At 36.3% G+C, this 1,153,433-nt stretch overlaps 2 protein-coding genes and 4 pseudogenes across 5 annotated transcripts; 5 read left to right on the forward strand and 1 right to left on the reverse strand.

Moving 5' to 3' along the window:
• Nucleotides 1-79,567: 79,567 nt before the first annotated feature.
• LOC119540655 lies at nt 79,568-80,610 on the forward strand (annotated as a pseudogene).
• A 79,971-nt stretch (nt 80,611-160,581) lies between these two features.
• Nucleotides 160,582-161,148, forward strand: LOC119540088 (low molecular weight phosphotyrosine protein phosphatase-like). Its single transcript, XM_037844106.1, has one exon. It carries the CDS (start codon nt 160,608-160,610, stop codon nt 161,082-161,084), a length of 477 nt encoding a protein of 158 aa, XP_037700034.1. The 5' UTR covers nt 160,582-160,607; the 3' UTR covers nt 161,085-161,148.
• Nucleotides 161,149-204,410: 43,262 nt separating this feature from the next.
• Nucleotides 204,411-901,374, forward strand: KHDRBS2 (KH RNA binding domain containing, signal transduction associated 2). 4 transcript variants are annotated; one of them, XR_005218033.1, is made up of 15 exons: nt 204,411-204,735; nt 344,926-345,053; nt 459,592-459,708; nt 562,837-562,983; nt 649,169-649,296; nt 660,609-660,807; nt 810,717-810,799; nt 834,289-834,347; nt 853,913-854,086; nt 855,994-856,050; nt 857,772-857,887; nt 874,507-874,589; nt 876,708-876,741; nt 877,331-877,488; nt 889,027-889,083. XR_005218033.1 is itself a non-coding variant. In XM_037844104.1 (9 exons), the coding sequence occupies exons 1-9, from the start codon at nt 204,645-204,647 to the stop codon at nt 854,008-854,010; spliced, it is 1,050 nt and encodes a 349-aa protein (XP_037700032.1). In that variant the 5' UTR covers nt 204,411-204,644; the 3' UTR covers nt 854,011-854,900. The 4 variants fall into 4 exon arrangements, 2 of the variants coding, with proteins under 2 accessions (XP_037700032.1, XP_037700033.1); XR_005218034.1 differs by lacking the exons at nt 855,994-856,050; nt 857,772-857,887; nt 874,507-874,589; ... (1 more) ...; nt 877,331-877,488; nt 889,027-889,083 and adding an exon at nt 855,312-855,436; XM_037844104.1 differs by lacking the exons at nt 855,994-856,050; nt 857,772-857,887; nt 874,507-874,589; ... (1 more) ...; nt 877,331-877,488; nt 889,027-889,083 and having other exon boundaries at nt 853,913-854,900.
• A 130,810-nt stretch (nt 901,375-1,032,184) lies between these two features.
• Nucleotides 1,032,185-1,053,939, reverse strand: LOC119540656 (annotated as a pseudogene).
• A 6,993-nt stretch (nt 1,053,940-1,060,932) lies between these two features.
• On the forward strand, nt 1,060,933-1,061,410 carry LOC119540657 (annotated as a pseudogene).
• Nucleotides 1,061,411-1,079,398: 17,988 nt separating this feature from the next.
• Nucleotides 1,079,399-1,080,153, forward strand: LOC119540388 (annotated as a pseudogene).
• The last annotated feature ends 73,280 nt before the right edge of the window (nt 1,080,154-1,153,433 follow it).

Genomic DNA, 1,153,433 nt, shown 5'->3' on the forward strand with positions numbered 1-1,153,433 from the left:
AAGGGTGACTAGGTCCAGTATTCTCAGCCAACTGTACATGTGCTTCTACCCTAAAAATAGGAGCTGAATCAATTTAAAAAAATTCCTCTTGGTCATGCCTTCCAGAAAGAGTTCTGCAACAGGGGGCTAGGTGAGAGGAACAATGCCAGTTACCTGATCTTGCTGTTTTAAAATCATAGCTCTAGCCTGGGAGCGGAGGGGATTTTAGCCTCCATCTTCTTGGCCATATTTGCCCAGAGTAGAGAAACCAGAGGAGAGTTTCCATAAGTTGGAACTGGGAGGAGGTTAGGGATGGAGTGGATCATGTCTCAAATGCCACAGACTCTCCGTGTTCTTACTGAGATTTAGTAATTTAGTTTGAATGAATGCTTCTCCATTTGATGTATGCCCTATAACAAAAAAATACAGAGATTTTAAATGCTTGAATTATTTTGTTTTTTATTTTCTCCATTTAAATTACTGTTTTGTTAGGATGGAATCTGCTGTACCCATCACTTTGCCATTCTGGAAGTCAGTCCCTGCCCAATCACTTTGGGTGCATCTGGGCTCTTCTTTAAACCATGCAGACTTCCAAGTCTCACTCAAGCTCTGACAGGAAGTGTATAGCACAAGCACACTCTAGGGGATTAACTGAGGAGGTTTAATGGGGAGAGGTTAAGCAACCAGTTACAGTGAATCACCCAGATACTGGGAATATTAGGAAGCCATTACTACCTGAAACCTCAGGCAACAAGAGAAAAATATTGTTTTAATGGAGCCTGAAAGTATCAAAAGACTTAGAAGTGGAGCCACTCGAAAGAGGCTGTATCTGTAGATTCTCTTCTATTAATTAGTTCCTCTCTCTCTTGAATCTTCAACCTCTCAACTTCAAACAGGTGAGAATTGGAAAATTCACCAATACATGGAATTTAAACAACACATTTTAAAACAATCAATGGGTCAAAGAAGAAATTTCAAGGGAAATCAGCAAATATGTTGAGATGAATGAAAACAAGAACACAACATATCAAAATATATGGGATACAGTGAAGGCAATCCTAAGAGGGAAATTTATAGTTCTAAATAACTACCTTAAAAATAAGAAAAAGCTAAAATCTAAGGCCTAACTGAATACCTGGACGAACTAGAAAAATAACAGCAAACTAATTCCAAAGAAGGCAGAAGGAAAGAAATAAAGATTAAGACAGATATAAATGAAATTGAGAATAAAAAACAATAGAGAGAGCATTAGCAAAACTAAAACTTGGTTCTTTGGAAAGATCAATAAAACTGACAAATGCTTAGCTGACTAACAAGGAAAAAAAGAGAGAAGATATAGATAAATAAAATCAGAAATGAGATGGGGTCCTCACTACTGACCCCACAGAAATAGAAAGGATCGTAAGAGGGTATTATGAACAACTGCATACCACCACATTAGACATCTTAGATGAAATGGACACATTGCTAGAAACACACAAACAACCTGTCTGTCTCTAGAAGAAATAGAAGACCCAGAGAACAATTACAAGTAAAGAAACTGAGTCAGTCATCAAAAACCTCCAAAAGAAAAAGCCAAAGCCAGATGGCTTCAAGATGAATTCTACCAGTCATTCCAAATAGAATTAATACCAGTCCTGGTCAAACTCTCCCCCAAAATTAAAGAGTTGGGAACACTTACCTAATTCATTCTGTGAAGCCAGCATCACCCAAATTCCAAAGTCAGACAATGATACTACAAGGAAAGAAAATAACAGACCAATTGCTCAAGTGAACATGGATGCAAAATTCATCAAAAAATACTTGCAAATTGAATCCAACAGTACGTTATAGGAATTACACACTATGATCAAGTGGATGTTATCCTAGTTATGCAAGGGTATTTCAACACAAGAAAATCAATTAACATAATGTTCCATATTAACAAACAAAGGGGGAAAATACATGATCATCTTGATTGACACAGAAAAGGTATTTGACAAAATGCAGCATCCTTTCTTGATAAAAAACTCTTCAAAAAAATAGCAATAGAAGGAACTTCTTCGACATGATAAAGGACATAAATAATAAAACACCCACCACTATGTTGAAAGACTGAAAGCTCTACCTCTAAGATCTGGAAATAGACAACAATGCCCACTGTAGCCACTGCTACTCAGTACTGTGCTAGAAGTTCTAGTTAGAGCAATTAGACTACAAAAAGAAATAAAAGGCATCCAATGTGGAGAGGAAGGAATAAAACTTACACTATTTGTTTATGACAGGATCCTATATTTAAAGCCCCCCATAATCCACAACAAAGCTACTAGGGCTAATAAATGAATTCAGCAAAGTGGTGGGGTATAAGATTGACATGCAAAAGTCAGTAGTATTTCTACACACTAGTAATGAGTGATCTGAGGAGGAAATCAAGACAATAATTCCATTTACAATAGCAACAAAAATAATCAAATATCTAGGAATAAATTTAACCAAGGATGGAAAGGACCTGTATTCAAAAAACTAGAAAACATCGCTAAAAGAAATCAAAGAAGGCCTAAATAAATGGGAGAACATTCTTTGTTCATGGATTAGAAGATGGAATATTGTTAAAATGCCAATTCCACCCAAAACAATGTACAAATGCAATGCAATCTCAATCAAAATTTCATGTTCCTTTTTTGCAGAAATGAAAAATCCAATTATCAGACTCATTTGGAAGGGTAAGGAACCCCAAATAGGGAAAAGCATCTTGAAAAAGAAGAACCAAGTTTGAGGACTCACACTTCCTGACTTTAAAACATATTACAAAGCTACAGTGGTCAAAACAGCATGGCATTGGCATAAGGATAGGTATCATGACTGATGGAATCAAATTGAGTGTTCAGAAATAGTCCCCGACATCTATGGCCAATTAATATTTGACAAGGCTACCAAGTCCACTCAACTAGGAAAGAATAATCTCTTCACAAATGGTGCCAGGAGAACTGATTATCCATATGCAAAAAAATGAAAGGGAACCGCTGTCTCACAGCTTTTACAAAAATTAACTCAAAATGAATAAGACCTAAAGATAAGAACCAGGACTATTAAACTCCTAGAAGGAAAGGTAGGGAAGCATATTCAAGATCTTGTGGTAGTCAGTGGTTTCTTAGACTTTATACCCAAAGCACTGTACAAGCAGCAACAACAACAACAAAAAAATAGGTAAATGGACCTCATCAAAATTAAAAACTTTTGTGCATCAAAGAACTTTGTCAAGAGAGTGAAATGACAACCTACTCAAAGGGAGAAAATATTTGGAACACTAATTTTAAAAGTTTTAAAGCCCTAAATAGGTGATCTCTTGCAATCAGAGTTGTTTAAACATTATTCTGAGGGATGTATTCCAATCTGTGAAAGTACTTCTCCTAATTCACTCCAGATGGCCTTCTCTTGTAAGGTGCTTTAATTATAACCAGTTAGGCCTTTAGAAAAGTAAATTTTGTATCAACTATATAGAATATTAAATTGAAATCTTGTTTTTCAAAATAATATCAATTTTGGTATCAATATTGGTAGGGATGAATTTTCAAACTAATAGATCCTACTCGTTTCTCATGTGAAAGTAATTTGGAAAACCTGAAGGTGATATATACTAATCTTTGAGTTAATATAGAGGAAACATCTGTGGACCAAACTATATGTTCTTTTTCTTAATTAGAGAAGTTGCGAGTTTACAAAATAGTCATGCATAAAATATAGGATTCCTGTACACCACTCCACCACCAATACTTTGCATTGGCATGGAACATTTGTTACAATTGATGAAAGCCTTTTTTTATATAATTGTATTAGTTTTTTAACAGTAGTTAACTTTGTTACAATTTATGAAGATTATTAAAATAACTTAGCATCACTATTCAGGCCTTTCATGACTGTGGTTCATCATTCAGCTACCCTCCAGCCATGCAGAGTTCCTTGCATTTCTGAAATGCCTAGGCCTATGTCCTACATTGTCTCATGTTTCTTTGCCTTTGTACATGTTGGTCCCTCTGCCCAGAATGATTTCTCCCAGTTTCTTCTGGGAAAATTCATATATATTATTCAGATTTTGCATGTTCTGGAATATTTGCACAGTCAACCCCTCTCCCAACCCAACTGTCTTGCAATTTGGGTCTCACACCCTTCTTTGTGCTTTATAGCACTGTGCTTACATTCCTCCTGTTTCTTTTGTCTCTGTAGTGAGGGTGTAGATAGCTCCATTTACCCAGGATCACATTAAAATTATATACTTAGATTTTCCCCCAAAATTAGTTAATCAACAACTGCGAAATGACCCCATCTATTTTCTTGTTTTGTTTTTTTTTTAACATCTTCTCATAGAAAATAATGTTTAAGTTGTCATACTCTATTGACATATTCTATCTACATCTTTAACACTTTGGGCAAAGTGAACAGCAGCATTTATATGGTGCATGCTATAATGTCACATGTATTTTGCACTATTGGTATATTTTATTGAGTAGTAGTCACTATAGGAGCACTTAGTGCTGTCAACCTAACTCTGGTCATAAAGGGCTGGATTAGAGTTTGTATGACCTGTTGGGGTGTGGTTGGGAATGGGAGCCTTACAAAAGGATGGGTTGAATGGTATGTTTAGATATTTGGATATAGGCAGAAACAACCCTCATCATTCATCTTATTGATGTTCATTTATTTATTCATTCATTTATTCATTCAATTACTCATTCTTTCATGATGTAATTTTGAGCATCCAGTAGGTGCTAGGCACTGAGTTAGTTGATGATTATATACTAGTTAAATAAAATAGTTATTGTTCTGATTTCATGACTCTTATACTCTTTTACCATTCCTATTAGAAATACAAAGTGACAACAATATCATATACCAGAAAAAGAAAACTTGAAATTAAATATTTCCAATCTACTATAACCTTTTACAGGATGATGACAGACAAAACATACTAATTCATCTCTGCTGGAGGTAGAAGTAAAATTTCCCTTAGACTTCTCCATAGGCTGCTATTTAATCTCTAAATAGATGGTCTTTATTAGAATATATATATAAACACTTTATTGCAGTAGGAAATTTTCAGTTATTAGGAGTCTACTGGGTCAGAATAAGTGTAGCCATTTCTTGTTTAGAGATGAAGAAAGTAAACATTTTCTCATACTAGTCACATGTCAGTTTGCCAGCCATTCTCATGTGCTGTCCCATACATCTAGTGAACTTGCTGTTTATATTTCCTATACTCATTTTATAGATAAAATTTAAATATCCAGATAAGGCATTATTTTTTCCAAGGGTACCCACAGAATTAAGTATCAGAGTCAGAATTTTAATTCAATACAGTACTCTTTCTTTTATCCGGCTGCTATATGATTAATGGTGCCTTTATCTGACCTAAGATACAGCACAATCAGATAATTCCTTGCAGGAGAATTATCTGCAGGGTCATAAACCAACTTATCAAGGAATTAGGGCAAGGATGCTTATTAGCTTTGAAGAAAACCATATTATGTAGTTAAGGGAAAAATAAATTAAAATGTGAGCAAGAATCAGCCAGAATATCTTAGCCTGCAGCAAATAGGACAACTGAGGAGGAATTACACTTTTGAACAGAATGAATAATATCACTTAATGGAGATGTCAATGGGAAAAATACAGTAGTTGAGAAAATATGCCCATCTGATAGATTCTCATGACAAGTTTTCAGGGGCGATTTTTTTGGGAATGTAATACTACACAAGGTGAATTAGAGTCAACATCTAGTTCTCATACTTTTAGAATTATTTTGTAGTAATTTAAGCCCTCAAGCCTGTCCATGAAGGTCCCCTTTTCTGCCTTAGAGCAGGGATAAACTAGCATAAGATCAATTTACATCATTTTCTTTGTTCCTAAGATGTTCTGTGAGAGTCTTAGATTGAAACTGATCAGAAAGTGATACAGATATTTCTTTTTGGGGGCTCTAGGTTTGCTTTCTTGGATTCCAGATTTATATATAAACACTTCTTAAAATAATTTCAATCTTAAACAACTTGTTCTTAGTTCTCCTAGGAGAAAGAAATTAGAAAAGTCTGTACACAGAAACGCTCTGTAGTACTGCCTTGGTTTACTCATAGGATAATATTTGAATGATTATTTTGTTCCCAGCTCTGAGTATGTGCTGGGAATGCCAAAACAAACATGGTCCCTGCCTTCATGAAGCAGCAATCTAATGGTTAAATACACTTCAAAATCTAATGTTAAAAACAGCAACCAGAGCAATGACCTTACAAATGTTTGTCATCTTGATATAACAGCCCAAAATAATCCTTCCAAAATACGTGCTGATGAAATAAATCTTACTAGAAGATGCATCAGTATACTGTTAGTTATTCTAAGGAGGGAGGCCAACATTAATTTAGTAACTTCTTTGCAGATGTTCTGGTGTCACTGTTGTCAAGAACTTGTCAGAAGTATAAAACCGTTTGTTTATTCTCGGTACTGAGCATCTCTAAGGTTTGCTTTCCTGGTGTCCATCCCTACCATGTTTTGTGTTTTCTGCACCTGGAATTCTGGATTTCATACATCTGGATTTTCTGTGGAGTATAGCTAGTCTTCCTTTGTACACAGCCTCAGTGGCTGTCTATTCAGGTGTCCTGCCTTCTTTTTTGCCAAGATATACAAGGGATCCAGGGCAGAAAAATTTGATTCTCTTTTCTGGGCATTTTATTCTTGATTTGAGGGATGTAACAACACAGATTAGTTAGAGCTGATTGCCAACTGTGCAGGGCTTTGAAGAGCCAGCCCATGAACCCTGCAGCCCACGTTCCCATGATAGCTCTAGCTTCCATATTTCCTTCAGCCAGGCTGTGTCTTAGGTTCTGGGGATACAAGAATGAACATCAGAGATGTGGTTAAAGTATAGTGAGTAAGACAGATATTTGTCAAATAATCACAAAAATGAATTTATAATTTATAATTGCAAACTGAGATAAGTAGGGCCAGGGGAAGATTGGGTTTCAGCATGGTAGTTAGACACTTGTTTTGTTAAAATCATGGAGAGCCCTAAGCCTTTCCCCATCTCTCTTGCCAAGAGGGATTTTTAAGAAGTGATGGAATTATAGTTTAATTAGATTTAGATAGGTAGATAGACATGAGCTCACATAGAAAGCTCCAGGAAAGCAGAGAGAGCCTGCAGCCTATATCAGTCCTGTTTGTTCTTCCTGAAGAACCTGTTGCATAAACAAAACAAAACAAACAAACAAACAAAATTTTAAATTCCAGACAACACTAATGTCATCCAAACTAAAATTATATGAATCAGAAAATGAAGCAATTATAACACTATTAAACTTGTATGAAATGAATATAAGGCACTCAGGGCTTCACTATTACATATTTAGAGCATAGGTCTTGCTAAAAGATAATTGAAGATTATATGAGGGTAAAACATCTGCCTTTATGATTGTGGTAGATATTGCTTCACAGTTGTAGCTTTTCTATTTAATTTAAGTGTTATGCTTCCTTTGTAAGAAAGGCAGTTATGTTAGTGTTTCTCTGCAGAAATCATTTTCCATGGCTCAAAACACAAAAATAAAACAAATGAATAAACTGGAGAGTCATCAAAAAAGACACTTGCTGGAAGACTGAAAATATAATTTAAAATATAAATGTAAATGGAGAAAGGTTAAATTTGAGGTTGAATATTTACTCATTTTAGATTAACCCTTCCCCTTATATAATATGCATGTAACATCATTCTGTAACCATTACACCTAATGCATAATCCTATAAATTCTAAAACTCCTTATTTGGTTAAAAAATATTTAAACATGATCTAATTACTTAATTCATAGCTTTAAAATATTGTCATTAAAATGGAATTCTGGTATAGTATTCTAAATAGTAACAATATTATCAATTACTCATATAGAGTAGTTAACCCAAATATAAGGATGGGATAGAAATGATGTTTTGCAATTTTAAAACTAAAGTTATTTATATGTTTGTTTTCTGTTTTTCATCAACTTTCCCTCTGCCATCTATCAGAAGGAAACTTAATATGCTTTTCCAGGCTTATTCATGAAAATACACATGTGAAATCTGCCCCTTACTGAGACATGAGGTGCCTTAAATAGCTTCCTCATTATATTTTAAAAATAAATTAATGGGGATCCTTTTATGAATAGATTTCCAAATTATTTTGCTTTATTTTTGTAGACACAACTCTCTGGTGCTTTTATAATATAGTTGTAGTTGATAGATGTGGCATTTTAGCTCCCAAGTTTTCCCAAGTATAAATTTGGTCTAATTCATTTTAAACCCCAAACATATTTCAGTCACATCAAAATGGCTAAAACAATTTATTTCTGAAGAATGTTTATTTACTTTTCTTATTTTAAAAAGTTATTATGTTCATTTTTTAATATTTTTAAATAATTATACAGCATGTAGTTTATTGTAACCTCCCTTTGTCATTAACCAAAGGTGAATATGTTGAAATTTAATTAAATATTTTGGTAAAATATGGTTTTTAGTGGAGATAATCCTTTCATTTTTAAGCCTATTCTACAATTTATTTAACCTATCATATATAAGTGAACCTTTCATTTATTTTACATTTTTTATTTATGATAAATTTGAAATACATATTTTTGTATATGATTATTTTCTAAATATTAGTAATTAAAATTAAACATATTTGTTTATAATTGAGATTTTAGAATTGATTTCTTTCTTTTTCTTATTTTCCTTTTTTTATTGTTAATTATCCAATATGTATCCATGTTTTTTTTCCAGCAATTATTTAGATAACAGTTACATTACACCTCTTTTTAGACCACAGATTTGCAGTCTGAAGTTTTGTTTGTTTTTATTTCTTTTACTCTTTTTACTAATGGAAGCTATACATCCTAAGCCCTTGCATATCCAAGATATCTCTCCTTTGACTTCAAAAGGGATTGGGGAGATGAATTGGATAGTTTCCCCACTGGCCTTTCCATTATCTTCTGTTTAATAAAGGAGAAAGGAAACCTGAAGTCAGGTAACATTTTCCTTCAATGAAAGAAGTCCTTCCTAAATTCCTACACAGTATACTTTCTAATACATTCACAAGTATTTGCCTGGGCATTTCTCTTCTTTTTCTGAATTTTGTAATTTTTGAAGGATATCTTTAGATGTATATAATTAAGTCACTCTTTAGCAGAGAAAAAGTTATGTTTCTATTTAAACCATGATTTTTATTTCTATTTCATTTTTTTCTCATTATTTTTATCAATAATACCTATTAATGCTATATTTTATCTTTTTTTTTTTTCCTCCCTAATTCATAGCTATCACCTTTAATTGCTTTCATCTATTTGTCATTATATCTTGGGCCCAGGTCTGTTCCCATATACATTACTTGGTTTTCTATGATGTCAAGTCTACCTATTTTTAGCTCAAATGAAGTTTTATATTGTGCTATTAGGATTCCTTATCATTTTTCTTACCTCATTGAGTTTTCTTTTTGCTGTTGCTGTTCTGTTTTGTTTTAATAATTGCTCCTTCTTAATTCTTTTTTTGTTAGAGAAGTTGTAGGTTTACAGAAATATCATGCATAAAATACATAAAATACAGAGTACCTATATACCACCCTATTATTACCACCTTGCATTAGTGTGGTACATTTCTTATAATTCATGAAAGAACATTTTTTAATTTTACTATTAACTGTAATCCATTGTTTACAATACAGTTGACTGTGTTATACAGTCATGTTGTGGTTGTTTTTAATTTTTACTCTATTAACAAATATATGCCCTAATTTTCCCCTTTTAACCACATTCACATATATAATTCAGTATTGTTAATTACATTCACAATGCTGTGCTACCATCACCACCATCCATTACCAAAACTTTACAATAAACACAAATAGACACTCTGTAATTTAAGCATTAATTCACCATTCCCTATGCCCACCCCAACATTTGGGAACCTATATTCTAGATTCTGACTATGAATTTGTTTCTGCAAATTATTGCATATCAGTAAGAGCATACAATATTTGTCCTTTTGGGTCTGGCTTATTTCACTCAGTATGATGTCTTCATTCATCTATCTGGTTGCATGAATCAGAACTTCATTCCTTTATAATGGTGAATAATAGTCCATTGTAGGTAAATACCACATTTTTTCATCCATTCGTTGGTTGATGGACACTTAGCTTGCTTCCATCTTTTGGCAATTTTGAATAATGTCACTATGGACATCAGTGTGCAAATGTCTGTTCAAGTCCCGCTTTCCCTTCTTTTGGATATATACCTAGAAGAGGGATTGCCAGGTCATGTGGTAATTCCATACTTAGCTTTCTGAGGAACGGCCAAGCTGTTTTCCACAGCAGAACACCATTTTGCATTTTCACCAGCAATGAATGAGTGTTCTTAATTCTCCACATCCTCTCCAACACTTGTAATAATTCTGTTTTTTTTTTAATTGTAGCTTTCTAATGGGTATGAAATGGTATCTTACTGTTGTTTTGATTTCCATTTCCCTAATAGCTAAAGATGTTGAACAACTTTTCATATGCTTTTTAGCCATTTGTGTATCATCTTTGGAGAAATATCTATTCAAGTCTTTTGCTCATTTTTAATTCTGTTGTTTGTCTTTTTATTGTTGAGTTGTAAGATGTCTTTATATATTCTGGATATTAAAACCTTATCGGGACTTCTGGGAAGATGGTGGATTAGGAGAGGCAGAGAAAACTTCTCCATGAAAAAAAAAACAAGATAAAGGGCAGAAAGTGCCTCAGAACAGCAGTTCCAGGGTGCAACCAGCTGGTCAGGGACTTTTACAACACATAGTGGGGGCTTTGATGAAGAGGCTGAGAGACAGCACATGAAAGGGCAGAGTGAGTGTGTTCATCCAAGACCACTGCCAGGGACTGGTGGCTGGAGCTGGCTGCCAAGCATGCAGGGGAGCAGCTTTCCATGCCCTGTGCACCCATCTCAGCAGTTGGCTGGGGAGGTAACCCTTCACAGCCCCATGGCCAGGAGCTCCCATGAGGGAACTCGGGGGTCAATGGACACCTTGTGACCACATTTGCTCTTCCTCCATGGAAGCCTGCAGTGTTGATCTGGTTTGTTAATGCTGCCGTTATGCCAAATACCAGAAAGGGATTGGCTTTTATAAAGGGGATTTATTTGATTACAAATTTACAGTCTGAAGGCCAGGAAAATATCCAAATTAAGGCATCAACACAAGTATACCTTCACTGAAGGAAGGCCAATGGCATCTGAAAAACCTCTGTTAGCTGGGAAGGCACGTGGCTGGCATCTGCTGATCCCAGGTTGTGTCCCAGCTCTTCTCTCAGTAGCTGTGCGTTTTTCAAAGTGTTGCTTTTGGGGCAGTTTGTCCTCTCTTAGCTTCTCTGGAGCAAGCTCTGGGCTAGCATAAATCTGCTTTCAATAGTCATCTCCAAAATGTCTTTCTCAGTTGCTCTCAAAAATGTCACTCACAGCTGCTCTGAGGCCCTTCTGTTTGTGAGCTTCTTATGTAAGACTACAATGATTAAGTCAAGACCCATACTGAATGGGTGGGGCCACACCTCCATGGAAATAATGTAATCAAAGATATTACCCACAGTTGGGTGGGTCACATCTCCAGGGAAACAACCTAATCCAAAGATTCAACCTAATCAAGACTAAATACTTCTACCCCCACAAGATCGCATCAAAGAACATGGCATTTTGTAGGCCATTATACATCCAAACCAGCACAAGTGTGTACAGCCAAGAGGTGAAGAGAGGCAGAGGCACCATATGGAAGCACCAGGAAGGCCCCCCCAAACCAGATGGGGACTGTAGTGCATTTGAACTGGAGTGTGTGACATGAAACCCCACAGCCACAGAGTGGTCCATTTAGGCCCCAGGAACTGCCAGACCCACTGTGCACTGGAACAGACTCCCTACTGAACTGCACAGAGCCCTTACCCTACCCACAGGTCTGGCAGTCCCCAGGGCATATGAAGATTGGATTTCCATGCTGTTTGAACCCCACCCAGTACACAGGTGAAGTTTGGGGAGAGCTGGCTTGATGGTGAGAGGTGGCTCAAGAGTGCCATCTGCTGGGAAGAGAGGGAAAGTGTACTCCAGCAAGCTGTGGCCCTGCAAAAAATATATATATATATTTCAAATAATCTTGCATTTCCCAAAATAACCTAATCAAGATAAGCAAATGCCCCCAGACCAACAGAAAATTATAAAACACATGAAGAAACAATAAGATATGGACAAGCCAAATGACCAAATTAAAAAGCTGGAGACACAGAACTTGGAGTAATTAATCAAAGATGTACACACAAATCTCCAAAATAACTTCAGTGAGTTAGATAAGGACGTAAAGGATATTAAGAAGACTCTAGAAGTACATAAAGAAGAATTTGAAAGAGTAAATTAAAAATAGCAGATATTATGGAAATAAAATATATTATTGCTCAAATTAAAAATGTACTAGAGACAACAGCAGATTTGAAGAGGCGGAAGAAAGAATAAGTGAACTAGAGGACATGTCAATTGAATGCAAATGCACAAAAGAGCAATTGGTAGAAAAATAAGAAAAAAAAATTGAAATGGATCTCAGGGAAATGATGGACAACATGAGGCATGCAAATATAAGAACCACTGGTGTCCCAGAAGGAGAAAAGTAAAGTTCTAGGAAGAATATTCGAAGGCATAGTTGGAGAAAACTTCCCAATGACATAAATATGCAAATCAAAGATGCCTAACAAACTCCAAATAGAGTAAGTCCAAATAAACCCACTTCAAGTCATTTACTAATCAGATTGTTAAATGCTGAAGAGAAGGAGAAAGTCCTGAAAGCAGCAAGAGAAAAGCAATTTTCCACATATAAGGGAAACCACATAAGACTAAGTACTGACTACTCAGTGGGCACCATGGAGGTGAGAAGGCAGTGGTATGACATATTCAAGATTCTGAAAGAGAAAAATTGCCAGCCAAGAATTCTTTATTCATTGTGCATGGATAAAGGAGCTTGGTAAAGGAGCTTAGTGCTGCAGCTGAGAGAGACTTCTGGAGATACACTTGGGAATTGGTGCTTAGAGAACTTTCTGATGCTTTGGAGTTTCTAGCCCAGAGCTTGCTCTAGAGAAGCTAAGAGAAACAAGCCCAGACACATTTTAGAGAAAGCCATTTTGAAACCAGAATCCTGGAGCAGATGCCAGCCACATGTCTTCCCAGCTAACAGAGGCTTTCCAGATGCCATCAGTATTCTTCAGTGAAGTTTCCCTATTGTTGATGCCTTAGTTTGGACACTTTTATGGCCTTTGGACTGTAATATTGTAACCAAATAAACCCCTTTATTAAAGCCAATCCATTTCTAGTGTTTTGCATAATGGCAGCATTAGCAAACCAGAACATCCAGCAAATCTCTCTTTCAAAATTCAGGGAGAGTTTAAAATTTTCATAGATAAATGCTGAGATAATTTAACAAGAGACCTGCCCTGCAAGAAATATTAAAGGTATTTCTACCAGCCAAGAAAAAAAGAAATGAGAGAGAAGTCTGGAGAAGAGCACAGAACTGAAGACTATTAGTAAGGGTAACTTAAAGGGGGAAAAAAGAGAGAGGGGCAAACAGATCTGAAAACTAAAAACCAAAGGATAAGATGGTTGATTCAAGAACTGCCTTCACAGTAATAACATTGAATGTGAATGGATTAAACTCCCCAATTAAAGAATATAGATTGGCAGAATGGATTAAAAAGTGTGGTCTGATTCAGCAGAAAAGGGGAATAATCTTGAAATGTTTGAAACTCTGGAGGAGGGTATAATGGTAGAAGGACCCTATATATACCAAACTGAAGAAGAAGAAGGATATCAGTTAGAAGAACTCTGTTCCAGGCTGGCTGGTCCTCTATCCTACCCCTCACTCAGTCTCACAAAGCATGGAAGGAACACAGAACCAGCAGTTGGGATTCCTCTCACATCATACTGGGAACACAGACTATAAAATAGCTCACAGCAGTGAGACAGATCCCCACTGTGTGGAGATCAGGGGAATAGGGGAGGACATTTCAAGGCCCAGATTAGTGAGAGACAAAGAGTCTGAGTAAATGTGGGCAGAGACTGTTTCCACCTCTGAGTCTGAAAGTCCTTCCCCCACCCTTGGGGAAAACACTAGCTGGTGGCCTGATAATTTCCTGGGGAATGACTAACAAGTGTAGCAGTTAGGGGAGTCCTCTTCCAACAGGGAGAGTGGGGGACACAGCCCCACATTGAATTAAACTTTTCATGGCAAAATGAGGCCAAAGGAACCCCACAGCTTCATCCTCTCCCAGACAGATGGGGGTACCAGGAGGCAATTCAGCCCCACCCAGCCAAACTCAGCTGGGATCTAAGAGGTAGTCCAGTCCTGCCCAGCCAGACTCAGCTGAGTTCTAAGAGGTAATTTAGCCCTGCCCAGTCAGATTTAGCAGGGCTCCAAGAGGTAATTCAGCCCCACCCAGCCATACTCAGCCAGGCTCCAAGAGGTAATTCAGCCTCACCTGGTCAGACACAGCCTCAGATCCAGAAGGTAAGCACCTTCCAAGACAATTAGGTCACTGAATAGCACCATTTGCTGGGCAGACCTGAAAGTACAAGGGAATTTTAGGACTTCTAAGAACCTCTCCAGACCCACTGGAGCTGGTCTACACCCTGTGTGGGAAATGGCCCTGTTTATGTTGAGAAATATGAACAACCCAACAGTTAAAGCAGTGCTCAAAACAAACTCAGGGCTTGCTGGCCAGCCAAAAACAGAACACCACTGGGAGCTAGCAGACTTGTTTTACCCACACACAGAGAACCTGCTGTGGTGACCAGTGCCTACCTTCCTAGTAGCAGGCTGCTGTGGGTACCTGGTTTTAGGGGGAGACTGGGGAGCAGAGATAATCTGACAACTGGCCAGTGAAAGAAACATATAGGCAGGGTAAGAACCAGAATAACAAGAGCTAAAAAAATTAAGTTCAGTTAAACAGAAGCTATGTTAGAGGTCTGGAAAAAGTTGATCTGTACACCAAATAAGAAGTAGAAAACACAGCCTACCAACAAGAAAACCCAAAGTAAAAGGGTGAAAACAACCTCAAGAATAAACTATTCAAGGAAACCAGATGCCTAGACACTGAAAAAAAATTACAAGTCACGCTAGGAAAAACAAAGATGTGGCCCAGTCAAAGGAATAAAGTAACATTTCAAACAAAATACAGGAATTGAAACAACTAATTAAGATGTTCAAACATGCTAAATCAATACAAAAATCATATCAATAAGTTGAGGGAAGATATGGAAAAAGAGAAGAAGGGTGTGAACAACATATTGGGCAAACATAAGGAAGAACTTGAAAGTTTGAAAAAAACAAATGGCAGAACTTATGGAAATGAAGGGCATGCTGGAAGAGATGTTAAACACAATGGAGACTTACAACAGCATATTTGAAGAGGCAGAAGAAAGGATTAGTGAAATAGAGGACAAATCATCTGAAATCCTGCAAACAGAGGAACAGATGGGGAAAAGAATGGAAAAATATGAGCAGAGTCTGAGGGAATTGAATGACAACATGAAGTACATGAATATATATGTCATGTTGTCCCAGAAGAAGAGAAGGGAAAAGGGGCAGAAAGAATAATAGAGGAAATAATCTCTGAAAATTTCACATCTTTTGAAAGACATAAAATTACATATCCAAGAAGTATAGCCTACCCCAAAGAGAATAGACCCAAATATACCTACTACAAGACAGTTACTAATCAGATTGTCAAATGCCAAAGACAAAGAGAGAATTCTGAAAGCAGCAAGAGAAAAGTGATCCATCACATAAAAGGGAAGCTTGATAAGACTGTGTGTGGATTTCTCAGCAGAAACCATGGAGGCAAGAAGGCAGTGGTATGGCATATTTAAGATACTGAAAGAGAAAAACTTCCAACCAAGAATTCTGGCAAAACTGTCCTTCAAAAATGAGGGAGAGTTTTAAATACTTTCAGAGAAACAGACACTGAGAGAGTTTGTGAGTAAGAGACCTACTATACAAGAAATACTAAAGAGAGTGCTACAGGCTGATAGAAAAAGACAAGAGAGAGAGGTTTGGAGAAAAAGTGTAGAAATGAAGACTATCAAGAAGAGTAAAATGAAATGAAAGAGAGAAAAAATAAGATATGACATATAAAATCCAGAAGACAAAATGGTAGAAGAAAGTACTGCCCCTACAGTAATAACACTAAATATTAATGAAGTAAACTCCCCAATTAAAAAAAAAACATAGACTAGCAGAATGAATTAAAAACAGGACCCGTCTATATGTTGTCTACAAGAGATTCACTTTGGATGCAAGGACAAAATAGGTTGAAAGTAAAGGTTGGAGAAAGATATTTCATGCAAACAACCGGAAAAGAGCAGAGATAGCTGTAATAATATCACACAAATAAGACTTCAAATGTAGAACAATTAAAAGAGACAAAGAAAGATACTATATATTAATAAAAGGGACACTTCATCAAGAAGATATGACAATCATAAATATTTATGCATCAAGCCAGATTGCCCCCAAAATACATGAGGAACACACTGACAACACTGAAGAGAGAAGTAGAAACCTCTACAATAATAGTTGAAAACTTCAATACACTATTCTCATCAATGGATAGTATATCTAGACAGAGGAACAATAAGGAAACAGAGATGCTGAATATTATGATAAATGGACTAGACTTAATAGACATTTATAGAACACTACACACCACAGCAGAAAGATACACATTTTTTTAAGTGTGCATGGGCCATTCTCCAGGATAGACCACATGTTGGGTCACAAAGCAAGTCTTAATAAATTTAAAAATATTGATATTATACAAAATGTTCTCAGATCATAAAGGAAATCAATAACAGGTGGAAGGCTGGAAAAGTTACAAATGCAAGGAGGCTAAGCAACACTCTTAAGCAACCAGTGGATCAAGGAAGACATTACAAGAGAAATTAGTAAATATCTTGAGGCAAATGAAAATGAAAACGCAACATATCAGAAGTTATGGGATGCAGCAAAGGCCATGCTCTGGGGGGAATTTATTGCCCTATTATGCCTATATTTATAAAGAACAAAGAGCAAATATTGAGGAATTAACTGTTCACCTGGAGGAACTAGAGAAAGAACAGCAAAGGAAATAATGAGAGGAAACTATGAGCATCTATATGCTAATAGACTAGACAACTTAGATGAAATTGACAACTTCCTAAAAAAGCATGTACAACCAACACTGAGCTGAGAAGAAGTAGACAACTTCAACAAACCAGTCACAAGTAAAGAGACTGAATCAGTCATTAAAAAGCTCCCAATAGAGAAAAGTCCAGTACCACATGACTTCACATGTGACTTCTATCAAGCATTCAAGAACGAATTAGTACCAATCCTGCTCAAACTCCTCAAAAAATTGAAGAGGAGGGAAAGTTACCTAACTTCACCAATGTCACCCTAATACCAAAGCCAGACAAAGATACTACAAGAAAAGAAAATTACAGACCAATCTCCTTAATGACTATAGATGCAAAAATCCTCAATGAAATATTCACAAATCAAATCCAGCAGCACTTTAAAACAATTATACACCATGACCAATTGGAATATATTCCAGGTATGCAAGGCTGGTTCACCACAAGAAAATCAATTAATGTGGTATACCACATCAATAAATCAAAACAGAAAACCACATGATCATCTCAATTTTAAAAAAAATGTTCCATCAGTATGCTGTTTACAAGAGACTCATGTTAGATTCAGTGACAAAGAGATTGAAAGTGAAAGGATGGAAAAAAATATCCCACACAAGCTGCCATCAAAAGTAAGTAGGGGTAGCAAGACTAATATCAGATAAGTAGACTTTAAATGTAAAGATGTCATAAGAGACAAAGAAGAATACTGTAGTAGTAAAAGGGACAATCCACCAAGAAGAAATAAATCATAAATGTTTATGCACCCAATCAAAGTGCCCCAAAGTGCATGAGAAAAACATTGGCAAGGCTGAAGAAAACGATAGATGTTTCTACAATAATAGTGGGAGACTTCAGTACACCACTCTCCTCTATAGATAGAACAACCAGACAGAGGACCAATAAGGAAATTGAGAACCTAAACAATGTGATAAATTAGACTTAATAGACTCATATAGAGCATTACATCCCAAATTACCATGATACATGTTCTTTTCCAGGACTCATGGAACATTCTCCAGGAGAGATCATATGCTGGGCCACAAAAGAGGCCTCAGTAAATTTAAAAAGATGTAAATTATTCAAAGCACATTCTCTGACCATAATGGAATGCAACTAGTAGTCAATAGCTACCAAAGAACCAGAACATTCACAAATATGTGGAGGTTAAGCAACACACTTCTAAACAATCAGTGGGTCAAAGAACAAATTGCAAGGTAAATTGGTAAATATATAGAGACAAATGAAAATGAGAACATAACATATCAAAACCTATGGGATTCAGTGAAGGTGGTGCTGAGGGGGAAATTTATAGCTCTAAATGCATATATTAAAAGGGAAGAAAAGCTAAATCAAAGACCTAACTGAGCAACTAAAGAATCTACAGAATGATCAGCAAACTAACCATAAAACAGGTAGAAGAAAAGAAATAACAAGTATTAAAGCAGAAATAAATGATATGGACAACAAAATAAAAATAGAATAAATAACACCAAAAGTTGGTTCTTTCAGAAGATCAACCAGATTTACAAACCCTTAGGTAGACTGATAAAGAAAAAAAGAGAGATGACCCAAATGAACAAAATCAGAAATGAGAGAAGGAACATCACTGTGGATCCCAAAGAAATTAAAAAAAAAAATCATAAGAGGATACTACAAATAACTGTACATCAACAAAATAGACAATTTAGAGGAAATGGATAATTTCCTGGAAACACATGGACAGCCTACACTGATCCTAGAAGAAACAGAAGACCTCAACAAACCAATCAGAAGTAAAGACATCCAATTAGTCATCAAAAAGCTTCCTACAAATAAAAGCCCAGGGCCAGGTGGCTTCACAAGGGAAATTTACCAAACTTTCCATAAAGAACTGACACCATTCCTGCTCAAACTCTTTCAAAAAATTGAAGAAAAAGGAACTCTACCTAACTCATTTTATGAAGCTAACATTACTCTAATATCAAAACCAGATAAGGGCACTACAAGAAAGGAAAACTATAGGCCAATCTCGCAAATGAATATAGATGCAAAAATGCTCAAGAAAACAGTTGAAAATTGAATCCAAAGACACATTAAAGAATCATACACCACAACCAAGTGGGGTTCATTCCAGGCATGCAAGGGTGGTTCAACATAAGAAAACTGATGTAATATAACACCTCGACAAATCGAAAGGGAAAAATCAAATGATCATCTTGATAAATGCTGAAAAAGCATTCAACAAAATTCAGCATCCTTTTTTGTTAAAATCACTTCAAAAGGTCAGAGTTGAAGGAAACTTCTCAATATGATAAAGGGCAAATATGAAAAACCCACAGCCTGCATAGTACTCAACAGTGAGAGAATGAAAGCCTTCCCCCTAAGATCGGGAATGAGACAAGCATGACCACTGTCACTGCTATTCGTAAACATTGTGCTAGAAGATCTAGGAAGAGCAATCTGGCAAGACAAAAGATAAAAGGCATCCAAATTGGAAAGGAAGAATTAAAATGTCATTATTTGCAGATGATAATGATCGTGTTTTTGGAAAATCCTAAGAAATTGATGACACAGCTACTTGAGCTAATAAACAAATTCAGCAAAGTGACTGGATAGAAGATTAATGCACAAAAGTCAGTAATGTTCTTATACATTAGAAATGACCTAACTGAAGACACACTCAAGAAAAAAATTCCATTCATGATAGCAACTAAAAAATTCAAGTACCTAGGAATATACTTAACCAAGGATGTAAAAGACCCCTTCACAGAAATTTACAAAACTTTATCAAAAGAAATAAAGGAGGACCCAAATATGTGGAAAGATTTCCATGTTCATGGATAGGAATGCTAAATGTCATTAAGATGTAAGTTCTACCCAAATTGATCTGCAGATTCAACACAATTCCAATCAAAATTCCAACAATCTAATTTACAGACTTGGAAAAGCTAGTTATCAAATTTATTTGGGAGGAAAAGACACCTTGAATTGCCAAAATCATTCTAAAAATGTACAAAGTGGGAAGACTTACACTTCCTGACTTTAAAGCCTACTATAAAGCCACAGTAGTCAAAACAGCATGGCACTGGCACAAAGATAAACATATTGATCAATGGAATTGAATTGAGAGTTTGGAAACAGACCCCCAGATCCTATGGTTGAATGAATTTTGATAAGGCCCCCAAGGCCACTGAAATGGTACAGAAGAGTCTCTCCAGCAAATGGGGCTGGGAGAATGGGTTATCCATATCCAAAAGATTGAAAGAGGACCCATACCTCACACCTTATACAAAAATTAACTCAAAGTGGACCTCAATATAAGAGGCAGTACCATAAAACTTCTAGAAGATAATATAGGGAAACATCTTCAAGACCTAGTATTAGGAGGTATCTTCTTAGATCCTACACCCAAAGCACAAGCAATGAAAGAAAAAATAGATAAATGGGAACTCCTCAAAATTAAAAGCTTCTGTACCTCAAAGCATTTTGTCAAAGAGTGAGGAGGCAGCCATCTCAATGAGAGAAATTTTTGTAAAACATATATCTGATAAGAGACTGATATCCAGCATATATGAAGAAATCCTATAGCTCAACAACAGTAGTACAAACAGCCCAGTTATAAAATGGGCAAAAGATTTGAAAAAACATTTTTCTGAAGAGGAAACACAAATAGCTAAAAAAAAACGCATGAAAAAAAAGTTCATCGTTAGCTATTAGGGAAATGCAAATCAAGACCACAATGAGATATTATCTCACACCAATAAGAATGGCTGCCATGAAACAAACAGGAAACTACAAATGCTGGAGAGGGTGTGGAGAAATTGGAACTTTTGTTCATTGCTGGTGGACATGTATAATGGTACAGCTGCTGTGGAAGACAATTTGGTGGTTCCTTAGAAAACTAGATATCAAGTTACTCTACCATCTGGCAATTCCACTTCTCAGGATACAGCCAGAATATTTGAGAGCAGTAACATGAACAGACATTTGAACAATGATGTTCATAGTGATATTGTTCACAATTGCCAAGAGATGGAAACAATCCAAGTGTCCTTCAACAGAGGAGTGGATAAACAAAATGTGTTATATACGTACAGTAGAATACTATGCAGCAGTAATAAGGAATGAGGTCCTAAAACATATGACAACATGGATGAACCTTGAAGACATAATGCTGAATGAAATAAGTCAGGCACAAGAGGAGAGTTATTGCATGTAACATACACCACTATGAACTCCCTGAACAATTTATTTGTATAATATAGAATATAGGGGACCTAGAGATAGACAGAAGCTAGTATAATAACCTAACATGTACAGACATGTTAACGATGGTGAAATTAAAGGTATGGGAATGAATGGGGGTGATAATTGTTCGTTTATGGGATTATAAGTATCAGTGACACATTGAAGGCAAATATGTTTGAAAGTGATTGTTTACAGGCATATATTACCACTACAAATATAAGTAAGTGTTTGCATGATATACTTCTAACGTATGGCACTGGTACAAAGAGTTAATAATAGAGTGGTTTAGGGGGGAAAACTACCCATGGCATATTATAAACTAGATTTAATAATAATACCTTACCAGTACTACGCTTTAATACTTAGGATGAATAGTTAGGGGCTGATAAGAGCTTTGGGGTGTTTTGTGTTATGCTAATTGTTTAAAATTGAGTATGATGATGATTGTACCACTAAGTGAAGATAATGTGAGACACTATTTGTTTATCTTGGATGCTGTTTTTTCTATAGTCAGTGTATGTTGTTCTTGTGTTTCTAGGAATTTGTCCATTTCATCTAGATGTCTAATTTGTTGGCATACAGTTGTTCAAAGTATCCTCTTATTATCCTTTTTTATTTCTGTGGGGTCAGTGGTTATGTCCCCCTGTCATTTCTGCTTTAATTTATTTGTGTCTTCTTTTTCTTTGTTAGCCTAGCTAAAGGTTTGTCAATTTTATTGATCTTTTCAACGAGCCCAACTTTTGGTTTTGTTAATGCTCTTTATTGTTTTTTTTATTCCCAATTTCATTTATTTCTGCTGTAATCTTTGTTATTTCTTTTCTTCTGTTTGTTTTGGGTTTTGTCTGCTGTTCTTTCTCTGGTTCTTCTAGGTTGCAGTTAGGTCTTGGATTTTTGGTCTTTCTTATTTTTTTCATGTAAGTGTTTAGGACTATAAATTTCCCCCTCAGCACTGACTGTGCTACATCCAATAAGTTTTGATACATTGTTTTCTTGTTTCCATTCATCTCAAGATATTTACTGATTCCTTTGCAATTTCTTCCTTGAACCATTGATTGCTTAAGAGTGTGTTATTCAACTTATGTATATTTGTGGATTTTCCAGTTCTCTGCCTGTTACTGATTTCCAGATTCATTCCACTGTGGTCAGAGAAGATGCTTTGTATAATTTCAATCTTTTTAAATTTATTGAGACTTGTGGGTTTTGACCCAACATGTGTTCTCTTTGGGAGAACAATCCATGTGCACTTGAAAGAATGTATATCCTGCTGTTTGGGGATCAATGTTCTATATTGTCTGTTAGGTATAGTTCATTTATCTTATTCAAGTTCTCCATTGCCTTATTGGTTTTCTGCCTAGATGATCTATCTATTGATGAGGGGTGTATTGAAGTATCCAACTATTATTATATAGGTGTCTATTTCTCCCTTCAGTTTTGCTAGTTTGTGCCTCATATATTTTGGGGCACCATTGTTAAATGTATAAATTTTTATGATTGTTATTTCTTCTTGGATGATGACCTTTTTTTAATATATAGTGTGCTTCTTTGTCTCTTGTAACAGCTTTGACTTAAAGTTTATTTTTTCCAATACTAATATAGTTTCTCCAGCTCTCTCGTGGTTGACATTTGCATGGACTATCTTTTCTATCCTTTCACTTTCATGCTATTTGTGTCTTTGGGTCTAAAACGAGTCTCTGTGAGGAACATATAGTTGGATTCTGGCAATCTGTGTCTTTTGATTGGGGACTTTAATCCATTAACATTCAGCGTTATTACTATACAGGCAGTACTTACTTCAGCCATTTTGTCCCTTGGTTTTTATATGTCATTTTTTTTTTCCTTTTCCTTTATTGAAGCCTCCTTTCCTGTTTAGTTGATCTCTTGTGATATATCTGACTGATCCCTTTCTTATTTGTTTCTGTGTATTTTAAAAATATTTTGTTTGTGCTTTCCCCGGGGTTTGTATTACACAGCCTATGTCTATAACCCCCTTATTTGAAAAGATACCAACTTAGCTTCAATAGTCTACACATTCTCTGCTCACATATATCTCCTTTTCCCCTCTTTATCTTGTTTTTGTCCCATACTAGCTTCTTATTTTGCATATCCATTTTCAAAAAATATGACTTTTTCTTGTTAAATTGTATTCTGCAGCATTTGGGGAGTAATTCTCCAGTCTGTCATACTCAGAGGTACAAAATATGTTTGATTAGTTGTTTCTTAGGGGATAATTTCCTGGGGGATGTCTTACAGTGCCATGTTGATGACATCACTCCTGAGCTTCCTTTTTGAATGATCTTTTATCTCAGTAATATATTTTATTATCCTACCTTAATTACTTTCTGTGTAAAATCCATGTTTTTTTGAATTTGGCTGAGGTCTCAAAGCAAATAATATTTGAAATGCACTTCTTATTGTGTTAAGTCTTATCCAAAGTATGTTTGCCTTCTATTTTAAAGGCTCTGTTGTTTGGTTAGATATTTTTTCCCAATGATACCTCTTTTCTGTTGCCCATACCTTGAATGATGAAATATCTCTTTATCCTGATTCCTCCAGCCACAACCCCAGCCATAATATTTTAGAGTCCTTGGATTCCATGATTATTTCTTTGTACGCTGTTGGGATCTTATCCTCTACCTTATCCATCCAAATTGCTTAAGATATAAATGACATCATTAGTTCAGGAATTTAGCATTTTTAGATAAGTAGCATCTGAAGCCAGCAGTTTTCTTAATTTTCTTCCCAATGCTTAGCCAAATTATTGCTCCGAAGACCAGTTGTTCTTTACTTTGTGTTAGAATACGATATTTGTACTCTAGATGTAGAAGGTACAGAGTAGGTGCAATATAACTTTATGAATTAAAAAAATAATCATGAAACACCTTTTAGGTCCTGGACCCTATGCCAGGGACTAAAGATCACAACAGTGAACACAACAGACATGATGTCTGCTCTTATGTAGATCACAGTTTAGTGGCAGAAGGTGATATTAAAGAAATCATTATATAAATAACCATATAACCACAACTCTGATAAATGAGAAAAACGAAAATTACGTGATGATTTGTGATTGTACAGCTGAAGGAAATGGCCTCATCTGGGTGATCAGAAAGCTTTGCTGAATGATTAACCTTTAATGCTGAGGAATGAGTTAGGAGTAACTGGGTGAAGGCAGACACAAAGAGACATCCAGAAGAGGAAAGTGTACATGTGAAGAATCTGAAGTGAGCTTTTCACAAGACTAGTGAGGTCAAAGTGGAGCATAATGAAAAGTACAGACTGGAAAGAGATGAAGCTTAAAAGGCAGACAGGGAACATCTGAAGATCCAAGGGCACATGGAAACCTGGCTAGACATGCAAAGGGGTTGGGATGTAACCCTATAGGCAAAATTTGGGAGTCTATAGGCTGTTGGCTTTTGTGAACCATTGATTTTATTTAATAGCACAATGCAGAAACACCTTTGGGTTTTATAACTGTGACATTGTTAATCATGCTATCCTTTTAAAAACTACAATGTGCAATAATTAGTAAGTTTCTCATCATTTCTCCAAAAAAAATAATAAATAAATAACCATTGTCATTCTACAAGTAATGGAAATGAAGCAGTGTAAGTTTAAGTAAGTTAAGTGACTTACCTACATTTCCATTGAAATTAGCTGACATGGTATATAGAATGTGTCTTACAATTCCTAAATCAGTTGTTTTTCTATTAGATTACATTGAATACAGTTATGTAAAAAATCTGTAAGATTTCATTAATAAAGTGTGTATAGGTTCCTTATGGTCTACCCCTTGTTTTTAATTCTTTTTTGGCATGCAATTTTCCTCTTCCTCATAATTTTTCCCTTTATCAATTCAGAAAAGTCATTGAACCATCCTGTTTCTGTTTTCTTTATAAAATAAAGTGGGCATAAAACTCAGCTTTCAAGAGTGATGCCAACACTAATTAGGTAATGTTTATTAAAAGCTCTGATGTTGAAAACATTACATAAGGACTGAATTAGTCTTATTTGATATGGAATATTGGGTGAAATTAATTAATGATCACAAATTGCTTAGAAATTCAAAGCACTGTGCAATGCTAATCAGATGTATCATAACTAAAGAAAGATAAATTGTAAATAAAGAATATAGTAGATGCAAGACCTTTAAAAACAATCAATGCCCAAGTATGTTACGTATTTCATTGGCTTTAAGAAAGTAAATATGGAAAAGGCAAGGACAGTTATGTTCTCATGCTTTGGGTACTCAACAAGTATAAATGAATGTTAGCAATTAAATCAACTTCAAAATGATTTTTGTGAGCAATTGCCTTTGGCAACTCCTTTATCCACTGTTACATTCCCACTTCCTCTCTTGAAAATGAAGGCAATCTAATAATCTAAATCATGAGATTTTTTTCCTTTGTTTTGATTAGCATAGTTTTAATTTACTCTGGAATTTAACATAAGGTAAATAACTGATATAGATGACCAAAAGGAATCATGTGTGACTTGTGTCTATATATTTAATATGAATTCATAAATTTGTAGCAGGTAATATATGAATGAGCCACTTAATCTAATCAATTTCTTCTATTTAGGAGTCCTGAAACCAGACTGAGCACCTGGTTTTTCAAAACATATCCTGATTAATTTTACACGTGTCTGGTTATGCATAGAGAGGGCTTACATGCATGTTGTCAAATATAGTTAATATTATTACTGAGATTTAATAAAATCACATTCATTTCAACCTTTTACCCCCTTTGATGGTTAGTCTTTGTGTCAACTTGGCTAGGCTGTAGTAGCCAGTTACTAATCAAATGCTAATCTAGGCATTTGTGTTAATTTATTTTGTAGATGTAGTTAATGTCTATAATAGTTGATTTACGTAAAGGAGATTACTCATGAAAATGTGGGTGGGTGGGCCTCATCAAATCAGCAGAAGGTCTTAAGAGCAAAAACTGAGGTTTCCCAGAGAATAAGAAATTCTGCCTCAAGATTGCACCGTAAAACCTGTCTTAGTTTCTAGTGTGCTGGCATCCCCTACAGAGTTTGGACTTGCCAGTCCCTACAATCAAATGATCCAATTATTTAAAATAAATCATGTGTATGTATGTATGTGTGTATGTATGTATGCATATATGTGTGTATATGTATATATATATATATATTTCTGTTTTTCTGAAGAACCCTGAGTGATACACCCCTTTAAGCATTTATATGCATATTATAACTATATGCAAAGAACTTCACATTATAAATTTTTCTTTTATTGTATAAAAAGACACCTCAGAAACTGTTTAGGTATGGGATCATTTCATTGCTTATATTGTTTATCTCATCAGAACTGTGTTTGCATGTGTATTTGCATATGTCACATGAGGAACCTTTGATTCAATTGTTTAAATGTTTCTGGTATTAGAATTATAGTTCTAATGTGTGAAGTGTGTGTGTGGGTGTGTGTAGACACTTATAATGAAGGAAATACTTAAGGTTAAACAGACTTTGGATTTATGGGTTCCAAACACAACTGCTTTTAATTAAATGCTGTTTCTTTAATGGATTATTTAAAATATCTTTCTGGAATTATAAAGTTAGTTATTGGTTAAGTAAAAGGAACCAATTACAAGTTAATCAAAAATATTTTAAGTGATAAATATATATGATTTGATAGATATATTATAATTTTTATTAGCAGTTTATTTTGTAGCTGGACTCTCATTCATGTGTCCCTATCTCTGAATTCATTCCTTTTAATAGCGTACTTCATTTTCATGTTTAATATACCTTTTCTCTGATTTCTGATTTCTTACTGCAATTCATATTACCCCAGAAAGCCCCATTATCCCATCCCCATTCTTATAATGATTTCACATGTCTCATCAAATAAAACTTTATTTAATAGTTTGGAGGGTTCTATAGATGGCAATCCAGTCAATTGACTTTTTGTTCCCTCTATATTATAGGCCTCTGCTTCAGCCAAACAAAATTACTTGTTAAAGGCACATGATCATACTCTAGGAAGATGATGTTACTAATCCACCTTCCTTTATAACTCAACTCAATATTACCACCCCCCAGAAAAGTCATTCTAGACTAGCCCCTCTATGGTTTTTAACTTGAATCAGCTCCTCAGTCTTTATATGTTCTCACCTCCTTAATCATTTGGTGCTTCCATACACCCCAAGTGTTATCCCCCAAAATATGCATCTGTGAGAAGAAAATAAACATACATAAATACACTAATTTCAAGTTTAATTACATACATTTTAATAGCTAAGTTAAACTCGAAGTCAGTATATGAGCCTAGAATGTATTTTCAAGGAAATCTTGCGTCATATGCTGTGATTTATTTCATAAGACATCTTTGCATTTACCAAGAATGGCCACTAGAGTGCTGCAAGTATCCATTCAAATTTGAGTCCCTGTTCTGTGTGGTAGAAACAATAAGGTTGATACATATTTGGAACTTCTGGGCCATGACCAGTAAAGAAATTCCAAGAATTATTTAAATCATACGTAGTTTTATCTGCTTGTACATTTATGCTTATAAATTTCTCCATTTTGTTAGACTCAGGAGGCATAGAAATAATTGAAATAGTCAATCTCTCAGTTAAAGTTAGTTTTCATTTTATCATCTCACCATCAGCACTTGTACAACTTACAACTTTCTTTTAACATGTAGACTTACTTGAATATTTATATGTAATTTTATGCAGCATTTCTTAATTTTTATTCATTAAATATATAGGTCACCGTGGAGATGGACTTTTGATTCCATTCCTCTTTTAAGGTAAACCATTTCATTTATATGTCAATTCAATATGTGAAGGAATTTTTTTTTCAAAATCCTTTTTGGCATATTTTGCTAATTTGAATTTTAAAGTGCAACCTACCACCTGAAATGCATTTTCTGCACTTTCATTGAGTTCTTTTTTGAGGATCAGGCAATATTGTATTCATAGCTGTAATGTCTAATACATATCTCAGCAAACAAATATGAATCTTGATACTTTAAAATAGAAGGATGAATATAATTTATTTCTTAGCATATATCAAGAAAAGCACATTCTCTAGCATCTATTTATTTTGTTGTCTGTATAATTTATTGATACTTATTTGAATAATACTTTATATACAACACCTTATTATACCATTTGTTAGGATTGAGGAGCAAGGAAATAAAGGAAATAAGGCACAGAGTTTATTTAATATTAAATGACTGATAGGTACTGTATTGGAATTCCAATGTCCTGACTGAGAACAGACATGTTTTAATGGTTGTATTCCTTGTGGTTGCCAAAATCTTTATGTTCAGTCAATTCACTTCTCAACAGAATGTGCTATACTTGAATTCAAACATGCCACTACACACCAACTAAATAGAATCAGTTTAATTGATTCTGTTAATTAATTAAAGTAAGAATTTTTCAAATAAGTCAGGAATTGATGTCTTCACCAAAGTCAAGTGAATAAACAAGAGATAAAAGCCATTGAAATTCTAGTTCTTTGATTTGTCTATTTGTCCACTGTTGCCAGATAGAGTGAGTCGGTGAGAGAGGCATCCATCTAATCAAAACAGTTCCCGTAGCTTCAAGGTATCTAGTTGCTTTTATGTGACACTTGTGGCAAACCTGTAATTTCAGCCTCATTTCCCACCATAATCCTTCAGACACGCTACTCCCTGAATATATGCCTGCCTGCCTCTGTACTCATATTGCCTTCTTATTCTGAAATATTCCTTTTCCAAGACAGTTCGAATTTCAGCTCATTTGTAATGTCTTACACTATAAATCCCAAATTTGAAATAATTGCTTTCTAATTCGGAATCCCAAGGGATTTTGTTTACAGATCCAACTATAATATTATTGTATACATTTCTCTCTATTTTACAATCAGTCTGTCTTTTCCAAGTGTATTTCTCCTTGGCTTAATTGATTAATTGAATCATTCATTCATTCATTCATTCTACAAATATTAAATAAATACTTACTATGAATTCAGCACTGTTCCAGGCCCTAAGAATAAAATAGTGAATGAGAAAAAAATCCCTGACTTCATGGAGTTTCATTCTGATGAAGGCAGGTAATAAATCAATGCAAACACATTAATATATAATATAACTGCAGGAAATAGATGCTATGGAAAAATTAAAATAAGTTTAAAGAATAAACAGTGGTGATCAACTATGTAAATAGCCTCTCTCTGGAAGATGGCAGAGGTGAGCAAAGATCTAAATGCCAAGAGGGAAGAAATGCCATTTTCTAAGAGAGGAGTTGTCCAAACAGGGGAAACAGCAAGTGCAAAGCTCAGAGGCAGAACTTAACTTGGCATAGTGAAGAACAGCAAGGGGTCAGCAAAGGGGGTGAAAGGAGACAAGTTCAGATAGGGAAAATTATTTTTGTTACCATGCCTTCACTTCCCCCTTGGTTTCTTGTATTTCATACAGGTTGTTGTTTTTGTTTTTTTGTTTGTTTTTTCCACAAAGTATTCAGTAGTAATGCAGTATAGCAATTTTAGAGTAAACAAAATCTGGGTTTGAATCAAAGTTCATCTCCTTATTTGTTGAATGGCCTTGAGTAGGTTGCATAACTAGAGGCTTGGTGGCTTTGATCAATGTTTTTACTTTCCAGTTGAACCCTTTATGTTAAGACCATGTATTAAGAAAGAGAGAGATAAGTTAAAAAGGTGAATTGTATCTGCTGAGCAGAACATTTCTTCCCCTGAATTAAACATTCTAAAGCATATTTACACCCTAAAATCAAGATCAGAAAAGGATGTTGACTTTTTATAATTGGTAAAATCCCTGAGACAGCTGAACATCTTATACTGAAAATCAGCTCTGATAAAACCCTTCTGTGCTCTTGCCTTCCATCAAGAAGGAAGTGGGCTTGCTTACCTGGACTTCAATTTTCTCCTTTCAGCATGTTCTGCATTAAATTTTGAGGTTGACTTTTTTTTTTTTTTTAACTTTCTTTCCTACTTAAGACAACTGATAAAGATTAATTCGAATTATGTAAACTACAAGTTGAAGAACATCACATTTTTCTGTTCGGTTTATGTCTATGATTTTGAAAACTGAGATTAAAAAAAAAGTTATACGCTTCTATTTTCAATGTGTTATTAGGGGGAATGACTTTCCCAAAGCAGGAAAGGCAATATAGTTTCTATCAATCCAGGAAGAATTTGGCCTATTGTTCTTTTTCAGATAGATGAAATTTCTGATATTATCCTCTGTCTTGCACTTACATGATTTCCCTCCTGTCTTCTTACATATGTGGGTAGAAATATTGGTCATTTTAAATGTGAATTGAAGCAGTGTCTTCATTTACTTCTCTGATGAAATCTCCAGAGCTAGCAGCATACTTTAATGTGTTTGAGAGGTTTGGGATGCCTTTACTAGAAAATAATAAAATGAATAGAATAATTTTGCCTTTTAATACATTCACTTTCAGCATATGCCCTGAAAAAGTAATATTGCCTAATTAATTGGGAGCTTAGAGATGAATATATAATATCATCTCCCACTAGCATCCTCTTCTCCCTTCTTTTGTGTCTCTATACCTTAAGAAACATATCTTGTTCCTTTATGTCTTAGTGAGTTTGCACATTCTGCTTTCTCCTTTTGTACCCTATTCTGCTTTTACCTCTCCTATTTTTATTAAGATAGAAATACCCTATTTTTATTAATTCCTGAAAAAAGCATTATATCCTATGTCTTCCTTCAACTCTCCACTCCTCCATTAGAATTAATTAGGTATTTATCTTTAATCTCCCTTTATCATGTTGTAGACATTATATTCTACTACTCGTTATGCTACGATATAATTATTGGCTTACACCTTACAATTCTCCACTATAGTGCAAACCACTCAAAGACAGGAGTCACATGTTATTCATTTTCATAGCCCTAGAACTGAGCACAGTGAAAAGAACATAGTAAACACAAAATTCTTATTGCATTAGTTTCATCCTAAAGAGAATAGTATTACTTTTGGAACTAGAGATTTGTTTCCTCATAACTTTTGGAGCTGGCTATGTAATTTTCTAGTTCCACTCTTTTCTATTCTTGAGGAAAAGTCCCCAATCTGCAAAATATTGGCTGATATTTCTGCCTTTCTTCCTTCTACTTTCTTCACCTAAAATTCACCTCATCTCTTTACCCCTTTCCCATCTGCCTGTAAAAATATTGTCATCGTTGAGTCTTTTTTAATACAATTTTATTGAGAGGTATTCACATACCATACAATCATCCAAAATGTATAATCAGTTGTTCACAGTATCAACATAGAGTTGTGCATTCATCACCATGATCAGTTTTTGAACTTTTTCATTACTCCAAAAAATAAAAATAAAAATAAAAGTTAAGAACACCCAGAACATCCCCTACCCCCCAATTCCCCCTACTGCCCCTATTATTCATTTACTTTTTGTCCCCATTTTTCTACTCATCTCTCCATACACTGGATAAAGGGAGTGTGAGCCACAAGGTTTCACAGTCACACATTTATACCTTATAAGCTATTGAGTTATACAATCATCTTCAAGAATCCAGGCTACTGGATTGCAGTTCAGTCTGTTGAGTCTTAGCTTAAAAGCACTCTGCTTCATGAAAACATTTCCCAAGATGTCAGCAATCATCTCCTGTTTGGATCTCCAATAGTAGTCATGTACCTCTTGACTTTGGCAGTCATCCCATGTGGTCAGGAATTATAATTATTTGTGTAGAGTAGATCACTCATAACTTCTAATAGAGTGATTGCAGGCCTCTTGAGATTAGAAATGGTGCCCTACTCTCTTTGTATCATTCACTGCATTCAGTATAGGCTTTGCATGTTCAAGATAAGCAATAAATACATCCTGAATGAGTGACTGAGTAGATAGGAATCTATTATACATAGATATCTATTTATACTTACATTATAAAGTATCTATACAATTTTATTTACTTTTTCCTATACAAGATAGGGAATTAGTATTAGCAGGGTGCAGCAAACTATGCCCTGGGAATCAAATCTAGCCCATTGCCTGTTTTTGTATTGCCTATGATCAAAGAATGGATTTTTACATACAACAATAAAGAATATTATTTCATGACGTGAAAATTATGAGTTTAAAATTTCAGTGTCTGCAAATAAGGTTATATTGGAACATCGCCATACTTATTAGTGATTGTGACTGCTTTCAAACTGAAAGATTAAGGTTGAGTAGTTGTGACAGAGACTGTGTAGCCTATCTCTCTCTCTGTACACACACACACACACACACAAACACACGCACAATATATGATTGCAACCCTGGTATAAAGGAACAATAGGAAAACAAACACTTGCTTAACAGAATTGGATAATATAATAACATTTTTCATGTTTCATTTAGAGCAAACTTTCCCTGTAATTTCTGGGATATTTTAATAATGCAACCCCATAATTAACAGGACTGGATATTTTGAATCCTATGTTTGGCAGGATGTGCAGACTTTATCTACAAGAGGCTAAAATGTACAGTTGTATATGGGTCCTCCAGGGAAACAGAACCGATAGGGTGTGTGTGTGTGTGTTTGCGTGTGTTTGTGTGTGTAGTGTAAATATGATAAGATTTATTATAGGAATTGGCTCACATGACTCCAGGAGAAGTGGGCCAGTTGAAGTAGAGATGAAAATTCTTCCTTCTGACTTAAATCATCATTTCACCCTTTAAGGCCTTCAGCTGATTAGATGAGACTTCTCTTATTGCTGAAGGCAATCTCCTTAGTTGATTATGGATGTAATCAGCCATAGATGCAGTCAACTTATGAGTGATTTAAATCCATGAAATATACTCACAGTAACAATCAGGACAGTGCTTTGCTTGACTAAACAACTGAACCCCATAACCAATCCAAGTTGAAATGTGAATTTAACCATTACAACACATATATTAAAATATGTTAAAACACACATAAGTATAAAATCAAAACAGAAGAATCATGGAGCAATTGTATGCTAAGAATTACTGAGTTAGAATGGTTGTGGACCTAACACAGATATGATTATGTTGATTACCTGATACAGTTAACAGTTAATATTTAAAAGGCTAAGTCTTATGATTTTAATTAAAAAGTGCTAAGCGCTAATTTGCACATGCCCTTCTTGAATATTGCTTAAGAAGGTGACAAATTTTGAGTGAGAACATATCTAACTGAAGTTATATTTGATAGTTTTTATTTAAAAACTTACAAAGAATTTCCTATGCTTCAAAAAATATAAAATCCCCTGTTTATCTAAAATACGTAATTTTTATTTTTCTTATTTCTTTGAAGACAGAGTCAGGCAAAGACATTTCTATTGGCATTTAACAGAAATGTTATAATAAATTAAACTGAATTTCTCCATTTAAAACAATATGAGGTTAGATAAAGTCACTCAATTTAGTTACTACTTTTCTTCTCCACCCCAGAGGCATCTCCCAATAATTTCTTTGCTCGGTAGTCTAGCAGACTCTAAGCAGCTAAATTTATGAAACAAATGAAAAAACTTTCACAGAGTTGAGTGGATAATCTTTCTCTCCTAGCAACTGCCTTGCTAAAAGGAGTCTGTATTCCAGTAATTAATTGTATAACTTTTGCTAACTTAAATATTGTATATGTCCTGGTTTGTACAGCTTATATATGCTAATGAGGGTCTACCGTGATTCTACTTTTGTGTGTGTGTACTGAATGACATGGTTTACCTACCTATTGACCCAAACTGAAAATTGCTGTTGCATTAACAACAGACATTGATTCATGGTGATTATTTCAAAACCAGTGCACAAGATAATTACAAAAATACCACTAACTATTTGGCAATACTTGGTCCAGAGCATAATTTGAATACAAGCAAAGTTTTCTATTGTGGACCTTCCTTTTTGTACTTATGTATAATTCCTAGGTGTTCTCACAGTATGTCTGTGGACTTCATGCAAACTTCTAGCAGTCAAAGATCTCTTGGTTGTACATTGCCCCAGTCTGCCTTGCAGCAAAAGTCCCAACCACAATTCCTTCTACCTTTTATTCTGTGAAAACCATATATCTATTTATTAAAATTTACATCTTATCATATGACTTTTTAGAGGAATTAGAATGATTTATAAACATTACCTACAATGGGTTAAAATACACATGTGTATTAAAATATAACCTGAACAATCAGAATTAAGTGTAATTGGTAGAGAAGGTAATGAGGACATATGAAGAGGAATTCCCTGGAATTTTTGAAAGTTCCAAGGTGCTACTATTAGAACTATCTCCTCATGATTGGCCTACACTTTCTGAAAGTAGTGCCCCCATCATTTATAAAGTTAGTATATTTTTTGAGACATTTTAATTTAGAGAAAAGAGAAATGATGCCCTAACAGTCTTGTTACCAGTTCAGTCACCTGGAGAAACCCCACTCTCACTCTGGTCTGACACCTTCATCTATTAACTAAGGTTAGATAATACAATATTTAAAGTCTTTTCCTGTTATTATTAAATAATAATCTCCACATTCACAATGATTGGGTTTCATATATTTTAATGTTAAAACAAATAGCTGTAAGTCCATATTAAAATCCAAATGCCTTTTTAAAGCTCTATTTTCTCCATGTTATACTGATTAAATAGTACTATCAAAGATATAGCTGGGATATAACAGGAACCCATTCAAATTTTATTTTCTCAAATTCACTTTAAGTGTGACACACTGAACAAGCATATTTTTGTTCCAAATAAATTAGTAAATTCATGAAAACTAAAGTTAACCAAGCAAAATGAACAATACAGAACAAACCAAACTATCTACAAAGAGAAAGATGAAGAAAGAGGAGGAGGAAATAATGCTAATGGTCTGATAGACTGGTAGACACTGCTTCTCTTATTCTTTCAAGATTTTGTCTGTGAACTCTCTTGAAGAGATTGTTCAAAATAAGAAAATACATATAGAATATCTATCTATATCTATATCTACATCTACATACATACATATATCTATGTATCTATATATCTATGTCATTGGTCCATCTACAGCCATACTCATTTTATTTTCCTTCATTTTACCATGCATCATAAATATTTGCATATTTTACAAAGTGAAATTTTGTGGCAACCCTGCCTCAAGCAAGTCTGTTGACACCATTTGTCCAACAGCACATGCTCAGTTTGTATCTCTTGCCACATTTTGGTAATTCTTACAGTATTTCAAAGTTTTTCATTATTTTATCTTTTATGTTGATCTGTGATCAGTGAACTCTGATGTTACTGTTGTAATTGTTTGGAGATGCCACAAATCACACCCATATATGATGGGAAACTTAATCAATAAATGTCATGTGTGTTCTGACTGCTCCACCGACCAGCCATTCCCCACCTCTCTCCCTCTCCTTGGGCCTCCCTATTCCCTGAGAAACTACAATATTGAAATTAGGTCAATTGATAATGCTACAGTGGCTTCTGAATATTCAAGTGAAAGGGAGAGTCACATATCTCTCACTTTAGATCAAAAGTTATGAATGACTAAGCTCTGTGAGGAAGGCCCAAAACTAGGCCTCTTGCACCAGTTAGCTAAATTGTGAATGCAAAGGAAAAGTTTTTGAAGGAAATGAAAAGTGAACACTCAAATGATAAAAAAAGCTAAGCAGCCCTATTGCTAATATGGAGAAACTTTTAGAGGTCTGGATAGCAGATCAAACAAGCCACAACATTCCCTTAAACTAAAGCCTAATCCAGGGCAAGGCCCTAACTCTCTTCAACTCTGTGAAGGCTGAGAAAAATGAGGAAGTTGCAGAAGAAAAGTTTGAAGCTAGCAGAGGTTGGCTCACAAGGTTTAAGGAAAAAAACCATCTCCTTAACATAAAAGTGCAAAGTGAAGGAGTAAGTGCTGATGTAGAATCTTCAGCAAATTATCCAGATCTAGCTAAGATAATTGATAAAGATGGCTATACTAAAAAACAGATTTAATTTTTAGACAAAAAAGCCGTCTACTGCAAGAAGATGCCATCTAGGACTTCCATAGCTTGAGAGAAGTCAGTGCATGGCTTCACATCTTCAAAGGACAGGCTGACTCTCTTATTAATACAACTGGTGACTTTAAGTTGAAGCCAGTGCTCTTTGACCATCCTAAAAATCTTAGGTCCTTAAGAATTATGCTAAATCTACTCTGTCTGGAACAAGGCCTGGATGACAGCACATCTGTTTGCAACATGGTTTTATGAATATTTTAAGCCCACTCTTGAGAACTGCTCAGGGAAAAAAAAATTCTTTTCAAAATATTTCTGCTCATTGAAAATGAACCTGTCACCCAGGAACTCTAATGGAGATGTACAATGAGATGAATGTTGTTTTCATGCATACTAACACAACATCCATTCAGCAGCCCATGGATCAAGGAGTAATTCTGACTTTAAAGTCTTCATATTTAAGAAATCCATTTCATAAGACTGTATTGACATAGTTAATGATTCTTCTAATGGAAGAGGGCAAAGAAAATTAAAAACTTTCTGGCAAGGAGTCCCATTTTGGATGCCATTTCATGATTCATGGGAGGAGGTCAAACTATCAACATTAATAGGAGTTTGGAAAATGTTGATTCCAACCTTCATGGATGACTTGGGGGTGTTCAAGAATTCAGAGAATAAAGTAACTGCAGACGTGGTGCAAATAGCAGGAGAATTAGAATTCTAAGTAGAGCCTAAAGATGTGACTGAATTGCTGCAATCTCATGACAAAACTTGAACAGATGAGAAATTGCTCCTTGAGGATGAGCAAAGAAATTGCTTTCCTGAAAAGGAATCTATTCCTGGTGAAGATGCTGTGACCACTGTTGAAATAACAACAAAGGACTTAGAATATTACTTAAACTTAGTTGATAAAGCAGTGGCAAGGTTTGAGAGGATTGGCTCCAATTTAAAAGAAGTTCTACTGTGGGTAAAATGCTATCAAACAGCATCACAAGCTTTGGAGAAATCTTTTGTGAAAGAAAAGTCAATTGATGTGGCAAACTTCATTGTCATCTTATTTTAAGAAATTGCCACAGCTATCCCAACCTTCAGCCACCTCTACCCTGATCTGTCAGCAGCCATCAACATCAAAGCAAGACCCTTCACCAGCAAAAAGATTATGACTCCCTGAAAGCTCAGATGATGGTTAGCAATTTTTAGCAATGAAATATTTTTCGTTAAGGTTTGTACATTATTTTTTTAGACATAATGCTATTGCACACTTAAAAGTCTACAGTATAGTGTAAGTGTAACTTTTATAAACACTTGGAAACCAAAAATTCATGACTTGCTTTATTGCAATATTTGCTTTGTTCCAGTGGTCTGGAACCGAACCCATAATATCTGTGAGGCTCTGAGGTATGCCTGTATCCATCAATATATAATGCAAAAAAATTAAGAAGTCTAGTAAGACTCTGAATTTCTATGATTTGCAAAAGTTTACTTTTTATAACTAATCAAACTCTAGTTAAAATAATGGTATAGATTTGTATTTTCAAAATGGGCTTTTATTTGCAGTGTGATCTTTATTTGTGAGCACTAAAGTTCTATTATGTTGACTTTCTATGGAACAAGTACCATTATTATTATTATTAACCCAACAAGTAATTAATAAATATGGTTTACCTGTGTGGTAGATTATTGCAATTATTGTCCAAAAGTTATTCATGTTTCCCCTCCTACACTGACACTGAGCTTGGCTATTTAACGGAGTTTGTTCCAGAGAGAAGATAATGGATGTGACCCAAGCAGAGACTTGAAAAGTTCTTGCATTTGGTGCTTCACTTCTCTTGTTCCATTTGCAGCCTTTCTGCTACCAAGTGAACAAGCCCAGGAAAGCCTGTTAGATGATGAAGTCATATGCCCCAGTGGCCCTGTCATCTCCTGTTGCACCAGCTAAAAACTAGCAGCCATCTAATGACTGGAACAGAGCTGCATAACTGACTGGCAGTTGACAAAGAAGCATGAATAAGCCTAGCTGAGATAAGCAGAAGAACTGTTAGGTGTCTTTAAAATCCTGTCTCACCTAACTCTTTCATGCTTTGAAAAAATGGAAACCTTTTTCAGGCCCCAACCTGTTATCTTATTAGACTTTTTCCCCACAATTTCATGAATTTACTGAAATATCACATTCTTTCAATTAACATAGTATGCAAAATATTATTAGACATAATAATTGTTCTCTCTTCTAAATAACCAGCTGCTCTGATACCATTTGTTTTCTCTATATGTTTTTTGTGTACTGATAAAATGCTAATTTTATCAAATAGTGAATTCCAAAATTGATTTGAATTTGCTTTTGTACCCATTTGGTTCAATTGACATATCCTTTCCTATTTGTAACACATCTCTTTTCTCTATTTTTATAACTTATTTCAACTTCTTCTAAGGCTTATTTGTCCTACTTCATTATTCTTCTTTTCCAGTGTCTAAAGGGCTCTTTTTGTTAGTTAATGGTCATTTCTATTTTCAAAAATAATCCTCTTTGTGCTTTGATTTGGATTGTTTTAAATTTATAGATTAAGTGGAGGGGGGCAAATCATATGACTGTTTTCATGAATACCAGAAAAGTCATTTAAAAATATTCAACCCCCTTTTATATTAAATTATGAAAAAATAGGAATACAAGGATACTACCTTAGCATAATAAAATAAATAAAATGTGCATAACTCAACGTAATTGCCAGCATGTTGCTTAGTGGAAAAAGAAGAAAGATTTACCTGCTAAAAGATTAGTGGGAAAAGAAGAGAGATTTACCTGCTAAAAGATAGAGATGACTCTGTCTATTTAACATTGTGTTAGTCTTGCTGATGATCACACAGTAGGTGAGAAAGCCAGAACTAGAAAATAGATCTTCAAATTCTTTGAATTCCTAGTCCAAAGTGCTTTCTCCTGTGTTGCCTCTAGTTCCAAAAGGCATATTTCTTTCTTTGTAAAAAATGTCAGTTTAAAAGGGAAAAAAAGGGAGAATATTTTCTGACTCAAGTCCAAAGAGATAAACTTTCCTTGAAGTAATAATTGAATAGCTATTGAGATACATGGCAAGGGTCAGTTTCCAGCTCAGAGATTACAGTCCCTATTCTTTTCACACTAGATGGCTAATTGTGTTCGTAAGGCCCATGGATAGATGGCAATAGGAAAAATTTGAAAGATGTGATTGAAACTGAAGGTTTTTTAGAAACAAAGTGCAAAGATTTTTTTGTGTGAGGATTTGTTGGGGATAATAAATGAAAGGACATTTATGGTAAGAGCGACAAGCATTTTAGCCATATTGTCAATTCTTATGCAGGGATATATAATCAACAAGCACAAAAGACAATTAGAAAGAAACATTTAACAATTAGGAAAAAAAAAGGGGGGGGGGGAACAAACAGTAGTTTGCATTCAACGAATGTCATCAATACCTTCAGGTATTCTTAAGTAGGATACACAACCAAATCACCTGGGAAGCTTTTCAAAGCACATATGCCTGGCCACAACTCCAAACCCTCTGCTTCAAAGTGTCTGTGTGGTGAAGTCCAAGAATGCTTAATTTGAAAATATTCCCCAGGTGATCCTGATGCACAGCTCTTGTTGGCATTCACTCCCTAAATACAATGTTGATGATCAGTTCAGTTGAGCTACTGAATAGAGAAGAGATTTGAGGCACCATTCATTCATTATCAAGCACTTGACAACTGCTGGTGCCTGTGTAGTCACCTCTCCAGGTGGTGGGTGATACAGGGCACATTTCTATTTTCAAGGTCAGAGGATATTTCTGTTAAATAAAATTTTATCCTTATCTGTGTATTCCACATTTCAGAATTTGGATACTCATCTGTGTTCCTAGTTATGGTAAGTTGACCACCCCAAGGAAGTTAAATTAGAATTGTTTTGGTTAGAGGTGCTCAGGAAAAAAAAAAAATACTGGCATAGTGAAAAAATGAAGTAAATTTAACATAAATATGATCAGGAAAAATAAAAGAAAGCTTATATAGAAAACAACTGTAAAACAACTAATGACTTAATTGCATACTGTTTCCTTTTCCTTCATTGCCCATCAAAATCCTGATTACTATATATATATAGTGGTAGAATGATGCAAATTATAGTGCAATTAAATTTTGTTTCCATTTGGATCTTCCTAATCTAAATAGAAAAGCTATGAAGAATGAAGGATTTTTTTAAACTTTTTATTATGTAAAATTACAAACATACAAAAAATAAAAAGCAATACCTACCCCCACTTCCATTATTCAGTTTCAAAAATTATCAAGAGATTCTTGTATCATCTTAGTTCCACCTATACCCCACTCAAATGGATTATTATTATATTCTTTACACTATATTTTAAGGTGAAATTTTGATACATTATAACACAAAAACCTTCAGCTATTCAGTTTTGAAAAACAGAGACCTGTGTAACTCAAACTCATCACAATAAAGAAAATTTCCGTCTCTCTGGGAAATTCCCTTGGGTTCCTTCTCTTTTACCATATTCCCACATTGGCTTCTGGTGTTCTGATTTTTTTTTTCATATTGTATTAGTTTTGCCTGTATCGAGTAGTAGCAGCCACCAAGCAGAGGCTATGATTTGGGTAGTAGGTCTGACTTACTCGCTAGACTGAAAACTCAGCGAGAACAGAACGATGCTTTAACCAATATATCTAAAACAGTTCGAACGAAGGATTGCATGTAACGGCCACTCAACAATTTTTTCAGTGACTAAATGATTGATATTATGCCTTGAAGACACTTGAAAATGCCTGTAAAAGAAAGCAGGAGTAGAATTATTTGGGAAAAGGACATTGTTGTATTACATTTAGGGTAACATTATAAAGGGGAAAAGTAATGAGAAAATAGAAGACAGAGACATTACAAAAATGCCAATATTTATGACGTATGTGGAGGTAAAAGAAAGAAGAAAGGAAGTAAAAAGAACAGGTAATGATAGAAACATCTCAAGAGGGGAAAACAAAGATAATATACACTGAGTGCCAATACTGTACCAGAAAATGAAAGTTAGTATTTCTTGTGTTATTCATGTTTCTAGCACATAAGCAACATTAAATTGAGTTTTAACCTTATCTTATTGAATCTCCACAAAACCTAATGAGGAAGCAATAAAACACATAGGTGCCAAGCAGTTTGTCAGTTGGTTGTATGTTTCTAAATCAATTTGATCTTCATGGTAACCCTATTAAGTAGTTCCTACTAACAGATGGGGGAACCCAGGAATAGAGTAGTATAGTAAGTAGTCCAGGTCCAAGTTGAAAAGTTGGCACACTGTGAAATCAGAAAAAAAAAAAAACTTCAGTACCTCTGATTATCAAGACTTTGATCTTGGAGATATCACGGTCTCTCCAAGTGTAGTCTATTAAATGGTTCCAAATTTCTTATTGATGATAAGGGAAGAGAAGAACACTAACATTTGTTAAATGTTTATTATATTCCAGGCACATAGTTCATGCACACACACCACACATACATACACACACACACACACACACACACACACACACACACTTATTTGATGCTTATAATGTATAAAGTAGGTAAAAATGCAATCATTTTATTGATGACTAAAGGCCCAAAAATGTTAGGTAATAGGAGCAAGATCAGTTGGGAATATGAAAATTATTCTCAGGTTTATCTGACTCAAAAGCTTACCTTTTTTACATGCTACCTTGCTGCTTTCAAGGGAAGGAACAAAGTGGATGGAACAAGATGAGACCTAGAGCACAGGTTTAAGCTCCATCTTAGATTATAGGGCAGAGACTGTTTGTTCTTCTTAAAGAAAGGAGTGCATCAAGAGAAAGCAAGGGAAGCCACAAATGTTTTTTCAAGTATAGGGAAATTTTGTGAGAAACTTGTGTTGGGTTGCCTTAAAGGGCTCATAAGTGAAACAATGAGATTCACAACAGAAAGTAAAGAAGAGTAGTATGAAGTTGGAGGCTTAAGAAAGGTCCAACAAAATGTCAACCATACATTATGAGTAATGTGAAGTAATGTCTGAGAAAATTTGACACCCCTCCCCCAGTTGAGGGCACCTTTTAATAGCATTTGAGAAGGAAATGAGCCAGTACAGAAAAGGTTTAAATGCCTCTGCATCTTCCAGAGTAGTTTTGAATCTAGACCTAAACCGAGATCCATGTTTCGGGAAGGAGTGACCAGTGAAATGAGTATGCTCCACTGCATTTTCCTGAGCTTTGAAACTGTTCTTTTGAATCTTATAAAGCACTTCTGAAACCTAAAGCAGCTTCACCCATTGTGGAATGAAGAATATTTTCTGTAAACAAATGCTGAATCATAGAAACCGGGTAAGACTGAATAGAGATGTTTTCATACTTCTGCATCTCTGCGTGTGAGATCAACATTATTGATTACCTCTGGGGACCTACATTAAAAAAATCAGTTGCACAGTGACCCCAAAGACAGTGATACATAGATGAATGGATGAAACAAGTTTCTTTTATTTCAGAGAAGTGAATTTACCATTTCTCTGCTTGAGGCAACATTCCCCTTGGGAAGACTGTGGTATAATTCCTAATGCTGACATTCTTTGTAACCTCTTGTAATGTATTTAACATTTTTGTGCCTGTTTCCTTATCTCTTCAAAAACTAGAGAAATCATAGCACTAAACTATCTTGTAATTTAATTGGGAAGAATAATGAACTGATCTATACAAAACACTTCAGTGGTAAAATGAAGCATATTAATGTTAAGTACTGTGATTAATATTTCCGGTAGTTATGAAAGGGTGTATGAGAGAGCTAACAGTGACTTACAGATCTCTAGAAAAATCCTATAGACAAAACTCCCTGATGACCCATCTTATTTTGACAGAGAAGAAATATTGTCATTTATAAACATTATCTTTAGTGTACAAGATTTCAATTTCTAAAATAGTTAAAATAAGAGAATTCTCCACTTTCTTTATCCTAGGATTCCAGATTCAAGTGTAGGTAGGATGATTTTTGGACTATTACATGGAGTAATTCAACAATACCATGTCGTTTAGTTAAAATTGCCTTGTTTTAATTTAAAATTATCTTCTTGTAACCCCTCCCCCAACTCTTCCCCATTCATACAGAGGCACATACACACAGACAAGTATGTACAAACAATGTAATATTTGACTGTAATGAATTTATAAAGGTATCATTATTAACACAATGCTTTTAGTTCCATTCATTGTTTTACATAGTAAAACCACTTTGATTAGTGCATACTAAATAATTTTTCATGAGAGAGTTTCAAAGGAGAATTAAATAAGCTATTCAAAATGACAAAAATTTCAATTCAAGTTTAAAGACTGAGAATATGTGCTACTTCTCCATCATGGTATTTCTTTCATCAAGAGATTTCAGTGTAATAACAGGACGAGATAATTTTTAAAGGTATAAACTGATAACAGAGAAGTAAATCAGAGGGAACACTATTATTGGATGAGATGTCTGTCAGATTTCAGGAAGGTGAAAAGTTGACAGAAGAGTGTTGACTGATGAAGCAGAAGGAAAGAAGTCTTACCTAGAACAGTATGAGGAAGGGGGTACTTTGAAAGAAGGGACTATTTTGTATCAAGTGGTGCAGATTTCCCCCCAAATCTCTATGCCTTTCTTCTTTTCAGGAATTAAAGCACAATCACATCCAATCCTTAATTTTTAGCAATGGATACGGCTCAGCTAGCAAATATGTATCTTAACTTCCATTGCTGCTAAATATGACCATGTGCCTATGTTCAGACAAATGAGTTGTGAGCAGAATTTGATGTGTAAAACTTCTGGGTCACAACCTTAAAAAGAAATACAGTTGTGTTCTATGTCCTCCTTCCCATTTCCACTGGCAAGGAAATGGGAACAACCAAAGTAATTGCCTTAGTCCCAGAGATAGAATTTATATACAAAGCATAGTAAGGTCACCACTAGCTTGGGTCTATGGGGGATTTCATGGAGTGGAGTCACCTGTCTGCCATGGACCACTCACAAATCACTGGTCTTTTATGTTAGAAAGGAATTATCTTCTGTTTATTTACATAACTACATTTTTGGTATCTTTGTTAAAGAAGCTTAGCTTTTATCCTAACCAATATACCATTTTACCTGACAAAATTCCCAGAGAGTCTCCAGACCGTGAAAAGTTTATAAAGACTGAGGATGAGAACTGGAGCTAAAAGCAGAATATTGTTTTGGAATTTGAAATAGAAAAATTGTTGCCACTCTGTGCACCCCTTTAATACCCCTTCTGCCAACATGCTCATGGACAGTCTACTACCTTGAAGGGAAAAGAAGTGCTATTCTCTTAGAATATTGAACCAATTCAGGGAGGAGGTAGGAGAGTTTACTTTAGATTAACCCAGGACAGGAATTAGACTATGATGAGTGAGGCAACTAGAGGTTTAGATCCTGTGTTTATTCAAAAATTTGATATTTTTCCCAACACAAACTTTTTGCATTAATTTGAATTTATAAAAATAGTTAATTGAAATTATTTATCTTGATTAGTAAGTTTTTTGCAGTACTCTGCATTTTGTAGCAAAGGCAAGTGACATACTCTCCTCATTCGAGTTCCAATCCTGGTTTTACCAACATTCTTCCCTATTGAGCATTTAAGTATAAAAAATGGCTTATTGCCATATCACCTTAATGAAATTCAGTTGACAAGCTCAGTACAAATGCACAAAGCACAAATTTCCTCATTCTTTTGTTTTTAATTATTTTTCATGTTTGTCAGATTTGCAGAGATAAACACTTTCGAAATCAAATACTGCAAAAACATTCATGTGTCTAAATAATTTGGATACCAATATATCTTGATTTTTCAATTTTAGCTAGAATATATTGATTTCTTTATTAAACATTTATTGAAAATTTAGTTGTTCTACATCACTCCTCTCTGCTGTATACTCCTGATGTAGTTATATTTTTCTTTAAATAAATATCTTATACCATTAAGGTGAATTGCTTTTCTTTTCCTTTTTAACTATTTTTTTTTTCTGTTTCTTTGCTTATCGTTTATATATTTTTCTCTGACCCTATTATATTTTTATCTAAATTCTCTAACAGAATCCCCAACCATAATTTTTCCAGGGCTAAAACATTCATTCCAATTTTCCCAATATTTTTTTCCAAAAGCTTTCTTTTGAGAAAGTGATCCCAGCTTCCACTGGGGATTTACTTCACCATTTTTCTGTCTTTTCCCCACCATTTCTTAGATCCTTATGTCTTCTCTGATCCTGACTTAATCCTTCTTGTTATTAAGACACATCCTACAAGTATTCTAAGAAATGGTAGATGGGAGACGTTTTTTGAGATCTTGAATCCTAACTATATCTTCATTCTACATGCTTATTCTAATGGTGGTCAGAGACACTTTAGATTTCTAGACCAGAAATAATTCTCCTTAATTTTGAAGGCATTTGTGCCGGTTTGAATGTATTATGTCCCCCAGAAAAAGCCATATTCTTTGGTGCAATCTTGTGGGGCAGACAGAATAGTGGGGATTAAGTTGGAATGTTTGGATTAGGTTGTTTGCATGAAGATGTGCCCCACCCAGCTGTGGGAGGTGACTTTGGTGGGATACTCCCATGGAAGTGTGACCCCACCCATTCAGGGTGGGCCTTGATCAGTGGAGCGATATAAAACATGCTGACTCAAAGAGACTGGAGAGAGTGCAGCTGGGAGTGATGTTTTGAAGAGAAGCAAGCTTGCTAGAAAGGAACGTCCTGAGAGAAAGCCGTTTTGAGGTCGGAGCTTTGGAGCAGACGCCAGCTGCCTTCATAGCTAGCAGAGGTTTTCCGGACGCCATTGGCCATCCTCTGGTGAAGGTACCCAATTGCTGAGGTGTTACCTTGGACGCTTTGTGGCCTTTAGACTGTAATTGTGTAGTGAAATAAACCCCCGTTTTATAAAAGCCTATCCATCTCTGGTATTTTGCATTCTGCAGCATTAGCAAACTAGAACAGCATTTATCTCCCACCTTTTCTTCTGTAGTATCTGTTGAGAATGTAGATGCCATTCTTATTCCTATTTCTTTTCATGTGACTCAAGAGTTTTTCTTGTTGTAAGATTTTAGACTTTCCCTATTCCAAGTGGTTTAAAATTAGATGATGTGGGTTGTCTTTTTCAATGTTATTTCATAGACACTTTCAGTTATAGAAAAGGTTATTGTATGATTTCTTAATTTTCAATATATTCCTCACCACCATTTTCTCATTTTTTGCCCTACCTTTCTCTTCTCTCACCTTGTTTTATAATTGATTGATTGTTTTTTAATGCTTAAATTTTTTTTCCTTAACTACTGGTATATTGGGTATACTTCTCTGAATTTTTCAGTGGTTGATCTAGGATTCACAATATGTATCTTTAATGAAATATATTTTCAAGTATTATACCACTTTATGCATAGTGTAAGAGCATTAAATGGCATACTTACATTTCCTTTCTTTCATTCTTTTTGTTTTTGTTGTCAACCATTGCATGTCTTCATATGTTATAGCACCATAATAAATTACTATTTGCATTTTAAAGAGTTTACAGATATAAAAATTTGAATTTTTAAAATACTTCCCACATTTTTACCATATCCGGTGGTCATTTATTACTGTAGATTAAATTTTACATTTGCTTTTATATTTATTTTGTCTGAGAAATTCAGTTAACTTTTGTTTTAGTGCAGGTCTTTTGCAATAACTTTTTATGGTTTTTGTTTGTCTGAAAAAGTATTTATTTCACTTTTATTTTGACAAATAATTTTTTCTGGTTATACAGTTCTGGGTTGACAAATCCCCTCCTCCATCACTTTAAAGATTGTTGCTCTATTGTCTATCACCATTCATAGTTTCTGATGAGAAATCTGCTGTATTATTAATATTTGTTCTTTCATGAAAAGTGTTTCCTCTTCTCCCCATCTGGCTGTCTTTAAATTTTTCTCTTTATCTTTAATTTTCACCAGATTAACAATGATCTTTTTTGGCATAAGAATATAAATATAAATTAAATATAAATAGTATAAATGTAAATATAAGTATTAATATAAATATATATAAATCTGCTTAAGGATCTCCAAATTTTTTGGAAGTTTGGTTGACTATTTTTCAATAATTTGGGAAATTCTTTGCTCTTGCCTTTGGAAATAGTTCTTCTGCCCCTTCTCACCCTCTTTTCGTTTTGATACTACAAATTCCTTATGTATTAGAATACTTGAGACTGTTCCACAATTTTTATTGCTCTGTTACGTTTTAACTCCCACTTATTTTCCTTTTTGTGCTTCAGATTATATAATTTATAAAATAACTAGAAATGTAAAACATGATATTCAAGGTGAAGAATTACCTAACATTTCAATTTGAATTTTTCTGGTTTCACATATATTAATTCATGCTGTCCACCTTTCCACTTGATTCATAAACATGTTCATCATACAAAATACTGATGTCATGGGATGTGTGAACAAATAATCTGGAAGTTATTCCAAATGGTATTAAAAAGGATTAAATATATCAAAAAAAATTTAATAAATTAGCAAATAATAATTGATTTGATCATGATATTCTGAGTAAAAGAAAGATAGATGAAAATCAGTAAAATAGCTTTTATTTTGCAAAGTTAATAATGAAAAAATATATAAAATATCAAAATCTAAGCACAGAAAAAAGGAATTCAAATCAGTAAGTAAAATATAAATTCCTGAAATGCACAAATGCACATGCAGATAGATATATATGGGTGTATCAAGTCATGTATGTTTATGGATGTGAATTTTCTGCCCTTTAAGACCTAAAGTAAGTAATTTTACTTTAATGTGCAAAATATGGTTCAGTGTGGGAGGTACATGCTTTTGGATTTGGACAAACAGTTGGAATGCTAGCTCTGTCTCATGAAATTTGTAAACATGATAAAGATATTTAAATTATCTAAGGTACACTTTCCTAATTTATAAAATGAAGTCAATGTGGCTTTAGATTTGTGTTGTAAGTCAAGAAGGTAACAGATGCAAAGAACCTGACACATAGAAAGTGCTCAATAAATTGTAGCTGGTTTTGTTTGGGCTGTTACAATTTATAGGGACATTGAAAATAATGAAATTTGGACTCACACTTTGACTTTATTTTAGCCATTAATTAAGTTTGTAAACTTGAGATACTAATTTCACTTCAAGGAGGCTGTTTTTGTAAAATGGTAAAAATAATGCTTTATTATTGTGAACTACAGAAAAAAATATGTAAAATGCCTGACATTCTTGTCTGTAGGGGCTAAAAAATAATGATTTTGTTCTTAGTGTTAAGTAGTACTCTTAATATTATTATGTTTAATGTCTTATGAAAATCACAAATTTATATTTAATTTACCTCTCCTAAGCATGATACCAAGTTTTACACCTTTTTTAATTCATAAAACTTCAACTCTTTTTTCAGATACACTGTTTTAATATACTCTTTTTTTTTTTTGCTCTTTGCGATGAAATTTCAACAATTTATGTTCCAAGTGGTACATTTTACTCCTAGCTATTGTTCTTTAATGCCGTCATTAATCTCAGGTCCCAAGCTTTCAGAATATCCTTACCTTCATCTATTCCAGATCATCAAATTTAGAACTATTCCAGGTCATCAGATATAGTTCATCTAAATTGGCTTTTATCTTAGAAATGTGTCACTACTGTTGGATTGTCTCAGATGTATATGGATATGAATCAATGACTATGCCTTCCATTTCTCCTATTCCTCTGCCTTTACCTCCTAAGGAGACAAGAATTTGCATGTACCACTTACCCTGGAGACTTTGCTAGTTTTAGCTGAATGAGAATGCCAGCATTGTCAGCTCTCAAGTCCTATTACACATGCTATTAATTTCATAAATATTCAGTTGTTACATTCTTTGAGGTTTTATGCACTTCTATTTTAAAAACATTATTTGGGAAAACTTTCTCCTGTGTTAAAAAATGTGAAAATTTGCCGTTTTAAAGGAAGTAACTCAAATAGCAACATTTTATATTTTAGACAAAATGCTGATAACTGTAATTGTCACATTTTGAAAAGAATCTTAGTCAATAATGAATTAGTCTAAACAATGTAATTCATGTAAAGTAGTACATAATTGGTCTGTTGAACAAAGTATAGACTGATGCCTATTGAGAGGAGAGTGCCTAACTCTGCAGAGAGGAGCTACAGTAGTTTCTAGAGCAGGAAATAACTGAACTTGTTTTGAAAAGTAGCAGGCATTTTTCAGGGTAGAAAAAAAGAAGATTGCCAAAAGCAAAGTGTGGACAAAAGAAAACAATATTAAAGAGTGTGGTATTTTTATCAAATAGTGAACTTTCTAGTGAGGTAGGACGTTATGTGTCCAGTTGGTATATTTGAAAAATTGAGTAAATAAATGGTGAAAGAGAAAAAGGAAGAAGGTAGACCAGAAAGAAGGGATGGGAGATGGATGGATGGAAGGAAGGAAGGAAGGAAGGGAGGGAGGGAGGAAGTGAGGTAGGAAGGGAGGGAGGGAGGGAATATAAGTGGACTTTGAAAGAGAAGAAAGATGTTTTGTCATCTTGAAGGGAGGGAAAGAGGTATTCACAGATACCACCATAGGTAAGTTACAAATCACAGGAAGGAATTGGATGGAGGTTGAGATAGAAGGCATTAATTTATCTGTGATAAAGTTGATGGTTAAACAATAAAGTTTTAGGAAGTTTATTTCAAGTTTGCAATAAGAATATCATAAAGATTGTAAGTTTGAAGTCTGAATGTAGCCTTAGTCTATTGAATCTTAAATCAGAAAATTCTCCTCCCATAATACTAGATTCATTAAGTTTGCCTGATACATGTGGAATTTAGTACCATGTTTCAATTTAATGGGACAAATGAAAATATGAGCTTAGATTATAAGCATCTTGATTATTAGCTTTTTCATTCTTTGAACTCTACCATTTAACTTTGTGCATCTAGCCCTGGAGCCCCTGTCTTTTCCCTTTCTAGGAAAGACATCAGATGTTTCTGTCTCTTTCTGAGTTGGACTTGTCACAGTTCTGATGAGGATAAATATGAACAAAGAGTGATACATCATTGATACATTCATTTGATAATAGAATTTTGGAACAAAACGTCTTCCACATTTTTATTCATTGAAGACCAGAAATTATAACCAAGTTGTCAATTCACACAGGCAATTAGTAGCAGCATCTAGTCCATAATCTAGGACTTTAAATACTCATTTCAAGTCTCCCTTTATAATACTAATGAAAAAGATACAATTCACTTTTGAAGAGAAAGGCAGTGTTTATTTGGGTGAAGTTTGTGACAGAAAGGTGGGAGAGAATTGTTCAGACAGAAAGATGTTAAAACATATATGAGGAAGAAAGCCATCTGCAATCAAGTAGAATGTGTGGGGGGGGGTGGGGGGGGTTGTCATTGTGTCGGCATAAATTATATTCCCAGCAAAAGAAGTTTGAGCCATTGAATCAAGGCCCAGGGTGGTCAAACAGTGTACATCCTGTGCATTGGTGATGCCTTTTGGACTGATCGTTAGGCTCACAGGACAGTGACATAAGCACTCATAAAGCAAAAAGGCTTATGAAAGTTGTCCCAAATTCTGAAATATAGGGATTTCAGACAGGGAATTTACCTTAAGTAAGATTGAACCAAAATACATAAACCTTAATATGGAACAATAGTTTCTCATAAGGATGAAGGAATAAATCTTAATGCAGCAAGAGTAATGAACTTGGTTTACTACACAATCTGGCATCTAGGAAAGCCCGACTTCCATATGTGAACCATCAAAACAGGTGCAATTACTAAGGAGAAAATACTCCTATACATTTGGAGTGTGAGTGGCAGAGGCAGTAAGGAAGGTGGGAGAAAGGAATACAGTGGACCTGCCCCGGAGGCAGGAGAAGTAATGAGAAGTAATGTCACTGCCCTGTATTGCAAAAGGGATGGAAGAGGAAGATTCCCATTGTGTGGTCCAAGTCTTTAATCAGGGTCAGATGCAGCTGGACTACAAGTGAAAATACCATGGGTGGTCTTCATATTAATAGGGTGTTTGCTCTTACATTTAAAGATGAGGGTAATACAATCATACGTAAGGAACATCTATGCCAAATGTTTCACATTACCAGTGTGTTTTAGTTTGCCAAAGCTGATAGAATGCAGTATACCAGAAATGGATTGGCTTTTACAGTAGGGATTTATTAGCTTACAATTTACAGTTCTTAGGTAGTGAAAATGTCCCAACTCAAGGCATCAACAGTCCAATACCTGCACTCTGAAGACAGGCTGCCAGCATCTGGGACACCTCTGACACATGGGAAGGCACATGGCTGGCATCTGCTCATCCTTCTGTCGAGTTTCTTTGCTTCTAGCTTCTGGCTGCGTGTTTCCCTCTTTTAGCTTCTGTCTCTCTTAGCTTCTCCGGGTGTGTCCTTGTCTCTCAGCTTCTCTGGGGCTTTCTTTGAACTCTCTGGGCTTTTCTGTGTGTCCTTTATCCTCCTATAAAAGACTCCAGTAAGGGGATTAAGGTGGGTCACATCTCAATTGAAATAACCTAATCAGAATTTCCCATTTACAATAGGTCTTCACCTACAGGAACATATTAAAAGAACTTGGCCTTTTCTGGGGTACTCAGCAGCTTCAAACTACCACACAGCCTTTTTGGTGTGTGTTTCATTTTAAGTATATGCACATGAAAAATTTTGAAGATGAATCAATATCTTGAATGTTAAGGGATTTCCCACCATTTCTTTGTTTTTCTTCTTCTTTTTTTTTTTTTTTTAACTAATAATAGGACATTCAAGTGATTTAGTAATTTATTTAATATTGACTCATTTTTGAATGCAAAACTGAGGCTGTGCATTTTTGACATGAATTCTGTTGGTAATCCTGACAACAAATATTTCACATTCCTTCTTATTAATTTTAAATATAAATTTAGCTTAAATCTTGTTTTGTAGGAAGATTTTTGACAGTTATAAAAACATGAGTAATAACAGATTTTATGGTTAGACAGGGAAAATGAGCACAAATCTCACCATATCACTGTAACTTCAATGGCTTGTTAAATGAGAAAAGAAAAACAATATGCCTAAATTATTGCAATTTTATTTCTCCTTACAGGATCATATTTTTACTACCCAAATGAATGCATATTCAGTAGGAAATAATGGCCTTGGGGAAAATACATACAATTGTCTTAGGTCTACTTCTAGAAGGAGAAGTTTTAAATCTTCTAAAGGATATATTGTTCATAATTCTCTGGTTATTTTTCTCCATGTAAATATTTTTTAAGTTGAACTTCAATGATTTTTAAATATTTCAGGAGGTGTTTTACAAACAACTAAACAAGATAAATGAAATGAGCATGTAGACCACTGCAATTTATTTAACCTGCTTCTTCCTTTATCCTTTTAGTGGTGGAAGTCTAAATTTTTCTTTTGATAAATATGATCTTTTATTGAAAAATCACTTACCCCAAATACCCTTTAATTTGCTCATATAAGATACTATTCTGTTTAGTAATAAATTGAAATTGCATATTTTGATATGTTATGATTAAAAGTGAGACCTGAATGTTTTATAATGAGAAAGAACAAAGTAAAACTTGAATTGACTAAAAACCCTTATTGAAGTATCTACATTTTGATTGTGTTCAAGGAAATCAGTTGAGCTTTTCTAAAATGTCTAATTATCTACTTAGTTATGCCTTTGAATATAAGGTGAGTCTTTTATAAACAACATACAGTTGGGTAATGCTTTTTTATCCATTTTGCCAATCTCTGCCTTGTGACTGGAGGATTTAATCATTTACATTTAAAGTAACTACTGATAATTCAGGACTTTCTTCTGCCATTTTGCAATTTGGTCCTTTTAATTCTTATACCTCTTTTGTACCTTACTTGTTCTGTGCCAGTTTGAATGTATTATGTCCCCCAAACACCATTATCTTTGATGCAATCTTGTGGGGCAGACATTTTAGTGCTGGTTAGATTGGAATTCTTTGAGTGTTTCCATGGAATGTGCCCCACCCAACTGTAGGTGATAACTCTGATTAGATATTTCCATGGAGGCATGGCCCCACCCATTCAGGGTGGGCCTTGATCTGTGGAGCTATATAAATGAGCTGACAGGCAGAGGGAACTCAGTGCATCTGTGAGTGATGTTTTGAAGAGGAGCTACAGCCAAGAGGGACACTGAAGAAAGCACAGGAGCTGCAGATGAGAGACAGTTTGAAGAGGGCCATTGAAAGCTGACTCTTGCTCCGGAGAAGCTAAGAGAGGACAAATACCCCAAGTGCAACTAAGAGTGACATTTTTGAGGAACATCCTGGGAGAAAGCCATTTTGAAACCAGAACTTTGGAGCAGACACCAGCCACGTGCTTTCCCAGCTAACAGAGGTTTTCTGGACATCATTGGCCATCCTTCAGTGAAGGTACCCAATTGTTGATGCATTACCTTGGATACTTTATGGCCTTAAGACTGTAACTGTATAGCCAAATAAACCCCCATTTATAAAAGCCAATCCTTCTCTGGTGTTTTGCATCTCAGCAGCATTAGCAAACTAGAACATGTTCCAATAATGCCTACTTTCATATTTATTTGTGTTAGGGTTATTGTATCATTTTGAGTCTCTTCTCATTTATTTCTGTATATATTTATCATATATTTTCTTTGTGGATACCAGTGGACCTAAACTTAACATCATAAATCTATTAACACTCACATTTGATTTGATACCAACTTAACTTCAATAGCATACAAATACACTGTTCCTATACCCCTTTGTTCCCCCACCTTTTTGTTGCACTTGTCACAAATTATATCTTTATACATTGTATGTCCAAAGCCATAGATTTATCATTAGTTTTTATGTATTTGCATTTTAGGACCCGTAAGAAGTAAAAAGTAGAGTTACATACCAAAAAATACATGAAATAATATGGCATTTATAATTCCTCTTATGACCAGGGGTCTTTACTTCTTAATTCCACTTTGATGCACTGTCAAGTATCCTTTCCTTCAGTGTGAAGATCTTCCCTTAGCATTTATTGTAGGGAAGGTCAAGTACTATGGACAGTCTCAACTTTTGTTAATCTGGGAATGTCTTAATCTCTCATCCCTTTTGAAAGACAGTGTTGCTGGATATAGAATTCTTGATTGGCAATTGTTTTCCTTCAGTACTTTAATCTTTTGGCCCACTACCTTCTTGCCTCCATGGTTAATGATTAGAAATGATTATTGGGACTCCTATGTATATAGCACATTGCTTTTCTCTTGCAGCTTTCAGACTTCTCTCCTTTTGTCTGTGGCATTTGACAGTTTGACTACTATGTGTCTGGTGAGGTTCTCTTAGAGTTTATTCTGTTTGAGTTTCAGGGGGCTTCTTTGCATATTCATGTATTTCATTAAATTGGGGATTTTTTTTGCCAGTTTTTCTTCAAATATTCCTCCTGCCCCCCTCTCTCTTTCTTTTCCTTCTGGGCTCCCATAATGCATATGTTGGTACAATAAATGGTGTCCCGTGATCTCTTAGTCTCTGTTCACTTTTTTTTCCCCCAGTTGTTTTTATTAGAGAAGTTGTAGGTTTACAGAAAAATCATGCAGAAAGTACAGAGTTCCCATATACCACCTTATGATTAACAACTTGCATTACTGTGCACTTAATTTTTGTTCAATTTTTAGAAACTTTTCATTACTCCAGACAAGAAATAAAGTGAAAGAAGAAAAAAGAAAAAAAGAAAAGGAAACTCTAATCCTCCCCATCCCTAACCAACCCCCCTCAATTGTTGACTCGTAGTGTTGATATAGTATATTTGTTACTGTTTATGAAAAACTGTTGAAATACTACTAACTGTAGTACATAGTTTGCAATAGGTATATATTTCTTCCCTATATGCCCCTCTATTATTAACTTCTAATTGTATTGCATACATTTGTTCTGGTTCGTGGAAGCGATTTCTAGTATTTGTACAGTTGATCATGGACATTGCCCACCATAGGATTCAGTTTTATACATTCCCATCTTTCCTTCTGGTGACATATATGACTCTGATCCCCTTTCCACCTCATTCACACACCATTCAGTGCTGTTAGTTATTCTCATATCTTGCTACTGACACCCCTGTTCATTTCCAAACATTTAAGTTCATCCTAATTGAACATTCTGCTCATGCTAAGCAACCACTCCCCATTCTTAAGCCTTGTCCTATATCTTGGTACCTTATGTTTCATGTCTATGAGTTCACATATTATAATTAGTTCCTATCAGTGAGACCCTGCAATAATTGTCCTTATGTGTCTGGCTTATTCCACTCAGTATATTGCCCTTGAGGTTTTGTCATCAACCCATTTTTTTTTTTTTTAATATGGTTTTGTACACTCACCATACATTCCATCCCAAGTAAATAATCGATGGTTCTCTGCATGGTCATACATTTGTGTGTTCACCACCTTCACCACTATCTATATAAGGGTATCTACATTTCTTCCACAAGGCAGGAGGGAGAGTCAAAGAAGGCAGAGAGGCAAAAGAAAGAGGAAAACAAAAATGACAGCTAGGATGCAGCAAAAGGAAAAATGACCTTAAATCAAAGTAGAATAAAGAATCAGACAATATCACCAATGTCAAATGTCTAACATGCCTCGCCTATCCCCCCCCCCCATCTGCATTTACCTTGGTATATCACCTTTGTTACATTACAGGAAGCATAATACAATGATTCTATTAGTTACAGTCTCTAGTTTATGCTGATTGCATGCCTCCCCCAATGCCTCCCCATTTTTAACACCTTGCAAGGTTGACATTTGCTTGTTCTCCCTCGTAAAAGAACATATTTGTACATTTTATCACGATTGTTGAATACTCTAGATTTCACCAAGTTACACAGTCCCAGTCTTTATCTTTCCTCCTTTCTTGTGGTGTCTCACATGCTCCCCACCTTCCTCTCTTGACCATATTCATAGTTATCTTTGTTCAGTGTACTTACATTGCTGTGCTGCCATCTCCCAAAATTGTGTTCCAAACCACGCACTCCTGTCTTCTATCACTCTGCAGTGCTCCCTTTAGTATTTCCTGTAGGGTGGGTGTCTTGTTCACAAAGTCTCTCATTGTCTGTTTGTCAGAAAATATTTTGAGCGCTCCCTCATATTTGAAGGACAGCATTGCTGGATATAGGATTCTTGGTTGGCAGTTTTTCTCTTTCAGTATCTTAAATATATCACACCACTTCCTGCTTGCCTCCATGGTTTTTGCTGAGAGATCCGCAATTAGTCTTATTAAGCTTCCTTTGTATGTAATGGATCGCTTTTCTCTTGCTGCTTTCAGGATTCTCTCTTTGTCTTTGACATTTGATAATCTGATTATTAAGTGTCTTGGCGTAGGCCTATTCACATCTCTTCTGTTTGGAGTGTGCTGCGCTTCTTGGAACTGTAATTTTATGTCTTTCATAAGACATGGGAAATTTTCATTAATTATTTCCTCTATTATTGCTTCTGCCCCTTTTCCGTTCTCTTCTCCTTCTGGGACACCAATGATATGTACATTATTGTACTTTGTTTCATCCTTGAGTTCCCAGAGACGTTGCTCATATATTTTCATTCTTTTCTCCATCTGCTCCTTTGCATGTAGGCTTTCAGGTGCTTTGTTCTCCAGTTCCTGAGTGTTTTCTTCTGCCTCTTGAGATCTGCTGTTGTATGTTTCCATTGTGTCTTTCATCTGTTGTGTTGTGCCTTTCATTTCCATAGATTCTACTAGTTGTTTTTTTGAACTTTTGATTTCTGCCATATATATGCCCAGTGATTCCTTTACAGCCTCTACCTCTTTTGCAATATCTTCTCTAAACTTTTTGATTTGACTTAGCATTAGTTGTTTAAATTCCTGTATCTCAGTTGAAGTGTACGTTTGTTCCTTTGACTGGGCCATAACTTTGTTTTTCTTAGTGTAGGTTGTAATTTTCTGTTGTCTAGGCATGGTTTCCTTGGTTATCCAAATCAGGTTTTCCCAGACCAGAACAGGCTCAGGTCCCAGAGGGAAGAAATATTCAGTATCTGGTTTCCCTGAGGGTGTGTCTTAGAAAATTGCTCCACCCTTTGATGCCTCAGGTCACTGTGCTTTTCTGCCCAGCAGGTGACGCCTGTTAGCCTATAATTCTTAACTGGTGTGAGGAGGTGTGCCCGTGTTCCCCCAGGCTCTGGGGTCTGGTAATGAATGGAAAGGGCCCCACCCCTTTCCTCCTAGAGAAGACAGACCCCCCAGGTGGAGGTCATTAGCATTTCAATGGTCTCTCTCTCTCTGCTTGTGCTGTCTCCACCCTTCCCTGAGTCAAAGCCCTGGAAACTGAAAATGACTGGGGCTTTCTCCACTGAGCCAAAAAAGAAACAGATAGTCCCCTTCAGACCCAGTCCAAGGCGACCCTCCGGCTCTCCCAGGTCAGTCGTCACCCAAAGCCTCTGTCTGTTTTTTTGGAGATTCGTACCTGTAGTGAGCAGTTCACACTCGCTGCTTAAAACCCCAGTTGGAGCTCAGCTGAGCTATATTCGCTTGCTGGGAGAAAGCTTCTCTCTGGCACCACGAGGCTTTGCACCTCGGGCTATGGGGGAGGGGGTCTCGCGACTTGGATCCGCAGGTTTTACTTGCAGAATTTATGCTGTGTTCTCGGGCATTCCTCCCAATTCAGGTTGATGTATGATGAGTGGATGGTTTCATTTGTCCCCCTGCAGTTATTCTGGTTTATTTACTAGTTGTTTCTGGTTTTTTGTAGTTGTTCTTGGGGGACTACTTAACTTCCACGCCTCTCTATGCCACCATCTTGCCCTTCCTCTCTCTGTTCACTTTTTAAAAATTCTTTTTTCTTTATGCTCTTCAGCCTGAATCATTTCAACTATCTTATCTTAAACTTTACTGATTCTTTTGCCATCTCAATGTGCTGTTGAAACCCTCTAGGGTTACTGTGGTCTTGAACACTAACATTCTTTTTTGATTCCTTTTTATGTTTTCTCTTTATTGATATTCTCGTACTGTTCATTTAATGTTTTCCTGATACCCTTTTGTTCTTTCTCCATGTTTTCCTTTATATCCTTTAACAGATTAAGGATATTTTTTAAATTCTTGGTCCAGTATGTCCAAAGTTTGGTCTTCTTTGATAGTTTCTGGATTTGTATCTTGTTCCTTTTTATGGGCCATCTTTCATATTTTTCTGTTTTTCTTTTAATCTTTTGTTATACCCTGTGTATTTTAATGTTTTAAACTGTGAACTCTGGTATTTAGTTTTTGAGTTGTCTCTTCCTTAAGTTTGTTTCCAGCTAATGATATGACAGAGATTTCCTTGAGTGCCAGAACTAACCAAAGAAAAGAAAAAAAACAAACTCAAGAAGCACCTTTCACACCCTTTGTAAATTGGCTCTTCACTGTCTGCAACTCTCCAGAGTTTGTCTTATCAAGATGATCAGCCTGAGGTGAAATTGAAATTGAAGCGCAGTTTCCTCTCTATCCTTTCTGAGATTGGTCTTCTCCTAGGCTTCTGCTTACACTTGGAATTAACCCATTTATGGGAATTAGAATGCCCCCTCTGTTCCCTATGAAATAGACTTTCTCCTCCTCCAGGGGGTTCTATTATATTTCTTAAAGCAGGTAATTGCTTTGATTTAATTGTTTCTTACTCTGATTTAGCTGTCCTCGAGTTGCCTCTGTTGGCAGCACAAGTTCTAGGAGAGTGAGCTAGAGATGAGTTTCCTGGTTTAGGTTTTCAGGCTGTCACCCAATGATTGACACTGACATACAGACACTCCAGTATGCACATAGGGGATACTGTGCTCCTCCAGAACAGGGCCGGGTACTCACAATAGGAATGCAAGCAGGCTCCACACTGCACGAGGGTGGGTATAGGAGAGGGACCAGCAAGGAACCACAAGCTTCTCCAAATTTTTATTAAAATTGCATCTTCTTCATTTGGCACTTGCCTAGTTACTGCAACTCTTTAACTAATTTCCGAAGTTCAGAGGAAGATGGCTTTGCCCATTTTTGCTAGTTGCTCAAAGATTTCATGGGGAACAGCAATCTGAAACAACTTATGCCACCATCTTCATTGGCCAGACACTCTGAAATAGTTTGAACTTACAAATTTTCCAGGAAGGTATCATCAGTCTCTATAGGATGGTGATACCAGCCGTTAGAGTTATTGAAAAGCCTCAGTATTGTTTCATACGTTATCTTGACTTCAGAACCCTGAAAACCTACTAAAATGAGTAATAATAAAACTCATCCCCCAAAAAGAAAGAAAGATGAACTTTTCTATGTGGCTGTTGGCTATATGTCAGTTAAATTTTGAAGGATATCTATTAGAAAGACATCTTTCATTTTGGAATATTTGATACAAATTATTATGTATAAAATATTAGATAACTGTAAAAATAGCTTATTAGGCATCTTCTAGTTTGTGATATCAAGATCCTTTCCAGAACTTAGAAAAACGAATTCAGAAAATTGAACTCAGTTTCAAAAGAAGGAAGAACATCAAACTATCTGATCTATCGCTCTTGACTCTTACTCACCTGACTGTATATTGGTATTAATGTAGAGTTTACATAAGACCATCCCAATCTGAAATCTATATTGAGCTCCTGCATAATGACCCATAACAACACTTTTCTGAATACCAAACCCTCAAAAGAAGCCAGTCTTCTCACAATTGTTGTCCCTCTTCAACTAATAAAGTAGAGTGAGATTAAGACCATTTGTTCTTCATGTACAATATTTGATTGGAGAGCCAAGATTATTAACTTATTAATTTAATTTATTAAAGGTATAGAATAGATGACTAAACAATCCTTTGAAATTTAAATAAAAAATGAGTTTTTCTATATATTTGGATCAGTTAGTTGAGATCATATATTGGAGTTAATTTCAGAGGAGTTTTCAAGATTCAGACTTAATTCTTATAAGAATTTTTGCAGGGTTTTAGGGTACCAAGGGTCTTGACCAGATGCTTTATTTGATTTATTTCAAATGAGTAAATGAGAAATTATTCCTGGATGTAAGCCAACAAGGGAATAATTTAAGAAATATGGATTTTTAATATTCTTATCTCTGGACTGAGTACTTGAGAACTCATATGCAAAATATTGCTTGTTCTATTTCATTACCTACATTTTAGCCTACTTTTAAAGTTTGGTTTGTTTTTTGTTTTTCTCAATATAGTATGTATTAAAACCTAGGTTTTTTTATGTTTTTTTCCTTTCCCTAACCTTTGTCCAACCCCATTCTTCGACTCTCCACACCAATATTCACTTTCATGGTAGATATTTAGGAAACTAGTTTTTAATACAGATGTGGGATGATTATTTAGCATATGGATGTCTTCTTGGAAATATTTTCTAACATAACTTCCTTTCCCTAACACACATCCAGTCTGAGGAAAGTTACCCTCCTCCAGACTCACTGTGCATTTCTCTGCTTCTAGCACCTTTTACATTTTGTTACAATAATTTACTTTCTTATTGGGTTTCCCTACTAGTTAAAATGAGTTCATTGAAAGAAGCTATTATTACTTATCTACTTCCAAATAGCCAGCATCTAGTATTTTGTCTGGTATTGTACTAAGAACTCAATTCAAATTTGAAATAATGAAAAAATGAGTAAGTGACATGGGTATATATAGAAACAATTATAGAAAGCCACGCTTATTACAATGAGTGCTTAGGAAGAGAATTTTTAAGCATTTCTTGTGCCTACACTCTTTACAGAGACAGAAATGGGTGAATTAATGGTTCATTCTTACCTCTTAAGATTTTTTATGCCTTCAAAACATGTCTTGAAACATGCCACATATTATGGCTGAATGTAACAGAAGGGTTTTAGTCATTGTATTGGTTGGGAAAATGGAGAATAAGTAGATTTCCCCACCAAAGGTACTTGCTAAGATAAATGCACTGCTATTTTTGTTGTTATTGTTTAAGTCTTTTCAAGTTTTTTTCTCATCATCATATACAACAGAAGACCTATTTAATCGATACCATGTTTTTAAGGTTCAAGTCAATGGACAAGCATAAGGAAATCAATTTGCTAAATTTATAATTCATGACTCAAGCTAGAACATTATTCTTGTTTACAGCTATTTCTTTATGATGCTAACTAATTGGTACTATCAGAGGGCATGTAACAATTATTTTTGGTTTCTGTCCGTTGATTCCGATAAAATAGAAGTTGAACACAGCAAAGTTTTGCTATTTGGCTGTCAAAACACAGCATAATGTTATTAAAGAAGCTAAGGTTAATTATGCATTATTTTAAATCAAGCACTTAGAGTGAGTGGCTAGAGTTTAGTGCACAAACACATTCATGAATATTGTTTGATATTAAAGCACTAAATCACCAGGTAAATTTCTAAAGCTCTGTTTGCTTGGATGCTTTTAGGGGAATAGAGGGATAGAAAAGAACATTTGGGAGATAAAAATACAAGCAATTTTTGAACTCATCACATGTGGAAATTTGCTTATTTATTCAGTAATGGAGAAATCATATTAGAAAACCATGAATCAATGTCAAAATTAGCCCTGTTTAATAGTTTATTTAAATCTTTGTGGGAATAACCTATTCCGTAGTTAGTCATACTCTTCTCACATTTTTTGTAATAAATAACACTCTGGACAGGTTATATTTAGCTTAGCATTTTTATATACTTTCAAGAATTTTTTTTATAAATCAAAATCAGTGATCATATATTTTCTCAGTTTCAGGATTAATTGGGTTGAAAGGATTGCTGAAAGTAGCATAAATACAGGGTGACCAGTTAAATTTGAATTTCGGATATGTATGTTTGTGATATATAGGACATATTTATCCTAAAGAAAACTATTGGTTGTTTACCTGAAATTCAAATTTAACTGGAAATTCTGTATTTTTATTTGCTAAATCTGGCAACCCTATTTATAAGAGTTCTCTCTGAGTGGATTATAATAAATGAGATATTTACTAAGCATTTTCTACCCTTTGAAGTTCCCTACTACTTTCTTAAAAGTGCTGGAGAAAACATGGAGAAAGGGATGTACCTATTTACTGTTGATGAGGAGACAGAATGGTGTAGCCTTTCTGGAGGTCACTGTGGTGGTTCCACAAGAATCTAAGTATGTGGAGGCCATAAGGTCTGGCAACCTCATTATGGGGTATGTGCTTGGAAGGTCTGAGAGCAGAGACATGAATGGACATTTTCACATTGGTGTTTATGGAGGCAGTATTCATGATTTGCAGTGGGTAGAGGTGGCCTAAGGGTAGATTGACTGAGGAACAGAATGGTGAACTGTGGTGTGTGCATAAAATGGAATATTGAGCAGCTACAAGAAGGAATGAAGTCGTGAGACACACAAGGAGGTGAATGGATCCTGTAGACAGCATTTGAGTGAAGTATGCCAGAAACAAAGGCAAACTCTATAATGCCTCACCAATATGAACTAACTACAATGTGTAAACTCAGAATTGAATCTTAGAGCACAGCCTAACAGGGAAATGATTATTGTAATGGACCCTAGATTGTAAGCTCTTACATCAGTCAAATTTATTCCTGAATTGTAATGGCTATCTCCAAACTCTGAGACGTTGATCCCTTTGTGAATAACCTGATCAGTCTCTGGAACACTGGGTATTTGTGTGACACCTGAAACTCAAAGCTAGAGCTCAGCAGATATGAATGTCAGTATTAATGCATACAGCAACCGGAAAAAAAAAAAAAAAAAAAAAAAAAAGGCTGAAGAAGAGCCCAGACTTCAATTAGAGATGTGAATGAAGCAGATCCGGTTAAGACAAGGGCAAATCAGGCCAAAGGGTAAAGGTTGAAATTGACTGTGTGTTAAAACTTCAACCTCCATGTGAGACCAAGGGAAGAAATGTTTATTTGGTGTGGAATCTATATTTTCTAAACAATATAACTTCTACCGTCAGTTTGTTCAAACACCACGATTACATGGAACTTTGAATACGAAGTGAGATATGGCAGGTCTGTATAGGTTAGAGTGAAATAGCAACACATCCCAAAGTAACTTGGGTGGAGAATAAAAATATATATTCGGGGCCCCCCTGAGGAGCTGGGGGAGGATGCAGAAGTGTTGGATTTCCTCACCTAGATTGTTGCTGATATTCTCACAAACACCAGGGACTGATGGCTTGACATGCTGAGCCCTCTGTCTTGGGGTTTGCCCCTATGAAGCCTGTTACTGCGAAGGAGAGGCTAAACCCACTTACAATTGTGCCTAAGAGTCTCCCCCTGAGTGCCTCTTTGTTGCTCAGATGTGGCCCTCTCTCTCTACTAACCCACCTTGGCAGGCGATCTCACCACCCTCCCCCCTACTTGGGACCTGACTCCCAGGGGTGTAAATCTCCCTGGCAACGCAGGATGTGACTCCCGGGATGAATCAGGACCCGGAATTGTGGGATTGAGAACATCTTGACCAAAAGGGGGATATGAAATGAAATGAAATAAAGCTTCAGTGGCTGAGGAAAAAAAACGAAATCCAAAAAACTGTGAACATCAACTACACAATACTATACAGTGTAGCCTGTGGTTTAATGAAATGTATTAGAAAATTCTACTAAAATCCCTAAGTTAGAACATCCCTCAATTCTGTATTACCTGTAAAGGAGTGTCCATTAGATTAGTAATTGATGTCTCAAAAACAATATAAACACAAGAAGATAATGTACTGATTTTGTTTTAGTTATCTACTGCTAAATAAGCCAGCCTAAAATTTGGTGGTTTAAAAAATACATTTTTCTTATTTCTCACAGTTTTATTGTTTGACTGGTCTCTGCTAGGAGTCTTACCATGGGGCTAGTCTGGGCTTCTTCATAGCATGGTAGATTCAGGATCGTCAGACTCCACATATAAGGCTGCCATCTCCCTGAGCAAGTATTCCACGAGATCTAGGCTGAAGCTACAAAGCTTGTGACATATTCTTACGAGTCACATAGCATCATTTTCACTACATAATATTGGTGAAAGTTAGCCATATTACCAGTCCTACTTTAAGGAGAGTAGATTGTAAAGGTGTTTAAATATCAGAAAACATGATTCACTGAGTGGCCATTTTTGATACCCGAACAAAATAGTCAATGTTATAACAGGACAATGATTGTCCACCTGTAATTAACAGAACACCAAAATTATGTTTGTAAATGAAGTTAAACTAAAGATATGTTCACAAAAACAAAAACCAAGAGAATAGTTGCATATTCCAAGATAAAATCTTGGAAAATCTATTCAGACAATTTATCACTTCAATAGATTCAAAGAGAAAAACCAAATAAACCTCTCAAATGATAGTATAGATTATATAGAATATATATAAATATTTATTCAGAGTAAAAGACTCTTAAAATTAGTAATGGAAGGCTCTTTCCTTAGCATGATGAATATTTTCTGTCATATACTAAAAGCCAAAATTATATTTTATGGTAAAACACTAGTGGTATTTCCACTACCAGTATATTTTTTATTTTTGTTTTGATTTTTTGTTTTGTTTCATTTTAGAGTGCTGTAGAATGCAAATGACATAAAATTGAGTTGTTTAATTCTTGGAATGAAAGTGATATGGGATTATTATTATATTCAATTATATAATTAACATCTATGGCAACTTCCATACCTGAGGCAGGCATTGGCACTGGGGATGGGTAAATTGTGCATTCCTACCATAGAGAATCATAGCAGGGACAAACAGAAATCAGCTGAGCCCCAAATGAAGTGGAAGCAAGCACATTGGATAAAAATTAATTAGAACCCAAATGCAAAAGCAATTCTTCCCTACATACACATAGATTTTGCCAAGAAAGTGTTGTGGAAGAGGGGCAAAAAGCAGAGAGAAATTGCATAGTCCTGTATATTCTCATGGTGCTTGATTCCAGAGCTCTGCCAGAGTCTTAAAATCTATGGTCCACAAAAACCTGTCTCAAACTGCTGCCCATACCCTCCAACTAAAATACTTGTAAGACCAATACCAATTTCTAGCAAGGTGTGGGAATTTGGGGACTGAGCTAATCCCAGTGAACTCAGTATAATAAAAGGTGCACCCCAGTGTTAGCTCAATTTGACTTGAGGAAGAATCAGAATAATCAGCCTTTATGCCTAACTGTTAAAGGAAAGAGCTGTATTATTTGGAAAATAAAATAAAATAAACAAAAAAGAATAAATTTTGTTCTAAAATGTTACTGCATTGCAAACCACCCCTAAACTTCATGGCTTAAAACATCAACAAATTTATTGTATCTTACAATTTAGTAATGTGAGTTTTTACATAAAGTGGGCTCAAAAGTCTTTTGTGGGCACTACATGTAAAAGCGGTTTCAAAGGAATTTGAAGAACTCTTCAGGTTCATGCACAAAGACACAATCATGGTTTTGCTTTTGCAAAATCTTTAGAAATTCCTAATTAGTATATTAAAATCTATTACCGGTTTGACTTGGGATTCTCAACCCATTGATGAAACAGATGTTTTATTTCTCTAAGAACTGCTACTGCTGAGCTTTCTCTAATTTCCCCTTTCCTGCTGATTGACACTTCCCTTAATGGTCTTAGCCAGAGTCCATAAAATTTTAGTTCTTTTAGTTCTTAAAAGAGTTTCATGTAAGTAATTAAAACAACTGTCTTTTTCATTTAAATACTTCAATTTCATATTTGATTCAAGAAACTCCTTTGTCCCCATTCCCGGAGCCATTAGGCTGATAGCTCTTGCTTTGGGGTTGGAGAGGGCAGTGGTCTGCTCTCTTACATCACCCTCTCCCCAGTACTATTACCCTCATCTGTGGAGAGGGTGCAAAGACATTTCTTTGTGATAACTTGTTGGACAGGACAGTGTGAATAGACCCTAACCCCACATATCAAGGATGGTGAAGGTGCTGTTAGTTATCAGGTTCCTCTGCCTGATACTGACTGACTCTGTTTCTCCTGTATTTCAAGTGCCCCGATGCTCTCTCTGTCCTAGCAGTTCATCTGCTGTTTCTTCGAAGGACTGGATCCTTATGCTGCATACTCTCTTGGCATGAGAAAGAGACTTGTACAATCTCTTTCTTTTCTCCCCCACTCCCAGCCTTGCTATAGCCCTCCTCCTCACAGCCTTGTACAGTTGGAGTCCTCTTCCAATAAGTGACCCTCTTGGAGGTGCTGGTAAGAATGTGTAAGACCCTATAATCGTCCAGAGCATCTACTGCATCAATGAGAAAGGAGGCAATTACCTTTGTTGTGTCATTTGAGGGGATGTAAAACCTACTCTCAACTCTCCCTCCTCTTTACTGCCCCTCCTGTGTGCTAGAAAAGATTGAACTGTTTTAGTGATTCAGCAATTTCCTAGTAAGAGGATGTCACTTATTGGAGCATAGGAAATGCATGCTTCAGGCACTTTCTATTGAAGAGGTTGGAAGGAAAAGAGTTGGGATGGTGGTGGCTGCAATACCTGTATTCTTATAAAAACCACGTTTTCTCATTTCTGGTCTACCTATTATATCTCTTAATAGTAAGCTTCACCCAAAAAAAATGTTGATCCTTCCTTCTCATTCCTGGGAGCATAAGAATCTTATATGAAGAATCAGGTATTCTGATTCTGGAGCATTTAGAAACTTTGCTGTATCTTCTTCACTTTAATCCTTGCCTTATTTGAGCTAGCCATCATCTCATCCCTCAAAATTCTAGGTCTCAATTAGTAGGAACTGCAACTAACTGTACTATAACTGTAACCAGAGTTACAGTTATATTTGTAACCCTGAGTTGGGGATTTATGAAAGTAGATGTAAGTTATTGATTGGACTTTCACACCTGCAATCATCTATAAACCCAAAATGTATGCAAACCTGTAACTTAGACTATTTCGTATTGTCAGGGATGATATGGGGACATTCTTCCAAAAGAAATGAATGGGTAATGTTCCCTTTTGAGCCATTTTCAGTTGCATAGTTGATATTTCAGCATAAACAAAATATTCAAAGTAGCATGAAAGGTGCAGATTAGGATCAGTAATAGTCTAGCATCAGATCTATTAATATCATTTTCTTAAGTTATTATTCCATACAAAAGCCTCTCAAGAAAGACAAAGAGCTATATAATTACACAAAATCTTAGCATCTTACAACTACTTCCTGTGAAAGCTCTTAAAATGATTGCTTTCCATGTGAATATTTTAGTTGTTGTAACTAGCTAATTAGAAACACTTAGATGTAGTAAATTAAAAAGTTTATTCCATCTACTGCAACTCTGGAATAAGTCACACCAGCAGTTAAGCAAAGGAAAAGTATTCAGAAGTTTAAATTAAAGTGAAGGAAAACATACCATTTTCAATTTTGTAGTATTTTCTGAACTTCTCAGATTGACAGATTATCATCACCATACCAATAACTCTAAGGAACATGGTAGGTTTTCTCTTTGCTACAGAGCAGAAAAGTGGTTTTCTGGTAGCAACACTAACATTTCTGCCACCTCTTAACACCAAATTTGACACAAATGGAACGCAACATCCTATAATTTTCCAAAAAGTGGTGCCAGAGATATGACACCATCTTAAATTACTGTCAGCTCTATTCCCTGTACTGATGGCTTACTGCTGAGAGAGGCAAAGCTGGAGATGAAAATCTCCCATGATGACTGCATGGGATCTTTGTCAACATTTAGAATTCTGGAAGTTTTCAATGACACTGTGATTATTACAGTCTACAAAAAATTAAAAGCAAAACAAGACAAAATGGAGACATTTGAATACTAAAGATTTCAGTTTCTTTTCTTAGAAAGGAAAATCTACAATAATTCAAATACTGTGCTGTATATTTTTGTCAATCACATTCCTAAGATTGTAAAAAATAAGTAGCTAATGTTCCATTGCAATTAGTTTATTTCCATGTTGAATTCTATCATAGCAGCCCTTATCTTTCTATAAAATGCAAGTAATTACAAAGCACGTTGTCTGCATCATTCCTTCTTCATTCCATCCCAAAAATAATCTTGTGAGATAAATGGTTCTCTTGTTTTACAAGTAAGGAATGGGAAGTCACAAAATTATTCATTTTTATTCCAGACCACACAGCTAGTGACCACTTGAAACTAGGTTCGCTTCAAGTTTAGTGCCATTTCCAATGTACCACTGTTGTCTCCACAGGGCTGAAGGGGCAAAGGGTGAAGTGGTTGGAAACATAACTCTCAAGGATTCAACAAAAGCTCAAATACAGAGCACAGATTTTGAAATCATATTGACTTTTGAATGAATGTTTTGAGAACATTGTGTGTGTTGATTTTATTATAAGCACTCATTATGTGAACTACTTACCATTGAAAGCAAAGGAGCCAGGTGGACGCTAGATACACTTTTTCATTGATTGTGTAGAACAGGCACTAAGACTGAAACATTTAGTCAGGTTTCAGATGTGTAGTTGTCTGTCTTAGGTCTCTTTTTTTCTGTCCTGCCGTTGTTCCTTATGAACTATAGTATCTGATTACAAAGTCTCAGAAGGAAATCAAGAGGAAATGCATGCTGCTTGTAGAGTCCTAAGGTTTTTTCTTTAATTAGTAATTCAAGTTATATATAGAACTCAAAAACCCAGATTCTTAGAAGCAGCAGTCTAAGCTGGCAAATCAGAAAGGGTTATTATCATTTGATTTATCTTTGGTACTCTCAGCACTGCACTGATTAGTGAGGAGGCAAAAACAGGAATCAAGAAACTCAGGACTGAGAAAGATGATTCTAGTGCTGTTACTTAATATCAGAAACAAGGGAAAGTGGCTTTGGCATTTAATTGGGCATCCATATCTTCTGTATGACCAAAAGAGATGACTGCTATCATTGTGACTTCAAGTCACAAACCCCTTTATTTACCTCTCTCACTTATTATATTGTATGACTAGAATAGAAAATAGATTTAAACAATCAATAAAATATAAACAATGGTTTCAGAGAGAAATTGGCAGCTACTTAGCTATTTCTTTTCAGTCTTGAAATATTTTTAAAGGCCTTCCAATTATGGTTAAAACTCTTGCTTTAACAATAAAGCCACACAGTCCTTCTGAAAATAATTTACTAGTGACTTTGGGTACTACAATCAGTACCAACTGCTATGGAAATCCTTCAATGATCTCCTGGGAGATGGTCAATATTCTGACACTAAACAAATGCTCACATCCATTGGCTTTGCTTCACTGGAGCCAATCATGAGCCCAGCAGGTAGAGGCAAGAGCAAATGACAAAGAAGTATATTTTGAACAAATTATAACAAGGAAATAACAGTAAGGAGCCAGGATCACTGTGGAGCAACTGGAAATGGGAAAGCTCAATTTAAGCCAAATTATCTGGCCATCCATAAGGCAGATTATGAGTCACTCTGAAGGTCTAACTATTGGATGATCATGTTAGGCATTTCCAACTTAGGCAGCACCAGTGTGCACTGGTACATTTTTTTGAGTAGCCTGGAAAGAGTGAAGGGCTCGTGGAAGAGTTAGTAATAGTTATGATTGTTGGATCATTCAATGCATATTCCAGTCAGTAAACAGCTTTTTGGATATGGTCCTGTACCTATGAATGATTGGCAATTACCATATTTTAATTCAGGACCATTTTTGAAGTCCAGGCCTGGTATGAACTCCAGATCATAGGGTACATAAATAAATAAAAACACTCTGTCTTAGTAGAGTGTCTAGGACTAAGACCCATGTTATAAATTGTAATTATAATATATTATTACTGAATGCACCTTTTGTGTGTATGAAGCATTGCCTGACCTGTGTCATAGCCATATTCATTTGATAATAGCCCATATTTTATTGATGCTATGTCTTGTTTGGATAATTACAGTTTTAGTCCTTATAATCATAATTTGTGAGAAAATGGCCCTATTAAAGTATTCCAAACACTCTGATAATAGGTGGCATGCAAATGAACAAGCAAGCAAATAATTAGCCTAGTAACAGATGGACTCATTTTCTGCTAGGTGTTCTAGAAACACTCAATAACTTAAATTAGCCAAAAATGCTCTCATTTTAGTTAACTTGAAGAGGCAAATAATAATAATGCATTTGGAGTGTAGACATTTAGTGAAGAATAACATTTCCGTATCTGTTTGGGATATGGAGGATTCAAGGTGGAGGTGGGTGCCTCATTACCACCTGTGTAATATGGGAGGAAAGCTGTTTTCCCCTACCATGTAGATTTGCAGACAACCCATATCACTCTGTGGATTATAGTAAAATGTTATTGCATTTATTTTAGTTTTGTAACATTTTCTGACTCTTAATTTAGCCAACTATTTCAACAGAACCAAACTTGAAGCTAGAAGACCTCATGTATATAATGTAAATGATAGTAATACTATATATCTCCCTATAGAGTAAACATTAAATAAAATAATTTACCTTAAAATATTTTGAACTCTAAATATTAGTTATTGTTCTAGTTTCCTAATGCTGCCAGAATGCAAAACACCAGAAATGGATTGGCTTTTATAAAAGGGGGTTCATTTGGTTTCACAATTATAGCCTTAGGGCCATACAGTGTCCATCAACAAAGGGTACCTTCACTGGAGAAAGGCCATTGGTGTCCGGAAAACCTCTGTTAGCTGGGAAGGTATGTGGCGGGCATCTGCTTGATCCCAGGTTGCATTTCAAAATGGTATTCTCCAAAATATCTGCATCAGCTTCCAATGGCCATCTTCAGAATGTCTGTCTCAGCTTCAGCTAGCTATGAGCTCCTTCTGTCTGAGCTTATATAGTGCTCTAGTAAACTAAACAAGGCCCGTGCTGAATGGGCGGGGCCATGCCTCCATGAAAATTATCCAGAGTTATCACCTGCAGTTGGGTGGATTACATCTCCATGGACACTGAACCAATAGATTCCAACCCAATCCACAATAATATATCTGCCACCACAAGAATGCATTAAAGAATATGGCTTTTTCTGGGGGACTTAAATATACAAACCGGCACACTTGCAGAAGTAAAATTCCCTATTGCCCTCTCAATATTTCTAAGGTCATTAAGCATCCAATTTAACTTTTTTTTAACCTGGTTATAACTTAAATATATTGAAGTATAATTTACAAAAAGTAAAATACATAGTTTTCTAAGTATATAGTACTATGAGTTTTGAAAATGTATACCATTTAAGCTTCACCAAAATCAATATAGAGGAAATTATCATAATATCATAAAGTTCCTGAGTCTATTTTCAGATAATCACTGCCCACCTCCCCCTCTCCGAAGTCATCAATTTATACTCTGATTTATATTACCAGCATTTAGTTGTCCCATTCTAGAATTTCATATAAATGCAGTCATACAGAATATACTCTTTTATGCCTGGCTTCTTTTGCTCAAAATAATTTCTCATTATTACCACCACAATGTGGGAGGAAAGCCAACATCGTCATTTTTGATATCCCATAGAGTTGCAAACCATCCAGGTGATTCGGTGGGTTATGGTAGAATATGAATGCAATTGCTTTTAATTTTTTAACATGTCCTGACCTATGGTGTAGGCAACACTATAAAACAGAAGCAATCTTGAAATCAGAAAACCTGTTTTGGATGATGTTGAATAATAAGTTAAATTAACTATATGTTTCCTTGTGTATAACATGGAAATGATAATAATATCACCATGCTTTAGCAAAGCTTAAATAACAATCTATATTAAAATGCTTTGCAAACTCTACTGGTTTCTACTTAGCATATCAACAGATAATATACAAAATCATAATTTTCCTTCAACCCGTCAAAGAGCTGAGGTCCCAGAGAAACCAACCAGTCTGTAATCTAAAGAAAGACAGACAAATTCAAATAGACATAGGATGGATGGGATCACAGACTCACCTAGGGTAGAACACAGGAGGAAGATGAAAATTCTATATGGGTGGGAAAAATAAATTCAGCTAAAACATTTAGTGAACACTAAAGGCTTTGTATGGGCTAGTCTAAGACTTTAGAACCCCTGGTAGCTGCATATATAAGGGAAGTTTGTACTCCCTCTCCATCTCTTCCACACACAACTTCCCTGGGTGTTCATGAAAAAAAATGGGAACATTCAGTTGACCCAAGAAACCTGCTCAAATATGCAGACCCAGAGGAGAAAAGTCCTTACCACTGAAGGAAAATCAGGAAACCCCACTTGGATCCATCTGTCCTACAGGAAAAAAAGCTTTAGCTACTTTGAAAAGGACATCAAACACTGATGTCCCCTGAACACATGTAAAGACCTATTGTGGTTAAAGAAGGGCAATAGGAAAAATTCCTCTACCCTTGGTGGAGGGAGAAAGTAGTCTTGTGCCAAGACTATTAGACACTTTCTAAAGCTGGAGGAGGGACAGTATTATTTTGAAAGCTCTGTCACCAAGACACAATATCATGAAGTCTGCGTAAGACTGAGTCTGGAACTGAGCAAAGTTGCCTGTCAGCAAGATAGTAGTACACTGAGGATAACTGTAGCAACAACAAAATCCAACCTCTCTCAGTTCCTGAATAGATTGAATGCACCCCTCACAATAAATGCCAAGCAAAAAATAAAAGAGGTATGCCTATTTTCAGATGGGGAAGAGTATAGCTCTGTCCCTATTATTATAAACATGATATCTAGTATTCAGTAAAAATTATGAGACAAAAATCACAAATAAATATCCATTCTAAAAAAGAAAATTTAATGAACAAAATCAGATCCAGAGTATACTCAGATGTTGGAACCATCAGATAAATTTAAAATAACTATGATTAATGTATTAAGGACTCTAGTAGAAAAGTTGTACAACATGCAAAAACAAATGGTCAGGCACTCGGGAAGCTAAATGAGGAGATATATGAGTCCAGCTTCTATCATGGTTTGAAGGTTTGGAGGCTTTATGGATCCCAGAAAATTATGTTCTTAAAGGTAATCCATCCTTGTGGGTGTGGATCTATTGTAAGTAGCATCTTTGGTGAGTGAGATCTTAAGATGTGACCCGCCTCATTCAGGGTGAGTCTTGATCCTCTTACAGTAGTCCTTTATAAAAGAATGAAGTTCAGCAGAAGCTGTGAGAGAAAGCCACACAAACAGAGAAAACCACTGAAGCCAGAAGCTGGAAGCAACAAAACTCAAAAGAGAAGGGAGAGCCCAGAAGATGCTGCTATGTGCCTTGCCGTGTGACAGAGGAGGCCAGGATTGTCAGCAGCCTGTCTTCAGGAAGAAGGCACAGGAAGGACTGTGGACTTTCCTACTGTGTTTCCAGTGGGGAGGTGACAGTGACTCCTCTGAGAGAGGCAAAGGGCAACATGCAAGAGTGCACAGGGTGAAGCAGATGTGGGAGGCCAGGTCGCATGAACAAGTTCTCTGTGAAATCATAAGATCCTAAAACTTCTTTGAATGAAACTTATCACCTACCCCTGCTAAGGTGCAGAGCCTGCTACTATAAAACTTCCAACATGGAAGAGAAGACCTGTGGGCACCTAGCTCCCAAAATAAGGGAGGGAAGAAGGGACAGAGCTACACTTTCCTGACTCTCTCCATGAAGCTTCAGCCAGGTCCCTCCTTTAAGCATTCCTAATGGAGCAAGGTGTTTCAGAATAATTTTTTGCATCTTTATCATATAACCTGGTTACCAAGGTTATTAAATTCATACTTACAACTTTTTTTCTGAGTTCTAGCTTTAGAAAAAAATTCTAGCGAGCCAACATATTTAAGGCATAAGAAGTAGGAAATTAAACAAATATAGAGATATAAAAAAAGATTAATGTGAACAAAGAGACAGAAGCTATGAGAAAACATCCATCTGATGTTTTTTCCATCCTTGAAAAAAAATATATAATGCAAATGAATATCCTCTGTGGTAGTTTGAAGCATTATGCACCCCAGAAAAACATGTTCTTAAATTTAATCCATTCTTGTGGGTGTGAAACCACTGTAAATAAGACCTTTTGATGAGGTTACTTCAGTTAAGATGTAACACAGCCCAATGAGGAAGAGTCTTAATCTTATAACTGGAGTCCTTTATAAAGGAATGAAATTCAGAAAGAGATAATGGCACAGGAAGAAAGAGGCTGGATATTGACAGAACCCAGAAGAGAAGGGAGAGATCAGGAGATGCTGCCTTGTGCCTTGCCGTGTAACAGAGGAGCTAAGGATCACCAGCAGCAAGTCCCAGAATGCCAGTCTTTGGGAAGAAAGTGTCATCTTGAGGATGCTTTGATTTGTACTTTTTACCAGCCCCAAACCATGAGTGAATAGATTTCCATTGTTCAACCCAACCCATTTCATGGTGTTTGTTTGACCAGCCTAGGAAACTAAAACAGATTTGGTACTAAGAGAATGGGCTGCTGTTATTGTAAATACCAAAAATGTGGAAATGGCTTTGGAATTTGGTAATGGGAAGCTGGAAGAATTGTGAGTGCTTAATAGGAAAGTCCTAGATTGTGTCAAAGAGACTACTGGAAACTGGAAGACAGATGATCATTACTTTAAAGTGGCAGAGAACTTGGAAAAATTGAAGTCTGATGACAGATGGAAGGCAGAACTGAGAGTGATGGACTTGAGCTAATTGTGGAAAGTAGAGTCTGTTTTCTCCTTGCAGCTTATAGTAAAATGTGAGAGGAAAGGGATAAGCTGAGAACTGAACTCCTGGGCATAAAGAAACCAGAAATTGATGGGTTGGAAAATTCTTTGCTCCCAGAAGGCAAGTGCCCAGAGAATAGTGCTCCATGTGAGAGTTTAACTGAACATGAATTTAGTGAGCCATTTCAGTGAAAGGCAAGATTGGAGGTGCAGTTATCCAGGAAAGATCTGTGGAAAGTCCTACTGTCTGATGGTGTGGACCCCTGTGTACTAAATGGAAAAGCGACAAGTTTCTTGCACAGTTTGAATGAGTGGAACCTCTGCCAGCCCAGAATAAAAGGGACAGAGAAGGGGAAAATTGAAGGAAGACTCACTTCAAGAGTAGAATCATGAAAACTGATATCTAGACCCAAGACATCATCTCTGGTCAAGAGAGCAGGCCCACCCATGTATGTGGAAACGGCAAGTCTGCCCAGGTGCTTGGAGAAGGCAGACTTTCCACCCCATTGTTCAGAAAGAGTGCCACCACTGCAGTGCTCAGACAGGGTTGAGCCTGTGAACTGGGGGTTGCAGAGAGTCTGGCCACTACCCCAGTTCTCAGAGGGGTGGAACATATGCCCCAGGCATTGTGGAGAATCTGGCCACCACCCCGGTGCTCTGAGGGGATAAAGCCTGTGCTCTGGCATTTACAGAGAGATTGCTCATCATCCTGATGCTTGGAGAAGATGGAGCCCCAGTGTTCAAGGAGAGCATGGCCTTGGAAGAGGTGGGGCTGCCACTTCATCAGGCCAGGAGGACAAATCATCATACCATAGATGACCATCAGACATTGAAATCTAGTGGAGTATGCCTTGCTGGGGTTCGTAATTATTTGGGACGTGTGACCCTTGTTTTTATTCAAATTTCTCCCTGTGGGAATGGGAATATTTCTCCAATGCTGTTTCAGAAGCAGATAACTTGTTCTCTAGGTTTCACAGGTCTGCCAACAGGGGAATTATGACTCAGGACAGACCACATCCATAATCCATTGTGATTAAATTTTGTGGAAGCATGTTTATGAACTGACTTAAGGTTTTGGGGATATTGTGATGGAATGAATGAGTTTTGCATATAGAAAGAACACATCTTTTGGGGGTCCAGAAGGTAGAATGTGGTTTGAAACTGTATATACCCCAGAAAGCCATGTTCTTAAGTTTAATCCATTCCTGTAGGTGTGAACCTGTTGTAAGTAGGACCTTTTGAAGAGGTTACTTCAGTTAAGGTGTGACCTGCCTCAATCAGGATTGGTCTTAATCCTATTATTGAAATCCTTTATAAGAGAATGAAATTCAGACAGAGAGAATGTCACAGAACAAAAGAAGCTGGACATCAGTGGAACCAAGAAAAGAAGGTGCGAACAGTAGATGCCACCATGTGCCTTGCCATATGTCAGAGGAGTGAAGGATCACTGGCAGCCAGTCCGTGAACACTGGACTTTGGGAAGAAAGCATGGCCTTGATGATGCCTTAATTTGGACTTTTCCCCAGCCTCGAATTGTGAGAGAATAAATTCCCATTGTTTAATACAACCCATTTCATTGTATTTGTTTGAGCAGCCTAGGAAACTACAACCACCTCACTGTGGCTCATCAGTAGATTTGACAGAGACTTGGAAAGACAGTGAAAACTTAAACAAAAAGGAGAGAGACATAGAAGAAAGATTATACAAAAGCTATAGAACAGTATCAAATGGTCTAAAGTATATTTAGAATCCCAGAAGGAGAAGAGAGGAATAACAGTATTTGAAGTGATAATAGACAAGAATTGAATTGGTAATGCCCAAGAATTATCCAAAAATATTGAAAGATACCATACCATAGATTTCACTTCAGAGGACCAAAACAGGATGAATAAAGCATACACACACACACACATACACATACACCTAAACACATTTTATTCAAAAAGCTAAAAATTTTTTTAAAAAAATCTTGATGGCACCCAGAGAAAAAAGACATGTTTCAGAGAAACAGAGACAAAATAAAGCTAACAATGTGTAACAATGCTACAGAAGCAAGAAGACAATCGAGTGACATCTTTGAAGTGTAAAAAGAAAAACAATGTACAATCCAGAATTCTATACCCACTGACAAGAAACATTTGGCAGAAAATAAAAAATAATGAGAATTCAATAGAAGCAGACCTTCATTCCAAGAAATGTTAAAGGAAGTTCTACAGGCAGAAGAAATATGCCAGACAGAAATTTGCATGCACACAAATGAAGGCTTAGGGAGATGGCTAAAATGAAGGTAAATGAAAAACACATTATATTATGTTATGTTATATTATATTATATTATATTATATTATATTATCTCTAAAACAATAAAACTCTAAAGAAAAATAGTGCAATGCACTCATGATTTATAGAATATGTTGAGGTAAAATGTATGACAATAATAGCACAAAAGATGGTGAGGGAATTGGGAGTATATTTTGAGGTTCTTACAATATGTGTAAAGTGGTATAATGTTATTGAAGGTGGATTGTGAATAATTCAATTTTCATATTTTAATTCTAATTCAGTAACTAAAATATAGAATCATAAATAATAAACCAATAGATAAAGTAAAATGAAATTATGAAATGCACTCAATTTAAAGTGGACAGAAAATAAAGAGGACAAAGACCTGATGAAACAAATAAATAACAATTAGCAATGTAGAGTTTTTATTTAAGTAATATCTGTAATAATTTATATTTAAATGACCATAACACATCAATTAAAACTCAGAGACTGTTAGATTAGATAAAAATGCAATACACCTCTTTGTTATTTGCAAGGAACAGACTTTAAATATAAAGGCATAGATCAGTTAAAAATTAAAGGATGGAATAAGACATAAAATTCAACTGGTTGTTTTATTTGATATACTTTTTGAAAAGAATTTTAATTTCTCATTTAATTAAGAACAAGTTAATTAAATTGCTTTATGGGTGTGACTTTACTGATTCCTCACACTCATCTCAATAAGTAAAGTTTCCTATACCACCCTCCCCTACTCCCAGGAGACAAACTAAAAGTAGGGAATGACATTGTTTTCATTCCTAAGTTACATAACGAATTTCAGTATGGAATATGATTTAAACAGGCAAGAAGAAATACTGCCTTTTATGAAATAAATTTAAAAGTGGAGACAATGGATTTAACAATTCAACTTTCAAAGACAAAAAAAGTCTGTAAAATTTTTAATACAATCTTACTGAGATATGTTCACACACCATACAATTGTAGAAATTTTTAAATGTAATTTTTTAAGTGTAATGTTCATATTTAACTGAACTAACTTCAGTTTCAGTGTAATTTCAAATAAATCTTTGATAATCCAAAGAGGGAAAAAAAATCCAAACAGTTATTATAAGAAATGAAGGATGGTAATATTAATATCAGAAAAAGTAGACATTAGAACAATACATATTTTCATGGATAGCAACAGACATCACACAACTGACAGAGAAGACATAGATATTTTTAAAGTTCATTTACCTGTTAAAATATTAGGCATGATATTATTTGGGGGAGTTTACTTCAGCAGTTTACTCTTCATGAATTGGGCAGCATCTACACATGTGGCAATCAACTCCACAGAGGGGAGAAAAGAGGAAGATTATATAGGGCAAATAAGGAAACAAGCAAGGAAATGTTCTGATTGGTTGATGTTAACTTTCTATTTTACATAGGGGGGTCTTACAAAATGGGGGCAGATATACATTAATTAGTATGGTATCGTTGTCCACTCCAATAAACTATGCCTATTGGTCTGAAATTGGTTTATCACTGGGTATTGCTTATCTGGAATTCTATAGGATGCACTCCATTGTTACATTTTTCTAAGAGAGCCTGCCCCGGCAGGTCAATTGTTGTTCTCTTATGGAAAATCATTTCTCAGAAAGGGATCCTTCCTGGCAATGCCCAGTGCAGGTGGCCATTTTACTTTACTTCACATACCTAACAAGAGTATTTTAGAATACATGAAACAAAAAACTGATAGAATTGAAAAGAGAAAGACAAATGCATAATCATATTGAATATGTCAACTTCCTCTCTTGCTAAGAGTTATACCAAGTAAAGAAAATGTGTAAGGATATCAAAGATCTGATTTACACTGTTAACTTACTTTAGCTATTTGTATGATCTTCCATCCAAGAACAGTAGAACATTAAATATTCACCAAGATGGATGATTTTTTTTTATTAAATTCAGTTTTATTGAAATACATTCACACACCATACAATCATCCATGATATACAATCCACTGTCCACAGTATGATAACATAGTTATGCGTTCATCACCACAATCTATCTCTGAACATTTTCCTTACATCAGAAAGAACCAGAACAAGAATAAAAAATAAAAGTGAAAAAATAACACCCAAATCATCCCCCCATCCCACCCCATTTGTCCTTTAGTTTTTATCCCCATTTTTCCACCCAAGGATGGATGATTTTGTGAGCAATAATAATATTGTAGGTAATCACAACTTTAGAAGCACTGAAATCATGCAAGTATGTTCTCTGATTATAATGGAATCAAAATAAAAATTAATTAAAAAATCTGGAAAATTCCCCCAAATTTATAAATACATAACAGACTTCTAAGTAACTGTGAGTCAAATAATATGACAAGAAAAATTATACAACGCTTTGCATTCAATGAAAATGAAAACAATATATCTAAATTTGTGGGAGGCAACCAATGCAGTACTTAGAGGGAATTGTATACTATTATGTGCTTTTTTAAAAGAAGAAAGCTCTCAAATCAATAATCTAAGCTTTGATCTTAAGAAAAAAGTAAGTTCTCTGAGCTTCTTCCTGGTGAGCATCTCTCTTGGCTTCTGGTTACTGGACTTTCCTGACAGCATGCCCCCCAAAGCCAGTCTTCATTCCTGCCTCAAATGAAGAAAGTAAGGCTGCTTCCTGCCCCCAAGCCAGAGGAAACATCAGTTTCTCTGGACTTGCTGAAAGGAGAAAAAGAACAGCAAGAAACAATTTAACATATTGATGAAGTGCAAAATGAAATAGACAGACTCAATGAACAAGCCAATGAGGAGATTTTAAAAGTAGAACAGAAGTATAATAAACTCCACCAGCCATTCTTTCAGAAGATGTCAGAATTGATTGCCAAAAACCCAAATTTTTGCATAGCAACATTTGTCAACCATTCACAAGTGTCTGCACTTCTTGGGCAGGAGGGTGAAGAGGCACTGCATTATTTGAACAGAGTTGAAGTGACAGAATTTGAAGATATTAAGTCAGGTTACAGAATAAATTTTTATTTTGATGAAAATATTTACTTCAAAAATAAAGTTCTCTCCAAAGAATTTCATCTGAATGAGAGTGGTGATCCATCCTCAAAGTCGGCTGAAATCAAATGGAAATCTTGAAAGGACTTGACGAAACATTCAAGTCAAACACAGAATAAAGCCAGCAGGAAGAGGCAGCATGAAGAACCAGAGAGCTTCTTTACCTGGTTTACTGACCATTCTGATGCAGGTGCAGCTGAGTTAGGAGAGGTCATCAAAGATGATATTTGGCCAAATTCATTACAGTACTGTTTGGTTCCTGATATGGATGATGACGAAGGGGAAGGAGAAGAAGATGATGATGAAGAGGGATTGGAAGATATTGATGAAGAAGGGGAAGAAGATGAAGATGATGATGAGGGAGAGGAAGGAGAGGAGGATAAAGGAGAAGATGACTAATAGAACACTGATGGATTCCAGCCTTCCCTTTTTAATTTTCTCCAGTCCCTGGGAGCAAGTTGCAGTCTTTTTTCTCTTTTTTTTTTTTTTTTTTCCATCTTGTGCTCAGTTGCCCTGTTTTTGAGATCTCTTTTCTCTCCTTTAAATCACAGTTCTCAACTTATTTGGGGGGAAATACCTTGTGCAGAATGCAGTGGGAAAAGAATCTCTACCCATTTCTGTTCCAAATTCATTTTTATCCCTTCCTGTCTCAACAACAACAACAAAAAAAAACTTTATGGAATCAACACACCACTGTGCTCTGTGGGAAAAAGGAAAAACCTTCTGCTTCCTTCACTCTGCTGGAAGCTGGAGGGTGCCAGGCCCCTGTGTAGTAGTGCATAGAATTCTAGCTTTTTTCCTCCTTTCTCTATATATTGGGCTCAGAGATTACACTGTGTCTCTATGTGAATATGGACAGTTAGCATTTATCAACATTGTCCTAGTTTGCTAATGCTGCAGAATGCAAAACACCAGAGATGGATAGGCTTTTATAAAACGGGGATTTATTTCGCTACACAGTTACAGTCTTAAAGCCACAAGCGTCCAAGGTAACACACCAGCAATCCGGTACCTTCACTGGAGGATGGCCAATGGCCTCTGGAAAAACCTCTGCTAGCTAGGAAGGCAGCTGGCATCCTCTCCAAAGCTCTGGACTCAAAACAGCTTTCTCCCAGGATGCTCCTCTCTAGCAAGCTTGCTCCTCTTCAAAACATCATTCCCAGCTGCACTCTCTTCCCTCTCTCTGAGTCAGCTCATTTATATGGCTCCACTGATCAAGGCCCACCCCAAATGGGTGGGGCCACACCTCCATGGGAACATCTCATCAGAATCATTACCCACAGCTGGGTGGGGCACATTCCAAGCAAATCCAACCAGCACCAAAACTTCTGCCCCACACAAGACCACAAAGATAATGGCATTTGGGGGACACAATACATTCAAACTGGCACAAACATGTATCTCTCTACTTTCTCTTGTTTAAAAAAAGAAAAAAAAAAAAAACTTTAAAAAATGGGGTTATAGAAGGTCAGCAAAGGATGGTTTTGAGATGTCTGGGTGGGTTAAGTGGGAATTTGACAACATGGCTTCTCCTTTGGCATGTTTAATTGTGATGTTTAATGGACATCCTTGCAGTTTAAGATGACACTTTTAAAATAAAATTATCTCCTAATGATGATTTGCCCTGCCACTCGATGGGAGAATCAGCAGAACCTGTAGGATCTTATTTGGAATTGACATTTCTCTATTGTAATTTTTTTCCAGTTTATTTTTTAATTTTCTTTTTGTTTCATTGGAAAGGAAAGATGACGCTCAGTTTTAAACATTGAAAATATACAAGTTGCTTTGTTATAATAAAACTAAATGTGTACACAAAAAAAAAAGAAAGAAAGAAAAGAAAAAAGTAAGAGAAAAGTAGATTAAATCCAAAGCAAGCAGTAGGGAATAATAAAGGTAAGAGCTCTGTTTTAGTTTACCACACCTGTTATCACAAGTACCACACAATGGATTGGCTTAAACAACAGGAATTTAGGTTCTCACTGACCTCCTGCTTCTCCCTGTGGCTTTCTTTTATAAGTCCTCCAGTAATTTGGATTAAGACCCACCCTAGTTCAGTTCATTGCCCCTTAACTAAAAATAACACATCTTCAAAAAGTCTTATTTAATGGACTTAGATCTCACAGGGACATAGATTAAGAGTAAAGAGGTCTAAATTCAGATATGTAATTCAACCTACCACAAGCAGAAATCAATGAGGTTCAAAAAAAACAAAAAACAAAAACAAAACAAACAAAAATGTAGGAGAAACTACCAGCTGTTTTTTTTAAGCAATCAATAAAACTCTAGCCAAATTGACTTAGAAGAAAAAGAGAGAAAAATGTCCCAAATTACCTCAATCAAAAATGAAAGTGGGGACATCACTAGAGATCCTACAGGCATTAAAAAGATAATAAGGAAATACTATGATCAAATATTTGCCCATGAATTTGAAATGAAGATAAAATGAATAAATTCTTTCAAGGACAAAAGTATCAGTACATATTCAGGAAGAGATATATAAGCAGAATCATCCTATATATTTCCAAGGACTTGAATCTGTAGTTATAAACCTTTCATAACAACAACAAACAACAAAAATGAAGAAAAAAAACCCCTACTTTATCAGTAGTTACTTTCAACGTAAATGGATTAAACTCTCCAGTCAAAAGGCAGAAATTGACCTTTTGAATAAAAAGTATGATCCAACTGTATGCTTTTAGAAGATATCTTAAATTGGAAGACATGAGTAGGTTGAAAGTGAAAGGGTTGAAAAAATATACCACACAAATAGCAACCCAAAGAGAGCTGGCATAGATATACTAATTCATATAAAATAGATTTTAAGTCAAAACCTGCTACCCAGTACAGAAAATGTCACTGTATACTTTAAAAAGTATCAATTCAACAAGAAGACCTAACAATTATAAATATATTCAAACCTAATGGCAAAGCCCCAAAATATATGAAAGAGACTTTGACAGACTTGAAGGGAGGGAAAAAAACAATTATATATTAATAGTAGGAGACTTCAATAGAATACTTTTAATAATGTATATAATATCTAGACAGAAAACCAATAAGAAAATAATAGACATGAATGATACTATAAACCAACTAGTCCTAACAGACATATATGGAACATTGTACCTAACAGCAGCAGAATACACATTTTTCTCTAGTGCACATGGACCTTTTTTTCATGATAACTATATTCTACATCACACAATTCTCAGTGAATTAAAAAATATTGAAATGATACAATGTATCTTCTCTGAACACAATGGAATGAAGCTAGAAATCAAAAGAGAGAGAACTGGAAAATTCAGAGATGTGGGAACTAAACAACACACTCTTAAATAACCAATGTGTCAAAGAAGGAATCACAGGAAAAATTAGAAAATATTTTGAGGCATATGAAAATGAAAACACAACATACCAAAACTATGAGAGGTAGCAAAGACAGTGCTAAGAGGGATATGTACAGCTCTAAAAATATACATCAAAAAGAAGAAAGATCTCAGATCATACCTAGCCTCGCAACGGGGGTAATCTAGAAGAAAAGCAAACTAATCACAAAGTGAACAGAAGGAAGGAAATACCAAAAGTGAGAGTGGAGATCAATGAATTAAAGAATTAAAAAATAAACAATAGAGAGAATAAAACCAAAAGTTTGTTTTTTGAAAAGATCAATAAAACTGACAAACCTTTAACTAAACTAAACCAAGAAAAAAGAAGAGATACAAATAACTAAAATCAGAAATGAAATGGGGGCATTACAACCAACCTCACAGAAATTAAAATGATTATATGAAATGGCCATATTCTTAGGTACACTCAACCTATGTACACTCACACCCTGACTCAAGAAGAAATAGAGTATCTCAACCCCAAATAAAAAGTAAAGATATTGAATAAGTGATCAAAAACTTCCCAACAAAGAAAAGCTGGGAAACAGATGGTTTCACTGGTGAATTTTCCAATTATTCCAAGAAGAATTAACATCAGTCCTTCCCAAGCTTCTCCAAAAAATTGAAGAGGAGGGAGCACTTCTTAACTGTTTCTAAGGGGCCATATCACCCTAAAGGCAGATAAAGACACCATGAAAAATACGGACCAATATCTCTTATAAATATAGATGCAAAAATCCTCAATACAATATTAGCAAACTGAACATGACAGAAAATTAAAAGAATTATACATCATGATTAAGCAGGATTTATCCCAGGTATGCAATGGTGGCTCAACTTAAGAAAATCAGGTAATGTAATACACCACTTTAATAAATGAAGGAAAAACAAACCAAAACTAAACATGATAGTCTTGATTGACATAGAAAAGGCATTTGACAAAATCCAGAACACTTTCTTGATAAAAACACTAAGAAAACTAGGAAAAGAAGGAGCTTCCTCATAATTATAAAATGCATATATGAGAAACCCACAGCTAATATCATAATTAATTAAGAAAGACTGAAAACTTTCCCTCTAAGATCAGCAACAAGACAAGGATACCAACTGCCACCGTTTTTCAACATTGTAGTGGAAATTCTAATGAGAGCAATTAGTCTAGAAAAAAGAAACAAAAGGCATCCAGATTGCAAAGAAAAAAGTAAAACTTTACCTTATTTTCAGATGAGATGATCCTATATATAGAAAATCCTGGAAAATCCACAAGAAAGCTCCTAGAGTTAACAGCATGGTCCAAGATAAACCCACAATAATCAGTAGTGTTTCTGTACACTAGTAATGAACAATCAGAAGAGGAAATCATTTTAAAAGTTCTGTTTACAGTAGCAATCAAAACAGTCTGTTAGGTACAGAAAAATTCAGAGAAATAACAGTAAGATTTACAGTAGACTTCTCATCAGAAACAATGCCAACAATGTTTTAGTATCTGTGCTAGTTTGAATGTATTGTGTCCCCCAAAATGCCATTATCTTTGATGCGGTCTTTTGTGGGCAGATGTATTAGTGTTGATTAGATTGTAATTCCTTGAGTGTTTCCATGGAGATGCGACCTACCCAACTGTAGGTGATAAATCTGATTGGATGATTTCCATGGAGGTGTGGCCCCGCCCATTCAGCATGGGCCTTGTTTAGTTAACTAGAACACAGACAGGAGGTGCGCGAGCTTGCTACAGCCAAGAGGGACACTTGAAAAATTCAAAGGAGCTGAGAGAGGAGCTTCAGCTTACAGACATTTTGGAGATGGCCTTTGAAAGCAGAATTTTGCTCCAGAGAAGCAAATATTTATTTTTTATTTTTATTTCCCAAAAAGATAACTGTCTAAAGCAAATATTGTATACTAAACTATGTTTATAACATGTTAAAGTAAAATGTATGACAATAATAGCATAAAGGATGATCAGGATAAGTTAGGAATGTACTGTTGTTATGTCTTTACAATTATATGTGGAACAATATAATAATAACTGAAGGTATATTCTGATTAAAATTAAATGGAGTTATAAATAGTGGAGACAAAATGGGATCTTAGATAAAGGCTCGGTTAATAAAAGAGGAAGCAAAAAAAAGGAAATAATAAAGAACAGATGCAGCAAATAGAAAAAAGCTAGCAGTATATTCTAATACAAATGTACTAAAAATCATAGGGTTTATAAGATTGAATAAAAGCAAGATTCAGCTATATGCCATCTACAAGAAACCCATTTTATATAAATTCATGGCCTAAAACTAATAGGATGAAAAATGTTATAAAATGAAAACACTAATCCAAAGAAAGATGGAGTAGGTATGTTAATATCAGACAAAGCAGACTTCAGAATGAAGAATATTATCAGTATAAAGAAGGAAATTACATAATGATAAAGGGGATGATTCCTCAAGAAGATGATTCTAAACATATTTGCAATGAACATCAGAGTTTCTGTGAAGCAAAAACATAGAAAACTGAACAAAAAATAGATAAAACCATGATTATATTTGGAAATTTTGCTGTGCTTTAACATACTCTCTGCATAATTGATTGATACATGTAGACAGAAATTCAGTAAAGTTACAGAAAACCAGAATAAACACTATCTCCCACTGTTCCAGTTTGCTAATGCTGCCAGAATGCAAAACTCCAGAAATTGATTGGCTTTTATAAAAGGAGGTTTATTTGGATACACAGTTACAGTCTTAAGGTCATAAAGTGTCCAAAGGCATCAACAATCAGGTACCTTCACTGGAGGATGGCCAATGGCATCTGGAAAACCTCTGTTAGCTGGAAAGGAATGTGGCTGGCATCTGCTCCCAATTTCTGGTTTCAAAATGGCTTTCTCCCAGGATGTTCCTCTCTAGGCTGCAGCAGTGAGCTTCTTCTGTCTGAGCTCTTATACAGCTAATCAAGGCCCATGCTGAATGGGTGGGGCTGCACCTCCGTGGAAATTATCTAATCAGAATTATTACCTCCAGTTGAGTGGGTCACATCTCCATGGAAACAACCTAATCCAAAGGTTCCAACTTAATCAACACCAATACGTCTGTCCCCACAAGACTGCATCAAAGAACATGGCTTTTTCTGGGGGAAACGATGTATACAAACCAGTACACTCACCATAACCTAATTGACATTTAAGAACACTCAACCCAACCATAGCAGAATATACATTCTTTTCAAATGCGCAAGGATTGTTCTGAAAGATAGATTATATACTAAGCCAGGGATTGGCAATCTTTTTCTGTAAAAGATCACAAAGTAAACATTTTGGGGTTGTGGGCTATATGTCTCTTTTACAACTAATCAACCCTGCTATTTTAGGGAGAAAGTATCAATAGGGTAGGTAAGTAAATAGGTGGGCTTGTGGCAATATTTTCTTTACAACAGGCAGTAAAGGAGATTTGGCTCATGAATCATTTGCCAGCCTCTATCCTAGACCACAAAATAAGTTTCAATAAATATAAAATAATTGAAATCATACTCAGTTCTCTGGAAATAAAGGGATTATATTAGAATTCAGCAACAGAAATATATCCCTAAATTTCCCAAATACTTGGAAATTAAACAACATGGGTCAAACAGGAAGTATCTAAGGACCAAAATTATATTTTGAACTGAATGAAAATAAAATTACAGTATGTTAAAATGTGTGGGTTTAAGTTAAATCCGTGCTTAGAGGGAAATTATAGAATTAAATTAGATTTTTAAAAAAGGAGGGCCTAAATCAGAAATCTCTGCTTCCACCTACAGTAACTAGAAAATGAAAATCAATCTAAATTCAAAGTATGCAGAATGAAGGAAATAATATAGATTAGAGAATAAGTAAATTAGAATTAAAAAAAAAAACAAAAAACAGAAACACAGTGGAGAAAATCAATGAAACCAAAAGTTAGTTCTTTGAAAAAATCATCTAAATTGACAAACCTTTTAGCTAGACTTCTGAGAAAAAATGAGAAAGACACAATTACTAAAATTGGGATTGAAAGAGGGGGAATCACAGTCAACCTATAGAAACTTAGAGCTCATTATAAAAGAATCCTGTATACAACTTAATAAGCAAATTAGCAACTTGGATAAAATAGAAATATTTCTTAGAACACAAAAATGTACAAACCATGAAAGAGATAATTAACAAATTGAACTTTATCAAAATTTAAAACTATTGCTTATCATAACACACCATGAAGAGAATGAAAAAGCAAGACATGGACTGAAATAAAACATTTACACAAACAAATGATAAAATACTTGAGAACAGAATATATAAAGACCTTTTACAGCTCAATTATGAGACCAGAATCCTGATTTAAAAAATGGGCAAAACATTTGAACAGATATTCAAATGTATGGGTGACCAGCATATTAAAATTGCTCAAGATTCATTTGCCATTAGGGTAATGTAATTTAATTAAAGCCAGAATGGTATACCACTATATTCTCATTAAAATGGCTAAAACTAACAAAGAGTGGTGATGCCAAGTATTGGCAAGTAGTTAGAGCAGCTGGAACTTTATATATATAGCTGATGGGAACATTTTTTGTCATGATTTTTATTGTAGAATATAACATATATACATGAAATTGATAACTTTTCAAGTCCAATTTAGCAAGTAGTCAGCAAATTTCAAAGAATGTTATGGGTTACAGTTGCACAGTCTCAGTTATTTCCTTATTGTGGAATATAACATAATATGCAAAAAGGTAGTATCTTTCAAAGTATGCTTTAACAAGCAGTTATATAGGAAATTTCCAAAAATTTTATGAGTTACAGTGCCATAGTTTCACTAATTTCCTTATTGTAAAGTATATATATATGTGTGTGTGTGATTACTTGTGAAGTATATATATATGTGTGTGTGTGATTACTTTCAAATTACAATTTGAGTAGCTGTAGAACAAATTTCAAAGGATGCTTTGTGTTACCATTCCACCATTTCAGTTCTTTCCTTCTATCTATTCTAATACCCTAGCAACCAAGAATAAGAAAATTATATAGAGATTCAGTCTTCTTAATCAATTGCTAAATTCCATCTTGTCTGTTGTTACCCCTTCCTCTAGTTTAATCACTTTCCCAATCAAAGCACATTCTCTGATCATAATGGAATGCAACTAGAAATCAATAACCACCAAAGAACCAGATGGGAACATTTTCTACTTTGAAAAAAGTTGTCCAATTTCTTATAAAGTTGAATTATACATTCTATATAATCCCAAATTATACCCTAGGAAAATGAAAATATATGTTCATACAAAATGTGTATATGAATAATCACACCACATGTATTCATTATAGCCAAAAATTAGAAACAACTCAAATGTCCACCAACAGTTGAATGGTTAAACAAGTTCTGGTATATTTATATAATTGAATGTTATTCAAAAAGTAAAGAATGAATAATGATCAACACAATAAACTTAATGAATCTCGAAAGTGTGTGGAATGAAAGAAGCAAGCCACAGATGAGTTCATACTGTATGTACCCATGTATATGAAACTATAGGATAGGGAAATCTAATCTACAGTGAAAGAAAGCTGGTTGGTAGTTGCCTGGTGCTGGGGGTGGAGATGGTAATTGTGTGGAAAAAAGTACAAAATAAGTTCATACAGTGATACAAATGTTCTGTACCTTGATTGAGATACTCTTTACATGGGTGCATAATTTGTCAAAACTTATCAAAGTATACACTTCACATAAGGACATTGCATTACATCTAAATTACACATCTTAAAAGTTATTTTAGGAAAAGAATGATCATTTGGGAAGAATTCAATTTAAGGGAGAATGTGGACCTGATAGAGGAGAGTCTAGAAACTGTGAATCTCATGGAAATCTGAGTTTAGGTAAGGCTATTATAGTATTAGCTCCATTTTACAGCTAGGAAATGTCCATAAATTCTTTAAACCTTAATTTCTCTAAGATCACACAGCAGGTGGGGCAGGAGTTATTAATACAGATCTTACAGATTGCTAGGAACAATTACAAAAGCAATGTTGTAGTTGAGAGAGAAGTCGGAGGCTATTTATACAATTTTTTTATAGAATTATCTTGGAATATCTGACTCAATTAAATTATTGCTCATTTTAAAGTTCTATCAATCACCTACATTTAAGAAAAAAATTCCAATAGCTAATGAATCTTGAAATAAACAAGTATTCAATGAATAAAAATTCTCAGTATCTAATATTTTTATTGATATTTTGCTATAGTGCTGAGGTCAGCAAACTATAGGCCACAGGCCAATCCAGCCTACCATTTGTTTTTATAAATGAAGTTTATTGAAACACAGAAACATACATTCATATATATTTATGTTTATTTTTTATGACTACTTTTTAGTTACAACAGGAGAGTTCAGTATTCACTACAAACATCATGTGGTCCACAAAGCCTAAAATATTTACTCTTTGGCTCTTGACCAGAAAGGTTTATCAACCCTTACTATGGAGGAATAATTCTTTATGTGAGTTCTTCAGTATAGAAAATAATTCATGGCCTTTAATGGCATATGTAATGCCGATTTAAGAGATCATGTTGCATGGTGGTTAACAATGTAACCTCTCTAACCGTTCAACTTAATTTTGCCTTCGGGCTCTGCCCATATTAGCTAAGTGAACATGGACAGATTTAACCTCTCTTTCAGTTTCTCTGTCTTTAAAATCAGATGTAATAGCACCCACCTGTTAGAAATGCTGTGATGATGTACAAGCCAAGTACTTACAGCAGTGTCTGGCACATAATGTCTACTAAGTGTTAGCTAGTATCATCCTCATCAACGTTATCACCATCATTATCACCAAAATCACCATCATCATGATTATGAGTATGTTATTTTCATACAACAGGTCAAATAAAATTCCAAAAATAAAAGGTGTTTAATAGTGAAGATGAAGAGAAAAAGGGCCTGAAGATTATTTTTTTCATTTTGGAAAATAATTATCAATTTAACAAATGTGCTGTATTGCATTACCCTTAATTGAGTGCATGTCTTTTATTTCCTACTAGGTTATATACTCCTTGAGTATTATAAAGTTATTTTTTTAACTCTCAAAGTTTTGAGCAGTTCTAAGTATGTAGTGTTTTTCAATATTTATTGGCTGATCAAGAAAAGAATGAATTAGCACAGAACATTGAAAATGAAGCATCATTCATGTTAACAGAAAGTTAATTGGAATAATCAGTTGCTTTTGATTAAGCACCTTTCTGAAGTCCTTTAGAAGCATTGCACTTGGTTGTGATGTAAAGTGATTACTGTGGGGACATGAGTTAAAATACATTTATTTGTGTTTAATTAGAGGAGGATCTTTACCAATAGTAATATCACTGAATTTAAATAACAGCCCTATTAGAAAGAGAATATTTAATTGCTTTGTTACAAAGCAATTAAACAATGATCAGCTCTAAGATGAAAAGTATTTTGTTATCAGTACAGTTTCTTATTTTGCTATCAGTTTAAGAAGTCTAATATAGTAAATTCAATAAATTTCTAAAAAGGGTTTAAAAATATTTAGTTAAAAACTTCCCTGAATGATTAAAAAAAAAGATTCAGTTTCTTCTTTTTCTAGTAAAGGAGAATGGATGTCTTTCTGTTTTCCATTTTGGTAATTTATGCTCAAAGTTCATGAAATGGATGTTTCCATAAAGTATCCTGCATTAGTGAAAGATAGTAACTAGTAGATTCATATACTAATTCAAAGAAGGCTGCTCATCAGATGAAATTAATCTTCCACAGTGAAGATTCATCTTAGAATTGTTACTCACATGGGAGCTTAATGTACCTTGAATCTATATTACTGCTTGGATAGTAAGAGTATATTCATACTGATTTGCAGCCATAAAACCCTGGTAACATGAGTGTTCACTCTTTTGTAAGAAACAGTTACATTTAGAAATAATTTTTTGAGAAAACTGGAAGGCATTGAGATATCTTTGAGTGCAATGTTCTGTGTTAATGAAAAAATGTTAAGTGACTGATGCTTATAGTCTGAAAGATATTGTGTAGTAAAATTAGGACATCTTCAATATTCTGATTTTTTGCTTACTGATGGCCAAAAGTGGCATATATTTCTTAAACAGACCTTGAGAGTGTATGGAAATGACTGCTGTAAAGATCAAAAAGTGAGTAGGTTGAGATAGATGAGAATTCATTACTTGAAAGTAACAAGCGAATGTGTGTATATATGTGAGAGAGCACAAACTGAGAAATTTAAAACTTAAAAAAAGAAGTCCCCAAAACATATGAACAAAATGAGCAAAAAATTAACAAGCTCATTCAGAAATAAGTGTCAATTAGAGCTGATTAATCATGGGCATTGAGATAGATTCTTTGATTTTTTTTATTTCATAAGAGAATATGAAAAATACTTTAGAGTAAGTTGCTTTTAAAGCACATGGTAGCTGTAAGTCACTGTCATGTTTTATTAATTAGAGTAGAGGAGCCAAGGAGCAATCAGTGTAATTGATGAGAGAATAATATTCTATATCTTCTTATTGTTGATTATCTTTCCAAACTTGTAGCTTCCTAGTTATTTAAGATAATATATATCTTCATGTATATAGCATAATTTGTATACATGTATGTGTGTGTTACTTTGAAAAGTGTGAGGTTCTATAAACTATAACTTGTTATTCCATATAATATTTTTATTGATTTTGCAATGTTCACTCTTTCCACTTTGGTCATCTTAGGTCTAGCTACACTTACATCTATGGATGTTAGAATTGTTCTACTTCCATTGTCTCCAAATCTGAAATTCTCTGAAAACAATCTCCATAGCTCAACTCTTATTGTCTGTTCTTTCACCAGCTACGAGCAGCTCTTACTTTTCCTTGTTCTCACTCCTAACCCTCTTTTTGATCTTCCTAACTTTTTGGAAAGAACCTATATTTCCCCCACCCCTATATTTTTTCTCCTATGATCTTGACCTCCCAAACACTCTTAAGATCACCATGAAATAGTCTTCTCTGATGAGAATTTATATTCTTAACAAATCTTTACAATTTTTATATTGATCTCTACTTGACTTCCTATTACATTGTTCACAATGTGTTTACAATCTTCTAATTATTATTACTATTATTCATATGGATTACTGCTCCATAGTTTGCACAATGTGCCAGGCATGTTTCTAAGCAACTTTACATATATTAAATAATGATTAAATGCTTAGAGGAAAGGTAAAGATATTTGGGCAGGAAGATTTTAAGGAAAAGGTCTAGGTTACAAATGAAGGAAGAGAAGGAATTTGGGGCTTTTAATGTGACTTCATGACCCACTTCTTTCAGGAAATTCCTCTTATAAAGTCAATTGTCTTCTCCATTAACCAAATTCAATGGAATGTTTCAATTACATCATTCCTGAACACCCTGTAAATTTTAAAAGTTGACCAGATTTCCTTCTGATCATCTTTCCTTTCTTGACTTCTCTTATATTGCCTTGATTTTGTCCTTATCTTCATACTGTTTAAGCTCTTCTCATTTTTTGTTATTAATAGCCTTCTCTTGCAGCCTAAATGTGGGCATTCTTTTGAAGTTTTAGCCTAAATCCATGGGACTGTAGCAGATGTCTCCCAAAAATGCATCTCATGCCTTCCGCCCACTGTGACTTCAGCATGCACTCTGGGGAGCATGAGCTCAAACTCACCTTGGCTGCCCCACTTCAAGTTCATAATATCTTTCAGAATTATGCACCAGGATATTCTCTGACCTGGGTAGTTCACTTAATAAGCAGCCCAAAAAACTCAGGGAGAATTTACTTCTGGGAGCAATCCTCTACCAATGGGGTCTGGGAATGTTGGTTAAATTCTCTGACCTCTTAGTTTTAGGTGGGCAGTTCTAGAAGATAATTTGTATGCTTCTTAGAAGTCCTGGTGGAATTGAACCCCATTGTTTACATCAGTGACCTTGACAATGTATCCTTATATTGGCTTTCTCTTGCTCCCTCTCTCCTGCTGTCACATCCCCAAAAAATAAGGCTATTATTAGTTTCATTATTCTTTGTCTCAGGCTCTGCTTTCAAAGGAAAGCAAGCTAAGATAAATGCTTGGTAGTCCAGCACTTATATAATTTGGGGGCCCCTCTTTAAAGAAAAGAATAGAAAATAATCTTAGTTTGGCCAAGGTTACAAAAATATATGACCAGGTGAACACATTCTTGGGGAACTTCCTGAAACCTTGGAAAGAGCTCACATAAGTAGGGGCTTGGATGCCTAAGTTTCATTAACTTCTCAGCATTACGTGGTACCCTCAGTAAGCTTTCTCTCCACAGTCTTCTTTAGCAGTGTTAGCTATTATTTCTGTGTGTATTTTGCCTGATTTTGAGTCACAGATCCACATTACCAATTGTAAGTTGGACACCCCACTCTGGGTGTCCTCTTGGGAAGTCAAATACAATGTGCCCAAACTAAGCACATTTTCTTCCTCAGGTTCATTATTTCCAAATGTTTTATATTATAATATTTTTTAATATTAATAAATATTTGTTATTTTTACAATATCCTTTGAATGACTCATCCCATTAACCAACCGAATCCTTACTAATTTAGAACATGTTCTCAATATCTTAACTGGATTTTTAAATATCCCTAAAATAGAATATAATCTGATACCACCAGGGACAATATCCATCCCTGCAAAGTAGCCAGTGCACTGTATGAGTTTCTTCCATGGGGGTCTAAGCACATTATTCACTTGCTTATATATTTTTATGTCTTATTAATGCCTAAGTTTACACATAAATCTTCAACTATTTATCTGTTCATTAATGCAAAGCTGAAATGGCAGAAAAATTAAGGAAATATTAAGAGGACAGAAAAACTGGAAAAGCCCTTAGGTCATAATTAGCTATTTGGAGGTTATATTTAAATGAATCATACAGACTGTAGGGTACTGAAGCAAAGAGGCAAACATTATGAAAGAAATAATCAATAGTTTTCACTACAATATATCTAGATATGTATTTCTTTTTATTTTTGTGTATTGATATTTGTTGGGCTTCCTGAATCTGAGTAGTAGCTTTCATTAGTTCTAGTTACAAGCTTTATATGTGTTTGGTGAAGTTAATAGGCCAAGAGGACTGTCTACCTGAAAGTATCAAAGTATGGTAGATTGACTTACAGACCCCAATTTAGAAACGTTCCTCATTTGGATCCACATTCCTGTGGGTATGAGCCCATTGGTATTAAGATCTCTTGAAGATGTTATTTTAGTTAAGCTGTGGGCCAACTGAATGAGGCTGTGACTTAATGTGGATTACTAGAGTCCTTTATAAGCAGAAGAAATTAAGAAATGGTCAATTAAAGCCATGGGGAGGAGCCAGAAGGTGGAAGTCAGTGGGGATCCAGAAGAGAATGGAGAGGACATTGCCATGTGACAGGAAAGCCAAGAAACCCAAGGATTTCTTGCCAGGTAGATTGCTAAGGACCTTGGGAGGAAGCAAGCCTTCTAGCCAAAGCCTTGATTTGAGCTTCTGGCCTCTGAAACTGTGAGCCAATAAATTCCCATTGTTTAAGCCAAATTATTGTGTGGTATCTGTAATAGCAGCCTGAAAAACTGAGACACCAAGAGAGAAAAAGTTTATCTTTAAACAGATGCCAGACTCAAAGAGTACAATTCTATCTTAGAAATTTATCACTCAAAGTAAGAAAATTCCCTCCCATGTAACTCCCTCTCCCTCTTTAGATCTGGTTTAAAATATGAGTATCAGATTTAGAGAGGAAGAGAGAGGTAGGCTCACATCCTTTTCTCAAGTAGCTAGTCAGGAGGAAGACCAGAGGAATAGATTCATCATTAAATCACATTCAGCCTTTCAGATATCAGTGCACATTTTCAATTACTGCTTTGAGAATATGTTGGGTCTTAAATAACTATAGGTTTTTAAATCATCGTTTCCAAATAAAGGGATACTGAGAAACAAAGTTCAATTTATGAATAAATGCATGAGTTCTTGTTCAGCATTCCAATTATATATACACACAACTGGGGCCTAATTTCATCTATTTAACCTGGATATTAAAATAGACTTATTTATTTAACTACCTAATTAATATATATATTTCCTCATTCATATGCTGTATGAAAGAAGCCTCTTGTGTCAGCTGGAAATAGTTCTTTTCCTTTAGTAAGATTGGACCAAATTTTGTCATGTGTCTACCTCTGAATATCATATCATATCAATATCATTGACCAGGAAAATACCAAGTACCAATTTGCCTAAAATGAGAATCCTGTACCTGACGAGGAGGATGGTATTAACACAACTTAATTAAGATAAATTATCAAAAGGTGAAAATGGAGTCAGTTTTCTCGTGAGTCATGTGAGCTGTTTGGGGAAGAGGTAAATACCTAAATTAAAGCAGAATTATAACAAGGACTGGTGAATTGGATGCAATGAGCCACAACTGGACTCACTTTATTCTGTTTCCATCCACTTTGGATCCATTAGAAGTTCTGCCTTTTCTCATATATATCCCAATACTTCTTACACTATCTACCTTTAATACACTAAACCAAACCACCATCAGTCCTTGCCTTCCTAAACTGCAAATACTTGCCTTTCATCTCAAGCTGCTATCCCATGTTTTCGTTGTTAAGTTTCCTTATTCTTGATGTGGTTGTTTTTGCTGCAAAAGTTCCTCACGGAGGAGATGTGTTTTATGACATAAAAACTAAAACATTTTAATCTAAATTATTCTTTCCCTTTAGATTTACTATATTCTTCAGCCTAACTTTATCGATTTCCCATTCTCTATCCCTTGAATTTTGGCCCCATCCATGCATAAATATCATGGTTTGTTCCTTATTATTACCCATCTTTGACTCAAGCTGGCTAGTTGATCAGAGTATGGAAGGAGAACAGTTGGTGACAACCACAGATTTAATTCAGGATGTAGTCTGTAGCACAACGTCTCTTATGTACATTAGCCTTTAGGACATGACCTCCTAAAGTTGTTTGCATTAAGTAAATTGATATATTCATAATAAAGCCCCTTAATTAATGGGATTTTTATGTTATAATAACTGTTTTGTCCTCCCTCATTCATTGCATTTCATTTTGGCAATCTCCTTTGCTAAATCCTGGTCTTAAGTTGTAAAACTGATAGTTAGCATAATCTTCTTACTTCTCTAACTTCTCCTGCATTTGTAATTTACCAAACTCATGTAACACCCATTATTTCTTCTATGACCACCCATCTCTATATTTTAGTCAGAAAATGATAGAACATGCCTTTTAGGACCCTAATACATACTTTAAGGGGCACCGTAACCCCAACAGTATCTAAGGAGGCACATAGAAGCTTTTGATCTCGTCTTTGGTTCAGATTTCAGAATGCTTGACAACTTTTCCATACAGTTTGTACAGTAGGGATTGTGATCCTTTATCTGCTTCATTACAGTGGAATTTCTTTGTCTATTTTTTGTTCATTTTGTTATATTTGATAGGATTCAATGAAAGTAAAGAAAGTTAAAATAGTCTCACCTTTTGAAGTTTAGACTTTGTGGTTGATTGAATTATATGCTGAATTTATACAAGTTCTTGGTCTTGATCCACATTCCTGTGGGTGTGCACCCATTGTCAATGGTGTCTCCTGAAGATGTTATTGTAATTAAGGTGTGGCTCAACTGAATGAGGTTCAGCTTTAATCTGGATTACTAGAGTCCTTTAAAAGCAGAAGAAATTTAGATCTAGTGGGAGAAAAAGCCATGGGGAGGAGCCAGAAGCCAAAAGTCAGAGGGAACCTAGAAGAGAAAGGAAAGACATCACCATGTTCATAACCATAAGATGGGAAAGCCAAAGAACCCAAGGATTTCTGGCTATCCAGAATACTATGAACCACTTATGGCCTCTGAAACCATAAGCCAAGAAATTCCTATTACTCATGCAATATTTGTTTTAGCAGGCTGGAAACTATGACAGACCTCCATTTACAGTTATTATTATCAGTTCTTAAGAATCATTTGTTATAGTACTGATTTTCTTAAACTAACCTTATTATATCCATATACATTATTTATGCTCTTACAAAGTATCTTTTATCACACTGAAACCAATTATGGAGCTAATTGCTTTCTATCTCAATTCATAAAAATGTTTATTTTCAATGCTATGTTCTGCTTCACTGATATCACAACAAAGGGTCTCAAATAACATGCTATCAAGAGAGTTGTACTTAAAATTTGGCTTCAAAGTTCCATTTTTTTCCTTCTTTTTAAAGGTCTTTCCTTGAAGATGTATTTTCTTGGCTAAAATATGACTGGAGATTTACAGCTAATTCATGCAGGAAATGTGTAGTACAGCTTTATAAATATTCAAGACAGTAGTAATGGGAAGAAATATAGAGAATACCTTACATCTCATTAGTGGTCAGTGGTTCTTTTTACATTATGCTATATATTAAATTCCTTGTAGTAGATATGGAAAAGAAGAAAGTGTTTTCCTGTGCAGAAATATAAAATGAATCCTAGTTTTTCCATGTTCTACTTATTTATATGTTCCTTTTGTTCTCAGATTTATATTAAGTAGATGTTTTATTCCATTTTTTATAAACAGGGCTTATTTAAATATTTTGAATCTTCATGTTCCAGACATCTGGCAAAGCCATCATTGCCAGCATTTTTGTACATCATCAACTTCTAAATTTAGGTGCCAAATAAAATGCTTTGCCATTTAACTAAGATGATATGTATTAGAGCCTTGATCTAATATGTTTTATTATTATCATTTTTTATATAATGCAATATTTTTTCTCAAATCTCATCTAAGGAGAATAAACTAATGAATTACTAAAGTTACTTCATTATATGCATTGATTCTAAAGGCATAGGACGCTCTGGTGTAATTCTTGTTTAGTGTTGGTAATATTTTTACCGACATCTAGAATTTTATAACTAATAAGGCTGCATTCCTTTCTATAAGAGAGAAAAGATGTTTGTTTTATATTTACAGGCTTGAGCCTGCTTACAGCTCAGCTTCCTCCCTTTACAGAAACCATTTCCATCCCAGATTGCTAACATGCTAGCTTGGTCTGCTTGTTGCTATGGTTTCCCAGCAGTCATCGACTATGCCCTGTTGCTTGAAATTATGTCTAGGCATGTCTTCATAGAATTTCATCTTTCTGCCGTGATTTTGGTTGTTCTCAATTTTGCATAGAGTAGTTATTCAGCAACTCTTTGTAATCCAGTTTTACACCACGTTTATTTTACTGCAGCAGAATTGAATGTGTCTTAGAGAGTTGGTTGGCCCCAGATTTATGGGAGCCTGTCTTATTGATGGCAGACCCTAGATATGTAATATCCCTACTGCTCATGGAGTTGAAGAAGGCATGATCCCTGAATCTGTTATACTGCCCTCATAAATCTGTGATATACTATTTACCTAAGATGAGTTTCAATGGTGACACAAGCTTTTGGTTGCATTTAGGGGCTTACCTTTTGTTCATTGTAACAGGGTGGAAATATTAATGTTTAGAATGGGATCTGTGATCATCTAGACCCCACAGTTATACTATAAATTGTACACTATCACCATTCTGTGGGCTGTCAGCATGGGGGGGGAGCATTTTGCTCTGTTGGGGATCACATTTTTCCAGCTAGTCCTTCTGGAAACATGTTGGCTCTCTTTATTTTGTTCCTTACTTCCTGGATGGCATACTGTTTAATGATTTTCTGCCAAAATAGTAAAATTCAATAATCAATTTTTATTTTCTATATCCGATAATTATCTTTGGCTCTTATGCTGTGATGCGGTCTCCTTCCTTGGTTGACTTCAGACTCATTAACATTGTCAACATCACTGAATAGCAGTTACTAAATGTCCATTAAAGTAAGGACCTTTTTAAACAGAATTTCAGAACTAAAAGGAATGAGGGAATCTTGGTTTTGGTTTTTGAACCAGATAATTTAATTTTTGATTCTTAACTTTTTCTTCCCAAAGTTAATTTTTGCATATTATTGTCAAATATAGAGAATGAAGAGAGAAAAAACAAAACAAAAGACACAAGGGAAAGGAATTCAGGATGACCAATGACATGATTAATCTGTGTCAAATAATTAAATATTATTTGAAGTAATGTACACACATACTTGATACATATACCTTCATATTACAGACTAACAAAATATGATTTTAGTTTCCCCTTCTGTCAAATGCTTCCATCTCTAATTCAGGCTCAGACACTTCCCAGGATGATGTGGAGAGACAAAAATTACAGCCCTATATTTAATTTAGTTGGGACTAGAGAGTTTAACTTTGTGATTGATTAATAAAAATATTGGAAGAATGGTAGACATTTGACATAAATAATTTGAGAGGACAAGCCACAGTCCTGCGAATTCATTCTGTTGAATAAGTTAAGAAAGGAGTTAACAAATATTTACCTATTACCTTAAAGTTTAAGTTAAATATAAATGCATTCTGTGTCTTAGCATTACAAAGTTGAGGTTCTGTATAGGTCCATTTGTTAAGTAGGGCAAAAAATTTTCCTGGAATGTTGAAAAAGATTCATATTAATATTGTCAAAGATTATTGATTTATAACCTCTAGAATGTAACTTCAAGAGGATGTTCATTATAAGAAAGCACACATTAGGATATTTGTTTTGTAAAACCATATTTATTCACTTAATGTTTTACAGTTGCTATATGGAGTAAATTTTTTACCATGACCTTGGTGATAAGTTAATTCAATTTACCTCTAAGAAACACAATCTGCATAAAAAGACAGTTGTATTAGTTAGAGTTCTCTTGGGAAACGGAATCAATGAGAGATGTCTCTGATTATCAAATTGTAAAAGTGACTCACGCAATTGTGGGTATGCACGAGTCCAAATTCTGCAGAGCTGTCAACAAACTGTCAACTCCAAGGAAGATGTCCGATGAACTCCTCGGGAAACGAACCGACAACTTCGACGAACTCCTCAGGAAATGAACTGGGATCTTCGACTAACGTGCTCGATGAACCCCTTAGGAAACGAACCGGCAACTTCGACGAGCTCCCCAGGAAATGCTTCACTGGGCAGCCAAAGAAGAAGTGAAGGGTCTCTAACCGTCCCGCTTATAAGCCTTCAACTGATCACCCAGACCAAATCCAGCCAATTGCATTCTCTCATTGTGGAAGGCACGCCCCTTGATGAGTCATCAGTCAGCTGCAGTCAATTGACTGATGATCCAACAAACCAGCCCGTTGGTTTATTAACCAGCCTCAAATATCCTCACAGCAATCGTCAGGCCAGTGCCCGCTTGACCAGACAGCTGGGTCACCTAGCCAAGTTGAAGCATGAACCCAACCGTCACAACAGTGCAGAATTTCTTTCAAATAGGAACATAACCAACATCCTATTTCTCCTCCTAGAATTTAATTGTTAGTAAAATAAAGAGATAAATGAAATAAAGATGACTTTGAAGATGATACTAATTTTGAATATCTTCAAGGGGCAAGGACACTAGCAGGAATTTCTCTTAGACTCAAAATCTCTGCATTGATGCTAGTATGTTAATATGTTCTTGTCGGGTTGTAGAAGACCGATACAAAGAAAATTACATAACTTTACTAAAAGAAATAGAAGGGGACCTAAAAAGATGAAAAAATATTCCATGTTCATGGGTAGGAATGCTAAATGTCATTAAGATGTCAATTCTACCCAAACTCATCTACAGATGCAATGCAATTCCAATCAAAATTCCAACAACTTACTTTGCAGACTTGGAAAGCTAGTTATCAAATTTATTTGGAAGGGAAAGATGCCTTGAATTGCTAAAAACATTCTTAAAAAAAGGTGGGGGGAGGACTTATACTTCTTGACCTTGTAGCTTACTATAAAGCCACAGTAGTCAAAAGAGCATGGTACTGGCAAAAAGATAGACATAGATAGACATATTGATCAATGAAATCGAGTGATAATTTGGAGATCTACAGATCTACAGTCGACTGATCTTTGATAAGGCCCCCAAAACCACAGAACTAGGACATAACAGTCTGTTCAACAAATTGGGCTGGGAGAGCTGGATATCCATATCCAAAAGAATGAAAGAGGACCCCTACTTCACACCCTGGATAAGAATTAACTCAAAGTGGATTAAAGACCTCAATATAAGGGACAGCACCATAAAACCCCTAGAAGATAATGTAGGGAGTCATCTTTAAGACCTTGTATTAGGAAGTAACTTCTTAGATCTTACACCCAAAGCACAAGCAATGAAAGAAAAAAAACAGATGGGTACTCTTCAAAATTAAAAGCTTTTGTGCCTCAAAGGAATTTGTCAAAAAAGTGAAGAGGCAGCCAACTCAATGGAAAAAATATTTGGAAACCATATATCTGACTAAAGACTGATATCTTGCATATATTAAGAAATCCTACAACTCAACAACAGTAGTACAAACAGCCCAATTATAAAAGGGGCAAAAGATAAGACATTTCACTGAAGAGGAACTACAAATGGCCAAGAAACACATGAAAAGATGTTCAGCTTCACTAGCTATTAGAGAGATGCAAATTAAGACCACAATGAGATACCATCTCACACCAATTAGAATGGCTGCCATTAAACAAACAGGAAACTACAAATGCTGGAGAGAATGTGGAGAAATTGGAACTCTTATTCATTGTTGGTGGGACTATAATGGTACAGCCACTCTGGAAGACAGTCTGGCAGTTCCTTAGAAAACTAGGTATCAAGTAACCCTTCAATCCAGCAACTTCACTTCTCAGTATATAACCAGAAGATCTGAAAGCAGTGACATGAACAGATATTTGCACACCAATGTTCATAGTGGCATTATTCACAATTGCCAAGAAATGGAAACAACCCAAATGACCTTCAACAGATGAGTAGATAAGGAAAATGTGGCATATACACATGATGGAATACTACACAGCAGTAAGAAGGAATGAGGAATGAGGTCATGAAATATATGACAACACTGATAAACCTTGAAGACATAATGCTGAGTGAAATAAGCCAGACACAAAAAGAGAGAGATTGTATGTTACCACTAATATGAAATCTGTGAAAAATGTAAAATGAATATTTATATTATAGAATGAAGGGGACCAAGAGATAGCAACTAGTGAAGGGGGAACAATACTCTAATAGGAACAGATAAGCTATTGAGGGTAATCTCGGTGTTACTTGAAAGTTCAGGAATGATTATGGTTTGCAAACCTCCTTGGGTACGGTAGGATCATGTTGGAAGCAATGTAGTTATTTTAGGTTATTTGTTTTTCTTGTCCCTTTGTTTTGTTCTGTTTGAATTGTTTTTTTTTTAATTTTTTGATAGGGTAAAAAAAGCTATTGCATTAAAAATTAGCTTCAATGTAGCTATTTTAGGTTATTTGGTTTTTCTTATGCCTTTGCTTGATTATGGGTTGTTGATTTTCTTGGGGTATGGTAGGGACATGATGGAAGCAATGTAGTTATTTTAGATTATTTGTTTTTTTTATTCCTTTGTTTGGATATGGTTCATTAATTTTCTTGGGGTATAGTAGGAACACATTGGAAGCAAAGCAGTTATTTTATGTTATTTGTTTTTCTTAATCCTTTGTTTTGTTTGAAATGTGTGTTTTTTGTTTTTAATTTTTCAATAAATAAAGTTAAATTTTTTTAAAAAATGTATATAATCAGTGGCACACAGTATCATCATATAGTTGTGCATTCATTGCCACAATTTTAGAACATTTTCATTACTCCAAAATAAAGAAAAATATATAAAAAATATAAAGCAATTAAAAAATAAAAAAAGAAATAGAAAAGAACATCCAGACCATGCCTTACCACTAACCCCCTATTATTTATATATATTTTTGTCATTATTTTATTACTCATCTGACCATACACTGGTTAAAGGGAGTGTCAGTTACCAGGTTTTCACTATCACATGGTCGCATGATAAAAGCTATATGATTATATAATTTCATCAAGAATCAGTTCTACTGGATTACTGTTCAACAGATTCAGGTATTTCCTTCTAGCTATTCAAATACACTAGAAAGTAAAAAAAAAAAAAGCTATATAATGCATAAGAATAAGCTCAAGATTGACCTCTCCACTCTATTTGAGATCTCTCAGTCACTGAAACTTTATTTTTTTCATTTCTTTCCCCCTTTTTGGTCAAGAAGTCTTTCTCAATCCCATGATGCTAGGGTCAAGCTCATTCCCAGGAGTCATGTCGCACATTGCTGGGGAGATTTGCACCCCTGGGAGTCATGACCTACATAGGGGGGAGTGTAGTTAGTTTATTTGGATAGTTGGCTGAGAGAAAGAGGCCACATCTGAGCAACAAAAGAGGTTCTCTGGGGGGTGACCCTTGGGCATAATTATAAGTAGGCTTAGCTTCTCCTTTCCTGCCCATCTTTTGATACTATAAAACTATCAGAGTTGCTGCAGTTTGGGGCAACAGATTTGTAGGATGATCTCCTGCTTCATGCCTAGCAATAAACTCTTTATCTCTTTGAAAAAAAAAAAAAAAGTGTTCTTGTCAATAATATTGCTTTTAAGATGTACAGCATTTTGAGTCTCTCTGCCTTGCAATTCTGAGTCTTTTTAGTGCATAATACAAAATTTGGAGTAAAAAATATTGGATTGTAGTTTTACTCTAGCACTTAGCTACTTCTGTGGACTTTTAGATATATCATTTCAATTCTCTGGTTTACTGCTCCTTCATCTGTAAGAAGAGGCATTTTCCAAGAATAAATTGGGGAAAATAAAAATGATTTGGCAAAAATTTTAAACTGTGACGTGCTAATGTAAATGCTAATTGTTAATGTAATAGTTGAGCTTTATCAATAATTTGATATTAATATATATGCTAAAGTTCAAACCATTTTCTGCAGGAAGACACAACCAAATTTATTTTACTCTAGATATCAGAAATATTCTTAGTCACTACAAAAAATGTTTGAAATTGAAATTAGACAAAATAACCATTTTTAGAGATAAAAGCTTTTTTTTCCCCCTTCAAAATGTTCCTCTTCCCATTTGCAAGCCATGTTTCTGCTTGCAGATCCAGATTCTTAATACTTTTGGAATTTTGTTTGTTTTAGCTTGAAATATTACTGTTCATCAGTGTAATGCATAGGCATTATCATAACATGAAATACAAATGAATATAAAGAAGCTGAAAATTAATTGATTGTACTAGAAAGAGTGTAGGCTAGAGTCCAACAGATTGGGCTAAATTCCAATCTTGCTTTCTTACTCTGAACATTTGGAAATATTATTAAATATTTTATGCCTCAATTTACTAATCACATGAAAGTGATAGGGATAATAATATCCTTTTCTTCAATATACTCTGTGCATGTGACATAAGATAATGCATTAAACTATCTTCCATAGTGCATAGCACATAGGTGCTCAATAATCAACAGCTTTATCATTACAAGAATCCCATTCCCATGGCAACACTTGTTAATATTCTTATTTATTTGCTTAACATTAAAGTAACTTTTAGCTATAATAAAATTTAAAAATTAACTTTTGAAAGAAAAACTTAAAAGTTATAAATCCAAACCATCCTTTCATATCTTATGCCTACTTATTTTGTTTCATATGCCTTGGGCTTGTAGAACAGTTGCCAGACATTTTACCTTTTAGATAAGATTTTATTTTCTTAATTTCATTTTCAAAGTGTAGAACCTAAATTTAGATATACTATATCAACAGTGATTGAACTTATGAATATTGGAATGGGGCTAATCTCTCTTTTTGTCTGGACAATAAATTTCTATTACTAGAATCTCTTTTTTAACTTCTACTTTCTTCCTTGCAACCACAGGAGGGTGACTTCTGGATAAGCTTGAAATCCATGGGGGAACCCTGACTGTCCCCATCAAAGAGTTGCCAAATAGGTTTCATTCACTTAATATTTATGTCTTTAAATTCTAAAACTGATTACATTAATTCTTAACAAACTTTATCTTCTTAGTTTTAGCTCATTATTCTAGCCTGTTTTCATATACTTTTATTCTGACCCTGTCCTGTTTTTTTAACAATATTTTCTGCTATGCAACATTAACTGCTTGCTTTATATATCTTCATGAATATTGTCAATTAAAACATTTAAATCAAAATGGGCCAAAATATAATCCTCTGACATATTCCTAGAGCAATTTCTTCAGGTTGACAATATTCCATTAATCAGTGCTCAATTTTTTAGATATTTGCTCAATAGCCATGAATCCAATACCCATAATATATCTAGTTTATATTTCTTTACCTCATCCATAATGCTATTAAAATATTTTGCTGAATGAAGACTGAAATAAAACTATCATATTTAAACAGCAGTCACTTTATCCATTAGACTAGAGAATTAATCAAGATACAGCAAGTCAGATCGTTTTGACATGATATATTTTTGTCAAGGATGGTACTCATCTATATTGCTTTTGTAAACCTTAACAAGACACTTATTTAATAATCCATTGTAGAATTTTTATGTTGTTATCGAACATATTGGTTTGATATGATAGTTTACAGAATCTGCTCTTTTTCTATTAGAAAAAGAGCCATTTGATTTACATTATTGCCATTTGATTGATTTTTACCCTTACCCAAACACCATATTATTATGGTTTTTATTTTTTAAAATAATAAATACGTATGGAGCACCTACTATGTGTTAAACCCAGCAATAGTGAAATGTTCAACTAGATGGACCAGTTCCCTTTCCTCCTGAATTTTATATTACAGGGTGCTAGATAGACAAATATGTCACATAAAACACAAATAAAGGGAATGTAGAAGGAAGTAGAATTAGAGAGGAAAAGATCAGAATGCTATGATAGAAAATAATAGAAGCAGTTTTACATAGATAAATGGCTCAACAAGGATTATTTAAGGGGATAATATTTAAGATAAAAAAGAACCAGCTAAGTGGACAACCAGGAAAAGAACATTTCGGGCACAGAGAACAATGCAAAGGCCCTAGACAAAAAAAAAAAAAAAAGTTACCTCTTCTGAAGTGGGACAGAGAGCCAGGTGACTAAAGAGGATAAATAGGGCGAGAGATTGGCATGTAGTGGTGAGATCACTGAGGGGCTTGAAGGCTTCTGGTAAGGAGTTTAGATTTTACTACATAAATGAGGATTCCCTTAATAGACTCTCAACAGGCAGTGCTATCATCATAGCATTAAAACAGAAATATTCTGGCTGTTGTGTAGAGAGAGGATTGGCAAGAGTATGCAAAAGTAAAAGTGGAAGAAGGAAGACTAGTTAGGAGAAATCGCAATATTCCCAAGAAGACACAATGAACAAATGGTTTTCGTTCAATCTGCCCAGGAGAAAACATGTGTCAATTACAAAATGACTGAATCTTTAAAAATAATTCATAAATAGGCAGAATGATCAATATGCTGAACAATTTACAAAATTTGCCAGTTTACTGGGAATCTTTATTCTTAAAGTTTATAGATAGTTGGATCAAAATGAATAGTTTTAATAAACTGAAGATTTCTGAAATATTTTAGATCAGCTGTTTGTTTTACTTTGTCAATTTTTATTTTTGGTTTATTTTAAATTTATCATCAACCTTTTCACTCTGGCAGGGCAAAGTTTATTGTATTTTTTTTAATATACCCTGGTTTGGGAAAGAGGATGTCTTCTGTATTTCCAATGACAAGCCTTGGCATATATTTGGTTTTGAGGACTTTAAAATCAAAGAGTGAGTTTCTACCTTCAAAAAATGTTCAGTCATAAATTCATCAATAAGCTCAATCAAGTTAATATTTGAGGATTTCTTAAGGTCTGAAATGTGAATCACACTTAAAGTTTACATTTAAATGAGCTTGACAGAAAAATTCACTGTAAAACCTCTGGAGTAAGTAAGAAAATTAAGTATGGAAAATTAAAAATGCCTCAGAATCTTTTGGAAACATCCATCCATTTGTGTTTTGCTGGGAAATATATAAATGTTTAATACAAATGTGTTTTGGTGAATTTGCATTTTGGTAAATTTTTATGAATTAGCTTTAGACTACTGATTTTAAGCTACTGTGTTTACTTAAAAAAAGTTTTTGGTGAATTGATAATTTGACAGATTCAATAAACTGCCATTAGTGAATTGATTACTAGATGAATTTATTTTGGTAAATAGCTATTTAATTTAAAAATAAAACATATTAATTAAATTGAATTTTAGCATGCTGGCCATAAGCAAATTTATTTTTATGAATTGACGTGATGGATTGGCTACTTAGGGCTTTCGAACTATGGTAGTGGCAATGTACATTGTAGAAAGTGAGTGAATGTGATACTTTGGAGAAATGACATGTTTGATGCTGGGTTTGATCTGAAGGATAGGAGAAAAGGAGAGATTGATGATTACTGTTACCATTTGGGTTTTGAAGACATTCCTTGAGAAAGGGGAATATTGGGGAAAACCATGTTTCAAGGCGGGGGAGAGAAGTATTTCTTAGATGGTATTCCTGATAATTTGGGATGCTTATGAAGTGATCATGTGAAGATATCAAGTAGAATATAGGACATACCAGCCTGGATCTAACAGGAAACTAGGATGTAGTATGGAGATAAAAATTTGGGAGTCATAAGAATATAGGTGGCAAGGTTAGGGAGGTGAAGAAAGAGGCATTTGGATTGACCTTTGAGGTCCTGCAACATTTAGATTGTATGGGGAGGTTCATAGAGCTAGGAAAGGAGTCTAAAAGGAGTAGTGAGATATGGTGCTGTTGAAAATGAAAAAAGAAAGTGTTCAAGCAAGACAGAGTAATCATATATGCCCAAAGTAGCAGAGTTTTATCCAGGTCATCCCATTTGACTCCCTTCTTCCTTTTTCTTAAGATTTCCAGCTCACTTTATGGTTCATGCATTCTTTGCCTCATTTTACATGCACAAATATTATATACTAAATATATAAACATTATCATATATATACATATATGTAGATATGTAGTAGAACACAGTATGTAGAACACAATCACATGTACTATATATATGTATAACCTCTAGAAGATGTCCATTATAAGAAAACATAGAGATATACACAGACAATGTAATGTGTATATTCTACAATTCTATATACAGACCATATATATATACATATATCTCTCTTCTAGAGGATGTTCATGATAAGAAAGCACATATGTATTTAAATAAAATATGTATAGTGTGTGTGTCTGTGTTTTTGTGATGTCTTTATTTTACATCTGTTTTACCATTAACTCTTTAGGGGCAAATACTCTCTTTCATCTTTACATTTCAGGTGCTCAGCACAGTACTTGGGAAATGCAAAGTATTCAGGATTATTTATTGAATTACATCATATTGTTTCTAATAAGAACTTCATCTCAGTTGCCATCAAGATGCAAATATAAATTTATTGATGAAACATGTGGGTCTTGATGAAACATGTAAATGAGTGAAAAAAATAAGATTGTATTTCCATTCCTACTGGACATTGCAATTTTGCACCTTAAACCCAAGTATAACTTTTTCAGATGATCACTTGTTGTTTTACCTCTAAAGTTTCCCCTTTGACTTTTTATTAACATCATTTGAAACGCATAGTTAAATCACAAATGCTGATGTCTGAGGAGAAAATTTGCAAAAAGCCAAGAGTACTTGCTACATTAGCTACTGATCTGAAACTATGACCTGCACCTGTTGAGCTAAAATTGATTTTACTCATCTTTGCATATGTCATCAAGATCAGCATGCATTTTGAACCATTACTTAAGATTTGTTATGAAATGTTAGAAGTTACAGTCTGTGAGAATGATTGGATTCTGCAAAGCCTCTCTGCTCATTTGCACATAGACAAAGGCCATATGTAAACTGCTTGACAAAGCTATAAACTTGCCATTACGCCATTATACAAGCAAAAATCCTAGAGATTTGTTTATTCCTGAGATTGAAATACTCACAGACATAATGTAAATGGGAATAGTTCCATTCTTTGAGCTAGCATAATAAAATAATACAAGAATGCAGCCCAATATATGCAAGTAAAATTTTAAAGCAAAATGGAATGAGAATGAATCTTCAAAATCGGTAAGCATGAGTCAAAGGATCTGTGGTTAAACTGGATTTAAACATAAATCTACATGCAATAGATTTGTTAGCATTTCAGTCTTGTTCTGGAATATTTGATCATGTAAACACAGAATCTAAGCATTAAGATGAATCTCAGAGTTATTAATCTAAACATCCACAATGTTCAAGAATGTCTTCCACAAGCTCCCCAGTTAATGGTCATTTGGAATTTGTGCAGAGATTTCAGAGATAGGAAATTCATCTTACCCATGGCAACCCATTGGACAGATCATTGAGATCTTCTCCATTTACTTTAGCCCTCTGGAGCCACATGAAATAAATCTCTTTTCTTGTACACAGTGACCTTTAAATTCATTAAAAGTTCCATGTCATTTCTCCTTGGTGTGCATTATATAAAATATTCAGAACTACCCAAACACTATCCAAAGTCTGTTTTTTTCCTCAACCTTAACTCTACTGCATGGACCAATGGTAGACATTAGCCACATGAGGCTATTGAATTGTGACTAGTATGGGGGAAGACCTAATTTTTTAATTTAATATAATTTAAAAACCAATTCTTAATCCAATTAAGATATGTTTGGATATCTTTAGATATGTTTGGAATAATCTGCATATGTGAATTAACTTTTCAACTGTACATTAATGAAATATAAATACATATCAAGTGTTTTTAATAAAAATTTTGCATCAGATTGAAATGAGATAATAAGTATAAAATGCTCACAGGAATGCATAATATCTCATTAATGCCTTTTATTTTGATCAAATGTTGAAATAAATTTTGGACACATTTGTTTAAATAAAATATATAGTTAAAATTAATTTCTCCTGTTTCATTTTACTTTTTTAATGTGGCTACTGGAAAATTAAAACTTGTGTATATGGCTCCAATTGTGTTTCTATTGGACATTGCTGGTCAGGAGTATTTTATTGTGCTTTCTCTGTGTGGTGATATCTACACACTTCATTGCCCCCATCCAGTTGTTTCTTTGCTAAACAAGTTCTTTAACCACCACGTTTCTCTCACAGAGTTTCAATTTTTCCATTCTCTACACTCTCAGGGCACTTCAGGGTACTTTGAAAAAGGCATCAAAGGTCAACAATGTATTTATCATTTTCTCTTGCTGGAGTCTGATCTCTTTAAGAACAAAAATTGTGTTTCATTCATGTTTTAACTGTATTGCTTAGACAGTCTCTAGCATATTAGACACATTCATAAATCTGTTTTGTTGTTGCTGTTCTTTCATTTGCTTTGTTTCATTTTGTTTTAATAATGACATGGATAGTTGATGTGGAAGCATCACCATTTCTGTACACACTTCTTTTGGAAAGGTTCCAAATCCCCCCAATGCTTAAACTTTATGTATACTATGGAATTACCATATTATGCTTTGTGTAGTATGTATGTAAGCAGATAGAATCCTCAGTTCACAGAGAAGCACAACTTTCTTCATTTTTCTGTAACACAACTCAATATTAATTTAGGATTCCCCACTCTGCCTTATAGGGAAACTTAATTTGGGTCAATTTGTACTTGTCCTCCCTTTACCCTGGAGTTTCATGTATTACAACAAGGTTTTGGGGGTAAGACTTGGAGTGGAGTCATATGACTCATTTTCAGATTTCATCATTTATACTTTTTTACTTATTTTGAGACACTTTCTGCTCTATTTGGACTTTGCTTTTACATCAGTCCAAACTATTGCTAAGCCATCTCTCTTTCATGAATGTAAGGTTTCTCTGACCTACTAGTTGGTCTCCCTTCAGGGATTCAAGGAACTTTCCAAAACTGAGTCTTCTTGAGCCAGGGAGTGCCCCGTTATTATCTCCTTAGACATATGCAGCTGCAGGTATATAATGTAGGCCAAGGGATGTGAGGAATCATTGAGGATAGAGTGGAAAATCTGCCATCATATTTAAACTTACATAGTTTCTCTGCCAAACTATATACTTTTCAAAGAAGAAATGAATGCTTTTATCCTAAACAATCTAGTTCAGTACCTTGAAGGTCATCAATAAATAATAGTAGTATAGTTGCTAGATGATAATCTGCTTTCAATTATACTCAAAATTCAGATAACATATACAAACAGTGAACCCTAAGTTAAACCATGGACTTTAATTAATAGTACAATTATAAAAATATGCTCTCATCAGTCATAACAATGAAAGGTGTTGGTGGTAGGGTGGCATATGGGAATCCTGTATTTTATGCACAATTGTTCTGTAAACACACAACTTCTCTAATAAAAGCAAAAAATAAAAAATATCAGGTAACAAAGAAACCTTCTGTTTTTTTGACTTTGCTATGTATTATAGAGCAAATAATAGCTGCATATCAACCTAATATTAACATTGGTTTGCAGTGCCTAAAAGTACACCAGGAAAAATGAGAGAGGAGTGCCAGGAGCATATTGTTGAGAATTCAAAAATTAACATTTTGAAACTGATCAACCATAGAGAGCACCATTTTGCATATAGTTATTTTTTAAATATTTGAACTACTGATGTTTATTCCTCCTTTTTTCCTGTGAATTTTGTAAAACAAAAGAATAGATTCAAAGTGAACAAAAAAGAAACCAACTTTTAGTTTATTATCTTTAAAGTATGAGTCACCTATAATAACTCCAATTAGCACTAATGGAAATTTGCACGTAATAAATCCTTTCGGTGTCTTGAGAATATACCACAGCTCTTTTAAAACGTCTGGTGCTTTTACCCCTGGGTCTTTCAGAAGTGATGAACCATCAGATAGTGTTCCTGGAAAGGAATAGGGAGATAATTAGAGTATCTCCAGTTTTCTGTCTTTGCATATCACAATCATTTTTATTCCAGAATTACATGCATGCATGTCTTAATACTCCCACACAATTACATTTCAGAGAAGCCGAGGAAAAAAGTAAACTTATCACATGATAAGAGCCCTGGTTATTACTTATGAGAATCTTATGAGAATTTTCTTCAAGTATAATTATAAATATTTTATAAAAGGAGTTTGAGAAGATGATTTATACCTTTAAGTACATAATATCTGTTGAGCTTTAAATTTGGCATTTTTGCTTAAGTTAATATTGAAAATAAAAACTACCAAGATAAAAGTTTTCCTTTAGTGCATCCATATTTTATTTCATAGGAAAATTAAATATAAACTAGTTTTTACTGACAACTTAGATCTTGGTCTATCTACAAAAACTGCGATGATTGATTTGTTAAGGGAATAACAGCAAATTGACTCAAGTAATGGATTTGGTATGGCAAGAAATGTACTGTGACTTACAATTTCCAATTCCTTAGTTTAGGACATACTAAATTTTTAATCTCCTTTCCTCCCCTGACTTCCAGAGAACTCCACCTGGCATACATGTTGACTTGAGGTCTATGTTTTATTTCTTAACTCACTTGTTTCTTCATTGTTTTTATTGAGTACTCTATCATTACAGAGCCTGATCTAGTCCATATTTAATCAGCTTTTCCCAATGTTTAGAGGCCTTACTCTGTGATATGTTAAGTAAAATGGCAATCTTATAAATAGAATAATGTCATATTATCTGTTTTTATGGATCGTTTTTCCCCCTAATGTACAGACAACACATTTATTCATAAACTTAATGAATCTAAATTTGAACTTCTGATCTTTTCTAACAAGCCTGACCTTCCTATACTCTTCTTCAATGTAGAAGCTCAGTTCCTCTGGTGGTGATCTATTGAGGAACATGAATATAGAATACCATAGCAGCCATGAATCAGAGCTCTGAAATCGGAGTGATTTGTTTACAATCTTTATTTTGCAGCTTAAAAATCCAAAAATTGAAGATATGGAGAAAATGTGCTTATATTTTAAGTAACAATAACCATGAATAATTGACTGTGAAAGGATTTGGAATAAAAAAATTGTGGATCTGGATGAGATCCAGCTGACATATAACTTTTTTCTCACAGAACAGAAGTTTTCAAATATTAGGGAGCTCCCTTCTTTATGACTTGCTGAGTAAAAATCTGTAAAAAAGAAAGGCTATGCTACCAATTAATATACATTTTAAAATTTAGACTTTTTGCTTAGACAGACTGTCACCATGCCCTAATTCATTTTGTTTAGTCAAAGCATACAAAAGTATTGATCTGTATTCGAGACACAAACACCAATTAGCTACCAACAATGGTAGGTTGAATATGTTTGAATAGTAGGTATGTGTTAAGTAAGAATATTAAACATGCTAGCTAGCTTTGGAGTATTTAATTCTCTAGCTAAATAAGCAGTAATACAAGAAAAGTCCATAATGTGGAGTTGTACTTTTCTTATGCAAATAGGTCATGCTCCCATAACGGGGATTAGTGATCATTGTACCCCTTTTAAAAGCGTCATGCAAGGGGAAATTTATTCTGTATTATTAAGTCAGTTCAAATTCATCTGTAATTGTTAATAAATATTTCAATATGTATTGTTTAATAGAGCTATTTATTTCCCAATAAACCATATACTTATAGGGCTTAAACATAAACATGCTAGAAAATATTTATTTAAACTGCATTCCATTTATAGCTACACTCCTTTTAAATAAGATTTAAATGCATTAGTAAAGATTGGTAACTTTTTTTTGTAGAATAGTTTTTAAAGTGAATATTCTATAGAATATCTGTTTTTGTAATTCCAGTGGAAAGGGAAGTTTCCCAGCAACAGAGAATATTTTTAAAATGATATTTGATGGTATAAACAGAAGCATACAATATCATAAAGGAAATCAACAAAATTATCCATAACCCACCACCTAGATAATCCATATTGATCTGTTAAAATGAAATTGATAAGTACATTGTGGTAATTTGAAGCTGTTATGTATCCCAGAAAAAGAAAACATGTTCTTTTAATCCATCCCTTTGGGTGCAGACCTGTTGTAAGTAGGACTTTTTGATTAGGTTATTTCAATTGAGATGTGATCCACCTCATTCAGGGTGGGTCTTGATCCTCTTGCTAGGGTCCTTTATAAAAGGATAAAACACATCTAAGAGATGAATTCAGAGAAGCTCATGGCAAAGATACCAGAGAAATTGAGAGAGAGAACCACTGAAGCCAGAAGCTGAAAGCAACAAAACCCGGGAGAGAAGGACCAGCAGATGCTGGCATCTGCCTTCCCATGTGACAGAGGTGTCCCGGATGCCAGCAACCTTTCTTCAGAGAAGGTATCATCCTGTTGATGCCTTAATTGGGCATCTTTACAGCCTTAGAATATAAATTTTTAAGCTAATAAATCCCCATTGTAAAAGCCAATCCATTTCTGGTATATTGCATTCCAGCAGCTTAAGCAAACCAAAATATACATATAATTAGAAAATCTATCAGATGAAAACCAAAATCCTCCCTCTCCCAAACTCATACCTATATTCTCTTTCAAGCATAACAAATGTAAGACTTTCTTAGGTAAACTTATAGTTATTATACATAAGAAATTGTGTGAAATTAATTTAAACCATATGAAATTGCTAATATTTACCCAGCAATTTTGTATTACTCAAACTGATACTTCTGATTTGGTATCTTCTTAAAAAATTATATATATATATATCTGTATCTTGAATATCTTTCTATAGCAACAAGTACAATACTTAGATTTAAAATGGTTATATGGTTGTAATAGATTTTATTTGATTCTCTATTGATAAAAATTTATGTTGCTTTTTGCTATTGCAATCTTTATAGATGCATACATATAAATCCACAGAAAATATATTAATCCTTTCACTAATAGTGAAAGTATTGTATCACAAATGAAACCCATATTAAATGTTTATAGACACACTGAAATTGTCCATTAAAACAGTTGTACTAGTTCACACTGCCACACATCCACAAAAATATCTTCTCCATCCACATCTTTACCAGCACTGGCTATTGCTTATGATGGATAATAAATGAGTATTGTGTTTATAAGTGAGATTGAACATTTTTTGTATATTAATCATTTGTGTTTCTATTTCTTTCAGTGTATTGCCTGTTCATATATTTTACTTTTCATTACTTTATTATTGATTTGTATAACATTGAATTGTATAGTTCCTTGTATATAAAGGCAATTGGTGTTTTATCCCTCACATATTTTATAATTTTTCTGAATGTGTTTACTTTCAAATTTCTTCAGGGTATTTTTACTATGCAAACCTGTTTAATGCTATTAGATAAACTTTCTTTTTATTACTGTGTCCTTCTTAGAAAGCTTCACTATTCTAAAGTAAAAAATATTGTCCATGTTGACTTTTAGAAATCCTGGATTCATTTTCACATTCAACTCTTTGATCCACATGGAATTTAGTTTGATAAAGAAGTTGATGTCTAGCTTTATGTTTCTTTCTAAAAAGTTAGCCAGTTGTCACTGTAGTAAATAATGCATCACTGTTTCTTATAAGCCACTTCATCAGATTCTCTCATTGATTTATGTAGATTTATTTTTTTACTTGATAATCCTGGATTTTCCAAATTTCAAGTGTATCATTTGCAAATAATGGTGATTTGGACAGTCTAGGGAAAAAATGTTGGAGTAAAATTTTGAGTTAATTAAATGATAATCCTTGAACTCTCTAGGGAAAAAATTTATGTTTGCTTAAAGACTAACCTATGGAGACTACCAAGTAACAGTGTATATCTAATATTAAAGGAGAAGTTGCTCTCATTTGGATAGGAGGAGAACCATGAAAGTATATGTCACATAAGTCAGGGAACTTGAAAAATTAACGCCTGAGACAAGATCGCTAAAACTGGAAAGAAAAGCAATTTGGATTCAGTTACATGCACAAAATCAATGTGTGGGGGGGAGTAGATCAAGGACGGGATGATGTGAGTAAATGATGTCTGAGTTTGTAGATTGTTCTCTCTAGAAGTTTGAGATCAACAGAAAAGAGAAAAACATTGCAAACTGTATTGAAGCCAAGCAAAGATGTCTTCAAACTATGTCAAGATGACTACAATTTAAAAGCAAAGGAGAAGCTAGTAGAGAGGAAGAAAAGAGGCCATGAGTGACTGAGAGAGTTTGGGAGAAGGAAATCATGATGTAACAGTCCTTAGAGTAAAAAAGGATTAAAAGCTGTAGGATTCTGGGGAAAAAGAGATGCAAGCTAAAGTCAGAATGCCAACCTAAAATATGTTCTCTATTCCTCAAGGTAAGGAGAGGAATGTGTGGGCCTCTGAAACAACTAATCTGAAAATTAGCTGAATGGCATCTAAATTGATCCTAGTATGGATGTAAGTAAATTTCTAATAAAGACTGGAAAAAAAAAGCTCAATAATTCTTAGTAACTACCCACAGCTTTGTTGGTTTAATAGTTTCCTGGCTGCTAAAGCAAATACCATACAATGAGTTGGCTTCTCAACAGTAATGTATTGGCTTATGGTTTCAGAGGCCACAGGGATTCCTTCCTCCTGGTGCCAGTATCTCCTGGCTGGCTGGCAGTCTTTGGGGTCCTTGGCTTTTCTGTCACTTGGCAATGCACATGGTGATGTCTTCTCCTTTCTCTTTCCAGTTCCATTGACTTCCAGCTTCTGGTTGCTTCCCATGGCTTCTCCTTCTGTGTCCAATTTGCTTTGCTCTTATGGATAAGGCTTATTGGATTAAGGCCTGCCCTCATTCAGTCTGGACACACCTTAATTAGTAACATCTTCAAGGTCCTATTTACAGATGTGTTTACTGTCACAGGACCCAGGATAGGGACCTGAACCTGCCTTTTGTAGGGGACATCCCACAAAAAAATCCCCAACACATGGGAAGAGCAAAACAGAGATTAAGAGAAAACATTTGAAGAATACAAATGGGAATTTAAGGAAAAATTAAGGGCAAAATTTAAACATTTGGAGGCTGCAGTAACACAGGAGGGATTGCCAATTAATGTAACCTAGGTATATAAAATTCTTCCCCCAAAATCACATTTTAAAAATCTCAAATTTAAAAGATTAAGGGCATTATGCTTATTTTAAGTTGTGGATCTAACATAGGCTGATAAATCATAGATTGTGATAAAATTCCTTTTATTAGTAAATGTATTCAGGTACCTAGACTTGTTAGGACATTTTCAGTGTTCTTTGTGGATGCTAGTGGGCTTTTCTTCATAAACATGTACACACACACACACACACACACACACACACACACACACACACAAACATATGTATCAAACAGCAAATAAAAATCCATCACACACATATCTCAAAAAGGCTTTTTGGAGAATATATTTTCCCAAAAATACAGCATTCAGCTTTTACACAGAGCAAACTTAGATACTAATGGTAGCTTTCAACTAATAATAGCAAAGCAATTCTAAATACAGGATCTTTTTCGGCAGTGGTTGGACAAATAATTTAAATCTTCCTTTTCCTATGTTGTGTATTAGATGATCTTTGTTTTACTTCGATTGCTTTGAAAATTGATTTTATTGCTCTATTTCCTGAATGTTTCAAAGTAATTTCCAGAACAAACATATCTTATTAGTCTTTCCCTGAGCTGTAATAACTTTAATAATCTGATTTATACTTACATACAAAAGAAAATTCAATAAAAAATAGAAATGTAACAAGATAAAGGGCAACTATATTTTAAGAATTAATTTTTCCAGAAATCTCACTGGCATTTAATCAGATAAAGAAGAAAACCAGACAATGAGGAACTTGATGACATTACCGCTTACATCTGGCAATACTGGTACAATTAAAGATGTTTCCTGGATTTAAATTGCTGTAGATTTTAATTCTCTGTAGATCAATATAAATTCTTCATTTTGAGGGACTACTAGATCTTGTTATAGTTTATGAAACCCCTCAAAAAAGAAAATGAGGAACACAAAACACTGAGATATCTAGTTTATGAGCCCTTCATCCTTTTATAATTTTACATTTGAAAAGAAAATCAACTACAGTAAATATATATATTCTGAGATTATCTTGATATGAAGTTCCTGAATACAGAATAACTCTGTATTTTATTACTTTCAAGATCGTGGACCTTTACAATTAGATAGGATACCCATCCCCTTTATCTCTGTTGTGGCCACAGGTTTCATGAGGACATAGCAGATGTGGCAAAAGACCTACTAGAGTGAGCCTTGATTTCAAGAATTCCCATGAACCTTTCAATTGAAAAAGTATAATTCCCCATATGGTACAGCAATCAAAATGAACCTGGATGACAGTGGTGGCTTCCAGCTAATGATGGCAAAGAAATTTAGCCTTATTTCTTATAGGAATAGTTCAGCCGAGGAGAGTCCCATTTATATTTTTTAAGAAATGTAGAAAATGTATTGCTCTGATTAAGAGTTTCCATGGTCCCTTTAGGAACTTAATATGTGAGTTAAAGTTTTCATTGACAAGGGATTTCCAACTTTTATTTTTAAATGTAATAAATTATTTCCATGTATATGATTTTAATATTACAGCACTTTATGTTCCCTACTGAAGAGAGAGTTCACTGTTACGCATTTTGATATTTGCCTCTGATCTTTATCTTAAAGGGCTCCTTGTTGTGGAAGCTTAATAATTTAGAACCCCAACCTTGACAGAAATCAGGAAGCAGAATAAAATTACAAGAGAAGATGAAACGGTGAATATAAATGAAAGGTAGAGTTATATACTTTCCTTAAATACTAAGCTCTCAGGAATTCTTGGTTCAAGAAATTATGCTGGGGGTAGTAGCAGAATTGTAGATGATACTGCTGCAGCTACAAATTTCAAAGGAAGCTAAACCAACCTACTTCAGAAATGGGCCACAGATGCCACTGGGTGGTTGTGGGAAGTACAGATAATGAGGTCGAGGAAGAGAAGAACACGATACATTTCAGGCATGCTGAACTGTTCAAATTATTTCTGATAGCTCCTATTCACCAACATCCAAACTAAAATTGCAGGTTCTCTTATCTACAATGGACAAGAGGAAAGTGTTTGCAGTAAGGAGACAAATAAAGGAAATCATCCAAATCATTGGGCTATATTTAAATGACTGCTGCAAGGTAGTTTTTGGAATTCCAGAAAAATAATCTTTCAACTCAAACATTTAAGGGGAGGATTGACAGCTTGAAAATGGAGCTCAAAATAGACTCATATTTTAAAGGCTGCAAAATTACTTATTTAAATGGATATCTTATTGATAAATAGAAAAGGAAATAGAGTTGTATTATGTACCCAGAAGAAATTTCCTTCCAGTCAATTATTCAGTACTATGATTCTTATATTTATTATATTTAGCAACAAATGAAGGTGATAATTTCATTTCTTGATACATTTTAAATACCATTGCCAGTATTCTCTTGGACAGTTCATCTTTCTAAAAATATAGGATGTGGATTAAATTACTTCTTTATGATACTTTAAGCTCTTTGAGTCTACAATATAAACTTTATATAAGATTCATGCTGGCAACCCACATTCTTTCAATTTTGTACTCATATTAATATAATGTTTTCTAGTAATCTATCCTTATTCCTGAAAAATATGAAGAGATTAAAATTGAAATCATAGAATCATGAGTAGTGCTATCATATACTGAAAAATGAATAAAGAACAGGGGCAGGAGGAAAATTTTTTAAATTGTGTCCTTCTATCCATCAAAAAATAGTCTTTAGCACCAATTTTATGCAAGGTGGCTGGTTGGGTAGTATGAAGTATACAGAGGCAAATAAAAGGACGCTCCTACTATTAAAGAGCATTGCCCCTAACCTAGTTCTGACTCCATCTTTTCATACTTGACAATAATTATCTTACAATAATTATCTAACCATTCTTCCTATATCCAGCTCCTTTTCCCTTTGATGCACCTGAGTTGTGTCACAACCTGCTCATAATTTTTCTGTGGTTCACCATAGCCCTAAACTGCTTAGCATGCTGTCCAAGATTTTCCAATATCTGATTCTAGTCTAACTCTCCAGCTGCACCTTTATCAATCTCCCATCTCCCATGTATACTGCAAACCTACAATACCACCATACTCATTCTATAATAACTTTGTGACTTTGTAGATATTCCCTTTACCTAATATGCCTGTATTCATTAATACAAGTCTGCTTATCTATTGAATTCAAATTAAATTTTCTCCTTTTCCAAGAAATCTTCCCTCATACCTTCCTACCTTGTAGTACATATTTCCTCCTCTGTATTCCCAAACCACCTAAGATAATATGATAGTATTTCATATTACCTTGCATCATGGTTACTTGTTTGCTTGACTCCCCTTTGCCTTCCAATTATTTCAATTGTTATGTATTATTTCTGTTTTTTGTATAGTTGTCTTCGATTGAAGACCACTCCAAATCCTTTTTATTCAGGGATATGAATAATATATGAGAGTAAATATCTTCTCTTTTAGAATAGATATTACATAAAGATAGGGACCACATCTTAGCTGCCTTTGCTCTAATCAATAATATATACTGATTAGATCAAAAGGTAATATAAAGTACGTTGTTTTGAACATAATTAAATGGGAAATGCTTCAGAAGTAACTTTTATTATGAAAAAAGGAAACCTCAGCTTTGCTATCCAAATTAGTACTAAAAATAAAAGTCCTTTGAGTAATAAGTCACTTTATAAGTTCATGTTTTGTTAGAAACAATTTATTCTTCAAATTACATAAGGATTGAAAGTTAGAAGCATAAGAATAAGATACAAAACATAAACATTATAAAAACAAATGCTTGTTCTATAAATTAATCAAGAGAGTACTTAAGCTTAAGTACTTTTGCTTTAATATTACTGGTTCTGGCTAATGAATGAGAAATTAGCAGACAGGAAAGGAAGGGGCAGAAGTGTAGACCAGAAAATAAGAAATAGCCTAATGAATGAGATTCAAGGTTTATCTCATTAAATATTCCAAACTCATTTGATGGCAGGGCATTTGCCAGGAGGATATGGCTGTTCTACATGAAAATAATATTTAACTATCTCTATGTTACTTTCTTCATTGTTCTGAGTCCTTCATTTATATATTTTTCAAATCTTTTTTATATTTTTGTTAGAGAAGTTGTAGGTTTACAGAAATATCATGCATAACATCATACATAAAATACAGAACTCAAATATATTGCATGTGATGCTTAAGTTCATGTGTCAACTTGGCCAGATTATAGTGTCCAATTGTTTGGTCAAGCAAGCACTGGCCTCATTGTTACTGAGAGTTGCTTGCATCTATGGCTGGTTATATCTACAATCAACTGAGGAGCTCGCGTTCAACAATGAGAGAGGTGTCATCCAATCAGTTGAAGGCTTTAAAAGGAGAAGTGATGATTTCAGCAGTCAGAAGAAAGAATTTCCATCTCTACTTGAGCCAGCCAGCCTCTGCTGGAGAATTCATCAAAAACTGTCACCTGAGTTCCCATTTTACAGCCTGCTCTATGGAATTTGGACTTGCCTCTTCCCACAGTCACATGAGATAATTCTTATAAAGATCTCATAATATTTACAAATATCTCCTGTCAGTTCTGTTTCACTAGAGAACCCTGACTAATACAGCCTTGGTACCAAGAATGGGGTAATGCTTTTGCAAATACCAAAAATGTGGAAACAACTTTGGAATTGGGTAATGGATAGAGGCTAGAAGAATGCTGGGGTGCTTGAATTTTGAGAAAAGGCCTAGATTTCTTTGAAAAGATTATTGGTAGAAATATGGATGCTAAAGCTATTTCCAATGAGGCCTAGAAAAAAATTATGAATTTGTTATTGGAAACTGGAAGAAAGGCAATTCTTTATTTAAATTCTAGAGAACTTGATGAAATTGAATTCTAATGTCTGATGGAATGCAGAATTTGAGAGTGATGAAATTTGGTATTTAGCTGAGGAGATTTCCAAGCTAAATGTTGAAAATGTAGTCTGGTTTCTCCTTGTAGCTTACAGAAAATCCAATAGGAAAGGAGTAAGTTGAGAGCTGAACTCCTGGGTACAAATAAACAAGAAATTGATGGTTAGCTGACCTTCTAGAAAGTGAATCCCCAGAGAACAGTGCTCCATGTGAAGGTTTAACAGAACAGTGTTATAGTCAGCTATTTCAGTGAAAATCAGGATTCACAATGCAGTTATCTAGGTAGGATCTGTGGAAGGTTCTTTTGTTCAGTGGTTTGGATGCCTGTTTACTACAGGTAAAACAGACAACTTTTTTGCCAGCTCTGTATGAATGGAACCACCATCAGCCCAGACTAATAAGGGCAGAAAAGGGACAGAGTGAAGGAAAAATCACTTCAAGGACAGAACCATGGAAGCTGATAGCTGGACTGAAGACATCTCAGGCCAAGGGTGTGGGCCCACCCATATGTGTGGAAAGGGTGAGTCTGCCCTGGTACTTGGAGAGGGTAGGCTTTCCACCCCATTATTCAGAAAGATAGCTGACCCCATACTCGGTCTTCAGAAAGGGCAGAGCATATTCCTTAGTGATTTTGGAGAGTCTGACAATCACCTCAGTATTCTGAGAGGTTCAACCTGTCACTTAAAGATTGCAGAAAGTCTGGCCATTACTGCAAGGTTTGGAGAGGGTAGAGCCTTTACGAAAGTATAACTGCTATGCAAGCACTTTGAAGGGGTGGGGCTGCCCTGAGGATAAAATATCTGTCATTGATGATTCTCAGGCCTTGAAATGGAATGTAGTATGCCCTGCAGGGTTTCACAATTGTTTGGGAACCATGACTCCTGTTTTCCTTCCAATCTCTCCCTGTGGGAATGGAAATCTTTATCCTATACCTATTCCTTCTTGGTATATTGGAAGCTTGGTACACTTGTTCTCTAGGTTTCCCATGTCAACAGATAGAGAGGTATTATGCCCGAATATAGACCACACTAAAAACCAATTATGATGAGACTTTGTACTAAACATTGTACCTAAAATGACTTAAGGCTTTTGAGATATTGTGATGGAATGAATATATTTTGCATATAGAAAAAAAAATGGCTTTTAGTGATTCAGAGAGTGGAGAGTGATGGTTTGAAGCTATGTGTACAACAGAAAAACATCATGTACTTAAATCTAAAACATGCCTGTGGATATATGCCCATTGTAAGTAGGACCTTTTTAGGAGGCTACTTCAGCTAAGGTGTGACCCCACTCATTCATGGTGAATCTTAATCCTAATTACTGGACACCTTTATAAAGAGAATGAATACATACATATATATATATATATATATATATATATATATAGAGAGAGAGAGAGAGAGAGAGAGAGCACATGCCATGGAGCAAGAAGCTGAAATATATAAGACCTTGGAGAGAAGAGAGCAACCAGCAGACACCACCACATGTCTTGGCAGAGGAGCCAAGATCGCTGGCATCTGGTTTCCAGGAATAAAGCATCTCCTTGATGATGACTTGATTTGGATATTTTCTTGGCCTCCAAACTCTAAGCTAATAAATTGCCATTGTTTTAGCTAACCCATGTCTTGGTATTTGCAGGAACAGCCTAGGAAACTAAAACACACTATGATTAACATCTTAGATTAGTGTGGCAAATTTTAATAATTCATGAAAGAACATTTTTATAATTGTACTATTAACTATGGTCCATTGTATACAATAGGGTTCAATGTGTTGTACAGTCTTGTTTTTTTAAATATTTATTTTAGTAAAATATATATGACCTAAAATTTTCCCTTTTAACCACTTTTACATACATAATTCAGTGCTGTTAATTACATTCTCAATGTTATGCTACCATCACCACAATCCACTCCAAAACTTTACAACCAACTCAGATAGAAACTCAATTTAAGCATTAAATCCCCATTCCCTACCACCTCTGCATTCCCTGGTAAACTTTATTCTAAATTCTGACTTCATGAATTTGCTCATTCTAAATAGTTAATATCAGTGAGAGCATACAATATTTGTCCTTTTGTGTCTGACTTATTTCACTCAAAATGTGGTCTTCAAGGTTCATCTGTGTTGTGTGAATCAGAGCTTCATGCTTTTTAATGAATATTCCATTATATATATATATATGTGTGTGTATATATATACATATATATATATATACATATATATACACACACCACATTTTGTTTGCCCCTTCATCAGTTGATGGACCCTTGGGTATCTTCCATCTTCTGGCAATCATGAATAATGCCACTGTGAACATCTGTTTGCAAATATCTGTTTGAGTCCCTGCTTTCAGTTCTTTTGGGTATATACCTAGTAGAAGGATTGCCAGGTCATATGGTAATTCTATACTTGGTTTTTTGAGGAATTGCCAAAGTGTCTTCCACAGCAGCTATACCATTTTACATTCTCACCTGCAATAAATATTACCTGTTTCTCCACATCCTCTTCAACACTTATAATTTTCTGTTTTTTTTTAAATTGTAGTCTCTCTAGTGGGTATGAAATGGTAATTTTCTGTTTTTTTTTTAAATTGTAGTCTCTCTAGTGGGTATGAAATGGTATCTCATTGTGGTATTCATTTGAATTTCCATAATAGCTTATGGTATTGAGCATCTTTTCATATGCTTTTTTGCCATTTGTATACTCTCTTTCAAGAAATGACTATACAAGTCTTTTGCCCATTTTTAAATGGAGTTCTTTGTCTTTTTATTGTTGAGTTGTAGGATTTCATTTTATATTTTGGATATTAAACACTTATAGATATGGGTAGCAAATATTTTTCTCCCATTGAACAGGCTGTATTTTCACATTTATTGTAAAGTTCTTTGATGCACTAAAGTTTTTATTATGATGAGATCTCATTATTCTATTGTTTTTCTTTTGTTGCTTGTGCTTTGGGTATAAAGTCTAAGAACCCATGGCCTAATACAAGATTTTGAAGATGCTCCCGTATATTTTCTTCTAGGAGTTTTATACTCCTGGTTCTTTATTTAGGTCTTTGACTATTTGAGTTAATTTTTCTGTATGTTGTGGGATAGGAGTTCTCCTTTATTCATTTGCATATGGATATCCAATTCTCCCAGCACCATTTGTTGAAGACACTTCTTTCCCAATTGAGTGGCCCTGGCAGGCTTTTCAACAATCAATTGACTATAGATGTGAGGGTCTATTTCTGAACTCTCAATTTGATTCCATTGGTTTATATCTATCCTTATGCCAATACCATGGTATTTTGACCACTGTAGTTTTGTAATAAGTTTTAAAGTCAGGAAGTGTGAGTCCTCCAACTTTGTGCCTCTTTACCAAGATGGTTTTGACTTTTCAGGGTCCCTTACACTTCCATCTAAATTTGATGGTTGGCTTTTCCACTTCTGTAAAGTAGGCTCTTGGAATTTTGATTGGGATTGCATTAAATCTGTAAATTTTAGGGGGTAGAATTCACATGATAATGATATTTATTTTTTCATTCATGAGCATGGAATGTTCTTTTAATTATTTAGATCTTCTTTAATTTCTTTTAGCAGAGTTTTGTCATTTCTGTGTATAAGTCCTTTACATCTTTAAATTCATTCCTAGATACATGATTCTTTTAGGTGCAACTGTAAATGGAATTTTTTTTCTTGATTTCCTCCTCAGATTGCTCATTGCTAGTGTGTAGAAACACTACTGATTTTCTCATGTTGCTCTTGTACACCACCACTTTGCTGAATTAATTTATTAGCTCTAGTAGCTTTGTTGGAGATATTTTTGGGACTTTCTATATATAGGATCATGCCATCCGCAAATAGTGACAGTTTTACTTCTTCCTTCCATTTTGGATGACTTTATTTCTGCTTCTTGCCATATTTCTCTGGCAAGAACTTCCAGTACAATGTTGAATAGCAGTGTTGATGGTGGGTATCTTTCTCTTGTTCCAGATCTTAGAGGGAAAGATTTAATGGTGACTTTCACCACTGAGTATGAGGTTAGCAATAGGTTTTTCATATATGCTCTTTATCATATTGAAGAAGTTTCTTTCTATTTCTATTTTTCTAAGTGTTTTTATCAATAAAAGATGCTGGTTTTGTCAAATGCCTTTTCTGTGTCGGTTGAGATGATCATGTGTTTTCTTCCTTTGTTTTGTTAATGTGGTGTATTACATTGATTAATTTTATTATGCTGAACCACCCTTGCATACCTGAGATAAAACTCACTTAATCATGATATATAATTCCTTTAATGTGCTATTGGATTCAGTTATTTCATTGATGCTTTTGCATCTATATTCATAAGAGAATTTGGTCTGTAATCTTCTTTTCTTATACTTATCTTTATCTGGCTTTGGCATTAGGGTGATGTCCTTATAGAATGAGTTAGATGGTGTTCCCTCCTCTTTAAGTTTTTGGAAGAGTTTGAATAGGTTTGGTATTAATTCTTCTTAGAATTATTGGTAGTCATCTGGTCCTGGGCTTTTTTTGAGAGGAAGTTTTTGATAACTGATTCAATCTCTTTACTTGTAATTGGTCTGTTGAGATCTTATATTTCCTCTAGAATCAGTGTAGTTGTAGAGGTGTCTATTTTTCCCTTGAGTTTTGCCAGTGTTTACCTCTTGTATTTTGGGACGCTATGGTAAGGTGCATAAATATTTATGATTTTTATTTCTTCTTAGTGGATTGCCTCTTTTATTAATATATAATGTCCATTTTTGTCTGTTGTCACAGCTTTTGTCTTAATGTGTATTTTGTCTGATATTATTATAGCTACTCCAGCTCTCTTTTTGTTTCTATTTAAATGGATTATCTTTTTCCATCCTTTCACTTTCAACCTATTTGTGTCTTTGGATCCAAGGTGAGTCTCTTGAAAATAATACATAGTTAGATTATCCTTTTTTAAAAATCTGTTTTGCCAATCTGTGTCTTTTGCTTGGGGAGTTTAATCCAATAACATTCATTGTTATTACTGTAAAGGCAGTACTTCAGCTATTTTGTCCTTTGGTTTTTATATGTCACATATTTTCGCCTCTCTCTTCCTTTATTGTAGCCTCCTCGTATAGTTGATTTTTTTTTCATATATTTGACTGATCCCTTTCTCATGTTTGTTTCTGTATATATTTTAAATACTTTGTTGTTCCCCTGGGGTTTGTATTACATAACCTAGATCTATAACCTACTAAATTGAAAAGATATCAATTTAGTTTCAACAGCATACATGTTCTCTGTCCCCACATCCATCCTTTTCCCTTCTTATTTTGTTTTTGTCCCCCATTATGTCTTTATACTTTGTGACTCCATTATCAGGGAATGTGACTTTTTCTTGTTCAATTGTGTTCTGACTCTTATAGGAATTAAATAGTAGAGTAATATATTGAGGATATGGTACTATTGGGTTTTTCATTTGCCCATTTAGTTACCTTTACTGAAAATCTTCACCTCTTCACACTGCTCCAAGCCCCTGTCTTTTCCTTTCAATCTGAAGAACTCCCTTTGGTAATTCTTGTAGGGCTGATCTCTTGTTGACAAACTCTCTTAGTTTCTGTTTATCTGTGAATATTTTAAACTCTCTCTTGTTTTTGAAGGACAGTTTTTCCATATAAATAATTTGGGGCTGGCAGTTTTTCTCTTTCAGTACTTGTTTCAGGCTGCCTTCCAGCCTCCATAGTTTTTGATGAGAAATCACCATTTAGACTTATTGAGGATTGCTTGTATGTGATGAGTTGCTTTTTTCTTGCAGCTTTCGGAATTCTCTCTTTAGAATATCTAATTTGATATTCTTATTAGTATGTTTCTCAGAGTAGGTCTATTAGGATTTATTCTGTTTGGAGTATATTGCACTTCTTGGACCTGTATATTTATGTCTTTCTTAAGAATTGGGAAATTTCTGACCATTGTTTCCTCAGTACTCTATTTGCCCCTTTGCACTTCTCTTTCCTTCTGGGACACCCTTGATATGTATATTTATAGGCTATATGCTGTCACTTATGTCCTTGAGACACTGCTCGTTTTTTTTCTATTATTTTCTCCCTCTGTTCTTCTGACTGTATGATTTCTATTGTCCTGTCTTCTAATTCATTGATTGTTTTTTCTGCCTGTTAAAATCTGCTGCTGTATGACATTAGGGTATTTTTAATCTCCATTGTTAATGGCCTTTCATTGCCAAAATTTATGTTATATTCCTTTTGCATTTTTGAATTCTTCTTTCTGCTCACACATTGTCTTCTTAATATCCATTAACACTGTGCCGGTTTGAATATATTGTGTTCCCCAAATGCCATTATCTTTGTAGTCTTGTGGGGCAGAAATTTTGGTGCTGGTTAGATTTGCTTGGAATGTGCCCCACCCAGCTGTGGGTAATGATTTTGATGAGATGTTCCCATGGAGACGTGGCCCCGCCCATTCAGGGTGGGCCTTGATCAGTGGAGCTATATAAATGAGCTGACTCAAATTGAGAAACTGAGTGCAGCTGGGAGTGATGTTTTGAAGAGGAGCAAGCTTGCTAGAGAGGAACGTCCTGGGAGAAAGCCATTTTGAGGCCAGAGCTTTGGAGCAGATGCCAGCTGCCTTCCTAGCTAGCAGAGGTTTTCCGGACGTCACTGGCCATCCTTCAGTGAAGGTACGCGATTGCTGAGGACACTTTGTGGCCTTAAGACTGTAACTGTGTAGCGAAATAAACCCCCGTTTTATAAAAGCCTATCCATCTCTGGTGTTTTGCATTCTGCAGCATTAGCAAACTAGAACAAATACTGTATCCACAATTAGTTTATTTTATCCATATTGTCTTTAATATCCTTTAATTGGTTTAGATTTGTCTAAACTTTATTTGTTTCAAATTCTTAGCCTGCTATGAAGTTTTAATTTATTCCCTTAACTGAGCCATAGCTACTTGTTTCTTAGTATCACTTGCAATTTTTTGCTGATATCTAGGTGTGTGATTATCTTGATGAGTTTACTCTGAACATTAGTTTCTCTCTCTTGTCTAGGATTTTATGGTTGATCAGTTTTATGTTACAATTTTTCATTGTTGCTTGGTTCACATTATTCCGACCTTTACAGTAGCCTGTGTTTAACTGTTCAGATTTTCTTAACTCTTCTACAGCTGACTCTTGCCCTAGATATATGGTACAATTTTTAAGATTGGACTTTTGTGTGCAGTTGTTTCACTACCAGGAGAAAGCTTCCTTTTCTGTTTCTTCTCCAAGTATCTTGTTCTGTTTGATTTTGTGCAGAGTTTTCTCCCCAGCTCCTATGATTTGTTTAAATTTTCTCCCTTACTCTGTGCCTCCTTTTCCTTACACTTTTCAGCTCCAGGACCCATCCTGTCTTACAGCACTTCAGCATCCCCCACCCCTCCTTGTTTTCTGTGAGATTTTTCTGCCTCTGATTTCTTCCCTGTTAGGGTATCCCACCCAGTAAAGCCACATGGAGTCAATCTAGAATGATCTGTTTTGTGTTTAGCTGGTCTAGCAATCAGAGTCTGGGTTGAGTGTGTGCACCTCTTGCCGCCAATTCTGCTGTGCTCTCATTTTATCTTGGGGGCACTCCTCAGCCACTTGTGTTCTACTCTGGATCTCTGCAAACTTGGGTCCTGTGCCTGGATATGCACGTGGTTCTAACTCACTGCTGTGAGTGGCTCTATGGTCTGTATTGATGGCAAAAGGGACCCAGGCTTTGCTGTCCCTGTGTGATGCTTAAGCTGCCTGGGACAAAGTGAGTGGGAGGGGTCCAGACTGGTGGGTTTGAGGTGTAAATCTCCTACCTGCTTTTGGTGTTTTGTTTTTATTTTCCTTTTTCTTCAATTCAACATTTGTGGAGTCCTTCTCCAATCTCTATCATGATCCAGAGATTTAAGCAAGTGTGATTTGTCATTTATTAGTTGATTCTGAGGAGAGAGTCTTCCAGGTGATCTCTTATGTCACCATGTCGATGACATCACTCAAATCCTCCTTGAATCTATTAATATTTTCAGCTTTAATCACGACTCTACAGAGGTCACATACTAATTCAAACCAATTCAGTCCAAGTAATATATACTGAATGCCTGTGATAAACAAGATTCTATGCTGAGAAACAATATACAAATATCTAACAATAGTGTCTGTCTTTAAAAAAGATGACTAATATAAACAGACTATTATAAAAGGGCTTGCTAAAATAGTGATAATTTTATATGTGCAGTATTAAAGGAGCTCTGAGGATGAGCACTTAACCTGTGCTAGTGGGGTAGATACAATTTTCAGGTGAAAATAAAGCCTGTGAGAAAATTGGAGGTGAAGTAAGGCAGTCACAAGGGGGGTGGAATTTGGGGCAGGGAAGATGAATAAGAAATTGGAATTTTAAGCTGAGTAGAGTGTGATTAAAAGCATAGAGGGCATGAATCAGTGGTACTGGAAACTACAGACATTTCAGGGTTGCTGACAAACCACTATGAAGATGTCATCAAGGAATGGTCAGTATTTCTAATGTCTTAGAAATTGGTGAATAAAGTTATGTTTGGTTGCTTTTTCTTTTGATTTAAACATCTTTATAAAAATGGTCTGCACTTTTTAAAACAGCCATAATAATTATAACAATAATAACTAACATTTTTTGAAGGCTTACATGCTAGACAATATGCTAAGTACTTTGCATCTGGCATCCAACTTTGTCCTCACAAAATCATTTGAAATAGATAATATTACCAGTCCCATTTTTCAGAGTGAGGAAATAAAAATAAAGAAATAAACTTACTAATCTTATTGTTACCAAATCTTGGCATACAGATAATTTCAGGTGCCTTCTCTGAACACTTTATTTCTCTGTATCATTTTGAGGTAATAATTAACCTTTCACTAACTGCATGTTCAATTAAAGAACTTTTCAAATAAGTTTTCAGTTCTAAGGAATTGCTTGTCATTTGTTCTGTCCCCTAGAATTATGTGGGATTTTCTATGGAAAAAGTAGAAACCCCACCTGTCACTGATTTTCTTTTAGAAATGATTAATTTTATCACTAAACTTTTAAGCTCCTTATCTCACCTTTTATATCACTTTCTAAGTTGCCATTATCCATTCATTCATTTAGGATTAGATCATGGCTATTATACTCTTTAAAAATCCTTTCACACTTCCTTCTTTCATTTGGCAAGTTTCTTTCCAAAAGTGGAAGCCATTTTTCTGCTTTATGAAGCAGATAATGTATCTAATATTAAAACACCATCAATATCAACATCACGACTTCTTAACCTTAATTAACTTTCTATTCTGAAACTACTCATTATCATATCTATCCCTTGAGCTCAGACAAAAATTAGTATATTTTTGTGTTGTCCTTAACTTCTTTTTCTCTATTGGGATTCTTTGAAATATATTAAGGGACAGCTACATCAACAAAATAAGCAACTTCCCTTTGATACCTTATAATTAAAGTGCCACACAGTCACTCCCAAAATTCCTCCCTCCTTTTCCCAGTCACTCATTAATTTTCTCAAAAATATTAATTATGTTCCAGGAAGTTAGCTTGTCCTACAGGTTTGTATTGTTTCATAAGGTATTTTGGTTTTGAATTTTGAAAATAATTTATTTCCATTTCTTTAAATGTTTGCCACACATCATAGCATAATGCTATAAAAATGAAATCCTAGTTGAGCTTAAAAATATCCAACTCTCCATCTGTCTCTAACCCAAATTCTCCATAAACTGAATCATTAACATGAATCAGATATCTATTTTGACCAGAGGTTCAAATGTTAGTGTGGAAAATAATCACTGGGAGAACTCATTAAAGTGAAAATTGTCTGGCCCTACACAAGGATGTCTGAGGTGGGACACAAGAATCTTTATTTATAATAAATTTCATATAATTCTGATGCAAAGGATCATCAAGCCACCATGAAGAACTAAATGTGGCCATGTAATTAAGTCCTGGCCAATGGGCTGTAACCAGTTATGCTCTTTGGAATTTCTGGGAAGGCTGCTTAGAGGGAGTTTACTAATCTTAGAGGGTCAGCTATTTGCCATTAGACCTTTTATGTTTCTTTTAATCCTCAATGATGATATCATATCTAGGGTCCCAGTATCCATCTTGGATTATCAATTAACCTAGAAGATAGAAGTCCTATGCTTGGGTAGAACAAAAGATAGAAGCTAGGTCCCTTGTGACACCAGGAAGCCACAATAACATCCTTGGACTGCTTGGAAGCATCAATATCTTCAGGTTTTGTTAACATAAGAGATTTCCAGGCAGTTTAAGTCACTTTGGAGGAGTAGATTTTTTGCTCTATGTAGCCATACTTCATATTGTCTTAAATAACCAGTATGGGAAAATGTAACTTAAGGGGACACTGAGAATGGAACATTCTTTTATAAGGTCTCCTTAATAATATATATAGCATTTTAAGAGAAAGTTATTAATATAAAAAGCGGTTTTATCAGAAGACATGCAGCTCTTATGATTGAATTAAATTGTATGATTATAAGTAGCCATCCAAACATAAGAACAGTATGAAAAAGCAACTAAATAAAAAATGGATAATGATAACATTACAGAATGGAGAGATAAAACACAGTCAAATGTACTAATAAATAAACACTGTTAAGATGTGAGTGGTAATTTTGGAAGATTTCTCAGTGTGACAGGAAATCATCCTTAACCCAGAAACAGCATTAAGTGATGGTGCTGTTGTCTGTGGCAGTGAGTGGGTGGGGATTGTTACTTTATGTTTCTCAAGTTATCGAAACCAATGAAATGATGCTACAAGACTTCAGATGATCCAGGGATTTAATATCCAAATTGGCTATTATTTCAAACTAAGAATGAGCAAACCTAACTAGAATCAGTTTGTGGCACAGAAAATAGAATATCAAATGAAGGAATTTGCTCGTAATAGAAATTGAACAACGTCTTAAATAAATATTGCTTTATATCCATCAGTTATAAGAAATCTTGAAGTAGGGGTGTCCAAAGCTGGTTAATTTACTCTAGTAAGTAAGAAAGGATTCTGGCTTCTTGAAATTTCCTGTTCCACAAAGTTCACAGACTTCATGTTTTTTTCCCAGAGACTACAAGATGATGGCTCAACCTTTGAAACTCAGGTCTATATCCTAGGCAGAGAAAAGGGCAGAAGGCATAGATGCATGCTAGCTGAGGCTTTTCCCTTTATTAAAGAAAGTCTGTATTCTTAGAAACTCCTTCTCAGAGATGTCTGCTTATATCTTGCTGCATGTTACATGGTGTCATAATTGCCCCTACCCGCAAAGGAAGTTAGAGATGTAAGCATTTTCATTAGGCACATTGTCCCAAATAAAATCAGTAGATCAAGGGATATTGGTTAGAAAACGGGTAAATCTGTCACAAGAATGAGGGGGTAGGGTGTTGAATCTGTTTTGCTGGTGTATTTAGAAAAGAGCCAAATAATAGAAATGATTTTTCATGACATCATTCATTTTTATATTATTTCTTCACATTTTAGTAATAATATGAATGAAGGGCTAAATGAACTGAACTACATAAACATTATTTAACCAAAAATTTTGCAATTTCTCTGTCTTGTAAAGAAAATTTTTTAAAAATGTTTCCAATAATGCTTTTAGTAAAAATTTTGCAATTTCTCTGTCTTGTAAAGAAAATTTTTTAAAAATGTTTCCAATAATGCTTTTAGTTATCTTATAGAATCTAATTTTTTGCTGATGCATGTTGAAATATCAATATGCAAACTTAGAAAATATTGTTTTGTTAATTTTATGGAATTTTTGTCCTTTAATTCAAATAGGCTGTTTTTGAAATTCAAGATGAATTTATTCCCAATATTTTTTAGCCAAAATTTAGCATAAACATGTCAATCATTTTTTATGATTAACAGTAATATGGCAGGATTTATATTAATCACTATAAATTCCAATCTAAAACTTATTCTCCAGAGTGAATTGAGAGGAAATTACAAGGAAAAGGTGGTGATACATATTATATCCTATTCCTCCCACTGATTTTTATGTCTTTAGAATATTTTTTGCAAGAGTTGAAAAATTATAACACAGTTAATGTCAAATTTTATTTTTATGTTATTTTCAATCTCTATGCTTAATATAACTTCCATGGATATTAAGTTACTAGTGTTTCTCTTATTAGCTAAAAATATTTTAACTACTGAATTTTTTCAAAGCATTTAATTCAGAAATGCATGTGAAAAATTTTAAATATCGCTCTGACTTAGTAAACAGCAAATGCAAGTAAATATTAACGAATATTTTTACTTTTGAACAATTTTAGATTTAAAGCAAAGTTACAAAGATATTAAAAATAGCCCCCCTTTGCCCAATGTTCTAGTTTGCTAATGCTGCCAGAATGCAAAACACCAGAGATGGACTGGCTTTTATAAAAGGGGGTTTATTTGGTTACACAGTTACAGTCTTAAGGCCATAAAGTGTCCAAGGTAACACATCAACAATTGGGTACCTTCACTGGAGGATGGCCAATGGTGTCTGGAAAACCTCTGTTAGCTGGGAAGGCATGTGGCTGGTATCTGCTCCAAAGTTCTTGTTTCAAAATGGCTTTCTCCCAGGACATTCCTTTCTAAGCTTCAGTTCCTCAAAAACGTCACTCTTAGTTGCACTTGGGGTATTTGTCCTCTCTTTTAGCTTCTCTGGAGCAAGAGTCTGCTTTCAACGGCCATCTTCAAACTCTCTCTCATCTGTAGTTCCTGCGCTTTCTTCAAAGTGTCCCTCTTGGCTGTAGCTCCTCTTCAAAAGTTCTCTCAGCTGCACTGAGTTCCTTCTGTTATGTCAGCTCATTTATATGGCTCCACTGATCAATTTAGACCCACCCGAATGGGCAGAGCAACACCTCCATGGAAATTATCCAATCAGAGTCATCATCCACAGCTGGATGGGGTGCATTCCAAAGAAACACTCAAAGAATTACAGTCTAATCAACACTGATAATGTCTGCCCACACAAGATTACATCAAAGATAATGGCGTTTGGGGGACACAATAGATTCAAACCGGCACACCCAACATCCAGTATCTCCTGTTGTTAACATCCTAGCTTACCTTGGTACATTTGTCAAAACTAAGAAAATGATATTGGAACATTACTGCTAATTAAACTTGGACTTTATTTGAATTTCACGAGTTTTCCCATTAATGTCCCTTTTCTTTTGTGGACTCCATTCCAGGGTACCATAACATTAATTGTTATGTCTTCCTAGTTTCCTTTGGTCTGTGACATTTTCTCAGTCATTCCTTGTTTTTCATAGTTTCGGCAGTTGTGAGGAGTACTGGACAGGTGTTCTGTAGAATGCCCCCCGGTCTGGGTTTGTCTGATGTTTTTCTGACATATAGCCTAAGGTTTTGGGCTTTTGGAAATAATAACACAGAGATGTGGTACCCTTTTTATCACATGCCTTTGGGGATCTGTGCTATCCACATGATACAACCAGTGAAATTAACCCTTATCATTTGGTTAAGGTAGTCTTGCCAGGTTTCCCCTCTGTAAAGTTAAGCTTCTCCCTTTCCCTGTTCTACACTTTGAAAATGAGTCACTAGTTCTAGTCTGTCTTCCTGGAGGAAGTTATATGTACACACCTAGTTTGGAATTTTTCAGTAAGGTTTGTATTTTCTCACCCATTTATTTATTTATTCAATGCAAATATTTTCTTGATGGCTTAAAATTTTCATGTTTTGTATCATAAAATGCGATAACTTGAGGTTATTACATGAACTGTGAATTAAATTTCTGTTGACATGAAGGAAGACAGCAGAGCTAGAGGCATTTTTTTTTCCATTCAAAGAAAAATTAAATTTATTTTCTGTCAGTCTTTCAATATAAACAAACAGATAAACCAATTAAATAAAATATAGAGAGCTGTATGACTACCTGAGTGAACTATCTGATTATTTTCAATAAAGGAAAAAAGAATAAAAAAGAAATACTGTTATATCAAAGGCAGAAACGACTGTTCTGTCTTAGCCTATGTTTTACCCAAAGCAAAAACTGAAACAGGGGCTTGTTGTGCAGATATGTAGGTATTTTATTTGGGAATATAATCAAAGAATGCAAGAGTGAGAGACTAAAGAGTAACACAGAAGGAAGAAATAATGCAAGCATGAGTCCACTGAGGTGGCCTATGGTATGGGCAATGGCTACTCAATACCACAGGACCTTCTGAAAAATCTTATGAAATGTGCCCCAGAATTCCCTTTCATTCCTTATCAGTCTATATCCCTAACTACTGCATGGATGCCAGATGGGTTTCCAGAAGCCTGGAGCAGGAAGTGAGAGGAACTGTGCAGGCTCAGGTGAGGTGCTGTTAGGTTGCATCTGCAAGAAATTAGTCAAGACTGAGGGGAACTGCCAGCTGGGACAGTGTCTGGGGTAAGAGGCCGGCAGAGCAGATATGAAGAGGTGCAGAGGAGGTGTCACAACATGCTCCTTGGTTATATGATCATGGTCAATAGAATCATCCTCACTGTCTTCTATAGTGTTAACAGAAAACCTAGTATTATTCAAAATACTTTTTACTTTCTCATAACCAAGTACATCAATTTCCTTATTAGCTTTGGGATAGAAATGGGCACTGAATGAATGAAAAGATGCATTTTTCAAATGCTAAAAAAAAGAGAAGTAATTTTCTCCTGGACATTTGAAGATTCATTATTTTGGTCTAGAGTCTGGTTTCCTGATAGAGGCTCTCAACTTCAGGACCTAATCCATCTGATACCTACTATAGTCTGCTATCAGAAAAATCTTTTTACTCCTTTCCTGTTGAATGAATCTATGCATTGTATTGTAATGTTTTTTTGTTGTTGTTTGTTTTTGTTGTCGTTGTTTGGGGTAACATTTCAGCATTTGGATAATTCCCAGAACCTATTTGTCAACTTGTAGTGTTTGTCTCTCCAAGACAGAAAGTATTACTATTATTTTCCTGATTTTTTTTTTTTTTTGGTAATTCCCATGGTTTGTTGAATCATGGTACCTCAATTCAATATGATAAAATTTCAAAATAATTTACTTTAAAATATAACCCCTCTTTCTTGAGTTAAAACTTGACCCCTCTTGCCATCTGGCACTTGAGCCATCGGTCACAAATTTGTCCTGCATACTTGCATACGTTTTTTAAAATTCATGAAGTTTAGAAATTTCACCAATGAAAATTTTCTCTGACAAACAATACTATAAGTGGGAGGAGCCTACACAGATCTCATTGTGAAATGGTAGTCAGGATGAACAAACTTGTGCCTATTTTAAACATTAATGCCAAGGGATCAACTGAACCAACTCTTTCTTCTTTGTCCATCTTTTGTCAAGTAGGACAGTTTTTCCTTGATTTATTTTTAATTATGTTTATGTATTCCTCTGGGCCTCGTCACAATAACTGTGCAAGATTTCAGAGAATTGTCAGCATTTTCAGATAATTGTCTAGGAATAACAGCAGCATTCATTGTGTACCTGCAATGTGCCAAACCTTGTGCTAAGCACTTCACACACATTCCTTCTCTCACTTCTCTCAAAGACTCATTCAGCAAATGAAGCACTAAAGCTTGCATGATGACCCAGCTTGTTGAAGGCCACGTAGTCAATTATTAGAATAAAATACAGGTTTGTCTGTATCCATAATCAGTGTGGCAAGCCTAATTTTGGAGACTCTTCAGAAGCTGGAATCACCCCTCCTGTCCTGTTTTCCAGTTCTGCCTGATACACCTTATTTCTCCACTCAAATCCTTAGCATTGTGCACTTCTCATGTCAGATCTTCTTCAAAGCTTTGACAAGAGTTTCTACAGTATTTATCTTCATATCATCATCTCTCTTAATTTAAAACCAAAGTCTTCTTTCTTTTTTACCTAAGTGGAAAAAATATTTTTCCTATAATCAGTACTAAATACTAACACTACCCACCACCACTATCCCATCATTTCTTATTGCTTTTGGCTTCTCAGATATATTTTTGTGTTGAATCCTTCACTTTCTCTCCTATTAGCTTAATTGTTCTCCCTCCTCTAGTTCCTTCTGAAAACATACTTAAATGTCTCCTATTCTTTAAAAACAGTGCCATTTTAAAAGAGACGATATTCCCTTAAAATCTTTTTTTTAAGGACCTCTTTATTTACATTTTCACAGTATTTTGTTTGAAGTTTATAAAATACGACATGGAGAATTTCATCCAAACACGAAGCATGCACTGCAGGTATCTGTAGACTTCTCAACCCCACAGCCTATAAGTTACTTCAGGGGCAGAAATGGATGCAGTGTCTAGAAACACATTCCAGGAATTGTCTCTGAGCTACGGCTCCCACCACAGCTCACATGCAGCAGCCTGAATCTGCCTCACTTTAATTAGAAAAGATAGGTGGAATGGAGCCCACTTAGTTCATAGCTGCCCGTCCCCCTTGTCTCCCTCCCACAGACATGCACGCAGGAAACCTGGCAGCTCCCATCTACTTACAATCTTTTTAATGAATGAGATATAGGAATATGTAGGTAGTTTTTTGTTTTTTGTTGTTTTTTTTTTTTAGGGCTTTTTTTTTTTTTTAATTTATTGACACTGTTTACATTTCATACAATTATCCAAAGATCCAAAATGTACAATCAGTTGCCCATGGTACCATCATACAGCTGTGCATCCATCCCCACAATTTATTTTTGTTTTTTTTTAAGGGCTTTTTTTTTTTTTTTGACACTCTTCACATTGCATACAATTTTATCCAAAGATCCAAAGCATACAGTCAGTTGCCCACGGTACCATCATACAGCTGTGCATCCATCCCCACAATTAAATTTTTTTGAATTTTTAGAACATTTTCATTACTCTAGAAAAGAAGTAAAGACAAAAGAAAAAGAAAAAAAGGAAATTTAAATCCTCCCATACTGCTAACCACCCCCCTCCATTATTGACTCATAGTATTGGTATAGTACATTTGTTACTATTGATGAAAGAATATTAAAATACTACTAACTGTAGTATATAGTTTGCAATAGGTATACCTTTCTCCCTAAATGCCCTTCTATTATTAACTTCTAGTTATAGTATCATACATTAATTCTAGTTCATGAAAGAATTTCTAATATTTGTACAGTTAATCAGAGACATTGCCCACCACAGGATTCACTGTTTTTTACATTCCCGTCTTTTAACCTCTAACTTTCTATCTGGTGACATACATGACTCTGAGCTTCCTCTTTCCACCACATTCACACACCATTCAGCACTGTTAGTTATTCTCACAAAGTGTTACTGTCACCTCTGTCCATTTTGAAACACTTAAGTTCAACCTAGTTGAACATTTTGCTCATGATAAGCAACCGCTCCTCATTCTTTAGCCTCATTCTATATCCTGATAACTTATATTTCATGTCATACTATACATTACTATAATTATACATACTATAATTAGTTCATATCAGTGAGACCATGAAATATTTGTCCTTATGTGTCTGACTTATTTCACTCAATATAGTGTCCTCAAGATTTCATCAACCCATTTTTTTGAAGATGGTTTTGTTCACACCCTATACATTCCATCCTAAGTAAACAATCAATGGTTCCCTGTATAGTCACATATTTATGTATTCACCACCCTCACCACTATCTATATAAAGACATCTCTATTTCTTCCACAAAGAAGGAGGAAGAGTCAAAGAAGGTAGAGAGACAAAAGAAGAAGAAAAAAGAAAGAGAAAAACAAAACAAAACAAAACATGACAGCTAGGAAGAAACAAAAGGAAAGATGGCATTAAACTAAAATAGAATAAAGAGTCACACAACATCACCAATGCGAAGAGTCCCATACCTCTCCGCTATGTCCCCCTCTTATATTCATTTAGCTTTGGTATATTGCCTTGTTACATTAAAGGAAGCATAATACAATGTTTCTGTTAACTATAGTCTCTAGTTTGCATTGATTATATTTTTTACCCAATACCACCCTATTTTTAACACCTTGCAAGGTTGATATTCATTTGTTCTCCCTCGTGTAAAAACATATTTGTACATTTTATCACAATTGTTGAGCAGTCTAGGTTTCACTGAGTTATACAGTCCCAGTCGTTATCTTTCCTCTTTCCTTCTGGTGCCCCACATGCTCCTAACCTTCCTCTTTCAACCATACTCACAGTCATCTTTGTTCAGTGTACTTATATTGCTGTACTACTATCACCCAAGATTGTGTTCCAAACCTCTCACTCCTGTGTTTTCCTATCTATCTGTAGTGCTCCCTTTAGTATTTCCTGTAGTGCAGGTATCTTGTTCACAAACTCTGTCATTATCTGTTTGTCAGAGAATATTTTAAACTCTCTTCCATAATTGAAGGACAGTTTTGCTGGATATAGGATTCTTGGTTGGCGGTTTTTCTCTTTCAGTATCTTAAATATATCACACCACTTCCTTCTTGCCTCCATGGTTTCTGCTGAGAGATCCACACATAGTCTTATTAAGCTTCCTTTGCATGTAATGGATCGCTTTTCTCTTGCTGCTTTCAGGATTCTCTCTTTGTCTTTGATGTTTGATAATCTGATTATTAAGTGTTTTGGTGTAGGTCTATTCAGCTCTATTCCATTTGGGGTACTCTGTGCTTCTTGGATCTGTAATTTTATATCTTTCATAAGAGATGGGAAATTTTCATTGATCATTTCCTCTATTATTGCTTCTGCCCCTTTTCCCTTCTCTCCTTCTTCTGAGACATCCATGACATGTACCTTCATGCATTTCATGTTGTCATTCAATTCCCTGAGACGTTGCTCATATTTTTCCATTCTTTTCCCTATCTGTTCTTTTGTGTGTAGGATTTCAGATGTCTTGTTCTTCAGTCCTGAGTGTTTTCTTCTGCCTCTTGAAATCTTCTGTTGTGTGTCTCCATTGTGTCTTTCATCTCTTGTGCTGTGCCTTTCATTTCCATAGATTCTGCCAGTTGTTTTTTCAAACTTTCGATTTCTACCTTGTATTCGCCCAGTGTTTTCATTATATACTTCATCTCTTTTGCTGTTTCTTCCCTAAAGTTATTGAATTGATTTAGCATTAGTTGCTTCTATTCCTCTATCTCAGTTGAAGTGTAAGTTTGTTTCTTTGACTGGGCCATAACTTCATTTTTTTTAGTGTAGGTTGTAGTTTTCTGTTGTCTAGTCATCTGGTTTCCTTAGTTACCCCAATCAGGTATTCCCAGACCAGAACAGGCTCAGATTTCAGAAGGGGGCAATATTCAGTATCAGGTCTCCCTGAAGGTGTGTCTCAGAAGAGTGACACAGCCTGTGAAGCCTCAAGCCACTGTGCTTCTCCTATCCTACCTAGCACGTGGTGCCTGTCAGCCTGTCACTCTTGTCTGGTATAATAAGGTGTGGCCTCCTTAGTCCTTCGTTCCTGTTTTGGCTGTTTTCCCCCAGGCTCTGGGGTCTGGTTCTGAATTGGAGGCTGGTAGCAGGGCTGGATACCACCCCCTTCCTCTTAGGGAAGATATAGCCCCTAGGGAGTTTTCATCTGCATTTAAATAGGCTCTTTGTCTCTCTGACTCTGCTATCTCCGCCCTTTTCTGGGTCAGAATGCTGCAAACTGAAAATGGCTGAGGCTTTCTCCACTGAGCCACTCAGGTTGAGAGAGAAATAAAGGGTCAGAAAGCCCCCTTTCAGGGCCAGTCCATGTTCCCCCCAGCTTCACCCACCAGCCAGAGATAGCACCTGGTCCTCTGGGCTCCCCCTCCCAGCACAGAGAAGTTCGCTAGCTCTTTTAGATCAGTCGACCCTAAAAGCCTCTGTCTGCTTGTTGGGGATTTGTAGCTTGTATTGAGCAGCTCACTTTTGTTAATCAAAAACCCCAGTTGGAGTTGGATTGAGGTATATTCGCTTGTTCAGAGAGTGCTGCTCCCTATCACAGCAATGTTTTGCAGTTCCAGCTGCAGTGTGGGAGGGGCTCTCAGCACGGGTCTGCAGTCATTACTTACAGATTTTATGCTGCAAACTCAGGCATTCCTTCTAATCCAGGTTGGTGTATGATTGTGGACAGTTACATTTGTCCCCCAGCATTTATTCCAGATTATTTACTAGTTGCTCCTGGTTGTTCCAGGGAGACTAACTAACTTCCACTCCTCTGTATGTATCTTCTTTAGTCCTTAAAATATTTTGACTCTGTTTAAGATTGGATTCATGGTGGGAAGGGCACTGAGTCTTTAAATTAAGATATGGGTGGCCCCAGCTGTGCATAGCTGTTAAGGAATGAAGTTGAGGAAATAAGGCCTAAACTTACAAAAGCTCTAAAAGCAAAATAGAATTCAGATTAATAGAGGGGAGGAGGAGGATATTTTAGATTGCAGGACATAATCAGGAATGGTCCTGGTAAATAAGAAGGATTGCACAAACATTAACACGAAACTGTACTTAGTTCATGAAGTGCTTCAAATTCTAGCAAGTGGCAGGCAAGGAAGGGATTTAAATTCAAATGCCTGGAAGAGCTAGGTCCTTACAGAGGGGTAAAGAAATGAAATGGTGTTCTTGAAAAATATTTTAAGTAAAAGTGAAAAGAAAAAACTGCAGTGGAGATAATTTAGAGTCATAAATACTGACTGAAATTTGTTAGTAATCTAATCTGGAAAAATTGTTATCATCATAGCCTAACCTGGTAGTTGTTGAAATAAAGCTTAAAATGATTCTGAAAACTATTGTGTTAGAAATATCAGAAAGATATAATACCTAAATTGATACTCAATGGAGGGATGTGCACATAGGATGTAATAAAATAAATCCAAATTTTCCAAGACAATGGACTTAGAGATGGTGGCATCCTTGATAGTCCATATAAGACAGTATGATTTTGTGGGTGCAGATCATAAAAAAATTACTTATAGTCACATTCCTGAAAACTAGAAAAACTTTCAACTTCTCAGAAGGGAAAAAAATGGTGTAATATTCAAATACTGGGTTTGCATAATCCTTTATTTTTTTAATTAAAATTCCAGGGACATGTTCATTAAAATGCAGAAATTATTTCAGGTTGTAATGCCTTTAAATGCATTTAATTTGTGCAAGTCACTTGTGCATTCAAGTAGCTGACCTTTTGACTAAATCAATAGTTTCAAGGTGATCTTTAAATATCAGCCTTCATTTTCTGGAATATCAACTTTTAGCTTTCCAATCAACTTAAAACTTTCTTCCTTAACTCTTAGAAAATTAATCCAAGAAAATGAAGACCTATTGTATCTCAATCTCTAATACTTACATATTTCTTTGTTCCTGAACTTATGTTTGGATACTGATCTAATGTCTCACCTTGACCTCTGAATACAGGTAGAATTGAACTTTTAAATATTTGATTACTATAAGAATACATCAACACAAGCCATGGTCTCACCTATCCACTACTAGGCCCACTAGGAATTTCCTCATACCTGTGATCTGGAATCCCACAGGAATTTTCCTTTCATCTCTCACCATTCATTAATGTATTATTTATTGAGTACCTAAGAAATGCTAGCACTAGGAGCCCAAGAGTAAGCCAGCACACTTGTGGATTATAACCTAGTGTGTAGAAACAGACCATAAATGAGTAAATAAGTGAATGGTATAATTTCTGATTGTGAAAGTTGGTACGCAGGAAATAAATAATGTGATAGAGAAAACTGTGCAAAGTCAAAATTAGAGTGGTCAGCAAACACTGTTCTGAAAACATGACATTTGAGACACGACATGAAGAATAAAGGAGCTAACCACACTAAGATCTAGATGAGGAACATTCCAGGCAAGGAAATAACAATTAAAAAATCTCTGGAAAGTAACAGAAGAAAAACCCTCATGACTGAATTCCAGTGGTGTAAATTGAAGTTGGAGGAGAAAGCAGGGCCTGATTGCACAGGCTCTCTGGATATTACTCTTTGCGAGTCACCTTCCTACCCACTGAAACTCACCTTTTACTACCTGACAGCTTGGATTATAGGCAGGTCCTTTCTAGTTTATGGAATTTATCTTCATAGCCATCTGATCTTTCTCTATTGGAAAAACCAAACCTTAGCTTGCCTAGAAATCTGAATGGTAAAGGCAAGAGCCCCGCACCACAGGTTAAATGTAACTGTTTCCTTCCAACATTAAAGGCCTTTGTATGTACATCTTGGGACCTGGTTTTCATCATCCCTGCTCCCTTTTGTATCTCCTCTCTCTACTCCTGCTACTGTTCAGAGGAAAATAGCTTAACGTCTCCAGGATTAGGAAAAAGATATAGATTCCCATGTTGATCTTCATTTGAAGTTTTTAATTAGTGTTAAAAGGCTATCTGTACTTGGACAAATAGCATTTTCATTGTAGCTCACTTATCCTCAAAAGGGCAGGTTCATCATTGTGGGCTAAAACCCACTCATCTTCCATATTTCCGTTTCTTCGATTGGAACATGAAATAATAATGAACGAGAAGTATAAATTACAGAACCACACTTTTATAGGGATTGTGAATGCATTATTTATTAAAAAGGAGAAATTGCCATCAGGGTGGAATGAATTATATACCCCAATTTAGATTTTAATCCACATTCCTCTGGGTGTGAACCCAAATGTTATTTTAAGTTAATGTGAGGCTCAACCACATGAGGTTGGGTCTTAATCTAGATTACTGGAGGCCTTATAAAGAGAAAGAAATCAGAAGCCAGAATGGGAGAAAGCTACAGGAAGGAGCCAGAAGCTGGACGTCAGTGGGAACCCAGAAGAGAAAGACGAGGACATCACTATGTGATAGGAAAGCCAAGGAACCCAAGGGTTGCCAGCCAGCTAGAACACTTCGGACCCTGGGAGGAAGCAAGCCTTCTAGCCTCCAAAGCCATATGGCAAATTCCTGTGTTTACGCCAAACCATTTTTTGGTATTTTTTTATAGCAGCTTGGCAAAACTAAGATAACCATTTATTGAGAGCCTACTATGTACAAGACACAATACTTTATAAAGACTTTATATAATTTAAGCCTCTGAACAATTCTATCCTATGAGTATTATTGGTCCAATATTATGCATGAAGAAACTGAGACTCAAATGTATTGTTACCTACCAAAATATATTCAGTTGATATATAAGAGTTATAAAACTCTTTAATTCTTTTTACTAGGCACAGGACTGGCTGTATAATTTGCAGGATGCACTGGAAAATGAAAATATCTGGCCTCTTATTCAAAAAGCAGGAAAAAATGGCCATTGAAGATACTAAAACATAAACTTTTTTTTCTTCTGTTGTCTCTTTTTCAATGTGACATGGTGTTTTTTTATTTGCTGTTTAATGTCATTCTAAGTAAAGGGAACATAAAAATTGTAATTATTAGCATGAATTTTATAAATTATCTTCATATTATGCAGTGTCAGTTCCAAATGCAAATATAAGAGCATTTAAATCATATGTGATAAGTGCAATTACCAAAATTACAAGATTATCATAACTCACGTGTATTTTGTTCTTGTCAGAAGAGTGGAAATACTGCACCAAACTAACTCAACTGCCTCTATTTTACTTTTTCATATGTACACATACCATCAACACTCTCTACCTTCAAATTACTGATAAGTAAAGAAGGGCTAAAAGGAGAAATAACTATGTGTTGCCCCATCTTTCCCTTTCCTTCTCTGTCATCATTTTCAGTGTAAGTGGTTTGCTAATGCAAGGATGTAACAGGAGTAAGCAAGGATGTGGAAAGCTTCCTTGGTCCTTCTGTTTCTTAGAACACCATCACCTTGTCTCTGCATTTAAAGCATGTTTTGGTTCCAATGGAAAGTATGACCCCTCAGGACTGTCAGTGCCCAACTCAACAGTAGATGCAACATAGGGAGGACAAACATTGTGCATACATATCTCTTCTGCTCACTTGTTTGCCCCATTGTCTCATAGGACTTCACTTATGAAACACAAGTTCAAAGATAAAATTATTAAGAATTTCAAGATGGGGACAGCAGAGCATTACAGCAAGCATGAGGCCATTCAGAATATGGGCCCTTTATAATTGCACAGGTGACACACTCATGAAGCTGACTCTGACTTGGCACCCTCATTGCTTTCTCTGGGAAGGAATACCTTAGTGATCCCTAAACACTCATTTAATAAATATTTCTTTATTCCTTGCTGTGTGTAAGCCACTTTAATAGGTGTTGCATGAGAGATAAAGGTGAATTAAGTAAAGGATCCTGAAACTGTTTGTTTGTTAAATACTTTCTTCCTCCACTTAAAATTTATACCTATGAACTTTTCATTTTTCATTCAATGTAAGCTTATTCCAAATTTGATAAAATCTTAAACTCAATTTGATGAATTTTTCCACTTCTAAAAATGGGCTTTTTTCCCTAAAGATTCATTTTATGTTTCAAATACATAACAGAAAGAACTTCAGTTTGTGAAGGCCTTGAGTTATGGATTGGGATTGGTGAAGATATGAAATGTGTGCTTTCTCAGAATAAAATTCAAAATTCAAATCCAATCCCCAGTGAAGTTTGATGCATATATGGTGAACTGTATATATAAGCAGAAATTCTGCTTCAAATAATTCAATAATATTTTGTCATCTGGTTATTTTTAGCATAACTCGGAATAAAATTTATGGAAAACCACAACCACTAAAATACTTGGCAACATTATAAAGTAAAAAAGATTTAGCCAAGAAAAACAAAGTCTAAGGATCAAACACATGGTATGTGGTCCCAGGAAAAGAATTCAACAAGAAAGTACCTGACCCTTGAAGTTCTTAAATAAATGTTTTGATTTGAAACAATGGCAGAATTCTAAAGTATAAAACAAGACATCACTTATTTTATCTAGCACTCTAGGCATAAAGATACTTTCTGAAAAGATGTATCAGAAAATATTAAGAATAACAAAATTCTGGTGACTGAAAAATTATCTGGAAGGTCTAGCAAAAGGCCAGTTTAATGTTGCAAGCCCAGCACATTTAGAGTGTACGATGTGTTGTGTAGCTATTGCAGAACCATTTTTTTCTCCAAATTATGTTGATTATCCTGGCCTCATATAAAATCAGATAAAAGTTGATTACATGCAGAGATTTCTTTGCAATAAAGAAACCTGTTTTTGTTTTATTCTTTCTTTTTATTCAACTACAGGTAAGAAAATATCTCCATATTGTTTTTTGGAACATTAAGAACATAAAAACAGCCAAACAATTCAAGTAGAAAAACTATTTTTAGCTACAGTGAGTATTTTCCATTTTCATTGTAAATCTATTGCTTCCTGAATTCTGATAAATTAACCATTTTTCTTGAATTTCTGCTCCAACATGTTCGCTTGAGTCTGTGACAAACTGCACTACTATACTTCTTGCATGATTTTTTTCCTCAAATTTTATCCATAATACACACAGAAGGATGACTTTGTCTCTTCATTCTGCCAGTGCTCCATTCCTCCTACAAATTTATAATTCTATATTTTATTTCCTTTTGCTATTGAATTGTACAAGTACCTGTGTATAGTCAGATAGTCAATACACACACTACATAGGCCTACTCACTAGCAATCTTTATTTTTGTAGCATCTACACATGTAGTAGTAGGGCAATGCAAAGATGCCAAAATCAGAGCAACTGTATTGATAAAACCAAAACTAAACAGCCAACAGAACTATGGATATTGATTCTGGAGAACCATGTGTGTTGGAGTATACACTCGTATAGTGCATTCCACCCTTGGACAAGCGTGGCCTTGCCCTTGGCATTCTCCTAACCCCCAAACTCCCAGGCTTCAAGAAGTTTGAATTTGAACTGAACTTCCTGCTACAACCCTCCCCAGAGGCAAGGAGTCTGAAAAACCAAGCCAAGAGCTAATCCATTCTGGTAGTCCACACACACACACACACACACACCTGTCTAATTCTAGTCCAATCATACAACACTTTGAAATTGTGCCTCCCTCTGGCTTGTGGAAGGAAGAGAAGGAACACTGTTCTGCTTAATAGAAGGTACAGAATCCACTGTGAAAAGGTAGTCTTACCATTACGGATTAGTTAGGAAGAGACTTCTTTCTTTTAATGCCTTTAGACCTAGGGTCACAAAGCAGCAATTCACAGGGCACATTCAGCTTGCTGAAACGTTGCTTCCTGTGTGCTGTGCTTTATATGACATTTGAATTTATGCATTTAGATGAGTCTCCTTTCTCCAATTCTTCTTACTTGTACATGTTATCTGTATTTATACCATATTTATATTACCTAGAGCGCTAGTGGTAGCATATGAGTTTGTACCCTACCCATAGAATGTGTTGTCCCTGAAAATTAATGTTTGTTCTTGGGAGGTATGTATGTATTTGTGTGTGTGTGTGTGTGTGTGTGTGTGTGTGTGTGTGTGTTGGCATGTGGTGTGGGGAGAGAGGAAGAGAGACGGAGAGATAGACAGGCAGACACAGAGGGAAATACAGAGTGAGATAGTGTCACAGGGCGGAACTGAGCAGAACAAGTCAGAGGAATCTGTCTGGACCTTAGCTGTAGCACACACCGACATGAAGACCTCAGGGTGGGCCTGATGTAGAATGCCCGCCTTCTCCCTGGCAGCTCTAGGAGAGTGGGAGCCATCTTAACACCAAATAAGGTACCTTAGGAGAAACAAAGAGGGGTGGATTCCACTGTGAGTTAACTCCTTGGATAAGAGATAAAGTTTCTTCCCTGGGTGATCAAAAAAGGGAAGTGCTAGAGGCATATTGCATATTGGGGAAAAGGTAGCAAAAACAGGGAATGGGGATGTCTCTAAAGAGTTAACCTTTGGAGGTGCTTTTCTCTTGTTGCTGGGGAAATCATATTTAGAGCAGTGCTAGAAATTTCTTCATCCTTTACAATGAAATTCTCCATAGTTATCCCAACTGTATTAGTTTTCCAGGGCTGCTGTAACAAATTACCACAAATAAGGTGTCTTAAAACAACAGAAATTTATTCCTCTACTATTCTGGACGCTGGAAGTCCAAAGTCGAGGTGTCAGCAGGGCCAGCTTCCTGGGAAAGTTCTAGAGAGGAACACTTCCTTGCCTCATCCTAGCATCTGGTGCTTTGCAGCAATCCTTGGGGATCCCTGGCTGGTGGATGCATGCCTCCAGCCTCTGCCCCCAGGGCCACATGGTGTTCTCCCTGTGGGTGTGTATACACATTTCTTATAAGGACACCAGTCAATGGGTTACGGCCCAACCTAAGCCAGTGTGATCTACATCTACAAAGACCCTATAACCAAATAAGGTCACATTTGCAGGTACTGAGGATAGGATTTGAACATATCTTTTGGGGTAACACAATTCAACCCACAACTTCATCTCTTAGGTAAAATCTGGTGGACCCCTTTGCTGTTGTTTGGTGATAGAAGAAAAAGATGAAGATGAAGCTGTCCCACAAACTTTTTCTTCCTGTAAAACTTTTATAATCTTTATTGCAAAAATGTATTTTAAACTCAATAATACAGATGCAAAGCTCTTGTAAAACTTCAAAATCAATTTACTGTGCCTTATTTATGACCATTATACTACTACAGCCTTAATAGCAATGCAAACTTGTCAGTAAGCATGCCATTGCTTAAAACTGTGCATCCTGGGCCAAAGAATTGCCTGAATCCAGTATAAGGATGCAGTAAATGCCTGTTGATTGACTGTTGAATCAGTTAAACAGGTGTCAGCCCTCCCCCCCCATTAGGCTTTCATTCTGGTACTTTATGTCCTACAAGCTTTTTAGAGGGATAAGAAAACTATTTAGAGGGAGAGGGAGAGGAAAAGGGAAATGAAGGGGGTGGGGGGGGAGAAGGAGAAGGAGAAGAAGGAGAAGGAGAAGGAGAAAGGGAGGAAGGGAGGGAGGGAGGGAAGATGATGATGAGGAGGAGGAACATTGAAATGAGTGGCAGTTCCTGGCTAAACTTGGAGTGGTGGGGAGGAGAAGTTGCTGAAGAGCAGCTGTTGGGTGGACAAAAGGAAAAAGGAATTTGAGATAGCCTTCCTCTTTCCAAAATTCCTAAGAATCTGGGGAGACTGAAATTTGGGTTACTTAAGTATTATTATATGAGCTTACTAACTGAGACAAAGTATCTTCCACTCTTAACTCCTTGGCTCTTAATTCCAAAAAGGTGATATATAGGCATACCGGGAGGGAATTTGTTCCTGCCATGTATTTGTGGACAGATAAGTGGTCAAACCAAGGGAATAGAAAGGATTCAAAGGCAAATCATCCTTATCCTAATACACAGCTACTTTTACAGTGATTAGTCTTTGGGAAGGGGGGTGGTGACGGAAACAGGAGTGGGGCTTTTGAAAGTTCACTTTCTACTTCCTCACCCCAAGCATGGATGTCCTGGCATTCACCTTAGGTACAAAGAATGGCTCAGCATAGTGATTGACAGATTTCATCGTTAGTTGCCTATTCTCAATAGATTATATATATATATTACATATAATGTAATATATAGATAATATATATATAGCTTTATACATAGTTTTTAACATATATATGGATATTTATATATACACTTATTCATATATAAGTGTAATATAAAATTTTATTGATGAAAGATCAGCATTAAATTTCTGTGGGGCACGTATGAGAATATAGATGATGTAATACTGAATTAACATCAGCTAAAAGGCTATGACGGAGTTCCCATGAGAAAAGAAATAGTAATAGCAATGCCTTGCCTTTGTATAACACTTAATAGAGTACCACATCATTACATAGTTGAACTCCTTTAATTTTTACAGTAGCCCTGTAGTCTAGGCAAAATGTATTTTACCCTATTTTTATGTCTGGCAGGTCAGAATAAGTCATGGGTCAAAGTTTACTAAGTAAGTAAGAACTTACTGAGTACAAATTCAATGCTCTATCACACCATAGCTGCTTCCTGTAGTGGGTAGACAAGGAATGAAGCAAAAAACATGTTCCAGATTCATCACTGGGCTGGCAACAGCCCCACAGGCTTCATTACAAGGGGCATTTTCTGGTTCATATGTAAGGATTTTCTTAAGGTAATAACCTAGGGAAAACTACTATGGTGCAACATTCAGAGCTGCCAAATATATAACCAGAATCTTGCCAAGGCAGCGGAATTCCTTAATTCCTTGTTTACTTTATAAAAGTCTAAAGATAAGGTCGTGTTTAAAGCAATAGAACAGAATCCTAATGCCAAAATTCAGTATTGATATCAGGCTTTCTATAACTTAAAGTGGCTTTCTACAATTATGGAACTGTCAAAGATACACTGAAGTTTAAAAGTAGCTTCATAAATATTCTTCAACTAATTACCTAATTGGTGCATGTGTGTGTTTTAACCTTTGTTGCTCTTTCATGAAAGAATATAATTGAAATTTTCAGCAAGGATATGTAAGCTTCACTAATAATTAGCCTAGAATCAATGACTAGATGAAAATCTATAGGTGCTGTAGTAATTCCCTAAATATGTTATTGGAATACATAAAATAAATTCATTAAATTTCTTTAATTTACTACTATAGGTCTTTCTTCTTTGCCCATAAATCTAATTGTAGCATACCAAATATGAATTTACTATTTAAACTGGGTTAGTAGATATGTAAATTAAAATATTATTTTAGCATTGTTTCAGGATTGACCAAATAATTTAGTTTTGAAATTAAGAATTTTTAGAGACATTTGGAAGATCATAAGCCTATTAGAGTGTTAGTTCTTTAAAAGCAGAATTCATGTTTTAAGTATATATCTGTAGTCTCAGTGGAACACAATGCCTGGCACATGTAAGCATTGAATATATGTTTAGTAAACTGAATTGAAGGCAGTGAATTACTACATTTCAGAGGCTTGAGGTATGATTTTAGATGATAAGAATTATAGCACTCCAGCTAAGGATAAATCCAAAAACAAGATCACAGAATAAGTATTCAACATGGTTAGGAATATCTACCTATATATCTGTCCAAACCCTTCCCTTCCCCTAAAGTCTTAATTTGAAAAGTACCTTGTAAGTAATAAAATGCTATTGAAAAGGTAGATTTCATTGATTTTCATTTTGTATTGTTTTCCCTGGTGGACAGTGAGTTTCTTAATACTAACAACTGTGATTGATTTGTGGGTGCCTATTTAGCTTCTGTAGGCTATGCGCCTATAGCAAAATTTACTTTCCTCTATAGATCACGTTACAGAAAAAATGCATCTATGAATTGCACATTAGACTACAACTCCAAGAAGACAGGGATTGATATCTACTCTATCCCTATTGTACACCCAGTTCTCTGTATATGTCTGGCACATATTAGGAACTCATAAATATTTGTAGATTATCAAAATTCTTACAATATTAATGGTTACAGACATTTTTGCAGTTTATGTAATATCATAATGGTATTATCAGAGGTAAACCAGTACTTTACAACATTTATTGAGTCATCTCTCTGTGTAGAAAATTGAATAATACACTTGGAGACAAAACAAAAGAAATAATTTTAAATGAAGTTGAAATAAAGCATATGGAATTACTTAAATGACTCATTTGGCCAGATGTTTTGGCATTTGCTAAACATAATGTAAACAGATTCTTTTTCTCTTACTCACTGTCAAAAGAACTGACTGGGGCGGAGGGAGACCCAAATCAATTATTGCTCAAATTCCAGGGCTGCATTTTTGTTTATACCCAGACACATACTGTGATTCACTCAGTTACTCCAGGGGAATTCTTTAGTCAGAATCTAGAAACACATCTTCTGGTTCTTTTTATTCCTTTTTCCAACCACCTAAAATCTCAAGATAGCCAAACTGCATGCACAAGAAAAAGCTTATATAAGGGCACAGACATTTTTGGAAATGAACTAAACAAAATACTGGCAATGGGTAAATTGTGTCTTCCCTTCTGTGTTTCCATCCTGTGGCTGAAGCTTGACGGGAGCTGCTGTCTCTTTGCAAGTCCATGAGAAGGAGTCATTATAGTGAGATGACCCTATCTCAGGTATATCAAGAATGTCCAGTGCAAGAGTTGATCCATGCTACCCATTTCCCAAATACTTCACTTTGGGGCTGGGAAGAAGATGAATCAAATTGATATTTAGAGATAGAAAAAGAAAGTGATGTTTGTCAATACACTAAAATCCCTGTATCACACAAATGCTCACTGTGATTGTACAGAACTTAAGTAACAAATTTATTAAATGTAAGGAAAATTCTTAAACATGTTGTTTGATATCTCAAGCAGATGCCAACAGAACTTGTAGACTCAGATTTTGGGTAAATTTAAATTAATAAACAGATAAGTAAATCTCTTAGAAAATAAGGTTTGAAAATATTCCCACTTGTTTCCTTGCTCCCCTCCTCTCCCCTCTCTCCCTCCCTCCCTCCTTCCCTTCCTTCCTTCCCTCCTTCCCCCTTTCCCCTTCCTCTCCCTCTTCTTTCTTGCCTTCTTTCCTTCTTTCCTTCTCTTTCTTTTAGGGTTTCCGGTCTAGTTTTGCTATATTTGTGTCTCAGCCAAGTTACTAAGATAGTTTCCCAGTTGATCTCTGTGTTGTTAGTTTCTCAATTGCAAAGTATCCCAAATAGAGCTTATAGAATATTTTCTTCATTAACCAATTTATGAAACTACATTTGTTCCGGGGGCTGCCTGAAGGGTGCTGAGAGGAAACTAGATGCACTACAGGACAACCTGAAGACCCAAGAAGACACCTGTAAGGACAGAAAAAGAACAATGCCCAAGAACTGGGCAGCTATAATGTATAAATTCATCCTTTTTCAGAGACAGAGTGTAACCTAACTGGGATCTCATCCATAAAAAGAAGATTAAGCAGAAGGAAACTCACACACACAAAAACTGGTCAAATCCCACTGGGCCCAAGGGATTTATTTGAACTGATGGATTAAGAACCAGAATATAGATTAAGAATCTCCTGAGAAAACATTCATCATAAGAAAAGAGGTCCTAAATGTACCACAGACTGTCATGCAGATTATTTTCCAGTCTAGCTCCTTAGGATTTAGTCCGAATTCCAATGTGAGTGTGCTGCAATTGAAAAGTATGCAAACTCCGAAAGAGCTGTTTCATCCATACAGCACTGTGTGGTATGAAAGAATAGGGTGTCCTTGGTCCCTGCAATTCCTCTGTGCAAATGTAGTCACACAGAAGCAGGTAGGTAGGTAGCTATTTGGGCATATTAAAAGAAAAATAAGTAATGAGTGAATAAACTGAAGTAGTTAGTACAGAAACTGGTGGTGCCATTACAGGGAAACCAAGGATTACCTTAGGAAGCACATGTGAGAAGTGCAATTCCCAAAGAATTAGAGGTGTTTGAGGTGTGGTGATGCCTTCATTCCTGGAACTGTTATTTATTCTTTTAGGAGTTTTGTTCTCTCTCAAGAATTTATCTGTTCAGTCTATCCATGTAATTCTAGGATTTACATTTCTATCCCTGATTTGTAAAATGCATTTTCAACTATATTATAACTTCCCTACCTAGATGACCTACAGGGACCATGACATCGGTATGAGCAAACCCAAATTTATTACTTCAGTTCCAAGATTAGCAACTCTTGATGACTTGCTTGCTTTGATTAATGGCACTTGCACTCTGTGACTTATCCAGAATGAAACCTCTGAGACACCTTTGACTGTATCCTACATCCCTCTGATAAGTTATAAAATCTTCAGCTTCCTCCAAAAAAATCCTCCTGCAGCCATATTCTGCTTTCCATTCTCACTTCCACTACCATCGTTCAGATAATACTAATGAAGACGATAGTTATGAATACTTGGTGACTGCTATGTGCCAACAGTGTGCCTTAATTGTGTGATCTTCACAACAAATTGCAAAATACATACTACTGTTGTAATGATTTTATAGATGGGGAAATTATCCACAAAGAAATTTAATTACTTGGCTCAAGGTCACCAAACTAATAAACAATGGAGCTCAGAATTGAGCAGCTACAGCTAGCTCCAGAGCCCACAGTCTTACATGCCCATTCTGCCTTCCACGGAGAGGTGTTTTACTTTCTATAAGATCAGTTTATATAGACTCCTTCCTGAATCCCACCTTCCAACACGCAATCACTCTCAATTCTAATTACCCTAAGCACTGCTGTCAGAAAAAGTTTGTGATAATGTGAAACTCGAATTATGTCAGGCTTACATAAAACCTTCCAATGGCTGCTCCTTATCTTCAAAATTAGATAAAATTCTTCTCTCTGCAATTCCAGGCATTTCCTGTTTTAGTCACAATCTACAGTTTTCACTTTCTCTCTGTTTTCCCTGTATAATAATTCATAAACAGCATCTCTAATTTTTCTGAAGCATTGCTCATCTCTGGTAGCTCCTTCCACCTTGATTGCCACCCTATTGATTTCCTTGTCAGTCTTTAAAGATCATTTTAAATACAGTATTAGCAGTTAATGTATTCCTGAACAAATCTTTGTAGAGGCACACTTCATCTCTTGGGCTTGGTCTGTACATCATTAAGACCTTAACTTACTCCCATGACACTTTTATGGGTGCTATTCACTTTATCAGAGTAAATTCCCCTAATACTGGAACTTGGTCCCACTCATCATTCCCATTTTGTATTTTACACATTAATTAATTGGCTAATTAATTGCATAATGAATTGAAGTAAACTGGGGACAGGAGGGTAAAGGGAACTGTTCAATGTGGTAAATGACTAAATGGAAGTGAAGCAACAGGGCCAAGGGTTCAATGTGATAAATGACTAAATGGAGGTGAAGCAGCAAAGCCAAGGAAATATTAAAGTTTAAAGAAAAAGGGTGTCATAAATGGCAATAGGCTCCAAAGCGAGGGAGGAGTAGATCAGGGGTACAGCCCTATTCTGGGAGGGCCATGGGCAATGTCAACTGTAGGCTGTGGAGAAAGCAGAAATAAGGAGTGAAGCTACCAGGACATTTTTTGGCAGTTCAGAGAGTGTTAGGACAGAGATATCTTGAGGGAAAGAACAAAAATATGTGGGAATCACAATAGATGTCTCAATTTTACAAATAAAATGACAACAAAGCTATCTTGTGTAATTAAAGAGGAAAGAGCAAGTTGACTAAAAGAGAAGTGAAAACTTCTACAATATCTCCTTTAGGGAAGGAGATAAGGATCCAACAAAAATGGATGTAAATATTGCTCTGCCGAAATGAGACCCCAGCTGAAGGGATGTAGCATGAATTCTACTGAACCCAGTAAGCAAGATTTTCTTACTCTTATCCACAATGTTAAATCTCCAAGTTATTAAGAAACATTAAGTTCAAATATCACATGATAAAAATATTGTATATAAACAATATTGAATATAGATATTTAAAAATGATGTGTTTATATATTTACACACACAATTTTGGCACTGTATAGTTCTTATTCCTAAGAAATAGTATATTTTATAAAGTTAAAGTATATATATATATACACATATTACCTATTAATTATATAACATAATTACACTCTATTATATATTTTAATTAAATATATGCATATGCATCTATTAATTAAGTGCTAATTTTACAGTTAGGAGGAGAAAATGACTAAAGAAATGATAATTTTTTCTTTAAAAGATGTTATGTAAATAGTCAAATGCAGCAGCTTTTAATGTAAAGAAATATATTTGATTAGGTAGATTAAAGAAATATTGATATTTGATTTAACTAATTAAATAGCTTAAATGTTTTACTTTTCTGGAGGAAAAGCTATCTTCTCATTTAATGATGATTTCCACCTGATTATGGATCTTCGCTCATTTTCTTTCTTCTAAAGTCTTTTCCTTTTTATTTAACATATGGTATTTCTTTGTACTTTACTTTTCTTAAACCATTTTTCTATGTTGTATCTTTATACATCTTTTCCTAAATAATTTCAACACATGCATATAGCAAATACTGATCATTAGGTGCTATTACAGAACTTCCTTCCCTTCACCATCAAATAAACAAGTCATTATACTATAACATATGTAAATCATCATCTGTATTTGAAATGACCTTCTAGGCTCTCAACTCTTGCCCTCTAACTAACATAGCTCTAATCTGGTCTATCATTGCCCTGCTCCTACCATGTCTTTAAGTAGTTAGATTAAGAAGTCTTCTAGTTCAGTAGATCAGTGATGATTCAGCCTTAAATCAACCTTATTAACCTTACCCCAACATTGTCTATTAAAAAACCTACCTAGCCATTTTCTATTGTTATTCATATTTTTATTAATAAACTGTAAGACTTCTTTGTTTCATGGATAAAAGTTTCTTATCAGATATATGATTTGAAAATATTTATTTCCATTCTATAGATTGTATCTTCATTTTCCTGATGTCCTTTGAATCAAAAACTTTTTTTTTAATTTGATGAAATTGAATACACCTATATTTTCTTCCTTTGCGTGTGCTTTTGGTGTCATATCTAAGAAACCATTGCCTACTCAAGGTCACTAATATTTTTATTATGTTTTATTCTATGAGTTTTGTAGTTTTTACTCTTAATTTACATCAATGATCTATTTTGAATTAATTTTTGTTGAAAGGATTATTCTTTCCCCCTTTGATTTATCTTGACACTGTGTCAAAAATCAATTGGTCATTATTGAGAGTGACATCAGCAAAAATGGCTGAGTAGGCAGCTCCAAGAACCCATCCCTCCACAGAAACATTGAAAAATAAAGCAGAAACTGCCAGAATCAACTCTGTCAAAACTCTGTAAAACAGTAAAAGGGTTATAGCAACCAAGCAAATGCAAATTCAAAATCAAGAAAAGACAACTTAAAACTAGTAGGAAAGCTTTATGGCATTTGTATTAGACTTTGCTCCCCTCCCTTTTCTAGCTCAGCAGTGGTCTACAAGATGACTACTAATGTTCCAGTATGAGACCATGGGGAAGGCAAAGCTGATATTATTTGCAGTGAATTGTGTTTCTCTTCTAACTTGTCTGATCTTATTTGCAAAGAGTTATGTTTATCTATTCTAAACTGTCTGGAGCCTACCTTAAAGGCTGACTCAAGCTTCCTGTCTTTGTTTTGTCAAATTCAGCACTCAGTCAGGGACAGTCTGGGACAAGGCAGACAGTCTGGGACAAGGCCTGCCAGCTTCAAACACCCAGGAGAGGGAGGTCTGTCTTCTGGGAAACAGAGGAGAAAACCAAACTCCTGTAAACAGGAGAACTCCAAAACAACTAACAAGTAAAAGCTTAGAACAAGACAGGGGCCCAGAAAGACAGGGAAAACTTTGCACACTGCATTCACTTTAAGCAGGGAAGAAAAGCAGTGGCCATTCCTCAAAAAACACTGTAAGGCAAACCAAAACTCTGCAGGAACCTATAACAAAAGATAAATGGTTTAAACAAAGACAGACAGAATTGAAAAGAGAGATAGAAAATTCTTCAGTATTAGTTGGTGTCATCAATAACCCATTTCAATAATGGATATACCATCAGGGCAGAATACCAATAAGGAGATAGAGAACACAAATAAAACTACAAACCAGCTACACCTAGCAGATGAAGAACACTCCAGCAACACTGAATGTATATTCTTCTTGAGAACAAATGGAATATTCTTCTAAATAGACTATATGCTAGGACACAAAAGAAAGAATTAATAACTTTTAAAATACTGAAACCTACGAAGTATCTCCTGCAACCACAATGGAATGAAACCATAAATAAATAACAATAAAGGAAAACTAGAAAAGTCATCAATATGTTAAATATTAAACAACAAACAATGGGACAAAGAAGAATTCACAGAGAAATTAGAATATAGAGAAAAATAAAAATCAAAACAATATACCAAAACTGATGGAATGCAGCAAAAGCAGTATTCAGAGGGAAATGTATAGCAGTTAACAGCTATATTAAAACAAAGATCTCAAACGAATAATCAAGCTTTACACACTAAGGAACTATAAAAGGAAGAGTAAACTAAACCCAAAGCTAGAAGAAGGAAGGAAAAATAATATTACAGTGGAGACAGACAAAATAGAAAATAGAAAAATAATAGAATCAACAAAACCAAAAGTTGGTTCTTTTAAAAGATCAACAGATTTGACAAACCTTCACTAGACTAACAAAGAGCAAAAAGAGAAGACACAAATAACTAAAATCAAGACTGAAATTGGGAATAATACTGCAGACACAAATAGGATTATTAAAGAATACTATGGTACTTCCCAGGAAAATGGTGGGGTAGGGAGCACCATGACTCATTCCATCCACCAAAACAATGATTAAACAGACAGGAACTGTCTGAAACAACTATTTTGAAACTTCAGAGGCCGGAAAACATCCAGGGAAAAGTGCGATGAAGAGGTGAATAAACAATGGTAAAGGACAGTAAATTGATCTCTCCATGCAGCAGCTACTGAGGAACCAATCCACTACTCACAAGGCAGGCCACCTTGGGGCCCAGTCTGTGGCTAGCTTACTGGTGAAGGGACATAAAAATCCTCTCCCCAAATACCAGGGGTGGGCACTGCTGATCACTAATGAAGGCTTTGATTAGCAAATTTCATTCACTGAGTCCCGACTCTAAGAGCAGCTAATGTTTCAACCTGACACAGATAAAGCCAGCAGCTGCCATTGTGTCAACCCTCCCTAGACATGGGCAGAGATGGTAGAGATTCAAAGATGCAGTGCTTCCTCAGGGCTGCAGGGATAGTTAGCTGAAGGGTTGCATTTGCTGGGCAAGCCAGGAAGCACAGCTTTGGGGAGCCATCAGAGAAGTTCTTAGTGCCATTGCTGACACTCTTGCCAGGGCACTTTGGAGTCAATCTGCACCTGCTTTGTGGGTCCCAGGCCCTGTTTTGCCTGGAAAGACTTGGGGTGGCCCTCCTCCCATAATTTGCCCTCCAGGCAGAAGAATCTTGAGACAATGAAAAGAGTATTAAGAAACTATACAGCATAGCTGTATGATGGTACCATGGGCAATTGATTGTTCACTTTGGATCTTTGGATGATTGTATGGTATGTGAACAATCTCAATAAAATTAAATTAAAAAAAAAAATTATACAGGCAGACAGTCTGGGACAAGGCCTGCCAGCTTCGAACACCCAGGAGAGGGAGGTCTGTCTTCTGGGAAACAGAGGAGAAAACCAAACTCCTGTAAACAGGGGAACTCCAAAACAACTAACAAGTAAAAGCTCAGAACAAGACAGGGGCCCAGAAAGACAGGGAAAACTTTGCACACTGCATTCACTTTAAGCAGAAGCTTAAGATAGATAGGAGGACTGAAGCTCAGAAAATCTCTGTCTTATCACCAGCTGGGTACAAAACTAAGAAACAGCTCACTCTCTGCGGCTCTTTGCTTTAGAGAAGATGGCAGCCCAGCCGCCCAAGTCGGTGCTGTTTGTATGTTTGGGTAACATTTGTCGATCACCCATTGCAGAAGCAGTTTTCAGAAAACTTGTAACTGATCAAAATATTTCAGATAATTGGATCATTGACAGTGGTGCCGTTTCTGACTGGAATGTGGGCCGGTCACCAGATCCAAGAGCTGTAAGCTGCCTAAGAAATCATGACAGTAATACAGCCCATAAAGCAAGACAGGTTACCAAAGAAGACTTTGCCACATTTGATTATATACTGTGTATGGATGAAAGCAATCTGAGAGATCTGAATAGAAAAGGTAGTGCAGTTAAAAACCGCAAAGCGAAAATTGAACTACTTGGGAGCTATGATCCACAAAAACAACTTATTATTGAGGATCCCTATTATGGGAATGACTCCGACTTTGAGACTGTTTATCAGCAGTGTGTTAGGTGCTGCAAAGCATTTTTGGAGAAGTCACAGTAAAGCTGTATCCATTCATTGCTGAAGGCCAACAATGATTCACATCTTAAACAGTGATGTTCTAGGTTTTTCAATCAGTGTGTTAAAAGTGTAGTGCTTCATAGTTCATGGCCACAACTTTTTTTTTCAGTTGACTTACTGTTTTTTATCTTAAAAAATAATTGTAGATGGAAATCAATGTTGTGTTTGGCAGAAGAATTAATAAAAATCTTTGATTCAGACAGTTTATGGGGTACATTAGATGTTCTTAAACAAGTTGGACCACTTATCTTGCCCCAGTTACAAAAACAGTGGAACAAGCAAAACAGTAGAACCACAAAATACTATGTTGTGTGTGTGTTTTATAACAATCATTTCTTTCCAGTGTTTAACCTTAAGGTACTAATCCAGTGATGGCTATCATTCTAATATGCTTAATAAGTAATCAAAACATCATTTTCAGGCCCAAGTCAATATCTGAGCCCTATGAGACTTTTAAATAATCTACCTCTTTATTAAGTAGATATGTATAACTTGATGGACAGATGTCCTCTATTCACCTATACTACCTCTCTTTTTTACCCCAGGGCGTCTTACTGAATTAGAAATCCCTAATCATAGGTCTTCATAATCTTGATTGGAAGTATTTTGACTCACACATGCCCAGAGTGCACACTTGAATGTTAGAAGGATAGGAAAGAAAAATGATTTATGGTATGGAATAAATCTTTAGCATTATTCTTAATTTTTGTTTATCTAGTTTATTTCATGAGGAAGTCTTTTTCACTCCCATTTGGACCACCTTGCCTCTGAAAATTTATATCCAGAAAGGACACTGTATGCTGTTTCATCTTATGCTTACTTGACAAATGTGTCTGTTTTATATGCACATATAACCCAAATGTCAAATATTACATATTGGGTTAGATGGGAAAAATAGTTTAAAAAGCTGGAAAAAGGGATTTCTGTTATGTTGAAGCCCTTAAATAATGTGTTAAGTGTTCTTTTATCACTGTTTCATTTATAGGAGAATATAGGTAATTTCTATGTACTTTGAGATAACTGTAATTTCAAATTCATTTGGATATATATATCAGAAGGTAATTTTCAAAATAAACTGGGGAGTATAAAAATATAGTTATAAAAAAAAAAAAAAAAAAAAAAAACTAAGAAACAGACATCCCAGGGAATAAATCCCAGAGTTAACACTTGAAAATGTGCAGTTTGCAACAAAAGAGTATGAAACAAAGAAACAGGAAATAATGGCTCATCCAAAGGAAGAGGATAAAAATCTAGAAAGTACCAATGAAGAAGATGAGAAGGTAGGCATACTGAACAAAGCCTTTAAAAGAATGATCTTAAAAATGCTCAAGGAGATGGAGGAAAGTCCAGAGAAAGAACTAAAGGATATCAGGAAAACAATGAATAATAAAGTGACAGTCTTTGTAAGGAGATAGAAATTTTGAAAAGGAACCAAACAGAACTACTGAAGTTGGAGACAACAATAACTGAAATGAAATATTTCCAGGAGGTTTTAACAGCATATTGGAGTTGGGAGAAGACAGAACCAGTGAACTCAAAGAAAGAAAATTGATATTAGTCAGGCTGAGGAACAGAAAGTAAGAGAATTATAAAAGTGAAAATAGTCTAAGACATCTCTGAGACACCACCAAGCATAGCAATATATGCATTATAGGGTTCCTAGAAAGAGAAGAGAGAGAGAAAGGGGCAGGAGAAATATTCAAAGAAATAATGCCAGAGAACTTCCCAAACCTAGCAAAAGATGTGAAAATGCACATCATGAAGCCTAGTGTAAACATGCAGAAAAACATACCAGGTCATACATTGATCATACTGTCAAATGCAAAGGACAAGGAGAGAGTTCTGAAAGCTTCAAGAGAAAGCCATTGTGTTATGTACAAAGGAGTCCCAATTAGATTGAGTGCCAATTTCCCATCAGAAACCATAAATGTAAGAAGGCAGGAAATTGAAATACTTAAAGTGCTGAAAGGAAACAACTGCCAGACAAGAATGTATATCTGGTGACACTTTCTTTCAAAAATGAGGGAGAGATAATCAGAAGCAATGATAAAGGGAGTTCTTCAAACTGAAAGGAAAGGACACTGGACAGTGGTTCAAAGCAGCATAAAAAATAAAGACCTACAGTAAAGGTAACCATTTGGATAATTTATATATGCCAGTAATATTGTATTGTATTGTTTGGTGTTTAACTTCACTTCTTACTTTATACAGGTGCTAAAATTCAATTGCATAAAATGTAATGATAAATATAGGTTTGGGAACATACAGTCTACAAAGATGTAAGTAGTAATAAATACAAAAATGTGGGGACAGGTATAGGAAAACTATATGTACTTGCCACTAAAGTTAAGTTGGTATCAACCCCAAGATGATTGTTATGTATTTAGGATGTTCAAATTTAACCCCACAAGGAAAATAGATGAAAAATATATCCAGATAGAAATGAGAAGGCACTCAATATGGTACAACTCAAAAAAGCAAATAAATATAAAGGTAAGCATTAATGGAAGTAAGAGACAAAAAAGGAATAAGACTTACAAAGGTTAAAAAGCAAAATGGCAGAAGAAAGTCCTGTATTATCAGTAGTGGCTTTAAACGTAAATGCATTAGATGCCCCAGTCAGAAAGCAGAAGTTGGCAAAATGGATAAAAAAGCATGACCCAACTATATGCTGTGTGCAGGCAACTCACCACAAAGCCAAAGATACAAGTAGGTTGAGGGTGAAAGGATGGAAAAAATACATACCATGCATTTATTAACCAAAAGAGAGCTGGGGTGGCTATACTAATATCAGATAAAATAGTTTTTATCTCCAAAACTGTTAAGAGGGACAAAGACAGTTATTATATGCTGATAAGGGGGATAATTAAACAGGAAGATGTAGCTGTATATGCACCTAATAGCAGAGCCCTAAAATATTTGAAGCAAATACTGACAGATTTGAAGGGATAAATTGACAGTTCTACATTAATAATAGGAGACTTTAACACATCACTCCCAATAATGGATAGAACCTCTAGTCAGAATATCATTAAGAAAGTACAAGACTTGAATGATACACTAAACCAAGAAGACCTAACAGACATATATAAAGCACTGTACCCAATAAAAAGAGAATACACATTCTTCTCAAGGGCATATGAATCATGTTCCAGGATAGACCATATGCTGGGTCACAAAACAAGAGTTAGTAAATTTAAAATTATTGAAATTGTACAATGTATATTTTCTGATTATAATGGAATGAAGCTAGAAATCAATAACAGAGAGATATACAACATTCAAAAGTATGTGGAAATTAAACAATATGCTCTTAAACAACCATTGGGTTAAAGAGAAAATAACAAGGGAAATTAGGAAATATTTTGTGGTGAATAATAATGAAAGTACAACATACCAAATTAGGATGCAACAAAGGCAGAAAAGACATTTGACAAAATACATCACACTTTCTTGATATAAACACTTAGAACAGTAGGAATAGAAGGAAACTCCCTCAACATGATAAAGGGCATATATGAAAAGCCCACAGCTAACATCCTACTTAATGGAGAAATACTGAAAGCTTTCCCTCTAAGATCAGGAACAAGACAAAGATGCCCACTGTCACCACTGTTACTCAACATTTAGCTGGAAGTTCTTGCCAGAGCAACTAGGCAAAAAAAACAAATAAAAGGCATCCATGTTGGAAAGGAAGAAGTATAACTTCCTTATTTGCAGGTGTTGTGATCCAATCATATCAAAATTCCAACAACCTTCTTTGCAGAAATGGAAAAGCCAGTTGTTCTGGTTTGCTAAAGATATATTATATCTTTATATATATATAAGATATATATATATATAAGATATATTACCAATGCAGTATATCAGAAATGGATTGGCTTTTACAGTGGGGGTTTATTAGTTCACAAATTTACAGTTCTAAGCCATGAAAATGTCCAAATTAAGAGGTAGATATCTTCTTTGAGGAAAAGCTGATGGCATCTGGAACACCTCTGTCAGCTGGGAAGACATGTGGCTGGTGTCTGCTGATCCTTTGCTCCCAGGTTGCATTGCTTTCAGTTTTTGATCCCAGTGGCTTTCTCCTTAAGTGTCTGTGGGTTCTCACTTACCTTCTCTGGGGCAAACTCTGTGCTTCATCTCTTAGCATCTCCAAACATCTGGATCTGTGTCAGCTCTCTTAAGGATTCCAGTGAACTAATTAATACCCACCTTGAATGGGCAGGGTCACATCTCCATGAAAATAATCTAATCAAAAGGTCCCCCCCATAATTGAGTGGGTCATATCTCCATGGAAACAACTTAATCAAAAGATCCCTCCCACAGTATGTCTGCACCCACAAGATTAGATTAAAAGAACATGGCCTTTTCTGGGGTGCATAACAGTTTCAAATTGGCATATCATCATTTTTTTCCTTTTTTTTATCATGTTTTTATTGTAGAATATAACATATATAAATAAAAGTGAAAACTTTCCAAGTGCAATTTAAAAATAGTTAGCAAATTTTAAAGAATATTATAGGTTGCAATTCCACAGTTTCAGTTATTTCCTTAATATGAAACATAGCATATATACAAAAAGGTACTATCTTCCAAAGCATGATTTAACTGGTAGATATATAGGAAATTTCCAAAGTTATTATGAGTTATAGTACCATAGTTTCAGTTATTTCCTTATTGTGAAATATGACATATATACAAAAAGGTACAGCTTTCAAATTACAATTTAACAAGTAACTATATAACAAATTTCAAAGGATGTTATGGGTTACAGTTCCACCATTTCATTTTTTTCCTTCTAACTATTCTAATACCTTAGCAACTAAGAAAAAGAAAATTATATAAAGATTCATTATTCATAATCATTTGTTAAATTCCTTCTTGTCTGTTGCTACCCCTTCCTCTAGTTTAGTCACTTTCCTGATCATCAGGGATGTCTAGGCAGTGACCGTCCTAAACTGTTCATGTTGAAAAGGGGTGTCAACTTTATAAGTTGAAGTTTAACTTACCCTGAACAGCTAAAGCCATCTTGAAAAAGAAGAATAAAGTTGGAAGACTCAGATTTCCCAATCTTAAAACATATTCCAAAGCCACAGGAATCAAAACAGCATGGTACTGGCATAAGGACAGACATATAGACCAATGGGATGAAATTGAGAATTCAAAAATCAACCTCACATTTATAGCCAACTTCTTTTTTCATAAGGTGGCAAAGACCACTCAATTGGGAAAGAACAGTCTCTTCAGCAAATAGTGCTGGAAAAACTGGATCTCCATAGGAAAAAAAAAAAAAGGATCCCCTACCTCACATCATATACAAAACTCAACTCAATATGGGTCAAAGACCCTAAATATAAGAACCAGGACAACCAAACTCCTAGAAGAAAACATAGAAAAGTCTCTTCAGGACCTTATGTTAGGCAATGGTTTCTTAGACTTTACACCCAAAGCACAAGCAACAAAACAACAACAACAAGAAGTAGGTAACTGGGATCTCATCAAAATTAAAAACTTTTGTACATCAAATAACTTGATCACAAAGTAAAATGCCAACTTACACAATGGGAGAAAATATTTGGAAACCACATGTCCGATAAAGGATTAATATCCAGAGTATATAAAGAAATCTTTCAACTTAACAACAAAATGACGAACAACCCAATTAAAAAATGGGCAAAAAAGTTTAACAGACATCTATCCAAACAAGACACACCAATGGCCGGAAAAGATGCTCAACATCATTAGCCATCAGGAAAATGCAAATCAATGCCACAATGAAATACCATTTCACACCTATTAGAATGGCTGCTATTAAAAAAAGAAAACAGAACATAAGAAGCCTTGGAGAAACTTGAGGGGTGGAATCGCTGCCCTCCCCCCTGCGTGGGATCGGACGCCCGGGGGAGTGAGTCTCCCTGGCAACGTGGAGTATGACTCCCGGGGAGGAGTGTAGACCCGGCATCGTGGGACGGAGAACGTCTTCTTGACCAAAAGGGGGATGTGAAGGGAAATGAAATAAGCTTCAGTGGCAGAGAGATTCCAAAAGGAGCCGAGAGGTCACTCTGGTGGGCACTCTTACGCACACTTTAGACAACCCTTTTTAGGTTCCAAAGAATTGGGGTAGCTGGTGGTGGATACCTGAAACTATCAAACTACAACCCAGAACCCATGAATCTCGAAGACGGTTGTATAAAAATGTAGCTTATGAGGGGTGACAATGGGATTGGGAAAGCCATAAGGACCACACTCCACTTTGTCTAGTTTATGGATGGATGAGTAGAAAAATAGGGGAAGGAAACAAACAGACAAAGGTACCCAGTGTTCTTTTTTACTTCAATTGTTCTTTTTCACTCTAATTATTATTCTTGTTATTTTTGTGTGTGTGCTAATGAGAGTGTCAGGGATTGATTTGGGTGATGAATGTACAACTATGTGGTGGTGCTGTAAACAGTCGAGAGTGCGATTTGTTTTGTATGACTGCGTGGTGTGTGAATATATCTCAATAAAATGAAGATGAAAAAAAAAAAAAGAAGCCTTGGAGAAAATGCAGAGAAATAGGAACATTCATTCATTGCTGGTGGCAATGTGAAATGGTGCAGTTGCTATGAAAGACAGTTTGGGTCTTCCTCAGGTTCTAAACACAGAACTACCATAAGACCAAGAAATCCTACTATTAGGTCTATATACACCCAGAAAAATTAAAGCAAGAATTTTCAGATAGTTGTACACCAATGTTCATGACAGCATTACTTATAGTTGCCGAAAGACGGAAGCAATCCAAGTGTCATCAACCGATGGAGTAATCAAATGTGGTGTATACATACCATGGAGTACTATTCAGCCTTAAAAAACAATGAAGCCCGATGCATGTGCCAACATGGAGGAATCTTGAAGGCAGCACTTTGACTGAAATAAGCCAGTCACAAAAGGACAACTGTAGAATGATCTCACTGTTTTGAAACAATTAGAATAAGCAAACTCATAGAGTCAGAATCTAGAATATAAGTTATAGGGGATGTGGTAGGGATAAGAAATGGGAAGTTTAAGGCTTAGAATGTACATAGGTTCCTATTTGGAATGATGGAAATGTTTAGGTAATGGGTGGGGTGATGGCAGCACAACATTGTGAACTCATTAACAGCACTAAAATATACATCTCAATATGATTACAAGGAGAAACATTAGATTGTATATACATGGTAAAAGAATTAAATTAAAAAGAAAATCCATGTAACTATACCACACAATCAGGGAACCTTAAGTTAAACCATGAAATTCAATAATAGTACACTTTTAAGAATGTGTTATCATCAATCATAACAAATATTCAATACCAATGAAAGGTGTTAGTGGTGGGGTGGTGTCTGGGAATCCTGTATTTTATATATGATTGTCTTGTAAACCCACAACTTCTCTTATAAAAATAAATGAATAAATAAAAATAAAAACTAAATTCCTGTTCATAGAGCTGTAAGAAGAAATAGAAAATTTCACTATTTCAGACTCATCTATCAACTATTGATAGAATATATAGAAAATCAGCACATAGAATGTCAACCAGCTTAGATATATTTCTATCTCTATATTTTAATTTATTTCTATATCTATATATATACCTAAAACTATATCTATATATCATCTGTCTATAAAAAGATAGATGATATATAGAGATAGATTGACAGTTAAAATATTCTCCATTCCATACAACAACAGTCCATGGAACATTCACAGAGATAGACTTTATATTGAGACATAAAATATGTTTCAATAAATTTAAAATGATTTATATCAGGGTATTTTCTCTGATCGCAACTAAATTTAATTAGAAATCAATACCAGAAAAATATCTAGATAATCTTCAAGTATTTGGAATTAAAATAGCACACTTAATTCATGAGTATGAACATAACTTTGAAGGAAATTACAAATAATTGGAACTAAATAAAATGACTAACCAACATTTTGAAACTTGCAGTCATGATATACAGTAGAATTCAGTTAAAACAGTATGTAGTGATATTGATGGCTTTCAATGTATGTCATCTGGGTTGGTGAATAACTGTAAAAGGTTATGAGAGAACATTTTGTGGGGTTGGAAATATTCTATATATTGATTGGAGTGGCATGGGTGTATAAGTTTGCCAAAAGTCATAAAAATGTACATTTAAAATGTGTGAATTTTATTGTATGTAAATTATACCTCAATAAAGTTGATTAAAAAAACAATAAAAATGAGATATATTTTAAGTGTCGAAAAAAGAAACTGAAAAAAGAAAGATTTTAATTGAAAAGAAAAAATATGACAAATTGCCCCTCTTGAAATTAAGAGAGTAAGAGTTTCTTCTCATCTAAAGTCACCATTAAAAGTGAACATGTGATTGACATTAAGACGATATTTGCAGTAAATACATCCACTCAAGGACTCATATCCAGAATTTAAAGACTTTGTACAAATTAATAAGTAAAGGAAAACCAAGCAGAAAAATGGGTGAAATTGTAACTAGAAAAGTTTTAAAAATGAGAATATCTAAAGAGCCAATAGACATCTAAAGAGATGTTCAACATCATTAAAGATCTAGGAACTGTGACTTATTAGAGTGATTTACCGCAACATACTTACCAAATAACTAAAATGAAAATTCAGGCAAAATCAATTTTTGGCAAAAATTAGTATAATTGGAACTATCATGCAGAATAAGTCATAATATAAATTTGTGCAACATCTTTGGAGAGATATTTGGCAGTATCTAATAAAGTAGAAAATATGCATAACTTATGATCTAGCAATTCCATAATTAGAAATATATCCAACAGAAATATGAATGTATTCACTAAAGATAAGTACAAGAATGGTCAGAGCACCACTATTGTAAGAGTCTGAGGTGTAAACTCCTCAAATGTCTATCAAAAGTAGAATGGATAAATAAATTTGGTATATTCACATAACGGGATAATTCAGAAATAAGAATTATTGATCACTTGCTATGGAGGAATAATACAAACACATTGCAAACATAAGATACAAGACCCCAAAATTACATCTTGCATGAAAAATTAAAAACTTGGCCAACTAATCTACGATATTAGAAAACAGAATAATTATTATCCTCAGAAAGTGGGTAGAAAATGGAAGGTCAAAAATAAAGGAGTTCTGAGATTCTGCTACAGTTCTGTTTCTTCACCTGGATGGTAGTGTCACACCTGTGTTTAGTTTGTGAAAATTTGTTTAGCTGTGCCCTAAGATTTGTGAATTTTTCTATATGTAGGTTGTATGTCAATAAAACATTAAAATAACAAATGATCATTAACAAATGGGAAATATTTGCAACTCCTAATATAATGGATATGTCCCTAATATATAAAGTGTTCTTATAAATAAATAAGAAAAACATCAACATCATTTTACCATCAGCAATTGACATCAACAGAATTCACAGAAAAGGAAACAAAAATTTCTCTTATGACTACTAGAAGATGCATAATCTCTTTTAAAATAAGAGAAAAATAAGAGGTTAAAAATAAAGTCTTGGTTCACTTATATTAATTTCTTAAAATGGTTTCTACACTTCTCACTCTGAAACAAATCGTATAGAATATGAAGAAGACTGTTTTCAAAAAGTTGGATTGAACCATCCATACAAAACCTTGAAACTAAAGCTTTTAGAGGTAATTCTTTCAATCATTTTCATTCTCTTCTCTGATTATTGTCTATTCAGATTATGAATTTCTCTTATGTCAAATTTGGTCAAATATATTTCCCAGAGAATTATTCTGTACCTATATTCTCACAAGTAGAAAAAGTAGAAGATTCTGTGTGCTAATATTCCAGAAATTTTCTCTGAGACATGATCATTTTTTATGTCAACTGTAATTGGATCTTTGCTTATTTGAGTGGGCATCCAGCATTAGACTGGAATGTTCGGCTTTAAGAAAGCTTTCACTGTGCCTTCATCCAGTAAAAATGATTAGTTTTTATATATTTAAACTTCCCATAACAGTTGCTTTTTGCTTCTATATTATTCTACAGAAAATTTAGACAGTTTCTTTTTAAAACATCTATCAAACTTAAATAGCCTCTATACATAAAATGCCTTATCATATACATAGATTTCACTTTTGCATGTGTCTATCAAAGTTTATTTCTCTTCCCACTGAGAAGATAGCAGTGAACTTTCATTTTGTTTACTTAAGAATTTTTAAAAATTTATCCTTTGATCAAAAAGTAAGTTCCAGTTAGATGTACTTCATGGTAAGAAAAGAGCTAAGTTAACAGAAAGAATGGAAACATGGAGAAAAGTTCTGCATCTTAAGAGGAGATATTATAAGGAGCACACATTTTTAAATATGAAAGTATCACCAAATAGTAACTTAAGTAACTTCAAATATTAAAAAAAATAATACATGCATATGGAAGCTTGGGGTAGATGTTGGACAAGACTGGGTTAAATCTGGGATGGGGCAAGAGATGCCAACTTTTGTTCAAGCAGGAAACATAGTAATTCCTGGGTGTCAAGCCATTGGCCAGATTTATTCCCTCAACACCAGAGGCAGCCCGGCCGGGAACTTGTCTTTGAAATGATGTGAGCACAGAAAGGAAGGCTGCAGATGAAAATGGTATCTGCACAATTCTGTACGTGAATAGTTTCCTGACTCATAAAAAGAGGATAGTGTAAGAATGGGGCAGCCCTCTGGAAGCCAAAAATAATTCAGGAAACATCACCGAGAAGGAAAAATACAGAATTGGGAGTTTGAAGATCTAAATGACTGCTGTTGCTGTAACTGTTCAGAAGTCTACTGAAAAAAGTCTTAATTTGGAGCTAAAAAAATACTTGTGTCATCAATATATAATGTTCAAACAGGCCAAGTGAGTGTAAATTGAAGAACATCTAAAAAGGCACATAATGTGTATATTTATTTTTGCATTTAGTTACTGTGTACTCGTCTGGCATAACCATTAGCCGTGAACTATACACTAAGTAAGTTCATCAACAGTGAGATTTGCTTTGTTGATTTTAGAAATACAGCATAAAGGCAATAGCTTTTACATGAATACAGTTATTGCTTATATGACTGTTACTTTCCCTGGAATGTGAATTCCTTGAGGTTAGAAATTATTAATTTCTCTCTTGTATCCACTCATCACCTGGTACAGATTCTTTCATATGATAGCTTTCCAGTGGCTGTTAGTCTGTACGGTTTGTGTTTTATGTAATCTCTTTACATTGGAATATTATAATAAGAGGAACAATTCTCATGATGGTTTACTCTGCATAGATGGGGAAATAACTGAACTCCTGGACAGCAAGCAATGGTATATTAAAGAAAATCAGGAAATTTTTAAAAGAATGAATCTATGGAAAAAACAACTCTCTATACATGTAAATTATTTAGTCTGTAAAAATGTATTCTAGCCTTCTCCCCAGTGGATGCACTGTAATTTCTCCTGGCAGGAATTGGCAGTGCCCTTTTATTTACTCCCTTACCTCTCATTTAAATATTCTGCTCTAGACCAACATTTTTGATTTTACTACCTTTTACTGCCTATGAGCTTTTTTCCCAACTCATTTAAAAGGCATTATGCTTTGATAATGGACTGTCTGAAGATGGAACTGAATTATAATGCTTTTTTTTAAAAACTTCAATTTAATCAATGCCAGAGGCTACCAGAAATAGAAGGGGTTTCACAAAAAGTTCTACTCTGGTTGAACACTTGACATATTGTTCTTGGAAAAAGTTTCAAAGTTTATTGTGGGGAGCCGCTTTCCGGGTTAGGGCCTAGTGGACACGCCGCGACCTGCTCCAGAGTAGCCCCCGCCCATCGTTTGAGCCAAGATGGCGCCCGTATCCTGCTTCCGCATATGACGCATGAGGCAGCGGTTGCTGCTAGCCTATTGTACACGCTTGCGTACTGCCAGCACATTGGTTGTAACTATTGTATATAAGAAATTACCCGGGCTAGCCTCGGGGAGACAGCCCACAGGGAGCCGTGCTTGACGGCCGCATAGAGGTTGTTCTCCCACGGGGTATAGGGCCTCGTGTGGAATATGTAACAGAGAAAATTTTCTTCCTGGCTCCAGTAAAAGGCTTGCATTCACTGCCATTGCGTACCTCAAGTGTCAGTTTGTCTGCGTCTCTCCCTCTTTCCCTCTGTTCTCCTTGCCGGCCGAGGACAGGACGCGCGGGACCGAGCGAGAAGGCGCCGGACAAGTGGTGGCCCGTACGGGGACCGAACCCGCGACCTTGGCGTTATCAGCACCAAGCTCTAACCAACTGAGCTAACCGTACGGGGCACATACCTTTCGCTTCGCTCCTTTTTCACTGCAGCGGACTTCCCGCGCCTGATCAGCGCGAGAAGGTGAGTGTTTCTTTTACGTGAGAGTCAGGGCCCGTGGGTTCTCAGGCGGTCCCGGGGACTCGGAAGAGCTCTCCGAGTGGTTAAAGTACAGCGCCGACTGCAAGCATGGGGCAGTCTGGAAGTTCGCCTTTATTGGCTCCTTTAAAAACCCTCCTGAAGCAGAGGGGTATCTCAGTTAAGAAAAGCTCCCTACAGAGGTTTCTCGATGATGTTGAAACTTTTGCCCCTTGGTTTCCCTCCACCGGCAGCCTCAGTCTGCCCTCTTGGCTGAAGCTTGGTCACGATATAGACCGGGCGCGTCAGACGGGCGTTTGTCTGGATCCAATTCTAGTCCCTATATGGGAGACCGTCCGCGCGGTCCTTGAACTGGAGTCGACTACAGGCCTAAGTCCGTCCTCCGCCTTGCAAGAGGTACGGCACGCTCTCCAAGAAACCCAGTCGGTGTCATCTGCGGCCGGCTCTCATAAAGGCAAGCAGCCAGAGTTGAGTGGTGGTAGCTCGGACACCTCTGCCTCAGAATCGGGTAGTGATGACGGTGAGGGAGCGGAAGCGCCTCCATTAATTGCTTGGGAGGAGCCTCCCGCCCCACCCACGCGGCCTTCCGCCCCGCCGGCTCCTGTCGCCGCGTCACAAAAAACGCCGCGGCTTCCGGTGGGCTGGTTGAGCGGCTCCGCCAAAGGCCCTTGCCGAGAGCTCCCACTAGTGCCCGAATCCGATAATCACGATGGTCCGCCTTTGCGGGACCCGGAGCCCCTTGCAGGCGGGCCGGGGGAGGGGCATCCACAGCCGTATCCCCCACCTGAATACTCAGGCCCCCTAGACCCCATACCATCAGAATGTGGAGGGAGGCATTTCTGGAAATGGGTCCCCTCTTTCACCTTTAGGCCTTTCGGTATACTAGGTGGGTACCAACCACTTAAGCCAGAACCATCCCCAGAAATGTACCCGGTTATTATTAACCACCAAGGCAACAACCAATATGAAGCATATGATTACAAACTTTTGAAGGAGCTAAGGCAGGCCGTCCATCAGTACGGCCCCAATGCCCCTTATACCCTGAACATGGTTGAAAACCTCTCCGCCCTAAATCATACGCCCGCAGATATCGTTCAGTTAGCCCGTGCTTGTTTGCCACCAGGCCGATTTATAGATTGGAAAGCGTGGTTTGAAGAGTTAGCTGAGGAACAAGCGGCTAGGAACGCAGCGGGAAGACATGGCGCGTGGAATACAGACATGCTGTTGGGGAGGGGAGCCCATGCCCAAAATCAAACGCGGTTCCCTCAAGAGGTCTATGCCCAAATCTTCCGTTGTTTCGTGGGAGCTTGGAAAAAGCTGACAGGTGAGGGAGAGGCTCAAGCCTCGCTCAGTAATATTCATCAGGGCCCCACAGAACCTTTTGTGGACTTTGTAGCCAAAATGCAAACTGCAGCCGAGAGAATTTTCTCAGATCCAGGGGTGGCAGAGACTGTAGTTAAACAAATGATATTTGAACAGTGTAATAAAGAATGTAAAGTTATTTTAGCACAAAACAGAGGAAAACAGCTGACGGACTGGGTTCGGCTTTGCAGAGATGCTGGCAGCCCGTTAACTAATGCAGGTCTAGCTGCCATGCTAGCCAACTCCTTGCAAGTGTCTGCAAAGAAATCTAAAGAACTAGAAATGAAGCCCAGAGGATGTTATCATTGTGGCCAGCTGGGACATATTAAGAGGAACTGTCCCAATAAAGGTCAACCACCTGCCACTCCACAGTTTGGTAGACCATATGCAGCAACCAGACTATGTGGCCGTTGCCACAAGGGACCTCATCGCGCAGAAGACTGTAGGTCAGCCTTCGATGCGCAAGGTGTGCGCCTTTCTGGCCGTCCTGAACAGGACCCAAAAAACGGGCAGGGGGGGTCCACCCTTTCGGTGGGCCCCCCTGCATGCCATCCGGCTACACGAAGCCCGCCCAAATTCGCGCATCCCCTGGGTCAGCGGGACTGGACCTCTGTGCCACCTCCAGACTCGTACTGACCCCCTCCATGGGTGTCCAGTTGGTAGGGACCTCCTTTAAAGGGCCCTTGCCAGCAAAGACTGTTGGGCTCATAATAGGGAGAGCATCCACAGCCCTAAAGGGACTAAGTGTCATACCAGGTGTTGTGGATTCAGATTTCACAGGTCACGTCCAGATTATGGTACAATCTCAGCAAGGTACGCTGGTCATTGCAAAAGGTGACAAGCTGGCACAGCTCTTGCTCTTACCCAGCTTACATACACTCTTTCAGAGTAGACCCAGACAGAGAGGAGATAAGGGATTTGGGTCTTCAGGAGAAGTTTTTGAGGGCTTCCATATGTCTCTGGAGTCTCGACCCACGCTGACTATCAAGGTACAAGGCAGATCTTTCCTAGGCCTGCTAGATACCGGGGCCGATCGGTCAATTATAAGACAACAGGACTGGCCCTCTACCTGGCCGACGTGCAAGGCGGAAGATATCATCAGAGGAATAGGCCAGGTTTCGGCACCCATGCTGAGTGCCGCTGCCCTTCATTGGGCAGACGAAGAAGGACACCAAGGTAGTTTTCAGCCATATGTATTAGCCCTGCCTGTTTCCCTGTGGGGAAGAGACATTCTTACCCAGATGGACGTTACCTTGACCAGTGGTTGCTCCCCAACCTCTAAGCGATTGTTAAAAGGAATGGGATATGTCCCTGGCAAAGGCTTAGGAGCCTCGTTACAGGGACGTGTAGAGCCCATACAAGCTACCTCCAACATTGTCAAGCAAGGCCTGGGTTTTTCCTGGGGGCCACTGAGGGAATGTTCCCACCCACACCCATAAAGCTAAAATGGAAGACCAAATCTCCGGTTTGGGTGCCTCGGTGGCCCTTATCACGGGAAAAGCTCTCCGCATTACACACTCTGGTGTCAGATCAGCTAAGAGAGGGCCACCTCATTCCCTCCACATCACCTTGGAACACCCCTATTTTTGTTATAAAGAAAAAATCAGGCAAGTGGAGGTTGCTGCACGATTTAAGAGCCATCAATAATTGCATGGAGCCTTTAGGGCCCGTTCAGATGGGGTTGCCCCTCCTTTCGGCCCTGCCAGAGCGTTGGCCTGTTATCATCTTAGATATCAAAGACTGTTTCTTTTCTATCCCACTTCACACAGAGGATACCCAAAAATTTGCTTTTACTGTGCCCTCTCTAAACCAAGAGGAGCCCTGTCACCGCTTTGAGTGGACGGTCCTGCCCCAGGGCATGACCAACAGCCCTACCATGTGTCAGTTGTATGTCGCTGCACAGTTGGCCGATACCCGGCAGCAATTCCCCAAAGTAAGGATCCTTCATTACATGGATGATATCTTGCTGACTCATGAAAGCCCAGATCTCCTTAACGCTGCACTATCACATTTGGTTCTTGCACTTAGAGAGGTCAATCTTGAAATAGCCCCAGAGAAGATCCAGATGACCGAGATTGTCACCTTCCTGGGAGCAAAACTTACGTCTACTCAAGTCTCCCCCCAAAAGGTGTCTCTCAGGTTAGATAAACTGAACACCCTCAATGACTTACAAAAACTCATGGGAGATATAAATTGGGTTCGCCCATATCTGAAGTTACCCAATGCCGAATTAAGACCCTTGTTTGACTTGCTTAAAGGGGATCCGGACTTAGCTTCGCCCCGGTCCTTCACCCCTGAAGCGAGACAAGCACTATGCCAAGTAGAACAGGCACTCAGTAGTGCCACGTTAAAAAGAATAAACCCTGATAAGCCTTTCGAAGCTTGCCTGCTGCCGACGGTGTCACAGCCCACGGCGGTGCTGTGGCAACAGGGGCCATTACTCTGGATCCACCCCGGAGTTTCTCCAAAAAAGATCTTAGAGCATTACCCTACCGCAGTTGCAGATCTGGCCCTGGAGGCCATCAAGAAGGCCATCCAACACCTTGGCCAACCACCAAAAAACCTTAGAGTACCCTACTCTCTCCCACAAATTGAGGTGCTTACCGGATGCATAGATCAATGGGCTGTTCTCCGATGCACCTTTTCGGGATGTATTAATAACCAATATCCCAAAGACCCCCTCTTACAGTTTGTCACCCAACATCCGGTAATCTTTCCCAAAGTGACTTCGTCTAGGCCACTAGTGAACGCCCTCACCGTGTACACGGATGGCTCCAGCTCCGGTACAGGGGCGTATTGTGTGGAAGGGGACACTCCCAAAACAGTGTTTTTTCAACCACAAAAACCGCAGTGGGTTGAATTGCAGGTTACTATTACAGTCCTGAGAGAGTTTCCTGGCCCCCTGAATATTGTCTCTGATTCCCTTTATGTCGTAAATTCTCTACAAATCCTAGAAACTGTGGGCATTATAAAATGCTCCTCCACTGTAAGCACATTCTTTCTCGAGCTGCAAAAGACGATTCATACTAGGCAACATCCCTTTTACACAACTCACATTAGGGCCCATTCAGGCCTACCTGGTCCCGTGGCCCAAGGAAATCACATAGTAGATGTGGCCACTCGACAGCCACACGTCTTCCCCGTGCTGACACCATATCAGCAAGCCCGAGAGTTCCACGCCAAATTTCATATCAATGCAGGTACCCTGGCTAAGCGGTTTAGTATACCGCGAGCGGCCGCTAGAGACATAGTCCGAGCTTGTGGAAATTGTGTTACTCAGCAGCATATCCCATCTGTGGGAGTTAACCCTAGAGGTCTCGTCCCAGGAGACATTTGGCAAATGGATGTCACTCATCATTCAGAGTACGGAAAAATCAAATACCTGCATGTGTCAGTAGACACATGTTCTCAAATATTATTTGCCTCTGCTGAGACAGGAGAAAAAGTCCACCAAGTCATTGCACACTGCCTTGCCGCTTGGGCAGCGTGGGGCAAGCCAAAAATGTTAAAGACAGATAACGGACCTGCTTATACCAGTAAAACTTTCCAAAAATTTTGTGATAATATGGGAGTACAATTGAAGCATGGAATCCCTTACAACCCTCAAGGACAAGGTATCATTGAAAGAGCACACAGGTCTCTGAAAGACTTGCTCAAAAAACAGAAAGAGGGGATAGGTCACGGCCTATCCCCAAAGGCTCAACTGTCTGTAGCCTTATTCACGTATAATTTCTTAAATGAAAATTCACAGGGCATGACACCTGCCCTTCAGCACACCACCCCGAGTCCTCCACATAGAGGTCTAGTCCGATGGAAGGATGTCCTGTCAGGACAGTGGCAAGGCCCTGACCCCGTGCTCAGCTGGGCCAGAGGCTCTGTTTGTGTCTTCCCACAGGAACCAGGACGTCAACCGGTGTGGGTTCCGGAGAGATTGGTGAGAGCCGTATCAACGCCCGAGAGCGCTGAGAAGCTGCAGCCTGACCAATTGGGGAACCCCCAACATGACACAAGAGACCCAACCTTCAACGCTGGTGACGACCAGCAAGAGGACCAGCAAGATGATGAGAATGATCCTGACCGCCTCCCCGTCGTCCAGGGGGAGGACCGGTGATCCCAACCCCTATTCCCCTATAAATACCCTCCTGATTTGTTTTCTCTTTCTCAGCAGTGTTGCAGTGGTTCAGGGAGAAGATCAGTTCCTCTGGGGCCTCTGGCACCATCCCCCGACGCTAGCTCCCTTTTCTGCGGGGTCCCCCGCCTCTCCTCAGTTCTTCACTCCTAATTTAACTCTTAGCCTCCATCATCTACCTTTGCCTGCCAATGTTTCCTCCATAACCTTCAACGAGACCTTTCCTCTAACCGATGATACGCTGATCCTTTCATTTGCTAATCGCTCTATAGCTAATTGTTCCTGCGCAAACAGCACAAGTACTGCCTGTGATACCCATTGCACTCAGGTGACTTTTGGAGTCTTGCTAGAATTTCTTAATACCTCGGCTGGCTATCAACAGGACTGTGAGGGGTTGCTTAACAAAAATGAGACGAAAAGATGCCTCAAGCTTTCTGGGTTTAGACCAACAGTCCTTAACTGCTCTCGAGATCCTGATGTCCCGCAGCCTCCTTTCCCCCCTTGCGCGCATGATCTACACAGGAAAGTCACTCTGGAGGACTTCTCTTGGCACAGTTGTATGCCCGTGAGGCACCCGTTCCTCTTAAGTGAGGACTGGTGGCTCTGGTCCGTGCGCCCTCACATACGTAATTTCACAGCAATAAGCAAGATCCGAAAATATACTGAGGCATCGGCGTGGGGTACCGTAAACCAATGTCGAGAACCATTAATCGACCCCAAAGCCTCCCGTATCCAAACCTTCGCTCAGCATTTGGCCTGCAACCCCCTGGGGGCATGTCTGGACCTGCGCTATTTCATGCTATTGAATGGTACCCTTACCAACACGTCAACCGGCGCGACGGGTAACTCTCCCAATTGTTCTTTTTCGGGTGCAGAGGGAACATATGCTGATAAGAATTGTTCCTTCCCTTTGCACAGGCAGGTTTGTGTGCTCCCTCCCTTCGCCTTTCTACTCTCTACAGAGCCTACCTTCAACTGTTCCAGCGTCCCCTGTACCCTGTCTGAATGCTGGAACGGATTCCCTCCCTACGCCATCCTAACCTACCGTCCCAGCTATGTTTGGGTCCCGGTCAATACCACTGATTGGGTAGGCCCTATTACCCAGGTTGTATCAACGGAAAACTTTCCGTTTTCTGGGCCTTTTAATCCCTCCCTTAACAGGAAACCAAGAAGTGTCAAAGGCTGGCTGTGGAACCTCGGCGGCATCGTCGCTTCATTGTTCGTCCCAGCAGTGGGGAATGCGGTGCTTCAAGCCTGGACAACGGAGCAGATCGCCCTGACGATGGAAACAGTCAACACTTTAGCCAATGCCACCCGGGACGCGTTGCACGCCCACAATCTAATGTTAGAGTTGAATTCGCAAGCAATCCAGAAAATGCAAAGTGAAATACAGGAACTTGGACAGGAGATAGATGGGCTCTGGAAAACAGTCGAGCAACTGTGTGACACCCGAAGGATCCTTTTCAGACTTTGCGTCACTCCGGTCAGGGCCAATGTAACTGCTAACACCCACAAAGTCTCTGACTGGCTTAAAAATACTTATCTGCCAACTTTTACCAATCTTACCCAGCAGGTGGACGTCAGCCTGGACAAGATTGGGGCCGTTAAGTTGACCCCCGTTAAGTTCAACCTTGTCAGTTTGGTAACTGACCTGTGGAACCGAGTTACTTCCTAGTTTTCGTGGCCCAATCTGACCACTTGGGTTCTCCTCGCTATAGGGTTGTTGGTGGGTTTAGTAATCGTCAAATGCCTGTTAGAACGCTTGTTTCGAGCACAGCAGCAACTGCGCGTTACCACTATGATGGCTATGTCTTCAACCTGTAGTACTTCTGACAGTAGCTTCTATACTGATCGATCCCCGTCCCGGCCACTCGGGGTGGGGCGCTCTGGGGCCAGGTTCGCGGCAAAGTCCATGGCCGTATCCCGGATATAACATATAACTCCAGCAGTCTTAATTTTTGTCTCAGGCGAGTCTCTTAGGCGGAGTCCCAGTTGTGGCCAGACTGGACTCTGGCCATTGCACAGAGACGCCTAGTGACGCCTTTGACGCTGGTTGCCACTCTCCTGCCCCAACCGTCTTTCCCCAGTTACGAGGCAAAGTACTGTAGGGAGAGTCACGTTGTTTCCAGCTCACGGGCTCTCCGGTCTCTATATGAGGTAAGCATTCTGGTCGGTGCCAGAGGTTCCGCCGTAAAATGGCAGGGGCCTAGTCCAGACTCCCCAAAGCACCAAAACATGTAGTGGGTCACTCAGGCCCACGGGAGTACACTCATCAATGGAGACACTGGGTTGAAATATATAAAAAAGGGGGAGATGTGGGGAGCCGCTTTCCGGGTTAGGGCCTAGTGGACACGCCGCGACCTGCTCCAGAGTAGCCCCCGCCCATCGTTTGAGCCAAGATGGCGCCCGTATCCTGCTTCCGCATATGACGCATGAGGCAGCGGTTGCTGCTAGCCTATTGTACACGCTTGCGTACTGCCAGCACATTGGTTGTAACTATTGTATATAAGAAATTACCCGGGCTAGCCTCGGGGAGACAGCCCACAGGGAGCCGTGCCTGACGGCCGCATAGAGGTTGTTCTCCCACGGGGTATAGGGCCTCGTGTGGAATATGTAACAGAGAAAATTTTCTTCCTGGCTCCAGTAAAAGGCTTGCATTCACTGCCATTGCGTACCTCAAGTGTCAGTTTGTCTGCGTCTCTCCCTCTTTCCCTCTGTTCTCCTTGCCGGCCGAGGACAGGACGCGCGGGACCGAGCGAGAAGGCGCCGGACAGTTTATATTATGAATACATGTGGATAAATATATAAATATATTTGCAGAAGTAACTTTTATCATTATAACTATTTAGCATTAAGATAGTATCTTTGAATTTGTTGGTTTTATTTTTAGGGTGAACATATAAGGAAGAAGCAAATTTTAGTTGTGTAAATACAGGCCTTGGGACCCAGTACATCCAGCTTTGAATTCTTGTTCTGCCTTTTTCTAGCCGTGTACTCTTGGTGAAGTTACTTGACTTCTGAGGTACACATCTGGAAAATGATGTTGACAAGCCCTACCACTAGGACTGAATTAAATAATATTGTAAATCAGTAGCATGGTGGAGAGCCTCCAAAAACATTACTATTCCCCTTAGAGATAAATGAGGGAAACTGTTGATCTAACTATAGGTTCTGGGATTCCTCACCCCCCACCCCTGTAGAATCCATAACAACCTACATTAATTGGCATGTTTGCACAGCAGATACAACACCCTAATCTACTTATGAGTAACTTAAAGGAAAAAACTCAGGTTCCCTGTGACTTCCTAAACTGGCTGTAGGTTTTATGGTAAAATTACAATTCATTATGAGTGTTACAATGAATTCATCACATGTGCTTATTTCTGAAGATATGCACATTGCTTGCTTAATTAAGTTAGCACATATTTAAAACAAATCTGAAGGAAGAACTTGTATCTCTGAAACATATCCAAAAATGAAATCTTTATTTTCCCTCAAGTCTGTTTCTTCAAGTTGTCCCCATTCAGTAATGATGACATTATCTACCAAATGGTTGTTCAAACCACATATCCTGAACTGATTCTTGACATTTTCTTTTCTTCCCAAATCCAATCTATTGTTAAGTGCTTTGGGATCTTCCTCCAACATATACCATGAATAGGTCCTCTTCTCTCCTTATCTACTGCTATTGTCAAAGAGGTCACTGTTAGCTCTCATTTAGAAGCACTCCAAATAACCATTGCTAAAAAAGTTAGCTGTTTCCTCTCTAAGATTAAAAGAAATTAATATTTAGGTAGTCCAAAACTGGCATGATGGTTCCACTAAGCTGTCGGAGAACCAAACTCTTTCCGGTTCACCACCTAGTTACAAGGAGGCCTGGAAAATACTTTTAAGTCAATATGGCAAGTTAAGAATTCGGGTTCTGTTTTTGTCTGGTTCTTGTCTCCCTCTCTAATGCTGTTTATAATGTCCCCCCTGTAGCTCATTATGCTCCAGCTAAGTATATAGCAGGCTGTCTCCCACTTCATGGTCTTAGCATTTTATTTCTGTGCCAGAGGTTCTAATCCTTTTCTCCTCTGAATAAAACCTTTTTATCTTTCAGGTTTTACTGTAATATTACTTCTTCAGATAAATCGTCCCTGAATATCCAATCAAAGGTTGCCACCTCCCAGCAAGCCCCTAATTCTCTCTCTGAGGACCCACCCTTTTCTTTCATAATACTAATTACCAATAACATTTATTTGTTTTCTTTTTTCTTTTTCTTTTCTTTTTCTTTTTTTTTTTTTTTGATTTGATTTTTATCTTTCTACCTTATCCACTGATCTAAAAGGTCTATGAGACTGGAGACTATGTTTCTTTTTTCTCGGTGTGCAATGCTTGCTACATAGATGATGCTTAATGAGTATTAGAGAGAACAAATAAATAAAAGGAGCAGAAGAAAGGGAGAGAAGGAGAAAGGAAGGGAGGTAGGGAGGAAGAGAGAAAATTTAAATTCTTTTGAAATTTCAGGGATGTTTTTGTCTTTTTTGGAATGATTGATCATTTGGCTTTTGTCTTCCTATTGAAAATTTTTCATTTCGTTTGCCTCACAGTTATAGATCTGAAAAATTACATTGAATTCAACAAATATTTATTGAGCACAAAATTTGCTCTTAAACGTAAAAACAATCAGCATTGATTTTAAAGTATTCTATTTTGAATTACTGTTTTGAAATCAACTCTTTCAGGTGAAAATGAAATAGGGTGAAAATCCAAAACCTTTAAATTATTGCTGAAGTGCTTCCTAAGAAAATACACTGTGTATCTTTTGGGATAAAGTTTATGGACAAAAGCTAGCAGGCCCCTCTGCGAGTCCATGCGCAAACATATATGAATTAAATTCATAAATGCCTTATAAAGTGCCCTGTCTGCTGTTTTATTTGTTTATTGGAGGTAAAAATACATTAAAAGGCCCTTTGCCTGTATAGTAATGAGTACAAAAGTGTTCTACTGCATACAAAATCACTTATTTCACCTAGGAATAAATCCAGTTGGATTAAGCGTCCCTGAATACCTTACGAAAGTTTGTCAGTTCTAAACATCTCTCTTAAACTTGCTTTGTGTTCAATTGTCAGTAGTAATATCTTGTTTTGCCTTTCCTAAACGACACTTTTACCTTCAATAATTAAGATAAAAAAAGCTAATTGAAACCAATATTCATCTTAGATTTTTCCCAGTGTTCTTAGCCATTCTAGTCTGCACTTTGATTTATTTTATTTAAAGATTTTTTGGCTCATATGTGTTGGTACACCATTTGGATTTTCCTTTTTTTTTTCTATCATTGATCTGGTTTAACTTGTTCTTTTGGTTTGCCTTACAGAAAAGTTAAATATACCTTTATTTTACTTTCTACCAGCCATTTATGAGGCATCTGTACTTTATTTTTTTCAACTTATGACAAAAAAAAGTTCATAAACATTGGTGAAATAGTGCACTGCCTATACTATTAGCTGAGCTAGACTTTACTTTTAGTGAAAGGGTGTATTAGTATTCATGTAAGACTATTATACATTTTGAGCTCAGTTTCATTTTTGTTTGGTTACTTTGTGGAAATGATTATTCTTTATAAGTAGAATTTACTGGAGAATTTTTAAAAAGGAAAAAGGTTTTGAGAAGCCATTATTCTGCCACCATCAAGTGAATTCATTTCTGATGCAATGGTCATGCTCATATGTGAAAGTTATTTTCACCTCAACAGAAGATAATCCTGCACTGCCTAATACAATTAAGTACATACTTAATATTTCATTTGCCTAAAAAACATAGATACTATGTGTTCCAGTTTGCTAATGCTGCCCTTTTGCAAAATACCAGAAATGGATTGGCTTTTATAAAGGGGGTTTTATTTGGTTACAAAGTTACAGTCTTAAGGCCATAGAGTGTCCAAGGTAAGGCATAAAAAAAGGGTATCTTCACTGAAAAAAGGCCATTGGCATCCGGAAAACCTCTGTTAGCTGGGAAGGCACGTGGCTGGCATCTGCTTGCTCCCAGGTTGCATTTCAAAATGATGTTCTCCAAAGTGTTGCTCTTGGGGCATTTTTTCCTCTCTGAGCTGCAGCTGCTCTTGAAAATGCCACTCTAAGTTGCTCTTGGGGCATTTGTCCTCTCTTAGCTTCTCCGGAGCAAAAAAGTTTGCTTTCAACGGCCGTCTTCAAAATGTCTCTCATCTGCGGCAAGCATCTGGGCCTATGTGGCTCTTTTTAAAGTACTCCAGTGATCTAATTAAGACCCACCCTAAATGGGTGGAGCAACACCTCCATGGAAATAAGCCAATGAAAGGTCTTGCTTACAGATGATTGAGTCACATCTCCATAGAAACAGTGAAACAATAGGTCCTAATCAACACCAATACATCTACCCCCACAAGATTGCATCAAAGAACATGGAGTTTTGAGGGACATAATACATCTAAACTGGCACACTATGGTAGAGAGACTAATACCTCTCACCCCCCCCCACCCCAAGATTTCAGCATTCTAATCCCCAGAATCTGAGACTATATTGTGGTTGCATTGTGTTAGTTTCCTGTTGCTGCTGTAAAAAAATTATCACAAAAACTTGGTAGCTTGAAACAACACAAATTTATTATTTTATATTTCTGTATGTCAGAAGTTCTGGAGGCTCTAGGGGTGAATATGTTTCTGCACCTTTTCTAGCATCAAGAGGCCACCTGTATTCTTGATTAGTTGCCCTTCCTCCATCTTCAAAGCCAGCAGACTATCATCTTCAAATCATTGTCTCTCTGTCTCTCTCTTTTCCCTCCCTCTCTTACTCCCTCCTTCCCTCTCCCCCTCTCTCCTGTGACCCTTCTGCTACCCTTTTATAAAGACCCTTGTGATGATATTGGACCTGCCTGGGTAATCCAGGAGATAATATCCCCTTCTTAATATTCTTGATTTACTCAAATCTGCAAACTCCCCTTTGCCATATAAAGTAACAGAATACCATATTCACAAGCTCTGGGGATTAGAACCTGGACATCTTTGAGAGGTGGGGCGTGGGGTGGGTATTATTTAGCCTACCACAGTTTTATGGAATTAGAGTCGCTAATCAACTGATGTTAAAATAGAGACAGTGTTCTGGCTTATCCAAGAGGGCCCAGTGATATCATGATATCATAAGAGTTCTTGAAAGTAAAAGAGGGATGCAAAAGAGTTAGTCAGAGTGATCTGAGAGGGACCCCACCTAATGTTCCTGGTTTTGTAAATGGAGAAAGAGGTCCATGAGCCAAGGAATGCAGGTGGCCTCTAGAAGCTGCAACAGACGAGGAAAGGGATTCTCTCCTAGCATTCCCATAAAAGAATGCTGAACCTTGATTTTAGCCTAGCAAGGCCCATATCACACTACTGATCTACAGGATTGTCATATAATACCATTTTATTGTTTTAAACCATTACATTTGTGGTAATTTGTTACAACAGCAATAGAAAACTAATAACGGTGCCTACTATTTAAAATAGAAAGCTGGTGCATGATCTCATAGCCTTTTAAGTAATGAACCAAATCATGGTAGTTGTGTAGTTTTGTCGGAGCAGAGAGACTGTTGCATCATTTATTTTGTAGACCACTTAATTAGCTCTGGCATCTGAAAAGAGACTTCCTAAGATGATGGGTTTGTGTCCATAATTATTGTTTTGCGTTAATTGACATTCAGGGAGAATATAGTAACTGCCATGAGATTCAATACATTTATTATTTTTCAGGCTTATTTAACTAGAATTTCATAAACTTTGAATTGGTATAAAAAATCTCAGGGAAGCAGAAAAAAAATGTTGCTTCTTTAATTCAGTGTTAGCCTGAAATAGTTAAATTTAGCCACAGCAGTAGCCTATAAATCACAAAAGTATATATCTTGCTTTTATATGCTACATTTTATATTATTCTTATATAGCTTATATGATGTTTGCCTAATATTTGTGCTTAACATGTCCAGTGAAGATGGGTTACATGTTTTATCTTGAAGTTGGTTATCCACAAAGAATAGCCTTTAAAGAAACATTGGCTACAGGTAATATAAGAACTGTTTGAATTTCCAAGCCACATTTAGTTATGTGATTTGTTAACAACATGTGGTTCTTAGGTGCATAGACTCTGGGGCCCAACTACCTATGTTTGGATACCAATTCTACTATGTATTAGTCTCATGCCTCAATTTTTCTCATTGTAATGTAGGGAGGAAGATAATAGTACCTACTTCAAAGAGAATTAAGTCAACTGTTGTAATCAGTCTCCAATTAAATGGCCTCCTATGATCCCTGTCTCCTAGTACTGATGCTTATATAGTACCCTCCTGTATTGTTTCCAAGGGTGCTAGAAGTGATCAAAAGAATACAGCAGAATTGTGGGTATGCCACTTCTGAATTAGGTTATAAAAGACACAGTGGCTTCTATCTCAGTTGTGCTCTATCTCTTGGATCATTCACTTTGGGCAAACTCAGCTGCCATGTTGTGAGCAGCTCTGTGGGGAGGCCCATCTGGTGAGGAACGGAGGTCTCTGGCCAACAGCTTTGTTGGATGGATCCTCCAACCAAGTAAAGCCTTCATATTACTATAGCCCTGGCCAAAAGCTTGACTGCAACTTCATGAGACATGCTGAGCCATAGCCACTCAGCTAAGTTGATCAAATTCCTGATCCCCAGAAACTGTATAAGTGTTTATCTCTTAAGCTGTTAAATTCTGTGGTAATTTGTTACACAACTAATACATAAGTTGATATAAGGCTGGCACTTAGTATTCATTATGTAAGTGACTGCTATTGGTTTTCTTCTACTGAGGGAAAATAAATATATGTATGTTTTACCTCATCTACCCATTCCAAAGGGAATTCTAATGACCAGGAAAGAAGAGATGAATAGTCAAATATAGTCACTGTGTAGGGTGAGCCCTGCTGCCCACAAAGGCTCATTAGCATCTCTGATATTTCCCTTAGGAATCTGCCCATGTCTGCTTCTTAGAAGTATCAGGATCACACTTCTAGTCACAGACCTCTGCCTGCAGAGTTAGATTATGATTATTTAGGATTAATTTGTCAGAAAGTATACAGGTAAGGCCAAAAGGAAGCTGCATGGGGCAACTCACCATCAATAAGTGAGAAGGAAAAGGGTGTGTGTATGTGTGTGCTTGTGCATGTGTGAGGTATGTATGTGGGTATATATGGCTTGTGAGAGAGAGAAGGTAGAAGAAATAAAAAGGGAGGGAAGGAGAATGAATGAGAGAGAAAAAGCAAGCAAGCTCATGTAAGGTCAGTAGTGAAATTCCTTTGTGGGATATCCCAGGTAAAGAGGCCCAAGGATGACAGAAACAGGTCATGGGGACAACAGGTTATGAAATCTTGAGAATAAAGGTAGTGGGAAGAAGAGGGAGACTGCCAGGGATTTCAAACCAGAATTACCATGTGGTGTTGTGAGTTAAGAACCTCACATTTCTAGGGAAGTACAATTCACCCAACTACAACCCGCATATTGTTTGCAACCTGAGTCAATCCATATTCACCTGGCAAATTCGATCCTATGAACCACATAATTACCACTCCTGCCCAAGTTAACTAGTTTAAAAAAAAAAAAAGCTCATTATGGGAAATTCCAGACACTATTGAGTATCCTTATTATATTTTTGATACATTTTAAATGAAGGAAATTCCAGAGTGACTTCATTTAGGATTCAACATTTTGTAAAGAATTGTTTTACTTAATTGGTACTCAGGGCAAAAGAATTTGAGAACTTATAAAGGAGGAAAAAAGCTTAGGAACAAATGAAACTTACGGAGCATCTAGTTGTGGTGAAAACCGCTTGAAAAATTCCTTAGTTGGTGATTTGCTGAGTTAAGTAATTTGTGATGGGCTAGGTTCCCAGAGACTTAGGTATAATAAGTATCACAGGACTAAAGAATTTTACTGTTCTCAAGAAAGAACAAATCAGGGTTAAATTTGGAAGTACTAATTATCTTATTAATTTTAGTTGTGTTTATTTTTTTTTAATAAGATAGCTCCTAAGAGTTATAAGTTAGCTAATACAGGATAAATGTGAGTATATCCTCATTACCTAAAAACTCCCAATTCCCTTGTTCGACCAGCTTATGCTGCCATCCTGTTTGTTTTTATATTATATTATTTAAGAAATATTTGAAACTTTTCAAGTCCTCTCACGGAATTAGCAAGCATAGCTTGGTATCACAAGTGGGTAACGTTAAGCTTCTTATTCCCCATATATGTGCGTGTGCAAGCAGAAAACTCTTTCAACTAAGCCAAACTCCAAATCTGCTGTATCATTAGTTAGTGACTTTGAGAAACAAATCTGAATGAAAGATAAGGAACAGAAACTTAATCGGAAAAAAAAGAACTAAACTAAATATTGGGAATTCATTAGTTATCAAATCTCTGAAAAAAATGCAATAAGCAAAGATGAGTACTGAGTTTATTCCCAAGCATGAGGTCCTCCGGCAGCATTTTCTGCTCCTAAACCATTGCCACAGTAGTAAACTATTGCCACAATAACACAACAATAACTTTTGTTCTTGTGACCCATTACATCCATCTCTGCCCTTGGGTTCTAAACCAGCCAACTGAATGCATTCAGGAGCATGCATGTAGAAGATACAGGATAAAACTGGAAAAATGGGTATCTTGACACACTAAAACCCAAGATTATACAAGCAGCATGTAAACTCTAAAGATTTATTCTCATTTTCACATCTATTGTTAAAATAAGACTTATTTCTTGAATCTATTTTTAAAAGTATATTTATACCCATAGTTCATCTAAAGTAATTCTTTAAAAATGGTTAATTGTTTAGTAAACTAATGTGACTATGAGTTTCTAAAAGAAAAATTGAGCCAACATAATTATGTGTATTATTCTTTATTTGGAAAGAAGAGATAAGTAAGCAATTCACACTTATGTGCTTGGCATTTTTTAGTGATATAGTATAGTTATTTTAAAAACAGTTGGTACTTTTTGTGGCTAAATTGTGAATTCAGTGCATGCCACGACAAAGGCTACATGATCAAAGCATGGGCTTGTATTTTCTATGGCTACCTAGTATAACGTAATACTTAAATTGGGGTGTAAGGATAACACTTGAAATCATTTTTAGTAATAGCAAGATAATTTTAAAGCTTTTTATATGGAAATAATTTCAGATGTATGAAACAATTGCAAAACTGACAGAGGAAATGCCAATATACCCTTCATGCAAGTTCTTCAACTGTTAACATTTTATCATATTTGCTGTATCACTTTATCATCCTTTCTCTTGTATGCATATGTATATACATATTTTTAATTAAATATCTCAGTGTAAGTTGCAGACATGATGCTCCTTTACCCCTAAATTTTTTATTGAGTATTTCTAACACTATGGACATTCCTTTAAATAATCACAGTAGTATTAGCAAAATCAGTAAATTTATGCTATAGACCTTATGCACATTTTGCTAATTATCCCCCTAATGTCCTTTATGGCACTATTTTTCTTTACATAAAGAAATAAAAATAAAAACAAAATCTGGTCAAGATCTAATTTATAATTACACATTGAATTTAATTGTCAAATACTGAGATGATTTTCATGATGCTTATTAGCTGTCTGTTGGTTGGATGATTATGATCGTCTATTGCCCTTACATAATCTATGTCTTTCATTTTTAGTTTCTCTCTCTCTTCCCTGTTGAACTGATAAAATTTTGACTCTGGGACTGTATTTTCTAATTTCATTATCATTCTCTTCAAATGCCAATACTTGCTGTGTAAGGACTCTTTATAGTAGGATTTTGTAACAAATTTTTCTTATCTTGCAATAATATGAGAGACTAGAATGACAAATGTTATGCTAAGCAAGCATTTGTAGTATTTTAAAACTTGAATGGGATGGTATTCTCCTAAAATCCTATTTCTATTTTAAATAATTACAAGAATGTTTAAAAAAAAAATAACCTCTCCAGCTGAATTTTAATCCAATCTTTCCTTCCTTATTTTAGTTAGGATATAAAACAATTGCTATACATCTGCCTGTGTGGCAAAAGTTTTATTGTACTTGCAGGTTGTTTTTATTAAATCATCTCTTAGCCGACATCTCTTTATTTTACACTGGATACAACAAATGTCAGATCTTCATTTGTTATTTATAAAAAATGATATATTTTACTGTTGTGTTTTTTAACTCAATATATTATCTCCAAAAATAATCAATACTTTAGGTCCAAATAAACAATTCAAGGATTTAATTTTAAGATGACAGCTAATAACTTTCACCTTAGAATGATAGTTTCATTCTCCTTTTTGATTATTTTATGACTGCTCCTCATCTGCTAGCAATGCCAACCAAAACATGTCATGGCAGCAATTATCCATAGAATTACAACAAGGTAAGTTTCCAAAGCAGAGATAATTTCAACATCAGAAATGGCTAATTTGGATTACTAAGCCACATTAGCATTAAGACCAGCTTCTTCCTTGGTCTTCCTTCCTTAGACATGTGAGATTCAGAATAGCAGTATTCCAAACACAAGCGTAGGGTGCCAAAAATGTCAGTTCCCTTCTCCCTGTCGTTCTTCTGCTCTTCTTTAACTATACATTTGTATCAGCTGAAATCCAATATGCTAATTTTAAAGCTTTCATATATACACACACACAAATATGTGGGTATGTATTTATGTACATGTATATATGCAAGCTTTGAGTGGTGATTATTCATCTGTGGCATATAGCCCAAATTTTAGCTATGAAAACATTACAGATGAGAGATTTCTCATTGTACATGCTAGTGCTATTGGTGTCATTAGAGGCAAGTCCCCTTCTCCCCCTCCCCTCCTGCAACCATAAATTACATCACGGAAGTTACAGAAGAAACTGGAACTGATTTCCCTTCTTTTGTTAGTGAAATTAAAAGAAACCAAAATATTTAAGTAGCACCTTCTATGTAACATGCTCTGTCAGGCACTTCAGTGGGTAAAAGTGAATCGGTCAATATTTTGTTTTTTATTATACTCTATACTATGCACTGGGGCTTTAGAAGGCAAAATAAATGTTAACCCTTAGTTCTCCATTATAATTAAATAAATTATTGAGCTGCTATAATTTTATTAAACCATGGTGTTTGCTGTGAGTGGGTTCTATTGAAACCCTACAGTAGACAGAATCAGGCTACTAAGGTATACCCAAAGTTGGTAAGAACTTGGAATGAAATAGAAATTGTGTGTTTTATTAAATATATATATATGTATATATATATTTACTTTTTATTCTGAAATACCTTCAAACTTACAGGTCAGTAACAAACACTCCAAAATATTCTACTCCCCAGATACCCAGACCTACGAATATTAACTTTTTGCCACATTTACCATATCATTCTCTCATCTATCTGTTTGTCCATCCATCCATCCAGCCAGCCAGACAGCCATTTATCCAATTTCTGAACAATTGAGTGTAGGTTGTATGCATCATGCTCCTTGAACACTTAATATTGCCATTTTCTCAGAAAAAGGATATTCACTTATGTAATGACCTTAAGTGAAGATACCAAGTTCAAGCAATTTAACATTGATATAAAGCTTACAGTCTATAATACAATTTTTCATATGTTCAAATAATGTCCCTTTGAGCCTTTTCTTCTTTTCTAGATCCCATCCAGGATGATGCATTGCATTTGAATATCATTGTCTTTTTAATTGTTCTTATTTTTTAATTGAGGGAGCATGTATAAAATATAAACTCTATCTCAACCACTTCCAAGCATAACAGTCAATGGGATTAATTACATTCACAATATTGTGGTACCTTCACCACCTATAATTTTTTAATTTCTTTACTAAGGTCTTCAGTTCTGTTTCCATCTCTCTTATTGAGAGTCTCTTTGTGTTCATCTATGGTTTTCCTGATTTGCTTTAGCTCTTTGTCATGTTTTCTTTTAGCTCTTTCAGCATACTTAGGACCATTTTTTTTTTTAATCTTCATTTTATTGAGACATATTCACATACCACGCAGTCATACAAAACAAATCGTACTTTCGATTGTTCACAGTACCATTACATAGTTGTACATTCATCACCTAAATCAATCCCTGACACCTTCATTAGCACACACACAAAAATAACAAGAATAATAATTAGAGTGAAAAAGAGCAATTGAAGTAAAAAAGAACACTGCGTACCTTTGTCTGTTTGTTTCCTTCCCCTATTTTTCTACTCATCCATCCATAAACTAGACAAAGTGGAATGTGGTCCTTATGGCTTTCCCAATCCCATTGTCACCCCTCATAAGCTACATTTTTATACAACTGTCTTCGAGATTCATGGGTTCTGGGTTGTAGTTTGATAGTTTCAGGTATCCACCACCAGCTACCCCAATTCTTTAGAACCTAAAAAGGGTTGTCTAAAGTGTGCGTAAGAGTGCCCACCAGAGTGACCTCTCGGCTCGTTTTGGAATCTCTCTGCTACTGAAGCTTATTTCATTTCCTTTCACATCCCCCTTTTGGTCAAGAAGATGTTCTCCGTCCCACGATGGCAGGTCTACATTCCTCCCCGGGAGTCATATTCCACGTTGCCAGGGAGATTCACTCCCCTGGGTGTCTGATCCCATGTAGGGGGGGGGCAGTGATTTCACCTTTCAAGTTGGCTTAGCCAGAGAGAGAGAGCCACATCTGAGCAACAAAGAGGCATTCGGGAGGAGGCTCTTAGGCACAACCACAGGGAGGCCTAGCCTCTCCTTTGCAGCAACCGTCTTCCCAAGGGTAAAACCTATGGTAGAGGGCTCAACCCATCAAACCACCAGTCCCCTATGTCTGTGATCATGTTAGCAACCATCGAGGTGGGGTAGGCGAATACCCCTGCATTCTCCACAGGCTCCTCAAGGGGGCACTACATCTTTTTTTCCTTGTTTTTCTTTTTTTTTTTTTTTAACTTTCCCTTCTTTTTTAAATCAACTGTATGAAAAAAAAGTTAAAAAGAAAACAAACTTACAATAAAAGAACATTTCAAAGAGACCATAACAAGGGAGTAAGAAAAAGACATCTAACCTAAGATAACTGCTTAACTTCCAACATGTTCCTACTTTACCTCAAGAAAGTTACATAATATAGCAACATTTCTGTGAACTTGTTCCTACTATATCCATCAGAAATTAACAGACCATAGTCATTCCTGGGCATCCCCACAACGTTAAATAGCTTATCTGTTCTTCTTGGGTTATTGTTCCCCCTTCCTTAATTGCTCTCTACTGCTAGTTCCCCTACATTCTACATTATAAACCATTTGTTTTACATTTTTCAAAGTTCACATTAGTGGTAGCATATAATATTTCTCTTTCTGTGCCTGGCTTATTTCGCTCAGCATTATGTCTTCAAGGTTCATCCATGTTGTCATGTGTTTCACGAGATCGTTCCTTCTTACTGCCACGTAGTATTCCATCGTGTGTATATACCACATTTTATTTATCCACTCATCTGTTGAAGGACATTTGGGTTGTTTCCATCTCTTGGCAATTGTGAATAATGCTGCTATGAACATTGGCGTGCAGATATCTGTTCGTGTCACTGCTTTCCGATCTTCTGGGTATATACCGAGAAGTGCAATCGCTGGATCGAATGGTAACTCTATATCTAGTTTTCTAAGGAACTGCCAGACTGATTTCCAGAGTGGCTGAACCATTATACAGTCCCACCAACAATGAATAAGAGTTCCAATTTCTCCACATCCCCTCCAGCATTTGTAGTTTCCTGTTTGTTTAATGGCAGCCATTCTAATCGGTGTTAGATGGTATCTCATTGTGGTCTTAATTTGCATCTCTCTAATAGCTAGTGAAGCTGAACATTTTTTCAAGTGTTTCTGGGCCATTTGTATTTCTTCTTCAGAGAAGTGTCTTTTCATATCTTTTGCCCATTTTATAATTGGGCTGTCTGTACTATTGTCATTGAGTTGTAGGATTTCTTTATATATGCAAAATATCAGTCTTTTGTCAGATACATGGTTTCCAAAAATTTTTTCCCATTGAGTTGGCTGCCTCTTTACCTTTGTGACAAATTCCTTTGAGGTGCAGAAACTTCTAAGCTTGAGGAGTTCCCATTTATCTATTTTTTCTTTTGTTGCTTGTGCTTTGGGTGTAAAGTCTAGGAAGTGGCCGCCTAATACAAGGTCTTGAAGATGTTTTCCTACATTATCTTCTAGGAGTTTTATGGTACTTTCTTTTATATTGAGATCTTTGGTCCATTTTGAGTTAATTTTTGTGTAGGGGGTGAGGTAGGGGTCCTCTTTCATTCTTTTGGATATGGATATCCAACTCTCCCAGCCCCACTTGTTGAAAAGACCATTATGACTCAGTTCAGTGACTTTGGGGGCCTTATCAAAGATCAGTCGGCCATAGATCTGAGGGTCTATCTCTGAATTCTCAAGTCGATTCCATTGATCTATATGTCTATCTTTGTGCCAGTACCATGCTGTTTTGACAACTGTGGCTTTATAATAAGCTTCAAAGTCAGGGAGTGTAAGTCCTCCCACTTCGTTTTTCTTTTTAGAGTGTCTTTAGCAATTCGAGGCATCTTCCCTTTCCAAATAAATTTGATAACTAGCTTTTCCAAGTCTGCAAAGTAGGTTGTTGGAATTTTGATTGGGATTGCATTGAATCTGTAGATGAGTTTGGGTAGAATTGACATCTTAATGACATTTAGCCTTCCTATCCATGAACATGGAATATTTTTCCATCTTTTAAGGTCCCCTTCTATTTCTTTTAGTAGAGTTATGTAGTTTTCTTTGTATAGGTCTTTTACATCTTTGGTTAAGTTTATTGCTAGGTACTTGATTTTTTTAGTTGCTATTGAAAATGGTATCTTTTTCTTGAGTGTCTCTTCAGTTTGTTCATTTCTAGCATACAGAAACATTACTGACTTATGTGCATTAATCTTGTATCCTGCTACTTTGCTAAATTTGTTTATTAGCTCTAGTAGCTGTATCGTCGATTTCTCAGGGTTTTCCAGATATAAGATCATATCATCTGCAAACAATGACACTTTTACTTCTTCTTTTCCAATTTGGATGCCTTTTATTTCTTTGTCTTGCCGGATTGCCCTGGCTAGCACTTCCAGCACAATGTTGAATAACAGTGGTGATAGCGGGCATCCTTGTCTTGTTCCTGATCTTAGAGGGAAGGCTTTCAATCTCTCACCATTGAGTACTATGCTGGCTGTGGGTTTTTCATATATGCTCTTTATCATGTTGAGGAAGTTTCCTTCAATTCCTACCTTTTGAAGTGTTTTTATCAAAAAGGGATGTTGGATTTTGTCAAATGCTTTTTCAGCATCTATTGAGATGATCAATTGATTTTTCCCTTTTGAGTTTTTAATGTGTTGTAATACATTGATTGATTTTCTTATGTTGAACCATCCTTGCATGCCTGGAATGAACCCCAGTTGGTCATGGTGTATGATTTTTTTAATGTGTCTTTGGATTCGATTTGCAAGTATTTTGTTGAGGATTTTTGCATCTATATTCATTAGGGAGATTGGCCGGTAGTTTTCCTTTTTTGTAGCATCTTTGCCTGGTTTGGGTATTAGATTGATGTTAGCTTCATAAAATGAGTTAGGTAGTGTTCCATTTTCTTCAATGTTTTGAAAGAGTTTGAATAAGATTGGTGTCAGTTCTTTCTGGAAAGTTTGGTAGAATTCCCCTGTGAAGCCATCTGGCCCTGGGCATTTATTTGTGGGAAGATTTTTGATGACTGATTGGATCTCTTTGCTTGTGATGGGTTGGTTGAGGTCTTCTATTTCTTCTCTGGTCAGTCTAGGTTGTTCATATGTTTCCAGGAAATTGTCCATTTCCTCTACATTATCCAGTTTGTTGCCATACAGTTGTTCATAGTATCCTCTTATAATTTTTTTAATTTCTTCAGGATCTGCAGTTATGTCACCTTTTTCATTCATTATTTTGTTTATATGGGTCTTCTCTCTTTTTGATTTTGTCAGTCTAGCTAGGGGCTTGTCAATCTTGTTGATCTTCTCAAAGAACCAACTTTTGGTGATATTTATCCTCTCTATTGTTTTTTTGTTCTCTATGTCATTTATTTCTGCTTTAATCCTTGTTATTTCTTTTCTTGTACTTGGTTTAGGATTGGTTTGCTGTTCATTTTCTAGCTTCTTCAGTTGATCCATTAGTTCTTTGATTTTGGCTCTTTCTTCCTTTTTAATATATGCGTTTAGTGCTATAAATTTCCCCCTTAGCACTGCTTTTGCTGCATCCCATAGGTTTTGGTATGTTGTGTTCTCATTTTCATTCATCTCTATATATTTAGCAATTTCTCTTGCTATTTCTTCGTTAACCCACTGATTATTTAGGAGTGTGTTGTTTAACCTCCAGGTATTTGTGAATTTTCTAAGTCTCTGATGGTTATTGACTTCTAATTGTATTCCATTGTGGTCAGAGAATGTGCTTTGAATAATTTCAATCTTTTTAAATTTATTGAGGCTTGTTTTATGTCCCAGCATATGATCTATTCCAGAGAAAGTTCCATGAGCACTAGAAAAGTATGTGTATCCTGGTGATTTGGGATGTAATGTTCTGTATATGTCTGTTAAATCTAATTCATTTATCAGATTGTTTAGGTTTTCAATTTCCTTATTGGTCTTCTGTCTGGTTGATCTATCTATAGGAGAGAGTGATGTGTTGAAGTCTCCCACAATTATTGTGGATGCATCAATTGCTTCCTTTAGTTTTGCCACTGTTTCTCTCATGTATTTTGTGGCACCTTGATTGGGTGCATAAACATTTATGATTGTTATTTCTTCTTGTTGAATTGCCCCTTTTATTAGTATGTAGTGGCCTTCTTTGTCTCTCAAAACATCCCTGAATTTAAAGTCTATTTTATCTGAGATTAATATTGCTACACCTGCTTTCTTTTGGCTGTAGCTTGCATGAAATATTTTTTTCCATCCTTTCACTTTCAGTTTCTTTGTGTCCCTGTGTCGAAGATGAGTCTCTTGTATGCAACATATTGATGGTTCATTTTTTTTGATCCATTCTGCGAATCTATATCTTTTAATTGGGGAGTTTAATCCATTTACATTCAACGTTATAACCGTGAAGGCATTTCTTGAATCAGCCATCTTATCCTTTGGTTTATGTTTGTCATATTTTTCCCCTCTCTATTAATATCCTTTATTGTACCCATACCAAATCTCTTTAGTACTGAACCTTTCTCCAAGTCTCTCTGTCCTTTCTTTGTTTCTCTGCCTGTAGGGCCCCCTTTAGTATCTCCAGTAGGGCAGGTCTCTTGTTAGCAAATTCTCTCAGCATTTGTTTGTCTGTGAAAAATTTAAGCTCTCCCTCAAATTTGAAGGAGAGCTTTGCTGGATAAAGTATTCTTGGCTGGAAATTTTTCTCACTCAGAATTTTAAATATATCGTGCCACTGCCTTCTTGCCTCCATGGTGGCTGCTGAGTAGTCACTACTTAGTCTTATGCTGTTTCCTTTGTATGTGGTGAATTGCTTTTCTCTTGCTGCTTTCAGAACTTGCTCCTTCTCTTCCGTGTTTGATAGTGTGATCAGAATATGTCTTGGAGTGGGTTTATTTGGATTTATTCTATTTGGAGTTCGCTGAGCATTTATGATTTGTGTATTTATGTTGTTTAGAAGATTTGGGAAGTTTTCCCCAACAATTTCTTTGAATACTCTTCCTAGACCTTTACCCTTTTCTTCCCGTTCTGGAACACCAATGAGTCTTATATTCGGACATTTCATATTATCTATCATATCCCTGAGGTCTGTTTCAATTTTTTCAATTTTTTTCCCCATTCTTTCTTTTATGCTTTCATTTTCCATTCTGTCATCTTCCAGGTCACTGATTCATTGCTCAACTTCCTCTAGTCTTGTACTATGAGTGTCCAGAATCTTTTTAATTTGGTCAACAGTTTCTTTAATTTCCATAAGATCATCCATTTTTTTATTTAGTCTTGCAATGTCTTCTTTATGCTCTTCTAGGGTCTTCTTGATATCCTTTGTATCCCTTACTATGGTCTCATTGTTCATCTTTAGTTCTTTGAGTAGCTGCTCTAGGTGCTGTGTCTCTTCTGAACTTTTGATTTGGGTGCTTGGGCTTGGGTTATCCATATCGTCTGTTTTTTTCATATGCTTTATAATTTTCTGTTGTTTTTGGCGTCTTGGCATTTGCTGAACTTGAAAGGGTTCTTTTAGGATTTGTAGACCAATTGAAGTCCTTATCTCTAATTTATCAGATCTACAGCTTCGTGGAGTACACTTTCTCTAACTAACCAGCAGGTGGCGTCCACGAGCCACCTGTTCTCCACAAGCCAGTTCTCCCCTGCTTAGCCTTTTTGGTGAGTGGGGGAGTGAGTCTTGTCAGGTCCAACTGGTGTACCAAGCTTGCGTGTGTAGTTGGTGTTGCCTGCCCTGTATATGGGGCGTGTTTCTGGGCAGTCAGGGAGGGGGGGTGGCTCTAACAATCAAATCTCCCTGGTGATCCTAGAGTTTTAAAGCTGCTGCAATAGTCTAATCCTTCAGTTCAGTCCTGCCACAGTTTTCTCTGCCACTGACCCACAAGTCCTTGGTATTGGCGTATGGCTCCTGAGACTTGCAAGTGGGCCCCTCTTCCAGGCTATGCACCCCCGGTCCTCTGCTGAGGGATGACTGTGCTATGTCACAGGTGAGTGCCATCCCCCCAGGGCAGTTCTGGGCTGCTGGGCTGTGTAGGGAGGCTCCCAGTCTGCTGAAATGATGGCTGAATGGGGCTTTGTTAATTCACACTGCTCCACCTTCCCAACTCTGGGACAATCAGCTGAGGTTGCAGGGAAGGCTATTGTCACGCCCAGTTTTGTGGTGTGTGCCTGTTATTGAAGCGCTTCCGTCACACTGGGTTGTCTGGGGCAGCTCTGGGCTATGGGGCTGGCGATGGGCAGGAGTGTTTCCTGTCCACCAGGATGATGGCTGTGAGCGGACACCCCCCTTTTCTTGGGAAGTTGTGGTGTTTAGTGAATTTTCTCAGCCACTGGATTATTGCCTTTTGTCTCAGAGCTCTCTTAGTTCTGCTCTTGTCTTGACCTGCCCAAATTGCAAGTCTTTGAAGCTTTCTGTATTGTGCTTCTTAGAGTAATTGTTTTAGAAAAAGAAAACAGGATTAAAAAAAAAAAAAAAAAAAGGGCCCTGCTCAGAGATCTAATGGGTTATTGAAATGCTAAGAGACAAAGCAATTAGGGCCATTAAGGAAAGGTCCACAGGGCAGAGATCAGCTTTTATTCGGGATTTGCATATGAGCCTCAGGGCCTGAGCTCTGCCCTTCTGTTTCTATGTTCACTAGAGCTCCAAAAATCCTCCGCTTTTATTTTGGAGTTTTTCGTGTTGTTATTTTCTATGCATGTCTCCTCTCTGCTGGGCTGGCTGCTCTCAGATTCTCTGGTGTCTGGTCTCAGTCTATCTATGGTTGGAGTTTGGATCAGTAGAATGAGTTTCTGATAAGGGCTGCCACTGCAGTTCTCCCTTCTCCTTCCCGGAGCTGACAGCCCCTCCTCCCACGGGACTGAGCCTGGCAGGGAGGGGTGCGGGTCCCCTGGCCACAAAAACTTACAGATTTCGCTGATCTCAGCAGTTCCACGTTTTCATGAGTGTTGTATGAAGTATGCCCAAAGTCAGATTGCTCTGTGGTGTCCAGTCCACGCAGTTCCTGGCTTTCTACCTACTTTCCTGGAGGAGTAACTAAAACATACAGCTCACCAGTCTGCCCAGGACCATTTTTAAAAGTCTTTTTCTGTTGTGTCTTGTCCTCCTTATTGATGAGTCTAGTGCTGTAACCTTCTCCTTTGACTTGGCCATTGTTTCCTGATCCTTTGTATGTTTTGTAAGCCTTTGTTGAAACCTGCACATTTTGATATTTTAATGGGTTATCACTGAAATTTAGACTCTATATCATCTGTTCCTTAAGCTTGTATCCAGCTAGTATTATCACCAAGTGTTCCTAACAAACAAACAAACAAACAAACAAAAAAAGGAAGAAGGAAACAAACAAAACACCTTTCCCAGTCTTTGCAAATTGACCTGTGAGAGTGCCCTCCCTCAGGGCTTATCCATATAATGGGTTGAATGAGATGGACTGCAGGCCAAAGCTTAGGGCCTTTTTGTGCCTTTGCCATGGTCATGCCTGTGTGGCCCCAGGATTCCCATATTTACCGAGTTATGAGTGTCCCCTCCTACCTAAGAAACAGTTTCCTCCCTGCGCTGTATGTCCTACAGCCAGCAATCTCTTGTCTCAGGCAGCACAACTTGACTGCTCTCCACTGCGTTGTGTAGGAGTGCTCTCTGAGCAGCCTTCTACATATAGGGCAAGTTCTGGGACAGCAAGTCCCTCAGGCCATCACCAGACAGAATAGGCCAGACATGCATGCTCCCAGCATGTGCACAAAGGCCACTCTGCTCCCTCTGGAACAGGGTCTAGGGATCCACGCTGGAAGGAGGCTGGCTCCCAGCTGAGCTGGTGCAGAGTGGGGAGGGGCCAGCCAGGGTGTCACAAGATACTACCGCTTTTAAGTAGCTATTTTTCTTGATTTTGCTGCTTGCCCTGTACTGCAATCCTTTAACTGTTTTCAGGAGTATTGACAAAGATGTTTCTGCTAGTTCTTGCTGACTGTTGAAAGCTTCTGTGGGGGGATGGAATCCTGAAGCATCTCATTCCACTATCTTGATTGAGTGGGGCACTGTATATTTTATTATAAAGATCAGGAACTTTTTATTAGTATGCAAAAATAAGCCTGATTGAATTCCATTCAGCCTAGCCTTTCTTCCAAGATTTGTATAAAAGTATTGAATGCAGTTTGTGCGTTAACCACAGAACATACTGAACAGTGGATGCCTTATTTATGTTTTAAACTAAATTTGGTTAGTTTGAAAACTTTCATAATCCCTTATTTGAAATGATGGTGAAGTAAGAAGACTACCATTGAAAAAAGAAAGAAAGAAAGAAAGAAAGAAAGAAAGAAAGAAACAAACAAACAAACAAACAAACCTGCCAAACAAAAAACCCTTTAAGGACAAGAACAAATGTTTGGAATGACATAAATCTTTAGCTAAGCTTAAATCAATTCAGTGGCGATTCGGATTAAGTACTTTGTACCATTAGAAGAAGTGGACTACCAGAGGTTGTAATTTATTCATATGTGTAGGTACATAATACTGTCTATTCAACAGTCAACTATTGAGGGCTCTCAATATATTCACCTTTATGTTTATTAAAAGTTTGCATTTGTAAGGCTGCTTTGAGAATATTCACTAAATAATTGTGATAACTATAAAATATTTATCTGTGAAATCATTGGAGAAAAAGCAGTGACATAGAGCCATCTATTGAAAACAGATGGAGCCGGTGCTGAATGAGTGTATGTTTAGGGCACTTGGGAGTTTGCCTTTGTTCAGTCATTTTCTGTTTAGAAATAGGACAAGTCTTATCTTGTGAGTCAGTTCTGAAGCATATTGATTCTCAAGAGCACCAAGTCCCTTCATGTAAAGTCTAAGTGACGAGTTATATTAAAGGCATTTAGTATCTCTATGATGCAATAATTAAGAATTCAAGTAATGTAGCTTATATATTTTGTTTTATAATGTCCATCATATGGTAAGTGCACAAATTGTATTCTCTTCCATAACTCCTTGATTGGTTCCCTCTTGGCCCTTTTTGCAGTCAGCAATTACCAGTTCTGTTCTGTGCTTCATTTTATTTGTCTTCCTAACTTAGAAAATCATCTCTATGATGGCAGGGAAGGAATGTATATATCTCATTCACCAACAGTTTTCCAATTTATAGTATAGTCCCTAGGCTCCTTTCAATATTCAGCAAATCTTTATTGAATGCATACATGCAAAAATAAATTGAATAATTAAAACACAAAAAGACTGTCTAAAGCATTATAATCGGGAGCTAGATGCTACTAAATAGACTTGAATTATAACTTCAATTTTATCATTAACCAACTATGAGTTTTGGGTCACTAAAATTCTCTGTCTCTGCCTCAGTTTCTGTATCTATAAAACAGAGAAAGTAATATTTGCCCAATGGATGTGAAGGCACTTTAATTATTTTAAACGCTATACAAATTCAGGATAATCCCCTGGCTTTATCTAAACACACACACACTAAACACACACACACACACACACACACACACACACACACACACACACACAGAAAAGATCTGGTTGAAGTAAGCGAACCTCACAAAGTTTCAACATGCTTTGTTTGCAGGGAAGTTGGCCCCCTTCCTCCCACACTAGAATTGATGGGGGAGGGGAAATTGGCGAATGTTTATGAAAAGAGTTTCCAAGACCATGGGAAAGATTGTATTGTAGCATTTGAAGCCCACAAACTACATTTTAAGGCACCTTTGGTAAGAGACCCCTGGGGTGTGCATCCACTGTTGGTAACACAGAAAGGATTAAACTTTCTCTTTAAATAGAGGTGGGATAGATATAAAGTAGTTCAACAACAGTACCTGGTGAGAGCGACTGTCACGTCTAAATTAAGGAGAAAGGGGAAAAGTAGAGCATCCATATTTTCTAGAAATTAGAAAACTAGAGTTACCTATTTTCTAGTCTCTTCCTGCCTCCACAGATCGTCCCAATTCCGTCACACATATAGCCAATTGATTATGTTGATTTTTAGTTTCTAAATTCAGCATCCCCCGCCCAACCCTTTCTTAGGGATAAGAATTAGAGGAAGGCATGGATGGGGGGGTGGGGGCGGCAAGAACTAATTCAGTACCTCACAGTACCTCAGTCATAGTACACTGAAGCGTGCTGCTGGGTACCAATATCGCCCCAGAGGCGCTTTATTTGTTTATCAATGAACATCCTACTGCGTCCCTGCGATGTAGGTCAGGCTCATCGTAAATACCAGCCGCCGATTACACGATGTCTTCATTATATTTCCAGACCCGGTGCGCTGTTTTTTCCTGCACAACACGAGTGCATCTGAGCTGCGTGAAAGAGAGGAGACACCTGTGCCTTAGGGACGCAGGTGATGTCCCATCTACCTTCTTAAGACTTTTCCTGGCGCTTTCCCACCCCCTGTTCTTTTCTCTCCTCATCCCCATCTTTTCTGTCACTTTGGCCTCGAGCTTCTGTTTAACGGCTGCTTTTCCTGCTCTCTTCCCTCTCCTTACCTCGGATGAAGACACAGAGGGTTCCATAGAATTGGGCATGCCAATAACCAGGGAAGGCTTGGGCCGCAAGAAGAAAGAGTTTGCGCCTTCTGCGTTCCCCTCCCCTTTGCAGCTGCCTCCTGCCAGTCAGGCGGTTCGACGTGTACTGCAGACCAATGAGGATCCCAGGCTTTCGTGGGGATCCCGCCTCTCCAGACACTGCCACCAATGAGTGGTTGGCGGAGGTGGGATGCGCCCTGTTCCCGCCTCCCCAGTTAAGGCCACTGGTGTGAGCGGCGTCTGGCGCGAGCTGGGGACTAGGGGAGAGGCTGGCAGGTGTCGGGCCGCGGAGCCCGACGGCGGGAGTCGCAGGGGCTGGGTGCACGGGCCAGTGAGGACGCGCGGGGACCCTCTCGCGGAGGCGGAGGCGGAGCAGCGTGGGACCTAGTGGCTGCCCGGGGACCCTGCGTCCGAGCAAGTGGAACCTTGCGCTTCGCCCGGGGACGGTCCGAAGTCCGCGCTATGGAAGAGGAGAAATATTTGCCTGAGCTGATGGCAGAGAAAGATAGTCTGGATCCATCTTTTGTGCACGCATCGCGCCTTTTGGCAGAAGGTAGGATTTGCCTGTAGGATGGGCTCGGACCTCCCGGCCGCCTTTCTCTCCCGCGTCTGGGTTAGGGGAGTGAAGTTGGGGAGGGACGCCTGTCTTCACCTTCGTAAAAACTGTCCCCCTGAAGATGCTCGCTTTAGAGCTCGGGCAGACGAAGCCCGTGTTTTGGGGCAGGCAGTTCTGCTCCTTCTCCAGGTTTTAATTTGGGGAGGACCCAAGCTGCGAGATCTAATGGCAGTGGTGATGATGTGACTTGTTCGGAACATCGATAGTCAAAGAAACCATAAAGTGTAACGTCTGCAGGGACGTTTTCACTTTGCAGAGGGAAGAGAAATCAGTTTGGAAGTAAAGGATGATCAGCGTGGTGTTCTAAGAGCTTCGTGGCTGCAGATGAGCATTTTTCCCCCTGCATTTTGCAAATGATTTTGATATCCTTTAACCTAATTACAGTCTTCCTATGGGAAGTATTAGAATTAACCTAGATGGAACTATGCATGTTCATATATGTGTGTGAATGTTTTAAGCAGAGACTGTTTATAAATTTATGTGAAGTGCGATGATCGGGTACGTTTCGAGGTATTGGTCCCCAGGAACACTCCACAGTTGATCAACTGTTTTACTAAGTGTGCATTTTCTTTGTGTACCTGTAATTTTAAAGGAACTTCCATTCCCAGAGGAATATATGTTGTTGTTTTTTGCTTTGAATAGTCGCCTAAAAAAGACACACATAGACATAACTTTTGAATGGCAGAAATATTAACTGCATAACTTGAAATAATGTCCTCCAGCAACTAAAGACACTCATAGTATCTTTAGTAATCTACACACGCTTTTCTTTTTTAACAACTACAGATTTTTTTCCATGAATGCTTCATTAATAATGAACTCCTTCATCATAAAATTGGCTACAATGCAGTTTTGTAGCTTGGGTTGTTATGGTCTTGCTACAGTAAAACTAAAAGTGAAAACTTCCTTTTCCCCAGTCCCCTCAGCATTAAAAGAAATGTTTTCTTTTTTGAGACAGTTTACATGGAAGGAAAAATTTTGCTACTCCGTATATGAATGAAATGGTCATTAAGTTTGTTTTAATATTTTATCAGTGGATTGTTATTTAGAATAACAAGCATATTTTCTGTCTTTTTGAACTAAGCAATTAAAAGGACTTACAGTCAGAATATGAAATGTGATTGAAACAACTAAGCTCCTTTTCAAGAAAGAAGCTTTTTCAGAGTATTTGGAAAGGATAAAATTCAAGTAAGCTTACTACTTTTGGTTAGAGAATGGAAAAAAAATAGAAACTAAAGTTGAAAAGAAAAGCCAATTAAAAACTTAAAATGTCCCTCATAGTTACTAAAAAAATTAAGGCAATTATAAAAACTAATAAGGGTATTGGAAAACAAGGTATAAATTCTTGATTGTTCAAAATGGATTAAAATGGTTTTAAACTTCTTCAAATAGTTACTTCAATATATTTTCCAGAGGTGTCTTCACATAGGTGATGATGTCTGTAAAATGAAAAGAAGTTAGGCATTGATCTTCTTCTTTGACCTGCTAATTGGTGTTCTCTTTGGGACAACAGGCACAATGATTATTTCATGAATCATTAATGATAGTTATTGCACTTTTGAAAATTGCCAAACTAGAGCAATAAACATGAGAAACTCCTAACAGAGTACATAGGTACTTCAGTGGCTGGTAAAACAGTCAGAGAAGGCTGCACCTGGTTCTTTAACAATTTATCTTTCTCAGGAATTTGATTTCTGGATATTTAAGAACATGTTCTGATATACTGTGTAATTTGAGTTGTTCCCAGTAGGTGGAAGCATGTCCTGCTTTTATAAAGAATTAAGAGAAAAAGCACCTAAATGGAAGGGGGAAGACATCTAAGTAAGAAACAAAGAGAGGTTCTCAAATTCTACAGAAATCATACAGAGGAAAGGAGGGTGGTGGAGGTGATGATGATAATATCTTGGGGTCTACAAACAGTTATGCAAAGACAGTATTTAAATTACTTCTCTAATTGTACCTTGGACTCTCTCTTTTTACTTATTAAAGTGTATATGATGAATGTCATTTAGAATTGCTAATACATCTTAGTGTACATTTATTATCCTCAATATTTCATTATTTTTCCAAAGCCATTTGCCAAGCTTTCCAGGTTTTGTGTCAAATTCTTTAGAAGAACAGTGTTGAGATGATTTTCTTTCTTATACCTGGAAATGCGCTGATTGAAGGCAGTGCCTATAAATAAACCTGACATAGATAGTCATTTGGAAGGAAGATGTGCACTGAAGTACATTTCAGTCAGTACTGTGCAGACAGTCTCAAGACGGAGTGAGTAATAAAAATGATCCAGATGATTCAGTTCTTGGGAATGATTTTCCAGAAGCCAGTATATATAAAGGCAGTGATGTAAACCAATAAGCTTTCACAATGATTTATTTTGATTTTTGATTGGTGGTAGATGCAAATCAGTACTCCGTTGTGTCTGCTTCGTTTGGAATGAAGGCTGTGGAGTTAAAACTACTAGTTTGTTGTGGGGTTTTTTTTTTGTTATTTTTATTGTAGTTTGTTTTACTTCGCTTGTTTCTGCTGTATATTTTTGGTAGGAATGATCCTGAGAAAGCCTAACATTTTATGTATTTGTTGCTTGAAGAGGTCTTAAATAATATGGTTTCAGGAATGTTTATAATACGTTTGATTAATTAAAATAATTTTTCTCCTGTGATTATATCATTTAATTATCTATTTGTTATGCAAGGTGCTTTTGAATATGATAAAACAGCAAACTCAGCATGATCCTTAAAGTTCCAGTCGGCCTCTGAATTTGCTTGCCTGATGAAATTAGATGAGGTTATTTATATCTGTGCCACTTCTGGGACATGCACTAATCTGCAAATCCAGATACCTGGATTTTAAGTCCACTTTTGTCTAAACTGAATCTTGGAAAATTTCCCTCCCTGGGCCCGGTTTCCTTGTCTGAAATTATGGAGTTAGACTAGAGGATCTACATGTTTTCTTGCAATGCTAAGTGAGTCTTGGATTACTGCTGATGCAAAGGAATGGTGCTTCTGTATTTAGAATAATAACAAAAAAAAAATCGAAGGTTGCACTTTTTGAAACTTTTTTCATTCCTTCCTGGTTTAGTCATTGATGATACAATTATTGCAATATAATGTAATTTGGGGTTTATACTTTATTCTGGGCACTGAGGACAGATTTATTTTCTTTTGTCTATTGAACTGTTACCAAGGCTTAGAGCTCACAATGCATATACATAGAAATATTCTTGTTTGCACTCAGGCATGCCTGTCTACTGACAGACATAGATCTTTTCAAATTTATAGATGCCATTATGGTGATTGCATATTTTAGGAGTATTTTAAGATGGTTAATACATTCTTGTCTAAGTGAGAGTGTTTGGGTTTTCTGATCAGACTTCCTAATCTGAATTCCTCACAAGCATTAGTAAATTTGTCTTTTTTTTTTTCTTTTTTGACGCATTATAGGATGGAATCAAATATTGCAAAATATTCCAGCAGTTCAAATGTTTCTTTCTAAAATACCTAGATGTTATTATCAAATTTGTTGAAAAGTTTGGCCTGCCGTCCAGGACTGGACTTTGTGTTTGCAAATATAGGGTAACTCTTATAATCATGAGGAAAACAACATTAATATTTATCACAAATGCTGACTTGTAGAGAATATAACTAAAAGTTCTATTTCATTTAGATTCTCATTAGGATCATTTTTGAATTTAGGTTGTGTTCCTTAAAATATTTTCCATAAAACATGATGAGTTCTTAATTGAAGGAAAGCTTACTGTAATAATGTCTAAAACCAGGTTCTGATATAAAGTAGTATTTATGTGACTCTTAAAGTGACTTTTCCTTGTATTAATGTAATCTCTTTTTTCTCCTATTAGATCCAGGATATTCTTATTTGTTTATTAAATGCAAATTAACTTTGAGCTGCAATTTAAACAGTTTCTTATTATCGTGGACGAAATACTAGTATAGCAATTAAAACACTTGGGTTTGAGTGTCAGCACCTCTTTCTACTGTGAAATATTGGATATGTCAATTTTTGTCCCTTTTTGACACTCAATTTCTTCATATTTAAAACAGTAAAAATAATACCTACCTTGCAGAATTCTTCTAACCTTAAAAAATACTGCTTGTAAAAATGCTCTACAAATATAAGATGATGCCTTTAAGATTGTCCTTAAAATTTTAATGCCATTGTGGACTTGATTTCAGTTTTGAAACTAGCTTTTGCAAGAAAATAAGTACAGCCTTACTGTTTGAATCCCTGCTGGGTGAAATACGAACCTAAAAACCAATTTATGCAATATACCTACCTTATAGAAAAGGATCCCAATGAGGCTTTTTTTTTTTTTTTTTTTTAAATATCATGTTCCCCTAGTCTGTAGCCATTTGTCAGTCTTTTACTTGAGCTCAGTTACCCCTGGCTCTTATTTCTTTCGTGGGTAATTCCAAACCTTCTCAAGCCTCCCCTTCACCCACATGTCCTTCACTCTCAGCAGCTGATTTCACTGTCTCTTTCACTGAAGGGAATGCATGTATCTCTTAGGACCTGCCTCAACCTCACACCCTCTGAATACATTCGTACCCAACCTCACTGTCTTTCAATCCCAGAAGATCAGATGTCTCCTTTCTTTCCAGGTTGACTTGTCCACCAATGTCCTTGAGCCTAAGGCTTTCAGTCTTCTCTGGACTCCTTCCATAGTTATATCATTTCTTCAAAATCCCCAACTTCTTCCCTCCCTCTCTCCTCTTCCTCGTAGAATACTGTAAACATGATCCATTCTGTCCATTTTAAAAATATAAACAAAGAATACTTGTTTCACATGCCAAAACTAATAGAAATAACTTCCCTTGACATGTATCCTCCCTCATTTCCTTCAGTCTTCTTATAATATCAACTGTATTAGCTGCTTCATTTTCTCAACTTACCTCTTCAAAGGTCTTTCAGTCTGGCTTCTGTTCTCAGCACTGTCCTGAAACTGGTGACCCTAGTGGCTGAATCATCTCCTGATTGCCAACTTTAATAAATTTATCCTGACCTCTCATCAGGTCTCTAGGCTACACTTTTCATTTATAATGTTTTCCCAACTTCTTGGCTTCCAAGCACCACACACTACTGGTTTTACTCTTCTTCTCTGACTACTCCTTACACTTGCCATCTTCTGTCCCTTCCCTCTCACCCCGGCACACACATTGCTGTCAGAGTGATTCATTCAAAATCAATTCTGACCATGTCTCACTTTTTAATTCCGTTGCTTGCAGCATGCAGTGTGCAGTCCATCCCTTTTTACATCCTTACAACATGCCTTCCTCTCCAGACTCATTTGTTGATCTTTTCTGCTTAACTTCTATCTCAGATACACCAAACTGCTTACAGTTGAACTCTCCACACGGCCTCTCGTCTCCCTGCACACTCAAAGCTGGATATGTTTTCTTCTTTCCTGTTCCCATAATGAACACCTCTAGGTCTCTGTACATGTTACTTTCATTTTTAATTTCAGGTTATGTCTGTCTCTCACTGGACTGGGACCCTTTTGAGGCGCAGAGCTGAGTCCTATTCATGTTTGTATCAGTAATGTTTAGCGCAGTGCCTGGCATATTATGGTGTTCAGTGGATGCCTGAAAGGCTTTTGTCACTCGGGCTTCTTGTCCTGGCTCCTGTCGGCCTCTCTGCTACCTCTTCTGCCAATAACTCAATAACTCACAGTCTCCTCTCTGCCCTCTCCCATTTCTAAGGTATGGCACTTGCTCGGAACTCGCTCCAGTAACCCTTCCGTAGTTTCTTTCTCTGGTTATAATTCCTACTCATTCAACAAAACTGAGTTTGACTGTCTCTTCTACGAAGCTTTTCATAATGGTTTCCTTGTGCCACTTGTATGGATTAAGTGCATTTCTCAGTTTTGCCACTACTAAAACATTGTGATGAGTAATTCTATTTTAACTTGTCTGTCTCCCCCCTCTAGACTTGAGGTCTGGAACGATGACCTTTGTCTCTGAAACCTTAATATATGCCTTTACTCTCATAGTTAGAAAGCTCAAATAAATAATCAATAAGTGAATGATGCTGACCTCATCTCTTTGCCTTATCCTACTATTTTTTCAGGAGATGTCTCCAAAAATAAAGTACTGTGAATTCTGTCATTGTTCAATTCAGTCATATTCTATTGTTGCTTACTTCAAAACTCTAGGGATCAAATTGAAGGAAGTTGCAAAGAGAGTACAAAGAGACCCCGTGTACCCTTTCACTCAAGTTTCACCCAGTGGTTGCATCTTGTGTAACTATAGTGCAGTATAAAGCCCAGGAAAATGGCAGTGGTATGGTTGGTTTGATCACATGTATGGATTCATGTATTCACCACCACCACCAAGATACAGAATTATTCTGTCACCACAAAGACCTCCCTCCTTTAAAATCACACCTATCCCCTCTCTACAAATGATCCTATACCTCTGACTATAACTAATATATTCTCCATCTGTATAATTTTGTCATTTGAAGAATGATACATAAATGGAATCATACGATATGTGACTTTTTAAGTTTGGCATTTTCCACTCAGTACGATGCCCTTGAGTCAATCCAGTTGGTTGTATGTATCAACAGTTTTTGTTTTGCTTAGTTTTGTTTCTTGCTGACTAGCATTCCATGATATAGATGTAGAATAGTTTGTTTAACTATTCAGCTTTTGAAGGACATTTTTACTTGTTTATAATATTTGGAAACCTATGTGTTTTTTTTTTTGGTAGACAGCTATAGTTAAGTCATGGTTTTCTGTTTGTTTGTTTTAGTACACTCTGCCAATCTCTTTTAATTGATGTGTTTAGACAACTTAAATTTAACATAATTATTAATATCTTAAGGCCTGAATCTGCCATTTTATTTTTTCATTTTCTGTTTGTTCCCTTTGTTTTTCTGTTTCTCTGTTTTCTTTTTCTTGCCTTTCTGTCAGTTATTTGAACATTATTTAGAATTCCACTTGAATATAGCCTTAGTGGTTTTGGTGTATCTCCTTATGTAGATTTATTTTAGTTGTTGCTCTAGGTAGTACTTTATATGTACAGAACATATCACTGTCTTTCTCTTATGTACATTTTACCAGTTAAAATGAAGTTTAGAAAACTTACTTCCACTTAGGTCTCTTTAAAATATAATTGTCTTAAATCTTTCACAAACAGACATTAAGAACTAATCAGACAATGTTATATTTTATGCTTCAACTAGAAAAGAAAATATAATTTAGAGAACTCAGGAGAAGGAAAGTCCATTGTATTTACACATGTATTTGATCTTTACATTGCTCTTCCTTCCTGATGTTCCAAGATTCCTTCTTTTATCATGTCCTTTCAGTTTCAAGAACCCTAATCATTCTTTTAGGGTAAGTCTGCTGGCAGTAAGTTCTCTCAGTATTCCTTTATATGAGAATTTCTTTATTTCCCTTACTTTCCCAAAGGATAATTCCCCCCAGATATTGAATTTGGGGTTGACATTTCTTTAAGCTCTTGAAAAATACTGTGCCCCTTCCTTCTATTCTCCATGACTTCTAATGAGAAATCTTCTGTCATTTGAATTGTTTTTCACTAAGAGAGAAGATGACGTTTCTTTTGCATTGCTTGGAATGTTTTCTTAAAATTGTTTTCTCAAGTTTGACTATGCGGTATCTTGGAATTTATTTCTTTGGGTTTATTCTATCTGGGGTTTTCTCAGCTTCCTTGAATGTGTAGGTTTATGTATTTTATCAAATTTGGGAAATGCTCAACTATTTCAAATACTTTTTCAGCACAATCCACCTTTTCTTTTTCTTCTGGGACTCTGATGACAAGAAGGACAGATCTTTTTATATACTACTGCAGGTCCTTGAGACTAGGTCCCTTTGTTTCTTTGTTGTTCAGATTGGATAATTTCTATTGTTGTATTTTCAAGTTCGGTGAGTCTTTCCTCTACCCTCCACATTCTGCTGCTGAGTTCATCATTTGAAATTTTTTTTATTTCAGTTGTTGCCTTTTTGGTTCTAAAGTTTCCATTTTGTTTTTCTTTATATCTTCTGTTTCTTTGCTCAGACTTTCCATTTTTCCGTTTGTTTCAAACATGTTCCTATTTATCCATGAAAGCATTTTAATGATGACTGCTTTAAAATACTTTGTAGTAATGGTACTGACATCTGTTGATTGTCTTTTTTCGTTCAAATTGAGATTTTCCTGGTTCTTGGTATTACATGTGATTTTTAGTTGCATCCTGGACATTTTGAGTTTTGTGATCACACTGAATGTTGTGTTAAGTCGTCTTTTTGAGCAGGTCTTGTCTGACACCATGCCAACTGGGAGAGAGGTGGCAACCACCTTTTTACTTCCAGGTGGAAGTGGAAGTTCAGGCTCCCCACCAGGTATCACGGGTACTACCCTGGTTGGGAGGGGGTTGGGTACCTTGTTACTGACCCCCATGTATCCTCCACTGATATCACACGGGGTGGAGAGGCCTTGTTCCTGCTGGATGGTTGTGTAAGATCTGGTGGTAATGAGGGCTTCCCTGACACTGGAAGGGGAGGGCCGCCTTACTTCTGGATGGGAATGAAATCGCAATTCCCCATTCATTCTTCTCTGATACCACCCTGCTGGGGAAGAGGATACCTTGTTACAGCTGGGCAAGGTTGAAAGTCAAGGCGTTCTATTTAACCTTTCTTGACAGGGATAACAATAGGCCAAAATTTTATATGCATTTGGCTGGAGAAGAGTGGTTGTTGTTGGAAGTTTTCTGTCTTACTAGGTTGACCCTTTCCTAGTCCTTTGGCTAGAGAGAGCATGATTCTCCTGGGGCTTTTTGTTGATTTCTCTTGCTGCTTCTGGATTGCCAGCTTTTGTGGCACCCAGTCCGCCATATATGAGGTACAGAGAAAATCTAGAGAACTCACTTTCATGTTATTTCTGGGTCCTGTGGTGCCCAGCCAGTCTTCTTTCTTATCTTCACCTTTGAGATGAAGGTGTTTTATTTATACTGTCCAGTAACCATTCACTTGTGTTTTTGAAATTAGTTTACTTATGAAATTTACTTGTGAGTATATTTTAGGCTTTGTGTATTCACAGTTCATTAACTAGTTATATAAGCATGAGAATGGCCAGGATAAATCCATCTGGATGACAGGCAAGTCTTTCCTCCATTTCATGATTCTTTGTGACTCAGCACTTGAGAATGAGAACAAGGTGAGGTCTGATCATTATTCTGAGTTTCTCTTTAAGTACATGGTTTAGATTGAAGGTCTGATTCTGACTAGGTTGAAGGTCTGATTCCCACAGAAGCTGTCAAAAGAAGTAAGTGACTTGCAGAAGTAGTTTTTAGAAACTCTTGGAATTAACTCTGTAATGTTACCAGCAATCTTTATACACTTAATTATTTCAACACCTGACTTAATCTCTTTTTTTTTGTTGTCTGTGACTATAGTATAAGAAGGTGCATTTTAATTGGGATTACATTTTCTACATGTTGACTTTATAAAGTCATTAAAATATCTAAGGATAGCACTCTAGCCTTTTCTGAGACCAGTTTGTTTTTTAAAGCTATAAATAGTATAAGAGTGTTATATGCTGAGATATGGTCCTTTCCCTCACAAATATGGTGAATCCCAGTAAAATAAGCATGAGTTTTTTTAATGATAAAGTATTGGCTAGTAGCTGATTTTCCAAATTCATGTCAGCAAATGCCCATGTTATATGACTTCTTCATTTTCTCAGGTGGAGAGTTCTATAATGATTTCATGTTTCATTTGCCAAATAATATTAAAATATATATATTTTCAATATATTCAATAAGTAATGTCCAAGCATCCTTTTGCTCAATAATTATCACTATGTTTTTTTTTGGAAACGAGTCATTTGTAGCATTATTCTCTATTGCTTACGTTTGCCTCAATAATACTACTTCCCAAAATATTTTGCAGTAAGAAAGAGAATAACCATCCGAGAACTCCTGAATGAAAGAGTTTTAGGCCATTTACTATAGTTAAGCTAGAGTTTAGGGGATAAATCTTGTTAGGTTAGTACTTGACTATGTTGGACTGCACAGTCACACATACCCTTAAATGTCTGTTGGTGACATCCTTGTATAATATACAGTGTTGCTATATGAAGAGGCATCAGATATTTGAATTGGGTGGTATATAATATGTGTGGGATTCAACAGTGTTTGGAACATGTAAATAACAATGTTTGGGAAGGTTTGCTAGTTACTCTATGAATTATACAGATAATGATATGAGAGTTCAAAGAAGGAAGAGCTCTTGATGGTCATGGTAATCAGATGTACATCATCGTCATCGTCATCATGGCTGTCAGTATTTATTGACTCTCTTGGCTAGGCACTCTCCTAAGTGCTTTGCATGCATTCTGCAATTCATCCACCATTCTATTCTATGAGATAGTTTTGAACCTTATCCTCATTTACAAATTAGAAAAATTAAGGTTTGGAGAAGTAAATTTACCTCAGGTCACACAGCTAATAAGTTGTAGAACTGACACTCATGCTTTTTCACATAGAGGCCATGAGTATTACTGTATACTGCCTCCTAATGGATGAGACCAAACTATAGCAAGGATTTGAAGGAAGGTCAGATTTTAATATCCAAAGTAAATTCTGAAATATGTTACTGAATGTAAGTATTGCATGCATATTATAAAGTAAGGATAATATATATAGGCAAGTAAAAATGTAAATGGGGAAATTTACATGAGTACAGAACGAGGGAGGTTAAGGATCAGTGAGACAGTCTAAGTTTTCTGAATGTCTTATATTAACTCTTGTTTATGGGATATTTTGGTGACATGATATCAGGGAGTAGGGAAATATTCCAGGCCTTTCTTTTATTTTGGTTTTATTTTGTTTTGTTTTTGGATCCACAAGGTGATCAGATAATGTTGTGTGATTTGCTGAGACATTATTCTTTCCATGTTTTTTGAAAACTGCTTACATTTGATGATTTTTTTCTAGGAAAGAAGAACAGCTATAGGTCTTATATTGTGTCTTGAGGCAATGTGGGTTTTGTTTAAAATTTGGCAGCAGTTTTCACATTTGGTCAGAAATGGATAACTTGGCAACATGGCTTGATTTAAATGCTATCCATGGGTTCTGAAGTTTTAGGTTTTGAAGCAGATTGGTCAGTATTATTGCACTATTATCAGAAATGGCACAATCAATGCCCACATTAAATATTAGATTTACTCTTCTAGTAGAAAAGTGAAATGATTGTATTCTCTCTAGAGTGTAGATATTTTTAACAGATTCATGGAAGTGTATGTTTAGATAATTAACAGTCATGACTACAACTGAAACAAGGTGGAAATCCTGAAGAAAAAATACATTAATTTTGAGAAGAAGCCATGACTAAAGTAACAGCTACCATTTGTTGATCATGCACTGTGCTCAGGTCCCTACATTCTGAAAAGCAGGTGATATTTCCTTATTTATTGAAAAAGATAAAGAAGGCAGGTTAGAGGGCAACATACTAAATTTGGACTTCTTAAGCAGTAAATTAGAGATTAGATAAATATTCATTTAAAGTGTAAAAGTGTCAAAAGCAACCATTAAATATTGAAACATTAAATAGTATTGATGAACATTACTTGTTTAAGAGAATGACAAGATTTTGCTGTGAAAATCTTTTAGAAGATTTAAATAACTATGTTACTATAGAATTTATTGTTTCCTTTAAAATAATTTTTCCAGGAAATTTTAAGGAATTTTATTTTTTAATAATTTGATTTACATTTACAATGATATACCCATTGAATTAAATAAAACTTTAAAATGCAAATCGTAGATGAATTACTAAATAATAGAATACATTCATTTTGATATGGTTAGGCATGCAAATATTATAAATGGGGAAATAAAAGTAAGTGCAGTATTGTGTTAAGGATCATCCGTGTCTCCAGACAGTCCAATTTTCTCTTTCCAGAAGGCAAAAACTAGAAGCTGAATTTTTATCAATCCAAGACCTGGTGGAAGAGGGGCCCTTTAAGGAATTGTGTGAAGATGAAAGAACATTTGGTATGCTGAGGTAGATGGCATTTTATTATATGATATTGCTTTGGCATGGATTATAGATGGCTCTGCATTAAGCCAGTAATGTGAAATTAGTGAAAGAGCAGAAATTATGTAGTTGCCATACAAGGAAACTCTGGGAGAATAAAGCATTATGATAATTAAAAGCAATTTAACGAGTTGGTTGAAGTGATAAGTATTTGATATGAGTTGTAATAAACCAAATGTTTTCCCTTTGACTAGAATTTATATACATGTGTGTATATATATATATATATATATATATATATATATATATAATCTATATATTTATGGATATACTAGATATACTAGACGTAAGGAATCAGTCAGACTTTGTCTGAATGGTTCTTACTGGCTGTGTCCTGAATTACTAACTGGAGCTTACGTTTAGCTTGAGGAGCGGGCAGGAGGTACAGACAGTTAAGTTATTTCTATAGAATCTGCTAAGTTCAATGATAAGGAAAGTAGATGATGCTTTAGGAATCCTGGGTAGGGCACCTAAAGAAGTCTGGAGAGATCGTGGAAAGCTTTGAAAGGGGCTCATAGTTGAGATCTAACAAATAAGTTGGCTGTGGCCAGGATTTGGTGTGGAAGGGGCTACAATCCCGATAGAATTACACATGAATATAGTGAACCACATTTCCAAGGCTTGAGAAGAAAGAGAACATTCATTTGAATAGTTAGAATTTAGATATGTCTGGACTATCTAATACTAGGGGGAGAATAGAGAAAAGTTAGACTAAAGAGAAAGGTATAGATCTATTGCACACACCTTGTAAACAGTGTTAAGGAATTTGGACTTTATGCCAAGAGCAAAGATACATCATTGAATGGTTTTAAAAGAGGGCAGAGGTGATGCCAGATTTTCAATAAAAACATAAATGGCTGCATTCTTGGAGAAGGGATTGGACTGATGTGAGATATGATTGGGCCATCAGAAAGCTAGAACAGCAATCCAAGAATGAAGATGTGGTGACATAAATTCAAGTGAGTGCAGGTGGGGATTGGAGGACAGATCTAATAGAAATTTAGCAAATAAAATGGAGATGATTGGATTGGATAGAGGGGATGAGAAAAAAGTGTGGTCAATTTTGTTGTGTAGATTGCTTCTTGGTAATTGGTTTCATGGTGTGTCAGTTACTGAGCTAGGAGTTAGAAGGAGGTTAATGCTGAGTTCCATTTGATTCACGGTGAAGAGCCCGAGGGCTGTCTGAGTGAAAATATGGGTCCAGCATTCAGGAGAAATATCTTAGCTGCAGTTAACAGTTTGGGTTTTATCAGCTTTGAGGTGATAATTGACTTTGGGCGGAGCAAAGATCACCCAGGGGAGAGCATACAGAGTGAAACAGAGAACTGTTTTGGTTTGAATTGAGTCCTCTAAAAAGATATGTTGAAGTCCTAATCCCTGGTATCTCAGAATGTGACTTTATTTGGAAATAGGGCTATTACAGATGGAAACAGGTAAGTTAAAATAAGGTTGCATTGGAGTAGTGTGGACTCTTAATCCAGTATGACTGGTGTCCCTATAAGAAAAGGAGAGAAGACTCAGGCAGACACAGAGAAAACACATGGAGGTGTGAGAATAGAGGCAAATTTATCTACATGCCAGGATCCCCTGCAGCCACCAGAAGCCTGGAGAGAGGCTGGGAACAGATTCTTCCCAGAGACTTCAGAGGGAACGCGTTCTTTCCAACACTTTGATTTTGGACTTCTAGCCTCCAGAATTGTAAGACAAAAATTTTCAGTTGTTTTACGTCCTACAGCTTGTAGTACTTTGTTACAGCAGCCCTAGGAAACAAAGCCAGGGACTTGGGATAAAACCCTGAGAAACATGAGCATTTAAGGGAAAGGCAGAAGAAAAGGAATCTGCAAGTTGACTGATAGGAGTACCTTAGAAGGTAGGAAAGATCAGGCACATTCATTGTCAAGTCAATAGAATATGTGAAGAAGGAAAGGTTTGGTTAATGTTTTCAGTGCTACGGATAGATCAAATAAGACAAGGGTTAAACATCTCTAATGGATTTGGCAACGGAGAATGGACTGAGGGAGTGGTGGGAGCAAATCCCAATTTCTGTGGGCTGAGTGAATAGCAAGTGAGTCCCTGAAGAGAATGAGGTTAGTGAACTCTTTCAGAATCTTTGGCTTCACAGTGGAAGAGAAATATAAGTAACTAATATGTTGAATCATATTTAATCATTTTGACATAGAAAAATAGCAATTTTATATGGTTTAACCTATAAAAGGGGACAAGAGAATGAAAGAGGCATTTAGATCTAGTCAGTAAAAACAGACACCAGTGCCAGGCCCCCTAGGTTCCATTTTGTTCCTGTCACTAAAGATCTGTATTATTTTGGGTAAGTTGTTTTAACCTCTCCCTGTCTCTTTTTCCTCATCTGTCAAATGGGGACACTATTAGTTATAAATTAACAGTAAATTGCCCAAGGTAACTACAGCCCAATATTATTGTTTCTTTTGCTCACTTTAAAGTGCAGCAGTACTTCTAGACTCTGCTCCATCACCCTTGCTCCCCTTCCCACTGCTTCTACCTCGCCAGTTTTCTCAGTGTAATTTGTAACATCCTTATCTGAAACTACAGTTCAGAAAATAAAATTATGAAATTAATCCCTAGTGCTTTTCTAGGACTGTCCTTGAAATTTTGGTAGCCTTTCCCTATCCAAAATCCTTAGTAAGTACCTACCTGTAAGCACTCACCTAGTCCTTTGCTAGTTTCTGTTGACTTGTTGACACATGTGACTTTGCTGACCACTGCCCCCTTCTTGATACATTTCCCCTTGGATTTGTGATACCATACTAATTTAGAAATTTACTGCCTCCATTAGGATCCGTAGAGCTATGCTTCACAGTGAGCATGACTTGGAATGCCTGAATCTGTTGTACCCTCTGCACTTGCAGATCCTTGAGCTTCTTGTGGTATGAGCATTTCTTCTCACTGCCTCAGATTATGGTGTGAAAAGATGTATGAGTCATCTTTGAACATGGCCCCTCACATAGGTCTGTTTTAGTACTGGAAAGAATGATGACTGTGCTAGACCTGAGAGATGCATATGTATAAACTATATATATTTGATGAAACATTTATTACAGTTTGTGTGTGTGTGTCCATGCATGTGTGTTTTCCATGTCATGATGTAAAACCTATTTCTTATTCTGGAATAAGGTAAAAAAGTTTGAAAGCCACTATGATAGTAGAAAGAACGTGGTCGGTGAGGTCGACATGGCTAGGTTTTGTGCCTGCTTTGGGCCTGTGGGCAAGTTTCTAAATACCTTGAGTCTTTGTTTCCTCAACTATAAAATGAGACTCTTGTTACCGATCTCATAGATCAAGCAGCAATCGTCTCATGGATCCTATGCGATTATATGTGCAGTATCTTATCAGACACCGTAAATCAATAAAAATCTTTTATGTTTCCCCTTTGTCTGGTTTTCTTAAAACTTGAGGTAAACTTTATAAAGAGTGAAATGCAGTTTTTGGATGTACAGTTTAATGAGTTCTGATAATTGTATAATCTAATCTAGGCAAAATAGGAACACATGCATCAGCAGAGACTTCCCTCACACCCCCTTCCTATTGATCCCCATTCCCCTTTGGCAAGTACTATTCTGATTCCTTTCATTATAGGTCACATTGACTGTGGTTTACTTTTATATAAAGGCAAAAATAAAGTATTCTTCCTTCTGACTTTTTAAGGTCAATATGATATTTTAATAATTCATCCATGTTGCATGCATCAGTGGTTTATTTCTTTTGTTGCTGAGGTGTAGTCTACTGTGTGAATATAATGCAATTTGTTTATTTATTATGAGAATATACTGTTAGGCCGTCTAAAATTTGAATCTATTAAGAGTAAGTTACTATCATGTACAAGATTTTTGTGAATGTATATTGACATTTCTTTACTAGGAGATGCAGAATCTAATGACATATATTGTGGTTAACTTTATAAAAGATTGCCAAACAGTTTTCTAAGGTTGTACTATTTCACCGTTACACCAGTGATGTATGAAAATTCTGGTTGTTCACTTACTTGCCAATATTTGAAGTTCTCAGTCTTTTTAATAACAGCTATCCCAGTGGTTTGAAGTAGTAACTTCTATGATTTTAATTTGCATTTCTTTGATGATTAATGATGTGGAACATATTTTTATGTGCATTTTGGCCATTTGTATATATTCTTATTTGAAATGATTGCTTAGACTTTTGACATATTTTTCATTGGATTGTTGATCTTTTTATTGTCTAGGATTCTTTATGTTTTCTGAATTTACATCCTTTATTATTTATTTGCATTGCAAATGTTTCCTCCCAACAGGTAACTTAGCTTTTAATTTTCTTAATTGTCTTTTGAAAAGCAGAAGTGTTAATTTTAATGAAGTCCAATTTATTATTTATTTTTTCTTTATACTTAGTTCTTTGTGTGTCCTCTAGGAAATCTTTACCTCCTCACGGTCACAAAGGTTTTCTCAAGTTTTTATTTTCCTAGAGGCTTTATGTTTTTAGCTTTTAAATTTTAAATTTAGGTTTATTCCCCATCTAAAAGTAAGTTTTGTGAATGGTGTTAATAGATCAAAGTTGTATTTATTTATTTATTTATTTTTGGATTTTAATATCCAGATGTTCCTTTGCCAATTGCTGTGTTTAAAATATTCAAAAATATTGTGTAAAGTCTTTAGAAATATTGTGTAAACATGATGAATGTCTACTGTTTAAATATATAAATTGTAGCATAACGTAAGATTATAGTATTTAAGTATATGTTCAATACCTTTCAATATTGACTCTCCACATAAGTGTGTTCCAATACTAAAGGAAACATTAACTGCCTTAGAATTCTTAAGCATGACAAATGTTTATTCTGTATTTTAAAATCATATATAACTAAATACAATTTTTACCTTTTTCTCTGAACTTAAAGTGTAACTCTTGCAGGAAATATGAATGCACTGTTCTTATAACTGAGTAGAAGCCTAGCATTCAGCAGGCCTTGATGCTTGCTGAATCTGACAAGTATAACATTCTACCATGAAAGAAATGAGGTATTTGCTGCAAATGTGTAGTAGTGATCTAGTGAAACCTGAGCAATTGCACTGTAGAGAGTAGAAAAATAGGTTCTAATCTCACAAAATAACAGGAAATAGTATACACATTAAATATTCCCAGAAACAAACATGCAATTTTATATAGTAGGTTATATGCTTTTGCTATTTTTTTAAGAAAAAATATTGTGTTGTACAGAAACAGAACTGACATTCCCTACCCTGGGTAGAATAGATAAATGTGTAGACAAACAACTGAGACGTACATCTGCATTTCCAGCAGTAGCCCATCTTTATCTCTTAATCTTCAATGGCATATTAACAGCCAGCATTACTGTCACCCTGAAATGCGACATAAAGTTTTTGAAATTACCCAAGGGCATACATGACTGGTGACTTGGGGCTTATCCGTAAAGCACAGGCACAAACTGCTATCATTTAGTAGACATATATGTACTAATCATGTCAACATTAATAAATAAAAAGAAGATTTAACAATGATCCGGACCGACAGAATACATCAGTGCTGGCATCTGACAAGGAAATCCTTGGGGGAGTTTGTATGGACAGGAAGGCTAACCCTGAAGGAAAATGAAGGTGCCTTACGGGGTTTAGAAGTAGGACTGCAGTGGACTATTTCTGTTTGCATTTGGGACAGGGCAGAAAAAAAGGATTTAGATACCAGCAAGTGATACAGAATTGTGAAGTACTGACATGTGTTCCCATGGGGGTATTTGAAACCTCCTATAGAAAATTATGGGGACTTTTGTTTCCCTCAAAAGCTTTGTATATTGCTACTTCCTTGCAAATGGAAATTTTGATTAGATATCCTATGAATATCCATATTATCTTATGTTTTTGCAATTTCATACTATTTGACAATAATTCTTCGTTACCATTAAAGGAAACTACCTTTGAAATTTATGTAAACACAAAGTTAGTATGTGTGATTTATCTTAAACAGTAGTACTTAGAAAGATTTAAGCCACTGAAAGACAGTGTATTTTACATATGTACCACACTTTTACAGTAGTAGCTAAAGATCCACTTTGGGTGAAGAGGAGAGAAAGTTGCCAGTGCATCTAATGTCTACCATTAGTAGCCCATTTTGGCCACTCCATATTAGATATGAAAGCTAAGTACAGTTTTCTTAGATGCAATTCATAGTCTAGTCTCTAACAACTGACATCAATAGGAAGTTGATGCTTTAGGGGATTCTCTAAATTTGTTTCACCTCTGTTCTCTCAGAGCCCCAGCCCCCTTCGTAGGGCACTTATATTGCTGACCCTGGTCTGCTGGCTGCAACTAAATGGATCAGGGTAGCCACCAGACCTTTTCTGGTGAGAATTTGACATTAGAACTGGGGGAAAGTCAACCATTCGGGGCTGGTTCTTAATACAAAGAAGAGGTAAACTCTAGAGTTGTAGGACTAATCTTCAGACAAGAGCAAAACAGATGCACGAGTGAGGGAGAGATGGCAGAAAATGTCCTGTGGCCTTCCTGTGGCCATCAAGGGGTCCAGCTGACTATGACACCCCAGACATTTTCCAAGATGTATCCTTTTCTGATTGTTACTTAAGGTAGTTCCATTTCTTTTTTATATTATTTGCAACCAAAGAATTTTAACTAAGGGAAAACAGAGGTCTTAGGTTGATGGCAGTCTCTTGGAATGTTTCAATTTGGGTTTCCCTGAAAGCAGATTCTGAAATAGGGATCTGAGTGTAAAAACTTAACTGTGCTACTGCTAATTACCCGCACTGAAACTAACTAAAATTCCAAAGTAGCTCTATCTTTAAGAAGTAAGCAGTTTTATTTTTTCTTGGAATGTTTGTGAGTCTAATTATAATTTCATGGAAATTAAAATCCCTATTTATCACGTACACCTTTATTTAAAACTTTTTTTTCAAACTCTGTTAATTCTAGGAGATGGAAGTAAAAGGGCAAGAAATACAGTGATTACGTAGTACTATTCTCTGCATACATCTTTAGTGTTGGGTGTATGTTAGGTTAAATATGTGTCTCTAGTTTACCCTCCATTCATTTTCACTACAGTTAGGTCCAGAGTTATTTAGCAAGGGATACACAGTGTCTTCTTTTTTTCACTCCAGAAGTAAACCCCAAGACAAAGATTTAAATTCAGTAAATTTGTTTTGGTGGTGATCCAGGAAAATGGGGATGTTAGGTTTGAAAGAAAGGTGGCTAACAAAGAGTTTGTTTTCAAGTAAGTTACTACTTAGGACATGAGGAGTAATCACATTGGGAAACCTGGGGAGTATCTTATTTTCTTAGTGTTACTGTAGTTGTGCTGAAAACAGAATGAACAGACTGAAAATCAAAGCACATAAGTTTATTGAGCTAAAGTAGCATGAATGCAGGGTAGCATCAAAAGGAGGTCTCTGCTCAAAAGGCTGGCTTTGGGGAGGAAGCTTATATGGCTATTTGGGACAAAGGGAGGTTGTGGAGGAAAGAGGGGTGAGGGAGTGAGCTATGTGAGCTGTGCGGGAACCTGAGTTGTCTGGAGCAGGTTGTCTTTGGGTCACAGTCCATTAATCAGCAGCCTGTATGAGCAAGATGTTTGAGTAAGGCTGTGACTATCTGATGGAGATTAGCAGATTTGCTGGCATCAGTTTGACTTGTTTTTTACAGTTTTACTTTCCTAGCAAGGGCAGGCATCTCTATCAGCCCCGCAAGGGATCTTTGGCATGTCAGCCTGCTGCAGCTGACCTCTGTTTCTTCTTTGCAGTTTCCTGGGTAAAGTGGGAGTTCAAGCAAATCAAGATGATTACTAAAGCTATTTACCATTCCAATTTCACATTAATAAAGTGTGACAAACTGGGTGGTATAAAACAACACATTTATTGTCTCAGTTCTGGAAGCTAGAAATATGAATCAGGGTGTCAGCAGGGCAGTGCTTCCTCTGGGGGCTGTAGGGTTCTGGAGGTGGTTTGTGAGCAATCCATGTTGTTCTTGGTTTGTGGCATATCTCAGTCTGTGCCCCCCTCACATGGCTGTCTTTTCTTTCTGTCTGCCTTCGTGTGTCCAAATTACCTCTCCTTATAAGGACCCCAGTCATATTGGATGAGGGCCCATCCAAATCTAGTTTGGCCTCATTTTAATTAATAATCATTTTCAAAGATCCTGTTTCCCAAATAGGATCTTATTCATGAGAACAGGGGTTAGGAACTGCAGATACTTGTTTGGGGGATACAGTCCAATCCAGAACAGTGAGCCAGTGTAAAATACCCAAGCTGAGGAAGAGGGAACTAGGGTAGCTACATCAAATACCATCAAATTGGGTTGGAAGTGGCTCCTAGGGAGTTTTAATTCCCTGGTACTTCATGCTTGTCACTTGGGGGCTAAAAAGAAGGTTCTTACAGCCAGAGACAGCCCTCAGTTAACAGGTGTATGGACCCTCGCTATTGGTAGTTGGGAAGGTGGGCACTGAATTCAGAAGATTGAGGAGAGGTATGAAGACGCAGACACTGCTATGCATAGTATGCTACAATGCAAGATACTTTTTTAATCCCTTCTTTTTGGCTGTGTAGGATAGACAAAGCATGTAAGAGCCCCTTGTGAATTAGAAAAGAGTCAACTAAATAGGGAAGAAGATGGTTTGACTACCCAACTTCTTCCTGCCCCCTCAAACAACAAATGGATAAACCTTAACAGAGTACCTCTCCTGAAATGTTTCTGTATGAATGAACTTTAGAATAATGCTGCTTTTTATTGAGCAGAGGCAAAATATTGTAGCTGCTTGATAACAGCCTGCCACATTACAAATCACCACTTGCAAGGTTACACAAGGTGCCTTTAGAAAACACTAAATGAATTACCTCAAATAGCAGTTTGTATTGAAAAGGAAACTAGCTGGTAGCTTGGGAGTGACAGTTCTTTTTTTTGGTTTAAAAAGGCCTATTGCCATGTTCTGTTCTGCCTTTCCCTTTGCTGCTAGGGGCTGAAAGCATGCAGCTAACAGGTGAATAGAAGGTAGTCCTAATTTGGAAAGAAAACAAGAAAAGGATTTTTGCAAAACGGTTCCACAGTCCTGCATTGTATTAGTGTAATATTTATAGACTTAAGGGTTAAACTAAATGTAATTGAAAATATAATATTTAGGTGATTCATTTTATTAATCCTTCTTCAGTTAACTTCCTTCTTTAAAAACATGTCTCATCCTTTTATGTGTTAAATATGGAGGATTCCATTTAATCTAATGACTAATGATATATCTCAAAAATATGTATATAACTCTTATGGTAATCCTTTCATTTCTGCCAATCAAGGTGGCAGCTAATTAGCACAATCTGTTTGTAGCTGAGAGGAGATAGATGCCTTTTCATCAAGGGGTGGCATGTAAAAGTCTTTTTAGTGATATTTTATACCTATTATTTAAGAATTTATATAGACTGGATCAAATAAGTTCATTTTCTGTCTAAATAATGTTTTGGCATATATTAAAGAAAAATACTTTCAGAGGCACCTATTATCTCTCTTAATTCACTTTTAAAAAGTTTTAAAAAATGTTTTAATCAAACTTCAGCTTACTAGTTCTCTGAAATTGTGAACCCAAGTTCATTGTAAACAGTGTCCTTCTCGTTACAGACATTAACCAATGTGCAAATTTCCTTTATTACCGCTCTGGATATGTTTGTGTTTTAGAATTTATTTTCGTATTACATGGTTGGAATTGTTAATCTGGTGAACATGAATATTTCTCTACGTTGTTGGCAATAGGAGTAGGGGCTTGAAATGAAGCACTAGTTGTATAACTGTTAATCATGTAAAGTTATATTTGTCGATTCCTGGGAAGATAGTACAACCTTGAATGCCACTTAATCATTGAGTGCCTTTCCAACTTTTAGATCCAATGATTTTAATAAAGAATAGGAAAAAGATAGTTCAGTAAATTGGATGACAAAGGAAATAATGAATCAAAAAGGTAAATTTCAAAAAGAGGAAAAGGTAAGGTAACTTTTCAGTGAAGTCAGAATTATGTGGTTAAATCCCTATCTCAGCAATTGTAAAGCCAGTCTGCTGTCACATTTCACAATCCAAATAGGATAGTTTGAAACTATGGGCAGTTTTGTGTGAGTTCCTGCAAAAAGAGAGGCATGTAGGGAGTAGGAAAGGATGAAAGCTCTTTTGAGCCACTGTAAGTGTAGCTTCAAAAACCTAGTTGAATTTGAAAGTCGCTGTGAGAACAAATGAACTGGCTATCTATAAATGGGAATAAAACTACTATATTAAAGTATATAGAAACAAAAAGGGTTATGTATATATTTTGGGGTCGTAGAGTTTTTGATGCGGGGAACGAGTAATAACCATTTTCAGTATAGCCTGTCCCTTGAAAGAGAGCTCTTTGGCAGATCTCGGAATTAAAACTAGCACTAAAATGTGGAACATGAAGGGAGCATAATAAAGTGGTCAGCTAGTATTTTTTCATGAAATGATGTGACCCAGTCATGTCTTACATTCACTGATTTCTACCACTCAACTTTAGGTGATTGTAAAGAATATATATTGTTTGGCTGGACGCTCAACTTAATTGTCATACTGAGGGAGGTTTGCTTTATGTCAGAAATATTATCTTGGTGTTTCGTGACTGATTCTGCACATAATTACATATGTGACTATATTTTTTGAGAAGAAAAACTTCCCTTGGTGCCTTTATTTGGTAAGAATAAGGACAGTGATGTCCTGTGGTTTTCATCCTGAAGGTTTAGATTACATCTCTGAATTTAAAGCAGTCTCTGACTTGCACAAAATATGAGCAATTCATCTTAATGCATAAATTAATTGTAAATGTTATTCTGTTTACAAGGATGTAAAACGAATGAGTAAAGGTCATTTCACTTCAAGACTTGGTGCACTTTTCTTGTAAACTATTGAATATGAAGTAGTTATGAGAGAATTTAGTACATAGACAACCCTGTGTCATGATAAAAGAAACAGTTATGTTTATTTGTAAAGAGATTCTCAAAATCCTTTGTTCTAGAGTATACACACACACAAATATATACACACACACATATATATACATGTACATACATGAGAGGTGCAGTTTTTTTATGAGGGAGAGGGTAGATAAAGTATGTAATGATTATATTAATTATTCTGTTTGGAATTAAGATCTTATCACTGCTAAACAAAAATAAAGTGTTGTGTTCATTGCAATGGACCTTAATCCTGTGCCAGCAATATTTGGTTGAGATAATACGCAGTAATTTTTACTCTTTAAAATATTTTCAGAAAATATAGTTGATAATTTAAGTGACATAAAAAATGAGTTGGTATTATAATATCATCCTAGACCATAAAAATGATAAAATAGATACCAGGTTTTTGAGCATGAAAATCATTCCACATTCTTTGCTGAATTATACAATATAAGAAATAATTTATAAAATTACTCAAAAAGTAAATGGGATTCTTTATATGGAAATTCCATAGCAACAAAGATGGTTTTTATTAGGTTGAACAAGAGTAACCTTACTGCAAGTGATGTTGAAAATACAAATATAAAATTATAAGCTTGACTATTGAGCTCTTTCTTTGAATTTTCTTGGTAAGCATAATGTATGGCAGTGCATTAATATCGCATTTGTTTCATGTAATTTTTATGTTTATACTCTTAACTAAACTTTGATCTCTTCCTTTTGGCTTGCTTGCCTGTGAGTTTTAAATGTAGAAATGATTGAATGTAGTGTGATGCAGGAAAAGCTGACAAGGCCACCAGTCTTATGCATGTTTGTATTTAGAGAGAACATACAGGTTATAATATCAACATATTTATTAACTTACTTTTCTGCAATGATTGGTCTGTTTTATTCTTCTTATCAGTGATATTCATGTACTTAAAGATAATTTTAAATATTAAACATATTCTAATTATTCATTTTAGAAGATATATATAGAATAGAACTGTTTCAAGCACTGGGCTAGATGCTGAAAAGCAAAGATGATAAAGCAGTACTTACTAAAAATAAGGCCTCTCCCCTAAGAAATATATCAGAATTTCAGATAGTGTTAGGTCAGATTCTAGTTGAAGTTTCACGAATTTCAATAAATGTTCTTTAAAACTTGTGTTTCAATTTCTTCAGATACCGTTTTAGTTTTTAACTTTATTTCTGCTTTTATAATAAAAATATGTAGATTAATATAAAATGCTTGATTTTGCTGACAGTAATAGATATGATTAATACTGTGACATAGCTTCAAATGGTATGACTAGCAAATGTGTTTTGACATAACTTTACCTGAAAATAATTTCATCTGTTTATATACAAAGCTGTAATCTTTTTATCATGTGATAGATGAATTTTCGTGCTGGAAATGCACATTGTACCCCTGAGTTCTCATTTCTGAGGTCTTGTACCAAAGAATGCTGTATTTCTAGAGCTATTCTTCCTTAACAGACATTTGAATCTTTTTTTTTAATTATTCATTTTATTGAGATATATTCACATACCATGCAGTCATACAAAACAAATCGTACATTTGATTGTTCACAGTACCATTATGTAGTTGTACATTCATTACCAAAATCAATCCCCGACACCCTCATTAACACACACACAAAAATAACCAGAATAATAATTAAAGTGAAAAGGAGCAACTAACGTAAAAAATAACACTGGGCGCCCTTGTCTGTCTGTTTGTTTGTTTGTTTCCTTCCCCCACCTTTCCACAAACTAGACAAATGGGAGTGTGATCCCTATGACCCCCCCCCAATCCCACTGTCCCCCCTCATAAGCCACATTTTTATACAATTGTCTTCAAGATTCATGGGTTCTGGGTTGTAGTTTGATAGTTTCAGGTATCCACCACCAGCTACCCCAATTTATTAGAACCTAAAAAGGGTTGTCTATATTGTGCATAAGAGTGCCCACCAGAGTGACCTCTCAGCTCCTTTTGGAATCTCTCTGCCACTGAAGCTTATTTCACTTCCTTTCACATCCCCCTTTTGGTCAAGAAGATGTTCTCCGTCCCACGATGCCAGGTCTACATTCCTCCCCGGGAGTCATATTCCATGTTGCCAGGGAGATTCACTCCACTGGGTGTCTGATCCCACGTAGGGGGGAGGGCAGTGATTTCACCTTTCAAGTTGGCTTAGCTAGAGAGAGAGGGCCACATCTGAGCAACAAAGAGGCATTCAGGAGGAGGCTCTTAGGCGCAACCATAGGGAGGCCTAGCCTCTCCTTTGCAGCAACTGTCTTCCCAAGGGTAAAACCTGTGGTAGAGGGCTCAACCCATCAAACCACCAGTCCCCTATGTCTGTGGGCATGTTAGCAACCATGGAGGTGGGGTAGGCGAATACCCCTGCATTCTCCACAGGCTCCTCAAGGGGGCTCTGCATATTTTTTCCTTGTTTTTTTTTTTTTAAACTTTTTTTTTTCCTAAATCAACTGTATGAAAAATAAAAAAAATTAAAAAAACAAACAAAAAAAACATACAATAAAAGAACATTTCAAAGAGACCATAATAAGGGAGTAAGAAAAAGACAACTAACCTAAGATAACTACTTTAGTTCCAACATTTTCTTACTCTACCCCAAGAAAGTAACCTAATATAGCAACATTTTTGTGAACTTATTCCTACTACATCCATCAGAAATTAACAACCATAATCATTCCTGGGCATTCCCAGAACATTTAATTTACCCATGATAGCTTATCTGTTCTTCTTGGATTATTGTTCCCCCTTCCTTAATTGCTCTCTATCACTAGTTCCCCTACATTCTACATTATAAACCATTTGTTTTACATTTTTCTAAGTTCACATTAGTGGTAGCATATAATATTTGTCTTTTTGTGCCTGGCTTATTTCGCTCAGCATTATGTCTTCAAGGTTCATCCATGCTGTCATATGTTTCACAACATTGTTCCTTCTTACTGCCATGTAGTATTCCATTGTGTGTATATACCACATTTTATTTATCCACTCATCTGTTGAAGGACATTTGGGTTGTTTCCATCTCTTGGCAATTGTGAATAATGCTGCTGTGAACATTGGCATGCAGATACCTGTTCATGTCACTGCTCTTCGATCTTCGGGTACATACCGAGAAGTGCAATCGCTGGATTGAAGGATATCTCTATATCTAGTTTTCTAAGGAACTGCCAGACTGATTTCCAGAGTGGCTGAACCATTATACAGTCCCGCCAACAATGAATAAGAGTTTCAATTTCTCCACATCCCCTCCAGAATTTGTAGTTTCCTGTTTGTTTAATGGCCGCCATTCTAATTGGTGTGAGATGGTATCTCATTGTGGTCTTAATTTGCATCTCTCTAATAGCTAGTGAAGCTGAACATTTTTTCATGTGTTTCTTGGCCATTTGTATTTCCTCTTCAGAGAACTATCTTTTCATATCTTTTGCCCATTTTATAATTGGCCTGTCTGTACTATCGTCATTGAGTTGTAGGATTTCTTTATATTTGCAAGATTTCAGTCTTTTGTCAGATACATGGTTTCCAAAAATTTTTTCCCATTGAGTTGGCTGCCTCTTTACCTTTTTGAGAAATTCCTTTGAGGTGCAGAAACTTCTAAGCTTGAGGAGTTCCCATTTATCTACTTTTTCTTTTGTTGCTTGTGCTTTGGGTGTAAAGTCTAGGAAGTGGCCGCCTAATACAAGGTCTTGAAGATGTTTTCCTACATTATCTTCTAGGAGTTTTATGGTGCTTTCTTTTATATTCAGATCTTTGGTCCATTTTGAGTTAATTTTTGTGTAGGGGGTGAGGTAGGGGTCCTCTTTCATTCTTTTGGATATGGATATCCAACTCTCCCAGCCCCATTTGTTGAAAAGACCATTATGACTCAGTTCAGTGACTTTGGGGGCCTTATCAAAGATCAGTCGGCCATAGATCTGTGGGTCTATCTCCGAATTCTCAATTTGATTCCATTGATCTATATGTCTATCTTTGTGCCAGTACCATGCTGTTTTGACAACTGTGGCTTTGTAATAAGCTTCAAAGTCAGGGAGTGTAAGTCCTCCCACTTCGTTTTTGTTTTGTAGAGTGTCTTTAGCAATTCGAGGCATCTTCCCTTTCCAAATAAATTTGATAACTAGCTTTTCCAAGTCTGCAAAGTAGGTTGATGGAATTTTGATTGGGATTGCATTGAATCTGTAGATGAGTTTCGGTAGAACTGACATCTTAATGACATTTAGCCTTCCTATCCATGAACATGGAATATTTTTCCATCTTTTAAGGTCCCCTTCTATGTCTTTTAATAGAGTTATGTAGTTTTCTTTGTATAGGTGTTTTACATCTTTGGTTAAGTTTATTCCTAGGTACTTGATTTTTTTGGTTGCTATTGAAAATGGTATCTTTTTCTTGAGTGTCTCTTCAGTTTGTTCATTTCTAGCATATAGAAACATTACTGACTTGTGTGCATTAATCTTGTATCCTGCTACTTTGCTAAATTTGTTTATTAGCTCTAGTAGCTGTATCATCGATTTCTTGGGGTTTTCCAGATATAAGATCATATCATCTGCAAACAATGACAGTTTTACTTCTTCTTTTCCAATTTGGATGCCTTTTATTTCTTTGTCTTGCCGGATTGCCCTGGCTAGCACTTCTAGCACAGTGTTGAATAACAGTGGTGATAGCGGGCATCCTTGTCTTGTTCCTGATCTTAGGGGGAAGGCTTTCACTCTCTCACCACTGAGTACTATGCTGGCTGTGGGTTTTTCATATATGCTCTTTATCATATTGAGGAAGTTTCCTTCAATTCCTACCTTTTGAAGTGTTTTTATCAAAAAGGGATGTTGGATTTTGTCGAATGCTTTTTCAGCATCTATTGAGATGATCATTTGATTTTTCCCTTTTGATTTGTTAATGTGTTGTAATACATTGATTGATTTTCTTATGTTGAACCATCCTTGCATGCCTGGAATGAACCCCACTTGGTCATGGTGTATGATTTTTTTAATGTGTCTTTGGATTCGATTTGCAAGTATTTTGTTGAGGATTTTTGCATCTATATTCATTAGGGAGATTGGCCGGTAGTTTTCCTTTTTTGTAGCATCTTTGCCTGGTTTTGGTATTAGATTGATGTTAGCTTCATAAAATGAGTTAGGTAGTGTTCCATTTTCTTCAATGTTTTGAAAGAGTTCAAGTAAGATTGGTGTCAGTTCTTTCTGGAAAGTTTGGTAGAATTCTCCTGTGAAGCCATCTGGCCCTGGGCATTTATTTCTCGGAAGCTTTTTGATGACTGATTGTATCTCTTTGCTTGTGATGGGTTGGTTGAGGTCTTCTGTTTCTTCTCTGGTCAGTCTAGGTTGTTCATATATTTCCAGGAAATTGTCCATTTCCTCTACATTATCCAGTTTGTTGCCATACGGTTGTTCATAGTACCCTCTTATAATTTTTTTAATTTCCTCGGGATCTGCAATAATGTCACCTTTCTCATTAATTATTTTGTTTATATGGGTCTTCTCTCATTTTGATTTTGTCAGTCTAGCTAGGGGCTTGTCAATCTTGTTGATCTTCTGAAAGACCCAACTTTTGGTGTTATTTATCCTCTCTATTGTTTTTTTGTTCTCTATGTCATTTATTTCGGCTTTAATCTTTGTTATTTATTTTCTTCTACTTGGTTTAGGATTGGTTTGCTGTTCATTTTCTAGCTTTTTCAGTTGATCCATTAGTTCTTTGATTTTGGCTCTTTCTTCCTTTTTAATATATGTGTTTAGTGCTATAAATTTCCCCCTCAGTACTGCTTTTGCTGCATCCCATAGGTTTTGGTATGTTGTGTTCTCATTTTCATTCGTCTATATATATTTAGCAATTTCTCTTGCTATTTCTTCTTTAACCCACTGATTGTTTGGGAGTGTGTTGTTTAACCTCCAGGTATTTGTGAATTTTCTAAGTCTCTTAGGGTTATTGACTTCTAATTGTATTCCATTGTGGTCAGAGAATGTGCTTTGAATAATTTCAATCTTTTTAAATTTATTGAGCCTTGTTTTATGTCCCAGCATATGATCTGTTCTGGAGAAAGTCCCATGAGCACTAGAGAAGTATGTGTATCCTGGTGATTTGGGATGTAATGTTCTATATATGTCTGTTAAATCCAGTTCATTTATCAGATTGTTTAGGTTTTCAGTTTCCTTATTGGTCTTCTGTCTCGTTGATCTATCTATAGGAGAGAGTGATGTGTTGAAGTCTCCCAGAATTATTGTGGAAACATCAATTGCTTCCTTTAGTTTTGCCAGTGTATATCTTGTGTATTTTGTGGCACCTTGATTGGGTGCATAAACATTTATGATTGTTATTTCTTCTTGTTGAATTGCCCCTTTTATTAGTATGTAGTGACCTTCTTTGTCTCTCAAAACATCCCTGCATTTAAAGTCTATTTTATCTGAGGTTAATATTGCTACACCTGCTTTCTTTTGCCTGTAGCTGGCATGAAATATTTTTTCCATCCTTTCACTTTCAATTTCTTTGTGTCCCTGTGTCTAAGATGAGTCTCTTGTATGCAGCATATTGATGGTTCATTTTTTTTGATCCATTCTGCAAATCTATACCTTTTAATTGGTGAGTTTAATCCATTTACATTCAATGTTATAACCCTGAAGACATTTCTTGAATCAGCCATCTTATCCTTTGGTTTATGTTTGTTGTATATACTTTTCCCTCTCTCTATTAATATCCTTTAATGTACCCATACCGATTCTCTTTAGTACTGAACCTTTCTCCATGTCTCTCTCTTCTTTCTTTGTTTCTCTGTCTGTAGGGCTCCCTTTAGTATCTCCAGTAGGGCAGGTCTCTTGTTAGCAAATTCTCTCAGCATTTGTTTTTCTGTGAAAAATATAAGCTCTCCCTCAAATTTGAAGGAGAGCTTTGCTGGATAAAGTATTCTTGGTTGGAAATTTTTCTCACTCCAAATTTTAAATATGTCATGTCACTGCCTTCTCGCCTCCATGGTGGCTGCTGAGTAGTCACTACTTAGTCTTATGCTGTTTCCTTTGTATGTGGTGAATTGCTTTTCTCTTGCTGCTTTCAGAACTTGGTCCTTCTCTTTTGTGTTTGACAGTGTGATCAGTATATGTCTCGGAGTGGGTTTATTTGGATGTATTCTATTTGGAGTTCGCTGAGCATTTATGATTTGTGTATTTATGTTGTTTAGAAGATTTGGGACGTTTTCCCCACCAATTTCTTTGAATACTCTTCCTAGACCTTTACCCTTGTCTTCTTCTGGAACACCAATGAGTCTTATATTTGGACGTTTTATATTATCTATCAAATCCCTGAGGTCCGTTTCGATTTTTTCAATTTTTTTCCCCATTCTTTCTTTTGTGCTTTCATTTTCCATTCTGTCATCTTCCCAGTCACTGATTTGTTGTTCAACTTCCTCTAGTCTTGTACTATAAGTATCCAGAATCTTTTTAATTTGGTCAACAGTTCCTTTAATTTCCATAAGATCATCTATTTTTTTATTTAGTCTTGCAATGTCTTCTTTATGCTCTTCCAGGGTCTTCTTGATGTCCTTTATATCCCGTGCCATGGTCTCATCGTTCATCTTTAGTTCTTTAATTAGTTGCTCCAAGTACTGTATTTCTTCTGATCTTTTGATTTGGGTGCTTGGGCTTGGGTTATCCATATCTTCTGTTTTTTTCATATGCTTTAAAATTTTCTGTTGTTTTTGGCCTCTTGGCATTTGCTTAACTTGGTAGGGTTCTTTTAGGATTTGTAGACCAATTGAAATCCTTATCTCTAATTTGTCAGGTCTACAGCTTCATGGAGTACACTTTCTGTGACTAACCAGCAGGTGGCGTCCGCGAGCCACCTGTTCCCATCAAGCCAGTTCTCTCCTGCTTTGCCTCTTTGGTGAGTGGGGGAGTAAGTCTTGTGGGGTCCAGTTGGTGTACCAAGCTTGCGTGGGTAGTTGGTGTTGCCCGCCCTGTATAAGGGGCGTGTATCTGGGCGGTCAGGGAGGGGGGCGGCTCTAACAGCCAAATCTCCCTCGTGTTCCTGGAGTTTTAAAGTTGCTGCAGTTAGACTGTGGCAGTTCAGTCCTGCCAGTTTGTCTCTGCCACTGACCCACAAGTCCTTGGTATTGGCGTGTGGCCCCTGAGACTTTTTGAATGGGTCCCTCTTTCATGCCTTGCACCCCCTGGTCCTCTGTTGAGGGATGACTGTGCTATGTCACAGGTGAGCGCCGTCCCCCCAGGATGGTTCTGGGCTGCCGTTCTGTGTAGGGAGGCTCCTAGTATGCTGAAATGATCTCTGAATGGAGCTTGCTAATTCCCACTGCTCCACCTTCCCAAATCTGGGACAACCAGCTGAGGGTGCAGGGAAGGCTAATTTCCATGCCCAATTTTGTGGTGTATGTGTGTTATTTGAAGCACTTCTGTCACACTGGGTTGTCTGGGGCAGCTCTGGGCTATGGGACCAGTGATGGGCAGGAGTGTTTCCTGTCCACCAGGATGATGGCTGTGAGAGGATGCCCCCCTTTTCTTGGGAAGTTGTGTTTGGTGAATTTTCTCAGCCACTGGATTATTGCCTTTTGTCTCAGAGCTCTCAGTTCTGCTCTTGTCTTGACCTGCTCAAATTGCAAGTCTTTGAGGCTTTCTGTATTGGGCTTCTTAGAGTAATTGTTTTAGAAAATGAAAAAAAGATAAAAAAAAGAAAAAAAAAAAAAGGGCCCTCCAGGCAGATCTAATGCATTATTGAAATGCTAAGAGACAAAGAAGTTAGGGCTATTAAGGAAAGATCCAGGGGGCAGAGAGATCGGTTTTTCTTTGGGTTTTGCAAATGAGCCTGCGGGGCCTGAGCTCTGCCCTTCCCCTTTCTATGTTCACCAGAACTCCAAAAAGCATCCGCTTTTATTTTTGAGTTTGTCTTGCTGTTTTTTTGCTATGCCTGTCTCCTCTGTGCTGGGCTGGCTGCTCTCAGATTCTCTGGTGTCTGGTCTCAGTGTATCTATGGTTGGAGTTTGGATCAGTAGAATGAGTTTCCGATAAGAGCTGACACTGCAGTTCTCCCTTTTCCTTCCCGGCGCTGACATCCCCTCCTCACATGGGACTGAGCCTGGCAGGGAGGGGTGCAGGTTCCCTGGCCGCAAAAACTTACAGATTTCGCCGATCTCAGCAGTTCCACGTTTTCATGAGTGTTGTATGAAGTATGCCCAAAGTCAGATTTCTCTGCAGTGTCCAGTCCACGCAGTTCCTGGCTTTCTACGTACTTCCCTGGAGGAGTAACTAAAACATACACCTCACCAATCCACCATCTTGCCCCGCCTCCTGGAATCAACATTTGAATCTTAATGCTGGGATATGCTTCCTACCATTTCTTGATAGAATAAACAAAATGAATCTAGAGAGATTAAATATAAGAGGTAAAATAAATGTACTGGGAGGAGTTACCTAGGTGGAAATTTTATTACATTGAACCTAATTTCAGGATAGATTATTGTAATGCAGTTCTGATACTCTTTTCCTTCTGCGTAAAACTATATTTGAGAAATATATCAATGGCAATTAGTTCTGTTGTCTTTATTCTCTTACAGTTTTGTGAGTAGTTTTGAACTTTAGCCTAGTTGGTTTAATATATATATGTTTTATATATAATATATATTTTATATCCATGTTATATATGTGTGTGTGTATATATATATGAAATATATATATATACACACACACACACATATATACATACATGAAAGCCACAAAAGAAAAAGACCGTTATTTGACCATACCTTTCAACAGCTGATATTTGTGGGCACTTCAATCTGAGAAAAAAAAAAAACACAAAAACTCATTGTTACATAAGCATTTTCCGAACGATCAATTTATGGACTATTTATTACCCCCAATACAAGTTAGTAATCATGATTTATAGAATTAATATTTATTGGATTAAAATTGATAATTTCCAAAAATGTCATGTATTATCAGCTGAATGCCTGTGGCACAATGTGTATTTTAAGAAGTTATTTTCTTCCTTACAATCTAATTTGTTTTACCTAAAATGAAACTCTATTGCTGCTTTGACTTGGTGCCTCTAATAGGCACAATTCTTTGTCTGTTGAAGCATACCCTTTTTCCTTTCCTTACATCAGAGCACAAGACTGGTTTCTGTTGCTGTTGTACCTTGGTAACTGGGACCTTGGGAAACGATCAGTTTCCCCGTCCTCATTTTCTCCTCTGTGAAATGAAGGCATGTACTGGTTGACCTGAGGTCCAGTCCTGCACAACCACTGTTCACTCTCCTGAGTACTGTCATATCTAAAAGGTCACCCTGATGGGGACTTAGGCAGAGCTGGAGCTGCCTGCCAAGGGGTATGAGTAGAAACACTATCCCTTTCCATGGGTTGCTAAGTAGTTAAACCTGCTTCAGGCTAGAGACTGTTGTCAGGTCATCCTGGTGCGCACAGAGTGAAGTTTTTCCTGTAATTGGGCATAAGAATAGAAGATGGATGTGAGTTTATACTTTAGGGAAAACGAATGTGCTACGTGGCATTTGTGATCACAAAGAAAAATGTATTGGGAAGCAGGTTCAGTGAGAAGTTTCAAACTCTTGAAAGTAGGCCAGGAAAAGAGGAAAATGTGCAGCTGAAGGTAGCCTTGCAACTCCTATGCAAGCAAAATGGGATCTTCTCTTAGAGGAGGAAATAAGCATAGAGTTGAAGAAGACAAGCTGTCTGAAGGTTTTCTGGTGCTTATTTAGTATTCGCTGTGGGTTTCCAAATAAATATGAATTATTAAATGACAAATAAGATTAGTAATAAATGATTCAAATGTTTATTGTAGGCAGTTTAATTGCCTTATGTTGAGTTAAAGAATACTGTGCTTTGATATTTATTTAAAATGTGCTTTAAATTTGATGGTTTTTGTAAAGCCTCACAGATTAATACTACAGAACTGGTAGAAGAAGAAAGGAATTAATATATATGCTTATTAATGTTCTAGTGCTTTACATGTCCTTAAATCCTTATAAAACCCAGTAATTTTAGTCAATGAGAATGCTAAACTTGGTGGTTAAATTTGGAACAGAGGATCCAGACTGCCAGTCTTTGAAGTGCTGTTACTAACACTGTATGTTACCTTGGAAAAAATTATTAACATTCTGCACACCTCAGTTTCCACTTCTGTAAAATATTGGTGACCTAATGCTTAGGGATGGTTTTGTGGATTGATCCATATGCAGCACTGATAATGCACTTGACATGTAGGACAGGTTTAATGAAATAGCTGCTGCTGCCTGTACTTCCCCACCATGCACAGCAATTTTGTGATGCAGATACTACCATTGGCTCTGTAAGGGGAGACTAAGGATTTAAAAATATAGGTAATGCGCGAAGTCGCATAGTTATGAATCCAAGAGAAGCTGCCCCCACATTGCATATTGCTTCTCCTCTCATATATCCTCTGTGCACAGAAATGACCCCACCCCCTGTTCTAGTTTGCTAATGCTGCAGAATGCAAAACACCAGAGATGGATTGGCTTTTATAAAAAGGGGTTTTATTTGGCTACACAGTTACAGTCTTAAGGCCATAAAGTGTCCAAGGTAACACATCAGTAATCGGGTACCTTCACTGGAGGATGACTGATGGCGTCCGGAAAACCTCTGTTAGCTAGGAAGGCACGTGGCTGGCGTCTGCTCCAAAGTTCTGGTTTCAAAATGGCTTTCTCCCAGGACGTTCCTCTCTAGCAAGCTTGCTCGTCTTCAAAATGTCACTCACAGCTGCACTCCCTCCAGTCTCTTTGAGTCAGCATGTTTTATATGGCTCCACTGATCAAGGCCCACCCTGAATGGGCGGGGCCACGCCTCCATGGGAACATCTCATCAGAATCATCTACAGCTGGGTGGGGCACATTCCAAGCAAATCTAACCAGCACCAAAACGTCTGCCCCACACAAGACCACAAAAATAATGGCATTTGGGGGACACACTACATTCAAACCTGCACACCCCCTGACTACTGAATTACCATTGCTGCGCCTCTGGCAGTTTTTGAGGAAAATAATTTGTTTTTCAAAAGTAAATGCAAATAAGAAACTGGGTAAACCAGTAATAGGCTACAAAGTTACCCAGGATTACTTGGCCTGGAGTTAGATGTCTGGGCAGAGATAGCCCTGCAGCTGCTACCAATAATCTAAAATTTCCCTTAGCTCTGCGATGAAGGTGTGCATTTTTTGTTTTTGTGCATTGTGTCAATGTTGGATCTTTAGTTAAAGATTCAGTTTACTAACTTAACATGTCCTGTAAAAGTGTGTAGGAAGGTTTTACCATGGTAGGAGGGAAGGACGGAGCTGCCCTGCTGAGATGGAGCACCAGGACATGAGAGTAAAGTTCTGAAAAAGGGCTTGACAAGGATTCAGATTCAGAGTTCAACAATGACTATTTCTGCATTTACTGTTAGTTTATTTTGCAGCATGAGGAGTAAGAGTAGAGGCAGTGTTGCTTGATTGTAAGAGGGTTTAAGAGAATGGATGCTGGGTTTGAACTGCCTGGGTTTGACTCCCTGCTCTGCTACTACTAGCTGTATGGACAAATTGTGTTTCATATGTAAAATGGAGATAACAGAATTTGCATCCTGATGTTGAAACAAGGTTAACCAGTGTTTAGAATGATTTTGGCACTCATTTAGCATTCAATAAATGGTAGCATTTGTTTCTTTTCCTCTTATATACTATGTGGGCCTCTGACTCCAAAACCTAAAGTGTAGGCTGGTATTATTAACACAGTGTAGATTAAATAGGTCTCTCTGGACTACTCTGAGAAAATAACTGGCATTGATTCATTTCTATGAGAAGGTGTACTCTGGATTTCCAGTCATGGATGTGTGAGAGGACTGTTGCAAGATTGATCCATTTGTAAATCTGCAACCGCCTGTTCATTTTCCTAATTTTGTAAAGTGCATCATCTGCAGTGATTATATTTGCATGACCTTGTGTGGAATTTACCTCAGCTTGAGTTGCATGATAAGAACTCATGAAATAACAATAACTTTTTTTAAAATCTCTAACCAATATGTCATGTACTCTCTTAAAACTTAACATGCATTATCACATTTAATTTAGTAACTACTTTATGTTGTTGGAATATTATTATCATTTTATAACACCTCCATAATCCATTACCTCTATTGCTTTCAGTGGTTTCAGAAGTTAAAGCATATTGCCCGTTGTAATTAGAATGAAACACAAACTTGATAACAAGGCTTACTCTCCTTCCACACATCTGGACCCTACCTACCTTTCTGACCTGAACACTTGCGTTCTGCTCATTCTGCTGCAGCAGCACTGGTTTCTTCTCTCTTCCTTGACCAGCTCCCAACTCTTTCCTATGTTACAGCCTTTGTACTAGCTGTTTACATGGCTGGGAATGCATCACCCCAGACCTTTGCATACTGATTCCATCCCATGGGTTTTGTCTCAGCTCAGAGTACCCTGACATGGCTACTTTAAAGTAAGTCAACACTTTTTCCTTCACTGCTGCATTATCACTTTTTATTCTAAACATTGCCACTCTATTAGTTTCCTGTAACTGTCATAACCTACCATGAGTTTGGTGGCTTAAAACAACAGAAATGTATATAGTTCTGGAGGTCTTAAGACTAAAATCAAGGTGTCAGCAGGGCTATACTGTTTCTGGGTCTTGAGGGGAGAATTCCTTGCTTTGTCCAGATTTCAGTGGTTCTTTTTTTTTTTTTCTTTTAATTTAATTTTATTGATACTGTTCACATACCATACAATTATCCAAAGATCCAAAGTGCACAATAAATTGCCCATGGTACCATCATACAGTTGTGCATCCATCACCACAGTTATTTTTTTCCAATTTTTAGAACATTTTCATGACTCCAGAAAAGAAATAAAGACAAAAAAGAAAACTCAATTCCTCCCCTTACTCTAACCACCCTCCCTCCATTATTGACTCATAGTATTGGTATAGTACATGTATTACTGTTGATGAAAGAATGTTAAAATCCTGTTAAATGTAGTACATAGTTTGCAATAGGTATATTTGTTCCCTACATACCCCTCTATTATTAGCTTCTAGTTAGAGTGTCATACGTTTGTTCTAGTTCATGAAAGAGATTTCTGATATTTGTACAGTTAATCACGGACATTGCCTACCATAAGATTCACTGTTTTATACATTTCCATCTTTTAACCTCCACCTTTCCTTCTGGTGACATACGTGACTCTAAGCTTCCCCTTTCCACCACATGCACACACCATTCAGCACTGTTAGTTATTCTCACAATAACGTGCTACCATCACCTCTGTCCACTTGCAAACATTTAGGTTCAACCTAGCTGAACATTCTGCTCATAATAAGCAACTGCTCCCCATTCTTTAGCCTTGTTCTATATCCTGGTAACTTTTATTTCATGTCTACAAGTTTATATTTATAATTAGTTCATATCAGTGAGACCATGCAATATTTGTCCTTACGTGTCTGACTTATTTCACTCAATGTGGTACCCTCAAGGTTTCTTCCTCAATCCGTTTTTTTTTTTTTCCGAAGATGATTTTGTTCACCCACCATACTTTCCATCCTAACTAAACAATCGATGGTTCCCTGTAAAGTCATATATTTAGGTATTCACCACCATCACCACTATCTATATAAGAGCACCTCCATTTCTTCCACAAAGAAGGAGTAGGAGTCAGAGATGGTAGAGAGACAAAAGAAGAAAGAAAGAAAAAAAGAACAAAATAAAACAAAACAAAACATGACAGCTAGGAAACAACAAAAGGAAAGATAGCATTAAACTAAAGTAGAATAAAGAGTCAGACAACATCACTAATGCCAAGAGTCCCATACCCCTCCTTTGTGTCCTCCTCTTAAGGGCATTTAGCTTTGGTGTATTGCTTTTGTTACATTGAAAGAAGCATAATACAGTGTTTCTGTTAACTATAGCCTCTAGTTTGCATTGATTGTATTTTTTCCCCAGTACCACCCTATTTTTAACATCTTGCAAGGTTGACATTCATTTGTTCTCCCTCATGGAGAAACATATTTGTATATTTTATTACTGTTGTTGAGCACTCTAGGTTTCACTGAGTTATACAGTCCTGGTCTTTATCATTCCTGTTTCCTTCTGTTGTCCCACATGCTCCTAACCTTCCTCTTTCAACCATACTCACAGTCATCTTTGTTCAGTGTACTTACATTGCTGTACTACCATCACCCAAAATTGTTTTCCAGACCTCTCACTCCTGTCTTTTCCTGTCTGTCTGTAGTGCTCCCTTTAGTATTTCCTGTAGAGCAGGTATCTTATTCACAAATTCTGCCATTGTCTGTTTGTCAGAAAATATTTTAAACTCTCCCTCATATTTGAAGGAGAGTTTTGCCAGATATAGGATTCTTGGTTGGTGGTTTCTCTCTTTCAGTATCTTAAATATATCACACCACTTCCTCTTGCCTCCATGGTTTCTACTGAGAAATCCGCACATATTCTTATCAAGCTTACTTTCTATTTGATGAATTGCTTTTCTCTTGCTGCTTTCAGAATTCTCTCTTTGTCTTTGATGTTTGATAATCTGATTATTAATCTCTGTTCTGTTTGGGGTACTATGCACTTCTTTGATCTGTAATTTTCTGTCTTTCATAAGAGATGGGAAGTTTTCATTGATTATTTCCTCTATTATTGCTTCTGTCCCTTTTCCCTTCTCTTCTCCTTCTGGGACCCCCCATGACATGTACATTCATGTGCTTCATTTTGTCATTCAGTTCCCTGAGACATTACTCATATTTTTCCATTCTTTCCCCATCTGTTCTTTTGTGTGTAGGATTTCAGGTTTCTTGTTCTCCAGTTCCTGAGTGTTTTCTTCTGCCTCTTGAGATCTGCTGTTGTATGTCTCTATTGTGTTTTTCATCTCTTGTGTTGTGCCTTTCATTTCCATAGATTCTGCCAGTTGTTTTTCAAACTTTTGATTTCTGCCTTATGTTTGCCCAATGTTTTCTTTATAGCCTTCGTCTTTTTTGTTATATCTTCCCTGAACTCGTTGAGTTGTTTTTTTATTTGATTTAACATATTTCTTTGAAAATCTTTAATAGATTGTTTCATTAAAGTGAAGCAGTATCTCAACTGTATCTTGATTGAGGTATAAGTTTGTTCCTTTGACTGGGCCATATCTCCATTTTTCCTAGTATAGATTGTAGTTTTCTATTGTCTAGGCATCTGGTTTCCTTGGTTACCTCAGTCATATTTTCCCAGACCAGAACAGGTTCAGGTCTCAGAATGGGGTTATATTCAGGATGTATTTTAGAGGAATGACAGACTTTCCTGTGAGGATTCCAGTTGCTGTACTTTTCCAAACCTGCCCACCAGGTGCTGTCTGTCAGCCTGTTGCTCCCGACTGGTGTAAGGAGGTGTTGCTTCCTTAGTTTCTGTTTTGGCTGTTTTTCCCCAGCTTCTGGGATCTGGTTCTGAAGGGAAAGCTGGGCCCCACCTCCTTACTCTTAGGGAAGTTACACCCCCTAGGGAGTTATGATCTGCATTTGAATAGTCCCTCTGTTATCTCCACCCCTGTCTGGGTCAGAGCTCTGTGAACTGAAAATGGCTGTGGCTCTCTCTTCTGAGCTCCTCAGTTTGAGAGACATAAAAAGAGACAGAAATCACCCTTTTGGAGCCAGTACACAGCCCCCCAGTTTCACTCATTGGCCAGAGTTAACACCTGGTCTTCTGGGCTCCCCTCCCAGGACAGATAAGTCTTCTGGATCTTTAAGGTCAGTCGCCACTGAAAGCCTCTGTCTGCTTGTTGGGGGTTTGTAGCTTGTGTTCAGCAGTCCATATTTGTTAATTAAAACCCCAGTTGGAGCTCAGCTGAGCTATATTCACTCTCTTAGAGAGGGCTGCTAGTTTGTAGCACAGCGAGGTTTTACAGCTCAGCCTGCTGTGGATGGAGGGAGCTCTTGGCATGGTTCCACAGCTTTTACTTACAGATTTTATGCTGCAGTCTTGGGCATTCCTCCCAATCCAGGTTGGTGTATGATGTGTGGACAGTCAACGGTTGTCCCCCAGCAGTTATTACAAATTATTTGCTAGTTGTTCCTTGTTTATTAGTTGTTCCAGGGGAGGGACTAAATTCCACTCCTCTCTATGCTGCCATCTTGCCCCTCCTCTCTTCAGTGATTCTTGACTTCCTTGGCTTGTGGCCACATCACTCCAGTCTCTGCCTCTGACTTCACATTGTCTTCTGCTCTGTTTTTCTGCCTCTTCTGGGTATTGCTGTCTTTTGGAGGACACTTTTCAATGGATTTAGGGCCATGTGGGTAATTATACCCATTATAGTCACTAATTTATATTTGTTAACTTGTGCATATCCTTAGCATCTGTCTTCTTTTATTATGATGTATAAATTCCAAGATAGTTGGATCCTTTTTCCTCTAGTTTTACTGTACCTAGAAAAGAACTTGACATTTATTAAGCATTCAAATATTTGTTAAGTGAATGGATGAATGTTGTTTAAAAAGGCTACAAAATGTGTTCATCATCTGAATGCTAGGAAAGTAGTAGAACTCAATATGCTCTAAAAACTACTTCTCTCTACAGTAGCAGGCATATAAAATGATAAAATGTGTGAGCAACAACCAAAACAAATTTATAAAACAAGGTTAGGAAGTGATAGTCTTTTTTTGTTTGTATATGCTTTTCATTTAAATGAAATTTTATTAAGGTATATTTACACACCATATAATGCATATAAAGTATACAATCACTGGCTAACAGTGTCATTATATAGTTGTGTATTGATCACCAGAATCAATTTTAGAACATTTTCATTACTCCAAAATAAAAAATAAAAATAAAAAAGAATACCTGAAACATCCCATACCTGCCATATTCCCCCCCACCCCATTATTTATGTATTTTTTGTCTTTATTTTATTACTCATCTGCCCATACACTGGAAAAAGGGAATGTCAGACAGAAGTTCACAATCCCACAGTCACATGATAAAAGCTATATAGTTATACAGTCATCATCAAGAATCAAGACTACTGGATTACCATTCAGCAGGTTTAGATGCTTCCTTCTAACTGTTCTAATACATTAGAAAATAAAAAGAAATATCTATATAATGCATAAGAATAACTTCTGGAATGACCTCTCAATTCTGTTTGAAACCTCTTAGCTACTGAATCTTTATTTTGTTTCATTTCTTTTCCCCATTTTGGTCAAGGAGGCATTCTCAATCCCATGATTCCAGGATCAGGCTCATCCTTGGGTGTCATGTCCCATATAGTGGGAGAGTAGTGATTTTATTGGCAGTGTTGGCTGAGAGAGAGAGGCCACATCTGAGCAACAAAAGAGGTTTTCTGGAGTGACTCTTAGGCATAATTGTAAGTAGGCTTAGCTTCTCCTTTGTGAGACTAAGTTTCATAAGGGTAAGCCCCAAGATCAAGGGCATGACTTATTACATTGGGATTCTCTAATACTTGCAGGATATCAGGAATTCCTCAGGTGAGGAAGTTTAGTATTTCCACATTTACCCCATGTTCCTCAAGGGGACCTTTCAAATACTTTTTTTTTTTTAATTTTCTGCCCAGAATACTCTGGAGTACATTGGGGTAGCACATTAAATCATACAGAATAACAAGGTCTCATTCCTTTTTCTAGGTTCTGTGTAATTATGCTGTTTACATGAACTGGATGTACAGGTTAAATTAGATTGTATGCTACAGAGAATCTAAATATTGTACCAAAGAAACATCTCTTAAATAACAGTTAAAACTCAGGAGTAGATGTGACTGCTGTAGGTGCTTACAACCTAGGAACCTTTACAATAAGCCTTATTGAACATTCTCTATTCCTTCATCGTCGATTGCCCAATCTCTGCCCACATTCTATCTCCTGATAACCTATGCCCTCAAATTCAATTCTCCTCATTTGCTCATTATAGTTAGTTTATATTAATGAGGCTTTACAATATTTGTCCCTTCGTTTCACTCAACATAATGTCCTCGAGATTCAATAAGTTGTTTGCATCACAACTGCATTCCTTTTTGCAGCTGCTCAGTATTTCGTTGTATGTATACACCACAGTTCACCATTCCATTCACCAGTCGATGTACCCTTAGACCTCCTCCATCCATTGCAAATCAGGAATACTGCCACCATAGACACCAGTATGCAAATGCCTATTCATGTCCCTGCTTTCAGTTTTTCCATGTATATACCAAATAAAGTGGTTGCAGGATCTCATGGCAACCCTATACTTAGCCTCCTGTGGAACTACCACACTGCCCTCCAGAGAGGCTGCACTGTTCTACTTTCCTATCAACAGTAGAATAGGTAGATCTCTCTCTCTGCACATCTTCTACAGCAGTTGTATCTTTCTGTTTATTTTTTAAAAAGTTTTATTCAGACACCATACAATCCATCCTAAGTGAACAATCAGTGGCTCATGGTATAGTCACATAGTTATGCATTCAGTACCACAATTTATATGAGAACATTTCCATTTCTTCCACAAAAAAAGAAAAGAAATAAAAGATCAAGGAATTACTAAAATAAAAAAGGAGAAATAATAACAGCAACAAGAATCTCATACCCCTCACTTATATCCCTGTATTGATATTTGGCTTTGGTATATTGCCTTTGTTACAATTTATGGAAGATTATTACAATGCCACTGTTAAGTATAGACCCTAGTTTGCATTGATTATATTTTTTTCCATAAACCATCCCATTTTCAACACCTTACAAAGCTGACATTCATTTGTTCTCCTTCATGTAAAAACATTCTTATATTTCTACATTTAATCACCATCATTGTCTACTCTAGGTTTTGCTATGTTATGCAGTCCTAGTTTTTATCTTTTATCTTTCCTTCTGCTGTCATACATGCCCCTAGCCTTTCTCTTTCAACCATACTCACACTGAGATTTGTTCACTATACTTACAAGATTATGCTACCATCATCCAGTATGGTGATAATCATTTCTGGATCTTTACAATCAATCCTGCTGAGCATTCTGTACTCCTTCAGCATCAAATGCCCAACCTCTACCCTCTTTTTATCTCCTGATAACTTATGTTCTCAACTTTAACTCTCAGAGTTTACTCTTTATAGTTAGTTCATATCAGTTAGGCCATACAGTATTTGTTGTGTTTCTGGATAATTTTGCTTAACATACTGTCCTTCAGGTTCATGCAGGCTGTTTCATGTGTCATGACTTTCTTCTGTCTTATAGCTGCGTAATATTACAGGCATATGTATATACCACAGTTTATTTATCCACTCATCCATTGATGGGCATTTGGGCTATTTCCATCTCTTGGCAGTTGTGAATAATGCTGCTATAAACATCTGTGTGCAAATGTCCTTTTGTGTCCCTGCCTTCAGTTCTCTAGTAATGGGATTGCTGGATATTGTGGCAATTCTATTCTTATCTTCCTGAGAAACTGCCAAACGGACTTCCAGAGCAGTTGCACCATTCTACATTCCCACCAACCATGAGTAATTGTGCCTCTTTCTTCACGTTCTCTCCAGCACTCGTAGGTGTATTTTTTTTGTTTTTGTTTTTTTTTTATGTTGATCCCATTTTAGTAGGTCTTAGATGATATCTCATTATGGTTTTGATTTGCATTTCTCTAATAGCCTGTGAAATTGAACATCTTTTCATATGTTTTTGAGCAATTTGTAGTTCCTGTTTGGAATAGTATCTGTCCATGTCTTTTAACCCATTTTTAAATAGTTTTTTTTTTTTTGTCTTTTTATTGTTTAGTTGTAGGATCTCTTTATATATTCTGCATACTAAACCTGTATCTGATATGTGATTTCCGAATATTGTCTTCCATTGTGTATCTGCCATTTACTTTCCTGACAAAAGTCCTTTGATGTGCATAATTATCTAATTTTGAGGAGATCCCATTTATCTATGGCTTCTTTCATTGCTCACGCTTTTGTGTAAGGTCTAGGAAACCGTCTCCTATCACAAGATCTTTAAGGTATTTTCTTCTAAAAGTTTTATTTTCTGAGCTCTAATGTTTATGTCTTTGATCCATTTTAAGTTAATTTTTATATAATGTGTAAGATAGGGGTCTCCCTTCATTTTTCTGGATATGGATATCCAGTTATCCAAGCACGATTTGTTGAAGATGCTGCTATGTTCTAGTTGGGTCGACCTGACCACCTTATCAAAAATCAATTGTCCGTAGATGAGATGGTCTATTTCTGAACACTCAGTTTGTTTCAGTTATTCAGCATATCTACCTTTATACCGGTACAATGCTATTTTCACTACTGTAGCTTTGGAATATGCTTTAAAGTCTGGTAGTGTGAGACCTCTCACTTCATTTTTCGTTCTCAGGATATTTTTACTATTAGGGGGCACCATGCAGTTCCAAATACATTTGATTGTTGGTTTTTTTATTTCTGTAAAGTAAATTGTTGGAATTTTAATTAGTACTGTGTTCAATCTATATATCAATTTGGATAGAATTGACACCTTAGTGATATTTAGTTGTCCAATTTTTGAACACGGTATGTCCTTCCATTTATTTAGGTCTTCCTTGATTTCTTTTAGCAATTTTCTGTAGTTTTCTGTGCATAGATTTTTTTACGACTTTGGTTAAATTTATTTCTTAATATGTTATTCTTTTCGTTGCTATTGGAAATGGAAAGTTTTTCTTGATTTCCTCCTTAGATTGTACCTTTCTAGTGTACAGAAACACTACTGATTTTTGCATATTGATCTTGTATCCTGCCATATTTCTGTACTCATTTATTAACTGAAGTAGCTTTACTGTGGATTTTTCAGGATTTTTTACATATATTATCATGTCTTCTGCAAACAGTGAAAGTTTTACTTTTTCCTTTCCAATTTGGATGCCTTTTTTTGTTTTTCTTACCCAATTCCTCTAGCGTGAACTTTCAGCCCAATATTGTATAACAGTGATGACAGTAGGCATCCTTGAATTATTCCTGATCTTAGAGGAAAGCTTTCAGTTTCTCTTGATTGAGTATGATGTTAGCTGTGGGTTTTTCATATATTCCCTTTATCAGGTTGAAGAAGTTTCCTTCTTTTTCTATCATTTGATGTGTTTTCATCAAGAATGGATATTGAATTTTGTCAAATGTGTTTTCTGTGTCATTTGAGAATGCTTTATAGATGTGGTATATTAATTAATTGATTTTCTTGGGTTGAACCACCCTTGCATATCTGGAATAAATACCACATGGTCATGGGGTATAATTATTTTAATGTGCTTCTGGATTCTATTTGTGAATATTTTGTTGAGGATTTTTGCATCTATAGTCATTGAAGAGATTGGTCTGTAATTTTCTTTTCTTGTGATATCTTTCTCTGGCTTTGGTATTAGGGTGATGTTGGCTTCATAGAATAAGGTAGGTAGCTCTCCTTCCTCTCCAGATTTTTTGAAGAGCTTAAGCAGGATTGATACTAATTCTTTCTTGAATGCTTGATACAATTCACATGTGCAGCCATCTGGTCCTGGACTTTTCTGGTAGTTGTTTGATGACTTGATTCAGTCTCTTTACTTATGATTGTTTTGTTGAGGTCTTCTATTTCTTCCTGAGTCAATTTTGGTTGTTCATGCTTTTCTAGGAAGTTGTCTGTTTCATCTAAGTTGTCTAGTTGGTAGTATATAGTTGCTCATAGTATCCTCTCATTATCTTCTTTATCTCTTTGGGGTCAGTAGTTACGTCTTCTCTCCTATTTCTGATTTTGTCTGTTTTCATCCTCTCTCTTTTTTCCTTTGTCATCTTAGCTAAGGGTCCATCTATTTTATTGATTTTTTCAAAGAACCAACTTCTGGTTTTGTTGATTCTATTGTTTACATGTTCTCAATTTCATTTATTTTTGCCCTAATCTTTATTTCTTTCCTTCTGTTTGCTTTGTGGTTAGTTTGCTGTTCTTTGTCTGTTTCTTCCAGGTGAGCAGTTCCTCTCTTTTTACCCCTACTGATAATCTTCATTCCTCCATTCTTCTCTAAACCTCTCTCTCCTGTCTTTTCTTGTCTGCCTGTAACACTTCCTTTAGAATTTCTTGTGGATCTGGACTCTTCTTGGATCTGTAATTTCCTATCTTTCATAAGAGTTGGGAAATTTTTAGTTGTTATTCCCTCCATTAATCTTTCTGCCCTTTTCCCTCCTTTTCTCCTTCTGGGACATCCATAACATGTGTATTCGTGTACTTTTTGTTGTTATTCAATTCCCTGAGACCCTGTTCATATCGTTCCTTTATTTTTTTTCTTTCCCCAATCTGCTCTTTTGTGTGTAGAATTTCAGGTACTATGTCTTCCAGGTCACTAATCTTTCTTCTGCCTGTGAAGATCTGCTGTTGGGTCTCCATTGCGTTTTTCATGTCTTCTGTTGTTCCTTTCATTCCCATTAAGTGCAGCCATTTCTGTTTTCAAGCTTTTGAGTTCTTCTGTATGGTCACTCAGTGTCTTCTTTATAGTTGTGCTGGTTTGAATGTATTATGCCCCCAAAACAGCTTTATCTGTCATGTAATCTTGTGTGGACAGGCGTATCAGTGTTGATTAGATTGTAATTCTTTGAGTGTTTCCGTAGAGATGTGCCCCACCCAACTCTGCGCAATGACTCTGATTGGATATTTTCTTTGGAGGTGTGGCCCTGCCCAGTCAGCATGGGCCTTGATGAGTTTACTAGAGCACTATCTAAGCTCAAACAGAAGGAGCAATCTTGATACAGCCAAGAGGAACACTTTGAAGAATGCACAGAAGCTGAGAGAGTAGCTGCAGATGAGAGACAGTTTGAAGACTGCCATTGAAAGCAGACTTTGCTCTGGAGAAGCTAAGAGAGGACAAACGCCCCAAAAGCAACTGAGAGTGACATTTTTGAGGAACTGCAGCCTGCAGAGGAATGTCCTGGGAGAAGGCCATTTTAAACCCAGAACTTTGGAGCAGACACCAGCCACGTGCCTTCCTAGCTAACAGAGGTTTTCCGGACACCATTGGCTATCCTCCAGTGAAGGTACCCAATTATTGATGTGTTACCTTGGACACTTTATGGCCTTAAGACTGTAACTGTGTAACCAAATAAACCCCCTTTTATAAAAGCCATTCCATCTCTGGTGTTTTGCATTCCAGCAGCATTAGCAAACTAGAGCAATAGTCTTCATTTCTTTTGCCACATTTTCATTCAACTTGTTGATTTGATTTAGAAGATTTTTTTTGGCCATCTTTAATTAGATTTTCAACTTCTGCATCTCATTTAGAGTGTTAGTTTGTTCCTTTTACTGAGCCATAGCTTTGTGCTTCTTGGTATGACTCATGATTTTTTTACTGGTGCTAGGTATCTGATTTCCTTGATTTGTTTACTCTGGAGTCATTTTTTCTCTTTTATCTAGGATTATCTTGTTGTATGGCTTTGTTCTCTGATGTGTTCTTTGACATTCAGTTCTAGTCTAAATTTCTAGCATAGCTTCTATTTAACTGATCAGAATTTTTCAGCTCTTATTTTTCTGGTTCTTGCTCTGCCTATATGGAAGTTCTTTTATGAGGAAGGTCTCCCTTGATACTGTTGACCCCAGTCTGATTTTCTGAGACAAGACAGGCCCGGTACTCAGTAAGAGAGTGTAATCAGTTCCTTGGGGATGAGACCCAGCAGGTTGCCCGTCTTTCCTGTGTAGCCTCTTGAGTCTGTGCTTTTTCTATCCTGCCCAACAGGTGGCACTTGTCAGCCCACAGCTCCCCACTAGCATATAGTTGTATGGTTTATGGTGATTTTAATTCTCAGCCGACCCTGCTCCTACCAGTGGCATGGTTGAGACAGAGGCTGAGGCAGTGGGAAGGCTAAAATTGTTTTTGTTTTCCAGCCCCTGGGGTCTGAATTCTCTGAATGAGAACCACCACTTGTGCTGGGCCCTGCCCCCCCCCTTGGTGAAGATGTACCCTTCAGGGAATTATATCCTTCACCTGACTAGTTACACTGTGTCTCACATATTCCTTATCTCTGCCCTTGCCTGGTTCAGTCTTGACAACTAAAAAAGCCTCCTGCTTTCTTTATGCTAAAAAGTAAAAAAGAAAAAACAAAATGTCCTTTTCAGAGTTGGTCCCCAGCCCTCCGCTGCCCCTGGTTTGCCCATCAATAGCTGGAGATGGTACCTGACTCCATGTGCCCCTTTTCTTGGGACACAGCCCTTTTCTTGTGTTCTGTATTCAACCAATTCCAAATGCCTCTATTTCTTTTCCTTTTTTCCCATCAGCCCCACCTCCTCTCTGCCGGAAGATACCTCCGGGTGTCTTACATACTTTCTCTGGCTTTATCTGTGCTCTGCTCGGAGCTTGTATTTAGCAGTCCAACTTTGTTAATTAAATCTGTAATTGGAGGCTGGTTGAACTACTTCCGTTGCTCCTAGTTGAGACTGCTGCTTTTTCCCATATGACAGTGACTCCAAAATTAGTCTACTTTGCAAGTAGGGGAGGGGTGCCAGCCTCCACAGATTTGGAGACTTTACTTACAGTTCTGTGTGGTGATCTTGGCCCTTCCACCCATTCCAGACTGGTGTGTGATGTGTTCTGGTCACAGAAGTTCCAATACAGTTGTTCTAGACAGTTCCTGGCTATTTACTAGCTCCCTAGAGGACAAAGGAAATTCCTCACCTCCCTATGCCACTATCCTGCCCTGCCTCCTGTAATAGCTCTTTCATATTTGTTTTATTTTGCTAGTCTTTCTGCAAGGTAAAAAAAATGTCATGTTTGATTTCCTTCTGTGCCTTTACATCCAATTCAGATTAGGTTCTGTCAACAGTAATATTCTGGGGGTCATTTCAAGCTTTGTGAAAAGTTAGAATTCCTGCTTGTGCTATTCTGCATGTCTGCTCACTGATGAGAGAATCACCCAAATAAAAGAACTATGGTATCTGGTTCCCTGAGCTGTGCCAGTGGAGGGGAATAAAATATTCCCCACAGTTAAATCAGAAAGAGCAAAGTCTTAGTAATTCAGAATTATAATGCTAATTACAGTAAGTTAGGAGTCCAACTTTCAAGTCATTTAAGGTCACATAAAGAAAGTGAGAAGGCGTTTAGGTCTCAGGAACAAGTGAAAATCTGGACTCAAGGACCACAGGCAGTTGCTATGATCATAGGCTTTCTTTTCTCCCTTTCCTTCCTCCTCTTCCTTCTTCTTTCTGTGTATCAACTTTATTTGCTGATATTATATATTTATTATAAATACTTTTTTAGAGGAAAGATAACCAGGATGTCAAATAGCTTGCGAGTTGTACAGCTTGCACTGTTAGCTGAGAGGGAGGGAGGGAGGGGGAATGGGAGGGAGAGAGAGAAAGAGAGAGAGGAGAGGAAGACAGAGGGAGGTGCAGGAGAGGGGATGGGAGGGAAGGAAGGAGTGGGGGAGGCAGGAGGGGGAGGGGAGGGAGAGTGGGAGAGAGGAAGACAGAATGAGAGTGAGAGTGTGAGAGATAGAGAGGGAGGGGGTAGGTAGAGATAGAGAAAGGGACAGATTAGCTTGATGCTTTCTCTGAGCCCAAATACAACAAATCCCAGAGGGGGGTCTTGTTGATCCACTTTGGCTCATCCAACTCTTCCCAGGGGAGGGACAGGTAGAGAAGAGCAAGATAAAGAATCCCATGGGTCTCCATAATTTGTGTGAATGTATATAAATTGTATGGCTGTATTTGAGGACATCTTGATTCTTGTGAGCTGTATTTTTAACCAAACACAGTCCTAGAAATGGGGTTGGAAGAAAAAAAGTAGAAGATATTAGTTGGTTTCCAAAAATCTTATAAAGAAATTTCAAATACATAGAACAAACAAAATTGATAAAAGCCAGTTCTGTTTTTATTTTAAAAATATTTTTTGGGAAAAGATGGATAAGAATTTAGAGGAGAAAATCCATTCAATGTTCCACTCTGTTGTAGTTTGCTAATGCTGCAGGAATGCAAAACACCAGAGAGGGATTGGCTTTTATAAAAGGGGGTTTATTTGGTCACACAGTTACAATCTTAAGGCTGTAAAGTGTCGAAGGTAACACATCAATAATTGGGTACCTTCACTGGAGGATGGCCAGTGGTGTCCAGAAAACCTCTGTTAGCTGGGAAGGCACGTGGCTGGCGTCTGCTCCAAGTTCTGGTTTAAAAATGGCTTTCTCTCAGGACATTCATCTCTAGGCTGCAGTTCCTCAAAAATGTCACTCTTAGTTGCACTTGGGATATTTGTCCTCTCTCAGCTTCTCTGGAGCAAGAATCTGCTTTCAATGGCCATCTTTAGACTGTCTCTCTTCTGCAGCTCCTGTGCTTTCTTCAAAGTGTCCCTCTTGGCTGTAGCTCCTCTTCAAAATGTCACTCACAGCTTCACTGAGTTCCTTCTGTTTGTCAGCTCATTAATATGGCTCCAGTGATTTAATTCAGACCCACCCTGAATGGGCAGGCCAACACCTCCATGGAAATTATCCAATTAGAGTCATCACCCACAGCTGGGTGGGGCGCATCTCCCATGGAAACACTCAAAGAATTACAATATAATTAACACTGATAGGTCTGCCCACATAAGATTACATCAAAGATAATGGCTTTTGGGGGACATAATACATTCAAACTGGCACATTCCACCCCCTGGACCCCAAAATAACATTATCTTTCCATATACAAAATGCATTCATCCCACAACAGTATCACAGAAATTTCAGTAACAATAATTAAGTACAAGATCCCATCAAAATCAGTTATAGGTGTGGTGAGGCCTAAGGCATAATTTTCCTTTAGCTGTGGATCTGTGAACTTAGAACAAGTTGTGTGCTTCCAATATACAAAAGAGGGATATTCATAGTATAAACATTCCCATTGCCATAAGGAGAAACAGTAAGGATAACAGGGTTTGACAGGACCAAAACAGTTCCTAAAACCTGCAGGACAAACTCCATTAGATTTCAAAGTCTGAGAGTCATTAACAGAACGACATTGAATCCTTGGGGCTTGAGAGAGTGGGAGTCTAACCCTTCCTAAGGGCCTTTGTGATAGCCCTTTCCTCTTCAAACACTTGGGTGAGTGCTCCAACATATCCACACATTGGGGAGACTACCTTCTCGGCCCCACCCTCCTCAAACATCGGGGCAGCACCTGGATTCCCTTCCATCTCTGGGGCACATGCTCAACCCCTTCAGAACAGTGTGGTGGCAGCCAGGCTCTCCCCAATTCCCTGGAAATGTGCTCCACCCTCTTTGGGGCTTGGGGTGGCAGAACATTTCCTGAGCATCGAGGCGGAAGTCCCGCCCTCTACCTCCAGGGCAAACTCACCCTTTCCATGAGTGTGGGCCACTCCACTCTCCCAGCCCACTACCTCTTGACTTCAGACCTCAACCTCCATGGCTCTGTCTTTGAAGGAATTTTTCCTTCAATTTGTTCCTTGTGTGTCTCCTCCAGTCCAGACCAGCAGCATCTCTGTCTGTAAAGATCTCACAAAAATTCTCTTGGCTTCGCATGAAGCACACAGGGGTCACAGCCATCAGACAATAGGACTTCCAAGAAATGCTTTCTGCTTAACTCTTTCTCCATTCTTCGCTTGTACTGAAATGGCAGCTGGGTTCCATGTTTGGTTTCATCCTCATGTGGGGCTGTAGCTTCTTGGGTTTCATTCCCTGGAAGCCCAGAGATTTTCAGGCCATCAATTCCTGGTTTCTTTGAAACCAAGAGTTCATTTGTCAGCTTATCTCTGTCACATTTTACTATAAGCTGCAAGGAGAAGCCAGTGTACATCCTCTACACGTAGTCTGGAGATCTCCTCAGCTAAGTATTCCAGGTTGTCACTTTCAAATTCTTCCTTCCATCTGACACCAGGACTCAATTTTGCCAAATTCTCTGCCACTTTAAAACAAGGATCACCTCTCTTCCAGTTCACAGGAACACATTCATCATTTCTGTTCAAGGCCTCTTCAGAAGTATCTTTAGAGTCCATATTTCCAGTCTCTTCAAAGCAGTCTAGGCCTTCTCTATCAAGCTCCTCACAGTTCTTCCAGAATCTTCCCATTATCCATTTAAAAAGCCATTCTAACATGTTTAGTATTTGCAAACTCAGCAGCAAAAGCACCCCACTCCTGGTACCAAAATCTGTTCTAGTTTGCTAATGCTGCCAGAATGCAAAACACCAGAGATGGAATGGCTTTTATAAAAGGGGGTTTATTTGGTTACACAGTTACAGTCTTAAGGCCATAAAGTATCCAAGATAACACATCAGCAATTGGGTTCCTTCACTGGAGGATGGCCAATGGTGTCCAGGAAACCTCTGTTAGCTGGGAAGGCATGTGGCTGGTGTCTGCTCCAAAGTTCTGGGTTCAAAATGGCTTTTTCCCAGGACGTTCCTCTCTAGGCTGCAGCTCCTCAAAAATGTCTCTCTTAGTTGCTCTTGGGGTGTTTGTTCTCTCTTAGCTTCTCCAGAGCAAGAGTCTGCTTTCAACAGCTGTCTCCAAACTGTCTCTTATCTGCAGCTACTCTCTCGCTTCTTTGCATTCTTCAAAGCGTCTCTCTTGGCTGTAGCTCCTCTTCAAAATGTTACCCTCAGCTGTGCTGAGTTCCTTCTGTTTGTCAGCTCATTTATATGGCTCCAGTGATTTAATTTAGACCCACTCTGAATGGGTGGGGTTATACCTCCATGGAAATTATCCAATCAGAGTCATCACCCACAGTTGGGTGGTGCACATCTCCATGGAAACACTCAAAGAATTACAGTCTAATCAGCACTAATATGTCTGTCCACACAAGATTACATGAATGATAATGGCATTTTGGGGGCATAATACATTCAGACCAGCACAGTAGGTATCCTGTAACCCATTTGTGCAGAAAATGGTACTGCTTCATTGTCGTCTTCATTTGTTAAAATTCCTGAGCTTTCTTGACTCATTCTACTAGTTTTTAAAGAAACACAGAGCTACCATCAGAGTGGGAACTTTGTCTTAAAGGTGTATTTCAGGAATTAAATGGTTTGATACTTAGAAGGCACTTTGAACAGTGTGGAGCACATGGTAAATGCTTTGTGTTTGTAGATGAAAATTAGATGCATAAAGATACTAAAAATGCCATTCTTCTTTATTTGGAAATAATTTAAACTTAGAGAGATGTTGTAAAAATAAAAATAGAATGAAGAACAGCTTTGGCTTTATTCATATTCACATATTTTAACATATCTATTTTTTGTGAACCATTTGAGGATGTTTCATGTATCATAGCTCTTTACCACTAAATATCTCCATGAGTATTTCCTAAGATTAAAGATATTCTCTTAAGTAAAATTCATTGTCAACCTCAGTAATTTAATTTAATGCAATAATTTAATCTACTATTCCTAGTCTAATTTTGTCATTTCACACAGTGATGTCCCTTATAACATTTCCTCTCAGTACTAGATCCAGTTTAGGATCAGGTGTTCCCCTGAGGAAATATGTCTAGTTAGTCTCCTTTAATCTGGAACATTTCTACAACCTGTCTTTGTCTTTGATGACTGACATTTTTGAAGAATACAGAACCCCATCCCTTTCTTTAAAAACCCAATTTTCCTCATTTTGGATTCATCTCATAGTTTCTTGTGATTATATTCAGGTTACACATTCTCAGCCAAAATATTGTGGTATTGTGTCTTTCCAGATGTGGAGGTACATAATGTCCACTTATTTGTCATTGGTGAGATTCATTTTGATCATCAGATCAAGGTGTTGCTTGATTTCTCTGTAATTTTTTCTTCCTTGCAACCAATAAGCAGTCTGTGGTGAGATACTTTTAAGACCGTGTAAATATCTTGTTCCTTCTAGCTTTGGCATCCAATGATAATTCATACATGATCCAGTCTTTACTATGACAATTAGAAATGGATCTTTCCCAGCTCCTGTGCTCCCACCACATTTACCAGCCAGCATTCAACATTCTCCTGAAAGCAACAGCCCTTGGCCCTTCATTTCTCCCTCTTACCTTCCTTCCTTCCCTCCCTCTCTCTCCCTCCTTGCCTTCCTCTCTTCCCCTTCCTTTCTTCCTCCCTCCCTCCCTTCCTTTTTCTTTCTTTGGTATGGACTCTGTCTAAATTTGAAATCAACATGTATATGTTTTTCCTACATTAGGTTGCATGATTTCTAATTAAAATTATTAAATCAATTGGCTTTTATAAATGGTGTTATTGGGATTCTTAGATATTTGGCTAATACACTTTAAAAACTTATATAAATCATTGGATAGCTGCTTTCTGAAGTTTTCATTATGCAATATTACTCACAGAAAATGTCAAGACAGACTGTTACATACATGCACAAACAAATGTAAGCAATCTTGTATAATTATGCTGTTTCATTAACAGTGACTGATCTAGAGGAAACAGGTTTTTTCCCTCTTTACACCTGGACCTTTATCCATTTGACAAGAAAATCAAAGTTTATTTTATATTCTCGGGGTTGACGTTTGAAGGTTTTCTGGATGGCACACCATTACCTCTGGTACTGTTTCCATTTATCATCATAAGTGATAAGAAAGCATTTTCCTCTAATTTAATTCTGGTCCTCAATGCAAGATCAGAGTACTACAGCTAATACAAAGATAATTAAGAGACAACATGGGGGTGAAGTTGGTGCCTCATTGGAACTTCTGAACGTCTGAGGAAGCTGCCTTTTAAATGTGAATTTTATTTCAATGTATCCTATTAGTTATTTGAAGCAAAGCTTTTTCATGGAAATATGTGTCATGGACTTAAATCTTAATTGAGAGTGGAAGAGTATGTTGTTTTCATAAAAATAAAAGCCACTTCTCTGAAGTGTTCCATATGGAAAATAAGCCCTTTAGAGAGAAACAGAACCTGTGTAATGCATTGCTTTTCACATGGACACCAAACTGGCAGTTTTCAATTCAGGTTAAAAGACATCCCTCATCCCACAACTCTAGCAGGAGAATGTGAAAATCAAACATCTTTTTTGTCTTATTTAATGTTGCTTTAGTATATATTTCCTACATTAGTGAATGTCATATGCTCTTACTCTATCATATGCTTATTTATAAATTGAGGCAAGAGAAAAATAGACAAATTAATGTTTTCTCAATATTTTATGTTTTCATCTGAAAACTTAAAATAGACATTAAATATATAGTTATCTAAATAAGATTTTGGTCCAATAATGTATGTAGATTTATGATTATTTTATTTTAGTGTTCAATACATTTCCTTTGCAACTGACATTAGAAATAGGTTTCAGGTGAAGTATGCATTCAGTATTTTTTAAAAATATGCTTAGTAGTATACTTTACAAAATCTGAGGAATGCCTACAGGGTGAGATCTTACTCAACATATATGAATTTTCTGTACTTTTCATCATTATGACTACAAATAAATGTGTGATGGCATATAAATACATGAATAATTACAACATTTAATCAATAGTGGAGTACCTTCACTGAGAAAATTTTTATATTAATAACTTGAGAAAATTTTATAGAGATGGAAATTTAAACAAAGATGTTTAAAGCATCTTTGGAAGCAGATTCTTCAGCACCGAGCTGGAAAAGATTGATGAGATTATTTTCTACAAATGCTTTTGTTAAATGTACATGGTTGAGATGTTAAGAATTGCTTATCCAAAAATATTATATTTAAGAATGATGGCATTAAAACTAGTTTTGTTCTATCTTCTCCCCCAAGGGTCTTATTAAAATATTCCCCTTCTCTTATGAACACAGTCTTTATGAATCTGTTTTTTTACATTTCAGGTCTCCTGTGGTTCTTTTTTGCTGTTTGCAGTGGCAACAGTGCACGATACTTACTTTGTAATTATTTTCTAATATGTTTTTTTGCCCTTTGGGATTTTCCTCAAAGTAAAATAAGACAATTCATTTGAGCTCTGCACCAGTCTTTGGAAGTCAAAGTTGAAATACCATTAATAAAAATAAGACTGGATCAAACATTTTGCTGGGTCCAAGTTAAAAAAAAACACAAAAACTCTGCCTTTCACTGTATTAGTAATTTTATCTAATTTATCCATACTCTTATGTTATAGCTACCTTTTTATGTGGAATCATAGATGTAATGAAAACTAGCATAGACATGACCATAATTTATGTTCATCTGATTAACTGTATCTACAAACCAGCTATAAAGTGAAGCTAACAGCTCTAATGTATGCCAGTAACTGAGGAGTATTAATCTATGGGTAATTTATTTCCTTGTTAACCATCCTATCTGAAAATAATTTACTGACTGCAATTTGAAATGGTGTATTTGTTTTGGAATAGTATTCCAGTAAAGGAAATATCAAGGAAGACATCTTTTGTAACATACTAGGAATACTCCTCTTCATCCCCACTGAAACTTTCTCGGGATTGAAAATGGAGATCTCCTCTGTGGAGTCCTGCAAATAGGAAATTTGGCAATACCCACCTACAGCCTCCGTATTGACAAGAAGAATGATAGTGTCTAATTTGATATCCAAATTGCCTACAATTCTTGATAGTATTAGCTAAAAACTTTTAGCTCTGCTTTTGTCCTGGTTATTGTGCACAGTGCTTATACATTTTATATCTTTTCATAATGAAGTGGGAGTTATCATTTGCTCTGTTTTGCAAATGATACATCAGAGGCTTAGAGAGCCTGACGTAACAGAGAGAGTGAGTGGAACCGCCAATCCTGGAATCTAGTTTTGTCAGACCCAAAAAGCCTACGTCATAAATTTCTGTGTTAGGCATAATATAATATTTGTAAACTAGTGCAGTTGGTTTGCCTTTTTAAGATGCTCCATGCCATTTTAGTATAATTCTCTGAAATCTCATCTTTTTTCTTGTAAAGCTAGAAATTTCTTGTTTGTGGTAAGTGATTTCAAATATATGTAAATGCTTTTATTCATGTAATTTGTACAATACTATCTAGAGATAGAACCTAAATTTCAAAGCATTGTTGTGGCCCTAGTGGGTAGATTTCAAAATGCACCAGAAATATGAGACATAATACTTCTGCTTACCAAAGGGGTCAGAGTGAAGTTGCCATTGCCATAAGTTTTTAGAGGAAATCTCCCTGCCTTCCCTCCCAGGAGACACTTATGCGTGTTTTGGGTAATTGATAAAACTCCTTTCTTCTTGATACAATGAGTTGATGGTAAAATTCTTTCAACTAATCTTTTGGCCTAGGACTTAGTGGTCTACAGAGTTCCTCAGATAAACCTCACAAAGTAATTCATCATCAGATAATCCTTTAGGGTTGCAGCTTTTCATGACTTACCTGCTAAATTTCAGTTTCTTTCATGAAAAAATATAAAGTGATTTACATTTGATTTGGTAAATTTGATTGAAATTGAAGTCATTTGGAGAAGAGGTCATGACTATAATATTTTGACTTACCTAATCAGGGAAAACTATTTAAAAAATCAGAAATCACTAATATATGCATAGACGTATTTCCCTGAAAGCTTCATTAAAGATACATGAGGGTTCGTTTTTCTTTTTCTACTTTGTCAGCATTTGAAAATGGTTCCGTATCTGTCTTTGGAAAGATGACTTTGATTACATGCCCTTATACACTATGCACTGAAAACTTTCTTGTTCCTTTTATTTTTCAAAGCAGGAAATTTTAAGTGTGTGTGCTGTAGATGGCAAAGAACAAGAGAAGAACTCCTGTTATACAGCCCTCAGTCCAACTGATAGGAAATTCTCGGAAACCACACTTGAAAAATGAGTAGTTAGCAGTAGAAAAAGGGGAGAGTGGAAGTTTGTCTTACAGAGGTATCTCAGATTTATTTTACCTGAGAAATTAAGTTTTCTTAAGGTGCAAATTTATGTAACTCCAGCTAGCTTCTATAACTTTCTTGCAAACTCAAAAAAGATAGTGTCTATAGCATGGAACACCTCACCCTGGCTATGGTTCTTGGTCTTAGTTCTCTGGATATTATACTATCCCTTGTCTTCTTTTGGAGATCGTTCTCTATGACAAGTGTCCATTATTTTAATATACATCCCTCCACTTTGATGCAACTCTTCCACAGATTGGAGCATGTGAGAATAATTTTAACACTGATTTTTGTGTATCATATAATTACCTTAAGATTTCTAAAGTCTTCAATTAGAACATATAATTTAGCTTATGAATCTAAATTTTATATTTTAATTTTTAAAGATGTCATTGTTTGAGCTGATCTTTGCCAATAGTATTTCAATTATCACATATATTAAGGCCAGAGTTTTAGTTACAACTGAAAATGCTTAAAGTAGAAATGGAAAGAAAATCAAATGGGATTATTGATGTGAAATTTTGAAAAGATTTCAGCCACAGTTGTGAATTTAAAGGAAATACATTTAAAACAGTAATCAACAAAGTCTCTTTTAGAGTAGTGGTGAAGTGAAGATTTTCTTTGCGTAACTTGCATAGATGTAGAAGTTGCAATTAGAATTTTCTTCTTAAGACATCTGGGAAAAGGATATAATAATATTTATGAGATTAAAATACTAGAAAAATCACCAGAAAATATGTGTTTTAAAAATAAGAGAACAGAATGCAGTGTAACTTTATTGTAAGCATTAGCATGATGAAGAACATTTCTCAATTTCATTTTCTGCCTTGTGTTCAATATTTAATCATCATGCTCTAAAAACCCTTTCAGCTGCATGAAAATGTTGGCAATGTTTTCAGGTTTCTTGTATATGGGGACCTTGGGAATAAGCCGTAAAACTCATAAAATGCAACAGTTCCCATCTCCTCCTAAGCAGAAAGTTACCTTTACCTGCTCGGTGTGAACAAGGGTTGTACTTGCTGCTCTGTGGCCCAGGTGACCACGGCCCTGAGGTCCTGAGCTGCACGTTTGTCTGGCTGGAAGTTCCCATTCTCCTACTTACCAGTCACAAACTACTGCAGATGTAAATGCCGAAACGTGGCAAGGCTAATGCAAATTGTTCTGTTCCAAAGAGATTGCATTCTGAAGACATGGCATTTGGATCCAGAAAGGCTTACTTCAGAGATCTATGATGAAAACTGTTAGAAACAGACTAAATCTGTTGTTTAAGTAGTTCTTTCTCTTGGTTCATCTATATCAGAACACTAGATTGATGCCATGGTGACTCACCTCACCTAATTACACAGGATGTTGGATAAACAGGAAAAAAATCACATTTATTCTTTTTACCTGAGCTATGCTTCTCCTTGGATTCATCCTATTGTCTTTAATTTATTCTCAAAATAGTCTTTTAATTGCCACTTGACAATGCCCATGTGCTTTCTTTATTACCTCATAATGTTGGCAGTTATTATACTTCATTCACTTCTCTACGTTTGTTGTTTTTAAGGCAGGAGAGGGGCCATGAGGATATATATCAGAAGATGGATTTTAACTTCCAAAAAATTAAAAAAAAAGCGAAACACTGTAGTTGCCTAACAATGCAGGAAGTCCTTTAAAAATAGACAAGTCACAGTCAACTTTCATGGAACTTACGTTTTTTTGTGATGTATATATAAATGCCCATAGAACATAGGAAATATGGAAATATTTCAGCTTATATTTATGCTAGCTAGAAAAACCAAACACACACACACACAAACAAAATGATGAAGTACGAAAAAGCAAAAAGGGAATAATTACTTCATGTATAAATTTAGATGCAAAAACCCTAAATAAGTTATCAGTGAACTCAGCAATCTTCTTAAGAGTAGCAGATGACAAGGCCAAACGATGTTTTTGTTTTTGTTTTTGTTCTGTTCCTGGAATGGCAGCATGGCTCAATATGGAGAAGAGGATTCACATAATTCATCACACTCATTGGTTAAAGGAAAATGAAGGGATTAGATATTCATAAAAACTATGGAAAAAGCTTTTAAAATTTTTGACTAGATTCTTAATACACTATATACATGGGATACTTCCTTAATCTGATAAAGGTTCACAACCACTGTGCATTGAACATCTGCCGTGTCAGGCCGTACACTGAGCATTTTGTATACCTTCTAACCCATCCTCCCAGCAGCTCAGCAAGATCGGTGATGGTAACCTCACTTTATAGTTTGAAGACCTGAGGGATAATGCACTGAGCTGGAGTTTGAACCTGCAGGGTCTGACTCCAAAGCACATATGTTGCCAACTAGAACCTTATTCTAGCATTTCTATTTTCTTGTAGTATATATTTTTTTTTCTTTCCCATTAGGCTGTTTTGGTTTTTTTTCTTCCTTTTCATGTAGTTATTATGTCTTTTATATTTTGAGCCTGCTGAATGATGTCCTTTGTCTTCACGTTTTAAGTAAAGGTGAAACATATGAAACACCATCCTTGATGGTGGACATCTCAGTATATACACACAGCAAATATTTGTAATTGGTTTACAAGCATGGCTAGTGGTGTGATCACTTTCATTTTAAATTTATATGTTGATACCACTGAATTTCAGTATATCTAGTGTACTGGAGTCATATTCAGAGATATTTGCATTTGAAATTTGAAATGGACTGACAAGCATGTACACGTGCATCAGCAGTCTTTATGAAGAGTTTCTCTGAATATGATAGAAGTGCATAGAAAAGGAATTTGTTTTTGCCTTAAGAAAAACTCAAAATTTCACAAATATGCCATTAAGATGTGTATGTATTTTATTGCTAGAGAACCTTGTACTGTTCCCAAACAAGATAGCACTGAGTCTTGCATTTAGGCCACTGTATCATTTCCCTTTAACTTCAGACTCAGAGGTTAACCTGATGCAAAGCTCACAGGACAAGAAGGTGTTTCTGAAAAAGGGATCTCACCATATACATTATTTCTTTCATACCTTTTGTCATTCTGTGAGGGTCATAGTTGTGGCACCTGACAAAGTATATAAAGGCGAGGAGGCATATCCTACTGGTGTAACATGTGCATGAGCTTTGGATTGGATTTTGAATGATAACAGGTCCATGAGGGCAGATGTCTTTAAAGAAACAAGAACTGCCTTGGTTCTGATACAGAGGACGTTGCTCAGTGCTTGATGTGTGAGGATGTAGTTTATAAAAGGAAGTCATTTAAAATTCTTTCTTCAGTGCTACTAAGGTTGACATTATTTGGTAATACAATTTAGTCAGTTAATGCCTAGAAATTTGAATTATGTTCTTAAATCTATCAACAGTCTTATGTTCTCTACCCATTATGGTCTTTCTCTTAAATCAGTTGTTTTTGTCTAGACTTAATAAAAGGATACTAAATATTTGTTTTTCTTGTTTGAAGTAAATTGAAAAAAGAATGTAAACTCATTTGATAAAGACTACAGTTAAGAAGTCTTTAAATACCAAGTGAAAATCTGTAAATTAGGGAAATCTAAATCTCCTGATGTTGAAATGCTACAAGCTAACATTTGGGAAATCCTTTTGACACTCTTCCTAAAAAATTAACACCATTCTTAAAAAATAGAACACCAGTACTGTGAAGCATTATTTTCAGGGCCAGGCTACAAATATACCACACAAATTTGCCCTTCTGCTGTGCTTGGCTCACAAATCTCAGATCCTAGATAATCATGATAGTGATTGCTAACATTTTTTTGAGCAATAACTATATTCAAGGCACTGTGCCAAGTATTTTATCACCCCCACTTTGCAAATAAAAAAATAGATGTACTGTATTTCAGTAATTTATCTAAGGTTGCACTTTTAATGTTGGAACAGAGATTAAAGCATCTGGTTTCAGAAACAGTGCACTTAACCTGCTTGTCTTGTTCAGTGCAAATATGTGCCTTCTGCACTCATTCAGGATCACTGATCATTGTAGGGGAAAAATATCACACAGAACCATGTGGACTAGTGCAGGTATAAATATGTTTTCTAAACTCAGTTGATTCACTTAGTGATAAATTTATTTTATTTTTCCTTCTATTTCCAAATGAAGTATTTAGTGCCTTCAGCACTTTCCATAAGTTTATCCAGGGCTTCTTATTTCAAATATATGGCCTTGTATCATTTGTCATAGGAAAAAGTATAAAGAAAGATGAGAAAAAAGACAGTTATTGGGGCTCTCTATGAACTCTTGCTGAGTACCTTCTTCCACACTCTTATATTATGTCACCTCACCATTGTCTTTACAGTTTTTCCTCATAACATTATTTTGAAGATACCAAAAAGTTCGTAAAGCTTGAATTAAACTTCAGAATCTCTTGATTACATGCCCCTTTCAAAGGCAGTGGGAGGGTCCCAGTAGTGCATTCCCATGGTTTTATGATTTTATACATTTTCAAAAATAGTATTTTAAAATATTTTTTTTATTTTAATTTTTTTAATTGAGATTGTTCACATTCCATACAGTTATCCAAAGTGTACAATCAGTTGCCCATGGTACCATCACACAGCTGTGCATCCATCACCACAATTAATTTTTTTAATTTTTAAAACATTTTCATTACTCCAGAAAAGAAATAAAGACCAAAAAAAAAAAACAGGAAACTTAAATACTCCCATACCCCTAACCACTCCCCTCCATTATTGACTCATAGTATTGGTATATAGTACGTTTGTTACTGTTGATGAAAGAATGTTAAAGTTCTACTAACTGTAGTATATAGTTTGCAATAGGTATACTTTTCTTCCTATATACCGCTCTATAATTAACTTCTAGTTATAGTGTCATACATTTGTTCTGGTTCATGAAAGTGGTTTCTAATATTTGTACAGTTAATCATGGACATTGTTCATCACAGGATTCACTGTTTTATACATTCCCATCTTTTAACCTCCAGCATTCCTTCTGGTGACATATGTGACTCTGAGCTTACCCTTTCCACCACATTCACACACCATTCAGCACTGTTAGTTATTCTCACAAAGTGCTACCATCTCCTCTGTCCATTTTCAACCGCACAAGTTCAACCTAGTTGAACATTCTGCTCCTAATAGGCAACCACTCCCCATTCTTTAGCCTTGTTCTATATCCTGGTAACTTATATTTCATGTCTATGAGTTTACATATTATAATTAGTTCATATCAGTGAGACCCTGCAGTATTCATCCTTATGTGACTTATTTCACTCAATATAGTGTCCTCACAGTTTCTTCATCAACCCATTTTTTTTTAAGATGGTTTTGTTCACACCCCATACATTCCATCCTAAGTAAACAATCGATGGTTCCCTGTATAGTCATGTATTTATGTATTCACCCTTACCACTGTCTATATAAGGAAATCTCCATTTCTTCCACAAAGAAGGAGAAGAGTCAAATAAGGTAGAGAGACAAAAGAAAAAGAAAAAAGAGAGGGAAAAAGAAAAAAACAAAACAAAACAAAACATGACAACTAGGAAGCAACTAAAAGAAGGATAGCATTAAACTAAAGTAGAATAAAGAGTCAGACAACATCACCAATGCCAGGTGTCCTGTACCCTTCCCTTATGTCCCCCTCTTATATGCATTTAGCTTTGGTATCTTGCCTTTGTCACATTAAAGGAAGCATAATACGATGTTTCTGTTAACTGTAGTCTCTAGTTTGAATTGATTATATTTCCCCCCCAATACCACCCTATTTTTAACACCTTACAAGGTTGACATTCATTTGTTCTCCCTCATATAAAAACATATTTGTACATTTAATCACAATTGTTGAGCGCTCTAGGTTTCACTGAGTTATACAGTCCCAGTCTTTATCTTTCCTCTTTCCTTCTGGTGTCCCACATGCTCTTACCCTTCCTCTTTCAACCATACTCACAGTCATCTTTGTTCAGTGTACTTACATTGCTGTGCTGCCATCACCAAGACTGTTTTCCAACCTCTTACTTCTGTCTTTTCCTTTCTGTCTGTAGTGCTCCCTTTAGTATTTCCTGTAGAGCAGGTATCTTGTTCACAAACTGTCATTTTCTGTTTGTCGGAAAATATTATAAACTCTCCGTCATATTTGAAGGACAGTTTTGCTGGATATAGGATTCTTGGTTGGTGGTTTTTTCTTTCAGTATTGTAAATGTATAACACCGCTTCCTTCTTACCTCCATGGTTTCTACTGAGAAATCCACACATCGTCTTATCAAGCTTCCTTTGTATGTGATGGATAGCTTTTCTCTTGCTGCTTTCAGGATTCTCTCTTTGTCTTTGATGTTTGATAATCTGATTATTAAGTGTCTTGGCATAGCTCTGTTCAGATCTATATTCTGTTTGGGATATGCTGCACTTCTTTGATCTGTAATTTTATGTCTTTCATAAGAGATGGGAAATTTTCCATGATTATTTCCTCTACTATTGCTTCTGTCCCTTTTCCCTTCTCTTCTTCTGGGACACCCATGAGATGTACATTCATGAATTTCATGCTGTCATTCAGTTCCCTGAGATGGTGCTCATATTTTTCCATTCCCCTCCCTATCTGTTCTTTTGTATATAGGATTTTAGGTGTTTTGTGCTCCAGTTCCTGAGTGTTTTCTTCTGCCTTTTGAGATCTGCTATTGTATGTCTCTATTGTGTCTTGCATCTCTTGTGTTGTGCCTTTCATTTCCATAGATTCTGCCAGTTTTTCAAACTTTTGATTTCTGCCTATGTTTGCCCAGTGTTTTCCTTATATACCTCATCTCTTTTGCCGTATCTTTCCTAAACTGTTAAACTGATTTAGCATTAGTTGTTTCAGTTCTTGTATTTCAGCTGAAGTGTAAGTTTGTTCCTTTGACTGGGCCATAACTTCATTTTTCTTAGTGTAGGTTGTAGTTTTCTGTTGTCTAGGCATCTGGTTTCCTTGGTTATCCCAATCAGGATTTTCCAGACCAGAATGGGCTCAGATATCAGAAGGGGGCAATATTCAGTATCAGATCTCCCTGACGTTATGTCTTAGAAGATTGACACAACCTGTGAGGCCTCAAGCTGCTGTGCTTTCCCTACCCTGCCCAGCAGGTGGTGCCTGTCAGCCTGTCACTCCTGACTGGTGTAGGGAGGTGTGGCCCCCTTAGTCCTTAGTTTATGTTTTGGCTGTTTTCCCCCAGGCTCTGGGGTCTGATTCTGAATGGGAGGCTGGTAGTAGGGCTGGGCACCACCTCCTTGCTTTTAGGAAAGATATAGCCCCTAGGGATTTTTCATTTGCATTTAAGTAGGCTCTTTGTCTCTCTGACTCTGCTATCTCCACTCTTGTCTGGGTCAGAGAGCTGCAAACTGAAAATTGCTGTGGCTTTCTCCACTGAGCCACCCAGGTTGAGAGAGAGAAAAAGGGATAGAAAGCCCCCCTTCAGGGTCAGGCCACGGTCCCCCCAGCTTCACCCGCCGGCCAGAGATAGCACCTGGTCCTCTGGGCTACCCATCCCTGGCTCTTCAAGGTCTGTCGTCACTAAAAGCCTCTGTCTGCTTGTTGGGGATTTGTGGCTTGTATTGAGCAGTCCATGTTTGTTAATCAAAACCCCAGTTGGAGCTGATCTGAGGTATATTCACTTGTTCAGAGTGCTACTCTCTATCACAGCAATGTTCTGCAGTTCAGGCTCCCGTGGGGAAGGGGCTCTTGGCACGGGTCCACAGTCTTCACTTCCAGATTCTGTGCTGTGATCTCAGGCATTCCTCCCAATCCAGGTTGGTGTATAATGTGTGGACAATTATGGTTGTCCCCTAAAAGTTATTCCAGATTATTTACTCATTGTTCCTGGTTGTTAATTAGTTGTTCCAGGGGGACTAACTAACTTCCACTCCTCTCTATGCTGCCATCTTTGGTTTCAGAGACTAGGAGGCTTGCTTCCTCCTGGGGCGCATCGGTCTCATTCTGGTTCTAAAAAGTAATTTTAAACCTGTTTTTCTAGTTGGAAAAACTTCATTCCTACAGAAAAGTCAGAAAACCACCATATGGGATGTGGGGATGAAAGTGCTGATTTAAGTAATTTTAGAAACATGTAGAATCTGTAAGAATAAAGGTAAAAGGAACTGAACTTAAGCACTGCATTCTTTTGATAAAGTTTTTTTTACTTGTGGGGATGTGGGTTAACAATCTGAAACCACAGCATATGAATACTAGAGTTGAAAATTTAGATACACGTACATGCACACTCACACACACACATATACCCATACACAGGTTTAGAGAGGGAGAGAGAGAAATACACTGTAGACACATGGATTAGTATACACACATATATTTCCTTGCTCTTTCAGCTCAGAAGGCCTAGAAGTATTGATACCCCAGTAACATAAAGCATACCTTTAGCACCCAAATTTTGCTTTTTAATACCCTTATTCAATAAAAGAAACCACATTTTCTTGGGGAAATGGCAGATTTAGAACTGGGCCAGTAAATATATACACGATGAGCCTGAGCTTCTTAACATATTGTAGAGTGTGAAAGTAAAGAAGTACTTAAAAAAAAAAAAAACTACAATAGTGGGGATATGTCAAAGGGTCACAGAAGCCAAGTGAAGTAACTCCCAGTGGCAAAAGCTGGAACAATTTGAGCTACAAAATAAATAAAGGAGTATTGGATTATAACCCAAAATAAAAATAAATATTTCTGAGTCCATACTGATATAAATAATATGGAGGAGAATAGATAAACTTCCCATGTCCACAAATTCCAAATAATCTATGTAGATACTTTACCCTCAAGGAGGCTGAGCATAACTCCCCACTCGTTAATTGTGGGCTGTGCATTGTGTCTTCTTTATAGTATGAAAAAGGTGAAAAAATAGTAACTTTAAAGTGAAATAACCTTATCAGCTCACCCAGGAGATCAAAGTCAGTCAACAGTGATAAGTCATGTTGATAGTTTGTAGCCTTCATGTAATGTGATGAGAATATTACTTCCCCTCTGTGGTCTTCCTTCCAAAAATATATAAACCCAGTCTAATCATGAGGAAAACATCAGGGGAATTAAAATTGAGGAACAAAATACCCGACCAGTACTCCTCAAAACTAGCAAGGTCGTTAAAAACATGGAAAATCTGAAAAACTGTCACAGCCAAGAAATGCCTAAAGAGACGTGAGAACTAAAATTTAACGTGGTAGCCTAGATGGGATCTTGGAATAGAAAAAGGAGATAAGGTAGAAATTAAGAAAAACCAAATAAAGTATAGACTTTAGATAATGTAAAAATATAGGTTCATTAATTGTGACAAATGTAACATATGGATGTAAGGGGTTAATAAAAGTAGAGAGTGGGTATGTGATACATAGGAACCATCTGCACTATCTTTGCAACTTTTCTGCACTAAATCTATTATAAAATGTCTATTGAAAAAGTAGGATAAAAAAACAAACATACTCTGTCTTCTGGATTGACAGTTTGTCACATTTATGCTTTAAATGAGTATATTAGTGTGTCTGCATATAAATTTTTTTTGCAACTGCTTGAAAGTAAGTTATGGACATCAAGACACTTCATCCCTATCCTAAACACTTTAGCGTGTACTTCTGAGACCAACGGCATTCCCTTACGTAACAACAATACCACTATCACATCCAAGAAAGTTAACATTGATTCAGTAATACACAATTTATGGAATCCATTTATTAAAAATCAGGAATGAATCAAGGTTCACGTATTGCATTTGGTTGTCATGTCTGTGTAGTCCCCTTTATTCTTTGGGACTTCTGTCACCTCCTTTGTCTTTCATAAATTCAAATACTTTTAGTAGTACAATCCAGTTATCTCATAGAATTGTCATGTTGTTTTGTTTTCCCATGATTAGGTTCAGGTTCAACATTTTTGGCAAATACCATGTAGGAGATGTTATAATTTCTGACGACATCATACTAGAAGGCACATGATATCAGTTTGTCTCTATTGCTTCTGCTAAGTTGTTCACATGGTTAATGTGGAATCTTGCAAATAGATCAATTTAAAAAATTAAAAATTCCTATTGTAAATAATAAGTAATCATGGGGCTATAGTTTGAGACTATGAATATCCTTTCTCTAAACACCTTTCACACAATGGTCTTAGTACCCATCCATTATTGTTGACTAAGTCATTTATTATTTTGAGAGTTGAATATTGTGATTTTCTAATTCTGTCACTTTTTCTATATTTCTTTACTTGCATTCTTCTGTAAAAAAGATTTTTTCCTTGCCACCCAAACTTTCTCTGAGTATTGCCATGATTTCATGAATAATTTTTTTTATTCCAGTGTTTTATAATTGAGTTACTTTCATCATTCTCTTTACGTTCAAGTTTTACCAAGTTTGGCTTTTGGGAGCCAAGATACAGCAAGACATTTTAGGCTCTTCTCAGTTCTTTTTGCCTCTACAGTATACCTAGAGAACATGTTTCATCAGAGTACTGGATCCAAAGTGACTTGAACTATCTTTTTCCATGATTATGCTCATGTTATTTGATACACAATTGAGACTCTGTTACTGTTTGTGTTCAGTTTTAGAATTTTCCTTTTTCACGTTTTAAAATTTATTTTTCAGTCATGTAAAACACTGATCTCTATAGTTCTGCATTTTCTTGAGTATCTTCTAAATTGAATCAAACAGTATATCGCGTTTACGTTTTGGCTTCTTTTACTTACCAGAATGCATTTGCATTTCATTAAGTAATTTAGTAGTTTATTACTTCTCATCACTGAGTTGTATTCATTATGATGCATTACTATGGTTTGTTTTTTCTAGTCACCTGTTTAAGGCCATGTAGGTTTTTTCCCCTAATTTTTCATGATTATGAATAAAGCTACTCTGAATATTTGCATATGGGTTTTGTGTGGGCATATGTTTTGATTTCACGTAGGTAAATATCTTGTAGTGCAGTTGCTGTGTCCTATGGAACTTATACCCAAAAAATCTTTTTTCTTGCTTAAATTTTATAAAGGCATATCTGTGACTTTTTTAAATAGTGAGAAGTGACAGAGAGGGTGAGAGAGAGAAGGAGAAGGGAGAAAGGAGAGTGGGGGAAGAGTGTGAGAATGAGCAACAGAGCATTCTGACAAAAGAAAATTCTAACATTTCTACATGAAATTATTGCCTTAGGTGTCAGGTTAGAGAGTGAGGGAAGAATTGAGTTGTGTGGAAAAGGCGTCAAGTCTGATATAGATGGAGGCCCTTTGGTTCCTTATTGGAAATATCAGTGTCTGCTTTGGTAAGTTAGGACTTCCTTACATTGTTAACCTCATATACGGACAATATTCATCTGAAACTATTGAATTTTCTGCAGTTCACTTTTTCATCTTAGTCTTCTTTCTAAAGAAAGGTTTACTTTAGTGATCATTACGGAGAAGTTCAATGACAGTATTTGTAGGAGCAAATTTAAATGCCCACATTGTGGGTGAGATGGGAGGGCAAGAACAGCCAAATCAAAGCAAATTTAAACAGTACAATGATCATTAACCCCAGAGTAGGCTGGATAGATGAGCTGTCAATCAGGTCAGTCTGTCTGTTCCTCTGAGGCTTTATGGAGAGTGAGCATTTGGAACTGCTGAATGAGATCTTCATACATAAGGGTACATATTTTTCATACATGGGTATTGCTGTAATAGTATGCAAAATAATGTGTACCTGACCATATGGGTCTATAAATTAATGTATAATCCATAATATTTTCATGTTATGTATTGACTTGAGAGCCTAACCCAGCATATCTTGAATTTATGTTTTTTCAAATTTAAATATTAATAGATAATATGTAGAAAATACATACATGTTTTTATCAGTTGATGTGTAGTACACAGTGTTTCCTATACTTTGAAGGTAAATTTTGTACCTTGGATTTTTTTTTTTTTACTTTAATAAGAAAAATTTTGGTATTTGATTGCAAAGTTCACCCATTATTCAGTGGTCTATTAATGTTCTGAAAATGTGTGGGAACAATGAGTTTTAGAGTAATGAGTACTTTAGTGTACTCTAACAATTCTTTGGAAACATTTAAGGGTTGTTGCACCAAAAAGTTAATAGAATAGTTTAGTTGAAGAACTTAACTGTATTTTCTTTTTAACAAAGGAAAACATTTTTTTCTCTTACGTGATAGAACTCACTACTTAGATTGTATGCTATTTCAAAATGTAAGCTTTACTGTATTAACTTCATACATATTTATATATCCCTGAGAAATTTTATAAATCTGTCATTTAAGTATATTATGAATCTCCCAAACATTTTGGAATGTCAATACTGACAAGTGGCTTTCCTTTTAGTATTTATATGACAGATCTAAAATTAAATAAGGTTGGCTATTTGTTCATACATATTGTGGAAATCAGGCTTTCCTGTATGTCTCCCTTTCTACAAAGTATGCCATTCTCTTATAGAAGGATATTTTATTGGAAATACATGTGTTTTAAAGCTCTTTTGTGTATTTTTGACAAGAACCTTAGATTCTTTAATCCTACCCTTGAGTTTTAATTGTGATGAAAATGAGGTTCAGAGGGTTTTAATGGCTTTTCAAAGGCCATACATTTGGATATTGGCAGCATGAGGATTGGTACTCACTTCTCTTTTCATCCATGACTGTACTCAAATAGATTCTGGTGTGAATTATTTGAATTCTCTCTGATATTTTTGAGATAGGGACCCTCAAATATTTGTCAAACTAGTCTTAGGGATGTTAGAGTGTACGAGATTTGTTTAGTTTTTTGTTTTTTTTTCTGAATACTGAAAGAAACAGCTGCTTATTTCAGAAAAAAAAACAGTGTTTAGCAAAACAGAAAATATATTAGGCATGTGAAATTTAAGTGTATATACATACATATATGCACATACACATATCCTTTTCTCCCATGCCTTATTATTTTCCAATCTCAGGTAATATTTATGCTTCATAATATTTAAATATTTCTCCTCAGGTTTACTTGTGGTATCTGTTTTCCTTCTCATAAATATTATGCCCACCATATTTATAATAATAAATGATAAGGTCAGCATTACATCTCTGATTCACAGTATTTTTGTAAGAAAAAGCTTTCTTTGTATCACTGTAAATGTTTGTTTTGTTCCAGTATGTTGCATGGAGGTCTTGATCCTCCTTTATTCTCAAAAATATGCAACACTATTATATTAATAGCTTATTTTTAATAATCTAGTCATACATACCTAAAATCCCTTTGTACTTGGATTAGAATTTGCGTTGTTAAATCCTAAAGATTAGGAAGAGAGAACTTTTCCATCAATTGGTTTTTTTTTTCCCTTTAATGTTTAGCACACTGTCAAATACTCATTAAGATCAAACAATAAAGGTTTATTGATTAACATGAAAACCTTTCACCATACTATTACTGAATATGTGCAAAAATGCAGCTTTCAAAAGAAAATTAAATCCATCCTTATTGTTAAGGTATAGACGGTACTATACCATAAGCAATTCATAAAGAATTCTAATGCATTATATTATATAGTATATTTTTATGGCTATCAAAAATACTTAGTAATTGGAAACTCTTTTGAAAATGAATTGACTTGTGCAAAGACAATGAACAATTTTGATAATTACTTCCATTAAGCAAATTCCATAAACAGAAAGAGACTTTGGAAAGGCCTTGGGAAAGATTCCTCCTCCAGATTGAAAAACGGTAGCCCAGATAGGTCATGTGACTCACCTGAGATTATAATGCTAGTTGATGGAAAATCCAGATGTCTGATCTGCCTGTTCTGTTGACTTACAAATTATTTTCAAAGTAATAAGCTTGGTTTTCACATTTTACCAGTGTCTAAGTTATACCATGGAAGAGTTGCAGTATGTTGTTTAATTTGGCAAAGTAGGTAGTGGTGAGGGAAGGAAATAATTTGCTGATCTCACTATTTAATTTTTTTAAAATTTTCATCTTTTAAATGAGTATCACTGAAAAAAAAAATAGTATTCTATTAAGTTCTCAAGGGAAATTCTGCATTTCCACTGCCTCTAGGGATAGTAACTGGAATATGCAGTGAGAAAACCCAAGATAAGTGCACATAGTATCTAATCCCAGAGGAAAGAAATATAATCTTGGGGCCAGGAGATAAAATTCATTAAGAAACAAATATCTCTGTAATAATTATCATCAGAGAGATTTGAGAAGATACTGTAACTTACAATTTCAGGATGGCTAAAATAGACAAGATGAAGCATATGAGCTTTTGGTCTGGTAAACAGGTGGGTTATAAAACTAACGTGGCAGAAAGAAATGGTAAATCTAGGGAAACATGGCATGTTATGGTACCAGTTGACTGAATATTAAGATCCAGATGGTATAAAAGTAGCAGGAAGCAGCAGAGAGAAAAACATAAAACAGATATGAAAACAGAATGGATTTGAGAAGTAGAAAAAAGAAGAGCATTTTGTGAACATTTTTTTTTCACATAGTGTATTAATGATGTGGTCATCATTAAACTGAGAGCTTAAAATAGGAATAGACAAAAAGTAGAAATAGATAATATAAGTATTAATCCAAAGTTTTGTTATTTTGAGCTCGCTCACAAAAGCCTGAAATAGATGAAAACATACTCAGTTTTCAATGTAAGTATTCCACAATTTCTAGAATAATATGTGGTGGAAATCTTTTATTGTGTTCATCATTACCAATCAAACCCCTTAAAAATTAGTATTCTAACATTTTGAAATAATCATTTTTTTTTGTTGCACTTTGGTTTAGTTGGGTTTTAGTGCAAAAGAGGACCCTCATGGGGTTTTGTTCTGACCCAGAAACTCAGCTTTAGTCTTTGTCAAATCTATTTTAGCCATTAGAGATGGGGATAGATAATTATTTTGTGGTAGTGTTAGAAGCTTTGCTGGACAATTTCTTTTAAAGCACACCTGTGGGTTCACCTCTCACCACCCGAGTTGGGGCACAAGGCAGCCTGTTGCAAAGGGGCGTTAAGGCTTTTGATGATAAATATCCAATTACTTTATGATATGCTCTCACTACTCCATGGTTATTGAATTAGACTTTCCAAACTAGCGCTTTCACTTCAACACAATGTTTTAAAAACAATATTTTAAAGTCTGATGTCTATTAGTTAAGTTCCAGGTTGAATTATGAGAAGAAAAATTGGATATACTATGATAATGCTTGTGTTTTTCATCATTGCATTCCCAGTGCCTGGCATGTAAAAAGGACTCATTAAATATTTGTTGACTGAATGAATAAATTATGTGATTCATTTACATTGACCTTTACATATGTAGGTTACTTAATCTTCAAAACTGTCCTGTAATTAGTTATAAACATACTTTTTACACAGGGAAAGGAGGGACTATAGGAGATTAGATGACTTACCAAGGTCACCAAATGGTATGTGGCAGACCTGGAAATATCCAGATTTATGTCTAGAACTTTTTTTTCCTTTAAACTTTTGGTGCTAGATTAAGAGATTGATGGTCTGGGAATCCTGTCTTAATTTTTCTGTTTGTCAGCCACACTATTTTGAGCCAGGGACTTGACTACATTTCACATATTATTTCATATTTGTAAAACTGGAACCTTGGCATACAGAATCTCTAAAGAATCTCCTGCCTGCAAAATTATATAATTATATAATAGATGAACCCATATTTAATTTTATTCAACATACATATACCTGGTTTGACTCATAATGAAATCCTGTTTTGTTGATTAATACATACTCTAAGTTGACTGTGGGTTCCTTATATTTAGGGTACTTTTCTTCAATTTTCTTTTATCCTGGAGCCTTTTGTACATCACACTGTACAAAAAGTAGAGAATAATTCTTCTCTACTTCTGAAGTTTGCTTCTTGTCTGCTGGCCTGTTGGTATAACCCAGGGCCTCTCTTACCATGGGGACTCTGTCCCTAGGGAAGTGGAGTGACACATCCAATTCATAAATCTGGGAATGTTCAATCTGGCTCCACCCTGCTTCATCCTGAGAGAAGGGAGCATCAGCAGTGAGCAGGCATCCAGATCTGCTTCTCCCAGGCAAACGTGGGGCTCCGTGTGGGTTAATCTGCATATTAGCTAGTAGATTTAAACTGTGTTCTCCAACCTGTCACTATCAACATGAAGGTGATATTTTGACTTCATATGTATTCTTTATTTTAGTTCTCATCTTGATCATAACCGGCATGGAAGAAGGGGGACTCTTTTTTTTTTTTTCATTCAATTTTGAGATATATTCACATACCATACAGGCATCCCTGGTTTACAATCAGTTGTTCACAGCACCTTTATATAGTTGTGCATTCATTACCCCATTCATTTTTTGAACATTTTCATTACCTTACACAAAAAAGAGTAAGAATAAAAGTTAAAGTGGAAAAAAACACCGAAAACACCCCATCCCCCTCCCTCCTTATTATTCATTTACTTTTTGTCCTCATTTTTCTGTTCATCTGAAGGGGGGCTCTTTTTTGAGGCTCACTATGGATATTCCAACAGGATTAGATTTTGTGCTTATTGTTAGCATTAACAAGCTGGAATCTAATTTTCGGGGCACAATGCACTTTAATTGACTTGATCTTTTTAAAACAATGCTATTCTTAGAGACACCTTAACATTAAATTTGTTGTAAATGTTAAAAGACCAACAGCTGTATTGGTGGGATGTGAACACTTTAATTTTTAGACTAAAAACTGAATACTGTATTGATAGCTTTTACAGAAAACTCTATTAAGTCCATTTCACATCTTCAAGAGCCTAGAAATATTGAGGCCACCATGAGGGGTGGGGTGTAGAGGAATATTTGGCAGTTGTGTATGTTGCCTACCTACTTGTTATACCTTCTTTCTTCCTAATAGAAGCCAGATTTTGCTCTGGTCTCTGAGCCTCCTTTACTTAGCTCTGTCTTTCTGAGAAAGCTGCCCATTTCACTAGATCCAAGAGTGGATCCAAATTAGTCTAAGTCAATCATCTCATGACATTTTCCTGGAAGCTGTGGTTCAGACGATTAACCTAATATTGTCCAGGGAGACCGAAAGAGAAAACACTATAGTTGAGGGGGGTTTTTTTCTCTTCCTGTAAGATGTAACAAGGCAACATGTGTATCTCTTTGCTCTTTGCTTTGATGGCAGAGCAGGGAGATTCTAATTCCCTGTGACCTAGTTCTAGTTTCTTGGTGGCCTCTAGTTCCCTGGTGGCTTGCCTTAATTTGAGGATTCTTAATATGTCAAATAACCAATGTGGAAGCCTGTTTGTTTTTCCCTGTTACTAGCAGCTGAAAGCAATTAGGTTATTTCTTGTGCAGATATTTTGAGAGAAAAAGATTTGTAATAGAAAACGATAAGCAAAAGAAGGTAGAAGTCTCTTTACCTGGATCAGCCTATGGGGATGTCTTTAAATAAAGTATTAAGCACAGTATAGTCATGTGGGTTTTAGGTACTTCATGTTTCAGTGTATATGGAAGTTTCAGGTGTGTGTGTGTGTCTGTGTGTGTGTGTGTGTGTGCATGCTTTTGCTTTTCTGGATGTGTGTTTTGTTTCAGTCAGAATGTGACTGATTCTTTTCCCTGTTTTGAATGTACCTTGCTTAGAGTAAAACCATAATTGGACAATGCCTTGATCAAAAGAATACAATAATTTTCATTCTACACCCATTATTCTGGGGTAGGATAAAAGTCTTGAATTTTGTGGAGAGATGATGGACTTGTTTTCTGATATTTATTCATTGGATAGCCAATTTATTAAATTACTGTCACATACCAGGCACTATTTTGAGCATGGAAATAGATGTCTTAACAAAACAGATATAGTTATTTTCTTCATGGTGTGAATAATCTAGATACAAAAAAATTTCCTTTTGTTACAATATTATGGTGTCTGTACTTTCCGTGGCAGTTTGAAATTTCTGTAAGAGAAAAGCAAATGTTCTCTCTTTTCTTAGAATGATTATTTATCCCAATAACTTTTATTCATGGCTGGATATGATAGTGTAACTAAGATTTAATATCACCCTTATAGAATACAACAAATGAGCACATTAGAAAGGCAAACAATTTTAAAATATATTAATCTAGGAAACCCTGTATCGCTTCATCACTATGAAATGAGATAAATTAATGTTTGTAAGAAATATTTTCACAGTGCTTCATAAGAATTCATCAGAAGGCAATCAAGACAGATTGGTATTATGAATAGTATACTAGTTAGACCATGTATTTCACCTTATTTCAAGTAAACACAGAATAAAGGCTTCCAGAGAAAACAAGTTTTTCAGAAAACTAAAACAGAAAGAAAAATGAAAGATATTAAAGATGTTCTCTGCAAATTAAAATAGTGCAATATTTTATATTTTTTACCAGTTTTCAACTGCACTGAGATATGCATAATTTATTAGGCTTAACTCAGAGATACTGTAAATGATTTTAATTTCCTCACTGCTGAATATTCTTAGCATATTTAATACTACTGGGGAAATTTATATTTGTGTTTACATTTGGACTTGTCAAATAGTGATTATAGTATAGGCAGCCAAAAATAAGAACAAAAGACTTTTACAACATTATATTAACAGAAGAGCTTCATATTTGTGACCTGCCTGAATGGACAAAGCAAGTTCTGAAGGTAAGGTAGCCTGTGTATTTGAAAGCTCAAATGGGTAAGCTTTCATACTTGAAACATATAAATATCAAGCCTATCAGTATAACACTATAGTAACTAAACAGTACTATAGTAACATTTTTAAGTCAACTAGAATAGCATTTTGCATTCTCTTTAACACAAATCCTAGTTAACTCCAGTTATCGTACATTTATGTGAGCTGCCGACCATATGGTGATTAGAGGCCTAGGCTATATAGGAAAACAAAATAATCAAACCACCCAGGCTCTTAATATGTGGTTATTCAATTCCTGATTTAGTCAAGGTGGACATCATAGTTTGGATTTTTAATAGACTTCTGCTTTATGATTTAATCCCCGCCCCCCAAATTTTAAAAGGCTTTGGAGGGTAGTAAATTGGACATATATTTAATAATATTTAAACACTAATTAAATTAATTCAAATATTTGATGATTATTGGGAATTTCCTTCTAAGCGCTAGGAACTGTTCTAAGTGCTTTTCACTCTAGCGTTTTGCAAATGCTAAATTCTTTCAACTTCCTCGAAGGTGACAAAACTGAGATTCGATCATCCAGTATTTTCTAATGATATATTCTGATTTAAAAAAAAAAGTATTTCAAGAGAGGAAAGGTCATTTTCCTGTTATAAACTGGAAGTCACAGCTAAATCTTAGAATTTTAATTTCTCAGTAATTTACTTAGATTTTAATTCCAACAACTTCCCATCAGTTTAGAGTCTGCAAGTCACAATGGTGGAGGAACTCTGTAGATATTTCACCCCTGGGCCTCTTTTATGTATCATCAGATGTGTCGTTTAATTTCTTGCTAAATATGTATCAGAATTAACCCAAAACTGTTTTGTCCCACTTCATGAAACATTTTTTTTTTTGGCTTTACTAATTTACAGACTTGCAAAAAATAAATAAAAAAAGAGTGGATATAAATTTAGTATGTATAGGTAAAGCAGACCAGTCTCTATCAGGTCTCCATACTGCATATGGAAGAACATAATGCATTCAGATTTGCAGCAAGAAATGCATTTGTCCTCCAAAACTATGCCAGTTCAGAGTCATAATCTCTAACAGACATAAAGGGAATTTCCAGGTTTCATGAAGAACATTATGTTTGTAATGCCAATGTGCAAAGTATAACATAATTTAAATATTTAAATACCTATTTAAATGAATACATACCAAATTGATATAGCAATCACTCTCAACTTGTCAGAAATATGATTAAAATATTATTTCATGAAAAAATATGGAGAGTTCACTAAAATTATATTAAGCCAACAGCTGATGAGAATAAGAATCTCCTACTTGTTGTACCTTAGAGTTTTGATTAATTTCAATTTTTAATTCCTTTTTCTAAGGATGATCTCTGTCCAGTTCAGAAAACATGAAGAAAAAGGAAAGAAGGGTATTGTCACACAAAAACCGGAGTGGTAAAAATACCCTCCTGAATTGGTCAAATCAGTCCACAGATATGACCAGCATTTCTTGGTGTGGTACAAAGGACTTTTTGTACCAAATAATTCCTTTGTTGTGGGAGACTGTCCTGTGCATTATGGGACATTTATTAGCACTCCTGGTTTCTACCCACCAGATGCTTGTAGCATTCACCACAGTTTTGAAAAACAAGTGTCTCTGAACAGTGCTACATGTGCCCTGGGGGTAAAATTGCTACCGAAGGAGATCCACCGATTAAGAAGGTATTATATAAAGAGAGTGTCAAAACCAAAAGTAACCCAACTCAGTAGGGTTGGGCAAGATACTAGGAAACATGAAACATGTGTTTTCTTTACATGGATATGTCCTGTATGGATAGTTTTGAGCATGCAACTTTTGTTTCTAATGATATTTGGATAGTGAACTATTTTATTCATTTTATTCCATGGCAGTATAACTCAGTCGTATAGTGGCATATAAAAGATTTTTGCGTTGCTAACTTTTAGTCAGAAACAGTGGAAGCTTAAAAGAATGATTTCACTCTTAAACACTTCACTCAAATACTTTGTGTAAAATTTCAGAAATCGGTTGTACTGATACATTTTAAATGTTGCATGAGGATAAATCCTAAAGTCAGTTTGGAGGGAGTAAATTGTGTATGTCAAAATAATCATTGAAATCCATAATTTGGCACTAGGTTGAAAGTAATATGGAATGCCTCAGTAAATTTTACAAAGCCAGTGTATCCACCAATGTTAGAAGTTTATCCACTCACTGCTTTATTGGAATACCAGTTGAAAGAGTTGTGTTTAAGAGGCTGTATTCACATGTATATCCAGACGATAGTCACACGCACATCACATTCCATGCTGATTTGCAAGATGCTAACACTATGAAAAGCCTACCCGAGGGTGATGACATCAATGTGGTGATGTAAACAGCTACTGAAAACTCCTCTCCAGAGATTCAATGAAAGAAAGGCCAATTCTGAGTTGTCTGAAACTCTGAAAGAGAATAGAGTGGAAAAGGACCCTGCAGATGCCGAACTGAAGAAAGAGAAGAAATATCAGGTAGCAATCTTCCATCCCAGACCAGCCTGTCCTCTCCTCTCCCCCTCGCTCGGTTTCAGCAGATGGGACTTCTCCTACCAGGAACCAGATTTTAAAATCTCTCACAGCAGTGAGATATACCCCTACTGTTTGAAGACCCGGGGGACAGGGGAAGACATTTCAAGGTCCAGGCCAGTGAGGGATAAAGTGTCTGAGAAAATGTGGACAGACTATGTTTCCAGCCCTGGGTCTGAAAGCCCTTCCTCTACCCTTAGGGAAGCAGGAGCTGGGGGCTGTTTCCTTGCCTGGGGAACAGCTGGAGTACTGGGTCATTGAGGGAGTACTCTGCTACAGGTGGAGCCCCACATTGAGCCAGATTTTGGCCAGCAAAGTGAGGGCATAGGAATCCCAGCTCCCCTGTGTAGACCCAGCCTGTACTTAGAGGTAAAGCAGGCTCTGAGGAAGATTAAGTTACCAAACAGCGCCATCTGCTGGGCGATCTGGAAAGTGCAAGGGAAAACAGAGCATCACTGGAAGCCAGCAAATATGTATTACCACACACAGTAAACTTGCTGGGGTGCCCAGTGCCTACCTCCCATCCCTGTGGCAGGCCACAGTGGGTGCCTGATTTTGGGGGAAAATTGGGGGGCAGAGCCAATCTGACAACTGGCCAGTGAGGGAAACAAAGAAATACAGAGATCAAAGGAAACCAACAAGAAAACCAAAGGGAAAAGAGAGAAAACTACCTCCAGAATAAACTAATCAAGAAAATCAGATGCCTAGATAGACAATAAAAAATCATGAGCCACACCAGGAAACACAAAGATATGCCACAGTCAAAGGAACAAACTAACACCTCAACTGAGATTCAAGAGTTGAAACAACTAATTAAAGATGGTCAAACAAATCTTCTAAATCAAATCAGTGAGTTGAAAGAAAATGTGACAAGAGAGATGTGAACATAAGGAAGAATTCATAAGCTTTAAAAAACAGATGGTAGGGACCCAACTCCCAGGGGTGTAAATCTCCCTGGCAACGCAGGATATGACTCCTGGGGATGAATCTGGACCTGGCATTGTGGGATTGAGAATATCTTCTTGACCAACAGGGGGATGCAAAATGAGACGATATAGTTTCAGTGGCTGAGAGATTTAAATGGAGTCTAGAGGTCACTCTGGTGGACATTCTTATGCACTATATAGATAACACCTCTTAGGTTTTAATGTATTGGAATAGCTAGAGGTAAATACCCGAAACTACCAAACTCCAGCGCAGCAGTCTGGACTCCTGAAGATGATTGTATAATAATGTAGATTACAAGGGGTGAAAACCTTGTGGATCACACTTCCTTTATCTAGTGTATGGATGGATGAGTGGAAAAATGGGGATAAAAACTAAATGACAAATAGGGTGGGATGGGGGGGATGGTTTGGCTGTTCTTTTTTCACTCTTGTTGTTTATGCTTATGCTGATTCTTTCTGATGTAAGGAAAGTGTTCAGAGATAGATTGTGGTGATGATTGCTTAGCTATATGATTGTACTATGGATGGTTGATTGTATACCATTATTGTATAGTGTGTGAATGTATTTCAATAAAACTGAATTTAAAAAAAAACATGAAAATAAAATGTGTAAACCTAGGGAAAAATGATTATCTTATCTCATAATCTTTTACAGCTAATAAAATTTTTTTTAAGTAAAATTAAAAGAAAAACAGATGGCAGTACTCATGGGAATGAAAGGCACAATGGGAGAGATGAAAAACACAATGGAGACATACAACAGCAGACTTGGAGAGGCAGAAGAAATGATTACTGAACTAGAGGACAGAACATCTGAAATCCTACACAAAAGAGAACAAATAGGGAAAAGAATGGAAAAATACAACATGAAGTGCATGAATATGTGTGTTATAGGTGTCCCAGAAGGTGAAGAGATGGGAAAAGGGACAGAAAGAATAATAGAGGAAATAATCAATGAAAATTTCCCAACTCCTATGAAAGACATAAAATTACAGGTCCAAGAAGCACAGCATACCCCAAACAGAATTGATCCAAATAGACCCACTCCAAGACACTTACTAATCAGATTATCAAATGTCAAAGACACAGAATTCTGAAAACAGAAAGAGAAAAGAAATCCATCACATACAAGGGAAGCTCAATAAGACTAAGTGTGGATCTCTCAGTAGAAAACATGGAGGCAAGAAGGCTGTGGTATGATATATTCAAGATACTGAGAGAAAAACTGCCAACCAAGAATTCTATATCCAGCAAAACCATCCTTCAGAAATGAGGGAGAGTTTAAAATATTTACAGATAAACAGACACTGAGAGAGTTTGTGAACAGGAGACCTCCTCTAAAAGAAATACTGAAGGGAGTGCCACAGACAGATAGGAAGATACAGGGGAGAGAGGTTTGGAGAAGAGTGTAGAAATGAAGATACCAGGAGATAGACTGAAGGTAAAGATCAGGCATTTGATGCTGAAGAAGTACAGAGTGTTTAACAGGATTGACTGTATAGATCCAGAAATGAATAGCACAATACTGGGTGATGGTAGCCCAATATTGTAAGTACACTGAACAAAAATGACTGTGAGTGTACCATTGAATGAGGAAGGCTAGGGGCATGTAGGACACCAGAAGGAAGGATAGAAGATAAAGAGTAGGAAGGTATAATATACTGAAACCTAGAGTGGTCAATGATTGTGATGAAATGTACAAATAAAAGAATGTTTTTACATGAGGGAGAACAAATGAGTGTCAGCTTTGCAAGGTGTTAAAAATGGGATGGTATTGGGGAAAAAATACCATCAGTGCAAACTAAAGTCTATAGTTAACAGTAACATTGTAATATGCTTCCATTAATTGTAACAAAGGCAATATACCAAAGCTGAATGTCTATGAGAAGGGGTTGTAAGGGAGGGACATGTTCTTGGCATTGGTGTTGTTCCCTGACTTTTTAATTTAATTTAATTTTAATTTTATTTTTTCTTTTCTTGCTTTTTAGTTGTTATTTTTTTATTTCTTTTCCTTTTTTTTTTTAACCACTTCCTCTTTCTTTGTGGAAGAAGTAGAAATGTATTCATATGGATTGTGGTGGTGAATGCATAAGTATGTGATTATACAGGGAACTTTTGAGATTTACTTTGGATGGAAAGTATGGTGTGTGATTAAAACCATCTAAAAAATAAACAGAGTGATACGAGTGCTGGAGAAAATGTAAAGAAAGGGATGTATCTAATCACTATTGATGGGGAAGTAGAATTGATGCAGCCTATCTGGAGGGCAGTGTGGTAGTTCCATGGGAAGCTAAACATGGGGTTGCCATATGGTCCTACAACTCTGTTATTGGGTATATACTTGGAAAAACTGAGAAGAGGGACAGAAATGGATATTTGCACATGGGGTTTATGATGGCAGTATTCATGTTTTGCAGTGGATGAAGGTGGCCTAAGGGTACATCAACTGATGAACAAAATGGCAAGCTGTGGTGTATACATACAATGGAATATTGAGCTGCTACAAGAAGGAATGAAGCTGTGAGGTGAATGGGCATTGAGGACAGTATGTTGAATGAAATAAACCAGAAATGAAAAGAAAAACATTATAATGCCTCAATAAAATAAACTAACTATAATTTGCAAACACTAAGAATTGAATCTGAGATCATAGGTTATAAGGGGAAGGCTTATTATAAAGGTACCTAGATTTAAGCTCTTACAGCAGTTACATCTATCCCTGAGTTGTAATGGCTGTTTCTAAATTCTGAGATGCTAAGCTGTGTATGTATAATCTGGTTGGTTCCTGGAGCTTTTGGCTATTTGTGTGACACTGGAGACACAGAGCCAGAGTCTGGCAGCTCTGAATGTCATCATTAACCCATACAGCAAATGTTAAAGAGTCTGAAAAAGAGATCAGACTTCAATTAGAGATATGAATGAAATGGATTTGGTTAGGACAAAGATAAATCAGTAAAGGGTAAAAGACAATATGGACAGTGTTTTTAAAACTTCAACTTCTGTGTGAGACCAAAGGAAGAGGTGTTTATTAGGTGCAAAATCTCTATTTTTTCCTTTTTAATTTTTAAAGAGTAAGCAGGATTGGTACTACTTCGTTCTTGAATGCTTGGTAAAATTCACATGTGAAGCCTTCTGGTCTGGAATTTTCTTCTTTGGGTTTTTTGATGACTTATTCAATCTCTTGTGATTTGTTTTGTGCTTGTTTGAATCTATTATGTTCCCCACAAAAGCCATGTTCTTTAATGCAGTCTGTGGGGGGCAGACTTTAATTATTAGTCTTTTGATAAGGATGAGATGTTTGATTAGGTTGTTTCCATGGAGATGTGACCCACCCAATTGTAGGTGAGAACATTTGATTAGATCATTTCCATGGAGATGTGACCCCACCCATCTACTTATTAGTTCCCTGTAGTCCTTTAAGAGAGCTCATAAAAAGGAGAAGCTCAGAGAAGCTGAGAGAGCCATTTTAGATAGAAGCTAAGATATGTAATCCAGAGTTTGTCCTCAGGAGAAGCTAAGAGCTGACACAGACCCAGATGCTTGGAGATGCTTGGAGATGCAGACAGAAAGATGTTTGGAGATGCTAGGCTAATAGATGAATACCACAGTTTGCCCCAGAGAGGCTAAGAGAGGACCCCCAGACTAAGAGAGAAACACCCTGGGAGAAGAAGCAAGGATGCGGAGAGACCGAGATAGAGACAAACTAAAAGAGACAGAATCCCAGAGACATTTTGGAGAAAGCCATTTTGAAACCAGAACCCAGGATCAAATGACCAGCAGACAGAGTGTTCCAGGTGCCACTGGCCTTTCTTCATTGAAGGTATCCTCTTCTTGATGCCTTAGTTTGGACATTTTTATGGCCTTAGAAATGTAAATTTGTAACCTAATAAATCTCCTTTAAAAAAGCGAACCCATTTCTGTTATTTTGCATAGTAGCAGCTCTCGCAAACTGGAACAGGTTTTGTTGAATTCTTCTAATTATTCTCGAGTCAAGAGTTCGTTGTTCATGCTTTTCTAGGAAATTGTAAATTTCATCGAAGTTGTCTAGTTTGTTAGCATATAGTTACTCATAGTATCCTCTCATTTCCTCCTTTATTTCTGCTAGGTCAGCAGTTACACACCCTCCTCTCCCTTATGATTTTATTAATTTGCATTCTCTGTTTTTTTTTTCTTTGTCAGCCTGCCTATGGGTCTGTCCCTTTTATTGATTTCCTCAAAGAACCACCTTCTGTTTCTGTTCAATCTCTGTATTGTTTTCATGTTCTCAGTTACATTTATTTCTGCTCTAATATTTATTTCTTTCCTTCTGTTTGCTTTGGGATTAGTTTGCTGTTCTTTCTCTAGTTCTTCCAGGTAAGCAGTTAAGTCCTCAAGTTTTTCTCTTTCTTCTTTTTTAATATGAGCATTTAGGGCAATAAATTTCCCTCTCAGCTCTGCCTTTGCTGCATCCCATAAGTTTTAATATGTTGTGTTCTCATTTTCATTTGCCTCAAGATATTTACTGATTTCTCTTGTAATTTCTTCCTTAACCCTCTTGTTGTTTGAGTGTTTTGTTTAACCTTCATATGTTTGTGAATTTACTAGCCTTCCACCTGTTATTGATTTCCAACTTAATTCTGTTATGCTTTGAAAAAGTGTATTGTATAATTTTGATGTTTTTAAATTTATAGAGACCTGCTTTGTGACCCTACATGTGGTCTAACTTGGAGAATGATCCATGATTGCATGAGAAAAATGTGTATTCTGCTATTGTGGGGTGCAATGTTGTCTGATATTAGTATAGCTACCCCTCCTCTTTTCTGGCCATGGTTTGCATGAAATATCTTGTTCAACCTTTCACTTTCAATGTGCTCTTGTCCTTGGGTCTCAAGTGAGTCTCTTGTAGACAGCATAGAGAGGGATCCTTTTTTGTTCATTCTGTCATTTGATTGGGTAGTTTAATCCATTAACATTTAATGTGATTACTGTGAAGGCATTACTTTCCTCAACCATTTTCCTTTTGGATTTTAATGTCGTATCATTATTTTTTTTCTTTCTTTTTAGACTTTTAGTTACCCTTACTGGTATTCTTCATTTCTACACTCTTCTCAAAACTTGTATCTCCTGTCTTTTCTTATCTGTCTGTAGCACTCCCTTTAATTCTTGTTCACAAACTGTCTCAGTGTCTGTAAATAGTTTATACTATCACTTATTTTTGAAGGTAAGTTTTACCTGATAACAAATTCATGCTTGGCAGTTTATCTCTTTCAGTATTTTAAATATATTATAACACTGCCTTCTTGCCTCCATGGTATTTACTATGAGTTCAGCACTTAGTCTTATGGAGCATCTGTTGTATGTGATGGTTCACTTTTGCTGCTTCCAAAATTCTCTCTTTATCTTTGATGTTTGTCAGTTTTGTTAGTAAGTGCCTTGGAGTAGGTCTATTTGGATCAGTTCTACTTGAAGTACCTTGTGCTTCTTGGACCTGTAATTTTATCTTTCATAAGAAGTGGGAAGTTTAGAGTGATTATTTCCTTTATTATTATTTCTGCCGCTTTTCACTTCTCTTCTACTTATGGGACACCCTTGACATATATATTTGCGTGCTTCATGTTGTCATTCAGTTCCCTGAGACCCTGCTCATATTTTTCCATTCTTTTCCCTATTTGTTCATTTGTGTGTAGGATTTCAGATGTCTCGTCCTCTAGTTCACTAATCCTTTCTTCTGTCTTTTCAAGTCTGCTGTAGTATGTCTTCATTGTGTTTACATCTGTCCTATTGTGCCTTTCGTTCCCATAAGTTCTTTCATTTGTTTTCTCTAGCTTTTAAGTTCTTCTGTATGGACACCATGTGTTTTCTTTCTATCTTTCCTTCTTTTGCCACATTTTCTTTCAACTCACTGATTTAATTTTGAATATTTATTTGAACATCTTTAATTAGTTGTTTCAACTCCAGTATCTCAGGTGAAGTGTTATTTCATTCCTTTGACTTTGTGTTTCTTGGTGTGACTCATGATTTTTTGCTGTCTAGGCATCTGATTTTTTTGATTAGTTTATTCTGGAGGCCATTTTCTCTTTTTTCCTAGGGTTTTCTTGTTGGTTTTCTTTGATTTCTATCTGTTCTTTGTTCTGCTCACTGGCCAGTTGTCAGATTGTCTTTGCCCCCTAATTTCCCCAGAAGAATCAGGCACCCACGGTGGCCTGTTTCAGGGATGGGAGCTAGGCACTGGGCACCCCAGGAAACTGAATATGTGTCATAAAACAAATCTGTTGTCTTCCAGTGGTGCTGTTTTTCACTGTCCAGAAAGAACTGGGTTTGTTTTATAGCCATGCTTTAACACTTGTGTCATTTGTATTTCTCCATCAAAACTGGGCCTTGTTCCTATTCACAGGCTGTAGACTAGCTCCAGTCATCCTAAGAAATGGTCTTAAACGTCTTTTTAAAAGTGTTTCAACTCCCTTGCACTTTCCAGTTTGTCCAGCAGGTGGCACTGTTTGTTAACATAATCATCCTCAGAGACTGCCTTGCCTCAGAACACAGACTGCTCCTGCACAGGTGAGCTGAAACTGTGGTATTCCAGTGACCTCATTTTGCCGTCCACAATCTGGCTTGATGTGGGGCTGTGTTCCCCACTTTACTTGTAGCACTGGACTACCTCAGCTGACTCAGTTTTCTGCCATCCCATAGGCAAGGAAACAGCTGCCCTCAGGGGTGAGAGGAAGGGCTTTCAGACCCAGGGCTGGAAACACAGTCTCTTTCCACATTTTCTCAGACTCTTTGTCCCTCACTGACCTGGTCCTTGAAACGTCCTCCCTTATTCCCTGGGTCTTCAAATGGTTGGGGTCTGTCTCACTGCTGTGAGAGATTCTATAGTCTGTGTCCCTGGTGGTAGGGGTCCCAGCTCCTTTTTCTGTGCCTTTCTGTGCTGATACTGAGTGAGGGAGAGAGTAAAGTACCGGCTGGTCCAAGACAGAAGATACCTACTTGATTTTTGTTTTTTTCTCTTTCTTCAATTCGGCATTTGTAGGGCCCTCTCCACTCTATATCTTCATCCATAGTTCTGAATAATTCAGAATTGTCCTTTTTATTGTTGACTCTCTAGAAAGAAGTTTTCAATAGCTGTTTACATTGCCATGTTGATGATGTCACTGACAATTTATTTTTAAATCAAATCTCTTTCTGAGAAGATATGAAAACTGTTTGTTAATTTCTATAATGTGTTAATCCAGCTGCTCTTTATAGTAGTCCCTCTAGATATTGTTATAGATTTTAGGCCTCTGATCTCAGTTATAGTACCTTATCCTCCAGAGATTGAAAATTAAAGCTGTCTGGACAAATATGTCCAGCCTGAAATCTTCAGGCTCCCGTCCAGCCACATTTTAGGAATCTAGGCTTCAATCTACTCTAGACTATCCTATTTTTCCTGAAACTTACTCCTTTCCAATTTGGAGAAAACTGCAAATGCTGACTAAGAAAAGAGAAAGAAGAAAAAGAAATGTGGCCTAAATGTCAGTTTCTTTGAGGAAAGTAGAGAAAACCTTAGTCATGTGACTTTTCTTTGCTTCCCAATACCACCACTGTCTCAATGCATCACTTTTTTTGAAGATTTTTTTCTCTTTCTTTATTAGAGAAGTTGTGGGTTTATGGAACAATCTTGCGTAAAATACAGGACTCTTGTATGCCACCCTATTAGTAACATCTTGCATTGATGTGGATCATTTATTAAAATTGATGATGGCACATTTTTATGATTGTATTATCAACTGTAGTCCATTGTTTAACTTAAGAACCACTGTGTAGTGTAGTTCCATGGATTTTTAAATATTTTCTATTCTGTTACAATATATACAATCTAATATTTCACTTTTTATCACATTCAGATATATATTTAATTGCTGTTAATTATGTTAACAATGTTATGCTACCATCATCACTACCATTTCCAAAACATATCCATTATTCCAAAAGTAACCATATACATTTTAAGCCTTAACTTCCCATTCCCTATCCCCACCCCCATTCCCTGTTAACCTGTATTCTGTCACTATGAGCGTAACTATTCTAATTATTTCATACCAGTGGGATCATACAATATTTGTCTTTTTGTCTCTGGCTTATTTCATACAACATGATGTCTTCAAGATTCATCAATGTTGTTGCTATTTATTAGGACTTCATTCTGTTTTATGGTTGGATAATATTCCATTGTGTTTATATACTACATAATATTTATCCATTCATCGTCTGATGGACACTTGCATTGCTCCCATCTTTTGAAAATCGTGAATAATGCCAGTGTTCTAGTTTGCTAATGCTGCCAGAATGCAAAACACCGGAGATGGATTGGCTTTTATAAAAGGGGGTTTATTTGGTTACACAGTTAACAGTCTTAAGGCCAAAAAGTGTACAAGGTAACACATCAGCAATAAGGTACCTTCACTGGAGGATGGCCAGTGGTGTCTGGAAAACCTCTGTTAGCTGGGAAGGTATGTGGCTGGCATCTGCTCCAAAGTTCTGGTTTCAAATGGCTTTCTCTCAGGACATTTCTCTCTAGGCAGCAGTTCCTCAAAAATGTCACTCTTAGTTGTCCTCTCTTAGCTTCTCCAGAGTAAGAGTCTGCTTTCAACGGCCGTCTTCAAACTGTCTCTCATTTGCAGCTCCTGTGCTTTCTTCAAAACGTCCCTCTTGGCTGTAGCTCCACTTCAAAATGTCACTCACAGCTGCAGTGAGTTCCTTCTGTTAGTCAGCTCATTTATATGGCTCCAGTGATTGAATTTCAACCCACCTTTAATGGGTGGGGTTATACCTCTATGGAAATTATCCAATCAGAGTCATCACCCACAGTTGGGAGGGGCACATCTCCATGGAAACACTCAAAGAATTCCAATCTCATCAGCACCAAAATGTCTGCCCCACAAGATTGCATCAAAGAATATGGTTTTCTGGGGGACATAATACATTCAAACCGGCACAGCCAGTATGAACCTCGGTGTGCAAATATCATTGTGAGTCCCTACTTTCAATTCTTTTGGGTAAATACCTAGGAGAGGAATTGCTGGATCATGTGGTGATTCTTTACTTAGCTTTCCGAGAAACCTCCAAACTCTTGAACAGAGGCTGCATCATTTTAGGTTTCTACCAATAATGAGTGGGTGTTCCTTTTCCTTCACATCTTCTCCAACACTTTGATTTTCTGTTTTTTTAATAGTAGCCATTCTAATGGGTGTGATATAGTATCTCATTTTGGTATTGATTTGCATTTCCCTGATGGATAATAATGTTTAGCATCTTTTACTATGCTTTCTGTCTGTTTTATATCTTTTTTGGAGAGATGTCTATTGAAGTCTTTTTCTCATTTTTAAATTGGGTTTGTTAGTCTTTTTGTTGTTAAGATGAAGGAATTCTTTATATTATTATGGATGTTAAATGATTATTGTATTTGTGGTTTCTAAATACTTTCTCTCGTGTAGGTTGTTTTACTTTTATTATAAAGTTCTTTGAGACAGAACAGTTTTTAATTTTGATGAGATTCCATTTATCTGTTGTTTTTTCTTTTGTTGCTGTGTTTTGGGTGTAAAGTCTAAGAAATTATTTCCTAATACAAGGTCCCAAAGATGCTTCCCTATGCTTTCTTATAGGAATCTGATAGTTCTGACTCTTATATTTAGGACTTTCATCCATTTTGAGTTGATTTTTATGTAAGGTGTGAGGTAAAGGGCCTCCTTTTTCCTTTTTTGTAAATGGAGATCCAGTTTTCACAGCACTGCTTGTTGAAGAGACAGTTCTGACCCAGTTGAGTTGTGTTTGCACCTTGTCAAAAAAGTAGTTGGCCATAAATGTGACGGTTGATTTCTGAGCTCTCAGTTCTATTCCATTGGTCTGTGTGTGTCTCTCCTTGTGCCAGTACCGTGCTGTTCAGTTGCTGTGGCTTTTTAATAAGTTTTAAGATCCGGAAGTGTGAGTCCTCCAACTTTATTCTTCTTCTGTGAGATGATTTTAGCTATTTGGGGTCCCTAATCTTTCCATATAAATTTGATGCTTGGCTTTTCCATTTCTGCAAAGAAGTTTGTTGGAATTTTCATTGGAATTGCATTGAATGTTTGAATTGATTTGAGTAGGATTGACAACTTAGTGATATTTAGTTTTCAGTCCATGGACACAGAATGCCCTTCTATTTATTAATTTTTCTTAGATTTCATTTTGCACTGTTTTGTAGTTTTCTGTGTACAAGTCATTTATCTCCTTTGTTAAATTTATCCCTAGATGTTGATTCTTTTAGTTGCTATTGTGAATGGAATTCTTATCTTGTTTTCTTCTTTTGATTTTCATTGCTTGAGTATAGAAACATTACTGATTTTTGGGTGTTCAGCCACTTTGCTGAATTCATTTATTAGCTTTAGGAACTTTTTTTGTGGATTTCTCAGGATTTTCTGTTTATAGTCATATCATCTACAAATAGAGAAAGTTTTACTTCTTACTTTCCAACTTTGATGCCTTTTATTTCTTTTCTTTTTTTTTTTTTTCTTTTTGCCCTATTGCTCTGGCAAGAATTTCCAATAGTCTGTTGAAGTAGAGTGCTACCAGTGGGTATCCTTGTCTTGTTCTTGATCTTAGAGGGAACACTTTCAGCTTTTCACCATTAAATAGGATGTTAGCTGGATTTTTAATACATGTTCCTTATCATGTTCAGGAAGTTCCTTCTATTCCTAGTCTTCTAAGTGTTTTGATCATGAAGCAATGCTGGATTTTGTCAAAAGCCTTTTCTGCATGAATTAAGATGATCATGTGTTTATTTCTCTTTAATTCTGTTAGTTGGTTTTCTTAGGTTGAACCCACCTTGCATGCCAGTGATAAATTCCACTTGAGCTTAGTGTCTCTTTCCTTTAGTATGCTGTTGCATTTGGTTTCTTAATATTTTGTTGATGGTTTTTGCATCTATATTCATAAGAGATAACTGATCTGTAGTTTTCTTGTGGTATCTTAATGTGGCTTTGATATAAGGGTAATGTTGGCCACATAGTATGAATTATGGTGTCTTCTCTCCTCTTCAGTTTTTGGGAGGACATTGAGCAGAACTGGATTTATTTCTTCTTGGAATGTTTCGTGGGTTGAAACAGTGGCCACCCTCAGAGCCAGTCCCATGGTAATTTGAAGCCGTTAACCAAAAGCCGGAATCAGTGATTGACTGTGCCCACCACTGGTCTTGGGGAAGAGGATTTTTACATACCTTTCTTTCACCAGCAAGCTAGCCAGGGGCTGGCCTGTAGCAGCCTGCTGTGAGAGTGGCAGATGGGCACCAGAAACCAACCGCTCATGGAGAGAGCAATTTACTATTTGTGCCAGTTTGAATGTATTATGTTCCCCAGAAAAGGCCGTATTCTTTATGCAGTCTTGTGGGGCAGATATTTTGGTGTTGATTAGATTGGAATCCTTTGAGTGTTTCCATGGAGATGTGCCCCACCCAACTGCAGGTGATAACTCTGATGAGATAATTTCCATAGAGGTGTGGCCCCACCCATTCAGCATGGGCCTTGATTACTGGGGCAGTATTTAAGCTCAGACAGAAAGAGCGAGCTTGGTACAGCCAACAGGGACACTTTGAAGAGCGCACTGGAACTGAGAGAGGAGCTTCAGCTTACAGAGACATTTTGAAGACGGCTGTTGAAAGCAGACTCTTGCTCCAGAGAAGCTAAGAGAGGACAGACAACCCAAGAGCAACTAAGAGTGACATTTTTGAGGAACTGCAGCCTAGAGAGGAACATCCAGGAAGAAAGCCATTTTGAAACCAGAACTTTGGAGCAGATGCCAGCCATGTGCCTTCCCAGCTAACAGAGGTTTCCCGGACGCCATTTGCCATCCTCCAGTGAAGGTACCTGATTGCTGATGTGTTACCTTGGACACTTTATGGCCTTAAGACTGTAACTGTGTAACCAAATAAACCGCATTTAATAAAAAACAATCCATCTCTGGTGTTTTGCATTCCTGCAGCATTAGCAAACTAGAACACTATTCTTTACTGTAATTTATCAGCCTCCTCCTCTCACTCTTCCCTGTATGCTGTACAGTGTTCTTTTGGCCTCCAGGGTTTCAAAATAGTTGTTCCAGGTATTTGCTGCCTGTTTAATAGTTGTTTGGGTAGAAGGATTGAGTTGTGGAGCTGCCTGTTCTACCGTCTTCCCACAGTCCTCACGATGCATCATTTCAGAGTATCGTGTAGAACTTCAGTGTCCTAGAGATTTTAAAATTTATATATTTTAAAGGCTGAAGTTCTCCTAGTCATTTTATCCCTTCACTTTTAAGTGATCTATTTTTTATGGCATAGTAAACACATCTGTATGTTTCATCAGAATTTTTAGATTCCATATTTAAAACTTAGATTGGATATGCTCTGCTGAAAGATTTTAAAGATACACAAAGGAAGTCATTGTGTTATGAGTTTTTTGAGAAGTATTTCTCAGTCTTATTCTTGAGATTAGTCAAGCATTAGTTGATTCCAAATTGTCATTCACTATTTTATTTATCAGTGTGACCTTTTGTGTTCATTGATCCTAGTACTTGAAAGTCACCTTTATTGAGTTATTGGGTATTTAAACCTAAAATTCAAAAGGGATCTTAAATCAATTTTTTGTGCAACTCATACAGCTTATGGCTACACATAGATAAAAATGTTAATTCCTGTAGACAGTCTCCTCAACATATATGAATATATTTACGATGTCGAAATTGTGTTTTTTTTTTTTTGTTTTTTTTTGTTTTTTTTTTAATTTGCAATGGGATTTTGTTTCTTGTGTATGGGTCTGTATTCCTGAGTGACGTACAAACTTTGTAGAGATATTTTTCCTGGCATATAAGCAATCATAAATTTTCATACTTTTCTTCAGATATCTTGCGTTATTTTACAAGGTGAAAATCCTGAGGGATTTATATTGATTTAGACATTGCATTTGTTTTGAAGAAGATCTGAATCTAGTGATTATATGTCTGTTTACTTTCCCTGAAGACCTAAACCTGTTAATAGATTATATTCAAAATATGGATTTAGCTCTTAAATTTTGGAGGTATGAAAAAACTGTAAAAATATTAATGTATAGTCTGGTGTTGGGAATAGTATTCTGAAATCCATAAACTAAAACTGGTTTAAATAACTTAAGAAATATGTAGTTTTTAATTTAAATATTATACATATTTTCTTTTAAATGCTATTTCCTTTTTACTCTCGTTGGGCATGGCTTCTTGCCAGTACCTGCTATTACTTTCATGTGGAAGATTTCCAGTGACTTAACACTCTAGACCACTCTCCAATCTTCTTACTCACTCCTGTCTCTGAAGGGAGTAACTTATATGGTTGGTGAGTAGGAAGAAACTGAGCAATCATAGTCCAAGCCTATCTCCTTCCTCCTTCAGAATGTCATTCTCCCCTTGGAAATGTGCATCTTGCTCTGTTCTAGCATGCCCTAAGATTTTAATGGGCAATGCTCTGCACCCAAGTCAGGTGATAACCTGTTACATGACTAGGTTGTAATGTGAGGTAAATTGAATTCTAGAGTTCAGAATAGGAAAACTCCCTTGTTTATGTTAAGTTACATTTTTGAGTTTTAGATTTATTAGATGATATATATACACATATAATATATTCTCTATATATGTGTATATATATTATATATTTGTATGTAGAGGTGTATATTTTTTCATGCTATAGAGGAATGGTTTAAAATGCCTATAGTTGGGTTAAAAAAATAAAGGATATCAGCAGTAAACACAATATATTTTATATGAGGAAATATTGCCATTGATGCATTTACTGCAATTTCAGTCAAATCTAAAGTGCAAAAAAGAAAAGCATCAGACTTCCTGTGCACAGAAAATCATCATTCCCATCCTAACAATAAACTGCTGAATAAGCTGAAAAACAACTCTTCTTGGAGCCACAGAATTGAGGTAACAGGGCCAACCACTTCCCTCAATAGTGGTTGATAGGAAGATAAGCAGAACCACAACTTACCTGGAGGAAAAGCCCAGGAACAGAAGCTGCCATCAGAGCCAAGACTTGTAGGAATACTTGAACTGTAATTGACAGATTGGTATAGTTTCAGTGTTGACTAGCCTGAGACTGAGACACTTTAGGAAGTGAGGGCCCAGTTTTAGGGGGTCCCCCAAACTTTCCTTAGTTTTACCTTCAAGAGCCCCACCAGGTTTTCACTGTGAAAACCAGAGAAAAGTCCCTTCATGCTTTCATCAGGGTGAGGGGGAAAATTAACCATTTTGGAGTATTCCCAAGCAGTCTGTTCTCCTTAAAAAAGGAGTGCCCCTCCCAAAGAAATTACTTTGTCAGCACCTGACTCTTTTTAAATGGATCCTAAAGGATGTGTGGGAAGGGAAGTACTAGACTCGAGACCCCTGTAGCCTTCAATGTAGAGTAAGGGTGATACTCAATTTCTGCCCCCTCTAACCTTTCAGTTTCATCTAAGAGAAGGGGAAGCTGAGAGTCCCTTGTGAAGGACACATCCCAGGCACAGGCTCACTAAAGAACTGAGACCAAATGATAGGATTTTAGAATGCGGCCCCTCCCCCACACCGTATCAGGACACACTGGCATATTGTGTTTTATTGTGCTTTATAGATATTGCGTTTTGTTGTTGTTGTTGTTTTACAGATTGAAGGTTTGCAGCAACCCTGGGTCCAGCAAATCTAATGGCACCACTTTTCCAATGGCATGTGCTTATTTTGTGTCTCTGTGTCACATTTTAATTAAGGCATATGTATTGTTTTTTTAGACATAATTCTATTGGACACTTAATAGGCTACAGTATAGGGTAACTAACTTTTATATGCACTGGGAAAACAAAAAAAAATGTGTGACTTGCTTTATTATGATATTCACATTATTGTGGTGGTATGGAACTGAAATACAATATCTCTGAGGTATGCCTCTACATAGGGATCCAGAATAACCATGGATTATAACCTTATTTGAGAAATCTCTAGGAATACCAAAGACAACAGAGGAGATAAAAGCAAGGGCAACAGAGGAAATTTTAGCCTCTGACTCCTACAGCTACAGCAAACAACAAAGACAACATAACTCCTAAACATAAAACTTCACATGAAGGGCCTAGGCCTGTTTACCTCTGTTTCTTTTACCCAATATATTGTGTGTCCAACTTTCAACAAAAATGAAAACACAAAACAAAACAAAACCATAGTGTGAAGAAACAGAGCAAGCATGAAAACCAGACTCAGATATGGCAGAGATGTTGGAATGATCAGCTCAGGAATTTAAGATAACTATGAGTAATATTGTAAGAGATCTAATGGATGAACTGAACAAAATGAAAGAACCAGATAGATAATGTAAGGAGAGAGATGGAAACTTGGGGAAAAACTCAAAAGGAAGTATGAGAAGTCAAAATAATGTAACAGAAACAAAGAATGCTTTGATATACTCAATCGGTGGATTGGGCACACACTAGAAAAGAATGAGTGAGCTTTGAAGATATGTCAGTAGAAAACCTCCAAAACTGAAAAAGAGAAAAAAGAATGAAAAAGGTGGAACAGAATATACAGGCACTTTGGGACAATTACAGAAGATGTAATATATATGTAAGGGTACTATCAGAAAGAGGAGAAAGGAAGAGAACAAGTATTTGAATTAATAATGGCTGACAGTTTTTCCAAAACTAAGCTGATCAAAGAAGCTCAGAAAACACACCAAGGAGGATAAATACCAAAACCAAAACCATACCAAACCAAACCAATCCAAACCAAACAAATAAAAACTGCACTTCATTCTGTTATATTCAAACTGCAGAGAATCAAAGATAAACAAAGAATATTGAAAGAAGAGGATACACATTCTTCTTAAGCTCACATGGAACATTTACTAATATAGACCACATCCTGGTTCATAAAACACACCTCAGTGAATTTAAAATAATAGAAATAATATAAAATATACTCTCAGACCACAGTGGAGTCAGTGGAATCAAACTAGAGATCAGTGACTGAAAGAGAGATGGAAAATCCAAAAATATTTGAAATTAACACATCTAAACAATACGTGGGGCAAAGAAGAAGTAGGACAATTAAATATATTTTGAACCAAGTGAAAATTAAAATATAGCCTATCAATGTGTGTAGGATGCAACAAAGCCATGCTTAAAGGTTAATTTATAGAGTGGTTGCATATTTTAGAAAAGAAGAAAGGTTTAAATGGATACTCTAAGCTTCCATCTTAGGAACCCAAAAAAGAACAGCAAATTAAACTCAAAGTAAGCAGAAGAAAAGAAATAATAAAAATTCGAGCAGGAATCACTGAAATTGAAATAGGAAAACAGTAGAGAAAATCAGAGAAAACAAAAGCTGGTTCTTAGAAAGCATTGAAAAACTTGATAAGCCTCCAGCTAGATTAGCCAAGGGAAAAAAGAGAGGAGACCCTTTTCTAATATCAGATATGAAAGAGGTATCATCACTGCTAAAATGACATGGATGAGGGACCATAATCACTAAAAGGACTATCATTACCATGGACACTAAAGAGGCAACAAAGGAGTATTATGAACAACTCTGCACACAAATTTGATACTTAGGTTAAATGAGCAAATTCCTTGAAAGACTACCAAAACTTAGAATAAATAAATACAGGCCTATATTTATTTAAAAAAATTGCATCAATGATTAATAATATTGCAAAGCAGAAAGCTCCAAGCCCAGATGGGTTCACTTGTGAATTCCACCAGACATTTAAAGAAGAAATGATACAATCTGTTGGAGGAAATAGAAGCAAAGGGAACACTTCTTAACTCATTTTATGAGGCTAACATTGCCATAATACCAAATCCAGGTAAAGACATTACAAGAAAGGAAAATCACAGAGCAATATCTCTCATGAACATGAATGCAAAAATCATCAACAAAATATTATCAAATGAAATCCAACAACATATAAAGAGAGTTATACATCATGACTAAGGATGATTGATTGCAGTTATGCAAGGCTGATACAACATTTGAAAAATCAATTAATGCAACCCATTACATTGACAGGCTAAAGAAGAAAAAAAATCGTGTGACCCTATTAGTAGATGTGGAAAAACATGTGACGAAATTTTAAACCCATTCATGGTAAAAAAAGAAAAAAAAAACTCTCAGAAAACTAGGAATAAAGTATGACTTCCTCACATTGATAAAGAACATGTAGAAAAAAACCTACAGCCAGGCAACTAGATTATTTCCCTCTAAGATCAAGAACAAGATAAGGATGCCCTTCTTGCCATTTCTTTTGAACAACATACTGGAAGTCCCAGTTAATTCAGTTAAGACAAAAGGAAATGGAAGGCGTACATATCAGAAAGGAAGAAATAAAACTCTGTTTGCAAATGATAGGTGACGTGATTTTTTTATGACTGTTGATGTCAAAAATCCCAAAGAATTGATTAAAAAAAAAGAAAACCTCCCAGACTAGTAAGCAATGATGGTAAAATTCCAGAACACAAGTTACTCCACAAAAGTCAATTGGAATTTGAAGTAAAAACACAACACATTTACATTTACACCAAAAATATGAAATACTTAGGTATAAATATAACAACATATCTGTAAGATCTTCATGAAGAAAACTGTAAGACCCTGATGAAGGAAATCCGAGGGTCTAAAGAAAATGGAGCAGTAGTCCATTTTCTGGATAGGAAGACTCATATTTTTAAGATGTCTGTTCTTCCAAACTTGATATATCAATTCAATGCAATCCCATTCAAAATCCTAGCAGTTTATTTTGTGAATGCTGACAAATTTATTCTGAGGTTTATATGGAAAGGCAAAAGACCCAAAATAGCTAGCACAGTACTGAAGAAGAACAAAGTTGGAAGACAGATACTACCCAACTTCAAGGCTTATTATAAAGCTAGAGTGATCAAGACAGTATGTTATTGGTGAAAGATTAGACAATTGGATCAACTGCATGGAATAGAGAACCCAGAAACAGCCTAGACAAATACAGTAAATGATCTTTGACAAAGGAGGAAAGGCAATGCAATAAAGAAGTAATAGTCTTTTCAACAAATGGTGCCAGAGCAACTGGACATCCACATGCAAAACAATGAATTGAGGTCGATGTCACCAAAAAGGTGACATAAGCATCTACTGAAAACCTCTCCCCAGAGATTCAGCAAAAAAAGGACAGTTCTCACTTGTTCAGAACTCTGCAGCTCGGTCCCAGAGGCAGCCCCCAGGATTCCTCCCACCTGGGGACACAGAATATAAAATCTCTCACAGTAGTGAGAAAGGTCCTCACCTATTTCCAGGCACAGAGGCCCAAGCCCGTAGAGACTGATAGCACGATTTAAGCCACAGGGGGAAGCAGAATCCAAAGAGCAGCAAGGAAGAGTGTCCAAAGTGGAAGATCATGGAGGGAACTGCAAAATATTCCCTAGAAGCAGCAATCAGCCAGGTACAAACTACCCATATTAACTTTTAGGGGACCCGGGGGACAGGGGATGACATCTCAAGGCCCAGCTCAGTGAGGGAAGAAGAGTCTGAGAAAACATGGATAGAGACTGTTTCCACCCGTGGATCCTGGTACCCATCCTCCATCCTTGAGGAAAACAGCAGCTGGAGGCCCGATCTTTGCCTGGAGGACGGCTGCAGTCTTGGGCAGCTGGGGGAATCCTCCACAACAAGAAAGTGAGGGACACAGCCTCACATTGAGCCAGATTTGGGCCAGTGAGGTGAGGGCTCAGGAACCCTGCACTTTTAGTTCCACCCAGTCAGATACTGCCATGCCTCCAGGATGTAAATAACTTCTGAGGATGAGTAAATCCAAACAGTGCCATCTTCTGGGTAGGCAAGAAAGTGCAGGGGAACTGCAGGGCTTTCAGAGCCTTTCCAGACCCTATCCCAAGCACCTCAGAGCTGGTCTACACCCCCTGCATGGATACCCAGCCCTGTTTTGGCTGAGAAATACGTATGACCCATCTTTCAAGGCAGTGCCCTAATACAAACCCAGACAACAGGTAAACCCTAGAAAGAGAGAGAAATTGAACTTCAGAATAGACACATCAAGATAATCAGATGACCAGAAAACAGCAAAATCTCTTATGGCACACTAAAACTCAAGAAGAAATGGCCCAGTCAAAGGAACAGATCAAAAAGTTAGAAGAGTTACAGAATCTGGAACAACTAATCAAAGATGTGCAAATAAATCTGAATCAGTTCAAAGAAATGAAGAAAAATGTGTAAAAAGAGATAAAGGATATTATGAAGACACTAAAATTGCATAAAGAAGCATTGAAAGTATACGTAGAAAAATAACACATATTATGGAAAAAAAAGAGACTGGTAGATGAAATTAAAAATATACTAGAGCCACACAGCAACAGATTTGAAGAGGCAGAAGAAAGAATCAGCAAGCTAGAAGACAGATTAACCAAATTTGAACAGACAAAAGACCCTTATAAGAGACATAAATATGCAAATCCAAGAAACCCAGTGTTCTCCAAACAGAAAATTTGAATAGACCCCCTCCAAGACATATAGTTTGAAACTGTCAAATGCCAAGAGAAGGAGAAAATTCTGAAAGCAACAAGAGAAAAGCGATTCACCACATACGAGGGAAGTCAAATAAGACTAAGTGCTGAATTCTCATCAGACACCATGGAGGCGAGAAAACAGTGGAATGACACATTTAAGATCCTGAAAGATAAAAATTGCCAGCCAAGAATACTCTATCCAGCAAAGGTGTCCTTCAAAAAGGAGGAAGAGGTTAAAATGTTAACAGATAAACAGAAGCTAAGGGAGTTGTTAATAAGAAACTGGCCCTGCTAGAACTGCTAATGGTATTCCTGTTGGTTGAAAAGACAGGAGTGAGAGATCTGAAGGAAGATACAGAATTGAAGGATATTAGTAAGGGTAACTTAAAGGATAAAAAGAGAAAGAGAAAAAATAAATCTGACAAATAAAAACCAAAGGATGAGATGTTTGAATCAAAAACTGCCTTTACAGTACTAACTTTGAATGTTAATGTATTAACCTCTCCAATCTAAAGACACAGATTGGCAAATGGATTAGAAACCATGATCCCTCTATATACTGTTTACGAGAGATTCAACTTAGTGCCAAAGATGGAAATAGGTTGAAAGTGAAAGGATGGAAAAAGGTATTCCAGGCAAATAGTAACTAAAATAAAGCTGGTGTAGCTGTACTAATACAAGACAAAATAGACTTTAAATGCAAAAATGTTATGAGAGAAAGAAGGAAACTATATATTAATAAAAGGGGCAGTTGAAGAAATGACAATTGTAAATGTCTGTGCTCCTAATCAAAGTGCCTCAAAGTACAGGAGGCAAACATTGGCAAAACTGAAGGGAGTAGTAGATGACTCTTCCATAATAGTGGGAAACGTCAACATCTGCTCTCTCCAATACATAGAACAATTAAACAAAGGATCAATAAAGAAACAGAGAACCTAAATAATATGATAAATGAACTAGAACTAACAGACATACATAGAACATTGCATCCCAGAAGAGCAGGATACACCTTCTCAAGTGCTCATGGAACATTCTCAAAGATAGACCATATGCTGAGGCACAAAACAGGTCTTTCTAAATTAAAAAAAGATTGAAATTATACAAAGTACTTTCTCTGACCAAAATGGAATGAAGCTGGAAATCAATAACAAATGGAGAACTGGAAAATACACAAATATATGGAGATTAAACAACACATCCTTAATCAATCAGTAGGTCAAAGAAGAAATGCAAGAGAAATCAGTAAATATCTTGAGACGAACAATAACAAGAACACAGAGTATCAAAACTTATGGGATGTAGCGAAGGCAGTGCTAACAGGGAAATTTATATCTTTAAACGCCTACAGTAAAAAGGAGGAAAGAGTTAAAATCAATGTCCTGACTGAACAACTGGAGAAACTGGAGAAAGGTCAGCAAACTAATCCCAAAGTAAGCTGAAGGAAAGAAATAACAAAATTAGAGCAGAAATTAATGAAATGGGGAATTAAAAAAAAACAAAGAGAATCAATAAAACCAAAAGGTGGTTCTTTGAGATCAGTAAAATCAACAGACTCTTAGCTAGACTGATAAAGACAAAAAGAGAGAAGCTACAGATAAATAAAATCAGGAATGAGAGGGGGGAGGCATTACTACAAAACCCAGAGAAATAAAAAAAGATCATAATGGTTACTATGAAAAACTATATGCTAACAAGCTAGACAACTTAGATGAAATCGACAATTTCCTACAAACACGTGAACAACCAACACTGACTCAAGAAGAAATAGAAGACCTCAACAAACCAATAACAATTAAAGAGATGAATCAGTCATCAAAAACCTATCAACAAAGAAAAGCATAGGACCAGATGGCTTCACAGGTGCATTTTGCCAAGCATTCCAAGAAGAATTGATACCATTCCTGATGAAACTCTTCCAGAAATTTGAAGAAAAGGCAACACTACCTAACTCATTCTGTGTTGCCAACATCACCCTAATACGAAAGCCAGATAAAGTTACTACAAGAAAAGAATACTTCAGACTAACCCCTGTGATGAACATAGATGTGAAAATCCCCAACAAAATAATTGCAAATAAAATCCAAGAGCATATTAAAAGAATTATACACCATGACCAAGTGGGTTTTATTCCATGTATGCAAGGGTGGTTCAACACAAGAAAACCAATTAATGTAATACACTACATTGACAAATTAAAAGAGAAAAATCATATGATCATCTCAATTGATGCAGAAAAGGCATTTGACAAAATTCAGCATCCTTTCATGATAAAAACACTTCAAAATGTAGGAATTGAAGGAAACTTCCTCAACATAATAAAAGGCATATATGTAAGACCCACAATTAACATCATACTCATTGGGGAGAGCCTGAAAACACTCCCTCTAAGACCAGGAACAAGACAATGATGTCCACTCTCACCACTGCTATTCAATATTGTGCTAGGAGTTCTAGCTAGAGCAATTATGCAAGAAAAAGAAATAAAAGGCATCCATATTGGAAAGGAAGAAGTAAAACTGTTGCTGTTTGCAGATGACCTATAATATGTTTAGAATATCTAGAAAAAAATGGCAGCAAAGTTACTTGAGCTAATAAGTGAGTTCAGCAAAGTCGCGTGATACAAGATGAACACACAAAAATCAATAGTGTTTCTATGCACTAATAATGAGTTATCTGAACAGGTAATCAAGAAAAAAAATTCCAGTTACATTAGTACTAAAAGAATCAAATATCTAGGAATACCAAGGATGTAAAAGACTTGTATACAGAGAACTATAAAACATTGCAAAGAAATCAAAGAAGATCTGAATAAATGGAAGGACATTAGTTGTTGATGGATTGGAAAGCTAAATGTTGTTAAGGTGTCAGTTCTACCCAAATTTATCTACAGATTCAATGCAATACTGATAAAGATTCCAACATAATATTTTGGAGAAATGGAGAAGCTAAGTATCAATTTTATTGGGAAGGTCCTTGAATAGCCAAAGACATCTTGAAAAATAAGAGTGAAGTGGGAGGTGTCATCCTTTCTGACTTTATAACATATTATAAGGCCACAGAGGTCAAAATAACATAGTGCTAGTATAAAGATAGACATAATGATCAATAGAATCTAATTGAGAGCTTAGAAAAAAACCTTGAGATCCATGGTCAATTGATTTTTGATAAGGCTCTGAAGCCCACTCAACTGGGACAGAACAGTCTCTTCAATAAATGGTGTTGGGAGAATTGGCTATCCATAATCTAAAGAATGAAAGAGGACCCCCTGTCTCATACTGTATTTGAAATTTAAGTGAAAATGGATTAAAGACCTAAATATAAGAACTGTACCATAAAACTCTTAGAAGAAAATGTAGGGAAACATCATCAAGATCTAGTAATAGGAGGTAGTTTCTTAAACTTTTTACACTCAAAGCACAAGCAATAATAACAAAAAAATAGATAAATGGGATCTTCTCAAAATTGAGTACTTCAGTGCTTCAGAGGACTTTGTCAGAAGGGTATAAGACAACTGACTCAATGGGAGAAAATATTTGGAAACTGTATAGCTGATTAGGGTTTAATATCCAGTACATATAAAGAAATACTACAACTCAACATTAAAAAGACAAACAACCCAATTTAAAAATGGGGAAAGGACATGAATAGATATTTCTCCAAAGAGGAAATACAGATAGCAAAGTGGCCCATGAAAAGATGCTTAGCTTCACTAGCTAATAGGGAGATGCAAATCAAAACCACATGAGGTATCATTCCACACCTACTAGAATGGCTGCTATTAAACAAACAGGCAACTACAAGTGTTGGAGAGGATATGGAGAAATTGGAACACTTATTCACTGCTGGTGGGAATATAAAATGGTATAGCCGCTGTGGAAAATGGTTTGACAGTTCCTCAGGGAGCCAAGTATAGAGTTGCCTTACAACCCAGCAATCCCATTACTCCAGATAAACCCAGAAGATCTGAAAGCAGGGACACAAACAGACATTTGCACACTAATGTTCATAGCAGCATTATTCACAGTCACTAAAAGATGGAAACAACCTGAGTGTCCATCAACAGATGAATGGATAAATAAAATGTGGTATATACATATAATGGAATATTATTCAGCAGTAGCAAAGAATGAAATACTGAAGCATGCAACAACATGGATGAACCTTGAGGACATTATGTGAAGTGTAGTAAGTCAGAAAAGGAAAAATATTTTATGATCTCACTGATATGAACTAATTATAATATGTAAACTCACAGACATAAAATATAGAATATAGGCTTCCAGGATATAGACTGAGGCTAACGATGGGGAGCGGTTGCTTAATACATACAGAATGTTTAACTAGGTTGAACTTAAAAGTTTGGAGATTGACAGAGGTGACAGCAGCATGTTATTTTGAGACTAATTAACAATGCTGAATGGTGTTTGAATGTTGTAGAAAGGGAACGTTTAGAGTCATGTACGTCACCAGAAGGAAAGTTGGAGGTTAAAACATGGGAATGTATAACACAGTGAATCTTGTGGTAGACAGTGTCTGTGATTAACTGTAGAAATAGAATTAAGTTCTTTTATGAACTAGAGCAGATATATGACACTATATAAGGAGTTAATAATAGAGGCATATATGGAAAAAATGTACCTATTGCAAACAATAGCCTATAGTTAACAGTAGTATTGTAATATTCTTTCATCAACATTAACAAATGTATTGCACAAATACATATAAGTGGCGTCATCAATATTTGTCCTTTTGTGTCTAGCTTATTTCACTCAAAATGTTTACTCTTTTGGTCTTTTAACAATTTCAAGATCACTGCTGTTCAGGAAGTCATGGGCACGCTCAGTGATCATCTCCCAGCCCTAACCTAACCCCTTCCTTTTCCCTTCTCACTGGTTTGCATGCAGGTGTTCAGTGTTTTCCTTTTTTGCTTTTTTGCTTGAAGATGTTTGGTATATTTCCTTTTTTTGCTTGTTTGGGTACATTTCTTCTGTATGTTTCCAGTTTGCAACCTGGGGGAGATTTTGAATCACAACCAGTCCTAGGTGCTTGCCAGGGCACAAGCGTTGCTTGATGAATGCTTTGTGCCCGTTTGTGTGTCCCCACCCCCCTCCCGGGTGTATAAAATGTCCCTCATCTCTGACACAAAGCTGGGTATGCAGAGCTGCCATCCACTGACCCTGACCCAAGCATTGGCCTCCCCAGGAGACTGGCCATGATGGGATCTCTTCCCCTGATCTTTTGAACCCTTTGTGCTGTGTAAGTAATAAAGTGATCACTTGCTGATAGTCTCTGCTGTTGTGTGAGCCTTTGTTCCCATAACGTACTGTGTAGCACCCCTACACATCAGTATTATGAAGACCCACATTACATTGGACTTAACTTATGTTCAGAGCAGATCAGCAAACAGTGTTATAGGATAGGAAGAATTATTTGTAACAGACTTCATCATGAAATAGTCTAGAGAATAGGACCTCTGTTAGCCTTTTGGTTTCGGGTACACTCAACTGTTGTGATAGATATCCAGATACTTCCTTTTTGTTTAGCTGAGTAAAACATTTCATATTTTATTCACCAGAAATCATGTTATGAAAGGAAATGATATTCAACCATGTTTATTTCCCAAATAATTACAAATGTTATGTATATATCAACTAAAGCATTAGTAGTATATATGAAAATTATATTTCCATTTTGACTGTTTCATATCACTGGAAATTAAATACTAAATTTAGGCAGACTTCTAGGCCTTAGACTTGATAATTTTATTTTAATAACATCCTGCTTTTTTAAAATAATTTAATATTCCAGGATGATGTTATTTGATGAGTTTTACGTGATATCTGTTTTGGTAACTACTAACTGATGTTTACACATGTTTAGATGCTTATGACTTTGATTTCTTGTTGTGTTTCATGGTATACCCCAATATAAGAGATAAACCAAAGGGGATCCTTTGGAACTATATGTGGACATTCATACATATGTGTATTTAGAGAAAACTGATAGAATGAATTTAGATTGAGTTTGAAAATTTACATAGCATTATTTCTCTTTGAAGTATTCATAGATACATTATAATATTGAGAAAAGTTCACTGGACTGGTGGTCTATAGCTTGCCTTACTTTCTGCTCTATATTTTAGTGATTAACTCTGGCAATGTGTTTCTTACTATCATCTTTAAAACCATTGGAATAAAATTAATGACTTATTATAGTTTATTGAATAACAGTGTTGATTTAAATATTCATATTTAAATTTCTCTTTTACAACTAATTTGACCTACAAATAACTCTTATTTGTAAACCTAAAGAAATATGACATTTCTAGTAAAAAAAGATAATCTATTTAATGATGATTTCAAAATACCAATTTTTTGCCTTTTATATTCCCATAGTAGCCAACACATGGTGTTTATCAGGAATTTATTAACCAGAGAATTCTTAGGAACATCATCTTTATTTTTTAGTATTCTACCTCATAAAAACAGAAGGTCTGGATCCTTTGATAATAACATTTCTTACCAGATACATAAAAGCCCAATTATTTTTTATATGCATAAAAGGAGTAAACATTTTAATGTGTTAGGCATAATTTTAAAAGTTTGAAGAGCAGTTTATTACTATTCTTTCGTATTTTCAACAAAATATAAAGCAGGCTTCCAGAAATGTAACATTGCTTAAATACAGTCCAGTTGGGTCTCACAAAGTTTGGTTGGTCTGCTCCTTTTACAAAAGTGAGATGTTAGAATTATGTATAAAGTTTATATGGGCAACTCTTTGTTCTAAGTATGAAATAGGACAACCCACCAAATAATAATAAGATTTTCAAAAGGTGAACTCAGACTCACTCTCAATCACAAAAATCAGTGGTGAAAATGCTTTCCACGTGGTTTCTGACGTGCTACAATCCAGTCTTCCTCTTTGAAGATCTCTCATGATGACAGAGAGGAAAGACACTGAAGGCAAAGTTATTCTAGGCCCACAGTTGTGGGTGGTTTTGTGGCTCTGGGATATGATTATTCATACGCTGTGAAGTGTTGAGGCCAGGAGGGGTCCAGAACTGATGCGTCAGCGAGGTGGTGCTTTCTCCCTGAAGACTGTGGCGTTCTCGGGTTGGTTGTGGGGCTCCTTGTTTTTTCCCTTACAGGGCAATATCCTCCTCTTTCTATTCCAGCACCTAGCTTCTCAGGTCTTCTCCAACCCCAATTTTTTTCAGTTTTTTCTTTGCTTTGATCCTAAATGGCACTTTTAAAGTATACTCAATTTCCAGTGACAGTGTGGTAGTGAAAATGTGAGTGTGTCTATGAGTATGCATTCACACAAATGCATCTTTATACATTTTGGGTATGTAAGAGGAGCTTTTACAATACTTTGAGGGAAGGGGTGTAAATCACCAAAAAGTGAAGCTTATCCACTTTCATAGAATAATACGGTCTTTCTTGACCTTACTCTGTCTTTGATTCTTCTCGTCAAATCTCAGTTCCTTTTGACTTGTATTCCCCTTACACCAACTAGAAAGAGCAATGGGAGGGTAGAGAGATATTGAAAAGTATTTTATTGCTCTTCCTACCATGGCTTTTCTAAGGAAACATTTACTCCTTCATCCTGTCAAAAATCCAGTATCTTTCAAAATAACCTTTATATACAGTGTTCCTTGAAATATAGAAATGGATTCTGTTTAGCCGTATGACAGTCAATGGGGGTGACAGATGTCAAAGACAGCTTACCCTTATGTAATAATGTTAAGATAACAATATAGGACTTTGTGCATTTCTTTTCAATTTTCCTGAATTTTTATCGCATGCTTCTTTTATTTATTGCAAAGCTTCCTTCACATTTAAAAATCCGCTTTCACATGGATTTCCACTTTGGCTTTAGGCAGTTTTGTGAGATAAATTGGAGGAACACAGTCACCTTCTGGGCTAAATAGATGTCAGGTATGGAAAGGCTCCTGGCTCCTATTTCTTTCATGGTAGAACCAGGAGTCCTGCTAATCATGTGAACCAAATTGGCCTTCTGACATTGATAAAACTTTTTTGAAGAACACCTCTGGATATCAAGTTAGACTTTTTAAAAGTATTGGTTTTGTTATTATTAATGTGTGTTTATATAGGCACACATGTAATACTCTAATTTTTGTATAGTGCTTTGTCTTACAATGTCTTTTTTATGTTCTCCTCTCATTTTCATAAGACGTGAGTCTCTTTTATAGCTTAGAGACTTAAAGGTTGAGCAACTGTTAAATAAAAATAAAAACTCACACATAGAAAGCGGTGGAGCCAGGGTAGTTATCCAAGCCTAGGGAATTAAAGCCTAAAGCTCATTTCATTCATTCTTCTTTTGCCTGCGTGTTATGCTTGTACGCTTGAAGAGAGAGGATATGATCGTTTTTATTCTTGGGAAGTAATCAAAAGGATTGAAGTTTCATGTTAAAAAACTAACAGGATTTTTAATAAAATCAAGCTTTATTCTTTTCAAGCACGGAAAAAAGAGAACATTTTTTAGCTTCTACCTCCAACTTTAGTCCTCATATACTCTGAAGGTGAGAGTCATCATTACTGTGAATATATGTAACATATATTGGAACAGACTTTTTGTACTGGAAACCTGGGAAAGGAAAATGGAGAGAGAAGTAAGCATAAATAATTGAAAATTACTGGGAAAAAAACAGTGATTCATTATTATGTAAATATTATAAAAATATTCCTGACCTGGAATTTTGATTTTAATTTCATTTGTTTGTTTATCAGAAATATCTGAAAGCATCAGTGTTTCCATTTTACTCAAAGTAATTAAACATTTAAACATACCAATGAATGATAAAGAATATGAGATTCAGCATAAAAAGAAGGGCTCAATATAATATGTCTTTAGAATTCTCTAAGTGCAAGTAGTTTTGTATTGGTAGGACACCTGAGAACGCCTTCCATTTTCAGTCAATATGTAATTCAATCAATATATCTTTAACCAAGCTTCCTTTCACTAAACAGCATTTTGGAGAACAGCTTCACAATCACAGGTGTTCTTTGTGAGCATTTGTTAAGTATATTATGGCATGTTTTTACATAAAGCCATAAGATTGAGAAATGTAACCTAAGTAGATCTCACCAATGAATTCTACTTATGCCATATTATTGATTTTCTAAATTAATGCAGATTATCAAGAAGGGAAACAGAGATTTTAATGAAGGTACTTTTGATTTGTGTTCATATCACATATGGATTTTCCTGTCAACAACAAATATTTTAAGTGACATTAACAGATGATTATTTCTAATAAGTTAATCACACTTTTATTCATCATTCAGGGTGTTAGTTTTTAACCTGCCATCATTACAAGTTGTTATTTAGGGCACAAGCACAGTCAGTAATAAATAAGGCCCTTATTTTATTATATTGTATCTTATGACTTCAGGGATTAATAGGGTGAAGATAGTGGCTGGGATAAGGCCAGTTTCAGGCATGTCCAGGTTCCTTGGCTATAAGCTGTCAATAACTCTTAAGAGTCTGAGATTTGCCTTTACTTGCAAGGTAACAAGTTAGCCTGCCACAGTTTCATGAATGCTGGCAGATGGAACGTGAGACTCCTTGTTCATTAACAAAGGAACTTCTTATTCCCAGCAATAATGGTAGCCAAAGCATCAGCATTTGTGCTGATTATTCAGGCTTGATTTTCCACAGTGTGACATGAAGAAAGCCAGGGAATCCCTATATATGCAGAGGATTGGGATACAGAAGAGGAACCCTGAGTTTAGGGAATCTGAATCTTTCATAATGAGCAGTAAGCTGCCTGACTTTGCCCCAGAGGGAGAGTTTATCTTTATTACATTGAAGAGTAAACATACTTGCCCTTGGTTCCAGAGGGAGGCACCATCTCTCTTTCTATGCTGTTCCCTGTATGAGCATCTTTGAAAAGTTATTCTGGAACTAAGGCAGTCAGTGTCTCTGCTCCCAAGACATACACCATGGAGAATTGCCTCTCAACTAATAACAACTAAAATCTTAATAGTATCCAAGCTTCACCTCCTTCTGTAACATTACTTCCCAGGGATTTCATGAATCAGTTTTTGGCTAAGCAAACATGTGGCTACTTAGTTTTCTACCAAAATGCTACAATACATGCCAGCTGACCTTCTTGCCACTTACTTCATCCTCTTGACTAAATTTCCAGTAAATTAATATTAACTCGTACATAATAAGTTCCTAATAAATGCTAACTATAGCTGTTTCTCAGTTTAAAATCTGATCTTGCCACTTCCCTCCAATATTCCTTCTTAAACTTACCCTATAAAGCTTTTCATGATCCAGCCAAAGCCTACCTCTTCTGAATTCCAGACCTGCATTGGGTCGCTTCATTTAGATGTGGCAAATGTTTCAGACTCAGAATCCCACACAAATCTTCTGGTCCCTACTTGCCTTCCCCTATACCCACACACCCTCGTCCTCTCGTAATATTCCCAATCTCAGTGAATTATACAACTACCATTTGTGCAAATCAGAAACTCAGAAGTCCTTTAATATATGTTCCTTTTTCTTTCCCATATCCCGGATCCATTTCTAGGTATTTAGAAAATTATCTTCTAAATTGATCTCCCGTTCTCCAAATCTTCACTTCTCTCCATTATCACCCCAGCCCAACCCGTTGTTGCCTCCTCTCTCAACATGACCACTGTGGTAGCTCACTGTCTGTCTTTGCTATTCCCACCTTCTCCCACCTCTTGTATTTCATTTAACTCCTTTTTGAGGTAGTATTATCTCTTTGAAATGCAGCTATGCTCACATTAACTTCTGCTTAAAAATCTTTTATAACTTCTGTTCCCATGAGGACAAAGACAAAACTGCTTAGCATGGTCTGTAAATATACCTGTAAGATCTTCCTGGACACCTCTCCACTCTTACCTCCCACTCTCTCCTCCTGCCTCTCTCTACTCCAGGTACACTTCATTCATCCTTCTCAAATAATTGAGCATTAATCTTATTCCAAGTATAATTGTAAATATGTGCATTACAGCAGTAAATAAAGATAGAAAACATACATATTGTCAGAGCTTCTGTAGATGGGAGACAGACAAAACATAGTAATCCACAATCTATTTTGGTTGTCATGATCCATAGCTCGTTGCAACTGTTCCTTCTTCCTAGAATAGATTTTCATACCTTAGTCCAGTTACCTCATCCCTCAGCTGTCCTATCAAGCATCCCTTCCCTGAGATAGCTTTCTCTGACATCATAGACTAGATCAATTCTATTATAAGCTATTACAGAACCATGTACTTCTCTTTAGAGGCACTTATCACAATTACAACTTTATACTGGTTTGTGGATTAATAGATTGATACATTTTATCTGCCAAACTGTAAGGAACCACTGCAATCTTTCTTTTCCATTATATACCTTGGGCCTAAGAATAATACCACATGAGGATAAGATCCCCACAGTCAGAGATTTTGTTCTGTTCTATTCACTAATGTGTCCCAGGCACCTTGAATGGTACCCATCATCCCATCACATAATAGACGCTCAATAAACATTTGTTGCGTATACAAAATAATGTCTCACATTGGATACATAAATAAAAGTTTGAATACTAACTATGTAGGATTGTAGATTTTTTCTGTGTTCTGCTCTTTGCTTACCTGAATGTTATTATTTTTTTGCTAAGAACATATTTATTATATCTATAATATAAATGTTTTATGTGTTTAGGGTGGGTAGATAGAGATTGAGAGAGAGAGAGAGAGAGAAGATGTAGAAGTTATTAGACTGGATTTTTAGAATAGTGCATACTGTCAATGCCCTGTGTTGGATGTCAGGACATAGAAGAGATAGACCAGTAGGTGTATATCTACATACGAGGTAAGAACTGCTGCATTAGGACAATAGGAGAGAGAAACCCATCTGTCTTTCTAGCTGTCTCTCTATCTGTGTATCTTTCTGTCTATATGTATGTATGTTTGAATGTATTACATACCATAACTCCTCATGCCTTATACATGCATACACATATATGTTCATGTGCGTATGTATGCATATGTTTCCTGAAAACATTTTAAAAGGAAACTGGGAAGATTGAGTAATGTCTTAGATATAAAGATAAAGGGACCAGGGACATTGTCAAGTTTTTATTTTTTGTGGCACTAACAAATTGTGAAGGTGAATTGGGAGGTCAGTTATCAGTGAAGGTTGGTGTGGAAGTCTGGAGAACACAATTAAAAAAAATAATCTCAAAAAATCTATTCACTGATTATAAATACTTGAGAAATGGTAGGATTGTATTATAAAATATGATTTCCAACTAAAACAGAGTTTTGAATACTAGTTTGTAATGTATCATCAGAATAAACTCAAGCCATGTATCTAATGGCCACTTTCTCTTTAGGCAAAGTGATTTTCACATATTGCTTGTGTACTTCATCTTAAAAAGTAAATATTTATTGCATGTGCATTCAAGTTAACTGTATAGAGTTTTTGACCCTAAGGGTTATTAAAAGATAATTTTTAGATATACATAAGAACAATATTCCTAAAATTGAGATTAAATTGCATATCTCCTAAACAATTTTGTCTTTAATTTAGTGGAAGTGCATAAATTTGTAATGTTTCAACATTGATGTGACTGAACATTAGCTATCTTTTATAAGAATGGCCTTCTCCTGCTAATAGCTTAAGTCATTATGTATAAAGGTCTTTATAATACTTATTAGTGTTTTAGGGTCATGGGACAAAATATTTAATCTTCTAATCCATTTGTCCAAAGTAAAGGTGCATGTTTGTATTTGTAGATTAAATTAGATTTGTTAGGTGCCTGTATTTTCCAATGTGTAGATCATTGTCTTTTATTATTTATACTAGCTATATCTCATTTTGAGATATCTTAAAGTGTCTTGGACATTTTAGTATGAACTACACACTATTGTTCTAAGCATGTTTAAAAATTCACAACCCTTTCTTTCAACTTTCAAAATGTCTTTCAAATGTCTGCCACTTCTGCTACATTTTAATTACACCTTTTTTATTCTATTTTTATATAAGCCTCTTATCTGTTTATACAAGCATTAGAATTCTAATCACTACCCTAAAATCTGTCTTTATAAATTCATGGACTTTGTCTCTACTAGACACACTAGAGGGCTTTCGTGTTTATTAGTCTGAAAGACTGGGCTCAAGAAAACTCATTTTTAATGTTAGTGTGATAAACACTTGAATTGGTAAATAGGTGTCTTACTAGAACAGTAAACTCCTTCAGGACCCATTATCCTTAGAAACAGTGTTCTTAGAGCAAATCTAAAGGAACATTTTCTGTAAATGATTGATGATGTATTGTGTATGATGCCTGTTAGAATTCATGCTGATTTGAATGTAATCACAGTTTTCCCTTAGTACAATGCAGATTTGCAGTAATACTGTTTTCTCTATATTCAAAATTGATTTTTCAGGCTTTAACTTGATATTATGGTATATATCTTTTATCACCTTTGCCTCAGGTTTTGATGGAATTTTAGAGTCAACATCAAGACTGTTAAATTTGCTTAACATTTCCAAATAGAACCATTTATGACAGATTCATTTATTATAATCTACTACCTTGTTTTTAGGGGTAAATTTTCATGTTCTAAGTCCTTGCTCTGATTTTTTTTTCCATAAGATTAAAAGCTTAAGTAGTTGATTTCATTATTATACAACTTCTTTTGTCAGTGTGATTTTTATCTTGCATGTTGAAATACAAGAAGGCAAAGTAGGTAGTAGCATAAATAAGATAATACCATCCTTAGACCTGGCCTGAGGGACCCCTGCACTGGGCTCTCTGCTTTACAGGAACCCCCAGGGTCTTCTTCTGTGCCTTCCCTATGGGTCTAGGATCTTACATGGCCGAATTGTGCCCATGGAGAGTCAGCCCCCTCCCCATTCTCTAGAGCATGCTCTGAGAACCTGGAACCACAAAAAGCCTGCTCTTTAGCCCTAAGCTGACTTCTAGGTCTGTTCCTTGGGTCCATCTCCCTAAGGGCAGGATTGCTGCTGGAGTGTGCACTTCTAGGCCCTGAGGGTTGCAAGGCTGTGCACAGGGATATGTATGGTTAGAACTTGCTGCTGTGGTGTGGTTATCTGCACAAATGTGGGTCTGTCCTCTTGCAGTGCTGGACTGACCTGAGGGTGAGACTGGCTCGTCTCACATTGCTTGTTCCAGCACAGAACTCAGGGAAGTTCAAGAAATCTAAATCGTATCAGGCTTTTTCGTGTAATTGGAAGTCTACCGATTAGCAAGTATGAATACTAATACCGATATTATATAGTAATATTTATTCTTCATTGTGAGTGAATAGAACAGCTTTTTAACTTGATTTATAATGTTTAAATATTTAGATTTATGGTACAGGGGCCTCTATTTGTACTACTGCCCCAGGCACTGCAAATGTCAGACATTGGTCTAGAGAGAGGTTCTATATTTTATTTTCTAAAAGCTGTATTCATTTTTTATTAGACAGTTTTTTTTTTTTTTTGTATTATTACTATCTGTAGAATTACAGATCTTCAAGGGAACTTTGAGTTCATTGGGTCCTCTCTCTCACCTTGAATAGAAAGTTATTTTGTAGAATCCATGACAGATACTTACTTACTCTGGCTCTCTTTTAATACTTTTAAACACAGGCAGTTTAACAACTTATGAGACAATGCTTCCATTTGTTTCATTAATTTAAATTAAAAAATACCACTTAATATTTAGTCCATTTCTCTCCATTTGATCATAAGAAATAGGTCTCAGTGTCCACACTGTCTAGTCTGAGCCAGGAATCTGTGCTTGGGCCCTCTTTTCTGTACTGAAGCTTCCTCAGGGACTAAGAATCTACTGATTTCTTTTCTTATTTGGACTGGAGCACACTTTAGGCATTCGATACATGTCATTCATTTTTACATTCATTCACTGAAAATTTATTGAGTGCCCAATAGCTAATGTTTTTTTTTCTTTCCTTAGCTCAGAAAACATTCCCAGTGTTGTCATTATTTCACAATATTATTTTCTGAAGTTTATTAGAATAAAAACAAAAAATTAAGCCATGCTTTATACCAAATATATCTATCTTAAAGGGAGAGCTTTTGATTGGTGACTGAGACATTTATCATTCAGGCATTGCTTCTTGCTTGAATTTCTTATTATTAAAATCTTTAGTGATGTGGAAGAATAATGTAATAATACTCTATTCCACAGAATTTTTGTTGGGTAACAAGGTAGATGGATGATTAAAATAATGTAAATGTTGACATATATTTCATATAGAAAACCCTAAGGAATTGACACAAATATACTAGAATTAATAAAGGATTTCAGCATGGCTACAGGATATAAGATGAATATACAAAAATCTATTGTATTTCTGTATGCAGGTAATGAATGATCCAAAGCTGAAATTAAGCCAACAATTCTTTTACAGTAGCATCAGAAATAATAAAGTACTTAGGAATAAATTGAGAAAAGAAATGCGTTGCTTGTATGCTGAAAACTGCATACTGTCATTGAAAGACATTTAAGAAGGCTTAAATAAATAGAATACAACCCTGTATTTAGGGTTGAAATACTAAATATTGTTAAAATGGCAACTCTCCCTCAATTGATCTATAGATTCAGTACAACCCCTATCAAAATCCCAGCTGCATATTTTAGCAGAAATTGGCAAGCCAGTCCCAAAATTTGTATGGAAATCCAAGGAACTCAAAACAGTGTTGGCAATCTTGAAAAATAACAAATTTGGAGGACTCACACTTCCCGATATCAAAACTTAAAATTAAGCTACAGTAATCAAGACAGTTTGGTAGTGGCATAATGATAGACAGATAAATGGAATAGAATTAAGATTTCAGAAATATACTCTGATATTTATGGTTAATTGATTTTTTACAAGGGTACAAAGACAATTCAATGGGGAATGAATAGTCTTTTCAACTAATGGTGCTGGAGCAATTGGATATCCACATGCAAAAGAATGAAGATGGATCTTTGCATTTGAGTTAATTCAAAATGGATTATAGACCTAAATATAGGAGCTGAAACTATAAAACCTCTAAAGAAATCATAGGCATACATCTTTGTGACTGTGGGTAAAGCAACAGTTTCCTAGATATAACACAAAAGTTAAGTGACAGAAGAAAATAATAGAGTAGATGAAATCAGAATTCAAACTTTTGTGCTGCACATAATACCACCAAGAAAATTAGAAGACAACACATAGAATAGGAGAAACTATTTGCAAATTACTTGTATGATAAGGGATTTGAATCCAGGATATATAAATAACTCCTGCAAATCAGTAATAAAAAGACAAATATCCTACTTAATAATGGACAATAGATTTAAATAGAAATTTCTCCATAGAATATATAAAAATTGCCAATAAGCACATTAGAAAGATGGTCAATATCATTAGCCATTGGGGCAATGCAAATCAAAACCACTGTAAAAATTGCCGATAAGCACATTTGAAAAAATGCTCAATGTCATTAGCTGTTAGGGCAGTGCAAATCAAAACCACTATGAGATAGCACTTAACATGCACTAGGGTGGTTAAAATAAAGACACACAGACAAAAACATATTTTGTTGAGGATGCAGAGAAATTAGAATTCTCATACACAGCTTGTGGGATTGTAAAATGGTGCAGTCACCTTGGAAAACAGTTTGATAGTCCTCAAATTTTTATCATAGAGTTGCCATAGGATCAAGCTATTTACTTCTGGCATATCCCAAAAGAATGGAAATAAGTCCTCAGAAAAACTGGTACACAAATGCTTAAAGCAGCATTATCCATAATATCTGAAAAATAGAAATAACCCAAATATCCATCAGTTGATAAGGTAAACCAACTAAGGCATATCCATACAATGAAATGTTATTTGGCCATAAAAAGGAATGCACTATTGATACATGCTACAATATAGATGAATCTTGAAAACATTATGCTAAGTAATAGAAGCCAGAATGTCTCATTTTCCTAGGGCTGCCATAGCAAAGTGCCTCAAACTGTGTGGCTTAAAGTAAGAGAAATTTATTCTCACAGTTCTGGGGGCTAAAAGTCCAAAATCAATGTGCCAGCAGGGCCACGCTCCATCTTAACCTCTCTAAGGAAGAATCTGTGCCATGTTTCTAGTCCCCTGGTGGTTTCCAGGATTCCTTAGAGGCCTTGAATTGTAGCATCGTAACTCCATCTTCACCTCTGTCATGTGGTCCTCTTTTTCCTGTCCTTTAACAATTCCTTCTTCTTATAAGGACAGCAGTCATATTGGATTAGGGCCCACCCTCATCCAGTTTGGCCTGAACTTAACTAATAACATCTTCAAAGATCCTGTTTCCAAATACGGTCACATTCATTGAACTGGAGGTTAAAATAGAGAAGATCTTTTGTGGCATACAATACAATCCATAATAACAAAGGCACTACAGGCTACATATTATATTATTCTGTTAAATGTCCAGAATGAGCAAGTCCGTCCAGACAGAAAGTAGATTAGTGGTTGCCAGGCGCTGGTGGAAGGAGAAAAGATGATTGACTGTGCTGGGGATGTCAGGGACATACTCAGTTCACTAATCCCAGCCCTCGCCTACCCACTTCTGTTCCCCTCCTTCTTGTTTGCATGGAGGTGTTTATGTTTACACTCTTGCTTGTTTGTGAGCAGGTGTTTGATATGTTTTTATTTTGCAAGAGACTGCAGGCAGCTGGGAGAGATGGTCTTTTAAATTTTAACCAGCCACAGTTGTTTGCTAGGGCACAAAGTCTGCTCTTTTGCAAAGTGGCTTCACCTTGGAGTGTATAAAAGCCCATTACTCAGGCAGTGCAGGTGTCCCTCATCTCTGACACAAAGCGAGGTGTGCAGAGCTGCTGAGCAGTTGTCTTCCCCAGCGGACCAGTCACTATTAGTCCCTCAACTCCGATGTGAAGTGAGAAATGTGGAGATGCCATCCACTGACCCTGACCTGAGCAGTTGGCCTCCCAAGGGGACCATCCGCAGTGGAATCTTTTTCCTTGCTCTTTTGGACTCCTTGTGCTGTGTAAGTAACAAAGCAGTGATTTGCTGAAAGTCTCTCTTGTGCCTGACTGTGTTCCCATGGTGCACATTATAGTAATTTGTACCGCAGTCTACTAACAGGTATGAGGTTTATTTGGGGGCTGAAAAAAATATGTTCTAAAATTGGATATCAATGATGGTTGCATAACTCCATGAATATACTAAAACCCACTGAAATGTACACTGTGAAAGGATGAATTTTGCATTCTGTGAATTACATCTCCATAAAGCTAATATTTAGCAGTAACAGCAAAAGCATATAACCAGCTCCAAAATGTAATTGAATGGAAGCTGTGTTCCCCACCTACCTTGTCATGAATACAGGAAAAAGACTTTTATTTGTAAAATATTGTTTTCATACAGGAATATCTCATCTTTTGCCACAGGTGAAAATCAGGAATGAAGATAGTACATTTTAACTATCTGAACATTCAAGTTAGACCTTGAGGCAACTAACATATATAAATGCTATGCATGAATGAGTGCCTTCAGTTCTCCCTTACCCCCATTGATGAATCTCCCATTTAGGACTCTAGTGTGAGCAAGGGAGCTGATTCATAGACATCAATAGTAATAATAATGATAGCAGTAGTGTATCAGGTGGTAACCTAAGCAACTTAGTTATTATCACTATTAACCCCCAAAACAACAGTATGAAGGAGATAATATTATCTCCGTTTGATAGATGAGGGAAATAGGGCAAAGAGTTGTTAAAAGACTACAGAGGCCATGCTCCTGACCATTATAATATAGCAGCCAAGCTATGGCAACACTGCAAGTAAAAATAGCAAAGGAGATGAAGTCATAAAAAGAGAAAATAAGTCAAAGCAAGTTAGCCTCAAGCTTTTAAATAAAGAAGCAAGTCATCATTGAACCTGTTTACCCATGTAAACATTGCTCTCTCTTTTTTTTTTTTCCTGTAACAGTCTTGGACTCTACTTTTGTCAGAATTAAAAGGACCCTTCAAATACATTAAGTAAAAATTTATCATTTTACAGATAATGAAATTTAGAAATAAAAGTGTAAATTGCCTTAATACACATCTTGTAATTCTGAGTTTATAATCATAAAGATAATAAAAGATATATTTTAACTGACTGTGTTCAGCCTGGGGAGTATTAATGAAAGGTGGACTTCATATTCTAGGAAGTTGTCAAAATGATAACATTTGACAAAGAAAAATTAGAAGCTTTCCAACTCAGGTTTACATGTTCATATCTTTTAAAAAGAAAGAACATCTGACAATGTGACAAGGGAGTTGCAAGACAAGTGATAAGGTAGAAACACAAAACCAAACAAGTTCCTCCTGAGTGGCAGGTACAGTTGTGTTTTTGTTGGAGAGAGATCCCTGGATCCAAATTCCCAAGTCTGCCATCAGCCATCCATTTGCCCTGCATGTTCCCCAGTGAGAATGAAGAGGGTCTGTTTCCTGGGACTCTGGCAATGAAACTCCTTCTCACTTACCAGGTGATAATGTATGCAATTTGTGAGACCTGTGGATTCTTTTTTGCCTCCAAGCATAAATTGCGTATTAAATTCAGGCTGAATGGACACACTGGTCCTTTCCCGCAATGGCCAGGACTTGAATTCGTTACAAAAGGATTTAGTGCTTTATTGATGAAGGCAGGCAGATTAAAAGAAGAGAAAATGTTTCTTACCGCATCTAAAGAAAAGCCAGGAAAGACATGGCCTTAGTGTGTGTTTTGTCCAGAACCACATCACAGTGGTAAGAGGACTTCCCAGATCAGAAGCTTAATCATGAGCTGAGGGCAGTCTGTTCTGTCACGTCAGCTGCATGTGAGTAACTCAAAAGGTTAGGAAGAACAAATGGAAAATGAAATGGATCCAAGATGATAAAAACATCATTTTTAAGTATTGTGGAAATTTTACTTCTTGATATGGCCCCTGATTGTTTGATCTTGTTCCGTAACAGGAACGTTCCTCTTCAGAGTAGAGTTGGATGAAGGTGATGGGGTAAAGACAAGGGGTTGGTAAATTCTTCCTAGAGATTAGAAATCACCATAAACACTAAGGCCTTAATTTATATCATGTTTAATTTCCAAAATACCTCAGTAATGTAGGAGGTATTTTTTTTTTTTTCCATTTTTATTCATAATGTTGCTGTGGCCCATAAGCTTAGGAATGCATTTTGGATTAATCTGACTTAAAAAATTGTGACTGTTTTCTCCTACAATTATTATTGCCAAGCACAGAATTAGTAGTTTACAAGTGGTAGCCTATGTATTTGAAACAAAAGAGATTTTAAGGTTTCAGGTAAACCTTAAATATAAAAGAAAAACATTCTCTGGTGAAGTGTGTTCCCCCTAGAATTTAAATTTAAATATATTTAAGTGGAATCTTTTAATTCCTCTATACACTAGTATCATAATTAGATATTATTTGCATGTGTCATATTAAGCAAAAATATTGATGCTAAGGAAGATAGGCTTTCAATTTATATTTAAGTGTTTTGTAAATATTGGAAACATATTTAATAACACGTCTTAAGTTTTCCTTAGATTAGTTTGGCTCATTGAAATATACTGGTAAGAAAGTATGAGTGTCATGAACAAGAATAAGGAATATTTCATTGTTAAACCTGCAATGAATGTTCTCTAGATGATTAGCAGTTGAAAATGGAATGCTACTTTTCTTTTCCCTGGTGATGCCTTATACACAGTAAGACACTCTCTGTAACATTTGCTGAATGAATGGAAATACTGGATGAAGACAGTGTGCTCTGGGGCGTGATTAATGTGAAACAGTCCATATATTTAGTTCAACTGAAATACCTTGTGCTATTAACATATTAAGAATTTTTAACTCCAGTGAATATTAGTGCATCTTTATTCAATTCAGGAAAATGGATCTTTAAACACAAGGAATGCCTAATATAATTATGCTTCTGAAGTTCTTGAAAATAAATTAATACAAATTCAAGTACATCTGGGTGTAATATTTCTGTAAAGTTTGTCTAAACGCTGATTCACAGAATAATCTCAGTAAAAATAGGCTCAGAAAAAAATGTCTTTTAATTTGAAACAAACCAGTGCAGCTAAGTTTTTGCTGACTTTAAACGACTTGTTTTCTTTTTATTAAGATAGTATATCTCAAAATATCTTTGGCAGCAGTAGAGGTTCTCATTGTTTCCACACACATAGGACGTATGTTCTACTTCATGCATTAGAAATAAATATGGTTAAATATAAGTGTAAGAAAATCAGAAATAACTTAGTAAAAAGTACAAACATCTCCGACTGAACATTAGTAATTCATTTTAAAATATAAGATATACTGAATGAAATATTTTGAGAGATTATTTTCCAATATTTTACAGGAAAAAATGAAAATGAATTATAATTCAATACATGTCAGTTCAAAACCTTCAACAGTTTCCTAAAATATTACCAAAATGCAATAAAAATGCAACCTATGAGTAACAAGAGATCATGTTAGGGTAAAAAATACTTAAAACATCACTTTCTGATCATTAAACAGTAAGTTATAAAAAATAAAATAAATGGTTGGTCAACCTCTCAGATTCTACTTCCTTTTTCCTCATGCTTTTAAAAACATGTATATGAAATTAAAACCACTTCAGATTGTAAAAATAATGTATTTTGTGGAAATAAATAGGAATTTTTAACTTTGGGATTATGTTTTGCAGAAATAAATCTTTAAATTTTGGATTATGTTTGCAGAAATGTTTTCCCATGTAAACAAAAATCTAAAATATCATTGTATTGAGAGCCATATATGTTCTATGAAGTTTGTGTATTAAAAAGCAATAGGCAAAAAGCTCGGAGACTGAAGAAATGAAGACCACTGAGGTACTTCTCATTCCACTGTTGTGTCCAGGGTCTAATCAGGCCTAGGTCTGCCCTGCTCCTGAGCAGGCCAGAGATCCCGTCTAAACAGCCTTCCCACAGCCCTCCTCGCTCCCTGTGGCCACACAGGAGTTCCAGACCAGGGTCTCATGGGACACTGACATAGCGGTCACATTTGTTGGGTTTGGGGCCATGGCTGTCTCAGGGGCTGACCTTGGGGCAGTGTTTAGCAGCTTGATCATCAGCCAGGAAACTGTCTCTCAAGCCTAGCTCTCCTGTACCAATCTGGGCTTTATCCTGTCTGAGGCCATGGAGCTCTTCTGTTTGAGGGTTGCCATCCTCATCCTTTTTGCCATGTAAGGCTCCCTGGGGTCAGCTGCTTGTCCCTGCTGCTCTGACTCCAGGCCATTCCTCATGCTGGAGTGTGCTAAGCTTTACCATTAGACACAACGTTTCTCTAAACCTTTTTTTAAACAACAACAGCAACAACAAAATGACATTCTTCTAGAAGAATGTATTCAGTGAGACAACCTGCTCTTTTGGCCAGAATGGTTTATACTTGAAGTTACCCATTGTGATGAGTACTGGGAGGAAAAAATTAATAAATGTGATGTGGTCGTTGGCCTCAAGGTGGGCACAGTCTAATTGGAAAATTGCTTGTAAACAATACATTACAAATGATAAAAGTGCTGTATTTAAGAGTGTAAAGTGCTACAGCAGAACTGGGATGGGGTAATCAGGAAAGGCTTCATAGGAAATGAATATTCAGGCTAAGCCAGCTTTAAAGAAAGAATAGTCCTGCAAAGTCAGAGGAAGGAGGAGAGATCATGAGCAAAAGCCTATCAACTTAGAAAGATTGTGGCTTGTTCAGGGAATGTCTGCGGCTAGAATGCAATGTACATGCCTCACGGTGTCAAGAGACCAGACTAGAATAGTTGATGAATTTTTAGTGACAGGAGAAAAATTAAGAATTTAATCTTCAGGCGATGAGAAGCAGATGTGTAGCATGGTAGTGACACTTGTTCATTCAGCATAGGCGTGAATGCTTAGTGTAGCCGGGGAATAAACACAACACATATACCACATTTCAGTAGGAGAAGGGAATATTTGATGCTAAAATCTGTGTTTTGAAAAGTATCTTGGTTGAGAAATAAAAGTTATATAGGGATCTTTAGGGAAACTAATTTGAAAGGCTACTGATACAGGTGGAAACTGATGAGAATTGGAGCAGTGGCAGAGCATCTGGAATGGAGAAGATGGATTCATAGGTGCTCCAGGGTTGGCATCATCAGGACTTAATGATTACTGCATATGAAATGGTGAGGACCAGGGAATAATTAAATGATTAAATGGCCAATATTTGTGTTTTTGTTGATCTTGGGTGACTATGAAGATTGTGGTAGAAGGGAATGTAGAGACAGAGAAGATTTTAGAGTTGAAGTGAGTTCAGTTTGAGGAATTCTGATTTCCGTATGTCTTGGAAATTTTAGCGTGGATATGTGGAGTAAGAAGTTGAAGAAGAGATACAAAACAGAGGGAAGTAGTTTGGTGTTGATGCATGACTTTGGGAGTTAGCAGATTTAAGATGGTAGATGCAGGTTGTGAGAATGGTTGAAATCCTGTAAAAGTGTGCATAGTCCACATCACCTCAAAGAAAGTGATTTAACTGCAGGGATAGAAGATAAGGGGAAGGTATTATCAGATTGAAGCAGTTGTAGTGCAGATAGGCCTCAAGGAATTTAGAACCAGATTGTGGGAAGGAATGTGCAGCCTTAGTGAAGTAGAAAGAAGCATCATACTCATTGACTCTACATACTCTCAACCGACTATTTTATAAAGTCACTTCAATAAGAGACTGAAATCATCCTTTAAGATCACCTTGCCAAATCCAGTGGTCAAATCTCAGTTTTTAATTAACTAAATGTTTCAGCAGGGTTTGAATCAATAGAATTCTTTCCCATTATTAAAACACTTTCTCCACTTGAATTTTGTAATCTGCACTCTCCTGGTTCCTCCCCACTCACTGGCTGCCCCTTCTTACATCCTTTGCTGGTTTCTTCTTCTCTGTCTGTCTTCTCCCTATTGGAATACCACAGGGCTCAGACTTTGGTGATCTTCTGTTCTCCTTCCCAACTCATTTCTATGAATTTGAGCATCAGTCATATCCTAATGCCTCAAAAATTTATATATCTAACACCAGCCTTTCCCCTGAGTTCCAGATTTATATATCCAACTGCTTATTCTGTATCTAAATTTAGATTGCACCCAAGTATTACAAAAATATGACATCATTTTTACTGACAGTCCTGCTCTTCTACCAGTCATTTTCATATGTATAATACTACTACTCTTCATCCACTGACTCAAGCCAAAATGCTGACATTGTGATTGCTTCTTTCATCTTAAACCTCCATTCCAATCTATAGCAAATCTCTGCCTGCAGAATACTCCAATCAGATTTTCAGATCTCCATCGCTAAGACCCTAGCCTTTATCATCTCTCACCTGGTGTAGTGTCACTGCCTCCCAACTTGTCTCCCAGCTTCCACTCTGGCACTTCTACATAGGATGGCCAGAGTTATCTATTAACAATACAAATCAAGTCAAAACTATTGCAAAACTCTTCAAAATCTTATCATCACACTCAGAACCTAGAAATTCTGTGTCATGATGTATTAGCTGTCTATTGCTGTATGACGAATTACCCCAAAACAGCTTAAAACAACAGACATCTCATAGTTTCTATAGATAAGGAATTTGGGAGAAGCTTAGACAGGAAATTCTAGCTCAGGGTCTCTGAAGAGGTTGCAGTCATCTGAAGGCTTTACTAGGACAGAGGATCTACTTCTAAGATGGCTCACTCTCATGGTTATTGGCAGAAACGTCAGTTCCTTGCTGATGGTTGACAGGAGGCCTGACTTGCACACCATGTGTCTCCATAGGGCTGGTCAAGTGTCCTCTTGACATAGCAGTGGGCTTCCTCCAGAACAAGTGAATCTAGTCTCAGAAGTCACATACCATCACTTCTGCCATTAGTGCCATTTATTCATTGGCAGTGAGATACTAAGTCCAGCCCACACTCAAAGGAAGGAAATTACACTCCATGTCTTGAAGGGAGGAGTATGAAATAATTTGTTGATGTATTTGAAAACATCCACACATGGACTGCAAACCTTGCCATGGTATCACCCCTCCTACCTCTCCTGTCTTATCTTGTACCACTTTCCCCCATGTACTCTCCACTCCAACCACCCTGTCTTTTTAGAAGTTTCACAAGCATGTCACATTTTTTTTTATTTTTTTTATTTTTTTTTGCTGTGTATGTATCCTCTCCCTGGAAAGCTTTCTCCCCAGATCTTCAAGTGATTCACTTCGTTACTTAATTCATATCTCTGATCAAGTATCTCCTCTTCAAAGAGTATTTTGTTAATCACCTGTATACCCTTATCACCATTATATATATCCTTACTCTGCTCTAGTTTCTTTACAGCAATTATCTCCACCTGCACTAAATCCTAATTAACTTATTTATTTACTCTCTACTTCACTAGATTATAAGAACCAAGGGGGCAGGGATTTTGTCTTATTGCTTTAACGTGGTGTGCCCAGCTCCTGGAATGGTGCTGGCACTTAGTAGGCTCTCAATAAATATTTATTGAATGAATGAGTGAGTGAGTGATAAGATGAATGCTTATGTCACAGATAAGAACCTGAGCATTGAAATTCAAATGCCAGCTCAGTTAGTTGGCTAACTCTGCAACCTGGGGGAATTAAACTTCAGTTTATCCCTTTTGTATAGTGAAGGTAATATTTATGTGCATTATCTTGGAGGATTGAATGATAAAATATATGTAAATCATTTGGGCAATTTCTTACACCAAGTGTGAGGTTGTGGAAATTAAGGTTGAGCGGCCAAAGAAACAGCTGGGCTTTGTCTAGTATATCTTGTTACCTCTGTCAGAATTATATACTATGAAAGTACACCCTGCAAAGTAGTTTATTGTTGTAAGATACCTCTGCTACTTTTCTTATGCAGTGTGATTATATTGCACAGCAAGCAGTAATGTGTGTGCCATGCATTGTTTTGTTGTGTGGAACTTCATGTGTTTATTTTTTATCAAAGACTAAAAGGCAAACATTGAATGCATTCAGAGAAGGGGGCCCAAATCTAGAAGGTTGTGAGTGAATATATATGGAGTGAGAAGCTATAAAACATTCTATTCTTTTTAAAAGAATTAACTCTAAAGCTTATGACTTTGGATCTGGCGCTTAACACAGTTGAAAAAAAAATAATCTTAACCAGCCTCCTACCTTTTGTGAAATAACCTGTGCTTTGCATTAAGTGACAATACTACTAACAAAGTAGTAAATGATGGTTCAACAACTCTAATCCTCACCCTATTCTTACCATCACTATGGTCTCATTTTTCTTTATTTTTCCTGTTTCTTATTAAAGTAAATCTGAATGATAGTCTTATCATGTGTATTAGTCTGGTAGAGGAAACATTGAAATATAAGTCATAGGTGTACCCTCAATAATTAGTGATATTCCTAGAGACTAGGTGTAAGCATGTGAAATAAAATAGCAATGAAATAACATTGGCTTTCATGATTTTTGGTTTTATGATGGAAAAGTCTCCAGTGAAGCCTCAAGCCAGCCCCAAAATGGAAGTAAAGAAGATGATAATACCTAATATTTATGATATTAAGTCCTTTGGAAAACTTGACTCATTTAATCCTCTCAGCAGCTCTGTGAGGTTATTATTCCCATTTTACAACTGAGCAATATGACATAGAGACTTAAGTAAACTGATTAAATTAACTATCACATGTACAGGAAGTAGATCACTGCTTAACATATAGGAAACACTTAGAAAACAATAGTTACCATTCGTACTCAGGAAGTCTGTGCTTTTAAGCATGATACTAGGATGCCTTTAATAAGATCAGAGAGCCATTTTAAGATGAGGGTGTGAGTGTGGGGGCAGTGGAGTCCTTAAATGTTTAAGTGACTTATCAAGGCCACAGTGTTTGGATTTAGCCTTGCATCGTGGCTAAGAAGCAGCACAGGCTGAACTATAATGTAAGAAATCAGTGATAGGAGTTCATAGAGACTAAATGCCCTGTGAGTCATTCTATAACCCTAAACCTGTTCCTAACGCTGGTGGGGAGAGGAAGTGTGAATTCACCTTGGCAGTGGTTGCAATTTGGATAAGCATCCAGGGAAGAGCGGCTATCATGCAGTTTCACAATTTTTATAGGTTCAGTTTATTAAAATGAATTATTAGTAATTAAAAATAGGTAATTGTCTTGTGGTTAATCTTGTTAAACACAAATGCTTAGATTCTTTTAAAACAAGTGTAGCAGTTACTATTTCTATTTCTATTTCAATCAGAAAACTACATAAGTAGGTCTTTACTATTAACTGACAAAGTATTTAGTATTAATTTGTCATCAGTGGTTCTGAAACAGTTAGTCATGCCTTCAAGAACAACTCTCCATCCTCAAATGCTTTTGGAATTAAACAGTGTATAGAAGAATATTTTTACTCTTGACATTGCATCTGAGAGACACATCTGTTTTAGTAACAAAATTGTTCACACATAATGTTACCATCTTATCATTTAGGCTCTATTTTATAGGAGTAACCCATTCATTTTTCTTTAGCAGAAACAGGTTTAGGTCATAATGTCACATTCTGCCTTGTCAGGCACTGTGCAGCACTATGAAGGTGAACAAAATGAACTTCCTGCTCAGAGATTACAATACAGAGGGAGACAGATGTGAAAAAATTATAATATCAAATCAATATGCTAATTATTGTATATTTAGACAATTAGAGCACAAACTGCTAATTCTCATAATCATTTGATAGATATTTTCTTTTAGAATAATAAACTAGGGCTGATTAACTAGCTTGAGATTATGTATCTGCTTTAGAACCCAGATCTAACTCCGAAAGCCACAGAACAGAACTTAAAGAAAGTTTGCATTAGTTAGGATTGTCAGACTATCAATAAATAATGCAAAATATTTAATTTAAAAACAACTGATAGTTTTTATCACCTAGCTGTATCTGAAATAGATTTGAGGCAGCTTATAATAAAATCATGTACAAAAATGATAAAAATATGATCATAGGATAAAACAAACAAAAAGTTGCACAGAGAGAGAGGGAAGATGGTGGCATAGAGACGAGTGGAAGCTAAGTAGTCCCCTTGGAACAACTAAAAAAAAAACAGAAACAACTAGTAAATAATCCAGAATAACTGCAGGGGGGACAAATGAGATAATTCACTCATCATACACCAACCTGAATTGGGAGGAATGCCTGAGATCACAGCATAAAATCTGTAAGTAAAACCTGTGGATCCAAGTCGGGAGACCCCTCCCCCATAGCCCAAGCTGCAAAGCCTCGTGGTGCCAAAGAATAGCTTTCTCCCAGCAAGCGAATATAGCTCAGCTGAGCTCCAACTGGGGTTTTAAGTAGCGAGTGTGAACTGCTCACTACAGGTACGAATCCCCAAAAAAACAGACAGAGGCTTTGGATGATGACTGACCTTGGAGAGCCGGAGGGTCACCTTGGACTAGGTCTGAAGGGGGCTATCTGTTTCTTTTTCGGCTCAGTGGAGAAAGCCCCAGCCATTTTCAGTTCCTAGTACTGTGACTCAGAGAAGGGTGGAGATAGCACAAGCAGAGAGAGAGACCATTGAAATGCTAATGAACTCCCCCTAGGGGGTCTATCTGCTCTAAGAGGAAAGGGGTGGAGCCCTTTCCATTCAGAACCAGACGCCAGAGCCTGGGGGAACACAGCCATACCTCCTCACACCAGTCAAGAATTATAGGCTAACAGGCATCACCTGCTGGGCAGAAAAGCACAGTGACCTGAGCATTACAGGCTGTACCAATTTTCTAAGACACACCCTCAGGGAAACCAGATACTGAATATTTCTTCCCTCTGGGACCTGAGCCTGTTCTGGTCTGGGAAAACCTGATTGGGGTAACCAAGGAAACCATGCCTAGACAACAGAAAATTACAGCCTACACTAAGAAAAACAAAGTTATGGCCCAGTCAAAGGAACAAATGTACACTTCAGCTGAGATACAGGAATTTAAACAACTAATGCTAAATCAATTCAAAAAGTTTAGAGAAGATTTCACAAGAGATAGAGGCTGTAAAGAAAACACTGGGCATACATAAGGCAAAAATCGAAAGTTCAAAAAAACAACTAGTAGAATCTATGGAAATGAAAGGCACAACACAACAGATGAAAGACACAATGGAAACATAGAACAGCAGATCTCAAGAGGCAGAAGAAAACACTCAGGAACTGGAGAACAAAACACCTGAAAGCCTACATGCAAAGGAGCAGATGGAGAAAAGAATGAAAAAATATGAGCAACATCTCCGGGAACTCAAGGATGAAACAAAGTACAATAATATATGTATCATTGGTGTCCCAGAAGGAAAAGAGAAGGGAAAAGGGGCAGAAGCAATAATAGAGGAGATAATTAATGAAAATTTCCCATCTCTTATGAAAGACATAAAATTACAGATCCAAGAAGCACAGCATACTCCAAACAGAATAGATCCGAATAGGCCTACGCCAAGACACTTAATAATCAGATTATCAAATGTCAAAGACAAAGAGAATCCTGAAAGCAGCAAGAGAAAAGCAATCCATCACGTACAAAGGAAGCTTAATAAGACTATGTGCGGATCTCTCAGCAGAAACCATGGAGGCAAGAAGGAAGTGGTGTGATATATTTAAGATACTGAAAGAGGAAAACTGCCAACCAAGAATCCTATATCCAGCAAAGCTGTCCTTCAAATACGAGGGAGAGCTCAAAATATTTTCTGACAAATAGACAATAAGACACCCGCCCTACAGGAAATACTAAAGGGAGCACTACAGAGTGATAGGAGAAGATAGGAGTGCGTGGTTTGGAACACGATTTTGGGAGATGATAGCACAGCAATGTAAGTACATTGAACAAAGATAACTGTGAATACAGTTGAGAGAGGAAGGTTGGGAGCATGTGAGACACCAGAAGAATGGAGGAAGGATAAAGACTGGGACTGTGTAATTTGGTGAAATCTAGAGTGTTCAACAATTGTGATAAAATGTACAAATACGTTCTTTTACAAGGGAGAACAAGCAAATGTCAGCCTTGCAAGGTGTTAAAAATGGGAGGCATTGGGGGAGGGATGCAATCAATGTAAACCAGAGACTGTAACTAATGGAATCATTGTATTATGCTTCCTTTAATGTAACAAAGGCGATATACCAAGGTAAATGCAGATAAGAGGGGGATAGGGGAGGCATGTTAGACACTTGACATTGGTGGTGTTGTCTGACTCTTTACTCTACTTTGGTTTAAGGTTATTTTTCTTTTTGCTGCTTCCTAGCTGTCATTGTTTTTTCCTCTTTCTTTTGCCTCTCTACCTTCTTTGACTCTCCATCCTGCCTTGTGGAAGAAATATGGATGCCCTTATATAGATAGTGGTGAAGGTGGTGAACACATAAATATATGACCATACAGAGAACTGTTGATTGTTTACTTAGGATGGAATGTATGGTGTGTGAACAAAACCATCTTAAGAAAAAAAATAGGATTGATGACAAAACCTCGAGGGCAATATACTGAGTGAAATAAGTCAGACACATAAGGACAAATATTGCAGGGTCTCACTGATAGGAACTAATTATAATATGTAAACTCATAGCCATGAAATATAAGGTACCAAGATATAGGACGAGGCTTAAAAATGGGGAGCGGTTGCTTAGTATGAGCAGAATGTTCAACTAGGATGAACTTAAATGTTTGGAAGTGAACAGAGGTGTCGGTATCAAAATGTGAGAATAACTAACAGTGTCGAATGATGCGTGAATGAGGTGGAAAGGGGAAGCTCAGAGTCATGTATGTCACCAGAAGGAAAGTTGGAGATCAAAAGATGGGAATGTATAAAACTGAATCCTATGGTGAGCAGTGTCCATGATTAACTGCACAAATATTAGAAAACTCTTCCATGAACCAGAACAAATGTATGACGATACAATTAGAAGTTAATAATAGAGGAGCATATAGGGAAGAAATATATACCTATTGCAAACTATATACTGTATTTAGTAGTATTTCAACATTTTTTCATAAACAGTGACAAATATACTATACCAACACTACGAGTCAACAATTGAGGGGGGTTGGTGAGGGATATGGGAGGATTCGATTTTCCTTTTCTTTTTTTCTTTTTTCATCTTTGACTTTATTTCTTGTCTGGAGTAATGAAAAGTTTCTAAAAATTGAACAAAAATTAAGTGTGATGATGGATGCACAGCTATATGAGGGTACCAGGGGCAAGTGAATGTACACTTTGGATCTTTGGATAACTGTATGGTATCTGAACAATCCCAATAAAAATTAAAAAGGAAAAAAAAATTGCACAGAAGTCAGAAAGGAAAGGAGTTACTTCAGAAATCCCTATCTGGGCTAATTGCAACTATGTAATGCTGAATTTAACTCTGAGCATCCTAGTAGAGGTCAAGACAAAACAAACTTTAATTGCTCCTTCCCTGGAACGTATTTTGCATGAGGACAAATTTCTAAATGATATTTTTAAGCAAAGGTGGACTCCTTATTCTTAACTTGTTTACATTATTAAATTGCAAGTCTACATTGAGGGTTTCTCTTCTAATCTAAGGACGTATGTATTTAAATCCTTTTTTAAATTTTCCTTCATGCATTTATAATGTATATTATATTAACTCAGAACTCCTGTTTCTTCGTTTGAAAGTGTATAATTGTACTGACCTCACAGGGTTTTGATGTTAAAATACATATGTCAAAATACCACTGATTTTTCCTCACCCATTCTTTGAGACTGATATTTGAAAATATATTTTTCTAATCAACATCAGTAAATTAAAACTTTTGGTAAATTATTTCCTCATGTTGGTTCATGAATGTTAGGTTTACATTTCATGACAGGGGTTGTTATTTATAATATATTTGTCCTTTTTTTCTGGACTTAAATTTTGGAATGGTGGGTGGAAACCTGTTTGTAGTATTCTGTTCTCTAAAGCTTCACATGGGAGACTTTTAAAGAAAAATTGAAATTATTCTACTGTGCTGCACTCTTTTATTCTATTAACACTAATCATTAAAGTTTTGGTTCTTTATTCAAACATAAAGGACAAAAATATGTTTGCTTGAAAACCAATATGTAGGATAACTTCAGCTCTGTTACATTATGTAAATACAAATTTTCATTTTCCTTCTATAATAAGGAGTTCTAACCACCAGTTAAGAAGCATCATTGGTGTTGTAGCTATAAAGTCATTTTGAAATTTTCAATAAATAAAATTTAATATTTTTTACAGCCTCTTATCTTTTGATTTTACATGAGCATAAATTACAAAAATCTGTATACTTGCATCATTCGCTATTACCGTGTTTAAAGATAATTCACATTTTATTGTAAATAAGTCTTCTTTCCCAAGCTAATCCCATGTTCTTCCTTTTAATATTTTCTAAAATTATAGCTTGTAAATAAATGTTCATTTCTCTTAGATTGCATTTTTTAAAAATTATTTTCATAGTTAAATGTTTCTTGACACTTTATAATTTCCCTACAAGTAAGGTGCTTATGTTTGTGCATATTTTAAAAGTGTATTATTCCTTATATGAATTTTAGAATGGAAGTACCTTAAAGAACATGTATTTCACCCTCCATGAAGAAATTCGTACATAAATAATTCCATGTAATCCCCCAGAAACTTATTTAATATGATTTAGTGTATAGTTCTAAAATGATTGGTTATATGATTTCTTGATTAAATGAATTAGTGTACACTGAGAAAGTATAGTGGCAACAGGGTAAAATGCTAACTAAAAATAACTAAAACAGAAAAAAAAAAACAAGCAGCGATTACTTGCGCAAAGAAAACCTGTGATCAGGTGAATACTCTTAAAAGTTTTGCAAGTACTACCACACACCCATACCCACACATTCACCTAGCTGGTAAGACTGCTAAGTCAGGGGCCATCTTCTGTTCTCTCCATCTCTCTTCACTTCCTATCCATAGTAAGGGTGGGATGCTTTATCTTCAGAATTTATCCTGAGCTTGGTTACTGGTGATCACTCTACCTCTGTTACATTGGCTAAACTTCCCTCATCTATTCTCTGGCTCCTACTCTTGGACTTTTCTTATTCAGCCTCCAACATGAGCCAGAATGATCACTAGTAACATTTATTGAATTAATGAAAGAATAAAACCATTACTCATTGATAAGCAGGCTACAGTAACTGACATATATCATGAAATGCCAGAATAATCAAAGTATGCTCTCTTTGAAATGATGGGGAAATATGTAATTTATTTTAGAAATATTTACTTAAAATATGTAAATGCTGAATTTTAAATATGATTTTAAGGATAAGGGATATAATTTGTAAAACCTGTTTATTGAATAATTTGATTTTCCAATAGAACTACATAATTTATTTTTGTGTGTGTATATGTGTAATTGTATGTCATCTATATTTTAAAATGTGAGGCTCTATACTGTGCCTGTACCATAAAAAATTTAGTTACAATACATTAACTTGTACAGAACTTCAAGATATAGATACAGCCCCAACATATCAAATATGTAGCTAATTAATACTTCTGAAAACTTGTGATCCACAGATTCAATGCAATCCCTATAAAAATTTCAGCACTTTTTTGTGCAGAAATGGAAAAACCAGCCCTCAAATTTATAAGGAACTACAAGGGTCCCCAAATAGCCAAAACAATTTTGAACAAGAAGAACATAGTTGGAGGACTCACACTTTCTGATTTTAAATTGTAGTCTAAAGCTACAGTAATCAAAACAGTGGGGTACTGGCATAAAGATCGACAGTTAGACCAATGGAACATAATTGGAATTCCAGAAACAGACCTACACGTTTATGACCAATTGATTTTTGACAAGTGTGCTAACTATATGCAATGGGGAAAGAATAGTCTCTTCAACAAGTGGTTCTGGGAAAACTGGTATCCATGTGCAAAGAATGTAGTTAGATCCCTAGCTCACACCATATAAAAATTAACTCAAAATGGATCAAGGGCATAAATATAAGAGCTGAAACTGTAAAACTCTTAGAGGATAACATAAGGGCGCATCTTCGTGACCTGAGTTTAGGCAATGGATTCTTAAAAATTTAACACCAAAAGCATGAACAATAAAGGAAACAATAAATAAATTTGACTTCATCAAAATTTTAAAACTTTTGTGCATCAAAGGAAATTATCAAGAAACTGAAAAGACAACCTATAGAATGGGAGAAATTAGTTGAAGCCATGTATCAGATAAGGGCTTAATATGCAGATTATATAAAGAATTTTTACAGTGCAACAACAAAAGGAAGCAGCCCAGTTAAAAAAAAAAAATGGGCAAAAGACTTGAATAGGTATTTATCCAAATATATGGTCAATAAGCATATGAACAGATAGATACTCAGCATCATTAGCTCTTAGGGAAATGCAAATCAAAACCACATTGAGAAACCACTTCACACCCACAAGGATGATGATTATTAAAAAATGGAAAATAGTAAGAGTTGGAGAGGATGCGGAGAAATTGGAACTCTAGTGCATTTATTGGTGAGAGTGTAAAGTGGAACAGCCACTGTGGAAAGAATATGGCAGTTCCTCAAAAAGTTAAATATAGAATTACCATATAATGTGGCAATTCCACTCATAGGTATATGCACAAAGTAATGAAAAACAGGGTCTAAAACAGATACTTGTACACCAATGTCTATAGCAGCTTATTCACAATATCCAAAAGTTGGAAGGAACCCAAGTGTCCCTCAATAAGCGAATAGATAAACAAAATGTGGTACATACATGCAGTTGAATATTATTTGGCAATACAAAAGAATGAACTTATGAGACATGCTGCAACATGGAAGAAACTTGAAAACATTAGCTCATTGAAATAAGCAAGGCACTTAAGGACAAATATTGTATGATGTCGCTTACAAAGAGATGACTAGCCATAGTAAATTTGCAGAGGTAGAAAACAGGTTAGATGTTACTAGGGGATTGGGGAGGAGAGTGTGTTCGTTTGGAAAAATAAAAATCAATTAAAATAATAATTCTAAAAGCTTAAGCGAACTATATTCTGCAGATCATATAGACATTATGTGGAGGTATGTGAGTCCATGTTAAATACTCAAGTGCTAAGAAAATGACTTGAGTGTGAAACTATGCCAAGTAGATTCCCTTTTTCCTGAAATTTTACTGATAGTTTCAGAATGAGTTTAATCCAGTCTTTCAACTGTGTGGCACTGATTTATGCTTGATTTTACAGAATATACTAAAAGACAAATACAGGGTATATATTAAAAATGGTTTCTTTAGCAAAATGAAGAACCATTCTTAAATTATGTGTTATGTAATTTGACTACTCAATTCTGCTAATCATGTCTTCCATTTTTCTACAAACTTCTAAAACCTTGGGATCAGTTTTGGCCGCTTTTCTGTGGAATTTTAACTGTTGACTCCAGTTCAAAGATCACTTTGTCCTTTGAATTTTTATATAATAATAATAATGATAATAATAATGATAATAATCACAGTTTTGCCAGATATTTTTCTAAGCACCTTACTTATACTGACTTATTTAATCATCACAACACCACCAAGAATTAAGTACTCTTATTTTCTTCAATTCCAGGTGTGACACTGAAATATATGTATGTTAAGTAAATTAAAAAGCAAGTAACTGGTAGAGCCCTGATTTAAGCCCAGGTCAGATTCTACAGCTGAACTTTTAAGCCCTGTCTGGAACCACAATTGTGCTAATTATTCCATAGTAATTACTGCCTGTCTGTGAGTCTTCTGTTATTGTTTATACACCTCCTTCTTTCAGAAAAGAGCTCTGAACCGTCCTCATTTCCTATCACATATGTATTTATTTTATTTATTAATTCAAGGTTTTTAAAGCAATATTTTCTTGAGTCATAATTGTCAATGTTTCTTTTGTTTTACTGCTTTAGTTTTTACCTTCTGGACTATATTTTGGATATTCTTTGCTAGTCTTCTGTATACATTTTTTTCTACCAAAACATTTTATTTTCTAATTTCTTTTTATTTTTTATACTTATTTCTTTTCTCTATTTCTGTTTTGTTCTTTTGTCTCTGCAGTATTGTTTTAGCCTTCATTTCTGAAATGATTTTTTTATGCTTCATTACTGAACTCAGACAACCCTTTCTATATTCTCCTCTAAATTAGCTAGGTCTTATCCAAGTTGCTTATATTTCTAATGTATACTGTTCTTTTAAAAACTTTTGTAGTTTCCTTACTTTCTTTTACCTCATTTTTAATATTACATTTCAGTGTTTACTTTGTGATCATATACTTCTCTTTTGCTTTCTTTATGCTGTAATATATTATTTAGTTCATTTTTCTTCTTTCTTTACTTACAGTATATTTATATGGAATTTAACAAAAATTGTTTCTCATGCTTATGTTTAAACGAGAATGTTTTCTTTTCTGTATTTTTAGTGGAATGTTCCTGTAAGAATAGTGTTTACTGGGATATCTCCTTCATTTTATTCAGCATCAGGGTTTTCTTGTATACTTTTCCCCAATCAGCGAGGGCCTTCATCTTTATCAAAGGAAAGTTTTTTTTACTTGTTTTTAATTATTTTTTTTTTCTCCTTCCTTGAGTTCCCAGAGTGTTTGGGCTGTCTTGGTATGTTCAGCACTTTCCTCACACCATTAGTGGGTCTCCATGGTCTACTTTGCAATCACTCAACTTGAAGTTTAGGTAGTTTTGTCCCAGGTTTACAGGTTTTCTCAATCTCATTGAGAAATTACTTTGAGAGAGCATCCCTCCTTTTGAGGTTAAGTACTTGTTTGAAATTTCTGCTTTCTCGGATTCTTGGGACCACTGAAATTTTCCTTTTTATTTTTTCCATAATCTCTCCGTACTTGTTCACTCACACAGGACCAGCAGAATTCCTGCTGTTTTCTGTGTTTTGAAAATTCGCTTTTAACTATGGGTTCCTGGAGATCCTTTGTCACTTGGATGACACTCCCTCCCCTCCCCTTCCCTCCCCTCCCCTCCCCCCTTCCCTGCCCTCCCCTCCCCTCTTCCCTCCCCTCCCCTCCCCTCCCCCTTCCCTCCCATCCCCTCTCCCGCTTCTCTCCCCTCCCCCCTTCCCTCCCCTCCCTCCTTCCCTCCCCTTCCTATTTTCCTTAATTATCCTAGTTACCTTGTCTGTTTCAATAAGTGAATTTGGCCAGATTTTAAAATTAAATAACTTGCAGGGAAATGAAAATCATTAGGACACTCAGGCTCTCTTTGTCAGAACATTCCTGGTATTGTTATTTTGTAGAGTAAAATAGCAGAGTGTCATCAAATTAAGTTGCATCTAATTTATGAACCAAAACTCCTGTATTATGTAACTATTTCAAAGAAATTCTCATACACATCTTTCATTCCAAGATGAATCCCATAGGGAGAAAAAAAAAAATCCCACAAGTTATGTCTAAGTGTTCACCAGAATTGTAGAGAATATACATCTTTTCATGGGATAATCATGACTAATGGCCATATATTTAGCCACAAAGAAAACCCATTTGAATTACAAAATATAGAAATAATACAACAATGCAATTCAAAAAGAAATTAATAACAAATAAAAGGTAGGTTCTCCAAACTGAAAATTTTTGAAAATTCTATTAAAAATTCTTATAGAATAAAAAAATGAAATTGTAGGATTTCTATAAGAAATTACAATAAAAAGATAACCTACGGGAAAGAGCTAAAAATGGTTTCCAAGGAAAATTCATAGCATTAAGTATTGTTAGCAATAAATATGAAATAAAGAAAAGTAATGAATTAACCATGCAATAGAAAAAGCTGTAAAAAAGAAAACACCCTAGAGAAAGCAAAATTAAGAAAGTTATATGACCTCAAGGAAAATGGGGAAGAAATGAAGCAACCTGAATGAAAAATTTCCTCCGAACTGCCATCAATCTCTAACTTCCATCTTACCTAAACCTCTTGGTAAAGTGGTGCAAGGTAAACTCAGGCTTGACCAAAGGTTTGCTTTGCTGTAATCTCTACATAATCCTAGTACTTTAGTGAAAGCCACCTAAATGCAGTCAGTAAATGTTATTATAAATTTTGGAGTGAATATATGCATTAATAAATATTGAAGAGGGAATAGAAATCACTGAAATGTATGTAGTTAAATTTTTTCATACCCAAGTTATAACTTTCCTAATAGATTATACATATTTTCCCAATAATATGGAAGACAAATTTAAATAGAGAATATTATAAACAATATTAAAAAAACTTGATGCTTGTATAAAAAGGGTTCAGTGATTATTATTGGCTGATAATATTATGATTGTCTTTCATTTTATGAATATCTTCTAATGTCCCACAAAGAGCTTACATTAATTGTGAAATAAGGGAGGAATGTAGACCCGGCATCGTGGGACGGAGAACATCTTCTTGACCAAAAGGGGGATGTGAAAGGAAATGAAATAAGCTTCAGTGGCAGAGAGATTCCAAAAGGAGCCGAGAGGTCACTCTGGTGGGCACTCTTACGCACACTTTAGACAACCCTTTTTAGGTTCTAAAGAATTGGGGTAGCTGGTGGTGGATACCTGAAACTATCAAACTACAACCCAGAACCCATGAATCTCGAAGACAATTGTATAAAAATGTAGCTTATGAGGAGTGACAGTGGGATTGGGAAAACCATAAGGACCACACTCCACTTTGTCTAGTTTATGGATGGATGAGTAGAAAAATAGGGGAAGGAAACAAACAAACAAACAAACAGACAAAGGTACCCAGTGTTCTTTTTTACTTTAATTGCTCTTTTTCACTTTAATTATTATTCTTGTTATTTTTGTGTGTGTGCTAATGAGGGTGTCAGGGATTGATTTAGGTGATGAATGTACAACTATGTAATGGTACTGTGAACAATCGAATGTACAATTTGTTTTGTATGACTGCGTGGTATGTGAATATATCTCAATAAAATGAAGATTAAAAAAAAAAAATTAACTACCTGGAATATTATTAGGATTTTCTGTGAGCTTTGTGAAATCATTTTGGGAAAGATGTTACATAAAAATAAAACAACCAAGAACAAATGATTTATATGAAACATATTCTTGTTAGCTTTGGAAGTAGTCTGACCTTTAAAAAATAATTGTTTCGACATGCAATTTCAATTAATATAAATTAAGAACTTCCATAATTAATAACTATCATCACCTTCTCTGTACTCCAAAGTAAGAGAAACAGAAATCTTTATATGCCATCCATAACAATACTGAAAAAACTGTCACATTCTGATCTTCATTAGGTATGTTTCAATCAGTATAATTGTCAAAACACAGATAAGAGATATTTGCAAGTTATTTGATAGTAATAACAACTTGCCAATAAATATAAAGGAAATTAGTAAAATGAACTTTTCAAAAATTCTTCCAAACATTGACTTTACATTGTGAATTCCATGAAATGACTACAGTTACACATTCTTCTCACCTTCTCCATCTCTACTTTATTAGTCCAAATCAGCTTCATTTCTTGACTAGACAAATATAAGTTGGTTTCCTTGTTTGCATGCCTTCTGCTGTGATCAGTTTGCCATATTACAGCTGATGTTGTCTTTAAAAATAAAAATCTGATATGACTTCCCCCTTTCTCCCACTTAAAACTGTCCAGTGGCTTCCCATTACAGTCACAATATAAAAGACAAAATGTCCCTTAACCTGGAAGGTCTTACATGATCTGTTACACCTTCCCAACCTCTTTTTGTACTAGCTCTTCTTCAGTCACACAGACTTTCTTGCTTCTTGCTCTCCCAAGAGTAAGTCAAGCTTATTTCTCCATCAGGCTGTAAAACTCTGCTTCTAGATTTTCTAAGGTCTCTGCTCAAATATCACCCTATAAATCTAAACTAATAGCCCTACCCCTTGAGCCTACTCTCCTGTGTATTTTTAATAGTTTAATTGTATTTACTCTCCATCCCCACACATAAATATGTATGTATATGTATTCGTTTTCTAATTGCTCATTTTCTATACCAGAATTTAGATGCCATGAAAGCAGAGATGCTTTCTTGTTTTTTGTTTTACCTGTGATGCCTAAGAAATTAGGTTTACATAGTAGTAGAGGTTAAAAAAATCTGTGTTGAATAAATTCATTTAAAAATGAAAGAGTGGACAAGTAGTGTACATTTGCTCAAAAACTATCCAATTTAAGGAACATTTTCATGGGACAAAATTAATAGTTCCTCTCAAAAAATCTTAACAGATCATTTTATGTTGATGAATGTGAATGATTGCATTTACAAGATTTAATCTTTTATATGACTTTTCTATGACTCCTTTCTAATTGCCTTTAAATTATGTTAAAATATAAATTATGGTATTTCTGTTTACTACTTTGCTGTAAATGATTAGATGGTTACTATTTCTAATTATTTTTATTTTCTGAAAAATAATTCCCAGTAAAGGTAAAAAAATATATAACCTTAATACATATTTTGTTCTAATCATTCGTCCTAAGAAGTTATGTTTTCTTACATATTTTAAATAGTCACAGAATATTCCCTCTTGTATTTTATTTGAAGATTTAAAAAATTAATTAAATGCATGATTTGTTTCACGGATGACACAGTTATTCAATGATCACATTTTAGTTTTAGTTGACAAAGGCTATCTTACATACAGTACAATGTTCTTATAGCTGTTAAAAAGATCCTGTTTCAGTCCTTTTATCAAAATTCTTTAAAATCTCATTTTAGACGGGGAGTTATTAGTAAGAACAATCAGCATTATGATGATGATTTCTTTTTTCGTTTTACTTAGTTTTTTCTTGTGATTTTTTTTTGCAGAAATTGAAAAATTTCAAGGTTCTGATGGAAAAAAGGACGATGAAGAAAAGAAATATCTTGATGTCATCAGCAACAAAAACATAAAGCTCTCAGAAAGGGTATTGATTCCTGTCAAACAGTATCCAAAGGTATTTTACTATATTCTTTATTCTCATAAAGTTAGAAACAAAAATGATAAAAATGAGATGTTATTTTATTTAATGCCTTTTATTTAATGCTTTGCTTCATTATATACATATACACAAAGACTTGTCATACTCTAATGGGGAAGGAAAACTTTGAAAGTATCGAGAGGGTAATTTTCAACTGAAGGCTATAACATTTTGTAATGTGAATGGGAGAAGCATAATTAGATATTTTAAGCACTTATTTAACGTATAAATGATTCACCAATTTGTCCAAATATGCACACCTACCTGATTATGCTTTGGTTCGTGTTAAAATGCATATACTAATTATAAAAGGGAGTAGAATGAAGGATACTAAATATAAATTATTAGCGAGTCAGCAGGGAATTATTATATTCAGGAAAGCAACATAGTCTCTATTAGACTCTTGGATTACCAATTCTAGTCTTCTGTATCCAGACTTTGATTTATAAAAATAATTGTGATATTTTTCTTAATGTAGTAACGTCTCTCTTTAAACTACCTTTTCACCAGGCATTGTTATGATATGAGATTTGTATCACTAGGAGCATTGGTTATAAAATATAACATTCAATGGCTTATATCCATTCAGTAATTTTCATAAATTCCAATGGGTAAAATGAGTTTTTCCCCCCAAACAGTTGATAGAAGCTACAAATGGAAACACAAAGATTCAAACTGATAATTTACTTTCAGAAGATGGACTCTGAAGCAAAGGCCATGTTACTATCCTAGTAAAGATTAGAGAAATAGATGCTGTACTTTACCAGTTTTCTTACAACATGATAAATTTCAGTAAATATAATTAAATAGAGTATTGTGTTTATAATTATTTCAAATAGAGAGAAAACTGTTGCAGCCCACTGAACCATGAAGTTTAATTTTCACATGAGCTTCCTTGTGCATAGAAGTTAGGTTTTTTGTTTTCAAGGTAGACTTACTCTATTGCAAGAAATTTGTATTTGATAGGTACATATTTTTAAATTAAGCTTTATTCAATTAACTTCATAATATTTTGTTAATATTAAACTGGAAAGCAATGTAAATGTACATGAATTATTTGTATAGTGATGAAATACAGTAGAAATTTGATGGAAGATTAACAAAAGTGTGTCCTTTACAAAGAACTCTATTAATTAACCAATTATAGTCTAGTTTAGAAGATTCTTTTTTTAATTCATATAGATATTTAAATATGGTCTAATTTGCTACTCTTTTCTCTGAATAACACTTGTCTCTTCTTTGGGTACAGAAAGCCAATGATAGACTTGATATCTGCTTCTAAAATAAAATGTAGCTCTGTGGTCGCTGACCAAATTAAGTTGGCAAGGTATAGAAGGCATCTGTAGACGGCACTTCAAGTATGAGTGGTTTATGCTGATCATTACAGGATTCTATATTTAATTCATAATGCTGAATATTGAAACTGGAGTAGATAATATTTTGTGATATCGAATGTTTTATGTGAGGTTTAATTTAATAATTTATATGAAGATCATCAAATAACATAACTACCCATTCTTATTGTAGTAAACTACATATCACATGGATCATAAGCAAATTGTTTCACATTTTAGAATTTTTAGAATCATAGAATGCATAAGCTGAGACTTCTCTTGGAAACCGTCTTATTTTACAGATGAGGTAATTGGGAGATTATATGAATTGCTCAAGGTCATATCTTTGTTACATGGTTTCTCCATCTTTAGTGATATTGCTGGTATTGTAGATTCTTCATCTTTTGTGAACATTATATTTTTAACTTGGCTGATCTTGTTCATATATTTGAATTACTTTTTAATGTAAAATGTGGAAGAATGTGAAAAGTATATCTCATAATGATTAGTCTATTGTTTTATGGAATAATGTCAAATAACGATTCATACTTGAGAAAACTTACCATTTCTTAGAAAATAGATGAATGGAATGCCACACCCCTTTAATTTAATTTTTAAAGAGATGTTCATTTCATACATTTAATTTTCACACATAAAAGAGCTCTAGAGAAAAATGAGGAAATACTGAGAAACAGTCCAGAATCATCTATCAAGCTGACATATTTTGGTTCTTGATTGTTTTTATATTATAATTATAAAATTATAATCAACTTTTTAACATGCAACCATATTTTATTACAAAAGTGATTATTTACTGCTGAATGATTATTGCCCACTTCCCACAAAATAAATCAGTGGGCTTGTGTTAAAATTATAATCACTAGACTTGAGCATATTTGATGTACAACCATGAACAGTAATATATGTAGTATGGTGTGACACTGTGAGCTCTTGAGCAGACCATAACAATATTTATGGATTTAAAATTTGATCTTCTATAGTAAAACAGTGATTTATCCCTCATGGGGGGCATACAGGAGAAGAACTTGCTTTTTACAACTTTTTCTCTGAGCCACCCCTCTCCTTGATGCTTCTGTCTGTTTGAATCAGTAATTAACATCTTGATGAGACGCTCCTCTCAGAAAATGGGCAATAAATGAATATGGAAATTCTTGGGGAAATGACCTTATCACAACTTTAGTTCATGACCTTTTTTGGATAAATTTTGTTTTGATTAGTCTCCAATTTCAAGTTAATTTGCTGACTTAGCTGAATACTACAAGGAATTGAAAGAAGTTTAAGATTTTAAAGTATGGGAACTATGGGAATACCATTAAAACATTAAGAGTGATTTATCTAGCTCTAGTGATAGATAATTAATTCTGTGAAAGTATACCATATTTATTACATTATTTTAGTGCACAGTTTTTCCTGTTTGTTTTCATTATATATTTGTGGCAAGATTAGTAAAGAAAGAGACATTGTATATTATTGTTTCCATTTGTAAATGCTTTAGAATCAGTGCAAGAATTCTTAGTAGTCACTATGTTCCTCTGTACTGCTAAGAGATACATGCAGAAGATCCTGGAGAACTATGCACCACATCTATTGTTAGATCTTTCCTCTCAAAATCTGAGGCACGATTTTTTTCCCCGCATTTTAACATCTCCAACTGGCAAGCATATTTTACTCAGAAACCTCTTAGAGTCTCTATCAGGGAAGCAGTTGTCATAACTCACTATTATTGCCTGTGTATATGAAAACTTGGTCATGGCTTCTTGTATTGATTTGTGTGTAGTGTTGGAATTATGCATATTGAGTTTAGCTGCTGTTTAAAATGTCTTCAAAAAGATTGCATCCTGATTTAGTGTTGACATGAAAAGCTGGTACATACCAAAAAAAAAAAAAAAAAAGGAACAGAAGTGTAACTGCGGTATGCATTTTATATTAATGAAACCAGTATTCATCCTGGGAGGAATGAGAACAATTCTATATTTTCTTGTACAGCAACAAACAAGTGCCTTCTAGAGCCTTAGAAATGAAGATATCCATAAGTAGCTGAAGCTGTCTTATGTTTTGTTGTTGCTGAACATGAAAAAGGATTGTCCATCATAAGCCTGGGTAAATGGAGAGAGCATTAGAGGATCAGAAAAGCACTTTTGTGCTAGCATGGTGGTATCTGTACCTCTTTGTCCACCCAGGCAATTCAGTTCTCTCGATGCCTTTTAAAAATATGTTTTTGATGTTGCCTTCAGAATCCTCTGAAATACTTCAGACCTTTTCTTCAATTAAATTTGCCCCAAGGCCCAGTTTTTATTTCTCCACTAAGTTACTGCCAACTTTTTAAAGTAATGTATTGCCAGGAGTGTAAATCTGCCCCACATTTGGCCCCTTTTAACATCAAACACAGCCTTGTTCCCTTGTGCTGCTTTTCAAATCAATTCCTTATGTAGATTAATGCAGAATATTAAAGTTAGAAAATATGTCCAGAAGTATCTCACTTGCTCTGTATTTCTTCTTAATCTGCTCAGTCTCAGAGAGAGAGGCCTTCTGTGTTAGGGTGGAAGTGATCTCCTTATCCCATATGCAACCTGGCGTGTCCTCCCATGGAGCTTTTGTTTCTTTTATACTTGTCAAGTTGAAATAGTGAAATCCAAATCCTTGATGAATATTGTTTTTCTGACTTTCTAAGTAATTTTCAGATCATTTAAGAATATTTAATAGAGACTCATAGTTACAAAATGTGAAAACTATGACCACATTTCAAAGCCAAACATAACATGTACGATCTTGGACACAGCCCTCTATTTTTTCTAAGCAAATGTGGTTTTCCCAGTAGCCACTCTGTAGCTCAATTTAAACCAGTTTTATTGTTACTGGACAGAGACCATAACATAGTATAGCTTTTTATTTTTCTGGAAGAAATGGAAAAGAGAACTTAGTGGACTTTATGGTTTCAGTTTCATCCATTTCACATCAGTTCCCTAGTCTCTTGCTGTGACATTAAATCTCAGTTGGGAAAATAATGTGACAGATTCACATTTCCTAGGTGGGGAAAAAAATTCTGAAGTGCTTGTAGACCTCATTCTCCCCACAAAAGTGGCACTTGAAATAACCATATTTCTAGCAATATTTAGAAATTTGCAATGGTAGTATCTGTAGTACTTGTGTTTTCAGGTGACTTTCTTTTAATCAATGCATCCCATGCATTTTAAATATTTTGTTTTCATTTTGTATTTAATATAAATTTGAAGCATTATATTTCTTGAGATTAGCAGACAAATTTTCTGCTAAAGGAAATAAAATTATTTGCCAGTATTTTTCCCCCTGCAAACATCTAGATAAGGGATTATTTTTACTTCTATTAAGATAGAACCTATGGCCTTCTTTTCAAAGAAATGTATTCAATTCAGGTAGAAATATTGTGAGTTATTTTTATTTACTTTTTCAAATGTAAATCATTGTTAAAAGAATTTGTGTAATACATTAGAGGTATACCATTTTATAAATTAACTATTTCCTTTAAAATATGAGTTTTACAAAGATATCATGAAAATAAAACTCTAGAACACTAATCTCAATTATGCATATCAATACAACAACTTTAAGATATTATCAGATGTATTTACATAGGACTTTATGGCCATAATAAGTTATAATCAAATGTAGTTTATTACAGGAATGCAAGACTTATTTAGTATTTGAAGATATTTAAACAAATTTACTGAATATTTTGGTCAAATAAAGCATTAGTAAACCAGTTTTCATCATAAAATAAACAGGAGCATATACTATGTGATAAATAGATATATAAAATCAGTGTAGAGAAATTATTTATTCAGTACTTGCTGGAGAGTTGACTATTGAGGCATCTGGAGGGGAAAAAAGGAAAGCTAGTTTTCCAACATCTTTTACACCAACATAAATTCTAACTGGATCTAAGATTAAATGTAAACAAAAAAGTACTACAATAAATTCTGAGTATTTCTTATGTCATAATAGTTGAGGGAAAATATTGCTAAGAAACATGGAAATTGCAGAAACTGTAAATAAATGATTAAAATACTTTACAACATAAAACCAAAACTTAGACATGAGCAAAATTATGATAATTTCCAAAATCAGAAGGCAAATGACAAACTGGATTGAATATTTTTAAAGTTTTTGGAACACGTAACACGTTTTTAAAAATATATATTTATAATGGACCCAGTTTTCCTAATTGAACGATAAACAAATAATACCAACAGGCAGTTATCACACGTCTTAAACTAAGAGGAACAATTAACTTTAAAACATCATAAAATAGTCCTTAAATCTAAGGTCTCACACTTAGGGAATTAGGATTTTTTTGTGAGCATCTACTCTACATAAAACACAGTGAAACTAATTTTTTTCTTCCCTCAAGAACCATATAAAGGTGCTGATGAAGAAACTGAGGTTTAAAACTTAAGAACTTTCCTAAAGCCACACGATGTATTGCTGTTAGAGTCAACATTTGAACCCAGGTCTGTACAGGAAAGCCTCCATTCTTTGCACTAAACCATTGTATAATTCACCTTCTTTCATATCGAGAGGCATTGAGATAATTTTATACACAAAACCACTAAGTTTGCAAAAGTCCACAGATGGAAAAGCAGATGTCTCTCTCCTTCGGTGTTATGTAAAGTAGAAATAATTGACTCATTAGTTGGAGTGTACCTCATGGGTTATATGGTCTAATCTTCTACCCAAATCAGGAGATACTTCCATGATATTTTAATGCTCATCACCCTGTTTATTGACTACCTCTAGTGTTTAAAAGATAACTCACTGCATTATAAAACACTTGGATCTAATATTGTGTAGACATTACTGTTTATTTTGTTTTTCTTATATTACACTTTGATCTTTATCCCTATAATTTGCCGTTGTCCTGGTTTTGCCTTCCACAGTAATTAGAAAACACACTTGAACTATGTTATTCCAGAACCATCCATTGATAAATGGTCTTCATTTGGCTGCCAGTACACCACAGTTTATTTTTATCTCCTGTTACAAACCTGGTTTTCCTTTCTCAGCCTCTTTGCTGGAGTATCTTCTTCCATACCACTTCTTAATGTTGGACCATGGACTTGGCCCATGGAACTTGTCTCTCTACCAACGGCAGTTGAACCAAAGACGTGGCTTTGTATATATATAGGCTCATGATCCTCACATTTTGTTCTAGCCAAGACCTCTCTCCCTAGACCTAAATGCGGATTGACCTACTTGACATCACCAAATGGATGTCTAGACAATGCAGATTCAACTGGCATTCTTCATACCTCACACCTCCTTCACTTACAGTCTGCCCCATCTCAATTGGTGACAACTCTGTCATTTTTCTTGGTCAGTCCAGGAATCTTGGATTCCTCCTTGACTGCTCTTTTTCTCTAACACAGCCTATCTAGCCTACCAGGCAAACCTGCTAGTCTTACCTTCAAAATGCATTGGCAAGCAGTCAGCACTCATTACCTCCACTGATATTTCCCTGGCCTATATTCCCCTCACCTAAGTCATCATCTTCTCTTACCAGGGTTGTTGCCATTTTCCCTTAACTGTTATACCTGCTTCTTCACATGCCCCTTTAGAGTCTGTTCTCAATGAAGCATCTGTATCCAACCTTAAAAATATAAATCAGATTATTTCATTAGTTGCTTCAAAATGCTCCACAGTAGTTCAGAGTAAATGGCAGGAGCTTACAGTTGCCTACAAGGCCCTTCATGGCCTGACCACCTTTATCATTCTGACCTCATCTCCTAAGTCTCCTGTTTGTTCATTTTGTGTAGCTACCTTGGCCTGTTAGCTGCCCTAATACTCTCCAGGTGTGCCCTGTCTTGGAGCTTTTGCTCAGAATATATCTCTTCCATATGATGCTAACTACCTCTTTGAAATCTTGTTTAAATATCACCTTCTTAATGAGGTCTAGTTTGGAACGATTATTTAGTACAGAATCCTTTATCTGTCCCTACCCAAGTCCTGTCCTTCTTTTCCTTTTTTTCCATAGCATATATCACTTCTCAATATAGGTTGTAATCTGCATATTTTTTATATTTATCATCTGCCCACACTAGAACGTAAACTGTAAAATGTCTAGCTCCTTTCTCTTTTTTAATCAGTCACAGATCTCAGTCACCTAGAACAATAGTAGTCTATTAATATTTGCTGAATATATATTGAATAATATTTAATTCTGAAAGACACTCTTGCTGGAGGAAACACAGTTAATGTAGTGTGGATCCAGAACAAGCCTATTACAGTTGCAGTAGGGATGTCACAGGTCCTCTGAAAGAGACTACAGCATCACTGTTCTCATTGAAGCCTCAGTGCTACTATAATGTTAGAAGAGAAAGTCAAAATACAAAACTAAGGCAATTACAGTGAAAATGTTACTCAATTCAAATGCCTCAGTATTCAGTTATTTTGCTAAATGAAATTTTCTAATTAAAATTGAGTTAAAAGGTTAACCGGGGAATCACTTTCAACTCATTACTGAATATCATATTATGGATTTATTGTATAATTATCCATTTTTAGTAAGTGCAGTACATCGAACATTATTTGACCTTTTACATGAGAGCTTACAAGACCTGCACATCATTACACTGAATATTAATTCCAATCCAATCATTCTGTTATTCAAAGAGATACTTACTGTATCTATGTGGCAGTCACTTGGTATTCAGCTCAGTAATAGGATAATGAAAGAGATACTGTTACTGCCCTCATGAAGTCCTGTGGGAGATGTAAGCAGTTGACCTAATTTGATCCTACCCCAGTGTGGATCCAGAAGCTTTTGGTCCTGTTACTTTGTTTGCATTAAAATCTGAAATCAGATTGTTTTTTAACAATTACCCTTAAACTTTAGAAGCTAAGGTATGAAAAGGAAGCAAGGATATGGAAAAAAAAAGTAGATGATTACTTGGAAAATGTGGCATGGGAGAGAAAGGGTTGAGAGGAGCAGAGGGGTGAGCTCTCTTACTGTCATGTCCTTCAGTAGAGAAAACTTATTCTATGTGGATATATTTATTATCTGATAATTTTCATATCTGTCCTCTTTATCTGTAGACTTTATTCTGCAGAATAAATCTGGCCTCTTTGTTCTTTATCTGTTTCTGGAAAGAAGTGTGTAAGGATATGTTGGGATGATAAAGAGGGTGATGAATAGTATAGTATAATGGGGACATAGTAAAATTATGAATGAGCTAGAACTGGATGTCAGCCTTGGCTCTATCATCATTCAACTACAACCATTGGAAAATTCCATGAACACCTTTATCTCCAGCGTTTTTCATCTGTAAGACGAGTATAATAACATGTTGTATAGTCAAGGTTCTCTAGGGAAACAGAACCAACAGGAGATATCTGAAAATACAAGATTTTATGAAAGTGTCTCATGCAACTGTGGGGATGCAGAAGTCCAAATTCCGTAGGGCATGCTGTAAGCTGGCAACTCTGATGAAGGTTTCGGATGAATTCCCCAAGAGAGGCTGGCTGGCTGAAGTAGAGATAAATATTCTCTCTTCTGACTGCTGAAATCATAACTTCTTGGTTTAAAGTCTTTAACTGATTGGATTAAACCTTTCTTATTGTGAAAGACACTCCCTTTAGTTGATTGTAGATGTAATCAGCCATAGATGCAATCAACTTACTGATGATTTAAGTTCATGAAATGTCCTTGCAGAAGCAGTTAGGCCAATGCTTGCTTGACCAGACAACAGTGTATCATCACCTGGCCAAGTTGACACATGAACCTAACCATCACACATGTCATGAGGTTTCTTCAGAAGAATATATGTATGTTCTTGGCATGGTGTCAGGACACAGTGTAAGTTTGCATAAATGTAAACTCTAAGTAACTCTGAGTGTCTTCTGGGTTTTCATTTATTATCACCCTTTTTGGGGGGGAGTGTCCCATCTTTGCCAGGCACTGTGGTATGTGATGAAACAGATAGTTAGAATTATTTCTCTAAGAGTTCTGTAACTCGATTCCTGAAAGAGAGAACAATTAAGACAATCCAAATATGGATAAAATGGATAAAGGGGCTAACAATTATATTAATGATAATAAAAGTTATTACTTTTCATTGACTACTTACTGTGTATCAAGGTCTTTTTTCTGTGATTTACATTATCTGATTTAATCGACACAGTGTCTCTGGGGAATAAGTACTATATGGAGGAAATTGAAGCATAGATAATTAAGGTGCTCAGGGTCACAAAGATATTTTATAATGAATCAGAATTGAAGAAAAGAGGAAAAGCTTAGGCATAAATGTCATCTTCAAGGTCTGTAATGTTTATTTGCAAGCTAAATGTCATTGATATTTAAATACTGTACAATTCTGAAGCATTGTTCATCTATACCTCACCTCCTTGTTCAAATGGTGGGTAGTTGACTGAAGCTAATTGAGGTATGTGAAGTGTCACAAATTAGAAAATAAATACCCTGTATATAATATTAAATTATGAAATAAATCAAAGGTCATATAAACCATGTTATTATTATAATATTTTTGTGTATTAGGCCTTTATTTCTCATTGTTATTTACCATTTTGTTTGAAACTGTATTGGTACATACCCCAACAGTATATTTTGCTTATCTCCTATGTTCTCATCTAAAGAGACAACCCAGAGGTAGAGTTTGATGCTGCTGATTTTAGTGCCAGGTGCTAGTTGAAGTTTTAAAAAACTTTTTATTGTAGTAACAAATATACAACTCAAAATTTCTCATTTAAACCACTTTTAAGTATACAATTATCTACTACTGCTTACTTTTTCTTCACCTCAAAAAGAAACACCTCACCCATTACTCTATGTGATGGTTAGGTTCATGTGTCAACTTGGCCAGGTGATAGTACCCAGCTGTGTAGTCAAGCAAGCACTGGCCTAAATTGCTGCGAGGACATTTGTGGCTGGTTAATAAGCCAACAGACTGGTTTATTAAATCATCAGTCAGTTGGCTGCAGCTGTGACTAATGACTCAACGAAGGGCATGTCTTCCACAATGAGAGAATGCAGTTCCCTGGATTTAATCCTATCAATCAGTTGAAGACTTAAGCAAGACAGACAGAGGACCTTCACTTCTTTTTCGGCTGCCCAGCAAAGCGTTTCCTAAGGATTTCGTCAAAGTTGCCAGTTTGTTTCCTGAGGAGTTTGTTGAACAGGTTCATCAAAGATCCCGGTTCATTTCCTCAGGAGTTCGTTGAAGTTGCCGATTCATTTCCTGAGGAGTTCATTGAACATCTTCATTGGAGCTGCCAGTTTGCTGACTGCCCTACGGAATTTGGACTTGTGCATACCCACAGTTGCATGAGTCACTTTCATAAATCTTATATTCATAGATATCTCTCATTGATTCTGTTTCCCCAGAGAACCCTAACTAATACACTCTATAAACCTCCCCCCTCTTCTGCCCGTGGTAACCAATAAACTACCATCTGTCATTATAAAGTTTGCTGCTTGATGTTTTGTATAAGTTAGATCATACAATATTTTAAATTACATGTCCTTACCAAATGAGAGTGAAACTGTGTGTTTCACAGTTAATTGGATATCCAATACTGCCCAACAAACATTAAAGCTCCACAAAATTCTACATTATCATTTCTGCCAATGAAAATTTTCCTTTGTTTAGCTATGTAATATGAAATTAGAAGTCATCCCATAAGAACTTAGCTTACTTTATCTTTATTTTCTTCTTTTATAATAAATGTTATATTTAATAGAAAATTATTAATTTCATGGCATAATAAAAGGCTATAATAATTAACTTTTTAGAAGAGTAACTCTGTGCCAGAAAAATTTAGCAACACCTATTTTGTTTTATGTCTTTAGCAGTAGAATCTCAGAAAAAAGCTTAGAGGAATATTTCCTTTTTACCCTCTGTCTAATTTTTATTAAAATTAGAATACTGTCAGATTAAAAACAGAATTTATATGATAAGATAAAGTTTTAGTGAGGAAAATTTAATTTCTGGAGTGGCCAATACACATTTCAACTTTTATCACATAAAAAAATCAAACTCAAATGTAATGACATTTTCAGTAGTTTTGATTAGCTGTTGAGGTCAGATTTCAAAGTCTTGAAATTGTTTTTGATTTTATAGTTTACTACTAATCATGCAGTTGCCTTTATTGCAGACCTTTGATAATGTATTTTATTATTCCATCTTGCTTTAGATTAAGTCTGATGAACTAGTCATAGAAATGTTTTATTGTAAGATTTAATGTAGTCTTCAAAAATTTTCTCTGGAATTGACTATGAATATACAACTTCTTGGTTGATGAATAGTATGTACCACAAAACACAAAGGAAAGCACATTGTTTAGTAGAACTTTGGGAACCATTTTTCACATGTTTATTGTTTTATATTTGCATCACAGATGGTTTGATATTATTAAAAGCTTCTTTACACACAGTAATTCTGCACCTGAACTATCAGGTATGAATGGATAGATTGTATTGCTAAGATCATTGTATTTTTTAGTATATGGAGAATTATTTCTGAACACACCTTGGGAAATGCATGGTGAAATGCATTAAATTAACATACAAAATTCTGCTTCCAAACGACATGTTGTCTAACTAGATAAATTGCTGCAACCTATTTCACTAGTGTGTGAAGGAAAAGAATGAGCCCATTATGAACTCTGAAGTTATGATAGGATTCCCCTCACCCCTCACCAATGTGTACCAGTGGGATAGAGTGTTCCATTTTCACCAAAATGGAGAGATTATGCATAAACACTCACTTTTTTCCTCTCATTTTCTTCCGACTTGCAAATGACTTATGTGAACTGTATTTTTGTAAACTGTAGAAGATAGAACCGGGAATAGCTGGTACTGGGCATTTTAAAAACAACTATATGAGAGAAATTGTTTTAGACGATAGGAACAGCATTTGTGCATTAAAGAACTATAACTTAATAGAATTGAATGAAATTATGTATGCATGCATTGCTATATCCAGCACAGTGTCAGAGGAGTGGAGTCAAACCCAGCAGCCTTACAAACTACAGCCTAATCCCTTATCTTGCCGTATACATTTCCCTGGCCTTCTGATCTACTGCCGTGATCTTCAGACCCATGTATTTGCCAGTAACTCCAAATCTGTTTCCTCTTCCCGTATCTCTTTCTTTATCTCATGTGTCTTTGTGTGTCCAATAACTTTGTTGACATCTTCACCTTGATACCCTTAAGGCAACTCAAACTCAGTAAGATCAAAACTAAATTAATTACTTTCCCCTGGAGTCTGTTTTTCCTCTTTTGCCCCTATTTCAGTGAATGGCACATTATCTCCCTGGTTGCACAAACAGAAACCCAGCTGTGAACTTTGACTCTTGCTTTGACTTAAAAATCACCAATCCTGTCCATCCTTATCAGCCAAAAACAGCTAAAACTCGTTCACATTTCTCTAGTTCCCCTGGAGAAATCTTTCAGGCTACCATCATTGTTGACATATATTTCTGCCATAACCTTCTGGCTGTTATTTTTTTTTTTTTTGCAGGATTCAGTCTTTCTTCTTCTGATATATTTTTCACAAAGGAACTTTAGTGAGTATTTTTAATTAATGTTATTCTCCTTCGTAAGATTGCCCAGTGTTTCTTCACTGCCTTCAAGATTAGATCTAATCTCCATCACACTTCTTGTTCGATTTGAATAGTCCCACCCTCCCTTCCTCGAATCCTGCTATTGATCACTTTTATCTTTTGATATATTTGTGGCGTGAGTAACCCTGAAAACTGAAAGTTTTAGGTGTGGTTGTATAATCAAAATCTGAATAAAATGAAGACATATATTCTAGTACTTGGTTATACAGTGTTCCGTCAGTTGACATTCTGCTTCGCAGCGTTTTCTGTAGTACTCTACTTGTCTTTGTTGTTTCCATGATCTTTTTTACAACTTGATCTCTGAACTCGTCATTCTGTTTTTCTTCCTCCTCCACTTCTTAACTCTAAGATAGATAGGAGAAGTTGAAGGGATTCTAAGATATGATCTCCTCCCACACAGAGGAAGTGAGCAAAATTGAGAGGGTATGTAATTCAGAACATTCATCTTTTCTCAACATATAGTCTAAAAACCAGGGCCTACTTTGTGTGTGTGTGTGTGTGTGCACGCATACATGTGTATATTTAATTAAAATGACATATTCTTGAAGTCTAGCTGGAAGACCTATATAACCACTTTGGTGAAATAATTTCAGGGTTTTATGTTCTCCTTTGCTTCTTTTCACTTTTCAGTTAGTATGTAATGAAATAGATGAAATAAGGCAAAGGGAAAATATGGAAGAGACAGATGTCAAGAGAGAACGCAAGCAGAATCCCAATGACACTGGGAGCTGTCATATTTCAGGAGCACGGGCACTTCTACCACTGTGCCTGTCTTCCCTGGTCTGGCACTTGGCTTGTGCCAAAGTCTTCTAGGATATATTTCTTTGTAGCCTCTCATTATGAGCCATCACTACCCTGTTTGGCATCCTCCAGTTTGTCTTGTACAGGAAGAAATTAGGTCATTATGCTACCAGATGATTTAACCCAGTGATAAAAGAGCTTCTGTTAGTGGAAAAAATAAAACCAAATACCTAGGACTCTGATACTCAGTATACTTAAGAAAGTCCCTATTTTGTGATGTGAGATGATACAATAGCAGGAAACCTGTGAGAAATGACTGATATTGGTATCTTTAAGATCATACTATTAATACTTTAGGTGAAGTCAGAATGGAGGACTTCAGGGGGTAGAAACAGCCTATACTCCTGATTCAGGAGAACTGCATATGCTTTATGCCACACATTTTTATAAACACAAAAGAAGAGTCTTCATTTGGTTTTGTGAACAAATAAAGCAGTGGCACTGAGTAGAGCTCAGAGGGTCTCTCCGTGGCTACTCTCATATCCCACCCCACCATGTGTAAGCATAGCCCCAGTAGAAAAGCTTTGGTATCATCTCTTGTTATTCTCTACCCATGTTTTAAAAGAATATCAACTAAATTAAGTATTGGAATGACTATTTATATTATTATTTCTCTTTAAATTCCTACTCTTTTAAAAGGTAATACATTGTGCTTCATTATAATTCTTTGATTTTGAAAGAAAAGTCAGAATCTATTTTTGACAGTTACAAATACTGATAATAATTGCTGTGATTATTTCTGAAAAAAAAAAACAGATTAAAAAAATTGAAATGGCATTAACAATATAAAGGCTACAACCTCGTATCTTTTCAAGGGCCATTAAGCTTTTTTCCAAAATATCCATCAATACTGCAGTACAAAAATAGTTAGTTTGCTACTTGAGATGAAATATTCATGGAATCTAAAAATGTTACTCTATGCCCATATTTTTTTCCTTATTACAAGTCAGATTTTATTTTACAATAAACACTCATTAAGGAATTTAATAATTTGCTCTGCATTAGAATTGTACAAGCAATTTTGGAATTGCAATTTGACTCTCAGCATGTTCTCTTTAAAACACTAAGCAGGTTATTCCCTAAGACTCAATTCATTCATAGTTTATGGTAATGAATTTAAGTCTTGGAAGAGAGCAAAACTAATCCTTTAGATATGACTTTAAATTTTGAAGTCTAATGTTGATCCCATTGAGCAAGCTATAAACTGTGAAATAATGTTTCAAAATCCAGGGTTTCCCCTCCAAGCCCTTCATTCACATATACACCAGGGGGACTCACTGGTGTCAAAGCCCTGATGCCATTAGTTGGGTTCCGAGCTCCCTATCTTTAACCTGCTGTATTCATGAAATATAAATATTGCAATTTAAAGAGCCAGGGAGCAGGCTGAAGATGTTGATTTGTTTATTTTAGATCTGAATTATGTTCTGTGAGGTTGCTTGTCATGCACAAGTTACTTCTCAGTGTTTTCTGAGGTGTAATGATTGTGTGAATGACAGCCACAGAGAAACCTGGCCCCATGTATGCCCGACTTCTCCATGGAGCGAGTAGATGACAAAGCTTTGAATATGGATCTTCCTTCAGAATCTCTAATATTTAAGACAGTTTCCTACACAGATTCTACAACTTCATCTTTTTAAAATAACCTGGTAGATGAAATGTACAGTTGTATGTCTCACTAAGAAGTTTGTATATATATGTATATATATCTTCTTTATATCTTTTATTTCTTGAGAGTCAGTGGATTATTAAGTAAGTAAAATAATGTGTTTTCTAAAGCAAGATATTTAACCCCATTTATAATATGTAGAAGAACTAACATATACTGAATTCTTACTAAGTGCTAGTCACTGTACTAATGGCTTTACTTGTATTATCTCAATTAAGCCTTACATAAATCCCACGTGATAAGTACTATTAATAATCCCATTTAACAGATGGGGACACTAACGCATAGGGAAGTAAAATATATTTCCTAGTCACGAAGCTATCGAGATATGGATGTAGGCCTCAAACACATGCAATCTGACTTTAGACCACATATTTAAAATTACTGCTGTCTACTGTTGTATATATTTTACCTCTCTACTTTCCATTTTAACCCATATACTTAATATTTGCTGCATAATTTATATATTTGTGCAGAAACTGCCTGTTTGCTTTATGTGCTGCACACCATCTTTATTTGAACTTATACACCAATGCTGATTCTTTAAAATAGGCTGTCTACTGGCATTTCTTGGTTTCTTGGTTATGCAGAGTTACTTGCAGTTGTGTATGTGTGTGTGTGTGTGTGTGTGTGTGTGTGTGTGCACGTGCATGAGTGCGTGTGCCATCTTTCTTCTTGTGTCGATAGGGACTCCACGACTGTACACCACCCAGCAACTTAGGTATCCTGCTGCCGCTTCTGTCAGTATTTGTTTAGTTAAGCTATATCTCCAAGAGATGTCATTGTCCATCTTGGATTATGCAGGACTGGAGAAGATTGAATTCTACTCTTCTAGGTCCTTAGAAATTTTTCTTCTTGAAACTTATGATAAATTTTAAAGGAAGCCCTATACGTCTCTGAAGAGGAATATCTTAAATATAGAAAAAACCTTATTGTTTAATATATTTTCAAAGAAGCAACATTTCAGGAATATTCCCAGAAAGGGAAGATTAATTCTGGGACTTTGGTTTTGAAGCGCAGAAACAGATGGGCATTTTTTTGAAGATGAGAATTCAATCCATTTTCAGTATAGAAGAAGCACAGGAGATTAGTATCAATTGATGGCAGAAGTTATGGCACATAAATTCTCATATCCAATTTAGAGATGAGGAAACTAAGCTGAAGGGAAATTAATAAAATATCTCAGGGTCATGTCAACAGTATGCAGCTAAACTAGGATTTTGGGTTTCTGAATCCAAAGTCCACATTCATCCTCTAATCCCCCACCCTTCTACCTTAAACAAAAGATGCAGATAAAATCCCTGGGTAAGAAAGAAAGTTAAAAAGTGAAGCTGATAGAAAGATTCTCCTGGGAGAATTGACATCAAATTAAGATCAATAGTGAATTATAAAGAATTATTATCTTTGGCTTATTAACTGATGCAAGAACCAGATAAATATCTGTCAGCTGTTTCCAGGACTGTAAGTTAAAAATTGTTAACACATTTATTTAATGTCTTCTTTATATATATTCACTGTGTTCTGAGAATATAAGGAATTCTATGACACAGCCGTAGCCTCTAAAGGAATCACCAACTACTTGTGGGACAAACGACTTAACACACTGAAGCAAAATATCCAAACATGAATAGGAAAGAACCAGTATTATTTAGGTGCTTTAAAAGTTGTCCATTTGGACTAAATATTTCCCTAAATAGTTCAGATTTTAATTGTAGTAGAATACCATTTAGAAGGAAAGGGCATCATGGTTTGTTATTTGAGCCCTGAAATGGGGCTGCTCGTAATTCACATTCTACCCTACCACTTACTGGGTGCATGGTGTTAGGCCCTTTACTGGTCTGCCCTAGTCAGTGATCAGTGCCCATGTATAAATGATAGAAATAGTGCCAGTCTCACAGAACTTTCTTTTCTTTTATTTCTTTTTTTACTTAAATGAGATAACGCATGTCAAGCATTTAACACATCTTCTAGATCATGGTAAGCAAGCTCCCAATAAATGCTATAATTTCTTGGAAAAAAATTTTTTTTCAGTAGTCTAAACGTGATCCCTGCATCAAATGCCACCAACCACATGGTGGCAGCAAACTTTCTAAGGGCTATTACTGAAAAGAGCCATTTATTCCCCCAAATGATGAAACTGGAAAATGTGGCAGTGAATGGACCATCCAGCCCAGTATGTCTGGATTGAATGTAATATTTCCACTTGGCTGAGTGACTTTGAAAAACTTCCCTAGTGCTGTTCTGTTTTTGCTATTCAGCATGGATTTAAAGTGAGAAAGTGAAGGAGATTGGTGTGGATTCAGGATCTACTATGGGCTAGCCACAGGGCTGAGTGCTCTACATTTGTTATCTCATTTAATCCCTATTGCATTTATGATGTAGACGTTAGAACCTCAGTTTACACATGAAAAAGAATTGAGTTTGGTTGGGTTAAATGGCTTGCTCACCACCCCACTGCTGGTATGTATTAGATATAAGGGGTTGGAGCACAACTTTGTCTAACCACACAAGCCTAGATGAAAATGGGATGAAACTGCCTGTTGATAGGTACTCTTACATTACTATAGGAAACTTTACACTATACCGTTTTTTGTTATACCATTAACTGGGACTTTTATTTTCTTTTTTCTCTGAGACTTAATTAGTAAGTTCGTACACACTGTACCATCTTATACTTGACTTTCAAAAACTAATATTTAGTGTGTTTTTATAAATTGCCAGTCTCTATGCTAAGTGCTTTGCTTGTATTATCCCAATTAATCCTCATATGTATTCTACATGAGTTTATTTAATAAATATTTGCTAACAGATTTCTTGTGTCATGCACTATGCTAGGCTACTAAAATATCAGTAGTAGTACTCTTTTTTTTTTTACATGCTCACTTCTTGGAAGAAATTTTAGCTTGGGAAGTAGGTAAGAAACAGACCACAACAATACAATGTGGAAGTACCTTGAGAGGTGAGCTACAGGATAGTTTGTGAGCACATACAGGCATACCTCATTTTATTGTGGGTCACTTTTTTGTACTTCATAGATACTGTTTTTACAAATTAAAAGTTTGTGGCAACCCTGCATCCAGCAAGTCTGTTGCAGCCATGTTTCCAACAGCATATTCTCATTTCATGTCTCTGTGTCACATTTTTGTAATCCCTGCAATATTTCAAACTTTTTGATTATTATTATATCTGTATGGTGATCTGTGATCAGTAACCTTTGATGTTACTATTGTAATTTGGGGCTCCATGAACTTTGCCTATATAATGGCAAACTTAAATCGATAAATGCTGTGTGTGTTCTGACTGCGCCATCAACTAGCTATTCCCCATCTTTTTTCCCTCTCCTCAGGCATCCCTAGTCCCTGAGACATAACAATATTGAAATTAGGGCAATTAATAACCCTACAATGGCATCTAAGTGTTCAAGTGAAAGCAAGAATCTTCATAAGGATATAGCTGCCATAGTGATTCTGATCGGTCTGGGAAAAGTAAATTGAAAACCTTCTAGAAAGGGTTCACCAGTCTAGATGCCATTAAGAACATTCATGATTCATGAGAAGAGATGAAAATATCAGCATTGACTGGGGTTTGGAAGAAGTTGATTCCAAACTTCATGGATGGTTCTGAAAGGGCTTCGACTTCAATGGTGGATATAACTGCACATGTGATGGAAATAGCACGAGAACTAGAATTATAAGTGGAGCCTGAAGCTTTGACTATATCACTGCAATCTCATAATAAAATGGATGAGGAATTGCTTCTTATGGATGAGCGAAGTGTTTTCTTGAGATGGAATCTACTCCTGATTAAGATGCTGTGCCAGTTTGAATGTATTAAGTCCCCCCAGACGCCATTATCTTTGATGTAATGTTGTATGGGCAGATGTATTAGCGTTGATTAGATTATAATTCTTTGAGAATTTCCATGGAGATGTAACTCACCCAACTGTGGGCGATGACTCTGATTGGATAATTTCCGTGGAGGTGCAGCCCCTCCCATTCAGCATGGGCCTTGATTAGTTTACTAGAGCACTGTATAAGCTCAGATAGGAGAGAGCTTGCTACAGCCAAGAGGGACACACAGGAGCTGAAAGAGGAGCTGCAGTTTATAGAGACATTTTGGAGATAGCCTTTGAAAGCAGACTTTTGCTCTGGATAAGCTAAGAGAGGACAAATGCCCCAAGAGCAACTGAGAGTGACATTTTGGAGAGAAGCTGCAGCCTAGAGAAGAATGTCCTGGGAGAAAGCCATTTTGAAACCAGAACTCCAGAGCAGACGCCAGCCACGTGCCTTCCCAGCTAAGAGGTTTTCCGGACACCATTGGCCATACTACGGTGAAGGTACACGATTGTTGATTGTGGGAAACCGAGTCTTCCATGTTGCGTGAGCCATATCTGGGGTGGTGGCTTAGAACGCTAAGCCACAGGCCTGCATGGAGCGCCGTGCAGGCCCGCCCTGTAAAGATATGTGTCTTGTGACTATGACAACAACGTTTACCATTGTCCTAAACCTAGATTGTTCCTTCTGATACTCAACAGGATGTAAACATAGGTATCTGGTGGGCTTTCCCGAGCCTGGGGACATTTAGCATATACTCCCTGATCTTCTGAAATAAATAACTGGAGCAAAGATGCATTATTGTCCACTTAGCACGAGATGCAGTGGGCCTCCTGCTCCCTTAATTCTTAACTTTGTGTCTGTGTCTCATTCCTGCGCTGCCCTGTCAGCAACAGTTGATGCGTTACCTTGGACACTTTATGGCCTTAAGACTGTAACTGTGTAACCAAATAAACCCCCTTTTATAAAAGCCAATCCATTTCTGATGTTTTGTATTCCAGCAGCATTAGCAAACTAGAACAGATGCTGTAAGCATTGTTGAATTGACAACAAAGGATTTCGAGTATTACATAAACTGAGTTGATAAAGCAACAGCAGGTTTTGAGAAGACTGAGTCCAATTTTGAAAGAACTTCCACTGTGGGTAAAATGATATCAAACAGCATTGCAGGCTACAGAGAAATCCTTCGTGAAAGGGAGGAGTCAGTCAATGTAGCAAACTGTATTGTCTTATTTAAAGAAATTGCCACAATCATCCCAACCTGCAGCAACCACCACCCTGATCAGTTAGTTAGCAACCATCAACATTGAGGCAAGACTCTCCACTAGTAAAAAGATTATGACTTGCTGAAGGCTCAGATGATGGTTAGCAGTTTTTAGAAATAAAGTATTTTTAAATTAAGGTATATACATTGTTTTCTTAGACATGATGTTATTGCACACTTAATAGACGACAGTCTAGTGTAAACATAACTTTTATATACACTGGGAAACTCCCAAAAATCATGTGACTCTCTTTATTGCAATATTTGCTTTATTGCAGTGGTCTGGAACTGAACCTGCAATATCTCTGAGGTATGCCTGTAGACAGCTGCTCTCCTAGACTTGGGAGTTAGAAAAAACTGCCCAGAGGACCCAGAGGATATTTAGGAAATAATATGTACAGGAGGAAGAGTATGAAAAAGGCACTGTAAAGGGATAGACTTCCCCAGAGATTATAAGCAAATACCAGAGTCCGTTGTTACGTTGTTGCTTAGACGTTATAAACAATTTGAGTGCGAGTGAGGGAATTCTGAATGTTTCTTTTTCAGGGAGTGGAGTCGGGTAGGGGAGTTCTTTCTGTTTTTATTTGTTGTTTGGACCCTGTGCTTGCTTATATCATCGTATTTACCAGGTTGCATTACAATTTTCTGTTCATGTACCCAGTATCTTGTCTCCAAGATTCATGAGTTTCTTAAGGCTGGCTCTCTTCTACCACTTTATACTTCATGCCTAGCTCATAGTTGGCAGTCAGCAAATATCTAGAGAGATTAGCTAATTTATGTCTATATCATGTGCCTTGTTCCTTTCATTGATAAATAGTTAAGGACTCAAGGTTAGGTCTATGAAGAAAGAATAGAACACACTTTATTATAAAGCAGACATCATGATTTTGGTTTTATTTGGCTGTGGGCTGTAATCAGTTAAAAAATATGACCAAAGTTATTCCGGTTACAAGCAAGTTTTTATTAATTTCCAAAGTCAATGTATGAAGTCAATCTGCTTTGTAAATATTAACATAAAATGTATCTTAACCCCATTTGCCATGAAAAGTACTTATCCTTCCATTGTGCTTACTTTGGAACATTTAACATTTTTTTCTACATTCTGTGGAAAGTGTCCTTGTTGATTTGCTGTTAGATCCAAAGTAGATAGCACTTATAAGACTTCCTGTTATCCTTGCATATGCAGGCTTTTTAATGCTAAAATTAATTACTTAGTCACTGGTTATCTGACCTCCTCGGGCAACAATACCAAGTGTTCGGAAGAGCCAAGAACTCATGGTGGAAAGAGAAAAGATAATGTTATCAGCATTATCACACACATACACACTCCTTCTTAACAAGGTAGTGTAAGTGGTTTAATGGTTACATTTATCATTCTGTTCAGGGTACCCTGACAGATATGTTGGTATTTCCTAGGGTTTTAGAAATCATTTGACTTTTCTTTGATATTGCATCACTCTTTGAAACATTACTGTAAAGGGCGTTTGACTAGCAGCTTCTTGTATGGTGTTCTGAGAGAGTCACTGTTGCAATCTCTCTAGATAGAAAAAAGAAAAAAAAAATGAAATACAAGAAAAGGAAGGAAAGAAAGAAAAGAAGAACCCCGTAGGAACTGAACAAATAAAAATTAAGCAGTACCCAATGACTTATGGGAAATGGGGTGTTTTCTCTTTCTCTCCCTTTAAAATATTTATCGATAATGTAATTTATAAAATAAGAGAATAGTAGCTTAATAAGCATGCTGCTGTGTTTTGGTAGATTCAAGGAAGTTTCTGAGAAGAGGAAGAAGACAAACTTGCTTACTTCACTTTGGGCCATATCCAAATTCTTCGAATCTCTAAAGGGGGGGAAATGCAAATCTTTTAGGGGACAAATGTGCATTTCGTAGACAGAGACACTGAAGAAACAGGCAGTGGTTTTATTTCTTCACCAGCTAACTACCGAATCACATTTGAGGATCCTTTGTTGACTTGCAGGGATGGAAAATGAAGGGAGAATATGTGTGTAAATGGAATGGAAAAAATAATGCAAAATTGAATCCAAGAACCCAAAGCAGTGCATGTGAGGGGGCACAACTCCCAGAGTGTGAAAGGATAAGTTAGGAAGGGAAAAGAGAGAGAAAAACCACTACATCATAGATGTTGCACTGTAAATAGGAGATATTTCACTCAAACGAAATATTATGTCATTCCAAAGCAATTGTGTTTGAAAGGAATTAACTACTTGTTAGAAGAATGTGGAATGGAATCATGGGAGAAAAGAGCAGGAGGAGGATGGTGATGTTTGTAAGGTCTATAAATTTACTAGAAATCACTGAATTCTACATGTAAAATGAGTGAATAATATGGTATGTAAATTATACCTCAATAAATCTATTTGAAAAAATGAAAAACTAAAAAACTCATTAATATAAAAATTTACACAACCACCAATGGAATTTTAATTGAAATTATGCTTAATATTTGTTGCAGCCCAAGAGGGCCATGCCAGTCCAGAGGTCAAAGAAGACAAGTGTTTTCTGACACATGAACCTTTATTCAGGGCTTACTTACAGGGTGAGAAGTCGTGGAGAGACCATGACGGCTCTCTCAGGCCGAGCAGGCATTGCATTCGCAGGGAAGACAACTGAAGGATGCAAAAAGGGCAGAAAGCCTTTTATAAGGGTTTAAGACAAAGGCCTTCCTAAGGGTGGGGTGAGCATAGATGCAGGAACAGGTCATTCTGTCCTGGGGGGTGGTGCAGGAAGGACTAGAATAACACTTAAACAATTACATTTTGCTCTTTTTGTGAGACTGAGAGCCTCTCACCTGCCTTCTTACATAAAGTTACATTTTAAGGTCTTACTGGCTTAGAAAGACAATAGGTTAAATATTTAGCTACCTAGGTCATGCAGACTGCTATGCATCCAAGATCTGCAGGCCTGTTTTGCTCAGGCCACGTGTTGCTACAATATTAAAAATATAAAAATCTGAAATTAAATTACAAGTTGACACAACTAATTCTAATTGGTGTTGAGGAGAACAGGGTAAAGATAAAGGAGAAAAATGTGATTTCTCTCATAATTCAGGAGATATAATGCATAGAGCTATTACGCATAGAGTTAACATTTTATATTTTTATTTAAATATTACCACTGGAAGAGTAGGCGTAGGATTGATAACTTCCAAATCATCATGAGAACAGGTAGCAAGTAAAACTCTAAGTATGACTGGATTTAATAGCCTTATTAAAAGAAATAGAAATTTAGTTTTTGTCTACAAACAAAACTCAGTTGTTTGTTGTTCTACAAGAGACACACCTGATTCAGAGTGACCTGGAAAGATTACCAAGGCATGGGAACATAGGGGTTTAGTAAATCATTATAAAAATAATGTTATAATTAAAGTACTATCAGGGAAAGGGAATTTAAAGATGAAAGTATTTAATGTGTGAGGTTTTCATACAAAAATAAGAAATAAATGGAAAATATAGTACACGTAAAAAGTGTGCATCCTTTTTATTATCCCTAGAACACACCTAACAAATCAAAACAAACAAAATTGATGTAATATTTGACTATAATGAAAACCTTAATAAATTCACTGAAGTAGAATTTACACTTTTCTCGTTATGTCAATATGTGAATTGAAATATAAATGAATAGCTAAAGGGAAATTCCAACTCCTAAAAACTTATAAATAAAATTAAAAATAAAAAAAAAGAAACAATGTAATACCAAGATCCAAGAGTAAAGTAGAACTGAAATTATTGAAATCACTGTCTGGAAATAATGAACATACTACACAGAAAACTGTATATGACAGACAAAATTGTACTTAGAGAAAAGTCATAGCCACAAAGTATTTTATTGAGTAAGAATGCAAATAACTATGCTAAAAATTCATCCCATAAAAGCAAAATCAAAGTAAGCTTAAAATTAAAAGAATGAACTAAAATAAGTGATAAATTATAATTGTAAATTAGAAAAAAATAGAGAATTAACTGCAAAATAAAATTAATTCATGATCTGATACTTAAAAAATATCTAGCTTAATCACCCCAAGAAATGAAAAGGAGAAAAAGCATTAATAATGTTAAATTGGATATAACTATTATTTTAACAAATAATTTTTAAAAACCAAAAACATATAAAGAAATTTGCACAATGTTTTACAAATACATTTGAAAAATGAATTTTCTGGGAAACAAATTAAGAGGATTAGTTTAAAATGTGGAAGGAAATCCGATTATACCAATAACCATGGAAAAAACTGAATAATTCACTGCAGAACTTTACCCCCAGGAACTTTCATCACTGATTCCTATCCGAAGGATTGTATGCAGTAATCCTTATTTATTTAAATTATTTCTCATCTTAGAAAAATATGTAAAATGACCCTAATTATTTTATGAAGTGGGCAAATCTGCTAAATCCATGATACCAAAATCCAGGAATAGGAGACCCCTCACTTAACTTCAGAAATCCCAGACTTAATGGTAACACACATAAGAGTATTATGCTTGAAATATTAGCTCTCCAATAAAAAATGGATTCTGTGGTTTGCTTATTTGATGAAATGGATTAAACAAAGGTAAACTGGTTACTTTCATTATAGAATTGCTCAAAATTTGTAATTTGAAAAGTTGCATAGTAATTTCTCTGAGTTATTTAATGCAACTCACTTCCCAGATTTATTTTTACTAGGAACAGTTTTTTTTAACAACAATAACTTAAACAAATCTTTGTATTAACTGAAGATGTATTTGGATATCTGAACTAAACTCCTTTTTACCGAAAGTAGAAACAATATATCTTGGAATTTTTAACCAATTAGTAACACAAGAAAAATATGGTTAATATAATATTGTCATGACTCTTGTTATCATATGGTTTTTTACCTGGAAAATCAAGGGCATCAACTAAAAGGTTTTTATGACAGATAATTTAGTAAATATTGTGGCTAAAACAAAATATTCATATCTAAGAGTAAATTTCATAAGCAGTACCTACAAATATAAGTAAAATTGTAACATTGTATAGTGAGTTTTTTTTAAGACTCACACAAATGAAAAAGGATATCATTTTCCTGGATTGAGGAAAGCAGGATTTCAAAATGGATATTCCTAAAAGTAATGTATAAATTTAAGTCAGATTAAAAATTATGCATTTTTAAACCTTAAAAATTTATACTAATGATAACCTGGTAGAATAAATATCTGAAAGAAAAAAGTTTTTTGCATAGGGTGTAAAATGAGGGTAATTGTATCTTACTTATTAGAAACCATGCTATAAAGTTTCTATAATTAAAACCTTTGGTGCCAGCTTCACACATTAATTGATAAGACTGGAAAATCCAGAAATAGGCCTAAGTATGTGTGATAATTTATTATGTGATAACTTGGCATGTCAGATTATTTGTAAGAGATATTTTATTCAATAAATGATGTTGCTGCACTAAAATTAATTTTGCCTCATATCTTGCCTTAGCAACTTAATATGCTGAAATTTTAAATATAAAAAATTAGAAACTTAAAGTTAGAGATTAAAAATTCCTGGAGGGAGGGGGAAGCCTTTCAAAGAATCCCCTTAAGAGTGTATCTCATAATGAAAACGGAATGATAGAGATTTGAGAATTCTCTGAATTAAAAGAATAATGGTGATCAACAAAATGAAAAAAAAAAATACTTTCAGCATTAATCAAGAACATTTACAAATCATAATAAAAAATAAATTCTGTAGTTGAAAATAGAAAAAAATATAAATTAATGTAGCTAGATTATGCTGCTATTATAAATAGCTTCTAGTCCCACTATAAGTAGCACATTAAAAGCTCTTCTTTTCATTTGTGTAAGATGGGTAGGCCATGGGGATCTGATTATTATCCTGACTTGTTATCTCCTGATCACAAGGGCAGTAAGAAGGCAATGTGGTAAATTGTATGCTGGCTCTTAGAGCTTCTGCCCAGTAGTGACATATTTCTTCTGTTCACAGTTCATTGGCTCCCTAACTTCACACCTAACTTCAAAGGGGTTAATGAGTGCAATCTTTTTAAATTAGGAAAAAAAATTAGAAATAGCCACAATATTTAGGAAATGTGATACATTATGAGATAGCTACCAAAGAAAAATTATGGCCCCATTAAAATAATTCTGTAGGTCTGTGTTTTTTGACAGAGAAAGACAGTGCCAGTGTATTTAAAAATGCAAACAGTAAGTACATAATATTTTATATGATAATGATATTATTTTGAAAATATTTAGGCAAACACAGCTACCACATTTAGACTGCAACAGAGACACCAAAAAGGTAGTTAATGTTTATGTTATTTTAAGATGGCGTTGCATTGTTTATATTCATTATTTAATTATTCAGTGTAATTGACCTCTCCTATATTATTTGAGATACTTTCTTTCCTTGGCTTTGTAATGTCACTTATCTCCTGCTTTTCCTCCAGTTTTCTGGTTGTCTTTTTTAGTCCTCTCTACCTAATTCCCCAGGGCTTTATCCTTGGACTTCAGCTTTTCTCTCTCCAACACATTACATGTATAACATGGCCAAAAATACCATTCATGCATACTATAGACACAAGAAACATTGATTCCATTGTTTACTTCTCATCTGTTTTTGGATGTCACACAGGCTTCTCAAACATAATATTTGCAGCACTGTGTTCTTGACCTTGCCTCCCAGATCTTCTTCCTCCATATTTCCTCTTGTTTCAAATTATGGCACCTCTTTCCTTCCAGTTTTTTGATCCAGGTATGTGGATTATTTTATTTTCATTGCTTTCTTCTCCTTTAACTCACACAGTGATTCTACTTTGTAAATATAGTCTGATTTGTCCATTTCTCTCCACCTATTGTGAGATACCACCATCTTACTTGTACTAATGCAATATCTGGGCTCTTAGCTCTCAGTCTTGACTCCTGTTCTCATTCAGTTTTCAAATAGCATTCAGGGTGGTTTCTTTAAAAATATAAATCCAATCATGAATCCTGTTTAAAACAATTTAGTGGCTTCTCTGTACACTAAGGGAATATTTCTAATTCTTAACAAGGTCTTCCATATGATCCCCCCTCCTAACTTTACAGACATGCTACTGTCTTCCTTATATATTATTAGATTTCATCTGTTGCCCAGCCTGTCATACTCAATCTCATCTCAGAGCTTTCACATACCCTGCATCTTCTTACTGGGATGTTCTTTCCAATATATTTATAATACTTAAAAACTGCATATCTGGCAACAAAATAAGGTTTCAATGGCTAAGAGAATTCAAATAGAGTCAAGAGGCTGTCCTGGAGGTTACTCCTGTGTAAGCTTCTCCTAGATTTGCCAGATGACCACAGCATGATAAGCTCAAGTCGACAGTGGTCCCCAAAACCCTAAGGAATACTGGATCCCTGAGGCTCTGTAAAAGTTTCACTCACTAAGTTTATTCTTCAGAAACTTAAATCCTTCACAAAACACCTGTGATAGCTAAGTCCCCAAACCCAGAAGCAATAGCCTCTTCAAGAGCATCAACCAGATGTGTCCCCTTTTTGCATAAAGTTGACACCCCTTTTCAACATGAACAGGTTAGGTGGTCACTGCCTAGACATCCCTGAAGATCGAGAAAGTGATTAAACCAGAGGAAGGGGTAGCAACAGACAAGATGGAATTTAACAAAGGATTATGAATACTGAATCTCTATATAATTTTCTTTTTCTTAGTTGCTAGGATATTAGAGTAACTAGAAGGAAAGAACTGAAATGGTGAAACTGTAACCCATAGCATCCTTTGAAATTTGTTCTATAGCTGTTTGTTAAATTGTAATTTGAAAGTTACCACCTTTTTTTATATATGTTATATATATGTTATATTTCACAATAAGGAAATAACTGAAGCTATGGTGCTGTAACCCATAACATTTTTGGAAATTTCCTATATAACTACTTGTTAAATCATACTTTGAAAGATATTATCTTTTATATATATGTTATATTTCACAATCAGGAAATAACTGAAACTGTGAAACTGTAACCCATAACATTCTTTGAAATTTGCTAACTACTTGTTAAATTGCACTAGGAAATTATCACTTCTATGTATATATGTTATATTCTACAGTAAAAACATGATTATAAAAATGAAGAACTGCCTCTTACCACCTTTATAAAAGCCATCCTACTTTCTCATTGTCATTTGCTTCTTAAAGGAGGTAATCTAATTTTGAAGCCTGTGGTAGTCAATAAATCTATTCTCTTTTTGAATGAAAAAAAAATTGTTATCTATGAAATATTAGGCTAAATGTTATTTTTGCAAAGAAGCCTTTTTAAAATCCTCCAAACTAAATTAGATAGCAATATCATCATAAAATTATATTGAATTCTGATTGGTAAAATGAAACTGAGATCTAAATATTTGAATAAATTTGTGAAGAGCATGTAGCTGTTTCACATGAATTCCAGTCCCCTAAAAAGAGAAATAGCAAGTGCAAGGAATTTGCAAATAAGCATCTAAAACAGGAAAAAAATATGTAATCAGCAGCAGTTCTCTAATTGTAAATTATGTTAATGAGCTTTTTAGACAGGGAAACACAGTAAATTTAATATTACTTGTCTTCATTAAGGCATTTACTTAACTTATTGAAGATATAAAAGACAGAAGTATGGGGCACAGGTAAAGGTAACTAATAAGATTAGTAACTAGTTGAAATAGTGTGCCTGGGATTAATTCTCAGTTTTGAAAGACATGAATGGTATGTTACAGAGATATGGTCACTACTTTATCACTGGCTTGGATGAGACACTAATGATTGGTTCATCACTTTTGTTATTTCAAACTTCAGAGTATGGCTATTGTGTTGGATAACTGAATTTAAAAATGTGCTTTGAATCTAAAAATATGTATATATTTCCAGAGATAAATATAAAAACATGTTTTTTGTTTCTGACTCATATGCTGAAAGTACTGTCAATATGAATCCATAATATAGGACAGCTTTAAGAACTACACACTATTCAGAACAAGGTAATGAGTGCTACTATTTTTCACTACTCAGATTCTTCCTAGAATATTGCACTCTGTTCTGAGCCTGACATTCTAAAATAGAGGGGAAAAAATACCCTGAGATTTATGCAGAAGGTAGTTACCATTATAATCGGGGAGTTTCTCCTCCTATGAAGAAGAGTGCATGGAACTGGAAATTTGCCTTAGAACAAAGAAAACTTCAGGGAAAAAAAGTAGCAATTTTCAAATGCTTGAGGGTGATAACCTGGACAGAATAGATGTGTTCTATGAAACTTATGTGGCATAGGTGTTAAATGCAGAGAGGCATTTCAGGCCAATTCAGAGAAAAGCAAATAAACAAATGGTGTCCTGGCATTTAATGCTGATCAACAATGAAATGACCTGCGTCAGCAAGTAGAGACTCTCCTCCTCAATGTGGGTTCCGTGGCATCTTGATTTGATACTGTAGAAAGGACTTTGAATAAGTAGTTTTTCTAATCTCTTGAAAATCCCTTTGAGTTCTGGGAGTCTAAGAGTCTAAAGTAGTGAATGTCAGGTTATCTCAATATTACTTTAATTAATATGTAGCCAGTGAATTATTTAACATTATTTGGTAATCAATTTACAAACTTGAAAATATTATAAAGATTGTATTGCTAAAATTACTTTGCAAATGAAACTCTTACATACATGTATTAAAATTAATTTCCTTCAATGACAAAAAAGCTTGTTTCCTATAATATAAAAGCAATATGGCGTATGCATTTATGAATTCAATAAAATAACAATAATAAATCAGAAAAGTAAAGCTTTTGTGGGAGATGTGTAGATGAGTTAGGAATTACAGCCATTAGTTTAATCAGAATAAATTTGTATCATAATGGAGTCATGTGAATTTTATCATCAGAAGACTATAATGTCAAGATTATGCAAAAACTTTGTAAAATTTTTGATGTGTTTTTCTATGGATTTTATCCCTAAGTAAGTTATGTGATAACTTTATGGTAACCCTGTATTTGAGCATAACATTTCAAATGTGCTAAAATACAAGTGATTTTAAGGTCCAATACTTTATGCAAATGAAACCTTTATTTCCAATAAATATGATATCCTTTTTATTTAGATGTTGATAAAATGGCATCAGTACTTTATTACCAGTAGTACTGAGGAACAAATAAAATCTATTCAATTATTTACCATTCTATTATTACAAGTTATTTATGGGGATTAATTAAAATAAATTTTTGGAAATAACAATTTTCTCAGGTGACAAAGTTGATAACATGTACGTACATACACATATGTATACAGTGCTTGGCTAGATAGATTTCTACCACCTCCTTGTTTGTAATGGGTGGATATTTAATTACAGGACTTCAAAATAGAGCTCTTTCAAAAGGTTTAAACTTAAAAAGCCATGTACATAACATCTGTGCCAGTTTGAATATATTGTGTCCCCAAACGCCATTTTCTTTGATGTAATCTTGTATGGGCAGACGTTATCAGTGTTGATTAGATTGTAATTCTTTGAGTATTGCTTTGGAATGTGCCCCACCCAGCTGTGGGTGATGACTCTGATGAGATATTCCCATAGAGGCATGGCCCCACCCATTCAGGGTGGGCCTTGATCAGTGGAGCCATATAAATGAGCTGACTCAAAGAGAAGGAACTCAGTGCAGCTGTGACTGACCTTTTGAAGAGAAGCAAGCTCGCTAGAGAGGAATGTCCTGGGAGAAAGCCATTTTGAAACCAAAACTTTGGAGCAGACGCCAGCCATGTGCCTTCGCAGCTAACAGAGGTTTTCCAGTCGCCATTGGCCATCCTCCAGTGAAGGTACCCTATTACCTTGGACACTTTATGGCCTTAAGACTGTAACTGTGTAGCCAAATAAACCCCCTTTTTATAAAAGCCAATCCATCTCTGGTGTTTTGCATTCTACAGCATTAGCAAACTAGAACAACATCCCAACTTAGAGTAGTCCTGCTCCCTCTTTGACATGAAAACTCTTCAAAAATTCATGCTGTTTATTCCATTTTTGTATTCTAGAGCTAGAAAAGGAGCTCCTGATGTTCACTTACAAGTAATTTCATTGGAATCCAGTTTTTAGATGGAAATTATGCCCAAATTTCCATTAAAAACAAATGCAATGACTAGGTACTTAGAAGTGCTAATCGTGTTTATGGACACCTTTGTTTAAGTGTTCACTTTAAACGGTATTTCTTTGGCATGAGCCTAATTTTGAGGCTTGTGTCCTTTAAAAATGTGTTCTTAGGTATACTGTATATAATTTTTGAATGTAGGTTTATGTTATCGGAAGTTGAGTCAGTTCGTAATGTCAGGTCACTAGGAACATATACGTTTGGAGATAAATTTTTAGATGTTTTCATTGGAATTGCCTTTGCAATTTGAAGCTAACTACTGAAGTCTACAATGGGAGATTTATATCTCAAGCACAACTTAGCTCACTCCCTGTAATTGTAATAATATTGTAATAAGATCATTACCTATTCTGTAAAAACTGATTTTTCACTATTACTGTTCCTAAGTAGAATATATTTTCCTCTTTTGATCACTGAACCTTCTGTAATGTTCAGGTTTTTTTAAACTTATCCATATGGGAAACTACGTCAAACTAATAAGAGCATAAATTTTTTATTCCATGGAGAGAATGGCAAAATGTGTGATCCAATGATTATATCTGAGATACAACATTAAACATTTTATATATAAGACCATCCAAATGCATGTCAGTAAAATAGCAGCTACTCAAAAGCAGCTCCAGCAGACACTGATAACCTTCATTCCATCCCTCAGCACTTGTCCACTAAGTCATCTCAATGGGGTCCTACTTGAAAGTACCTTCAAGTTGCCATTTGAATGTTTTTTTTTTTTTCCTCAGCTCAAACACACAGCATGCTAGTGAAGTGCTAGGAATTAATGATTTGGGGACCAGCCTTTGACCAATGATAGATGATAGCTGGGTCCTAAATACCTAGTTTCTAAACCCCTTGAGTAGAAAAAACTGAGGGCAGACCTATACTGTCTCACAGAGATCTCTGGTGGGATTGAGCCACAGTTGCCTAAAGCAGTGACCTGCTTGATTAACCACCCTTTTGGCTTCTTTTTCTTCCCTTTCTCACCTTCTCACTTCCCTAGTGCTTCCTGGAATTTTATTAGTTGCAGCAATCAAAAAACACCTTGTAGGAAGACCCAAACTCGTGTTGTGGAGGCCAGAAGAGGGGAACAAAGGAAGGGCGCTTCTGAGAAGCCCTTCAAGGAAAGATTCTTTAAGACCAAAGGGCCTGACCTTGTTTTGGGGGCCTGGAGAGGTGACAGGACTTCCTAGAGGAAGAATTGTAGAGTTCACCTGAAGAGGCTGGCCACCTACCTTGAGAGACCACAGGACTTTTCACCGTATATCACCAACAGCAGCCACTTGCCTCCCTTCCCTTTTTTGCTGAGCGCCAGGTAAAGCCATTGGCATGCCATCTCTCCTAGCTTTGGTTTCCTTTCTTAGGCTAGGAAAGTTGCTGCAGATGCCATAGCTATTTAAATCAACTGACCTTTCCTGCTAAGGCTCCAGGACATCTTTATCTTAGGCTAGTGACGACTTAAGTTGCTGCTGCTGAAGGCTGCTGGGGCTGTGTTGGGAGGTGGGGCAGGGGTGGGGTTGTGCATTCATCAGACCCACATGACCTGCTGGCTCTCATGCTTTGCAAATTTCTCATGATAGAGATGCCTGGCAGCCAGACTGATGATCTCTGAGGAGATAGAAACAGCAGGGCTCTTGGCTCCAAGCCCCATTCTCCTTGGCATGAAGTCTCTCTCCAGTGTTGCCTTGGCTGCCTGAAGCCCTCTCCTGAGGTTAATGGAGCTTTTTAAGAGGAGCAAGGTTGAGATGTCAGGACTTCAAGAAGACCTGATTGAGAGAAACAGAGATTCCAAGAATATTTTGTTACCACTTTAAGAGATGTCTTTGTCTTGCCTGGTTCCTTCAAGTCTAGTGGCTTCACCGAGGGGTGGCCTGGGGGACTTTCACCCTTACCATAATCATCATCAGGTCTACCTACCCCTAAGCCCATCCCATAAGCTAAACAAAAACTGTGTGCTCACTCTGGAAATATAGCTTCAAGTCAAATACCCAGCCCTCATTTTGAACCATATTGCTGCTGGTGAGACCCTCTATACAAGGGTCCTGCCCCTGCTCAGGTATTCCCTGAGAGCCAGGGCTGCAGCCTCCCCAGGTTCCGATATGATGAACAGTTCACAAAGGCTAACTACTTGCCAAGCTTGAGCCAAGTGCAGTTGCTCTCAGTTATTTTCCTCCTGATTCCCACAACTCCTCAGCATGAAGAAGTTATCCTCATTTAATGAAGAAACTGAGGCTCCAAGAAGTAACATGCTTTGCTTAAAGCCACATATCCAGTTAAGAGCAGAGCCAAGGTGCATATTGTTTCCCAGAAGCAGTTTAAGTTGCAATGTGAGAAGGTAGCTGGAAGATGGAGAAGTATTTTATATAGAGATATCTACAAGATTAGGAATGGATTTGGTGAAAAGAAGCCATTGGGTCCTTAAAGGAAGTAGTAGGAGAATTTAAGGCACCACTGGCACAGATGCTGTTGGAAGTGTTTGACACTAAGTCTTCCCGAACATGCGCTTTCCTGTTTTCTTCTGGGCCAGCCTGAACCTCCTCAGCCCCTGTAGGCAGTGGGTCCATAGTGCCAGTCAAGATGGAAGTGAATCTCCCCCAAACAAGAGCATCTGCTGGTGCTGAAAGGTTTGAGAGCCACCCTCTAGAATGGAATGGATATCTGGTACATCACTCTTTCTGATCAGTGCCAGTACAATCACCAGACAGAATTTAACCACTGAAGCTGATGTACGGACTCTATTCGGTGAGATCCTCACGAGCCAGGATGATTTACACCGTGCATCGAAGGTGGTTTTTTGTTTCCTCATGTCTCTTCAGGTGGCACTGAAGAAGTTACTAGGCTTCAGCTTCATCTGTAAAATTAGTGTAGTACTGCATGACAGCAGTGCCAAGGATTTAGAAATACACCACACTGCAACAGGTAACTGAGGTCTGAGGAACTTAGCTAAGAAATTTTCTCTTCATTAAGAGCAACTGAATTACTATAGAACGACCACAGAAGTAATATTACATTGTTGACTATATGAGAGCAAACCCCACAAAATTGCCAAAAAATAGCAGAAAAAGCAATTCAAGACTTGCCTATTCATTTGCTATCCAGATTTAGTCCTTGGTTTTCACATGATGGATCCAGAATTCCACTCAAACCTTAAAGATCACCACCTGTGATTTCTAAAGAGGCAGCTGAAGATGTGAAACGGTACTTAACCATTTCAGAACATGATGTTAAATCACAGTTATGACTGTACAGTAGATCTATTGGAGTTTCAACCTAATTTGAAAAAAAAGGAGCACTTAATCCAGTGTTACACACTGAAAAACAGACTAATTCTGAAAATATAAATAAACAATCAGAAAAAGGAAAACAGTACTTGACGAGGTCTTGGAGTGTTTCAATTCCCAGCAATAATTGTACTGAAAAGATTTTCCTTTATCTAAAAAATTGCAAGATAGTTTAAAGGCATCAAATTTGCGTACCCTTTATAGAGGAAGATGGACAGTAGAACACACTATCTGTAACAGCCAAACACTGGAAGACATTTGGGCAAAATACAATCAACTTATCAGGCACAGTGAACTACCATCTTGTAATGCAACAATTCAGAGACATTTAGGCCAAATATGGATTTTCTGTTATATTATGCACTGTGAATATGTGGGAAATCTTGTTAAAAGAAGATTAGCTTTTACTGAGAAAATGAATTTATTTGTACATAAATATGGTGTTATTTTTAATGTGTAATAAATTTCACTGATTGTCAGTAAGAATATTGTGAATGAACTGAGCATGGACTAGAAATAGATGAATAAATGTTTTAATGTTTTTACATTTTAACGACTTTTTTTTTTAATTTGAACTTTTGTTAATGTAGCCTGTTTGCTCTTAACATTGTGGAAAAATAATTGTGTTGTATTGTCTGTACAGTCTGTATCCCAAAAATGAATATGTATCAGGCAAATTCCTAGCCTTGTCATTAACTCAAGAACTTTCTGGATTCTACTTATTAGCAAACTTCTTTAAAATTAATTGTGATAATTTATTGTTTAAAGTGAATTTGAAGGTAGAATATTTCTTTTGCTTTTGTTGTTACTTTTCTAGTGATTGAAGTAAATATTCCTATGAATTAAGATAACTAGGTTCGATTTTGGTGAATGCTCTGAATCTAATTTTACTGTATTTTTTTCCTTCATTGTTCTGAAGTGCAATGATTTTTTTTCCAATAAAACTGAAAACAATTCTTGTAATTTAAAATCTATTGGAAATGTTACTCAGGTTGCATTAATGTGCAAAATGGGAGACCAGCCCAGATTCCTATGGATGTTTCCAAAGATATGTGATAGACAACATTTCTCATGTTGTTTTGAAACAAAGGTACAAGAAGTATAATGTATCTTTAAAGCTATAGTTTGCTTCAAAGGAAAGTGTCAAATGTGGACAATAGATAACTTATCTTTATTCTAATACAGGCAGTTTGATCCTAATTACTATTAATGCTAATTAGTAATTGATTGGTTCTTGGAGTGATTGTAGGATTGATTCTTGTTTCCCTTAAGCAGTATGTTATGAATTGGGTGTACACATCACCTCATAAAAATACCCAGTGATTATACAATAAAATAGTTTTTGTAAAAGTGAAAAAAAAAACCCAAAAAACACCTTGTATAGTTCCAAAGGTCCTCTGAAGGAATGATATCATCTCCTGGTTTTAAATTACCGTTCTCTCAATGCTGTTCTTGTTAAGGTCCTCAGTGGCATACTAATTGTAAACACCAATACAATTTCTTTCCATGCAGGACTTCCATACTGCATTGGATAAAAAGTCATTGTCCTTTTTAAAACTTCGCATTTCCTTTGATTGCAAAGCAGTGCATTCACCAGTTTCTCCTTATACTTCTCTCATTTTTCTCTGTGTCTTTTCCTTCTTCAACATACCCCTTAAATATCACTGTTCCCCAGAATTTCATTAGTAATGCATGTAGCACTCTACACCAGTGCTTCTTAACCACCTCCCTTTTTTTATTTGAATATCTCTGAGAATCTGTTGATAGATATGGACTCTCTGTCCCAAGAAGGGGGAGTGAGTAGGTGGTACCATGTATTTCACCTAAGCATAGTGAATTATGTGCATATTCCAAAGGGTTTATGAATTCCCTGGAACTGATTAATGAACTTTTAGTTAAAAAATTTTGATTATCTGCTCTCTTTATCCATTGATAAACTGGAAATTTATATATTTCTCTCCAGGTTTAATACAAAAGTCTCCCAGTTGGCCCTGCCTCCCCTCAGGCCCCCAAAATTCATGTACCATACAGCTGCCAAAATTATTTGATTTATATGCTATAAAATGGAAATGTGGTTATAAAATCTGAAGTCCTTAATATTTGGTAGGATGCGTCCGAGGATCTATCTCCCACCTCTCCTGCCTCATCTCTCGTCCTCTGCTGCATATAAATGCTTTTCATGAAGTGCTTGTTATATACCAGGCCTTGTATTGATTACTCCACCTTGTATGTCTTGTTTATTTTAGAAAATTGTGTCACTATTTAAAGTATTGTTAAGAGATTTGCAGTCAATGGAAAACACAAAACAGGAGCTTAGGAGAAATATGGAAGGAAATCAATATTGGAGGAAAAAATTTCCTGAATAATTTGGATCTTTGTAATTATGGAGAATGATTAATAGACCAAAAGATCTTGCATAGTTTTTTAAATATCCAGACGTTTCAAGTATTCTGAATGAATATTTGAAAAGTGACAAGCTAGGCTGAGTGGAGGAATAGTTGATAGGAAATGGTTTCCCCTTTTATATGGCAAAGTTGGAAGGTGGAACTGACATTAGGGGGCAGTAGCAGAGCATAACCCATCTGCAGAGAAGTGGGGTTAGACTGCCTATTGCTAAAGTAGCCCTAAAGCTTGATTGTCATTTGATGATTTCATTTGACTTAGGTCATGTTACCCTAATGATCTAAAAGTTAATGACCTTCTCACAGTTCTCATCAGCATCACATAGTTCTTAAAATTGTATATTGTACTGATGAAGGTTTTATATAATGAGAAATATGTAGGTTGAAACAATATTTAGGAGATAGAGTTAATACAATTGGTGATATTATAATATACTTATATTTCATCCTGAATGGTCATTTATAAAAATCATTTTAAAAATCTTTTTTTTTTTTCCTTTACGTCAAATTAGCAAAGTCATTTTTACAAAAATACAATGCCTTTCCACTGACATCCAGGGAAACTTTTTTTCTGAAAATTTTTGTTTACATTTTGAAAAGTAATAAAATCTGATACTAAAACTTTAAAAGTACTTTGTTCTTCCATTGTTTTCCATCTTGAAAATATCAAGCAATTTGTTTTTCAGTACTGCCCAATTCAAGATTAAAAAAACAGCATTGTACTTGCTAAAGGAAAAATGCACTGTGAACAATTACTTATGACTTACTAATGGCCGTTTCATACACCACCTTGGAATGATATAAAATATCCAAGTTTACACTATTCCTGTAAAAGCACCACCTTGGTAGTTTGACAAGATAAAACATTAAAGATACATTTTGTTTATGTTTAACAACTACCATATGCTTTCTTATAATAGCACCGCATATATTCTCTGGTGACAGATCTCTATTTTCCCTAAATTTTCCTTGAGGGAGTAATCTATATAAGTCATATCTGCAAAGTGTAATGGGTTTGTAAATTCTAGTTCACAGTCAATTTCACAGTGAACCATTTCTGGGTTTAATCAACCTCCTAGATGGTCTTGACAAGCTTCAGTTATTCTGTTATTCTATTGTTTGGCAACAGACTGCTATTTTAGGATTAAGTGAAAATGCAATATGAGCAACTCACTATAGAATCATTTTTTTTATCAGCCTTTGAATTGGTCACAATAATAACATAACATTTCTGGTTAAATTTTGCATAAGTAGAAATTTTTAGAGGCACACTTGCTTAACAAATAACCAGTATTTCAGAGAGACCATAGTTGATAGTATAATTTTCTCCTGAGCTATGGATCCTTTAAAATACAAAATGACTCTTATCAATATTAGTTTTATTGCAGAAGTGGCACTGCATCTTCAAGTTATCTGATTAGTTAAAAGAGCAAATGCATTCCAAGGGCACAACTGTTGAAAAATGGTAGCAACTACAAGATAATTGAAGTGCCTTAGGATCCCTTAGATGGCCTAAGAAGAGTACACGATAACCTTTATGCGTAGCATATTTTGAATCAGGAAGACTGAAGGTTATTGAGTGCCTTTGCATTCCATTGCTTTGACTCTGAGCTTAATCAGAACAAAATGCTCAATCATGGTTGTGCTCCTAGACCATAGAAGAGTCAGCCCACAAGTCAGTTATTAACATCTATCAACTGCAGACTTGGGAAATGAGGGAATATGAAATGCACAAAGCAGCGAAAAAGCCATGCAGAGCAGCAAACATTAGAAGACAACACGTCTGTTTTGGTGTGATTCCATGATCACTGCTAAATCTCATTGAATCTTAATGAAACAACATAAGGGAACCTTTGTTCATTTAACTTTGGGACAATTAGGATATGAACTGAATCATTTTAAATACTTAGTTTATTAATCCTTAAATCAGAGTTTGTAAAATCGCGGCTCATGAGTTATGTGTTCAATCTTCGCAGTGTTTTAAAACACAGGAATTAATTGACAGTTAAAACCAGGGTATTTCATATAGAAAATCTATGTTTCAAAAAATTGTTTTATGAAAAAAATTGGAAAAGAAGGTAACCCTGGGTCTATATAGCCTAATGTCATTAATTAGATGGTGGGAACTAGGAACATATTCTTTAGATAGACATGTTCTCTCTGGTGTGTGCAAGTCTCCACCACCCCCTATTATTTCACTGACAGCAAGGCCAAGTACCATTTGACATTTAATATAAATCTTGCAAAGTTTTTTAATTATACCTGGTGTTTTCATTCATTATTGTTACTTGACTTGCCCCCTGAAAGCTTTGAGTTTACAATTCTGCTCTAAATAAAACAGATTTGAATTTATATACCTATGAGTTATCCCCAGAAGACTGTCTACTTTAGATGCCAGAAATCTAAGACAAAACAATCCAACACAGAATCTGAAAATCACATAGATTAAAAAAAAAAAAAAAAAAAAAAAAGCTGAATGAAAGAAAATCAATCAGATGAGGTTTATCATTAAGGGTCTCAGACAAAACAGCACATTTCAAATAGGGAGACCAGGCCAGTTTTGCAGGTGTTACCAGTTAGTAGTCACTTCTTACATATGTCACCGCAGGGCCATGAGCTTTATCTCAGCGAACAGGCTAAATAGCTGTGCATATAAAATGGTTGGCAAGTGTTTGCTAGACAGAAACCAGGCATGTCTCTCTTGATTGTGGCTGTTCACTGTGGTGAAGAGATTTAGCTAACCACTTATTGACTTATTAAAATTAGTGATAGTCTTAAACCGTAACCAGTTTTCTAGTATTTTTGCCATAGCGGAGGAAAAACAAGGCCTTAACTTTACAAAACGTGATTTCAAGAAACCAAATTTATCACCTTTGCAAAAGCAAACAGTATTCCTTATGTTATGGTCATACTGAACAAAGGTTTCTTTGAATAAAATGTAATGAGTAAAAGCATATGTGTGATAATGGAATGATGCTGAATCTTTCATTATAATGAGTTCCTCATATTCAAAGGCTAAACCCGTCTGAATGGGAATCATCTGATTGGGAAATTGCCTGTTATTAAATTGTATGATTTGGAGAAAATCCTTCCCTTCCCTTAGTTCCATTTTTCTTGTGTAAAGTATTCTCATTAGAACACAAGATCCCTTAGACCAGGACTTGATAAACTAGGGTCTATGGACCAAATCTATGGCCTGTCTTGCTAAATGAAGTTTTGTTAGAACATAACCACATCCCATTTGTTTATGTTTCTTCTATGGTTGCTTCTGTGCTACAATGGCGTAGTTGAATAGTTCTAATAAAGATATATTGTTTACAAAGCCTAAAATATTTACTATCTGGCCCCATACAGAAAAAAATAAAAAACAAAAAACAAACAAAAAAAATTGCTGACTTATGCCTTAACTAATTTTCATGAGCAAGGGGACCAAAGCAAGCAAGCCATGTCATTCTGACTCAAAAATATATGCATCCCATTTTATGATACATGGTTTCTGATACTGATGTTGTGATTTATGGGGATTCTCTAGAATTCCATTACAAGGGAAGATAATAATAGACCCATTACTTTTTAAGCATACTACAATCAATGTTGCAATGAAAATAATAATACCATATTATCTGTTTCTAATAAACACATTTCTGGAAACAATCAGAATGGTGAAAAGATGACCATAGTGACAGATTCATCATTTTAAATCAGGCTGAAACAACAGAACAATCCCCATCATTACATTTTGTTTTTTTCCAGATCTTCAGCTCTCAGCCATTAAAGAGTAACTCTCAAATTTTAACTGCATCAAGATCACCTGTATGGTTTAAGAGACAGATTATGGCCCCTACTCTGAGAATTTATAATTCAGTAGGGCTGGGAGGAGGGAGGCAAGAATTTGCGTTTCTAACAATTTCCCACAGGATGCTAATGTTGCTGATCAAGGAACCATACTTTGAGATCTCTAAAATGTTTACTCACTGATAAGAAAGCAAAGGATATCCTACTTGTCCATTTCGTTATAACTGTGATTTTTGATGAAAAACAGATTGATTGATGAAGCAAAAGAAAAAACTTTAAATCAATCATGAAAACTTGAATTTGAGTCCTGGTTTGTTCATTCAAGTATTAGTTAAGTCAATTCGGAGATCAGTTTTCTCTTAATTAAATGGTGAAGGTGAATTTCTACCCCTTTATAGTGTTGTTTTGAAGTATTATTGACTATAGTACTGTGGAAATTTCTTTAAAAACATAAGGGATTTATGCACATTTTAAGGATGTTAATTTGTTTTCAGAGATATTATTCATCAGAATACACTGGATCATTTCATTGATTTCTAGCTTAAACTATCTGCTTCAGCTTATTCTCAACTTCTTGTTAAAGTATAGATGCTATTTACATAATTAGTACCTTTCAAGTACTCATTCAGAACACATTCTAATATAAAATTAAGCTATTCATTAAAAGTGAGACAATATACTAGACACCTTATATGCATGACATATCTCCCATTTACTTCATGTATCCATTCTTCACCGGTTCTTCCGTTTTCTGCTCTGGGAGGCTGACCTGTATTCACTGCATCAACAAGCATCCCTGGCTTCTGACTTCCTGTTGGGTTCAACTGAATAGGACCCCCCTCAAGGAGATTAGATGGGGAGAAGAGAATGGAGAATGAGGTGAGGGATCTGTTCCCTGGTTTTTCCCTATGAGATTCCATCTGATCATGCCCCTTTAGAGTCACTGGACCTCTTGTAGTAGGCTGCTCTAATGGACTCTCTTTCTAGTAACCTCTTCCTCTCTCCTCCCTGCAGCCCTGATGGAGCTACAGCCCCTATGCACCACTCTTATCTTGATGAGATGTCCTTTTGTAAATAAACCTTCCTTGAATTATTGTAATTTCAGTGAATCTTGTTGGGATTCTGACTAATGACTGCATCCTTGCAATCCTCACAATAATCTTACGAAGTAAATATTGTTTTACCAGATTACAGATGAAGTTACTAAAGCTGGAAGAAATTCCAGTGTCTAATTTCAAACTCATTCCAGATTCCCAAGTGTGCAGTTTTTCTGCTACCAGTCGTTCTCAAACTTCAGTGCCAGAAGGATTATTTGGGGAGTTTGTTAAAAAAGAAAAAATACTGATAAGTAAGGTCCATCTTCAAAAATTCTGATTCTAGGATATGGGATGAGGATTAAAACCCTGCATTCTACCAATAGCATAGGTTTTTTTCTGGAAATAACAATGTTGGTGGTAATCCTGTTACTTCTATAAATGCCACCACTAATTGACGTTAATTGTACTCCCTGTGTGCTAGTTATGTTCATAACAATTGTAATGAAGAAGGTGCCATTATTACCCTCCTTTTAGAGATGAAGAAACTGGTGGATAGGATAGATAATTTCAGTAACCTGACCCAGATAATATACCTCAATTCAGTGGTTCAAGTATCTGATTACAGAGCCCATGGTCTTGAATATCTGCAGCTGGCCTTTGGACCATTCTTGCTGAACTGCAGCCAGTTTCAGTGCCTCTCCATTTTCTCACCTTATCCCATGTCTCGAACTCTAATAGGGAACGATTCTATGTTACTGTGGCCCAGTTCTGTATTTTAAAATTTATGTTCTTATGTCAGAGGGGCATGGAATGAATGATAATACTTCTTTTTGTTTGTTCATTTATCAGTTTTAGTAGACAGAGTTGTATCTCCTCTGAACATTTTGGATGAAATAAATTAACCTTAAGCAATTTAGTTTTATTTTCTATATTTAGTGATTATTTACAAACCTGTATCCAGTGAGTGAAAAATGCACAGGGATTTTTGTTAGCTTATCATATCCAAAGAATCTAGATAATTTCCTCACTTCTGAGGAAGCATCTAGAACATTGCCTTCAGGTGATGACAACAATTTTGTTCTCATTCCTGGTTTACCAGAGAAGTATTTTCTTGAAACTCTAAAATAGCATTCTTGAGTAAAATAATCTGTGATGAAAGAAATGTTTTATATCTAGACTATCTGATACAGTAGTCCCATACACAAGAGGCTACTGAGAACTTGAAATGTAGTTAGTGAGGCTGAGAAACTGAATGTTTACTGTTATTTGATTTTAATTAATTTAAATGTAAGTAGTCACATGTGAGTAGTGGCTACCATATTGGACAGTGTAGCTCTGGAAAGCCCATTAAACAATATTCTTTTTTCAATGTTTTTGTAGTTGAGATATCTTAAGAATATTTTGAATCCATTATTGTGTTCTTTTTAAACTGGGAAGGAGTTAAGGTATTTAAGTTATTAAAGATATTTAGGTCATCATTATTTGGCTGTCTATTGTTGTTGTAATTTAACCCAGTGTATTAAAATACATTTGTGTTTCTGTATTCTGTGTCTAACAATTTACTCTTTTTTGTTCCTGTGTTGTATTTTTCATGACTGCATTTTTCTACCTTGGAACTTTCCTCTCTGTGATAGATGTTGTCAGAGTATTAGAGTACTTGAGCAATTCCCCCATGAAATCTTGACATTTACCTGTAAAAATGCAGTCCAATGGGTCTTCTATAAATCTTAACTCAAATGTGTAATTTCTTGTGGGGTTTTAAATAAGATGTAAACATAGGAAATTTAAAGCCATCATTTCATGCTGTTTTAATCCATAAAACATAGGAAAGTGGTTTTTATTTTATCCATCTGCAGCAAAATAGTAATTTTAACAAGCCTTGAATAAATACATTGAATATGATACACATTTTTCAGTTGTTTGACATCCAGCATCATGAATAAAAAATGGTCCTATTTATCATGCAGTGGTAGTCACATGCATCATATTTATCATGTCTATAAGGGAATAAGTTATCTCCTAAAAATCTATGTTACTATATAGGAATTATATCATATAAAGTTATATTCATGTTAGATATATAAGCAGAAGCAAAATTATCTGTAATTCATGTCAATCTGTATATTGACTGAGGTATGGTTTTAAATGTTGATGTACTTATTGTGTCCTTATTAATTGCTTTCATCTTTAAGAAGAAAAGTTATTAATTTTGTCCTATTTACAAATATCTATCTTAAAGATAATTTTTAGAAGTTAGTCTTAAATTTATCAAGCTGAATAAAAGAAAATCCATGTAGTTCACTCACCATGACAAATTTTAAAGGCGTTTATTTTAAGAGAGTGTTTTACTTCCATTTTGTCCATGAAAGAGAAGACTCTTCAAGGGAGGAAGAAGAGAGGCAGAGAGCTCATTAGGATAAATATCAAGTCTTTGGCTAAAATTCATCTCTCACACATTTCCACTAAAATACCTATTGAAACATATCCTTAAAAACTCACACTATGGATTTCTGGACTGGCAGTCTGTTTATTTACAGAATTACAGAGATGTTTTCACCAACTACAAGGCCAATGGTAGTAGACTGGAAAATTCAGTCTCAGGAATATCCATTGGTAGTTGTCTGCCTTTCATTCATTTAATCATTCATTTGATTAATATGTTTTCAACTCCTACTATGAACTAGATGTTGTTTTATACAAAAGTACAAGTCAATGCAAATCAGCCTGCTAGATCCTCTGTCATGTCTCTGTTCAAAATTTCAAGGCCTGTACCAAAGAGAAAGTCAATTGCTGTCTCTCTACTACATGGCTTCTGCGTTAGGTACAGCCAGCATGCTAATCCATTCTGACACTACACTACTCTTCTTCAAGTAATAAAATTTAAAAACCTTATTTTGCTCCTTTTCTTAGTGTTACTTTAGTTTGGTAGTTTTTCCCTCAGAGTGGTCCTTTGATTTGAAAACAGAACAATAACAACAACAACAACAGATTCCAGTTGTGATCTGATCACTATCAAGTTAACTTGGAAGGACTCTAGACTTCCCTGTTATGAGCTCTATGCTTTATAAATAAATCTAAAGTTGAATTCACTTATAAATTTGTTTTCTTATTTAGTCATATTGATCTACAAATCTGAGTGTCAACTATTTGTACAGGTTCAAATAATAATAAGATAATGTAAGTGTAAATGTACATTTTTGTAGTTAGCTTAAAAAAGTAGTTACATAAATTTTTGGTCAGGGAGTCTGGACTTCACAGCACTTTTGAGACTTTAATTGTCTGCCACTCAAACACTATGGTAACTACTCTGGTAGGCAGAGTAATTGACCTCACAAGTTGTCTACATTCTAATCTGTGGAATGTGTGTAAATGTTAGTTTACATGTCAAAGGGAAATTAAGGTCATAGATGGGATTATGATTGATAGCCTGCTGACCTTAAAATAGGGAGGTTATGCTAAATTCTTTGGGTTAGCCAAATGTAATCACAAGGAGTCTGTGAGTATTGTGACCCAGAAAGAAACTTACTGATCACTGTTAAGAGTAGAGTAGTAATGAATACTCTTGAACTACGAATAGAAAGTGTATGAATCAGAGAAGCAGAGGGATGCAAAAGAAACCATAAAGACATTGCATTTATAGCTAACAGACTAGACTAACACAAAACCATTTTTAGCCAAAACAGAATCTATATGGATATCACAGTTTATATGAATATCACCATTTTTAAGACTCTAATAGCAATGCTAAAATTAACTACAGTGGGCGTTCTTTATACTTATTGAACACCTATATGTAATAGGCACTGAGTTATATGCTCTAAGATAGGAAAAAATAAAAGTTCAGTCACTGTCCTTAAAGAGTAGATAGGTTAAGAAGGAGGGGACAAACATGCAATCTTGTATGGTGTTTGTGGGAACACACATGAGAGAATGTTCACCGCTATCTTGAGAGTTCAGGAAAGGTTTCATCATTTTTATATTGATCAATTTTCCATTGAATTAAAAGAGGACATTCCAGGAAGAAGGAAAGATGTGAATAAAGGCATGAAACAAGTTTGCATAATAACAAACTATGTTTTATGGGCCCATAGCACATGGTTTAAAGTGGTGCAAGTCAAGAGGAAAGCTTGACAGAGTGGTAGACAAGAACCTGGTCGTGCAAGGGCCATGTATACAGCTCTAAAAGCTTGGAGTTTATTTTACAGGCAATGAAGAGCCATGAACAATTTCTGTCTTTTAGGAAGTGGTAAATACTTGAGATTGCTGCTCAACATTGAGGTTCCAAGTAAATATTTAATATTTGGAGTTGAAACCAAGGAAGTGAAAAAGTTCACTCAGGGAGAAGCAGAAGATGGGCTTACATACTAGGGATATCGATATTTTGAGTCCTCAAGTCTTTACAAAACAGTCAAGTAAGATGAGAAAGGAAAAGTGTCCATCAAACTTAGCAATTTGGATGTCACTTGTAACCTTTGCCAAAGCAGTTTAAACATGCACACTGAAAAGGGCAGGTACAAAGGCAAAAAAATAATCAATGAATCAGTGTGATATTTTTTATCTACCCAGCATGTAATCATAGCTTAAAAGGGCAGTTGTTTTACAAGGAACATATGTCATCTGTTTGGATCTTAAATGATAAATGCAAAAACAACAACAAAAAGGAACAGTGTTTATAAATGCCTACAGGATCCAAACCAACTAATGTGAATAGCGCTATAGGATTTTCACACCTGGACACAAGCAAAAATATATCTCATTGAGTGGTGCTATCAGTATTAAGGTCCAAATGTTATAGTATTTGTGGACAAATACACCTTAAAAATTTAAACACAATTTTTGAGTCCAGATGTATTTTATTGAACAGTGAACATTATCAGAAATGATGGTTTCAAGCATTTCTAACGTCTTTGGGGTCTGGTTATACTGTTTAAAAAACACAGGTAGGATTTAAAAGGGCAGGGTAAGTTTGAGACATGTCTTAGAAATTTTTTTAGTATGATCTCTTTATTGTCTAGTAGTTTGATTATGCCAGTGAAACTGATCTTGTCTAAAATGCATGGCAATGTCTAACTCTGGTGGATGCCGGTATTTTAAGAATCTCAGAATAAAGAGGAAGGACAGATTGTTTTATTAGAACTTGGAAATAGCCTCACAAAATAAGATTTTTGCTAATTAGAAAAAAAAATTTCTGTGATCTTTTGAAAATTGCTGCACCTTTACTAATCACTTGCAGAAAACAAACAAACCTATATAGGCAAATTTATTTTCCTCTCTGATTGTTCTGTCATCATACTATTTTTAGTGAAAGGCCATTTTACAACTATAAGATTAACTAAGTTTGCTAAAAAGCTTAAGAGCTTGGGGTTTGGCTTTCATCTTACCTTTAGCATGTGGCTGTGTAACCTTATTAGAGTCAATTGTGGTCTCCAAGCATCAATAAATCTTTATCTATGAAATAGAGATAGTAGTAGCACCTACATTCGGCAACATTTTCCGATTTTAAAATCAAGGGTAGTAAGTCCCTGGGTTGAGCTGGACCATTAGATATAAGGTGCTGAGCAGAAAGAAACGTTTTATCCTTTGACTTGCACTCCATGGCCTTATGCAATGATTACCTTTAACATGAAAATTCATTTGTGTTGTATTTAAATCCATGCATTTTGGGGTAAAATGTCTTTTGACAGAAATCAGATAATTTTGGAATGGAGAATTTACATTCCTCTGTGTGTGTTTTTAGAGGAAGGAAGAAACTGTAGTAATTCAAAGTATTTTAATACTCCAGCTGAATCACTTTTAAACATAATAGTGAAAATAGATTGACAACTGGTAAATAGTTTCAAAAAGAAGATGTGAATTTTGTCCCTTAAATATTTATGCCAATAACAGGATTCTTAGATTTGGGAATTACTTACTAAATATTGAATGCAATGTTTCCTCAGTAGGAAAACAGGATGTTTTTTCAAATGTTAATATGTTTTTTCCCATATATATGATTACATATTTCAGTCAATGTGCATTTATTATATGTTCTCTTTTTTGCTTGTTTAATTAGGTTTAAAAAGATTGAAGTGGTTGAGAATTAACATTCTGTAATCAACATTTATTAGTTAAATGCCCCTGACTCCTTGACTGTAAAATGGACATAACGGGACTGTTAGTGAATTAATGCAGCTGAAGTGCTTAAAACAATGCCTAGGACCTGATAATGCTAATTAAATGTAAGCTATCATTGTCACTGCTGATAATATTAAGACTTGTACCTTCCATCATTTAGATCATAGTGTAATTAGGTAATGACTAATATTCGTACAGAGTTCTAGGCCTTTTAAACAATTTTACATATATTATTACACTTAATACTCTTAATCTGTGATTGGTATTATTGCCATCCTATTTTTCAAATAAGGATAAATAGGCTCAGAAAGATGTAGTTTCCTCCTCAACATCAAAAAAATTATTACAATGTAGAACTAGGTCATAAAACATGCTTTTTCTCCTTTTTAGTCAATTCACAATTGAAGAAAAATCCATACTAATCCCCTTTTATTTATTTTAGTTTTTTGCAAGTAAATGTTTCATGCGCGTGACACTGGATTTGGTCACCGAAGCATTTTTATTTACTGGCCCTGGTTAATTCCACAGAGTGGGAATCTTGCCATCTTGTCAGCCCCTAAGAGTCATTTACCAGTTGTGTAAATTGTGATAATGTTAGCGTTGGAGATGTGTAAATTCTGTTAGTCAATATATTCTAGCAAATCTCTGATCCTTCCTGCTAACATGTGGGGGAACTTCTCTCTACTGATATCTAAGAACTGTGTAAGGTGTTTCACACATTTAAAAAAGTCTCCAGAGAGAGTCAAAATGTCCACAGTGTTATCAGTTATGAGCACAGTGATCACACAGTTGTTTTTAAAAAACAATTGCAGAAATGTGAAAGGGTGATAAGATTTATCTCCACGTAAAAATCACTTGTCCTGATTCTCTGAAAGGTTTTACAGCAAAATCAAAGGAAGAGATGCCTAGCCAGGAATAGCAGTTGGGTTTCAGTGATGGCTGCTTTCAGCCTCCCTCCAGGACCTTGTGCTTCAGCCTGACCAGCTGCGGAATTGTGTACCGCGATGACTGCCTGGGCAAAGATTGGGGCTATTACCAATAATGCTGCTGAGGACATTCTTGTTCACATCTCTGGGTAAAAAGGAAGAGTGCTTGATTTGTGTAGTTCCTTGTCATACAGTTTCACTTTCAAAATGTGTCCCTCCTGGTGGACTGTGGAAAGATGGCAGAGTCAGATGCACCAGGAATCAGTCCCTTCACCAAACAACCATTGATCTGGCAGGAATTGTCTGAAATAACTATTTTGGAACTCGTAGTTTGGTAGAACTCTATGCAATGCCCAGGAAAGAGCTAGAGGAAGAGGCTGGCAAATTTTGGAGCAAAAGTATTCTGGAAAAGTCACAAATTGATGGCCCCAGCCCTCAACAACGGCAACAACAAAAAACTAGCAATCCCAGAGGAATTAGAGAACTAGATTTCCAGAGTGATGACTATATAATAATCAGAATATCCAGTTCTCAACAAAAAATTACAAACACACAAAGAACCAGGAAAGTATGGGCCATTCACAGGAAAAAAAGAATTTGCCAAAAAACATCCCTAAAAATCTCATGCATTGGAACTATTAGTCAAAGCTGTCTTAAGTGAACTGTCTTAAATACGTTCTATGAGCTAAAGAAATTCCTACACAAAGAACTAAAGGAAATTAGGAAAACATTGTCTGAATAAAATGGATAGAAACTATATAAAAGAACCAAACAAAATTTTGGAGCTACAAAATATGGTAAATTAAAATGAAAAACTCATTGGGTGGATTCATCAGAAGATTTGAACAGACAGAAGAAAGGATCAGTGAACTTGAAGATGTGACAATTGAAATTATCTGCTGTGAGAAGCAGAAGGAAAAAAATGTAAAATGAGCAGAATCTGAGGGAACTTTGGGACACAATCAAGTGTACCAACATACACATTATGGAAGGTCCAGAAGAACGAGAGAGAGAGAGAGAGAAAGGCACTGAAAATGTATTTGAAGAAATAATGCATGAAAATTTCCCCATTTTGATGAGACATGAATATATACATCCAGGAGCTCAGTGAACCCCAAGCAGGATAGATACCAAGAGATCTACAGCAAGACAGATTATAGTGAAAATGTCAAAATCCAAAGACAGAAAGAAGATTTTGAAAGCAAAAGAGAAGTGACTTTTCACATATAAGAGATCCTTGCTAAGATTAATAGAGTTTTTTTTTTCATCAGAAATCATGGAAGCCAGAAGACAGTGGTATGGCATATTTAGAGCCCTAAAAGAAAATAACTGCTGACAAAAAAATTCTATATCTGGTAAAATTATCTTTGGAAAAGTGCAGGAGAAAGGTACAGTGATTAAAACCATGGTACTGGCATAAGAAGACATACAGACCAATGGAACACAGTTGAGAGTCCTGAGTCAAATCCAAATATATGGCTAATTATTTTTCAACAAGGGTACCAAGTCCATACAATGGGGAAAGAATAGTCTCTTTAACAACAGGTGCTGGGACAACTGGAAACCCGTGTTTAAAGGAACAAATGTGGACTCCGACCTCTCACCATATACTAAAATTAATTTAATGGCCAAGGAATTGAACAGACATTTCTACAAAGGATATGTTTGTATGGCCAGTAAGTATAAGAAATGATGCTCAACATCATTAGCCATTGGAGAAATGCAAATGAAAACTACACTAGGGTAGGTATTTTTTTAAAAAGAGAAAATAACAATTGTTTATGAGTATTCAGAGAAGTGGGAACCCTTTATATTTTGGTGGGAATGTAAAATGGGCAGCCACTGAGGGAAACAGTTTGGCACATCCTCAGAAAATTAAACAAAATTACCATGTGATCTGGCAGTTCCACTCATAGGTATATAGCAAAAAGAGTTACAAGCAGGGATGTGGAAAGATGTTTGTATACCAGTGTTCATAGTGGTATTATTCACAATAGCCAAAAGGACATCCAAGTGTCCATCAAAAGGTGAAAGGATAAACAAAATTGGTATATCCACACACCAGATTATTATTCAGCCATAAAGAGAGGTGAAATGCTGGTATGTACTACAATATGGTAGAAACTTGAATACATCATGTCGAGTGAAATAAGCCAAATACAAATAGACAAGTACTGTGTGAGTTCTCTTATAAGAAATACTCACCATAAGCAAATTCATAGATATAGAAAGCAGAATAGTGGTCACCAGGGGTGGTGGGAGCGGGAATGGGGAGTTATTGTTAAATGAGTTTGAGTTTTGGTTTGGGATGATGAAAATAATCTGGAAATAGGTAATATCCGTAGTGTCAGTGTACTTAATGTTGTCCACTTAAAATGGCTAAAATGATTTTTGTTATGTATCTTTTACCACATGAAAAATAAATGATTTTTTAAGTGAAAAAAAAAATTGAAGGAAGTCTTCTATTTTATTTTTCTATAATTAACATTAAGCCAAAATGTGTGTATCAAATCACTTTCCAACTTAACATTTTATAATTCAGGTTTTCTCAGAGATTCATAATAGATATATTTTACCCCAATTAAAAAATTACATTCTCAAAACTGTCAGAAGAAATTCAAACCTTACTGGGAACACTGTCGCCCTCTTCTCTAACTTTTAGGTCTTGATTGCCCTGAGTTTATACTGAAGTCAGTATATTCTACCAAACATTTATTTAACCAGAGCCTGAATATGGTAACATGATATGTGCTTAAATAATGTCCATTCTTAATGAGGGGATTCTTCTAGGTTTTAGCATGTAATACACATGGTAGGCCCATGGTAAGAATAGCTTTCATTAGTTTATCAGAGTGTCACAATTCCCTTGGCTTAAATATCAAATGAGATATTTGAGGCATTCCATCCTCTGAACCTCCTCATGGGCTTTAAGAAAGTAATTGCGAAGCATTATGGGCACTATGTATTAGAAAGAAGTGGTAATTTTTAAAAAAGTGATAGCTAGGTAGCTAGCTACATATAGAGGTGATGTGTGGGTTGATGGATGGGTGAATATAAATATAACCATCACAGCTTTGGCTCATGTTTCAGTTTGTCTTTGAAATCTTCCCATTTATATGAGAATTCCAAGGAATATCTCTTGTTAAATTTGTTTTTGGTACACTGGTTGTTCTTGCTAGTCTAACAATGTTTGTATTGTGTCATTTTGGTAAAGGTATGAAATCTGCTGAGTTCTGTGGCAGCCATTCCTGTTTGTAATCCACAAATTATTATATATTATGATATAAAAATACAGAGGAAGCTTACAAAGTAATCCAGCATCGTTATTAGGTTTTGCTACCACCCTTTTCATTATTTAACAATTCTCATCTTTTAACATCTTAAAAGATATGGAATTGATTTTAGTGTCCCACTCTCCTGTTTTACTCTCCTCCTTGTGGGAACTAAGCTAACAGATTTGCTGGTGTATATAAATCCTACTGGTGATGCCCTGTTTATTTATTCACTGCTGCCTGGATATGCCCAAGGGGTTTCTTCTAGTTCTGTTGCTCTACTGTAATGTTTTAACATTGTTAGGATGTAAATAGAGATGGCCAAGTCACAGGGACGCTCATACCATCCATTTGGACCATCAGAACTGCTTTAATATGGCTCTTCCTTTAACTGGGGGAAATCAGTCAGATTTGGGGATTATAGAATTTTCTTCCAATCTGGTGGAAGAAGTTTAGCAACGATAAATGCCAACTTTGGGAAACCCAACTCAGTTTAACTGCAGATTTTCATATTTGTAACTGATACGCCTTATGTGAGGTAAGATTTAAAGTGAGTAAGAGATGCTTCCTAGGTAGTATTTCTTTTTTATTCTTATCACAGTACTTTGCCTTTATTACTCACCAGGTTTAAACTATATTCTTTATTCACTTGGCAGTTAAAAATGATTTTGAATAAATCAGTGCTTCTCAAAGTATGGTTCCTGAGCCAGCAGGATGAGCCTTACCTGGGAAGTTGTTAGAAATGTAAATTCCTGGAACCCAAATCAGATTGCTTGAATCAGAAACTCTTGGGGGTGGTGAGCCCAAGAATCTTTTTTCTTTTTTCTTAACAAACTCTGCAGTTGACACTTAGGCAGTTAAATTTGAGAACTACTGTTCCAACTTATTAACTGTTCATCTAACATACCCTATCCCCAAAACTGAGTATGAGACCTGAAGTGTCTAAATTGCCTAAATATGCTGTCTAATACCAAAGAATACTTGATAGACCTCACCATCAAATGATTTTATATAAGGCATACTAAAACAGAGGTGACATATAGAACAGGCTTTTAGAAACATTTGTTGAAAATATCTGTTCGAGTCCCTGTTTTTAATCCTTTTTGGTATATACACAGAAGTGGGATTTCTGGGTCATATGGTAATTCTGTATTTAACTTTCTGAAGAACTACCAAACTGTCTTGCACATGGGCTGCAACATTTTACATCCCCACCAGCAATGAATTAGTGTTCCTGTTTCTCCACAACATTTCTAACAATTGTAATTTTTCCTCTTTTTTTTTTTTATTAGTAGCCATTCTAGTCAATATGAAATGGTATTGCATTGTGGTTTTGGTTTACAATTCCCCAGTGGCTAATGACGTCAAAAATTTTTTCATATGCTTTTTGGCCATTTCTATATCTTCTTTGGAGAAATGTCTGTTCAAGTCCTTTGCCCAAGTGTTTGTTTTTTCTGTTGTTGAACTGAAGGATTTCTTTATATATTCTAGATATTAAACCCTTATTAGATACGTGGTTTCCAAATATTTTCTTCCATTGTATAGGTTGTCATTTTACTTTCATGATAAAATCCATTGAGGCCTAAAATTTTAATTTTGATGTGGTCCCGTTTATCTATTTTTTCTTTTGTCTCTTGTGCTTTGGGTGTAAAGTCTAAGAAACTATTGTCTAACACAAAGTTCTGAAGATGCTTCCTACTTTTTCTTTTAGGAATTTGATAGTTCTGGCCATATATTTATGTCTTTGATCCATTTTGAGTTGAGTTTTGTATATGGTATGAGGTAAGGGTCCACCTTCATTCTTTTATAAATAGAGACCCAGTTTTCCAATGTTGAAGAGATTGTTCTTTCCTCTGAGTGGTCTTTGCCCCTTGTCAAAAATCAGTGGGCCATAAATCTGAAGGTTGATTTCTGAGTTCTCAATTTAATTCCATTTTACTATATGGCTATCCTTGTGCCAGTATCATGCTGTTTTGATTAATGTGACTTTATAATAAGTTTTAAAATCAGGAAGGATCAGTCCTACAACTTCATTTTACTTTATCAAGATGGATTTGGCTATTTGGGGCCCTTACCCTTCCATATAAATTTTTGCAAAGAAGTTTGTAGGTATTTAGTTTGAAATTATGTTGAATCTGTAAATCTCTTTGGGTGGAATTGACATCTTAACAATATTTAGTCTTCCAATTCATGAACACAGAATATCTTACCATTTATTTAGGTCATCTTTGATTTCGTTTAACAGGGTTTTGTAGTTTTCTGTGTACAAGTCCTTTACACTCATGGTTAGACTTATTCCTATATATTTGATTATTTTGGTTGCTATTATAAATGGAATTTTGTTCTTGAGTTCTTCCTCTGATTGTTCATTACTAGTGTATAGAAGCACTACCGATTTACACATGTTGATCTTGTTGAATCCACTTTGTTGAATTCATTTATTAGCTCTAGGAGTTTTGTTGTGGATTTTTCAGGATTTTCTGCATGGAAGATCATATCATCTGCAAACATCTTGTCAATTTGAATGGCTTTTATTTCTTGTCTTACCTAATTGCTCTGGCTAGGATTTTCAGTACAGGAATAGCTTGGAAATATTGCAGATTCAGTTCCAGAACACAGCAATTAAATTATTGCACTAAAATGAGTCGCACAATTTTTTTGGTTTCCAAGTGCATATGGAATTTATTTTTTCACTGTTTTCTAGTCTATAAGTGTGAAATAGGTTTATGTCTAAAATCAGTGTACATAACAAATAAATGTGGCACAGAGACATGAAGTGAATACATACTTTTGGAAAAATGGAGCCAATAGACTTGCTCTACTCCGGGTTGCCTCAAACCTTCAATTTGTAAAAAAAAAAAAAGCTATATCTATGAAACACAATAAAATAAAGCAGAATACAATTAAACAAGGTATGCCTGTGCCATGTTGAATAACAGTGGTGCCAGTGGGCATCCTTGTCTGGTTCCTTATCTTAGAGGAAACAGCTCTCAGTCCTTCACCGTTAAGTATGACATTGGTTGTGGGTTTCATATATGCCCTTTATCATATTGAGGAAGTTTACTTCTATTCCTAGCTTTTTTAAGTGTTTTTATCAAGAAGTGGTGCTGGGTTTTGTCAAATGCTTTTTGTTCATCAACTGAGATGATCATGTGGTATTTTTTTCTTTCATTTTGTTAATGTGGTGTATTTGTACACTGATGTTCATAGTGGCATTATTTACAATTGTCAAAAGATGTAAGCAACCCAGGTATCCATCAACCAATGAATAGAATGTGATATATACACACAATAGAATATTATTCAGCCATAAAATGGAATGAAGTTCTGATGTGACATGTATGAACCTTGAAGACATCGTGTTGAGTGAAATAAGCCAGATACAAAAGAACAAATATTGTATAATCTCACATGGATAAGCAAATTCATAGAGTTAGAATCTAGGTTTCCAGGGACAGAGTAGGACTAGGGAATAAGGAGTTAAGGTTTTAAATGTACCAAGTTTCTATTTGGGATGATGGAAAAGTTTTAGCAATGGATTATGATAATGGTAGCATAACATTGTGAAAGTAATTAATATCGATGACATATATTTGAATGTGGCTAAAACGGGAAATGATAGGTTACATATATGGTACTAGAATAAAAACATATTAAAAAATTTCATGAAACTGCTCAATACAAACAGTAAACCTCAGGTAAACTGTGGATTTTAGTTCATAGTACAATTATAAAAATTTGCTTTCATCAGTTGTAACAAATGTACTACACCAATGCAAGGTGTTAATAATAGGGTGGTATATGAGAATCTTAAATTTTATGCATGGTTGTTTTGTATACCCACAACATCTCTTATAAAAGAAAATGAGTTGAATGAATGAATGAATTTTGTACAAACGTGGTTCATATAGGCTTTAAAGAGGTATATGATTTTACTTTTTTTAAATGATCCAATATGCAGTATATTAGAATACCTTAATGTATATTTAATTGAAATATTAATACATTGATTTTTTTTTTTGCTAAAATGCTAGCAAAATAGATCTACCTGTGAGTTTTAGCCATGTATGTGGGTGCTTTAAATTCTAAAATAAAAGCATTTATTATCTGTAAGGTATATAGTATAAGAAATAGAATTACATTGCAGTAACTGATCTAGTTTTGGATTTAGTCATCACAAGCTATGAACAATTGCCATAGTTCCTTAGCTATCAAAGAAGAATAAAATACTTATTTCGTATATTTAAGGGAGCTCTTTCAAGGATCCACTTTACTTAGAAACAAGTTCTAGTTTATAAACACAAGTGTTAAAATAGACTATTAAAATGACACCCTGTTTTTTTATTTTACTTTAACAGTTTTACTGAGGTAAATTTTCATATACAATAAACAGCATATATATTAAGGGTACAATTTGAAAAATTTTTACTTATGTATGCACCAGTGAAAGCTTCAGTATAATCAAGATAATGACCATATTCATCCTTCCCCACATTTTTCTATCCAAAAGATTCTTTTGTAATCCCTCACTTTTATCCCTCTCCAGCGCACCTAATCCCCAAACACTGTTCTGCTTTCAATTACTATATATTAGTTTGCATATCCTCAAATTTTATATAAATGGGATGATATAGTATGTGCTTTTGAGTGGGGGTTCTGGCTTCTTTCACTCAGCATAATTATTTTGAGATTATCCATCTTGTAGCATATATAAAATAGGTCATTACTTTTTTTTTTTTTTCCAGTAGTGTACCATCATATAAATATACCACAGGTTGTTTATTCATTCACATGATGATGACCATTAGGGTTGTTTCCAGGTTTCACTAATACAAGTAAAGATGCTGTGAACATTAGTATTCAGGTTTTGTATGAGTAAAGGCATTCATGTCTCTCGGGAAATTAGCTTTGATTAGAACAATTTGAATATATGGTAGGTTGCATTTTATGAAACCAGCAAACTGTTTTCCAAAGTAGTTGTATCATTTTATATTTCTGTCATCAATGCTTGGTATGGTTATTCTTTTAAAATTTTAACCCTTCTGCTATATGAGTAGTGACATCACATTGTGGTTTTAACTTGAATTTCCCTAATGACTGATGATACTGAACATCTTTTCATGTGTTTATCTGCCATCTGTATATCTTTTTCATGAACCGTTTGTTCAAATCTTTTTCCCTTTCTACACAATTGTTACTGTTTTCTTATTACTGAACTTTGAGTATTTTTATATGTTCTGTGTACAACTGCTCTATTAGAAATATGCTTTCAAAATATTTTCTGCCAGTGTGTGACTTGTCTTTTCATGCTCTTATGCAGTGCCTATTGACGAGCAGAACTTTTAGTTTTGATGAAGTCTAATTTATTAGTATTTTCTTTTATGGTCCTTGCTATTAGTTTTATATCTCAGAAATCTTTTCCTAACCCGGGATCACAAAAGCTGTCTCCTTTGTTTACCTCTGTAAGTTTTGTGGTTTAAGATTTTACTTTAAAATAATGTATCCATTTTTAGTTTGTTTGTATATGGTGTAAGTTTTGAAGGTTTTTCTTTTTTCTTTTCCTTTCTTTGAAAATGGATATTAAAAGTTTATAGCTCCATTTGTTGAAAATATTATCATTTCTCCACTAAATTGCCTTTGAAACTTTGTTGAAAAATTAGTTGTCCGTGTAAATGTAAATCAATTTCTGGACTCCATTCCGTTCTATTGATTTGTCTGTCTTTATTGTAGTGTTATAATAAGGCTTTAACTAAGATAGATATAGTCTTCCTACTCTATTCTTTTTCAAAGTTGTTTTGGGTATTCTATTTCATTTGCATTTCCATATGAATTTTAGAATTCAATTGTCAGTCCTACCAAAACAAAAAGCCTGTTGAGGGCTCGGGATTGATTGGAATCGCATTGAATCCGTAGATGTATTTGGGGAAAATTCATCTGTTAACAATATTGAGTATATTGATTCTTGAGCATGCTTTATCTATTTATTTAAATCTTCAATTTTCTTTAGCAAAATTTTTTAGGTCCTTCATATTTGGCCAGATTTACACTTAAGTGTTTCATATTTTTGGATGCTAGTGTAAATGTTATTTTCATTTCAGTTTTCTATTTTTCATTGCTTCTATAGAAGTATGATTTTTTTTTTTTTAATATTGATCTTATAATCTGTAACCTTGCACAACTCACATTTTGGTAGCTTTCAAAAAATTCCTTGGATTTTCTGCATAGTTGACCATGCCATCTGTGAATAGAGACATTTTAACTTCTTTTCCAATCTGGAAGTCTTTTCTTTTCTTTCCTTGCCTGATTTCACTGGCTAGGGCTTCCAGTTCAATATTCAGTAGAAGTGGTGTCTTGACATCCTTATACAATCTGTCCTTGCCCCATAAGTGTGATATTAGCTGTAGGATTATGGAAGATGCCATTTATAAAATTGAGGAATATTTCTTCTATTCTTAGTTTTGTGATTTTTTTTTAAATCAGAAATGGATGTTTGATTTTTTCAAATGCTTTTTCAGCATGTTCATGAAATTATTGGAATGATCATATAAGGTTTCTCTTTTTTAGATTGTTAATATGGCAACCTTGAATTTCGGAGATAACAGACTTGGTCATCTTTTTAATACATTGTTGCTTTCTAATGACTAAAATTTTGATTAGGATTTTTGAATTTATGATTATGAAGGCTAGTATTCTTATGACATCAGAATACTGATGGTCTCATTGAATAAGTTGGGAATTTGTTGTACTGCTTCAATTTTCTGGAGGAGTTTCTGTAAAAGTGGTATTATTTCTTGCTAAGTGTTTGGTGGAATTCACCAGTGAAACCATCCTGACTAGATGCATTCATTGTGAGGATATTTTTAACCAAAAATTGTATCTCTTTCATAGAGACAGGGCTTTACAATTCCTTCTTTAGCTTTGATAGTTTGTGTTTTTCAAGGACTTTGTCCATTTCTTCTGCATTGTCCAATTTATAGACAAAGTAGTCTTCATGGTATTCCATTATTTTCCTTTAAATAACCCTAGAATCTGTAATGAAGTTAACTTTTTCTTTAGAATCTGTAATGATGTCACCTTTACCTGTTCTTGGTAATTTGTGTCTTCTTTGTTTTTTCCTAATTAGTTTACCAATTTTATTAAGCTCCAAGAACCACTTTTTTCTGTCATTGATTTTCTCTTTTATGCATTTGCTTTTTGCTTCATTGATTTCCACTCTGCTTTTATTTTTTTTTCCTCATGCTTCCTTTGGATTTAATTTGTTCTTTCTCTGTTTCTTAAGTTGGAAGCTCAGGTCAATGATTTGAGACCTTTATCTCTTTTAGTATAGCATTTAGCGCCATCAGTTACCCATAAGGACAATTTGGGGGCTGTCTCACAAATTCTGATATGTTGGGTTCTCATTTTCATTCAGTTCAAAATTCATTCTAGTTTCCATTTTAATTACTGTTTTGACCCAAATGTTATTTAACAGAGTGCTATTATTTACTTTCCAAATTTCAGGGTATAAACAAGATGTCTTTTTTGTTATTTGTTTCCAGTTTAATTCTATTGTAGTTATAGAATAAATTTTGAAGCACTTGAACACTTTTAAATTTAAAATACTTCTTTAGTGGTCAGAATATGGTCTATCATGGTCAATGCTCCATATACATTGTAAAGAATGTGTATGTTTTGTTGGAGGGAGTGTTCTGAAGATGTCAGTTAGGTCAAGGCTGTTGATTGTTTTGTTCAAGTCTTCTATACACATGCTGATTTTCTGCATGATACATCGATAGTATTTTTGTTTATGCTAGTATCTTTTCAAGTGATTTAAAAAAAAATACTATGTGGCTACTTTTTTTTTTTTTTTTTTATTTAACCATTTTCTGGATTCTTCATCCCTTTATGTAGATTCATATTTCCCTCTGGAATCATTTGTCTTTTGCCTGAAGGACATACTGCTTTATATTTCTTGTTTTGAGATCTGCTGTTTATGAATACTTTTAGCCTCTGTATGTCTGGAACAACTTTATTTCACCTTTATTTTTTAAATATATTTTTATTGTTTACAGAATTCCAGGTTGATAGTTTTGTTTCTTTCAATACTTTAAAAGTCTCTCTTCATTCTCTTTTCACTTGCCTTGTTTCCAGTAAGAAATCTGCTGTTATCCTTATCTTTTATCCAAACATGTCTTTGTTCTCTGGCTGCTTTTAAGTTTTCTCTTTCAGTGGTTTCAGCAATTTGATTATGCAATGTATCCTGATATAGTTTTCTCCCGTTTCTGGTGCTTGGTGAGTCTTGGCCTTCTTGCATCTTTGGGTTTATAGTGTCATTGATTTGGAAAATTTTTAGCCATATCTTCAAACACTTTTTCTGTCCCATTTGAGGGCTCCAGATATATGGATATTTGTGCCCTTGATGTTGTCCTAGAGCTCACTAATACTCTTTTCATTTATTCTTTTTCTTGCTGTTTTTAGTATTAGTTTATATTGCTATGTCTTTTAAGTTTATGACTCTTTTGTTCTGCAATGTCTAATTTGTCATTCAATCCTTCTAATGTATTTTTCATCCCTAATATTGTAGCTTTTGTCTCTGGAAATTCAATTTGTGTCTTTCAAAATCTTCTATGTCTCTACTTAACATTTTGAACATGTGGAATACAGTTATGATACCTGTTCTCATGTCTCTGTTAGTTTTGGTCAGATTCATTTGGCTGATGTTTCTCCTCATTATGAATCATGGTTTCTGCTTCTTTGCTTACTTAGTAATTTTTTATTGCAGGCCTGATGATAAATTTTATCTTGTAGATTCTGGATATTTTTGTATTCCTATAAATATTCTTGAGCTTTTTTCTGGGCTCTAGTTAAGTTATTTGGAGACAGTTTGATCCTTCCAGGTCTTATTTTAATGGTATGCTAGGCAGTCTTAGAGAAGTGCTCAGTTGAGGCCTAATTATTCTCCACTATCGAGGCCCAACCTTCCTGGCTACTTCATGCAGTGCTGTGAATTTTTAGGTTTTCCTGGCTTGCTGTTGGGAACAAGCACTATTTCCAGACCTGTGTAAAAGTTGAGCACTCTTCTTAATCTTTTCAAGTGGTTCTTGGCCTCAGGTAATTTCTTTGCATTCATATGCTAATCAGTATAATGCTGAATGCTTGAGGTGGACCTCTGCTTATCTTTGTGCATCTCTAGAGTTGTCTGTTGGGGTAGATCTCTCTTTTCCAGTATTCTCACAGGCAAACTCTAGCTGCCTTGATCTCCTCAGACATTCAGCTTTGTCTCCTCAACTCCAGTACTGCAGTGCAGTCTGTTTGGTATCGCCCTCCCAACCCCAGTGCCTAGAAACTGTCACACAGAAAACTGGGGCAAATGTTGGCTTCACCTCATTTTTTTCTTGTCTCTCAGAGATCACTGCCCTTTGTTACCTAATAAACAGAATCTTGAGAAGTGTTTTATTTTTTTCTTCATGTATTTTCTTTTGATTTATTTTTGGTTGTTTCTGCCAGGAGAGTAAGTCTACCCTTATTTTTCCATCTTGCATGGAAGCTGAAAGCCCACCTTCTGGAATTTTCCCCTCCAGTATTTTTTCATTCACTGTGTAAGAAAACCTGTATCTTGGTAACCAGAGACTATATATCATTTCATGTTTTTTAAGCCATTTGCATAACTATTTTTGGTGTACCTTATGTTATACAGTGGGCTCAGTGCTTGCCCAGTGTAACTGATTAAAGTTGGATTAAAATGAGATATCTCAAAAATACGTTTCTTTCAACAACAGGGAGTGGGAGTTCATTTTATTTGTATAAAAATATAATTTCATGTCTTGTCTATCTGTATGCACAACCTCATTAAATTATACTGGAAAGGTTAAATTTTTAAATTTTTGACTGAAAAAATTTAGTTCTGATGGTCAAATATTAATTCGCACTTGTGCTATCTCTGTCTTTGTTGTTGTTCTGTAGACCTATGTCTATTAGATTATTATTTGTCTCAGTTATTATTTCTTGTCTTCACTGATTATTTTGGAAAAGTTTGAGTCAAAAAGCTAACATATATTTAGTTTTTACTTTTCTATTGTTTTGATGATATAGTTTCTAAAAATAATGAAACACACTGATAACATATTAACCACTTAATTATAAACATTTACATATTATAACTGCTTCCTGTTATTTCCTCTTTTATATTCTAAGTTGTTGATTTATTAATTGATAAGATTAAAAGATAGTTCATTTTCAGGACCTATTTTATAATTACTGTTAGGATATAGTACATCACTATTAGTTTGTAAATATTCAGAACATGAACATAGGCAAAAAATCGATTTAGTTTTTCTAATTAAAAAATGTTGCTTACATACCAAGTCTTATAGATCCAGAAAAATATTCCATTAACCTCAGTAATCTTCTTTTAATGTTTGTGTGTGTCTTTTGAAGTGTGTGAAGACCATGTTATATAATTGTATCTTTGATTTTTTTGAAAATATGTGGAAAAAAGAATAATGCAGACAAAGAACAAAAGTCAAATGATTATTGCATTGCATTTTAGGTCCTTAATGATGACCTTTCATATATGAGAATGAACATCCCCACAGTTAATATGTATAAAACTGAACTGATCTATCCACCTCCAAATTTCCTTTATTTTAAGCAGCCTTCCTTATTGCACATTATGGCAACTTGGTTCTACCATTTCCGCAGCCCAAAACAACTTTGATTCATTTTTCTCTCATTCCCCCCACATCCATCAGTCAGGAAATCCTGCTAGCTCTACCTTTAGTACATATCCAGAATCCGGCAGTTTCTCCACTGCTGCTACCTTTGTCTGAGCCTCCATCATCTCTTGAATAGAATATTACCATTGTCTCCTAACTCATCTAAAAGTTTCACTCCTTTCACTCCTACGTCTGTTCCCAACAAAGTAAACAGCGATCCTTTAAAGATGGATTGTGTCTCTCCTCTGCTCAAAACCTTTGGTGGTTCCCATTTCACTCTGTAAAAGCCCAATATCTTGTAATTGCTTAGAGAACTCCGTATGATCTGGTTCAAGTTCACTCCTGTCTTTTGAGGCGCTTGCCTCAAATATGAGATTGTTGACATTTTCCTGTGTTTGGTCATTATATCTAGATAAGAAGGTATATTTTAAGACAAGATATCTTAGGTATAAATTTGTTGATTTTAATTTTGGAAGTCTAGGTTTTTATACTCTGGATGTTTTGTATTCTCACTGTTATAAATAAAAATCAGCCATCTGAAACTTTTAAACTCAAGGCCACATTATGAATGAGCTAGAGTTCTCTTCATGCAATAAAAATGATTTTAAAATTCGTGCTCTTTCAGGCACTAGAGATAGATTTTCTGCCTTTGAAACTGTGAAGCACTATTCTGAATAGTGAATTTCCGTCCTCATCAATTTGTTGGTCTTTGAATAAGTCTATAGCTGTGACACAGTAGTCTTCATTTGTTTCTTCAATCTGCAAATATTTATTTTTTGCCTACTACACAGCAAGCACTGATCTAGAAGCTAGGTGAGAAAAATAAACAAAAATCATGTCCCTAGATGGTTTCTATTCTTGTAGGTGTTAAAGACAATAATCAAATAGTTATTCAAATATTTAATCACAAATACTGATCAGAGCTATTATGAAAATCTAAAGATGGTTGTGAAGGAGTTTATTGTGGGGACCTAGTCTCTTGTAGAAAGTCAAAGGTAACTTTCCTAGGAAAGTGAAGTTTGACCTGAAATGTGAAATATGATGATTTAACTGCAAAGCCTAGGAGGAGTAAGAGAGACTGATAGAAAAAACAGTGGAGGTCCTAAAACAGGAGGATGCAGAGGAGCTGGTTAAAGCCTAGTGTGACTGAAGAGCAAAGAGCAATAGTGAAGATGGTGGAAGTTGAGGCTAGAGATATATGGATGATTGAAATTGCAGGCCTCATAGGTCCTGTTAGTAAGAATTAGGGTCTTCATTCTAATCCACTCTCAAAGATTTTTATCATGTTAATAAGAATTAAGGTCTTCATTCTAATCTCTTCTCAAAGATTTTTATCAGAAGAGTAGTATATTATTTATTTTTTAAAAATTTATTCACTGTGAAAGTCATGGGTACTACAGATTAAAGAAGGGAAAGAATGAATGTGATCAATTGGTTAGTAGGACAATCCAGTAACCCAGTAAGAGATGGTGGTTTTGGGGTTAGGATGATGGCAGTAAAGATGGATGAAAGTCAAAGGAGGTTAGAACTAGTTAAGAGATGAAATCCGCAGGATTAAATATGACTGAAATAGAAATATGTTTAAAGAAGTTTCTGGGTATCTGACTTGAATAACTTCATGCAGGGTAGGGCTCCTTACTGCATTAAGGAATGCTGGAGGAGAATAACTTTGAGCTGATTGTGAGTTCTGTTTTAGATATGCTGAATTTAGGATCCTGGAGATGGAAGTTGGAGAAGGCATTGGAAGCTAGAAATTCATTACTGGAGTCCAGAGAATATGCCTCCACTGAAGATGTAAATTTGTAGATCACCATCATATCAATATGCAAAAATTCATGGGCATATGTAAAATGGCTTGTTGAATGAAAAAAGGAAAATGTCTAGACTATAGATTATTCTGTTTTAAATAGGAAAGCTCTCTAAACTTCCTTCCCTCTGTATTAAGGACTTGTTTTCTTCTTTGATATTTCATTTTAAGTGGAAGTGTTTTATTTCAGTGGAAATTTGGACTTTCAAGATATAATCCTATGTGAGGAACAGGCAGTCATTGAGCAAGTCTGTTCTGTTATTGATGGGTGTTACACACATGATAACCCTAAGTAGAAATCTTTTAAGAAAAGTGTATATTTGTTTGTGAAATTCACTGTCTTTTTCTAGGCCTTCAAGGTGTAAACAGGAATTGGTATTTGACTATATAAATTCGTTATAGACACCTACTTTTCTAGAATCTTAAATAATTCTCTTTAAGTGACAAGGTCTGTATCAACAGTTTTGTTGTGGTTTTGTTGCAGAAAGGAGTGAGGGTGGTATAGATAAAAATGAGAGTTGCAAGGGGCAAAACAAAATATGTTTTAGTATCTCTTTTTTTTAAATTTGAACTATAATGACTTGATGCTACTTTTTGATGAATGGGACAAATGTCCCATCTCCCTCCCTCTATTACCCACGTTTACTATAGACACCAGGTACGTATACATTTGCCTTTATGCATATTACATTTTTTATTTTGGTTGATATAAATTTTATAGGGCCTTTAATAGACAATTTTACATTGAGTCCCATTCTCTACTGGCAGAAAGAATCATGCAAGAACAATACCATTCGTCTCTTCTTTTCATGTATGGTAATAGGATAGGTGTTTTGGAGAAAACCGTTTATCTGTGACCTAGAACTTAAGAGTATAATTACCTCTCTGTGTTGAAATTTACTTAGACTCTTTGCATTATGCCTGGATACTCCTTACTCCATCCATTTATATACAGACATTAACTTGTCGTCTCTTAAGACTTGGGACCTGATCTGGGTATTCATTCATTTGTTCTTATATATGTATGAAAATGTTAACTCTGTTCTCAGCTCATACTACTGTTAAAAAAAAAATGGGTACCTGTCCTTAATCAGTGTGATTTGGAGCTATAATTACCCCAGAAAAATAGGTTCTTAAACTTAATCCATTCCTGTGGGTGTGAATCCATAGTAGGTAGGAACTTTTGATGAGGTTACTTCAGTTAAGTTTGTGGCTCAGGATAGGTCTTAATCCTATTATTGGAGTCCTTTATAAGCAGAATGAAACACAGGCCGGTGGAAAGAAAACCATAGGAAGCAAGAAGGTGAAATCAACAGAACCAGAAAGATAACTGAAGGCTGAAAGAGGCCGCCATGTGCATTGCCATTGCCATATGACAGTAGAGCCAAGGACCAAGGATAGTTGTCAGCCAGCCCCAGAACACCACACTCTTGGGGGAGAAAGCATAGCCCTGATGATTCTTTAATTTGGTCTTTTTCCTGGCCTCAAAACCACGAGCCACTAAATTCCCATTTTTTAAGCCACCTCCTTGCATAGTATTTGAGCAGCCTAGGAAACTAAAACAATCAGCAGTCTAGATTTTCTGCATACCAGGTACTTGTCATATGATATAACCTCACACTTAGTGATATTTAATACCTATTAGTTGGGAGAAATGATATTTTAGAGAAACATCTGAAGCTTATCCATTCATATAGAAACTCTAAATTTTATCCTTGCATTAGTAAAGCCATCTGAGACTCTTATGTTGCATATTATTCTTTCTCTTCACATTATTTTACTTTATTTTTCAGGCCATAAGGGCCACATCCTTGTTGTATCCTGTTTTATTATTATATTTTTGAAGGTTGTTTTATGATTTTTTGAATGAGTTTTTGCCTAATTAACTGAATACAAGATGCAGACCCTTATTTACCACATGCTCATAGTTGAATGGGATATATAAATATGTAAACGTACTTACACAAAGTACCATTAAATGGCTGATTCTTGTATTGATTTCCATCAATACAAGTAACATTAAATGGCTTATCCTTGTATTGACTTCCCAGTATTAAATAAGCCAGTATTAATAAAACACTGTAAGTCTTTCTATCAGCCCTTTAAAAATTGACCTGCCTTTTGGTCCCTGGTGGTTTTATCTAAACACCTAAATTACAGCCAGAAGAGAGGGCAATATGTATTCCTTGTTTTATCCTTGTCCAGGATTCATATGCTTACGAATCAACTACTAATCAGTCTTAAAAGTAGAATTTCTTTTGCTTCACTGGAAACTAAATGATAACCTTGCCCTTTTGATTGTCAAGGCCTTTTTCACTTTTGCCTATGAATTAGTCACAGAAGAGTGATGAAGGTAAAGGTCATTTATAAATTCAAATGTATTTAAGGGAAAAAAGCCTTTATGAAAACATGTAGTAGGAAAGGTAGAACTGTAGTGAAATATTTTCCCTTGATTCAGGTAGACAGTTTTGTTTAGTATGAAGTATATAGTTTGCTCACAGACAGAGGCCAAAGGAGGAATAAAATGAAATAACTTATACATTAGTTTTTACCATTCTAGCTTTATAGAAAACTTTTTTAGAATATAGTAAAGTTGTTTTGTTTAAGGTTTTGACTTATGTACTGCCCATACTTCAGGATGTCGGTGGGAGCTGGGTGAAAACATTTGAAGCTGATCACCTATTTGGAGATGTTTATTTCCTTAAAGTTATTATCAATTTCCAGGTTGCATTCGTCAAATCATTCTCAAGAATATGACTTTATAGGCCTCTCTTTGGTTACTGTAACTTGAGTTAATGCCGTTAAAGTGAGTTATGCAGTGGGGTGCCAAGTGCCAAGCCCCAAATACACTGTGTCTCACATGGAGGGAAATGAACAAGAGAATCTCAGGTTTCTGGGAGCTATAAAGGGCTATTGGAAACAGGCAGACAAAACCCTGGAGAACACCTGAAGCCCAGCTTCGGGTAATGTTTAGTTGGATGTGTCTTGAAAGCAACAACAAAAAGGCCTAGCTATCAAGTAGGATATTTTTATTCTGTCTTTGCAATGTGTTCACTACAGAAATCCAACTCTGTGCTGTTTAGAGGCTCCTTCCTTGAGTTACTGAAGTTTCATTAAACCAGAAGGTAGATGATAATTAATGAGCATGTACTATTTGCCATGAGCTAGGCACTATTCTAAACACTTTACATATAATTTTCATTATAAACTAAAGTGTTATTATCACTTCACTTTGCGGTGAAGAAACGACAGCGTGGGGAAATGAAATAATTTGTCCAAAGAGTCAAATAGCGGGGCAAGGCCTGGGCCCAAGCCATCTGGCTCCACAGTCTGTAATTGTCACCTCTGTGCTGTATTTCCCAGTGATCAGAGATGAGGTGTAAATGTTGATACTTTTTGGGTCTACTATTAATTGGTAATTCTGACAGCTAACTTGTACTATGAATTGTAACTAGATGGACTTTAAAGTAATTGTGGACAAACATAGTTTATAGAAAGGAAAATGAAAAACACCAACTTCCTTTCCCAATGAATGAGTAGCTCTCATTTTTGTACATTATTGTGGCAACATTCTATTAAAAGTGCAAAGGGAAATATATCTTGAAAAAAATTACTATCAATGTCGGTTTTCCTTAGGAGTAACAGCAGGGTAATTAGATATATATTGATATTCTATACTAAAAATTTATTTAGAAAATTAGAATTCTGTACCTGTGTTGCCGCACATCCTAGTTTAAAAAACAGGCAATACTCTGGTGCAATTGTAGTACTAACTGCTACCTTAAGGCTCATTCAAGTTCTAAGATTTTATGATCATATCATTAAGGTCCCACCTTAATAGGATAATTTAACAACACTGTCCATCTGGGTCAAGTCTGTGACAGTGCTGATCCATTTAGAGGTGCTGGGCTCTCCAGTCTTTCAAACAGGTACCAGAGGCAGGTACCAGTTCCCATAGCAGAGCAACAGCTGGGTTGCAACAAAGCATGTGCCATATCTGCCATTCCCAATTACTATGTCACAGATAGATTGTGGCAATGATATTATGCCTGTGGTAACTTTATTTCTCAAAGACGGACCTGTCACTCCGGCCCTGCTGAGTGGTACTTAAAGTGCTTTTTGGGCAATATTCCTTGTAACCCTGCTAAAGTCATGTACCTAAATATATCTCAATTCTAAAACTCTGTTTCCACCTTCATTTGGGAGAGCTTGAAATAAAATTGAAGTCAGTAATGTAGAACTTTGAGAATTCCTTGAAGAAAATTTCCATTTAAATGCAGGGTAACATTTGAGTGTGCATTTAATTTCAGAAACATCCATTTCTTTCAAATCAGAGACTCTTGGATAATAAAAGTGGTACCTCTGTTTTCTCTGGTGTATAAACACATCCAGTTCTCTTTGGAGCATCATGCATGACTAGTGCTCAATAAATGTTAAACAACAGCTCTCCTAAAATCATTGAGGGATACGTGGATATTTTGCATCTGTTCTATTATACAAATATGCACCAGAAGGAGATTTGCTTTGCCATTGAATTATCTGCCAATATAATGCACTTACAGTGCCAAGCACAGAGTGGTTGACTAGTACATTTAGTTGATAATGGTTGTTAATCTCTTCTGCTTACCTGAGATAAATGAACAGTATCTTTAGAGCCAACTGCTCTCAAGACCTTAAAATTGTCAACTGTGAGAAGAAACACGTATTCCCATTAAAAATCCCTAACCTTTTCAAGGATTAATTTCTTGAGTACTGTTAATTATCTGTTTCCTTAAACAAGAGTTGATATGCACTCAATTCCTGAATTATTTTTTTTAAGAAATTTTTCTTTCTCTTGTTTTTATTCTTGTCTTTTCTGTACCATTTCTTTACCTCATTCACCATCATCTACTGCCCATAGGCAACTTCCATACATTTACGGAGGGTTTTACCACTGTTCTAGTTTGCTAATGCTGCTGGAAGCAAAATGCCAGAGATGGATCGGCTTTTATACAAGGGGGTTTATTTGGTTACACAGTTACAGTCTTAAGGCCATAAAGTATCCAAGGTAACACATCAGCAATCGGGTACTTTCACTGAAAGATGGCCAATGAGTCTGGAAAACCTCTGTTAGCTGGGAAGGCGCATGGTTGGTGTCTGCTCTGAAGTTCTGGTTTCAAAATGGCTTTCTCCTAGGACATTCCTCTCTAGGCTGCAGTTCCTCAAAAATGTCACTCTTAGTTGCTCTTGGGGTGTTTGTCCTCTCAGCTTCTCTGGAGCAGGAGTTTGCTTTCAACGGCCATCTTCAAACTGTCTCTCATCTGTAGCTACTCTCTCAGTTTCTGTGCATTCCTCAAAGTGTCCCTCTTGGCTATAGCTCCTCTTTGAAATGTCACTCTCAGTTGCTCTTCAAAATGTCACTCTTGGTTGCTCTTCAAAATGTCACTCACTGAGTTCCTTCTGTTTGTCAGCTCATTTATATGGCTCCAGCGATTTAATTTAGACCCACCTGAATGGGTGGGGTAACACCTCCATGGAAATTATCCAATCAGAGTCATCACCCACAGTTGGGTGGGGCGCATCTCCATGGAAACAGTGAAAGAATTACAATCTAATCAACACTGATACATCTGCCCACACAAGATTGTATCAAAGATAATGGCATTTTGGGGGGACATAATATATTCAAACTGGCACAACCACCTAGAGAAGTTTTATTCTTCCTACCAGAGTGTGTCATCATTCTGGAAGATATTTTCATCCGTGTGGATGCTCCAGTCAAACTGCCCGTTTTCTTAACCCTCACAGTTTACCACAGAATCGTATCTGAGGCTTCAACAAAGATTTTGCCTAAACCCGGAACTGTTCCACCTCTTTTTTTTAACCTTTGCACACACATCACACACACAACCATCTTAGGAAACCTAATCTCTACAAAACCATATAAAACAAATATATACCATAATGAATTGTCATAAATATATAGCTTAATGAATTATTGTGATGGAAACCTTGTAATCTCCATGCAGTTCAAGAAATAAAACCTTTCTAGACTCTCTCCATGTGCTCCATCTAAATCAAACCACCTGTCTCCCACAAAAATTAACCATTATCCTTTCTTTAATAATAATTCTTATTTGTTTTGTAGGTAACTTTAACTTTTTTTTTTATGATTTTATTGCTCAAATGTTAATTCCAGGACACTATAGTTAAGCCTTCCCATTTTCCCCCCTTCTGTCCCTGTCTTTTTATTATAATTTACCTTTTGAGGGTGGCCATTTTATCTTCAGAATTCCCCGCAGCTTAGATTTGTTCACTGCATGCTCCTGGTGCAGTTCAAAACATTCCTCTAACTTCTCTGTTTGTGCACATTACACTGTTTTACACATCTGGATGCCAGCTGGATCCTGAGATTTGATTAGCATCAACTTTGATCCTTTGGCAGAACAACACCTTATTTGAAGTTGTGTTCCTATTTCTGTTTTTATACTCTTAGCCATTGTTAAAATCCAATGCCTGAATCTGTTAATTCATTGAAGGATACTAATTGGTAATTTTTCAAATGTATCATTCCTTTTCACTTATTAGATGGAATAATATTATTAAAAAATACATCCAGGTATTGTGGGAAGATGGCAGAGAGAAGAGCTCCAAGATTCAGTCCTTCCACTGTTAAGCAGGCAGTTACTGTTTGAAACAACTATTTTGAAACTCCAGAAGCCAGTATAACACTGTACAGCATCTAGGAAAGAGTGGGAGGAAGAAGCTGGTAAATTACAGTAAAGATCCAATAAATTGCTCTCTCTGTGCCACAGTTACCAGCCCCCATCCCCAACTCCTGTGGCAGCAGCTTGTGGGGTCCACACCCTGATGAATTTGCTGGTGACAGAAAAAGATATGAAAATCCTTTTCCTCTTGACCATGGGTAGGTACAGCTGATCGCTGATCACTGGTTTTGATTAGCGACTTTGGATCTCTGGGGGCCCAGCAGGTAGGGTTGCCATTGTTCCAACCCACCCCATACAAATGCAGCCTGGAGGAGACTTAAAGATGCTATGGTTTCTCAGGGCTGCAGGGGACAGTTAGCTGAAGGGCTACATTTGTTGGGCAGGTCAAGAGAGTTCATAGAAGCCTTTGGCTCACCCTTCCTACCACCCCCACCCCCCCGCCCCACCCCAGAGCACTTTGGAGCTGGTCTTCATCCCCTTCTTTGTTTTGACTGAAAAAGACTGACTTGGAGAATTCCTTGCTGGTAGACCCCTCTTTCAAAATTGTTCCCCCAGACAAAAAAAGCTTGAGATAAAGGAGTGTAACTTACCTGCTAAACCCCCAGGAGAGGGATTTCTGTCTCCTGGGAAATAGAGAGAGCATGCAAACTCCTATAAACTGGGAACTCCAAAACAACTCACAAGCACAAGCCCAGTACAAGACACAGGCCCAGAACAGACAGGTGGGACCCTGCACACTGCATTCACCTTGGACAGATATTCATAATAAAAAAGCTGAAGCTCAAGAACATTTCTGTTTATCACCAGCTGGTTATGAAATCAAGAGACAGAAATCTCAGGAGATAAATCCCAGAGGTAATATTTTAAAATATTAAAATGTACAGTGTGCACAAAAGGATGCAAACAAAGCTATAGGAAATGATGGTCCATCCAATGAATGAGGGTAAAAATCCAGAAGACACCAAGGAAGAAGAACAGAATATGGATATATGGAAAAAAGCCTTTAAAAAATGATCTTAACAATGCTCAAAAAGAGGAAGGATAATACAGAGAAAGAACTAAAATATATCAATAAAATAATGAGTGAGCAATATGAGGATCTTAGTAAAGAGATATACATTTTTAAAAGGAACTAAATGGAACTACTGGAGTTGAATACCACAATAATTGAAATGAAATATTCCCAGGAGGGTTTCAACAGTGGATTGAGGCTGTAGAAGAAAGAATCAGTGAAATCAAAGACAAGAAAATTGATATAAATCAGGTTGAGGAGTAGAAAGAAAAGAATTATAAAAGGCAAAAATAGCCCTAAACACCTCTGGGACACCACCAAGTGCATGAATGTACACATTATGGAAGTCCAAGAAGGAGAAGAAAGAGAGAAAGGGATAGAGGAATATTCAGAGAAATAATGACAGAGAACCTCCCAAACTTAGCACAAACCATGAATATTCATATCTAAGACCAGAAACACCACATAGGACAAACTTGAAGAAAGATATACCTCATCATATAACAAACACATTTTCTACTGCAAAGGACAAGGAGAGAGTTCAGAAAGCTGCCAGAGAAAACCAATGTGTTATGAAACCATGGAGGCAAGAAGGCAGTGTGTTGAAATAGTTAAAGGCTGAAGGAAAACAACTTCCAATGAAGAATTTTATATCTGATGAGATTTTCTCTCAAAAATGAGAAATAAATGAAGACGTTCTCAGAGAAACAAAAGCTGAGGGAGTTCATCACCACTAGACCTGCCCTAAAAGCAATGCTAATGGGATTTCTTAGTCTGAAAGGAAAGGACACTAGACAGTGGTTCAAATCTGCATAAAAATATAAATATCTCCAGTAAAGGTAATAGTTTGGGTAACTATACATGCCAGTATTATTTGAATGTATTGTTTGTTATGTAACTCCACTACTTACTTCCTACACATGCTAAAATGCAAACACATAAAAAGTAGCATAAATCTATGGTTTTGGACATATTCTGTACAAAGATATAAATAGTAACAAGTACAGAAAGTGGTTGGGGAAAGGAAAGGTATAGGAAAATTATGTATGTATGCCATTGTAACCAAATGGAAAATAGATGAAAAAACATCCAGAGGGAAAGAGAAGGCACTCAATATAGTACTATCCAGTAAACAGAGAAGCGTAAAAGTAGGCATTAATGGAATTACCGAGGGGACAAAAGGTACAGATTTAGAGAGAGTAAATAGCAAAATGACAGAAGAAAGTCCTGTAACATCAGTAATCATTTTAAATGTAAACACATTAAACCCTGCAATCGAAAGATAGAGATTGGCAGAATGGATAAAAAAGCTTGAGGCAACTATATGCTCTCTACAAGAGATTCACCTTAAATTCAAAGACACAGGTTGAAAGTGAAAGGATAGGGAAAACATATACCATGCAATTAATAACCAAAAAAGAGCTAGGGTAACTATACTAATACCAGATAAAATAGATTTTAAGTCAAAAACATTAAGGGGTTCAGTCATTATATATTGATGAAGGGGTAAGTTCAACAAGATGGTGTAAAAATTGTAAATAAATATGCACCTAACGGCAAAACCCCAAAATACATGAAGCAAATTTGAAGGGAGAAATGAACAGTTCTACATTAATGCTGGGAGACTTCAGTATACAACTTCCAATAATGGATAGAATATATAGTCAGAAGATCGATAAGGATATGCAAGGCTTTAATGATACTCTAAACCAACTAGACCTAACAGGCACATATAGAACACTTCACCCAACAACAACTGAATGCACGTTCCTCTCGAGTGAACATGGATCATTCTCCAGTATAGACCATATCTTAGGTCACAAAACAAGTCTCAATAAATGAGAAAATATTCAGATCATACAATGTATCTTCTCAGAACACAATGGAATGTAGCTAGAAATCAATAACACAGGGAGAAATGGAAAATTCATAAATATATGGATGTTAACATTCCCTTAAACAATCAATGGGTTGAAGAGACAATCATAAGGAAATTATGAAATGTCCTGAGGTGAATGAAAAAGAAAGTACAACATACCAAAAATTATGGGATATTGCAAAAGAAGTGCTATCTAAACTAAACTAAATCCAAACTAAACTAAACCCAAAGTGAGCAGAAGACAGGAAATAACAATGATTTGAGGATTAGAGAAGACACAAATGAATTAACAAACCAAAAACTATAGAGAGAATCAACAAAATCAAAAGTTGGTGCTATGAAAAGATAAATAAAATTGACAAATCTTTAGCTAGACTGATAAAGAAAAAAAATGATAGAATAAAAATAAGAACAATCAGATATGAAAAGGGGGATATTACTACCAACCCCCCTCCCCAAAATAAAAAGGACTATAAGAGGATACTGTGAACAATTGTGTGCTAACAAATTAGATAACCTAGATGAAATGGACAAATCTTAGAAACACAAACTACCTACGCTGATTCCAGAAGAGCTAGAAGAGCTCAACAAACCAATTACTAGTAGAGAGATTGAATCAGTTATCAGAAACTTCCCAACAAAGAAAAGCCCAGGACCAGTTGGCTTCACAGGGGAATTTTACCAAACATTCCTAAAAGACTTAACTCCAGTTTTACTCAGATTCTTCCAAAATACTGAAGAGGAGAGAACACTTGCTCATTCATTCTCTGAAGCCAACATCATCGCTATACCAAAACCAGTAAAGATACCACAAGAAAAGGAAATTATAGACTGTTTTTGTCTTTTGAATATAGATGTAAAAATCCTGAACAAAGTATAGCAAACCAAATCCAATGACATATTCAAAGAATTATCCACTGTGATCAAGTGGGATTTGTCCTGGTATGCAAAGATAGTTCACCTTAAGAAAATCAGTGTAATACACCACATTAACTGAATGAAGGAAAAAAAAAATCATCTCAATTGATGTAGAGAAGGCATTTGACAAAATCCAGTGCCACTTTTTGGTAAACACATTTAGAACACTAGGAATAGAAGTAAATGTTGTCAACTTGATAAAGGGTATATATGAAAAAACCCATAGGTAACACCCTACTTAATGGTGAAAGACTGAAAGCTTTCCATCTAAGATCAGGAATAAGACAAGGATGCTCACTGTCACTGCTGTTATTCAACATTGCACTCTGTAGTTCTTGCCAGAACAGCTGGACAAGAAAAAGAAATGAAAGGCACCCAAATTGGAAAGGAAGAAGTAAAACTTTCCCTATTTGGAGATGATGTCATCCTATATACAGAAAATCTTGAACTCTGTAAACTCCTATATCTAATAAATGGATTCAGTAAAGTGGAGAGGTACAGGATCAGCACCCCCAAATCATAGTGTTCTGTACACAAGCAATGAACAATCAAAAGAAGACATCAAGAACAAAATTCCATTTACAGTATCAACTAAAAGATTCAAATATCTAGGAATAAATCAAAGGCAAAGGACATGTACACAGAAAATTACAAAATATGGCTAAAAGAAATTTTAAGAATCTAGATAAATGGAAGAACTTCCTGTGTTCATGGATTGAAATACTAAATATTTATGTTAACATGTCAGTCCTACCCAAAATGATATAAAAATTCAGTGGAATCCCAACAGCCTTCTTTGCAAAAGGGAAAAGCTAATGATCAAATTTGTATGGAAGTGTAAGGGGCCCTGAAAAACCAAAGTCATTTTGAAAAAAGAAGAATGAATTTGGAGTACTTACGCTTCCTGATCTGAAAACTTGTTACAAAGCCATAATAGTCAAAACAATATGGTGTCACAAGGACAATAAAATTGAAGGGAGAGATGACTGAGGGGTTAATTTCAACTCTCACATTTATGGCCAACTTATTTTTGACAAAGTGTCAAGGACAACTTTGTTTGGAAAGAATGATCTGTTCAACTAATGTGCTGGGAAAACTGAATCTCCAATTTGCGAAAAGAAAAAAGAAAAAGAAGGAGGAGGACCCCTACCTCACACGATATACAAAAACTTCCTCAAATTGGGTGAAAGACCTAAATATAAGACCCAGAACTTTCAAACTCCTAGAAGAAGCATCTTTAGAACCTTTTGTTAGGCAATGATTTCTTAGTCATTACACCCAAAGCCCAAACAAAGAAAGGAAAAAATATAAATGGGACCTCATCAGAATTAAAATACTTTTGAGCCTCACAGTACTTTATCATGAAAGTAAGATGACATCTTACAAAATGGGAGAAAATATTTGGAAACCACATATCGTTTAAAGGTTTAATATCCAAAATATATAAAGTCCTTCAAAATAGCAACCCAAAGACAAACAAACCAATTAAAAAATGGGCAACATACTTGAATAGACATCTCTCCAAAGAAGACATACAGATGGCCAGAAAGCACATGACAAGATGTTCAGCATCATTAGTCATCAGGGAAATGCAAATCAAAACCACAATAAGATATAATTTCACACCCAGTAGAATGGCAGCTATTAGAAAAATTGACAAAGTGTTGGAAAGGACATGGAGAAATAGGAACACCCATTCATTGCTGATGGCAATGTAAAATGGTGCCCCAGTTTTGAGAATTCCTCAGCAAATTAAGTATAGAATTATCATATGACCCGGCCATCCCACTACTAGGTTCATACCCCAACGTATTGAAAATAGGGAATTGAACATGTATTTGCACATTGGTGTTCATTGAGGCATTCGCAATTGCCAAGAGATGGAGGCAACCCAAGTATTCATCAGCCAATGTGGTATATACGTACAGTAGAATATTATTCAGCATTAAAAATGAAGTTCAGATTCATGTGATGACATGGATGAACTTTGGAGACATCATGTTGAATAAAGAAAGCCAGACACAAAAGACAAATATCATATGATCTCACTGATATGAAATAATTAGTATAAGCAAACAGAGTCAGAATCTGGGATTTAGGTTACCATGGAATAGGGTGGGGGTAGCAAATGGAAGTTAAGAATGGAAGTTAAATTAAAGCTTAAAATGAACAGGGTTCCTATTTGGAATGATGGAAATATTTTGGTAATGGATGGTGCTGATGGTAGCACATTATGAACATAATTAATTGTCCTGAGCTATATATATCTGAATATGGTTAAAAGGGGAAATTTTAGATGTATATGTGGTAGCAGAATAAATATTTTTTTAAAAAATCCATGGAACTGTACTACAAAAACAGTAAACCATGGAATATGATTAATAGTACAATTATAAAAATGTGCTTACTTCAGTTGTTACAAATGTTCCACCACGATGCTAGGTGTTAATAATAGGGTGGTATATAGGAATCCTGTATTTTATGTATGATTGTTCTGTAAACCCACAACTTCTCTAATAAAGAAGAAAATGCTTCAATTTACTAACTTGTTGTAAGAATGAATGCCTCATTCTTTCCCTTATGTAACAGTTTTCAAGATAATGAGTTGGTTCCCTATCATTCTTCAGAGTTGGCAAATTCACTTATTTTTAAAATGTCTTTATAAACTCTTTGATTAAACTTATTGGAAAGGCTTTGTGAATTTCATCTGTGTTGAAGCTGAAATTATTACATGCTAGGCCAGTGGGAGATTTATTAAAAATTTTAGGTTGACTCCTGAGTTCTTTTGACATGGCTCTAGTAGTGTCTGATAGCTTCCTTGCTGTCTGCTGTGAGGAGGTATTCCAGTGTTTCATGTTCACTTTTCTGATGTCCTACCTCAGACCTGTAATATGCTGTTTTTCCAAGAAACTCTCATATCTGTTAGTAGGAGGTGGTATATAAGTGCACATTCTTAACCCATGAATTGGTCAGTGTTTCTGGAACTTTTCAGTGGACAGATCACTGAGCTCTGAAAGAAGCAGAGGGAACTGAGGTGTAAAAGCTCTGAGTTCTCACTGAGAACCTCTCATTCAAATCAGTACTATAGGATTTTTGCCTTAACTTCTATGTTGCATCCATGTTACATCATACCACAAATCCTGGTTCTCAGGAACATCTCATATAGTAGATGGACTCTAAAGTGACCCTCCCCCCCCACCCCGCCAATGAACCGCTTTTTATTAATAGAATATAGCAAAGGTGAAAAGATGCCACTTCTGTGATAGCATTATATTAAATAAGATTCTTTCTTATTATAGAATCACTTTAGAGATACTCTCATTCCTTTCTGGCTTAATTGGCGTGTTGGGGAAGTCTTATGTCCAACAGCTGTAGGCAGCTTCTAGGAACTGCAGGTGACCTTTTGAAACTGAGGGTGGCCAAGCAAAAAACTGAAGCTACCAGTTTTACAGCTGCAAGGAACTGAAGGTTGCAACAGCCACTCCAGTGGATAAGTTGGTCATTCCCTAGTTAAGCCTTCAAAATCAGAACCTAGCCCTAACCAACCTCTTAAGTGCAGTGCTGTGAGACACTAAGCAGCTCTGCCTAGACTTCTGACCCACAGAAACTGTGAGATGATAACTGTCTGTTTTTCCTAAAAGCTGCTACATTGTGGGAATTTGTTATGCAGCAATAGAAAATTCATATATCCCATATTTACTCACTTGCTTTATTCCAAATCACATGTACAATAGTATTAGAAAACAGTTAAAATACTGTCCCACCAATATGATTACTGCAAACAGCAAAAGAACAAAATGTAACAAAAATTATATGCTCTCCCGTATCCCAAATGTTTAAAAAAAAATTGCTGTACTCTACCTACAGAGCATTTAGTCATTATATATTATAATTTTTATACTTAGACCTTTTACCTTATATGGAGACCAAGTACTACATGTAACTATATCTAATACTCACTCCCAATTCTTATTTCAAAGACTTCTTAGTCGTTTTGGTTATCCAGAAGTACTTCTCTGGTAGAGTCCTGGGATTGGGCTCTTGAACACAGTATTTTCTGTGTTCTTATATATTGATAACAGTTGGACTATGGTCCTTATACTTGAGACTTTTGCTGGATACAAAATCCCTAGCTCATGTTTTCTTTTCTTCAGTATGTCAAATATTTTTCTATATTTTCTTCTGGTTTAAATTGTTGCTGTTGAAAAACCTTATGCTAATCTACTTTTCTTTCCCTTATAAGTCACTTAGTATTTTGACTGAATTCCCAAAAGGACTTTTTAAAATTTAAAGTTCTATAATTTTATTAGATAACTTCTTAATGTTGATGGTTCTGGGTCAATATTATCAGGTACACGATATGCACTTTCAATATGCCATTTCAGTTTTTAAAATTCAGGAATTTTTTTTTTTTGAATTACAGATTTTAGTATTTATTCTGTTTGCCTGCCTTGATTTTTATCTTCAGGGAACCTTATCGTTCGATTTGGATCTTCTTTCTCTATGTTCAATATTTGTCACTTTTAATTAATTTAATCTTTTTTTTTTCATTTCTTTTTGATCTTCAAAGGTTTCATTTTTTACCTTCCATTTCCTTAAGATATTTTGTGTTTCAGCAGTTTGTCTTTGTGTTTCTTCTAGATTAGTCTAGCATTTACAAAATTAGTAATTTATGAAATGATTTTTTCTTTTATTTTTAATTCTTAGTACTAGCATCTCATTTCTGAATTTTTCTAATTTTGATTTATCTTGAACTTTTATATCTTATGCCATTTTTAAATGTCTTTTGCATTATTTTGAAATAGCAAAATACAATTTTGATGTGTTTTGTGGTCTTATCTTTTAGCATACTTTTATTTTTTGTGGGAATGTCATATGGATCTGTAGTCTCTTCTTGTATTATAATAGCCACATGAAATTTGGCTTTGACCCTTTTCTGTTGCTCATTTCTTTGTGAATTCATTTTTTACTGAACTTTTAGAAGGAGTTATGGTTCAGATATGTTTTCTAAATTCACATAGCTCCCTCTTTGTGGTTTTGGCATTGAGTTAAACAATATGGTAGAATGGGCTTTTGTGATTTCCCGGTTCTCATCCCTTTTCTCACTTATATCTTCACCTTTTCTTTCTTTGTTTGTATTGTCACTTTTCTGGCTAATTTTGTTCTATTCTTGCTAGTTTTTCCTCAGCGTGGTACTTCCCAGAAAGGAATCCCTAACTGGTCAATTTTGTAAGTTTATAGGGGATATGCTGTTTCAGCCTCTTCAGAACTTACAGTGGATACCTTGTACCCTGCTATTGGATTGGGCAAAACTCCTATTTTCAACTGCCGATTTCAAATTGGCCTGCCAGGCTTTCGAGTGAATATTATTAGGCTATTTGGGGGATCTTCTATTCTCGTATTTGTCAGTTAGTTATGCCATTGTTTCTTTCTCTCTCATCCTGAACAGATGTTGATATTACACATCTCCCATTTATGTTTTTTCATTTTTGGAGAATCGTTGTCACCTGATTTTGTTTTAAGTGTTTTCTTTGTGGTTTTAGATTTACTATTGAGTTACTCTGTTTATTTATATCAGGACATTTAGGAGATTTCAATACTGTGCCACCACCACTGAACCCTGCCAAACTTCTATGCTCTTTTACATATTAAACCCATATTTCTCAATTTTCTGTTACACATTCCCTATAACTTTGGATTTCTCACTGTCTTTCTCCATTAAACTTTTTTTTTTCAGCTACACGCAGTGTTCAAGTCTCTCCATTCCTTCCTATATATCTGGTCTCTGAATCCTTTCCTATTTAGTCACGGGACTATTGTTAATGTATATTGCAAAGTGAGTTCAAGTGCATAATTTTTTTCCTTTTTTTTTTTTTTTGGGAAAATAAATTTGGTACTTCTCAAAAAAAAAAAAAAAAGTGAGTATGCAATGACTTTGAAGTCCTCAATAGAACTGTCATTTTCCTATTCCCCTTGTTCTTTTTTCTGAACAATCCCTTTCAAAGTTCCATTGTACATTATGTTAAGGTTCATGCTTCTTTACCCTTCTATGTACCAATCAGGCATCACTGATGATTGACAAATGGAGCTGATAGAACCAATTAGAGACTTAATTTCTGAACTCTTTCAGACTTCAAGGATTGAGTTGTTGTGCTTTGGTAATTCTTTGATTTGTCTCCCCTTATCTACCTTTGAAATTCCTCAACAAATTCTGAATCATCACCAGATTTCCAATGGTCTCTAGGCACTCCTCTCAACTATTAGCAGATTATCTTTTCCACTAATTCCCAAGAAAAATAGACTCCATCAGATACAATCTCTTTTCTCCAATTCTAAGTCTAATTATACTCATTAATTTTTTTCTTACCATTCCTTCCTTTCATTTTTCTCCTTGTATATGTATGTGATAACTTCCTATGACCCTGAAGACTTGCAATTAAAATCACAGCTTGTTCTCGCTTTCTCTTTCTCCACTCTCTCATTTTCCATTTATCCCTGAAGAAATTGGCATCAGGCCTTTGCATCTCATCATTCTGCTGAAAATGCATTTTGTTATTTCCCTGAATGCCCCAAAAGCTACGCTCCATGAACCTGATTCCTCCAGAGCTTTTTCTTTGTAGTTGATACAAGATTTTTTTCACTTATTACATTATGCTCTTTACTTACGTAGTTTCAGTAATTTTTAATTGCATAGAAATATAAAGGATGTGGGATTTTATGCAAAGTTATTTCCATAGACTTTTCCTTCATTTTGAAACTCTCTTTACTTCCTTAACACTAATATTTGTCACTCGTATTTACCTATTTACTCTCTTTGATGATATTTCTCTTTCATTGCCCATCTCTCAAATTTTGGTGATCCTCTGCCTTCTTTCCAATTCTTTTTGTATTCTCACTCTACGTACTCTTCTTGGGTCATCCATTGAGTTTATGCAATTTTTTTTCCCATCAAAATTGACCATTGCCTTCATCTAGTCTGCCTGACACATTTTACCTAACAAGCCTAAACAACTTTTGCATCTCAAAAAAATAATATGACTATTTTAATGCACCTTAATATTCTTATTGTCTCAAACTTAACTGGTCCTTAATATCAGAATGAGTAATTACTGAAGAATTCATTGGAATCCTAAGCAATAGTGTTATTTAAATTTTAATTTCTAAGAAATTTAATATTATGTAGGTAATTTTTTGGTGCCCTTTTATTGCTGGATGTTTGCATTTCAACTCTATATATTTAAGTGTTTTTTTGTAATGATTTTTATAGGCCATACTACTTGTTTCCATCTAATATAAGAATTCAGAATTCATTGAATCACTTACCTTTCTTGAAGGAAAAGGAAAATGGTTGTTACTTAATTTGTCATGAAAATCATATTTCCCTACTGGGTGAAATATATTAATGAACTCTTTAATGGGAGTTTTTTTCTCAGCTACAGCCTATTTTGAGAAATGTGAGAAACCATGATTATAAATCCACACAATGCTTGATTAAGACTATTTATGGAACACATATTTTTCATCTTTAATAGTGCAGCATGAATGATTTCATGTATTTTTTTCTCTAATCTTTGTTATTAGTTCAGAATAATTGTGTTGATTATAGAAAACTTTACATGAATTCTACTTCTTCCACACATTAAAAGGGTCATTATAATCATGCCTTGGAAGTATACACATAAGCATCCCCCATATTTCAGGAGGCAGACTCTGAGTTCAGATCTGCAGATTCTAATTTCCATCTGTTGTTCCTATTTTAACATGAAATTTCCACAGGGTTCTCTCTCCCATATGCATGCAGTACAGGGTCACTGAATCTTCACCAAATCCCTTGTGGGAGCTCTGCTTTATTCCATCCAGAAATGGGGAAAACATCTGTCACCAGCTTTGGTGGAACTTTATCATGGAATATCATTGAATCTTGAAAAAAAAGTCTCTCTGGCTTCTACATGTGGTCTCTTGTTTAGTTCAGGAAGATGAGCAGGGTAAGACGTCAAACCATCTTCATTTTCCTCTTCTCTTCTACCAATCATCTCCCTTCCTGCTTCAGCTAAACATTAAGCAAATAGATATCAGTACAGAGGTGGCCTCTGCAATCCCCAATAGCCAATTTTTCTTTAGGTTTCTCTCTTTAGGACTAAAAGGTGGTATAGAAATATGTACTCATTAGAGGAATGCAAGAAATTAATAATAGAATATTTGGTTTATATCTTTGTTTAACATTTGAAAATTGGAAATGCATTCTATCTACCATGTTATTTGGTCCATGATTGCATTTAGTGTTTCTTCATATTTCTTGGTGATGTGCGTTTTTATCTTCACAATGCTTCCAAATGGGACAATGTTAAATTTAGGAAACAAGTGATTGAAATATTTGGTCATAGACAGCTTGTCACATGCCTATAAAATACGAGCTTCTTTATATTAAGTACTTTATTACTGAATTTACATTTAGCAGGATTCTTTTGGTTGCAACTGACAGAAATTCTAATTGGACTAGCTTAATCTAAATGGCAATTAGTGGGTAGATTCCGGGGGTATCTCACATAATTGAAGGAGGGATTGAATAATTAAACTCTGGAACAGGAAAGGATCCAGCTCAAACACCACCAGAGCTCTCTCTTCTTCTCCTAATTCTGTTTTTCTGAGTTTCAGCTTCATTCTCTTCTCTCTCACTGTACTGCTACTTCTTACACAAGGCAGGAAACACAGCTACTATTAAATCTGAGTTTCATATTTATAGCTTGCAATGAGGAGACTCTCTTGCCCACTCCCAGTTTTAAGAAAAAATCCCAAGAAAGGACCCTGATTGTCATGAATAAGGTCAAGTGTCTATCCCTGAACCATTTAAATGAGGGAAGGCAGATGTTGTAATGAAAGAATATGAAATAGTTTCCCCATAAAGGGAAGTCCAGCATAGAATAAGGAGAGAGAAGGATATCCACTAAGTATTCTTAAATTTTATCCCTTATCTTTCCTTTCTTCAACCCAGATCAGGACACAACTCACTTCCTGTTAATAAATATACAGAATTTCCATGGCATATCTTCTGTGATATACAGTAGAGTTGTTAAAAAGTAAAAAATACATTATTTTTACACACATGCACATACATTACACATATATGCCTTAGCTCCCTAAATAAACTAAGGATTTTTTGGCCTTTTTCCTTGTCTTAGGATGGATTTTAATAATCTTTAATGAATTATGTGGCAATTTTTTTTGTTTAATCTGGAAGTCAGATTGATTGGGCAGTAATCCAACACCTGTCCTCAATTCCATTAGCTTCCTTTTAAGAAATGGACATAACTTTGGCTCAGTCTCTTCTTAAAATAGCTGTTTTAATGATAAATTACTAATTCTCTTTGGCTGTACAACTATTTCCTTCTGAATTCTCAGGTGAATGTCTTCTGGTGTTTTTTATTTATTGCAATATTGCAATTTAATTTTTTTAGTGATTTCCAACAATGGCAACAGAAATTTCTATTTATTCTTGACATTGTGCTTATACTAGATACTTAAATCTGACTCGATAGAGATTTAAAAGGAAGAAAAAGTAAGAACTTTTTTCAACAAAATATGTGATTCATTTTTTCTGAGAATTTTGAATATCTAAGAAGTAGTCATTATAAACCCCTGATAGTAACTGCAGATAGAAGTAGTAAATGAAATAACAATGGAACAACTTAAATGTACAGTTTTATACTATTACTAGTGAAGATTTTACCTGAAAATATGTTCTAGTTTGAATGTCTTGGTGAAATGAGTAAACATTCAACATATTTCACTGATTTTGGAAGGGTCCCTCCTGTGCTGAACTGCTTTGACATAGCACCTGATTTTATTTTCCTGCTAAGTTCCATTTTAAGCAGTTCCATTTACGCAACTTCATGAAATTATGGTTTCCCAAATTTATCCCTTAGATAGCATATGTTTTTCTCACATTTCGAATTTACTGTATCTGTCTAGATCCAGCATCCATATTAAAAAGAAAAATTATTCTTCCCCTTTTGGTAATATTATGAAAATATGTTAATCTTCTCTGTTCTTCAAGGTCCACCTTGAAGCTTAGTTTTCTCTAAGAGCCTTTCCAAACCCTCAACTAGATGGGATCTCATTTGTGGTCAGCTTTAGCCCCAGGGAGCTGTATTTTAATATGTTTTCTTTTTTGCAGTCATTATACTGTATTTGTCAATACACCTCTGGCTAAATGCGTGTATCTATTTGGTGAAAGCTTTGTTCAGACTTCTTAATTTTTACGTCAACTTTGCATCTATGCTTAATTGCTGTTTTGGTCAGAGTGCCAAAAGGCATTAGAAGGAACGCTCAGAGTGGGTGGTGGTTGACATGAGTTTAATTTCATAAAGAGAATATTTAGAAAAGTCTGGTCGGTGAAACTAACAAAGGTGGAAAGGTTAGCAAGAATCAGGAGCCATTACTATTCTTAAGCCTAAAGGGGTAGAGGAAAAGAGAAAGACCTATAGTTGTATAAGAAGGTCACCAGACAGGAGTTGTATCCTGTATTTAATAGAGAAACATAGTTAGTAGCAAACTAAGGTGCAGCAAGTAGCAAGTAGGGAGCTGGGAAAATAAGTACTCCAATTTCTCTCTCCTAATCTCCAATTGCTTGAGTTGTCTCCATTAGCCAAACTTAACCGTACGCCAAATGGAAGGGACATGCTTGATACAGTTTATAAGTCAGCTTCCAGAGGCACAGAGCAGAATAGAGAAAGACATCCAGTGGATCTAAATGGAAAATGGAAACTATCTAGGATAATAATAATTTTACACCATCTTAAATCCAATTTGTTGCCACAAAATAAATCCACAAACCTTCAAGTCACTGCTAAATTTTTATCACATACTTGACTGAGCAAAAGAATATCTTGGAGGATATAATTTATACATGCTGAATAGATTAACTGTCCCTGATCATTCTTTGATGTTATTCCATCAAAGCTTGGGCATTTTTGTTAGCAACTCCATGTCAGTACTATGTCAGTGAGTCATTACCTACCTCTTAGATTTAGGCTAAGATTTAAATCAAATGGTGCATATAAAACATTTAGCATGTTCTTGTCACATTATAAACAGTTGGATATTTTTTCATGTTTTTGGCTAACTTTGAGAAATGCTACAAGAAATTTCTTTATGAAACTTGTCACTGGATGATTACTGTATGTGGTTAAGCATCTCTCTTTTATAAATCCATCAGAAATTTAACTTTCTAAAAAATATTTTGTAAATCTATTTTAAATATGTTTTGTATTTATTTATAAATATATTTTCCCATCAGAAATGTTGTGAATTTTATAACTAATCACGTTTCCTTTAGCTTTGGCCACCAGAAAGCTCATAGTCAAATGTATTCACATCTTAGAAACTGTGTTGAACTTTTGAGCTTGCATATCTGTAGGGACTGTTTTTTTTTAAGACTACTTCACTGCATTATTGATCCCTATTACAGATTGAACTATATCCCCCACAGAAGGCATGTTCAAATCTTTATCTGTGTTCTAGTGAGTGTGAACCCATGTGCAAATCGGACTTTGAAGATGCTACTATGAATTGAGGTGTCACCAAACCAAATCAGGGTGGGCCAAACCCATTTGACTGGAGTCCTTATAAGCAAAGAAATTACACAGTCAGTAAGAAGAAGCCAAAAGTCAGCAGAAATTCAACGAGCAAACACAAGGAGGCAGAGATCACCATTTAATGGAGAATTCCTGGAATGCTACGGACTCCAGGAGAAAGCAAGCCCTTCCAGTTTATGTTGGACTCCTAGCTTCCAAAACCGTGAAACAATAAATTACCATTGTTTTATGGTATTTGTTATAGCAGCCCTGGCAAAATAAGACAATCCCTTTATAAAATTGAGTTATAAACATGTAAATGAATACACATGTATCCCGGGGACTCGGATAATAGTGCTGCATGGATGCCACTACATTGTGAACTTGAGATAATGCCTGTGTTGTCTTCATCCCTCCTGGCATAGACTTTAGGTGTTCTATTAATATTTGTCCATTTGAATTATCGTTCTCTTCAGGACACTAACTCTGCATTTTTAGAGTTCTCTGTGGCCATGTAAATGGAAACAGTTATTTGAAACAGGTTAGATTAAGTTTTCAATTTTGTTTGGTCAGGAGAATCCTTTTCCTTAGTTTGAAATTCAACAGTTGAATCTGGTACACTAAGAATCTCCTCAGATGTTAAGCACTGTTTTTCTTATAAGTATGCATGCAGCATTAAATTTGTCTTAGAATTTTCTAGTGACAAAATTAAAACTCAATTTTAATATTTTAATTCTTGATAAATGCCAGTACATGATTCCAGGCTGTGCAGTAGGGCTATATGTATAGTAGCTGCCTACAGAATTTCTAAATCATATTCTGGTGATTATTAATTGAAATAGAGCCATCTGTCTTTTTAATGGTCATATTTTGCAAGAATGGTTAATGTGTTATTCTTTAAATAATTGTGTACCAAATTCATAGAAAAGCACTTTCCATTTAAAATACAAATAAAAAGAGACATAACTTACTGTATAAAAACATAATGAAATGCATATCCTTACACAGAGAAACTGAAGACCAATTTTTACATACAGTGGACAGACACTTATGGATCATGGTGAGTTGTCGTTTGTAGTTAGTTCCAGATTTAAGGCAGTTGTTTACAGATATGCTGCACTGAATTTTGCGGATAGACTTTGCCACATTGAATATGATCCCTTTGCAATTCAGTTGGGGATTCAATTTGCCTCTGGAAAAGTATGATATTATGATAAAGATTTTAAGATGAAATTGTTATAAAATATTGCTTCTCCTTTTCTATAAGCAAGTTTCCCAATGACACACAAAATGTTCCCTTTTAGTAGCAAATGCAAAAGTATTGATCGTTTCTAAAGTATGTCATTTGCCATTTTGCATCAAAGCACTTAAAACCTTTTAACAACACGGAAGTAGAAACTGAAGTACATTAAATGTACTTCCTGTGGTATAATTTTCTTCAGAATATAGAAATTAGGTATAGAATAACTACTACTTTTCATACACACCTCAATGAATTTAGTAGAATTTTCTTTCAATTCCTGTCATGACTTCTATGGTATAAATAAGTAAAAGAAATAATCCTTTTCTTACTTCCTTTGATATAAACTGTAAATTAAGATGCTTTCCTTTTAAAAGTTAAATAATCATCAGTTTCGTCCTTCTATTGGGTAAAATAATCATAAAAACTTCACCAGCTGACTAGATTATGTGGATCACATTATTTGTGAGTTATAGAACTTGATGATTTGAATAACCAAAACTGCTTCATATGTTTAATAATATAAATATAAATATGTTCTAATTCTCCTATAAAAGTTTTATCCAATATGTGCACATTCACACACCCCCAAAATAACATTTATCTGATAGCAGGGTCCATTATTTGAATATTTTTGTGATACCGAGCATAGGTTTCTAAGAACCAGTCAGAATTCCTTAAATTTCTCAATCACTTGAAATTCACATTTGGGATGTCCTATATTTGTAAAATTTGTGAAGATGTTAGGTGGTGAGAGGAAATTGCAAAACTGCTGGAGATTACTATAGGTGATTTTGCAAACAAGGTAGCTTGCAAATATTCCTAGTCAGCAGCATTTATTAAGTCACTATGCTGAAAACAACAAAAATTCCATTGTAATTATGCTGCACATGCGTTTTCAAATGCATGAAGGTAAGTCTTTTCTCTTAGGTTGCAAAGGCCCTTAGATAAATGTTGTATTTCTTGATGATTTTTTAATTAGAGGAGACGTTATGCTTATCTGACATTGTGTACTTCTATACTTCTAATGCATTCCATTTTTGCCCCTCTTTCATACATATGAATTATCTTATTAGGACATCACTTATTCATTAATTCATTCTTCAGTCATCTTAATAGAGCACCTACGGTGAGTCAAATTCCCAGGTATGGAGTTGGTCAATTAGGACAATGAGCCAAACTGAAAATTCCATTTAAGTGCCATCTAAGCCTTTCACTTAATATGTTTGTGCAATCAAAGGGCAAAAATGGAGTGCCTGCTATTTTTCCCCAAGAATGGCACCAGCAAAGCTAGGAGTAGAAAAGCCCTGAATCAGTATTGGTGGTTAAATATGTCCCCCGTAAAGACATGTTCAAGTCTTAATCTGCATTCCTGTGGATGTGAACCTATTTGTAAAGAGGATCTTTGAAGATATTATTATTTGAAGATCCTATTTAGATGAGGTCTAATTGTTTATGGTAGGCCTTAATCCATATGACTGGGATCCTTATAAAAAAGAGAAACTTGCACTTTGAATCTAGTCAGTCAGAAAAAGCCACAAGAGACCAAGAAGACTTATCACCAGCCAAGGACCTCCAAGGATTGTGGCAAGCTAGCACAGGCTCTGGGAGAAAGCATGGTGTTTCAAGACCTTGATTTTGCACTTCCAGCTTCCAAAACCATCAGACAATAAATACCTGTTGTTCAAGCCAATCCGTTTTATGGTGTTTGCCAAAGTGGCCCTGGCAAACTAAGACAGTCATTGTAGAGATAACTGCCTCAGTCAAATTCCTCTTCTACCATAAAGGAGTCTCAGTGGAAATGCCAGGGAAGTACCTCAGCTGAGTCCCCTGAGGAGATCTATGAATTGAAGGACCTGGGCTAGGGGACCTGAGTCCTTAATGCAACTGCCTCCAGAAAGTTGTGATGCACTGACTGTGCTTCAGGTACGGTGTGGGGAGGTCAGCTTCCCCCCATGTGGTCTATTAGAGGAGCAAAGCCTTGTATTTGCCTGTGGTCAGGCATGAAAGATCACACCTAGAATTTTGGTGAGGAAGTAATTAATATGGTCCTCACTCTTCAGAAAATTAAATTTTGTCAAATACAACAGGTCTGGTTTTTTTTTTTTTTTTTTTTCAAAACTGAAAATGCTTTCTGCTAGGGTAAATTCTGTAACTGATATTAGAGGTTCTGCAAGATCTTGAAGTGAGTCTTTCATTTGCTTTATTATTTTATTTATCCATTCATTCAACAAATAATACTAACTACCTGCTGTATTGTAGTCATCACGTCAGGCCCTGGAGATGCAATGGTGAACACACTAGACTTGCTCCTAGGTATATACCTTTAAAGCCCACCTTGGCTACTGAATGAAGTCAAGATCGTGTAATCTGACATTTGACTTGCTTAACTATATGATCCCAAACAACTTTCTAGCCCAGAAGACTTCTCATTGAATAACTGAAATGTAACACTTTTCCCAAACTATTCCACAACCAACATGACCTACTGATCTTCTGATGCAAATTAAACTTCAACTTCATGTACCTTGACTTCCTTGAACTTTTCGTGAACATGTATATAACTCCCAACACCATCATCTAGTGACAATCTTTCATCCTCACACCACCTTTGTTAGCACTTCTCATAATGTGCGTTGTATTAATTATGCTTTAACCTTATCACCATATGAAGTCATAGCTCTATTAAGATGAGACCATGTTTTCTTTTTTTTAATCCTGAATAGTGTGTTTGTCAGTGCTATAGACACAGTAAGTACAAAATATACATCAATGTATTTTAATTAAATATAGTTTTCTGATCATAATTAGCTTAAGGAAAACTCATTTAACCAAAAAATCAGTTTACACTACTCTAGTACTAACAAGAATGTGAAGGGGGTGGAGGAAATGATGTATTAGCATAGATATTCTAGATTAATTTCATCAGCAAGACACATTGAGGTGTGTGGACAAGGCACACATCCTTTCCCACTACCACATAAACAGAAATGAAAGTTAAATTATAACAACAAGGACACCACCATCACTGATGAAAGTCTAAACAAAATTGACTTAAAAGAAGGAAAGAAATCCCTTGGTACCACAAATATGACCAGATGTAATTTCCAGGCCACAGGCATTGTGGTATACAGAGACGTTGCACAGAGAACCATATATAAGCCTTTGGGCTTGGAGATTGAGAGCAGGATTCTGTTACCTACAGAGGGATGGTTGTGTCCTTAATGTTCTTGTGGTGCTAATCTGGAATTGTGTTCACTGCATTAAGCCTGGGACCATGATGAGTTACCCATCTGTGAAAATGGGACCAGGCAAAGGAGCTAGGATGGAGGAAAAAGTCATCTATATGAAACTGAAATCCCAAAGCCTTGCCAAAGGCAAGTGTAGAATCTAGATACACATTTCCATGTGATATGTGAACATTATGCCATTAACATTAGCATAAAACTTAACCAGGATATACTCAGAGGAACTGAAACTTAAGACACAAACAGACATTTGTAAACCGATGTTTATTGTAGCATTATTCACAATTGCCAAGAGATGGAAACAGCCCAAATGTCCATCAAAGGACAAGTGGATAAACAAACTGTGGTATATACACATGATGGAATATTATGCAGCTGTAAGACAGAACAAAGACATGGATCATGTAATAATGTGGATGAACCTTGAGGACATTATGTTGAGTGAAGTTAGCCAGAAACAAAAGGACAGATTCTGTACGGTCTCACTAATATGAACAGACATTAATGAACAGACTTTGGGAGTTAAAAGCTGACAACACAGGCTACCAGGAGATAGAAAGAGGGCAGAGACCAGCCATTTGATGCTGAAGGAGTACAGAATGTTTAGGATTGATTGCATAGATCCAGAAATAGATAGCATAATACCGTGTGATGGTAGCATGGTATTGTAAGTACACTGAACAAAGATGTCTGTGAGTAAAGCTGAAAGAGGTGGGATAGGAGAATGTATGACACCAGAGGTAAAGATAGATGATAAAGACTGGGACTGTATAACGTGGCAAAAACTGGAGTGGCCAATGACTGTTACTAAAGATACAAATTTAAAAATGTTTTTGCATGTGGGAAAGCAAATGAATGTCAACCATGTAGAAATTTGAAAAGGGGATGGTATTCAGGAAAAAACATAATCAAAGCAAACTGGAGTCTATGGTCAACAGTAACATTGTAATATACCTCCATTAAATGTAACAAAGGCAATATGCCAATGCTAAATGTATATGAGAGGGGGATATAGGGGAGTAATATGGGATTCTTGGTAGTGGTGTTATTTGCTGTCTGTATTAGTTAGGGTTCTCCTTGGAAACAGAATCAATGAGAGATGTCTCTGATTATCAAATTGTAAAAGTGACTCACGCAACTGCGGGAGCGCACGAGTCCAAATTCTGCAGAGCCGTCAACAACCTGTCAACTACAAGGAAGACGTCCTACGAGCTCCTCGGGAAACGAACCGACAACTTTGACGAACTCCTCAGGAAACGAACCGGCAACTTCGACGAGCTCCCCAGGAAATGCTTCACTGAGCAGCCGAAGAAGAAGTGAAGGTTCTCTAACCATCCGGCTTATAAGCCTCCAACTGATCACCCGTACCAAATCCAGCCAATTGCATTCTCTCACTGTGGAAGGCACGCCCCTTGATGAGTCATCAGTCAGCTGCAGTCAATTGACTGATGATCCGACAAACCAGCCCGTTGGTTTATTAACCAGCCTCAAATATCCTTACAGCAATCGTCAGGCCAGTGCCCGCTTGACCAGACAGCTAGGCCACCTAGCCAAGTTGACACATGAACCCAACCATCACAGTCCACCCCTTGTCAACTTGGCAGTTGTACACATTAACTAAAACCATACCTTCAAAATGAACGTTACAGCTTATGCCGTATGATAAGAGGATAAGACAGAGAAGAAAGTAAAAATATTTTCTTTACAGACAAATACAAACATAATCATAACAAAACGAGGAGGAAATATTCATGTCATCATAGTCCTCGTTTCTGTAACTGGTCACGTGGCCGTAGTTCGTATTTATCACGACCTTCTTCCGCTACCCATTCCATGTTCCCTTTACCCTCAACAAGCACTTCAGTTGGCCGTGGTTCTTTGCCTGGTGGGGTGACCCAAACCTTCATTCCTGAAGTTTCTTGGCCATTGGTAGTCCTGCCTGGATTGGGTTGTTGCAGTTTTCCATTGACTTGAATCACGGGGCATGGTAGTACTAAGAGACACCCTAGGGGATCTCCTGTATTCCAGGAAAACTCTTCTTTACTTCCATTGTGTAGTTGCAGTGCTATTTCCCCTTGATAGTCAGGATCAATCACCCCAGCCAGTACAGTAATCCCCTTACTTGTCTGTTGATTCAGAGGCATAAGAAGCCCAAAGTGGCCAGGTGGCAGTCTTAACTTCCAGTTCAGTGGGATTACTGTTGTGTTTCCTGGTGGAAGCACTCCTCCTTTTGGAACCAAGACTTGTAGACCAGCAGAGCTTAAACTTGCAGGGACAGGAAGCAAAAATTTCCCTAGTGGATCACTAGGAGTGATAGTGAGTGGTGCTACTCCTGTTTCCACCCCTTGATTCCTGGACCCATGAATCCTGGCTATGGGAGAAACAGCACCATAGAGTGGAAGCTGATTCAGAGCATACACAGCCTCCTGGAGAACACTGCCCCAACCCTGCAAGGTATTGCCACCTAGTTGGTGCCATAATTGAGTCTTCAATAGGCCATTCCATCGTTCTATCAACCCAGCTACTTCTGGATGCTGAGGAACATGGTAAGACCACAGAATTCCATGAGCATGTGCCCTCCCCTTACTTCATTTGCTATGAAGTGGGTTCCTTGGTCGGAAGCAATGCTGTATGGAATACCATGACGGTGGATGAGGCATTCTGTAAGTCCACGTATCGTAGTTTTCGCAGAAGCATGTCATGCAGGGAAGGCAAACCCATATCCGGAGTATGTGTCTATTCCAGTAAGAACAAATTGCTGCCCTTTCCATGATGGAAGTGGTCCAATGTAATCAACCTGCCACCAGGTAGCAGGCTGATCACCCCGAGGAATGGTGCCATATCGGGGATTGAGTGTGGGTCTCTGCTGCTGGCAAATTGGACACTCAGCAGTGGCTGTGGCCAGGTCAGCCTTGGTGAGTGGAAGTCCATGTTGCTGAGCCCATGCATAACCTCCATCCCTACCACCATGACCACTTTCTTCATGAGCCCATTGGGCAATGACAGGAGTTGCTGGGGAAAGAGGCTGATTGGTATCCACCAAACGGGTCATTTTATCCACTTGGTTATTAAAACCTTCTTCTGCTGAAGTCACCCTCTGGTGAGCATTCACATGGGACACAAATATCTTCATGTTGTTTGCCCACTCAGAAAGGTCTGTCCACATACCCCTTCCCCAGACTTCTTTGTCACCAGTCTTCCAATCATGTTCCTTCCAAGTCCCTGACCATCCAGCCAAACCATTAGCAACAGCCCAGGAATCAGTATACATATGCACCTCTGGCCAGTTCTCCTTCCAAGCAAGGTGAACAGCCAGGTGCACTGCTCGAAGTTCTGCCCACTGGGAAGATTTCCCCTCCCCACTGTCCTTCAGGGATATCCCAGAAAGGGGCTGCAGTGCTGCAGCTGTCCACTTTCGGGTGGTGTCTGCATATCGTGCAGAACCATCTGTAAACCAGGCCCGAGTCTTCTCTTCCTCAGTCAACTGACTGTAAGGAACTCCCCAAGATGCCATAGCTGTGGGATGGGAAAGAGAAGGTAAGGTGGAAGAAGTGGGGGCCATGGGCATTTGGGCCACTTCCTCATGTAACTTACTTGTACCTTCAGGACCTGCTCGAGCTCTATCTCGTATATACCATTTCCATTTTATGATGGAGTGCTGCTGTGCACGCCCAACTTTATGGGCCAGATAACACCCAGCTCATGATAGGTAACTCAGGTCTCATGGTAACTTGGTGGCCCATGGTTAAGCGTTCTGTCTCTACTAAGGCCCAGTAGCAGGCCAACAGTTGTTTCTCAAATGGAGAGTAGTTATCTGCAGAGGATGATAAAGCTTTACTCCAAAATCCTAAGGGCCTGCATTGTGATTCTCCTATAGGAGCCTGCCAAAGGCTCCAAACAGCATCTCTATTTGCCACTGACACTTCCAGCACCATTGGATCAGCTGGATCATATGGTCCAAGTGGCAGAGCAGCTTGCACAGCAGCCTGGACCTGTTGCAGAGCCTCATCTTGCTCTGGTCCCCACTCAAAACTAGAAGCTTTTCTAGTCACTCAGTAAATGGGCCGGAGTAGCACACCTAAATGAGGAATATGTTGTCTCTAAAACCCAAAGAGGCCAACTAAGCGTTGTGCCTCTTTTTTGGTTGTAGGAGGGGCCAGATGCAGCAGCTTATCCTTCACCTTAGAAGGAATATCTCGAGAGGCCCCACACCACTGGACACGTAGAAATTTTACTGAGGTGGAAGGCCCCTGTATTTTTGTTGGATTTATCTCCCATCCTCTGCCACGCAAATACCTTACCAACAAATCTAGAGTAGTTGCTACTTCTTGCTCACTAGGTCCAATCAACATGATATCATCAATATAATGGACCAGTGTGATGTCTTGTGGGAGGGAGAAATGATCAAGATCCCTGCGGACAATATTATGACATAGGGCTGGAGAGTTGATATAATCCTGAGGTAGCACAGTGAATGTAAACTGCTGGCCTTGCCAGCTGAATGCAAACTGTTTCTGGTGGTCCTTGCTGACAGCAATTGAGAAAAAAGCATTTGCCAGATCAATAGCTGCATACCAGGTACCAGGGGATGTGTTGATTTGTTCAAGCAATGATACCACATCTGGGACAGCAGCTGCAATTGGAGTCACCACCTGGTGAAGCTTACAATAATCCACAGTCATCCTCCAAGACCCATCTGTTTTCTGCACAGGCCAAATAGGAGAGTTGAATGGGGATGTGGTGGGAATCACCACCCCTGCATCCTTCAAGTCCTTAAGAGTGGCATTAATCTCTGCAATCCCTCCAGGAATCCGGTATTGCTTCTGGTTCACTACTTTGCTAAGCAGGGGCAGCTCTAGTGGCTTCCACTTGGCCTTTCCCACCATAATAGCCCTTACTCCAGGAGTCAGGGAACCAGTGTGAGGATTCTGCCAGTTGCTGAGTATGTCTATTCCAATTATGCATTCTGGCACTGGGGAAATAACCACAGAATGGGTCCGGGGACCCACTGGACCCACTGTGAGACGGACCTGGGTTAAAACTCCATCAATCATCTGACCTCCATAAGCCCCAACTCTGACTGGTGGACCAGAGTGACGTTTTGGGTCTCCGGGAATTAATGTCACTTCTGACCCAGTGTCTAATAAGCCACGAAATATCTGATCATTGCCTTTTCCCCAGTGCACAGTCACCCTGGTAAAAGGCCGTAGGTCCCCCTGGGGAAGGCTGGGAGGAAGTTTAACAGTATAAATTTTTGGCAGTGTGACAGGGTCCTTCTCCAAGGGTACCCGACCTTCCCTTCATTCAAGGGGCTCTGGATCTGTAAACTGTCTCAAGTCTGGGAATTGATTAAGGGGCCGTGACTCCCTGTTTTTGTAATTCAAGGGAGACTTTTGTTCACGTGGCCTAGAATTCTTCTGCTTATATAGTTCAAACAAGAATTTAGTTGATTGCCCATCTATTTTACTACTTGGTACTCCATGATCCACTAGCCAATGCCATAAGTCTCTGCAAGTCATATTATTTTGATTCTGTAAATGACTCTTGGACTTTGAAATCTAATGGAGTTTGTCCTGCGGGTTTTAGGAACTGTTTTGCTCCTGTTAACCCTGTTTTCCTTACTGTTTCTCCTTATGGCAATGGAAATATTTATCCTATGAATGTCTCTCCTTTGTATATTGGGAGCACATGACTTGTTCTAAGTTCACAGATCCACAGCTAAGGAAAGATTGTGCCTTGGGACTGACCATGCCTATAATTGATTTTGATGGGATTTTGTACTTAACCATTGTTACTGAAATGATTTAAGTTTTTTGTAATATTGTGATGGAATGAATGTATTTTGTACTTGGAAAGATGATGTCATTTTGGGGTCCAGGGGGTGGAATGTGCCAGTTTGAGTGTATTGTGTCCCCCAAATGCCATTATCTTTGTAGTCTTGTGGGGCAGAAGTTTTTGGTGCTGGTTGGATTTGCTTGGAATGTGCCCCACCCAGCTGTGGGAGATGATTCTGATGAGATGTTCCCATGGAGGCGTGGCCCCGCCCATTCGGGGTGGGCCTTGATCAGTGGAGCTATATAAATGAGCTGACTCAAAGAGAGGAAACTGAGTGCAGCTGGGAGTGATGTTTTGAAGAGGAGCAAGCTTGCTAGAGAGGAACGTCCTGGGAGAAAGCCATTTTGAGGCCGGAGCTTTGGAGCAGACGCTGGCTGCCTTCCCAGCTAACAGAGGTTTTCCGGACGCCGTTGGCCATCCTCTGGTGAAGGTACCCGATTGCTGATGTGTTACCTTGGACGTTTTGTGGCCTTAAGACTGTAACTGTGTAGCGAAATAAACCCCTGTTTTATAAAAGCCTATCCATCTCTGGTGTTTTGCATTCTGCAGCATTAGCAAACTAAGACACTGTCCTTACTAGTATATTGTATTGTATGACATGTTATTTTTCTTTTTATCATTTTTTTCTTATTGCTAAAAAAAAAAAACAATTTTTCTTGTAGTAATCAGTATGTTCAAGTGCTGATTGTGGTGACAAATGTACAACTTTATGATGATACCATGAACAACTGATTGTACACTGTGGATAAATGTATGGTATGTGAATATAACTCTATAAAATTGTAGGAAAATATATATATAGGAGTAAAAGTGTTGGAGAAAACATGGTGAGAGGGATGATGCCTCACCAATATGGACTAACTACAATGTGTAAACTCAGAATTGAATCTTAGAACATAGCCTAACATGGACATAATAATTGTAATAGTCCCTAGATTGTAAGCTCTTATAGCAGTTAACTCTATCCCTGAATTGTAATGCCTATCTCTAAACTTTGAGATGCTTATCGCCTAGCGTATAACCTGATTGGTCTCTGGAACAATGCATATCTCTGAGACACCTGAAACTCAGAGCTAGAGCTCAGCAGATATGAATGTCGGTATTAGTGCATACAGCCACTGTCAAAAAAAAAAAAAAAAGCTGAAAAAGAGCCCATACTTCAATTAGTGATACGAATGAAGCAGGTCTGGTTAAGACCAGGGCAAGCCAGACCAAAGGGTAAAGGTTGAAACTGATTGTGTTTTAAAACTTCAACTTCCATATGAGACCAAGGGAATAGATATCTATTTGGTACAGGATCTAAATTTTCTAAACGGTACAACTCTACAGTCGATTTGTTCAAACACCACAATTGCATGGAACTTTGAATAGGAAGTGAGATACGGTAGGTTAGTATAGGCTGGCGTGAAATAGTGACACATCCCAGAGTAATTTGGGCAGATGATTAAAAATATATTTACAGCCTCCCCTTCCCCAGCCCCGAGGATCTGGGGGAAGGTGCGGATGTGTTGGACATCCTCACCTGGACTGGTGTTGATGTTGTTGGAAACATTGGGACTGGCGGTTTGATGTGCTGAGCCCTCGAGCATGGGACTTGCCCCTATGAAGCTCATTACCACAAAGGAGAGTCTAAACTTGCATGTAATGGTGCCTAAGAGTCTCCCCCTGAGTACGTCTTTGTTGCTCAGATGTGGCCCTCTCTCTCTCTAACTGAGCCATCTCAACAGGTGAACTTGCTGCCCTCCCCACTATGTGGGACCCGACTCCCAGGGGTGTAAATCTCCCTGGCAATGCAGAATATGACTCCTGGGGATGAATGTGGACCCAGCATCGTGGGACTGAGAGTATCTTCTTGACCAAAAGGGGGATGCAAAATGAGACGAAATAGTTTCAGTGGCTGAGAGATTTCAAGTGGAGTCGAGAGGTCACTCTGGTGGACATTCTTATGCACTATATAGATAACACCTCTTAGGTTTTAATGTATTGGAATAGCTAGAAGTAAATACCTGAAACTACCAAACTCCAACCCAGCAGTCTGGACTCCAGAAGACAATTATATAATAATGTAGATTACAAGGGGGGACAGTGTGATTGTGAAGACCTTGTGGATCACACCCCCTTTATCTAGTGTATGAATGAGTAGAAAAATGGGGATAAAAACTAAAGGACAAATGGGGTGGGATGGGGGGATGGTTTGGGTTTTCTTTTTTCACTTTTATTTTTTATTCTTGTTCTGGTTCTTTCTGATGTAAGGAAAATGTTCAGAGATAGATTGTGGTGATGGACGCATAACTATGTTATCATACTGTGGACAGTGGATTGTGTACCATGGATGATTGTATGGTGTGTGAATGTATTTCAATAAAACTGAATCTAATATAAAAAAAAAAAAAAAGAAAAACAAAACTTAACCAGGAACATTCATATCCCAAAAGGTCTAAAACAAATAGTCTCTGTAGAATATTTACATAATCCAGAATGTATAAGACAGTCACTAATTGTCTTTCTCTCAATCATATAAACTCTTGTGCACCCCCTCCCACAGAAGCAAGCTCATTTTAAATAACTGAAGCAAGAGAAGATGAAGTAAAAATCATAATTCAAAAATGTATGAAAAATGTGATTTTAAAAATGAAATTCAAAAGAAATGAAGAAGTTAAATAGCAAAATTGACATAGCTAAACATAATTAACTGGGTAATCTGATAAAATCTTCTAGGATATAGTTCAGAGAAGTAAAAAGTTGAAAATATGACAGTATTTAGTGTGCTGGAGGATAGAATGAGAATGTTTTGCTTATTTCTAGTAGGAGTTTCCGAAGAAGGAGAATTAGCATACTTGAATACGTAATAACTGAGAATGTGTGATTCATTCCTCCAAATAGAATCACTGTGCCTGTCTTCCAAGATTATACACACTACTGCCCATTTCTCTAGAGAGAGATACTACAATATAAATCTTCTAAGGCTATACAAACATCCTTGAAAAGACAGACTGGAAAACAGGTAAGATACAACCACAGCTGGACATATTTAGCCCTGAGTATATATATGAAAAACAAACAATTGAAATTATTCATCTAACTATTCACCTCAAAAGGTAGAAAAATAAAGATGGTATAAAAGAATTAGAAGGTAAAAAATGAATGTGACCAGAAATTAATCTACAAAAATGAAAGAAGCAATAGAGAGGATCAGTAATATGAAAAGGGTGGTCTTTGGAGAAAATCATTAAAGATTATAAACCTCTAATAAGACAGATCAATAAATATTAGGCACTGTTGGGGATTAAATCATGGCCCCCACAAAATGCATGTTCAGGCCCTGTGCTGGTTTGGATGTATTATGTCCCCCAAAATGTCATTATCTTTGATGCAGTCTTGTGTGGGCAGGAAACTAATGGTGTTGATTGGGTTGGAGACTTTTGAGTGGATGTTTCTGTGGATATGTGATCACTCAACTGAGGGCAAGATCTTTCATTGGATAATTCCCATGGAATTGTGGCCCTGCCCATTCAGCATGGGCCTCAGTTAGTTTACTGGAGTACTGTATAAGCTTGGACAGTAGGAGCAAGCTTGCCACAGCCAAGAGAGATACTTTGAAGAACACACATGAGCTTAGAGAGGAGCTGCAGATGAGAGACAGTTGAAGATGGCCGTTGAAAGCAGACTCTTGCTCCAGAGAAGTTAAGAGAGGACAAATGCCCCAAGAGCAACTGAGAGTGACATTTTGAAGAGGAGCTGTGGCCTAGAGAGGAACATCCTGGGAGAAAGCCATTTTGAAACCAGAACTTGGAGCACACCCCAGCCACGTGCCTTCCCAGCTAACAGGTTTTCTGGACGCCATTGGCCATCCTTCAGTGAAGGTACTCTATTGATGCATTACCTTGGACACTTTTTGGCCCTAAGACTGTAACTGTGTAACCAAATAAACCCCCTTTATAAAAGCCAATCCATTTCTGGTATTTTGCTTAACGGCAGCATTAGCAAACTGGAACAGGCCCCAACCTCTGGTCCAGTAGATGTGAATCCTTTGGTAAATAAGACCTTTGAAAATGTTATTAAAGTGGCCAAACTGAAGGAGTGTGGGTCTTAATCCAATATGGCTTAAGTGCTGATAAGCAAAGGAAATAGGACATGGAAAAGAAGCCAGGGGATAAGCAAGAAGCTTAAAGTCAGTGGTACCCGGAAGAGAAAGGAGAAATGCTTCCGTGTGCATTGTCATGTGCCAGAAAAGCCAAGAAACCCCAAAGTTGCTGGCCATCCAGAAGATACCAACACTGAGAGGAAGCAAATCTTATAGCCTCCGTAACCATGAGCCAATAAATTCTTGTTTAGCAACCCCATTGTAATATTTGTTTTAGCAGCTGGGAAACAAAAACAAGCACCAATAAATACTAATATGAATAAAACAGGCACATAGATATAGATGTGATAGTGTCAAGAACAGGCACCAATAAACAGTATAATGGATAAAACACGTATATAAGTTTAGATATAGAAGTGTCATGATCTCTGAAGGGTCTGAGTTTTACCTTACTTGCAAGCTAACAATTAACCTGCCACAGTTTCATTATGTTGGCACAATAAGCAGCATAAAATCGGCATATTCACATCACTTACTCTTGTCCCAAAGTCCAACAGAGGTGACATGCATGGCCCAAATGAATACCTGCACATGCAGGCGACTGTTACAGGAGGTAACTCTGAGCTTAAAGTTTCCAGATCATTTATAATGAACAGTGAGAATGCTTTCTCTCTCCTCCAAATCAGTCTATCTTTACAGGTTGTACACAAACCTACCTTTTTCTCTGCAGGGAGATACTAATTCTCCCTTCTAATCTAAGGCTATACACACAGTAGTAAAGGATACTTTGGAAGAGAGGTCAGTCAGTACCTTGTTTGTAGAATGGGCAGAAAAGCAAAAGATCCAGGGAGAATGTTTTCCCAACAAGTAGAGATTAAATAATTCAGGACTATTCTTAATTTTATGCCGGTACATAAGAATAATTAAAATGCACATGAAAAGAATTAAAATTATATGCCAATGCTTATAAAAATAATAGATGAAAATTGATTTAAAAATAAACATAAAACTGGTATAATACTATAAACATTTAGAAAGACAGTTTACCTTGGGAGGCCAGGGCTATCATTGCTATTCATCTTGGAGCTGCCAAAGTCTGGGTCCACCTCACCAAGTTTTGGATTTAGGGAATAATAAGGCTGATAGGGGAAATACATGTTTAAGTCAGGCTGTAAATAGGACTGGTATAATATTAAAATCAGGCACTTCTCATTAGAATATTTCACCTGGTTGAGTGATAAATTAGCTAGGAACTAAGAGTTAAACATTCAGCTGGTTGTAATTAATTGCTAAAGAAAGCAAAAGGTGGAATGCCAAGGACTCAATATTCAAATCAAACTCTTACTGGGAGGAGGGAGGTAAGTTTTCCAGAATGGCAGAGTAAGGAGCTCAGCTCACCCTATCCTCAGTAAAGCAACAGTTTAACTGGTGAAAATTATATATATTTAAACAATCATTTAAAGTCTTTGGAAATTGTCCTCAGGGCATAAAGCAAATAGGGAAGCATTCACTCAAGAAAATCTACTAAATCTTCGTAATAACTACTAGAGTCTGTGGCATTTTGGGCCATGACCCATTTCAATATCTGCCCACCCTCCCCTCAGTTCCATGTTATGAAAGCTCTGCCCCAGTTACGTACAACCAAGAAGATGGGACCCTCTTCCCCCTGCTGGTAAAACTGATCAGTCTTTGACCCCAGAATGGGGCTATGATTTCACCTCAGGAGAAACAGGCTACCAGGATTTCTCATCCTCCCAGTCCCATGCTACAGAAAAGTAGGTTTTATAGATTTTTTATGGCAGTGGGCTTGAAGATGTATCAGTAGAGATTATAGAATCTAAAGAACAGAGAGAATAAACTAATAAAGAAAAAGGAATAGAGTTTGAAAGACATATTGAATGTCATTAAATATTATCAACATGTGCATAATGGGAGTAAAAGAAAGAGGAAAGCAAAAAGGGACCAAAAAAAGACAAAGAAATAATGACTGAAAACTTCACAGATTTGATGGAAAAACATTAATCTATACATACAAGAAGCCTAACAAGCAAGTAGGAAAAGTACAGTGATTCAGACCTAAGTAAATAACAATAAAAAGAGCAAAATCTATAAACAAAAAGAAAATATTGAAAGCTGCAAGGTAAAAATAAATGACTCATCATGAATGAGAACCTCAATAAGTTAACATTTTTCTTTCAAGTATGTAAATTATGGTGGTTTAGAGCTACATATCCAGAAAAATATGTTCTTAAATGTAATCCATTCCTGTGAGCATGAACACATTGTAAGTAGGACCTTTTTATGAGGTTACTTTAGTTATGGTGTGGCCCACCTTGATTAGGATTGGTCTTAATCTTATTACTGGAGAACTTTAAAAACTGATTGAATATGGGGATGGAAAAAGCCATGTAAACAAGATGCTGAAGGGCAATGGAACCCAGAAGAGAAGGGAGAGGCCAGGAGAAGCCGCCATGTGCAATGCCATGTGACAGAGTTGCCCAAGACCAGTGATCACCAGCTGCCAGCCCCAGAACACCAGTCTTCAGGAAGAAAGCATTACCTTGATGATGCCTTGATTTGGACATTTTCCTAGATTCAAAACTGTGAGCTAATAATTTCCCATTGTTAAGCCAACCCACTTCATGATAATTGCTTGAGCAGCCAAGGAAACTACAGCAATCATCTTTAATATTTTCTAATGTCACTAAATGGAAATGAAGAAGGACTTGAAGTTTGGACTCCTTGAATCCCCCATTACCAGAACCCTATCAATTTCAGTTTAGGACTTTAGAAAAGGAGATATGAATACTGCATGGAATTGGGTGTAAAGCAACCTGAGAATTATGCTCAGAATCCCAAATCCTTAGCTAATACTGAACAAATTGACAAGACTTAATTGCGATGACAACAAAAAATCTTTGACAGTTTTTATTCAATCTACTGCTGAATTAATATCTAACCTTAGGAGGTATTAAGGTTTATATTTTTATAATGGTTGGAACTATCTGTATGATTTACAATAAAATATTTTAAAATGTAATAGTTGATTTTTAAGCAGGATGAGTCTTGGAAAAACTAGAAACCATCCAGGAAAGAGAAAGAATTGGTTATTTAGATTTGCTTAAAATAAAAATGAATGTACCTTTACAATGTGAGCTCCATGAGGCAACGATCTTTGTTTCATTAGCTTCTGCATCTCCAATGCCGAATACAGTGCCTGGTACATAGTCGAGGCTCTAAAAGCACCTCTTATATGAAAGAATATGTTTTCATCACACATAAGCACATATATTGATATCCTGACATTATGTAGAGAGGAAAAAGTCCTCTAAAGAGCAAACTTCTTTAATTTGGACTTCTAAATACAGCTTACAAGAAATTCAGGTTATGTGACATTTAAGTGAAAGATTTACTTTAGAAAGTCAGAATTTCATCTGATGCCAACAGTGAAAAATGTGATGGCTCCATTATAGTTTATTTTAAGAGATATGAATTTCTACAATATAAGAATTTAGCTGATATTAAGGTGTTATTTTGATGACTATTCAAAAAACCAAAGAAATATCTGCTAAATATTAAAAGTACAAAGACCCAGATAAAAATTAAATTGTTTAGCTAAATGTCACTTACTGAGTATACGTTCAACTGTCTATCTTTACAGATGACTCTATGACAATTTCATCTGCATAGTAACATAGAAACAATTTTATTCAAATAATTCTACATGCTGAACAAATTAGGGTTTGGGTTTGAGCTGAGATTAAAATTAAGAGTAGAGCTGGTTTTCTTTTTTCCTTTTTTAAGCATTGATACCTTTCACCTAATGTTATTTTCAAGGAATCTTTCAAATAAAAATAATTGAGTTTTGAGATGTGCTCCTAGATGTGTATAGAATGTAAAGATATATCCCAGAAGACATTTAAGGATGCTTCACCCAGGATGAAAAACATTTGAAATATGACCAGAGGCTCTTTAGTGTGTCTCTATTAGAAGAAAATATGATTAACACACACAAAAATGCTGAAGCATAGTAAAGAATTATTCATAGCAAAAAAGAATAAGACATGAATAGTGTTGTGTTTACATTATTAAAATGCATGTTGAATTATTTTTATCAATATGTTCTCAAGTTTATTTGCCATTTCCGTGAAAGCATGGACAATTCTGTAAAATACGATGTAATTTAAAAAGCTTGTTATCTTGAAATTTTAGAGGCAAGTGTCAATTAAGCAAGGATGTACCCAATCAACATTTTTCAAAGGGCCCCATTTTTATACTTAGTATAAAAGAATTCTTATTCTTCAAGGTTATTCACTTCTTCCTCTGAAGAGAACAATGCCAAATGGGATTTTTGGAACTTACGGCAAGAAAGGGTAACTGCTTTTTATATTTTGGTTAAGTCTTTCTCTTTATATTCTTTTAGTAACTGATTATATATATATGTATATATATATATGTGTGTGTGTGTGTGTGTGTATATATGTATACCTTCATTGTTTTATTTTGAAATGTTATATAAGTACTGAAATTAAATATACTGTAACAGTTAATATTTTAGCACAGAATCAAAATTCGTTCTTACGGTCAAATCTAATAGACTGTTTCCGTTTTTCTCAAAATCTTGGAAACCATCTCTAACTTCTGCTAACATTGATTTCTGACTCATTTCCCCACCTCTTTGCTTACTCCTTCCATTCCTCATACTGCAGTTAGCAAACTGTTTTTAAATTGATCTTGCCACAGCCCTCTTTTCTCTCATCTCCATCCCATTGCCTAGTTCAAACTTCTGTTGCTTTATATTGCTTTTTATCTATAGAGCAAAATATTCAAAGGGGCTAAAATATACCTGAATACTCTCTACTCATCTTCCCTCCAGTTCTGTTTCTCACTCCTTCACATATAATTTTCTTCAGTTTATTGAACTTGTCATGTTTTGGGGGTTTTTCCACATGATCTTCCTTCCACCTGTGGAGTTTCTGTCAGCAGTCACCTCTCCTGCCCTTCTCCAGCGTTCCATATAGCACTTCTCAGCTCAAATGCTATTTCCCGGGGAAGGTTTCCTAGTGATTCCAGTTGTAACTATATGTGAAATCCTGAACTTTTTTCTAGCACAATACTTGGCACATAGTTGTCACTTGATATATATTTGTGGATTAAGCGATTTATACAAAATTTCCCTTTCTCCCGTTTTTATGATTCCTTTCCTAGTCCTCTGAAAGTGAGTTTTTGCCCATCCTTATTTTCTTCTACAAATAAGTGTCCCTAAAGTTTCTCTCCTAGGCATTCCTTTCTTATCCCTCTCCCTTAATAAGTTCATCACCTTAAATAGCATCCCTATGTAGAAATTTGCTGGGCCTATATTTTCATCTTAAATTTCTCTCTGAATGTCTGACCATACACAGCTGCTAGATTTCTACATTTGGAATGCACTTCAAATTGAGTATGTCCTAAATTTCTGGCTAAAATGTTTGTTCCTATATTCCGTAATTTTGTCAGTGGTACAATAACTTCCCTGCCATTTGAGCACAGGATATATTTTGATTATTCCTTTAGCCCATGCTCCTCATTTCACCCCAATAAGTTACCAACTCTTGTTGAGGATGTCACCTCAGTCTCTCTCATCTGTTTCTCTTATTTTCTATGGCTGTCATTTTATTTTATACTCTGTTATTGCTTATCAAATTACACCAAACACCTTCTAATGGGTTCCCCCATCCTTAGTTACTCTCTACTCCACTGAATCCTTCCCAATTGTTTTTCCCTTCTGGAACCCTGTTTGTTTTACCATGCCCAGCTCCTGCTGCTCTGTTCAAGGTTCAGCATAAATGTCAACCTCCTCACTTTCTCAGATGAAAACTATTTCTTCTGCCTTTGAATTCTCATAGTAGTTGATCTGATACTTCTGTTGCGCCACCTATTAATTTCCATTTAAAATTATATCAGTTGATGTGCATGCCTTTTGTCCTCTTCAATGGAATGTGAGTTTCCTGAGAGAAATGTTTGTTTCTAGTTTGTTTTGAATCTTTCATACACCTCACAAGTTCTAAGTGGGAAAGAAATGTGTTCTGTAAGTGACTGAACTGATTCCATCCTTGATTTCAGCTAAATATATTTGTTGAAAAAAAGTCTGTTTAGGGTAATATATCAACATTCACTTTAATGATTAGTTCTTGGCATTCTTTTTTCCTTCCCTGTTTTCTTGAATATTCATTGTTTGTTATCCATTTTAGTTAAATTGGAAGGAATTTTGGTTGGTATAGTACTCTATAAATTAAAAATAAAAATATTTAATTGTACAGACATAGCTAATAATTCTGCAATTGAATGAAACTGTTCTCTTGCTCACCAGTATTCTTTGATGAGTGCAAGGATGAGTACCTGACTTGTTGTCTCTTCTTCTTTATTTCCACAGGAAAAAATTCCTTTGGTCTGCAACAGTGGTTGTGCAGTCTTCCCAAATTTGCTTAACTTTGCTTTAATAGCAACAAACCAGGGTAGAACACTAAAGGTTTATTTAATATTGGGTTTCTGAAGCACAGAACAATAACTCTATGAATTCTTACTGATTAAGAAGCTAATTGGTTCCAACATCTGGAACAGGATGGAAATGAAAATTAGTGTTCAAATCTTGTCAGGTCAGGTGTAAGGACAAGAGGAATTCAAGGATTGGGAAATATGTCATATGAGAGGATGAACGAAATGAGGCAAGTAGCAGATTCTGACAGTTTAGAGATTCTTCACAAATGGTACCAGTGATCAACATTGACTTTTCTTCACAGAGCAGATGTAATCTTAGTGCTCACAAAAAAAAGAAATAAGTCTGGGGAAACCACTTCCTCTTTTTAAGAAAAAACAGATTTTCTGGATTTACCTTATCAACATTTATGACCACTTAATGCCATGTGGAACAAAATGTTTATTTCTGTTTGTATTCATGTATCCTGAAGAAAGGGTAAAACAGAAGACTCTAGATAAAGCATTCTGAAATGCCCTATACTTAGAAGATGAATTAGTACATTTTGAGATATATGTGCCTAATAGTATTGAAGTTTACTGTAAACTGTTCTTGGATTTACCATGTAAAAATATCCCTAAAATATTTTTCCTAAAATGGAACTACCTAGATATATAGTAAACATTTACTGTACCACAAATTATGTGTCTTTTTGCATCTCAAATCCATTGAAATGTGTTCTTTTGGTTAATTTTCCCCTCAACACAATTTAAATAATTGCTTTTAGAAACTTTTTTATTTAAATCTGATTAAATTGCTCAAAAGTCTTCTTGAATATAAAAGTCCTTACAAAACAACTCTTCAGTGATGCAGGCATAAATGATTTTAACGTATACAAATTTAATTTTCTTAAAACTCATTTGGGGAAACTACTTCCATATTATTTGAAGATACTTATACTGAAAACACAGCTGTGTTCATTCTATTAAGTCTTAAGAATCTTCATGATTTCTAAATTATTAAATTATGGCTAATATTGAAGGAAGCACTATATGGTATTTGAAATATTTTCTGTATTTCAAAGAGGTTTGTTTTGAAGAAAGCATTGGTACTAATTGCTATCAGTGAAATGATAATTCATCTGCCATTTATTATGTCATTTGGCTTTGTTTGAAAGGGGGTTGAGTATAAAGTGAAAGCAAAGAAAAGCATTTCTTAGAGCAAGTTTTGTATTGGGTGTCTCCAGAGGTATTTAAAAAATATGTTTTCATAAACTGAGTACAACATCAAAATATGTATACAGCTTCATGGTTGCTTCTGATGTTTTAAATGTCAGAGATGACATCTAATTCCTCCTGAAAAAAGTTCCCTGAGCCATTTCACAGTGTTGGCTCCCAAGACTCCAAATTTAGATTAGGGATAAAATCATGTGAGCCCACCTATACAGGGGCAACTAAAACTTGTTTGCTAACAAAAAGAAATGTTAGCTCGTACATTTATAAGTTTTAAAGACATACATTTTAAAAAAGGTGTCCAGCTTAAAATAATGTTATGTAATTAATGTTACTTATAAAAGATTTATACTTTCCCTTGGTTTGTTGAATTAAATCTGTGATTATACAACATCTTCATTCAGTTGGGTTTTTGTGTTCTATTTCAAAAGTTTTCTGAAATAATTAGAGAAGGCATCTCTCTCACAGGTTCAAGCCAATTCACTTTCAAATTGATCATTGGTTAGAAATAAAGATGATGGTTTGAAATAGAAGTATTGGGAACCATGTCTGCCACCAATAATCAAGTCAGAGAACAGAAAATTCCTAGAGCAGGGACAATGTCTTTATTCTGCCAATAACTGTCTTCCACCAGGATTGTGTGAAATGCTGTCTCTTCCTTTCATAATCATGCGCATTGTCAATGGAGATATCACTTTGAGTACTTTGGTATTTTTGGTTTATTTCACTATCACCAACAAAGGGATAAGAAGGTTCTGCAACAGAATGTTTCTGCTTAGGAGAAGTTGCAGTCAAATTTTACTCAGTTGGAATTATTCTATTTAATTTCTTTTAAAAATTAATTGATAATAAATGCATTTAAAAGATATGTGTAACTTTCACATAGAGTGTAAAACAATAAAATTAACACTCATATAACCCGTATCTTAACTAAGGTCTAAAATATTACCCATTGCTTTGACACCTCCTATACATTTCCCTTCAAGCACGTATTCTACTTCCCCATTCCCAGAGGTTACCAAGATCCTGAATTTATTATTTTCACTGTTTTTTTTTAAGAATAAATTTATTGCATATGTGTATATCCATAAATAACATAGTTTAATTTTGCTTGTTTTGAGTTTCATAAAAATGGTATCATATGTTTGCAACTTTAGTTTGTCACTTAAAATTTTAGTTCTGTATTTCATTGTGGATATTTTATATGGTTATGGGTAATTCATGATCATTGCTGGGAATGTAGCACAATTTATTTATTCATTTGTACCAATCAGGGTTCTGACAGGAAAACAGAAGCCATTCTATATATAATAGTTATGAATTATAATTAAGGGCTAACAAAACTGTTGGAAAAGATGGAAGAAGGACCTTAGGAAAGTTGCCACAGAAGGGCAGTGCAGAACTGGGACTGAAGAATCAGAACACAGGGGAAAAACCAGAGCTCCAGGAAATTACCATGAAGCTGGTAATGACAATGAAGTAGAGTTCCTGGAGAGATCTATAATTCTGCTAGGACAGAGAACCAGATGCTTATGGAGAAGTCTATGGGGCATCCCCCATCCATGGAGCATTATAGCTGGTCAAGAATAATGAGCTCTGATTCATGTGCACCTTCCTAATTGTAAGAAACAACCTGTCAGTGATAAAGTGAAAAGGAAGCATACATGGATGGGGACCTGAGAAACGGTTCTGAGATGCAGACAGAAGTGTTGGTCATGTCAAGTTAACAGCACACCATTCTTGTGTCAGTGGTCATATTTCCCCAGTTGTTTTTATTAATGTAAACTGAGTCTTTGAATATTCTTGCTAAGATTTCTCTAGAATATATACCTAGAAAGGGATTACTGAGACATAGAATATATGCATTTACAGGTTTAATAGACAATGCTAACAAGTGTTGTGTCTATTTACACCCCCACAAGCCAGATGTAGGAGTCCTTGTAGCTCTGCTTTCCAGCCAGTGCTCAGTGTCTGGCTTCTTCATTTTCACAAACAGCATGCATAAAATGATACCTAACTATTGTCTTAGTTTAATATTTTGTTTTGTTATAAATCTAATGAGATTAAAATTTTCCTGTTTTTCCCCTTCCTGTTCCCCTTCAATGACATATTAAAAATTTTATTCATTTTTCTAAGTTGTCTTTTACTCAAAGTTTTGCATGATTTATAAACTAATGCTTTATTGGTAACATTTAGTGTGAATAGTCTCCAAATTTGTGACTTATATTTTCATATTTTTAGTTCCTTTTGACAACAGATATTCTTAATTTTAATCAAACTTTTATTTTACAGTTAGCATGTTTTTGTCTTTTTTAAAAAAATCTTGTGCACTATTTCTTGTGCAGTTATTACTCCTGTAGCTTCCCTGGAAATTCTGAAGTTTTGCCTTTCACAGCTAAGTCTATAATACATCTGGCATATATATTTCTTTTGTTATGGTGTGAGCTAAGAAGCTCATTTCAGTGTTCTTACTATGAATAGCTAATTATACTATGTTTCAAGTAGTTTCTCCTGTCCTCCATAAATTGGTTTCCTGTTGCTACTTTAAAAATTATGACAAACTCAGTGGCTTAAAACACCAAAAATTTTTATTTTTCAGGTTTGGAGATTAAATGTCTAAAATGGTCTTATGGGTCTGAAAGCAAGGTATTGACAGGGTTGCATCCCTTCTGAAGGCTCTAGAGGAGAATCTGTTCTTGTCTTTCCTTGTTTCTGGAGGTTGCCCACATTTCTTGGCTCATTGGCCCCTTCCACCTTCAAAGCCAGCAGTTGTATCACTCAGCCTCTGCGTCTGCCATCGTATCTCCTTCTCTGTGCAGTTTACATATGATGAAACACAATTTATATGATGAAATGCACAGATCTTAAATGTGCAACATAGTGAGTCTTGACAAAGTATACCTGCACCTTCATGAAAATGTTGAAATTTCCATCTCCCCAGGCATTTCACATATGCGTCTTGCCAGCCAGTCCTACCCAGAGCCTACTGTTTTCAACAGGCAACATCTCTTAGGAGTTCTAACACCATACATTATTTTTGCCTATAGAATTTCATGTTAATGGAATAGGACATGATGTGCTCTTTTTTATCTGACTTCTTTCCTCAGCATAATGTCTGTGAGATGCATTCCTGTTGTTGTGTGAATCCATGATGGTGCCTTTATATTTATTCATGAATTTGTTTATCCATTTTTCTATGCTGGAAATTTGGTTTATTTCCATTTTAGTGGTGACTGAATAAAATGTTATGAACATTCTTGTGTATGTCATTTTGTGAACATATGCCTTTATTTCTCTTGAATATATACTTAGGAGGGGAATTGCTGGATTGTAGGGGAGCTTTATGATTAATTTTATGAATAACTGTAGATCTTTCCAAAGTAGCTGTATCATTTTAAACTGCCGGCAGTTACTACTCCAGTAGCTTCCCATTCTTGTCAACATTTGGTATTATCAGCCTTTTTTTAGTTTTAGCCATTCTGATATGTTTGATATGGTATCTCGTTGTGGTTTTAATTTCTTTTTCCTGAAGATTAATGATGCTGAGCACCTTTTCATGGACTTACGGGCCTTTTGTACATTTTCTCTTGTGACATATATATCAAGGTATTTTTTTCCCCATATTTTCTTAATAGGTATATGTGTGTCTGTGTGTGTTTTAACTATTGACATGTAAGAGTTTTTTATAGATTCTAGATACTAGTAGTTTGTCAGAGATACACATGGGGAACATTTTCTCTCAGTCTGTGGCTTTCTTAATCAATTTCTTAATGGGGTTTTTGGAAGAGCAGAAGTTGTAGTTAGTGCTCTTTGCATCCTAGTGAAGTAATCTTTTCCTAACCTAAGTTTGCAGTGGTTTTTATGTATGTGCTTACCAGAATTTTTATTGTAATTTTAGCTTTTACTTTTAAATTTATTATCAATTTCAAAATAAGGTTTGGCTAAGTGCAAGATAGAGCTTCAAGTTTTGTTTTTGTTATTTTGTATATGGATATCCGATTTTTCCAGCACCATTTGTTGAAAAGACTTCACTTTTCAAATTCAGTTGCTTTAGCATTTTGTTGAAAATCAGTTGACCAGCTAAGGCTGATCTGTTTCTGGACCTCATACTTTTTCATTGATCTCTTTAGCTTTATGTACAACAATCTACACTTAAGAACAATATTGAATAGATGTGGTGAGAGCAGACATCCTTGTCTTTGTCCTGGACTTATTGGAAAATCATTTAGTCTTTCACCATTAAATGTGATGTATTTCTTTCCATGGGACCATAGTTAAAGAAACTGATTAAATGGTAGTGACCTACTATTTTATTTATCTTTGTCCTCCATGCTCCCAACATAGTTTTTGGTGCATTTTGTTCTTAGCACTTTTTTAAATTAATCAATGAATGCCAGCCTAAATGATTATCTCTGTCATTTGGTTTGATAATATTCCCGTTAGTAGCCTACTTACATACTCTGATAACTGCTTTTACCTCACCTGTTTTGAGCCACCTTTCAAGATGAATAAACTAACTGGATACGCTTCTAGAGTTTTCCATTTAGACACAAATTTTGTATATTTTCTCTGTCTGTAGTGTTCTTATTCTTTATTATGGTTTCACATCTTTTATTTGTTGTTCCTTAGAAACACTGTTAACATACAGAATGTGAGATTACAGAATAATTTTCTCTCTTTTTTTCGAATCATAAAGTTTGGAATAGAATGCTATAGGCACGATGTTTAACAAAATGAATATTAATATGTATTTTAAAATTCAATTTAAAATGTTAATTGTTGCAATTTTGAAGGTATATAGACTTATGTTAAAATCTTTTTTCATTTCTATAATATAGTTGGGGAGGAAAATCCTTTAGAAATTTTGTAAACCAAGTGCTTTTTCCTAATTTCTTTCTTTAATGAGAGATTTATTTACACAATTATGTGATTTTTAATAATGTGTTCAACATATTGATTTTGGCAATCCAAATAAAATCTAACAGAATATTAAGTGTTTTCTCATCTATATATTGAATATAAAATTTGGTCTTAGTCACACTATTTGTCAAAATGCTATTGTAATTTTACTTTAGAAGTGATTAGGAACTGTTGCAGATGGCCTAGTGCCTCATGGAGAATCAAGTTCATCATTTTATGTTTGTTCCTATATTGCTTTTCCACTTAGGGTTTAGGAAGAGGTCTTTAAAAATGGGTTCTAGACTACCGGTCTGAAAGTTTTTTTAATATATATATGGCATAACTTTCTTCTCTATGGTAAGATTTGATGTAGTCCATCAATTATTTTTAGTGTACATCATCCCTTTACTCTACTTTAAAACAGACATTCTGTTGATTTTGTTTCCTAGTTCAATTTTGTGGGGAAATTGCTTGGACCAAGAGGAAACTCATTGAAGAGGCTACAAGAAGAAACAGGTGCTAAAATGTCTATCCTGGGCAAAGGATCAATGAGAGATAAAACAAAGGTACTGAACTTTGAGTTTGATATTTGACACACGAAAGTTTACCTGTAATAATTATCACCAAATTTACAAGCTCACCTGAACTGCTCTTTGGCCATTTTCTGTGGTTTTCATCTTCTCGGAGCATCCTGTTACACTTTCTGATGTCTCCATCTTCATAAGAATAAATCCTGTGCCCTTTTTTCCCAAACATATAATTTTCTGTTTTTACGCTCCTCAGTCTTTTTGTAGGTTGCTGTCAAATCTTTTCACTTTTTCTGTGTCCTCTGCAGGATATTTCTTTATATCTGTGTTCATTTTCATTAATTCCCTGGCTAGATCCCATTTCTCTCTTCAATCAAATCACCTAATCATGTCCGTTTTATTGTTCTCTCATTTTATATCTCTACTCTATTTCACTTTGATCCTCTTACCTAAGGCAATTTCAAATACCTATCTGCAAATCTAAGAGAATCCTGCTTATTTCTTGAAATGTTTCAGTGATATTAAACAACACACCTAACCCCTGAAAGAACAAGAAGCTAAGAAATATATCAATGCTGATGTTTGAAATGATTTATTTCACATCTGAACTACATCATTTCCCATTTGATAAAGTGATAGCAATTTTCTAAGTGTAAGAATTCAATTTTCTAAGCTTGGAAGAAATGACTATTTGTAGAGATTCATTCATATAGATCTTTTAAAATTCACTGGGAAAGAGTCGGTGTGTTATGGTATTGTCATTTGACCAGGCTGTACTTTTATGATTTGATATGATATGTTGCTGCAGAAAATAAAATGCTCAAACATTTATTTCTGACCATGGGAATACTTAGAAAATTGCTTAGAAATTGTGTCTTTGGACTATTAATGAGACATCTTGAATGAAGAAATTTATAGAGAGGTGTCACTGAACTGGTGAATATATCATGCAGAAAATATTTTACCTTTATTGTAATAAGCCTATATTTGAAGTTTGGTGAAGACAGTTTACATGAGTGTTTTTCTAAAATGTGTCAGAAATAAACTCTGTAAATTAGAAAAGACATGATTTTACTAGTCCTCTATTTTGGGTAACTTTTGGATTCTTTATACTTTGTATATTTTTTCAGAAATGACCTACTTTCTTGCCAGGCCTCCTTCCTCTAATTTCTTTAACTAAATTTAGAAGAAATAATATAAGTATTTTAAGAGATTGTAACACCACCATCTAGTCATGAGACAAATTTTCACTGTCATAAATTGACTTAGATTTTTAAAATATATAAGGACAAATTGACACATAATAATCTATATTTGTACTTGAACATATTATTGAATGTTTTTGTTATATATTCTCCCAGTCTCTCATAGACTTGCACTATTAATTTCATATTATGTGCTTTTATAATCTTACATGTTGTTTACAATTTAGTACAGGCATTGTCTCCTCAGCAGGGTTAGAATAGGCTTAACTCCCTCTGTTTACTTGACATATTTTATTGAAATCATCTCTCTGTCTGTCTCTTGCTTTCACTGAAGCATAACCTTCCACAGACTAGAGACCTATCTTAGTCAGCTTTGCACACCCAGAACCTGGTGCACTGCTTCCATATAGTGTCTCCACATCTTTTAAAGCAGATGGCTCTGTATTTTTCATGCCCATCAATTTGAAGATGTTTTCCTGTTCATGAAGTTTTAAATTGGATTCCTGTTTCTTTGGGAGAATGTTGGTACCAGCATAAGCATTTGAAAATCTAGTTGGAAACAAATTTGCTTCTATTAAGTTTCCATTAGGTGTAATTTACTGATATTGGCTGTTACTTAAAATTCTGTTTTTCATTGATTACTTTTGGGTGATCTATCATGTTTGCCTATGCTTTGAGACTTTTCATTTTTCTTTTAAAAAATGAAATAAAAAATTAATAATAATAATAATAACAACAACATGGAATTAGAAAACACATTTTTTTAGAATCCAGGTAGGGTTTTACCTGTCAAGGTTGTAAGACACACAAGTGAAATAAGACCACAGACACGGATATGGATATGAAAAAATGTACTTTAGTAAAAATTTGAGAAAAATAAAAATAAACCCTTGGTAAGTTATTGGTTATCATGCTTCTACTTTGCCTGTTTCAACACAACCTGCATAGGAAAGATTTCATGTGATTTTATTTTTCAAAACAAATAAAGAAAAACTCCACTGATTCAACAGTGTAAGTGTGTATGTGTATATGTTGTATGTATGTATATGTACAGCCACAGAAACACTCATATACTCTGAAAAAATATAAAAAGTATTGAAAAAGTATTTACTGAGCACTAAGTGTCATTCACAGTTTTAGTTCACAGCAGTGAACACAACAAATATTTTTCCCCTCTTGCAATTTATATTCCAATAGGAGAGAAAAGCTGTGAGTGAAAAAATACATTTCATATTTTCAGGCATAGATAACTGTGATAGGTTAAAATAGAACTGGGCAGGAAAAGAGGCTGAGGGTGGTGGAAGCAATATTTTAATATGATCATCAAGTAGAAGACTGGATAATGAGAAGGAACCAACCATAGGAAGACCAGAAATGAGAGAGAGAATGCCACGTATATGGGTCCTGAGGGAAAATACGTAGCATTATCTGTATCTATTATTACAACTACAACCACATCACTGTTTTTAACTATATTTATTCCTATTAGCCACCCCTTGAGTTCTTTGCTTTATAGCAAACCCACTGAAAAAGTTATTTGCAATCAAGTGTCCCCCTCCATTCTTTATAGTTCTCCTCTTTGGTCCCCATGGCTGGATTATCTTCCTCTCTGGACCTCCAAGCCCAGGACTTACTCCTGCCCTTTTTTCTTCCCTTCATGATTTCATTCTGCTATGTGGTACTGAACCCAAAATTTGTGTGTCCAGCTCCCATCTTTCTCTTAAGTTCTGGGTTTATACATTTAACTGCCTAGTCAACATGCCCATGTGGATGTCTAATAGGCAGTTAAACTTTGTATATCCAGACATGCACCCACAAACAAGTGCATACATACAGTTGATCCTCATTATTCATGGACTACTCTGTATTTATGAATTTGCCTATTGCTAAAATTTATTTGTAATTCCCATATCAATACTCACAGCCCTTTTGTTATCATTCCCAGACATACAGCGAAAAATTTGAGTTGTCCATGCGCACATTCCCAACTTAAGTTGAACAAGGTGTTTAAGTCTCATAATGTAAACAGATGCCTTTTTGTCATGTATTTAGAGCCTTGTTTTTATATTTTTGTGCTTTTTGTTGGGATTTCGCTGTTTAAAATGGTTCCCAAGCATAGTGCTCTAGTGCTGGCTCGTGTTCTCAAGTGCAAGAAGCCTGTGATGTCTGATGGAGAAAATACATGTGTTAGATGAACTTTGTTCTGGCATGAGAGATAGTGCTCTTTGCTATGAGTTCAATGTTAATCAACGATATATATTAAATAAAGTGTTTTTAAATAGACACATAAACACATAAAACATATATACAGATCAGATGACAAAAACGTGACCAGAGACTTATAGAAATATAAGCCTGTATTTCCTCTAGAAGCAGTGACTCAATATTCCCTAATTCATTGTTCAAGGCAAGTTTGTAGAACATAACTACTGTGACTAATGAGAATCAATGGTATATGAATGAAATACATATGGACTATAAATGTACCTATATATGTGGTGTTTTGAATTTGCCTATATATTAACTACATTTAAACACATAAACAGAGAGGGAGGGAGGAAGGGAGAGAGACAGAGAATAAAACAAAAATATTGGAAGAATAAAAGAAAATGAAACATTCAGAAACATGTTTGTCAATGTTCGTGTCCTCAGTGAACAAAATATGGGGTATGTGTGGTCTCAAGATTTAGGGATACCTCCCCTTTTTATCTTATGTTTGTCCAAAGGCAGAAAATCTCTTCGAAACAGGAAATGAAAACCAGCTCATTTTCAACTGAATGTTGTTTGTGCTTTGTAGCTCAAGCCTACAAAGGTTAGCTGTGTTTATTTAAAGTTTATTTCAGGGTGCATTATGGAGATCAACATGTCTCTGCAAATCCGTTTTTCACATTTTATTCCACTAAAAAAAAAAAAGCAAATGAAAGAAGCATAGCAGTACTAGGCATTCCTTGTGCACCTGCTGATGATGCCTGGATCAGCAACCCCTTCTGCAGGCACATAGTCAAGACAAGACACTTGTGTAGAAAAACTTGTTTAATAAACGTGTTTGCAACCAATGACTTTCTTCACCTTTCAAGAAAATGATAGTGCAGCTAATGATATTAAACTTAATCTTTACCTCATGATAAAAGCAGATATTTGGATGGTTGTCTGACGAAATCAAGACAAAATAACTATCAAACATATTCATTGGACATCCGCTATATGCTCAACATATGCTGGATGGAAAATAGGCATTAAATGTGACTTAAACCCTCATAAAGATTGCAATTGTATTAACATCCTGATCTATTTAACACTGTCTTGAAGAAAATGTTAAAGTATCAATCATTTGGATTCATAGGTGGAGAGGTAGGCAAACTCATTTAGTTTTGTTTTTGTAGGTCTGATCAGAGTTCTTAATCCTTACATAGGAAAATATGAAGTTACAATTTGTTGTAAGATCATAAAATTAGCTGCGTAATGTAGAAAATAGTTTTCGCGGCCTATAGTAAGAAGATATTAACAAGTTTGGTGTTTTTCTTTGTATTTTGTTTTTGACAGCGGTGGAGAAAACATTCCCTTTTGTTCAGTTGCACCTAGCCAATAACTCTATAAGCAAACAAAAACAAAAACAAAAGAAAAGAAAATATTGTAGTATCCAGGGTAACACCAGTGGCAAGTTCCTACTTTACATTCATTATTTCACTCCCATGTTGGCCAGACCCCTGAGAGAATATACCGACTCACATTCTACCTAAGACCATCCAGGAAAGCTTGAACGAAAGCTAAATTTTAAAAGTTAGTCTTAGAGAAATCCAGAAAGTAAAATATGCAGTGTGTTTATAATATTTCAAAATATCTCAGGAAATTTACTGGAAGTTGAGACATTTCTTTCAAGTCTGTCCTTCCTGCACCATCTGGCCAGCTAGTTCTCAGTAACCACGCTTCACCTGCTACACCAGCAGTTGCTTCTGAGCAACCTCCAGGAGTAACTTACTGTAGTTTCAGCTAGAGTGCTGCTATTTTTAGTGTTGCTGATGGCAAAGATTGGTGAGAGAGAGTAAATGAAGCAGTGGTTCTACAGGCTTATCTTTGAAAAGGATAAGGTACAAACATACTGTCCCCGAGATGAAAGGTAAGGAAGGTTAGAGAAAAATAAGACAATTGCCGAACACACCCAGACAAGAGTGCGGAAATAGCAAGATGGCATGAAAGCATATTTCATACAGTTTTATCCATTGTCCTTAACTGGAAATCACAAAGGCAATGTCATAAATAAATTATATTGTAATAATGGGTATTATGACACTTCTGTTAATAAACTTGGTTGAAATTATGGAACACGGTCTTCAAAGATGCCGGTGATTACATGTTAAAACTCAAGTGCTTTTTGATGGAGTTTTATTTGAAAATGTTTGATAATTCTCAAGGCAAGCTTTTCTCTCTGATGTGAAAATATCATGTGCAGTTTCTATTTTGTAACATTTCTTCTGTATTTGGTGATGGTTTCTTTAGTAAATTCTTTCTGATTTCATGGCATGATTGATTTTCATCAACAATAAGTCAGCTAAAAACCTTCAAAGTGAAGCAGCTGCCCAGTGAGCTACATGGGTGTGAAACCTGCATCAGTCGCTCTTGTTGCTTTGGCTTCTGGGCTCTGCCTAACATCAGACGCATGGCAGTCTCAAAGCCTGAAGGGGTGAAGCCACGCACATTGCTTGACAGTCAGGCTGCAACTGGGTACACAGACTCCTGTTTCAACTATTTAACATCCTGAACACCAAAGCAATTTGTAATCCTGCAAAATCAAGAGCCCAGACACTTGGACTTTAATTTTAGATATGCCTCTAATAAACCACATAGTAGATCAAAAATGTAACTTTTTCAACTTCCCTCTTGCAGAAATGAAACGAAGTCCATCCTGACTTCGCAACAGAGATAGAGGAATCATTTCCTTAAATACCACTTGAGTTTGCAAAGGACAAAGAATACATCCTAAATTACAGATAGGTGGGATTTTTTTTTTTTTTTAAACATTGATTAACTTTATTTTTTTTTATTTTTTTAGATTAAATTCAGTTTTATTGAAATACATTTGTACACCATACAATCATCCATGGTATACAATCCACTGTCCACAGTATGATAACATAGTTATGCGTTCATCACCACAATCTATCTCTGAACATTTTCCTTACATCAGAAAGAACCAGAACAAGAATAAAAAATAAAAGTGAAACAAGAACACCCAAATCATCCCCCCATCCCACCCCATTTGTCCTTTAGTTTTTATCCCCATTTTTCTACTCATCCATACACTAGATAAAGGGGGTGTGATCCACAAGGTCTTCACAGTCACACTGTCCCCCCTTGTAATCTACATTATTATATAATTGTCTTCAGGATTCCAAACTGCTGGGTTGGAGTTTGGTAGTTTCAGGTATTTACTTCTAGCTATTCCAATACATTAAAACCTAAGAGGTGTTATCTATATAGTGCATAAGAATGTCCACCAGAGTGACCTCTCGACTCCATTTGAAATCTTTCAGCCACTGAAACTATTTCGTCTCATTTTGCATCCCCCTTTTGGTCAAGAAGATACTCTCAGTCGCACAATGCCGGGTCCACATTCATCTCCGGGAGTCATATTCTGCATTGCCAGGGAGATTTACACCCCTTGGAGTCGGGTCCCACGTAGGGGGGAGGGCAGCGAGTTCACCTATTGAGATGGCTCAGTTAGAGAGAGAGAGGGCCACATCTGAGCAACAAAGAGGTACTCAGGGGGAGACTCTTAGGCATGACTACATGCAAGTTTAGACTCTCGATAGGTGGGATTTTGATTTTGTTTTATTACCTGAATGCTTCTGTTTCTTAGATCCAAATTCTACGGAGTTAGAGTAACAGACTAGAAGTCTTCACCTGACCAAGGGTACGTGTGATTAGGAACACTGTATTACAAATATGTATTTTGTGGAGACACAGAGAAACATGAGTCTGTGTTGAACCAACACCCGGTGAGATATTTGCAGCCTAAGTGACCAAACAATTAATAGTTAGATTTTAGTTAAAGAGTAAAATTTATCATCATATGTGTGAGAAATAATTTTTATTTTTCATACATTATCATTTTTATTCCTTTTATGCATGTAAATAATTGGTCATTCACTATAGTATGCTATGACCTTGCAATGAAAAAAACCAAAAAGCTGTAAATCTATCCAGGTTCAATCTCTCCATAAGCTTCAGTGACAGAGCATGAGATGGCAATTTTTTGTGTGTTGTGAATCAAAGTTATATATTATCTTAAATTATTTATTTCTTCTAGTCTGATTTTGTTCACAGCTAGACAAGTTTCTTTTGGTTTTTGTAATTAAGACCGGATTCTTGAAAACTTTCTGGGAGTTAATGTTTCAACCATAAGCCAAAGTTTATATACCAGAAAAGAAAAGAAAACAAAAAGAAAAAAAGAGAAAGTGCTACTAGTATAGTAGCTTTTTCTCCATTGTCATTTATTACTAGTTATTTAGAGTGGACTCTTGTTTCCCTACAAGAACAAAATGAGGGAATCATAGAATCAGAGTCTCTCCCACCACGTTGCAGGAAATTTTAATTATTAAGCAGTTAAAGAAATAGAGCATACAAAGACAGAGAAATTTCTAGACACTTCACCTTTTATGAATCAGAACTACAGTGGTGTGTTTCCCTTTTCTTCCTGAGCTTTACTGCCCATGTCAAAATATTCCAACCAAAATTTGAATGATATAGCCAATATAGAAAGACCCAGGTATGTCTTGAGAATATTTTAAATTCTACATCTATGCTATATTTAAAAATGACCACAAATTCTTTGATATTTCTTTTAAAGAGAGAGGAGTGGGATCTAATTCCCTTTTCCTTGAATATGTTTAGCTTTAATAACTTGATTATAAGCAATAGAATGCAGAGGAAGTGATGCTTAATGATTTTTGAGACTAGGTCAGAATGACATGATGCAGACTTGTTTCCAAAAACACAATGCCTTGGAACCCTGAGCTACCTCAGATGATTTCTCACTATCCTGAGGCTGCCGTGCTGTGTGACCATGTATAGATACACCAGTTGGAGGTGCCAGCTGAGCCTAGCCTTTGAGTTATCCCAATATAGGACTGTAAATTCAAGTAAGGAGTTCTCCAGGTGATTCCAGTCCCCAGCCAACTGAGTGATTCCTCACTGCTTGAGTCCTCCTATCTGCAGCCACAGGCATCATGGAGCAAATACAGGTTATCCCCATTGTACCATGTCTAAATCCCTGACCCCCGGGAAGCTATGCAATATTAATAATAAAACAATTGTTCTTTTAGGCCACAAAGTTTTGGGTGGTTAGTTATGCAACAGTAGAGAACAGGGACACATTCCCACTCCTTTATATATAGTACTGAAAGATTCTCAACATTATTAGCAATTTTCCAAAGAGTAGGTTTGTTTTCTTCTTGTCTTTCTACTGCCCTCTTATGGCAATCTCTAGACTCTGAGAGTCTCTGTTTTTTTTTTGTTTTTTGTTTTTTTAATTTCAGCTTATTTTGAATTTGTTCAAGCATATTCTCAAATCAAATGATTGAAGCATATGTCAAAGTTATTTCAAACTTGCCAGTAAGGGAAAAGTCTCCCAGGAAAGGCAACACAAAGATTTCTTCTTGATAGAGACATTTTATGGGAGACCAGACACCAGAAATAGAAAGCTCTAGTTAAAATGTAATAGGCTAGTCATAAAGCTAGTTTAAGATCTTTGCACCTTTGAATGTCTTGTTTAATGTCATGAGATTCAAGGTTAAATGGGTAGGTGATTCTAATTCCACTCTGTGGCTTCTTAATTTTATCACAGCCTGACACAAAAAGTGCTCCAGATTTTTTCAGGGATGGTAGATGGATCCAGAAAGGGAAGTAAATTGCACCACACAGCAAGTACTGCCCCTGAACGAGATTGGGACAGTTTTTTTTCTTAGTCCCTCCTTTTGACCAATTCAGATCACTGAAGATTTTTCTTGTCCAAAAAAAAAAGTAAGGTCCATGGTGTAGCATTTTTTGTGCTGAGGACACTAAGTTTGTGCTGAGGACATTAACTGAGTCAATTTTTTCATTTCTTGTAGGTGATGGAATTTAGATATGGTTTAAGTTTGCCCTATACATGCACCATCAAGATTACTGCAATATATTTTCCCAATGGCGTTGTTTCTTTTTACCAGTTTCGTATATTAGGGAAGAATTTCCAATCAGAATCCTAAGGTGACCCATTTTAGTGATAGGTACTTATATATTAGTAAACTTTATATTAGTGCTATACATTATATATTTAATGATCTCTCTCTCTCTTTCACCGTGTGTGTGTGTGTATTGTTTTATTTAATTCTATAGAAAGCATTGATTAACACATAAAATCCTCCTAATTGTATGGTAAGCAAATCTAGACTATATGTAATTTCTTTCACAAGTTCTGGCATGCGTATTTGAGCCTTTAAAATATTAAGATTTGCTTTATATATATTTAAAAATATTGGATTCTATCTTTGCTTTTGCCCCAACCCCAGTAACCAAAGCAACAGATGTCTATGAACATACCATGGCTTTAAAAGGAGAATTAGATATTAGAAAGAAAAACTCAGTAAGTAGCCCTGTTTTGCTCATTGTGAGATATAATACAGTTTTAATTTTATGGTTAATTTTAATCAAACTGAATTGGAATGATTATCTAAAATGTTAAACAATAATATGTAGTATCTTAGAAAAGCCTGATGAAAGGGTTGTTGTTTTTGCTTGTATGTTATTTGTATATTTTCAATACAAAAAAAAGAGAAAGATACTGTTAAGTGTTTGTTTTAAATAGTTGAAACTTGACCCCAAGATAGCCATGTTCTTTGAAGTGAAACTTGGACAACTTGTTCTTGCACAGCTTGGGGAATTTGGATGTACAGTTAAAAGGATAATGGGTCAGAGAGGGAATGCTAAAGTGAAAAAGCCCGCAGGTAACTCAAGACTACCATCAGCACTAATTTACATTCTGCATTTCATTGGTTGAAGTGATGTTTATTTGACTTAACATTCTGTTTTCTCCTTAATTGTTTTTATTTTCCTTAATTGTTTTTAATTTCACAAGCCATTCACAAGTTTATTAGTAATCTAGTTTCATCCATCATAAATATATCTGAATCCTTCCTTAGTGAATCAAGTTGTCATGAATACTTGAAAATTTTTGTGGGCTCTTGACATGCCTTGATAAAAAGTCGAGAGCTTTGTTTCTTATAGTTAATGATGCTAAATTGAGCCCAGAGAAAAAGAAGTCTCCAGCCCCTCAATTTAATGATTAACAACATTACTGAGTTCACATTTAATTGTTTTTCTTGTGTATTGGTTCAACAAGAGTGAGGTCAGAAGCACCAAGGAAAATGAAATACCCAGGTTACAAGGGAAAATTTAAATATTTTGCTATAAGCACATTTGATTGCACCATTTGACTTTCTGCAGCCATGACAGCATTTATAAGCTTTCAGACATGCCATTCACAAGGCATTCTGTATGAATAGTGCCCCCAGAGCTGTCCAATACGTTGGAACTTGAAGCTTATCACAGGAGCAAACACAAAATGCCAATATAGGAAGCATGTTTATGTGTTTATATTTTTCTTAGTATCTAAATATTAGAAATCACTAGGAATTGTATTACATACTATTTTTTGAGTGTTACCTGCAAAGAAATTGACTATTATGTGTAATTTTGTGTGGAAGCATAGCATTCTGTTTAAATTTTGAAACTAATAGCATTTCATTCTCCTTGCTTTCTGAGGCTCAATGTTTTAAGATAGACTGTAAACTGCTATGCCAGTATTCTTGTGTGTGGCTTTTCCCAGATAAGACATCCTTAGGCTATAGGTATATAATTGCTAACGTCTACAATTCTAGCATCACTGTGGGGAAAAAAAGCAAACAAAATGTGGTGCCTCATTTAGAGAATTTGGGAAGTCTACAAAAGTTTTAATTTTCACATTTCTAAGATGATAATACCCTCTATTTGCTGCATTTTCTTCCTCAGTAGTGAGCTTACTGTGTTTTTTTTTTTTCTTTTTCTCTTCCTTTCATGTTTCTGCATGTTTTGTACATTTTATTTCTATCATTAGGCACTTTTTTTCTTTATTAGAAAAGTTGGGTTTATAGACCAATCATGCATAAAATTCAGGATTCTCATTTATCACCCTATTATTAACTAACACCTTGCATTGGTGTGGAACATTTATTGAAATGGATCATAGCACATTTTTATAATTGTTCTATTAACTATAGGCCATGCTTTAACTTAGGGTTAACTGTTTGTATAGTGTAATTCCATGGATTTTCTTTAATTTTTTTTCTGTTACCATAAATACAATCCAATATTTCCCCTTTTAACCACATTCAGATATGTATTTCAGTTCTGTTAATTACGTTCGCAGTGTTGGTCTCCCATCATCACCATCCATTACAAAACATTTCCATCATTCCAAATAGGAACATTGTACATTTTAAGGCTTAACTTTCCATTCCCTATTCCCACCCGTACACTGGTAACCTGTATTGGAGATTCTGACTCTGTGAGTTTGCTTATTCTAATTATTTCAAATTAGTGAGATCATAACAATATTTGTCCTTTTGTGATTGGTCTATTTCACTCAATATAATGTCTTCATTATATTGTTCTGTTAATGTGGTGTATTACATTAATTGATTTCTTATATGGAACTACCCTTGCATACCGTAAAAAAATCCACTTGATCAGGGTATAAAATTATTTTAATATGCTGTTGGATTTGGTTTGCTGGTATTTTTGTTTTGTTTTGTTTCTGTTTCCTTTATTTCCACTCTAATCTCTGTTATTTCTTTCCTTCTCTTTGCCTTGGGTTTACTTTGTTCTTCTTACCCTAGTTCTTACAGTTTTCATATCAGGTCTCTGATTTGTATTCCTTCTTCTCTAAGCATTTAGAGCTATAAATTTCCCTCTCAGCACTGCCTTCACTGTATCCCATACATTTTGATAGGTTGTATTTTCACTTTCATTTGCCTAATTTTGCTTGGGATTTCTTCTTTAACTCACTGGTTGTTTACGAGTATGTTGTTTAATTTCCACATAGATGTGAATTTTCCTTTTCTCCCTGTGTTATTGATTTCTAGCTTCATTCCATTGTAGTTGGAGAAGATACATTGTATGATCCCAATACTTTTGAATTTATTGAGACTTATTTTATGACCCAACATATGGTCTATCCTGGAGAATGATCCATGTGTACTCAAGAATTCTGCTTGGTTGGAAATTTTTCTCTCTCAGAATTTTAACTATGTCATGCCACTGCCTCTTGTCTCCATGGTGGCCGCTGAGTAGTCACAACTTAGTCTTATGTTGTTTCTTCTGTATGTGAATTGCTTTTCTCTTGCTGCTTTCAGAACTTGCTCCTTCTCTTCAGTATTTGACAGTCTGATCAGAATACATCTTGGAGTGGGTTTATTTGGATTTATTCTATTTGGAGTTCGCTGGGCATTTATGCTTTGTGTATTTATATTGAGTAGAAGGTTGGGGAAGTTTTCCCCAACAATTTCTTTGAATACTCTTTCCAGACCTTTATCCTTCTCTTCCCCTTCTGGGACACCAATGAGTCTTAAGTTTGGACGTTTTATTTTATCTATCATATCCCTGAGATCCATTTCAAATTTTTCAATTTTTTTCTCCACTCTTTCTTTTGTTCTTTCATTTTCTGTTCTGTGGACTTCTAGGACACTGAGATGTTGTTTAACTTCCTCTAATCTTGTATTGTGAATATCCAGAGTCTTTTTAAATTGTCCAACAGTTTCTTTTATTTCCATGAGATAGTCTGTTTTTTTATTTACTCTTGCAATGTCTTTATGCCCTTCTAGGGTCTTCTTTATGTCACTTATATCCTGGGCCATGGTCTTCTTGATGTCCTTTAAATCCTTTGCCATGTTTTCATTCCTCAATTGTAGTTCTTTGATTAATTTTGCCAAGTACTGTGTTCCTTCCGATATTTTGATTTGGGAGTTTGGAGTTGGATTCTCCATATCGTCTGGTTTTATCATATGCATTAAGATTTTCTGTTGTTTTTGGCTTCTTGGCATTTGCTTTGCTTGATAGGGTTCTTTCAAGTTGTAAAAAAAAAGAGATACCGATCCAATTCTTCAGAAACATAGTTTGTTGGCATACACTTTCTCTAACTAACCAGCAGATGGCGTCTGCGAGTCACCTATACACCTCCAGTCAGTTCTCCCCAACTCTGTCTCTGTGGTGTGTGGGGAAATGATTCTTGTGGGGTTCAGTTGGAGAACTCAGTTTGGGTGTGTTGCTGGAGCCATCCACCCTGAATGTGGGGCATGTGTATGGGTGGCCAGGGAGGAAGGGCAGCTTTAATATTCAAATCCCCCAGGTTCCCAGAGATTCAAGGCCTCCGCAAGAGTCTAAGCCTTCATTTCAGTTTTGCCCCAGATTTTCTGTCACTAACCCACGTACCACTGGCATTGACATAGCGTCCCTGGGTTTTCCAAGTGGGCCCCCCTTCTCAGCTGTGATCTTTCAGGACCTCTGCTGAGGGAAGGCTGTGCACATCGTCCCTCAAGCTAAGCCCGGGGCCGCCGGGCCGTGCAGGGACACTGTCTGCCTGATGCAAAGATTAGCCTATAATTCTTGACTGGTGTAAGTTCTGAATGAAAGGCAGGCAGTAAAGCTGGGCCCCACCCCTTTCCTCTTAAGAGAAGATGAATGCCTTAGGGAGAGGTAATTAGCATGTCAATGGTCTCTCTCTGCCTGTGCCACACCCTTGTCTGGGTCACAGAACTGGGAACTCAAAATGGCCGAGGCTTTCTCCACTGAGTTGAAAAAGGAACAGAGCTAGTCTGAGGAGACCCTCCGGCTTTCCAAGGTTAGTCATCACCCAAAGCCTCTGTCTACTTGTTGGGGATTCGCACCTCATAGTGAGCAGTTCACACTCGCTAATTAAAACCCCAGTTGGAGCTCAGCTGAGCTATATTCACTCGCTGGGAGAAAGCTTCTCTCTGGCACCATGAGGCTTTGTAACTCGGGCTATGGGGGAGGGGTCTCCTGATTTGAATCCTCAGTTCTTACTTACAGATTTTGTGCTGTGATCTTGGGCATTCCTCCCAATTCAGGTTGGTGTATGACGATTGGACGTTAGCTTCTGTCCTCCTGCAGTTATTCTGGATTATTTACTAGTTGTTTCTGTTTTTTTTTTTTTTTTCAGTTGTTCCAGGGGGACTACTTAGCTTCCACTCCTCTCTATGCTGCCATCTTAGATCTCCTCTCTTGTTTTCTTAAATATACATATTCAAGGCCTTTGCTAAGTTTGCGAGCGTTCTCTGTCATTATTTCTTTGAATATTCCTTCTGCCCCTTTCTCTCTTTCTTCTCCTTCTGGGACTTCCATAATACATTTAGTAGTATGCTTCCTGTTGTCCTAAAACAGAGGTGTTTTAGGCTATTTTCACTATTTATAATTCTTTTTCTTTCTAATCCTCAGCCTGACTAATATAAATATTCTTGTCTTCAAGTTCACTGATTCTTTCTTCCTCCAGTCTCAGTCTGCTCTTGAAACCCTCCTGGAAATTTTTCATTTCATTTATTATGGTCTTCAACTCCAGTAGCACTGTTTAGTTCCTTTTTAAAATTTCTGTGTCTTTACTAAATTTCTCATATTGCTCATTCATTTTTTTCCTGATATCCTTTAGTTCTTTCTCTGTATTTTCCTTCACCTCCTTGAGCATTATTCAGATCATTTTTTAAAAGGCTTTATTTGGCATGTCCACATTCTTTTCTTCTTCATTGGTGTTTTCTGGATTTTTATCTTTTTACTTTTGATGGGTTAGCATTTTCTGTATCTTTGTTTTTCTTGTACTCTTTTATCACACACTGTACATTTTAATATTTTAAACAATTAGTTCTGGGATTTATCCCCTGGGATATCTGTTTCTTCATTTTGTAACCAGCTAGCAATAAGATAGTGATTTTCCTGGGCTTCAATCATCCTCTTAGGATGGGCTGCCATGGGGAATACAGTGTGCAGGGTTGTCCTGTCTTATCCTGAGCTTTTGCATCTTAGTAGTTTTGGATGCAGGAGTTTGTTCCCTCTTTACAGGAGTTTGTCCTCTCTGTATCCCAGGTGACAGACCTTCCTTTCTTGGGTGTTTGAAGCTGACAGGCCTTTGACCCAGATTGTCCACCTCTAGTAGTTTCCTTGTACTCCTTTTGTCTCATGGAGTGCTTTTGCCTGGAGGACAAATTCTGGGAGGAGGAGTACACCAGAGAGGACTTTCCCAAGTTTCTCTTTCCAAGCCGAAACCGGGCCAGGAGCCCATACAGGAGGCACACCAGCTCCAAAATGCCCTGGGGAGGGACTCAAGAAGGGTGTCATGAACTTTTTCCATAGCTGAGCTTACTTGGCCTGCCCAGAAAATGCAGCCCTTCAACTAACTTTCCCTCACAGCCCTGAGGAAGCATAGCATCTCTAAGTCTCCATGGCATTTGTTTGGGGCAGGTGGAAACAATGGGTGCTCTCAGAGCCAGGCTCCAGTGATCAATGATTGGCTGCACCCAACCCTTGTCTTGGGGAAGAGGATTTTTACTTCCCTTCTGTCACAAGTGAGGTAGCTGGGGCCTGGACCTCATGGTGACTTGCAAAGGTGTGGTGGTTGCCAGTAGCCAGCTGCAGAGAACTCAGTGTACTGTACTTTACTGTAATTTATCTTCCTCTTGCTCTCACTTTTCTTTGGATGCTATATAGTGTTCTTCTAGCCTCTGGAGTTTCAAAATTGTTTCAGACATTTCCTGCCTTTTCATAGCTGGTCTGGTGGAAGGACTGGATCTTGGAGCTCCCTATCTGCCATCATCCCTCCTTAGGGGCTTTTATGAAATGCATTGCCAAGTCTTAATTTTTTCCTTTCGCTTATTTACCTTTATTTATTAAAATAAAATAGTTAATAAAAAGAAACTGGATTTTTCCCTGGAGTAAAAAACCCTGAATTTCCCTCATTTTAATTTTATTGAATACTATTTGAATGGGTGAGTAATGTGTATTTCCTCAGTAGCATCACCAATATCATATTTAGTTAAAACAAATTCTACGTATGCAACAGTCACCCCTACCAATCAGGGAGCATAAGAGGATGATAAGTGATACACAGAACAGACATTTCCTACCTGTGCTTAGTAATATTTTTAGGGTACCAGTTCTTTAAAATACAGATAAAGGAGTTTTATCCACATTTTGTTTGATCATCATTATCATCATCAAAAAGAAAGTATGTGGAAACTTTTATTATGTTTTCAGTTCATCTTAAGGAAGATTGTGTAATATGAATAAGGTAAAACTATGTTTTATTGGCATTTCTATACCTTTAACATAATGGCACTAATTAAACTTGTGCAACCCTGACTTGTTTCAGAACATTGTAGTAGTTTTCATTCATTTAATCTGTGTTGTAACATATGTGCTTTCATATTATCATGAACATAATACATTGAATTATACAATCTTAGGGAAGGTAAAAGTTACTAGTTTAATTCGTTCATTGTATGGGCATAATACATTGTTGCCCAAGGGACAATAAATTGCCTAAGATTACTGGACACTTTAGTAGGTCATATTTAAAGAAAGAAAATGAACCTAAGAGCCAGCTCATTGAAATTATCTTACTTTAACCAGCAGATTAGCAAGAAAGAACCCTATAATTAGAAGAAATAGTCTTTACTAAGTTTCCTCTTGATGTTTCTTAAACTTAATTACAACCAAGCAGAAATTGGATGCAAATTATTTAAGTCATAAAATTACCCATAGGCCATAGAAGATTGACTTGACTATGGTTCTTCTTTATGATCTGGCCTATAGAGGCCAGAAAATTTCTATAGAAAAATTGAGAAGTTTAGATTTAACTTACTTAAGAAAACACGGTGAACCATACTCTTTCTTGTTTGTCACAGGCAGTGTCCCCCTGGGAAAGGAGAATGGACAGTCTGCTTGAGGTAGCTGAGTCAGCTGTCTATTATTTGGGTCTGACAGCTCTCTGCATTTAGTGATGTGCATACAGAGAAGTGAGGTAACCACTTCTCTGCATCTGTAGCCTTATCCTCAGAAGACTGGGCACAGTGTGGGCTCTTGAGAAATCCTCATGTCTGTAGGTCCCAAGGTTGCCTTTTTAGGAGGGGAGAGTATCTTTAACATCATCATCCCTATATAGGTTTACAGGTTAGAAATATCAATCACTTAACTGCATACCTAGTAGAGAATTTTTTTATATCACTATAAATTATTGTTTTAATTATAAGCCCAAATGCCATTTCAGAATAGATTTTTGCCTCTAACCATTGGTTTTCTTAAAACCACTAGTGCCAGATCATCACATTTTTCAAATATTTTTATTAGAGTATAACTTATGTACAATGAAATCAATACTATCACCCCCCAAAAGTTCCTTGAAGCCTCCTTCCAGCTCTGGCTCCTGGGATTACTGAGCAGCTTACTCTTGAAACTGTTGTGTCTTTTTCTAGACTTTCATAATTGAATTATATAGTATAGAGTTTTGCCTGGAATCTTTCACTTAGAATAACTCTTGAATGTCATACCTCTTGTTGAGTGTGTCAGTATTTGGTTCTATTATATTCCTGAGTATTTTTCCAAAATGTGGCTTCACCACAGTTTGTTTATCCATTCTTATGTTGATGATAATTTAGTGTATTTCCGGTTTGGGCTGTTACAAATAAAGGTGCTATGAAGATTCATGTATAAGTCTTCATGTGGACATAGGTTTTCACAATAGAGAATTTAGGAATTATTTACCAAAAACTAAAGCACAAGGACATTTGTATTATTTTTTCTTTAATATAATCCATTTGGCACGGGACTATAAGTTTATCAGAAAGTTAAAAAAGAAGGGTAATGTGTACTTATATATTGATTGCATGTTCATTCCGTTCATTTTGGTTCAGTTTTCTTGATAACCAGCACATGTGATAAGTCTTTTCATGTAGAAAGTGCTAAATATACAAAAATGAAAATGAGATAGAGAATGGCCTACTATATCCGATCCCACAAAAAGGTTTAGTGCACTAGAGCTTAAGATGTTAGTAACATCTACTAGTTCTAGGAAAGACTCTTTCATTAGTTATTCATTTGTGTATTCAGCAAATAATCATTTCTAAATTAAGGTTTGGAAGAGTATTTTTCCAGCAGTGTCCTAAATGAGGACACAGGAGTTCAGAAATAAACTAGAGATTCTGATTCCCTAGTCAAAGAGACTGGATTTGTTAGATAAATGAAGCCATATGCATCAATTTAAATAGATCTACTAAATTGATTCATGAATTGTCTAATATTTCCATGTAATTAGCAGTGGCATTTTCAAAACTCTATAACCAAGAGGAAAATTTAACCTTCTCTGAAGAATTGCACACTCTAGAGTTGATACTTCAGAAAATTATATTGTTCTAAGGGAATACTCACGAAAGAATTACATCAGACTTTGAACAGATGCTGCAAGATCCCTGTTTTATTACTGGTACACCGGAGTGGTGATATTAAAAGTCTTCATCTCCTCCCTCGCATCTGATGTTAAAGCACATTTCCCATTTCTCAGCTCTGAAGTATAGTGGTGATTCTCTTGTGGCTGTTCAAAAAAAAAAAAAAAAAAAAAAAAAAAAAAATCTGCTTCCTCGTCTTTTCTCCTTTACTGTAAAATTAAACTCTAGTCATTAAGTTCAGTGTATGTGTTTTTACTGAGACTCTAAGGAATCTTTTCCTCTAAAGGAAGGTAAGGGGTTATTCCAGGTGATAGTATCTGTTTTTCTACCACTCAGAATTTTATTTTGTAAAAGAGTTTGTGTCTACATATGCATAGTTCTTTAAAAATAAATAAATACATATCTTTCTATAACATTAATATAATTTTGTTTATACCATTGTAATCCATGAGTTTCATATCTCACACCCTTACTTTACTTGGAGAAATCCTGGAGATAGATTCATTATGGAAATCCACAAGATTGTTAATTTGCCATATTCATTTCTTTTTTTACCTTTATTGCTTAGATTTCTGATCTTTCTCCTCTTTGTGCTGTTAGTGGTACTGAATGCAGATAAACCACTCAGCTAATTTACATAATGGAGGATAGAAATGCTTATATAATTAATCTGGAGTGTTTGTTTTCCATGGCCTGTTGCATGGGAGTGACAAATTAATTTTTAAACCTAGCTATGTTTATGATAATGTTAATTATTACAAAATTTATTGGACATAAAACTAGATGGTAGGTTTCATTTATTCAGTTAGAAAATATATGATACATTTTGTGAAACAGTTTCACAAGATGAACATTGGATAAATCAGGCATATCTTAACAGTTGTTTGAAAGTTTTGTACAGTTCTGTACGCTATCCAGGTTAAAAAAAAAAAAAGCAAACAAAAAAAACTCCTTTCCCCCAAATGTCAGGCAATATATGTTGGTTGATTGTATAAATATTGACAAGTAAGTTTTGTTGCTGTTACTGAAAACTGAAAATTCTTGTTATGAATTTTTGATAACTTTTAACATCATTAAATTACATGCCATTAAAATTATGCTTGGATAATTATATTAAATCCCTAAAATATAACGGACAATACACATATTTAAATTAATTTTAAGGTGATTTTTGATCATTATTAGCTTTTTTGAGGCTCATCTAACTCATTGGTTCAGGATCTAATTTTCCAGGTCCATCTGCACAAAAAAATTTTACCATTATTATTTTTTTTCTAAATACGTCAGCAGAATTCTAGTTGAAGATTGTTTTAGTTTCCTTGGCTGCTTAAGTAAATACCATGAAATTGGTCAGGTTAAACAGCTTATGGTTTTGAGCTAATAGAAAGTCCAAATCACGGCGTCCTCAAGTGATGCTTTCTTCCCAAAGACTGTGGTGCTCTGGGGCTGGCTGCCAGAGGTCCTCTGTCCTTAGCTTGTCACATGGCAAGGCACTTGGCCACTTCTGGCCTCTCTCTTCTCTTTCGGGTTATGTTGATGTTTATCTTTTGACTGCTCCCTCCCTCTGTGTCTGAATATCATTCTGTTTATAAAAGATTCCAGTAATAGGATTAAGACCCATCCTGACTGAGATGGGCCACACCTTAACTGAACTTACCTCTTCACAGTCTTACTTACAATAGGTTCACATCCACAGGAATGGATTAAATTAAAGAACTTGTTTTTCTGGGGTGCATACAGCTCCACACCACCACAAAGATCAAAGAAAGGCATGTCAAGAAACATGAAAAAAAATCAAAGCTTATCGCTTCTCAATCCTAGTTATCTTGAAGCTATATTGTGTTTATACACTAATGCAAGGGGTGTTGTGAATATCCCATGTGTTCACAGGTGAATTTTCACATTCTGCCAAATTGATTAGTTGGAAGTGGAATATTAATTTATTTAAAGAGGAGCTTTGCTAATATCTTTCAGAAAACAAATTGCCAGTGAATGTTATTGTTTTAGTAAAGTTCTCCATATGTATGTACATATGCATATATGTAAATATTATCAGATTTAGCATAGGAGTTGCCTCACCTGACCACAGGGATTCACAAGTGCTAATTCCATATGGCAGGCCACAAGTTGGGAACTCCGATGAACATTTCATTGAATTCCCCAGGAGGAGCTGGCTGCAAGAGAGAAAATTCTTCTTTCTGAGTGCTGAAATCATAAGTTCTCCCTTTTAGGCATTCATTTGATTAGATGAGACTTCTCTCCTTTCTGAATGCAATCTCCTTTATTGATTATAGACATACTCAGCCATAGGTACAATCAACTGACTAATGATTTAAATCCATGATACACCCTCACAGTAACAATCACACCAGTGCTTGCTTGACCAAACAACTGGACAGCATAACTAGCCAAGTTGTCATGTGAACTTAACAGTCACAGTTACAGATTTATGATATTAACTGCACACACACAAACATACATACACAAACATAGTCTGATGCAGAGAATAAGTATGATAAAACTATGTGATTGGAGTATTTGACCAAAGGTATGTGGTGAATGTAAGCATATATGGAAATGAGTAGCTTTAGAGTACTCATGGATTTCACATTGCATAACTAATCATACACTTTCCAGAAGAACATTACAGTTACTGTAAGTAAGCACAAGTTCACATGAAACAAGTAATTCATTTTCACATTAACCAGACAATCTGCAAAGAGTCAAATCTGTCCACATACATACAGATGGCATTTTAAGATATTGGGATTTCACGTATTTCATTGAATTGCTCTCTACTAAAAAGTGTAAACAAAAAGCCTTAGATCTTATCTAGATTTTTCTCTGTGAAACTTAATGTAATTCAAAATCAGTAGTTTGTATAGGTTAGTAAAATAAATTATGTTGTATTCACTTTAATATTTCTGTGATTACTTAATTTTAAATAGTTACAGAATAAAATTGACACTAACTAATACAGGTTATATTTTTCCTATGATTTTATGAACTTGTAATGTTCCTCTACACAGTCTCCCTACTCAAACCACTTCAAGCCAGGTTTGATCCCTCACTCCTTTAAAATTGTAACACAAAAAGATATTCAGTGGATTACTTATGCTCAAAGTGAGCAGTTATTTTTTAAGCCCCAGGGTGCTAGACCTTTCTGTGGTATCTGGTATGCTAGGCCATTTCCTATTTCATTTTCATTTTTACAAATGTATATTTAGTACTTGCGATATGAAACGATTTATTATATGTGCCGATCAAACCACAGTTAATTTTAAAAGAAAACAAAAATCCATGCTTAGAGTTTACATTCTCCTTGAGGTATGTGAACATTAAAAGATATAAATAAGTTAGAAATACAGAGAGAGTCTATAAAATAGACAAAACAGCAAAACTGAAATACAAATAAATCAATTTCAAAACTAAGTGACAGTTATCCCCCAGAAACCAAAATACAAGTGGGCAAGGGTAAACTTTGATAGCTGTAAGATCCATGTGCTATAAGCGTCTTTGAGGGAAAAACAGAAGAAAGGCCACATGGTGTCTGATGGCATAAGAATCCCTAAATGCCAAATAGATTTTTACAGCATATTGTGGCAGGCCAATCTAAGAACAGAAGCCAAAACTGAGAAGATGTTCTTCAGACTCAAAACAAGGGTGAGGCCAATGGGTTCACTTTACGGTCTGAAGATAAAGGAGAAGACTGAGTTCTATGAACTCTTTAATCTTCCAAGACAAAGCTACACAGTGGGAGAAACTGCTGTGAGTAGCTTCACACTGAGCAAGGGAGAGGAAGCAGGGACAACTAAAAACAGAGATTTAAATGAATGAACAGTTGAACACAGGAGGCAGATCTCAGAAACAAGAGGCCATATTTTTATCCCTTTGGAAAAGCAACCAAAGGGTGAGTGCTAATGATCACTTCACACAATAAAAACAATGCAAAATACCATCTCACTTAAAAATGAACAACAGAAATGTGTTACTGTCAAATTTCATAGGAAATTATTTTAAGAAAAAGGTGATGAAGGAGCAAACTGGAAACATAGACATGCACAGAAAACATAAAAATGAAATCTAATATTTAATAAAATTCTTAAAATTAAAAAAATAATAGAAATATTGAAAGAACATCAGAAAGAAAAACTCCAAAATGATGTGATTGGAGAAAAGAGAGTTTTATAGGGAGGAAACAGGACTAATAAAAAAATTAGAAATAAAAGAATTATTATTTCAGAAATAGTAAATTAAGAGGAACAAAAGAGCAATTAGCCACAAATACTACTATCTTAAAAAAATAGAAGATTTTGAAATGCAATAATTCAAATATAAATGGAGAATTAGATAAGTAGGATTTGGGAGGAAGGTATAGATATATAGGACAGGCAAAGAACATCCACCATGTGTATAATAGTTTTCAAAAAAGAAAATCAAAACAAGGGAACAGAATAAAAAGCATAGTGGAATAAGTTTTGCTGGCACTGCAAGATGACTTGAAACTACATGTAGAAAGTGCTCACCATGTAGTTAGAAAAATTGACCAAAAAATATTAGACTTATTCTAGTAAAACGGTTGAAGTTAAAAAAATATTTGGGCACACAGAAAAAAAATACCAAGCCACTTATGTCAGGTAAAAATCAGACTGCCTCAGCACTGGTTTTCGCCAGAAGACAATGCAGTAACACATAGGATACTTAAGAAGAGATAATGTGAACCAGGAATTTTATATTCAGCCATATTAACCTTCATGCATAAAAGCTTCAAATGGTCATTAACATGCAAAAATTCAGGTAGTATTTTTCCCATGAATCCTTTCTGAGGAATTTACTACAGAATGAGATTCAGATGACTCAAATGGCTGGAGAAAATTACCATAAGGATTTGCAGACAATTTATGTGTAAGGGTGACAATTTATGTGTAGTGACTGTGTTCTGATAATGTCAATAACATACAATTAGTAAAAATGATGGGGGGTTTGAGGTTGTAGAATGTAGATGAAAAGTAAGATAAGTTTGCTGATTGTCTTAGAAATAATGATTGAGTTTAAAATTAAATATTACTTCATATGAGAAGGCAGAGGATGGAAGAAGTGAATAATAACTAATTTCAGACTTCATCGTAGTAGGGATACAATAAACTATTTCCAAAACATTTGAAAATTAAAAAGAGACTAAGGATTATTACACAAATGTAAATGGATAAAAGTGATTATCAGAACAAAAGGAGAAACTTCTCTAAATGCTGAAATAATCCATAATTAAAGAAAAAGCAAATAAAATACATGATATGGTAAAGACTCTTTATAGAAAAGATGTTCCATATAGCCTAAGTATTTCACAATCTGACAGAACTGAGGCAAAAGTAATGGACTCATGAAGTTATCCCTATGGTATATTGCCAAGTGACTAATGCATGATGGAGAAAGATGTGTATTGTCTTCTCTCATTTATATAAAAACAGGGAAGGATAAATATAAATAAATAAATGTACACTTTGAGCTTGAAACACCTTGTCGTAACAGAAGTTTAGAAAGCCCCTGAGAGTCCAACCCCAAGTTCTCAGGGGCCAACTCGATGGCTCCTTCTGTTCAAAGAAAGACCATTTGAGCATCAATAAGATAATTCCAATAAATTGAAACACATCAAATATTGTAAGTTTCTAACAGAAGCATAAAATGCCACTTATGAAAATTACTTGCTAAAAACATGAATATTATTTTTATTAAAACTGTAGATGTAATTAAAATTTTACAGAAAGTACCATGAGGAAGAGATATGTTAAACAACACAGTGATATAATCAGCAAAAGCTATAATCTCACAAGTCCACAGATTAAAAAAAATTACTTGGTGTCTAGTACAGGAAAAAAACGTGAGAAGATAATAAAAGAGATGAAGGCCAACTTAGAAATTAAAAGACACTTAGGAAATACATGAACAAACCACAATGAATGCATGTAATTTCAATCCTGATACTAAGAAACAAAGTATAAAAAATCATAATTGGAGAAATCAACACTAACTTTATATTTTTGAAATGAGTATTTAGTGATAATTTTTATATGTTATAATGGTATTCAGGTTATGTTTTTTAAAATTCCCCATCCATTTAGAATGCATGCTGAAGAAGAGATATGCTTTAAAAAACATATATATAATGAAGAAAATATTTTATCCAAAGATAAGTTAACAAAGCAATTTGCAAATTAAAAAAATAATAATATCCTTCCAGAGATGGATAGCCACCAATATCTTTAAAGTTGCCTGTCATGGAACTTAAAGATTAGTAATAGGAAACTAGTAAACAAATGATAGCATTAAATTTGAGAAAATAGTGATTGAGCAAAACATGAACAATTGAAAACCAATGTTGTCAGGCAATGAAATTTAAATCATGATTGTAATAGTATTTTTAGAAGAATGGTACACCATTGCCAGATTTTCTCTTTGGATGTAAAACTGGTAGCAAACACCCATCAATAATAAATTTCATTTTCATTAGGTATATGAATTTGACAATGTTGGCACATTTAGAGAAATTAACTTCATTAAAGTGATTTTTCTTTTGCTTTTATATGTATTAGTTGTAAAACTTTATTGACTTATGTAAAAGTAACTTTTAATTTTACTTTTTAGTTTAATTGCTATTATTCTGGCAGTTTTACATGTAAAGAAATAGAGTAATTGTTCTAAATTATATGTACCAATTAAGTATCCCAGTTTTCTATTTGTTGTGTTATAGGTACACATGAGGATCGTGATAAATACTTTTAATATTCTTTAATGGTTTACTGTTACAAGAAATTTTGTGTTGCTACAATACAGATAGCATTTACATTAAAATAAATTACAGTGCCTACAATTAAAATAGAATGATGAAAAAAATAAGAGCTCAAAGCAACAATTATTTAAAGCCCAGAGAAATTAGATTCCTTGATAAACAACTCAATAAGATTATAAATAGAAATCATATATTAAATAAAATCATTTTGTCTGTAATGTCACTACCAAAGATTAGTGATCTCTCTTTTAGAGAATTGATAAGTTTATAAATTGTTTTATTTTGAAAATTGCTGTATTTTGCCTTAAGTATATATCTAAGATGAATTATTTAACTTCAGAATAGAAAACAATACTATAAAAAACTAAAATGCTTATTTTCCAAGTAAATATTTTAACAAAGAGTGTTAATGATTAGAAAATACTGATTTTATTATCTTGCTGTCATTTCTACATTAAAATTTAGTTCCTTTGTGTATTACAATCACATTTCATTACTTGTTTATTACAGTAATATTCAGTGTAGATGTAAAAACCTTCGGAGTTACACCAATCAATGGGTGGAGTAGTAAGTAAATATTCTAAATCCTGTGTATAATATACATGCAAAATATATTAAGATTTATTAAAATAATGTATGAATTCATAGTATATATACATGTAACTTAAACATGTATTTTTTTAGTAGGAGTGCTTGTTTAACACAATCAAAAAACTTCAGAAAACAATGGACCTTGAAGGTGCAAGTAACTATAAAATCATTAAAATATAATCATAGAGTTTTATAGCATAATGAAATATAATAGTTTTTGAGGGATATTTATATTTTACAGGGTAAATTCTTTGCATTTTCTAAGTAATTTAAAGAATAATGATTCTATAAAATATCCCCAAATGTATTATGTTTCTAATATTACTTGAACTTCATTCATAATGTAAATTAATAACTGATTGAAAATTTAGTTCACATATTGGTGCTAAATGTGGTGGAAACCATAAAATTTGTTTCCTTTGATGGTTTTCTTTGATGGTTTTTGTTGTTAAGTTTGCTTTAGAGATAAATGTATTATGACAAACATTAATAAATAGCATTGATGAATGTTACTTCTCTTTACTCTCTAAGTACCTCAGTCTACTTATTTAGGCTCTTCAAAAGGAGTAGTCACAAAGTTAATAGTTTTTGAATAAAAATGTAATAGCAGAAATCCTCTCTACAACTGGCTAATTAAACCCTTTTTACTTCAAGAAGAGAAATTTCCTTCCCAACTCCAATGGGCAGTCTACTTCAAAGTGAAACCCTGACAGTGATTGAGAGCTTTTCTAAATACCTGATCTGGCACATGAATAAATATTTTCCTATCTCATAGACTGCATAGCTAACTCTTTCCCATATACCCTTTAGTTGTTTTCCTCCAGGTTTCTGCCTCCTCTGAGGAAGATTGTGTATCCCATAGGGTTGCTCTTTCCCTTTTATCTGGATTAAAAGTTTCGTTTTCTTTCAACAGATTCTAACGTGTAACTGTACTATCAATAGGACATTCTTAGTTACCACAAATGACTCTTGAAGGCATTATATGATGTGCTATGTTAGTCCATTTTAGAATTTCACTTGTTTCCATCCACATTTTAACCTTCAAAATCAAAGTGTAACTGTATTCATGCATTTAGAATTACATCATTTGGATGACATTAAAAAGCGTGATTGTGCCTTTGGTTGATAAGTGATGACTGCATTTGGTCATGACTTATACTGTCAGAAACATGCTATTTCAACAGATTTGGAAACTCATGCCTTCTATATATACTTTGCAAATCATATATTCTTCTGTGCTCCATTTTATTGATTCTTGTGAGTTTTATGATGTTCTTTTTTGTAACTAAGTTATGACTTGTGCATAATATAACTCAGTTCTTCAAGTGTAGAAGAAAAAAAATACTACCTTATTTTTTTTGAATTAGATTATTTTAAAGTAGTGAGTAGTATTGAAGTAAGTTGTATATTTTCTAGAATTCTTGTTATCTTTAATACTTCTCATGAGGCATATGTATTCTTTAGATCCTCTTTTAATTTTTAAAAGACAGTAAATTTCTTTGCAAATTAACTAGGCTCAGAATTCAGTGGAAAATGTATGTGAAGTTTGTCATTTTTAAAGAACAGAAGTTTGCAAAAATGAAAGATTACCATTTAATATGCACATTACTGTAGTCATAAGTCTAAATGTGGAAATGCCAGTAAAAGAGCTTTGATTATCCTGGGCACTTTAGAAGGGAAAATCTCATTTTAAGTATATGATTAAGAATAGCCAGTAGAAAACATAAGCAAACAGAGATCAAAAAACATTTTCAAATTCACCCATCATTTTAAGAATAATTCCTCAAATATGATCAAAGCAGTGTTCTAAATTAGACATCAAAATAATCACCAGCCCATGGGCTTCATTACCCTCCAGGAAGAGATAAAGTACCTTCTCTGAGATCGCCTGGGCATAGCCTCTGGCAATTCTGCTGTAAGAATTTGTAACTATATTAAGAGAACTAATGGAATGACAAAGACATGTGAGACCACTTAGGCTTATACAGTGAATAATCAAAAATCTGGTTTAAGCAATAGTAAATGTATCCTCATATACCAGATTATCCAGATTTTTAGATCATGTCCTGCATTTCAATAGCTTCTATGAAATGAACACTTCTATCTTTATTTGAAGTCACAGCTCGTTTAAATGTTCGTATTTATATACACTTTTGAGACTATGACTAAAAATGTATGTAGATATGTTCCTTCAGTAAAGTTTTTCAGTTGTATGGTTAGAAGTAATAAAGAAAGAAGATGCTTTTGCCAAGGCAAGATAAAGTATGGCACTTAGACTACCATTACATCAATTCTATATGATATGTATTTTTTTTTAAGAATTTTCCCTCTGATTATGCACACTCCCTCTCCTGCAATTGACTTCCTTCCATATAATGATCCAAACATTGAGTAAAAACTTAAACAAAATTCATGAATTATTTCATGGAAATCATGTATGAAATGATTTAATTGACAGATGGCATTGTAGAGTTTATGATATATTGATGTGACATGCCCATGTAAGTGTCAACATCAATAAAGTATTAATCACCCCCTCCTGTGACACCTAAAACTGAAGTTCTTGTTACACGATTGAATGAATATGTTACTAAAACATTTAGTCTGAATTCAGTTGACTTAAGCAAAATTGTATTTGGAAGAGACAACTGTCAAATTTATAATGTCAAATATGACAATTTATATGCTCAAACTGGCAATGCTTTTAAAAAATTTGAGATCAACTCAGTTTGATATTCAGTTATATAACATTAATATGAAAACCTGTGGTAAAATAATGGATGGAAAGGATGAAAGAAGCTTGAAGCTTGAAGCTGGACAGAGCAACTTAGAGGAACACAGAATAAGCAGAAGCATTGGATGCGGCTGAGCACAACCCCACCCCCTGGAGCATTCCTCATAGAGAGGTGTTGGGAAGGGCAATTTCCCAGGCAACCTGAGAAGAGAAGATGGAACTAAGAAGGGTAGGAATCAAACTCTCTTCCCCTCTTTCTTCCTCCACTCTAACTTGCTTGGATGTGACCAAAAACAAACAACAACAACAAAGCCCACCTGTAAGTTTTAATCAATGTATGTGTATGTTGAAAGGAGTCTTGAACATGATCTTTTTTTCTAAAATAGATTTCATCCTCATTAGATACAGAGATCAAAAAACATTTTCAAAGTCCCTTGTCATTTTAAGAATAATTCCTCAAATATGCTGCAATTTTAAATTAACCAAGGGAAAAAAGGTGTTCATTATATGAGAAAATTTTAATATGCTGTCTGTAATAAGTAAAATGTTCTTTTAAACTTTAACAAGCTAGAATTGAAGCAAATTGGGAGTTCTAAGCCCTAGTTTTGGCTTTAACATTAATTTCCTCTGTGTCATTAGGTCATTTAAAATCATTGTGCTATAGTTTCCAAATATGTAGAATGAGAGACTAGTTTTGGAAGATCTCTATTTGTTTTCCTTGTAAATTTGTCATTCACATTTGAATCCTAAGAAAATGGAAACAGAGTTAACCCTGCTAATCTTATCTGCTTGTTAAAACAAAAGAAAACAAAAGAACAGCCAGTGTACTAAGTGCCCCATTAAGTCAGGGGTTTTATTAAGCATCTAGGCAACTAAGTTCTAGACATCAGAGATACTGGACAATGTCTTATTCATTTCCTAAAAGCATATAAGTATCTGAGTAGAGGTTGTGTGGATGTGTATTTAGGAGATATGAATTCAATTACCTGTCTTTGTTATATCTATTCAAATATGCACAGTTGCAAATCCTGCCCCCCTCTCCCTTTTTAAAATCCATTGACTCCTGATTTAATTTTTGCCATTTTATACATAACTAAATTTTCTATTTTGGTACAAAATACAACAAAATTTTCCATTTTGGTACACAATTCTATTTTGGTACAAATAGACATGCCAAACTTCCTCAAAAAGTGTTGACTTTAAATAGTCTAAAACTTCTGATGGAAGAAAGGAAACAGTACTGATATTGGCAGCACCTCTCTTTTTCATCCTGATATGGAATATTATATTGTATTCTATCTGTAGCACACCTATATAGGATTCTCCTTTTATATATCACCAGTATGTTGAGAAAACACTACAACATAAGGCTAATATCTTTTGCTGTCTCTTAAAAACTTTTTAAGCAGGGAGAGCACTTTTCTGATTACTGGATGAAAGCTTCTGCGAATTTTAGGTGATGAAATATCGAAAGCACAGTCTTGATTTGGGCATTAAATGTGTCCCATCCAATATATTAATAATTTTAATCTGCATTTAGAGGTATAATTTCCTCTTCCCCCTTCTTTCCAGGAACTGTATTCAGTGGAGCCCTTTCCTGCAGGTATGGGGCATGGGTGGAGCATTGGATAAAGTACTCAGAAAGGACTTGACACATAGTGAAAAACAATTAGCTCTAGACTGTGTAACCCTCTGGTCCTGCCCATAAAACCTTAAAAACAAGATGTAAAGAGTATCACACTGTTCCCAAGTATCTTAACTGCATTTCAAAGCAGACTTTAAGAATATATACATACAGGTAGGAATAAAATAATTCCCAGCAACTAACTTGGTAAAGTTACCAAAGTCTGGCAGCCAATCAAAAATTAGCAGACATGCAAAGAAGCAGAAAATAACACCCACAATGAGGAGAAAAAAATCAGTCAATTAAACTGAGCCATAACTTACACAGATGTTAAAAGTGGAAGACGAAGATATTAAAACAGTTATTGTGACCATATTCCATATGAAAAGCTAAGGAGAAACATTGAACATATAAAAGTTTCATATTGAAGTTGGTGAGATGAAAACTAACATGGTGGCATTGTAAAATGCACGATATGGGATTAATGGCAGATTGGACATTACAAAGAGAATGCATAAGTGAATTTGAGGGCATAGAAGTAGGAATTACCCAAAATGAAACTCAATGTGAAAGCAGAATTTAAAAAACAATGCAAAGAACAGCAATGGTATGTGGAACAACTTTAAGATAATGAATATACATATAGAGATGGAGTTCCCAAAGAAAAGGAGACAAAAGGGGTGGGAGGCAGAAAAAAAAATTTGAAAAACACAATAGCTAAATTTTTACAAATTTAATAAAGTAGTAAATCCAAAGATCCAAGTAGCTCAAAGACCACCACCATCTCACCCCACCCCTTGGTCCCAGAAACATGACAAAAACTACATCAAAGCACATTATAATCAAAGTACTCAAAACCAGTATGAAGAAAAAATAATCTTAAAAACAGAAAAATAACATACATTATGTGGAAGGAAGCGTATATAAAGATAATAATTTTCTTTTCAGAAACAATTAGAGCAAGATGATAGTGAAAATTTTGAAAATACTGAAAAACATAACTGTCAACTTTGATATCTACACCCAGAAAAATATAATTTAAAAATTAAGGAAAAAGAGATTTTTCTCAGCTTTATAATAGCTGAGAGAATTCATTGCCAGACTCACACTACCAGAAATGTTCAAGGAGATGCTTCAGGCAGGACAATTACAACAGATGGAAATGAAGACTTAAATAAAAGAATGAAGAGCCATGGAAATGACAGCTACATATGTAAATATTATTTTCTTGTGTTAATACCTTTAAAAATTAATTCTTTAAACATAAATAAAAATGTAGTACAGGATTTATAACATATGTAGAAGTAAACTGTAGGAAAATGTATGACAACAATAACACAAAAGTATTCAGAGGATAAATAGAAGAATAATAGTGTAAGGCCCTTATACTATACATGAAGTGGTATGATATCACTCGAATGTAGATTCTGATAAGTTAAAGATGTATACTTAATGATTTGTACTATAAACACTAAATCAACAAATAAAATAACAACACAGAATAGGGCCAATAAGCCATTCAAGAAGAAAAAATAGAACCATTAAAAAAATAATTTAATAAAAATGAAGGAAGAAAAGTAAAATGAGACAAATAATAGATGTGTGCAAATAGAAAGCACTTAAGATGATAGATATGTTACTTAACCATATCAATATTAACATTAAATGTAAATTTTATGAACATCCCAATTAAAAGGCAGATGTTCTCGGATAAAATCACACAATCCAACTATATGGTGCCTATAAGAAACAAACTTTAAACATAGACATAAATCCTTTAAAAGTGAAATAATGGAAAAAGATGTACCATGCTAATACTAATTAAAGAAAGCTGGAGTTGCTATATTAATATCCCTTAGAGTGGATTTCAGGTTAAAAGATATTAATGATAAAGGCAGATTTTTTTAATGAAAAAAAAGTCAATTCAACAAGAAGACATAGCAATTCTAAAGTTTATGCATGTAATAACTGAGCTTCAAAATACATTAAAGAGAAACTATTAGAATTGCAAAGGGAAATAGACAAATCCCTTTTTGATAAATGCCCTCTGTCAATAGTTTATGGAACACATAGGAAGTAAATGTTGAGCATAATAAACCAATTTTTGAACATTTTTATAAATATATATTATTCACATTTATAGACAGCACACACACACACACACACACACACACACACACACACACACAGAACAACAGTGTATACATTCATCTCAAGGGCATACAGAACATGTACCCAGATACATTATATTCTAGGCCATAACATGTATGAATAAATTTATATGGATTCAAATATGGAAATGATGGTCTTTAACTGCAATGGAATTAAGTTGGGAATCAATAATGGAAAAATCTTTGAAAAAATTCCCAAATATTTGACAATTAAATAGTACAGTTCTAAATAGCAAATGGCTTAAAGAAAATATCAAAAGAGAGACTTTTGAAAGCATTTTGAAATGAATGAAAATGCACACACAACATATCTAAATTTGTGTAATGCCACTAAATCAATACATAAGTGGAAATTTATGACAAACAACACCTATATTAGAAAAGAAGGAAGGTCAGATAAATTACCTCATGTTTCACTTTAAAAACCATGCAAAGAAGAGTAAATTAACCCAAAAATTCAGAGAAGAAAATAATAAATATCAGAGTGAAATCAATGAAATACAAGACAGAAAAACAATAGAGAAGAAACAAAAAGTATTTGAGAAAATCAGTATAATCAAGGGGAGGGGGTGACATTATCAACATGGTGATGTAAACAGCTACTAAAAATTTCTCTCCAGAAATTCATTGAAAAACAGGACAATTCTGAACTGTTTGAATTGTTTGAAACTCTGGAGGAGGAAATAGACTGGAGAAAGACCCCACAGATGCTGAACTGAGGAAAGAGAAAAATACCAGGTAGGAATCTTACATGCCAGACCAGCCAGTCCTCTCTCCTCCCCCTCACTCAGTCTCAGTGTCGAAAACCACAGAATCAGTAGATGGGACCCCTCCCACCAGGAACATAGATTTTAAAATCTCTCACAGTAATGAGACATACCCCCACTGTTTGAAGACCCAGGGGACAGAGGAGGACATTTCAAGGCCGAGGTCAGTGAGGGACAAAGAGACTGAGAAAACGTGGACAGAGACCACGTTTCCAGCCCTGGGTCTGAAAACCCTCCCTCTACCATTGAGAGAAGCAGTAGTCAGCAGCTGTTTCCATGCTGGAGGGGCAGGGGATGGCTGGAGTACTTGGTCAGCTGAGGGAGTAATCTGCCACAGGTATAGCCCCACATCGGGCCAGATTTTGACCAGCAGAGTGAAGGCATAGGAATCCTGCAGTTTCAGCTCACCTGTGAAGATACAGCCTATGCTCCAAGGCAAAGCACCCACTGAGGATGATTAAGCTACTGAACAGTGCCATCTGCTGGACAGTCTGGAAAGTGCAAGGGAATAAAACACTTCTGAAAAGATGTTCCAGATCCTTTATTAGGACCACAGGAGCTGGTGTACACACACTGAACAGAAACCAAGCCCTGTTTTGGCTGAGAAATATGGACAACCCAGTTGTTAAAGCAGGGCTCTAAAACAAATCAAGGTCTTGCTGGCCAGCAGAAAAGAGCGGATCTGTATTACAACACAGTGAACTTACTGGGGTGCCTAGCACCTACCTCTTCTCCCTGTGGCAGGCCACATTTGGTGCCTGATTTTGGGGGGAAACCTGGGAGTCAGAGCCAATCTGACAACTGGCCAGTGAAAGAAACAAAGAAATATAGAGATCAAAGAAAACCAGGAAGAAAACCCAAGACGAAAGAGAGAAAACAACCTCTAGAATAAGCTAATAAAGAAAAACAGATACCTAGACAGCAAAAAATCACAAGCCACACTAGGAAGCAGGAAGATAAGACCTAGTGAAAGGAACAAACTAATACCTCAACTGAGATTCAAGAGTTGAAACAACAAAGTAAAGATATTCAAACAAATCTTCTAAATCAAATCAATGAGTTGAAGGAAAATGTGACACAGAGACTATAAAGAAGACACTGGGTGACCATAGGGAAGAACAGGTAAGCTTGAAAAAGCAGGTGTTCTTTTTAACTTCTATTTTTTATTCTTATTTTTACTTTTTCTGATATAAGGAAGATGTTCATAAAATAGATTGGGGAGATGAATGCACAACTATATGATGGTACTGTAAGCACTTGATTGTACACCACAGATGATTATATGATATGTGAATATATCTCAATAAAACTGAATTTAAAAAAACAAAACAAACAAAAAACTAATGGCAGAACTTATGGGATGGCAGGCACAATAGAAGAGATGGAAAACACAATGGGGACATACAACAGCAGATTTGGAGAGGCAGAAGAAAGGACTATCAAACTAAAGGACAGGACTTCTGAAATTCTATACACAAAACAACAGATAGGAAAAAGAATGAAAAAAATATGATCATGGGCTCAGGGAACCGAATAACAACATGCAAGGCACAAATATGTGTATTGTAGAAGGAGAAGAAAAGGGAGAAGGGGCAGAAAGAATAATATAGGAAATAATCAATGAAAATTTCCCAACTCTTTGAAAGACATAAAATCATAGGTCCAAGAATCACAGCATACCCCAAACAGAATTGATCCAAATCGAGTTATGCCAAGATACTAATCAGAATGTCAAATGTCAAAGACAGAGAGAATTCTGAAAGCAGTAAGAGAAAAGCAATCCATCACATACCAGGGAAGCTCAGTAAGACTAAGTGCAGATCTCTCAGTAGAAACCATGGAGGTGAGAAGGCAGTAGTATGATATATTCAAGATACTGAAAGAGAAAAACTGCCAACCAAGAATCCTAGATCTGGCAAAACTGTCCTTCAAAAATGAGGGAGAGTTTAAAATATTTACAGATAAACTGAGAGAGTTCGTGAACAGAAAACCTCCTCTACAAGAAATACTAAAGGGAGTGATACAGACACATAGGAAAAACAGGAGAGAGAAGTCTGTTTGGAGAAGAGTGTAGAAACGAAGATACCAAGAGATAGAATGAAGGTAAAGATTGGGCATTTGATGCTGAAGGAGTACGGAATGTTCAGAAATGGGTAGCACAGTACTGGGTGATGGTAGCACAGTATTGTAAGTACACTGAACAAAGATAACTGTGAATACAGTTGAAAGAGGATAGTTAGGGGCATGTTGGACACCAAAAGAAAAGATGGAAGATAAAGACTGGGATGGTGTAACAATGAAACCTACAGTGGTCATTGATTTTGATTAAATGTACAAATATAAGAATGTTTTTACATGAGGGAGATCAAATGAATGTTAACTGTGCAAGTGTTGAAAATGGGATGATATTGGAGAAAAAATACAGTCAATGCAAACTAGAATCTATAGTTAACAATACCACATAATATGCTTCCATTAATTGTAACAAAGGCAATATACCAAAGCTAAATGTCTGTAAGAGGGGGCTGTAAGAGAGGAGTATGGGATTCTTGGCATTGGTGGTGTTGTCTGCTTTTTATTTTATTTTATTTTATTTTATTTTATTTTCTCTTTTCTTTTCACTTGTCTTTTTTTTTTTCTTTATTTTTTTCTTTTTTCTTGCTTCTTCCTCTTTCTTTGTGGAAGAAATGGAAGTGTTCTCATATAGATAATGGTGGTGAGTGCATAACCATGTGATTATACATGGAAACTTGATTATTTAGGAGGAAATGTCTGGTGTGTGAATAAAACTTCTAAAAAATAGCTAGGGGTGGGGCAAGATGGGAGACCGGTGAGGTGTGGAATTTAGTCACCCTTCTAGGGCAGCTGGTAATTAACCAGGAATTGTATGACATAGCATTTTCGGGGTCTCCAGTGACCAGTCATGCACATACAACAATATGGAATGGGTAGGACAGCTGAGATTGCAAACTTGTAAGTTACCCGGCCAGGGGTCTGACGCCTCTCCCTGCCCAGACCCCATGGACTGTCTTACAGCTGGCTTCCTGAAGGAAAAAAAAATCAATCTGCTCAGAGCAAGAAGGGGGACTCAACCTAGCCTCAACTGCAGAATTAATTAACAAAGTAATTAATTAACTTTTGGAGTTGGGGGTCTTCAGGGTGCTAGAGAAGGGCTTGGCTCCAGGAAGAGGAGGGGTCACATAGAAGCGGGCACCCATTCCTTGGCTCCAAAAAGGCTTGGTTTTTTTTTCTACATTTTGTCCCTTTTCTTTTCTCACTTTCTGACTCCTTATCTTTGCTGTTTCTTTCCTTCTGTTTGCTTTGGGGTTAGTTTGTTGTTCTTTCTCTAGTTCCTCAAGGTGAACAGTTAATTCCTCAATTTTTACTCTCTCATCTCTTTTAATAAAGGCATTTAGGGCAATAAATTTTCCTCTCAGCACCTCCTTTGCTGCATCCCATATGTTTTGATATGCTGTGTTTTCATTGTCATTTGCCTCAAGGTATTGACTAATTTCTCTTGTATTTTCTTTCTTTACCCATTTGTTTTCTAAGATTGTGTTGCTTAGCTTCCATATATTTATTAATTTTGCAACCTTCTGCCTGTTATTTATTTCCAAGTTCATTCCATTATGATCAGAGAAAGTGTTTTGTATATCAATATTTTTAAATTTGTTGTGACATGCTTTGTGACCCAACATGTGGTCTATCCTAGAGAATGTTCCATGAGCACTTGAGAAAAAAGTGTATCCTGCTGTTGTGAGGTATAGTGTTCTATAAATGTCTGTCGGGTCTAGTTCATTTATTGTACAATTCAACATCTCTGTTTCCTTATTGATCCTCTGTCTAGATGTTCTATCCATCGATGACAGCAGTGTATTGAAGTCTCCAGCTATTATTGTGAAGTTATCTACTTCTCCTTTCAGTGTTCTCAGTGTTTGCCTCATGTATTTTGGTGCACTCTGGCTTGGTGCATAAATATTTATGATTGTTATGTTTTCTTGATGAATTGACCCTTTTATTAATATATAGTGTCCTTCTTTTGTCTCTTTTAATTGTTTTATGTTTGAAATCTAATTTCTCTGATATTGATGTAGCTACTCCTGCTTCTTTCTTGTTGTTTGCATGAAATATGTTTTTCTAGTGTTTCACTTTCAGCCTATGTTTTTCCTTTGTCCATAACTCATTAATATGGACTAACTACAATCTGCAAACTCTGAGAATTTAATCTGACAGCATAGGTTATCAGGGGAAGGCTTATGGTAAATGCTTCTAGATAGTAAGCTCTTATAGCAGTTACATCTATTCCTGATTTGTAATGGCTATTTCTAAATTCTGAGATGCTGAGCTCTTTGCATATAACCTGGTTGGTCCCTGGAACTTTGGATATCTCTGTGACACCTCAGACTCAGAGCAAGAGTCCAGCAGCTATGAATGTCAGCATTACCCCATATAGCAAATATTAAAGAGTCTGAAAAAGAGATCAGACTTTAATTAGAGATATGAACGAAATGGACTTGGTTAGAACTAAAGTAAATCAGACTAAAAGGTAAAGGATGAAGTTGATGGTGTTTTAAACTTCAACTTCTGTATGAGACCAAAGGAAGAGATGTTTATTTGGTGCAAAAATCTATATTTTTGTAGCACATTATATAGTTTAACTTGTATGGTCAGTTTATTCAAACACCATAATTACATGAACTTTGAATAGGGAGTGAAATCTGGTTGCAGGTTAATGTGAAGCCCTGATACATCCCAGAGTAATTTGGGCAGAGAATAAAAATGTATTTGCAAAGCCCCTTTCAGGGACTGGGGGAAAATGTGGAAGTATTAAACTTCCCACCTGGGGAATTACTGATATTCTCACAAACTGAGGACTACCAATTTAGAAGGCCGAGTCCTTGATCTTGAGGCTTACCCTTATGAAGCTTTTTACTACAGAGGAAAGGCTAAGCCTATGTATAATTGTGCCTAAGCGTTACCCCCAGAGAACTTTTTTTGTTGCTCAGATGTGGCCTCTCTCTGTAAGCCAACTCTGTAGGTAAACTCACTGCCCTCCCTGCTACATGGGTACATGACTCCCAGGGATGTAAAACTCCCTTGCAACGTGGACATGACTCACAGGGATGAACTTGGCCTTGGCATCGTGGGATTGAGAAAGCCTTCTTGGACCAAAAAGGGGAAGAGAAATGAAACAAAATAAAATTTCAGTGGCTGAGAGATTCCAAAAAGAGTTGAGGGGTCATTCTGGAGGTTATTCTTAGGCATTATATATTATATAGATATCCCTTTTTAGTTTTTAGTGTATTGGAATAGTTAGAAGGAAATACCTGAAACTGTTGAACTGTAACCTAGTAGCCTTGATTTTTGAAGACAATGGTATCATTATATAGCTTACACTGTGTGACTGTGTGATTGTGAAAATTTTGTACCTCCCACTCCCTTTATCCAGTGTGTGGACAGATGAATAGAAAAATAGGGAGGGTTGGTGGATATGGGATGTTTTGCTTGTTCTTTTTTACTTTAATTTATATTCTTATTGTTTTTTTGTGTGGTAATGAAAATGTTCAAAAATTGATTGTGGTGATGAATGCACAACTATTTAATGGTATTGAGAACAACTGATTATACATTGTGAATGATTGTATGGTTTGTGACTATATCTCAATAAAATTGAATTTTAAAAAAATGTTGTGACGGTTTGCCTAAGTTCCCATCACCTAAAAATGGTAGATACAAGAATCAACCCAATCTTACACCAATATTCATAGCAGCATTATTCACCATATCCAAATGGTAGAGGCAATCCACGTATTCCTCAAAAGATGAGTGGATAAACAAAATATAGTATATACATGCAATGGAATATTATTCACCTCTAAAAAAGGAGAATGTTCTGATACATTTTGGACCCTGAAGATATCATGTTGAGTGAAATAAGCCAGACATAAAAGGACAAATATTGTGTGATCTAATTTGTATGAAATACCTAGGATAAGTAATTTCATAGAGACAGATAGTAGATAACAGGTTGTCAGGGGTGAAAGGAATGGGGAGTTATTGCTTAATGAATACAGAGTTTCTGTTTGAGGAGATGAAAAAGTTGGAATGAACATTGGTGAAGGTGAAATAATATTGTGAATGTAACTAGTACTGCTTCATTGTTCACTTGATAGCGGTTGAAATGGGAAATTATGAGTTGTATATAATATTATTACAATAAAAAAATTCAATATAATCAATAAACCTCCAGCCATACTGATCAAGGAAACAAGAGATGAAGCATATTACCATTATCAGGAATAAAAGATGATTTATCACTGTGGATTCAATAGACGTTAAAAGGACAAGGAAATACTATTAACAACTTTATGTCAATAAATTCTAAAACTTATGTGAAATAGACAATTTTTTACAAAGATATGTACTACCAAAGTTCATTCAAGAAAAAATAGATAACCTGATATCCCCTTGGCTATTAGAGAAATATACTTTGTACTGAAGAACCTTCCCAAAGGAAACCAGTCCTAGATGTCTTTACTGCGGAATTTTACCAATCAAATAAGGCATTAATAATATTAACTCTATGCAAAATTTTCTAGAATATTGAAGAGGGTTAAATTTCCCTCTTCTTTCTATGAGTTCAGCATTACCCTGATAGCAAACCAGAAAAAGACATTACAGCACATGCACAGAAAAAAAAAAAGAAAACTTTTGTAACATCAATAGATGAATAAAAGCATTTGACAAAATCCAATGACTATTCCTAAAAGGCAAAAAGAAAATTGTCATTAAAATAGTAATAGAAGCAAAGTTCTTCAACCTTCTAACTGCCATCTATGAAAAACTTCAGTCAATATTATACTTAACTCTGAAAGACTGAATGTTTTCCCCAACAAAATAGGATGTATGTTCTCCCCATTTTTACCTAACATTGCACAGGACATTCTAGCCAGTACAATAAAATGACTACTATATAAAATGCACAAGATTGGAAAAGAAAGAGTAAAATTGTTTGTATTCACAGAAAAATATGATTTGGTATGTAGTAAACCCATTAGAATTTTCAAAAAAAAAAAAAAAAGGAGTAACTAACACTAATAAATGAGTTTAGCAAGGTTGTAAGATACAAGATCAATAAAAAAGTCATTTTTATATTCTTGCAAAAAAAAGTCATATATTTAAATTAGAAAATCATACTGTTTACAATAGCATCATAAATGAGAAGTATTTAGAGATAAATCTGACCCCAAATTTGACAGGCAACTTGTCTCAGTTTGCCAGGGGTGCTTTGACAAGTACCACATATTGTGTGGTAGTTTGAACTATGTATCCCCATTTAGACTTGTTCTTAACCTTAATCTGCATCCCTGTGGGTGTTAACCCATTGTAAATAGGACCTCTTGAGGGTGTTAATTTTAGTTAAGGTGTAGCCCAACTGAATGGGTGTCAGCCCTTAATCTGTATTAACTCTGAAGCCAGAAGTTGGAGAAGGCCAAACAGGAAGAAGCCGGAACTCAGCAGAAACCACAATAGCCAAAGAGAGGTGAAGACATCACTGTGTGATGGGAGGCAGAGTTTCAAGCCAAGAACTCCAAGGATTCCTGTCAGCCAGCACCAAAATATACAGATTCTGGGAGAAGGCAATCTTGCCAGTGACTTGGTTTTGGTCTTCTTCTAGCCCCAAATTGGGAATTAGTAAATTCTTACTGTTAAGTCAAAACCTGTTTGTGTTATTTTTTATAGTACCTGAGGCAAACTAAGAAAACTAAGATACTCTGGTTGGCTTAAGCAACAGGAATTTATTGTCTCATGGTTTTGAAAACTAGAAGTCCAAAATCAAGATCCTCAACAGGCCATGCCTTCTTCTGGCATTGGGAGCATCCTGGTTCTGGCTTGCCACAGTCCTTAGGGTTCCTTGGCTTTCATGTCTGTCTCCATTACATGGCAACCTGCTTTTCCCTGTATCTGCTCCCCTTCTTTCATTGACTACTAGCTTTTACCTATGTGTCCAATTTGCTTTGTTTATGAAGACTCCAGTAATATGGATTATGGCCCATCCTGATTCAATTAGGCTTCATCTAAATAAGGTCCTTGAAGATCCTGTTCACTCTTGAGTCCAAACCCTGAGTCTTCTTAATATATTCAAAGATACTATTTACAAATGGGTTTACACTCAAGGGAACATGGATCAAGACTTGAGCATGTCTTTTATGGGGTACATGATTCAATTCCCAATATATATATACTGAATTTTTTTTAATATGCTGAATGTAATTAAGGAAAATTTAAACAAATCAAGAGATATACTAGTGGGTAGAAAAACTCAATATTAAGATTTCGGTTTTCCCCAAATTGATCTATAAATTCAATATGATCCCAATCAAAATACCAAAAGTCTTTCATTGTAGAAAATGGTAAGCTGATTTTGGAATTCATATAGAAATGCAAAGGACATAGAATAGACAAAACATTTGAAAAAGAATAAAGTGGGAGATCTAACCCTACCTGATTTCCAGATGTATAAACTACAGTAATTAAGAAGAATGGCATTGGTGTCAACATTAGACAAATAGATCATTTTTATCATGCAATGTCAAGAAGTCCCAAGTCTGTATGTTAAACTTAATTTCAGTGATGTGAAAATCTTAACTAAACTCTGGATCCCTGATAACACAGTTATGAGCACACACTCTGGAACTAGACCGTCTGAGTTCCTGTTTTAGATCCCTCACTGACTGGCTTTTGAAACTTGCGCAGATCACCAAAGTGCTTGATGATTCTGTGACCCCATCTGTGAAATGGTAATAATAATAGTACCAAATTCATAGTGTTATTGAAAATATAAAATGAGTTAATAGATATCAAATATTTGGAAAAGTGCATGGTGTATAGTAACCTTTATGTAAGTGTTAGCTATTATTGTTGGTATTATTATTATTATTTCAATTACTATTACTCATATTCAGGTAGAAAGAAGCCAAACCCTTCAAGACACCAACAAGAGATTGAGAGACATAAGATTAAATAGACAGGAGAAGAACCAGTTATTAACTTAGTTTGAAATTACTTTAAAACTTTCTCATTATTAAAGTATGTTGAAATCATTCACTAATATCTATGAAATATTAATGATTTAAGGGCATGTGTTAAAATTCAGTTAAATTGTTATGATTTAATGATTGCTTTATTAATATACTTTGTTAGTCTGCTGAATTATATTTTTTGACCAGTTTTGTTTTATTTTTCTGTTTCTAGTCAACTATCTATGACTTTTTCTCTACAATCACAAGGAATATTTTATCTCTGACACTACTGAACTTCAAACCAAAGACACAATAAGCTAATTTATGTTAAATAGCCAGTAACAAATATTCTGCTTTAATGTAAATCAGATTTTGGTCATTGAAGTTGTTGACACATAGTGATATTTATTTTCAGTTGTTTTAAATCTAGTAGAAGAATTTTGGATAAATTCATTTTTAGGATTAATAATAGTGGGTTAAACCTGTGCCTCTTCAATAACTTGCAATGGGAAAAGATATTTTTTATATGACATTTATAAAAAGCAAGCAGATGTATTAAAAATGGCTATAGGTTTGCCTGTGCTTACACTTGGGAAGTGTTTGTATTTTGCTTCTTAATTACCTTTTAAAAGGTAAATATTTTAAATTAATTTAGAAATGTTCAGTTTAAGATCCCTGAACATTGCATCATATAAAGCAAGTTTCAATATCAATGTCAATGGATTTTCATTTTGATAAAATGAAGAACTGTGCTGTTCATGAATGCCACAAATTCAAAATCAAATTTTGAATTTTACATTCAATATGTAAAATTTTTGCAAGGCACATCTTTTCATATGAAAAGTTTCTGTTTAAGAGTTTTTGAAGAGGCAGTTCAGAGGCAATAAACAGGTGGGTTTTTTCCTCATATAAAATGGTCCTATTATTATGAAACCTGAGGATTAATGAAAAAGATAAGAAATACTTTTATTTCAGAGTCATATTTCAATGATGAATTTTTGTTTGTATTTACCATTTTGTGATACATGTTCCTTTTACTATTGCTTTTAAAAGATTTTGTTACGTTTTAGGGGGTGCAAATCTGATTCCATTTTTATTGTCATGTAAGCAATTTTTACCTTCCAAGGTTCTACTAAAATTCTAGGGTGCTATTGAAAATCACCATTGTCATGTGACTCTAGCTTCTTGTAAGTTGATCCATCGACTAGAACATTAGAGAGAAAGGGCATAGTTTATTTTGTTAGATTTTGCTCTTTTGTGTTAGTTTGATGCATTTGGTGTATCTTATAAAACAGAAACCAGTCACAAGAAAGCAAGAAGAAATTAAAGAAAAAAATTATTTAAAACAAAAACTAAATAAATTGGTTCTGCCAATATATAGTTATTTTCATTTTATTGTTTTGTTCCAATATGTCAAATATTTTTTTAGTAGGGCACATTCTCAAGTAGTAAAATTTGAAAAAGAGAAACTGTCGCCTTCATGCCAATCTTTTATGGCATTGGGATGGGAGACACTGCCTTAGAAGTTGTAGCATTATTCTGAGCCTGACATTTAATAGGAACACAGTGATGGCCCCTATTTATGACCAGTATCTCTTTTGATTGCTCAGTACCCAGGAATGTTTGGTCAGTAGACAAAGTTGATTGATCCTTTCTCATGTTGTACTGATTCTTAAATTCTTTAAATTTCATCTTGATCAGACCTTCCATGTTAAATATAATGTAGTGCACCCAACTCTATAGGCCTGGAACAAAACCATCAATTATCAAGTATTTTCTAAATGCGTATTGTATATTCAGCAATATACTGAATATTCTTTTATTTCTGCTAATATGACCAGGACTGAATTTTCTATACTAGCACTTGTGTGCAAATCATTCAGCCCCACAAACTATTTCCAGAAGTTATTAGAAATGAAACTTTTTAGATTGCTTGAATTTAATCATCCCACTTTTCTACCATTAAATAGATCATTGGGTTAAAAATTAAAATCCCAAGTATAAGATCATGGAACCACTGGAAATCTAAATATCTATGAAAGAAATGTAAATTGACGGGAAAAAAAAGCCTTTTTGTGAAGGTTTTCTTCATTGACAGTATTTCTCCTCTTTCTTTATGGTCTATTTAGACTAAAGCTTGATTTAAAAATGTGCTTGAAAGTCTAAACCTGGGTGAGGCATAAACCAACGTGAGCAGGTTCAAAAGAATGGCTAATGGCTCTAAGCATAAATGACACCATTTATCTGTGCTGATACTAGAATGAAATTAATAAAATCATCAGAGCAGGAAGGAAACTTCTCGAATGATTTAGCCTTTGTGATTTGAAAAGAAATGCTAATTGTACTTACCCTAAGAGAAACTTAGAAAAGACATTAAATCCATTCAACTTTATGATCTGTGGATTAATAGTCCTGGTTGTCATCAGTAAGACAGGAAGATATAAAGGCTTTTCCTATCTTTCAAACATTTTAAACCTAGATGAAACTGCTGCTTTTGACGTCTTTATGTATTCTTGGGTACCTAACCATGAAGCTGGTGAATGAGTAGTAATTAGGATCACAAAGATTTTCAGGGTTTTGTTTTGAGCTCTGGAAATTGTTACTGCACTAGAAGAAGATCACAGAAGCTTTGGCTGAAATGACTGATCAAAACTAGACTGATGTTGATGAAACATTTTTTTACCAGAAGGTAGAATTATGTAATAACTAAGGTGAAGAGTGGCTGCCTTGTTAAAATATTTCAGCAGATGTAAACCATCTTTCCACCAGCTTACCCTTAATTCTTGCAAGTGAAGTGAAGCAAGAGGTGGTTGTAGGCTGGGCCCTAGTTATTTCAAGATGTGCGACCTTGAACAAATCTTTTTACATCACTAGGCCTCTGTTTCTTTATCTGTAACAGCCAGATTATATAAATAGAAAATTCTTCTTCAGGAAGGAATCACTTTGGAAATGTCACTTCTTGTTTCAACATCAGATATGACCATCCTTAAACCTACTTCATAATTATGATTTGTCGTCATAGATGTTTCTAGCCTTTCCTTTTCTTAAATACATTCTAGGTGTGTTTTGTCAAGGCAAGAAAACCACAGTAAGAAAACCAAGGTTGGGGAACTAAAAGAGAATAGATTTATTCTTTATGTATTATTAACAGTCTTCCTAAATGAAGCCAGATTTTTATTGTTTTCCTGTACAGTGTGATTTATATGTCATTAAATATGACAGTTTTAGGACAAACTGTCAAAAATAATTGCATTCAAATAAAAATATTTCATGTATTATATGACTAGACAAATGTAAAATCTAAGATTTTTCATTTCAGGAAAGAAGTAATTTTAGAATCCAAATCAAATATTATTTAAAATGAGAGATTATTCAGTTAATTTTTGTCATGCAAGTGCAATTAGTTGGATTTCTTGTTGCTTAAATTATAATTTTATCTCTTTCATTATCAATATGAATTAAACTGTCTTTTCTTTCTTTCTTTTGTTTTTTTGGTCATTCATACTCTGTCTAGCCCATAATATTATAAAATATTCAAAGAAAATAAGATACGGCCATTTATGTCTAGACCACCAGGTAACTTAACTCTCATTTAGTTATTCACAGAACAATTTGGAGCTTACATTTTGAATTGTAGCATGCCCTTGGTAAAACTAAAACCTCAATTAAAAGATAGAATTAAAAAATAAAAACAGAAAGAAAACCTATTCTTGGGAGAATATGAAGCAAGGTCTTCCAGCACGTTATTCCTTTATTTATGAGATTATGAGAAAACAAGGTAAATATAATTGATTCTTATCAAGCCTATATGAAACTAATATATTAAAAGACTGGGAAACAATGTGCAGGAACTCATTAGGAGTAATGATACCAGCTAAGAATTAGATGGAGAAACAAGCAATACTTATTTTCTTAAAGTTTACTTGCAATTAGTACACCCGCCATACATTTAATCCCACGTTTTTACATTATTTCCTTAAAAATTAGTGTCATTTGTATCTCATTGCAACAATCCATTTAGTGTTTCACATCTTTCAACTAAAACTCTATCTTGAGACTGGGCACACATCACAGCTGTGTAACCTTGGAAATGAGCATGCTGCAGAAGCAGAATTGGGAAGTGAGAAATAACTTCCTTCCTTGTCAGGATTACTAGCACGTCTCCGGCCTGCTCCTGGTTTTGAAACCCTGCTCTGCCATTTACTACATCAGTGACCTTATGTAAGGCATTTCATATCTTTGTGCTCATAAAAAAATGGAGGTATTAACAGTATATTAATACTCTGTGAATGGTGCCCTAGTGTTAGGCAGTGCACTGCTAGCAGATGGTACCAACCTCACTGAGTTATTATAAGGTTCATTTGAGATAAAACTTGTAAAAGTACACATATCAGCCTTTGGCTGAGAGTAAGTTCATAATAAAAGCTGTGCCATTGTTGTTGTTGTTGTAATCTGAGAAGTATGGACACCGGAAATAGCAAGGGCAGGACACATTGGTACCCTGTAGGCAGGGACAGGGGTGAAAATGATTTCAAGCAGCAACTTGGGTGGCAAATTTGAACAAAGGTAAAGGACTTGTTAGAAACGTGAAACTCTCAGAAATGGAACTCTCAGAAATATTTTGGTGAAAAAGGAGAAGAACAGATTTGACCAGAGGAGCCTCAGGTATGCCATAGGTGTAAATGTATGCAAAACCCAGAGATATGGGTTTATTGCTGTTAATGTGAAGATTTATTTTTTAAAATGCAGGTTGGGTAGATTTTGCAGACAGTGTGTGTTGGCTCACTCTACAGCCTTTTCAAGCCTCTTCTCTGGAGGCTGGGAAGATAACTGCCTTTTATAGGCTCCCTTGAAGCATGGGTAGGGGCACATGAGCCTGGTTATTTACATCAGTCCCAGGGGCCCTGAGTGAGGGTAGCTGAGTGCAAGGGGGCTGGATGTTTTGACAGACGTGGTGGGGGCAGATCTGATTTTTGAGGGGTGGCCATCCTGAGTGTGGGGAGGCAGTGACAGGTTGCCCAGAGGAGTCCCGCGGTCTGGCTGGCCTTGTTTCCTGGCCGCCTGCTCCAGGCTGGTTCTTTGGTACCGTTAGAGAACCCTTGAGCTCCCTAAGAACTGCATGTGAATCCTCTTGTCAGTAAACCACTGAGAGCTCCGATAACAAAGTCTGGTGACACTTGGCGTATATATTGACAATTTAAAATTAAGGCACATGTGTGATGAAAGTAATTTTCAGCCAGAATTAACACTTGATTCTATTAGGGTTTCAATTAATTGAACTTAGTATTAATATTCACTCATTGTGGCAATGGCTTTTAATTAAATTCAAAAATAATCTTAATGTGATATGTTGAGAAAAATAAATTCAGCTGCTGAATGTCTGCATCATATTTTTGTTTCTCATTATAAATAGATCTATTAAGGAATGAATCTGTTTTAACTTGAATTGTTCATATTATGCCAATAGCTCCTTTGTCCTTCAAAACTAGCTGATATATTTTTAAATTAAAATAATTTTTAAATATCACATTCTTAGTCCCCCAATTTTTCCTCTCTTATTACTTCCCTGATATGATCCCAGTTTAAGCTCCAATCCTGTCCATCTTTTACTATATTCTTTTCTTTGGTAATCTCTGTATCTGTTCACATCTCTGGTTTTTTAGTCCTTGAATATTCATCAAAAGTTATATTTGTACCTTTGAATTAAATTATTCTAACATATTAACATGTTATATTTCACAAAAACAAGTATTACATAATCTTTAAAGCTATTTAATAATACTAGCTAACATTTTTTGAGTACTTATTATGTGTTGAATAGTATGATAATAAATTTTCCATGTAATTTGAATTAATTCTTACAACCCTATGTGCAGGATCCCTATTTTGCAGATGTGAAAACAGCCTTAGAAAGTATAAAAATGCTAACCATGTCCATCAACTAATTAGTGGTAGAACAGGTACTGGAACATAGGTAGTAGGCTTTAGAAGTTTTTTCCTATACTGCCTCATTTCTTATGATCTAATAAAACAACAGCAAACATAATAAGAATTGTGATTTCAATAAAATTGGATTTTCTATGATTTTAAAGTATACTAAACACATTATTTGGGGATAATAATATAATTATTATAATTTTGATCACATTTGGCTCTATTATGGTTTTAAATTGTGATAAAGAGATTAAACCTTTGAGAATGTAAAATAAAATTATGTCTCTACATTGCAGCTTGGTTAAATTGTATCAATCATGACTAATGCATTTAGAATTTAGAAATTTGAAATAATTTAACTAGAGTATCAGTTATTTTTTAAATATGCTCTTAACATTAGGCACATTATTTCTTTAAATTCTATTCAGTAACTAGGTTTGTGCCTTATAGCTTTCCCTTCTGGTTGTGGAGAGATCCGAATAGTGATCTTACACCAATTGAAAACACCCTTGGAAACCTTATCAATTAAATTAACTCCATACATTCTCATTTAAAAATCAATGAGATAACCCCCCCCCTTCTATTCATCCAGCTATTTTCTTAAATGAAGAAGCAATTAAACCTAGGAGCACAATTCATACATGATTCTCCCTCTCAGTATCATCATGGTTCCCAGTCTTTTTTCCACAACACCATCCATGCATTTCTTCAACCAGTATTTGTTGAGGGTTACTGTGCTCCATCAATGGTCTAGAATCCAGACCTAGAGATATCACCCGAACACCACAGCTTCTCTGCTTTCACTGAACTTAAATTCTAGTTTAGTGGTGGAAAAGGAAGAGAAAGAAGGTAGGCAAGCAAGCTAACACACCATAAAAAAAATATTCGGGTGTGATAAGTGCTATGTGTGTACTTAAAATAGGATGTCATGGTTGAGAACCTGGTTGACTGTTCCCTGAATAGTGGCATTGAAGCTGAGATCATAAACTGAATGAGAAGAAGGAGCCAGTCACAGGACAGTCAGGGTAAGAGCATTCCAGGTAGAGGGAAGAGCTAATGCAAAACACAAAAGGAGCACACTTGGTCAGTGTGTTTGAGACACTGAAGTTTTCCTTGAACATAATGGGTAGGGAGAGAAGTGTCACAAGATGAGGGCAAGCAAGTTAGCAAGTAGGGTATTTAATCCCAAAATAAAAGTATATGAAATGGAAGGAACTTGAAATGAATTGGATTTACATTTTAAAAACAAAACTCTCTCTATTTAGCAAAAGTGGATTGTGGCTAACAAGAGTAGAAACAGGATAACTATGTCAAGCTGCTACAGTGGTCAAGATTTGGTGGTGACTTGGACAAGGAGGAAGAGACAGAAGTAAGTAGATGGCTTTAGAATGTGTTTTGAGAGCAGAATCTGAAAGACTTATTATTAGACTCAGGGTAGTTAGGGAGAAAGAATAATCAAAATAACTCCTGGGTTCTGGGGGAAAGTGAACAGTTGCTCTCTGTTAGTGCTGTCCTGGTAAAATTTAGTTTTCTGTGCCTTGCAGATATTCACATGGACATGTCAGGATGATAGTTGTATGTATGAGTATTGAGATCTGGAGAGAAGTCAGATCCTTGGCTCAAGTCAGGAAGCATTTATCAGATGCTATTATACAAGTGCATGTTTTGTTTGCATACTTCTTGCCACCTTCTTCCTTGTTTATGTAAACATGTTCCTAAATCTGTTTCTAGGTCATTGGAATGTGTGCTACTTTTAGAAATAGTTTTAAGAACTTTAATTATATTTTTTCATAGCATTGGTACATTTAAGGAATTTTATATTAAATGGAATGCAAATAATAAGTTAAAACAAATAGTAATAATGATACTATTGAGCACTTAGTATGTATCAGGAATTGTGACAAGTGCTTTGAGAGATCTGTTATCAAGTTTAATCATCACAACAGTCCTAAAAGGAATTACTAATAAAAATAAGAAATCAAGACCATGGAGAGAAGAAAGAAGCAGGTATTTAAGAGTATTAATTTTCTCACTATCATTGAACCCAATGTGAAACTAAATTTCCTGGAATACGTTTGGCATAATTCTAAGGAGAAAATGTACTGGTAATTCAAGGGAGACAAATATTTTCCTACTACTGTTTCTGCTTTCTGAACTGTCCTGCTTGGGATATTATTCAGGGAGTATTCATTTATATGTTCTACTTGTATTGGCCACATTTCATTAATTTTTCACATGCACATTTTTCACATTTTCACATCTGTGGAATTGGGATGAATATTACAATGATGAACAATCAAACAGCAATGATGATATAGTTGTCCTTGCCTGCTTATTGGCTTCAAAAATTATAGGAAGTGTGTCAGCAGCCTGGTAAAATCCCTGGAGACAATAGCGAAACATTCTTTTTGAGAAATGCTGATTTGTCAAATAGGCACAGAGACCATTATGGTGAGGTGGACTGCACTGATGACTTCAGTTCTTCATCCTCACCTGAATTCATTGTAACTTTGCACTGTGCACCCACTGCAGGTGTATATCTGTCCCACATCTTGGCCCTGGACCCAGCCATGTGACTTGCTTTAGACAGTGAGGAATTAGCAGACATGACACAGAGGCTTGAAATTGAGCTTGATCTCTTGCATATATGCAGTCAACACGAAAATGTTCCTTGGTTAGTATGCTGAAAGATGAAATGCATGTGAAGATGAGACCCACAGCTGAAGTCAGCTTATCAGCCAAATGCCAACTGGCCCCCCGACATGTAGGTGAACATTTCCAATATCAGTAGGACCGCGTAGCTGACCCCTAGCTGTTTACAGATGTATGGGCAATAAGTGTTCACTGTTTCGTGCCACTGAGTATTCAAGTAGTTTGTTACTCAGCAAAAACTGACATTGACGACTGAGTTGAAAAGTGATGCAGAAGATTCACACTCTGAATAGGGAGAAATTTTAGGACTACCTGAGCAAATTTATTCTTCTGATATTTCTATTTTTATGTATACATAAGAAGGATTTATTATTATAAACCTAACTAAATCGAAAAGGGCTCTGCCATTAATGTAAAATAAAAATTATAAGGAAGAACAAAGCGATAGTTTGTAGCCAACTTTTTTTTCTTCCTTAGTGGTACATTACAATTAATAGTGCATTTATGTTGTATTTAAGTACATGACCTTATCATTTTAAAAGTTCTTTTCTAATTTGTAGGTTTCCATGTCCATTTCTTCCTCTGAAAAGTAGGGACTACCTCATATATATCACTGGATTTATCAGTCCTAGACTTAGCCCTGTGACTTGCACATAACTCGGATATTGAACAATCTGTGTATAGGTCAAAATATTAATTATTAATTATTTAACTTGCCTGCTCTTCCCACTATCACCATCCCTTTACATATGGTTGAATGGACTTTAGTGTTAAAGTAAAAAGGTATCAGTTATTTCATCTGATCTTAATATAGCAGGATGGTTTGAAGAGTAGGAAGAGGATATCAGAGGTTGGCTGAGAAAATTATTTTAATTAGTTCAAGATTTTGTTTATTGAACATGCAGTTAAATACCAGTAGAAATAAATTTATTTTGTCTCTGAAAAGCCATTAGTTAAGAAACTCATTCTCTCTATCATTAAGTTTTGTCATTGGTTGAATGTCAGTAAGACGAATCATTGTTTACTTGGGTTTTTATTTTCAAGTGTATCGTGTTATTACTTTGTAATTTTAATTCTTAGTACATTGTTCATGTTTGTAAATAATGTCACTTGATTTTAATTTTGTGGCAGGTTTTGTAAGCATTATAGGAGGAACTATAGCGCTCATTTCTACCTGATTTATTCTGCATTCTAGATGTTCAGCATTTGTGATTCTGAACAGATGGCAGAATCCTGTTAAGATCAATTCAAATAATTGTCTTTGCAATAGCCTGTTTGTACATTTTTTAGAGGGAAGTGTCAGTTATCAAATGTTACTGTCACTATATTCCTGCTTAATATTTAATAATGAGCTCTTAATTAGAAACCACAAAGTGAAGACCTGTGTGGATAAATCAAAAAACAACAACTGAAAGTGAAACTCTGAACTAACAGGGATAGTTATGTTTATCTTTGAAAAACCAGAGGTTTTGTAGTATCCAGTACTCAACTTTCTTGGCTTATAATAAGCTTTCTATTCTTTATTTTTTAAAAGGTGAATATCAAAAAAGTGAACATTTTGGATATGCACTGTATAGTCAATAGTTTTAATAAACATTCATGGATTAATACTTTATTGAAAACTAATAAAAAATTATTGGTCATCTTTATCTTAACTTCCTATTTGTTTTGTTGTTCTTTTACAATTATCAGTCAAGATTTTAATATACATTATTGTTGTAATTTTTTCCACCAAACTTTGTAAAAGCCTAAGTATCATCTATATTAGATATGTTGTTTTAACTTCCAAAAAGTTTGCATTATATTGTATAAGAAGTCTAGGGGAAAAAAATAAGAAGTCTAGGGATTGCTAAATTTGATTGCTGAGGTTAATTTATATAATTTATAACAACTATGGTTTCTTATTATATGAAGCCATAGTTTTTATCTTAATGCACAATGATTGATAACATTATCTGGATTGCTTGTGAGGAAAATGTTTGTGTGGTCTGAAGTCTCCACAATGATGGTTGGCAGGTGACAGTTTAGGAATTGATGTTTCTTTGCCTTCATGCCCTTCCCTCTGTCCCAGTCACAACACCTGACCAGTCCTTCCAAGTGACTGCAATTCCAAATGCTCCATCATACCTTGTCCAATATTCTACCCTCTTTGTTTTTTACGTTCTATAAATGTTTGGTCACTTATAGATAGTGTCACATAGCAGTTTCCTTGTAACAATTTTATCACTCAAGTATTCCATGTAATCTTTAAAGCTAGAAGCTTCTTGCTGATGAAGGTTATATTTTAAACCTGCATGTTCTAGAGCAATTAGCCCATAACAAAATTTAAAGAGAGAGAGATTCCTACTCCAGGCTTGGCATCACTGAGTAGGTGGCTGGTACTCAGAGAATATTAAGTCTTCAGTTTTATTACAGATGCCTGCCATCTTTATCTGTTTTTCCAGGTTGAAAATAATAATTTTGATGATGACAACAATAACTACCATTTTTAATGTGTATTTGTTCAAGCAATTGCAAATAGGTAATTCCGTAGTTTATGTCTTTTTAAGCTTACTGCAACATAGTGAGGTGGGAGTCATTGCATTACTGTATAGATGAATAAATTGAGGAGTTTGAAAGGTTAAATGACTTGTCAAATGTTAAGTTATAACTACTGGGTGACGTATCCTGGACTTAAAATCAGGTCTGTTTAACTGCAGATCATCTGCTCTTAATCCACTATTGTGGTACAATCTGATAAAACTTTGATAAATCAGAATGGGAATTTATTATTTGAAACTGGGGAATTTAAAATTTTAACTCAAGATTCACTCACAAACTGTTATCCTTTAGAAACTTTCATGCACACTATTCCCTTTTGTTTTCATTACTCATTAGCATGGTTTTCAATATTATATTTAATATAGTATATATATTCCCTGAATGTATCTGAGGGAAAGTAAAGTTTTCAGGAAAACTGTCTAATTTGGGCTCATTTTTGTCAGTTTCAATTTTAGGGGTGTAACATTTGATGATTCCATCCCCCAAATCAGATCCTATATCTTTCTTAGAAATTGAATTTCTTTCTGAATTGACATTGATTACACTTAAAGTTTATAGACTTGCAATAATGATAATGATAATCATAATGGTTAACTATTGAGTACTATTCTAAATGCTATACACATATTGTTTTCTTCATTCTTCATAAAATTCCAATGAGGTAGTTACTATTACTGTTCTTATTTTGAATAAGCAATTTAGTTTAAAATATATGAGGTAAGTTTCTCAAGGTATGTTCCAGTTTGCTAAAGCAGCCGAAATGCAATATGCCAGAAATGGATTGGCTTTTTAACAATGGAGGTTTATTAGTTCACAAATTTACAGTTCTAAGGCCATGAAAATGTCCAAACTAAGGCATCAAGAGGTAGATGCCTTCTCTGAGGAAAGGCTGATGACATCTGGGTTTCCTCTGTCACATGGGAAGGCACGTGGCTGGCTGTGCTGAACCTTCTTTCCTGGGCTTAGCTTCTGGTTTCAGTGGTTTTCTCCAGAATGTCTCTGGACTACTGGCTCAGCTCCTGTGAGTCCTTGCTTGCTTCTCCCAGGGGCAAACTCTGTATTATATCTTAGCTTCTCTGCAAAATGTCTCTCTCAGCTTCTTTCTTAGCTTCTCTGCTTATTTCTCCTGGTCCAAGTGTCTCCAAGCGTCTAGGTCTGTGTTGGTTCTGAGCTCTCTCTCTTCCTGAGCTCTCCTAAGGACTCCAGTAAACTAAGACCCATCTTGAATGGCCAGTATCACATCTCCATGGAAATAATCAAAAGTCCTACCTGCAATTGAGTGGGTCACATCTTCATGGAAACAACCTATCAAAAGATCCCACCCACAGTAAGTCTGCCCCCACAAGAGTGGATTAAAAGAACATAGTCTTTTATGGGGTGCATAACAGATTCAAACAAGCACAAGGTAACAGAGCTAGGATAACTTTAGGTTTAAAAAATAAATCCACAAGTGGAAAAACCTGAAATCTTTGATACGTTTTTCATACCTTGCTAAGGCAAATTGTACCAAGCAAAAGTCTGCATTTTATTTATCTTCCATGAGCTTGAATGCAAGCATTATTTTGTCCTATATGAGAATTTTTGTGATTAAACATTTTTGTGATAAAATAAAATTGGATGGCATTTCAATCAGAATTTATTACCTTTCCCACTTTTTCATTTGAGGAGCTCCATATCTATATATGGTCAATGCTTGGCATTTATTAATATACAAAATTAGAAATCAGTTAGTGGTTTGTATTTTATATTTACAGATTCTCATTACTGGATTTTGTCAGTGTATACAAGAGTTAGTATAATGTTTGTGTTCTAGTTTTATCTTTTTTCCAGCACTAAATATGTTCTTTTAAAATATTACATAGATATGAAGTCATAAAATGGCAGATTTGTTTTAAACCTATGTTATTTAATGTTTGACTTTAAAAAAAGCTTCCCTGTGGACTGTACATTCACTAAGCTTATTTGTGGTGCATTATCATTACTATTCTTTTTTTTAATGCATTGTTATTGAAATATATTCAAATAACATACAGTCATTCAAAGCATAGAATCAGTTGTTCACAGTATTGTCATATAGTTGTGCGTTCATCACCACAGTCAATCTTTGAACATTTTCATTACTCCAAAAAATTAAATTAAATTAAACTAAAAAGACTATCCAAAACTTACCCTCTCCCTCCTCCCCCTCATTGTTAATTTACTTTTTTTTTTAATTGAGATTGTTCACATACTATGCAATTATCCAAAGATCCAAAGTGTACAATCAGTTGCCTATGGTACCATCATACAGCTGTGAATCCATTACCACAATTAATTTTTTTTCAATATTTAGAACATTTTCATTACTCCAGGAAAGAAATAAAGACAAAAAAAAAAGGAAACTCAAATCCTCCCATACCCCTAACCACCCCCTCCATTATTGACTCATAGTATTGGTATAGTACATTTGTTGCTTTTGATGAAAGAATCTTAAAATACTAACTGTAGTATATAGTTTGTAATAGGTATATTTTTTCCTATATGCCCCTCTATTATTAACTTCTAGTCATACATTTGTTCTATTTCACGAAAGAGATTTCTAATATTTGTACAGTTAATCATGGACAGTGCCCACCACAGGATTCACTGTTTTATACATTCCCATCTTTTAACCTCCAACTTTCCTTCTGGTGGCATATGTGACTCTGAGCTTACCCTTTCCACCACATTCACACACCATTCAGCACTGTTAGATATTCTCGCAATGTGCTACCATAACCTCTGTCCATTTCCAAACACTTAAGTTCACCCTAGTTGAAAATTCTGCTCATAATAAGCAACTGCTCCCCATTCTTTAGCCTCATTCTATATCCTGGTAACTTACATTTTATGTCTAAGAGTTTACATATTATAATTAGTTCCTATCAATGAGACCCTGAAATATTTGTCCTTATGTGTCTGACTTATTTCACTCAATATAGTGTCCTCAAGGTTTCTTCATCAACCCATTTTTTTAAGATGGTTTTGTTCACCCACCACACATTACGTCCTAAATAAACAATTGATGGTTCCCTGTATAGTCACGTACTTATGTATTCACCACCATCACCACTTTCTATATAAGGACATCTCCATTTCTTCTTTGAAGGAGGAAGAGTCAAAAAGATAGGGAGACAAAAAAAAAAAGAAAAAAGAAAGAGAAAAACAAACAAAAAATAACATGACAGCTAGGAAGCAACAAAGGGAAAGATAGCATCAAACTAAAGTAGAATAAAGAGTCAGACAGCATCACCAATGCCAAGAATCCCGTACCCCTCCCTTATGTCCCCCTCTTGTATGCATTTAGCTTTGGTATATTGCCTTTGTTACATTAAAGGAAGCATAATACAATGTTTCTAGTAATTATAGTCTCTACTTTGCATGGATTATATTTTTCCCCCAATACCACCCTATTTTTAGCATCTTGCAAGGTTGACATTCGTTTGTTCTCCCTCATGTAAAAACATATTTGTACATTTTATCACAATTGTTGAGCTCTCTAGGTTTCACTGAGTTATTACAGTCCCCGTCTTTATCTTTCCTCTTTCCTTTTGGTGTCCCACATGCTCCTAACCTTCCTCTTTCACCCATACTCACAGTCATCTTTGTTTAGTGTACTTATATTGCTGTGCTACCATCACCCAAAATTGTGTTCCAAATCTCTCACTCCTTTCTTTTCTTATCTGTCTGTAGTGCTCCCTTTAGTATTTCCTGAAAAGCAGGTTTCTTGTTCACAAACTCTGCCATTCTTTGTCAGAGAATGTTTTAAACTCTCCCTCATATTTGAAGGACAGTTTTGCCAGATATAGAATTCTTGGTTGGAGGTTTTTCTCTTTCAGTGTCTTAAATGTATCACACCACTTCCTTCTTGCCTCTATGTTTCTACTGAAAAATCCACAAATAGTCTTATCAAACTTCCTTCGTATGTGATGGATCACTTTTCTCTTGCTGCTTTCAGGATTGTCTCTTTGTCTTTGATGTTTGATTATCAGATTATTAAGTGTCTTGGTGTGGGCCTATTCATATCTGTTCTGTTTGGCATACTCTGCACTTCTTGGATCTGCAATTCTATGTCTTTCATAAGAGATGGGAAATTTTCATTGATTATTTCTTCTATTATTGCTTCTGCCTCTTTTCCCTTCTCCTTCTGGGACACCCATGACACATACATTCATGCATTTGATGTTGTCATTCAATTCCCTGACACGTTGCTCATATTTTTCCATTCTTTTCCCTATTTGTTCTTTTGTGTGTGGGTTTGAGGTGTCTTCTTCTCCAGTTCCTAAGTGTTTTCTTCTGCCTCTTGAAATCTGCTGTTGTATGGCTCCATTGTGTCTTTTTTCTCGTGTTGTGCCTTTCATTTCCGTAGATTCTGCCAGTTGTTTTTTCAAACTTATGTTATGTTCACCCAGTGTTTTCATTATATGCTTTATCTCTTTTCCCATATCTTCCCTACACTTTTTGAATTGAGTTAGCCTTAGTTGTTTCAATTCCTGTATCTTAGTTGAAGTGTAAGTTTGTTCCTTTGACTGGGCCATAACTTCATTTTTCTTAGTGTAGGTTGTAGTTTTCTGTTGTCTAGACATCTGGTTTCCTTGGTTACCCCAATCAGGTTTTCCCAGACCAGAACGGATTCAGGTCTTAGAAGGGGGAAATATTCAGTATCAAGTTTCTCTGAGGGTGTGTCTTAGAAGATTGACACACCCTGTGAGGCCTCAAGCTGCTGTGCTTTTCCTAACCTGCCCAGCAGGTGGTGTCTTTCAACCTGTCACTCCTGACTGGTGTAAGGAGGTGTGGTTCAGTTAGTTTCTGTTTGGTCCTTTTCCCCCAGGCTCTGGGGTCTGGTTCTGAATGGGAGGCTGGTAGTAGGGCTGAGCACCACCTCCTTCCTCTTAGGGAAGGTGCACCCCCTAGGGAGTGAGCATCAGCATTTTAATAGGTTCTTTGTCTCTTTGACTCTGCTATCTCCACCCTTTCTGGGTCAGAGCACTGTGAAGTGAACATGGCTGTGGCTTTCTCCACTGCGCCTCCCAGGTTGAGAGAGAGAAAAAGGGACAGAAAGCCTTCCTTCAGAGCCAGTCCACAGACCCCCCAACTTTACCTGTCAGCCAGAGATAGCACCTGGTCTTCTGGGCTCCCCCTCCCAGGATAGAAATGTCCTCCAGCTCTTTAAGGTCTGTCATCACTAAAATCCTCTGTCTGATTGTTGGAGATTTGTAGCTTGTATTGAACAGCCCACGCTTGTTAATTAAAACCCCAGTTGGAGCTGGACTGTGGTGTATTCATTTGTTCAGAGAGTGCTGCTCTTAATCACAGCAAGATTTTGAAGTTTGGGCTGCCATGGGGGGAGGGGGCTCCCAGCTCGAGTCCACAGTTTTTACTTACAGGTTTCATGCTGCAAAGTCAGGCATTCCTCCCAATACATATTGGTGTATGATGTGTGGACAGTCACGGTTGTCCCCCAGCAGTTATTCCAGATTATTTACTAGTTGTTCCTGGTTGTTTATGAGTTGTTCCAGGGGGACTAACTAACTTCCACTTTTTTCTATGCTGCCATCTTCTTCCTCTTCATTACTCTTCTTTAAAGAGTAGAAGTGGTGGTGTGTGTTTGTTTCTTATTAAAATAGCTGTGCCTTTTAACGTCTCTTTAGAATACTCCACTGTGTTTTAAATTCTGTTTTTCAGAGGTCAAAATTAATTCAGTAAATTACAGTTTGCTTGAGAATATAAGCATGAATGAAATGTCTGTGCCATCAATTTTTGTACATCTGATAGGTTTGGCAGAAAAGTAAATTCATGACACTTTAAATATTTTTATAATTTAAAAATTTATATTTTTAAAAAATAATTGAAGGGTAATGGAGCTGTCAACAACAGAAAAAATTCTCTCTGGCACTTCCAATAATGGTAGGAAAGTAAAGTGTTCATAGAACTGTCCCACAGATATCAATTACCAAATCTTGACAAAATACTTTTTAAAACTATTTAAAGGTACTGGAAGATATCCAAAAGTAACAAGATGTTTCAGAAAAGTTAACTCTTGAAAAACTGCTACTGGGAGAGGGGAAAAATATGAATTTGTAGCTTTCTTGTTATTCTTATAAAAATAAGAAGTAAAAAATTGAAAACAGGTAGAAAGATACACAAAGAGAATGCCATGTGATGGAGTGATGTGTCTGCAAGCCAAGAAGAGCTACCAGAAGCTTTGAAGAGGCAAGAAAAGATCCTCCCTGAGAGACTTCAGAAATAATATGGCCTTGCTGGCACCTTGATTTTAGATTTTTAGCTGACATAACTGTAAAAGAATAAATTTCTGTTGTTTAAGTCACCTGGTTTGTGGTATTTGGTTACAGCAGCCCTAGAAAACTGGTACCAGAAATTGGCATGCTGCTGTAACAAATAACTAAAAATGCAGAAGTGGCTTTGTAATTGGGTTATGGGTAGAGGCTAGGAGAATTTTGAGGTGCATGATAGAAAAATACCTAGATTGTCTTGAAGGGACTGTTGGTAGATGTGTGGATGTGAAAGGCAATTCTGATGAGGGTAGAAAGAAGAGGAGGTTGGAGCTGCATGGAAAGCTTGTCATCTTATAGTATACATTCATCATCATGAACAGGGTGTTACTAGAATTATGAAATAAGAGGTGTTTCTGGTGAGAACTTAGATGGAAATGAGGTATATGCTTTTGGGCACTGGATGAAAGGTGATCCTTGTTATAAAGGGGCAGAGAACTTGGCTGCATTGAATTCTGAGTTTGAGTGTAGAAAGTATAACTTATATGTAATAAACTTGGATATTTAGCACAGGTGATTTCCCAGCAAAATTTGGAAGGTGTGACATGGTTTCTCCTTGCTGCTTGTAATAACTGTTACAAGAACTGTTAAGCATATAGGAAACAGCATGCGATGATATGGAAAATTCTGAACTGCCTACATTGTATGCTCTGGAAACAGCTAAGAATGTGGCTGGACAGCCATTTGCTACAGAAATTAGGCATACGACATCTGGATCCAATCAGCCATCTCAGTGGATGTCAGGAACAGAGACTCAGTTATTCAGGAGGGGTCTGTGGAAGATCTTGTCTGATGGCTTGGATTCACTTGAATTGCAGAAAAGACTGACATGGTTTTTGAGAATTTTGTGTCAACAGTAATGCTGCCAACCTGGACTGAAATGATTCAAGTTGGGACAAAATGAAGGAAGAATGACTCCAAGTGTAATGCCATGAATGAAGAGGCCAGAAAGGGAGGACATGGCCCCATGGAGAGTGAGAGAGTGAGGCCATGACCACTTAGGGCAGAAAGGAAGGGGCTCCCATCCCAAAGGTTTGACAGGGTAGGGCTGTCCCAGAAGACCCCAAGAACAGAGGGTTGATCCACAGAGGATTCCTCTTAGGCCTTGAAACCTAATGGAATTTGTACTGCTGGGTTGCACACTTGTTTCAGATAAGTAACCTCTTTATTGTTTCCATTTTTTTCTCTTCTGTAGAATGGGAATGTCTATCAGTGTCTATCCCCTATTGTATTTTGGAAGGAGACAACTTATTTTGCAATTTCACAGATCAGTGGCTGGAGAGGAATTTTGCATTAGGATGAACCATACTTAGAGTCTCAACGATTCCTGATTTAAATGATTTAGCTGATGAGATTTGGAACATTTCTTAGTTGATATTTTGCTGAGATTTTGGATTTAGAGTTAGAACTGAAATGAATTAAGACTTCTGGGGATGTTCATTTGGGGTGAATGTATTTTGCACATGGGAAGGACGTAAATTTGGAGGGAGCAAGAGGGCACACTGTACTTGATTGAATAGCTCCCTGTCCAAATTCTTGTCCATCTAGAACCTATGACTATGACCTTATTTGGAAATAGTCTTTGCAGATATAGTCAAGTTTAAAAGAGGTCATAATTTGATTAGGATGGGCCCTAAATCTAATATGACTTGTGTCCTTCCAAGAAAAGGGAAATTTGAAAACAGATACCCAGAGCGAATTTCATATAACGATTGGAGTGAAGCGTGTACACGCCAAGGAATGCTAAGGGTTGCTGACAACCACCTGAAGCCAGGAAGCGACAAGGAAGGACCCTTTCTTAGAGCTTTCAGAGAGAACATGTTGTCAGCATGCCTGCTGACAGCTTGATTTTGGATTTCTAACCTCTAGAACCGTAAGAGAGGAAATTTCTGTTGTTTTATATCATTAAGTTTGTGGTACTTTGTTAGGGCAGCCCTTGGAAACTAATACAAATGTGGTCATAGAAATAGTAATAAAAATGACAAGGTTAATAACAACAGTAGGGTTTGTGCGTGTCGGTTACGTTTGCATATATAGTTGGTTCTCTCCCTTGAAAGAGTCCTTTTGCAAGTGTCACTCTATTGATTAGGAAGAGGAATAGATTGAAAAACAACTTATTCTATTTTTGCACATGCCATACTGATTAATGAAAATTAATGTGCAGTTTGTACACAAAGAACAGCAAGAAATTATAATCAGATATTCAGACCTGCTAAGTAAACTTTAAAAGTGAATCTCTCCGCCTTTTCTTAACATTAAAGAAAAAGAAGGACATGAGACTCAGCCTTGGTTTTGGAAGTTTAGTTTATTTTAGTTTAGCTAACAAGAATTACATTATAATTGGACATGATTTTTTTTTCTTTTTCCACAATATGTATTTTATTAACTGAGTTTTGAAGTAGCTGTATTTTAACTAGAGTCCATAATGATTCTACTTTGATAATGTTGATTTAACTCAGAAAATATTATAGTATAGTATTTTAGGAACAATTAGTAATATATTCTACTATTAAAAAATGCTACATATGAATGATAGATTGTTATAAATCAAAAACAGTCAGTAAAAATTTACCAAATATTAAGTTGTGTTTTCTTATTGTTGAATTATTTTCAATCAGTAATGTGCACTGCATCTAATGTAATAGTTGCATGTGGAATTTTAATATAATTTTGTTATCAAGAGGTGGGGAGAGAGGGCAATATGGCTAGCTCTATAAATGTTGTTACAGATTATCAATATTAATAAATATAAATGTTAGCTCAGTGAACCTGCCAAAATGCCTATTATTTAATTCACAGACAACATCTGGGAAAATTATTATTCTCTCCAGGGTGGAATTCTAGGTTAAATGACTCTATTATCTTTCATTTCATCCAAGTAGGTAAGTGTTCTAATATCCAAAGACTATTTAAAAATGAAAATATGATGAAGGAAAACGCTAGTGAACTATAATACTATAAAGTGTAAGTCACATTTATTTTCTTAATTCTTTTATTCCTTCTGGATTGGCAATATCTTTTTAATGGTAGTTTTGTTTTGTTGTTTTTATTTTTGCATTTTAGTGTGTTAGATAAATTTTTAAAATTCATATCACAAATATTTAGAGGAATACACCATGAGGAGACAGTGTTACAAAACAGATAAGCATTATTATCTTCAGTAGTTGAAAGTAGTTTGACTGCATGCGAAGAAAAATAATTCAAAAAAGAAGGTGGAAAATACATGAAACTTAGCCAACAAAAAAGGAACACTATTATGTATATATATATATATATTCTGTTTTAACTATGAAAATAGTTACACTTGAATAGATGTTAGGAGAAAGCAAATATAACAAATTTTCAAAATAGTTCTGTTAAAATTGAGGAGTTATAATTTTTTAATTGTCTCAGTTTTCCAAATTGCGTAACAGTAGTTATTATCTTTAAGTTAGTTCATAGAATCTCATATTTTAATCTAGCAAAATATAGGCTATAAAAATAATTAACAGAAAATTATAATGTAAAAATTTACCTAAAGGATGCTTTGTCTTTGGGTTATGACATTTAATGTGACTAAAATATCATTATAGAAAAAGAACAAAGATAAATGATATTTTTACAATAATTGTCATTTATAGTACCTTTGTAATTTTTATTGACTCATTAAATTTTTAAAGTAATATTAATGATCTTTACATTGCTCTATTATATATATATATATATTTTTTTTTTTTTTTTTTTTAATTTCAGATGTAGGATTCCCAAGGTTAAAACAGAAATGTTTATATAGTAGAGGAAATTGAATAAAACCATGATTTTATTACTATTATTGATAAAATAATGGTATAAAATTAATCATAGAAGAGTAGAAAAGGTAATCATAGTACTTAATAAATACACTTTGAAAGTACCCTTTTCTTTTTATTTGTTTTCAGAAAACTTCCCTAAGGCCAGCTGATTAACAGATGTATAAGAAAGAAGAACTCTTAGTTCTTATTTTCTTAATTATATCTAACAATGCACAAAGATAAGCACTCATATCCAGTGTGGTCATCTCCCTGCACACATGATCCATCTTGGTTTTTTTTTTATTGTGAACTTTAACATATATACATAACGGTGATAACTTTCAAAGTACGATTTCACAAGTGGTCAAAGAGTGTCATGGGTCCCAGTTCCACAACTTCAGCCATTTCCATTATTGTAAAATGTAACGTACATACAGAAAGGTGTTATCTCTCGATGTACGACTCAACAACCAATCATATAGGTAATTTTAAAAATTGTTATGGGTTACAGTTCCACAGTTTCAGTTCTTTCCTTATCATGCAATACAAGGTATGTACAGAAAGTTGAAGAACGTCAAGGTACAATTCAATGAGCAGCTATAGAGCAAATCCCAAAGGATGCTATAGGCTACAGTTCCACCATGTCATTTACCTCCTTCAAGCCATTCCAACACGGCAGCATCCAAAAAATATATATATACTAATAAAAAGTTTCAGTATTCATAGACCTTTGTTAAATCCTATCTTGTTTGTTGCTACCCCTTTCTCTCACTTAATCTCATTCTGCCTCTTCTAGGGGTGTCTAGGCAGTGAGCACCCTAACTTGTTCATATTGAAAGGCAGTGTCAACAGAATGGGGAAGGAGGCCACATCTGATAGTTGATCTTAAAGAGGCTGTTGCCTCTGCGTTTTAGGACTTGTCTGGTATAGGAACACTCTGATGGATTTAAGTTTCTGAAAGATAAAACTTAGTGCATCTTTTATAGAATCTCAGGTAGGGACCTAAGTATTTGAGGACTACTTTTGGTAAGGACATGTCATACTGTGGCTATTTGGGATGTCTAGCTGGAGCTTGCCTAAGAGAAACCTGCAGGATACCCTTTCAACTCTATTTGGGATCTCTCAGCCGCTGTGTCCTCAGCTTGTTATCTTTCTTTCCCCTTTTTGGTCAGGTAGGCACTTTCAATCCTTCACTGCCAGGGCCAGGCTTATTCCTGAGAATTAGGTCCCATGTTTCCAGGGAGATTCATTCCCCTGGAAGTCTTCCCTCATGGTGAAGAGGTTAATGAATTTATTTGCCAAGTTGGGCTTAGAGAGAGAAAGTCCACATCTTAGCAACAAAGGAGGTTCCCTGGAGGTGCTTCTTAGGCATAATTATAGGAGGGCTCAGCCTCCTATTTACAACCCTAAATTTCACAAGAGCAAACCTCAAATTGAAGGCTTGATTTAAATAGTTGGTTTCTAACTTCACTTAATATATATTCTATCCCAAGATAAACAGTTTCTTACATTATCTTAATTGTACAATCATAATCACTCTCAACTTTGAACAATTATCATAATATACCACATCCCAGAGCTCTTATCAGCTGCTAATTATTCATCCCTAATATTAGTGTCGAGTTGATGAGATATTCCTATTAAATATAGTCATTAATACATAATGGGTAGTTTTTCCGTACCACTCTGTCGTTAACCCTCTGCACCAGTGTCATACCTTCTAAGTATATCATGCTAATGCTTATTTAGATTTGTGCTGCTACTCTGTGGGTTACATGTCTTTAAATAACCATTTATGAACATGTTCACCTTCATTGCATAACTGATACTTATAATCCCATTAATGAGCTATAGTCACACCTAACCATTCCCATACTATTAGGATCACCCTCATTATCATATCTGTACATATTAGATTATTGTTCCCCCTTCACTAGCTTCTGACTATCTCTAGGTCCCCTATATTCTACATTATAAGACACTTCTTTTACATTTTTCATGGAGTTCACATTATTGGTAACATTCAACATCTCTACTTTTCTGTCTGGTTTATTTCACTCAGCATTATGTCCTCAAGGTTCATCCATGTTGTCATATGTTTCACGACCTCGTTCCTTTTTACCACCGTATAGTATTCCATCATGTATATACCACATTTTGTTTATGCACTCATCTGTTGAAGGACATTTGGATTGTTTCCATCTCTTGGCAATTATGAGCAATGCCACTGTGAACATCAGTGTGCAGATATCTGTTCCATGTCACTGCTTTCAGATCTTCTGGGTATATACCAAGAAGTGAAATTGGTGGATCATAGGGTAACTCAATATCTAGTTTTCTGAGGAACTGCCAAACTGTCATCCAAAGTGGCTGTACCATTATACAGTCCCACCAGCAGTGAATAAGGGTTCCAATTTTTCTGCATCCTCTCCAACATTTGTAGTTTCCTGTTTGTTTAATGGCAGCCATTCTTATTGGTGTGAGATGATATCTCATTGTGGTCTTGATTAGTATCTCCCTAATAACTCATGAAGATGAACATTTTTTCATGTGTTTTTTAGCCATTTGTATTTCCTCTTCAGAGAAATGTCTTTTCATATCTTTTGCCCATTTTATAATTGGGCTGTTTGTACTATTATTGTTGAGTTGTGGGATCTCTTTATATATGTGAGGTATCAGTCTCTTATCAGATACATGGTTTCCAAATATTTTCTCCCATTGAGCTGGCTGCCTCTTTATGTTTCTGACAAATTCCTTTAATGCACAGAAGCTTTTATTTTGAGGGGATCCCATTTATCTATTTTTTCTTTGGTTGCTTTTGCTTTGGGTATAAGATCTAAGAAGTGACCTCCTAGTACTAGGTCTTGAAGATGTTTCCGTACATTATCTTGTAGGATTCTTCTGGTACTGTCTCTTATATTGAGGTCTTTGATCCACTTTGAGTTAATTTTTTGTGTAGGGTGTGAGGTAGGGGTCCTCTTTTGTTCTTTTGGACATGGATATCCAGTTCCCCGAGCCCCATTTGTTGAAGACACTGTTTTGTCCCAGTTCAGCGGTTTCGGGGGCCTTATCAAAGATAAGTTGACCATAGATCTGGGGTCTATTTCTGAATTCTGAATTAAATTCCATTGATCAATATGTCTATCTTTGTGCCAATACCATGCTGTTTTGACTATTGTGGCTTTCTTGTAAGTTTCAAAGTCAGGAAGTGAAAGTCCTCCCACTTTGTTTTTCTTTTTTAAAATGTTTTTAGCAATTTGAGGCATCTTTCCCTTCTAAATAAATTTGATAACTAGCTTTTCCAAGTCTACAAAGTATGTTGTTGGAATTTTTATTGGAATTGCATTGAATTGGTAAATAAATTTGGGTAGGGTTGACATCTTAATGAGGTTTAGTGTTCCTATCAATGAGCATGGAATGTCTTTCCATCTCTTTAGGTCCTCTTTTATTTCTTTTTGTAAAGTCATGTAATTTCATCCTTGGTTAAGTTTATTCCTAGGTACTTGCTTTTTTTAGTTGCTATTGAGAATGGAATCTTTTTCTTGAGTGCCTCTTCAGTTAGGTCATTAATAGGGTATGGGAGCATTACTGACTTATTTGCATTATTCTTGTATCCCACCACTTTGCTAAATTTGTTTATTAGCTCAAGTAGCTGTGTGGTTGATTTCCCAGGGTTTTGCAAATATAAGATCATGTCTCATCTGCAAATAATGACAGTTTTACTTCTATCTTTCCAATTTGGATGCCTGTTATTTCTTTGTCTTGCTGGATTGCTCTGGCTAGCACTTCTAGCACAATGTTGAATAATAGTGGTGACAGCAGGCATCCTTGTTTCATTCCTGATTTTAGAGGGAAGGCTTTCAGTCTCTCACCATTGAGTACTATGCTGGCTGTGGGTTTTCCATATATGCCCTTTATCATATTGAAGAAGTTTCCTTCAATTCCTACCTTTTGAAGTGTTTTTATTAAAAATAGGATGCTGAATTTTGTTGAATGCTTTTGCATCATCTATTGAGATGATCATTTGATTTTTCCCTTTTGATTTGTTAATGTGCTGTGTTATGTTAATTGATTTTCTTATGTTGAACCATCCTTGCAGTGCCTGGAATGAACTCCAGTTGGTCATGGTGTTTGATTTTTTTTTTTTTTAATGTGCCTTTGGATTCGATTTGAAGGTATTTTGTTGAGAATTTTTGCATCTATATTCATTAGGGTGATTGGCCTGTAGTTTTCCTTTCTTGTAGCATCTTTATCTGGTTTTGGTATTAGAATGATGTTGGCTTCATAAAATGAGTTAGATAGTGTTCCATTTTCTTCAATTTTTTGAAAGAGTTTAAGAAGGATTGTGTTCTTTTTCAAAAGTTTGGTAGAAATCCCCTGTGAAGCTATCTGGCCCTGGGCTTTTATTTGTAGGAAGCTTTTTGATGACTAATTAGATCCCTTTGCTTGTGATTGGTTTGTTGAGGTCTTTTGTTTCTTCTCTGGTGAGTCTAGGTTGTTCATGTGTTTCCAGGAAATTATCCATTTCTTCTAAATTACCTACTTTGTTGGCATACAGTAATTCATATTATCCTCTTATGATTTTTTTTTTAATTTCTTTGGGATCTGCAGTAATGTCCCCCCTCTCATTTATTATTTTGTTTATTTGGGGCTTCTCTCTTTTTGACTTTGTCAGTCTAGCTAAGGGTTTGTCAATCTTGTTGATTCTCTCAAAGAACCAATTTTTGGTTTTATTTATTCTCCCTATTGTTTTTTTGTTTTTTTTTCCATATCATTTATTTCTGCTTTAATCCTTGCTATTTCTTTCCTTTTGCTTGCTTTAAGATTAGTTTGCTGGTTGTTTTCTGGCTTCTTCAGCTGTTCCATTCTTTTATTTTAGCTCTTTCTTCCTTTTTAATGCATGCGTTTAGAGCTATAAATTTCCCCCTCAATACCACCTTCACTGCATCCCATAAGTTTGATGTATTGTGTTCTCATTTTCATTTGTCTCTAGATATTTAACAATTTGATCTTTGACCCACTGATTGTTTGGGAGCATGTTGTTTAACCTCCAGGTATTTGTGAATCTTCTAGATCTTTGATGGCTGTTGACTTCTTCTTGCATTCCATTGTGGTCAGAGAATGTGTTTTGAATAATTTCAATATTTTTATAATTATTGAGGCTTATTCTGTGCCCTGACATATGATCTATCCTGGAGAAAGTTCTGCGAGCACTAGAGAAGAATGTGTATCCTGGTGATTTGGGATGTAATATTCTATATATGTCTGTTAATTCAAATTCATTTATCAGATTGTTTAGGTTTTCAATTTCCTTTTGGTCCTCTGTCTGTTGATCTATCTATAGGAGAGAGTGATGTATTGAAGTCTCCCACAATTATTGTGGAAACATCTGTTGCTTCTTTTAGTTTTACCAATGTTTGTCTCATATTTTGGAGTACCTTGACTGGGTGCATAAACATTTATGATTGTTATTTCTTCTTGATGAATTGTCCCTTCTTTAGTATATAGTATCATTCTTGGTGTTTTATGATATCCTTGCATTTAAAGTATATTTTATCTGAAATTAATATTGCTACCCCTGCTTTCTTTTGGCTGCAGCTTGCATGGAATATTGTTTTCCATTCTTTCACTTCCAATTTATTTGTGTCTCTGGGTCTAAGAGAAGTCTCCTGTAAACAACATATTGATGGTTCATATTTTTCAAGTCCATTCTGCCAATCTGTATCTTTTAATTGGGTTTAATTCATTCACATTCAGTGTTATTAGTGTGAACGCAGTTCTTGAATCAGCCATCTTATCCTTTGGTTTTTACTTGTCAGGTATATTTTTCTCCTCTCTCTCTTCATTTCCTTTCAGGTACCCTTACTAATACTCTTCTGACTTCTCTCTCCTTTCTTTCTTCTCATCCAGTAGAGCTCTCTTTAGTATTTATTGCAGGCAGGTCTCTTGTTAGCAAATGTCTCAGCATTTGTTTGTCTGAAAATTTTAAGCTCTGCCTCAGGTTTGAAGAAGCTTTCCTGGATAAAGAATTCTTGGCTGGAAATTTTTCTCTTTCAGAATTTTAAATATGTCATAACACTGCCTTCTCACCTCCATATTGCCCACTGAGTAGTCAGTACTTATTCTTATGTTATTTCCCTTGTATGTGGTGAATTGCTTCTCCCTGGCTGCTTTCAGAACTTTCTCCTTCTCTTCAGCATTTGACAATGTGATCAGAATATGATCTCAGAGTGGGTTTATTTGGATTTATTCTATTTGGAGTTTGTTAGGCATCTTTAATTTGCATATTTATGTTATTTAAAAGGGTTGCTGTGTTTTCACCAATGATGTCTTTGATTGTTCTTCCTAGCCCTTTACTCTTCTCTTCCCCTTCTGAAACACCAATGATTCTTGTATTTGTGTGCTTCATGTTGTCCATCAGTTCTCTGAAATCCATTTCAAATTCTTCGATTTTCTGTCCCCATTCATTCTTTTGTGTTTCACTTTCCAACAATCTATCCTTGAGTTCACTAATTCTTTCCAATACCTCTTCAAATCTGGTGTTATGTGTCTCAAGAATCTTTTTAATTTGATCAACAGTATCTTTTATTTCCATAAAATCCCCTATTTTTAAATTTATTCTTGCGAATTCTTCTTTATGCTCTTCTAAGTTCTTCTTCATGCCCATTATATCCTTAGCCATGATATTTGTGTTTGTGTGTCCTTCTTTGATTAATTGCTCCAAGTCTGTCTCCTCTGGGTTTTTAATTTGGATGTTTGGGTTATCCATATCTTCTTGTTTCTTCATATGCTTTATGATTTTTTGTTGTTTTTGGCATCTTGCATTTGCTTGTCTTAATAGGGTTCTTTTAGTCTATGCAGACTTGTTTGAACATTTATCTATAATTTGGCAGAGCTACAGCTTTGTGGAGTGTACTTTTCCTGATATACCAGCAGATGGCACTCCTTAGCCACCTCTTACCCTGAAGCCAATTCTCCCCAACTTTGTTTGTGCACTGAGTGGGTGTCCAAACCATGTGGAGGTCCAATCAGTGCACTAATTTTCCATGTATTTTGGGGACCACGAGCCCTGTGGGTGGGGGGCATGCCCTGCGCAGTTTGGCAGGGAGTCTACTCCAGGACACAGATGTCCCGGCTGTTCCTGGGGCCATGGGTGGAGTACTCTGGGGCTACAGAGCTGCACATCTCACCTTCCAGCTCAAGTGCCTGCAGTCCTTGTTTGCCATGACCCCACAAGTCCCTGGGATTGGGGGAGGGCTTCTGGGACTTCCGTGCAGCACCCCAGCCCCTAGGCTGTACACATCATCAGCTTCTGTGGAGAAATAATGGATGCCATCACAAGCCCACTGAATCCCGAATTCCCTCAAGGAAGCTCTCGGCAGGGGGGCTGTGGCCATATGCAAAGGTAGCTGCGTGGGGCTACCTTTCCCACCGTGGGAAGCTGTCCCCCTCTGAGATCATCCACCTGTTCCAACAGCCAGTCTTGGGCTCCAGGGCTCCTGGCCATGGGTCTGTGGAGTATTATCACCAATGCCAGGTACTGAGGAGGGTGCCTGGGCATGGATGGTCACACCCCTCCTGCTGTCACCCAGCTCCAGCTGCCCACTCCGTGGTGGCCCGTCTCTAAATGCAGCCTCTCAGTTTCTCCAAGTGCACACTCACTATGGGTGTAGAAGTCCTTGCCCAGCTGGTGGAACCCTGGAACTGCTGTTCTGGAGCTCTTTCTTTCCTTTATCTAGTGTTTTTCACAGAGGAGAATTTTGTTCTGTCTCCTCATCCACCATCTTGGATCCTCCTATGATCCATCTTTGATAGTAGAAAATTTGGGAGACCTAAGAAGAAAAATATAAAATACCTTCAGTTAAATTTAAAAAAAAAATACAGCATCAATGCTTATTGATGCCCATAAAGGAAGCTTAAAATGGCAAAATTGAAAGGTTTCAATAGTATCACTCTCTGATTATTCAAAGACAGTGCTCGAACAACTAGTTAAAATCTTTGCAAAGATCAGGTAATGTTACACATTCTGTGATTCATCTGAAGTGAATATAGTGTGATAACTAGCAAAAATTTAATTTTCCCTTTGATCTACTTTGCAAGTTCACTTGCTTCTTTCAGTTTCTCATATAACCTTCTTTCAGTAAAAGCTCTGCAAAATAATCCTTCTCTCTTCAACCTTAAGATGAAATAGAGGTATCAGTAGAAAGCACAAGGAAAATTGAAATAAAAATCCAATAACTGCCACCTCTGAGATTTGTTCACCCAGTGTTATTTTAGTTCATCTTCTGTATATGTCATTAATGTTTGCACAAATCCTATAGGTTGTACTTTATGAAAAGATCAAATTATTCCATTGGTATTCAACAAATTCAAAAGTAATACGAGTAGAGTCTCTGAATAACTTGCATTAACATTTAGAAGCGAATGTATTTACCGAGTGTAAAAAATTAATCGTACTGAGGCTATGGTCCATGTGACTGTCACTGAAGCTTGTGTTATCCTTATCATTGTAGATCTTGGATTTCTATTTTTCCCCCATGCTGAGCAGTTTCAAATTAGCATCTTTATGCTACTCTTTAGAACAAATATCTGTTATTTGAAAGATTCATTTCTAATATATTGTGTTTTTAACATAGTATCACAGTAAGAAGAGCCTCAACATGTTAAAACCAAATGATTGTATGGTCTTCATTTTTACCTCATCAACTTACAAAATGGATTTTCTTAGTGATACACTACTCATAGAAAATAGTGCGTGTGTTTGATGAAACTCTGAATATATCTGATGGCTTTTAAACTTTAAACCAGTGATTATTGACCCATTAACTCTACTAATTAGGCTGAAATCTAATTTACCTGTTCCTTAAGGCTTAGCCCTGGAGTTTCTCATCTACTTTTACATTTCACTAATCATTTAAATGTCCTTTACAAGTAAAGTGACCAAACACAATAAGCTACTCAGATCGTGTTCTGAGTGTTGCAAAATGAAAGGGCTGCTTCTCAAACATGGGGCAGTGCCTTGTTCTTCACACATAAGTGTTGGTGCTTGTCAAAGGGACTTTGTGTTACTTTTGTAGCCTATATTTATCCTGGCAATTTTGATTTTTTATTTTGATATATGTGACAGTATGTCAGTTGGGCTTGCTTTTGCTAAATTTTTACAGTACCAGTTTTTCATAATGGCCATGTTGATTTTTACCTTATTTATATATTTATTTTTATGTATTTATTTTGGCTACTGCAGGGCCATACTTTCACAATTTTGAATCAATTGAAAATTGTTAAACCTATACTTGATCATCCATAAGGGCACTGATTAAATCTCACAAATCGTAGGGTGCTGAATTTGATACTTTCTCTTCCCTATCTTTCCAGAGTCCATTATTGTTTATTCAATTAGCAGTAATGTGATATTGAGGAATTGCAAAATAGTTTTTCACTTACATTACATAATTAATTGTCCGGCGCTGCCCCGCTCGGTCCCCGGTTCCCGGCCGGCGAGGGGAAACAGGGAAGGAGAGAGAGAGATGCAGACTGCGCGAACTAACCTGGTCATGAATCACGACTCGAACCACACGGCAGTTGTGAAAGCAAGCCCTTTACTACAGCTAGATGAACATTCTGTGTTACTGGTTCCCACACGGGGCACGGCGCCTCGTGGGAGAGCAGCCTCGATGTGGCCGTCAGGCACGGCTCCTTGTGGGCTGTCTCACCCTACCCCGTCCGGGTAAGACCTTTTATACACAATTAACAACCAATAAGCTTCTAGGCTAGTATCGCGTATACAGGATTTCGATTGGTAGGAGCGGGTGGCGGATACATGCGTCACTATGCGGAAACAGGATGCAGGCGCCATCTTGGCTCACTCGATGGGCGGGGGTAACTCTAGAGCAGGCTGCAGCGCATACGCTAGGCCCGATTCAGGAGGCGGCTTTCCACATCTCCCCCTTTCTTATTTATTTTTGACCCAGTGTCTCCAGTGATGAGCGTGCTCCCGTGAACCCAAATGGTTCACAACCTCTTTGGTGCTTTGGGGAGTCTGGACTAGGCCTCAGCCATCCAGCGGCGGAGCCTCTAGCACCAACCAGAATGCTCACGTCATATGGAGACCGGAGAGTCCGTAAGCTGGAAGCAACGTGACTCTCCCTGCAGTGCTTTGCCTGGCAACTGGGGAACAACGACGGGGGCAGGAACAGCAGTAACCAGAGTCGGGGGTGTCACTAGGTGTCTCTGTGCAATGGCTAGGGTCCAGTCTGGCCACAACTAGGACTCTGCCCTAGAGACCCACCTGAGACAAAATTATGACTACTGGTGTCGCCTTTTACACCCGAGAAACAGCCATGCGATTCGCTACAAATTTTGCTCCAAAGCGCCCCACCTGAGGCGACCAGGAAGGGGTATGGTTAATAAATCGGTCACTATCGGGGGTAACAGAGGTGGGAGTCATAGCCATCATAGTGGTAACACGCAATTGCTGCTGCGCTTGAAACAGGCGTTCTAGCAAACATTTAACAACGACTAATCCCACCAATAATCCCACTACAATGAGGATCCAATTAGTTAAATTGGGCCAAGAGAACCAGGAAGAAACACTGTGCAATAGTTTCTGTAGAACCTCGCCTAACCCGGAGAGATCGACTTTAACGGGTTTTAACTTGATCCCCCCAATTGTGTCTAAACTAGATTCCACCTGTTGGGAGAGATTAACAAATTCAGGAAAATATGACCTTTTCAGCCAATCAGAGACTCTGGAAATGCTTCCGGTCACGTTGGCCCTGACAGGAGTGACACAGAGTTTAACCGTAAGCCACCGGGTGTCACATGTTTGCTGAAGCACTCTCCAGAGTCCATCTATTTCCAGTCCAAGTTCATCTATCTCCGCTTGGAGTTTCTGAATGGCCTGGAAATTTAAGTTCAGCATCTGATTGTGGCGGCGTAGCACGTCTCGGGTAAGGTTGACCAAGCCATTTACCGTTTCCATCGTTATGGCGAGCTGCCGATCTGTCCATGCTTGTAGCACAGCCTGCCCGATCGTTGGGACAAACAAAGAGGAAGCTACACTGGCAGCATTCGATAGCCATTCTTTTATGCCTCTTGGACGCCTAGACTTAGAGAAGGGGATATTGTTAAGTGAAACAACTTGAGAAACAGGGCCAACCCAGTCGGTTGCCTTGACGGGGAGCCAGACATAACTTGGGCGATACACTAGGATAGCGGGGCGGCGAGGCATCCGGGTCTTTGGAACGGTTGCAGACTGTAGGAGCAAGCCCTGGAAGGAAAAGGCACCTTTGAGTCTCCTTTTTACTCAAGATCCCTTCACAAGACTGGCGGCTCTTCCCTGTAACGTTAAGAAATTCAAGCAAGACTCCCTTACTTAACTCGCCATTACCAGTTTCACAAGTAGCATTCGCCGCAACTGTGGTGTTGACAACCTTGACAGAGAGGTTAGCAAAAGAGAGGATCAGTGTGTCATTGGTGAGGGGGAAGGACTCGTTGAAGCTTGTGGAGGAAATATAGTTCCACTAAAAAGAAAAAGGCAGATTAGAAGGATTGCTATAGGAGAGCAAAGAACAGAGTTACCGATCCTCTTTTTGGGCAACCGCGGGGTGGTCAGTCCTACTATTATCGTCTTGTCGGTCGTCGCCATCATCAGCAGGGTCGGAGGCTTGGTCTAATGGTTCAGGTTGTATATTCGTTGGCGTTTCTGACAGCTGTTCCTTGGCTTCTTCAGGTGATGTCACGGTTCTCACCAGTCTTTCCGGAACCCACACTGGTTGACGTCCTGGTTCCTGGGGAAAAACACAAACAGAGCCTCTGGCCCAGCTGAGCACCGGGTCAGGGCCTTTCCACTGCCCCGACAGGACATCCTTCCAACGGACTAGACCTCTATGCGGAGGACTCGGGGTGGTGTGTTGCAGGGCAGGTGTCATTCCTTGTGAATTTTCGTTTAAAAAATTATATGTGAGCAAGGCTACAGACAGTCGAGCTTTTGGGGACAGGCCGTGGCCTATACCCTCTTTCTGTTTTTTAAGCAAGTCTTTGAGAGATCTGTGCGCTCTTTCAATGATTCCTTGCCCCTGAGGGTTATAGGGGATGCCATGTTTTAATTGGACATCCATGTTGTCACAAAATTTTTGGAAGGATTTACTAGTGTAGGCAGGCCCGTTATCCGTCTTTAACGTCTTTGGCTTACCCCAAGCTGCCCATGCAGCAAGGCAGTGTGCAATGATGTGGGAGACTCTTTCTCCTGGTTCAGCAGAGGCAAATAAAACTTGGGAGCATGTGTCCACCGACACATGTAAGTACTTGATCTTACCATACTCTGAATGATGAGTGACATCCATCTGCCAAGTATCCCCTGGGGTGAGACCCCTAGGGTTGACCCCAACCGAGGGGACTGCTCTCTGCTCTGCACAATTGTTGCAGGCTCGGACAATATCTCGAGCAGCTGCACGTGGTATGCTGAACCGCTTAGCTAGGGTACCTGCATTGATGTGAAACTTGGCATGGAATTCTCGGGCTTGTTGATACGGTACCAGCGTCGGAAAGATGTGCAGCTGTCGAGTGGCTACATCTGCGCTATGGTTCCCCTGGGCCATAGGGCCAGGCAAACCTGTGTGGGCTCTAATATGGGTTATGTAAAAAGGGTGTTGCCTGGTCCATATAACCTCCTGTAGTTTGGCAAAGAACGTCCTTACTGTAGAGGAATGTTTAACAATGCCCACCGTTTCTAAAATTTGTACAGAGTTCACAACATAAGCAGAATCCGAGACGACATTTAAGGGCTCGGAAAGGCTTTCCAGGACTGCAATGATAACCTGCAGTTCTACCCATTGAGGCTTTTGTGGTTGGAAGAGCACTGTTTTAGGAGTGTCCCCCTCCACACAATACGCCCCTGTTCCAGAGCTGGAGCCGTCCGTGTATACGGTGGGGGCGCCTGCTAGTGGCCTAGGAGAGGTTACTTTGGGAAAAATCACTGGGTGCCGGGTGACAAACTGCAAGAGAGGAGCCTTAGGGAACTGATTGTTAATGGGACCAAGAAATGTACACCGGAGAATGGCCCATTGATCTATGCATCCGGTGAGTATCTCAAGCTGCTGGGAAGAATAAGGCACCCTGAGATTTTTGGGCTGCTGACCGAAATGCTGCACAGCCCTTTTAATGCATTCTAGGGCCAAGTCTGCAACCGCTGTAGGATAGTGCTCTAGGACTTTTTTGGGGGAAACTCCAGGGTGGACCCAGAGCAGCGGCCCCCGCTGCCACAGTACCGCAGTGGGCTGTAATTCTGTCGGCAGCACGCAGGCTTCAAAAGGCTCATCAGGGTCTATTCTCTTCAATGCAGCGCCACTGAGCGCCTGTTCCACCTGGCATAGTGCTCGCCTTGCCTCTGGAGTGAAGCTTCGAGGTGAGTTTATATTAGAATCCCCCTTCAACAGGTCGAACAAAGGTGTTAGTTTGACATTGGGTATTTTTAGGTATGGACGGATCCAATTGATATCCCCCATGAGTTTTTGTAGATCATTGAGAGTGTGTATATTGTCTAGCCTGAGAGACACCTTTTGGGGGGAAACATGAGTGGGTGCGACTTTCGCCCCCAGGAAAGTGGTAATGTCAGTCATTTGGATTTTTTCAGGGGCAATCTCTAGGTTAGCTTCTCTAAGACTAAGGACTAAATGTGACAAAACTGTTTTAAGAAGATCTGTGTCTCTATGGGCTAAGAGAATGTCATCCATATAATGGATGATTTTCACTTGAGGGAACTGCTGCCGAGTGCTAGCTAGCTTCGCAGCGACATACAGCTGGCACATGGTAGGACTATTAGCCATGCCTTGAGGCAGGACTGTCCATTCAAAGCGTTGACAGGGCTCCTCTTGATTACTAGAGGGCACAGTAAAGGCAAACTTAGGGGTGTCTTCAGGGTGGAGCGGAATAGAAAAGAAGCAATCTTTCAGATCTATGATGAAAATCGACCAGTGCTCCGGTAATGCCGAGAGGAGGGGCAGTCCCATCTGAACGGGCCCTAAAGGCTCCATGCAATCGTTAATAGCTCTTAGATCATGTAGCAGTCTCCATTTACCAGATTTCTTTTTTATTACGAATATAGGGGTGTTCCACGGTGACGTGGAAGGGGCGATATGGCCCTTTTCTAGTTGTTCTGATACTAGGGCGTGCAACGCTGCAAGTTTTTCCTGTGGCAAGGGCCACTGAGGCACCCACACCGGAGCCTCGGTTTTCCATTTTAGTTTTATAGGTGTGGGTGGGAATCTCTCCTCAGTGGCCCCTATGAAAAACCCAAGCCTCGTCTGTCAGACTTGGGGGCAGCTTGTATAGGCTCCGCACGTCCGTGCAGTGAAGCTCCTAAACCCTTGCCGGGGGTATACCCCATTTCTTTTAGCAGTCGCTTAGAGGTTGGGGAGTAGCCGCTAATTAAAGTAACGTCCATTTGGGTCAGAATGTCTCTTCCCCACAAAGACACAGGCAGGGCTAATACATAAGGCTGGAAACTGCCTTGGTGTCCTTCTTCATCGGCCCAATGAAGGGCAGCTGCACTGAGCATGGGCGCTGAAATTTGGCCTATTCCTCTAATGGGCTCTTCCGCCCTGCTCGTTGGCCAGGTGGGGGGCCATTCTTGTTGTCTTATGATAGACCGATCGGCCCCTGTATCGAGCAGGCCCAAGAAAGATCTGCCTTGCACCTTAATGGTTAGCATAGGTCGAGACTCCAGGGACATATGGAGTCCCTCAAAAATCGCTCCACTGGATCCGAACCCTTTTTCCCCTCTCTGTCTGATTCTGCTTGGAAAGACTGCATGTAAGCTGGGTAAGAGCAGGAGCTGCGCCAGCTTATCACCTTCTGCAATGACTAAGGTGCCCCGCTGAGATTGAACCATAACTTGGGCACGGCCTGTGAAATCTGAATCTACAAGTCCTGGTATAACTGTTAATCCTTTCAGGGCCGTGGATGCTCTTCCCAATATGAGCCCTACAGTACCAGCCGGTAAGGGCCCCTTGAAGGAGGTCCCTACTAACTGGACACCCATGGAGGGGCTTAGTACGAGTCTGGAGGTGGCACAGAGGTCCAGTCCTGCTGAGCCGGGGGACGCACGAATTTGATCGGATCCTGTGTTGTCGAATGGCATGCAAGGGGGTCCGTCGAAAGGGCGGACCCCCTCTTCCCGTTTTTTGGAATCTGCTCGGGGCGGCCAGAGAGGCGTCTACCCTGCGCATCGAAAACCGATTTACAGTCTTCTGCGCGGTGGGGGCCTTTGTGGCAACGGCCACACGGCCTGGTTGCTGCACCTGGTTCGCCAAACCGTTGAGTGGCAGGGGGTTGACGTCTATTGGGACAATCTCTCTTAAAGTGCCCTGATTGGCCACAGCCATAGCACCCGTTAGACTTTGCCCCTAAGGTTCTCGGGCTTTTTGTAGCCACCTGTAGGGAGCTGGCTAGCATGGCAGCTAGACCTGCATTAGTTAAAGGGCTGCCAGCATCTCTACAGAGCCTGACCCACTCTGTCAAATTTTTTGCTCTGTTTTGTGCCAGGATAACTTTGCACTCCTTGTTGCACTGCTCAAAAATCATTTGCTTAACCACAGTCTCTGCTACTCCTGGATCTGAGAAGATTCTCTCAGCTGCGGTTTGCATCCTGGCTACAAAATCCGCAAATGGTTCTGTGGGGCCTTGGTGTATATTGCTGAGTGAGGCCTGAGCCTCTCCCTCACCTGTTAGCTTTTTCCAGGCACCCACAAAACAGCGGAAGATCTGGGCATAGACCTCTTGTGGGAAACCCGTTTGGTTCTGGGCATGGGCGCCTCTCCCCAACAGCATGTCAGCATTCCACCCGCCACGTCTCCCCGCCGCATTCCTTGCGGCCTGCTCTTCAGCTAACTCCTCAAACCATGCTTTCCAATCTATGAATCGGCCTGACGGCAAGCAAGCACGGGCTAGCTGAAAAATATCTGCGGGTGTATGATTTAGAGCAGAGAGGTTCTCGATCATGTTCAAGGTATAAGGGGCATTGGGGCCATACTGATGGACGGCCTGCCTCAATTCCCTCAATAGTTTGTAATCATATGATTCGTGCCGATTGCCACCTTGGGGATTGATAATAACCGGGTACATTTCTGAGACTGGCTGCGGCTCAAGTGGCTGGTAGCCACCCAGCATGCCAAAAGGTCTAAATGTTGTGAAAGGGTTCCATCTCCAGAAATGTCTCCCACCACTACCTAATGGCAAAGGGTCCTGAGGGCCTGTATACTCGGGCGGGGGGTACGGCAAAGGTTGCCCCTCCCCTGACCGACCCATCGGGGTTTCCGGGTCTGGCAGCAAAGGATAATTACATTTACTGGGCATGGCCACTAGAGGGAGCGCTCGGCAAGGTCCTTTGGTGGGACCGCCCAAGGCGTCAGTTGGGAGCTGGGGTGTCCCTGGGGGTGCAGCGGTAGACATTGGCGGGGCGGAAGGCCGCACGGGTGTGGCGGGAGGCTCCTCCCACTCAATTAGCGGGGATGCTTCCGCCTTCTCGTCAGTATCGCTATCTGACTCTGAGTCAGAGTCACTGGACTCCGGCGGTTTGCCCTTACAGGAGCCGTCCGCTGACGAAACTGACTGGGTTTCTTGGAGCGCGCACCGTGCTTCTTGCAAGACAGAGGACGGGCTTAGGCCGGTAGCCGATTCTAGTTCAAGGACCGCACGGACGGTCTCCCATATGGGTACTAGAATCGGGTCCATACACACGCCCGTCTGGCGCGCTCGGTCTATGTCGCGACCGAGCTTCATCCAAGAGGGTAGGCTAAGGCTGCCGGTGCAGGCAAACCAAGGGGCAAAAGTATCAACATCATCAAGAAAACGCTGAAGGGAGCTTTTCCTGACCGAGATACCCCGTTGTTTCAAAAGGTTCTTTAAGGTTGCTAAGAGAGGTGAACTTCCGGACTGCCCCATGATTGCAGTCGGCACTATACTTCAGTCACTCGGAGAGCTCTTCCGAGTCCCCCGGGGTCACCTGAAAACCCACGGGCCCTAACTATCATGTAATAAGACGCACTCACCTTCTCGCGTTGATCAGGCGCAGGAAGTCCGCCGTAAGCTCGACGCGCAGCGCTGCTCTCCTCACAGAGGGACCGTCGAGAGCGAGGCAGGAGGAGGAGCTTCCCCGTATGGGCCACCACTTGTCCGGCGCTGCCCCGCTCGGTCCCCGGTTCCCGGCCGGCGAGGGGAAACAGGGAAGGAGAGAGAGAGATGCAGACTGCGCGAACTAACCTGGTCATGAATCACGACTCGAACCACACGGCAGTTGTGAAAGCAAGCCCTTTACTACAGCTAGATGAACATTCTGTGTTACTGGTTCCCACACGGGGCACGGCGCCTCGTGGGAGAGCAGCCTCGATGTGGCCGTCAGGCACGGCTCCTTGTGGGCTGTCTCACCCTACCCCGTCCGGGTAAGACCTTTTATACACAATTAACAACCAATAAGCTTCTAGGCTAGTATCGCGTATACAGGATTTCGATTGGTAGGAGCGGGTGGCGGATACATGCGTCACTATGCGGAAACAGGATGCAGGCGCCATCTTGGCTCACTCGATGGGCGGGGGTAACTCTAGAGCAGGCTGCAGCGCATACGCTAGGCCCGATTCGGGAGGCGGCTTTCCACAATTAATTCTACTAATAATTAGTTGGGATCTGTGTTGAGAAATCTTCTGAGTTTGTATTTGAGCTTAGCAGACAATTGAATTGAGAACAAATACTAATGTTTACCGTGTCTATGTAACTGGGGAAAGGGTAGCACTTTTGCTGCATATCTGCCTATTACTAGGTCTGAATGAGTGTTTCTGATTTTGCTTTTAACCGCAATTGACAGTAAGAAGTACGTTTTACATCACGACCAAGGTATGTGCGTGCTTATGCATGTGCGCGCGCACACTCAATTGTGGTAGCCTTAATAATGGTCCTCAAAGGTGGCCTTGTCTCAGTCCCTGGAGCTTGTGAATATGTTAGCTTACGTGGTAAAAGAGACTTTGCAGGTGTGATTGAATATAGATTTTGAAATCTTGAAATGGGATTATCTCTGTGGGCCCATTGTAATCACAAGTGTTTTTATAAAGGAAGCAGGAGGATGAGAGTCAGAAAACTGAGAGGTGAAGATGGAATCAAGGTTGGAGTAACATGCTTTGATGATAGAGGAAGGGGCAAAAAGCTAAGGAATGTAGGCAGCCTCTAGAAGCTGGAAAGGGCTTAGTGAAAAAGAAAAGAAAACGACTACCTCCCCTGAAGTCTCCAGAAGTAATGCAGTCCCGCTAATACATTGATTTTGGTCTTCTGATCTCCAAAACTGTAAGAGAATAAATTGTGATACTTAAAGTCACTAAATGTGTGGTAATGTTATAGTAGCAATAGGAAACTAATACAGAAATACATAGTTCAAACAAAAGCTTTATCAAATAATATTTAACTATTTCATGGCATGCTCTCTGATAGTTTTACCCTGCTGTATTTCGTTCTCTTTTTACTTTTTAAAAGTGCCAGTTGAAAACTACTAAATTTATTTCAGTTACCTATAATGGGTCTTGACCTGCAGTTTGACAAATGAATTGAGACCTGTAGTTTAAAAACAGTTATCCTTTTGTTGTTGTTTTCATTTTTTGTTACAAAAGTGAAAATTCAAGTAAATTGTTTCTCATGCCATTTTTTTAATGGATAACGGTTTTAATCTACAATTTGACTGAGTTTATCAGTGTTAGGTTTCTGAGAATTTTATTTTAGATACATGATCTCTGCCAATTTGTAAGATGGCATGTTTTTTCCCCCAATGTTTAATTCAGAGCATTAAGTGTTTTTGTTTTTATGTATTAAAGTTGCATATCTAATTTTGCAGTCAAATCTGCTGTACATTTAAATATTATGAATTGAGTCATTGGGTCCAAATGATTCCTTTATTTATTTAAAAATAATTTTAATTCAGTGAGAATTAAAAGCCATTTCCTTTCTAGGTATTTTTATTCTTCTATCTTTTATTTGTATTTTCAACTTTGTTATAACTTAGATTTACTTCTGTATCCACTTGTTCTCACCTATAGTTGTGTTGATGTTGTGTATGTTGTTTTGTTTCTTTGTTATCAATGGAACAATAAATAATTTAATGACCTTTGATTTTCATCATAGTGTAGGGAGCATCAGAGGTTTAATTTTGTTTCTCTTTTTAATAATGAAGCCCTAATATTACCTACTTTGTAAATAGAAAGTGATTATCAAATAGACACCACAGTGAGTTCAATGGGCAGGAAAAGCTTCCTAAAGGAAGATAAAGCTTCCCATGATTTAATAACTATATTATTTTTAACTGGTATTACTGAAATCCTCCTGGGCTAATAATGTATTATCTGATTTGAGTTTTGAGCTAGTTGACTGAAAGTGATGCTATTTCTGTGGTAATAAAATTATTTGCAATTTTAAGTACTTTAGAGATCAACTGTAAGATTTCAAGAGGGACAGTTCCTTTGGGTTCATTAAAGGGGAACATCAAAAACAGCTTTGAATTATAGCAACTTTGTTGTTACTGATAACTAATGCTTGACCACAAGTTAAATGACAAATGTCAACTTTGAAACTATGCAAATTTATTAAAATCTTTCTTTACAAGATTGCATGTTTGCAAATAAAAAAAATATTTGGACTTCTGTAGGCACTCAAAAATAGTACTTTCAAATTGGTCTGTATTTTTCTTTAGTCCAAGAAAGAATTTTAGTCAGTTTTCAAATATATAAATGTAAGGATATTAGAAAGAAAATAAATGAGAAAATATAGGCAAAGAAAACAAATTTTGGAAAATATAAGTAAGTCTAAAGCTGATTAGACAGACAAAATATTAAAATGTATGTATGTGTATTTATGCTTATGTATGTATATGTGTTAAAGTTATACTTAGATAAACATATGGCATTGTGTATGAATTTGAGGTGACTGTTGGGTGTGGAAAACGTGGAGAGGAGGAAAAGGCTATCCATTTAATCCTGTAGTCTTGTAGAGCAATTTCAAATGGACCTTTTTATTTCCTTTAGAACCAAGGTGGCCATGTAATAGGTTGAATTAAATACACTAACAAACACATATTATTAATCTTAATCCATGTCCCTTTGGGTGTGAACCCTTTGTAATTAGGACCTTTTGAAGAAGTTATTTTCAGTTATAGGTGTGCCCAGCTGAAGCAGGGTGGGCCTTAATTTGGATGACTGGATTCTTTGTAAAGAGAAGGTCACAGGGAGAAGCGGGAAGTTAGCAGAAAACAGAAAGGAGACAGAGAAAGGAGAGGACATTGCCATGTGACAGGAAAGCCAAGGAGCCCCAAGGAGTGCTGACAGCTAGCCCCAGAATGTCACACTCCTGGGAAAAGTATAGCCACTCTGGTGCTCTAGCATCTGAAACCATGAGGCAATAAATGCTTGTAGAAGCCAACCCATTGTGTGGTATTTGTGATAGCAACTCTGTCAAACTAAGCTAGACTGTTTAATTCTCAGATGAGTTTGGAAAGCATAAGACAAAAGAGAAGTCACACAGACAAAAATATGATATGCCAGAAAAGAAGGCCAAAACAATGTTTTCTGGAACTTCTCTTTATGTAATTTGGTTTAATACATGGTTTCAGAAAATAAAGATCAACCAAAACATTAGTTTTCCATTCTGGGAAAGAAATACCCTGTCAAATTTGACATATTTGATACTCTCAGCCTTTGTTAATAAGATAGAGAGGAGATTAATTATTATGCAAGAAAAATATGTGCTCTCTAAGTCAAAAATTATATTTTCTGTTAGAATTGGATGCTTTCCAAAACATTGGACTAGAATTTTTCAGGGCAATAAGAAATAGCAACTTAATATACCATGGTAAAATTTTGTTGATAAAGTATGATTACATGTTGGTTGATTGAAATGTTTGTTCAGTGAATTAATCCAATTGCTTTCCATTCTTTAAAATTGCCTTAATTAAACTGCCTTAATGACTTTTTGTTTCACTCATGATCTTTTAGAATGCTTTAAAGTTTGCAATAAATCTCCCTCATTCAGGTTTTTAACTTAACTAAATATGTTCAAGGGGAAATATATTTCATTTCTGGTGCCACTCTGTGCACAATAATTAAACTATTTGATGTTAATTTATTATTATAATTCAATTTTTATAATCTAATATGATTATTGCATTTCCAAACCATTTGAATTACTTTGTCAAACATTAGTAAATCAAAGATATTAATTTTATCAGACTCCAAAATCTGTGTCCCAAGCATTTTTCTTAGACATTTCTTGGAACATCTAATACTTTCTGTATGTGCTGTAGTCATTTCTCTGCTCTATAATACTGTGCATTTCTGTGGAAGGCATCATTCATCCTTGAAGCAAAGCAACAACATGCTATTGGAGCTTAGATAAAACACACGTGAACAGGGCTGGAAGTTAGTTGGAAAGATGGGCCATGAGGGAAAATTCTCCAGAGTCAGTGATGTGTAAAACCCTCATTATATCCTAAAGGTTTTTATTGAGGATTAGGAGGATCCATAGTTGGATGAACACTCAAAGTGCTAATTTAATGGATTAGTGTTAAATTGGAAGGGGTCCTAAATTAAGGCAAGATTATTTCATCAGTGGACTCAGATGGGAATGTCAACAGCATGCTCACCAAATTTGCAAGAAAGAACAAAGAACGTGGAGAGTGACTGAGACAAACAGTTGAGGCAAACAAACAGACTTGAATAATGAGCTTCATTTAACTGGTTCTTTCAATTAAAATTTTAACGGCTGATTTCAAAATGTCGCTGACATTACTTAGCACTCAGCAATATGTGTGAGATACTCCCGGAGGTCTTCCTTGACTATATGTCAGAGGTCAAGGATGGGGCACTCTATCATAGCTGATATTAATCTAGATTTTCACTTAGAATCAATAGGGTGATAATTATTTTCTCTCTCCTGTGATAAAAATAATATTGAGAAATTATAGTCAGTTTTAAAAGTTACAGTATGAGAAGAATATTAGAAAACTGGAGTTCCTCAGAATTAATGAGTCCAGGATGATGACAGGTACAAAACATGGTTTAACCCAGAATATATATGATGGAAAGTGTTTTAGTTTAGAAATATGTGTGTACATATATATTTATTTAATATTTAAGGATTTCATAATGAAGACATACTAAAATTCTATGTGACTAAAGAGAGTGAGAAGACAATAAATTGAAAGTGAAAAGTTCAAGATTTCAACTCCATTGAGAGAACTTTTGAAAATAAATAGGCAGCCCCCAATTGGTATAAGTTGCTTTTTCAGAGAAGCAGCATCTCCATTTTGCCATCTACCAACCATTTCCTGAAACCAAAATATAAACTGAATACCTAATTTCCTCATGAGAGGTCCAGTAAAAGTTTTTTAGCAAACTATATTTGGTATATAGACATAGTGGCCAGATGTTCACTTATAATATTAATTAATTTGTATTCACAGAGATCTTTAAATAGGGCTTTTTTCTAATTGCTTCATAAATTCACTGTCTTCATCATAGTCTTGACATTTCTTCATCATCATCATTAGCCAATCTTTGGGTCATCTAAAAGCTCTCCATGGCCCATCATTTTCATTTTCATGTAAGCTTTTTGTGATACAGCACTCTTTGAGTCTCCATATGATGCCCTAACTGGAGATTTCATCCAAAGTCACAGGTACACTTTTATTAAAGTATTTTAAATATTTTCCCTGTAGCTTAATGACAATTGTATTGCTTTTAAAAGTGATCTTTAAAAGGCTGTATACGTAGCCAATTATGAGATATTATCCCCCAAAATAATTATGATACTTGCATTCATTTTCTTGGTCTCATTTTAACCAGTATTTTTAGATGATTATAAGCATCCCAAACTAACATGCATTTATGGAAGTTTTTCTAATCTAATATATTCCACAAACAATATTTTCTTGTTTAAAATTCAGCAATTGATAATGCCACTTTATACTAACAATGGTACCATTTGAAGACTAAACAATTATTACCATCCTACTGCTCTTAATCAGTTGCTTCTTTTGCAATTTATCCTGCTACTTTTGCAAAATTCAGGAACACGACCTTCCCCAAATAGAAAACATATACATGTCTACTTCAAAAACACCTCTTTTGTTTTTGAACTCTTTATCATCATGGTCTACATAGCCCTGTATTATTTGCCCGCATCTTCCACTTCAGAGCTCATCTGCCTCCACTTTCTACTTTTTTCTGTATGCGACACTAGCTTTCTTTGTGTTCCTGAAACATTCCAAAATTTTCCCTGCCTTCAGATGTTTTCTCTTCTTCATCTGTTTGCCTGCAATTCTTCTCCCACGGGCTCCGTGCAAGCAAGCATCTTCTCGTTACTCATCACTCAGCTAAGAGAAGACCCCTTGCCACCCTACCCAAACAACACTCTGTCCCTCCTGGACGCCCTCACCTTCCCCTTTGTTTCTTTTATTGTACTCATGTTAAGATATGTATGTATGTAAACATAAATATTTAATTTTGCACCATTTTATTATTTTATTATTCTCCTTTCACTAGAATGTAAGCTCTGTGGGTAAAGAGGCCTTGGGATCTGAGTCCCCATGTTGGAGAAGATGTTCAATAAACATTTGCTAAATGAATATCTAAGCTCGTGAATGAACTCCTGTAAATTTCTTCTGAGCCATATCACTTATTGGGATTTATTATGTTTAGATGTTCTATCTCTCCATGTAGAAAATGAGCTTTCAGAGGCCAGGATCTACCCCCAAAAGTCACAGCACAGAGGTGTCATATGAATTTGGATTTAAATATTTATTATAGGAATAAGTTAACATACACATTAGTGACTCTAGAGCAGTACCATCAGTGCAGACTTTCCAGACAGAATTAGGGAATCTGAAAAGGGAATGATAGAGGATTCTTAAATCAATGATCAGCTTTTCTCTTACTAAAATCTGCCTCTGGAATAAAATGAATCCACTGCCAATCCATGCTGGACTCTCAAATTCTGGGAGTTCTATCACAATTCCTTCTTCTTTGCAATCAGGGTGGCTATACCCTTGGATTACTCCTTTTTTGCAGAAATCCTCCCTTGAGAATTAAGACCTTATTAGAGTTCTTGTGACCGTTGCACACAGGGAATTTATAACTTGTAATTTACATTAAGTGCGCTAAGGAGAGCTTCTTGTGCACTAAAAGCTGTTGCATTCATGCCAGCTAGTTACTCTAAAGCTGGCACTGAGGTAAACAGAAATGTACCCTGCAGTTCAGAATCCAGCCTTGGGCCTGACTTTTCTATTTTTGTGACATGGAGTAAGATATGGTTATCAATTGTGGGCTTTACAATTATCATTGAGCCAAACATTTTGTCAGCCCATTTCCTAACATTTTTTTTCTGGTATATTCAATTAATCCTTAGTTTCTTTAATAGCCAAAATACGGATATTATTATAACATATCAAACAAGATCATAGTAAGAAGATTCCTAGTATAATTCTAACACATTGTGGCTAGTTAATATAAGTTAAGTTTTCTTCTCAGAGCCTTAATTAGTAATGTTGGCACCAAGGACCAGGCAGCTGAACTCAACCTATCAAATCAAAAAAACAAAAACAAAAAACATATACATGGGCAATTCTCAGTATTCATGGTAGTTATGGTCTATAAAGTTGGCGCAAACACTGAATTAGGGAATACTGAACCATTGTTCCTAGGGGAGATACAGGCCTCTGGTAAAAACATTTTCATCAACTGATCAATACGTAATATTGTTTTAAGTGTGTTTCTGTTTAAAGACACCTTATGTAATGTACAATGTTGATTCACTAGCATTTAACTCATGACTACCAGCACTGTAACTCATGCCTGAGCAAAGTTTATCTAATGCACATATTTTCTCAGTAAGGCACATCACAGACGTTTTTATGCTTACAAACACTACACAGCACTTCACCCCTACACTTGGGAGTCATTTAAAACAGCGAAATCAACAACAAAAAGCACAGAAAATGCAAAAACTGCTGCACCAAATAAACCACAGAAAGGGCACTTGTTTAAATCATGAGAGCCAGAACAAGAAAGCAGAGCATTTGACCTCAACTGTGAACCTGCATATTAGGCAACTCAAATTTTTCAACACTCTATGGATGTCTGCAAATGACTTCTAAAGCTTCATGAGAATTGATTTGGGGTCACAAATAAATTTTAGTGAGTAGGTGAATTCACAAATACAGAATCCATAAATAATGCCATCAGCTCTAAACTGACTGCCCTTGGCCATAGACACACTTCCTATTGGACCTAGAATTGGCAGTTAAGGAGATATGCAGTGAGAAGATAGGATTAAAGCTGCATACACTATTTTCATTTCTATATTCCCTAACCATCAGTGGTATGGCACAAAACACCTGTTATTTTAAACTGTAATGGTTCTTCTCCATTCTATTTATATAGCACACAAAGATGCTTGCTGCCCTGGGGAAAGCAAAGTACACTTGTCAGGGCCTGTGGGAAACTAAGTCTTCCATGTTGCCTGAGGCATATCTGGGGTGGTGGCTTGGAAGGCTGAGCCGCAGGCCTGTATAGATGCCATGCAGGCCCGCCCTGTAAAGATGTGTGTCTTGTGACTACCATTGTCTTAAACCTAGATTGTATACACCTGATGTAAACATAGGTATCTGGTGGGCTCTCCCAAGCCTGAGGACCTTTAGCATATACACCTGATCTTCTGAAATAAATAGCTGGAGCAAGGATGCATTGGCGGCCACTTAGCATGAGATGCAGTGGGCCCCCTGCTCCCTTAATTCTTAACTTTGTGTCTGTGTCTCATTCCTGTGCCGCCCTGTCAGCAATAAGGGCCGTATAAAAACAAAGTGTTCACCAAGTATAAGGGCCATGAGGAGCCAAAGTCCAGGTCCTTATCCCCACCTCCAATACTCTACCATACACTTTCTCCAATTTTAAAAGGTCTGTTTCAACTGGCTCTAAGAAAATTTCTGCAAAAAGGCTTTTCAGGCCCATGAGAAATTTTTTAGCTGTTCTAGTGTCATGTACCCAAGTTCAGTTTTCTGGTAGGCAATGACAACTTGAAACTTAGTTACCTTTTCTCTGACTCTAAAATTCTTAGATTTCCTTAGGCATCTCTGATTCTGGCTTTCTATTTTCTTATATGGATAAAGCATACAGTGAGTCTATAAAAACAAAGCAGAGATAAACTCATCAGAAAAATATATCTATAAAATTGACATTTAGTTAATACAACTATAGTCTTTCCAAATAATTAATATCTTTGAAAATGTTAAAATGTCTACATCAACCACCACCCCCCATCCTTTTGTCGAGTGTATAAGAGAAACTTTCCTCTTGGACATTGTTAAATACACTTTTGTTAAAATGGGATGGGAGACAGAAAGTGCAAAAAAGGTCATGTGACAAGACCTTACAATACCTAAAAGATCAACTTCCCACCTCCCCCATTCCTCCTGGAAAGTACTTGTTTCCAGGGAACAGAAACCTTAACTGTTTCTTTGACTAAAAAAGTATTTAGAGATTATGCATTTTATTCACTGTTTAGTTTTGATCTAGGAAGTATTACTTAACTATATTTTGTCCTAATTCACCTGCCCTTCACCCATCCACATACATAACACACCATATAGAACAGGTACTTACAGGAAAACATACTTGATGCTTAAGAGGATTCTTGGAGCTAAATGTTCTAGTACAGGATATTATCAACATTTGTATTATAATATCAACTATTTGTGATATAATATCATTTAGAAGTGTTACATTTAAGATTCTATGGAGCAATCCTTTCTGCATTGTTGGCTGTGTGGAGTCTAGGTGAACATATTTGATCTGAGCCTTGTGAGAACAAAGGTCCACAGGGATTGGAAAGAGGATGGTGACTTCAGAGAAGGGTGAGGATTTTCTTGTCATTGGAAAAATGCTATCTACAAAGAAGATAACAGAAGATAAAACTGGTAAAGTTAGCCAGTGTCAGATTAAAAAGTTCTTGAATGCCATGAAATTGTTGAGTTTTAGGCGAACAGGATGTACGTAGAGGCTTTCTAGCAGGAAATAATATCATCAAGCTTGGTTTTTAGAAAGCTAAAAGTGGCAGCTATGTATATTCTTCTGCTCATGGCAGTTATTGACCTTGAGTCCAGGCTGTAAATTCAAATGCCCTTTTACACTGCTACTATATATTATGGTCAGTGGTTAGCCGCTTTATAGGTCCTAATGGTTTTTGCTTCTCAATCTGGTTACCTGATCAGCAGTGTAATGCATTTGTTCAAAGTAAAGCACTCTGCTTCACACTGTCAAGGGCCAAATTAATCTGCTTGCTGCCATTGCACTGCCAGTGAGCAGCACCTGTACAATTCTGCAAGACCTTCTTCAGCAGCCTTTGTGGCCTTTTTTTGTTGTTTTTCTTGTTTTTCCATCTCTAGCTGTAGTCACTCCACTTCAGCAACCTGAGTCAAAAAATCTTTTTGCTGTGTCCTCTGCAAACATACCTGGTTGCACAAACCGTCCTCCGCTCCATTGTTATTCCACCTCTAAATTTTCTTTCAGATCCTGGCATCTGCTGTGTTGCTCCCTGCCAACTGGGATTCACTACTGTTTGCTTTTCCATTACTTGCTGGCAGAAAAGACTTGTCCTTTCAGCATCATAAGGCTCAAAGTTATTCTGGCAATATCTATTGGGTTGAAGATTACTGAGACCCCCTTACCCAGTGCACTAGCTGTCTTTTTAATTGGTTCATAGGTTTCTTTTCAACACACCTTTCTTCCTGATCCATATTCCAAACTCAAAAGATGCCTGTCTCAGACTTCATTAATTTTTTTTCTTCCCTGAGGATACCTCTTCTTGAAATGGAAAACTTGATCTGGGTACCTTAAGAACCAGTATGCTAAGAAAAGTGATTTATAAAATACTTTTCATCTTTACCCCATTCTTGCCAAAATGTTTTGTTTTGCTTATTACTTTAGTTGGCATAAACTCAGAACATTTTAAATCCCTGTTAATTCTAGGCTACTGACCCTTCTTGGAAGAAAGCCTTGAATTTCTGCATTAGTGAAAACTGGTTTAACAATCTTAATTCCATGTAGTCCAAAATTTCTATTTATTGGAAGAACATAATAAATGCTCTAATTTACATTGAAATAGTTAAAATAATGAAATATCACCTTATTACATTATAAGCATCCATTGCACTGGGATATCTAGAGTCATGCAGTTCTTAGTGCATGAAGAGGCTTATTGAATACTAAGTACCATTGATGGAACAGTAAATAAAATTTGCATTTAAAGTATTCAGCACAGGACTTGGTAAGCATTTAGTACCTGTTATTTACTGTCCTTTTTTCTTCTGAGTTCTGTAGGTTAGAAGTCAATGGCCAACAGATTTTTTCCTGTTGTAGATCTTTCTGTGTATACGGTTGTAAGTGTTTTGTTTTTTCTTTTTCTTTGTTTTGTTTTACTTAAAGTTCAGGAATTTTACTGCAATATACTCCAGTGTGGGGGTCTTTTCCATCAGATGGAATTAGGTGAGTTCTTTCAATTTGTAGAGTAGGGAATTTTTTTCTATTATTTGTTTATTTTTCTGTTCTTCCTTCTGTTCTGTTTTCTCCTTGTGAAATTCCTATTATGTGCATGTTAGCTTTCCTGAATCTACCTTTCAAGTTTCTCATTTTCCTTCATAATTTCATATATTCATACTTTTTATTTGCATTCATTCTTTCTGGTCAAAAATTCTGATTTCAATCATGTTTTCCTTTTAATTTGATCTACAGAATTGTGGTTTGAGTTTTGGTTTCCCCAGAAAAAGACTATGGCAATATTAAGTTAGGAGACGTTTATTTGGAAGGAAATCTCTGAAAGTTGTGTTACTGGAGTGAGGAAGTAAGATAAGAAAATGAAGGAAACTTATTAAAAGTGTATTCTTGAGCAAGTTAAAATGGAGTCACTGGAGCCTGATCCCACTGGAAAACTCTGATAAAGAACAACATGCAAGTTAGCCCAGCCAAGGGTTGAGAGAGCTGGGGTATTGATGCACCCACTCCCTGCAGTCCCTTGTTGAGAGCTATTCCTAATGGGTGTTCGATCCCTGGCACTTCCTGCCTTCTGTCGGCATGGGCAGGGCTAACTCTCACAGCTGGAGCAAGTCCACAGGCAAAATCATAAGTAAGTGCACCAAGATAGTAAGTCAAGGGGACAGAGGCAGGGTATCAGCAGTATCTGTTACCATTTGTTTAAATGGAAAATCATGGTTTTTTAACACCATAGCAATTTTTGTGCCTTGTGTTTTATCTCCTCAACTTAATGTTTCCTAAAATGCTTTTATTCAAGTGTTCATATTTCTCATCCTGCAATTCAGTTTTACTGGGCATGTATTCAAATGCTCTCCCTGATTTTCCTCTCCATGGTTGTGGGTATTGTTTGTTATTTTTATTTGTTAGTTTAGAAATGGTTGTTGAAAGTTAACAAAGATGAAAGTCTTTAAATAGTAGAAGTCAGAGAGATTCCCACCTCTGTGGGTCTTCAATGGTTCTCTTGACACCTCTTTTCTTGGGTTTTCATGATTTCTGTCAACCTCAAGGCAAGGAATGATCAACATACTTCTTGCTGTCTTCTCAGCTTTTGAGGTCAGGTAGAACACGTACACTTCTATGTCCTTCCTGCAAAGAAGTCCACAGATTTTTGAGTGCCAGGTGTTTCCCAGGATCCATTCCTCTCCTTCTGTATTACCCCCAGGGTCCAACTCTTTTCTCCAAATGTTTTCCAGACCCGTACTAGTTCCTGCTACTGAACCCAAAGGTCCATTTAAATTTAGTTAGAATTGGGAAAGAAAGGGTTAGAAAACCACATTCACATAGATGTGTTTCTAGAAAGCCCTGCTCCCCAAAATAAATGTTCATAATATCCTAATCATGTATAATGTATCCTAATTATTAAGCACCTGAGTTTTAAATAAAATGTGGAAAAACAAGTCTTTCTTATGTTAATTAAGGGGAATGACATATTAACCTGCCTGCAGATTCTATTTCGTCAAGATTGATTACTTTTTTCCCTTGAATTAGCCATTTTACCATATCACGACACACTTTGCACTGCATTGGACAATACTCTTTTATAGTTTAGTCCATCCTTGATATAAACGTGAGTGTTTGATTTGATTGTCCTCAATTCAAGTATAAATAATCTTCTGTTTGACACTATCCACTTGTCTGTTTTCAAACCTCATGCTACTTTTTCTAATATCACCCTTAGCCCCATTGATGCTTCAGGGTCTATGTTCTTCATGAATCTTGTGTGTGTGAGAATGGGTATGAAGCATGAAAAGATTTTCCTCCCTTTATTGACCATTCTGATTGTGGGTGGACATAATCTGGAAGGAGTCTTGCCACATTCATTTCAAGAGAGCAAGCAAGTAAACATTTGGAAGTGAAGATGACAAGACAAGATTCTGAGGCATCTTTGAGGATTGAGCCACTACTTCTCTATCATGCATTTATGTACATCCATTTTTACAAAAAGCCCTTTATGTGGATAAATTTTGTGAAAATAATTTTGCACTGGCTTAAAAGAATTTCCACATATGCCTATTTAAAAAGGTTTTTAAATTGGGGACTCAGACAAATCCCATTCAGGCCAAAGTATAAATAATAAATGTGTGTTTATTTGAATCTCTTGATGGTGAAAGTTTTGCAGACAATAGACTTATTTATTTCTAAAGAGGTGTATATTAAAAGAAAGTTCCCTGGGGTATTAAGAAGAAAAAGCTTGCAAAAAGCACTCTAGTAAATTATAACTTTGGGGATAAAATATGACAATAATAATTGCTAAAGTAAAGACCAAAGTATAAACTTGCATATTCTGTATGTCATGATTTTTCAACTTCTTTCATTATTTTGTTTTTTCCTGCCACTAGAAGACCTATTCCTGGGAGATTAAATTGGGGTCTTTTAATGTTTTAACTCTTTCAGTTCATATATAATTTAGTATATTGATTTGAATCTGTTATATTTCTATAAAAATATTTGGTAATACTGTAGTAACATTTGGTCTGTATTTACTATCTTATCACTATCACTATCATCATTTTTACATTGAGGAATTAGAAGTCTGAAATAGTGAAGTAATGTGCCCAAGTTTACACACCGTTATGTGAAAGAGTGAGGATTTTAACCCTGACCGTCATGATATTAACCTGTGCTAACTACCATGATAGGTGTCTTTCAGTGTCCACGATATGTGCCTTTCAGTGTCCACGATATGTGCCTTTCAGTGTCCATGATATGTGCCTTTCAATGTCCATGTGACATGTGGTAGACAATAACCTTATGATTCATTTGAAAGCTACAAATTTAAGAAAGTATAAGTGGCAGTGTTAATTTTTCCTTATCTTTCTCAAACACTTGAGCTTTTTGGTTTAGAATAATTTTCAAGTATATAGTCCTTTAGGGTAAGGTTATACATTTATGTTAACTAAATAACTAACCAGCATTGAATTGGTGCATTGTTGGTTACATCAAGGCAGCACTTAATTTGAAACTTTTGTGATTATATTCTTTTAAGTGAATTTAATGTTCATAGAAAGCATTTATTAATATAAGAGTGTGGCTTTGGAGTCAGGCAGTCAGAATTCAAATCCCTAACCACTGAAACAACTGCAACCATGTTATTTTAGTTCTTCTGAGAGAAAACCTTCAGCTTTTTCTGAGTGTTCACAGTGCCAAGCATTGTGCTTGTGATTCATATCCATGATTTCATTATTCTTTATAGGAGAGATCTAGAGTTTCCTGTTTTGTAGATTAAGAAACTAAAGCTCAAAGAAATTAAACAACTTGCCTCAAATACTATAGATAATAAATATCAGAACTGTTAATTCAAATCTAGGTTTCTCTAACTCAAATTCCGTTTTTCTTTCCACTACTCTCTCCTGCTTCCAAAGCCCGCTTTCTTGGTTTGCCAGGGCTGTTGTATCAAAGTTATCACAGACTAATTGACTTAAGCAAATTAGTAGCAAAGCCATGACTAGCAGAGCTGTACATCTGGCACCTCCTGAATCCTGGTCCAGGGCTCTTTCCTATATGAGTATCTACAGGAAACCACCCGCCAGTATTCATAGATTTTTACAATATTTTTTCCTGTGCTTAGAGAGCAATGAAAAAAATTATTTCAGTCTTTAGGACGGTGATGGTTGTAGCTAACTGTTTACTGTAAAGTTTCCAGTAACTGGGACCTTTTCTCTGGACTCTACTTTGTTACTAAGGTTGAATCCTGGATGCAATGGATAAATACTGAAATTGAAATAACCTAATGAGAACTGTCCAGTAAGGTAACCAATACGGTAACAAGGCATAGGAGGGACTAGAGAGGTGGAGCTATCGTAAAAAATATTGCTATCCTAAATTGTTCATAAGCAACAAAATAGCCTTTTGGGCGATAAGCTTCTGGTGTTCTGTTTAATTACTTAGACTGTTTTTGCACTTATAATCATATAACAAATACTCAATAAGGTGCAAGCTGGAATTGCATTGTTATTTGATTACAAAATAAATTATCACTGAATACACAATTATTTTGGTTATAGACTTTGTTCTTCATTTAATGGGATACATACTGATGAAATAATATTTGGAGACACTTTTTCTAAGTTAAAAAATTCATATTATTAAACAAGCTCATTCAAGCCCAAAGTATCAGGACACAAATGGTTGAGTGTTTGAAGGAAACCTTAATATGACCAGTAGGATAAAAACATATTTTGATGATAAAAGAAGTCATCATGATCTTTACCCTTTAGTAATTCTATCCAACAAGAATTTCTTGAGTAGCTTCTTCATACTCTAATAGATACATAGATGTAAGTAGGATAATTTGTGGAATGAGAAAATGATGGAACATGTAGAAAGATAAATCACAAACTAAAATGGTAATGCTGTAATTGATCTAGGAACAGATTATATGGAAAAAAAACATGATGGAGTTCTTAATATAACTGCAGAAACAACTTATGAATTAGTGAAATCTCTCACAATCTTAATGCTTTGTGTCTGGAGATTTTTGGATAATTAAAAAAGTTGAAAGGAGAATTCTAAATAGTCAATAACATACTATTATAAAAATACAACAACAATAAAAATGCAACTGGTATAAACACATTTGGGAACAAGCACTAATGACTCTTGGTTTTATATGACTTAAGTGGTGGGAGCTCAGGCATATGAGTGTACTAGAGAGTAATCTACTAGTTTAAGGAGTCAGTTTATTTTAGACATTAATACAGATACTTTATAGGGGAAATAAATATTTAATTAATCCGGTGAGGCAGTTAAGTGGATGTCAATAAAGAGTACTTCTACTGAAATTATAGATTTAAGCAAAGACTACATATCATGTAAATGATATCGCATATTGCATATACATCTAGATGTATATATGTTGGTGTTTAAAAAATGATGAGTAAGACATCAGTTGGAGCTACTCACGAGTTTCTTCTGATAGTAGTGAGGATGGTGAGAAGCCTTATAGAAGAATCTAGAACAAAATACCCAGAATTTGGGGTAGCACAAAGAGAAAAATACGTGGTATACATCATATCATGAAGAATTTATTATACATTCTAAACAAACAAAGAATTGCCAAAGCAGGTGATTCTTAACTTGGCAAGATGGAAACATTTTCTTTCACTATAATCCTAATATAAAGAGCTCTGTGTGTGTGTGTGTGTGTGTGTGTGTGTGTGTGTATACAAAATTATTGGATACACTGCTTAAGGAAGAGGATGTGATTCCAAGTAGCTGGTGTGAGTTCTAAGGATAGCTAGGCCTATTGACAGGTGTCTACTTTATTTTGCTGAGCTCCACATTGGACTGATCATATGAGCCTGGGAGTTAGCACTGAATAGCCAATTATATCTGTAATAGAGGTGAAAAGAATTTTAAATCCCATAGGTAATTCCAAGTGGAAGGAAAGAATAACACAAGAATTAGACATAGAAGAGAATTCTGGATATATAAAAAGTTTACTTAGACTTAGTTACCTGTACTGGCATCATATCCATAGTGATTAAGAGCTTGACCTGTAGGGTAAGTTATCTGGACTCTAAATCCAACTCCAATTTATAGTCTGTGTAATTCTAGACAGTATTCTTTCTTTGTGCCTCAGTTCCCTCATCTGTAAAATTATGTCATAAAGTGTAATTGCACAGATAAAATGAGATAATCCATGAGACATACTTTGCATAACAGTGAGCTAAGAAGCAATACCAAAAAATTTGGCTCCTATTCCATTACTGTGTTTATTGTAAAAAGAAATTTGAAGAAAATACACTAAAGTGCTCACAGTGATTTTCTTGAATTGTTTGCTTATGTGTCTTTGTGTCTTAATATTTGTGCTTCTTGAGATTTTCAAGTTTTCTTGAATGAAAATTTTACTTTGGGTTAAGGGGAAATTTTCTAATTGTCAAATTATTTGCAAATCAGAAAAATTCTTTTGTAAAAGATAAAATAAAAATGTTAAGTCCTTAGAGAAAGAGTTCTAAAAAAATCCCTTTAACAATCAAATACGCTAATGCAGTTCAAATTAGAATCTATTGAGTGCCATTCTGTTCGCTGTAAAATAACTGATAAAAACGGATGTGTTTCGTGTATACTTTACCATCGGGTATATCACTGGGTTTGAGTGTTTTGGGATATGTACAACTAGATTTAAAATGCCCTAATGACTTTGTTTAGAATCTGTTATTCTTAGCAATTAATAATTCTACTTAAAATAAAATAATTTTCCTATGATTCCTTTCACACTGTAATACCAGAACACCTAAAGGTCAGTAGTTAAACAGCACCCATGGAATAAGTGTTCCTTTTGCATGTCAGGTAAAATAATATTAACTGACTGTATGGTTTTTAAACAGAATTTTGAATCATGCCAAGTAGATTCAAATTCCAATGGGTGTATTTTATAGTCTTTTGATTTACTACCTGTTCCTCTTTCTATGCCTTCAGTAGGGTTAAATTTGGAAGATTTCATTTCAATTTGTGCACAGAATTTTTCTAACATTTCTAACTTTCTGAATCATTTTCTTTACTATCCTTCCTGTTATGTCCCTTGCTGTATCTAGCATGACTTCCCAGGGAGCTATGACCTTTGTTATAAAGATAATTTGCAAAAAGATAATTGAATGGGTTTTATTTTTAATGTCAAGCATAAACATTACAACATTACCGCCCCAAAGTCAACTTGGTAGACAGTGCCTTTATTGTAAAGAGAAATATTTTTCCCAAAATATATTTAGGATTCTTATTTAAGAAATACTTCAAAAGATTGTATTGAATTACTGTAATTACACTTACTGGTGTTCAGGCACTTGACTGTTTTCAGAATGGCCATGATGTTTGGATATATTCAGATGAAACATGGAGCTTACAGTATTAAATCCAAATGCGGGGTATAGTAGTATTTTCGGAAATAAAATGTGGATATTCTGGCCGACACTGACTAGCTATTCAACAAAATTAGATTTAATAATCAAATGTCCTTTTAACTACCCCTAAATGAGGACAGAATGGCAAATACATCTCATTGTCGCCCAATATTCATTCTTCCTAGACTCATGGCCACTTAGTTTGAGATCACATTCACAGCCTCTGTTGCATCCAGGGTGGCCATGTGACTGCACTCTTGTCAAAGGGAAGTGAGTAGAAACGATGTATGCAAAGTCTGGCATATGTCCTCAATTAAAAAGTTTTTCTTGCCATCCACTTTTCTTTCTCCTTTCCATGGGGTTTTATTCAGAGGTGACTGTGGACAGTCTCCTTCATCAACAGGGATGAGAGCAACATATTGGAGGTTGCTTGAGCTAAAAGAGTGGTGGAACCTGGATCCATGGGTGAGAAGAGCTACCTGCTCCCCTAGTCACCTACAGCTTGAACTTTTACTTTAAAGAGGAATAACTCTCTACTTGTTAGAGACACATTTATTTTGGTCTCTGTTGAAACAAGCAAACACTATCAATAATACTACTTGAGAATATAGAAAATAATAATAATAAATTTATAAGCAGTTTCTAGTTTACAAATTTTTTTTCCAATTTTCTCAAACCTCACAAAAGTCCTGTGAGGCAAGTACTCATCTTCATTTCATAGATGAGGAAACTAAAAGCTTGGGAAATTTTACTTTGTCCAAAGTGACACTAATGAATGAGTTCAAATATAACACACATTTGGATATATAAAGTCTGGTTTTTAAAACAACCACAAGCATCACTAATAACTCATGACAGTTTCCTGTGTATTAACTTTTCTTCTTGGAAGTCTTTATTAGTGCTATCATCTACCCTACTGAGTCCTGGCTATAATCCTGTCTAATTCTATGACCTCTAGCAGGTTGTATAATCTCTAAGGGCCTCTGTTTCCTTACCTGAATATGAGATGCTTGTATCAGTTCTAAAAAAATAATTTCTCTGATTTTCTGTTTTATGTTAAATTTTTTCCTGCTGTTCCCATTTATGATGTAGGCAGAAAGTCTTACTTATCCTTTAATTATTTCCTATATATTGGTTGCATCACCACGGATTTATTGTAAGCTCCTGAAGGCCAGGAATTTTGTCATATTTTCCCTGTTCCCCCTGAAAAATCTAAGAATGTGCTGTTCAATATAGTAGACACTAGCCACATGTGACTATTAAGCAACTGAAATACGGTTAGGCTCAACTGAGATTTGCTGTGAGTACGAACTACACACTGGATTTTAAATATCTTTATGAGGAAAAAAATAATTTAAAATATCTCATTAATAAGTTTTATATTGATTGCATGTTCAAATAATATTTTGGTCTTATTTTTAAATAAAATGTATCATTAATATTAATTTTACTTGTTTGTATATTTTTAATGTAGCTAAAAAAATAAAATTACATATGGCCTCATATTTTATTGGTGTTGGACTGCACTGCAGGGAATGGAGTATGTGTTCATAGGGCAGATTGGCTGGCCATACATCAGACCCATGTCGTCGTCTTCCTGAGTACACAGCTAGACCACATTTACCAGTCTCATGACCAGGGGAATGTAGGCTGACCAGTTCTATGCTACCTTTAGGACTGGCTTATGAAATCTCTCACAGGTTGTCCACCATGTTCTTTACTCTCTGTTGATGGCCTTGAAAGCAGCTCAGTGAAGATCCTGGAGGAGCCAAAGAATTCTAACAGCCAGTATTCTTAAGTTTCTGTGTGGAGAAGTGATGTCTAAATATCATCGACACCTTTCAGAGACTTCACCTGGGCGAAAAATTAACTTCTAAGATGATGAGACACCAAGATTGGGTGGTTCATCTGCTACAGCAGCTAGTACTACCTAATTATTAGAACTTACTAAGTACTCCAAAGCGAGCAGCTGCATACTTTGGAGGATAACAATGCAATAGTTATCTAAACGTTTAGGAGACAAAAGTTTAGAAACTCCTTTACATTAAAACTCTCAGCTTTCCAAGTGTTAGAGATAAGAACATTTCGCCACGATAATCAAGTCTCTACATTCTGTATCACAACCACCACAGGCTAGTTTTGCTTTTTTAAAACCCTCACCTTAGATCAGAGACTTTCAATGTAAACTGCTTCAGTGTAACATATTTTGTGGGGTTTTTGTTGTTGTTGTTAAAATTGTACATCAAACATGCTAGTGTTAATATGCTACTGAGTTTTTTTAAGAAAGGATTTATAAAATATCAAGTAAGCATCTTTCCTTTAGTTAAGGGTCCACCATGGAAGCATAACTGCTTATTTAAAGGATGATGGAATGGGAGAGAGGTAATGTGTCTTAAGATGGCAAACTGCATTTATTCATGAACATTAGCCCATTGGTGCAACTCCAGAGATGTCTAATCAGTTTCTTTCATTTGAGAGCATTTAAAATAAGTGTTTGTAATCTTTAATTGAACAATGCTTATCACGGTGTGCAGACTTATAAAATTTGGCTAGCAAGTAGCCCTCAGTGACCAGCTGGAAATCAACTTAGGAAGGACAAAGAAGGGTGCAGTGTCAGGAAACCTCTGATTTAATTACCCCAGCACTTAAGCTTAAATGAAGCTGGCCCAGAATTAAAAACGGCTTGCATCCCAGCAGGATTCAAAGAGGAAAGAAATGTTTACTATACCCCACGGGTGCATTTTAGTTCAGTCAAGTGCTGCTTCTCCTCCAAAACTGAGGATTGGGCATTAGGAAAAGTCCTAGTTAGACATGGAAAGTTCTCTTAGGAAAATGGAGAGTGAATTTCTAGGCTGAAAGGTGCTACTATTAGATCATAGTAAGTGAAGGATGTACAGGGAAGCAGGGACACCTTTCCTTCTCTTACTTTATGGAGCCTTCAGGTATTGAAATGCTAGACCTTTCTAATCAGATAAACACACATGTTTATATAGTTGACCCATATGAAATTAATTGGAAATTTGTTGTGGTTTATCCAGTTTAGGTCTATTCATGTGACTTCTCCCTTTAATCATTCCCTAAATGGAGAATTACTTGTTTAGTTTTAACCTATGGAATGCATTGAAACAATTGCTGGTTTATTTGGGGGAAATCAAGAAAGATAAAACATAGTTAATATTGTTTATGTTAACTTTTAACCAAATTTTGCTTCCTAGAGTATCCTGCAAAATATGAATCTGGTTACAATGAGAAAGAGAATGAGCTGATTTTGACTCCCAACGTTGTCAAAGCATCTTAAGCTTTTTAAAGTCAGTTTCCTTATCTGAAATTTGTGAATAATATGCAAGATTACTATGCAAATGGTGATGATATGCGTAAAATACCTAGCATACAGTAACAAAGCATGTGGAGCATATGCTGATATGCTCTATGTCTGTATTAAATTAATCAGGCTTCCATGGTGGCTTGGGCACAGATGAAAAATCTGTTCCAGTGTAAGTGCTGATTAAGCAGAAGATGTGTAGCTCATGAGTAACCAATGCCAGCATAATATTTAACTGTCATCCCTTTGATACAGCCCTATTACACAAAATGAGGCAGCAAATGATAGAAGAAGATGTGGGTATGAGTTTTGATAATATGGGCCCATGTAAACAAAAGGCTGGGGGGATAAACCTTGGTTTTGCATACTTAACCTCTCTTTTTGTCCTGAACAATTAACTTCTTCTTCTGAAAAAGTAGCTAGAAAATTCTGGTTTTCTCATCAGACACAGAAGCATTCCTTTTCTTCCAGAGACTGTATTGTTGTACTCAAAAGAGTTAATGACATTTCTGTAACTTCTATTCAGGGATTTAGCATTTTCATTTTGCTGATTAAAACCTGTTGTAGATGATAAGTATGTCAGTCTTTTAATCATTCAAACACTAAAAATGATTTTAAAACCTTTAAAAGGCTTGTACCAGAATTTTATTTCTCAAAGGGTTTCTACTTATGGAAAATTTGCTTAGATTATGCCCTTTTGTCATATTCTTGGTAAATGTTAAATCAATGCAAAATGAGTGGATTTGTATGTCTAAAAATAACCTCTTTCACAGGAAGAAGAATTAAGGAAGAGTGGGGAAGCCAAATATGCCCACTTGAGTGATGAACTTCACGTATTAATTGAAGTATTTGCTCCACCTGGGGAAGCTTATTCACGTATGAGTCACGCATTGGAAGAGATTAAAAAATTCTTGGTTCCCGTAAGTGTTCTACAGTTTTTTCAAAGATGTTTCTCATCAGTTTCTATTTAAAATGTGCCTTTGATCTTTACTGGCTCTTTAGAAGGAAATTCATATTGCAAGCTAAGTATCTACCCATAGGATTATTATGAGGCTAAAATAAAATAGGGTGGAAAACACACTTAGCATGGGATCCAGCGTGCTGTCACGTAATGACAGTGTGCAGCAATATTTGACTTCAGTACATTACTTGACATTCACTGGTTCATAGTCATGAAAAAATAAGACAATTAAACACATAAAAATGAATACATAATTGAGGTGGTGTCCTTTTATCTTGTGTTTTAATAATCACTTGATACTTAACCTATATTATTGGCAATTTATAATTAACAAGGAAATCATTTGAAGGTTTAGAGGGAGGGTAAAGAACTTAGATTTGCAGTATTTGTAATAAGACAATGATATTATTTTAAAATGCCAAATGTATTTTATATAATGGTATGCCAGGTGGTGTTAACAAATTATGGTATAAAATAAGTAATAGTAATAGACCCAGATTGGGGGGAAAATGAACTCATTGCCCTATACAGGAGTGACAGAGAATGTTCATTTTCTAAGTCGACAAATTCAGGGTGTCATGTTGAGTAGAATTCTCTACTGATTTTCCAAGAAATAGATGAAAGTTAAATGAAGGAAGCTTTTCTAAAGGTTGACAATTCAGCATTCTAGGAAGAGGTCATTCAAGTAGAAATCTTGGCACCAGACCTAGAGCTGGGAATGATAATTAGAAGAGAATGCTGGATAAAGTTCTGAAGTGCTTGGGAAGAAGTCTTGAGCAAAGAGAGAGATAGTAGCTAAGATTAACCCATGTAATGGAAAAAACAATTTAGATTTCTAAACTGAGAAGAAACTCAGAGGAAATAGTGGGAACGATTCTTTGATTGGCAGTGATTTGGGAAAAAAGAATCTTTTGAAGATTCTTCTCCAACATATAAAAATGGTATTTCCTTGTCTTTCAGGTCTCATATTATATGTGAGCTTCATGGGGAATCTTCCCCTACCTCACAAGCTAAAGTAACTCCTTGATACCTTCTGTCATATTTTGTTCATGGTATCACTGACCACCCTGTTTAACATTGCAGTTCATTGCCTCACCATACCCTCTCCCCCTTCACTGCTTTATTTTCCCCATAACTGTTAATACTTTCAGGTATACTATGTATGTATTTACTTATTTGTTCATTTTCAGTTTCCCTGCCATAATCTACATGATGGCTCTGATTATTGTACATTTTCTCCACTTTATCTCCACATTTAGAACAATGCTAGGCACATGGGAGGTAGTTAATAAGTATTTTTCTATGACTGAATAAATGATTTGAATGACTACAGTTTTTAACAGTAAATAATCATTCCGATATCTCTCAATTTCAAATTAGCAAATGTTAAAACCACTACAAGTCCTTCTACTTGATAAGTGTTTCCCATTTGCCTTGATTGTCCAAGCACCAAGCAAAGGATGGTGTCTGCCCCCTTTAACCATCACCAGAATTACAAGGAACAAAACTGAACCACCACATTTTTATTATATGAAATCACTTGATGTAACATATCATAATTTTACATTAGTGAATATAATCTTAATTATGGAAAATATGCTTCCACACTGATTCCTTGTTCCTTGAACATGCCAGGGGCACCCCCGTCTGGAATATTTGTCTTGCTGTCCTCTGCATCTCTATGCCTGCACGCCTGGCTCTCTCACTTCCTTTAACCTTTATTTATTCAAATGTCATCTTTTTTTATTTGTTTGTTTTTTGCTTTTCTTTGAAAAGTAATTTTCATTAAAAAAATGTACCCAATTAAAAAGAAATAAAATTGCAAAATAATATAAAAGTCAAATCTTCTACCTCAGACTTGTCTCCCGATGAAACCAATATCGAGTTTATATTCTTCCGTAAATATTTTGTGCACACACAACAGCTTATGTAATGTGTGTGTATTATTCCTGCCACCGCGACTTTTCTTAAACAAGTGGCAGACCAGTATATTCAGTTTTGTTTTTTACTGGGGATTGTTTCATATCTCCTAACACAGCTGTAGAGTATTCCACAGAATATATAAATGATGCTTTACTTAACTGCTATTTCTAGTCTTTTGCTTTTACAATATGGTATCAACCCTCCTTGAGTATATATTCTTTGTGCTCTTGTGGGAATATTTCTCTGCTATTCTCTATTTCTCATCAAAGGTATATATTTTTTAAATTATGGTAGAAAGTGCCCCTATGTGTACTCCCCACCAACATGTTACCAAACTTTTTGACTTTTGCATTTCTATTTGGTTTTCATGGCATCTTATTTTAATTAGTAACCTTCTATTTGGCTCCACTGATCTTTCCATTTCTATGTCAATACTAAACTGTTTTGATTATCATAGCCTTAAAATTTATCATATCACCTTTTGATGACACCTCCTCTGGCAACCCTGTCTATAAAATCAACCCTCTATCCGGTTTAATTCTTTTTAACTATTTCATTTGTACTAATGTGTATTACATCTTAATCTATATTTGTCTATTGTCCATCTCCCCTCTGAGACTATAAGCACCATGAGGATAAGGACTGGCTCTGTCTTATTCATTATTAAATCTCCAGCATTTAGGACAGGGCCTGACATGTAGTAGGTGTTTAATAACTATGTGTTAAATGAATGAATGCAGATAGTAATATTTTATTATGTTTGAAAAATAATTAGTACAGGGTTTTGGTACGGCTTCATTTTATCTAAATATCATGGGTAACTTTGTAAAGAAGCTTTATAAACTTAACAAATAATTTAAGCCATTTTTTGGTGGTCAGAGATCCCAACAGGGCTTCCCCAGGTGAGCTGACACACAGCGGCCAACCAGGTAATCCTGACTACTATTAATGATTATTTCCCTTGTGCCAAGAAATAAAAATGTCTAAAACCATAAGTAGAGGAGAATGATTTTTATAATCCAGGTTTCCTTTGACATTTGATATTAAAGTATGCTAGAGACGCTAAAGTATTTGGACATTAACATTTATAAACATTATAGAATAACAATTCTAGCCAGTAATATGCATGCTAGAAAAATGCAGAAGTGGTATTCTGAAGTCCCACTGGCATATCATTCTTCAACAAAGTAGAGGGTCTGCTCATGGTTGGAACACTTGACGTCCTTCCTCCTTCTATGTGTTATCCAGCGGTACCCAGCTTGCCCTATGTCCAGAAAGTATGTTTGTCTATGACAGTAGACTTCAGAACACACAACTCTTCATGAATGCCTGAATTTTATAGAATATAGGAAAACAACACAGTTACAGCACTTTATATGAATTGTTGAAAACAAAAGAATTATTATTTCTCTGGGAAATTTCCAGCTTGCTAGTCTACATTCAGTCCCCACAGTCTTATCAAACAAGTAGTCTAAGGTCCGACACACATAGAGTGGCAGGTCAGGAAATCATCACTAATTTGAACATTGCTTTGGTCAGGTGCTTTACTAAACTCACAGAGGAAAGTAAGTAGATGCAAGGAAAATAAAACAGAAAAACAGGGTGTTTGGTCAGGTGTTTCCTGATCCTTGCTAATTATTTGACAAATAATGACACAATGATATAAAATCCTAGCCTAATCTATGCTTCAAAAAAAGGCATTATAATGTTATACAATACCCCTTTCTTTTATAGTTCGCACCAGGGCTTCCTCATCATACGGTTGTGCAGGTTGTGAACTGCACAATGCCAAGGGGGACATTACATATAATTTGTGAATGGGACCCCATAGCTTTGAATATAACGTCCCTTTTTCCTACCCTAGTCAGTAGAGTACATGACAATGATGACACAGTATTTCTTCTCCTAAATTAGACTGCCTTTCATCTACAATTAAATTGAATTAAGTTTTAGTAAGGCCTAATTATTAACTCATGATTGAAAACATAAATTGTCTCATAATCAGAAAATATGAGGCATTCAACAAAATTCTGCTCCTTGAATATATGTTTATATATCCTTTCATTTAAAAAAGATGAAAAGAGGGGTTTCCATACAAACGGCAATTTGGCTTTAGGTCACAAATAATAAATACATTATTTAAAGTTACCACCTCAAGAGTTAGTGGTTCAAACAGTCGTGAGACCATAATACTTCTTTCCACAGAACTCTGTCATGACCTAAGAATCTTTCCCATCACATACCCTTGGCATTATAAAATTATCAGAGCTGACAGAACTTGAAAGGCCCATGCCTGGCTTAGGTCTCTAATGATTATCACAAGAAGTTCGTGTCATTTAAAGAAAATGTATTTATGTCTTTATTTCAGATACTTACATATATAAATGAAATAGATAGTCTCACATGTTTATTAGTCTCATATATAAGATTTTAAATCAATTCAACACTGGAAAAAAGGATCATTCCAGCTGTTCCTTTCCTACATTGCATGCATGTCTTGATGAAAGCCTTGATGCTTGAAATAGGGATAATTAGGGCATATTTTATCCTTTCAAGTGTGAGATACTGAAAACAAATACAGAAAAGCTACCAAGAGTATGATTGTGGAGGAAAGGTAAGCCATTTTCCTCATTATGGTAAACACAAAGGGAGGGCATTCTTACTTTCTATTCTTCGAAGACTACAATCCTAGTTCTGATATGGAAAAATAGCACTGATTACTAAAAGACTCACAGAGGAAAGTAAGTAAATATAAGGCAAATAAAACAGAAAAGCAGGGTGTTTTTAGTCTAGGAGATACAAGAAGATTTAGACTTTCAAGATGTGCTAAAATTTCTAATAAAGCTATTGGAAGTTATTGCTATAACTTGAAAAAGTAAGTTTGATCAGATTCTTCTATGCATGTGAGTATGTGATGAGACAATTTATTAAACAGGAATCCATCAGTAAAAGCAACACTGATAAACATCAAGGCCTAAAAGGTAGGCAATGGCAGGTACATTTTGGCAGGCTGGCGGCAGGAGTTCAGCATTTATAAACAGATCTTAGAGGCAAGAGAATGAACAGTTATAGAAAAGGAAAAGTTCAATGCAAAGAGGAAAGCAGGATCCATAACCTGAATATCATTCCCTTGTTGTGGTTGTTGGTAAAATGTCAAGTGTTTCTTCATATGCTTTTTTCAAAACCAATTCATTCCTTATTCCTTCCTACAATTAACCATATTATAATAATGTGGTAGCTAATGGCAGAAAGCACAATGCCAAATGCATTTTTGTAATTATTACTTGCTCAGAAATGTTTCCTGTATTGCTATAGGATTATTATCATACGCTGATTGTATTTGGAGACATTTATAAACATCTAATATAGAGTATTTCCTTCTTACCTGACAAGTTGCAATAGATAATATATGCCTGTGACTTAGAACATAATTACTATTACAGTAATTATTATTGTAATACCACTCTGGTACTGCTAATTGATTCATGATCTGAGTGACTGATAAAAAGAAGCAGTGAATAACTATTTGAGTGTGATTATTCCATAAATCCTAGTACAATTGTCTTATTCTCCAGCAGTGCAGATAATCAAATACCGACTCCTTAGGGATGGGGGGACTATATGAACACAGGGCCAGGATGTGATCACCTGTTTAATTAATAATTTAATAATCAAATGCTTTAATTAATAACTATTAATGATATTAATTATTAATAATAATTTAATACTCATTTGTTGCTAAAGTTCTGAAATCTCCAATGTCACTGTTGCTATGAGCTTTTATTGCCTTTTGGATGCCTAGTACCATTTTCATTCCTACTCATGCCCTATTAGCTAGCATTATAATCAAATAGAATCCTGTATTTTATGCATGATTGTGTGTAAACCTACAACTCTGCTAATAAAGAAAAAAAAACAGAAAAAAAGAGAATTTCTTTTGCAATTAATATACAGTTCCTAACATGAAGGCTTAGCAGCATTCCCAAAATGTTATCTATGTTAACAAAGACCTGTGTATCCTAAGGATACAAATTTGATCTGCATGGCAAGAATGTTACCTCTTAGTTTTAACAGATTCAAGTTATAAGAAAAGTCTCGAAGGATTAAGTGAAAATTTTCTATTATATTCAAAACATTTACTGAATGCTAATTCTGACCTTGTACATAGGTCTGTAGTAAACGTAATAACACTGACATGCAAATAGCTTTAAAGATGAAAGCAACTGAAAAAGAGTGATGGTTATTGAAGAATTTGGTACAAAAAAGAAACTAAGAGAAGAAAAGTGTTTCAGTAATCAGAATCTGTTAAATTAAATATGTAATTTTAAACTGAGTAAAAAATTTGAAATAGTTAAAATAAATAACACTAATTAATGCAAGGAGAAAGCTTTACTTCATCAAATATTTCTGAGTCACAAGTATATGCTAGGCATGACTCTAGGAACTTGTGTTATATCAGCTATTGTCCTTATATAGTTTAAGAACCAGAAAATAATCTTCAAGATTTAGAAGATAGATTATAGAAAAATATTTGAGAGGTGGTGTAAATGAGAGTCCATACTGGATATTAATATGTTGTGGTTAAATAAAGGTGATGAGAGACTAGGCAACACTGACCAAACAAAAAGTGAGATCGCTAGGGTAAAGAAAAAGGCATTATTGATAAAGACCACCACCAGTCAAGTGTAAATTATCCAATGAGAGAAGGAGAGTCTTGAAAGTATTGATGACCCACAAAGATTCTATTTCACATCGAAGAAAAAATGCAATAAGAAAAACATCCAGAGGAGAGCCTGTTTTCCTATTTATTATTTTTGTGAAATTTTATATTCCTAAAATGTGTCTTCAATTTATGTCCTAGCAATTAATTCTTATTTTTCAAACTGCTAATTTTGCACTACCTAAGATAAAATGTAGGCTTATTTTGAATCACCCTTTGATTAACTGATCTCATTTTGCTACTCTGAAGCTCCTTTCAGCAGGCTATGAGGTAATATGCCAGACAGTATTTAAACCAGGTTATCTAGGGAACTTGGAAAAATCCCTAATTCCTCCAAGAGCTATGTCCTGTATCTCATCTCTATCCCGTTTTTGACTCCTCTGTTCCGTTATGCCCAATCTTTCTCTGTAGTTACATAAGAATCTACATACACTAATGCCTTAGACTACTAGTGCAATTGGTTATTGGATTGCCTGTACTTAATGTGGAATAAGTAGTAATTGTTTCCATTTTTTTAGGAACTGCTGTCATTCTGTACACTCGGCTGGATCGCCTTTTCTTATTCCTTATCAATAGCTTAAACAAATCTCATAGCTTTCCACTCTTTCTCCTATAAGAAAAATCATAATTTAGGCAATTGAGATTTTAAAAGCCCAGTTAGCTCCAGTTTATAATTTTAAAATCAAATCCTATTCAAAGTTCTAATCCTCACTGAGGCTTACATTGGATTTATGACTGGGAGAGGAACAGTGGGAAGGAGGCGTGGTCCTCATTTTCATTTGCTTCCACATTCCCCATTCTCCATCCCCTAACCCTCCCAGAGCTTTGTGAGTTGCTATGAGGGTAGAAGGGGGAGGAGTTGTGAAATTTAAGAGGGGCTGTAAATCACATCCTATAATAATCTGGTATTTTCTTTTGATGGTGTAAGTGGAGGATAGACTAGCAGAATTGTTGCAGATCCTCAGAGAACTTTTTTTCTTCATTTCAACTGGATATTCTCATGGAGAGAGATGCTGTTCTTACAATGCAGTCTTTTTTTTCCTGTAGTCACTAGATGCTATTCTGTTATCTTCTGGCTTCCTTCAGTGTTGCTTTTGAGTTTGGACCTGTGTACCTAATTTATTCTTTTTCTCTGGGAATTTGTAAGATTATTTTCCTTATCCTCAGAGTTCTTGAACTTTGCCAGGATATGCTTCAGTTTGACCCTTTCCTCATCAGCAAAACCTGGAAATCAATGAGGCCCTGCAGTATCAGATGTTTCAAAGAAATTCACCTCCTATTATTGTCTAATTACTTTCTCCTCTCCACATTTTCATTTTTCTCCTTTTGTAACTCTTGTTACTTATGGTAAGTCTCCTGGATCTATTTTCCAATTGCCTTTTTTCTAAAACTTTCCATCTGCTTGTTATTTTGTTCATTCTTTCAGAGATATCTTCTCCATGGTCTTCAAAGCCACAGATTCAGGATTTCACAGAAGTGATCCTCTCTTTCCATTCTCTTGAATTGAATTGTTTAGATGGGAAAAATCATGTAGACATTGTGTTTTTTTGTTTTGTTTCTTCACAAAATATTGTAGCTGAATTTGTCTTAGGTGTTTCTCTGTTTTTCTGTTCAGGTTGTTTGTTTTCTGTCCTCTGTGGCAGCTTTTTTTCACTGGCAGGTTTTCTTACTGCTTTTGTTCCTCTGGCTGCTCTTCCCTATGTTTTTGTTTCTTTTTTTTCCTTGATTTAAGTCTTTTTTTTTTTTTTTTTTAGTACCTTTAGTGGTACCAGCCCTTCAATTCATAGGAAGTAAACTAGTCTTCCCCATGTGGACCAAAAATGTAGAACCAATCCAGTCACTAAGAACTTGCTGAGAATCTGAAAAAATGCCTCTCTGTTCTCCAATCTCCTTTCCCCCTCACAACCTTGCATGTTAAGGAGGACTAGCCCACTGTGTCAAGTCCTTCTTGGTCTCTTTAAGGCCAGGGTCACCCCAGAGATCCCAAGGCCTGATGTGCAAACAAGCTTCTGAGGATCCCACTTTCTATTTGACCCGAAAGATTCAAATATGTTAGAGTTTATACAGAAAGAAAAGGGAACTGCATTCAGATTACCACCCCAGAATTCTATGGTCTTTCAAAGTAGGTTTAATAGATCCCCTGTATATCTAGCATGGGGAAGAATACTTCCAAAGTAACTTTTAGGCACCAGAATTGTTGAAGTTTAACCCTATATATCATGAAACACTATTAGGATGCTGAATATTTTACTTAGTAATAACAAAAAATATATATATTAAAAATACAATAATACAATATCCCACAAGAGAAGAAGTATAGTATCCCATGCACATCTAATTTGTAAAGTCTAGGTATACAGGTGTTTCTGTATGTTTTATATAGATGTTGCCATGTTAATATTTAAAGACTCAAATGAAGTTCATTCCTTAATGGTAGAAATATTATGATAAATCTGGGAATTCAGAGTAATTAATTAAATGATAAATATGTCAGTAAAAAAATATTCTTTACTACTAGTAGCCATTCTGAGTGTAATATTCCTTTTAGTATTTTTTAAGGAGGAAAAATTAAAATGCTAATGCCTTATTTCTACTCTGCCTATATACCTTTTACCTGTATAATTTACTTTAGTGGAGGGACAGTGGCATTTAGAATCTGTGACCTGCTAGACATTCTGGTAGGTAGCTTTTACACCTTATCTTTTTTTGTCTTCACAAGTCCAACAAGGATGTACAATTTTTATTGTAAAATGAAGAAATTGAGGCTGAGTGAGATTGTGTAGCTACATAAATATTCCAGATTATATAATTTAACTCTATATGCCACAGTGTTCTCATAGATTCCAGATTATCTCAGAGATTCCAGATTATACTTATTTAACTCTATAGGCCACAGTGTTCTCATAGTAGCATAATGTTTTCCACATTAGGTAATAGAAGAATAGGATGACTGAGCTTTGATCCAGTTAGACATCTGTATATAATGACAAAGCTTGACAGGTGACACAGAATAGGATTGAATAAAACAGAAAATCACCATTGCCTATTTCCATTTGGTATTTACCAATGGATATTTGGGTTTCTAATTCTTAAATATAATCAGTAATTACCAGAGAAAATAATTTACTCTTTTAAGAATGCTGATATTTCAGAATGATTTTTTTAAGTCTAGCTTTACATGCCAGTGTTATGCACAGATTTCTCTTACTGAATACCCCTTTACTATTTTGTTTATGGTTTCCCTTACTCTTCTTTCACATGAAATGTATGAAATCAAATGTCAAAAACAAGAGGGGAAGGATCAAAAGTGATTTTAATGCAATTAATTAAAATATCTGGTATTCAAGACTATATCCTGTCATGCAGAGTGTAAAATTACAAAATATTTCATTAGCTTAGAGGAATTTGGGGATATCTGGATTTTTTTGTTTGTTTGTTTCTCATATTAATTAAGAATAATGGAAAATTGTGTTCTTTGAAAGTAGATAAACTGATGGATTGTTTAAATTGTTTAAAAGACACAAGTATTATTTATTTTTTGCTAGTCCTGTAAAGAATTTCCAGAACTGTGGGGTTCCAAGGAGGGTGGTTTGAAAATCATTTTACTGCTGAGGAAACTAAAAGTCAGTGTTGTTACCTGCACTGCCCAGGTTCAGCAAAAGAAGAATGGATCAGATACCTCCTCATTAAAGAAAATAACAAAATATGAAGGCCCAGAGCTCTACCATGGCTCATACTTTATTGAGGAGGACGAAACAAATCTCCTGCAGGTGACAATGGTTGTGTAATTAGAGTTAAGATCCTCTGTCTTCAGAGCGTATATAATGCCTGTTTCTCGTCACATAGACAACCCTGGGCTTATTATCATTCAGTGAGCATTTGTCCATATTATTTTAGAGATAAAACAGATGCAGTTTTTCCTATTTATTCTTAGACACTCATTAATTCAGTAATATCTTCATAAGTCTATTGTACTCGAGGGCCTCTTCTGTGCTTTTACTTACTTATTTTCATGGCATAAGTACCCCTTGGTGAAAGTACTTCACAGTTGCTTTAAAGAGGAACAAGGGATGTGTCACAGAATTTCTATGGTAGGACTAGAAACATTAAAAGACAATGTGTTGAAATTATACATTGCCAAGTGCTGTAAGGAATACTATTTCATCTCTTAAGGCAAGCTGATACGTCTTATGATAGAATGTGGTCTTTCTCACATTTAGTAATGGTTAATAATACAATGTATTAAATATATTTATAAGCTAAACTTCAGAAGGAAAAGAGGGACTGATGGAATAATAAATTATTGGTTATTCTTGGGAATAAATAAAAATATTATCAATTTGAGATTACTTTTCTGGAACTTTAGGGTCCTCTTCCCTGGTTAACTAAGTTATACATTTAATTACTATCCCACTGGTTTTCTAATGCTGCTGTTTTGCAAAATACCAGAAATGGATTGGCTTTTATAAAGGGAATTTACAGTTCTGAGGCCACAAAAGTGTCGAAACTAAGGCATCAGTAAGAGGATACCTTCACTGAAGAATGGTGTCTGGAACACCTCTGTCAGCTGAGAAGGCACGTAGCTGGTGTCTGCTGGTCCTTTGCTCTCAGGTTGTGTTTCAAAATGGCTTTCTCTAAAATGTCTCTGGCCTTCTGTCTCTCTTACCTTCTCTGAGCTCTCTGCTTGTTTCTCCTGGGGCGTTTCTCTCTAAGCATCTGGAGTCCTCTCTTAGCTTCTCCTGAGCAAACTCGGGGCTTCATCTCTTAGCTTAGCATCTCCAAATGTCTAATGCATCTCCAGGCATCTCCCAGCATCTGCATCTCTGTCAGCTTTTGAGCTCTCTTAAAGTACTCCAGTGAACTAATCAAGACCCACACTGAATGGGCGGGGTACACACCTCCATGGGAACAGTTCATTCAGAGGTTGTACCCACAGTTTGGTGAGTCACATCTCCACAGAAACATTCAGTCAAAAGGTTCCACCTAATCAAAAGACTAATAAGTCTGCCTCCACAAGATTGCATTAGAGAACATGGATTTTGTGGGGTACATAATAGATTCAAACCAGCACATGCACACACTATGGAGAGTGTTGCAATGAAAAAATGATTCATTCATGCTAGATCATAATAGCACGTGTGGAGGGAAGGGGCATATTTTAAGTATATTTAAGTATATTTCTCTCTCTCTCCATCTGTATGTATGTATGTATGTACGTATGTATGTATCTGTCTATCTATCTATCTATCTATTGTGGATTCCAGAAAAGTGGAATATGTGGATAGTAACTCTAGTCTCAAATATTAAAGTGATCCCCTCTATCTGTGTGTCATTCTTATTTTCTGCTGCCAGGTAGAAGTTCATCACTTGCTAGATCACTGATCTCTTTGAAAAGCAGATGAAACCTCTGGATACTCTGCCCAGAAAAATGCAAATGCACATTAGCATTCTACACAAATATCCAAGGGATTCATGGGTCTTAGATTAAGGAGCCTTATGCTAAAGCTTCAAACTCTTAGTATGGGAGAAGGAAATATAAAAACGCATGACTAAAACTACATTAAAATGCTAAACTTATTCCATATTAGAAAACTAAATGATCTATATTGAAAACCACAGGTCATTTTTGCTTCAAACTACCTGAAGATAGTTATAATAGAAAAGTAGGTTTTCTTACAGTTATCTTCTTAAATGAATGAATATTTTATCTTATAATGAGGTAATTTTACCACCAAACTGTAATCCATTACCTTTCAGCATAATTTTCACTTCCAAATTTCATTTTAAACATGATACAAATGCTCTATCAATTATAATACATTTAGAATGTATTACATCCAGAAATTTATTTTCCCTAGTATTAGTCGTAAGATTTGGTCTGATGAAGCAATAAGAGTCTGTATACTTTGAATAAATATGAGACTTTAATGTCTATTGCAGACTGACCCTAAAACTTTTTATCTAAGTAATAAAATCAGAAAAATATAAAATATAAAAAATATTCACAAAGATGAAGAAACTTGACTGTAGGCTATTATATTTTACACTAATTTATTGCAGTTTCTCAAACTTCACTGCCAATTGAAGTGATTCTTTAAACACTATCCATTATCTACCTACTGTTCCCTGCAATGAAAATCCCTTAATATGTCCTCTAAAATAGGAAAATTTTAACACAGTACAGAATATCCATATCTTTAAATTGTTCATATTATTTTGCGAATTATTTGGAATAAAATTAGCCTATATATTTTAATGGAAAAAAATACTGCCATGGTTTGGTAACACAGTAGGATATCAGATTTTCCACTACTCCATATCCAATTAATTTTGGAAACATTGATCTTCTTTAGCTTTGCACACCCTACTTGCCTACACTGCACATGGGCTTATAAGGGGGAAAAGTAACTGCATAAAAGGACATTGATGTGAAAACTAAACATGGCTCCAAATCCCACACTATTTTTTTTATTATCTGAGTGAGTAGAAACACTCGGAGATCGGGACAGGGTAGGAAGCCAGAAGTTCTCCTGTCTTCCTCCAAGGCCTGAGTTCTGGACCATACCTGCCCCAATCTGGAATCTGAGTCTTCTTGCTTCTTTTAAGGCCATCAACTTCCAAACCTAAAAGGACCACAATTAATGTTGCGGTTGATGTTTCAAGTGTCCTAAAACTGGCAACTGGCACATGGCAAACTCTAAACCCTCCCAGCGAGGAACAGAAAAACCCGCTGAGCTCCTTTTGCTTGATTTCAGCATTTTCCCCTTATTTTTTCCATCTCAACTCTAGGAAACCATTGTCAAACCCCCCTTTCCAAAGAACAACAAAGCTTAGCCTACACTCATCCACATGCTAGGACTAAAATTCTGTACAAAATAAACTGATATGGATGAATTGTATATATAAAGCAATATGAAGTAAAACATTAAAATGTTTAAATATTTCTAGGTATCCAGGTGTCTCCTGTAGAACCAAATGTGCAGATATTTGATTAAAGATTTTTTCATCCTGTTGACAGATTCTATTTTTACCTAAACACCTGTATGAAAATCTGTTTAAGTGGTTTTTTTTTTGAAGTACATTTCTGCAACTGCTGTTTGGCTCATTCATCTGTTATTTCTGTTATGACTCAGATGTCAGAATCCCTTGAAAACTAGAACAAAACAATTATTCCTTAATTTATTTTTTAAAATAATTCAATGACTATGAATCAAATTAGCTAATTAAATTTTTCAGAAGTTATTTTTAAAAACACAGAAATCCAGTCACTGAAAGTAACCATAAGCTATTAAATTCAATGAAGAAAAAGTTTGTCTTTCAGAAATAGTCATCCTGCCTTCAGAAATTAAAATTTTGATTGCTCAATATGTTAGTTCAGATCTAATATGTTAGAAGTATGGTTTGAGAGTGGTTATGCTGTTTACACATGTGCCTACCTTGTCTCCTTCATGAAACCCATCTTCCTGAAGTTAGAAATCAGAGCTATAAATCCATGCTGCCTGATACTCTTGCATACCCTGTCAGCCCCAACAAAGACTGATTGATTTTAAAGATTAAAAATGTTTAATTGAATATTTGCCTTTGCCATAAAAACCCCTCCACCCAACATACATATATGTATATATGATATATATGAGTTTCTAAAGAACAGCATTATCCCTTTATAGCACCAATTTTTATATACTGAACCAGAAATGGTAGCTATTTTAGCTTCACTCCTGACACTTCCTGGAAGTGAACCCATGTGGTGGGTCAATATTTTGTACTGTGGTATATTCAGGAATAGGGAAAGGAATATATGTATGGATCAATAGTCTACCTTTAGGTATTACATTTCATAAAATCAATTGGAAACAGAATTAAAAATGACCATTCCATAGGGCACTGTATGAGATTCTTAAAAGTTGTCTTTTAGTTTTAATGGAAAAGTCTCTATAGCTAGTATTAAGGTAGAAACAAAAATGTCCTCAGGCTTAATTTTTTTTCTTTTAAATGCAATTTTATTGAGATATATTGAGATATATTCACAGGCCATATAATCAATCCAAGTGTACAATCAGTGGCTCACAGTATCATCACATAGTTCTGCATTTGTCGCCACAATCAGTTTTAGAACATTTTCATTACTCCAATATAAAGAAAAAAATAAAAATAACAAATACCCAAAACATCCCATATTCTTTACCCCCTTATTATTTTTATATATATATAGTCTTTTTTTTTTTACTCATCTGCCTATGCACTGGGTAAAGGAAGTGTCAGTCAAAAGGTTTTCACAGTCACAGAACTCTCCAAAAGTGTTATAGTATCTGGAACACCAAATAAACCATGAACAGTGAAAGAAATAAAATAAAAGCTATATAGTTATACGGTCATCGTCAAGAATCAAATCTACTGGATTATAGTTCAACAGATTCAGGTATTTTCTTCTAGCTATTCTAATACACTAGAGACTAAAAGGAATATCTATATAATGCATAAGATACAGGCCAGGGGATACAGGAAGGGGGGGAAATGATAACATCACCACTGGTTCAGTGGTTTTTCAAATTCTGGTCTACCCCAATCTGCCTGCTACTATTTATTTTTAGAGCCCTAAAATAACTGTTCCATGCATGTCTCCCACTAAATGGAGACATGACATGGAGAGTCTTTATTCCATCTTTATTCCATCTTGCCTTGAACTGGAACCTCCCATTGTATTTCTCGTGCTCTTAAAATTTGCTTTCAAAGGTGTATAATTCCTTTCAAAAGCAGATTTACATAGAAAGAAGAAAATAAAACCTTGGACATTTTCATAGAACAAATTTATTAAAATGCATATATTAGTTTATCTGTAGTTGAATTTCTAGTTTGTTTATGGAGACCTACTGCTTCTTGAAATGTTGAACATAGGATCTTTTGTGTTGTTTTATAAAAACCACCAACTGTAAGCTAGTCATTGTTTTATTGATCTGAAGTTCAGTGTGTCTGTTGCTTCTGAATTATCCCACTTTATTTGACCACAATATTGTGGAAGTATGAAGCCATACATAATTCTGATTGTTAACAGTTGAGTATAAAAACATTTTCCCTCCATCGAATGCAATTTTCCCCTTGCTTCGTAAATATAAATTAGAAAGTATTTTAATATTCGTATTTGCAGTTGTTTCAAAATCAGTGGAAGGGGGTCAATGCTTATGATCATTTAATATCATTTAAACATCCAGGCTTTAATATATTTATAACAGTGAACCACATCTAATTTCCAAAGGTTCTACTTTTCTCCTTTGTCTTGTATTCTTTCGGAACATAAAAATCACCGTGGTGCACCACTTGATTTTCTTAGGAAACATCAGTTTCACAAAGATCTCAAGTTATTTAGTAAGTATATCTTTAAATTAATGTGTCCGTTTTAAAACACAAATTCAGTGGATGTTTATCCCTGTTATTTTGACTCTGATTTTGACTTATAATAAGTAATTTATTTTCAGAATTATAGAGATCTCCAAGAATGCTGTCCAATATTACATGTTAAAAGTATACATTAATATATTTTCCTCTGTAAATTAATGTTTGCAGCATGAAATAATAATTAGCAAATTAATGAAGTCAGTTACTATTAATAATATTAGTGTGTAAATATTCATCATTTGCCTAAAAGTTTGTGGATTGCAATTAAAAATATATGAAAATATTGAGTACAACTATTTAATATATGTGATTCAAAAGGAAATAAAATATATTTTCATCATTATGGAAATTTAATGTCTATACAAAGAGATGGCTTAAATTAGTCTTGCAAGGGAATTTTTGTCTTACCATAATAGAGAATTTAGTTGATATGTGCTACTTTTTTTTGGCTACTGCCACAGTTTTTAGCTGAATCCACCATAACTTCTTCCTGGAATTGGGTAGTTCTTGATAGCTGGCTCAAAAGCAATAGAAGGAGACCAGTCTGGAGAAACCAGAGAAATATCCAGGGCTTATAGACCTAAGGGCCGTCTATGGCCAGGAAAGATTACTAAACTAATGGAAAGAGAATAGGTACTCCAAACACAGATGAGGAAGCAGACTTCACAGGACAAGAGATCAGCTCAGAAGGAAAATACATTAATAGGCAGTCTTAAGTAGGGTTCCTTCTGAGCCCCTGGGGATCATCACAAAAAGTGATGAAGCCAGGTTGGGTGCCTACAGAATACTGAGAAATAGTTAACAAGGGTCAATAAATTAAGCACAGATTCTAGGTTCTACATTTCTTCATCTGCTCTTGATAGTGATAGATTGTTTTTTGAGATCTGGAATCCTTATTTTTTTTCTCAACAATATCAGACCAAATATTGATATAATTGAGAAGGAAAAACATATGCCTAGCTAGAATAGAGATGTACAGAGGCAGGTAGCCAATCAGTTCCTGAAAGTGGCATTTAAACATATTTAATATTTTATTATAGTGCTAAGATTTATTCTTAGGGAATGGTGTATGAGAATTTTTCTCCTGATATGACTTTAGTTGAATGCAGACTTGTCTTTTGTGGTGGATCTAATATTGTATTGCATTTTCCCTAACCCATAACTGTCTTCATATTTTTGTTTGCACTTGGCAGTCTACTTTCTATTACATTTTACTCTGTCCTATTAATATAATTAATAGAAGTATCAAGAAACTAAACTGTATAATCTCATGAAACCCTTAATTGACTTTCCTATTAACTTTTCCAATTTCCTGCAAAAATTGTTTCTATCAATATTTTAATTTCATGTGTGCAGAATGACAGGAAGTAAAAAGGCTTCAGCAGATGGTTGCCACAAACTACATACTACATTTCAGAATTGATCTACAAAACTCTGCAGCTTGGCAGTGTGTTGTGGATCATTTTACTGCCTGTTAATGCCAAAGGAAATCTGGCTGAAATGTGTTTTCCGTTTAATTGATTCTCCAACTTTATTAAGAGCTACCAGACTTGATTTACTTGTTCCTGAGATGTATCCATAGATTTTAAATTCAAGAGGTTTCACAAGTCACTGTTAACCCATTTGCATTAACTGAAATTTCGTGACATCTAAGATTAAATCTTTAAAGAAACTACTGATAGCTTTAAATATATCTTTAAGTATTCTTTTCAATAGGTAGTCCTTAAATATAGGTAGCTGAAAACATTGGTGAGTGCTGTGGTAGCTAAGAGTATGCCCTTATATTTTTAATGCAGAACAGTATTTTTACATTCTTAATGATCTCATCTAACCTAACCTCCCTGTGAAGTGGGGGGGTGGGGGTGGGCAAGGGGGGATGTTATCTGATAAGAGTGAAGGCTGAAGAGTTGGGGCAGACAGCTGAAGATATAAGGAAGTCTTATATAGTTGTGGATAAAAGGAGAGACTAGCAAACCCGGAAGTGCTTGAAGAACTAATTGCTGTTGGAGTGCCACCAGGTGAAGTTGGAGTAGCATGGGTGATTAAAGTTGGAATGCATTGTTCCACAGCATTGTCTCTCCATCCAGCTGTTTACCACAACCTGACTATGGATATGCTAAGGTGCAGATATAGACTGACTCAAAACAGAGTTTCATGTCAAGTAGTTTGATGTTAGGACAAGGAACAGTGGAATTGAAGGCATTGCCAAGGCCACAGTTTGAATTACAGATAATGGGGCCAAAGCTCAACAGAGCAGAGCAAAGACAGAAGACAAGAAGGTTGCAATAAAGAGAAGAAATTAAATGTAATAAAGTTAATATATTAAAACAAAGAACAAGTGTGTAGAAGTAGGAATAACTAACAGAGTAGGAACAAAGTTATAAACAGGGATGTGCTGCTTAAATGGAATATTTCAGAGATGAAACAATTCCAGGTAAAGGTCACGAGTGTGGCCATTGGAATGGTCCATTGAAGTGAAATAGAAAAAAATACCACTGTCAATGAGGGCTAGGAAAATGGATGAGATCACAATGTGGCTATTTGAAATCTTTTATAATAATGAATGGTTTGTTAAATAAAACCAAATTTTAAAGTAAGAATAACGGAGGCTATGTCTAAGCAGCTTACTTGTGACAGCATGAGGAAGGGCCAACAAATGACCTACTCTTCAAGGATACAGGCATATTTTACCCCCAAATTGGGAAACAGTATCTTGGAAGCAGTACTGATGAGAGTAGGAGGAAACCTACTCCTCTTCCTGACCCTGAGATGTTTGGAATGTAGAAATGACCTATGCTCACTAGAGTGCAGAGAAGAGAAAGCCAGCCTTCAGTTAAGGAAAATGGAGATTGTGTCCACCAAGAGGCTGCAGATATAGGGAATTTTGTTCTGTTGTTTTTGTTAGACAGTGGAATGGTACAGATCACATAGTGAAATGGTTTAGGTGGAAGTAGAGAAGTCAGAGGCTCTATTAGGGACTAGAAAGATAGGAATATTATGGATGAGAATGGGAGATAAAAGTGGATTATTGTAATGATGATGATGTCTGATTTAGTTCTCTGGCTGCTAAAACAAATACCATGCAATGGGTTGATTTAAACTATGTGAATTTATTGGCTCAGGGTTTTGAGACTAGGAGGAATCTAAAATCAAGGCATCATCAAGGGGTTGCTTTCTTCCCGATGACTGTGGCATTCTGGTACTGGCTGTGGCAATCCTTGGTCCTTGACTTTTCTGCCACATGGTAATACACATAATGGCTTCTCTTGGCATCTCTAGCTTCCAGTGACTTTTGGCTTCTTCCTGTGACTTTATCTCTGTGTGTCTGAATTTTATTCTATTTACAAAGGACTCCAGTAATAGGATTAAAACCCACCCTGATTCAGTTGGGCCACACTTTAATTGAAGTAACCTCATCAAAAGGTCCTCATCAAAATGTTCACACCCACAGGAAAGGATTAAGATCAAGAACATGTTTCTCTGGGGTACATAGCTCCAAGCCACCACAATGCCAATTAAACTAAGAACTTTTGAATGCTTGCTCTGTGTAAGGTGCCATTCTGAGCAACTCAGCTCAGGCCTCAGAAGAACTAGATAAGATGTTATTGTTTGGAATTTTAAGATGTGGTTGAACTGAGGTACAGAGCGTTTTAGAGCTGTGGTCAGACAGGTACTATGTGGAGAAGAAAGGAAGAAGATCAGAGTTTACCTTTGTTTAGTGATGGTGTTAGGGTTCTCTGGGGAAACAGAACCAACAGGAGATATCTGTAAATATGAGATTTTAAAAAAGTGTCTCATGCAACTGTGGGGGTGCATGAGTCCAAATTCTGTAGGGCAGGATGCATGAGTCCAAATTCCATAGTGCAGGCAGTGAGTTGGCAATTCCAATGAAGGTCTATGATGAACCCCCAGGAGAGGCTGGGTGGCTGAAGAAGAAATGAAAATGTTCTCTTCTCCCTTAAAAGTCTTCAACTGATTGGATTAAATCCAGCTGATTGAATTCTCTCATTGCAGAAGACACTCCCTTTGTGATGTAATCAGCCACAGATGCAATCAATTGACTAATAATTTAATAAACCAGTCTTCTGGTTTATTAACCAGCCACAAATGTCATTGAAGTAATGGTTAGGCCAGTGCTTGCTTGATCAGACATCTGGGCACCATCACCTGGCCAAGGTGACACTGAACCTAACCATCACAGCCCACCCTTGTCAACTTGGCAGCTATACACATCACTTCAAACCATCCTTAATCTCTAAATAGAACACAATAACAGACATATGTTTTGCCTAACAATACTCAGCTGTCCTGTGTACAACCAGAAATGCACTAAATCTCCAGAATAGGATGCAAGTCCATGGGTAACATTCACTCTTAAACTTGATATCCTATAACTTAACGACATCGCAGTCCTCATTTCTGTAAACTGGTCACATGGTCATAGTTCATGTTTTTCACTACCTTCTTCCACTATCCATTCCATGTTCCCTTTACCCTCAGCAAGTACTTCACCTGGCCATGCTTCTTTGCCTGGTGGGGTAACCCACAGCTTCATTCCTGAAGTTTCTGGGCTATTGTTAGTCCTTCCTGGATTGGATTGTTGCAGTCCCCTGGATAATCAGTATCAATCACTCCAGCCAGTACAGTAATCCCCTTCTTTGCCTGTTGACTCAGAGGCATGAGATACCCAAAGTGGCCAAGTGGCAGCCTTAACTTCCTGTTCGATGGAATCATTGTGTCTCTTGGTAGGAGCACTCCTCCTTTTGGAACTAAGGCCTGTAGACCAGCAGAGCTTAAGGTTTCAGGGACAGGAAGCAAAAGTTTTCCTGGTGGATCAGTAGGGGTAATAGTGAGTGATGCCAGTCCCAATTCCACCCTTTGATTACTGGACCCATGAATCCTGGCTATGGGAAAACAACACTATAGAGTGGACACAGATTCAGAACATACACAGCCTCCTGGAGAACACTGCCCCAGCCCTTCAAGGTATTGCCACCTAGTTGGCACTGTTATTGAGTCTTCAACAGACCATTCGACCGTTATATCAACACAGCTGCCTCTGGATGTTGGGGAACATGGTAAGACCAGAGAATTCCATGAGCATGTGCCCGTTCCTACACTTCATTTGTTGTGAAGTGGGTTCCTTGATCAGAAGCAATGCTGTGTGGAATACCATGACGGTGAATAAGAAATTCTGTGAGTCTGTGGATGGTAGTTTTGGTGGAAGCATTGCATGCAGGGAAGACAAACCCATATCCAGAGTATGTGTCTATTCCAGTTAGAACAAATCATTGCCTCTTTCATGACTGAAGTTGTCCAATGTAATCAACCTGCCATCAGGTAGCAGGCTGATCACCTCAGGGAATGGTGCCATATCAGGGATTGAGTGTGGGTCTCTTCTGCTGGCAGATTGGACCCTCAGCAGTGGCTGTAGCCAGGTCAGCCTTCATGAGTGGAAGTCCATGTTGCTGAGCCCATGCATAACCTCCATCCCTACTACCATGACCACTTTGTTCATGAATCCATTGGGCAATGTCAGGAGTGACTGGGGAAAGAGATTGACTGGCATCCACAAAATGGGTCATCTTATCCACTTGATTATTAAGATCTCCCTCTGCTGAAGTCACCCTCTGGTGAGCAGTCACATGGGACACAAATATCTTCATGTTTTTGCCCACTCAGAAAGGTCTATCCACATACCTCTTCCTCAGACGTCTTTGTCACCAATTTTCCAAACATCTTCCTTCCAAGTCCCTGACGATCCAGCCAAACCATTAGCAACAGCCCATGAATCAGTATACAAACCCACCTCTGGCCAGTTCACCTTCCACCCATTGGGAGGATTTCCCCTCACCACTGTTCTTTAGGGACATCCCAGAAAGGAGCTGCAGTGCTGCAGCTGTCCATTTTCAGGTGGTGCCTGCATCTCATGCAGAACCATCTGTAAACCAGGCCCAAGTTTTTTCTTCCTCAGTCAACTGATTGTACGGAACTCCCCAAGAGGCCATAGCTGTGGGCTGAGAAAGAGAAGGTGAAGTGGAAGGACTGGGGGCCATGGGCATTTGGCTACTTCCTCATGTAACTTACTTATGCCTTCAGGACCTGCTGAAGCCCTGTCTCGTATATAACATTTCCATTTTATGATGGAGTGCTGCTGTGCATGCCCAACTTTATGCTTTGGTGGGTCAGACAACACCCAGCTCATGATAGGCAACTCAGGTCTCATGGTAACTTGGTGGCCTGTGGTTAAGCATTCTGTCTCTACTAAGGCCCAGTAGCAGGCCAGAAGTTCTTTCAAAAGGATAGTAATTATCTGCAGAGTTTGGTAAGGCTTTACTCCAAAATCCTAAGGGTCTGCATTGTAATTTTCCTGTAGGAGCCTGCCAGAGGATTCAAAGAGCATCTCTGTTTGCCACTGACACTTCCAGCACCATTGGATCACATGGTCCAAGTGGCAGAGCAGCTTGCACAGCAGCCTGGACCTGTTGCAGAGCCTTCGCTTGTTCCGGTCCCCACTCAAAACTAGAAGATTTTCTGATCACTCAATAAATAGGCCAGAGTAGCACACCTAAATGAGGAATATGTTGTCTCCAAAATCCAAAGAGGCCAACTAGGCATTTTGCCTCTTTTTTAGTCATAGGAGGGGCCAGATGCAATAGCTTATCATTCACCTTAGAAGGGATATCTTGACATGCCCCACACCACTGGACACCTAGAAATTTTACTGAGGTGGAAGGCCCCTCTATTTTTGTTGGATTTATCTTCCATCCTCTCACATGTAAATGCCTTACCAGTAAGTCTAAAGTTGTTGCTACTTCTTGCTCACTAGGTCCAATCAACATGACATCATCAATATAATGGACCAGTGTAATGCCTTGTGGGAAGGAAAGACAATCAAATTCCCTGCAGACAATATTATGACATAGGGCTGGAGAGTTGATATACCCTGAGGCAGGACAGTGAAGGTATATTGCTGGCCTTGCCAGCTGAATGCAAACTTTCTGGTGGTCCTTACTAATAGCTAATGAGGAAAAAGCATTTGCCAGATCATAGCTGCATACCAGGTACTAGGGGATGTGTTGATTTGCTCAGGCAATAATACCACATCTATAACAGCAGTTCCAATTGGAGTCACCACCTGGTTAAGTTAATGATAATCCACTGTCATACTCCAAAACTCTTCTATTTTCTGTATGGGCCAAATAGGAGAATTGAATGGGGATGTGGTAATCACCACCCCTGCATCCTTCAAGTCCTTAAGAGTGGCATTAATCTCTGCAATCCCTCCAGGAATCTGCTATTGCTTCTGATTTACTATCCAGTGGCTTCTAGTTGGCCTTTTCTAACATAGTGGCCCTTACTCCACGAGTCAGGGAATCAATGTGGGGATTCTGCCAGTTGCTAAGTATGTCTGTTCCAATTATGCATTCTGGAACTGGGGAAATAACTACAGAATGGATCCGGGGACCCACTGGACCCACTGTGAGACGGACCTGACCTAAAACTCCATCAATCACCTGACCTCCATAAGCTACTACTCTGACTGGTGGACCAGAGTGACGTTTTGCCTCTCCTGGAATTAATGTCACTTCTGAGCTAGTGTCTAATAATCCCCAAAATATCTGATCATTTCCTTTGCCCCAGTACACAATTACCCTGGTAAAAGGCCATAGGTCTCCCTGGGGAAGACTGGGAGGAAAAGTAACAGTATACATTTTTGGCAGTGTAACAGGGTCCTTCCCCAAGGGTACCTGGCCTTCCCCTCATTCTGGCCCTGGATCTGTAAACTGTCTCAAGTCTGGGAATTGACTAAGGGGCCGTGATTCTCTGCTTTTGTAATTCAAGGTAGACTTTTGTTCTCTTGATCTAAGGAAAGAAACAGGAATGTGTAGAGAAAGGTGAACTTACCTGGTTCAGTGTTTTAAAAATAATACTAGCCTTATTCACCCCTGGTGGAATTTTCTCCATGTATGTGTGGGGTGGTGAGAAGGGGACTGTGGAGCTCTGTGATCTGTTCCCTGGGCACTCAGTGTGGCTCTGAGAGTGCCTGTTGTGTTTAGCAGCTGTGCTGTCGCCACCAGCAGAAGTAGCAGAAAATGTACAGGCTGAAGTTGTTTGAGATGAATAAATAATGAAAGCACAACTAGACCCATGTAAGCAAGGAGATAAAAGAAGAGAGAAACTAATTTGATTTCCAATTTTGTCAGTGAATCATATAGATTAGCAGTTAACATCTTAGCAGTTTACATCCTTTAAATATACTAGATGATGGTACACAGTAAGTCATTAACATTGATTCATGAGCATCAGAATTACATACAATGAAAAAAATGCATATACTGGTATGTACATTTAGAGCTTGCTAGGAATGTGAAATCTAGGGACAGACAGCCTGCATTCAAATCTTTACTCCTTTGCTTACTAGCTATGACTGTGGGAAAAGTTAACTGTACTGTGCCTGTTTCAATATCTGTAAAATGAGGATAATTATAGTACAGACCTTATAGGATCTTTCTGAGTATTTCGGTAGGTGACTAGCAGTTAAACTACTCAGTAAATGCTAGTGATTATGATTAACATTATTATGCCCTTATGAATATAAATGTATATGTATGCATGTACACATACAAACGTGTGCATGCATACACACAAACACACACACACACCCACACCCGTATGGGCTACTAAGACTATGATAAAATGGAATCACTGAAGACACTGCCAGAACTTGGCAGGTGCTTCCAGAAACAATGATATATCACTGAAGCATGTTTCTCAGTGCTATGCCTGTGGCACTCGGAGATGCCTGTGGTGCTTCCCTCTGCCAGAATATTTCTGTTACTATTTGACAGACCTTGATTTTGTGGCAATTTTGTCCTGATGTCTTGTTTATTCACTTGTGATATTTCCAGTGCCATCTGTTTCCTTTCCTTGCCCATGTTTTTTCAGCCTGGAAACTTGTCATAGGTCTTATTTAAGTGGCTCACAGCCTCTTTTCCTCTCTGCTAGCTGCAAAGTTAACAGTGATATCATGCTTGGGTTTCATTTCCTTGTGGCCCATGGCCTTCCCCTCACTCTTTCTGAACTAGCCTCTAAATTTGTTCTGTCTCAAGCTATACTAGTATCTTCTAAGTAGGCGGAGAGGTCATGGCACTCTGTCTCTCTGACAGTATCCACAAATTGTGTTGATTTCCAGAGCATAGGTGGGTCATATGCTTTTGGTTTTCCTATAGATGAATGAATTTCCGGAACATGAAGAGAGAACATTTTTTACAACCATGTGGTGAGAGCAGTACTTAATCGTTCTGGTAGCCTGCTTTTTCAGTTGGTGGCTGAAGGGCATCATTGTCATCAGACATGAAAGCAGCTCTGTCAAAATACTAGCAGTACTAAGTGAAATTCTGTGCTTTGTGTCAAAGCTGAGCTAGCATAACAAGAGATGACTACATTTTAAGAATTGTAATGACATTCCTGAACTTCAGTTTACCTTTTTCAGTTTAGTGCATTTATGGAACAGGGAGGAGAGCAATTGCAAAACTACTTGCCATTCTAATTTTTATTTTCTAGTGCTTCTCAGTATGTATAGGAAGGACTTACTGTAATTTTAAAACCCCTCCGAATTGTTTCAAAAGTCAGTCACGCTGGACAGGTTTGGGTCAGAATATATGGGGTCCAAGTGGTATCATCTTTAAAACAGAAGTGATAATAGCTCCTCTCCCTTTCCCTGGGTCACTGTGAGTCACCAATTACCTAATAAATATGAAAGTGCTATGAATATCCTAGATGCACTATGAAAATACAAGGCATTAAGGAAATACATAACACATTTGGGGATTTTCTAAGTTTAGAAAGACATGAACACGTTATTTTACACCCAGGAACTTTGAGTTGGCATCACTAATACATTTGAATTCTTTTCAAATATTTAATACAAAGAGTTAACTTCAAAAGAATATGCTTTAGAGTAGACATGGAAACATTGCTGCAACATAGCTCCCCTGCAGTGTGTGAATGGAGATGACGGCCAGATATCCACACAAGTGTTATGAGTTGCAACATGGAAGAACTATTAGGAGGAAAACCAAACTGTTTGGTGTATTTATTTTGTTTTATGAATAGCAATTACAAGTCATGGCAATACTTTTTGAAAACATGTGTCATGCGCTTGGCACATTGAGCTATGGCAGTTGTTAAGCTTCAGAGTTCTATTTCAAGTATTTATTGATATCCAGGTAGAAAATTGTACTCAATTTGAAGATAGAGTATGTGGAGTACAGGTGATAGATTTGAGTCATGAGATAATATTTTGCTTATAAAAATACTTGTCATCTATGTGGTATTAGTTACTTTTGAATTCACATTTGGTACACTCAGTGAATAGGCTTAAAAGTTCAAACTTGGAAAATAAAAATATCATGACAAAATTATAGAAAAAAGATTAAACAGAAGATCCAGAAATTTTTTGTGATCCTAGTCTTTGGTGTAAGTCAGTGGTGTATTGGTGCCAAGACTGTGGTCCCTACTCATGTCACCTTCGTTATGATGTCTCTGACTCAGGTACTCAGGTTTGCGTCTTCAATACAAAGCTTATAACTGAAAACTTCTCTAAGTGAGTCTTTAAAAATAACTAGTTTTAAATCATCACTCAAAAGTGAAAAATTGTTCTGATTTATGTTCTTATGCTTAGTTGTAAATAAAAATAAACTAGAAAATGTTTATTGACTCTTACAACTTTTGCCCTAGTCACAATAATCGAATACATACAGTATCACTGATCACAGTTAACATCTCTGTTCTCTAATGTGATATGTCGAGTATAATTAAAGAACTCTAGGTAAACAATTTAGTCTTGGTAAGGAGTGCTTTTCTTTGACTGTAGAGATAACATTTTATTTCACTTTAGCAAGGCCATTTGAACAGCAATAACGATAATTACAGACTCTGTAATGTGCTTTTTGAACTTCTCTGACAGTATGCCCCTGCCGCCCACCCCCAATATCCTCCACAAAAAAGTGAGGCATTACTTAGGCAGACACTGATGTGATAAACTTTTTATTCACTTCAAGTTAAATTGTCCTTTTTAAACATGGCTGTAAATAGCTCTGTCAAAGTCACTTTATGACCACTATCCCAAGATTGGTGAGTCCTATAAAAGTGCTCAGTAATTTACATTGTATGCTGATTTTTCTAATACTGTCTTTGATTGTCTTAAAGTACCTTTCCTGTCAGAGTAATACATTTAAAGAAAATAGATGAGTGAGCAATCAAGACGTATTAGCAAGGCAGGCTGTTATACAGATGCCCTATTATTCTTGACTGCTATGTTAGGAGGCAATATGCAAGCAGCTTCTCAAAAAATCCTTGTGATAAGGTAGCAACAATACTAGACTTCTAGTGCAATACTAGTACAGAAAAAAAGTGATTTTTTAAAAGCTAAAATGTGTCATTTTGCAACTCAGTTAATAAATGATTCATAGATTGCTATTATCCAGCCATTGCCCCACCCCTAATATATTTGAGAGCCTCTCTAAAGTCATTCCAAGGACCCCTTCTCCAAAGGAAATTTACTACCTGATTGCACATGAAGCTATTTGTCAATTTCAAGCCTACCTTTTTAGATCAGCAAAGACACCTTGCCTACTGTAATTGGCTTGATATGATACACCCGCCCCCAATACGAGTTCATTGATACCAAACAAAGATTCACTTGTACTCATTCTTGCCTATTTTTGAGTGAAGGTTGTCTTCTGTTTTCAGAGAAAAAACCACAGAACAAAGAGGAGATAGCATGAAATGCTATCATACTTCTGCCTCATATCTGCCTCATACTTCTATGGGGAAAAAAAAATCCAAAAGATATGGACAGCTAACCTCATGGCATCTGTGTTATGCCAAATCATGAAAATAATGTCAGTGAGATTTCATCATTATAAACATTACTAGAATTAACTTGAGCACATAGCATTTTTAAGCTCATATAAACATATAAACAAAGAGCTACAACCACCCAAATAAGTGACACTGGAACTCAGATTCCTTCTGTTCACTGGAGGGAAGTCTGATATTCAGCTTCACCTCAAAAAAAAATTTGCTTAAAGGGAAATGTCACGGGAAATCCTCAAGGAGATCTTGTCTTACACATTCTAAATCTTGTCAAGACAAATAATCCTACTCCAGGGAGGGCAATAAACCAAAGCTAGCGTTGTTGACCTAAGTAAATCAAGATAAGACAATTACATAGAAAATATACATTTTCATAACACTCGATGTAAGGTATGTTAATGCAGAATTCAGAATTACATCAATATCATTGATTGGGGAAATAGAAGGTATTTCTATATGGGAAAAAAAAAAGTCTGGGCTTAAAAAGAGTATTGGAACATCTGGAATGTTAGCTTTTAGTGAGCATTTCAACACTCTACTATCTTAATTCAGGAAATTCATTTCCTAGCATCTGTTTCAGAAGGAAGTTGGTGATATCAGTAGTGATTACAATACGATCATTTACAACAAAGTAATATATTGAATTTCCAACATCAGCACTTACTGTTAAATAGCAAGCCATTCAAATCTTGAAGCTGTACTGTATCCAAGAGAAGAGAATTAAGATGCAACAAAATAGCAGTTTCACACAGAGAGGCTTTTCTGAAGGTATATCAGCTGTCATCCAATAAGCTTGCCAAAGACAGCTATTCTCCAAACATACAGGAATTTTCAGTAACAAAGCCACCCACCTTCCTGTTGATTCTGTTCTTAGTCTTTTTTGAAAGAAATAACATCAGCAGCAGCAACCAGTCTATGTGTTTCCTTTCAGAACTTTCAGCTGTAATAGAAGACCACATTTTGGTTTTAAATACTATGCAGATAAATTTTCTGCTGACTCACCCTATTTAAAAAAATTGCCACCTAATCAGCGGAGCAGCAGGGCAATCACTGGCCTCTTGCAAAGGGCTTGCCCAGGGCATTTATAGCATGAGAAAGATTAGAATGACATCCCAAAGGAAGGTTAGTTTCCATAAAAGGGTAGGAGGAAGGTAAAACTGGCTGCTGGCAAGCCCATTGCCTAAGCCTTCTCTCTCTTTCCTGCAGTCTACCCACTCATGTTTATTACTAAGTCACTTGCTTCACCTAAAGCTTAGTTACTGTATCCTTCTTCCCCTGTAGAAGCTGGTCAAGATGAGTTCCAACTACATCTGGAGACTGGTGAATGTGCAAAAGGATAAAACTTTGACCTAAAGTTACCTATAGTTAATTACAATGCTAAAAGCATACCCATCTTCATGTCAAGGCTGCCATTTTTAAACATGCGATTATGAACTTAACATGATCTCCTGCTGCACATGCTCAACTTAATTCCTGCCTCCAACCTTACCTCATATCATGCCATCCCTGCATCACCTCATCTCACCTCACTTGTCCAGCTCCAACTGAATCATATAAAAATCCTAAATCTTTTCAGCTGGAGGATACAGATTTGAGCCTTATCTCCTCTCTCCTTACCTGACTGCCCTGCAATAAATGAACTATTTTCTCGAAATCCTGGTGTCATAATATTGTTTTCTATGTGCCTCAGGTAGCAAACTCACTTGCTAGTTAACACAGGGGCTGAGCCAAATAATCCAGCTCCTTCTCAAAATCAGTGAAATCACTGCTCCATCCATTGGTAAGTAGAGAGGCCAGGAGATTTCTTCTTCCTGAAGTTGTTCCACATGGGAACCTGAAAAATGGGGTATGAGGGCCTCACTACACTGATATTGCCACCACTTCAACACTACCACCAAGACCACTGATTTATAAGGGCTTATATGTGCCATGTGAACCACTTACCATGCGTTATCTCTAATTTGCTCTTCACAGTGACACTTTATGGTAAGAATTATTATCTATACTTTATAATAAAGGAAATTGGGTGTCAGAGAGGTCACATAGCTTGCTCAGAAATACACAGGTGATTGGATATGCCAGCTCATCCATTCAATTCTTCAATTACCTGGATGATAACTTCTGTAATCTAAAGAAATGGCCATCAAATAGCAAAATTGTATATATGTTAACATTAACCAAGTTTTTCTTCAGCTAAAATAGAGAACTCTGGATTTAAATTATCCTTTCCATGCAATAATCATTGGCTATAAAAACAGTTATATGAATCACACAGATATAATAATGAACAAATACAAAAACAAATGTGAACTTTGACTCAAGGGCCATTTGGTAACACATATCATTTATCTCTACAAATGTCCTGATATTTATTTCATATTTGTGGTTTTTTAAATATAGCTTGCTTTTATTATAGTCATTTGCCTTCCCAGAATAGTTTCTCTGTCAGTATTTTTACAGTATAAAAATTGACTAAAATTCCAGCCTTCATGGGATTTGGTTTCTTAACTGTTGTTACTAGGTGAATTTATCAGCAAATTATTTTCCTTTTATAGTCTGTTAAGATATCTAAGCAATCCTTTCTGTAGCTACATAGGACCTCATTTTCTCATGATTAGCCTTGCTGATGCAAAGGGTTGTTTTAACTGAAATCAAGGGACAGCTGTTTAGCTGGTTAAAAACCATAGACCAGTGGGTTTTTTAAATTTTGTACTTAGATCACAATAAGATATGCATTTTATGTTGCGACTCAGTATGCTCTTGTATATAAATGTGAAGCAAAAGTTTCTCAATACGTATTCTTATTGCTTGCACTTTATGCTGAAAACTTACTATTTTTTTCCTTTTCATTTATTTATTAAAAATGTTTGTCAAGATCACTAAATTGATTTTGTGATGCACAATTGAGTCAAGACCCACATTGTCCTGCACCACAATTTTTTATTTCTTTGTCAGGGACTCTTGATTCAAGAACCAGATGCCACCTTTCCCCTTAGCTTTTTCACTCCTGTTTGGCTCCCCTTCACCAAAGAACCTGTTTCTGCATTAACAATATCTCTATCTCGTAGTGCAGAACTCAATTCAACAAATATTTGGTGAGCTTTTCATCTTTGTTGAGACTGTGTCAAGGACTGGAGCTATAAAAATGAACGCCAGTGTGTGTGCCCCGGAATTGTGTAATGAATTGGGCAGTTTTTAATAGTGAAATTAATCACCTTGTTTAAGTCCTTTCCAAATTATTATTTGGGGGTTCTTGTGCTTTGTTAAGATTTTCCTTTGCAAATCCACATTAACTAACTAGTGATCACTTGCCTCAATTTTGCATTGTCTTATAATAAGTAGAGGTTATACATAGGGCATGAATGATTGTCAGCTGTCTGATGCCAATGGATAAGATGTAAAAGACAAAACTGACATATAGGTTTAGATAGAAGCTTTGGTCAAACCTGTCTTCTCAATTCTTGATTCTTTTATTTGGTTTAATGTAGAAGTCTACAGTGAAATTAAGATTATAACTTTTAGAAGACTGGGTATCTCTCTTGCATTTGTTTCCATTTTCCCACCCCCAGTTCCATTCTCTTCTCTTTTCTTCACTGCTTGAAGACCTGGAGGGCTGACCTCTGAATCTGGAATCTCCATGGCTTCCTATCCCACTGGCTAGGGGTGTGTGGGGGGCAAGGGGTGTGTGTGGGGGAGGCAGGGAGTAGATGGGGGGGAGGTGGTGCCTGGGTTTGGCCAATGAGAGGCAATAGCAAGGATGCAAAAGATGTGAAGAGAGACATTTATTCATGTGTCCTCACTTCAGTGCCATGTCTCTATAAGTAGCTATATCCTGCCAGGACTAAATGTCCACTGGGAAAGTTCCCCTGCCATAGTTCCAGCACTCCAGTAGCTATTTCCTCCCATTCTCCTTTCAGTGCCAGTAATGGTCATAGCTTGACATTTTGCTGGATTCAGGGTGGCTTGTATTCTCCTGCCTGAACTTCTCCAAATAGTCCCTTCCTTGAAGTCTGTTCATTTGAAGCAACTGGATTTATTCTGTCTAACCCAGTATTCTTCATCTTCAGATTAAAATGTTAGGTTTAAGGCATTTGAGGTCGATTTGGTTGGTCTTCTGCCCTATTTGAAAGCAACTGAGAAAGTAGAACACTGCTGATAACAGGTGTAGAGGCAAGCAGGAGGAGAGCATGGCCAATTTGAAGTTTTGACTCATTTTTCTTTTAAGAGCCTGTTTTTCTCTTTATCAGTCCGTCTTAAAACTTGAAAAGGGAGAAGAGAAAATTTTTTGAAAGGTTGATTCAGTGCATTTTTTTTTTTACATGATGTTTGTCCATTAGGGTATTGGTATAGGAATCTATTCTGAATGATTAATATAATGGGCATCAGTGTGGACCTTTCGTGATGGGAGATATAGAGGTGACACGTAAACATAAACGTGATATCTGGTTGTTTTAAATAGGGTGGAGAGCATTGGTTCTGTGGTATGTAAGTAAATTCCTGAATTTCCTCTGATATCTGTTGCCTGTTACTTTTACCCTACCCAATTAATTTCCTAGTAATTGTGAAAAACGATTAGTCCACATCATCTCTGCTCCAGCCACCCCCATGTGTTTGTGTCTGCACATGTACAGAGCACATATAAACACATACAAGGATGAAATATTAATGTGGCTTATAAAGGCAGACTTATCAATTCTTTACCTGAATTGTGGTATTCTGCGTGCAATTTTCATGCTTTTTCTAAGTAGAAACTATTTTTTGCATGAATAAGTGTTTATTATTAGTGGTCAAAAATGAATTTCATATATTGATATAACACTTCTGGGAATCCTATCTTATGTTGTTTTTGTGTTTTAGGTTTAATAGTCTCAGTTCACTTTATTTATACTTAACACGTTTCTATTTATTTTGAAGGATATTTAGCCTAATGTTATATAGAAATAATAGAAGAAAATTAAAATCAAGAGAAGGCTTTTAAAATTAAATCCATGGAAATTTGATTTCCAGGGAACAGAGAGAAAGATATTGCAAAGAAAATGCTTTTAAATATAAAAACTTTATGTTCAAATATCTTTGTGTTCCCTTGAGTATTAAATTCACTCAAAAATACGTATGTGGTTCAAGTGTCTTATGTATCTTGCTACAAAAAGTAGGTAATGCTTGGATGGAGAAACTGATGAAGATAGAGACGTTGTGTTACATTCTGCCTTCTGGCTATGCTTAACACATTTTTAGTGCAATAAATATTTAGACATAATTATTGTTGTCATAAACATTTAAACAAAGAATCTTCCAAATAAGGCAAACCTGTCTTATTTTCATGAAATTTGCTCATTTTAAAATTATGGTTTTAAAGTATTGTGATATTGTTCAGTTGAGAGTTTTTAAATTATCATAAAATATCACTCTTAGAAATAAACTTTAGCAAGAAAAATCTTCTTGTGTTTATTTTTACAATCTGTGTTGCTCCATATAGTTTGTTTAATATGGATAATATGGTAATTTTGGGGAACAGTATTTATCATTACACTATTATCTAATAACTTTCTGTTACAATTCTTGTATTTCTAATGTCAAACCTTTTTATTACTCCATTAAATCTAATTTTATTACTATTTATTTTCTTTATCTTTGATAAGTCATCAGGTTAATATGTTTCAGCTTAAAGACTTATAAATTTGAATACGTGAATGGAGATTTTGGCAATAATGAAGTTATGAATTTTTGCCTTTTGACATATTAAAGAACTTAATATTATCATCAACATTATCGTATATATGATTAAGAATTTAGGTTCAGAGAAAATACCATTGAAAAATATGTGGACTTCATTCTAGGTTGAATATCAGGGTAAGAAAGCATGCTGCTACTTGTTTTTCTCCTAGGCAAAGTACTAAAAATCTTCTGAATTGGTAGGAAATCCATAATTTTAGAGCTGTGTATTCTCTGACTGCTCTTGTCTTCCTTGCAATATCTAATGAACCTTTAGCTCCTTTGATTTGTTCACAAAGATTTATAATCAGCATTAAGGAATTCCTTATCATGTTGATTCTTCTCAGTAAAGACAATCTCAGAGTCTAAAATTCTGGTTCATTTAGAAGTGTAAAAGAAGGAAATAAATGTGGAGAATATACTTTATATTGTATACCTATTTCCTCTTCTATAAGAATCGTAATTTTTAAACCTCAGTGACATTAGTTAGACCATAATACAATGCGGTGTATTTTTGACTGACATCATTGATTCATGCATGCAAACCCTATCTGTTCTGCACTGAGCCAAGCACTGGTGTTGGAAAATAGTAAAACATACCATGATCCCTGCCTAAAGAAGCATATATTTCAACAGCGAGGGGAAACGTGAGACAAAAAATAAAATTAAACATAAGTAGATAATTCTGAATTTGAAGTAGGAATACAAAATTTAGATTTTGGTAAGTACAACAGAAAAAAATAGAGCAGGTTATGGTGGATCAGATGTGCCACTTATTGAACTATCCTTAATGCTCAAAATAGTCTGATAAATTCTACTTTTTATTTCCCTGAGAAATAGTTATGAGGACACATTCCATTACATCAATCAATGTCCATTAGAGTTTTTTAACCTTGGCAGAATTGATATTTAGGGCTGAGTAATTCTTTGTGATAGAGGCTATCTGTTCTAGTTTGCTAATGCTGCCAGAAAGCAAAACACTAGAGATGGATTGGCTTTTATAAAAGGGGGTTTATTTGGTTACACAGTTACAGTCTTAAGGCCATAAAGTGTCCAAGGTAACACATCAGCAATCGGATATCTTCACTGGAGGATGGCCAATGGCGTCCGGAATGTTAGCTGGGAAGGCACATGGCTGGCGTCTGCTCCAAAGTTCTGGTTTCAAAATGGCTTTCTCCCAGGACGTTCCTCTCTAGGCTGCAGTTCCTCAAAAATGTCACTCTTTGTTGCACTTGGGGTATTTGTCCTCTCTTAGCTTCTCCAGAGCAAGAGTATGCTTTCAACAGCCGTCTTCAAAATGTCTCTCTTCTGCAGCTCCTGTGTTTCTTCAAAGTGTTCCTCTTGGCTGTAGCTCCTCTTCAAAACATCACTCACAGCTGCACTGAGTTCCCTCTGTCCGTCAGCTCATTTATATGGCTCCAGTGACTCAACTTAGACCCACCCCGAATGGGCGGAGCAACACCTCCATGGAAATTATCCAATCAGAGTCATCACTCACAGCTGGGTGGGGTGCATTCCAAAGAAACACTCAAAGAATTACAGTCTAATCAACACTGATAAAGTCTGCCCACACAAGATTACATCAAAGATATTGGGGTTTGGGGGGACATAATACATTCAAACTGGCACTGTCCTATGCATTGCATGATATTTAGCACCATCCTTGGATACAACCCACTGGACCCCAGTAGCACTTCCCCCACTCTCCACCCCTACTCCCAATTGTGACAATCAAAAATGTCCATGGACAATATCAAATGTCCCCAAGAAGGCAAAATTGTCTCATATTTTTTCTCAAAGAGACTCTAAATCCTTTATGGAAAGGAAAGAGTATAAAACATTTAGCTGCCTCTGTCACCTTTCCTTCTCTTTTCTACTCCTGTTACCGATCTACGCATCTGAGTGTTTATCTTTCTAAAACTAAGTTATTGCAGTGACCTTCAGGCCTCTCTTCTTCCATGCCGCAATGTAGAATACTTCCATATTAATCTTCTCAAAGCAACAAGTTCAAATGTAACATTCTTACTTAAAATACCTTCAGTAAATAAAGTTCAAACTCTTAAAAATAAAATACTTTGAAATCTGTTTTAGGTTTATTGCCCCCCAATATACTTGATCCAGATGGATCAGTAATAACTATTATGCCTTCAGTAGACGTTCCTCATCCCCATTTCCATAACCTATCCTCTTTCTTTAGAATAGAACACTTCTAAATGTATCTAGCTTTCCTAAATATATATTTTATTATTTTTTAATTAGAAAATTGTAGGACTACAAAAAAGTCATGTATAAGTGTAATGTTCCCATATACCCCCATTGTTGACACTTTGCATTAGTGTGGTACCTTTGTTAAAATAGATGAAAGAATGTTAAAATGGTACTATTAATTAAAGTCCATAATTTGCATTAGGCATATTTTTCCCATACACCACCCTATTATTAATACTTTGGATTAGTGTCATAAATTTGTTATTATTCATGAATTAACATTCTTATACTTGTATTATTAGCCCCAGTCCATCACCCACAACATAGTTCATAGTGCAATGTTTTATCTTCTAACTTTCATTTTAGTAACACACACAACCCAAAATTTCCCCTTTCAAACACATTCAAAACCACATTCCCCTTTCAAACACATTCATTATTATGAATAATTCAGCACTGTTAATTACACTCACAATAATTTGCTACCATCACCACCATCCTTTTCCAAAGATTTACAATCAACCTAAATAGAAATTCTATACAAATTAAGCATCAGCTCCTCTACTCTCTCCACTTGTCTGTCCCCTGGTAACCTATATGCTAGATTCTAACTAGATGAGTTTGCTTATTACAATTAGCTCGTATCAATGACATCATAAAATATTTGTCCTTTTGTGTCTGGCTTATTTCACTAAGTGTAAATCTTCAAGTTCATCCATGTCATCACATGCATCAGCACTTCATTTATTTCTACAGCTGAATAATGTTCCGTCGTATGTATATACCACATTTCTTTATCCATTCGTCAGGTGATGGACACTTGGGTTTCTTCCACCTTTTGGCAATTGTGAATAATGCCACTATTAACATTGGTGTGCAGATGTCTGTTCAAGTCCCTGCTTTCAGTTCTTCTTGGGATATAACTAGTAGCGGGATTGCCAGGTCACATGGTAATTCTATATTTAGTTTCCTGAGGAACTGCCAAAATGTCTTCCACAGCGGCTGCACCATTTTACATTGCCACCAGCAATGAAGGAGTGTTACCATTACTCTGCATCCTCTTCAACCCTTGCAGTTTTCTGTTTGTTTAATAGTAGCCATTCTAGTGGGTGTGAAATGATATCTCATTGTGGTTTTGATTTTCATTTCCCTAATAACTAGTGATGTTGAGCATCTTTTCATGTGCTTTTCTGCCATTTGTATATCTCTTTAGAGATATGTTTATTTAAGTCTTGTGCCCAATTTTAAAATTGGGTTATTTGTTTTTTTTATTGTTGTGTGATTTCTTGATATATTCTGGATATTAAACCCTTATAAGATATGTGGTTTCCAAATATTTTCTCCCATTGAATAGGAGGTCTTTTCACTTCCATGACAACATCTTTTGATGGCCAAAAGTTTTTTAATTTTAAAGAGGTCCCATTTATCTATTTTTTTTCTTTCGCTGCTTGTGCCCTGGGTGTAAAGTCTGAGAAACCATTGCCTAATGCCAAATCCTGAAGATGCTTGCCTACATTTTCTTCTAGGAGTTTTATAGTCCTGGCTCTTACATATAAGTCTTTGATCTGTTTTGAGTTAATGTTTGCACATGGTGTGAGACAGGCATCCTCTTTCATTGTTTTGAATTTGGATATCCAGTTCTCCGAGCACCATTTGTTGAGAGACTGTTCTTTCTCAGTGAAGTGGACTTGGAAGTCTTCTCAAAAATCAGTTGCCCACATCCTAAAGTAACTTGGGTGGAGAATAAAAATATATATTGGGGGAGAATGCAGAGGTGTTGGACTTCCTCACCTGGATTGTTGCTGATGTTCTCACAAACATTGGGGACTGATGGCTTGATGTGCTGAGCTCTCTGTCTTGGGGCTGGCCCCTGTGAAGCTTGTTGGTGCAAGGAGAAGCTAACCCTGCTTATAATTGTGCCTAAGAGTCTCCCCTTGAGTGCCTCTTTGTTGCTCAGATGTGGCCCTCTCTCTCTAACTAAGCCACCTTCATGGGTGATCTTGCTGCCCTCCCCCCTACGTGGGACCTGACTCCCAGGGGTGTAAATCTCCCTAACAATGCAGAACATGACTCCCAGGGATGAATCTGGATCCAGCATTGTGGAATTGAGAACATCTTCTTGACCAAAAGTGGGATACGAAATGAAATGAAATAAAGCTTCAGAGGCTGAGAGATTTCAAATGGAGTCAAGATTTCACTCTGGTGGACATTCTTATGCACTATATGAATAACACTTTTTAGGTTTTAATATATTGGAATAGCTAGAAGTAAATACCTGAAAATACCAAGCTCCAACCCAATAGCCTTGACTCTTGAAGACGATTGTATAACAATGTAGCTTACAAAGGGTGACAGTGTGATTGTGAAAACCCTGTGGATCACACTCCCTTTATCCAGTGTATGGACAGATGAGTAGGAAAATGGGGACAAAACCTAAATGAAAAATAGGGTGGGATGGGGGGGATCTGGGTGTTCTTTTTTTATTTTTACTTTTTATTCTTATTCTGATTCTTTCTGGTGTAAGGAAAATGTTCAAAAATAGATTGGCGTGATGAATACACAACTATATGATGGTACTGTGAACAGTTGATTATACACCATGGATGACTGTATGGTATGTGAATATATCTTAATAAAACTGAATTTAAAAAAAAAATCAGTTGCCTGTAGATATGAGGTTCAATTTCTGAACTCTCAATTAAATTCCATTGGTCAATATATCTATCCTTGTGTCAGTATCATTCTGATGTGACCACTGTGGCTTTAAAGTAATATCCTTTCAAGTCAGTAAGTGAGTCCTACAACTTTGTCCTTTTTTCAAGATGCTTTTTGGTATTTGGGGTTCCTTACCCTCCCAAATGAATTTTCATGTTAGCTTTTACATTTGTGTATAGTAGACTGTTGGAATTTTCATTGAGATTGTGTTGAATCTGTAAATCATTTTGGATAGAATTGATATCTTAACAATATTTAGTCTGCCAATCCATGAATATGGACTGTCCTTCATTTATTTAGGTCTTCTTTAATTTCTTTAAGCAGTGTTTTATAGATTCCTCTGTACAAGTCCTTTACATCCTTGGTTAAATTTATTCCTATACATTTTATTTTTTTTTAGTTGATATCTGTGCCAGATTGGATATATTATGTCCCCCAAAAGTCATATTATTTAATGCAGTCTTATGGGGGCAGACTGATTAGTTTGTTGATTAGGGTGAAAACATTTGATTAAATTATTTCCATGGAGATATGGGCCATGCCCCATCAGGGTGGGTCTTAATTATATCACCAGAGTCCTATAAGAGAGCTAGTAGACAGAAGAAGCTCAGGACATCTGAGAGAGACTTTTGGAGACAAGCTAAGTGGTGACACTGATGCTGACACTTGGAGATGCTTGGAGACATTAAAAGGTGCTAGCCCAGAGTTTACTTCAGAGAAACTAAGAGAGGACCCCCAGATGGTTAGATGCACAGGAGCTGAGGAAGCTAAGAGGAAGAGACAAGCCCAGAAATTTTGGAGATAGCCATTTTGAAACCAGAACACAGGAACAAAGGATCAGCAGATGCCAGCCACGTGCCTTCCCAGATAACAGAGGTGTTCCAGGTACCATTGGCCTTTCTTCAGTGAAAGTAACCCCTTGTTGATGCCTTAGTTTGGACACTTTTATGGCCTTAGAACTGTAAATTTGTAACCTAATAAATCCCCTTTATAAAAGCCAATCCATTTCTGGTATTTTGCATAATGGCAGCATTAGCATACCAGAACACTATAGTAAACGAAATGTTTTTTTCTTGATTTCCTCCTCAGATTGCTCATCACTAGTGTATAGAAACACTACTGATTTTTGCATGTTGATCTTCTACCCAGCCACTTTGTTGAATTACTTTATCAGCTGTAGTAACTTTGTTGTATATTTTTCAAGACCTTCTGTATATAGGATCATGTTATCTGGAAGTCATGGAAGTTTTACTTCTTCCTTTGCAATTTGGATACCTTTTATTTCTTTTTCTTGCCTCATTGCTCTGGCTAGAACTTCCAGTGCAATAACAGAGTACTGTTATTCAACAGCATTGTTGAATAACAGTGATGGCATTGAGCGCCCTTCTGTTCCAGCTCTTAGAGAGAAAGCTTTCAGTCTTCACCATTGACTACGATGTTACTTGTGAGTATTTTTATATGCCGTTTATATTATTGAGGAAGTTTCCTTCTATTCCTTTTTTTCTAAGTGTTTTCATTATGAAAGGACGCTGAATTTTGAAAAATGACTTTTTTGCATCAATTGAGATGATCATGTGTTTTTTCCCTTCATTTTGTTCATGTGATGCATTACAATTAATTTTCTTGTGTTGAACCACCCTAAAATACCTGTGATAATACCCACTTGATCTTGGTATATAATTCTTTTGATGTACTGCTGGATTCAATTTGCAAGTATTTTGTTAAGGATTTTTGCATGTATATTCATAAGAGAAATTGGTCTGTAATTCTTTTTCTTGTCGTACCTTTATTACTTTGGTATTAGGATGATGGTAGCCTCATAGAATAAGTTAGGTAGTGTACCCTCCTGTTCAACTTTTTGGAAGAATTTGAGCAAGATTGGTATTAATTCTTCTTTGAATGACAGGTAGAATTCACCCAAGAAGCCACCTGGTCCTGGGCTTTTCTTTTTTTGGGAGGTTTTTGATGAGTGATTCAATCTATTTGCTTGTAATTGGTGTATTGAAGTCCTCTGTTTCTTATAATAGAGTCAGTGTAGGTTGTTACTGTGTTTCTAAGAATTTATCCATTTTTTCTAGGTTGTCAAATTTGTTAGCATACAGTTGTTCATAGTATCCTCATATGATCTTGTCTTTATTTCTGTTGGGTCAGTGGAAATGCCCCCTCTCATTTCTCTTTTTATTTATTTGTGCCTTCTTTCTTTTTGTCTTTGTCAGTCCAGCTAAGGGCTTATCAATTTTATTGATCCTCTTAAACAACCAACTTTTGGTTTTGTTGAGTCTCTCTCTAATTTTTTAGATTCTCAATTCCATTTTTCTGCTCTAATCTTTGTTAATTTTTTCCCTCTGTTGCTTTGGAATTAGTTTGCTATTCTTTTTCTAGTTCTTGCAGGTGTGTAGTTAGGTTTTTTATTTTAGCACTTTTTTTAAATACAAGCATTTAGAGCTATATATTTCCTTCTCAGCACTGCCTTTGCTACCTCCTATAAGTTTGGATATATTGCATTCTCATTTTAATTTATCCCAAGATATTTACTGATTTTCCTTGCAATTTCTTCTTTGACCCACTGATTGTTTAAGAGAGTGTTATTTAACTTCCATATGTTTGTGGATTTTCCAGTTCTCTGCCTGTTATTGATTTGTAGCTTTATTCTGTTATGGTCAGGGAAGATGCTTTTTATGATTTCAGTATTACTAAACTTATTGAGAATTGTTTCATGACTTAACATATATGGTCTATCCTGGAGAATGATCCATGTGCACTTGAAAAGAATGTATATCCTGCTGTTTTGAAGCCTAGTGTTATGTATATATCTGTTAGGTCTAGTTCAGTTTTCATGTTATTCAAGTTCTCTGTTTCCTTTCTTATTTTATGCTTAGATGTTCTATCTATTGCTGAGAGTGGTGTATTGAAGTCTCAAATGATTTTTGTAGAAGTGTCAATTTCTCCCTTCAGTTTTGCCAGTGTTTGCGTCATGTTTTTGGGGCACCATAGTTAGGTGTGTAAATATTTATGATTATTATTTCTTCTTGGTGTGTTTCCCCTTTTATTAGTATATAGTGTCTTTGTCTCTTATAAACAGCTTTTGACTTAATGTCTATTTTGTCTGATATTTGTGTAGCTACCCCAGCTCTCTTTTTATTACCATTTGCATAGAATATCTTTTTCTACCCTTACACTTTCAATCTATTTGTGTTCTTGGGTCTTGTAAACAACATAGAGTTGGGTCATGCTTTTTTTTTATCCATTCTGCCTGTCTTTGACTTTTATTGGGGACTTTAATCCATTAGTATTCAGTGTTAATACTGTAAAGGCAGTACTTACTTCAGCCATTTTGTCATTTGGTTTTTATGTCATATCTTTTTTTATCTTTTTCTTTATTGCAGACTCCTTTTCTATATAGCTAATCTTTTATAATGTATCTGATTGATACCTTTCTCATTTCTGCTTTTGTATATTTTTAAAATACTTTGTTTGTGGTTACCCTGGGATTTATATTATGCAACCTATAACTATAACCTACTAATTAGAATAGATACCATCTTAGTTTTAATAGTATACTTGTTCTCCGCTCCTGTACCCGTTTCCCTTCTTTATGTTATTTTTGTCTCACTTTACCATTTTATTTTGTACACATCCATTATCAGGAAATATGTCTTTTTCTTGTTTACTTGTTTTTTGATTCTTGCATGAATTAAAGAGTAGAATTGTATATTGAAGATACAGTAGTATTGGGTTTTGTATTTACCCTTTTAGTTACTCCTACTGATGATCTTCATTTCTTCAAACTACTTCAAGCCTCTGTTGCCTGTTTTGTTGTTGTTGTTGTTGTTTTCCTTTTCAACCTGCAGAACTACCTTTAGTAATTCTTGTAGGGTAAGTCTCTTGTTGACAAGCTCTCTCAGTTTCTGTTTATCTCTAAATCTTTTGAACTCTCCCTCATTTTTGAAGGACTGTTCTGCTGGTAAAAGGATTCTTGCCTGGCATTTTTTTGTCTTTCTATACCTTAAATGTATTATACCACTGCATTCACACCTCCATGGTTTCTGATGAGAATCAGCACTTAGTCTTATTGAGGATCCCTTGTATGTAATGGATTGCTGTTCTGCTGCTTTCAGAATTCTCTCTTTACCTTTGGCATTTGACATTCTGATTAATATTCATCTTGGATTAAATCTACTCAGATTCATTCTGTTTGGAGTACATAGAGCTTCTTAGATATGTTTATTTATGTCCTTCATAATAGTTGGGAAGTTTTCAGCCATTATTTCCTCAAATATTTTTTCTTCCCCTTTTTCCTTTCTTTTCCTTCTGGGACTCCCATGATACATGTATTTGACTCTTCATGCTGTCACTCAAATCCCTGTGACACTGTTCAATTTTTTCTATTCTTTTCTCTATCTGTTCTCTCACACTATGATTTCTATTGTCCTATCTTATTATTCACTGATTATTTCTTCTGCCTGTTTAAATTTGCTGATGTATGCCTCTAGTGTATTTTTAATCTCTACTTTTATACCCTTCATCCCCATAACTTACATTATTTTTCTTTTTGTACTTCCAAATTCTTTATGCTAACATTGTCTTCTTTATAGCCTTTATTTCTTTATGCATATTTTCCTTCATCTTGCATTGATTTAGGAGATTTGTTTGATTAGTTGTTGCAACTTCTGTATCTCTTCTGAAGTTTTAATTTATTTCTTTGATTAAGCCTTATCTTCCTGTTTCTTAGTATAACTGGTAATTTTTGCTCTTGTCTAGACAACCGATTATCTTGGTGAGTTAATTCTTAAGGTCCTTTTTTCCCTCTTGTCTAGGGTTTATTGTTGATTGGCTTTGTGTTAAGGCTCTTCTTTGAAACTTGTTCCAACTTATTCTGGACCTTTAGAATAGCCTGTGTTTAACTGTTCAGATTTTCTCAACTCTTCTCATCTGATTCTTGCCCTGGATATGTGATACAATTTTTAAGATTGTAATTTTTGTTCAGTTGTTTCACCTCCAGGAGAGAGCTTCTACTCCTCTGTTCCTTCTCTGGGAATCTTGATCTGTTCTGTTTGTTTTTGAGCAGACTTTTCTCTCCAGCTCTTATGATTTGTTTAAATTCTCTCCCTCACTCAGTGCCCCATTTTCCTTACCCTTTTCAGTTCTGTGACCCATCCTATCTTACAGAAGTTTAGTTTATTGCCCCCCCCATTTTTCTTTTTACTCTGTGAGGCTTTTCTGCCTCTGTTTTTTTCCCCATTAGGGTACTCCACCCTGGGGAGTCAGATGGGGTCAATCCTGAAAGGTAGTTCATTTCAGAAAAGTCCATTTTGCCTTTAGGTGTCCAGCCAACTGAAACTGGATTGAGCAATGGCACAACAGTTCTTACAAGCCTTTCTAACTTTCTTTCCCCGACTTGGGGCCCTTCTGTTTGGAAAACTCCTCAGCAGTCTTGTGTTCCACCCTTGGTCTCTGCACACTTGGTACCTGTGCCTGGATATGCATGGAGTTCTAACTCCCTATTGTGAGTCTAGAGTCTTAGTCTACTATGAGGGGAGGAGGGCAGACTTTTCTGCCTCTGTATGATTCCCAAATTGCATGGGACCTGATGGGAAGGAGAACAGGTACCAATCTGCATCTGGGACAGAATTCTCCTACCTGAGATTTGTCTGTTTCTTTGAGTCAGCATTTGTGTAGTCCTTTTCCAGTATCTACTGTGCACAAGAGTTCTAAGCAAATGGGATTTGGCCTTTTATTAGCTAAGTATCTGGGAAGCCTTTTTTAGGGTGTCTTACATCACCATGTTGAGACATCATCTCTATTTTTTTTCTGTAAATATAAGATTTTATTGAAGTGTGTCACACAACTGTGGGGATGCATGAGTCCAAATTCCATATGGCAGGAGGAATGATTCCAAATTCTGTAGGGTAGGCAGTGAACTGGCAATTCTGATGAAGGTGTTCAGTGTGCTCTCCAGGAGATGCTGGCCAGCCGAAGAAGAAGTGAAGATTCTCTCTCTTCTCCCATAAAAGTCTTTAACTGATTTGATTAAATCCAGCTGATTGAATTCTCTCTTTGCAGAAGACACACCCTTCATTAAAGTAAACAGTCACAGATGCAGTCGATTGACTGATGATTTAATAAATCAGCCTTCTGGTTTATTAACCAGTCACAAATGTTCTGCAGTAAGTTAGGCCAGTGCTCACCTGACTATACACCTGGGCACCATCACCTGGCCAAGTTGACACATAACCCTAACCATCACAACCCTCATGTACATGTTTACTGCCTCGTGGTGGAAGTGATCACCAATAGCTAAACAGTCTGGTTAGATTCATTGATAGAATGTGACAGAGAATCAAATATACCCTATTGTAGCAAAGGAACCTTTGTAAACAACTGGTGGTGTGGAAAGATACCACATGTTACCATGTTTATGGATATGGCAAGGGTTTTATTAGGATGGATATCTTCGGAATGACATAGGCATTGAGGGATACACTAAACTGCTTTTCACAACCAGTGAGGCTGGAGATCCTGGTGGGAGAGGCTGAGAATGATCACTTCCTGTAACATGGATGTAATCTCTGTGACAGCCATGAAATTGCTAAATTTCCCATGCCAGTGTCTACTGTAGGTGGAAACACCATCAAACAGGACATGTCATCTGCAAACATAAAGTTTCATTTTTCCCCATGTTTTCTGCATTTTCTTTACACTCTTTGAATTATTACACTACATAAGACCATCACTATGTCTATACATAATGGAAGTTACCAGAAAAGACAACTTTTTCTTGGTTTCTATTTAGGGTAAAGCAGTCAGTTTTTCAGCATTTCATAAAACATAAGGTGTAGTGATGAGAACAGAAATATTTCTAGTGTCCCCAATTTTAGTAGGAAAGACTCCAGCAATCTTTTGAAATTATGAAGTTAGCTGAAAAGTTTTCCTATATGCTTGCTTCTATTTGTTTTAATAGCAAGTTCAAGTTTTAACTCATTTATGAAACTTCCTCAGGATATTCCAGTAGAGAAATTCAGCCTCTCTTGAATACACACTGATGTTTTTTAAGCATTGTTATATATTTTGCTTTAATGAAGATTTAAATATTTGAATATTTTTTCACCACCAGAGAGTAAACTTCTAGAAGAGATAATGAGACTTTTATTTATGCCCCATGTCAGATGTCAGTGCTCAAAACACAGAAGACATGAAATAAATGATTAGTGGTTTGAATTTATTGCTTGAGATGGTAGAAAGTGCAATTGGAAACTTCTGGTCAAATGGTAAAATTAGGTGACATGGGAAGCAACCCCTCCTACCCCACTCACATGGAAATGCTAGATTGAAAAAGTGGCGGTAGTACAAAATTGAAAGTAAGTAAATGAAATCTTCAGGTACCAGAAAGTGAGAGGAAATTTACAGCAGCTCCTAGGAATGTGAACCCATGCAACTCATTAGTATAAAGCTGTCCCTATATAAGCCTTCGGAGATAAAGTTTAATTCTATTTAAAGATGGGAATTGAGACTATAGGCCTTTTGTATGTAAGAGTTACTGAACTTGAGCTTCCTTTGTAAATCCATTTATATTATTTTAAATGTCTCAATGTAAAACTTCAGCCCATTGGCCCAAGGCTGTTAGTATGGAATCAAATGGAAAAACTGTGACATCTGGCCTTATAGCACAAACAGAGGTGTGACCTAAAAGCTTGCTCTATGCACATACAGCAGAAATTCCCAAAAAAGAAATAAAAAAAAATTTGGTGCCCCCAATAAGGTCAAGGACCAAAGATAAGTTAACAATAAGATATTACAGAATACATGAAGAAATAGGAAGACCAATGACATCATGCAAGAATCAGGAATAGTAATGGCTAAGGAACCAGAAATTTTAGAGTAATCTGAAAGGGATTTTAAAACATAATTTTTAAAATGGTCAAATAAATAAAAGAAGAAATGCAATTCACACAGCGAGAAAAGGGCATTATGAAAAAACAAATAAATAAAGGTTACCTCAAAAGCCAAATGTAAATTCTAGAAAACAAAATATATTATTTGGAATTTAAAACTCATGGGATGGGTAAGAAAAGTGAACCAGAAACAACTGAGAAGAATATTAATGTAATTAAAGATGGAGCTGAGGCGATTATACAGAATGCACCATACTAAGATTAAGAGAAAAACTGTGTAGGAAACAATGAGAAATTCCTAAACATGTCTAATAGGAATTCAAGAAGAGAATGAAGAAAAGGGACAGATGCATTGTTTGAAAACATATTTCCTGAGACTTTTCCAAAACTGTAAACAAGTCCTAAAAAGTAAATAAAAGCCCTGGGAAGGATAAATTTGACGCATGGTAATCACACTACAGAGTATAGGAAATATATATATATATATTTAAGCATGGATTAGAAGAATACACACACCCTGCTTGCCCTTACCTCTGGAAAAGGAAGAAGTAGAATGGAATTGGGGAAAACTGGAGATTAACATTTTAGCATTATTATTGTATAAACTATGAAGAAATCAATACAGTTAATTCAGAGTGTTATTCTCTTGAATTTCACTGTGGTTAAATTTTGTTTCCAAAAATAAAGAAGGGGGTAAGGAGCCATCCATTCTAGTTCCATTTCCTGGTTTCACATAAATAGCTTTTCACCTTACTGGTCCTCAAATTTCACCAATTTAAAATTGGTAAGTTGTACTAAATTGCCTCATAAGGCTCATCCAGTCCTAAAACACTGTGCAAAATATAGATAGTATTGAGGATTAGCAGCATTGAACAAAGCATTTTCACTGAGGGGAATTTGCTCTCCATTTTCAGGATAATACACATAATTTATATTGTAGCACTGTTAGATATCTGTTCACATGCATTAACTGCAGTTCTCTAGGTAATAAAGTGTTACCCATTCATGGCTATTCTGACAATCTCCAACCAAATGTCTTGTGCATTCACGACCACAGAATGCCCTGGTTGGGCAGATAATCTCCCCTCCCTTTCTCCAGTCACCTCTGGATGTGCTTTGACCTCCTCTTTGCTGATCCCCACTGATTTACCCCTTTGCTACCTGGATACTTCTCAGCCATTATCTTCCTTCCTAACTTGTCCTGCTGTTAATACAGGATAGATTTTGCAGAGGTAAGACCGACAATGGCAAAGGGAAAAAGAAGGAAAAATAAATTTTCAACATCTTGCTCAGATTCCTCTGATGCTTTTGATAAGCTCTGTCTACTTTCTCAGGCCCTTTTCTCTTAAACTTCTGGCTACCCCAAACTTTCATATTCTACCTTAGCTGCTGTAATGAAAAAAAAAAAAAAAAAAAATAGGTCTTAAAAAGTAGGAGGAGGGGATCATAATAGTCCAGCTCCCTCCACCCCTGACTTTTCTGCATTGTTACTAGAGGTCTAATAAATTCAGAGCACCTCATAGTGTAGTGTGATTGCTTCAGGAAGTCAATGGGAGGAAGAGATCATGAGACTGTGTGGAAGAGAAATGAAAGAAAACCCTTGTGGGAAGGTTGCAGCAATGATTGAGAAACATCTTCAATTTCTCTAAAGAAATGTCCGTGAGTTTACTCAGTCTTCTGTGTTTTTCTCTAGTCTCCTAGGTCTCTGATCTCACATCCCTCCTAACCCTAATTCTCCTCCATGTTTGCCCCTGAAAGACTAAGGGGATTTCTAAATTCCAAGTTTCTATCACTCTTATGAGTGCATTTTCCGATTCATTAAAAAATATATAGCCTTTGACCACTTAAAATTAGATTGCTTTTAACTTCTAAATACAGTAAATTCAGGCTTTCTTGACCAGTTTTTGTTATCAAGAGAATTGACCATTAAAGTCAAGATTAAGATTTCAATAAGTAAATTCATGCTAGACTGTAATTGCACAATTTATAGGGAAAAGAGACCCTGTTCCTCTAATAATAGGATAACATTTGCTTTGATTAGGTAGTACTTGTTAGATATGTTTTTGTATATCTTGGAGAAGATTATCATAAGACGCATACTCTATAATGCCTTGTACAAATGAGGTATCTTAGTTTTCAGTTAGATTGAAGAATTGGCTGATCTGCAATGCTCTCACAAAAGAATGAAATAATTGCATTTGAAACTATTACTAAAATAAAGAGTATATAAAGCTACTTAAAATGCTTCATATATGATTATGTCTCTACTTAAAATTTCAAATGGCAGTTTTAAAAGCCAGTATATCAGAATTTTGGTTGTTCTCTTTTTGGTAGTATCATTCTTTCAGCTTTTATTAAAAGCCCAGTTGCTTGAAAGCTTCATAGATGACTATCAGAGGTTTATGGATCTGTGGCCATAAACTCAAAGTCAACTTTATTTCGCCTGTATTACATGATTATATATAAAGGAATCAAACCATGGTTTCTTATAGTGATTTTCAGCAAATATGCACACAAGGTGGTAGTTTAGGCACGACTTCTTATATTTGAATTAAAATATAAGCATATCTTTTAGTCATTGTAAATATCTATAGAAAAAGATTTTATTATATAATTATAATATTGAGTTTTTCATTGATTTGCATTATCATGCAAAGTCAGGGAGGAGAGGTTTTATTTCTTTCCACTTGAATAGAAAAATTGCATGTGTTAATTTTGAGTTATCTTTTTTTGAGTACAGATTATGACGCTAGGTATGGCACTGAAATGAAATAAAACTATGCTGAAGGCTGGTACTTAGCTTCCTCTAGGCAACTCATGAACCAGCTTGCTTTAAAGGTTTGTCCTCATTTAACTCCCCATTTATTTGTTTGTTTTCATTAAAATTATCTTTTTATTTTCTATATATTCTCATTAGACTTACATTCACTGGTTATATTTCCTTAGGGGGTTCCATTATCACCTGCTAATTCATTCTGAAAACACACTATTGTCACACAATGATAACCAGAATTTACTCTCCTTGAACGTTTCCTATGAGAACTGCCAATTATGAAAACTTGGCCCTTTCTCAACACTTCTGTCTTCATGAAGAAACAAGGTACAGAATGGGAAAGAAGAAGATTAGTTACAAAATAAACTAGTTTTCATGTTTTATTTAATGGATAAGGAGACTGAGGAATCCAGAGAGAGGATTTACGTTTATGCAAAGTTAGTACAGAAAATGGTTTCACCAACAGAATTGAGGATATTATACAACTGTAGAAATGTAGATTAATTTTCCTCTATTAAACAAATATATGTTAAAGGACAATTATATCCTTTTTAGCTTGTTAGTTTTTTGCTTGTCATTGAATTTGGATCCACAGTGTAGTTTTTGTTTTATTTCACGATAATGATAAAGAACTTAATACCATCAAGGAGTCCTGCTAAATTAATCCCATTTTAGTAAGCAATTTTATCTCTGCCAGTGATACTTCCAAATTGCTAAAATCTTCCCAGTATCTCTGGATTTTTCCCCACTTCTCAGTAAGTGAAATGTGAATGATTGAGGGGAACTTAATAACCCATAGATATCCAGATGGTAGAAAATGGCCTTTAGGCAGACTCATATTATATTGCTATTAAGATGACTAAGTGATGGAAATTAGGTACTGTAATAAAATGTTCCTAAGCCAAATTCATGCAGGTAGAAGAACTGATACTCACTTTTCTTTTTGGCCTACACTCATGCATGTTCAAGACTTCTTTAAAAAATCAATCTGAAGATCTTGTTTTTAAGGTGCAACCATCAGTAAAATTAGAATCTCCTTCCTGAGTTACTTTCCTGATAATTTCTTGGAAGAAAAAGATTCCAAAGCCATCTGACTCAGAATATAACATCAATTGGGTACATTTCTTTTAGCATTCAAAATTGCTTTAAAAACTTAGCTTTAACACTTTAAAATATATCAAAAATGCTTAGATATTGCAAAAGTATGTCACTAGCACTTAGAATTTGCATCACACTGTAAAAGTTTCATTTAGTGATGTTGGCCAAAATACTGTTAGTCTAAAGTATTTTTGACAACAAATACCTTCCAGTAAAAAAATGTTGGCATGTACTGTAGGGATCAGTATTTAAGCAGAACTATAAAAACTTTGTACAATAAAACATTACCATTCACTAAAGTATAATTTAGTGGGAGGTGGTAATGTTATTACACACTCAAGTACAAAGCTTGCTTGTGTTAATATAATACAATTGTTATGGTTAGGTTCATGTGTCAGCTTGACCAGGTGATGGTGCCCAGGTGTCTGCTCAAGCAAGCACTAGCCTAACCATTACTGCACGGACGTTTGTGGCTGGTTAATAAACCAGAAGTCTGGTTTATTAAATCATCAGTCCATTATTGCATCTGTGGTTGATAACATCAAGAAGGGAGTACCTTCCGCAATGAGAGAATTCAATCAACTGGATTTAACCCAATCAACTGAAGACGTTAAAGGAGAAAAGAGAGAACTTTCACTTCTTCTTTAGCCAGCCAGCCTCTCCTGGGGAGTTCATCGAAGACCTTCATCAACGTTGCCAGCTCACTGCCCGCCCTATGGAATTTGGACTCGTGATCCCCACAGTTGTGTGAGGCACTTTTATAAAATCTCATATTTACGGATATCTCTTGTTGGTTCTGATTCCCTAGAGAATCCTAATACATCTTAGTACCACCAATGGTTCTTGAGATACAGAACTTTAAAATGGGATTTTACAATTGGTTTTTTACTCTGATTAGATTCAAAGGCACTAATGACTCTATTTCCAATAATCAAGATGGCACTGGCAGTCCATGGCATGAGTTAGCAGTGGAGATATGCAAAATATCACCATTTGATTTTCCTAATCATACTCTTGTTTGAGGCAAGCCTCCGGGTGACAGTGTTTTTGACACCTCTTAATAGAGTTTTGTGGAGTTAAAAGCTATAATGAAGTTGGCTGGTTGTTCTTAGATATGCTGGATAAAGTTGTACGAGAAAGGGATGAGCTGCAGGCTTCAAATTTGAAACTTAAACACCATATGTGTGCCCTGAAAGAAAATCTTATTTCCTGTGTCTGCTAACTTGAGATCTCTGAAAACCAGACCCAGATGCTCATTGTGTGAGTAGCAGATTTACAACATAAGCTAAAATCTCAATCTCCCCGGGTTTCTGCTTTTAAATTAAAGGCATTGATTGGAAGAGAATGGAAAAGAACAGGATCCTGAAAATTGGGATGGGAATATATGGGTTGATAATAATGGCAGTGGGGATGTTGGAATGCTGGATTCTGCTGAGTCTTTGCTAGATATACCTGTAATGGTCTATCTAGCAAAGACTCAGACCCTCCCCACCTCCCGTCTGCCCTGAGGAGACGGCTACCCCACCTCCAGCCTGCTTTGAGGAAACAGCTTCCCAACCTCCAGTCTGCCCTGAGGAGCCTGCCATCCAATCTCCACCTAAAGAGATTAACCCTTCAGTGCCTGCTAAACCTGTAATCACCTCCCCAGAGGAAGAAGCCCTCACTCTTCTGTCTAAAGAGATTAATCCTGTTTCACAGATGAAACTGCAACAGAGTATCTTCAGGTAATTGGCTTGAGACATATTTCTAATTCTTTTCATGACCTACCCCCATCACCACTCTTTTCTCCAAGACCTATAACCAGACTAAAGTCCCAGCAGGCTCCGAAGGGTGAGGTACAAAGTGTGACCCATGAGGAAGCATGCCATACTCCAAAAGAAATGCGTGAATGTTCCAGTTTACATAGACAGAAATCAGGGGAATATGTGTGGGAATAGATATTAAGGGTGTGCAATAATGGTGGAAAGAATATAAAGTTGGGTCATGCTGAATTTGTTGATATGAATCCACAAAGCAGAGATTCTGCATTAAGTGTTGTAGCTCAAGGGGTTAGAAAGGGTGTTAACAGTTTGTTTGGGTGGTTGGCTGAAACATGGATCAAAAGGTGGCGACATTACCTGAGGTTGAAATGCCAGAACTGCCCTGGTACAATGTGGAGGAGGGGATTCAAAGGCTTAGAGAGACTGGAATGTTAGAGTGGATTTATCATGGAAGACCTGCTCACATACCCCAGGAATGTCCAGAGGACACACCTTTTGCCAGGACTGTGAGGAATAAATTTCTGAGACTAGCTCCATCATCCCTGAAGAGCTCTGTAGTTTCCCTTCTCTGTAGGTCAGATACTACTGTGGGAACTCTGTCACTGAGCTGGAATCCTTAAACACAATGGGGAGTTGGCAGAAGCCGTGTGGCAGCAGTTAATCACCAAAGACAAGGTGGGTGTGGCTGCCATAATGGAAAACAGGCTCAAAGCAGCAGTCAAAATATTCTGACCCACAGAGACTTCTTGCGTTGGCTAGTAGATCATGGAGTACCTAGAAATAAAATAGATGGGCAGTCTACTGAATTCTTGTTTGATCTGTATAAGCAGAAGGATTCTAGGCCAAGTGACAACAGTCTAACTTGAATTACAAAAACAGAGAGTCATAGTCCCTTAACAAAGTCCCAAAGGGGAAGGCCAGGTACCCTGTTACACTGCCAAAAATTTATACTGTTAATCTTCTTCCCAGCCTTCCCCAAGGGGACCTATGGCCTTTTACCAGGGAAGCTGTGCACTGGGGAAAAAGAAATGATCAGATATTTCAGGAATTATTAGCTCTTGGCTCAGAAGTGGCATTAATTTCAAGAGACCCAAAATGTCACTCTGGTCTACCAGTCAGAGTAGGGGCTTATGGAAGTCAGGTGATTGATGAAGTTTTAGCTCAGGTCTGTCTCACAGTGGGTCCAGTGGGTCCCCGGACCCATTCTATGGTTATTTCCACAGCTCTGGAGTACATAATTGGAATAGACATACTCAGCAATTGGTGGAATCCCCACATTGGTTCCCTAACTTGTGGAGTGAGGGCTATTATGGTAGCAAAGGCCAAGTGGAAGCCCCTAGAACTGCCCCTGCCTAACAAAATAGTAAATCAGAAGCAATAGCAAATTCCTGGAGGGATTGCAGAGATTACTGCCACTCTTAAGGACTTGCACCCTTCTTGAGAGTTTTAGTGCATTTCCAGTTGTACACAGGACAGCTGAGTATTGCTAGGTGAAACATGTCTGTTATTTTGTTCTGTTTAGAGATAATGGTTTAAGTAAATGTGTATAGCTGCCAAGTTGATAAGGGGTGTACTAGCTGTATTAGTTAGGGTTCTCTAGGGAAACAGCAAAGGAGATATCTGTAAAAATGAGATTTTATAAGTGTTTCACACAATTGTGGGGCTGCATGAGTCCAAATTCTGTAGGGCAGGATGCACAAGTCCAAATTCCTTACAGTAGGCAGCAAGCTGGGAACTCTGATGAAAGTCTTCAATGAACTCCGCGGGAGAGGCTGGCTGGCTGAAGAAAAAGTGGAAGTTCTCTCTCTTCTCCCTTAAAAGTCTTCAACTGACTGGGTTAAATACAGCTGATTGAATTCTCTCATTGTGGAAGATAACCCTTCCTGATATAATCAGCCACAGATGCCATCAATTGACTGATGAGTTAATAAACCAGACTTCTGGTTTATTAACCATCCACAAACATCCTTGCAGCAATGGTTAGGCTAGTGCTTGCTTGAGCAGACACCTGGGCACCATCACCTGGCCAGGTTGACACATGAACCTAACCATCAAACGATGATAAACTCCTGAGTTCTTATCTCTAATCCCTTGTAACTATTTGCTTTATGGCTTCCCAGATTAGCATTTCTTCCCAATCTGTTTTCTTGGGGACCATGCAGAGGCAAAACTGCAGTTCATTCAGCTCTACCATAGATTGGTATTGTAATTCCTTGCCTAAGTGGGACCTTCTGTCAGCCAGTTTTCAAGTAAGGGAATTTGTTTGTAACAGACTTGTAAAATTGTTAAAATATTATTTTTAGTGATAAGCAATACCATTTGCTTCAAATTTCACTACCAAAAAGCTGCCAGTACTCTTTAAAAAAAATAATGGTAACAATGAAAAAGGGAATCATAAAGAAAATAACTTTTATGGGCCAGCAAACAATCCTGGTTTCATAATCTCTCCAAAGCATTATGAAATCTATTTTTAAGCCAAAAATATGGTATATATCATAAATTATCTTTGCCTTAAACATATAGGTAGAAATTCCCAGCATGATAAAGCCTAAGAAAATACATGTGCACTGTAGAAATAATTGCCCTTTGCATAGTGCATAAATGTAATGAACAGAATGTAGTCCACTGTTAATACCATATCATACTGTACCATACCACTAAAATACGTATTTGTTATGTTTAAAACATGTTAAAATAGGATGGAAAATATATTGTCAATAGAGTCATATTAAATAAAGTAAATGAGGTAATGTTATGATATATTTGATCAATATGAATAAATAACAATATGAATAATTTAGAGCCTATAATACTAATGCCTGAACAGAAGGGAAATTATACAAATAACAGACTCATATTTCCTCTTTGCTAACCTGTTTCCACATAGCAATTGTATAATTTTCTCAAGAATAGAGTGTTTTTCTCTGGGGATTGGATTCCAGTGACTGCAATTACTAAGAAAGTATAAATTTGAATGCATAAACCAAAAGACTTGCAGTATTGCATGCTGAATTTCAATAGGCAATCAAATGTGGGTTGATAACAATCACATTGTTTTCTATAGGAAATTTCATTTGTCCTGTGGAAGTTCTTAGCATTTTGTATAATGAGGTAAACACGAGAACATGATTTGCTCACCAATGCAAACAGTGAGTAGAATTTAGCCAATATTCTTTCTGGCACCAGAACGACCCTGTAATTGTTGGGAGGATCCAAGGTTGGGCAAGGGTCATTGAGGAAAGGTATACTCTGTCACTCTACATCTGCAAAACAAACTTGGATAATTATCTGCTCGCATTTCCCATTTTATTTTTAAATACAAAACTATCACATGCTGCAATTTTAAAGCAGATTGAAAAACTCAGGCATAAAATTTATAACAAATATTCTTATATTCTCTCATTTCTATGCAATATACATGCATCATATGTTATGCATTATACTATACATTCATCCATTTAATGTGAATTGAGTCAAAGTGATGGATTATGGATTATGGTGAGCCACCATATTTTGGGGGTGTTCAGGGGACAGATTAGAAAGTTTAGCAAATAAACTCTTTACCTTTGGTCCTTCAGAACTTTTGAGGTGGGAGAATGTTATTCTATTTATATATTTAAAAAATTAAGTGATAGCCCAAGATAGTTAGCTTGGGGACTTAAAAGGAAGAAAATATTTTCTGTTCTCTGATGCTCCAGGTAAAAAGCATTACTATTTTGAAGTGGCCAAGTACATAGTGGAGAGGACCTCTCAAATTTTAATGACTAAGTTTGATATGATTTTATGTTTTGTAGGTCAGCTTATAATTTAGATTTTTATGCTTCTTGAGGGTAAAAATGAAGTTTCTCATAACAATACATCTAATTTTAACTTATAGTAGTTATTCCATAATTTTTTTGTAAAATAAATCTAGAACCCTACTGTGTTCCAAGCTAGTGCTTTATATTTATTATCACTTAACCTTCCAACAACCCTACAAAATAGATGACATTATTTTTTTGCCATTGTTGTTATTATATTGTGGTTGTTTCTGAAAATTTGCTTAAATTTATTCATACAGCTATTTATTGGCAACACCAATAATCTAAATTTAGACTGCCATATTTCAAATTTTAGACAGTTTCTCCTGAGCTACATTGTGCCAACCCAGCTATTATTTCTGAATAAAGCACAAGACAGGTTGCTAAGGATGATAGAGGCACTGAATGAAATCAGAAAGCCAGACTTGTTTGAAACCCTTTCCCCTAGTTTTTCATTATACCCACACGTAATCAACATTAGAAATCCAGAAAACGGTATTTAGTCTTGGCCCACCTGTCTGTCTCACAAGCTTTTCTTTTTGGACCACATCTACTTTCCTGGCTGTGACTCTCATCACCTTGTTTATAACTCCAAAAATATCTTGCTTTAAATTTTCTTCTGAGGTTCAAACCCACAGGCTCTCTAGATAAACCATTATATTCTCATAATTATTAACACTCCCTGTGTAATTTTAGACATGTTATTTAATCTAAGTGTCAATGTCTTCATCCTTAAAATGACAATAATATTACTACCTATTTTATAGGTATGTGAAGATTAGAAATATAAATCATACAAATCAAAATGCCTAGAATAGTAAATGCTCAATAAATGTTCCAAGTAATACTGTGTTTATGTTTACTAGAAGTTTTATTATCCCACAGAACTGAATTTCTGAAAGGTAATGTCTTTATCTTTGTAACTTTAGAGAGCCTGTCATAATTACTGGCACATAGTATGTGCTCAATAAATACTTACAAATTAGTGAACTATTATTTCTTAACACCACTGTGACAGTAATTCTCAATCTTGCCTTTTCCTTTCAAAAGTGGAGATAGTACATATAACAATGTAAGCTGGATAATGTAATAACCACTAAGTGATTATTTAAAACATTTTGCAAACCACTACACACAGTACATAACTGTGAAAGAGAGCATCATATCAACTATTCTGCCTTTTGTTGGACTTCTTAGAGATCACTCCTCTAGCAAGCTAATTTTGCAAGTTGAATTAACCAATTCAATTGCAAGATAACATGTTTTTGAGGCACCACATTATATATGTGTATATATATATATATATATATATATATATATATATATATATGATGCTCATTAAAGCAAAAGAATTAAATGGCTTGACACTAGTACTAACAATTTTAAACCCAAACCCATGTTGTGCCCTTGGTTTTAATTAATTCATCCCATGAATGCCTGATCACCTTACCCAATTAACCAGTATGGAGCTAACAAGAGTGGTCTAATTCCAAATAGGTAGAAAAAAATGAATGGTTATTGAATACATATAAAGAGGTGCTTCTTCTCTTTGTTCAGTTTTATTAACATATAGGCTGAAGGCTATAAATAAACAGGTTATTGCAGTTGCCTAATAATTGCTCTGCCTGCTTCCACCATGGACCTCTCTCCTGCCCACAGCCAATTCTCAATGCACTAGTCCCAGTGATCCTTTTAAAGTACTCACTACATCATGTACTCCTCTGTTTAAAACTTTCCAGTGTTTCCTAGCTCACCAGAGGTAAGGCCAGCCTCTCTCATGTTTCACAGACACGGCACACTCCCACCACAAAACCTCAGCCTTTGCTGTTTCTGCTTTACATAAAACTCATCATCCAGATCTCTGTTCACCCCTTTAGGTCTTAACTCACAAGTAAACTCGTGAGGGCTTTCCTTGAGTTGACCCATTTAAAATTGAAATCTCTAGCATTTCCCATTTCCCTTAACTATTACACTTTTAAATAGAGCACATATGTCATCTATATATTACTTTGAACTTTTTGTTTGTTTTCCCTCCCTCCCAAACTAGTAAAATTTTAGTTCAATTTAGGCAAGGATTTTTGTCTGTTTAGTTCACTCCTGGATCCTTTCTGCTGATACACTGTAGATACTCAATACTGAATGAATTAATAGTAAATAAAAAGAAACACAAGGAAAATTATGCTTAATTATTAGTTATCGTGTATTTCTTCTAACCAGTATTAATAAGAATTGATATGTATTAAAATAATTAATATATCTGTATCTATTTGTAATTAATAAATTAATAAACTGATACATTCCAAATGGAATTAACTCTAAATAAAAATAAAATTAAATAGAATATGAGCAAATATTTACATAAATTTATTCTTTGCCAATATTTTACTACAGTCCAGAAAACCCAGATTTTATAAATAAAAGACTAGACCTATTATTTGAATATACATATTTATCTAGACAATGATAAAAATAAATATATTGAAACATACCATAAATAAAGAGCAGATGACAATTGCACATCACAGTTTAAGGATTAATGTTCATAATATAAAAGGAATAGCTAAGACTTATTTTTTTCATCAGATTTATAGTGGTATAATTGATATATAAAAGTTGTACCTATTTAAAGCAGATACTTCGATAAGTTTTAGCATAAGTACAATCAAGATAATATCTCCATCATCCTCAGAAGTTTCCTTATAACCCTGTGCTAAATTCCCTTTCTCCCAGCCATTCCCATGTCCCACTTCCTGTTTCCAGGAAGACATATAGATTGGATTGCATTGAATGGATAGATCAATATTGGGAGAATTGACATCTAACAGTTTTGAATCTTCCAACCCATGAGCACAGTGTGTCTCTCCATATATTTAGGTCTTCTCTCAGCAATGTTTCATTTTTTTTTTATTTTTAAGATTTCAGTGTTAGGTCTTTCACATCGTTTGCCAGATTATCTTTAACTATTTCATATTTTTATACTATCATAAAGAGTATGTTTTTGTAATTTCAAATTCTAATTATTCTTTGCTTTATTTGAAAATACAATTTATTTTCTGTATTTGTTTCATCTCTTATTGCAAAATTTACTTATTAATAAATTCTAGCAGCTTTTTTAGTAGATTCCATTAGATTTTTTTTACCTAGATTAATATGTCATCTGAAAATAAAGACAGTTTAACTTTTTTCTTTCTGACTTGCTGGCCTTTTATTTTTTCTCGTGCTTTTGCCCTAGCCAGAACCTCCAGTAGAATATTGAATAGACGTGGTCAGAGCAGGATAAAAACTGGGACAGTATAACTTAGCAAAATCCAGAGTAGGTAATGTTGACGGTTAATTGTATAAATATAAGAGAGTTTTTACATGAACTAGAACAAACATATGTCACTATTACATGGTGTAAATAATACGGGAAAAATACGATTAATGTAAACCAAGGTTTATAGTTAATATTCTTTCATTAATTGTAACAAATGTACTGTACCAAAACTAAATGTCAGTAATAGGAGGATATGAGAGTATGGGATTTTTTTTCTTCAGAAGAAATGAGAATGTTCTCATATTGACTATAGTGGTGAATGCAGAACTATGTAATTTTACCAAGAGCCATTGATTGCACATTTAGGATGGATTGTATGGTGTGTGAATAAAACTGTTAAAAAAAAAGAAAATGAAGAAGAAGAAGTGGTCAGAGCAGACTTGCCTTTTCCCTAACATTAGAGGAAAAGCATTCAATCTTTTCACCATTAATATGATGTAAGTTGTAGGTTTTTCATAGTTACCTTTTGTCATGCTGATAGGTCCCTTTGTATTCCTTTAATGCTGAAATTCTTCATTCAGGAATGGATTTGGATTTTGTCAATTGCTTATCCTGCTTCTATTTAGAATATTCAATTTTTTAAAATTTTAATTTGTTAATATGATGAATTACATTGTTTGATTTAAATATATTTATTAAATCAATCTACTGTTCGTGGGATAAAGTCCACTTGGCCTTATAGAAAGAGTTGGGAAATATCCTGTCTTCTTCAATTTTCTGAAAAAGTTTATAAAGAATTAGTACTTATTTCTTTCACAAATATTTGGTAAATTTTACCATTGGGGATACCTGAGCATTGACTTTTATTTGTGAGAAGATTTTTAACTACAAATTCAATATTTTAAATAGAAATAGTCATATTCTATATATTCTTCGGTGAAATTTGATGATTTTTGTCTTTCAAGGAATTTGTCCATTTACCTAACTTATTGAATATATTGTTGTGAAGTTGGTCATAATATCTCCTTATTTTCTTTATAATATCTGTAGAATCTGTATAATTACCTATCTCATCTCGAACTCATGACTTCTCATTTTATGTTCATTTTTTTCTAATTTATCTCTATGATTAGTTTTTTAAACTTTCTGTGACTCTGACTTCAGGTTCATTGATCTTTTTTTCCTTTAATCTCTAATCTTCCATAATCTCATCTGTGTTATTTTTCATTTCACACATAGTAGTTTTCAGCTCTCAAAGTTCAATTTAGTCCTTTATTCCCCCATGTCTACGTAACAGTTTCATCATATGGAATTTATTATAGCTGTTTGTGTCACTTCTGGGTAATTTCGATTCAATGATTTTTCTCCTCCATATTGATCATAATTTCTTTGCTTTTTTTGCATGCCTGGTAATTTGTTATTTGTTGCCAGACTTTGTAGATTTTACTTTATTAGATGCTAGATATTTTTATATTCTTATAATATTCTCGACCTTTATTCTGGGATGCAGTTAAGTCACCTGTCAGCTGTTTGATCTTCTCAAGATTTGTTAGGCAAGTTCAGAGAGTTGTTTAATCTAGGGCTAGTTATTCCCTACTACTGACCTGAGACTTTCTGAGTATCCAGCCACATATCTCCATGAATTATGAGGTTTTCTAATCTAGTTGCTAGAACAACCTCCTTTCCTGGCCCTGATGAATACTTGGGAGATAATCCTCTTCAGATTCCCAGAGTTCTCTATTTTGCAGCTCTGCATCTCTGTTATTCTTTCCTACCATCTTTCCTCTAGTCATCTTGGTCTCTAGGTATAGGATCCTGTCTTCTGCAAATAGTGATACTTTTACTTCTTCCTTTGCAATTTGGACACCTTTTGTTTCTTTTACTTGCATAATTGCTCTGGCTAGAACTTCCAGTATAGTTTTGAATAACAGTGGTGAAAGTGGGCATCCTTGTCTTGTTCCAGCTCTTAGAAGGAGAGCTTTCGGTCTTTCACCATTGAGTATTATAGTAGCTACGGGTATTTCATAAATGCTCTTTATCATGTTGAAAACTTTCCTTCTCTCACTATTTTTCTAAGTGCTTTTTATCAAAAAAGGATGCTGGACTTTGTCATACACCTTTCCTGCTTCAACTGAGATGATCATATGGATTGTCCCTTTGTTTTGTTAATGTGATATATTATATTAATTGATTTTCTTATGTTGAACCATCCTTGCGTACTTGGAATAAATCTAACTGGACTCTTGATAATGGTGTATAATTTTTACATGCTGTTTTACTCTACTTGCTAGTAGTTTAGGATTTTTGCATGTATATTCATAAGAGTAACTTGTCTGTAATTTTCTTTTCTTGTAGTATCTTCATCTGTCTCTGATATTAGGGTCATGTTTGCCGCATAGAATGAGTTAGGTAGTGTTCCCTCTTGTTCAGTTTTTTGGAAGAGTTTGAACAGGATTGGTGTTAATTCTTCTTGGTATGATTGGTAGAATTAACCTGTGAATCCATCTGGTTCTAGGCTTTTCTTTCTTGGGTGGTTTCTGATGACTGATTCAATCTCTTTACTTGTGATTGGTTTGTTGTGATCTTCTATTTCTCCTAGAGTTGATAAAGGTAGTCTGTGTTTTTCTAGGAATTTGTCCATTTCATCTAGTTTGTCTAATTTGTTGGCATACAGTTATTTATGTCATCCTCTTGCTTATTCTACTTGTAATCTCTTCTTTGGCCCCACTGATTATTTAAGAGTGTGTTTTTCATTTTCTATATGTTTGTGGATATTCCAATCTACTCCCAGTTTTTTATTTCCACCTTTATTCTGTTGTGGTCAGAGAAGATGCCTTGTATAATTTCAGTCTTCATAAATTTATAGAGAATTGTTTTGTGACCCAATATGTGATCCTGCCTGAATAGTTATCCATGTGCACCTCAGAAGAATGAATATCCTGCTGTTTTGGGGTACAGTGTTCTATATGTACCTGTTAGGTCTAGTTCCTTTATCATATTATTCAAGTTCTGTTTCCCTATTGATCTTCTGTGTAGATGTTCTATCTATTGCTGAGAGTAGTGTACTGAAGTCTCCAGCTACTATTGTGGAGGTATCTATTTCTCTCTTCAGTTTTGCCAGTGTTTGCCTCATGTATTTTGGGGCCCTGTAATTAGGTGCATAAATATTTATGATTGCTACTTCTTAATGGATTGTCGCTTATATTTATGTATCCTCTCCTTCTCTGTCTCTTGTAACAACTTTTGACTTAAAATCTATTTTGTCTGATATTAGTACAGCTACCGCAATTCTTCATTGATTATTATTTGCATGGAAAATCTTTTACCATCCATTCACTTTCAATCTATTTGTGTCTTTGAGTCTAATGTGAGTCTCTTGTAAATGACATGTAGTTGCATCATGCTTTTTTATCCATTCTTCCATTCTTTGTCTTTTAATTGGGAAGTTTAATCCATTAACCTTCAGTGTTATTGAAAAAAAGGCAGTACTTGCTTTTGTTTTATATGTCATATCTTTTTTCCCTCTCTTTTCTTTTATTGCAACCTCCTTTTCTTTATAGTTGAAATTTTGTTATTTATCTTTATCTTTTTTGCATCCATTATCAGGAACTATGCCTTATTCTTTTTCAATTGTATTCCAACTCATACAGGAATTAAAGAGTAGAGTTGTATATTGAGTACACAGTACTGCTGAGTTTTGCATTTACCCTTTTACTTACCTTTACTGAACATCTTCATTTCTTCACCCCTACTCCAAGCCACTCGCATTTGTCTTTTCCTTTCAACCTGCAGAAATCCGTTCAGTAATTTTCATAAGGTGGGTCCTTTGTTGGTGAACTCTCTCAGTTTCTTTTTCCCTGAGAATATTTTAAACTCTCCACATTTTTGAAGGACAGTCTTGCCAGAAAAGGAATTCTTGGCCTGCAGTTTTTCTCTTTCAATACCAGAAATGTATCATAGTGCTGTGTTCTCACCTCCATGGCTTCTGATTAGAAAGCAGAACTTAATCTTTTTGAGGATCCCTTGTATATGACAAGTCACTTTTCTCTTTTATTTTTTTAAAGGGAAAATTTTAATTGGCATATGTGTTGCTAGAACAAAAACTAAAAACAAAACAAAAAACCCACATAGGACTGTACAACACAAACAGTGAACCCTAATGTAAACTGGGGGCGGGTATATGGGAACTCTGTATTTTGCGTATGGCCTCTCCATAAATTTATTTCCCTAATTAAAAAAAAAAAAAAGCCAAAAACAAAATCTTTCTGCAAAACTGGACTTTTTTAAACCCACCTGCCTCAATTTTTTTCTGTCCCATTTAATGGCTGTCATCTTGGGACACAGCCACACCTGCTTTTGTTAGCATCTGCCCCCTGTAAACAATTATAATCTATAACAGTTTTTTAGTTTGTCTTTTGCAAATGACACAGTTGGATTTTATGTTTTTGCCCCAAATTAAGGATGTTGTCTAACAAAATTTGAACTATTCATACTTGTTCTGAGAAAAGAACTTGGTGGGTTTTTTGTTTGGTTGTTTGTTTTTCCTATGTAGCTTTTCCTCACAAGTCGCTTTTCTCTTGCTTTCAGAATTCTCTCTTTGTCTTTGGCATTTGACATCCTGGTTAGTATGTGTCTCAGAGTAACTCTATTAGAGTTCATTCTCTTTTAAGTACATTGAGCTTCTTGGATATATATGATTATGTCTTCATAAGAGTTGGGAAGTTTTCAGCTATTATTTCTTTAAATATTTTTTCTGTCCCCTTTTCCTTCTCTTCTCCTTCTGGGACACCTATGATGTGTATGTTTGTATGCTTCCCACTGTCATTCAGGTCTCTGAGACATTGCTCATTTTTTTTTTTTCTATTCTTGTCTTGGTCTATTCTTCTGACTGGATGATTTCCATTGGATGGTATTCTAGTTCACTGATTCTTCCTTTTGCCTGTTCAAATCTGCTGTTGTATGCCTCTGGTATATTTTTTGTGCCTTTCATCCCCATAATTTCTCATATTATTGCATTTAAACTATTGCATTCTTTTTAATGCTCATAGATTGTCTTCTTAATATCATTTAGCTCTATATCCAACATTATCTTATTGTTATCTATATTTTCCTACATCTCTTGAATTGATTTGGGAGTTTTGCTTGAAATTCTTTGATTATTTTTTCCAAACTCTGTGTATCCTCTGAAGTTTTAATTATTCCTTTTACAAAGCCATATCTTTCTGTTTCTCAGTATGGCTTGTAATTTTTTCCTGATGTCTAGGCATCTGTTTATTTTGATGTGTTAACTCTGAAGGTCAGTTTCTCCCTGTTGCCTAGGGTTTTATTGTTGGTTGACTTTGTGTTAAGTTTCTGTGATCCTTGGTCCAATATTCTGTACCTTTATTTAAATTTATTTAACAGTTCATATTTTCTCAGCTCTTCTGTGCCTGATTTTTATCCTGGATATGTGGTAGAATTTTTAAGATTTGTCTTTTTTGTGCAATTGTTTCACTTCCAGGAGAAATGTTCCTTTCTTCTGTTCCTTCTCCAGGAATCTTGATCTATGATTTTTGTTTTTGTGCATTGTATTCTCCCTAGCTCCTGTGATTTGTTTATATTCTCTCCTTCACTTAGTGTCTCCTTTTCATTACACTTTCAGTTCCAGGACCCATCCTGAATTAAAGCAGTTAAGTCCCCTACCCCAACCTTTTTTGTTTCCTTTGAGGCTTTTCAGCCACTGGTTTCTACCCTTTTAGGGTATCCCAACCCAGTGAGCCAGATGGGGTCAATCCAGAAAGGTCTGTTTTGCATTTAAGTGGTCCAGCATATACAGACTGGATTGATTGTGTGCATCTCTTCCCAGCAGTTCTGCCATGTTTCTGTTTTGTTTTGTTTTGTTTCTTTTCCTCTTGGGGAACTTTTGTATGAGGCACCCCTCAGCTGCCTGTGTTCTGCCCTGGGTCTCTCTGCACTTGGGTCCCTTTGCCTGGATACGCATGGAGTTCTAACTCACTGCTGCTGTTGTGGTTGGGCCTGTGGTCTGCATCTGTGGCAAGAGGGTGTTGCCTCTGTGTGACTCTTAAGCTCTACAACACCGAGTGAGGGGGAGGAGTCCAGAGTGCTGGGTCCTGGACAAAAATCTCCTACCTTATTTTGGTGTTTTCTTTTTCTTCCATTTGGCATTTGTGGAGTTCTTCTCCAGTCTCTATCCTAATCCAGAGTTCCAAGCAAGTGTGATCTGTCCTTTTATTAGTTGATTCTGAGAGGAGACTTTTCCAGGGGATGTCTTACATTGCCATGTTGATAACATCACCTGTTGCCTGCCCCCCCACCTTTTTCTGTACTTGTTACCACTTATATCTCTGTATATTTCTATGTCCTAAATGTTAAAATTACCATTAATGTTTAGGCATTTGCCTTTTAGCACCTATAGGAAATAAGAAGTAGAGTAACATACCAAATAATATACTACAATAGTACTGGCATTTTTAATTGCCTGAATGTTTACCTTTACTGCAGGTGTTTATTTCTTTATGCCAATTTGAACCACAATCTAATGCCCTTTCCTTTCAGTCTGAAGTATTCCTTTAGCATTGCTTATAGAGCAAGTCCAATGGAAATGAACTCCCTCAACTTTTGTTTATCTATGAATGTCTTAATCTCTTCCTCATTTTTTGAAAGTTTCACCAGATATAAAATTCTTCATTGTCAACTGTTTTCTTTCAGCACCTTAAGTATTTCAGTCCACTGCCTTCTTGCCTCCTTGGTTTCTGATGAGAAATCAGCGCTCAATCTAATTGGAACTCTCTTTTGCATAACATGTTTCTTTTCTCTTGCACCTTTCAGAACTCTATCCTTGTCCTTTGCAGTCAATAGTGTGATCAACGTATGCCAGGGTATGTTTTTCTTTGTGTTTATCCTGCTTGGTATTCTCTGAGCTTCTTGGATGTGTATATTCATAGCTTTTGCTAAGTTTAGCAAGTTTTCTCTCATTATTTCTTTGAGTATTCCTTCAGCCCCTTACTCTCTTTCTTCTCCTTCTGGGACTCCCCTAATGCATATACACTTGATGGTGTAACAGAGGTTTCTTCGGTATTTTTCCTTTTCATAATACTTGTTTCTTTGTTCTCCTCAGCCTGACTCATTTCAGTTGTCTTGTCTTCAAGTTCTCTTATTCTTCTTCTGCCAGCTCCAATCTGTTTTTGAAACCCTCCTGGAAATTTTCATTTTAGTTATTGTGATCTTCAACTCTAATAGTTCTGTTTGCTTCCTTTGTAAAATTTCTCTTTACTAAAAAGTTCTCATATCGCTCATTCATTGCTTTCCTGATATTCTTTAGTTCTTTCTCTGTATTATCCTTCATCTCCTTGAGCATTTTTAAGATCATTTTTTGAAAAAGACTTGGTTTGGTATGTCCCCATTCTCATCTTCTTCCTTGGTATTTTCTAGATGTCTGTCCTCTTCTTTTGGATGGGCTATATCACTTCCTGTTTCTTTGTCTTGTAATCTTTAGTTGCACACTGTACATTTTAATATTTTAAAATGTTAGCTCTGGGATTTTTTCTCCTGAAATGTCTGTTTCTTGATTTTGTAATCAGCTGGGGATAAGACAGAATTTCTTGAGCTTCAGCCGTCCTATCAGGAAAGACTACCCCAGGCAAATGCAGTGTGCAGGGTTTTCGCTATGTTTCTAAGCCTTTGTCTTGTCCTGGAATTGTGCTTGTTAGCTGTTTTTGAGTTCCCCTGTTTACAGGCATTTGACTGTCCCCTCTGTTTCACAGGAGACAAACCTCCCTCTCCCGGGTGTTTAAAGTAAACAAAACTTGGCCGAGACTGTCCCCCTCTAAAGTTTCTTAGGCTGCTTTTGCCTCAAGAGCAAATTCTCAGAAGAGGGACTTGGAGGAGAGGAGTTTCCCAAGCCTCTCTTTCCCAGCTGAAACTGAGCCACAAAGAGGCACGAACTGGCTCCAAAGTGCCCTGGGGAGGAGTCAGGGAGTGTGTCAAAGCTGAGCTTTCTTAACCTTCTCAGCAAACGCAGCCCTTCCACTAACTGTCCCCACAGCCCTGAGGAGGAAGCGCTGCATCTTTAAGTCTCCTCTGCTGCCAGCTTTGCTAGGGCGAGTTGGAACAATGGCTGCCATAAGAGCAGGACTCCCAGCCATCCAAAGTCCCTAATCAAAAACTAGTGATGCAAGTGTTGGAGAGAACTTGGAGAGAGAGATGTATGTATTCACTGTTGGTAGGGAAGTAGAATGGTGTAGCCTATCTGGAGGATAGTAAGGTCATCCCACAAGAAGCTAGGTTTGTGGGGGTTTCTAGGTCCTGCAACCTCAATATAGGGTATATACTTGGAAGCTCGGAGAGCAGGGACACAAATGGACATTTATGCACTGGTATATATGGTGGCAGTATTCACTATTTGCAACAGATGGAAGTGGCCTAAGACTACATTGACTGATGAACAGAATGGTGAACTGTGAACTGTGGTGTATGCATACAAGAGAAAATTGAGCAGCTACAAGAAGAAGTGAAGCTGTGAGACACGCAACTAGGTGAATGGATCTTGAGTACAGCATTTTGAGTGAAGCATGCCAGACATGAGGAGATGAACATTATAATGCCTCACTAATATAGACTAACTATAATGTGTAAACTCTGAGAACTGAATCTTAGAGCACAACTTGTCAGGGAAATGCTTATTGTAATGGTCTCTAGATTGTAAGCTCTTATAGCATCATATCTATTCCTGAGTTGTGATGGTTAGCTCTAAATCCTGGATGCTGAGCTCCTTGTGTATAACCTGGTTGGTCTCTGAAGTTTGGGTATCTGTGTGATACCTGAGACTCAGAACTAGAACTTGGCAGCTATGAAGGTCAGTATTACCCCATACAGCAACTGTTGAGAGAGCTGAAAAAGAGTTCAGACTTTAATCAGAGATGTGAACAAAGAGGATCTGGTTAGGACTAAGGCAAATCAGGCCCAAGGATAAAGGACTGTCTGGGTTTTAAAGCTATAAATTATGTATGAGACCAAGGGAGGGGATGTTTATCTGATGCATGATCTGTATTTTCTGTAGCTCACTAGATAATCTAACTTGCATGATCAGTTTGTTTGAACACCATAGGTTCAGGGATCGGTGAATAGGAAATAGTATATGGTGAGTTTGTACAGGCTGGGGTGAAATCCCAGCACATCTCAGAGTGATATGGGCAGAGAGTATAAGTGTATTTGAGAGGCCCCCTGAGGAGCTGGGGAGAAATGTGGAAGTGTTGGACTTCCCCACCTGGGCTGTTGCTGGTTTTCCTGCAAATATTGAGGACTGCCAATTTAGTGGGCCAAGCCCTCGACCTGGGGGCCTTCCCCTGTGAGGCTAGTTGCTGCAAGGGAGAGGCTAAGCCCACTTATGATTGAGGATCTCTCCCTGCAGAGATCCTCTTTGTTGCTCAGAGTGGCCCCCTCTCTCTCTAAGCCCACTCAGCAAGTGAACTCACTACCCTCCCCCTATGTGGGATGTGACTCACAGGAGTGTAAATCCCCCTGACAAAGCGGGAAATGACTCCTGGAGATGAGCCTAGACCCAGCACTGTGGGATTGAGAGTATCTTCTTGACCAAAAAGGGGAAGAGAGATGAAGCAAAGTAAGGTTCCAGTGGCTGAGAGATTTCAAATGGAGTCAAGAGGTCACTCTGGAGGGCCTATGCACTGTATAGATACCAGTTTTTAGTTTTTAGTGTGTTGAAATGGCTACAGCGAAATACCTGAAGTTGTCAAACTGCAACCCAGTGACCTTGATTCTTGAAGACGATTGTCTAACTATATAGATTGCATAGTGTGACTGTGTGACTGTGAAAACTTTGTGGCTCACATTCCCTTCATCCAGTATATGGACAGATGAGTGGAAAAACGAAGACAAATATTAAATGAAGAATAGGGTGGAATGGAGGGGATGCAAAGATTTAGGTATTCTTTTTTGCTTTTACTTTTAATTTGGAGTAGGGAAAAGTTTCAAAAATTTATTCTGGTGATGAACATGCAACTATGTAACGGTGCTGTGAATGATTGTACACTGTGGGTGATTGTAGGATATGTGAATATATCTCAATTAAACTGTATTTTAAAAAAAGTAAATGAACAATGGGGTAGAATGGGATGTTCTGGATATTCTTTTTTATTTTAATTTTCATTTTATTTTTGGAGTAATGGAAATGTTCAAAGTTTGACTATGGTGATAAAAGCACAATTATATGGCAATACTGTGAACAACTGATTGTACACTTTGAATGATTGTATGTTATGTGATTATATCTCAATAAAATTGCATAAAAAATGGAAAAAAAAAACAACTGGTGATAATTGAGCAGCCATGCCCATCCCTGGTCTTGGGGAAGAGGATTCTTAATGTCCCTTTCTGTCATCAGTGGGCTAGCCAAGGGCCTGAGCTCATGCAGCCTGCCACAAGAGTGGGAAATAGGTGCCAGTAACCACCACGCAGAGAGAGCAGTATACTGGTCTTTACCATAATTTACCACCTCTTCCTCCTGTTCTTCCCTGGATGCCATCCAGTGTTCTGCTGGCCTCTGGGATTTCAAAATAGTTGTTTCGGACAGTGCCTGCCTGTTTAATAATTGTTTCTTTTGGAAGGACTGAATTCTAGGGTGTCCTACTCCACCATCTCCCCACAATCCTTACATTACTTTCTTTCTAGCTGCATGACTATAAAACCCTTTTAAGAGTTAGAATTTTTGTTGTATAGGTCTTCCTTAGACCTTCAACATTTCATTCGTAAGATATTATGATCACTAAATCTAAATGCCCTCTGACTCCAGATTCTTTTATGATTGGATCCTTTCCAGCTACTCAGTCAAGAATTGCTTCAGACTTAGCTATTGGTTAAACGTACTGTGCAAAAAAGCAGCCCTAGACTGATTTGTGGCTATGAATCTCCCAGAACTCCTCAAATCAGGGTTTCCCTGTAAAATGTTCTTATTCATGTCCTTAAACTTTCTAAGATAAATATCCAAAAGCAGTTTTTTTTTTAATTTTCCCAGCTTAATTTAGTCCTATAGTTCTCTATCACTTTAGACAAATACTGTATAAAATGTACACACTCATATTTAACACTTCAGGATTCTCTTTTTAGCTAAAATTTTTCAAAGGAACAAAATAAGGAGAATGTCACCAACTTTCCTCATCATTTCAAACTGTTGATGTATCACAATGGAGATCCATCCAAATGTGAAATTTCCATGGGGAAATATTAACTAAGATTTATCAGGTGCTCAATATGTGCCAGATGCCATCTTAAGCATTTTGCATATGTTTGCCAATATAATCCTCCCCCAAACCATACTACTTTCTTTATTTCAATTATGATTCCCATTTAATACATAAAAAAATTTAGGCTCAAGAAAGTTTAGTGTTTTGAACTAAGCCACACAGATAATAAGTGTCAATGCTTTAATCTGACCCTGGCAGTGGTACCCCAGAGTTGAATGCATAATTGCCCCACTATCCTTCCTCTCCAGAGTCCAATACAGATCATTTCATTTGTAGCTCACAATTTTAAAACTTAACCCTCCTGCAATTTGGCATAACAGCTGAAAAGATTTTATCATTAAATTAAACAACTGTTATACAGTAATGCTATGATCACGGGTTTTATCTCCTTCAAGCTCTTCGGGTCATTGTATCTTTTTTTTTTTTTCTGTTAAAGTAGAAATCGATTTTTGTTTCAACTCAAAATACATAAAAATAGATTTTCTCACACTGCTTTGAGAATTGTAAAAGGGGAGAAAAAGGCACTAACATGATATTTCATGCCTCGGCCCGGCACTGTGACTCTAAAACATCCAGTGATAAGGATCACAAAGAATACCAGATCGTTCAGCTCCCACAAAGAGAGAACAGGTCTTCCCTTCTTATTGCATTCCAGTGGTTTTCAAAATTTGAAAAGGTGTGATGTTTTGGTGGTTATACTTTTTTGATTTTAAGTCACAGTGAGCATGGCCAGAAATAATTCAAAATGAGGAAGTTAGACAAAAGAATATCTTTTAGAAGGGAGATACTAAATGAAAAATCATGTTGTTGTCATGTTTCTACAAATAAGAGTTAAACCAAAAAAAAAAAAAGTCAATACATCAGAGCTGGAAAAAAAATGTCTTATGAGCCAGCTGGTTTACAGGAATAATTTTGACATAAGATCATCTAATCATACTGTGAATTTAGTTCTCATCAAGCTTTGTACAGTTGATTTCTAGCATACCAACAAATGACTAGGCTGTCATTTATTGCCCATTTCATTATAATGTGAGCTATTCAACTCCATTTATCATGTGCCTTTAATTACTCTTCTGTTTCTCTTGGCTAAACCTTTTCTGGCTCCTTAAGATGACTATTTTTGTTGTTCAGTCACATATTTCACATAAACCCCAGTCCTCTATGTATTCATCTATCCAATTTATCTAATACTTACCCCCAGTTTTAATTTTCTTTCTAAGCTGGTATTCTACAGTCAGGAACACATACATATTTACTACGCAGATGCACATACATGAAATGTACATGCGTGAGAATAATATATGGCTACCTAGAGACTGCTAGCTGACCTGTTAGTATAGTTTGACTTGTCTTCAAATATCCAGGAGTCGGGTCCAGTTTCATTTAACTCCATTTAGAGAAACAAAAATAGGTAGGACAGAGGGAAAAGGTGATTTTTGTAATGTCTCCAAAACCAAACTATACAGAATCCAAACCAGAGTTCAGAATTCCTGTCTCTGGCACTGCAATATAGCCCATCTGATATCTACATTTATGTTTGTCATTCACTTACTTAGTTTCAGATAATAACTCAAAGAATTAAAATGGACATGTTTTGCACACATGTGAAACATACTCATACACCACTGCCATCAACAGCAGTAACACCAGTTTAGCAATGAGGGCAATGGGATGTTTTTTATCACCTTTTATGTTTTCAGGAGAAACATTGATTTAGAAAGACAGCCCCAGTACAGCTACTTACGATCTATGTGAGTGAAGGGACTTTGAGATTCTGATTAAGGGATCTATGCTTGTTTAGTTCTAGCATGTTTAATTTCTGAGTAGGTCTAGACTGACGGATCTGAGAACAAGTGGCAAATTAAAAAGGAGTAACTTAACTTGATAAAAATGAGAAATGTAAGGTTTTAAAATGTTTTCCACCACCAAACCCCTGCTTGTGATTTGCCTCACATTCATCATTTAACCTCTGAGTTTATAAATGGGGGTAATAATCCTTCAGCACTTTATCATCCCCTAAGGTGCCATAAAGATGAATTTGGCCTGTTCATGATGCACTTAGAGCAATTTGGAGATCGGCAGTGTATGTGGAGGAGGTTTCAGTAGCTTCCTACCTCTGATGATGAGCAAAGAAGTACTTGTTTAGCACCAGGAAATTTTAAACTTGAATAGGTTGTGTCAAGTTGATGAAAACGGTCTTCATTTGCTGGCATGATGTTATCAAAAATCATATCCGATTGATGTTCTAGTTTATCGTACATTATTTTTCAGACTTTTTTTTTGACTGTCAAATCAGTATTCACATTGATAATGGTGATGAAAATAGTTTCTTTGTAATACCTAGTGAGGCAGGACTTGACAATTCTTCCAGTAGTGATTTGTATATATAGAAATATAATACAATTAGATTCTAATTAGGGATAAAATAGGTTGATGTATGCAGAAAATTTGGGTGGAGTCTAGTTGTGTTGCAAATAATTTAGAGGAAAAGTGAGTCTTTTGATGAAAGATGTGTACTTTGCCTCCACATGCACAGCATTGCCTGGTATAAACATCAATAATTTAGGACAGCATAGGCCTCTAAGGCAACAAAATTTAACAAATATATATTTTTTTAGTTTTTTCAGGAAAAGGACATATGAAAATCCCTAAAACTGAGTTCCAAGCCTCAGAATTACTGATTCACAAGCATCAGGAGAATTAGGTTTAGAAATTAAATTTATTTTAGAAACCTATGGAAATCAAATCCCCTGGAAGAATTTTTTTCTATTATAAAATAAAAATCTGTCTATATATTTATAATCCATATATTATCTGAGTAGTATGAAAGGAAAGAGAACCATAGATCTGCTCTGTATTTACCGATGCTTTGGAAGGAATATCCTTAATAGAGGTGAAGACAGACAATTAATGGCTTTTGTGGTTTTCTAAATGCCTGAGTAAAGTTGAGGTGTTTAATAACCACAAAAGCCCTTTACTGCCACTAGAGTTCTAAGACTCTAATCACAATTCGTGGTCTATACCAGCGTTAAATCTGGTACAACAATCCACAGCAGAAATTTCTTTTTAAAACATTCTTTCTCCTCATGAGGGTCTGTTGATACTACTTTTTAATGTTTTTTTGTTTTTTTTTTTTTTAATTTTTGTTTTCCTCATTGAGTTTGTGGCAAAGAAATATATAAAGTTAAGTGGGTTGGAAAACACCCACTTTTTGAGTATGGGCAATTTATTTATTATATAAATAGACAGATATACAGCCACGTTTCCATATATTCACACCATTTTGTGCTTCAATTCTGCAGTAAGAAAGTAAAAACTGAGTAGCCACCTTCCTCTTGATATCCACAGAAGTATCCTTCATAGGGAGGGGGCCTTGTGGAGACACCTTGGGGATTATTTAATTGGATCATTTTAGGACCACATTCTCATTCTCCAGATATGGAAATGAGACCAGAAACACCTTGTTCAAAGGGACACAAGTAGTAAAGAACAAAAGTTGGATTCTTCCCTCATTCCAACTATTATTGTCTCTTGCCTAGACCGGCTTTCTATAGAAGAACCCCTACCCAAACATTCTTCCACATTCCTGACGGTGTGATCATCCCATGCATGACAGTGCTACGATGGGACGGCTCATTGTCTTGAAAACACAGGCCGCAGGCTCCCAACCTGTGTTCCATCCATACACACTTCTCCCATCCACCTTGGATGTGATGTCTTAGGAGAACTGTATTATTAACTATTACCTAATCCTATCACTTTTCTGTCATACCTTCATGAATTATACATGGAAATCTGCCTGGACTACTCTTTTTTGCATCTCACTCATTCCCACTTATCTATTTTTGATCCACAGATGCCTTCATGTAAAGTGATTTATTTTACTTTTATATTAACAGACTTTATATTTTGTCTTTTTTTTTTTTTTTTCCTCTTTGCTTAAGGAAGTTTCATGTAAAGTGATTTATTTTACTTTTATATTAACAGACTTTATATTTTGTCTTTTTTTTTTTTTTTTTTCCTCTTTGCTTAAGGAAGTTTCTCAAAGATTTCTGTGCCTACCCAGAAGACAGGCCACACAGGAAAGGAAAAATACAGCACCTGAAAAATTTTCAATTTAAAAAGATTACTTGTCTACAAATTATATTTGCTTTTTTTTTTTTTTTTTTTTAATTATAGAGAAGGGCAAAAGGGCAACTCAAATTCAGCATCTTTTGCATCTCAGTGATGGCACCACAGTTGGATTAGTTGTGAACCAAGAGTCTGTAAGTCTTCTTTGAGTCCATTTTTTGACCATTGCCTTTATTCTGAGATAGGGTTGAGAAGGGGGAAGACCCAAGGACCCAAATGAGCCATAGAAGAGGATTATCAATCCCTTGTTTGCTGAGAGGATCTGGTAGTTTCCTCCAGAGGATCCCTTCTGCAACAGGAAGAATGGGTTGATTCTGACTATGTCCTGTGTATGTTCTTTTTGTGAGGGAGAAAAAGGAGGCTGCCTGATTCTGCTGACTTCAGTGCTCTTGAGGAGAGCTAAGTAGATGAGCTGTGAGATTAGGGGATCTAATCTTAGGGGAAGCCTGAGAGTATAGAGGTGTCCAGTCCCTGCCAGTTGTGTCACCTGCTCAGAAATAGACCCACTGAAGCAGCGTATCCAGGTCTTCCTGCCTAGAGATTTGTCCTTACCAGGCACACTCTGCCCATTTGGATACTGAGCAAATCCACCCCACAGACACCCAAAGACAATTTGCAATCCACTGAAGGTCCTCAGTAGAGTGAAGAAGAGAAGCCCAATTGAACAATCAAACGGATGACTCCTGTTGAGGCATAACCAGTAGGGAAATGACAAAGGAATGAAGGATATACATACACCGAGGTCATCTGACTGTATCTGTGTTCTTTTCACTTTGTAATTCTAATTTATTTCATGACGATCCTTTATAACTTTCACATCATATTTTGACACATTTTCCCCATTTTCTCAAGTACTTCTTTCACTGTATTGCATTCATATCTTACAAGTCCATTTCTTAAGTTACCATGGATCTAAAGTTTTTCCATCAGTTGTTTCTTCCTTTTCTAAGCACACTATTCTGTAGCTGGAGCTCTTCACCTAACATCTTTCATCTTTGCTGGGGCACTGTTACTTCTCCTTGTCTCTGCTAATCTTTTGTGCTGCTCACCTTTCCCCATTTGGCAAATGATTCTGTTTCCTTTAACTTTGAAAAAGTGGCACTTTAATTATTTTTAAGAACTACTCTATTCTAATATGATTAAATACTCAGAAAGAATACTATGCAAAGTTTTTCTTAAGGTTAAATTTGAAGGGAACTATAAGCCACAAGTGAAACAAAAGCATAACTTTTTAAAAAGCCATGCTCAGGCTATTTTATACTCTTCAAAGGGCTTCAAAAAAGTTACTATGACAAAGTAGATTGTTGTTTCCTGATTAAAAGATACAATTCACTAGGAATTACCCCAAGATTTTCATGAGGAAATGTAATCATTAATACATTTCTTTCCAACAGAGAAATGTACAGTTCAACATTTTTATAATAAAACAAAACAATGGAAAAAGAAAAACAAAACAGTAGCAATACTAAAAATATCTGTATAATATTGGGAATAAATTAAATTAACAAAAAGAATCAAAGTTGAATCAGGCAAGAATAATTCAGAGAGTAATACAGAGGTTTCTTTCCTTGCTTAAGTAGTTTATTGAAGCATTGCTTCTAGCATTGCTTCCTGTTACATTTCTTTTTAAAAAGTGCAGGTATCTAGTCATCTACATGTACTTAAGCTCTGTTGGTGCCAGGGACTTTTCTCCACTGTATCCCCAGCACCTAAGTCTGTTCTTGGAACTTACTTGCTGCTCAAAAATGCATTGAATAAATGAAAATAATTTATTTTAGCTGACCTCTTTTAGGCATTTTTTAAAATCTGGATGAATTACATGCATTACTATCTTGAACATATACATTTTCTTTGTCTAGGGAAAGTTCTGAAAGTAAAAGATTATTGATAAAAATCATCCACATGGGCCATATTCTATCATCCTTTATCATGCACAGAATTTGCACACTCTATTTTCAGTGTATTCTTACATGATGATTGTTTGGTAAGAAGAGTTTGAGATCAGGGGATCAGTATACCTTTAAACATTATCCCCCTTTATTAACCAAGAATTCCTTTTATGTATTTGTAAATCTAGGTATGTATAATATGTCAAAGTTTTCAACTAATATCCTATTTTGACTTAAAATGCAGATAAAGTTCCTGTATCATGGGAACAATAAGTTGCCAAGAAAATTCACGGGAGAAATTACAGTCATTTTGACTATACCTAGACAAATTGGACTTGATATGTTTAGAATAACAGATGAAAAATGTCATTAACATTATATCTATATTTATCGACTACCCTGAACCTGCCCTCAGTTAGTGTCCAAATATTTAGGTTAGGATGAGTGAAGGTATAATACCAACTACATTAGTCTTTTGTGCTCATTGAAAAAAAGATCGTGGCTCCTACACCTTATATATTAACAGCCAATGTTTAATAAGATCAAAGAAAACAAGAGAGAAACTAAGACTTTCCAGTCATCCTGCAAAACAATTTCATTTTACTGTAGATGTCATTTTACTATCTCATGATTTTTGCTTAATGGGCAAAATGACTTTACAAATGAGGGGAAAAAAAGAGAAAACATCTTGTGTAACAGAAATTACCATCACTAGCAGATCAAGATACAAAGTCCACAACTTTTGACTTTGTGATATTCAATCTTTGCCAAATATGTTTTATGAAACCTTTATGTAGACCTTATGCAGAGTCATGCACTGGGCATACTCTTAATAAATCTTAATTGACTGTTCTTTGAACACATTCTGTTAATAAGTTTTCTGGTCCCAAGCCTGGGCGGATAAAACTCACCCTGTGATGGCTAAGAGATTTTATCTAAAGCCTAAGCTGTTCTGCTAAATAAGATCCAGCACTAGTTGTTTTCTGAAATAGCTTCCTACCCATCCCATCTCAGTTATTGATCTGAAGTTGGTACATGACCCATTACTTCCTACACCTTCTTTTTTACTCTGGTTAAAGTGTCCTAACCTAAATATGTGTAGGAGCAAAGACAATCCCTGGTCTCTTTGCCGTGGCTCAGAAGGATTACAGTCTGCATCTCATTCTCCCTTGATGTTACCACAGGTCTTGGCATTGGTAGAGCCAAGTATGTATTTACATGGTGCTAGTGATAATAATCAGTTTTAAATGTGCAGCACCCGTGCCCATTGGAGTCTCATAGGAGGGAATTTGGCAGGAAAGTTGTTCCTCACTGCACTCCCCAGGTAGCCTGTCTACACCTGTCATTACCTGGCATCTATACGCAAGTGAAATAATCTTCCCAATTTGTATTTGGGCAAAATGCCATCAGAACAGATGGACATGAGCATACATAACCAGGAAATTATGTATGTACATTAAATGTGGGTACCACAAGCATGAGTCCTTCCTAGGAACATTCAAGCACTTGTCTGCTCTGAGCTTTTGGGTCTTTCACACCAGATGCCATCACAGTGGGAGGGCCCTGTAGGAGAGACAAATAGTAATATCATGACTATCATGAGAATTGTTTCATAGGGCATATTTACCTTGCCCTGGGAAAAGGGATCATAGCAAGTATTATGGATATTTTTGCTATTATTTTTAAATAGCATGTTTAAAAACTGCTGATTTGTCAGCAATAAAGCAAATTTTGTGGCATTATAGGAAAAATACAATTAAAGCTTTGATTAATTTTAAAATATCTTTCTATGATACGCATGTATGACTTAAGCCTTTATGGATTCATTTAAATATTCAGTAAGTTATTTGATTTTTTTCTGTCTGAAACCAAAACTGCAGTTAAAACCAATCAGTATTTTTAATGTAACTTTTTAATTCATTTTGCAAGACTAAACTTGGAATAGGAAGACTTGAAGTATTGCAAACGAGTATTTTTAGTGTGTTTTATTTACTGTAGATATTTCCCAAAGTTCTAAAGCATTCTTTATTTTTTAAGCATTCTTTTATTTTTAAGTTTCCCAGTAATTTGGAATGCTATCTAAAACTAAAGTTTATCATTAGATATAATTTTCATTTTTCTCAATAAGAACATTTTCTTCATAATATGTGTAATTCTTATTTTTTAAATGTTTGAATAGTCCAAGGTTCTGTATACAAATTTAAGTTATCTTTACTTACTAATTTATTTTAAATGGTCAGAAATTCCCATTTTTGTTCATCCTGAAATATAATAACTTTCACTTTTTTTGTTCCATATCCAGTGTTTCACATTTTTTTATTATTATCTGTCTATCTCTCAAGGGTGTTTTGATGTTAAAATAGTAACAAAGTACTATCATGCAAAAACAAATGGTCATAATTACTATTTATATACTTATAATTTTTCTTTTCAGTGAATCCTCATGTTAGCAAATTGAGCATAAAAATTATAAATGCCGTAAAACTTATCACCATCCCTTTAGATGTACTTTGTTACTGTGTTGCTTTAGATTCTTAGAACTCAATGCTATTGAAATGAACTAATAAGTGTTCTGTTTCTGTTAAGATAAAGTTTACAAGATAAACTTGGAATATTTTGTATACTCATACCTTTTAAAATTTTATATAACTCAAGTATCGACAACATATGGAACAATTAAGTATTCACCAGGATGTTCTAGCATCAGCTTGTCTCATATACTAGTTAAGAAAGACTAATTCAAAGTTAGGTCTGTGTTTAATGGAGTGGAACTAAGCACTACCATATAAAATTACAGACTTTGGGGGTTAGAAAATTATATTTATGTTATAAATAAAACAAAAAATATATCAGTCCAGAGAATATTTAGGATTTCAACCAATCCTCCATTTGAGTATATCTTTATAATCTAAAGTAATACAAAAGATATATCAGTCCAGAAGATGTTTAGGATTTCAACTAGCCCTCCACCTGAGCGTATTTTTATAATCTCTTCTTACTTATTTGAAACCTTATGCCTCATTATTTTAAACAGTGGCGTATGTGTTTCAGTTATGCGGTTTCTAATTAGAAAACCGTGAATTTATTTAAAAGCCCCGGTCATGTAACATTTAATGATCCAAATATTGCAATTCATAAGTCAACTGTTTCTTAATTTTCTTCAATGATAAAAATTTGCATTGAAAGTATGATTAGAAAATTTCTGTCACCATACATTATTTATTATTCTCTTATGTAATCTCCAACCTTCAATTACCACAAATACGTGCAAGATGACCTCAGCTTTACCCTTCTCAACCTGTATCTGAATTTCTAACGTACCTCTTAATGTCTCTCTGGCATTTTAAGCTTAAAGTGATAAGACCAAATATAAATTCTCTACCTCTGCACCTTTTTTCGTCATTCCTTCCTTTCTCTGGTTATGGTATGTTTATACTTCTAGCCATTGCTGCACCTAAAAACTTCTTTTGTTTCTCTCTTCCTCAGTCATACCATACACCTCCCACTAAACATCTTAACTATGTGTGGCTGGTCATATTCTGTCAATGCCACACCCATACCCCCCCACACACACACACGTAACACTAGGCTTTTCACTATTGCCACAATTCCTCTATTGCCAACCAAAATGTTCTAATCTCTTGCCCTAAATCTAGTTTTTGCTTGCCTACATTGGTGACTTTTTCATGTTTTTTTTTCTTAGTAAGTCATTTTATATAAAGTGCTGTCTTATTCCTAGAATATATTCTGGTGATGTCGTCTCTTTATCTTTGGGTCACCATCAGCCCCCAGCACAACAGGTAGATGTACAGCTGTAAGTATGTTTCTGAGTGGCTGAATAGTTAATATTGTTGTCATCTGTATTCATTTCCTAGGGCTACTGTAACAAAGAACCACATACTTGGTGGCTTAAAATAACAGAAATTTATTCTCTCACAGTTCTGGAGGCTGGAAGTCTGAAATCGAGGCATTAAGAAGGCATACCGCCTCTGAAGGCTCTAGAGAAGAATCCTTAATTGCCTCTTCCTAGCTTCTGATGGTTGCTAACAGTCCTTGACATTCTTTGACTTGTAAATGTGCCAGTCTCGCCTCTGTGATCACATGGTGTTCTCCCTGGTATCTATCTATGTCTCTATTTTCTCTTCTTATAAGGACAACAGTCGTTGGATCAGGGCCCATCCTTATCCAATATGACTTCATCTTAACTGAATTACATTTGTAAACACCCCATTACCAAATAAGGTAATATTCTGAGGTTCCTGGTAGACATAAATTGGGGATGGGGTGGTATTATTCAACACAGCAGAACATTATACATTGATTTATTTCATCATTTTCTAGCATGATTTGATCTTTTGAGAATTTATTTCATATTCTTATGATCAACCGATTTCATATTTTAAATTGATATTAACTGAAATTGGGCTACAAATAATTTATTTTCTGAAAGAAATGACCCTTTTTGGTAATCAGTTTCATGTTTAATGTACCTCCAATCATTTTTAAGTAAGAGATTGGCAAGTAGTGCAATTTAACCAGAGAATAAAGTATATTGAAGGAAGTAGGCTCCCCCAGCATCAACACTGATGGATTTACTAAAGCTCACAGCTTTGTGATCTCAGGAGCTTGACCTTGTCAGAACTCAGTCTGGATTGTCAAAAAAACAGATGCCAAAATGGGATTAAACATGTAAGGATTTAATTAGGGGGAAAGCTCTTGTGACAAAAAATAGGGAGGGAGCCAGGGAAGGCTGGAGATCCCTCAGGCTACAATGAAAGTCTGACCTCAAGGAAGAAGTGGAAATATCTTAGACTGCTGGTGCAGTCTAAGGAAGGTTGGGTAAGACTGTTGAGGAAACCTTGTGGCATAGTCAGAGGAGTTCTGTGTCTTCCAGGAATGGGCCTCCCTTCACTTGATCGTCAACAGGGGGCAACTCTCAGGTGGTGTGACCTTGAGAGCAATAGGATCTCAGAGTACAGCAACCAGGGTTCTTGGTCAGTTACACCTGTAGTTGTAAGTTTGCATTCTCTTGGCCACCACAACCCTGGAAGATGATCCATTTCTTACAACTAGTTATATGCCAACAGTTGTTTTACTTATACTAAGAATTAAACTAATGGGCATTGCCAAATAGTTGTGTTAATATGATTAACAGATATTCTTCATGTTGGCAGATCTTAGCTAAGAGCTGAACTCAAATCTCCAGTTGGATTAATGAGCTGCTCATATCATTAATGACACGAGGCTATGTCATTCAGTTATGTCCACCTGTATACTGAGGCTCCACCTGTCCCAAGAACCTACAGTATGTGTCTAGGCCAGAGCACCCTCTCTCTGGTCAGGGCTGGAGATGGGCTGCTGAAATATCCCTTTCCATCTCTGGTTTCTCATGTTCCATGCCGACCATTCCCCTCCCTATTTAGGTTGCTTTTGTACAAAACAAACCATCACATTTAATAACTGAAAGCACCAATTCATTATTTCTCCTGAATCCAGGATTGGCTTAATTCTTCTTCTGGTCTTTGCTCACTTAACTAGAGCTGGATGTCCCATGACAGCCTCCCTCACGGGCCAGCGGGCTCAGCTGGGATGGCAGGTAGGGCTGGGAGGACCAAAGCCTGTTTCCATGTAGTCTCTCATCCTCTCGAGTCTAATGAGCTGCCTCCACATGGTGGCCTAAGAGGTCCCAAGGGAAAAAACAGGGCAAGCCTCAATAGATAAGCACATTTCAAGCATCCGCTTTTATCACTGTCTTGTTGCCTAAGGCAAAATGGCGTGACCAAGCCCATGGTAAATGTGACAGGAACTTCTAACAGCGTGGATGAAGGGAGTCCCGAACAAATTGAATAAGGTTTTTACCACATGGTTCAGTTATTATATTCTCCTCCTCCTCCTCTTCTTTTCCCTCCATCTTCTCTGTATTTTTTTTGTTGTTGTTGTTATGATTATACAGTGACTAAGGTCACATTGATATCCTTATATTTTCTGATTCTGGCATGAAAAATATTAACACTCCAAGGTACAATTTTACAGATAATCAATTTTAACTGCATTTTATCGATTTTTGTCTCAACTCTCAAGTTTGCCAACAATGATCATCCCTCTCTTTTTATAATTCATAAGGGCACTGGGTGTCCACAGGTTTTCCTCAAAGAAGCTACAAAGGTTTCCTTTCAGATTGGGAATATCCTATGGGGACATCATGGGATTACTTTTTCATTTTTTTGCTGGCATTCAAAGGTAGCAATTCACCACATACCTTCATCCTAATTAAATAATAGATACGCTCATTCTTTAGTTTAGTTGTTGCTTGAATGTGAAAATTAGGAGGTAGAAACTGAACAATTTGACTTGTTAGAAACCATAATTTTCTACTCTATGATTCTACCAACTTGTGTTGAATTTATTATCACTATAATCAGGTGCTGAAAAGGATAAACATGAAAGTAACATGTTAAAAATAAGAAAATAAATGCTTTGGAGTGGCTTATACTTTGGGTTGTAATCAAGGTAGTTTCTGGAACATGATATTAAACTGTATGTTAGAAATCATTATAGGCTGGATACATCATTGCTATGTTCTAGGCAGAAATGTGTGAGTGAGTGTACACAGTCTTTGTTTAATATTACTATAACACATGCACAGAGCGCTAAACTTCATTATTTGGTGCAGATGATATTGCTTTATGGGACCACAGGTACGCCCAAACATCATTTCTCTTGGCTCACCCTCTACAGGTATGTCTGGCCTCATCTCCTACACCCTTTTCTACCACTAGAAAGGATTTTCTAGTCCTAAGAAAAGAATTTCGAAAACCAGGAGAAAATATTATTTAATAATTTTGTGCATTTTTTCATGTGAAACACATATTAGTAAATGTATTTAATTATGTAACTCTCATATTTCTTTTAAAAATTAATATTGCTTAAAGACCAATTTTGATTAGGAGTCTATCAAGGTAGGCCTTAGAAAGCATGACTGAAAATAGTGTATTCCTTTCCTTTTTTATTGACTTCTAATCATTATATTACCAAACTGTCTCACTAATGAAAGAATAGACTTATTAAAAGGATCATATGATGTCTTCAAAAACATTTTTCATTATTTCATGTTTCCAGAGTTTTGCCTTATTTGAATAAACCAAAGATTGTTTTTTAATCACTTTTCTTCACATACAATATTTAACTACATGCTTTCACATCCCATTATGGATAACAGAGATATACCATTCCATACTCATCCCACCACATTCTTTTTTTTCTTTTTTGTACTGCGTTTAGAACATTGGCTTCTAAAAGTGAACTTAAATTTTCCCATTAAGTTAATATTAAAAGTTCTACTTCCCTTTTTTGGAATATCTCAGGCTTATGGAGCTCATTCTTTCCCATCCCCAAGCATTAGGGACCCTGAGGTTTGAAGATGAAATTGCATCTCATTCTTGATGCTTTCTTCTCAGTCCACACATTACATCTTTCTTTTACAGATGCCCATGTCTTACACTACATCTCTTGTACTACGCGCTCCTAGCTCTTGCTCCAGGACACATTCCCATCTAAGCACAGTCCACTACCTCAGGAATAACAATTGTTTGTTTACATCTCTATCTTCTCTGAATTAAGCTTCTTGAGAATAGAGATCTGTCTTCTTATTCTCCTTCTCCATATGACCTAGTAGAGCACCTGTGATGTGTTTGTTCCTGCTTGACTGTTTAGTGAAATAATAGACAGGAAGCATAAATACCTATTCCTCAAATTGTAAGCTCTCTTTGCTGTGTAACAAGACACTGTGATAGTCATTTACCATCCTGACTGCACTAGTTCCATTTCTGATCAGGGCCCATCTAGTTATCACAAATAAGTATGGCCCTAAGCTTGATGAACCACTTTGATTTTGTTGTGTTTTGCTTTTCTTCATTGCAGTAAGGGAAATTAATATTCTCTCGGTCCTCCATGCTTGAGGAACTCCCAAGGAGGGGTTTATATCATGAAAGAAATAACTTCCCCACACACTGTCTTGGTCCCCTCCAATCCATTCATCAATTTCAACTAAAGTCATCTTTCTAAAGAACAAGACACTGCAGTTATCCATCTAGCACCCTTCAAGGTCTTCCAATTGTCCTTGAATAAAATACAAGCTCCTTAATAGGACCTCTGAGAGCCGTCATTTTGTTCTCTCCTTATCTAGTTCATATCAAAAACTTTGCTTTCTGCTTTGAACGTTCTCCAAATACCCACTCTCCTCCCTAGTCTATTCATTTCTCAGCTTAAATGTCACATCCTTAGGGAGGCTTTCCTTGACCCATAGAACACATTAAGCTCTCTTTACATGTTTATTTAAAACCCTGTAAGGTATATCATAGTTTATATAGAAAAGTATTTCCAAACATTATGAAAGTACCAATCCTTTTAACATTTAAATTATAACCAATTCAATCCACTTCACAATAGCCATGAGGTCAGTTCCTTGAGGACAGGCCTCGAGTCTTTCTTTTTTTCATGGTATTCCTAAAACCTGGCACAATACCTAGCCCATAGTTAGTGATAAATAAATATTTGTTGAGTTAATGAACAAAAATCTCCCTTGTTGTCTGGAAATATTTAATTCTATAAGTATAATTGCAGTGATTTCTGCAGTAAGAGAAATCTTGACCTTTCTACATATTCAAATAATATTCATATCCCCTGTTTACCACAGAATACATTGTACAGAGTCTGTATAGCATATGATCACCGTGTTTAGTGTGGCTAACTTTATAGCCAAATTGAGTATATTGAACTGGTGACTTTATTGTGCCCAAACCAACTGACTAATTTCACATAAAAATGTGTTTAGAAAAAAGAATTTAATCAGATTGGCTATTTGGCACAAATAAGCAATTATTCAATTATGTGCTGTTCAGCCATTTGTGTGCGTGTGCGTGTGTATGTATATGTGTGTTAGTAAAGTGTGTGTGTGTGTGTTAGTGAAAGGAGAAACAGTTAAGATAGGCTCTTGTATTTTAAAGGTAGCATTTATATTGAATAATTCACACGCACTCCTTGGTCCTGTTGAAATGACCGATACTTTTCTTCACTGGTGAAGGATAAAGACAGTCCCTTTGACACTGACTGAATCTCTGTTACTGTGAAAGTTGCCTTCTGCTGTGGCTGTCACTTTCCCTCAGCCAATGCTAGAGCATATAGAAGATAGCCTGCTTTTATCTTTGCCTATGGGTTTGTTTGGTTGGATCCCATCACTTTCCAGTTACCTGAAGCTGTGCCATGTCATTTGCACCTCATTATAGTTTTAGCATATGCTCATTATCTGTTTTCTGGGCCTTGAGGCTGCCCCTTTTCTATTTATGCATCAGGAGCTGTTTGGGTATCATGCAATCATTCATAATCTACACATATTCATCCCAGGGAGGCTGTTTTTCAGCAATTCTCATGTTAATAACCATAACCTTGGTTCATTCCAAGATCATGTTTTATATTGCTGTCTTCCTTTTTACTGGCCAACACGTTGTTATATTCCAGCAAATCTAATCTGATTTCCTGCTGAGTTCTTCCTTGATAAAAAAAAAAGAAGCAACTTCAATATCTCTCTATAAAGATAGAAATTTAAAAATATATGCACTTTTATATCATCTCAGATTTTTTGTATGTAAGACTCCAAAAGCTTCTTTTCTGATTTGTGTTCTTTCAACTCCAGACCCCCACGTTTTGACTCATTAGATCTTGTTCTTTCTTCTAGGACTACAATGATGAAATTCGTCAGGAACAGCTACGTGAATTATCTTACTTAAATGGCTCAGAAGACTCTGGTCGTGGCAGAGGTATTAGAGGCAGAGGGATCAGAATAGCTCCCACAACTCCTTCAAGGTACATTAATTCTTACTCTAAATAATCTAACACCAAACGGTGATGGAAGGCCCTTGCTGGCCTGCCCTGTGTCAGGATTACAGTTTGGAATACACAACAACATTAGCGACAATAACTATGACAGCCAAAACTGTAGCAATGAATGCTCATGCAGTACATAGAGCTTTACTTAGATTTATTTACAGGTGAAAAATCAAGGTACAGAAAGATGTAAAGAATTTTCCTACAGTCATAAAGGCAGGCTGATGCCAGAATTCTGGCTTCACACTTGGAGCTCTGCAAGAACTACCCTAAGAAAGTAAGAGCAGTGAACCTGAGACTTTCTACTTCTTGTTTCTATCCCCAGGATCAGGACATACAGATGATACAGTCATTAACCTCTTTGAGCCAGGATGACCTTGCAGGAAGAGAGAGCTATAAATTTTGTGTCTTGAGTAGCCCCTGAAATGAAATATTCTAGATGGATGGATGATAGATGGTTGAGTGAATGGATGGATGAATAGATAGATAGATAGATAGATAGATAATCTCAACAGTTCAGAAAGTCAAGAGTACGTGTCATTCATGGCCGATGGTAAAGGTAATTGAAGTTCAGATATATCTGACTTTGCATTGTCTTTGATGATGAGAGCATTGCATTTAATTTTGTTCATGTTTTTCAAAAATTGGAATCTATTTCACATTTTGTTTATATGATTCTTAATTGCCAGGTTTTCAACAAGAAGCATTGGCTTGCATAGAGATACAGTTAAAAATACTCATAGCTTTTACTCACACACTATGTGGTTCAGTCATTCTCTTTGCCTGATTGCAGTTGGCCTTTAAACTTGTAAAGGATACAGACGTAGAACATTATTTCGTATATCATATAGAAATTATCTTAGGAGATGCCGAGTTACTTTGCAGGTTCAGTTTGATTCTTGCACTATACCCCAAATATTTTTAGCAAATATTTAACAAAATACCACTATTTTAACATTTAATTCGTAACTACCTCAAAATTTTCACACTTGTCAGAAAGAAAAGTTAAGAATGATAAATTTCCAAATGGCAAAGACATAACTGACCATTTCTAGAAATCAGATTTGACTAAAGGAAAAACTTCTGAAAATGTAGATTTTATATTTACATTTTTATCTTTAACAAATAAATTAAAAACCTGTCTACTGCTATCCAGGGTCCATTGTTTATGTGACATAACACAATACTTTTTTATGTGTGGATATCCTTTTTTTATGGAATCAGTCTTTTAGAAAATCTTGCACATTTCTAACCTTTTCATGATAGGTTGTGAGCCAATACCATTGCAGGTAAACTTAAATGGATTAAATAATATGTATGGGTTAAATCGTATAAGACTCCCAGTTTTGTAATTCAAAAAAAGCCAATTTTGGCTTTTTATGTGGTGCAATCTGTGTATGTTTAGGATGCCTACAGAGAGGGTGAGTTCCTTCTATTATCTATTCCTTGGAATTGTGATCATTTCCTTTTAAATAATACATTTATCTGATTCTGAGGTATGAAATCATCCCATTAGTATATTTGGTTTCATTCATGTTATTTAATGCAATATTGCCTTTGCCAAATTTGACTGGATTTTAATTTCAGTAAAGCTTTCATTCTGAAATTTATTCTGTATAATAGTTTAATAAGGAATATAGCATTATGGTCTAGATTTTAAATTATTCTTAGGTGAAAACTGATGAAGCTTTTGTTTTTAATATGTCCTATATCATACAGATGTGATACTGCACATATATTAAAATAGATAAGAAAAGAAAATTAATATTGAAAATCAAACCTCACTTCTAGTGCTGATACACTGATGGTATTAACATTAATGGGAAGTAAATAAAGTAGAACTCTGTTGTCTTCTGTTTTAGACAACATGATGAAATGTATCTACAATTAAAAAGGAATAAAGAAATAGCTTCCTAAACATAATATCATACAGAGCAAGATCTTGAAAATATGAGTTAATGGATGTTAATTTGTGCATATTTGTAAAATATGACTTCATTAAGTTGCTAATTTAAACTTATCTTAAAAAGGAATGGTGCCTGGAACATTTAAACTTTCCATAATAATTTGTTGAAAAAACATAGAATTAAAGAGGATTAAGTTTTAATAAGCATATCTCTGGCACCTATGTAATCATCCAATAATAATACATATTGGAGAACAAAACATTTTCTGTATATTAGAGTACTTTATATTGCATCACTGAAAAATTAAATGCATGGACTCTTATACACATCACCACTATATGTTTCATTCAGAACACAATACAAAATGAAACATTAGGTGCATGTTGTGAAAGCTGTTGTTTAGTGTAATAAAAACTAATACATAGAACTAATGGAGTTTGTTAAAGGGAGAAGCAATCATATTTGCTTCTAAGGAAGACTACCCAGTCATCACTGTGGATGATAGAGAAAAGTGAGAGAAAGAGAAAGAGACGTAGAGAAAGAGAGACAGACAGACTGATTCATGGCAAGGAATCCAATTGGAAGACAATTCCATTATCCAAGAAATGGATATCTAAGCACTTGGACAAGCTGAAGAGTGTAGAGGTAGACAGATTAGAGATTAGAATTGATTGGAATTATTGCCCAATAAGATTTTGGAGAAGAAAGAGTAGCCCAAGACAAAGATAATTCTCAGTTGTCTAGCTTGATGACACCATGAACTAAGGCTAAGTTAAGGATCAAGTTAAATGAACAATATAATCACTTCTAAAGTTAATACTATCTTTGTGGATTACTAGTGTGACTTTGGGTAGGTGAGACTTGTACTTTTTGTGCCTTGGTTTCTCAATCTTTAAAATAGCTTAGACATGCCTACATGGGCAAGATTGTCAATAGTTTTAAATTAAATGATGCATATAATGCGCTGGTTTCCAAACTATTTGGTACATTGGAATTACTGGGGTCTTTCAAAGTAATGCCTCTGTCCTACCTCCAGAGATTGTGATTTAATTGGTCTGGGGTATGGCCTGGTCTTTGGAATTTTTAAGATCCTCAGGTGGCAAAAGCATAGACAAGTGACGAAAGAAAAAACCTTCTCATGCAGTTTAGAATCTCACAGCTTTATTGCACAATTTATGAATCAGGTAGCATCCCATCTACAAAGTAGAAGGGATTTCCGTCAAGGAGGTGGAAAGGATGAGCTTATATAGGGCAAATGCAGAAGCAAATGAGGAAATGTTTTGATTGGCTGATGCTAAGTTTCCAATTTACATGGGGTGGAGTGTCTTGCAAAGTGAAGAGTAGATATATTTTGGTTAGTATAGTATACTTGTCCATTTTTAGTAGACTATCCCTGCTGGACTGAGACTAGCTAATCACTAAATGTTCCAAAAATTCTAACTTTCTTGAGATTGTTCCACTCTCTTGGAAAGTCATGTACCTGTCAATTTTTATCTTTTAAAAAAAAAATTTCCTGCCATGTCTCTAGAAGGGAGCTACTTCCAGAACTCCCAATGCAGGTGGCTGTTTTATTTCTATTTAACAGTACCCCCTTTTGGTCAGTTTCAAGGATCTTATTGGGAATTTGACCCAAATATTCCCATCAGCACCATTGATCTTTTCTGTTGTGCAGCCACAGTAGATTCAGTCAGCAGTTTTATTTTTCTTTTGTTTATTTTCCATGTTAGTTTCTATCTTCTTCTTCTTCTTCTTCTTCTTCTTCTTCTTTTTTAATCACAGTGAGGTGTGTTGGGTGACTGTTTAATTACATTTAAGACCCTTAGAGTAGATTTCCTTACTCAGTTGAGAGAATTATGGGTATAGCCATCTTCCAAAGTTCCAGAGACAGGGTAGCTCTTATTTTTATTTTTAGTCTCAGAAAGACTAGAGATGACCTACATCTATCTCATTTTTTTTGTTTGTTTTTAGCTGTCTTAAGAGCAACCATCTGTCTTGAGAGTGACAAGGAATTTGAACAGAATCATAAAATACAGTTTCTACAAGAACTTAAAACATATAGCCTGATAATTACAATTAAAATCATAAATCCAAATCATACTAGATTGTCCCCATATTTCATTAAACCAAAAAGCTAGGTCAGAAAATAGGATTGTTGAAATGTTCGAGCCTGACTAATATCGTGAAATACCTTAACTTGGTCCTATTGTTATTTGTTTTTCACACATAAGGAAAAGCTTTTAGTTGTAAGGTTAATGGCAGTGAAAGCCTGGCTTAATGCTTTTATTAGATACTCACAAGGTCAAATAAATTTATTATATCAATCTGTAGAGTTGTTACCCTGATTTTTATTAGGATGCCCATACTCTTTTGTAAACATATTTGCCTCCTATTTTTGTCCCTTGATCAATTTTTGTTGGATGGAACACTATTTCAGGGTCATCTTTTTCATTTAGATATTGGCAAACCCATCAATCAGTTATTGGCAATATTAAAATTCTTTTGATTTCATGTTGACAGCTTAGGAAATGAATGACAAATAGGCCTGTGAAAATGGTGACAAAAGAGTAACAACAAAAGAATAAAAACAGTTAAAAGCGCAAGTGTGAGGATGAAGAAAGGGAAGTTTAGGTTAATGAGTTCTTGTTCCACAATCTTGGTTGGAAGCTGTCCACATCAGATGCTGCCATCTACTTCTGCATTAGTTTGGTTAATTTTAGCTTTGTGTCAAATACAGTTTCATATAACCAGCCTGATAGTAGCACCCATTTTAACTGGGAGATATGTACCCAAGGCTCAGTTCCTTTTAATTTGACAGCTGTATGTGAGTTAACAAAACCTGATAAGATCCTTCCCAGCAAGGCTCTAGATTGCCCTTTTTCTGATGATTTTTCCAAAATAAAAGGCCACCAGGTTGTAGAGTATGAAGGATGTAGTCAAGTGTCAGTGGTAGATCAGCAAAAGCCTCTGATACCTATTGAAGACAACCTTCGGAGTACTCTATTAATTCTTTACAATATTAGAGTAGGTTTTGTGAGGGACTTAGAAATTTCATTGTCTGTACAATTTTTGCACTGCTAGTTTTGCATAATGATTAGTGAATGTGTTTCCTTTATATTTTGGCTCAGTTTTGGAAATGTGAGTCTTTTTATTACATTTCTAGGTAATAATGATGTTTGTAATAGTTCCAGATATTTGTTTATCATTTTCATTGGGGATCATGACAAGGTCAGGAATCCTCATTGTTTCCATAACATTCCAAAGTCATGAACCATCTAAATGCATATCAGTTGTCAATATAAAGATTGGTAGTTTTTTTTTTTCCTTTGGTTAAATGACAGGTTCTACTTAGAGCTTTAACTCAGCTTGCTGGGCCTAGGTGAGTTTAAGAGCTGGTTGATGTTTAATTACTTTTACTATAGTGGTTACTGCATAGCCTGCCTGATATATTTCTGTTTCTATTTGAAGGTAAGACCCATCTACCAATCAGATCAAGTTTGGGTTAATTTTGGTTTTTGTTTTTGTTTTTGTTTTTTATTTTTTTTATTTTTTGTAAGTCTGGTCATGGAGTGGATAACTGAGAAACCACTACTTCACAGTTATGTGGTGCACTTTTTTCAGGCAGGAGCAACAGAGTGGCTGGGTTTAAAGTGTTATGGCAGTGGATTTGGATATTTGAAGGGGAGAGCAATAGGATTTTATAAGAAGTCAGTCTGCTGGTTGACATATGTTGGGTTTTTCTTTATATTATAAACTGGTGAACAGCATGTGGTGCTGTGTGTCCTTGGACCAAATCAACCTGAAGCCTCAACTAATTTGGCAGCAGCAGCACGGTTTTTTAGACAAGCTGGGCATGCTCTAGCTGCTGCATTCGAGAAGGCTGTGTGATGCTATGGGTCTCTGTTGACCCCCATGTCTTTAATGAGGACTCCTAAATGCTTGATTTTGAGTTTTATGCACAAACAATAAAAAAGGTAAATTGTAATTGGGTAAGCTTAAAGTTGAGGGTTGAAGGGGTTTTATAAAGTCCATTTGAAGATGTTTAAAGGGCCCTGTCAGTTGAGGTCTTGGACTCCACCCCATCTTTACAGTTTTACTGTGGTTGTGTAATTGACAGATAGAACATAATTTATATTCTTACCCTGCTTCTCATTTAAAGTCCCGTTTTCTGTTGAAGACAAAGTTCTGACCTGTAGCTGATTTTAAGGGCATTTAGGGAAGCATCAGGGTGAAACAATGTAGCTGACAAGGTAATTTGATTGTTTTCTGGCATGTAACTTTTTTTTTTTTAAGAATAACTGAAATTATAACCAATATTATTATACTGTTGCCTAATATCAGATCAGTACCAGGATATATCATGGACAGTAAGGACAATGATAAATTTTTAGTAACTTTATATAACTTTTGAAATATTTATAATGTTTGAAATATTTATATTAATAACATTTTACTCAAACAAATTTAACCAACAGAAGGTTAGAAAATCCTTTTTAATTTGACAACACTTCCCATGCAAGTCATAGTATATTAAATAAACCTAATTACTTTTAGCATTTTTCTTTTCTCAAGGTGAAAGAAGAAATCCTCTGTGATTTTCCAGGGCCTTCTGGAAATTCCAAAAACAGTTTGAAATCAAGAAAAAACCATTTAGGATTTGATTTAGGGAAGCAAAATGTCAAAAAATTGTCTGGAGGTTTTAATACTTGGTTAAATAGAATCATGGGTCACTGTGAAACAATACTTGACTCTCTCTTCAGCTAAAGTGACAATAAAAGAATTTTAAAGTAAATATACAAAATGCATGCTGGTAAAAAATAGTTTTCTCTTTCAAACATGAGAAGACTTGTTTCTCTTAAGCAATCAAGGACATTACAAAGTCAACATAAAATACAAGAAATTATTCTTATAAGATACAGAGGCTTTATCTTCTAAGCAGATCACTCAGATGGTTTAAAAAAAAAAAAAAAAAAAAAACATTTTACAACCTCTAACCAATAGCAGTCGAATAATCCAAGAAAATTTTGTCATTTTAAACAGGAAAAAAAAAAAACCAAAAACCAAAAAAAACTTACTTTTGCATGAAGATACTGTCTGATAAAAAAAAAAAGAATTCTTAAAAATCTTATAAACTTATTAAATCTTAGTCAGCGTTGACCATAACAAATAAAATTCCTTTTCTGCAAAGCTTCTACAACTTTTTATATCAGGTTTTATCCTACATGTTCCTGTTTCTTATTCTGCCACAACCAGTCATTTTACTTTACGAAAAAAAAACTTTATTTTTTCTTAACTAAAACACAGTCTGCATACCTTACATATTAAGTTATCAAAAAGCTCTTAGAAACTGTCTTCAAGCCAACATCCTACAAAACACAATTACTCTCAAAATAAAGTTTATCGGAATAATAGCTCAATTTGGTTAAAAAATTTATAATTCTCATCATCTTAAATATTTAGTAGATACAATGTTAGCTTATTTGATCAGTAAATATGTATAAATTTAGTAAAACATACCCAAGTAGAATAAAACTGTATGCTTGAATGGTACTTAAAATTGATAACTCAGAAGAAATAGCTGTTTTTATTTAGCTAACAATATTTAACTAGTCTAGTTTGCCAAAGGTTTGCCAAAATTATCTGATCTTGATTTTTTTTTTAATTAAATATTTGTGTTTAGTTCTATGAATGTTCTATTTTTCCCCCATTGGATATTATTAAAAACTTGATATCCTTAATTTGGGGACTTTATGAGTATTAATTTATTTATAAACACTTATTTATCTTTAAGCCAATTAATAATAGGGCTCTTTTAAGGCATTTTATAAGTTTATTTGGTAATACCACCTAAAGGTAAGAAAACTTGTACATCAAACATACATGCCAACGTAAATTGAGAGGTTATAGAAAATCTTAATGAATTAGACATAAAAACGCAGAAAACATAGTAGTATAAAACTCTCTAGTTTATATAAGCTATTTTAGAGACTTGCAAATTCTTTATAGTATTGGAGTACCAGTTAAAATAAGCATCACATTCATCCTGTTTAATTTGAGAGCCCTTTTACTTGAGTACACCTCTGAGGTAAATAAGTTTGTCTAATTGGAATTTTCCCCATAGTGGCTGTTGTAATTCTAGGTTGTCTTTGGTGAGATTTTTGCCATTCTGTTAGTTAGGCATAGCTTCTGGCCCCATAATTTTGAAGATGTAATATACCAGGATGCCAGAAAGTGGAGAATCAAATTTTTAGAGTTTGAGAATCCCCTTTCTATCTCATCACATTTTACCTTCTGCATAGTTCAAAGCACTTCTTACCATATGCACAGGACAGAGAATTTACCTTGCTCACAGGACAAAGAAACCAGCATTAACAAAAATGAAACTGGACAGTACCAAAAGACTTGGGCTCAAAACTTGAGCTTTCTCATCAATAAGGCTGACTGAGAACTTAGTGAAATCAGAGAGCTCAAACATAAAGCAAATGGGGGTCAGATCTGAGAGGGACTCACCCGTGACCCTTGGAGAGAGCGGGGAGGACAGAGAACTCAAAGGGTTCAGCAAGCACCTTCCCATGTCTTTCTCATTATTTCCAGAGTCATCAGCAGTAGTCTTCAGATCCCATCCTCGTCACCAAAACTGATAAAAGAAAAACTTTTCATGCAGTTTAGGATCTCACAGCTTTATTGTATGATTCATGAACTGAGGAGCATCCCACTGAGAAAAGTAGAAGACAGTTGCACTGAGGGCGTGGAAAGGGCCAGGTTATATAGGGCAAATGCAGACAAAAGGGAGAAAATGTTTTGATTGGCCGATGCTAAGTTTCCAGTTTACATGGGGGTTCTTATAAGGTGGGGAATAGATACACATTGGTTAGTATAGAATACTCATCCATTTTTAGTACGCTATCCCTACCAGACAGAGACCAGCTAATCACTAAATATTGGAAAAATTGCAACTTTGTTGGGATTACTCCACTCTCTTAGAAAGTCCTGTCCTTGGTCAGTTTTTATCTTTAAAAGAGATTTTCCCATATCTTGGAAGGGAGTCACTCCAGCAATTCCCAATGTAGGTGGCCATTTTATTTTTATTTAACACAAGTTAGGAAACCGCTGATAAAAGCCACATAATCCAGGAGGTGACATGTGCTAGGAAGGAAACAGTAACAGCCACCATTAGAGTTAGGAACAACAGGGCACAACCCTGAGAGAAAAGAAAGGGGTCCAGGACAGGAGTTTGAGACACCCACATCTCAAAGTAGGCCAAGGAATAGAATCCAAGGAAGGAGGCTAAGGAGATAGAATAGGGAGGAGGAAAAATGGGGAAAAGCAATCTTGAAAGTCCAAAGAAGAGATTTTCCAGACATAGAAAGTAGTGCAAAGTGGTTAAGTGTGACAGAGGAGAGGCAGTAGAATGGGACTGTAAAAGAATCCCCTGGATTTGAAAATCGGTGGGCTACTGGTGATCTCGGCAAGAGTATTTTCAACAGAATGGCAAAGAATTCCCTTGAGGAATGAGCAGAAGGTACAGCATTACAGATGAAAAATGTTCTTTCAAGAAGACAGGAAGATAAAGGGAAGCATACTGTAGTGTGGATTTAAGCCGCGGGCAGTATCCTAAATAGAAGAAGTGAATCTTGAGTTGAATTGGAGGAGGGAGTACTGGAGTTAAAATTCCAGGGAAAGGATATAGCCTATACGAAGTAATGACTCAAGTTCAGAAGGCAAGTTTGATGGGGCTGTGTCTGGGAGTCAGTTGATAAAAGGATGGGAGATAGATTAGATTTTACGTGAGCAAAATACAATATAAAGCAAGAAAATCCTTAAAGATTCATAAATCTGCATTTTACTGATTAAGGAACATAAAAACAAAAAACAAACCCTAGGCCTAGGAAGTTATAATGCTTACCCCTGATTATTCAATGATATAGTGCCAGAACTTGTGGACATAGTTTAAAGTAGGATAACCATACAGTTTATTGTCTATACATGGACATTTTTGAGAGTACTAAAATGCTAAACTGAGCAAGAAGCTGGGACAACAGTTGTAAATGAAAACTATCCTGCACAAACCTGAGAGTATGCTCACCGTCCTTTTGAGGAAACAGTGAGATGCTTAGAGGCCAGTGAAAGTAACATTGATCTCTACATCTTTTTCTTTTTTTTACAGCTGTATTTTGATATTATCATGATAATATAGAATATTTTATTCCCAACTGTGTTGTACTTGAAGCAGGCACTAGGTCTTCTGGGTCTTTTGTATTTCACCCTCTCCCAACCTCAAAGAGCATTCTGTATACATTAGACTCACAATAAGTTCATGCTGAACAGGTCTCTGATAATTTCTCTATTCATCAGCTCTACAATCTATTTAAAATTTTAATAGCTTTACCAGAATTCTTACCGTTCACTCCTAAAAGCTCATTTTCTACAAGCAATAAAGAGCCAGCTGACTGCTATTGATAGCAGAAAGCATAACCTACATCCCCTTTGTATGGGTACAGCCGAAAAGTGTGATTGTTGACATCCCAATGATCATCATTTTTTCCAAAAGCTTTAGTATTCCTGCTGAAAGCAGTACTTTCTGGAGGCCAGCCTTTCAGATGTAATAAAAAATGAAATAATCACGCTGTTGCCCACAGACTTCAGACAAATACTCAGCCTTTACAAAGGCCTCAGAATACCATAAAATTTGGCTGGAACCATTTGATCTTATGCTTTTAGTGCAAGTTACTTTTGTGTCAAGCACTGCGATACAGAGCATTCAGTCTATCGTTTTCATTGCAGAGTACTAGTGCTTTAGCTACCAAAGGAAAATATATTGTATCAGGCACTGCGCCAGCTCATGGGGTTACATGCATGATGATAAATCAGTGACAGTGAGTTGCGATTTCAAGTGACCTCAAACTTAAGCCACTATAATAAACAGGGTGATATCACCATGGTTAGAGTTCTACATTTTATTAATGTGCAGACAGATCATTTTTGGTAAATTATATTGTTTCACATCACTGTCAATGACACCCTACACAGGGGAGACATAGACATAATAGCTCAGCTTTATAGATGGTCCAGTGAGTCATAAATCAGGTGACATTCTGACCTATGTTTACTTGGAAAATTTGGAGTATATTTGGAGTGTTTGGTTTTCTGCTTTGCTTTTTTTTTTTTAATTATGTAAAAGAAAATATCAAAGTATTTTACATGCTTTCCATAAAGTTTATAGTAATATAAACTTTATTATACTGTGGAAGTCAAAACACTAAATAATCTCAAATAAATATACACAGTTATTTCTCCTTTTTGTATGTGAGATGTGGGCTTTTTCTGTTAGAGTCCCTTTTCTCTCATCACTTCTATTCTCATACAGATGCAATCTGTTTCTCCTAGGGGTCGTGGGGGTGCCATTCCTCCTGCAGCACCACCTGGAAGGGGTGTTCTTACCCCTCGAGGGACCACTGTGACCCGTGGAGCTCTTCCAGTACCCCCTGTAGCAAGAGGGGTTCCTACCCCACGATCCCGGGGGACAGCAACAGTACCAGGATACAGGGCACCCCCTCCTCCTGCCCTGGAAGCTTACGAGGAATATGTAAGTACCTTTGAGAAATCAGTCATGAGGAAGAGTTCGATTGATTGGGTAACAAGCTAAGCCTCAAAGACATTCATATTCCATGCATATCATAAATATGGCAGAAATGTTTATTGCAAGGTGAATGTCATTTGCAATAGGACTTACACAGCACATTTAAATTAGAGCATTTTAAGACAAGCTTCCATTTTACAGGTCTCATCATTGTTAATACTAGTTAAATGGTTTGGATTTTAAGAATCAAGCTGTCTTCAGGTTTTCTTATCTTTAGGTGGCTTCAACAAATTTCACAATGGAAATAATTATGAACATAATATGAATAGTCGTATATTGAAAATATTCTCCCATGACATCATCAAGATTAGCATAAAATTTACTCAGAAATATTTGACAAATATAATATTATTATGTTCTAAACTTTAGTAATAATGCGAGTCCATTTGGCTGCTCTTTCACATAAATATCCTTACTCTCTCTTTCACTATATGAAAGACATGGAATTGCCAAATATGAAGCACTCAGAAATAATTAAGAATGAACAGAAGAAATGCATTTTCTCTAAGCATCCCCTCTCCCTCTAGTCCACTAAATCCCTTGATCATCTTGTACTTCTGCTCCCCCTTGACCTTTTGTCCAAATTGTCAGTATTCCACCAATCACATAGTACTCTAGTCCATGCATCCATTTCCCCTACCTGTCTAAATGAACAGTTTCATTTTCATCGTGTAACCATAGGAAACTCACTGTAAATTTTGCTAAATTGGATTGAAGCAAGACAGTTCATCATCCTATGAAACAGATTTGTTTTGTCTCTCCACCACATCCATTCCCTGCTCTAGATTTTATTCCATTCAGACACCCACAATTGTGTTGCTGTCTTAAATATCCCCAGGGAATTATTACATGTTAAGCTCTTCAAAGATGGTTACCATCACACAGTAGGCACTCAAAACAAATAAATGTTTTATTGGCTGGTTGGTATCTAAATCAAGCTAAACCTAATCCTGAAATAAAGTGAACATAGTTGATAGGTGTCACCAGTATGATTCTTAGACTATGCTAGTATTTAGGAATAATTTTACTGTAAGAATAAAGAAAATTTTAAATGTAGAAATCCACTTCCTCTAGAAAAGGTGAAATGTGTTCATCTGAAGTATCTTTTAAACAACATTCAGGTATCAATATTTAAAATCTTAGATAATCTGAAAATTGCCAAGTCAAAAGCAGAAAACATATTCTACTCTGTGAACAAGCCCATTGGTCAAGAAACACAGGACCTAGTCCGGGTTATCTTGCCTGAGACATAGTAGGTGTGCAATAAGTACCTGTTAAATAAATTACTAAAAAGCCACAGTAGGGATAATAGGATCACATTTGTTTATTTATTTTTAGTCTCTGAGGAAACTTCTAGCTCTACAGTCTTTAAGTACATTGCCACTATGGTGTTTCCTGTCCTCCAAATAGAAGCTCAAACATTTGGATATTTTTTGAAAACTTAAAAAAGAGGGAAAACCTTTCAGGTAATAGTGATCCACATAGTTTTTAATCAAATAACTTATACGGCATATGAAGCACTATGAAAGACAACAAGATTGGCAATACAGAATTGCAGCCCTTCACGTCTACTCGTTATTGTGGAATACACAAATTGTGTGACTACAAGGCATACTACCATAAGAGCTACTGAAGTATAAAAATTTATAGAAATGTGGATGAGAGGGTTATATTCTGAATGGGGAAATCTGATAGGGGGTTAGTTCTTACAAAAATTAGAAAAACATATTTTAAAATACGTAATCTGAAATTTTTACTTCCATTTTAAGGTATCTAATCCCATTTATTCCTTTATTCATTCCCTCAATCACTTACTGATTATCTTATACCAGGCACTGTTCCTGAAGGTCATGGGGACATATTTGTGAATGAAACAGACCAAATACCTGTTTTTCTGAAGCTTACGTTTTAGTGGGAAGAGATAGAAAGCAAACAAACATGTATGAATAAAGTAATGCCAGTTTGAGCTGAGTGCTAGAGAGAGATGCAGGGAAGACAGTACTGGAAAATGGGCAGTCAGGGAAGATTTCATGGAAGCAATGACTTTTGAGCAAAGGCCTGAATGAAATGAAGGAGCAGGCTATAGGCTGTCTGGAAAGGGCGTCCCTGGTAGAAGAAAGAGCAAATGCAAGCACTTTAAATTGGAATCTGCTTGAAATATATTGGAAACACCAAGGAAGACATTAAAGCTAGAGCAGAATATGCTAGGGAGGTAGTAGATAAGGTCAGAGGGATAAACGGGCCATTCATGTTGCTGTTGGAGGTTTTTGAGCAGCGTAATGGCATGATCAAATTTATGTTTTAAAACATTTTCTCTGCCTACTTCATGGAGAGTAGAATATAGGGGATGTCACAAGAGTGAAAGCAGGGAGAGCAGTGAGTAACTCCTTGCAGTATCCCCCAATGGACACATTAATGATTGTTTGGAGAGGATGAGGTCAGATTCTGAGGTACTGTGAAGATATATCTATCAGGAGTTGACAAAGGAGTAGATGTGGGATGTGTGAGAGAGGAGTGAAGGGTGATTTCAAGCTTTGGGGACTGAACAGCTAGGTAAAATTGAGTCATTTATTGAAATGAGAAGGACTACGGGAGTAATGGATAGTTCAGTTTGAGATCCTGTTGTAGGTGTTTGGCCTTCAAAAAAGTCTGTAGTGTGACTGGGTGTACAGGACATGGACTTTGGAAACAGACAGCAGTCTCTTAGGTTTGAATTCTGGCTTTTTCACTAGCTGTGTAACTTTATAAATACACTGAGTCTTGAATTTCTCGGCTATATGAGGCTAATAATTTCAGCCTTACAGGACAGTATTGAAGGTTAAAAATAAATATGCATAAACACTAGAATATAAAGTGGCCCTACATACCTAGAATACTGTGGGCATTCAATAAAAGGCACTATCATATAAAATTCCATCATATATCCTTTAATCTCTGCCTGTGATAAGCTATGGATCCACTTAAGTCATAGACATTTTCCCTACTTTTTGTGAATTAATTAAGCATCATTGATTAAAAATAACACAAGTACTTTGAATTTCTTTTAGGAAAATTTTGAAAGGGGGCAGGATATTATATGAATATAGGATCATGAAATCCAGTAGTAAGAATGCCTTCAGGCCTTAAGAATTAAGTCTGGACCAAGGAATTAGAAAACTTTCAGGAATCTCTCTCCATATCTCATCCCTGTTTTCTCTGCATGTGTGTTTTCATTTGATTTTAATCTGCAGACTGGATTTTTTCAGCTTCTTTGATCAATTTGGCTCAACACATGGTGGATTATGGCCACCTGGTAGCTGCCAAGTTTATGTGGTCCAGTTCTAGCCAGTCACAGATACTAATTGGCTGGCTGCCTGGCAGTCCTCATCCATATCCCCAAGTGGGAGAATTGTATTCACTCAGGCTTGTTAGGAACCCAGCACTACTAAGCCACCTATGACTATAGGGCAGGAGTTATTAGAATTTAGGTCTGGGATCTACCACTCGTCATACAGTTTGAACATGGTTATTGGGGATCCCAGTCCTAAAGATATGTGGAGACACTAGTGTCCAGAAGAGATGAACTTGATGAACTTGGCAGGCACATCAAAATATATCTACTATAATATCTTGTGATAATGTGAAAAGTATATAGGTACTGTTTTGTTTTGTTTTGTTTTGTTTTTTAAAAAAACACCCTGTTAAACCGTTTTATTAAAACATGAAATACATCATACTTTAGTTATTCAGTGAGAACATGCAAAGTATGAATGCTAAACTGCTGGCAGCAATCTTTAAAGTAGTCAATATCAAACCCAGATTAACACTCAAGAGCTGGTACTTTCTGCTCTAATTTTAAACTATTGATTGCTCTGTAAAGGGTAAGAGAAACAAAATTTTAAGTGTTTCAATGACAAAATAATAGCACCATGCTGAGTTGATAGGGAAAATCTTAAAGGAGTTCTTTATTTTCAGATAGAATTTCTTAGAAAAGGTTGCTTTTATTATAAATCACACTATGAGCCAATTCATTCTTCAGACTTTTCTTTCTCACCTTGCTGAGTCTCAGCATTAAGTTTCTGACCACATGGAATGTATACATGTAACCAAATCCACTCCTTGCAGTTTGCCTGACAAGAAACAGCCTACTGTAAATGAAATTGCTGTTTAAAACCATCACTGGTGTTAGCTGAATCTAAAAAAAAAAAAGTCAAATTTAGTTTATTACGTATCCTAGGACAAACTTTAAATATTTTAAGGCTTCTTTTCACTGATGTTCTGCTAAGAACAGTATATTATATTTTACAGATCTATCATCAGGATTAAAGTAGATTTCGGGGAATAGAAAAGTGCATTTCAAAAACCTCCCTTGCAATGTACTATAAAGTTTATGAGCTGTGGCAGTGGATAATACATTAAAAGAGAGTAAACAAAAACTTCTGTATACGTGTGAGGTTCTAGTCACTATTTATCAATTCATCTACTCCCATGATAGCACTGTGAACTAATTACTGATTTGACTGTTTTAATAAATGATGAAACTGAGGCTTGGAATTGAGACTTGCACCCAAGTTTTCTGTCTCCAGAGCTTCTGTAACTTTGTTACATCATGCTTCTTCTTGATAAAGAACCATAAAATATTATATACTACAAAGTCCTTGTCTCATAGAGAATTCACACAAGTATATACAGATCACTTGTACTCCATACCTCCTGTCCAGACCACTAAATCAGCATTTGAATCCCCTCAACAATACCTAGGACAAGTGTCTCCCAACCCCTGAATAAACACTTCCAACTACAGACAACTCAGTGTTTTTAGAACCTTGGTGCTGGAGATTAAAAAAAAAAAAAAAAAAATAGCAATTGTGGTTAATCAGACACTCTCTCTACTCTCAAAAGCATGCCATCTAGTGGGAGAGACAATTTCATCAGACAACATATAATATGCAGTTGCTATACAGGGCTCTTCTCTTCCTCTGCCTTCTATTATAAAGTCATTTTGGCTCTAATCTTCTCCCATTTTCAAGATCTCATACACTCTGAAGTCAGAAAGCATTTCTAAAATTTATTTTTATCTTCGCAGTTCTTAAGAAAGTCCTTGGTAATAGCAATTGAATTGGACCCACTTATGATGTTGTTGGAAAGACATTACACATATGCACACTCACGTATATGTACATATTTTATATAAATATTAAATGAATGACAATACCACGTAGCATATATTAAGTGCCAAATAAAGACTATACGTACTATTGGAAAGAGAATCCTCATTCTGGGCTATAGATGTCCTAGAAAACCTTAAAAATGGTAAGGAAAACACAACAGCAGGCAGGATATGACTAGGTATAACTTTGAGATGTGGAAAAAAGAGGGAGGAAGTTCCATGCAGAAGGCATGTTAAGAGCAAAGCCAAGAGAAGGGATCTTTCAAGGCAAATCCAAAGAACCTGGGAGAACTATTTTGGCAACACAGAGACCATGTAATATAGCAGTGGGAAAAATGTAGAAGAGGGGGCTATAGATGTTATAGGTGACATCAAAGGCTAAAGCTGTAAATTCACTTACTGCAATTAAAAGCCAACTGAAGGTTTTTGAGCAGAAGATAAACTGAGGTTTTGAGAATTCCTCAATTATTAGGTGGACTGGAGAAAGGAGAGGAGATTTAGGGAATTAACAATAGTTGAGGCTTACTGAAATGTGAGGAAGTAGGGTAGGGACAGTAGAAAGGGCTGTAGTGGGGAGGGGGCAGTGAAGGATTGACCTCGATGCTAAAGAAACTCAATTCTAAGACTCTGGGGGACCTTATGAATGTGCTCATATGGTCGTCTGTCTTTTTTTGCAAACGTAAGGTATTTCAAAAAAAAAAGAAAAGAAAAGGTAAGGTATTTCATCTGCGATCAATTGAGATCACTGTCTCTTTGCATTCTTACTTTCCCACCCATCACACACCCTGTGTCGGTAGTGTTAGAGAAAGCCTGGCTATTTGTGATAGTGCTAAGTGGAGTATGCAATAGAGATTCAATTAGTTTGGGTTTAGTGGAATGTTTTATGTGTGTGATTTGGGTATTGGTAACATTCTACTGTTGCAATGATTCCAGGAATTCTCCTACATCTCACCTGGTGTCATTGCACAGGTACTCGTCAGCAGTGGTCTTACTACCTTTTGTGAACTAGGACAGTGGTCCCAGACCTCTATAGTGAGTGGAAGGGAAACAAGGTTTGAATTGTATTGAGCCAGAATCAAGTGTGTGGAAAACTCTTCCATATCATTTGGCTTAGCTATGGAAGAAATTTGATAGACGTTCCCGAAATTTGATATCAATCCTAACAGTTTATAATATAACCAATAATGATTTGTGAACCTGGAAGAGACTTCGCACAATTACCAATAACATTTTTTTCTGTCAAGCATGTGAGAGCAATACTAAATTTTCTACCCTTTCTGTAGAAAATATAAAATAATTACCATATCAGAAGGTTAGAAAGATTAAGATTATGGTTTCAAAAAAAGGAAAAATGTATAGGAATGTGTCAATAAGTTAGTTAATGAAAATATTTTATTTTTCTGGATTTTGTCATGTCTGTGGCATTTTCAGTTTTTAAAAATTTATAATTGGTTGTGACTGCTTTTCTCATTCAAAATGTTCACTTCCATAACTGATTTATGTTCATAGATTTGTAACATTTTTTTAAAGAGAGAATGCAAAATTGCATAATCTTCAAGCCCCACAAAAGCTGGATCTTTCCCTGTAGGGAGAAAACAAAGGCAACTTTTAAAGGAAAGTGTATTTGTAGGGAGCAATTGTTAAAAGAAAAACTGACTATGTAACCTTAGTTTCTTTTCTAGTATACTTAGCCATAACCATGTTGGTGCTTTTGATAAGTATGTTATTATGCTATTCCTTGTGGAAATGCCCTTCTTTTAACAAAGGTGTGGGGGAATTAAATGTTCTTGTAAAGACACACAGCTTCTGGAAGTGTCCATCAGGAAACCACCCTCTACAAAAACATATTGACAACAAAAATATTTGCTTAAATAAACCCTCTCTTGTACTCATATGTTAGTGTGACAACAACAACAAAATCTCAGGTACACAAAAAAACACCGTTTTTGATTTCCAAACTCACAGCTTAAATATATTTTTAAATTATCTTATAGTTTCTCCAACAGTTAATAGTTAGACATCAATGCAGTATATTAGTTCACAACAATGCAAGAAGAAGAGATGTAATTAAAATTCAGTTCAATGCTACATGAGAAATTTTGGTCCAGTATAATCAATCATGTTAACCTAATTTATAAAATTCATTTTGACAAATTTTTGAGGAGCTTTTCTTTTCATCAATCTTAACTAAGCCTGTCGGCATTCCAGCCCATCTCTGAAGCTTTCTTCCAGTAACAATGAGAGAACTAGAAAATTCACTGGTAAATCAATAGTCCTTAAAGTTTCATAAATGAGTTCAGGCTGCCAACCTTCAGTTTCATGTGTGTGGAACGTTTTTTGACAGGAGAGGGAAATAAGTATTAACTGATAATTGAAATCAATTCTTGTGCCATTTTTGTGGAAGGAAAGATTATGAGGCTGATCTATAATGCATTTTGAGGGGAGCCACATACCTTAGTTTTGTGTGTAATAGCCAAGAGCTATCACCCAAAGAAGGGATATTTTTATTAGAGTTTCTGGATTGGATATTTGTATTCCATTAAACATTCTTGTTTGAGTTTCAAGCTCTAGTCTCCTCTTAGTAGAGACTAATTTGCCAGAATGCATTGCAAGTTTTTGTTTATTGAAATGTCACTAATATTTAAAATAACTGAAGCTTGAGGTTAATGAAATGTTTTGTAAAACTATAAGAAGGACATAATACTAGTGTGGTTCAAATTTGCATAGACAGTTAAGCCTATTTAAGCACTATTGAGATATTAAGTTGTTTCCCAACAATTTTAGATGTTTAGATGACATCTTTTAAAATTGTATTTTTCTTCTGAAGTTGAAGTTTGGATAAACAATCCTTCTAGAATCATGTTTTAGATTTTTAAGTTACTTTAGAACAGATGCAGAGTCTTCTAATGGCCACAGTAGTCAAGATTGTATCCAAACCTGTACCTTATAATTGCCAGGATGACTAATGTCTTTTGTAACATTTAGAAGGATGAAAATAGGTTTCTTCTATTTTCTTTTTGAAATGGCTGCTAGCTGCTGGGAAGTATTATATCACAAAGTATTTTAAAGTTTCCTCTAGGATCTGCTGGGAAAGATGTCATGATCTTTTTGCAGCATCTGCTGGAGACATGTGGAGGAGAGCAGTGGCTAGAATGCCTGCTGCTAACTACCGTCTCAGCCTTAGGGAGTACGAGTTCTAGCATTCTTTTGTTGTTAGCATTAACATTATTAGGTTATGTTCTTTTCTATCTCTGATTCATATACATGACCTAAAAATTAAAATTGAAAATGAGTAGAACCTTGGTTTATTTCTATAGGCATTCTCCTAAAAGGCTGTTCTGGATACAAATTAGTGGGTTTTATATATATTTTTTTTCTTCTGAGTTGATTATAATTTTGAGAATTGCAATCATCCTGGAAAATTAAGACTCTGTATAGGTGCTAAATCATACCTAAGAATCCTTTTTTTTTTCTGGCTGAAAAACATTGTCCATTGTTTTTCCAATACCACCCTTATAATTTATCGGCAAAGGAAACTTAATTAACTACATCTTTCCTCTTTTTATTTAGAATGTCACTGGCTTTTGAAGAATGCCAAATAGTAATGCTTAAAGAGGATTGAGTCCTTGTCCACATTTGGGCTCTCTTCCATTGTGGACTCTCCATTCAGTGCCTAACAGTGTCTACTAAATCTTTCCCTCAGTCCCAGATCTTTGTGATTATTTTCTGTGATATCTTATGAGACAAAGGCTTTTTACTAGAGAAACTACAAATGTCCTGTGAAGTAATTTTTAACAATCTCAAGATTTGAATTGACTTTCTTTTCATTGTTTAAGATGAAAAAGCATACTTTATATGAAACCATATTATGGAGTAATTTGGTCAAGAAAGGACACAGGAAGGGCCCTTGTCTAATCCTCCTATTTTGCATTTCTTAGAAACCAAGTACAGAATATACCCTGGTTGGGCTTTTTACTTTTTCAGATTGCTTCAATTGTTTACATTCATTCTTCTGTAGAACCTCTGGCTTGTAAACCTCCGTGTAAAGTGAGTTACTCTCTATTTTACACTGCCGTGGATACTAACAGAGCTGGAGAGCTGCAGATACGATTGGTGTGAATGCCTGGTAGAGGTTTAGGATGCTGGAGGATAAGCAGTTGTTTGTTCTTTTCTGGTGATCTTTTCTTTCTTCTTCTCAACCTCTACAAATAAGCCTTCCCTGCTTTTTTCTATTCTTGGTGTAAGACAAAAAACAAAATGAAAATAATCTCATATGCTATGAATCATGGGGATTTTGTGTCATAGAGAAAGAGAAATTTGACCTTTAATGTCATGATTTTTTTTCTGTCTGTGCAGACTAGTAATTGTTGTGAAATACTGGAAAATAAAAGTCAATGCCCTTCTCACTACATGCTGTTATTTCTTGGCATTTATATTGCAATATATATGATTGAATAATATAGCTGAAAATGTATACCTTTGCAGATAATACATATGCAGAAAAAATGGTAACTGATACCAAGAGCTAATATATTCAGCTGATCTGCATGAGTACATAGAACGAGCTGGTGTCTATTCTGCTTGATCAGACCTCAGATGAGATTGGTTGGTGCCTGAGCCATACTGGTTGTTAAATATTATACCACTTCTATACTGGTGAAATTGTAGTGAAAATACTGTGCAATAACATTATGGAAGATAAATCATTTGGACCAACCTCTGGAATTAACTCCAGAATTTCAGTCATTGTACAAACCTTTTTAAGTACTCTAAAAACAAAATTGTATTCAATATCATGTCATGATCACACACCTTCTACTATAAATCTTGTTTCTCAATGTATTTATCCTTGTGATGAAAGCTTTAGTTAGGAAACATTTTAGATAATTGTTTATGAAAACCATAGACTTTAAATGAGATTTAAAGAAAAAGATTAAGAAGGAAAAATAATATTTTTCATTTACTTATATAACCACAGATTGCTTTTCAGCCAAATGCTTAAACTACTTTCTAAAGAAATGTTTTAAACATAATATCACCATAACAGTGGTTTTTACACTTTTTTTTTAGAGGCACCCATCTGTCAAAGGCAGTTTTAGCCCCTGCTCCAGTTGCATAATAGTGAGGAACAGTTGTGGATTTTTTTTGTCTTTTTTTTTTAAGGCATTTATATCTTTATTATTTGTCAGAAATTGCTTCCCTGTTTGCAAAACCCCTGCAGCAATTCTGGGGAGCAGTAAAGTTCTGTGGGTTGTAATCCTCTGAGGGGACGAGCACAGGCCAAGCCAAAGGGAGAAAGCACAAGACCCAAATGCAACAGAGTTTAGGCAGAAGGGAAGAAAAACCAAGACTTTCTGATTATTAAGAAAGATTCTCCTCCTCTTTATAAATCCTTCAATGAATTGTCTGTTTCCACTCCCAGGAAAACATTTAAAACTGATACTTCTGCAGGAACTGTGAAACTGTCTTGACCCCAATACATTTTCAAAGCATTTCCATCCCTTCTTGCTTCCCCCTTTTCATACCCTGCTCCTTTGGCTCCTTCAGCCAGGACGTCTAGAGGGTATTCAAGACTGGTGGCCCAATGCAGAGGTCAGCAAACTTTTTTTCTGAAGGCCAAATGGTAAACATTTTTGGCTTTGCGGGCAACACAGTCTCTGGTCATGACTACTCAGCTCTGCTGTTGCAGCACAAAAGCAGCCATGGACAATATGCAAACGAGTGAGGGTGGCTGTGTTCCAATAAAATTTGGTTTACAAAACAGATGGCAGGACCAGATTTGGCCCGTGGGCCATAGCTTGCTGACCCCGGTCTAATGTGTAGCATCTACTACATTTTGACCTGATGACAGATTTCTGAATCTTATTTATAAGGAATGTATTTCTACAATGGTGGCCAAAAAAAAAAAATCCCTTGGGATTTTAACTTATGAAAATTTCCTACTGCCACTTATTTCCTTTTCTCATAGGAGCTGCACACGAAAGAGGAGGGCTAAACTACATAAAATCATGTTAAATTTACTCCACTGGTTCTCAGAGATGCCAGTTTGAGTGGAGTTATTTCTATTCACGGCCCCCTACGTTTTTGTTTTAAGATACATATGTGGTACACAGCATTGCCAAATTGCTCACTGCAACAGCTGAATACCATTAAAGAAAAAAAACTCTCATTTTCAGCAGGGCCTCTGAAGGCAGGGTGATAGAGGTACTGTGCAGGTGAGTGTCTTGCTAAATGATAAATGAGCTTTGGATCCTTGAATTTTTTTCGGAAGATTGTAGGTACAGTTATACCAGTGTTCTATAAAGCTACCAACTTCTGATGATAAATCCTCTGGTGTCACCTCACTGGTAGTGCTGTGTTGCTGCCATTTGTAATAATCTAGTGTTGTAAGCTACTGTCAGATAAATATTCATACAAGTGTGCTACTTGTTTTCTTCTGAAAGAACCTGTTAGCCATCATGCTTTAGACAGACTCAAATTTAATGCATCCTTTAAAAATGAAGTTGGCAGTAAAAATGTTGTAGAAATTGATCTTGTTATAAAATTTAGCAGCTTAGATTTGACATTAAGGCCGCTTAGAGATTTCAGCAATCAGTAAAGGCAGAGAGGAAACAACTGAATTTCAAGGTAATGGTTCAGAGGCCATAAAGTGAGAAATTGGAACGCGTTACAAAACCTAATCTTTCAAGTTGGTCGTTTATTTGTCAACTACTCCTGCTCCAGGATACTTCACATATGCAAACAAATAAATAAATAATGCTTTCCTTTCTGGCATTTTTTAAATCTGAGGAGAATAGGCCTGAGACTTTTAAAATTACCCCATCTTCACAGGGGAGCAAGAGAGAAAATTAGAACCATGAAAGAAATGACAAAAAAAAAAGAATATAAGATAATATGATATCTACATAAATAAATAATGATAAGTAAAGTTAAAGAGTATGGTGGCTTGGAGTTATGTACCCCAGAAAAACATGTTCTTACTCTTAATCCATTCCTTTGGGTGTGAACCCATTGTAAGTAGGATCTTTTGATGAGGTTACTTCAGTTAATTTGGGGCCCAACTGAGTCAGGTTGGGCTTTAATCCAAATTACTGGAGTCCTTTATATGCGGAGTGAATGTCAGACAGAAAGAGAAGCCACAAGGAGGAGCCAGAAACTGGAAGTCAGTGAAACCCAGAAGAGAAAGGGGAAGATACTGCCATGTGTATTGCCACTTGACAGAAAAGCTAAGGAACCCTGAAGATTGCCAGCCAGCCAGAAGACACTGACCCCAAGAGGAAGCAAGCCTTCTAGCCCCTGAGACCATGAGCCAATAAGTTCTCATTGTTAAGCCAGCACATTGTATGATATTTGTTTTAGCAGCCAAGAAACTAAAATGGGGAATATTGACCAAATCTGCTAATTTGACTTAAAAAATAATATAATATATAATTACATGTTATGGGCATGGCAAATGAAATAATTATCAAACTGAGAAAAAAGGGTGAAGTCATGTTTGTAGTTAATACCTGTTAGAAGCTTGGTTTTAATGACTTGTGCTATAATGTGACACAATTCAGTAGAAGGATAGATATAATGCTTCATGGAAATGTGGTAACTTCCTTATTCAAGGCTCCTTCTGGTCTTCGAAGGCCAAGCAGTTATAGAGATATAACTGAACCAATTTCTCAGAGTTAAACCTGAATCAGCTCTGACAGTGTAGGTTGTACAATTTCTGAAGAGCATCACCTTCAGGCAAGAATGGAGTCTGAGTGAAGCAGATTATAAGGACTTCATTTATTAGCACCTGTAACATGCTTATTTTATAAGGGTTTTTTGTGCCCCCCAAAACTGAGCTTTCATGGGGAAGCTTGACTTCCTGTTCCATTGTCTCCTGTGTCTTAGTTTACCAAGCTATGACAAATATCGCACAATGGGTTGGTTTAAACAATGGGAATTACTGGCTGTTGGCTCAAATACTGGCTAACGGTTTGGGGTGGAAAAATTCCAAAATCAAGATAGGGGAAGACTTGCTTTCTCCTGCAGTCTGTAAATTCTGGTGCTATCTGCCACCAGGTCTTAGGGTTCCTTGGCTTGTAGCTCTGGTCTAGTTACATGGCAACATCCTCTCCTTTCTGGCTTCTGTGACTTCCGGGCCCTCTTTATAAAGCCTCCAGTAATCTGGATTAAGATTAAGATGTCTGAATTGGGTACATTAGTCAATCTTCCACACCCTGCATCCTGATTCCATAAACTTCAGCCTCACTGATCTATTTACTGTGCCCAGAACATTATATGTATTTCCATATCTCCCTGAATTTATTCCACATGTAATTCTTTCTACTATACAAACCCACTCCACACACACACCTTTATACATGACAGGACTTAATTAATCTTTCAGGTCCCCAAATCAGAATTCACGCTGCCATTCCTTAGCTCAAACCATAAAGCAAGGCTTAGTTCAGTCCACCTTTAATGCAGTAAAGGGTAACTGTATTAAGTTACTCTTGTCTGTCTCTTCTGCTAGATTATAAACCCTATTGAGGATAGTTCAAGGCTGCTTCTTTATTTCCTTTGTTATTTTACAAATAATAAGTGGTCAGTAGAGAAATCTAATAAATGAAGGACTTTATCACTCTAGCCAGCCAGATGTGGAATCCACGCCAAGGGATGGACAGGTTTCAGAAATCACAGGAGGATTTTAAATCATGGCTGAGAGTGAGGAGAAGGGTGTGGTGGAGGGAAGCGGAGAAGATGTGCCACATGCATCTCAACTAACCCCACCTAGTTTCCTTAGTTCAGATTTATTGGACTCTCGTCACTGAGATCTTTCAGAAACATTTAGATGTGATGATTATCTCATCACTTACATTGATGAGCTGAGTATTCTTGTAAGACACAGCTTTCTGTACCAGGGTCAACATTGCTGTTGAACCACAAAGAATAAAGAGACACCTAACTAAATATTGACTTAGTTCCAATTCGGTAAGTAAAGCCATCCTCAGTACAATAACCAGTTTTGGTGAAGTGGAAAAAAGTGTGCACATTTAAGTAGAGGGGACCAAATAATATTGATCAGTTCTTGATTCAAATTAGAGATTACTTTTGTGCTTCTGCTAGTTATTCTGTTTAATCGCTATGAATTCTTATGCAATATTAACAAATGTTCTGAGTGAGCATTTTCTAAAAAAAAGTGTCAATATTAGTATTTCTTGAAAATTAATTCCCAGATTTATTTGCAGTGAATACATTATCATTAAAGTGTTTTTGTGTATATATGTAATAAATTTATTTCTCATCTGAAAAATTGTTTTACAGTGAATCAATTTCTCTGATGTTTTATATAAAAATAAAATTATATAATCAAAAGCCATTTTTAAAAATTAAAAATGCAACAATCCCAAATCCTAATAGTTACTTTTATTATCATTCTTTATCATTGTGAAAATTTCCATACCTTTAAAGTTTATATCATAATATGTACACATTAAAGAATAGTAATATTCATAAAATTAACACACACAAAATACACAGTTTGAAAATAAAACATTGCAAGTCTGAAAGCTTCCATGCACCTCTTTCCAATCATATCTCTCTCCATCTCCCTCAGATATAATATCCTGAACTAAATGGTAATCATCACCTTGCTTTCCTTTTTAATCTTATTTCATACATATGCATCCCTTAGCAATATGTTTTAGTTTTGTTTCTTTTTTAACTGTATAAAAAGGAAATCAGGCTATACAATTCTTAATTTTAAGGTTTATTCATATTGCTACATGTAGCTGTAGTTTGTTCATTTTCATTGATGAATGAATATACCACCATTTTAAAAATCCATTTTGTTGTGAATAAACATCTACATAGTTGCATTTACTGTCATGAACATTCTTGTGCTTGCTTCCTGATGCTGGGATAGAGAGAATGAGAATATTCAACTTTTTGAAATAAATTGTCTTGTAAGTAGATACACTAAATTACCTGGTATACTGTAGTTCCTATTACTCCACATTTTTGCCAATGATTCAAATATAAAATCAAATTTTATTGTGGTTTAATTGGCATGTTCATGATTATTAATGAGATTTATTATGTTTACATATATTTGTTGGCCATCATTTCCTCTTCTGGGAAATGCTTGTGTGCCTTTTGCTTGTTATTTTTTTTTTTGGGGGGGGGGGGTGTTTGTTTTTGCATTTATTTGTAAGAGTTCTTTATATATTCTGGAGACTAGTTATTTATATTTTAAAAATCATCCTCTGTTTGTGGTTCATTTTCACTTTATGATGTTTGGTTAATTTATTTGTTTGAATGTGGTAGAATGTTTGCTTTCTTATTATAGAATATAGTTTTTTGCCTTAAGAAATCCTTTCCTATTTGAGGTCAAAAAAATATTCTCCTAAGTTTGATTGGAAAAAATTTATCATTTTTTCTTCCACCTTAATCCAGCTGGAACTGATTTTATGAATGGTATGTGGAAGAGATTTAATTTTCTTTTTTCCCCCCACATGGATCATCAGTTGTACCAGCATGATGTATTGAATAGTCCATTCTTTGCCCACAGGTGTTCAATTGTAATTCTTTTATATTTCGGGGTTTTACTTGCGTGCAGACTGGTTTCCAAGATCTGTGGTCTTTACTTTTTGTTCTCCAAGTCAATATAACATGTTCTTAATTTTTATGACTTTTTTATTGAATCTTGCTATCTGGTCATGCAAGACCTCTGGTTCCTCTTCCCCCTCAGGACTGACTTGGCTCCCTTGGTCCTGTGTTTCTTCGTAGAAATTGAAGTGATATATTGTTTGAGAAAGAATTAGCATCCTTATAATATTGATTTTCCCTGTCCTAGTACATGACGTATTTCTCCGTTTATTTAGCTCTACCTTAATTGCCTTCAATAAAGTTTCATGGTTTTCTATATGAACCTTCACATCTTTTAGGACTAGGCATCTTTTATTTCTTTCTATAATACATGGACTTTTTAAAATTATTAACTTAATTATTCTAAATGTTCATTTACTTATTATATAGCAATTTAAATTAAATTTTGTGTATATTATCTTCAGACATAGTGCTAAAACTTTTTACTTACTCTAATAATATGTCTGAAGATGTTTAGGGCCTTTGTAGGAAAGTTTATGTCCTGAAAGTAGTGACATTTTTATTTCTTCTCCAGTCTTCAAAGCTTTTACTTATTTGTTCAGTTATTACAATGGCTACAATCATCATGAAAATATTTTAAAAAAATAAGTCATGCAAGTAAATATACTTGTCTTCTTACTGATCCTAAAGTTATGTTTCATCATTATGTATATTTGATAAAGTTTTTTTAATATACCCATTTTTAGTTAAAGGAAGCCCAATTCTATTCCCTGTGTCCTAAGAATTTTTACAATAAAATATTTTTTATCAAATGAATTTTTTGCATTTATTATTATATAGTTTTTCTCTTTTAATTTGTTAATGAGGTAAATTATATTAAAAGGTTTTCTAATATTGAACCAAACTTGCCTTCCTTAAATATTAATAACTTCCCCATAATTAGTGATTTAATCTCTTTTATATGTTGATGGATTATAACCATTTTATTTTATGTTATTAGGGATTTTGCTATCTATTTTAACGGCATATAAAGAGGTAGAGAGAGGCTTTCTTTTTCTAGTATCTGAAAGAGATTATTTAAGAATGGTATCATCTGTTCCAGTATAACTGTTGAAGCCATTTGTTTTATTGGGGAAGATATTTTTTAAATCATTGAGTTAAGTTAATATTTATAGCACTATTCAGGTTCTCTTGGGGAAAAAAATACGGTTCTCCTGCATAATATTTTTTCTAGGAATTTTTAATTTTTCATCTAAATGTTGCTGTTTATTGACAAAATGTTTTTCAAATTACTCTATTATGCTGTTTTATTCTTGATTGTGTATGTACTGTGTTTTCTTTTCTAAACTAATATTTGTTTGTTCTCTATGTTTTTCACTGATCAATCTCACCAGTGGTCTACGTTTTATTAGTATTTTCAAAGAACCATCGTTTAGATTTGTTTCTACTCTTGATTAAACCTTTCTTTCGTATTTCATTAACTACTGCTCTCATCTTTATTACTTCGTCCTTCTACTTTGTTTTGTTCATGTAACATCTTAAGTTGAATATCCATCATATTTACTTTTGGACTTCCTTTTATTTTATGAAATAATCATTGAAATCTCTTTATTTTTCTTAAATAATTTAGCTTCACCTCACACTTTATGGTATATAGTGTTAATTGTCATTCAGTTCTTGGTATATTCTCAAAACCATTCTCATTTTTTGAACCATGGGTTATGTAGAAGTATACAGTTATCTTTTCCATATTGATTTTTGCTGTTTTGATGTAATTAGTGATTTGCTCTGTAAAATGCTATTCTTTAAAATTTGTTGATGCTTGTTTTATGTCTTGATATGTGATCAATTTTTTCCAATTTTTAATGTGAGAATTTTTAAAAGCAAAGAAAAGTTGAGTGTTACTGTGAACACTTGTATACCCATCAACAGTCAATTTTTATAAATATTTTCCATGTGCTTAAAAATGTATACTTTTCAATTTGTTAAATCATTAACGATTTTATGCTTGCCTATTTAGCACCTGTTGAAAGGTGCATGTCAAAAATTCCTGACTTGTAGTATTAGACTCTCCGTTTTTCTTAATGTATTTCTGGCTATGTTGCTAGATGTACAGGAATTTATAATTGTGGTATCTTTCTAGTGAATTGAGCATTTTATCAATAGATAGTTACCCACATTATATGTACTCTCATTTTTGCCTCTAATTTCATCCTTTCACTGTACTTAGGTTTTAGATATGCTGTTAGAATCAGAGTGTACTGGGATCATTTTAAAATCTAATTTGATAAAATCTGTCTTTTATATAGAATGTTAAGTTTACATAATGATTTTGATTACAGATTTATTTGGATTACTATCTACCATCTTATTTCTTATTTTCTCTTGGATTATTTTTTCCTCCCCAATTTCATCCTTTTTTTTTTGTACTAACTAAAACTGCTATCTACTCTTTCTATCTTTATTTGTAATACTATAAATTGAGACATATAAGTGTAGCATGTAACTTAAAATATATGAACTATCAATATTTTAAACCTCCTCTTGAATAAACCAAGAAGTACAAAATGAGTTAATTCCAATGTTCCTCTCAAATTGCGTGCTTTCAGTAACTGTTCACTTTACTCCACCATTTAAACATTGAATTTATTGTTTTATATTATATTTTATTCTTTATCTTTACCCTTTTGTTCCCTGTTTTCTTAGATGATCATGTCTTCTTGCTCTCAAACATTCCTCCCGGGATATTTTTCTTTTATGTAAAATACATTCTTTAGAAGTTCATTTCGTCAGAACCTGTTGATAGTTCTCTCAGTTTTCCTTTTCCTAGAAGTTTTTATTTTGCCCTTGTTATTGAAAGATACTTTCACTGGATGTAGAATTCTGTGTTGACAATTACTTTCTCTAATTTTGTTGAAGATAATCAACTTTATTTTAATTAAAAAGTCAACTGTGAGTCTTATCTCTGCTTGTAGGGAATCTGTTTCTCTCTGGTTTTTTAAAGACCTTTTTATCTTTGATTTTCTTCTGTCTTGCTATGAAGTGTATAAGTGTGGATTTATTTGTGTTTATTCTGATTTGTATTTTTAAGATTACTAAACTTGCAAACTTGCATTTTTCATCAATTCTGGAAGCTCTTGTAATTAAAAAAATTTTTTTTCCATTTTTCCTCTTCTCATTCCATCTGTTATCTCATTCCCAAACAGTGGTTATAATACATTGGATGTTCTTCCTCTCTTCTCTGTCTCTTAAATAGCCTCCCTTATTTCTCTCAATTGTTGAATTCATAAACAGTTTTCTTTGTTTAATCTGATATTTGAAGTCCTTATCCTCAATGTTGTATTTTCAACTTCTAAAAGTTTTATTTTGTAGCCCAGTCAAATTCTATTGCCTCCTGTACCTTCTCAGATGCCCCCTTGTATTTATATAAACATATTAAATATACTTATGTGACATCTGTGATTCTCTGACTGTTATTCCACACTCTGATTTTATGTTGATTCTTCTCTGGTGGCTTATTCTCCCATATGTTTAATGAGGTGTGAGTTCGTGAACCTTGGATCCACACTCAGGCCTGCATTTAAATCCTCACTCATTCCTCCCATGCCACCTAACCAAATGTTTGACTTGAGTCTTTTCATGCAATTGGTATTATGAATATAGGCCCAAAGCCTTTGTGAATCAGGGGGCTTTTTTTGTTTCACTAAGTTACAAGGCACTTTCAGGCAGGTCATCCCATTGTTTCCCTCTGTTAGATGAATTTTTTTTTCCTGCGTTACCCACCTAGGTGTCATCCTAAAAGAGGTCCAACATTTTGTGAACTTCTTTCACTTGATTTTTACCTTTCTAGTGCTGAAGTATTTATCTCCTGTCTCAGGCATACATGCAGCCTTTTAGAAATCAGGCATTAGGCAGCATGGACGAGCAGATACCCCAAGGAAAATCTGCAGCTGCAGAGCTTGTTAGCCCCTCTGGAATCATGCTTATCAATCATTTGAGGTTCCTGAGTATTTCCTTTATTTTTGTACCAGCTCCACTATATTATTTAATAAATGTTTTAATATATTTTGTCTCTCATTTTAGTTCTAATTTATAAGTTGGCTTTCACTGAACAGTTTTGCTGGAAATGACTTTTATTTTTTCGACATTTTTTCTAACATTTATCCACATCTAGACATTATTTAAATCCATGCGTTACTATACATTTGCTATACATTGAGTAGAATAGAATCAGATAGCTTGTATAACTTGCATAGGTTCCCAGATGACATGACCAATATACAACTCGTATATAGTAATTGTCTGCAATATAAAATATTATAATGCTTATAATTTAGAGAAGATACCTTCTGAATATGAACACTTAATCTCAAATTTGTATATATTCTGATTTCCTTAGTTGCAGAAAAAAAAAATAATGGACAATCTTATTTCTTTACTGATTTTAGTAAAAGGAAAGCAAAATTTCTACTTTTAGGAAGTTCATGTGGCCCAGTAAATGTTGTAAAATTAATACAGTAAAAGAGGAAGCTATTGTTGTGTGTGAGGTAGGAAATGGTCTTGATGCCATAAATTGCAGTAAATTCAACAATGCCAGTGCATGCTTTTCTGTAAAATATCAAGTAGGTTCATTTTTATAAAGATCAAAAAACAAAATTTTTGCTGAATTCAATGCTATAGGGTAGGTGTGGAAGGTAGGATACGGAAAAAAAAAATATTTAGCACAATATTTGTGAACATAATTACGGCACTGAAATATATATCTGAATGTGATTAAAAGGGGCAATGTTGGAGCATATATATGGTAACAGAATAAATTTTTTCTAAAAATCCATGGAACTCCTCTACACAGTGAACCCTAAGTTAAACCATGAACTTCAGTTTATAGTATAATTATAAAAATGTACAATCAGCAATTGTAGTAGGTGTTCCACACCAATGCAGGCTTTTAATGATAGGATGCTGTATGGAAATTCTGTATTTTATGCAAGACTCTTCTGGTTAAACCACAACTTCTCTATTAAAAAATAATAATCTACAGTAGATCACACAAATAAATAAATACATAAATACATACATACATACATACAAACAATTTATGTTCTGCTAGATTCCAGATTGGTCAGTTGATGAAAATAGAAAATAGAATAACACAATTTGGATCAGTTAATATAATTCTTTATGAGTAAATTTGGCCTTTTCATATCATAAAGAAAGCAAAACTGTTATATTCCATTATACTGATTTATTTAAAAAAAATTGCAGAGAAGATTCTTGGAAGTAAAATATGAAGTCTGTTACAAATAACTATAAAAGGGGATATAGGTATAAGTACTTCTGAAATGTTAACTTGGTTGTGTCAAAGATAGAAAAATCAAACAATCCAGTTGTTTGACAGGATGACTGATTTAAACCCATGCCATGATGCCAATGTTGAATGCATTTCATTCTTCACTGCAAATCTATGTTGCTCAACCTATGAGTGTTTGTTGCTTCTATAGTGTTTTAGATGTAATATATAATATGTAATGTATATGTCATAATATATATAATGTATTACAATACAATATAATAATATATGGTATAGTACAATATAATATATAATGTAGTATAAATTTTTAAATACATTTAGCAAGTTGAATAGATTTATCATTTACATATAACTGGGCCGTTATTGTCAGTGAAAAATCCCCATGAAGTTGTTCTCTATCTATTAGTGAGGGAGGTTATTGGATGCCATGAATTTCAAGGTAATACAGAGAATAGGAGTTGCCAGGGATGATTTATAATTGCATCAGTATTGCCCTGCTTGAGGTTTATGAGATCATACTGTTCAATCAATTCCAGAACCTACAGAGGGAAGCTCTGTGTGTATAGTTGCTGGGGTTCACTCTGGCAGAAATACCAGTATGTAACTAACATGACTTTTTCTTAAAATTGTTATGAAAATTTCAATTTTTATTTTTTGAATATGTAGTAAATAATTACATTTTCCATTATCCATGGTAAAATTGAGTACAGAGTCTTTCAGTATCTGGAGAAGATTATTTTAAAGAGACCAGGGAAGGAAACAAGGCTGTCAGGCCAGCTTTGACTTTTTTTGCTTCACCATAGATGTCTGCTCCTTGTTGTGAATGCCAGTTGATCATCTGTGACAATTTTTAAGCTATAACTATAGTCAAGTGGATGACATATAAAAAGGAACATCATAGTAACTTAATAGAAATTTAAGAGAGATGTTTAATCATTCTTTCAACTTATGCTGTGAAATTCATTTTGAAATTTTTTTCCTTCATATTCTCTTATATAAAAGAGTTATCTAACATACATTTTTTTCTGAAATATATAATTAAGAAAATTACCAGAATCCATGCTTTTTTAAAAAAAAAAAAAAAAAGAACCTCTAGGAAAAGCCACCCCCTTAATGAAAGTCTGCTTGGCACTATTATCATTTCTGGCATTACCATATTATTACAGGATTAAGGGTGCCCCAAAGCAAGAATACTCTTTTCAGATTGGCCCTTCACACTGGAGCAGTGCTCATCAGTGCAATATTTGAAGAAGGAGCACAGGTACTTCCTCTTGTAATTGTTCTGATGTTCTGGACAGAGAAAATGTTTCTTTCCAATATTTTCCATCTAGCACTCTGAGTCCAAACATAGAAGGATTAACAGAACTACTTCATCACAGAGGTGGCCCCACTCTACCTCCAGCAATCCCGGGAGTGTGGCTTGACCTAAGTGCCTAGCAAGTGTTAGAAGGCACTGCTATTGGAGTCTTAGCAAAGCAAAGGGGGAAAATATGATAGTTTTACAAACAAAAGCAACAGACTAAGTAACCCAGGAAAAAATCTCCTCCATCTACCTTCTTCCAAAATCTAAGAGGCAAAAGAAACCATCCAAAAATAGAACTTACTGCTAAAATAAGAAAAACGTCTCAAGTACCTTTCAAAATAAAACAATTGCAATAGGAGCTTTTCATCATATCCAACAAGTTTCTTCTATTTTCAGGTAAATTAAGAACATGAGACATTTAAACAGGTTTATAAAGATTTGGGGGAACTGCCTTCAAATTCAGCCATCTGCTGAGGGTAAAAATAAATAAATGACTTTTGCAAAGAAGAAATAAAAATAAAGGAAGCTTTGTTTCTATTATGAGCAGGGTAATACAATAGCCAGCTAGTTTGAAACAAATCAATCATATTTGTTCTGCACAAACTAGCCATGAAGTGAAGACACTAAATTGCAAAGATGCAGGCCAGAGATCCCAATGTTGAAAAAGGGTGTGAACAGGAGGCATGGGAGAGAAAGGGGCACAGATAAGTTAAAATACTAAGTAGAGAATGAAGTGAAAATCTAGCTCAAACATCAGACAGTGGGGAAAATGTAAACTGGGTAAAAACTCACTATACATAATAACAGAAAACAAAAGACAGTAGTGTCCTAGGCTGAATACTGAGATGAGACTAGAAGGTGGTAGGCAAAAATCACAGATACAGTCCAAACCAGAGATAATAACGGTAGTATCTCTCTTAATTTTGTTCTGCAAAAAGCAGAGCCTAAAGCAAGGATTTGGGTGCAGGTAGATTATTTAACAGGTGATTCCAATAAAAAGTTTGGGAAATAGACCTACTGAAACAGAGAAAGGAGAAAAGCCGAAGAGTGTGATAATGAGACTCAGTCTCGCTGGGGACTCTCTAAGCAACCATGTAGTAGACATCTACAAATTATCTCCCCATAGAACAGGAAGGTTGGCACATTTATCCATGACTGCTGTCACCTGGAGCATTGAATTTCCTTGAACCTTTGGTTTGGTCCTCTGTGGACTGAGCAGCTTTCCCTAGACTTCAGGAAAAAAGTCCAGACCCAGAGCTGATGTGAACATGGAACTGTATCTGGAACTATCAGTTACAGTTGGGCTGAAATCAGGTGGACCCTGGCATCATGGTCCCATCTGCCACAAGTGTCTATTACACACACACACCCCCACACACACACACAAAATCACTTGGTCCTCGAAAGAATCCTGTGAGACATATAATATCATTAACCCCATTTTATAGATGGAGACTCTAAGGCATATAATTAAGTCAAGTATCAAATGTAAAGCCACTAGTAACTACAAGAATGTGTACTAAAATATTCTGTTTCTAGAGTCTCTGCACTTATTCCTTGCGTGGTAACTGGCCCTCAAAAATTCACAGATCAAATGATCTTAATATCAGAAGAGATTTAGCAGGTTTTAATTTCAGAGTACTTTACTACTTATGGAATTAGTCTTCCTTTACTCAGGGAAATGCCATGCCTACTAATAACATCTACTTAGGAATGGTCAAGATAGGGGAGGAGAGCAAGCCCTTCCTCCCCACCCCCCTACATTACACAGTCATTGTAAAAAAATAAATGAGTATGTGATTCATTCTGACTTCTTAGTAGATACAATCTTTTCCCTATAGAGTTTGAAGATTAGTGGGAATGAAATTCCTTGTCATTGCTTTGAGAATTTTTATCAGTCCGACTTGTGAATACAAGCCAATTAGTATGGGGAGCCATTTCTTCTGCAGCTTCTTTTCCTTTCATGTTTGCAGCAAAAAAAGATGTGTGGTCTTTCAATGTCTCCTGTATCATTAAATCTCAAACCCATGATATTTATCAAGTGGCTTATTTTACTAATTTAACTTTCTCTAGTATAATAGTAGTGCTCAAAGATTTGATGGATCTTGTTTACCTTTGTTTTTTATTGTAAAGATTGTCACTTTCCTGCCCTCTGAACATTCTCATAGCTCATTTTACTCTAAGTTCATCTTGAAAAGCAACCAGTTCTCTACATAACTTTCATATTTGGTTATTTGAGGCTAAACATCTAAGGCTTGAAGTTCTTAAAAGGGAGAAACTCAAGTTTTGATTAAAACAAGTTGTAAACATGGAAACAATGAGATATGAATGACTTAATGGGGGGAGAGTTCTTATTTTTGTTTTCATTAAGCTCAACTTTTTTGCTCAAATTCTGCTCGTCTTTAAAAATTTTATGATTCCAAAGGATTAAGGTCTCACATCATTTAACCTCCAAGATTACTGGCAATGTAATATCCAAGAGTATTTTAATAGAAAGTAACCAAATGACATTTTAAACTATAGAGTGTTTAGTTAGTTTAAGCATATGAGTCTATTAGGACTCTGTTCTGGTTGTGTACAAATATTTTTTATAAAAGGCATACATTAAAGATGGAGAGAAGAAAATTAATAAATTATGAAATTATTAAGAAATTCAAATCATGATGATACAAGCCAAAGGATATGTTAACAAAACAAGGACACTAAAGAAGATTTTAGAGTATATGGTAAAATGACTGTGGAAAGAATAAAATTCCACAACCTAAATTCCACATCTATATTTCAAAGTTTGCAGAATTATCAAAACTGTAGCAGAAATGATTAATTTTCTCTTCAGTAACTCTTTCATAGGAATAGATATGTAGCTATATATGTGGAAAATCCAGAAGAGACTAAATTTCTTGAACTCACTGGCAGCTAGGTAGGGACACATGAATAAGTTCTGGCCAGTGGGAAATGTTCTATGGCAGTTTCTAAAAGCCTTTCTTAAGAGATAGTATAAAGGGAAGTTGATCTCTTATTATCCCTTCCTTCCGTCAGCTGCCTAAAAACAGATGTAATCACCATGGACCTTGAGGTCAAAGTCATGCAGGATAGAGCAGCAAATATAAAAGGAGCTAACATTTGAAGAACCACATCAGCCCTGAACTATTGACCTGGATATTTACATGAAAGACAAATGAAATTTCACCTCATTTAAACTACCTTTATTTGGAACTTCAGGTTGCCGGCCCCTAAACCTAATCCTACTAGACTCAGAGACAAAATTCAGCAAATACAAAGTCTTGATACTATTGTTGCCAATGAAGTATCAGATGACAAGTACTGTTTAAATATATTGCTTTCCAATACATTTTAACACTCAGCAGATTACACAATGTCAGCGGGTTGAAGCAGGGGAGAAGAGACAAAGGGCCTTGTTAATATCTTAGTGTATTTCTTTCCAGTCTTTTTTCCTGTGCCTAAGTTTTTGGTCACATAACTAATTGTTTATGCAACTTTATATGATAGTCATTTTTCTATACTATCACTTGGTGTTAATAAACAATTTTAAATAGCTATAAATTGCAAAATTTATATGGCAAATATATTTAATGGCTATAAAGTGTTAAGTTGGGAGAATAGCCTTGTTATGTACATGCTCACTGAATATATTTGGGAGAGATTCAAGGGTTGTAGCTTACGCAATTACTTTCACCTCAAACAACATAAGGCCCAAGGAGCATAAGATGCAAAGCTGAGTCCATAGATGAGGACTGAATCTAAGGCCAAGGAAAGTAAAGATATCAAATCCCAAATCTGTAAAGGCCAAAAAACAGAGGAATCTGTGGTCACAATCAAGGACTCCTTATTCAGGGGCCAAGATCCTGTGGTAACAGATTGGTGTAAACTACGTGTGTGTGTGTGTGAGTGTTTGAGCACGTGCACATGTGCATGTGCGCAAAGATGGGGTGAGCAGAACCATGTGTTTCACTAGCTTGGTCTAGCCTAAGTGATGAGGTATTGTGGGCAGAGTTAGAATTAAAGTGATCTTCAATATACTGCTGTTCCATTTGTAGGTAGTTTCTAATTTTTCAACGTTATAAATAATGCTTTAATAAAGAAAAGTGAATATAACCATCTGTGCACACAAACTCAATTTTAAGGTTATTCCCATAGAATAGTTTAATATAAATGGAATTGCTGGACCATGATATATTTTATGTTTTGTTAAGTCACTTTATAATAATTTCCCTAATCTCTTTCCATAAACGTTGTAGCAAATCCAGTAATGGATTTGACCTTCTTTAATCACACTTGGTATTCTCTGAAAGAATTAAGTGGAAAAAAAAAATCTTTATTTTGTGGGTGATTGTTCTAGTTTACTAATGCTTCCAGAAAGCAAAACACCAGAAATGGATCAGCTTTTATAAAGGGGGTTTATTTGGTTGCAGAGTTAAAGTATTAAAGCCATGAAGTGTTCAAGATAAGTCACCAACAATCAGGTACTTTCACTGGAGGATAGCCAGTGGTGTCCGGAAAACCTCTGTTAGCTGGGAAGGCACACGGCTGGTGTCTGCTCCAAAGTTCTTGTTTCAAAATGGCTTTCTCCAAAGACGTTCCTCTCTAGGCTGCAGTTCCTCAAAAATGTCACTCTTAGTTGCTCTTGGGATGTTTGTCCTCTCTTAGCTTCCCTGGAGCAAGAATCTGCTTTCAACAGCCATCTTCAGCCTGTCTCTCGTCTGCAGCTACTCTCTCAGCTTCTGTGCATTTTTCAAGGTGTCCCTCTTGGCTGCAGCAAACTCGCTCCTTCTGTCTGAGCTTATATAGTGCTCCAGTAAACTAATCAAGGCCCATGCTGAATGGGTGGGGCCATGCTCTATGGAAATTACCCAATCAGAGTTATCACCCACACTTGGGTGGGTCACATCTCCATGGAAACAACCTAATCCAAAAGTTCACACTTAATCAACACTAATAATTCTGCCCTGGCAAGATTGCATCAAAGAACATGGCTTTTTCTGGGGGACATAATATATACAAACCAGTACATTCTACCCCCTGGACCCCAGAAAAACATATTCTTTCCATATGCAAAATAGATTCATCTCATCACAATATCACAAAAACTTAAATCATTTCAGTAACAATAGGTAAGTACAAGATCCCATCAAAATCAGTTATAGATGTGGTCTGTCCTAAAGCAAAATTCCCCTCAGGCTCTGTACCTGTGAAACTCAGAACAAGTTATCTGCTTCCAATATACAAAGGAGGGACAGCCATAGGATAAACATTCCCATTGCCATAAGGAGAAACTGAAAGGAAAACGGGGTTAACAGAACCAAAACAGTTCCTAAAATCTGCAGGACAAACTCCATTAGATTCAAATTCTGAGAGTCACTTAGAGAATGGCAGTTTGAGCTTGGGGCTTGAGAGAGTGAGAGGCCAACCCTTTCCAAAGGCTTTTGTGGCAGCCCTTTTCTCTCCAAATGCTGGGGTGAGTGCTCCAACATATCCACACATTGGGGAGACTACCTTTTTGCCCCCACCCTCCTCAAACATCGGGGCAGCACCTGGATTCCCTTCCATCTCCGGGGCACACACTCAGCCCCTTCACAACAGTGGGGTGTGGCAAGGCTCTCCCCAGTTCCCTGGGAATGTGCTCCACCCTCTCTGAGGCCTGAGGTTGCAACACTTCCTGAACATCGAGGTGGAAGGCCCACCCTCCACCTCCGAGGCAAGCTCACCCTTTCCATGCGTGTGGGCCTCTCCACTCTCCCAGCCCAAGACCTCTTGACTCCAGACCTCAACCTCCATGGCTCCGTCTTTGAAGAAATTTTTCCTTCAATTGTTCCTTGTCTCTCTCCTCCAGTCCAGACTGGCAGCATCTCTGTCTGTAAAGATCTTGCAAAAATTCTGTTGGCTTCACATGAAGCACACAGGGGTCAAAGCCGTCAGACAATAGGACTTTCCACAAATCCTTTCTGGATAATTCCATCTCCAATTTTGGCTTATACTGAAATGGTGGTCGGGTTCCATGTTTGGTTAAATCCTCACATTGGGCTATAGCTTCTGGGGTTCCATCCCCTGGAAGCCCATAATTTTCCAAACCATCAGTTTCTGGTTTCTTTTAACCTAAGAGTTCAGTTCTAAGTTTCTCTGTCTCCACTCACATTTTACTATGAGCTGCAAGGAGAAGCCATGCTATATCCATAACTTTCAGTTTCAAAATCTCTTCAGCCAAGTATTCCAGCTTGTCACTTTCAAATTCTGTCTTCCATCCGACACCAGGATTCAACTTTGCCAAATTCTCTGCCACTTTAAAACAAGGATCGCCTTTCTTCCAGTTGGCAATGACACATTCATCATTTCTGCTCAAAGCCTCATCAGAAGTATCTTTAGAGTCCATATTTCTACCAACAGTCTCTTCAGAGGAGTCTAGGCCTTTTCAATCAAGGTCCTCACAATTCTTCCAGAATCTTCCCCTTATCCATTTAAAAAGCTGTTCCAACATGCTTGGTATTTGCAAATGCAGCAGCACCCCACTTCTCTGGTACCAAAATCTGTTCTAGTTTGCTAATGCTGCTGGAATGCAAAACACCAGAAATGGATTGGCTTTTATAAACGGGCGTTTATTTGGTTACAAAATTACAGTCTTAAGGCCATAAAGTGTTCAAGGTAAGTCATCAACAATCAGGTACCTTCACTGGAGAATGGCCGATGATGTCCAGAAAACCTCTGTTAGCTGGGAAGGCACGTGGCTGGCATTTGCTCCAAAGTTCTCGTTTCAAAATGGCTTTCTCCCAGGACATTCCTCTCTAGGCTGCAGTTCCTCAAAAATGTCACTCTTAGTTGCTCTTGGGGTGTTTGTCCTCTCTTAGCTTATCTGGAGCAAGAGTCTCCTTTCAATGGCCGTCTTCAAACTGTCTCTTATCTGCAACTACTCTCTCAGCTTCCGTGCATTCTTCAAAGTGTCCTTGGCTGTAGTAAGCTCAGTCCTTCTGTCTGAGCTTATATAGTGCTCCAGTGAACTAATCACAGCCCATGCTGAATGGACGGGGCCACACCTCCATGGAAATTATCCGATCAGAGTTATCACCCAGAGTTGAGTGGGTAGCATCTCCATGGAAACAACCTAATCCAACCGTTCCAACTTAATCAACACTAATAATTCTGCCCCCACAAGATTACATTAAAGAACATGGCTTTTTCTGGGGGACGTAATATATACAAACCAGTACAGTGATAAAGACATTATTCTGGTTTACATTTCTTTGGTTAATACAGAAGGGGGATGTTTTCCCACAATTATATACTAATTCAGTTTCTCTTCTGTAAATTATATGTTAATATCCTTTATCTATCTGTCAAATGCATACTGCATTCTAGTTTACTGATATATTACATAAGGAATAAAATTTAATGAAGAGCACTTTGTTCAACACATCTAAAAAATCCAAGATTTATATTGTGTTAAAGCAAATGGGGTATATTCTTGGCTCACTGTTCCAACAGGGTTTGTTAAGCAAGGAAGTGAAATAATCAGATTTGTTTGGGGGAAGACAATCTTGGAAACTCTGTAGTGGCTATTCTGGTTAGAGAAAACATGGAGGTGAAATGTTCAGCTGGGAGACTGTAGCAGCAGCCGTGGAGGCAAACCCTGGGGTCCTCAGCCACGCTGAGGCTGGGGTCCATTCGGAGGCATTGCTTGTTTCTTACAGAAGTGATTTATAAACTTGTCACACCCAAAGCAGGCCTGGGGATGTCATAAAATCCTTTTGGTTATGGTGGCTGTGGCAGCAATGCTGGCGCAGTGGGGTCAGAGTTCTAAAGCCTCCCTCTCTCCATGTTGGTTCTCATAGGCCCACCCCACCACACAGCACCCTTACCAGCCCCTTTATAAGCATTTCCTCAGCCCCCCACCCCAGCAGTTGTCAGCTAGATTGACAGGAGCTCAGTGCTAGGTAGTTGACAACTTGAAATCAGACTAGTACCTGAAATTGAATAGTTACATTTTAAAACGGAAAGACCTCTGTGTGCTTTAAATAAATTTCACATCAAGTGACCCAGATGATTGACTACAAACTTTCCAGAGAGCAAGTGCCTAAAATCCATTTTGGAAGTGTGATTGGTATAAATTATAAATAAATGATTTTAAATAGCCTCTTCAGATACTACATCATCACATGAGTAGACAAAGCTAAAAATATTAACATAAGTCTTCAAGCTGGGATAGACTCATTTGTCAGGAGTAATTTTCTCCTTGATCATTATTTATTCATAATAATTACAAATGTATTTTCCAGTGGTACATAAAAATGACTATTTTTTTCCCAAATACTAGGTATCCAGATTTCATTGAAATTGTCAAAAAGGGACTTTGAACTTGCCTAAGTCTGACCTGTGAATACCAAGCTTTGGACTAGTTATTTATATTAGTTTTCTCATTTTATCTTCCCAGTAGACCTATTAAAATGCAGATCCATATCTCTATTCTGTCTGGTAGGAGATTGAGGCTCTGAGAGGTTACACAAGGATGAATAGTTAATAAATGTCAAGAACTGGTTGTGACCCTGGTCTCTCATGGGTACCAAAGCCAAATTTCCTTCTACGGTACTGAGGAGTTTCAGTCTTAGAAACCACTCATGGGTTGCAGTCTCATCATCTGAAAATTCTTTTGTTTTTCAAGATCAGACAGATTCAATTTACTGAGATATTAAAAAGTTATTTTAAATTAAGATGCTTAAGGTACTGCACTGGTACTTCCATTCCTCTCAGTGAACTATAGAATTCCTCCAAATTGCTACCATTTTCTGACAGCTGTGCAGTGCAGTGTTCCCTGTTTCTACCATAAGGCTAAGATTAATTCTAATAAACCTTTCAGCACAAGGGAGATCTTAAGAGATCTTTATCCACTATAAAAATTCTAACGAGGCTTAATCATGATGTATGATTCATATTAATAGCATTTTATGAATCTCATTGAAGACTCCTTCTGTGTCTTTGGGAAAGATTTATTTTTTTTTTTTTTTTCTTTTTCTTTTTAACTCATTTCTCTAAGGGACATTTCTTGTCAGGGTTTTGAAATCCAAAGTCAGTGCTGAGGACAGATACATTTTCTTAGATTTAGCAAGTTAATAGTTAAAATAAATACATTATTGATAATCTGAGGAAAGATGAAAAATCCCCTATTTTGAAGTCATTAAAAGATATTTAGTTATACTTAAGTTTGTTTACTTTGAAGTTATCATTTATTTTTTTAATAAGTGAAATGTTTCACAATGACATGACTTGATAATAAGTAAGCAACTTTTAATTGATATTTTGGAAACAGAAATAGTTCTTTTAATTAAGAAAATTATTAAAGTATAATTTTAAAAGAGATGAAATCATAACTCTCAGGCAAATATTAAATGAATCTGTGTCAAAGATTATATTTAACCCATTAATTAATGAGGGAACCAGTGAGATACTACAATCTGTTCAAGGAGCATTTAAGAAACTAGAGTATTTATAGGCAATTTAGCAAATAAATGTTAGGATAAAATTGCTAAATTAGATACAAAATGGTTAATGTATAGCAGGCTTTGGGGTTATCTATTCCACCAGACAGAAAGCATTCCCATCCCTACTGGACAAAATCTACAAGTTAGCAAGTGACTTCGCCATGTCTGGGGCCTTTCATCAGAGTAAACAGTGAGATGTACCAAATTCATACCTAGACAATCATTGGTGGCCTTTGCCTTTGTATAGTATTTAAAGGACATGCTACCCATTTTTTTACTTTATTTCAATGTTTTGGGTAATTTTTTCTGGCAGTAAAATGGTTAAATTCAAATCTGGAAATACATGCACTTAACTATTCAAAATTGTGTATCACATGTCTGCTCTTCAACTAAAGATAGAGTGAAAGTAGCAGTCAGAAATTTCCCCTGCCTTCAAATAGCTTATAGCATATCAGGGAAATGAACATGTATATAAAGTATTATGATGGACATGGTAAAAGCAATATGACTGATTAATGGTAGGAATTCTGAGGCAAGCCAGGAATTTCAGGATGCGATGTCAGGGGAATTCCTTAGAGAGATGGCATGAGTTATAGCATATTGAAACAATTAGGATATATGAAAAGCCTGGAATGAAGAAAAAAAAAAAAAAAAAAGTATCGTCATCCCTCTTACTATGTATAACCTGTGGTGCGTTTCCTGTATCTTCATTTCTAGATGGGCAGTTTCGGTAGTAATCAGATATATGCTTCTTCACTTGGCTATATCTTAGCAATTTTCTAAGATAAGTTGGATATAAAAGGAAATGGAGTCAGGGTGATCAGTTTCATAAAGTGGCGCTCCATAAGTCTTGGGTTGCAGGCTGCTTGGGTCAGAATTAAGAGGTGGATTACCACCACCCCATGACCAGCTTGCCTTGTCTTGTATCCCCAGTCCCTGTAAATAGTCTGACACATGGTGATACTCACACAATTGTTTACTAAACTGAACTGCAGAAGCTAGTATGGTGGCAGGTGGTTGGGTGGAGGGTTAGCACATACCAAGTGTGGACCAGTTAGTGACCCAAGGAGGAGAGAAATGAGAAAGTATCTAACAAATACCAATGATGGAAGCGCAGTGATCCCTCAGTTTAACAACAATGAAATCAGTTTATAAAATAAAGCAGAAACAGTTTTTTATAAAGACTTCATTAAATATATTCTGACCTATAAAATGTAATTGATTGATAAGATTCATCATTCTGAAATAACATAGCTATGTATGTTAATAACATGCTTATAAAAGGGAAACATTAGAAGCTCATTCTATAACCTTATAAAACATAGATAAACTAAGAACCACTTTATTCATTGGGGCAAATTTTTGTGGTTTTTATCAAATGACCAGAATGCATTTGTATAAAGTGAAATTTTTACTCCGTGTTTGAAACTTAAAGTGAGGTTTTTCTCAGTTAATGTTTGAAACAAAGGTAAAAGAGAAAATGATGATAGTTGTAATTTACCTACTCTTTGTTTCTAAGACACTGAATAACTGTCTTATATGAATTGTCATAACTATCATTTTACTAGAATAAATTAACATTTTTTTATTTTTTTAAAGGCATTGAAAGAAAAAATATTGTAAATATACATTTTAAATGTTTTGCTGTATTTACTTAATAAATTACTCAATAATGGCCTGTGCATATCAGGTATATTTATTGCAAGAGCTCTACTTTATATTATCAGAACTCCCAAATTCTGTCGCTTTGTAGTTCTTCTCAGTTTGTGTTTTGTAGCTCTTAGCTTATGCAACTATTAAAAGCCTAGAAGGAATGTCTACTAGTTCTCAGAAGAATTGAATTGTACATCTTGGGAATCAATACAGGACTTCTTAGAGAATAGAGAAAATTACATTTGCAAATAATTTATTGCAAGTCTTTTTTAAAAAATCTAACTCTAGTTTCTCAAATGTAAATATTTCCAAATAGAGTGTCTTGAATGTCAAACCCAGTGGGGGGCAGACTTTTCTGAGCTCATTCCCAACAAGTGGACAACCATGTACCATGTACTTGGGTAGCAATTTAAGAAAGCAGCAGCAATGCATGGAGCCGTGTCTATATGACTAATTCTTTGGAAACTGTATAAACTTTGGGGAAATAAGGGTTACAAATGTGTGTTTGAGATTTTCTATTATATAATGTGAGAAATACGTTCAGAAATTTACATATACATTATTTTCCATGCAGAATGTAATTTGATCAGTAGTCTATAATTTGCTCTATATTACCCTTTTCTAGAAAGGGTAGTTACAGTAACATTAAGGAAATGAGGGATGCGTAGCTTATATGAAATACCACTCTTCCTTTGAATGGATAATGTATAGAGAGGCTATCTCATATTTATTCTCCCCACAGCCACCCTCACCACACACCCCCAATAGCAGTTAGTGAAAAATATCCTAAAATTCCATTGGCTTCCACCCTGATCCCAAAGGTGAGGTGAAGAACTGCATCTGCCTTTTTGAATCAAAATGGAGTTGTGGTAGCCTCTGTCAGAGGAGGAAAGTGCTTATGATATGAATGTTTGACTTCAAAATCTACAATATTTTGAATGATTTTTCTTTGTGTGGGCTCATATGTAAATCATACTTATTTTTAATGGCACATTCTATAAAACTCCAGAAATAGCCAAAAAAAAAAAAAAATCATGACATGTACCATTCTAATTAAAAAAAATGAATAATTTAAACACATAGAATTTATCTTGTTCATTCTTAAGTAATGCGTTTTTCTCTTTCAAAGCATGTAATATTTATGTAAGCCAGCCCATAGGGGAATAAAGCAAAACAGGTATACTTTTCAAAGTGGGGACATTAAGCTCTGGTAATGACTTTAATTCAATCAGTATTGATGAGCAGAAACAAAGTGCAAGGTGCTGTTTTTTTTTTGTTGTTGTTTGTTTTTGGTTTTTTTTTGTTGTTTTAATTTTTATTTTGAAATAATTTCAAACATATAGGACAGCTGCAAATACAATACAAACCCCATACAGAGAACTCCGACTCCCACCCCCACCCCCAGATATCTGTATCTACCAATTTTACATTTTACTACCTTCGCAGTACCTTTCTTCCTTCCTTCCTTCCTTCCTTCTTTCCTCCCTTCCTTCCTTCCTTCTTTCCTTCCTTCCTCTCTCCCTCCCTCCCCCCTCTTTCTTTCAACTACATCTATTATCTTTCTATCAATTATCTACCCATTTAACATCTTCTGAACATTTGAGAGCAGGTTGCATATATCATACTCCTTGAACTCATAGCACTTCTCTGTACTTTTCCTACGAACAAGGATATTAACTTATGTCATTAACTTAACTGCAGTTAATTCAAGAAAGTTAATATGGATATAAAGCTTAAATTCTATATTTCAGTTTTTCCTTATGCCCCCTTTGAGCTTTTCTCCTCCATTCTTAGATCCACTCCAGTATCATATATTGCATTGATTGCCATTAACTCTTTTTTTTTTTTCTCCATTTTTATTGAGATTGTTCAGATACCTACAATTATCCAAAGATCCAAAGTGTACAGTCACTTGCCCCTGGGTACCCTCATACAGCTGTGCATCCATCACACTTAATTTTTGTTCAATTTTTAGAAACTTTTCATTACTCCAGACAAGAAATAAAGTGAAAGATGAAAAAAAGAAAAAAAGAAAAGGAAACTCTAAACCTCCCCTATCCCTAACCAACCCCCCTCAATTGTTGACTCCTAGTATTGATATAGTACGTTTGTTACTGTTTATGAAAAAATGTTGAAATACTACTAACTGTAGTATATAGTTTGTAATAGGTATATAGTTCTTCCCTATATGCCCCTCTAGTATTAACTCCTAATTGTATTGTCATACATTTGTTCTGGTTCATGAAGTGATTTCTAGTGTTTGTACAGTTGATCATGGACATTGCCCACCATAGGATTCAGTTTTATACATTTCCATCTTTTGACCTCCAACTTTCCTTCTGGTGACATATATGACTCTGAGCTTCCCCTTTCCACCTCATTCACACACCATTTGGCGCTGTTAGTTATTCTCACATCTTGCTACCAACACCCCTGTTCATTTCCAAACATTGAAGTTCATCCTAATTGAACATTCTGCTCATACTAAGCAAGAGCATCAACATTTCTTCCACAAGGCAGGAGGGAGAGTCAAAGAAGGTAGAGAGGCAAAAGAAAGAGGAAACAAAAAAAATGACAGCTAGGAAGCAGCAAAAGGAAAAATAACCTTAAATCAAAGTAGAATAAAGAATCAGACAATAACACCAATGTCAAGTGTCTAACATGCCTCCCCTATCCCCCCCTCTTATCTGCATTCACCTAGGTATATCACCTTTGTTACATTAAAGGAAGCGTAATACAGTGATTCTATTAGTTACAGTCTCTAGTTTATGCTGATTGCATCCCTCCCCCAATGCCTCCCCATTTTTAACACCTTGCAAGGTTGACATTTGCTTGCTCTGCCTCGTAAAAGAACATATTTGTACATTTTATCACAATTGTTGAATACTCTAGATTTCACCAAGTTACACAGTCCCAGTCTTTATCTTTCCTTCTTTCTTCTGGTGTCTCACATGCTCCCCACCTTCCTCTCTCAACCGTATTCATAGTTACCTTTGTTCAGTGTACTTACATTGTTGTGCTACCATCTCCCAAAATTGTGTTCCAAACCACACACTCCTGTCTTCTATCACCCTGTAGTGCTCCCTTTAGTATTTCCTGTAGGACAGGTGTCTTGTTCACAAAGTCTCTCATTGTCTGTTTGTCAGAAAATATTTTGAGCTCTCCCTCATATTTGAAGGACAGCTTTGCTGGATACAGGATACTTGGTTGGTGGTTTTTCTCTTTCAGTATCTTAAATATATCACACCACTTCCTTCTTGCCTCCATGGTTTCTGCAGAGAGATCCGCACATAGTCTTATTAAGCTTCCTTTGTATGTAGTGGATTCCTTTTCTCTTGCTGCTTTCAGGATTCTCTCTTTGTCTTTGACATTTGATAATCTGATTATTAAGTGTCTTGGCGTAGGCCTCTTCATATCTCTTCTATTTGGAGTATGCTGCGCTTCTTGGATCTGTAATTTTATGTCTTTCATAAGACATGGGAAATTTTCATTAATTATTTCCTTTATTATTGCTTCTGCCCCCTTTCCCTTCTCTTCTCCTTCTGGGACACCAATGATACGTACATTATTGTACTTTGTTTCATCCTTGAGTTCCCGGAGACGTTGCTCATATTTTTTCATTCTTTTCTCCATCTGCTCCTTTGCATGTAGGCTTTCAGGTGTTTTGTTCTCCAGTTCCTGAGTGTTTTCTTCTGCCTTTTGAGATCTGCTGTTGTATGTTTCCATTGTGTCTTTCATCTCTTGTGTTGTGCCTTTCATTTCCATAGATTCTACTAGTAGGTTTTTTGAACTTTTGATTTCTGCCGTATACATGTCCAGTGCTTCCTTTACAGCCTCTATCTCTTTTGCAATATCTTCTCTAAACTTTTTGAATTGATTTAGCATTAGTTGTTTAAATTCCTGTATCTCAGTTGAAGTGTACGTTTGTTCCTTTGACTGGGCCATAACTTTGTTTTTCTTAGTGTAGGTTGTAATTTTCTGTTGTCTAGGCATGGTTTCCTTGGTTATCCAAATCAGGTTTTCCCAGACCAGAACAGGCTCAGGTCCCAGAGGGAAGAAATATTCAGTATCTGGTTTCCCTGCAGGTGTGTCTTAGAAACTTGCTCCACCCTTTGATGCCTCAGGTCACTGTGCTTTTCTGCCCAGCAGGTGACGCCTGTTAGCCTATAATTCTTGACTGGTGTGAGGAGGTATGGCCATGTTCCCCCAGGCTCTGGGGTCTGGTTCTGAATGGAAAGGGCCCCACCCCTTTCCTCCTAGAGAAGACAGACCCCTCAGGTGGAGGTCATTAGCATTTCAATGGTCTCTCTCTCTCTGCTTGTGCTGTCTCCACCCTTCTCCGCTTCACAGCCCTGGAAACTGAAAATGACTGGGGCTTTTTCCACTGAGCCGAAAAAGAAACAGATAGTCCCCTTCAGACCCAGTCCAAGGCGACCCTCCGGCTCTCCAAGGTCAGTCGTCACCCAAAGCCTCTGTCTGTTTTTTGGTGCTGCGTACCTGTAGTGAGCAGTTCACACTCGCTACTTAAAACCCCAGTTGGAGCTCAGCTGAGCTGTATTCGCTTGCTGGGAGAGAGCTTCTCTGTGGCACCACGCGGCTCTGCAGCTCGGGCTATGGGGGAGGGGGTCTCAAGACTTGGATCCACAGGTTTTACTTACAGATTTTATGCTGTGTTCTTGGGCATTCCTCCCAATTCAGGTTGGTGTATGATGAATGGATGGTCTCGTTTGTCCCCCCGCAGTTATTCTGGATTATTTACTAGTGGTTTCTGGTTTTTTGTAGTTGTTCCAGGAGGACTACTTAGCTTCCACTCCTCTCTATGCCGCCATCTTGCCCGAGTCCCTGCCATTAACTCTTAATTAACTCTTTTTTTTTTAGATTAACTGTATCAAAAAAAAATTTATTTTCAAAAAGATATACCATAAAAATACATTTCAAGCAAACCATAACAAGGGAGTAAGAAAAAGACAACCAACCTAAAATAACTGCTTTACTTCCAACATGTTCCTACTCTACCCCAAGAAAATAACCTAAGATAGCAACATTTCTGTGGACTTGTTCCTACCACGCCCATCAAAAATTAACAAACCATAGTCATTCGTGGACATTCCCAGAACGTTAAATTTACCCACGATAGCTTATCTGTTTTTATTGGGTTATTGTTTCCCCTTCCTTAATTGCTCTCTTTCACTAGTTCCCCTACATTCTACATTATAAACTATTTATTTTAGGAGTGTGTTGTTTAACATCCAGGTGTTTGTGAATTTTCTAAGTCTCTGATAGTTATTGACTTCTAATTGTATTCCATTGTGGTCCAATGTGCTTTGAATAATTTTGATTTTTTTAAGTTTATTGAGGCTTGTTTTATGTCCCAGCATATGGTCTGTTCTGCAGAAAGTTCCGTGATGACTAGAGAAGAATGTATATCCTGGTGATTTGGGATGTGATGTTCTATATATATCTGTTAAATCCAATTCATTTATCAGATTGTTTAGGTTTTCAGTTTCCTTATTGGTGTTCTGTCTGGTTGATCTATCTATAGGAGAGAGTGATGTGTTGAAGTCTCCCACAATTATTGTGAAACCATCCATTGCATCCTTTAGTTTTGCCAGTGTTTGTCTCATGTATTTTGTGGCACCTTGATTGGGTGCATAAACATTTATGATTGTTATTTCCTCTTGTTGAATTGTCCCTTTTATTAGTATGTTGTGGCCTTTTTTGTCTCTCGTAACATCCTTGCATTTGAAGTCTATTTTATCTGAGATTAATATTGCTAGTCCTGCTTTCTTTTGGCTGTAGCTTGCATGAAATATTTTTTCCATCCTTTCACTTTCAATGTCTTTGTGTCGCTGTGTCTAAGATGAGTCTCTTGTATGCAACATATTGATGGTTCATATTTTTTGATCCCTTCTGCCACTCTATATCTTTTAATTGGGGAGTTTAATCCAATTACATTCAATGTTATTACTGTGAAGGCATTTCTTGAATCAGCCATACTATCCTTTGGTTTATTTTTGTCAGATATATGTCTTCCCTCTCTCTCTTAATGTCCTTTAATGAGCCAGTATTGAATCTCTTTAGTACTGACCCTTTCTCCATTTCTCTCTCTCCTTTCTTTCTTTCTCTGTCGGTAGGGCTCCCTTTAGTATCTCAAGTAGGGCAGGTCTCTTGTTAGCAAATTCTCTCAGCATTTGTTTGTCTGTGAAAAATTTAAGCTCTCCCTCAAATTTGAAGGAGAGCTTTGCTGCATAAAGTATTCTTGGTTTGAAATTTTTCTCTCTCAGAGTTTTAAATATGTCATGCCACTGCCTTCTCGTCTCCATGGTGGCCGCTGAGTAGTCACTACTTAGTCTTATGTTGTTTCCTTTGTATGTGGTGAATTGCTTTTCTCTTTCTGCTTTCAGAACTTGCTCCTTCTCTTCAGTATTTGACAGTCTGATCAGAATATGTCTTGGAGTGGGTTTATTTGGATTTATTCTATTTGGAGTTTGCTGGGCATTTATGCTTTGTGTGTTTATATTGTGAAGAAGGTTGGGGAAGTTTTCCCCAATAATTTCTTTGAATACTCCTTCTAGACCTTTACCCTTCTCTTGCCTTTCTGGGACACCAATGAGTCTTATATTTGGACGTTTTATTTTATCTACTATATCCCTGAGGTCCATTTCGATTTTTTTTTATTTTTTTCCCCATTCTTTCTTTTGTTCTTTCATTTTCCATTCTGTGGTCCTTGAGGTCACTGATTCGTTGTTCACCTTCCTCTAGTCTTGTACTATGAGTATCCAGGATCTTTTTAATTTGGTCAACAGTTTCTTTTATTTCCATAAGATCATCTATTTTTTTTTTTTATTTATTCTTGCAATTTCTTCTTTATGCTCTTCTAGGGTCTTCTTCCTGTTCTTTATATCCTGTGCCATGCTCTTCTTCATGTCCTTTATATCCTGTGCCATGCTCTTGTTGTTTGTCTTTAGTTCTTTGATTAATTGCTCCAAGTACTGTGTCTCCTCTGATCTTTTGATTTGGGTGTTTGGGTTTGGGTTATCCATAAAATCTGGTTTTTTCATATGCTTTAAAATTTTCTGTTGTTTTTGGCCTGTTGGCATTTGCTTTACTTGATAGGGTTCTTTTAGAATATGTAGGATTATTTGAAGACGAATCTCTAATTTGTCGGATCTATAGCTTGGTGGTATACACTTTCTCTAACTAACTAGCAGATGGCTTCTGTGAGTCACCTATTCCCCTCAAGTCAGTTCTCCCAAACTTTGTGTTTGTGGTGTGTGGGGGTCTGATTCTTGTGGGGTTCAATTGATGCAGCAAGTTTGGGTGTGTTGTTGGTGCTGTCCGCCCTGAATGTGGGGCATATGTCTGAGCGGTTAGCAAGGGAGGGCAGCTTTAATAATCAGACCTCCCAGGTGTTCCTGGAGATTTGAAGCTGCTGCAAGAGTCTAAATCTTCATGTCAGTCTCACCACAGATTGTCTGTACCGCTGACCCACAAGTCTTTGGTATTAGCATATGGTCCCTGGGATTTCCGAGTGGGTCGCTCTTCCAAGCTGTTCCCTTCTAGGGCCTCTGCTGAGGGAAGGTTTTGCTATGTCACAAGTGCACACCGTCCCTCAAGGGAAGTTCTGGGCCACTGGGCCATGAAGGGACATTCCCAGCCTGCTGTAAGAATGGCTGAATGGGGCATCTTAATTTCCGCCTTTTCACACTGCTCTGCCTACCCAGCTCTGGGCTGTGGCTCTGGCAACAGGCAGGAGTGTTCCCAGCCCACTGGGAAGATGGCTGCAAGGGGCATTTTTTTTTTCCCCTTTTGGCTCACTTCTGCCTGCCTCACTCTGAGACAGTTAGCAGCGGGTGTGCGAAAGGCTATCTTCCACGCCAGATATTGAGGCGTTCGCACAGCCCGTTCCTACCATGCTTCACTGTGCAGTTCTCGCTGCCATATCTGCAGCCACTTTTGGGTTTTTTTAAAAAAGAACTAGTCCACCTCTAAATACCAACCTTTAGTTTCCCCACATCACAGCTTGGCTGCTGGATATTCAGCGGCTTACTCACTCTTTTCAGAACACAGACTCCTGGTTTCACCAAGTTCACACTCCCTGTGGATTTAGCAGACCTTGTCCAGCTGGTGCATCGCTGGAACTAGTGTTCTGGGTCACTATCTGGCTTTTATCTAGTATTTTTCACATAAGTGTTTTTTTGCCCTGTCTCTCCTAGCCGCCATCTTAGGTTCTCTTCCCTGTTTTTATAAGATGCAAAAAAAAAAATGAATAAGAACCAAGGAAAATAAGATAAATACTCAAATAACTAAAATGTACAACAGCATGTAAATACAATGAAAAGGAAGTTGTACCTAGTTTCAGAAGGAAAGAGAATTAGGGTATCTAAGATTTAAAGTAGGTATTCATTCCTTCATTTAACTAGAAATTTATACTTATGTGCCAGTTTGGATATATTATGTCCCCCAAAAAAAAACCATGATCTTTTAATCCGTTCTTGTGGGATATTAGGATTAGGTGTTTCCATAGAGATTTGACCCACCTAACTGTGAGTGACACCTTTGATTAGGGTATGTCCTCTTGATTGAATGTTTCCATGGAAGTGTGGCCCCACCCATTCAGCCTGGGTCTTGATTAGTTTACCTGAGCACTCTAAGAGCTCATACAGAAGCACCTCTGAGGAGCTGCAGCTTAGAGACATTTTGGAGAATGCCATTTTGAAACACAACCTAGGAGCAAGCAGACATCAGCCAATCCCAGCTAACAGATTTTCCAGACGCCATCGGTGTTCTTCAGTGAAGGTACCCTACTGTTGATGCCTTTGTTTGGACATTTTCATGGCCATAAGACTGTAACTTTGTAACCAAACAAATCCCCTTTATAGAAGCCAGCCCGCTTCTGGTATTTTTGCATAACAGCAGCATTAGCAAACCGGAACAGTTTACTAACTTATTTATTTTCTTATTGAGTACCAACTATGTGCCAGGCATTGTTCAGGCCAAAGGGGCTAAATTGGGGAATGGGACAAGGCACCAGTCTTCGTGAGACTCCCATAGTGCCTGTGCTTCACACAGACCGTAAGAGATTAGTGGAATCTCAGCAGTGGTTGGCAAACAGGCTGTGGAAGATCACAAGGACCATGGCAAGAATGTGTGGTAGAGGAAGAAATAAGAAGGAATCTCCATGGCCAGAGTATAAGGTACACATGGGAATTAGCAGGATAGGAGTGGGAAAGTCAGAGAAAGCCACAACACTAGACTGAAAGAAAGTAGGATTTTGAGGAGAGAAACACTTTATCAGTGAAGATTAAATGTGTGGGATAAATCAGAGAGGTGGGGCCAGAGTTGGGTGATGCCAGTTAAGAGATCATTTCTATAGTCCCAGTGAATGTGAATAAAGTATATCAAATCAGGGGGTATATTTTGAAAAATATGATTATTTGGGGCCTCTAAAATGTGTTTATTTCTATCTAAGAGATAGAATTGTATCCCCAGTAAACCTCTAGACACAGAGTTGGAAAGCAGAAACTTCCTTCTTTCTACATCCCCTGCCCTCCCCGACCAGAGGCAAAAGCATAACTAAAAAAAGCAACTCAAATATTAAGAGTTTTGAATATTAGCAGTGGTCTAATTCTCCTTATCAGAAACAGAAAACATTGCCACGTTAAGCACTTAAACAAATCCAAACACAGAAAAGTATGTGTTAATTCAATAAAAAGAGAGGTGAGAAATATCAAATTTGGTAGATCAAATTATAATTAGATACATTAACAATTGTATTTTAAAACTAAATCCTAGATGCTTTGATAAAAATATGGAATAGTGATTAATATAAGTAAACTTCTTCTTAAAAGAAATTAATCCAAGCCTTTGTACATGCGTGTGGAAAAATGGTGACCTAATAATTCCTAATACAAAGATGCATATCCCATGAAGACATCAACAATATGAGTATATAGTTTTCACATACCATAATATTCACCTTTTAAAGTATATAATTCAGTGTTTTTTTAGTATATTCACAGAGTTGTACAACCATCACCACAATCTAACTCCAAAACTTTTTATCACCCCAAAAAGAAACACCATATATATTAGCAGTTATTGCTCATTCCCCCCATTCCTCAGACTTCTGGAAAACACTAATCTATTTTCTGTCTCTATGGATTTGCTTTTATTCTGGACATTTCATTATTAATGGAATCATACAGTCTGTGGTCTTTTGTGAATGGCTTCTCTCACTCAGCTTAATGTTTTCAAGGTTTATCCATGTTTTAGTGTTTTATCACTACTTCATTCCTTTTTATGCCTGCACAACATTCCATTGTATAGATATACCACATTTGTTTTTGCATTCATCAGTTGATGGATATTTGGGTTGTTTCCACTTTGGGACTGTTATCAATAATGCTGCTATGAACATTTGTGTGCAAGTTTTTTTGTGTGGACATATGTTTTCAATTCTCTGGGCATATTAGGTATACAGAGTGGAATTGCTGGGTCATATGGTAACTCTATGTTTAACTTTTTGAGGACCTGCCAGATTGTTTTCCAAAACGACTGCCCTATCTTATATTCCCACTAGCAGCGTATGAGGGTTCCAATCTCTCTCCATCCTTGCCGCCACTTTTTATTGTCCATCTGATATATGTGTATTTGTCAGCATATTTAGAGGCTAATGCTGCTTCAGATTGTCGCCTTTTCAACTCTTCAGCCACATTTACCAGTTCAGAACAGGAAGCACTTGAAGTCTTTCCCCTCTTTAGTGTAAGATTTGGGTCGGGCATACAAAGGTAATATAGACTGTCATTATTCAAAACAAGCTTTGAATGTGAGTGTTTGTGTCTGGCTGAATAATGAAAACATGTCTCATACGGCTAGGATGTCAGGCCCTGTCAGCCTGCACAGCGGTGACCGATTTTGCTCTTCATTGTGTATGTCACTGGAATACCGCATAAGTAATTGCTATTAGATTCCCCTGCTAAACCAGTGTTCTGACCTTGTTTTGTCATAGGTGGCAGCACAAAACACCTTAGCAACTTTCAGATTGGATAGCTAGGTAAACATTGCTTTTAGTTAAGATACAGCAGTGAAGTAATAAGGCAGCAATTTCAGATGTCATAGATGCCAAGAACACATAGAGTGAGGTGCATTTTCTTTACACGGCTAAGAATATGAAGGACAGACATTCTTCATCTGCCAGTGCACTGAGGAAAGAACAAAAAATGGCTTAGCATTGTTTAAAACTCATAAACTGCAACCATAAATCAGCAAATTAGCTAATGATTGCTTCTGGTTAGTGATATATGACGAAAAACAAATGAGGAAAGGTATTCAAGCACTGCACTTGGTAGCTATTGAAAAAAATTAAAGTTCCATCTTCATAAAAAAACTGTTTAAGGAATGTTATAAAGGGTTGTGCCCTGGTACAGAGCAATTACTGCTTCAAATGAGTATGTTTTGTAATAAATGCTACCACATCAACTGTGCTTTTCACTGGTGACTGTTGTAAATGATTCATACTGTTCCCAGGAAGATGCAATTGCGGGGCTCATTTGGGAAGATGTAGTCAATCCTGTCTTAGCAGAGTGCATGGAAATTACTAGTATTTAATCCGGAGTACCCAGACCAGGTCTGAGTCATCACTGAGGACACAATCAATATTTATTAATGAGGCTACTAATAAAATCAGAACACAGTATTAATCTTTGTAAAACTAAGTTAATATTATGAACCTTGTTTATTTTTCTATTTCTACTTTGTGCTTTATTTTAAACTTCAAGAAATTTTTAAAGGTTGAGTTCTTTTATGTAATAACTGTATTCAAGAAGTATTTCCTGAATATTTTTCACATGCAAAGCACAATAATAAGAGATGAGGTAAACTTAAAGACATGGAAGCCTCCCATCGAAGAGTTTACAATCTAGTCGATGACACAAAACCGTGTCTGGTGTATTTATTTTATTACCTGTTTTCAGAGCATTAAAATTTGAAGTGACAGAGAGTAAGCTGGAAAGAAAGCCTTAAATGGAGGCTAGCTGGCTCCAGTTAGAGCTCAATAGATGTTTGGTTGACCTTAGAAATGATAAAAACCACTATTTCTTTTGATTAGTACTGGTCGAGTTCAAATGCCCTGAGATTATAGAACTTTACATAGTTGTAAGGGCCACTCTAAAGTTATAAATTCAGATTTCTTTTGATAAAAATTGAAACTCTCAAATTTAATTCCGGAATATAATAAACAAGCATGAAACAGATGGCTCACTGTGGCCTCTAGTTTGGGCTGCATGTCTCCATCGCAGTGTGAAGATCCTTCTCTGTGTGATCAGGGAATGAGAGACAGGGACTTAGGAGTTAGAGACCTCGTTTTTCCTCCCACATAGGAGCAGGATAAGAATTTCATTTCTCCTTGGTTCAAACCTCTGAGCTTAGTGAGCTCAATTGGAATGCCGATGTTAAGGATTCCTCATAGCCTAGAGTGGAGCCGCATCCAACAGTTAAGCCTGGCATCACCACGTGCCGTCACACATGCCACTTTGAGAAAGGGGATGTCTCCTCAGTCTCAGTCTCAGTGGGCATCCATAGTTGTTTTTTCTCTAATGATGTCCAGGACTTCTAAGAGGAAGCCAGCTTAGATTAAGCCAGTTACATAGTCTTATTATTTATGCCCTAGTAATAATTGAGGACAAATGTTGTTAAATAAGGTAACAAAAAACTGGGTAGATTATTTCAGTGAAAACATTTGGCTTCATTATTAACACACAAACAATATTTGAATAATTTCATCCTAAAATGGGGAAGGAACAGCAAAAGTAGAAGCCTTCAGTCATGAACTTCCGTACTTCTTATTTTCTCCTCCACATTTCTTTATCATCTATCTTTACTTCCTTCATTCAGTTCCTTATGAAATTCCCTCTCCTCCCTTCAGTAAGCTTTTCTATTTCTTTATAACCTAAGCTTGTCCCAGCATTATGTTCCTGACCTTTCACCAACTCTCGTTAACTTATTAATACATCAGGTTTTCTTCTTTCTCTTCATTTTTTCCTCTTCATTAACTTCTCTTATTGTACAAATAACTTCAATTTCACTACTATAGTAAAACGAAAGCATAAAGTCAATAAGTTTACTAACTTGTCCAGTGTAACACAGAAGTAAATGACAAAGCTGGATTTAAACCTGTCCACCAATGGACTGTGCACACTTGACTGTGTAAATAGTTTTGCCTCCATGAGTATTAGCCTTAGGTTCTATACATTCATCCACCTATCCATCTCTTCAATCATTTATTTGCTCTCCCTTCAAATATTTATTATTTGCTCATTTGCTACTAGCCATATACTTGCTAGGCACAAATGATTCCATGAAAACCAACTCGAAACTGTCATATGGTGGGGTGACGTGATAGAAAATTACACGAATAATCACAGGAGTAAATACACAACTACAAATTATAATCCAATGACAATATAAGAAAAGTAGATATTGTTGTGAGACAATAAAAGATTATCAACTATTTTCAGTTATGGGCTCAGAGAAGCTTTTTACTGAGGAAAGGGCTTCAAGATGAGATCTAAAGGATGTGAAAAATCAACCAGTTATAGCAGGGAAGACAGCATTCCAGGGAAAGGAAAGGGCGTCTGCAAAGTCCCTGAGGTGGAGAAAGGGTTGGCCTATTTAAAAAAAAAAAATCTAGAGTGTCCTGGGTCTTCTGAGCCTGGAGAAGAATGGTGGGAAATGCTCCTGGAGAAAGAGTCAGGGATAGTTATTGAGCAAATACTAGCTTATGTTTAGTATTTTTTTGCCTAATTTTTAAAGTTTTTAAGTAAGGGAATATATGAAGAATTTGTGTTTTTTAGAGGACAGTTAGGAAACCATTGAATTAGTCCAAATGAACAGATGATTGTAGCTTGGCCTTCTGTGGTGATGATGGGGATAGGAAAAAATAGGTGGATTTATGGTATATTTCTATTTACAATCAATTACAGGAGCCCAGACAAATCATAAATCCTTTCTAAGCTTTGATATCTCCTTTTTATCTTTCTTGGATACTGCACTATATACAGTACAGGATGAAGAAGGTACTATAAGTTAAAGAGCTTCGATTTCTTAAAAGCACAAAAAGTTGTTATTGTTTTTTGACAATGTTTGTGTACATAAATATTTTTGAGGCAAACTTTATATAGAAGAAATATTACCAAGATACATGAAATAACATTAAGAGTAATATAAACATTAGCATATCCTTCATTCATGAAAGGATAAAAAATATGAATGGGTGTTGGGATGTGTTCCTTTCTTTAATTTTTTATGTCTTTGGCCTTTGGCCTTGAATCAAATATAAATATAACTGAACTTAAGTATATTATTACTTGGAATGTCTCAGAAGTTTAAATCTATAAACTGTGTATGCAAATGCAAGCTTTTTAAACAACATTGGGCAGGCATTCTCAAATTTTCCCCTCACAACATTCCTATCTCTCTAGTTTGTTATGTATGTTTATTTTTATATATGTGCATGTGTTTAAATTAATATATGTATGCATGCATATGCACACACATATATATAAATGTTTAAGAACCATTCTATGTCAACACTACCCCAAGACTATCTTTCATTAATCCCACTTGGGGGTAGAAAGGATCTGATCAAATTGTCAAATTAGCATGCTTTCCAAATTGTTCTTCCCTTTGTGTACAAATTCTCTCTTACATCATACCTGTATCAGAAGAGAATGTTTTTCTCACTGTGTAGGATTAATGGAATTTCTCAGTAAATATTTTTCCTTCTTGGCCAAGTGAGGGGACACCTGCCTTCTACCACTCCAATAGGTGTTCAGCTTTTCACCTCCATTTCTGGTTTGGATAGTAGGCAGCTGTTAACAGGTTTCCTGAGCTGTTGAACTGGGGTTATTCACAGAAGTTGGTCAGAATGGGTGTTCCTGTACATCAAGCAGTGGTCTGCTGGATGCTTTTAATTGGTCGTCCCTGTCAAACAAAAGAACAAAAGGTAGCTAACTGATCACAGACTCAATTTCCATGTGGTCTCTAGTGCTATCAAAAAAATGGCAGGTGGTTCTTTAATGCCTGTAGGCTCTGACTCAGATGCTACCACTGCCATTGCTGTCACTCCACCCATCGTGTAATCAGATCAGTGGGGAAAGAGGGAAGTGGGCAGGATTATTCATTCCGAAAGTAAACGTATGAATGTTTCTGTCTTACACTAAAACTGGCTGCAATTTTACTTCATAGTCATGAATCCATTGCCTTTGATTTTTTATTTCATTGTGACTCCTCCACCAAAACAAATTGAATTGTGTCTAGCTGTTGGTGCTGAAAGAAGGAATGGTATCTAGAGTGAAAAAAAATTTTGTTGAAAACAGATGTGCAAAAGTGCCCAGGATCATGTCTTAAAATGTTATCTCACGCATTCACTGCTAATTCCGTAGCTACTAAAATACGAAACAATAAAATACTTCGAATTTTTAGGTGCCACTTAAATAGTAATGCTTTATTTTCAGATACTGATAGAATGACACATGTTCTGATTAGTGAATTATATTTTCTTCTTGATTTTTAGGTGTTACAATAATACTAGCCTAAGATCATTTAGAGTTAAACCATGAGTAGTACTGTACACCTAAGGTATCCTTAGTATACCTTATTCAATATCTAAGATCTTTTTATGACCCCTTACCTGCCCAATCCAGAAGAACTGTGTTATGGGTGAATGAATTCTACTACAACTGCTCAACAAATAAATTCTCATATTTCAGATCGTGTATTTTCTAAATTATAAATCTTTAAAAAAACAGAATAGAATTATTTTTGTGTAATACAAAATAAGATTTTAAGGTTTTGCCAGCACCAACTGTTAATTGAAGTCTAAATGCTTGGTCTCCTAAAAGTAATAAAGTAATTCTGGGTTGCTTAACCTTGAAAGTTATTAAGCCATTGCATGTATGTGTGCATGTGTGTATATTGCATCTTGAATTTCTGCCTAATAGGTATAACACTAAGTATAGCCATGGCATCATTACTTTTAGCCAATTGACACTTCACCCTTACTAAATAATTGAAGATAAATTATAGACATCCATTTTATTTCTGTAGTTAGTTACAGCCCTGATGACTGAATACAAATTATATTCTTCTGTTGCAAATAAAGCCAGTCAAAGGATTTTCCATGCTGCAGGCACATTTGTCTTATTTATTGGAAGCATTAAAAATCTGTCCCCCCTAATTTTATCTGAGTAGATTGATAATAAAATATGAAAAATTCCATAAAGAAAAAAAAAGGTAAGTGCTTGATCTTCCTGTCATCTTGCCAGCTTTTCATATACATCCAATGATGCTTGTACTTTTCATATGGAAAAATAAGTCTGTGAAATTCACCTTGTACGGAGTCTGTGCATAAGAAAAATCTGGGAATGTATATGGAATACATGAACTATATCTCTTGCATTGACAGAGAAGACAGCCATGTAGGAAAAAAAAAGGTTCCAGAGTAGATTGAATAGCCATTGTGTCAAACAACGTGGTGGCAAAGGTGAAAAGATGCTAGTTGATATTAGCCACACACATAAATCTCCCAAACAATTCTGACCCATGTAGTAGATAGTGGAAGGAAAATTTGATCAAGGGCCAGAAAGCATTGTCATTCCACCTCTGCCCCTCCTGATTCAGGTGACCTTATGCAGCACTCATTGACTTTTGAACCTCAAGTTCATCACTTTAAAAACTAAGGAGAACAGTTTCACATAGATGGATTATTAAGTCTCTCACAATGTTTTTCATCCTGTGAAACATCTCCAAGTTTCAGAATAAACAACAAATCCTCCATATGTGCACAGAGGCTGAGAAAATGTGGTCAGATTTGCAAAACTGACTAATTTTTCAATAAGACTGCACCATATTCTTGATTTTCTTAGTGCCTTAGAAAGTGTTTTATATATTAGATGAGGTAACTGACACAGTACATGTACGTATAAATTTTTGAGTCTAGAAATGATATCATTAGAAGATTGCTTTATTCTAGGGGAGAAAACCAATCATCATGTACATTCCATGTTGAAATAATAATTCATTGCCTTCCTATGGTACCCTGTACTGTTCAAAGCAATTTCATATCCATTATCTCAGTAGATCCTGGTAGTGGGTCTATGAGTTGGCTCAAGCTGATGGCAATATCCTTATACTATGGAAGAGAGAAATGAAACACTATGATTCATGAGCTATGCCTAAGGATGACATAACACAACTGACTAGGAAAGACCCCTAACAATTAGTCTAACACTCTTTTATACCTCATTGTCATTGCAATTAAAACCTATCAATAAGAAATTTTTAATGTAGAATTATTACACAGACAGAGAAGAGTGTTTTCTAAAGAACCTTCTGTTATACCCAGAAGTTGTCATCTTCATCTGCATGAAGTTAAAATATCAGCAGCAATTTTGGCTGCATCTCCCCAGACTTAAATGATCCAAAATTCAAATGATGATCCCCAAGCTTTTCTCACTTCGCTAAGCAAATTGGAAAACTTAAAAATCTAATGAGAGTAAAATCTGTGAAAAGAGAAGGTGTTATTCTGGCAGAAAGAAGTCCAGTTAGAGATCCTGACAAAAGCACTTTGCATCCTTTTGCTTTGCTTAATGTGAGCATTGAATATTTGAAAGAAAGGAAAGAATATGGAAAGAAAGCAGGAGAGAGAGTGACGGAGGAAGGATGGGCAGACAGAAGAAAGGAAGGAAAGAAGGGAGAGAGAAAAAGAGGAAGAAAGGGCAGGCAGACAGAAGGAATATTAAAAATGAATTAAATACTATGTAAATTTTCTATCAACAAATCGTTTATATTTTATTATTTTTAAAATGTGAATGAGCAAATTTTAACAAGCCTTGGGATAAGTAAATATGAACCAAAGTTACAAGTAAATATAAAATAGAACTGTATTTTTTCTATCAAATTATCTTTTTAAAAAAAGAATTGATGCATTAAGATTTAATCCACTTTATATCATTGCCTTTGAAAATTAAGACTTATTTTCAATGTACCCTCCTTAATGAGAAGAATTTAATGGTGACTCCTGCAACCAAGTCTCTACCTTGTGATTCCCATCTACTAGGGTGTTGGCACACTGACATCTTTGCATTTGCTTCTAGAGGAACACACATGAAAAATGCAAATAAAATAGATGCCCTCAAACCAAAAGAATTAGCTTTGGGAAGTATTCTTTACTCAAATTACGATGAAGAAAATTAAACCGGAATCTGAGCTAACAAAGGTGAAAGAATTCATCCTCTCTGCTGTTAATTAGTTTTATGATACTAAGGGATTACATTTACATGTTCGCTTCATTATGTAGTTTCTTTGTATCTTATATTTCATATGCTGATTAAACACACATTTTTTTGTTTTTGTATTGAGTGAGGAAAGTAGGGGAAAAACCCTTTGTCTTTGAGCTTCAAAAATCAGGAGGATACATTTGGCTGATCAAAATAGTTCACTTGATTTAATTCTGCTTTAAGAGCATTTTTTTTTCCAAGCTATTAATGATTAGTAATATGTATAGAAAAAATATGTATTATGATAAATAAGAGCAAAACAGGAAACTGCTGAGGTCTATGGAAATATGAGTGCAGCTATGTTTGCATGAAAATGAAAGTAAAATGATTTCCCATTTAGAAAAATCTAACTACAGATATAAATCAAATAATCAGTATTCATCAGAAATTTGTCCATTTCTATTTTATGTCTGTGTCTTCAGCCTCACTTTGTTGTTGTGTAGAAAAACTTGTAACAGAATCATTTGAGACATTGAAATGAAAGAAGGGAAGAGAAGAGAGAGAAACATAGAAAGGAAGACAGAAAGGGAGAGGGAAATTATACTTGTTAATTTTAAAGAAATTTAGAGGGCTATTATACTCAAGGATATTATGTTCTTTCGATAGGTTTTTTTTAAAGACTACCAGAAATATATTTACTGCAGAGAAACTGGGCTAAGTTCAGTGTAACCATAGTATTTTTCACTCCAGAAAGTCTGGAGCTGCACTTGCTTTTGGAAGGGATTTTCAAATCATTAAAGCCTGTCTTGTCCAACTCCCTCAAATGATGAATGATGGAGAACTATATGCAGGAGTTTCATTTAATTTGTATCTGGAAGGAATGTTATAGCTCATGACCAAATGTCTTCCAAATAAACACCTTGCTGATTGATGTGACAGAAGCATCATGAGACAGAAGGTTTTTTGAATTGGGAATATATGATAGAAGCCAAGCATATGGTATTATATAGGAAAAGAAACTTTCAGAATGTGGGAATGAAATAGCATTTTCAAAGCTATTTCAAAAATATTACATTTTGGAGATGTTAGCAATTGCCTGGCCTAGAATTTAATCAACAGCAAGAGCTTTGAAAAGACTCCAGGACAAAGAATGTAGGTAATGTGAAAAATGTCACTCAGGCCAGAAAGCATTGCTAACAAATTGCCAGGACTCTGTGCTACAGGTATCACTCATACCAATGGTCAATAATGGCTCCACAAACTGTAATTTCAAAGATATATTGAGATTTCTAATGTAAACAGCCTGTCCATTTGGTCCTTTAAGCATCTGTTCTGGTAAATCCACTGACATACTAAAAAAGATGGTATTCGATTGGAAAGTTGTAACAAAAAGGAATTGTCAGATTGAGACTAGTGCTTATAAATGACTATTACCATATCTTGTCTAATCCAGAATGCATTTATAAACTCTTTATAAACTTTTTTATTTATAAACTGTTAAGATTTTTTTTGAAAATTTAATTTCCTCATTTACTATGTTTATTAAGGAAGAAATGTAGAATCAAAATCTAATCTTCAAAGCTTTTAGGAATTTTAATTTTTGCTATAGACAGAAAAGCAAAAAAGTCAGGATTCCAACGATATAAGTCAAAGGCTTTGACCTTCACATCCTACAAGTCATTTAGGTTCCAAATATATCAAGAATCATCACAGCAAATCATTCCTTGGTTCCTACCATATTATCTTTTTCCATTGGACCATTCTTAAGGATTTGGTTATCCATTAGCTGCCCCTAATACCTAACAAAGTGCCAACTGCTGACCATAGCATTTCGCAGTTTAAAACAGGCTCTTACAAACACTTTCTCATTTGCCCTCCCAGCACTCTTTGAAGTAAGAATTCTAGTCATCTAATTTAAGGAAAACATGGCCAGGGATTTTCCAAGGCAGAACTGGCAACTGAATTCAGACTTTCTGAATGAAGGCATAGCCTTTATTTACTTTATCATGATTTTATCACCTTTAAAGCTATTTGAAGCTTTTCAAACACACATAGAAGACAAGAGGGAAGAAATTTTGAGATGACAAGGTACACAGGCTACACTACAAATCCTGATATAAGTGGCCTTGTTTCTGTAAGCACCCCTGAATGAAATGTCTATTGGTTTTATATTTAGAAATCATTTAATGCATTAGATATTATCCTATTTTATTAGTTTACAAATATGTTCATTTAATGACTTGTTACTCCCCCAGTTATGCTTAGTTATGGTTACAGGTTATTGTGGTTAAGATTGCCCTTGGAAATTGTTATGGAAAATTATTATGTAATGAAGTTGTTACTTTAGTTATTCTACATTGGCATATTTTGAATAATTAGTTAATTTATTTGTGTTTACCAGTAAGGATATTTTTAGTAACATATTATCACTATATAACTTAAAATATTTGAGAAATTATTGGTAAATCCATTGATCACATCATGTATGATTAGTATGCACCATATATATTCCTCTCATTCGTAAAAATTTAGGAAGCCCCCCTTTTAGCTGAGTTATATTACAAATGTTCCTGTATTAATCAGTTGCTTGGAATTCAATTTTTCTTGGAAAAATAACACTATAAATATTGCCAAGGTCTCAGGATAATCTCCTAAAGTCCATTTAAGTCATAGTAAAGTTAAAGGAAACAGAATTAATAGTAGTGCTTGCAGAAAATTATATTTTTATTAATTAAAACTAAGGATGACATTTTAAACCCTAATGCCAAGAATGCAATATACATACATACACACATATAAACACACACCATCACCCTAGTCACCTTCAGGAATTATACAACTGGTAATATATTAATGGCAAATAGATGTGTAGCTTTTTATCTTTTGTTGTTTTTTAGTCTATAATGTCATAAGATATTAGTAATAAGACAATCCTTTAATAATCTTTCCAAATTAAAACCATGAAAAAATATTGCTAGTGTCCCTTAAAGTAAGAGCTTCTTTATTATGGAAACTACTGAGCATTTCTTACAAAGGCTCAAACAGTCTTAATGCTAATAGAGATTTACCAACATTACAAAAAGGAAAATTGCTGAGCCTCTGACCTGTCATTGTGTTCAAATCACTTTTAAATATGCTTAAATATGTTAAGAAAAGAAGAATATCTCATCTAACAACAGTTTTTCTCCAATTCTCATATACATGTATTTTCCTGAAATCTCTTTGAAAAAGGTAATCTTAGAATAAAGAATTTAGTTGGGAGCATTTTTTCCCTTCCCTAATTGTGTATAAAATAATGGCTTGTCTTATAATCATCTTAAATTTGATGAAATAAAATATTATCAAAAGTCCAGATTATCCACATCCCTAATATAGTTTCTATTTTATTATCATGATTAATCACAACCCTCTGAGTAAATTGTTCAATATACTTAAGCATTTATTTCAACTTCCACTTCACGTCACTCTTTGGCTCAAAGTTAGAACGGCAAGCTTGTTTAACTATACCCAGTCCATGACATTAGACCTACAAAAGAAAAGTCAGAGACAGACATGGCAAGTTAAAACAGACAGCCTAATGAGAAAAGGTTGGACTGCCAGTCTCTTTGTCAAGGGGAAGAGAGAGGAAAGGGAATTCAAAGTTTCAAAAAAACAGTTTTTATATCTGTAATGTAGAAATGCAGAATTCAAGAATAAATGGAGATTTCAACTTTCTCTCATCTCTTTAGGAAAAGTTGCAGATGGGCTGCCAAAATTTTCTTTGCTCATCAGTTATTCTTTCCAACTTCCTCCCATAAACAATGAGATGAGAGGATAAATTTGGAGAAAACTTGGACAGGAGTTAGGGAATACTAACAGCATTCCTTAAATTATAGACTGCAATATATCATTCCCTAACTTTACTCTAGGCTTGTCATAAAATGGGAAAGACAATAAAACAAAGCCTGGCTAAGTCTTTCTCAATTAGTGGCTCCATCCGCAGCAATATAACCTCTACCTTCTTGTATTATCTGCTTCAAAAATTTAATTAGAGTGGATGTGGGGATGGTAGTTTCACATTTCACATGTTTTAAATATTCCATATTTCTTTACCTTTAGGTTTCTCTGGATTTTATCTATATGCAGCGTGAGCTTGTCTATTATTTTTTTAACTTATTCCAAAATACATTCAGAGAATTAAACAACTTGAGTAAGAATTGTAGGGAATTCCCTTATAATTATCCTGGAACATTCTAGATAAGCTCTTTATAGGCCCAGACTATGGGTCCAATCTTTACCCTGTCCATTTTCACTCACTAAAGATTGAATAGTATGTAAGATACTATTTTAAAATTGATGCATTGCTATTGGCTCTTATGAAAATGATTTGGTACTTGAGTTTATAAATTTATAAAATAATTTTTCCAATTTATGTCTGACCTTACTAAGTAATTTTAATAAGTATAATCACTGTATTTTATTATCTCCTGTTTGATTTTCTAAATTTCTTGGGTTTATCTTTTCTCAGTTGTTTATTTTTCTAAGTAAAGTCAATAATAAGAGAACTTCTTAAAATCCTCAACTTCAACTGTGTATACATGTACTTGCTCACACACAATCTCAACTACATACATACACGCATATATCAATATGATATTAGCAGATAGTACTGAATTAATGTGATTAAAATGTAACCCTGCAGACCTCTCTGGAGTTGAAGACTAAATAAACTTCTCAACAGTGATTTTGCTTGCACTCAGTGGTTTCCAGGATAAATTAATAATCCCAATTAATTGCAAAATAATGAACCTAAAAGTTTTTAACACTTACAGCCTACTTATTTGGCAAACATTTGTGGAGTATCACGTATGTGCCAAGTACACAAAGATCTGCAAAGGTAAATGAAAATATGCAAAGACAAATGAAAGATAACAAAAATAAACAAAGATAAATAAAAGATAACATCTGCCATCAAGCATCTCATAGAATGCAAGGATGCAGACCCTCAGTGTGATGAATGCGGTAACTGAGGCATGTCAGAGGGAAATTCAAAAGGCAGAGGAGAATGGGGCAACTTACTGAAATGTGAAAATGGTTTTCACGCAGCTACCTGGGGAATACAGACAAGGTACAAAGAGGAGAAAACTTTTGCACTAAAACCTGAAGAATGAGTAATACTTTTAGTGACAATCAGTTGTTATGATGAACTTTTGATATTTTATCAAATGTTAAGTCAAAATGAAATGGAAGAAAATTGTTAAAAAAAAAAAAACCATATGAAGAATAATTAAAACAAAAACCAACCCCTCACCCAGCCTGCTAGTCTGAACCTATCAAGCATTCATATCTTAATCCTGAAGTCACCTCCTCAGAGAAACGTTCTTTGACACCAAATCTAAATTTGACCCCCTTTTTAATCTCTCTTTAGACACTCTGCAGCTTTCATGTGCTCACTTGCACACTGTATCCTCACGAGACTACTGAGCTTACATGCAGGATCAGATTGTCAAATCGGATCCTTGGATCAGAGGTTTTTCTCCGTACAAAATTTTACTAAGAATTTCAAGTTTACCAGCAATCTAGGAGGCTCAGGCAAATTGTAGAATAGTCTAGAGCATTGAAGGCAGCTTCTTTTTGCATCTTTCTTTCCTACATCAGACATGCATGTCCAGCTCTGGTTATTCTATCAGTGAGGTCTCCAGGTGAGGTCAGTAGGGTCACCTCACAGAGCAGGAATCATTGGAATCATAAAGCATCTCCATTTTTTGTGCTCAGAGAGTTGACCAAGTTATGATACTCTCCAGTCAACCATGCCTTACAAATCCATAGATTTGTAAGGAAACCTCTAGCCTGGAGACCTTTACAATGGATCAGATGCCTTTCCCCTAGCAAGTATCATGTGTCTGCTTCCCCAGAAGTCCGGTAGTTAAGGGAATAAACTGGGTAATCTGTCTTCTTTTCTTTCCCCAGAGGGCAACCCCACACACTGCCACCCCCACCAAAGGACTGAAGGGACACAGGCCGGCTGTTTAATACCCTCCTTCCAGCTGTAATCATAATGAGGACAGGGATTTGTGCATTTTGTTCTCTGGTTTATCCAGTGGTTTGCACATTGGCTAGCACAGAGTTATCGAAGGAATGAGAAAATTAATGATGCTTATTAACTGCTCTGTAGAACTATAGGAAATTTATTTGTTCTAAATATGCTTCTCTGAAAAACCAACAAGTATACTTTCTTTCCAGTATCTGGTAATTGAATTCATCATTGAACTGTCTGTCCTATATTTTCTAATGAACTAAACAATTTGTTTAATTTTATGAAGTCCCAACTATTTCCTTGTCGAAATTGTATTTTGGTAAATATAGGATCATCAAAGGAGATAATACAGGCTCTGGTGTCTCTTACTGGCAACCAATTTGTGAATTTTTGTATATCATGATATCATGGGTTCACTTTTCACATTACCTTGGTTTATGTGACTCGCACCAGACAAATTAGGAAAGTAATCAGCTTCCAGAAAGCATACTGAATTTTATGCAAAAAAAGTGTTTCAAAGGCAGATAGGAAATATGAATTTTCCTATTATTTTGAGAATTCAACATCAATTTCTTGAAAGTCCAGAAAAGTCAAATTTATGACCAATTAATGAATACTACCTGTATGAGCGAGGTTGCCAGCATTAAATAGATGGTTCACCCACAGGGGTAATTGAAGAAGCACAATGAAGGGACCATTTCCACTTGGGATGGTGAAGCAGCCAGGGGCTAGTAACAGCAGGAAGGCTTTAAAATCCTACCTTGCAGGGAAAAGCAGGAGGCACTGTTATAGGATCTGTGAACATAGTAGCAGTGGGAGAAGGGCTATCCTACAGGTGCCATTGCCAAACCTTGGCCCAGCAAAGAGATCAGGGATGACAATGGGGGATAAACATTCTCACCTCTGTCCCTTCTGCCCTCTGATTGCTTGCCAGGGCCTTCTCCTCCCTAACCCCAAAGAAAGCCAGGTGGAAGGGAACCTGGGTGCGGCAGTCTCGGAGGTTAGGTTTCTGGGACACAACAGTGTGAATAAGGCAAACAGAAACTAACTATCTTACACCCTAAAAATTCTACAGTTATTCATATGACAATAAGGATCAATGTCAGAAAATATGTTAGGAGAAAAAAAAGATAATAACATTTGAAAAAGTACTTCTTTGATCTTTTGCAAACCAGAAATCATCTTACATCCATTCTGTCAGGTTAAAAGATGTCCTTTCTCCTATTTTTGAAAGAGAAATAAGTCTTTCAATTTGTAACATTCTCATCCAGAGCTGTCCTTAATAAGTTATTTAACAGTCAATTTTATAGTGTTTAATATATGCCAGATCCCCCTCTAAAAGTTTTACAAATATTGACTTATTTAATTTAATGCTCATAAAGTGTCTAAAGTAGATTCTATTCTCATCACCCTCACTGAACGCATGAGGAATCCAAAACCCGACTAAGAGAAGTATCTTGCCCTAGTTCACACAGACAATAAGTAGGCAGTCAAGTTGCTATGTGAACCCAGTGCTTGGGCTCCAGTGTCTGTGCTCTTGGCCACTACAATGGGCTACCTCTTTTTTGGGAAGCTTTGTTGCATGACCACAATTCCCAGCACTAATAAACTTTAAACAGATGCCATGTCAGCAGATCAGAGACAGTGCTTTTCTTTTTTTCCATGAATTATTACAGCTCTTTTAAATGTAAAACCTTTAGAGAAGAGGTTCTTTCTCCTCAAAATCAAGCCCACTACAAAAACCATTCAAGATCATATTGGTATATGTATACTCAGGTATACATATGTGTAAATATATATGTATGTATACTATGGAAGCACTATATTAAATTGATCATTCATTTTACTTTCACAATAAAGAAAAATATGCATATTTCAGGTGAGAATTCTTTGACAAATGTAATTTTTAAAGGCCAGAATGACATTTTATAAAAGTAACCTTTTAACAAACGAATTCCATTTTCAGAATAAGTTATATCCTTTTTCACCTGCTTTGGTTTAATGAAATAATTTATCCCTTGATTTCAACTAAAATAAAATGAATATTAACAAGAATATTGAATTAAATTTGTAATAAAAAGATGAGTCTCTATGAAAAATTTTCAGATAAGAACCATGAAATTACAGAATTAAAAATCTCCTAGCACAGTAAATCTGCCTAGTTTTAATAATGTTGAGTAGTTGATAAAGCAGACAATCATCCATTTGAATAACATAACCATGATTAATACACTAATCTCATTTAAGAAATACGTAATAAATTTAGTTTTTAGGAAGTTTAGATTTCCAGTAAATGTCTAACAATCGTACAGAAGCAGGAATTTGCAATCTAGCAAACAAACAAATTCAGGCCGCATCATAGTACCATCTAAAACAGAAAGAAATGATTTGATGCCTTATTATTGAAACTGAAATAAAACCTTCCAAATTATGTATGTTGCATGGAATTGTCAAGGTACCTTAATTTTTTTCCTGAGGTATTTGAAAATGAGAGTTCTGAAATGAATGTCTTCAAGGCCAAGATTCTGGTACAAAATAGAGTCCTGTGCTTTCAGCAGATGTTGACTAGAGAGTATGAATAAAAATAAGAGAATATGCTTTATCCAATTCAAAGCTTTGTCTGACATAAACACTTAAAATACTCTTTGAAATTTGAAAGTCATGCATTTCTTTGTAATATTAAAAGAAGAAAAAATAACTGTCTTCTGGGGGAAATTCCAAAGATAAAACTAAAACATTTAGTTTTAGTATCACCAAATTAAGAAAGGATCGATAGTAAACATTTCTACATGATTTAACTTGGGTTATACATCTTGCATTTTGGAGAATGTTATTTCAGGCACTAATTCTTCATTAGGAGACCCATTTACAAGTTTTACTGGTCCCTGGTTTCTCAGTTTTAATTTTGTATTCTCCAGATTTTATAATAGCTACACATTTTTGAAAACTGTAAATTTAAGCAACCTTTACTTCCAACACAAAGTCATCCTAAACACACATAAACACTCAGGAGGCGAGCTGTATAAGTTACTGACTCATTGAAACCTCCTAACAGTCAGGAAAAGAAATAATGGAAAACCATTTGGAAGTAGTTACCCTATTGTTGAATAGAATCATAAAACTAAACTGGTTTGCTTATAATGTGCATTGCATTTTGAGAGAAATAACCCATGGTAGGACAACGTTCTGGAAGGGATATTTCATTTCAGAGTTTGCTCACTTGGGGCACTGAACTATTATTACCTGTCATGATCAAATCAGTTCTACCCAATCTCTCTATCTAGAAAAGGCTTCTTTTACTGAGAATTTCATGAAGAATAACAGAATGATTTGTGGCAAAAGACTGAACCCATGTGCTTGATGAAAAGAAAATACATTTAAATATTTTAGATTAATATAAAAAAATTCTTGTACAACTCCTGTGAAGGATTCCAATATAAACTCCTACCTAAAGAGCTGGAGGAAATCCTTAGTGAGAGCTGCACAACTATGTGTGTATGTCTCGCCAATCCTACTTTCTTGACTATGACAGACATGGTTAATCCGTCCTCACGGCAGCTTTGCTGCTGAGACTAGTCTTAGGCCTAGGATCTGCTTCAACTCAATAATTTCAGCAACCAACACCTATCAGAATTACCACATCTTTCATCCATTCAGCACATATATGTAAACCTAGGCATTCTGTCAGTCACTGGAGGCACAACAATGAGAAAAAAAAAAGGATTGGTGCCTATTCTCATGGAGCTGACCAATTGGTGAATAATTAAACAAGCAGATAGCTAGTTATAATAGGCTTTCAGGCACTGCAATAGAAATAATATGACTTACCGTGGATATAGAGAAAAGAGATACTGATCTCTGTGTAAGGAGATGGAAAAGTGACGGTATTGTAAGTAGAGATTAAAACCCATGTAATAGTCTGGATCGATAAGAGTCTAAGAGGGAGATAGCTGAGCTCATCTACAAGACCACATTGCTATATTGGTGCACTCAAATGAAGAATAAAGCATGGAGTGGAAAGTTAATCCAAGACAACAGAAATAAGACATTTATAAGATGTTTTAAGAAGTTAAACTTTATCCTAAGAGTAATAGAGAGCCATTAAAGGGTTTCGAATATTTTAGAAAGAGACTTCTGACTTTGGTTTGCAGAACTAATGGGAGAAGGAGAAGATGGAGGGGAACTGCATTAGGAGGCTGAAACAGTAATCAAGATGAGAGAAAATAGTGATTAAATATAGATTCATGGTAGTGGAGATAGAGACAAGTGAATAGATTGGTGAGATATTTTAAAGATAAAATTGACAGGGCTCAGTGATCAATAGGATGTTGAAAGGGAAGAGGACAGAAGATCAAGGATGGTGTCTGAATTGGGAAGCAGGGTAAATGTTGGTATCATTCATTGGAATAGGTTATACAGGCTGAAAAAAAAGTTTAGAGAAAGATGAACTTAGTTTTGAACATACTGATTTGGAGAAGCCTGGAGGTCAGCCAAGATAAAATATCAGATTTACAGTGGGATACATGGGTCTAGAGTTCATCAGAGAAAGCTGATTTGGGACCAATCATACAATTGAGATTTATCTATGAAGATGATTACTAAGGTCATTGAAATGAATGAAGACATTTTGGTGTTAAGAGTATATTAAAAAAAAAAAAAAAAAGGAGAAAATCTCAAATAATAAAAACATTCAAGGGAATTAATGGAAATTCTTTGGAAATTTGATACAATTGGCCAGCTGTGTCTTCTGACTAAATAAATAAAGGAAGAAAATTTTATCTGGAGTGCACTTACTAGCAGGTTCAAGTCTTAAGACTACTCTTGGCATCTGTAAAATCTCCACTATGTTGAATTATTACTATACCAGTAACTCCATTCCTTGGCCCCTATAACCCAGTGTGTTTTCCAGTATTCTATAAAGATGAAAAGACTAGTCTGATTAAAAAAAAAAAAAAAATCCTAGAGATGAGATGCCTGCCAATAATGGGAGCAGTTAGTAGAACATCTAAATCCTAGCTAAAACAAATTCATTTTCCAAGGCTCACAGTGGGAAAAACAAAAAACTTTGCTATAACAATAAAACCAGCTTCTACCTCCCATCACTGTAGCAACCTGCAAAGGGAAAACGGGAACATTACCAAGGAGACATTACCAAGGAGAGACTGAAAGCGTGAGCTTGTCAATAAACTCTTCACCCTCGATTCAAAGATAGCTGAACTGAGAAGTGTCATCTTGCCTTTTATATTCTCCCGGAATTTGGGGTCATTGATACCTATCCATTAGCATTGAAAAATTTCCAAATGGTTCAGGCTGTGTCCTCACTTTATTAGCATCCATTAATGAGACAATGTAATTAAACCAATTCTGCAGATTGAATAGAGCAGTTGTTCTCAAGATTAGCAAAAATAGGAATCACTTTAAGAATGTATTTAAAATGCAGTTGTCCAAGCCATAAATCTAGGGTTTCTGATGTAAGTCTTTCTAGGACATACATTGTGATATTTTTTAAGCATCATCTCAGGTGATTCTGACACAGGTGGTTCGCAAACTGTATTTTGAAAACCTCTAAAGTAAGGGAAAGTTGGAGGCCAAGAATTCCAAGACAATAATGATTCAGGTTACAAAGGGATGATTTTGTTTAATAAGGAAGTACAGAGGTTTCTACTAGTGTTTAAGGTGAGGTAACCAAGGGAAAAGAAATACCAGACAGATTTAAATCCAGACTCTGGTTGCTTAAGTAGTCAGTCCATATGGATTTCCCAATTCTGACTAAAATTCTCTCTACAAAACCTTTAGGAATCTAGTCTGCCCCACCAGAATTGAGTCCCAAACTCAAGAGGAAGGGGTATCAGACAGATACGACTGCCCAGGAAGCTATTTGTTTCCCTAGATTATCTGGTGATTTGTTGCCATTTAATTTATCTCCAAAACACTTATTAAAAAATCACAGCCCTAGTAAATGGTTTGACTAAATGTGTTCTACATGCACAGAAGAGGACATAATAGACATGAAGCAAAATGAGACCTGTTCAGGATGGATTTTATATGTTTGTGATATCCAGATTTCCACCAAAGCAATTATAGATACAAATGTGACTGCCACCCTAAGGGTGAAAATTATTCCTGAAAAGAAGCTTAGATTGCTTTGACCCTCTAATTAACTTATCTTTCCTCAATCCTAGATTAATTTTCCAACCGTAAACTCTCCCAGAGGTCCAGATTTGTTAAAACAACTACCTGCTTAAAATAGCCAAAACAGAATTTCTGTTCTATAACCTCAGGCCCTATCCCTTCTACAGTGTTTTTCAACTTCTCTCGTACCTCCTTTCACCCATAGCCCAAGCCAAAAATTAGTCAGCCTATATTTCTCCACTCCTTTCACTTCCCTCATCAAATCCATCAGCAAATCACATTGGTTACTCTTACCCCCCCCCCCATTCACGTTATGACCTGATCTGAGCCAACATCATCTCTTGCCTAGAATGCCCTGGAAGTCTTCTGATGGCTTTCATTCCTAACCTTCAGTCATCCATTCTTTTCCATCAGGAAGATTCATCCTTCTCCAATGTCATCAAATGTCACTCAACTGCTTAAAACTCTTCAGTGTCTTCCCATTGCAACTTACGAAACAAACAAAAACCCGGCAAAATCCTTTCACAGCACACCAAAGTCTCTTGATACCTTGCCAAGCACATCTCCATTAACTCTCCCACTTGCTCAGTCAATTGGCTGTTATATGTATTGGGAGCAAGGTTCTGGAAACAGAATGCCTGGGTTTGCATCTCAGCTTTACCACTTTCTAACTTGGGTAAGTTTATTAACCTTCTTGTGCATCGTCTGAAGGTTGAGGATAAAATAGTATTTGCTTCAGAGTGTTGGGGATGCTTTCTGTCTGTTTAAAATTTCGCATTTGTTCATTATTCTGGACTCTGGAAACTGTTTCCTTGTTTCCATTACCTGGACTGCTCTTTTTCCCGGTTCATGGTTTGGCCATGTCTTTCTCATTGGTCAGTTCTCTGTTGCAAGTCAGCTTCTCAGAATTATTTTCCCTCATCATTCTGCTTTATTTTCCTCATAACTCCTAAGGTCAGCAATTGCCACATTCATTTATTTTCCTGTATTTCCTCATCTTAGTTCTAGGAGAATAAAAACTCAGCCTATCCTGTTCACTACATTTCTCTAACACCAAAAACAATATAAATAGGAATCTAATTTACTATAAGGTTCTATTTGGGAAAATTTGTGGATCACATTTAATCTCAGGAAAGACAGTGCCCCCAGTTACTAATCAATAAAACAAGAAACACAATGTTGAAAACACAATGTTGATATTATTTATAGGTATATCTGTATCCAGAATAAAATACGGACAGAAAGATGCATATGAACTCCAGAATTTTGGATACACTAAAGGAAGGAGAGTGGAAAGGGAAGGGGACCACAACAGGGACGAAGCAAACTTCAGCATTTGTTTTATTTCCTTAAGTTACATTGTATTAACAATTTTTTGAAGAAAAGAAATCAATATGAATAAGTTTCCATCTAAATTATCCATTAAAATGGGATGGAAAAACTCTTTCCTCAGTCCCTATTCCCTTATACCCACCTTTGACCTCATCTAATCACATTTCAGCTCCCAAGATCACTTGTATGAATGAAATCATTATTTTATATTTTATGAATAAAATACTGTCTGACTTTAAGAAGGGTAAGAAAGAGTTCATAAATATTTGAAATGCATTAAAGTATTAAAGCTAAAGGAAACATCTTTAAAATAAAAAGATTTGGGGGAAAACAGAGGGAAAAGAAAAATTCATGGGAAATAATTGCTTCAATAAGTAATAAATTTACTACTGAGGACATAATAGATTTTCCCAACCCTTTTGAGGTTCATCAAAGCAATCCATAGAAACATATGTAAAGGTGTATGTTTTCTGTTTTCTTTAAGCTAATATTCAGACTAGTGGGACTTTATCCTAGCAAAAATTGCTAATAAAGCCATTTTAAAATGCTAATAATAAACATTGTTAGAGACAAGCATAGGTGTTATAATCTTATATCTTTATTTTTTGTAATTTGTGGATCTGTAAATCCAGTTTTACTATCCTAGATGCATCAGTTTCTCGAGGAGTGGCTTACAGTAACTAAACCCATGGGAAATGGATAGATTTGATAAAATGTCAATTTAGCAACTTACAAAAGGAGGCACATGTTTCCAGTGACCTTCTGGTCATTTCCATTGCCCAGAATCAAAGTGGTCTGTTGAACATGGAACAACAGCAAAATAAGGTATATGACCTTGAAATGTATTTCATTCAGGCCCTGCTAAACCTTGTGAATTCACTCTACCCAAAAGCAAACATACCTATCCAGAGACTGGGGTCCTCCATCCACTGGGTGATCGTCTCTCAGTCTCTCAGACACAGTGCAGAGTTAATGTTCCCAACTTCTTACTGTTGGGGCTTCTACTGCTCTTTTTAGTCACTCCCTCTTCTATCATAATAGCAGATTTCAATTACTTCTTAAGTGTCCATGCAATGCTTTTTCTTTTATCCTTTTTTTAACCCCTGATCCTTCTACTGCCTGCAGTCCCTTACACTCAAGATGGTTTCCTTGCCTAACTTTCTGATTTTAACCATGGAAAGGTCCTTAAAAGCTGGCAGAAAAATGTCTTTAAGAATTGGAGCTGATGTGAAGAACAATAGAATTGCATTTTATTTATCAGAGTAGATATTATCTTGGCAAGTTGCTTATGAAATGTAACTGAAATTCCTATGGTAAATTGTGTGGCATTTTTAGGAATTTGCCCTTTGATTCAAGTCTTTGGGTTTTGAGATGAGGGAAAGGGGAAGTATATTAAAATATTTAATGGCTTTAATCTGTGGAAGTTGTCAGTCAAAATATAGAACTCCACATAGACAGCCTTGGGCATATCAGCACCTAATTACAGAAAGTCTGGCTTGTCACCAGTGTTTTAACACTTGATTTATTTCCTGTTCAATTTGTTCAATAGAGCCAGAGTTAATTGGTTTTCCAAATGAGTGTTAAAAATATAAAGATCTAGCTTCATTAAGTGGAAGCTATACTTATTATGCACCAGTTACTTGTAAGTCTATGTAAAGGTTAGTAGGGTGAGATTTCAGGACATTGTGTACAAAACCACAGTTTTGATTTGGTACTAATATGACTAGTAACCAATAAATATCCTAAGTCACCGTTGTTGGTAAAAATAGAGAGGAATTTTTTAACTGAAAATTTCCCCAAAACCAAATGTGTTTAAACAGACCATCTAAAAATATGGCACTTTATTTCTCAAGTCTAATTTATTTTAATGTTCTTCATGAAGACATATTTAGATTATTTATATAGCTAAAAAGAAAAAAGTCTCTGTATTGGTGAATATCTAGCGCACCATGAGTTTTCTAATATAGTGCTTAGCATTTCTGTAATTTCCATTCTGCAGTACACCAATGCATAATGTGATATTTTGACACCATAAGTGACAAATAGAGGACTAAACAAAGAAAGAAAATGGGTATTCGGATAGTTCTGGACTCCGACATGGGCACAAGAAAATCATTGAGCAGTAATTTTCATCTTATCATTTTCCAAAATAAGTGCTGTTTATGTTTTTAGTTTGAAAGCCTTCTTCAGTAATGCTGGTTTTCATTACTGTTAAATGTATTTTTTAAGAAATATCATCATCATTTTGCAGTAGAGTCAGCATTTGTGGGACAACATTTACATCCTTTGAAAACAAGAGAATCCGGTTTGTGTTTGGGAAAATTTTTCAAAAAGGCTGCATATTATCCACACGAATAAACACTGATCTCGTCTCTCTGTGCCTCTACTTTATGCTTCAGCAGCACCAGGGTGTTCCTTGTTTTTGGAGACTCTGGCAAAAATATCATTAGGTAAGTGGTCTTAAATAAAAGCATCAGTATTGAAGTTTACTAACTCCCAGATACTGTAACAATTGCAGAAAATATATGGTTTAAATTAGAACACTTTTCATATACTGAAGAGCAGTATTTTGCATTCAAAATATTATTATAAAAAATAATTCCTGTGGGATCATTCTAAATGTCACCTTAAATGAATACGAGTTAATTTTATTTCACTGTGTAACATCATGCTCTTCCACATTTTAATAGATTTATTCTTTAAGAGTAAACTAGCCTTTCTTTGGAAAATTGGATTCTAAAAATAGATACTCTTTTGTGGAAGTATTGTATAAAGTATAAGCAGTATATGTAACTATTTAACTCAAATTTGGTCAATTTTTTTTTTTTTTCTTTTGGAAAATGATAAGAAGTCTTAGAGCTGGCCTTTGATTTGGGGGAGCAGGGTTTGATTCACTAAGGAACTTTTGATGTTTATGAAATCTCTTTAGCTGAGCAGCATGATTGAAAATCCTTCCTATAATAAAACAGTGTTTCATTTATTGATTTGGCTATAATATAAGCATTCTAGCAGCTCACCTTAAAAAAATACATTTAGTAGGGCTTGTCCATGTGCTTATTACTATCAAAGTACTGTTTTAAAATAGTTATCCAGGAACAATTTATACAAAACCTAGAATTAACCTGGCTAAGGATAAAGAAGGCCCCCAAAATGAAAGTGAAGTCCAAGACTTGAAGTACTTGGTTGGGTAAATTAATTCCATGTTTTCCTTTGAAAGCAAAGACAAAACAAAACAAAATAGTTTTCCTAATAATTACTTCAGGTGTAGATATGTTCATGGAGACCATGTGTCCATCAGTCCTTTAAATGATACCAAGGTTATGGACTTGAACACCATAGGGACCATTTACTTTCTTTCAGGTTCATGGCCATTGATTCTAGAATAATCCCAGGCCACCTCTTCCAAATGCAGAATAAGTCACCAGGTTACTGTAAATATATGGATAAATCAGTCATAATCCATAAGCTTTGCTAACACTGCAAATTAAAATATGTATGTAGCCACTTATGGGCAAGTAATGGCATTAGGAAAGATATATTATTTTCATTGTGTTTTGTGTGTCACCTGTACCACCCTTTTGAACCCAGACATTGTGCATACAGTTTCTCAATAGTGCTCATTTACCTGTCATGGACTGCATTGTATTTACTTACTTTTATTTCAGTCATTATAGATTATTGCATAATACTATTATAGAAAGCAAAAGCAGCTCGTTCTGATTTCTGTTGAATAAGTAAATGACTGTTTTGCCCTGAAGAATCCATTTGACATCTCATTGTCAGTGTTAAAAGACTCAAAGAATCTCACATTTGAATGAAACCTAGCGGTCACTGATGTAAATTTTCAGTCAGAGCTCTATAAAGGAACAAATAAATTCAGTGCTCTCTTTCATTAATCTTCCCAGAGTTCAACCAAACTAAAGCCAGGACATGGGGGTGGGAATGGAGCAGGGTGGTCCAGCAGATTTTGGACAGTAGTGGAAGGTGCGGAAAAGCAGGGAGCAATAATGGAAGTTCAGTACCTAGTATATTCCTCAGCCCTACCTCTGTAGACTGGGAAGTCAACAAGGAGGAAAAGAATCTCTCTTGCTTATAATCATTTACTGTCTAACATGAGTTCATTTCACTTACCCCCTATGGGATTTGACTACGCTGATATTGATAAAATAAAAGCAGTTCAGCTGGCAGCCAGGTGATGATCAGGGAAATGAGAATTCAAATAGAAACCACACCTTGCAGGATAAACTGTACCAAATGACAACATGCAAGAAAAACTATCTAAGCTCAGACCCTTCTAATACCATCTCATTCAGACCTGCATGATCCAAAATCTGTAGACGACAGTAACTATTCACAGACCCATCAGGTTCCAGCAATTTCCTAGTTTACAAATTCTGACCGTCCCTAGCAAGACAGTGGTCATTCCGGTTATGTGGTCTCCTTTCCTGCTTCTTTGACTATAATTAAATTCCTAATTTTAAGTGGACTTTAATAGTGTAATAGCAAGAATAATTATAATCACAAGATTTTCATATGTCTCATTAACTTAACAAACCCTAACATTCTCATCTTGGATCTTCCAGTGCTATTAGAAGTGGAGTAAAAAATGTAACCCAAATTACTGATGAAGAAATGTCATATTTTATCATGGACTGAAAATAGATTTCATAGGAGAAAAAGATGGAATTTTTGTGACACTTAGATATCTGAATTCATAGTAATATGAAAGGCAATAAGACAAATGTTAAATATGTTTAAGTTTCTGAATAAATAAGTCATCCCAGTAAAGAAGAACTAGATTGAGAAAATGATACTGAAACTGCGATAGTCAAGAAACACGTAAGCTCTAGATGCTCTTCGCTCTGTGCTCTCATATAAAGATCATTATCATCTTAAGATCATAACCCATTGTTTTACTCTATTCTGATTTATAAGCAGTAACTTATTTTATTCAATGCTTAGAAGCTCTCCAAATGTTTTAGAAGGTTTTTGTTTCTAAATTTAGAAATTTTTTGCCATGTTTTTATGTCTTTATGTTCTTTTTAAACATATAATAATAAATTCAGAATCTCTTGTATATTAGTAGTACTGTACTTTATAACATTAATTTTCTTGAGGGCATATGACACAAGCTATAGATTTTCTACTAAGATATTTTACAAAACTTTCTTTATATGATGAATTTTTCTTTACAAAGATAAAACTAAAAATATTCAATGACTGATACACCAGGATTTACCCATGGTTTATATGGGTTTATATACCCATTATAAAAATCGCTGGCAGATTTATTCATAGCCTTGAAGTGATTGAAAAGAAGAAAGTGTCAGAGTAGGGTCTTGTTGAAAATATGTCAAGAACGCTCCTGTCACATTTGTCAGATAATTTTTTGAGGCTGACATTTCCTGTGTACAATTATTTAATCTGACGTTGGTCTGCAAAGCTTAATAAAAAGATTTTGCAAACCATGTTAGTTCAGGTATGGATAAAACATTGATTTTAGGTTTCTTTATTGATTTGACATCAGCTCAAAGCAAAGTAGTAGTTTGAAGGTCAATGGTTTTCTTAAGGTATTTTGCAGGTACTATTTTAATAACTGGGTCAGATATTAGAATAAGTAAGTATTCCATGCTTGTATGTGGTAATATCCTTTTGCATGAAAAGTTGCCCAAGTTTCTAGCTAACCAAATGTCAAAGCATATACTTAGGTAGTAAACTAATTGGTAGCAAACCTCGTTAAGAATTCTGGATGCAGTAATAGCTTTTCTTCAATTGCCACTGCCTCTAATGAGAAGCAGAATAATGGAAGCCCACATTACTGGTGTGACAATTTGTTCTATTGATTTATTATGCCTTCTCTGCCACCATCTACATGAAAGGACTACAAAGCATTAGTCTGATATTAGTACATTTTGACTTGTGCAATGCAAATGTAGTAAAGGGAGGCAAATGCTTAAACATGACATCACTGATAGTTCACTCTTTTTTCATTGGAGTTCACTGATGACTATTTACATAGGAAAGGTGTATTCAGGAAATCTTGTAACAGATTTTTTTTTTCAATCCTGGAGATGAAGAAATTGATGTTACATTTAAACAAATTGCTTTAACCACATTTTATGCCAGATCTAATGTCATTTAATTTTCTACTTTTCTTCTTCACTACATTCCTTTTAGAAGAATGCAATTTGTGTGCTACTTCAATCCATATAGCTTCCACCCAGAGAGAAAAAAGAAAATTTGAATTTAATTTAAAAATCAACTGAAAATACATGAAATTTTAATCTGAATTTTTTCACATTCCTGAAGTGTCTGACTGCATTTCAAATTCTAAAATGTCCTAGATTTCCTTTAGTTACATTTACAGTAATTGAAATACAGAAATTTAGACTGTAATTCAAATCCACACTAAAAAATCCTGTAAAAAACACATTTCTTATGTGTCCATTTTGCAGTATTTTTTCCTTAATTAGCACACACTCCAAAGATGTGGCTCAGGCAGTGACTTCTTTGGTGCCATTTTACAGAGTTACATTTAGGAGAAAATGGATTATGTCACTAAGAGAAATCACATTTGCCCTTTGGTCAATACCCAGTGCTGAGGCTAAATTTCATTGTAATTACACTGACTTCAAGTAAAAAAAAAAAAAATGTGTTTAATGGAATTATAACTAGAATTCCAGATATACTTTCATGTCTATAATGTAATATCATATGAAATCTAAGTTTTGTATTTTGTTTCAGAGCACATTTGACTACTCCAAATTCATATTAATGAATTAGTAGCAATTTCTATATCGCTTTAAATGGTGGACATACATAGAAACTGGGTATGTGATTGTTCCCTGGAAAAAACTCTTCCCTTAGATTTTTAAGATGAATCAGTTTTAAACTACTAATGGTAGCTAAACTTAAACTCCCACATTTTTTACTTACATATATATTAAAATCATGAAGTAAATAAGTTTGCCAGTGGGGACATTCCTTCTCAAATAAGTTGCCCGCCGAGTTGATGAGGTGATGCCTACTGGGTGAGCGTTCAGGCAGTTGGCTTTAATTGAGTGACTGAATGGAAATTTAATTTGTTCTTCAGATTTCCCCTTAACGTGACAGTTGATTTAAGATTGTTATCCAGTAGGGGTCTTCTGGCTGGGTTATTTATAGTGCTCTGAAGTTTCTTATTCACAAAGTAGATTATGCTGGACAAAAAAAAAAAGTTATTTTGCAGGAATGTACAGTATTTTCATTCTGAAGAAACGATTTAACATAGGAAAGATGATAAGTAAGTTATATTAATTTTTAAAAGTTGGAACTTCTAGGATCTAACTACTATACTTTCTACAGAAATTAAGCCATCCTTTTATATAATAGCAGGAAAAAAAAAAAAAAAACAGTAACTGAAATAAACCCACTTTTGAGCTTTGATTTGACGTCACAATAAGAATATTTCTATTTGGGAAACCAGTATATATAATATAAGATGTAGACTTGGAAACTCACATTTAAAACACATTTTGATTAGTAAATATAATAATTTGTGTGCTTAATTTTTAACTAGGGCCACTTATCTCCTATAGAAAGAGTTTTGTAGTTATCTGTTGCTACATAACAAATCATCCCCAAACTTCATGTCTTAAAACAGCAGCCATCATTTTATCTCATGGTTTCTGTGGGTCAGAATTTGAGAATGGTTTGGGTCGGTAGTACTGACAGATTTCTCAGGTGGTTGAAGTCAGAAGGTGGCTGGAGTTGGAATAATGGAGATGCTGAAGCAGCTGGGGCTTCCTGTGCATCTCTTGATCTTCATGTAGTCTCAGGACCTCTCCTTGTGGTCTCTTCTTATGACTTAGTTTGGGCTTCCTCACATGATGTTGACTTTAGGGATAGAAGACACTTTCCATGGCGGCTGTGGCTCCAGAAGATGGGTATCCCAAGAGAATATCAGGTGAAAGCTGCATCTGTCTTTTATGACCTAGCCTTGAGAGTCACTTAGCATCATTTCTACTGTAGTTCCAAACCCCACCCAGATTCAAGAAGAAGGAACATAGAACCTACCACTTGAGGGAAAGTATATGCACATTGTAAGAAAAACAAGTTGGATATGAATATTGCTGCAGACATATTTGGAAAATAAAATCTCCCACAGCATCAGTGGTTAAGAATATAGTGGATTTGTGTCACAGCTTTACCACTAACTACTTTTGGAATCACAGGAAAATAACCCTCTGTGCCTCAGTGTTCTCATATAGAAAATGAGGATAATAGAGGTGCCTGCCTTGTAATGTCGTTATGAGGATTAAATGAGATGATATGTGTAAAAGTGCCTTGACAGTGGACCAGAGTGTCTGGTATACAGTAAGTATGACTAAGTGTCTGCTGTTATAATAATTCAATTGTATTTGTCCAAGTAAATTTTAAAGTAAAAGAATGCATACAAATCTGAATTTGTAAGATTCTTAATAGCAGGTAGTGTGTCTGAATCACCAGTCTATCTCCAGGGTCAGTAGGCTTTTAATATTTGTTTCATGAAAGTATGCCCACAACCATTCAGTCCACTAGTCCCTTTACAAAAGGGATGCTTGGAACAACCTTCATTCTTATGCTTCTTAATAAACATTGTTTCCATAGGCAAGAAAGCTCCATATAATTTATATAATTGTGTCTTTGTGTCTGCAACTGACAAATTGTTTTGTTCCCAATTCACACTCCCGTTAAACAACTAAAGAACTGATTATGAGTAGGAGGCAGAAGGAGCAGGCCATTATGATTCAGTCTGTGATTCAGAAAATAAATCTAGAATCTCTGAAAACAAAGTCAAGATTTAAATTAAATCAATGTAGTAGTCAAAAAAGCTCAGGCCAAGAAACCTCTCTAATTTTCTTACTTTTACAACCATAAGTTTGTTGTTTATTTTTTTAGACAAGTTGCAGCAAACCTCCCCACACACGCAGTTTCCCTTTTATTAACACTTTGCACTAGTGTGGTACCTTTGTTACAACTGATGAAACAATATGATTATATTATTAACGATAGTCCACAGTTTACATGAGGGTTCACTGTTTGTGTTATATAGTCCTGTGTTTTATTTTTAATTTTTATTCTAGTAACATATATACAACCTAAAATTTCCCCTTTTAAACACACTCAAATATATAATTCACTGATTTTGATTACATTCACAATGTTGTGCTACCAACACCACCATCTATTACCAAAACTTTTCCACCACCCAAAATAGAAACTGTACCAAATGAGTATTAAATCTCCATAGTCTGCCTTCACTGAGGCCCCTGGTAACCTGTAATTCTATTTTCTGACTCTATAAATTTGCTTATTCTATTTATTTCACATTAATAAGATTATACAATATTTGTCCTTATCTGGCTTATTTGTCCTTATCTGGCTTATTTCACTCAACTGATGTCTTCAAGGTTCATCCATGTTGTCACATGTACCAGGACTCATTCCTACTTACAGCTGAATAATACTCCATTATAGGTGTTTAAAGTTGCCCAAATGCAATATACCAGAAATGGGTTGGCTTGTACAATGGGGGTATATTAACTTACAGACTTATAGTGCTGAGGCCATGAAAATGTCCAAATCAAGATGATACCTGACCTCTGAAGACAGGATACTGGCAATCCTCAGCTCCTCTGTCCCATGGCAAGGCACGTGGCTGGCAACTGCTGGTCTTTCTTTCCCAGGTTTCGTTGCCTTCAGATTCTGCTTCTCTCTCTGTTTCTGTGGTTTATCTATGTTTTGTATGTGTACTTCTCTCTGAGCTTCTCTGTGTTTCTTTGAATTTCACCCTCTTATAAAGGACTCCAATAAGAGCATTAAGACCCACCTGGGGCATGCCTCAACTGAAATAACCTAATCCAAAGGTCCCACCCACAATAAGTCTACAACCACAGGAATGGATTAGCCTTAAGAACATAATCTTCTCTGGGGTCCATAACAGCTTCAAACTACCACAGTAGGTATATACCACATTTTACTTATCCATTCATCAGTTGATGGACACTTGGGTTGCCTCCGTATTTTGGCAGTTGTGAATAATGCCTTTATGAAATTGGTGTGCAAATATCAGTTTGAATCCCTGCTTTCACTTCTTTTGGGTGTATACCTAGAAGTAGGATTGCCAGGACTTATGGTAAATACTTAACTTTCTGAGGAACTGCCAAACTGTCTTCCACAGCAGCTTCGCCATTTCACCTTCCTAGCAACAACAAAGAAGTGTTCCTATTTCTCCATGTCTCTCCAACATGTGTAATTTTCCATTTTTTTTAATAGTAGCATTTGCATTTCCCTAATGGCTAATGATGTTGAGCATCTTTTCTTGGGCTTTCTGTTCATTTTTATATCTTCTCTGGAGAAATTTCTAACTCGAGTCTTTTGCCCATTTTCTAATTGGGTTGTTTGTCTTTTTGTTGTTGAGTTGTAGGATTTCTCTATGTATTCTAGATATTAAATTCTTATCAGGTATGTGGTTTCCAAATATTTCTCCCGTTATGTAGACTATCTTTGTACTTGCATGATGCAGTCCTTTGATGCCCAAAAGTTTTTAATTTTGATGGGGTCCTATATATCTATTTTTTCTTTTCTTGCTTGTGCTTTTGGTGTAAAGTCTAAGAAACCATTGCCTAATATAAGTTCCTGAATGTGCTTCAGGAGTTTTAAAGTTTTGGTTCTTATATGTAATCCATGTTGAGTTCATTTTTGTATATGGTGTGAGGTAGGGTCCAGCTTCATTCTTTTGTATATGGATATCAAGTTTCCCCAGCACCATTTCTTAAAAAGACTATTTTCCCTCTCTAGTGGACTTGGCACGCTTGTCAATAATCATTTGTTTATAGATGTGAGGGGATATTTATGAATTCTCTATTTGATTCTGTTGTCCCTTGTGCCAGTAGCAGCAATAACATGGGTTCTGAATCTTAAAGACAGGGGTATTATAGATAGGAAATGAAAAGAAAGACTCTGGCAAAGTTAAGCAAATTACAAAATAAACTCCTGGACCAGGATCTAGGATAGAAATACTTGGGTCAAAAATAAGGGTGGACATATGAAGACTGGCAAGGCCATGTCCCCTCCCTAAAGCTAGGACGGTTTACTACTACTCCATTACTCTCCAGTGTAGAACCAGGTTAATTATGGACATGTTTGCTCTAAGAAACCGGAAGCATTTGTTTTTCTGCTCATAAGAAGAGAATCAGGGGCCTAGGAACAGCAGAAGGAGTATTTGCAATCACTTCACCAAACATCCTCATGATTATGAGAGATGCTTTCTTTCAAACGTATTTTTAGGCGAGACTACGTGACTTTCTATTTTAACGACACAATGTGTAGCAATATGCAGGTCATCTGCACTGGATTCAAATCACAAAATCACAAAATTACCTTCTTAAACATTCCCATTTTAAAAGTTGTGAGGAGGCGGGGCAAGATGGCGGACTGGTGAGCTGTATCTTTTAGTTACTCCTCCAGGACAGTAGGTAGAAAGCCAGGAACTGCGTGCACTGGACACCACAGAGCAATCTGACTTTGGGCATACTTCATACAACACTTATGAAAATGTGGAACTGCTGAGATCAGCGAAATCTGTAAGTTTTTCTGGCCAGGGGACCCACACCCCACCCTGCCAGGCGCAGTCCTGTGAGAGGAGGGGCTGTCAGCTCCAGGAAGGAGAAGGGAGAACTGCAGTGGCAGCCTTTATCAGAAACTCATTCTACTGATCCGAACTCCAACCATACATAGACTGAGAACAGACACCAGAGAATCTGAGAGCAGCCAGCCCAGCAGAGAGGAGACAGGCATAGAAAAAAACAGCACGAAAGACTCCAAAATAAAAGCGGAGGAATTTGGAGTTCTGGTGAACATAGAAAGACGAAGGGCAGAGCTCAGGCCCTGAGGCTCATATGCAAATCCCGAAGAAAAGCTGATCTCTCTGCCCTGTGGACCTTTCCTTAATGGCCCTAATTGCTTTCTCTCTTAGCATTTCAGTAACCCATTAGATCTGTGAGGAGGGCCCTTTTTGTTTTTTAATCCTTTTTTCTTTTTCTAAAACAATTACTCTAAGAAGCCCAATACAGAAAGCTTCAAAGACTTGCTATTTGGGCAGGTCAAGACAAGAGCAGAACTAAGAGAGCTCTGAGACAAAAGGCAATAATCCAGTGGCTGAGAAAATTCACTAAACACCACAACTTCCCAAGAAAAGGGGGGTGTCCACTCACAGCCATCATCCTGGTGGACAGGAAACACTCCTGTCCATCGCCAGCCCCATAGCCCAGAGCTGCCCCAGACAATCCAGTGTGACGGAAGTGCTTCAAATAACAGGCACACATGACAAAACTGGGCATGGTCATTAGCCTTCCCTGCAACCTCAGCTGATTGTCCTAGAGTTGGGAAGGTGGAGCAGTGTGAATTGACAGGGCCCCATTCAGCCATCATTTCAGCAGACTGGGAGCCTCCCTACACAGCCCAGCAGCCCAGAACTGCCCTGGGGGGATGGCACTCACCTGTGACATAGCACAGTCATCCCTCAACAGAGGAACAGGGGGTGCACAGCCTGGAACAGGGACCCACTTGCAAGTCTCAGGAGCCATACTCCAATACCAAGGACTTGTGGCTCAGTGGCAGAGACAAACTGTGGCAGGACTGAACTGAAGGATTAGACTATTGTAGCAGCTTTAAAACTCCAGGATCACCAGGGAGATTTGATTGTTGGAGCCAACCCCCACCACGACCGCCCAGAAGCACGCCCCATATACAGGGCGGGCAACACCAACTACACACGCAAGCTTGGTACACCGATTGGACCCCACAAGACTCACTCCCCCACTCACCACAAAGGCAAAGCACGGGAGAACTGGCGTGTGGAGAACAGGTGGCTCGTGGACACCACCTGCTGGTTAGTTAGAGAAAGTATACTCCACAAAGCTGTAGATCTGATAAATTAGAGATAAGGACTTCAGTTGGTCTACAAATCCTAAAAGAACCCTATCAACTTCAGCAAATGCCAAAAGGCCAAAAACAACAGAAAATTATAAAGCATATGAAAAAACCAGACGATATGGATAACACAAGCACAAGCACCCAAATCGAAAGATCAGAAGAGACACAGCACCTACAGCAGCTACTCAAAGAACTAAAGATGAACAATGAGACCATAGTACGGGATACAAAGGAAATCAAGAAGACCCTAGAAGAGCATAAAGAAGACATTGCAAGACTAAATAAAAAAATAGATGATCTTATGGAAATTAAAGAAACTGTTGACCAAAGTAAAAATATTCTGGACACTCATAGTACAAGACTAGAGGAAGTTGAACAACGAATCAGTGACCTGGAACATGACAGAATGGAAAATGAAAGCATCAAAGAAAGAATGGGGAAGAAAATTGAAAAAATCGAAACGGACCTCAGGGATATGATAGATAATATAAAACGTCTGAATATAAGACTCATTGGTGTCCCAGAAGGGGAAGAAAAGGGTAAAGGTCTAGGAAGAGTATTCAAAGAAATTGTTGGGGAAAACTTCCCAAATCTTCTTAACAACATGAATACACAAATCATAAATGCTCAGCGAACTCCAAATAGAATAAATCCAAATAAACCCACTCCGAGACATATTCTGATGACACTGTCAAACACGGAAGAGAAGGAGCAAGTTCTGAAAGCAGCAAGAGAAAAGCAATTCACCACATACAAAGGAAACAGCATAAGACTAAGTAGTGACTACTCAGCAGCCACCATGGAGGCGAGAAGGCAGTGGCACGATATATTTAAAATTCTGAGTGAGAAGAATTTCCAACCAAGAATACTTTATCCAGCAAAGCTCTCCTTCAAATTTGAGAGAGAGCTTAAATTTTTCACAGACAAACAAATGCTGAGAGAATTTGCTAACAAGAGACCTGCCCTACTGGAGATACTAAAGGGGGCCCTACAGGCAGAGAAACAAAGAAAGGACAGAGAGACTTGAAGAAAGGTTCAGTACTAAAGAGATTCGGTATGGGTACAATAAAGGATATCAATAGAGAGGGGGGAAAATATATATGACAAACATAAACCAAAGGATAAGATGGTTGATTCAAGAAATGCCTTCACGGTTATAACGTTGAATGTAAATGGATTAAACTCCTCAATTTAATCTATAAATTTAATCTATTATATTTAGATTCGCAGAATGGATCAAAAAAAAATGAACCATCAATATGTTGCATACAAGAGACTCATCTTAGACACAGGGACACAAAGAAATTGAAAGTGAAAGGATGGAAAAAAATATTTCATGCAAGCTACAGCCAAAAGAAAGCAGGTGTAGCAATATTAATCTCAGATAAAATAGACCTTAAATGCAGGGATGTTTTGAGAGACAAAGAAGGCCACTACATACAAATAAAAGGGGCAATTCAGCAAGAAGAAATAACAATCGTAAATGTCTATGCACCCAATCAAGGTGCCACAAAATACATGAGAGAAACACTGGCAAAACTAAAGGAAGCAATTGATGCTTCCACAATAATTGTGGGAGACTTCAACACATCACTCTCTCCTATACATAGATCAACCAGACAGAAGACCAATAAGGAAACTGAAAACCTAAACAATCTGATAAATGAAGTAGATTTAACAGACATACACAGAACATTACATCCGAAATCACCAGGATACACATACTTTTCTAGTGCTCACGGAACTTTCCCCAGAATAGATCATATGCTGGGACATAAAACAAGCCTCAATAAATTTAAAAAGATTGAAATTATTCAAAGCACATTCTCTGACCACAATGGAATACAATTAGAAGTCAATAACCATCAGAGACTTAGAAAATTCACAAATACCTGGAGGTTAAACAACACACTCCTAAACGATCAGTGGGTTAAATTAAAAATAGCAAGAGAAATTGCTAAATATATAGAGATGAATGAAAATGAGAACACAACATACCAAAACCTATGGGATGCAGCAAAAGCAGTGCTGAGGGGGAAATTTATAGCACTAAACACATATATTAAAAAGGAAGAAAGAGCAAAAATCAAAGAACTAATGGATCAACTGAAGAAGCTAGAAAATGAACAGCAAACCAATCCAAAACCAAGTAGAAGAAAAGAAATAACAAGGATTAAAGCAGAAATAAATGACATAGAGAAAAAAACAACAGAGAGGATAAATATCACCAAAAGTTGGTTCTTTGAGAAGATCAACAAGATTGACAAGCCCCTAGCTAGACTGACAAAATCAAAAAGAGAGAAGACCCATATAAACAAAATAATGCATGAAAAAGGTGACATAACTGCAGATCCTGAAGAAATTAAAAAATTGTAAGAGGATACTATGAACAACTGTATGCCAACAAACTAGATAATGTAGAGGAAATGGACAATTTCCTGGAGACATATGAACAACCTCGACTGACCAGAGAAGAAATAGAAGTCCTCAATCAACCCATCACAAGCAAAGAGATTCAATCAGTCATCAAAAATCTTCCCACAAATAAATGCCCAGGGCCAGATGGCTTCACAGGGGAATTCTACCAAACTTTCCAGAAAGAACTGACACCAATCTTACCCAAACTCTTTCAAAACGTTGAAGAAAATGGAACACTACCTAACTCATTTTATGAAGCTAATATCAACCTAATACCAAAACCAGGCAAAGATGCTATAAAAAAGGAAAACTACCAGCCAATCTCTCTAATGAATATAGATGCAAAAATCCTCAACAAAATACTTGCAAATCGAATCCAAAGACACATTAAAAAAATCATACACCATGACCAAGTGGGGTTCATTCCAGGCACGCAAGGATGGTTCAACATAAGAAAGTCAATCAATGTATTACAACACATTAAAAATTCGAAAGGGAAAAATCAAATGGTCATCTCAATAGATGCTGAAAAAGCATTTGACAAAATCCAACATCCCTTTTTGATAAAAACACTTCAAAAGGTAGGAATTGAAGGAAACTTCCTCAACATGATAAAGAGCATATATCAAAAACCCACAGCCACCATAGTACTCAATGGTGAGAGACTGAAAGCCTTCCCTCTAAGATCAGGAACAAGACAAGGATGCCCACTGTCACCACTGTCATTCAACATTGTGCTGGAAGTGCTAGCCAGGGCAATCCGGCAAGACAAAGAAATAAAAGGCATCCAAATTGGAAAAGAAGAAGTAAAACTGTCATTGTTTGCAGATGATATGATCTTATATCTGGAAAACCCTGAGAAATCGACGATACAGCTACTAGAGCTAATAACCAAATTTAGCAAAGTAGCGGGATACAAGATTAATGCACATAAGTCAGTAAAGTTTCTATATGCTAGAAATGAACAAACTGAAGAGACACTCAAGAAAAAGATACCATTTCCAATATCAACTAAAAAAATCAAGTAGCTAGGAATAAACTTAACCAAAGATGTAAAAGACCTATACAAAGAAAACTACATAACTCTACTAAAAGAAATAGAAGGGGACCTTAAAAGATGGAAAAATATTCCATGTTCATGGATAGGAAGGCTAAATATCATTAAGATGTCAATTCTACCCAAACTCATCTACAGATTCAATGCAATCCCAATCAAAATTCCAACAACCTACTTTGCAGACTTGGAAAAGCTAGTTATCAAATTTATTTGGAAAGGGAAGATGCCTCGAATTGCTAAAGACACTCTAAAAAGAAAAGCCAAGTGGGAGGACTTACACTCCCTGACTTTGAAGCTTATTATAAAGCCACAGTAGTCAAAACAGCATGGTACTGGCACAAAGATAGACATATAGATCAATGGAATCGAATTGAGAATTCAGAGATAGACCCTCAGATCTATGGCCGATTGATCTTTGATAAGGCCCCCAAAGTCACTGAACTGAGTCATAATGGTCTTTTCAACAAGTGGGGCTGGGAGAGTTGCATATCCATATCCAAAGGAATGAAAGAGGACCCCTACCTCACACCCTACACAAAAATTAACTCAAAATGGACAAAAGATCTTAATATAAAGGAAAGTACCATAAAACTCCTTGAAGATAATGTAGGAAAACATCTTCAAGACCTTGTATTAGGCAGCGACTTCCTAGACATTACACCCAAAGCACAAGCAACAAAAGAAAAAATAGATAAATGGGAACTCCTCAAGCTTAGAAGTTTCTGCACCTCAAAGGAATTTCTCAAAAAGGTAAAGAGGCAGCCAACTCAATGGGAAAAAATTTTTGGAAACCATGTATCTGACAAAAGACTGATATCTTGCATATATAAAGAAATCCTACAACTCAATGACAATAGTACAGACAGCCCAATTATAAAATGGGCAAAAGATATGAAAAGACAGTTCTCTGAAGAGGAAATACAAATGGCCAAGAAACACATGAAAAAATGTTCAGCTTCACTAGCTATTAGAGAGATGCAAATTAAGACCACAATGAGATACCATCTGACACCGATTAGAGTGGCTGCCATTAAACAAACAGGAAACTACAAATGCTGGAGGGGATGTGGAGAAATTGGAACACTTATTCATTGTTGGTGGGACTGTATAATGGTTCAGCCACTCTGGAAGTCAGTCTGGCAGTCCCTTAGAAAACTAGATATAGAGTTACCATTCGATCCAGCGATTGCACTTCTCGGTATATACCCGGAAGATCGGAAAGCAGTGACAGGAACAGATATCTGCACGCCAATGTTCATAGCAGCATTATTCACAATTGCCAAGAGATGGAAACAATCCAAATGTCCTTCAACAGATGAGTGGATAAATAAAATGTGGTATATACACGATGGAATACTACACGGCAGTAAGAAGGAACGATCTCGTGAAACACATGACAATATGGATGAACCTTGAAGACATAATGCTGAGCGAAATAAGCCAGGCACAAAAAGAGAAATATTATATGCTACCTCTAATGTGAACTTTGAAAAATGTAAAACAAATGGTTTATAATGTAGAATGTAGGGGAACTAGCAATAGAGAGCAATTAAGGAAGGGGGAACAATAATCCAAGAAGAACAGATAAGCTATTTAACGTTCTGGGGATGCCCAGAAATGACTATGGTCTGTTAATTTCTGATGGATATAGTAGGAACAAGTTCACAGAAATGTTGCTCTATTAGGTAACTTTCTTGGGGTAAGGTAGGAACATGTTGGAAGTAAAGCAGTTATCTTAGGTTGGTTGTCTTTTTCTTACTCCCTTGTTATGGTCTCTTTGAAATGTTCTTTTATTGTGTGTTTTTTTTTTTTTTTTTAATTTTTTTTTCATACAGTTGATTTAAAAAAAAAAAAAAAAAAAACAAGGAAAAAAATATGTAGTGCCCCCTTGAGGAGCCTGTGGAGAATGCAGGGGTATTCGCCTACCCCACCTCCATGGTTGCTAACATGACCACAGACATCGGGGACTGGTGGTTTGATGGGTTGAGCCCTCTACCATAGGTTTTCCCCTTGGAAAGACGGTTGCTGCAAAGGAGAGGCTAGGCCTCCCTATAATTGTGCCTAAGAGCCTCCTCCCGAATGCCTCTTTGTTGCTCAGATGTGGCCCTCTCTCTCTAGCTAAGCCAACTTGAAAGGTAAAATCACTGCCCTCCCCACTACATGGGATCAGACACCCAGGGGAGTGAATCTCCCTGGCAACGTGGAATATGACTCCCAGGGAGGAATGTAGACCTGGCATCGTGGGACGGAGAACATCTTCTTGACCAAAAGGGGGATGTGAAAGGAAATGAAATAAGCTTGAGTGGCAGAGAGATTCCAAAAGGAGCCGAGAGGTCACTCTGGTGGGCACTCTTACGCACAATTTAGACAACCCTTTTTAGGTTCTAAAGAATTGGGGTAGCTGGTAGTGGATACCTGAAACTATCAAACTACAACCCAGAACTCATGAATCTCGAAGACAGTTGTATAAAAATGTAGCTTATGAGGGGTGACAATGGGATTGGGAAAGCCATAAGGACCACACTCCACTTTGTGTAGTTTATGGATGGATGAGTAGAAAAATAGAGGAAGGAAACAAACAAACAAACAGACAAAGGTACCCAGTGTTCTTTTTTACTTCAATTGCTCTTTTTCACTTTAATTATTATTCTTGTTATTTTTGCGTGTGTGCTAATGAAGGTGTCAGGGATTGATTTAGGTGATGAATGTACAACTATGTAATGGTACTGTGAACAATCGAATGTACGATTTGTTTTGTATGACTGCGTGGTATGTGAATATATCTCAATAAAATGAAGATGAAAAAAAAAAAAAAAGTTGTGTGCTTATACTAATTAGGTACCAAGAATTCTGGTTCTTAGCTCAAAAGATGAAGGCCTTCACAGACACTAGAACAAGTCCAAACAGTATATTACAATTCTGAATTTGTGCTTAGCATGTAAAGTTGCAATTATTGTTACAAGCATATTATAGAGGAAATCTTATATAGAGACACTTTGTATATACATATATACACATTTATATAATGTATATATACATGTATACACATAACTTATGTATTCATGTTTCAAAAATATATGTAACTTTATGCTTTATAATGTTCATATGCAATAATCACTACTCATAAATATTATCTTTATAGCACTGTCGAACCACAATGTAATTATTATGAAATGTTGAAAATAGAAGAGGGTGAGGTAGAGGTACAAATAAATTAAGAATTATCCCTCTTAACCCCACCTTTCTGCCCATCCAGCTAGTTTTTTTCTTCTAAATGATATATAACAATATGAAGAAATTCATGATCATGGTAGTTGTATTATTCAGGGTTCTCTAGGGAAACAGAACCAACAGGAGATACGTGTATGTGTTTATATATAATGTAAATAATGTGAGGTTTTTGTTTTTTTGTTTTTTTTTTTAATAGGATTTGGCTCATGCAAACTATGGGGATGGGCAAGTCCAAATTCTTTAGGGCAGGCCACAAACTGGGAACTCCAGTGCAGGTTTTTGATGAATTCCCCAGGAGAAGCTGGCTAGCTGAAGTAGAGATAGAAGTTCACTCTTCTCTTCCAGTTCCTACTGATGATATTCAGTTTCTGGCTGCTACCTCTGTGGCTTTCTCTCTTTCCCTCTGAATCTTATTCATCTTATGAAGGACTCCAGTAATAGGACTAAGTCCCATCCTGATTGTGCTGGGTCATACCTTAATTAAAGTAACCTCATCAAAAGGTCCTTCTTTCAATGGGTTAACACCCACAGGAATGGATTAGATAGATTTAAGAACATGTTTTTCTGAGGGTACACACAAACCATCACAATAGTGTTGGAAATTTTGGTTTTATGCATCATGGGATTTATTTGGGAAATTCTAATTGATAAGGGACTAACTGAAAAGTAATCAACCACAAGAGGCGAATCTATGAATACGTACTTTAAAAAAAATTTTGGTTTCACATTTGAAACTCTTAAGTCATCACTTTTTTTCAATAAGATGCCATAATGATGGTAATAATTTTTGATTATTTTATTGAAGATATACATTATTCACACATCTGTGAGCTATATAAAAGAAAAAGACTTAAGCTTAGAAATAAGATACTTCTTTTGAGGTTAGAGCAGTAGGAATTCACAATGAAAAGCCCTCAAGATATTCAAAATGATAAAAAGAAAGGAAAAAATGATGCAGACAGCTTATATCTCTGGTGGCCTATTTAATGCTTAAAATATATATATAATATTTTGGAACAGATACCTAAGCAACAAAAAAAACAGTAAAATTTAAAACTTAGTGTACTGTAATTCATTATTGACATCGCAAAGCTAAGTGAAAGAACAAGTCTCACAGAAGAGGCTTCAAGTTCACCCTAATTTTTCACTTGTTCCTTTGGCTCCACAAAATCATGGCTTAGTTATCAGTCTTCATAATCAATTATTTTAATTTTTCATTCATTCCCAGTGTCTTTTAGCAGCTTCACATTATAACTGTGTAACTGTTACTTCAAAAATGTAATGAAACAGCTTTTTAATCATATACATGACATAGTGTATAACTATATATAGTAGGTATGTACTACTATAAAAATCTATAGGTTTTTATTTAAGAAGAAACCACATTACAGAGTAATATTAAAAAAATAAAAAGTATGGTTTCCAGTTTTCTCTTTTAAATATTACATAAGCTAAAATGCCTTATTACCCAAAACATAAATGTAATAATAAGGAAAAAGATAAATATTTGCTTTTATGGTGATTGTGGTGGCTAAGTAGAATAATTATAGTATTTGTAATTTAGAACTTATTCTGTTATAAAATTATGAATATTTTAGATTACTTTAAGACATTAAAAATGGTTTTGATCAAAAAACACTTATGCTTTGTCTATACTTATTAACTAAGTAAACTAACCAAACTAGCCATAACTAATTAGTCTTGTGTAATGATGTTACAAGGTCTAAACCAATTTTATTGGTAAAGAATGTGGTCTCAAATCTTATTTGTTGCTTTGGCTGTAAGAGCACAGATTAGGGACCTTCACTCTCAAGAGCAGTAAGATGAAATAATTCACATTGCAGAGGATTCTTTGCTTCTGCTTGTTTGTTTCTACTCATGCAGGATACCCATTTTTCCTTTTTCCTTTTATAGTCAAAGATATATGTCCAGCTAAGTATCCTGTGTTATTTAATTGTTTAATTTTCTCTTTATTCATAAAGAAATTGCTTAAGAATATATCCAGATATTTTGTATTAAAACAAGCTTTTTTCCATAAAAACCAGAATGTTTTGTTTTAGTCTCTGTTATCACTTATATAATTAAGAGAATTGAGGTTATAGTTTTTCTGCATATTTTATGTGAAAACATAAAATACAGGTAGCTTAGAAATTCAGGTTCATATAGTACATATGCTGATAGCATTTTTTAGGGTAATAAATAACTGTCATTAAAAAATGGAAAGTTCTCATATTATGATATATTTGCAAATGAGACCATCTGTTCTTATAAACTGTTGCCGAGGCATAGAATATATGAGGTCAAATTACGTCTTTTTAAAGTCTTTCAAAATCAAGTATCTGACCACTTATAATTATATCCAATATACTTTTTAAGAATAAGGGGAATCTTATACATAAACAAAATTACCAACCAGGTAAGGTATTTACTTTTAAAATTCCTTAAGCATTCTGTGGATTCTTTTGTCATTTTGCACTATATTAAGAGTATCCTGATTATATAACTGTTTTATTTATTTAAAAGCACTCACTAATAGTTTTTAGTGTGAACTTAGAGAAATAAACTCGAAAATAAGCTTTGTCATTTTAAGATTATGCCTTCTTTGTTTAATATCAAATTTTCATCATTTGAATCATGCCTGGGAAATTATAGATATTCAGTTAATAATTGTTGAATAAATAAAACACTGAAAGACAGTTGTTGAATGCTATAGGTTATCTATCAAAACGTATTAAATAATTTGAAAATTCTCCTGACTCTTCAAAGGAAATAAACTCTCAATCATTTATACTAATGCAAAAGTGCTGAACAACATATTTCCAGCTTATCTGCCTTGCAGTCACTTCCTGATCTCATTTTTAAGTGGAAAGATGGAATAATATTTGTTTTGTGTTACAGAGAAGAAATTTTAAATCTCACTTAATCTTAGAACAACTTTAGTATTTTCCCCATTTTACAAACAAGGAAACAAAATTGTCTGAGGTCACACAGCTAAAAGTGACAAAACAGACTCACACATTCCTTCCAATTCCAAAACCATACTCTTAATCACTACACTTTTTCATTAACTTCCTTTGGAAGCTCTAATGTTCGGGGATTCTATAGTAGTGCCCTCATTATTTCAGAAAAAAAGTACTCAGGGTTACTGAAAAATAAACTGAAGTGGAACAAACCAAATAAACAACTCAAAAATTATAATGTATTATCAGTTGCACAAATATATGGTATACTACAAAGATGAGGTAAAATGTAAAGAAGTAAAATGTAAAACTGATCTTCAGAGGAAGAAGCTAGGGAGGCCACACACATATAAGAAAAATGTGTCAAGTAAGACCTTCCCTGAAACTTAAAGAAAAAAATAGCAATAAAAGTGGCATCAAAGCCATCTTCTTCTTACATTTGTAAGCATTGATTTTTTAAATACAATTTATTTCAGTGGATTAAACAAGCCAGCCTGAGCTGAAGTAGTTTTCAAAGATGTGCAGGTACTAGTGTATGACAAATATAGGTCTGAATGTGTGTGGTCTCCGTCAAGCTACTGTCTGAGAAATGTTTTTCGGCAAGAGATTTAATCTTGTGTATAAGTTGACATGCCTCCCTTTTAGCATTTTTTTTGGTGCATGTTGGATTTCTGGAGAATTGCAAGCCATGCCCAACCATTCATTCTCTTTCCACAGTATTTCTTAATAGCATGCCTTTCAATACTTTGAGCTCAGCATTCCTGGAGTATAGATAAGATTTATATAGATACTTAGAATGTAGTGTATAGAATATGCAAAGAAAAACTACATTAAATATTTTTCTTGAGTCTGAGCAGAAGTTTTCAGATTTCCCGTAACTCTCCAATTAAACTTTTTTAAAAGCATGTTTTTGTACCTGCAACAACTTTCTAAAACTTGTAAAGATCTACTTTGGTTGGTACTTTATGAGGAAATCTTGACTGTATTTCAGATTTCCAGGAGATTTCTTGTTTGCAAAGCTGTCACTATTCTGACTCCATGTTCTTTTTATACCATTTGATGAATTTTCACATTTTTTCTAAGGGAAGCACGATTTCTTAAAAATGTTTCATTTATTTAATCTCAGATATAAACCTATCACAGTTAACTGATTCTACTAAAATTTGATGCTAGATAAAAATTGTCCACCACTAAAATGTACAGATGCTTCAACAGCTTAAAATACAGCTGGCTATATGCCATGCCATAGAAAACATCATTTTCCTTTTCTGGAAAATTTGATAATTGTTTGATAGTTTGTTTGATAATTATAAAGTCATTGTTGATGACCAGAGCTTTGGTACCAAGCTGCACTGCATTTGCACAGATGTGCTGCTCACCCTGTGATCTCAGGACATTATTGGAACACTAAGCCTCAGTTTCCCCATCAGTGAAGGGAATAATAATTGTACTTCCTAAGGTTAGTGAGATCATCAAATAAGATAATGTATATATAATTCTTGGCATTGTTCCTGGCACACAGTGAAGGCTCAATAAATTGAGCTTTTTTAATTTTTAAAATAAAAAATTTTATGATTTCAGTTTGTCTTAGTACTATCAAGCCCTTGATTATTTTTGTTTTGTAATTTTATTTTAATGTGTGTTCTATATTTAACATATTTTTGACCAAAGAAATACAAATTTGTTTTAATATCTTGGCAGAATGCCAAATTTCAATTTTAAAGCAGTACTGAAGTCACCATTGTTTAGGTAAATTGCCATTTCTATGTAAACTCTTATTATAATATATTGTATTAACACCCTCATAATTCAAAGGTAATGCTGCACCTGTTGATAATTATCATCTTTTTCTGAGGTAACATCTGGAAAAATCAGTGTGAATGCACTGGGAACAAAAATATTATATACAAGTAGCCATTAAAATAATTGATTTGGTTTGTGGCATCTGGTGCAATTTGCAAAACAGGTTTGTGCTTCTCAATCAACTTTTTAAAATTATGAAATTTTTTAGTATATTGAAGGATATAGAAAATAATGTAACACACCTCCATAGACCCACCAACCAGTTTTAACTGATAATTAACATTTTGCTGTATATGACTTCACCAATTTATTTTAAAGAAATAAAATGTACAGACTTGTTGAAGCTTCCCTTCCTCTTTTTATCCTCTCTCTCTCTCTTTAGAGGTCATTAATTTACCTACATTGGTGGTCTCTTGTTTACATTTTTATACTTTTACATTTATATGCATTCATAAACATAGTGTTCCTTAAAGATTTGTCATCTTACTTAAAAAATTACCACCTCTAGAAAATGACGTATCATCCTACATTTACTTAATCAAATTTTTATATTTCACTATTTAGATTTAGATCTTTATCTGAAATCTCTTTTGCAAATGTTGTGATGTGGGGTTTAATTTGTCTTATTTCTGTATTAAACCTGTTGTCCCAGCCCATTTGTTTTGCCCTTTGTTTTGCCACTTTGTTTTGCCCTTTGTTTTGCCCTTTGTTTTGCCACTTTGTTTGTGGCCCTTTGTTTTGCCACTGATGTATAATGTCTACACCATCTATACCAATTTCCTAAATATGCCTGAATCTATTTCTGAGCTTTCTTTTCTTTTGTGTCCATTCCTATTTAATTTCAAAAATATCAATCACCAAAGTTCTGTAATATAAGTAGAGAATATTTGGTAGAGAAAAGCCCCATCCTACTCTCCTTATTCTTCTTCAAATTGAATCTGTAAATTATAATGATTTTAAATACAAAAATTAATGAAATAGAAACAAACATTCAACATTAAGACTCAAAAACAAGCCAGAAGGTTCTTTGAAAGATAAAAAGTAGCATAATAAATTTGGCATACTTTAGATTTAAATGTTCAAGAAAAAAGGAAAAAAAAAAGGCAAATTACCAAAATCTGAAATGTAAGGAGACCATACTATAGACATTAAACTAATAATGGTATATTATAAAGCATTTCATACCAGTAAGTATGAAAATTTGGATTAATGGACAAATTCCCAGAAAAAGTTACAAAAGTAACAAAACTGACTGAAGAAGAACTAGAAAATGCAAATGGCCCTGTAACCATTCAAGATATGTTGCTAGTAGTCACTATGCTTTTTCTCTAGACTCCCAAACCAAATGGCTTTATGGGTGCTTTCTTAGTTTCCCAGCTGCCATGTCAAATACTACAAATGGGTTGTCTTAAACAGTGGGAATTTATTGTCTCCTGGCTTGCTTTCTCCTGGGGTCAGCAGCATTCTGGATGGCTGGCAATCCTTGGGGTTCCTTGGCTTTCGACATGGCCATGTCCTCTCCTTCCTCTTCTGGGTTCCGTTGACTTCCAGCTTCCCTCCTTCCCATGACTTTCTCTCTATAAGGCCTCCAGTAAACCCTATTAAGACCCTGTGGAGCAAGTTGCTACATGGTGTGTCATGGAAATACAGGCTCAGGTACAACAGAAAGTTTCAGCAAATGGCCGCTTTATTACTTGCACAGCACAAAAGGTCCAAACGAGCAGGAGAAGAGATTCCATCATTGCCTTTCTCCCAGGGAGGCCAAACTGCTCTACTCGGGTCAGGGCCAGTGGATAACAGCTCTGCATGCTCCACTTCATGTTGAAGGAGACAAACACCTGTACTGAAGATGGGGTTTTTATACAACTAAGGGGGAGAAGGCCCTGCCACTGAGAGTACCCACCCTCTTAAGCAGCTGGGGCTGCTTATTTCCAGTTTCTGGGTTTAAGGTATGGTCAGACCTTTTAATTAGACATAATATCTTCACCCAGGTGGAAAAGAAATGTAGAGATTATCTGCACACAATAGAAAAGGAGATGGCAGTAGGCTGGGAGATGGGGGCTGGGAGATGGCAGCTGGTGTGTGACTCTTCCTGATTCAGCTGGGACACACCTTAACTAAAAATAGCATCTTCAAAAGGTCCTATTTACATGGGTTCACACTCAACGGGACATGGATTAAGGGTAAGAACATGTTTTTTTCTGGGGTACCTACCTCAGGTCCACTGTGTGAAGCATTCAAAGAAAAAATACCAAAGTTTACACAAACTATTCCAGTGTACAGAAGAGGAAGGACCTTTTATGAACTCATTTTTGAAGATACATAACTTGAACACCAAAACCTGACATGGGTAGTGCATCAGAAGTAAATCACTGTATAATATTATGTATGAGCACAAATGGAAAAAAATCCTAAACAAAATATTATCAAACTGTGTCCAGCAATGAATAATAATACTTAACCATAGAAAATACACCATGGACAAGTTAGGTTTATTCCAAAAACCGAGGGTCAGTTTAATTTGTAAGGATCAATGAATGAACTCAGTACAGAAAAAGATTAAAGGAAAAAAAAAAATCAAATGATTAACTTGGAGTTGTTTTGAGAACCAGGTGAGACAGTGCAGGTGAAAAGCTCTTTAGGTTGAACTGCTATTAAGGAATTATTCTTACTGGTTATTCAGACTACTGTTGCCTGTCTCTGTGTTGTTTTTCAAAAGATCCCAAATAAGAGGTATTGTGAGAGCTTTGATTAATTTATTTAGCAATTACTGTTTTAAATTGCACTCAAACATCTTTCAAATCTAATGGTTTGGAAATCTTGAGGAAACAAAGAGGGCAGATACTTCAAAACAGGATGAGGGAAAGGTAAAAGAACATGCTGGTGAGTGCCTAATGAGAAAAGCTTACAGTATTTTACTTTTACAAGATTTCTATTTTATTTCTAAAAAGGCATCTTTTGAAAGCACCATTAAAATAGAAAGTGCATTTCTCATTGGGGTCAGTACAGTCTACAGTCTTGTTCTGGATATAAAATACCATTGATTTTACAAGGAGTTATATGCTTGAATCAATTCAGTAGCCCTCAAACCAACATGAATAAGAGACAGATTATTTATATTGCCTCTTTATAAAACATAATTTCCCAAGGACTTCAAATAACTTTATAATAAAATCTCATGGAATTTTACAATATCACAATTAATAATGGATATTGTATGAAAGTGAATAATTACTGGAGTATTTTGTCTACTTTTTTTTTTTACATTTTTCCCTCTCAGGGTTTTAAAACAAATGTGAATTCCTTGTCTGCTTTTCTTATGTAGGCCTTTGTTTCAAATGAATAGTGTTTTTAAGATCTTCAGTGTTTTCCTTTTCCTTTTCCTTTCTAATTTCCTTTGATTTCTGTGCTATCCAATGTCTCTCTTGTGAGTTTTTTCAAGACAATATGATGTCCAGAGAAGAACATGGGCTTTAAAGTCAGACGGAACTACAAAAAATCATTTCCTTTGCCACTTAAAAACTGTAGAACTTTGAGAGTACGAAGAAATTAAGTGTGTTTCCTTGGCTTTGAAGTAAACATAATGGTGCCTTTATTTGTGAGGATTAAATGAGATAAATGTATGTCAGGTGCCTGCAACACTGCCAAGCTCCTGTAGATATGCAAGGGAATGTTTATGTCTTTCCCTGGGAGAGTCTAGATTTTCTTTATGGAACCTAACAAGTTCCCCATACACAGGTTTGGAGAAATGGTTTGAGAAGTAACTGGTGGTGTCACATGTTTTTGTATCAGGGTCACTATTCCAGTTTGCTAATGCCGCCGTTTTGCAAAACACCAGAAATGGATTGGCTTTGATAAAGGGGGTTTATTTGGTTACAAAGTTACAGTCTTAAGGCCAAAAAGTGTCCAGGGTAAGGCATCAACAATAGGGTACCTTCACTGAAGGATGGCCATTGGCATCCAAACATCTCTGTTAGCTGGGAAGGCATGTGGCTGGCATCTGCTAGCTCCCAGGTTGCGTGTCAAAATGGTGTTCTCCAAAATGTTGCTTTTGGGGTGTTTTGTCCTGTCTGCACTGCAGCTCCTCTTGAAAATGTCTCTCTCAGTTGCTCTGAGGCCCCTCTGTTTGTGAGCTCTTTTTATAGGACTCCAGTGAACTAATCAAGACCCACCCAGAATGGGCAGGGCCACATTTCCATGGAAACATTCAATCAAGAGGTCAAACCCTAATCAGAGGCATCACTCACAGTTAGGTAGGTCACATCTCCATGGAAACACTCAATCAGAAGTTTTCCAACCTAATCAACACTAATACATCTGCCCCCACAAGACTGTGTTAAAGAATATGGCTTTTTCTGGGGGACATAATATATACAAACCAGCACAGTCACCATATGATAAGTAGCTTTTGAGGCCGTAAGACCTGGATTGTTCACATGTTATTGTAGAGTATTTAGGCAAGTAATAGAAGTGATCATGCACATGTGAATTTATTCCATTTACTAACGAAACTCTGAAATGTTAATCCCAAAGCATTTTCTTGGAAATTATTATTTGGATCAGAAGTTATTAGTAACAAAGTAATTATGACAAAACCTGCACCATTCCTGTAAGAGCAGCTTAAAATCCTTTGTGCCTAAAAGGCAAAATATTAGACACATCATCTATAAGGTTTCTAAATTCTTTGGCTATTTTGATTTTTTATGGCTAATCCTAATGTAGGTCTTCAAAACATATGTTAACTAATGCTATATTTTTGTTTTTGAAATTTTCTCCCTGTGTTCTTAGCAATTTCACTCTCTTGTTTCTTTCTTTCTTCATATTTAAAAATAGTCTGTGTTATAATATATAGTTTTGATCTGCCTTTACTTCCAATGCTCCAATAGCTTTATCTACTTTTTATTATGTTCATGCTTTACTCCTACTAACTTTTTTCCTAACTGAAATACTCAAGATTTGCTTTTTTAAATTCATCTTATCAAATTGCTGATATTAGCACATACTTCACTGCATATATTGGGTTTTCAACAAATATAAACTAAAGACTGGATGGGTAACTTTTCAAAATAAGATATTAATAAATGGTATTAAGTTGTACTGTAGGATTATTAGGTACCAAGAACTCTTCTGTTTTATGTAAATTATGAGATAAGTGCTTTTATTATAACCATTTGCAGATGAGAAAATAGAAGCAATGAGATTAAGAACTTGCCCAGGTCACTCATTAGTAGGTGGTAAATCTTTTATTCAAACCCAAGGATTTTTAGTTCAGAAACCTCATATTCTTAGCAACTTCATTCTACTATATCCCTAATTTATCTTAACCATTTTTACAGATATCTTAGGTTTAATATTTAAAAGTATTTAAGGGACAATTTGTTGTGTATCTTTTCAAGCATTGTGGCCTATGATTTCCATAAATGTAAGCTATGAACATTTCACTTCCTAGGAATGATAGATGTCTTAGTTTCTTAGGGCTACCACAAACTGAGCAGCTTAAAACAACAAACATCTGTCTCACAGGTCTGGAGTCTAGAAGTACAAAATCAAGGTGATGGCGGGTCCATGTTCCATGTGAAAACTGTGGGGGAGAATCCTTCCTTGCGTCTTCTAACTTCTGGTGTTCGTTGGCTTGTAGATGCATTGCTCCAATCTCTGCCTCCTCCTTTCTCCCAGGGCCTTCTCCTTGTGTCTGTCTGCCTCCTCTCCCCTTCCTCTAAGGACATCCAATAATCGTATTGGATTAAGGGTCCCCGCAACTACACTATGACCTCAATTTAACTTGCCTAATTCCATCTGCAGTGACCCTATTTCCTAATAAGGTCCCATTCACTAGTACCAAATGTTAGAACTTCAGCATATTTTTTGAGAGAACACAGTTCAACCATAATAGCATATTTTATGTAAACTCCAGTTGATTTGGTTTCGGCAAAACTTCTAATTGAAGGTTATCTTCATAGATTCATCATGCTAGCATAAGAAAAATAAGAAGAAAAAGAAAATCTTGGGAGATTTCAGTTTACATAAAATTAGCCTATATGAATTTACTCCATAATAGAGTTTTACTTAATTAGATATTGGCTGTCTATCTTTGAGAACAAGGGAATATTACATTTGCATAAAATATGCAAGACTCTCTTTTGAAAGCCAAGTAAGAAAATGAGTGAGATACTACATAAATGTCTCACAATTAGATGTCAAATGTATACCAGCAAATTTGCTTTCACACTGATATTTTGCATAAAGTAACATTTGAGCGCCAGCTGGGAAAAACTATTCTCTCAATATCGTTAAAATACAGTGACAAGGAATTGTTCTGTTTGAAATAACATAAACCTAGAAATAATCACCACTGAAATCTCATTTAACAGCTAGCTGTAATAGGAATTTTCAATAATTTGTTCCCCAATATACATTTCTTTAGTCTTAGATGACGTAGGTCACAGTTAAAACACGATATTCCAGAGCATGAAAGTAGCTGAGTAAGGGTTTCTTTACCAACAAAATTTAATGGAGAATTTTGTTTTGTAATAATTTATGTGATCACTATTTAGCCTGTATCTGTAAAAACTACTAGCCAACATTGATTTGGAACCCGCTTAGAAAACAATTTCAACAAAATACTAATGCAATTTCATTAAAATGTAGTATTTAGCTAATAAATTAGACAAAGATGTATTATGATGTATTATGCACACAACTATGTGTTGCTGTTTAGAATTATGCTTAAAGTAACTTTTTGGAGACATATAGCCATACAGAGCAGATTTACCCTACAAGTTTCCTGAACTAAACTGAGATTATGGTAAACCTTTACTGCTAAAATTCAGTCTGCTTTTTAAAACTCGACTGTAATTATAACATTACATTGTCATTTCCAAGGAAGAAGAGACATTCCCAAATGAAGTTGATTCTAGAAAAGCAGGAAATATGTAATTGCTCAAATTGACATTGGGTCAGAATACAGGTTAAGACCTTGATATTAGTGAAGAATATTAAGCTTTTTTAATATATAATGGGCCACAACAACTCAAGAAGTTACCAAAAAAAAAAAAAAAAAAAAAAAAAAAAACTTCATAAGAGGAAGGATAAAGTGCTTAATATGAAACCTTACAATTTTTTTTTCTTGAGAGGCATAGATAAGGCTGAGTGATCACTTTCCTCTTTCTAAAGAAAATGACTCCATGGTTTTCATCTGTAATGAAAAACCACAAGTTAAAAAATCTAAATTATTCACTGTCTGTAATAGCATCTGTCATATATTATTCTCAAAAGTAACAAGAAGATTGAAACTGTGATCATGGTAAAGTCATAAATAATTTCACTCATAACTTTACATTAAATAGAGATGGATATTCTTTGGCAATTAATTTTATTTCTAGAAGTCTGTCCTAAGGACAATAATGAAAGATAAGGTCAAATTTATGTGCAGAGATGATGTTCAATAAGGCATTATTTATAATAGCCAAATGTTTAAAACGAACTAAATGGCTAATAGAAGGGACCTGATAAATCATTGTAATTACCTACCTACGCCAGTACTCTATGCACCAAAGTAGCATATTTTAGGAATACTTAAGAATACAGAAAATTGCTTGTTTAATGTATCAACTAAAAAACTGTAAACACACACACACACACATAAAATATCGCCAATTATATAAAATAGATATATATATTATTTATGTAAAAGAAATTATGGGAAATGAAAATTTAAAAATGTTTTGATTGGGGTTATTTTTAGATTATGGAATTCAAAACTAAAACCAAAATAATTCCCTCCCTGTGCTAAACAAGTATGTGACAAAACTTACATTCTGTTTGTTTCTTATTTTTCATTTTTTGTTTTGCTAAACAATACTGAGAACAAGCAAAAGTTACTTGTACCTGCTACTGGAAGTTAATAATGAACCAGGTAAACAGCTTACTTATCCAGACTAACTGCTTACTCCAAAAACTCACTTCACTTCAGGACCCCAGCCACATTTTACCCACCATTCCAAAGTTATGATGTCATAAACTGCATCTAATTCCAGCTAATTCCCTTAACTTGCAAGACCCACTTCAAAATCACTCAACCCAGGTCCAAAGACCATATAAATACTCTATTTTAATTTCCTGCTTGGAGACACTAATACATTTAGCTTTGCTTCGTCTAGCAGTTCCTTTGGGCTTCACTTTTCTAGCAGATTCTTGAAAGTATCATGGATGATTTTCATTTGCAAAATATTTTACAAATTTCCAATGAGAATGCATTGTTTTTATTATAAAATGTTTATTAAGCAAGCAAAGTGTTATATCTAGGATTAAATATGACTCATAATCCTAAAATTAACCATTTGTCTTATAGGAATAAAAAACCAGTATGTTTAGGAGATATGGAATATTTTTAAACACGTGTTTTAATTAACTTAGTAGCAAATTTACCACTCTGCACTCCTTCCTTCTGGCAAATAAAAAATAACAAAATGAGCTCTAAAGCAACAAAAGGATTTTTGGGGGTCTTAGAATTGCAATTGGGGGAGCACAGATTCCTGTAGCAATCCAAACCATGTCCCATCTTGGGGTTTCTATGCAAGGGGTTTTAAAGGAAAATAAGGAGATGGCATAAATTGTTTGTAAAGAATTATGATTGATGGATATTTGGGCCTTTTCAAATGTCCTTCAAGTTAGACAGTTTACCGATTTCTTTATCTTGTGTATGTTTCATGGAGTCCAGATGTCCTTGAAAACACTGTTGCTTTTGTTTTTGCATACCTCTGCAGTTTGTGATATCTGGCTGAGACATGAATATGTGTAACTTCCTGAATGGCCTTCCAGCTTCATTTTATTTTTTTTTTTTTTTTTAATCATCATTTTATTGAGATATATTCACATACCACGCAGTCATACAAAACAAATTGTACTTTCGATTGTTTACAGTACCATTACATAGTTGTACATTCATCACCTAAATCAATCCCTGACACCTTCATTAGCACACACACAAAAATAACAAGAATAATAATTAGAGTGAAAAAGAGCCATTGAAGTAAAAAAGAACACTGGGTACCTTTGTCTGTTTGTTTGCTTCCCCTACTTTTCTACACATCCATCCATAAACTAGACAAAGTGGAGTTTGGTCCTTATGGCTTTCCCAATCCCATTGTCACCCCTCATAAGCTACATTTTTATACAATTGTCTTCGAGATTCATGGGTTCTAGGTTGTAGTTTGATAGTTCCAGGTATCCACCACCAGCTACCCCGATTCTTTAGAACCTGAAAAGGGTTGTCTAAAGTGTGCGTAAGAGTGCCCACCAGAGTGATCTCCCGGCTCGTTTTGGAATCTCTCTGACACTGAAGCTTATTTCATTTCCTTTCACATCCCCCTTTTGGTCAAGAAGATGTTCTCCGTCCCACGATGCCGGGTCTACATTCCTCCCCGGGAGTCATATTCCACGTTGCCAGGGAGATTCACTCCCCTGGGTGTCTGATCCCACGTAGGGGGGAGGGCAGTGATTTCACCTTTCAAGTTGGCTTAGCCAGAGAGAGAGGGCCACATCTGAGCAACAAAGAGGCATTCAGGAGGAGACTCTTAGGCACAAATACAGGGAGGCCTAGCCTCTCCTTTGCAGCAACCGTCTTCCCAAGGGTAGAACTTATGGTAGAGGGCTCAACCCATCAAACCACCAGTCCCCTATGTCTGTGGTCATGTTAGCAACCATGGAGGTGGGGTAGGCAAATACCCCTGCATTCTCCACAGGCTCCTCAAGGGGGCACTACATCTTTTTTTTTTTTTTTTCCTTGTTTGTCTTTTTTCTTTCTTTTTTTTTTTTTTTTTAACTTTCCCTTCTTTTTTAAATCAACTGTATGAAAAAAAAAGTTAAAAAGAAAACAAACATACAATAAAAGAACATTTCAAAGAGACCATAACAAGGGAGTAAGAAAAAGACAACTAACCTAAGATAACAGCTTAACTTCCAACATGTTCCTACTTTACCCCAAGAAAGTTACATAATATAGCAACATTTCAGTGAACTTGTTCCTACTACATCCATCAGAAATTAACAGACCATAGTCATTTCTGGGCATCCCCAGAACGTTAAATAGCTTATCTGTTCTTCTTGGATTATTGTTCCCCCTTCCTTAATTGCTCTCTACTGCTAGTTCCCCTACATTCTACATTATAAACCATTTGTTTTACATTTTTCAAAGTTCACATTAGTGGTAGCATATAATATTTCTCTTTTTGTGCCTGGCTTATTTCGCTCAGCATTATGTCTTCAAGGTTCATGGATCCATGTTGTCATATGTTTCACCAGATCGTTCCTTCTTACTGCCGCGTAGTATTCCATCGTGTGTATATACCACATTTTATTTATCCACTCATCTGTTGAAGGACATTTGGGTTGTTTCCATCTCTTGGCAATTGTGAATAATGCTGCTATGAACATTGGCGTGCAGATATCTGTTCGTGTCACTGCTTTCCGATCTTCCGGGTATATACCGAGAAGTGCAATCGCTGGATCGAATGGTAGCTCTATATCTAGTTTTCTAAGGAACTGCCAGACTGACTTCCAGAGTGGCTGAACCATTATACAGTCCCACCAACAATGAATAAGAGTTCCAATTTCTCCACATCCCCTCCAGCATTTGTAGTTTCCTGTTTGTTTAATGGCAGCCATTCTAACCGGTGTTAGATGGTATCTCATTGTGGTCTTAATTTGCATCTCTCTAATAGCTAGTGAAGCTGAACATTTTTTCATGTGTTTCTTGGCCATTTGTATTTCCTCTTCAGAGAACTGTCTTTTCATATCTTTTGCCCATTTTATAATTGGGCTGTCTGTACTATTGTCATTGAGTTGTAGGATTTCTTTGTATATGCAAGATATCAGTCTTTTGTCAGATACATGGTTTCCAAAAATTTTTTCCCATTGAGTTGGCTGCCTCTTTACCTTTTTGAGAAATTCCTTTGAGGTGCAGAAACTTCTAAGCTTGAGGAGTTCCCATTTATCTATTTTCTCTTTTGTTGCTTGTGCTTTGGGTGTAAAGTCTAGGAAGTGGCCTCCTAATACAAGGTCTTGAAGATGTTTTCCTACATTATCTTCTAGGAGTTTTATGGTACTTTCTTTTATATTGAGATCTTTGGTCCATTTTGAGTTAATTTTTGTGTAGGGGGTGAGGTAGGGGTCCTCTTTCATTCTTTTGGATATGGATATCCAACTCTCCCAGCCCCATTTGTTGAAAAGACCATTATGGCTCAGTTCGGTGACTTTGGGGGCCTTATCAAAGATCAGTCGGCCATAGATCTGAGGGTCTATCTCTGAATTCTCAATTCGATTCCATTGATCTATATGTCTATCTTTGTGCCAGTACCATGCTGTTTTGGCAACTGTGGCTTTATAATAAGCTTCAAAGTCAGGGAGTGTAAGTCCTCCCACTTCGTTTTTCTTTTTTAGAGTGTCTTTAGCAATTCGAGGCATCTTCCCTTTCCAAATAAATTTGATAACTAGCTTTTCCAAGTCTGCAAAGTAGGTTGTTGGAATTTTGATTGGGATTGCATTGAATCTGTAGATGAGTTTGGGTAGAATTGACATCTTAATGACATTTAGCCTTCCTATCCATGAACATGGAATATTTTTCCATCTTTTAAGGTCCCCTTCTATTTCTTTTAGTAGAGTTATGTAGTTTACTTTGTATAGGTCTTTTACATCTTTGGTTAAGTTTAGTCCTAGGTACTTGATTTTTTTAGTTGCTATTGAAAATGGTATCTTTTTCTTGAGTGTCTCTTCAGTTTGTTCATTTCTAGCATATAGAAACATTACTGACTTATGTGCATTAATCTTGTATCCTGCTACTTTGCTAAATTTGTTTATTAGCTCTAGTAGGTGTATCGTCGATTTCTCAGGGTTTTCTAGATATAAGATCATATCATCTGCAAACAATGACAGTTTTACTTCTTCTTTTCCAATTTGGATGCCTTTTATTTCTTTGTCTTGCCGGATTGCCCTGGCTAGCACTTCCAGCACAATGTTGAATAACAGTGGTGACAGCGGGCATCCTTGTCTTGTTCCTGATCTTAGAGGGAAGGCTTTCAGTCTCTCACCATTGAGTACTATGCTGGCTGTGGGTTTTTCATATATGCTCTTTATCATGTTGAGGAAGTTTCCTTCAATTCCTACCTTTTGAAGTGTTTTTATCAAAAACGGATGTTGGATTTTGTCAAATGCTTTTTCAGCATCTATTGAGATGATCAATTGATTTTTCCCTTTCGAGTTTTTAATGTGTTGTAATACATTGATTGTTTTTCTTATGTTGAACCATCCTTGCATGCCTGGAATGAACCCCACTTGGTCATGGTGTATGATTTTTTTAATGTGTCTTTGGATTCGATTTGCAAGTATTTTGTTGAGGATTTTTGCATCTATATTCATTAGGGAGATTGGCCGGTAGTTTTCCTTTTTTGTAGCATCTTTGCCTGGTTTTGGTATTAGATTGATGTTAGCTTCATAAAATGAGTTAGGTAGTGTTCCATTTTCTTCAATGTTTTGAAAGAGTTTGAGTAAGATTGGTGTCAGTTCTTTCTGGAAAGTTTGGTAGAATTCCCCTGTGAAGCCATCTGGCCCTGGGCATTTATTTGTGGGAAGATTTTTGATGACTGATTGGATCTCTTTGCTTGTGATGGGTTGGTTGAGGTCTTCTGTTTCTTCTCTGGTCAGTCTAGGTTGTTCATATGTTTCCAGGAAATTGTCCATTTCTTCTACATTATCCAGTTTGTTGCCATACAGTTGTTCATAATATCCTCTTATAATTTTTTTAATTTCTTCAGGATCTGCAATTATGTTACCTTTTTCATTCATTATTTTGTTTATATGGGTCTTCTCTCTTTTTGATTTTGTCAGTCTAGCTAGGGGCTTGTCAATCTTGTTGATCTTCTCAAAGAACCAACTTTTGGTGATATTTATCCTTTCTATTGTTTTTTTGTTCTCTATGTCATTTATTTCTGCTTTAATCCTTGTTATTTCTTTTCTTGTACTTGGTTTAGGATTGGTTTGCTGTTCATTTTCTAGCTTCTTCAGTTGATCCATTAGTTCTTTGATTTTGGCTCTTTCTTCCTTTTTAATATATGCGTTTAGTGCTATAAATTTCCCCCTTAGCACTGCTTTTGCTGCATCCCATAGGTTTTGGTATGTTGTGTTCTCATTTTCATTCGTCTCTATATATTTAGCAATTTCTCTTGCTATTTCTTCTTCAACCCACTGATTGTTTAGGAGTGTGTTGTTTAACCTCCAGGTATTTGTGAATTTTCTAAGTCTCTGATGGTTATTGACTTCTAATTGTATTCCATTGTGGTCAGAGAATGTGCTTTGAATAATTTCAATCTTTTTAAATTTATTGAGGCTTGTTTTATGTCCCAGCATATGATCTATTCTGGGGAAAGTTCCATGAGCACTAGAAAAGTATGTGTATCCTGGTGATTTGGGATGTAATGTCCTGTAGATGTCTGTTAAATCTAATTCATTTATCAGATTGTTTAGGTTTTCAATTTCCTTATTGGTCTTCTGTCTGGTTGATCTATCTATAGGAGAGAGTGATGTGTTGAAGTCTCCCACAATTATTGTGGAAACATCAATTGCTTCCTTTAGTTTTGCCAATGTTTCTCTCATGTATTTTGTGGCACCTTGATTGGGTGCATAGACATTTACGATTGTTATTTCTTCTTGCTGAATTGCCCCTTTTATTAGTATGTAGTGGCCTTCTTTGTCTCTCAAAACATCCCTGCATTTGAAGTCTATTTTATCTGAGATTAATATTGCTACACCTGCTTTCTTTTTGCTGTAGCTTGCATGAAATATTTTTTTCCATCCTTTCACTTTCAGTTTCTTTGTGTCCCTGTGTCTAAGATGAGTCTCTTGTATGCAACATATTGATGGTTCATTTTTTTTGATCCATTCTGCGAATCTATATCTTTTAATTGGGGAGTTTAATCCATTTACATTCAACGTTAAAACCGTGAAGGCATTTCTTGAATCGGCCATCTTATCCTTTGGATTATGTTTGCCATATTTTTCCCTCTCTCTATTAATATCCTTTATTGTACCCATACCGAATCTCTTTAGTACTGAACCTTTCTCCAAGTCTCTCTGTCCTGTCTTTGTTTCTCTGTCTGTAGGGCTCCCTTTAGTATCTCCAGTAGGGCAGGTCTCTTGTTAGCAAATTCTCTCAGCATTTCTTTGTCTGTGAAAAATTTAAGCTCTCCCTCAAATTTGAAGGAGAGCTTTGCTGGATAAAGTATTCTTGGCTGGAAATTCCTCTCACTCAGAATTTTAAATATATCGTGCCACTGCCTTCTCGCCTCCATGGTGGCTGCTGAGTAGTCACTACTTAGTCTTATGCTGTTTCCTTTGTATGTGGTGAATTGCTTTTCTCTTGCTGCTTTCAGAACTTGCTCCTTCTCTTCTATGTTTGACAGTGTGATCAGTATATGTCTCGGAGTGGGTTTTTTTGGATTTATTCTATTTGGAGTTCGCTGAGCATTTATGATTTGTGTATTTATGTTGTTTAGAAGATTTGGGAAGTTTTCCCCAACAATTTCTTTGAATACTCTTCCTAGACCTTTACCCTTTTCTTCCCCTTCTGGGACACCAATGAGTCTTATATTCGGACGTTTCATATTATCTATCATATCCCTGAGGTCCATTTCGAGTTTTTCAATTTTTTTCCCCATTCTTTCTTTTATGCTTTCATTTTCCATTCTGTCATCTTCCAGGTCACTGATTCGTTGTTCAACTTCTTCTAGTCTTGTACTATGAGTGTCCAGAATCTTTTTAATTTTGTCAACAGTTTCTTTAATTTCCATAAGATCATCCATTTTTTTATTTAGTCTTGCAATGTCTTCTTTATGCTCTTCTAGGGTCTTCTTGATTTCCTTCATATCCCGTACTAGGGTCTCATTGTTCATCTTTAGTTCTTTGAGTAGCTGCTCTAGGTGGTGTGTCTCTTCTGGTCTTTTGATTTGGGTGCTTGGGCTTGGGTTATCCATATCGTCTGGTTTTTTCATATGCTTTATAATTTTCTGTTGTTTTTGGCCTCGTGGCATTTGCTGAACTTGATAGGGTTCTTTTAGGGTTTGTAGACCAGTTGAAGTCCTTATCTCTAATTTATCAGATCTACAGCTTCGTGGAGTACACTTTCTCTAACTAACCAGCAGGTGGCGTCCACGAGCCACCTGTTCTCCACAAGCCAGATCTCCCCTGCTTAGCCTTTTTGGTGAGTGGGGGAGTGAGTCTTTGGGGCCCAATTGGTGTACCAAGCTTGCGTGTGTAGTTGGTGTTGCCTGCCCTGTATGTGGGGCGTGTTTCTGGGCAGTCGGGGAGGGGGGGTGGCCCTAACAATCAAATCTCCCTGATGATCCTAGAGTTTTAAAGCTGCTGCAATAGTCTAATCCTTCAGTTCAGTCCTGCCACAGTTTGTCTCTGCCACTGACCCACAAGTCTTTGGTATTGGCGTATGGCTCCTGAGACTTGCAAGTGGGCCCCTCTTCCAGGCTGTGCACCCCGGGTCCTCTGTTGAGGGATGACTGTGCTATGTCACAGGTGAGTGCCGTCCCCCCAGGGCAGTTCTGGGCTGCTGGGCTGTGTTGGGAGGCTCCCAGTCTGCTCAAATGATGGCTGAATGGGGCTCTGTTAATTCACACTGCTCCCCCTTCCCAGCTCTGGGACATTCAGCTGAGGTTGCAGGGAAGGCTAATGTCCACGCCCAGTTTTGTGGTGTGTGCCTGTTATTTGAAGCACTTCCGTCACACTGGGTTGTCTGGGGCAGCTCTGGGCTATGGGGCTGGCGATGGGCAGGAGTGTTTCCTGTCCACCAGGATGGTGGCTGTGAGCGGACACCCCCCTTTTCTTGGGAAGTTGTGTTGTTTAGTGAATTTTCTCAGCCACTGGATTATTGCCTTTTGTCTCAGAGCTCTCTTAGTTCTGCTCTTGACTTGATGTGCCCAAATTTCAATTCTTTGAAGCTTTCTGTATTGATCTTCTTAGAGTAATTGTTTTAGAAAAAGCAAAAAGGATTTAAAAAAAAAAAACAAAAAAAAAACGGCCCTCCTCAGAGATCTAATGGGTTATTGAAATGCTAATAGACAAAGCAACCAGGGCCATTAAGGAAAGGTCCACAGGGCAGAGAGATCAGCTTTGCTTCGGGATTTGCATATGCGCCTCAAGGCCTGATCTCCGCCCTTCCCCTTTCTGTGTTCACCAGAACTCCAAAAATCCTCTGCTTTTATTTTGGAGTTTTTCGTGTTGTTTTTTTTCTATGCCTGTCTCCTCTCTGCTGGGCTGGCTGCTCTCAGAGTCTCTGGTGTCTGGTCTCAGTCTATCTATGGTTGGAGTTTGAATCAGTAGAATGAGTTTCCGATAAGAGCAGCCACTGCAATTCTCCCTTCTCCTTCCCGGAGCTGACAGCCCCTCCTCCCCCGGGACTGAGCCTGGCAGGGAGGGGCGCGGGTCCCCTGGCCGCAAAAACTTACAGATTTCGCTGATCTCAGCAGTTCCACGTTTTCATGAGTGTTGTATGAAGTATGCCCAAAGACAGATTGCTCTGTGGTGTCCAGTCCACGCAGTTCCTGGCTTTTTACCTACTTTCCTGGAGGAGTAACTAAAACATACAGCTCAGCAGTCTGCCATCTTGCCCCGCCTCTCCAGCTTCATTTTAAATCTTTTATCCATAGTAACTATTTTGTTTTATCTCTTTTCTCATTTCCCTTCTTTATTCTTTTCTGTTTTTTGTTTGTTTGTTTTTCTCTTTCTCTTTTTCTTCCTTCTTTCCATCATTACATTATGGAAACTAAATAAATGCATGCAATTGAAATGCTAGCTATTTAAAGTGTCTTAGAGGAGCACTTGGTACCTATTAACAGACAAATCAGAGTGTGTGTATGTTCTTGATTTTAGCAGGCTAACAAGTATAAATTGTTAGTGGGTGTATATGTTTCAATTAGTTCAACCAACTACAGTTCGGTGAAATAAACAGAAAGAAAAGTTCCCCACACTGGATGATGGAAGCTATTATTATTATTACATAGTCAGAAAATGTGTGCATTTTCTTTTCTTCCTTGGGGGTGGAAGTGAGGGGGCTAACTTTATTATTTTCTAAAGCAGCACATGTTCAATATATTCAGTATTCTTAAAATGTGCACATACACAAAATAAGAAGTGAAATAATCCCAATACTTCATTTTTCTCTTCTGGATGGAATATTCAATTTAAAAAAGAAAATCTCCCCACTATCAAAGTCCCCAGACAACTTTTATTAACAGTTTTTGACTTTCTATTATTAACTATTATTAACAGATTTTTGTACACATTTTTTTATTTTCTCAAAAAAGGGGTCCAATTATACATTCATTTAATATATTTGTAGCATAGAGTAGTAGAAAATATGTTGCTAAGCTGTAAACTATGCACTTCTTAAATTTCAATAAGTGATGGTTGTTCAACTTTATACTCTCACAGTCAGAGAATAGGAATATCATTTTTCTTAGATTGTGAATAATACTCACTGTTTACCATTTTTGTTGATGTGTGAGGCAAAAAAAAACAGTATCTCATTTTTTTGTTTTTATTTTTCTGAATATTAGAGATTCTGACTAGCATGCTGTTGACCATCTTTCTTTTTTGATTTCCCATTGAGTCATATTTCATATATTTTTAAATCTTATAAAATTTAGCTCAACTTTAAAATCCTTCTATTACTAATAATTAAAAAGTGAAACACTACCATTCATGCACGGATGCACATGGAGGAGCTGTTTTGTTAATAAACATTTTTCTATGAGGTTGAATCATGTGAATTGCCATTTTTGTCTATTAAAGAATAAATAGATATTGTGAAGTACAAATGGTTCAGGCTAATATATTTACCAGAATTTATATGAACAGAGTTAGGGTGAAACAGTTAAAATTTGTGCATTTAATTGTATTAAATATTCACACCATTTCTTACTTGAAGGATATAATGCTACTAAATTGATTTCTAGATTAAATTAATTTATAAAGTAAAATTAGTCTGGCAAAAGGAATCATATTGTAGAAGAAAGCACTCATCATAATTTGAGTTATTTCTCACACATATTCCTGGTATAGATGGTTTTTATTTACCACTTCAAAAGTAATTTAAAATAAATCATCTTTATTAGAGTTATTAGGTAACAGAATACATTTCTGACAGTCATAAAATGAACTACATAATGGTTTTTAGAAGTTATCATCCATAGTTTTATTATCAATTACTATAATGATTAGAGTCATAAATAATCTTCATATTCTTAATGAGAAGCTGTGCCCCAGAACATGCAGCTAAGATTACTAAACCACTCAAAATCTTTTGGGATATGCATGTATTTTCAAATTAAATAATTCATATTTTAATAAATTCCTGGAACCAAATATTAATGTAATTCTGGTTTATATAGCTATTTTAAAAAATTATTCCTTGCTGAGAAGTCTATACTTATTGCCAGACTTAATTTCAGGCTTTATTACTATTTTTAACTGAATAAAGGAAAACTCTTACTTGATAGAGTCATATAAGCTTTGCTTTCACACTTTTTTAATGAGATCTGAGTACTGTGGTTTAATTGCTTCAATGATTCATATTTTATAATTTGAAAGGATGGTGCCTGATATCAAGTAATCCTTAACAACCATTAATAATAACCAAATGTATTTTCCTGCTAATGTAGCAAGTCAGTAGTTTACATAACATTAACAACAAAACTCAAACTTGTGTATTTTTGGGCTGCTTACTTAATTTCTACACATTTTATGGTTTTTTTTTTTTTGTAAAATAAAAATGTAATTAGTTTTAGGAAATAAATACATGTTATATTATTTTAAAGGAGAACAGAGTACTAAATTTTTACATGGATAGTCTATGGAGTTGTGAGATTTAATTTCAGCAAAAAAAAAAATCAGTTTGAATAATAATTCATTTTCACTTTTATAAAACTATTAAGGGAACCTGCTCGGAAATCCCAGGGAACCTACACCAATACCAAGGACTTGTGGGTCAGTCGTAGAGACGGTCTGTGGCGAGACTCTTGCAACAGCCTTGAATCTCTGGGAACACCTGGGAGGTTTAATTATTAAAGCTGCTCCCCCTCCCTAACTGCTCAGACACACGGCCCTCATTCAGGGCAGACAGCACCAACACACCCAAATTTAGTGCACCAGTTGAACCCCACAGGAATCGAATCCCCGTGCACCACAGGGACAATGTTGGGGAAAACTGACTTGAGGGGAATAGGTGACCCACGGATGCCATCTGCTGGTTAGTTAGAGAAAGTGTATGCCACCAAGCTGCAGTTCTGACAAATTACAGATCAAGTAAAGCAAATGCCAAGAGGCCAAAAACAACAGAAAATCTTAAAGTATATGATAAAACCAGATGATATGGAGAACCCAAACCCAAACACCCAAATCAAAAGATCAGAAGACATATAGCACTTGGCACAATTAATCAAAGAATTACAGACAGGCAACAAGAGCATGGCACAGGATATAAAGGACATAAAGAAGACCCTAGAAGAGCATAAAGAAGAAATTGCAAGAGTAAATAAAAAAACAGAAGATCTTATGGAAATTAAAGAAACTGTAGGCCAAATTAAAAAGACTCTGGATACTCATAATACAAGATTAGAGGAAGTTGAACAACAACTCAGCCTCCACGAGGACCACAGAACAGAAAATGAAAGAACAAAAGAAAGAATGGGGAAGAAAATTAAAAAAATCAAAATGGATCTCAGGGATATGATAGATAAAATAAAACGTCCAAATTTAAGACTCATTGGTGTCCAAGAAGGAGAAGAGAAGGGTAAAGGTCTAGAAAGAGTATTCAAAGAAATTGTTGGGGAAAACTTCCCAAACCTTCTACACAATATAAATACACAAAGCATAAATGCCCAGCGAACTCCAAATAGAATAAATCCAAATAAACCCACTCCAAGACATATTCTGATCAGACTGTCAAATACTGAAGAGAAAGAGCAAGTTCTGAAAGCACCAAGAGAAAAGCAATTCACCACATACAAAGGAAACAACATAAGACTAAGTAATGACTACTCAGTGGCCACCATGGAGGTGATAAGGCAGTGGCATGACATATTTAAAATTCTGAGAGAGAAAAATTTCCAACCAAGAATACTTTATCCTGCAAAACTCTCCTTCAAATTTGAGGGAGAGCTTAAATTTTTCACAGACAGACAAATGCTGAGAGATTTTGCTGATAAAAGACCTGCCCTACTTCAGATACTAAAGGGAGCCCTACCGACACAGAAACAAAGAAAGAAGAGAGAGATATAGAGAATTTTAACAGACATATACAGAACATTACATCCCAGGTCTCTGGGACACACATTCTTCTCTAGTGATCATGGACTTTCTCCAGAATGGACCATATGCTGGGACATAAAAACAAGCCTCAATAAATTAAAAAAAAAAAAATGAATTTGTTCAAAGCACATTCTCTGACCACCATGGAATATGACCATAGAGATGAAAAGTAGAGTATGGGTTACAAGAAGTGGGGGAAGGGGCAATGGGGAGTTAAGAAATGAGTGTAGGGTTTCTGTTTGGGGTGAAGGGAAACTTCTAGAAATGGATGGTGGGAAAGTGATAGCATTGCAACATTGTAAATGTGATTAATCCCACTAATGGAATGCTAGGGAGGGGGTGGAATGGGAAGATTTAGGCTATATATATGTTTCCACAATTGAAAAAAAAAGATGGTCTAAATAGATGACAATTAAATACCAAGGATGATCCTGGATGGGATCTGAGGATGGAGGAGAGGAGGCTCAAAGGGACACAGATGGGATATAAGAAAGAAAAAAAAAGGAGATATAGAATGTAAGCTTTGTATCAATGTTGAATTTCTTGAACTTCTTAGCTGCGCTTAATGGGATTGCATAAAAGAATGTTCTTGTCCATGGGAAAGGTATACATGGTAGATAGGGAGGGAGGGAGACAGGGAAAGAAAGAAATGGTGTGACAGGATGTTAAAGGTGGTGGATCGGGGTATCAGGGGAGGGGGGTCGGGGTATGCTGGAGTTCTATTTATGGGTTTGTACTGTTTTTTGCAACTGTTCCTGTAAGTTTGAATTTATTTCAAAATAAAATTTATTAAATAAAAAAATAAAATAAACTATTAAGAGAATATGTATTTTTAGGGCATGGAACATGAGTTTTGAAAGCAAGGACTGTCTCTTTGTCTTTCTTTTGTTTCCATTTCTTTTCTTTCTTCAATAAATATGTAAGGAGCACTTGCTACATGCCAGATGCAATGCTAGGAACAAGAGAATCAAAAGAGCTTTCAGCCTTCTGGGGAGACTAACATAGAGATAATTACAAAGCAGCATAAAAAGCTGGGCTAGAGGACATGCGTGTGTTCCTGACCCAAACCAGGATGGTAAGAATATACTTCCTATATAAAGTGATGCTTTGCTGAGCTTAAAGGATGAGCAAAAATGTATCAGGTTAAGAAAAGGGAGCAAGTCATTCTAAGAGGAACAACGTGTGAGAATGTACAGGAAATGAATCATAGGAAGTAATTGATTACAAGTAAATTGTATTAAGATAAAGGCTGAAGATACTTATTTTTTCCAACAAAGTGATTTGCATTTTTAAAAAATTCTGTTTCTCTCCCAAGTTCTGACGGTTCCAGCTATTTACTCATTCTTCCCTGTTCTGTAGTAGTGCTGTGCATCTGTATCTTTGCCATGGCCTCATGGTGGGCAGAGTATGCTTCCCTGCCTCTGAAATATGCCTTGGCCATGGGACTAGCTTTTGCCAGTGAGGCGCTAGTGAAAATAAAGTAATGAAAGGTATGAAATGTGTTTATATCCTCCTCTGCTTCTACCACTGACATAAGAAGAATATATCCTGAGTAGCCATCTAGACCAAGAAGGTTGTGAGACATGTATATCCAGCCCTCAGCTGGGGGCAACCTCAGACATGGCCGGACTAGATTGGCCCAACCACAGACAAGCCAGAGACACATGAGTGAAAAATATGATTTTATTCCACTTAAATTATTGTGATGTTTGTTAATTCAGTGGTAGCTGACTAATACACAATTTTCAGTACAAGTGCTGTCATGTTGGTGGTCAGTACAGATTTGCTGAATGGAGGAAAGAATTTCAATTCATTATAATAGCTTTTGAGAAGTGGATTTACTTAAATTCATATAAATCATATCAAATGCTCACATAATTCCCCTGTAACTGCAAAAACAAATCAAGATTCTAGGGCAGAAAGGCTATCTTTGTACTCTTTGGGATGGCATTTCATAATCTACAATAGGAGATTGTTACAGGTAACTCCAATCAACTGATGGGTCTTAAACTTATGAATGTAACAAATTCTGACATTGTGGCCCACCCTGATTACAGGTTTAATAATCTGACTACTGCTAAAACAATGATTAAAATAACTGATGCCTTATTTTACAGCAAGACCACATCCTGGAGAAAAACAAGCATAGCTCATTGCCTACACATCACCTTACTAGTCAGCCCAGATATCACCAGCCAACCAATACAATCAGTAGTAGCTAGAGACTTTGACTTCCTAATATGTGGTAGAGATTCTCAATTTTCAGCTCTTTAAGAAACAAAAACAAACAAACGAAAAAAGCACTTCCCAGTTTTCCTTCCATGAGATATATTCTTCAATGTCACCCCCTGCTTTTGTCCAAAGTTCTTAATTTGGCACACAGTAATTGTTACATAAAGTAGTTGTTCAATAAATGATATTTTTGTTGCTGTTATTGTAGTTGTCTGAGTTGTGAGTGGGTTTTTTTTGGTTTGTTTTTTGTTGGTGTTTCGTTATACCAATGATCTTTCCTGCTTTATCTCCTAGTTTCCCAAATATTACTGCCCCATAAAACTACTTGAGTTTCCCCAAACCAACATACTGTTTTATTTTTCCTTATCTTTGCTTATGTTGCTGAGAATGACTTTCCCCCCAAGAAATGATTTTTCTTTTCAATATTCTGCTCACGTGCCTCCTCCTCTCTGAAGCTTTTCCACTCCAGTCTCTAGCTGCCTAATGCACTCTGCATTCCCAAGTCCCTCTCTTTGCACCTCTATTAGCAATTCACATGGTTCTCATGATTCCTCTTCTTATAGTTTTTATAGCTCACCACTAGAATGAGTGGGAGGGGGTGGGGTAGACAGATGGGGATAGTGTAGGCATGCGGAGAGGACATATCTTACTCATGTTTTGTTCCCTGGACATAATTCATTTCTTTTCTTATTGTGCAGTGGTTTTCATGTAAGATTCTAAAGAGGAAGGGAAGACAGGCCATAACAGGGTTCTCTCTCTATCTCTCTTTCTCTGTCTTTCAGAATCCCCATCAGCAGAATCTTCCCTGTAGTTCTAAGGGCTTGGGAAAAGCAAAAAAAAAAATGGAAATTTCTCATCTGGAAAATGCTAGTTTTGCTCATTTTATTTATATTTCATTTATTTGCTCATTTTGAATAATGGGTTTTATTAATAACATGGAGGCTTCTATACTTAATATTATTTTCAGAAAAAAAAATTATAGGAAAATATTAACCTGCTTTCAGAAGCTTGAATTTCTTAAAACTGGGACTTATTTTTTTAAGTGGAGATTCAGTTTACATTGGGAATATTTTCCACATTATATTGATTTTTACCTCATCTTTATTTTGGAAAATCATTCCACATGAACATAGAGTTGAACACTACAGTGGTAATAAATTATAGGTACATCTGTTTCAAAATAATTGATAGCATCCTGATATCTAAAGATACAATGGAATAAATGTTAGTTAATCTATATAAACAAATTTATATAAATAAATTGAATTAATTTCTGCCCTTGTGTTATTGCTTCATGTAAAAGTGAATGGACATATTTTCCTCAAATCTGGAACATATGTTTGGTATGTTCTGATTTAAAATATTGGCTAGTGGCTAATGCTATTATGACTTTAGGAACTTTACTAGGCACCTCAAAGTCTAAGGCCATCATCTACAAGAAATGAAACTAAGGCTCAGGGAGAGGCCAGCATAGCTGCTAAACAGGGCCAATGCCTCAAATGCATGACAATGCCATTGAGAGCTCAAACTAGTTTCAAATAGGAGCCCCAGGTGAAACTCACAAGGGCAGCCACCCTCCTTGTAAGCAGGTTGATTCTCACATGGGCAACAGTGGGTAGCAATAGGTAAACTGTTTATTACAAGCGGTTTTTTATATTCCCAAACAGTTGAAATTTAGATTTCAGCAAGAAGATCCATAATTAGATTTATATGAATTTTACTTGTTAGAAGGAAATTACAAGAGAGCCGTAGCTGGATAGTTGCAGTAAATTCAGCAAGAAATATTAGGTACATGTGGTAGAATATGTTACATATTTTCCAAAATCAACAGTTGTTTTGTATTTTGGTAGTAAAGATATATTTTTCCAATTTTCCTCTGAAAAAAAGTCCTACATATAACTGAGCTTAACCACTTAGACCACTGCTCTTAAGTCATTGGTTAATGTAGTTCTTCACCTATTTCATGGATAAAATGTGTGCTGAGTCTACATCTTGTATTTAGAAGAACCTCTACCACGTGACAATTACCTGTTTTTGTAAGATGCACAGAGTTAGTGTACTGAAATTTAACCTTGGAGAGGAAATAAATTACTACAGTTTAGTGAGTTTTTGCTATTTTTACAGTATTTTATAATTACATTCCAACCATTAATGTTAAGCACTGAGCTTTAGAGTCAGACAGATGAGGATTTAGTTCCCAGCTTAGACACATGCCAGCTGTTTGGTGTTGGACTTTGTGCCTCAATTTCTCATCAATGGGGATGAGAAATGGGGATGACTGGTACTTACCTTGTGGGGTTATAATCAGAACAAATTGGGTTAATGTAAAAAAATATAGCACAGTATCTGGAACAGCACACTCACTAAATGCCCGTTATTATTGGTATTGATATATTTTTAATCTAACCCGCTTATTTTTTGCACCACCATATTTTCTAATTGGGTTGTCTTTTGTTAGGTTTTTTAGTTTAAAAAATAAAGCATTTTACACACTTTCTGATTAAATGTTGTTCTCAGTTTTCTTTAATTTCTTCCCCAGGTTAAGCCACCCAAGAAGAATATATTATTTGCCCCTATATTCTACAAATTACTCTACAATTTTATTCTTATGTTGCAAATTAAAAATTTCTTGAACCACACACCTATTTAAATTCACCTCTCTTACTCCAACTTTTCCCATACCATTCTTCACCCATATATTTTTGCCACAATATTAAAACAAATTCTAACTTCTGCTATTATGTTATCCCAATTGAAAGTAACTCTGGTGGAGTGTATTTTTTAAGGTCCCCATGGAAGGAGAGTTCTGAGTTGGGAAATTTCAGATATAAATAGAGGAATGGAATAGTGGGAAGTGGGCTCAAGAAAGAGTATGTAAATATTTTTGGTGTCATTTAAAAACATTGGTATATGTTTAGTTTAGAAATTGGGTTTACGATTGAGAAAATGTCTACCGATAATCCTAAATTGCCAGATAAACAAAGGGTTCCATTTCCTCTCCATCAAGTAATTAGATATTTGAAAATATTTGGGCAATGTGCTTAATAGGGGAAAAGGAAATGCCCATGTGGAAATTGGTCTGACACTATCAGGAGTTAGGCAGGAAATGAATAGTGGATTGTTGGTGAGCCAAGTGCTGGGAAAGAAGGTTACAGAAGTAAGTAGAACCAAATTACTATGGGTCTGGCTTCAAGGAAGAAAGGTTTGACCTCCAGTCAGTAGTCAGTCCATTCTTTCTGACACCTTGTCCTTTAAATTGGCTGAACAAAGAGATCAAAAATATAATCTAATTCCTTTTAACCAAGGTAGAGGTATGTCATTTAGGATTGACTGTGGTGAGGGAGGGAGTGAAGGAAAATGCAAAAAAGAGCAACTTGTGGCATGTTGACGTTATGTCTTGGCGAAGAGGAGTCATCTGTACTTTGTCTGACTTTAGAAAATTGTCTTTTATGCTGTTGTGTGACACCTCTATCCATAGAACTGTCTTTTTATCTTTTATTTTTAGCCACCTGTTTATTTTGTATTATTATCTTATGTAAATCATGTTTACTATTCCCTCTGTTTAGACAGCCACATGGTACCTGAGTTTGCTGTCAAATAAGCTGGCTGTGTGATGCTGGGGAAATAAGCATCACTTCTTTTAATGTTTCTTCAGATGTAACATAATTTCGTGGAGTTATGGTAGGGGATTTCTGCTGGTTTGGATGCATTATGTCCCTCCAAACACCGTTATCTTTGATGCAATCTTGTGTGGGCAGACGTTTTAGTGTTGATTAGATTGTAATTCTTTGATTGAGGGTTTCCATGGAGATGTGCCCCACCCAACTGTAGGTGATAATTCTGATTAGATCATTTCCATGGAGGTGTGGCCCCGCCCATTCAGCATGGGCCTTGATTAGTTTACTAGAGCGCTATATAAGCTCAGACAGAAGGAGCGAGCTTGCTACAGCCAAGAGGGACATTTTGAAGAGCACACAGGTGCTGAGAGAGGCGCTTCATCTTACAGAGACATTTTGGAGACAGCCTTTGAAAGCAGACTTTTGCTCCAGAGAAGCTAAGAGAGGACAAATGCCTAAGAGCAACTAAGCCTAGGGAGGAACATCTTGGAAGAAAGCCATTTTGAAACCAGAACTCCGGAGCAGACACCAGCCACGTGCCTTCACAGCTAACAGAGGTTTTCCGGATGCCATTGGCCATCCTCCAGTGAAGGTACCCGATTGTTAATGTGTTACCTTGGACACTTTAAGACTGTAACTGTGTAACCAAATAAACCCCCTGTTATAATAGCCAATCCATTTCTGGTGTTTTGCATTCTGGCAGCATTAGCAAACCAGAACTGCATTACACATGAGATCAAGGATGAGAAAGTACCTAGCACAGTCCTGGGCATAAAGGTTTTTGTGCTGGAATCCTGGAAAGATAATAAACATATGTTGTAATGCTCTTTCCCAAATTAAAGAAGGATTCCTTTGAGATTTCTATCACCAGGGAACATAGATATCCTGGGTAGTTTTTTGGGTTTTTTGTTATTGTTGTTGTCGTTTTTCCCCTCTATACATGGATCTCTCCAGATGCTTTCAAGGGTTTTGTCATTTTATAATTCCACTCTGTTCTTTCTCAAAAGTAGTAAGTAATAGAAAGATATTTTTTTTCTTTTGGTATTTTCCCAGGGTTTCTTGGCATTCTCTACTTCAGTGTTTATTTGCAAATGAGAAGCAGTCACTTCATTACTCTTTTTCTGAATTGGCAATAGCTTCTAGAATCACTGCCTCTTTTCAATGGGATAATAGTATAACGTGGCAAAATGCACTTCTTCCCTCTTTTTATTTGGGTCTTCTTACGTGACTAAAACCGGAAATTTATATTTTATCAAACCCAGTAATTTTTTATTCATAAATGTTTTTAGGTAATTTCCACTTAACATCAGCCTAAAGTGCAATGTATAAAACTGTAAAAATAGTTATAAAGCATGCTTTTTGTATGAACATTGGTACTTGTTATAAATATGAATCATTAAAGATATTTAAAACAGACTAGAAATCAGACGGGGTCAGCAGTGATTCTTTCATTTATAGAAGCAAATAATACAGATACACTTTGAATTAAAAAAACAATAAGTTCCTCCTAAATTACTTGTAAGTTGAGTCAGATTTTAACTTATAAAATGTCAATTCGTAGTTGAATCAATGAATTCACAGTATTAAATTCTCTGTACTATTTTGTTTTGTTTTGTTTTTTGAAAGCTGAGAAATAACTTTTAAAATTTAAACGATCACCTCTAATAGCTCTGTTTCACTGATCTACATTTTTATTTTTCAGGGAAGCCCTCCATTCCCACCTGTTTGAAAGGGACTTAAAATACCAGTTGTTGTTCAGGGCTATTGGCATTGGATTTGTGCTTCTTTGTGACACCACACTGGTTCTGGCTAAAAGTCAGCCTGTTTTGTTAGGGATACAAAAGTCCACAGAGGATTCATCCCAGAAGGAACAAATTTGGCATGAAAACATACGATCAGTTTCTCCTCAGCTAAACCATAGAAATAATTATAAGATGGGTGTAACAGATTTCATCTTCCTAGGGCCTTTCACCAAAAAACTCAACTTCTTATATTTTTATTGATTATGTCCCTGATTTATGTTAGGCTGGTACTGAATTGTATGAAACATCAGCTATTAAAAATCCCTCCTTTGCCAGTTTTAATCATTTTGTACTGGATTCCACAAATTGTTCATTTGCAATGAAAAATACCAGAGTCTTCATTTCTGTATATTACTACTTAGTCCAATGGATATTCATGATATTTTTGTGGTTTTATATTTCCACTCTTTGATATTATATCTGATCTTATATTTTTTGACATTTAATAGGTACCCCCCCCACCCACCTTTTAAAAAGGTTTTTTAAAGCCTTATAGGGCAAAACAAACTTCTGAAAAATTAGGTCCTGTGTAATTTTATGGTGTCAGTGCATCCATGTTTAGTTCTGCAGATTAATTCCACCTTCACCCCCAATACAATATATAAATTAGTATCACCGTTTTACAAAATAGAGAAGTGTTAAACCCAAAATTCAAATAGGGGTTTATTTGATTTTGAAGACTATAGTTTTCTACTGCATTATACTACATCCCCTAAACTTTTTATAACCTGCATATGTGATGGCAGGCCCATTTAGTACATATGTATTTATTTCATAGAATTACCATCAACAGGCTTAAAGAACCTGTGTTGGTTGATTTTTATTTGGCATTTATGGTCCTAGTCACCAGACAAATAGTACTGAATGCCTTAATGTAATCATCTGCAATTCCATTTTCTAACTATGCGGGGCCATATTAGCTGCTGTGTACAAAATCTTCTAGATTAAAATGAACCATTAGAATTTTATAAGCTGATATCACCAGCATATTATTCTTATAATAGAAAACATAAACAAATACTATGTGCTGGTGGCACAAAATCAAATAGATGTTTATAGGAATTGCTAAGCAGACATATACTTGTTTTCTGAAATATGTAACAGTCCAAAGTGTCAGTTAAATTCAAACACAACCACCCTGATTAATTCCAAAAGAAACCAGCCCCTGTGATTGACATCTTTCTCTAATCTGCATCCTCATTTGCATCATACAGGCTTTACATTTCTTCATTGACCACACATTTTAAAGCCAAGCCGAAAAACAGTTTCTCTGGTAAACCTAACCTGAAATATGACAGTAATAGCTATTCCCTCTAGCACAGGAAAGTGGTCCATCAAAGATACTGCTGGGGAAATTTTTCTCAAAGTAAAGCTGCTGGAAATTTGATTTTCAAACCTTTCAACCTTGAATGTTTAGCTGAATATTCGCTACTAAAATATGTTTACTATTAATAATAATAAAATAATTTAAAAAATAATCTTTGCTACTCAAGTGTTGAATTTTCAAAACTACTCAAGCATTTCTTCATGATGTTTCCCAAAGTGTCACTTCATGAGCCTGTTTGCGTTTTATCTGTTAGCATATTTAGATTTTATACCTAATGTGAAGATGCTCTGCCAAATTGTTGATTTTCTATAAATTTCAATGATTCCTTATTTCCATTTCAAATAAGTTAAAACCAGGTGTTTCATAAAATATTCCTAAAGTGTATGATTCTCTACTCTGTTACTGCTTTTCTTCTAGAAAGGGTCCAAGAACTACACTTGCCTAATGGTATCAAGAATAGTTTGGGGCCTTTTTCTTTTGTTTCCACAGTTGATTGCAAACCTTCTCCAAGAGAACAATGCAAATGCTTTTAGAAATACAGTTTTAAATTTATTGAATTTCTCTCACCTGTAATGTCTTTAGAATGTTTAGGCTGGCCATGTATAATAGAATCACCCAATTAAAAATAATACAGCAGGCATTTTAAATGGCTCATCTCTTTTTTTTTTTTTTTTTTTTTTAGGTGAAGATCAACATTAGGAAGTCCTTTTTGATTTAATTTAGGTGTACATTATTTTTTCAAGTTACTTTGTGGATAAGTAAAGAAGTATAAGCAAAGTACATTCTTTTCCAGTAAATTATGTTTGCCATTTAGTGCTTGCCCAAAGGCCCAGACCTTTAAAAAAGTTTAGCCAGGCTAAAAAGACAGAATGATCTGGGAAAGACAAAAGTTAATTAAAGCTGAAATGACAATCCTTTGCCTACATTTTGGATCCTTTAGGCTGCCGGTATGTATTTAATTTTTGTTGATTAGCCAAATCATACTGTTATGATGCCCATCAATTGTATCAGGCAGCCTGACTGTTCACTATAACTTGAGGCTGAAATGTTCTAACAGGGGAAACAAAAGAGCTCATGTATTTTCCAAATAGTTTGCTGTTTTGCAAATGCCAAGGAATAACTCACCTACTGAAAACTTACTTACTGAGCCTGTCTCCATACATTCTTAGAAAGAATTTGTTAACTTTTGGGTTATTCCTGAAACCTAGCAGACTAAACAAAATTCTTAAATCTAACCAAAAAAAAAAAAAAAAAAAAAATGCCGTAAAAGGAGAATTTAGTACAAGAATTCCATTTAAGTATATTTTCTTGATATTTTAAGTTATGAGATGCAGGAAGGTTCAGAATTACTATGAAAACTGCTTTATTTTGATCTATTTTAAAAAGTACCATAGGAGGGAAATTGCGTAATATTTTAACCTTTGTGTTTTTAAGAAACACATGAAGGTCTGGGTCATAAAAAGCATGGTTAAAGCAGTGTGGGAGTATAAATGCTTTTGCTGTAGCATTGTTAGATAAATCATGAGTATGTATCCATCAAAGAATTCAACAGTGCTAACCTGCATACACAAGCAGATGTCTCATTTACAGTGTTAATGTTTTCTGTTTTGAGCAAAGAAATGGCAACTATTCTCTTATGCCTTGTTTATTGAATTCTTTGAAAGAATTCAAGTCCTTTGAACATCAAACTTTCCATATACAAAATCAAAGTTATTGTAGATAGCTGCTCAGGGATCACTATCTATTATACCTAAACCCTCTTTCATTTTAGCCATACAACAATGATTTAAAGAACAGCCAGTGTTATTATACCCAATTAATCAAACACAGTTTGATTAAATAATGTGCATAAAGTCATACAACATGACTGCATTTTATGTTGGATTCTACCTATAACTAGTTTTAGAAAAGCTATTAATCATGTGGACCATATTTGGTGCAGTTATTAAATATGGAGGATAGAAAATGGAGTTTAACTTCCCACATTTCTAATTTATGAAAAAAACAATGTTGAACTGATTCCAACTTACAGTTTGTTTAACTGTCAGAAATCAGCAAACACTTATCATATGCTTAAAATATACAAAATACTGTGCTAGCAATGTGGCCAAATATAAAGATTAAAATGCTACAAAGGGCCTGTCTGCCAACACCTCCTGATCTAGTGGAGAAGAGAGAAACAAGGTTGTAATTACAAGTAGAATATAAATTCAGATAGCAAGTGCTTCTGGCCAAATGGACTAATAAAGATGAGCTGGATTTACCCTTCTAGCTGAATTAACAAAAACAAATGAAATATGCGAAACAACAGTTTGATTACACTGGACATCTGGCAGCAAAAGGCAGTCATCTCTGAAAGACAGGAAACAAATGAGATGGGCCTTACGGTTGTCCCAGCTTATTGCCTTCAAAGAGTTTCCAAGCTGTGACATAAGAAGCAGGCAACCAGAAGGAGCCCAGGCAACTTCCTGAATTGGGAAGACAAAGTTGAGAGTCTGAAGAGCCCAAGGCAGCTAGAGATTGCAAGACAAAATACTGGAATGAAAAAAGAGCTACACAAAGACTGAATTCCCAAAATCTGAAGAATTTCATTCTTCACAGGGGTGTGAATAAATGCCTGAGATCTGGGGGACAATATACCCAAAAGGATGAGATGCAAAAGTTTCCAGGTCCTGTTCCCAATTGTCACACTGGAAAACATCATTCATTATTAATGGGATACTAAGTAGAGTACACACAAGAGTCTCACTTGGTAGTGGGGGATAATTAGCCCTAAACTGAGCACATCTCTGGTATCACCTAGCAAATATTGCAGCCAAGACTGGAAAGGAAAAACTTTTCAAATAATTAAACTGCACCAAACAAGGTAAAGTTCTCAATGTATGACACCCAGTCAAAAATACCAGGCAGTATCTGGCAATGCTGTCTTTCAAAATAAGGGAGGGATTAAGACATACCAAGATAGACAAAAGCCGAGGATTTCATTACCACTAGACAGGCCCTACAAGAAATACTAAAAGGAGTTCTGTGGGTTAAAAGGAAAAGGCAATACACAATTGACGGAAGCCACATGAAGAAATAAATATCTCTGACACAGATAACGACATGTGTAAATATAAATACTAATACTATTGTATAATTGATTTGTAACTCCACTTTTTACTTCCTATAAGATCTAAAAGTCAAATGCATAAAATATAAGTCATTTGTACTCAAAATGTATAAATAGTAATTTGTGACAAGAACTACATAAAGCGGGGGGGGGGGGCGGACAGAGGAGTATAGGGACATAATTTATGTTTACGATTGAAGTTATTAAGTTAGTAGCAAAGAAAAAGAGATTGTTATATTGTTATAGATTAAGGATGTTAAATTTAAGCCCCATGGTTACCACAAAGAAAATATTGGAGACTATGCAAACTCATAAAGACAGAAAGTAGAGTACAGGTTACCAGGGGTGGGGAACAGGGGAAATGACGAGTTAATGCAAAATGAGTGTAGGGTTTCTGTTTGGGGTGAAGGGAAAGTTATTGTAATGAATGGTGGTGAAGGTACTGCAACATCATGAATGTGATTAATCACACTAAATGGCGTGCTTAGGAGGAACTGGAATGGGAAGATGTATGTTGCACATACATTTTCACAAATAAAAATGAAAGAAGGAAAAACTAAAGGGATAATGGCGATTAAATGCAATACGTGATACTGAATGGGATCTCAGAATAGAGGATAAAAGGCTCAAAGGGACATTATTGATTGAGACAAAAAAAAACTTGGAATATAGAATGTAAGCTTTATATCAACATTAAATTTCTTGAAGTTGATAACTGCACTTAAGGTGTTTACATAAGTAAATATTCTTGTTCATAGGAAATAAAACATGGAAGTATTATGTTTTCAAGGTGTCTAATGTGTGAACCTGCACTCAAATGTTCAGAAAATGAGATAAATTAGTTAGTAGGTAAATAATAGGTAAATAGATAGATGAGTGAAAGATTAGATAGATAGATAGATAGATAGATACAATAGACATAGGATGACATGACAAAGGTGGCAAAATGTTCAACTTGCTGGATCTGGGTTTCCGGGGTTGAAGTATATTGTAGTTTTCTGTATAGGGTTTGTATTATTTTTGCAACTGTTCTGTTAAGTTTGAAATTATTTCAAAATAAAATTTTAAAAAAAGCTGGCATGCAAAGTAGAAAAACATGACACCTAATAAAGGGAAAAAAATTCAATTAATCAAAACTGATCCAAAAATAACTCAGATATTAGAATTAGCAAACATAGACATTAAAACAGTTGTTACTGCTACATCCCCTTTGTTCAAGATATTAAGCACATACATGGAAGATATTTATAAAATCCAAATCTTTATCTGGTGATGATAAGTATAATGTGTGAGACAAAAAGTAAACTGAATGTGATTAATGGCAGATAAGACATTGCACAAGAAAAGATTAGTGAATTTGCAGACATAATAATAGAAATTTCTAAAAGGAAGTACAAAGAAAGGGAAAGAATGGATAAAACAACAATATGCTGTGAGACAATTTTAACAGGCCAAATGTATGTATAATTGGAATTCACAAAGGAGAGGGACAGAAAATATTTGAAAAAATAATGGCACAAAGAACCCAGAAAAATATCCTAAGGAACATCATAATTAAGCTTATCGAAACTAGAGAATAAAGAGAAAATCTCAAATGCAGCCAGAGAAAAGGGACAATTGTGTACAGAAGTACAAAGATAAGAGTAATAGCATCAGAAGTAATGCACGCAAGAAGACAGTGGAGCAATTTTTAAACAGCTGAAAGAAAAAAGAAAAAAAGTCACATTAGAATTCTATACCTAAAAAAAAACTTCCACAAATGAAGATGAAATAAGTATTTTTCAAACATACAAAAACTGAAATAATTCATCGTCAGTAGATTCATACTACAAGAAATGTCTAAGGTGGTACATTAGACAGCAGGAAAATGAGATCAATAAAAATTTTGGTCCTAACAAAGGAATGAGGAATTCTGGAAATGGTAACTACATGAGTAAACATGTAAGAATTTTTTCTTAATGTTTAAAGAAGGTTAAAATATAATTGATTCTTTAAACAAATAAAAAATAATAACAAATCAGTGTGAGGCTTATGAGATATATAAAAGTAAAAAGTAAAATGTGTGACAATAGTATAAAAAGCCAAAAGGGGGAAAATGGAAGTAAACTAATGTGAGGTCTTATACAGTAAGTATTGTTTCATATCACTTGAAAGTACACCATGATAAGCTAAATATTTATACTATAAATTATAAAGCTACTACCAAAATAACCAGAATTATAGCTAAGACACAAAGGAAACTAACTGCAATCAAATAATCCAAAAGAAGTTAAAAAAAAATGGGGTTGGGGGGGCAGGAAAAGGAACAGAAACCAAATGGGGTATGGGATAAATAAACAACAAATAGTAAGATAATAGTTTAAAACCTAACCATGTCACTAATCACACTAAATGTAAAAGGTTCTAAATATTATCAGACAAAGATTGTAAGATAGAATTAAGGAAAAAGTAAGATTTAACTTTGTGCAGCCTACAAAAGCACACTTTAAATATAAACATACTAGTAAGTTAAATATAAGAAAATGTAAAATTATATACCATGCTAACACCAATCAAAGGGAAGTTGATGGGAAGGATTCGAAGAAATTGGAACTCTCATACATTGCTGGTGGGAATGTAATATGATGCAGCAATTTTGGGAAACAGTTTGTCAGTTTCTCAAAATGCTAAACATAGAGTTACCAAATAACCCAGCAATTACACTTCATCGAGTGTGCTCAAGGGAAATGAAAACATAGGAACATGCAAAAACATTGAACCAAATACTCATAGCAGCATTATTAATGATAATCAAAAAGTAGAAACAACAGCAAATTATCAATTCACTGATGAATGGATGAATGAAATATGGGAAATATGGTAAATCCATGCAATGGAATATTATTCGACAATCAAGAGGAATGGAGTTCATATAACATATAAGAACATCAAAAACTGCAAGCTAAGTAAAAGAAGCCAGTAACAACAGATCGTATATTGTATGATCTCGTTTATATGAAATGTACAGAATAGACAAATCCATATATAGAGAAAATAGATAAGTTGTTGCCAGAGACCGAGGGGAGGAGGGAATGAGGATTGGCTGTTAATAGGTACAAGATTTTTGGAGAGATGGTGAAAATGTTTTAAAATTAGATGATGGTAATGGTTGCACAACTCTGTAAATACATTAAAAACTTTAAAAAGTGAACTTTATAGTACATAAATAATATTTTTTAAAAGCTGTTAAAAGGAAGTTGGAGTGGCTATATTAATATAAAACAAAGTAAATGTCAGAGGAGAGCATATTAGCTGGGCTAAATAAGATCATTTCATTATGATAAAGACATCAATTAACAAGAACCTGACAAAATATAGGAATCCTAAATATTTATTCCCCTAATAACAAAGCTTCAAATCTGTTAAGCAAAAACTGGTAGAACTGCAATGAGAAATGGGTAAATCTGCAATTATTGAGTGTTCAACACTTCTCAGTATGATTAAAAAAAAAAAAATCAGCAAGGATATTGAAAACTTGAATACTGTCTACCAGTTTGGCTTAATCGACATTTATAGAACACTCCACCCAAACAACAGCAGAGTGCCTACTCTTTTTCACATGGAGAAAGATGAAAGGAACAGATAAGTGGATAAACAATGCTATATCCATACCATAAGATAAATGGTATATCCATATCAATGGATAAAATATGGTATATCTATACCATAGACCACTGCTCAGCAATAAAAAGAAGTGAACTTTGATGCATCCCAAAATATGGATGAATCTCAGAATAATTATGCTGAGTGAATGCAAGTAAATGAAAAAGAGTACATACTGTATGATTCAATTTGCATAAAATTCCAGAAAATGCAAACTAATCTATAATAACAGAAAGAAGATCAGAAGTTGCCTGAGAACAGAAATAGGGGGTGATGGATATATTCATCATCTTGATTGTGGTAATAGTTTCACTGATGCTTACATATGGTAAAACTCATCAAATTGTACACTTTAAATATGTATGTGCACTTTAGTGTATGTTAATTATAGTTAAGTGAAGCTGCTTAAAATTCAAATAGAAAGATCTAGGAGTAACGAGAAGAAGGGATAATTATTTAATAACTTATTTTTTAGCCTCACAATCCAATAAAACACATTGGTTGTATTTACTGGCCAGTGTTTTCAAGTATGAGTTACTTGCTAATGAATGGAGACTTGCACTAGTTGGATGCCTGCTCTGAGCAATGCAAGAATCACAATGCCCTTGATACATCAAGAACTCCGTAAATTTTTATTGAATAAAAATTAATCCCCAATTCAATTTGTATATTTTTTTTCCATAAGTTCCTTCATACTTGACAAAACTATGTATTTCCTTTAAAAAATGGAACATTGCATCAACTTTTCCTGCCTAAACTCTATATAATAGGACAATCGTGATGCAAATATGTTAAGGGCAATAATCATATTAATATGTCACTGTTACCAATGCTTTCCCTGAATGCAATACGTTAACCAGATGTGGCTGAAGCAACTGAAAAGTGAAAGACTTCAGCATAGGTACAGTTTTCAGATCACATCATGGATGGTCCCTAATTCCTCCTACTGGCCCAGAAACTCGGTAATATTGGAACTTTGCCCTCTCTCCATTAAACTTATTGAGTATTATGTATCCAGGTTGATGACCTCAGAAACTATTGATGTCTTCATGGCAGTGAAATTTTCTTATAGGCTAAAATAAGTTTTGGTGAATTTTTGGCCTCTTTAATAAATGTCCTTGTAGTCCAGGCCTAATAAAGCTCCAAGACAGTGGTTCCCAAATCTGTAGCTGTACAGTAGTATAATATAGGGAATTTTAAGAATTTACCAGTACAGACCAATTAAGATCTCTGGGGATGGTGCCCAGGCAAAATATCAAGAGATTCCACTAAGTACTTCATTTTGATACTTAATTTCTAAAGCATTTTTTATAGCTAATCCTTGTTGATGCTCTATGTCCACACATCCTTGAATTCAGGAATATTACCTTGCGCTTAGGAGAACAGAACCATATGCCTGTCAAACTTGCTCGGAGGAAAAAGTACCTGGATATAATCTTTGCACAAAACTATAAAGTATTGATTTGTCACATGTAAATTAAATAAGTACATAATTTGAGCTCAAACAGATATTGTGTTATATTAAATTCTATTATAAATTGGGTGTTGACATCAAAACTGTAATGAAAATTTATGGAGGAAAAACTTGACATTGAAAATGTTCTATCCAGAAAAGCACTGATATCATATTCATTTTAATAGAGCAACATCTTAGGTTAGCCTTCACATTTATAGTTTAAGAAATGTTTCCCTAATTATTTTCTTTTTTCTATCATTCCTTGGCTTACATACCTTGAACAGTTGGTAAGTAGCCTCCACACTCAATGCTGCATTTTCATCAAATAATCAATTACAAAGATTTGTAAAAACCATGAGCAAAGTTCTGCCTCAGGTCTGGGGTCAAGTGAAAGGGCTGGTGGAAGGCAATATAAGACATGGTCCTCTTATGTGACTCCAACTGTAGTCTGGGTTTGTAACCCCTGATCCTCAAACTTAAACCTCGATTTAGAGAGAAACACAAGTACCAGGAAGGAATAGTAAACTCATTACTCACTTATTAAACATTAAGGCTGCAGAACCCTTAAGATGAGGATTTGTGGGCTCCCAAATCTGTAATGTTCTCTTGCCCCAGTCACAGTCATGAAAGATGGAAAAGGTCACTGCTTCATTTCCTGGGGCCCCGTCAGAAGTCCTGGCTCAGTTGTTTCATTTTAATACAGACAGCTTCCAGCTTCTCAGCTTGCTGAGAATTCCGGTTAAATGGCTAGCTATTTAATTTCTCCCTATCTGTATTAGTTTCTTATGGCTGCTGTAATAAATTTGTTTTCAAACAATGAATTTTATTCTCTCACAGTTTTAGGGACCAGAAATGTGAAACCAAGGCATTGGCTGGTCTGACCACCCTCTGGAGGCTCCAGAATCTGTTCCTTGCCTTTTCCAGATTCTGGTGTTTGCCAGCATTCCCAGGTTATGGCTCCATCACTCCAATCTCTGCCTGCCTTCACATTGCCTTCTCCTCTGTGTGTGTTTAATCTCCTCTGCCCCTCTCTTATAAAGACACTTGTAATGCCATTAAGGACCCAGCCAGATACTCACCTAATCTCAAGAGCCTTAATTTAATTACATGTGCAATGACCCTTTCCTAAATATACATTCACAGGTTCCCTATAGCTAATCCCCTATTGTTCTATTCCTACACATCCTTGAATTCAGAAATAATACCTTGCTCTTGGGATTAGGGCATGGACATATCTTTGGGAGCCATTCTCAACTTTCCACACCATTTTACAACACAGTAGTTATAGAGGTGGCTAACAGAGTTGAAATCTATTCTGCATGGCTGCCATATCCCTACCTTCCCTCCCACCCTCTCGGTTTCTTTTCTTTCCATAGAGCCTTGGGGAAAACAAAATCATCAAACAACATACATATGAGCTGAAGAGCCAAAATTTATTTAGCATAACCCTTACTGACTGACCCATGGGGGGGGGGGGGTGACCATGAGTTACATTCCTTTCTCTGCTTAAAGATAAATTTATATGTCTATTCCATACTTTTACTTACAGTTCTTATACTTACAGTTCTTATACAGTAAGTACATTAAGTTCTTATACTTACAGTTCTTATACAGTAAGTACATTAAGTTCTTATACTTACAGTTCTTATACTTTCTCCATACAGTTACTTTTATCTGTCCAGAATATCATCTGCTTTTACTATTTTTTTTCTGAGAAGTGCTCATATGGTTTGGGGGATGCCAGTCCAGTCAGGTCACAATCCCTCACCTTCCCGCCCACCAGCCATAATGATAGAAACAAAGGGAAGTACATGACCTAACCTAGAAAAATCTAATGGAATACAAGTTTAAAAATAATGCAAGTGAATAATGTGACTTTTTAAATTTTAATTATAACTATGTTGTATATTTGGGCTTATAGAAAGGTTTAATGGCAAAAGACTAGGATTTAGAATCAAATAAAGCAAGTCAAATCCTGGATCTGCTATTTATTAATCTGTAAGATTTTAAGCAAGTTACTAAAAAAAAAGAAAAAACTCCTCTCATTTGATGCTCTTTTTAATCTGTGCTTTCTTCATTCTATATTTAAGATCCTACTTAGGGCAAGAATGTGGTTTTATTGTCATCATTGCTTTAAGGAAAAAAAAACATAGATAATATCACACAGAATATTTCTGGTGTCTTCCATCCTTTTCTCACAGTAATCATGTATATTTTTAAAACAACATCTCATTATCAATTTTGCAAGTGCTAAAAGTCTCTTTAAGTATAAAATCCAGAGGCTATTCTACTAGTGTAAAAAGAAACAATAAATAATACAGCAGAACTGACAATTTAAGATTCTGTTGTAAAGCAGTCTGAATCATTCAAAGATTTTGACATATGGGTCTATTTTTTTCTCTTTTATTGATTCTTTTAAATGATTACTAGAAGGATAAGTTCAGAGTCTAGAAGTGTTTTCCATTTTTCTTAAGCTCATGGCTCATTACTCTTGTTTTGGTGTTTGCATATTGAAATTTTCTCAGAACTATCAAAGATTATAATGCCATCAGTGGTTTCTTCAGTTTATTGGGTGAATACTGCCAATCACGCAAGTCATATAGAAAATGCCCTCCTGGCTTCCAAGTCCATTCATTGGAAAGCAAAACTGTACTCAGAATCACAAAAGAGAAAATCAAGGGTAATTTCTGCAATGAGACAGGTAAAGATGAAGGGGGACGAGATGGTGGGTTCAAAAAACACATTTTTTTTATTTGCTACAAAATGATATCATTTGCAGAATCCAAGTCTTTTGTATTTTTCTCTTTCTATGGTTAAATTTGATCTAAAGAAGGAGCAGACACTAAAAAAATATTCTGGTCAGCTGAATGTTTTCCTACATGTTACTCACGAGGGCTGCAGTATCCAATATGGTAGCCAATAGCCACATATGATTACTGAAATTTAAAATTAAATTAATTAAAATGAAATGAAATGAAAAATATAAAATAAATTCAGTTTTTCAATTGCGCTGGCCACATTTAAGTGCTCAATAGCCGCATGAGACTAGTGGCTGTCTTATTAGAAAGCACAGTGTATGGAAAATATCCATCATCATAGAAAGCTCTATGAACAGCACTGCATTGGTATATATGAAGCCCTCTATGTATGAAATATAATGGGCCTTTTAGCATTGTAAGCCAACACAATGTCAAATATGGAAAGAAATGTATCACTACACAGGAAAAGGAAAGTTAGTAGAAAAATATATCAGTTTGAATTGTCCTTTAATGGATGTTTGGGTTTTTATATGCAAATTGATACATTTATCCCAAACAGCTTACATTTGGTAGTTATTGTAGAATATGTAAAAGTGATGTACACTAATGTATGCAAAGCAGTTTTAGACCTAATTCTTCAAAGAAATCTCATGTAAAACAGTGAAAAGTTGAGCTAGTCTGGTTGCGGTAAGGATGGAGGACTTCTGCCTGCTTACATGCTCTGCCTCCTGGGCTGCTGTTTTCCAAGTCAGGCCTGAATCACCACCCCAGAGCAGGACCTGAGTTATTTTAAGGGGGTTGGAGGGAGAATCTGCCCAGAGTAGGAGAGAGTGGTTAAAAAAGTAGAACATTAAGGAAAAGATTGGAACTAAACCTAATTCGGCAGTGAGACCCCTCCCAATTCAAACAATGCCAATATATATACACTTTTCCTTATTCTTAATAACTTAAACATTTACATTTTCTCCAAGAAAATGAACATCCATAAGTGGAAAACAAAATTCCAGGATAATAACAAAAGGTTATAAATGCCATCCTCTCAAGATCTAGAAAAAATAAAGATTTTTGGTATACTTGGTAGCATATAACATAAAAATAAATCACCAAAAAAATTGACAGTTACTTAACTCATGTATATGAAATCAGTTATTCATTAGATATGTGTTTGCCTGATGGATAATTTATTAGGAAGTGAGAGTTGTGTGAAACAAAATACCAAAATTACTGTATTTATGAATGTAAATGATAGTGTTTAAAATTCCTTTCTAATTAAAAAAAATTTAATAAAAATCAGAACTTAAACATTTGCCAAAATGAAATATTCAGAAAAATATTAAGTGGATGCATCATTTTATCATACTCTGGTTATACAAGCTATAAAATCCCTGTCTCAACAACCAAAAAAAAATCACCAAGATAGGAGTTATAGGACGTTGACTTTTTAGATGTTGAGTTTTTTGTTTGTTTGTTTTATGATTTTTTTAAAATTCATCTCCTGCCATGCACAGGTCAGCTACAATGATATCAACAGCTTTTTGACATGGGTTTCTATATACTAAAACAGCATATAAAAAAGCACAGCAGCAACCTGAAGGCACTACATACATTATTGGAGGTAAAAAGACCTTTATTATAAAAGCCACTTTTGTGTGGCCAGATATTGAATTCCTGTAGTTAGAAATATATTAAAATACGGCAATGCCCTTGCATTCATCTTTAACCTTTTGGTTCTTACAAGTGAAAAACATGACTTGCCTTCCAGAACTTGATCCTGTTCTTTAGTCATGATAGCATCACCAATTTTACCCATCTTTTTTCTGCTGAATGAGTTAGAAAGCCTTAGAGACTTATGCCACTGATTTTGAAGCATTTTCTTTGGGCCTTATTCTAAAGCAGTAATGATGTCTACAATATCAAGTACATAAAGCATTAACACTTTAAAATGGATCCATTAGCAAACTAGTACTCATTAGTACATTACTCTAAATTTCCAATTGCATTAGTCATAGTTCTTTTCATTAACAGGATTGAACATATTGCTATCTAATTTCTAAAGTTTTAAAAATCGTTTATAAAAATGGGGCTAGAGAGAACTCTGCTGAAAGCCAAATTGTTTAAAAAAATACAAAGAACTTTCATTCATGACAGAATAAGGGAGAAAAAAAACTAAAATGTTCCAGAAGATCCAATGTGAATTACAGTCTAAAAGCATTCTGTAAATAGCCACTGCTTCTCTCTGTCCCCACCAAGAGCCAAGTTTCATTGTTTTTATTATTTTGTACTTGATGGTATATGTTTGTTTATTATATAGCTTTTTTGAAAAACAGAAGATTAATAAAAATGTTCATGATTAGGAATTACATACTTAGAAACTTAAATCACATTAAATAATGTTGATCACCTAAAATATAGTTATATGGGATTTGAAACTTTGGAAATTAATTTTCAGTCATTCTTCCCACTAAAGGTCAGCACATTTGAAACTGTTATGTATACAAAATGTTAATATTCTGCAGGAACTGGGAAGCCTCACTAACAATATATATCTTTGTTTTAGGAGAACCTGTATGACAATTGATAAAGTTTATGGCAACTAACAAAAGCATTATGGCCTGGCACCCCCCTTGGTTAAACAGTATAAAAGTCTAAGAGACAAAAGGAATGCAGAATACAACGGAGAAAGCACATTAGTTTTCTGAAGAGATCAAGTCTCATATCATCAGCTGACCTAGCCATCAGATATTAAATAAACAAACAATAAAATAATCTATACTTCCCTTCTCAATAGTGTAAATCAGTTTTGAAGGACTGTTAGATTTCACACATTCTGCTCATGTATTGTTGGGATAAACAGACAGCCATGGACACTGCCCCTGAACTTTCAGGGTGTACCCAGAACACAAGGCCCTGACCACCCTTTACCTGCACTATTTCTCAGGACTGTGTTTGTAGCAGGGAACCTTGAAGGACTCAGTGTTTCACCCCCAAAACACAACCTGCTGAATATACAGGCACCACCTACATTGTCCCCGTGGCACATAGGGAACCGTCGCAAACTGATATGAAGCTCTGGCTACTGTTTTGCCATGAGCAATAAAGTCCTTTTCTCTGACCCAGGAGTCTCATGTCTTCTGCCCGTATCCATGATACAGTAGCAAGTTAGCTTGTTAATTTATGAACAGGTTAAAATCCTAGGCCTTGCACAGTTCTTGACATGTATATTCTCACAAAACCATGTATTTTCAAGGCTATTACACAGGTCCAATAAAATCTTAGCCTACCTTTGTTATTATCAGGAGTCATCAGAATATTTCCATCTTTTTATCATCGTATCCTTAACCATCACAGTTATGTGTTTAGTCTACCTACTTAGAAGTCTGTACACACGTATCAATTTGTGGACACTAAAGGAACAAAGGTAGCGTCAGTGGTTCCCTTCCTTTATGTTTTGCAGAGTTACTCTTCCAGAATCAGTGCCTCCCTGACAAAATCATCAGACTATCTAACCCTTTTGTATTACTTCTGCCTCCTCCCAAACATCCCCTCTGCTGCTCCTGAGAAAATGCAATTTTTTATTTTGCTTATAAATAGCAAACCATCCCCCAAAGGCGCTCTCAGGCTTTATAGATAGTAAGTTCTAGTGTGTGCCTGCTTTCAAACTTCATCTCCACTGCTTGCTAACTGCATCATCTGGGGCAAGTTACTTAACCACTCTATGCCCTAGTTTCTTCATCTGTGTAAGCCAATGATTTGAGGATAAGAGAACTTAATATACACAAAACATATGCATTTTTATGCTTGGCTCTTAGTAAGTGCTCAATAAATGTTAACTGTCATTATTTTAGAACACGTATCATCCGTCTCTTCTGTCCTAAATAACAAATCTTTTCCATCATTGAGTTTCTGGGATCCTATTTCCAAGTCCTTCCAGACAGTGGTCAGAAGGAGGAGAAATTTTCCTCTCCAGACCACAAAATCACTGTCTGAATGTTAAACTTTTAGTAGAAGCCTCATTATCTAGCACTGTTTAATGTGCATATTTATTCAGTGTCTTAGAATAATAATGTTTAGAGCTTGAGGATACCTTAGAGAGTTGCCAATTTAACCTTCCCATTACAGGTAAGGCAGCATAATTTGTAGATGGAAGAATCAAAATGAGGATTTAGATTTTCTGACTTCAAGTCCAACACTGATCATGTGTTTTTAACCGGACAAGCTAAAATTCATGTGATTAAATTTAAATGATCCTAGAAACAATCTGTATATTTTTCTTAGTAAGACTTTTATTATTTAAACCTTATCCATATAAAGATAGTGCACTGCTTTTTAAAATTAAAAATTAAAAAATTACTAACCCAATATTTTTTTTCAATTATTTAAACTGAGATATTTTAACAACTAAAACCTTATGCTGTGCATTTATTACTATTATAAACTTACATAGTTCAAAATGATTTAAAAATAGTCTTGAGAATTATATTTGCCATTAATGATATTAGGCCTTTAGTAAAACAACTAGAGCATAGGAGATCTCTAGAAAGTGCCAGAGAATTGGTTTTGACTTTTAGTCAGGACACTTGCTGGGGGAATATGGCCTCATGAACATTATATATTTCAGCTTCCAAATCTGTGAAACGAGTGCAATGATACAAAACATCCCTTCTAGGTTCATGCAGGGTTTTAATGAAATACTATGTGGATAAGCACCACACATACTGCCTGGCACTTAAAAGTCTCCCAATAAATGCTTGTTGTGTATGTATCTAAATGTTTTTCATTTGAATTAAATATTATTAATTTCATCTTTAATTATACATAAACACTACATGTCCCTTCTAAGGGTGTTATTCAGTTTTACTGGGTTGATTTAAAAATTAGATTAAGCCTCCCCAGAGATTAATTTTCTGGTGCAGAATCCTGCGTTGCATATGCATGAGTATGGCCTTGAGGGTCTTTGACAGCTTTTTATTTCCAAAGCAGCTACATCTCAAAATATGCAATAGCCAGCCTTCATATTGAGTGTACAGATATACAGTGAATTTTTTTAATAACTTCAATCTACATAGGATACAGAAGTATTATAGACACCTTCCCCTTATTTCCATAGAAATTTTCCAAAAATTCAAGTATTACCTCATTGCTGAGCTGTACTGTCACATGTAATGACTCCCCACTGACAGTGTGAACCCTTCTGCGGTAGGATGGTTTTGAACACAACTCCCCACAGCGAGTGAGCTGATGGCATATCTATTGCCATGCTATTCCAAACATGCCAGAAATCCATAATAGAAATACATTTTTCAGTGGGAAAACTGAGATGGAAGATATTGTTAAAATGCCTTCTATTCTACAGAAAACCGATCTATACCTTTTCAAGCAGAAAATGAATGATAAAAATGTAAGGAGATATACATATAAAAATAAAACTTCCAATAAAAGAAAGATCAGAAAGTACAAATAATTCACTGCCAAGCAGATACTTAGCAAAAGCATTGGTAATTTACATCCTAAGGTAATATTGGCTATTAAAACATTGGTATTCATTATTTAGTTTTTGTTTTAATAATATTTCCTGAAATGTTTTATGATATGAATTATCATGAAGTGTTTTTGTAGTAACAGAGGTCATATATGAAGCAGACATTCTATACATTTTATAGTTTAAATCTTTAAGTTGAGAAAGGGAACATAAATTATACAGAGTTTCTGTTGGGCTGATGGAAAAATTTTGGTAATGGATGGTGGTATTGGCAGAACAACATTATGAACATAATTGACAGCACTGAAATATGTATTTGGTTGTTAAAAGGGAAAATTTCCAGGTTGTATTTATGTTACTAGAATAAATTTTAAAAATAAAACATAGGACTGTACAACACAGTGAACCCCAATGTAAACTATGTAATATAGTTAATGTACAATTATAATAATACTCTTTCATCAGTTATAACAAATGTACCACACTAATGCAAGGTGTTAATAATGGGCGGGGGGGAGGGGGTATATGTGAACTCTGTACTTTCTGCATCATTTTTCTGTATACAAAACTTCTCCAATTAAAAGAAAAGGAACATAACATTTAAGAATTAACCACACTTCATAAAGAAAGTTAAATGTCAAGTTCCTATCTGACCTGGTAATTATATTCAATAACATTAAAGGGCAGCATTTGCAAATTGCTTCTGTGCCTAGCATTTTAGTGTTTGGTGACAAATTTATGAACTTGACCCTCATAATTAAATTACTTAATTCTAGAATGTTTTATGGTTCCTGATTATTATTGCATGCTTGACTTTATTTGCTTTTTCTCTCCATTGTATTAGAAAAAATTCACATTATTTCCTTTTATCCACATATTTTCTTTTAATACCCACTGACCTTTTACAGAAAATAAAACCCAAAGGGAAGATAATAACCAAATGCTAAATCTGTCACCAAGGCCTGTTAAATTTAAAAGTCTTTGAAGAAAGTGTGAGTATATAACAGAATCAGGGTAACATTTCATATCATTTAGATTTCCAAATGATTTTCTTCTGGAAGCCATGATAACTTACTACCATCACAAGACATTTTGGCTTCTCTTTAATTGACAAAACGTATCAGTTTTATATTTTCTAATATGAGTATAGATTGAAATAGGAAAATGCCAGCATTTGGCCATTTTTTAACCTACAAAAATGGCAATTTTCTATGGCTCAACTTAAATTTTTAAAAAAAGGTAAATTCAGAACAACAAACCATTAGCCAAATTGGCAGTGACATGATATAATATTTGGAAATATTTATTTTCCGAAGTATGTCATGAGAGAAGTTTCTAAACAACTTTATGTGATGAATCCCTTTTCTAAGTTACTAGAAGTCTTCAAAAGTATCGGCTCAGTAAATTGGCAATGATTTGAAAAATTCTCACTTACATCTAGAGGATATATAGTATATATTCTGTTTATGTTTCCATTTTGTTAGAATTTTTTGTGTTTTGTGTCTTTGGAGTAGTAATATATTCATGAGTTCAACCAGAAATTCTCGCAGGTCTAAGTTAGAAAAAACATTGGTATGAGGATGTTACAACAAGGGCCTTTAAGAAATAAAATATTTTGGAAAAATCCAAGACTTGTTTTCTTTATACAATGGGGCCTTCTTATAGATAACATGATTATATTTATTACAGTTGATATTTGTCTTCATATGCTAGTAAGATAAAGATCAATTAAAGAGGGCCAGTGGTGCTTGTAATATTGTCCATCATAGTATAGACTGTGCAAATTCTTATTAGAATCTTTGCACAATGATTATTTCAACTGCTGTCTATCTGTTAATGACTACCAATCAATAGCCTAAAATCCAATTTCCTAAAATCAACCCTTAATGGTTTTAGGGTGATCTGCTGCTATTCTGCCTTCCAGAACACTTAATTACTTTTGGAAGAAGATACAATCAGCCAAAGTCTCGACAAGTTTCCGTAAACAATAGCAGGTATTCAATGAAAACTTTCAAGGCATGTTTAAAGCAAGACCAAATGATCAAAAACCAAGAGGGAAAAAATTAAAGCCACAAGTGAATCAGATGATGAGGTAATCATTCAGAGACTTTACAGTAACTATTAGTATGTTCAGGAAAATAGTGGGAAAATGGAGCTTGGTCCCAAAAGGCCTGGATTTTTTTTAAGTTATTTTTAGTCAAATGGAAGTTAAACATGCAGGTCTAAACTTTATCATTTCATGGCCTGAAACCTTTCAATGGCTTCCTGTTGCCTAAATAGTACAGATAAACTCCTTATCTTGTCATAGGAAGCATTCAGACTTAACCATTAGACACTTCTTTAACTGCCTGCTGTTTAATCAGATCCAAATATTTGCAGATCTCCAAACACAGTGTTTTCTTTCATGTGGCGGTGCATTCAGCATTCACACTTGGAGTTCCAGGGAATGGAATGCTCTCACTCTACCCACTTATCCATCTCGAAAATATATATTTATCTTCAAATACCCAACCCAAACAAGACCTTCACTGAGAAATTATCCTTAAAACCCCCAGACAGATTTAGGGATTCCTCCAATGTGCTTCCATTCCACCTATTCCATACTCTCTTGGAGCACGTACCTCTGGTATTTGAATTGTATGTATTTGTTGGTCTCGAGTAGATCAAGAGCAGTAGTTGTGGTAGAGATGACTCATGCTGGCTCGAAAGAGCCCATTGTAAAATTTTCGGGAATTTTGTGACCTAGATGTTAAGACAGCCATAACAAAATTAAATTAAAATTATATTGAAGACCAAGACAGTAAATGCTCAAAAACTTATTACTTGATTATCTTATTATAACCTAGGCTTCTTAGGATTTTTATGTCTCTTGTGTCTGCATGATAGAAGTGCTATATAATGGTGGGCTGCTGTTCATCTCTTCCCAAATCTGCTCTTAGTGCTGTCACATTGAGCTTGAAATTGGCCCTGATGACAGTGTTTACAACACAGAACTTGGCAAATGCTAAAAGTCAGAGCTCAATTTATTGCTGATAATCTAAACTTAGGAAAGTTATGTAGAAAATGTTAACAATGCAGAGTTAACTTAAAAGTTATGTCTACAGCCTTTACATTTTTAATAGAACACATAATTGGGGAAATATTCTTCCAGGATGTGTAACCATTGTCCAATTCAGAACAAAGTGGCTCATATCACTGATAAATGAGTAAATTTCCAACACATGTATTTGATGTTTTCCTTTTATTTTACTAGTCAATATAGATGAAAATCCCAAATGGCATTTGTGTCAGAAATATACATGTTCATCAGTAACATAGGCATCTTCTTTGTTTGACCTCATAAAGTAATCATGTTTTTATCTGTGATGTGATTTTTGTGACATAATTTAGTGATAGAATTATAAAAACTGATGGCAGCTTTTACAAGAAATAGAAAGTCACACTAAAGTTATACAGAGAGAGAATTTGTAATATATTCTATGATTTATGTTTAAATTGTGTGGTATAACTCCTGAACTTACATGTGTGTATACATGTATATTTATATACATATATGTACACATACATATGTGCATACAATTTTTTTTGAAAGGTGATTATTAAACATTTACCAGATCACCACTCACTGAAAACTTCTCAAAAACAGAAATTGTGTCTTATTCTTTTATTTCTAATGCCTGGATAATGGGTAATTCAATGGTTAATATATAGTCTGATGAATTGCTATTGTTTTAGGCTTAAGTGTAGAGCCAGTATTATTTCATTGGACATCCCAAACTTAGTAGTTCAAAAATAGATGTTTCAGTCAAAATGAACTCAAGTTGAGAAATTAGTGGGCATTTTAAGGAAAAAAATATATATTTTCTAAAGTAGATTTGAAAAAGATAACTTTGTACAGCTATGTATTGTGTATCTATCCTGTATGCTAATTTTCCCAATACAGGTAAGTAATCCTAAATTCATAGAAGATTACAAAGAAATTGTCCTGTTCTTTCATTATTGCTCAGACCTTCATGTCAGACCCACACTTCATACTGTATCCTAAAATAAATGTAGAAAACTTGGCAAAGAACCAGAAAACAGACAGTGTTGTGTTTCATAAGGATCCTATAAGGACCTGCTTTTAGTTGACAGAACAGAAAACTAAAGAATTTATAACATCAAAAATATAAAGAAATCCTAGATAGAAGAGATATTCTTCATGACCCTCTATTACAAAGGTTTGAATCTTATCTCCTTGGGCATTTTCTTTTTGAGGGGAAGATAGCAAATCATCTATCTTCAGCTAGAGGAAAATATTTAAAACTATTTGAGTCAGAGGAGTTTTTTCTTTTACAGGGACAAATTCTACTTTGAGACCCTGTTAAGTAACATCTATAAAAGTCTCAATTTTTTGGTAGAAATGCACTAATAGGCTGGGACATCTATAGTGATAGGATAGTAATTTCTTCAAAGGAAGCAGCAGAAATAATGAAACAAAAATGGGGAAAGTATTTTTGGAAAATATTTTTGATATTTCATCTTTTGGTTTCTTCATTGAATATTCATATTTAATTTGAATATCTTGAAGATACTGATTGGATTTTTAGGGAGCATGTCTGTTTTAGTTATTTGTCTTAGAACATAACCATCACAACACCATCACAATCCATTACCCAAAGTAAGCTTGAGAAATTCCAAGGATTTAGAGAATACTTCCCAGAACCTGGGGAAAAAGCCAGACCTATCTTTGGGCAAGATAAATTCTTGATTACACATACTTGTACCATGAAAAAACACATAGATATTTACATTGTGTTAGAAAACAGAAATAGATTATGTTCGTTTACCCACATTTACTTTCTCTTTTACAGTAAGTATAACTATTGGAAGACCATTGTGCTATATGCTTTATAATTTGTAGGTTGCCAAGGAGATTTTTATCTGTTCTGTGGATTTTCTTTGTAAGATTTCATAAAAGTAAAAGCATAAGTGAGAAAGTAAAATGTAATGATCTTCCACAGAAATGCTAAAACGGTTCTTCATAAGTAGAATACTGTGTACTCATCATTTGAAGTGTTTCTCCTTTAGTGGTGACTGATTTGAGTTGATCCATATCTCCACTGCATTAGAATACAGTCTCCTTCATGCTAATGTAACAGTTTAACCCAAATTTACTGTGTGACAACTCCATGAAATGCACTATGTTACGTAAGCACTCAAAAAAAGGTGATTATCATATAATCCTTGCTTTCCAGGAGTTTAATTCTAAAAGGCCAGAAAATTGTAGAAAATTAATATAGTACGTGTTTATACATTCTAAGTTCGATATTAAAAAAAAAAAAAAAAAAAACAGGCTATTGGAATTCAAAGAGAGAGGGTTATCTTACGCTTGCTACAAGCAGGCAAAGCTTCCTAACCATGGTGTCATATAACGTCACCTTTAGATTCAGTAGCATTTTAATAGGTAAAAATGGGGGAAATGTGGACAATTCAGGGGACCTGTGTCCCTGAAGCCAAGTCCTTCTCCCCTCCCTTGGCTCGTCTACTCCCTGCTGTGCGGACACAAACACAAAAACAAAATTCATGTAATGCCTATCTCTAAACTTTGAGATGCTGATCCCCTAGCACATAACCTGATTGGTCTCTGGAACAATGCATATCTCTGAGACACCTGAAACTCAGAGCTAGAGCTCAGCAGATATGAATGTCAGTATTAGTGCATACAGCCACTGTCAAAAAAAAAAGCTGAAAAAGAGCCCAGACTTCAATTAGTGATATGAATGAAGCAGGTCTGGTTAAGACCAGGGCAAGCCAGGCCAAAGGGTAAAGGTTGAAACTGATTGTGTTTTAAAACTTCAACTTCCATATGAGACCAAGGGAATAGATATCTATTTGGTACAGGATCTAAATTTTCTATGCAGTACAACTCTACAGTCGATTTGTTCAAACACCACAATTGCATGGAACTTTGAATAGGAAGTGAGATACAGTAGGTTAGTATAGGCTGAAGTGAAATAGTGACACATCCCAGAGTAATTTGGGCAGATAATAAAAAATCTATTTACAGCCTCCCCCTCCCCAGCCCTGAGGATCTGGGGGAAGGTGCAGATGTGTTGGACATCCTCACCTGGACTGGTGTTGATGTTGTCACAAACATTAGGACTGGCAGTTTGATGTGCTGAGCCCTCGAGCATGGGACTTGCCCTTATGAAGCTCATTACCACAAAGGAGAGTCTAAACTTGCATGTAATGGTGCCTAGGAGTCTCCTCCTGAGTGCCTCTTTGTTGCTCAGATGTGGCCCTCTCTCTGTCTAACTGAGCCATCTCAACAGGTGAACTCGCTGCCCTCCCCGCTACGTGGGACCCGACTCCCAGGGGTGTAAATCTCCCTGGCAATGCAGAATATGACTCCCGGGGATGAATGTGGACCCGGCATTGTGGGACTGAGTGTATCTTCTGGACCAAAACGGGGATGCAAAATGAGACGAAATAGTTTCAGTGGCTGAGAGATTCCAAATGGAGTCGAGAGGTCACTCTGGTGGACATTCTTATGCACTATATAGATAACACCTCTTAGGCTTTAATGTATTGGAATAGCTAGAAGTAAATACCTGAGACTGCCAAACTCCAACCCAGCAGTCTGGACTCCTGAAGACAATTATATAATAATGTAGATTACAAGGGGTGACAGTGTGATTGTGAAGACCTTGTGGATCACACCCCCTTTATCTAGTGTATGAATGAGTAGAAAAATGGGGATAAAAACTAAAGGACAAATGGGGTGGGATGGGGGGTTGATTTGGGTGTTCTTTTTTCACTTTTATTTTTTATTCTTGTCCTAGTTCTTTCTGATATAAGGAAATGTTCAGAGATAGATTGTGGTGATGAACGCATAACTATTTTATCATATTGTGGACAGTGGATTGTATACCATGGATGATTGTATGGTGTGTGAATGTATTTCAATAAAACTGAAAAAAAAAAAAAGAAAAAAGAAAAAATTCAGTAGAATAAAACAAAATAAAATTTGCTCATCTCCTGTTGGAAGCTAGAGATCTTGAGTCCTTAGTCACAGGCAATGGTGAATGAATCCATATTCTTATAATCGTGGTGGGGGGGACCCCATGAAGCACTTGTGGCAAATAGTATTGATGCTGTAGTTACTGACCCCGGTGGATCCACAGGAGAGAGTTCTGGATTGCCCCTCATGTTGAGCTCTGGGAAATTAAAACTGCATTGTTAACACTTGTTCTGCAAAAGGGGTGTTGAGCCCTTGGGCTGAGAATAGGATGCTTAAACTGCACCTGAGAACACAGAAACCTAATATATATAGCTAAATAGTGTTAATGTGTATGTGTGTGTCTGTAACTGAAGTTAAATATTTCATAGAATGGTCAGAAAATGAATTTATAGAATTGTAACATAAGTAGAATAAAAAGGATGAGATATCACATAGGACAAAAAGATAAAATTAATGTATCAATCCAGAAGATCTAATATCTCACTAGTAGTATTTCTAGAAGTAGAGAAGAAAAATGGAGAGATGTTTTCCAAAACTGAAGAATATAAGTTTTCAGATTTGAAAGAGATGATTGAGTACACAGCACAACGAATGAAACACACACATATGCATGCACATGTGAACACACATAGGGATAGTTTTATGAAATTTCAGAAGACTAGAGATAATTGTAGCTTCCAAAAAGGAAAAAAAGAAATCTAAAACCCAAGCAAACTAGGTCATATACAGGTGGCACAAATTCTCAACACCAATATGTAATTGTAGAAAACATTGGGTCAAAGCTCCCCAAATTCTGCATAATAACTTTTCAGCCTAAACCTCTATACTCAGACAACCAATTAAGTGTCGTGGTAGAATAAAAAAATTAACAGACATGTAAAGGTTCAGCACAATATCACATATGTAGTATTTTTTTTTCAAAAATATTGATTCAATGTAATTATAAGACTAATCAGACAAATTCAGAATGAGACAATCTGAAAAACAACTGGTCTACACTTCTCAAAAAGTCAGTATTATGGAAAGCAATAAAAGGCTAGAAGACTATGCTAGTTTTAAAAAGATTAACACAGCACAATGTGTTAATTCATGAATCTTGACTGGGTCTAAAATTTATTAAAATAAATAGAAAAATATACTTGGGACAACTGTAGAATTTTAAAAATTTACTTTATAGATGATATAGAATTAGTTTTAGGAATAATAATAATATTGTCTTTAAGTAGGAGAATGTCTTTATTCTCAGTAGATGCAAGCTGAATATTTAGGGCTGAAAATGTCATAGTTTATGCATTTGATCTGCAAATATTTCAGAAAAAAGCATATATAAAAGAGATAATGCAAATGAGACAAAATATCAATAATTGGTGAATGTAAGTAAATAGTGGATGAGTATTCATGGTATTATCCTTTCACATTTTCTGCATAATTGAAATTTTTCATCCAAAAATCAAAAAGAAATAAACTGAGTGGTTTGAGGTAGAGTGAGGGGAAGGACAAAAAAAAAAAAAAAGGAAGCAAGAAAGAAAATAAAAATATTTTATCTCCAATATGTACAGTACCTCTTAATAGGAAATAATTGAGAGAAATGTTCAATAAGAAATGAAAGCAAGGAAATAATGGAATCTGGTTAAAGGGAATTCAACACAGAGAGTGGTAAGGGGATTCTCAGGAAAACCACTTTACCATCAGGCCTGGAAATCATCAATGTATACCAGAATTCAATTCCATGATTTTTCTGAAGGGAGATCTCCATGTAATTCAAAAGGAAGTAATAGATTATCTAATGTTTTTGAATGTTTGGAAATATTAATGCTACTTTAGCTTAACTATTGGGGACAAAAGGAAACCAATAATTATAAATATATAGAAAACCAATAAAAAATTAATTAACAATTATTATTTTAAAAGAAACAGAAAGTTGTATAGCAATAAAAATAGAATTGTATTAATCTATTTCGATCAGCAGTGAATAATACCTATGCATTATTATGTAATAATAATGTATATATCAACTATTTATTTAACAAAAATTATAATGAAACTATGTATAGAGACCAATATTGAGAGGGGTCTAAAATGCAACTAAATCCTCAATAACACTAATGATCAGTCAATAGATAATGACTAAAATTCCTAAATTTAGTTCCTAAATCAAGCCATCCTAATTTAACTATACCACTTAAAAATACTAAGTTAAATATTAAAGTAAAAGATGAAAAGGCTAAAAGAGAATGGGAGATTGGAGAAGGACAGGAAAAGGAGATGCTGGTTTTTTTGGACATAAACCCTTTAGTACTTACTGTTTTTAAACAATCTGCATGTAATATTTTTATAAATATTAACTTAAGAGTATTTTAAAATTTTTACATTCAAAACCAAATTAGAGTACTCAAAGATCAAATGGAGAAACTATCTCATACTGCAAGAACAAAAATATGTTAAAAAGGAATTCGTGAATGAAAAACATAGAAGACATGGAAGTCAGACTCACAAAACCTAATATGTAAATAATGGCCTAATATAAATGATGAAGAAACAGGTAGGAAAGAAGTAATAAAGAAATAACAAAAAATAAAAACTTCCTTAAGTGAATGAAAACTTTTAGTCTTCAGATTAAAAGAACTCAGAAGTCTTGGGCTAGATTAATGTGGAAACTCTCACCCCTAGACATTTTGTTTAAATTACTGAACACGGTAAAGAAAAGTATTTACAAGCCTCCAGACTGAAATGAAGTTATAGATTGATGAGGTGGGGGTAGAAGTGCATTCCAGTGGGAAAGATACCAGCACCAGCAGAGATCAGCTGCAGAAGAGTGAAAGGTTTGTTAGGAAGGTAATCAAGACAGGTGGCCAGGGTTTAGAGTGAAGTCAGTGACTGCAAAGGGGAATGAAGCTAAATCACTCAACAAGTGATCGAGCTGGAGTACATAATTACTAACTTTATTGCACATTCCACAATGAAAAGCCTGCATTAGATTTGTTAGCATAGCTCAGTCAGATAATCAAACTCACAACATGTTATTTATTAATGAGATTTAAAAATCATAGAACATACAACAAAATAAAATCTGTTCCATTTTTCTTTCTCCTTCCTTCCTTTTTTTTTTTTTCCTGAAAACTCATTGCTATATTTATTTATTTTTTGTGTGTGTGGTTTTTTTTTTTCCATTCTTATTGAGATTGTTCAGATACCATACAATTATCCAAAGATCCAAAGCGTACAATCACTTGCCCCTGGGTACCCTCATACAGCTGTGCATACATCACACTTAATTTTTGTTCAATTTTTAGAAACTTTTCATTACTCCAGACAAGAAATAAAGTGAAAGATGAAACAAGAAAAGGAAACTCTAATCCTCCCCTATCCCTAACCAACCCCCCACAATTGTTAACTCGTAGTATTGATATACTACATTTGTTGCTGTTTATGAAAAAATGTTGAAATACTACTAACTGTAGTATATAGTTTGTAATAGGTATATAGTTCTTCCCTATATGCCCCTCTATTATTAACTTCTAATTGTATTGTCATACATTTGTTCTGGTTCATGGAAGCAATTTCTAGTATTTGTATAGTTGATCATGGACATTGTCCACCATAGGATTCAGTTTTGTACATTCCCATCTTTTGACCTCCAACTTTCCTTCTGGTGACATATATGACTCTGAGCTTCCCCTTTCCACCTCATTCACACACCATTCAGCAATGTTAGTTATTCTCACATCTTGCTACCAACACCCCTGCTCATTTCCAAACATTTAAGTTCATCCTAATTGAACATTCTGCTCATACTAAGCAACCACTCCCCATTCTTAAGCCTAGTCCTATATCTTGGTACCTTATATTTCATGTCTATGAGTTTACATATTATACTTAGTTCCTATCAGTGAGACCCTGCAATAATTGTCCTTCTGTGTCTGGCTTATTTCACTCAGTATATTGCCCTCGAGGTTTTGTCATCAACCCATTTTTTTTTTTTAATATGGTTTTGTTCACTCACCATACATTCCATCCCAAGTATATAATCAATGGTTCTCTGCATGGTCATACATTTATGTGTTCACCACCTTCACCATTATCTATCTAAGGGCATCTACATTTCTTCCACAAGGCAGGGGGGAGAGTCAAAGAAGATAGAGAGGCAAAAGAAAGAGGAAAAACAAATGACAGCTAGGAAGCAGCAAAAGGAAAAATAACCTTAAATCAAAGTAGAATAAAGAATCAGACAATACCACCAATGTCAAGTGTCTAACATGCCTCCCCTATCCCCCTCTCTTATCTGCATTCACCTTGGTATATCACCTTTGTTACATTAAAGGAAGCATAATACAATGATTCTATTAGTTACAGTCTCTAGTTTATGCTGATTGCATCCCTCCCCCAATGCCTCCCCATTTTTAACACCTTGCAAGGTTGACATTTGCTTGTTCTCCCTCGTAAAAGAACATATTTGTACATTTTATCACGATTGTTGAATACTCTAGATTTCACCAAGTTACACAGTCCCAGTCTTTATCTTTCCTCCTTTCTTGTGGTGTCTCACATGCTCCCTACCTTCCTCTCTCAACCGTATTCATAGTTACCTTTCTTCAGTGTACTTACATTGTTGTGCTACCATCTCCCAAAATTGTGTTCCAAACCACGCACTCCTGTCTCCTATCACCTTGTAGTGCTCCCTTTAGTATTTCCTGTAGGGCAGGTGTCTTGTTCACAAAGTCTCTCATTGTCTGTCTGTCAGAAAATATTTTGAGCTCTCCCTCATATTTGAAGGACAGCTTTGCTGGATATAGGATTCTTGGTTGGCGGTTTTCCTCTTTCAGTATTTTAAATATATCACACCACTTCCTTCTTGCCTCCATGGTTTCTGCTGAGAGATCCACACACAGTCTTATTAAGCTTTCTTTGTATGTAATGGATTGCTTTTCTCTTGCTGCTTTCAGGATTCTCTCTTTGTCTTTGACATTTGATAATCTGATTATTAAGTGTCTTGGTGTAGGTCTATTCAGATCTCTTCTGTTTGGAGTATGCTGCGCTTCTTGGATCTGTAATTTTATGTCTTTCATAAGAGATGGGAAATTTTCATTAATTATTTCCTCTATTATTGCTTCTGCCTCCTTTCCCTTGTCTTCTTCTTCTGGGACACCAATGATACATACATTATTGTACTTTGTTTCATCCTTGAGTTCCCGGAGACGTTGCTCATATTTTTTCATTCTTTTCTCCATCTGCTCCTTTGCGTGTAGGCTTTCAGATGTTTTGTTCTCCAGTTCCTGAGTGTTTTCTTCTGCCTCTTGAGATCTGCTGTTGTAAGTTTCCATTGTGTCTTTCATTTCCATAGATTCTACTAGTTGTTTTTTTGAACTTTTGATTTCTGCCGTATATATGCCCAGTGTTTCCTTTACAGCCTCTATCTCTTTTGCAATATCTTCTCTAAACTTTTTGATTTGATTTAGCATTAGTTGTTTAAATTCCTGTATCTCAGTTGAAGTGTACTTTTGTTCCTTTGACTGGGCCATAACTTTGTTTTTCTTAATGTAGGTTGTAATTTTCTGTTGTCTAGGCATGGTTTCCTTGGTTATCCAAATCAGGTTTTCCCAGACCAGAACAGGCTCAGGTCCCAGAGGGAAGAAATATTCAGTATCTGGTTTCCCTGCGGGTGTGTCTTAGAAAATTGCTCCACCCTTTGACGCCTCAGGTCGCTGTGCTTTTCTGCCCAGCAGGTGATGCCTGTTAGCCTATAATTCTTGACTGGTGTGAGGAGGTGTGCCCGTGTTCCCCAGGCTCTGGGGTCTGGTTCTGAATGGAAAGGGCCCCACCCCTTTCCTCCTAGAGAAGACAGACCCCCCAGGTGGAGGTCATTAGCATTTCAATGGTCTCTCTCTCTGCTTGTGCTGTCTCCACCCTTCCCCGAGTCACAGCCCTGGAAACTGAACATGACTGGGGCTTTCTCCACTGAGCCAAAAAAGAAACAGATAGTCCCCTTCAGACCCAGTCCAAGACCCAGTCAAGACTCCAAGGTCAGTCGTCACCCAAATCCTCTGTCTGTTTTTTGGGGATGCGTACCTGTAGTGAGCAGTTCACACTTGCTACTTAAAACCCCAGTTGGAGCTCAGCTGAGGTATATTCGCTTGCTGGGAGAGAGCTTCTCTCTGGCACCACGAGGCTTTGCAGCTCAGGCTATGGGGGAGGGGATCTCGTGACTTGGATCCGCAGGTTTTACTTACAGATTTTATGCTGTGTTCTCGGGCATTCCTCCCAATTCAGGTTGGTGTATGATGAGTGGATGGTCTCATTTGTCCCCCTGCAGTTATTCTGGATTATTTACTAGTTGTTTCTGGTTTTTTATAGTTGTTCCAGGGGGACTATTTAGCTTCCACTCCTCTCTATGCCACCATCTTGCCCCGCCTCCACCGATTTTTGAGGCTAAGAGAAATCCAAAATCAAGGTGTCAGCAGGGCTAGGCTTTCTCTTTGAAGACTGTGGCATTATTGGGGCTAGCTATCCACAATACTTGGGGTTCCTTGGCTTTTCTGTCACATGAAAAGGCACATAGCATCTTCTTCTTTCTCTTTGGGGTCCACAGACTGCTAGCTTCTGGCTGTTCCCACTGACTTCCCTCTCTATGACCTTCTCTATAAGGCCTTCAGTATTAGGATTAAGACCCATCCTGATCCAGCTGGGCCATACCTTAACTGAAGTAACCTCATCAAAAGGTTCTCTTTACAAGAGTTCATACCCACAGGAATGAATTAAATTTAAGAACACATTTTTCTAGGGAACATAGCTCCAAACCACTATAGTCTGCCCTCTGGACCCAAAAAAAGACAAGTTCCCCTTCCTTCCTTTTTATTCATATTTATTTTTGCAATAATGACTACATCTTCTTTCCTGAAAGTTGACCACAATTTAGAGATTCTGAATTCACAGATTCAGTCTTAATTATGACTATTATGAGGAGGAAAAAAAAAAAAAAAACTACTCCCAGTAGGGTGGTCCAGTAAGATGTTAACACCCTCGTTAGGGTGTTGACTACCTTACTTTCTTTTACTATCCATAATAGTAATTATCCATAATAATTTCAGAAGAAAATTTTATTTTGAGTTTCTTAAAATGTCTAAGTTAGTATCTATCAGAATTCTAAGTAAATCCCAGAACAAATATTGCTACTTCAACAATATGCTGAGTTTCATTAATAAACCTTAATACCTAATCTGTGAAATAATTCACACTTATGTGGGAACATTATTGAAGTAAATGGGATGCATAACAACTTAACCAACTATAAAAACAAACCCAAGCTCTCCTGTATAAAATCTCCTTAACCGAAAATAGATTAAAATTAATCAAATTAATTGCTAATGAGTCTTTCTACCGTTTTCTGCCTTAGGGGTATGATGATGGCTATGGGGGCGAATATGATGACCAGACCTATGAGGCTTATGATAACAGCTATGCTACCCAAACACAGAGGTAAGGCATTTGCTGTCTAAAGCGTCCTTCTCAGGATTGTCTCTAATTTGCTATTTTGTTTCTTGAATCTGAATGTCAGTAATACTATGTGAGAATTTCTAACAGTACTTTTTCTCTATTGTTTTTCTGATTTATCAGAGGTAAAAGATAGCCTTTCAATGGCTAGTAATGAAATGATGCATTAATTTAAGACTCAATAAGTATCATAACTAAAGTGCATTAAAAAACTCATTTGTCATTTTTAGAGTTGTGTTTTTTTGTTTGTTTGTTTGTTTGTTTGTTTTTAGTGAATTAGCAAATCAGACAACGTTGAAAACAAGGCATTTGTTCAATTTGGCCTCTCTTCTTCTTCCCCTAATGTAATTTTCATTTGTAAAACAAAAGATTAGGATGTATTATTGGTAATCTGAAAAGAGAATTCTTAGAACATGTTATGAAATGAAGAATTCCTTTCCTTTCAGAATGGATCTCTTAATAATTGTTAAGTCTATCACTTTAGATTGACTCAAAATTTGTGATACCAATGCATTTTGGCCCTTTTAAAATCAGATTTATTGAGGTATTATTTACTCATAGTAAAATTTAACCACTTAGTGTATAGTTGTCTGAGTTTACCAAATTCATATCATCATGCAAAAACCACCTAATCAAGATATGTGTAAGATTTTCATCACTCCAAAATATTTCTTTATGGCCCTTTGTAATAAACTTGTCCCCCACCCAAGGCTCTGGAAACCAAGATCAGTCCTTTTGCCGCTTTAGTTTTACCTTTTCTAGAATGCCATATATATTTGAGTCTGGCTTTCACTTAGCATAATGCATTTGATATTCATTCAAATTGTGAGACTCTCAGTATTTTGTTCTTTTTTATTACTATTTAGCATGTCATCTGTGAATGTACCGCAGTTTGTTTTTTTATCCACCAGTTGAAGGACATCTATATTTTCTAATTTTTAGCAATTATCAATAAAATTATTATAAAACAAATGCATTTTTAGAAAAGTCAATCACCTAACTTTTTCTTCCTTTGAAAGACAATAGTTAAAAATTTCAAAGGAAAGTAAAAGGGCCCCATATGACTTTCTCCTTTATGTGATTGACAGAAACCAATAATTGTTGAAAAATCATTATAACATTGATCATTTATTGCCTCACTTTATTGGCACCCAAGGATACCTAGATGTATTATTAAGTATATAAAGAGGTGAGATGGATGATAAAGAAACAACTTTGTGGTCATTTATGGAGTGGAGGAAATGTGCTTATACTGCATTAGTATGGATTTCCCATGCTGTGAGGGGCATAATGATAAAAAGGGTGAGGGGAAATTCTGTTTAGAAAGAATACTGTGGGCAATTAAGAAAAAGATGAGTGTTAATTAATAGCCTTAAAATATGCATTACTGAAGATGTAATTATGGAAATGACCATCCTCAACTTTGAGTAATTGGTTCATTTGTATTAGGTTAAATAGAAAAGCCATCATGAGCCAAGAGCTTCTACTATGGGTAATGTATTAATTGTCCTAATTACATATTGAAACACATTGAACACAGTTATTTAGGGTAATGGGAGAAAGTTTTGCATCACAGCACAGACATTGCGCAGAGTATTGTATGCAAAATGACCCCTTATTTGTAACATCTGCTAATATTTTCAAATTTCTGGTTCACTGTTGTACATTAGTGTATGGGAACATAGTGATAATAAAGTTCTATAACTTGTTTCAGAAACCCTTTGGTAGAAAACACAATCATCACACACTAAAAACACAACAAGAATAGCATAAAATAATTTCTTGGTGTATCTCTGTAGAACTACATTCAGCTCATAGAGCTTTTGAAATATTTCCAAAATGTGAGGGATTTTCTACATTTTCCTTCTGGTGATAATTCAAATGGCTTTAACTGACCACAAAAGGTAAGGAAGAAGGAATTTAAGGGATAAGGATGAATTATTTTTTAATAATTAAGTGAATTCTAGAATTGTTGAACACAATATGTATAAAAAGCTAATGGCAGCAATATAGACAAAATTAGAAAAAAAAATTTTGTCTTGTTATAATGAAGTATAGTTTATATATAAAAAGATATTTTCTATGAACTTCTGCCACCTTCTTTTTTCTCTATCCTATACACTCAATTTTCAACAGCTAAATTCTTCCCACCCTTCCAAGCCAGCTCAGAAAACATCTCCTCCAAAAAGTGTTTTTTCAGCCTTATTTGGGGATAATCTGTTTTGCCCTGAATTCCAATGGCAACATTATCTTTACTTCTCTATAACATTTTCTCTTTCTGTCTTACTTTGGGATTATTTGTATACATGCCCCCTATCACCTTGCTTGTTGTCCAGAATCTTTGTCTGATGCACCTTTATGTTCTTCACAGTACATAGCTTTGGGTCTTTCATGGGGTAAGTGCTTGTTAAATGAATTTCAGGCCTAATGTGCACTTCCTCTATGGGGGTACAAAATAAAAGCCTCATCTCTCAAGAGAATACAGTCTTCAGAATTACATGTATCCTATTCACTCACAAAATATTTTTGTGTTTCTCAGGTATTTCAGTGCTAACCCAGAAGGGACAAGGAAGGCAGGTTATGAAATTAGTCACAATAATATTATTCTATATTACAATAATTCTAAAATGTCTATTTTGGTCAATATCATATTCCTAATATAGTATTGTGTCTGGCATATTAGAGGTTCTCAATAAAAATTTGTTGAGTAAATGGATGAAAAATGAATGAAAGCATTAATGAATGAATGAAATTACCACTATTATTTCAGTGGTAATAATTATATATTATTATTATTATTATACCAATTTATAACAGAAATGGGTAAACCTATGAGAATTTAGTAGGAAATATGTTAAATCCTAACATTTTGTTTTTTCTATTGGTCCAACTATACCAGCAGTTCAGTTAAATAAGCACTTAATGAGCAATTGTATATGCTAAGTAGTATACTAAACACAGTGATTGTATTTTTTTAAAAACATTTAATTCATTTTAATATTTGTTTCTGACAGTGTTTGAGGAGGAGTTATTTGCAGGCTGTATATGTTTAAGTAAATTCACTGACTGAAACAACAAAAGGGTAATCAGATATTAGGAATTAGAAGTGACAGATTCCTTTTCCACAAAGAATCAGTCAAAAATTGTCACCTTCAACAGATGGCCCTGTAGTTGGACTTTGAAAAGTAAGATTTGGATTGGTGGAAGGAAATGGATAAAGCATTCTAAAGTATTAGAAATCTGTACATAGAAATATACAAATATAGAGAGAAATATATGGGCAGAAAACTCCTCTAGTATTTACAAGCAATGTATTTTTCAGTATTGCCTGTGTTTGTTGCAGTCAAAATCAGAAGATATGCCCTTTTGGAATCTTTGAAGGTAAAACAATAGAATATGTGTGACTTAAGACTGAGATAAAAGATAAAATCTTTAGAGGACATAGTCTTTAATTGACTAGTTAATCAGGATAGGTGACTACAGAATTTGTGGAGATTATAAAGTAGAATCTGGCAGGTGCCTCAGTGGAATAATTATATTGTCCTCAATAGAGATTCTAGCAGAAGTTCACAAGGTAACAAGCCTACAAAGGTTCACCTAGAGTTCAGAGGCTGTAACAACTTTAATTAATCCTCATTTGTCTTGTAAGGTGTCATTAGTTCTGGGATATTTCAAATGGATCAGAAAAGGGACTTCACTAAAGTTTTGTCAGGAGGAGTCTCCACCCACCTTTTTCTCTTGCTTGGTGTTTGTGAGAAGAAAAAGTAAAGAAATAGATTGATGAGTTTATTATGCAAGCTTCAAATTCCAGGACTAGCATTGCAGTTTCTAGGGGGATTCACTTACTTGAAGTCCTGGGCTTAAAACAAATTGCATCCTGTGATTAACACCTTTAATAAGGACCGAACTTTTAAATTCTGTCCATGTTCTGATGCCTCATTTTATGTGCTTCTCCAAAGGCAGTAACATTTTCAAAGATCATTCTTCTGAAATCATATCTATTCACAAGGTCTTGCCAACATTTCCCAATGCTCGAATTTTAAGCAAGTATGTATACCAAACAAAATCAGCAATGTAGATAAAAAGCATTTATTAAATACAAATAATATTGCAAGCAAAAGTCAAAAAACCAGTTCTAGTTTTTGTTCTAATACTAATTTAATTTGGATGTGAAATGTTAAGAATTTACAGTTTTCCAGTGTAAATATTTGACTCCAGAGTGGTATAATAGGCAAAATATCAAAATGCAATCCTTTGCTTTCCTTGAAGCATGACTCAGTAAGTAACTCACACAATGTAGGCAAAGAGGCCAGCCACCCTTCTGCAAATTTTTCTAGAATTCAGACATTTTTTTAATATCTGTATCTGTCAGAATCTACATCATAAAAAAAAGTGAAATTCTAAAATTAGAATAATTTAAGGAGAGTTTTAAATAAAGGAACCATTTTCAGAGGTAGGAACCATGCAGTTCCTTGGGGCTAAGATCCATGAGGCAAAGTGCTTTGCCACCAAAACTAGAAATGAAAGGGAGGTAGAGCTGTAAGAGAAGGCCACTTTACCGGAGCTGAGGCTATACAGCTATGACCACCCAAGGAGAAAGCTCAGGAAATTAATACCCTCACCTTACTTTCCTCCCTTCTTCCAATCTCCTACCATTCCTCCTCATTGGCTGAACACATTAGGTGACAGACACCCAGACACAGGGGAGAGAGTCTTTAAAAGTCAGCTTCCAGACAGAGCAGGCACTGAAGGGGACAGTGGATGTAGGAAGGCAAATAGAAGACATCCAGCATGTTGGAGTCAGTTGTTTGATGATATAAATGACATTAAGTTGCTGTGGAAAGAGTAGTGCTTTTAAATGAATTTGGATTTTATTAATGAGAAAAGCATCTTCATACTAAAAGAAAGTATATAGAGGTATGAGTGTTTGGTAGACAAATGGATTCTTGAACTCCTTTGCACAACTTCTTAGCTCCTCAAGAGTCAGAGCTCAGAGCATAGGAACTGCTACTCTCTTGCTCATAAGCTGCTTGGAAGAAAAGGCTCAAGAGCTGTTCCAGTTTGCTAATGCTGCCATTATGCAAAATACCAGAAATGGATTGGCTTTTATAAAGGGGGGTTATTTGGCTACAAATCTACAGTCTGAAGGCCGTGAAAAAATCCAAATGAAGTCATCAACACAAGTATACCTTCACCGAAGGAAGGCCAATAGCATCCAGAAAACCTCTGTTAGCTGGGAAGGCACGTGGCTGGCATCTGCTGATCCCAGGTTGTGTTGCAGCCCCACTCTCAGCTCCTGTGAGTTCCTCAAAGTGTCTGTCTTGGCTGCAGCACCTCCTTCTGTCTGTGAACACTTTTATAGGACTCCAGTGATTCAATTAACACCCACCCTGAATGGGTGGGGGAACACCTCCATGGAAATTATCCAATCAAAGGTCTCGCCCACAGTTGATAAAGTCACATCTCCATGGAAACAAAGAATTTCAACCTAATCAACACTAATACATCTGCACCCACAAGATTGCATCAAAGAACATGGCATTTTGGGGGACATAATACATCCAAACTGGCACAAGAGCTAACACTAATTTTGTGCCAGCTGTTATGCTAAGTGTTAGGGGCAGTTTTCCTCATTTAATCCTCCCAATTAAATATGTACCAGAAACTGTTTCATCCCCATTGAAAGTAGAGAAAAACTGAAGCTTTGGAATGTTAAGCAACTTTCCCAAATTCATTAAATTAGTAAATGGATTTGATCGCACATATGCTGACTCCAGAAGCCCTAGACCAAAAGACCATCAATTCCACAGGCCTTTACTATGTACCTTGCATAGGTCAGAGAGAATATTCATTTGATATGATGAAAATGTAGGGAGCTATTTGCATGCTTTTGAAAAGGTTCTGGCCAAAAGGCAATTTTAAGCAAGAAAAAAAATTTGAAATTATTTAACTATTTTTTTAGGATGTAAGTTTAATGTGAGTTTTTGTATTTGGTCCGAAGAGTCCATAGAACTCCTTCTAATGAAAATTTTAGTGTGAGGCACTGCAGTTACCAGTAATGTAATAAAAGTTACAATATTAAGTATGTAACAGCTTAGCCTATTCATTTAAGTGGCACTATTTGCAATAAAGTGACTCACCCTCATTTTGTAATTCAATTCTCTTATGTCTCAATACTATAGTCAACGATGAGAATGAATTTACAGACGGTTATTAGATTTGAGGTATTTCCCATCTCCAGATCTCTACATGCATAAAGAGAAGTAGTTTGAAATCATTTGAATTTACCTCAACGGAATGAGAATTCTGCTCCTAATAACCACTATTTTTTTAAGTTTTAATTTGACATTTATTTTGGGCATTTAGGATAACTACTTTTAAAAAGGAAATGTGATTCTTCAAGTTATTCATCATTTATCCATTTTATTTATGATTTTTATTAATTTAAGGTTAACTTCGATGATAACTAAACTACTTGCCTAAACAGTCAATTTATATTTAAAAATGTATCACTGAAGTACATTTTCTATTATAACAGTCTAGTAAAAAGAGTTAAAATAACCATTTCCCTTGGGATGTGAATGATAAGTCTCCTAAGAGAACCTAAGAAGGTATCCTAGTTAGTAATCCAAACCTACTTGATCATCAGTTGAGATCAGGACATGTCAATATGTTAGTCATTTCTCTTCAGCAGATTATTTTAGAGCTGGAGACATCCCTCAGGCAGGAAACTGGAAATTATTGAATAAACCCTGTGTAAGCAAAGTTTCAGAGATAGGAAGTATGGATCATTTTAAACTCTTGAAATACCCAACATGCTACAAAGAGCCCAGCATTAAAGCTAGATAAAGAACCTAAGGTGAAATTCTGGCTTCCATGGTAAGTGAAGAAACTTAGCATCACCAAAAGAGAGAAACTTATTTAGCATATAAGTAATCACTTCCTTTAGAGATCAGGCAATGTTCATAAGTACACGTGATCATCAAGGTGTAAAACAATAAGAAATGGTGGCAATACAATAAGGAACTGTGGAAAACTAGAAAGTATGTGCTCTGTCCAAAGCAACCATCTTCTAATCAGCTTGAAGAGATTGTGTCCATGTAGCCCATGAAAGCTAAGGGACCTAGTGGTGCTAGATCTTTTTATTTTTCTCCACAAGAAAAACTAGAAATCTAAGCTTTCCACCCCAAAACTCACTGTTTTAAAACAGCCATTTTTATTATGCTTGTGGATTCTGTGGGTCAGGAATTTTAACAAGGTACTTCTGGAATGGCTTGTCTCTGCTCTACTATATTTGTACTTTCAGCTGGGAAGGCCCAGAATCTGATGGTGACTTAGTGGCTAGGGGTTAGAATCATCTGGAAAGTCTTCTCTCACATATCTGGCAATTGATGCTGACTGTCAGCTGGCATCTGTCTCACCTGGGACTGTCAGAATGCCATCTGGTCCTCTCCATGTGACTTAAGCTTCCTCACTGCATGGCCACTCAGGTTTCAGATAATGAGCATCCCAGTAAACAAGGCAGAAGCTGCATAGCCTCATTGTGTTGATTACAATCTAGTAACAAGGCCACCCAGATACAAGGGGGTGGGGGGAGTATTATACCTAACTACTTGATGGGGCACTGGCATGGAAAATATAATTTGCCACATCAAGTTTTCAGTGCAATCTGCAGCTTTTAAATGCTGGAGACTTATTGTTAAAAAATTTAAAACTATGGAGACCAAATCAAGCATAGCAACAAGCTAGCTATGGTCATTTTATTTCTAAATTCTGCTCTAAAATTTGTCAAGATAGAGGGAGGAAGAAGTCAGTATCCAGAAAATGTTTCCAAGAGCACAGTAACAATGAGTCCTTCAGAGAAGCTATTGGAGGGCATCACATGGTCTGTGAAGGATGTTCTAAAATCCAGGAATGGACATTCTGGGGACAGTTAGGGAAGAGGGCAGACATGGAAATGCATATGTTACCTTTGATAAGTACTACACTAGAGGGATGTGCTAGAACACAGGAGAGAACAGGGGAGACCACCCAAGTGGAGAGTTAAGAGAAAGTATCACAGAAGGCTTCCCAGAATAGCTGATACCAAGCTGAGATTAGATTGGTAAGATTTAGCCAGGAAAAGCATCATCATGTGCAAAGACAAAGAAATGAGAATATGATTACAGGAACTTCATGTCCTTCAGAGGATTAGATGATTAAGATATTTGACTGCGGCAGAAATTTGGCTAAAATGATAGGAAGGAAACAGGAAAGCCTTTCAATAGCACTAGGAAATAGGAACTTAATAATTATATTTGGATAAATTTTGAGGTCTTCATCAAACCTAGAAATTGGTAAATTTCTACAAATTTCTTCTTTGTAGAAAATCATTATCTCTTTTTCTGCATTGGGTCAATTTTGTCATCTGAGCTTAAAAAGTTCTCTACTAGTTGCTATTCCATCTTTTTTTTTTTTTTTTGTGCAGGCTTTCCATGATTTTGTTGTTTCTTTGTTTTTTTAGTGATTCTTTTTTTCTTTGGTTTCTTTTTCACTTAAAAGAAAAAAAGAAAACCTCCAGTTCTTACTTTTTTACACTTGCACATTTGTAATTTAAAAAGGGAGATATTTTTTCCAATACTGTGGTCGAGATGGAAAAGTTAGAGCTTTGTGATCTTAGAATCTTAAAGTTGGAATAACAAAAACAAGACTTACTATAGATTTTGTGAGGATCTCAGAATAGGGAATGAGTGGGGGACAGAGTCAAACTAAAATGTAGAAATTATTTATTTTCCATAATTAGAATCCCCTTTTTAATATCCTCAACACCTTCTTTCACTGTTTCATTAAAATAGTGTCTATTAAGATGCTGGAAATAGAATGGTGAACAAATACAGTACATTAAATGTACAGGTTCAACATCCTTTGGTTGCAATCCTTTGGACCAGATGTTTCACATTCAGAATTGTTCGGATTTTACAAAGGCAAATATATTGTATATTGCATCTGGGCCAAGACAACCGTATTAATGTTATTTCTGTGAAGCATGAACACCTACACCAAGAAGTCTAAATGAAGACTATGAATAGCCTCTTGTCATTTTAGCTAGGGTTTTATTGACAAATGAATTCAGACTTCCGATTTAAAAAAATACTTTAGGTTTCACAACGTTTGGATTTGTGCTCAAGGATAAGTGATTTTGAACCTATATTATATAATGTGCAGTAAGATTGAGTTGTGGGAGATGGGTGAACAAGGAAAGAGAGGACGCTGAAGGGCTACACAGCAAACACTTGAACATTTACAAGAGTGGCAAGCTTCTGATAATAGTAATAGCCACAATCCTGAGCATTTGCTGTTTGCCACACATCTATAGTAGGTACTTCTAAACATCTCATGAGGTAGCTAGTTTTTTCCTCATGTTACAGATAAAGAAATCAGGACTCAGGATGTTTACCTTGACTAGGATTTTATAGCTTAGTAAGTAGCAAGCCCAAGCTTTGAATTGATTCCAGCATCCGCAGTCTACTTCCTTTGTACTAATACCACATTGTTTCCCAAATACATTATTCCGTTTTTTAACAACACTAACTACTTCTCCATCTGTATATGTTGATCTCTAGCTTGTTTTTTCTTCCACATATCAGCCTTTCTTAAGATAATGTCCTATTGATATCAAAATCCACAGTGTGGTAGCATGTGTTCTTGGCTACAGTTCGTGCCATTTGCTGTATGAGTTTTTCAATCCCTCCTAATCAAGAGACAGAGTGTGTTTTCTTGACTCCTGACTACCTCGTATCTTGTTTTGACCAATAGAATAATGAGGACATTTCCATGTGCCATTTTTAAGCCTAGAAGTGAAGACTGGTGTGTTTCCTACTTTTCCTCTTATTGTCACCAGGAGAAGAGCTTCTCCATGGTAGCTGCTGCCCCCTCATCTAGGCTCCAGAATGAACACACATGGAGCCCAAACCTCAGGAAGGAGCCAAGATCAGTTCAGTCCATAGCTTGGAACAGGGCCCCGAGTTAAGTCCATCCCATATCCGCCAACTCCAGCCAACCCAAAATCACGTGAGCGCTAAATTGGTGTATGCCGCTGATATTTTGTGATTGCTTGTTAGGCAGCATTATGGTAGCAATAACAAACTGGGACCTAGAGTAAACACCCACATACCCATGGTTTCCCTCAACTCTCTTGGTAAGATGTGATTTTCATTTCACCAAGTATCCTAGCTGTTGTCTTACAAAACCCTTCTTGTCCAAATGTCCACCTTAAAGTATAGCACAGTAATATTGATGTATGTTATATCAAACAAGAGGTGGCTGGCACAAAGAAAGGGCACTAACACAACTTTTGCTCTTCATTTCAAAGTCCTTTAGTATAATCAGACTGTGTGATTTTCTTAAATGGCTGTGTCACATTATCAGGTTTCATTGAACTTGTTTTCAACTGAAACTTAGGCTTTTCTAAATGAACTGCTGTCAAATCAGTTCTAACACCAGTCTGTGTCTTTGCAATTGATTTTTTTAACCTAAATGCACATTTATCTCTGTGCATTTCACCTTGTTGTTTAGTCCTCTTATTGTTGGTTTTGATTTACCTTTTTGGATACCAAGTCTTAAAATGAACATAGTAGCAAAACTTACTCCAGCATGACCTAATTTCAACTTGCTAAATGCTATCTGTAAAAAAATAATCTCCTACTTTATGTGGGATTTCATAAGCAAATCTTGTATTTCTTTATTCAAGTAATTTTTTTTTTAATTAGGGGAAAGCATACAGTATCAAGGACAAAGTTCAGTAGCAACCTTCAAGTTGACATTGACCACTAATTAAAATTCTATGAGAACAGTTTTAGACAGAGCCATGAATCTACATAACTGTACTGTCAAAAAGCTTACAAATTATTCACAAAGAAATTATGTAGTATTTTTAAACTGTCCATTTATTCAACAAATATTCATTGAATGTCACTATTCTGGGCCTCTGTATATAGAAACAAATAAGACATAGCCTGGCCTTTGATTTATTCATAGTCTAGTGTAGTTTTTGCAAAGTAAAAACTAGACTTCTGCATCAGAAACATCTGCAAATAAAATTACAGATTTCTAGGCTACCACTTAGGCCAGCTGAATCAGAATCTGAAGAAAGGGACTCAAAATTTGCACTTTCTCACTTTTTCATGCAGTACCCCTGTGTGATACTCATGCACACTAAAGTGTAGGCACCATTCCACTAGAGAAAGAGACAGAGAGGCAAAAATACAGTTCTGGTGTGATGAGAGGAGTTGTACATGAAGATGTGAGCAAAGTGTCATGGTAGACAGTGTGAAGGGGTGACATCTTTCCTGAGGAAGCTGGGTAAAGCTTTAATAAAAGGCTGTTGATTAAGGTGGATCCCAGGAAGATGATGAATACTTTTTGAGGTGAAGAAGTAGAGAAAGTTCCATCTAGACAGAAGGATTACCATGGTCAGAGGCATGGGATTGTGAAAGGATTTGTGTCTTTGGGGTGCATTTCACCAGGTCTGGGTGTAGGGTAAGTGTCTTAGTTTCCTAGAGCTGCCGTAGCTAAGTACCATAAACTGAGTGGCTTAAAACAACAGAAATTTATTGTCTCACAATTCTAGAGGCTCAAAGTCTGAAATCAAGGTGTCAGCAGGACCTTGCTCCCTCCAAACTCTGTAGGGAACAATCTGTTCCATGCCTCTCTCCTGGCTTCTGGTGGTGTCTTGCCAGAAATCCATGGCATTCTCTCTGTCTGTCTGTGTCCAAATTTCCTCTTCTTATAAGGACATCAATCATATTGGATTAAGGGCCCACCCTTCTCCAGCATGACCTCATTTTAACTTGTCAAAAGCCATCTGTAATGATTCTATTTCCAAATAAGGTCACATTCTTAAGTACCAGAGATTAAGACTTTAATGTATCTTTTGGGGGGACAAAATTCAATCCATAACAGTATGTAAGAGAGGAGTGATAGGGCTAAGCTGGATAGATGGCTAGAAAGTAGATAGAAAAAAGGCTTGTGGCTGTTCAAGGAATTATCACTCACTCCCAGGATCAGAGAAAAGGGTGATGTGTAAATACATAATTACAGTTCAATTCAGTTGCACAATGGTGGTGCACAGAGACAAACAGTTGCAATCCTGATTTCCTCTCCCATTATGAAAATTGGGTGTTGTACATGTTTAAGTAATAAGCAGACTTCTTAATCATAAAATAGTTAAAGCCTCTCTTGACATAAGTTACTTCCTGAGAGACTCTGGAAAAGCATGGCCTGGTTTCCTCACATAAGGAAAAGTCTTATCAAATTGGAATTAATGATATCAATTCACATATTGTTTTCTCAAACTCTATTACATTTATTTACATTTCCAAAGTCTGGTGCATGAAAATAACCCTTTAATAAATAGCGAATGGTTTGGGAACATTACAAAAAACAGGTGAGATTCCATTTGTGTTTTGAATGAGGAAGACTATAAATCACTGTAACTTGTAGCCATAGTTCAACTTGCACCACTGAATTCAGTCTCAAAGTCAACCAGATTAGAGGATTGAAATAATTAGAAATTATACTAATGTTTACAGCATTGAAATTTTACTGTTACTCATGAATTATGACTCAACCAAAGAAATATTTGTATACAATTAAAATTATGTCCAATTCAAACTAGGGTTCAATAGCTTTTATGTATTTGTACCTAAGGCGTGTAACAGTTCATTTAGTACTGTCATGTACCACTGAGCCTAATTAATCAGTCAGTTGAAGGTCTTATTTATAGAAAATAATTGCTACATTCTAATGATAATTCCACACAATAAAACAGAAGATTAATGTGTTTCTTATAAAATTGCTCACCCCTCATTTATGTAATAAAGGGTCAAAGTAATCAAAAGACACAAGCTGAATTGGAAATAAATGATTAAAGACTGTCTAGAAAGGGAGTCCATTTGCAGAAATGTATGCAGGGTGTTAAATTCAGAAAACAAAAACATATCCAAATATTATTTTTCTCTCATTTGGGGCATGAGATTGTACTCTCAAAACATCCATTTTCTATAAAAGGGATCATTGGAAAGCTGATCACAATTTTACACTAGATGTCTTATATAGATCATCTGTATTGATCCTTAATCTATGAGCAGAACAAATGTGTCACTTCCCTCATGAATAATCGATCTATATTTCATCCTGTGAACATTAAATGCCATCAACTGAAACTTAAGAGGGCATATATGGTTATTTCATGTTTCACAATATTTCAGGAAGATGAAATCTCTGTCAGCACTGAAAACCTTTATGAATATGAAAAAGAAGAACTTTATGTCTATACTTTCACCGATTGGCATATTATTATTTATTGAGTGCCTGCTATGTACTAGATACTTATTGTGTTGTCACAGGTTATCTCATTAATAAAGATAGATCTCAATACTACCATATTAAAGGTGAAAAGATTAAATAATTTGGCAAGTTGGCACACTCACAGGCACACAAAATAGCAGCTCTTGATTTTTAAGTTCAAATGCATTTCTTTCTGTGTTGTTTATCTATGTATCATTTTTAGTATGAATACTGATTTTCCTCCAAATGGATCACACAACAGAGATCTCACTGTTCTCCATTCTTGAGACTATGGACTTTCCCAGTCTAACAATGAGTTAACTCTATGTAGATTTATACCTTTGATTTTCTCAAAGCAAAGTGGCCAGAAAAACAACCGCAGGAAGTTATCATGTTTATTTGTCTTTATCTATCTGTCCATCTATCATCTATCTATCTATCTCTATATCTAGCAATATATATAAGTATATCTATATTTAGTTTACCAGTTAATGTTGCAAGACACAAATTTATATTTATGCATACACAAACATGACTGCTCTACAACAAAGTACTATCTGTGGAACATGTTGAATGCAACAAGGAAATAAATGAATAATGAACTAAAATTTCAAAAATATTTAAAAACTATTTATGCAATCTTGATGGAATTTCAAAGATACTTTAGAACTACATTGTGGTTTCTAAAGCATTGTTTGGTTTTTCCTTTGTTAAAGCTCTGTAAAAACCACTGATATTAGAGCACAGAGAAAGGTACATACATTATGGTTTAAACATAGACACACAAAAAAAGACAATATTTCATTTAATACTTTTAGCACACACACAAAGTGATCAATATATTCCCATTTTTAAATGCAATATTTTAATACAGTTTCATTTCTTTAAAATCTATTTTGATGATTTCTGTACTCAAAATATGTAAAATAAAAGTTATGTAGATGAGTTTAAGGATTTGGTGTGCTTTATTTGCATAACAACTTTTTACTTACTAACAATATGAATCTAATGATAGTGAATTCTCAACAAAGCAAATGGTGATATTTGTGTATATTCATTTCCAATATCTGAAAGCTGAATTTGTATATATTAATTATTTGATTGTCAGAATGAGGGCCACTTTCTATTTGAAAAGTTCTTGAATGAAAAAAGAAATGTATAAAAAAAGTACACATAATGGTGGCTAAATAATTTTATATATTTTTCATATTTAAATCTCTTATTCATTCCAACAGTATAGGTACCTGTGCCTTTAGTCTAGGAAGATTAGATTATTTAAGAATTTTCAGCTATACATAGATACATAAGGATTCAACTACTGATACAAAATTAGCAGTTACATACAGTCTATGTTTTCTTTCTTATGCTTTCCCTTTATGACTAGATGTTTTCGGTTTGTGTTTTATACCCATCTGTTTTTAATGATTCACAGCATTTTATTTCTAAACCCTGGAAATTAATTAGCAGGAGCCCGGATAAATATTATATGAGTCTTCACTAGTATCTACTTATAGTATTAATCATCACAGTGGATTCAGAGGCCATTGCTCATTTATACAATTTAGTTGTCAAAATTCAAGTACATTCGGTTGCTTTGTACTTTGCATTTAACTAAAAAAACTAAAAAAAATAGCTTTTAATATTTGGATAAAAAATGTACATTTTTACCATGACAATATTATAATTAATACTACTTTGAAACAGTCATTCTGCTTAGTTAATTGGGATTCTAACAATTTTTATTTTTATATTGGAAATTTCTTTATAGAAGTCCTATTTTGTGATTATTGAAGCCTTGGGAATGGATCTAAAGTTAAAGGTGAAGAATCTAGAAAGAGAGGGAAGTTAGCTTAAGATTCAGCTTTCAGAAGGAATCACTGTACTTCAGGGTAGAACATGGAGATGAATCTGGCCCTGCCCCACCAATACAGGTCCTAAAACTCTCACCATTGACCCCTTTGTCCTGACATACTGCCTTCCTTGCTACTCCTTGAATATCCTAAGCACACTCCTACCTCAAGGTCTTTGCATTTTCTATTGCTTTTCCCGGCGTGTTCTCCCCACCACCACCACATGATTTCCAAGGCTTGCTCTTTCATCCCCTTCAGGCCTTTTTTCAATATCACCTCATTAATAGAGCCTTTCTTGACTACTTTGCCTGTGATTTTACTCCCTACCCTGAAATTCATATTCCCCTTCCATTTTTAGTTTTTCTCTCCTTAGAGCTTTTAGCTATTTAATTTAGTCTATATTTTACTTGTTTATTTTGCTTCTTTATGATTTCACTCATGAACTCCATTGAAATCAGGCATTTTTGTCTATTTTGTTCACTGCTATATCCCCTAGCACCTAGAATAGTGTCTGGCATATAGTAGGTACTCAATAAATTTTGCTGAATAAATGGAGAGAAAGTGAATTGAATATATTCACAATATTATCTGTTCTTATCTTGCTTACCAAGGTGATTATCTTGTGGCACTTAAATTTTTTATTCCAACATATCTGAATTATATGTTAATGTATCTATTTCTCTTGGTATCCCCAGAATGGTACTGGTACTCAATGTACTGAGTGATTTAATCATTTAATGATGTTATGTGGTCGCAATTCTCCAGGTAAATAGGAGGCAAAGGTTTTGATCCTCAGTCCCATGAAAGGTAGAAAAGAATGATAAAAAGCAAAAAAATTAAAACTCAAGCCTCAGACTACCTGGTATAGTTCAAAGACATGTGTAAGCCTCTCCTAGCCTGCTTCCTCTTCCTCCAAAGGTGAGTGGTATCTTTTTTTCTGTCACCTAGGAGCTGTCTAAATAAATTTCAACTCTACTTCCCCTGATAAAAATATATCAGAACCTTTATATTCTCCCATACATTTCTGATATGTGGTCAGAGGGTTGGCTCTTGTTAAAGTTAAGTCATGGAAAGGCCATTGAAATTGGGGGAGGAAATTGGGGCTTGTTTCAACTAAAACTGAATGCTAAGGGCTCAGTGAAAAGAGAGAGTTTGGGGCTCCTCATACAGAAAGGAAAATCAAAAGAGAAGCACTTAGGGAGTGCTGGGTGGTAATCAATGCAGTGAATCACTGAATGATGTCTTTAGGTTACAAGGTAGCTGTTTAGAATTGGAATGGATATACAGCTCTCAGCAGTTCCAGACTTCTGTTCATTCATTTGACCAATATGTGTTGAGCACCTATTAAGTTAGACCCTGAGACTGCAGCGATGAGCCAAATAGCCCTGACCTCATGGAAATCATATTTTAATTGGAAAGACAGACAAGCAAATAATATAAAGGTGGTATTGCCACAGTGACAGTGGGAAGTGTGTTAAGCATCGTGGGGACAGTTCGTAGGGTTATTTGAGATCTGAGAAGGCCTCCTGGAGGAGGAAATAATTGAGGAACAAATAAGAGGGGATTGAGAAGTTTGTGTGCTTGGGTCAAAATCATACTGAGTTTAAGTAAATTATTTCTTGTCTTTTTGTCTGTTATTATACAAAACAATTGAGTGCAATTATTTAGGTACATATAAGGGACAAGATGAATTGTGAGTTGTCCATGTGGGCTCTGTCAACTGATACAATAGAGTTCAAATCCCAGCTCCACCACTGAATAGCCGGAGAGCTTAGGACAAGGTAATGTAGCTAAACATCAGTTCTCTTGTGTACTTGAGCTAATACCACCAACTCAAAAATTTTGTGATGATTAAATAAGACTGTGTATTTGTGTGTATATATATATATCTTTGCAGTGCATGGCATGTAGTAAGTGCTAGAGAAGTATTAAGAATTTATTTTTATGGTTATTATTGTTATTATTGCTTCTGGGAGGGGAGGAGATGGGGAAGAATTTTGAATAAACAAATGACTTAATTTTTTGTCTAAGGACCCTTCCTGTTTTAAATTTCTCAATTCTAAAAATCAAGTGACAGAGGAACTTCTGATAGAGAGGAGGAAAGAAGATTAAATCACAAGGAAATAACATCTAATAGATGTCGTTAAAAACATTGTATTATTTAGGGTTCCCTAGGGAAACAGAATCAACAAGAGATATCTATAAATATAAGATTTTATAAAAGTGTCTCACGCAACTGTGGGGATGCATGAGTCCAAATTCTGTAGGGCAGGCAGTGAACTGGCAACTCTGATGAAGGTATTCAATGAACTCCTCAGGAAACGCTTCACTGGTTAGCCGAAGAAGTGAAGGCCCTCTCCCTCTCTCCCTTAAAAGTCTTCAACTGGTGGATTAAATCCAGCTGATTGAAGTCTCTCATTGTGGAAGACCTGCCCCTCATTGATACAATCAGTCACAGCTGCAGTCAATTGACTGATGATTTAATAAACCATCCTTCTGGTTTATTAACCAGCCACAAATGTCCTTGCAGTAATGGTTAGGCCAGTGCTTGCTTGACTAGACACCTAGACACCATCACCTGGCCAAGTTGACACATGAACCTAACCATCACAAACATTATCAAGAAGAAACTGAAGCAAATTCTGCTTCTTTATAAACCATGCATTTGAGTTTAGACCTCAAAAACATCAGACAATTTATCTATTGCTCTAAATATCCACCAAATCTTCCAAAATGCTTTTCTGAATTGCTGACAGAAATTAGGCCAGATTATCCTATTTTATCTTTTTGTCTTACGTATTTATCTCTGTAAAGTTGAAAAAAAAAAAAAAATACATTTAGCAGTTCAAATGATTAACCCTGATGAAGATTCTAATGAAATGAAATCATTATGAGTTATGTTTACATATAATTTAATCCAATATGCAAATTTTCTCACACATTTTAATTTAGCAAAAAAACAAGCTCAGGGATATAAAGCAAATAGAGATTTAAAAGAACAAGGTAGACTGATTGTGAAAAGAAATATTCTATCTACAGGCATTTACTTGTCCATTCATCTATTCAATAAATATTTATTGAGCACCTTTTATGTGCTAGATACTGTGCCAGGTGCTGGTGATATAGCAGTAAAAAGAAAGACACCACCAACAGAATGATCTGTTTAAGGCCAGACACAATCCTGTCTCTCCTCTCCTTAAATCCTGCATTGTCTCGAAGACAAAAAAATGAAATTCAAAACCCTTCCCAAGGCTAAGTCAAGGTCCTTCGATATCTGGCCCTGCTTCTTTCTCCAGATCCAGTGTGGAGTTCTCGCCCTTACTCTAACCCCCAGCCACTCTGGAGGAGCAGCCGCTGATGCCCTGCTTTCTCTCACCTCTGGGCGTTGGCTGGTGCTGATCCCCCACCTGTAGGTTCCTTTACTACATCCTCACCTGGGTAATTTATACTTATTTTTAGGGCTTCAGCACTGGACAAATGAAAAAAAGTAAAGGAATGAATCACTCCTTATTACTTGTTTTATGCTTTTCTGCTAGACCATAATTTCTGGAAGGTCTTGTTCAGTCCCATCTGCTGGATTTTTATTGATTTACAAAATGGACTGAATGTTTCAGTATGTAGCTATGAGGTTATTTTTATGGGCATTCTACCAATACTTTGTGAAGCAAGCAGTGAAGAAGGTGAAAGAATATGTTGGGAGAGATACATGCCACTAGTTTGTATATGAAAGTACATGAAAATAATTTTAAAAATCTATTTGCAAATAGGTCACAGTTCCCAGCATAGGCATCAAGTGTATCCTATGTTGGTAAACTTCACCCTCAGTGCTAGAAATAATAAGACATGTTCCTCCAGGGAAGACCCAGGAATAACTATCAGAATTAGCAGGTGACAGGAAAGTGGTCTGATATAGAAGGAAGCTGTGGAATTTTGAGCTGTTTGATGAGGAACCTGCATCTCTGTCTCAATGGCATTTACTTTCGGCCTGAGTGGCATTGAAGGAGGGTTGTGATTGGTGGTGAAACTGATACATGTATATGTGTGTTGCACTCATTAATCTGCACACTAGGTTTACTGCTTTGTAAATAACACTTTCATGAAACTTTATAAAACTTAACAGAAGGATCTGATCATAATATAAATGGTCTGAAAATAAAGGAAATACCAGTTTGTAATTTGAGGATGAGGATGCAAGTTTATCTTTGCTTAACAAATATCTCTGAAATTCAGTGTGAATGCACAGTATAATGAAGTTTCCTTGTAAATGCTTAAGAAAACAAATTAAGAAGACCCACTTAAATTTGAAGAGTTAGGTAATTATAAATTCTTCAGATTAAGACATTAACCAGGTCCCTTTGTCTCTTCTACTAATATATTATTTTGTAATTTTTCACTTTTCTTCAATTCAGAATGTAATTAATGCAGTTTTAACTGAAACTCTACCTCTTCTATCTGTCCTATTTTCATATCCACAATTAAAAGTAATTAAGCACAGTCTTCAGCTTAATAAAGAATCAGAGAAAGTTGAAATTTAGGACAACATGGTGTAAACTACATGTGCCTGAAAAGCATGAATGTGGGAGATTTGACCTCATGAGGACCACAGCAAGGATGGTATCTTTATAAAGTGTTTAACTAAGTCTGATAATTTTTATATCCTATGAAAGTAAACAGTTGAGACATTAAGAAGAGTGTTGGTTTTAACAAATTGAATCCTCCATTTCTTTCCCAAGTTTGTAAGCCTAATTAGTTTGGGTGTATGAATACATCATACAGGGCTATGTTCCCATTTATATTTGTGCTACTATTTACATTTGTAGAAATTGGCCAATGAATGTACATCTGAAAACATTGCTTTACAAACTTAGACTCTGATTTCTGAACAGGTCCACTACACTGCTAGTGTGATTTCTCCCACCATGTAAGCATGATCACTGAGTACTAGATTATGCACTATAAAAATCTAAGTGTTACTGTGTCTCAAAGTAGGCTTACTAGGAACTTGTGTGGAAAAATAGCCTAATTATGGGGAACATATTATTTGAAATCAAATTTCAGCCCATTTTTTCCTAATGTTTTCACTTCCATGTAATTTGGTAACTTGGTAGACCGTTAGCATAGTCTATTTATAGTAAAATGCCATCTTCACCCTCAAAAAAAAGACTGAAAATTTTCATCTATGATTTTTTCTAATTTTACAATTATTATAAATAAAGTAACCTGATATTTTTATGCCTCCCTTTATTCCACTTATTTACTTATTAATTTGTTTTCAAATATTCACTAGTATCTAAGGTCTTGATGTCAAATAGCCAAAATGTTGGGTTGAATTTTACTAATAATGAGATATTGTTTAATGAGCCAATCCAGCTAATGAGCTATATATCCTGATTTTATATTTGTGCCAGTTCCAAGGAAAATTATATCTGCTATAACCTCTAGAGTAATTAAGTTCCAAATTGCCAATAATTGTCATAATTTTAATTAGCACCTTCATAATTGTAGCAGTATGTTTAGGAACTTTGATCAGCATATTTTCTGAAATATAAGATAAAATAACAGTGAATTGAAAATAACCAGATTGCAGTTATGCTAAATTCATTTGTCCACTTTTACTCATATTTATTCATATTTCACTTGATAAAAGTGAATCAAATGTAATGAAATAGTAGCTTTCTGAAAGAATGAAATGAAGAGCACAGAGCTAGTAGTATGGTCAATTTCTTTAAGCAATGTCATACATGATTTTAAAGTTGAAAAATAATATAACCACATAAATATCATGCATGCAGAGGTCAGTAACATTATTTTTAAACTATTAATCTGAATTTCATTTATGTCAGAAAATGAATGAGTGTTTTTTTTTCTTTTTTTTACTTTTCCCACTGCTGTCACTGTGAGTAGACATGTTCCCTTCTGAAACATGCAGAAAATGCTATAAAGATATTTATAGCTTAAGAACAACTACCACATACAGCCCTCTTCCCCATAATTTCAACATCCCTTTTCAATATGAACAAGTTAGGGTGGTCACTGCTTGGACACCCCTGAAGATTGGGAAAGTGATTAAGGGAGAGGAAGGGGTAGCGACAGACAAGATGGGATTTAACAAAGGATTACGAATACTGAATCTTTACATAAATTTTTTTTTTTGGTGCTAGTGTATTAGAATAGCTAGAAGGAAATAACTGAAATAGTGGAACTGCAACACATAACATTCTTTGAAATTTGTTCTGTAGCTACTCTTTAAATTGTACTTTGAAAGTTATCACCTTACTGTACATATCCTATATTTCACAATAAGGAAATAACTGAAACTGTGGAACTGTAACCCATAACATTCTTTGAAATTACCTATATAACTACCTGTTAAATTGTACTTTGAAACTTACCACCTTTCTATATGTATGTTATATTTCACAATAAGGAAATAACTGGAATTGTGGAACTGTAAACCATAATATTCTTTGAAATTTGTGCTCTACTTGTTAAATCGTACTTTGAAAGTTATCACTGTTATGTATATATGCTAATTTTACAATAAAAATGTTTTTAAGAAAAGATATTTATAGCAAAATGGTCTAAGACTATTCATATTCAAATATAATAATCTGTTCTTTGAGTTCTTTTATTTAATACTTTATTTATTCAACAAATAGTTAATGAATTTACTGTTGTCTTTAAACAATTGCTTTAATTTCCAACTATATTATTTAGGGTATGGGCTAAACTTCTATAATAAGGAGACCCCAAATTTAGTGCTTTTTCACACAAAATAGACTAGGCTGGGTAGGTTTACTTTGCTCCATAATACCTTTTAGGAATCCAGGCTAGTAGGATGGCATCATTAACATGAGTCTTCAAAAGTGACTCCTCTCATTGCCATTTCTAGCCAATGTCATGAGGGTTGAAAGGAAATGGAGGACAAGAAATTTACCTTTAAGCAAGTGTACACATCACTGCTACACATGGCTACACCCAAGTGCAAGGAAGACTGGAAAATGTATTCTCAAGCTGATCAGCTTCTCTAGTGGAAGATGGGACAAACAGATTTGGGGAGGGTGCAACTAGAAGTATTCTACAGTTTTCATACTTGGACATGTTAAGTTTGACATCCAAATGGAGATGTCCAGTAGGCAGTTGGATATATGAGACCAGAGTTGAGAGGAGGTGACGAGGCTAGGAATTTAATTTGGAAGTCATCAGAGTAGACTGTTAAAGCCATAGGATCAGATGAGTTTGCCTAAGGAGTAAGTATGAATAGAAAAGACAAAAAGTCCAATAATTGATCCCTGGTGATTTCCAGGGTTAAGTAACCAAGAAAATGAGGACATACCAGCAGAGAAAAATGAAGAAATGACGTGAATTAAGAGAACCACAGAGAAGAACAAATAAGTGAATAACGGTTAAATCATGCTAATATTAAGTAAAATGAGGACCAGGACTTGACCATAGGATTTGAAAAGATCCGGCTCTCAAAAAGAGCTGATTCAGGGAAGCAGTAGAGACAACAACCTGATTGAAATGTGTTCCAGAGCAAATGCAAGGAGAGACAGTGAAAAGAGTAGAGTCACCTCTTTTAAGAAATTTTGCTGTAAAGGAACTGAGAAAGGACGTATGAGAGTGAGGGAAGGCTTTGTAAGAATGGAAAGGATATAAGAAGTTTAGATGCTATTAGGACTAATGCCTTAAAAGAGGAAATTAATGGGGGAGGGAGGTTATTAAGTAACATTTGAGTAAGAAATGGAGGAAGAGCACCTTTTGCCAGAGATATTGAAATATGAATGCATCTAGCAAAATACTGAGTGGCCATAAATAGCTCGTATATTTGGAGATTGCACAGACATGCTTTGAAAGGGGTAGAGGGAGTATAAATATCATTTCACAGTTTGGAAGTGAAGATGAAATCGATGCATATTTCGTAAGGTAACAGCATTAAGAGCCATTCATGACTGACCAGACTGTCATCTTGTATAGCACTCTTTCTTGGAAATAGACCATTTATAACTCTCCTCTTGACAAATTTTGAAATATTACACTTGTGTTTTAGGGGAAATTTGATTTATCAAACTGGCGGATAGAGATAAAGAAGTACTGAGGTGGCATAAGAAAATCATAGCACTCCTGGTCAATAATCTATATTTTTCTTACAGAATATTTCTTTAGGATGACATTTCATGCCTAGAGAGAGTTTCCTGGGATATTACCTTAGCAGACATTTTGCCTTCAAATTCCATGAGTTTCTGGGTTGATTCTCCTGATTACAGTAAAGCTGATTGGTGTCTAAATCTGTTGCAGTGCGCCTGAATACTATGACTACGGTCATGGAGTAAGTGAGGATGCCTATGACAGCTACGGTAAGACCTTTTCTTTACTAAAACTGTGAAATCAGAACATCCATCACTGACAACTCAGAAATTACTTCTACCTTTCTCCCCCCAGTTTTTACAGAAGTCCAGATTAAATTGATTTATATAATTCCAGGGTGAGACTTGACTTACAGAGCCAGTACCAGAAAATTGGATGGATCAGTTTTGATCAAAATTTCAAAAGCAATTAATCACAACCATAGATCAATTTCAGTGGCAACAGTGAGCATCCTGAATAGTGTCTTATATGTTTCACTGTGTCCATTGTCTGACTCATTGATTTGACAACAATGCTGTGTCTTGTCTACTGTCACATATATCATCAGAGTAATAGACATTTAAAATATTTTAAAGTTGCTAGAGGCAGAAATTATACCCTTCAAGTTATTTTTGCTAGCATGCCTAGTTCTTAAAAGTGCCAAATAATGTTTGGCTCATAAGAATGAATAACTGATAAACACATCAGTCTATAGAATTAATTAATTTTAAAAGTATATTGTTATTTGAAATACCACTTAAAATTAATTGGAATTCACTTGAGTAAAGATTTAACGAGTGCCTATGATGTATCAACATTGTACCTCACTTTTGAGGGGTAGGTTCTGTTTCCTTAAAATACACATGCAACCTCACAATTTGACCACCTTGAAAAATGACAGACATTTAAATGTTTACAGTGCTGGATTTTTATTAAAATAATACCAAGGTAGCTCTGTTCCTGTTTATGGGGAGCAGTAAAGGAGATGATAATGTTACCTAGGTGTTTGGGACTGCAAATGATCAAGGCTTTCTGCCCTCTCCATAAGGAGAAGGGAAGGTACAGATGTCAGGAGGAAAAGAGGAAGTGAGTCCTCCTTGGAACTAGTCACAAACTGACTGATTTGTCTGGGTGGAATATCACAAGGCCTCACCCAGAAGTAGAAGTAATAACACAATCCAACAACCACCACCACAATTGTCATTCATAAGTGATCACTTACTTATATTTTCTCATTTTTTAAAATAAATTGAAATATTAAGTATTTTTATCTCCATTTTATAATGAAGAAGCAGAGCAACAAAGGTTAACTCAATTTGAGAGTTTAGATGTGGGACTCAACTTGCATTTTTATGTTCTCATCAGTGGCTGGAATACTAATAAATTTGCTACACATGGGGCACCTATCATGGCTCTGTACTAAACAATTTTGAATGAGAACTAGAGATTATAGAAATAATCCTCATTACAAATTATATGCATGTCTATGTAATCTAATCCCCACTAGAATTCTACAGGGCACATACACATATTGTCATCTGCATTTTACAGATGAGGGACTAAAGCTCAGAATGTTAAGTAACTTGCCTCAGTTCAACAATAAGTGGCAAAGCAAGAATTTGAATTAAAGTGTGTCTGATTGCTTTTTGGGGGGAGGGGGTGTCAGAAATGGGGGCAGAGTTCAGTGGACCCTGGGAGAAAGATCAGAACTGATACTTTAAACCTGAGTTTGTTTACAATGCAAGGTATTCAACTTAGTGAGATTTCTCTGAATACTGCCAGCTGCTGCCCCACTGTTCTAAGGGGAGGGAGGTCTTTTATAGTATTTTACAAAAAATAAACAACATAAAGAACTAATCTAAACAGAGCACCAAGCTTACTCTCTCGGATGCCAGCTTTCCCAGCACCTGTCAAATTGGCCCAATCTTTTACTGCTATAGGAGATAGGAATATTCTCCAAAATAACTTAAACATAGTTTCAGAAATTGTTTCACAGAAAAATAGGGTGATGGACAAGTGTGCATAGGCTTGTATTAGTTGGTTAGCTGCCATAGAAAGTACAGCTTTAATTTTATTCTTTATATAGTTCACACTCATTGGAAGGACAGCATCAAAGGCATCATGCAGTATTTAATAAGAACAAAGCATCCACAACCCAGGCCACACCATAGCCAGTCATGCCAGGCACGAGGGGTTGTCTGGCATCCCTGAGCATCCACCCCTAACACCGGAGAATTCTCTGAGATCACAGCATTAACAATATTTCTGTTATTCCAAACACATCCTTGGTCAAGCAAGAATCAAGACACATACCTTGTGCAAAGAGTTACTGAGAGGGATAGAGGAATACAACACACTCTGGTCCTTTCTTTAATTCATTTGAATTTCTGCACCTAGGTATAGCCAAGTTCCAGGAACATGATGGTGCACAAGATCACCATGATCCCTCCCTGGCTTCTGCTGTCTACTGCTGACAAACTTATGACCACATACAAAAAATTACACCAGCTTATAAACCATGTGATACAGCCATTCTACAGAAGTTTAGAAAACAGTACTCATTTAATAAGTATTTATTTAATGGCCAAAATGTGTATGCCATTGTTCTCTATCCTGGAGATACTGCAATGAAACAATCTCTCAGAACTTACATTTACAAATCACTTTTTTAAAAAGGAATTTCTATTTTCAAAATAGTTTTATTATTTTTTATACTTAACATCAATTTGGGGAAAATCACATATATTGAGCTTTACTCCACAGAATTATAAGCACTGAAATCAATGGCAGGGATGCATTTTATATTTAACAGGGTAGGTGGTGATAGATGAGATTTCTGTTTCTCGATTACTTATGTTTTAAAATGTTAATGCCATGTAAGGCAGTGGAGAAATGTGTGTGTAGACAAATTATACCTTCTCAGACCCTCTAGTGAAGATGCAGGGAACACGGCCGGGAGAGCCAGGGGCTCACCTCTGCAACCCCAAGGCTCGCACATTATTCTTTCTCGGTGTCTTGTCTGCTTGCTGCTGCAGGTGCTAGAGAGAAACAATCCATTTTACTTCAGAAGCTACACCTGCCCAGAAACACTAGATTTTATTCTGGGTCAAATCACAATTTACCAACAAGCAATCCTCTGTACTCAGAAAGCAGTTGATACATTCTTTTTTAAAGAGTAATGGGAAGATGCAGAAAGGAATTTGACTGTCTGGGCAGAGAAAGGATGATATGAGTTAGGCAGCAATTTTTATGTATTAACTTTTTCTTACCTATTTTACTAACAAAACCTTTGGCCAACTTGGCCGTATTGTCAAATGTTGAAAGATAAAACATGCCGAAAAATAGTCTGTTTTTTGGGGCCCTGATTCTTTCTTTGGTCACTAGGATCTGTTGCTATTTTCTAACATTACTGAGTATGCATTAGTTCAAAAATACACCTCACATCCATTGTGTTTTTACCCTTTGTTTGAAAATATAGATATACAACCCTCTGTGCATTCTAATCTGGAAAGTGCTTCTTGATTTTTATGTCAGTATTATTTGGGACAGAATGTATTTACTTGTTTTGTTGGGGCTGAGACAAAGAAATCTGAATAATGCTTTGCTGCCTGTTTCATGGAGCAGAGCTCACAGAAAACGAGGATATGTGTACAGTAGAGTTGAGGAAGGAGGCTGCTGACAAGTCAGGATTCCAGCAGCCAGAGGCCCATCCCACAGCCCCACTGTCCTCTAGGCTCACCTGTGGTACATCTGTGGCACATATTAGGCCACAGAACAAGGATTGGAGAGCTCTGAACAAGAAGCACCTACATTTTAAATGATACACAACTGAAAATTATTTTAATATTTAAGAATTTGTTTTTTCCCTAGTGTTTAGAAATCTTAACATATAAAAGCTCTGATTAGCCTGAAAAATGTTATTTTTTACTCTAAAATTAACACATATATGCTATAGAAAAATTAAGTAAACAAAAAGAAGGAAATTTAAACCACTCTAAATTATACTATTCTATTTATTCATTCTCTACCTTTTGCTATATACCTTGTCAACTTTTTATCCATCCTTATACACATTTGATTTGAGGGGAGAACACAACATAGACTGTTTTATAAAAATTCCATTAACATTGTTTTCACATCAAAATATTAGGATTATATCTTGATAAAAATAAATAGTATATTTTCACATGTGCTATTAGAATTATTAATAATATAATATATATTATATATAATAATAGATAATTTAATATAATATAATATATAATAATAATATAAACTATTAATATCTTTAGTTGGAAAGGAATATTCCTTATCATGTATCATGAAATAAAGAAAATACTTCCATGTCAACACATGTAGTCATTATATTTAAATTTTGAGTTTTCCTGCTCTCATTTCCTATACAGACAATAGAGCAAGGACCAGATCAAATGACCAGAAATAGTAAGAGCTTAGCAGCGTAACCCTGAATCCCACTTAAATTAATGTGCATATGTACATTCAGATTTTAGTATTGGGTCTTATGTGTCAGGAGCTTTAACTACAGGCCTCTTGCCCATAGGTTGCTCACACTATGACATCCAAATGGACAGATGATAAAATTTAAATATACATGTGGAGCAGTAATTTGAGTTCTCACTCATGTCAAATATAAATTTGATATTTTTTCATTAATTTTCAATACCTCACATATTTACTAGTGTCCATTTATAGCTTATCTTTAATGAACTGTACACAATCTTTTTAAAAACAATAATATTTATTCCAAAATGTAAATCTTGGAGCTCCACATATTATTCCACTTCCATTTTGAATTAGTAACTCCTCTCTATTTCATTTTGGTTGTCTCGTGGATACAGATGCTAAATCCCAATGGAATGTATGTATTTTTATAAAATGAATGGTCCCAATTCTCGGTTTCCTGGCAATACCCTAGACTTGGAAAATGGTATGGAGAGGCTGAGGGTCAATCGTCCTAGGCCCCCTCAGACTGTGCTCAGATTGGCAAACAGAATTCTAGTCAAAAGAAGGCATTGGAAAGGGGCAGGGAACACTCCCCAAGATAATTGGATCTAAGACTCAAAAGATGCATGGGTGAAATACCACCTTTAGCTTTTCTTCAGAAATGATTTGAATTAAACTATCTTGCAAATTTTGAAGACTGAAATTTTATGGTTTCTTTAGGACACATATTTCATTGTTGAAGTAAAACCATGTATCCTTTTGGGCTCCATCATGATTAAATTATTCAAGATGTTTGCAGGAAATTTAATGTTGAATTTTAAACTTTTTCTTACAACTTAGTGTAAATATTAAATTTCTGATGATCAATAATTGAATTTATTTGCTGAGTATTTGACTTACAGAAATTTCAAATCAGTTTCTGCATTTTCTAAATATTTCCTAATTTATCAGAGTCCCTTTAATTGTTTTTGATGTCTGAATAGCTCATAATTCAGTAAGAGTGCATTTTAAACACAGCACACAGATGAGCTTGGCTAAGCAATGCTTCACATAAGAAACACCCTCTAAATCCTCCCTGAGACAGACAGCTAAGAATGGACAGCAATATTCTCTTCTCAGCAAAAGAGCTGTTTATTAAAACGTATTTAATGTAGGAACTGAAGGGCTAATTATTCATCCATTCTTTAGTGGCATTTTGGATGACAGCTGTGTGGAAGCAAAGAGGCAAATATTAATACACTTTTTTGAAATGAATAAAAGCAAAAAGAATTTTTAGAATTTTTGCCTCTTACTGGAGGGCATTTGAGTGCCTCACTTCAAGTCAATTGTGGAACATGAACATATTCATTTTGAGTTGAGGAGCTGGAATGATTATTATCCCAGTGTGAAAATAAGCCCTGCATTGATTAATCTGTGAAAACAGCAGGGGAAAATGAAGCCAGTTGGAAATCAGGCCAGCCATGTGATTTAAGCCAAAAGACTGTCCATTTTAATAGTAAATAAAAATACAAATTTGGGGAAATTTTGTTTTACAAAGGCGGATGACAGTTTTCTAAATATGGGCAAAAACTTAATCTTTTAAAAAAATAATATATCCTAGCAATTTATTTTCCCTAGATGTTTAATATTGAAGTTGTTACATGATAGACTATGAGAATGTCAGTATTATTTGATTTCGTTTTAATATAGATTTTTAAACTTTAGTTTTAATCAAAGTAAGAAGGCCTAGTAAAATCTTTTTCTAAAATATTTCAAAATTCAAGTCAAAATTAATTTAAAAATTAGTTTATTTTACCTCCCTTACTGTTTTAGAGGTGAGCTTGCAGTTAGATGAATATCTAATTCAACCACTCTTGTTAGTAAAATGCAGGGCGTGTTGTCTTGATGAGAAACAACCAAATAGGGTATGTGCCACTATTTCATTGCTTATGTTGCTAATTTTAGGCTCAACGTATTTATAATTTCAATTTTGTTAAGAGTTATGCACTCCTGAATTAAACAGTTTTAGGTAACACTAGGACTGCTTTTAAATATTTTACAACAGAGATTCCTGACCTTGATTACACATTTTAGAATCACCTGGTAAGCTTTGAAAAAATAGCAATGCCCAGTTCCTACCCCAGGTCAACTCTTTCAGAACTTTCGAGAGGATAACTGGACATCTGGATTATTTAAAAGCATCTAGGATTCTATTGTTGGCTAAGGTTGAGAATAAGTTTTAGATAGACGAATAAAAATAAAAACATAGGATGAATATAGTATTCATCATTTGATAATTATTTTTTATAATTTTTCCCACAATAACAAGGCCAAATCATACTTGCATTCTGCCTTTCCCATCAGTATCTGCTTCTCATGGTTACTGAAAGGATCAATGTTTCAACCTGTGGCAAACATGCGTTCTTGAATGTAACATGCAATTTATGCCCAGGCCACTTTATAACTTATATTTTGTAAGCAAACACAGTGTTACAGAACCTGGCATTTTATATCCACTTTAGAAAGCAAACTACAAGTTTAAGTAATGGGAAGTATAATTCACTCCCTTTTTGAACAACTGTGTATTGAACAGTTAAATCTCAAACTTAACTTTCTCTAAAATGTTCCCAACAGATAGAGTCCACAAAAAATTATAGCCCGTATGGCTCTAACAACTCTCTTGTTGAGACAATAAAACAAGCTATAGGAAAGTTCTTTCATCATTTTCTTTTCTGCCGAGTTAATGGCACAGTCGTTTTAACTGAGGGAAAGGGAGAGTTGAGTGATTCATTGTCAAAATCTTGTAGTGAGAAGATCATGTTTAGTTTGAAAAAGTATATTCAGTATGATATAGATTTATATTTAGGATGTAGAAAAAAGGAATTATTCTCAAATCATAAAGTACAGTATACAAAATGCAAAGCAGGAAAAAATAATTTTTCCCACTTATAAGTATACCAGCTAAGAAAATATCTATCTAAGGTACATGCCCTGTTAGGAGATCTTGACAAAATTTCCTGTCATGGGGGAGACTTCTATGTTTATTAAAAGGGGGCATGGGTTAAAAAAGAAAAAGATACACTGTTCAGAAATAAATATGCTGCAATTCATTTATATAACATGTATCTTAGTCAATGACTCAATGGGAATTGCCATGTGGATTAATAGTAGTAGTAGTAGTAGTAATAGTAGTGGTAGTGGTAGTAGTAGTAGTAGTAGCAGCAGTAGTAGTAGTAGTAGTAGTAGAAGAAGAATTGCCAGACACCATGCCAGTTGCAAAATAATCAATGATTGATGATTTTCAGCCAGTGACTTTTTGTGTTGAACAGATGACTTAACCTTACTGGTTCATTGTCAAACCTATAGCTCAGTTGATAGCAAAATGTTCCAGAAAAAGAATTTAAAAAAGAAAATACTAGAATAGTCAGAACAGTCTTTCTGGAGACTCAGAGAGGCCCCAATGGAAGCCCCTCATCTTCAGGGGAACATACCAGTAGGAAATAGACAGATACTCTAGGAGGCTTTTGGCATTTGGAACTTCTGGCAGAAATAGGCCAAGCCATGGGCAAAGGGCTAAGATTCCGGCTGCTGAAGAGACCGGGGAAAGCAGGCAAATGGACTGGGGTGTGAGACAAGAGCCATTTACCAAGAATAAGAATGAAGGATGTGGGGCGAGTGAGACAAGTAGGTCACTGCAATTCAGTCTCTGTCTGTAGAAGTATGTCTATAAAAGCAGTCTACCTTCCTCAACAAATTAAGAAATTATTGAAGTTCGTTGAGAAGAGAATTATAATATATGTACTTACGCACATTTCAAAAAGTCTGTGGAAGAATTTTACAGACTTTGATTGATTCAAAATTTTATTTGACAATCATAAAAGTATTTTTTAGACCCGAGTCAGAGTAAGCTTATGCATTGTATCCAGTTATACTTTACTGTTTTTGTACCCTCCATTTGGAAGTCCTTTCTCCAACTACCTTCTTTGCCTCCTTTTTACCAAGATGAGATCTTAGCTCTAAAGTAAGAAAAAAGGAACATACTTATGTAAAATATTAGGAACCCACTAGTGTGTATTATTCTACAGCTGTAAAATACAGATGATTTATGAATAAAATACATTTTAATTACACCTACATTATCTAATTTATCAATCATTAATGGATGGCAATTAGAATTGAAATGGTACAAATAGATTCAATTTATTATTAAACAAGATAATATGTAAAATGTGTAGGACAGGGGCTAAAGGAGAATAGATGATTTAAAAACAACAACAAAGGGGAGGGGGGTGTTGTACTAATCACCACTTATTCAAATTATAGGACTCTTCCTAACATTCCAAATCATGGTGGCCTCACCTAGGAATGTAGACACTTATAAATAACACCCACTGCAGGTTAAACTACCTGGAATGCTGTTCTATGTGTAACCTGAAGTTTGTCAGGCTTTTTTTTTTTTTAACCCCCTGGTGCTCGCAATCAAAAAGAGCAATGATTCAAAACAACTTACATTAAGCTTAGTCACAGAAGAGAAAATTGTGAAACCAGGTTATGATTGGGAAATTAGGTACATACGTGAAGTAAATTTGGGGGTATTAAATAAAGGTAAGTACGAACATGGAAAAAGGTGAAGAAAATGGCTCTAGTATTTCTGTGTATAGACTGAAAATAAAACTGGAAGAGCATTAAGCTCTTAGATTAAAAAACCTAGTGTGGCCATAGACACATGTTTCACTGAGGCCAAATTAAGGTTAATGGTGAAATATCAAGCACCAACTAGTTGAGCCACAGAGGTATTTCAGGATTTTATCTTCAAAAGTTTATACAATAACTTCATTATGGATTGTTCATATATGTATCAAATGTTTTTCTGATTTTATTCATTTACATTTTTTAAAAATTCATATTTATTGTTTTATGTGAAGTTTTGATTTTGGTGTGTTATTTATTTGTTATTGACTTGATATAGGCTTCAAGGGGCGAATTGAAAACACCTATGTTCAAAGGCTACCTAGGGTTTTTACCGAAAATTTATTCAAAGACTAAAATAGATCTCACTGCTTTTCAAGAAAATGTTGGTATTTAGGACAAGTTTCCCAATAGAAGAGAGAATCTTCAAGTCCTGAATGACCAAGCCCATTTCTGGTTTGTAGAGTCCCTACTCAAAATCATCATTATCAATCATAAGATGAACCAAAATAAGACAGAAAAAAAAAAGATAATTCGTAAAAATTTCCTAATTCCTTTTGCTGAATATATTAAGCAAAGTGAGATTACACTATTGCTGAAATGTAAGAGGTATCTAAAGTTTGGGTCTTCTTAAGGCACTTCAAACCATAACAAATTTGTTCTCCTGTTTCCTTCTGCTATTTGTCTCTGAATCCATTTCCATGCAGAGATAGACAACTCTCCTTTTGAAAACAAAATTTAAATCTTAAATTTACCAGTAACACCCCTTGTATTTAAAGACCCTAGAAAATTTGCAATGGCTGCTATAGAATACCTGTACTTTAGATGATCTCCAAAGTCATCAATCCCCAATTGTCTAAAATGAAGTGTAGGGCCAGATCATGCTAGGTCTTGCATAGAATTTCTTGCTAAGGAATTTGGATTTGATCCTGAGTGTGCCAAAAGAGCCAGTGACCAGGCCTAATCAACTGTAGTTGTAATAGTCCCTCTGGCTGGGAGATGGAGAAGAAAGTAGAGTAAGGCAGTGTATATGGATACAAGATAGCTAGCTGAATATTCCAGGCAGGAAATGCTTATGGTCTACAGTGGAATGGGGTCAGTGGGGATGGAAAGAAATGGATAGATTAAATATGCATTAAGGAAGAAAATACAAGACTTGGTAATTTCTTAGATTGATTAGGCAAAGGAGTGCAGGCATGATGAAGATGCCAGTTTTGGGTGGTAACTAGGTAGATAGTAGCATCATTCACTGAAATAGGAAACATGGAGGGAACTTAAGTAGTATGTAGAAAAAAAATATGTTTAGTTTTGGAAAATATTGGCTTTGTGATGCCTAAGGAGATGTCCCATGGGAAGGTGGATATGCAAGTCAGAAACTCAGAATGGATTGTGACAATTAAAATGATCATTGGTAGGTAGGTAGTAGACTCACCGAAGTATCTCTTGAAGAAAGAGGCAGACCAGACTTCAAATGCAGTCCTGCCTCCAAGACTCCTGGGACTCCCATTCAAAGTGAGGGGAGCCTCTGAGGGAAGCTTGTGGCTTTTTTAATGGGAACAGAAGAGAGATATAAAATATTTAAACATAATTAAATTATTCAGTAAATAATTACCGAATGCCTGCCAAGTACATCGAAAGATCCACGAGTTGGGATCAGAGTGCTTAGAAAGACCCAGCCCTTTGTTACTCTCTGAATGGATTATCCCAAGTGTTATTTTTCTAACATAGAATACCTAATTAAAAATTTGAAAGAGTGGCAAAAGCTGTAAATGCTTCCCAGAAGCTGACTGAATTTCCTAAAAGCATAACTGATGGTGAACTGAAAGTTAACAACCTTTCTTGGAACATAATGCACTAAGTTCATTTGTGAACACAGATGCTGGTCATCCATATTTCTCCTTTAACACAATTCCATTTTACCCTCTGCATCGTGAAACTAAACTTGTGCCATTTCAAATAGTGGGAATACAAATTGTGTCGGGTGAAATGGTTGAGCCATTTGGTTCTAAAATTCCTTTACTGTTTTAAAATGCTCAGAGCAGAGCAGATAACCTGCCTTCCACTTTGGATGAATGAACCCCTAGATGGACTATAACAAATTCAGTTGTTGCCGACCACATTTCTTGTTAACAAAATTAAAACTACAATCTCCTCACTCACTTCGCTAATAAATTGTTTGCTGTTGAAATCACTAATTATTATATTACCCTGGAAAGTAAAAGAAATTAAGTCCTATTTTCTAGGCAAAAAAAGAAAAAAGAAAAAAAGGAGTTTGGAAATCAGGAACTTGTTTCAGATGGAAGGAGAGGTGGAAAGATGGTGAGACAGTGAAAGATAAAAATTCTGGGTCTTCCCAGCATGAAACTTTGTGAACTTTAGTTTCATCATTTTTAAAAGGAAGGCAATATTAGCACCTACTTTCAGAAATATTGCATTTGCTAATAAGATACATAAAATACCTAGCACTTGGTCTTGGGCCTCAGATTGTGTGATGGTAATGAGTTTTTTCAGGTTTTTTCCCCTTTTAATAAGATAGGTATTTAAAAATTAAGTAAAATGGAGCCATTAATGTAGTGCATTACAGCAGCAACAAAATATCCAACCTCTATTCTTTAAGAATAAATATCCATAAAACAACTTTTAAGTATATATTTAAAGGTACTTTTAGATGGAGTGATTCCTCAGAGAAATCAAAAACTTAACTGAAACCCACCAACTCGATGGCTCAGAGCCAGAATAAATTTTAATCCCCCACAGTGTAATGCTCTTATATGACTGGCAAACCAAAGACACTAGAGGTTCGTAAAAATAGAGCTTAACCTAGGTTTCCTGTTTTAGTTCCAGCTTTTGCATATTGAAAGTGTACCAAAAATAAATAGAACAAGCTGCCCTTTTAGTTGTTGATTAAAAAAATATTTTTTTTTTTGGATTCTTTTTCAGATTTCAGAAATACAAATAAATAATTATCTAGGCCTAACAAAGTGTGAACATGGTAACTGAGCACTCAGTAATCTCCATGACATCTTATAGCCTGTCTGAACTAATCACTAAAATTAATTATCTCTGATGGTGGCATTTCAAACGTACTTCTGGAAAGATAGACATTACAAGTTTTACTTTCCAGGTACTTAAATAATGCCAAGCTTTCCTAAGAGGACCCCTTGTCCCTATGCTTCATTTTTTCCCCAAGAATCTCAAAGTTTAAAGTGTCCCTAAACAATCTGAGAACACTGTTTTGCAACTTTTAAAATCATCCAAATTTTTCTTTCTTACTCTGAATGCTCCCAAAGTACATTGTCCCACCACAGAAATGAGAGCATGCTGAGAAATGCACACCACTTAATAGGCCTGATTCTGCTGAGAACAGAGTATTTGAGATGCAAAAGGTTTTGAAATGGCCAGAGTAACATTTAATGCAAAAGAAGAGATACCTAGGTAATTTACACTCCCTTATCAAAGTAAAATGTTCTTCAGTGATACTTAGTAGCATGTAATAGAGGCACTCTGTGGCATTCTGTAAAACTTGACTCACTTGGTAAAAAATCAGTGAGTTGATAAGAAATCAGAAGTAGAGTAATTTTTTTTAAAAATACTGATATATTTCAAATATATGCAACACAACAACCTAATTGCTAACAATGTGTTTTTGAATAGGAATCTTGTATGCATTTTGCATACATATTTTTAAAAATCCTTTTTACTTAGTGATATCATTTATTTAAATGCAGCTTAAAATACATATGGCATTCTTAACCAAGTGTCTACCACTGTAGAAGGTCTCTCTTTTCATCCATCTTAGAATTCAGTTTAATAAATAGGCCCAGATGATACAAAAATAATTAATCCAAGAAATTCTTTAAAGAGAGTGAGTTCTCTTAAATAGGTTAAACAGCCCCTGAATTCTTACTTACACTGTATATTTGCTCAGAAAATCCTTTCTTAGAGATGATTAAACATTAGAGTTCAGTCCAAATTCAATTGAATTATGCTTTTCTCATCATTTTATTCAAATATCAATTATAATTTTGTTTTAATCTATGAAATTTCATGTTAATTATTTTCCCCGTCACCTCCTTCGGGTTCCTTAAAATATGCACATATGAAGAGACCTGTTCAAGTCATTTAATCTCTTTCTCATATCCTCATTTGCCTTGAGGTCCCACTGTGTTCTAGTTTTCTAATGCTGCAGAATGCAAAACACCAGAGATGGATTGGCTTTTATAAAAAGGGGGTTTATTTGGCTACACAGTTACAGTCTTAAGGCCATAAAGTGTCCAAGGTAACACATCAGTAATCGGGTACCTTCACTGGAGGATGGCCAATGGCATCCGGAAAACCTCTGTTAGCTGGGAAGGCACGTGGCTGGCATCTGCTCCAGAGTTCTGGTTTCAAAATGGCTTTCTCCCAGGACATTCCTTTCTAGCAAGCTTGCTCCTCTTCAAAACGTCACTCACAGCTGCACTTAGTTCGTTCTCTTTGAGCCAGCTCATTTATATGGCTCCACTGATAAAGGCCCACCCTGAATGGGTGGGGCCATGCCTCCATGGGAATATCTCATCAGAGTCATCACCCACAGCTGGGTGGGGCACATTCCAAGCAAATCTAATCAGCACCAAAATGTCTGCCCCACAAGACTACATCAAAGATAATGGCATTTGGGGGACACAATACATTCAAACCGGCACACACTCCTTGAGAATAGACCACCCCCCAGAGAGGAAAGACTAAGCCCTGCCCCTCGAGCTAAGACCCACCCCCTGAGTCTCCCTGTTGCCCCACGCCACCTATGAAATCACTTCTCTGCTTAGGCTTGTTCTTTGCCATCTGAGTCAACACTTCACCAGGCCCCACCCCCGGTGCCCAGCTCTCGCTGACTCGCCCCCGAAGCAGAACTTTGTCATTCCAGACAAGGGCTGCCAGCATTTGAACATCACCGGGATTCCCCTGTCATTGAGCTGTTCAGGGTTGTCCCAAAGCACAGGGGACACCACCCAGCATTTGATGTAGCCCTGTGCTTTGCGTGATAAGCCCCGCCTCTGTGGGTGTGGCTTGCTCTGTTCCATTTGGGAGGTATTTATTTAACACCTTTTCTGAGGAGTAGTTTGTTATCTATTTGCCTGACTTACATTCATGGTCTAGCTAGGGCCTCTCATTCACAGGATCCTATCTTGAGAATATCTTACTTCATTTCTCATTTTCCAAAAGGTCAAAACAGAGATTATTTCTAAATTTCATTACCTGTAATGTTCTTTAAATGACATCCTAGGGTCATCATGAGACTAGAAACAATTGGCCAGGGATCCAAAATTCCTAGGAAGTCCTTGATTATTTTAAATCCACTTTTTTCTGCTAAATAGTAAAATCCCAAGGGGATAAATAAATTCTAAGTCCCTTCCTGGGCATTTATAATTTCATATTTTAAGGAAAATGTCATTGTGCGGAAACGTATAATGATTTATCTCTCCCTGTGTTTGGATCTTTTCCACTCTCAAGTTTCCAAGATGCTTTCAGGTTAGAATCCCCTTGGATTCTCAAGAATCACCTATATCTCTGGTTCTTGCAGTAAGGAAATTCAGGTGCCTAAATATAACTGGTGAGGGTACTGGCTGACCATATAAGTCTCAGTGACACACTATATGGTGGCAATGGAAAAACACTCACTGGGTCCATAGTTTCCAGGCCAGATTCAAAGAATATAACTTCAGTGAGAGAAACTGGCTTGTATTATCATGTGGGTATTTAAAACAGTTGACTATATGTAAACATCGTGAAATTTTGGAAAATGTAGATCAAAGGAAATTTGGCACAAATAGAAATAATACTTCTAATCTTGATCCACTCTTTGTTACTGAGAACATGTAAACAGTGGAATCAAGATCTGAATTAAGTAAAATAAAACCTTGATTGCTTCTGCCAATTGTGAAGAATCTTAGAAAATCTAAAACTCATTTTTGCCTTGATAAGAAGTATTTTAGCCACCTGTTACCTGTTTAGATACAGTTATCATAGGCTAATGGTAAAAGTATTTCCCATTTTTCTAGCCTTCAGGAGAAAGAACACAGTGTTAATTCACATACAGGTGGAGAATTATAAGAAAATACATTTTTTTAATAAATGCAATTTTATTGAGACTATGTTCACATACCATATAATCCAAAGTATACAATCAGTGGCTCACAGGATCATCATATAGTTGTGCATTCACCACCACAATTACTTTTAGAACATTTTCACTACTCCAACAAAAAATAAAATAAAAACAATTAAAAAAAATAAAAAAGAATACTGAAACATCCCATAACCCTTATCCCCCCTATTATTTATATATTTTGTGTGTTTATTTTATCACTCATCTGCCCATACACTGGATCCAGGGAGTGTCAGTCACAAGGTTTTCACAATCACGTGGTCATACAATAAAAGCTATATGGTTATACAATCATCATCAAGAATCAGAAAAAAAGTATCAAGGCTACTTGATTACAGTTCAACAGTATCAGGTATTTCCTTATAGCTATTCTAATACACTAAAAACTACAAAGGGATACCTATATAATGCATTAGAATGAATTCAACCCCCAGAATGACCTCTCGACTCTATTGACATCTCTTAGCCACTGAAACTTTATTTTGTTTCATTTCCCCCTTTTAGTCAATAAGGCATTGTCAGTCCCATGATGCCAGAACCAGACTCATCCCTGGGAATCATGTCCCACGTTGCCAGGGAAACTTACACCGCTGGGCGTCATGTCCCACAGAGTGGGGAGGGTAGTGAGTTAATTTGCAGAGTTGGCTTAGAGAGAGGGGCCACATCTGAGCAACCAAAGAGGTTCTCTGGGGGTGACTCTCAGGCATAATTATAAGTAGGCTTAGTTTCGCCATTGGAGAGAAGTTTCATTAAGAGCAAGCCTCTAGATCGAGGACTTGGCTTTTTAAATTGGAAGCCCCTATTGCTTAAGAGAATAGCAGGAATTCCCCAAGTGAAGAAGTTAATATTTCCACATTTTCCCCCAGTTCCTCAAGTGACTTTGCAAAGACTTTTTTATTTTCTGCCCCAAATATTTTGGGATATATTGGGGTATAATGTTAGCCTCTACAGAGTAAAAATATATCATTTCCTTTTCTAGGTTCCTTGTAATGACATTGTTTAAATAAACCAACCAGACAGGTTAAATTAGATAGTGTGCTACAGACAATATAAATGTTGTATCAAATAAACCTCTCTTCCTTTGGTCTCACACAGAAGTTGGTGTTTTAAAATATAGTCAGTATTAACCTTTATGTTGTATTCTAATTTACCCTAGTCATATCCAAGTCCATTTCATTCATATCTCTAATTGTAGTCTGATCTCTTAGAAAACACATTTTTAAATAATGAAACAAATGTTTTTGCACTTTTTTTTCAATGGGATTCCACTACAATTGTTCCATTGAATCCAAGAATGTTATACTTTTGCTACTTAGCTAACTAACCATCTTGAGTAAGAACTCTGACTTTAATTCTATGGCAAATATAGAAAATCTCCAACTATGGTGCTTTTAAAATTAACGTCGAATTTCTTCAGCTCTATTTTTATTCTTTTGTAAGTTGTCATTGGAAGCTCTTTCTGCCAAATAAGTCATGCATTTATTCATTCACTGATACTTTCATTTATGCAGTCTTTTGGTGCATTCAGCACTTACTAGGCACCACATTTTGTCCAGGCACAGAGTAAAGCACTGAAAAGTGTGTCATTCCCTGTTCTAATGTTGGCCGACCATTAAGAAACAAAGGGATTTAGTCCATCAGTTAGCTTCCCTAGAGCTTTAAATAAAGTCAAGTAAAGCCAAGACAATGAGTTCTTATTCAATACCTATGTTTAAATTTATGACAAATTTGGAAGTGGATGTGGCAGATGATTCAGTCACTCTGCTCTTGGTTGCTCGGCTATGTTGCAGAAATTACTAGGAATATTCAGAGCAGCTTTGAGTCTGAGAAAGGACCCAGAACTTCCATTCCCTGAGAAAACTTGAAAGCTGTATTATCTTAGCTCTTAAATCCCAGAGAATGCAAACTTAGGTATCTAATACTCTAGAATGATTGGGGGTAAACAGTAGTAAATTCCTTGTCTTAAAAAAAGATAAAGTGGGGTAGGTTTTACTTCCACTAGAGGACAAAGGCATTGACACATTCTTGATTATCTCGTAGACAAAATATAAATATTCACATTATGAAAGGCTGAGAAAGCACTTTCAAGCTTTCAACAAAGTCAGTTTGCCCCTCTAATGTATCCAAGAAAGTTTTATCTGATTCCAATCAAATACTTATATAGGATTCTTCTCTAAAGTGTTGAGAAACTCATGTGTGATCTCAAGAGGTCACATCAAAAGTAAGTCCATACTCTACTAAACATCCCCCAAGACTTTCTTAGATTCCATAATTTGCTAAAAGGACTCATAGAACTCACTGAAAGCACTATAGTCATGGTTATGGTTTATTACAGCTAAAGGACACATTAAAACTAGCCAAGAGAGGGAGAACAAAGAACAGAGTCCAGGAAATTTTCAAATGCAGAGCTTACATTGGTCTTTCCCCATGCAGTCATGGACAGTGTTATTTTCCAAACATCTATGTGTGACAGTACAGAGTATTGCAAACCAGGGAATTTCACTTGAGACTAGAGCCTTTACTGGGGCTCCATCATGTAGGCACAATTGACTGCCCACATGGCTGATGTCAGTCTCCAGCCCCTCATGCAGTCAAGCTGATACTACATGACTAAATCCCCCAGTGTAATCATCAGTGTGGCTCAAAGCCCCCAAACCAACAAAAATACTCTTTTCAAGCATGCCCTTCTAAGGGTTTAGAGATTACCACCCAGAGGATGAACAAAGGCCAGACCTCTCTTTGGACAAGGTTAAATTCTTCACTACACAATGCCTCTCTCCACTCCTTTCAAAGACAACATCATCTAGAACAGGAGTCTGTAAACCTTTTCTATAAATGGCCTAAGAATAAATATTTGAGGCTTTGGGGGCTGTATGGTCTGTGTCATAACCTCTCAGCTACCATTTTAGCATGAAAGCAGCCAAAGAGAATATGTAAACAAATAAACATGCCTTTGTTCCAGTAAAACATTATTTACAAAACAAGCAGCTCTCTGAATTTGGCTTATAGGCTGTAGTTTGCCAAACCCAGATCTAAAAAGACCTGTGCTCTAAACCAGGATGATATTTAGCCTATATATTTAGATTTGCACTCCTATTTTATATTTTATCACATACAGAAATAAACATAAACATGTACTTGAAATAGTGAAAGCAATATAATTTTAATTTATTATTAAGTATCATCAGCAGAAATGATATTCTGATGGAGGAATTTCCTCAGAAAACCTGATTGTTACCCATATAAGTGCTATTCTTTCCTAAATTGATCAAACGATTGTTTTTCTACGGTATTTATCATTTACCCTTGCCTTATAGTATCATAAGTGTAATTTAATTTTTTCTCTTGAACTGTTGTACAGAGATATTCTTAAGGAAACTTAAACTATCTAGGGACACATCCTCGACATCAGTTGGCCTCAATCTGTAGTTATTTTCCAGTTCACATTTCCATTACTGTCACCTTTTATATCAGCTATCAATGTCTCTTTCTAGTAATTGCTTTTCCTGTGTCCACACCTCTTTCTACGATAGCCCCGTGTAAGAAATCTGCTCTGTACTGAACTATAAAAAGAACTGAATTCTAATTGAAACACTCAGATAGCCTAGTCTGAATCACATAAAATGTTAGTATAACCTAATATTAAGTCCCAGCCCTTTGAAGGAGGGCTGTACTCCTCTTCACAGAGCATAGATTTTGCAATAGCTATTTTCTACAATACTCAAAAACCTGGTAGCTTGTTTCTTGTTTTTTATCAAGTTTCCAAAACATTGAGGTCACTGGAAATCTGATTAACAATACAAAGGAGTTTTCCTAGTGTACTAGTACCTCTTTATTTTCCAAGTTGTTTATTGAAAAAAATAGATATGAGAGTATTCTTTCTTTACTGGTTTTGCTTTTAAAATCCACTCTGCTCAATATCCTGTTTATCTCTCGTGGACTTTGTCTAGGACAAGTTAGTGCAATAAATTTCAATAAATCTTATATGACTGTGATTCTCAGCCGTATAAGAATCATCAGGGAGCATTTGGAAAATTCCAACCCCCTAGGTTCTAACCCCCTAGAGTTTTCTAATTTAGTTGGTCCAAGGGGCTGGCATTAGTGTTCTTTTTTTTTTTTTAAGATTTCTAGGTGTTTCTCAAGTTAATCAAGGGCTCAAAAAAAAGCACTGATTCACTCTGCCCAATTTCCTTTGAGTATTAAATGAGAAGTGATTTACAATGATACTCCTGTTTCTATTTTGTGGCATCAGAATATAACATATAATAAATATGCAGTTATCCAAGACAACTTTAACTTTCTTTTCTTTGAAAAATGCCCAGCAAGCTCAATTCCAGCTGGTTGCATTTCAATATATATATATATAGTTCCCATCATGTGGAGAAGGTAGTTAGGCTTTAGCTTTCCATGTTGACATCTTTTATTCTCTTTTCCTTGTTCAGCTGTTGTGTCTTGTATGACCATTTCCGATAGCTGTGAAGCCACATGAATGTTACTGTCTCTTCTTGTCCATAGCACCGGAAGAATGGGCCACGGCCCGCTCCAGCCTGAAGGCGCCACCACCAAGGTCAGCCCGAGGGGGCTACAGGGAGCACCCCTATGGTAGATATTGAAGCCCCTCCTCACCTGTGACCTCACCTCAGAGACGAGTCATAGCCTGTGGTCTCCACATAAACAGCAACAAGACAAGTAATAGTCCTTTTTTTCTATTCTAGGGATACCTGCTCATGATTCCTACTATATATTTCTTGTATTTCCCCCTATACTGTTGGTGTGACATTGACATTAGTATTATTTTACTAAACGGACTTAAAAAGACATTGGCAAGCATTGTCTATAAATCATTCAGTAGGATGATATATTCTCTTGATTGTTTTTCATTGTTGTATGTAATTTTTTTTAAAAGACAAAGCATGAATCTATTAACAGATTTTGAGTCTCAACCAACTAGCAAAAACTTTGTTTAGGGTTGCTAAAAAACTGTAATATGATTTTTGAACTAGCTGATAATAAAGTTGTAGATAAGATGTTTTAACCTGTCTTTTAATATCTGTTAGTTAGATGAAAATGTTCGATATTAAGTTTGTAAATTTAATTTTAAATGCTGTTTTAATGGGGTTGAAAACAAGCAGCTACTGTATGTATGTAGCTAACTGAATTTGTTCAGTGTTTTAACCTGTATTTGTTAAAAAAGGAAAAAAAAAACACATAAAGTTCCATGTGTAAGCTTCTCTAAATAGGAAACCACAATTTGTCAAATATGTTTGCCATAATTTGTCAATAAAGCTGAAACCTTTTGTAAAAAACCAAATTTGGAATTACTTGTTTTCTAGCTTTAAATGCCTGCTTTATTTCTTCTTCAAGAGATGCCTAAAATGTTTTCTATTTAAAAATTACAAAAATGAACCCAAGCCTGTTTTAAGATCTTTGTGTAACAATTTTAAAATGTATTAATAACTTATGGTTGTTAAATAATTTAAAAGTTAACAAACTAAACTGTTACATGAATCATGGTTAGTAAGCACTAATGTATAACATGTTAATGGAAAAAAAATGGATTTAGAATAATAAATGGATTTTAAACTATCCTCTAAGCTTTATCTTGCTAAACACAAACTCTGATTGACTTGTTTGCATTAGCATGTCTCTCGTGAGAAAGAGTAATGGAGTAAAAAGAGGTAAGAGTACCACTTACCACTGTCTAAATGCCTAATTCTTCAACCTTTGAGTTTCCCCGCACATTAAATATCCCATCCAACATGTAAGCATTGCGTAAATTCACTTTATTGTTTTCACTCAAAGGAGTGCGTGGACTTCATTTGCGTAGTTTATAACAATTTGTTTTGACAAACAAATCAGTGTCACTGGCCAGTTGTTGCTATTCAACTTCAAAAACTTTATTTGTAATTTTCAGTGCTAAATATCACCGCCCTTGAAGGCAGTTTAGAGGGCTGATATTTCTTTTGAGACTATCAGACTTGATGGCTGATGATTATTAAGGAAATATGTCGCAGGACTCAAAGGATGACTAAACGTTAAACAGGTAACACTAATAGTAACTCTGTAATTTTGCATATGCAACAGTAATGTTAAATATTCTCAGTTATTAAGTTCCTGATAGTTAAAAAAGTAAACCTACAAAAACATAACAAATAGGTCTATAGGCTATTAAAACAGCTAATTAACATTAACTAGAGACACCAAAATTATTTTACAATATATAACCCTCAAGGTAATAAACAGAACTAAAATTAACAATAATAGTAATGCAACTCTTGCTAATATCAAACGTAAGCTAAATTTTGATGGAAAAAAAGAAAGCGAAAGACTTGATGGTAGGGATGACTGCCAAAACTGTTAAATCGTTTAAATACAGTTTTTTTGTTTATGGTGGCTTTTTGTCAATGTGATTGGTTTACTTTTTTGCTGTTAACCAGCTCAGGCATATTGCTGTTCAGTTTTTGCAGCTGGAGTTGCATGCTAATAGTTTATGAAGTGTGTGTTTGTCATCAATTAAAATTGTAAATATTTGCCTTTCATGAAATGCTGTTGAGTTATACTCAATTTTCTTTTTTTGTTCTTTCTCACTATTTCAGGTACCCAAAGCAAAAACACAATTGAATAGCAGATGAGATGGGCTAAGAAGGATGGAGGTAAGCTTATTCTGTGTTCTTTGAAATAGATCTTCACCAACATGAGGTAACAGCAGTTAGCTAAAACATCAAACGCCACTTGTTAAATACTGAAAGTGCTTAGATTGTTGTCAAGAAACTGAGTTCTTTTTATCTTGTTTTTTTCTATTTACCAAGCAAGTGTTTCTAAACTTGTTCAGAAGCTTGTCAAGTAAAAGGTGAATTAGTTTTTAATCCGTGACCCCTTTCTCTGCTATATCTCTTTAATCGCACAAAGAAAGAGTATTAAAAATACTCTGGAGATACAGGAGAAGGAAATCACAATTGTTGGCTAAAATGAAGGGGAAGGCTACCCCACCACCACCAACCCCTTGCCTATCCCCTGTCAATGAGACTCAAATAAATTAACTAAACAAGTCTGTCTTAGTTTCCTAGGCCGCTGTAACAAAACGCTGCTAAATAGGTGATTTAAAACAACAAATAGTTTTTCTCTCACAGTTCCAGAGACTAGAAGTCCAAAATCAAGGTATCAGCAAAACCATGCTCCCTCAGAAACCTGCAGGTGAGAATCCATCCTTGCCTCTTCCAGCTTCTGATGTGTGCTGGCAATCCTTGGCTTATAGCATCATCACTCCAATCTCTGTTTTCACCTTCCTATGGCCACCTTGTCTCAGAGTCTCTCCTCTTCTTAAAAGGACACCGGTTAGATTGGATTAGGGCTCACCTTAAGCCAGTGTGACCTCATCTTAGCCTGAATAGAACTGCACAGACCCCATTTCCAGATAAGGTCACATTCACAGGTATGGGGGTTAGGACTTCAGCAGATCTTTTGGGGGGGACATGATTCAACCCATTACAAAATCCAGATGTTCTTTTTCTCAGTGTGGTTCTCCTTTCACTGCACAAACATCTGCAATGCATTTCAGCTGGCAAGTGCCATCCAAGCGATGTGAGAGAGACGGGTAATTCATTATGGCTGAGGTTTAGGAAAGAGGTGAGGGGGCCATTTAAGCTTTACGGCAACGAAAGGAGGAGATCGTTCATTGGTGAGGAAGGGAGCACATCCTTTGAGTGTATGGAGTGGGAAAAGTTCAGGAAGTATTTGTGAGGAGAGCAAGAAGGTCAGTGAGTGTGACTGTTGAAAGCACACAGTGAAAGCAAAGCCTGGAAAGGCAGGTTTAAGCAAGGTCAAGGTCCTCGAGTGCTGTGCTGAACTGCTCAGATTTCATGGGGTAAGAAATAGGAAGCCACTGTCGGTGCTGAAGTAAGGAATGAAATGATGAGGACTATTCCTAAGGAAACTATTCCCAAGGAACTGAGGCAAACCTCACATTGAGTCAACTTTATAATTATTAATTATTTCTTCATCAATTCAATTCTAAAATTCTAATTGTTAAAAATAACTATTTAATAACGTGCTTCAACTTATCAAATTCCTTTGATAATCTGCAGAAACAAAGATGGAAAGTTAAAGAGAATGCATTCTGAAATTTTATTTATCAGTGATCTTATGTATCTAATTTTACTATGAAAAAGTTTTACTATTTTTATAAAGCAAGTGGAGAAATTTCTAATCCACATACCCTGCTTATTATTCTCCTCTGATCTTTTTCAAGCAATGGGCTTGATCTTGTAAATCAGTGAAAGAGAAATCAGCCACAGGTTGTTAATATTTCAATATATTAATCAATATTTCTTTGTGTTCATTGTAATTATTTGTTGTTGCTGTGATTTAATCCTAGGACTCTCTCACCATTCAGACTAGATCTTCACATGCTTTAACTAAGGGCAGGATTATTACAGCAGACATACCAGTGATGAACAAGAGGAGAGAACTTCTTGGCTTTTGAGTTTGAAAGTAAGACTTTTTGAAGTTCAAGAACAATGATTTGTGACCAAGAGGATTTTGAGTTGCAAAAGCCTGAATTTGAGTACCATAAGCTTGATGGGCTTTCGACATAAAGTTTATATGTTAAACAGTAGACTTTTTAAACTCCCATCCACCTATCTCCATACATACACAAGATAAAAGATTGCCCAGGATAAAAGAACTTAAGAGGCAGCAACATCTAAAGTTACTAGTGTGGCTTTGAGTATGGGTTTTGTACATCGTGGCAACTACCCCCCCCCCCCCCCAGAAAAAACCTCAGATAAGGTTTGGAACACAGGGGCTACGTGTGTCTGAAGTGGAGCCCAGGGAAGCAGCAGACGTCACAGAGTTCCCCATACCAGTCCTGGGTGCCGTCCAGTAGAAATGGCTGCTTAATGTGTCTCTTTGCTGGTAAGAGTAGAACTGATGTGACAAAGAGAGCCACACAGAGTTACCTCTGCAGGAAGGCAGGGGAGGACGCAGTAGCCTTGGCATGGACCCACACTGACCAGAGTGTGTCAGTGGAGACAATGTGGGAAGGTGAGAGAACCAGCATTCCCTGCCACCAACACCTCCAGAACTTAAATGCAATGCAGAGAAAGAGAAGGGAAAAAAAGACAAAACCCTGAGTTGGCAAAAGAACTGCTGACCAAAATTAATCTGAATTGGCTCAAAATATTTTTCTCCTGAGAGAATGGGAGCCTGAGATTGAAATCAAGATGGGGTAGAGAAATATATGTATATTACGGAGTCATTTACTGCATACTTGCCTGGCTTTAACATAATCAGAAATGATTACAGGAGGCTTATCTAGCAACAGGGAATGAGAATTTCCTTAAATTAATGGCTTCTCAGTGGAAACCTTTCTTAGAATGAAAACTCTTCTGCGAGTAGCCCTAAAAGTGAACTGTGTGCAGTCAGAGAGTGTCCTCTTCTCTTATCGGCATCTTAAAGTGATGCTGGGTCCCACTTGTCCTTCAGGACAGCATGTCTGTTTTCACTAATTTCAAAGTGGTAGCTCCCAAAGATGGCAGAAAAGTACCAAGCCAGTCCTGGAATCATTGTCTTTGCAAAAGGTCTTGTGTCTGACATCCACCCAGTGCAAATGATACAAGCTTGCGTGCTAAATTAAGGTTTTTAAATTATAGTGCATTCTGTTTTCTTTAGCAACTAACATATTTTCTGATTAAAATTCTACTTTTAGTGTATCTTGAAGTTATCTATTTGAAGGTGCCATACATTCTTTCAGATAATGCTGGGACCTTTGGTATGCTGGTGATCCCATAATGATGGGGAACTAAACTAAAATGCCAAAGATAGCCAGCATGGACACTAAACGAATTTTTCCAAATGGTATTAATAGCATTAATAAATAAGAAGAGCTTTGTGACTGCTAATATTTGCTTTACAAAAAAGTTTATTATACTCAAATAGGATTAAATCAGAATCAATTTGATGACACTTAACAGACCAAATAGTGCTTTTAGGTTTTATTGTAATATTTAGATAATTTTTACTTTCAGTATAGTAATGGAACTAAGGCCATTTAGCTTAATAACAATTGAAACATTTAAAGTTTTTAAATAGTATTTAAAGGGTTCACGGAAATTTTTTAAAGGAATTGATTTTTAAACTGTATTATTAAAATATTACTCTTGGCCCTTTAATTCCTCACTTAAAAACATTATTTTGTAAACCAAAAAATTTCTTTAAAAATGTAATTTTTAATTACAGCATTTTCTCTTCTTTCTCTTCCTTTTCTCCCTCCCTCCCTCCCTCTCCCACTTCTTCCCTGTCCCTCTCTCTCTCTCTCCCCCCTTCCCTCCCTTCCTTTCTATCTGTCTCTCTCTTTCTCTGTCGTCTTTCTCTAATGTAATACAGAAGTTTGTAGGTGTATTTTCCTAAGGCAATAGAAAATGATGATCAATAATCTGAGCTGGCTAGACAACTTCAATATCAAGGGACCTGTTGCTGAAAACTCAGTCCATTTCCACTCTTGTAAATTCCACAGTAAGGTTTAATTTTTAATGCAAAAAAATTATTAGTGAGTTATGGAAAATATCCAATTGTATGATAATTAATAAAATTGTCCATATGGTTTAAGTTGGGTGTGAGACTATAGAATTGATAATAACAAATAGTGTGGTTTACTGTTTTTTGAGTATATGTGCCAAACAAGGTACTAGAATTTCCACATAACATTTCCATAAAACATCTGTATTCCTTAAAGCCATCATGCAAAGGAAGTACAATTAACCCCATTTTACAGAAAGGAAAGTTGGAATTCAGAGGTTTAATTAATGTCACACTACTAACAGGTAGCAAAGCCAGTAGTTAAACAAAGCTTGATAACTCACACATTTTCCAAAATGCTATGAAGATTACTGACTTTGAAGAAATTTGATTGAAAAGAGAATCAAAAATTCCAAATAGCCTTTACTAATAATTTCTATTCTTTAACAATATGAGGATTATTGACTAAAAAAAAGATGACGAGAAAATATTTTAACTTGAAGTACATCTTTACTTTGATCTTTTCCCAAGTTTATCATTCTTTCAAAAGTTTTGATTTTAAAAGTCATGATACATAGAAAAACACAGATGAAAGCATCCTACATTTGTCACAAAGCACGACCACAATCTTTTGTAGAACAAATGAATCCATTTATAATCTAAATTCCATTTTGACATTTAAAAAAGCAACATTCACACAAATAAGTATGAAAGCAATTTCAGGCTTTTATTCTTCAATCTATAAATCAGAACCCTGCTTTAAAAAATAAGGGTGAGTTTCGAACCAGAAATCTCTTTGAATAAGCCGTGAAGTCACATGTTAAGCACAGAAAGTATAGATAACAATCAGCAGTAAATATTTTTTAAAAAGCATTTCCTGTTTTCAATGTGGTATATGGCTTTTGTCTGGACACTCTAGTTTCCTATTAAAATGTGTGAGTTAACAGGAAGATGGCTGTTCTTGTTGACTGACAGGCATCAGTCTTCCGTATCCATCATGCAGATGAAGTTGCTAGTCTCATTACAAAGACTATATTAATTGGTATTCAAAAAATCGTTTACAGTGGGGGGAAAAGGTCATCCTACTTGTTATGCTGTTTTACAGCTCATCTCTTCCACTTTATTATGAGAGCAACTGAGAGAACAGGAGAGGAAGTTGTCTGAGTCATACACCACTGGTTGCCTTAACAAAAGCCAGGTTATCTTCCTTTACAAAGAAAAAAAAAGGAACAGAATGAATCATCTTAAATATTAGTAACTAGTCCTGAGCATGAATTTTGTTCAAGTTCCTGTTTCACTCTTTTGAAGCTATTCAACAGAATCCCTACATTGATAAATATTTATTTTGTCAATTGTGAAAGCAGTGCATGTCCTTATAAACCAAAAGAGTATGAAAACGAAAATATCACATTTAATTAAAACCTAGAATTAACTGTTAACATATATTTATTACCTACTGGTCACAAGATTTTTATTTCTTAGCTAAAAAGTATAAGAGGATTCGATAAGTAAGACAGTATCTCCAATTTGTCTAGGTTCCCTCCTTATTTCAATAAAAAATCTTAGAACTCAGAAATAAATAAACATTATAGAATTCACTAAGATCTATGATTAGAATGAAACTGGTTTTAAATATCTTTAAACGGGGAAGAATATATCCACATGTTGTCTGAAAACAATCTGCAAAATGGAATTTATGTTAAATTTTTAAACTATCTTTTTGGCATTTAAGAATATAAATTAATTTATGGGCCAATAGATAATAAGTATTTAAAACTATAAAACAATAGGTTTCTTATAGCACAATAATTTTTAAAATAAGTAATACCAAATTCCATCAAAGAAACTTCTCGAAAACTCTTTGATCATTGATAACATCAAGCAAAGTAGGATTTAACTTTTCAAAGACCTTTATTCACTTCTAATGAGTAAATCATTCAGATATAGTGAATAGTTGACCTAGCACATGACAGTGTTCCAGTTGAATCCATATTTTTCAGGAGTTGTTCTATTTTTTTATACTATGTCCTTTTGGATTAGAAAATTAATCTTATACTCAGAGTAAAAATAATAGTCTGTATAAACATGTAGTGTAGAATTTGAAAGTCTATAATCCTGCTCCTTAAAGATAACTCTGCTAATAGTTTGGTTTATGTTCCTTCTTATTCTTTTCTCTTTTCTTGATTCTTTCCTTCATTATTTACTTTCTTCTTTCCTTCCTCAGCTGCTTGTTACTTGTATAAGTATATGCAATTTTAGCTTTCAGAAATGAGCTGTAATTTGTTTCTTTGTGAGGAAATGGTCTACTACCCAGTTCCGTAATTTGATCTGTGTGTAAGGTTAAACTTATATTGTTCCACTATGAAGCTTGAATCCACAGGACATTCTCCAGAGAATGAGCAAAGTTACTTTAACTTTTCCAAGTCTCAGTTTCCTTGTAGATAGGGTGGTGGTAATAATAACAGCACCTACTCACAGAGGTGTGAGGTGTGTAAGTAAAATGATACAGATGGATCCTCCCCCAAATTATTTCCCCTTGGTAAAATTTTATCTTTAAAATATCTTCATTTGTGTATCAAATGTGTAAACGAAAGATCTTTTTAATCCATAAAAATACTCATATTTTCCAAATCAGTTTGCCTCAAACATTTTTAAAATATTCTTTAACACATAGAATAGAATTAATGTATCTGTTAGACACAGCTTTAAATATAATCATCGTGATATTCAACATTTATTGGGTGTCCAATAATTTTATGTATATACACAAGACTCATATAATAATGTTGCACATGAACTGTTCACAATGAAATAGTACAGGAGGCATTCATAATTATGGAGTGTGTAATATGCGTCAAACACTGCATTAGTGTTTCATTTATTTTTCCAACAAGGCTGCAGCATATTCTACAGCATCCCCCATTTTATAAATGAGAAACTGAGTCTGGGGGAGGAGAAATAACTGACCAAGTTTGCATCGCTGGTCAGTAGAGCAGACTCTAAATCCAGGCAGACGCTCTCAGAGACCTCACTCCACACTGTCAGCTCCTCTGACTTTGAGGACAATTTTTATAGTAAACTACATTTGAGAGGAAGCCAAAATGCAGGTGCAATGCCTTCTTAAACCTAGAAAAAAAGAAGTTACAATAAATTCTCATACTACAAATATCACCAACGTCGATACTAACTTTAGTGTCTGATGATAAATTTGTAAACTCCCCCATATGCAAAAACTAAAATATTCAGAATATTTTCCCCCAGGGTATTTACAAAATGCATCTTGCACAATAACCCTAAATTCTGAATATATTGTGCTTGACTGTATTTATTTTCTGCCTACCATGGATTAAATGGAAGTTATGTATATCTGAGTATAGAATTTAGCCTTTGTGAGACTGAGATAACCTAAATAACAAAATAACATAAAACTTCAATGAAAAATGGAAAATAGACTGGCAAATTTTATTCCTAGAAAAACAATAACAGTTACTTATTTGTTAGTTGATGACATGCTCTCTTGTACTGATTTATCACAGTCTGTGTGATTACAAAAAATAAAATGGTGTTTTCCACTTACTCTTATCCCATATATATGATGTACACTGTTGAAATTTATGTTATGCTTAGGATACCAGGATGAAGGTCAACATGAGAATAAGGAGAAAACAGATTAAAGGAAAAAAATAATATAGCTAGAAGGCTGATAAAGATCCAGTAGAAGTACAGGGATTAAATGGGTAGAAACATGAGAAACAAAAGGTAGAACACCCTTTACATTTTTCAAGGAATGTAATGTCCTGAAATCTTCTAAAAGTTGTCATAAATCACCATCATGTGCTACTTATCACACAAACCAATAAATCTAGAAACCAAAAATATGCATTCCTTTTATAGCAAATACCATTATTGAATGTGTCTGGAACTTCTATTTTCTGACTCAGAACAATTACTTTAATCAACCATTGCATTTTCCCTTCGCTTCCACAGGCAGATTTTTTTTTTATCACTTTAGAAAATTTCTGTGTGCCCAAAGTTGAGTAAAAAAGAGAACTTTGCACCAACCTCTCACAGTGTATGTTAATTCAAATCTATGCTTCAAGAGAATACAAATTTCTCCGTACTACATACCATTGACATTATTCAAAAATATTAAAAACTAGGAGTACTAAATCTATGAATGCCAAGGATATGTCAAAGTAATTTTGTAAAACTGCTCTGTAATTATATTGATGTTTGAGATATCTGTCCCTTAACCAATTCTTTTTTTTTTTTTTTTCATTTTTATTGAGATTGTTCAGATACCATACAATTATCCAAAGATCCAAAGTGTACAGTCACTTGCCCCTGGGTACCCTCATACAGCTGTGCATCCATCACACTTAATTTTTGTTCAATTTTTAGAAACTTTTCATTACTCCAGACAAGAAATAAAGTGAAAGATGAAAAAAGAAAAAAAGAAAAGGAAACTCTAAACCTCCCCTATCCCTAACCAACCCCCCTCAATTGTTGACTCCTAGTATTGATATAGTACGTTTGTTACTGTTTATGAAAAAATGTTGAAATACTACTAACTGTAGTATATAGTTTGTAATAGGTATATAGTTCTTCCCTATATGCCCCTCTATTATTAACTCCTAATTGTATTGTCATGCATTTGTTCTGGTTCATGAAGTGATTTCTAGTATTTGTACAGTTGATCATGGACATTGCCCACCATAGGATTCAGTTTTATACATTTCCATCTTTTGACCTCCAACTTTCCTTCTGGTGACATATATGACTCTGAGCTTCCCCTTTCCACCTCATTCACACACCATTCGGCGCTGTTAGTTATTCTCACATCTTGCTACCAACACCCCTGTTCATTTCCAAACATTGAAGTTCATCCTAATTGAACATTCTGCTCATACTAAGCAAGAGCATCTACATTTCTTCCACAAGGCAGGAGGGAGAGTCAAAGAAGGTAGAGAGGCAAAAGAAAGAGGAAACAAAAAAATGACAGCTAGGAAGCAGCAAAAGGAAAAATAACCTTAAATCAAAGTAGAATAAAGAATCAGACAATACCACCAATGTCAAGTGTCTAACATGCCTCCCCTATCCCCCTCTCTTATCTGCATTCACCTTGGTATATCATCTTTGTTACATTAAAGGAAGCATGATACAATGATTCTATTAGTTACAGTCTCTAGTTTTATGCTGATCGCATCCCTCCCCCAATGCCTCCCCATTTTTAACACCTTGCAAGGTTGACATTTGCTTGCTCTCCCTCGTAAAAAAACATATTTGTACATTTTATCACAATTGTTGAATACTCTAGATTTCACCAAGTTACACAGTCCCAGTCGTTATCTTTCCTCCTTTCTTGTGGTGTCTCACATGCTCCCCACCTTCCTCTCTCAACCGTATTCATAGTTACCTTTGTTCAGTGTACTTACATTGTTGTGCTAACATCTCCCAAAATTGTGTTCCAAACTACACACTCCTGTCTTCTATCACCCTGTAGTGCTCCCTTTAGTATTTCCTGTAGGGCAGGTGTCTTGTTCACAAAGTCTCTCATTGTCTGTTTGTCAGAAAATATTTTGAGATCTCCCTCATATTTGAAGGACAGCTTTGCTGGATACAGGATTCTTGGTTGGTGTTTTTTCTCTTTCAGTATCTTAAATATATCACACCACTTCCTTCTTGCCTCCATGGTTTCTGCTGAGAGATCCGCACATAGTCTTATTAAGCTTCCTTTGTATGTAATGGATTGCTTTTCTCTTACTGCTTTCAGGATTCTCTCTTTGTCTTTGACATTTGATAATCTGATTATTAAGTGTCTTGGCGTAGGCCTATTCATATCTCTTCTGTTTGGAGTACGCTGTGCTTCTTGGATCTGTAATTTTATGTCTTTCATAAGAGATGGGAAATTTTCATTAATTATTTCCTCTATTATTGCTTCTGCCCCCTTTCCCTTCTCTTCTCCTTCTGGGACACCAATGATCATACATTATTGTACTTTGTTTCATACTTGAGTTCCCGGAGACGTTGCTCATATTTTTTCATTCTTTTCTCCATCTGCTCCTTTGCATATAGGCTTTCAGGTGTTTTGTTCTCCAGTTCCTGAGTGTTTTCTTCTGCCTCTTGAGATCTGCTGTTGTATGTTTCCATTGTGTCTTTCATCTCTTGTGTTGTGCCTTTCATTTCCATAGATTCTACTAGTAGGTTTTTTGAACTTTTGATTTCTGCCGTATACATGTCCAGTGCTTTCTCTACAGCCTCTATCTCTTTTGCAATATCTTCTCTAAACTTTTTGAATTGATTTAGCATTAGTTGTTTAAATTCCTGTATCTCAGTTGAAGGGTACGTTTGTTCCTTTGACTGGGCCATAACTTTGTTTTTCTTAGTGTAGGTTGTAATTTTCTGTTGTCTAGGCATGGTTTCCTTGGTTATCCAAATCAGGTTTTCCCAGACCAGAACAGGCTCAGGTCCCAGAGGGAAGAAATATTCAGTATCTGGTTTCCCTGAAGGTGTGTCTTAGAAAATTGCTCCACCCTTTGATGCCTCAGGTCACTGTGCTTTTCTGCCCAGCAGGTGACGCCTGTTAGCCTATAATTCTTGACTGGTGTGAGGAGGTATGGCCATGTTCCCCCAGGCTCTGGGGTCTGGTTCTGAATGGAAAGGGCCCCACCCCTTTCCTCCTAGAGAAGACAGACCCCTCAGGTGGAAGTCATTAGCATTTCAATGGTCTCGCTCTCTGCTTGTGGTATCTCCACCCTTCCCAAAGTCACAGCCCTGGAAACTGAAAATGACTGGGGCTTTCTCCACTGAGCCAAAAAAGAAACAGATAGTCCCCTTCAGACCCAGTCCAAGGCAACCCTCCCCCTCTCCCAGGTCAGTCATCACCCAAAGCCTCTGTCTGTTTTTTGGGGCTGCACACCTGTAGTGAGCAGTTCACACTCGCTACTTAAAACCCCAGTTGGAGCTCAGCTGAGCTATATTCGCTTGCTGGGAGAGAGCTTCTCTGTGGCACCATGCGGCTCTGCAGCTCGGGCTATGGGGAAGGGGGTCTCCCGACCTGGTTCCGCAGGTTTTACTTACAGATTTTATGCTGTGTTCTCGGGCATTCCTCCCAACTCAGGTTGGTGTATGATGAGTGGATGGTCTCGTTTGTCCCCCTGCAGTTATTCTGGATTATTTACTAGTTGTTTCTGGTTTTTTGTAGTTGTTCCAGGGGGACTACTTAGCTTCCACTCCTCTCTATGCCGCCATCTTGCCCGAGTCCTAACCAATTCTTTAAGGGTTCTACAGTTTGGTATCATGGGCACTGTCATTTAAAAAAAAAAAAAAAAAAGACCCTTCTGAAACATTAACTTTTTAAAGTTTCCAAATAAGCATTTATTGTTTATTGTTTATTGTTTATGTGTTGTTTTTGGATTGTTAAGTAGGTATCTTCTATACAGTATTACAGAATATTTATTATTAATAACTAAAACTTGATGAGTTGCTTGATTTCTCAAAAGTCGTAGAGAACAGTTAATTAATCCTATCAGGGTTTGAGTCCTAGGTATGATTTTCTAAGTAATATCCAAATTATTTACTGAATCTACATAGTTGTCTATCACTTATTCTACACATCTGTCTCATCGTCATCCCAAGTAAACACTTTACTTTAACCTGCAAATGAGACTGGACATGACAGCCTGTGACTCAATGACGTAGACTCAAATAGAAGTGTTTGGCCTCATGACAACTTGCAGCTAAAATATTCAGTGGATGCCAAATAGTCTGCTGAGCTAACACACTGCTAGCTGTCACATAAGGAAAAATGTTAAGTGCAGCATCTTGGTTTAAAGATATCTAAGAAACATTTGGGGAAAAGAGCAGTCAGGCATTATCTTACTAAATAGCAAAAATTGGACTCCTCTAGGAAAAGTCTTACCTTTTTTATTGTAACTGGTAAACTGGTCCAGATTGATGGGAGACATTTATAAACTATAAATGAGGACAATGTACTTTTGTATTAAGCGTGTGTGACTAATTAAAATATTAAGGCTTAATGAATAAACACCTATCAATTTACCTCCATCTTTTTATTTGTCTTAAAAGATTTCTTAGGTGTTATTTTTATGTAAAATATTGAATTATATATAAGATACAAATATTATATATATCATTATATCTATGTACATATATACGTACTTTGATAATTTTTTAAACTTTTAAAATAATTCTTTAATTACTACAAGAATTCTCTGAAGAAAACAAATTTTCTTATCCTCATTTAAAGATAAAGAAACAAATTTTGAGGGTTACAGATTTGTTCAAAGTCATATATTCTAAATGGTGGAACCTGGGCTGAAGCTATAACTTCTCCAAGATATCTGTCTTGGTTTCATAAATGATAAAGAGTGTCTGGTGATAGAAAACAGACCAATGAAGGTTGTATGAGATTTAAAGCTGTTCATGTGCAGTAATTGTTAAGCATCTTTAAATCAAGCCTATTCAAAGTTAGCCAGAAGTACTGAGATTTATTTTTACCTATATACAGAGAATTACTCATAACCTTAATCACTGGTATTTAGATGCCTCTTAAAGGCATGTCATAATATTGAATACCTGGGAAAATAGCAGATTGGTGTCATATGCATTTGAAATTACTCAAAACTGAGATCCTAATAATTAAAAAAGTGTAGACTGAATTTGTAATATCTAAATCAAGCAATATTTTTTCTGATTTTAGCTGGAAGAGAACAGACTTAAATTAGCTAAAAGTATAAAACAGTAAGAAACAATACTATGGAAGCATAGTAATTTTGATTTCAAATATATCAAAATTATAGCTCTTTTATTTCTTTAGCATCTGCAACTACAAGAACTTCAAAAGAAAGAAAATTGGTTTATTACTCTACCACTAGATAAGAATTACTTTAACTCTGGCCACTATTTTTCTAACACTTACATTAGCCCTTCCATTGAAAAAAGGTACTTTATAACTATTAGATAACTGAGTCTTTGAAATGCCCTGAGAGTTTTAAAGTCTAATTTTGGCTCTGTTTGCAAAAGCCAAAATAAGTCATAGTAATTTCCTAGTTTTCCAACAAGCACCCTACTTTTGGGGAAAAGATCCCTGAGGGTTTTTTCCTACATTAAACAGATCGACAATTGATCTTAATTTAATTTACTGAACAATTTCACTTAACAGTTCAAACAGAGACTTGGTCTTCTCCCATATGAGTAAAGTCATCTGGAAGAATTTTGCAATTTGGTCCAACATATCCCTGCCTACCTATTGTTAAAGTGCATTTGCAAGGACCCAGAAATACCCATCTTGTCACAAACCCACTATCAAAGCAATACATAGCAGATCAATACACATTTTACTGTTTTAGCATTATCTGCCATAGAAAATGTACGGAAAACAGAGTATCTCCTTTTCCAATATAAAAGAAGCATATTTAAGAGGCTTCATCTTACTCAGTTTCTAGGTCAAACCTCATTCCTGAATCAGACATGAGTTCCTGAATTTTTACTCTTATGATCAGATAGCTCAGCTGTGCTAACACCGTTTAGGTCTTGTGGCTTACAACCTCACAGATTCCCGGTTAACTGCTGAGATTAGGAAATGTACTTTTGTATTAAGTGTGTGTGACTAAAATATTAAGGCTTAATATATCAGTAAGATACAATGCCTGCTTTGCAAATGGAATAAATAAGTACATATATTTGAAGATAAGATGAATTTTCTTCCCCCAGTTGAGGGGAAAGAAGCATCTAGAAACACAGTACAGTGACAGATGCTTTAATTATGTCTACAATGTCCATACCAAACAAAAATGTTTGGTATCCTACAGAGTGTTTCTGGAGCATGTACTTACTTACAAAGATAAATTGTTTGATAATGGTGTTTAGTAAGTAATCTAATTTGACCTTATTTCCTTCCCTTCTGAAGCTGAATTTTTTTAGAAATGCAAAAATATAAGTCCTTTATTTTGTTGATTTTCTAATTAAATTACATTTTTACTGCAGTAAAAGTATAACTTATCTCTCAAAATAACTTGATTAACATTAATTTATTGTAGCTGAATTCAGTCTATTCCATAGACTTATCAAGTAGTAGAAATAAGACATACCTCAGTTCTCAAATGCTGTATATATATATATATAAAACTGATAAGACTGTTGGTTCTTAGGTATGGTAGTTGCTTTATTCCTTATAGGGCAAGTCCTGATAATGAACTCTTTCAGCTTTGTTTATCTGTAAATATCTTAATTTTTCCTTCATTTTTTGAAAGATAATTTTTCTGGATATTGAATTCTTGATTGACAGTTTTGTTTTTTTTTTTCTTTAAGGACTTTAAATATACCATCCCATTGTCTTCTGGTCTCCATGGTTTCTGATGAGAAATCTACTACTAATCTTATTAATCTTATTGAGGATCCCTGGTATGTGACAAGTCACTTCTCTCTTGCTGCTTTCAAAATCCTCTCTTCAACTTTGGATTTTGACAGTTCCCCTATAACGTGTGTTGGTGTAGATCTCTTACAGTCTATCTTGCTTGGAGTTCTTTGAGATTCCTTAATGTGTATATTCATTATTTTCATCAGAATTGGGAAGTTTTTGACCATTATTTCTTCAAATACTTTTTCTGCCCCTTTCTCTCTCTCTTATCCTTCTGGAACTCCAGTGATGTATATGTTGGCATGCTGATGGTGTCCCACAAGCCCTTCAAGCTCTGTTAATTTTTCTTCATTTTGTTTTCTTTCTGCTCCTTAGCTGGATAATTTCAAATGTGTTGTCTTCAAGTTCACTGATCCTTTCTCCTATCTGTTCAAATCTGCTATGGAATCCATCTAAAGAGTTTTTAATTTTAGTTACTGTACTTTTGAGTTCCAAAATTTCTGTTTGATTTCTTTTTAAAATTTCATCTCTTTATTTTGTTCAAACTATGCTCCCTAATTTCCTTTAGGTCTTTGTATATGGATTCCTTTAGCTCATTGAAGATATTTAAGACAATTGATTTAACATCTTTGACTAATAGTTCCAATATATGAGCTGCTTCAGGGATGGTTTCTGGGAAATTCACTTTTTGTCCTGTGAATGGGCAATACTTTCCTATTTCTTTGTGTCTTTTGTAATTTGGGGTTGGGAACTGCACATTATGAGTATTATGTTGTTATAACTCTGGAAATTTAGTTCTCCCACCTGTCTGGGATTGCTTGGTGTTTTGTTGTTCTTGTTGAGGGCTGGAGCCATCAATTTGTGACTTTTCCAAACTATTTTTGCTCCCAAACAGGGAATGGAAAGAGAAAAAGGGGGCATGGGGGGGACAAATAGGCACTGTGTCTTTAAGACTCTTCACTGCTTTTGTCTGAGGGGGGTTGGAACAATGGTCACACTCAGAACTGGACCCCCAGCAATCTGATGTAGCTGATCAAAAACAGTGATCAGCAATCAGATCACACACACCCGGATTTTGGAGGACTAGGCCCTCATAGCCCACCATGGCACCAGCAGAGCCACACCAGGATTCCAGACTGCAGTCCCCACTGCTGTCTGCCATGTTGTTGGAGCATGGAAGATAATAGCTGCTACACAAATGGTGAAATTCACTAATATTTGCTACATTTTGTCATCCTCTTCCTGAAATTCTTCCCTGGATGCTACAGCGTTCCACTAGACTCCAGCATTTCGAAAGAGTTGAGTCAGACAATTTCTGCCAGTTCAATTGTTGTTTTGGTAGAGGGACCAATTCCTGGAGTTTCCAACTCCACTATCTTCCCACAGTCCTCTTTTTGTTATTTTAAAAATTGCCTTGAATGCATGAATAGACAAGAAAGCAGAATTAAAGTTGATAATAGAAGTTTGAGGAGAGGCACATTCTGTTTGTTAAGGATTATGTATTATGATGGAACTGAATTTCAAAAAGTAAAAAATAATCTATTAATAACCTTTATGATTAAAAATAAAAACAAAATAATTCATGTTTCTGTGGTATAGAATATCCTTTTCAAGCTATCTTTACACGGGGTATACTTGTTCTTTCAGAAAGATATTCAGATCTCATCTCACCACAACTTCAGTGAATGAATGATGTTCTTATTTCAGAATTTACAGCATATTATTTGTGTGAATTTTCTATTTTCCATGAACTTACCCAGCCTCTAAAATCATTGGTTAGGTAGTTTTGAAATTTATATTTTCTACCTTAAAACAATAAAGTTAAGAAATAAGTATTATGTATTGAGCTTATAGTCAACCCAAAGTAGTACATTTGGCAAAGTTGCCAACAAATTTCTACACTTCCATTTTGTCTTTGTGGACAGTGTAAGCAATGCAATTCCTCTTACATTTCAAAATACACTCTTCTAATAAAGTTAATAGACAAAAATGTATAATATAAAATTCTTAAGTATTACCCAGTAGTTTCTGTACATTTAACACCAATTATAGTTGGCTTGTACCATATTAACATAATAATGCTCAAGCCTTATTCCCAATATTCTATTTCCTAAAATATTTTCCTACATAGCACAGTCTGTAAAGTTATTCTTGTTATAATTTTTCTTGTTATAATTTGACACATGAAAATCAGCTACAAAAGTATGAGGTAACATGCTATCTGGACTTTTAATTGGAAGTAAATTATGATTTATTATGTCATTCCTAATCAGTTTATCAAATGTCTACTCAACATATTCAAATTTATAGGTAAGCTGTTACTTGCTCAGTAGCTTTGAAAACAGACTAGAAATGAATTAGAAAATTATCACCTAACAATGTAAAATTAGCAAAAATATATCCATTTAAATGATAATGAACTTTGTTTTAGTATCAAGTAAAAAAATATATAAAGCTATAATTAAAGTAAATCAATTGCTCCACTAAAATTTTTCTTAATGTGCTATAACATCAGAGTCATCTTTATGTATTACAAATAATAAAACTGTAGTGCTATATTAATCAAATTCAAATCAATTCAACTACATGTTTTTCAATGAAAAGGTATTTAAGAAACACAAAATGAATTAAAAACTGAAAGGTTCATTGCCTTATAATCAAAAGCAGCCAGCTTTAAACTTCCATCATCCATGTGATAAGTTTGTCATTTCTCAGTTGTGTTCTTGGTAGGAAGATGTCACAAATGTCTGACATCTCTTAAACTTGGCATCTCATTTGTCTCTGTTTATGAATCTCATTAATATATTAAACCATAGGAGGAGAGGAAGAGGACAGCTGTAGTTCTATTAAAATATGTACATCAGCATTTGCAAATATTAAGCATGGTGTAAAAAGATCCTTAATTTCCAAAAGGAAATATTCTCTACCTCTCATTTCCTCAGTTCTTGTTGCTTTTTGTTTCTTTTTCCTGTGTCCGATTACTTCAGGGCAACAAGGGATATTATTAATTAATTGCCCTAGTGTTGGAGACATCAAAGCTCTTATTTTAGAATTGAAAAACTGTGGATGCATGTAATGCTGCTATATTCAAATAACTACAAAAGCCAGGAATCATTATTTCTCATAATTTCAAAAATCGCAATCTTCCAGTGAAAATATATTTTCAATAATTTTACAATACTTCTATCAAAGTGAAGCTGTTCAATTAATACATCCAATCAACTAGTACTTTCAAAGTGCTAGATTTTATATAAGAAAAGCAGACGTTTCAATTGACGTGGAGTTACAACTTAAGAAAACAGTTGAAATGCAAAAGCTGAGCCTCTCTTGTATAATAAACTTTTATTTGAGTTGGCATGACCAAATCATTTCTGTTTTAACCACATTTTGATTTTCAATTTCAAGGCAACAAGTCTAAAGCTACATAGATGACTTCTTCCCGCACATCGGATATTTTTTCTTTCTTACAGGAGAGCTGAAGTTTTTGAATATCAATGTATTTTCTATATCCCTAGTTGGTAATTTTAGATACTATAAGAATCCTGGGAATTTTTAATAGTTGAGGTTCCATTAAACTTAGTTCTCAAATGGCTTCTTAGAGTTTATTCATCAAATAATTCAGGGTGTAAAAGTAGCACATAAACATTAATTGAACAGCCATTACACAGTATGACTGTTTGTTTTTGGTTGATAGAGGACATAAAGCTTCATACCCTGTGGTGGAAAACAATTAGGTCTTACGATGAACATGCCATTAAATATGCTAGAACACTACTTAGACCAGTTCCACTTGACAAAATAGCAGTCAGCTGTAGTCAGAAACCTGCCCAAGTTATAGGAAGTCATATTTTTAATGTCATGTCTTAGCTGCTTATAAATATTGCAGTGTGCCTCATGCCTTATGCTAATGGAAATGACTAATGGTTGTCATTATCTTCATTCACTCTCATAAAAAAACTTCCTCAGGAGAAACTGATCATAACTAGAATGCTGCTTAAAGTTAAACTGTTTTTCTAGAACACAGAATATAAAAAGCACTTAAGTACAAGAAGTTGGATGGATAATTTATTTTCTTTTGAATATGTTTGACAACTGCTGCTGCTGTTAAGTTTGCCATGAACCGAATTGATACCCCATTTGGGAATGCCTTATAGATGTCTGGATGTGTGAATGCATAATGCTTCAAAGTTGTTCTGCTCCTCTGGGACTATAGGTGAAGACGTATGATAGGAAAAACAAAAGCTGGAATAAATCTGAGATGGGCTATTTGGAGGTTCAATGCTTTTAACAATGAAGGTGAGTCCTGTCAACCATTTGTGATTTCCTTTTATGAACTCTGCTTACAGGACAGGTACAGAACACTTCATTTGGGGCCCCAACAGATATACTTAAATGGACAAAGCAGCTCTTTGCATATGATAGAAGTTAAGTGGGACATTAAATTTATCTCAAACAAGTGAGAAACCTTTTTGTTTTTATTCTACATGGCATGGCAGTAATGAGTTTATTTTCATATGCACAGGATTTTCATGTATTTTATTGCCAGAACTTGAGGTTATGTATTCCTGTATTACAAAGCAAAAACAAACAAATCTATCAATAAACAAATAAGTATCAGTGAGAGAATGTGATGAATGTTCAATAGCACTACTGCTGATAATAAGGATGGTGAGAACCCAAAAGTTCCTCTTTGAAAGGAACTGTCCACCATACATGATGAATTTTTAAATAGCTTTTGTTCATTGAGTTACCGTACTATGTCCTTCTCAAGTTTCCACCTTTTTGTATTAGAAGGAAAGTTTAATTTTATCGGATAAAGTACTAGCATAGAGTGAGCTTCCAATAAATGTTTGTGGAATGGAATGGGGTAGAATGAAGTAGAGTGGAACAAGGCACAATAGAAAAGGATCACAATTATTTATTCCCTCCTGAAATCCTTTCTGAAACAAAAGGAGAGATGAATGGATGGATGGATGGATGGATGGTCAGCAGTTTGATTCGAAAGAAAAGTTTGTTTTCTTCTTTATACCTCTTTGTATTAAAAACAGAATGAATTTAGAAAGCATAAATTATAGTTTATATGTTTAATAAAAAAAGAAATTGTGTAAGACATTTCAAAATGTTTTTCTTGAAAGTACTTAAATAAAAGTTTCTAATTAAGAAAAAAAGAAAGTGCATTTCCTAGGAAATGACCCTAGGAAGAAAGATTTTAGTTTGTTCGTAAATACTGTATACTATATACTATAAATATGCCAAGCCTCCTCCTATTTGTCTCAGAGGAATTTGGAAGAAGGCAGCACGATATTTCTTTTGTGCCCATCTTGATTCTGACCCATACCAAATATCTTTCCAAACCTTGCACCGTAGACCCTCCTGCACAATATAATTCTCCCTTAAGGAATCTGCTAGAAAATATATGATATGGAATGCGACTGTTATCCAAGTGCAATTATTAATAGCATAGAGTTTCACTCTCAGGCATGTCCTGGTGTAGATGACAAATGATGATAACCTTTTCTATAAATAATAATGAAATAATAATAATAATAATAAATAACCTTTATTGGAAAGTTGCTATTTGTCGGAGACTTTGAAATGGTTTCATGTACGCTTAATTCTTCGTAATAATCCTGAGGCAGGTGTTTTATTGCCCCATATTACAGTTGAGGAAAGTAAGGGTTAGAGAGGTTAAATAGTATGGTCTACACCCAGTGGACAAACCTGAATCCAGATAAAACTCAATTCTCTAACAACTTCTTCCAGAGGATGATTTGCAATCTTCCTATTTTCTGGTTGATATGATTAACTTGGTTTTAATTAATACATTTAAAGATTATTACTAGTTCTAATTTGTTATTCTTCCCAGCTGTCACAACTGTGTTTTTATAAGAACTCTACATTTTAAGAGAGAGGAAAAGAGCACTGAAGTGAACTAAAAATCAACAGAACTAGATTGCAGTTCAGGCTATTAATATTGCTATTTTAATGATAATAACTATGATTTATTTGGTGACTTCTTTATGCCAAGCACTCTACTGGAGGCTTTCCCTGAGTTACTTTGTTGACCCTTAAAATAACTCTCTGCAAGGCAGAACGCTTAATTCCACAAATGCATTATGAATCACCTTAGGTATTTGCCTTAAATTTGTTTATCGGTAAAAAATGAAAATTAGGGGATTAAATCATTTCAGCAGGTCTCTCCAGCTCTAACAGTCTATGTCTAAATGTCTCTGGAAGTAGCTGATTATCAGAATATGAGGCACAGAATCAGAATGCTGAGGAAAATTCTTGGGGAAAAAGAAAAAATCCCCTATTACCTTACATTTATATTAGCTATCATGTATTGCATGATTACTAAGAGCCATGCTTTTTTACATACTTTCATTTTTTTCTCTTTTTTTCTCCCCCCAATAGCCCAAATAAGAAGAGAACTTGGATTTGAACCAATGTAAGTTTAATTCCACTAAACTAGTGATAACATTCTTCTCTGAAACTATCTAGGGATTACCCTTTTTTAGAAACCTTTTTGAAAAACAATATTAAATAAAGGTAAATAAATGATATTTGCTTATAATCATATTTGTTTCACCACAGTATAAAGAATATGAATAGTATTTTCTAGCAATACTAGATACGCTAGCATTATATAGAGATTGTTAAAAGGGAATTCCTTTCTTTTTTTAGCATTTTATTTTCAAACAAAAAGTATGGACACTTTATTTTGAATTCTTAGTTCTTACTAGTGCCGTGTATTCTGTTCTGTGCTGCAGAGAACAAAGCAAATAAAAGTCAGTGCCCATAGCCAAAAGATATTACAGTTTACTCAGAGATACAAGAATATAAATGCACAAATATGGGTCATGTGCTATTATAATAAGATGTTAAATCGATGGTATAATTTGAACAGTAGTTCTTAACTGGAGGTCAGCATCATCATCACCTACAGTGTGTTTTTAAAATACAGATGCCAGGACCCTACCTATGAAATCAGTCTCTGAGGTTGGAGCCTGGAACGGTGATTTTTTTGAATTCCACAGGTGATTCTGATGTGCACTATGGATAACAACCACTGGATTAAAATGTATGTGGACCATATTAATACATTAATTATGCAGATTAATAAAGAAGAGGTTAATTTGGCCTGGATTTAACAGAATGACTCCATAGAAGAGGTGAAATTTAAATGAAGGATCAGGTAGGAAAAGCAGCTTTCTTTTCTTTTCCTTTAGTTCAAAATAAAATCTTGCCTTTAAGTTTTTTCTGCATTTCAGATGCCTAATTGGATTGGTTTGGAATAGGTAATAAAACTTATGACAATAAATATCTGGAAATGTTCATTTATATTCTAATATATCTATGATGTTTCTACATGAAGGTCAAGTTTAGAATCTTGCTTGAAAGTGTTTATATTATTACAGCTTAATATTAATATCCATAATAAAGAAATTTAATCACATCTAGTAAATGCAATTTAGACTGCAAACTGCCCAAAGGCAGGATCTGAGTTTTATTCAAATTGGGATTCTTAGCTCTTTAGCACAGGGATTGGAAGCTAGAATATGTATAATACATATTTGTTTGTTGATTAAATGCAAAATTCGGATTTACTTGGCTTACTCACTCTACCTTACTTTGGGGACAGATTTCAGGTCTCCACATGAAGCATCAAATATTTTACCTATAAGTATTTCTGTTTATTTTTTGACCCAGAACTAACAAGTTGGCAAAGATTGTCATAATCATTAGCTTATAAAAGTAAACTTTTAATATGACTCCCGGAGATGAATGTGGACCTGGCATTGTGGGACTGAGAGTATTTTCTTGACCAAAAGGGGGATGTAAAATGAGACGAAATAGTTTCAGTGGCTGAGAGATTTCAAATGGAGTCAAGAGGTCACTCTGGTGGACATTCTTATGCACTGTATAGATAACACGTCTTAGGTTTTAATGTATTGGAATAGCTAGAAGTAAATACCTGAAACTACCAAACTCCAACCCAGCAGTCTGGACTCCTGAAGACAATTATACAATAATGTAGATTACAAGGGGTGACAGTGTGATTGTGAAGCCCTTGTGGATCACACCCCCTTTATCTAATGTATGGATGAGTAGAAAAATGGGGATAAAAACTAAAGGACAAATGGGGTGGGATGAGGGGGATGATTTGGGTGTTCTTTTTTCACTTTTATTTTTTATTCTTGTTCTGGTTCTTTCTGATGTAAGGAAAATGTTCAGAGATAGATTGTGGTGATGAACGCATAACTATGTTATCATACTGTGGACAGAGGATTGTATACCATGGATGACTGTATGGTGTGTGGAAAAAAAAAAAAATCTGAGACAGATTAAAAGAAATCTGCCAAAAGCACATTGTGCTCTGATAAGAAAAGGTTTTATAATCATGAAATCATCAATAATTTTTGTAGTGCTAACATTTTATTTCTCCACATTCTAGCCTTTCTGTTTCTTTAATAAAGTCAGCTATTTGTTGATTAAAAAAAAAAAAAAGTAAACTTTTAGTCCTTTTCTTTTCTGATATTTCAAGTGTAGATAACCACATCCTTGATGCAGATGTCATCTTGAGTCCGATAGTAATTTCGGCTAGCCAGTGGTATGCTGGAACCTAAGAGCCGAATAGGAACAACTCAACTCTGCATTCAGTGACCTAGCTTTGGTGGTGGCTTAAAGTGGACCCTGGTGGGAATATTTACCCAGGGGAATTTACAAATGCAACAAATCAAGGCTTTCTTTTCTTTTGCAGAGAGCCAGTTTACCAGCACACCATTAAATTAAATGCACATTTTAGAAGAAGAAAAAGATCCAGTAGAATTATATGTCCATGTAATTAAGGGGATAGCAGCCTTAATAAGAGATAGTTAAAGAAGATCTATGTTTTAGATGCCGCTTAAAAGAAACATTATATTGTTAGACTTCCTAGGCTCAAATCTTTTATTAGCTGGCAATTAACCTCCCTATGACTTAGTCTCCCTATCCTTAAAATGGGAACACAATAATACCTCCTTCATAGGATTGTTCTGATGATTAAATGATACATGTGATGCACTTAGAAAAATTTCTGGGATGGAGAAGGTTCTCAGTAAGTGTTTCTGTAAGTATCAATAGGAAGTGAGACTATATGGTTTTTTACACTCTGCTCCTAAAAGACTCCCTAATTTAGTGTTACTTTTCTTTTTGAGGTTTTATACATACTTCCATAACAACTTCCACAGTTTTGTGAAGAGCTATTAAGTAAAAGCACATCAAATAACTTTCAAATCCATAAAGCACAGTATAAATGAAAGGTGGAATAATTCTGTTAAAGACATCATCTTGAATTTTGTTTATACTGCATCTTTGACATGAGCATCAGATTTTTCTTTAGGCAGTTACTGCTCCTACAGAAGCAAACACAGATGATGCCCAAATGAATAGTTTTAGGCAATGGCATTTATCAAAATACTATAGGTCACTAAATGTACAAAGACTCGAAACAAATCCCAAATCTCAGTGGCAGGCCAGCTTGATAATGTAAGCAAATAAGCCTTTGTTTGATAATTCAGATTTTCTGATGTGTAAAATGTACTAGCACAGCAAACAGAAAATCTTACATGTAGACTAAGTTTTACAAAATAGGCTATTACAATGCGATTTCTTTTAGAGAAAGAAATGGGTTTGTCTTTTCTGGTAAGAGTTTCCAGCCAAATTAAAACTAATTTTTCCATTGTGCATGCAGATGTTCCCATTTACTGATGCCCTTCTGGCCAAGCAAAGCAGAAAAATAGGGAAAACATATTTTACCTATACTCAAAGCTTCTAAGATTCCAGCTTTTGGTGTGTAGGCTTCCTTTTTCCTTTGAGATTGCCCTCTGATTCTATATCTTAGCTCTCTTCATTGGATTCTGGGCTGGTCCCGGGCCTGTTTGCCCTTGGATCCATTCCTTGCCTTTCCCTTGGCTCAATGGGAAGTGGAGGGTCTGACCCCTGAGGCTTCCTTTCTATGACAGCTGACCCAGCTGGCTTCCAGCTGGCTTCTGCCAATAATGGGTGAGAGGTGGGGACACCGGTGGGAGACCGGAGTTTGGGAAGAACGGAGAAGCCAGGGTATTTCTCTGGGCATTCACTCTACCTCCCACACCATCGAGGGCAGCAGCTGTACCTTCTTTGTCTACAGCTTTGTCCATACTCCACCTGCCACTCCTCTGCCTGCCAGGTTCCAATTCCATCAGGTGACATCTCCTCTACCCTGTCCAGAACTAGTTATGAGTTCCTCTTGATACCAGTCTCTAGGTTGCCTCACTTTACTCTGCTTTGCTTCTTCTGCTTCCTTCTTTACTTGTTTCCTGCTTTAATCAATTCCTTGTATTACATTCCCACTATTCAAATATTCCAATTGGTTCCCATTTTCCTAATTGAACCCTGATTGATCCAAGCTCTAACTTGGGCCACTGGCTTCTACTGAATTCTTTGGCAAGTGAACCCTGTTAAAAATGCACTTCTGTACTCATCATAAAGGCCTCAGAGACTGTTTGTAGGAGGAACCCCTCCATTCACTGTTCCCTTCGCAGTTCCCCCATCGTAAAATGATGATTTTACCTCGAACCTGCTCTGTGCCAAGTGCCTGAGATGGAGGCAAAGGAAATGCATTTTCCTTTGATTCTGTTAACATTGGTGTCACAAGACAACCAGCCATTACACTTGATTGTTCTCCTATCCTGTCCCCCTCTTCAGGCCACATCTTTCGAATCACTGTAGGAGCTGATTTACAGATGGTTGGTCTATCAAATGTTACCACCCTTTGTAGAGGGTCACAAAGGATCACAGGGTCCCCAGATCCATTTCCATGTATGTGAATGATAGGATTGGAATATGCACCTGTGAGCACTTACCTTTATAAAATTCTATTCCTATTGCTTTCATTCCAAGGAAGGATATTTGGGCCACAAAACTCCATATATCAAATCAGATCTATGAAGCCAAAATTAGTTCTATAAATACATTCTTCTTTCAGAAGTTTCAGGCTAGGGTTGTGGCATCCCATGCATTTATTAAACTCATTTTGGACTGGTTGAAAAGGATTTTGAAATATGCATTAATGCTGAGTTTTCAAAATAATATTTTGTAAAGGTTTTTCTCATTTTTCCCTATACCTCCATGCTATTGCCCTGCTCATGCTCCTCTCCCTTCCTGAAATAGTCTTCTTTTTCCTTTTATTTTCTTTTTGTTGTGTTATGACCAAATAACCCTCTTTCCAGGAGTGTTCCTTAGCCTCTCCTACTCAGCCTCCAAGTGACACTGCTATAGCCCGCACCCCCAGACCCCGTTCGTTTCCCCATGCTGCTTGTATAAAAGGATCTGTTCACATCTCTCTGTCTCACTTCAGACTTTTGGCTCCATAAGGAAAGGACTGTGTTTCATCTTTGCAATGCTGGTGCCTGATAATCCCTTGGCACTTAGAAATCATTCAAAACATGTTTGTTAAATTGTTTTTCAACAATACTCTGAAATTTCCAAGGCCTCTCATATTGGATAAAAATGAGAATTTGGATCTTGGAATGGAAGTTTTTGTTTTTTGGATTTTTTGTTTGTTTGGTTGGTTTTGTTTTGTTTTTTGCGTACTAAGAAAATTGACTAACATACAACAGCCACTAGTTAACTTCACAAGATGCCTAGTGTTTATGCCTCACTCTAGGAATACTTTCGTACCAGAGGAACAGTCAGTAGCATTTTAACAAGTTTAGGACAATGCTTCTATAATCTTTACCTTATTATATTCTCTTTCACTAGAAGTTGTATCCTCTTTCTGTATTTGTCTTCCTAAATTTGAGCCCTTGTTCAGTGTCCATCTAGATACATTCTCACTGCCTCCACCATCAATTAAGTAAATGCCATGTCTCTAACACATTTCCTTTAAAACGAATGAGCTCAACCATGCTGTTTATTCCATTTATAGTGGCTCTCTTTGCACATTTTGGTCCATTGCCTCTGGTGTCATTTCTCATGCATCTGTTTATTCAACCCAATTAAACTCAGAGCTTTGCAGTTAGAAGTACTTTTTCTTTTATATTTCCTCACAGCATGTTCACAACATAGGCATGTGTGCTAAATGTCTTCTAGATTTTACCAACATCCCTGCTAGCATTTTTAGTTCCTTGTTGCATGAAGATGTTAGAGTGCTCACTCAGCGATTGGATTGATGGTCATTTGGTCACCCACACAGGACATAGCTCCAGAGTGGAGATCCCTTATGCCAGAACAAAGATTCTGTGGGGTAGGCTGGACAGCACAGGGACTCCAAGAATGCTTTGCCTCTTTATTTCAAGTCAGGAGTATTCCTCTCCTTTGCCTCCTTTCTTCCCAAGGACTGACTATGGCCCCTCTAGTAGTTCTCACTGTTGATCATTGGTTCTCTGTTACCAAATCTATTCATTTTCTTCATAGCACTTTTGATACAGTGTAATTACTTACATATGTAAAGCATATATAGAATAAGTATATGAGGTAAATAAAGCAGTTTAAATTTATATAAATGTATAAAATAAATAGATATAAAGTATAGAAGTAATATATACCAAAAAAACCATATGCATAACTGTGTATGTATGTGCATGTTTTTTTATATGCATATTTTATATATTCATATTGTCTTTCCTTCCACAGATTTTCTTCACCATTACTTGCTTCACCACTAAACACCAAATCTAACACAGAACCTGGCACATAGTAGATGCTTATAAATACTTTATTAATAAATAATAGATGAGGGTATGAATCTAAGAGAGCAAAGAACTCCTCCCAATCACTAATCACATTGGATCTTAACTTCTGCTGGCCAAAAAAGTGAAGACAGAAAAAAATTAAAAGCATAGGAAAAGAAGGGAGTCAATGTTCTCCTTTACTACAGAATTTCATAGATTTACAATCTCTCTTCTCCAAGGAAGAGACTCCCAGATTTCTCAGTTTTTTAACTGAAGAGGGACTCCTCAGTAATGCAAACTACAAATATTGCAGCAAAAATGCTAATGATTCCCAAATAGTGTAGTAAAAAAACCTAATTGGCCTTTCTTGCATTAACTGTGGCTACTTTTATTTCTTCTCTAGCTGCACAATCCTGATATCTTTGGAATATATCTATAGCATATGCAGGCCTTTCACCTATATAAAAGTTCTGATGACTAAAAAGAAAGTGTAGGGCATAATTATAGAAATAAAAAGTAAGTGTAGCAGTTGACAACAAAAACTATGAGCCAGACTGCCCAATTTCAAGACCTGGCTCAAGTGTTTTCTAGCTGAGACTGTGAGCAAGTTACGTAGCCTAGCTTTGCTTCTGTTTCCCCATCCGTAAAATGGAGTTCATGAAAGTACCTAACTCATAGCCTTTCTTATTGAATTAAGCCAGTTAGAACATGCAAAGCCATTAGAATAATGCCTGGCACATAGTAAACATTCAATAAATGTTCAGCATATTTTTATTCTTTGGGTTATTATTTTCGTTACCATCCCCAAAGGAAGGCATGTTAACATTTAATACAGAATGGCTGAATTTCCATGAAGACTGATCAAGATTAAAAAAAAAAAAAAAAAAGAATGCTCAAATATATAATAGTAGGAATGAAAAGGTAATATAGCCATAGATGAATTAGAAATGTAAAACGGCAAAGTAGAAAGTTAGGATTCTAAGGTTTTGTTATGCCCTCTTGATAAACAGGTTTTTTTCTTTAATTCTTAACCCTGGTAGACAATGTTGCTTCATATATCTTTTACACACTTAATGATTTTCCACACATGTACTTTAAACACTTAATGATGAAGATTACTCTTATGCATCTTCTTTGGCCCCAAAAGATTTTATTACACTCTACTTTTTAATAAACCTTGGTCTTTTCTTCTCTTGTTACGAATCTCGAGTGATTTAAATCAATGATGTTTGAACTTATTCAAAGCATATTCATATTCCCCATATTATTTGAATTTCTTTGCCTCAATAAGAATGGCATTTTTAAGGTTTCCATATTTTTTAACTGCATAGCACAATACAAAAACATCTTTAGCCCTTAAAAAAAGAAAGAAACCTTCCCCACCTGACTGTACTCTTACCTGCTTATTTATTCTTTATGGATGTATGAATGTATATTTGAATTTCATTTAACAAATATTTATTTTCTACTATGTGCCAGGTACTGTGCTAGAACTTGGGAAAAAAAAAAAGCAACAAAAAAAAACAGTGAACAAGACAGACAAAGTCTATGTTTTTCAGGTGGCCTAGAGTCTATTGAGGGTTTGGGGCAATTAAAAATAAAAAATACGTAATTTAAAATAACCACTAACTGAGACAATTGTCATGCCAGAAAGAAATGAAAGCCTTGAGAGAGAATTATGGGAGTGGGAGTGAGAGGGTTGAGGGCTATGTTAGACATTTTAGGCAACACCTGAAGCAAGAAAAGGAACCAGCCATTCAAAGACTTGGGAGAAGAGCACATTCTAGACGGAAAAAACAGCATCACAAAGACCCCACTGTAGAAAAGAGCATGCACAAGCAATTGCATCTGTCGCTGGACACTGGTGAGTAGTGGAAAGAATGACAGGAGAAGAGCTTGGAAGGGCAGTATAGGCCAGATCTTTCAGGGTTTCCAGTTTGGATATCTCTATGTGGAAAAGAAAATGATTAAAAGTTATTTAAAAAAGAGCTAGTATGATCTGATACATGTTTCAAAAGGTAGCCCTGGTTGCTGTGTAGAGAATTTATGGGAAGGGGTAATGAGTAAAGACAATCTAGCAGAATATTAGAGTAATCCAAGCAAGAGCTATTTGTAGCTTAGACTTGAGTTTTGGCAACAGAAGTGTGGACAGCTGGCTATAAGAGATGCTCATGAAGTAAAAGTGAGAGAATTTGGTGAATGATTGGATTTGGATGTGTGAGAGAAATGGAGGAAACCAAGTATGACCGTTAAGTTTCTGCCTCAAGTAGGTGACAGATCCATTCACTGAAAAAGGCCATGAGCATTAACAATTGAAAGCATTTGGTTATATGTTTGTCTCCACGAGTCTATCCTTAAAGGCAGAGCATGTTTCATCTCAAAATTCCTGAGTCTAGCACAGCACCTAAAATAGAATGCCGAATAAATATTGTCTAAATGAATGAGTGAATGAAGTAATTAATTAAACACCTTGACTCTAGAGAATGGGCATTAAAAAAAGTAGCGATGATAATGTGGTATTAGAGAAGTTCAGGTCATTGGGGAAGGTTAAGACATCTTTTGATTTCATGCTGATGGTATTATTATCCATTGTTCCTCCTCAATCTCAAGTAGATTCAACCCTCACCATGAATAAAGACATTGGGACACTGAGTTCACATATATTGTACCATAGGAATTATATGTAGAGATAATAGAATAACATCTGAAAATATTTTAAGTAATGAGGAAGGCAGCTAATTCCATAAAAACTCAGGGTACCATAAAACTGAGGGCCATTTCAAGTATATCTTATAATATTATATTTGTTTGTGTTCTGGTTTGCTAAAGCTGCCGGAAATACCATATACCAGAAATGGATTGGCTTTTACAATGGGGGCTTATTAGTTCACAAATTTACAGTCCTAAGGCCATGAAAATATCCAAATTAAGGCATCAAAAGGTAGATGCCTTCATTGAAGAAAGCTCGATGGCATCTGGAACACCTCTGTCAGCTGGGAGGGCACATGGTTGGCATCCCCTGGTCCTTTGCTCTTGGACTGCATTGCTTTCAGCTTCTGTTTCTGGTGGCCTTCTCCTTAAGTGTCTGTGGGTTCTCACTTAACTTCTTGAGGGCAAGCTCTGGGCTTCCTCTCTTAGCTTAGCATCTCCAATCATCTGGGTCTGTGTCGGCTCTTAGCTCTCTTAAGGACTCCAGTAAACTAACAAAGACACATCCTGAATGGGCAGGGTCACATCTCCATGGAAATAATCTAATCAAAAGGTCCTACCCAACATAGGTCTGCCCCACAAGACTGGGTCAAAAGAACATGGCTCTTCTGGGGTACGTGATAGATGCAAACCGGCACAGTTTGGTTTTGCTTCTTCACTTTAGATGAAGTTAAAATAATTAAACAATGGTATTTTAGGTCAAGTGTATAAGAGCTGAATCTGAGTCACCTCTGAGATAATTTTGGTTCTTGATAGCACCCATTTATGTGATTCAGTGCTTTATCTTTTGTATGATTTTCATTTAAGAGAGCAAGCCTGGTCTAATATGTTATAGATGAGTTAAATCATTGCTTCCACATATTTTATTCTCAGATACATGTTCGTAATTCAGAATTTGGTCTTTGAAAACAAAACTAACTAGTATTAGAGAAGTCCGTGGCCTCTACATCAGGGTATTAAATGACTAAGTTATAATAAGAATTCATAAATATTTCATATTAATTATGAAAAATAAAAGGATGCATAAAAGATCATGGAGGCTAATTAATTAATATAAACTTATCTACACAAAAGATCTCTAGACATGTGATGTTAGAATATATCTACTTCTATAACCATGAGACAGAATTGGTTATAAGACATGCCATATATTTAATAAAAACTTTTTAGTATTAAAGAGAAATAATCAGCAAATTTTTGGATACAGATTATTAGAAGCATCCTGATTTCAAATTTTAAAGCTTCAGTTAGTAAACCTTACAACTGTTTTTTAAAAAACAAACCCATGTGTATCACAGCTGACTGAACAGAATTATGACAGGGAGGATTGGTTAACAATTTTTTGAGAGATCTGAATGTGTCTTATATAATTATCTATAATTAAGTATAATTGTTGATAATTACATATTAATTGACATAAACATTTTGCTTTACTGACTTAATGATATCTGTTTGTGAAAATACTGAGTCAGGTTGGTCCATACTTTGAGAGTTACAAAAAGTAAAATTATAATCCTAAGTATAGAAATCCTCGCATACCAATTTATTATTGTTGCTATCTGTAAACATATTTTGCTAATGATTTAGCATTAGCATTTAGAGAAAGCCTTCACAATCATTCCTCAATGGTCTCATTTTATCCCTAGAATCATAACAGTAAAAGTTATAAACACTATAGAGGTGGCATATTTAAATACATATTTAAATATGTGCCATCACTTCTCAGCCTCATGACTAAGATCAAGTGTAAATAATACATAAATACCATATATATTAATTTTCTGCTTGCTATTTCCTGATAAAACATCACATACAAAAGAGTCCAAATACTTGATAAATGTTTGTTGCACAAGTAAATGGGGACAACGTACTAAAGAGCCACATGTGGTATTCTAAAAAAAGTGATAGCATCAATACCATCTTGAAAGGTAAAAATCATATTAAAATAGTTTGAATATGCACTTGCATAAATTTTTATTTATGATAGTAATCATCTAATGTGGAAGAAAAACAATTAACAAAATAAAACAAAACTTCCTAAATAATGTCTGGTTGATTAAATGAGACTATTTGTACTTGTATATTGATTAAGATCAACATAGCCCAATTATTATGGAGTATTAAAAAATGAAAGGGTAAGGTACGTGTTTTTCTGAGAGATAAAGATGGTGTTGAGTGTGCTAGGAACCATAGGGACTTCGCTGAACATATGCAAAAGCCAAATTAAAAACGCCTTTATAAATTCAAGAAATCAGTATTACTATCTTCTTAATAACAAGCAAATAAATAATATAGATTGAGGTACACCTCCATAATTTCCAGATGCTATGTTTTTTGCACACCCAATATAATGCCCATATAATTTTTTGTTTTTCTAATGTAAGAAATTATCCTGTAGAGGTGAGAAGGAATACATATATTTTTTTAAATCTACAAAAATCAACACAGAAGAAGAAAAGTCATTGTCTTCTGAGGGACCCACACATGGTGTGTATCTCTGGCCCTGAAGGTATCTGCATCATCCAAGAGCCAAAGGCTCGAGATAAAAATTGTTTTAATGCTCTTGGTACTCTGTGAACTTATATAGTGTCTATTTTGGAAAAAAATACTTCTGTTTATAGCACTGTGTGCTCAGTTATATAACATTCCTATAACTGGATGAAAACTAGGCCATGTTTTGATTTACTTCATTCTCTATGGTAAACTGATACCAAATGAAATCATCAAAAGGAAAGAGTGCCACTGGGTGGAAACACTTATGTTTTCTAGCTTGTCCCATGTCCTGCCATTGAGTGACTGAAATGGTTTTAAGCACTTGGCATGGATTAACAAACTTAATCCTCTGAACAATCATATGAATGGGTATTATTTTATCCCCTTTTTGCAAATGTGGAGACTGAAGCTCAGAGAGATTAAATAATTAGTCATAGTTATACAACTTGTAAATGATAAACTGAATAAAAGCATAGGAAACTGTTCAACACACATAAATGCATTTGTTTATTGGAAGTAATATGAGTGATGTTACCACCATCACAAAAAGCAGCCTAAATATTTTAAACTGGAAAATTATTCCAAACTGAGGGTGTTATTAAAGGTTATTGTGGGAGCCCTGGGCCCCCAAGTGTCTTGAAGACTGCACACAGCAGTTTGCTTGACCTAGGACAGTTGAGGTCTGACCTATTCTCCTTGTAATATCAGGTGCTAAATGTAATGTATACCTAAAACCACCTCCTCCCTGAGACTCCCTGAGATACTGTTATCTAAAAGATGCCTATAATCCTTGCCTCCTTCCTGTTGACTACAATCAATCCCTCCCTACATTGCAGGACCCTGCTCCCTGCCTTATGCTCTCATACCCTGTTGGAATGTTGAGCCCTTATAACCAGCTTATCCAGCCCCCCAAAGTGCAGACTATTTCCACATTGTGCTCTGAACATGCCACCTTTCAGAGCAGCTCCTGAATCCATTCAAAGAAGCTCCTGATTTCAGGGCAACGTGACTCGACTTCCCCACCCTATAGGTAAGTCCTATAATAAAAGCTCATGTCTCAGAACGTGTCCAGTGCTTTCCTTAGTCCTCTGGCTATAAAAGCCCTCTTGGGCTATGACAGTTATATAAAGAAAATAAGGGGAATCTATTATCATATGAGTCAGAAACATAAGCATGTTTTTATTTCCTGACAAATGTTTCTGAGCATTTAATGTGCTGTTATGCTCCATAAATCAAGAAGACATGTAGTTTTCCTAACACACTTGACCAGCAATCCCTCCACCTTCCAAACACAATTCATCTTGTGGGGCTAGCATTCCAGGGAATGCTTTGGAAATACTGACCTGGAATATCCTTAAGTGAGCCATCTGTCTATGCCTTAACTCCATGAACTACTCAACTGCCACATTTCCTTCATGAAAACTTTCCTATCCACCACCATACCCAGAATTTTCTGTTTTCAAATATTTTGAAATGTCTGATATGTACCAGTTAGCTGATATTTATGACACAAGTTGTAACTAGGAAAATAGGAATTTTTAAATAAATAAATACACACACATGCACACAAACACACATCAAAATTTACAGAATACACAGTATTAACAAATTCAAATGAGCATTTCTCTAAGTGGTTAACTTGGGGTTAACTTGGGGATCCATGCATCACCCAAATAATTTTTTTAATTCTTTCTTGGAATTGACTTGAGAGAGCTAGTTTTTAAGTATCCTCAAGACAGTGTCATCCTTTCAGGGTGGGAAGATATCTGGAAAGAACCAAAATTATTTGAAGCAAGTTGGAATTGCAACTCTCAAGTAATGAGATTAATTTTCTTGTGAGACTTAGAAATTGGTTCCTAGAACAATTCCAAAGGTGGATTCGAGCAGGTATGTTTGAATATTATGGCATTGTTTAAATAGTTGCCTATATGCACTACTTGCCTACTCTGGGGAAGTAAATGCAACATACAACTTTATTTTAGAATTGTTTTTGTTACATTATGTAAGGCATTATATATTTAAATACTTTCAAGAAATTATTTTAATTTATTAAATTCTTGGGTATAAGACAATATGTAATAAGGACATGATGGCACATAAGTGAGTGCCAAACCTGCAGGTGTTCAAGGTAAAACAAACACAAAACAAAAGAGAAGCTTCTGTTGTTGAAGTAAGGAGTGGGAACGAGGTATATCATCTGGGTCCTTTACATCCGCTAAAGTATCCCTTGAAGTATCTCCTCAAAACTCTAGGTGCCATGAGACACATTTAAGGATAGAAAAACAACTAGATTTTACTTTGAGAGACCTGGATATGAATCTCAGACAGGCTATGTACAGACAAGTTACTATCTCTCCAAGTCTCAGTTTCCTCATCTACAAAATTTTAGATTTGAGAGGCTGATATGTGACAATGAAAAATCTGTACTTAGCCTGCTGCTAAGCACACATTATTTGATGACTTGAATTTGTGAAAGCTTTGCTTTGCCTTGATCTTCAATGGTCTTTGCATAGAACTTTTAATATTTTAATATGGGCCCTTTAGCCAATATTTATTAAAAATATCCTAAGCACAGACTATTCTACCAGATACTGAAGATACACAGAGAAACAGATAACTTGTATTCTCAAAGAGTTTAAGTTTGATTGGAGAAATAAAACTCAAACTGTGTTATAATATCAGTAAGAGAAATATTTTAAGAAAGAGACACATGAATAGAACTGTAGAGAGAAAGAGGCTAATTCAAATAAGGATCAGGAAAGAGTTTTATGGTGAGGTATCATGAAAAGAAGAATTGGAGGGCTTTCAAGTGGAAATGTTTGGAAAGAGATGCTTTAAATAAAGGGAATATTTTAAGCCAAAGCATAGAGACCCAAAAGTATAGAGAATTTTCAGGGAAGAGCAGTTAGTTCAGTTGGTTTACAGTTTCAAGTGCTTGAAGGAAGTCACAGTAAGAAGGTGGTCTATGGACAAATTTGTAAGACTGAAATTCTAAATGAACAAGAATGGACTTTATCTGAGAGGCAATGGTAAACCGCTGAAAGTTTTTAGCATGAAAATGACAGAAGTGCCATGTTTTAGGAAGCCTGATTTCAAAGTAACCCACTTTGGAAGTGTTGGAAAGAGAAAAGATTGGAAGCAGAAAATCAGCAGTTAAGTTGTTGAAGTAATCCAAAAGAAAATGGAGGTATGCCTCTGGAATTTCCATTTAGGAAGGGTATAGAGGTGGTTGAAAGCTGAGAGGGTCGAGGGCCTCTTTGGAAGCTGTGTTTTCATATTAAGCAAGAGGTTTTAACTTAGACTGTGTTTATTTGTGGTGGCTTTGGGCACGTTAATGAAAATAACAGAGATTAGAGGCTTCTTTGGATCATAAACTGAAGGAGTCACAAAGCTGAGCTTGTCCAGGAAAACAGCAACAAAAATGGAAAGATAGGAATGATTATAAGAGAAAGTTAGATTCTGAAGATCTTGGCAATAGATAAGTCTAATGTTCAAATCAACAATTCAGCTGTTTCTGTCTTTGGCTACCTTTTTCCTTTAGTGTTTGCCACTTGACCATATTCACAATTTCTATCTCAACTCACCTGATCCCTGGTATATCAAATAAAGGAAAGTTTTCTTCACATCATTTCTCTTCCCTGAAATTGAGGCTGAGTGGATCCAGTTCAGCTAGCAGAGAAAAAGAAATAGCCTTTGCTTTTTACAGGGTTGTTGATCATTCTCAAGATAAATGAGTAAATTATTTTAGGTCAGTGTCTGGCTATTGTGTAGACTCTATCCTCCTTCAGGACAGGCAGCTATGAATAATAAGATAGGGAAGAAAAAGGTAAAGAAACCGGACTCACTAGGCACCCAGTATCTTCTGTGACAAGCAAGGGAGTAGAGACAATGCAACCAAAGGAATGATTTCATATGTTGAATTGGTTCTAGGTGTTGGGTTGAACACTGGAAAATGAAAATCCATTCAAATTTCTAGAGTCTCTTATGTTAATAGTTGACATCTTAAATAATTGAAAGCGTACTCCTACTCTGTCTCACTGCAATTATATTTATATATATTTGCGTGTGTGTGTGTTCCGATTTGCTAATGCTGCCATTAAGCAAAATACCAGAAATGGATTGGATTTTATAAAGGGGGTTTATTTGGTTACAAAGTTACAGTTTTAAGGCCATAAAGTGTCCAAGGTAAGTCATCAACAATTGGGTACCTTCACTGGAGGATGGCCAATGGTGTACAGAAAACCTCTGTTAGCTGGGAAGGCACATGGCTGGCATCTGCTCCCGAGTTCTGGTTTCAAAATGGCTTTCTCCCAGGACGTTCCTCTCCAGGCTGAAGTTCCTCAAAAATGTCACTCTTAGTTGCTCTTGGGGCCTTTTTCCTCTCTCAGCTTCTCCGGAGCAAAAGTCTGCTTTCAACAGCTGTCTTCAAACTGTCTCTCATTTGCAGCTCCTCTGTCCGCTCCTGTGCATTCTCCACATTTGTCCCTCTTGGCTGTAGCAAAGCTCACTCCTTCTGTCTGAGCTCATACATTATAGTATAGTATAGTAAACTAATCAAGGCCCAGGGTGAATGGGCAGGACCACACCTACATGGAAATTACCCAATGAAAGATCTCACCCACAGTTCAGTGATCACATCTCCACCCAGTCAACAACTAACAACAATAATACATTTCCTGCCCACACAAGACTGCATCAAAGATAATGGCATTTTGGGGGAAATAATACATCCAAACCAGCACAATGTATATATACTATATGTGTATGTTTGTGTGTTTTTATGTATGTGTGTGAATATAAACTTTTTGAAGAAATAGTAAAACTTACACTGAAGTGGAGAGCATAATATAATCAACCCCATATACCTTTCACTCTACTTCAATAATTATCAATGTTTGGACAAATGTTGCCAACTTTTTAAGTATCCCTCATACTCTCTTTTTTACTGGAATATTTTTAAACAAATGCCAAATGTCATGTTATTTGCAAATAATTCAGTATGCATCTCAGAAAAGAACTATTTCTGACATAATTTTCATGCGTTTGTTACACCTAACATTTTGTGATTTTATAATAACATCTATTACCATTTGATATTCAAATTTCTCCAGTTGTTTCAAAGATGTCCCTTTAAAGTTAGTTTCTTCCAATCAGGATCCAAGCAAGGTCACTTTGGCTATTATGTCTCTTAAGTCACATTTATTCTGTAATAGTTCTTCCTGCATTTTTTTCTTGACTTTTATTTATTGGAAAAACAAATTTTACTCCTTATTTTATAACTAGGTTGCCACACTTTTTCTCTGTCTAAAGCAAAAGCATAATTCATTCAACCTTCATTCAGCCACTTTGTAAAGAGCATTTACTATGTGCAGGACAGTGTAATAGGTGCTGAGTGTGATTCTTAAAAATGTCCATATATCATGGTCCCTACCTCCAGGAGTTTACAATCTGGAGGAGCAGAAAAATAGTAATGTACAAACGTAACCACAATGACAATGCCAGTAGAAGTTAATTAAGTGGCATTAGAAGCTGTAGTTTCAAAGGCAGAGGAATGTTTGGATTTTGAAGGGGTCTTCTTGGAGTAGTTGGCATGTGATATGGGTGGTATAGAATGGCCAGCATTTGAAGAGGGATTTGGGTTGGGAGAAGGGTAAACAGAGAAACTGCATTCTAGAATTGAACATTTTGAAAGAAAAAAAAAAAACAAAAAAACTTAAAGACCTTAGAGATGAGGAAATGAAAGATATATTCAAAGGATTGTAAGAAGCACATTCAGCTGAGACAGGTCATTTGTGGGAGATATAAGCCTACAAGGTAAAGAGAGGCATATTTGGGAGGATATTGAGTGACAGGCTAAGTAATTTAAGCATTGCTTTCCACAATGGAGAATGCCATTCATTTTTCCATATATTGGAGTCTATTGGGCACTATGTAAGCATAGATATTCCATTAGTAAGCAAAATGTGTTAGCTCATTTTGTAAGAGAATTTAAAAAATATTTATGTATTCCAATAGCAATCATTTTCAAATATTTACAGCAAATTTGCAAGATAATTTAATGTTTTATCTTGCCCAACAGCTAGATGTTCCACTTAGAGCAATGCAAATAAATTGGAGCTGATTTAACCAACACACATCACACAGCAGCTAGAGACCTTCATGAAGTGTGGATTATCGTTTCTGGCACAGTATGAAATAACAACAGCAACTCAACAAGTGTACCATAGTAGAGAAAGAAGATGGCACTATTAGGGATAAACGTACTAGCCCTTCAGACCTAAGAATCTCAACTTTTCATCTACTATGAAAATATGTTTGCAGTATATATGTTTTTATGCCTATCAACTATAAATATATATTGACTGCTAAATGATTCTCTCTTTAGCAGTACAATGCTACTGATTTTCATCATTAAAAGACTCTGAAATATACTTGAATTATTAAAGTCATCAAAGAAAGTATGCATTGAACTTAATGTAGCTTTTTTGGTAAGTATTTTGTTTTTACATGCTTATTTTTCAGTAAGTGGTAAACCAAGTAATCTATATTTTATAGGTTTTTATGTATTTTTGAGTGCCCACATATGCCAGACTTTGTGCTAGGCTTTGAGGGAAAAAAAAATTGTGCATAAGATGTTGTTTTGATATTCCAGAGGCTGATATTGTAGGTTCAAATGATTAAACATATAGAAATAGAATTAGGGGTAGGATTGGAATAGAGTTGTTAGATTGGATTGGATGAGGGCTTCTCAACAGCATCACTATTGACGTTTTGACCTGGATAAAGCTTATTTATGGGGAGCTATCCTATACATCGTTGGAGGGTTAACAGCATCTAGCCTCTATCCACTAGATGACAATAGCTCCTCCCCAGCTTTGACCACCAAAATTGTCCCTAGATATTGCCAGATGTCCTCTGGGGCCTGGGTACAAAATCATCTACTGTTTTGAAACATTGGATTAGATTGAAAGTCCTATATGCATTTTGCTAATGAAGATAACTTCCAATTGGAGAAATCAAGACATTTCCATAAGAGGGGGATGGATTCTGATATGAATTGATCCTAGAATGGTGAGGAAGAAGAGAGCATTTCAGAAGTAAAAAAAGATAATGAGAAAGTGGCTAAACAGGAAAGCAAATGGATACCCAGACATTTTGTTCAGGGATCAAACAGCATTTGGTGTTTGGGAGGTGGTTAATAGAGAAAAAAAATTGATATAGTAAAAAGCAATCAAGTTATGGTGGCCCCTGAATATCAATTAAGAAAATTTTTTTTTTATTTTGTAGGAAGCCATTTGATTATGTAAGTGAAATGAATAAAGTATCATTTTGGAAAGGTTCAAATGACAATTGGGGTAACATGATTTGGAGCAAAATAGAAAGTCCATTTTAGCTATGGGTCTTAGTTAAGTGCAAAATTTGGCAAGTAGTGGGGAATGTATTTATGGGATTCATATTTCCCAACATGAAATGAGAGAGGAAGAACAAGTAAAGAAATAAATCCTATAATTGGCCTTTTGTGTTTGACCCTATAACTGTTTTCAAAATTGTGGACATTTCATGATAGAGCTGATTGGCAAGTGTGCCCAGGTTCTCTGGGGCTCTATGACGTAGAGAATTGTAACTGATAATTGCAAAGTTGAGACACCAAGGATGGCATTGTTCCCATTAATATCCAGTGACATAAAAACTGTGAATCTAAGCTTTTAAATCATCATGTTAAAGAAAGATATCCATATAAATTCCAAGGCCTGGTACAGAAATGGGGCTCGATACTTCCCTATTGAATGAAGATCTCTAAAATTAGTATTTTTCCATATTGAGGTTCTCACCACTCAAACAGACTTTTGCAAGTCTTCCCATCTCTCCCATATCTTTTGAGCATTCTGGTCAAAGTTTATTTCCCCATCTACAGCATGAAACAGTAGGATAGGACATAATGCAATTTCATGCAATATGCACCTACATGAAACTCCATGTAAAGGGCTAAAATATACAGTTAACGAAATTTACTCTTAGTCAGTAACTACACTGCTCTTTTGCTCGGAAAAGATTTACTATCTCTTTGAACACTAAAACCTCTCATGTACAAATGATATGGTATAAAATTAAAGAGAGTAGGAAGCAGCTGTCAAAGAGAAAGGCCCTGTTGGTATTTGCCTGCCCCTTCCCCTCTGCCCCCACGTCTTCCTTCCATTCCATTCTTACCGAAGACCCTCTGACATGGATCTAAGAAGGGCATTTTCTAAAGTTCACAGCAACCTTCTATTCTTCTTTGCCAAAGGCTAGTATATTTATTTTAGAAATTCTTGAACTTACATTTTTGAGATTATGACTATATTTAGTAGACACCAAAAAATTAAAATGCATTTTTGAAAAATACAGCTGCAGTGAAGTAATTATAGATCAATAGAGAATGTACAGAAATTGGTGGAGAAAAATCTAACATCAGACAGGAATTTCAGTTTTGTCAAATAGCAGACTCCAGTTCCATAAGCAAGGAATTAAATATGTTGGAAAACCAAGAGAGGATTTTTCTGACAGTTAGATATAAAATAGATAAGAAATGGAAGAAACTTGCTTACATAAGTAAGAAAGGAGGATGATGCAATAACCCAGATGTTCATTTATTAAAAGCAATTTTTAAGTGTCCACAGTATTAATGACACTTTATTAAATACAAATTAATGCTTACTTGAACTAGGGCAGTGACTTCAGAAATGGAAAAGACCTTTTGAATATTAATAAGATGATTAAACCCACTCAACGCCCATTTTATCTTGAGGTCTGTATTCCTACGTTTACCAGACTACACATATTTCGAACTGATCCACAGATTTGGGATGCTTTCCTAACTTGCATTAAGCATGCTGGGGAGAATGTTGCCAGTAGTTAGTGATCAACTGCTTGTCGGTCTGTACCAAGGTAACAGACTTCTGAATTAAACAACAGCCTCTAAACCAGACAGCTTCTAAAGATGTGAGGAGGGGAAAGACTGTGGAGAGCAATGCCACTCCCTCAAGGTTTTATCAAAGGCTTTATTTCTGTCATTACCAGAGAACTGAAATCCATCCCAGTCCTGCAAGAATGCTTTTAGTGAGTTGTGAGCATGTTCATTAAAAGAATGAATGAAATCAAATGGCTACTCTTGTTGATTATTTCTGTTCTCATGCTTTAGACTGGAAGTGGTTTTCAAAGATCCCAAAAGCTATTTCCAATTCTTTTTTTTTTTTTAATTTCGATCTTCAGCATTGTGAACACGATTCATTCTAGCCACATCTGATTATTCCATCAGGACATTGGGAGTGATCTTTAGTGAATAAAGGACCTGCATTAGAGAATGCTTTTTTAATCCTTCTATATAATTTTAAATTTCTATTGCACTAAGTAAAAAGACAGAACAACTAGATTGTTAGAAAACTCAACCTTAGCTCCAACTCTGACTTCAGCTTAAAATATGGATCAGTGTGAAATCTAAAAAGGTGGATGAGAAAAATCTTTCCATCACTCTCCTGGTTTATCAACATGTTAACCACCTGGAATTTTTAAAGTAATATTAGTTACAGTAAGAATTACACTGGCATGCTATTTTGGTATTTTATAAAACAGTTGGAGGATATAAATGGGTTTCCTTTTATGCATGCCCTTTCTGGAAGCATAAGGTGTTTAAATATAATCAATGAACATATTGCCTATTTAAAATGCTTGATGAATATAAAAACATCTCAATCTATGTTAATATATATGCCTTTTATATAGAATTATCCGTGAGCTCCAGTTTTTGGTTTGCCATTCTTTTATTCTGCAAACATGTGTTGATATATTCATTATATGTCAAGTGCAGTGAAAAGGACTGAGTTCATGAAGGTGTGCGAGAGAGATTTCCCTATTTTTAAGGAGTTGATGGTCTAGTAGAGGAGAGATTATTAAACTAGTACATAGCAAAAAATTTAAAAAGTGCTACTATATACAGGAACATTTAAGAAAATACCAAAGCCATCATAAAGATTCTGTATTTTAATGTTTATTATCCTGACAAAAACCTTAGAAGTTTCCTGTGAAAAACAGCAATATGAACATGTGACATATAAACTGTTTAATGTCATCACAGTATGTAAAGGGCTTGAAGGGACCGTCAGTAATTACTGTTTTCCTCTACATAAATTTATCAAATGTTTCCCGCATTTTGACTATCTACAAAATATTTTAAAAGCAACCACATTTTATTTTGAGAGTGTCTTTCTGAGTCAAAATTCTCATTTTTTTTCTCTCTCTCCCAATTTTTCCCTAAATAAATGAGTCTAGAAGCAGCTTTTTTCTTTGGCTGGTAAAAATGATTTATCTGCTTTTGGAAAGAAAAAAAAGAGTCACTGAAAAACCTGAGATGCATTTTCTGCTTCAGTAAATGGGTCACACTTTGTCAAATTCTGTATATATTAAGCTTTTGTGGCATCCTGTTTTTCTCAAATATTAGGTTGCTGCACTGGATATCAAAGGGTAATTTATTTCGTTTTAAGTAGGCTTTTATTCAGCTCATGTCTTTTTTTCTTTTTTTTTTTTTTTTTTTACCTCAAATCATGAATACTTCAAAAAAGATAACTCAGAGATAAATTAGAATGTTTAATGAAGGAGAATATTGGTCTTCATTTATATTTGTGCAATCGCATGCTATTCTTCGTACATGACCTGAGTCTTCATATCATAACCTGAGTTCTATAATATATCTTCTTTGTTAATTTTCTTGTGGCAGTGATGGTTTTAAGGTGATCTGTGCCTGAGAAAATGACCGTCAGACTATAGCTTCCAACAATAGGAAGACCAAGCTTTACCATATTCATAGGGACTGAACTTAGAGCATAGGCCCAAGAAATATAACTACATATAAACACAGGTAGAAAATATGTATAAGTGAGAATATTCCATTCAGACACTGATGCTCAAAAGTTTTTTATTTGATCTTAACATTTACTTTTCAAAATTGTGTATGCGATAAACTTTATTTGTTAAAGTGAACTAATGCCATTCTATTAAATTTCTCAACTAAAATGATAAAATATGATATATACACATTCTAATTCAAGAAATATATTTGTTCTAGTAAGTTCCTGGTACAATGTCTGGTGTATTATAGGTGCTCAATAAATATTTTCTTCCTTGTTTTCTCCATGACTTTTATCATAATACATTCTTTTGAATTGACTAGATTCTTATAATAGGACTATTCTAAGTACTACATGACGCATTTTATTCTAAAGATCACTTGGTATTAAAATAATTATTAGTAAATATTACTAGGTATACTAAAAATTATTTAATTCGTAAAGTTCTATTGGCCTTACTGCATGATTTGGTGCCAATCCTTCATAAACACACTCACTCCTATCTTCTTTTAGTACATTTTCATAATGTTGAAAAAAAAAACAACAAAACTGATAAACAAAAGAATAGATGGGCATGTGAGAACCAACTTTTACCTTCTTCTCTGTTTACATCTCTTTCAATGTTTCCTTCAAAACCTGTGTTTATGTCTCAAGAGTTTCATAGGAAAAACCTTTGAACCATTTACTCAGTTGGGTCCTGCTGCTGTTTGATTTATTGCTTTCTTCTCTTCTCTAGCTCCAGATGATCATTCCTGAGGAAAAAAACACTGAGATAAACTAAGAGTCTAGTGTCACATTCTGACATTTTGTGCTTTCTCCATAATCTATCCTAGATTCAGATCCTCATTGTTTCATACTTAAATTGTTCACAAATTATTAGCTTACCTTTCTGATTGCCTTAGGAGCACTGATGGAAAGCCTTAGGAGCACTTCTGCAATTTTGTTGCTCCCAGCTTAAGAATTTAAATGATGTTCCATTTCTATTACTTCTATAAAATCAAAATTTTCATTTGACATTCAAGACCCAGTACTAACTCATGTTTGAATCCAACCAGTTCAATTACTTGTCATAATTCAGCAGATAGCCCTTCACACAAACAAACTCAAAAACATATATATTTGATATTTTGGGTTATTGACAGCATGACTTCTTTGAAAATATTTTCTGACCCTTCTCCTTGCCCCTGACATTGGTTAGGGGTACCTCACCTCCCATCCCAGAAAACTTCCAGTATAACCACCAAAGAGTATAATATACTGTTCTGTCATTGTTGCTTATTTTTCTGTGTCCCTCATTAAAATGTGAATTGTTTGAGGCGGGGGAAAATGTCCCATTCATTTTTATAACTCTGATAACCACCATAGTATTGGCATATAGGAAATGCTCAAAAATAGTTGTTGAATGAAGGCATTCTCTGAATCTGGTATTGTGTTTCTGATTCCAAAGACTTACTGATGTATCTCTTCTAGGTAAAATGCCATCTTTCCCTCTTTCTCTTTCTTCGTCTTTCTCCCCATTTCCAAAACTTGGTTCAAATTTAAATTTCTTGGAAATAGTCAGATGTTCATCAAAGAAAGGGAGAGAGCTAAGTTGGAACTTCCAGCCTGAGACTTACAAGAATTCATTTCCAAAGCAACCTGACCCCTCATGAAAGAATCTAAAAAGCCAGAGAATCAAAAGAGACAAATGTGGAGTGTATGAGAAGAGGGTTTCTCCACTCAACTCAGCCTAGAGACATGCACAAAACTCTAGGACATTATTCTTAGGGACAGTTTATATCCCCCATGTTTACAGCCCTGACTCCTCCCCCTTGGTGAGATAATTAAATCTGTCCACTGTTCACGCTTTTGCCACTGTCTCTGGTACACTTTCTTCTCTGGCTCAATGTGTGGAGACCCTTAAGATGGAAAACTCATTCCCTTGGTGCCTATTCCACACTTCCTCATTTCAGGAGTCATTTCTGAATTTACTCTGCTCTGTAAGCATAGACCATAATACAACCCTTTATTGCATGTGGGAACTTTCCCAAGAAACCTTTCTCAGACCATGTACCTCTGCTTTGCTTTCAGGTACTTTCCTCCTAAGACTATCCTGTTCATCAAGGAAGATGTTTGAACCTCCAGTAATTGGAGCTGAGGCCCTTGACCAAAAAACATTCATTCATCTGTGTTTTTGCTCTACCTACAAAAAGAGCTCACTCTTTTTGGCTCACCGGTAAAGTCCAACTTTGGTCTGAGTATGGTGTCAGTTTCAGACTTTATGATACATCTGTAAAATTTGAAAATAAACAGATGCTTAAAGTATGTACACATCTACATTTTTTTCTACTAGTCTCATTTCTTACCAGCTCAATATAATGTTCAGCTACTAATTCAAGAGGCAGGTATAAGAAAGTAAAAATAATTGAGCTTTCAGTGACTGTGTCATTTTGTAACTATTATATCAGTACATATTTTTACCATCCCTGTTGAGTTGAGAGGAGTTAATTTGACAATTTCCTACTGAGCATTTGTAAATTTGTATTGACCCACAAACCTATAAATGGTTGAAAGTACTATTTGAGAGAAACCACTAACTCAGGTGAAGGAATATGGAACACTACAAGATTATATTTGACATAGTAAGATCTGTAAAAATGTATTTCCATTGACAGTAAGTAAAAATAATGTGGAATCTTATAAGATATTTTGAAATTTATCAGATAACGCTTTTCAGAGAAGTAAGTTTTCACTATTCCCTTCATCTTTATTTTCAAATACATTCCTCTTTATTCACAGATAGGTGCTCTGCACTTTAAGATTCAGCTTTATGACATCCTAGCTTTTCCATATTATTATCGATCAATCAGGCCCAGAGCATATAAATCTCTTTAAAACAAAGTAGACCTAATGCCCTAGAACCTGTTTGCCCAAAGGCTTAGTAAACTCCCAGCAGTCACTTCCAGGGTATGATAAAAAGCTTGTATTTTCTCACAAAATGGCCATTTCTGCACAACACGTGCCTTTATTAAATGAGTGCTGAATTGCATATCCTTTCTGATTAGTCTGTTTCCCACAAAATATGAAACTTAAAGAATACCAATATTTAGTCTTTAATTTTATATAGGCATATAAATAATATAAGAAGAGATGCTAAATTAAGCATTGAAAAAGGACCTGAAAATGTCATATTGCTTAAAAGAATGCTTAGAGCATGGTTTCTTCCTTCTTTGGAAAGAGACGCACCACTCTATTAGGTTGACAAGTGCATTTTTGCTCGGTTGTGTGGTGGGAAACACCTAAAGAAAAGTCTGGGTTAAAACAGTTAGTGAAAAAATCACACATGCCTCTTCATACATGCCCTATTGAAGAACAGCAAACAAATAGTTTCTCTGTAATTCTGGCTGCAGGCAGGACAATTTAGACAGTACTACCTCTAAAATTTCAAAGACATTTAAATTATTGGGTTGATTAGAACAGCTTCAAAATCAGTATAGCTAAGTTATCTTTCCCCTGTAGGTCAGATTTGACTGCTTGTGCCCATTAGACAGATTAAAAGAAAACTTACAGTGAAACTGAAAAGTTTATGCACCTTTTATACATTAGCTTTGGATCACAAAAATTGTAATACATCTGCCTGTTTTCAAAAGGCTATGGGTATATATGCAGAAACAGACATGGAATGACAAAAAATATGTAACAACTCCAGGTAGTCTAGACTAAAAGCCAAATGAGAATTGCACACAATGTATACTATAAGATTTCAGCAGAGAGAGTCATCACTGGGGACTCAGAAGTCCAAGAAGGCTCCCAGAGTTGTCACTGGAAAGGATTAAAGTTTAACTTAACACAAGGAGCATATTTTAGGCACATACAGTTTGTTTAATGGAATAGAGAAGGGCCCATATGGTTTGCTTGGGACACAGTGAGTAAAGAAATTGTGTTGGAATAAGGGGCTTTATTTACAGAAGTAAGAGAAGATGGAATTGAAGAGGTGTGTGGGTGCCAAGGTGAAACTCCAAAATAAGCTAGAGATAAAGAAGTAAGGACTAGAGATGGGGCTTTGGCCACAGGATGAAAGGTCATGTGGTACAATTCAGTGTTCACGGCCACTCAGCAAGGGCTGTGGTTGGAATCAGAGTCCCCAACAAGAGGGAGTAATGCAAGAAGCAACCCACATATATATATAACATGTTTTTCTAAATAAACTCTTAGCCTAATACATCCATCAGTTTGCATAAAAACAACTTTTTTGTGTATTTTCTTTCTCAGCCAGATGCTGAAAATATGTATCTTGTACAAGGAGATAAAACAATCCCCAAAGTTAAGAGTGACCTAAAAAAATATACAACTCCAAAATTGACACAATGGTGTATTAAATACTTGATTCTTATTAGACAAATGCAAAAGTGATGAAGTCAGATGTGTTAATGCTCCCTGTGTTTTCGGCATTACTTACCAGTGTAACCTTAACTCTAATTCCTGTATTTTGACATGTGCTCATTTCAGTTCATTGTTGCAGATTACTGCATTGTCAGCTAAGAAGAAATAAAAGACCAACCAAGCCACTGTACCTGCAATAATTTCAGCACATATTTGCCTTTTAAGATGACTTTATATAAATTTTTACTTTTGGCAATGACAATGGTAAATCTGAAAATTCTGTAGATGTTTTCCATTTAGATTCTCTTTTGTTCAACTTTTGAATATCCAGAGATGGATTCCAGAAAGAGTATGCCTTCTTTTAAAGTATAGTATCCATAAAGAGAAAAAGGATATATATTTTATAATATATAATATGATGTGTTTGAATTTTGCTTCACATTTTTATAATAGATTGTGGACATATGGCAAATTTTATAGACAAATAATCCTGTTATTTCAAATTAACAAATACAGTTTAATAATACCTCTTTGTTCATATAATTACACCTAATGGACAGGCATAACTCCATGGTTAGGAGACAACAGGAAATAGCTTAAGAAACAATTTCAATAAAGAAATTATATATTAACTGATGACGTTTTTTCAAAACACATTTGAGTGCTTGGTTTTAATCATCATAATGCTTACAAGTTCCATAGGCATTATCTGATGTGTCAGTTTGAACCCTGTGAGAAGTAAGTATCAGGACAGGATTAGCTTTACAAGAGATTTGCTGGATGAAATGCCCACACAGCAAAAAGAGGAGAAGGAACAGGGGTAGGAGCAGGAAGAGCCTTCAGATTCTGAGGCAGTTCTGTGAAACAGAAGGAAGGAAGAAAGCTCAGGCAGGGGGAGCAGCACACACCAAAGCAGATTTCCCATCAGCAGATCCAAGTGTCAGGCAGGAATGGACTGGCTGTAATACTCTCTGCTGTACTCTGTTATGGGCTGGGGACAACCCAGGGAGAGCATGAGCTTTATGTGAAAACTGTGGTTGATCTCCAAGTGCAGTGACTGGAGTCTTTTCTAACCATTCTTCTTGCAAGCAGGTTCTCTTGGGAGACCAGAGCAGCATACTTCCATGGGTACCAGAGTCTATCCCTTGTGTCTCACAGATCCTCTTCTCCCACATTTTCAGGAAGTAGCCCCTCATTCCTATGTGCCTCTCTTCCTGAAAGAAATTTAGTTGTAGGAGGTTAGAAGGACAAATTGCAACCCTGTCTCTAAAGTTAATTTCCAGGCCATGATTGTAAGTCTTGTTGGTTTACCTGATGATGTAACCCAAACCATCATTTGTAATGGTTTAACGCCCTTGTTAAACATCATTTTTCAAACTAGGGTTGCTGCATATGTCCATTCACGGTTTAAATTGAACAAGGGACTACCACGAGGCATCAGAATGAATCACCCAGAACCACATATATTATTCTCTGGCCCCACCTGGTTAAAGCAACCTCACCTCCTCCTGGAGATCAGGCTCAATTAACCCTGCTAAAATGATGAGTCCTCACCTGCTGGTCCCTGGATACAAGAGTCCAAACTGTCCAGGTTACAGCTGCAGTTTATGGTTCAGTGCTGTTTCCCTTGGAAAAGGTGCCTCTTTTGCAGACCAGGACCTTTGCAGAACCCTGAGTTGCAGTCCCAGTGGGTAAAAAGTCCCCCACTTAGGTCATTAGGAGTAATGGAAGATGACAAGCAGACCAACTCCTGTTTCCACCCTCTTGGTTCCTGGGCCTAGGTATTCTTTCTATTTAGGGTATAACATCTCTTAGAGGTCTCTTAATTAGGGCATCTATTGGGTTCTGAAGGGAATCCATGCAGAAGATTGCCACTGAGCTGGTACTCTAGCTATGCCATTAGATGATAATGCCAGCATTCTGTGACACCAGCCACCCCTGGATGAAGTGGTGTATGAATTTAACAGTGACTCCCATGGTCCTGAGGCCCACTCCCACTCCCACCCCCACCCCTCATTTACTGTGAAGTCGTTTCCCTGGTTGGATGCTTTGTTATGAGGAATCCCATGCCTGTAGATCACACATTCTGTGCTGCTGAGTGAAGCTCTGTGGACAGGAAAGCAAACCCATACTCACAAGAGATGTCTATCCCTGTGAGGATGAACTGTTGCTCCTTCCAGGATGGAGCAAGATCAATGCAATTAAATTGCCAGCAAGTAGCCAGATGGTGTCTACTGCGGGCAGGTTGGACATATAGATATGGCAGTAGTTAAACCAACTTTGGTAAGTGTGAGTCCATGCTTTAGGTACCCATCTCTGCCACTGATCATATGCCCATCATGCCAGTTCTGGGGTAGCTGATGATAAAGGCTGCATAATATCATTTGGCAAAGTCATTTTTGTCTACTTGGTTACTCAGTACCTCTTCAGTGGTGGATGATTTCTTTTTGGCCTTGACATACAATGCAAAAGTCTTCAAACTTTGTATCCATCCTCATATGCCCTTCTACATGCTACCCCAGACTCTTTGTCTCCGATTCTCTAGTCCTTTTCTTTTTCAGTCCTAGGCCATTTTCCACTGCCCCAGAATTTGTAAATATTTTCACCTTGGGCCACTTTTCCTTCCATGCAATGTAAATAACCAGGTGCATTGCTTGCAGCTCCACTCATTGGGAAGATTTTTCTTCTCCACTGTATTTCAAAGCCATTTCCGTATGTGCTTATAATTCAGCCACCATCATTTTTTAGCTTACACCCACATATCTAACTGTCTTATCCATAAGCCAAATTCAGGATTTTTCCTCCTTCTTCTACTAGTCATATGCGACCTCCCATAAGTCCATATGGACAAGCTGTGAGAGAGGCACTAGTGCAACTGTGATGGGTGATGTAGGAGTTTGAGCTACCTATTTATGCATCTTACTCATGCCCTCTGGTCCTGCTCAGGCCAGATCCAAGATATACCATTTCTTTCTTATGAAGGATTGCTGCCAGGCCCATTCAACTTTATTACTTGGTAAGTCCAACAGAAGCCAATTTATAATGGACAGATCCAAATGCAAGGTCACTTGTTACCCCATCAACAAGACTTCTGTCTCTACCTGGGCCCAATAAAATAGGAACGGTTTCTCAGAAGTCATATAATCCTCTGCTGCAGATGGCATGGATTTGCTCCAGAACCCCAGGAGCCTGTGTAGTTTATTTTCCCAATAGGACTTATACACTCCAACTGCCTCATTACCCACCACTGACATCTCCAATGCCATAGGATCTACCAGAAGGATTGGGGGAATCTACATACTTGCTGCATTGTTGTAACATTCTTCCTCCTGGAACCCCCATCTTTTTAGTCAATAGGCTTCAAATCAGAAAATTCGTGTAAGTCCAGGAACTTATCAAGGAACCCTGACTTTTTACAGAGGTACCTTCTCCCCAATTTTTGCCTCCTTCTGTGTGTAGATGTCAAGTATCACCCCCATTGGCTATCCCTCTATTTTGCCCCTGGAGATGCAATTACCTATCCCCACAACTCCCTCCAAGTCAAGTCCCCTTGGCTGCCCCTCCTCCCTTTCCAGTCCTTACAGTAACTGTAACCCCCTTAGGTAATTAAGTAGCTTCAAATGGTCTCTATTGTTCCCCTCACGATTAGGTGACTTACTAATAAATCCAGCTCTGTGAGCATTTCGCCTACCCCCAGCTCTGGCCTGCACAAGGGAGCCACCACTAAAGTTCTCAGTGATGTTGATGTCCCTACCACTGGAATGGTGTTTTGTTTTGTTTTGTTTTGTTTTGGCCTTATTGAACAGTGCATCCTCTGGGCTCCTCCATGCAATGTACCTGTTGGGTTTTCTGGCCTCACATGATATATCCTCTGGCATGCCCATTTCCTTAAGGATTTTTATTCTTTCCTCTACAGTCTGCCAGTGAAACTCAGGCATTTCTACTCTGTTCTGTATGGGCCATCACATTCTTCAGATTTCTAAGAGCCACCCTAATAATGAGTTTGTCCTATCCTCTACAGTTAGTTGGTAGGGTGTTAAACCCTATGTTCACAGAAAGGGCACCCAAGTCAATGAGTTCTTGCTTATTCAGACTTACATTCTGTCCTGCTTGATCAAGCAACCTCAAAAGCCAATCTCAGGGATACTCCTTTGGATTGGCTGATACACACTAGCTAATTTTTCCGGCTCCCATGAATATAATCTCTTTCCTCCATTATCAGGCTCAGTTCATCTCCAGGCAGGGTATGCTGAGATTTAAACTTAATTTTTGACTTGGCAGCACAGAGCGGAGATAGGGCATCTCTTGAGGGGCCATCTGTTGCTGATGGGTGGAAAGGCCTTTACAGTGTCTTCAGCAATGCAGAAAATGCTAGCACTTAATAGAGACAGGTGGGCACCTTTGCAAGCAGTTAGGGTTTAAAAGAGTCTCAAGAGCTGGATTAGTTTTTTGTTTGTTTGTTTGTTTCTTTTTAATTGCTGCATAACAAATTACCACAAACTTAGTGGCTTAAAACAACATGTATTTATTATCTCAAAATTTCTGTAGGTCAGAAGTATGGGCAGGGCTTAGCCAGGTTCTCTGCTCAGCACAAGGCTACAGTCCAGGTGTTGCCAGTTTGGGCTATTTGGAGTCTTGACTGGGGAATAATCTGCTTCCACAGTCATTCAGGTTATCCTTGTGGCTGTATAATGAGGTCTCCAGCATCTTACCCACTGTCAGCTGGAGGCTGTCCTCAGGTCCTAAAGTTCTCTGCCATGTGACCCTCTCTATAGGCAGTTCAGACATGGCCGTTTGTGTCTTCAAAGCAAGCAGGAGAATTTCTATCTACAGTCCGCTGAGATGGAGTCTTATATAAGAAACATAATCAGGGGCGTAACATCCCATCACCTTTGTCATGTTCTGTAATGGTTAAAAGCAAGTCAGAGGACCCACGCGCACTCAACAAGAAGGGATTATACAGGCGTGGGATCACCTCGGGATATGTTCACCAGGAAAGTGTGAAAATCTCTGATGAAATCCACCCAAGTACCCCCAGCCAACGTTTCAGTAAACCAGATTTTCCCAATAGAGCCCTAACCTTAGCACAATAGACCAGCCTTGACGAAGCATTCAGATGTCTCTAAAGTTCTTAATACAGTGCTCTCAGTCTAACTAGCAGAACTTCAGCCTGCTACTCAGCTCCTCCACTGAATAGATAAGGCCTCTTTGTAAACTACCAAAAAGACCCTCAGGCTTCCATGGTTAGCCATTAACTATTTATTAACCACCTTCGGTTTCTAACTATTTCATTGCAGAACTATTGACTCCTACTTGGTAAAAACCAGACAACTCCACAGTCCTTGTGGGCATTATTTTCCCCAAGCCTTTCGAATGCCTGAACCAGCAAGGGCTCTCCTTTCCACGAAGATGTTTTCCCAGGTAACCATTGGCAGCATTTTCTACAATTGAGCCTCTATCTTGTTCCAGGGATTGTCTGTGTCCCACGTTCCACTCAGGCTAGTGTCCCCCTTGCCAACCAGGTCCAAACCTGATCTACCACATGCTTTCTTAAACCACTTGGTACCAGTGTGCTGGTTCAAATCCTATGAGAAGCAGATATCCAAACAGAAGTAGTATGCAAAAAATTTACTGGGGGAAACACCTGTGAAGGATAAAGAGGCGAGGAAGCAGGGAAAGGGCTGCGATGGTTTCAGCCATCACCATGGAAAGCCCAGAGCAAAGACAGCCTGTCAGCAAACTACTGCAGCAGTACAGGAACATCCTGGCTCTGGCACCCCTTCTGAGCTCAGTTATTGGCTGGAAGGAGCCTGGGAATGGGTGGCCTCTGGATAAACATTGAGTCTGAAAGAGCAGAATGTGAAGGCTGATACCAACCAGCTTCCTGGCAGCAATTTCTCTTGGGGGAAGATGTAAGTGAAATGACTCCTTGGCTACTGCATCTCATATAATCTCTAAGAGGTAAATGTTATTTTTCCATTTTGTAATTGTGGAATTGAGCTCAGAGACATTGAATAACTTCAAAGTGTCACACATCTGGTAAGTGGCAGAGTCAGAACTTTAATTCAATCAGCCTGGTTGCAAAGGCCATGCTGCCTCCCAAGTAACATACTATAATTACTTTCTATGTACCTGTTTGAAAAGCAAAGGAACTTTGGAAAAAGTAGATACTGTCTTAAATATTTAAGATACAAATATGAAAAGTCTCAATTAAAAATTATTTATAATAATACTAATGAAATAGACCCTTTGTGTCTATTTGCATAAAGAGTCTCTGGCAGAATAATTGAGAAATTAATAAAACATATTATCCATAGGAGGTGAGGAGGTAGAAAGGGCAGGAGTGAGAGCAAAACTTCTTTGGGTATAAATTTTTATATAGTTTTCACTTTTAAATCACGTAACTAGAGCGCATATTTTAAAAATAGAATTAAGTTTTTAAAAATTGAAAATAACTCAAGTAAAGTAAAAACCACATTGGAATTTTGGGGAGAAATAATCAATAACAACAGAATGATTATCATGTGGATAGCATTGTTCTAAGTGATTCATAACTATTATATTTTCAATCCTTATAACAACCTTTGCACAAATCTCATATTAAAAGAGACTGAAGCTCTTAATGCAAAATGACTGGCTGTGATTAAAATTTAGATTTTTAAATCCTCAAATCAACAAAATTTAGCTCACCTTATCTTCAGCATTGTAAAAGTAGAAATGACTGGGGTTCTGAAGGACAAGGATAATGTTTTGTTCAAAATGCAGCTGCAGAATAAAGCACAAAACAAACACAAAAGCTCCTGCCCTCATAGAGCTTGCATTCTAGTGGAAGAAACCAACAATAAACAGTTAAACCTTTAAAGACATTGAACCTTTAAAGAAAGTAGTATATATATGAAAAAAAACAGGATCAGTTACACAAAAGTCAGCAGATGCCTGCTAAAGAAGGTCCAGCTTCCTTGGTGGTCAAGTATATCTCAAAATGCTCATGCACATTAAGACCATGTTTTTGTTTCTCAGTTGCTAAAACACATAACACACAATGGGTTGGCTTAAACAACAGGAATTTATTGGCTCATGGCTTTGAGGCTAGGAGAAGTCTAAAATTGAGGTGTCAGCAAGGCGATGCTTTCTCCCTGAAGATTGTGGAGTTCTGGGGCTGTCTACCAGTGATCCTTGGTCCTCGGCCTTTCTATCACATGGCAAAGCACATGGCAGCATCTTCTACTTGCTCTTCCATTTCCGCTGACTTTCAGCTTCTGGCTGCTTCTGGTGGCTTCCCCTCTGTGTCCAATTTCCTTTACTTATAAGGACAGGCCCACCTCATTCAGTTTGGGCACACCGTAACTAATACCTAATCATCAAATAACATATTTACAAATGGGTTTACACCAACAGGACCAGGGGTTGGGACTCGAACATGCCTTTTCTGGGGACATGATTCAGTTCAACCATTACCTGTCTTCCAGATAAATGTAATGCAAAAATTAAAGAATTTTCAAGATTCCTTTAAAAATTATCCTGCTCCCCCAAAATGGATTATGTTATGCTTGTCGCTCTAAAGAGTGTTCCAAGTATGATGCTAGACTGATTTCAGTGCAGAAGTTTTTACTTAATAAGAAGACCACCATGTAGAGAAAGCCATTTCCCAAAAATGACAACTAGCATGGCCCCTGGTGCACAACTGGGTTCAAAATAGTGTCTCACTCATGGAAACATCAATATTGTTTGGTTGATTCAGGGGCACCTCTAGAAAAGATTTGCCTTCAAAAGTCTGATAACCACTTAAAGAACATTCTTATTTACCATTGTGACTTTTTGCTTAAGTTCACATTCCTTCCTAAATCCAAAAATTTATCTGTATCAAGCCTGAGAACAATCTGATATGAAACTTCATGAAACTCATGGAAAGAATAAGAAAATAAATAGCAAATTGATCTAAAATACATGCTAGCTTTCTTGAAAAAGATGGCAATTTGGGAGGAAAGTTAGGATTTATTTCTTGTATTTTTTCATTTTAATGTTATATGATATTCTGGAAAAATTCAAAGGTTAAGTAGAACTTGATGAAATTTTCTAATTATTTTTAGGGAATATGTGGAAAATAATGATTATCTAGTGTCTAGACATAGGCAAGCGCTTCTTCATACGAATTCAATCTTGTTTGTGCTTTTATAAGTTATTAACATTCATTTTGACACATTTTTTTGTTAAATTACTTTACTTAATGAGATGTGCTATGAACATGATGTTGCTGACACTAGATATTCAAAATACATTAAAAAAATCAGATTCTTCTTCGGTTAATAAGCCTTCAGAACTAAATAAATTAACATTCTTCTTAATTTGTATTTTTAATATTTAATTCTAATCACATACTCTGTCTGCCTTACGTATCAAAATAAATGTAGTTTAAAAGATATTGGAACTTTATAAAGCATTTCTGTGACAAAATAATCAGAAGTAATTACTTTACTAATAGGTAGTATTTTAGAAAGAAGATCATCAACAAAAGATGATAACTGGAACAATGAGATAGATAACCTTGATCAAAGCTTAGCCAGTTTTCAAATTCAATACCCAGAATATATACCAAGAGCCACACTGATCATTCAGCAAGCTGAAATTAATGGATTTCCTATGCATCAATTTTTAAATTCCAGGTGTACCAACCTGTAGCGAGATTACAGTTTAAAATGTACTATGGGACTAGTTTTAATGCTTCCAACTGTAAAAACCAACAGTAGCATATATCTAACTATACCTGTTATATTTTTAAATGTATTTTTAAATCCCAATAGTCCAGTTTTCCTGGTGAAATTACTTAATTGCTTTGCCTTTGCTTTGATTTCATTCCTCGTTTTGAAATCAGCTTCAACTAGCACTTAGTTTCAGTTGTGTTCTCTTCTTAATTTTCTGGATATATAAAAAAGAAAAACAAAGAACCACTCAATAAAATAAGTTGTCCCTGGTATTTAAGATATTCATCCTAATGTTGGTTTTAGCAGGTTCGGAGATAGTCTATCAAAAGAGCTTTTTTTACACATTTTTAAATTATTTTCTACACTTCAAATGGGAAGGCGGGGAGAAGCACTGGACTTGGTAATGTAGAGAGGTAGATCTAGTTCTGTCTCTGCTTACTGGCTAGCTAAGTGGACCTTGCTAGTTCTTGCTAGTTTTTGAGGTTCTGTGAGCTTCTCATTACTACATCTCTCAGCAGGGTTGTTAGGATCAAGGAAAAGGAAAGAAGGTAGCAGGCACATGTTCAATATTTGTTTTTCACTCATATTCAACCTTAGCAAATGCCAAGGACTCATTACAATGAATCGGGCAAATTAGATAGTTATAATACATAAATATTATAAAAAATAGCCTGTGCGATGAATGGATAAGAAAGCAATAGCATTTTATACATATTCTTTCATCTCCTGACTAACATTTTGCTGTAACATTCTTACAACAGAATCATTCCATTCCATTTTTCCAGCTAGCTTCTTCCAATAACCCTTCCTCAATGTTACACACATACCCATTGAGTTCAGAAATAAATGCTACAGCAATACTGTAACATAATCATATGCCCTAATCATCCAGAAAGGCATTCAAATGGGGAAGTATTAGTATATTTTAAAGCAAACAGTAAGCTTGGTCACATTTTTGTCACAAATGTTTTGCATCTGAACTCTCACCCCCATTCTGTCCATTGACATCAACGCTTCAGCTGCTAAAGCTGGGGACATGGAAAACAACATTTGTCTATAGATAGCTCCTTTCAAGAAGGAAATGCTATTTTGAGACAGAGCCATAATCCATCAAACTCAGTGTTCTGTCTCTTAACAGAAACAAAAAAGTGACATTTGGAGGGAAAAGTGGCTGTTATCCTTTATAATATACTGGAACAGCCCTGACATTCTTTTCATGGACTGTTTATGGATTGGTCAACTTTGAACAAATCTAACTGGTGTTACAAATGCTTGTGAAGATAAAACAACAAAGCTGAGCAGAGATTTGGGCTGTGTTTCTGATTTTTCTCTGGTAACTAATTTATGTAGAATATTATCAACCAATAACATCTTGAGATTCAGGGATTCCCAGAGTAAAGGCACGGATTACCTGAATTTGTGGATGATAACAGACAATACGAAAAAAAAGAAGCTCTTCCACTTTTTTGTCAGTTATTTTAAGCTGACTTTTCATGCTTTTGAATTTTGAACCATATCAGAGAAGGCCAAATGAGTTTTACATTCAGCAAAGAAAGTCATGGATAGAGTAAAAAACACTATTTTTGCTCATCTCAGTTTTGAATTTCTGGCTCCCATTAAAAGCCTAATACTAAGCATTGATGCCAAGTTGTCTAAGGAACATTTTAGCCATCCATTCTTCTAGAGTGTTCTCTGTTCTTGCTCATATTTATTGAGCTGCATAACTCAATTTGACTGTATGCCTATCCTTGTAGAACTTGAACTTTGCATTAGGTATGGATTTTGTTAAATATCAAAATAAGGAAAAATTGTTTCCTATTTGTTGTAAAACTGCCTTTGAGTGCATTGTTTTTGTTGTTAGTTAAAACTGTGTAAGTTAAATTCAGTTTTAGAGGCTTTGTTCAGGTTAAAATGAAGGATATAGTCTTCTTCCCCACTAACTTACAACAAGAAATTATGCTGGAATTTGTCTTAAAATCATTAGTAAGTGGAAAAACTGCCAAAGGAAATGGATAAGAGAAATGTGGACCTGATCTGGGTCTCCTACCTGATTACCATTGCTCTCAAGATCATTATATTAAATGTATGAAGAAAATATTATTATTATTATTGTTATTTCCATGTTGAAAATAAGAAAGATGAGATTTCTAGAGGTTAACTTGCTCAAGTTCAGAGAGGTCACATGTCACAGGGCTAACCTCCAAACCAAGGTCACACTGCCTGAGCCTGAGCTCATAAAACCAATGCAAAATCCTCAGTTCATAATTTTAAAACAAAGCAGAAATTTTGTTATATGTTATGAAAACAGCAAAACAGTCTGTTTTGCATGATGATGCCTCTATCTTGAATAACACTGATAGTAGACTAAGTGGACCCCATCCCACCATTCCTTTCATCTGGAATAAGAGAAGTCTGGACCAGATCTGGGTCATCAACACTGTAAAGAACTGTATCTTTGAGTGATTTTTCAGTGAGTAAAAACTGAATGGCCACCCAACTTCACACATACTATGGAGACTGAGGAGGGTAGGTTCAGGTGATTCCTCATCCATTTCAAATTAATGTGGTGACAAATTTGTCATTGCCGCCATGTTTGGGGGATTCAGCTGTTTTGCCATGGGTAACATCATAATGTCCTTTAACCTGAATTTTACCCATTCCCTGGATGCAAACCTGATGTACCCAAGAATGTCATTAATGGTAAGACAACTTAAGTCCTACTCTGAAAAGCTGGACAGGATGACACTGAAAAGATGAAACTATTATCATGCCACAAACCAAACCATTATGTTTAAGTCAGGGTAAAAAAGATACAATCCTTTTATCTTGTAGTGAATTGGGATTGTCAAACTAAGAAATCTTTGTAAGCAATGTTATCTCTAGCAAGGAAAAATAATGATTGTAGATCCAATTTTTTTATAATCATCATGGTAGGTGAATTAACGAGTGAGTCAGCCTGATCATGTATGTTATTTACAAAATCAATGGTAATATCTGTTTCCTTCTTGCCCACAACCTCATACCCATGGAAATGACAAGACAGAGAAGCCGCACATAGTTAGTGGATATACCCAGCAAACTGGCTTTAAATCCTGGCTTTACTACTCAATATGCAAGTCACCATTTGGGAGCCTCAGTTTCTCATGTCTAAAATGAGACAAATGCTACTGTTGAAAGAAGAGAGAGAGATTGTCCTAAAGTCCCAGTCACCATTTTTGGGTTAAAATTCCCTGATGTGAATCATAATAAATTAGACTACAAATTGCCTTTATTATTTTTGTCCATGGTGTTCAATCAGCCATGAAGTGGGCCCCTTAATCCAATAAATGGAGAGATGGCCTGTGCTGGTTTGGATATATTTTATGTCCCCTGAAAGCCATATTCTTTAATGCAATTTTGTGGGGGCAGAATTAGTGTTGATTAGGTTGGGATCTTTTGATTGAGTGTTTCCATGGAGATGTGACTCAATCAACTGTGGGTAAAATGTTTGATTAAATTATTTCCATGGAGATATGGACCCCACCCATATCTTGATTTAATCACTGGAGTCCTAGAAAAGAGCTGACAAACAGAAGAAGCTCAGAGCAGCTGAGAGAAACATTTTGGAGAGAAGCTAAGAGCTGACAGTGATGCTGACACTTGGAGATGCTTGGAGATGTTTGGAAATGCTAGCCCAGAGTTTGCTGTGGGGAAGCTAAGAGAGGACCCTGACACTTAGATGCATAGGAGCTGAAGAAGCTAAGAGAGACCTAGTGACATTTTGGAGAAAGTCATTTTGAAACACAACCTGGAAGCAAAGGACCAGCAGACACCAGCCAGGTGCCTTCCCAACTGACAGAGGTGTTCTGGATACCATCAGCCATTCTTCAGTGAAGACATCATCTTGTTGATGCCTTAGTTTGGACACTTTTATGGCCTCAAAATTGTAAATTTGTAACTTAATAAATCTCCTTTATAAAACCCAATCCATTTCTGGTATTTTGCATAACAGCAGCATTAACAAACCAGAACATGGCCCAAAACATCACTGAGCAACCCGCTTCAGCAGAAAAATCCCAAATATTGATGTTTTTTGTTTGTTTGTAAGTTCAAGGGAAGAATTTTGTACCACAGATCTCTTTGGAAAGCCAAACATCTACTAGTTGTAATTGCTTAGTATGCATGCCTACAGCTTTTCTCTAGTTCTTTGAAACACAAATTCACATTTGTTTTTACTGACCAGAGACAAAGAACATCTTCCTTAGAGTTATGTACAAAAACAAAACAAAACAAAAAAAACACTAAAGTTTTCTTGTAATTAAAGAAAATGAAATTATGGTGATTGTAAAATGATAATAGTAAGGTGTGGTCATAAGCTATTCCATTGCTGGGTATATACTCAGAGGAACTGAAACTTAAGACACAAACAGACATTTGTAAACCAATGTTTATTGCAGCATTATTCACAATTGCCAAGAGATGGAAACAGCCCAAATGTCCATCAAAGGACGAGTGGGTAAACAAACTGTGGTATATACACATGATGGAATATTATGCAGCTGTAAGACAGAACAAAGACATGGATCATGTAATAATGTGGATGAACCTTGAGGACATTATGTTGAGTGAAGTTAGCCAGAAACAAAAGGACAGATTCTGTATGGTCGCACTAATATGAACAGACATTAATGAACAAACTTTGGGAGTTAAAAGCTGACAACACAGGCAACCAGGAGATAGAAAGAGGGCAGAGATCAGCCATTTGATGCTGAAGGACTACAGAATGTTTAGGATTGATTGCATAGATCCAGAAATAGATAGCATAATACTGTGTGATGGTAGCACGGTATTGTAAGTACACTGAACAAAGATGTCTGTGAGTAAAGCTGAAAGAGGTGGGATAGGAGAATGTATGACACCAGAGGTAAAGATAGATGATAAAGACTGGGACTGTATAACGTGGCAAAAACTGGAGTGGCCAATGACTGTTACTAAATATACAAATTTAAAAATGTTTTTGCATGTGGGAAAGCAAATGAATGTCAACCATGTAGAAATTTGAAAAAGGGATGGTATTCAGGAAAAAACATAATCAAAGCAAACTGGAGTCTATGGTCAACAGTAACATTGTAATATACCTCCATTAAATGTAACAAAGGCAATATGCCAATGCTAAATGTATATGAGAAGGGGATATAGGGGAGTAATATGGGGTTCTTGGTAGTGGTGTTATTTGCTGTCCTTAGTAGTATATTGTATTGTATGACATGCTATTTTTCTTTTTATCATTTTTTCTTATTGCTAAAAAAAAAAACAATTTTTCTTGTAGTAATCAGTATGTTCAAATGCTGATTGTGGTGATAAATGTACAACTTTATGATGATACCATGAACAACTGATTGTACACTGTGGATAAATGTATGGTATGTGAATATAACTCTATAAAATTGTAGGAAAATATATATATAGGAGTAAAAGTGTTGGAGAAAACATGGTGAGAGGGATGATGCCTCACCAGTATGGACTAACTACAATGTGTAAACTCAGAATTGAATCTTAGAACATAGCCTAACATGGACACAATAATTGTAATAGTCCCTAGATTGTAAGCTCTTACAGCAGTTAACTCTATCCCTGAATTGTAAGGCCTATCTCTAAACTTTGAGATGCTGATCCCCTAGCGTATGTTGTCACAAACATTGGGACTGGCGGTTTGATGTGCTGAGCCCTCGATCATAGGACTTGCCCTTATGAAGCTCGTTACTGCAAAGGAGAGTCTAAACTTGCATGTAATTGTGCCTAAGAGTCTCCCCCTGAGTACCTCTTTGTTGCTCAGATGTGGCCCTCTCTCTCTCTAACTGAGCCATCTTGACAGGTAAACTCGCTGCCCTCCCCCCTACGTGGGACCCAACTCCCAGGGGTGTAAATCTCCCTGGCAACGCAGAGTATGACTCCCGGGGATGAATGTGGACCCAGCATCGTGGGACTGAGAGTATCTTCTTGACTAAAAGGGGGATGCAAAATGAGACGAAATAGTTTCAGTGGCTGAGAGATTCCAAATGGAGTCGAGAGGTCACTCTGGTGGACATTCTTATGCACTATATAGATAACACCTCTTAGGCTTTAATGTATTGGAATAGCTAGAAGTAAATACCTAAAACTACCAAACTCCAACCCAGCAGTCTGGACTCTTGAAGACAATTATATAATAATGAAGATTACAAGGGGTGACAGTGTGATTGTGAAGACCTTGTGGATCACACCCCCTTTATCTAGTGTATGGATGAGTGGAGGAATGGGGATAAAAACGAAAGGACAAATGGGGTGGGACGGGGGGATGATTTGGGTGTTTTTTTTCACTTTTATTTTTTATTCTTGTTCTGGTTCTTTCTGATGTAAGGAAAATGTTCAGAGATAGATTGTGGTGATAAACGCATAACTATGTTATCATACTGTGGACAGTGGATTGTATATCATGGATGATTGTATGGCGTGTGAATGTATTTCAATAAAACTGAAATTAATAAAAAAAAAAAAGAAAGAAAAGCAGGAAGAGTGTGGACAGATCAGAAATGCCTTATGCTGACAGATGTGACCCAGTTCCTCATCTAGGCATGGTAATAATTAGTACTATGATCACACAACTAAGTAATTTCTGTGGGCCTCAGGTGCTTTATTAGCAAAATGAAGGAAATAGACTCACTAGGTTGAAATCCCAAGGTCCTCAGCTTTCTATGATTCTGTTAAGTTTTGACAAAAAGCTATTCCAAGATTAAATGTTACTAAGTGTAGTCATTCATTCACATATGCATCCAGGATTTTTGGAAGAGAGGTTATGGAAGGTGTGGTGGTTTGAAGCTGTAAGTGCCCGAAGTCAAACCTTCTTAAATCTAATCCATTCCTATGGATGTGAACCCATTGTAAGTAGGACCTTTTGATGAGGCTACTTCAGTTAAGGTCTCAGTCACGATGGGTCTTAGTCCTATTACTGGAGTCTTTTAAAAGAGAATGAAATTCAAACAGAGAGAGAAAGACACAGAAACAAGAAGCCGAAATCAGCAGACCCCAGAAGAGAACAGAGAGGCCAGGAGAGGCTGCCATGTGCAGTGCCATGTGACAGAGAATCCAAGGATCCCTGACAGCCAGCCCCACAGCACCACAGTCTTTGGGGAGAAAGCATCGCCTTGGTGATGCCTTGATTTGGACTTGCTTTTACCTCAAAACCATGAGCAAATAAACTCCCATTGTTTAACCCCACTCATTTCATAGTATTTGTTTGAAGAGCCCAGGAAATTAAAACACCAGGAAAGAGTTTGTAACGGGAAATAAATCAGACAACTTTTCTGTAATCACAATCTTTATATTCTAGAGAGGGAAGCAGTAAAAAGAAACTATACAAATAGGCAAACAGATACATTTTAGATTGCTTTATCTGTGAGGAAGGAGAAATGTGGTCATTGGTAACTGTAATTTTTAGGTCCATAAAAATGGAAAGAATGGGAAATTATGAGTCTTGGAGGGTGAAAGAACCATGTGACTTTTCTAATCAACAGCTTCTCAACAGACAGGAGGTAACTTACTGGACTGTATGCAGGTGTTCCTCTGCATATTTACTGTAGTATTCAGTACTTTTCTCCACACTGAGAGGTCCACAACCAGTGAGTCGGGAGCCATTAATGCATTGCTAGAACAGGTATGACTGATGATGTGTGTCAGAATCATCTCTCAAGTCCATCTTCATCCCCCCAGCCAGTCTACCATCTATTTTTAACTCATCCTGTCATCTGTCTATTCATTCAACCATTCAATCAAATGACAGCCATTCGGCCCCAATGTGTATCAGGTATTGTGCTGTGTTCTAGATATTTTGGAGTGCTCAAGGTGCTCACAAAGCAGTGATAGAAACCAAAAGTACAGAGTCAAGTGAATGCTGGAAGGTGAGAACCAAAATAAATATTTAAGAGATCACTAAAGAAACATAGCAAAATGCCTTCTTCTTTCTCTGTAATTGGTAACTTTTTGTCTTAGTTTCCAAAGCTGCTCAAGCAATTACCATGAAATGGGTCGACTTAAACAATAGGTGTTTATTAGCTTACAGTTGTGAGACTAAAAGAAAGTGGAAATCAAGGTGTCACCAAGGCAATGCTTTCTCCCCAAACACTGTGGTGTTCTGGGGCTGGCTGCTGGTGACTCCTGGTCCTTAGCTTCTCACACGGCAAGGAACATGGCGGCATCTCCTGGTCTTTTTTTTCTTTTCAGAGTTCTGTCGATGTCCAGACTCTTGTTTCCTGTGGCTTCCTTTCTCTCTCTGTTTGAATTTCATTCTCTTATAAAGGACTCCAGTAATAGGAATAAGACCCATCCTGACTGAGATAGGTCACACCTTAACTGAAGTAGCCTCATCAAAAGGTCCTATTTACAACAGGTTCACACTCACAGTAATGGATTAGATTTAAGAACATGTTTTTCTGTGGGTACTTACAGCTTCAAACCACCACACTCTCCTTCGAGCTTGGCTAGGCATCTGATAACAGGGATGTGAATTCCTGATTGTCATAGAATGTGACCCGATTCAACAAACTCCTCTTCCCAAGACAATTTTGAAAGACTTAGAGATGTTTTCTAAACCTATATGGAAATTTACCAACATGAGAGGTCAAAAAAGACATTTCATGGACATGAGCGTCTCATCTAAATAAAGAGCTGGAGAAGAGGCTATGTGGCTGTGAGGCACATCTGTGTCTGAATCTGGGCTGCTGTTGCTATTGGTGGTTATCTGAGACAAAGTCTTAAACTTTTCTCAGTCACAGTTTCCTTTTCTGTAAATTAATAGCATTTAAAAATGTATATAAAGTGCTTGGCACAGGGTCAGTAACGAAGAAAGTGTTCAGTAAATAACAGATACAATTGTTATTTATTAATTTCTTTGTGCCATTCACCATGGTAAGTATTTAGAGGCATTATCTTATTCACCTTCTGCAACAATGCTGGAAGCTGTCATGATTGTGCCTACTTTATAGTTGTGAAAACTGAGGCTTATGGAGTTTAAATGACAATGCCATAGAGAAAGCAATGCTGAACTGAAATGACTCTAAAGCCCATATTTATTCTGTTTGACCACATTCTCTCTCAAAAAGGCATCACTTAGGCTTTATATTCTTCTCTTAACAAGACCAGTTGTGTGAGCTTTCTGTGGCCAATGAGAAATGAGAAATAATGCAATTATGAGGGTCTAAAGAAAGTATCATCATTAGCCTACTAAGGAGAAAAAGTGGCTTTGTATAGATAGCAAGTCTGTGTTAAATGCTTTCTTTCTAGCAAAATTTGAAAAATAAAATACATTAGGAAATCTTCAGAATATTTATGAGCTTTTTGTAGTTCTCAACTGTGAACACTGTCACCTTTTGCATGGGACCCTAGGAGGATAATAATATATGTATTTATATATCTAATTTACATACACACACAATTTTGACATCATCTGATTCTTTTAGACTCTCCTAGATGATTGAGGTAAAAAATCTCTCCTGAGTGGAGAATGGTTATTAAAATGCTTTCCAAAGTAGAATCAAAAAAGTGTGTATAGGACTCATCAGCTAGATGAATTTTACCATGTATACAGGCTACTTTCACACTGAATTGCTTCCTTGAATGAAGGGTTAAAATACTAGGATCCATAGCAAATTAAAAGGAAAAGAACAATAGACAGGAACATTTAATTTGACATTGCCTTCTAAATATTCTCCAGGCAAAATTAGTTCTCCCATCCCTGTGGTCCCAAGTCTTCGCCTTAGATTTGTGGGTATATCTAATTTAGCCCTTTTCTTGGAAAATAGTTATGTTTGTTTCCTTCCACAAGACTGTGATGTTTTCCTTAAGGTTAATGGGGGCTTCTCGTCACTGGACTTTGTATGCCCAGTATATAGAACAGTGTCTGGTGAACATTAAACTCTCAAGATAAGTTGATAAATGAATGGATGAAGGTGAATTTTAGAGAGAAGTTCAACAAATTACAGACACAGTAACACAAGGCCTTTATGGTGGTTTAAAGCTGTATGTACCCCAGAGAAACATGTTCTTAAATATAATCAATTCCTGTGGGCGTGAACCCATTGTAGGTAGGATTTTTGATTAAATTACTTCAGTTATGGTATGTTCCACCTCAATTAGGATGGGTTTTAATCCTATAACTGAAGTCCTTTAGGAGAGAATGAAATGCAGACAGAGAAAGAAAAAGAGAAGCTAGAAGCTGAAATCAATGGAACCCAGAAAAGAAGGAAGAGACCGAAAGAGACAAGGAGACACTGCCATGTGCCTTGCCATGTGACAAGCTAAGGACCAAGGGCCACCAGCAGCCAGTGCCAGGATGCCACAGTCTTGGGGGAGAAAGCGTTACTTGATGATGCCTTGATTTGGACATTTTCCTGGCCTCAAAACCATGAGTCAATAAATTCCAATTGTTGAACCTGACCCATTTCATGGTATTTGCTTTCAGCTACCTAGGAAATAAAACACCCCGTCCCCAAATTTCTTGATTATATACAGGATTTACATGTTGTTAATTGTTTTAATTTGGACTTCCTCTACTTTGTTTGAAAATGATATCATAGGTAACCTATTCATACATTATTTAAAACATGTTTTTCTTAAAAAGATGCAAAATGTGGTTTCCATCTAAATAGTGAATACAGAGCTTACCTGTTTCCCCTACTCTCCCTATCAGAGAGGTAAGATGCCTTCTTCAATGTTAAGACCCAGTAGCTGAGTGTTCCCAGGATTGTTTAATAGGTATTATTAGGGGATATGAATGGATTCAGCTGCTTTAGTTGTTTAAAAATATGTGCACAAATTCTTTGATAGACTTCTCTTCAAACAGTGGAATCTAAATCTCTTCCCCTAGAGCATTGTATTTAGTGACTTGTTTCTAACAATGTGTAGAGTCTTGAGACCAGTTTATTTAAAAGTATTACAGAATGTGTGTGTGTGTGGAGGGCGGAGGGTGGTGTTGAGGTTTCCTCCTTGCTCTCTCTTCGATCACTTGCTCTGGGGGAAGCCAGCTGTCGTTCATAAGGACAGTCAAGAAACTCTATGGAGAGGTCCATCCACATTGTAAGGAACTGAGGCTGAGGCTTCCCACAACAGGTGAGACAACTTGGAAGCAGATCCTCGAGAGCTAGTCAAGTCTTTCCATGACTGTAGCCTCAGCTACCATCTTGACTGTGAACTCATGGGAGTACCAGCTAAGATGCTTTCGAATTCCTGACCCACAGGAACTGTGAGAAAATAAATTCTTGTAGTAGTCTGCTAACTTTTGGGGTAGTTTGTTACGCAGCAATAGAAAACTAATACAAAGGTCAAATATTTCAACACAAACCATGTTTCAACCATTCTAAATACTGATTATATGTTCCTAGAATTTTAATATAATTTGTGGACTCCTAATAAGAAAATACAGTAGCCAATGTTTTTTTAAAAAAATGTTCTCAAAATTTTTTACCTGAAATGTCCTGGAAGATTGGTGTTCATCAGAACATATTCTGAGAAAAACTATTTGAAAGAATGTTTACTCTCTTCTTACTGCTAGAACTGACTGCTTTGTTTTTAAGGGTTATTTACATGTTCTTTGCTTATATAGCCAAAGGTGATTCAAAACCAGTTAATTCATCAACCCTTTCCTAGTTCCGTTGACAAGGCTCCAAAACTTCTCCGAAACCTCTCTAGCTGGTTTTAGGGAATACCAAAATGTCATACAACTTTTACAATTGATAACTTTAAGCCTTCATAATGTAAAATTTTTATAGATTTGAAAGCAAATGTATTATAATTGCAACAACGTGAAAATTATATGCATTAGGAACAACCTTGGAAAGGTATTCACAGACATTATAAAGACTACATTTGTTTGGTAGGTAGAGAGATTATACATTATTTCTGTTCACCTTTTTAAAATGCTTTTAATGTTTCTGTTAGAAATTCATGCTTAAAATGTAATTATAGACTTGAAAGAAAAAAAAAAGATTTCTCAGTGTACTCAGAAAATTCTGGCATTCACCTCTCATAGCATACCACTACTAATAATCATTTTTAACACATGAGAATACACAACACTGTTCTTGTTTTAAGTTACAGCAGACTATGGAGAAGGGTTATTAAATCTTCTTTCAATCCCCATTATCTCCCCAGGGGTAGCCACTAATAAAAGTTTGCTGTGTATCTATCCTTTAAGTCCTCTTTTCCTAAAGATATATATATTTTATTTTATATTTACATAAGTAATATAAATACTTATATACTTAAATACTATAAATACTTTTCTTGACATTTAACCATGTATCTTATAGATATTTCTATAATCTATAAGTATACAATCCATATGTCTACTTCATATGAATTGGCAGATTTGTTTCCAGTTTTTTGCTATTAAAAACAATCCTGCAGTAAACATCCTTGCTGATAGCTTTGCTTACGTGTGCAAGTATTTCTTGGAAGTTATTCATAGATTCAAAATTTCACAGTCAAAGGGTTTATGCAATTTAGATGTCATATATAATTCCAAATTGCTTTCATTTAAAATCACACCAAGAATACTTATTTCCCCCAATCCTTTCCAATACCACATCTTAAAACTCTTTACCTTGTTTTTCAATATGATTGACAAAAATTCACAACTCATTTTAATGTGATTTCTCTGATTTCTTGAAGAATGACATTATATGTTTATTGGCTGTTTGTATCTTGGTTTTATGAATTGTCTATAAGCACTAACAATAACTTAGAAACTGGGGACACAGCAGTGATCAAAACAGAAAAAAAAAAATCTTGCAATCTTGGAACTTACCTTATGATAAGAAAGAGAGAGACACCAAAAATGAAAATAAGTAATATTCATAGTGTGTCAGATGGCAGTAAATGCTATGACAAAAAATAAAGCAGGAAAGAGGATTTGGCAAGGCTTATTTTTCTAATGGGGTGATTGTCTTCTAATAAATTTTTGCTAGTTTTTGAAATATCATGGATGGTAAACATTAGGCTTTTAAATAAGAAGCAACTATTTTTTCCAATCAGTTGTTTTTTAACCATGTTTATGAGATTCATAATCATAATTTTTTTTAATTATAAGATGAAAACAGTCTTTATAATACTTTGAGATCTAAATTTTGTCTTACTTAAAAAAAATCTTCCTCATCACAAGGTCATTATGTAAAAAAAGCTCTTAGTTTTTCAAATATTCTTTAGAGTTTAAAACATTCCATTTAACTCTTTAATCTATCTGAAATTTATTGTGTGGGGTATAGATATAACTTTATTTCTTGTTGTCCCAACATCATTTATTGATTAGTCCATCATTTCTACTCCATATTGAAATATCATCTCATATATCCATAGATTTGCTTCTTCACTCCATTTTTACAGTAATGTCAATTTGTTTAAATTGTTATTGCTATGCTTTGATAGCTCATAGCAAAGTGTTCCCTTCATGGTTGTTATGAAAAATGTCCAGGCTATTCTTGGGATTCTTCTCTTCCGTATGAACTTTAGAATTAGTATGTCAAGTTGCATTAAAATCTTGTTGGGATATGGGTAAGTATTCCATTGAGCTTAAAGATCAATTTGGGAGTAAATCATTGGCCATATTTTTTATTTCTTCAATTATTTCCCATTCATAATTTCTGCATCTTAATTTAATTTCAGCAATTTTTAATTCTTCTAAAAAGTCATTCATTTTGTCTAGATTTTCAAATGCATTGAACAATTTCTTATATATTTAATATTCCATGAATATGTATTTATGTCCCCTTTCTCATGTCTAATATAATTTATTTCCATATTCCCATTTTCTTGATCAATTATTCCAGAGGCTTGTCTATTTTATTAATCTTTCATAAACCAGCTGTTTTTTTTCCTCCTGGTTTCTGCATTTAATTATTTTCTTTTTCATCTGCATGAATTTCTTCTCTTCTATTTTTATGAGTTTATTTTATTGTGTTATATGTTATATCCTTTTTTTCATTTTTATTGAAATTTTGGGAAAATTCCTATGTTAATCTCCCAGCTTACAAATATGTTCTTAGTTGTGTCTGTTCTACATCCAGTCTTTCTACTACTTTTTTTTTTTTACAAAAAAGCTTTTAATGTTCAAAATCTCTACTTTATTTTTTATGACTAATATTCTGGCATAACTCCTCTCCACCCCCCCACCCCAGAATGTTAATTCTGTATATCCTAAGGCTTTCTCCTATTTTCTCTTTGACTTAATTTTCTCAGATGTAGTTTGTACTTGTATCTGAGTTGGTGACACCCTTTTGAGGTGTTCATTTTCCTCGTGTTTAAATTAAATAATCCTTGACTGCTTTCATGACCATAGCTTGACCCTGTTCTCATGGAGGAGGAGAGAACAGGGTGGTGGGGAATCGGGGATTTGATGTAACTTGTCTTACGAGTAAAGGAGACCCTGTTTTGTTTTGTTTTTATTTGCTATTTGTTTGTTTTTGAGACCAATAACTCCCTACTTGATCAAATACGGGAGAAGGGAAGGGTCAGTTGCTCTGGGTGCACAAGATGTAGCTCAACAATAAAATCATTCTGACCTGTGTCCCACATCCCATCCAGCAAATTGTGTTCATTACACTGGAACAATCCAGAAGTAGCACCACTACTGCCTCAGGCATATTCTGTTCGTGCTTTTTATTTTGTTTTCCTGTGGTCTTCTTCTTCACTGATCTATTCCTGTTTGCTTTTTATTTTTCAGGAATGTTATAATAGTTTGGGTTTTCTAATGACATTCTGTATAGCTTTACTATATGCATTCACTGAATAAATAAATATTTTCTGTCTTTTCATGCTCTTTAATGGGAGCAAAAATAGCACGTTTTCAGTCTTTCATTTTGGTTCAGTCTTCCCACTCCTGATAGTTTTGAGGGAAAAAATTGAACTTCACTGTGTCGATGAAGGACTTTCAATTTTTATTATTTCTGTACAAGTCCAAGTCCCTGACTGAGAAACACTGATCTAACTAACATCCCCTGTTCTGATGCCATTCGCATCCAGCAATCTTTTGATTGTGGTCTGGTTTCCCATATAAGTTCTGCCTAGAGGGGAAGAATTCATAAATGATGCACTTTTAATGTTCTAATCTCTATGGTAGAAATTTCTTATCATAAATCATAAAGTAGGCATTCTGGCCTGAAACATCAGCTATGGATTTCATTTAATGTGCCTCCAATCCTACAGATGGAGCAGCCCATGATTTGCAAGTAGAATCAAGTCTAAAAGTTCAAGGTTAAAGGTCAAACCTTGGATATATAGTGATTAAATGCCTGGAACCTGAAGCCAGATGACCTGAAATTGAATCCCAAATCCACCACTTAGCTATTACCCTTTATTATACATCTTGATACCTCAGTTTCCCCATCTAAGAAAATAGGCTGGCATATAGACAGCACTTTATAGCTGTTGACAAAAGATATCAGGAAGAAAACTCACAATAAGGCCCCATTTCCCAAAGTGAAATCACAGGCTATGACTTGTTTCAAAGAAGAGGGTTTATTCTGGATGCAACAAAATTAAATATGCTTCTGTAATTTATGGCTTTTCAGATCCTTTAACATGTTATATATAACATGCTTGAATCTTTAATAGTGAGATATGATACGTAGATAAACTTATATGACTCCCAATTCTTTCATTGCAGAGTAGCTCACAGAATTTATGTTCCTTAGGCAATATGTTGGGGAAAGCTACACCAAGGTAAATGCTACCCTGACAGTCTCTTGGGAAAACATTGACGGCTTTGTATCTGAGAGACGATATCAAGACATTCCCATGTGGCAGATAAATGCATTTTTAGTGTCCACAGCTTTCTGGACTGTGTATTCCATATCAAGAAATTTCATATAGCACAGGTGCTCCATATTTTTAAGAGTCCCCCTCTTTGTTTACCGTTAAGACATTTTTCAAGACACCAGATTAATTAATTCCAGGAATGTTAAAAAAAGAAAAAGAAAAGTGATAAAAATGTTATTGTTGGGCATCCTCTGCTAATATCTTTTTTCTATTGCAGCCTCTATTTTGTTTTCAGTGATACTTCTTAGATACCCAATGCCTTAACCATATCCAGAAGGACCTTATATTGTATGCCACATCCAATCTTAGGCTTTTCTGTTACCACAGTGAGGCTATTTTTGATCAGGTAAATATTTGAGAATTTGAAAGGAAAACATACATTTCCCTCTTTACTCTCACTGTCATTGGGAGTGACCAAAAGCCCCGCAGGAACGTGGGGGTGATTATTTATAGTCCTCTGTTGGGAAAAGAAAACTCCAGACAAAATGAAACTAAAAAGATTATTTCCCAACATCCACAACCTTTTCTCATTGGCAAACGAATTTCTCCCCATGCGCTACCAAATCCCTAAAGAAGCTAAGACACTGGTCAGAGCATTATTCATCTCCAGGGTTGGGAGATCTTGCCCCCTTAACTCTTTCCTAACCAGCTCATCGTTTGTGGTGAAATTGTATCCAAATGTTAAAAAAAGGCACTTTTTCATGAATTTCAGTTAATAGTGTTTTTAGGTCAAATATTTCTAAGGAACTAGTTAGTGTATCAAGGAAAAAACTTTATTACTGCTAAGAAATATTAAGAAAAAACTTACTAGAACTTAGGTGCTTATTTTCAACTGTAGGAAGATATGCAGGCATTGTGTCCAGATAGACAAACTGTCTCCCAAAAGGTATCCCTCAATGGTTCACATTCTCTTTGAAAATCTAGAAGTTTAGGCCTTGAATTATCTGAATCCTCTAACTAGAGTCATCAAATAAACCAGACATCTATAAATGTCAATATTTGTTTTTTTAAAAAAATACATCTGGGTATAATTCTGGGATTTCCCAATTTAATCATAGTAATCCAAAATGATCAGTCACCATAGTGGTTGTTGTTAAAGTTTTAGCTTTTCCTAAATTTGTTCAACCTAAAAGCAGAAAAGTAGGGAGAAGGAGAGAAAAGTGAATACAAAACAAGCAACAGCAGCTGCAACAAATGCCCTCTTTATCTTATTGTTGCTTTTAGTGTTACTGACACAGTCACTTATATTTGCATACAGCTTTATAATTTACAAAGCATACACAAACAGTAGTTATTTGACTCATAATTGAGATAATATAAAACCCTAAAAAATGGATATTTTACTAAATGGAAATGGAAGTAAGACCCCCCAACTCTTCTTTTATCAGCTAACTTGATGATAATCAGATGGGACCTTTTCTTATTTGCCATGGTGCCTGGCTCAAAATATGCACTTGATAAATATTTGTAGAGTAAATGAATGAGAAGTTGATGACACAGACCATTGTCTGCGACACGGTTTCTTAAGTATAGATTTTTTAATGCAATTTTATTGAGATATATTCATACACCATATAATCCATCCAAATTATGCAATCAATAGCTCACAGTATCATCATATAGTTGTGCATTCATTACCACAATAAATTTTAGAACAATTTCATTAGTCCAAAATAAAGAAAAAAAGAAAAAGAAAAAAGAACATCCAAAATGTCCCATACCACTTATTCCCACCCACCCCCCATAATTTATATATATTTTTCTTTGTTTTATTATTCATCTGCCCATACACTGGATAAAGGGAGTATCAGTCACAAGGTTTTCACAATCACATGGGCACATGATTGAAGCTATATAGTAACACAATCATCATCAAGAATCAAGTCTACTGCATTACATTTCAACAGATTCAGGTATTTCCTTCAAACTATTCTAATACACTAGAAACTAAAAAGGAATATCTATATAATGCATAAGAATAACCTGCAGAATGACCTCTCAACTCTATTTGAAATCTCTTAAACACTGAAACTTTTTTATTTCATTTCTTTTCTCTCTTTTGGTCAAGAAGGCACTCTTGTTCCCATGATGCCAGGTCCAGGCTCATCCGTGGGAGTCATGTCCCACGTACAGGGGAAGGTAATGAGTTTATCTGCATAGTTGGCTGAGAGACAGAAGCCACATCTAAGCAACATAAATGGTTCTCTGGGGGTGACTCTTAGGCATAATTATAAGCAGGCTTAGCTTCTCCTTTGCAAGAATAAGTTTCATAAGGTCAAACCCCAAGATCAAGGGTTTGATTTACTGGGAGTGCTTAAGGCTTGCGAGAATATCAGGAATTCCCTGGTTTGGGAAGTTTAATATTTCCACATTTTTCCCCAGTCCCTCAAGGAGACTTTGCAAATACTTTTTTTTTTTTTTTAATTTTCTGCTAAAAATACTCTGGGATGTATCAAGGTATTACATTAACCTGTGCAGAAAAACAAGATCTCATTTCCTATTCTAGGTTTCATGTAATTATGCTGTTTAAATAAACTGACCATACAGGTTAAATTAGATCATGTGCTACAGAGAATATAAATTTTGTACCAAATAAACATCTCTTAAATAACAGTTAAAACTTAGGAATAGATGTAACTACTGTCAGAGCTTAAAATCTAGGAATCTTTACAATAAGGCTTAGCCTCATAACCTATGCTCTAGAATTTAATTCTCAGCATTTGCTCATTATAGTTTATATTAGTGAGACCTTACAGTATTTGTCCTTTTGTTTCTGGCTTATTTCACTCAACATAATGTCCTCAAGTTTCATTCACCTAGTTGCATGCCTCACAAATTCATTTCTTCTTGTAGCTGCTCAATATTCTGCAGTGTGTGTGTGTGTGTGTGTGTGTGTGTGTGTGTGTGTGTGTGTGTGCGTAACCACAGTTCACCCTTCCCTTCATCAGTCAATGTATCCTTAGGCCACCTCCATACATTGCAAATTGTGAATACTGCCGCCATGAACACCAGTGTGTAAATGCATATTTGTGTCCCTGCTTTCTGTTCTTCCAGTTATATACAAAATAACGTGATTGCAGGATCATATGGCAACCCTATACTTAGCCTCCCTGGAACCATCACACTGCTGTCCAGAGGGGCTGCACTGTTCTGCTTCCCTACTAACAGTGAATAGGTACATCTCTCTCTCCACATCTTCTCCAGCACTTGTATCTTTCTGTTTCTTTTTTACATAGTTTTATTCACAGCATACAATCCATCCTAAGTGAATAATCAATAGCTCCAGGTATAACACACAATTATGCATTCACCACCACACTCTGTATGAGAACATTTCCATTTCTTCCGCAAAGAAAGAAGAGGGGGAAAAAAAAGAATAAAAAAATTAAAAAAGGAGAAACAACAACTTCAACAAGAATCCCATACCCCTCTCTATATCCCCCTCTATTGACATTTAACTTTGGTATATTGCCTTTGTTACAATTAATGGAAGAATATTACAATGTTACTTTTAAGTATAGACTCTAGTTTGCATTGACTGTATTTTATCCCATATACCATCCCATTTTCAACACCTTGCAATATTGACATTCACTTGTTCTCCCTCATGTAAAAACTTTCTTATATTTCTACATTTAATCAACATCATTGTTCACTCTAGGTTTTGCTAAATTATACAGTCCCAGTTTTTATCCTCTGTCTTTCCTTCTGCTATCATACATACCCCTAGTCTTCCTCTTTCAACCATACTCACACTCAGCTTTGTTCATTATACTTACAATATTGTGCTACCATCACATAGTATTGTGCTATCCATTTCTAGATCTTTACAATCAATCCTGTTGAGCATTCTGTACTCCTTCAGAACCAAATGCCCAATCCCTACCCTCTTTCTATCTCCCGATAACCTGTGTTCTTAACTTTAAGTCTCAGAGTTTGCTCATTATAGTTAGTTTGTATTAGTGAGACCGTACAGTATTTGTCCTTTTATTTCTGGCCAATTTCATCCAACATAATGTCCTCAAGGTTCATCTGCCATGTTGCATATGTCATGACTTTATGCTGTCTTATAGGTGCGTAATATTTCATCGTGTGTATATGCCACTGTTTGTTTATCCACTTGTCTGTATTGGTCATTTGGGCTGTTTCCATCTCTTGGCAATCATGAATAATGCTACAATAAACACAGGTGTACAAATGTCCGTTTATGTACTAACCTTCAGTTCCTCCGAATATATCCCTAGCAATGGGATTGCTAGATTTTAAGGCAATTCTATGCTTAGCTTCCTGAGGAACCACCAAATTGCCTTCCAGAGTGGTTGCACCATTCTACATTCCCACCGACAGTAAGTGTGACTCTTTCTCCACATCCTCTCTGACACTTGTAATTTTCTGTAGGTGTGAGATGATATTTCATTGTGGTTTTGATTGCATTTCCCTTACAGCTAGTAAAGTTGAGCATCTTTTCATATGTTTTTGGGTCATTTGTATTTCCTCTTCAGAAAAGTGTCTGTCCATGTCTTTTGCCCATATTTCAACTGGGTTGTTTGCCTTTTTGTTGCTGAGTTGTAGGATCTTTATACATTCTGGATATTAAACCCTTATCTGATAAGTGGTTTCTGAATATTGTCTCCCATTGCATAGGCTGACTTTTTACTTTTCTAGCAAAGTCTTTTGATGTGCAAAATATTCAGTTTTGGGGAGATCCCATTTATCTATTTCTTCTTTCATTGCTCATGCTTTGGGTGTAAGGTCTAGGAAACCACCTCCTTCACAAGACCTTTAAGATATTTGTCTACATTTTCTTCTAAAAGTTTTATGGTCTTAGCTCTAATGTTTAGGGACAGTTTAGTATAACATTATCTATTGCATCCAGTGACATTTTGAGAGTTAACCAATCCATTGTTCTGACACAGTTAAAGAATTACAAACTGTCAAATCAAAAATATCATTCATTTGGCTCAACTGTAGCTCACCAACTTAGTCCTGTATTGGACTGACACTGGGTTTAGGAAGGTGGGAGCACCCCTGCCAATCAGGATCATTCCTGAATATCTGAAAATGTAAATAGGTAAGTTTTCTATTATACAACATCAAAAATATTGATAAAATGCAATATCAAGCTAGTATGCAAGGTGATGATTGAGGTTAGGTGTTCCCGCTGGTCTGGGAATGTGCTAATGGAAAACTTATTTGCAGAGAGAGATGAAGATCCTGTCTCTTTATAGTGTCCCTGGCACCAGCAGACTGGCACTGGGCACATGGGCAGCAAGATGATGGTGAGATTTCAGTTAATCAATTTACATGCAGGCCAGTATGTTTGATTTAGCAGCTCCAAAAGAAGTATCTGATAAGTCTAGTTTATATAAGGCCCAAGCTGTGACTCAAAAAGCCAGCTGTGGCTGCTTCCTCATTACGAGGCTTGCTGTCAGGACAGCCCTGGGCAGTACAGAGTGTGGGGTGGGTGTGGGATGTGCTATCAGTTTCTCCAGTACCATGAGAGCATCAAATACTGAGAAAATGAAAATGACAAGGAGAAAATGAAATGAGCAGGTGTGTTGCTGAATTAGCCAGGGGGCATTTTTATGTCCAAAGAAATTTGAACAGGTTTTCTTATGTATTATTAGCCAGGAGTTGAGAAGTACAAAAACCCTAGTCATGCAACCTTAACATCAAAAGACAATTTATTGGCCAAAGGAACAGGGAAGGTCAAGGATGAATCTACCTTCAGTCATGTCAGGAGTGTTTGCCTTGTGTCTTTAGGCTTTGTCTTTCTCCCATTCCTACTTCTTTCTGGTTTGGCTCCATTCTCTCCTAATGCATATACATTTTCTTCTAGTGACTAGGGACATGGCTGTTGGCAGCTTGGATCTCAAATCCTTCCAGCCTACAACACCAAGCAGAAAAAAGCTCCTCTTTGTAAATATCATGGATGGGTAGCAAGAAAACTTCTAAATCCTCTATTGAATCACATGTTCAGCCTTCTACTAGTTCCTCCCTCTGCCAAGAATGTAGGACAAAAGACTTGCACACTGTTATTAATAGGCACCATCAGAACCACATAGAGTAAGTTAAGAAATTATCCTCAGGAAAGTGAGAGCTGGTACCAGAAGAGGTGAGATAAAAAACATGGTAGATGTCTGTTTCAAAAAGAACGGGTGGAGGGTGGGGAAAAAAGTGGGCAGAAAAAGAAGTCAACACTAAATCTTTACTTAGTGGCTGAAGGCCAAGTGTTGACATTTAAGCAAACATACATCTAGGGACAATGTACTAATATTGGGACAAATATACATACAGAGAGACATATGCTCCTTGAAAGTTGTCTAGGTATGTTTTAAAACAATGCTTTTCCCCAATTAATATCAGCAGGATGTTTTTGACTATGAATAACAAAAACCCAAGCCAAACTAGCTTTAAAAATAGAGGAATTTAAGTAGCTGAAATTTGCAAAGGTTTTGGTATATTCTGGCAAGGCTTGATTTGGAAGCTCAAATGAAGTGACTGTGACCCAGTTTCTTTTATTTTTCAGTTCTTTCTCAGTTTTGACTCTGTTATCAGCCAGCTTCCCCAACTTGTGCTTCTGAGATTCCTGCCAACAACCCCAGGGTATCATGCTTTTTTATTCATGATAAGCACAGAAATAAACCTTTATTTATTTTCCAAATAAGAGATCTGGGCTCTAGGCTGATTTGAATCCATTAGATACATTTTTTCCATACTCAGTTGAATCACTGAGATCAGGTGAATAGGATTATACCAAGCATTTAAGCTTGAACCCCATGTACCCTTCTTGAAGCAATGGACTACTTGGGGGATGGATGAAGCACCAAGCAAATGAGTGCTATTCCCAAGAGGGAAAGAATTGATGCTGGGTGAGCAAAAGCAGTAAATAGCCACCACAAAAATTATTTATTTGGAACATAATTTCTTTGACAACTCAAGGACATTTGAGGACTTGATACTGCTTCTGAGTCATCATGATGATTATTAAATACTATAAGATGTGGTGGTGCATATAAAAAGATTTTACAAGCCATCTTTTCTAAGCTTCTCATTTTACAAAATAGGAAAGAGGTTCAGAAAGGTGAAATAACTTCTCCAAAGCTACCATTACTTTGTGCTAGAACTATAATTTTAGTCAAATTTTCCTTGCATCCAATCATCATGAAAGTAGCCAGCTCCACTGAATTATTATTACCTGAATTTTGTGACAATGTACAATGCTTTCATCACTGGATGAGGGCTTATAAATGATGGAGTATCATTCTTCTTTACTTTATATATATATATATATATATATATATATATATTTTTTTTTTTTTTTTTTTTTTTGAGTCCTTTTAACAAAGCATGGTTCTAGCTGATGGTCTCTCTCCTTCTGCTAGGCCATTCTTTCATCACCCTTTTATGCATTGTATGAAAGATGGTCTCAGGAACAAATCCACAGTGGCTTTTAAGTAAGAATGATTAGTTCTGTGTGGAATAACATTTCATTAGAGTTGTTTTACTGCAACTCTTTTGTATGCTCCACAAAATTACATGAATTATAATTTCTACATTATATTACTTATTTTCCCATGAAAGGAGTGCAAGAATAGTATTAAAAAATTTATAATCTTGGTATAAATTAACACAGCAATAAAGGAAAATCCCAAATGGAAATGGAAATATGAAGAGAAAAATTTCAACAAGATTATAAAATTTTTTTAAAGGTTTCATAAATAGAAACTACAATTCAGCGTAAGTTTTCATATTGTGATCTCTAGTACCATTGCATATTCCCGTTAGTCTACATTCCCAAGGAGTCCTCATATGAGCTTGGAGGAGTCTTCTCTTAATTGAGATGGCAAAACAAGAAGCATACACTCACTTTGATGCTCTATTCTTATTCTAAGGATCCAAAATATCTTTCATTAGGCAGCAAGTTTGTGTAAGTCATGCATGCTTCCAAATATGCATTGTACCCCAACTTCAAGTTATTTACTCAAATCAGTTGACACCCATTCCCTCAGACCTGAAATAACAAACTTTGGCAACACTTTCACTCTCCCCATATGCCCCCACCATTAATTTTTTCATTTCTACTCCTCTTCCTTTCTTCTTATTTTCTCCACTGACTCCTTCCTCCCTTTACATGTCTGAGTTTCAGATTATAGTGGTATCTGTGTCAAAAAGTTGCCCAAGACTTTATCCATCAAATTTTCCTTTCCCCAAATCTAGAGAAAAATCCATCTGTCTCATAAAACCACATTAATATGTCTCATATTTTCCACTATATTAATCAAGTTTCACAAAAATACATACCAACTTTCTATGAACTTCTATATTTCCTTGAGCCAAAGAATTACATTTTTTTCACAGATTAACTTGTCTGACATAGGACTACACTTTTGAATAAATGTTTACACTTGATATTAAAGTTGCCCACCCCCCCAAAAATGTCTGGTATGTCTTACAATCATAGAGGCTTTAAATATAGGAAATAGGATATTTGATCCTCTTGTTTTGTATTTTGGCCATGGTAATTTTCTAAGGAAAAGGAAATGTAGCTTTTTAATAGTCTTTACATTTTAAGAATATACATATTGCGGTGTCATGCCCTCTCTGGAAAATAAATTTAATTGCTATTGTTTAACCTAAATAATACCAAAACTTTAAGGTCCTTATGTTATTTAAACTCTTACAATAACTGGCTTTTGAATGCCTATTATCTTCTGTAATAAAATGCAATGATCTCCTGTCCCAGCCTCTGCATTCTCAGAAACTAGATTTTCTTGCCTGTATTATTTAGGATTAGTTACAGTTGCATGTGACAGATAAAAGATCTTGAGGACAAATTAAGAAAGTTTAATTTTCTCACTCAAAAGAGTCCATAGGTCAGCTATGCAGGGATGATACGGTATCCAATGAAGTCGTTAAGGACACAGATTTCTGCAGCTTTACTTCTCTAGCATCTACAGGGTATGGTCAGTGGTAGCCTGATAAACAAACATTTAACAACCAGCTCTCCACTGAGATTAAGCCCTTATTTGTCATGTTTGCCATTTTCACCATGTACCTACTTATACAATGGCCAACTTCAAGCTACCAAAGTGACTTCACCGAACGCAGAATTGGGGAGAGGCACACAGTAGCACATTGTTAAATAGAATTTTCCAACATACAGATACAATAGATATAAATAACCCCCAGAAACATAGATATTAGTAAAAGTTTGAATGTAGAATTTAGGAAGCAATGTGTTTTGAGTCTTAATCTCCTTTGTGCATCTAATATAATTTATTTAACTGTAAGTTTATATAATTCTATTTTTAATAATGAGTATATTTAATAAATAGCTCACAAAATTCCTGCAAATTTTACAATCAGCTCTTGAAAGCCCATCTGAGCCAGTTTCAGCACACCACCTGGTATGGCCTTCATCCAGAGGGTCAGGATAGCTATTGGAGCTCCATCCCTTGCTTCCACATTCCAGCTAAAAAAAAGGACAAAGGAATGTCCAGTCCCTCTAAGAATACTTACCAGAAGTTGCTCCCACCATTCACATGGACACACTTAGGATGTGAGGCTAGGAATTGACGTTGTTGTTCTGATATCCCATGTTCCTAACTATAGGGGGAACAGGCTTTGAGAGAGGAATTAAAGGTCTCTGAGACATTGCACAATAGAATAATAAGTCAGTCATAGGATATTATTAATTCACTCTGACATTTATTGGATTTTGCTTTTCATTTGATTTCCCATACTAGATATTTAAGCTCTGTGAAAATAAGAATAATTTTAATTTCTCTTCTTTTTCCCCACATTATCAAAGTGAATTGACTGAATTTTTCTCCCATCCTCTATAACTACATATCCGATTGCTAGATATCTCTACTTGGATGCTTCTCAGGCATTTTAGCTTAATAATTCTAAATTGAAATCATTAACATTGTATTATTAAAATGCTTTCTTTCATCTGCAGGTAACTTGACTCAAAGTGATTATAAATAATATTGGTTTATTTTCCTCTGGAAACAAGGAGTTTCCAGATTTTTTTAAAGTGGCTCATCACTGTCTTCAAGAGCCGCCCATCCACTCTGCCATCTATAGCATGGCGGCTTTTTCCTCATTGTGCCAACATGGCTAGCTCCTCATATTCTTACCAGTCATGTCCAAAGACAGAAAGGAAGGCATGAGAATTCATCTTGTACATCTCTTATTTTCACACAGAGAAAAAATCTTCCCTGTGGTTATCTTTATTTTAATCAAGACCTTTCTTTTAATCAAGATTTTTTTTTAATCTTCTGTTTTAGACATATTCTCCCTATACCTTTGAATTTGGGTCCAGATTTATTTCCTTCCTTATAGTTAGAGAATTTGGTTCCTAAAAGTTCTAATTTTTTTCTTTTATTTTGTGTTTTTAAAGGATAAATTTTTGAAAATGTTCCGTGGACTTTTGAAAATAATATATATTCTTCATGATTCTTGGATGTAAATCTTTCTAATAATCTCCATTTCAATACATTCCATTTTGGTTTAGTTGAACAGTCATAAAAAGAGAATGATGTTTTCAGATTTCCCAAGTCAATTGTGTTTCTGTCACTTTTCCTTATATTTCTATTGTTCCCTCATATTTTTTTATTATGTTATTTTACATATTGTTTCATAACTTTTATGTCTTCACTATCGTCTCTTGCAAAGCTTTTGGCTTTTAATTCAAATTTGACACCAACTTAGCCATTTCTGCTTTCTTTTATATATTTGATCATACATACTATATAAAATTTTTGAGTACTGAAGTCAGAAATACAGATTGAACACAATAAATCAAAAAAGGAAAATTTGTTAGGTGATATTGAGGAATCCCATACAAGAATTGAATCATCAAACCACAAGACACAGTAGAAGGCAAATGTACCATTTTTAGGGTACAGTACAACTAAAGGCCTGGAGAGAAGACTATGGCATATGGTTTGGAAAATACATGCTGAATAGCTTGACTGAGGCAGAGAACTTGTTTTGGGACCTTACAAATATAGGGACTGCACAATCAGGTTACTGAAGCCTTTGAATTTCAGGCTGAGGCTTGTGTTTTCAGTTTCAGTCCTTGTGGCAGCCTTTACAAGAAAAGATCCCTTTGGTTCCCCAGTATCTCTGTACTCTATCCACACACGTTTATTAACACTTTTCATGTGACATTCACAGTTTACATAAGAATAATACACAAACATTTCCCAAGTTGGCAACCTTATAGTCTATCCTGAATTATCAAGGGGGGATTGAGCTGAGTGAGGTCCAAGGCCCACAAACAGAACTGAGCTGGGTACAAAATTAGGAACCTGAAGAGAAAGTTCTGAACACTGTAAAGTGTAGGACTGAAGTTCCTAGCAATGTTTAGAAACATTCCCTTTCCTGCCGCTAATCTCAAACTGGCACTTGTATTTTCCAGCCCCATTCCCACCCTTATCCTCACTCTACATTTAAATTTAGTACTAGCAACCCACCTCTCTCTCTCCCAGCTCCAGGGGCCAACTAAACCTAATATTTTGTGACATACTGTCACACTCTGTGCTTGTTTAAATAGGGATAAAACTATTGCGACTTTCTTCTTGGGATGAGAGAGGAAATTGCCAGTAACACGTAAATCCCGTGGAAAGTACAAGGTGTTAGATGCAAACAGAAAGTGCTGGCAAGAAGGGAACAAAAATGAAAGAAACAAATTCCTCTTCTCATTGCCCTCAATAAATTGGAATCTCTTTTATTTAATAATTGCCAAGGATAGTTTCATTGTCCAAGCACCTCACTGTGACTGCTTCACTACTGACAAATCTGTAAAAAGATAATTTTATCACATTAAAAAACATCTTATCACTACCATTACCACAGAGGTGCAGTGGAGCAGTCATGCTTCTTCTTTGATGAATCCAATTTGGTTTTTATAAGGCAAATTTCCTGGCAGATAAAAGCACTTTTAGATGAACTGTAGAATGTAAGGGCAATGGTATCAAGAACACTTTTTCTGACTGAAAGCTTTACTGCTCTGGTGATAAAAGCAGCTGACCTAATAAAGCAGAGACTTCCAAAATTCATTTTATAGAAGTCAGGGGTTTTACAGCCACACAGCCTTTTCAATTCCAAATGCAATCATGACATGCAATTGTCACTATCATGGCTCACCCAGGTACTTTTTCTTTTAGCTACGATACTGTTTTTCAGAATGATCTCTCTGACTGAATTCTTAAGTGAAAATGAGCAACTAATACCATAAAAACTTTTTAAAAATGTGGCTGCAGTGCCGTTCATTAGTGAACAGTAAAATAAAGTGCTCCTTCCCTTGTGACCGGAAGCCAGCCATCTTCCTCTACTCGCATTGCTAAGGGCTCTTCCGATTCAGCTGTTTCTCCGGGAGTCCGATCTACCCACATGATTTGAGTTTTCTTTTACAACTCAAAGGTCAAAACTACAGATTTGCTCGGTGAAGTTTTACTATAAAGAGAAATTTATCTTATTAGTAGTTCTCAAGTATGTATTTATTATGTTTAATGATATTAATTTTGCTGTCACGTTTAGCTTTTGTGAAATAATCATTGAATTAAAAATTCAGGAGGGAATGTTCTCATTTCTTGACTAGATTTTTACAATGCTCATTTTTGACAGCCTTGGGTTTCATAAAATTAAAAATGTACTGTTTTAGCTGTTTCAAAATAGTTACTCTGAAATACTAATAATAGGTACTTATCATAACAATATGGTTTCTATATTCTGTCCTTAACTCCATGACAAACTTTCATTGTCTGAAGTGCATTTCAATTGTTAGTACAATTCTGATTTTAATAGTTAACCTAAATGGTATTTTCTGTTTTACAAAGTCATACTTTCTGGAAAAGAAGTCTTTATGTGTATGATTTCTGAAAAATACTCATCTCAATCTATATAATCTTTCACAATCCTCTAAGCAGTTTTTTCCTTTAAAATTTTGAGGGGAGAGATGGTTTGCTTTTGTTGAATCAGTGACTCTACAATAGCATCAGTAATGTCTCTGACTTGCTCTAGGCTTTTTCCTCATGGTCACAGCAGCTGCTACTGAGCTGGCCATGTTTTTTCCTGCAGTTGAGATCGGTATGTACTCTCTACAGCCTTTATAATAGAGGCCGACAAGAAAGAAGGTGGTTGCGATAGGATAGTTGGGTGCTGGGTGCAACAATCCGCAGAATTTGCCCCAATAAAAAACAAAATAACTAAATGAAAACTAGTTAGAAGAATTAATGGAAGAAAAATACCATGATTACAAAAGTAACACAATCAAAAATATCTAGGAATAAACTTAAAAGAAATATGCAAAAGGTAAATAAAGAAAATTTAAAACACTAGCAAAGAACTGGTTTAACAGTGGTTTGGATAGAATGACTCAACATCATGCAGACATCAATTCTTTCAAAGATAATCTATGAATTTAACATGTTCCAAATGAATTTTTAAAATAATTGATAAGTTGTTTCCAAAATTTACATAGAAAAATAAATAAGTATGATTAGATAGGGAAACTCTAAAAACTTGAATTAGGATTAATTTAAGTTTAATTAGGATTAACTCTATCCAATATTACTATGTCTCATTGGATCACAGAAATGAAAACAGCTTTGAACTGGCCCATGAATAGACAGCAGTTACTTAAATACGTAGTGGAATTTGGAACATGATAAGAAACTATATTATTTAAAATATGGTGTTGGTCAGCAGGTGAACTCATTGCCCTCCCTCCTACATGGGACTTGACTTCCCCGGGGTGTAAATCTCCCCGGCAACACAGGATATGACTCCCAAGGATGAATCTGGACCCGACATCATGGGATTGAGAACATCTTCTTGACCAAAAGGGGGATGTAAAATGAAACAAAATAAAGTTTCAGTGGCTGAGAGATTTCAAATGGAGTTGAGAGGTCACTCTGGCAGGCACTCTTATGCACTGTATAGATAACCTTTTTTAGGTTTTAATGCATTGGAATAGCTACAAGTAAATACCTGAAACTATCAAACTGCAACCCAGTAGCCTTGACTCTTGAAGATGATTGTATAACAATGTAGCTTACAAGGGGTAACAGTGTGATTGTGAAAGCCTTGTGGATCACAATCCCTTTATCCAGTGTATGGATGGATGAATAGAAAAATGGGGACAAAAACTAAATGAAAAATAGGGTGGGAAGGATGGATGATTTGGGTGTTGTTCTTTACTTTTATTTTTTATTCTTATTTTTACTATTTCTGGTATAAAGAAAATGTTCAGAAAATAGATTGAGGTGATGAATGCACAACTATATGATGGTACTGTGAACAGTTGATTGCATACCACAGATGATTGTATGATGTGTGAATATATCTCAATGAAACTGAATTTAAAAAAATATATGGTGTTGGGACAATTGGTGAACTATTTGGATTTGTGAGGGATTGGTGGGGGTGGAGGGGTGCTGACTATACACTGTACCCCAAAACAGTTTCCAGAAAACCAAAATTTAAAAAGTACTAGATGAAAACTTGAAGAATTAAACAAATAATAATAATCTTGGAGTGTTGGAGGCCTTTCTAAGTGGAACATAAATATCAAGTGCCACAAGAGAAAAGATAGTTAAATTTGATTACACAGAACTTCTATTTCACCCTGTTTTAGTTTCCTAGGCTGCTCCAGCAAATACCATGAGATGGGTTAGCTTAAACATTGAGAATAAATTAGTTTATAGTCTGAGGCTGGGAAAGTCCAAATCCAGGTATCAGCAAGGTGATGCTTTCTCCCCAGAGACTGTGGCATTCTGGGGCTGACTGCCAGTGATCCTTGCTTCATAGTTTGTCACATGGCAAGGCACATAGTGGCATCTCCAGGTTCTGCCAATGTTCAACTTCTGGCAGCTCTGTGGTTTTTCTCTCTCTTTGTCTGAATTTCATTCTCTTATAAAGGACTTCAGTAATAGGGTTAAGACCCATCCTCAGTGATGGTGATAACTTAACTGAAGTAGCCTCATCTGAAGGTCTACTTAGAATGGATCCATACCTACAGGAATGGAATTATATTTAAGAATATTTCTGGGGTACATAGAGCTTCAAACTGCCACACTCCGCCCTGTGGACTCCAAAAGGTTAGATTCTTTTTATATGCAAAATACATTCATTCCATCTCAATATCCCCAAAGCCTTAAATTATTTCAGAAACAATGCTTAGTACAAAGTCTCATCAAAACCAATTATGGGTAAGGTCTGTCTCAGGGCACAATTCCCCTCTGTTTGTGGACTTATGAAACCTAAGGAACAAGTGATCTTCTTCCAATATGCAAAGGAGGGACAGGCATAGGATAAACATTTCCATTCTATAGGGAGATATAGGAAGGAAAATGGGTCACGTGTCCCAAACAATCCCTCTACCCTGCAGGGCACACTTCATTAGATTTTAAGGTCTGAGAGTCATCTATGGAAGCATGTTTTGTCTGCAAGCCTGATGGAGCAGCAGCCTCGGCCCTTCCAAGGACTTGTGCAGTGGCCATGCTGTCTCTGAACAGTGGGGTGAAGGCTCCACCATCTCAAAGCATTGGGGTGACATCCAGACTCTCTCAATCCCTGGGGCATAGGCTCAACCCTCTTAGAATACTGGGGCAGCAGCACTCTTCCTGAGTAACGGGATGGAAGGCCCACCCTTTCCAAGCACCAGGGCAGACTCACCCTCTCTACACACATGGTTGGGCCTGCACTCTTGGCCCAGAAGATGACTTTGGTTCAGACCTCAGCTTCCACAGTTCTGCCCTTGAAGTGACTTTTCCTTCAATCTGTCGCTTTTCTGCCCCTTTTAGTCCAGGCTGCCTGTGGTTCTGTTCATACAGATCTCACAAACAAACTTGTCAATTGTGCATGTAGTACACAGGGTTCCAAACCATCTGCCCAAACAACTTTTCACCAATTCTTCCTAGATAACCACACCTCCAATCCTGACTTCCACGGAAATTGCTAACTTGATCCATGTTCAGTTAAACCCTCACACAGAGCACTGTCCTCCAGGGATTCACTTTCCAGAAACTCAGAATGTTCCAAACCATTGATTTCTGGTTTCAGTTCTCAGCTCTCTCTTTCCCCTCACATTTTACTACAAGCTACAAGGAGAAACCAGGCTGCCCTTTCCACATTTAGCTTGGAAATTTTCTCAGCTAAATAAGTAAGTTCATCCCTCTCAATTTCTGCCTTACATTCGACATCAGAACTCAATTTTTACAACTTCTCTGCCACTTTAAAACAGTGATTGCCTTTCCTCCAGTTTCCAATAACAGGTTCATCATTTTTTCTAAGGCCTCATGGGAAGTACCTTTAGCATCCATATTTCTACCAACCATCTCTTCAAAGCAATTGAGGCCTTTTCTATCAAGCACCTCACGTTTGTTTCATCTCCTACCCATTACCCAATTTCAATGCTGTTTCCACAACATCGGTGTTTGCAATAGCAGCACCCCACTCTTCTGGTACCAAAATCTGTTTTAGTTTCCTAGGCTGCTCCACAAATACCATGAAATGAGTTGACTTAAACAATGGGAGTTTCTTTGCTTATGATTTGAGTTAAATTGCATTTTTCTTACTATAAAATTTATATATTCATCAGTAAAATATAGCTTGCTACACTCATAATATAATGGGCTTTCTGAAACAATTGTGATGTGTTTCTAGGATTTGCAAGGCAAGAAGCTAAGTTCCAGGTTTAGGAGTATAGACTTTGATCTACAGGCCATGGAGAAACATGGTTCTTCAACTGGGCCAAAATGTAACGAAATCTGAATTTAAAGAAGTATATGGAGATGCTGATACCAAAGGTCTAAATCTTTCCCTAGTTTCTCTAAATACCAAAGTCCATAACTGGGTGGTTTTAAATCACTAGATCAAACATCTGCAGGCAAAGGGTAAAATATCTTTATCTTGTTGCAATGGCTATCTTGACAAATGCAGATAAAGAAAGGATGTGGTTGAGAGAGAAGGTGGAACCCACATAGCCAAAATGGTCATCAAAAGAAACAGGTGATCAGTAGGGAGATGGATATTAAGGCTAAAAGGGGACAGGGATTTTCTTCTTCATAATTTTTAAGTTAATATACAAAATAAAAACTTGACATGAACATCTGTAGAACAGAGACCCAAATGGAAGAGACATGGTCAAAAGGAACAATTTAGTTTCTGTGCATATGTAAGGGCATTTATGTGTTCATTTTTCATTCATTCATTCATTCACTAAGTATTCATAAAACACATATTACGTGTCAGGTACCAGAGGAATATTTCAGCCAAGTCCCGTTTTGAGATACTTCTTTTATACTGTTAACTCTACCCCTGTTACCAATACATTTGTAGCTGCCAAACCCACCTAGGCTTGAAAGACTGCCATTCTCTACAAGATGAGATTTCAAGGGACACCAATGAACAAAACGGGGAGTGGGAGAACAACATCCTCCCCAGGTGAGGCTATCACAGGATGGAGTGTGGGATATCTTGTTTATGAAGTATATGGAGAATTATAGAAGCTTTTATCCACCTCTCCCTTCTTCACCTCTGCTATCCAGAATGCAAGTGTTATCATGCGAATTAAGTGGATACATTTTGGTGTTGGAGATTTAACACTAACTTCACCTCTGGGCCTAGAGGGACCAGGATGAATCACAATGAAAAAACAATTGAGAGTTGGTCTTTTAAGCTTGCTTTGGGATTGCTTTGAGAGGGAGAGAGGTAAAAGGGATTAAGGAAAGAGATTTCCTTCTGACTGCCTAGCTCCAGTCCCAGAATTCTGGGCAGTGGTCCTGTTCATGGAATTAGAGTATGTATTTGGCTTGAACATCCCTTGTATTATTTCTTTTAGAACAAAACAGGGACAAAGTCACAGGTAATCAAGCACTAGCCTTGTTTCCCATTACCCACCCTTTTTCCCCCAGGTGTCTTATTGTGCTTTACTGTTTTCATACATAAGTACTTATCTAAAAGTTAGTTGCACAGTTTAAAACTTTCATGTGGAGCACAGTAAGCTCTTAAGAAGAGAGGTGTTAAATCAATTCAATAATGAGTAAATATTTGATGATCCACTGTAGTTTGTCAGCAGTGCTTCCATCAGCATGAATAAAATAAGTGTGCTCAGAAAACAACTGATCCAAAGGGAGTCGCTACCAGTCACATTATAAATATGTAGGACTCAAGTAAGCAATAATTATGTCATCGTCTATCATATCCTTAGTTCTGTGCTTTCCCCATTTCTTTTTATTAAAGCATCTTCTTCAGAGCAAGAAATGTGTATGCTTTGATTATAGGCATGTGTGCTCTAACCTCTGTTTCCAGTGCAATCTCTGTATAGCAATTGACATAAGGGGAGAGAACATCCTTCTTCTTTCTGATGGAAGAAGAGTTTTATTACACTCCATGTTTCTATTGAAAGTCAAGACTACGATTTATGTGCTTGGTGTCTTCAAATCTTGTGCCCTCTCCCTCCCTATTGGGGTGTTAAATTCTCCAAGATGGAAAAAAAAAAAGTAAGTTATAGCTGAATTTCTATTAATAACACAAGAACTTTTCTTCTTCAACTGAACTTTTGGGGGTATGTATGTGGAATGATAAGCATTGCTACAGTGTAGAACGATATATATGTTCACATGTAGAAACGTATATAGGATTATACTTGATACTCACCTGTGCCAGAATTAGGTTATTGTAACAGGAAAATTGACTCAACATATCTTATTAAGTAACTAAAAATTATGAAGGGCAGAGGAATATTGCAGACCACTGTAGGACTAAAGTGGTTATTCAGAATGGCTGCAACCATGAGCAGCTGGGACACAGTATGGGAGCACGAGTGGGCTGCTACAGTTGTGATCTAGTCTGGAGGCCAGATGCCCAACGTGTATGATTTGACAAAAGATGAAGCTAAACTAGGAAGAAGTTCAGAAATACTCCAGCACTCAGTATTAGATAAACCATAATCAGAAACCACTCTGGCAGACAGAAACCATGATGATACAAAATAGTCAAGCAAAGTAGATTACAAACCTTCAAGGAGCTAATCAGTGACAAGGATATTTGCAGGACGTGAAAAGACAAGGCAAAGCAGACAAGAAACTAAATAAGAAGTCCATTAAAATGGAAGCAACTCTTGGTCTTGTCAAGGGAGATTTTATGCCACTGATGCAGAAGTTGAAACAAATCCCCAGGTATGATTAACCTTAAAGGTTTAGGTAGGAGCCTGTTCTAGTCTGCTAATGCTGCAGAATGCAAAACACTAGAGACGGATTGGCTTTTATAAAAGGGGTTTATTTGGTTACACAGTTACAGTCTTAAGGCCATAAAGTGTCCAAGGTAAGGCATCAACAATCGGGTACCTTCACTGGAGGATGGCCAATGGTGTCCGGAAAACTTCTGTTAGCTGGGAAGGCACGTGACTGGTGTCTGCTCCAAAGTTCTGGTTTCAAAATGGCTTTCTTCCAGGACATTCCTCTCTAGGCTGTGGTTCCTCAAAAATGTCACTTTTAGTTGCACTTGGGGTATTTGCCCTCTCTTAGCTTCTCTGGAGCAAGAGTCTGCTTTCAACAGCCATCTTCAAACTTTCTCTCATCTGCAGCTCCTGTGCTTTCTTCAAAGTGTCCCTCTTGGCTGTAGCGCCTCTTCAAATTGCCACTCACAGCTGCACTGAGTTCCCTCTGCCCGTCAGCTCATTTATATGGCTCCACTGATCAAGGCCCAGCCTGAATGGGTGGGGCCATGCCTCCAAGGAAATATCTCATCAGAGTTATCCCCTACAGTTGGGTGGGGCACATTTCCATGCAAATCTAATCAGCACCAAAATGTCTGCCCCACAAGACTGCATCAAAGAATATGGCTTTTTCTGGGGGACATAATACATTCAAACTGGCACAGAGCCTGTAGGTAGAATCATTAAAACAAAACAAAACAAAAAGCCCTGCACATTGATTCAGTGCTTATTATGTGCCAGTCATAGATCTAAGTATTTTATATTTGTAACATGTCTAGCGAATAAACGTCACTCATGGGATATAATCAGATTGCAGCTTGACTATTTACTTCCTCACCCCATGAAATGTACTCAATAGGGGAATTTCTTCCTCACCTCTGGAAGCAAATTTAGACAGGCCCTATCTAAAGAAGGGCAGGATGTTCTTACATGAACAGAAGTCTTATAAACAATGTTTTGCTCTCTATCCTGGTAAAGACTGTTGAACATAATAAAATGGGCCACCTGCACTGGGAGTGGCCAGGAGGAGACCCTTTTCTGAGATGGGCTTTTCCAGAAGACAAAAACAATTGACCTGTCGGGGCTTTCTGAGAAAATGGGACATACCCTACAGAATTGCAGTGTGGAGAGCCGCTTTCCGGGTTAGGGCCTGTTGGACACGCCGCGACCTGCTCTAGAGTAGCCCCCGCCCATCGATTGAGCCAAGATGGCGCCCGTATCCTGCTTCCGCATATGACGCATGAGGCAGCGGTTGCTGCTAGCCTATTGTACACGCTTACGTAGTGCCAGCACATTGGTTGTAACTATAATTGCCCGGGCTAGCCTCGGGGAGACAGCCCACAGGGAGCCGTGCCTGACGGCCGCATAGAGGTTGTTCTCCCACGGGGTGTAGGGCCTCGTGTGGAATATGTAACAGAGAAAGTTTTCTTCCTGGCTCCAGTAAAAGGCTTGCATTCACTGCCATTGTGTGCCTCAAGTGTCAGTTTGTCTGTGTCTCTCCCTCTATCCCTCTGTTCTCCTTGCCGGCCGAGGACAGGACGCGTGGGACCGAGCGAGAAGGCGACGGACAAGTGGTGGCCCGTACGGGGAAACACATACCTTTCGCCTCGCTCCTTTTTCATTGCAGCGGACTTCCCGCGCCTGATCAGCGCGAGAAGGTGAGTGTTCCTTTTACGTGAGAGTCAGGGCCCGTGGGTTCTCAGGCGGTCCCGGGGACTCGGAAGAGCTCTCCGAGTGGTTAAAGTACAGTGCCGACTGCAAGCATGGGGCAGTCTGGAAGTTCACCTTTGTTGGCTCCTTTAAAAACCCTCCTGAAGCAGAGGGGTATTTCAGTTAAGAAAAGCTCCCTACAGAGGTTTCTCGATGATGTTGAAACTTTTGCCCCTTGGTTTCCCTCCACCGGCAGCCTCAGTCTGCCCTCTTGGCTGAAGCTTGGTCACGATATAGACCGGGCGCGTCAGACGGGCGTTTGTCTGGATCCAATTCTAGTCCCTATATGGGAGACCGTCCGCGCGGTCCTTGAACTGGAGTCGACTACAGGCCTAAGTCCGTCCTCCGCCTTGCAAGAGGTACGGCACGCTCTCCAAGAAACCCAGTCGGTGTCATCTGCGGTCGGCTCCCATAAAGGCAAGCAGCCAGAGTTGAGTGGTGGTAGCTCGGACACCTCTGCCTCAGAATCGGATAGCGGTGACGGTGAGGGAGCGGAAGCGCCTCCATTAATTGATTGGGAGGAGCCTCCCGCCCCACCCACGCGGCCTTCCGCCCCGCCGGCGCCTGTTGCCGCGTCACGAAAAACGCCGCGGCTTCCGGTGGGCTGGTTGAGCGGTTCCGTCAAAGGCCCTTACCGAGAGCTCCCACTAGTGCCCGAATCCGATAATCACGATGGTCCGCCTTTGCGGGACCCGGAACCCCTTGCAGGCGGGCCGGGGGAGGGGCATTCGCAGCCGTATCCCCCACCTGAATACTCAGGCCCCCTAGACCCCATATCATCGGAATGTGGAGGGAGGCATTTCTGGAAATGGGTCCCCTCTTTCACCTTTAGGCCTTTCGGTATACTAGGTGGGTACCAACCACTTAAGCCAGAACCATCCCCAGAAATGTACCCGGTTATTATTAACCACCAAGGCAACAATCAATATGAAGCATATGATTACAAACTTTTGAAGGAGCTAAGGCAGGCCGTCCATCAGTACGGCCCCAATGCCCCTTATACCCTGAACATGGTTGAAAACCTCTCCGCCCTAAATCATACGCCCGCAGATATCGTTCAGTTAGCCCGTGCTTGTTTGCCACCAGGCCGATTTATAGATTGGAAAGCGTGGTTTGAGGAGTTAGCTGAGGAACAGGCGGCTAAGAACGCAGCGGGAAGACATGGCGCGTGGAATACAGACATGCTGTTAGGAAGGGGAGCCCATGCCCAAAATCAAACGCGGTTCCCTCAAGAGGTCTATGCCCAAATCTTCCGTTGTTTCGTGGGAGCTTGGAAAAAGCTGACAGGTGAGGGAGAGGCTCAAGCCTCGCTCAGTAATATTCATCAGGGCCCCACAGAACCTTTTGTGGACTTTGTAGCCAAAATGCAGACTGCAGCCGAGAGAATTTTCTCAGATCCAGGGGTGGCAGAGACTGTAGTTAAACAAATGATATTTGAACAGTGTAATAAAGAATGTAAAGTTATTTTAGCACAAAACAGAGGAAAACAGCTGACGGACTGGGTTCGGCTTTGCAGAGATGCTGGCAGCCCGTTAACTAATGCAGGTCTAGCTGCCATGCTAGCCAACTCCTTACAAGTGTCTGCAAAGAAATCTAAAGAACTAGAAATGAAGCCCAGAGGATGTTTTCATTGTGGCCAGCTGGGACATATTAAGAGGAACTGTCCCAATAAAGGTCAACCACCTGCCACTCCACAGTTTGGTAGACCATATGCAGCAACCAGGCTATGTGGCCGTTGCCACAAGGGACCTCATCGCGCAGAAGACTGTAGGTCAGCCTTCGATGCGCAAGGTGTGCGCCTTTCTGGCCGTCCTGAACAGGACCCAAAAAACGGGCAGGGGGGGTCCACCCTTTCGGTGGGCCCCCCTGCATGCCATCTGGCGACACGAAGTCCGCCCAAATTCGCGCATCCCCTGGGTCAGCGGGACTGGACCTCTGTGCCACCTCCAGACTCGTACTGACCCCCTCCATGGGTGTCCAGTTGGTAGGGACCTCCTTTAAAGGGCCCTTGCCAGCAAAGACTGTTGGGCTCATAATTGGGAGAGCATCCACAGCCCTGAAAGGACTAAGTGTCATACCAGGTGTTGTGGATTCAGATTTCACAGGTTACGTCCAGATTATGGTACAATCTCAGCAAGGTACGCTGGTCATTGCAAAAGGTGACAAGCTGGCACAGCTCTTGCTCCTACCCAGCTTGCATACACTCTTTCAGAGTAGACCCAGACAGAGAGGAGATAAGGGATTTGGGTCTTCAGGGGAAGTTTTTGAGGGCCTCCATATGTCTCTGGAGTCTCGACCCATGCTGACTATCAAGGTACAAGGCAGATCTTTCCTAGGCTTGCTAGATACCGGGGCCGATCGGTCAATTATAAGACAACAGGACTGGCCCTCCACCTGGCCGACGTGCAAGGCGGAAGATACCATCAGAGGAATAGGCCAGGTTTCGGCACCCATGCTGAGTGCCGCTGCCCTTCATTGGGCAGACGAAGAAGGACACCAAGGTAGTTTTCAGCCATATGTATTGGCCCTGCCTGTTTCCCTGTGGGGAAGAGACATTCTTACCCAGATGGACGTTACCTTGACCAGTGGTTGTTCCCCAACCTCTAAGCGATTGTTAAAAGGAATGGGATATGTCCCTGGCAAAGGCTTAGGAGCCTCGTTACAGGGACGTGTAGAGCCCATACAAGCTACCTCCAACATTGCCAAGCAAGGCCTGGGTTTTTCCTGGGGGCCACTGAGGGAATGTTCCCACCCACACCCATAAAGCTAAAATGGAAGACCAAATCTCCGGTTTGGGTGCCTCAGTGGCCCTTATCACGGGAAAAGCTCTCTGCATTACACACTCTGGTGTCAGATCAGCTAAGAGAGGGCCACCTCATTCCCTCCACATCACCTTGGAACACCCCTATTTTTGTTATAAAGAAAAAATCAGACAAGTGGAGGTTGCTGCACGATTTAAGAGCCATCAATAATTGCATGGAGCCTTTAGGGCCCGTTCAGATGGGGTTGCCCCTCCTTTCGGCCCTGCCAGAGCGTTGGCCTGTTATCATCTTAGATATCAAAGACTGTTTCTTCTCTATCCCACTTCACACAGAGGATACCCAAAAATTTGCTTTTACTGTGCCCTCTCTAAACCAAGAGGGGCCCTGTCACCGCTTTGAGTGGACGGTCCTGCCCCAGGGCATGACCAACAGCCCTACCATGTGTCAGTTGTATGTCGCTGCACAGTTGGCCGATACCCGGCAGCAATTCCCCAAAGTAAGGATCCTTCACTACATGGATGATATCTTGCTGACTCATGAAAGCCCAGATCTCCTTAACGCTGCACTATCACATTTGGTTCTTACACTTAGAGAGGTCAATCTCGAAATAGCCCCGGAGAAGATCCAGATGACCGAGATTGTCACCTTCCTGGGAGCGAAACTTACGTCTACTCAAGTCTCCCCCCAAAAGGTGTCTCTCAGGTTAGATAACCTGAACACCCTCAATGACCTACAAAAGCTCATGGGAGACATAAATTGGATTCGCCCATACCTGAAGTTACCCAATGCCGAATTAAGACCCTTGTTTGACTTGCTTAAAGGGGATCCGGACTTAGCTTCGCCCCGGTCCTTCACCCCTGAAGCGAGACAAGCACTATGCCAAGTAGAACAGGCACTCAGTAGTGCCACGTTAAAAAGAATAAACCCTGATAAGCCTTTCGAAGCTTGCCTGCTGCCGACGGTGTCACAGCCCACGGCGGTGCTGTGGCAACAGGGGCCATTACTCTGGATCCACCCCGGAGTTTCTCCAAAAAAGATCTTAGAGCATTACCCTACCGCAGTTGCAGATCTGGCCCTGGAGGCCATCAAGAAGGCCATCCAACACCTTGGCCAACCACCAAAAAACCTTAGAGTACCCTACTCTCTCCCACAAATTGAGGTGCTTACCGGATGCATAGATCAGTGGGCTGTTCTCCGATGCACTTTTTCGGGATGTATTAATAACCAATATCCCAAAGACCCCCTCTTACAGTTTGTCACCCAACATCCGGTAATCTTTCCCAAAGTGACTTCGTCTAGGCCACTAGCGAACGCCCTCACCGTGTACACGGATGGTTCCAGCTCCGGTACAGGGGCGTATTGTGTGGAAGGGGACACTCCCAAAACAGTGTTTTTTCAACCACAAAAACCGCAGTGGGTTGAATTGCAGGTTACTATTACAGTCCTGAGAGAGTTTCCTGGCCCCCTGAATATTGTCTCTGATTCCCTTTATGTCGTAAATTCTCTACAAATCCTAGAAACTGTGGGCATTATAAAATGCTCCTCCACTGTAAGCACATTCTTTCTCGAGCTGCAAAAGACGATTCGTACTAGGCAACATCCCTTTTACACAACTCACATTAGGGCCCATACAGGCCTACCTGGTCCCGTGGCCCAAGGAAATCACATAGTAGATGTGGCCACTCGACAGCCACACGTCTTCCCCGTGCTGACACCATATCAGCAAGCCCGAGAGTTCCACGCCAAATTTCATATCAATGCAGGTACCCTGGCTAAGCGGTTTGGTATACCGCGAGCGGCCGCTAGAGACATAGTCCGAGCTTGTGGAAATTGTGTTACTCAACAGCATATCCCATCTGTGGGAGTTAACCCTAGAGGTCTCGTCCCAGGAGACATTTGGCAAATGGATGTCACTCATCATTCAGAGTACGGAAAAGTCAAATACCTGCATGTGTCAGTAGACACATGTTCTCAAATATTATTTGCCTCTGCTGAGACAGGAGAGAAAGTCCACCAAGTCATTGCACACTGCCTTGCCGCTTGGGCAGCGTGGGGCAAGCCAAAAATGTTAAAGACAGATAATGGACCTGCTTATACCAGTAAAACTTTCCAAAATTTTGTGATAATATGGGAGTACAATTGAAGCACGGAATCCCTTACAACCCTCAAGGACAAGGTATCATTGAAAGAGCACACAGGTCTCTGAAAGACTTGCTCAACAAACAGAAAGAGGGGATAGGTCACGGCCTATCCCCAAGGGCTCAACTGTCCGTAGCCTTGTTCACGTATAATTTCTTAAATGAAAATTCACAGGGCATGACACCTGCCCTTCAACACACCACCCCGAGTCCTCCACATAGAGGTCTAGTCCGATGGAAGGATGTCCTGTCAGGACAGTGGCAAGGCCCTGACCCCGTGCTCAGCTGGGCCAGAGGCTCTGTTTGTGTCTTCCCACAGGAACCAGGACGTCAACCGGTGTGGGTTCCGGAGAGATTGGTGAGAACCGTATCAACGCCCGAGAGCGCTGAGAAGCTGCAGCCTGACCAATTGGGAAAACCCCAATATGACACAAGAGACCCAACCTTCAACGCTGGTGACGATCAGCAAGATGACCAGCAAGATGATGAGAATGATCCTGACCGCCTCCCCGTCGTCCAGGGGGAGGACCGGTGATCCCAACCCCTATTCCCCTATAAATACCCTCCTGATTTGTTTTCTCTTTCTCAGCAGTGTTGCAGTGGTTCAGGGAGAAGATCAGTTCCTCTGGGGCCTCTGGCACCATCCCCCGACGTTAGCTCCCTTTTCTGCGGGGTCTCCCGCCTCTCCTCAGTTCTTCACTCCTAATTTAACTCTTAGCCTCCATCATCTACCTTTGCCTGCCAATGCTTCCTCCATAACCTTCAACGAGACCTTTCCTCTAACCGATGATACGCTGATCCTTTCATTTGCTAATCGCTCTATAACTAATTGTTCCTGCGCAAACAGCACAAGTACTGCCTGTGATACCCATTGCACTCAGGTGACTTTTGGAGTCTTGCTAGAATTTCTTAATACCTCGGCTGGCTATCAACAGGACTGTGAGGGGTTGCTTAACAAAAATGAGACGAAAAGATGCCTCAAGTTTTTTGGGTTTAGACCAACAGTCCTTAACTGCTCTCGAGATCCTGATGTCCCGCAGCCTTCTCTCCCTCCTTGCGCGCATGACCTGCACAGGAAAGCCACTCTGGAGGACTTCTCTTGGCACAGCTGTGTGCCCGTGAGACACCCGTTCCTCTTAAGTGAGGACTGGTGGCTCTGGTCCGTGCGCCCTCACATACGTAATTTCACAGCAATAAGCAAGATCCGAAACTATACTGAGGCATCGGCGTGGGGTACCGTAAACCAATGTCGAGAACCGCTAATTGACCCCATAGCCTCCCGTATCCAAACCTTCGCTCAGCATTTGGCCTGCAACCCCCTGGGGGCATGTCTGGACCTGCGCTATTTCATGCTATTGAATGGTACCCTTACCAACACGTCAACCGACGCGACGGGTAACTCTCCCAATTGTTCTTTTTCGGGTGCAGAGGGAACATATGCGGATAAAAATTGTTCCTTCCCTTTGCACAGGCAGGTTTGTGTGCTCCCTCCCTTCGCCTTTCTACTCTCTACAGAGCCTACCTTCAACTGTTCTAGCGTCCCCTGTACCCTGTCTGAATGCTGGAACGGATTCCCTCCCTACGCCATCCTAACCTACCGTCCCAGCTATGTTTGGGTCCCGGTCAATACCACTGATTGGGTAGGCCCTATTACCCAGGTTGTGTCAACGGAAAACTTTCCGTTTTCTGGGCCTTTTAATCCCTCCCTTAACAGGAAACCAAGAAGTGTCAAAAGCTGGCTGTGGAACCTCGGCGGCATCGTCGCTTCAGTGTTCGTCCCAGCAGTGGGGAATGCGGTGCTTCAAGCCTGGACAACGGAGCAGATCGCCCTGACGATGGAAACAGTCAACGCTTTAGCCAATGCCACCCGGGACGCGTTGCACGCCCACAATCTAATGTTAGAGTTGAATTCGCAAGCGATCCAGAAAATGCAAAGTGAAATACAGGAACTTGGACAAGAGATAGATGGGCTCTGGAAAACAGTTGTGCAACTGTGTGACACCCGATGGATCCTTTTCAGACTTTGCGTCACTCCGGTCAGGGCCAATGTAACTACTAACACCCACAAAGTCTCTGACTGGCTTAAAAATACTTATCTGCCAACTTTTGCCAATCTTACCCAGCAGGTGGACGTCAGCCTGGACAAGATTGGAAACGTTAAGTTGACCCCCGTTAAGTTCAACCTTGCCAGTTTGGTAACGGACCTGTGGAACCGAGTTACCTCCTGGTTTTCATGGCCCAATCTGACCACTTGGGTTTTCCTCGCTGTAGGGTTGTTGGTGGGTTTAGTAATCGTCAAATGCCTGTTAGAACGCTTGTTTCAAGCACAGCAGCAACTGCGCGTTACCACTATGATGGCTATGTCTTCAACCTGTAGTACTTTTGACAGCAGCTTCTATACTGATCGATCCCCATCCCGGCCACTCGGGGTGGGGCGCTCTGGGGCCAGGTTCGCGGCAAAGTCCATGGCCGTATCCCGGATATAACATATAGCTCCAGCAGTCTTAATTTTTGTCTCAGGCGAGTCTCTTAGGCGGAGTCCCAGTTGTGGCCAGACTGGGCTCTGGCCATTGCACAGAGATGCCTAGTGACGCCTTTGACACTGGTTGCCACTCTCCTGCCCCAACCGTCTTTCCCCAGTTACGAGGCGAAGTACTGTAGGGAGAGTCACGTTGTTTCCAGCTCACGGGCTCTCCGGTCTCTATATGAGGTAAGCATTCTGGTCGGTGCCAGAGGTTCCGCCGTAAAATGGCAGGGGCCTAGTCCAGACTCCCCAAAGCACCAAAACATGTAGTGGGTCATTCAAGCCCACGGGAGTACACTCATCAATGGAGACACTGGGTTGAAATATATAAAAAGGGGGGAGATGTGGAGAGCCGCTTTCCGGGTTAGGGCCTGTTGGACACGCCGCGACCTGCTCTAGAGTAGCCCCCGCCCATCGATTGAGCCAAGATGGCGCCCGTATCCTGCTTCCGCATATGACGCATGAGGCAGCGGTTGCTGCTAGCCTATTGTACACGCTTACGTAGTGCCAGCACATTGGTTGTAACTATCGTATATAAGAAATTGCCCGGGCTAGCCTCGGGGAGACAGCCCACAGGGAGCCGTGCCTGACGGCCGCATAGAGGTTGTTCTCCCACAGGGTGTAGGGCCTCGTGTGGAATATGTAACAGAGAAAGTTTTCTTCCTGGCTCCAGTAAAAGGCTTGCATTCACTGCCATTGTGTGCCTCAAGTGTCAGTTTGTCTGTGTCTCTCCCTCTATCCCTCTGTTCTCCTTGCCGGCCGAGGACAGGACGCGTGGGACCGAGCGAGAAGGCGACGGACATTGCAGGTAAGCAACACCTGGTGATAAAACTAGTCTTGGTCTAGTAGAGATAGCTTATCAGACTGGACAAGCATACCATACTAATCAATGTATATCAGCTCTCAATTTTGTAAGACCCTCTACGTAAAATAGAAACTTGATGTCAGCCAATCAAAACATTTCCTCACTTGCTTCCACATTCATCCTTTTTTGAGCTTCCTTTTTTCACTCCCTCAGCTTAGTTCCCTTCTACTTTCGGAATGGGATGCTGCCCAATTCATGAATCACTCAAGAAAGATGTGAGATCCTAAATTGCAGGATCCATAACTGACCCTTCTGTCATAGGGCTGCTAGTTCTCATTCTCTCACAGTTGCCTGGTCCCAAGATAATGGATTCTATCCTGAAGGTCACTTCTCTCCTTAGCACTTTGATATTCTATGGTCCATCTTCAGCTTCTCTCTTGTTGAAGCCTGAGTCCTCCAAGCACCCCATTGGTCACATCTCTCAGCACAAATCTAGTGCATAACGGGTCCACAGGAAACATCCATGCATTTGCTCCCACAACAATCTCGGGCCCAAACCAAGGAGTCCACCTTGACGTCACTCGGCCACCACAGCAGTTCACCAGATTTCTAGGGTAGGAATAAGACACCAGTTCACTGTACCCCCAACTTTAATATCAAGCTCTCTGAGTGGTCTAACTGAAACCCTGTTCCCTGACTTGAGGAAAATGTGAAAGCATCCACATTTTTCCATCTTGGCATGGTAGTAGAGGATAGATGAAGCATAGCAGGAGCTGTCTCCAAGGAAATTCTGCTTACAAACCCCCTAATCTCCAAAAATTGGGCTTTTTCATACCTACGATATATCATCTAACCCACTTTGAAATTCTTACAGAAGTTCTTCCTAATGAAATCACTTTAGCACCTCTTTTCTCTCTTGTTGCCTCAGTTGAAATTTCCAATTTGACATCCTGTTGCACATTTATTACCTCATTTAATTTTCATAGGAACCCTGTCATGCGGTACTTTTCTCTCCATTCTCACAGATAAGGAAACTGAGGTTAAGGAACTTGCTCAGGTCATGAAGTTAGTAAGTAGTATGGCTAGATTTTAAACTCAGGCAGTCTGTCTCCAAAGCCTGTGCTGTTCAACACCATATTATATTGTCTTCCAGAATGCCCCAATGAAAGACAAAATTGGGAACTAAAGTATCAGGATCTTCCTGATGCCACTCCTGAAAAACAGAAAGCTATAATACATCACTCTTAGAACTGGCCTAAGGCACTGACCATTTTAAGAAGAAATTGTGAGATATCCAGAAGACAGATCTATGCTTAGTTCTGTGAGCTAATAGGTTACAAAAGTGAATGCTGGCCTGCTAAACTTTGGCTTCACTATACCAGCAGTTCTACTTCATAGCTTTTGCTTTTTCTCTCTGAACTGCTGATTTGTCTCTTCTTGTTTTTCTCACCCTGTATAAATAAAATTCTTTGCCTGGCTTTGACCTCAGCATTTCTCTGTTCAGATTCCTTATGGCTAAAACTTTAGTGCTAGGCAATAAATAATCCAGTACTGGCATTGTAAGAACCAATAGAGCTGATACGCAGTCAGCTTGTCTTTGCCAGTCCCAGAAAGAAGATGAGTAAATATCCTTTCAGGTCCTGGTTGCATTATGGATTATTATAACTACTGATTATGATGAGCAGTGGTAACTCGAAGTATTCCAAAATGCAAAAGTCATGTTCTTTCAAAATGTGTACCTGGATTTGCACGAGCAAATCAAACAATAAAATGAAATGGAGTTGAGGCATATGATGACTATCTTAGAACATACTTTACTGAAATGTTGCTTTGACATTAAATCTTATTTGGAATATCAATCAAAGTTTTATACTTTTAAAAATTCTTTAGCCTTTTATATTAAAATGAACAAAGAAAATGTCAAATTTTCTAAGCAGCACTGAAGAAAAATCTTGGGCCTATTTCCACAACGTTAGATTTCAAAAATTACACATTACCAAAATAAAAAAAAACTAGCCTGCATATTCTATTCCAAACCATTGATAATATAAAATAACCAAAACTAATTTAGGAGCATTAAAAATTTTTACATGGCAAAGATAATTTTATTTACATCCCCAAAATACCACAAGTACTTTCTGAATGATAGGTTCAATTATATTTACATTGTTTTGGTAAATATATTTCATAGCTCTCTAATTGATTATTATTAATCTATGATTTTCTATGATAATTTGCTCTTGGTCTGAATATCCATTACCATTTCACTCATGTTTAAAATAATGGTAACTGTAGTAGGTATCCTAAGGTCTGTCTTCACAGACTGTTGAGAGAGAGAAAGACAGGGAAAGAGAATGAAAGAAGGAGCAGGGAGAGAGAGAAATGGAAGAAGGGAGGGAGGGAAGGAGAGAAAGAGAGTAAGCAAAATTTAGCTATACTTCACATTTATCTTTGCCAGGACTCTGGTTTTCTTTAGCACATCTTTAATGCAGGCTCTCACATGTGAGTGTCAGAACACATTTATTCCCCACTACAGCTGCTGCTCCTTAGATCCTTGAATAACTTACTGAAGACAGTCTGATTTGGCTCAAAGAATTACATTTTTTTTTTAACCCCATGGTATTCACGAGAGGCAAGCCTGACCTAGAAAGGGAAAAGGTCATGACCAATAGAGAGCCCTCACTCAATATCAAAACATCTTATACAATCATCTCCTAAATTTGCTGGGTTCAGCTACATCTCCACAGCTTTACCTTGCCTTAATAAACAAAACAAAGGAGTCAGAAACAAACATTTCTTGCTTCTTCTTGTCTTAAACTTTTCTCCTCTGGGACATCCCAGGGTCCTGATACTATTCTCAACTATAGGGTTTCACCTTCAGCATTTTGCTTGGACAGAAACCAGTTAGCCTACAGGTTACAGAAAGGAGAGAAGTATTCATCAGAGAGCCATAAAATGTTATAGGCAAGCAAATACTTAGGACAACAGAAGGAACAAATGTAAAGACATTATGCAAATGTAGAGCCACTTAAGACCCACCCCACCTAGAGGAGATAATTTAAATCCACTGTTTTGTACACAAAGAAAAGTTGGAAAGTTATTTCTGGATTTCGGTTCAAAACATTCCAATTCTGCTTGAATTTTGCACATTTTTAAGGACAGGAACTATATCTTCTACTTCCTTAATATTTTCCAGAGAACTTGGCAAAGATATACAGTAGATGCATAATAAAAAACTCATTTAATTAAATTTAAATGAACTGTCGTGGGTACTAAATCTAGACATGATAAGGGACTGATTAGCACTTTTCGATATTTTGAGAATTGTTTTGTGCTTGGTTGAGATATTTGGTATTTAAAACAGAGAGCTGGCTTGTTTCCTTCAAGATGGTGATCTTCTCATTGCAGTAATCTCAAGGTACAGAAAATCCTCTACTTGACCTGAAGGTAACAGTAATCACACGGAAAATAAGAGGGACTCCTGGTTCTAACAGACAATCCAAGGGCATAATCAGGACTCCAGTTCCTTATTCCTGCATGTTTCAAAACTAACATGAGGTGGTGAAGGAGCAAGCTCTTCATTTATGTGCAAATGACCTGCAAAATGCTTTTCTCACGTGCTGCAGTGAGCTCCTTTGGTTCAAGTTAACTATCCCATTCCCTTTTACACTTAAACAGACACTAATGTATTTCCTAAGACTACATTTCAATAATAATAGCTTTAGAATCTATTTTAATAGACATTTTCCTGTACATTGTCTGAACGGTATAACTACAAGTGTGTTTAGAAGGAAGTCTTCCAGGAGGTAAAAAGGGCTGTGGTTTAAATTACTCTTAATTCCTGTAAATCCATATTCTATTGACTGTGACTCTTATTTGAAATGCCTGTACTGTCCTTCCATTTGTTGATAAGTTAAATTGATCCTATCAATATTAATATAGTCAAGGTCAGCAATCTTAGTTAAAATGCAATCCAAGATTGGCAATTAACCTTTACCCCTTAACACTAAAATCTCTGCAAGGCAATAACCAGACAAATATAGAAGTTATTCTTTTCATGTCTAAAATTAAGGAGCTTTAAAAACACCACCAACTCAAGAGTACAAGGAAGGAGAGATTTCAGAGATTGCATTTGCAAGGTATTCCCACAGAAAGCAGAACCTCCCCGTGAACTTACATTTACACAAATTTGTATAGTAGCAGAGAATTCTATATGGGTTGAACAATGAAATGCAATTAAGGAAGTGGTATCTCTTTAAAGCTTTATTTTGAGCAATTTCAGAGAGAACCTGAGAACACTAGTTAGTTTTGGTACAAGGAAGTGACCAGTCTAGCATCAAATGGTGCAGGAGAAAGATTGCTTTGGAACCAGAAACAGATCCAGGAATCAATCAGTCATCAAGGACCAGCCTGTGAGAAGATCCCTGAAGAATCACAGCAGAGACACTGCCTTGGTCACTCTTGGCTGAAGGGTTTGCGAAAGCCCAAATGAGGTGGGACTGAATTCTAACTAGAGCCTCCTTGTTATTGTTTCTCAGGCTGGGGTACTCTTTCATCTTGCTGGAAGTCAGAGACACATTTTACCAGACTGTGGGAGCACCTGGCCCCCAAGTGTCTTGAAGACTGTACACAGCAGTTTGCTTGACCTAGGACAGTTACAGTTTGACCTATTTTCTTTGTAATATCAGATGCTATCTGTAATCTATACCAAAAACTACCTCCTCCCTGAGACTCCCTGAGATACTATTATCTCTATAATCCTCCCCTCCTCCCTGTTGATTACAATCAACCCCTCCCTATGTTGCACAACCCCACTCCCTGCCTTATGCTCTCATACCCACTGGAATGTCAAGCCTTTATAACCAGCTTATTCAGCCCCCCCAAAGTGTGGACTATTTCCACATTGTGCTCTGAACATGCCACCATTCATAACAGCTCCTGAATCCATTCAGAGAAGCTCCTGATTTCAGGACAATGTGACTCGACTTCCCCACCCTATAGGTAAGCTCTATAGTAAAAGCTCCAGTCTCAGAACGTGTCCAGTGCTTTCTTTAGTCCTTTGGCTACAAAAGCCCTCTTGGGCCGTGACATAGACTACTGATTTTTACTAGAAGATTTGAGGGAAAACAAATGGAAACTTGAATTCTAACTCTATTTTCCCTATACACATGCAAAAAAAAATTCATGAAATCCTCCATGTCAGAGGATGCTATGGGGATTATATGTTTGGATAAGGTGAAGAATCTCAAGATTTCTTCATAGTTCATTAAAATGTGGTCAGTGATCATTTGGCCATGTTGTTTAGTTAAAATGATTGTATCTGTGAAAAGATATTGTATCTATGTAAAGTGTATGGCCATGAAAAGTTAGGAATAATTTTTTTTGACAAGAGAAATATGTTCTTACTGCAAGCTTGGTTTCTAAGGTTGTATGTGTATGTTGGGGATGGGGGCGGGGGACACAACTTACAGATATGAATACATCAAGGACCAAACGTCTGGTGGGCAAAATTGTAGATTAGCAGCCTGAATCAAAATCATACTTCTCACTGAATCAACCTGTAACTTCAGTAGTGTTCACTGTCAACATCTGAACTCAGACAGAGCCCCCAAGGAATGGTAAATCTCCTAAAGACTGTTGGGTTGAGTTTGAATTTTAAAATCCTTTATTAAGATTCTCTATCCTTTTTTTAAGTAACAAGCATTTTGCAACAAGTAGCCAAGAAGAAAAGTCAAAGACAGTGGCTTGTTTAAACTACTCATTCCTCCCCCAGCTGTATTTATTTGAGAAAGGCAGTTAGAGAGGAAAGTCCTGAAACCCTGACTGGCTCTCCAGGTGTGGCTGAAAGATTGACACTCTGGAAGATTTTCTGAACACTACTAGATAAGAGGCTAACTAGGGGAATTCTCATGGATATTTGAGGTGGAAGCTGATCCTGATGGCTATGGCTGGCTCAATGTTTTTAAGCTCCTCATTTGGGAGGTGTAAGAAAGGAATAAGTTTCGTTTTCACATAGAGACAGCATGGAATAAGGGAAATGGAGGCAAAACCAGTTTAAACAAGCCCCAGACAAAGAGAAGAGAGAATCTGCCTGATGTAAAGAGACATGAGGTAGTATCAGAGGCGGGAACTCACAGCAAAAAAATAAAAATTTGGGGGGGCATTGGCTAATCAGTTCAAAATCTCAATAATGAGCTAGTTGGCTCTCTGGGATTGGCTGTACAAATTAAAATCTCAAAAGATGAATTAGTTAGTGTTCTCGGATAGGCTGTAACCTCTGTAGTACCCAGTCAATGGGGAAACAGGGGAGGGACTTGCGAATTAGGAGTAGGAGATTTAAACATCGCCATTCTCTTCCTCTGGGGCGCCAGCCTCCCGCGTGTTTGGCTGGACGCCCCATCTTGCAAGATTGTAAATAAATTCTTTTCTCCTCCAGAACCGAGAGAGCGTTTATTCCCTTACAGGCACCGCTTTATTTCCGACAACTTGGGGGCTCGTCCGGGATCCAAAGCTTCGGAGGGGGACCCCCGAGGTGGACAAAGGGAAGGCGCGCCCCGCTGATTGAGCAGTCTCGGACTCCGCCATTGGGGGCCCATCTCCGGCAGCTAAAGGGCCCGAGACCAGACGCTTGGATCTGCCGGTTGTGGATGAGAAAAGGGGGAAAGGGCTTGCCTCTGTTTGACCAGGCAACTCCGTGCACGGACCAAGGTAAGGAAAGTAATATATTGCCTTGGTGGTCGGGAATTCCTGATGAGTCTGGAGCTGCTTGTGTGTGACTGAGACGTGCGACATACTGCACGAAGCGAGTGCGGAGTCTCAATCTGCGGTTCCCTTCTCCCGCGAGGGAAAGGGCCAGAGACAGATGAAGCGAAAGGAACTGAGAGAAAGAAGCCCAGACAAGACTCAGGATGGGAAATAGAGGCAGTTGGCCGGCCGGGGAAGAAGAAAAGGGGGCACCTATAGAGTCCCTCGGGGACATCCCTCCAGATAGCCCACTAGGTAGGATGTTAAAATATTGGACCGATAGCGATCGGACCAAGGGAAAGGACAAAAAGAAAATGATTAAATACTGTTGTTACATTTGGACTGAAGAAAGCATTTCACCACCAGACGTATTCTGGCCAAAGTATGGGTCAGAGGAGGACTGGCTCTGTGCCAACCTTGTAATTTATGTTAATGAGAAGAAACCCTTTTCTAAGGAGGAGTCTGATTATGCCACGTGCTGGCTAAAGAACAAAAAAACTCCCCTTTACCTTGTGAAAGATAAAAACCCAAACTTGGAAGATGAGTTGGTAGAATCTAAACCCTGGGACCCCTTATTAAGCCTTCCTCCTCCCTACTATTCCCCTCCTCCCCCAGGGCAGAGATTGTTAGAGTCTGAGGACCTAATAAGGTCCGCACAGGTTCCAGGGGAATCAGGAGGCCCATCGGCGCCAACTGCCCCACCAGATATGACCCATCAATGGTTGAGGAAAGAATTAATACAGTGCAAAAAGGATGTACAGAATTTTCCATTTCCAAAAACTCTTGAAGGAAAGAGAGTAAGGGAACATCACCCCGTTAAATCCCTTTACCCCTTGAGGGAGGTGCCTATGGGGCCAAAGGAAGTCGGGTATGTAAATGCCCCATTAACGAGTGCAGAAGTAAGAAATTTTAAGAAGGAGATGAAATTGCTAATAGAGGACCCAATGGGGCTGGCTGAGCAAATAGATCAGTTCCTAGGCTCTAGCCTATACACGTGGTCTGAACTTATGTCCATATTAAACATCCTCTTTACAAAAGAGGAGAGAGGAATGATAAGAGGGGCTGCTATGAAAGAATGGGAAAGGCAACACCCGCCAGGGCAAGGGGTGATGGCAGCAGAGCAAAAATTTCCAAATACTGACCCTGATTGGGATAATAATGATAAAGAGGATAGGGCACAAATGAAGGATCTCAGAGACCTCATTGTAGAGGGAATAAAATTGGCGGTACCCAAATCTCAAAATTTGGATAAGGCCTTTGAGGTAAATCAAGAGAAAGATGAGTCTCCCTCTGCTTATCTACAAAGATTGAGAGAACAAGTAAGGAAATATTCAGGTATGAACCCTGATGACCCTGTAGCCCAGGGAATGTTAAAGGTCAGCTATGTGAAGGGATCTTGGCCTGATATTCGGAAAAAGATTCAGAAAATAGATGGATGGATGAATAAGCCATTGGAGGAGTTATTAAGGGAAGCACAGAAAGTATTTGTAAGAAGGGAGGACGAAAAACAAAAGCAGCAGGCTAAAGTCATGATAGCCACTGTTGACCACTTGGTCAAGAAAAGATTAGAAACAGGAAATGGGGGATGCAGACAGAGGCGAGATAGGGGAGGGGGCTGGGCTGATTTAAAAAAAGGAGCAAGGAAAATGCAGAACTCTGCAGGGTGTTATCATTGTGAAAAGCCTGGCCATTTCAAAAGGGAGTGCCCAGACTTACAGAAGGAGGGTCGAGTTATACCGCTAATGAATTTTGAAGACTAGGAGAGTCAGAGGCTCCTCATCTCAGAAGCCCACCGGGAGCCTTTAGTAAATTTAAAGGTGGGCCCATATCAAGAGGAAATTACATTCTTGGTAGACACTGGAGCAGCTTGCTCCTCTGTAAATCATCTTCCAAAGGGGGCCAGGCTCTCTGGCAGTTCCCTCACCGTCACAGGGGTAAAAGGGGAGGGATTTAAAGTTCCCATTCTTGAACCTACTAACATTTGTTGGGAAAATAATCAAATCATAGCTCCCTTGTTGCACATCCCAGAAGCTGGGAGTAATTTATTAGGAAGAGACCTAATAATACCTATGGGACTGGATTTAGAGGTAAGGAATGGACGGATTGAGGTTTTGGCCCTGCTCACTGAAGAAGATGAAAGAGACATTAAGGAGGAGGTATGGGTAAAAGAAGGAAACAGGGGAGGGTTGCAAATTCCCCCAATTAAAATCAAGTTAAAAAAGGAAGGGGAGGTCGTGTGCCAGAAACAATATCCTATTCCTCTTAAAGGAAGACAGGGACTCCAACCCATCATTGAGGGTCTCCTTCGGGATGGACTCTTGGAAACCTGTATGTCCTCTTTTAATACTCCCATTCTCCCCATTCAGAAACCAGATGGTAGCTGGAGAATGGTGCAGGATCTAAGGGCCATTAATAAAATTGTCCAGGTTCGACACCCTGTAGTTCCTAATCCTTACACTCTCCTGAGTAAAATTCCCTTCCATCATAAGTGGTTTAGTGTAGTAGATTTAAAGGATGCCTTCTGGGCCTGTCCCCTTGATCCAGAAAGTAGAGACCTGTTTGCCTTTGAGTGGGAAGATCCCTTCAATGGGCGAAAGCAGCAATACAGATGGACGGTCTTACCTCAGGGTTTCACGGAGTCCCCCAATCTCTTTGGGCAAGAGTTAGAGAGGGTACTGGAAAAATTTCCAGTCCCACCTGAAATCACCCTTCTGCAATATGTAGATGATCTATTAATATCAGGTAAAGAAAGGCAAGTGGTGGCTCAAGCTACGAAAAATCTACTGAACTTTTTAGGGGAACAAGGATTAAGGGTATCTAAAAGTAAACTGCAATTTGTAGCAAGGGAAGTTAAGTACCTAGGCCACCTCATAAGTGAAGGAAAAAGAAAAATCCATCCAGAAAGAATCCAGGCCATAGTAGAGTTGCCTCTTCCTCAAACAAAAAGAGAGCTAAGAAAATTCCTGGGATTGGTAGGGTACTGTAGATTGTGGATAGATTCTTTTGCATCTCGAACTAAAGAGCTATACCAAAAATTACTAGAGGAAGAGCCTGACAAGATAGAATGGGAGGAAGTGGAAATAAAGGCATTAAATGAACTCAAGCAGGCACTGGTGCAAGCTCCTGTTCTAGCACTTCCTTCCCTCGAAAAACCCTTTCACCTGTTTGTTACAGTAGATAAGGGAACAGCTTTGGGGGTCCTAACCCAAATCTGGGGAGGCCAAAGAAGGCCGGTGGCTTTCCTTTCGAAGGTTTTAGATCCAGTCTCTAGGGGGTGGCCTGGGTGTGTTCAAGCCATTGCAGCAACTGCCCTTTTAGTAGAAGAAAGCAGGAAATTAACCTTTGGAGGGGCATTAGTAGTTAGTACTCCTCATCAAGTGAGAACTATTCTGTCTCAAAGGGCAGGGAAATGGTTAACTGATTCTCGAATCTTAAAATATGAAGCAATCCTAATGGAAAAAGATGATTTGGTCTTAACAACAGATCATAGCCTAAACCCGGCCTCCTTCCTCTGGAAGGGGCCTGAGCAAGTAGAGACCCCTGAGCATGACTGTTTAGACCTAATTGAATACCAAACTCGAGTCCGACCTGACCTAAGGGATCTTCCCCTGCACTCGGGGGAAAGACTGTTCATAGATGGATCCTCCAAAGTCCTAGAAGGAGAAAGGCACAATGGCTATGCAGTTGTGGATGGGATAACTTGTGAAGTAAAAGAAGCTAGCCGATTGCCCAATAAGTGGTCAGCTCAAACTTGTGAATTGTATGCACTAAATCAAGCCCTCAAATTATTAGAAGGAAAGGATGGTACAATATACACTGACTCTAAGTATGCCTTTGGGGTAGTCCACACCTTTGGAAAGATCTGGGAAGAAAGGGGATTAATCAATAGCAAAGGAAAAGAACTGGTTCATGGGGAATTGGTGAAACAAGTATTAACCAATCTACTCTTACCTAGAGAAATATCAGTGGTGCATATAAATGGACACCAGAAGGGACCTACTTTTGAGGCAAAAGGCAATAGGTTGGCTGATGAAAAGGCTAAGGAGGCCTCTCTCTACCCCCCTTTAAAAATAATGATCCTAATACCCTCTATCCCTAAGGAATTTGGGGTCCCTACATTCTCTGCCAAAGAAGTAAAAGAGTTGAAACAGTTAGGAGCAACCTTAAATGATCAGGGGAAATGGTTTCTCCCAGATGGCAGACAAATGTTAAATAAACAAATAATGAGGGAGATATTAGCAGTCCTACACCAGGGGAGTCATTGGGGGGTACAAGCCATGTGTGATGTAGTACTTAGACAATTTGGATGTGTAGGCCTTTATACAGTTGCTAAACAAATCTGTGAGCGGTGCATAATTTGTCAAAAAATTAATAAAAAGGTTTTAAGAAAACAGGTACAAGGGGGAAGAGAGCCGGGCCTGAGACCATTCCAGAGCATTCAAGTTGATTATACTGAAATGCCACCAATCGGTCGTTTAAAATACATTTTGGTAATTGTCGACCACCTCACTGGATGGGTGGAAGCCTACCCTCTATCCTCAGCTACAGCATTGGGAACTTCTAAAGTTATCCTTGAACAAATCATTCCCCGTTATGGGTTAGTGGAAAATATAGACTCTGATAATGGCAGTCACTTTACCTCCTGTGTGTTGCAGAATGTCATGAGAAGCCTGGGTGTCACTTGGGACTTCCACACTCCCTGGCATCCACCATCCTCTGGGAGAGTGGAAAGAATGAATCAAACCATAAAGAAACATCTTTCTAAATTAGTTTTGGAAACAAAGTTACCTTGGATCAAGTGCTTACCTATAGCTCTACTAAGAATCAGGACTGCCCCTAGAAAAGAACTGGGAATTTCCCCTTATGAAATGCTTTTTGGTTTGCCTTTCCCCAGGTGGACTGGAGAGCTCCCCTCCCTAGACACAAAAGATCTTTTTCTTAAGAATTATATACTGGCCTTGTCTTCTACTTTATCATCTCTCAGGCACCGTGGACTGCTGGCTCAGACCCCGCCTCTTGAATTTGCTGCCCATCGACATCAGCCTGGCAGCTGGGTTCTGATCCGGTCGTGGAAAGAATCCAAACTTCAACCGATCTGGGAAGGACCCTATCAGGTCTTGCTGACAACTGAGACGGCAGTCCGAACGGCAGAAAGAGGCTGGACTCATTACACACGAGTGAAGGGACCGGTGCCTGAACCAGACGATAAGTATCCAGCAACTCAACCTGAATCCTGGAAAGTGACTCCTACCTCAGATCCCCTAAGGATCACTTTAAATAGGCAACAGTTGAAAGAACATACTAGGAGGGAGGAAGGGCTGAATTAAACCCTATGTTTGCATTGTGCTCTGTGTATAGCTTAATGATGAAATTGCTTATACTGATCATAATGTTCTATATTCAAGGAGTAACAGGTTCTGCTAAGCTGGTTATAAGTGTAGTCAAAGGCTTAAAGTCTCAAACTGTACAATTTGATGTTTGTCAAGTAATGAGCTGTAAAAATCTAAAACGTCAGCAACAACTGAGTGAGGAATATAAGCATTTATGTAAGCAGACTGTTCAAATAGAAAGCAAGATTGTTGGGGGGCGAACATTTGAGAGTATAACTTATGAGACACCTAACCCCTGTTATTCTTGGGACACTGCTTGGTGGACCACACAGTATGAGGGATGGGTCTTACCCAGGTTGGAGGAAAAACCATTAAGGGAAACTTGGCTGGAATTTAACTCTCCAGTTCAAATTGACCCCAAGGTCATTAGAACACTTAAGACCAAAGACTTAAAGCAAACCACAGAAATAGAGACAGGTTATGGAAATACAAATGCCTGGGTAGAATGGGGCAAACATACCATCCAGAGTCTAAACAGAAGTGACTATTATGCTTGTACAACCAAACAACCCACTGTTCAGATTATGCCCTTCCCCTTGGGGATGAAAAAGCATGAAAGGGAGTTTAAATGTATAACACTCCTCTTTCAAAATGCTACTCCTGGTGAAAGTTGTAGTACGTTGTCCTCCCTTTTCCCTCCAGTCCAGAAGGGAAGTGTCAAAGCCATACCAGCGTCTCACCTCGGTCCCGGAAACCACTCTGCCTGTCTCTCCAGATGGGAAGAAGGGCTCCAGGATCTTGGTACCATGGCTCTGTGTACACAGGTGTGGAATGTGAGCAAGGATAGTACTGGCAACTTCTCCAGCCTAACTATACCCCGAGCAGACCTCTGGTGGTACTGTGGGAAGGGCATCCTCTGGCCAACACTACCTGAAAGGTGGGGAGGAACCTGTGCTCTGGTTCAATTGGCTATCTCATTTACCCTGGCATTTGAAAGTAATAAAAAAGTACCAACCCAAGGCAAAGGAGAAAAGAAAAATGTACAAAGTGTACCTAGTTCCTTCAATAAAAAAATGTTTGTAGATAGTATAGGGGTTCCCCAGAAAGTTCCTAATGAGTTTAAAGCTAAAAATCAAGTAGCTGCAGAATTTAAATCATCCTTATTCTGGTGGGTCACCATCAATAAAAATGTCAATCATCAGCTAAAATTTATCAACTATACCAGGGATGTCATTAAAGAAATAGCAGAACAGTTAGATGCCACTAGCCGAATGGCATGGGAAAACAGAATGGCCCTAGACATGAGGCTAGCTGAAAAAGGAGGCGTCTGTGCTATAGTTGGGGGAAATTGTCGCACATTCATCCCCTATAATACCGCGCCTAATGGAACTATCACCAAAGCCCTACAAGGCTTAACAGCCTTATTTCAGAAACTAGAAAAGAATTCTAGCATTAACAACCCACTCATAGAATGGTTGGAAAATTGGTTCGAGAAATGGAAAGGAATTGCAACATCTATTTTAATTTTCCTTATCATTCCAGCCAAAATGTTTATAACAGCTGGGTGCTACATAATCCCGTGTGCTCAAAGGCTAGTTCAAAAACCCATCAAAACCACTAGAATCAAAAATAAAAAAGATCCGTATGATGAGGAATGTGAAAAAGCCCTTAGCAAATTTGAGAATCTAAAATGTGAAAACTAAAAGTGTTTAAAAAAAAAAGAGGAGGGAATCTGTAAGAAAGGAATAAGTTTCGTTTTCACATAGAGACAGCATGGAATAAGGGAAATGGAGGCAAAACCAGTTTAAACAAGCCCCAGACAAAGAGAAGAGAGAATCTGCCTGATGTAAAGAGACATGAGGTAGTATCAGAGGCGGGAACTCACAGCAAAAAAATAAAAATTTGGGGGGGCATTGGCTAATCAGTTCAAAATCTCAATAATGAGCTAGTTGGCTCTCTGGGATTGGCTGTACAAATTAAAATCTCAAAAGATGAATTAGTTAGTGTTCTCGGATAGGCTGTAACCTCTGTAGTACCCAGTCAATGGGGAAACAGGGGAGGGACTTGCGAATTAGGAGTAGGAGATTTAAACATCGCCATTCTCTTCCTCTGGGGCGCCAGCCTCCCGCGTGTTTGGCTGGACGCCCCATCTTGCAAGATTGTAAATAAATTCTTTTCTCCTCCAGAACCGAGAGAGCGTTTATTCCCTTACAGGCACCGCTTTATTTCCGACAGGAGGTAAAACTGCCATGAGAAGGGACAGCTAGAACTAGACCATCAGTCACAACTGCTGGGTCTTTGCCCAAGGTAGGTTAACTTTTTCTCAGTTTTCCCTACAGGTCTTCCCAAACTTTGTTCTTGATATTTTGAATCCTCTGCTTCAACATGTGTTTTTCACATGGTATTTTTCAGGTCATGGGGTAGGAGGAGAAGATTATTGCCGATCATAGGTAATGCATATCATTTTTAGTCTTTCTCTCTCCCTCTCTTTTTCTCCTAGTACAAATTGCTTTTTCATACACATGTATCAATCCATACTCATAAAAAATATTTCTAGCATACTATATATGTTGTGTGAGAAAGGAAGGGTATGTGATGAATTGAAAATCATAGGCCAAACCTCTCTTTACATTTTTGTACTTTTTGATAAACATCTGATATATGGCATTGACTCTAAACAATTTATAATCCCTCTGATTTTACTTGAGGAAGTTGCTGATTAGGGGCAGAACTGTTGGGTTGTGTGTCTGTGTGTATGTGGTTTCTGTGGGGAGGGAGGATCAAGAAAAATGTACCCCAAAACCTGTTAATAAACTCAACATTTAACTGAATGAGAAAGAGTGGCTCACAAAATTGGCATATCGATCAGATTTTTTTCCAGCAGAATACTCTCAAATAGCAACCAAGATCAAAGCTTACCATCTTTACTTCATGTAAAACCATGTAATGAAAATAAAGTGTGAAAACTGGATGAAAAGAATTGATCTTGAAGACCATGAGTTGTTTGAGATTCATTTTACAGGTGATGAAAATTTTAGTCAGGGCCTTCTCAGTTGCAAGGGAAAATAATAAGATTCCAACCAGCTGAGAAAGATATTTATGGGCCCACGTCATCAGGAATGCCATGAGCAGGATCCACTTTAAGATCTAGGAGTACTCAAACATTGCGTGACTCTCCTTGTCATCACGTGGCATCCTTTTTTCAGACACATTGTCTCCTCATGGCAGATAAATGGCCACCTGCAGTTCAGATCCACAGCTTTCCAGTTTAGCAACTCCCAGGAAAGGAGACAATCTCCCCTGAGGTCCCTGATAGGATTATCCAACAGAGGACTCTGGTCTTGGACTACATGTTTCTACCTAGATCATTCAAAGCCGCTGAAGGAATGAAGCATTCTTGTTGGTCAAGATAGGTGACATTCCTGGCTGTGAAGAGGATCAGCTTCACCAGGATATCTGGGACTGGATTCCCCACAGGAGAGAGGCAGGAGGAAATCTGTTAATGAAAGGGAAAGGACAGAATCCTAGACTGACATAAATATAATAGATGTTCACTTAAAAATATTTTCAGTTATTTTTCTTAAAAAAAAAATAAAGGCTTGCCCTTTGGTTTTATTGATGTTTTCTGGAGAGAGTAAAAGACGATGGATTAAAGACACTTCTGGTTTTCCACATGACACTTGCCCTGGCCTCTCAGCAAGATGATGCACTTTTTAAAAATGTCCACCACTTGAATCCTGAATCCCTACAGGGTACCGCCTTGGGCAGAATGCTTGGCATATCTTCTGCAGGGACAGTTCTATTCTACAATATCCAAATTTCTAAAATTAATGGTCTCCATGCACTTGGATATGGCACATTGCCTGTTAACTGTTTTTCTAATGACATTTTAAACATATTAATATTAAAATATCTATTATATTTTGAATTATATATTAATAAGTTGAATGCACATATTTTATTATATGTAAGATATATTATGAAATGTATTCATGAAATAGAATGCAAATCCAACATGAAACTTTAAGAACAAATAAAACTTCAAATAATTTCAAGTTATTATACCAGACTACTTTGTGTTCTTCTGTTAGGCCCACCTAGGATTATATATATATATATATATATCTGCCTTAACTTGGAGGACAAAGTTGAGGAAATCACCATACACTTTCATCTTTACATACTTTTAAGTTGGATGTATATAAATTTAACTTTAAATGAGCTGTTTATTAAACTTCATTTCATTTATTCCATAATGTAACCTCAACATCTTTGTCCAATCATTTTTCTGTCTTTACAAAGGCAAGTGAAAAACAAATGTTTCATTAATTCTCAAATGTAACTATACTTGATGGACCCAGATAGAAAATTTAATCACTACACTAAATTCTGGTATCCAGGATGAGTAGAAAAGGAAACAGACTCCTGTCAGCAGGATATCTGGCCAAGGCATGTTTATTCTTGCCAGTTTGTAGAACAGTGACTTTCATCTCCTGGTTTGCATCACTTTGAGAGCTTTTTAGAAACACCAGTACATGGAACCAACCCTGGACCAATTATACCATTCTCTGGGGAGGGAATGCAGGTTCTGGGATTTCATAAAAGCTTCCTAGGTAGTTCTAGAGTGCAGCCAGGGTGAGATAAGTTACCTTAGAGGGACTTGTTTAAACTGCTATAAATCTGTTAATACATTTTATATGTATTCTTCTTCACCCAAAATGTTCAATTTCTCTGTCACGCTCCTGAATTATATGATAGTAAATTATGTTAGCCTTTATAGCCAGGGGGCCCGGATGATACACAGAATTCAGAGACACAGCATTTTAACACTTCACTAATTTAGTAACACATAAAAGTGAATCTTCAAGTCAACAGAGAAGAAAAAATATGTACCAATCCCAAATGATCATTTGACAGAGCAAAGAATTTATGCATTGATATTTTCAAGGAGATAAAAATCGAATAGGAACTGAAGTGATGAATCTGATGCTTCAAAAAATAGAAATTCTATGTTTTTGAGAAAATAGATTATGAAAATACATAGGAACATTCCACTATTTGGAAAGAGACCTAACTTCAATTAACTAGAGAAAAATATCATTGAGGACAAACTAAGAAACACAGTGGATAGAATATTTTGGCTAATATCCTGAAATGTAACCCATTTTGTGAGGACTGCATTTATAAAACAACCATTTACCAATTATAAGGCATTATGAGATGACTGGGGCTCAAATTTCCCTAACCAGTGTTCATAAACATTAAGTACATAAGAATCACCTGGGGGATCTTGTTAAAATGCAGATTTTGATTCAGTCCGGGGTGAGGACTGGGATTCTGCATTTCTAACAAGCTCCCAGGGAATATGAAAGCTGCAGGTCCAAGAACTACACTTTGGATAGCAAGGAAAACTTCCTATTTAGAGTCCTCACTGCTGAAATTATCCAGATAGTCAAATTTTGAACTCAAAGCACACTACATGAATTTAGCTCTTCAAGCATTAAGAACATTTGATTCCTTTACAGCTCTGGATAATGCCAGGTGTTTCCACTCCACCATGAGAGTCCAAATGGCTGGGTTCTTAGTAGACAGAAAGACTCCCTAATTTTTGACAGTGATGCCAGTCCACAGATAAGTTCTGGGTGCAAATAGGCAAATATGAAATTACATTTTCTTAAAAAGGAAAGATAACACAAATCAACTGGCCACTAAGGCTGACATGGGCCAAAAGTGTGCAGAAGCTGGCTCCCACCACTCAGGAGAAATGACTGTGCATCTCTTTCCAACTCCAAATCCATGTATAATGATGTCAAAAGTTGGTAGCTTAACATCAGCAAACACTTCAAATCAGGGCTTTGTATTCTACAGAAAGTGAGTTTACCAGCATGCAGTTTCTCCTGGCTTTGCCAAATGTTTCTACAAGAAAAGAAGAGAAATGTAAGCGTTTGGAAAACAGTGAGAAATGCAATGACCTGGGAGATTTTTCAAGATTAAAAAAGCACAGGGAGCTTAAGACAGCTGTCTAACAACATTGTGGTTGGCTTATCTGAGTAGTGAACTTAGATATTGGAGAACAAAACCTAATATGGGATATTAGAAAGATGGCAAAAAGAAAAAATGGATCAATATCTAAACTGTATTAATGGTATAATGCTAAATGATGTGTTTTAATGTTTTGTTTTGTTTTTTATAGTGGTGGTTCACAAGCACTTGGTCTCAGGACCTTTTACACTCTGAAAAATTATTGAAGGCTCCAAAGAGCTGGTGGTTATATCAATTGATATTTACCATATTCGATATTAAAACTGAGTGATTTAAAACTAGTTATGCATTAAAGTATTTACAAATAACAATAATAAATCCATATGTTAGCCTTAAACATATTACTTATGAAAAATAACTATTTTTCAAAACACATAAAATGTAGTGAGAAGAGTGACATTCTTTTTACAAATCTAATGTCTGGCTTAATAGAGATAAATGGGTCCTCCTAATTGCTTCTGTATTCGTTCTATTCTTATGTGTTGTTTTGGTTGAAGTATATGAAGAAAATCAGGCTACACATAGATAAGTAGTTGGAAAAGGGAGAAATATTTTAGTAAACTTTTCAGATAACAGAGGACATTTTTCTTTGTTTCTACATCAAAATTTGACAAGTGATAGTTTCAGATTCAACCTTGCAACCTTTTAAGACACCATGTCAGGGAAATGTTTGTAGTTACATTAAATCCATTGGTATATCTTGTAAGTTAAATGGATACTGTTTTCCTGTATGATTTCATAATATCAAGCATCATTCATTTGGAATATATTGTTTCACTGAGTTGGGCAGAACATCCAAATATTGACATGTTTGCTTATGCAATATCAAAGAATCATGTTCATTAATACCATCTATGATCTCATCAGAAAAATCTGTAAGAATTGCAAAGTTGTCAGACTCATGGTGGCAAGTGCAAGATTTTCAAAAGTCTAATTTTTACTCAAAAGCTCAAATATATTCATTGGCAACAAATATTGTCAGTTGCTTTCCTTAAAGTGAGGCTCCCTTCATTCATTTTTGAGAAAACATCTTCCAAATACCCAAGAATCAATAGTCATATGTTGTCTGTCTTTCATTCAGGAAAAGATGGGGTTCAGTTTAAAAAGAAGCTAGGTCAGCTTACAGCATATCCTCAACACAAGGAGAGAGCTTTGGAATGCACAGAAGTGCTGTAGGCACACACCCATTTTCTTGTACAGAATATTAAAAAGATGTGTACTCAAAGGTCACTATTTAATAAAATTAGTATTTACTGCATTATCAAGAACATCCCTACGTGAAACTGGCATATTGTTTTTTGGTACCACTAGTGTGTGATGGTGAAGAACACAGTGATGGCTAGTACAGTTTGGTGCCACTGCCTCGATTCCTGCTAAGGCACCAGCAGTTTTATCCACTATTATTTTGCATCATCAGTGTGTGTCAGCACAGTTAAAAAAAAAAAAAAGCAAATGACATTTTAGTATTATGAATTATGAATATAGTTTTGACCTCATGTGCATCCTAAAATGTCTCAGGGATCCATGGGCTACACTTTGAAAACTGCTCCTTACAGTATTGCATTAGCCCAGGATTTTGCTTTACAGAAAGATTTAATAATATTACATTATGTTTGTTTATAATTTTGTTATAATATTAGTATTTCGTAGTTCAAAAAGGATCTTCACATTTATCATCTTGCTTTAATCATAGTGCAATAATTTAAAGTTCCCAGACAATTGTTCCAGTAAGTAATAATGATAATGCAGAAACTAGAATAAAGTATCCAGGGGTACTATTAGGATATAGATAAGCTAGCTCTTCTGCCATATCAGAACAGACAGGCTCAACAGCCTGAAATATCACAAATGTTGCCCCTTGAATATCTCCAGTAAGAGTAAAAAGAAATTTTTCTGATGCTTCCATTGCCTTTCCCCCCTAATATTTAAAAGGAAAAAGTTCTTTGCTATAGCTTCAAGCCACTATACCATGTTCAGACTTTATTAAACAATGGCTGTACAACATCCCTTTAGATCCCAGAGTTATCAGATCTTCCTTAAGTATTGTTTTCTCTGTCCAACAGAGCCAACTTACCTAAACTCTATTCAAATTTTGAGAACTCTGTGAGCTTTTATATTGCCTGTGAATTTTGTAGAAAATATATGCATCTGTACCCCTCATTAATCTATATAGTCCACATTTGCAGTTAGAGAATCTTCTTGGAAAAGATAAAATTGTCATGTAAATGATAAGTACTTTGTTGTGAGGTCCTGAAATAAATTCCTAATATCACATTGTGGAAATTTTTGAATCCTAAGTAGCATAAAATTAAGGGAAAAGATTATATTATCAAAATTTCACAATTATTTTATTGTGTATATACTATTGTGTATATGGGTACATTAATATATGTGTGAAATTTAACTGTAAAATAGTATAAATTATCTGTAAATGACCCATGAGTGTATATACAGAGATGAATAAATATTTATTTATGCATTAATGTACACCTATGTGTATGAATGCGTGTGTATATGTGATATTTTTGTATTACCTCCTGGAAATGCCAAGCATTTTTATGTTAGAAGCAGCTTATTACCTAAGCTTAATTTTGTGCATTTCTTACTTTTTTTCATAATATTTTACTTGCTTGCTGGGGATGTCTGGAAAACTATGATTTGCTAATATAGATTTGCCCCTTTTTCCTTTTTCTTTCTTTCTCCTTCTTCTGGCCTATTCTGTGAATGTTATAACTGAAGGTGAGACAATTATCTTGCAAGCATGAGGCAAAAGCCACTGGAATACAGTGATCTTGACCTCAACAATCTTGAAACAGTCTATCTGCTCTGGCTTATCCCCAAGGTTCTTATGTGATACAAAAAAAAAAAAAAATCTTTTTTGTTACATGCTTCCAAATACATTCCCTAAATGACATAGAAGGCAAGTATAATAAACTTATTTATACAGATAAGGAAATTAAGACTGATCTGTTTTGCAGCTATATAATTGGTACATGGCAAAGCTCAACTGGGAGAGATTAAGAAAAGAGAAAAATCAGCTCAGTGTACTTGGAAGGCACATAAAGCTCATCTAATGTGATAGGGAATTTTTAACCTTAAATCTAATCTGTTTGCTGAAATAACTGTTTTCACTGCTTTCCCTTTCTCCCTCAATTTGCTTTTGTTAAAAGGTAGAATTGCACACCAGGGATACCTGATATATATAGAAGTCAGTGAGAGGGCGGGGCAAGATGGCGGACTGGTGAGCTGTATGTTTTAGTTACTCCTTCAGGAAAGTAGGTAGAAAGCCAGGAACTGCGTGGACTGGACACCACAGAGCAATCTGACTTTGGGCATACTTCATACAACACTCATGAAAACGTGGAACTGCTGAGATCAGCGAAATCTGTAAGTTTTTGTGGCCAGGGGACCCGCACCCCTCCCTGCCAGGCTCAGTCCCATGGGAGGAGGGGCTGTCAGCTCCGGGAAGGAGAAGGGAGAACTGCAGTGGCAGCCCTTATCAGAAACTCATTCTACTGATCCAAACTCCAACCATAAATAGACTGAGACCAGACACCAGAGAATCTGAGAGCAGCCAGCCCAGCAGAGAGGAGACAGGCATAGAAAAAAACAACACGAAAAACTCCAAAATAAAAGCGGAGGATTTTTGGAGTTCTGGTGAACATAGAAAGGGGAAGGGCAGAGCTCAGGCCCTGAGGCTCATATGCAAATCCCAAAGAAAAGCTGATCTCTCTGCCCTGTGGACCTTTCCTTAATGGCCCTAATTGCTTTGCCTCTTAGCATTTCAATAACCCATTAGATCTCTGAGGAGGGCCCTTTTTTTTAATCCTTTTTTCTTTTTCTAAAACAATTACTCTAAGAAGCCCAATACAGAAAGCTTCAAAGACTTGCAATTTGGGCAGGTCAAGACAAGAGCAGAACTAAGAGGGCTCTGAGACAAAAGGCAATAATCCAGTGGCTGAGAAAATTCACTAAACACCACAACTTCCCAAGAAAAGGGGGGTGTCTTCTCACAGCCATCATCCTGGTGGACAGGAAACACTCCTGCCCATTGCCAGCGCCATAGCCCAGAGCTGCCCCAGACAACCCAGTGTGATGGAAGCGCTTCAAATAACAGGCACACACCACAAAACTGGGTGTGGATATTAGCCTTCCCTGCAACCTCAGCTGATTGTCCCAGAGTTGGGAAGGTGGAGCAGTGTGAATTAACAAAGCCCCATTCAGCCATCATTTCAGCAGACTGGGAGCCTCCCTACACAGCCCAGCAGCCCAGAACTACCCTGGGGGGTTGGCACTCACCTGTGACATAGCACAGTCATCCCTCAACAGAGGACCCAGTGTGCACAGCCTGGAAGAGGGGCCCACTTGCAAGTCTCAGGAGCCATACGCCAATACCAAGGACTTGTGGGTCAGTGGCAGAGACAAACTGTGGCATGACTGAACTGAAGGATTAGACTATTGCAGCAGCTTTAAAACTCTAGGATTACCAGGGAGATTTGATTGTTAGAGCCACCCCCCCCCCCGACTGCCCAGAAACATGCCCCATATACAGGGCAGGCAACACCAACTACACACTCAAGCTTGGTACACCAATTGGACCCCACAAGACTCACTCCCTCACTCACCAAAAAGGCTAAGCAGGGGAGAACTGGCTTGTGGAGAACAGGTGGCTCGTGGATGCCACCTGCTGGTTAGTTAGAGAAAGTGTACTCCACGAAGCTGTAGGTCTGATAAATTAGAGATAAGGACTTCAATTGGTCTACAAATCCTAAAAGAACCCTATCAAGTTCAGCAAATGCCAAGAGGCCAAAAACAACAGAAAATTATAAAGCATATGAAAAAACCAGACGATATGGATAACCCAAGCCCAAGCACCCAAATCAAAAGATCAGAAGAGACACAGAACCTAGAGAAGCTACTCAAAGAACTAAAGATGAACAATGAGACCATAGTACGGGATACAAAGGATATCAAGAAGACCCTAGAAGAGCATAAAGAAGACATTGCAAGACTAAATAAAAAAATGGATGATCTTATGGAAATTAAAGAAACTGTTGACCAAATTAAAAAGATTCTGGACACTCATAGTACAAGACTAGAGGAAGTTGAACAACGAATCAGTGACCTGGAAGATGACAGAATGGAAAATGAAAGCATAAAAGAAAGAATGGGGAAAAAATTGAAAAAATCGAAATGGACCGCAGGGATATGATAGATAATATGAAACGTCCTAATATAAGACTCATTGGTGTTCTAGAAGGGGAAGAAAAGGGTAAAGGTCTAGGAAGAGTATTCAAAGAAATTGTTGGGGAAAACTTCCCAAATCTTCTAAACAACATAAATACACAAATCATAAATGCTCAGCGAACTCCAAATAGAATAAATCCAAATAAACCCACTCCGAGACATACACTGATCACACTGTCAAACACAGAAGAGAAGGAACAAGTTCTGAAAGCAGCAAGAGAAAAGCAATTCACCACATACAAATGAAACAGCATAAGACTAAGTAGTGACTACTCAGCAGCCACCATGGAGGCAAGAAGGCAGTGGCACGATATATTTAAAATTCTGAGTGAAAAAAATTTCCAACCAAGAATACTTTATCCAGCAAAGCTCTCCTTCAAATTTGAGGAAGAGCTTAGATTTTTCACAGACAAACAAATGCTGAGAGAATTTGCTAACAAGAGACCTGCCCTACTGGAGATACTAAAGTGAGCCCTACAGACACAGAAACAAAGAAAGGACAGAGAGACTTGGAGAAAGGTTCAGTACTAAAGAGATTCGGTATGGGTACAATAAAGGATATTAATAGAGAGAGGGGAAAAATATGACAAACATAAACCAAAGGATAAGATGGCTGATTCAAGAAATGCCTTCACGGTTATAACGTTGAATGTAAATGGATTAAACTCCCCAATTAAAAGATATAGATTTGCAGAATGGATCAAAAAAAATGAACCATCAATATGTTGCATACAAGAGACTCATCTTAGACACAGGGACACAAAGAAACTGAAAGTGAAAGGATGGAAAAATATATTTCATGCAAGCTACAGCCAAAAGAAAGCAGGTGTAGCAATATTAATCTCAGATAAAATAGACTTTAAATGCAGGGATGTTTTGAGAGACAAAGAAGGCCACTACATACTAATAAAAGGGGCAATTCAACAAGAAGAAATAACAATCGTATATGTCTATGCACCCAATCAAGGTGCCACAAAATACATGAGAGAAACACTGGCAAAACTAAAGGAAGCAATTGATGTTTCCACAATAATTGTGGGAGACTTCAACACATCACTCTCTCCTATAGATAGATCAACCAGACAGAAGACCAATAAGGAAATTGAAAACCTAAACAATCTGATAAATGAGTTAGATTTAACAGACATATACAGGACATTACATCCCAAATCACCAGGATACACATACTTTTCTAGTGCTCATGGAACTTTCTCCAGAATAGATCATATGCTGGGACATAAAACAAGCCTCAATAAATTTAAAAAGATTGACGTTATTCGAAGCACATTTTCTGACCACAATGGAATACAATTAGAAGTCAATAACCATCAGAGACTTAGAAAATTCACAAATACCTGGAGGTTAAACAACACACTCCTAAACAATCAGTGGGTTAAAGAAGAAATAGCAAGAGAAATTGCTAAATATATAGAGACGAATGAAAATGAGAACACAACATACCAAAACCTATGGGATGCAGCAAAAGCAGTGCTAAGGGGAAATTTATAGCACTAAAAGCATATATTAAAAAGGAAGAAAGAGCCAAAATCAAAGAACTAATGGATCAATGAAGAAGCTAGAAAATGAACAGCAACCAATCCTTAACCAAGTAGAAGAAAAGAAATAACAAGGATTAAAGCAGAAATGAATGACATAGAGAACAAAAAAACAATAGAGAGGATAAATATCACCAAAAGTTGGTTCTTTGAGAAGATCAACAAGATTGACAAGCCCCTAGCTAGACTGACAAAATCAAAAAGAGAGAAGACCCATATAAACAAAATAATGAATGAAAAAGGTGACATAACTGCAGATCCTGAAGAAATTAAAAAAATTATAAGAGGATACTATGAACAACTGTATGCCAACAAACTGGATAATGTAGAAGAAATGGACAATTTCCTGGAAACATATGAACAACCTAGACTGACCAGAGAAGAAATAGAAGACCTCAATCATCCCATCACAAGCAAAGAGATCCAATCAGTCATCAAAAATCTTCCCACAAATAAATGCCCAGGGCCAGATGGCTTCACAGGAGAATTCTACCAAACTTTCCAGAAAGAACTGACACCAATCTTACTCAAACTCTTTCAAAACATTAAAGAAAATGGAACACTACCTAACTCATTTTATGAAGCTAACATCAATCTAATACCAAAACCAGGCAAAGATGCTACAAAAAAGGAAAACTATCGGCCAATCTGCCTAATGAATATAGATGCAAAAATCCTCAACAAAATACTTGCAAATCGAATCCAAAGACACATTAAAAAAATCATACACCATGATCAAGTGGGGTTCATTCCAGGCATGCAAGGATGATTCAACATAAGAAAATCAATCAATGTATTACAACACATTAACAAGTCAAAAGGGAAAAATCAATTGATCATCTCAATAGATGCTGAAAAAGCATTTGACAAAATCCAACATCCCTTTTTGATAAAAACACTTCAAAAGGTAGGAATTGAAGGAAACTTCCTCAACATGATAAAGAGCATATATGAAAAACCCACAGCCAGCATAGTACTCAATGGTGAGAGACTGAAAGCCTTCCCTCTAAGATCAGGAACAAGACAAGGATGCCCGCTGTCACCACTGTTATTCAACACTGTGCTGGAAGTGCTAGCCAGGGCAATCCGGCAAGATAAAGAAATAAAAGGCATCCAAATTCGAAAAGAAGAAGTAAAACTGTCATTGTTTGCAGATGATATGATCTTATATCTAGAAAACCCTGAGAAATCGACGATACAGCTACTAGAGCTAATAAACAAATTTAGCAAAGTAGCGGGATGCAAGATTAATGCACATAAGTCAGTAATGTTTCTATATGCTAGAAATGAACAAACTGAAGAGACACTCAAGAAAAAGATACCATTTTCAATAGCAACTAAAAAAATCAAGTACCTAGGAATAAACTTAACCAAAGATGTAAAAGACCTATACAAAGAAAACTACATAACTCTACTGAAAGAAATAGAAGGGGACCTTAAAAGATGGAAAAATATTCCATGTTCATGGATAGGAAGGCTAAATGTCATTAAGATGTCAATTCTACCCAAACTCATCTACAGATTCAATGCAATCCCAATCAAAATTCCAACAACCTACTTTGCAGACTTGGAAAAGCTAGTTATCAAATTTATTTGGAAAGGGAAGATGCCTCGAATTGCTAAAGACACTCTAAAAAAGAAAAACAAAGTGGGAGGACTTACACTCCCTGACTTTGAAGCTTATTATAAAGCCACAGTTGCCAAAACAGCATGGTACTGGCACAAAGATAGACATATAGATCAATGGAATCGAATTGAGAATTCAGAGATAGACCCTCAGATCTGTGGCTGACTGATCTTTGATAAGGCCCCCAAAGTCACTGAACTGAGTCATAATGGTCTTTTCAACAAATGGGGCTGAGAGAGTTGGATATCCATATCCAAAAGAATGAAAGAGGACCCCTACCTCACCCCCTACACAAAAATTAACTCAAAATGGACCAAAGATCTCAATCTAAAAGAAAGTACCATAAAACTCCTAGAAGATAATGTAGGAAAACATCTTCAAGACCTTGTATTAGGCGGCCACTTCCTAGACTTTACACCCAAAGCACAAGCAACAAAAGAGAAAATAGATAAATGGGAACTCCTCAAGCTTAGAAGTTTCTGCACCTCAAAGGAATTTCTCAAAAAGGTAAAGAGGCAGCCAACTCAATGGGAAAAAATTTTTGGAAACCATGTATCTGACAAAAGACTGATATCTTGCATATACAAAGAAATCCTACAACTCAATGACAATAGTACAGATAGCCCAATTATAAAATGGGCAAAAGATATGAAAAGACAGTTCTCTGAAGAGGAAATACAAATGGCCAAGAAACACATGAAAAAATGTTCAGCTTCACTAGCTATTAGAGAGATGCAAATTAAGACCACAATGAGATACCATCTAACACCGGTTAGAATGGCTGCCATTAAACAAACAGGAAACTACAAATGCTGGAGGGGATGTGGAGAAATTGGAACTCTTATTCATTGTTGGTGGGACTGTATAATGGTTCAGCCACTCTGGAAGTCAGTCTGGCAGTTCCTTAGAAAACTACATATAGAGTTACCATTCGATCCAGCGATTGCACTTCTCGGTATATACCCGGAAGATCGGAAAGCAGTGACACGAACAGATATCTGCACGCCAATGTTCATAGCAGCATTATTCACAATTGCCAAGAGATGGAAACAACCCAAATGTCCTTCAACAGATGAGTGGATAAATAAAATGTGGTATATACACACGATGGAATACTACACGGCAGTAAGAAGGAACGACCTCGTGAAACATATGACAACATGGATGAACCTTGAAGACATAATGCTGAGCGAAATCAGCCAGGCACAAAAAGAGAAATATTATATGCTACCACTAATGTGAACTTTGAAAAATGTAAAACAAATGGTTTATAATGTAGAATGTAGGGGAACTAGCAATAGAGAGGAATTAAGGAAGGGGGAACAATAATCCAAGAAGAACAGATAAGCTATTCAACGTTCTGGGGATGCCCAGGAATGACTATGGTCTGTTAATTTCTGATGGATATAGTAGGAACAAGTTCACAGAAATGTTGCTATATTAGGTAACTTTCTTGGGGTAAAGTAGGAACATGTTGGAAGTTAAGCAGTTATCTTAGGTTAGTTGTCTTTTTCTTACTCCCTTGTTATGGTCTCTTTGAAATGTTCTTTTATTGTATGTTTGTTTTCTTTTTAACTTTTTTTCATACAGTTGATTTAAAAAAGAAGGGAAAGCTAAAAAAAAAAAAAAAAAAAAAGAAAGAAAAACAAGGAAAAAAAGATGTAGTGCTCCCTTGAGGAGCCTGTGGAGAATGCAGGGGTATTGGCCTACCCCACCTCGATGGTTGCTAACATGACCACAGATATAGGGGACTGGTGGTTTGATGGGTTGAGCCCTCTACCATAGGTTTTACCCTTGGGAAGATGGTTGCTGCAAAGGAGAGGCTAGGCCTCCCTATAATTGTGCCTGAGAGCCTCCTCCCGAATGCCTCTTTCTTGCTCAGATGTGGCCCTCTCTCTCTAGCTAAGCCAACTTGAAAGGTGAAATCACTGCCCTCCCCCCTACATGGGATCAGACACCCAGGGGAGTGAATCTCCATGGCAACGTGGAATATGACTCCCGGGGAGGAATGTAGACCTGGCATCGTGGGACGGAGAACATCTTCTTGACCAAAAGGGGGATGTGAAAGGAAATGAAATAAGCTTCAGTGGCAGAGAGATTCCAAAAGGAGCTGAGAGGTCACTCTGGTGGGCACTCTTATGCACACTTTAGACAACCCTTTTTAGGTTCTAAAGAATTGGGGTAGCTGGTGGTGGATACCTGAAACTATCAAACTACAACCCAGAACCCATGATCTTGAAGACAGCTGTATAAAAATGTAGCTTATGAGGGGTGACAATGGGATTGGGAAAGCCATAAGGACCACACTCCACTTTGTCTAGTTTGTGGATGGATGAGTAGAAAAATAGGGGAAGGAAACAAACAGACAAAGGTACCCAGTGTTCTTTTTTACTTCAATTGCTCTTTTTCACTCTAATTATTATTCTTGTTATTTTTGTGTGTGTGCTAATGAAGGTGTCAGGGATTGATTTAGGTGATGAATGTACAACTATGTAATGGTACTGTGAACAATCGAAAGTGCTATTTGTTTTGTATGACTGAGTGGTATGTGAATATATCTCAATAAAATGAAGATAAAAAAAAAAAAAGAAGTCAGTGATATATGGACTTCAACTTTCTCACTAGTATTTCTGACCACTTTTCCCTTGGTTGGACCATTGGCCTTCTTCAAACTCACTGTAAACTTCCCTGCTGCTAAAGAATTTCATATGCATTTTCATGTCTTTCTTCCTGGAATGCTCTCCTCCCTCATTCTCTTTCAAAATCTTATTATTCATTATCACGACCTAGTTTAAGCCTCACTTCCTACAGGAAACCTTTTCAGATCTTCCCTAGTTTTTATACCTCTCTTATAGGAACTATCACCATAGGCTTCTCTTATATTTGGTTGTGTAGGAATTAGTTCTGGGCTTCTTGAGTGTTTTATTCAATTCTATCATTATTCCATGACACCAATGCTAGCATACACCTGGCACATAGAAGATGTTCAATAAATGTCTATCAAATTTGCACGGGACAAAGAACAAAATCAAGGATTGAAAATATTATCACTTTCAAGTAGTTACATTTGGCAATCAGTGTTTTTAAATTGTAGGTCATGAAATCAATTTAGCAAGTCATGATTAACACTTTCAGAAATGAGATAGAATAGAATAGAAAAGAATACGATATAATAGAAATACCAGAATACATTATATAGTAATGTTTTGTCAGTGACTATACTCATTCATTTATTCATTCAACAATATTTATTGAGTAACTGCTGTATATTCCCACACTGGTTTATGTATGTGTGTATATATTGGGCCATGTAAAATTTATTTTTATTGTGGGTTGCCGTTTCATTTATTTCAAATATCTGTAGTACATCCCTGTCAAGCCACTCCTGTGGGAGAATAATAGTCCCTGCTCTACTGACACTGGATTTGGTCATGTGATTTGATTTGGCCAATTAATATAAGGGGAAGTTATGTGTATTACTTCCAAGCAGATTTGTTCTGTTTTCTCTGCCATAAGTCTGGTAATATACCAGATAGAACTCTTGGAGTAAAAATGACCTGGAGCAGAGCTGTCATCAACTTCTATTGGACATATAACATGAGCAAGAATGGAGCTTTTCTTTTCTTTCTTTCTTTTCTTCCTTCCTTCTTTCTTTTTTTGGATAATCCTGATATTTGAGAGTCATCATGTGTTGCCACTACCTAGCTAGGCCTAAACTTACAGTTATCTGCTTTGCAGCTACTGAACAGGAGCTCCTTGGTTTGAGGGGCAAACAGTATGGGTGTGAGTGCTTGGAGGAAAAAGTAGGAATCTGATTCCCAGGACGGTAGAAAGGGTACCAAGCAAAGAAAATCCAGTTATAGGGAATAAGGCCTGTATATATAAATGTGTATGTGCCTGTGTGTGTGTCAGGTTGTGAAAAATGTATGACCTTGTGATGTTAATAGTTACAAAGGAATATTGTCATCACTAGTGTTGATTATGGATATGTGCAAATAAAGTGAGAAAAAAAATCTAAAATTTGGCATCTCTCTGCATATAAAAAATTCAAAATAAAACAAGTTGTGTGAACATGCCACCACTTGACTACTTACTTTTCAGCACAATTATTATGTATATCATTAGAAATATCCAAATAACTTTGTTGTAAATTTGATTGCAAAAATAAACTCTGAAATTGTACAACAAGCGTTCATAGTTTATGGCTTATCCTGCCTGTTCGAATGCTAACAGCATAAGAAAAAATTACAGGGAATAATAGTCAGACTGAAGATTTTCTCTCAATATATAAAAGCATATATTTCTCCTCCTTTGAGACTAGTAATAAATGTCTACTTAAAATGTTTACTGGGCCAACTTTTTCTGCCTGACAGGTCTCCAAATTTGGCCTGATATAAGAATTTGATTAATGAAATTCAAAGCAGCCTCATTTTCATCCTTTTTAAAAACACAACTATGTATTAGAAATCCAGCAGAGGCATCTGTCAAATTGAACTATTGAACTCAGGGCAGTAAAAGTCCCTCCCCAGGCAAGAGATTTAAATCACTTTCAAAGTTAATTTCCTGCTCCCAGATGGAGAACAAATCTAATCGGGTTTACTTCATTCTTCAGATGAACAGAAATATGTCACTTGCATACTCAAAAAGGAAAAAGAAAATCTCAGGGAAGGCAGTCTCTGATTCACATCATAGCAGACAAAGAAGGTGATTCTGAAATTGAATGTGTGGGGTCATTTTGAATCTGAAAGCAGATCTGAATTAATCTAGACTAATCTCTAAACTTACTTCCAACCTAGTTCTGTTCAGAGATTATGCCTGTTTATATCTGCAATACACACATATATCTTTAAAATTATGTTCACCTTAAAGGGGAAAACCCTTTTCTAGCTCTAAGAAAGAATTTGAATAAACTGCCTAAGCGTTGTCTGTGAAATGAGGTTAGGACCTTTCAAAGCCCTGTGGATAGTAAGGAAATTTTGTTCTTTATCAGCTATAGCTTAAAAAGAAGAAAGGATGACTTAACATTTGATTCACTGGATAATGGGACTACAGAAAAAGTAAAATTAAAAAAAAAAAGTATTCTTGTTCTTAATTTAAGAACTGCTGTATTCTATTTAAAGTTTTGTTGCTATGTACCTGTTTGAAAAGATTCACATCTGCTGTCAGGTAGACATAAATTCCTCCATCTTTCAATTGTGTTCTTTCTTGATAACAAAAGCGTCCTTAGCAAGAAGCAGGTATATCATTAGATCTTCATGAAACAGGTTAACACTGGCTGGGCTTCTTTCAATTTACCCTACCACATATGACTTTGCACAGCTTCCAACAAAAAGCAAAGTGATAGGTTGCAATCTAAAATGGCAGGCATTTTCCTAAGTAACATATTTAATTTTATCTGTTTTAAGGATGAATTGCCCCTGTAAGTCAACAATACAAAGAAATCTTTTCTGAAAAGGATGCCAATGGACTTTATTAAAGTCCATTTTTTCTTATAATTATAAAACAATAAAAAGTTATGCCTCAAACTGATGGTAAGAAAAAGACCTTTAGAGTTTAAAGTAGGATTTCATTCACCTTTTGTTTTAAATGCCAGCTCAGTTTGCAGGATTCCAATTTATTGTTTAAAGTAAGTCTGTTTGTCTTGCTCCATTGCTTAATCCAAAGCATGTCCAGACAATTAAAATTAAATTGTCTATGTCTAATGAGCAGAAGAGTCAAAATCAATAACTTAAAAATTGATAGATTAAAAAGAAGACTTCAGAGATCTATTCCTTCTCTCAAAACACTAATGCTGTTCTGTCAAAACAAGGTTAGTTTTAAGGCATAACCCTAAGCCAGTAATAATCACAAAGACTCTTCTGTGGGAGCTAGAAAACCAAAGTAGAAAGAGGGAAAAATAATTCATTATTATTGAGAACCTCATTTTGTGCCAGGTAGGGGATGGAACACTTTTTTCCCTGCATAATCACCTTTAGTCCTTATTGCAATCTCCATTATACAAAATTCTCAGAGAGTGGCCCCAGGGTCATAAAATAATGAATGGCGATTGTAGCCCAGCTTCTTACTAAAAAGCAGTTATACTTTGTACTGTACCATAATTTTTTTTAGGAAAACTAAAAGAGAATATTTTGCTCTTCTGGAAACAATCAAAAGTACAGAAATCAACAAAACACCTGAAATTTTAAATCATGAAAAATGTGTGCTCAAATATGTGTATCTCAGGTAACAGTATAAATTAATTAGTAGACTTAATTCCCCCTTGCTTGGAGTTCTATTTCTGGATCACTTTAGATCACTATACCTCCTCCAAAGTTTCAGCTGAAAAATTTCAGCTATTAACAATCTACTTAATACAAAATATTTATGGCACTAGATACAAAGTATGAGATTTTTTTTTTAAACTTTTAAACTTTTTTTGTTGACGCATGTGTATAAGTCTTTGAAAGGTTTAAGTTCCAAAATAATGACATTACTTCAGCAGTCTGTAGAAGCCCTTTTTAACTTCAGGAGAGTCTCACTGTGTTATCTCAGATTTTCACTGTGTGTAGTTATAGGTTAATATTTTGCTCTCATCAATAGCCATGTAGTCAAAACTGTATTTAATTGGATATCATTTTCACTAAAGAAACTGTCAATATACCAGAAATTTAGCACTAGTTCAGTCACTTAATCTGACCATTAAGTATGACTAATAATAAAAAGGTTTAATTAAAATGTTTAAAGCAGGCCCTTAATATTCCCAAAGGACACAGTCCATTTCTTTGCAAATACTTTGGCACTGTTGACATTTTGGACAGGATAATTCTTTGTCAGTGTGGTTGCCTTGTGCATTGTTGGGTGCTTAGTGGTACCCCTGGCCTCTACAAAATATCTCCAGACATTGTCAATTGCAAAACTGTCCTCAGTTGAGAATCTATAGGTTTGAAGATCATTCTTTAAAATAATGTTTGATTATTTAAATTAAATGACTTGTGGAAGCAGCAATAAACAGACGAATGTCAAGCCAGTTTGAAATCTCTGAAAGGTCATATTCAGTTAACTTTTTTGCAAGAAAAACACCTAAATTTGTTGAGGAGACGTACTAGATGTAATTCAAGTTTTTTCGTGAAATCATTTTCAAGACATTACTACCCATGCACTATACATTGTTGCAGTTATATGCTGAGAGAAAAATCATTGTGTGAAAAATCATGAAGGATAAATTGTTAGAAGTATCCAAAGTGTTAAATAGACCATTCTGTACTCCTTAGCATCACAGAATGTACTGGGACCCTGCTCAGCGATGTCAACAGAAACACAGGCTCTTTATATTTCTCTTCTCTGCCCTGATGAGAGTGTTGACTTTTATCCTCATGCCTTGTCAAAAGATGGTTGCTGCAGTTCATGCATCACATTCATATTCAAAGAGGGCAGAGGGAGAGAAGAGGCAATGGGCTACGCTAGCCACCTCTGTCCCTTTTTACAAGGCAATTAGGTGATTTCTCAGAAACCTAATCAGAAAACTCCTGCTTGGGTGTCATTAAACTAACTTGAGTCCGTTGGCTGCTCTGGCTCCAAGGGAGGCTGGAAAATTGAGAAAAAGCAAGAAACGTGATTGCTTTTACTGCCTGAGACTAACGATGGCCCCATTACCTGAGGGTGAACACATCACCACCTTGATTTCAAATCCAAGTTCTATTAGCCAGGAAAAGGGGGAAAATGGCATTTGTAGTAATTAAACAACTGCAGTATTAGCCTACATTTATTGAGTGTTCATAGTGTGACAGGCATTCCTGGAGCAGATTAATTTAGGTTCTATTATTTCCTTCATTTACACATGAGGAAGATGGAATCCAAGAAATTGAGCAACTTGCCCAGGGACTGTGTCAAATTCTTTGAATGTCTGTTAAGCAGAAGTTACTTTTATGAAGAACTAGTTTTGGTGCTTCAACACTAAAAAACCTCTCATTTTTTATTAAAGTGATTATGACCTGCTAAATAGCATTTATATAAGTGGGAGACATTATGTTTTTTCTTTTTTTACTTTTTGCACAAGTAAAACTAAATGTATGTACCAGAAAAAAAAGATGTGATGAATTTATGTAAGTGGCCAATAGATAGTATCCAGTTACACGGTAAAGGCAGATACATAATTAATATTATCTGGAAATGATTTTGCAGTTTTTTGTTAAATGGACTAAAGCAGGAAAACCTATATTAGTTCTCCTTAAAATTTTGCATCAAAGGTTGGTGTACCAGGCTGGAAGACTGCTGAATTATACTTCAGGCATATAATTACTTGGTGATTGAATAGGAAACCAGTAATAGCCACCCACCATGTCACTGTAGTAATGAAAAATGTTATGAAGAAAATTCTTCTGAACCTCAGAAAAAATAAGATAAATGCAACAGAAAGAAATAAAGGTCTCTTGTAGCAGAGAATACTGACCTGGAGTGAAGGGTCATTTTCAAGTAAAGATATTTTGCGAAAATAAGAAGACTAGCTCGGGGTTTCATTTTTTTTTTTTTTTTTTTTTTTTGACATTTTAAATTTTCAAATTTAATCACATTTTTAAAATTAATCACATTATTATTAGCTTCATATTTCAATTGATCTCAATTTTTCCTCCCCTTGGGTCAATTTTTTTTTATATATATTTTTAGGAAATCACTTATTTCCATTTTTTTTTTTTTTAATCATCATTTTATTGAGATATATTCACATACCACGCAGTCATACAAAACAAATTGTACTTTCGATTGTTTACAGTACCATTACATAGTTGTACATTCATCACCTAAATCAATCCCTGACACCTTCATTAGCACACACACAAAAATAACAAGAATAATAATCAGAGTGAAAAAGAGCAATTGAAGTAAAAAAAGAACACTAGGTACCTTTGTCTGTTTGTTTGCTTCCCCTACTTTTCTACACATCCATCCATAAACTAGACAAAGTGGAGTTTGGTCCTTATGGCATTCCCAATCCCACTGTCACCCCTCATAAGCTACATTTTTATACAACTGTCTTCGAGATTCATGGGTTCTGGGTTGTAGTTTAATAGTTTCAGGTATCCACCACCAGCTACCCCAATTCTTTAGAACCTAAAAAAGGTTGTCTAAAGTGTGCGTAAGAGTGCCCACCAGAGTGATCTCTCGGCTCGTTTTGGAATCTCTCTGCCACTGAAGCTTATTTCATTTCCTTTCACATCCCCCTTTTGGTCAAGAAGATGTTCTCCATCCCACGATGCCGGGTCTACATTCCTCCCCGGGAGTCATATTCCACGTTGCCAGGGAGATTCACTTCCCTGGGTGTCTGATCCCACGTAGGGGGGAGGGCAGTGATTTCACCTTTCAAGTTGGCTTAGCCAGAGAGAGAGGGCCACATCTGAGCAACAAAGAGGCATTCAGGAGGAGACTCTTAGGCACAAATACAGGGAGGCCTAGCCTCTCCTTTGCAGCAACCATCTTCCCAAGGGTAAAACTTATGGTAGAGGGCTCAACCCATCAAACCACCAGTCCCCTATGTCTGTGGTCATGTTAGCAACCATGGAGGTGGGGTAGGCGAATACCCCTGCATTCTCCACAGGCTCCTCAAGGGGGCACTACATCTTTTTTTTTTTTTTCCTTGTTTGTCTTTTTTCTTTTTCTTTTTTTTTTTTTTTAACTTTCCCTTCTTTTTTCAAATCAACTATATGAAAAAAAAAGTTAAAAAGAAAACAAACATACAATAAAAGAACATTTCAAAGAGACCATAGCAAGGGAGTAAGAAAAAGACAACTAACCTAAGATAACTGCTTAACTTCCAACATGTTCGGGGTTTCATTTTATTTTGAAGTTTCTGTTTTCATTGTTCCAATTATTGCTAGAGCAGATTTAATTAATAGAAAACTGATTTCGTCAATTAGAAATGTAACAAGATTTAATTTAAAAGAATTAAATGCAAAATCTTACACCTGGGTGGAAAGAAAAATCAAACAAAACAACTCACAAAATCTTGAATATGTGTAATAGAGTGTGGGTATGGAGTGAGACCAATAGGAGAGTAATTCAAATGAAAGTCAAGAAGAACTTTCACCTAAAGCTCTGTATGAGCCAAAAGAGTGATGAACATGAAGAAAACCTATGGCATCTACGGCTGGCTACACAATGTATAGAGTCCAGTGCAAAATGAAATGATGAGACCCCTTGTTATTTTTTAATCTTTTTTTTAAATTGAGATATATTTACAAACCATAAAAATCATCTACAGTGTATAATCAATTGTTCACAGTACCATATAAAGTTGGGCATTCATCACCACAATCAATTTTTGAACATTTGCATTAGCACACATACAAAAAAATAAGAATAGAAATTAAAGTAGGAGGAACACCCAAAACATTCCATAACCCCCATCCCTCCCTATTATTTACTTATTTATTGTCCTCATTTTTCTACTCATCTGTCCATACAATAGATAAAGGGATGGGAGCCACAAGGTTTTCACAATCACAGGGTCCTATAGTGTAAGCTAAATAGTTATACAAATACCTTCAAGAATCAAGGCTACTAGGTTGCAGTTCAACAGTTTCAGGTATTTCCTTCTAGCTATTCAAATACACTAAAATCTAAAAAAGGCTATCTATATAATGCATAAGAATAGTCTCCAGAATGACCTCTCAACTCTATTTGAAATCTCTTGGCCACTGAAACTTTATTTTATTTCATTTCTTGTCCCCCTTTTTGTCCAAGAAGGCTTTATCAATCCCATGATGCCAGGGCCAAGCTCATCCCTGTGAATCATGTCCCATGTTTCCAGGGAGATTTACACTCCTGAGAGTCATGTCTCACATAGAGGGGAGGGCAGTGAGTTTACCTGCAGGGTTGACTTAGAGAGAGAGGCTACATCAGAGCAACAAAAGAGGTTGCTCTTTTGTTTTAAAAGCAATAAAAAGTGCTATTAAAGGTACTAAAACAAAGTTTTTCCTTTGTTCTGCAGTCTTTCTCATGATTTGTCATGGTGTTTTTTTCTTTGCTCTTTAATATTATTCTAAGTAAAGAAAAATTAAAAATTTTAAGTATTGGCAAGGATCTTGCCATTCATCTTTATGTCATGCAATGCCAGTTACAAATGTAAAATAGGAGCACTTAACTTATATGCAGAATCATCAAAATTAAATAATTCATGTTTTGTAGTTCATAAAAACATACATATGTTGTTCCTACCAGAACAGTGGAAATGATGGACAAAACTAACTCAACTCGTTTCTTATTTCACTTCTTAATATGCAAACATTCTGTCAACACTTTCTCCCTCCAGCTTGCCGATGAGTAAAGAAGGAAAAGAGTAACAAAAAGTAAAGGAACTAAGTATTGCCCTATCTTTCTCTATCCTTATGTGCCATCATTTTTAGCATAAGTGGTTGGCTAAGGAAAGTAAAATGAGTACAAAGGAATATGACAGGCTTTTTTGTGGTCATTTGTGTTTCTTAAAACACCAATGACTTCTCTCTGCATTTGAAGCAAGTTCCAGGTCAAAAGGAAAATGCGACCTTCCTGAGCTGTCAGTGGCTCCACTTAGTCATAAATGTAACCCACTTATCTTGTACATTCTTTTTGTCTCACTGAACTCCCATCATCATGAGTCTACAAGAATTACGGGCTCATGGGTCATTACAAATAGAATATGTGAATAAGGCAGCAATAAATGGTAGACAGACATTTTGTGTGTACGTCCTTCTCTGCTCACATACATGTTCCATTGTCCCATTGGACTTCACTTAAAAACACAGGTTCAAAGATCAAATTATTAAGAATTTCAAGACATTGACTGCAGAGCAATAACCACATTCAGGGCCCTTCTGAGTGTGGGACCCTGTGTGACCACACAGGTTGCACACCCATGCAGCCAGCCTTGATATCTTAGCATAAGGACCTTTTTTCATAGTGTTCAACTCAAAAGAAAAATAGAAAAAAATCAGACCCTTTGAATTGTAGTACTTTTTCTTTGGGAATTGTAATACCGTCCCAATATTTACAGTCAAGACTTCTTAACTGGAGGCTGTTTTCTTTCCATAAAGTGACTTCATGGAGCTCTGCTCCAACATGTGAAAATTTATGTTTAAGTTTTAATTTCAGAAAGAGTTGTTATTTCTAGAAAATGTTGAGTAGGCAGAGGGAGTGGGGCTCAGATTTGCACCTCACACCATAAAACCTTCCAACTTTGAGCTTTCTAATTCTTCAATTTTACTTTTCAATATTATACCAATCTATGCTTGAAAAATATTTTTGTGTCATTCACCATCGTAAGTTTTGGAAATGCATATAGAACCAATGTCCAAAGTTCATGGAAGAGCTTGGATTAGACTCAAACCTCATGACTTTCCTTTGTGCTACATGCCACTGACTGTACTGTATAAATCTGCAACTAAACTGAGAATGACAGAGGCATTCTGGATCATTTATCAAGAGCAATAGTTATACTACCTTGAAATAGAATATGGGTCAGTTGATTGATTGGTTTCCATTCAACTAATTTAGTAATTTAAAAATTATCTTTCTTTTGTCTGTTCCTATTGCAGCAGAGTTAATCAATAAAATATTCAGTAAGCTATTTTTTCCCCCACTGAAACCACTTCCTCCTCAGGGAGGCAATAATTAGGGAGAATGGCTGAAATTTTTAAGGATCATTAACCAGTGTTTCAGTGCATGTAAAAAATTTTCCCTGCTTCTGAAAGTAGCATTAAGATGGAAGTCATAGGAAAAAATGCCTTCATGGTTTTTATTCAGGGATAGTTATGAACATTTACCTTGCAAATAAAACACTAAATAAAAAAAAAAAGTCACCTATGGAAATTGGAACACTAAATATTAGTCATTTAGAACCCTGGAAATGTTAGCAGTATATGAATTGTAGTACAGATAAGAAGCAATTTATTTTCTATATTAATAACTACACATGTCTAAAGTTCTTTTATTTCTTTTAGTTATAAATAGCAATGACAATATATATAGTATAGTTAGTGCATGAAAATGGATTTGTATTTCCCATGGGGAGTTAGATCCTATGAAAGGATATGAGATAGGCTATATAATAAAGGTAATAAGAAATCCAGAAATTAAAAAAACAACAAAACAGAAACCACCATCAGGAAAAATCAATTCCAAATATTTTCAATATTTGGATCCCATGTCCATCCTTTTTTTTTTTTTTTTTTTTTTTTGAAGAATGAATTTTTATGTGTTTAGTATTTTAAAGACAGATTAAAACTTTGGCTATTTAGATATCTCAGAAATTGTTTTAGGTAACTAAATTTATTGAATAGCTAAAGATTTATTTTTTGAAGCATAAAAGTAACATAATTAATGTTGCTATAATTAATTAGATGAAACTCTTTCTGAAATGCTACATTTCCCCTGCCTTAGTAAAAACAGTATTTTCAAACGACCCATGTCCACCCAATAGGTGGGTACCTCTCCCAGTCCTTCATTCCCTACTCTGCTACTTGAGGACAGAATCCCTGGGCTCAGAAAGCTCAAGTGAAACTGAAAGCCATTTTAAGTGATAGGAGTCTATGGACTATGGCAACACACGAGCCTTGGAACTGGAGCACCATAGCTGCAGGAACCAAGTCAGGGAGCCCTACTAATCTTAGTCCACCTCTTTTTCAATTCAATGTGGTCTTTCAATGAAGCAATTACTGTCAATTGTTTAGCACATTGTCCGTAATTTAGTAAAAGCACAAAAAGTATGGATAGACTAGTATTTGGACATTTGAAATTCTGGGTTGCATTTCGAATACTCAGGCAACAATAAGCAGTGGTTCTAGGGCTCGGTACTAAGATGTTGATCAAGCCAGTTAGACCAGCATTCTCCAAGATTTGGACTACAAAATACGGAATATGGAAAGCATAACTTTGTTATAAAGAGGGAATAATGGAGCAGACCTACATACGAAGGCAGAAAAAAGCAGACAGAAGCAGAGACAACATGATATAGGTGAGGGATATAGAGGGCAGTGAACAAGGAAAAGACAGGATTGGAGAGCTACGAAGATGGGTCATAATCCTTATGGTTTCTTTCCCCCATCTCTTGTATTCATTGGCTTAATGAATGTGGCCTGACCTTCCTCAGATCTCTGACTCCTGTCCCCTCTGCCAGTACCAAAACAATTTTTAAAAGCCTTCCCTTGTCATTCCCAGGTTTAGAACCTACCATCAACTATCAAATTCTCTTCCAAACTTCATAGCATGTAAAGTCCACGGCTGTCAGATCCCTGCCTACTTCAATGGCTTATTTGCTAGCCATTCCCCTCACCTTTTGCATTCTGTTCTTCATACGTATTGAACCCACGTACATTTCTGCCAATGTGCCTTATTTCTCTTGCCTCGGGTCCTGTGTACATCCTTGTGTTTCTTTCTGGGCATTCCATTGACCCCACTAACATTAAACTCCTTCAGGGAAGAAACCGTCTTTTACTCCCCTCTGTACTTCTGATGCCCAGCCCAGAACAGGGCACATACAGGCACATAATCATACCCACCCTCTATATCATATGGTAAATTCTATCTATTTAATCTTTATGCTTCACATAGTGTCTTTAGAAAAGTACTTTATATTTACCTTCCTCAATTGATTCTTACTGAATTCAGTGGCAGCAGTTATAAAACTATAAACCCCTATAATCACTTAAAATAGGGAAATTATATTCCAAGTGTTATAAATGTTTATAAGTGAACCATATGTGTTGATTACATATGGAGGCTGAACATGCCATAAAGTGTACATATAGTAGCAAGAATACAACTCTACTGTATTATTCAATGTGAGTCATGTAAAACTAATGTGCTTGCAATAAATGTTAATTAAACATTCAAACAACAATTTGCTTGCCCTTTTGAAACTTAGAATGGTTTGAAGGGGATTATTTGACTCTCTTAAAAGTACTTTCCTGATAAATTTATATGGATTTTTTTCTCTCCATTAATTTCTTTAAGGTGTACAGAGGCCAGCAAAATTATTCTGTTGACATCCAAATTTGGCTCTTTTCCTTCAAGAAAAGGTCTTGCAGAGTATTTAGACCAGGCTACATACAAAAACACACACAATTGGTCATGCTTTCTTTCAGAAGATTTTTGGTCCTCTGCTCCACAATCAGGATTCTGTGGGTCTTCCAGATCATCTAATAGGGTTACACACACACACACACACACACCTGCTGCAATGCAGATCACAGTTATTCCAGTGTATCTGTTCTGGGATAGTTTGGAGTCCAGACACTTTCCTTGTAATTCCAGGAACATATCTTGGGATACTAGAACTGGCTGGATCAACTAATAGCTCCTCAGAATTTCATAGACACTTTGTGTAGAACATATCTATAGGCTCCACAAAGTCAGGAATCCTCTCTTGTTCATTGTTCTTTCTAGTGCCTAAAACTAAATATGGTACCTAGTAGGTGCTCAATAAACATCCACTTATTAGGAAATTATAAATCTGAGAGTGTGCATACTCCTGTAACCTGGTAGCTCTCAAGGATACTTTGAGGAACAAAATAAAGGATTTATTTAGTCACCAAAAGAACAGTTGTGTTTGCATCAATTTTCTGATCATCCATAGGAAAGAAGTGGGATCCAAGAGGCATTCACTATATGACAACAGTGCCTGGATGGTATCTGACTTCTGATGTAGTAAAACTGTGTAGGGAAGAAAGGCCATAAAAGGACAGATACTTCAGTGCATCAATTGTAAGATACATTTTTTCTTACATTTTTAAGATCTGCAAAATAAGAATTCAGTTTAAAATTAATGGTATTTGTTGAAACCAACAAGGAGAGCTGAAGGAATGAAAGGTGGTGCTCTTGAATAGCTGAGTGCAACAAGGAAGAAAGCCTCCGAAGTAACTGCTTCGAAACCGTGAAGTAGGGAAGTGACTTAATTAGTTTTTTTTTTTTTTTTTTGGGGGGGGGGTCAGGAGTGGGGAGAAGGAAGCAAAGCCCCTCTGAAGACAAGCAAAATTTTAAGCACTTTAAAACATGCAGATATTCATCAAACAGGATATTGGTTGCCATACACAAGAAAAAAAGGAGCCCTGCAGTTTTCCCTGACAGAAACATTTGTGGTTACTTCTCAGTAGCTTAGCTTACATTCAGGGACAGGTGGCATTTTCCCGCTGGGGTGAATAAGGCCTGGTGGAAATGTTACGGAACTGGGGGACTCATGATATTTCAGGAAAATACATGTTACATTCATTTTCAACCAAGTGGCCTTTATGATGCAGATGCCATTGCCAGCACATGAGTGAATTTGGTCATAGGTTTCATGTTGTCATTTCAATTGAGTTATGTTTGTACTACAGGTGTTGTATTTAATTGTCATTTAAAATATCTTTTAAAATAGCATTATTATTCTGTATTGAAATGAAAAGCTGTGTGCTCAGAAAGGCACACAAACTATGCAGCAAGACGCATAATTAATAGTCCAGAAGCAAATATCCATCCTAAAGGGAAGGAAAGCAATTATTTATTTTCTTGTAAAGCAAAAATAAAGTGATTTACTAGATCTAAGGAAGAAAGATCCTACAAGGAGATAAAGATGTATTACCTTTTGCTTCTATTAACTATTAGATGCCAAGCAAGAAAGTGGCAGCATCAACGTTTGCAGAACAGGTGTCAGCAGCTTGAAAGAAAATCCCAGATATTATAGAAGAGCACTTTTTAAAGACATTCTGCATCACTAATGCTTTTGACAGCACAAAGCATCATATTTTGTGACAAAACACAGGTAGAGATCAACCACTCTGAGTTTCAAAGGGTTGCAGAAATTAGGGACTATAAATGTGAAGTTGTCTTAAGAATGTGTGAAGCAATTTATTTCACCAATATATTCCTTCTAAAATATATTTAAATGTGATGTATGGTAAAACATCAATGACAAAATTTTTCTAAAAAGCTATTCCCATAAGTACAAACTAAAAATTCTAAGAGATAAGAAAGTATTGTGTCACAGTTTAACAGGAAGCATGATTTTCCTTTCTATGTGAAGCATAATGGTGTCTTGTATCAATGGCCCTCAGATTCTATTTTATATTAATGTTGGCTATATTCTGAAGTACTTAGAAAATCTTGGGGGTGGAGCAAGAGAAAGAAGTATTCATCAGAAGACCAAATCCAACATTGGTGGTTAAAGGAAGAAATACGGATGAATTAGAAAAGACCAAAAGAAATTGCAAAAGAAATGTCCCATGTGACCTAAATACAGGAAGATTACTTTGACTGATGTGATTAAGTAAACAGTATAAGCCGCTTCCCAAACCATTTAGAGTTCAGTCCTAGAGGTGTTTACCCTTGAATGAAGAACCACCTATTTCTCAGAGACCATCCTCTTCCTAGAGCTTTGCAGGAAACACATAAGGCAAAAAGGGGAGAGCGGAGCTGCCAGATTGAATAAATCGGCCCTGTTGCCTCTTGAAGTGGTAGAAGATCAGCCACATGGCGATTCTTTCCACAACTGAGTGTCTTCTGTTGCTGTTCTGTCCTAGCACTCAGCATAGGAGTAGTGCTGGATTTACCTGAGTGTGGACTTTGTCTGATACTAGTGACAGTACATGGCTAGATGAATCGTTCATTTTTAAAGTGATAGAATATGTAGTGATGTCAGCCCTTCCAATACCTAGCATTTCACTCTGCTACAAAATTAACTTAGACTGACTCATGACTACATTTTTCATTGCCTTCTGGACTGCCACACCCTCCGGGAATCAGTGGAGCTCTAAATGACTCAGGCAATGAGGCTTCCATTTCTTCCCCTGGGAAACTAATGTACAGTCTAATAGACTGTTAGGAAATTGTTTCTGATGTTCAGCCTACATTTTCTTTTCCTTAATTGCATCCCATTACTCCATTCTAAATAATTTTTCTTCCTCCTTTAAACCCTACAGATTCTTGTCTAGGGCCCTTTCAGTTTGGCCAAGCTTTATAAATTGAATTGCTTTTGTTCTTTGTTTCTACTGGAAGTCAAACGTTCTTGTTTCTAGTTTACTTGCTTAATATTCTGAAAATTCCCTTGCTGCTGGCTATTTCTAAGACAGTCAAAAGAATACCATTCACTAAGGATGGCCTGACCAGGCAAGTGTAGGAAATAGCCTTCTTATTCAGAATGCTAAAATTCAGTTAATAACATGTTGACTGTATATTACCATTCCAATTTTCTTTAACCAGATAAATCTGCTATCTGGCATATCCTTTCCAACTACAAAAATGTATTTAAAATTGATATTCCTGAAATTGTTTATCTTCCCCTAAATAATATTTTGATTTCTCTTACATGTATCTCTCTTGCATTAAATTATTGTTTTGTGTCCCAGTGTGCCTTTTAATGTCACAGTTTACTAATAAACATTAAATAAATAAGCAACTTAGCTCACTTTTCTGACTAATTTAATAAAGCATAAACCTGCATGTAAAGAATTAAAATAAACCCTACAACAAATATTACTATTTTCAAAGCTACTTAGTACTAAATGCTTTTTTCTTATTTTTCATAATATTTATATCAAAAGTTATATGACTTTTTAATGTCTACAGTTGCTTTCATGTCTATTACCTATTTAAGCCTGATCTTAACTCTATGATTGGTTTCCATATTTCCTCTGAGCCCCAAGAGTTAGTAAATGGCCATACTAGGATTTACAATCACACACACACACACACACACACACACACACACACACACGAACCTACCCTCCTGACAGCAAAGTGTCCTTTTCACCATATCTCTCCTACCTATGGTATATTAAATATTATTGATAGGAATCTAATTCTTGAATTTAAGGCACTATTGATAATGGGACAAAGTAAAATATTCTGAGATTTCAGTCATACTCTAAAATTGAAATGGGGGGAAAAATAACTTAATGTAAGAGACTTACCACCTACAGGAAAAAACCCACCCCAATGAAAGGTTTGTTTGTGTGTTGTTGATGGAACCACAGTTTCTCCAGAATCTAAGAAGAGAGAATGTTTTTGAAAAATCTGACACCTACTAAATAATATTGTAAGGTGCCAGAGGTAAAAGTTGTGCATTGATAACTGAAGAGTGATAATCTGACTTGAGTTTAGGAGACATACCATAAATGGGTATATAACTTTACTTGAAATCTCAACTGTGGCATTCATAATGCAAAGGATTCCTACCACCCTTTTTCAGTCTCTCTGATTAACTTTCTTGCAGAGCAGTGGAAAAGAACACTGGAGGCAAGACTCACTGGGCCATCTTATCCAGAATGGTGGGAGAGCATCAAAGCAGCCTCTTGCAGCCTGGTGAAGAATCAGGGCCCTTTACGAAAGAATTTCCATCCTGTTTCCACTTGCTCTAGTTTCCTTGGAGGATGGTAAATAGGGGAAACATCCTCACAACAGAATCCTTTGATTCCAAACCAAAATTTGCATACTTCTCTCTTTCAGTTTCTGTGGATGCTATTAAAATAAACCTTGGTAGTGACTAATATGGCCCCATTCCTGTTTGGAGACCCATAAGGATTTTGTGAAAACTAAAAGATCCTGTAAAACTTATTTATGCTTTTTAAACATTTTAAATTGAATGGATGTACATTCAAAATTCTAATCTTGGATATAAGAATTGATGAATAAAATATATAATGGAGACACTATGATAAAAAATATAATGGAGGAACTGAACTTAAACAAACTCAACCATATGAAATGAAGAGAAGAGAATGAATAAGAAAGAGAATAGTGTTGCTGACCTTCTGCATAGCACAGAGTGATCAGATTACGTACGAACCACCTGCAAGTGCCTTTCTCTTAGTTTGTCTCCCTAACCTAATGCTTCTCACAGCATGAGCCTCTCTTATACCTCCTGACCCTCCCTACTTGTACAATAAGCTACGGTGCCATTTGCAACAAAACTCCTCAAAACAGTAGTTCATATGCACCATTTTCAATAGCTTTCCTCAATTCTACTTTCTAATATTTTATTTTCAAATAATTTCAGGATTACTTACAGAAGATATAAAAATAGTATAAAAGGTCTTATATATTCTTCATCTAAATTCTTTAATTGTTACCTTATTATCATCAGCTTTATTGTTCTTCTCTCTCTCATATATACATATTTATATTTATATATACATACTATGTTTTTCTCAGAACTATCTGAGATGTTCCTTAAACCAAAATATTTCAGTATGTATTTCCTAAAAACAAGGACAGTCCCTACCATAACAACAGTCCAATTATCAAAATCAGAAATTCAACATTTAAATAATAGTATTATATAATTCATTAACTTATTCCTATTTTGCCACATGCCCCAAAGTATTTTGAGGCAAATAGTAGTAGTAGTGAGCAAATAGTAGTAGTAGTGTAATAGTAGTAATAGTAGTAGTGAGCAAATAGTAGTAGTAGTAGTAGTAGTGAGGATGATGATAATAATAATAGTATAATAACAACAATTCTGATCAAGAATCTAAGCCAGATGGGTTTTTTTGTAATTTCAATTTCCAATTGTTTGTTGCTAGTAGAGAAACAATTAGCTTTTTTATATTGATCTTATATCCTGCAATTATTATAAGCTTCACTTATTAGTTCTAATAGTTTTCACTTTTTAAAATAGATTATATCAGACTTTTATATAAACAATCATTTTGTCTTTCAATAAAAACAGTTTTACTTATTCTTTTCCAAACTGGATATATTTCATTTCTTTTTCTTGTATTGTTGCATTGGGTAGAGCCTCCAGTACAATGTTAACTAGAAGCAATGGGAGAGTAGATTCTTGTCTTGTTCCTGATCATAGAGGAAAAACACTCAATTTTCTATGATTAATTATGATGTTAGCTGTAGATTCTTCATAGATGCCCTTTCTCAGGCTATAGAAGTTTCCTTCTGTTCCGGTTTGCTAATGCTGCCTGTTATGCAAAATACCAGAAATGGATTGGCTTTTATAAAGGGGGGTTATTTGGTTACACAGTTACAGTCTTAAGGCCATAAAGTGTCCAAGGAAAGGCATCAAAAATTGGGTACCTTCACTGGAGGATGGCTATTGGCGTCTGGAATACCTTTGTTAGCTCAGAAGCAACATGGCTGGTGTCTACTCCAGAGTTCTGGTTTCAACATGGTGTTCTCCAAAATGTTGCTCTTGGGGCATTTTGTCCTCTCTTAGCTGCAGCTCTTCTTCAAAATGTCACTCTAGGTTGCTCTGAGCTCCTTCTGTCTGTGAACTCTTCATATGGCTCCATTGATTTAATTCGGACCCACCCTGAATGGGTGGGGTAACACCTCCATGAAAATTATCCAATCAAAGTCATCACTCACAGTTGGGTGGGTCATATCTCCATGGAAACATCCAATCAAAAGGTTCCAACTCATTCAACACTAATACATTGGCTCTCACAAGATTTCATCAAAGATAATGGTATTTTGGGGGACATAATACATTCAAACCAGCACACCTCCTATAGTGCGTTGAATGATGGCCCCCCAGAAATGTATGTCCACATCCAAACCCCTGGAATCTTTGAGTGTTATCTTACTTGGAAAACAGGTCTTTGCAGATGTAATCAAATTAAGAGTCTTGAGATGAGATCACCCTGGATTACCCAGGTGGGCCCGAAATCCAATGACAACTGTCCTTACAAGCAACAGAAGAGAAGATGCACACATACAAGGAAGATGATGTAAAGAAGGAGGTGGAGATTGGAATGATATGGCCACAGCCTAGAAAGTCAAGCAATGCCTAGAGCCACCAGAAGCATTAGCAAACTGGAATGGTGGTTTCTTACAGCCTTTTCCCTGTTGTCTTAGGGCCTGTGTGAAATTTTCTGCATTTTATTGGTTCTTCTTAGATCCATCTGCTTAGGTTCCCATGTTGAGTGTTGGTCCATATCCTCCCATATTCTAAGGTTTGTGGGGATTCCGGTCATCTAGTTTCATTGAAGATACCATGTGTGAGCTTTTACTTTTACTAACCTAATGATTTGTGTGGTTTTTCTAAAGGGATTTGGGGAGATTAAAAAAGAAAAAGACTTCACTCTTGCTGTGTTCTTAATGCAAGAGTCAATTATGCTTCTTCAGTTAAGTAATGTGGTTGGCCCATAGAAGAAAAGTATGATGCACCCAGAGTTTGATGATGAGGTCAGGAAAAATTACCTTCTGAATTTAAAATTAATAAAAATAAATATATAACGTTAAAGATTAGCTGTTTACTTTCATTAAATCAAATTAATTCATTTGTTAATGCCAAACATATCTGTGATGAGACTCAATTAATGATAAAATTTCCATATGCCGTGGTCCCTCCTTTCAAGTTGCTTATATTTGTGGGGGGGGGGTGTATAATAATAATATACATAAATACTAGACAAGGAATGATATGCTATTAAAAGATAATTCTTAATTATCTTTCAATTATTAATATTTTATGTAGGAGAAAAGAATTAATTCTGATGGGGCAAATAAAGAAGGCTTCATGGAGCATTGTGATATAACCTTGAACATGTGTGGAATGCCCAAACGTATGGATTTGGGAGTGTGAGAATAGGAAGCCCAAGAATGAGCAAGGGCAGAGAGGTGAGAATATACAAGATGTTTGCAAAGCTTGAGTAGTAGCTATATGTGAACAGGACAGAGAGAGAGCCCTTTTGTCAGTGTTACTCCCGACAGCTCAGACCAAGATTTCTTTCAAAAAATGGTACCCTCTTCATTTATATTACAGGAGAATCCCATCTGATTGAATGAGCACCAGTTAGAGAGGGTGTAAGCATATTATTAAGAAGTGAATGGAAATTTATTCTTTCAGTTGAAAGGTAAGAAAAAGAAATCATCTTTGCATACAGAGCTGTCATCAATCACTCTTTGTCTCTATTTTGGAGTAAACAGATCAGTTAAGCAGAGTTATTCTAAATTTGAAAATACCATTTACTTATTAAATAAAGGATTTGTTATATGGCTTATACTTCTCCTCAAAAAGAGAAATCTGCAAACTTTCTGCTTCCGGTTCTTAAAACAGCAGGTTCTTAATCTTAGTAGCACATTAGAATAACCAAGGATCTTAAATAAAATGCTGATGCCTGCGGCCCTCTATACCAATTAAATCAGAACCATTAGAGGTGGGGGCAGGGGTCCAAGTTTACACATTTTATTAAAGTTTCCCAAAATGATGCTAACGGACAGTCAGGATTGAGAACAATTGTCTGAAAGGATAAAGACAAGAGGGGGAGTATGCTTTATTCGACATAGATGATTAACTTTTGAGTAGCTTTTATCTGTTGGTATGTGTGCTACTTTTCATTAAATACACCCACGTTCTAACAACAATGGCCCATATTTCTGATGCAGTTGACTTGGTTTAGGAGTGCAGTCCACTGTCATGCAGAATAAAGGCCATTGGCCTGACCTTTGACCTCATTAGCCAAAAATAAATAAATAAATAAAAATAAAAATAAAAAATTAACTAGACTGAATAGAACCAGCTTAAGAACATAGTACTAATGAGGTCAGGGGCACAATCTTCACATGGAACCACTGGCTTCATTCTATTCCATGGCCACAGAATATTCCCCCCACAATAAAAATAAAATAATTCCTCTTGGCAATAAGAAGCCTGGGTAATGAGCAGGAACAGATGACCACAGATCTATCACTTCTATTTAAAGGTTGCCCCGCTATTGGTCAAAAGTGTATCTTCATCTATGAGGAACAATGCAAGCTCAAAAGATGCTAATGAGATTAGACGGAACCAGCTCCAAGAAGATTCACTCTGAATAAAACAAAAAAGAGTCCAAATGGGCTCTGAGTCAGCCCAAACACAATTCCTCTGTACCTCCCTGCTCAGTGTGTTATGTACCAACCAGCAGCATTGACTTCTCTTGGGAGGAGGTTAGAAATGTAGAATCTCAGCTCCGCTCCCATTCCAGCCCTTCTGAGTCAGAATCTAAATTTAGCACATCCCCTGGTGATTTGTATGCACGTTAAAATTTGTGAAGCTGTGGGCTAGAACCATAACATTTTTGCAGCATCAATTCTCACATCTATCATATCATCTCTACAACCCTCATATTGGTATTATTAATCAGAGAAAATAAATATTGTCCTGTAACAACCAATCGAGTTTCCTCCCCTGATAAGAGTATAACACCCCATACAAAATTAGGAAAATTAAAAACAAATGACTGTTTTTTCCTAATCATTGTCCTATTTCTGTTAACCCTGTTTTATCTAGCACTATGTATATATGTTCTAATTGCTATTTATGCATGTGGTTTCCTTTAGCTTGATATATTGAAGTCAAATAATTCTTTTACAAACTTCAATTCTGTTTCTCCTAACACCACAAGACCTAAGAAAACAATTGTCAAATGGCTTAATCTAAAACTTAACTTCTTAAGTATCTGGAGAGACTGTAGAGTCGTTCCACTGAAAATTATATTTTACTCAATATGCCTAGATATTCAAGGAGCCACCTGTGTGATTTCCCTTTATTGGAGAGGCCCTAATCATTTCCTTTTTCATTCATTTTTACTATTTTTCTTATTAAAGATAATTTTCAGAAAGCAACACTGTACCTCAAATATTTTATTCCCTAGTTCAAAAGGGTTATACATTGATTGTACTTTCAGAAACTAGTTTCCAGGATATTTCTTAAAAAAAAAAAAAATTATCCTTAGAAAGTGATATTGACAGCTTGTTTTGCTGGGACAGTGATGACATGATATCTGAAAATTGATGGACCCTCATTTGTGATCAGATTAGGTGATGATACAGAGAGTAAAGCTCTGTTTTAACACTCTTATATGTGTTAGTTCGTGCCCTATCATGGCAAGCTATCAAAACATCGTTGATGTTCTCTCCCACATCACTCGTTAATGGGTATGTTTAGTTTGTAGCTCCCCTACTGCCCCAGCACACCAATATCTGTGAACACTATCATTCAACCTAGACCTCTTTTATGCCTGATGGGCATCTCAAAATTAACACATCCAAAATCAAATTTTTGTTTGCTCCTAACCTATACATACCTGCTCCTTCCTCAGTGTTCCCCGGCTTAGTAGGTGTAAACTCCATGTTCTCCAAAATCTTGGAGACATCTTAGTCTCCTCATGTTCACAACCTCCTGTCAGCTCTACCATTGAAATATATCATGAAACTTCATCACTTCTTCCACTTAAACAGCTACCACTCCTGCTCAAACTATCATCCCTTCCCACCAGGTCTAATCTATTACAACAGCTTTCAAAATGTTCTCCATGCTTCCAGATTGACTTCTTATGTTTTAATCTCAGCAATCATAGTTTTGTTTTTAAAGCACAAGTCAGATCCTGTCATTTGTATTTCCCATTTCATGCAGAGGAACCCCAAAGTCCTTATCATGGTTTAAAAGTTTTTTCTACAGTAAATCCTACTACTTCTACAACTTCATCCGGTATCATGGTCTGCCTCTGTCAATCCCACACAATCCTGTGGCTTTCTTGCTGTCCTTTGAACGTGGCAGTTGTGCTCCAGCCTCAGGCCCTATCCACTTGCTGTTTTCTCTGATTGAATGCTTTCTCCCAGGTACGCATTTGCTTACTCCCTCACTTCATTCAGATCGCTGTTCAAATATCATCTTGAAAGAGAGGACTACTTTGAATAAACCCCTCCCTTACCACCAAATCCTCTGCATCTTTTTACCGTGATTTGTTCTTCTTCATAGCTCTTATCACTACTGATATAGTATTTATCTGTTTCTTATCCATCTTTCCCAAAGAACGCAAGTTCCAATGGTGCAGAAACTTCATGACTTGTTCATTACTATATCACCAGTGCCTAGAACAATCTTAGAATAATAGGCACTCAGTAAATGTTGTATGAAGGAAAACCTGAATAGATAAATGTAGAAAATACATAGAAAGGTCCTGTCTGAGGAATGTGAATGGTGTACAAAGTTGGTTGTGACTAGTGAACTTCTGTAAACATGGGATGTGGCCATGGGGCTTCTCTGAAAATCCAGTTCAGCAATTTTGAATGATATTCTTAAAGTTTGTAAACAATGCTATCAACATGCGGGCTAAAGCAAACATCTGTTTAGTTTCTACTTTGTGTCAAGTATTAATGTCTAGCACGATCACTGCAAATAGGGAACCTAATGTCATCTGACAACAAATTTGGGGAGAACTAGAGTTAAGGGCCACCTAATAGTATGTAAAGAGTCTATATATGGCTTCACCATAGAATTCATGTTCTAGCCTGGTTACATCCTGCTCTGGCTGGCTATGCTCACAGACAATGAGAGATGAGTGAAACAAGCGTAAAAAGAGATTAAAGCTGGACACAGGGATGGAGTCTTCTGCCAAAAGATGCTACTTCCAGCCTGTGAAATCTCTGCAACATTTTCAGAGCAAAAGACAGTGCTATGAAGTTTGATAGCACTTGCAGTCAGTGTCAATTTATTAACATTACAAGATGCTCTGCCATTGTTGTCTTTTTCTGTCTGTATCATGTCCCATTTAACTGTGTGCACTCAGAGGGCACGTGTCAAGCCTGGTAACTATATACCCCAGAACTTAATACATACTTGTTGTTCGATTGAAATAGCGACTTGGAGAAAATAACACAATGAACTATCGGAGCTATAAACAACATCCTGGATTAATAATCATCAATAGACATAAAACTTCCTCCTATTATTTAGAATCTCTTATGATCTTCTCTTCCCTCCTTAAAGTAAAACTCCTTACAGATTTGAAAAGCTGTAAAAATACTGAAGTAGAATTCTAATTATTATTTCAATTCAAGCATTAAAAGAAGCCAAGAACATGCATCTGTCAAAATGACGGGTAGGATATGGACTTCAAATAATATTGTTCTCATTTTTTTGTCTAACATTGTCCACCCACTTCAGACTTTCAGTCAACCAAAGTCTGGGTTGCAAAGTGGTTCATTCATATTTTAATTCAGCTAAAGGTGCTATGAACTTAATCTTAAACTTCTCATATAGTTCTGTGATGAATTTATAACAGCAGATTCATAATTTATAGGTTGATGGGACATATTTCCAAAACAACCCAGTATGACTAATGAAACAGTGTCACAGTTCAGCAACTGAATAGGCAATGTAGCCACAGGATTTGATTTCTGAATCACTGAACTCATCATGAGTAGATGGGAGAGCTTGCATCCCTCTGAGATAAAAATAAAGATGAAGGACATGTGACATGAGCCCGAATGTCATTAAGGTTGAATAGCATGCACTAAATACCCATTTGAGTTTGAATAAGGATACAAGAAACCATTTCCTGAATTTTTCCTGTTTAGCAAATACTATCCAGAACAGCCTCCTCAATTCTAATTATAATGACCAGGGTAATACGAATGATAATAATAATAATAATAATTACTATGTGCTGGACACTATAAAGAATATTAACTTAGTAAATATACTATGACACTCACAAAACTAACAGCAAAATCTACTTGCTCCCTTTTAGAGATGAAACAGCTCCTCTTCCACTCACACACATTCTTATGTGTTTATCCTTGGTTTTGCACTTGTAACAAGACCTACAATTTTTTCTAATGCTGTTCTAGTTTGCTAATGCTGCAGAATGCAAAACATCAGAGATGGATAGGCTTTTATAAAATGGGGGTTTATTTCGCTACACAGTTACAGTCTTAAGGCCACAAAGCATCCAAGGTAACACCTCAGCAATCGGGTACCTTCACCGGAGGATGGCCAATGGCGTCCAGAAAACCTCTGCTAGCTAGGAAGGCAGCTGGCGTCTGCTCCAAAGCTCTGTCCTCAAAACTGCTTTCTCCCAGGACGTTCCTCTCTAGCAAGCTTGCTCCTCTTCAAAACATCACTCCCAGCTGCACTCAGTTCCCTCTCCTTGAGTCAGCTCATTTATATAGCTCCACTGATCAAGGCCCACCCTGAATGGGCGGGGCCATGCCTCCATGGGAACCTCTCATCAGAATCATCTCCCACAGCTGGGTGGGGCACATTCCAAGCAAATCCAACCAGCACCAAAACGTCTGTCCCACAAGACCACAAAGATAATGGCATTTGGGGGACACAGTACATTCAAACTGGCACAAATGCCAAAAACTTTTCTGATTTCTGGTTCTGGTTCTTACCTTTCCTTTTCTCTTCTAAAAATCTTTATTGCCTTCCAAGTCCTAATATGATGGTAAATAAGTTCTGCTTGAAGACCCATCATTAATTTAATCATGCTACAGAATTCTGAAGCTAGTGCCAATTTGAAAGATGGTAATTTATTAGTTTTATAAGAAGAGACACATAAATTAAGAAGCCTTTTCCAATTAAGACTCATACCACATGACATAAAAGCATAACATATGCACTCTGCTCCCAAGATTAACTCTGCTCCCCAAGCCAGAATCCATGTAAACAAATATACAGATCTAGCAAGTAAATCCTTTGTAAAGCACTGAAAAGATAACTAAATCTTATAATTAATTTGTGGTCCCATTCAGATCATAGGCTGGAACCACTATGTGGGAAAGATCACTTAATAAATAAGGATAAAATTTATCATTAGGTGTGATGGCTAGGTACATGTGTCAACTTGGCCAGGTAATGATGTCCAGGTGTCTTGTCAAGCAAGCACTGGCCTAACCATTATGGCACGGACATCTGTGGCTGGTTAATAAACCAGAAGTCTGGTTTATTAAATCAATCATCAGTCATTTGACTACATCTGTGGCCAATTACATCAATAAAGAGCGTGTCTTCTGCAATGAGAGAATTCAATCAGCTGGAGACTTTTAAGGGAGAAAAGAGAGAACTTTCACTTCTTCTTCAACCATCCAGCCTTTCCTGGGGAATTCATCTAAGACCTTCATTGGAGTTGCCAGCTCGCTTCCTGTCCTATGGAATTTGGACTCATGCATCCTGCCCTACAGAATCTGTACTCGTGCATCCCCACAGTTGTGTGAGGCACTTTTATAAAATCTAATATTTACAGGTATCTCCTGTTGGTTCTGTTTCCCTAGAGAACCCTAAATAATACATTAAGTAAATCAAATAATTTAATCCTTTTGATAGGCACTCTAGAATGCCTTTCACCAAGAGAGGCGTTCTAATGTTTCTACTTCCTTAATCTTGCATTGGTCCATAACCAAGGATACTAGTGAGAGAGATTGTACACCAGATTCCCTAAGCATATCCTTTAAAATCCTATGCTATAACTGGAAAGAGAGAAATACCTATTTAATTAATGAGAGAATATTGTTTCTTACAAAATGCCTCCTCTTATTTACACACAGAAAGCAATTGCTCATCCAAGAGACCATTTAGAAAAGTCCTTTTTCTGTAGTGTATTGTAGTGGTTTGGAGCTATGTACCCTAGAAAAACACATTCTTAAATTTAATCCATTCCTGTGGGTGTGAACTCTTGACAGAAAAGCCAAGGACCAAGGATTGCTGGCTGCCAGCCCCAGAATGCCATAGTCTCTTGGGAGAAAGCATAAGCTTGATGACATCTTGATTTTGGACTTTTCCTAACCTCAAAACCATAAGCCAATAAATTCTCATTGTTTAAGCCACCCCATTGCATGGTATTTGTTTTGGCAGCCAGAAAACTAAAACAAGGATTGACTTTTATTAGAAGGACAATATTCATTGTAATGTAAAGGAGTAATAAATATTAAAACAGTATTTCATTAATAATGTTTTTCATTAAATTAGCTTGCCCCAAACCTCCAAATACAAAGTCCTCACAGTCAACAGAAATAGAAGTTCAGAAAGCAGACTATATATCTAGAGAAGAAATGTTAAAGACCCATAAATCACAAGATGTTTATGACAGGAAAGGATTAAAATAGGGGTATTGAGTTCAAAGATAGACCTAGCAGATGTCTGTCTTCCATAATCAATTAACAGTTTTATAAGCCAATGGAGAAGTTAAAAGATTCCTAGTAATAGGTTGTTTATAATAAATTCAGAATAAAGGAAAAAGGAGAAAAGGAAAAGGGAAATTGAATTTATCTTTCTTTCAGATTTTATGGCTATGATTTTAAAATGTATTCTTCTAATGAGATTAAAATAAAGTCCTAGATTTACAGGATTGCCAATTTTTCTAGAGAAAACAAAAATAGTAACATAACATGTAGCAGGCAAGACACATGACTCTTTCATCATCTCCTCATAAGAAACCACTGGTTCATGTAGCATTTTCATGCCCATTCCAGAGACTTGCTGAGGTTAAGTAATTTTTCTTCATTCACAGAAATGGCCATGCTTGTAGCCCACATAGTCTGTCCCCAAAGATTTGACTCCTATTTATTAAGTTATTCTACCTCAAAATAGATCAAATAAGAGTTTCAAGCAATGTACCAATTTTTTAAAAGGGTGCTTAGAGGTCCTTTGCCTGCCATGTTCCTGCTGAACATTTATGGGACTATGCAATACTTGGATACTCATTCAAATATATATTATTGAACCATATAAATGAGTCTATATGAATTAGGTCCTCACCATGTGCTTCGTCCTGCCCTAAGGGTTTCACATGGATAAGTCATTGAAGACATACAACTGTATAAGGGGGGACTACTATTATCTTTCTCTTTTTTTACAGATGAAGAAGAAAATTGAGGCACAGAGAAGTTAAGAAACTTGCCCTGCATTTTATATAAATAGTCAGAATTTAAACCCAAGCAGACCAGCTCCAGCATCTATGTCCTTGACAACTGTGTTGTGAATGATGCTTTTACACTGACCTAGCCATATTTTAAATTTTGGATAAAATATATTCTTTATTTTATTATCACAACGTGTTATTTGTCAGATTATTCAATCAAGGAAAAAAACTCAGACTTAAGAAAAAATGCTGATTATAATCAAGAATCTCTCTATACTCTCATTTCTCTATAATTTAATCTGCACATCCTTCTCTATAACACAATTTTCACCAAACTTCTTACTTTGGGTCAAAAATAAACTTCTTCACAAACCATTTTAATGGTTTAAAACAATTGGATCACTTACTTTTATTTAGTGACCTTGAATTGAATTGTTATAAATCCACATAAATGTCTATATAGAGATGAAAACATAATCCAGAAAGTAGGGCTATTATCTCCATTTTGTAAGTGCTTTCTGAATGTGAAAACAATTATATTGCCTCTAGAGCCACCTCTCCAAACCTCACAGTAACAGCAAGGGTCTCCTTTCCTTCCATCAACCTTTAAACCTCAATGAACACCAAAATTTTAGGAATCTCTTCAGAAAATATATTTTTAGTGTATGGAGTGATAACTCATATGACTTCTAAAAATAATTTAGTATACAGGTTATACCACTGCATAGTGACCATTTCACAGCAAACTGTGAACATGATCCCTCATTGCAGATGCTGAGTTCTACCCTTTAACTCCTGATTTTCCAAGTGCTCAGCCCTTGGAACACACATAAAGGTTTAGAGTTGGCATGGATTCAAAAGGTCACTCAGATAAAATGTCTAATATAAGAGATAAGAAAACAGAAGCTCAGAGGGTTTAAATGGGGTGCCCAAGTGCACATGACTAATTGGAGGCAGAACCATGGCTGGGGACACCGTTTCTTGGTTCCTAGCTCATTGCTCTCACGCACTATTAGAGTTAAAAATTTTATGCCTCTCATAGATAATCCATATTTGAGCCTTAAAAACTACTGCATTTAGAGATATTGGCTTGTTTGTTGGCTTATGTAATTGTGGAAATCTGCAAAAGAAATTTAAAAATAAATTATTAATACATTTAAGGAAAAGAGATTGTGAAAACCTTTAAATTTACCTACTCTTTGTTGAAAGAGCAAACAATTTTTAGAAGAGAAGATTGGCAGAGTTGGGTTAATGGTGACATTCAAACAAAAACTGAGCTGCATGAAACATGGAAATGGACATTCAAAACTGTAAGATTGATTTTAAATAGTCTTAAAACATTGGATGGAGCCAGTAAGGAAAAATAACAATGCAAAAAGGCACATAATTTTATTACTCTTCAAAATGCCTCTCAGTTTTCTATCCACTACTAGATTAGAGGTATTATAACTGTAAGCCAAATATAACTTGACTCTTCCTGCCACCTCTGGGGCCAGTTTTATATACTTTCTAAAAGATTTTTTACAAGATGTAATTTCCTTGTCTAATAGATTAGTATAAACAAATATGCAAAGATTTTAGCTTTCTTAAAATTCCTAACAATTTCAATTTCATATCATATTATTTTACTCATCTTGAATTTTTAAAAATCCAAGTCCAAAAGCATTTCTTTACAGAAATCTTTGAAAAACAGTAGAAGAAAACTACATAGCACCCAGCATTGCATGTTTTCTACTTGTCTTTGTTTACTATCACTCTTTTCCCATTTCTTTTTTTTTTTTTTTTTTTTTAATTTTTATTAAAGAAGTTGTAGGTTTACAGAAAAATCATGCGGAAAATACAGAGTCCCCATAAACATTCCCTATTAACACTTTGCATTGTTCCAGTACATTTGTTACAACTGATGACAGAATTATATTACAATTGTACTATCAACCATAGTCCATGGTTTACATTAGGGTTTTCTGTGTTGTATAGACCTATGGTTTATTTTTTTTAAAGTTTTTATTCTAGTATCATATACAACCTAAAATTTCCTCTTTTAACCACATTCAAATAAATGATTCAGTGCCGTTAATTAACATTCACGATGTTGTACTATCATCACCACCATCCATTACCAAAACTTTTCCATCAACCCAAATGGAAACGCTGCACAATTTAAGCATGAACTCCCTTTCCCTACCCAAGCTCTTTTTTTTTTTTTAATTGCATGTCTTTATTTCATTACTCATCAAACTGTACACTTGGATAAAGTTTCCAAGGTTTCTCAACTTTTCAGAGTTGCCAAACCAATTTTCCTCTCTCTGTTTCTGATGTTTGGCATCCACTTTTCATCTTTCTCTCTATATACATATGTATTTCTGTCTCTTTCCCTCTCTATCTCCTGTGCCCCTCTTTCTTTCTTTTTCTGTCCCTATTTTTAACTCTCTCTCCCTTCTACTCTCTCCCTTGCCTCTCCCTCCGTTTAGTATTCCTCCTTCACTCTCTACATCTCTTCCACAGTCCTCTTATCTCCACACCACCTATCTCCATCCCAAAGCCCACCCCCACAGCACAGCTTTCTGCTCTTACCACTTTTCTCACAGGGAGCACATTCCCGAACTTCTAGAGAATGCAGTTTTCCACCATGTAACATAAGAAAACTTCCAAATCAAATCAATAATTGGTTGGTTGACATAAAAGCACAACCATAAATAATAGAAGTGTGAATTGTCTTTGCTTTCTGGTTCACTGCGGGTTCCTCAATTAGACACCAGATAATGACTTATTGCCTATTTATGCAATGAAGTATGGTACAAAGCTTTACAGAAAGCACACACACATCTTGGCTTGCAGGCTAGTAAAGGCCACTGAGTCAACCTGAGTATCATAGGCATAGAATATGCTTCTGGTTCTTGCTTTTAATTATTTTGCCTTTACTATACTGTTTGGTAGGACCTCCACACTTAAAATGCCATTATATTTAGACATTTGGGGAAGTTTTTCTTCTGTATAGGTGCTAAAGTTGGGCAGAAGTGATAGAAGTATCTGAATTTATCATTTATCCAATGCTTCTAATGGATTACAGATTAGTAGAAAATAATCATGCCTAAGATTTTCTCAAAATATAAAGTAGTTATACAATGAAGATTGATATCAGTTATGCACTTTGGGCTGTTAAATAATGACAATTGTTGGGTTTAGTGGTTTTCCAATAATGTTGTGTTTCCTTTAGCCACATATTGATTTCAAATCTCCTGGTTTATAGGGAACTTTCTCATCAAAGATTGCAACAGAAAATTAACTAATGATGGCACTAATTTTTTTTCAATTTCCTGAGGTGTTTGAATAATCCTAGCCATAAAATTTTAACATTATATCTGCTATGTACTTAAGAGTACATGTCCTGAAATAGTATCAAAGTTTTGGTCTAGAAAAGGGCTAAAATCCTAGACCCTCATTTCTGCTGTCAAAATGCCTTGGAGAGTGTTGGGACTAATTTACCCATGTGGCATTTCCATGTGTTGAATTTCGAGGGTTTGTTTGTTTGTGCTTCTGTTTATTTCTAAAAATTTCTCTCATTCTTGGAATACAAATACATCCAGGAAACTTCAAGGAAACTGAATGCTTAGGTTTCTTCTCCCCCATGAAAAATAAATGGCTAAACTGATATTTTTTAATACAGTCAAGTTTTCCTGACTCAAATCGTCATTGCTTTTATTACTTATAATTCATACTGTTAACCTACTACAATTTTTTTAGGTGTGTTCTTTTTTGCATTCGTATCTCCAAATACATGAAGCAGGATCACAAAATCCATTCATACCCGTGGTGGCTATGGAGGCATCTTGCTCCTGTCAAGAGACCCTACTGTGGGAAACACGGTTGACTGATGGTCCCAGCTGCTGTACCTTTGGATCCACCATTGTGTTCATTCAGAGAACACACTACTTCTGGGCTACTCCCAGCCAATGACTGAGCATGGCTTGAGTTCCAGAGCTGAGCAATGCCTGTCCAACACGAAACTCCTCCAGTGGGCAGCCTTTGCTTCAAGACTCCCCATCAGCCTGGCCAAAACTTTCTCAGAACTGCACTGCAGTCTCGGGCTATTCCTGTCCAATTCTCCTTCCTTCTCTCTGTCCTTTCACAGTTCTCAGACCTATATCACAGTCCGAAGGCTCTCTCTGCCTATGACAGTTCCTTCCCTTTTCCCTTCACAGATGTTGGCTTCAATAAATCTTTTGCAGAAGAATCCTATCTTGGGGTCTTCTTAGTGAATTTGAACTCACAATAACACTTCACTTGAAAGTGGGTAAAAATAGCAGCTTTCCTAGGACTGATGTAATCCCTCTTACAAGTCCCTGACCCTTGCTTTTTCATCATATTGGGGGGGGGGGGGGTGTGTGGAGAACAAGCTTATCATCCTTTCATTTTGTATATTCATTCTATTTAAAATTTAAGTCCCGGCTTGTTTAAATAATATCTTATGCAAGATTTGGTCTTTCTAGGTAAGAAAGAATTCCATCCATCTCTCTTCCCCCAAAAGATATTGCCTGCATGTGTGAGGACTCTTTCCTAATCCTCATGGAGGTGATGATGATGGTGGCAGTGGTAGTAATTGTAGTAATGATGTTAGGAGCTAGCATTTATTCACAGCTTTCTATGAGCCAGGAGCTACTATAACTCATTTAATCCTTATAATCCCCACCAAGATAGATAAGAGCTGCTGCTAGTTTTTTCAGTGCCTTTGTACAAATTAGAAAAAGGCAGTCCTTCCTCAAAAAACCTTTATCTCTGTCAGAAAATTGTTATTTTACCCTGATTTTCTTAGAATAAGACATTTTACTGCCATCTGCTGGAAATTTTCTGTTGAAATCAATATGCAAACTATGATATCTACAATGTGAAGGGAGCCTTGCTAGATGTGGCAGTGCACAACCTGCATAACTGTATGTGGCAGCCCTGATGTAGAAACTATTATCTCCTAAAGAAGCTTTTGCTTTCCTGTTGTTGTCATGTCTGGAATGATGGTAGAGTGCTGGAGACTGTGATTCATATGAAGAAGGAATGAAAACAGTATCAGCCTAGTGGTTCAAAATATTACACCTATTACATAAAATTAATTAACTTATTAATTAATGACTCTAGATGTAGCTAAATAAAGTAGCTTCTTATTTACTAACTATTCTGCGTATTAGAAAAGTTTTAGCCTAAATGAATGCTTGCATTGCAGCACATTCAAATATGTTATGTTAGCTCAATTTGAATACTGAAAATATGATGAGTTCAATTTTCTCAGAATTAATAAAGAATGGAATGGGATGGCCAACTTATTATGCTAGTTATTGAATATTACTGGATGCCGCATGTATGAATTACAAGTTTCACAAAGCAATTTAACACAAGTATACTGGACATAATTGAATTCATTTTCATGCTTTATAATCTACTTTGGTATCTTACATTGCCTAAAATCATGTTTATATACATATATTATAATTGAACAGAGCTATGTTAAAATGCTATGTTTGAGTTTTATGGATAATTGGATTCTGAATTGATGAGATATTATTTGTTGCATCTGGCAAAAATTTCAAAAATTTCGATTTTTATTTGGATGCATGAAGAGATAGGCAGTTAGATATTTGAGGTGGCTACAGTTCAAATTCAAAAGAATTTTCAGTTTCAGTAAACACTTTTGAATTATATTAGGAAGCAAATATGTGATATAAGTGGAAGAATATAGATGTCCCTTGTTTGCCAGCTAATTTTCCTAGAATATGTATCAAATGTATATTATGTTACAACTCAAGTTTGCAGAAAAGATATTTCTATAGTACTAATCTGGTCTTTCTCCAAAGCCCTGATTTGCTGGTTAACAGAAACACACAAACAATAAATAAACAAACCCAATTAGTCTTAATAGGTTTAAAGCTTCATTGTTTAGTCTGATACAATAATTTTAAAAGTTGCTTTAGAAAATGCTCAGTGCCTCTGATAATCTTATCTCTCTCCTCATCTTCCTCATTCTAGGGTGGCATTCAGGTATGGAGTGTCATGCATATACATGGGGTTGAGTGGCTGGCTGGCATCTACTGGCGACTGAAGAAATGTCCACTGACTGACAAGTTATGGGATGTCCTGTTGGCCTCCTATGCTGAAGTCTTCAGCTGATGACTCCCAGTTCTTCTCTTGACCCAGGTAATGCTCTTGCTGGTGCTTCCTGTAGAACTTGACCTCACCTTGGTTCCTGCCATCTGCCCAAGGCACCTCCTCTGTAGGCATACTCCAGGGTGATTCTGCACCAACACAGTGAACTCCTCAGGCAAATTTCCTTTCCAGACCCCTGACTACTTTGGGACCTGATCAATGTAACAGAGAAACCAAGGGTAGCTCAGGAAAGCTCCACTTTAGGGCCTTTATCTCTCCAACCTTTCTGGGATGCCAGCTTCATTTAATGTAGCTGTGGTCTAAATTGTTAGATTGCAAAATGGCCTCTTCCATGAGTGCCAAATAAGAGACAAAAGTTCTCCACTTATGAAATGCAACTCCTCCTCCTAGGAACAAAGCTTGAAGAAGGAAAGTGGGATCACACAAAGGCTCATTTTGTACTTCTGATTAGTTTCCCCTTCTTCTGGTGCTCACAATTCCCTGGGAATCAGAAAAAGAAGGACTTTCCCTCCTTCTCATGATCTGTACCTATTTTATGCAAAACTCTAAGGTCTAGCATGCCAAACCTGTCCCTTGATAAGTTGAATGGGAGTTAAAGAAATTTACACAATCCTTCCTCAAAGTGAAATTTTAGTATGTAATCTTTTATTTTATTGAGAAATCCTTTTATCAAATGTCAGAAACTAATATTACTGAATTTTAAACTTTGAAATCTTTCTGTAACTTCCTGCAATCTCTCCCTAGGCTTGGAGATGCTCCAAGGAGTCTAGAATGAAGACCATGTGCTTAGAAAGCAAAAAAAAGGTAAGCATTTTTTCCATAAAATTTTGTATGGGTTTTTTTAAGCATAAAAGCCAAGAGCTTAGAAATGTGTGCATGTGTGTGTGAGTGAGTGAATGTGCATGTGTGTGTGCTGTCGTGTGTCTGGAATGGGGTCTAGGCATTAAATTTATTTTAAAATTCCCTATAGTTAATTCTGATTAACTGATGAACAGCCAAGGAGGAAGGACACAGCTGTATGTGTGCATAAAGAAATAATCACAGTGATCTTTAATGAGTGCCTTAGTTTGCTAGGACTGCCATAACAAAGTACTAAAAACTGAGTGACTTAAAATAACAGAAATGTATTGTCTCGTAGTTCTGTGGGCTAGAAGTCCAAATCAAGGTATTGGCAGGGCCTTGCTCGCTCTGAAATCTGTGAGGTTCTGCTGGTAGCTTGCCGGCAATCCAAGACGTTTTTTGGCTTGTGACATAACTCAATTGTTCTCTGCCTCCATCTCATAGCTGTCTTCTCTCTCTCTTTGTCTGTGTTCCAATTTCCTCTTCTTATGATGACACCAGTCACCCTAATCCAGTTAGGCCTCATCTTAACTAATAACATCTTCAAAGATCCTACTTCCAATCTGATCACAATCACAAGATGAGGTTGGGACTTGAATATGTCTTTTTGGAGGTAATGCAGTGTATCTTCTGAAGTAAAGTTAGCCTTGAAGGGTCTCCCAAGTTTATATTTAAGATAGTTTCACTTACTAAGATACTGCTTAATTTCATTCCTTTGAATAAATGTTGACTGAATCTAATGTTTCTATTTAAATATTAACCAAACCTAGCATCGGATTTCATAATAGCAACATCCACATTCCCTATGGCTAACATGAAAATGGCTTAGAAGTTGTGTCAATTCCCAAGTTCATAAAGACTTTGAAGGTACATGGTTCAAACAGAATGTAAATGCCCAGTAAAAATCCAACAGTCCACTCTGAAATTCTCATGTTTCTTCATCATCCAATATAAGTAGTCTCTTTAGAAAGCCCAGGAAAAATTATACCTTCACTTAAAATATTCAATTGTATGAAGTAAGTTTTTGGATTGAGAACTGCTTGGGGGAAACAAACAGTTCTAATGCCAAGGACTGAAACACTGAACAGATCCTTCTGTCCATCTATGTCCACACATGGCTGGACCCAACACATGCCAGGCAGCAACACTGGCTGTATCAATACTGGCTTTCCTGTCCCATCGCTGAGAGAGAAACACACTTCAAATGAAAACCTGCCAGAATTTGGGAACTGTAGGGACTCCCCAGAATATGAGAGCTTGGCTCTTTTATACCCCAAGAAACCTAATGCATTTCCCCTGGATGACCTTTTCTGAGTCCCTGTCACTTTAACTTGTTCTCAAATGTGATAAAACAGTTTTCAGGTAGAAAAGAAGGGGCTAAGGAGCATGAATTCTGCTCACAATGGACTTTTTACAGGCCTTATTGGAATTAATCACTGAAAACTTGCACATGTAGTAGTTAATTTCATGTAATCCAGCACCATCTACAGACACATTTTCATTCAAAACTAGTAAGTATAATTTGATGTAAAATTGAAATTGTTAGGAATTTTAAGAAAGCTAAAATCTTTGTATCTTTATATTGGCCAACTAAAAAAAGGAATTATACCTTTTAGAAAACCGTTAAAAAATATTGGTTGCCTTACCTTTAAAATCAGTGTTGAGAAAAAAACAATCATATCACAAATTCAAAATATTGACCTTTTCCTCAGAGGTTATTTAGTCTAACTTAGATTTCTGGGCTATAACAATGCATTCCTGCTGCAATAATACTGTACAGGGTTTTCAAATCTCTATAGACTCACAAAAATTTTGTACAGTTTGTAAAATTTGTATTATTCCCATCCACATTTCAGAATCCCCAGCTACAGCTCCCGTGATGCTGGTATGTGAAAAAGAAGCATCCTCCATTTCACACACACAGAGTTCCTTCCCCAGAGCCCGAATAAAACTAATCAAAGGAAAATATGAAGGGAAAGTAGAGTATATTATCCTTTCCTGTAGGCTTGCTGCCTGGTCCTTGTTAGTTTTGCTCTCTAACCCTTTTGTTAGCCTGTCCTAATTTATTTTAGGACTTAGGCATGTGAGTCAGTACTTCGGCTTTTCATGACAGATTATATATGCAGGTAACCCCTGCTAGAGCAGAGTCCACACTGTCAAAATCTGAATTTATCAGAGAGTATATAGTAGATTCCCTGATTTACAAACTCCGAGACAACTGATAGCAATTTAAGATTAAGGACATTGCATTATGTTATAAGCCCCTTTTGAAGGATTATGAATCATCAGGAGAGATCCAGGAACATCTCTTCCATAGAACATAAAACGTTCATGTCTCTGACATGCTCCAAGATCATTCCATGGCAGAAAATCTGGGGTGTTGTAGGGTAAGGTATGGGGGTCCAATGACATATGCTCCTTCCCATTGCAGGGGTAATGAGCACACACATGCAAAGGCATCTGAAGAACAGAAGCAGACACTCTGAGTCTTGATCAGAGAAAGTGTCCTCCTTATATTAAATTAGCAGTACTGACTTCTCTGACACAAATTAAAAAAAAAAAAACAAACAGGTAGAGGTATAAATTTTTATAAGCACAAAATATATACCCTGAGAACTCATCTTTAAAAGTACAAACATATGATTTAATTTTTAAATTATTTTAAATGTTTTTAAAACATGTTTATTTCTTATTTGGTAAGATATACCTGCCTTCATATGCTATGGAATGAGTTACCAAGGAAGTAACAATATATGGCTACTATCTCTGTTTTTTGTAACATTGCCTTAAAATTCCTCACAGAAAATTATATAAGCCATTTCTTCGTGGCAGGGAGAGAAAACCACAGAGGGGAAAAAAAAAAAAAAAGAAAACTTAAAAGACTGGTTCTGAAAATAAAATTCTGTAACAGAGACTATTTACAACTTCCTCATTATTTATATTGCTACTGCATCTGTGAGCCTTTCCCAATCATTTTAATTAAATTACTCTCACTCCTAAAAGGATAAAGGTTGATAGCAGAACAAATTCTGGGGTGCTGTCTGTAATTTAGTTCCCAGGCAAAATAATTCATAGCAATTCTAATGCCATGCTTAGTACAAGAAAGTCACGTTGTTTCAGACATCTATTTAACTGACATTTGTGGTAGGAAATTTCTCCTAGAAACCTTAGGAATGTGGAAACATGATAAGTCATCCATTTCTCTTTCTTGTGCAGGTAATTTGATCTTTATCTCATTCCTTCAGAATTCAACACTGGAATGAAGTCTTTGTACTATCCAAACTAAGTGATAAGGCTGAAAGAAACAAAGTCAGAGCCTCAGGAGGCCAATTCACGGTAAGAGCTAGATAAAATCATCCAAGGCTAAGTGCTGATACTGAACTAACTTGGCACAACTTAAAACTGATTTTGGCACCAGGAGAATAAAATTCATAAAGTATTTTATTCTTTAGGAAACAATTTACAATACTGGTGAGAGAGTTTGATTTTTTTTTTAATATAAATGCCTCTGTGATCTCTATTTTTTTCATGTAAATTATGGCTGTAGACATTGGTTACAGATTTCTGTGGTATGTTTAGACTCGTGGCCTCTTTTCAACAACTCTAAATAAACTAGCAGGCCACATTTTGGAATAAAAATGTTCATACATGCATTGTTTAAAATATTATTGAATGCAGAGAGCAGTTTCAGATTCAATTTTAAAAGGCACCCGAGTATTTGAAGAGATTATCTTCCTTTTTGAACTTTATAAGATTGGAGCTGTACAAATGTAAAAATAGGCTTCCCATTAAACACAGCAAATTTATCCCTTTTTTCCACCCCTATTAAAAATGAAAGTAAAGCACTAAAACACATAAGTCTATAAGAATGGGAGGACAGGAAAGGGGTCAGCATGAGGTGTCAAAAACTAAGAGGTAACTGAAGTAGCAGAGCAAAGTGAATTGAAAATCAAAAGCCTGAGGCCCCTGTGAGTGTCAAGTCATCAGCTCCATTCACCTGCTCTGAACCTCTAAAATGCGAAGCTGTTGGTGCTGTCAGATGCTACAGAGGAAGCGGGTGAGATTCGGGGCTGAAAAGAGCAGAACCCATACCAATAACTTCCCAGGCCTCTCCCAACCCCACCTGGAAGGTGATTACTTTTTTCTTAGACAAAGGACACAAGAAGCCCTTTATCCCCCTGACCTGGATAAACTGAGTAAGTGATGGACGCATAGTTAGCAGAGGCGGGTGTGAGACTTGGGACTGAACCTGTGAAATTCAGCAGTTGATTGGCTCCTCAAAGTGAGACCTCTACCAGCTTCCCTAACCTATAACCCAGCCCACTCCTGAAACAGAAGAAGACCTGAAAAATCCCAGGGAAACACAGATACTGTCATACTGTCAATTGAGAACTTGCCAAAGTCACCAACCTCATTCCAGGAAGCCTGAGGTCCTCAGCCCTTCCACGCACACAGTCTCCAACTAGCTTCCTTAGTGTCCTACTCTTAAATAAGAACAGACATCCAAAGATACCAAACATCTGTGCAAAGCCCCTAGATGAAAGATGGATCAAAATTAATCAAGGCGGGGGTGGGGTGGGCATATGAGACAACAGAGACTGAATAAACAAAAGAAAACATCAAAAATTAGAATTAACATCCCAGAACATATAATATTACATCCTGTGCAGCAAACATGGGATGCTATTAAAATTAAAACATTTTAAAAATAGATGAAGTACATTTAAAAATAAGTAGACAGATTAGAAGATAAAAGTTCAAAAATTTTGAGAAAATTTCACAAAAAGAAGAAAGAGAAAACAGAAAAATGTAAAGAATCAGAAAGAAAAGCATACAAAAATTAGAGAATTATTGTAGGAGATTTAACAGCTGACTAATAGAAGTACCTAAAAGAGGACACAGGGAAAAATGTGGGGAAATGATTTTTAAAAATTATGTGAGAAGTTAAATTACCCTGAGCGCAAAAAAAAAAAAAAAAGTCTCCAGATTGAAACTGCTCCTTGTGTGTCCACACTGCTACCAAAAAGACTAAAAATACTCACATCAGGGCATATCCTCCTGGAATTTCAGAGCACCAGGGGTAAAGAAAAGTCTGGCAGGAAATCAACCCAGAGTTTAACCCAGAGTTTTGAAGATAAACCATTAACCAAGTGTGAGTGTAAAATAAAAATATTTTTATACATGAAATTTCTCCAAATATTTACCTCCCAAGAACTTTTTCAGTGGAAGCTACTAGAAAATATGCACCATAAAATCTTGGGTGTAAAACCAAGAAAGAGAAACAATGGAATCCAGAAACTTGGTGTTCAACATAAGGGAAAGGTAAAAGGGATTCCCAGGACCATGGCAAAGAAAACTAAAGTAAAGCAAGCCTGGAGAGCATCCAGTCTAGACTAGCACAGGGATAGGGAAGTATCATTCTCTAGGAAAATGAACAACTGTGACTGCTAGATCATTTGATGGGTTCAACCCTATAGACAATTATATTAAAAAGCTGTTGGAAAGTGTGCAAAAAACTTAAAATCAAGTACATGGAAAAATTAGTGACTACAAAAAAGAGACAAACAGAAAAAATTTTTACAAGATACGAAATTTAATAAAAATACACTGGCTCAGCAGTTAACAATATTTATATAGGTAAACACTGCAAAAATTTCAATTGAACAAAAATTGAGGTATTGGGAAGAGACAAAGAGGTTACAGTATGAAAGAACAAAATCCTGAAGTATCATACTGGAAGACAACAAATAATGTGCAAGATGGAGACATTAGAAATTAGAGTATTCACATATTATTTAGAAATATAAATTCTGCAAGTGGCTCCCCACCTGAGAAAGAGCCTCCCCTTCCCCAGGGAAGAAGTGAATCAGATTCAACAGTCTGCAGTTATAAATGTTTTAATGTTATTTGGTCTTTTAAAAAATGTGCATGCAGTGTTATTATAAAAATAAATATTATTTAGAAGTAAGTATAATTCCATTAATGTCTGTTTTATATAACAATGTTTATAATGAAATTATCAATATTATTATAAAAAAAAGCAAAGCATTTTTCAAGAGTGCTTGCAAAAATTTATGAATATATTTAAATCCATGTAATAGCAAGGCAGTAAATCTAACATTTTATTTATCTGAAAGAAAGTTATGTCATATTTTCAGATTGGACAATATTCCATTTAGAAGGGGGTACATTTTGGAATTAGATCAAATGATTATAAGGATAAAGACATATGTCACTTAAAGAAAATTGGATTCAGCTCTCAGGCTTCCAAAGTGCAAAAAAATAATGGACCTAAGAAAGTACCAAAATGGGCTATTTTGGTATAATTCTTCACCAACATTTTATGTTTGCTAACTAGGATAGAAACAAACTGAAGAGAATAAAAGTAGAAATCCTCTGAACACTGCTCCTATTGTCACAGGAAGAAAATGAAACTTGTTTTCTGCTTTTGGTAATTTTTTCACTACAGTGGATTGTTTCCCAAATGTGATATTCAGTATGTTCTCTTTGCATAGTCACCTTCAGGCCTATGAAAAAAACGTTTTAAGTACAGTGAGGTAATGAAAGCAGAAATGTTCATAGATTCTATTCCTTCTCATAAAAAGTGATCCTCAGAATAAAAAAAGAGGGGAGACACTCTAAGCTTCAAAGACATGCTTTTAGACATATTCTAAACAAAACAAAATAATCCACATTCCAGCTCATTAAAATTTGACAAATCTTTAGAACTGTTAGACATCTAATATTATATTTTTCTTTATATTTATAAAATATTTTATGTATACTCTTTCCTTGTGTTTCTATAATCCTGTTGGACTGGTAAGGCTGGTGTTATTCAGTTTTACAGAGGAGAAACCTGAGCTCAGATATGCTAATGGTCTAGCCTGAAGGCACACAGCTAGTAAAAAGCAGAATGAAGACTCAAACCCAAGTTTAATGGGACTGTAATCTGATATCCTTCCCACCATTTTCTCTGAAAATTTGGATTTGAGCACCTGCTCCTAATTTAAGAGTTGTTTAATTATTATTTCTTAATGGATGTCTTTTCCATCCACTAGTTAATATTTCCTATGCAGTTGTATAAGAACATTTTACAGAACATGTAAATAAAAGATATCTGACACCTTATACTGCTTAACACTAGTTAAAAAATAAAAGTGTAAATATGAAAGCAACAAATCAGAAAGCCTCTCTTTCAACCAGAATCATCACCCTTGATTGTTTCCTTTGTTTAATGGCAAGATTAAAAACTATATGCACAGAAACATTTTCAAACACCTGAAACATTATTTTGTATAGGAAAATCAAATATTAGTTGATTTTCTTCTCGTTTGTTTAAAATATAGCTAGATTAAGACAACAGGGAGAAAAATAAAGGCTAGTTAATGTGTACAAGCTAATGTGCTGCATGGCATAATCAGAACAATGTTTAGTTCTGCTAATTGGATTATATTTTAAACTCTGATTTAAAAACGTGCAATTGTTCTGTAAGATGACCTTAAGCCACTCATCAGTCAAGTTACTATACTAAAATGTTTATTATTGGATGCTCTGTAGTTGACTAGCTCATATGATACAAAAAGGTTGCTGGTGGGCTTGAGGCAATACCTCTGATTAACTCCTTCCACTCGTATCTGTAGACTAATGGCCAGTTACCCCAGGATCATGTACCACTGGTTACAAGACAGCAATGTGAGAATGAACCTAACTAAACTTTTCCTTTCTAGAGAAAAGAAATCAGCATATCCTATATTTGCATACTGTGTCTTCATACATAAAGGAGAGCATATATAAATATTTTTTTAAATTTTCCCAATATTAAATCTAAGATTTCTAACTTTAATCATGTTGTTGATAATTTCATAGGATAGTATATCAGTCAGGATTCAACCAGAACTTCAAAACCACTCTACATATTTCCAACAGAAGGGATTTAGTACCAGGAGTTGATACACAGATAATGAGAAGCCAAACAGGGATGGTGAAGTCACTCCAGAGATTAGCAATTGCATCACCATCTCTAAATTGGAGGGACAAATGGAATTGGTGGTGCTCCAGAGTCCAGGGACCGGTGTCACTTGCTAAAAGATGGAACTCTAGTGGACCTGTCTGGGGAAGCCAGACCCACAGAGAAGCAGCCAGTTCTGAGGCAGAGAGAGAGGACAAGAAACTCCCTGGCCTCTCCCTTCCTCCTGCCTCCCTCTCTTACCCAGAGCAGAGAAAGAAAGAAGAGAATTCTATCTAAGGAAAAATAGGTTGAGGCTTGGATCAGGCATTAAATGCAAATATCTATTTTAAAAATTTGGATTTTCTTCTGAAGAATATACATCTTTCCAGAACGTCTTAAAAGTTTCATAGAGGTAAATTAATTTTTAAAAAAATACTGTAATTCTCCTCTTTTCTCTGATAAAAGGCACAAAAAAGAACTCCAGCAGAAATCTTAGAGCTTATGTGTCAGGGAGAAAATCTTATATAAACTATCTTCAATGCACAAAGAATGAAATTTTCCAATCTTAAGGCTTGGATATAAGAAAATAAATAACGAATATGGATCTTCCTTGATTTAGCCACTCTTCATTCAACAGATTTTTTTGAGTACTTCTTATGGGCAAAAAGCACTCATAACATGACAGACAAGGGGAAATAAAATGCAGGTGGGAATGCACAAGCAGTGGTACTGAATAGTGGTCAAGAGTTTGAATCTGGAGTCAGATAAACATGGGTTAGAACTGTACCCTCACTACTAATCACTGTGAGATGCTGAGGAAGTTTCTGAAATCTCTGAGGCTTGGTTTCCTCTCATTTGAAATGGGGTAATAATACTCACCTCATAGGATTGTGATAAGCACTAAATTTGATAATTCATGTCTCACATTTAGTGGAGCAGTCATCTGTTAGTTACTATTTCTTAAGTGGACTCTTTTCATTCAGTAAGCTTTACTGTCCAGTTGTATTAAACATATTAAAATAACAGAGAGTGAGCCCTCAATAAATATTAACTATTACCATTACTATTTTAATAGTGAATAAGACATAGGTCCTTTCCCTAAAGATGCTTATAGGAGATAGGACTCAAGTATAATGTTACCCAGAAAGTAATAAGTGGATGAAAAGAGATATAGATGTTGTACTATTTTTATATATCAGCGATTAGATAACAGGAAGTTTGTTTCTATCTTGGAGTACCAGGTAACTCTGCACAGTGAGTAATTTGGGCTAGACTTTGAAAGATATGTAGGATTTGAATATAATTATTCAAGGTACAGCGGTAATCAGGTGAACAAAGACCCAAATGTGAAAGTGGGAACACAGTTGGGTATTAGTGGCAAATGGTGAGGGTGTACTTCCAGAGTGAAACGTCCAGTGGGTTACTGGGGATGGGGGTGGGGGTGGGGGGAAGTGGAATCAAAATTAGAAAAGTAGGCAAACTTTAGATCATAGAGATCCATCAAGGCTGGCTATAGTACTTGGACTTTTAGAAAACAAGCTGATTGCTGCTATGTGGAGCTGAGCTTTAGAGAATATAATGATGATGTCAGTTGAAAGTAAGGGTGATAAGGGAAAAAAGAAAGTCAAAAAGCAAAGACAAGTTAATGAGTTTTTACAAAGTAGATGTTAGGGATTATAATGAGTTGAATTTATAAATTCTGTGCATCCACCTGTGTTCTTGTTCATTGTCTATCTCTATTCAGTATCTACTGATATACCAAAATCCTGTCCTTTAACCACTACTTTTTCCCAATTAGAAGCAGTTTGGCAATTTTGTTTCTAACATTATTACTCTTTATGCTCTTTCATCTTAATCCAGATCTCATTTTGCAGAGCATCCACCTATCCACAGGTCAATTCTATTGCAGAATAAGCGTTATCACAGATTTCATTCAAATCTGATACAATTCGAAAAATATATAACTACATAAGATGCACGTGGTCATAGACTATTTCTGACTGTAACTCAACAGCAATTTCAGTCATAAACTCTAAAGCACCAGAAACCTGAATCTGGCTTTTCATTTGTTTTTGTTTTTTGTTTTTTGTTTTTTTTTTTAACAAAATTCACATTTAATTAGATTGAAATAAATTATATAAAATTGATTTACTTCACCAAAAATAATAGCAATATTTTCTGGATTATTCCTAGATAAACCACAAAACACTTATTTTTGTTGGCTTTCCAGGTTCTGCTGATAAATCAAGATGAGGCAGTAGACATAGTCATGGAAATAGACAGATGCAAACAGACAATCAGCGGTCAGTATCCATGGCATCTGATTCTGCCTCCACCATGAAACAGAAATGTTCAACACATACCTGCTAAACAGCTTATGAAGGCATGGGCTCAATAAAGGAATGTAAACAGCAACAACCAGATGTGGAAGAAGGCATTCGAACTTTAACTGTAACTTGTTCCTTTAGGTTCATTTGATACAGACAAAATCTACACTGAAATCCTTGCTTGGCGAGCTCAGTTTCTCTCACTCTCTAGTGATTCCCTTATCTGTCCAATACAAATTTTAACAACATGCTTTAAAGTCCTTCTAGTTAAAGGTCAATAGTGAACCTCATTGTAACAATTTTACAAATGCACTCCTTCCTTCCACACTTCATCAAAATTTATTTTTTCAAAGTACTGATAAGTGGACTGATAACCTGACAATTGGAGCCACAGTGATGATTAATTTTGTGCATAAAATGACTTAACTAAAATAATTCCAGAGTGCCACTAATGGAGAACACACAGAAATGAAACGTGGCATTTTCAATGCTACCTTCCAGAAGAACAGATGGGTCTTCGAAAGCATGCGAGTTCAAATGGGGGCCCTTTAAATAGGTCGATTATTAATGACAAATGTATTCAATGGGAGACCTATAGGCAAAGATAGTCAGTGATTAAGCAGCCTACATACACCTTACAGCTCTTCCTCCAAATGTAAGAGAAAACCTATTTTAAAAGTCTCAAGTATTTTCAGTGGTTTCTGAATTACCTGTTGGAAGCTCTGACTTAGTTGTATGGAGTGTGATATATGTGTCCACCATTAAATCCAGATCATGTTTTATAACAGAATTTATGTTAAGCAAAGCCAAGTTATTTGACCTTTGAGCTGTCAAAGAGTTCCTCAGGCACGCTTTGAGATGCTTTCATCCATTTTCATAGTGTTCATTCTCAACCTTCATCACAGGAAGAATGCATAAGACCTTCAATGAAGCATGAACATTAGGAAAAAACTTGATGTCAGGCAGATGAAGGGCTTCATAAATGGTGGACGGAAGCTCTGTATCTTTCCCTCTGTGTTTCCACTTGATTCTCCAACAATGAAGCTCAGCTGAGAGTGTGTCAGGATTGGGTAAGTCACTTCTGTACATGTCAGCATGGTGTTCCTCTGACAAATTGAATTTGAGCTGTCCCATGACAGAGGGTTCCAGAGATAAGCATTTAAGAGCTTTGAGGTGCTGTTCTGAGAATATATCTTTATGTTCCTGAATAATGTGCTCCACTGTTGGAACACTTAAGGTTTCTTTATAGAAACCCTCAGAGGTTAATTGAGATTCCAGGTTACCTTGCTGAGCTCAGCGGAATTTGCCAGGGAGTTTCATGTGAATATCAAGTTTGGTTGCCAAATTTGTGGCTTCCTCAAACCAAAATTCACAATAAACTTCAATATTTTCCATCACTTCATATAGTGAATGTAGCACTGCAGTCAAGCTGCTGGCTGCAATCAGAGGTTTTTTCCCAAAGGTTCTTGTAAAAGAGGACATTCTTAAGAACAGCAAAGGTAACAATGAAATCAAAATCTGTTACTGCACTACAGAGTACAAATGCTTGGCCAGCTATGCAGTTATTCTGTCTAATATTTGTGTCACTATTTATACCATCTAAACATAAAACAAGTGCTTGCAGGAGTTCCACTGAAATTTCAAAAGCATCATGCCTTCCTGTCCATTGAGAATGGCAAATTTCCTTCAGTTCATTACCCCTTTCTTCATTGCTCTGAAAAAGGACTGAAATTACACTGTCATGTTCTAAAAGTAGTTGTGATCAATGGAAAAAAGAAGAAATTTCCTTAATTGTTCCCAATGCAACAGATACTCCCATAACAGGCACCAATTTTGCTAACCATATTGAAGGCACAGGAAGAGCAGTGTGTGTAGATAGCTTGAGGATATTTCTCTAGAAGTCTAGAAGCAACAACTTTCATCTTGGAAGAAAATCCACTGGAAACAATGTAAGCCTGTCCACGGCAGTACTGCATGTATAGCCCTCACTTCTCATTTGTTGAAGTGTGAAATTTCACAGCCAAAATTTCTGCATCAGCTTCATAAGGCAGGGAGCCCACAAATTCCTCTCTCAGGTTATGCGATTCATCCACAAACCTCAACAACACTGGCAGGTGCTCTTCCCCTGCTGTGTCCATCACATCATCAGTGAAAATGGAAAAGAGGTGTGAGTCGCTCACTTCCCTGAGAGTCTCCTCCCGAATGCAGCCCTCACATATCTCTAGCATCTGTTTCTGCTGTTTTCGAACAGAACGTGTTAACTGCTGTTGTCTCAAAGCGCTTTCTCAGAACCTCTTCACCAGAATTTATTTGGCACTGCAGCAATGCTTGAAAGTTACCAGGAGTAAGGAGACCTTCCGGGAGTTCATCAGCCTCATGCCCATCTGCAGGTATGTTTTGTTTTCCCATAAGGATCAAAATTTCAAATAAAGATTTTAGGTATTCTTTGCTTTCCTTCTCTTCAAGGGTTAAAGGTAAAATATCCTCATCCTTTTCTTCACACCCTTCATCCGTATTTGGGTTCTGAGCACTGCTGTTGTTTGGTTCTTTATGTTTTTGTTCCTGTTCAGAAGTTTTATCATTTTTTTTTTCTGTTTCAGTGTCCTGATTTCATTTTCACTCAATTCTTTTATTCGTTTTCTATGTCTACTATGTGGATTGTTCAAATGACTGGTAAGATCAAATATTGTTGGTATAGCATTATTTCGAAGAACTGTCCTATAAGGACTTTCCCAATGACTTCACAAGTATCTGCTTCTGTGAATTTTGAGAAATAAAATAACCCAATCATTCTTTAGTTTTCTGATGCCTCTGCAAAATGTATAGTTCTACAGATCATAGAGGTCTCAAAGTGTTTGGCACATAAGCAATAATGTTTATTTAGCTGATCAGGTGTTTTATCTTCTAAGTCTGCTGTTCTACAATTCTTCACCCACTTCTGGCACCTGGCTGGTCCTGCTGGGAAGCTGAAGAAGGCCAGGTCGGACTGCATGCTCTTCCGCGTGTAGTTGGGGGCAGCGCAGAAGTTCAGCCTAGTCACCCACCCCGGTTCTCCCCTCCCCGCCTGCTCAGAGCAGCCCGCCAGCCCGTTGGGGCCGGGGAGGGGAGCCAGGCCCAGGCCGGCCGGCTTGGCAAGGACGACGCGCCCTCATTTGTTGTTAATGGACACATGGGAAGTATGTATTGATTGACTGGAACAAAGAAGCTCAAAAAAGTAGAACTAAGGATATTTTTCATAAGATACAGTAAAAGTATCCTTCATTTTATAATTAAAGGAACTAGATGGGCCTCTTGTTTACATATAGCCAGGATGGTCATTCTTGGAGAAAATCAAGAAGAATCAAGGCATGCTGACTTGTATTATAAAGGAAATGCAAATCAAGTTCTCTTACCCAAAGATTGCAAATTTCACATATCTCTGCTAGAGCCTTCAAAATATTGACGTTTAACTTTTACTTGTCTGTCTCTTTTTAGTAGATTGTAACCTATTGGAAATTGAGAACTCCATCATATTCTTAGTTTGTTTTTACTTTTGTTTTGCTTTCTGATCCAGTGCCCAAAATAGTGCCAGCCTTGCAGTGGGTATTAGTCAGTGTTTGGGGAATAAATGAATGGAATATTAGGAATGATTTATTTCCTCTACGCTTTCTATACTTCATTGTTGCATTAACTCTAACAGCAGATTTTAATGATCTTGTAGGTGTGTCTTTTATTACAAACTGACAAATTTTTTTAAGAAAGAAGATGACATTTGAATTATACATTAGAAATAAATGCTGATTCTCATGGCAGTTTCACATGTGAAAGTGATGAAAAATCCACAATTACTTTCTTATGTAATGAGGCCAATTTTCCGACCTGTTCACCAGCAATAGGAATGACCTACTGAGGCTTTACTTAGCAGGAAGAAAATTCAGTTCAACTGGATGAGAGCAAATTGTGCAAGATTTTCTACCTGACCCAGTTTTCATGGATTTTGATATTACCTACAGAACTAGAAAAGAAAACCTTCCGCTTAAAAATGGATAATTCCTTTAGTGCAGAGGCACTTGAAGTGAATCTGATAAGGCTCTGGGTATCATATTTCCCAAAGGGTCTGTTGACTAATCACATCAGGAGATAATAAATAGTTACAATAGTAATTTTATACTGGAATAAGATATTAGATAAATAAGCCCCCTCTTCTTCCCAATCTAAGAAGTAAAAGAGAGACAATAAAGATAGGTAGAAATAAATAGGAAGTCTAATACTATGTTACTTCTGGGAAAAAAAAAAAAAAAAAAAAAAAAAAAACTTGAATACCTGAGGAAATCATAAAGACCTGGAGGTTATTTGGTGAAATAATAAAATTGGATGCAAGTGAAAGACTCAAAGAAAGTAGATAATGTGAGGGTAATTGTGAGACGGAGGGAAAAAAGCTGAGGATACTACATGCAGGAGGACAATTATTATGATCAGATAAATCCAAAGAGGATCCAGTGCTAAACTTGATGAGGGCCCAGAAAAGAATATGCCAGAAAGAAGTTTATTTATGTGATTAATGGAGGAAGGTTAATATCTATGAGAGAAAGAAAGAACTATGGGTAGTAAATATACTATTCAGGAATGTCATTTGTTTTTTCACCAAATGACTGGGAAATCTCAGCTTTTATTATATTTGACAAAATGACATTTTTTCTTTTCAATTTTTAAGCACATCACTAAACAGGAATTAAAATAAGTTAAATTTAAAGTCTCCTTGTGTAAATAATTAAACAAATTTTATGTGCTTCCAAATATGAAAAGGCATGGTATGCTCTGTCTTTTAACTCAGACCTTCACGGCAGAGGTTAAAAAAAATAACTAGATGGTAAATACCTCAAGTAGAGTGATACCCTATGGTTTGATTTTCTTCCCCCATAGTTCCCTTATATCCTGGAGACCACTGGAAAATCCTGCACTTGTAGACAAAGGTGTGTGCCTGTGGCCATTTGCCATTGACTGCCCTTCTTTCATCTGTGCAGGTGCAGGCTTTAGAAACTCTCACTAAAATTCCCAGAGTGTGAAAGCTCAAGGCCTTCGTAACTTGATTCCAAAAGAAAAAACAAAACAAAAAAACAAAACAAAACAAAACAAAACAAAAACGCAAAGCATTTCACTCGAGTTTTAGCAAAGGAAGTAAATGATAGCAGGATGTCTGCTACAAAATGCTTATATCTTTCTCTATTCTGAAAGATTATGTATGACTTCCATCTTGTAGACTATCTATTAGAACAGAGAGGAAGCCAGCCTACTAATTTCCCGAATGAGAGGAGAAACGTTAGATTTGCCTGATGACACTTTCATCATCTTAGTTTTATAAAGGACAGAGTCAGTTCATCTTGCTTGGAAGGAGTGACCAGGACATGTCTAAAACTTATCTCTCAGACTATCCTTCCTGAAACAGTGGGTGGGGAGGTGTGGTGTCCACCATTATTACTTTTTGTACAAGATAGTAAGTTCACAAGCAGAGGGCTGAGACCCCAGTATAGGCAAAGACACCAGCAGTATATGATAATACAGAGTATTATTTTAAGTAGAAAATAAAAGGACATTGATGAAATACCCTTTAGATCCTTACTACTCTAAAGGTGTTAGAAATGCCAAATCTTAGGCCCATCCCACACATAATACATCAAGAAGTCCCAGGTGATTCCTACATACCTGAGAAGCTCTGTTTTAATTTCTCTTTTGAATTCTGAAATATTTCTAGAAAAGTATTCCAAGTTGTTAATTATGGTAGAGCAAAAAAAAGGAAGTCTCCCCAAATCTCTGTTCAAATTTTCCCCAAATACAACAAAACAATGCCTAGATGCTCAAACACAATTCAGTGCAACAGACCTTGAATTACCATCTGTCCAGGCCCTGATCTTTCTTCACCAAAGAAGGCACTAATTCTTAAAGTGTTTCTGTAGTTTGCAGAATGTTCACCCACCCTGTTTCCTCTCCCCTGTAGTATATGGGTATTCACAGAAATTCTTTATGACACTGTCAAAGGATAGTAAAAACACCCATTTGTTTGAGCTGTCTTATATCAAGTTTTCACTGTATTTAGTTATAGTTTAGGAGACATAATTTGAGTTGTAGTATATCTGATTTTGTAAAACAGTATTTTAATGAGGCTTTATACTTTGTGCAAAGTATAGAGAAAGACATTTATAAACGAGGGGCAAGAAAATACAATTATATAAAATATAGTACTCAAAATGCTAGTTGAATAAAAATGGGAATTAAAAAATGTGATTCATACCAGCATCTTCAGACATGCAAATCAAAGAAAGTTCATGTATATTGAACAAATCATGGTTGAAATTAACTTGTTCATCTATTAGTGTTTATAAATCAGGCATTTTGATTAACAAATAATAAAAATAGTTTTTGTCTGATGGATTTGAATTTAACTATTTAGATTTTCCTCCAGATGCAAAGTTAATGAAAGATGGCATTTTATGGCATATTGTTAGGCAAAAGCTACAAAATCTTCCTTGTAATTGAGATAGTTACACTTAACCATTGAATGAAATAATTTATCTCATATTCTGGCTTTTTTATAAAGCAAGCAGTATTAGTATTTCCTTAGTGTCTTAATTTCTACTTATGAGACTGCCAATCTAAATTATGAACTACATAAAGTAAGAAAAAATAATATAACTGCAAATAATCATTGCAAAAGTCAGCATGACTAAATATGTGAATGCTATAAAATTAGAAGTTTCTGGTATAAATTAATTGGAAGGTCAATGGCAGCCTAATAGGTTGGTTGCTAACCCATAGCATTAACTGACTGAGCATAGCCACAGAATTGGAACTTATAAATATTAGTTATTTCATGGATGGATTTATGTTAACACTTCTTTATAAATTGCAGAACATGTCAGACACAAGAAGAAAGATCCATGTTTCAGTAAGACAGGCAAATCTTTATTTCAGGAAAGAATTTCCTGTCCTAGAATTTCCACCCTTCAGAACCTCCTTTCCTGAAAAATCTATGGTAATATCATTTTACCTTGAACTTTTTCAGAGGTAAGTGGTGATCTTATTGAATAATTAGGAAGTCAGAGAACTTTTTAGAGAATTACTTTGTCCCCCAGAGAATTCCTGCTGCAGTGTACACATATCCTTTGGGTACTCCATATACATTTGTTAGAAGTTACTGTTATTCACTAGTTCTTAACAAGACCAGATGCTACTAAATAACAACTTACAATTTAACAAGGACAACTTCACTTTTTAAATCAGGTAGTTGAAATGTTATTGATTTTTTAAGGTTTTCCTTGAAAAGATACACTACTGAACATATTCTTTCCATATAAGCAATGTTAAACTGAAAACATTGTAATAGAAACACTCCCAAGAATTTAGGAACAAGTATTTATACAGAGATTTTATGCTGCATCTAATTAAAGGTTAATAAATATTTATATTGAACCTTGAAAAAAGAGTGATGGGACAAATAATCGAAAAAATTACAATTCATTTTTTATAAATTTCCATACACACCAAATTCTTAAAGATTGTTATAAATTAAGGGGAATGAGATGGTTCTACTAGTGTGCCAGTTTAAAAGTCATCACAAGGGAACAAAATTTAATATTTTAAAAATTCTTTCATTAAGACAGTATGGTCTGACATAGGAATAAACACATGGGTGAGTACAATAGACTAGAAAGGTAAGATACAAGGCCAACAGCATATGAGAATTTTAATATATGATAAAAATGGCACGTCAAATTAATCAAGAGATAATTACTCAAAAATGATGTTGTCCATATAAGGAAACATACACTACTAAAATAAATTAATAGCATATTTTAGGTATAGAATATGAAACAAATTATAAATAATTATAATTATTTAAATATTATATCATTAAAAAATAATTCTGAGGTAATCCTGAAGGGACAGTTTCCTAAACAAGGCATGAAGCACCAAAACCATTAAATGTTTTGACAAGTTTGACTTTCTAAAATATAAAACTTCCTCAGGGTAAAATATAGAACAAAAAAATTTTAAAAAACAAAATGCTGAGAGAAAATATTTTCAATGCATATAACAATCAGTTAATATCCTAAATATACAAAGTGTTCCTATTTATAAATAAAAGAAAAACAGTGCATAGAAAAAAATGTGTCATGGATAAGAACAGATAACCCACAGAGGAAGACAGTAATTCCAGTACATTTTTAAACCAGCTGTTCACCTTTTAAGGAATTGCAAATTAAAATAACATATAAATTTCATTTAAACCTATTTTAATAGTAAAAGTTTCAAAAGTTTTACTGTTATTGAAAGTTTAAATCAGAGCACTCTCATTGGAAGATAACTTGGTATTATCTATTAATGTTATTTTAAAATGTGATGCTTTAAAAAATGGGAAGAGCAATACAAAATGATGTATATACAAAAATATTCAATTTATTATTGTTGCAATATAAAGAATTTTAAAAATACACATAAATGGTGATAGAAGGATATATAAATTGTGGTACATTCATATCATAAAAACACTATGCAACCATAACAAATAATTAACTACTGATTCATAAAGAAATCAAGATAGAATTGTCAACTAAGAAAAGGACATTCACCCCTAAAAAGTATTCAGTGAATATTTTTAAAAACTGAATGCATAAATAATATCTATAACATAGTTCAACTGTTTAATATGCATGTGTGTATCTGTATTAAGCATGGAAGAATTCTGGAAATGTTATTATCAGGGATTCCCTCTTTAAAGAGGATTATAAGGAAAGTATGGGGTGGGGGACTGACTTAATTATATCCTTAAATAGTAAGATTATAGTTGATTTTCACTCTTGCTAATTTTTACATTTGGAAATCTAATAAACATAAATAAATATATGAGTTTCTAAGGATGTAAGATCATTTTCTTTAAAAGCAATACGTTACATCAAACAAATTCATGCCTAACAAAAATTTCTTCTCAGTATGAACAGAACTGTTCAAGAAAGTGTGCTGATTTAACATAAAAAGAAACATTAAATGCAAAGATTCTTGTAATTTAAAAAATATCCAGAGACAAGTATGTAAAAGCTGATATGCTTTGTGACTTCTGCCAGGTTTTGGGAGCTAACCTTTTAAAACTTGACACCAGTATATGCTACCTAGTGGCATATTAATGAAGGTATTGCTATAATCAAGAGTTTAAAAACAAAATATAAAAATCTCTTTTCTTGAACACAGTGGATGTCTGTAAAAATCATGAGGCACTTATTCAATTTTATGAGCAAGAATTTAAGGCCTATCTCAAATGAAAATAAAAATTTCCAACATAAAGCAGAATGTGATGTACAAATTTTTCAGATTAGATTGACAATCTCTTACAATAATGCAAAAGAGAGAGAGAGAGATTCTAGTGTATAGAAGTGATGTAACACACTTCTATAGTGTGTTAATTACAGTATACTAAAATCCTTTTATTTTCTCATAAATGCACAACTTTAAAAGACAGTGTCTTAAAAAATTTTTTTAGCATTCTTAATTATGTTCCCTTTTCCCTCTTTTGGCTTCAAACTACTAGGCTACTTGCATGTTACAGCATGTGTTTATTGATATATATTTCTTTGATACGGTTGATTGGCATGCAACATCCTTTTCTAAATTTTTCTCATTTGCCTTATTTCAATGGTTCTCAAAGTTCATCATGCATCAGAATCATCTGGAGAGCTTGTTACAACACACTGCTGTACCCTATCCCCTGTATCTGATTCTGTAGGTCTAGGGTGGGACTGAGAATAGGCATTTCTCACAAGTGCCCAGAGAATGCTGGTTCTTCTGTTCTGAGAACCACAGGACCACACTTAAAGAATCCTTATTGTACTGCCGAGACTGGAAAGCAAAATGCCATTTTCCAGATTCCCTTGCAGCTAGGGCCCTGGATATGAATCATGTTGCTTCCATTAGATGTTCTCTCCTGTGATTTGGAGAATGAAAGTAAAGCAGAGGCTAGCTTAATGTCCCTTTTGGCTTTTTTCTGTTGGCAAACAAAGGTCTGGTGACATGGTGTTTCCTAGAGTAGCATGCCAGGGTCCACCTCCCAGCAGAGGTGGCAACCAGATGCCACTTTACCATATTCAGCACCAGATTTGTGGGAACTGAAAGGCATCTGTGGTGGCAGGGGCAGCAGAGGTGGCTTGTCTTCAGTATCCTAGTCCCTGGAGTACAGCTTCAACAGTGAGATTCTTGTGACGGCCTCCTGAGTCCTCATCTTCTGCCTGTGGCAGGATGGTGGCTTCCCTGGTGGGTCAATCTGAAGGAGTTCTGAGAGTCATACTGGAGGCTCATCCTAAGCCCTGCTTCTTCCTGCCTTCCAATGATTTCATCAACATCCAATTCCCTTTCTGCTTAAAATTCCTAGGGTGGTGCTGTTTTTTTTTTTTTTTTTTTTTTTTTTTTTTTTTTTAATCATCATTTTATTGAGATATATTCACATACCATGCAGTCATACAAAACAAATCGTACTTTCGATTGTTTACAGTACCATTACATAGTTGTACATTCATCACCTAAATCAATCCCTGACACCTTCATTAGCACACACACAAAAATAACAAGAATAATAATTAGAGTGAAAAAGAGCAATTGAAGTAAAAAAGAACACTGGGTACCTTTGTCTGTTTGTTTCCTTCCCCTACTTTTCTACACATCCATCTGTAAACTAGACAAAGTGGAGTTTGGTCCTTATGGCTTTCCCAATCCCATTGTCACCCCTCATAAGCTACATTTTTATACAACTGTCTTCGAGATTCATGGGTTCTGGGTTGTAGTTTGATAGTTTCAGGTATCCACCACCAGCTACCCCAATTCTTTAGAACCTAAAAAGGGTTGTCTAAAGTGTGCGTAAGAGTGCCCACCAGAGTGATCTCTCGGCTCCTTTTGGAATCTCTCTGCCACTGAAGCTTATTTCATTTCCTTTCACATCCCCCTTTTGGTCAAGAAGATGTTCTCCGTCCCACGATGCCGGGTCTACATTCCTCCCTGGGAGTCATATTCCACGTTGCCAGGGAGATTCACTCCCCTGGGTGTCTGATCCCACGTTGGGGGGAGGGCAGTGATTTCACCTTTCAAGTTGGCTTAGCCAGAGAGAGAGGGCCACATCTGAGCAACAAAGAGGCATTCAGGAGGCGACTCTTAGGCACAAATATAGGGAGGCCTAGCCTCTCCTTTGCAGCAACCGTCTTCCCAAGGGTAAAACTTATGGTAGAGGGCTCAACCCATCAAACCACCAGTCCCCTATGTCTGTGGTGATGTTGGTGCTGTTTTTTTTTGTAATAAACTGTGACCTGATAAAACATGCAAAGATGTTAAGAAAAGATTCAGTGAAGAAATTTCATCTGTGATTCGTTTCTGTGTAACCATAATCAAATTGCATAAACACTTAGTTTCTATAAATACACAAGCAGTTGAACTAAAATATGTGGCATACACCCTAAGAGAAATGTCAAGATGTTTAAAGTAATAGGGGATTCAAAAAACAGATTGGGGTGATGAATGCAAAACTATACAATGGTACTGTGAACAACTGATTGTACACTTTGGATGATTGTACGGTATGTGAATATATATCAACAAAATTGAATTAAAAAAAATAATAGGGGAAATGTCCCCAAAACCTAACTACACTCTATTGTGGAGTATTTTAAGTATACTACTTAATATGGAACATGTGCTAGTCCTCAAAAAATAAAATAATAGCTCTAGAAGCGACTTTAGAGATTATCTAGTCTAGTTATTCTTTCTGTCACTCTCTTTATACTGCAGAAAAGATAGCTGAGAATCAGAAAACTTAAATGACAGTCTATACCAAAAGGTTTTCATCAAATTTAATCAATAGCAATTAATGATAGAATAAACGGGTTACCTAATTTGGTGCCAGAAATAGTTTTTACATTATATACCACAATGTATTCTTAATTTCTTTATATTAAAACATTTACCTTACCATAAAGGATTTTGGTATGGTAGTATTAGGCAAAGTGAGTAGCATAGACTGATAAGAATGGACAATTATATGTACACTTCATGGTTTTTGGTATTTTTACATATCTTACTTATCTCATAAACTCATATGACTCACTCCACAATCCTGCGGTGCCTATTGAGGGGCACCAGAATGAGAGTTAATTTACATATTATATTTATGCTGTAATTGAGACCCCAAATGAATATAACTCACATCAAAATGTCTGTTGACCCTTTTGGAAGAAAAATATTTTACAAGACAGTCAGAGCAATGCAATTTTATTTTTCCACTATGTTATACATATTTCTGGAAAAAAAAAAAGAGCTACACTAAATCTTTGGAATCCACCTGGAAAAAAATCAGGAAATGTGAAATTGTCTAAGTCCATTGAATCAGTGTAGTTAGTGTCTATAAGATACCTGTGGGCTCAGAAATTATGTGCTCAAGAGAGAAAGCATACTTCTAGAAATCAGAGCTTTGTTCTCCAGGAAACAGTAAAGGTAGTAATCAAAATGAAATAAAGGCACCCAATGAAGATTCCCATAGGTAAAAATGCTTCCTAAGTGGATGTTTGATTGCTCTCAGCTTCTCCTTTTATGTTCATCTTTCTATCACAGAAATCCATTCTCTGTGGCATTTCATAAGGTTGCTAATGATTTACTGTTGGAAGATGCAGGAGTCTAGAGGGGAGAAATACAGAACAATGTGTTTATTATTATTTTTTAATGTAAGAGTGTTGTACAGAAATAGATTTTAAAATTCTGGTTCCATTACTTCTAGCTGGGAAAAAAAGAATGCATTTCCTCACATTTTCTCAGTTTATGTTAAATCTATAAGTTTACTTTAATACCTGAGTATTTTAAGTATATGATTTACTACAGACAAAATTGTGATGACAGTTTATCTTTGATACCTTCTTATTTTGCTCTTTTCCTTTTCACTGCCCCACTGTGGGGAGGTCCCACAGGGTCACTGTTAGGGCTGCTTTCATCATTGATTCTTACTCAAATTAAACATCCCTCTCTCTGGCCCTGTTCAAATCCTCAATTACTCATTGTGGCTGATTTTACCTGTATATTAGGAGAAAGGTAAATTAGTAAACAATTCATACTAAAGTACGAATGTCTGATGGTCCCCATACATTTCCACTTTAAAAGAAGTCGCTTATGAACCAAGTGAACCTCTAATTTCTGAAATTTTATTCAAAATTCCATTTTCTTCCTAATCTGATGGGAGGGCGGGGGGTATTTACCCAAGTGCAATCAGTGTATACCAACTTGTGTTTTTCAAAAGTTATTTTTTGTTTAAAAAATATAAAGATGAAAATGTATCTATTTAAACAACATGCAGCCAGCCTGTTCAACAGTATTAACAGGCTGTTAGGACCAGCCATGTGGAACTAGGACTAAATACAATTTTAATGGAGATTAATTTTCAACTATGACCTCAAATCGTTTTTTCCATTCCATATCATAAGAAGAGGAGCTATAATTTTAGGCTACTTTTAATATCTTCCTTAAATGGAAAAACAAAATTAAGGGCCCAACAACCTTCCATTCCCCTTGGGAATCTTTGAGCAATAACACACCTTCCCTCCCACATTTGGTGCGACGTTTCTGTGGCTTAGAGAAATGACCCTTTAACTGATGTTGCAATACTACATGAGGAAGATACTTGAGGTTTTACTATGTAGGGCATTGCTTTTCTTACAACTGGAACTCATTTATTTTGGGGGGTTAGAGTTCATTAATGAATCTTTTAGAAAGTCTTTGGGAATGTAGTATTGCTACTGGTCAACTAAGTCTAGCAGATAGATCTTGTATTCAGAGCATTAAATATGTTATATAGGTAATCTGGATGTAGCTGACATACTGGGTCCTTTAACATTCAAATGAAATGCGTTTCAACTATAGGAGAGAATCTATTCCCCTGGTTTCTAAATCCTGCTAGCTCTGAATTCCTGCTTCTGCCCAAGCAAATCTGTTGTCTGTGGATCTTCTCGCTCACCAAGAAAGGATTTCCAAGGCTACTGCTGCTTGTCTCTGGGTCTTCCCAATCCTGAAAACCACTCTTATTGATTCTTCCTCTGGCATGGATGCACACCTGCTCAGACTATAACTGAAGTGTGGAGAATTAAGAAGGGGAGATGGCAGCTCTGCATGACCAAGTATTTATTATGGGAAATCAGACCCTCATATTTGTAAACCATTCTTCAGCCATTCTCATTTGCCATCACACTCTGTAGAGTTCTGGCTTTCCTTGTGTTTTGGCCTCCTTTCTCCTCCTTCTTACAGTGACTCTCTCTCTCCACCATTCTCCCTTCTCAACCTGATGTCAGGGAATTCAAAAAGTCTGATTTTATTACAGAGATCAATTTAATGTGTGTCTTTCTCCTCAGCTCTCCCAGCTATGCCTATACCTCATTTTTCACAAGCCACTAACTCATCAAAGCATTTTGCTAAACATAAAAGACAGTCAACTTGAGAAAAATTATTTTTCCTCTAATTTACAAAAGCAGATACTGTAAGTTACAGTTTTACAAAATGCATCTATATTTTCTCTTCAATATGTGTGTGTGTAACTATCTATTTCCATATACAGATATAAAGACATATAAGTAAGTTTAGATTCAGTTTAGGTTTGATATGAGAAGTTACTGTGGACAGGCCAACTAACATTGAATTAAACTTATTCATAGTTCTACCTAGCCATAGGTTTGGCCGGCTCATTGCTGTGGTAGATTCGTCTTGTGTTACTGGAGAGATTAAGGATCTGTATTCTCATAAGTGTATCCATAAATGTATATCTTGCTATTAATAGAAAACAATTTTTACTTTCCCTGAGATAGATTCACAGGTCAACTTGAAAGAAAATTTAATAAATAATTTTGAACTGTTAGTTTATGATTTAATGTCATGGTTAACCAAGTGAGTTATATTTCAGGTAATAGTCAAGGGCACATTCTGGAAATGCTTTCAGTGTATTTTCTTCTCCACATAATTGACAGATAGCCAGAGCAACACCCCTTGCTTCTGCCTCCATGGTAAAAAAAAAGAAATACACAAAATCACAGAGGGCAAATCTGAAAGTACATGTCATACCAGAAAAAGGTTTCTATACCATGGAACTTAAGGCCCAAGAGTACACAGGACATATTTAGAATCTTAATTATTCCTTCCCTCATTGATTATTACTTATCAATGCAAATAGCAAAGAAAAAATTATCTTAATTAATGTGCATATTAAAGGAAGGAAGAAACTATGCCTTCATGACTGATGTTCTGTATAAGAATAATTGCCTCATTAACCTTACAGTATCAACTCTGCCTCATTATGAAGGTCAAATAAATGAATTTATGTATTTCTGAGTAGCAGAAATTTTTATACAAAGTATTGAAAGTGTTACTAACTTATTTGTTAAGGATAAAAGATTTAAAAGACTGTATATAAGAATTTAATGAAATAGGAACATAAAATATAACATGTATAATTACTAACCTTTACATGATTTTTGCAGAGAAAGAATAATGTCTCAAGAGGATATTTTTAAGTCTACTTCTTCAATCTACCAACAAAAACTATATGCATTCTTGGAATAAGACATGAACAAAGTAGAAAATAGTTTCTCTGTATAAGACTTTATAAGTACAACAGCACAAGTTCTAAAGGGACAGGTTAGAATACAAGATGAGATAAAACCATATCAATGGTTATACAAAAAATTAATAGTGTCCTATTTTTAGGACAGATCACTTCATGAAGTATCAGGATTTCTGGCCTATGTTAAATGACCATACCAAAATTGTTTCCAAAATTTTGGAAGCAATTATCTTTCCCATTGATATTAACTCTCTCTGCAACAAATTGAGCAGGAACAAGAAATTTTTCACTATAACTAGACTCCCACTTTTTAACAGAAATTACTGAAGGATAAGGAACTATTGATTTAGTTTTAAATAGCCGAGCTCTGGATTTCCAAAGACTGGATATAACCATCTCAAATACTAACATTTATCATAATCTACAATTTTGTGACAGCTTTGATTGTTACAGTAAGACAGGACAAACCTGCATTTATGCTTACATCAAGATATACATGATTCTGAAAAAAAAATAATTTCCCATAGTCGGACGGTATTTTTTATATCTAAACTTTTAATTTTTTAATAGTATTAGATTTATATAAAAATTGCAAAGATAGTACAGATGTTCTCCACATACCCAATACCCAGTGTCTCCTATTATTAACATTAGCAAGATATATTTGTTACAACTAATGAGCCACTATCGATACGCTATTATTAACTAAAATCTATACTTGATTCAGATTTCATTCATTTTCCTCTAATGACCATTTTCTGTTCCAGGATTCCATCTGCGATAACATGTTACATTTAATCATCATGTCTTTTTAGGACTTTCTGGGTTGTGACAGTTTCTTAGACTTTCCTTGTTTCTGATGACCTTGACAGTTTTTACTGGTCAGGTATTTTGTAAAATGTCCCTCAAGTTAGGTTTGTCTGCTGTTTTTCTCATAGTTAGACTGGGGTTATGAGCCCTGGGAGGAAGCCTACAGAGGAAAAGTGCCCTTCCCATCATATAATATCCAGTGTACATGTTATCAACATTATTTCACTGATGAGGTTAACCTTGATTGCCTGGCTTTCCAGCACTAGGCACATCTCTGCACTGTAAAGCCTGTAACTGAATTTTTAGTAAACATTAGCACGTATTACAATAGTTTAGTATCTTTCTCTGGAAAAACAGGCTATACATCCAGCTGTCTAGTAGGGATTAGAACTGTTTCTGCCTGGGGGCAAGGAGTTGAATTAAGAAAAGTCACAGATTTTCTTCAAATTTTAGATTTCCAAACTCCCATTCTCTCTGTATAATCTTTGGTTGAGAGGAGCTAAGTGAAATCACTATATTGGAAAGAAACTGATAGATGATCCTTAACATGTCTTAAGGCCAAGAGCTAATTGGGACCCCATACTGCAAGTGTTTGGAATCATACTGAAGTGACTTTATTTTTACAACTTGACCTTAGGAATATCTTCTGGATGTCAATAGCATCTTTAGGTTGAAAAGCTTATGACACAGATAGAATTTCTAACTTATAATAGTAGATACCCCTCAAACTCCAAACACATCAATAAGAGAAAGTAGGGTAGTAGGCAGGGAAGGAAAGAATTGTGGCACGTTGGAGTGTGATTCATAGAGAAGAATGAATTGTCAATATATTTGTATGTACAAATACAGAAATGTACTTGTAAATGTATTTGTAAATAGATCAGAGTCATAGTCCCACAAACATTAAAGTTCTCTAGACTTTAGTGAGTGAATTGAATTTATGATTGCTTTAAGCTTGTATTATTGCACTAGTTTAAAAGTTCCTGGCCTTCAGAGACTCAGATTCAAATGAGAGAGACAAGGAAAGTCTAAATAAATGTAATGATCATGGGAAGAGTTACTGCACTCATCTGACAGGGGGAAATAGGTCAAGAAAGACCTGTGAAGATGCTGAAGCACAAATATATTCCAATAGTAAAGATAAATTAGATTAAGGGTGACTATAATAAATATTTAACAAGAATTAGGTTACCCAAAAGCACTTTCTAATACCATATCATTTCAAGGTGATATTTTTACATGCACACATACACATATACATTTTATTGTATGCTTTCTTGATATACCCCATTGTGACTTATTGGTGGGACTTGCATGTGTGTATGATATGTGTGTGCTTTATTTGGGAAACATGTCTTTGTACTTCTTAGCAAATATAACATTTAATAACACACCTGGAAAGAACTGCCTGACTTCTCCAACAACACAAAGCTAAAGTGAGTCAGAAGTGATCCTAACTGAAATGACTACCATTTCCAAAACAAGTCAATAGGACAAGACATAAGACTAAAAGGAGAGAAACCTATGAAAACTCAGTTTTCTTGACCAGTTATTGGTTGCAGGATAATCAGACACATACCAGAGAAGACAAAGAAAACTAGATTGAAAATCAACAAATCATGTGGGGGTATTTGTGTGTGTGTGGTCAGGAGATAGATTAGAGGTTAAATCATGAACCTTTAAGATAGACTGTGGGGGTTCAGATCCCAGCTCTGCTACTTTCTAAGCTTATCACTATCTGTACCTTAGTTTCCTCATCTGCAAAATAAGAGAACCAACCTCATACTCATAAAAGAGTTATAATGATTAAATGAGTCAATATCTGCAAGGTACTGAATATTAAGTCAGACACATAGTAAAAACTGTGTGAATTGTTATCAATATTATTTATTCTCATAGAAACTAAGAGTAGTTTATTTAGCTGCTTTTTAAAGGCATTTTGGAATCTAGTAAACAGGTTAAATTCTCACCAACTACGTGTTATCCTGGGTAAGTCATTCATCATCTCTGAGCCTGTTTTCTCAAATTAAAAATGGGGTTTCTGAGGAATAGATAAAATAATGCATATACAGGCCTTAAATCATCAGTTTATACATAAAAAAGGAACCAGTAATAGTGTTTGTTGTAATTATTACGAAGCCAGGTAGCACTGGCCAAATAAAAAGTGGCAGTAATCCAATTGAAGAAGGTCTTTTAACTGAAAGCTATAGATCCCATCTCTTTTTATAATTGACCCTAAGGAATCCCAAAAACTGTGGGGTGGGGGAAGTGCACTGCTACTTTCAAGACCACAAAAATGTTTCTTGTTGTTTTCATTAAAAGTCTTCTTATGACTTGATTTTTGACTTTGAAAGTAGAGCACTAGACTGTCTAGCAGGTTGATTTTCGCAGCTATGTAGGCTGCATCCAAGAGAAATATGGTAAACCCAAAGAAAATTACTTGGATGCTCACTTAATGCTCTAAATATAATTTTGTACAATAGTTACAATCACTAGCTTTATCTTTATTCCAAGGTTGCTTCTCAAGGTTATAGCTACTTGCAGACAGAGGATATGACTATATTTACAAAAACATAACTGTCTCATTCTTACTAAAACACTATATTCCTTGTAGACAGAAACATGGCAAGTTATCAGATGAATGTGTTAGGATGTTTTGGATGAATTGAAGGGCATTAATTAGAGATAGGTATGATGGTCTAGGTATGATTAGTAGCAGACAAGCAATTAGGTAAGGTTGGTAAGCAGATTTGTTAAATGAAAAGGAGTAGGTTTCTGGGTGAGACAGAAAAATAGGGACATTTTTCCATCTCATCCCCAAAACCACCAAAAAAATGGACAAGATGTATAAAATAATGGTTTATAAGAGACTGAAATTCAGTCAATAAAGGAGGCGATTCCCGAGAGATGGAAACAAATGAGATGAGTCTTATAATTGCCACAGCTCACTGCCTTGAGAGATTCCATGTCAGAGCACAGGCAAGCAGAACCTGGGAGAACCAGGGGACTCTTAGAGGAAGAGAATATGGAGTTATGATTCCAGGGAGATCAAGGCAGCTGAGTCCTCAGGACAGAATTCCAGAAAGGAGAGACATGCTCAAGGGGGAATTTCAGGGATATTCAGTGTTTCCCTTATGTATTCAGATGAGTATTGATCATCATATGCATGTGAAAAAAAGCTAACCAACACCAGGGAAAGAAATGAAGGAAAGATTAGAGGTAACAATGGCCAAGTTTCACACAAGGCCTTAAATAGTGCTTGTTTCCACACTTAAATGAGAAAAACTCATATTTCATGGGACATTGTGTAGAATGCACCAAATAAACACTGTTTTGGACCCACTTGACAAATTACAAAAGCAAGACCTGAAGGTAGCAAACAAGTTCCTAGTAATTGCATCATAGAACAAAGCTCAAGACTATTTACAGTAGTAAAAATTATGCAAAACCCATAAGGCAGCATCCACAATGGTTGGTGTTTTAGTTTGCTAATGCTGCAGAATGCAAAACACCAGAGATGGATTGGCTTTTATAAAAAAGGGGGTTTATTTGGCTACACAGTTACAGTCTTAAGGCCATAAAATGTCCAAGGTAACACATCAGTTATCAGGTACCTTCACTGGAGTATGGCCAATGGCATCCGCAAAACCTCTGTTAGCTGGGAAGGCATGTGGCTGGCGTCTGCTCCAAAGTTCTGGTTTCAAAATGGCTTCCTCCCAGGACGTTCTTCTCTAGCAAGTTTGCTCCTCTTCGAATCATCACTCACAGCTGCACTTAGTTCCTTCTCTTTGAGCCAGCTCATTTATATGGCTCCACTGATCAAGGCCCACCCTGAATGGGCGGGGCCACGCCTCCATGGAAATATCCCATTAGTTATCATCTGCAGTTGGGTGGGGTGCACCTCCATGCAAACAACCCAGTCCAAACGTTCCAACTTAATCCCCACTATTATGTCTGCCCCACAAGATTGCATCAGAGAATATGGCTTTTTCTGGGGGACATAATACATCCAAACTGGCACAGTTGGCATCCCATTGAAAATTACCAATAAGATATTAATAATAGGGAAAACTGAGTGTGTGGAGAGGTATAAAGAAAATCTGTACTTTATCATGACTTCTCTAATTAAAAAAAAAGAGAAAAAATAATTACCAGCCATGCAATGAATTAGGAAAATATGAACATTAATGAGGAGAAAACTCAACCTTGAAATTGATCCAAAACTGGCACAGATGTTAAAATTAGCAGTTAAAGATATTAAAACAGTATTTCATATCTTCAGAAAGTTAGGTAGAGACAAGGAAGATAAGAAAAAGACACAAATTGTGGATAAGATGAAAAATATACTAGATGGACTTAATGAGAGATTAGAAATTGCAGAACAAAAGATTAGCAAATCTGAAGACAGTAATACTTGTTATCCAAAATGAAACATGGAAAAAATAGGAAAAAACATGAACAGAGCATGAATAAACTGGGGCATAACTTCAAGCAATCTAATATACTTGTAATTGGAGTACCCAAAGGAAGAGGGAGGCAGCAATATTTTTCCAAATTTGGTAAAAACTATAAACGTACAAATCCAAGAATCTCAGTGAACTGCTAAAGGACAATAAGCTAGAAAAAAACTAGACCAAGGCACATTTTACTGAAATTGCTCCAAACCAGTGAAAAAGAGAAAATCTGATAAAGTAGCCAGAGAAAAAAGTGATTTTACTTATAGCAGAGCAAAGATAAAGATGGCAGTTTTCCCATTAGAAATTTCCTGTTAGAAATCCAAGCAGGAAGACAGGGTAGCAACATCTCTAAAGTAAAGAAGAAAAATATCTGCCAACCAAGAATTATATAACCAGCAAAAATATCTTTCAAAAAATGAATACAAAATTAAGATTTTTCAGCTGTACAAAAGGTGAATGAATTCCTTTAACAGCTGACCTGCCATATAAGAAATCTTATAGGAACTCCTTGTATTACAAGGAAAATGATTCCAAATAGAAATATGGATCTATACACAGGACATAAGAGCACTAGAGATGGGTAAATATATGAGATAGTTTTCTTAATTACATTTCCTTGAAAGATAACTGTCTGTTTAAATAAAAGTAATAAAAATTCATTTTGGAGGTTATAACATATGTAAAAGTAAAATGTTCGGCAAGAAGAGCACAAGGGTCAGGAGGAGAAAAGCTTGTAAGTTTCCCACTCTATAAATGAAGTGGTATAATTTCATTTGAAGGTTGACTGGGCTAAGTTAAAGACATGAACTATAAGTCATAAAGAAACCACCACCACCACCAAAAAAAAAACACAAAACTGAATAAAAAATGTGAAAATAAACCATAAAGAATTATAGCTAATGAGCCAATAAAGAGAAAGTTCTCAAATCAATAATTCAGCTTTTACCTTAAGAAATTAGGAAAAGAAGAAAAATTTAAACCCCAAAGTAAATTCTTAAAGGAAATAATAAATATCAGAGTGGAAATTAATGAAATAGAAAACAGAAAATCAAAGAAAGAAAGTGAGGGTGGGGGAGGTGGAGAGGGAGAGAGAAAGGAAGGGAGGGAGGGGACAGAGTGAAAGGAAGGAAGGGTGGCTGGCTGGTAAGCCAACCTGCACACCCAAGATGGCACCTGTTTGCTTGAATTCTTGCTATTTTTTCAAGCAAAAACTTCCCCAATCCCCCCTTCACCATCCCTTGCTAATCTCTAATCTACTTTCAGTCTCTATGAATTTGCTATTTCTAGATATTTCACATAAATGAATTGCTGGGTTATATGGTATTTCTATGCTAAACTTTTTGAAGAACCCTATACTGTTTTCCATTGTGGCTATACTATTTTACATTCCCACAAACAAATCATGAGGGTTCCAATTTATCCACATCCTCTCCAATTCTTATTTTCCACTTTACTTTAAAATCATCATCATCATCATCATCATCATAATAGGCATCCTTGTGGGTAGGAAGTGGTATTTCATTGTAGTTTTGATGTGTATTTTCATAATTGCTAATGAGGCTGAGCATCTTTTCATATGCTTATTGGCCACTTATATATCCTCTTTGGACAAATGTCTATTCAAGTCCTTTGCCCATTGGTGATGGCTTGAAGCTATTATGTACCCCAGAAAAGATCATATTCTTTTAATGCATTCCTGTGGCTGTAGACCTATTGTGGATGGGCCACTTTGATTAGGTTACTTCAGTTGAGATGTGACCCACTTCACTCAAGGTGTGTCTCAATCGTCTTACTGTAATCCTTTATAAGAGGAGAGCAAACAGAAAAAAAATAGTTTAGAGAAAAACCCTGGAGAAGTTAAGAGAGGATCCACAGAAAACAGGGGTAGCCATTGAAACCAGAAGCTGAAAGCAGTGAAACCCAGGAGAGAAGGACCAGCAGATGCTGGCCATGTGCCTTCCCATGTGACAGAGGTATTCCAGACACTGGCAGCCTGTCTTCAGAGTCCACATATTGTCCTGTTAATGCCTTGACTTGGATATTTTCACAGTCAAAGAACTGTAAATTATAAGTTAATAAATCCCCATTGTAAAAGCCAACCCATTTCTGGCAACTTTACCAAACCAAACGGCCCATCTTTTAATTGGGTTAAGATTAATTACATTGCAAAAGTTCTTTATATATTCTGGATATTAAACCCTTATCAAATTTATGGTTTGCAACTATTTTCTCCTATTCTGTAGGTTGTTCTTAAATGTTCTTGATAATGTCCTTTGACGTACAACAGTTTTAAAATTGATGAAGTTAAATTTATCTATTGTTTCTTTTGTGGCTCATGCTCTTTGGTTTCATATCTAAGAGTCTAAGAGATTAAGCTATTATATTTAGGAGCTATTTTTATATGAAGCACTCTAATACCACTTGCTTTTTTGCCATTATTGTGCCTGGCATTTGACACACTCTTTTGTGATTATCTGTTTGCATGAGCTTTGAGGGTAAGGATATTTTCTTACTCAATTTTATATTCCCTGTGGCTGGCCTGAGCTCAACAGATGTGATAAGGGTAGAAGAATAAATGTTTGATGAGGAAAGGGGAAAAAAAATACATAAAGAGAGGAGGAAGGGAAAGGAAGGAGAAGCAGGGAAAAGTGTGATTTCCAGACCCTCTATATCATAATCACCAGGATTAGTGGCTGACCATCCAAACTCCTAGGCTCCACAAGGCATGTACTGGATCAGTGTGCAGCCTAAATAAGCATGTCTGATGACTTCAATATTCCCTAAATTTGAGAAATATATATTCTTGGGGAAATATGATTGGACCTATAGTATAACCGAGTATACAAAACACTTGATGGGTTTTATCATATTTATCAAGCAAAACTCAAAGTTTATTCATTTTCAAAAAAGATAGTGGAGTCCATACACAGAGAAAAATACCAAAATGATCACAGTAATAATCTCCATGCTCCAAGTACAAAAATGATCATCAGAAATATCTGAACTATATTCCAATTTTACATCATGGCTTTGGCTATCTAAATATTCTCTCTGTTTCTGTTTTCTCAAGAATTAGAATGGAGGAAAATGCTATAAATTACATTAAATAAAACATAGAGATTGACTGCCCATCTATAACTCAAGTAATTAAACTCTCAATAAATCCTGCCAATTCTCACGTTTTCAGGAAGTGGTTATGGAGCTTGCATTTCTGGGCTCCCTCTTGCTGCTGCCCGTGCACATTCCAGTGCTCCTTAGTACTGACTCCAAAGACTGGGCATCAAAAGGAGAAGAAGGTGGAATCCAAATCAATCCATTATGACACTTCTTAATAGCTCTGTTCATTTCTTTCAGTGACAGGATATCTTTGTGATTTTGTAGAAATAGAAAAATATAGTTTACCAGCATGTACAGACTGAATGTGAGTACTCCATCCATTCTTGTTGACTAAATGAAAAGGCATAAGACTTTGACACATGCTAATGAAGCAAGCGGGAGGTTTTAGGTAGTCCGGAAAGCAGTGGATTTTCATTTGCTTCCACTTATCATTTTCTTTTTTTCTTAAAAGTGTAATTTAAATGCTTATTGTGCATCCCGAGTTAGTAAACAATATCACAATATTTTTTTCTAAAATGTTGTATGGGGATTACAAACAGATATCATTCCACTATGACTTCTCCATTTCTTAGCAATAGGGTGTTATACTATACTATGTTTATGTAGTTAAAAGTGCAGGTTTGGAATCCAGGATGCTTGAGTTCAAATCTTAACATTGTCATTTGCAAGATAAATTTGCACAATGTGCTTGACTTCTTTGTGCCTCAGTTTTCACATGTATCATTCCAAAATCACAGGGATGAAATAAGGTTATGCATGTAAGGCACTTAGACATAATAAGTGCTAAATAAAAGTTAATTATTATTATTGTATTGTACTTTACATTTCACAAAGTACTTTTCCATATTATTGTGTGCACTACCCTTAAATATAAAGCAGCTTGATTTTTTTCTCTGAAAGTTTTCTTCTATTTATCAAAATAATTAATGCTCATTCTATTTAGAACATATATATAATAAAATGTGAAGAAATAATATATAAGGAAAATAAACAAAACCATGCAAACTCCTAAAGACAACCACTATTAATAGTTTCATTTCCTTTCATTTTTTTACTTTCTGTGCATATTTTTATCCTATTGTGATTATAATAGGTTGAAACCTCTGAGATGACAATAATCAAATTTTTGACCCACAAAAATTTCATTTGGATCAACCTAATACGAGTATATAATATTGCACCTTGCATTTGCGTCCATTTATTATTATGTAAATATTGATGATAAACTAGAAAAGTGGAGATTATTATTCCCAGTATATATATTTAGAAAATGATGCTCAGAATAATTAAATAATTTATCCTAGGAGAGATGATTTGCAAGTGTTGTTGGTAGTAATAAGGTCTAGGTTTTTGATTAAGAGGAACTACACTTTCCCTTCTAGCAAGTAGTATGTTAAAATTGTTAGTTGAAGACATAGATCTTAAATGGGACATGATGAATAAGAATACTATTCTTCTTTCCAAATAGGCTCCTATCCATTCTTCTGCCTTTATCTGTAAACTATCTATCTTCTCTTTTGCTTTATCCATTCTGTGCACTCCCACAAAAAGTACTTGAAGGCTCCTCATTGTCATATCACCCATGGCCTTGTATCAAATGCCTAAAAACTAGTCCTGGAGTTTTACAATTGCCATACAGCAAACACTATAATGGAGTGGGGTCAGCAACATGGTGATGTAAGACATCCACTGGGAAAACCTTCCTTCAGAATCAGCTAATAAAAGGACAAATCCCACTTGCTTAGAACTCTGGAGGATGATAGAGATTGGAGGACTCCACAAATACTGAATTGAAGAAAAGAAAAATAATCTCCAAGATCAGGTAGGAAGCTTCTGTCCCAGACCTGCCAGTCCAGAGCCCTCCCCCTCTCTCAGTTCTGTGCAGTTTGGGAGCTGCAATGAAAAGCATGGCCCATGTCCCTCCTACTGTGGATGAAAATTATAGAGCCACTCACAGCAGCAAATTAGAACATCACACATATCCAGGCATGGCCTATGCATATGCATGCACAGGGACCCAAGTTAACAGAGACCTAGTGTAGAACACAAGGTGCTGAGTCATGCTGCATACTGGATACAAATGGGACTGCAAGGAAAAAAGAAAAAAGAGAGAGGCCTGAGCAGAACTATTGGCAAAGGTGTACTCACTCAATTCAGTTTCTGTTGGCTGGACCACCTAAAAGCAAATAGACTTCTCTGGGCTGACCCATCTTGCTATATTAACTCTAACTGGCTCCCCAGGGTGGAATATCCTAACAGGGAAGAACCAGGAGCAAAAAAAGCCTCATAGAAAAAAGAAAGTGGGGGTGGGGATGGGAACTGTCCTGCTATTAGACAGGATGAATCCCAGAATTGAAGATAAGGAAAAGGGGGCACTGAGTGAGGGAGAGAATATAAACAAATCATAGGAACCGGGGTGAAAGTTCTGCAGAAAACCAAAAAAACAAAACAAAACAAAACAAAAAAACAGATAGAGATTTCCAGCAAAGGAACAGAGGAAAGGAAGCTTTCTCCTGGTGGTGAAACAATTGCACAATAGTTCAATCTTAAAAATTGTACTGCATATCTAGGACAAGAATCTAACGAAGAAGACCTGAGAAAACTTGAACAGTTAAATACAGGCTACTTTAAAGGTCCAGAATAAGTTGGACCAAGAGACAAATTAGAAAAAAAGAAGAGAAAGAGAGAGAGACAAGTAGAGCCCTAACACAAAGCCAATCAACAATAAAATCTAAGAAAAGAGGGAGAAACTGACTTTCAAAGTTAACTCATCAAGATAATCAGATGCCCAGATATCAGCAAAAAAATTACAAGCCATACTAAGAAAAAGGAAGATATGGTTCAGATAATGGAACAAATGAAAACTTCAGAGGAGACACAAAATTTGGAACAGCTAATCAAAGAAATTCAAACAAATCTAAATTCAAGGAGATGAAGGAAAATATGGATAAAAAGCTAAAGGATATTAAGAAGACACTGTGTAAGAATAAAGAAGAATTTGAAAATATAAAAAGAAACATAGAAATTATGAGGATGAAAGGCACAATAATAGAGAATAAAAATAACTAGAGGCATACAACAGATTTGAACAGTTAGAAGAAAGAGTCAGAGAACTAGAAGACGGACAATTGAAACCATACAGTCAAAAGAACAGATAGAGAAAAGAATCAAAAAAATTAAGCAGCATCTCAGGGATTTGTGTGACAGCATGAAGTGCACAAACATATATGTTATGAGTGTCACAAAAGGAGAAGAGAAGGGAAAAGGAACAGAAAGAATATTTGAGGAAATAATGGCCGAAAGTTTCCCAACTCTGATGAAAGACATAAATATGCATGTCTAAGAAGCACATTGTCCTGAAAACAGGATAAATTCTAATAGAACTACTCTGAAATACATACCAATCAGAATGTCAAATGCCAAAGAGAAAGAGAGAATTCTGAAAGCAGTCAGAGACAAACGATTCATTGCATACAAGGGATCCTCAATAAGACTAAGTGCTGATTTCTCATCAGAAACCATGGAGGTGAGAAGGCAATGGTATGATATATTTAAGTAACTGAAATAGAAAAGCTGCCCACAAAAATTCTTTATCTTGCAAAACTGTCCTACAAAACTGAGGACAGATGAACAGAAACTAAGAATGCTCATCAACAAAAGACCTGATGAGAATTAATAAAAGGAGTACTGCAGGTTGAAAGAAAAAGATAGAAGAGTGTGGCTTGGAATAATGTGAAGAACTGAAGATCTTCTTTAAGGATAACTAAAACTAAAACTGTATCTTCAATATACAACTGTATTTTTTAATTCCTATAAGAAATCAGAATACAATTGAACAAGTAAAAGGTGTATTTCCTGATAATGGATGTGCAAAATATAAAGTGGTAAAGTGGGACAAAAACAACATGAAGAGGGGAAATAAAGGGATATGTGAGCAGAGGACGTGTGTGCTAATGAAGCTAAGTTGGTGTACCAGTTTGTATATATTATGTCCCCCAGAAAAAGCCATGTTCTTTGATGCAATCTTGTGGGGGCAGACATATTAGTGGGGATTAAGTTGGAAAGTTTAGATTAGGTTGTTTGTATGGAAATGCACCCCACCCAACTGTGGGTGATAACTCTGATTGGATAATTTCCATGGAGGTGTTGCCCTGCCCATTCAGGGTGGGTCTGAATTAAATTACTGGAGCACTATATAAGCTCAGACAGAAGGAGCGAGCTTGCTACAGCCAAGAGGGACACTTTGAAGAAAGCACAGGAGCTGCAGATGAGAGACAGTTTGAAGATGGCCGTTGAAAGCAGACTCTTGCTCTGGAGAAGCTAAGAGGGGACAAACAACCCAAGAGCAACCAAGAGTGACATTTTTGAGGAACTGCAGCCTAGAGAGAAATGTCCTGGGAGAAAGCCATTTTGAAACCAGAACTTTGGAGCAGACGCCAGCCATGTGCCTTCCCAGCTAACAGAGGTTTTCCGGACACCATTGGCCATCCTTCAGTGAAGGTACCCAATTGTTGATGTATTACCTTGGACACTTTATGGCCTTAAGACTGTAACTGTGTAACCAAATAAACCCTGTTTTATAAAAGCCAATCCATTTCTGGTGCTTTGCAATCTGGCAGCATTGGCAAACTAGAACAGTTGGTATCTTTTCAAATTAGTAGGTTATGAATGTAAGCTGTGTAATAAAAACCCAGAATACTCATAAAGAACGTATTTTAAAAATATATGGAAATGAGAAAGGGATCAGACTGACACATCATAAAAGATCAACTAAACAGAAAAGGAGGTTGCAATAATGGAAAAGAGAGACCAAAAAAAGATATGATAAAATGGCTGAAGTAACACAGCAAACATCAAATGGTGAAACACTGAAAGCTTTCCCTCTATGATCTGGAACAAGAAAACTATGCCCACTGTCACCACTGTAATTCAACACTGTGTTGGAAGTTCTAGCCTAAGCAGTTTGCCAAGAAAAAGAAATAAAAGGCATGCACATTAGAAAGTAAGATTTCTATTTTCAATTGATTTTTGAAAAGTCTGCCAAATTCACTCAATTGGGAAAGAACAGTCTCTTCAACAAATGGTGCTGGGAGAACTGGATATCTATAAGCAAATATGAAAGAAGAACCTCGATGAAGTCATATAGATAAATACTATATATATAAAAATTAAGTCAAAATGGATCAAAGGGAGAAAGTCACAGAAGCAAGAAACTGAAAGCAACAAAACCTGGAAGAGAATGGAGAGACCATGTGGCAGAGAACCCAAGAATTGCTGGCAGCTCATCTTTGGGAAGTAAACATTGCTTGATGATGCCTTGGAATGGACATTCTCACTGCCTCAAAACTGCAGGCTTGAGGTATTCTGGCTGGCTGGCTGCTGGGAACCCACTGCTATAGCCTGCTTTTTCTTCAGTACTTAAGGATTTACCCAGGCATTAAGTAATGAGAATTTTGAAACTGTATTTGAGAAGCACTTCCATCCAGTGTTATTTATGTTTACTTATGAATAGTCATTTTTTTAAATGAGGCTGGCATTCATGTCTTCATTTTGGGCTGTATTAGTGCAGGTCTTCTTAAACATGGGCCAACTGGCAGGATATAATAAGTGATTTGAAAAGAATTGAAGATGTTATTCAATATATACATATTGATGCCACTTTGTATACTGAAAGTGATGTTTACCCAAATTGCAAAATAACCACCATGAAATGCTTTCTTCTGGAATTGCAAGCTATTTCACATGAATCCAGAAATATGGACATTGATGAAATAGTAGAAAACATTATCATCCTAGCAAACAGCAGCAGAATCTGGATACAAAGAATGTGAGGAACTGGAAGAAAAAAATATTAAAGAATTTTTTAAGAGTTTTGTGCATATTGTACAAATGTTCACCAACCCTTCTTTTTTTGTTTTTTAATGCATTTTTATTGTGAAATTTAACATATATACATAACAATGATAACTTTCAAAATATTATTTAACAAGTAGTTAGCAAATTTCAAGGAATATTATGGGTTACAGTTCCACAATTTCAGTTATTTCCATTATTGTAAAATATAACATACATACACAAAGGTGTTAACATTCAAAATTCAGCTCAACAAGCAGTTATATATGTAATCTCAAAAAAAAAAAAATAGTATGGGTTATAGTGCCACAGTTTCAGTTCTTTCCTTATTGTGGAATATAGGATATGTATAGAAAGGTGCTAACTTTCAGAGCACAATTCAAAGAATAGCTATAGAGCAAATTTCAAAGAATGTTAAGATTACTGTTCCATCATTTCAGTTATTTCTTTCTAGCTATTCCAATACCTTAGCATCTAAAATACATATGTATGCTTATATAAAGTTTCAGCATTCTTAATCCTTTATTAAATCCTATCTTGTCTGTTGCTACCCCTTCCTCTCATTTCATCATTTTCTCCATCTTCAGGGGTGTCTAGGCAGTGACCACCCTAACATGCTCATATTGAAAGGGGGTGTTGACACTATGGGGAAGGGGGCTGCATCTGATTGTTGTTCTTAAAGAGGCTATTGCCTCTGTATCAACTCTTCTTGATTGCAACTCTTCCGCATTTCTATTATTAACAAGTGTCTTCCTGCTGCTTAGAGACCACAAAACACTGCATTTCAAAGTGCTGCCAAAATAAGATTTTCCAGCAAGGAGATGATCAGGATCTTGGATCAGATAATTCTTAGATAAGAAGGCAGAAAAATGTCTTTGAGTATTGTGGTGACTATGAACTGTCCTCAGACTAATTTTGCTCTTTTATTTTTAATTTATTACTGAAACTGTGCATAATGTTACATAATATTAAATGTTGAATAAAATTATGTACATATTTTAACATTTGGAAAAAAATGGATTAAAGACATAATGTAAGAACCAGGACTATAAAACTCCTAGAAGGAAACCTAGGGAAGCATCTTCATAACCTTGTGTTAGACAATGGTTTCTTAGACTTTACACTCAAAGCGTAAGTAACACAAGAAAAATAGATAAGTGAGACCTCATCAAAATTAAAAAGTTTTGTGCATCAAAGGACTTTATCATGAAAGCAAAAAGACAAACTACTCAGTGGGAGAAAAGATTTGGAAACCATATAAGCCATAAGTGTTTGATATCCAGCATATATAAAGAATTCTACAACTCAACAATAAAAAACAAACAACCCAATTTAAAAATTGGCAAAAGACTTGAATAGATGTTTCTCTAAAGAGGACATACAAATGGCTTAAAAGTACATGAAAAGATGCTCAACATCACCAGCTACTAGGGATATGTAAATCAAAACCACAATGAGATATCATTTTATACCCACTGGAATGACCACTATATAAAGAAACAGAAAATTACAAGTGTTAGAGAGGATGGGGAGAAATAGGAACATTTGCTAGTGGCAATGTAAAACTGTGCAGCTGCTGCTGAAGACAGTTTTAGCAGTTCCTTAGAAAGCTAAGTATAGAATTTACCATATAACCTGGCCATCCCTCTACTAAGTATATACCCAAAAGAATTCAAAGCAGGGACTTGAACAGATTTTTGCACACTGATGTTCATAGTGGCATTATTCACAATTACCAAAAGATGAAGCAAACCAAATGTCCATTAACCTATGAATGGATAAACAGAATGTGGTCTGTACATACAATGGAATATTATTCAGCCGTAAAAAGGAATGAAGCCCTGATAAAATATGGATGAACCTTGAAGACACTATGTTGAGTGAAATAAGCCAGACACAAAAGGACAAGTATTGTGTCATCTCACTGATATGAAATAACTAGAAAAAGCAAACTCATAGAGTTAGAATCTACTATCTAGGTTACCAGGGGCTGGGATGGTGGTATAGAATGAAGAGTTAATGCTTATTTTGTACAGAATTTCTATTCAGGTTGATCATAAAGTTTTGCAAGTGGATGGTGGTGGTAGCACAATATTGTGCGTGTAATTAACAGCACTGTGTTATATATAGAAATATGGTTATAAGGGGAAATTTTAGGTCACATATATGTTACTAGAATAAAAATTAAAAGATAAAGCATAGGACTATATAACACAATGGACTTTATGATAGACAATGGACTACATAGTCAACAGTATAAGTATAAAATGTTGTTTCATGAATTATAACAAATATACCACCCTAATGCAAGGTGTGTTAATAATAGGGTGGCATATGGGGAGATATACTTAATGTGAACTATGGATTATATTTAATAGTGTAATTTTAATATTCTTTTATCAATCGTAACAAAGGTACTGCACTATTGCAAAGTTTCAACAAGAGAAGGATGACACTAAGGATAATGGAGGAGAAAGACTGAAGGAACCTGGGTCCTGGATGACCATGTAGCTGCCAAACCAGCTGAGTACTGCCTTTTCCTGGAGTTCTTATTTGTGAGAGAGAAATAATCCTCTCTCTTGTGTAGTCCCTATTTTGGGTTTTCTATTATATGCATGATAATCTCATCTTAACTGAGCTTTCTTATATCACCATTACCATCACTCCCACAACATCCTATAATAAGTTATTTTACTGCATATTCATCCTTTCCATGTCAGACTCTTCCTTAATATTGCTGGGAAAGAATTCTATTCTGACATACGGCTTCTCTATATTCATATTTAAATGACCACTGTGCTAGTTCGGAGCTGTTATGTACCCCAGAAAATGCCATGTTCATTTAGTCCATTCCTGTGGGCATAGTCCTATTGTGGGAGGGACCTTTTTATGTTGTTTCAATTGAGATGTGACTCACCCAATTCAAGGTGGGTCTTAATCCTCTAATGGGAGAGTCCTTTATAAGAGATGAGAGAAGCTTAGAGAGAAAAGCCCACAGAGGCTAAGGGTGACAAGGACACACCCACAGAAGCTGAGAGAGAGCCACTGAAGCCAGAAGCTGAGAGCAATGAAACCCAGGAGACAAGGACCAACAGACATCACCATGTGCCTTCCCACATGACAGAAGTGTCCTGGATGCCAGCAGCCTTTCTTCAGAGAAGGTATCCTCCTATTGATGCCTTAATTTGAACATTTTAACAGCCTTAGAATTGTAACTTGTAAGCTAATAAATCCCCATTGTTAAAAGCCAGTCCGTTTCTGGTATTTTGCATTTCAGCAGCTTTAACAAACCAAAACAGCCACTAAAATTTTTATACCCATTTAGGCAGTTTACACACTTTCTGAATGAAATGGATAAGTAATGAAAAGTTCACCTTTGTTGTATGTAATCCCTATCCCAAGGCTCCTTTAAACCAGAATACGTATCTTTTGAAAGCAGATGTACTTTGATTATTCAGTAACCCTTTAATCAAAATGCATCACAAATTCCTATATTATAGCAATATCATTTGGCCATCACTACCAGGTTATAAGGTAGACAGAATGGAAATTACTGCAATTTAATAAGTAAATAAACTGTGACTCTGAGATATCAACATGATCTTCTCATGGTCTCAAGGCTGATAAGTTAAAGAATCAGGATTAGAAAACAAGATTTCTGTCTTCTGTTCTAAATGTCTATTATTTTAATATGTAGCAGAATAAGCATCTACATATGATAAAGACCTGTATGGAATAATAAAAATTATCTTTCATTCTTAACACATGATAAATTTCAAATCCTTCAAATCACTATTTTCAGAAACTCATATTTATTTATTTGCACTGTATCTTATTTAATTAAAAAAAGTAGTGGAGTTTTTAAATATATATTAAATGAGGCATCATCTCTACAACAGCAAAGAAATTACATACTTCAACTTAATCTTCCCTTTCAATGGTTACCAAAGATGAAGTCATATTTTTTTTAATGTTTGTAGTCAATTCATTTTTGTGATTTCTCCTTTTGCATATTAACTGTGACTGAGATTATATTACTTATTCTACAATATATTTTTCACACCATGAATGCAACATACTTTTAACAATAAATATTACTGGGGCTTATGTTTACTTTTTGCTTTCTATTACACTTCAGAAGTCATCAACAGGTTTTAAAATAATTTGTATTTTGTTAATTTGCAAAAGCTGTTTAGCCAAGTGTGCTGGTTTGACTCTATTATGTACCCCAGAAAAGCCTGTGTTCTTTTAATTCAATCTTGTGGGGGCAGAGCTATTGTGGGGGGACCTTTTGATTAGGTTGTTTCCATGGAGATGTGAACCCGCCCATTCAAGGTGGGTTTTAATCCCATTGTTGGAGTCCTTTATGAGAGGATAAAAGACAGAGACATTTTGGAGAGAGCTCAGAGAAGCTAACAGATGTCTGCTCCTGGAGAAGCAAGAGGACACACAGAAACCGAGAGCCATTTTGAATCCAGAAGCCAGAGACATTTTGGAGAAAGCCACTGAAACCAGAAACTAAACTGCGGAGAGAAGGAAGTAGAGCCAGCCCTGTGCCTTCCCATGTGACAGAGGAACCCCAGATGCCACCGGCCTTTCCTCAGGGTAGGTATCTACCTCTTGATGCCTTAATTTGGACATTTTCATGGCCTTAGAACAAATTTGCAACCTAATAAATCTGCATTGAAAAAGCCAATCCATTTCTGGTATATTCTATTCTGGCAGCTTTAGCAATCTGAAACACAAAGTATCCAAGGTAAGCTGTAATAATCACATCACACAGCTTTCACTAACAAAAAAAATAGGTAGGTTGTTTTTATTAAAACAAGACACACACATATGATCAGAATATTCTGTAACTAAGGCCAGAATTTATATGTTTACTGGGACATAAGATAATTACTCTAGAATTGCCATGGAAACAAGGATATTTTAAGGCAGTTATCATTGAATCTTTATGACCATTTATGTTACTATCTCCCTATGTTTCACATTTGCTTATATAGAAATGTTGCTAGACTGCTAAAATAATTCACAGATTATTACACAGCTATTACCTTACATTTGGTTCCCAGAAATGTAAAATTCAGACCTGCAAAGAATATTTCTAAGCATTTTTTTTTTCTCATTTACCATGTGCTTGGCAATGTAGCAAGAACCTTCCTAGCATTTATAAACAGGAGCATAGAGTGTAGAATGCACCTGATTTTCCTCATTCATTGGTTAGTCCTGCCTTTTTTTAAGTCACATTGAGTGGCATGTACCAAGACAGCATGCCTGTTCTGTCTCTCTTTTCACGATTTGGGGCTTTAATTAAAAAAATATATCTGAGAAGTTTTCCCATCTCCATCCACCCAAAACGAGGAGCCAGGGCTTTGGGTCTTAGAGATATTGGTTTCCCTTGCCTCAGGGTGGAGGACTTTGTTTTTCTAAATGAAGGAGTTGGCAGGTATAGTATTAAATGAGAGTAAGGTAAGGGTATTTAGTATTAAATCAGTGGAAGTACACTGTCTTGGAGAGGGTTAGTTTCCTGGAGTCCATTAGCATCCACTCTTTTGCAGCACTCCAGAAGTAGCAGAGCCTCCAGGCAATGTGAACATGTGGCAGTCTGGCACTATGCATCATGTTTTGGAACCATGCAGAAGATATTCTGTCAAAATCAGACAAAGAGAAAATGGATGCTACCATCAGAGAAACTCACTCTCAAATGGATCACATAAACTAACAAGGCCATGAGAAAAAGCAGACTGAGTCCACTGGAGCTATATTGTCTAACATGGTAGCCACTAGTCAAATAAAAGTATTTAAATAAAAAATTAATTAATTAAAATGAGATAAAATTAAAAATTTGGTTCCTCAGTTACACTAGTCATATTTCAGGTGTTCAAAGGCAGCATGTAGTAATAGCTACCATATTGAACAAAATAGATCATTTCCAACATCACAGAAAATTCTATTGGAATCTGTCCTAGAGCCTCATGCCATACTAAGGAGGGACAAAATAAAAATCACCGAGATTTCATTTCACACCAACCCCTCAGAAGGAAAACTAAGGAATATGACATTTATTGTACCTCTAGTTGTGAGGAGAAAATTATTGTTGTCCCCATTACTCTCTCTCACTCACCTATTTGTGGCTATAGCTATATCCATCTATCTTATTTTTCGTCAAAGTACATTCCTATAATTCTCCAAATGTCTCAAAAGTTTGGAAAAGCTCACTGTAAAAAAGGAAATTAAACAATTCCTGTGACAATGTGGTGTAATGAACTATACTTAAAAACAAAGAGATTTCTTCTAAGTCTAGCATTTTATCTTAAATTTGTTATAAAGGCTTTATTTCTAACAATTATGCATTCAATGGACATCATCAAGAAAGTACAAAAAAACCCACAGAATGGGAGAAAATATCTTCAAACCATATATCTGATAAGACAATATATAAAGAATTCTCACAACTCATCAAATGAAAGGATAAACAACCCAATTGGAAATAACCAAAGGACTCAAATGGAAAACTTTCATACCAGAGAAGGTATATAAATGGCTAATGAGAACATGAAAAGATGCTTAATATCATTAGTAATTAGGGAAATGCAAATGAAACCCACAATGTGATACCACTTCAAACATACTAGGATGGCTATAATTAAAATGATCAATAAACACAAGTGTTGGTGAAAAGAAGGAGAAACTGGAGACCTTATACAGTGCTGGTGGGAATGTAAAATAGTACAGCCTCTTTGGTAAACAGTCTGGCAGTTTCTCAAAAGCTTAAACATAGAGTTAACATATGACCCAGCAATTCCACTAACAGGCATATGCCCAAGGGAATTGAAAATACACATGTCCTCACAAAAACTTGCGCACAACCATTAATAAAAGCATTATTCATAATTAAATGAAGAAAATTAAATGAAAACAAATGGAAACATTCCAAGTGTCCGTCAACTGATGAATGGATAAATAAAATGTGTATATCTATACAATGGAATATTACTCAGCTATAAAAAGGAATGAAATACTGCTGCATGCTACAATAAGGGTGAACCTTGAAAACATTATGCTAAGAGAAAGAAGCCAGTCACAAAAGATCATATATTGTATGATTCCATTTATATTAAATATCTAGGATAGGTAAATCCATAGTGACAGAAAGTAGATTATGATCACCAGGGGCTGGAGGGAGAGGATAACATGGAATGACTGCCAATGGTTATAGGGTTTCTTTTTGAAGTGATGAAAATATTGTGAATTTAGATACCAGTGATTAATGCACAACTGTGTGAACAGACCAAAAACCAATGAATTACACATTTTAAAAGGCTGAACCTAACGATCTATGTACTATATCACAATAAAGCTGTTATTTAAAAATATATAAACATCTACACAGAAAACTAACATGCACAATGTGATAAAAAGAGAAGACATACAGAAGTGGAGCAATGATATATGTTCACTGATTGGAAAATTTCATATTGAAAAGATGTAAATTCTCCTCAAATATGTCTTTAGAGTTAATGAAATTCCAATCCATTACAAGACCACTTGAAAATTTATATGGAAATGCACAAGACCAAGAAGAAACAAGACAATCTTGAAGTAGAACAAAGAAGGCAGTCTTATTTTACTAGACATGAAGATGATTATGAATCTAAATTAAGACATCATGGCATTGGCACAAAGTTAGACAAAAACAAACAGACCTGCCTCTATTCTGTGGGGCCCAGCCAGCCACAGAACCCAGTATTGTAACCACAAACTTTATGCCAGAGGGGACAACTGCAATCAGGGGATGCAAACTACAAATGGGAAAGAACACTTAGATCATGCAGCAAGACTGCTGACTCCTTGCCAGCTGGCTGCACAGGCTTCCCCAGAGATTTCATTAGCCTCAAATAACATGACTCTGTATTTTATACTTTTTAAATTTTTGAAATCTTTCATCACATTATGGTACATTTTATAGAGATTACTCAGAAGCACTTAGGAAGGTTATTCTTATGGAGCCTAAGTAGGTCTAGTGGCTGGGAATGCAGTGAGTTAATATAGTTTCTATTTAGTGTAAGAGTCTCCCAAAAGGCCTAACCTTCTAACCTATTTTAATCAGGAATGAGAGACACCTCTGGGGATGCTTCATTCCCTTCAGCTACACAATCGCACATTGTTGAAAACACTTGCAGTACCAACACATATGGAATAAAGGAGAAAATACTCCATCCTTTGCCCAGGATCAGTCTTTATATTCTATGTCTCCTGTGTGACTGGATATTTACATATTGTGGACTCCTGTGTCTTAGCTTAATATTTTGACTCAACTTCTTGCCTGCCTCAATAATTGGGACTTGTCTAATTTTTTAAGTCATATAAATCTATCTGGAACTTGACCCTAAGCATTAGATAATACTAAATCGATTGCTTTATTTGTAAAATGGGTACAAAAATATGTGTCACACGAGATTGTAATGATCAAGTGACTGTATGAATGTGTTTTGCAAAGTGTTTTCAATTATAAGGAAAAAAAATCTGTATTAGTTAAGGTTGGATAACTGCTATAACAAACAAACCACAAGATCTCATAGACTTAAACAGTACAAGTTAATTTCTCATTTATGTAACCAACTAGACTGGATTCAGGTCAGAGATGAGGACGATGGGGGTGGGGGTGGGGTGACTGCTACTCCATGCAGCTGTTTAGTGGCCCAGGTTTCTGCAGTTTCTTCCATTAATAAGTGGCTTCCTGGGTCATGCCAGGCAAATGGAGAGTAAGCTTGGAGGATCACTTGGAGGTTTTTATGCACTAGATGATGACGTGATATACATTATTTCCACTCATTAACATTGGCTAGAACTCAGTCACATGGCGACTGCTCATTGAAAAGGACATTGGGAAATGTAGTTTCCTGCATGCTTAGGAAGAAGAGGAAATGGTTTGGTGATATGCATTATTAAAGCTCTCTATTTCCCTGATCGTCTTGAAATTCCCCTTTATGTATAATTGTTGATTTTACCCTCAACTTAGTTCAGGGGACCAAGTAAATATGAATACAATGTTTGGAAATCAAGAGTTTTGTATAGCCTGGCTCAAAGAGTGAAAATAGATCCTAAGAGAAAGGATTGGAAAGAGTGATCTGCCAAGTTGTGGCAAGCAGGTTGGTGGTGGTGCAGGAGAAAGGAAGAAGTGTGTGTGGGAAGCCTGTGGACCAGTGTGAGGAGTGGAAGATGATGTCACATGTTTTTGAAAATAAGACATAGAGAAATAGCTTAAAGGGCCAGTTGAGTATGTGAAGGCAAAAGTAGTGGATTTCAAAAAGCAAACAAGAATCTGAATCAGTCAAAACTATAAGCTACACACATGCCCTGTTGGAGAATGAATCACGTTCAAACAAAAGGCATGTTCAAGTCCCAACCCTAGACTTGTGGGTGATAACCTATTTGTAAGTAGGACCTTTGAAGATATTATTAAGGTGTGTGTGCCCAAACTGAATGAGGGTGGGCCTTACTCCAGTAAGTCCTCATAAGCAAAGGAAATTGGAAACAGAGGGAAAGCCCTGGGGACAGCCAGAATCTCAAAGTCAACAGACCTGGAATGTCGGGAGCCAAATCGCCACATCCTAAACCTGATGGCAAGGCCTCAGGTTCAACAGAAAACATTACTGTGGATGTGCCGCATGGCGGCGGGCGTGGCCCCTCGACGGATCCTGGCAAAGCCTACCACCGATGGACTATTGCAATGCTGATTCTTTTAATCTTTGTGCTTCTGCTTTCTCTTTTTCTTTGCTAATGTTATTATTTGGGATATACTCTGGATAATAATCAAAGATATGACAAAGTGTTGGGCACCTTCCGATGATTTTACCTTTCGATGAACCCCCTCCTCCACCTATGAGAAAGCAGCCACCCCGTTTAGCCACCTGAAGCCCCCTTGCCCCTTTCCAGACATCCTCCTTTACACAAGTTCCCCCTTTGACATCCAAAAATATTTCACTGAGAAAGCGATTAGAAGGCCAAAGCAGAAGCAATGTAAACCACGTAATTCATCACCCGGTTCCTTGACAGGCCCCGTTGTTTGCCGAGGTTAGAACTGAATCAGGGTCAACACGCTCCACTAGTGCCTAATGGCTGGCCTCGGGCAGCCAGAGCATACAAGAAATTCTTTGGGCACCCACCCCACGGGCTTATGGTACTAGAGTAGTTCCTCGTATGAGCCCACAGCTAATTTACTTTAGGTACAAAAACAAGCCCTTCTAAATAATTAAAAATAGCCAAAACAGAGATCATTACTAAGAACAAGGAAGAATATTACGAGGAACTTGGAAGGTCTGCACCGGAACAGAGTTGTCTTAACATAGGGATGAAAACACACACTGCTCGGTCCCCCCGCCCTGTTCGGACCCCAATGTCCCCTGGAATTGAGTAACAATGGTTTTGTGATTTATATGCTGTGCTTGCCAGCTCTCACCCGCGTGATCCAGGTGCAGAGCTTATGTAACTTTGAGCTATAAAAGAAAATCACTTTTTCATTAAAATTGTCGGAGCCCTGAGCTTCATCCCAGATGCTTTGCGTGTCTGTCTCCTTCCTTGCTGCGCCGACGCCAACCCCCACTTTAGGACCCTGTCACGTTTGCTGAGGCAGGACCTCGGCACTGGAAGAAAAAGGAGAAGATGCCACCACGTGATAGAAAACTCATGGAACTCCAAAACTGCTGGCCAGCCAGAAGACACTGACATTGGTAGGAAACAGGACTTCTAAGCTCTGACACCCTGAGTCAATAAATTCCTGTTAAACCAATTCATTGCATGGTATTTGTCTTAGCAGCTAGGAAAATATGACATGTCCCCACCACCACCCAAAAAAGTGTCTTTCCTTGCTGAGGGGCATTATTTTTCCATTACTAAACCAGCCAAGAGCTCTTTCTCATGGGAGTGGGAGTGCTACTTCAGGTCTTAAAGATTGGGTAGCAAAAGAGTTTACAAAATTTATCTAAAAACCCCTTTTGTTCAGTATTTCAATCACAATAAGCTAACAACACTTTTACAAGATCAAAGTGATATCAACACTACCCTTCTTTGGGAGGATGTAGGCAGAATATTTAGGTTATTATAAATGAAACTGCCAGTGTTTATTTTAACTTGATTGAAAATAGGATAGTAAGTATACAATCTTATGTCTTAAAGCCAAGTTCATGAGGCTATACCAAAAAGAGGAATGAAGTAAATGGGAGTCAGGAGACATGGGATCCAGCACTGGTTCTGGCATTAAATAACTGTATGAAATGGAATAATACTATTCCTAGTGTCCTCTCCCATTTTTAAAATGAGGGAAAAGAAAACACTTGCTAAGTGCCTACAAAGGTATCAAGTACCTTAATTATATAATCATGTCAAATTTTTCAAGCAATTCTATATAGTAGATGTAGCAGACAATTTTGATGTCCCCCATCCCTTCGGTCTACCTCTGGTTTCTGCTGCAGCTCCAACAGACAGTTTTATGTGCACTTACTGATTTTCAGCTCAAGCTCACATTGCTTGTGTCTCCTCTGTTCTACCTCCACAGCTTCAAGAGCCAGCTGGAATCATTTGCAAGAGCAGTTGGAAAGTGTGGAGGAATTAATGTCACTGCAACAACCATCAGTTAGGGAGGGACAAATGTTCCAGCCTCCTGTCTTTGAAGCGGCATTTCTAGGAGGCATTCTGAACTTTTGTCAGTCATTGTGAATCAAGACCAGATGCCTCGAGTAGCAAACTCAATAATGAACCCTAGTGCTTTTTTGGTTTTGTATCCTTCTGGGCCTCACTTTCCCTGCACCTTTACACCTACATCCTGGGATCATGTCCTAAATAAACCATCTGCAGCCAAGTTCTAGCTTCAGGCACTATTTTCCTTCGGGATAGCCCAGTCTAAGATAATAGATTTGAAGAATTTTATTTTATAATGAAGGGAATAGACTGTGTCCAAAGTCACAGGGCCAGTAAGTGATGGAGCCATCATTGCAAACTTGCCACAATATTAAGTTCATGCTTTTGATGCTGCACCACCACAGATAACCTCTGAGTTTCTTTTCAGTTCTAATAATTGCTGAATGTATACATATGCATTATTTTTTCTCTTTTGCATTATGTTTTATATATCATCAAACATCCATTAAGTGACTATACCATGACAGCTACAAGTGGTAAAAAATACACTAATCTCTATCTTTAATATGCTCACTATTTAAAAGGGAAAACAGAAACATATACTACTATATCTCAAATATTCAGTATCACATTTTAAAAATATTTTTAAAATATGTTTTTCATTTGTCTGCTGGGACAGTACCACCATTCACACAGTTTTCAGCATAAACAAAGAGCAACAGATCCCTGTAAGCTGAGAGTAGATATCTTAATCTTTTTCCCTGGTGTCAACAGCAAAAAATGATATTTGATATAAAATCCTCTGAGATTTACACCCTGATTTAAAACCTGACCTTGCCCCAGCTATTGTTTGTGCTTTGCTTTTCTATATTTGCTCCATACTGAGAGATAAAAGGTCACAGGGGAAATATCATCCAATGGCAATTTATTTCAGCAAAAATGGTGTTTGTAAAATATCATTTGAAACACTCAAATATCAATCAAGTCTGAATTATCACTGCCATAATCAACCCAATGGTGTTGCTGGAAAGTCTGTGTATCATTTTCTAAGATAGTGAAATAATTTTTTCCATGATTAGCACCACTTCCGATTAATTTTAAAATGTGACCACTTGGAGAACAGATCCCATTTATTTCATAGTTGTTTCTCTATAATATAAAATACTACACTGAGTGTCTTTTATTTTGTATGTGTAATTATATTTCTGAGTATTTTTCCACTGACTTTGAAAAAAGAAAATAATAAGGCTCATGACACTGGTATTCATTGCCACAGGCCAAGAAGGATGGTTTTACAGTTTTAGGTCTTAACTTATTTGATCATAGCCTGTAGATAGCTAAATTGCCCAATTATTGCATTCCTAAAATCTATTTTTCTAATACATATATATTATTCTAATTTCTGGATCATTCATTTCGCCTCACTCTTTTACCTTGTTCTAGTCTTTTCTCTGTCTTCCTAACTTCATCTAGTTGTTACCATTCTGAGTAATTTAACGTTTTTCTTTGTCAAAGTATTGTCCCCTTTTCACCGGTGGTTGTTAAAATCTGCAATAATATTTTCTTCCTGACTAAGCTCCAGTGTCCTCTGTTGACTGCCCCCTTTTGCCTAATAAGGGTCATCTGGTTTCCCAGAAGTGGCAACAGAGAAAGGAATGTGGCCGCGGACAGGGGAAGCTGATCATTGGAACAAAATGATTTCCCTGCGAGGTTATCTTGTTAAGAGGCTTTTAATTATTGAATAATTAGCTGAGAAAATAACATTCTCATATAAGCTAATCTTCTTTCTTTATCTTTTTCTCATGTTCTAATATGGGATTGGAGTGAGAACTGGAACCAGAACATATAAAAGACAAGCTATTAGGATGACATTCCCATATTTAAATTATTTATATCCCTTCCAATTTCCAAAAGGACTTCATGAAAGTTATAATAAAAGCACAATGTGCACAGGGTAGTTAGAATGAAGATGAAGGATAGACCAGAAACTTTATAGATAGGAGAATATTTCACAAGCAAAGAAACAAAAATTGTATGCTATATCCTGAAGCTTTACCTCCCAGAGAAACCTGAAAGCTCCAACTAAATAGATTCTAAAAGCACATATCCTAAGCATAGTTGGCACACAGCTGATCAGTTAGCAATGAATCAGAATATAACTACAGTCAGAATGAATCTACTGTAAAGAAACAGCATTTTTTTAAATCTATGGGTTGAGAAAGGAAAGCAGGTAATATAATAAAAGCAGAAACAGCTGGGAAAGCTGACCCTGGGAGCAACCTACAAGGAAGTACTTCCACCCAAAATAGTATATTCCCATTTGTCTCATGTGCTCACTGCTTGACGTTTTTCTCTTAACATGGTTATAGAAGCTGGAGTTCCACAATACAGTTTCGTTTAGATTAACATGCACCACCAATAAAATGCAAAGAATAAGGAGGATTTAAGAACTATCAATTGGAAAACTAAGATGGCGGCTAGGTGAGACAGGGCAAAAAAAACACCTCCATGAAAAACACTAGATAAAAACCAGAAAGTGACCCAGAATACCAGTTACAGCGATGCGCCAGCTGGATGAGGGCTCCTAGTTCCACAGGGGCCGTATACTTGGTGAAACCGGGAGTCTGCATTCTGAAACGAGTGAGTAAGCTGGCTGGAAGACCCGCAGCCACGTGGCAGTCTGAGGAACCCAGGGTTTGGCGTTTGGAGACTGACGGGCTCCTTTAAAAAAAAAAAGGGAAAAACCCAAGAGCGGCTGCAGCTGCAATAGTGGAAACCATGCAGCAAAACACAGCAAGAGGGGGCTGGGCTGTCCTCTCGGTGTCTGGCCTGGAAGACAGCCTGCTGCAGATACCCTTGGGGCCGGGGTAATGGAGGGGAGAGCCGGAAGCAGAAAGAAACCCTGCGGCTAGCAGCTGGCTCCCCGGAGGGCTGGATAAACTTCTGCCTGGGGCCGTGCCCACAGCCCAGAGCTCCGCCAGTTGTCCTGCAGCTGGGAAGGAGGAACTGTGCAAGGAGGGGGTGTGGTGATGCCCCGTTTGGCCATCTTTGCATCAGGCTGAAAGCGCCCCAGCACAGCCCAGCGGCCCAGGGCTTCCTTTGAGGGATGGCACACACTGGTGACATAGCATGGCATTCCCTCGGCAGAGGTCCTGGAGGATTGCAGCTGGGTGGGGGACCCGCTCAGAGAACCCAGGGACACTACGCAAAGTCCGGTGGTTTGTGGGACAGTGAGAGAGAGGGTCTGGGGCTGAAATGAAATGAAGGCTTAGACCCTTGCAGTGGTCTTGAATCTCCAGGAACCTGGGGGATTCGAATATTAAAGCTGTCCTTCCTCCCTGGTCACCCATACACACGCCCCACATTTAGGGCAGATGGCTCCAGCAACACATCCAAACTGAGTTCTCCAACTGAACCCCACAAGAATCATTTCCCCACACACCGTGGGGACAAGTTGGAGAACTGACTTGAGGGGTATAGGTGACTCACAGAGGCCATCTGCTGGTTAGTTAGAGAACGTGTACACCACCAAAACGTGTTTCTGAAAAATTAGATTGTCATTTTTTTTTTTACAACTTGAAAGAACCCTATCAAGCAAAGCAAATGCCAAGAGGCCAAAAACAACAGAAAATCTTAATGCATATGATAAAACCAGACGATATGGAGAATCCAACTCCAAACACACAAATCAAGATATCGGAAGAGACACAGTACCTCGCACAATTACTCAAAGAACTACAATCGAGGAACGAAAACATGGCAAAGGATTTAAAGGACATCAAGAAGACCATTGCCCAGGATATAAGCGACATAAAAAAGACTCTAGAAGAGCATAAAGAAGACATTCCAAGAGTAAATAAAAAAATAGAAGATCTTATGGAAATAAAATAAACTGTTGGCCAAAATAAAAAGACTCTGGATATTCACAATACAAGACTAGAGGAAGCTGAACAACGTCTCAGGGTCCTAGAAGTCCACAGAACAGAAAATGAAAGAACAAAAGAAAGAATGGAGAAAAAAATCAAAAAAATCGAAATAGATCTCAGGGATATGACAGATAAAATAAAACATCCAAATTTAAGACTCATTGGTGTCCCAGAAGGGGAAGAGAAGTGTAAAGGTCTAGAAAGAGTATTCAAAGAAATTGTTGGGGAAAACTTCCCCAACCTTCTACACAATATTAATACACAAAGCATAAATGCCCAGTGAACTCCAAATAGAATAAATCCAAATAAACCCACTCTGAGACATATTCTGATCAGACTCTCAAATACTGAAGAGAAGGAGCAAGTTCTGAAATCAACAAGAGAAAAGCAATTCACTACAAACAAAGGAAACAACATAAGACTAACTTGTGACTACTCAGCGGCCACCATGGAGGTGAGAAGGCAGTGGCATGACATATTTAAAATTCTGAGAGAGAAAAATTTCCCACCAAGAATACTTTATCCAGCAAAACTCTCCTTCAAATTTGAGGGAGAGCTTAAATTTTTCACAGACAAACAAATGCTGAGAGACTTTGCCAATAAAAGACCTGCCCTACTTCAGATACTAAAGGGAGCCCTACCAACAGAGAGACAAAGAATGGAGAAAGAGATATAGAGAATTTTAACAGACATATATAGTACCTTACATCCCAAATCACCAGGACACTCATTTTTCTCCAGTGATCACGGATCTTTCTCCAGAAGGGACCATAAGCTGGGACATAAAGCAAGCCACAAGAAATTAAAAAAAAAAAAAATTGAATATACTCAAAGAACATTCTCCAACCACAATGGAATACAAATAGAAGTCTAATAATTTTTGAACTGTAACTCCACTATTTACTTCCTACATGATAAAAAACACACAAACTCTAAAGACAAATCAGTGGTTTTGGACTCAATGTAAAATATGTAATTTTAGACAACTATATAAAGGTGGGTGAATGGAGGAGTATAGGAACATAGTTTATGTGTCCTATTGAAGTGAAGGTGGTATCAAAGAAAAACAAGATTGATAGGGATTTAAGAGGTTAATTTTAAGCCCCACAGTAAACACAAAGAAATTATCAGAGAATATGACCACAGAGATGAAAAGTAGAGTTTGGGTTAAGAGAAATGGGGGAAGGGGCAATGGGGAGTTAAGAAATGAGTGTAGGGTTGCTGTTTGAGTTGAAGGAAAATTTCTAGTAATGGATGGTGGGAAAGAGCATTACAACATTCTCAATGTGATTAATCCCACTAATGGAAGGCTAGGGAGGGGGTGGAATGGGAAGATTTAGGCTGTATATATGTTTCCACAGTTGAAAAAAAAAAAAAAAGACAGTCTAAATAGATGACAATTAAATACCAAGGATGAACTTGGATGAGATTGGAGGATAGAGGACAGGTGGCTCAAAGGGACACAGTTGAGGCATAAGGTAAAGGAAATATAGAATGTAAGCTTCGTATCATTGTTGAATCTCTTGTACTTCTTAGCTGCGCTTAACGGGATTGCATAAAAGAATGTTCTTGTTCATGGGAAGTGTATACGTGAATTATAGTGCATGTTCAAGGATGTGTGCAGCTAGCTTTCATATGTTCAGAAGACAGAGCAATAGATAATGGATGACATATAGGGAGGGAAAGAAATAGCGATGTAACAGCATGTTAAAGTTGGTGGATTGAGCTATCAGGGGCGGGGGGTCAGGGTATGATGGAATTCTGTGTGTGGGGTTAGTATTGTTTTTGCAACTGTTCCTCTAACTTTGAATTTATTTCAAAAAAAACAAAAAACAAAAACCCTGCATCTGAGTTCCCAGATTGCTGCCTGCCCTAAAGAACTATCAGTCATTCACACTGTAGTCTGATTAGTTGGCTTTGTGTTCAAAATGGAAAGAATTTGATATGTTATCTAATAGGAAATATAGCTGAAGAGTGGGAATAGTAGGAGTAAGGCAGGGAGATTAGAGTTAAGTATATTTGAAACATGCTCTCTAGCCTCTGTTCTCCTTCCTTTCCCCAACCCCACATATTACATCAGAGTAGTCCCTGGCCATGTCACTGGTCCTCATTTATGCCAAAACCAAAATAAATGAATAAACACACACACACACACACACATATATATACATATGTACATAAAAATGTCAGAGTTCCTGAGCAGCCAGTGAAGGAGAAGGAACTGTGTGTGTGTGTGTTGTGCACGCATGTTTGTGTGCACAAGTGTGTGGGCATGGAGTTGGGGGAAGGCAACCCCTTGAACCCCATTGGCCATCTCTTCTTTCTTCTGCATACCTATCTGTTGATGCTGGGTATTTGCCTTTCTTTTCATTCATTTCCAAACCTTTTTAAATTTTAGGTTTGGGGATAGTGGAAAAGACAGGAAAAGGGAAGGGAGGAGAATAATGGCAGAAGGGGAGGAGGAGGACAGGGAAATGAAGAGAGGATAAACCTGGAGTTAAGGAATAGAGCTCTGGAAGAGGTCTCAGAATTAGTCTTTGGTAATTGCCTGCGTGTCAATGGGGAAACTGAGGGCCTGTATGATACTTTTAAAGAACCAGAGTTCTGAATATGGCTAAGGTGGAACTAAGTTCACTGGCCCAGTTTCCCCACTTAAATAAACTTAAATGAACTTTGAAAATTGGAACTTAAGTGATAATATAATTTCTGGAGGCTTGGAAGTCCTGGCAGGGAAATGTCCAAATCTACCTGCCTCAGCCTGAGTGGAAACCAAATAAAAAACCTCGGCACAATAGAAGCTTTGAAAAATCTTAAAAACTTGAGAAGTCTTGACTTGTTTAACTGTGAGATCACAAATCTGGGAAATTATAGAGAAAGTATTTTTGAATTACTGTGGCAAACCACATACTTGGATTTCATCAGGAAGGTAATGAAGCCCCAGACTCTGAGTAGGAGGATGATGAAGATGAGGAAGAGGAAGAGGAAGTTGGCCCACTTGAAGGATATGAAGAGAAGGATGAGGAAAATAAGGAGGAGGAAGAGGAGGACAAAGATGAAGTAGGCACAGAATTGGGAGAGAGAGAAGTGAGCCTCTTACAATTAATGAAAAATGAAATTCAGGATGAAGAAGATGATGACGACTATGTTGAAGGACAGTAAGAGAAAGAAGAGAAAGAAGAAGGTCTACAAAAGGAGAAGAGGAAATGAGATGCCAAAGATGATGGAGAGGAAGAAGATAACTAGATCATTCTAAGACTATATTGCCTAATGTTCCTGGGTTTGCAATAGAGCGGTCATGTCTTCTTTGTTTCTTCATGTAAAATAGCTATCCCCACCAAAGATTCACAAGTAACTTTTATAGAAAAAGTATAGCTTTACTACTTTTGCCTTTTTATCATTCCAAAAAAGATTTATTAGTCTGTTTATGATCATATTGTAAGTAGAGAAAAATTTTCATTGACCCCATTGTGAAATTCCCTGGCAGTTACTTGGAATATTAATTTTACTAATTCAACCTCATTGTGTTAGTCATTTTTAACCCATAATTGAAACATGGTTGCTTTTACACAGTTTTAGTGTGATGCATTTCATTCATAAGCTTTTAAAGTTATTTACAAACTAATTGAAATCATAGTAGGCTTTAATATGAAATGGCAATAGTCTCCTGAATGATAAGTTGGTTTTTTTAGAGGTGACTGACCCAGAAACCTTTAATTCAAACACAATGACTATTTTTTGGCTAAGAGTATATGGGTGCTTTTTGCCACACATATAATTAGAAGCAGAAGCAGAATCATATAGCCATAGAGTTCATGGATTTTATGGAGGCTTCTGAAACCTCTGTTAAGCCAGGTGACCAAGATTTTATTTCTAAAGGAAAAAATGCTTATATTAAGTTCAGAGACATGCAGATGAGCCCTTTTTTCTTCAAGCTCCAGATCATGACATGCTAGGGGTTTATTTTGTTTTATTTTTAGGTGTGCATTCTTTTGCCTCTCAGCAATTCCTTTATGATCACCTTCCTTTCTTTTTTCAGTTCCCTCCATCTCCAAAAAAAAAAGTTGGAAAACTAGTGGATACCCAGGAAAACCTTTAGTCTTATATGGCAACCACTTTTTCAGACCTGTCTCAGTTTTAAACAACCAAGCGAAAGAAATGGAGTATTTTCTCAGATACAATTATTATTATCCACACCGTTTTATGCAGCAGGTTCTGCTTAATGTAGATCTCTCTTGGTTGACAACATGTATAGAGTGTACTGGCAGGATGAAGAAAAAGAAGCAGGGGAGGCTTTTGGAAGCAGCATCATTGTTGTCCAAAAGTCAGAACAATTGCATGTTGATAATTAATGCGACATTCAAGTCAATATTTTTAAATTGGCTTCCCAAATGATTTGTATACAACTTTGCAAAGTATTTTTAATTTTCAATTATTCTTCCTATAGTTATAAAGCATTGCCAGAAATTACAGCATTTAACTGGAATATAGAAGGCAGTTGGGAGGATTCTGGGAAGATGGTGGCATAGAAAGACGTGGAAGACCTAGTCTCCCCCAGAACAATTCATAAATGAACAAAAAACCAATAAATAACCTGGAATGGTAGTGGGGAGACAAATGTGACCGTACACTCAACATCCACCGATATGAATTGGGAGGAATGCCCGAGATCACAGTATAAAATCTGAAAGTAAAATTGCGGACCCGCGCTGAGAGCCAAGAACCTAGAGCCGGGAGCCCCTCCCTCACGGAAGCCGCGCTGTGCACTTTCTCAGCCCAGCCCCAAGTGAGGTTTTAGTGATAACAGCTCAATAAAGACAGTAAATCCTCAACAAGCAGACAGAGACTTTTGGTGACAGCTGACCTTGGGAAAATCGGGGGAAATATTCTGTCTCTCGCTCTCTCTCTGTGAAGAAAACTTTGGCTGCTCTCAGCCCACAAGGAGTTGCAGTGGAGATGGCCTCACACAATCTGCATTCTGAAATGAGCTGAGAGCCCCACAGCACAGCCAAGCGGCCCAGGGCTTCCCTAGAGGGACAGTGCACACTGATGACATAGCACAGCATTTTCTCTTGGCTGAGGGAGGATTGCGGCTGGGAGGGGGGATCCGCTCAGAGAACCCAGAGGTGCTACGCCAAGTCTGGTGGTTTATGGGACACCAAGAGAGAGCTGCCCCTCCTCCCTGACCACCCGTGTGCGCGCTCCACATTCAGGGCGGGCGACTCCAGCGGTGCACCCAGGCTGAGCTCCCCAACTGAACATACAAGAATCATTTCCCCACACTGCTGCCTGGATGGATATAGGTGGCTCACAGATGCCATCTGCTGGTTACCTAGAGAAAGTGCACGTCACCAAGCTGTGCCTCTGAAAAATTAGATCGATATCCTTTAAGAACCCTACCAAGCAAAACAAATGCCAAGAGGCCAAAAACAACAGAAAATCTCAATGCATATGATAAAACCAGATGATATGGAGAATCCAGCTCCAAACACACAAATCAAGATTTTGGAAGAAACGTTATTCCTCGCAAAATTAATTAAAGAGGTACAATCAAAGAATGAAAACATGGCAAAAGATTTAAAGGACATCAAGAGGACCATGGCCCAGGATATAAGCGCCATAAAAAACACTCTAGAAGAGCATAAAGAAGACATTGCAAGAGTAAATAAAAAAAAATAGAAGATCTTATGGAAATAAAATAAACTGTTGGCCAAATCAAAAAGACTCTGGATACTCACAATTCAAGACTAGAGGAAGCTGAACAACTTCTCAGTGTCCTAGAAATCCACAGAACAGAAAATGAAAGAACAAAAGAAAGAATGGAGAAAAAAATTGAAAAAATCGCAATGGATCTCAGGGATATGACAGATAAAATAAAATGTCCAAACTTAAGACTCATTGGTGTCCCAGAAGGGGAAGAGAAGGGTAAAGGTCTAGAAAGAGTATTCAAAGAAATTGTTGGGGAAAACTTCCCCAACCTTCTACACAATATAAACACACAAAGCATAAATGCCCAGCGAACTCCAAATACAATAAATCCAAATAAACCCACCCCAAGACATATTCTGATCAGACTCTCAAATTCTGAACAGAAGGAGCAAGTTCTGAAAGCAGCAAGAGAAAAGCAATTCACCACATACAAAGGAAACAACATAAGACTAACTTGTGACTACTCAGCAGCCACCATGGAGGTGAGAAGGCAGTGGCATGACATATTTAAAATTCTGAGAGAGAAAAATTTCCCACCAAGAATACTTTATCCAGCAAAACTGTCCTTCAAATTTGAGGGGGAGCTTAAATTTTTCACAGACAAACAAATGCTGAGAGACTTTGCCAATAAAAGACCTGCCCTACTTCAGATTCTAAAGGAAGCCCTACCAACAGAGAGACAAAGAAAGGAGAAAGCGATACAGAGAATTTTAACAGACATATATAGTACCTTGCATCCCAAATCACCAGGACACTCATTTTTCTCTAGTGATCACAGATCTTTCCCCAAAAGGGACCATAAGCTGAGACATAAAACAAGCCTCAAGAAATTTGAAAAAAAAAAAAAAAAATTGAATATACTCAAAGAACATTCTCCAAACACAATGGAATACAAATAGAAGTAAATAATTTTTGAACTATAACTCCACTATTTCCTTCCCACATGATAAAAAATGCACAAACTCTAAGGACAAATCAATGGTTTTTGAACTCAATGTAAAATATGTAATTTTAGACAACTGTATAAAGGTGGGGAATTGAAGGAGTATAGGAACATAGTTTATGTGCCCTATTGAAGTGAAGGTGGTATCAAAGAAAAACAAGATTGATAGGGATTTAAGAGGTTAATTTTAAGCCCCACAGTAAACACAAAGAAATTATCAGAGAATATAACCATAGAGATGAAAAGTAGAGTCTGGATTAAGAGAAATGGGGGAAGGGGCAATGAGAAGTTAAGAAAGGAGTGTAGGGTTGCTGTTTGAGGTGAAGGGAAATTTCTAGTAATGGATGGTGGGAAAGAGCATAACATCATTCTAAATGTGATTAATCCCACTAATGGAAGGCTAGGAAAGGGGCAGAATGGGAAGATTTAGGCTGTATATATGTTTACACAATTGAAAAAAGAAAAAAAAAAAAAGACAGTCTAACTAGATGACAATTGAATGCTAAGGATGAACTTGGATGGGATTGGAGGGTGGAGGACAGGTGGCTCGAAGGGACACAGTTTAGATATAAGGAAAAGGAAATATAGAATGTAAGCATTGTATCATTGTTGAATCTCTTATACTTCTTAGCTGGGCTTAATGGAATTACATAAAAGAATGTTCTTGTTCATGGGGAGTACATACGTGAATTATAGTGGATGTTCAAGGATGTGTGCAGCTAACTGTCATATATTCAGAAGACAGAGAAATATATGATGGATGATAGATAGGGAGGGAAAGAAATAATGATGTGACAGCATCTTAAAGTTGGTGGATTAAGCTATTGGGGGAGGGGGGTCAGGGTATGATGGAATTCTGTGTATGGGGCTAGTATTGTTTTTGCAACTATTCATGTGACTTTGAATTTATTTCAAAATAAAATAAAATATAAAAAAAATAATAATAATAATTGAGGACCACCCCCCCCAAAAAAGAAGGCAGTTGGAAAATTATTTGAAACTAAGTTGATATTAAAATTAAGATTTGTTTTCAAATGAATCTCCAGTAAAAATAGAAAAATATCTGGGATAAGTGTGAATGTGTGTGTATGTGTTCCTTGTATGGCTACTAAATAAATTATAATAAGTAGACAAGTACATCTCCCTTTTTGTCACAGAGGCTCCACTCAGCTATCTAAAATTTTCCCCTTTATTTTGAATATTTGTAAATATTTTTAAGTTGGTATTAGCAAATTAACTGAAGTTATGTGTAAATACCGGGACACATATTTTTGAACAGTAAGGGGAGGAAGTGACAAAAGTCAAATCTCTAGTAAGTTTTGCATAGAAGTCAATCAGATTGTATTGATTCATGAGACAAAATTTTCCTTACAAACTCGACCTTGGGAACCAAACCCTGAGAATATAGTTTTGCTTGTCTCTAAATGTTTGAACATATTTAGTTGTTTGTTTCCATAAACTGCTTTTAAGAGGTGGCAGAAGAGGCCTCTAAGTGTGATACCATTGGTGGAGGCATAAAATTACATTTCTATATTGGAAAATTCCCTGAAAGAGCAGAACTCACTAGCTTAAAACATTTTCTTTGACAAAACATTTTAAAGAGCAGGAGAGTTCCATAACTAATGGCCATGTCCATATGCATTAGTTAATTCCTTTCCCTAAACTGTTTTTTCTTGCAGTTGGATGGATCAAGAGTATGGCTAATGAATTGTGCAATAGGAGACCTTATTTAATTCTTAATATGGACTTCTTTAATATCTTTGGTAATAGGCAGAACAGTCATTGTAATTAAGGACAAAGGATGTACACGTAATCAAACAACAATTGCCTATGCAAATTCATGTAAACTACCAGAGAATGATCAAAGTGTGCATGCATGCGAGACCAAGTGAAGAGAATTCCTGTCCAGCTATTCAACAGCCTTACCTAATGTCTTCAGTTTATGAAATCAAGCTAAATAGTTTTTCAAGGAAGAAAAGCAATATGAGCAAACCTATTTATCATATGTTCTATGTGAATATACTGGCATATGGTGCCAGCTATATTAATTTATAGCAGAACATTTTTTTTAAAAAAAATAGAAGTGTCATAGCAAAGATGATTCATTGTACCATTCTGAACTTCAAATCAACAAAATGTCCTAACAATGTAAAAATGATTGGCTGAAATTCATCATTTGCTCAGATATGAGTAATAAAATAGTATAAATATGAGATAAATTTCTAAGTTAGTCACTGTGAAAACTCTAAGAAAGAAACCACATTCTTAGGTTAATTAGCTCAGCTTAGCCCAAGTACTATTGCAATGTTAACTATTTTTATGACATTCAAGTGTTGGTCAAGACATGTTTAACCCCTTAATATTGAGCAGAGGGCTTCTAAAGTAAGTCAAACTTTTGGCATGATCACAAAGCTCATTACTCCAGTTTGATATATTTTTTTTAATTAGAGAAGTTGTAGGCTTACAGAAAAGTATGTTAAAAAACAAACAAAAAACACACACAAAAAAACCCAGCCTTCCCATATACCATACTTTTGTTGCAACTTTGCATTAGTGTGGTTCCTTTGTTACAATTAATGAAAGAATATTAATACTATACTATTCACTATGCTCCATAGTTACATTAGGTGTATTTTTTCCCATATACCACCCTATTTGTATTAGTGTGGTACATTTGTTACAATTCATGAAACAGTATTTTTATACTTATTTTTATACTTGTACTATTAACTATAGTCCATCATCTACTATAGGATTCACTGTGTTATACAGCCCTATGTTTTATCTCTTAAATTTTATTCTAGTAACATATATACAATCTAAAATTTTCCCATATATAACCCAGTGCTGTTAATTACATGCACAATATTATGCTACCATCACCACTATCTATTTCCAAAACTTTATAATAATCAACCTGAATGGAAATTCTGTACAAATTAAGCATTAACTCTCCATTCTCTACCTCCTATCTAGCCCCTGGTAACCAATATTCTAGATTCTAACTCTATGAGTTTGCTTATTCATATTATTTCATATAAATGAGTCATACCATATTTATCCTTTTGTGTCTGGCTTATTTCACTCAGCATAAAATCTCTACGTTTCATCCAGGTTATCACATGTATCAGGACTTCCTTACATTTTACAACTGAATAATATTCCATTGTATATATATACTACATTTGGTTTATCCATTCATGTGCTGATAGACATTTGGGTTGCTTCCATCTTTTGGGAATTGTGAATAATGCCACTAGGAACATTGGTGTGAAAATTTCTGTTTGAATCCCTGCTTTCAATTCTAGGTATATACCTATTAGAGGAATTGCCAGAGCATATGGTAAAGGAATGGCCAAACTGTCTTCAAAAGAAGCTGCACCATTTTACATTGCCACCGCCAATGAATGAGTATTCCTATTTCTCCATATCCTCTCCAACACTTGTAATTTTCTGTTTTTTTTTTTTTTAAAGTAGTCATTCTAGTGAATGTGAAATGATATCTCATCACAGTTTTGATTTGCATTTCCCTAACAGCTAGTGATGTTGAGCATCTTTTCACTTGGTTCTTAGCCATCTGCATATCCTCTTTGGAAAAAATGCCTATCGAGTATTTTGCCTATTTTTAAATTGGGTTGTCTTTTACTGCTGAGTTGCAGGATTCTTTATATATTCTGGATATTAAACCCTCAAGGAATATATAGTTCCAAATATTTTCTCCCATTGAGTAGGTTGTCTTTTCGCTTTCATGATAAATTCCTTTGGTGCACAACATTTTTTAATTTTGATGAGGTCCCATTTATTCATTTTTTTCTTGTGCTTTGGATATAAATTCTAAGCAAACATTGCCTAACACAATATCCTGAAGATGCTTCCCTACATTTTCTTCTAGGAGTTTTTATAGTCCTGGGTCTTATATTTAGGCCTTTGATCCATTCAAGTTAATTTTTATATATTGTATGAGATAGGGGTCTTCTTTCATATTTTCATTTGGATATCCAGTTCTCCCAGCACCATTTGTTGAAGAGACTATTCTCTCCTAGTTGAGTGAACATGGCAAACTTGTCAAAAATCAATGGCCATAGATGTGACCTAACTAATTAGATCCTATTTGTCAATTTATCTACCCTTATGCCAGTACCATGCTGTTTTGACCACTCTAGCTTTGTAATAAACTTTGAAATCAGGAAGTGTGAGTTCTCCAACTTCATTCTTCTTTTTCAAGATGTTTTTGGCCAACTGGGGCCTCTTAACCTTCCAAATAAATAGGATAATTGGCTTTTCCAAATCTGCAAGTAGGCTATTGGAATTTTGATTGGGATTACATTGAATTAACAAATAATTTTGAGTATAATTGACATCTTAAAGAAATTTAGTCTTCCAATCCATGAACACAGAATGTCCTTCCATTTATTTAGTCCCTCCTTGATTTCTTTTAGCAATGTTTTCTAATTTCCTGTGTATAAGCACTTTGCATCATTGGTTAAATTTATTCCTAGATATATGATAATTTTAGTTGCTATTATAAATGGATATTTTTTCTACTCAGATTTCTCATTACTAGGTGTTCTGGTTTGCTAATGCTGCCAGAATGCGAAACACCAGAAATGGATTGGCTTTTAAAAAGGGGGTTTATTTGGTTACACAGTTACAGTCTTAAGGCCATAAAGTGTCCAAGGTAAGCATCTACAACAGGGTTCCTTAAGTGGAGAAGGGCCATTGGCATCCAGAAAACCTCTGTTAGCTGTTAAGACACGTGGTTGGCATCCTCTTACTCCCAGATTGCATTTAAAAATGGTGTTCTCCAAAATGTTGCTCTTGGGGCATTTTGTCCTCTCTTAGCTGCAGCTCCTCTTCAAAATGTCACTCTCAGTTGCTCTGCAAAATGTCACTCACAGCTGCTCTGCTCCTTCTGTCTGTGAACTCCTTTATAGAATTCCAGAGATCCAATTAGCACCCACCCTGAAAGGGCAGGGTAACACCTCCATGGAAATTATCCAGTCAAACATTTCACTCACAGTTGATTTCCACAGAGGTGGAAACAATCAAAGGATTCCAATCTAATCAACACTAATATGTCTGCCTCCACAAGACTGCATCAAAGATAATGGTATTTGGGGGGCCATAATACATCCAAACCAGCATACTAGGGTATATAAACACTACAGATTTTTGCGTGTTGATCTTGTATCCTGCCATTTTGTTGAACTTGTTTATTAGCTCTAGTAGCTTTGTTGAAGAATTTTCAGGACTTTATAGAGGATCATGTCATCTGCAAATAGGGAAAGTTTTACTTCTTCCTTTCCAACTTGGATCCTTTTATTTCTTTTTCTTGCCTAACTGCTCTGACTTGATCGACCTGTAAAATGATGTTGAATAACAGTGGTGACAGTGTACTTCATTGTCTTGTTCTAGATATTAGAGGGAAAGCTTTATGTCTTTCACCATTGAGTATTATGTTAGCTATGAGTGTTATATATATGCTTTTTATCATGTTGAGGAAGTTTCCTTCTATTACTCTTTTTTTAAGTGTTTTTATCAAGAAAGGACGCTGGATTTTGTCAAAAGCCTTTTCTGTGCCAACTGATATGATCATGTGATTCTTTCCCTTCCTTTTGTTGTTGTGGTATAGTACAATACGAAAACAAATATTCTTTGTTGGGATGTTTTTGATGACTGATTCAATCTCTTTACTTGTAATTGGTCTGTTGAGATCTTCCATTTCTTCTAGAGTCAATATAGGTTGTTCATTGTTCATTTGTTCTAGAAATTTTTCCATTCAAATTGTCTAGTCTGTTGGCATACAGTAGTTCATAGTATCCTCTTATGATCCTTTTTATTTCTCTGGGGTCAATAGAAATGCCCCCCCCCTTTTCTGATTTTATTTATTTGTGTCTTCTCTCTCTTTTTCTTTGTCAGTCTGGCAAAGAGTTTGTTAATTTTATTGATCTTTTCAAAGAACTACCTTTTGTTCCTGTTAATCTTCTCCACTGCTTTTTAGTCTCAATTTCATTTATTTCTGCTCTCATCTTTCTTATTTTTTTTTTTCTTTTGCTTGCTTTGGATTTAGTTTTCTGTTCTTTTACAGGTCCTCCAGGGGTACTCTTTGATCTTTGATTTTAGCTCTTTCTTCTTTTTTAATGTAAGCACTTAGGGCTATAAATTTCCCTCTCAGCACTGCCTTCAGTTCATCCCATAAGTTTTCATATGTTGTGCTCTCATTTTCATTCATCTCAAGATATTTCCCTTGCAATTTCTCTTTGATCCACTGATTAAGAGTGTGCTATTCAACTCCCATATATTTGTGAATTTTCCAGCTTCCTTCCATTCTGGCTAGAGAAGATATTTTATATAATTTCAATCTTTTTAAATTTTTTGAGAGTTGTTTTGTGACCCAGCATGTGGTTTGTCTTGGAGAATGATCCATATGCACTTGAGAAGAATGTATATTCTGCTATTTGGGGATGCAATGTTCTAAGTATGTAAGATCTAGTTTATAATATTATTCAACTTTGCTGATTCCTTATTGCTCTTTTATCTAGATGGTCTATCTATTGATGAGAGTGGTGTATTAAAGTCTCCAACTATTATTTTAGAGGTATCTATCTCTCCCTTCAGTTTTTTTAAAATGTAATTTTATTGAGATATATTCACACATCATACAATCCATCCAAAGTATACAATCAATGGTTGACAGTATGTATTATCAGGTAATTGTGCATTCTCTCCCTTGAGTTTTGTCAGTGTATTTTGGGGCACTATGGTTAGGCCATAAATATTTCTGAATGTTATTTATTCTTGGTACATTTCCCCTTTTATTTATATATAGGGTCTTACTTTGTCTCTTTTAAAGGCTTTTCACTTAAAGTCTACTTTGTCTGATATTGGTATAGCTACTGTAGCTGTTTTGGTTACTATTTGCATGGAATATATTTTTCGTTCCTTCCACTTTCAACCTATTGGTGACTTTTGGTCTAAGGTGGTCTCTTGTAGAAAAAAAAAACAAACATATAGTTGGATCATGCTTTTTTATCCATTCTGCTAATCTGTGTCTTTGTTTGGGGACTTTAATCCATTAACATTCACCGTTATTACTGTAAAGGCAGTACTTACTTCAGCTAATTTGTTCTTTGGCTTTTGTACGTCATATTTTTTTTGCCTCTCTTCCTTTTATTGCAACCTCTTTTTCTGTATATTTGATCTTTTGTGATGTATCTGACTGGTTCCTTTCTCATTTCTGTTTCTGCATATTCTTAAAATACTTTCTTTGTGGTTACCTTGGGGTTTATATTATACGACCTACATCTGTAACTACTAATTTGAAAATATACCACCTTAGCTTTGACAGCATGCACATTCTCTGTTGCCATATCCCTCTGTTCCCCTGTTAATGTGGTTTCTGTACCACTTTATTACTTTATATTTTGCATGACTATAATCAGGAAATAAGCCTTTTACTTGTTCAATTGTATTCTTACTCTTATAGGAATTAAAAAGTACAGTTGTATACTGAAGATACATTTGCTGTTTAGTTACCCTTACTGAAGATCTTCATTTCTTCACATTACTCCAAGCCACACTTTCCTGTCTTTTCCTTTCAACCTGAAGAACTCCCTTTATTAATTCTTATTAGGTCTTTTGTTGACAAAACTTTTTAGTTTCTGTTTATCTGTGAATATTTTAAACTCTTCCTCAGTTTTGAAGGACAGTTTTGCAAGATAAAGAATTTCTGGTGCGCAGCTTTTCTATTTCCTTACCTTAAATATATTATACCACTGCCTTCTCACCTCCATGGTTTCTGATGAGAAATCAGCACTTAGTCTTATTGAGGACCCCTGGTATGTGACAAATCACTTTTCTCTTGCTGCTTTCAGAATTCTCTCTTTCTCTTTCACATTTGAGATTCTGATTAGTGTGTGTTTTAGAGTAGGTTTATTAGGATTTACCCTGTATTCAGGATATTGTGCATCTGAGACATGTATATTTATGTCTTTCATCAGAGTTGGGAAATTTTTGGCCATTATTTCCTCAAATATTCTTTCTGCCCCTTTTCCCTTCTCTTCTTCTTTTGTGACACCCATAATGTGTATCTTTATGTGCTTCATGCTGTCTCACAAATCCCTGAGACACTGCTCAATTTTTCTATTCTTTTCTTTATCTATCCTTCTGAGACTGTATGATTTTGATTGTCCTCTCTTCTAGCTCTCTGATTCTTTCTTAATTAATTATTCAAATCTGCTGTGGTACTCCTTTATTTATTTTTAATCTCTATTAATGTGACTTTCATCTCCATAATTTCTGTTATATTTCTTTTATACTTTGAAATTCTTCTTTATACTCATACAGTGTCTTCTTAATATCCTTTAGCTTTTTATCCATATTTTCCTTTACCTCTGTGAATTGATTTAAGAGATCCATTTGAACTCCTTTGATTAGTTGTTCCAAATTTTGTATCCTCTGAAGTTTTCATTTTCTCCCTTGACAGAACCGTATCTCCTTCTTTCTTAGTATGGCTTGTAATTTTTTGCTGATGTCTGGGCATCTGATTATCTTGAGGGGTTAACTCTGAGTGTGAGTTTCCCCCTCTTTTCTAAGGTTTTATTGTTGATTAGCTTTGTGTTAAAGCTCTTCTCTGATGTCTGGTACAACTTATTTTAGACCTTTAGCATAGCTGTGTTTAACTGTTTAGATTTTCTGAGCTCTTCTTCATCTGATTCTTGTCCTGGATATGCTGTACAATTTTTAGGAGTGCACTTCTGGTTCAACTGTTTCACCTCCAGGGGAAAGCTTCCTTTCCTCTGTTCTTTTTTTCATGCAATTTTATTGAGATATATTCACATATCATAAAATCATCCAAAGTGTACAATCAGTTGTTCACAGTATCATCATATATAGTTGTGCATGCATCACCACAATCAGTTTTTGAACATTTCATTACTCCAAGAAATAAAAATAAAAGTAAAGAGGAACACCCAAAACATCTCATACTCCTTCCCCACCCCCATTATTTATTTACTTTTTGTCCCCCATTTTTCTAGTCATCTTTCCATACACTGGATAGAGTGTGAGCCACAAGGTTTTCACAATCACACAGTCATACCATATAAGCTATGTAGTTATACAATTGTCTTCAAGAATCAAGGATATTGGATTGCACTTCAACAGTTTCAGGTATTTCCTTCTAGCTATTCTAATATACTAAAAACTAAAAAGGGATGTCTAAATAATGCATAAGAATAACCTCCAGAATGACTTCTTGACTCCATTTGAAATCTCTCAGCCACTGAAACTTTATTTTGTTTCATTTCTCTTCCTCCTTTTGGTCCAGAAGGCTTTCTCAATCACATGATGCCAGGTCTAGGCACATCCCCAGAAGTCATGTCCCACATTGCCAGGGAGATTTACACCCCTGGGAGTCATGCCCCTAGTAGGGGGGAGGGCAGTGAGTTTACCTGCAGTGTTGGTTTAGAGAGAGAGGCCACATCTGACCAATGAAAGAGGTTCTCTGAGGGTGACTCTTAAGACACAATTACAAGTAGGCTTAGCCTCTCCTTTACAGTAACAAACTTCATAAGGGCAAGCTCCAAGATCGAGGGATTCGCCTGCTACAATGGTAGTCCCCAATGCTTGCAAGAATATCAGGAATTCCCCAGGTGGGGAAGTGTAATATTTCCAATACTTCCGCAGTCTCTCAAGGGGGCTCTGCAAATACTTTTTATTGTCTGTCCAAATTACTCTATGATGTATTGGGGTTTCATGCTAACCTGTACAAACCAACCAATCTCACCCCTTATTCAAGGTGTCATGTAATTATGGTGTTTGAGTAAACTGACCAGACAAGTTATATTATATAATGTGCTACAGAAAATATAGATTTTGCACCAAATAAACATGTCTTCCTTTGGTTTCACACAGAAGTAGAAGTTTTAAAACACAATCAATTTCATTCTTTTTCCTTCAGTCTGGTTTACCTTAGTTGTAACCAAGTCCATTTTAATCATATCTCTAATTAAAGTCTGCTCTCTTTCGCTAGTTCTTTAACATTTGCTGTATGGGGTAATGCTGACATTCATAGCTTCCAAACTCTGGCTTTGAGTCTCAGGTGTCACACAGATACCCAAAGTTCCAGGATCTGACCAGTTTATACACAAACAGCCCAGTATCTCAGAATTTAGATATAACCATTACAACTCATAAGTAGATGTGACTGTGGTAAGAGCTTATGTGCCAGTTTGAATGTATTATGTCCCCCAAAATGCTATTATCTTTGATGAAATCTTGTGTGGGCAAACGTATCAGCATTGATTAATTTGTAATTCTTTGAGTGTTTCTGTGGAGATGTGCCTCACCCAACTGTGGGTGATGACTTTGATTGGATAATTTCCAAGGAGGTGTTACCCCACCCATTCAGGGTGGGTCTAAATTAAATCACTGGGCCATATAAATGAGCTGACAAACAGAAGGAACTCAGTGCAGCTGAGAGTGACATTTTGAGGAGGAGCTACAGCCAAGAGGGACACTTTGAAAAATGCACAGAAGATGAGAGAGTAGCTGCAGATGAGAGACAGTTTGAAGATGGCCATTGAAAGCATCTTGTTCTGGAGAAGCTAAGAGAGGACAAATGCCCCAAGAGCAACTAAGAGTGACATTTTTGAGGAGCTAAAACCTAGAGAGGAACATCCTGGAAGAAAGCCATTTTGAAACCAGAACTTGGAGCAGATGCTAGCCACATGCCTTCCCAGCTAACAGAGGTTTTCCGGACACCATTGGCCATCTTCCAGTGAAGGTACCCGATTGTTGATGTGTTACCTTGAACACTTTATGGCCTTAAGACTATAACTGTGTAACCAAATAAACCCCCTTTTATAAAAGCCAATCCATTTCTGGCATTTTGCATTCCGGCAGCATTAGCAAACTAGAACTGCTTACAATCTAGGAACATTTGCCATAAGCCTTCCCCTGATAACCTATGCTCTCAGATTCAATTCCCAGAGTTTGCACATTATAGTTAGTCTATATTAGTGAGGTGTTACAATGTTTGTCTTTTCAATTCTGGCTTATTTCACTCAACATACTGTCCTCAAGGTCCATTCACCTAGTTGCATACCTCACAAGTTCATTTCTTCTTGCCATTCCTCAATATTCCATTGTATGTATACATCACAGTTCACCATTCTGTTTATTGGTCGATGTACTTTTAGGTCACCTCCATCCATTGTGAATCATGAATAGTGCCACCATAAACACAAGTGTGCAATGTCCATTCATGTCCCTGTTCCCAGTTCTTCTAAGTATATACCCAATAACGGGGTTGCAGGACCAAATGGCACCCCATAGTTAGCTTCCTGTGGAACCACCACAGTGCCCTCCAGATGGGCTGCCCCATTCTATTTCCCTACCAACAGTGAATTAAGTACATCCCTCTCTCCGCATTTTCTTCAGCACTTATAAACCTCTGTTTATTTCTTAGACAGTTTTATTCATACACCATACAATCCATCCTAAGTAAGCAATCAATGATTCCCAGTATAATCATATAATTATGCATTTATCACCACAGTCTATATGAGGACACTACCATTTCTTCCACAAAGAAAGAGGAAAAGGAGAAAAAAATGAAGAATAAAATCATAAAAGATAGAAGAAAAATAAAAATAAAATAAAAATACAATGAAAAGTCAGACAATAACATCACCACCAAGAATCCCATACCCCTCCCTTATATCCCCCTCTTATAGACATTTAACTTTAGTATATTGCCTTTGTTACAACTAATGGAAGCATCTTACAGTGTTACCATTAACTATAGACTCTAGTTTGCATTAAGTGTATTTTCCCCTATACCATCCAATTTTCAAAACCTTGCAATGTTGACATTCATTTGTTCTCCCTCTTTTAAAAACATTGTTATATTTGTATGTTTAATCATCATCACTAACCATTCTAGGTTTCACCAAGTTACATAATCCCAGTCTTCATCTTTTATCTTTCCCTCCAGTGTCATACATGCCCCTAGCCCTCCACTCCTAACCATACTTACACTCATCTCTGTTCAGAGTTCTTACAATATTGTGCTACCATCACACAGTATTATGCTATCTGTTTCTGGATCTATACAATCAATCCTGTTGAAACTTATATACTCCCCCAGCATCAAATGCCCACTTTCTAACTTCTGTCCATCTCCTGACAATGTGTGCTCTCAACCCCAATTCTCAAGTTTTACTTATCAATGTTAGTTCATATTGTGAGTCCATAGAGTATCTGTTCTGTTTCTGGCTAATTGCACTCAATGAAATGTCTACTGTCTACCATTTTGTCTTTTGAATTTTATGTGTCATATCTTATTTTTATTTTTTCTCTCTCTCTTTTTACTCTTACTGTTAGCCTTCATTTCTGCTCTATTCTCCAAACGTCTCACTCCTGTCTTTTCCTATCTGCCTGTAGTGCTCCCTTTAGTATTTCTTTTAGAACAGGTCTCCTGTTCACAAAATCTCTCAGTGTCTGTTTGTCTGAAAATATTTTAAACTCTCCCTCATTTTTTAAAGGACAGTTTTGCCAGATACATAATTCTTGGCTGGCAGTTTTTCTCTTTCAGTATCTTAAATATACCACGCCACTGCCTTCTCACCTCCATGGTTTCTACTGAGAATTTTGCACATAGTCTTATTGAGCTTCCTTTGTATGTGATGGATCATTTTTCTCTTGCTGGTCTTCAGAATTCTCTCTTTGTCTCTGACATTTGATAATCTAATTATTAAGTGTCTTGGAGTAGGTCTATTTGAATCTATTCTGTTTGGGTTACACTGCGCTTCTCGGATCTGCAATTTTCATTTCTTTCATAAGAGATGGGAAATTTTCAGTGATTATTTCATCCATTATTGTTTCTGCTCCTTTTCCCTTCTCTTTTCCTTCTGGGACACCCATGTGTCATGCACTTCATGTTGTCATTCAACTTCCTGAGACCCTGCTCATATTTTTTCCATTCTTTTCCCTATCTATTCTTTCATGTGTAGGATTTCAGATGATCTGTCCTTTAGTTCTTGAATCCTTTCTTCTGCCTCTTTAAATTCACTGTTGTACATCTCCTTTGTGTTTTTCATCTCTTCTGTTATGCCTTTCATTCCCATAAGTTCTGCCAATTGATTTTTCAAACTTTCAAGTTCTTCCTTATGGATGCCCAATGTCTTCTTTATATCCTTCAGCTCTTTTGCTATATCTTCCCTCATCTCATTAATTTGATTTTTGAATTGATTTAGCATATTTACTTGAAGATCTTTAATTAGCTGTTTCAACTCCTGAACCTCATATGAAGTGTAAGTTTGTTCCTTTGAGTGGGCCATATCTTCATTTTTTCTGGTGTGATTTATAATTTCTTGTTGTTTGGTCATCTGCTATCTTTGATTACCCCAATCAGGTTTTCCCAGACCAGACAGGCCCAGGTCTCAGGAAGAGGGTGTAATCAGTATTAAGTTTCCCTGGGGATGAGACCCAGAAAGTTGTCATACTTTACTGTGAGGCCTCTAGCACTGTGCCTTTCCTATCCTGCCCAGCAGATGGCACTCATCAGCCTGCAGCTCCCCACCAGTGTAAAGAGCTGTGTTGCCTTTAATTCTCAGTAGATCCTGTCCCTGCCAGGGGCTGACAGTGTCAGAAGCCAAGCTTAAGCTGTATCTGTTTTTTTTTTTTTCCCCCTGGCCCTATGGTCTAAGTTCTCTGAGGGAGGGCAGCCACTTGAACTGGGCCACACTGCCCCCTTTTCTTAGGGAAGATAAGCTCCTTGGGGATTTATCTCCTACACTTGATTTCTTCTTTTGACTCTCTGACTATCTTAACTCTACCCTTGCCTAGATCAGCACTGACAACTGAAAATGTCTGAGGCTTTCTCTAATGATCCATTTAGACTGAGAGAAAAAAAAGGAAAAAGAAAGAAATCCTTTTATTCAGAGCCAAAACCCTCCAGTTACCAATCAAGAACTGGAGTTGGTACCCAGTTCTATGTGCCTGTTTTCTTGGAACGCAGCCCTTTTCCAGTGTTAAGAGCTTAGCCAATTCCAAAAGCCTCTGTTTTTACTTACATATTTTTTTTTTCCATCAGCCCCACCTCCTCTCTGCCAGGAGGAACCTCAGGGTTCCTTTACTGTTCGCTCTGGGCTTGTCTGCGCTCAAAGCTTGTATACAGTAGTCCAAATTCATTAATTAAAACTGCAGTTGGAGCTTGGTTGAGCTACCTTCCTTCTTCCTAGTAGACTGTTCCTTTCTCCCACAGGGAAGTCTTCCAACTCAGCCTGCCATGCCAGTGGGGGAGGGGTGCCAGCTCCACAGTTTGGGAGATTTACTTACAGTTTTTATGCTGCAATCTCACCAGTTCCACCCATTCCAGACTGGTGTACAATGTTTATCTGGTCACAGATGTCCCCCAACAGTTGTTCCAGACTATTTACTAGTTGTTCCTGGCTATATGCTAGTTGTTCCAGAGCCTTTCCTCTGTTCTTACTGAGAATCCTGATATGTTCTGTTTGTTTTTGTGCAGGATTTTCTCACCAGTTCTTATGATTTGTTTAAATTCTCTCCCTCACTTAGTGCCACCTTTACACTTTTCAGTTCTGGGACCCATCCTGACTATCAGCAGTTCAGTTTAACACCCACTCCCCTCACCCCCTTTTTTTCCTGTGAGGCTTGCCTCCCTCTGATTTGTTCCCTGTTAGGGTGTCTTACCCTGGGGAGCCAGATGAGGTCAATCCAGACAGGTGGGCAACTCCAGAAATGTTCATTTTGCAATTAGGTGGTCCAGCCAATAGAAAATGGATTGAGTGACTGCAATTCTTTTCAACAGTTCTATTGAAGTCTCTCTCTCTTTTTTTTTTTTTTTTTTTTTTTTGCTTTTTCCCCTGGGGGCGATTTTGTCTGCTGCATGACTTAGTGGCTTGTATTCAGCCTTGGGTCTCTGCAGACTTGGGTCCCTGTGTCTGTATAGGTATGGTGTTCTAACTTGCTGCTGAGAGCTCTATAATCTGCCTCCACAGAGTGAGAATTCTGAGCCATGCTGCCTCTGCACAATTCCCAAGCTTTATGGAACCAAGTGAGGGAGTGGGGGTATGGACTGGTGGGCCCATGATGGAAACTTCCCCTACTTGCCTTTGAAGATGTGTTTTCTTTTTCTTTGATTCTGCATGTGTGGAGTCTCTCCAGTCTCTATTGTCCTCCAGAGTTCTAAGCAAGTGGGATTTGTCCTTTATTAGCTGATTCTATGGGGAGACTTTTTAAAGGGGTATCTCACTTCATCATGTTGATGATATCACTCTCCTCCAGTTTTATTTTATTTCACTCTCTTTCTCTACCATCCAAGACCCTTCCCTCTCCCAAAATGCCATGCTTTCATGCCCATCTTTTCCTTTGTTCTCTAGCATATCCTTTCCCCTTTGCTTGAAACACTTTTCCCTTCCCACACCTCTAAATTAATATTGCTCATTCATCAGGTACCAATTGAGATATCATGTCCTCCATAAAGTCCTCCCTGATCCCCTAAAGGCTGATTTAAATGCTGCATTAGTTTTCCAGGGCTCCTATCACATACACCACACAATGGGTTGTCTTAAACAATGGAAATTTATTAGCTCATGGTTTTCAGGTTAGAAGAAGTCCAAAATCAAGATTTCAAAAAGGCTTGCTTAATTCCTGAAGGCTATAGCATTCTAGTGCTGGCTGTTGGCAATCTTTTGGGGTTCTTTGGCTTTCTCATCACATGGCAATGCCCTTTCCTTTCTCACTTCTAAGACTTCCCATTTCTCTTTATAAGACCTCCAGGAATCTGGATTATGACCCACTTTCATTCAGTTGAGCCACAACTTAACTAAAAATAATATCTTCAAGAGGTCCTATTTACAATGGGTTCACACCCCAGGGATGTAGATTAATATTAAGACCATGTCTATGATGAAGTACTTAATTCCAACTATCACAGGTGCCCATTTTATGTGATCTTATACCTCCATCAGAGCACTTAAGGCACAGTGTTTATCTCTCTGTCCTTCTCACTAGTCTATAAATTCCTTGAGGACAGAAAATATGCTAACCACATAGAAGGTCATTTATTGGATGAATAAGAAAATATCCTGAAGATAAAACTAACCAGAATGATGATGGTCAAAACAGAGGTATAAAACTTCCTAATCTTCAAAGGTCTTATTTAGATGAGGTCCAATGGAATGAGGGTGGGTCTTTATTCAAATGACTGGGGTCTTTCCAAGCAGGGGAAATTCAGGCACAGTCACTAAGGAGAACCCAGAGAATGACACAGATTGCCATATAATGGAGGCAGGGATGTGAGCTAAGGAATGACAAGGATTACTGCCAAGCCAGCACCAGAATGCTACAGACTCTGGGAGAAAGCATGGAGTGGTGATAATTGATGTTGGACTTCTAGATTCAAAACCTGTGAGACAATAAATATCTATTGCTTAAACCAACCCATCATGTGGTATTTATCATGGCAGCCCTGGCAAACTGAGTCACCCATGATCTGAAATAGAACTAGAAGGTGCTGGTTCATCCTGGTAAAGCCATATATTAATGGGAAATTAGACTGTTTTACTACGTCAGAAAACTTTCAATTAGCAGCAAAAAGAAATATTGGTGAATAGTCTTCTCTTGGCATACTTGCAATAGTATGTATTTTTATTTTACCTGGTTTTATATAAAGAAATTCTTTAGAAAATGTATGTAACATTGTCCTTAGCAGTCTTCCTTTTATTCTTCCATCAATATGTGCACAAAATTCTCTTTTCTGTCCATGGAAATAATTCTGTACATAGATGTTACACTAGAAAGAATGATGTGAGAAGGGACAAAGATCAGCCCATGTAATCAGCAGATTATGGATGAGTTTCAGCTCCTTTATAACAAACCAAACATGATTTGACTAAATTCACTCTGAAGGCCCAGGAGGTGCTTAGCTTTGGAAATATGGAATGCCTGAAGTCTGAGTTTCACAGCTCCTTTGAGATGGCCTATTTCAAACAATATTTTACTTCTGCTAAGAATGTTGTGATCATCCTGGTGGTAAAACAAAACAACTAAAAATAAAAACTTTTCATAGCAATTAGTTGTGGAAATCCAGGTATCTTATATTTTTTAGATTTTATTACTATAGAAATTTCAAAGAGAATGTTTTCCTTGTAATACTTAAATAATGTCAATAAAGCATAGAAATCTATGAATGAATGAAGAAAAGTAAAATGTCATTTTCTCTCCTATTAATTTAATTTTGTTTTGGCATAAAAATAACTCAGAATGTGGCTAATACACGCATATTCCTTGTAAACCTGAATGTAGGTGACTGATAAAATATTCTTTAATGCCTTATGGCTCCTTTAAGATTTCTCAAAAGCTTAATGTCACTCACTCAAGATTTATTCTTTGCATGTTGGTAATGTGTAATCAATTCCCAACATAAGATCAATTTTTACAAAGCCTCATTTCAAGAATGAAATGTTTGTGGTGATGGGTAAATACTAGAAATAATTTCCTGCATTTATTAAAATTCTTTCTTCCTATAATTTGATGACCTTGCACAAAATGGTACAAAGAATAAAATAAAAGAAAGGAAAGAACAAATATTCCTTTATAACCAATTATTTCTAATTGCTATGTTAGGCACATAACAGGTTCTGTTATTAAATTCTTACAACAATCCTTCAAGGTAAACATTAATATTCCATTTTTTTACCTGTTTAAACTGATAATCAGAGTTAAACTAAGCTCCCAAAGTTGAAATTCAAACCCAAGTTTGACTGGCTCTGCAGCCCTTGGATGCTGTTTCTACTATACATGCTACCTCCTTAAAAGTCTGCTCACTAGTATCTACTATTTTTTAAAACCATATTTTTTCTTGTAGACTATAACATATATACATAGAAGTATGTATATACTTTTTTTTCTGATTCATTTGAGGGTAAGTTGTAGACACCATGATTCTTGAACCTGAAATACTTCAGCATGTATATCCCAAGAACAAGAACATTTTCTTATCCAACTTCAGTAAAATTACCAAATTCAAGAAATTGAACCTTGCTATAATAATATTAACTAATATATAATACACATTAAAAAATTCCCAATAATGTGCTTTATTGAAATGCTTTAAAAAAATTTTTTTTCAGATTCAGAATCCAATACAGATCACACATTGTGTGATGCCCCTTTTGTTTTCTTTAATTGTTCCAACCCAGATTAGCCCCAAGACCAAAGAACACACCTGGCATAGAATTACCCATTAGTTGAATTCAAGACTTACAAAAGATTCTTCCCATGGACAAGTTGGAAAAGTGAAGTCAGCATTCTGTGCAGCGAGAGAGGAGTGTGTGTGTGTGTGTGTGTGGAGGGGGGTGCTTATAAAGGTTTGTGACAATGGAATTTCTCATGAGATTTGGTTACAACAAGATCTCATGAGATTTGGTTGCAACAGGATTTCAAGAGATTTCGTTACAAGGTCTTGTGAAATTTGGTTACTAACAGCAATTAGGCGAGGGAAGTTTTAATGCTTTCCCCCCTGGGGTGAGGAGGTGTTTGTTGCCTGGTCCTGTGGGCAACTGTGTATATCTCAATTACTCTCAATCTCATAATTACTCTCCAATCTCATAATCTAATTTAATCTCGTAATTATCTCACATTAATCTAAAACAGTTTCTCAGTCTTTCTTGTCTTTCATGATACTGATCTGGCAAAAAAAAAAAAAAAAATTTAATGGCTCCCTTTTCACTCTCCAAAGTGTCCTGGTTTTAAAGACAAAAAGTTATATATCAGCTTATTTGTAAGTGTTGGGAGACAATGCTACATGAATATTTTCATGTTTCTGCATGATCAAGACTTTCTGAGCAAAGACCACTGGCACCTGGGTTAAAGGATAATTGAAAAGCAACTAAAGATAGAACCATCTGGAGAAGATACGTAGAGCCATATCTCCCCAGAACCATTTGTTTAAATTCCAGAGTGGTAAAGAAGAGGCCTTTCCCTTCTCTCCACAGAGGATTTGTTTACATTCCAGAACAAAGGCAGTCACCCTAGGTGAGCTCTGAGTTTCATATTTCAGGATTCTTCTCTTGTGGCAAAAGCCCCTGCATGCACAGGCATCTAATTTTCACCATGTTTCCCACTGGAAATTGGGGCATAGAGACTGATGCAAGATATTTTGCTAGTAAAAGAGCTGTTCCCTGACCCAGAGGATCGTGTGTCTGTTTTTATATTAAAAGTGTGGCCTGTTAACTTGTTAGCTTGCAAGTAAGGTAACACTCCAGACCCTTCAGTTTCAGATTTAACAATTCATCATGAAGCACTTAATCTAAAATATCATGACACTAAAGGAAAAGGCATGGTCCCTGACCAACAAGAATTTGCAATCTAGTGAGGGAAACAGACCTAAATTAAAACACAAGGAGCAAAATGTGTTATTGATAAATATAGGATCATGGAAATGCAGAGAAAAAAAAGACCAATTCCTATTAAGGGAGATAAGGCAAGGCTTCTGGGAGAAGGTAATATGAAGACTGGACAACCCAGTAAGGTAAGCAAGCTTAAATGATTTTACAAAGACTCAAAAGAGGTAAAGTATAAGTTAGTACTCTTACTTTTTCTAACTCTCAGTGAGCTACTATTTACATTAACTGAATTTCACATTTGATTAACAGAGTTATGAGGAGGAAGTAAAACTGAATTGGGTAAAAATCATCTCACAGAAAGTAAGTTTGTAATGCATGGTCACTAATAGCATGCACATATATTAACTAAAATATTTTCATTTTAATAGCTCTGCAAAATATTAGTATTTATAATGTACCAATGTGCATATACAGTTGTTTTATACATTTTACATTACTGAGTTGTATACATATGCTTTGAGAAATCCATATCCTTAATTTGTATGCAATGGCACAATTGTACAACAGTTAAGAATTTGCATTTTAGTCACAGGATTAAAAGATAGGCATATTCAAACTGATAATTCCCCACAAATAGCTATATTTGGAAAAAACATATCATCTTAAAAGGCAAGAAAATTGAAGCCATGGTTTCAAATATGAGGCTAATTAAAATTTTTATTATATAGAGATTGTAATACATTGGTGGTCAAGGAAACTATTTCATACACATAGGGAAGGAGAAATGGATAAAAAAATTCAAAATAAGCAAGTGCAGTATGGAGCAGCCAGAATCAAACAATTGGAATAATAAAATCTTACGTGCATAAGATATTCTACTATTAGGCTTTGCTTTAGTTTCCTTGTTGCTAAAGCAAATACCATGCAACGAGTTGGCTTAAGCAATAGGTATTTATTGGTTCATGGTGTTGAGGCTAGAAGTTCAAATTAAGGCGTCATCAAGGCAATTATTTCTTCCTAAAAGCCAGTATTCTGGGGCTGGCTACCAGTGATCTTTGGCCATAGGCTCCTCTGCCACATGGCAATGCACCTGGCAGCCTCTCCAGGCCTCTCTCTTCTCTTCCAGGTCCCACTGACTTTCAGCTTCTGGCTGCTCCCTTTGAGCTTTCCCTCTGTCTGAATTTCATTCTGCTTCTAAAGGACACCAGTAATATGATTAAGACCCATCCGGATTGAGCTGGGCCACACCTTAAGTGAAGTAACCTCATCAAAAGGTCTTATGTACAATGAGTTCACACCCACAGGAATAGATTAAGTTTAAGAAGATGTTTTTTTGGTGGCTCCAAACCGCCACAGTCTTGGATTTGATAATAAACATATATGTTTCAGTTACAGAAAAAAATTAATTTTAGACAGATCTCAAATTAAATGCAATTATTTGGGATAACATTATATAGATATTTCATTAGCTTTATATGTGTGGCAACCCGGCTGCAGATCTTTGGTGCACAGCAGTCTGCATGACCTAGGCAGCTAAATGTTTAACCTATTGTCTTTCTAAGCCAGTAAAGAGGAAAAGGGTAAACTGACCTTAAAATGTAACTTTATGCAAGCAGGCAGGAAGTGAGAGGCTCTTAGTCTCACAAAAAGAGCAAAATGTAATTGTTCAAGTGTTATTCTAGTCCTTCCTGCACCACCCCCCAGGTCAAAGTAACCTGTTCTTGCATCTATGCTCCCCCCACCCTTAGGAGGGCCTTTGTCTTAAACCCTCATAAAAGGCCTTCTGCCCTTTTTGCATCGCTGGGTCATCTTCCCTGCAGACACGATGCCTGCCCGGCCTGAGAAAGCTGTCATGATCTCTCCATGACTTCTCACCCTGAATAAGTAAGCCCTGAATAAAAGTTCATGTATCAGAAAATCCTTGTCGTCTTCTTTGGCCTTTGGACTGGCATGGCCCTCTTGGGCTGCGACAATATGCAAATTAATTTTTTATAAAGGGACTATTTTATCACTGATATTTCAAATGCAAATTGCATAAATTATATGTTACCAAGATAGAAATGGAGACATACACTCTATTTATAGTGAAAATAGTCGAGTCTTCCAAATTGGGGCTAAAAAATCCAGCATATGTGGTTACTGTATGTTTTCTCATAAAATGTTAAACCTTTATATGTATCTGTAATACTTTGTGCTATCATTATTGTATTCCTCAAAACTGCAGTTACCTTTTCAATGAAATAAAATATCTGTCATAGGCAGAGTGTATTAGTTAAGGTATAGCCAAATTGAATCAGGGAGGGTCTTAATCCATATTATTAGAGGCCTTATAAAGAGGGGAAATTCAGATGCAAGCAGTCAATAGAAACCAAAAGAAGCCTGAAGACATAGAAACCGGAAGTCAGAGAAAGCCACAGGAGGAGACCGTGTGACAGAGACAGAGGTGCAAACGAAGGGACTCCAGGAATTGCTGCAAGCCAGCACCAGAAGGCTACCCACTTCGGGGAGAAAGCACGGCCCATCGAAACCTTCCAGCCTTCACAACTGTGAGACATAAATGCTCATTGTTTAAGCTGACCCACTGTGGTATTTGTCACAGCAGACCTGTCAAACGAAGAAAGTGTTTTGGTACCAGAAAGTGGGGTGCTGCTATTCCAAATATCTAAAAATGTGGAAGGGGCTTTGGAATTAGGTAATGGTTAGAGATGTGAAGAATTTTGAAGTACTTGATAATAAAGCCTGGATTACTTTGAAGAGATGATTCTTGGACCTTAGAATGTAATGGAGATTGCTCTGCTAGGTTTCAAACTTGCTTGGGACCCATGACTTTTGTTTTCCTTCCGATTTCTCCCTTCTGGAATGGAATGTCTATCCTATCCGTGCACCACCATTGCATTTTGGAAGCAGATAACTTGTTTTCTAGTTCTTATTAGTGCTGTGTCCAGTTGAAGACACTGAGAAAATGAAACAAAGAAGCCTTGTGAATTACTTAAGATCACAAAGAAAATCAATGAAAGAAGCAAGATAGAAGCCAGCTGTCTTGACTACTTACCCAGTGCTTTTCCCACTATCCCATGTTGCTTATATTTTTGCAGTAAACAAAATCTTCAGCCTGAGTGCTTTGGACGAATATGACAATATAACCTTGTAAAGACTAAATTTTTCCCTTTGACTTCAGCACTTAAGAGAGTGGACTTACACATTCAAATAACCGATGAAACAATGAGCAGTTTGGAAATCAAAACAAAAAGTAATGGTCTTGAGTTTATTAAAATTTCCTCCCTCTTCCTGTCTTCCAGTGAAATTTTTAAGCTACTGCATTTTTGTCCAAAGACTCAAGATTTATAATTGACAACTATATAATTAAAGAATATTATTTCTACTGTTTGCAAGATGATTGATATATTAAGGAAATAGTCATCATGCTGATGTAAGGTGGTTTAACCAAAGTCAAATAAATAATGAATTAATACATTTAAGGTGTAAAATATTTATTAAAAAATGAGTAAGTAAGTAAGTTAACAGTCATATCTTAGAACTGTGTTTGAATTTTTTGTTTATGAATGTAATTAGTCGGAGATTAATACACACTATCATTTCTACTTATGTTTTAGTCTAATCCTTCCACAAAATATCACCCTAAGCTCGTAAGAGATCACAGATAGAATGCAGAGAAAAATAAGAAATCTCAGCAATGCACTTTTCTTGACTCTATGCAGATATAGGGTAATACATTTTTCAATTAAAACAGTATACAAGTAGACTTCAAAGTTTGCTATAGAGAAATTCACTGCCTGTAAAATAGAAATAAATGTAAATTAAATATAGAAGTAAAGTCTCTCTCAATGAACAGTGTGAACAACAGGGACAAAGAAGAAAAGAAAGTAAAAATCCTAACTTCCTTTTACTTCTTTGTCTATTGTCTGCTTCAAAATTCCAAGGCATGACTGACTTACAATTACACCTTGTGGAAGATGCGCCTGTCAGTGCTTGGATTTAAATCAGCTGCAGGTTCTTCCCTTGAGCATTAGCACAAGAATGACTTGACTTAAGTATTTTCAGTGGATGCGAATGTCAACCTTATCACCAAGGAAGACATATGGTACCCAGTTCTGGAAGCCGAGTTGTATTTCATAATGAGTTCAAATCTCCCGCTGCGATCAGAACTTGGTGCAGCAAAAGGCAGGGGTCAACATGCCGAGGGGGTTGCCTCGGTGCCCCAAGCCGGGCCTGGAACTGCCTGAAAATGTTAATTTTCAGGATGTGTTTCTGTAAGTTGTTTTTACAAAAGTGTGTGGCTAAAATAAAGAGAGAGACAAGAAGAAATTATTTTTTTGCGTGGAGAAAATCATACAATGAATGCAGTGTAGTCCAGTTAATATGAAAGTGTCTTCTGCTTTTTTGCTACATTTCTTTGAAATTTGCAGGGGGAAAATTGCCAGTACATACATTGTAGTTTACACAACCGCCATTGGATTTCAAAGTGTGGTGCTTGGTTTGGCTCCTGGGGTTATCTGGTCCTACAGAGGTGATAGCGTGGCCTAAATCTTTCTTCATATATAGTCCACTGATGAATAAACATGGTCAAAATTTACTTCTGCCCTAAGGCCCATGGAAGCTGCTTTGTCCCAAAATTATAGCCCCTATTATGCATCAATGGAAACTATTTCTACTATAATTTTTGCACTGGTAGCACTCATGCTAAGTCTGCAGATTATAATAAGATTTGCAAATCATGTTTCTTTTTCACCCTGAGTACTAAAAACTCAGAGATCTATTAGTGGCCCTTGTGCTATTTTGCTGCTAAGGTTATTTCTCCCTGCTTCCTATGCCTACCTTTCTATCTCATATCCTTATTTTAACAGAATTATTAGTAGATACACAGTATAGCAGAGGGGTAAAGTCTAGAGCCATACTGTCTAGGTTCATAACTTAGCTCCATTCACTGTTTTTGTTTTTGTTTTTTAACTTTATCAAAAACAAAAACAAAACAAAAAAAAACAAAATCAACAAAACAAAACTGTTAGCTGTGTGATTCTGGCAGGCTTCTATGCTTTAGTTCCCTCATCTGTAAAATGGGTATACTAATAAAATTTACCTCATAGGGTTGTTGTTCCCATTAAATGAGTTAATACACATAAAGGTTGTAGCAACTGGCATACTGTAAGCACTACATAAGTGATTGTTATACTCAAATTAATTTTAAATAACACATGTGTACAATATGATTTTTAAATTGTATGTGATTAAAGAAATAATAAATAAATGCCTGATCAGTGGTATACTTTTATAATACCATCTGAAACAGGCTATAAATGCATAGTTATATGCACAAATTTTTAATGTTCTAATTTATCATATATATAAATATATACAATATGCTTACAATTATATATATATATATATCGCTTTCCCTTCCCACAGTTCCCAATATCATGCTCATTCCATAGTCATATTTCCTTTCAATTTTCTTGTTTTTGCAGTTCACTTGGTGTCTTAGTTTTCCAGGACTGCTATAACAAATACCACAGACTGGTTGTCTTAAACAACAGGAATTTATTTTCTAACAATTTTAGAAGCTAGAAGTCCTAAATTGCAGTAACGGCAGCCATGCTTTCTCTGAAGTCTGTAGTGTTCTGATGGTGGCTCAATCTCTGTAAAGTCACATGGTGATCCTGCAGCCGCAACTCTTCCTGCTCAGGCATCTGGATCTCTGTCTAGATTTCTTCTCCTTATAAGGACTTCAGTAATGTAGAATTAAGGCCCACCCTGATTCAGCTGGGCCTCAACTTGATAGGATCTTCTAAGATTTATTTACAAATGAGTTCACACCCACAGGATGGGGCATTAGGACTTACACAGGTCCTGTGGGGATAGGATTCAATCTCCAACACTTGGGATAAATGTTCATTCTCCCACGTAACCACTAGAAGTTCCCTGGCGGTGGTGCTTCACCTCTCCACACCCTCTCCAAGGCTATCACAATCCTTTTCTTCTAACTTGATGTCTTAGTTTGTCAGGGCTACTATGAGAAATACCACACTCATTGCTAGATTAAATAACAAGAGTCGGTCTCTGTTTTGGAGGCTTGAAGCCTGAAATCAAGGTGTCAGCAAAGCCATGCTTTTTTCCCTGAATTCTGTAGCAGTTGTGTTCCTTGGCTTGCATTTCTACCTCCTACCACCTGCTGACCTCTCTCTCCTTGCACCTGCTCTTCTGGTGTCTTACTGTGGCGGTCCCTGACTTCTGACTTGTTCTGACTTCTCTCTACAAGGCCTCCAGTAATAGGATTAAGGTCCACCCTCAATCAATTCAGCACCATCTAAATAGGATCTTAGAAGACCCTATTCACTAATGAGGCCGAACCCCAGCTGATAACTCATCTTCAAAGGGTCCTATTTATTATTGGTTCACACCCACAGGAACATGTATTAGGATTAAGAACATGTCTTTTGTTGGACAATCTCCAACAATCAGCAAATACTATATTTTTCTGTTTCATGTATGGAAGCACAAGCTTGGGAATCAGGCTGCTATTACTGTGGCATGACCAGCAGGTTCCATTCCAGGAACCCCCGGGATCCTCCTGCCTGAAGCTCCTGTGCGTAACCATCAGTATCTAGGATGACTTACATACTTTGAGATGTTTTTCATTTCACTTCACGCTATGCAGATCTGTGTCAATAGAGATGATCTCCAGTCTTTTGCAGGATTTTCTTGTTTCAAGATTACTGACTTCAGGAGTTTTTTTAAAATTCCTTTCTTTGGACTGTGCTTTCTCCCAAAAGCAAGCAGCCCACCTTCACACTATGATTTTCTGAACAGGACGGAGAATGCAATGGATTCAGTGCAAGTCACTCCTGTACTTTTGAGTCTACCCCTTTGCCACTCCTTTCAGTTAATAACTTTGCTTTCTATTTCATGGAGAACAAAAATCCAGAGAAAGCCTTTCTTTCCCCAGTAACAGATGATTAGCCTGCCTGCATCTGTACCCAGCTCTCAGGGACCCAGCTACCCAGGTATCACTGGTGCACTGGATTCTAACCACAAATTTTTCAGCCATTCTTATGTCAGTGGACACTAAGGTTATATTGTATTTAGCAGCAATACATCATGTTGCCATATATTTTCATTCTTATAGCCTGAAAAATTAATACCAATATTCCTGTAGAATAGATACATATGTGTGGAATTGCTGGATCAGAGGGTAAACATATTTTAAATTTTGACAGACAATACCAAACTATGTTCCCAAATATGTACAGTAATTCACACTCATACCATAAAAGCCTTTTTTTTCTGACATTTTTGCCAGTACTAGAAGCTGTCACTCTTTTTATTTTTTGCCAGTCATCTAGTTTGTAAAAAGTGATATTGTGTTACTATAATTCTTATTTCTTTGACTATTTATGAATGAGTATCAATTCATAGTTCGCTTTGCCATATGAGTCATCTCTTCTGTGATTTATCCATTCATTTCCTTCATCTATTTTCCATTGGTTATATTATCCTGTATTATTATTTATAGGAGTTCCCTTTTTCCTAATTTTATCACAAAATACAATGCAGAACCAAATAGTTGAAAATTTGTCAAATATAGAAATATAGGTGGGCTCTCAAGAAGATCCCAGCAAGCCTATATAGACTCTACAACTCTGGTCCTTTCTTTGTTGAACAGGAGCAGGAAGGTTAGTAAATAATTTTCAAACAAAGGTTAGATTATTAGCATAAAATGCATAGATATTCATAAAATTGTTCTGGGTTTCTCTTAACTGCCACTTATATTTTGTTTATGGAGTAGGGGCCTGCTACATAACACATTTTGTTCTAAACTAACCCTATAAAGTGTACTCAACAGGCACCAAAAACCTATAAGGCCATCTCCCAGTGCCAGTGTTATAGAGGAGTTCCCTCACAGTCCAGGGGACTGAGAGGAGAGACTAAGAAGGAAGGAGAAAAATCCAGCCAACCCTCAGCCATGAATGATGGCGTGTGTTCATACATGCCAGTTACACACATAGATTCTATCTGATGCAGTGAGTAGGGACAATTCTCTCCTCACCCAAGGCAATCAAAATCTTCTTTAGCACCTGGGAATATTCTTGCATCAACCAGTTCAGCCCAAGGTGATGTTCAACTATTCCTAATAGTAACCATATTAGCTGCATAACTGAGTTACTGAGATAGAGTCAAACATTACAATGTATTTGTTTGGGGTTTCACCTTCCTACAGATACATTTTTAAGTAAAACCACTATCCTAAAGTTCAGTTTCCACTTTTTTACATGTCTTATCATTTTCCCATGGATTTTCAAGTGTTTCCCAGTGAATGGACACTTCCCTCTTCCCAACATATGCATCTACAACACTGGTGGCAGCAGCTCACCCTCACTCAAGGAGAAGTTTAGGACACCCTGCAGCCTGGTGTTGGCCATGTGGCATGCAAGGAACAAAGTATAGACTGTATAGTGGTGAAAGGAATCAAGCAAAATATGGGGCAGACATCTGCAGCAAGGACAAATACAGCACAAAGTCCCAGGGAGAACAGTCCAACTCCAGTGTGACTGTGAGCATCTGTCAGTAATGATGAGTAGGGAAAAAGTATCAGGGGCATAGCTTGAGGTATGTGTTCAGAGGAGATGCTCAGTACCAGGTAGAGTGCATCATTAATTGGGTATGTCCGTTATAAGTAAGGGAAAGGATGTGGGAAGCAGAGGCTGAGGCCTGGAGAAGAGCTAGCAGGATCCTCCTAAGTGAGAACAGGTCAAAGCTGGCTGCCTGGTCGCAGACCTGGATCTTCCATTGGTGCCAAGGTATCTAGGTGAAGGGATGTCTGGTGGACTGCTTTCCTCTTTGAAAGAGAAACTGGGTAGGAGATTAAAAAAAAAAAAAAAAAAAAAAAATCAGCCAGCTAGCTTTTTAAGAGTACCTGCTAAATATCAAGGTTTTCTATTAAATGCCACATCTCTCAGCCCTCTTGGCATGGAGGAGGAGAACATATTTTTGAGTCTCACAACTTGCAATGATAATAACTACTTATTGTGAATTATTACATCAATCCCATAAGATAGATAATATTTTCTGTTTTTCTAGGTGAGAAAATTGAGCTTATGAGAAAGGGAGTTACCTTCCCAGGAACTGAGCATAGGTCTGTTAGCACAAATCAGGCTCATTCCACAACCCCATGAGAGCTGCTCTTATTCTGTGAGACCAAGCTCCAACATATCAGAGAGAAGCCTGCAGGAGGTGGGGGACTCTTTTGCCAACAGATGATTTTTTAAGCCTGGGATAGGATTGACACTTTCGCCAATATGGAATAACAGCCTGAGGGGTTTCATGCCCAAAATGATGGGGTCTGCGTTTAAGGGAGAAGGGATATAAAAGTTAATGCTGTAGACTCAAAAGACAGTTTCAACAAAAGAAACATGGCTTTTGAAACACACACACACACACATTCATACAAAAAACACAACTGATTTAGACTACTTCTGGGTATATAACTAGAAATGTGTGACCTAATTCTTCATGTCCTACAGCAAGGAGAAATTAAAAGACCCTGCCCAGTTAGGACAATGACTCCTTGTGTACATGAAGCTGTTAATATTCAAATCCCTAGCTTGAATATTGTTTGCAGTAATGTGGAAGGCTATCTTTAAAACGTGGATGCCCTTTCTCCAATGGGCATGGTATGGCAAGCCTTCAAAAGGTACTCATCCTCATCTTCATTTCTTTTGGCAAAGTCCCACTCCTTCAGGTACCAACTCTGATTTTAGCTTCTTCTAGTGTTTAAGAGCTTCCAGCTTTGGAATAAGTTAACATCAGGTTCTAATCACGGCTCCATCACTTCTAGCACTGAACAAGTTTCTTAACTTAGCTCTTTGAGACTTGGTTTCTCTGAACTAAAAATGGGGCTAATGAAACTGATCCTTAGGGTTCTACCACTCCTCTTACTCTACTACTCTTACTGCCACTAGTGCTCCAACAAAAACCACCACTGAACACACTCTATATTAAATGTGTACTATGTCCTGGGCACACAGTTAATTGCTTGATGTACATTCTGACTAATCCTTATGCCAGCTTTTCAAAGAGGTAGCATTATTATCCCCACTTTATAGACAAGAAGGCTTAGAGGCTAAGTAACTTGGGCAATACAACTGGCAAGTTAGGAACAGCAAGGAGAAAAATCCAGGTTTGTAGGGTTTTCAAAATATGAATTCTTAACCAGCAGTTAGTACTGCCTGTGAAAGTGCCTGAGCTAGCATATGTAAAGTATTTGACAGAGTCCGGGAGACAATGAACCCTCCATAAAGGGTTCTTTCTCCTTTCATAACCTTATTTAAACACAGAAAGTGTTCTTGAAGCTGGTTTTCCCCACCATGGTGAAGCCATTTCCAGTCTCCCAATCATTCACTCTTCTGTACTCTCAAAGTGTTTTGTACATACCTTTATTGAAGCACATTTCTTGTTATAATTAAGTGTATATCTACCTCTCCATCAGACCATAGTTTGTTAGAGAATAAGAACCCTTACGAGGGTCTGCTTTTCACCCCTTTCCCCCAATCTCGTCGCCTCCCACCCTTGCCCAGATACAGTCATCTTTCTCTTTTAAGACCCTAATCTTTTTAAAACATACCTATATTATAACACCTTTCACATTGCAGTTATTCACTTTGATGCCAGTCTTAACACAATGGCAAGAACCTTATATCCATCTTTACACATTATGGGCCTTTCACATCATAGTAAGATAATGTAGAAGGAATGAATAAGTTGGTAAGTGAATGAATCAATGTTATTTGGATTTCCTTGTAGTGTCCTTTCTCTTGCATATAGTCAATCACACATTTATGAAAGCCCTAATTTGAAATTCACACTGTGAATTAAAATCTAAACTGGATAGAGATCAATCAGTATAAAATTTTATTTATATAGCAGAAGTACTTTTAATTTTTTGATTGTCCCATGTGAGATCGCAAACCCCAGAGAATATAATTAAAATGACTTTCATTTACATTGTGCTTTTAATTTTTAAAGCAATGCTGTGGGAATCAGGTTCCTTGGTTACCTTTGATCCATAAGGAAAATAAAGCTTAGAAACAGAGGAAGGGATTTGTCCAAGGTCTCAAGGTTGATAAATGATGCAGTTAGTCCTCAGGTCCAATATTCTGCCGTAAAGTCTGGGTTTTTTCACATGCTATAACCACCTTACTTGATATATTTAAGAAAATTCCTAAAAGATGGTCACCAAAATCAATTTGCATTTAATTTGAGAGGAGTTGTTTTTTTGTTTTTTTTTTCCCCCAGTTACATTGTCTAGGTAAAATATGCAAATTTATAATTATGCGAATAGTGGTTTTGCAAATCAACCAGCTCCCATCCATTGGACTGGGAGATTGATGCCCAGTGCCTTGATTGGCCAACTCTGGAGAAAAGACAGCTGTCTTCAGTCACACTAGGCATAGCTTATTACTGTGCCAAAGCCCAAGTCAGAAGCTACACATGAGTAACACAATGAGCAAAAGCGACATGCACGTGGAGCAGTCTCTGAATGGTGGTCTCAAACCTACATGGAGGTTATTTAATAACGGAAAAAATTATTGAAAATTAGTCTCCAGTTGTTAAAAACATCTTTAAAACATCTCTCTCTTGTGAAAATGGAATGGCTAATGACTATACTAACCATCTTGATTTCCTTAAGCTTCCGCTTTATCCAGGGAACTATGAAGAAGAGAAGCAGGCTAGCTGAGTTGACATACCAATGATCCTTTGCAGTGGCAACAGAGACCTCTGCCCCTGTGAGAAAAAAAAGTCAAAGCTGGCGAAAGTCTGCTTACATTCACCAGACAGCACAGATTTTGCACAAACATCCTGCTCCTGGGGCTTGCTGATTAACCGACCATTTGCCCAAAGATATTCCACCCTGAATAACTCATACCTACCCCTCACCCTGCTTCTCCCCTGAGCGGCCATATAAGCTGTCTCCAAACTGCAACTCTCTGAGCAGACCTGCATTCAGAGACTGCTCCACATGGTTGTAGCTTTTGCTCAGTAACAATCGTTCCTTGTCTTTGCAGCAAATCCCTTGGTTACTTCTTTCGTCTATACTCTGGATCTACTCAAAATTCTGAATGTAATTTTTAATTCATGTTACTTATAAAACAGAAGTGTAGTTAGACATACAATGGGAGAATAAATAATTCCCCAAAGTCATTAATTTATTGAGTGGTAAACCTAATCATGTAAAACTATGCTTGAGAGAAACCATTCTGGAATATGGTATTAAATTTTTTTTCTCTCAATTGCTAAAGACTAGCTAATGTGGCTGTTCTGATGATGTCATTTGAATATTTGAAAATTTATTATGGAGAACAATAACTCATCCCCTCCAGAAATTGTTTCAAATAAATTAATCCAAAAGGCACTACTGCAACAGCTGCTACAATTAACTGATACTTCTAACTTGCTGATTTGTCAATTTGGAATAGAGGGAGAGGTGTGGGAAAGCTGAGAGTACTTCTGGTTTTCCTATAGAGACAAAGCTCAATTTCAAAATCTCAGGTAGTAGAAGAAAGAAGCACCTTAAAATGCCACTTAAGCAAATACAGAGCACATGCCCCCTGGATGACTGACCATGTTTGCATTTGGAATTCAGAATGGCTAGACCTGAAGACACGCACTGGGTCTGTGCCCAGCACATCATACCATGTTTACCATGTTAATCAGTAAAGGTGACCACTTCTCATTCTGTAATGCTTCATATCATCAATCTACTGCAAGGAAACAGCACGTTTTCTGTCTATGCTGTAATTTTTCTCTTGGATCTTGTCCCGGCCCGCGGGACATTCAACGGAAGCTCCGAGTCCTGTGAGGGAGGAATGGTATGGGACAAGAGACACGAGGAATGACAGCAAGACAAAGATTCTGATCAAGCTGCAAAATTTTATTGAAGAGGCAGGGTATATATACTCTAAGGGTGGAGGGAGTGGCTAGTAAGGACGGGTGGCGATCTAGGATTGGCTGCTGCTGTTGCTAGGGTGGAAGGCAAACGTAGGGGGATTGGCGGTTGCTGTTGCTGGGGGTCTGGGATTGGTGGTAGCTGTTGCTGGGGTGGATGGCCAATGGGCGGCTACTGTTTAGGTGCGAACTAGCTACTGCTTAGGCGGGAACTACTGTTACTTCCTAGAAGAAGGCTCATTATAGCTTAGGCTGTTCTTGCATCAGCCCTGGCGGCCATGTTGCATGTTACCGGTATCGCTGAAGGTGAATATTATATATGCTACCTTAATTGCCCCCAACAGATCTCTCTCCAGTGAAATGCTCCCAGCCTGTGTTTCCATGTAAAACAATCTCTTTACCACTTCTGGGCTGTTAAGACCCTCTAAGCATGTATTGAATTTTGTTGTTGTTGTTAGGTATTGCATTTCTCCCCTTTGAACTTGTGCTCTACTAAGAACTGCAGCTCAACCTACATGTGTAGAGATTAAAGGCAGGTCTACTGTGGCTTTTGAACATCAAACGGCTGGAGTTATACATGACTTCAAGTAAATTACATGCTGCTGGCTCTTTTTCTTTTTCTTTTTTTTTTTCCCCTTCTCTTTTGCTAGAAAAGCCTTCATTATCATTCTTTTTGTGATTGCTCTCCACCACTCTCCTGGTGATGCTAGATGCCCATCAGAAGTGATAAAGACTGTTTCCCCAGAGAATATGTATTTTAAACCATAGCACAGGGGTAGGAGGGAAGGAAAGATGAGAGGGGAGAGGTAGTAGGACTGACAGCAGAGGGAGAGAGGGAAATTTGAACTGACCAACTAAGAAAAGGTCACATGCAATTCCTGACAGGAAAAAATCTTGCTTGCAGAAACAGTTCTGCTCTGAATTGCAACATCTGATTGTACGCATGATCCAAATTTGATACAGTTTCTCCATATTAAAGAAAGTTTCCTGTGGAGATTGCACCTTTGTTGAAGAGAAAAACCAATGCTAAAATGCAGCTGCTTCATTTGGATATGCTTTATCAATTAGCTTCAAAAAAAGGAAGCTCAAGTGACAAAAAAATTTAAAGAAGCCCCTTTCTGACACATCCTTAGAACCCTGAAGCCTAACCGTAGAATCAGTGAATTTGCTTCCTAATGAGGTGCCTGATGTGACTAAGCACAAAGCTGTGTCTCTTCTCAGAAACTTGCATGTTTGGCTTCTCAGACCAAATGTAGTGAAGGATATGTTGTTCTGTGTAATGAACGCTCAAAAACACTGTCAACTAACTAACGATTGAACAAAAATTTGTTTCCTGTGAGTCCTACTGGGAGTCTAAAAATGTGAGGGCAAAACATACTTTCCTATTATGGAAATCTCTAAAGTGTAAAGTCTTTGCATTTAACACCCAATTGGCAGGACATCAATTTGAAGTCATAGAATTAAACCTCTTATAGCAAACAATTGTCTAAATATTTTGGAGATCTTTTCTTTGTGTGCCCGGTTTTCTCTAATACCAGTTTAGTCCTTTTAGTTTTCGTGGCATCCAGTGAGCTCAGAGAGTGGCAACTTCATCTACTTATCCACCCTCTGCTGTTGTCACTGACTGGGTCCATTTCCACACCAGAAGGAAGGAGATTTGGTTCTCTCCATCAGGTCTGGCCTCTTCCTGCACACACACACACCCTGCGTCTCCTCCCTCACTACCTCGTCATTTGCTCTATGCATCTCAGGAATGCAGAAAAGCCTCAAAACAGGTTTGCTCCTTTGTCTAAGCACATAAGCCTGGCATATTTAGAACAAAATTACAAAGGGCTATTGGGAATGTGAAGGCTGCAAATGGATAGTAATATGATTCCAGGATACAGCTGTTGCCTCAGTTTCCTTCAGGAGATTTTTATCCTAGAGACAAACAGAAAACAACTTGGAGAGATGGGGAGTGAGGCAAGTGAACATAATCTTCTACTGGCTTCTCCCATCCATATATACTCAGCCAAAGCTGATTTCAAGCCCACATCAAGAACAATGGCTTATGTGAGCAGGTCTTACCGTCTATCCCTGAGAACCCTGTGAAATGGTCCAGCCTTATGCTCAGAGGCCCACAGTTGTCAAATTATTGCCTCTTATTCATGGTCTTCCTTAAGTTTCCCAAATACCAATAAAAAAATCAAGATTTCAGCAATAGACAAAAACAATGGCATGCTGTCATGTGGTGGTTTCCTAGTTTGGCCAAGGAAAGCTAGTCACTGATCCTGGGACCCTTACCCTCCTTTGCCTACCAAAACAAGAATTTCTCTCAGGCTACCTGTGCAGTAATCAACACAACTGTACTCAACTCACTGAAAAGAATCACAAGAGAGTGATGTCCAAAATCATACCTGCCACAGATTCTAAAAGTCTTCAAGAAGTGCAATAGAAGTGATTTTCCTACTAGAATTCTACTCTTTTTAAACGTTAATTAAATGTAAATTCTAATAAGTTGAGATCTAGAGACAAGAGATTTCCTGACACTGCAGTACCCTGCTGCAAAAACTATCGTGTGTAGGCTGGTGAATCACAAATTCTAGCTATTACAGAAAGAGCACTCTATTAAAGTCAGGCTATTTTCTCCATTCATCTTTTTTAAAAATTGTACAACATATTAGTCTCTACAAGGATTCATTTTTAAGCCTAACAGAAGTTGTTAAGATATCACTTACAGTACCATTTAAGTGCTCACTGTTGAATCTGTAGCCTTTGAACATATACTGAATTATGGCTCTGTCAAACGATGCACATCGCAGCCAAAGGGCAGGAGGGGGAGGGAGCCGGGGGAAAGCAGCGAAGTATCCTCATCTATATTCATTTGTTTGTCTCAACTTAAGTTGATTTTAATGTAAGAGTTTGCTCACACTTTTTAAACTGTGTAACATATTTCATAAAGACAGGTTCAATTTTCAAGTCAAACAGCAGATAATGGCATCAGGGATGCCTGCAACCACAAAGGAAATATACATAAAGAGGACGAAATGCAAGTTAAACGTTTGCATGAACAGCCAGATGGAAGTAATATTTCAAATGGTCCCCTTACTACCTGGAACTCACTCAGCACTGTTAGTTTTTAGGGTACTTGCTAGTCATTAAAATCACAGACCATTACTATTATCTCTATTATATATGTTCTTCAGTTAATAAGAAACAGAAAAATTAAGTATTTTGCTGGAGGCTACTTAGTAGGGCAGAGATAAAGATAAGAATTGTCCTGTTCAGAGAACACCTAAAATATTTTGTTCAAGTTAGGGACACAGAATTCATTCAATACCCAAGATTTTAAAATTGGAATTCAGAGCACCTAAAGAAAAGTTGAGTTTGAATTAAATCTCCATGAGAGCAAAAGCAGGGTCTACATTATTTATTGCTATGTCATTAGCACACCCCAGCACAATGCCAGGTCATTGAATGAAGAGAAGAATGAATGAATAAATAAATCAACCAACCAACCTTTCAATCAATAGTCAACTAGGGTACTACAGCTTGGGTTTCCCCTCTCCAGTATACTTTTGGTTTTGTATTTGCCCTGAAAAGGGAGGTGAATGGGGATATTCCTAAAAGGATAGCAGATGTGGTAGAAAGGATATGTTATCTATGGGTTGAAAGTCATGAGACTTTATAATCTCTGGCAAAGGGTGACCTTTCTAAGTTTTGGGCTTCGGAAGACAGAGCAGGTGTGATGTACCAAGGATAATATTAGAATGAAGAGTCATTGTGGGGAAAGTGGGCTTGAAATAGCAAAGCTCGTTCAGGCCATTGCTGTGGTTGAAATTTGGGTCCTTTTGTAAACCAGAAGAATGTTGAATTCATTTGAAAGATGACTGACTTGCCTTTATTGTCAGCTCTCACAGGTGTGGGCAACATCCCTCAGAAATGCCAGGGAAACTGAGCTTATACGGTCAAGGGCTGAGGGTAGATGAGGGAAGAAGGAGGATGAAGTCAAGGAGAAAATGGAGGAGTACATGGAGAAGAATTTTGTGGCATTGAGAAGGGGGAGAAGGAGGATTTCCTAAAAGTATTCAGAGTGGATTCTTAATATTTGTGAGTCACAGAACACTTTGAGAATCTGATGAAAATGGATTGAATTGCTGGAGGCACCCTATGCATCACTTTAAAAACACAGGGTAAATGAGCTGGTACATTTTTAAGTGTGTGCAGTAATTACTGCTCTGCTACCTACTTTACATTAAATCCAGAAAAATGTGCCTTTATATCTGCATATTATTTCAGAGGTTTCAAGCACCTTCTTAAGGCCACCCTTGCAGGGAACCAGAACTGCTGCACCAGATGTCTACAAAGTCCCCTCCATCTTTAACAGCTATGATCCTAAAAAATATATTTTTAAACTGATGACATTTCTGGGGTCTCTTGAAGTCAAGCATATCACAAGGTATTATTCCTCTTAAAATGATAGCACAAAATTATTATTCTGTCTTAAGTTTGCTTGTCAAAGCAAAGTCCAAGATTTCCTGAATACACTTTAAGCTACAGAAACAAAGAGTCAAATATGCCAATATTCCTAAATCATCATGAAGTTGTGATTGAAAGCAAAGAGTCCATTGTCAAATTGCATCACTTTGAATTCCAGGGTACTTGCTATGTGATCTTGAATAACTTACTTAGCAACTCTGTGCCTCATTCTCCTCATCTGTTAAATGGAAATGAATAATAGAACCTATTTCAAGGACTAAATGAGTTATAATTATTAAATGTGTTCATACATGTAAAATACTTAGGACAATTTTTAATATGTCTAGAAATCTCAGTACATGTCAGACTGAGCAGCAGCATCCTCTTGGCAACTTGCTGTGCTTGGAATAATTGCCTGACCCCTGCTCAGGGGAGAATGGTGTCATCTTGTGATGGCTCAGCATGGAGATGCCCACAGAGCTGCTCCAAAGAGCTCTCGATTGTCAAATTTCTGCAACCCCTATCTAAATATTGGGGTTTGAGCACCGCACCCTCTACCCCCAGTCTTCAGACTATTATGAAGCCTGACTTAAAGCAAGCCGTGATAGCAATGATCATGTCCTTGTCCTTGTGTTCTGTGGCATCACCCATGAGTCTAATTAATGTCAGTTTAGTCACCTTATGCATCACTTTAAAAACACAGGGTAAATGAGTTTGGTACATTTTTAAGTGTGTGCAGTAATTACTGCTCTGCTACCGACTTTACATTAGAGCAGTTTTAGTTACTTACTGGGATTTGCAGACAGCCCAGCATTCATTTCACAGTTGGAAGGATAACATAATGTCAAACACTCAGAAGGTGTAAGACACTGTGAATATTGTCTTCACACTAATAGTCCCAACCCCTGGAACTAAAGCACCACGTGACAAAAGCATGAACTCTTTTTCGGAAATCCTGCTGCAGCTAGCCGACTCCACAAACATGCACTTAGCCCTGCTCTCCCTGGGCTTGCCACTCGGTGGTTGTGAATAGATACCAGTCGAAGCTACATTAACTATTTCAGCTACAACCCCCACTCCTGCCACAGAGTAAGAGGCATAAAAGCAGCAATTTACTAAATGATTTTGAATTATTCTCACTGCTATTTTTGAGAAATGATGGTAGTAGGCCTTCAAGGATTTCAACGATTGTAAAGTTAAGGAGAAGGACTAAGAAAAGTTCATAGCTGAATTCCTATTAGTTACAAGAGCAGATCCTGTGCAAGCTGTATAGTAACACATCAATGTTTGCTATTTTAAAAATAACCATCTGAAAAAGTTCATGTGTAGAAGAGTCAAATGGTTCTAGTTAGGTAGTTAATTTGCTCAATGACTTTTTCCCCCAAATTGAAATTTTCAGGTACCATTTTATTATTTCTAAATATGAATATAGTATTTAACATGACATTAGATGTCAAGTGATACAGATGACTCATTTGTAATTGTGAAAATTATCAGAATATAGAAAAATACTCAACAAGTATATATTAGCAACATAATAAATTTGTAGTACAAAATCAGACAGACAAACATCCTTATGGGCAATCAAAAATTGCCCTCATGATTTTTTTACATCTTCCTGAATGTTAACCTCTTGAGTCCTTGGAAATTATTACATTCCAGTTCCTAAAGCTCATCTTCATAGTTTAGTCAATTTTGTGGTGTTTGAAAGACCTTCATTTAGTATCTTTGAAATTTCATTTGATTGCTTTTACAGTCTCTCCCAGATCATTAATAAAGACATTCTACGAGGCCAGTCATTTGGTCTCACAATAACCACTTCCTCCAGATTCAATACAGGGTTATTTATCAGCAATCTTTGTGGTCTTTCAACCCTTTTTACAGGAGTATTTAATTCCTTGTAACTTTTGAACACAATGAAACCTAGAAAACCTTCAAAGAGAGGAGCACTTTTTCTCGATTTCAAATAGAGTGTTTTAAATTGCCAAATGCTGTGGTTCCATCGATCTTTCCCATCTTTCCTTAAGATATCTCTACGAAAAAAGAATGAGTATTCTATTACTATCAAACAAAAAATCGTCTAAGAAGAGAGTTTTAGGCTATAGCCAGGTATTCTGAACAGGTTTTAAATTTAACTGGTACCCCAAGGTCGAGTTATTCAAACTGCTCACAAATGTCAGTTCTTTCCAGACTGTATTTACCGAAAATATTATATTCTAATTATCTCTATGGTAAGCATATATTTTAAGTTGCAAAATTACAGCAGTTAAAAAATAATATTGCTTATGGAAAAAGGAATTGCTGAAATAGTTCCCTTCCTCAGTGCTTGACACTTAGTAGTTACTCAATAAATTTTCCTTAAAGTGGGTCTTTTTAATATAGATATATCTAAGTAATAATATATGGAGTACTTATATATTGTATTAATCAATTTAAGGATACCATTAATTCATAATGGGCTATTGGGTGTTGGATAAGAAAAGGATACTGGAATAAATACTTGCAAGCAAATTTTCCCCTGCTTAAACATATCAAGCATACGATTAAAAAGAAAGGAGTTGAGGGAAATTGATCCTGAAAAGATAAAGAATGATTCAACATTTGGAACAGGTCTAAAAGAGGTAAAGCAATTTCAACTCAGAAAACTTCTAAAACAGGATAGATAAAGCAGTGACTTTTTGCTTTTTTTGGTTAAGTAAGAACTGAATGACATTCACACATAAATTTAATTCACATTACTCGCTGCAGACCATGACAGTATACAATTCTACGAATTTCTAAACAAATCAAAACCCGCAGATTAGACCTAAAATAAACTAATGTTAAATAAACTGTCTGAAATAGAGTAAAACCATTGCAGCAAATTTCATAGGGAAGAATGTTTAGAAGCATTTAATTTTTAACATTTCTTCCATAATAGAATTTTTATAAAATGACATTCAGTTTACTACTGAATAAACAAAATAATAACTTTAAACAAAATAAACATTGAAGTGATGATTTAAAGTTATTATTGAGGAGCCTAACCAACAGTCAAATATCTTTTTCTTTTTTTAAGTACAAGCAATCATATAATTTAACTATGTTTTTCAACATTTTCTTAAACTAGTCCAAGAAAGTTTTGTTAGCTGAAAAAATATTCCATAGCCTACGTAAGGCCAATCTAAAAATTTCAGCAACTAAATTTAACAAATGTATTTGTGCCTTAAAGATGTTTTGAGATGATAAGTGCTCCCTCTGGTCTTATCATACCAAGAAACTGCCTATCATTTTATGAGCTTATCTCTATGTGGCTTAAACTAAAAAAAAACAGTCCATAGCTTCAAAACTAAAAAAAAACAGTCCATAGCTTCAAAGGTAATGTGATTTTGCCTAAGCCAAACCTTATATGGTTTCCCAATACCATCTCCCACCCCAAAGACTTTAAAAAGTTTAAGAGCACAAGAATGATTGAATAAATGGAAAGATATGCTATGTTCCTGGAAAGACTCAATAGTGTTAAGCTATCACTTCTCCAGAAATTAATCTGTAATTTAAATTCAATTCCATTGTAAATTCCACTAGTATATTTTTAGAAACTTTATGAATTAATTATAAAGTTCTACTAGAGGAACCAGTAAATTTTTGAAAAAGAAGAATTATGAGGACAGGGGATGGAAAATATTGATAACAAATAAAATGGTATCATAAATATATAGCAATACCTTCCAGCTTCTACTCCATAAACTTCTATATTCCATTATATGTATTTATAATAAATATAAATTTCTTTCAGAATAAAAATATGAATAAGACAATTATTTGGGGGGAAAAATCCCATGTCCATATATGTAAAAATTCGCCCCCAGAATTAATGATTAGGAAAGAACAAGCTCTACAGATTAATTATAAAGATGGCAGTTTATTTTTCTTAAAAGAATCATTCTTACTTGCCTTTATTTCATTATTTCTTCTGTCCTGGTTGGTTTCTCACTTTATATGTTGAATTCTTTCTCTTTCCAGACCCATCTTATGCTTTACTTCTCTAGGAAATTCTGATATTCACCTCACACTGTGCAGAATTAGCCACTCCCTCCCTTTTTCACCCCAGTGAATTCCACATGTAATTATATTATCTATTTCAGGTACTGATGATGTGGAGATGTATGTGCTAAAGTTGATGGTGAGAATGCATATTTTGTCAATCCTTTTGGAAACCATTTGACAGCATCTATTAGAATTTTAAAATTTTATGCAACATTATTACAGTCTGGAAACCTGACAGACCTTATATATACATTATATACTTACAATTGGAGATTATTTTTTCTATATCTGTAAGCCTGTTGGGCCATAAGCTTTATGAGAAAAGGCACTGCCTCATTTTTTTGAGGATGAGGGCATATTTTTGTGATCAGTGACTGGTGATTGATGACATGAATGAGTGAACCCTAGTACTCGAGTCTCAAAATTATCCAGGGGTTGTCCATGACCCTAGGTTAGTCTATGGTGACAGGAAACCGTGAGTTATAGAAAGAAGGATAAAAGAAGTCAATCTTGATCAAAGTAGAACACAGTTTGGGTCCTGTTTTAGTTTCCTTTGTCTGTTGAAGCAAATACCATGCAATGGGTCAACTTAAACAATGGGAACTTGTTAGCTCACGATTTTGAGGCAACAGAAAGTACAAATCAAGACATCATCAAGGTCACACTTTCTTACCAAACACTGTGCTGTTCTGGGGCTGGCTGCCAGCTATCCTTGGTCGTTAGTTTTTCACATGTCAAAGCACATGGCGGCCTCTTCCGGCCTCTCCTCTTTTGGTTTCTGTTGATTTCAACTTCTGGTCACTCCCTTTGTGTCTTTCTTTCTCTTGGTCTGAATTTCATTCTGCTTATAAAGGACTCCAGTAATAAGATTAAGACCCATCCTGATCGAGGTGGGCCACACCTTAACTGAAGTAACCTCATCAAAAGGTCCTACTTCCAATGGGGTCACACCCACAGGAATGGATTAAGTTTAAAGACATGTCTTTCTGGGGGTACATACAGCTCCAAGCTACCACAGGTCCCATAACCAGGATTCCCAATTGTCCCACTGTTTCACCACCCAGCATTATTAAAGAGGTTCACTTAGCTTCTGATCGGACACAACCGCTTCTGCTCTTGTATTAAAAGCCTTTGACGAGCACTTTTAAAGGTATGTGAATAGCATTTCAGTACATCATTTACACAGAAAAATCACCTACATGGCTTTGACTTTTCCTACAAGTTGTGAGTAAGGCATAGAGCAAAAGGGAACAAAAAGATCGACCTCTTTATGCCTTTACCATTAGCTAAACCCAGCATATATTGAATTTCAGGTTTTGCTTTACACACTCTATTTTCTTCTCAAAGCACCAGAGATATATATCATGGTCACTGCTTTAATGAGGGAACAAATGTTAGATGCTTGAAATAAACTGCACAATGCCATTCAGCTAGTGAGAAATGAATTATCTGAACTCCAAAGACTGGCTTTTCACTGAACTGCTGTTTATAACCTCTGGAGCTACAGAAAACTGTAGAAGAATTATGTGTTTGCATAGAAGATACACTGATAGAGGAGAAGCTAAGAGATTGTGTTCTATCCTATGGTTAAAGAAAATAATGAAAGAGATTTTTTACTGGAGAAATAGGTGGTGGCAGAAGAAAGCAGGGAGGATTTACATGACCAGAGGCTTTGTAGAACCTGATTCCACCTTTCTTTTCTCTGTGCCCAGCATGGAGTCACTCTCAAATCACAGCAGTTACCTACAGTAGCTTGGATCCCATTGGCAGGTCTCCTGCTATCTCAGGGGAGAGCTCCAAACACGTTTTCCCTTTGAAATAGCATTGTTCGTAGTGATTAAGGTCATGTACAATTCGTAGAGTTCTTATTGTATGGAATAATGAGTTCGAGAGATTTCATTGGCGTATCCTGAGTATGTAGCCATCATATAAAATACTTTTATTGGTTTGGAAAACACATTCAAAGTTTCAATTTATTAAATTAAAAAAATTTTTTTTTAGGAACTTCAGCATATATGGAAGGCTTGAAAACATTCAAACTAAGGCCAGAATCTTTGGTTTAAGGGAGCAGCCCTTTCAACTTCCTTAGGACACATTTTTTTTTCTCATTAGAAAAACACTCAGGAATTGCTAGCTTTGTGGATTCAAGAAATAGATCTATATGCCTGAATTTACAATTCATTCTCTTAGAGTAATTTCAAAAACAACTTGCAAGATTGTAATTACATATCAACATAATAAGAAAAACGTAAATAATCAAAAGAATTGTTGGACTTAAGAATTGCTGTTCTAAAATCAATTACATTAGACTCTGTGTATGTAGCTTGATATATTTTAAATTTCAAAAATTTGTGACTATGTTTAAAATAAAAACATTTTAGACCAAAAGTTTTAATTAGATCAGATTCTTTTCTCTCTGTATCACCAGTGGTATTTTGCACCTAAAGATTCTATTCATGTAGAATTGTCAAAAGAATAGCTAAAACTTTCCCCAACAGCTTTAAAATAATTATACATCTTAGTTCTTGTGCATTTTCTTTTTTAAAAGACAGTTGTACACAAAGATGCTATGCCCAATTCAAATTCTTCTGTCACCTATTTTGTTTTTTTTCTTTTATGTCATTGTGCACGTCCTTCTTTTATGTCATTTCTTAATTTTCCTTCCTGGATTATAATCTCTATGTGATTGTTTGTACACTGGAGAGAAGTGGCAAAAAAATCAGGTCTTAGGTACTTCTGTGCCTCTACAGTACCTGACAAAAATGCTTAGGTATCATAGTATCTACTCCCATTTGTTAATTAAATCAACCAATCAATAATCATGAATTCAGTCACCACTCACATATTTTTGTGTTTAAATCTCTGAGTTGTAGACCTTTTATCTTTGTAATACCGTTAGTAATAATGCTATCATGTCTTTGAGAACTTTTGCTTGGAAAATTTTTGTAGTAATTCAAATATTCTAATTTCTCACGATCTTCAAAAGCATCTACTTTCTTAAAACTGATATATGGATCAAAAATGCATAGCATATTAATCTATATTAATCTATCATAAAGACATAAATATAAAAATAATCAGCATTTATTTAATTTTGACCTCCAGCCTTCTTCTAAAAGACAAACTGTATAGGATATAAAACCTTTTTTACACAGTCCCCCTTCAATGATTTTTAAAGTCTTTTAAGAAAAGTTAAGAGCTAAGACAAAATAATTCCTTCATTTCTGACCAGCTAAGCAGTGATAACCAGAGGATGGTCATTAATCATCAACAAATTACAAAGAAATCACCGTGCCAAGTCAAAGGTAAAATCAATTAGAGTGACAGTTAAAGTATTCAAACATCAACCTCAACCCCCTGCAATTAATAGACAGCCTAATACGACATTATAGGGAATTCAAGTATAGAATTTTTCCATAATGCTGAAATCCAAAACTGGATTTAATGAAAGGATATTTTATATGGCCATTTATATGGAAAGTTAGAGGAGGATGCATCCTATAACAATGAAGTTGACAGTGATTTGACTCACTGTTTTAAAATCAATTATTTATGCTGTGGAAAGTAATGATCAGTACATATTGATTATAGTGCTTTTGCTGCAGTCTCATTTTTATGAAGAAAATTCCCTGTGCCTTGCTTTGATGTTAGCATCTAGCTCCAGGACTCAACAAAATAAGTTTGCAGAGCTATAGAACTAAAGGACAATCTTATCACTTTATGCTGCCAACTGTATCTTTGAACTCCTTGCTGACCTTCAGATGAAATCACCCATGTGAGACAGTCCAAGAAATATAGAGCTTTACAGGCCTGTACTTTTTCCCAGATGAGTTATATTTTTTTCACATTTCTTCTACAGTCAACTAACATGAATATTTCTTCTAAGATTTTGAAATAAGTTAACGCTTCCCCCCAGTGAGGTTAATAGAGAAAAGAAATGCTTGCTCCTGCTGCCCCTACTTGTTTGGGAGCAAATTAGGAACATTCATATTCGGTTTTTCATAACCGAAAGATGCTGCCATATTTCTGCCCTGTGTAAGGAAATAAAATTTCTGTGGCATTTAGAGAGACTATCACGGTAGACACAGATGTAGTCAGAAAACAGAAATTGTGTTTTAATTCCAATCTATCATTTGGATTAGTCGTTCAACCTCTGTACTTGTAATTTTTTAATCTCTAATATGGAAAACATCATTATTTTGACATATTACGCAGCGTTGAGTAGATACCTGATATTAGAAGTTATCTTTAGATTATACTTGTAAAATATGGTAGAAATCAAATGGATTATACATGTAACCTTATTTGAATATATCAGTAATGTAATAATGCTACATTTTGAAATTATCAAGTCATTACACGTAGCTCAAAAAATCCTTTTGAGTTTACTGGAAAGGCTTATTTATTTATTTATTTATTTATTCATTTATTTTTATACCTTGGAAAGGCATTCCATGGCTGAAATTCCCTTTAAAGACAAACCTATTACTAGATTTAGTTGACTGAGAAGTAAGCAATGGCCCCGATACTCTCCGTTCACCACCACACGGCTGTCTCAGTGTTCTGCCCACTACCTGCCAATCTCCACACGCCCTCCGCTCTCTTCTGCCCAGGCAACAGGCGTTTCACTGGGTGATGAACCTCCGCCACTTTGTGGAAGTTTTCTTCCCTTTTTAAATTACTCATGCAAGAGAATGTGTTTGAAAATGTCTCAAATGGCAGTTGAAATAAAGATCAAGTTTATCTTTGGCCTCATAGGAAAGAAGCCCATTCAGCCACATTCTTGAAATCAAGTGCACGTGCTGGGAATTCTGTCGAGTTCCACGACATGAACTCAGCCAGATATTCTACATTATTAACTCACTGATCTTTTAAGTAACCCCAGAGTTAGGTAACATTACTCTACTTATTTCACAGACACACCCAGAGTTAGGTAACATTACTCTACTTATTTCACAGATGACAACACTGAGTCTTGGTGAGGTTCACGTCCTAAGGCCACATGCCTTGTGAAGTGTCAGAGGAGTATGGGGAACCCAAATCTGACTAATTCTAAAATCCATTTTCTTTCTTCTACATGAATGTTCCTCACAATGAAAATGAGAAATAATCACTTTTGGGTTTTAACTAGAAAGTTTTGACATTGGATGGTTTGTAATAATTCTCAAAGTCTTCCTATACTTAGAAAAGCCCTGAAAGCTATCTGAACCTTGATTTATCAATCTAGAAATAGAGAAAGCTTCCTTTGGACACAAAATTACTTGCCTACTCAACCCTTCATATAGATAGTTTCTTTATTTTATTTTTTTTTCAAGGGAGGACATAAGCAATCCTTCCAGTCATATAACAGATACTGAATGCCTACTGTATTCCAGGCACCATTTTAGGAAAGGGAAATAGATCAGTAAACAAAACAGAGGAACCTCACAAGACTTACATTCTAAAAGTGAAAGACAGTCAATAATAAATGCATTAATAAGTCAATTATATCATACATTAAAAGGTGACAGATGCTTTGCAATAAGGACAGATTATCAGGGAAGAGATTGGGTGGGCACGAAGGGAAAGACGATTCTCCACCCCTCAAAGTTATTTCGCCCCCGAACGCGTAATGCCTGTTTTCCCTATGTTCTCACCTGGTATCTGTGTCTGTGATAGGGATGGAAACAATCACCCCATCAGCAGTTCACCCACGTGACTATGAAAGGACATGATCCAGTCAGAGGGAGTGGGGGAGGAGTAAGAAGAGGAGGAGGAGTCGGAGACGAAGCAGGGAGTCAGAAGGCAGAGACCTCACAGACTTTCTTTCTCTTGAAGTGAAAGTCATTGCAGGGTTTTAAGCGGAAAAGTGACATACTCTGGCTTACGTTTTAAATGATTACTCTTGCCTCTGTGTTGAGAACAGACAGTGGGGAAGCCAAGGCAATGAAGGAGAACAGATATGAGGATGGTAAGAGTATCACAGTAATCCAGAAGGATGATGATGATTTAAACCAGTAGTGAAAAGTGGAAGTAGTAAAAAGTTTTTGGATTTTTAAGTAATACCCATAGGGATTCCTGATGGATTGGATATGGGATGTGAGAAAAACATAGAGAATGACTCCAGGGGTTTTTCCTGGTCAACAGGAAGGATGGGGTGTCATCAACTGAGATGAGGAAGGCTGCCCGTGGAGCAGTTCTGGGGCAAAAGATCAGGACATGGTTCAGGGGAATAAATTTGACCTCCAAGTGGAGATATTAATAGGGCTAGCTATACAATTTAAGACTTCTGGAGAGAGGTCTCAGTAGAGGTAGAAATTTATGAGTCCTCAGCATATAGATAGTATTTAAAACCAAGAGCTGGAGTGAAATCACCAAAGGCATGAGGATAGATAGAAGAGAAACTTCTGTGCCATTGTATTTATCACAAACATCTTACCTCCTTTCAGTACAGATTTCAAGCAGGATAGCACCTTTTTATGGAATAGGATGAAAGGTTAGTGACTGAGGCTTTTTGTGAGATTATTTCTAATTTTCCTTGTGTGTACAGATCTTCACAATTACTCTTGTTCAATAATACATCACCTCCTAATTGAAAACGCCAGCTCTCACATATACTTTAAGTCAACATCAATAAGCTAATATATTCGTACCACTCTGAAAGTGAAAATACAAAATGCCCATTTCCAAAGTTCGGATCCTTATTTTATAGACATTAATCCCCAATGAAAGTGTTTCAAGGAGTTTCACTTCTCCGCCTATAAAGAAAAATCCTATAATAAGAAATTGAAACATAATAAAATTGAACTTTAAGGAATATCCTTATATTTTTCAGTAAGGGAGAAAAAGTAATAGCGATTTAAACATCTTAATATAAGAAAACTAGAGCCTTAAACATGCAAATTGAAAGTGAAATGTAGAGTAAATGCTAATACCTCACCTTTTTTTCCATGATAAGCACTTTCTCCCATTTTCATTTTTAATGTTAGAGAATTCAGAGAATGAAGATCTTTATACTAAACCTCTACAGCTTGCCCAGGAAAGTAATTATGTAGGTATTTGTTGGAAACTGAACTAATAGCCTTAGGAATTTAAATCCACACACAGAATATAGTTATATAGATTCTGCCACCACCCACACAGGGTAAGGCATCACCCCAAATCAATTTTCCTTTAAGGATCAGGAATGGGGTTGGAGCAAATTATAAAACCCAGTTAAGTTAGAAGATGCAATGATACAGGCTTGTAAGTATATAGCTAGTAGACACATAAGCTGATTCAAGCTTTCTGGAGAGAAATTTGGCAGTGTGGTCGTAGAGATGACTGCCCCGGGACCCTGCATGGCCCTCAGTGCTCTGTCTTCTCTCTGCTGGCTCCCCTGTGTCATGAGTTGATTTCCACTGAATCACTGTACCAGAAGATGCCTAGAATAGAATGGAAGTAGATGGAGTCCAGTGTGTCTTTCCAGCAAACCATGGCTTTCCAATTCCAAGCTATTTATTTTCTGAAATTACTGTACATAGAACTTTTTTTTTTTTTTTAAGTAACTGTATATCATTCAGGGTCCCTGCCTGAAACAGATGGCACATTCATACTGGATAATTTGAGGAGCATTTAATCAAGGAACTGTTTAGAAAGGTACGAGGAAGGGTTAAGGACCCCAACAAAGCTGCTAATCACGATGATAACAATGAGATGCACTGTGAAGGGGAAGCTACCAAACCCCAGAGAAGGTCTGATATGAGGGGGCCCCCCCGACATAGGCTGTGGTTTTTGTAGCCTCACTTCCTCCTACACCCTTATCTCTTGCCAGTGCTTCCCTTTAGCGAGTCCAGTCTGAATCCAAGGAGAGGGGAACCTGCTGATGCAATCCAAATGGGTTAGCTGCCCAGGCAAGATCAGCTACATGATTTTCAGAGCCTAGGGCAAAATGAAAATGCAGGGCTCCTTTGTTAAAAAATTAAGAATTTCTATACAGCAGCAGCACAATATTAAACCAAGTATGGGCCATTCTAGCCTGGGGTCCTGTATGACTGCCCAGGTCACATGCTCATGAAGCCAGCCTCCTCCCAAGACACACACACACACATACGCGCGCGCGCGCGCACACACACACACACACACACACACACACACACACACGGAAGAAAAAGATACAGTGTGAATCAAAAGGGCAAATGAAAGGTATCCAGCAAACACTGTGTTGCCTTGGTCAGTTTATTTAAATATTCTAAAACTCAGTTCACTTGTCAGTAAAATGGGAATGACAAAAGTATGTACTTCATATATTTACTTTGAAAAGTAAATGTGATGTTATATGCAATTTACTCAGGCTAGTGGCTGGTAAAGAAAAAGTAATCAGTAATGATCAGATACAATAATTAGTATTAACATCACTGATTTAATATTACTAACAATATACAGAGAAATATACTCATGTAATTGCACTATTATGTTATGCTATTTCCATCATTTTAGAAAAATTCAAATTTGTTTACTATATTTTTCCAGGAAATTTTCATATTTACAAAATTTGAAAGAATCCCTAGATGTTTGGTAAATACACATTCTGTGAAACTGGAAATTTTCCTGCCAGTACTGTAATTACCTTAAAACTGAGGATATTATTTTTTATGTAATTATCACAAAAAATAGTTTTTTTGTGGTAATCGATAACTGAAATTTGGATGAACTATCCTTCTCCTACCATTTACCCCAAATCAACTCTTTTTATAAGGTCTCTAAAAACTTGTTTTCTAAACAATACTTTTTCTCATTCCTTCACCCCAGTTGATCTCTTCCTTTGTCCATTCCTATGGTCTTATTTTTGTATCTTGCATTCTCCACAGGTAACATGCCTGCCTGTTCACGTGCCTACGTGTTCAGTATATTAAAGAGTGCATGGATTTTGGAGACAGAAAGCCCTTGGTTACAATTCTGGTTTTGTTAACTATTGGCTGTTTACTAGTTCTTTCCTTCTTCCCTCCTTCATTTCAGTCGTGCTTCTTACTATATTTTCAAAGTCTTAGAGGGAACAGTAATTTATCTTTTTGTAAATGTCCTTATTTCATTTACCTTAGTTTTTCACATGCTGTTTTTACTAATACATATAAACAAGGTATGCTGAATTATTTTCTTCTTTATTAAATGAGGTGAAAAGCATGAGACATGACAAAACAATGTTGAACTGGTAATAAGGAGCTAAGGTCAGAGTTTTATCTTCACCACTGACTGTGTTGAGTATGGCAAGTCTATTAACATTTTTACAATTTGCATATGAGCTGATTTTGCCTTTGAACCCAAAGGTCCCACTTAGCTATTTTCCCCCAATAAAAGTATATGATGATCAATGAGAAAATTACTTTTTATTTTCTAGTGCAGGTATTAAATGAAAGGATGCGTAGTGTTATAGCAAACCCTGGCTTTCCAATTAACTCAAACTACTATAAAATCATACTTGTTCCTATGTCTGCAAAGGAAAGTTTTCAAAAGAGCAAAGAGTTTAGCTCCTTTAAGCAAAAGTTAAATACTTTGATATTATATTTTCTAAAATGTATTACTGCTCATTATTTAACCTTTTCTGGATGAATCAGGTGTAACGGTTGGCACCATGGATTGTCTGCACTATAAACACCGTGCTCTTGGAGTCACTGACATCAGTCAGTAGGCCCTTTTGTCCTACATGAAATGGTCCCAGGCAATTAGTTTATTCTGGCCTTTGTTTCGGAGGAGAGGTCTCTCTTTCCTTGCTGCCATTCTGTGTCTGCTTGTAGCAAGGACCTTTCACAGTTCAAATGTGTTACTTTTGATCTCCTAGAATTTTAAAATAACTGAGATGATGAAACTTATTGGACTGCTGTGTGAGATAAGAATAAACTTAAAAGCAGTACTTGTAAGAATCTCCCAATAATAGAGTATCTGGTCTTTTGTATTACTTGTTATCTATTTTGGCTGTTCTAAAATTGCTTCTATCCTAGCTCTCTGGCCATAAGCTGAACATCTGAGTTCTAGATATGTTATAACAAAATTAAATTAAATTAAACCACATTTAATTACTTTAACCAAAAATCCCAAAGGTTGTACTTTATTTTAAACATTAGAATAAAGTAAAGGAACATCTCAAGTTTAAAAACAACAACAAACTTAAATTCTTGCTTGCTTACTAATTTAATCCTAATTTATTGCTTTTCTCTTCAGTTTTAGTCTCTTACCTATGAATAATAAATAACAAGGTTTCCAAAAGGCTATACAGAAAAATTGGTGCTTACAAAGCACTCAAATAAATGCATGCCATATTGAATTTATCTATTGCTTTACTTTTGCTATATTCTACACAGTAACTAATATTACTGTAGTAATCCTAGCTGGAACAGGGATGTTTTCTATCTCATTGTTGGAAGGTCCCTAGAAGAAAGAACAATAAGCTATTTGATTTTTAAAATGGTGGCTTGCACAAATTTTACATTGTAAAGGTCCTTTCTTCTTTTCCTTTTTCATGGCAGTCTTACAGTACCCCTAATATACTACACCTCTTCACTGTTGAGAGTTAAGGTCACTCCATAAAAAATCTGCATTGCTGGCATACAAAAAGTTGAAGGTGGTTGCTGTTGCCTTGAATAATTTTGCTCATTTCTCTTTCCTTAAAAAAAAATGAAGTAGCAGTGACTTGATTTTGCACTACTCTACTCAAGATTAATACTGCACTCTGATATTCTTGAGAAAACCCATTTTCTAAAATTATTTTGCCTTGTTACCGCAAAGAAAAAAATCTTTACACTACACAGTGGGTGCAGATGGATAGACAGAGGAAAGGAGCACTCGACCTCAGCCAGCAGAGCGCCGGCTCTTCCAAGGGGAGGTCGGAAAGACAGATGGCTGGTTCGGCTTCATGTCTAAGAAACGTGTGCTGCCTTGAGTTAGGCAGGAGGTTTGCGTGAGAGGTCACTTTTGTTTACAGGCACTTCAAATTCTTCTCAAAGCTCTATTAACAATTTGCAGAGCCATTTTTTATCTGTCATACCTCACTTCTGATTGCATTTTACCTAAGAGATAATAAAGTTGACTGCTTTGCGCTAAACACAAAGTCTTCGTATACATTGGTCCTTCAGAAATCAACTGATACATACAATCATTCAGTGTCCCACCTTACTGCCACCTCCCTAAAGAGCATATATTTTCACAATATGTGAAATGAAGTACATTCCAGGCCCTTTTATTATCCATTTACAGAGGCTTTTATAGTGACCCAGATTCCAACTACTTTGTCTCTTCATAAAACCTTTTCAGTTGCCCTCCCTGTCTGACAAACAGCAACAAAAATGATCTTCCTTGAATATCGGTGCTACTTTGTAACTTATGTGCTCAAAATGTGTACCCAGTTCAGAGAAGCTGAATAAACAATTGTAGGTTCCGGCTTGGGGTAGCAGATAAACAGATTACCATACAATTAAAGCGGACTAAGTAGTAGCTGTTTCTACAAAGTGCTGATGGGAGCATAGCAGGGGGCCTAACCCTCTCTGGAGAGAAGGGGACCTGTAGGATGGAATTCCCGGACTTGGTAGCAGTTGGAGCCAATATCTTCAAGACTGGATCCTGTCTGATTTTTCAGCGTCTTCTAGTGCACCTCCTTTCCATGCAGTCTTGTTAAGAAACGATTAAGTTGTTTACAGTTCCTTATGCTGCTTCATGCCTCCAATTCTTTGCTCCACATTTAACCTTCTCCCCTGCTCTCCCTCCCTTCTCCCTTCCCAAGCCTACTTTGCCTTCAAGTTTCCCTTGAGGTGTAACCTCCAAGATGATGTGCCTGACAATTCAAGCTGGCATGAAAAAGACAGTTCTATATTCTCCAAAAACACTTGGTGGAAACCTCCTTTATGGCACGTATTTAATGTACTGAAATACGTTTGCTTGTATGTATCCCCTCTTTAATATAAACTAATTGAGGATAAGAACCATGTGATGCTCTATTTTGAATTTCCAGAACAGTGCACAGTGTTCAATCAAATTGCTTACAAAAATAGCCAGTCCTACAAAAAAAAATGTCTTCTGTTTTTGCTCAAATCGATAGTTCTCAAATTTTTGGCCTCAGGACCCCTTTTCACTCCTGAAAATTAATGAGGACCCCAAAGAGTTTTTGATTAGATGGATTATTTCTTTTGATATTTACCATATTAGAGATTAAAACTGAGAAAATTTTAAATATTTATTAATGCATTTAGAAATAATAAAACACATTATATGTTAACAGAACACATTTTTATGAAAATTAACTATATTTTCCAATACACAGATAATTTAGTGAGAAGAGTAGCAATGTTTTACATTTTTGCAACTTTCTTCAATGTCTAGTTAACCAGAAGACAGTTGCATTGCTCTCATATTTGTTTCTATATTCAATTTGTTGGAATACATTGTTTTTGTTGAAGTATGTGAAGAAAAGCCAGCCTCATAAAAATATATAGTTGGAAAGGAAAAAGAGAATTTAAAAGCTTCTTCAAATAAATGTGGTTACTGTTCTTTAACATTACAGCCAAACTCAGCAAGTAATAAAGGTTAATTGCAATGTGGAATCTGAAATCATATCAACAAATTTTTATACTGTTATGTTAAATACTGTTGGTCTATTTTGCATTGCATTGTAGAACATACATTGTTCATTTAGAAAATATTTTTTCATGGATTTCCAAATGTTGACACATTTCATTAATCAATTTATAAAATGACCCGTGTTTATTAATATCTCCACTGATCCCATGAAAAAATCTTTAAATACTTGGGAAGTTGACATGAGTTTTATAAAATTCTAATTTTCATTTGAAAGCTCATTTTATCATTGGAAAAAATATTGTCAAGAGTTTTCCCTGAATTGACATATTAACTTTGTTCAAATTCAAGAAAACATCTGCCGAACATCCAACTCTGAATAACCATAGTTTTCTGTCATTCTTTCAGGTAAAAAATTGTGTTCCATTAAAACAGTGATTGGATCAGCTTGCCATTCAATTGCACAAGTGCTTTTCGCTTAGACAACCATCTTACTTTGGTATGTAGCACTTCCCATTTCATCACAGAGAATATTAAAATGATATGTACTCAAGAGTCAAGGTTGAACATACTGAAAAATTTTACTGCTCCACTAAGAACACTCTTAAATACAACAGACATGTTCAAAAATACAAAAACATTTAATGTTTTTTATGTGCAGTCTGGAATATGAAGCCTAGTTTCTCCTTTTGCTTGCAGTAAAAGGTGAGAAGAAAGAGATAAATTGAGGAAGAAATTATTAAGCAAAAAAGGAACCAACACTTTACGATTTAGAAAATTATCAGCCTATCTAATAGCAACACCAAGGGTGTGACTGGACAACCTTTGGCTAAAGAGATTAGGTGTGTACTTATAGACCCTTTCAACCTTCTATTCAAATCTCAGCAGAGCCAGGAATAGGGTGGGGTCAACCAGGAAGGATCTGTGGTGGACCCACTTGTCTCATGGCTTAGACCCCAGGAATTACATGGGAGACTGACAAAGTTTCTGAGAATGTTAGGCTACCAGAAACACTGCCAGCACAGACTGAAAAGGAAAGAGCTGGACAAAATGAAGAAAGGTTGTCAGGATTCTGGGATTCCACAAGTGGGAAATGGGCTGATTGAGGTAGTTGGCTCAAGTATGTGTTATCCTTCACTCCAAGGGTGGCTCGGAGTCCATCAGGGCTGCCACTGCTGCCACTGGCTTAGAGGATGGGGACATTGCTTCAACCATGGGCCCAGAGGGCAGGGCCACCCCTGTAGGTGCAGGGGGTGCAGCATTGAGCCACTGAGGATTATTCTCAGGCCGTGAGACATAATGGAACTTGCCCCACTGGATTTTGGATTTGTTTTGGACCAAGGATCCCTTTATTCCTTCCTTCCATTTTCTCCCTTTTGGAATGGGAATGTCTATCCAAGCATGCATCCCCATTGTATTTTGTTTCTAGTTTCACAGATCCACACATAGAGAGGAATTTTGCCCCAAACTGGATCATATCCACAGTCTCACCCTCACTTGATTTAAATGAATTTCATTTAAATTTCATTCTAAGTGCAACAGTAAGCCATTAGATTATTTTAAATAAAAACATAAAATAGGCTGACTTAAATAGAGTCAATAAGCAAGAGACAGCTTTAGATGCTACGTGTCTTCTAGAAGAGTGGAATTCTGGATCTGGTGACTATGAAGGCTTTGGGCTGGAATGCAGTGGGAAATCTGGTGTGATAGGCGTAATGATCCCCAAAGATGTCTATGCCCTAGTGCCCTAGTCCCTGGAACATGTAAATATGTTACATTTACATGGCGAAAGAGCCTTTGCAGACGTAATTAAGGTTAAGGGTCTTAAAATAGATTACTCTCAATTATCTAGGTGGGCCCAATCTAATCAAATGAGCCCTTAAAAGCAGAGAACTTTCTGAACTGGAGGCAGAAGTCATGCAGCAGGAGGAGGAGTGAGAGAGATTTGAAAAATGAGAGGGCCTGGAAGAGCACAGCAGGGAAGGGGGAACCACTCGGAAATCCCAGGGAACCTACACCAATACCAAGGACTTGTGGGTCAGTGGCAGAGAACAGCCTTAAATCTCTGGGAACACCTGGGAGGTTTGATTATTAAAACTGCCCTTCCTCCCTAACCGCTCAGACACACGCCCCTCATTCAGGGCGGACAGCACTGACAACACACCCAAATTAAGTGCACCAATTGGACCCCACAAAGAGTCAGATCCCCACACACCACAAAGACAAAGTTGGGGAGAACTGACTTTAGGGGAATAGGTGACTTACGGACACCATCTGCTGGTTAGAGAAAGTGTACGCCACCAAGCTGCAGTTCTGACAGATTAGAGATCAAGTAAAGCAAATGCCAAGAGGCCAAAAACAACAGAAACTCTTAAAGCATATGATAAAACCAGACGATATGGAGACCCCAAATCCAAACACCCAAAGATCAGAAGATGCACAGTACTTGCCGCAGTTAATCAAAGAACTACAGACAGGCAACGAGAGCAGGACACAGTGTATAGAAGACATAAAGAAGACCCTAGAAGAATATGAAGAAGAAATTGCAAGAGTAAATAAAAAAATAGAAAATCTTATGGAAATTAAAGAAACTGTAGGCCAAATTAAAAAGACTCTAGATACTCATAATACAAGATTAGAGGAAGTTGAACAACAACTCAGCCTCCTCGAGTACCACAGAACAGAAAATGAAAGAACAAAAGAAAGAATGGGGAAAAAAATTTAAAAAATTGCAATGGATCTCAGGGATACGATAGATAAAATAAAACGTCCAAACTGAAGCAAGTAAGGGGAGAACCAAAAGGCCTTTTGGTCTTCATCATCCTTCATCATTTTGAGTCATTGCTTTGTCAGCTTTGGTGTGCCCCAACTAAATTATGCAATATGGATCAAAGGTAATTCATTTTATCAGTCCTTACATTTCTGATATTGATTTTATATTCCCTTAATTCCACTAATGTTTTTAAGTGCTGACATTAAATCAGGCATTTTTCTAAGTACTGACTTAATAAAGCAAAGAGATCCCCATTATATTTTACAGTAATGGAAATGGCTGATGTTGTGGAACTGTGACCTGTGACATTCTTTGAAATTTGCTCTCTGGCTACTTGTGAAATTGTGCTTTGAGGGTTATCACTGTTACGTAGAGAGAGAGAGATCCCTGATCTCGAGGCACTTACATTCTTGTGGGGGAAAAGAGAAAATAAGAATAAATATAATAATAAGTAAATTATTCAGGATGTTAAAGGTGACAGGTTCTATAGAAAAAAGGGAAAAGTGGAGCAGAATAAAGTCAGAGAGTGTTGGATTGCAGGTTATACTCTGTATTAGTTTCCTATTGCGACTGTAAAAAAATCATCATAAATTTGCTGGCTTAAAACAACACAAATTTATTATCTTACAGTTCTGGAGGTCAGACATTCAAATTAGGGTAAATCAAGGTGTGGGCAGTCTACCTTCTGGAGGCTGTAGGCAAGAATTTGTTCCCTTGCCTTTTCCAGCTTCTAGAGGCTGCCTGCATTCTTAGGCTCACTCCTTCCTCTACACCCATCAGTTATCACATCTACTTTCACCCTGACCCTCCTGCCTCCCTCTCCTAAGGACCCTTCTGAATACTTTGGGTCTACCTAGATAATCCAGGATAATCTCCCCATCTCAAGATTTTTAACTTAATCACATCTGCAAAGTCCCTGCTGCCATGGAAGTAATACATTCACATGATCTGGGAGTTAGGGTGTAGACATAGTTGCGGGGGGGCAATATGTGGCCCATCACACACAATAAATAGGGTGGTCAGAGCGAATCTCATTGAGTAAGCCTCAGTGTGCCAAAATGTGAAGGAGAAGATAGGGTTTGTAAGGAGGTCTAAGGAACGAAGTCTCCAGTAAAGGCCCTGTGGTAGGAGCACATCAACTGTATTCAAGAAATGCAGAGTACACTTGTTACAGCTGATGAAAGAATAACTATACAAATGTACCATACTAACGTGTGGTGTTAATAATAGGGTGATGTGGTAGCTTGGAGATGTGTAGCTCAGAAAAACACGTTCTTAAAATTAATCCATTCCTTTGGGTCGGAACCCTTGTAAATAGGTTTGATGAGGTTACTTTAGTTAAGGTATAATCCAGCTGAATCAGGATGGGTCTTATTCCTATTATGGAAGACTTTATAGGAGAGGTCATAGAGAGAAAGAAAGCTACATGGGGAGCAGCCAGAAGCTGGAAGTCAGTAAAACCAAGAAGCCAGGAGAGGCCACCATGTGTGTTGCCATGTGAGAGAAAAGCCAAGGAGCAAGGATCACCAGCAGATGGCTCTCACAGTCTTCTGGGAGAAAGCCTTGCCTTGATAACTCCTTGATTTTGGACTCCTCCTAGCCTCAAACTGTGAGCCAATAAATTCCCATTGTTGAAGACATCCATTGCATGGAATTTGCTTTAGCAGCCACGAAACTAAAACAGGAGTATGTAAGGGGACTCTGGATTTTCTGCATGTAAACCTGAACTAAAATAAAATAAAATAATGAAATGAAATGAAACAAAATTAAATGCATGGAGGCCACGTGGCTGAAGGGGAGTGAGTGAATTCAAGACATAAGGGACATAACATCAGAAAGGTAATGAAGGAAAATCTGAATAGTATCTGTAACTTTTATCCTTTGGTTTTTCTCTCATTGAAACTGGGAGCCCTTGGATAATTTTGATTAGAGAAGTGGCATGATTGAATCACTCTGGGTGAAGAGTAGGGAATAGGATGCAATGAGGCAAAGGGGTAGAAGCAGGGAAACCCATTAGGAGAAAATTTCAATAAACAAGGCAGAGTAATGGGGTTTGGACCACACTAGTAGCAGTGGAGGTGGTGAGAAGATGGGGTCCAGATGTATTCTGAAGGTAGAGCCAAAGGATTTGCTGAGGGATTGGATGTGGGTACAAGAGAAGAAGAGACAAGGACAATGTCACGGCCATTCTACACATACCTTCAGATGTAAATGACAACTATGCCACTTTGAGCTGTGTGTTCTGGTAAGATAGTTGTCCTCTCTTAGAGCACCATAATAATCATAAGGATGAAATAAAATAATGATTTAATTTTCTTCAGTGTCATTTCTTCCTTTTATTACTCCATTGGTACCGAATTTTAAATTTCTTGAAACTTGTTCTTATTCGTCAATTTACATTTTCATCTAATCTGATTGTCTTCCTTTCTCAACATGTTTCTCCTGTTTCATAGAAAATATTCTCCTTGCATCCTATAGAGGATGACAAACAGTTTCCAGCAAGGTTACTTTGGATTCTGAAATAAATTTGACATAAATCCACTTGTTCTCTGCATCTTCAAGATGATGCTCCATTTTCCCTAAGCCTACAGTACTTTTTCCAGAGTCTCCTTGTTGATCATTTTCTGTTTACTCCTCCTCATAGAGGGATACAGCTCTATTCACTTTGTATTTTTCCAAACCTATCATCTTGGCACTATTTGTGACCACATAGAATGCTTATTCAACCCTTTCTCAAATCTAAAGCTAAATAACAGGATACTGTTCTCAGTAATAATCCAACTACCAGTGTCTTTTAGGCCTTCTTTCAGTGTGACACTGCTACGCTGAGATGCTTTCCCTCTTAATCCTGATGTCCTACTCTCTAGTAAGCTAAGAAGTTACACTGTGGATCCATACTGCATTACTACCCGTTTCTGCCCATCCGTTAGCACTCTGCTTACGAGAACTTCAAGAACTATCACGCAGTGATCCATGCCCAGGTGTGTCATTTACTTCACCCCTAGGCAGTTTTCTGAGTTTTTAAAGTCTCTGAATACACGCATTAGGGGTGTTGGTGGAGATGCAACACTTTATTTTGTGTTTTTCAGGAGACATCCTGGTACATTGGGAGAGATTGAGCAGGATTTCTGGCCATTTTAGAAATGGCATTCTCATGCCTAATGCTCGTTTTGGGGAAAGGAGTCATTCTCATTTTCCATCTACTGCTTTTCCCTGGTTCTATTCTCTTCCCTCTAACCCACCTACTACATTACACGCCAGAGATTTTAACTCCAGTGTGGAATGCTCCTGGCCTTTTTAATTATCATCACTGCTCCTGCCATGGGCTTTGCCAGAATTGAATTTGAGAATATTTTATATCGCTGTTCATCTCTTACCACTTATCATCCTGACCTGTAGGTGTTTGGGCAGAAGAATAAAATGTGTTTAAAAGGATTAGTCTGCTGGTATATGGACGGACTGGAGTCAGTGAAGACAGCTAAGAGACCTAAGAGGTCTGTGGTGATGTAGGCACTGGTGGAGATGGGAAGGGCAAAACAGATAAATATAAAAGATGTTCTAAAAGAACCAAGATATCATAATAAGAGTAAATAAAGGCAAAAATAGGAGTCAAATATATGGCCAAATTAAAATTTTGAAAAAAAGATGATTAAGGGTAGCATATTTACATAAAATTGAGAACGCACTGCTGAAAAGCAAAATGGAATCAGTGGCAAAAAAAAAAAATAAAAAAGGATCTAAAGATCATTTTTGCAATAAAAAACATCATTCCAGGTAAAAACAAATGGCACCTGAAAACTGATCAATGGCCCAATACAGGTTCAGAATATGGAAAAGAAAAGCAGGATTGAATTGGCTGAGACAGATAGCATAGTGGCAAAGAGAGAAAACCATGAAATATGATGAAAAGAATTGGTTTCTATCTCACATTCAAGATGACCCATTTTTTAACCTTAACCAAGTCATTTAATCTCCCAGAGGTTCAGCTTTCCCTTCTCTGTGAAGTGAAGTGAAGAGGACTAAGCTGTAATTTGGGGGCAGTGACTCTGGAGGCCAGGGTTGAGAAAACTAGACAAGGGTGAATACATTGCTATATAGAAAAGAAACAATAAGCTCCTGAAAGGAACACCCACTGATTCCTTAATAAAGTAAAGTTCAGTCTTTCCACATTTTACTGTAATAAGAGAATACCCCCGTGGACAATCACAGCTAGCCCACAGATAACCTGACTCTTGTCCCCTGCGGTCAGGGTGGTGGCAGATCCGTCAAGAGATAAGAATCTCATGATTATCGTGAGAGGCACTGTTCCCACCCTTCCCCACCTCTTCATTGTTAATCTCAGAGTCTCAGTATTTGGTCATATTAAGGGAATCTGCTGTTTCCTTAAAATTCTCTCCCTGCCTCTGAGCTGTCACCATCTTGAGGAAATCAATCATTCGAATGCTACATAACAGCGGAGCACAAGCTACACAAGTAAGACTGGAGAGCCATTTTCCTGCCTTGCAGGAGCACAGACCCCAACAGAGGGGATGATGACTCCTTCTCTGGGCCAGTAGAAGGCAAAACATCAATGCTTTGAATAAAACATTGGAGCAGGTGTAAAATTGAGGCTGATAGTTGAAGTTCAAAACTGGTACACTTGTTGGATCTACTGTTTGTTTCAAAACGTCTATTTTTGCCATCCTGAGCCACCCTGCCTGAGGTTTATTTTCCCAGTCCTGGTCTCTGAATCTACTATCAGTGATGCTAAACATAAGACTATATTTACATGTTAGCCACCCACAATGCCCATCCTGAGTACAGTGTTTTAATAGAGACCCAATAAACCTCTTATTCAAGCACATTCATTAGATACCAAATTATAATATCGAATACTCTCCAAAAACAATGATTACATGTCACTTAATCGAATGCATTATATCTTCTCTACCACTTATATTCCTTAAACAGGAATTAGAGAAGAAATTGCAAAGAAAGGAATCATACTTTCTTTAGGTTCATGATAATAATTTTACAAAAATCATTTGAATTGAGGATATGAAATTGCAGTACTCATGTTTGCTGGCAAAAAGTCAAGCAACAAAGCCAACTTGAAAGGTGAAATCACTGCCCTCCCCCCTACGTGGGATCAGACACCCAGGGGAGTGAATCTCCTGGCAACGTGGAATATGACTCCCGGGGAGGAATGTAGACCCGGCATCGGGGGACGGAGAACGTCTTCTTGACCAAAAGGGGGATGTGAAAGGAAATGAAATAAGCTTCAGTGGCAGAGAGATTCCAAAAGGAGCCGAGAGGTCACTCTGGTGGGCACTCTTATGCACACTTTAGACAACCCTTTTTAGGTTCTAAAGAATTGGGGTAGCTGGTGGTGGATACCTGAAACTATCAAACTACAACCCAGAACCCATGAATCTCAAAGACAATTGTATAAAAATGTAGCTTATGAGGGGTGACAATGGGATTGGGAAAGCCATAAGGACCATACTTCACTTTGTCTAGTTTATGGATGGTTGAGTAGAAAAATAGGGGAAGGAAACAAACAGACAAAGGTACCCAGTGTTCTTTTTTACTTCAATTGCTCTTTTTCACTCTAATTATTATTCTTGTTATTTTTGTGTGTGTGCTAATGAAGGTGTCAGGGACTGATTTAGGTGATGAATGTACAACTATGTAATGGTACTGTGAACAATCGAAAGTACGATTTGTTTTGTATGACTGCATGGTATGTGAATATATCTCAATGAAATGAAGATTAAAAAAAAAAAAAGTCAAGCAACACTTATCAGAGAAGAATGGATGAACTAATAAGGTAAGTATAAACTGATAGAATAGGGTTATTGGGTGATGAAGTTACTGATATTTTAATTGAATATAAATTAAGCCCGATCTTCCCAGTACATCCTAAGCACAAGAGAAGCACTTTTAGAAGGTGAACCATTTAATAAATTATGCCACAAGAATTAAATAGAAGACTAGTAAGGAAACATGCTGATGTTGTTTCCATATGTCTTCAATAATGTACATATAGAGGTGAATTTTTAAATTGGAAAAATATAAATGTGAATATTTATTAATACCCTGGAGAACCAAGGGCATTCCTATTTTTAAAGCAATGGAGGAAGTCACAAAAGAGAAAGATATAGTTACATTTCAAAAATCTGACAAAGTAAGCATAATTGAGATTTAAAAGCAAGCAAAAATTAGGAAAATTATTGGTAGAACACAAGTATAGAAAACAATAAAAATAAGTATTATCTGTATATTAGTGGTTTTCAACCTTCCTTTACATGACCCCCTTTGAGAGTTGTTTGAAAGCTACTGGCAAACAAAAATAAATAAATAAATAAATAAAAACATAGGCCTGTATAAAAACTGTAGTAAATAATATCATGGGGGATGTGGAGCCACTAAAGACCCATAGACTGGATCAAGAAAACCCTGATCTTTAAAGCACACAATCATATATATTTTTGATATCCTAACATCTAAAATAAATGATCAAAAGTTATGAATAGATAATTTTTAAACTAGCTATTTAATAGATACACAGGAAAATGCACAACCACATGTAATAATACCATGCAAATATAAATGATGAGTGCTAAGTAGAGTTGGGTGAGAAACTCACCCTCTTACATGGCTGATGGCAGGGAAAATTAGAAAAATCCTATAAAGCAATTTGATAGTGTGTTTCAAGTCTTATAAATCTTAAATCCTTTAACCTAATAATCACTTATGGAGATCTGTCATAAGGCAATAATAATTAATAGAGGAAACAACACACATGGACACACAAAGTTTCTCAGTAAAAAGTAGATAATTGGAAACAAATTTTCTGGATTTGAAAAGAATTTGAAAAATTTTATAGTAAAGACATTATATTGTCAATAAAAATGATATGTTCAAATACTTAGTTATAACATGGAAAATACAAGTTAGGTGAGAATCAAGGAAACAAAAATATTAACACTGGGATATGAAATTATGATTACAATTAAGTAAGAGAAAATCTTTGTATAGATAAATGCCTGGAAGTGGTTATCTTTGAGTTGTGGGAATATATGAAATTTTTTTCTGTTCTATTTTTTGCATTTTCTGAAATTTGTTTAATTTGCTGTTAAGAATCATGAAGGAAATTTATAAACTCATAGAATCAAATTATATTAGTATTACAAGAAAATTTAGATGAATTTTGATAAATAGGTCAATTCCATATTTAATAAAACTTTCTGAAAACTGGTGATTGGCTCTAGTTGAATATTTTCAGTGGCAAATGTCTTAACAATCTACAATGAAGAAAAATCCATCACTAGATTTCTCTAACTGATAGAAAGCTGAAATTCCTTTTGCTTCTGAAGTGACGAAGAGTTTATTTCGTGTTAATTTCAACACATTAATAACACTGCCTTGTCTCCTTTATACTTCTCTGGGCTAAATACACCAAGTTCAATTCAGCCACTTCAGATCCGTCATAATTCTAGCCATGCTCAGTAGAATATTTTCCACTGTTGCTTCTGAAACATTTGAATACAAAGCAATGTATAATCCATCTATCTGATCAATACCGTAACTTCCTGTGATCTTGATCAATATGCTATGACTTAGGCCAGTCATATAACAAAGGTCTATCCTTGGTGCCACAGTATTGCCCTGAAAACTACAGATAATGGTGGGACTTGGGCTTACAATTCATTAAGCAGTTGGTAGAACACACCTTTACAGACTTGAAGTGGAAATGAAAAGCAAGGAAACAAAGCAGATTCTATCACCCCTGACTTTGTTCTTGAAAATATAGGGATTTGTACGTATTTTTTAAGAACTAGAATTAATTCTAAAGCCACGTTCTGGCATTTTTTTCTGTTCTATAAACTAGATAGATATTCCTTTTTTTAGCTTTCTCCATATTATTGATTAAAAGGGAGGTTATATAATTAAACACCAGGCACAACGAAGTGCAGCTTCTTGAATCAACATTTTATTCCTCTTTTGAAAACTGGAAAAACATATATCCATGTCCTTCAAAACATACCTCTTGATTCCATGGAATAATAATACAACTGAAGTTGTTCAAACACAACATGTGGGCTGTAGCAAAAACACAATTTTAGTTTCATTTTGCTCTCCCCTGCAAAGAGCATTCAGTGGAAGAAACTATTCCTGTCATGAAATGAACACTCAGCTGGCTCTGTGGCTTTTACCCTCTTATAGATAATAGTCCTAGAGTCATTTTAAAACACAAAACCACAGTCCCAATTCAGAAATTCAATGTGCCAAATCCAAGATATTAAGCAAAACAAAGACTTCTTCCTCAGATAAGGTCTGTAGGTGGTGCCCCTCATGCTCCTTTTCTTCTGTACTGCCTCTCTCCCTCACCAGGTGTCCACCCCAAAAGAGTAGAGAAGTAAAAATACAGCACAAGTGTCTGGCACTCTCATAAACCTGACAGTTGTTTAAAGCTGAATCTTCCTTTTCTAGTCATTTTCTGTGACCTGACCAGACTTTCCTGTCACATGGGCAATACTGATGGTCAGCTAGCCAGTCCCTCAGTCTCTATTCTTCTGACAGTCCTCTGCACACACACAGAGTCTCACTGTTGGGTTTTTCTTGTTTTCACAGATGGTAATTAAAACATACCAAGCCATTTCTCTCTCCTGTGTGTTCAATATTTGATTTATGGTAAACATTCCTGCATCCTGTGCCCCACCCCAGAGGAGAGCAGTTTCTTCTCTAGTATATAATACATTTTGCCTTGATTTTGCTAAAGAGCCCCAAAGTTATGGAATTATTTTGAATATTTTTATTATTAATTTTATTTATAAACACTATATATCCATCAAATACACACTCCCTTTCCCTCTGCCTCTTTTCCATCCCCTGGTAACCTCTAGTCTACTTTCTGTGACTGTGGATTTGCTATTTCTAGATATGTACTATAAGTGACATCATGCAACATTTGTCCTTCTGTGCCTTGTTTATTTCACTGAGCATATGTTTTCAGCGTTCTTCCATGGCACAGCATGTCTCAGAACTTCTTTCTTTCTCACAGCTGAACAATATTCCATGAACATTTTTTTGTGTAAATTCTTCTCTTTGATATGGCACATCCCTTTAGTAAGCAACTTACATGGTGTTTTGGTGCCTTGGTAGAACCTGCAAGTATTTTTTCTTTTGTTTTGTTTTGTCTGCTTTAAATTCAGGGAAAACTTACAATCAGGGAAAAAAAAATGCCTAATGGTTATGTGTAAAGTTCAACGAATTTTTAACTATGCCTACACCCATGTAAATACTATGCAGATCATAATACAACACATTCCCATCATCTCAGGTTTCTTCTGCCATTTCTCTGTCTATGCTATCCCCCTCAATAGGAATCATATTTTGATTCCTATTTCCATAGATTAGTTTTGTCTGCTCTTAAATTCATATAAATGGAATTATAGGTATGTCTTTTTTGCTTTTGGCTTCTTTTGCTCAACAAAATCCTTTTAAGATTAATCCCTGTTTGTGCATGTTTTCATATTTTTTTCTTTGTATTCCAGAGTACAAGTATACCACAATTGGTTTATCTGTTCTCCTGTTGATGGACTTTAAATTGTTTCCAGTTTGGAACTATTACAAATAAGGCTTCTATAAACATTCCTACACAAGTAATTTTGTAACCGTATGCACTCACTTCTCTTGGAAATACCTACGAGTGAAATTGCTGTGTTATGAGATAGTCATGTTTAAGTTGTAGATGCAGTCAAATAGCTTTCTGAAGTGGTTGTATCATTTACAGATTCAACAGCAATGTATGAAAGTTCTAGTTGTTCGCATCTTCACCAACAATTGCTATTATCATTAATTTTTTGTAATTTTAACTTTAATTTTCATTTCCCTAGTGAAAAATTGATGTTGAGTGTTTTTTAAATATGATGACTATCCAATTAATATCTTTTTTTTGTGAAATTCTCAATACATCTTTTCCCCATTTTTAGATCGGGTTGTCACTTGCTTATTGATTTGTAGACATTCCTTACATATATTATTATAGTTTTCTCAAATATTATTAGAGTTTTTTCTTGATTCAGAGAACAAAAAATTTGATTTGTTGATATAGTTGCCTAAAAAAGTCATGGAGGTAGAATAGGTAAGATATAGTATGTATGCATGCACATGATGTGAAAGTAAGTGTGCCGGTTTGTATATATTGTGTCCCCCAGAAAAAGCCATATTCTTTAATGCAATCTTGTGGGGGCAGGTTGACTAATCTTTTTGATTAGGGTGTGTCATCTTGTTTGAGTGTTGCCATGGAGATTTGACCCTGTCCATTCAGGGTAGGTCTTGATTAGTTTACTGGAGTCTTTAAAAAGAGCCGACCCAGACCCAGATGCTTGCTGATGCTTTGGGATGCTAGCCCAGAGTTTGCTCCAGAGAAGCTGAAAGAGGACAAAATGCCCCACGAGCAGCTGAAAGAGGCTTTTGGAGAGATGCTGGGACCTGTAGACAGAAGGACACTTGGAGATGCTAAGCTAAGGATGCACAAGAGCTGGGAGAGGAGCTGAAAAACAAGCTGGGACAAGCAGATGCCAGCCATGTGCCTTCCCAGCTGACAGAGGTGTTCCAGACACCATTGGCCTTTCTTCAGTAAAGTTATCCTTTTGTTGATGCCTTAGTTTTGACACTTTTTTGGACATAGAACTGTAAATTTGTAACCAAATAAACCCCCTTTATAAAAGCCAATCCATTTATGGTATTTTGCATAACAGCAGCATTAGCAAACCAGAACTGTATTCAGATATTCAGCAAACCAGATAGTATTCAGTCATCTGTCAAGTAGTTCTATATGATTAATTCTATTTTAGGGACATACACACTTACGTATAATCTAAAATGGACTTTTAAATGTTATAATATACATATAAAATTTATATTATGATTACAAAGCCATCTCAAGCCTCATACCATAATATACATTAGAGAAAGATGAAAGAAAGAATTGAATGATTTAGATCAAATGACCCTAGATTTAGTGGCCTTTTAGTAGATGATCTATAAGTAGGGTGACTATATAATTTATCATCCATACCAAGATATTTTTGAGAGTAAAGAGGATGTGATTAATAATTAATATAGAACAAAAAGCATAAATTGGGACTGTGCTAACAAACCAGGCTATTCTTTTACCTTATCTATGAATTGAACATTATTTACTCAGAAAGTAAGAGAATTTCATTTTCATCGCTTCTTATCGTAAAACTCAAGCTAACTCATATCTAAGATCTTTCCTACAAATTTGACAATAGAATTTAATCCATCATATTTAGATTTGCCAATTGTAATACATTTTTAATGATATTGATCTCTTCAGTGTGGTTATGAACAAGATAACTGTCATCAAAATTAAGTACAGCCTACCTTCACAAATGAAACTTGTAAAAGCTTTTCAGCATTTTTGAAAGCTAATACTCCTGCCAGTGAAATGTAATACTGAAGACTGGTATAGGACTTGAAAAGTGTAATTATAGTTGTTAAATGCCATGAAATCTGAACTAGGGTATGAGGAATCTTATGAATGCAGATTGTTCTAGTTTGCTAATGCTGCGGAATGCAGAACACCAGAGATGGATTGACTTTTATAAAAAGGGGGTTTATTTGGCTACACAGTTACAATCTTAAGGCCATAAAGTGTCCAAGGTAACACATCAGTAATCGGGTACCTTCACTGGAGGATGGCCAATGGCGTCCGGAAAACCTCTGTTAGCTGGGAAGGCACGTGGCTGGCGTCTGCTCCAAAGTTCTGGTTTCAAAATGGCTTTCTCCCAGGACGTTCCTCTCTAGCAAGCTTGCTCCTCTTCAAAACGTCACTCACAGCTGCACTCCGTTCAGTCTCTTTGAGTCAGCATGTTTTATATGGCTCCATTGATCAAGGCCCACCCTGAATGGGTGGGGTCACACCTCCATGGGAGTATCCCACCAAAGTCACCACCCACAGCTGGGTGGGGCACATTCCAAGCAAATCTAACCAGCACCAAGAAGAAAGACCACAAAGATAATGGCATTTGGGGGACACAATACATTCAAACTGGCACACAGATGTTGTAGATGCAATAGAACTTAGAACTCAAATAAAAAGTAAAAAAAAAAGGAGGAGGAGGAGGAAGAGGAGGAAGAGAAGGTACATTAGAAAAAGCCAAATAAAAAGTCAGATATAATTCTACCAACACACACATACACACACATATATACACACACACACATACATGCACGTGAATTTCCCATGGTAAGTGTTATTTAAAATGCTACATGGTTTGGGTAAAGTACAAATTCACTTCTACCATCTGAAACATTTCTCTTCTAACACAGACTTTTGAACTACTTAAATCAATCTATTGTTTACTACTTACTGTAAATCATCTCAGTTTAATTATATTATAAAATATCATAGTTTTTTTTTTATTTTTTACAATTGGCAACTTAAAACATTCTGAAACTTTATCAAAGCTATTTATTGCTGGAATGTAATGATAGCTTTCAATTGGCAATTGCAAAACACTGTGACAGCCATTCTGGTTACTGCCAGCTCCCAGTTAGGCAGTGGGACATGAAAATGCAGATGAAATCTTAACATATTATGGCATGGGCACTCTTTCGTCAGGAAAGCAATTCTAATCTCCATCATTGACAGGCTGATAAGGGTTAAAATGATGACTATTATAAGCTGGTTAGATTATGTTCAAGGTGATTATTTTTGTCATTATTTCATTGAATGATGCTAAATATAGAATGTTCACGCAATCTCAGAAAGAATCTCCTTCAAATATAAAATTCATTATGAAAGTAACATCTGAGTCATTTCAAATGGCTCACTGAAGCTGTTTAAGAACAAGGACTTTCTCACCCTTTCTGATGAAAATAGGATAAGAATGGAGTGGGGAGGAAGTTAGTTTCCAGAGCAGTGCTTCCCAAAGTACACTCCACAGAATATTAGTTGCTTAATATGCTCTACAAAATAGTGGATACGTGCATTTGGGAAATACTGCAGGTCCCAAACTCCTATGAGAGATTTACCTGCAGATTTGTATGGCAAGCTCCTCCAAAATTCTGCAATGAAAAAAGTCAGTTTAATTTTGTTTAGTTCTGCATTTACCACTTATTTGATAAAGTAGTACTGAATCAAGTTTTGTGGAGCCTGAAACTTTTACAATTTGAAGAACCCTACTTATGAAAATAATTCTAAATTAAAATAAACACATAGGGTCACTATGTATTTGTTCAGAAATCAAAGTTCTTGGAGATTCATGTCTTTTTCTTCTGAGATCTCTGTAGGCAATATAACAGAAATGCTTTAGTAGCAGTGCTTCCTGGTGGTGACCTCTCCTGCTCTCCCACCTATCACACTCTCTCCCAGAACTCTCTACAACATTGTCACTGGTCTGAGCTAGTAAGGAGCCAAGAAGTTTAAGCTTCATTAACTTGATAGTACCCTTATCTCTATGACAAGGTGCATTTGTTTCCTAGAGCTGGCATAAAAATTTACCACAAACTGGGTAGCTTAGAACACAAGAAATTTATTCTCACAGTATAGGAGGCCAGAAGTCTGAAATTAAGGAGTTGTGGGGTTGGTAACTAAGCAGGCTGTGAGGGAGAAACCCTCTCCTCACTTCCGGTGTCTGCAGACGATCCTTGGTGCTTCTAGGCTTGTAGAAACAGCAGTCCAGTCTCTGACTCCAACTGCACCCTGCCTCCTTCTCTGTATTTCTGTGTCCTTTTCTTTCTCGTT

Source organism: Choloepus didactylus, chromosome 7, assembly GCF_015220235.1.
Source record: "Choloepus didactylus isolate mChoDid1 chromosome 7, mChoDid1.pri, whole genome shotgun sequence".
In the NCBI taxonomy this organism is placed as follows: Eukaryota; Metazoa; Chordata; class Mammalia; order Pilosa; family Megalonychidae; genus Choloepus; species Choloepus didactylus.

Bases quoted from the DNA above. Each gene is read 5' to 3' on its own strand.
- LOC119540088 (XM_037844106.1), top strand. From the start codon at position 160,608: ATGGCAGCCCAGCCGCCCAAGTCGGTGCTGTTTGTATGTTTGGGTAAC.
- KHDRBS2 (XM_037844104.1), top strand. From the start codon at position 204,645: ATGGAAGAGGAGAAATATTTGCCTGAGCTGATGGCAGAGAAAGATAGT. The intron at 204,736-344,925 runs GTAGGATTTGCC...TTTTTTTTGCAG, and splicing joins ATCGCGCCTTTTGGCAGAAG to AAATTGAAAAATTTCAAGGT. The intron at 459,709-562,836 runs GTACTGAACTTT...CCTCTTTCACAG, and splicing joins CAATGAGAGATAAAACAAAG to GAAGAAGAATTAAGGAAGAG.